At 46.9% G+C, this 973,140-nt stretch overlaps 2 protein-coding genes, 1 long non-coding RNA gene and 1 pseudogene across 12 annotated transcripts; 2 read left to right on the top strand and 2 right to left on the bottom strand.

Moving 5' to 3' along the window:
• Positions 1–142,099: 142,099 nt before the first annotated feature.
• Positions 142,100–144,170, bottom strand: LOC138581891 (uncharacterized). Its single transcript, XR_011304846.1, has 4 exons — positions 144,091–144,170; positions 143,918–143,982; positions 143,699–143,813; positions 142,100–143,587 (listed from the first exon to the last, which is right to left on the bottom strand). It is a non-coding gene; the product is annotated as an uncharacterized lncRNA (long non-coding RNA).
• A 32,368-nt stretch (positions 144,171–176,538) lies between these two features.
• Positions 176,539–177,574, bottom strand: FHIT (fragile histidine triad diadenosine triphosphatase). Its single transcript, XM_069654416.1, has one exon. The coding sequence runs from the start codon at positions 177,572–177,574 to the stop codon at positions 177,119–177,121; it is 456 nt and encodes a 151-aa protein (XP_069510517.1). The 3' UTR covers positions 176,539–177,118.
• On the top strand, positions 177,526–800,030 carry SLC25A17 (solute carrier family 25 member 17). 10 transcript variants are annotated; one of them, XM_069654410.1, is made up of 9 exons: positions 177,546–177,680; positions 366,328–366,388; positions 413,199–413,265; positions 413,415–413,566; positions 493,398–493,514; positions 510,895–511,040; positions 559,816–559,911; positions 700,743–700,825; positions 799,260–800,030. In XM_069654410.1, exons 1-9 carry the CDS (start codon positions 177,546–177,548, stop codon positions 799,405–799,407), a joined length of 1,005 nt encoding a protein of 334 aa, XP_069510511.1. In that variant the 3' UTR covers positions 799,408–800,030. The 10 variants fall into 10 exon arrangements, with proteins under 10 accessions (XP_069510514.1, XP_069510508.1, XP_069510511.1 ...); XM_069654412.1 differs by lacking the exon at positions 177,546–177,680 and adding an exon at positions 352,844–353,648; XM_069654413.1 differs by lacking the exons at positions 493,398–493,514; positions 510,895–511,040; positions 559,816–559,911; positions 700,743–700,825; positions 799,260–800,030 and adding an exon at positions 462,422–464,601 and having other exon boundaries at positions 177,526–177,657.
• On the top strand, positions 531,761–532,229 carry LOC138582783 (small ribosomal subunit protein eS25 pseudogene; annotated as a pseudogene).
• Positions 800,031–973,140: the final 173,110 nt, after the last annotated feature.

The following is a 973,140-nucleotide window of genomic DNA, read 5'->3' as shown; positions in this document are numbered from 1 at the left end:
TTTAGTTCCTGCTTTGCTTAACTATTTGTTTTTCTCTGTAGCCTTCTAGGCATAGCTTTTAAATTTTTGGAAATGTATATCCTATGTAGAATTTAGGAGCATGATCTTGAACACTTTGTTATATGAAGCGGAAAGTGGATAGAAGAGAATGGGGATGGGCAGGTAGATGGGTTTGCGAAGGTGATGGATAGGGTTTGTGCTGGGGCGATTAAGGGAGGTAGCCATCACTGAGATTGGGGTCCCTGAAAAGGAAACCAGTGTCCCCAACCCACTTTCTTTACAAAGGAGTCACTATGCGATAAGTCGCTTTCTTTATGGATATGGAATAGTGTTGAAACTACTTGCCAAGTGTTGTAGCCAGTTATCTATCCTCCATCTACAGTGCACCATGGTATTTGTTGAATATACTGTACTCTGATGATTTTCTTTCACAGAAGTTAAAGATCATTACGATCCACTTGTTTGCATCAGTTGCTCTGTAGTTCTTAAAAGAGCCACATTCTACAGCTCAAGCAATTGATATCAACCGTAAATGAGCCTTGGGATGCATGCAGGGAGTTGGTTTCAACATGAGTGCTAATTGTTGGAGGGAAGTGTTCTTGTTTATAAGGCTAGATGCTGGTCGTAGGAGAAACTCAAGACCAACCAGAATTGAAAATCTATCAAGAATGTGGACACTAATGTTTGAATAGATATGTAATGCAACTGTAAAAAGAAATTTATGAATAAATGCTTGCAAAAAATAGGTGTTTATAGGGGACCGTATGGGTTTCACAGACTTTGTATATAATTATTCCCCCCACCCTCATCCCCCCCCTTATTATAATAGAATGGTCTCCTGGGCCAGGTGTTGTAAGCCTGTCAATGTCTACTGCGCAGAACTGCATTTAAGTTGTCGTTTGATTGGTCTGTTTGATGGAGGTACCATAAGAAGAGATCCGATGGTTAACACAGCAAAACAATTCCTCAGCACAGCTGGCCAGTCTGACGCCTAGGAATATCAAGAAAATCCTGACGCCTAACAGCTGGCCTGGAGGGTCACTTAACTCGTAGTCCCCTCAAGACATGCCGTAAGAACATAATCGTTTCTTGCTTGTGACTGCATCGATGGTGAGAACTCAATTCGAATTGTACATTTCACTCATTGCAATTTGGGCATGCATTAAGGGCAAAGTATTTCAGCATGCTGCTCTGCTTTCTCTCCCTGCAGCGCAGATTTGGATGGAATAATTTGTTCTCAAAAAGATGGTCACTTTAATGCTTTAAGAATTGGGCACAGTACACATGACCATTCCTCCAGGTGCCTGTTCACCAATCCCACCTGTGCGTCACCAGCACACCTCCCATTTCCTGTTTTTCCACCTGCCAGGGTTCACGTAGGAAGAGTTCCTTCCTGCCAACACCCCCTATATTTTTTTCTAATTTTTGCCATACGCCCTACCAGAAGTGCGTATTTTCCCATTAGATTGGTCCTATTTGTCAGTATGGTCCCCTTCCCGACACATGCCTCTGACCGGGTTCAAGCAATTCATTGGATGCGGTAAGCACTTCTTGGCGTCTGACCCTCAGTCTGCAAGTTGTCTCTGGAACTTCAGCCCAGTGAGTTTGTCAGTTGTGTGTGGGCATAAAACCCAGGTTGGTGAGCACTTCTAGTCTCCATGCTAAAGAAGGTCCATACCCACAAGCCACCTTACACTTTGTGGAGAGATGGGAGACTTGTAAGAGGGAATCTGGACCTGGTGTGGTCTCAGACTCTCAATAACATTTTGATAGTTAGGTTTGGCACCTCAGAGCCAAGTACCATCAATGGTCTGTTGATGGTCACTCCTTGTATAGGCACTTGCAAGTACCTTTTTCGTGGGCAAGCATCAAGTTGCAAGGCTTTGCCTCTGCTACCGTAGCATCTTCTCACTCTAGACAAGGTCCAAAGGTTACTGGAGGAGTGTAACTGTCTCAGCACTTTCTCAAGAAGGTGGTGTCTAGTTCACTTCAGAAGTAGACTAACTCCCACCAGGGTCCCAGTACGGCTAAGTTTGCACCAGTGGCTCAGAAGCCAATTACTTTGGTACCAGCAAACTAAAAACAAGGTAAATACTATGTTTGGGTTCCCATAAGAGTAAAGACCACAGGCCACACTGTGCTCTGGCTTCAGTACTACTAGTTGTCTTCTACATAAAAGCAACTGGAAAATGTCTGGGTAGGAGAGCTTTAATTTCCAGACTCCTAAAAATCCTTCCCCCATATATTCTAGGACTGGTGTTAGTACCTGTTCTAAACTCAAGTCCTAGAATATTTGGCAAAAGGTCTTGATTGCAGTCAGGGTACATATTTGAGTAATTATTGCCACCTGGCGAAATTTTCCAGGGCAAGCTGTTCCCTCAATACCAAACACTCCTTACATGTATGTAATTTTCCTGTGATGCTGATCATTTCGATCCTTAAATATTTCACTGTACCACCTAAAAAGTTTTTTGGACCACACCAATTTAAATTGCTGCTTAATTTCACCACTATTTTCCACATCTTCATTTAGCCTGGCTTGGGCTCCTAATTTAAATTGCTACTTTAGGCCTCACCACTGTTTTTTCACACTTGTATTTCTCTTTCTACTTTGTTCCAAGGTAGGTTCGCCACTGTGAAAGCCCCCCTACTGCTGTATTTTGCTGAAAATCGTGTGCTACATTCTTCGGAAATGCAGTTGAGCCCCACGTGGGGTTCATAGCTGCACACATTTGACATGCTCACGATTTGACTACACCCTACACACATCACCCTCAGCCCTAGCACTACCACCCATAGAATGTAGCTGAGATCCACACAAAATTCAGTCCAGCTGTTAAAGTAACTTACTTGATTTTGAGTCACTCACTTCTGCAGTCCTGTCCCATGTTTTTTTTTCCCCTGTTTTTTCTTTGAGTTCCTGGTTTGCAAGCAGACCTTGCACAAGAAATAAGATATTGTTGAAAATACATTTTGAAGGGATTGTGTCCTCCAACGTATTCCTTATCTTGATGGATCACTTCCAGCTTGCTGGCTTCGGAAAAAATGTCCAGTAGAGGACGCTGCGTGTCGACGTCCCTCGAGTTGGTGTCCCTCGACAGCCTCTGTATCGGCGCCGACATCATTGTGCGTATAAATGGACTCTCGCAGCGTCCGTTGCTCAGTTCCATTTTTCCGCGCTTTGTGGGCCTCATCGTGTTGCTCAGTTCAAGTATTACTTATTATTCCTCGAAGATATCTTCATTCGATGGCTTCCTCTTCCGAACCGTCGACCCCATGGTCCGGCTTCAAAAAGTGTCGAGATTGTGGGAAGAAAATGCCATTGACGGATCCTCACAGGATCTGTTTGTGGTGCCTGGGATCAGAGCATCACTGTTCGGAATGCGAAGACTATGTCCATGACGGCGAAAGCCTTGAAGGAGCGTAAGGGGAAGCTAGAAAGAGGTAAAACTATTAACTTCTACTTAAGTTTCCTCGGCCGAGACATTAGTCTCCTCGCAGTCACAGGAAACCTTCTCGCTCAAGGTCTCGAAGCGGTTCCCATCAGTCTTCGAGATCTAAAGATTCAAAAAAGAGGCGTGGTAGATCTCGCTCTTCTTAGTCTACTGCCCCGAAAAGGGTCACCTGCCCCACGAAACACAGCTCTCCAGCTAAGTGGGAGGAATTCTGTAAAAAAATGCTTAGCGTCTTCGAGAAAGCGGCCTCGATCCATCCCCCTCCCCTCAGAGACGGCTAAAGGTGATACCCTGGGTGAAAGACCGGAAAAATCAAAACGCTGTGAGTCATTGCACCCAGCGAAAAAAAACTGCCAGAGCGCGTCATGAACCCTCGAGCAAAGGCAGTAAGACTGCGTTGACGCCTTTATCGAAGGGCCGGTCGACACACAAATCGGTGGAATCGACGCCATCTTCAACGCCGCTGTCGACGCGATAAAGGACAGACCTACTGTTACTACATCTCAGTCAATAGATGTACTGAGGGCTTCGACCATTACCTCGAGGATGTCGTCGATAACCTCGACGACTCGGAGTAGGATTCCGATCCTCTTGAGTTCTTCGAGGCCTCTTCATACTTTTTCAACGTTTTCTCAACCGGTGACTACAAGCTTGGCCCTTCTGCTTTAGAAATGGGTTTTAAACCATACCCAAGGTCAGATTATTTCAGAGCTTTGTCCTCTATATATGAGGAAGGGGAGGATTGACCATGAAAGACCCTTTGTGTTTCAGAGGACCACTACACCTATACCAGGGGAATTTCTCTGAAGAGAATAGATTGAAGGACCTTCAAGACTCTTTGCATGAGGCAAGTGGTTTAGATACTTCTCCAGAAGTAGAATTCGCTAATTCTCCAGCATGGGGTCTGGCATGGATTCACATGCTCATGAATATTCCCCGTCGTCAGGCTGGGAATCCTCGGTAAAGAAAAAATCAGTATCGGTTTCGTTTCTGATCTGTCTTTCGTAGTAATAACCAATCACTGGTCTCTGCGTCATACTGACCACAGCCAATGACTGCCCTCTACCTAAGCACCGCCTCTGGCAGCCATCTTCAGATTTTTACCGCACGTTCATGTGTTGGGATCCTCGTGCTATTGCTCTCGAGCGTTAGTGCTATTTTTTTCACGTTTTTTCTCAAAAACTTTGGTTTTTTTTCGGTCAAAAGAGCCTCAAGCTCCACCGACTCTCCATCCGATCAACGGGGACCCGTGTCGGATTCGTCTGCGCCCCTCAAGGGTGAAGAATTCGTCGAGCTACGCTTTTGGAGGACTCCAGAAGCTTCTCAGGCCCGGACATGGCCCAGGAGAAGGGAAGCTCGACGCCCGGAAAGCTGTTCGGGGTCTGCCCTGGATGCCAGCTGCAGAACGTCTTTAAGGAGGACGAACACTCCTTTTCTCTACTGCTTACATGAGGACAAGACTCACGTGGAGAAGGACTGTGCGTTTTGCGGCAATATGTCGGAGCGGACCATGAAGGACCGCCATCAACGTCTCGCCAACTGGCTGGAAGGGAAGAGCCCGTCAGGCGAGAAGAGGAAGAAATCCGAGCGGTCTTCTAAGACCTTTGAGGACGCCCCGGCGACGGGGGTCCAACACAAGGCCAAGCACCTGGCACCGGGAGCGCCGAACGGTCGGGCTCTACGGGCGCCAGGCAGGGCGCACCCTCCCCGGCACCTTCAGCCACGAGCCAACGCTCTGGGTCGGGTAAGAGGAAGGGCGAGCACCCGGCGAAGCTCCTGGAGAGGCTCCGGTCGAGCTCGAAGGCCCCATCGGAGGGGGAGCGAGGCAGTGTCCCCCCCTCCCCCCCCCTCAAGGATAAGGCGGTGAGCGCACCTAAGGTGGTGAAGGCCTTAATCCATCCGGCCAAGCCCTCTATCGAAGCTGTCACGGCGGCCCTGGCTCAGCCTGTGGAGGCTACACCAGTGGTGGCGACCTCGGGGCTCAGTCTCCCTGCCACCTCGGAGGGAGTCCTCTTTTGTACCCATCGATAGGACCCCCGTGAAATCCCCGGCGGGGAAGAAAAAGGGGGGGGCAGGGCGTCGTCGTAGATTTGGCTTCAACCTCGGAGGAAGAGCTGATCGAGGTCTTAAGCCGGGGCCTTGGCGTGGAAGAAGACCGGCCCGTCGGGATGGATCCCGACGCAGGTGACGACGACATCGTCGAGGGTGCCGACGGGGCCCCTGATCGCCTGTCGGATTCCCCTCTGCCAGCGCCGCAAGACAACTCGGCGGCCATTTTGTTGGCTATACAGTCCTTATGCTCAGAGATAAGGACGAGACTACCGTTGCCGACGGAGGAACCTCTCCCGTCGGGGGATCCTGACCCGGGACCTTCTGGTGTTCCCCCGCCCAAGAAAAGATGGATTCACCCTCCACCTCCTTTTCAGCCGTCGCGCCCCGTCCAGCCCTCCTCCCCGTCCACCCGAGGGGATGATACGGGGACTGACACGGCAGCGACTGGCACGGACGACGAGGATCTACCGTCGTCACCTCCCACCAGGGCTTCTCCGCCTGACGAGATTGGATTGTTCCACTCCATGATCGCCAGGGCATCCGAGCTTTTCCAACTCTGCCCTGAGGAGAAGAAAAAGGAAGGATTCCTTTATCAACGGCGCGAGGCCAAGAGGAAGACGGTCCTCGCGGTGCCTCTACTGGACGACATTTGGGATGAGGGCCTCGCCCTCCTCAAGAACCCTTCCACGACGCCAGCTAGAAGAGACCGGTACGAGAAGAAGTACCGGGTCCCGGACGCGGCCCCCCTGTGCCTCCGGGCGCAGCCTACCCCGGACTCCGTCGTCTCCGCGGCGGCCAGGAAGAAAGCGGGGGGGTGCGGCCTCCACATCGACTTCCCCACCGGACGGCGAGGGAAAGAAATTGGACGCTATGGGACGCAGGGTCATCTCGTCTGCAGCGACGACGATTAAAGCGGCCAGCGCCTTGGCTACCGTGGCCCGCTACGACAGGGAGCTATGGTACAAACTGGCTCCCCTGCTGGACTTCCTACCGGACGACAAGAGGGCGGATGCCCTGGAGAGCCTACAGGAAGGTGAGGTGGCGTCGGACCACGCCATCACTATTGCGACGGACATCGCCGACACTGGGTTTCGCCAGTTGGGCAACGGCGTGTGCCTTAGGCGGCGTGGATGGCTCAAGGCTACGGACTTCCGTCAAGACGTACAGACCAGAGTCCTGGACATGCCGTTCGATGGGAACAACCTGTTTGGGAAAATAGTGGACGATTCCCTTCAGGCCATTAAAGCGGACACTGAGACGGCCCGGGCCCTTGGGGTTCTGCAGCAACGACGGACGCCCTTTCGGAGCAGCGGAGGCAAGGGCGCCTCCAAAGGTTCCGGCGGCGGTTTCTCCACCTACCGTCAAGCGGCCCGCTCGTCGTCTCGGGAGGCCTACAGTGGATGAGGCAAGTCTGGCGGACCCCGCCGTCGTCGCCAAGGAGGTCAAGGCGGCAAAGCCTCGTCGAAACCGGATTGAACCGGCTGTGGGGTCTGGCCCCCACCGAAGCACCCCAGTGGGAGGCCGGCTGGCGAGCTTCATCAGCGTGTGGGAGTCCATCTCCACCGACCGTTGGGTGCTGGACGCCTTAGCCCGGGGCCACGCGCTCGAGTTTCAAAGAAGGTGCCCGCGCGTCCCCCCCGTGGCCAGGAAAGAGCTTCACGTCCCTCAGCTTCTCCTGGAGGTAAGGGCGATGCTCGGGAAGGGCGCCATCGAACTCGTCCCAAAGAGGCTTCGGGGCTCCGGAGTTTACTCGAGATACTTCCTCGTGAAGAAGACGGGAGGATGGCGCCCCATCCTAGACCTGCGACGTCTGAACAAGTTCATCAAGGTGCAGAAGTTCTGGATGGTCACCCTCCAGCACGTCCTGGGTCAGCTGGAGGAGGGAGACTTCCTGTCGTCGTTGGATTTGGAGGATGCCTACTTCCATATTCCCATCCTAAAGGGGCACCGAAAATTCCTCAGGTTTGTGGTCCAAGGGCGTCACTACCAGTTCAAAGCCCTCCCCTTCGGACTACGGTCGGCACCCAGGGTATTCACCAAGTGCCTTGCACCGGTGGCGGCGCAGATGCGCCGCGAGAATATCCACGTCTACCCCTACCTGGACGACTGGCTCATCCGAGCCAAGACGAGGGAGCTCGCCGTGGAGCACACGGCAAGGACCGTCCAACTTCTCACGGACCTGGGATTCTCCGTGAACTACGCCAAGTCCCACCTGGTACCCGCGCAAAACGCACTGTTTCTGGGAGCGAAGCTCGACAGTGTCCCTTCTGGCCTCCCCGTCGGAGGAAAAGACCAGGTCCATCCTGGGCAAGGTACAGCGGATGTTGGTTTCCGACGCGGCCAAGGTGAGGTCCATCAAGTCCCTCCTCGGAATGATGTCTTCTTGCATCTACCTCATTCCCATGTGCAGGTTCCGGATGCGCCCGTTGCAGGAGTTCCTGAACGCGCGCTGGATCCAAACGACGGGCGGCTTCAAGGAGAGGATCACACTCTACGAGAGTTTCCGCCGAGCGGTCCGGTGGTGGGGCACCCGCGTGCATCTGACGGCGGGCATGGACTTCCAGACCCCAGACCACCAGGAGACAGTGACCACGGATGCCTCCCTGGAAGGGTGGGGAGCGCACACCGAAAATCTGCACGCGAGAGGCCTTTGGCTCCCGACGGAGAAGTCCCTCCATATCAACGTCCTGGAGCTCCGTGCAGTGTTCTGGGCCCTCAGGTCCTTCCTTCCGTCCCTCAAGGGCAAGGTGGTGAGGATCTTCACCGACAACACCACCACCATGTTTTACATCAGGAAACAGGGCGGAACCAGGTCCCCAGCACTGTCCAAGGAGGCGCAGGACCTGTGGCATTGGGCCGTCGCCCAAAGGATGTTTCTGGTGCCGTTTCATCTGGCAAGGATAAAAAACACCATCGCCGACTCACTCAGCAGGGAGCTGCGCTCGTGCCACGAGTGGGAACTACGGCAGGATCTAGTGGATCGCCTCTTCCGACGGTGGGGCACACCCCAGATCGACCTGTTCGCGACGGCGACGAACCACAAGTGCCGGAGGTTCGCCAGCAGGTTTCCCCAGGCGAGGAGCATGGGCGATGCTTTCTCGTTCCCCTGGGAGGGCCTGTTCCTCTACGCGTTCCCTCCTTTGCCACTGCTAATCCGGCTCGTCAACCAGCTCAAGAGGTCACGGTGCAGGATGATCCTCGTCGCACCTGCGTGGCCGAGGCAGATATGGTTCCCGGACCTTCTGGACTTGTCAGCGTCCCCGCCAATCAAGCTGCCGGTGGACGCGGATCTACTCTCCAGGGAAGGAGGCGCCATCCTCCACCACGACCCGAAATCGCTGAACTTGCAGGCCTGGCTCCTGCAGCGCTAGAGTTTGGGGGATACGACATACCGGCCGACTGCAGAGAGGTTCTTGCAAAGGCCAGGGCGTCCTCGACTCTTAAATGCTACGGACACAAATGGAAGAGGTTCTCTGTCTGGTGCCACGCACAGAAGATTAACCCTCTACGGATTACAGCTCCCCAGGTACTGCCGTACCTGCTGACGCTGGCCAAAGCTGGTCTGGCACACGCGTCCATCAAGATTCATCTTGCTGCGATCTCCCGATACACCAGAACCACGGGGCGGACGTCCTTGTGGTCTCATCGTCTGGTGAAAGAGTTCATGAAGGGACTGTTCAGATCGTTCCCGCCGGTGAAGGCTCCGGCCCCGGCGTGGGAGCTCAACGTGGTGCTGACCAAGCTCATGGGACCTCCGTTCGAGCCTCTGCACTCGGCCCCGTTGACGTTTCTGTCGGGGAAAACAGCGTTTCTTGTGGCCATCACCTCCGCACGACGGGTGGGAGAGATCCAGGCCCTTTCCTGCAAGGCCCCGTACTTGACTTTTCACGACACTAGGGTAGTGCTCAGGACGCACCCCTCCTTCATGCCCAAGGTACCGTCGGACTTCCATCTCAACGAACCCTTGGATTTGCCTCTGTTCTTCCCGTCGCCTTCGTCGCCGGCTGAGAGGACTTTGCACTCGCTGGATGTGGCTAGAGCGCTGAAGTTCTACGTGGACCGCACAAAGTGTTTTCAGAAGACGTCACAACTCTTTGTGAACTTTGGACCTGTCAATCAGGGGAAGGCTCTCTCGAAGGCTTCCATTTCCAGATGGCTCTCCGGCTGTATCATGTACTGTCATCGGTTGGCAAACCGACCGCTGCCTGCCCGTCCGAGAGCCCATTCCACCAGAGCGATCGCAGCTACCACGGCTTTCCTTTCTGGTGTGCCCCTGCTGGACATATGTAGGGCTGCTACGTGGAGGTCGACGCACACCTTCACGAAATTCTACTGCGTCGACCGGGATTCCAGGGAGGAGTCCAGGGTCGGCCAAGCAGTGCTGCGCAACATGTTCGCCTGAGGTGAGCCTGGTGAGGAGGTAAGATGCTTAATGTTCAGTTTGATGTAATGCTTAATGTTGGGCCTTTGCCACCTCCCGTGGTTGTGCATGTGTGTACGGCTATGTATTCTTTATTCATGAGCATGTGAATCCATGCCAGACCCCATGCTGGAGAAGGAACAAGTTACTTACCTGTAACTGTTGTTCTCCAGCATGGGTCTGGCATGGATTCACATGCGAACCCTCCCGCCTACCCCTCTGCGGCTCTTCACTTGGTCATACTGCCACTTCACGTGCTTCCAAATCTGAAGATGGCTGCCAGAGGCGGTGCTTAGGTAGAGGGCAGTCATTGGCTGTGGTCAGTATGACGCAGAGACCAGTGATTGGTTATTACTACGAAAGACAGATCAGAAACGAAACTGATACTGTTTTTTTTTCTTTACTGAGGATTCCCAGCCTGACGACGGGGAATATTCATGAGCATGTGAATCCATGCCAGACCCATGCTGGAGAACAACAGTTACAGGTAAGTAACTTGTTCCTTAATGTGGGGATTTTTGATTCGTGCGGAAGGTGTTTAGTTCTATTTCCAAAGTGACCAAATGATGATCCGACCATATACATGGTTCGGTAACAACGTTATGGCACTTCAAGTTATTGGTAAAAATCCAATCTAACTGATTCCCTTGGGGGGAGGTTGGTTCTTGATTTACTTCTGGGAAGCCCAGATTCTTCATGGACTTCTCCAGCTGTATTGCTTCCTTATCTTCAGTGTTCCCTCTCCATCTATTCATATCTCCTACCAGCAGTGTGGAGGTGTTGGTCGAGATAAGTTTAGCAGCTTGAGAAGTGACTTCGTTTTCGAAATCGGAGATTAGAGAAGGTGGTTTATAGAGGGTAATATTAAGACTATCGTTAGGTGACAATGTAAGTTTTAGTTGGATTGCCTCACAGCCCGAGCATACAAAATCAGCCTTGTATAGCTTCAAAGTGTCTCTGGCAATGATGGCAACTCCTCCGCCTATACCGTTTTCTGTTTTTGTTATATATTATGTAACCCTCTGGCACCGCATTTTCACACACTGGACCGATAGGATCTTTCAGCCAGGTTTCCGTTACACAAAGTAAGTCAAGGTTCTTCTCTTTGATGGGGTCATGAACATTATGGTCATGTTTATTTAGGGATCGGGTGTTGAGCAGCCCCACTTGCAACTTTACTATGTTGCCGGTATTGTCTGGTTTCGGCGCTCCTGCTCTCGCTATATGTTTTGGGGGGGTTCTTAGTCTGAAATTGGTTCCTGTTGACTGCCGCCTTACCATTTTGGTCTCTATGGGTCTCTGCCATGGGTTCCTACTGTTCTATCTCTCCCCACCTGTACCTATGAGGCTGATGTTTAGACCCCTGTTCCTATGTCCCACCAAAATATAGTATACAAAAGGCAGAAGAATCACACTGAAACGGACAAGGTGGGACTTACGATTTAGGCACCCCGTGCAGCTCCTTGGACAGACTGGAACAGACTGAAGCCTGCCCGTGTGCGCCGGCGCGTTCGTGCCGGGTTTGAAGGGAAATTGGGGTTAGGAACTACAATCCTGCTGGGGATTGTAGTTCTTTACGTCAAACAAATACAGAAGTAGCGTTCGTGCAAAGCAGCGTGCTTGTGACCCGAAGGAAGTCACTGCAGGCGTCTCCCCCACTAATTACAAATAGAACACAACAATTCTAGCCCTTTCAAAGCTCGTTACTATAAGTGCACACACTATTTGAAAACTAAAACTACGCAGGTTAAAAGCAACAGTACTAATCTGAAAGCAATTCTAAATTTAAAAACAAGGATAAAACGTATTTTTTAAATTCAAGGTTCTGATATAGCTAATGTCTTCTCTCCTACTTCCTCTGTTATGCAAAATTATGAGCCTTTAAATGATCTATTCTCTGAAGCTGAGCAACTTAACAATATTACTAACCATTTAGTAGGTAGAGTCTTGAATGTCTTACTCTTACCACCTATTCTACTATTCGACAAACACTCTAATGATGTGTTAATTCGGCCACCCTTGGAGCTTCAATATACATGTTGCACCCTTGAGCAAAAATGGAAAGTACTCCTAAGGGGCACCAACCTCGCATGTCCCAAGTCCACCCCTGATATGAATAATCCAGCATGGCTAATTCCAAATCAACACCCACCTAAAAATCTATTTCTTAATATCCCCAGGTTAACATCTGTGACAAAGTGCTATGGGAAAACAAATGTCTCATTAAAGCTATTCGTAATGAACTCTCTTAACCTACAATGTAGAGGCAGGGACTTCCTCACATACACACTAAATGGATCCAGCAACCTGGCTATCTTTGGTGACATTGACCTATTAGATGACCTTTGCTCTGCTGAGAATATGGCTACCTTCTTGCATTGTTAAATCTCATATGGCAAGTGAAAATGACTCTTCCACATAGCACTCTTGCATGAAAACCCTGCCTTCCAAGATCATGACACCCATATTAATTTGAAAATAAAATACGTCAATTTTAACATGCACCAAAGGTGTCTTTCAAACTTCTCGAGAGGTTGTCCAACAGCCAATTTGACCCCTGAAACTGATTCAAGCATGTTGACGCTAACCTCATGGAACACAAGAAGGTTAAAAAGATTTGCTAGTTTGGGGAACATAACTAATTGGCTGATTTTGATATTGCACTTTTGCAAGAAACCTGGATTCTCCAGCATGGGGTCTGAATATTCCCTGTCAGGCTGGGAATCCTCAGTAAAGAAAAAATCAGTTTTATTTCTGAACTCTCTCTCCTAACAACCAATCACTGAGCTCTGGGTCATACTGCCCCCAGCCAATGACTGCCCTCTACTTATGCCCCTCCTCTGGCATCCATCGTCAGATTTTTACTGCATGTTCAGCGGTTGGGAGTCCTCGGGTTTCGCTCTTAGAGCTTTGTGTTTTTGCTAGGAAAACTGTTTTCGGTTCAATTGAGTCGGTGTGCTCCATCGTGTATCCTTCGGATTAACGGGGACCTGTTTTTCGGCATCTTTCATCTGCCCTAAAGGGCAGAAATCTGCGAGTGTTCTTGGAAGCTTCCAGAAGGCTTCAGGCCTACACAGCGCCAGATCATGTCTGAGGAGAAGGATGGAGCTTCCCTCTTCAAGCTGTGCACCAGCTGCGGTTTGCAGAATGTTTTTTCAGATGACAAACATTCCCAACTCCTGTATTGTCTACATCCGGTGCATAAAGAAGATTGCGAGATCTGCTGTGGCTTCTCCAATCGCACGATGAAGGATTGACACGTCCGGTTGGCAGCGTGGCTCAAGACCAGGGCATGCGAGTCCCATGGGCAAGACTCTTCCTGATCCAGCCAACCTGAGCAGGTTTTAAGTCCTTTAAGGTCGCTCCACCCGTGGGGACCCAACACAAGGCCAAGTCGATTTCCGGCAGAGCTGTAGCGCCAGCGGGTCCCACGACAGTCTGGGCGCATTTATAGTCTGTCAGCCTCGATCTCCAGCCACTGCTCTAGCTCTTTATCCAAGAGGAAGTAATCAGCTAACCCAGGGAAACTGCAGCTGCAGGAAAAACTGGATAAAGCCAAACTGGGTAAGGTGTCCGAACCGCCAGTGAAGAAAGCCAAGCAGGACAAGGTGTCTGAGCTGCCTGTGAAGGCCCAGGTTGCCCAGGCTGAATCATCATCCTCCTCAATCGAGATGTTTGTGGCCTCCGTTTCGAAGGCAAAGGGGGCTGACCCTGTACAGGTGAAGAAATTGGATTCCATGGGTAGAAATGTAATCTACTCGGCGACGATGGTGAAAGTGGCCAGCGCCTTGGCGATCGTGGCTAGATACGACTGGGAGATTTGGTACAAGATGGCTCCGCTCCTGGATTTCCTCCCGAATGACAAGCAGGTGGAGGCTTTGGAGATCCTCGTGGAAGGCAAGGTGGCGTCGGACCACACATCACATTGGCACTCGATATTGTGGACACTGGTTTCAGGCAGATGGGCAACCGGGTTTGCCTTCACTGCCGTGGCTGGCTCAAAGCCACCAACTTCAGGCAGGCGGTCTAGACGAGAGTCCTGGACATGCCGTTCAGAGACAACCTGTTGGGAAGGCTGTGCGTGAATCCCTCCAGGCCATGAAGACCGACAGATGGCCTGTGCCTTGGGCACTCTGCAGCAACACCAGCCATCCTTTAGTTCATCCGGAGGGAAGTCTAGCCGGTCTTCAAAGGGTTTCAGCGGGGGCTCATCCTCTTACCGCTCCTCGACCCCGTAAGCCAACAGGGGTCACTCCAAGTCCTTAAGGACCTGTCTTCAAGGTTCCCAAGGCAGCGTGCCGACCACCAAGCAAGACTCTACCGGCCAGGACGTCAGGCCTGCACCCTGGGGTGAGAACTCCACTACAGCTCACATTTCTCCAGCATGGGGTCTGGCATGGATTCACATGCTAATATTCTCCGTCAGGCTGGGAATCCTCGGTAAATGAAGAAATCGGTATCAGTTTCGTTTCTGAACTGTCTTTCTTAGTAGTAACCAATCACTGGTCTCTGGGTCATACTGCCCCCAGCCAATGACTGCCCTCACCCTAAGCCCCTCCCCTGGCAGCCATCCTCAGATTTTTACCGCCCGTTACAAGTGTTGGGAGTCCTCATGCTATAGCTCACGAGCTTTTACTGCGTTTTTGCGCTTTTTTCAAAGATTTTCTCATTTTTCGGTTAAATCGAGCCTAGAGTGCCACCATTCTACTTCCAATCAACGGGGGCCCGTTTCGGAATTTTCTACGCCCCCCTCAAGGGTCAAGTTTTCGTTGAGTTATGCTTCTTGGAGTATTCCAGAAGATCTGAGGCCTACCATGGACATGGCCCAGGACAAGGGAAGCTCGACGCCCGAATCCAAGCTGTTCAGGAACTTCCCTGGATGCGGTTTACAGAATGTTTTCAAGGAGGACAAGCATTCGAGATTTCTACTGCCTTCATGAGGACAAGACGCACGTGGAGAAGGACTGCGTTCTGCAAGAACCTATCGGACGGACCATGAGGGATCATCGTACCCGCCTAGCCAGCTGGCTGGAGAAGGGCCCAGCAGGTGTGAAGAAAAGGTCAGAGCGGTCTTCTAAGTCCTGTGAGGGCGCCCCGGCGACGGGTGCCCAACAGAAGGCTAAGCACTGCGAGTTCGCAGGCACCGGGAGCGCCGAACGGTCGGGCTCTTCGGCTGCCAAGCAGGACGCGCCTTCCCCGGCACCATCAACCACGAGCCAACGCTCTGGTACGGGGAAGAGGAAATCCGAGAACCCGGGTAAGCTTCTGGAGAGGCCCCGGTCAATCTCAAAGGATTCAGCCGAGGGGGAGTGAGGTGGTGACGCCCCCCCTCCCAAGGTGAAGGCCTCAAGCGCGCCCAAGGTGGTGAAGGCCTTGCTTCACCTGGCTAAGGCCTCGATCGAGGGAGTCGCAGCGACCCTGGCGAAGCCTGTGGAGGCTTCGCCAGTGGAGGCGATCTCGGGCCCAGAGTTTCCCTGCCACCGCAGAGGGAATCCTCTTTCCAACCCATCGACAAGACCCCCGTGAAGACCCCAGTAGAAAAAGAGGGGGGGCGGTGGCCATTACGGACACGGATTCAGCCTCTGAGGAGGAGCGGGTGGAAACCGTGAAGAACCTCAATGAGAGGTTCGGGAAGGTACGATCCTACGGGAGGGATCCCGAAGAGGTGGTCGAAGAAAGCGATGGTGGCGCCGACAAGGCCCCAGTGGAGGAGCAGCCTTCCCTCCCGTCGCAGCCATTGCCTGAGCCTCAGGACAACTCGGTGGCCATTTTCATGGCAATCCAAACCTTATGCATGGAGATGAGGACGAGATTACCACGAACCCCGGCAGACGATCCAGAACAGGGCCTGTCGGTAAGCCCTCCGAACAAGCGGAGGAGAGTTCATCCCTTCCCGCCCTTCATGCCCCCACGACCCATGGAGCCCTCATCCCCCTCACTGGACTCCAGGGATGACACGGCGACGGATACAATGACCGGGACGGAGGACGACGGTGGTGACGGGACAGACCTTCCATCACCACTCCCTCGGGCTTCCCCGCCCGACGAAATTGGCTCCTTTCATGCCATGATCGCCAGGGCATCCGAGCTCTTCCAGCTCTGCCCCGAGGAACAGGAGGGTTTCCTCTATCAACGGCGAGAGGCCAAGAGAAAGACGGTCCTCGCGGTACCATTACTCGACGATATCTGGGTCGAGGGACTTGTGATCCTGAAGAACCCGTCCACGACGCCTGCCAAGAGGGACAGGTATGAGAAGTAGTACCGGGTCCCCGACGCTGCCCCTTTGTGCCTCAGGGCTCAACCTATGCCGGATTTGGTCGTCTCAGCGGCGGCCAAGAAGAAGGCGGCGGGGGCGACCACCTCTACTTCCCCACCTGACGGCGAGGCTAAGAAATTGGACGCCATGGGGCGACGGGTCATCTCGGCGGCGGCGAGGACAATTAAGGTGGGCAACGCCTTAGCGATTGTGGCCTGTTACGACCGGGAACTATGGTACAAGATAGCTCCCCTACTGGACTTCCTACCAGAGGACAAGAGGGCGGAGGCCCTGGAGTTTATGCAGGAAGGTGAGGTGGCGTCGGACCACGCCATAACGGTGGCAACGGATATTGCTGACACGGTTTCGCCAGTTAGGCAACAGTGTTTGCCTTCGACGTGGCTGGCTCAAGGCGACAGACTTCCGTCAGGACGTGCAGACCAGGGTTTTGGACATGCAGTTCGACGGCAACAACCTGTTTGGGAAAACGGTGGATGAGTCGCTGCAGGCCAACACAGACGGCCCAAGCCCTGGGAGTCCTTCAGCAACGACGGCCATTTGGGAGCACTGGAAGGCAAACGGGGGGGGGGGGGGGGGCCTCCAAGGGATCAGGCGGTGGCTCCTCTACGTACCGCCAGGCGGCCCGCTCCTCGTCCCAGGAGGCTTATAGAGGTCGCGGCAAGCAAGGAGGATCTCGGCGGCAAGGCAAGATTGAACCGGCCATAGTGTCGGGGGCCCCCACCGAAGCATCCCAGTGGGAGGCTGGCTGGCGAAGTTCGTCAGCGTGTGGGAGTCAATCTCCACCGACCGTTGGGTGCTGGATGCCCTGGCCCACGGGCACACTCTCGAATTCCAAAAGAAGTGTCCCCGCATTCCTCCCGTGGCCAGGAAGGAAAAATCACATCCCTCAACTAATGCTGGAGGTAAAGGCGATGCTCAAGAAGGGTGCCATCAAGCCCGTCCCCAAGAGGCTCCGGGGCTCTCGAGTATACTCAAGATACTTCCTTGTCAGAAAGAAGACAGGCGGTTGGCGCCCCATCATGGACCTATGTCGGTTGAACAAATACATCAAGGCACAGAAGTTCAGGATGGTCACTCTCCAGCACGTGCTGGGGCAGCTGGAGGAGGGTGACTTCCTATCGTCGGACTTGGGGGAGGGCAGAGGGATTGGGGATGCTTACTTCCACATACCCATCCTAAAAGGACACCGAAAGTTCCTCTGATTCGTAGTCCAAGGACGCCAATACCAATTCAGAGCGCTGCCATTCGGATTGAAGTCAGCACCCAGGGTGTTCACCAAGTGCCTAGCACCAGTGGCGGCGCGCTGCGCCTGCAGGGGATCCACGTCTACCCCTACCTGGACGACTGGCTCATCCATACAAGGACAAGAGAGCACACGACGGAGACCGTCCGCTTACAGAGCTGGGTTTCTCCATCAACTACCCGAAATCCCATCTGGTTCAGTCGCAGGCGGCACTGATTTTGGGAGCGAAGCTCGATACAGTGGAACGATTGGCGTCTCCGTTGGAGGAAAGGACGAAGGCCATCTTAGGCAAGGTGCAGCGCATGCTAGCCACAGACGTGGCCAGGGTGAGATCCATCAAGTCCCTCCTCGGTATGATGTCCTCATGCATCTATCTAGTGCGCCTGTGCAGGTTACAGATGCGTCCTCTACAGAAGTTCCTCGACACCCGCTGGATGCAAGTGGCGGGCAGCTTCGAAGACAAGATCCCGCTCAACAAGGTTTTCCGTCGGGCGATTTCAGTGGTGGGGCACCCGTGCATACCTCACGACGGGCACAGACTTCCAGACCCCGGCACATCAGGAGACGGTGACGACGGACGCCTCCCTGGAGGGATGGGGTGCACACACTGGAGATCTCCACGCAAGAGGCCTTTGGCTCCCAGAGGAGAGGTCTCTCCACATCAACATCTTGGAGCTCTGCGCCATGTTCTGGGCGCTCAAGTCGTTACTCCCGTCCCTCAAGGGCAAGGTCGTGAGGATCTTCACCAACACCACCACCACGATGTTCTACATCCGGAAGCAGGGAGGCACCAGATCCCAGCCCTATCCAAGGAGGCCCAGGATCTGTGGCACTGGGCCGTCGCCCAAGGGATGTTTCTGGTTTCCTTCCATCTGGCAGGAATAAAAAAAGACCATCGCCGACTCACTCAGCAGGGAGCTGCGCTTGTGCCACGAGTGGGAACTACGCCAGGATCAAGTGGATCGGCAAACCCCAGATCGACCTGTTCGCGACGGCGACGAACCCAAAGCGCCAGCTTGTTCCCCCAGCTGAGGAGCATGGGCGATGCTTTCTTGTTCCCCTGAGATGGCCTGTTCCTGTATGCATTTTCTCCGTTGCCGCTGCTACTTTGACTCATCAGCCAGCTCAAGAGGTCCCAGTGCAGGATGATCCTCGTCGCACCGGCGTGGCCGAGACTGATTTGGTTCCTGGACCTTCTGGACCTCTCAGCGTCCCCACCAGTCAAGCTGTCGACAGACGCAGATCTTCTCTCCAGAGAGCGAGGCGCCATTCTTCATCACGACCCGGAGTCGCTGAACCTGCAGGCCTGGCTCCTGCAGCGCTAGAGTTTGGAGGGTACGATATCCTGGCTGACTGCAGAGAGGTTCTTGCAAAGGCCAGGGCGTCCTCAACTCTCAAGTGCTACGGACATAAGTGGAAGAGGTTCTCTGTCTGGTGCCGTGTACAGAAGATCAACCCTCTACTGATTACGGCACCTCAAGTGCTACCATACCTACTGTTGCTGGCCAAAGCTGGACTAGCTCACGCTTCCATCAAGATACATCTGGCAGCGATCTCCCGATGCACCAGAAATGCAGGACGGCTGTCCTTGTGGTCTCATCGACTGGTGAAGGAATGTATGAAGGGACTGTTCCTATCGTTCCCGCCGGTGAAGGCTCCAGCCCCGGCGTGGGAGCTCAACGTTGCGCTGACCAGGCTCATGGGGCACCATTCGAGCCTTTGCATTCGGCTCTGTTGAAGTTCCTCTCGTAGAAGACAGCGTTCCTTGTGGCCATCACGTCTGCACGACGCCTGAGAGATTCAGGCCCTATCCTGCAAGCCTCCATACTTGACTTTTCACGATATGAGTGTGGTGCTGAGGACGCACCCCTCTTTCATGCCCAAGGTGCCGTCGGACTTCATCTTAACGAGCCCTTGGTGTTGCCAGTTTTCTTTCCGTCGCCTTCGTCGCCGGCCGAGAGGACTTTGCACTCGCTGGATGTAGCTAGAGTGCTGAAGTTCTACGTGGACCGAACGAAGAGTTTTTTCGGAAGACATCACAGCGGTTTGTGAACTTTGGACCTGTGAACCAAGGGAAGGCTCTCTCGAAGGCTTCCATTTCCAGACGGCTCTCCGGCTGCATCATGCACTGTCATCGGTTGGCCAACCGACCGTTGCCCAGCCGTCCGAGAGCCCATTCGACCAGAGCGATCGCTGCTACTACGGCGTTCTTGTCTGGTGTGCCCCCTGCTGGACATCTGCAGGGCTGCTACGTGGAGGTCGACGCACACCTTCACGAGATTCTACTGCGTCGACCGGGATTCCAGGGAGGAGTCTAGAGTCAGCCAAGCAGTGCTGCGCAACCTGTTTGTCTGAAGGTGGGCCTGGTGAGGAGGTAAGAGTTGCTTAATGTTGAGTTTATGTAATGCTTAATGTTGAGCCTTTTGCCACCTCCCGTGGTTGTGCATGTGTACTGCTATGTCTTCTTTATTCATGAGAATGTGAATCCATGCCAGACCCCATGCTGGAGAATGAACAAGTTACTTCCCTGTAACTGTTGTTCTCCAGCATGGGTCTGGCATGGATTCACATGCGAACCCTCCCTCCTTCCCCTCTGCGGCTCTTCACTTGGTCATACTGCCACTTTACGTGCTACCAAATCTGAGGATGGCTGCCAGGGGAGGGTCTTAGGGAGAGGGCAGTCATTGACTGGGGGCATTATGACCCAGAGACCAGTGATTGGTTACTAAGAAAGACAGATCAGAAACGAAACTGCAGACAGGGAATATACATGAGCATGTGAATCCATGCCAGACCCATGCCGGAGAACAACAGTTACAGGTAAGTAACTTGTTCCTTCCCCTCTTGAGATAAGCCTGGCTGCTCAACACGCTTACAAAACTGTGTAGTACAAGCTTATACAAAAGGTTGGGTTGTCTATACCTGTAGTCCTAGTTTTTAGTGTTCCTAGAGGGTACTGCATTCAAACCTTGCCTAACAGCGGCTATCTCGCGCTATACCAGATCTCCGGGACTGTTGTCACTGTGGTCGCACCGTCCAGTTAAGGACTTTGGGGGACTGTTCCGCTCGTTCCCACCGGTGAAGGCTCCAGCCTTGGCATGAGAACTCAATGTGACTAGGCTCATGAAGGCTCCATTCGAACCTATGCATTCAGCTCTGCTCAAGTTTGTCGTGGAAGACATCGTGCCTCGTTGCCATCACCAAGACGAGTAGGTGAGATCCAGGCCCTGTCATGCAAGCGGCCTTACTTGACTTTTTACGAGATGAGGGTGGTGTCATGATGCCTACCCCTGGGCATCCAGATCAAGCCCATCAGCCCCGGGAGCAGTCATCCAGGTATTTAATAAAACCCCATCAGCCCCGGCTGGGGGCTGTCTGGGTTCAGTCCTGGCGCCATAGGCGCCAGGCTCATAGACTTTACTTACCTCATGCAGACCATGCTACAAATGAATCCAAGCCAACGTGAGGCCTGGATGGGACTATTGTTCTACAGGGACTATGTTTTACTCGGGTGTGGTTCTAGGGACTTCTTACCTGGAACTACTTTGGAAGCTATTTAAACCACGCCCGAACAGCAGCACATGCTTCATGTTGTTCTGCATCCAGCAGCGTAACGCTCACCGTGCCTGCAGTCAGCATCCAGTCTTCAGCCACGCCCGTCTCAAATCCAGAGCTCCTAGCAATAGAAGAAAGAAGGAAAGGTATAGTTCAATCCTTACCTGAATTCCGGATCCATCACGTCTTCGAACTTGAAAAGGACATTATTCTACACACGTCGCATTGCCAGCTGCAGCGCCGCGCCATACTCGCCAGTCCTCACAGCATTTTTCGATCCGGCGCAGCCTCCATCATTTTCTCCGCCGAATTCCACCATCTAGGGGACAAAAGAAACATAAGGTGAGCCGAGAGAGCCAACAAATGCAACCTCTCCACCATAGACTTACCTGATTAACAACCAGAGGCATTATTCTGTAACAAACCGCAACTTCTTACGCCGCACTCTTACCTCAACACCATCAGCTGCCACAAGACAATCTTCCCTTGGACCCAGCTGCAACACAAGAAAGGAATGTACAAGAGTGAACATCGGACATATATAACTCTTTGAACTTTATACTTATGGGTGCTCGCCTGGAACCTCGGAGTCAATATTCATCCGGAACTCTTCCAACGCCCTCAAACCAGTGAAGTAACTGGTATCTACGCGCCCCTGCATTCCACGCAGGATGGAGAGCTCATCATTTACAAACATAAGGTGAGCTTACAGAAAGTGAATATCGGTGGTGATTAGTGGGGAGAACAGTGGGGTGCCATTACTAAAATCCACCGGTGGCTGAATCCCTTTCTCCACTTGCAGGAGAATATTTGTACGGGTCAAGCAGACGAGATTAGGCGGTCCAGTCTGTCATCTCTGCACTACGCTTCACGTTGGAGGAGGTTGCAGCTGTCTGGGTCCGATCGACGCCCCTGTTGGAGCCAGGTGAGCGTAACAGGTGGTGCTGCGGACGCACCCCTCTTTCATGCTCAAGCTTCCATCAGAATTTGATCTCAACAAGCCCTTGGTGTTGCCTGTTTTTTCCGACGCCTTTGTCACCGGCTGAAAGGACTTTGCACTTGCTGGATGTACCTAGAGCGCTGAAGTGTTGTGTCCCGGACAAAGTTTCCGGAAAACTTATCTGCTTTTTGTGAACTTTGGTCCTGTTAACCATGGGAAGGCACTGTCCAAGGCTTCCATTTCCAGGTGGCTCTCCTGCTGTATCACTTACTGTCGCCACTGTGGCAAACCGACCGCTGCCTTGCCCTCCGAGAGCCCATTCTACCAGAGCGATCGCTGCTACAACGGCGTTCCTGTCTAGTGTGCCCCTGCTCGACATCTGCAGGGCTGCCACATGGAGGTCAACACACACGTTCACGAAATTCTACTGCGTCGACCGGTATTCCAGGGTGGAGTCCAGAGTCTGCCAAACAGTACTACGCAACCTGTTTGCTTGAAGGTGAGCCTGGTGAGGAGGTAAGAGATTGCTTCTGTTGAGCCTTGCCACCTCCCGTGGTTTATGCATGTACTGCTATGTATTCTTTATTTATGAGCATGTGAATCCATGCTACACCCCATGCTGGAGAAGGAACAAGTTAACTGTTCTCCAGCATGGATCTGGCATGGATTCACATGCAAACCCTCCCGCCTGCCCCTATGCTGCTCTTCCCTTGGTCCTACTGCCACTTTATGTGCACCCAATTCTGAAGATGGCTGCCAGAGGAGGATTTTAGGTAGACTGCAGTCATTGGCTGGGGGCAGTATGACCCAGACTTCAGTGATTGGTTTATAGGAGAAAGACAGTTTAGAAAAGAAACAAACCGTTTTTTCTTTTACCAAGGATTCCCAGCCTGACGGAATATTCATGAGCATGTGAACCCATGCTGGAGAACAGTTAAAGGGAAGTAACTTGTTCCTACTTTCATATTTCAATGTTGCCATTGCACAGAAAAGTACCTTGAGTTCAAGTTGGGACACTTGGTATCAGTTCAATGTTCTCTCCTTCGGCATTGCCTCAAGAGTGTTAACAAAGGTACTAGCGGTGGCTCATCTGCGCAGGCAATCCTTCCCTGTGTAGCCTTACCTAGATGACTGGCTCCTAAACGGAGCCTCGGACGGAACATGTCTGGGGAATACCCAGAGGACAGTAGATCTCCTTTTTAATCTGGGGTTCTCCATCAACGAGAAGAAATCTAGTCTGGTGCCCAGCCAAGTCAAACAGTTTCTGGGAGCCTTAATTCGGAAAGAAGACTCTAGTCTTCCCCTCCGAGATGGTTCAAAACCTGCCCCTTTTGTAGCCAGTTGCTGGGTAACCGTACACAGAGCCATGTGGCTGGTGGGTATGATTGGATCCTGCATCTTCCTAGTTCCACACACACGTCTGTGCATGTGCCCCATGCAGGAGTGGTTCTCGAGCCAATGATGTTAGGCCAGCGTCCAGTGAGGCGATCTAATGGTTGTATCGACAGCTCTCGTTCAGTCTCTGCAATGGCGGTCAAAGGAAAACCTTCTGCAGGTAAAACACTTCTGCAGGTAAAACCCTTTACCACCCTCGCAGAAGAGGCCATTCTCACCACGGACGCCTGTCTGGGCAGGGAGCGCAACTCCTACACAGTGCACAGCATGTAGTCCCCATCAGCATCCAGTCACATCAACCTGTTGTACTTGCAGTGTTCAAAGCCCTAAAAGCCTTTCAATCGCACCTACTGGGGAAGACAGTTGTCCGTAACAGACAGCACAACGGCCATGTACTACCTGAACAAACAGGGGCACTCTCTCCAGGGCTAGCCAAACTGTCCCAGTACATTTGGAAGTGGGCACTTAAACACATGTTCCTACTAACACATGTTCCAGGGAGCACATTCTAGTCAACGTCTCTGCAGAATGGAGTTTTGTAGACATCGACTTGTTTGCTACGCTGGATAGCGCTCAATGCCCAGATTACGGCTCTCGGTACCCACAGAGGATGTCCAAAGGGAACAGTCTCTGGCTAACAAGGTCTGGAAGATGTGCCTATGCTTTCCCCCGGTTACCCTTCTCAACAGGATAGTGCACAAGATGCACCAGGAACAAGTCGCGATCCTGGTGGCACCAATGTGGGCTCGACAGCCATGGTTCTTTCCTCCTAGGAAACTGCCATGTCCGTACAACATGCTGTTGCAAGACGTAGGAAAAACATTGCATCCGTGCTCCCAAAAACTCAATTTATTAGCTTGGCCCCTGAAGTTGGGCATCTCCAACTTCATCAAAGATGTATCAGCATAGTTAAAGCGACACGGAAACCTAACACCAAACATTGTTAGTCCAATAAATGGAAACGTTTTATCTGGTGCAATACCAAAAACATCAATCCCATTGACTGTTCTAAAGATGTAGTCTTTTAGCGAACACCTTTTTAGACTCTACGTGTTTTGAATTCCCTAGTGTTCCACCTTGTGGCCTCTCTGCGTATACCACATCTCAGAGCAAGGTTTTATGGTGTGAGATTCCTGTGATTGAGGCCTTCATGGAAGGGCTAAAGAAACTTCACTCTCCTATCTCCAAGCAAACTCCAGATTAGACTTAAATGTTGTTATCACAAGATTAGTGGGACCTCCTTTTAAACCAATGCCACAAAGATACAGTGGTTTTGCGAACCAATCTATTAAACGGTCCTATTTTCTTTCAGAACCCCATTAACTCAGCTGAAAGAAGCCTTCATACTCATGTTAGGGGGGGTGGTGTACTACCTTGAAAAGACAACTTCTGAGAAAAACAAAACCATTCTTGGTCTCAGTGGCAGCTGGTAGGGAAGGGGACCCTGTATCTAAATCCAGCCATTTCCAAATGGATAGTTAAATGCATCACACTGTTACTCTGACAGAGAGACGTACCCTTTACGCCTAGAACTCACTGTACTCTGAGCACAGGGATTACCATAGCATTCATTGCAAATGTTCCTCTAGATTCTATTTGCATCGCAGCAACTTCGAGTTCTGTTCATACATTCACTCAACACTACTGCTTAGACAGTGTCTGATTCTCAGGTGGCACAAGCAGTGCCAAGGCATCTCTTTGCTACTGTTCCTTCACACATCCCACCACCATCTGCTGGTACTACTAGCTAGTCTATGCACAGCATGTGATTCTAAGCAGATTCACAAGCATCAGAAGACCTGCATTACTCACCGTGATTGTATTTCTGATGATTGTATCTGCTTAGATTCACATTCAACCACTCTTCCTTCCCTCTTGGAGTAGAAGGAACACAAACATCTTACACCTTATTCTGTACTCGCCCTTTTGGAAGGCTCTGTCACGGCAGAACAAAAACTACCAGTGGCACCTCGGCCCGTGAAGGATTTTGGGTACATTACACGTGACGTTGGTGATAGTGTTAGTCAAGCCCATGTTGATGTCCCTTTTCAATCTTCGAAAAAAGATGCAATACTCCGGTCATTACCACTAGATGTCGGCCTATATGCACAACATGTGAATCTAAGAAGAAGCAATCATCAAAAATAAGATTATGGGGAGTAATGTATGCCGTACACAATCACTGGAGTAGGGCAAAATACACATTAAACACCTCGAAAGGAAGGTACAGATTAGTCTAAACAGTACAGTTCCACAGAGATACAATGCTAGCTTCAGGAGTCTATCCCTAAAGATGTATGATCAACATTTGGGCACAAGGCCCCAAAGTTCCATACAGTTTTATGAAGCTGGAAAAAATGAAGTTAGGGTCTCTGTGGTCCAATGAAGAGTTCGAAGTTTCAGGGGCAAGGTAATCTAACAAACGTGTTCCCAACTTTCGTGTGAACAAGCAATGGCAAAGCCACATTATTACATAATTTTATAGAAGTTATCAAAACTTTTAAGGGGTAATTGGGAGTTCAGGTAAGTATCGCTACAACTCACCCCCCAACCTCTGCTTCTTCGTAGGGCTTGGCAGATGTACTGGAGAGGGTCTGCAAGCGTTTTTCCACCGGCCGCCTCAGCCCTTGATCCTGTAAGTGTTGTAGGTTTGAGCACTCCAGATTGGCGACTAATGCTGATGCAAGTTCTTCTAGTTGGAAAATACAGAACAACTTGATGCAGGGCCCTCTGTGGACAGGACTGGACACAGGTAAGCAGTTTCAGACGACCGCCTCCGATGCACAGCGACGCAACGGGATTCACTTGCCGTGGACTTCACCCCCTTTCTCGGGTCCTCTTGATGGTAGGACCGCAAGTCTAGAGTAAGTCGCATGGTACAAGCTGAAGATCCCCCCCCCCCCCCCCAAGTTTCATTCCTCGACTCGGCGATGTCTGCAGCACGGTAGCCCAACTCTGAGCTGGTCAGCCACTGGGCATTCCAGGGGCACTTCCGAAGGCTCTTCTTCGTAGGAGTTGGATCTGATGTCGAGAGTAGATGTTCCCTCCACTCGAAGGGTCGCAGCTCCTTCACAGGACTGCTGGAGATAACCTAGAAGACAAGGCTCTACCAGGACAGCAGCAGAAGTTGGTTGCCAGGCCTCCTTCCAGCAGGTCTTTCAGCTGGACAGGATTCTTGGCGCCTTCAGTTTCTTTCAGGATTCCTCTACAGTGGGTGCACGGGTCGTCTTATCCCAAAAGCCAGTTAATAGCTGAAACGCCCACTAGCCAATGACAGGTCTTGCCCACACACCCCCAGCAGTGGTCCAACTGCTGCCACCAGCTTATTCCTTAGGCACACCTAGAGTAATCAAAAATCCTGTATGTGAATCTAGGGCAAAAGAACATGTGTACTCCATTGTAAGATGCATTATACAATGATAATTTACCAAAAGTGATAAGTTACTAGAAGTAGTAACTAACAAGACTAAAGGAAACCATGTTTCCTAGTACTGACAATCTGAAGGACATGTCTGTGTCCCCATGACCTACTGCACTGCAAAAAGAGGTCAGATGCAAAAATAATAGTAAAAAGTTTGGCGCTCCATAGAAATGGAAGGAAGGGTGCTGTAAAGAGAAATCTACCATAACACTGACCTGCATACTCTTGACCTAAAGATGTTTAAGCACAGTGGATCTATATTTCTGGGGCTTGGCCACCTTACCGACAGACCCTCGAGGGGCGACTGCACCGTCAGCGTAGGTCTGGCGGGTCTCGGTCCCGGAGTAGGTCCCACCATTCCTCTGCCTATTCGAGGCACTCACGGAAGCACCATTACTGGTCGCCTTTCTCGTCCGAGGGCTACGCCCATCGGCGGGTTGCTTGTCCCACCAAGCACTCCACTCCTGCGGATTGTGATTCATTTCGGCAGGAGATATTGGCCATTTTTCAGTCGCAGGGCTCCGTTCCGTCCGCGCCGTCGAAAGACGCCGGCCGTAACTGTGCTAGAGCCACCACTCGCACGTCTTCGGGCTTGGCGCGATCGAGCACCTTCGAGGTCTCGATCGGACAAAGTGGATCGCTCTAGACATGCCCGATCCAGGTCCTCGACACCCTTGAGACCGTCAAAGCCTGTGAGGTCTTCGAAGACTTCGGCGCCAAGGTTGTCGAGGGACTCTCTCGAGGCTCCAACTCCGAGGAAGCGGTCGACATCGGCGCCCAGGCTGTCGAAGGCCACGCTCGGGGCTCCGCCCTCGAGGACTGTGTCGAAGCCGTCGGCGCCACGCTCTATGTTGACGCCGATTCCATCAACGCCCTCGACGCCATTCAAGGCTGCTTTGTCGGAGGTACCCCGTGGCATGGTGGAACTCCCTAGAAAGGCTCTGGCCAAGTCTAAGAATGTCTTTGTCCCTTTTCCTGTGCCCGCATTGCAACCTCTGGATTATATTTCTGAGGTGGAGGAAGGGTCTGAGGGAAGAGGGCTTGGTTCCCGATGAGGTACCTGATGAGATTTTGTCTTGTCATAGCCAGCTTGAAGACCTGCGTCAGTCGTTGCACGACGCCAGTGGGCTGGACACCTCTCCGGAGGTGGAGTTCGGTAGGCCTGGCACCCACGCCGAGTCCTCGTACCGGCGCCTTATATCGAGGGTAACGGAATACTTGGGGGTGGTCTGCGCCACCAGTGGATTTTCTGCAGGATGACCTGACGGATATCCTTGATCAAGGTCCACCAACTGACCCGGTACTGCCATTCCATATGTCCTTGCAGAGAAGGGTGGCAGTGGCTTGTACTGCTCCGGAGAGTCTCCCGGCAGTGAGCAGGTCTTTGCCGAAGAAATATCGTCCAGCCAGTAGCGACCCAGCTACTGGACTACGCACCCCACTCCGGAGAGTTTGATGGTGCAGGCGGCTACGGCCCCGGCCAAACAGGCGTCGTACCCTACTATCCCTCCTGATAGGGACGACAAACGTTTTGATTGCTGGGCGAAGAAAGTGTTTTCTTCAGGGGGTATGGCTTTACAGGCAGCCAACTCCGTGTGCGCCTTAGCGCGTTTCACTCATACTCTGTGGAATTGTCTCTTTGGCGGCTGAACATATTCCCAGAGGGGAGGAACGGGATGGCTTTCTTGCTCTTGTTCAGGATGGCAAGGATGCAATGTGTGAATCTGTTCGGTCGGGTAAGGACGTGGCAGATTGCGTCAGCCGGTCCATGGCGGCGAGCACCGTAATGCGCAGATTTGCCTGGTTGCGGAAGTCGGGGTTTGCTCCCGATGTACAAGCCTGGCTCCTCAACATGCCCTTTGATGGTGAACATCTTTTTGGCAGCAAGGCTGACGAGAGCCTTGAGAGGTTGCAGACCTCCAAAGCTGCAGCAAAGTCGTTGAGCGCTGCAGTTCGCCAACCTCCACCTTTTTGTCCTAGGGGACAACCATGGAGGGGAGGTTCCTTTCGATATTACTCCTCTTTTGGTAGATCAAGGGGAGCTGCAAGTCAAAGGGGCAGCCGTTGGAGTACCAGAAGTGGAAAACAAGGTACTCGAGGTGCCAAAGCCGCTCGGGCAGTTGCCTCTTTGCCCTCAGGCAATGCCGCAGCCGCTCCAGCTCCGTCATGAGGCCATGTCCCATGGTTCACTGGTTGGTGGAAGGCTGGTGCAGCATCTTGTAGAATGGCGTGCCATTACTTCAGATGTGTGGGTTCTGGAGATCATAGCCCACGGCTAATGTCTTCTACTGTCTTCCTTTCCGGCAGAGGCCTCACGACAATCCACCAGGGAATCTCTTTGAAGAGTCTGGATCCGCTCCTTGCGCAGGAAATACAATCCCTGCTGGAGAAAGACGCCATAGAACTAGTGCCTGTAGCGGAGAGGAACAAGGGATGGTATTCCCCATATTTTTTTATTTCGAAAGACGGGGGGGGTTTGAGACCCATCATGGACTTGCACGGTTTGAACAAGCTCCTCAGGAAGGACAAGTTCAAGATGGTTACTCTTTCTCAATTCCTCCAGGCCCTTCAACTGCAGGAATGGTTGGTGTGTCTCGACCTCAAGGACACTTATTTTCATGTGCCGATCCATCCCAAGCACAAGTACCTGAGGTTGGCGACTCGCACTTCCAGTTTCGGGTCCTGCCGTTCAGATTGACCTCCGCCCCGAGAGTCTTCACCAAGCTCATAGTGGTGGTAGCGTATCTCAGGAAAGCGGATTCACGTCTACCCCTACCTGGACGATTGGTTGATCAGGGCGCGCTCTCCCGAGCAAGTTCTGGATCATCTGTCCGTCATCTGCCATTCCCTTCACGAGCAGTGCTCGACACGTCCCTGGGGCAGTGTTTCCCCTCCCCAGGTGAGGGCTCATCACATTCAGCGGATGGTGCACAAGTTTCAACATGCCCAGAGTCTCCCGACTTTCGAGTTCTTGTGGTTGCTCGGCCTCATGGCATCCTGCATTCTTCTGGTGCCAGAGGCCAGGTTGCAAATGAGATCTCTGCAATGGGCCCTCAAGATGCAGTGGTCACAGTCCTCCGGCAGGATGTCGGACCCCAGTCAGGTGCCAGCCTTGGTCGCCCGGGAACTTCTGTGGTGGGCCGTCAAAGGCAATCTGATGAGGGGGTGCTCTATTTTGGCTACTCTGGCCGGAGGTGATGATCGTGACGGACGCATCCCTCACGGGATGGGGAGCTCATGCCAACGAGTTGACTGTCACCTGTTGTTGGTCTCCGGAGTCCAGACTATCAATCGGTTGGAGCTGAGGGCCGTCAGGCTTGCCCTGAAGGGTTTTCTGCCGACTGTGCGAGGGAAGAATGTCCTGATTCTGACGGACAACACAGTGGCCATGCACTACCTCAACAAAAAAAGGGGGTGGGGGGGGCAGGGTCACTTCATCTGTGCAGGGAGGCTATGCAGCTCTGCTTCTGGGCTATCCAGCAGGACATTTTGATCTCAGCAGTTCATCTGGCCGGAGACGAAAAACGAGACAGCGGATGCTCTGAGCAGGCAGAGCGCAATCTCTCACGAGTGGGAGCTGGCTCAGGTGATTCTCCTGGAGATGTTCGCCCTTTGGGGGACCCCACAAGTGGGTCTCTTCGCCTCCAGTGTCAACCAGAAGTGCGAAAGGTTCTGCTTGCAGGAATTTCCTCCAAGAGGAGCCTTAGGAGACGCGTTTGTGGTGGAGTGGTCCTTCCCTCTGCTGTACACGTTTCCTCCAGTCCCCTTCATCGCGCAAGTGCTGCAGAGGTTACGGAGGTTCAGTTCCTGGATGATCCTCATTGCTCCGGCATGGACCCAGAGAACGTGGTACCCGGACCTCTTCGACTTGTCCATCTGCCCTCCATGCCGTCTTCCCTACCGAGACGATCTCTCCCAGGAGGGGGGGGGGGGGGGTCAGGTTCTCCATCCATAGGTCAGATCCCTCAACCTTCACTCTTGGCTTCTGAAAGGTTGAGGTATAAGGATTGGGACCTCCCTGAAGACGTGATGGTGTTGCTTTCGGCCAGACGGCCTGCAACAAAGTCCCTGTACCATTGCTGTTGGAGAAAGTTCTGTGACTGGTGCAGGGTTAAGAATGTGGATCCTTTTTCATGTGACATTCCTGTGGTTCTGCCTTTTTTGCTTTCGTTAGCCCACAAGGGCCTGCAAGTGGGGGTACCATTAAAGATTACCTGGCAGGTTGGCCACCAGGGGGCGCGCGGATGTACACCTCTTCCGTGTGAGCTCTTGCCAAATGGAATGAGCCCCCACTTTTAGACCCTCCCCCCCCCCCCATATAAGAGGAAAGTCAGTCTGACGCTGCATGAATGCCCCCTACCCATCTGGAGAAATTTTTGAAGAAAATCTGACAACGTACATCCGAGAAAACAGCAGAGGAAAGTTGTGGGGCGGCGAGCAGAGTCCGACGCTGATGTCTTTGGAGAGGTGAGGGGCCACGTCGGAGGCCGTCCCCCGCGCCGCGACTCTGGGGGAAAAAGCCTCAATATCACGATTCTCCACAAACTCCGTAACGCTGAAATGGTGACGCAAGCCCGACTCCAGACGGGCTCCCAATCTACCAGCACACTGCGCCTTGGCGCGCGTAATATCCCCGGAGGAACCCATGAACATCGGCCCCGCAGGCCCAGAGGCCCGGAATTGCTACAAATCAAGAGAAATCCCCCCCCCCTGGGAATCTGGAATCGGGAGACCTGGCATTTGAGGACACATACCTCCTGATAGCACCAGGAGAGTTACCCTGGGCCTCCGAATTCGGCGGAGTGAAATCAGCAGCCAGGTGAGGAATCGTAGCATGCCCCAGCCAGAGCCGGCGAACCCATAAGTAGTAACTGGGCCGCGGCGGAGGCTTAGCCCAGTGCACCTACACCTCTCGCCAGAAGAACAGAGAACTCGCTAGACCCAGAAGCGCTACTGAGACGCTCCCGGCCCTGTTTTGAGGCCGGGCCGGGTACTCTAAAGGTGTCTACCCCAGGCCCAGAGCTGAGACCGAGCCGGCGATAATCGACGGCTGGCGCCCTCTATACTACAAGGCTCCCACGCGAGGAAACGTGCAGCAACGCAAGCCGGAGACGCATTGACATCGCGGAGAACAAACGGAGATTCACAAACTAGAGGGCCCAGGTGAAAAGTACACCTTCCCAATAAAGGATACTATCAATCTTACAGTAAAAGACACAACGGCGATCCAGGCTCCAGAGGCAGGAGTCACAAGTGGCAGAGGTACAGCGGTGAATCAGACAAGTGTGAATGAGACTGGGCTGTGGTGCAAAATATTAGAGTTATCTGCTGATCAACCCCGCCCTACAACCTAACACTGGATACCGCTACAGAAGTTTTCAAAACAAACGGTCCTGGATGCCCGCCAAGTTGGCTCATCCCAAATGAACTAAGACTCCCAAGCCTGGCATCATTAAGACAGCGCTCCCAAGCAACTAGGAAAAGTCTCCAAGAAGAGGAAGGCAGCCTCAATGAATGACTGATATCCACATCAGTCTTGTACCAAACTGACATTAAACCTGAAGCAGGTGATCATAAATCCCTCACACGAACCTGCCCTTCCTACCCCCAATAATGCCTCCCCCCATGAGAAAAGTGAATAACTTGGACACTAGATCTGGAAACAGAACACCCTCCTCGGAGCCCATCAACCAGACCACACCAAACCGCGATTCCTGGAGCCGCATCACAGGTTGAATGACAAAAGGAGGCAGTAAAGATCGGGCCCGGCAGACGCTGGAAACTGCATCCCCCCCACCGTACGATGTCAACCCATCAAACACTGCACCCTCACCACCCAGATCCTTGAAGACCCCATTAAGGAGAGAAGGTGTACGAACCTGCAACAGAAGCTCGCTATCTACGTATACACCCCAGGAAATCACTGCACCTCTGTTCACACGATGGCTTCCATGTCAGGCTCGAATGTGGAGACTGCAGCCACAAAAGGAGATTGTTGCCCTACTGACAGAAATCAAAAGCATGGGGGTGAACATAGGAGGGAAAATTGACAAACTTACACAACGCCTAGATAATCTACAGGACAGACTGGAAGGAGTTGAGGACAACCAAGCCTCTATAGACTCATTAGAAACACAACTAGCCCACAGAATAACAGACTTGGAGCAGAGGGAAGAAGAGTTCAGACTCAAAATGGACGATTTGGAAAACCGGGAAAGAAATAATTTGCGCTTCTTCTGGATTCCAGAATGTTAGGCAGAAACCTGTGCAGTTCCCTTAGGGACCACTGCAAAAAGACTACAGGTGTTGGTAGTAAACCCAATTGGTAGCAGTCTGTACCACCCAGATTTACCTGGTAGCTGTGGCTGAGCAGTCGGACTTCTCTCAAGAAGAGTTAGGCAGTATATAGAGTATACAAATTATGTACAAGAATACAGTAGCACAAGCAAACGCTGACCAGAGCTTTGGTATAAAAGTATAGAATTATTTATTTAAAAACAGTTGTAAAAATACACTGGCACTAATATGTCAAGCAAGTTCATACAGTCATTAGAAATATATACACCTCCCTGATTAATTATTCGACAAGTCTTAGGAAAAGAACACCACTTATCAAATACGGAGGTGAGCGCTTAACCAAGATGGCACTCCAGTAATTATTTTAAAAGGGAGGGAAAAGGCAGAAATAGAAAAGCACACAATACCAACTTTTTTTTAAAAGAACCACAGCAAGGCAAGAAAGGCAGAGTCTACTGTAGAGCAAGAAAGTTCATAGGCCAGGCCCACTCTTGGAGAGAGCAAGGTGGAATGTGCCCAAGATCACACAGTTGAAGTACACTTTAGAAGTCTTTGCAGATAGTGCAAAAGAAGTTGAATCAGTTCAGAAAAGTTAGTTAACAGGTCCAAGGTCACCCCAGGATAGAGAGTCAAGGATTTACGGGACACCTTGAACAGTCTGTTGCAAGGGAGACCAGGCGGGACACAGTACCTGAAATGGTGAGAAAGCTCCAGCGGGGGCAGTTGTTTCTGGCAGCGGATGCAAGTCGGTGCTTCGTCCAGGGGAAGTGAAGATCTTGACGTGGAGGAAAGCTGGAGGTCGTTGCACTGCCAGGGAAGAAACCAGCCGCCAAGTTTCTCGGTTAAAAGGTACTACCCTTTTATTCGCGGTAGTCGTGAAGCGTGGCTATCCGGCCGCCGGGGTGCTTGCCACGGGCGATTCGACCACGAGACGATCCAGGAAGACGAAAAGAGGGCGAACTGGTTAACCCCACCAGTTCAAAGGAAGAAGACTCTCCAGGATGAATATCTTCTCTGTCGTCGGGAAGTGGTGAGGCGGTTCAGCAGGGCTCCACCAGTGGTGGTGTTGCAGGTCGGCTCAGCTTCTCCCTCTTCGGATTCTTGAGGTCCTGTGGCGACTTCTGAAGTTCCAGTCCCCAAAGCCCTGCTTTAATGCAGAAAACCCCCATTCACCAGTCCTAGCTCTCACTCAAACATGCTAAGTGGTGAGCCGGGCGGCTCACCACTGGGCCAATCCCACAAGAGTGCGACTTGAGTTGCCGAGGCAACTCAGCCCAGGGTGCCTATTCCCCCCCCCCGCCAATAAAACCTGTAGACCCAGACAGAGTGGCACCACTTTTGGAGGCTTCTGTGCAGAAGCCTCCAAAAGTGAACACATTAAACACATTACAAAGTCAAAGGACATGCTCAAATCATGCCTAAGAGTGGGACAAAGAGTCTCACTCTTAGCAGGAGAAAGAAATAAACCCCAAAAATCCAGCAAAGCTGCTGGGGTACTCACTAGATTTGGGATTAGCCTATACAGAGAATCCTCCCTAACACAGAACAAGACTGGGAAACGGAGGAGGATCTTAAAAGCAAACTTCATGACATCAAACTGCTAGTTGCAGATGAAGACATCGACAAACCCAAAACTGAACACATCCATAAAGCTGGGGGCCCTCCTGGAGGCCCAAGGTCAGTCCTTGCCCGGTTTCACCGATACCAGGACAAAAGGCCAGGTCTTGGAAAAGGCAAGGAATGGGAGTGCCATTACCCCAGGAGGAGCACAAATAACGATATATCAGGACCTCTCTGCCCTGACTCTAGCCATCAGAATAATGTGCGCACCCCTCACGAAATGGCTCAAGGCAAGGGACATGCGCTATAGATGGGGGTACCTCTTCTCCCTCTTTTTTGAGCATGAAGCCTCGAAGATCAGGCTGAGCTCGGAAAAGGAAATCAAAGCATGTATATTGGATTTGTTGGGCGTACAAGGACAAGAGGAAGATCGGGACGAACCAATGAAGAATGAAAGAGAATGGCGGATTCAAGGCCCAAGGAGGAGAAAGGTTCAAGGTAATATCGTAGAGGCAACATCTCTCCTGATGGGGGGGCAATAGCATCCTAAGAACAAGGTACACTTAATTCGAATGTCTCTTGATTTTAAAGGGACCGAATATCAACAGTTGAGATACCTCAGAAATAAGCGTTTGACTTTAAATTGGCTTATCATTTCAATGGGAGGTTAGTGGGGGCTCATTCGTTATGATTTTATTTTGACAAAGACTGAAAGGCAACGGTCTCCACCGGTGGTTCAATAACGGGCAGTGCTTTGAACTGGGCTCGATCGGACACCACCAAATTGGGGGAAGGGAGTGGGGAGGGAAACTGAGGCATGGGAAGACGATAAGAAAAGGGTCAGTGCAGAATGTGAGGTAAATGGAAATGTAATGTGGTCAACTGAGAAGATGTCTTGGTGGATACGGTCAGATGCTATATATATGAGACTCTATAACTATGACTGCTAAACCCCACATGGGGGGGCTCCATAAGGGTGGGTAGACTCATTGTCAAGGGACTTAACTCACCGACCAAGAGATCGCTTGTGTTCAGAGAATTCCGCAAATCGAATATTGATATTCTCCTACAAGAGACTAAATATATGAAAGGTGATGAGAGGGTGGTACTGGGAAGACGGAGCGGGATAGAAATCTGGGGCTCTGGCCCGCTGAGAAAAGGAGGAGTGGGAATCCTCATCAAGAAGGGAATAGACTTCCAGATCACTAAGATGTGGTCGGATACTGAAGATGGAGCTTTATTAGTGACAGGATCCATTGGAAATGTGGCCACCACGATCGCCACGATTTACTCCCCCAATGTCAGTCACGCCAAATTCATATCCAGAACAATCCCCAAACTTATGCTAGAATCCACTGGGCATGTCATTTTAGGAGGCGACTAACATATGGGCAGATCCCGCTCTTGATCGAAAATCCACCAATCCTGACATGCAAAATAAAGTGGGAGAAGAGCACACAAATTTCATGGATATGATGAATGTGTATGGAATGATGTATGGAGACAAAATCACCCCAATGAAAGGGGCTACACCTTCTCAACCCCACACAACACCTTTACTCACATTGATTATATCTACCTCTCAAAAGATGTATATGATGCCACAACACACACAGAGCTCTCCCCGATCACGTGGTCCGACCACGATATGGTGATCGCAGACATACAATGGGAACATCTACCGACCAGGGGCGGGAAATGGAGATTTAATGAGTCCTTATGGAAGGATCCCGTCTTTAAAACCGAGTTGGAAACGGAACTCACAGAATATTTAAAACTCAATGATACTGGGAAGGTCTCCAAACAAGTTGTCTGGGAGGCAGGAAAGGTAACCTGGAGGGGGATCCTCATGAGAGAGGGGGCCCGGGAAAAAAAGGGAGAGAGCCCTAATAGAAAGCAGACTTCGGAAAGAAATCTGTCAGGCGGGGAGGCCAGAGAAGGGGATACACTAGACATCAGCAAGATTCGTGAGGCAAAGGACAAAAGGGAGGAACTTCGCCTTCTAGAGCATGATCAAAGCGTACGCAAACTTCAATTACTTAGGCAAAAATTTTATGAGAAGGGGGATAAGGCGGATGCACTTTTAGCTGCTAGGCTAAGGGAACAACGAGCGGAACGCAGGGTACTAGAGATAATAGACGGAGGGCCTGATAGTGGGACATGTCAACCCTCCATCCCTGAAGCCTTTACAAACTATTACGAAACATTGTACACCCCAGAAACAGAACCAGATAAACCTAGTATCGAGGCCTACCTAGCAAACGTCAACATGCCCAAGGTATTGCACACTGAATCGACTCAATTAGAAACTCCAATAACTGGCAAAGAGATACTTAGGGTTAGCCTTTTTATCGCATTCTGTAAGTCCCCAGGAGAAGACGGGTACACGGCCAGATTATACAAAACCTTCAGTACCCAGCTCACCCCCTTTCTAGTTTACCTCTTCAATGAGATCCTAGAAATGGGAAAACCTGCAGACTCCTTCGTTAAAGCCCTCATAACAGTAATCCCAAAAGAGGGCAGAGACCCCAAGAGATGTGGATCGTACTGCCCTATATCGTTGCTTAACGTAGACACAAAAATGTACACAAGTCCTCGCCGCAAGACTTGAGTCACTTATGCCCCACCTCAACCACCCTGACCAAGTGGGTTTTATACTCGGCCCACAGGGAGCCGACTCCATGCGCAAGACCCTACCCCTGATCCATGCCTCCCAAGCCATGAACGATGACCCCGCTCTGCTTTCCATCGATGCAGAGAAAGCCTTTGATAGGATAGAATGGGGCTTTTTGATGAGTGTCTTGCGCAAGATTGGAATAGGCCCCAAATTTAGGAGAGGAATTCGAGCAGTATATACGGCACCCAAAGCTTCGGTGTTCGTAAACGGGGAATATTTGAAGTGGTTCGAATTAAAGCGAGGCGCCAGGCAGGGATGCCCCTTATCGGCGATTCTTTGGCCTTTCACTGGAACCACTGGCACAGAAGATAAGACACCCATGTGCAGGGAATGCTCTTAGGCCAGACTGAGTACAAAGTGGCACTTTATGCTGATGACATACTCTTACACGTGACCAACCCTCAAACGTCCATCCCCAGAGCCATGTTCCTTCTTGAGGAATACGGTCGGATATCCGGATTCAAAAATAACAGATCCAAGTCCATTATGTTCCCCCTTCAAGGATACGCAACAGCAAATGAGACAAAATATGAATTCCTTGATCTAACAATTGAACATGATAAATTACAATATTTGGGGATACAAATCACAAAACAAATAGGAACTCTGATTCCAATTTCCCGAAACTCAAACTTTCACGCAGATCTGGCTAGATGGAACAAACTGACAATATCCTGGCTAGGACGCCTCAATGCGATTAAAAAAGGTTTGTCTCCCAAGGTTTTTGTACCCCTTCCAAATGCTCCCCATCAAGATACCACAACACTATTTCCTAGAGGTTATGAAAGCGATTTTAAAATTTTTCTGGCAAGGGAAGAGAGCCAGAATCGCCTATGACACCTTGACATTGCCTAAGGATAGAGGGGTGTGCCTCCCAGACCTTAAGATACTACGAAGCAGCCCAGCTACGGGTCCTCATTCACGACCTGCGCAATGAGAAAGAGCCGCAGTGTATAGCAATGGATAATCATTATTTGAGCCCGGCTACAGTCTCAGAATGGCTATGGTCACCACGTAGGAGAGTACTAAATGGAATGAGGGCACATCCAATCTTGGAGACAATATGGGAAATCTGGAGGGAGGGCATGGAAATGAAGAAAGTCACCACTGAGCCATTTATGGTTCCCGGGAATTAACAATCATATCCCCAATGTGGAGAGATTCCAGGCTTGGTATGAAGCAGGACTGGAAAGAGTAGGTCAACTTCTCTGAAGTGAATCCTTTATTGCACTCCCGGAATTAACAGAGGCCTTGGGGATAGGGGCCCTGTCCGTATTCCACTTTATACAGATTAAGCGAGTCTTAAAACCAGAATGGAAAAGCAAACTAAGTAGAGATCTCACGCCTTTTGAAAAGCTGCTCGACACTAGAACTGATCTGAAGGGCCTGATATCCGCCATGTACAAAACACTGATAGAAGCAGGTAGGGGGACCACGGAACATCTCAGAATAAAATGGGAGCACGATCTGGGCGCAGAGGTTAATCAAGAGACATGGGACAAAATATGCAGGGCGACATCCCGAACTTCCATATCATGTCAGTATAATTGCATGCCATTAAGCTCTTACATCGCTGGAACTATGACCCATATAAACTTTCCAAAATGTTTCAGTCAACCAACCCCCCTGTGTTTGCGTGAATGTGGACAAATCGCGAACTATTGGCACATGTGGTTGGCGTGCCCCCGAATCAAGATCTATTGGAACGAGGTCTTGGGGTGGATCAGGGACCTAGACGGGATTCAGAGAACCGCAGACCCCCACCTCATCTTGTTTGGCTTCGAGAAATGTGAGGATGAATTGAGAGTCCAGGGGCTGGCCCCGCACCTTCTGCTAGCCGCCCGGGTCCTCCTAACCATGAAATGGCAGTACGCTACAATTCCGACCGAGAAAGAAAGGGTTAATGTCACAATGAGTGTATGTGCCATGGAAAAAATAACGTCCTCCCTACACGGGAAAGCAACACAAACTGACCTCCTGTGGATGGACTTCATAAACAAATACATGCCAGGGACTGATCAGCTTTGCCCTCCCTTGCGCAAACACCCCCATTATCATGGAACAATGTCCCCCACACACTCCAAAAGGTATCGTAGGAACACAAGAAGGAACCCTCCAACAAAGTAGACCCCAATTATATTGCGTAAAGAAACCACAGTCACACAAGGAAGCAAATAATGCACATGAGCACTCTATTTCTAAGCAACACAAGCCCAGCCTTGAAGGGGAGGGAGCGAGGGAGGGGAGGGAAACGAAAAGAGAACGGGAATGAATATTGTATACTATATTTGGTTGAAAACAAATCGAGTCGGCTAAGTTGATAATTTTTTTTGACTCATTGGAAGCCGCATTGTAATGTAGAATTGAAGGCATACACATATGTTTCTCTTTTCCTCGAGAGAATTGTTGTGTATTAAAAATCAATAAAATAGAATTAAAAAAAAATTACCTGGCAGCGCTGTCCATATTTAAGCACTCGTCTGAGTGTTCTCATTTCAAAATTCCTTTTGATTTCTCAGTTTTTGAAAGGGCTCACTGTGTTTCCACCGTCACCTTTTCCAGGTGCCCGGATGGGATTTGAACCTCGTTCTAAAGTTCCTAATGGGTGCTCCGTTTGAACCTTTACATTCTTGTCCTTTGAGATTTTTAACCCTTAAAACTGTGTTTTTAGTTGGTTACTTCTGCTTGCAGAGTGAGTTGCAGGCGCTTTCTGTTAAGCCACCCTTCACGGTGTTTCATAAGGACAGGGTTGTCGTTGGGGGGGGGGGGGGGGGGGGTCGTCCTTCCTTTCTTCCAAAAGTTGTATCAGAGTTTCATTTAAGCCAGAAGGTCATTCTTCCGGCGTTTTATCCTCCTCCGCATCCTGGTAAGGAATAGGAGAGGCGCTCCATAGGTTAGATCCTAGGAGAGCTTTAAGTTTCTACATTTCACGCATGTCCCGGGTCAGAGTGACGATCAGCTCTTCGTAGGTTACGCTGGAAGGCGTTTGGGACAAGCTGTTACTAAGCAGACTTTGTCTAGATGGATTATTTTGGCAATTTCTGAATGTTACCGCTTAGAGGGTAAGGACCCTCCGGTAGGCTTACAGGCCCATTCTACTAGGGGTATGGCTGCCTCTACTGCCCTGCAGAGGGGTGTTCCTATTCGTAACATCTGTGAAGCAGCCACATAGTCTTCGGTCCATACTTTTGTAAGACGCTACTCCCTAGATTCTATCCATGGGCAGGATCTGGCCTTTGGCAAGGCGGTGCTTTACTCTGAATTTTAATTGGGCATTCTAAATTTCTATATTCTTTTCCCGCCTCCATACGTTGGTACTTCTTTGGGAGTCTTTCATAGATAAGGAATATGTCGGAGGACCCAATCGCCTCGAAGAACAAGTTACTAATTTCTTAAGCGATTGCAGCTTACATTTCTGCAAGATTTTCTGTGGTCATACTGGCAGAAGATTGGTGCCACACGTTCTGTGAAAAAACTATAACTGGGTCTACGGGCGTTGTGCGTCCTACTTATAACATCCGGTGACGTTGGCTCGACTGAGGCCCTCGAGGACAGCGCATCAATGTCATCGACGCAGGATGCAGATGCCAAACATTTTCCGAAGCAGCACAGCTGTGGTGATTACCTGTCATAGATATGGAATACGTCGTCGGACCATCCCATCGAAAGAACGTTACCAGGTAAGAAAGTAACTTGTTTTGCAGAAAAAAGGATATTTGTAGTGAAGATCTCTTCAGGGTCTGTGGGGTTTTATGGTTGCAGACCCATGGAAAGGTATTTTCAAGTGCACAAGCTTAGTTCTTGATCTGAGGTCTTTTCCCTTTCCCTTGTATAGTTTGGCTTGCAGGCCCTTTTTTGTATCCAGCTTGTATAACCTGTGCGTCTCCTGCTCTTCTGTTAAGTCTCTGGTGCTAATATAGAGGGTTAAACGGATTGACAGGTATTTCAAAGTCTCCGAGTGGCTGACTGGTCTAGGGTTTGTTCTTTCCTTTATCTTGACAAAAACCCAGACTTTAATTAGTATCTGTGTTCAACCTGTTTTCATTGCCTCTGTGCAATGGGCATTTACTAGGCATCAGATTTAGCTGCTGGCCAATCTTGGGTGCGGAATCTCCATAGTTCCTATATTCATCTGCAACAACGTTTCTTCTCCACACAGAATTTGTTACCTTTGTTTTCCTGTTGGCTCCTCCCTTCTCCTTAATCTTGGCCATAGAGGGCCTTGGGGACAAGCAGCTGCGGCGGGGCTGTCAGCGCCATATGACCAGCAGCTGAGGGGAGGCTGACGCTTATGGATTTACTTCCGCTGGTGAGCCCAACCTCTCGTCTTTTCAGAGGCTCGACTCGTGGCTCCTCCTATGACAGCGTATGCGATCGCTGCATGCTGTTCTGCCTCTGCGTGTCAGAGGCCTCAACGCTTCCCTTCCTCTCAGCTGGAGAAGCGTTATTACCTTCAACTCTGGAGCGGACAGCTGACAGGCTCCGGGTAGAGTTCACAGTGCTCTATCGGCTCCTCCCTGACTCGGAGTGATTCTTCTCTCCTGACATCAGCGAACACACAAATACTTCTTAAACTTCTTACGGCCTGGACGGTCCTCACACAGTGCAACAGCGCAACTTTTATTAACTTAATCACTGGTACGACGGGCCTCAGTCTAGTATTCCCACTCGTAATGGCCGTTTTCCTCGTCTTCCTTTTGTGTCGTCTGGTTAGAAAAAAGAACCTGAGTGCAAGCGAGAGAATAAACGGGAAGTGTCTCCAAGGTATTGATAAGTTCCGCCCCCCCCTCCCATCTCAGCCTTTCATGTACTCACTAACTTTTTTGTAGTTTTTAACAGCATCCCTAGACAGCAAATCATCACAAGGGCCTTTTTTTTTATTACCTTAGCACGTCTCACACCAGTCATGAAGCCAAAGACTTTTTTTCAGTTGATCCAGATTTTCGGTACTATTATTGAGGGAGAACCCTCTTCGAGTAATTTCTTAAAGTGCTATTGCATAAGCGTTTTTCTCCTCAAAGGATAAAATGCTTCATATGAGTTTGGTGTTGGTTGGATACATTTCTTGCACACCAGGAGACTCTTCCAGATAAGTGTCATGTTCAGGGAGACAATATCAAATTCACAACTAATCCGTGACATTGGGATCCCTTTAGGCAAATGTGAATTTATTTTCCAACACAGCCTTCAAAGATGTTCGGTATAGATCAAGAAGATGGTGAATTTCGAGACTGTATATAAGAGCAGGGATTACTTTTCCTTCAAAAAAGGTTATTGCTGGAAGCACAGAAAAGTTTTCAGCGTCTATTATTAAAGTGCTTCATTTGATTCATGAAATGTGCTTATTGATTTCATTAACCGCTTTCAATGGATTGCTTTTCTCCTGCGGATTCCTAGTCTTGATATCCATCATCCAGCTCTGCTGTTCAGAAACTTTTCGACATGGGGCATAGTGGACCTTGACACTGCCGTCAATCCGTCTTGCTCTGCTCTCAATTGGCTTCTCCGGAAGTGATGTCAGGCGTCACTATGCCCCATGCTTCAGTGCCTTTATTCCGCGCGCTTGCATGCTGCATCGGGAGCACAACTCGAATGTACTTTTTTTTATTTTATTTGTGTGGTACAAATTGTACTTTTTCCTAATGTGTGAACCTCAACGCGATGTTTCACCGTGTTTCGGGCTTTACGCGATGCCACGATTGCGTTGCCAAATTGTCTGTGTCCGACCCCAACAACGTCTGTTTGTGGTGTCTAGTTAGTCATGACAGGGAGGCTTGCGCGTCGTGTGCTAAGATGCAGCCGAAATCCCTACTTGAGGGGGCCAGGAAACTGGCTTTGGGCTGACTGTCCGCTAAGTCTCTGGCGCAGTCTCTCAACCGGTCTTCGGAGGCAGAGACTGAGGGGACCACCCCAATAAGGGGAAGGACCAACTTCACAAGAAAACCAAGAAACTGTCCCATTCCAGGAGCCATTCTTAGTATTCCTCGCAGAAGAATCGGCAGTACCACAGCCATCGAAGCAAGTCCAGCTCGAAGTCAGAACGAGGTCGGCCCTAAGTGTGGCCGATCACTCAGGAAGAGTGGTAAAGCTTTAAAACCTCTGTGCGAAATGTTTAAACAGCAGGCTGCTGTAGGTGCGGCTCCGATCCCACCAGCAGACTTTGGTGGCAAAAGTGGTACTTGGTGCTTAAGGCCATGTCCATCGGTCGTCAGAGTGTACCTCTGCACCTGAAGGAACAATCAGCAACAAAGGCCGATTTGGCTTCGAAGACTCTTCCGTCAGCTGTCAAGAACTCTGCGCCGACGGTTCGCTTGTGCCATTATCGAGATCGGGATTCTTAAACCCGATGCAGTCCATCTTTGGCGTCAATGACCCCGTTTACACGGGAGCTGGCAGTGTATATTTTTTCGACGGCCAAGCCAAACTATTGGCCCTGGCTTAAGGTTTACAGGACGCTAGAGGCCTGGATACCTCTCCAGACCTTGAATTGCAACAAAGCCAGCCCTATACCTATGCTAATGTCAAGTTCGGGGCGCTGGTTGACAGGGTTGTTGACACCCTTGGGTTGAAGGAGTCATCTCTCCCAGGGTATAAGCTCACTGATTTCCTGGACGAGGGTCCCACAGTTGTTGAGCAGAACATGCCATTTATCCCAGCCATTGCGGACCCTTTATCCTCCTTATGGCAGCACCATTGTACAATTCCCACTGTAAATGCCAATTTTACAGGGAAGTATAGGCCGGCAAGAGGAGACCATCCATTCCTCGCCCCACACCCTCCAGAAGGGCTGGTTATACAGGCTGACACCATTGCCACTAGACCAGTGGCATCCACTTAAAATCTACCTACGGACATAGAAGGAAAGAAAACAGATACATTGGCCAGAAAGATGTTCCCCCGTCTGGCAGCAGTTGCTCAAAGCCACAAACTTAGCCTGTGGATTTGCAAAATACTCCCTTCAGTTTATGGAAAGCTGTGGAACATGCTGCTGAATACGTCCCCGGGGGTGCCATGCGGGATGGACTTTTACAGCTGGTGAAAGATGGGAAGGAGGTAGATGGGTAGTCATTGCAAACCGGTCTGTACGTAGCAGACTGCTTTGGCCGATAAATGGATTCAGCGGTGGTAATGAGGTGGCAGGCCTACCTGAAACGTCTGGCTTCTCCATGAATGTTAACAGGTTGCTGGACATGCCCTTCGAGGGAGACCTGCTTTTCGGTCAGAAAGCTGACGAATCCTTGGAAAAGTTTAAGGAATTCAATTTGGCGGCTAAATCACTGGGCCTAGCGGCGCAGCTGGCCAAGCCTGTCTTCAGCTTTGCCTTTCCTCTCCCATGTTGCACCGGTTGGTGGATGGTTGGCAGGGCATTGGGCCCCAGTGGCAGGAGAGAACCTCTGACGCCTGGGCCCTGCAGTTGATTCAGTGGTTTTATTGTTGGCCCTTTCTAAAGAGACGCCGGACAGACCCCCCTCCCCCAATCCAACTGGGACAGGAGCGCCAGGAAGAACTGAGACCTGTTGAAGGGTGCTGTGGAAGAGGATTGGGCTGGTATTCCTGGTACCCAAGAAGGGAGGTCTGGCACATTCTGGACCTCTGGGATTTAAACCAGTTCCTGAGAAAAGACTATTCAGGGTGGTGACGTTGAGCTCTCGATGCTCTTGAATTTTAGGATTGGCTGGTGTTGATAGACCTGCAGGACGCTTACTTCCATGTTCCCGTACCTAGGCTGGCTGAACCAGGGAAAGTCAGCAGGACAGGTTTTGTCTCCTCTAGAAGACACCCGTCTAATGCACAGCTGGGCTTCTCCCTCAACTTGAAGACCTATTTTACACCAGTTCTTTGTTTCTTTATTTATACCGCGCGCCGAACCCTGAAGTAACTGGGCGCCAAGTTCAGCGGCTCCCGTTCATCGGAGCAGTTCTAGACACTCGGGTAGGGAAGGATTTTCCTCCCGAGGAGAGTCATCAAGATGGCCCAGATAGTGCATTTGTTTCAGAACCATGCCACCCTTCCAGTGGCTTCTTTCTTCTGCCTTTTGAGTCTCATGGCCTCCTGTATTTTTCTACTGCCAGAGGCCTGACTGCATATGAGATACCATCAGTGGCTCCTGAGGGACCAGTGGTCTCCGTATCAGGGAGCACTTGTGGATCAATTCTGTCCAGCCAGGTAGTCCGCAAACCCAGCAGGTCGAACACGCACAGCAATCTCTTGGCGGGGGGAACCCGTCTGGCCTCCTTGTCTCAGGCCCGAGTGGTCACGTATGCGTTGCTGAAGGTTTGAGGTGTCCACTGTGAGGATTTGTGAGTCGGCAGCCACTGGTCTCCATCAGAAGCCCGGTGGCACATTAGGCTGCAATTGCGAGCCATCGGGTTAGCCCTGAGGACCTTTGCCCGGTCTGTGACGGAAGCATGTCTTCATCCTGACAGAAAACGCTGTGGCCATGCACTACCTCAAGAAGCAGGGTGGTTTGCGCTCCTGCCCCCTCTGCACAGAGGCAATACAACTGTAGTTTTGGTTTCAGGAGAACCAAATCTCAGTCTGAGCATTTCATCTGGCAGGGACGGAGAATACCTTGAGAAGGCAGAGAACATCCTCACACAAGTGGGAAGTGTTCCAGGAAGTCCTTAGAGGTGGTCTTCGATCTCTGGGGTACCCCAGCAGTGGATCTGCCAGTCCGATAGCACAGCAAGTAGAGCGCTCGCTTTGAAATCTGTGCAATCATTGGCTCGGGGAACTGACCCAGAGCTCAGTGATTGGTTTATAGGAGAAATTATAAGTTTTCCAGCATGGGGTCTTGGCATGGATTCACAAGCTCATGAATATTCCCCTTCGGGCTAGGAATCCTCAGTAAAAGAAAAAATCAGTTTGTTTCATTTCTGAACTGTCTTTCTCCTAACAACCAATCACTGAGCTCTGGGTCATAGTTCCCCCAGCCAATAATTGCCCTCTACCTAAACCCCTCCCCAAGCTGCCATCTTCAGATTTTTACCGCACGTTCATGTGTTGGGAGTCCTCGTGCGTTGCTCTTCAAGCTTTTTGCTGCGCCTTTTGCTTTTTGAGAGTTTAACTCTATTTTTCAGTCAATCAAGCCAGTGTGCTCCATTGAGCATCCTTCCGCCTAACAGGGACCCATTTTTCGAATTTTTCATCGCTCTTTCAAGGGCTGTTTTCATTGAGTATTCTTCAGGCCTACACCGCGTGGATGATGTTGAACAAGGATGGCGCTTCCCTCTTCAAGCTGTGCTCCAACTGCGGTTTGCGGAATGTTTATGGACCAGCATTCCCACTCTGTATTGCCTGCACCCGACGCACAGAGAGGAAGATTGTGCATTTTGCCCTGGCTTATCGAAGCACACGTTGAGGGACTGACAAACGGTTGGAAGCGTGGCTGCAGGCCAAGGCCTCTGGCCTGGGTGGTACCCAGGGGCAAGCCTCTCCTGGATCCGGAAAAGCTGAGCAAGCTTTTAAGTCCTTTGAGGGCACCCCATCCGTGGGGGCCCAACACAAGGCCAAGCACTGCTAGTCTGCTTCCGCCAGGGTCGCCACTGCTGTAAGGATGGGGAGCTCACACCGGCCGTCTTCACGACAGGGGCCTGTGGTTACCTGGGGAGAAGACGTTACACATCAACGTCCTGAAACTACAATGTTTTACATCCGGAAGTAAGGGGGCACCAGATCCCCAGCGCTCTCCAAAGAGGTGCAGGACTTATGGCACTGGCTCGTCACCCAGGGGATGCTCCTCGTTCCATTTCACCTGGCACGAGTAAAAAAAGTAGCTGACTCCCTCAGCAGAGAGCTGCGCTCTTGCCAGGAGTGGGAGCTTCGACAGGATCAAGTGGACTACCTTTTCCTCAAATGGGGAAATCCGCAGATCTATCTGTTCACGACGGCGACATACACCAAGTGCCGGAGGTCCGCCAGCAGGTTTCCCCAGCCGGGGAGCATGGGAAGTGCATTCTCATTCCCCTGGGATGGCCTTTTTCTGTATGCGTTCCCTCCGTTGCTTCTTCAAGTCATCAAACAACTCGGGCGATGCTCGTGCAGGATGATCGTCGCACCAGTGTGGCCGAGGCAGATCTGGTACCTGGACCTTATCAGCGTGTTGGTGTTCCCTTCAGCCAAGCTACCAGTGGACGCGGATCTTCTTGCCAGGGAAGGAGGAGCAATACTGCACCATGACCCATGAATGCCTGGTGGAAGAGATTTGCTATTTGGTGCCGTTCACAGAAGATCGAGCCTCTGGGGGTCACAGCCCCTCAGGTAGTACCATATTTGCTGTTGTTGGATAGATCAGGGCTTGGCTCACGCCTCCATCAAGGTTCATCTGGCAGCTATCTCCCGCTACACCAGATCCCCAGGATGACCCGCCTTATGGTCGCACTGGTTAGTCAAGGAATTCATCAAGGGACTATTCTGCTCGTTCCCGCCGATGAAGGCTCCTGCCCTGTCGTGGGAGCTCAATGTGGTATTTACTAGGCTCATGGGACCCCCGTTCGACCCTGTGCATTCTGTTCCACTCAAGTTTCTATCGTGGAAGACAGCTTTTCTTGTGGCCATCACCTCTGCACGACGAGTGGGTGAGATCCATGCCCTATCCTGTAAACCACCATACTTGACTTTGCACGAGATTAGGATGGTGCTACGGACGCACCCCTCCATGCCCAAGGTGCCGTCAGACTTTCATCTCAATGAGCCCTTGCTGTTACCTGTGTTTTTTCAGACGCCTTCATCACCGGCTGAAAGGGCTTTGCACTCGCTGGAGGTGGCTAGAGTGCAGATGTTTTTATGTAGCCAGCATGAAGAATTTCCGGAAAACTTCTTGGCTTTTTGTGAACTTTAGTCCTGTGAACCATGTGAAGGCCCTGTCCAAGGCTTCCATTTCCAGGTGGTTCTCCAGCTGTATCACCCACTGTCACCGGTTGGCCAACCGACTGCTGCCTGGCTGTCCGAGAGCCCACTCTACCAGAGCGACCGCTGCAACTATGGCGTTCCTGTCTGGTGTGCCCCTGCTGGACATCTGGAGGGCTGCTACTTGGAGGTCGACGCACACCGTCACGAAATTCTACTGCGTCGACAGGGATTCCAGAGTGGAGTGCAGAGTCGGCCAAGCAGTGCTGCACAACCTGTTTGCTTGAAGGTGAGCCTGGTAAGGAGGTAAGAGATTGCTTCTGTTGAGCCTCGCCACCTCAGTGGTTGTGCATGTGTGTACTGCTGTTATTCTTGAGCATGTGAATCAATGCCAGACCCCATGCTGGATTACGAACAAGCTACTTACCTGTAATTGTTGTTCTCCAGCATGGGTCTGGCATTGCTTCAGCAGGTGTCCAGCCTGCTGTGGGCTCTTTTCTCCATCTGACCTCTACGCTCTTTGCCTCCACTGCCTTGGCTCTGACACAGCTGGGAAGGTTGTACCGCGTGCGATGCACTGACTCCACGCACACTGAAGAACAGGCTAGCTAGGTGGAGGGAGCTCTTCAAAAGGTCGCCTCCAGAGGACTTTAAGAACTTCGACAGAGATCGAGGCCCAAAGGAGGGCCGTTATTTTCTATCGCACCTCGTAAGGGCAACTCCTTCCCGAGGAAACGCCTGAGCAGGAGGAACCGCTCTGGTTCTGGCACCAGCACACACACCGAGGCTAGTCCAGCTACCGGCCGCACGGCTGAGGGGGGGTCTTCAGATCCTTCCGGACACAGTGTTGAAGGACTGCAAGTTTATTTTACCGGGTGTACACCCGAGGGGCGCCTCCACAACCAGGAAAAGGCTGCACACCCTGCCACACACAGTCAGGGGGGGGTGGAAACAGTTCTCACTGCAGGAGCATGCCAGTGGGCTCTGCCACATTCAACATGGAGCAAAGCAGCAGAATTGGCTGAAAACTGAAAATGCCTTTTAAAATGTTAGCTTTGCAACCTTAGAAAGTGCTGTTTTTGGCACTAGATCCATGCATTTCAATTGAATCATTGAGATTAAAAGGGTACTGAAATGCCAGGGTCATACAGTTCGGCTCAAAGGAAACAGGCCTCATTGACTGACAGCTCTACAAAATGTATCTAATGAAAAAGCAGCCCAGGAACCCTTGTTCATCTTCCACAGGAAAAACGCAGCTAAATTGCAACAAGTAACAGAATCAGCTGTCCAGAGAGAAACTCTAAACAAAGGCAGGATTCATGTATCCAGACTGCAAACAATCCCAGCACTCAAGGGAAGAACTAATGCTGAATAAAAGGTGTATGTGCTGCATTGGAAAATTGGATTTAAAGAAATCAGCTTAATGTGCTTTTTCATTAATGAAGTGCAAAATTGCCTGTTGTGAAAGCATTCTTTAAAAATGTCAAACGATTGCTAATGTACAAATCCACTTATAAACTGTGTTCATTTTATGTTTAAATGAAAGTTAAAGTTAAACCCAGTCTTGAGTTAATTAACTATGTAAAAAAAATGTTTTAAAAAATTCTGCTCCGACAGCCCTTAACCTGGGAAAGGTTGACACTTCACTGCTGGCAGGAAGGGCTAATTGCTGTTGGGAGGCCTTGCATACTCATGACAAAGGACCTCATTGGACATTCGTCTGGTGTTACGCTCACCTGGTATCCACAGGGACGCCACCCAGCCAGGTTACTCGTTGGTATGCTTCTCAGCTTTGCCCTGATGTGGTCTGTGGGGAAGGTTCTGCCTGAAAATACGGGAGGACTGTGTTCAAGACTGACCGACTGGGGTAAGTATCCTCCCTCCACCCGCATATGATTTCAGTCCCTCTGGCGCCCTCTCCTCACCTTGTGGTAGAATTAGGAGTGCTCTCCATCCTGCCTTCTTTGCAGGGGCGCGTTGTCTTTCATGGGCGAGTGTGGTCCGGTTACTTCACTGACGCCGGCCCGTTTTATATTGTTCTGGTAGGTCTTATTGCTGTTTAGTTTTGTTGCTATCCTGCATGCCTTTCTTTGTTTAAAATGTCTTTTCTCCCTTAGGTATGCAGAGCTATAGCGCGGCGTACCGGCTTGGTTGAGCACCGCTGGTAAATGATGGCGCATTAAGAGCGCTATGATGCGGTAAGTAAGCGCTATGCGCAGCGCTGCAAAGTCTTGCCTTTGCTAACCTGTGTTTTCCTTCCTTGTAGGTTGCAGTGTTCTTCAGCGCGAGAGGAATGTCGAGTGGTGCCAGCCGAGAGGCGACCAGCCGGGTAAGCCTTTTGAGCAGTTCGTAATTTGTAAATGTCTCTACTGCTTTCTTTAATGTTGCCTCTATCTTCCTCTTTCAGGTCGTTCTGTCCGGGAGGCGTGCAGATTCGAGGAAGCTGTTCTCAGTAGTTGCGAGTGTTTAAAGATGAAGACTGCAGGTAAGATGCTGCTGCTAATGTTCCTTTTGTCTCGTTGCAGGTTCTGCTTCTCCAAGGTTCGAGGGAATAGCTGGACACGGTGAGCGTTGCGTTGCAAGCTGCAAAGTAACGCAAAGCGTGTTGTCTTGCTCGGGTGTGGTTTTAAATGGCCCCAACAAAATAGTCCAGGTAAAGTAGTCCCTAGGCTACCACACCCAAAACACTAGACTGCATAGCTTGGTTCCTAGGAACCAAGCTATGTGAATGCCTCCATGTTGGCTGACAATACAATAAAGTAGTTCCCAAGCACATTGTTTTTCATGGTGTATGAGCCTGGTGCCATAGGCGCCAGGACTGGCCCCATGAGTGTTTTTGAAGAGGATGCCAGGCTCTAGAGGTCTGAGTCCTGACTCCACCTGGCCGATGGGTTTGCCAGAGGGGGTTTTGGGCGAGGGTCGTGACATCTGGGCCCCAGGCAAAGACAATATCAGGCTTGAACACTTCTCCTTCCAGGGGAGGGGCAGGATGCTCCACTCTCCAGGAAGAGGCTTCTCATTGAACTTCAAAGGACTTGCCATTTGCTCACACTTGGGAAGGAAAAGAAAAAAAATGGACATGTGATTTTTGGATTTAAAATGCTTATTTGCCATTTGACTTCAAGACATTTAACTTGGCAGCAAGACTAAGTAAACGAGTGAAAAGTACATACATCTCAATCTGAATTTAGGCTAGCCATTTGAAAACTTTGTAGGATTTCTTACTGCGTAAGGAACTGAAGTTATGAAGAATGACCAAATGTGCAGAAACTATTCTGCAAATCTAATATTGTGACCCATGTTCTAGGGGTGATTGCACATATATGTACCGAATTAGCAACATTTTAGGCCAAACTGTTAGGATTAAAATTGACAAAATTCCACAGAAAGACAAAACCAGGTCCCACCGACTTGGGAGTTGGATGTAAATGTGACCCACGAAATATGTAATTTATGTATCTGATTTGCTTAGAGGACATAAGTACATAAATATGTATTTGTGGGAAAGTTAGATTTTGGTCCCAATAACTATGGGAGGTTTCCATATCGGGTCATAAAACATGACAACCCTTTCTGTCATCCAACCAGCAAAGAGCAATGCGGGAACTGTGCCTTTGACCAATCATAGCCTTGTGGGTGTGGGTTGTAAGTCTGCCCCTACCATAAACTGAGTGATGTCATTTGGCAGGATAAATAAGGGAACCTCACAACACACTGATTCCTGACGCCATCCTGATTTCCGCGTGGCGCCCTGTTCCTGAATTCTCCATCTTGTTCCTGATTCCAGATTTCTTTGCAAAGCCAAGGCCTCAGCATTGCTGCACTCCTTTTCAGCTAGGCCCAAATCCTGAAGCAATCCCAAAACTTAAGGGAAGCAATTTTGATCCAGTCTGGCTTGCTTCCATAAATGCTTGCCTGCTGCAAACTCGCCATCCCACTGATCTACAGTGCCCAGCAACCAAAGGGCCAATCCAGTCCATTCTGAAGTGCCAGTCCACTGACCAGAATTGCCCATCTGATCCTGTTCTGCCAGATGTGCCCTGCTGTCCTTAGACCCAACCGTGATGACCAGAGCTCTTGACGGTCCAAAATCTTAAATTAAAGTGGACTGTAAGTATAAATAGGAATCATAGTAAACCATAGCATATCCTGCCTTACATTGTCGTATCCCAATCTATCAACCATGCGATCTTTACCTTAAGAACCTATAATATTGTCAGAACCATTCTTGCAACCCCGTTTGTGATTCCTAGTGTTAGCGCGATATTCTCTTCATTTTTGTTTTACTAGACCATAAGCCATTAGTGATTTTGATTAAATAAAGTAATTCCTATAAAGAAAACGGGGTATCCGCCACGTGAAGGGTTACAAGCGGCCGTGTAACTGGAGATTCACGGGTGGCATTCTCTTTTTCTTAGCCCTTAATCTAGTTTGTCAAACCTGTCATTTTAAAACCGATTTTCTGTTTTTCTCAGTTCTATTTTTCTGAAAACACCTCTCATTCAAACTTGCATAACTTCTTCAATTTAATAACTAGAGACTTAATTTCAACTCTGACTTAAACTTAAGACCTTTCGCTACATCCTCACCCAAAATCCAAAAACAGTGTATTTCTTAAACAGTTTAGTGAAATTTAGGCGGGAATTTGCATTTTTGCAAAAGTTTTACACGTGTGATTTTCAATTCTAAGTATATCTAAACTCCCATTAAGATTCAAAGTGTTTACTGATGCTCATACTAAAGCTTATGATTGTTAGTATCTTTACAGTGTTGCTCCCACAGAGATTTATATCAATTTAAGGACTTTTTGCACACTTTTCATTGTTTGTTGCTCAGCCATTTTCAAATGTCATTTTAAAAGTGTAAAATTTCCAAAACAGTTTTCACTCTTGTTTGAGGAGGGAAGATTGTATTCAAACCCTGTACTCTGATCTTTTCTTATGAATACCTGCTGCTTCCTTGCACCTGTGTAGAATTGCTTATTTGTAAATTGAGAAATTTGCAGGGGGAAACCTTAACTTAAGCGCTATCTTTCAAACAAGCCAAAACTATTTTCTGTGTTCTATATTCTGTGTTGCTATAAGTGAATTCAACTGACTTACCTACTTTCTTATTTGTATTGTCACCACATTGGTGATTGCTGCCCCATATATTGAAACACATGTTTTATTTGAATTTTAAATAAATATTACCGTTACCAACCAGCCTGATTTCTGGTCCATTGTGACCTGTAGGTATTTTGAAAAGGGGTGTGATATGAGTTGTATATCACTCAGAATATTGAACCTATTGACACAATAAATAAGTATTTCATTTGTGCATTGCATGCTAGGCTGAGACCCGGTATCATGCCTGCGCCATGGGCGCATACATTGGCGATCAATATGGACTAATTGTTATTCATTTATCTACAGAAAACTCTTGGATCAACCTCTATTCACTTTTTGGACCTTATTTCCCATTTGCAAGACTTTGGTGCTTTTTTTACTTTACCCAACTAACTACAAGTACCACAATGCACTTTGCCATAACTATTTATTTTTGGCCATTCCTATTCGTCATCATCGGAACTACAATCCCCAAAAGCCCTTGGGGATCAGCTCTGCTTCCACCAGCTCAGGAACAGAGAGGGAGGAGGCAGATTGTATTCAGGTGTGCTGATCCAGGTGCGGCCAATTAGCCTGCCTCTGTGCTGGGCAGGGCGGTATAAAAGCTACTGCCTGCAGGGGCTCAGTCTCTTGCATTAAGAGTCCTTCCAGCACCTTTTTGCTTCGAGCTACGAATTTTTGTATGCTGTTCCTGCTTACTCCTGATTTTGACCCAGTGCCCTGCCGGGCTTTCTGCATTGCAGCCGATCACGCTCTGCTGCCTTCTACCTTCCACCTTCCGCATTGGCCCTTCCGGGCTCCAGCCTTGCAGCCGATCATGCTCTGCTGCCTTCTACCTTCCGCCCTGGCCCTTCTGGGCTCCCTGCCTCAGCCCTGCTCCTCTGGGCGTCCTGCCTTGCAGCCTGCTACACCCTGCTGCCTACAGCCCTAGCCTTTTGGGCTCCCTGCCTCAGCCCTGCTCCTCTGGGCGTCCTGCCTTGCAGCCTGCTACACCCTGCTGCCTACGGCCCTAGCCTTTTGGGCTCCCAGTCTCACAGCCCTACTCCTCTGGGCTCCTTGCCGTGCAGCCTGCTTCACTCCACTGCCTACAGCCCTTTTCCTCTGGGCTCCCTTCCTTACAGCCCTGCTCCTTTGGGCTTGCTCCTTGCTGTCCTGCTCCTGAGCTCGCTACCTTGCACCCTACAGTCCTCTGCAATCCACAACAGTTTACCTACATTTATGTCATGGGCGCTACTCCCGAGGGGCCAGGACTGGCCCAGCGCCCTCGGCAGCAGACTCGTCTTCCACTACTCCGGACCCAGCAGACCCCTACAGGGGCCCTTTGGACCGTGTCCTGGCGCCAGGCTCATGAAGGGTTTCAGTCCCGGCGCCATAGGCGCCAGGCTCATATTGATAAACAGTGTAATAATGCTTGGGTGGATTCACCTGAGGCAGACCATGCTGCATATTTACCCAGAACAATCCAGTCTGGTTGAAGTCCCCAGCCATCAGGGCTGGGAGGAACTATTCCCTCCATTCAGGAACTCTTTTCTTACCTGGGTGGAACCGGTGGAAGAACACACACTGGAAGCACTTCTCTGCTATTTAAACCACGCCCGATGGAAAACACGTGCTTCGCGTTATTCTGCAGCAGGACGCTCACCGAGTCGGCTCCTGCATTCCAGGTCCAGAGTCATCTTCAGCTTCCGCGCAGCAACCTGTGGATGAAGAAAGACACAGAACAATACTTAACAGATCCCGGAATCCAGTCACCGGCAAAACCTGCAAAGAATAAACATAAGGTTAGAAAAGTGCAACTCGCTCGCAACCGCGCCCGCTTACCTGATCCATCCGTGATTGCAACGGAGCTAACCGCGGCCTTCTCTTCGGCAGCTTCTCTGCACCTGAAAGGCAAAGGACATAATTAAAAAGGGGTTCGGGTGAAGGCAGTCGCATTCATCTTAACTTACCAGTTTTTGCACGCGCAGAAGCGGCCGCATCAACCGCAGCATCCCGGCACCTGAAAACTAGAAAAAGGACATTATTAGAGGTGCCATTAAAAGCGCCCAACGAACATTATACTTACGTGCATCGGCAACGGAAAACTACGCCCACAGCATCCCGAGGCCTGAAACAAAGGAAAAGGGACATTATTGAGGTGCTCATCTTTTAAAGCCTAAAGACTACACTATACTTACAGGCATCCGCTCGTGCAGTAACGGCGGCATTGCTCTTCGGCATCCCAGCACCACAACTAAGGCCGCAAAAGACTTGAGCCTCAACACTGAACTCATCCAGTGACGTAACTGGAATCCACGCACCCCTGCACCAGACGCAGGATGGAGAGCTCAGCATTTATACGCCTAAGATGAGAGCTCGCCGAGACAAGTAGAAAGCTAGGCTGTGGGAGAAACTGGCGATTGGTGGGAGAAGGAATCCCATCAAACGGTGATTAACCCTTTTCCTATCACCTGCAGAAAACTTACCCTGCAAGTCAGACATTCGATAAGAGGAAGCCCAGTCCTGAGTCGTCCGAGCTCTACGCTTCTCAATTGAAGAAACGATAGCAGCCCAGCCGGGATCAGCGCCTCCATGGGAATCAGGTGAGCGTTACAATTTATTACTTTCAATTATTGCAGCCCCCCTGTTTCCTGACTGCTGCTCCCTTGCTTTCTTCCTCGTTTTCAACCCTCAGTTCTTTATCCCAGTCCAATTCAGTAATACTGCTTTCCTTTCATTTCCTTCTGCTAGTTTGCTCATCGACTTCCCTTTTCCTGGATTTGTCTGTTATTGTCTTCTCTTGTATCGTTTGTAGACCCCTTTGTACAGGGCTTGTCTGTTGGTTTCCGGCAGACAACCTCTGCCCCTTCCCTTGTCTAGTTTCTGTGTTAGACACCCACAGCTGGTGTTCCCAGCCATGAGCAAACAGCGTGGGCCTCCATTATAGCAAACTGTGCAGAAGGCTAGAGTTTTTCCTAAGGTCCGTGGAACACTCTACCCCATATCTGCATACACCCCCAAGAGGGAATCCATTCTGTTGTACCTTATTTCCTTGCACACTTGCCTACTCTTTCTCTTTTACTTTCAGCTGTGTGTACACTTATCTGTCCACCTTACTTCAGCACAACCACCCAAACCCTACCTGGGTGCCCTGTGCCACTCTTAAGAGTGCCATCTGTGACACCCGGATGTATTGCCTGATTGAAATCCTTAACAGGGGGTGCCTATACTCGGTATTACTGGCAGATCTGCCAAGGGCGAACGCCTACCAGGTCTAGGCCTGAAGAGCAGGGTAGGCCTCATGATCCACACTAAGAGTCCTGGACGAGGCTGTGCCCAGTGAGCCATGCAGCACGACACAGGAAGGCAGCTCGTCAAGATGGCCACTGTTCCAGACATTAGACATCCGCCTGATACCGCACCAAGGAAGGGAGCAGGTGGAGGAACGAGTGTCAAGGTGGGATTGGTGTCAACCAGGTATCTGGCCTACAGCCTGTCCTTCATTTGCGCAGGGCAGGGTCCCGCTGCGTCCATATGGGCAGGGCACGCAACGGCTCCAGCAGCCGCCCGCTACCCAGTCAATATCACCTACAACCCCTCCGGCATGTGAGGACCGATTCGTTGAAAGGTTCCTCAGGCTCATGAAATCTCCTCAGATGGGGGTCATCCTCAGGGACGCCATCGGAGACATGCTCCCGTGCCACTGGCCCCAGTATAGATGCCACTGGCCCCTGTACAGCCTCTGCCGCCCTCTCTGGTCCCCCCAACCGATAGTGCAGGTGGTTCCGTACCAGCCTCCGGCTCTGGTCTCCACAGCTCAGCCTTCGGCTCCCAGCACCCTTCTACCAGTGCCAGACCAACCGGACCCCCAGGTGTACACAGACAAGGAAGAAGACACAGATACACCGTCGTCAGCCAAGGCCTTCCATGAATGTCTTGCAGGGCTGGCAGAGTACTTGGGCCTTCCTCAACCCGAGGTTGAGCACCATCAGATGGGGTACTTTCCGAAGTCCTCAGGCTATGTCCCGCGGCGAGAATGGGGATCCTGATGCAGAAGGACGTAGTCGCCTTGGCCAAAAAGGGCTGACGGAAGCCCCCACACGGTCCAGCCGGTCAATCGATGCTTGGATGCCAAGTACAGACAGATGGAGGGGGATACACTCTTGCTATCGGCCCACCATCAGCCTCACTCCTCGGTGACCGCTGCAGCATCACTATATTCTAAGCCTCAGTCGTCCCCGGCCTCCTCTTCCACAGCGCTGCTAGGCAAGATCTTGGAGGCGTAAGGGAAGAAGCTGTATTCAACGCGTCCTTGCATCTTCGTCAAGCCAATGCGGATGCCATGCTGGCAGCTGTGAACCAGAGGCTTTGGCGGGAAATTGCAGATTTCCTCCCAGAGCTTCCTGCGCAGAGCTAATTACGATTCAAGGCGGGACTGGCAGAGGCCAAGATGATGGCTCAAGACGTCACGGTGTCCTCTGTGGCCCACATTGACGCCTGTGGCCGGGTCATCTGCATTCCCAAGGACATGAGAAGAACGGCCTGGCTCCGTGCTACGAAATTTAACCCGGATGACCAGGAACGCATCTTAGACCTGCTGTTTGAGGCGGTGCGGGGTGGGGGGGGGGGTTACACCTCTTCCACTCCACCAATGACTAGGAGCTGGATAAAAAGAAAAAACGCTCACAAAGTCTTTAGCCATCCTTACAAAGACCACGCCCAAAACGTTCACCCAGTCACAGCAGCGCTTGGACAAGGGGTGTACATACGGAGGGTTGGGGTGTACATACGGAGGGTTCTGCGGCTTCCAAGAGTGGAGGTCCAGGCAGCCAGACCGCTCGCTGACCCAACATTGGTGCAAGCAACAAAAAGGGGGCGGGGGAGTAAGGGCTGTTTCCAGTCCCACTCCTCTGCAACAGTCTCGGAGGGAAAGAAGGCCTGACACACCTCTCCGGGTCCATGTGTCTCCAGTGGGGGACAAGCTTGCTCTCCATGCACACGTCTGGTGCCAGAATTTTGCGAAACACCTGGATCCTCTCTGTAGTATCCACGGGTTACCGGCTATCTATCCCGGCCTCTCCTCCCTCTTCCCCGCCACTCCCCCAGATTGGGACAGCAACTCTTTTGGCAGAGATCTGGTCGTTTGTCGAGAGCCAGGCAGTGGAGCAAGTCCCAGCCTCCCAGCGGGGCTTGGGCTTCTACTCCAGTTTTTTTGCCATTCAGAAAAAGAACCAGGTGGGCATGAGAGTTGTGCTGGACCTTTCCACCCTCAACCTCTCCCTACCTCTACAAAAATTCAAGATGGTTACACCAGCTTTGATAGCAGAGACATTGTGCAAACGCGACTGGATGTGCTCCCTGGATCTGAAGGACGTGTGCTTACACGTCCCGATTTGGCAGCCTCATCATTCTTTTCTATGATTCATGATCCTGGGCTACTATTTCCAATACAAGGTGCTTCCCTTCGGCCACAACTCTGCCCCCTTGGGTCTTTACCATGCTGATGAATACAGTGGCGGCCATCCTCAGGGTCACCATGTACACCTGTACCTTGATGACTGGCTCGTCATGGCTTCATCTCCGGTGCAGTATACCTCCCACGTGCTTAATGACACACTGCATGATCTGGGCTTTTCGCTCAATCTCAAGAAGTCGCAGCTGCATCCCACGCAGAATCTGACCTTCTTGGGCCTCATCTGGGACACGTGCTCAGAGTTTTTCCTTTGGAGGACAAGATCATGGCCATCAAGAGGGCCACTGCGCACTTCAGCAGAGAAGTGATATCGGCCTGGTGGTACCAACACCTACTGGGGCTCATGGCAGTGGTCCTACTGGTCATCCCCCACACAAGTCTCAGGATGAGGTTACAGCTGCACTTCGCAGCATCATGGAACCAGGAGCAGGGCTCTCGGGTAGAGCTAATCAACATTCGTCATCACCCAGACCTCACATGGTGGTCTTGGGACTGCAACCTTTGGACGGGCAAGCCCTTCCGGCAACCTACCAGACAGGTCACCATCACTACAGACTGCACTCGAGGAATGGGGGGGCCACCTTGGACAACCACTGCATCCATGGCACCTGGACCCGGCCGGAGTACCCCATCAATTGGCTGGAACTGAAGGCCATATGGCTAGCACTCGGAGCCTTCCTTCCGGTTATCAGGGGCAAAGTCGTCCTCATTCAGACAGGCAACTCAACCAGCATGTTCTATGTCAGTGAGCAGGGAGGTACCAGGTCCCCTCCACTGTGCAGGTTGGCTGTCAGCATGTGGGACTGGGCCCTGGAGAACAATCTATACCTCGCAGCCGTCCACCTTCTGGGGGAATCCAACCTGGAGGCTGACTGGCTCAGCAGACTGAGAGCGGACAATTACGAGTGGCAATTGAACGACCGACCGTCCTGCAGGAGATCTTCAGCAGGTGGAGACAACCCCCAGGTGGACCTCTTTGCCACCTGGGCCAACAGGAAGTGCCAACAGTTCGCCTCCTGGTAGGGTCAGGGCCCCAGCTCCCTGGGCGATGCATTTCAGATTCAGTGGAACGGCATGACGGCATATGCCTTCCCGTCCACACCTCTGATTCACAGGGTGATATGCAAGATCAAGGACTCTCGCCACCTCAGTGTCATTCTAATAGCTCCATGGTGGCCAGCCAGGCCATGGTTCTTGGAGCTACTCAGGGTCTCGGAGAAACCACCCTTTCGCCTTCCGATGGGCCCAGCACATCTTCTGGTACAGCAGGAGGGCAGGGTCATCCACCCCGCGCCACAAACTAGCCCTCGGAGCGTGGTTCCTGAGCAGATCATGCTAGGACACCTCAGCCTTTCCCAGGCTAATCTAGAGATCATACAGGGTGCTAGGACCCAGTATTAAGAGCAGGTGGACCAGGTTCTGCCGCTGGGCAGACTCTAGGGATATCAACCCCCTTTCATGTACACTGGACGACATGCTCGCCTTCTTGGCTCACCTCACCCACTCGGGTGTGCAGGTAGACACTTGTGCATGTACTTGACAGCCATTGGGGCATACAGAAACTCGGAAGAGGTGTTCACCTCTTCCAACCCGATTGTCAAGAAGCATTTGACTGGACTCACCAGGCTCTACCGCCCATCAAGAGGCCACACCCTGTGTGGGACCTTAACATAGTTTTGGGGGCCCTGGCACACAAACCATTTGAACCAATGGCGTATGCGGACATCAGGCTGGTCACTATTAAGACTGCCTTGCTAGTCGGCCTCACCGAATTGGCAAAATCCAGGCGCTGGTCGCCTCAGAGCCCTATACTACATTTCACAAGGATAAAGTAATTCTGCGGACACACCCAGCATTCCTACCCAAGGTGCCTTCTGCATTCCATCTGAATGAAGAAATAGTGCTGCTGTTTTTGCTGAGCCTAAGGACGAGGAACAGAGTTCTGCACTGCTTCGATGTCAGGTGTGCCCTGAAATTCTACTTGGATTAGGACTATGGACTTCTGCAAGTCGGACGCACTGTTTGTCACCTTCGGCAGATGAAGACTTGGGTATCGGACCTCTAAGGCCTCCATAGCCTGTTGGATGATCTTGGCCATCAAAGAAGCTTACGAGGGACAGCATAAACCACTGCCAGCCAACATGCACGCCCACGCGGTCAGAGCCAAGGCAACAGCCATCGCATACCAGCGGCACGTCCCCTGGCAAGTCACAAGCAGGGCGGCCACATGGGTCACCCTTTCGGCTTTCTGCAAGCACTACTGTTTGGATGCCAGCTCTAGATCAGATGTGGCTTTCGGACAGGCAGTTCTTAGAAACCTATTTGCTTAAGGAGGGTCTCCTCTCCTCCCTGGGGCTACACTCGGTTGTAATCGCCCATGCAGTATGGAGGAAAGGGTATGGGACGTAAGAGTAATTATAAGTTACTCACCGTAGTGACCAACATACTCTTAGTGCCCTTTCCTCCATACATCCCACCATCGTCCCCCTCTCCCCCACCAAATCTGGTGTCATTAGGCAATGTCAATCTATTGTCGACTCGTCTATGGGGACTGAGGTGTTGCGCCAGAGGGCGGAGTCAAAGCAGTGCATGCTCCCAGGGCTGCACCCCCACACGTGCCTCTAAATTTAAAGGGGAAGAAGGTTTTTTCTGGTGAAAGTTTCCATCTCCTATCCCTTGGAAGGGACGCCCATGCAGTATGGAGGAAAGGGGACAAAGGACTAAAAGTATGTTAGTCACTACGGTGAGTAACTTATAATTACTGCGCCTGAAATCTCCTCGCTCTTGAGTGTTCCATACTGTCATATTCATGCCTACACTTTGTAATATGTATGCTCTCTAACATTGATGTTCTTGCTCTGAGCGCTCTGCATTGTATTCCACATTGCGCCTTATGTATGCCCTGCGTGTGAGGCACGCTCTTAAGTGCTCCATACTTTGTCATATGTACGCCTTGCATTAAGTGCCATGCATTTTGTAATTTGTATGCTCTAACATAGGTGCTCGCACCCTGAGTGTTCCACACTGTGCCACACATATACCCAGCATTGAGTATTATGTATAATACCACATATATGCCCAGCAGTGCGAATCCTGCATCTTGCCTCATGCCTACAAATTAGTGCAACCCAACCTAATCTTTAAACCTTGTGGCCTTCAACGCTGAGCCACTCCTGAACTAGCAGCTATATGTAGTCGCTATGCAGTCATTTCTCTAATATGGCCATAAGCATCAGAAATCTAATCACACTTTGAACCCTAGTTAATATCACAAAGTGCTCCGCCATGTGCCTCCCCTTTTCAGCATACATTCAAATTGTCATCATATCCTCACTCATGCCTACCAATAGTAGCGGCAACCCTCTGCCACCAAACATGCACCGCAACTCAAATCTTGCATCGCCATGTAACCGACTATCCATCTATCCATCTTGAGCTTACCTCCATCGGACCACATACCTCCATCAGGATTCCTACCACCCTGTCTCCATGCCGCACCTGCAGTCGCACCGCCAACTTCTGAGTCCAAACTCTAGGGTGCGCACACCCACGACAGGACCTCCTCAGCACGATACGCAAATAACATCTAGACACCCGCAACATCTCCAACTGATAACCCAACGCCTGCCATAGCCAGCACAAAGCATAATCACTCAACCACTATACACAGAACCAACATTCCTTGCCAAACCACTAACAAATACTAGACTAGGCTGAAGATTCACGTCAAGACTCGCCCCGTAACTACAGACACACCACCAACTTAATCAACCCTTCTAAAAGACCAGCAAACATACCCTCACCTAAACATTCCACCACACAATCCAAACCTAAATCGGACATCACCCACTCCACTATCAAAGGCGCTCTCATCAATGCCAGATAATTCCCAGCCCATGCCCTTGACATCGTTGACTACATAACTACACATGACCTCGACTTCCTAGCTGTCACAGCGACTTGGCTCCATTCCGCGTCAGGACCCTATCTCTTTCTGTCCCAGATAAATACTCCATCATCCGCCATGACACAGAATCCAATCTAACCAAAGGAGGCGGCATCGCCTTCATCTCAAACATCACTAGGCCTAAGAATTGCTAACAGTCAAACCTTGCCTTCAGCCGAACTATTATCCATTAAGCTACCAATAGCACCATCCTGTACAATCACCATCCACCTCATATACAGACCCCCTGGTCCCACATCCACATACGAACAAGACCTCTCGCTCCTCCTATCATCCAACACGAAGACCAACTCACAAGTCATCCTTATGGGTGATATGAATCTAGGCTTTCAGGACCCCAAAGATTCCAAGGCGCTCGCCCTCGCAAATGCAATCACTGAATTTGGTTCTCCTGTTTCTGCCTCTTGATAACTGTTTGCGCACTCTGTTAATGTCTTGTAACTAAGCAACTTGGGCAGCTTTTTTGTAACCCTTAATCAAGCTCATGTTCATTTACCTGTGACAGCGCCTGGATGCCCCCGGGCTGGAGTGCGCTATACAAATCCAAATAAAAAATAATGGACCCAACTCGCAACAAAGGTAGAACCTTAGATTGGCTCGCTGACCTCAATTGTAATACCACAATCATGTCCAATTCACTGTGTGCCTGGCCAGACCATCATAAAGGATGATTTTCAACCTAACCAACAAACCATTGCTACTCCCTTGAAGACTAGAAACAAATCCAACATAACGCTGGAGAAACTACTGCCTCTACACCAGCCAATCACCAACCCCTCTACGACAGTGATCCAACTGCCTTAGTTGACCTTTATAATCACACATTACTCAATGCTATTGACACCCTAGCACCACTAAAATTGCGTAAATCTAAACCGCAAGCTCACTTAAACACATGGTTCACTCCACACCTTAGATCCCTTTGCAAAATCAAGACATGCAGAAGCACTTTGAAAAAGCCTACCGTCAACTGCTAACAAGGATAACTTCTCTCTACATCCCTCAATTATAAAGAAGCTATTATCCTAGCCAAAAAAGATAATGACAAACGTATCACCAAAGCCAATTCCAGTACCAAGGAACTCTCTAACATTTTCAGAGAGCTAGAATCACCTGTCCCGTCACCTGACACATGCACCAAAGATCTCTTGGTGTACCATTATTCAGAAAGCGCTACAAGATAAAATCTCCATGCTTCAAAGTAAAATAGAAGCCAAAAAACTCAACATTACTACTACAGCCACTCACACACCTACTCCCCTGACACCTAACATCCCAGACGTAAACTCACAACTTAATTTCTCACCCCTCTCTAGCAAAGAGGTTGAGGATATCATCATGAAATTAAAACTGTCCAAATGCCATGTTGATATCTGCCCTGCTCCTATCATTAAGGAAGCAGCTAAGGAACTCGCCCCCTTTTATCACATCCCTTATCAATGCATCATTCCTTTCCGGCATTGTACCTAATAATCTAAAGGATGCCTGGGTACTTCAGTACTAAAAAAATGCCCACTCTAGACCCACAAAACCCATCAAACTACAGACCCATCACTACAGTACCTTTCATACCTCTCCTACTGAAAATTCTGGATCGAGCAGCATACCTGCAAATTCAACATCTAGAAAGGAATAATCTTGGTCTAAGTCCATCAGGGTTTAGACCTAGACATGGGACCGAAACCGTACTAATTGACCTCAAGACCCAAATTCAAGCCTTAAAGGACAAAGGCAAACTAGCCCTTCTCCTACTGCTAGATCTGTCGATAGCATTCGACCTAGTAAATCACAAAGTCCTATGCAATCACTTCAAGTCTGCAGCGCTCTTTTCCGACAATGCCAATGCATGGATCCAGTCGTTCCTAAATAACAGATCGATGAGGGTCTTTGCACAGTCAGCAGAGCCTTCACCTGTCACCTGCGGAGTTCCTCAGGGCTCTTGCGTGTCCCCTACATTATATAATGTGTTCACAAAGCCCCTGTTTGATCTCGACTATCTGGGTGTCAGCTATACCAACTACACCGATGACACCCCAATACTCATCCCCATCACTGGAGACTAGGCAAATGACAGCAATACTCTCAATAACATCTATCATCATACAAGCCTGGATGGCCAACCACAGACTGTCTTAACGATGAAAAGACAGAGCTGATCCTCTTAGGGTCTCCATCCAACCTCAACTAGACAATCAATTTACCCAATTCATCATTGATGGTAATACAATCAGAATCTCCAAGGATGTAAAAACCCTCGAAGTTTACATCGACTCTGCTCTTACATTAACACGACAAACCAATGCAATTGCCTCCTCCTCGGCCTATGCATGTAAATTAATCACTGCCTGCTGGCCATTTATCACCACCGCTAACTATCACATTAGCAAGAGCATTAGTCATGTCAAAACTAGACTATTGCAATGTGCTATATCTAGGAACCATCCAACAGAATCTAAACAAAATGCAAGTCACTCAAAATAATTCCATCAGATCAGCTTTGAACCTCCCAAAATTGCAACACATCTCGGAAATCAGACGCAATCTGAATTGGCTGTCTATCAAACAAAGAATTATCCTCAAAACCTTATCACTTACACACAGGTGCCTCGCCAACAGAGCACCCAAATATTTGACATAGTATAGCACGCAACAAATTTGCCAGACCCACATGATCCACTCAGACACACTGCCTTAAGATCCCAGGTACAACCTACAAAGAGCAGGACAGATTAGCTGAAATACTCTCCTGTTAACACTACGATCTGAACCCTCTTATGTGTTCAGAAAGAATGCAAAGCTATGGCTGCACGAATAAGAATGCAGTAGCTTTCTGTGAAACAGGCCTTACGGAAACTTCTTCTTTGCAGACAACCATGATCTGTACAGCTACCTAACTTTTGTAAATATTTAAGTTTATATGATAATGCATAGCCATACCACTATGCCTGGTTGCTCTTCACTACATGTATGCCAATACTGTGCATTGTAATAATAAATGTATGGAATGTATGCAACTTGTTAGCAAAGCACCCAGATGCCTCAGGGCTCAGTGCGCTCAACAAATAAAACAAACAAAACAAGGTGCTACCCTTAGGCCTCAACTCAGCCCCCAGGGTATTTACCAGACTCATGAATGGAGTGCCAGCCCTCCTCAGGGCCCACGGCCACTGTCTACCTGTACCTAGACGACTGGCTCGTCAGGGCGAACTCCCCGGAGGGGGTTACACTGACTTCCTCCACGTTTATGAGCACACTCCACGACCTGGGGTTTACGATCAACCTCAAGAAGTCTCCGCTGCAGCACACACAGAGCCTCACCTTCCTGGGCCTCATCTGGGATTCAAGCTCCAAGAAGGTGTTTTTCTCAGAGGACAAGATTATGGCCCTCAAGAGGGCACTAGGCACTTTCTCACCAGAGCAGTGACCTCAGCTTGGCGGTACCAACACCTACTGGGTTTCATGGCAGTGGTCTTCTTGGACGTGCCACACACGAGACTCCGGATGAGGATGTTACAGCTGCACTTCGCCGCCTCATGGAATCAGGAGAGGGGCTCCTAAGTGGAGCTGGTCAGCATTCTGCCTTCTCTCCACTTGGACCTCACGTGGTGGTACAGGGACAGCAACCTGCGGACAGGCAAGCCCTTCCAGCAGCTGTGCCGCAGGTCACCATCTCTATGGACTCCTTCCTAGAGGGCTGGGGAGCCACTCTGGAAAGCCAAAGCACCCAAAGAGTCTGGACCCGGCAGGAGCAGAGTCCCATATCAATTGGCTGGAGGTCAGGGCCATTTGGCTAGCCCTCAGAGCCTTCCTTCCGCTCATTGGGGGCAGGACTGTCCTTAACCATAACAACTCCACCAGCATGTACTATGTTAACGAGCAGGGGGGGTACCGCTACGCAACCTAGAGGTCAGTATGTGGGAATGGGCCCTGGAAAACATCTACCTCATGGCTGTCCACCTCTTGGGGGAGGCCAACTTGGAAGTGGACAGGCTCAGCAGACTGGGAGCGGACAATTACGAATGGCAATTGAACGACCAGGTGCTGCAGTTGACCACATGGGGCCATCCTTGGGTGGACCTATTTGCCTCCTGAAAGAACAGGAAGTGCCATCAGTTTGCGTCTTGGCAGGGGCTGGGCCCCGGCTCCCTGGGCGACACATTGCAGATTCAATGGGGGGGCATGACAGCCTGTGCTTTTCCTCCCACACCCCTGATCCCCAAGGTACTCCGCAAGATAAAAGAAGCTTGTCACCTCAGCATCATCTTGCTAGCTCCTTGGTGGCCGGCAAGAACAGTGGTTCTCCGAATTGCTCAGCCTCACTGACAGACCTCCCATTCGCTTTCTGCTGGGTCCAGCACATCTCTTCGGGGGAGGGGGGACAGGGTCTTCCACGTGCAACTCAGAAGGTAGCCGTCACAACGTGGTTCCGAGCAGATCACCCTCAAACAAGGGCTAACCTAGAGATCATTCAGGGTGCCAGGAGCAAGGCTACCAGGAGCCAATATAAGAGTAAATGGAGCAGGTTCTGTCACTGGGCGGACTCGAAGGAGATCGACCACCCCCCTTACGTGCATGCTAGACTATGTGCTCTCCTTCTCGGCACACCTCACGCACTCAGGCGTGCAGGTGGACACATGGTGCACCTATCTGGCAGCCATAGGGACCTACAGAAACTCTGAGGAGGAGGTCTTCTCCTCTTCCAACCGGATAGTCAAGAAACATCTGGCGGCTTTGTCCAGACTCAAACTAGGCATTATTACAGATGTGGAAAAATGTTTCTTGTTCTCCGATCAACCCATAATGCCAACTGCCTACTTTCTACCTAAGATTCATAAGCCGTTTGATAAGATACCTGAAGGTAGACCCATCATCAGTGGCCAGGGTGGAATCTTGGAGCCTATATCAGTGTATGTTAATGAATGTATTGCACCTCTGGTTCAGTCTACACCTACATACTTACGAGATACCATGCATATTCTTGATATTCTTGCACAATTGCCTTGCACTTCTCAAGCATTATTGGTCACACTTGATGTTAAATCATTATATACTTCCATTGATCACCACAAAGCAATTGCCAGCATTTCCTATATTTTTCGTCACAAATCAGCATCATACCATCTTCATGTTGAAATGATCAAAGAATTTCTTCTTTGCGCTTTGCAAAATAATGTTTTCCTCTTCAATGATACGTATTACCAACAGATGATTGGGATTGCAATGGGAGCTAGCTTTGCCCCTTCTGTGGCGAATATATTTATGCACCAATTTGAGGAACAATATGTGTTTCACAACAATGTTTTTTCACCCTTCATATATCTTTGGAAAAGATACATTGATGATGTTTTTATGATTTGGACGGGCAATGTGGCTGAACTAAATGAGTTTGTAAATTTTCTAAATGCTAATAATTGGGGTTTGCAATTTGTACACCATTTTTCGAAAGATTCTGTGGATTTTCTTGACTTGAATATTTCTATGTCCCCCACAGGTTTTATCACCTAAAACTTTTCGTAAACCTACCTCGGTTAATGCAGTTTTACACTCATCTAGTTCTCATAAACGTTCTGTTATTAATAATATTCCGAAAGGTGAATACATTAGAGCTAAACGGAATTGCTCCCTTAATGTCGACTTTGATGCGGAAAAACTGTTTATACATGATCAATTTGTACAACGTGGGTATCAACCAAATCTTCTCGCTAAGGTTGAACGTGAAGTGTCTAGTATGAAGAGGGCTGATTTACTTAAACCAAAAATTAGAACAAACTCAACTAACACGCATTTCAACAAAATTAGGCTGATTGCTCGTTACACCAGTGATAGCAATGAGGTGTATGCTATACTAAAACGTCATTGGCACTTACTCCACCTTGATAATGATCTCACCAAATTGTTGGAACCCAACCCATCAATAGTATTTAGTAGGGCTCCTACTCTTAAAAATCTTTTATGTCCGTCATTCATGGCACCAGTACTCACTGCCAAAACATGGTTAGATCAAGGGCGCTTGAATGGGTTTCATAAATGCGGGAGCTGTAACATGTGCTCACACACCTTTGAATCTGAGGTTCTTGATTTTGGCATAACAGGTAAACATACAGTCAATTAATTCATTAATTGTAACACCAAGTTTGTGGTGTACTGTATTATATGTGTTTGTGGCTTATTCTATGTTGGGAGCACCATCAGGCCACTCAAAATTCGGATTCGTGAGCACTTGGCCTCTTTGAATAAACAGGATGCTAGATACCCATTGGCATTACACTGGCAGACCCTACACCAGTTGGATGATTCTAAGGACTTAAAATTTATTGGGTTGGCCCAAATACGCCCTCAAAAAAGAGGTGGTAATATGGAACTCAGACAATTAGAAGCAAGATTTATTTGTAAACACAGATTGGTAAAGCGTGGACTTAATTCTGATCATGAATTTCATGTTTTCTTATGATTGTCATATCCCAGTTTTGTTATTTGTGCCATTGACATTTAGGCAGCTACACTTGGCTACCTCAGATAATTTTTTAATTAATCTTTATCAAAAAGGAAACTCATCTGACTGAGCGTATGCCCTGTGATGTAACAATGGGTGTGTGCGGTTGATTATACAACCCATGATGATTATTCTTTTTAGACCGCTTTCATTTATTTTTCGTATTATCACAATAAAATAGTAAATTGTGCTAGATACATTGGATTAACCTTAATCAAATTATAGTCCTAATTGGTCATTCAGGCTTAGTAACACAAATAAGTTCGTGTGGCCAACACTTAACCTGGACACACTATTTTTGGTGCTTAATCCTAATTTTTATGTTAAATCGTATCGACACTTAAATTATGCCAGCAAAAGCACTAACACACACGAGTCATCTTTGGAATTTATTTGGGGATCATAAGGTGGTTAATTATGGCCCCGGTGCATGTTACTTTATTGCAGCCGGTCCTTTCCCTCACCCAATATGGCCGCCATTGGATGCTCTAGTTGTTGGTATCTACACGACCTAGTTTTTCTCTTTTTAACTACACGAGTGGCACCTTGCGCGCGCGCTTTCTCTTGGATACTGTTGTTGCCGGAAGGCTGGTAAGCGGTCTGGTTGTTCTTTTGATATGGACCCTATGTTTTAATTAGGTGCTTTCATCTAATTTGGATCCTGTTTCTTCTTTTTTCTTTTTTGTTAATTTTTCTATCGTCTGACAATGGATACGTGGTTCATTCGGAATTGGTTAACTGCATCTTTACGGGTAACAATTCCCCTTTTCGGACGTCAACATTTGCAGAATTCCCCTAATGGTCATTGCAATAGCAAGTAATATTAAGGTAATTACTTTTCATATTATATGTCGCTAATTTGGATGGTTTTTGGATACAACAGATATGGCAATATATAATCTTTATGAATTTTTGTTGTACAGATTCTTCTCGGACAAGGTTCATTGGTAAATATATCTAGTTAGTTTTGACCAATTTAGTTGGATTAATACATTAATTTATCTATGGTTGGTTGATCACCGCACACACTCATTTTCTTACTATGTTTTTTGTCCTTTTTATTGTTTTGGAACCGGACGGATCCGTTTATTATACGGTAATTAACTGTATGAAAATTGTTTTTCTATCATTTAATGTCATTATGTCAATTTTGTTGTCATGTTATATACTATTATTTTTTGGTCAAATGTCCCCTTGCAACCCCTTGGTGTTTGCATAATTGATATGACGTAAAATACAATGATGAACATGTTATTAATTTCACCTATGTACAGCCTTTGAAAAAGAGCTTTGCTCGAAACACGTGTCAGGCTGTGGAATGGAATTAAATTGTATTTTTAATTCCATTCGACAGCCTAACTGTTACTGTATTTGTGTTGATTGGCGCAGTTCACTGATTGCAATTAACCCACAATCCATTTGAGCCAATGGCATCCGTGGACATCAGACTGGTCACTCTTAAAATGGCTTTGCTAGTGGGACTCTCCTCTGCTTCAAGTCAGTGAGATCCAGGCTCTAGTGGCCCCAGAACCCTATACCACTTCACACAGGGATAAGGTGGTCCTGCGGACTCACCCGGCATTACTACCCAAGGTACCCTCTGCTTTCCATCTAAATGAGTTAATAGTCTTACCTACGTTCTTCGCTGACCCCAAGGACGAGGCTCAGGGAGTCTTACACTGTCTGGATGTCATACCCGATCTGAAATTCTGTCTTGACAGGACCAAGAGTTTCTGCAAGTCTGGTGCACTTTTTGTCACCTTTGGGGGCTCCAGACGCCGTTATCAAGCATCCAAGGCTTCTATTGCACGGTGAATGGGGCCTATGAGGGCCAGCACAAGATGCTGCCAGCCAACATGCACGCTCACGCGGTCCGAGTCAAGGCCACGGCCATCGAAGGCCAGCGTCCGGTTCCGTGGCAAGTCATAAACAGGGCGGCCACCTGGGCCACCCCTTTGGCTTTCTGTAAGCACTACTGTTGGGATCCTGGCTCTAAGTCAGGCGCGACCTTCTGACAGGCGGTTCTAAGGAACTTATTTGCTTAAGGAGGGTCTCCTCTCCACCCCGGGGCTACATTCAGTTGTAATCGCACATGCAATATGGAGGAAAGGGGACGGGACGGAAGAGTAAATACAAGTTACTCACCATAGTGACTAAAGTACCCTTTCCTCCATATGTCCCACCATCCTCCCCCCCCCCCTAATAATACTGGTGTCATTAGGCAATGTTAAATATAGTCGACGCGTCAAGGGGGACTGAGGTGTGGTGCCTGTGGGCAGAGTTGGGGTAGTGCATGCTCGCAGGACCGCACCCTCATGTGCCTCTAAATTTAATGGGGAAGGAGGTTTTTCTGTTGAAAGGTTCCGCCTCCTGTCCCGACCATGCGGTATGGAGGAAAGGGGACTAGTCACTACGGTGAGTAACTTATAATTTCTCCTATAAACCAATCACTGAGCTCTGGATCATACTGACCCCCGCCAATGACTGCTCTCTCCCTAAGCCTTCTCTTGCAGCCATCTTCAGATTTTTTCCTCACGTCCAAGTGTTGGGAGTCCTTGTGTTTTGCTCTTAGAGCTCCTTTGCCTGGCAAGCGTGGATCTGTTTGTGTCTTAACGCCCCTCAAGGGCAATAATGGTCAAGAGTTTCATCGAAGATTCCAGAAGGCCATCAGGCCTACACCGCACGCCAGACCATGTCAGAGGACAACAGAGGTTCCCTCTTCAAGCTCTGCTCCAGCTGCGGATTGAGGAACGTGTTTGTGGCGGACATACCATCCCTGTGCCTCTGTCTCCATCCGGATCACAAGGAAGTAGATTGTGAAATCTGCCTTGGCTTCTCCAAGCGCACCGTCAAGGATCATCACAGTATGTTGGCATTGTGGCTCAACGCCAAGGCCTCTACCCCATGTGGCAAGCATGGGCATGCCTCGTCCAGGATTGGCCGGTCCGAAGAGCAGGATTCTAAATCCTTTGAAGGCACTCCATCCGTGGGGGCCCAAGACACCAGGCCAAGCGCCACAAGTCTGTTTCCACTCGGGTCGCTGCTCAAGCAGGGAGTCCTCATCTTCACCGTCTGCCACCAGCTCCAGTCATCGCTCCAGTTCTTCCTCGAAGAGGAGGTTGGCTAACCCAGGGAAGCTGCCGGAGAAGACCAAGGTGCAGGTTAAGGTGTCCGACCTGCCCCTCAAGGCCTAGGTGGTCCAGGCGAAGCCATCCTCGATCGCTCTGGTGGCGTCCACCCTTTCGACAGCGAAAGGGGCTTGGGGACCCAGATGGCGCCCAAGGTGGTGGGGAAAACGCCAAAGAGGATGCCATCCCTGAGCCCAACCCCTCAGGACGCAGGGAGGGGGCCTCTACCGTGCTCCACGGCAGGGATATTTCTTCTTCGGATGCAGTGGACCTGGTGTCAGTTCACACGGTCCGAGAGGATGTGGGGGACGATGACAAATGCTGAGGAAGACTATGACAAACGCTGAGGGGGACGACGGCGGGAATGACGACCACGTGGGAGCTGCGCCCAGCAAGCCTACCCCCCCGTCACCTCCCAGGGACGTATCGCTGGACATCCTTTCAACTCTACACAGGCTGGTGTCGGAGATCATGAAGATGCCAATGCCACCCCTGGCACAGTCTGTCCCCCCCACCACCTCACCAGCAGAAAAGCGAAAGCTTCACCCTATGCCGTTTCATCAACCATGGCACATGCCCTCCACCCCCCCGGGATACGGGGACAGACACCGTGACTATGGACACAACCGTGGTGTTTCCCCGCCGCTGAGGGCTTCTCCCCCCGACGACGTGGGTTCATTCAACACCATGGTCGCCTATGCGTCTGAGCTCTTCCAGCTGACGCCAGAAGAGACCAAGAAGGAAGGTTTCCTTTACCAACGCTGTGAGGCCAAGAGGAAGACCATTCTGGTGGTGCCTCTCCTGGACGATGTTTGGGATGAGGGCCTGGCCCTGATAAGAGCTGGAAAAGTACCACCGGGTGCCGGAGTAGGCATCCAAGGGCCTGTGGTCGCAGCCCTCCCCGAACTAAGTGGTCTCAGCAGAAGAAGTCTTCAAATCCCTCATCTTCAGCCTCCATTCCCCCGGACAGCGAGGGGAAAAGGTTGGACGCCATGGGTAGGAAGGTGATCTACTCGGCAGCAACGACAGTCGAGGCAGCAAATGCGCTTGTGATCCTGCCCGATACGACGGGGAGCTGTGGTATAAGATGGCCCCACTGCTGGAATTTCTCCCCGATGATAAACGGGTTAAGGCGCTGTAGATCCTCCAAGAGGGTGAGGTGGCATCGGACCATGCCATCACTGTGGCCCTGGACATCGCAGACAAGGGGTTCCAACAGATGGAGAACGGTGTCTGCATCCATCGTCGTGGCTGGTTGAAAGCCACCAACTGTCGGCAGGAAGTTCAGACGAGGGTCCTGGGCATGCCCTTCGATGGGTAAAATCTCTTTGGGAAGGCCGTTGACTATTTGTTGCTAGCAATTAAGGCTGACACGGAGACGGGCCGTGCCTTTGGCACGCTTAGCATCATCGGCCTTCCTTTCGTGCCTCAGGAGGGAAATCTGGCAGGTCGTCAAAGGGTTTTGACAGGGGGGGTCATCCTCGTACTGCCTGCCCTTCGTTCTACTACCCAGGAGACCTACAGGGGTTGTTCCAGGGCTTTCTTAGGTGGCCGACATCGTTGCTCCCAAGACTGCATGCAGGCCCGAAGAAAGATTGAACCGGCCAGGACATGTGGCCCCCACACATGCACCCCGGGCTTTGTTGCAGAGTGCAAAAGGATCTCCACCGACCAATGGGTGCTGGAGGCTCTTGCCCACGGTCACTCTAGCAATCCAGCAGAAGTGTCCGCGGATACCGCCGGGGGCCTAGCAGGTGCAGCACATCCCTCAGCTCTTGCAGGAAGTACTGTCCATGATAAGAAAAGGGGTGATGGAGCTGGTTCCAAAGCGACTGCAGGGATCTGGAGTCTACTCCAGATACTTCTTGGTAAAGAAGACGACCGGGGGCTGGAGGCCCAATCTCGGCCTGTACCTCAAGTCCCAAAAATTCAGTATGGTCACGTTGCAGAATGTGGTCGGCCAACTGGGGGAAAGGAGACCTCCTGCCGTCGCTGGATCTGGAGGACGCATACTTCCACATTCCCAATCGCGAGACGCATCGGACATTCCTGTGCTTCATCGTAAAGGAAAAGCACTACCAATTCAAGGCCCTTCCCTTCAGACTAAAGTCGGAGCCCAGGGTGTTTACAAGTGCCTGGTACCAGTGGCGGCCCATCTGCGTTTACAAGGGATATGTCTACCCGTACCGCGACGACTCACTTATCTGTGCCAAATCAAGGGAAGTAGCCACCAAACACACAAAGGACCATCCAGCTGCTGCCGGATCTGTGGTTCTCTGTGAACTATCTAAAGTCCTGCTTGATACATCGCAGAATGTGCTGTTCCGGGGGCCCGGCTTCACATGGTCTCCTGTCTGGCAACTTCCTCGGAAGAGAGGAACATGGCCATGCTGGGCAAGTTGCAACGGCTGTTGGCACTGAAGACCGCCACAGTGAGGATCGTCAAGTCGCTGCTCGGCATGATGTCGTGTATTTACCTAATCTGACTCTGCAGGTTGCGAATCCTCCATACTGTATGGGCGTCCTTGCCAAGGGATGGGAGACCACCTTTTTCACCAGAAAAAAACCTTCCCCTTTAAATGTACAGGCGCCCGGCCCAGGGAGCATGCACAGTCCTGACTCTGCCCTCTGGCGCCACACCTCAGTCCCCTTTTACGCGTCGACGGGAACGGGCCGAATTCACCAGCGCTCCTGGGTTTGGCTTCCGCCATGTAATTCCATGCGCTAATACTTCTTCACTTTGTCTTTTTTTTTCTTCTCTATCATTCAGGTACTCGGTCTTCAGGCGTCCCGCTCCTCCCCGGCACATGTTGACTTCTACAGGGTTCAGCAGGTGTCCATCCTGCAGTGGAACAAACCCCGTCGCCTAGGATTCATCGTACCTGGAAAGATCCTGCCATCTTCATATGTACTTACCATTGGAGAATCCTGCTCTCACCTGTATGCTTCCTCCTGGCACGCGGCTCACCTGCAAACATCTTGGAACGCATACAGCATCATCTAGGCACTGCAGCATGACGCACTCCAGCCGAACTCGCAGCGCCTGCACAGGAAAGGCAAAAGACAAGGCTAGACACTTAACAGACATTACGTTAAGAGCACGCTGCCATTAAAACCTCGCGCCTTTCCTAAAGCCATCACTAACCTGCTGCCAGACATTGCAGTCACCTCCATTTTCCATTCAGCTGCATTCCGTGCCTCCACAGTTGTTGTTAGCCCGCATTTCCACCTATTTGGGAGAAAACAGAGGAACGTTATTCAGTGCAAAACAACTTTGAGAGCAAGACACTTGAGAGGGGAAAAGAAAGAAGGAAAAGATAAGAGACATTGAAAGAAAGCAGAAAGAGGAGAAAACGACAGACATTGAGAGAAAGCAGAAAGAGGAACTTAGTCGCAGCCGAACAGGACTATTACTCAGTAATCAGTGAAGAAACAAGATTCCATCAACAAGCACCCCTGCCAGAAGTAGCAGGATGGAGAGCTCATCATTCACATTTACCAGGAGGAGTGCCACCAATTGTCGCTGCCCATAGCTGATCCGCAGGGGACGAAACCAGAAGGGGGAGATCTAACACCAGGGAGGGCTGCAACCGTGCTCCAATCTCACTGCAGAGTCCGGGATGAGCGTAACAGGGTCATGGGCGGCCATTTCTCCAGTATGGGGTCTGGCATGGATTCACATGCTCATGAATATTCCCCGTCGTCAGGCTGGGAATCCTCCGTAAAGAAAAAATCAGTATCAGTTTCGTTTCTGATCTGTCTTTCGTAGTAGTAACCAATCACTGATCTCTGCGTCATACTGACCACAGCCAATGACAATCTACCTAAGCCCCGCTTCTGGCAGCCATCTTCTTATTTTTACCGCACGTTCAAGTGTTGGGATCCTCGTGCTATTGCTCTCGAGCGTTAGTGCTATTTTTCATGTTTTTCTCAAAATAAATTTCTCTTTCGGTCAAAAGAGCCTCAAGCTCCACCGTTTCTTCATCCAATCAACGGGGACCCGTGTCGGATTCGTCTACGCCCCTCAAGGGTGAAGATTTCATCGAGCCACGCTTTTGGAGGACTCAAGAAGTTTCTCAGGCCCATCTCGGACATGGCCCAGGAGAAGGGAAGCTCGACGCCCGGAAAGCTGTTCAGGGTCTGCCCTGGATGCCAGCTTCAGAATGTCTTTAAGGAGGACGAACACTCCCTTTGTCTTTACTGCCTACATGAGGACAAGACGCACGTGGAGAAGGACTGTGCGTTTTGCGGCAATATGTCGGAGCGGACCATGAAGGACCGCCATTAACGTCTCGCCAACTGGCTGGAAGGAAAGAGCCCGTCAGGCGAGAAGAAGAAGTCCGAGTGGTCTTCTAAGACCTTTGAGGGTGCCCCGGCGACGGGGGTCCAACAGAAGGCCAAGCACCGCGAGTCCACTGGCACCGGGAGCGCCGAACGGTCGGGCTCTACGGGCGCCAGGCAGGGCGCATCCTCCCCGGCGCCATCAACCACAAGCCAATGCTCTGGCTCGGGTAAGAGGAAGGCCGAGCACCCGGCAAAGCTCCTGGAGAGACCCCGGTCGAGCTCGAAGGCCCCATCGGAGGGGGAGCGAGGCGGTGGCCCTCCCCCCAAGGAGAAGGCGGTGAGTGCACCTAAGGTGGTGAAAGCCTTAATCCATCCGGCCAAGGCCTCTATCGAGACAGTCGCGGCGGCCCTGGCTCAGCCTGTGGAGGCTACACCAGTGGTGGCGACCTCGGGGCCTAGAGTCTACCTGCAACCGCGGAGGGAGTCCTCTTTCATGCCCATCGACAGGACCCCCGTGAAACCTCCGACGGAGACGAAAAAGGGTGGGCAGGAGGACGGCGTGGATTCGGCCTCAACCTCTGAGGAAGAGCTGATCGAAGTCTTAAGCCATGGCGTTGGCGTGGAAGAAGACCAGCCCGTCGGGAGGGACCCTGACGTAGGAGAGGACGAGAACGTCGAGGGTGCCGACGGGGCTCCTGACCGCCCGTCGGACTCCCCTCAACCAGTGCTGCAAGACAACTCGGCGGCCATTTTGTTGGCTATACAGTCCTTATGCTCGGAGATAAGGACGAGACTGCCGTTACCACCAATGGAGGAACCGCTCCCGACGGGGGACCCGGAGCCAGGCCCTTCTGGGAGCCCTCCCCCTAAGAGAAAAAGGATTCATCCTCCACCTCCTTTTCAGCCATCGCGCCCTGTTCAGCCCTCCTCCCCGTCCACGACACGTGGGGATGATACGGGGACTGACACGGCCGCGACGGGTACAGACGACGAGGTTTACGACGAGGATCTCCTGTCACCTCCCACCCGGGCTTCCCCGCCCAACGAGATTGGATCGTTTCACTCCATGATCGCCAGGGCATCCGAGCTTTTCCAGCTCTGCCCGGAAGAAAAGAAGGAAGGTTTCCTTCATCAACGGCGCGAGGCCAAGAGGAAGACGGTCCTCGCTGTACCTCTACTGGACGATATTTGGGATGAGGGCCTCGCCCTCCTCAAGAACCCATCCACGACGCCGGCTAGAAGGGATCGGTACGAGAAGAAGTACCGGGTCCCGGACGCGGCCCCCTTGTGCCTTCGGGCACAGCCGACCCCGGACTCGGTCGTCTCCGCGGCGGCCAGGAATAAAGCGGGGGGGGGCGGCCTCTACGTCTACCTCCCCGCCGGACAGCGAGGGAAAGAAATTACACGATGGGACGCAGAGTCATCTCGTCGGCAGCGACGACGATTAAGGCGGCCAACGCCTTGGCTATCGTAGCCCGCTACGACAGGGAGTTGTGGTACAAACTGGCCCCCCTGCTGGACTTGCTACCAAACGACAAGAGGGCGGAAGCCCTAGAGATCTTGCAGGAAGGAGAAGTGGCGTCGGACCACGCCATTACGATTGCGACGGACATTGCTGACACTGGATTTCGCCAGTTGGGCAACGGCGTGTGCCTTAGGGGGCGTGGATGGCTCAAGGCTACTGACTTCCGTCAGGACATGCAGACCAGAGTCTTGGACATGCCGTTCGACGGAAACAACCTGTTTGGGAAACAGTGGACGATTCCCTTCAAGCCATCAAGGCGGACACGGAGACGGCCCGGGCTCTTGGGGTTCTCCAGCAACGGCGGCCGCCCTTCCGGAGCGGCGGAGGCAAACAGGGTGCCTCCAAAGGTTCCAGCGGCGGAATTTCCACCTACCGTCAAGCGGCCCATTCGTCGTCACAGGAAGCTTACAGGGGACGAGGCAAGTCAGGCGGACCCCGCCGTCGTCGCCAAGGAGGAAAAGGCGGCAAAGCCTCGTCGAAGCAGGACTGAACCGGCCGTAGGGTCTGGCCCCCACCGAAGCACCCCGGTGGGAGGCAGGCTGGCGAGCTTAGTCAGCGTGTGGGAGTCCATCTCCACCGGCCGTTGGGTGCTGGATGCCCTAGCTCAGGGTCACGCACTCGAATTTCTAAAGAGGTGCCCGCGCGTCCCCCCTGTGGCCAGGAAAGAACATCACGTCCCTCAATTTCTCTTGGAGGTAAAGGCGATGCTCAAGAAGGGCGCCATCAAGCTCGTCCCAAAGAGGCTTCGGGGCTTCAGAGTTTACTCAAGATACTTCCTCGTGAAGAAGACGGGAGGATGGCGTCCCATCCTGGACCTACGACGACTGAACAAATTCATCAAGGCACAGAAGTTCCGGATGGTCACCCTCCAACACGTCCTGGGTCAACTGGAGGAGGGCGATTTCCTGTTGTCGTTGGATTTGGAGGATGCCTACTTCCATATTCCCATCCTAAAGGGACACCGAAAGTTTCTTAGGTTCGTGGTCCAAGGGCGTCACTACCAGTTCAGAGCCCTTCCCTTCGGATTGAGGTCGGCACCCAGGGTGTTCAAGTGTCTGGCACCGGTGGCGGCGCAGCTGCGCCGAGAGGGGATCCGCGTCTACCCCTACCTGGACGACTGGCTCATCCGAGCAAAGACGAAAGAGCTCGCCGTGGAGCACACGGCAAGGACCGTCCAACTACTCACGGACCTGGGATTCTCCATAAACTACGCCAAGTCCCACCTGGTGCCCGCACAAGACGCACTGTTTCTGGGAACGAACGACAGTGTCGCTTCTGGCCTCTCCGTCGGAGGAAAGGACGAGGGCCATCTTGGGCAAGGTGCAGCGGATGCTGGTTGCGGGCGCGGCCAAGGTGAGGTCCATCAAGTCCCTCCTCGGAATGATGTCTTCTTGCATCTATATCATCCGCCTGTGCAGGCTCCGGATGCGCCCGTTGCAGGAGTTCCTGGACGCGCGCTGGATCCAGACGGGCAGCTTCGAGGAGAGGATCACACTCAACGAGAGTTTCCGACGAGTGATCCGGTGGTGGGGGACCCGCGCGCATCTGACGGCGGGCATGGACTTCCAGCCCCCTTGCCACCAAGAGACAGTGACCACGGATGCCTCCCTGGAAGGGTGGGGAGCGCACACCGAAAATATGCACGCGAAAGGCCTTTGGCTTCCGACGGAGAAGTCCCTCCATATCAACATCCTGGAGCTCCGTGCAGTGTTTTGGGCCCTCAGGTCCTTTCTTCCGTCCCTCAAGGGCAAGGTGGTGAGGATCTTCACCGACAACACCACCGCCATGTTCTACATCAGGAAGCAGGGTGGAACCAGGTCCCCAGCCCTGTCCAAGGAGGCGCAGGATCTGTGGCATTGGGCCATCGCCCAAGGGATGTTTCTGGCGCCGTTTCATCTGGCAGGGATAAAAAACACCATCGCCGACTCGCTCAGCAGAGAGCTGTGCTCGTGCCACGAGTGGGAACTATGACAGGATCTAGTGGACCGCCTCTTCCGACGGTGGGGGCACACCCCAGATCGATCGGTTCGCGACGGCGACGAACTCAAAGTGCCAGAGGTTTGCCAGCAGGTTTCCCCAGCCGAGGAGCATGGGCGATGCTTTCTCGTTCCCCTGGGAGGGCTTGTTTCTATACGCGTTACCGCCATTGCCATTGCTGATCCGGCTCATCAACCAGCTCAAGAGTTCACGGTGCAGGATGATCCTCGTCGCACCTGCGTGGCCGAGGCAGATATGGTTCCCGGACCTTCTGGACTTGTCAGCGTCCCCGTCAATCAAGCTGCCAGTGGACGCGGATCTTCTCTCCAGGGAAGGAGGCGCCATCCTCATCACGACCCGAAGTCGCTTAACTTGCAGGCCTGGCTCCTGCAGCATTAGAGTTTGGAGGATACGACATACCGGCCGACTGCAGAGAGGTTCTTGCAAAGTCCAGGGCGTCCTCAACTCTTAAATGCTATGGACACAAATGGAAGAGGTTCTCTGTCTGGTGCCACGCACAGAAGATTAACCCTCTACGGATTACGGCCGTACCTTCTGACGCTGGCCAAGGCTGGACTGGCGCACGCGTCCATCAAGATTCATCTTGCTGCGATCTCCCGATACACCAGAACCACGGGGCGGACGTCCTTGTGGTCTCATCGTCTGGTGAAAGAGTTCATGAAGGGACTGTTCAGATCGTTCCCGTCGGTGAAGGCTCCGGCCCCGGCGTGGGAGCTCAACGTGGTGCTGACCAAGCTCATGGGACCACCGTTCGAGCCTCTGCACTCGGCTCCGTTGAAGTTCTTGTCGTGGAAAACAGCGTTTCTTGTGGCCATTACCTCCGCACAAAGGGTGGGAGAGATCCAGGCCCTTTCCTGCAAGCCCCCGTACTTGACTTTTCACGACACAAGGGTAGTGCTCAGGACGCACCCCTCCTTCATGCCCAAGGTCCCGTCGGACTTCCACCTCAACAAACCCTTGGTGTTGCCTGTTTTCTTCCCGTCGCCTTCGTCGCCGGCCGAAAGGACTTTGCACTGGCTGGATGTGGCTAGAGCGCTGAAGTTTTACGTGGACCGCACAAAGTGTTTTCGGAAGACGTCACAACTTTTTGTGAACTTTGGACCTGTCAATCAGGGGAAGGCTCTCTCAAAGGCCTCCATTTCCAGATGGCTCTCCGGCTGTATCATGTTCTGTCATCGGTTGGCAAACCGACCGCTGCCTGGCCGTCCGAGAGCCCATTCCACCAGAGCGATCGCAGCTACCACAGCGTTCCTATCTGGTGTGCCCTTGCTGGACATCTGCAGGGCTGCTAAGTGGAGGTCGACGCACACCTTCACGAAATTCTACTGCGTCGATCGGGATTCCAGGGAGGAGTCCAGGGTCGGCCAAGCAGTGCTGCGTAATCTGTTCGCCTAAGGTGAGCCTGGTGAGGAGGTAAGAATTGCTTAATGTTGAGTTTGATGTAATGCTTAATGTTGAGCCTTTGCCACCTCCCGTGGTTGTGCATGTGTGTACTGCTATGTATTCTTTATTCATGAGCATGTGAATCCATGCCAGACCCCATGCTGGAGAAGGAACAAGTTACTTACCTGTAACTGTTCTCCAGCATGGGTCTGGCATGGATTCACATGTGAACCCTCCCGCCTACCCCTCTGCGGCTCTTCACGTGCTACCAAATCTGAAGATGGCTGCCAGAGCCGGGGCTTAGGTAGAGGGCAGTCATTGGCTGTGGTCAGTATGACACAGAGATCAGTGATTGGTTACTACTACGAAAGACAGATCAGAAACGAAACTGATACTGATTTTTTCTTTACCGAGGATTCCCAGCCTGACGACGGGGAATATTCATGAGCATGTGAATCCATGCCAGACCCATGCTGGAGAACAACAGTTACAGGTAAGTAACTTGTTCCTTCCAGTACAAGGTGCTACCCTTTGGCCTCAGCTCAGCCCCCAGGGTATTTACCAGACTTATGAATGTGGTGGCAGCCCTCCTCAGGGCCACCATGTCTATCCGTACCTGGACGACTGGCTCGTCAGGGCGATATCTCAGGAGGGGGCTTACCCACACTTCCTCAGCACTTATGAACACACTCCACAACCTGGCGTATACTATCAACCTCAAGAAGTCTATGCTTTAGCCCACGCAGAGCCTCACCTTCCTGGGCCTCATCTGGGATACGAGCTCGGAGAGCATCTTTCCATCGGAAGACAAGATAACAGCTCTCAAGAGAGCCACTAACGCACTTCCTTACCAGAGCAGTGACCTCGGCCTAGTGGTACCAACACTGACTGGGTATCATGGCAGTGGTGGTCCTGGCCGTGCCACACCCAAGACTCAGGATGAGGAGGCTACAGCTGCACTTTGCAGCCTCAGGGAATCAGGAGAGAGGCTCCCAAGCGGAGCTGATCAGCATACCTCCTTCTCTCCATCCTGACCTCTCCTGGTGGACCAGGGACTGCAACCTGGGGACGGGCAAGCCCTAGCGGGCAGCAAGCCCCACAGGTCACCATCACTATCGACTCCTCCCTGGAAGGCTTGGGGGCCACTCTGGACAGCCCCACCATCCACAGAGTTTGGACCCGACAGAAGCAGGAATCACATCAACTGGGTGGAGCTTGGGGCCATCTGGTTAGCTCTCAGCTTTCCTTCCTCTGATTGGAGGCAAGTCCGTCCTTATCCAGACAGACACCACCACCAGCTTGTTCTGTGTCCACAAGCAGTGGGGTACTAGGTCCCCTCCGCTGTGCAGTCTAGAGGTCAGCATGTGGGAATGGGCCCTGGCGAACATCTACCTCACGGCCATCCACCTCCCGAGGAGGCACACTTGGAAGCAGACAGGCTCAGCAGACTGGGAGCGGACAATTATGAATGGCAATTGAATGGCCAGGTACTGCAGGAGGTCTTCAACAAATGGGGACACCCTCAAATGGATCGATTTGCCTCCTGGAAGAACAGGAAGTGCCATCAGTTCGCGTCTGGGCAGGGTCCTGGCTTCCTGGGCAACGCATTACAGATTCAGTGGGAAGGCATGACAGCCTATGCCTTTCCTCCCACACCCCTGGTCCAGAGGGTAATCCGCAAGATAAAGGAAGGTTGTCATCTCAGCATCCTTCCGATAGCTCCATGGTGGGCGGTGAGACCGTTGTTCTCCGAACTGCTCAGCCTCATGGACAGACCACCCATTCACCTTCCGCTGGGGTCCAGCCCATCTCTTGTCCCAGCAAGGGGGCAGGGTCATCCACCCCACACCACAGAAGTTAGCCCTCGCAGCAGGGTTCCTGAGCAGGTCACCATCAGGCACCTGACCCTCTTTCATGCTAACCTAGAGATCATTCAGGGCGCCAGGAGCAAGGCTACCAGGGGCCAATACAAGAGTAAATGGACTAGGTTCTGTCATTGGACAGACTCTACCTGCACACTGGATGACGTACTCTTCTTCTCGGCATACCTCGCGAACACTGGCATACAGGTGGATACATGTTGCACCTATCCGGCAGCCATAGGGGCCTACAGAAATTCGGAGGAGGAAGTCTTCTCGCCTTCCAACCTGATAGTGAAACATCTGGCGGACTTTTCCAGGCTCTACCTGCCCATCAAGAGGCCACACCCCGTGCGGGACCTCAATGTGGTGTTGGGCGCCTTGGCGCACAAACCCTACGAGCCAATGGTGTCCGCGGACATCGGGCTGGTCACCATTTAAACAGCTTTGTTGGTGGGCCTCAACTCCGCTCACAGAGTCAGCAAGATTCAGGCTCTGGTGGCCTCAGAACCCTATACCAGTTTCCAGAGATAAGGTGGTCCTGCGGACTCACTGTCAGGAACCAGGATTGGAAATGCTGGAGTCGATGGAAGTTCCGAACCCGAGGATCTTTCTAGTCCTCATCCAACATGGCGCTATGCCTTGGAAGTTCCGAAACCGAGGATCTTTCTAGTCCTCATCCAACATGGCGCAATGCCTTTAAAAGCAGGCTCCGCCCCCCTGCTCGGTGCGTTGTATCTGTTGCTGTTTCTTTCAACGCTCCGAGTGCTGTTTATTTGTATCTTCCTTCCGTGATTCTACTCCTTCTACAGCCCTCCCGTAGCGAGCCTGAACTACGCTCGTTTCCTTCCCTCTCTTACCTATCCATTCTGCCAGCAGTTTTGGTTCTACTTCCAACCTTTTGGACGCAGTGCCTCTTCTTCGCACCGTGTTCTCTATTCCTTTTCTGCTGCCTTTCGTCCACTACCAGCTCGGCAGCTCCCTTCTTACTTGATTCTGTACCCCAGTCCTACGCTGTGTTTTGCTCGCCTCCGCGAGGTTTATCTATTTTACCATTGGATTGTAATTTCACCTCTCTGGATCCACAACAAGAGCTGCTGTGCCATCTCTTCGAATCATCATCCAGATCATCTATGAACTAGGGTTTTTTCTGCCTCGTGCTTTTTCCCTAGATTGGAGGCTGGCCCCCTGGGGTTCCCCTAGGACAGGTCTTTGCCTCTGTCAAGGTGGCCTCCGGAGGGGCTAGACCTTACCTGCACGAAAAGAAGATTCGAGCACCCAAAGGTGCAAGGATAAAAGAAAAGAGACTCCAGAAGACTGAACCTGGCCGTCAAGAATCCACCTCAGGAGAGTCAGGTGAGGAGAAGGGGGAGGTAGACTTAGAACTTGACAGAATACAACGCCCGTGTAAAACCATGGCCTCCTTGGAACAATACCAAGAACTAGTGCCAGCTATGCAGAACCTAACTGCAGAAGTCCAAGCGCTGAGAACTGAGAATATCGCCCTCCGACAACAGGTGGTCTTACACCGTGACGACCGCGGGGATCTACCCGCTATGCCCCTTTCTTTTGGCAAGTATGATGGTCACCCAGGGGGATTAAAGGACTTCCTCGACGCCTGCAATGTTTATTTTGCCTTTCGCACCCATGCCTATGAATCCGCCAAGTCCAGAGTCGGATTTATTATTGCCAACCTCATTGGCAACGCACTGGCTTGGGCCACTCCCCTGGTAGCCAGAAATGATCCTTCCCTGAATGACTATGACCGTTTTGTGGAAACCTTTAAGGATAAGTTCGACAGACCAGAAGTATTCTACTCTTCCCTGGAAGCTATATTAGATGTCACACAAGGGAACACAGACGTCCAGACCTACATATCCCGCTTCCAGAGATTGGCGGCTAAGGCAGATTGGCCGGACTCTGCTCAACAAACAATATTCCGAAGAGGGCTACACGATGAAATCAAGGATGAGTTAGCTCGTGTAGCTCGACCCTTGTCCTGCCAAGGACTGATGACTCTATCTCTACAGATCGAATTCCGTCTATCAGAACGGAGACAAGAAAGAAGACGAATCAGAGGCACCCCTCAGACTGTCGGTCTACCTGCTCCTTCTCCCACATCCAGGTCAAACCTCACTCCTGAAGAACCTATGCAAATAGGAGCCACCCGAGGACCTCTCACCCCTGAGGAACGCAAACGAAGGAGAAAAGCCGGATTGTGCATGTACTGCGGTTCCTCTAAACATTTACTAAGAAACTGTCCGGAAGTTCCTCCTAGGCGGAAGGAAAACTACAACCCTCGAGCTGTCGCAAGGGAAGTCTCGGGGGAATTGCTAAGTACCCTTGCAACTGCTCAAGAACCATGAATAACCCCGAGGAGAACAGTCTGATGGTGTTCCGTGTTAAGTTGTGGCTATCTGACTCGAGTCCCACTGAAGTTCTTGCCATGTTAGATTGTGGAGCAGCCGGAAACTTTATGGACTCCAATTGGGCTAAGGAACATCAGGTATCCACAAGACCAAAGACAACTCCCATACCTGTAGAAGGTGTGGATGGGAGGCCTTTGTCTTCCGGACCTATTACTAAAGAGACTATACCTTTGAGGATGGAATTGAGCCACCATTCTGAATATTTGGTGTTCGATCAGATCCGAGCTGCGCACTTTCCAGTGGTCATTGGTATCCCTTGGTTAAGACGACACAATCCTCAGATCAACTGGAAGGCCAATAGAGTGAGCTTTAATTCGCACTTTTGTAGGTCCACTTGTATGAACCAGTCAATCGGCTTAACTCACCATGGCGGAAGGTCAGGTCCCGCTCTAAGTCCGGCTATCATCGCTTTGGTTCCAACACATTACCAAGAGTATTCGGAGGTGTTTTTAGACATCCAACCACGTGAGTTACCTCCTCACAGGGCAGAAGACTGTGGTATCGACCTACTTCCGGATGCTGTAGTTCCGTTTGGACGGATGTATCCCTTGTCTCTCCCTGAAAGAAAGGCTCTACGGTATTACCTAGACTCCAATCTTCAAAACGGGCTTATTCAGGAGTCTAGATCCGCTTGTGGTGCCTCCTTGTTCTTTATTCCAAAAAAGGATAGTGCAGAATTACGTCCATGTATTGACTATAGAGGTTTGAATAAGGTGACAATTCGGGACAGGTATCCCATGCCTTTGATCAGAGATATTCTGGAGGCAGTACAGGGGGCTATTTACTTCACCAAACTGGATTTAAGGGGCGCTTACCACCTCCTAAGGATAAGAAGAGGGGACGAATGGAAGACGGCGTTCCGCACCCCATTTGGACTCTTCGAGTATCGGGTGATGCCATTCGGACTTGTCAATGCCCCAGCCATTTTTCAAAGATACATGGACAAGGTATTCACGGATATGTTGTTCGTATCTGTTGTAGTGTACTTGGACGACATCCTGGTATTCTCCCAGACATTAACCGAGCATAGGGTACTGGTTAAGAGAGTACTACAACGTCTTCAAGAACACAAGCTATTAGCTAAACCGGAGAAGTGCCAATTCGAAACCACCTCTGTATCCTACCTAGGATTCCTTTTGTCAGAAAGAGGCATAGAGATGGATCCAGGTAAGGTTAAAGCCATCAGGGAATGGAGAGAACCCAATACCGTCAAGGAGCTACAAAGCTTCTTAGGGTTAGCAAATTTTTACAGGAGGTTCATTCCCAACTTCTCCAACCTAGTGCTTCCTCTGACCTCCCTGCTAAAGAAGGGTGTCAAGTTTGTCTTCGGAGAGGAACAACAGAAGGCTATGCTAACCCTTAAGGAGTGTTTTTCTTCTGCTCCTGTTCTGGTACAACCAGACCAAACCAAACCTTTCATTTTAGAGACTGATGCGTCGATAGGAGCGATAGGTGCTATCCTATTGCAGAAGGCCGCGGATGAGTGTGAACACCCAGTGGCATACTTTTCTAAGACCCTCACCAGCAGCGAACGCAATTACTCTGTTCTGGAAAGAGAGCTATTGGCCATCAAATTAGCCTGTCAAGAATGGCGACATCTCCTACAGGGCGCTGCCCATTGTTTTGTGATCAGAACGGACCATCGTAACCTTCGGGTTCTCCAACAAATGGAGTGTACCAATGCCCGACATGCCCGGTGGGCTTATTTTTTTTTGCAATTCGATTTTGTGATAACCTACATTCCCGGCTCTGAAAACAAGAAGGCGGATGCATTGTCACGAAGCATTGGGGACAGCTCAGGGAATTACGAAGGGCATGACCGTATTTTCCCCGATCTTAAGGTTTTAGCAACTACTGTCTCCTTCCTCCAAGACCTGATACCTCAATATCAGGCTTGCACAGAACTCCCTTCTTCGGTCCGCCTACGTAGTGATGGGTTGTACTACCATGAAGACGCACTTTTCATTCCCACTAAAGATCTGCAGAAACTCATTCTTTCCTGGTGTCATGATTCTCCTTTGACAGGACATCCCGGAATCCGAAAGACCTATGAATTGCTGCAACGAGGTTTCTGGTGGCCAAGGGTAAGAAAGGATGTGCACCAGTATGTCACTTCATGCTCTATATGTGCTTCTAATAAATACCGCATTGGCAAACCACTCGGTCTCTTGCAGCAGCATTCCTTACCATCACGACCATGGGAACACGTGTCTACAGACTTCATTGTCGAACTCCCTCCTTCTAACAACATGACAGTAATCATGGTCACAATAGACTCCTTCAGCAAGCTGGCCCACTTTTCTGCATTCAGGCAGATACCATCCGCTTCTGAGACCGCTGAGGTCTTTCTTCGAGACATTGTCCGACTGCATGGATTACCCCGGACTATTGTATCAGACAGGGGATCTCAGTTTACGTCCAAATTCTGGACTTCACTTTGTCAGACTTTAGGAATCCACTGCGCTCTTTCCTCGGGTTACCACCCTCAGAGTAACGGGCAGACAGAAAGGCTGAATGCCAGCCTAGAACAATACTTGCGGTGTTTCTGCAGTCCACAGCAGGAGAGGTGGTACCATTTCCTCTCGCAAGCAGAGTTTGCATACAATAACACTCTGCATACCTCTATCCAAATGAGCCCTTTTTTGTGCACGTATGGGTATCATCCTCAACATCTACCGGGTCTTAGTTCTCCAGCCACAAGGATCCCTGCCTTGGATGGTATCTTGCAGGAAATACAGGAAATTCATGGTCTTGCCAAGAAGGCACACCAGGCCAGTCTACAGACTCAAAAGAGATGGGCAGATAAGAACCGGGGATCTAATCCCAACTGGGGTGTGGGTCAACTGGTTTGGTTGTCAACCAAATTCCTACCTAGATGGGTTCATGCTGGGAAGTTTTCCCCTCGATATCTTGGGCCATTTTCTATCCTTCAACAAATCAATCCAGTAGCCTACAGGCTCAGACTTCCGGACTACCTCAAGAGAGTTCATCCGGTTTTTCACATATCCTTGCTTAAGGAGTATAAGGAAGATCCGTTCCTTAGACCCATCCACAAGGGTCGCGCCCAAGTACGAAGTATTCCGGAAGAATACGAAGTGGCTTACCTGGTGGATTCCAGATACCGCAAGGGCAGACTCCAATACCTGGTACACTGGAAGGGCTATCCAGTGGAAGAAAGGACCTGGGAACCAGTTAGCCACATCCACGCACCCAGACTTCTCAGGAAGTTCCATTATCTCCACCCGGGCAAGCCGGGGGGTTCCCCGAGAGGAAGGAGGTATACTGTCAGGAACCAGGATTGGAAATGCTGGAGGCGATGGAAGTTCCGAACCCGAGGATCTTTCTAGTCCTCATCCAACATGGCGCTATGCCTTGGAAGTTCCGAAACCGAGGATCTTTCTAGTCCTCATCCAACATGGCGCAATGCCTTTAAAAGCAGGCTCCGCCCCCCTGCTCGGCGCGTTGTATCTGTTGCTGTTTCTTTCAACGCTCCGAGTGCTGTTTATTTGTATCTTCCTTCCGTGATTCTACTCCTTCTACAGCCCTCCCGTAGCGAGCCTGAACTACGCTCGTTTCCTTCCCTCTCTTACCTATCCATTCCGCCAGCAGTTTTGGTTCTACTTCCAACCTTTTGGACGCAGTGCCTCTTCTTCGCACCGTGTTCTCTATTCCTTTTCTGCTGCCTTTCGTCCACTACCAGCTCGGCAGCTCCCTTCTTACTTGATTCTGTACCCCAGTCCTACGCTGTGTTTTGCTCGCCTCCGCGAGGTTTATCTATTTTACCATTGGATTGTAATTTCACCTCTCTGGATCCACAACAAGAGCTGCTGTGCCATCTCTTCGAATCATCATCCAGATCATCTATGAACTAGGGTTTTTTCTGCCTCGTGCTTTTTCCCTAGATTGGAGGCTGGCCCCCTGGGGTTCCCCTAGGACAGGTCTTTGCCTCTGTCAAGGTGGCCTCCGGAGGGGCTAGACCTTACCTGCACGAAAAGAAGATTCGAGCACCCAAAGGTGCAAGGATAAAAGAAAAGAGACTCCAGAAGACTGAACCTGGCCGTCCAGAATCCACCTCAGGAGAGTCAGGTGAGGAGAAGGGGGAGGTAGACTTAGAACTTGACACTCACCTGGCATTCCTATCTAAGGTACCATCCACTTTCCATCTAAACGAGGAAATCGTCTTACCTATGTTTTTTGCTGACCCCAAGGACGAGGCTCAGGGAGTCTTGCACTGTCTCGATGTCGGGCACGCTCTGAAATTGTATCTGGACATGACCAAGGGCTTCTGCAAGTCAGGTGCACTTTTTGTCACCGTCAGGTGATCCAGGCCCGGGTATCAGGCATCCAAGGCTTCTATTGCATGGTGGATGGTTGCGGCCATCAAGGAGGCCTGCAACAGCCAGCACAAGCCACTGCCAGCTAACATGCATGCTCAGTGTAAGAGCGAAGGCCACAGCCATCGCATTCCAGCTGCAGGTTCAGTTGCAGGTCATAAGCAGGGCAGCCACCTAGACCACCTCTTCGGGTTTCTGTAAGCATTACTGTTTGGATGCCGGCTCCAAGTCAGATGCGATTTTTTTGGACAGGCGTTGCTAAGGAACCTGTTTGCCTAGGGAGGGTCTCCTCTCCACCCTGGGGCTACATTCAGTTGTAATTGCCCATGCAGAATGGAGGCAAGGGGACGAGACATAAGAGTAATGTTAAATATTGTTGACGCATCAATGGGGACTGAGGTGTTGCGCCAGTGGGTGGAGTCAGGGTAGCGCATGCTCCCAGGGCCGCACCCTTGCACGCCTCTAAATTTAAAGGGTAAGGTTTTATTTTGGTGAAAACGGTTCCATCTCCTGTCCCTAGGAAGGAACAACCATGCAGTATGGAGTAAAGGGGACTAAGAGTACGTTAGTCACTACGGTGACTAACTTATAATTTCCTCTACACACCCTTCCCCAGAAGGGCTTGCGGTGTAAACTGCCACGATATCCACCAGACCTGCACCATCCACGTCAAATCTCCCCCTGGATAGGGAGGAAAAGAAGTTGGGGGCTTTGGCCAAGAAAAAGTTTTCACTTCTGGCAGCATGGCTCTTAAGGCCACTAATGTAGCTTGCGGGTTCGCCAAGTATTCCTGTGGTTTGTGGAAAGCTGTGGAGCATGCACCGGAATACGTCGGAGGGTGCTATGTGGGATGGATTTGTACAGCTGGTGGAGGATTAGGAGGAAGTAGCCAAGCAGTCATTGCAAACAAGCCTGGATGTTGCAGATTGCATTGGCCGCTGTGTGCTGGTCTTGGAAACAAGAGCATGCAGAGCAACAGAGGTTTGAATCCCGGATCCGCGCTAAGAAACCTAACTGAGGTATTAACTGCGTTATACAAAGCCTATAAAATAAATAAAATTGGGTCAGCGGATGTTACGAGGAGGCAATCCTATTTGAAAACCTCTGGGTTCTCCCTAAATATTCAAAACCACCTGCTGGACATGCCTTTTGGGGAAGATATGCTCTTTGGACAAAAGGCAAAAGAGTCTTTAGAAAAATTCAAAGAATATAAGATTGCCGCTAAGTCACTGGGCCTAGTTGCTGAGCCGGCCAAACCTGCTTTCAGCTTTGCCTCAAGGGGCAGGGGCTATAGGCGCTATCTACCCTATGGCAGAAAGGCATAGCTTGCAAAGAGTCTTATCTTTCAAGGATAACAAGTTTAATCTTTACAGAAATGAGCATGTGGGGGTGCAAAGAACTCTGCTCCCTGAACGGCATTCTGTCCCTAACTGTTCCAAGCTCCTCCAGACTGGTGTCAGGTAGGAGCCTTATATACTTCTTGACTTGGTCACTGGATACTGGCATGGCTTCTTCCAAAATTGGCCTTCATCCCTACAAGGGGTGCTGCAAAGTCTCTTTCTTCATCATTGGCAATTTCTGGCAGGCATGCTACTTAACATATTGCTAGCCTATGCAAGTCTATGCTATAAGCTTCATTTTTCATCATTTTGTTACTTATAAACATTTATATATGAACATATTTTCCCCGTCATGCTCTGTATTTCATTCATTTGACTAATATTTTATCTGGTCCAGAAATTCCCCTTAACCTTGTTTTCCTTAATTCTGCATGTCGTACATTGATCATGTTAAAATCCCCATTTAACATACACGGGCTTTTGACAGACGGCCAACGGCGCTCAGCCACTTTGTGTGCTGTGCCAGAGCTTGGCCTCAGTGACACAACACTGCATGTTCTGCGATCCATGTTTAGCGCTGGCCACATTCCTTTTGGCACAGAGCCTGCTGCTCTTTACTGTGCTTTGTGAAAAACGAAATCGAATTGATCATTTTACAAACTTATTCAGCTAATGGTTATTTGCACATTATATTTATATAACTGCCTTCTTTTTAGTGCTTTAGTGCCCATCCCCCCACCTGGACTATTGTAGTGCTTAGAAACAGTTAAAAAAAAAATCTTGCCTAATTCTAAAGCGTTTGGGAATGAAGGAAGGTGCTAGCTGCTTCCCAACAGTCCCCCCTTTCGTTACTTCTACATTAACAAACTCATCCCCAGCCTACATATCTACAACCCCAGAAATATTAGTTTGAGTGTTGCTGTTTTTTAAATCCCACAATTGATACCATCATCTTTGCACTATTAGGGACTATATTAACACAACATAGGAGACCCAATTGGCATGTGCAGTAGAGCACCAAGAAGAATACGAGGACTCTATCAAAGGCAAGCAATATCCAATCATTGTTCTGAACTCCTTTCTTCATTTGAACACCTATATTGTGCACCGCCTCGATGACGTGGTGTAGTGACCCATTCTCAGTATCCTCTGGGATTTAAAAGTGCAGCAGCTGCTTGTACCCCAAGAGCCAAAAAGTCTCTGCTGAGCTAAAACTCTGATACTTGTCAGGTATTGCTCTGAGCAGTGTGGAAAAGTCTTTTGATATGTAGTTCAACCTCTTCTTTCTTCCCTGCTGTTGAAATCGTCCTTTTTCTGGCACTATACCAAATTCTTGTGTGAGCTGTAAGCTTCTTTCTGCTTCTTTAGGTGCTGGAGTAGCTGTTGCCACCTTGACGGTCATTTCTTCTCCCTTCAGGTGTTCTTCCGGGGATTACTAGAAGCACTGAGTGCAGGGTGGCCAGTGAACGCTTGCCCCTCCATGAGGGTGGGAGGTGCAGGTAGGCCTGTTGGCTACAAACCTAGTAGTAATCCATCACCGCTGCTGTACCTTTCGTCCTATCAGGCATCACAAGAGTGTGGTTGCACTGTGTGTTTACGCTAATAGGAACTGTTCCTTCATTGAGTCTATGGCTCTATGTATTTGCACTGGCTTCTTCATTATTGCAATCCATGTCAGCCTTGTGATGTGTTGGGACCATATTTGCGCACCCATAGTCTCTATTTTGGATATCGCTTCTCCCAATTTCTCGACCAGTCCATCAGCTGGGCACATCACTGTAGCGCCCCGTCATTTGTGGTTGCCATTTGAGTAACCTCCCAAGGAAAAATATGGTACTTGTAGCCACTGGCGGTATTTTGTGTTGCCATTGCATAATGTTGGGTCTAGATCAATGCTGCTCATGTGCACGATGTGTGCCTGGAATGTGCCCTTTATCCTTCATAGTGCAAGATGTAACAGGCATTATACCCCTAATTGGGACTGGATGTGGAACAAAAACCTGATGCATGTGGGATAACTGCACATCTAACAGCTTTCATTTATCAAATTTTGTCCTGCAGTGCGCATATCGGAGTACTAACTAGTCAATGTTTCTAAATGCTGGGTGTCAGAAATTGTGTCAAAGGCCAACCCCTTATATAAATCATACATCATTCATACTTCACGTTTCATTTGTCTAAGAAAACTTGTAGGGGTGGCTGGCAAAAAGTAAGATATTTTGTATTTCCTTTTTTTATACATACATATTAGCATTATTTTCCAACTGTCGTCCCCCCTTTATATGGCCACCCCATATAACAGACATCCCTTCATCCACTCCATCAACCACGACCAGTGTCATACAAAACCTAATACTTAAACCTATACTGCATAATTTCTAGAAAAAAATGACAGTCTTATTATCATTATACCTACATAACAGATAGGTTTTCACTCGTCAGTTGGGCATCCTTGCTTATTCCTGGAGAGGAGAAAAAAGGTCATCAAGAAAGGGAAGAGAGGGGAAGGGATGGGAGGAGGAGAAAGAGAGCAGAGGAGAGAGGAGGCGGGGGGACGTAGAGAGACTGACCCTTTTTCCATCCGGGCCGACCGGGTTCTGAACCTTCAAAAAATCCAAAAATTGAAAAGATAAAAAATCATTTGTGTGCCATTGCACACCGCCCTGGCATGGATCCTCAAAAATGTCTCTTTAGTTATGTCCTTACTGAACTTTTCCTTGTCTCAGGTGCTCTTCAGACATCCGAGAGATGCCCCCAATATGTAACTTCATACGGACGGTGAGAGGAGTACAAAACACCACCTCATATGGACCTTCAAGCCTGGGGCTGACCAGTTCCCCAGGTAATAATGGTCCAGTTGTAATATGGGCATTGCTGTGTATGGAACTATGGTCTTGCTTTCTACAGGGGTGGTCACTATTTCTCCCCCCCCTTTACTGTGCCCCACTGCTGCCCCTGTGTGCCTCCCTCCCGTCCCCATGTCAATTTATGACCCATCAACATATAGTATGTCTCCTTCCATCAATGCGTGAGCCTTTCATCAGAGTGGGACAATAAATAAAACTCCTGTGTCTAATCTGGAGTTGCTAAAACAGGGACCATGCAAATAGCTTCTTTTAAGTCATCAAATTGTCTAGTCATTTTGTCAGTCCATTCCAATTTAATTTGAAGTCCTCTGTCCTCCCCCGAGACTTTTTAACAGTGGCCTTGTGTAGACTGCATAGTCTAGGATACATGCTGTACAATAATTACATAGGCCCAAAAAACTGCTACATTTCCTTCACAGTACTGGGCCTAGGGGTGGTGCATACTGTTACTGTCCTATCTGGTAATATTTTTTTCCTATTTGCAAAAATGAGTTGTCTCAAGTGTATTACCTCCTGTTAGCTGTATTGTAGCTTCTTTTTATCTGCCGTGTACTCTTTGAGCCAGCAATTGCAATACTGCAACAGAATCCCTCCTGTGCCATTGTTCATTTTCTCTACATACCAACCTATCATCCACCTACTGGATGATTGTGCTAGGCACCCGAATTCAATATAATCTATACTGGGTTCACATCTCTCAGTAACCCAACCTCATGTGAATTAACAGTCCATAATTGTGTTGGCACATATCTTATGTCCTTCTAAAAAAGTAGACTGGGTCACCACTGCCATCAGGGGCACTGTACCTTCCTATACGGCATCATGATATCACAGGGGATGCAGATTTCCAAAATAATCTCCTCATTTTGCTTACTGTCCTCAAATAACTCATTAGCCATTTCCTTTATACTGTCGAGTCTACACATAATACTGTAGCCACTTGCATCCAACCTGGTCTGCTCCAATCAGGACTACTCTTTTGTCTGACACTACTATTCTTTGCAAATCTAATGACACCATCTCGGGTGGCACCATGGGTCGGAAAATAAAATCTGTGGGCACTCACCAACACTTTGTCGCAATTGAAGGCACTGCTTTTACTAATACCTTAATACCATAAAATATATCTGGTACCACAGGAACCCCATGGACTACTGACTTCCTTGCTATTGCATTGATTATTACCATTGCTCGAGCTACACACATTCCTGGAGTAGAACACACTAACCCTTGATCTGTGAATGATAGTTATATTTAGTTTACTGAGCGGATCCTTATCCAACAACTTCACAGGGGAACTCTGAATATAACAAGAGGGCTCGTACTACCTCCCCTCCCACTTTTATATCCAGCTCCTCAGTGCATGGAACTGTAGAAACAGCCCCAGAGAATCCCTGTGTGTCAGGAGTTTTACCTGATAATGGAAATTTCCCCTCCATAATGCATGATTTAGATGCACCTGAATCTACCATAAATATAAATTGCCCGTTTCCTATTTCCGCCTCCACCAAGGGCTCCTATTCAGGTGGTGTGGTTGTCGATGGGATTGGACACGTGAGTGCTCTCTGTGGGCTGTCCTAATCAGAATATGTATTTGTCCCGGAGAATGAAAAAAGGCTGCCTCCCGCCATTGTAACTCCTTGAAATGGGGCGCCTGTTCCCCCTGCCATCCTGTTGAACTGTGTTCCCTCACCCTGCTGTGGTTGTTGCCCACATTGCCCCTGCCTGTCAGCCCCATAAGGGAACAGATTTTGACCCTCTCCCCCAAATTGCTGTTGTCCCATTCCTTGAGGCCCTTGGAATCTCTGCCCTGGAGGTGATGGACCATAATTAAATCCCATCCCAGACCAGTTCCTGCACTCCCTTGTGAAATGTCCCAATTTCCAGCAGTGCCAGCACTGTGAGGTTCCCAATCCTCCTCCCCGAGGCCCTATCCCCAAAGCCTCCTGCTCCTCGAAATCTTCCTCTTGTTGTTCCTTCATACTGCCACTGTGGATTGGGGTACTGCCCCCCCAGACCCCATTGTCCCTGTCCTCCTTCGCCCCATAGTGCCACAATTGTGGCATTCACAATTTTTTGAGTGTCTCCTGTCCTTTCCCCCTGAGCCGGTGCCGTCACTGGTGCTTGGATGACAACCTTATTAAGTTTCTTTTCCACTAGTTTTGCCTCATCAGTTTGCTGCTTCTGGGCTGTCTCCCTTTCCCGCTCCTTGATTCTCTTACAATGGTGGACTATTATTCTTTGTATCTCTGCCCACCATTTGGCTTCAATTCTCACAATTGTGTCTAGTGCCTTCTGGACCTCTTTTGGTAATCCCCTCTTTACAATAAAATTGAAAAATGGTACTGTCTCAACTCTCCACATTTCCTGTAACTGAATAATAAACCTAATTGGGAGCTTATCAACCATTGTGCACTGCATTAAAGAATGTAAGTCGGGGGTATCTGGGTACATCCTTCGTAGGGCATCCCATACCCATACCCATACCCTTGCCCTTACCTCATTAAATACTGCTCCATCATGTTCATTATCTGCAAGACTTATCCCAGAGTAAGCATACCTTGCCCATATGTCCCCAGCCTGGTTCCAAACCCTTAAGGTCTCCTAGTGCTAAGGCTACCCCAGCTGTTTTGTTTTTCAAATTCATAGATCCATTTACTAGCTCCGGCTATAAACTGGGGGAGAGCTTTAATCAAATTATTTTTGTCCATTTGAGGCCATTGCACAAACTGCGTTATCCCTAATTCTTTTACGTATAAGAGGCATCTGTATATCTATTGTTTTTTTACCCCTTTCTTCTGATTTTGTACTACCACCATTAAATCTGGTCTATTTCCTGGTCTGTCCCTCCTCACTGCCTCTTGTGGCAGGGACGGTTTCTTGCCACCTCCTCTCCTTGATCTCCTTCTTGGCCTGCCTCTTCATTATTTCTACCACCTTGATCTTCCCATTCATTTCCCCTTGCTTGTTCTGCTTGTTCCAGGACCTTCAATACCGTCTGCCCATTATCTTTCTCAACACAAACATTTCTTATTGCCCCAGGGTTGACTAAACAAAAAATCTCCTGACTTCCAATCCCCTATTTTCTGCCCCAGTATCCTTATTTCTGGTGATATTTCTTCAGGTTCTTGTAATCTGACCAACCTTTCCCGCAATGCTCTTAACTCATTTATTATCTGCTTGTGGACCCTCTGGGTACACTGAAGCTACGGGCATGTCAGCGCTTGCGTTATATGGAGGTGGGGGTGCAAAAGCTCTGCTGTCCCCCCACCGCCTATAGTTGCTAATCCTGCTGTTGACACCCTACCACTGGAGGCTTATAAACTGGGTTTGTATACCCTACTGCAGGTTGAGGCGTTACAGGGTATATCCCTTTACATTGGATCTCCTTTTCACCTTCCTGATCGTCCATATCCTCAAATAATTGCCAGAGATCTAGAATCTCTTTTCTTTTTTGGGTTTTATTCCCTTTATATTTTGCTGCTAAAAAGATGGACATTTTGTCTAGCATGTTTGTTATGGGAGCCCTGCTCTGGCCAGGAGCAGGACATCATCCTGCCTTTGTTTCTACTATCCATTATTTATTCTGCCACAATACAATGGCCGAACCCTATGCATGTGTTTTATTGGCGTTTCTTCCTCCATAATGTTGCGCGTGTGCCAATACTTCACTTAGACCCTACTGCTAGGCTGTGCATGCTTAAGCTTATTACACAAAAATACAGATCAACCTACTTTTTCCCCCACACCTTATACTTGTTCCACTTTGATTTCACACACGCACACACTGCGACTCATCCACATTCCTTCTATTTTTACCATAAAAGACCGCAAGAGAAAATATACAGAAAATAATTTACTAAAATCCAGTCCCGTTCCTTATAGCAAGCCACTACTTTTTTCCTTGTATCCTTTATAACACCACTTTCCCAGCATGTTTTAATATGCTGAGGATCCCATTGCTTTTATCAGCAGAATAATGCGTGGTAGTACCTTCTCATCCTGTTCTGGCTGAGGATCCCTTACCTCCCAGTCCTTATAAACTGGGGCTACCTTTCCTCTGTCTTTATACACTGAGGTTCCCTTTTTCCATAAAAATAAAAGTTGAAAAACAGAAATACTCTACAATTTCAACACGTAATCCACCTCCTAACCAATCTACTCCTTAAAAATCACCTGAAGTCCTATCCAATCTATTCCATGACACATCACCAAAAGTCCTATTCCATAATACATCACAAAGTCCTATTCCATTGACCTTGTACATCATCCACATCACCATACTATCATTCATATCACCATACTATCTATCATTCATTCATACATACATGTCCCAATGTTATCACTTGAAAGAGTATACTCATGCGCGTGTTTCACTAGAGTTTTCCTCCGTTACAAAGCTGGCCTGTCTTTCTGGAGCCACGCCCTGCTTCAGTGAGCAGAAAGGATTTCTTTTGAAATGGCTCCTACTAAAGTCGCTCAGGATACATGGGTTTTTTGATTTGGAGGTCTGATCACTATAGATGGGCGTGGCTCCTGTCATTTCCCCCTTCGCAAAGTATGGGGGCAAAAACTAAGATCACATCTGGTTCACCACTGAAAGGTAGCCCAATTTACAGGGGTACCCCTTAATTATACGGGTACCACTAATCACACTCACACTAGATTAAAGTTCACCCCTCTAGGGATAAAAACAATTCTGCTCCCTGAATGGCATTCTGTCCCTAACCGTTCCAAACTCCTCCAGACTGGTGCCAGCCAGGAGCCTTATATACTTCTTGAATTGGTCACTGATGGCTTCATCCAAAATTGTCCTTCATTCCTACAAGGGGTGTTGCAAAGTCTTCTTTTCTTCATCAGCAATTTCTGGCAGCCATGCTACTTAACATATTGCTAGCCTATGCAAGAATATACTGTAGCTTCATTTGTCATAATTTTGTTAATTATGAACATTTATATATATATATATATATATATATATATATATATATATATTTAAACACATTTTCCCATCATGCTCTCCATAGTTCATTCATACGACTAATATTTTTTATCTGGTCCAGTAATTCCCCTTAAAACCCTTATTTTCCATAATTCTGCATGTCGTGCATTGAGCATGTTAAAATGCCCATTTAGCATACATGGGCTTTTGACACAGCCAACAGCCACTCAGCCACTTCGGGTGCTCTGCCAGAGCTTAGCCTCAGTGACGCAACACTGCATGCTGTGATCCATTTTTAGCGCAGGCCACATTCCCTTCAGCACAGAGCCTGCTGCTCTTTACCATGCTTTGAGAAAAAGTAAATAGAATTTAACATTTTTCCAAATGTATTCAGCTAAGTTATTTGCACCTTACATTTAAATAACTGGCTTCTATTTAGTGCCCCTTCTCCCCTCTGGACTCTTGTAGTGCTAAGAAACAGTTACAAAAAAAGTCTTACCTAGTTCTAAAGCACTTGGGAAGCTTGGGAATGAATGAATGAATGAATGAATGAATGAATGAATGAATGCATGCATGAAGGTGCTAGCTCCTTCCCAACACAGGTGAGCGGCCTTTGGGCCACGACAGAAGCCAAGTGGCACATCAACAGACTACAGTTGCAAGCACTCAGGCTAGCCCCGAGGGCTTTCGCCCCCGTCTCTCAAAGGGAAGCATGTCCTCATTCTGACAGACAACACAGTGGCCATGCACTACCTAAACAAACAAGATGGCATGCACTTATGTCCCTTTTGCACAGAGGCGATGCTACTGTGGTGCTGGTTGCCAGAGAACATAATCTTGGTCTCTGCAACAACAACAAAAACAGGAAATGCAGTTTTGCTCAAGGGAAATCCCAGCGAACGGTGCACTGGGAGATGCGTTTCTGGTGGACTGGACTTTCCCTCTCCACTACGTCTACCCCCCTAATTCCCATCATTCCTTGGGTTTTCAAGAGGTTGAGATTTTGAGTGACCAGGATCCTGATTGCCCCGCACTGGGCGAGTACTCTGATCTCTTGGATCTGTCCATCTGTCCACCTCAACTGGTTGCCTCGGCATCCGGATCTCTTAACGACTTAACCACCCAACCCCAGATTCCCTCAACCTACATGTGTGGCTCTTGAGACGATGAAGTATGACTGGGACCTAGCAGAGGAAGCACTTGAAGGTGTTACTGGCTGCATGCAGCCAGTGTACCATATTTCTGTTGGCGTGCGGGTGCAGAACATTTGAGGTGTGGTGCAGGGAGCGTGCGATTGACCCAGTCTCTTGCCCCACCACTACAGTGATGGAGTTCCTCCTGTTACTCGCATCAGCAGGCCTTCAGGTCACTACAGTTAAATGATTTCTGGTGGCCTTGTCTGTGTTCAAGAGGTCCCCGGATTCCTCCACTATTCCGGTCATGGCCCAATTCCTGAAGTAGCTTCTCAATACGTTTCCGCCAACTCACTTTGTTCCAGATTGGGACCTTGACCTGGTTTTGACCTATTTGATGGTGGCTCTTTTTGAGCCTATGCATTCCTATTCTTTGCAGGGTATCTGGTAATATTCTCCCCACCAATAATATCGCCATATATATGGTTGTGAGGTAACGCCATAGGCGATATTATTAGTGGGGATAATTTATGGGGTGATTGGGACTGGGGGTTGCGCGGGTGTCCCCCACTCCATTAAAATAATTATGGGGGTTGTGGATGTGTCCGCCACAGGCACCATGGCTTAATATTGCTGCGAAAATATGGCAATATTTTTGTATGGGGATATTAACACATGGAACCCTTTGCAGCTGTTGTCCCTTAAAACCGCCTTCTTGGTTGCAATCATGTCAGCTAGAAGCCCTTGAAAGAGGAGGAACAGTTTCACTGTCTTGCCCCAAAAAGACTCTTGAGCTTTTACGTTGCTCGTACATCGGAGTTCCGCAAAACGGACTAGTTCATAGCCCATTCTGTATCGTGCAAGGGTCTCGCCATAACAAAACAAACCCTTTCACATTGGATTATTTTATGTATATCCGAGTGTTACCTGTCGGAAGGCAAAGAGCTTAGCCAGGCATCGGGGCACATCCAACCAGAGGGGCTTCAGCCTCCACATCCCTACAGCGGTGGGTTCCTGTTGGGGACATTTGCAGTGCGGCAACCTGGTCTTCCTTACATACGTTCAAGCATGCATTGAATGTTGCCTGCTGGGCTGATGCACGCTTTGGTAGGGCAGTTCTGAAAAAACTACTTCTTTAATACTTTCTGCCCTCCTCCTTTAGCCAAACTGCTTGGCTATCAAGATGAGGAATCTGCGGAAGAAAAGCAATTCACTAAAGCAGAAATTACTTACCATAATTATCTTTCTATGGATTTCTCTCCTGCAGATTCCTCATAGACCCTCCCATCCATCCCAGCTCAAAGTCCTGGTGGCTTAAGCTTCTGACTGGGAAGGCATCTCATGATGGCTCTTAGTTGACCTCTGTCTTTCAATTTCTTGGTCTTCAAAAAATAAATGTTTACTATCTATGTGGGATCACACTGTTGGGATGTATCCTATTGTTAAGCTTTTTACAGGCTGATTAGCCGCCTCCTGTTTGTTTTCCTCTGCAGCCTTCAGGCACGGGGTGAAAAAGGGAGGAACTGAAGCATGGGGCAGTTACGTGTTACATATGCTATGCCTGATGTCGCTTCCGGAGCCGACGATCGAGCACCGAGCAAGGAAGATCAACGTTCAAGTCGAGCTCGACTATGCCCCCTGTTTAAATGTTTCCGAGCAGCAGAGTTGGATGATTGATATCTTTCAAGATGAGGAATCTGCAGGACAAAAATCCATAGAAAGGATGATCCAATTACTTACCGTAATTATCTGATACCGCAAAACCACACCCAGTAGCTTTTTGTCGTGTGTTTTTCAATATGTGATACAAGCCTCTGCTGAATAGTTGACCGCTATATCGTTAGTGTTAATTTCTTGTTATCCAGCATGGGGTCTGGCATGGATCCACATGCTCATGAATATTCGTGAATATTCCCCGCCGTCCGACTGGGAATCTTCAGTAAAAGAAAAAATGGTTTCGAGGGGATTGGGTCCTCCGACGTATTCCATATCTATGACGGTAATCACCACAGCTGTGCTGCTTCGGAAAATCTCCGGCGTCTGCGGCAGACGTCACTGGATGTTATAAGAAGGACGCACGACGCCCATAGCCTCAGTTCGGTTTTTTTTCGGGAAATTCGGCACGCCTCGACTCTTTGGAGTTTGTTTCTCGGTTCTTCGAACCTGTTTGGTGTTTGGAAAGTATTTCTTCGTGTAGATGTCTACCTCGTCTTCCACACCACGTCCGGGCTTTAAGAAGTGCGGGGACGATGGGTCCAAGATGTCGGTTACGGACTCACACGATGCCTGCCTCTGGTGCTTCGGGGAGGCCCATGACACGGATGACACTGTTGACTGCCAGTCGCTCACGTCGAAAGCCTTGTGGGAGCGCAAGAAGTTATTGGTAGGTAAGGTGTCCAAGCCCCGGAAGTCGTGGTCTGCGGGGCTTTCGATGGACGACTCGAGGGGCGACTCTCCGAGTCGTCGTCGTCGGAGGTCCAGTGGGTCTCGGTCCCGGAGTTGGTCTCGCCACCCCTCTGCCTCTTCAAGGCACTCCCGAAAGCGCAGTCATCGGTCGCCTTCCCCGTCCTCATCCGAGGACTCCGCCCGTCGGCGGGTCGCTTACCCCACCAAGCATGCGACACCGGAGGAATGGGCTTCCTTTGGGAAGAAAATGTTGGCGAATTTAGAATCGCAGGGCACTGGTCCGTCCGCGCCTCTGAGTGGGGTCTGTCGTGATCAGCCGAGGGACGCCGCTCGCACGCCTTTGGGCTCGGGTGGTCATCATGATTCGTGGGAAAGGTCCCACTCGGACAAGGGGAATCTTTCTCGGCATGCCCGGTCCAGGTTCCGGTCCTTGACGCGCTCGACACCGTGTGGAGCTGTGGTGTCTTCACGGAAGACGTCGATGCCGAGGTCGTCGACTGACTCTTTCGAGGGCTTGCCTTTGAAGAAGTCGTCGATGCCATCGGCGTCCCGGCCGCCGAGGGACACGCTCGGGGCCCCGGCCTGGAGGACTGTCGGCCCCGTCGAAGCTGTCGACGCCGATTCACTCGACACCTTTCGAGGCTGTGTCGATGGGGGTACCCCGGTGCTCGGGGGAACCACCTAGGAAGACTCTGGCCAAGGTCAAGCATTGCTTTGGTTCAAGTTCTGTGCCTTCTTACCGCCATCTGGAGTTCATTTCAGAGGTGGATGAGGGCTTTGATGATGGCATGGTGCCTGACACGGTGCCAGACGAGATTGTCTTGGGCCATAGCCAATTTGAGGACTTGAGGCAGTCCCTGCATGATGCTAGTCGGCTGGACACCTCTCCGGAGGTGGAGTTTTGTAGGCCTGAGCCTGGCACTCATGCCAATTCTTCGTACCGGCGCCTTATGTCAAGGGTCACCGAGTACTTAGGATGGTCTGCTCCCCCGGGGGAGTTTGTTCAGGATGACCCTATGGATATCCTCGACATTGGTCCACCAACTGACCCGGTATTGCCGTTTCATATGGCTCTACAGAGGAGGGTGGCGGCGGCTTGGACTGCTCTGGAGAGTCTACCGGCAGTGGGCAAGTCTTTGCTGCGAAAATACCGCCGAGCCAGTAGTGACCCCTGCTACTTGTCCAAGCACCCTACTCCGGAGAGTTTGGTGGTGCAGGCAGCTATGGCCCCGGCAAAGCAGGCGTCGTACCCTACCCTCCCTCCTGATAGGGATGACAAGCGTTTTGACGGCTGAGCGAAGAAAGTGTTTTCTGCAGGCGGTATGGCGCTTCAGCCGGCCAACTCGATATGTGCCTTGTCACGTTTCACGCACACTCTGTGGAACTGTTTCCTTGGCGGCTGAACATATTCCCGAAGGGGACGAACGGGATGGTTTCCTTGTCCTTGTTCAGGATGGCAAGGATGCCATGTGTGAGGCTGTTCAGTTGGGTTTGGCCATGGCAGATTGCGTCAGCCAGTACATGGCGGCGAGCACTGTGATACGCAGGTTTGCGTGGTTGCGGAAGTCGGGGTTTGCTCCTGATGTGCAGGCCCGGCTCCTCAACATGCCCTTTGACGGGGAGCATCTTTTTGGCAGCAAGGCTGAGAGCCTTGACAGGTTGCAGACCTCAAAGGCTGCAGCGAAGTCGTTGGACGCTGCAGTTCAACAATCTCTGCCTTTTTATCCTTTTTATCCTAGGGGACAGCAATGGAGGGGAGGTTCCTTTCGTTATTACTCCTTTGGTAAGAAGTCCCATTTGACACCAACTCAGAGGCTCCAGTACATCGCAGCAGTGCTCGACACGTCCCTGGGGCAGTGTTTTCCTCCTCAGGTGAGGGCTCTTCACATTCAGCAGATGGTGCACAAGTTTCAACTTGCCCAGCTTTTGAGTTCTTGAGACTGCTCGGCCTCATGGCATCCTGCATTCCTCTGGTGCCAGAGGCCAGGTTGCGGATGAGATCTTTGCAATGGGCACTCAAACTCCAGTGGTCTCAGTCCTCCGGCAGGATGTCGGACCCTGTTCAGGTGCCGTCTTCGGTCACCCAGGACCTTCTGTGGTGGGCTGACAAAGGCAATCTGATGAGGGGGGCTCCATTTTGGCTGCCCTGGCCGGAGGTGACTATCGTGACGGACGCATCCCTCACGGGATGGGGAGCTCATGCCAACGAGGTGACAGTCAGCGGTCGTTGGTCTCCATTGGAGTCCAGACTCCATATCAATCTGTTGGAGCTGAGGGCCGTCAGGCTAGCCCTGAAGGCTTTTCTGCCGACTGTGCGAGGAAAGAATGTCCTGATCCTGACGGACAAACACGGTGGCCATGCACTACCTCAACAAAAAAGGGGGGGGGGGCAGGGTCACTTCCTCTGTGCAGGGAGGCGATGCAGCTCTTGTTCTGGGCAATCTAGCAGGAAGTTTCGATCTCAGCAGTTCATCTGGCAGGAGACAAAAATGAGATGGCGGACGCTCTGAGCAGGCAGAGCGCGATCTCTCGCGAGTGGGAGTTGGCTCAGGAGATTCTCCTGGAAATCTTCGCCCTTTGGCGAACACCTCAAGTGGATCTTTTCGCCTCCAGGGTCAACCGGAAGTGCGAGAGGTTCTGCTCTCGGGAATTTCCTCCAAACGGAGCCTTAGGAGACGCATTCGTGGTGGAGTGGTCATTCCCGCTGCTGTACGTGTTTCTTCCAGTCCCCGTCATCCCACAAGTACTGCGGAGGTTACGAAGGTTCGGTTCCCGGATGATCCTCATTGCTCCAGCGTGGGCCCGGAGGACGTGGTACCCGGACCTTCTCGACTTGTCCATCTGCCCTCCATGTCGTTTTCCCTACCGAGACGATCTGCTCTCACGGGACGGGGGTCAGGTTCTCCATCCAGAGGTCAGATCCCTCAACCTTCACGCTTGGTTTCTGAAAGGTTGAGGTATAAGGATTGGGACCTCCCTGAAGACGTGATGGAGGTGTTGCTTTCGGCCAGAAGGCCTGCAACAAAGTCCCTGTACCTTTGCCGTTTGAGAAAGTTCTGCGACTGGTGCAGGGTTAAGAATGTCGTTTCTTTTGCATGTGAAATTCCCATGGTTCTGTCTTTTTTGCTTTCCTTGGCCCACAGGGGCCTTCAAGTGGGTACCATTAAAGGTTACCTGGTGGCGCTGTCCATATTTAAGCACTCGTCTGAAGAGTGTTCCTATTTTAAAATTCCTTTAATTTCTCAGTTTTTGAAAGGGCTCACTAATGTGTTCCCTCCGTCACCTTTCCAGGTGCCCGGTTGGGATTTGAACCTTGTTCTCAAGTTTCTGATGGGTGCTCTGTTTGAGCCTTTGCATTCATGCCCTTTGAGACGGTTAACTCTTAAAACTGTATTTTTAGTTGCAGTCACTTCCGCTCAGAGTGAGTGAGTTACAGGCACTTTCAGTTAAGCCACTCTTCACTGTGTTTCATAAGGATAGGGTTGTCCTTAGAGTTCGTCCTTTTGTTTTGAAGGTGGTGTCGGAATTTCATTTGGGCCAGAAGGTTGTTGTTCCGGCATTTTATCCTCCTCCGCATCCTGGTAAGGAAGAGGAGAGGCTCCATAGGCTTGATCCTAGGAGAGCGTTATGCTTTTATATTTCACGCATGTCCCGGGTCAGAGTGGACGATCAGCTCTTCATTGGTTATGCTGGAAAGCGTTTGGGACAAGCTGTGACGAAACAGACTTTGTCTCGCTGGATTATTTTGGCTATCGCTGAGTGTTACCGCTTGGCGGGTAAGGACCCACCGGTCGGTTTACGGGCCCATTCTACCAGGTGTATGGCTGCCTCTACTGCCCTGCAGAGGGGTGTTCCTATTCGTAATATCTGTGATGCAGCCACCTGGGCTTCGGTACATACTTTTGTACGTCACTATTCCATCCGGGGGCAGGATCTGGCCTTTGGCAAGGCGGTCCTTTACTCCGCAATTTGATTGGGCATGCTAAATTTCTGTTTTCTAAATTCTTTTCCCACCTCCTTGCATTGGTACTGCTTTGGGAGTCTGTCATAGATATGGAATACTTCGGAGGACCCAATCCCCTCAAAGAACAAGTTGCTCTCTTACCTGGTAACGTTCTTTCGATGGGATGGTCCGACGACGTATTCCATATCGCTCCTTCCCTACCTTCCCCGCTACAGAATTTCTTATGCGATTGCAGCTTACGTTTCCGCAAGGCTTTGTGTGTCAGACTGGCAGACTGGTGGCACACGTTCTGGGGGGAAAAAACTACAACTGAGGCTACGGGCGTCGTGCGTCCTACTTATAACATCCAGTGACATCGGCCGTCGGAGGAGGTCTTCGAGGGCGGCGTATCGACATCGACGGAGGAAGATTTTCTGAAGCAGCACAGCTGTAGTGATTACTGTCATAGATATGGAATACGTCGTCGGACCATCCCATCGAAAGAACGTTACCAGGTAAGAGAGTAACTTGTTCTTCACTTTCACTTACAAACTGTATTTCTCCTCTTAACCAATCATTGAGCTCTGGGTCATACTGCCCTCTCAAGTCCCCTCTGGCAGCATCTTCAGATTTTTACAGCACGTTCAAGTGTTGGGAGTCCTTGTGTTTTGCTTTGTGAACTGATCTGTTTTTTATGCTTTTTCAGTAAAAAGTTTGATTTTTGCCAAACAGAGCCTGTGTGCTCTTTCTCTACATCGGTTGACAAGCGGGGATCCGTTTATTGGTCAATTTTCAACACCCATCAAGGGCAAGAATCGTCAAAGTTTCATTAAAGATTCCAGAAGGCCCTCAGGCCTACTCTGCACTCCAGACCATGTCAGAGGAGGAGGCGGGGGGAAGCTCCCTTTTCAAGCTCTGCTCCAACTGCGGAATGTGTTTGTAGAGGACAAACCCCTCCAGTGCCTTTACTGTCTCCATCCGGATCACAGGGAAGTGGATTGCGAAATCTATCTTGGGTTCTCCAAGTGAACTGTGAAGGATCGTCACAGTAGGCTGGCGCCGTGGCTCACTGCCAAGGTCTCTGCCCCGTGCAGAAAGCAGGGGCATGCCTCACCCAGGACCAGCCGGTCTGAAGAGCGGGCTTCTAAGTACTTTGAGGGCGCTCCATCTGTGGGGGCCCAAGAGCAGGCCAAGCACCCAGAGTCCGTTTGTCGGGGGCGCTGTGTAAGCGAGACCCGCGACGGGCAGGGACCGGCACATCTTCACCATCTGCCTCCCTCTCCAGCCATCGCTCCAGCTCCTCCTAGAATTGGCTAACCCGGCGAAGCTGCGGGAAAAGCCAGAGAAGACGAAGGCACAGGAGAAGACGTCCGACCTGCCCCAGAAGGCCCAGGTGAAGTCCTCATCGATGATAGGAGTTGGTAGCGGTCGCCCACTCGAAGGCCAAGGGGGCTGACCCAGTCAGGTTAGCCCCAGCAGTGCCCAGAGTATCCCTGCACCCGAGACAGGAGGCATTGGCCAAGCTGCTGGAGAGGACACTGCAGAAGATGCCATCCCTGAACCCGAACCAGACTCCCTGGGATGCCAAAAGGGGGGCGGAAGGTTTAACTGCACTCCAGGGCACAGATATTTCTTCCTCTGACGAGGGGAACCAGGTGTCCGTACGCACAATCCAGGAGGACGTGGGGGACTACGCCGATGGTGAAAATCCTGATGGGGACTGAGGTGACCCAGACGATGGATGTTTCGCTGGACATCCTTTGGCCCTGCACACCCTGGTGTTGGAGATTCAGAAACTGATGCTGACACCGCTGGTGGCCCCAGACCGACCAGTGAAAAAGAGGAAGTGGCACCCTATGCCGCTCCATCAACCGCACACGTGCCCCTCCCACCCTCGCGCCTCCCCCACCCCCTTTCCCCGAGAGAGACAGGGACGGACACAGATGGCACGAGGTGGGCCTGTTCCATGCTATGGTCGCCTGAGCATCAGAACTCTTCAAACTGACACCAGAGGAGAACAGGAAGGAAGGTTTACTATATTAACTACATGAGGCCAAGAGGAAGACCTTCTTGGTGGTGCCTCAAATGGACGACGTTTGGGAGGAGGGCCTGGCTTTGAGAAACACAGCCACGGTCCCTCCCAAGAGGGATTGGCTGGAGGAAAAATACTGACTGAGTCTACACCCAAGTGCCTACGTTCACAGCCTTCCTTGGACTCATTGGTCTCGGGCAGCTAGGAAGTAGTTTTATCCCTCGTTTTAGTCTTCTGTCCCTTTCCAGATAGCGAGGAGAAAAAGTTGGATGCCATGGGAAGAAAAGCAATCTACTCAGCGGCATCGACAGTCAAGGCGGCCACTGCCCTTGCAATCCTGACCAGATACGACGGAGAGCTGTGGTAGAAGATGGCCCCACTGCTGGAGTTCCTACCCGACGACAAGCGAGTCGAGACACTGTCCATCCTCCAGGGGTGAGGGGGTGTCATCGGACCATGGAGGTGGCCCTCGGTGGGCTTTGTCAGCGAGTGGAAGATTATCTCCACTGACTGATGGGTGCTGGACGGTCTCGCCCACGGGAACACTCTAGAGTTCCAGCAGAAGTGTCTGCAGATGCCTCTGGTGGCGTAGCAGCACATCCCTCAGCTCCTGCAGGAGGTATGGACCATGCTAAGAAAAGAGTCGATAGAGCTTGGTCCAAAGCAACTCCAGGGCTCCGTAGTCTACTCCAGATGCTTCTTGGTAAAGAAGACTGGGGGCTGGAGGCCCATTCTAGACCTGCGGCGTCTCAACAAATACCTCATGTCCCAAAAATTCAGGATGGTCACGTTGCAGCATGTGCTCGGCCAACTGGAGGAACAAGGCTTCTTGACGTCGCTGGATCTGGAGGACACATACTTCCACATCCGATGCTTCTCGTGAATGGGGAAGTTCCTTCGCTTCATAGTACAGGGAACGGACTACCAATTCAAGGCCCGCCCCTTCGGACTGAAGTCGGCACCCAGGGTGTTTACAAAGTCCCTGGTAGCAGTGGCAGCCCATCAGCGTCTACACGGGATACACGTGTACCTGTATCAACGACTAGCTCATCAGGGACAAGGCAAGTAGCCAGCGAACACACAGAGGACTGTCCGGCTGCTAATGGATCTGGGGTTCTCCGTCAACTATCCAAAGTCCTGCTTGATACCATTGCAGAACGTGCTGTTCCTGGTGGCCAGGCTGAACAGTCTCCTGCCTGGCGGCTCGCTTGGAAGAGAGGATAGCGGCCCTACTGGGAAAGGTGCAATGGCTGTTGGCGCTGAAGACTGCTCCGGTGCGGACCATCATGTTGCTGCTCGGCATGATGTCGTGCATCTACCTGACTGTCTCAACAGAAGCTTCCCTGGAGGGCTGCCGGAGGAGACAGATCTCCACATCAATGTCCTGGAGCTGTGGGTAGTGTTTTGGACTATCCAGTCACTCCTTCCATCCCTTAAGGGCAATGTGGTGAGGGTCTTCATGGACAATACCACCACGATGTTCTACATCAGGAAGCAGTGGGGCACCAGATTCTCAGCCACTCATGAGTGGTGCAGGACTTGTGGCACTGTCCCATTGCCCAAGATATGTCCCTCACCCCATTTCACCTGGCGGGAGTCAAGAACACCATTACTGTCTCCCTCGGCGGGGAGCTGCGCTCCTGCCATGAGTGGGAACTTCGACAGGATCAAGTGGACCGCCTCTTCCTCAAGTGGGGCAGACCCCAGATGGATCGGTTTACGACAACGATGAATTTCAAATGCCAGACATTCGCAAGCAGGTTCCGCCAGCCGAGGCGCTTGGAACGCATTTTCCTTCCTGTGGGAAGGCCTGTTCCTGTACGCGTTCCCTCCTTTGGCCCTCCTGCTGCGAGTCATCAATCAACTCAAAAGGTGCTGATGCTCCGGCGTGGCAGATTTGGTACCCGGATCTTCTCAGCCTGTCAATGTCACCCCCGGTGAAGCTGCCAGTGGTTGTGGATCTGGTCGCCAGAGGCGGCGGTGCAATCCTGCATCACGACCCATGGTCGCGGATCCTGAAGGCTTGGCTCCTGCAGCCTTAGAGTTCAGACGGTATGAGTTGCCGATGGCTGGCAGGGTGGTCCTTGCCAGGGCCAGAGCATTGTTGACTCTTTAAGTGCTACAGGCACAAGTGGAAGCGTTTCGCGATGTGGTGCCGGATGCAGAAGATCAATCCAGAGGGTCACAGCCCCGCAGATTCTTCCATACTTGTTGTCCTTGGCCAAGACAGGGCTGGCGCACACCTCTATCAAGGTGCATCTACCGGCCATCTCCCACTGCACCAGGTCTCCAGGACAGTCTTTTCTTTGGTCCCACTGTCTCGTCAAGGAGTTCCGCAAAGGACTATTTCGATTGTTCCCACCGGTGAACGCCGCTGCCCCGGCATGGGATTGCAACATGGTAATTAAGTGGCTCATGGGGGCACCCTTCGAGCCTATGCATCGGGCCCCTCTCATTCAAAACAGCTTTCCTCATGCACATTGCCTCTGCCAGGAGGGTAGGTGAGATCCAGGTCCTGTCCTGCAAACAGCCTTATTTGACGTTTCACGACACAAGGGTGGTGCTGAGGACACACCCTTCCTTCATGCCAAAGGTTCCGTCGGAATTCCACCTCATTTAGCCTTTGGTGTTGCCGGTGTTTTTTCCTAAACCTTTGTCGCCGGTTGAAAGGACTCGTGGCTCGTGCTCTGAAGTTCTGTGGCATGCACAAAGTGTTTCCGGAAGACGTCTCAACTGAACTTTGGTCTTGTGAACCATGGGATGGCCTTGTCCAAGGCTTCCATCTCCAGGTGGCTCTCCGGCTGTATCGCACACTGTCATCTTTTGGCAAACCGACCCTTGCCCGTCTGTCCGAGAGCCCATTCCACCAGAGTGATCGCTGCGACGACGGCGTTCCTGTCGGGTGTGCCTTGATGGACATCTGCGAGGCTGCTACGTAGAGGGCCATGCACACCTTAACAAGATTCTACTGCGTTGACCGGGATTCTAGAGAGGAGTCCAAGATCGGCCAAGCAGTGCTTCGCAACCTGTTCGCTTGAAGGTGAGCCTGTTCTGGAGTCAAGTTAATTGCTTCTGTTAAGCCTTGCCACCACGCATGGCTGTATAATCGTGTACTGCTATGTATTCTTTATTCATGAGCATGTGAATCCATGCCAGACCCCATGCTGGAGAAGGAGCAACTTACCGTCCCTCTGCAGCTTTCTTGGTCATACTGCCACTTTATGTGCTTATCAAATCTGAAGATGGCTGCCAGAGGGGCGTAGGCAGAGGGTAGTGATTGGTTGAGGGGAGAAATACAGTTTGGAAGGGAAACAGTTTTTTCTTTTACCAAGGATTCCCGGCCTGACAACGGGAAATATTCATGAGCATGTGAATCCATTCCAGACCCATGCTGGAGAACAATAGTTACAGGTGAGTAACTTGTCCCTTTTGAATAGGTTGTAGACATTTTTACCAATGAATTCAGAATGAAATTTAGGTATGCCAACAATGATGCACTTGGGTCTTTGAGCTTCAGCCTGAGGGGATTGATGCAATGTGTGCGCAGAACCTTCTGTTAAGAGTCGAAGGATAAATCCTGTTACTCTGGTTTTCAGTGCTGGATTGTCGGATAAACCCGGGAGCGTGAAGCTTTCTGAAAACATGAATCGATCGCAATATCTTCTCTAGTAGCATAATGAGAGCTCAAAAGGGGTCCAAAACTCGAAGAGGTGAGGGTTGAAATTAGCAGGGGGCAGATCTCCCAGACCAGCACTACACATTTTTTAAAGAAATCTGATTTTCTTTTTAATGTTTGTGGAGGTGAACGTAAAGTCCTGATTGGACATGAACACTACACAATTGTTTGATTTAGACTGCTGAACCTTGAGTGTCAGAGGAGGCGCACGCTAGCATTTTGGGTTATTCTGAGTGGGGATTAATAGGCATGTCAAGCTCTGTTGTTGTCCACTTCCTAAAAATACATTTAGAAACTGGACCTGCTGTATAGCTCTAATTCACAGTACCTCCAGAGTCTTGAAACTGGGCCTACCTGTTCCTCTGCCGCCAATAGCACTTGCCAGCACTTTGTGTGCCTCTCAGCATTCAAAATCCATGGCAGACAGTCTTGAAATAGAGTGCACCTGGATAGTGACTCTCTCCTGCTGATGCAGCATGCAACTGCACTTGGCAGCACTTCACTGGATGAGTATTTAGAAGTTTTAGACAACAAGATTTCTGATGAGTGTTTTGCCACCAGTGGACCATCTGTTCCAGTTACTCCTCTGGTACCCACAGAAGAACCAGCTGTCCCTTTTCCTCCCAAAGTGCCCAGAGTGAACAATGTTCCTTATTTGAAGGAAGTGTCTTCTATTCATTCTGCCAAGTGGTTCCATATGGTAATCTCCAAAGGAATGGAGGCTTCACTTAACTCCTGAGAAGCCTTATGCTTCAGGCTTTCTTCTTCTTCCACTTTGGATAAGCCTCCTTTCAATGGATTGCCTTTCTTCATCAGATATCCCCGTCCAGCTTCAGCTGCTCAGAATAATTTTAGAGGGAGAGTAGTGGACCTCGACTTGATCGTCCTTCCATTTTGACTCGGTGCTCGATAGTCTGCTCCGTAAGTGACGTGGGCATTGTAAATATACCGCCTCACTACACCCTGTACCTCCGTTCCTTTTTTCCATGCGCTCAGCACGCTGCTTGTGAGGAACACTGCGATCCTTCCATCACTCGATTTTTACTCTGTTTTTTCTCATTGCGGGAGACTGTCAGCACCCTGCATCTCTAGTTTCAAGCACTGTACAGATTGCAGCTCGAAATGTCGGTGACCGACCCGCACGATAAATGGGTGTGTTGGCTCGCTCGGTTCACGATACCGAGAGTTGCTCATCTTGCGGCAAGATGAATCTCAAGTCCTTGCAGGAGCAGGCAGCAAAGCTTGCAGTGGGCCAACCACCGGCCAAGTCACCAGCGTGATCGACTGTTAGGTCCTCGAAGGCTGAAACGGAAACGCCCACACCCGAGAAAAAGATGGTAATCGACACAAGGCCAAGAAGAGGTTCCATTCCGGGAACCACTAGTCATCTTCCTCTTCAAAAAGGTGGTTGTGGTTGAGCCCCTGATACAGCAAGCCCCAGTAACTCCAGCAGCGCCCAGTGATTCCGGTCCCAGAGCAACACCGATGTCGACTGCGCAGCCTTCGGGCTCTGCGCTGAGCAAACCTATCCAGGCTTCGAAACCAGGACTTTCCCGTGTGCCTCAAGTTCAGAATTTCCTCAAAGTGCCATCTGCGCCCAAATACTCATCCGCGCTGACAATCTAATGGTCCTTGGTGCCAATGTCTAGGTCCGACATCGTCGGCTCAATGGCGGACATCTTCGGTGCAGATGACGATAAACAAGGCAATATTGCCCTAATTTACTCGGGAGCTGGTGGTACTGACTATTTCACCGACCAAGCGGACCTGATGGCCTTGGCTGAGAGACTGCATAACGCCAGCAGACTGGACACATCCCCAGACGTAATGCCGCAGACCCACCCCAATTCCCATACAAATTCAAAATGTAGAGCTCTTGTTGATAGCATAGTGGATATCTTGGGGTTAAACACTCCAGCTCTGCCTGTCCAAGGTTATGACCTTATGGACATTCTCGATGAGGCACCTGCCACAGAAAGGGCTTTGCCTTTCAATCTGGCCATCTCTGACCCCTTGCCACCATATGGCAAAGTCCTTGCACCATTCCGCTGGTCAATTCAGACACGACTAAACAATATAGGCTGGGTATAGGGGGGTGGTCCCCTCATTTCTCTCCTGTCACCCAACACTGAAAGGTTTAGTTATACAGGTGGAGTGTGTCCACCAGGCCTGCCACTTCTACATTAAATTTGCCAACTGATGGGGAGGGCACGACTGGATGCACTAGCAAAGAAAATGTTCTGCGCGAGCATGGCATTGAAGGTGACCAACGTCTCTAGTGGCCTCGCAAAGTACTTATTTGGACGTGGCAGACTGTGTTGCATGGTCAGTGGGTTAGGCTATGGTTCTCGGGAGTCGGTCCTACCTGCACTCCACTGGGTTCTCTCTCAATGTCCAGAATAAGCTTCTAGACATCGCTTTTGATGAGGAGAATCTCTTCAGCCCAAAGGCAGATTACTCTTTGGAGAGGTTCAGAGTCCAAGCTTGCCATGAAGTCACTCTGCCTAGCTGTGCAGCAGCCAGCCAAAGCTGCCTTCAGTTTCTCTTCTAGGGGAAGAGGGTAGAAGCGCTATCTTCCCTACATCTGGAAAGCTCATCTCCCACAAGCCAGGCAGGGGCAGAGGCTTTTCCTACACTCCGGAAGGGGTAAGGGGGCCTCCTAGAGGTCAGCTGATGGCTGGGGCGGCTCTGCCCTCAAATCCCTGTGATTTCTCCTCCCACGACCCCATGGCGGGCGATTACCTCAGATGCCTGGGTGCTACAGCTCATGCAGCGGGGTTGTCTGCCTTTCTTGAGAAGGCCACCGGACAGACCACCACCTCCCTCGTCAACCGGAAACAGGAGCTCCTGGAAGAACTGCAAGCCCTGCTTTTGATGTACCGCACGGGCAGAGCGGGTCTGGCTGATATTCCTGGTACCAAGAAGGTGGGACAGGGGGGTGGATCCCATCACACCCTGGACCTTGGGGCTTTGGAAAAATCCCTGAGCAAAGACAAATTGAAGATGGTGACGTTGGGAGAGATTCTCCACGCTCTCCAGTTGCAGGACTGGCTGGTGTCCATAGAGCTTCAGAACGCTTACTTCCATGTGCCAGTACATCAGAAGCACAGGTACTTTCAGAGATTCCTCTTTTGGGACAAGCACTACCAGATCAAGGTGCTGCCCTTTTGGTTGACCTCCGCGCAAAGGGTCTTCACCAAGCTCATGGCCGTAGTCGCGGCTCACCTCAGTAGATGGGGTGTCCATGTGTTTCTGTACCTGGGCGAATGGCTAACCCAGAGGTTGTCGATGGAACAGGTCTTGTCCCATCTCAGGGGCACCTGCTCACTACTCCACAAGCTGGGCTTCTCCCTTAACTTGCAGAAGTACCACACGACACCAGCACAAAGGCTCCAGTTCATCAGAGCAGTCCTAGACACTCGGGCAAGGAAGCTTTTTATCCTGAGGAACGAGTACCCAGCATGGCACAGATTGTACAACTGTTTCAGAACCACGCCACCTTACTTGTGGCTTCCTTCCTCCACCTCTTAGGTTGCATGGCCGCCTGCATTTTTTCTGGTACCAGAGGCCAGGCTGAGATTGCTATCTTTGTAAGGCCATTGGTCCCAATAATTCTGCATTTTGAGGGACGTTCTCAGTGTGTCCAGGTCTTTGGTCTGACATTTCTTGGTGGGCCAGCAGCAGCAACATGCTGGCGGGGGAGCCCTTCTGGCCTCTGTTCCCTCAGGTCCGAGTGATCACGGATGCGTTGCTGAAGGTTTGGGATGCTCACTGGCAAGGACTTGCAGGTGAGCAGCATTTGGTCAGCAATGGAATCCAGGTGGCATATCAGGCTGGAGTTGCGAGCCATCGGGTTTGCCCTCTCAAAGGTAAACATGCCCTTGTCTTGACAGGCAACACAGTGGGCGTGCAGTACCTGAACAAGCAGGATGGCATGCGCTCCCTCCCCATCTGCAGAGAGGCATTGCAGCTGTGGTTCTGGCTATTGGAGAACCAGGTCTCAGCGGTTCATCTAGTGGAGAATGAGAACAGTTGGGCGGATGCTCTGAGCAGGCAGAGCACAGTCTCACACAAGTGGGAAGTGTCAGGATGTCCTAGAGTAGGTCTTTGCTCTCTAGGCTTCTCCAGCGGTGTATCTGTTTGCCAGGGAGTCCCACAGGAAGTACAGACAGTTTTGCTCGAGGGGATTCACAGCGAACGGCACGTTAGGGGATGCGTTTCTGGTGGACTGGGCATTGCCTCTCCACTATGCCCTCCCCTCTCATTCCCATCATCCCACGGGTTCTCAGGAGGTTGAGGTTTCGAGCAAACCTGATTTTGATTGCCCCGGATTGGGCGAGGAGGAGCTGGTACTTGGAACTTCTAAACTGGACCATCTGCCCACCTCTGTGGTGGCCTCGCTGCTCGGATCTTCTAACCCAGTCGCAAGCCGGGTGCTCAACTTAAACCTGGAGTCCATCTAACTACTTGTGTGGCTCTTCAGAGGATGAGATATTATGACTCGGACCTCTCTGAGGAAGTACTCGAGGTGCTGCTAGCTGCACACAGACCGTCGACAAGATCTCTGCGTACAGGAGAAGATTATTTGAGGCATTGTGCAGAGAACGCAAGATTGACCCAATCTCTTGCCCCACCACTACAGTGACTGAGTTCCTCATGACCCTGGCCTCGTCAGGCCTTCAGATCACCACAGTCAAAGGATACCTGGTGGCTTTGCCTGTGTTAAAAAGGTCTCTGGATCAAGGATCTTTCTTCACAAATCTGGTTATGGCCCAAATCCTGAAGGGCCTTGTGAATAAGTTTCCATCTACTCCTTTTGTCCCTGATTGGGATTTAAATCTGGTCCTCGCATTCCTCATGGCAGCTCCTTTTGAGCAGTTACATTTTTGCTCAATGTGGTTAACCTTGAAAAACGCTTTCCTGGTGGTCATCACTTCAGCTCGGCAGGTCAGTGAGCTGCAGGCCCTTTCTTGTAACCCACCATTCCTGCACTTTTTTTGTGAAAGTGTCTAAGGTGAGGCCTGGGTTCCTGCCTGAGGCGATGTTTGAATTCCATTTCTCACAGGCAATCGATCTTCTGGTGTTTTATCCACCTCTGCACCCCTCTAAGAAGGAGTGTTTTCACTGGCTGGACTGTAAAAGAGCTTTGAGTTTCTTCGTAGCCAGAATAATGAGTACAGGAAGGTAGACAAATTGTGGACTTTTCTGTCTCCAGAAAAGGATTGGCAGTATCGAAGCAGACACTGTTGCGCTGGATCAAGCTATGTATTTCTAAATGCTATCATAGCGCAGACAAGAAGCTGCCCCCTGGCGGCAGGGCACATTCCAGCGGAGGGGTCTCTACCTCTACAGCCCTGCAAAGAGGAGTACTGGTCAAGGACATCTGCCGGGCAGTGACCTGGTCTTCACTTCATATACTCGCAAAGCATTACAGTCTGGATGTTGCCCGTAGGGCTGACGCTCTCTTTGGAAGAGCGTGTTGTAGAATCGACTGCTGTAAAGCTGTCATCACGCCTGCATTATTTCTACTGCTTTGGGAATATTTCTGAGGAATCTACGGCAGAAAGGGAATCAGTTGAAGGAGAAACTACTTGCAGTTCTGTTCTTTCTATGGATTCCTCTCCTGCAGATTCCTCATCACCCCTCCCATCGCATAAAGCGTCTGCAGTAAGTGGTTGCCTTCTCTTGCAATGGAAGCAGTAGCGATGGTTCCAGGATGTCTCCTCCTCTTTTTGGTTGCAAACTGCATGCCTTCTTCTAAAAAAGAAAACTGAAATGTCCATTTCCCAGTTGGGATTTTTTTTTTTCTCGAACCCTATGTTTGCGGCTGTTTGGCCATCTTTTTATCACTAGTTTTCCTCTGCAGTGATGAGCTCATGGGGGGACTGAGGTACGGGGGCCTAATGATGCAGTATATGTATGACGCCCAATGTCCCATTGCGAGCTGATTATTGAGCACAGAGTCAAGACAGATTGACAGCCGAGTCAAGGTCCACTACGTGCCTGGTCACAGTTTTTTCCGAGCAGCTGAAGTGGGCAAGGGGATATCTATCTGAGGAATCTGTGGGAGAAGAATCCATAGAACATTACAATAAGTAATTTCTCCTTTGACAATCTATTCCTCAAAGGAACGGCCAATGCACATTTAGTTGAAGACCTCAATTTGAGTCTGTGGTTTCCAAATCCTTGGATTTCAAATGCAAAACTTCAAAGGGTGAACCTTTTTATGGGTAACTTGCCCACAAGATCACTGGTTGTTGCTGCAGCCCTTAGAATCCTTATACAGGACAGTTGCAGGATGTTTAATGGGATGTTGGCCCTTACTAAGTTGCATGACTCTTGGGGCAAGAACATTTACCAGAATGCCACTCTGACAGAATAATGCAGGTTTAATTCTGACTGGGTAAAATTTATAAAACTGGCAAGGAATCTCTGGACAATTTTGGTGTCTTACTTCCAACTGATGCTCAGAAGGAATGTTTCATCTGGTTTATTTTGATATTTATAAAGCGCACCAAACCCAGGGGCATCTAGGCGCTGGTTTACATGACAGCAATGGTTAAAAATGATGATGATCATAGCTGGTACGTTCGTTTACATGAAGTATTGGTTACAGACATAAGTAGTAAGCATAGTGGTGCATAAATCTGAATTTCTGGTCTGTGCAGAGATGACAAATGTTGAGTGCTTGTAGAGATGTGCAGATTCAATTTACTTTTGTAGGTCTTGGGCAAAGAGCCAAGTTTTGAGGCCCTTGCGGAAGGACCAGAGGGAGTCATCAGCTCTTATGCTGGGCCTTCCGGTGTTAAGCTGCTGCCCCTGGCCTTCTGGCGCCTGTATCTGGGAGTGGCGAAAAGGTGCAAGTAGGCTACCTGCGTAGGTCTGGTGGATTGGTCCTTTGTCATTCTTCTGGACAGGTAGGGCGGGGCAGTGTTTGAGAGACATTTGTGGGTCAGGGACAGCGTTTTGAACATGATCTGTTTGTGGACCGGGAGCCAGTGGATATTTTGTCTAGCTGTGGAATGTGGTCTTTTTTATGGATCTTTAGAGCAGCTCTTAAAGTGTTATTCTGAATGACCTATCCTTTTTATATTGCGGGAGTTGGAGCCTGCAAAATGTAAGTTGCAGTTGTCCATCCTGGATACTATAAGATACTATAAGAGCTCTAGCAAGAGTGGTGCAGCTGTTGCTGGTCCAGAAAGACCTGCAGGCATTGATCAATTTCGAGGTGTAAGCTGCTGCCAATGCAATGGTGTTTACCTGTCTAGTGATAACGCGGAGTCTAGGTATACTCTTACCTCTTTAGCGACAGTGTTGTTACCATCGATAATAAAAGATTTGTAGGAGTTGCAGAGTTTAAGGCGAGATTGTGTGCCAATAAGGAGTAGTTCAGTTTTCTAATTGTTTAAGCAAAGTCCATGTTGTGCCATCCAGGCTTGAATGGTTTGGTATATTTCACCCATGATTGCTGGAGATGGGTAGGATTTGGGTGTCATCTGCATAGTGTATGTAACACCCAGGTCATCTAGGTTCACCTGGTTAGTTATTTAGTGATGTATGTTTGCTTTTGTGTGATATTACTACCTGTGAGTTTAATTTCTTGGTGTGTTTTTGAAGGCCTAAATAAATAACTATTTTTTTTATAACACTTTAAGCTGAATTATTGTTTTATTCTTTGTGGACTCATTGGGGCTCTTGACTATGCTCGCACTCTCCTGAGACGAAGCCTTGACTGTTCTCCACACTACCTTCATAGGGTTTGGGCTGAACTCTGACTCTCCCTGTTCACCATAACTAATGTGCCCTCCTAAAATCTTCCCACCAGGGTTGATTTTAGAAATGTATCTTACCAGATGGCACAAAGGGTCAGTAGTGGGTTGCCAGATTGTCTCCAAGCCTTTCTCAAATGAATGCCTTTTGGATGAATACTGGCGGGATGTAACATCTGCTTAGCCAAAGGCCATTACTGTACCGAAACCAGAAGCCACCGGTTGCACTAAAGAATAATGTATTAAGTTTCAATTTTCCGAAACCCCTGAATGTTTTCAGTTATAATCAAGGTTATACTGTATCTGCCTGTATTGGTGGGGAGTTGTAGTGGTGCCTAATGTATTTTATTGGGTCTTTGATTTGCAGTATTGAGGGGGGAAGGCTATTGGGGTTGGAAATCTGCATATTTGCTTACAGAATGCAAGGGGGTGATTTGATGAAGAGGGCAGGTATGGCCATTTCAGTTGATAAGTAGGTGTTTTTCAAGCTAGATGCGTTACTGTGTGATAACATATTGATCCATCACACGTGCAACTGCGGATGTGCAGAATTACGGTCAGAATGTCTTCTTTCTTTAGGTTTTAATGAAAATGGACCTAACTGATGGAAGTGTAATAGTGTGTGGCAATCTCAGTTCTGTGATGTTGCTATAACTGGTTTGCTCTGTGAGGCAGACCGTGGGAGGCAATGTAACGCCCAAAGAGCTAGAAAATAAGCTATTTGAGGTTGGTCTCGGATGTATGGAGTCATTATCATCCAGATATCTGGGACTGCTCCTTTCCCCACATACCAATAGGATATATTCTAGATTAGACTACTTATCATGGAGTTTGACCCTTCTACCTCAAGTGAATGTTATCAAGATGAAACATGCTTTATCGGACCACTTCCAGATCATTTGCATACATGACATCAAATAGAATAAAACCCACATGGTCAGTGCTACAGTGTGTCCTGAAAGATGAGGCACTAGTGGAAGACAACTAGGACGTGTTTACAAGGTCCGTTCCGATAGTGGGCTTTTGTTTTTTTTCTTCTTGAAGGTCTTTTTGGCAGCAGTTCAGAGGATAATCGCTGCAATCTGGCCCACAGGAGCCATGCCGCCAGTATCTCCACATTAGGCAAGGTTACATGCCTGGTATTTGGTAGGAACTGAGCAATCCACTAGAGTAAGAAAGATGTATATTAATTGGAGATTGTTGTGTCGTTACAGCTCCTCTCCAAGCAGCAGGGTCCTGGCTCTCCAGCAATCGTCTTCCCTTTACCCTCAGCAATTCAGGCACTAATCTCGGCCTTGGTGCAGGGCTGGAGTGGGAACCAAAAGTGGCCCTGGATTTTTTCCAAAGTGGCCCCATATTTCGTCGAAGGAGCGAGCATAGCGTGTGAGCCCAACCCTTCTATGAGGGGATTGCGAGTATCCCCCAAGAAGATGTTGAATAAAATTAGTCCAAATTAGTGCATTTAAACCATGTTATAATCATATATGGAGTTAAAAAATTAATGTTTTAAGTAAGTTCCTGATTTCATAAAGTATATCTTCAATGATAGATGGACTAACCATGAGTGCAATATCAGTCTCAAACATAAGAAACATATCAAATAATAAATGGATTGTAACAAATGATTTTATTAAGTAACAGAACAAGATGCACATATAGGGGTACATTCTTAAAAACTAATGCAAATAAAACAGCTGAGATAATGCACTTTTTTATTTGCATTAGTTTGAGAAATGGGCAAGTCACCATATTCTCAAATGCACCTCATTCTCAAAGGTATCATCACTTGTGCCAAAACATGTACTGACAATCTGACCGAGTCTCCAAAGGGCCCGGGCAGAGCTTTATAATGCACATACTGGGCTTCCCTAAAACATGCAGGGGCCTTCAAACACATAGGTAGTGGCCCCACATCTCTAAACAGTGCATCTAAGGCCTCCGTGGGGCCCAATCACATACAAGGACTGCCCAACACATATAGGGTCCATCAGCACTACAGGAGACTCTGCATTACACCGGAGCTACTCAGCACGCACTATGCGCCCCCATACATGGCCTTATTCACATGCAGGGGTTGGCCCCTCGGCACATAAAATGTTGATCAGTCCATTTATGGGGTCCATCAGGGCATGCAGGACTCATCAACACTTTCCAAGAGTGCTTCGGTACATGAAAGGCTCCTGCATATACAAGCCATCCTCAGCAACTACAGGCCCATCAGCACACAGTGGAGCACCACTCATACAGGCAGGTATAGGACCTTGCCACACTGGTAAGGCGCATAGATGGGGCGGCGTTACCCCATACTGCAAAACAATACCAGGACGTGAAAGGGGACAGGACAGCGTTGGGGGAGCAGTGGTAAGTGGCGACATGGGAGGGAATAGGCAGGTAGGCAGGGAATGGTCTGGGAAGTGGAGGGGTCAGGTAAGGAGGGGGGTCAGGTAAGGAGAGGGTGGCTGAGTCATGAGTCATGGGAGTTCCACGTAGTGCCCCCAGATAATGAAAGCGGGGAGACCTGTGAAATATTGGTGGGCGCTGGTGGTGTCCCCCAGAGAGTTAGCAAGTGGCATAGGTGGGTGGGAGAACAGGGAAAGGAGGGTGACCTTTTTTCCAACTCCAGTTGCACAAACATTTAAGCACAATGGATCTTTTTTCACCCATCACATAGAACCGAATGGGAAACGATGCATAGAGGGGCCCAAAGCACACATTGGGCCCCATGAAATACAGGAGCAACTCCGCATGCACAGAATCTCCTCACAACATTCAAAGGTCTGCCAGCACAAAAAGGGTCTCAACACACGCACACGCACAAGCAGTGCTCAATCTCATATACTGTGCATATTCGGGCTACACAGCGCAACGAAGGCCTCTTCTGTCCGTAAGAGCTGATCAGCGCACATGCATGTCCTCATTGCACACGCATGACACCTCCACACAGCAGTGTGTGCCTCATTTTACCGCGCCCCATAACACATAGTGCCAAAATCCGCAAAAACACCCCCTTGCTCCCTGTCTCTTACCACCTTGCACAGAGCCCATGATATCATCTGATGATAAAGCATTTATAACGCGGCTATACACAAGTGTTTCAAGGTGCGACCAGGCAAAGGGGGGAACAGAGGGAAGACGGAGACAGCAATCTTATTACCATCTTATACACCCTATTTATTTCTCTAACCCTGTTGAAATTTGAAACTTGGGTCTTGTTCACCATTGCAGGTAAAGCTCTCTTTTGCACCTTAGCTCTAACTCGCATACACTCAACAATTCATAAGAAACAGTCAACATATTTCATCGAGTAAACTTAGTCACTTGGCGTGTTACACAAATCAAAGAAATAAAATAAGTCAATAAATTAAGCTAGGTTATACCCACACTACAACATTCATAATAGCAACGCCAACTTATAATTTCCAATTGTAAACGCTAGATATTCAGAGCCCCCCCAGACATACGATGTCCAAAAGCATTTGATAGAATGCTAGAATGACAGTGAATGGACACAAGCCAGAATATAACCAGAACACACGACTCGGGAACATGCCGCACATCTCAAAAACAGCAGACAGAGCAAAGCAAAGCAGAATTGCAGCTGCTCTCCCAAGGCAATGCAGGGCCCGGTAGCATACCTCGCTCTGACCAGGCAGGCTTGCATTGAAACTCATTCCTTCCCTAATGCCACCCACCCGTCCCTCCTCAGAAGGCCTCGTGCCATATAATGCCAAATGCAGGCCCCAGCAGCATAACTTGGTCTGACATCATTCCTTCCCTAGTGCCACCCACCCTTCACTCGAAAGGAGACCAAATGTAGGCTGTCACTACTTGTACTCAAGCAGTGGGGCCAGAAGGTGCTGTCACTAATTGATGCCAAGACATATGCTGTGGAAATGAGGTGACTACTTTAGTTTAAGAGCCATTTTACTGCCACTGGGTAGTAACGTTTGCAGCAGGTAAAACGTGAGGGTGCCAGGCACGCACCAACAAAATGATTTGTACATTGTTGCCGGGAAAGCATACACGCCAACTCCTCCTTATTCGGGAAGGAGACTCACAATACTTATTTCTGTCTCATAATCTCCCACTTGTGAAGGGGGACGGAGGGGTCTCATTCTCCAGCATGGGGTCTGGCATGGATTCACATGCTTATGAATATTTCCCGTCGTCAGGCCGGGAATCCTCGGTATAGAAAAAATAAATCGGTATCAGTTTCTGATCTGTCTTTCTCAGTAGTAACCAATCACTGGTCTCTGGGTCATACTGCCCTGTGCCAATGACTGCCCTCTCCCTACGCCCTGCCCTTGGCAGCCATCCTCAGATTTTTACCGCACGTTCAAGTGTTGGGAGTCCTCGTGCTGTAGCTCTCGAGCTTTTGCTGCGTTTTCACGCTTTTTTCAGGAGATTTTCTCATTTATTCGGTTAAATAGAGCCTCATGCTCCACCGTGTCTACATCCGATCAACGGGGATCCGTTTTGGAGTTTCTACGCCCCTCAAGGTTGAAGATTTCGTCGAGTTACACTTTTGGAGGATTCCAGAAGTTCCGAGGCCTACCCCGGTCATGGCCCAGGAGAAAGGAAGCTCGACGCCCGGGAAGCCAGCTTCAGAACGTTTTCAAGGAGGACGAGCATTCGTTATGCCTCTACTGTCTCCATGAGGACAAGACGCACAAGGAAAAGGACTGCGCATTTTGTGGGAACATGTCGGAGCGGACCATAAAGGATCGCCACCTCCGTCTCGCCAACTGGCTGGAAGGTAAGGGCCCGCCAGGCGAGAAGAAGAAAAAGAAGTCTGAGCGGTCTTCTAAGTCCTGTGAGGGTGCCCCGGCGACGGGGGCCCAACAAAAGGCTAAACACCGCAAGTCTGCGGGCACCGGGAGCGCCGAACAGTCAGGCTCCTTGGCTGCCAGGCAGGGTGCATCCTCCCCGGCGCCATCAACCACGAGCCAAGACTCTGGCTCGGGTGAGAGGAAGTCCAAGAACCCGGCGAAGCTTCTGGAGAGGCCCTGGTCGATCTCGAAGATTCCGGCAGAGGGGGAGTGAGGCTCGGACCCCCCCCCATGTGAAGGCCCCAGGCGTACAGAAGGTGACGTTGGCTTTAATTCACCCTGCCAAGACCTTGATTGAGGATGTCGCCGCGGCCCTGGCTCAGCCTGTGGAGGCTACACCAGTGGAGGCGCCCTCAGGTACCAGAGTCTCCCTGCCACCGCGGAGGGAGTCATCTTTCAGGCCCATCGAGAAGACCCCCACAAAGTCCTCATTGGGAAGGGTGGGGGAGGGGCTGGTGGCCATCCTGGATACGGACACGACCTCTGAGGAGGAGCTCATCCAAGTCGTGGAAGAGGCCCAGCCCATCGGGAGGGATCCCGACAAGGGCGACGACGAGAGGGACGGTGTCGCAGACGAGGCTCCTCAAGAGCCCTCGCTCCCGTCGTTTCTGGCGCCGCAGGACACCTTGGTGGCCATTTTGTCAGCCACCCAGTCCTTATGCTCGGAGATAAGGACTAGGTTGCCCCTTCCCCCGACGGAGGTACCTGAGCCAGACCCGATGGGGGAACCGGAGCCAGGACCTTCGGAGAGCCTGCCACTTAAGAGGAGGACGACACATCCTCGGCCTCCTCTCCTGCCTCTGCGGCCTTCTCTGCCTTCTCCCCGGTCCACTACCCACGGGGATGATACAGACATGGACATGACTACGACGGGTACGGATGACGACGGAGGCGACGACGGGACGTGTCCCCCGTCGCCCCCTGCCCGGGCGTCCCCGCCCGACGATATTGGATCCTTCCGTGCTATGATTTCCAGGGCATCCAAGCTCTTCCAGCTCTGCCCCGAAGAAAAGAAGAAAGAAAGGTTCCCTTTACCAACGGCACGAGGCTAAAAGGAAGACGGTCCTCGCCGTACCGCTTCTTGATGACATCTGGGATGAGGGGCTCGCCCTCCTCAAGAACCCTGCCACGGCTCCTGCGAAGAGGGACTGGTACGAGAAGAAGTACCGGGTCCCCGACACTGCCCCCTTGTGCCTTAGGGCGCAACCTACCCCGCTACGACAGGGAGTTGTGGTTCAAGATCGCCCCTCTGTTGGACTTTCTTCCAGGCGCCAAGAGGGCCGAGGCCCTGGAAATCTTACAGGAAGGTGAGATTGCCTCGGACCACGCCATTACGGTGGCTACGGACATCGCCAACACCGGTTTCCGTCAGTTGGGCAACAGCGTTTGCCTGAGACGACGAGGATGGCTCAAGGCGACGGATTTCCGCCAGGACGTACAGACCAAGGTTTTGGACATGCCCTTCGATGGGAACAATATTTTTGGCAAGGCGGTTGATGAGTCCCTTCAGGCGATCAAGACGGACACGGAGACGGCCCGTGCACTGGGTGTGCTCCAACAGCGACAGCCGTCCTTTCGGAGCTCCGGAGGCAGACAGGGTGCCTCCAAAGGAGCCGGCAGCAGCTCCTCTACGTACCGTCAAGCGGCAAGATCTTCGTCGCAGGAGGCCTACAGGGGACGCGGCAAGTCAGGTGGATCCCGCCGTCGTCTCCAAGGTGGTCAAGGAGGCAAAGTGGCCTCCAAGCAAGATTGACCCGACCGTCGGGTCGGGCCCCCGCCGAAGCACTCCGGTGGGAGGCCGGCTGACTAAGTTCGTCGGCGTGCGGGAGTCCATCTCCACCGACCATTGGGTGCTGGACGCCCTGGGGCACGCCCTCGAGTTCCAGAAGAAGTGCCCCCACATTCCTCCCGTGGCCAGGAAGGAAAATCACGTCCCTCAATTGCTGTTCGAAGTAAGGGCGATGCTCAGGAAAGGTGCCATCGAGCTCGTTCCAAAGAGGCTTCGGGGCTCCGGAGTTTACTCAAGATACTTCCTCGTAAAGAAGAAGACAGGAGGATGGCGTCCCATCCTGGACCTGCGACGACTGAACAAATACATCAAGGCACAGAAGTTCTGGATGGTCACCCTCCAGCACGTGCTGGTACAGCTGGAGGAGGGCGATTTCCTGTCGTCGTTGGACTTGGAGGATGCATACTTCCACATCCCTATTCTAAAGAGACACTGAAGGTTCCTCAGGTTCGTGGTCAAAGGGCGGCACTACCAGTTCAAGGCCCTCCCGTTCGGATTAAAATCGGCGCCCAGGGTGTTCACCAAGTGCCTAGCACCGGTGGCGGCGCAGCTGCGCCTGCAGGGGATCCACGTCTACCCCTACCTGGACGACCTGCTCATACGGGCAAGGAAAAGGGAGCTCGCTGTGGAACACACTGCGAAGACCGTTCAGCTGCTCACGGACCTGGGGTTCTCCATCAACTTTCCAAAATCCCACCTGGTCCCGTCGCAAGTCGCCCTGTTTCTGGGAGCACAGCTCGACAAAGTGGCGCGGCGGGCCTCACCGTCGGAGGAAAGGATAAGGACCATCCTGGGAAAGGTGCAACGTCTGCTGGCCACAGACGTGGCCAGAGTGAGGTCTATCAAGTCCCTCCTCGGAATGATGTCCTCCTGCATTTATCTGGTGCGCCACTGCAGAATTCGGATGCGGCCCTTGCAAGAATTCCTCGACGCCCACTGGATCCAGCCGATGGGCAGCTTCGAGGACAGGATCCCGCTCGACGAAGCGTTCCATCGGGCGATACAATGGTGGGGTATCCGCTCTCATCTGACGGTGGGAACAGGTTCCCTAGCCCCGGCCCACCAGTTGACGGTGACGACGGATGCCTCCCTGGAAGGTTGGGGAGCGCACGCCGGGGGTCTCCACGCGAGAGGCCTGTGGCTCCCGGAGGAGAAGATACTCCACATCAACATCTTGGAGCTCCGTGCAGTGTTCTGGGCCCTCAGGTCCTTCCTTCTGTCCCTCAAGGGCAAGGTGGTGAGGATCTTCACCGACAACACCACCACGATGTTTTACATTCGGAAGCAGTGCGGAACCAGATCCCCTGCCCCATCCAAGGAAGCCCAGGATCTGTGGCATTAGGCCAACGCCCAAGGGATGTTTCTGGTACCCTTTCATCTGGCAGGGATAAAAAACACCATCGCCGACTCACTCAGCAGAGAGCTGCGCTCGTGCCACGAGTGGGAACTGCGCCAGGATCAAGTGGACTGACTCTTCCGACGATGGGGCGAACCCCAGATATATCTCTTCGTGACGCGGCGAACTCCAAGTGCCGGAGGCTCGCCAGCAGGTTTCCCCAACCGAGGAGCATGGGCGATGCTTTCTCGTTCCCCTGGGACGGCCTGTTCTTTATGCGTTCCTGCCGTTGCTACTCCGGCTCGTCAACCAGCTAAAGAATTCCCGGTGCAGGATGATCCTCGTCGCACCGGCGTGGCCTAGGCAGATCTGGTTCCCGGACCTTCTGGACTTGTCAGCATCCACACCAGTCAAACTGCTGACAGACGTGGATCTTCTCTCCAGAGAAGGAGGCGCCATTCTTCATCACGAACCAGAGTCGCTGAACTTGCAGGCCTGGCTCCTGCAGCTCTAGAGTTTGGAGGATAAGACATCCGGGCTGACTGCAGAGAGGTTCTTGCGAAGGCCAGGGCATCCTCAACTCTCAAGTGCTACGGACACAAATGGAAGAGGTTCTCTGTCTGGTGCCGTGCACAGAAGATTAACCCTCTGCGGATTACGGCCCCTCAAGTATTGCCGTACCTATTGTCTTTGGCCAAGGCTGGCCTAACTCACGCTTCCATCAAGGTACATCTGGCTGCCGTCTCACGTTACACCAGAACTACGGGACGGGCGTCCTTGTGGTCTCATCGACTGGTGAAGGAATTTATGAAAGGACTGTTCCGATCATTCCCGCCGGTGAAGGCCCCTGCGTGGGAGCTCAACGTGGTGCTAACTAGGCTCATGGGGGCCCCATTCGAGCCTATGCATTCAGTGCCGTTGAAGTTTCTGTTGTGGAAGACAGCTTTCCTCGTGGCCATCACCTCTGCACGAGTGGGAGAGATCCAGGCCCTGTCTTGCAAGCCTCCGTACTTGACTTTTCACGACACGAGGGTGGTGCTGAGGACGCACCCCTCCTTCAAGCCCAAGGTGCCGTCGGACTTCCACCTCAACGAGCCCTTGGTGTTGCCAGTTTTCTTCCCGTCGCCTTCGTCGCCGGCTGAGAGGACTCTGCACTCGCTGGATGTAGCTAGAGTGCTGAAGTTCTACGTGGACCGCACGAAGAGTTTTCGGAAGACATCACAGATGTTTGTGAACTTTGGACCTGTGAATCAAGGGAAGGCTCTCTCGAAGACTTCCATTTCCAGATGGCTCTCCGGCTGCATCATGCACTGTCACCGGTTGGCAAACCGACCGTTGCCAGGCCGTCCGAGGGCCCATTCGACCAGAGCGATCGCTGCTACTACGGCGTTCCTGTCTGGTGTGCCCCTGCTCGACATCTGCAGGGTTGCTACGTGGAGGTCGATGCACACCTTTACGAGATTCTACTGCGTCGACCGGGATTCCAGGGAGGAGTCCAGAGTCGGCCAGGCAGTGCTGCGCAACCTGTTCGCCTAAGGTGAGCCTGGTGAGGAGGTAAGAGTTGCTTAATGTTGAGTTGTTGTATTGCTTGATATGGAGCCTTTCTGCCACCTCCCGTGGTTGTGCATGTGTATACTGCTATGTATTGTAACATTCATGAGCATGTGAATCCATGCCAGACCCCATGCTGGAGAAGGAACAAGTTACTTACCTATAACTGTTGTTCTCCAGCATGGGTCTGGCATGGATTCACATGCGAAAGCCTCCAGCCTACCCCTCTGCGGCTCTTCACTTGGTCATACTGCCACTTCACGTGCTACCAAATCTGAGGAGGGCTGCCAGGGGCGGGGCTTAGGGAGAGGGCAGTCACTGGCTGGGGGCAGTGTGACCCAGAGACCAGTGATTGGTTACTACTGAGAAAGACAGATCAGAAACAAAACTGATACTGATTTTTTTTTTCTTTCTATACCGAGGATTCCCGGCCTGACGACGGGGAATATTCATGAGCATGTGAATCCATGCCAGACCCATGCTGGAGAACAACAGTTACAGGTAAGTAACTTGTTCCTAATGGAACCATCCACATTTCGTGCCTAATGTGTGTTAAAAGCGTTGGTCTTGGGACACATTTTAGCAAAGCGCCTATTGCACTCAAAAGCTTAGATTGCTACGAACATTGCATGCTGATGTTCCCTATACGTTCCATACCCGGAACACAATAAGAAATTAACATATTTATCAACATGAAATCATTGAGAGCCATGCTAGACTCACGCAAGCAGTCTAATCACTGCACCAGGCCAGCTACTGCTCGTTGAAGATTCTGTGCGTCACTAGCGGCCACAACTTTTAAAAGAAAACCAGCGATATCCCCCATCTCGTGCGTGCTGCCATTGCCCTACATTCTCCAGGGCAGGGGACCTGGACGGACAGTCCTGGAGAGTTCTGTCCTGGGGAATGATTTGAGGGACTGGCTGCCGCTGCAAATAATGAATGATTCAAGAAAAAGATGATTTTGTTCAGTTAAGTAACTTGACTTGCAGGTTTTAAGTTACTTAACTGAACAAAATCATGCATTTCATCAACAGTAGCAGTGAGTGACCATCACAGACCAGAGGAGACCCAATTTGAAACTTCTCCGAACGTGAAAAGGTCGCAAGGTGTGCCGGACTCCATGTGCTGCACCCCGTGGTGACCCTTGCAGTGTGCACGTGATGCCCCTGTTGTGTGCATGTGGAGGGCCCGTGGTGCCATGGGTCCCATTCTGTGTGCAAGGTGCATATGTTATGTGCTGGGTCTTATATAGCACTCTTTTTGTCATTTGCATGGCCACCTCTTGGCGCTTTATGATGTGCTCGGTGGTGCGATAAGGGAACCCCACGTGGCCTTTGGAGGGGTGGAGTGAGGTGACTCGCCACAGCCATGCGGACTGGAGGACGTGTCATGGGTACACAACTTTTGGAGTGTTGTGGTGACGTGCACGGATGATGCCACCTGATACAGTCTGGGCTGAGACAAGCAACTTGCAGACACCGGCCGGAGTCTGACCTGGTGCCGGGGTCGGGCTGGGGAATAACATTATCTCAAGCACCTTGAACAAGTGGCCCACAGTTGCAAGTGGCAATTCATTGCTTTTGTGACGGACTGTTTGAGTAGTACCCAAGGGCGAGGCTTTTGATAAAATGTGATGCAAATTGTGCAATTTAAACAAAATGTATTCAGCAACACTGGTCAAAACTACTAGCTGCAGAGCGAAGTAACTTGTCAATCCGGTCCACATTGGCCAAAAGAGTGGCCCACTTTGATTAAAAAAAAGAAAACGGGCCCAAACTAGCATTTTGTTGTGTTTTTGGTTCGGGCATTGCCTTATTGCCCTACCAGCAGAGACAGGCAGGGGTAGTTCCTGCTGCATCGACGCTCGGCTGGGCTCTCCCTCACCTAGGTGCTGAACCCACACCAGCCGAGCATCGATGTGCCTACCCAGTCTGGCCTAGACGGTTCTACGGCCCAATAACAGGGCTCTGGGAAATGATTTCAGGCAGCCACTGCAAGTTAACTTTACTTATGTGGGCAATCTCGAGTCGAGACTCGAGATACATATCAACTTGCAGTGTGTCTCGCTAGTCGCTTCTCACCTGACAATCGATCAATCTTGTGGCTTGCAGTGCCAGGCCTCATGCAGCCCGGACCAGCTGCCTGCCTGCTAATGTGTGCATGTGCGTATCATTATTGTTCGTATATAAAGTGCATACAAGATAGTACATTAATGTTAAAACTATTAGTCTTCAGAGAGTAAGTAAATCCTATGATACTTTTAAGGGTAAAGAGGTGAAATTTCGAACTAAGGGATCAGGTGGTGTGTCGTGTTCTTAACGTTAAACTCAATATGACTCTAGAGGTAAATAAAGCACTGTAATTAACATTAATGTACTATCTTGTACTTGATGAATACAATCATCCACGATCTTTATTTACTAGGAGAATACAGTACGCTTTTTCTTTTCAACGCATCATGTGTACTATGTTGACGGTCCGCTACAGACCTATATTTGGGCTATAAGGTTATACAATTTGTTGTTATCATTCATATTAACATGTAGAGAGAGCGTTTTAAACAAAATAGGAGTGAATACACGAAAGAAGAATTACAGTGATTCGATAACATGTAGGATTCTCCCATATGCAGAAGAGGAATTATGACATAGCTGTAGATGGAAGTACAAGTTTGTAATCACAATTTGGCACCACTTAGACAATCGGGGAGCTTATAGATGGTGTAAGGTAGAACTAATCTACAACATTAGGGTGGAGACAAATGTAGAACTTTGCACTTTGAGATTAAGAAAACAATGAACTAAAGTATCTTTCTAATGTTTTGCTTCAACATGTTTGGTACTTCCGAATGACACACTTTATTTCTTTTGAAACAGCATTCTGACACAAATTATATATATTTCCTTTGTATTTATAGAACAAATCTCTGACCATTGAATGAATAATTGCAGCCCCTGATGAAGAGAAATACTCTCGAAACGCGTTGGGCATCTTCATATCAACAAATCATCTTTATGAACACATTTACTCAGAAGTCGGACCTTGATTGTTGGGCTGCAGGCCTTACTATCTAAATATCATATGTGTTGAGTTAATACAACTTATGAATTCTCATTTTCTTTTATGAAAAATAAACATATTGAGCTTTTGTTAGCCATAGACAGTGTGCAAGGGACGGGAGTTCCCAAAGTGGGAACTCATTTGTCTACAATTGCCTAAATAGGCACAGCGTTTTTCAATTTGCAATAGTTTAAATGATTGTTAATCCCATTTCATAATGTAGAATTGTTGACGGCACCCCCCTTAGAAGACCTAGAACCCCTCTCCAAAACAAACCTAGGTGTGACCAGTCTACTTTTATAGTAGATGGGTTTGTGTTACAGCGGGTGCTACCATGGCTTTATAGAAATTGATTAAAGGTAGTAGTGGAAACTGTCCATAACGCAGATTTAATTGGCCTGTGGTAATAACAATCATTTTCGTCTTCAAATTAGCAGTAGGGTTTTTCCCTAATTCCACTGCCTGCAATATGAAAACCCAAATAAGCAACAGTAGGTGTAGTCTCCAAAGATACATGATGTAATTTCCACTTAAAATTGGTTTTCTTTTTGCATGGGGACATAATTAACATCTCAGTTTTTGATGAGATCTAACTCATTTGCAATCACACATTTTTCAAGGGCAAACAGTTGGTGCTGTAATCCAATCCGGGTATAACCTATTAGAACCCAATCGTCTGCCTAGAGTAACCAACCAACCGGCGCAGTTCCAACTTTTAGGGGGAAAACTAAATCTTTTTTTAAAATCTCTATCTGAAATAAAGATTAAAAAGTGTAGGGGCCAAAACAGCCTGGTTTTAGGCCTCGAACTGTCTCAATGGGAAAAGACAGACCTTCATTGTTTAATCGTACATGAATAGTTGTATTAAGGTGTAGTTGCCTCCATGATTGCTTGGAAAAGAACCAGATAGTTAGCCTGATTGAGGGAGGAATTGTGTGACGTGAGGCTGATGGCCAAGTGTTTTATGTCCTTTTTGGCACATCGAAAGGGTTTGAGCTTGGTCGCTGATCCGCTATGCCTGCGCTTATATTTATATTCAAGGCTTTGCACTGCAGCTCTGTTTGAACAGAGACTAATTAAGTAGGTGATCCATGTGGAATTGCTGCACTTAAAACAAAGGACTGGAGAATAGGTAACTTGTGTGGCCATATTCCAGCAGTTGTTAGCCACAGCAGCGTAGATTGATAACTTTGTTGCCGCAGCCTCCTAGCATGAGATGTAGGATTCATTAGTTTATTAGACAGGTCCACAAGTACTACAGCATTAATAACACTAAATTAAAAATTGTCAACAACTACAAGAAAGGAAGACAGACAGGGTAGGGGAGAAAAGTGTATAAGGGGTCCTCCGATCCCACCATATAAAATTTGTGATCAAAATGTAGCACACACTTGGCAAGAAACGCTGTTTGTTACAGCTGGGTGAGGAGAAATGAAGCAGAACAGAGGACTGGAACTGATTGATGAGAGCTGACATCTGGGCATACAGCGAGCATTCGTTTCATACTACAAATGCAATGGTCAAGGCATTGGAAACAGATGCAGCTCAGAATCTTCATGTTTTCTATGTTTCCCAAGATATTCATTGCATACATCCTATCCTTTGAGCTATGTATGTTAGTAGAACATGATTGGCGCAAACAAATCAACAGTAGTCCAACTGATCGCGTCGCCATGTGGCGCCACATCGCTTCTCACCCCTCAGTTTGCAATTAGTAAAATAACATTTGTGCTGACCGCTGGGACTTTATTATTCTGACATTGGTCAGCACCATTGCGAAAGAAACACGACACACCCTGCTTCTGGTTGAAAAAGAAGACATTCACATGGTACTTGCTGGAGAAAGGCCTACGTAAACCTTGTGGTGAATACTCTGAAGGCTGGCCACCGCCCAGGGACATAGAAACATACCATTTGATTGGTCCTCCCAGGAACCTTGCTCTGTTCAGCTTACCATTCCCATAACCACCTGCCAACAGGCAGTCGTAGCTATGTGAATGGTTCTCTGGCTCGGGTCCACTTCCCCTCTACTTCCCCTCTACACCAGAGTGGCTTGCCGCCATATCATTACATCACCCAGTGTTGTCTTAGCTGCTTCGGTCAGCCCGTGACGTGCAGTTTGAGCTTCGTCTCCCTCTTCCCTACTGTGGTGCACTGATCATGTGTTCAGAGCTGATGTCCTGGGCAAGCTCCAACCTGGGGGCATCCCAGCATGTGTGTGTTTGCTGGGATTTTTCCCTGCCTTCTGTTTGAAAGCGAAGGCTCGCTTTATTGTGCTGTGTGGAACCCTTCTGCCTGCCCCAATCGGCACTGCGAGCCGTTGCTCTTGCCGAGATTCTCCCATCATCACCGCTTCCTGGAGGAGGCGGATCGGCGTGGGTCACGTGACGGCACACGTGACTGCATTCTGCTATTTAAGCAGCTGCGAGCCGCCCGAGAGGCGCATTGTGTTTGAAAGCGAAGGATCGCTTTATTGTGCTGTGTGGAACCCTTCTGCCTGCCCCAATCGGCACTGCGAGCCGTTGCTCTTGCCGAGATTCTCCCATCATCGCCGCTTCCTGGAGGAGGCGGATCGGTGTGGGTCACGTGATGGCACACGTGACTGCATTCTGCTATTTAAGCAGCTGCGAGCCGCCCGAGCGGCGCATTGTGTTTGAAAGCGAAGGATCGCTTTATTGTGCTGTGTGGAACCCTTCTGCCTGCCCCAATCGGCACTGCGAGCCGTTGCTCTTGCCGAGATTCTCCCATCATCACCGCTTCCTGGAGGAGGCGGATCGGCGTGGGTCACGTGACGGCACACGTGACTGCATTCTGCTATTTAAGCAGCTGCGAGCCGCCCGAGCGGCGCATTGTGTTTGAAAGCGAAGGATCGCTTTATTGTGCTGTGTGGAACCCTTCTGCCTGCCCCAATCGGCACTGCGAGCCGTTGCTCTTGCCGAGATTCTCCCATCATCACCGCTTCCTGGAGGAGGCGGATCGGCGTGGGTCACGTGACGGCACACGTGACTTCATTCTGCTATTTAAGCAGCTGCGAGCCACCCTTGCGGTGATAAGCCCTGTGGCGTCAAGTCCATCGGCTGTTGTGCGGCTGTTTGGCGGATGGTTATAAAAGCACATTGCCCACCTAAGGTACTGTACGCAACCAGTGTTACCATCTAAATCATATTCCTGAACTCAGGATTTAATTAGATATCAAAGCTATTAACAGCTAAGGTTGCCATTTTATAATCCTAAAGTTTACATAGTGTTTTTCTCAAGAAAGTGTATTTTACTTTATGTTCACCTTAAGAACAGGAATGCCATCAGAGATAACCAGAGATTCAATGACTACTACATTACCTATGATGCCTAATACACTCGATTTAGCATTGCTCCCTCAAACCCCCATTAATCAAAACCTCTCTATTTTACAGGAAAAAAGCAAAAGTCGAACTCGTACATCAAAAAAAAAAAACATCATTTTAACCCCAATTAACAAAAACCCAAATGACATACGCAATTTTTATGTAACAAAACCACAGGTTTTAATGATTCCTAATTTAACTGAGCCTTTTTCCTCAGTATCGATTAATGCAGATCCTGTACTATCTAATGGCGATGTGAATGATCTGATTCCTATATCAATTCCCAACCCAAATAATGAGGCTTCTGTTCCTACTTTGAGCTCTTCTGTATCAGATCAAACTCTACTAACTGTATCCCATTCACCGATTAGAATTATTAAACCTATGCGAATTTTCACTACTGTCTTAGAAGAGTCATTCTTAGACTCTAATGTGATGACAAATGAATGTCAAATTTCACTATTGGAGAATGTTACATTAGCATCAGCAATTATTGAAGACGTGGGACATGCCTCAAATAATAAGTCTCTTTCTGTTTCCTCACAAAATTCTTCCAAATGTAGTGACCTTGAAAGTTCAAGGGTTTCGATCACGACTAATTATGCACAGGCTTGTTCCACTGATTCAACAAGACAAAATGAGGAGATCTCTTTTTTGCAACCTACCCCTCGTCGTTGCCAAACTTGTAATAAGAAACAACAACTAATTGAATCTTTACCGAACCCTGTCCTATTAGAAGTTACTTTGGGGGCTATTAATACTACTATGGCTACTCTATTTAAGCTTTTTAATTCTTTGGATCAGAAGTTAACTATCCAAACTGACAAATTAAATTATATAAGTGATTGGATGAAAGAGACCTCACTTAAAAGTTCCAAAGGGTTGTCTTTAGTAAAATTGGAACAAAGGATTGTACAGCTCGAATCCAACTGGTCATTTTATCAAGGCTTAAATGTACACTCAGGGCCATCTATTTGTCAGCGTATATCACACTTAGAGGGTATGATGCAAGACCCGCTAATAACTACGCCGGCTTTACCAATGTTTAATAAAATAATTCGGCCTATTGAATGTGTTGATGAAAAAGACACAGCAAATCCTAATGAATCTTGGATTAGTATTGATTCCCCTGCGAGAACTGCGGGTCGACCTATACCAAGTCAATCATGTGGAGACACCACCCAAAATGCACAAAAGGTGGGAGGTTCTTTGTTAAACAAGAGAAAAATTAAATTGTTATCATCTAAACTTATACAAAGAAATAAAAAAGCTCTTTCAGAGTTAAAAAAAATACCGCAGATATCTCTTTTGTCAGATGTTACCACATCTCTTCCTCATAGATCTGCTGCTTTGCCAGCTCTAAGCAATGAGATACCTAATAATGATTTTGTCGATATAACCGGCAATATGCGTGTTGATGGAGCTTTGCAAGACACACCTCCTCCCTCTCATGTTGCTCCCTTTCATAGGATCCTATCAGAAGTTCCCAAGCCAGCCCCCAATTATGATCCTTTGAATGAGCTGGTCTTTCTTTTAACATCTAAACCTGATAACATACCGACCACACAATCTTGCTCGAATACACATACGAATCTAGTGGTCCAAAATGAGGTCGTTTCGACAGGTGCGCCTAAGGTATCCCCTCCTATCGCTCCGATAGCGAAAGCAGAAGATCGTTTAACTGCTTTGAGAAATGCAGTTGATTCCTATCTACTTAATAGAAGATCTGAAGTGCTACCTGAAGCTCCACATACTTTTGAACAGGCCCCTCAAACACATAATGTTAATAAAAACCCACAAAATGAGATTCAAGTTTTTAAAAACAGATCTGATAATTGTATGAAAAACATCCCTCTTTCTTCTAATATGCAGCACCATCGTGATTATTCTAAAGATAGAAATAGGTGTAACATGAATATACATAACGGCAGTAATAAACGCTATATAAACGACGATAGTGCTGCATTTTTAAAGAAGCTTAACCAGTATCATTCTCTGATCCTGAAATGTCGTGATGGGTCCTTCCCAAAATATGATTTATGTCGTGCTAGTGTCTTCAACATATTTGGAGACATAGAGGGACTAGAAGCCATTTCCTCATCAGATGTGGACCAAGTTGAGTTTCTTTGTGACAAGAACCTTTCCATCGTTAGGCTTTGGATAAAATCTGGTATTGTTCGTAATACACTATGGAATGCTAGAATGGAATTGTTTGATTTGGGTTTCTTTTTAGCCCAAGACCCAGCACGCCAGCAATTTAAGGAGATCGATGGAAATAAGTCTATTGGTGATATAAATTCCGAACCCTCATGTGTCTGCAATTATTGCATCAATCACTCATCATCAGACCCCAATGCAGGACCCACTATCTGTTCGTAACCATTTCTACCAATACTTTTTCTCTTGCTAGTTGGAATACTAGAGGTTACTCTCATTTGCAGTGGAATTTAGATAATGGTTTGAATAGTTATGATATCGTGGCTCTACAAGAAACGTGGTTACTAAATCTTCCCACATGGGACGATCATGAGATTAGTTTACTGCCAGCAGCAGATGGTGGTAAAGGTAGACCCACAGCTGGGTTGTTAGTAGCAGTGAAAGTTAGCAGGGGATTGAAAATCTTCCCCTGGCAAACACCAAATAAATTCATCCAATTGGTTAAGATTCTTTTTAATTCACAGACATATGCACTAATTAACCTGTATAGAAATCCGGTAGGCATCACTGATGATAGTTTTTATGATGCCCTTTCCTGTATTTTTGAGCTTATCTCAAATCAAATTAATATTGCTGGAATACTGTTAATGGGTGATTTGAACTTTTCTTGTTTCGATTCTAATAAGAAGAATTGGATTCGCGAAGGTGCAAGATGGAATTCCTTTATGGAAGATCATGGTTTAAGGTTGATAAATGGTGCAATCACAGGTGATATTCCACCTATGAATACCTGGGAAAGAGGCTCCTATAAATCTACCATCGATTACATCTTTGTATCAAATTCCATATTTACGAACATTAGCAAATTTGAGATAATCAAACAAACATCTAGTGACCATCATCTCTTATCTTTACATTGGGTGGTAGAAAGTGGTGACCATTCGAAAATTGCAGTGTATTATAAACATACTCTATCTGTTAATAATGGCAGAAATCGATTTAAATGGTCTACTAACAAACTACTAGCCTTGAACGATGCAATTTTAAAAAATCAAAGCTCACCCAAGCCCAGTTCGTATATAGAAATTTTAAGCACCTTCGCGAATCTTTTTCCTGCTCATAGTAAACCAGTTAAAAAACATGCTCATGGCTTTGATCTAGCTCTGTGTGAACGAAAGAAAGCCTACAGAAGAGAGATCAGAATTTCTCAGAAATTACCATTAATTGATCGAAATAAGGCAGTCAAAACTGCCTCTTCGAGATATTGAAACTGGGTCCGAGCAAGGAGAGCTACTTTGTATCAAATAGATAGTGAATGTTTTCTAACAGCTTGCCGTGGTAAAAATTCTGCCCTAATATGGGAACTTCTGAATAAATGTAACACCTCACTCCAACCCCATGTGATGCTTAACGGCGTATCTGAATCGATGTGGGTTACACATTTTTCATCCTTGTATAATGATCCCATGATGAACCATTATATCCACAATAGTAATGTTGTAAACAGTTGGTCTTTACACTATACAAAAATGACTATTCAAGCCTTTATCAAAGCCTCTTCATCATCTAGAGCGGCAGGCTTAGATGGGCTAACTAATGTAATGCTCAAACAAAATATAACAGAGTGGTCATTAATCTTGAATAGTATATTCCAGCAGATACTACAAACTAAAAATATTCCGCAATCTTGGCGTTCTTCTGTAATTATTCCAGTCTATAAAAAAGGTGATCGAACGAACACGAAAAATTATCGTCCAATAACGTTACTAGACGTACCGGGAAAACTTTTTTGTAGATTGGTGCTAAGAGATTTTAATGCTTGGACAAATAAAGTAAATCAACGTGACCCAGCACAGACTGGATTTGTGGCAGGGCTGGGCACGGGCATTAATTACTTTAAATGCTATAAAAGAACAAGCAATATATAAGAAGCAAGCCAGATATTTCGCGTTTGTAGATCTTCATTCCGCATTTGATTCGGTCTCAAGACCAAAACTTATAGATAAGTTAGTCAAAGCGGATTGCCCATCTACTCTTATTGACATTATTTTTGCCCTCCACTCACAAACTAAGGTTTATGTAAGGCTAAACTCTGAGGGGCTTCTATCAACCCCTATCCTAACGTTTAGAGGGCTGAAACAAGGGTGCATCTTGGCAGCTGCCTTATTTCATTTTTTTATTAACGATGTACAGGAAATCTTTCAGAGTAATCGCTGATGCTCCTAAATTGAACAACGTAAAAATCTGTGCATTGTGGTATGCAGACGATCTTGTGCTGGTATCAAAAACCCCAAGTGGTTTAAACAATCTTTTGCTAGCTTTATGCTCTTATTTCAAAGAAAATGAACTTGTAGTAAACACGAGTAAAACACAAATAGTTGCATATGTTCCTAAAGGCTCACGCAAAGACTTAATGAACTGGCAGATTGACGGGATCCCCTTAAAGAAGGTACCAAATTATGTTTATTTGGGCCTGATCTTTGAGGGCACCCCAACGATACTCGCAACTAAATAAAATTTAAGCAGAAGCTAACTACAGCAATTTGTCAGACACGAGTAATCATTTCTAAATATGGTAAATTTTCTCTCAAAGCAGCCATTATTTATTGGGTCCAGAATGTTGTAGCAACCGTCCTTTATGGTCTGGAAACACTGATTGTCCCCTTAGCGTTTCTGAATCTATTAGAAGCCAAGTTCTGGCGTGCAATCTTAAATCTACCTCAATGTATTCCAGGAGTGTTAATAAGATACGAATTGGGGTTAATTTCTCTAAGTGCACTATATAACTGGCGTTTATGTGCCCTCTTTCGCAAATGTTTACTATCAACATATAGTAACTCTACATTATTCACCATTTCAAGTTACCTGATCAATTCTACAGAAATGTTTCCGAAAAATTGGACTACGAAAATTCTAACAATCATGGCATATGCCGACATTTCACTTAATCTTCTTATTGCTCACCCAGAGCTTGCGAAGAAGAAGGTGTACATGATGGACTGGATTGATACCAGAACTTTGTGTCTAACTTATAAAGACTTTGACCCTATAATCTTTGGTCCAAAACGCTATAAAAACATTGCGTCCTATTTATGTTTAGCACCATCTCCTGCTTTAAGATCTGCTATTCTTTGGTTAAGGTTTAACATCTGGCCCATCCACGAGGTCAAATCAAGAAGGAAACAAATTGCCTCTGACCTTAACTGGTGTCGGTTCTGTAAAAATGTTATGATTGTGGAATCTCTTCAACATTTAATATTGGAATGTCCTGCACTTAGTACCCTAAGAAAACTGCACTTTGTTAACCATTTTGCATATTTTGCACAACTCGATCCAAAAAATAGATGGGTCGCCTTGGCTGCTACCGAATGTATGAGTATAAGAATTGCATCGATTAATTTTTTACAGGCCTTGAACCTAGAATGATGATGATTGTACAATATGAATTTATATAGTTGTTTTATCTAGATTTTATGCTTATGAATTTTCTGAACTGTATTAATTGAAAAAGTTGATGTAATTTCAACTATATTCAATAATAAATAATAAAAAAAAAGAAAGTACTAGCATGGCATAAGTTAAGTAATTATGGGGGAAACAGTGGAAGAAGAAAGTGTACCTATGTAAACATTAGATGTTTGAAGGACCTTACATAGTACAGAGAAGGAGAGACATTGTGGCCACTGTTAGACAAGGGCCACAGTTGGCAGGAAACTCCAGAGCCCTACCATTTTAATACATTTTTTAAATCATTTTCTTTTTATTCTTAAGTGAGTCAGGGCAACGAATGGAGCAACAAGATCATGTTTACAATGAGACACATTTGTTTTGCAAGTATTTATTTATTTAATGCTAGGACAACCAGCTGTAGTGGCATTGCTAGAACCTGGAGCTTCCAGAGAATTTATGGATCCCGAATTTTCACACAGCTACAAAATACCATTCAAACATGGTGAGCTTGTTGAACTCAGTTTTGAGAGATGTCCTACCCCTCCACTTGCTATACCACCCCCACAGCTTACTTCTGGGCCCCCAGTTAACCTCCGCACACACAGCCCGCTGTGATAGTTGAACAGTGTTGTGCTGCTGAATTGGGGTTCTGGCACAGGCAGCAGAATCAAATCTGTTTCGGGACTACTCATATGGCTGGGCATTGTGATAGTTGGTACTGTTGCAGGGGTGGTGTACCTCAAATTCGGGTCATTCGCTCGGGTGCTGTGTTCTCCACTGATTACAGGGGAGCCTTTAAAGTGTCCTTCATGTTCGATTGGCACTCCCTCATAACCCCCTTCTTCCTCTTTGATCCTCAATAATGGACATTAGTAACTTCTTAATGGCCGCCAGTTCAATAAGGACGAGGGTGCATTTGCATCCTGGTGGTGATCCCTCTTCGACTAGGTCAGTTTGGTCCGGGGTGGGGGCCGTTTGGTGGCGGATTTGTGTGCCCTTTGTCATGCGTGGCCCGCGCCATATCTTTATGAACATTGGAGTCTCTTGCTAGTGTTTGGGGCATGGAGCTGGATGACAGGAACCCTCCCCCTGCAGCCTTTTTAGCAGGGGCCTGGGCGCTGCATTCTGAGATGTCTATAACACCGTCCAGGCACGAGGTTTAGAAGTTGTAGCAATGTCGAGATCCTCAGAACTCTTCCCCAAGTTCCCCCTTTTAGTGGGTTTCTTCAGGGTTTCGACAGCAGGGGTGAAAACAGTTGGCTTGCAACCCCCTAGATTGACCTTGCCCTGGATGGACAATGGCCTTGCCCGAGTTAACCCCCCCCCCTCTCTATGGCACTGGGGGTAAGAGGGCTAGTTATGGGGCAATCTAAGAGCGTGAGGTGAGTCATCTAAAATGAAACAGACCAATAGTAGTGCACTCGTATAGGGAACAATCCCTTAAAGATTTCAAAGTAAAATTCTCAAACAATTTATAAAGAATAAAAAAAGATATAATTCCTTAATTTAATTCAGAACACATTAATTAATAAGGTGGTAACTCTTCAAATCATATACTTGTCAATGTTTGACATAGTAAATCATAATATCACATAGTTCATCAATACATAGCATCAAAGTGCTCTTAATATACAGATCAAACCTCAATTCATCACATGGTTTAAACTGTTAACATACATGATCATCCGTTAGTTCATTAGGTTTAAGAAAACCTCTGTGAATAATCTGAGTCCAATATGGAAGAAACTCTGAATAGTAGTTGTGGACAAAGTATGGTGGCCAGTCCTGTTGAAAGCTTTCCCATCACTAAGCATTTCTAGATAAACTCTCTTCTTCAGGTGATGTAAACTCAAATTCTGTCTGGAAGGTAAAGAAAGGAATTCTTAATTTTAACTCTAAACTCAAAGCGTGTATCGGCAAATGTGACGCCTACTTGTAAATTGCAATTACATTATCGAGAGGGAAACTGACCTGATGTTCCTGTGTAATAAAGCTCACACCTAAGTGATGTCTGTTGGATGTCACTGGCAAGAGGCTGGCCCAATCTGGTACCTTTCTTCGGGATATCCCTGATGTTCTGGTCTCCCTATCAAGTCAAAATGACGGTGCAAGTTCAGTTAAAATAGCCCCTGTATTCTGATATTCACTCGCAGAAAATATCCTAGAAGAGTAAAAGTGGTATGCACTTACTGATGACTTTCATTTTAGGCATCCAATGTGGTTGTCATATTTCTCTGACTTCCCTCTGGTGGTCCCTGCAAAGTGAATCAAAAAATTCCCTTATTAAACAATGGTCTCTCAGAGAGATTATTCCATTTCTCACATTCCTCTCAATCTAAATGCCTTTTCTTTCTGTTTCTTACTTTTCTTCTATAGTAAAGGATGTTCTAGCAGTGAAGCATGGACGGGAGTAGCAGCCTCCCATCCCGAGATCGCCTTAAATTACAAGGAAAATCACATGACGCGTGCGCACACTACTGTGGTCACGTGAACGCATGGTTTCTTGCGTCTGAGAATTCAAAAAGTAAAGAGTATCACGCAGCTACAGGTACATGGATACATTAACATGGAGGTAGCCATCTTGAAGTTTTTATTACTCGATTATTCGTCATTGAGTTTCAGTGTGTGCATCCAATTAAAATGACGTTAGTTGATTGAACTGCACCACGAAGTCTGTTCGTGCATGTGAAAGGACACATTCTCTCTAGATATGTGTGTTCCAATAGTTTGTCTTATGCATCATCTTTGTTTAATATATAAGACCATAATATAGTGGAAGCAAAGTATTGATCTGTTAATGTACTTTGTACACTGCAATTCAATCTATCACAAGTCCGACAAGGATAGTATTGTTTGAACCAGATAAACAACCTTCGAATCTCCTTAATACCTATACGGTGATCATGATCTTATGTAAAGAAATATAATACATACATTTCCTCCACTGTTCAACAAATCACATAATGATGTAGATCTGATCACATTCACATTTTAAGTATTATGAAAACTTGGGTAAGCGTCAACAACATTCATAAAGTCAAGCTGACTAGTACATTTACGCATTGATATCTTACTCATTCCATTCTGCGTGGTTAAACTTTTTTTTAAAAAAGAGGTAAACTATTCTAATACATAACCTGGCTGGCTAACCTCCATATGCAGAAGCTGTTTTTCAATTGTTTGATGGGAATATGGCAACGACTGTTGTACTGTTAGAATGGTTGTAAAGGCCTCATACGCCTACGCTTTTTGTACCATCTGATTCAAGAACTTCTGCAAAGAGGAGAAAGTAACGATGAAAAGCTTATAGATTGAAAAAAGCTAAAGGAAGCAAGTCAGTGTCATGATGCCTACCCCCGGGGACCCAGACCACGTCCAGCAACCCCGGAAGCAGGCATCAAGTTATCCTAAGCAAGCCCAACAACCCCTGCTAGGGGCTATTTGGGTCCAGTCCTGGTGCCTATGGCGCCAGGCTCATATGGAGAGTCAGTCCTGGCGCCATAGGCGCCAGGCTCATAGATTAAAACGTACCTGATGCAGACCATGCTGCAAACTTACCTGATGCAGACCATGTTGCAAGAGCTCCAAGCCAAAAGAGGCTTGGAAGGGAGTACTTTACTTGGGGACTATTTTTTGCTCGCGTGGGGCTGGGGAGGAATACTTACCTGGGACTACTTTGGAGGCTATTTAAACCACGCCCGAAGAGCAGCACACACTTCGCGTTATTCTGCATCCAGCAGCGTAACGCTCACCGTGCTTGCAAGTCTGCATCCAGCCTTCTGCCACGCCCGTTTCGAGTTTGGAGCTCCTAGAAAAAGGGAGAAAGAAGGAGAAAAGGTTAGAACAAGAGCAATACCTTTAATCCTTACCTGAATTCCCGATCCATCGTGCCTTCGAGCTGGAAGAAAGAAGTTTTTTTTATACGTGTTGCCTCGCCTGCTGCAGCGCCGTGCTGAACTCACCGGCCTTCGCAGCATCTTCACATTCCACCGCATCCTCCTGTATGTTCCTGCCGCACTCCGGCACCTAAGGAGAAGACAAGAACAGCAAGGTGCGCCAAGGGAATACACAGAGGAATATTAGTTACCCTCCCATAGACTTACCTGATTTTACCACCGGGGGTACTATTCCTCTTCACGGGTCGGCGCAGCTTCCACTGCATCTTTGCCGAACCCCGGCCCCTAAGGGGAAACAAAAGGACAGCAAGGTGAAACAAAGGAACTAACAAGGGGGACCCTCCTCACCACAATAGACTTACCTGATTTTACCGCCGGAGGTATTATTCCCCAGGACTTCATACTTTCTCTCAGCGCCTGAATAAGGGAGAAAGCAACAGGTCACATATTGACATTATTTTATCGAACTGTGTTGGAAAATACAAGTCCTTACCAGAATACTACCGGTTGCCACAAGGAACTCTTCATTAGGGTCAAGCTGCAACCTGCAAGGAATCGGACAAGAGTGAAAGTCAGGCATTTGAACTCTTACGAACTTTATACTTACAGCGTCTTGCCGGGAATCTCAGAGTCAATATTGTTCTGGAACTCACCAATTCTTTCGAGCCAGTGAAGCAACTGGTTATCAACGCGCCCCTGCGCTCAATGCAGGATGGAGAGCTCATCTTTTCAAACCATCAGGTGAGACTATAAGAGGTGACATCAAAGGTGATCTGTGGGGAGAACAGCGGGGTTGGGGAGATTTACGCTCAACTCCACGGTTGGTTAATTCCCTTTCTCCATTTGCAGAAGAATATTCCTACGGGCCACGCAAACGAAGCTAGGTGGGCCAGTCCAGTCCGTCATCTCGGCCCTACGCGTCACATTGGTGGAGACCGCAGCTGTCCAGTTCCGATCGACGCCTCTGTGGGAGCCAGGTGAGCGTAACAGACAGATCATATTCAGTGTTCATCCCTCTGGGGGACAATGATTCCAGACGATCAATCCAAGTTATCTCCTTTTGTAGTAACATTGTTACTAAATCGTCTCCCCTATGAGGTTGTTTGTCCTGAAGCAGGACTGACCAAGCCTGAGTGCTGGACCCCATATGCGAGGAAAGTCTGAAGTGGTATCCGAGAACCGTAGTGTTGCTATTTGCTGTAGACGCGAGGAGCTGAAACCATGCAGTGCCGCTGGATTGAAGTTTGCCCATTGCTGCCGCCGATCTTCCCATTGCAGTGCAGGAGTCCCCAGAGGTCCTCCCTCTTGTCCCCACGACTGAGGCCCAGGAACACCAGGATCTGCAGAGCTGTAAAGGAACAGAAACCAGCTGGAACCATTTCTTCTAACCAAAGGTACTGTAAACCTAAGAGGACTTACCTCTTGTTGTGTAGCCTTACTTGTTCTCAGTTGAGACTTGTCTTGGTTTCCATTGCAGAGTTGCTTGCAGATTTGCCCCTCACAAGCCTTCCAGCGTGTGGCCCTTCAAGTGAATCTTATTTCTAAAACCTTTCTAAAAACATTGTGCAAGACTTTTACTCACCTGCAAAGAAGATCTTCAGCTCCCCTAGACTTTGTTCAACTAACATTGACTGTCCTAGCTCCCTGAGAGACTCTTCTACCTCTACCTCTGACTTTCTGCTTTTGCCTTTCCCCCAGGAAAGGGTTAATTTACTTTGCATTGGAGGGTTTTAAAAGTACTTACCAGTTTATTAATTATTTGTTGTCTTTTGTTTTATTCCCATATCTAATTCTTTACACTAAACTCAGTATTGCTCCAACTGTACCAGTGATAAATGGATGTCCACAGTGCCCTAGCTATTTAAGTCACCTGAGGGTGTAGGAAGTGTCTGTGTGCCATCCCCAATGGGTAGAATCTGATTAGAGAAACTAAGAGTGTGTTTTGAAGTATATTTTGAAGTTACATGTTTTGCTCCCTTCTGAAGAAGGCTTATATAACTGATGTTTAAATTAATAATTGTTTAATCAAGAAGCCTTGAGTGTAAGAGTTGATTTGAATACTTGTCATTGTGAATATCTGTGTTAAAGCCCTACTGCTCACATTGACCCCTCTTGAGATAAGCCTGGCTGCTCAGCCACACTACCAACCTTTGTAGTACAAACGTATTCCAAAGGTTGGGTTCCTATTGCCAGGAGGTCAAGGTTGCTGTAGTCTTCCAAAGGGTACTGCACACAATCTTGCCTAATATGCACACACTGGAACATCTATGACGTATAATCGAGTAACAACTTCAAGATGGCTACCTCCATGTTACTCTATTTATGTACCTGTAGCTGCGTGATACCCTTTATTCTTTGAACTCTCAGACATGAAACCATGCGATCACGTGACTACAGGTGCTTGCGGTAGCGTGCACATGCATCATGTGATTTCCCGTAATTTAAGGCAATTGCGGGACGGTAGGCTGCTTCTTTGCTGCTACTCCCACCCGCGCTTCGCTGCTAGAACTTCCTTTACTATAGAAGACCAGGTAAGAAACAGAAAGAAAAGGCATTTAGATTGAGAGGAAAGACCCATGTGGCAGGTACTGGCAAGACTCTGGGAACACAGTTTGTTTGGAAACATTTCTATTTGAAACAGAGGCAGTTGATGTTTTTGGGGTTTCACATATCCGAATGCCATATTATGGATCAGACTAAGATGGCAGCAGTGTTGAAATGGCCCACACCAAACATGGTGAAGAACTTTTCAGTGATTGTGCAACCTATTATAAGCTGGCCAAAAAGGATGTACCGTTCAGGTGGGGGCCAGAACAGGCTTTCAATGTTATGAAGGACACATTTGCTTCAGCTCCTATCTGGAGACACCCAGAATGAATGCAAAACTTCTGAAAACAGATGCTTCAACTACATCCATCTGCAATATTGTCACAAAGGAATAGACCGGTGCTACATTATAGATTTTATTTTTCCAGGGCACGGTTTACCACGGAACAGAATCTTCTAAATTGTATTATTTATAGAGATGGCTGGTAATTAAGGCAGCATGTGGACAATTACGTCATTACTTAGAAAGGTCAGTAAGCCCGGTGTTGGTTTGACCACAACAATTTGAGGTTTTTTTAGATATTTTAGGAGCATGAAGTGTGCCAATCACAGACACCAGATGGATGGTATTTTATTTTTGGCTTCGATAGTGGCAAATAACGGGAAAACGTATGCACTATCCGAGATACCGGAAATAGAATTTGATGCATCAGCTAAGGGACCTTTATTTATAATTGGGGGAGAACAATCCTCTTTTGATCCCAATTGAACATAGACTAGATAAGAAATTAGAGAGATTTTATGGGAAGCAGTAAGCATCTTGCAATGGGATGAGTGTGAGTGACATTCTGACCAGTTTGTTGCGAGGAGTAAATGAAGCACTCGCAGGGGACAATACATGGGTGGACATTCATAGATTAAGGACAACCAACATTAACCATTAAGCGCAGGTAGGTGGTACAGCAAGCTGTTAATGATGTGGCCATTATGGATGAAGTGCAGAGTGGCGACAGAGTAAGTGAGGCTCAGAGGCAGGTTAGAGAAACATGTTAGCTAAAAGGCAGATGAGAGGTAGGTTAAGAGGGTAACTTGGGGGTGAGGAGATAGGCTTTTAGTTTGGTTTTGAACACATCTGTGGCACTTTGCAACAGAGATTCCCAGTTTATTTCACATTTTTGGATATATGTTTTTGTAAATATTTGTGAATCCATTGTAACAAGTCAGTTTGTCCACTCATTTGGCGATGGTACATGGTGAAGATGGTAAACTAACCCATGGAGCATGTATTATGTTACTTTGTGACCCAGTTTTCAAGATTTTCCTCAAAGGATACCAGTAGCAGAATTTGAATATTATAAGCTGATAAATAGTTCTCTTTTTTGTTAACTAAATGTTCCATTCTAAAATGCTCTCTGACAGAGTGAAGATATTGGAGATGCCAACAGCCAGGTCAAATTTACAAGTGTTAGAATATACATTACAACAATTAAACCCTCATTGAGAAAGGTTAAGTTATAACACATTTGAAGACAAGCATGATGGAAGCACAGGTCGCCAATAAAGTATATCTATCCACAAGATATATTTGTATCCCTAGGTTCTTTAACAAATGTGTCCCGCATTTTGTGAGACTAGTTACTATTATGGAAAAGATAAATGCTGCAAAAACGAAATTGAAGTTACCAGAGAATTGGCAAATTGAACCTGTATTTCAGATTTCGCTCTTCAAACCAGTTGACCCAGTAAGTAAGGGTCAGGTATCCCAAACACTTAGTGATGGGTGGGCAGGTAGAACTTTAGGTTCAGAATATCTTGGATTGAAGAATAACAAAGGGACATTTGTTTACTGGGAGGAATAAGGCTCTTTTGATCACAGTGGGCCAGACAAACAATCATGGGAACCAGCAATATATGTGCATGCTCTGAGATTAATCCTGAGGTTCTAAAAAAATGTTTCCCAAACAGCAGGGATGCTGTATCTTAAAGGAGAGAGGGCACTGTCGGGTATGGACACAGATTCAGGAAAAACGTGGATGATCTATGACAAATGGAAATTAGGAGCTAGGAAACTGGTCATGTAAAGGAATCTATGGGGTGAGGGGGGAGGAGGGGTTACTCCATTCCAAGATTGTGGCCAGTGGTTACAATTAGTCCAGGAAGTTGGACGTTTTTCTGGTTCATGGCAGCCATCTTGTCTTTATATAATACTGAAGAGAAACCCCTTTTGCAACAAGTAATTCTAAATAATTCAATAGGGCGAAATGCTGCTGATTCAGATATTCCTATTCATTTTTTATTTTTATTTCCCTTTTGGCATAATTATTACTGCCATGCTTGTTCTATTTTAGTAACATTCTGAATCATACATACACATATTTCAAATTTGATTTATACAAATTGATGTTTTTAAAAACACCTTAACCAAAAGCACCTAGTGCACACATATTGCTGGTTCCCATTGGTGCTCCTTTGATCACAAATAAATATCCCTTCGCTATTCTTCTATCTAAGATATTCTGAAACTAATACAAATATCTGAATCAAACGATTTTTGCCCTATTGAACTATTTAGCATGTATTACCACTGTTAAGACGGATTTCTGAACTCTGACCTGCTGGGCAGAGGTTCAGAAGGCCAGCTTAGTTCCTTGGAAGAGGGTAACCTTCTGGACAAGCCAGACCAATCAAGGTAGCTTGGCGGCGATCAAGACTAGGTCTCAGGAGTGGTGAGGGTGACTGAAAGACCTCAATGAGCACACAGAGTAAAGGACACTTACAAATCACTTCCAGTCGGGTGTATATATATTAAAAATACAAATACATTTATTCCAAGACCTTTGAGTTTCAACACACAAATCAAATCACAGTAATACTATTAAGCCAACACAATCCTTTCAAAATATATATATACAAGACCAATGGGGTCTAAAGGGTTAATGTAAGAAATGGGTCCACAACATAAAAGGGGAAGGAAACTGGCAGTGCAAGTAGTCTTTAGTCCCTTCTGCATCCAGCACACTCTTACCTAAGAGGCAGTCCAATCCCTAAGAAGAGTGGAGCCTATTGCTCTGCGGCTTTCAGTGACAAAGATACAGCGATGATTCCCAAACGGGTCAGTGACGATTTCTCTGCTCCTGGTGGGTGGATCAGGCCAGTTTCACTGCAGCAGGCTTGAGGGGCACAAATGCAGCGCACCTGCAAAGTTCGTCACCACCGCTGGGTGACACAGTAACCGCATATACTTCGGTTTGGGCGCACTCACTTTACTCCAGACATGGGAACGCCAAGTGTACGAAATTCGGTGTAAGAGGGCCGTGAACATAGAGCTAGCGACATACCTGGTTTCGAGGGCCTCCTCGAAACAGCGGCGGTATCAGGGAAAAGTGTCTGTGTAAATTGGTCAGCCCACTGGTTGGCCCAGGGACACTTCTGAGTAAGCTTACTTGCAGGGTTTGATGAAGGTGCCGAGAATAGTTGGTCCCATTATTCCAATGGGTCGAAGCATCTTCGCAGACCTTCTAGGACGACCAGAGGCAGGGTGGTCACACGGGATGACAGCAGGCTATTTCACATACAGGCATACCAAACGTGGACCAATCACGGACCATGGTGGTCCCAGGCATTCACAGCACTCCAGACTCTCTGGTACCCAGGATGTGTATTGGGAACGACATCCCAGCCCACACCCTGGAGGCACACACACAAGGGATGCAGAAGCCCACGAAAGCTTGGTGTTTCGCGGGAAAATGCATGCCCAAATAAGGACTGACCCGGGTCGGCTCGACCTGGGGAAGGTGAAGGGCAAGATGGCCAAATGTTGTGCCTTGACTGTCGTGTAGCCGAAGAGTCCTCTGTCCACAAGTGCCACACAGAGAGAATCAAAGTCACTCTCTGTGCAGCCTTTGAGGCCACAGGTGGGAGATGTTCTTCCGGAACTGCGGTACTCGTGGAACCCCGAACCACTGTAAAGGAAACGCCGGTTAAATGTCAAGCTAAAACAGAATCAACAACCAATCAACAAATAAGTGGAACGGTCTTACCAAAAGGCGTCTGTGGAGTAGCGGTTGTACCTATGGGGAAGGTTCCGAGACCCAGCAAGGCTGTTCTCTCAGTATGTAGCGCTCCCAGCAGCGTTGCAAGTGCCAAGCCCACCTGATGCCAGAATCCGCACAAGAAGGGCGGAACGTAGTAGGAGTCCGTGAAGCAGTCCGTGGTCGTAACAATGATCCCATCCAAAAGCAAGTACCAAAGCCAAGGGTTGTCCGTTGCCAGTCCGTGAAACAAATCCGAGGTCAAGATCCAAAAGGTGAGACAAAAGGTAAGTAGCGCCGTACAGGAATCCGAAGAAACAGCTGTGAAGCACGGCAACACAGCCATTTAAATACTGGCGCTGCTATTTTCTCCTGGTCACATGACCCGTGAGTTCATCACGTGAGTGTAGTCCAGAAACACGTGAGCGGAAGGCGGCGGTCATGTGACGCGGAAGAAGCCGGTCTAGCAGCCGCCACGGAAGTCGCCAAAGGGGTAGACGTCTCCGCGGGCAAACAGCATGCCGACCCAAGCTTTGTGGCAATCGGCGCCGTGGCAACTGGGGCGAAGAGAGAACCTGTGAGTCCCGGAACCGGGCAAGAGGGTGAGGGGTGTTCGGGGCACGGGGATGAGGAATGGGAGCCCCAGAGGGACTAGTGGAGTTCGTGACACCAAAGGACAGGACAAAGAACCTCGTGGCATGGTCATTTTTGAGCCAGGCCACCTGTTTGTGCCAAACGCGGTAATCGCGGTTCACCTGGCAGGAAAGGGTTAAAAATATCCAAAATGATAAACTGCCACCAGCCCTATCCAAAGCACATCTGCACTTCTCCTAAAAAATCCTTCGAGAGTATCTACGGCCTTTGGAAATGACTAATAGACCCAAGTGCACTGTACTGGAAAGTACATTGTACACTTGTTACATGTAACAGAAAAGTTGCAACATTGGAAAGGACTAAGGGAAACAAAGTCTCCCAGTACTGACTGTCTTAAGGGCATGTCCGTTTCCCCTTAAAAAGTGAGCAAAATGCCCAGAGAAGTGCAGCAGAAGGTAAAGTCAGACTATGGGGTTTAACATCAGGAAAAAGTTGGGGGGGAGGGGTTCACAACTGGAGGGGAAAATTACACATAAAATGGAAATCTTTCCTAACAACCACTCATTAAGGGAGATAAGTATTCAAATGTATTGGCTTCCTATTAGATACATTTTTGTTGTACCTTGTTCTGTTTATAAGCAGGCAGTAGCGGGAGAGCCATGGCTTGCAATTATCTTGGTGAGGCCAGCTCTTTTGAGGTTTTCCCAGACCACCATCCCTTGATTACCCAGGATCTAGATTCCTTCCAGTTTCCTAACTATGCCCTGTGCTCCTGCTCTAGTGTTTCCCATTTCCTGTTTGCTTATCACAATCTGAAATTCCCCTTTTCTGCATCCTTGTCCATGCTGTTCTACTCTTTGCCATAACGCATGCCTGCAGGGCCTCAGTCCTTCCCCAGCAGGGACTAGAAAGTCTGGTTTTGGGATTATTCCTTTCGGCAGGTTCATGCATGTCAAGTTTCTCCTCTTAGTTAGTGACCTGTCTTTTTTTTTATCTTCAGCTGAAGGTGTTTTAGCAGATGTGAGAGGAGGAGGAGCCACCTAGCAGACACATGGAGGTCACAACTGGGGCCCAGGTTGGGGTTCTTGTGGTGCACACAGAAGTCGGATTTGGGAACAGCAGTCAGGGAAGAATGGGCTGGTCAAGTTACATAGATTTGCTTGTGAGAGGCATAGGCGCGTCTGGGAAGGAATGAGGCAGTGATTAAACCAGTTATTAACTATGTCCTAATGGAAATTAGGGCTTTGAGGTCAGAAGCCCAAGTGATCATTGGGTAATTGAGGTAAAGTTGAAAAGGTGGAAGCTCTTAAAAGAATCTGCTTTATGCAGACTTATCAGAGATTAAGTATTGTAGAAAGCTAAATGAACTGGACACGAAACCAAATGTGATGGAGCTGAAAATGGACAATGTGGAGAATAGGGAAGGAGAGGCAACATTCAGATTTCTTGGGGTGCCGAATGCTTAGAATGAAATCCAGGAGCAAATACAGCAGAAGATTCAAGTGGCGGTGTATGCCCTCCTGAAAAGTGAACATCCCCTCCAACCTAAAACGGACCGAGCCAATTGAGGAGTGAACGTTGGCTCTAGTTTGGGATCCATTGAAGTGCAATATCACAGCTATAAGGTGAAAGATAAGATTCTACAAAGGGTGAAAAAAGAGAATGATAATTGACAGACTATTCTTTTATAGTTGAAGGCCTTATCTACACTCGCACTGAATGAAAGAGACTGTAAGGTGCTTACTTACTGGTTGAGAGAGAGGGGTGAAGTATTGTCTCAAGGACGTTTTTGAAACTCAACATGTTCCCCAGGAGGGATTGCAGAGGATGTCATTGTAGCCAAATGGGGGATACTCCCTCCTTTTTTTCTATTTTTTGTGTTTGTGACCGCATGGATTCACCCAGCATCAGGGGACTCGTCTGAGTTTCAGCATGGAAGTGGGAAGAGGACTTGGCGAGTTCATACTGGAGGGGTGGGGAAGAGTGAGCGTAAAGGTTTCTGTTGAAATGGTCCAGTTATAGAAGAACACTGTAAGGTGCGTTTTTAGGTTAATTTGATAGGCTGATTTGATAGGATGGGAGTTGGGGGCAAGGCATAAAAGGGGAAACAGTAAATTCTATTTAGCGAAAGCAGAATCAGGTTTTATTTAGTGTGAGGAGGCTCATGGGGAGATTCTTGGCTCTATATAGGTGTAGCAAGCCCCTCAACGTTCCCATCAGATATAATACAACCTACTAGGGTAAAAGGCCAAGCACACCTCTTGCAAGGAGAACAAGGTTTATTACCAGAAAAAAAAGGACACGCCAGCAAAGAACTCTGCTGCCACGGAGCGCTCTGACGAAATCAACAAAGGCTATAGCTTGTAAAGAACAAAAGCATCATAACTGACGTACATCACATAGATTACAAACCCACATAGCTGGTTGGTGCAACCCTATACATAGGTGGCCTGCTCCATATGGAATGCCAGGTCATTGGTCCCGCTTCGCCTGTCTGTCTTCTTTCATGTGGGGATCTTCTTTGTCACATCATCAGGCGCAAGGCTCCCAATTGCCAATTATAAGCACAAATCATAACATTCCCTTTCTGTGGCCTATTGTGCACCTGGTACTGCAGACATGGGCACAGAGGATACTTTCGAGGTCACATTAACTCGCCAACCCAAGCTCAATCCCAGATGTGTTGGCACTGTTCCAGTTCTTTCCACCCCGGGCTTAAATTTGTAACGTTTCCCTCCCAGGCACCTTGCAGCACAAATCACAGGTTCAGGATGTTCTGCTGTGATCTTTCTGATAAATTGAGCTAACAGTTTTATGGTTGGTGGCCTGGGACTGGCTGGTACTCTGGAATGCAGGGGTCTTGGGACAGGGGCATCTGAGCACTGTAACTTAGGGTTTGGGCTGGAGAAGGTCAGAGGCTTGTGCCCGCCTTCTCGTGTGATCACCCCAGGTTCCCAACATTTCCCCCTTTTATTAATCCTACTTTAACAAACTGCCATGTAAGCCTTTTCTAGTGGTGGTCCTCAATTTTCTCCCTTTCCAATCTCTTAGCCTCCAAATATGGCAATGTTCCTTCTTTGGGTACCCATGCTTTTCACACAGAAGGTAAACCTTCCCCTGCTTGTTCGTACTGTTCTGGGGTACATATCATATATATACCCCCCACCCCGTCTCCTGCTAGGTTGACCCAGTATTTGTAGTCTTGAGGTCTGGTGGGGGAGTTGTTATAGTGCCTGGGGAGTGGAAGTGTTGCTCTAATCTAACCATGCAGCACTTGTTCGGGTCATCTATTTGCACCTGGCTATCTTTTGTACCATGAGGTGTGCCCTGTACCCCAATTCAAACCATCATCATTGCAGTTCTAGGCATTGCTTTGGCACAGCATCAAAGTCCCATCTAGCAGGTGCAGAAGATCACAAACACTATTGCACGTACCAGCATTTTCACGATCGCCCCCCTCCACAATGGTGCCCAAGAGAAAAGGTTGTCAAACCAGTCGCTTCTCTGAATGCTGGCCTCTGTTTGCATGTGGGCGCTGAAGGCGTGCAGGCCCCTACATTATGTGCGTGAGACACATTGGCAGTATGGTTTGGGGGTAGGTATGTGCAATAGGACTCCCTGATCTTTTTGCAGACCCCACCTTCCATCGCTGTAAGCAAGTGCAGCACATGGCGATTTTGCAACGTCGTCACCCTGATTGCTTGCATCTTCATCTTTATGGCATTGAGGCCTTGCTCACTGTCATTTGCCAGCTGTATCCTGAGAGTATTTTTAACTTTGGCAATGCCTTCTTGCGGGTGATAGGCACAAGAGAATGTGTGTTATATTCTGAATAAGGTTGTGATGTAATGAATCATCTCATTGGCGAAGTGAGGACTGTTGTCACACACGCCCCATTGTGGGAATATTTCCTGAACCAGGAATGTCACCACTCTAAGGGCATCGGGATGAGAACAAGGACCGGCTTCGATCAATCGGTAAAACAGGCACACGACCACTATCTTGTAGCGGTAGCCATGCCATTTTTGGAGCATGTCAACATAGTCGACATGCAGGTGCTGGAATGGACCCCTTTGGTTGAGTTATGGCCCCTCTCACTACCCATAATGTATGACCCGCTGTAAATTGTTTACAAACTAGACAAGTCATGAATTCAGCAACGTGTTCACAAATTGGGACAGAACCAGTCCTCTCCAATATGAGCAGCAAGCACCTCCTTCCCTTTACGGGTAGGATGGTGTAATTGTGTCGGTGCAGTGTGCAATAACCACTTTTCCTGTATTATTTCGCCGCCATAAGGCGTCTTTACATCCCCTCTTAATCCATAACTCTTTTTCTTCACTGGGTGCAGCTCCCTGTAATTCCGTAATCTGTGTCGCTGGTAATGTGTTGTATCCTTCCTTTAGTATCATTGTTCGCACATAATTGAGCGCTGGGGACGAAGCATCCATTTCTAAAATGTCCCCAAAATAGGCTGTGCATTTTGCTTCCAGATCTGCTGCCTCGTTACCCCTCGAGACGGGGTCCTCTCCCCTCACGTGTGCTTGGCACTTCGCCATTGCTATGTGCAGTGGGTACTGGAGTGCCTCTATCAGTCTGCCCAATAGGCAGACCTTCCAGGATTTTGCGGAATGAAATGGCAAATTTTGCGGCACAAACCTTTATTTATTGCAGCATTTTGCGGGACATTTTATATTAACTGGATGGTGTAAGATTGCCACATTGCAGGAAATAGGCAGAGTGCAAGGCTACAAGAAAGCCAGGGTATCATTATTATGTATATTTTGTATTAATTTAATAGGAAGAGTCCCAGATGTGTCCGGATTGGCAGAACAGTGTTTGATTTGGCTACATTTCTGGTTTAATGTTCATGGCTATTTAATAGTATTAACTAAATTGATCATTATTAATTTTAATGCTGAAAATATTCCCCTTCTATGTTCTCCAATCCCCCAAACACCCACACACCTCTCTCACCAACACACATCTCACCAACTCTCCATTAGAACTTACATTCCTTAACCTCTCACTCCGTCATACAAATACCCACGTGCTATGTCACACTGTCAAGTCACAATTTGCACTGCCCAGCCCCTGCCACACTCCAAATCATACTCCCAACTCACACCTTACACTCTACAATTCCTCCCGCAATATACAGTCCTTCATTCTTTTGTGCTGCTTCTGAACCTTGCATCCTTTCTCCCATTCTATCGCACTCTTCCCTCATCCTTTTTCCCAATCTGCAGCTCACTGCCTCTTTCTGGCCAACCGCTTCCTCTCTGCTTTCTGGCTCACTGACCACACGCTCCCTCTACTTTCTGTACCTCTGCTCGCTCTGAGATTTCTGGCCCACCGCATCACTGTTTCCTCTGCTCTCTTGTGCAGCATTCCCTCCTCTGACCCACTGCTCTCCCTCTGCTTTCTTGCCTATCACTTCACATCTCACCCATCACTCTCCCTCTCTCTCATAGTGTAACCATTTTTTTTATTTTTTAAATGTAGATTTTGACCCAGTTCCTCAAATAATGGGGCCTTTAAAAAAAAGAACGGAGGATATGCTATTTTTAGACAACCCATTTTTGGAAATGAGCAGTTCACCTTATTCTCAAAGGTGACCGGCGCATTTCCACAGGCTTGAGCTGTAGCGCAAATTGTGCGCTGGCCAGCTGCCTTGAATGGTGTTCTGGGTTGTTTGACCGAAGTGTAATTATTTGCGGCGGAATTGACTGGAGTCAATTTCGCTGCGAATTGATTTGCACTTCAGCCAAACAACCCAAAATGTACCTTTCACCACCACCCCACCCCCTCCCCATTTTAACTGCTTGGTCGCTGCCGCTTCCCCTGCAACCCTGCGGTGCCAGATCCATCCCTCCAACGTGGGTCGGATCCAACTCCGCAGAGTCCCTTTTTAGTTATTTTGTTTTATTTCTCTCCCTGCCTCCAATTTTGAGGAAAAAGGGGAAAACACTTCTGCAACCACCTTAGACCAAAAATACTGAACATGGGGAGCGGGTGACACCCCCGCAACACATGTTCAGTATTTATAAAAAATCAAATAGTACTGGACGAAATAGGTCAAATTGTAACATTCGATAGATTTTTGTCATAAAAATGGGCAGTACTTTGAATAGAATCACTCTCCCGACAGTGTTCTGCAAGCTCCCAGCACCTTTCACAGGGACAGGCCCTCCAGGTGCCTTTCGCTGTAAAATACGACCCAAAAAAAGCATTTTTATTCTGTTTGAGGAACAGAAATGCAAGCGACACAGCAGCGGTTCATACCTTAAAAGAAATGCATGACAGGGTCAGGAAAGACCCTGTCATACAGTGGCAGCCCCACATCCCGTGCGCGTAGGGTTGCCTACAATATCTGCACATTTAAAAGTGCATCTTGCTTGGAAATGAAGGATGCGCTTTTAACTTGACAGAAACGCCACTTTATTTGATCAAGGAGGTGAAAAATGCCATCTGAATGAGCGCGCATATATTTTGTGTCCATTCATGTGTCCCTTGTGGATTGGGCTGCACTTTTTTGGGGCACAAGTGATGAGATGTGTTAGCGCATTTCATTTCTTGTGTAAACAAAAAGTTGAGAACCTGGCACTCTGAGTATTATTTTTTTTAAAACAGTATTTTTTGCAGATTACTTAAAAAAAAAATTAATATATCTTTTTTTAAAGATGCTGTTTTTGCACAAAACGGCCATTTTCGCTGCATTTTGCGCAAAACAGCCGTTTTCGCGGCATTCTGCGGGATCGCAAAATCGCTATAAGCTGGAGGGTCTGAATAGGAGTGTGTGCTGCACCGGTGACCGATCAGCACATAAGAAGCCCCCCTCAGCCAACGTGGCAGCCCAGAATGCACTGGGGATGTCACCTGGGCTAAATCTGAATACATTGCCACTTCCTTCCCTTTGCTGTGCTCCAATGCTAATATTAAAGCCACTAATTCTGCTGCTTGCGCTGATAAATGTGACAGTAGATGTGCACTTGTCACCACCTTGCTCGTCCCATCCTTTCTCAATCTCACTACTGCTGTCCCATTATGTCTTTCCCCAGTCATCTGGTCAATTGTTGACAACCAGTCAATATAAAGCATGTCTACCCCTCAAATGCGTTCTCATGTACCTTCCCAGTGTCACGTAATTCTTCAATGTTGGCTGTGCAGTTGCGCACATAGTCGCCCCCCTTTGGGGGTTCGGTGATGAATGTCGCCGGGTTGACAAGTCTGCAGCTGACTAGTTTGAGAGCTGGGTTTGACAGTAACACCTTGTACCCTGAAGCGCTCTGTGTAGTCAATGTACTTTTAGGCCTTTCCAGTAATGCAAAGAGAGCATGTTCCACATACAGAGTGTGGCTGCATCCCATGTTAATACTCGCTGATGTGTCTACTGCGAATGCGGCGGCAGCCAATTACTATTTGCATGCATAGTGTCCTCTCATTACCGGGTCTAATTTCCCACTGTGATATGCTAAAGGTTTGTGCCCCATGCTTGTCTTTTGTGTCGGTGCTGCAGTCATTGGAGTACGAGAATAAGAAAAATTCACTGCGATAGCACCCAACCCTACACAATGTTCATCAAGATACAGCGGGAAGCACAATGCGCCATCAGACACAAACTACAAGTAAACAATAGCCCTAAGGAAGTCAGCCCAGTCATGATAGGAGGAAACTAACGACAGAATACACAGGCTGACCAAGACAGAGGCACTAGGATGCCTCATCAACAGCATTCTGACCCTGAACCATTCAAAGCTTCAACTGACCAATGCCACATTAGATAACAAGAGAATAGATAGTACCAACCCAGTTCTGCACCCGAAGAAATGGTTCAGACACACCTACCATCCCATACAAGACTCACTATGACACAGCTGGATACGCGCAGCACCACCACAGCGAGATGACCCATAAGGAACCAGCAACAACCCCACCCACAGAGATACAACTCGAATAGAACCAGATGTACTTGGACCAGGATACAGACCCCACTAACCCAACCCTCAATTTTCTGCATACTCAGCCCACAAAAACATTTCTCTCCCAGCAATCCGCACGCACTTTATCACACCACATCAACAACACAGAGCGCACCTACAGCACACAAGACCTCGCCCGATCCAATACTTGCACCAAAGCCCAGAACTCAGTGTATACCGAGCTGTAGCTACCAACAGCACACCACTTCTCCCACTCCCCTCTTCCTCCACTAACTCTACCCGCCCTCCTACTGTTTACAGATCCGCCAGAGCACCTGGGGACCAATTCCGTTGGTGACGGTGCGCTACATTAATACCTTTAACATAGTCTGGAATCCCTAATACCGTAGCTGTGCATATTGCTTCTTTTAGCTCGTCAAATGCCTCAGTCATCTCTGTTGTCCATTGTGTACCCTCCCCACTTTGTGTTTCCTTTAGTGCACTCAATAAGGGCCTAGTGTAAGTGCTGTAATCAAATACCCATGCTCTGCATTATTACATAGTCCTAGAAACTGCTGCATTTGTTTTATGGTTGTGGGCTTGGCTGTCTTGCGTATTGCTTCTGCCCTTTCTGGTATCACTTTTCGCCCGTCTTGTGATACCAGCTGTCCAATGTACAACACGTCTTTCTGGCAATATTGTAATTTGGCCTGGTCTACCTTGTACCCTTTGTCTGCTAGTACTGTCAACATGTGCACAGAGTCATCTCTACACTGTGTCCGTCTTACTGCAAATCAATATGTTGTCAACGTACTGTATAACTATGCTCTCTAATTTTACATTTCCTAAGTCCATTTGAAGGACCCTGTTGAATATGGAAGGTGACAGTACCCTTGAGGAAGTCCTGTATGTTTCCACTTCTTATTTCTATATAGAAATGAAGTTAAGTCGTGTGAGTCTGGGTGTAATGGTATAGAGAAGAAAGCATTCTTCAAATCTATGACCGTGAAGTAGGTTGCTTCTGTGGAAATGCTACATAAAATTGTCACTGGATTCAGAAACCAAAGCAAAATCTGCTTCTACAATATGGCTCGGAGGGCGCAAGTCCTGTATAAAATGCCATATGCCTCTTGTTGCCTTTTTGACAGGGTACACCGCTGTGTTGCACAGTGATTCGGGTGGTATAAGGGTGCACTGCTTCACTAGTGCTGCGATTGTCGCATAAATACCCTCGTCTGCCTCCCTCGACAGTGGATGTTGCCTCGCTCATGGTAAAATTTCCTGGCTTCAGCTTTATTTTTACTGCTCCAATCCCTTTCAGAAGCCCTACATCATAGGTACTTGAGATCCATATGATGCTGGGGACCTTTGCCAAGTCTTCCTCGAGTAATGTCGGCGGTGCTTTTTGCATCATCGCCATTCTCTGTGGTACCTCTCTGTAATGTATTTTCACCCAGTATTTGATACTTATTTCAAGCACTACCTCGTTATCTGATCGGTTGTCTTTGAACAGTTCATCTGTAACAGTGGTCAGTCTGTACCCTTCTGCCACGGTGATCACTGATCGCCATGGTCGCCCTGTGTCATCTGTCCCATGTACTGCTATTCAGTCGTCCCCCATTGTTACTGGCTCTGACTCAAGTGGCACTATCATCCCTTCTCATCTAATGGTATTTCTGACCTGAACAAGTACTCATTTGGAATGCGCCACATTGTTCCCTAAATCCCAGGGAGCCGTGCCACATTGAAATAAATCCTCATCTGCTGGCACCCCCCTCTGCACATTGCGTCCACAGTAAGCTTGGATAATTTCCCTCATGTTTAGGTATATCCCAGGTGTGGAGCAAACTTAAATGAGATAGTCATGTTAAGTTTGCTCATGATGTCCCTCCCCATTATGCTTACCGGCGTCTGTCGGGAATACAGTACTGTGAAAACAAGGAAATAATATGAGGCAGGGTAACCAAAAAGGAAACACACCAAACACAGGTTAAAAAGGAACATACAAAACACTTTATTTTATACTGAATCCAGTTACAAAAGAACAGAACAAAATTCAGATAGCCATCGACCCTCAGTACAACACAGCGAACTCCGGCATGGTTCGGTGTGCTCAGTGAGTGCAAAAATTAATTGAAACAGTCAGGCTTTTATACATTTCAAGCCTACTGTTCAGCCCTCCTTTGGGTTAACCATTCCATAAATAAGTTACTGCTCTAGGGTCCCTTGCCAGGTCAAATCTAGTTCATTTGCTCATCTATATGTATATTAGTGTATGATCTAGGCCTAACATTACAATGCAGGACTTAATTTATACAATATAGTTAAGCAGGTGTTCTCATTCAATTATAGATCAGTTTCGGTGATACAGGTAATCCATTGCACAGAGGTCCGCAGAAGGACAAGGTCTCAGCTCATGACCCTAACAAGTGGCCTGCAGGCAAGTTATACATTAGCTGTACAGAGGTCATGACGATCGAGTTCTGTTCTGAATAACATAGGTTACCATTTTAGCTCACATGGTGACTTTATAGAGCAAGAAAACCTAAAATGGCGGCTTGACCCCAAATGACAGTTTACATGGTTTCTAAGGTCAGGACCTTGCAATGCAAGTTTATTCACATGTAGTTTATAAGCAGCTTGTTAGCAGCTTGGCATAGGCCAATATACATATATTCATAGCAATAGGAGGCACGATATAATTTCTAGTTTGACAGTACGAGTTGTGCTCTCCTATAGAAAGTGCAATATTGTCTGTTAATAGAACCAATTCCGTCGCCCCAGAGAATCCTTAAGCATTCATGGCATTGCCTGACATTCTATATTTCCCTTCCCAGATCCAGGACTTCGTTGCCCCTGTGTCTACAGGAAAAGAGAACGTTTAGTCACACCTATGCGTGGTTCCTCTGCCGGGTTGGGTGTAATCGATAGGATGGAACACATCAGGTCCATCTGTGGGCTGTCCTATTGAGGATATAATGGCATTCAGTTTCTTGCAAATGGGTTGCCCCCCACTATGGTGACCGCCCTAGTTTCCTAATGGGGGGGTGGGGGCAGGGGGGGAGTCGTCATAGAGTCAGTACTTGCCAGTGTCCTGTCATTTGGCTGTGCCGTGTATGATGGCTGCGTGTTATTTTGCATCTGCGGTATCTGTGAATACGGTTGCATTGGCGGCTGCGTTTGTGGTGTCTGTGTCATGTGCTGGTGTGTCTGCGGGTATGAATTGGGTGCCTGTCTTTGTTGTGTCAGGTCCTGAGCATAGAACTCATTCTGTTCCCCTGGATATGCTGGCTGGTATTGCATCCCCCTCTGCTTCTACATACTCTACAGATATGTCCTATCTGCCTGCACACCTAGCACTGGGGTGGTTCTCTTATTTGCCTCCGATACCCTCCAGAGAATCCTTCTGGACCCCGCTGCATGTATTGTCCATATCTTCGATAAGACCAACCTTGACATGGGAGTTAAGTAAGCATCTCGACACTGCCCTTCCGTCTACGGCCACTTGTGCTAGCTAGGATTTCAGTGGTTCTGGGGCAGATGATAGTAGAGCCGACACTTCCTCCCATTTGTGGCAGTTATAACTGGCCAAAAGGGTAGCATTGTTTGCACTTCTGGTTTGGTAAGCTGCGGAGGAGGCGACTTTACTACCCATGGTGTAAAACTTTTTGATTTCCTTGTAGGGGGGGCTCAGAGGAAGCAAGGGCGGTGCACGCTCTCTTCCTGGTTGTAGTTACAACTGAGTCTGGCTTCAGCTGCTCTCTAATATAAAAGTGGGTCTGAAGGTGCAGGTTTAAAAAGCTTTTCTACACGTGGGTTCCCAGCCCGTGTGAGGTTAGGGGCTTCTAATGACTGTTAAATCCTGCGCTGTACTGACTTGAGTAAAGGAATAAACTGCGCCACTGTGTTCTTGTCCCCAAGGATCTGTTCTACAAAGTCTTTATCCTCCTGCACTTCTTGGGTGTCAATTTGAAAGTGCCCTGCCGCCTTAGCTAGCACCTCATTAAGAAGAGGTTGGTTGTCAATAGGAGAATCCACTATAGGAGGATACTGACCAATAGGTGAGTCTATCAGGTACATATTGGCCTCTGGGTCAGCCTCTTGGTCCTCATCGTCCCCATAATAAGGGTCTGCTGCCTCCTCGTCTTACTGGGGGTCAGTTGCCTCTTCAATTGAGAGGTCCTCATGTTCGGGGTCCGGGTCGGAGAGCTCTATGACTGTACTACGCACTGGAGTTTCTGTACAAGACCTTTTAGAAGGGAGTTGAGAGACCCAGGGGGAACAGTGGTCGGGGGGGGGGGGTGGATTGTAAACTCTGGAAGTATGCAGGGTCCTTTTCGTAGAAATTGGCCATAAAGGACATTCTCCTCATGACTCTGTCTTGTGAAGACCATTCTGCTGAATTTGGGATTACCAGGGGTTGGGAAGGAAGTCCTAAATCTTCATCTGTGGGAGGAATAACCCCAGATTTTTTAGGCCTAGTCTCTACAGGTTTGTCCTCATTATGGATGGGCCTAGTTTCCTTAGGATTCTCTGAGGGGTCTTTATTTTATGTACTGTTTCCCCTCCTCCCTAAACCCCCTTCTAGCCAGAGCTGTGTTTATCCGACTGTTTGGGGCCTACTACCTGATCAGACACCAAGCGTCGACTATCGGGAGTGGGAAGGGCCGAAGCATAGTCTGCGGACGACTGGCCTTCGGAGGGAGTTTTACGCATGACACCATTTCCCTCTTTCGACTGTTGGGTCCTGTCGTGCAGCGATCTCGAATGAGAACGCCCAGAGGACAGGGACTGAACTGACCTTTCCCTGGGTGCTGTGTGTTGCCGAACACTCGACCCATGTGTCGAGTCTCAACTTGGGGTTATGGGTTTAGTGGTGTGTGATTTTGATGCGCATATGCCGCCGGATGAAGTCCCCCCAACATTGCGGCCGGCCTGTCCTCCAGGGTCGCTTTGATAGCCGGAGCTACCCCGTTGCCCTCCAAAATGGCAGCGTTGCTGCCATCACTGAAAACGCCTTCTACCTCCAGGGCCTCGAGCTGCCTGCCGTAGTGGGTTCAGCGTTTTGTAGAGCGGTCCTTTAATGTCTTGGGCTTGAACAGGCTATACGCTTGACAAGACATTTCAACGTGTTCTCTTGGGAGACACAAGTTACAAACTAAATGCTTGTCGATCCAACAGGAATTTTACGATTGCACTTGGGGCAGAATTGAAATGGGTTCTTGTCCATAACTAAAAACTATGGCAGCTGGGCGAAAGTAGTGTAGAAAAAGGGGCATATACATCCTAAAATAACCTCACCCCTCTGTCCCTACTGTCTGGGCCGAGGCCCAGGGCGGCCTTCCAAGGCCGAACGGTCCATTGCAGTAGTCTTTCGACTGGCAGTTTCTTTGTCTTCACCTGCGTGATGTTTCGATGGTCAGTGAAGTAAAGGAAAGAAAGAATTAACTATCGATAATTGAAATAAGTCAATGGCTTTATGCTGAAAGAGGAACTCCACTATACACATCCGTCTAGAATGGTGGGAAAAAACAATCTGAGGGACATCGACGTGTGAGTGATCATGGGTACAGTGGACGTCACACTAGGGATAGTATTACTGGCACGTCCCGTCGATGTCCTTTTTCGAGTTTCGAAAACAACAACTGTAATACTCTGCAGCTTCCACTAGATGTCGGCCTATGGACTGCATGTGATCTAAGCAGATTCCACAAGCCTCAGAAAGATATTTACAATCAAATTAAGCAAGACAGTAGCAGTGCAAGCTGTTCATAAAAATGCCTACGACCAAGGCCCGGAAAGCAGCAGACGCAATCGAAAAGGGGACTGAGCTAGAAGTGGCGAAAAATAAAGAGACTGGCCAAGGTGAGGATAACAACAAGTGCAGACTGATAATTGCCTTTTTCCACCGTGAAGGGGAAGTCAGTGCAGAGCCTAAAACTCCCCAGTGGGGAGGAAGCAGAAAACAAGAGCAGATGGTTCAGATAAAGACTTGGGCAGTATCGACAATAATACACGTCTAGCCCTATGTTACACCCTGCACGATACATTACAATCAGGTGTATTTATTAACAAAAGTGCAACGGAAGCACAGCAGCAGAATGCACAGCCAAACAAGGGGTCAACAGTGGTGTTGCCAGCTGTCCCCTCACAACTACAAAATATTTCCTCCCCCACACCCACTACCACCTCACTGGTCTCCTCAAATACGGTCAGCAAGCCCAGTGTTATACCAAGAGTCTGATGTAAACGGGAGTGCGAAGCGAAAAAGAAGGAAGTGGGGATTTAAATTTTACAGTACATAGCAATGCCAGCAAATTGGCAACGGATGGGAGTTTGGGCAAACTTCACTTTGCTGTAAAGATTTTGTTGAAACTCTGCTATACCATCCTGCAGGAGGTGTACCTGCAGGGAGTACCATAGAATATTTAACTGAAGAAACTAGAAAGGGGCAGGGGGCTTGGGAGCAAATCTAATCACAGCGCCTATACCCCAGGCAACTACAAAAAATGCCCTTCCCCCACCCCAATTGGTGAGCCCATTGAAGTAATCTCCCAGGTTTTCTTTGGCTGAAAAGCAGGAGATCGAAGATGAATCCACCATTTTTCAAATAGGAAAACAAAGATGAACAGCAAAGCGCTGATTAAAGGGTCAAATTGGACTAGCCATAGGTAAGAAACAGCCAAGAGTAAGTATTCTGAAGGATCCACTAAATTCTAATGCCAACACAGTGACTGGTTTCAAAACACGTAAAGCTAGAAAGAGAGACTCTATGCGTAAAAGAAGGGCTTTGGGGGGGGGGCTCATGACCCTGTCTAATTGGCTGTTGAAAAGAACCAAGACACAGTAGGAGTCCTCTATTCCCTGCGCGCTAACGCAGCGTAACATGAGCAAGCCTTCTGGTGCCATATCTGCGCAGATGGCTAGCATGGAAAGAATTGATCAGACCGAAAACGCTCTGAAGACTAACGAGAAGACAATTGTGGTGGTGGGCCCTAAAATTATAACAATTGTGGTACTGCCAACCCATATTAGGAAGGGGAGGATAACACCAGTGATCTTCTGAGTACTTTGTATAAAATCCCATGTTTGAGAGTGCTTAACTCTAGCGATTTTGAGTTTGTTGTGCCCTGACCCCAGAGAAAAGGATTGATCACACGTGTCCATTGTGTACTCCCGGAGATATCAAGCCTGATCTCCCATCAAGCCACCTTGCTAAACCTGGGCTTTGACTTGGATAAAGTAGGTCCAGAGGAGGATATAAAAGGGATGCTGTTGAATAAAAGAGTGGAGAAGCAGGCAATACCTCCCCAATCGATGGACAAGAACTAAAAGGGCTGGGCATGGCTAAAAGGAATTCTTCAAATACAGGGAGTTGAGACTAAGTGAAAAATCAGGATTGCAAGTTGGAACACCAGGGGGCATACACATTTATGGGAAAAGCAAGGGACCGTGGATATTCTTTTGAGTCAAGATATTTTTATGTTACAGGAGATCTGGTTGACTTCACACGAGTTTGGATGGCTATCAGCTGTTTGAAGTATTGGCTAAAACGAGACCTCGCGGTCGGCCCTAAGGAGGCCTCATTGTTGGGGTCTTGCACAAATTAAAATCTAATAGCCATGTCCTACACACTGATAATGATAACATTCTTGCAGTGGAAGTCTTCAGGAATAAGGTTGAAAGACAAACTGTTACTGTTAAATATCTATATGTCCTCTGTGACAGGAGATCTGGATCAAGTACTTGTTGCCATTGAGGAGGTCGTTGCAAATTGGGGGGAGAATGGAAGGCGGGGAGCAATTGTGGTAGGGGGAGACAGATGCGCGATGTGTGGATGAAAGAGTGCAGTTTATAAGATTGTACAAAGTAAAGTAAGAGTAATATGCTACAGAAACTGAGAAATAAGAATGGTAAGATATGGGTCGAATTTATGTGAGATTGGGATCTCTGTTTAATGAATGGGAGAACAAAGTGTTATGTTCCGGGAAAGCCCACTTGGAAAAAATGGGGCAAGTCATGCAACACTCATTTTTTCGGGAGCGAGGCAATATTAGAGAAAGCATTAGAACTGAATATTACCGTTGTAAAAAATTGCGACCATGCGGTACTCTCCTTCTATAGAATTGGGAGAATTGGAAGATGTCCTGAAGACAAATGGCAGTATAGAGCGCAATTGCAAAGGAAACCGTATATATCTTGGTCAGCTCAGAATTTCAATAAGATCACTGAGGTAGCACCGTATGCAACCCAGTATGAAATGAATATGCTGGCCTCCTTTACTCCCGATTAATTTGAGGAATGGTTTAAGTGGGCCGCTGATGGGTCTGCAGCATGTAGGGGAAGGTGCACTATGGCCGCGGATAAGAAACAATGTTTTTGATATTGCGATTTGTGACTCAAAGCGTAAAGGAAAGCAATAAGAACAATGGAGGATCCCCTAGATATAAAAATAGCAAAAAAGACGCTGAGAAATGTAGGTACCATAATTGGTTAAGAGGTCGGAGGTTTTCTATTAGAAATGCAGAATGGCAGAGAATGTTGGAGTTATTGCAGGGGAGAAACAACTGCTCAATATGGCAAATTTTAGCCAAGGGGAAAGGAGTAAAGGAGATAATAAATCAAATTAAAGAAGAAGCATGGCTAAGCCATTTAAATAAAGCTGTGTGTTGAAGAAACTGAGTATAATGACCACAATGTATGAATGCCTTGGCCAGTGTTCTTGACTTATGAGGGGCAATTAAAAAGTTGAAGAACCCTGGGGCTGAATGGTTTGGCTAATCTAGTCCTGAAAAAAAGCACCAAAAACCTTGGCGGAAATATTGTTGGTCCTATTTAGGAGAATCTGTATTGACCATTATGTGCCATCTTCATGGAGACAGTCTTTACTTGTCTCAATAGTTAAGAAAGGAGACAGGTACACTCCAGATAATTATAGGCTACTCTCCATGTTGGACGTCACAGGAAAATTGTTTGGGTCACTTGTGTTACAGAACTTGGCCAAATCAAAGGAGGTTCTTTACAAATATCAAACGGGTTTTCATACTGGTTCATCCGCAACACACATTAGGCGGTTAGATAGATTTACGAGGGAAGCTGCATGGACAAACAGGCCTCCTCTGTATACAACATATGTGGATTTCAAGGCAGCTTTTGACCATGTGGCGACCAATGGTTACTGTGGCAAAAATGTAAAAGGATGCAGTGCACGGAGTGGCTAGTGTATGCACTGCAGCTTCAGCACAGCATGAGCGCGCTTTCATAATGGGGAGAGGTATGCCCAGACCGATTGCCATTGGCAGGGGAGTCAAGCAAGGATGTGTACTGCTCCCTTGCTGTTCGATCTTTTCCTGGCAGGCCTACCCCGTCAACTAAATGCAACTGTCCCCCCCCCCCGCCCAAGTTGAGAACTGAGCACATGCCGTGTATAATATACACGGGCGACATTGTAGTCCTAGATCATACTTATAGAGGAACGAAAGATACGCTGAACGAAATTGCATTGTTATGCATTAGAGTACAAATTGATCATCAATGTATCAAAAACTGTCCAGAAGTTGTATATAGCAACCACACTGGGCAGAGTTGTATGTATTTGGGGCTAGAGTTGTCAAGTGATGCCAGTTACTGTCATATAAAGGAGGCTAAAATAAGGAAAGCTAGACAATTAGCTTCACTGTGAAAATTTGCAAAGAAAACCGCTGGCTATACAATAGAGGGGATATTAGCGCTTTATGGGTAGTGCTTCTGCCCCATGGTGTTATACGGATTAGAAGCATTGCTAATGAGGAATATGGGCTGGTTAAATCAGATGGAAATATTGATCTGGAAGAGACTTTGGCCTTCCTCCATCTGCTCCTATGGAATACCCAAGTCTGGGGCTGGGGATTGTATCCATAAGTACCCAGCTGCTCAAGAATAGGGGGCCCTGAATATATTAAATCTAGAACAGCCTGAGCGCCCAGCGTTGAAGGAACTGGGATCCACCTATGAGTCGGAGAGTGTGGGCCGTGGGAAACATGTTGAAGTCTCATGACATTGGGAGAAACAAATTTGATAGCTTTAGTAACTAGAGTAGGAGCACAAAACTGAGGGACTAAAGCGCGTGCAAGTGATAAAGTAGGGCAACGTACAGGAATCCTTTTATTATATTTTTTAAAGTAGGTAAATAAGTAATAAATACGTTATGATATGGTTGGAAATGTCTAGATATCGTTTTTAATGCATTTTAATGGTGATGAAATATGAAGATTGTTCTCTTTTAAGGAGAAATGTATTTAAGAAATAGGGGACAAAAAGTGATTTTATTCAATTGCCGAGTAATTTTATGGACAGGTTATACACTGGGTTTTAGATACTGTTGATTATATAAAATGTATGTATCTGTTGAATAAACTACGATTATATTTAATTTCTAATAGATGTAAAGTTTTTGCTAAAGTTCTACTAGAACTGAAAACAAATAAATACAGATCTTTACGATCAAATTAAGGGAGTAACCCCCATGTTTTAAAGCAAAAGATTTAATTCCACCCAATAAGTGGAGACTCGCCAGCTTAATTTTTTTCAAAATGGTCATGCAACATTAATCTATTACCAATGGTTACTTCAAGAAATTCAAAGTGAAGCACAATATCTAGGAGTGCACTATTTAGTTTCCATAGGAATTTAATCTGGGTAAAGCTTGTTCCCTTTTTAAATATCACTAGGTTCGTTTTTGGTTTACTGTTAACCCAGTTTCTTCCGAATACTTTGCCAACGGATTTAGTAGACATTGTAGACCCCTACGAGTGTAGTCCAAAACAAGAACGTTTGCATACCGCAACTACTGTAGCCGAGTCATGCTGAGTCATGGAGGGCATGCGTGTTCTTCGGTCCTTGCTGCCTGGAGATCTGAGAGATAACGGTTAAATATTGCTCTGATTACTTACCGGTAATCTTCATTACTCCTACTCTTCCTCGTCACAGTACTTACTTCATGAGGCCCCTGCCTCCGACACAGGACCTTCTTCTATTTCTTTAAATTGCTATAACTCCTCCCCCACATCCACGTCACTCAGTTTCATATTACCAAGCCAAAGCACGGGACCTTCCCCGCAAGGAGGGTCGTCGGTACTGTGACGAGGAAGAGTAGGACTAGGAGTAATGAAGATTATTTGTAAGTAATCAGAGCATTACCTCCACATCCACTCTTCCTCGTCCCAGTACTTACTTCATGAGTTATACCAAAGCAGCAACGGGGAAAAGGTCCCAATGAGAAACAGAGCTAAAAACAGTGCAGCAAACACGCCCACAATAAATTCACATCCCCACAGATAAAACTCCAACCACGAAGGAACCAACCCCCCCCGCCCCCCGAGTGGGAGAAACACAACCCATAGCGGTTGATGGAAATCCCTAGACCAGCCAAGGCGGCAGCCATACAAATCTCTTGCAGAGAAAAACCCTCCTTGCATCGGCCCAGGAAGCCGCCAAACCCCTGGCGGACCGCCCCGGATCGTGCGCAGGCACAGGCAGGCCAAAAGCCATATAGGCACTGGGATCACAACCCGGAACCATCAGAAAATGGAAACCACAGATGCGTTTTGCCCAGCCCCAGCCGGACCACAAGCAATCAGAAGACTATCAGATTGGTGGGAAAAAGCAAACCTAGCCAAATACTCCAACACGTCCCGCCGGACATAATGTTAAGCCAAGCCACCTCCTCATGCATTCTCGGATCATGAAAGAAGTCAGGGAGAACCAGATCCTGAGAGGTATGAAAACCGAGATACAACTTAAGGGAGGAACTTCGGACCACACCTCAGCAGCACCGAGTCTGGCAGCACCCTCAGGAAAGGAGGGTGACATAAGAGAGCCCCAATCTCCCCAAGCCTACGGGCAGAAGCGAAGGCAATAAGAAAAGCAGATTTCAGTGTAAGATGTTTGATATCAATCTCGGAAAAGGGCTCAAAAGGAGGTCCTTGAAGAAACCGTAATACAAGAGGGAGATCCCAAGGGGGAAGCCCTTTATCAGAACACCTTCAGAGTGGAGGGTCTAAGAGCATCCATTATGTACTCAACTACAGGATCTGAGAACCCCTGAGATATCAACCTAGACTGAGCAATAGCCACACTGCCCATTGCATCCAGTGGAATTCCAACCGCAGATCCCCTTGAAGAGGACACGGCCACCTCGGAATCAGCCAAGGTTCCTAGGACCGAAGCTCCAACAGAGAGGGGAGCCAACTCCGGCGGGACCAGAACTGAGCTAACAACAACACAGTCACCCTGGACACTCTGATGCGCCAAACCACCCAGGGCAGAAGGGGAATAGGCGGAAAGGCATAAAGGAAAACCCCAAGGCCACTGTACAGAGAGGGCGTCCATTCCCCAATCCCCCCGGCCTGAAACCGAGAGCAGAAGAGGCGAACTTCTGCCGGGGATGCAAACAGGTCTAGAACCGGGGACCCTAATCTGACACAGGTCACTGCAAAGACCTGGGCCAACAGGACCAGTTCCGCCGAGGAGTGAAAACCAGCATCTGAGAAGATCCGCTTGAACATTGTCCACCCTTCTGATACGTGAGGCCACCAGAGACACCAGATGAGATTTCTCCCAGATGCCTATCAGCGCTGCCAGAGCATTCAAGGAACAGCCGGAACCGCTTTTGCAGTTGACATATGCCAAGGCCGTCGTATTGTCCGATCGGATGAAAACCGCCGACCGTCCAGCAACTCCTTGTAGTACACCAGAGCTTGGACAATGGCACAATTCTTGCCAATTGGATGATCGCCAGCTCTCCCCAGATCTCACAACCCTTGAGCTGAGAGGACCCCCAATGTAGACCCTTTCTGCTGGCGTCGGTAGTAAGAGAGGCCACAGGAGGATGGGACCATGCACACCTCAGCCTGTAGACCTGAAACCCCCCCGCCACCACAGCAGGGAGACTCGCAGCGCTGGGGACACCGAAAACACAACTACGAAAGCCGAGATGTCGGAAACCAGTGGGAGAGAGTATAAGACACCAGGGGACATAACCGAAGACGGGCTCAAGGAACCGAAAAAACGCAAGACGCCACGTGCCCCGTAACTTCAGCAACAGGCGAGCCGAGACACACTGCCTTCTGAGAACCCAGCCCAGACCAGCCAGCAAGCGCCCCCCCCCCTGCACAACATCCAGAGTACACTCTCCCCAGACATCCGGACAAGCAGTGCAGGGTCTTAAGACCCATAAGCAGTTGACACATCCTAGAAGGCATAGGGACCAGGAACACCCGCAAGTAGAAAACTTGACCCTGAACAGGGAGAGGAACGGGCAAGACGGTAACCCACAACAATCCTTTCTAGAGAACGGATCCCATGGCCAACTACTTGGACCGTGAGCTGGGTACCAAAGTCCTAACCATGCAAACCTGGACAGGAGGAGACAACTGCAACCGATACCCCCCCTCCGGAAGGAACCCATTACTCAGGAAGCCGAACCCCACCGGTCCCATACACCTCAGAGAAGATAGAGACGAGGAGCCAGGGAAACCGCCAGTCACTGCACTTGCACCAGAGGAAAATCACAGGACGTTGAAGCATGCCTGCGCCACAATATAACAGCATGCTTGTCAGCCCACAAAAAGATCTGACTTATCAAAAGGAAGATACAGGACAGCCCAGAAGTCCAGCAGACCAGGGCCCCCCCAGCCGACAGAGGAGCCACCAGGCTGGCGTCAAAAGGGCAGAGTACTGTCACAAAGCAGGGCAAAGCAATCCATCCTGGATAGCAGACATCAAAGGCAACCCTCCACCCGGGGTATTCCTACACTCGAAAAACCCACTCAAGTGACATTCCCCTCCACCGGCACCAGGGGCTCTGAGAACCCCTCTAAGCACAGACATGTGCCACCATGTGCCATATCACTTGCCACAAGTCTGAGAGGAGGCGTGAAAGCAACACGTCAGCACCGGAGGACCTAGGCCCTAAAAGAAGAGACACTGGGGACCCTCTGAATGGCCATTACTTCCATGATGCATTTTCTATAATTCCATGCCGGACAAGGGAAAAGAAAATCATCTCCTTTGACCTTCCCTCGTGCAGTTCAGAGGAAGAGGACAGGACAAGGAGTCTGCGTCCATAGCTAGCACAGACCCAAACACACCACTAACTTGCCACCTTACTGAGAGGTGGCTTGAGCCCTGTATCCAGTAGCTGGTAGCCCCAAGCTCTAAATCGTCCCAATGCGTCGGTCTAGGAAGGATGAAATGCCGAGTCAGCACCGCAGAGACTCGAACCCGAAGTGTAGACTATGCCAGGCCGGTACCCTTCAGGCCGCTTGCAGACGCGTCCAAATCTGCACCGTTTTCACAGGCTGCACGCAAAGAATGCAGCCAACATCCGGTGCATCCTGGGCTGCGTGTGTCTGAGGAGTGGGTGGTATGTGACATGCCTGTGACAGAACAGAGCCCCAGCACTTTCAAAGACTCTCTGCCACCGTCACCCCACGACAAGAAGCAGAGAGGCCTCACAACAAAAAGGGAAGGCTAGCCCATACTGCCAAGTGCTTGCCATCATTTCCAACAAAGATGTGTATACAAAGCACGAGGAAACGGCATGTTGAAGGAGTCAAGATAGCCATACCAGCATGAGAGGGGAAAAATATCAAGCTCAGTCCTCCCCTCTCCTTACCTTCCCCCGGGCCATGCAGGACCCGGGACACAATGCTCACGCTGCGGTCCGGAGCCCAGCAAAGAACCGAGCGAGGCAATCCCGCTCAACTGTGACCCCAAGCCCCGCAGGTGACCCAGGAGCAGCGCCGCACCTGAGGGAGCCAAGGGCCCCGCCACACAGCCCCCCCCCCCAGGGGCCAGCAATCGGTGCTCCCCAGTGCCCCGCACCGGGACGAAAAAGTCCAACCTGCCGGAGGCAGTAAAAATTAAACAGTGACGAGGATGTGGGGGAGGAGTTATAGGAATTTAAAGAAATAGAAGAAGGTCCTGTGTCGGAGGCAGGGGCCTCATGAAGTACTGGGACGAGGAAGAGTGGACGTGGAGGTAATGCACTGTGTTCTTTTCTAGGCTTTATTTAATGAGGGGTGCCCAACCACATACCTGCTTTCATTCAACTGACCCTCACTGCATCCAGTCTGTTCAAATGCATCTTCAAATACATATTTTCTCCACATCTCATTCAGTAGGCCTGGTTTCATCCATGTGTGCTCTGAGGCAGCATGATTTGGTTTCTGCATTTCTTTACTTAACAAACACAGCATTCTAGGAAGTGTGTTATAATAAACAGACGGTAAGGTTGCGATGCTATCACTGGATACCATTGTAACCCTTCCCCTAAATTTGAACACATTTAGTATTTAATGTCTTTTTTTATCATTAGAAGACTATAATCAGTATTTTTAGTATTCAATTACATTCTTTTTTTAAGACCGGTATATGAAGAATATTCAGCATGCGATTTTAAAGGATAACTAACATAGGAACCATTCCCGATTAGACGAAAACCAATTAAAATATCTTCCGTTGTGGTGTGGGTCACATTATCAGTTACCATGAAATGTATATAGAGTTTAGTATTTGAGATACACTTATCGTGGACATCACTTGATTGTAAGCGACACCTGTGTTATTCTGCATGTTTGTATGCTTAGCTCTACCTGGGCACTTGGCTTTTGGTTGCTCAATCAATTGCATCAATAGGAGAGCCTAGAGAACCCTTGCGTGCCTATTTCAGGGATGTACTCAGACCGACATATGTTGGGCGTGGGGAAATTATCTCATATCGAGATGCAGAGTAATTGGAGAGCACGTGTCACGATTTGTTTGATATAACTAAATAAATGTGAAAACTAACAGGAACATTTTTATTTTTCAACGGCTTCAGAGATGTATACAATGCATGTGGTCAATAAGAACAAACACGCCCATCACACTAACCAGCACCAGCTGCTAATGAAATTAAAATGTATCACTGGGGCTTTTACTTGAAGCCACCATACTATAGAGACCTCTGTTGCGCATTGTTGTCGTTCAGCAGCCATCTCTTTCTCAAACCGCCATCTGCCAGGCGAGGTTAGAGAACGTTGACGCATAACACGGATCATAAAATTGCGTTGGTCTCCAGGGCTTGATGAATTACAATAAAATCCCATTAGGATGTTACCCGTAAACCGCCCACTGTAGCTCGAGGGTAGCCATTAAGACTCGTGCGTCGGGGTCACACGGAGCGCCTGGGGAAACGAGGGGGAATGACCCGGAGCACATCTAAGCTGTGACTCGTACTGAAATCTACAGGTTCTGCGGATCGAAGCTCGTGATTACGAGTGGCACAGCGACACGTTGGTGCCACCGTAAACTTTATATCTTGTTACAGTATTTTCAAAGCAACGTATTGGAGTGAAGTGGCGTTCAGCCTTTGATAGTCTACGATTCAATGAAATATTTCCGCAGCTCTGCGGCTTCAGATGCCATCTCCTCCTCGGACCGCCATTTTGGCGGCGATGCGTTACCCCCCTTGTCATGATCCTGGAGCTGTTCGTATATGTTGTCATTGCGGGCAAAATCCCCTGCTCTTCGAGGCAACACGTGGACATGCACGTGCGGCACAGTTTGCCCAGCCTCGGGTCCGTCCTGCACGGAGATGGTAAGCGAAGTACCGCTGTATTGGGTCTCCACCGCACTGGCCACGCGCTGCGTAGTGCAGAATAGATCACAGACCTCCTCTGGCCGCAGGTCGTGAAAGCGCTCAGCCGGGCGCAGCGGGCACACCAAGACGTGACCAGGCACCACCGGCTTCCGGTTCACGAGAGCAAAGGACAGCTCGGTCTTCAGGAACACTACCGATGAACTAATGACGTGCTGTCCGAATCGAAACGTCATGGCGAGCGGAGTCGGGGATAAGAAGACGGAAGCTGAAGCTCACTGTTCTGCCTGGCAGGTCTTTTCGAAGAAGCTGTCTGAAGGTGTGTCCAGTGTGGTGTGGCAGGTACAATCAGTGTTAGCCAGGTCGGAACGAAAAAATAAGCGGAATGCCCTTCCGAAATAAGCCCCAAACAAGCTGACACCCATCCAAACAAGCAGAAAAAACAAGCACACACTTTAAACGAGGTGGACAGATATCAAAAGTTAGAAACAACACAAAAGCATAAACATACAAAGAGAAAACACAGAGTGTGTAAGAACAAAAACTTTTGATTATAATTGCATTTATCCGACTTTTAGTATCTCTTGCTTCCATTTCTTATATATACATATATATATATATATATATATATATATATATATGTTATTTAAAGGTATATCATTGGCTTCTCTGCTCTGTTCTGTCCCTTGTGGACCGCCTGACACTCCGAACTGCATTTGTTCTCCACACCATTCAAGGAGAGGCAGACACCGCAGCTGGGGTGCAACACAACTTTATTCATGCACAACTTCATGGGAACTGACGTTTCCTTTCCCTTACTTGCTCCTCCCCTTCCCGCTGCCCCGGGGCCCTCCCCACGTGACATGAGGCGGTGACGACACCACACCCCCCCTGTACTAAACATGAAGTCCTATCTTCAATTCATTTCCTCAGTGAGCCGGTGGGGTTTCTTCCTGACTCTCTGAGGCCGTAGGTCTGTCCTTTCAGGTTGATTGGGAGGCATCCAGAGTGACATCTCATTGTTGGAGTCTTGTTTGTTTGTTTGTTTGTTTGTTTTATTTAGTATAGTGCTCCAGACCCAGGGGTAAATGGGCGCTTAAGGACAGGTTACATAGTTACAGTAAATAAGCAGTTATACAATTGTGGCTTTAAGATGCCAAATATAGTATGTACAGGCAGGTAATAGGAAGCATTTCAAAGTATGTACAATATATACAGTTGGTACTGAGCTTAGTCTATCTATTCGAAGTATGTACCATATATGCAGTTGGGACTGAGCTTAGTTTATCTGAGGATTGCCTTCTCCAGAAGCCAGCTAATGACTAATCTTCTGAACAATTGGAAGGATTTGGTCAATTTAATACTCAATGGCAGGGTGTTCCAGAGTTGAGGGGCGAGGACAGTAAAGCTCGAGCCCCCCGCTCTTTTGGCGGAGAATCTGGGCACGGTGAGGCAGAGAGTATTGGATGATCTGGTGAATCTTGTGTTAGGCTTGAGGAAGAGTTTATTGGTGAAGTACTGGGGGGCTAGGTGATTTAAGGCTTTATAGGTGAGACAGAGGGTTTTCAGGTCGATTTTTTGTTGAATAGATAACCATTTACAGGATATTCTTATGTTATGATATGATATGATATGATATGGTATTTGTAACGCGCCTATACACAGGAGTTTCAAGGCCCGACGAGGCAGGGAGGGGAGGGACAAGGGGAGACGGACAACGATCCTACTAGGCCAGGTGTCATTCAGATCACGCAAGTGCAGGGGTGGGGGAGGGGGAAAAGTGCAAGGGGAAGGGGAGGGCGGGAAGTGCAGTACAAGGTAAGTGGCGTAAAGTAATAAATAAATAAATAGGGCCAGCTGGTGGTAAGTGCAGAGCAAGTGCTGGGGAAGGGGGGGGGGCTGTAGGGATACAGAGACAGTCCCGCAGTGCAAAGGGGTTCCAGGGCATCAGTGCAAGAGGAGAGTGGCTGGGCCCAGGACCGAGGCCGTTTAGAGTGGTCCAGTTGCATGATAAGTGCAGTTTCAGTGAAGAATTAATTAGCTGTTCAGCAGGGGAGAGGGAGAGAGAAAGCAGAAGGTTTTGAGGTGCTTCCGGAACCGGAGATGGTTCTCCTCAAGTTTCAGGGAGGCAGGAAGGCTGTTCCAGAGGGAGGCCCCTGCCGCGGAGAGAGATCTACCCCCTGCTCGTTGCTTCGAGAAGCGGCTAACCCTGAGGGAATTGGAGGCGGATGAGCAAAGGGTTCGGGAAGGAAAATATTTGGGAAGAGAGAGTTGAAGGTATTTAGGACCCAGGCCCCAGAAGGGAGATGTGCTCTCTCCTGGGAAAATTTAATGCTGCTCTCAGCGCATTATTCTGGAGGGTCTGAAGTTTCTTGATTATAGCTTGGTTGGCACCAAGGTAGAGGCTGTTGCAATAATCAAGCTTCGATTGTATGAGGGCCCTCGCCAGAATGAGGCAGCTATTTGTAGATAGAAAAGGTCTACAAGCCCTGATTAATTTTCCCGTGTAGGCGGTAGCTGAGGCGGTCATATTAACTTGTTTGGAGAGGTTGGTATTGGCGTCAAGGTAGAAGCCTAAGGTTTTCACGTTATTCACAACTGGAATGATGTTGCCATCTATGATGAATTTGGAGTAGTCGGGGCTGAGTTTCTGTAGGTTATTGGGGGACCCGACCAGGAGGAGCTCGGTCTTCTCATCATTCAGGCAGAGGCCGTGTGTGGCCATCCATGCCTGAATGATGGCAAAGATTTCGTTGATCCTGGTGGCGTCAGTGTTGTAGTTGCCAGTGATGGTGAGGAGTATCTGGGTGTCATCTGCGTAGTTGGTGTAGGTGACACCCAGATGGTCCAGTTTGTCAAAGAGGGGTTTTGTAAAGATATTGTAGAGGGTAGGGGAGATGCAGGACCCTTGTGGGACACCGCATGTGATGGGGATGGGGTCTGCTGCAGCCAAAGATGAGAAAACCCTCATGGTTCTGTTGGCTAGGAAGGATTGTATCCATGTGACAGCAGAGGGTGAGAAGTGGGCAGCAGAAGAGAGGTGGTTGCAGAGTATTTTGTGGTCAACCAGGTCAAAGGCTGCTGAGAGGTCTAGGAGGAGTAGGATAGCTGCTTTGTTTTTGTCCTTGATGTCATCAATCTGACTTTTGAGGTCAACAAGGGCCGTTTCTGTTCCGTGTTGAGGACGAAAGCCAGATTGACGCAGGCCTAACAGTTGATTGGTCTCCAAGTAATCTTGGATTTGCAGGTAGGCGACTCTGTCAAGGATTTTTAGCAGGAAAGGGACCGTAGTGTTAGGCCTGTAATTGGTGGGTATGGCCGGGTCGAGAGATTGTTTTTTTTAGGAGGGGGAGAACCCAGGACTGTTTCAGGTTGTTGGGTACAGAATTGGTCGAGAAGGATACGTTTACTAGTTTGGAGATGAAGGGGGCTAGGTCTCGTGCAGCATCTTTGATGATCTGGGCGGGGCAGCTGTCCCCTTTACAATTAGAAGGTTTAAGGGATGCTATGATTTTTGGGATTTCAGGTATAGTAACCGGTTTGAAAGTGAAGCCGGAGGTGTTACTGATCGGGGTGGGTGTGCTAGGTCTGATGGCATTGCTGTTTGAGAGTTGTAGTCTTTTAGCCTCAATTTTGTTTTGGAGACCATTCATTTTGTTGGCCAGGGCATTTTGGATACTGGTGCACCATGGCTTGTCCTTCACACAGGTATCGGTAGGAGGGTTCAGGTTTTCTAATTCCTTCAGGATGGTGAAGAGTTCTTTAGCAGAAGATTGGGCATTATTTATTCTAGTATTGTAGGTTTCTTTTTTAGTGCGGATTATCTCTTTCTTATAGAAGGAGGAAATGGTTTTGAGATTGGATTTATTTTCTGCAGTGGGGTTGGTTTTCCATAAGGTTTCCATCTTGGCTTTCTTTTTTCTTATAGTTTTGAGTTCCGGTGTGAACCAAGGGTTCAAGTGAGCTATGGGTTTACCTTTGCGTTCCTTTAGGGGTGCAACAGCATGAATGGCGCTGATGAGGGCATCATTGTAGGTGTTGACTAGAAGGTTAAGGTCGGTGGTGGCAGGGAGTGTGTTTAGAAAGGGGAGGATCAGAGGTGTGAGGGTCTCCACAGAGATATTGCGCTTGTTTCTAGTCAGGCAGGCTGGGGTATAGGGGCGCTGCTTGGGGTTAGGATTATTTAGGTTCATGTCGAGTGATATGAGGGAGTGGTCAGTCCATACAAGAGGTTGTGGGGCTTTGCAGGTGATATTGCAGTTGTGGGCTGCGACCCAGTCAATGGTTCTACCTTTCTGGTGGGTAGGTAGTGTAACGACTTGAGTGAAGTCGTGCTCGGATAAGGCGTTGGCCAAGGAAGCAGCTGGAAAGTCGTTAGGGTCATTAAATCCTAAATTGAAGTCTCCTAGAATAATATTTTGGGAGTGGGGTTTGGAGTTCTCTGCTATGAGAGTGGTAATGTCTTCCTCAAAGGAGCCTGTGGGGCCTGGGGGCCTATATATTAGTTGCAAGGTAATGCTACTCTTAGGGGTGGTTTGTACTTTGAAGGTGAGGTGCTCGCAGGACTTTAGCGGGGGGGAGGTGATAGGTCTGAAGTCGAGTGAGGATTTGAAAATGATAGCTACACCTCCTCCGCGAGCATTAGGTCTGTCTGCTCTGAGGATAGAGTAGTTGTCGGGGATGGCAAGAGTGAGGTAGGGTCCTGCTGCTTCATGTAACCAAGTTTCTGTAGTAGCAAGGAAGTCGAGGTCTCCTGAGAGGATAATATCAGCAATTTCGGTGGGGTGGGCTACTAGAGATCTAACATTGAGTAGTGCACCTTTTAGAGAAGTCGTGTCAGTGGTCTTAGCGCTATCCTTAGTGGTTGTGATCTTAGTCATGGGTTTGGTAGGCAGTTTGCTAGATGTGGTGGGGAGTCTAGCGCCGAGTCTATTATTGTGGTCCTGGAGGGTGGGGTAGATTGTGGGGCAGTGATCTAATGGATTAGGAAGGAGAGGGTTGGAGGCAATGTGGTCGGCATTAGTTGAGTTGGTACTGTTAGGTAGGATATCGGCTGGTGTGGCCTTGCTTTTAGCGATAAGTTGTTGGTGAGTGGTGTGTGTGAAAGGTGGAAGGGAGGGGAGGAAGGGTGTGGGGCAGGGGATGGGGTGGTGCCTAGGGCAGCCTAGTTTGGCTAGTCCATTGTTGTATGGTATGTAGCTGTTATTGCTACATGGAGTGTTATTGTTTATGATGCAAAAAGGGAACATGGTGAGTGTGAGCCAAAGGATCATAATTGGAATTGAGCAGAGAGTGGGCAGTTCGGTTGTTGACACAGCAAGGTGGGCAGGGACTAGGTTCGAGCTAGCTAGTGTGGCGCGGAGGAGGGCAACTTCAATTAGAGTACAGCCGTGGTTACAGATTAAAATCACTGTTATATTGCAAGAAGGGCAGTTTCAGTAATACAACCACAGGTAGGCACCGGCTAAATTCGAGATTATAGCTAAGGTGCAAAAGGGCAGTTCAAATGATGCAACAACAGGTAGGCACAGGCTAAATGCGAGATTATAGCCAAGGTGCAAAAGAAATCCTCTCTGTCCTCTCTGTCCCCTTCATAGGGTGTGTCCCAGATGTGGCTGGCATCAGGTGAGAGGGTCTCTACTACAGGTATGATCCCAGGCAACTGCCTGAAATGGGACGAGTTCCTTGTTATGGATTTCTGTTCACCTTCCGCAGTGATGAGTGAACCTTTTGTCTTAACAATTGTGAGGGGTTCCTCAATGAACGTGGCCACGTTCTTGCGCCCTTGCTGTTGTTTGACTTTGACGATGTCCCCTGGTGCCAGATCACTTTCCCTTGCCTGTCTTCTAGTGTCAGTGGTCCTTTTCATGTCTTCTTTCATGAAAGCGTCTTTTCTTCGCATTTCTGGGTTGCCTTCGTATCTTTCTTCATCTGCCGTGATGTGTGGGAGTCTTGTCCTGATTATTCTTCCGAACATCACTTCTGAGGGTGCCTGATTATTCTTCCAAACATCACTTCTGAGGGTGCTTTTCCGGTGGTGCTGTGTGGGGTATTTCTATAGTCTCACATTAGCTGGCACAACAGTTTTTCTACCGGTTCCCCGGTGAGCCGCGCTATCTGAGTAGCGCGCTTGATGTTGCTCATGAATCTTTCTACCATGCCATTGGCTTGTGGCCATAGAGGTGCTATTTTGCGATGTCGAAATCCCATGTATTCTGCAAAGGTTTTGAAGTCCTGCCCGGTGAATGGGGGCCCATTATCGTTTTTCACAATTTTGGGTACGCCATACGTGGCATACATTCTGTCAAGAGCAGGAATGGCATGGTGTGCTGACGTGGACAGTACTATTTGTAGGTCCGGGTATCGCAAGTATTCATCGACTGCCACTAATATGTGCTCCTCCCTTCCAGTGGTCCAAAGTAGTCTACCGCTATCTCTTCCCATGTTCCTTCAGGAAGTGCAGTCATTCACAGTGGCTCAGGTGCGGTGTGGGTGTTTATGACAGCACAGGTGGGGCAGTTCTTGAGCAGTTCCTCTACTAGTGAATCGAGGTGGGGAAACCACAGTTTTTGTCTAAACATTCTTTTTGTGGACACTATACCCCGGTGTCCCTCGTGTGCTAGTTCGAAGACCTTTTGTCGCAGGTTGCGTGGTATCACTAGTTTGGTGCCTTTCCAGTTCTGTGGTCTTTCTGGGATCAAAGTAGGCCATGTTTTTAGCATCAGCGATGCAGTCTTTAATGAGTTGAAATGCTTCCTGACACCTGGCCGACCAGATTAATTCAGTGTTGAGTTTGGTGAGTGCCCTGAGGGGCTCACTGACGGACGCAAAGTCCCTGATGTAGCGCGTGCAATAGCTCCCTAGTCCCAGGAAGGACCTGACTGAGGTCGGATGTATAGTTAGGTGGATCTGCGCCGTCAGCGCGCTGATCTTCACCGGGTCTGGTGTCATACTCTTCTCAGAGAAGATGTGGCCAAAGAAGCAGAGTGTTCTTTTCCGAAATTCACATTTCTCTTTGTTTAGTGTGAATTGGGCTTCCACGATGGCCATGCATACCCACATGAGTGTCGTCGTGCTGTTCTTGTGTTCAGCCAAATACCATGATGTCATCGCTGTAATTCAGACAATTTGGCACATGCTTGATTACATTGTGGATCTCTGCCTGAAAAATTTCTGCCGCTGACGACACGCCGAAATTCAGTCGTTTATATCTATATAGGTGAAGGTGAGTGACGAAGGTTGTTATGTCTCTGGACCTCTTGCTGAGTTCTAGTTGGTGATAGCCTTTGTTAAGATCTAGTTTTGAGAAGACTGTGGCCCCATTTAGGAGGTGCACCATGTCAGTGATGCAGGGGGCCTGGTGGCGTTCTCTCAAGATGGCTTCATTTGGTCTTCTCATGTCCACACATATGCGAATGTCGGACGAGTCTCTCTTGGGCACGGGCACTATGGGGGAATCCCACGGTGTGGGACCTTCTGCTGGCTCGATTATGTCTGCCTCCAATAGTTTCGTTAGTTAATTTTCCGCTTGCTTCTGAATATTGATGGGGATTCCCCTGTAATGCTGTGCCACTGGTGGGATGCTGGTGTCGATGTTTGTTTGTTTGTTTATTGAATTTATAAACTGCACCAGACCCGGGAGTAACAGGGCGCAGCAAGGTTATGCAAGGGTTACAAGGTTACATAGTGTACAAAACACAATATACAGGTAGTCAAATTTCACAAAAGATATTACAATATACAAGTAGTCAAATTTCGCAGAAGGACAGAGTTATTTACATCATAGTGTGCAAGCGTATGCAAAAAGTTACAATCTAAGAGGCAGGCAGTACTGGAGTACAATGGTTTCAGTGGAAACTATTATTCAGTCAGATTGAGGTGGGTAATGAGGTTCTTTCTGAAGTGAGAGTAGGGTAGGTCAGCTCTCAGCTAGTGTGGCAGGGAGTTCCAGAGTTTAGCGGCCTTCACGGGGAAACTATTGCCGCCGATCTTGGAGGATTTGAATCTAGGTACTAGCAGGCAGTTGGTGTTGGCAGTTCTGGTAGGTCTACTGGAAGTTCTTCTAGATATTCTATCAATTAGGTAGCTAGGTGCAGCATTGTGTAGTGCTTTGTGTGTCAGAGAGGCGATTTTTAGTTGTATTTTGTTATGGGTGGATAACCATTTGTATTGGTGTCTGATTGCGGTCATGTGCACTCTTTTGTTGATTCCTAGTGCAGCTCTGATGGCGTTGTGTAATTCAATTTGTCGGTCCTTCAATTTCCCTAAGCCCTTGAACAGTGCGGGGAAGACTTGCTCGATGCTCGCAGTAGGGTCCAGGTATTTTTGCACCATGAGTCGATATAATATGTGGACTAGTCCCATTTCAATGGCCGCTTGGTAGCTAAGAATGCACTCACTGTTGGTGGCGGCTTCTAGGACGTGCCTGGGAATGTGTTTTGCATGATCTTTGTAACGGCATGATGCCATGAAAAATCCTTTGCAGGCTAAAGGTGTCTTGGAGCCGTAGGGGAATATGAGCGCTCGGGCTGGTTGTAGGCGAGGGGCATGGGGTATGCACGTGTATACCTCCTCGCTGATCACATTTACGGATGCACCTGTGTCTATTAGGAATTCAGCTGCTGTCTAGTTGACCTGGATCATGAGGATTGGGCTATGTTCTTTCGCTGTGTCGTTTCCTAGAGAGAAGGGGACCCTAGGGGACCCTCACATATGGAAACAAGGCACAATCACCACACACGAACTGATATGCCAAACATGAGGTTGTATTCCCAAAAGCTAGGGTTTATTGCAAAGCAAATAGTCTCAGTTGGCCAACTGGGTCCCACGCCCCGCGACGTGTGTTTCCAGACCCCAGGGGACGCAAGAGAGTGAGAATCGTACAACAGTTACATATATACAGAGCAAGCATCTTACAATCAGTAGTGACACATCCAATACCGCCCGTAATACATTTCCCATTGGGCACAATGATTGACAATGATGACGAGTATGACACCTTCAGACATTTATTTAGCAACAGTTTGCAATTTCATGAGCCTGTAGACACAATTATTTGTTATAAGAACACACTGCTTCTGTTCTCTGCAAGCAAGCTGCGTGCAGGGGAGAGACACATTCCAGGCCTTGCTATCTCCTAGTTTCTATTTGTGTACTGGGGCCAACTTGCTCTCCAGGGCTCAGCAGGGCTCAGGAAGGGGGGTGCAAAGAAGAGCATAATTCAAGCCATTTAATGTTTGCTTCTAACATTTCTACTGTATTAACGAGACTAGCTGGCACCTGTGTACTGATTAGAATGCCTCGCTGCTTACTTCCAAGGATTTGTGATGGAGGAGACCGGGCATTTCTGTCTGGGTTGCTGCGTTATGTTTCAACAAGTCTCTCGCAACCTTCCACTTTACTTGAACAATGATGTACTGGTGGAGCAGAATAAGTTTTCAGCAAAGCAGTTTTAACAGAAAGCAAAAGGCAAACGTTAGAAAACAAAATGACGATTTCAGTCACTTCAAAATGGCCGCACTTTAGTCAAGCTTATGGCTATATATTTCTAATACTAAACACATGAGGCGGTTGGTCTTCGGCCAACAAAGTACATTGCCTTATGATTGAGGGGTGTCTACTTTTTCTAGACTGACAAACCCTCCTTTTGGCCGTATGCCAAATGCCTCATCCGTACATTGCATCCTCTTCCGACCAAGTATCTGATTCTGATTCTAATACTGAATCTTGTACACTACTGGTCTCCTCCTCATTGTCATCAATATTGATTGACATGAATTCTTTTACTGTCTTTAATTCATTATTACTGTGAGTACTAAGTTAGTAGTGCTCTTTTTTCCGACCATCTGTACACACTCTTCGCTTATTTCAGTACATATTATGGGTAAGCAGTGTATGCAACAACAACATGTCATGAATATTCCTAGCACTGCTACTAGGATCGCAAATAATTTCCATCCCCACGAGCGTAATACTTCCCAGAACCAGGAGCTTATGTTTAATTCCCAGCTCCCTTCAGGGGGTGAAGGTCAGAGCTTAAAACGTGCAACTTTCTTATCGCTTCGAAAATCGTAGGGGAGGAGTCGCTTACAAATACGCAACACGCTGATCCCACAATTTTGAAAACTCTGCCACGATCAACCATGATTACATCAAGAGCCATTCTATTTTGGAATGTCATTAATCTAATTCCTTTTTCCTCTAGTGTCATATTGTATAATATATCTGTTGTCCCATTTATCATTTTCTCTAAAATCCTGGACAGTTGTCTTATATTATACAAGTTTATTGCTTGGCACCAAAATGGTATGAATGATTTTGCTTTGTCTTCTGCGATTAAACCTCCCTCCTCATTCCGCCGTGGTCTTGACCTGGCCAGTTTGGCTATATCTGCTATTCTTGAAAGGAATACCCCTGGGAACAAAAATCCCAAGTAACAAGTACCTCCCCAGTTTCTAGGTAACAAGGGATACGCTTTTTCTCCACACATAAAATATACAGGATCTCCTACATAAACTGGCTCTAGCTCCTTATCAAGGAATGCTATATTCATACATCTAGTGAATGTCCCCACCAAATAGGAACCCTTCTTTCTCAGGCAAAAGGGGACAGAGCGTGGACTGTAATTTACTGGATAGGAGGGGGGCAATGTATCTTTATTTCCTTCTGGGCTAATTTGAAATGTGATTACAGATGATTTATAGGGCACAAATAGTCTGTCTTGTCGCATCACTACTGGTGTGATCGGCCGTGCTTTGTGAAATATAGAACAACCTACCGGTTTCATAATAATCTCTTCGTATTCATTCATATTTGTTCTATCTAATTGACTGACTAGTTTCACTTTCGTTCCATTTCCCATATTATAATGCACTCAGTGATGCGTAACATGCAGAACTCAATGGCAGGGGCTGCACATACCAACCAATTCCCTGACCACCATGCTGTGGCAAGTGGGCACATAACCAGCAATTATTCTTTCTCAATATTGAGTGAGTCATAGTCATTATTAGCAGTAATGTGATATTCCCATAACCTTCCATGTGTCTTTCTTCCATTGGGGACAAAGTATAAGTAATCACATGGACCGGGCTTTCAGTAGTGGAGATGTTTTCAACTGGCAAGAGTATTTCTAAGGGGTGTATTTCTTCCAAATACCATAATACCAATATGGTCATTATTGGGGCTAATGTACTCATTATGCACATTACTATTGTTAAGATCAGCATACAATTTTTTCAGCAATTCTTTTTGTGTAACCTTCCAGTCTCTATGTTTAACCGATTATCAGCAGTGTTGCAGTAGGGGGCAAAAGCTGGTTCTGGCATTTTTCTCTCACAGTTCTTCTTTTCTTCAGCAATGTTCATCGTGATTATCTCTCCTCATTTCTCTTGTTCGGATGTCAATAAATTCAGTAAATATCAACAGTTTATTCGGCCAGTTCTTAGCAGCCTGGATTGCTATACGTTGGGCAAGATCTCTGTGCATCTGCACATTGCTCAAAGAACTCCAGAGCAGTTACCATTGCCTTCGTACCATGTGAGCCCCTCTTGTCCGGGAGGGGTGATCTGCACATGGATTTTTTTAGCACCGAGGAGCCTCGCTCTTGGGCTGTCCGATTTGCACAACCCTCACGCTGCTCTTCTCTAAGCCTCTGGTTCCTATTTCATCCGTGATAGGAAACAGAGGCAACAAAGATCAAAAGAAATGGAGATTTGATCACTCCTTCTTCCGGTTCTGCAAATTATACCGCCTTGCTCCTGGTATCGTGTGATCAATGAATAGTGTGGACGCACTTCCAGACTCAAGCTCTGATTCGGCCTGTGGCACAATGGCAGATGATAGTGGGCGCCAAAGTGATGATGCAGATTTCGTTTCAGGCTGTGGCGCAATGTAAGAGGGTGGGTGCCAAAGTGGTACACGTTTTGCGTCAGCCAGCAGTGTTGCAGGTTCTGCTGGACAACGTTGGGGCACTCTTTGCCCTTCCTCTTTTACAGCAATCTTTTCAGGCTTCGTTTCAGGAACAGGCAGATTTTGTGGCAAAGAACTGGCAACCGTTTCTTTCGTTTCTGGGACCGCTGTCACTTTCTGGTCGTCTCGATCAGGCAGTTTTTCAGACGGTGATGGGACCTTTTTGGCATCTGTTGCATGTATCCACGCTTTTCTTCCGTCACGCGGATGGCGGTCGGCGTTGTTAAAAGTATCAAATAGGGTCCACGCCACCTTGGTGCAAGCAATGTTTTCCTCTCAAAGTTCTTGATCAGCACCCACTCGCTGGGTTCCAGTGCATGCCCCGGACCAGTGTACCTGATTGGTAATGCCTCCTGCACCTGCTGATGATTCAAACGCAATTTTTGAATTAACAGATTACAATAAATGCTGAGCACCAGGTATTCAAATTCCCTTAGCCGCTTTGGTTGCGGTGCACACCAAACATTCGCCGGTTTCCCCATCACTATTTCATATGGGGAGAGCCCAGTTCTTGCTTGCACAGATGTGTGCATGCACAATAACGCTAATGGTAATGCGTCTACCCAGCTTAACTTGTTCCCTGCACACATTGTACTTATTTTGGCTTTTAAAATGCTGTTGTGACGTTCAATAAGACCGGCACTCATGGGGTACCCAGAACAATGGAATCTTTTGTCAATCTTGAGACCTGCGCAAATCTGTAATATCACTGCGCCCACAAAATGTGGACCATTATCTGACCATATGACACGGGCAGACCAAAATGGGAAAAGTACCCCTTCAACATTACTTTCACCGTGCTCATGGCGGTGCAGTCTTTTAATGCATATGCTTCCACCCATTTACTGAATGCACATATAACCACTAGGACATACTTCAAGTTTTGGCATCCCTCCATTTCTATGAAATCAAAATGGATTACCTCAAATGGCATAGAGGGAGGGCCAAAACTGCCTGTTGGAGTCACCGTCCCCTTCCTCACATTGTGTTGTAGACACGTGATACAATTCTGTACCAGCCTCTCGGCATTTTTCCTTATGTATTTCTTCTTCCATACTGTAGCTAGATGCTGAACTATCTTCTTGGCACAAATATGAGTAGGGCTGTGGGCCAAACAGTGCTCTTTTTACAAATCTCCTCTGTATCAGCAGCGATCAATAGGTCATCTATATACTGTAACAATACACAACCTGCCGGTAATTCTAGCCTATCTAGCTGTTCTTTCAATGCTCTGCTGTAAATACTCGGACTCTCTGTGTAGCCCTGTGGAATGCGTGTGAATGTAAATGATCGTCCTCCTAACGTGAAGGCGAACAGATATCTGCTTTCCTTTTGTACTGGAATACTGAAGAAGGCATTTTTCAACTCAATCACACTAAAGTACTCTGCCGAGGCAGGAATCATTGTCAAAATTGTGGTGACTTCTGGAACCAATGGGAATTGAGGTTCTACTACTTTGTTTAATGCACGCAGATCAATTATGAAACAATATGGTACCTCATTACCTCCTTTCTTATACACTGGAAGAATGGGACTGTTACATGTACCGCCTGTAATCTCTTCAATCACCCCCAATTCTACCAAATCCGAAACAATGCTTTTCAATCCTTTCTCTCCTTCTGCTGAAATGTTGTACTGTGGAATACGCAGTAACGTTACTCCTTCTTTTAGAACAATTTTTACTGGCTCTATCTTCAAGCATCCCACATCATTGTCATTCATCGCCCATATACAAGTTGGCACTTCACTCAATTCTCCTGGCAAAGGCTTGGACAAAAATTCAGATACCGGTACATTCTGTGGCGAAATTGTCAAGAACACTCCATCTGGTGTACAGTGGATAACTGCACTCAGTTTTTTCAATAGATTTAATTTCAAAAGATTTTCCCCACAATTTTCTGTTAAGAGAAATGGACAATATTCAGTGAATGGACCGAACGTCACTGCTACTGGTTGGGACACTGGATTTATTACTGGGGTACCTGTGAACCCTACTGAAATATTTACTTGCCCTGACAGTGGTATTTCTGGAACCAAGTGATGGTCTAACGAGCACTTTTGTGCCCCCGTGTTTACGAGAAAGCTATGCTCTCTATTCCCGACTTTCATTTCTACGTAGGGTCCTATTTGATTCACGGGAATAGGCAATGGTTCCGACCCCTGTCTTGGGCTGTCCTATTGAGGAAACAACACATCATGCGATGTGTAATCGCTGCTGTTATTATAGTACGCATTTGATTGGGTGTCAAAAATGTTCCCGCCCCTTCCTCTATTCCCATTTTGCGTGTTCTGATGGCTCTGATTCTGGGTAAAAGCAGTTTGATTCTGACCTTGATTCTGATTTTGGGTACCATTCCCTTGGCTATTTTGGTGCTGCTGCATGTTATTTCTATTTTGCCCATTTGTTCCTGTATGCCCCCTATGCTGTCTTCTCTGGCCATACCCATTTCTATTTTGTAAATGTGGACATTGCGCTCGCCAGTGACCATCCTCTCTGCAGTATGTACACTGATTTAGTCCCAGAGGCCCTCCATGCATGTTCGAATTACCTCTGCCTGTGCGTTTCCTCTTCCTATATTGTTTCCCGCCACTTGCTGAAGTAGCACCCTTGTTTTCAAATTTGTCCTATCCGTCACCTCTTTCTCTTTCTCCATGTTCACTCTGTTCTCATAATATTGGGCCATATGTAATACTTCGCTCAACGTTTTCGCTTGCCATGCACTTTCTGATGTCATTATTAGGTTTTGAATTGGAAGTATTAACCCTTTCACATACTTATCGACAAATAGTCTTTTTCCTGCTTCTGTGCTCACATCCTGTCCACTAAAATCTGTAAATACTCCCTCAAACCTATTAAAATAATCTGTAGCTAACTCATCCTTGCCCTGAACGCACGCATTCAATTTGTCCCATTGAATTCTTTTTTCTGGAATAATTTCTTTCAATCTTTGTATTATCCGTGCTGGTAACGCTGCCCCGGTTTTCCTCCCGCTTATCGCTCCTTATCCTCCACTACTAAATTCGCCCAAGTGGCGCCATAGGCCGTTTCGTCATCCACTTTTCTTATGTGCTTCCATATGTCTGCTGGCATAACTACTGGGAATATTAGATCTATATCATCCATAGTGAACATGGACGATCTCAAATAGGACTCTATTTCCTTATAGAATCCCGCCGGATTCTTTCTTATATCAGGAATCGTCTGTTTTATGTTATTTACTTCTTGTCTGGAGAAGGGGACGTGCACATATTGTGCTGTATAATGTGCTTCCATTACCCACGCTGGTGTGATACCTGTTGCAGGAATATCTACCTTTGGTACAAAAGTAGGTGGGACTTCTCTCATGGGAAATACCGCACTCACTGTTCCTCCCCCTTCTCTCATATGTAATAATATTCCCAAATCAAGTGATAAGGCTGTTTCTCCTGTTCCACGTTCTAATGCTGTCCTGTATACTGCCATCATTTCAGGGGGGCTGGCATTCTTCTCATCTATATCTTTGTCTATCAAATATTCAACCATTGTCTGCAGTGCTTTTCTTTTCTTTGGCAAGGGGTATTCATCAGATATCTCATGTATTTCCATTGTGGGGATACTAGGATCTGAAATCCATTTTAACGCCTTGTATGCATACTTTTAGTTTATCACTTGTCTGTCTTGACGACGGCAAAAATCGCTGCTGTATATATGGTACCGCTGCTTCCTTCCTATCTCTCCTAATAGCTTTACTACTATACCCCGGTGTGGCAAACATTTCAGCATATTCATCATCAAGTTCATTCTTGAATTCAAAAAGTCGGTCTACATGCTCCCTTATTTCTTCATCTCTCTCTCTACAACATGGTAGTGCATTCAAATCCAACAACTGTTATGGCGGTAGCTTTCCAATTAACTGTTTCCATCTCCCTATTAAATATTCCCCCATGCATTCCAACAATACCTGTCTTTCATTGCTCCTCCTGAAATCATACATCGAAGCTAGCGTTGACGTCTCATCATTCCCGTTTATATACATCTCTGCCTGTTCTTGCAACTCTCGTTTTCTCTCCTTGCTGATCGCACTACGGGTCACTCTCGCGCATCGTTTCAATGAGTTCAAGTTCAATTATTGGAGGGGCAGATGGGACAGAAACAATCTCTAGGGAGGGAGGTGCGGATGGGACAACGGGAATGGGAAGTGACTGTTGCGGCGCTGGCTGGCTAATGGGAGGCGCTGATTGTGTGGTCTGTGGCTGTGCTGGGATTTGATCAGTAGGGAGGGGCTGAGCAACTGGAGAACTGGAGGGGGCTGAGCAATAGACACTGACGCTGTCTTTTTAGTCTCTCCCCTTGGGCCTCACTTTGTATCAGTCAATATTTTATTTATCAATTCATCTGATGAATGCAACTCTCGTTGTGGGTATATTTTTTCTATACTCAACTGATCGCGTCTATTTGACTTTCTCAAACTATCATTCCACTCCTCCTCCTCCTTTTCCTTCACTCGCTCTGCTTTCGATTTATGCCTGCGCGCATGTTTCTCTCTACTTCTCCAACGAAGCAGAGCTTCTCTCCTCCAGTCCCTAAGGATATCAAATGCTGCAAGGCATACTTTCTTTTTCATCAACACCTTCTCCAAGTTATCTATTCTCGTAATCTCAAAACTCCCGTGATTCGGCCACTGAAGATCTTCCTCTTTACTGGTTTGCCTATGCCAAGTCTCACAAAACATTATCGCCCCTACACCATATTTCACATACATCTCATATGCCGGCGACCCCACGGGTGTCTCGACCTGGCCAATTTCCAAAGATTGTCTACCGCAGCGGAAAAATCCTGCTAAAGTGGACAATACCCCAGGCATGTTTTAACCTTACCCTCAGCTAATCAACCTTACGCTCGGTGCTTGATTTTGCAAAATCAACTCTCAACCAATATCAGGATTACTTTGAATCGGGGCACGACTCACCTGATCAGTCAAGTTGTCTCTCAAGACGCAATTCGTCCATATACTGGCGCAACCAATGACGTTGTGTCTGCGTATCTTGGCTCACTCTGCCTCGTTTTGGGACCCTCGCCTCCTTGTTCTCTGGCCGGGCACGTCGATCAGGGATCAGTTGTGTGCAGATCTGCAAAGGAGTCTCTCACCACTTACACAGGGGCGCCCCGAAGACCTCTTGATCCCGGCTTGATCGTCCCGTTCCATCCTCGCCGTTCTCTCCGCCTTATTTTACAACGTACACGATGGAACAAGTGGGGGAGGGTCCCTGTTCGGGCGCCATCTTGAAGGGGCCCCTAGGGGACCCTCGTGTATGGAAACAAGGCACAACCACCACATATGAACTGATACGCCAGACATGAGGTTGTATTCCCAAAAGCTAGGGTTTATTGCAAAGCAAATAGTCTCAGTTGGCCAACTGGGTCCCACGCCCCGCAACGTGTGTTTCCAGACCCCGGGGGACGCAAGAGAGTGAGAATCGTACAACAGTTACATATATACAAAGCAAGCATCTTACAATCAGTAGTGACACATCCAATACCGCCCCTAATACATTTCCTTTGAATTGGGCACAATGATTGACAATGGTGATGAGTATGACACGTTCAGACATTTATTTAGCAACAGTTTGCAATTTCATGAGCCTGTAGACACAATTCTTTGTTATAAGAACACACTGCTTCTGTTCTCTGCAGGCAAGCTGCGTGCAGGTGAGAGACACATTCCAGGCCTTGCTATCTCCTAGTTTCTATTCGTGTACTGCGGGTCAACTTGCTCTCCAGGTCTCTACAGGGCTCAGGAAAGGGGGGGGGCGCAAAGAAGAGCATAATTCAAGCCATTTAATGTTTGCTTCTAACATTTCTACTGTATTAACGAGACTAGCTGGCACCTGTGTACTGATTAGAATGCCTCGCTGCTTACTTCCAAGGATTTGTGAAGGAGGAGACCGGGCATTTCTGTCTGGGTTGCTGCGTTATGTTTCAACAAGTCTCTCGTGACCTTGCACTTTACATGAACAATGATGTACTAGTGGAGCAGAATAAGTTTTCAGCAAAGCAGTTTTAACAGAAAGCAAAAGGCAAACGTTAGAAAACAAAATGGCGATTTCAGTCACTTCAAAATGGCCGCACTTTAGTCAAGCTTATGGCTATATATTTTTAATACTAAACACATGAGGCGGTTGGTCTTCGGCCAACAAAGTACATTGCCTTATGATTGAGGGGTGTCTACCTTTTCTAGACTGACAAGAGCATATAAGTAACCCTTTTTCCATGGTTCCTCCTTGTGCCTCTCACTCCTTCGGGCGTTGTTCTCCGAGGACGCGCTTGAAGCACTGTCAAACTGTGACTGTTCCATGAGGTACCTGATGTACCGTCGGGGGCTCCTTCTTTGTCTTATTGTCTCTCCATTCACTTCTGTCTGCTCGTCTCGGTGTCGTGCAGGCTCGTGGGAGTGATGTGTTGCTATGAACGGGGTCGGTTGGCCTTGCTCCTGTTCTGGTGTGGACTTTCCGTTCCTTTCTGCTCCCCGCATTTTGCTGCGAAATATGAGGCAAACTGCTGTATAGTGATTCTCCCCTCCACAGGCAGAGCATTTTTGGCCCATGGCAGGGCATTGCCCCTCGTGTGGGTATTCGTGCCTGGACCTGTAGCAAAATGGATCGCCGTTGTTCCTTGCGGCCCCTTCCTGCTTGTTAATGTTCTCCTGTTTTCCTTGTGTGATCTTAATGTCATCAAGGCCTTCTACCTGTGCCGCCAGCGCAGCGTCCGAGCAAGCCAGGCGTAGTATTTCTTCCAAGTTATGTGGCTTCTGTAGTAGCCGCTTCCTGAAGCCTGCGCTTCCGCACCCTGCAATGATCTGTGAACGAAGTGCTTCTTCATTTGAATATTTGTTGAAATCACATTGTTTCATTCTTAATCTTAGCCTCATTACAAACACGTCCACGGTCTCGCCTTTGTTTTGTTTCGTGGTGTGGAAGATATGTCTTTCATAATCCACATTCGTGTGAGGGGTGAAGTAGTCAGTGAGGGTTGTTTATAGACTGGTGTAGGTGTCTATGTCGCCTTCTGGTATTTCATCTAGTATGTCCCGCACATTTGAACCCACTGCGTGGTTGAGCAGACTGAGTTTCTGTTCATCTTCTATGGGCCCGACTGCTTTTAGGCACACCTCGAAGTCCCTCAGCCACCTCTTCCATCGTGATCCTGGAGTGCTGGTGTCTGTGACGTCAAAGTTTGAAGGTAGTTGGGACAATATGCTGTCTGACATATTCTGGGGAAGTGTTCTTGCAGAGGTCACTGAAACAGTCAGTGACTCCTCCTCTGACATGCTGCTTTGGAGATGCTGGGTGGGTGTAACCTCCAGGCGGGGATTCACCTCCCGTGCCTTGGGCTGGCTTGTTATTCCCTAGTTCAGGGCCGGTCCTCTTCTTCTTGTGGCCTTGGCACTGTAGCTCTTCTCTCACTGTGTAAGAGGTGAGATTTTGGTGCCTGGTGGGGTCCAGCGCCGTTCACTCTGAGTAGTAGTGTGTTCCTTTTGAGTATTGTGTGGCCCAGGTGGGGGTGCTGTGGTAGCACTGTTTGGCGGTTTGTTTTGTTCCGCCTTGTGCCCAGGCCTTCGATGGCCTTCGTGAGTATCCGTGGGCGAGAGAGTTTACTCTCCAGTGATGTGGGGCCTGGGTGGGGGCGCTGTGACAAATGCTGGTGGGTGGGCTTTTTCCCACCTTGCTCGCAGGCCTCTTGCGGCCTTTGTGATTGTTCTTGGGAGGGAGAGTGTTTTCTTTTTCCCTCTGACCGCTGCCGGATGAAAGCAAGATGAACGGGGAGCATGCTACGCTCGCTTACCCATTCTGCAGCCTGAGCGGGAGGACCACGCCTCCACCGATTGTCAGTGACTCTGCCAGTCGTTGCTGTCGGTGGGAGAACCTTGTCTCGACCGACCAGAGATTCGTTAGCGGGGAGCCGCCGCTCCACCCGCAGATGTTCCTTGTTGCCGTCGGCAGGGTTTCGGCCCTGCCCAGATGTATGCAGAGGTGGTATGCCGTTGCGCTCCTTCCCGCCTTTCTTTTTCACAGCCTACAGTGCCGGCGGCCCGCATCTCAAGTGGCACCACGTTAGATGAGCCACGAGCGCAGAGCATCAAAGGTAGCTGGTGTAGTGGGGCATCGAGCCGCCTCGTCACCAATGTTCTGTCCCTTGTGGACCGCCTCACGCTCCAAACTGCATTCGTTCTCTACACCATTCAAGGAGAGGCAGACACCGGAGCTGGGGTGCAACACAACTTTATTCATGCACAACGTCATGGGAACTGATGTTTCCTTTCCCTTGCTTGCTCCTCCCCTTCCCGCTGCCCCGGGGCCCTTCCCACGTGACATGAGGCGGCGACGACACCACATGCTCCTTCACCTAACTGGTCTTTGGTTAGTCGTTCTCCCTTGGTCTTTGTCTTCTTGAGTCTGTCACTCCTTGGCTCCCTTGCATAGTTCCCAGGTATATCTCGTCATGTCTCCAGAGTCACACAGGTCTCAGACTCCCCCGCCAGTCCTCGCACTTTCCCCTAGGCCTCTGCACTCCACCCACCACTCTGCACTTCTTTACTCATTCCTGGAGAATGGTAACCTCTCCGCACTTTAGGACCTTGACCTGGGTGCACTTGTTCACCCCCCCTTTCATTCCATGCCTGGAACTTACGTTACCTAGAATTTACTGGGCCTGGTCTGCCAGGCTTAGTACGGTCATTTGTTTGTTTCTGTATGTCCTGCCCCTCTCCCCTCTGACTTATTGCCTTATCATATGTCACACACTTGCACTATTGAAACGTCGTTGGCCGAGTACAGTAGCCTAAGGATTGTATGTTCGTCTCCCACTCCTCCCCCTGCGCTCCTTCCTTTGTCTTACACCGCACTTGTAATAAGGCCATCAGGCCAAGTTTGTTGATTATTTTGCAAGATCATTCAGGCATTTCAAGGCCTAAGAATGATTCTGTATTCCCCGGTTCCTTTTCCGCTTTGAAGTGCTTTGAAGCACTTCACCTGTGTATAAGCTCTTTATAAATAAACAATTACAATCACAATGTTGGCCTGCCAGTGCATCACCTGTTGAATGCTGGACTGCCAGTTTTGTCCTTCCAGTAATAGGTATGGCCTACAAGTACCAGCTTGCAAGTGAAAATCACGAACTGGCTCATATCATCATGCATGAAACAGGCCCACTGGACAGCTATTCCCTTGTGAGTTGCTCCTCTGGGAGGAGGAAGGGAAATTGGCTTAACAATTTCCTCTGGTGTGGATCAACTTGCACGCCACTGCTCAGAAGGGGGTCCTCCCCGCCCACCCAGTGTAGGAGAGCCCAGAGATATACTTGAAACTTCTCGCCCTCTTCCTCCCAATATCCATCAGTTCATATCAAAGGAGTGATCTTTTTTGTCCCATGGTCTGTGGGCAGGAGTGCTGTACACTCGAGTCATTGGCATTTCGCACCCTCCCACCCTGATATATGGTGTTCACCCATAAACAGCTTTCTGGTCCACCTAATTTCTGGGTGCCCCATACCAAACCCAATGCCCTTGTCGTGCTCAGTACAGGCAGAGCCTCTGTTAATTCAGCATTCATTCTAGATTGTCTGCCCATACTGCAATAGGGGCGTACCTTGTTCAGGGAATTTCCCCATTATTCATATGGCTATAATTGCAAATGGTAAATACACGAGACACCCTCTATGGAAAATGGACAAACCCGTTCACAAAAATCAAAATAGTCACATTTTTAAATGCTATTTGCCAGTTTATTATATTACTCTCTGGCCTTCTCTCCAAATACTTCTTCAACCGCTACCAGCTACGCTACAGCAGAAACAATATGCAAATTTACACCCTGTCAAAGGTCTGCTCTTTTCCAACAGTTTTTCAAGTAGCAATGACTCTGTAGAGGATTATGCAATTGCTTGCTTGAAAGGCCTGGTCTCTTCAATAGCAAGGCAGTGAGGGGAAAAAACAGGACACAAGTATCTCAGCAGAGCAAAGTAGGATCATCTCTCAATGTAGTACTTCTGTAAGCAGGTGTGACTGAAGGAGTCAATTTCTGTGGGTGGTTAACACAGTAAGTCGGTGGAGATCACAGTCAAGGTCGGGGGAGGAACAAGAGGGAAGCAAATTGTTGCATACATTCACAATCTGGAATGCTCTGAAACAATCCGACCCATTTAAAAAGGTACAAGAACCATTCTACCATTATTAATTACATTTACGATATTTAACACAAACAATAAATTAGTGCACTTTATTAACAAATGTAAGCTTGGAATTCTCTCTGGATCCACTATACTACACACATATGCCTACATCAATTCCTACTAAGCAAAATTGAGACAGTTGCCAAACACTGAATGCGTGGCATTAACCAGCAACATAAGGCTTATTTTAAGTGCTAGCAAAAATAAGTTAAAGGGGCCAGGAAAATATAAAGCGGAATAAGTAGCAATGGCCGGCCCATGGGAAATCAGTTTATGCATAGCGGGTTGACCAGCAGCAAAAGGCATTGTAACAGTTAAAAGAAATGTTGATCAGCTGATACAAACAAACGGACCCGTGTAAATGGAGCCAGTCAACCCCTGCAGCTCTAAAAGGGAGGGAGGGATCATCAGGAAACACATGAGTGATGAGCAATACAGTACTGCGGCAAGCACGCAGGAGAAATACAAAGGTGTCATTAATTGGTCATAAAGGGCTGTCAACAGCCCATTACAGGACACGCTGTGAAGCCTGCGACGTGTAATAGGCAATGTAAAGAAGCCCAATTACACATGCACAGATGGTCAGACAAGCAGACAAAAACCGCGACAAGCAACCTGCAAATATTATAAGCGGCTTTGGGCAAAAACAAGCCCAAAGTCGCTTATAAAAACAGACACGGCAAAACTAGGTACACTATCTCCCATCAGAGGAAGAGACCCAGCAACGCGTCATCATGCGTCTTAATGTCCTTTTTTTTTAATACAAACTAGTTCACTTCAATCCTCTTCGTTTGAGTTTCTTCCAAAATTATTTTGGGCCTTTTCTGCCATGGTACCCCCTCAGTGTCCTCTCTGCTTCTCATGATCTCTTCAGACACACAAATTATGCTCCTACTCCTTGCCTCTCTTCATCTAGTATCCTCTTAGATTCTCCTGTGTACTATTCTCAGGTTCCACTTGTTTACCTCATATAGGGCTTTAAGTGGGGGTAAGAAATCGAGGTGGGGGTGCCTCATTTGGGGCATGGCTAGCGGGATGGGCATGGGCTAAAAAAAAGTACTCAAAGCATAGTAAGGTATGCAAACAAATATATAAATGAATGTAAGACCTATTTTATAAAGATAGAAATATGTACCATATTTCTATGTTTATAAAAGATAGCTTGAAAAGTACACAAACCATAGTACATAGCTCTCAACCTTTCATGGCACCTGGGTGGGTGAAAACACCTGATTTTGTATTTGGGGGTGAAAGTCCATTGATTGCTATGGCCGTGTAGGGAGATTGGCGGGTGAGAGAGCTGCGTAAGTGGCGGGTGACACCCTCCAAAAGCGGGTGAGTTCAGAGGTAAGATAGTAAGGTACGCACATAAACATATAAATGCTTAAATTTATAAATTTGTTTGCGTGCCTTACTATGGTTTGTGTACTTCAAGATGGCTTGAAAAGTACACAAACCATAGTAAGGTATGCATAGAAATATAGAACATTTATATATTTGTGTGTATACCTTATGGTTTGCGTACTTTTCACGCTATCTTTTTTAAACATTTCTGTGTTTATAAAAGAGCTTGAATTATGTACTTTTCAAGTTATCTTTTATAAACACAGAAATCGGCACAGAGTCCCCAGGTTCGCAGAGGGTCAAAGACGCCTCAGTGACCTGGGGAGGGAAACAAAAGGACAGTAACTTCCTCTGGTAACTCCTCGCGCGAGGCTTCACCAGAGGTAGTTACAGTTACTGACAGCTGTGGCTGGCTGGCACTTTTGTCAGCTTTCCTGACTTAATGGCGGGTGCATCTCCTGGCACGGCTGCAGCGGGATGTGTCCCGCCAATGTTGTGGTGGGACCGGGCTCAGTCCCACTTTTTGGAGACTGCCGGGTCCTGGCTCCGGCTGTCCCGACCCACTTAAAGCACTGACTCAATTAATTTTAATACCCCATACCAACTCCTCAAGCTCCCCCAAAAATTATTTTGAATTCTTCTGTTGGGGCTTACTTATTCTCATCAGAGCTAACTATTTTACACTTGTTCCCTGTATCTTCTGGGGGGTCAGTTATCCGCTCTTCTCAAGACTATCATGTATTCACCACAGACTTCGCCAATGTTTTTGGACAATCCCTAATGCCTTTATCTTCCTCATGGTCTCCATACTCCAGGGCGGCAAGTGTAACATTTTTTGCTACCCGTCAGAAATTCCTAGAAGTAGGAAAATCTGACTGCACTGGTCATACTACGTCAAGATTCTATTAAAGACAAAGAAGCGAAGGATTATGCTTTCTCTCTTTACTTTTTTTTATAAAACCTTTATTTAGAAAGTGTTTGACATTACAACAAGAACAGAACAGATAGCAGCGTCAATATGAGAAAATACATTACTTTTCCTGGACATTAGCAAATGCTTTACGGCGATGAGAACACTGTTAATTGTGCACAGAGCTTTGGGAACATAGAAATGGTTTTAGGTGCACAGGGGAGAAGTCATCCGTCAGTGGTTGGGTTCTCAACATCTTCTGTACTCGCTTGGACAGACAGTAGATAGCTGCGGAATGGTGGCCATATGTCTATCGGTTTACTGTTTATTGGCTGTAGTAAGGACCAGCGTTCCTCTATATCTGATGCCCATATGACTGCACGCAGCCACTGGGGCACCGATGGGCAGGTGGGCCGGAGCCACAGCAGCAATACACAGTGGACAACCAACAACATGCACAGGCCTGCCAGTCTGCGGAGGCCCCCTCACAGCTGTTCGAATTGGTGAAATAAACAATTGGCTGGGGGTAGGTTCTAATGTGGAATTCAATATAGCTGACACAGTGTCAAAGACTCCCACCTAATATTCCCCCAGTTTTGGACAGCTTCAGAGCATGTGAAGATAGCCCGCTTCGTCCATGTGACATCTGGGGCATCAGGTGGGATGGGTGTGTGAGAAACGGTGTAGCCTAGCAGGGGTATAGTGGAATCTGTGTAATACTTTAAATTGTATTAGCCGAGTTGAGGGACGGTTCTCGGGTCTGCTGACACATGGACTCCCATGCTTCATCAGTAATGTTTACTTCTAAGTCTCTTGACCAAGTTTTTCTGAGTCTCTCTAAGGGTTTACAACCTCGGTCTTGCAGCAATTCATACAATCTGGCCACTACCCCGCATGGAGAGGTTCCCCTCATGATGGTATCTAGCAGTGGTTCGTTGGGTGGTTGTACGGGGAACCTAGTCGAGGTTTGTTTGGTTGCTCGGCGGAGCCCAGTGTTTTGCAGCCACTGTAAAGACTGTCTGTGCGGGGGTTTAGCTAAGTCTCGAAATGCCATGAAGGAGTTCCATGATGTAAACGCCCCCCAATCAGTGCATACCTTTCTGCTGCCCATTGGCGTGCACCTGCCTTGCTTACCATAGGGAGCGATGGAAAAAAGTTCCAAAGTGGCAGGCCTCTATCATATGGTCTGCGGATATTTAATATTTTCCATATTCTACCCCATGCTAGGGTTGTCGCAACTGCTGTGTCATTGTCTTCACAATCCCTGCTGTATGGCGGTAATATAAGAGAGCGTATGTCACGGGCGCCGGCAGCATATCTTTCAATTTTTAGGTGAGGGTGTTGTGCGTCAGCGTCAAACCAATAGGCTGCATAGTGGGCCTGCGCCGCGATCCAGTACCTCTCAAAGTCTGGGGCGGCTAGGCCCCCTCTTACATAGGGTCTCATCAGTGTGCCCCATTTAAGCCATACCTCAGCAGCATGCCACATGAAGCCATTAATTGCAGTTTTTAGTGCTTCAGAAAACACAGCTCCAGCCCACAGCGGTAAATTGAGGAAATAGTAGAGCAGCTTGGGAAGGATAAGCATTTTGATTAGCGATACTCGGCTTGCTATAGGGATTGGAAGTTTCACCCAGGTACGTAATTTGGTGTGCAGTTAAAGTAGGTATTCGCCATCATTTTGGGTGTACAGGGAGGTCTTGTGCCGTGTTACAATTATCCCCAAGTATTTTATGTCTAATGGAGACCAAGTGAAACCCATTAGATCTTGTGGAGGTATGGTTGTGTCAGTCAGCGGGAACAGTTGACACAGAGCCTGGACATGGTTCCAAAGCAAAGGATATCATGCATAATTGGCGCTAGGTGCTTCGCTGGGTCGCGTATAAATAGCAGTGCATCATCCAAGTACAGCGAAATAATTTCTGGTTTTCCTGTGAGTCTGATTTCCCTCTGCGAATGTTTTTAGCGGATAGCGTCTGCCAACGGCTCCATTACTATGGCAAACAGCAGGTGTAATAACGGGCAGCCTTGTTGGGTTCCACCACATATATTGATCGGGGCAGATAGGGTACCATTTACATTGACTCTAGCAGTGAGTTGTGCATATAATAGTGTTATCCATGATATGAACCTGGCCTAAAGTTACATATTTCTAATACTGCCCATATGAATTGCCAGGACACTGAGTCAAAGGCCTTTTGGATCTCAAGAGATGCGGTGACCGTCAGCACCTTTGGATCTACCTGCGCCAGGATATTGAAGAGGTGTCTTAGGTTAAGTGCTGTGGAGCGGCCAGGGACAAATCCAGACTGGTCTGGATAATTATGTGCTCCATGTAGGGGGCCAGGTGCAGAGCCAATACTTTGGCAAAGATTTTAACATCTGAGTTAATGAGAGAGAGGGGCCGATAAAAGCCGCATTATTCCAGAGGTTTGTGAGGCCTAAGCAAGACTGAAATCACTGCCTCTCGGTATATAGGGGGGAGTATCCCTGATGTGCAGGCTTCTGATATACAGCCAATAATTCAGGAATGAGGCGGGACTTAAAGTGTTTATAAAATTCCATTGTTAGGCCATCCGCACCAGGGGCTTTACCAGTTGGGAGGGCCTCGATAGCTCGGGCTATCTCCTCGAGAGTGGCTATCAAGAGTTACCTTGGCTTCTTCTGAAGGTATTGACAGTGGGAGGTCATCCCAGTATGCATTTATGTCTGGGAGGGTCACTGTATCAGAATTAGCATATAACTCCAAATAGAAGGTGTAGAACACTTGGTTCACCCCTGGTGTATAGTGGACCAATGTCCCTGATGCGTCTTGTATGGATGGGATATAATGGCTACCCTTTGCCTGCTGGACTATCCTGGCTAGTAACCTACCAGTTCTCTCACTTTCGCCATATTTCCTTGCTAGGTTTGGGTTATCTAGGAATCTCAATTCCCTATCTGCGTGTGCCCAGAACTCATCCAGTCCTGTTTTAATGTCTAAGGGGACAGGGCTATTGGGCTCGGATGCGTAGGTCTGCTCTAGTTGACATAGATAGGTTTCGCTCATTTGTATGTCCCTTTGTATTATTTTAAGAATACCTGCTTCCGTTGCCAGGGCTACACCACGCATATATGACTTAAAGGCTTCTGAGAGGGTGGCCCTTTTGTCTACTGTGCCAGTATTTAGATCAAAGTATTCGTCAATACATTTTGCCATTTATGTACTGAATATGGGATCTAACAACGATTGTGGCTTGAACATCCACTTCCTTCTTGCTTTTAGTGCCTCTCCTAGTACCAGCTGTAATGTGACAGGTGAGTTGTCAGAGAATGTCCTGGGCGGAATATTGGTGCTGCTTAGGTGATTCACCAGTGTGTCATATATGCACCACATGTCTATTCGGGAGTGGCAATCGTGTGCTGTTGAGTAGTACGAATATTGCTGTACTGTCGAGTTAAGCGCCCTTCAGACATCGACCAGGCCCATTTCTTTGAAGACTCTTTGTTACACTTTAGCGGCTTTGGTCGGTTCCCGGGCTTGGAGCCAGATCTGTCAAGACTCGGGTCTATTATTGTATTAAAGTCCCCCCATAAGACAGGTGCCAGGGGATATAGTGCTAGTAGGTCTATCCCTTCTATATACAATTCCGGATCGTCAATGATGGGGCCATATGTATTAATTAGTATTATCTCTTGACCTTGTATCATTCCATGCAGCAGTACATACCACCCCGCTGGGTCTATGTGGATATAGTGTGTGGACTTGTGGATTAGGGTCATTATCCCTCTGCATTGAGTCAAGTACAAGGTGTAGTAATGCTGTGGGCCCAAGCTCTTGGCAAAGGCTTTGCTGCACCTGGCTAGCGCATGTGTCTGATGCATAAATAGGATTTGCACTTTGTGCTGTTCGAAATATAGCTGTAGGCTGTAAGGGTGTCCCTAATTACGCTCACACCAGAATAAAAAACACCCCTCTAGGGAAATAAGGCCACAAGTCTATCTTGTAAGGATAACAAGTTTAATCTTACAAAAAGGAGGATGGTACTAAAGGACTCTGCTGCCTGAACGGTCTTCTCCTGTCCCTCTTCCGTTCCTTTTCCCTGCCAAAGTGGTCCCAGGCAGGGGTTTATATAGCCCTGTCTTGCTGTCGTGGCGTCACTGGACAGGCTTTAGCTCCATCCCAATCCATCCTTCTTCCATACAAGGGATGCTCCAAAGCCTTCCTTTCTTCATTATCAGCGGTTTCTGTCAGAACATGCTGCTCTACATTTTGCTAGTTTATGCAAGAATACACCATAGCTCATGCTTTTCTTCATTTTGCTACCTATGAACATTTTATGTATAAAAGCATTTTCCAGTCATTCTCTCCATATTCCACTCATTCTACTCATGTTTATCTGGGCCCTGTAAGTTCCCCCCACACTTAATACTCATAATATGTCCCATTTCTGCATTTTGTGCACCGAGCATGTAAATCCTGTTTTTAGCCTGCATGGACTCTTGACGGACAGTAGACAGCTGGCAAGTCACTTCGTGTGCTCTGTCAGTGTTAGGGAACACTGCAGAAGCCTGTAGTCCATTTTTAGCACAAGTCAAATTCTTGGGAAGGAGGAGGAGTTTGCATCTACGGTACTAAGGGCTTTACAATGCATAGGATCTAATATTACAAATCTATTCAGCTAATAGTTAATTGAGCCTTTTATTTAAACAATAACTGCCTTCTTGAGTGTCTGCCCATGTCCTTCTTCAGTGCCTACTCATGTCTGTGTATGTGATTATATCTGCATGAGACCCTTTCCAGTCCTCCTCCTCTGCCCAGAAGTCCATTATAGCACCTAAAAGAAGTCATGCCTAATTCTAAAGCACTTGGGGATGCAGGAGGAACCTGGTTCCTTCCCAACAAGGCGTTGTCTCTTAATCGGGTTTGTTTCATGGTGTAGTTATTGAACGCTGTAGTGTCATTTTCTAAGAACATCTGTAAATTCTCAGCACAGTTATTACAGTTGCTATCAATGATTACAAACATGTCATACACATTTTGCATAACTATTCCACAACTTCCCCCCTCCCCAACCCTCTCCCAATAAGAGGAATAACTTCCCATGTTGAACACCCCAACTACTTTTGCAACTCTGCATGGGGGCTGCTAGCTGACTGTTTCTGGCTCGGTACAGCTATCCTTTACAGCTTTGTAATACGGGTAAAACATTATCCGGCTGTATAACATTCAATGTAGCAAGTGGTTATCAGACTATATTGTTTAGGTGGGGTGCTCCCACACAGGCCCCAGCTGCCTATTACAGTATTTCTATTAGGATCTGTAAGTGAGAACTTGAAAGGGTTACAACTTGTAATTAGGGTCACCCTGGAAAGTTTTCATCCACAAAACGCATGGCTTCCTCAGGCAAAGTGAAGAAGTACACCTTGTTGTCATGTTTGATGGATAGTTTGGTGGGATAAAGCATTGCGTATTTCACGTTATGATCACAGAGTCTCTTCTTTGTTACCATAAAGGAATTGCGATATGTTGCACTGATGCTGATAAGTCCGGGTACAGGTGAATCCTGTTGGAGCCTAATAGTAATTCGCCCTTGGCCCTTGCGGCTCAGAATAATGTTTCTCTGTCACGATAGTTTAGCACACAGGCTATTATCGGGAGTGGGGGGACTCCGTGCTTAGGGGCCAGCGTGCGATGGGCCCGTTCGATGGCGAAGTGTGGCGACATATTTGGGGCGTCTAGCAGTGACATCAGTATTTGTTCTACATAGTCTTCCATTGGCACCTCAACGTTGTCCTCCGGTATGCCAATTATTCTCAGGTTTTTGCATCGAGATCTGGATTCAAAGTCCATGTTCTTTTTTTCAGATGGTGGGGACTTGTTTTTAGAGTGCAGCAACGTCTACCATAAGGGTCACCACCTCATTCTCCATCGTGCCCACTCTGTTTTCAACTTCCATGATGCGTGCATCAGTTTTGTCCATTCAGGGTTGTATGGAGCAGATCGAGCCACTCATGTCATCCAACTTGAAGTGTAGTGTGGTGAACCCCTCTCGCATTTATTCCATCATGCGTTGGAGCTCACTGGGGCCATGTTGGTCAGTTCAACCACCAGGGGACTCACTTGTGCCTTCTGCCCCCTCTGCCGCCTTAGATGTGGTCTTCGCAAACATATTAATGGAGCTCTGCTTTTTTCTAGCTCCCTTAGTCATTATGTTCCTGAGACTAGTGATTGTGACACAGAGTGCTGTTGAAGTTGGGAGGGGAATCTTGCACAGTCTTACTATGGTTTCCTGATTGGTAGTGCACAAGTACAATTAGGAAGCTGTTGCTCAATGCCAAGGTGTTACGCCACAGAGCTATGTTAACCGCCCCTTCACCCTCTCATTATTGCAATGTAGATTGTGTACAAGGGGAGAGTGCCATAGCTCCTTGGGTGTGTGCCGCACCACCGTCTGTAGCCGAAGGGAGAGGCGAAACCCTCCGATCTGTATGGGGCAGTGATAGCCCAATTGTTATTGCAGCGGGTCGGCCTTTGTCTAGCCAGTAATATCCCAGCACTGCAAGTTCTGCCTTGTAACGCAACACAGAGCTGGGGGCATGGGTGCAGGGATCACGAAGGGTGGTTACACAGCTGCGGCAGTTTTCTAATCAATAGTGTGATGGCGCAGTGCAGAGGAGGAGCCAAGTATCCCCACTTCTGCCCCTTTTACCTATATGCTGGAAACCAGAGTATGTGACATTCTTCGAACAGTTGAACCAACAAAGAGCAGAATATGGACTCTGTCCAGTACCAGTGAAAATATCGGCAGCAAAGAGAGTCTGGGAGGCAAGGTACCCATTGAGAAAACCATACCTGCATACAAGAAAATATGATGTCCATTTTAATGAAATCCCTGAAGAAGCAGAGCCAATAAACAGCAAGGAGGAATGGTAAAGTCACTAACCATCGCCAGTATACTTCATGCAGACTTGAGATGACGTACATAAAAGAGATGCAGAGACCAGAGGATGCAGATATTTTATAAGGCATCAAGAAAGTATCAAAGATAAGTGACATCTTGGGATCAAGGTGAAGAAGCTTGTGCCACAGAAATAGATGAAGATATCAAGTCATTTTACACGTGTACAGATGTAAAAGAAACGCAAGCAGATGAAGTAATGTTAAGGCTGGCTTTATAGCGAATAGATTGCGGCAAGCGCCAATATATATATATAAATGTGGACAAGTGAAGGATGGATGTTTCCACTGCGCATTATAGCAGTGCTGGACAGTAACAAGAAGGCCTCATTTCTAGTGTGTCGCAGTTAAAAAGCAATTTGAATTACAAAGTGAATCTCAGCAGACGAGGCTGGATGAGCCAAGAAGCCAAGGTCTTATCAAACTGGAGTAAAGTGACATTGGATACAAATCGTGTGAAAGAACAAAACTCATTTTCAGAAGGCATGAACATAACAAGGAAGGCGTCAGAGGTTTATTAAAAAATAGTATTAAATGCACGAAAAGGCTCCATTCCATGGTCTCCAGTCACATGGAAGCATGAAGTTGGATGAACAAGATGGTCACACCTACGCACGAGGGCAGACCGTGCCTTTCACTCCCTAAATTTCTCAGAGCTAGGAACACTCTCAAGGACGAGCTTCAAAGCCTAATTGACAGTAGACCATTGATGTGATGATGGATTGATATGCTAATTGGTGGGAAGCAATGGTTAAGGCAAGCTTACCAGCACCTGGATGGCCAGCCTGCAGGCTGCTAGACGTAGGTGGAAAAGTACTGAACGAGGTTAGAGTGGCAACCAATTGTAGAGGACTGTGTATTTAGAAGTCCTATAATTATGTAAACCATGGGGACGTTGTGTATTTAGTGACGTTCATAGTGGTCATCTTTAGGGGAGGGCTTAGTTGCCCCATCTAATGATAAGTAACCAATCACATATTCACACTTTTTAGACTAGTATGGATCATATACTTAGATGTTTACGTAGAGCCAATCACCCTACCCGTAGGTTTTTTGTAGTTTGCCACATAGGATGACCTTGTGTGGGGTACATTTACCAGCCCAGCAGAACTCCCCTGGACCACCAAACTGCTTTTTCAGCAGTTGCAAGAAGAAGGGCTGCACTGGCTCTGCAGAGCTCTTATTCCCTTGCATCAAAACTGCGTTTTAGCAGTTACCAAAAATGATGGCTGTGCTGGCTCTGTTGAGCGCTTAGGGGGCGAGATGAAACATAGAACACCCCGAGAATTGCTGCAGTTATTTTCTTCATGTGCACCAAAAAAAAGAATTCAAAAGCAGCCTAGTGCAGCGCTGCTATGCTGAAATCTCAAGACTTCTAATTGAAAGAGAAAATGTTCTGTGTTAAAATGACTGGGCACTGATGCTATTTCCATCTTTTCAACATTACACAGTTTGGTTGCTGATAAGACATATTCATGCCCATCCATCTTCAGGTTGTACACCAGCAAACCAGGGCATTGCTCCCTGAAAGGCATTGTGTGTCAAGCAAGATCTATGAACAGCAGAGAAATTCATTTCAGGCTGTATGACCCATGTTTACTTTTGCAACAAATTAACCTGTGCAGAGGACTTCGAAAATAAAACTTTTCTCCATGGCTATGCATCAATTACAAAAGAAAGCAATTTCTAGCACCTTTCCCTGCCATGAAACTGATCTGATCTGTCCAGGCTGTTCTGAAAATGTGTGTTAAAGAAACTGCATCTGGTGAAATGCCCATGTAAAATAAACACGGGTAAATTTGTTTTTGCAACAGCAGTGAAATAACACTTTGAAAGTTAAATTGTGAAATCATCCCAAATACTCGCACAGAAATAGTATTTTAGGTGGGGATGGGGTTTAGTTTTAATGTATAATATATTTATTTACAAAAAGACTGGCTTTTGTGAAAGAAAGAGAGAAAAAAATTATATTTGAAAGCTGTTTGAGAACAGCAGAACCAGTTTGGCAAAAGGAGAACACTTCAAAGGAAGCCCCTTTGCCAATGAAAGGACCAATGTGTGAGAATCTGCGACCTCGTCAGATGCAATGACATTTCCCCTGGTGTGGGACAATGGACAGCCCTGCCACTGAAGTGTGATTCCTCTGATACCTCTCTTCAGCTGCCTAGGATCAAAGATGAAATCCATAGCAACCCTGAGCAAAGCTGACAAGAGCATGACATGTGGCTGGGGGTTGGAAAGACTGCCCATATTTGGAAACAAATCCAGCCCATTTGATTTCAAAGACTGCTCATATCATGACATTTATTTCAGTAATCTAAAGAAACAGTAATGTGAAATTATGACCATTTTAAATGTCATTTTTGCGCCATTAAAATAAGACATTGTAGATTTTTCGGACATGTGGTGGACGCAAAAGCCAGTAAAATGTCACTTCCGGGAAAAGCGTACATGGTACAGTTTTGAAACTTAATGAAAATATGCCCAGTGATCATATGTATATATGTAGACAATTGGAGAATTTTAGGTGAAATGTTTTACATGGAAATGGTGAAAGATTGCCAGAATGACTAAACAGCATCGCATTGACTTGGGATTTGGAACAGCATATTCCTTGTAAAATATGGCTTCTGCCTATATAATTTTCAGGAGGATAACAATTGTAAATATAGGGGTTTTGTGTCATAACTGATTTTGGTAAAAGTCACTATGGGATAACAATGCACCTCATAGAAACACACACACTAAAACTGAGTCACTTTCTTCAGTCCAATCTGCTTACAGGTAGGTGGCGACAGTTACAGGCTGACCTATCCGATTTAGAGGTATGTCTAGCTTAGTTCTGCCAACATAGTAAAAATCCTCTGATGTCATCCGGTCTATATAAAATGGAGACATACAGACAGACAGGATTCAAGAAAATCCAGCATTCATGAATCAACATCCAGAGATCCAGACATTCCACAATCACCCTGCAAGATTCAAGATTCCAGTGCCAGGCCAGGGGTAGCTGATAGCAGATCCAGGCAGAACCTCCTACCCAGGCTGAACCTCTTATACTGAATTAAACCCTATAAAAATCCCAATAATTCAGGGAAAAAGGGGGAAAGGCTGAACCCTTTTGGGATTATCCAGTGACCAGACCTGCTTTGCCCAGTTGATGCACCCCGCTGTCTACCGAGACCAGACTCTGATTGCCCAGCTGTGTCCCTAGAGGAGAGCCAAGCTGTTGCCCAAGTGACCAGATCTTTGTCCCTAGGCCCTGCTGGCTGTCCAAACTATTCCATTCAAGTGCTTGTTGTAAGTATTTCCCTTCCCCAGTAACCAAAAAACTGCATTCCTTGCTTTGGTACCTGGTATTATATCCAATCCGATAGAAATCCTATAAATACCCTAGCAAAATCCTTAAAATTGTCAGAATCCTCTGTGTATCCTGTCCTTAGGAAAATCTGTAGTAATCTCCATGTGTTAGCCCCATTCTTTCCAAATCATTTCAGTCCGTTATATAAGTCCTTTGTACTATTTGGAATAAATTAATTAAAATTGCAAATTAACCATTGTCGCGGGCAGCGTTCCTCTTTTCTAGCCACTAAAATATAGTCTCAGTAAAACTTGTCATTTTACTTTTAAAACCGATTTTCCCCATGCAACTGCTTTCATTTTAAAATGCCGATTTTTCTTTTCCCCTTAAGAATCCCATACTGTCATCTATCCAGGATCACCCTTTCACTTTCATATCATACCTGCTATGTGCCTTTGTACCTTAGCTTGAAAACCACATTCTGACTTTGTCTGTTTAGCTCATTTTCCAAGCCGTTTTGCTATCTTAAACCCGTGAAACTTAGCAATTGCAATTTTGACACATGTGATTCTTGCTGCACTGCTTTTCCTTTCAAAGTCGATTTTCTACACTGTATGCCCATTGTTCAGTACCCTCCTTTGTAGCTTGCGAGTTTTCTTGCCTCGTTAGTACAGCCACATACATTCTTGCCGTATTCATTCAACCGCACATGTAAAATCACGATTTAGTAATTCCAAGTGCCATTTTGCTCATTTTTCAAGGGAGACCAACCCGATTTTGCCTCCTTTTCAGGGATGGTAGGTTGGATTTTCAATCTGATTTTTGCATAGTATACCTGACTCCTTGCTACTCCTCTCCACCCGCAACAGATTTGGTTAACAGGGGTTTGAGGGAGTGTTGCAGGGGGAATGCTTAACTGTGGGGCCAATTAAAAGCACTACTCAAAAGTAATCTTGCTTTCTTTCAATTGTGCATTGTAGATCTTATATTAGAAGGTTAAACTAAGTGTATTCTATCATTTGTGTAATTATCTCCCCTTGGTGATTGCTGCCATATATTGAATGTGTTTGATTTTTATTCATAATTAAAAATAAATAAATATTTCATTATTACACACCGGCCTGGTTCATGGTCCGTTGCGACACGGGGTGTGCGTTAAGGGGGGTGTGAGATGGGTTGGCTGCCTTCTCAAAGCTGAATCCAAATTCATAAATTTAAAAGCGTTTTAATTGTGCGCTGCATCCTTGGCCAGTAGAAAGAGTCCTGGTCTGGAGTGTGTTGCATTTTTAAAATCCTTAACAGTTGGTTCATACGTAGGTTAAACGTCATTGGTGATGCGTTTTGCTTATAAGATCTCAGTTTTATTATGAATGTTTGAGTAAGAGGATAGAGCGAGTTTGTTGATGTTCGTTATGCTCCCTGATTTAGATAATTGACATTAAAACAGTCTTCCTTTTGCCAATTACCTGAGTCGTCGCTATTATTGATGTATGAATAAAGTCTGCATCCCCATCCATTTCAAGGGTAATTGCTATTCATCGAAGGGGCTGGGATATCCACTTCAGCAGTATTGCCTTACAGCTGGGCAGCGGTATGGTCTTTGTTCCTGCATGTAACTAGACAAACAGCCTAAGTAGGAGTGCTTTCCAGAAAGGAGGAGGTGGCTACTCCAGGTGGCAGCGCTTGTGTTGCTCTGTAGTTTCTGTGGCTTGAGGGAACTGTGTCTCTGTAGTAGCTAGCATGACGTGCTTGAGGGACTGTGGAGTAGTGCTGGTACTCTGAAAAAGAGGGGTGCACTGGTTATCACTGGCCGACAGCAGCCAGCTGGGCATTCTGGTAGGATAATGTAGGCCAGTGCTACAGGTCCAACAGGGGTGGTGCAGCAGTGTGGCGGCAGGAAGGCTGGCTGCCACCTGTGTCTGGGAGTTCTAGAGGCAGCCACAGGGGCCTATCACCTCAGCGCGCAACAGGGCTGGGCAAGCACTGGAGGGCGTTTTGTTGGCTGGGCGTCAGTGGTCGGGGGTACTGGCCACAACTAGGGTAGCGGGCCCCATGCCTGTCCTCGGTACACACCACACCTCTCAGCCTCAGGGCCGGGCGGCTGCTGCCGTCCCTAACCTGCCTCCCGACTCACTGTTCAACTCCGGCTGCCGTCCTCAGTGGTGCCGGAGCACAGACAAGCCGGGAAGCCGTAGAGGGACATCTCCAGATCAGGAGAGTTTCAGAGCTGCATGGCGGGGTAGTCAATGAGGCACATAGGTGGGCCACGTCGGCTGCCTGGTAATGAAGTTGTTTTTCCTCCGGTCGCCCCACGGCCACTGCAGCACCACCAGCCGAGCGCTGCAGTAGACGGCAGAGTCAGTTAGGCGGGAAGACTCGCAGATGCAGGCCCAGCGGGTCTGGAGATTGTAGTAGCCCAGGGTGTAGATAGATGGGGGAGGCAATCAATCGATCATTAACGCATGTGTTCCACCAACAAATGCGTATGCCTTTGTTCCAATTTACAGTCCGGAAAATAGGATTTTAAGCAGTGCTGTATTGCCAGGTTACGGAGCTTCTCCCTCAAGCCATCTTCGTCGTGTGCAACAGTGCCTCCCTTTCTTTACTTTTAAACTCGAGCAGCATTGAAAACTATTACAACCATATAAAAAATCTCACACATTAAAAACTACATTTCCCAGGAAAATAGTCTTTTTGTGTAGTCCATTTTTTATATGGTAACTAAAACACGTTACATTCCTAACCAATCGTGCCAATCCATCTCAAGCACAGAAAGTACCTGAGGTTCACGTTGGCGGTTCTCATTATCAGTTTTGAGTTCTGCCATTCAGGCTCACCTCCGCCCCAAGGGTTTTCACCAAACTGATGGCAGTGGTGGCAGTTAGTGTCAGGAGAGAGGGGGATTCACGTAGACCTCTACCTAGACGAATGGCTGATCAGGGCACATTCTCCCGAACAAGTCCTGGATCATCTCAACGTCACCTGCCACTCTCTTCATAGACTGGGCTTCTCCCTCAATAACAAGAAGTCCCATATGACACCATCCCAAAAGCTCCAGTTCATCGAGCCGTACTAGATACATCCTTGGGAAAGAGCTGGCCACCCGAGGTAAGGGCTCAAGACATTCTGCAGATGGTCTCCAGGTTTCAGAGTGCCCAGCGTCTCCCAGCCTTTGACTTTTTGATGTTGCTCTGCCTCATGGCATCCTGCATTTTACTGGTACCAGAGGCTCGCCTGAGAATGAGAACCCTTCAATGGGCTCTCAGGACACAATGGTTTCAGTTCTCAGGCAGCATGTCAGACCTACCTCAGGTTCCAAGCAAGGTCGCACAGGATCTTCTGTGGTGGGCCTGCAAGGACAATATTCTGCAGGGAGAACACTTTCGGCAACCATGGCCGGAGATAACAGTAGTGACGGACGCCTCACTCATGGGGTGGGGATCCAACACCAACGATCTGACAATCGGCGATCGTTGGTCTCCATCGGAGTCCAAACTACACAATCTTTTGGAGCCGCGGGCAATCAGACTTGCGCTGAAAGCCTTTCTGCCCTCTGTATGGGGAAAGAATGTCCTGATAATGACGGACAACAGAGTGGCCATGTACTACCTCAACAGGAGAGGAGGTGTAGGGTTACTACCGCTCTGCAGAGAGGCAATGCAGCTCTGCTACTGGGCAATTTAAGAAGGAATCTCCCTGTTGGCAGTTCACCTAGCTGGGGAGGAAAACACGGCGGCGGACGCTCTGAGCAGGCAGAGCACGGTCTCCCACAAGTGGGAATTAGCTTAGGAAGTCCATCAAGAGATCTTCACTCTTTGGGGAACCCCTAGAGTGGATCTGTTTGCGACCAGTGTCAACCAGAAGTGTGAACTGTACTGCTCAATGGAATTTCCCCGAAGAGGTGCTCTTTGGAGACGCGTTCATGGTGGACTGGGAGTTTCCACTCCTGTACGTGTTTCCTCTAGTCCCTGTCATTCCTCACATGATCAAGAGGTTGAGAAAGTTCAGGAAATACATGATCCCAATTGCCCCGGATTGGGCCAGGAGGACGTGGTACCCAGACCTCCTGGACATGTCCATCTGCCCTCAATACGTCTTCCACAAAGAAAGGACCTTCTCTCGTGAGAGGAGGGTTGGGTTCTCCATCCAGAGGTCAAGACACTCAGCCTTCACACATGGTTTCTGAGAGGCTAAGATACAAGGATTGGGACCTCCCAGATGACGTAATGGAGAATTTGCTTTCGGCCAGAAGCCCAGCAATGAAGTATTTGTAGCGCTGCCATTAGTACAAATTCTGCAGCTGGTGCAAGGAATGGAATGTGGACCCTTTGCTTTGCAAAACACCAGAGGTGTTATCCTTTCTACTGTGCCTAGCCAATCTGAGGCTCCAGGTTGGGACAATTAAAAGTTATTTAGAGGTGCTATCCATCTTCAAGCACTCGTCTGAGGATACTTCACATTTTAAGATTGGTGATACAGTTTCCGAAGGGACTCACTCATGTGTTCCCTCCATCTCCCTTTAAGGTTCCCGCCTGGGACCTCAGTCTGGTGTTAAAATGTCTTATGTGTGCACCATTTGAAACTCTATATCAAACAGATCTGAATCACGGACTAGCCCTGTCTCCTGTTTTTCAACTCAATATTAACCACCTTTGATTCACAGATTCTGTATTGTGTACAACAGACTATGGGCCTCATTACAACTCACCCAGTATGGAAACAACGGTGGCGGTAAACCCGCCGCCACCGTTGTTTCCATACCGGGTGATCACGACTCCTGCAGGCGGAGGCGTCAATCCCGCCAGGTCTGACCTGGCAGGTTTAACACCGCCCGCCTGCAGGCGGACAAGGAAACACTGGCACCATCATGGGATGGTGCCGGTGTTTCCATGATCCCCATTCCCATTGAGTCCTATGGGACTCAATGGGAATGGGAATTTACACCATTCCGCCTCCGGAATTCCTGGGTCACCGGGGTTGTAATGCCCCGGTAATTCCGGGAATCACAGAGGCAGAATGGTAATAAGAGTCCGGCGGTAACTAGGAGGTTTTACCGCAGTAATGAGGCCCTATGTGACCATGCAGTACCAAGACTTAGAACTCTTCACGTTATATCAGAAATACATCAAAATAAATGTATTTATCTTTCACAGTAAAGAAACCTTAATCACAATAAAAAATATACAGTACATAAACACTTTTCATAGGTTATTTCTAACATGGCTTTCCTGATACGCCATCTAGTTCAAACATTTTTTTTTATTTATTTTTTTTTATTTCATTTAGTTTGTACAAACATTTTTTGAAAGTGTAAAAAGAAAAGAAAAAGAAAATACTAATAGAAAAAAAAAACTAAGAAAATAAAATTGAAGGAAATGGCACAAACAGACAAAACTATTTGTCACTTTCTGCCCTTCTTTTTACCCTTTAAAATGTTCAGTTCATGCTACTCAGTATTACACTAATAAATGACTCTTGAGTCCTTCCATTTGGTCTTCAAAGCTCCTTTCCCTCTTAATCTCAACCATCACTATTCAAATATAAGGGCTTTTCTCTAATTGGAATTGAATATGCTCCAAGAGTCTCATCGTGCCAATCATCAGCGCTTTGCTTTTGCCAATGTGAAGATGTTTAGAGTTATACGACTGGAATGAACTCTTCACCTTCCCCAAACAGTTCTCGCGTTGTACACTCAGTTCCGTACAAGACAATACGAGATGTTTTAAGTCTTCATCTGCATTTGCACAGAGTCTCCACTTTATATTACTTTCAGGGATCATCCTTCGGTGTCTTAAAACATCTTTGGTTTCAAAGATGTTTAAACAGAACTTTAGGAACAACCTTCTCAAACGGCTGCAGGGTGATAACGTTAGATATTTTGGGAGTGTGTTGCGTTTTTTCGCTTCAGGTGGTGCATTTTGCATGGATTTATGTGCTGATCTTTTCTCTCCTATGTCAATCCAATCGAGATCCAACAATTTCCTTTTTACTAAATTTGGATTGTACCATAGCAATCTCTCATCCATTCCTAATTGGTTTAAGGATCCCTTTACATTGTAATTTCCATTCGTTTAACGCTGATTTTCTTTGCGTCTTCTCTACAACCAAGATTTTGAGAGGAGGGAGGTTTGCATCTTCGTGTAATTTCCTAAACAATGCCAACTTATTCCATGTGATTCTCACATTAAGTGTCGTGTTCCCTACTTCGTATAGTACATTGGCCATGGGCGTACTTTGTGGAATCTGAAGAACTTTCTTCCAGAATAATCCTTCACATCACGACCATAATTTATGGTCGCACCCGAACATGTTCTCTGCACCGTAGGTTAAGATCGGAGATACTTTACTCTGGTAAAATTTCCTTACTGGATCAATAGAGAATTTCCCATACCTTTTTTGAATTATGATGGCTTGTGAAATCAGTTGTTTGCAGCTGTTTAAGAGCTTTTTGGACATCGGCTCATCATTAATACTGGAGCTGATGATTGTTCCTAGGTACCTTGTATGAGGTACTTTATTCAGCTTTTTCTCTCCGATCGACCAGCCTTGTCTGAAATTGTTGGATTTTCTTCCTTTTTTGTTTTCAAGTATCAGGATTTCAGATTTGGCCGCGTTGAGATCCAGTCCCAGGTCTTCTAGGAAAGTTCTTAACGCTGACAATTTTCGTTGAAGGCCAATTGGTGTACGATCTAAAATCACCATGTCATCTGCGTACAAGATATGATTTATCTCGATTCCATTGATCCTCGGTGGAAAAGACACTTTATTTGATAGGGCGGAACCAACTTCTGATATGTAGAAGTTGAAAAGGGTTGCTCCTAATGGGCACCCTTGTTTTACTCCTCGCTTTGTTGCTATGGGGTTCGTTAGATTTCCTTCACTGTCCAAGCGGACTTGGATGTAAGTGTCCGAGTATAGCTCTTTAATGGCTTGGATCAGGCTCTTGCTACATCCCCTTTTCATAAGATTGTTCCATAGGGTTTCTCTGTCCACCCCATAGAACGAATTTGCCATATCAATGAATGCAAGATATGTTTTTTGGCCAGTTCTAATTGCCTCAATTTTTAGCAGGTTCAGGATTAACAGATTCGCACCACAGCCTATACCTTTAACGAACCCAGTCTGACGGTCGTCGTAGATCTTCTCTTTCCGAATCCATGTGGTGAGTTGTGCTAGTAATTGCGATGCAAACACTTTACCTACTACGTCGAGCAGGGCCATTGGCCGATAATTTGCAGGGTCAGTGCGGATTCCTTTCTTGAAGATAGGGACGATTATTCCGGATTTCCATGTGGATGGAACCCGACCTTCTTTTATTATTAATTGAAACAAGGTGTCGCAAAAATCCACCCACTCTTCGATGTTCTCTTTCAGATCCGCGTTTGATAAACCATCAGGCCCTGCGGCACGTGAGGTGCTGCTTTTTATAATGGTTGTACGGATGTCTTCTTTGTCTATTGCAATTTCCCACGGATGGCTCCACTCGCAATTTGTGTTACTTGAGTTTAACTTTTTTTCAAATAACTTAGCATAATGTCTCTCCCACTCATTTTCGGTTACCATATTTGATATTATCGCTTTTTCGGGGTTCATTGCTTCATTTATTATGGCCCAAAAGCCCTTGGAGGTCCTTTTATTTAGGGCCTTCAGCATTTTTTCGGCGTCCCGTTGCTCCATTAAGGCTCTATGCTGTTTATGCCAATTAGTGTGTTGATTCTTTGCTTTTTTTATCAGGCTCCTTGCAACAACCAGATTTTCAGCGCTAATTCTTCTCAGGGTCTTCCTTAACTTTCTCTTTCTTGTTGCAACCTCGGGATCATATTGGTGACTTTGGTATCTGGCTCTATTCGGGGCGGTCATCTTTTTAGTTTTGAAGATCTCTAGGAATTGTTGGTATTCAATCGGATTACACCTCCCCAACTCCTGATGTTGGTGCAAAGATTTTGTCACTGCCACTACGTCGGTATTCTTTACACGCAGTCTGTTCTGTCCCGGAACCACTGAGACTGGTTGTCTCCATTGCTTCCGCATTACTGGGATGTCCTTTTTCCATTCCATAGACACGATGTTAAGGTCACTTTTATATGACTTAAACACATTCAGTGTAACAATGTCTTGGACTAGACTATTCGAGACAAAGATGTAATCTAATATTGATTTTTGTCCTCCTTGTTCCCATGTTGGCTTTGCTGGGATATCTCCTCGAGTTGTTCCGTTTTGCATTATCAAATTCCTATGCGCCATTTCGTCAAGCCAGCATTCGCATTTGTATCTTTCCTTGAATGTCCTAGGAGTCTTTACTAAGTCAATTTCTAGCAGTTTCATGTTGAAATCTCCACACACTATCAGCGGGACTCCCGGGTTATCGCTTAGGATATTATCTATTGCTTCTAAAAGGTCGTCTTCAAATTTTTGGTGCGTTTTTGGTGTTGAGTTCCAGTAAATATTAGATAGATAGATAGATAGATAGATAGATAGATAGATAGATCAAACATTATTAAACCATTTTTCAAAATAGGAGAAACATTCCCCACAATTTCCACCAAATAGTTGTTTTTCTTTAGGATTTCGTTAGGATGATATGTCTACGTACGCGTTTCGGCCTGTATTTGTGGAATGTACCCCATCCTTAGGTAGGTTCTTCCATGTTGTTATAAGGCCTTCTTCAGGACAGATGGTAGATTGATATGGTGTAGCTAAATAGTCTTCTAACCCATATTTTGTTGAGTTTCTACAAGAGATAAAAGCAATAAAACAAAGTCAGCAGGCTGGTGAATCTAATGTATCTGTGTCATGATCTCTGCTTCCAAAAGGGCAGATCCATAACCCAGGTTCCGAGTGCCAACCAGTCCCAATTGGGACCTTTTGCACCCAGTCCTGGCGCCAGTGGCACCAGGCTCATAAATATGCCCAGTCCCAGCGCTGGAAGCGCCGGGCTCATAATGCTTGGGTGGACTTACCTGCAGCAGACCATGCTGCTTACTTGCCTGCCAGTTGAGCCTCTGATCCTCTTCTGTTTGGAACTACTTTTCCTGTTGGGTGGGGCAGGAGCCACTCCCTAGATTCAGAACACTGGAACTCTTCTGGAAAGCAGGAACTCTTTTCTTACCTAGGCGTGGCTGTGGAAAGAGAGACCTAAGCACTACAGGAGGCTATTTAAACCACACCCGATGGATGAATCTTGCTTTGCGTTATTCTGCATCCTCTGCAGCAGAACGCTCATCGTGTCTTCTGCATCTGATCCTGGGCCTAAGGAAAAAGGCTTACCATCCTGAATCCAGTCTTCAGCAACACCTATAAAGACAAGAAAGAACAGGTTAGCATACGGGCTTCAGTGACAGCTCTTCACTTACCTGGTCCATCGGCTGTCACCAACGCCTCGCGCTGCATTCCGGCATCTGAAAGACAAAGGCTTACCTACTCTTCGTGTGCTCCGGAGGTCTTCACACTGCATTCCGGCATCTGAAAGACAAAAGCTTACCAACTCTTCGCACGCTCCGGAGGCCTTCGGCGCTGCATCCCGCATCTAAAAGACAAAACAAGGTGCGTTTAAAGACATTGGGGAACTTTAATACTCACATGCCATTACTCCTTTACACATCTAACCCAGTGGGTATTCCGGCACCCTGCAGCCGCTCCGAACTTGTACCTGCAAAATAAAAAGACAGTTAGAGCGCATCGTGAAGCAGGCAACAAGCGCTTACTTACGTGCTTCCAGGCGCTTCTATTCATCACACGGGCTCCATCTTCAACTCACTTCAGCCCGTCATCCGCCATCGCCGGAACCCTGCAAAACAAGAAACATCATTACTAAAGACTTTAAAGACATTAGAATTACTCGAAACTTACCATTCGTGCAGTAAACGACGGACAGCAGTCCTCTGAAGTCAAGAGGCCTGCTCCCCTTATCCAGTGAAGAAACTGGTTACAGCACCCTGCCCCGAGGCAGATGGAGAGCACGGCGTTCACTTACCTAAGGTGAGAGCGTTAACCTTTGGGGTTCTACAGGAGAAGAGAAAGGGAAGAAGAGAGGGACATTCAATAACCCAGTTCCTTAATCCCATATTTTCTATCTGCAGACATCTTACCCTTCAAGTCAGACATACAGTGCACAGAGGTCCAGCCCAAAGAGCCAGCCGTGTGTTACACATCACCTTTGAAGATACGGTATACGCCCAGTCAAGACCGGCGCCTCTACGGGAATCAGGTGAGCGTTACAGAACGCAAAGCCTACCACAAAACTCCCGTCCAGGCGCTATGGAAACCTCGGATACCGACCAGCTAGCCCAGTTACTTGGGGAACTAAGGGCAGAAGTGCATGCAGCCCGTCAGGAAACGAACGCTCTAAGAAGGGAACTGATTATTTGCAAGGAGCGAACAGATGATCTCGCTAGACAATTGCTACAGTCACAAGCCGGACAGACCCCGTTACCCGCATCTGGGGGAAATCTTCCTTCTACATCCTCTATGAATCCAGTGCAGATCAACCTACCTGGGAATGTACCTCTGGCTCCGCCCGAACGATTTTCTGGTGACCCAAAGAGGTTTGCAGTATTTATCAATCAGTGCCGGTTGCATTTCTTATGCCGGCCAGCATCCTTTCCAACTGATCAAGCTAAAGTAGCTTTCGTGCTTTTGTACCTTAGTGGCAATGCGGCAGACTGGTCGATCCCTCTAGTAAATGAAGATGATCCGGTCCTCCATGATTTTCAAGCTTTTCAGCTCAGTATGGAAAAACTGTTCGCAAGACATTCACAGGGGCAGGCCTTGGACAATGAGCTTCTTTCGTTGCGACAAGGTAATCAAGACCTTTTGGCTTATATTGCGTCTTTCAACAGACTGATAGTGGAAACTCAATGGCCTGAGGACAAAAGGATTACGCTGTTTTATAGAGGTCTACGTGGAGAGCTCAAAGATGTGTTAGCCCAAGTAGTGAATCCCCCACAAGATTGTTCGGACTATATAGACTTAGTCGTTCAAATAGATCACAGACTGCAGAACAGGAAGGCCGATCATTCCAAGTTTGATGCTCGAGTATTTTCCAAACCGCCAACTCCTTCCAAAGGAGTAGACTCCGGGGAACCCATGCAAATAGGGGGTCTGAAAGGTCCTCTAACACAAAAGGAGCGGGAAAGGAGAAAACAGTTGCAATTATGCCTCTATTGCGGAAACTCAGGGCACTTTCTTCGAGACTGTCCTGTGAAACCTGCCAAGAAGGCAGTAGGAGCTGCATTTACCAAAGTTACAAACTCTGAGCAGTGAAACGACCTCGCCCGACAAGAATAGAGGTCCTCTTGCCGAGCGTGAAAACCAGTTCCGTGACCTCGCATTTCGTGATACCTATGGTCCTCATTAGCCCTGATAATCCGGATCGATTACATGCAATTGAAGCTTACGTCGACAGCGGTGCCATCGGCAATTATGTGGATCATGAAATGGTTTTGAGGATGAATCTACCTCTTTGTCCCAAGGCTGTAAAGGACGTCATTACTACGGTGGATGGTACGGAGATAGCCTCCGGGCCAGTAACGCATACCACTCAAGAGGTGACGCTAGTAAGTCAAGATGGACACCATGAGAAGATCGTGTTCGATGTGATCAAGGCCCCTCAGTTTCAGATTATTCTAGGAATACCTTGGTTAGAGAAACACAATCCTCTGATCGATTGGCGAGCAAGAACGGTCCAGTTTCCAGAATGTGTCTCTACTTGTCACCCTCCACCTGGTGTTGCACTGGCAGCAATTTCTTCAGAGACTCCCCAGTTACCTCCCGAATACCTAGAATACCAAGATGTTTTTCGGAAGGATCAGGCTAACTCTCTACCTCCTCATAGGTCTTATGACTGCCAGATAGACCCGATACCTGGATCTACTCCTCCTTGTAGTAGAATTTATGCCCTCACCGAGCCTGAGAACCTTCACCTTCGACAATACCTGGATCAATACCTGGCAAATGGGTTTATTCGTCCTTCCAAGTCCCCTGCTTCTTCAGCTTTGTTCTTCGTTCCAAAAAAGGAAGGAGACCTTTAGAACTTGTATAGATTATCGCTCCCTGAACCAGATCACCGTTAAGAATAGATATCCGTTACCTTTGATCCCTGAACTCCTGGACCAAGTCAGAAAAACATGCATATATACAAAGCTGGATCTTAGAGGAGCTTACCACTTGGTACGAGTAAAAGAGGGCGATGAATGGAAGACGGCCTTCCGCACCAAGTATGGGCTATTTGAATATCAGGTCATGCCCTTCGGACTTTGCAATGCCCCGGCCGCCTTTCAATATTTTATGAACGATGTCCTCAGAGAGCTCATAGATGTGTGTGTTGTCGTTTACATTGACGACATCCTCGTTTATTCTTCATCGGAATCTGAACATCGGAAACACGTGAAAATGGTCCTCGAAAGATTGCGTCAACACAAACTTTTCGCTAAGTTGGAAAAATGTGTTTTCAACGTGACTGAAGTTGAATTCTTGGGATTCATATTATCACCTGGCGGAGTGCGTATGGATTCAAAGAAGGTCGATGCAGTTCTCAAATGGCCATCACCATCCTCCGTAAAAGGTGTGCAAAGCATGTTAGGCTTCGCTAACTTTTACCGCAGGTTTATCCCCGAATTCTCTCGAATAGTCCAGCCCATCACTGTCTTGTTAAAGAAAAACAAACGTTTTGAATGGTCTACCGAGGCAGAACAAGCTTTCCAGGATTTGAAGACTAAATTTATCTCTGCACCAATCTTAAAACACCCTCGCCCCAAACTCCCCTACATCGTGGAAACTGATGCTTCAAGCCTTGCCATGGGGGCAGTTCTATTACAAAAAGACCAGGTAACTAATCAATTGGATCCCGTGGCATTTTGGTCCCGCAAATTCTCGCCTCCTGAAATCAATTACACGATTACTGACAAGGAACTTCTGGCTATCAAGTCTGCCTTTAAGGCTTGGCGGCATTATCTGCTGGGGGCCCGACACACCGTTACTGTGATTACGGATCACCGAAACCTGCAATATTTGAAAACCGCAAAAGCCCAATCCTCTAGACAACTCCGTTGGGCATTATTCTTTGCTGAGTTTGACTTCATAATTACCTATCGACCTGGTACAAAGAACGGTAAAGCTGATGCCCTTTCTCGGATGGGAGTGGAAGAACACTTGATCAACCCTAAACCTGTACCAATCATTCCCGAACAAAGAATTCTGGGTGTAATCGCCACAGAAACCATAGAGGAAGTTAAGGATAAAGCCAGGCAACTTGTAACTCCAGCAGACATACAGAATTGGCATCTGCAGGGAAAGCACTTTGCAGTAAAGGACAACTTATTGTATTTCCAAGAACGATTATACCTACCCAGCAGAGATTTACAGAAAAAAGTAATCTCTTGTTATCACGATTCGTTAATGGAAGGACATCCCGGTATGGCCAAGACCTCAGAAAAGATCAAGCGCTACTTCTGGTGGCCGTCTTGGAAAAAAGATATCAGAGACTTTATAATGTCCTGTGGAGTATGTGCCCAAAACAAGAGTCAAAAGGAAAGACCAGCAGGCCTCTTACGCCCTATTGACATCCCACCTCGCCCTTGGCATACGCTTTCTATGGACTTCATCACCGATCTACCTCCATGCTCCGGATACAATACGATTCTAGTAATCGTGGACTTATTCTCCAAGATGGCGCATTTCATTCCGCTCAAAGGCTTGCCAACAGCAGCAACTCTGGCCCGAGAATTTCTCGAAAACATCATCCGACTGCACGGTTTTCCTTCGGTTCTAATTTCGGATCGAGGTAGTCAATTTATTTCTCATTTTTGGCGAAGTTGCTGTCGGTCGGCTCAAATTGATGTGAGACTATCGACCAGTCACCACCCTCAGACCGACGGACAAACCGAGAGGACCAATCAAACTCTGGAACAGTATTTACGCTGCATGCTGCAACAAACTGAAAAAACTTGGAAAGACATCCTTTGGATAGCCGAATATGCCTACAATAACTCTGTCCATTCGGGAACTGGGAAAACCCCGTTTTTTCTTTTGTACGGCAGTCACCCTCGAACCTCGGAGTTGGATCCCCTCCAAGATCTTGAAACACCAGCAGTAGACTACCTGCATTCTACAATCACCCAAGCCTTTAAGGAAGCTGTTTCTCACCTTCAAAGGGCTAAAGAACAATACAAGAAAGGAGCCGATCAACATCGGAAGGAAGCCCCTCAATATCAAGTAGGGGATCAAGTCTGGTTGTCCACCAAATATCTACCTCTAAAAGGGCCACGCACATTCAACCCAAGATACCTTGGTCCCTATTCCATCACTACCATAGTAAACCCAGTAGCGGTCAAGTTGGACTTGCCCCGGCACATGAAGATACATCCGGTCTTCCACGTCTCTCTATTAAAACCCGTGCAACCTCAAACCCGACTAACTAAATCTCCAAAACCTATCCTAGTTTATGGAGAACTCGAATTTGAAGTCAAAAGCATTCTGGACTCCAAGATCTCCAAATCTAAACTATTTTACCTAATTGACTGGAAAGGCTACGGCCCCCACGAGAGATCCTGGGAACCTGCTGAATATGTCCACGCTCCTCGCCTAATCAAAAGATTTCACCGAACATTTCCTGACAAGCCAAAACCCCCGGAGAAGCCCAGTTTGGGAGGGGCCTTGAGTGGGGGTACTGTCATGATCTCTGCTTCCAAAAGGTCAGGGTTTTCCCAACTCCCTTGGAAGCAGATCCATAACCCAGGTTCCGAGTGCCAACCAGTCCCAATTGGGACCTTTTGGACCCAGTCCTGGCGCCAGTGGCACCAGGCTCATAAATATGCCCAGTCCCAGCGCTGGAAGCGCCGGGCTCATAATGCTTGGGTGGACTTACCTGCAGCAGACCATGCTGCTTACTTGCCTGCCAGTTGAGCCTCTGACCCTCTTCTGTTTGGAACTACTTTTCCTGTTGGGTGGGGCAGGAGCCACTCCTTAGATTCAGAACACTGGAACTCTTCTGGAAAGCAGGAACTCTTTTCTTACCTAGGCGTGGCTGTGGAAGGAGACACCTAAGCACTACAGGAGGTTATTTAAACCACACCCGATGGATGAATCTTGCTTTGCGTTATTCTGCATCCTCTGCAGCAGAACGCTCATCGTGTCTTCTGCATCTGATCCTGGGCCTAAGGAAAAAGGCTTACCATCCTGAATCCAGTCTTCAGCAACACCTATAAAGACAAGAAAGAACAGGTTAGCATTACGGGCTTCAGTGACAGCTCTTCACTTACCTGGTCCATCGGCTGTCACCAACGCCTCGCGCTGCATTTCGGCATCTGAAAGACAAAGGCTTACCTACTCTTCGTGCGCTCCGGAGGTCTTCACACTGCATTCCGGCATCTGAAAGACAAAAGCTTACCAACTCTTCGCACGCTCCGGAGGCCTTCGGCGCTGCATCCCGCATCTGAAAGACAAAACAAGGTGCGTTTAAAGACATTGGGGAACTTTAATACTCACGTGCCATTACTCCTTTCCACATCTAACCCAGTGGGTATTCCGGCACCCTGCAGCCGCTCCGAACTTGTACCTGCAAAATAAAAAGACAGTTAGAGCGCATTGTGAAGCAGGCAACAAGCGCTTACTTACGTGCTTCCAGGCGCTTCTATTCATCACACGGGCTCAATCTTCAACTCACTTCAGCCCGTCATCCGCCATCGCCGGAACCCTGCAAAACAAGAAACATCATTACTAAAGACTTTAAAGACATTAGAATTACTCGAAACTTACCGTTCATGCAGTAAACGACGGACAGCAGTCCTCTGAAGTCAAGAGGCCTGCTCCCCTTATCCAGTGAAGAAACTGGTTTCAGCACCCTGCCCCGAGGCAGATGGAGAGCACGGCGTTCACTTACCTAAGGTGAGAGCGTTAACCTTTGGGGTTCTACAGGAGAAGAGAAAGGGAAGAAGAGAGGGACATTCAATAACCCAGTTCCTTAATCCCATATTTTCTATCTGCAGACATCTTACCCTTCAAGTCAGACATACAGTGCACAGAGGTCCAGCCCAAAGAGCCAGCCGTGTGTTACACATCACCTTTGAAGATACGGTATACGCCCAGTCAAGACCGGTGCCTCTACGGGAATCAGGTGAGCGTTACAATCTGGTGACATAGGTCAAAGATAGGTTTCGTTCTACTGACCTTATTTGAGTAGACCTGGACAGGCACTGTTTTTTCTTCAGATTTCAATTAAAAGAAGCCGAATATTTCGCTGTTGAGTAAAAGTATATGGCATTTGTTATAACCCAGATATCATTCTTTTTTTCTATGTCGCTAACTATTTCTTTATTTATGGGCGTGGAACCCTACCTTACTTTTGTGGTTGGGGTACATCTATACCAAAGGCCATCATTGTTCAAAGGACTTCCCTTCAGATGAAGTACCTATAATAGAAACCACATATACATTTACTTTGTGGTCTTGTAATATGCATGGTTCTTAATTAGCTGCATATCAATTCTTATGACATTTTGCTAATTGTTCAAATAATTCAAAGCACATATTTGCTACAATTATTTGCAGAAATTTCAACGAATTTAGAGACCATTCATATATTTATAAGTACCTAGCCGTTGCTTATGTTTATTTTGGCGGCTTCAGTTGTAGCGATAATGAAAAGGCTGCTGTCCGTACTTGGGTACATGACCCTTTCCCTCGCAGCATAGCGTGTTCCCTTTTAGCTTACTTATTTTTCGGAGACTTCCTTAATCCTGTCTTTTTTCGCATAGCATTCTCTCCGACTGCTACTAAGTGTGGTATCGCCAACTGGCTAACCCGTCTAAATTCTGGTTGTTCCTTTTAAAGGAAACCACGTGTTCCAATTCGTATATGAATGGAGATAGAAAGAGGACTATTTCGAACACAATATCCTATATGGAATCTTATGTGAGACCTCAGTGCGTGCACCTCCCTCAGCATCTAAATACATTTTATTTAGTTCATGTTGTTGTTGGGTGTAGTTAAGATTACGCTCTATTAGTGCGAGTGTGATCTCCCGTGTTGATGTGTTCTACACTTCCTTTACCTGTGATGATACATCAAGATGTGTATTTTCCCAGGTATGATCTATTACTGTCGAAAAAACCCAGTCAAAGTGTTCACATAGAACATTATGCTACGCTATTCATAAATCATGATGTCATCTTCAAATTTATTTTGTCATTTCCATGTTCGTCGCCATTCAAATTGTCAGTATAATGTGAATCGCTGCCTCATAATAGGAGTGTTATTCCTCTGGTATTTATATAATCTCCTATTTAGTAATCCCCTGTTCATAGATAGAACCGTGACTAATCTAGAGAGTGTTTTCGATATTTGTTGGACTGTTGTTTCTTTATATGGTCAAACCCATGAGTGCAGTACTATCCTACATTTCTACTCTATCTTTAAACCATCTGGTGTCCTTTTACTTTCGCTACCATATCATGTTACATATCACTGGCATCATTTTTATAATCGGTGCAAGGTAGAAGATTTTGATCTATCAATCTTCTCTCGTCATATCTTTAAATGACCTTCAACGGTTATAACGACACATATTTACAGCTGTTCATGCTCATTATTTTGACATAATCTGGTAACGAAACAGGATGTACATGATAGTTTTCTTCGGCTTTCTACTGCTGTCATAGACTTCACATGTCTTTCTATCTTTTTTACATCATTGTTTCCTATATGGGTAACTCTTCCAGACAGTAACTCTGATTATTCCATATGTCATGGTGTCTCTTTTTATCAATATCACAATTGCATTTAACATGAGACACATATATATCACAGTTGTATTTGACATGAGACACATGTGTGATTTTCACTTTTGTTAATTAACAATTGAATTATGTTCTTTTTTCTACATGCAAATGTACAAAGTTGCTTTTTGAAAATATTTACATTATTGGATTATTTCAGAAGAACAAGGTCCACTCTATTGCTGAATTTAAGCCATTTTTTACACTGTCCATTCTCTGGATCCATTTCTGTTCTAACTTTTTTAATTCAAGGTCTCTGTCACCCCCTCAAGTTTTTGCTTTTATAGTTTGGATCACATACCAATTAAAGTCAGTGTACATATGTTTTTTCTGGCAATAATGTTTATCTGGCACGTTGTTCTTTAGGCAAGAACGGTGTTCACATATGCATTGTCGCACAGGTATCTTTGTCTTCCCTATATACCAGAGGTTACACAGGCATTTGATGCCATAAATTGCCCAAGGAGTTTCACAGTTCGTAAATTCATTCAGTGTCCACGTGATCTTGTTGAATACTATGCTTGTTACATTTGTTGTTAGGTCACATACCGAACATTGGCCGCATTTATAATTCTCTATGACAGGCCATTTGAAACTCTACATTCATGTCTCTTAGGATAGCTAACTTTCAAGACCATCTTGTTGGTAGCACTAACTTCAGCCCGTAGAGCATGTGAGTTGCAGGCACTATCCTCTAAACCTCCATTTATAGTGGTTTTCAATGACAAGGTCATCCTGAGGGTTAAGCCTTCATTTATACCGAAGGTCATTTCAGACTTTAATTTAGGACAAAAGATTGTGTTACCCACTTTCTATCCTCCAACTCATCCTAGCAAGGAGGAGGAGAGATTACACAGGTTCGATCCACATAGGGCTCTGAGCTGCTACATTTCTCGGTTGTCAAAACTTTGTCTGACCAACTATTCATAGGTTATACAGGTCATAGACTGGGTCAGGCTGTGACAAAGCAGACCTTATCCAGATGGATTATTCTACCGATTTCAGAATGCTACAGGCTTGTGGACAAGGATCCACAGAAGGCTTGAGGCCCATTACACTAGGGGCATGGCTACTTTCTCAGCTTTGTAAAGAGGTGTTCCTATTTAAAACATTTGTGATGCAGCTACGTGGTCCACAATACACACTTTCACAAAGCATTACTGCTTTGATTCTACCCTAAGCCAGGATGGCTTTGGAAATGCTGTCTTCCATTCTGTTCATGGAAATCATTGATGACAAAATTCGTACTCCCTCCACTAAAACTAAAACTGCTTTGGGAGTCTATCAAAGATGAGGAATACCTGGGAGGACATATCCATTCGAAGAACAAGTTACTTAGCCCTGGTAATGTTCTTTTGACTGGATGTTCCTCTCACGTATTCCTCATCGCCCTCTCAGCCTACACCTCAGTGGAATTTCCCATGCTATTACAGCGTTCGCTCTTTCAAAGCCTAGTACGGTCAAATCCGTTTTGATGCGGGTAGTTCTACTTGAGAATGACACTAAAAACATGCCTTCGATGACATCATCCTCGAGACGGAGGCCCTCGAGGGACATCGAGTCGACTGCATTGACGCACAGCGCCCTCTGGCAAAAAAACCTTTGCTGAAGCTGGATATTGAATATCAAAGATGAAGAATATGTGGGAGGAACATCCAGTCGAAAGTACGTTACAAGGGGTGAGTAACTTGTTCTTCTTTATACACTTTTTGTACAAGAGATAGGACAGGCATTAGGTTTTGTTAGCATAGGCCATTTTGATGTGACGTACTCTACTAAGACATTTTTGTTTATTGTTTGATGGTCGAGACTACTCCCATCTGAGTTATAGGGCAAAGTAGGAGTTTGTCCAACCCCAGAAATTTTAATAAAGGTTTTACAAATTGTACCTATTGGGTCAGTGTCATACTTGTGATACCATGCCTCCCCTACATCTGACTCCACGTTGCTCGCTCCGTGCTGTGGAAGAGGTTTTGATTGGAATACCCTACCTCTCCAAACCAGCTTCAGCTGCCACATTAGCACAGGTAAGCAACAATGTCTGCTGCAGACTGACTCTTCACCGACTCTGTGGCGGTCTGCACAGTGGAAGGGGTTTTGATTGGAATACCCTGCCTTTCCAAACCAGCGTCATGTGCCAAAGTTGCACAGGTAAGCAACAGGGTCTGCTGCAGACTGACTGTGCACAGACTCACAATTACCTGCCTGCTTATCTTGGTAATTCCCTTCGGGTTAACCCAGTAATCTTCCAGGTTTCAAATTACCAACACAGCTTTGATGTATTTAAGCCCTGGAATTGATAGAGCATTAGAGTATTTTAAGATATCCATTAGTGCTATTCTGTACAGTGTGAGGAGTCAGAAATGTGAGGCAGACTACGTTGTAAAGTTTTCTCAACAAATGCCATTTTATTATATTCAAAGGTTGGATGAACGCCTCACTATCCCTACCCTAACAAGGATGCCCCTGCTTAAAATAAACTAAAGGAAACACTCTAACAAAGGTGATTTGTCACTCACACTTATACATATAACAAATAAACAAGGAAATGCATGGCAGTTCAAAGTGTAGAGGAGGAGCCAAGTACCTCTACCGGAAGTCCCGCCCCGTACTGCCTATATGTTGGCAACCGTAAATTGTGACATGCGCAACACCAGTAACATTACCTATACCGCAAATAGTCCTTGAAACAAGGTATCTATTGAGAAAACCCTACATGTATCCGCAAAGAAATGACAGTCTTCTGAAGAAAGTTCCAGAAGAAGTGTAAAGATGAGTGAAAGAGAAGACTGGGGATATCACATAAAACAGAGTTGACGCACCAAGAAGAGATGCTAATGAGGAAGGTGAACTCAAGGAGTTTTAGAAGGACTCATTTCAAAACCGAAGGGGGTACTTAAGCGGCACATAGCCAGGTCTATGGGAGGGAATGATTCAAACTCCTATCTGAGTATTTTTAGGGGCAAAGAGATAAAAGTGAAGAGCGCTGGGGATATATATGTAAAGTCGACTAGATTGTCTTTGTGTATTTTGTGTATTGAAAAAGAGAAGTGTCGAAGAGCAAGAAAGATAGGCTGTGTTGAGTAGAGATAAAAAGTCATAGGGCCTCATTATAACATAGGCGCTCCCATAATGAAGGGTGCCGGTACGGCACAAGCACCCTTCATTATGGGACGCCCTATTATGAGGTTCCCTTTGTGGGACCCGGTAAGGACGCCTGGTAAAACCAGGCGTCCTTAGCGGGTCCCGCGAAGGGAACAGGGAGCTTGTTAACGGGCCCGTTATTAGCACCCTCCCCATTCCCATTGAGCCCTATGGGGACTCAAATGGGAATGGTGATGGGTTCCTTCAAGGAGGAATAACCGGGTGGTCCAAAGTCCGAATGACCCGGTTATTCCTCATTGAAGGAACACGGTACTGGGACTCATACTCGTAATGAGGCCCATAATCTATCTTGTTTAGTCATTGTCGGGCCGACTGAATAAGTAGACTGAAAGAATTGAGAAGTAGAGGCTTTGAGCGGCGACTGTTGGAGCGCGCTCATATTTGTTGTGTTTCTGAAACGTATTTTGTGTAAATCAATTTGAAGTACTGACAGTCAATTGAGCCTTTTCACAATGGGAGATGTTACTCCACTGATACACATGTGCAAGACACTGCCAAAACATGCACCCAAGCTCAAACAGTATAGTGCGGAATGGGTCAAGGGTACAGCAGACAAGATGTTCATGCCATGGCCACAAGGGGGTTGTTGGCAAAAGCGGTTTTGCAACACATGACCACATATTTGCACGCTGCGTACACAGGGAAGAAATTGGAAAAGAGGCTAGCTAGTTTAGAGCTTTGGAAGATGAACCAGGAGGAACGGGAATACCCGCCTCCAGAAGACTGATTGCTTAATCAGTGCAGGGAGGAAGGTGCTGAGCCGTCTGCTCCCCTTACCACGCCTGAAGTAAATGCCGATAGTACAAAAGATGAAGGATTGTATCCTTTAAGGGTACTAAAATCAGCAACAGGGTATAGTAATCCGATACATGAACAGCCTACTTATAGCAGTGACGAGAGCCCAGAAAGGACTAAAGGAAAAGAGGATACCTTCAAGGCCTTACAAAACAAGGAGGAAAAGGGTGAACGACTGAATGTATCAATAGATATAGAACGAGAGATTAAGAGATGGAAAGGAGAAAAGGAGAAAGCTGATGAGGTAACACTCGTGTAGAACGAATGGATGGGTGGACAGATATTGCTCAAGCTTGATGGGAAAAGTATCGAGGAAGTCGGGCAAAAGGAAGATCAAGACGAACAGGATAGAAAAGACAGGGAACGAGAGAAACGATTGAAAGATGAGTACAAAAGGAAGAGTAGGCAGAAATGAGAACAGATGTACCAGGAAGAACAGCAAAAAAGGAAGAAAAGGCAGAGGAACAAAGGAGGTATGACAACAGGCAGAGAGCAATGGAAGAACAAGACAGGCTACAAAAAAAGAGTGAAGAGGAAGAAGAACATACATTTCAGGATAAAAGAATGCAAAGACGAATGGAAGGAGAGGTGTGTAGAGCAAATGAAAGAAGGGAAGAGAAAAGACAAGAAGAGGAAAGAGTTATCCGAGAAGCAAGAAAGCAAAGAGAATTAGATGAAGAAATGGAGCACAAAAGGAGACAAAGGGAACACATTCAGAAAGAGTTAATAGAACCGAGTCCAGTAATATCATGGGGCGACATAAAGGAGTTTCTCCCGCCCCAGGGAGCAATGCCAGGACCATCTAGGTAGGAAGCATCGGAGATTGATAAAGCTTATCAGGAGATGTGGGCAAGAGGTGAATCGGGAAGCAGAGGAAAAGAAGATCGACCTATAGTTGACCAGTCACGAGGCAAGGAGGGAAGTCTGTTTAGTCTCGAGCATAGAGCCTTGTCGTTAGACAGGGTGACTTTCAATAGGGATGAAAGAGATGAGAGTCATACTAGTTGGGGACTACATATGTCAGATGAAGAGAGAGAAACCTTCTGTGGGGAGGAGGGAGAAAGTGCATGCGGTCCTGAGGGATGTCTGCAGACATACAAGGAAGCGAGATGGTCTGGTCTAGAGCAGCCTAAGGACAGGACGCCAGATCCTATGCCATACCCAGAGCGACCTAAAGGACAACCATATAGTGAGAGGGGAAAATCCCTGCCATATGTGAACAATGGCTGAGGGTCATTGGCAGGTAGAAGGCAATCAGGAACCATTGTCCCTACTATGGATAGGAAGACAATGGGAGCCGACTGTGGATTTGGGTTCACGTAGTTACCTTTATTGGAGAAAGGAGGGGCCAGACAACAGTATATCCCCTGGCTCCAGATGGACAAGGATAATTTAAGATGTAAACTCCCTACTTCAACAGCGGGTACGGGAAAATGGATTTGTGAGCTAGAAAAGAGGACATGAGGGAATACTTTAGCTACAGGGGACCGTAAGGGTGTCCTAGCAGCTATTCTTGGGGAAAGGGCTGATGACATTTGGATGAGAGCAGGTTACTCAAGTGTCACAGCGCAGAATATAGCTCATGACGGAGTGCCATTTAATAATTGAAGAGCAGACGTCTGGAGAGCACTCAGGGTACAATATCCTTATACGTCAGATATGGGTGTAATTATGGCATGTAAAAGGAAAGATGACGAGGATCTGCTTGCTTATATTCAAAGTATTCAGAAACGGTGGACTTTCTAAACAAGGGAGCCGTGGGGGGAATCAGTGCCAGTATTGTACCATATTTTGTGTCAGGGATTACTGGAGCAAGTCCAGAGGCAGCTTAAGAAGCTAGCGGGAATGGAAGCAAAACCATGGGCAAAGATACAGTTGACCACGGTGCATCATTGCCCGCTGCTGCAAGAGGAAAATAAATAGAAGGAAGATGCTAGAAAACCTGAGAAAGCTAAGTTAGTTCAGAAGAAATTGTCAAAGTACGCCATAGAAGGGGCGGTACTGACAAGCAGAGAGGGATTGGAAATGCTGCAAGCAGTGGGTACATCGCAGTTGAATAATCAATGTCAGATTGAACAAAGAGGAAATGGGTCCACTCCGAGAGGTAGAGGAATGGGTTTCAGAGGAAGAGGTGGTTTCCAGAATAATCAGGACGGCTTTCAAAATAACCAAGGCGGGTTTCAAAATATGCAGAATGATAACCAAAATGTACAAGGAGGATTTAATCAAGGGGGGCTAGTCAGGAGAATCCCTCCTGTATGTTGGACATGCGGTATGACAGGGCACATTTCGCAAACATGTGGGAGTGAAGGGTATGTACAGAATGGTCAATTCTCAAGAGGGGGGACAGCTTATCTTCCAGCATATAGCTCACAAAGTAGGGACGGGTTTTCCCAAGATCAGACAGTGTATGAAGCACAAGCACCGCAAATGCAGCAGGCATTGCAACCACAGCAAGCACCATTGAATCCGCCACAAGGGCAATCACAGCACGCACCCATGCAGATACAGCAGAGTGCAAACAATGGACCATTATTGACACCTAGAGTAGGGGGTGTCACTGTGATGGGAGGAAGTCCTTTTACGGGTACAGGGATAAGTATGTATCCGCAATAGGACAGCTCACAGGGAGACTTGATGTGTTCAGTACTATCGGTGACACCAGACCCTCAAGAGGAACCAAGGGTTGATGTTACCATAGGAGGCAAATCTTTTTCTTTTTTAGTAGACACTGGGGTAACTTGCTCATGTATATGAGAGGGAAAATATCCGCTATCAGAGAATGCCATGAATGCGTAAGGTTTCGCTGGAGCTATAAGCAGAGTTCCTTTTATTGATGAATTACCAGTCTCCATAGGAGAATGTGACATGTCTGTTCCATTATTCCATTCAAGGCAGACACCTGTTAATATTCTGGGCCGAGATTTAATGACGAAGCTAAATATGATGATTTCCTTCACTGATGAAGGCATAGTGTGTTCCACTCCAGGGATACACTATCTAAACGTGGGTGAATTTATAATGGCATTTACAGGGCAAATGGCTCTGCGAGGAATGCCATTAGAGCCAGAAGTCTTTCTTTATGGGGTACACATTTTGTTGACATGGCTACCCGGCTTAGTGGGAAAAATTATGAGGATACCTGATGAGTTCTTTTTTAGACCAGAGGTACCTATGGACAAAGAGGGGGGACAGACTATTCCCCTAGAATTACATGCAGCCATAGTGCGAGGGAAATTGGCAATGCGTTTTCTCCTGTTTTAAACATGTGCACTGTATCAGTATTTAAAATTGCATTGTGAAACCTAGGCCTTTCTCCCTCTATTCAGGATTCTCAGGTGTGTTTTTCTCCTGTTTAAAATGTGCATTGTGATGGTTCTTTAATTCTGATTGTCGTCGTCTTGCCCAACTGCTCAACCATCTCGCCTCTCGCTGTCTCGTCTGTCTGCTTGCACCCTGCCCTGTGTCCTTCCCTAGGGTTCTCCCCTTCCCTCTCCATTCCCCCTCTCTCCTCTACCCTTCTACTCTATGGTGCTCTCTGTCTCTCCTACCTTTTCTAACTACTTCTCTATTGACTGTCCTGCTCTCCTCACTAAATCTGGTATGAAGAAGTTTAAAAAGGACATCCTGGTCTCCAACCCAGGCCTCCCTATCGCTGACACCTATACCAGTGCCTCTTACAGGCAAACTTTCACCAACATCCCCTTTGTTGTTCCCTCGCCAGCCCTATGGACCCATCATATGGTCTCTGTGCTCTCTCCTTTCTCTTCTTTTCCATAAATGGTGGCACCCGGTGGGATGCCCTCATGTCCTCCTTCTACTCCTCTAAGGTCATCATTAATGTTTATGTGAATGGCACCGTCCTGGTCTAAGGCCCTCAGGACAACCTCCTCCTCTTCGATAGATGTTTCCCGTGCCTCATCGATTTCCTATCTTCTCCTGCTGTCCCCTCTCCCTCCTCCACAGCTTCCTCGCCTCCCCCTGCTTCCTCCTTGTCTACCTTGCCATCTCCTCCTCCCTCTTCTACACCTCCGCAGGGTGTACATCTGATTTGTACCCCTCCCCGGAAGTCCTTCAAGGACGGCAACCTTCTCCTTATTGCCACTCTTAACTCTCGCTTAGCTGTCAAACACTCCTCTGACATCTGCCACCTCCTGGAGGAACTTGACCTTGATGTCCTCGATCTCACCGAGACATGGTTCATGGCCAGCTCTGTCACAAGCTTTGACACGCTCCTCCCTGACGGCTACAAGATCCTCTGCGCGCCCAGGTCCAACCGCTCCGGTGGGGGTGTAGCCCTGATCTTCCCCGAGTGGATTCCTGCCTCTGTCATACCTACGCAGGCCTACTCCTCTTTCGAATGCCTCGTCTGCAGGTGCTCTCTCTCTCCCCTAGCCATTCCCTTACTGTGGCTACTATCTATCAGCCACCTGGTCAGATCTCCTCCTTCCTCTCTGAGTGGTCGGACCTCTCCTCTTCACTCCTGGTCTCGACCACTCAACTCCTACTTCTTGGAGACTTCAACATCCACCTGGATGCCTCCTGTCCTCCCTCTGGACTTTTGCAACCTTCGCGACTCTCTCTCACTCTCTATTCTCCCCTCTGGCCTGACTCACTCTGCAGGGCACACTCTGGATGCTCTGATCTCAGATCTTCCCTTTTCTCTCCCTCTCACCACTCCTCTCTCCTGGAGTGATCACTTTCTCCTTTCCTCCCTCCTCACCATCTCCACCCCTCAGGCCAAGACACTTCCATCACTGCCACCCACCTTCTCGGTCATCTGACCCATGAAGCGCGTGTCAGTTGAGGCTTTTGCCGCCACTTTCTCACCCCGTCGTCCCCCCTTTGGCTGACTCTTACCCTGACACAGCCCTTTCCATGCTCCACTCTGCTATATCTGATATTCTTGATATTCGTGCCCCTGTAATGAGGATCCACCTGAAGCCCAAAGCCAAGTGCAACTCCTGGTACGACTCTGACCTTGTCACCCTTAAAACCAAGTGTAAGGTGGCCAAGAGGAAATGGCGTGCTTCATGTTCATCCTTTGACAAACTGGCCTGCCGCCTACTGCAAAGGCAATACCGGCTCTAGGTCCTCACCAAGAAGAGAGCTCATATCCAAGCTTGCATCTGTGCGGCATCTAACAACTCGGCTGAACTCTTTAAAATCTGCAAGGAACTGGCCAATCCTGCCACAGTCTCTACCTCTCCTGTTCCTTCCCAGGCCCTCTGCACGGCACTGGCTTCTCACTTCATCTCTAAAACCCAGGACATCCTGTCCTCACTCTCCTCCTCCCCCCTCCCTCTACTCCCTCTACTCCCTGGTCATCCTCTGGCCCTTCGGTAGCCACCTCTCCTCCCTCCTTCTCTCCTTTTCCCCTGTTCTCCGCAGACAAGGTTTCTAGACAGGTCCGATCTATGAAAGTCTCGTCAAAACAGGTTCACCCCTGTTCCTCCAAAACCATCAAGGACCACATCGACTCCCTGGCGCCTGCCCTGGCTGACTTCTGCAGCCACTCCGTTGCCACTGGAGTCTTCCCATCCCCCTGAAGCACTCCCTTCTTAGGAAACCCTCTGCTGACACCTCCTGCCTGGCTAACTATCGCCCAATCTCCATCACTCCCTCCCTGGCCATCTCCTAACTTAATCTCCACACTGAATCAGTTGGTTGTCTTCATAACCATCAGTCTGGCTTCAGAGCTGCCAGAAGCACGGAAACTGCTTTCCTGAACATCCGTGAAGACCTGCTCTCCAACCTTGATTCCAACATCCCCTGTGTCCTCATCTTGCTTGATCTCTCTTCTGCCTTTGACACGGTCAACCATGCCATCCTGCTCAAATGTCTCCATGATAACTTGGGTGTCACGGTCAGGCCCTGGCCTGACTGACTTCTTTCCTCTCTGACCGACCCTCTCAGGTCCAACTTGGGTCCTTCCTCTCTGCTATCTTTTTTTCTACCTGTGGTGTAGCCCAGGGGTCTAGCCTCTCTCCCTGGCTGTTCAACCAATATCTGGCACTTCTTGCCCACCGCATTGCCGCTCTCTTCCCCAACTTTCAGTGCTATGCGGATGATACTCAGCTAATTTTCAAGCTATCCTCGGCCGCCTCTTCTCCATCTCTCATCACTGACTGTCTGTCTGCTATCCAGGAGTGTTGTCCGCCAACAACCTCTGCCTTAATGCCAGTAAGATTGAGATTCTCCTCATCGGCACACCCGCTCCCACCTTTCCTGTCGCTCTCTGGCTGGCCTCTCTTGGTCCTCTTCCTGCTCCCACCTGCGAGGCTAAAAACCTCGGGGTCATCTTCAACTCCACACTCTCCTTTGCTCCTCACATCTCTGATATCTCTAAGAAGTCACACTAACAGCTGCACCTTCTCAGAGGTATTCTTCCTTCCCTCTCCTTCCCCCAGAAGTTCATTATCTCCAGAGTTCTGATTCTCTCTAGGCTGGACTATTGAAACAGTCTCTTTCTAAATCTACCTGCCTCTACTCTCCACCCTCTTCAAGTCATCCAGAACAGGACTGCAAGACTTGTCCATGGCCCCAAGGCCAGGGATCTATCTCTCCAGGACTGAAATCTCTGCACTGGCTCCCAGTGGCTGCGAGGATTAAGTTAATTGTCCACAAGGCCTTCTGGAGGCTGGGGCCTCAATACCTTCAACTCTCTCTTCCTAAATATCTCCCTTCTCGAACTCTTCGCTCATCCGCCTCCAACTGCCTCAGGGTCTGTCGCTTCTCCAAGCAACAAGTTGGCCGTAGATCTCTTTCTTCGGCTGGGGCCTCCCTCTGGAATAGCCTCCCTTACTCCCTGAAACTTGAGGAGAACCTTCTCCGGTTCTGGAAGCACCTCAAAACCTTTCTCTTTGCTTCGGCCTTTTCTCCTCCTCTCCCCTGCTGACCTCCTGGCTGAATCTGGAACTGCACTTGTTACCTGGCCACCCTCTGATCTCGGACCCAGGTCCCTCCCCCGCCGGTCACACACACCTACACTGCCTGCCTGGCAACCACCGCACTTGGAGACTGTTTCTGTATCCCTACAGTCCCACTATAAGCACTTGACACCTGATGTCCGCACTTACCTTTGCACTTGCCACCTGCTGGCTGTTACTTTTACTTATTGATATTATTCTATTCCCATGTAATGCACTGTCCCTTCCCCCTCCCCCTCCCCCCACACTTTCCCCCTTCTCCCTTCCCATGCACTTGCGTGATTTGAATCACACCTGGCCTAGTAGGATCGTTGTCTGTCCTCCCTTTGTTCGCCCTCCCTTGCCTCGTCGCGCCTTCAAACACTTGTGTATAGGTGCGTTATAAATGCCATATCATATCATGCTCAAAGGCACGGATGACGAGGGCAGCCCATGGAGAACAGTGATTGCCATTGGGGAAGGGTATAGATTGACTGAAGTCACAGATGATGATACATTCAGAGATGGCCCGTCAGATGATGAAGTAGTATTCCAGATGAGTATTACATATTGGATCAGAATAGAGAGAAGGGAAATCCCACAGTGAATGGTGATAGTCCGGCAGTGCCCAGCATTTTTTTAATGAGGATTTGGAAAAAAAGTGCCAACCTGTTTATGGACTACAGGCCCCTAGAATGTAGCCCTATTGAGGGGGTAAGGGAGGTTAAGATTAAATTGAATCCAGGAGCAATTTTGCCTCGAGCAAGACAGTACCCCATGTCTCGAGAGACAGATGAGGGTATTTTTAAAACTATATCAGCCATGATGGAACAAGGCATCTTAGTGATGTCAGAGTCACTGTGTAATACTGCTCTGTACCCTGTGAAGAAATCGAAAGGGGGGTCGTGGAGAATAATTCAGGATATGAGGCCAATTAACCAGATTGTAGAAGCAGAGTTTCCTTTAGTTCAGAATCCTGCAACGATTTTATGTAGTACCCCCGTAGAAGCATGATATTTCACGGTGATTGACTTGAGAAATGCGTTTTCTCAATCACGTTGCATAAGGACTCCCAAGACCCTACATCATTCACATTTCGTCAGACTAAGCTAAAGAGCACTTGTTTGCCCGAAGGGTATTGTGAGTCACCATCGATCTATAATAGGGTCCTGCAGATGGACCTAAGCAACATTGATTTGCAAAGTATTGTGCTGCAGTACGTAGATGACATTTTAGTTTGTAGCACAACAGAAGATGATTGCAGGCAAGATTCGATTCAGATGATGACTATTCTAGCAGACAAGGGATGTAAAGTAGACAAGGAGAAATAGCAATATTGTCAAGAAGAGATGTGTTGTACATAGGCCAGTTAATCTTGCATGAGGAAAAGAAAGTTACACCTGAAAGAGCTGAGGCGATCATGAAAACAGCAAAACCACACATGATAAAGCAAATGCAGCAGTTTCTGGGATTGTGCAACTATGTTAGAGGGTTATAGGTGAAAGAGTCGAATCAAAGGACCGAAATACAATTGGTTCGAGTCAAAAGGACCTAAAACAAAAAAATCGAATGTACATTTCTTTTTTTTTGGGGGGTCGCACCCCAAACCCCTGTTTTCTGGCCAAAAACAACACATTTTATCTATACCAAGCAAAAAAAAATAATACATTTGAAAAAAAGCATTTGATTATTTTGTTTTAGGTCCTTTGACTCGAACCAATTGTATTTCGGTTCTTTTTATTCGACCCTTTGACTGGACACCATGTTAGAACATGGGTATTTGATTATAGTTCATACGTGAGACCCCTTTTGCAGGCTCAGAAGAATGCACAAGTGGACACGGAAAAAATAGAATGGAGGGAGGGTTTCCCAATTACTCTGAGGAGTTCTTCCTATTTGTGCACATGAATGGGACAATTATGGCAGCAGTGCTTGCAAAGAGGACCACACTAAGGTACAAACCTCTGGCATATTATAGTGGGATTTTAGATCCCGTTATGAGAGGACACTTTCCTTGCGAACAATCACTGGCATGGCAACATCCACATTCGATATTGAGAAGACTACCAGAATTGTGATTGGGTGTTCCTTGACTTTATTTGTTGAGCATGCTTTGTTTGCTGTTTTGGAGAAACCTAAGGGTACAGTGACATCTCAGAGGGCTTCTGCATATGAGGTGGTTATATTGAATCCAACGATTAAAATCGTCAGGTGTAAAATAGTGAACCCTGCCACGTTTGTAGCTGAGCCTGTGGCAGAGGATGAGCATGTGCATGATTGCTCAAACTACGAGGAGTATTATGATGACATTCCAAGAGTGAAGGAGAATGCTCTAGCAGGGGATCAAACTGATAGGGAAGGCATTCAGGATTCAGCTGTGGTAAGGCACAGAGGTAATGGGGAATTTGAAGTGGTAGCAAGTGCAAGACTACCGTCTCACTTTTCGGCACAAGCTGCAGAATTGGTGGTGCTTATTGTCACGCTCGAAAAACACAAAAGGCAGGAAGTGACGATGTACAGTGACTCCACCTATGTGACATCAACCGTGCACGCAGGGTTAGCACGTTTGAAAAGGAGGGGCTACCTCAGAGCGGACGGCACCCGGGTGCCGCACGCAGCATTATTGGACAGGTTTATTAAGGCACTACAGCTCCCAGTAGCCATAGCAACAGTTAAATGTGCAGCACATACTAAGAGGACTGACTTTATCTCACGTGGGAATGAAGCCGCAGACGTAGAGGCCAAAAGGGTTGCATACTCACCAGATATTTCTAGATTTGATACTCCAGATGTAAAATAATAAGTGGTCACAATTATGATTGTAAATGAAGGGTTTGATCATTTATCCAGAACACAATTGATGGAGGTTCAAGGCAGGGCTCCACAGGAATAGCAAGAATTGTGGAAACAAAGGGGCTGTTCTTTATCCCCCTCTGAAGCATTGTGGCGTCAAGACAGCACTGAAAAGCCGTTGATGCCTGTAGCCTTATTAAGGGTAGCGCTAGAACAGCGACACTACCCTGCGCATGTAACTAGGGAAAGCCTCGCAGCAGCTATTGCGGAGGATTGGTTCATACCAAGCCTGTTAGAACATGTTTCCTTTTGTAGTAAATTGCATCGTATGTCAAAAGTTTACCGCTGGGCACACACTGCGAACAATCGGAGGAGTGATTCCTCGACTGAACTGTCTTTTTCAGCATTTACATATTCACTATGTTGATATGCTGCAAGTATGTAGTTGATACAGTTATATGATAGTGGTGGTGTGCCCCTTTTTGAGATGGATTGAAGCTGGTCCATGTACACACCCTGATGCCACTTGCGCTGCATAGTTCTTAGTTCAAGAAGTCTTTCCTAGATGGAGAGTATGTGAGGTGCTGAGATCCGACAATGGGCCCCATTTTGTTAATGAATTGTTTGAACAGATCAGCCTATTGCTTAGTATGAAACATGTGTTTTTCTGCTTATCACCCACAAGTGAATAGAATATGTGAGAGACTCAACGGCCTATTCAAAGAGAGAATCACCAAGTTAAAATTGGCACTGAAGAAGGGATGGCTGTATTGCCTGTATATGCATTAAGGAATCAGCCTGGGTCAGACCACCACCTCACACCCCATGTCAGAAAGCGTGGGCAAGGAAAGGTAATTGGGGTGGTGGGAGCCACTCTGAGCACCCAGTGTCATGTTTGTCCCCACTGCAGGTGTCACTGGTGCTGCACACGGAAAGGAAAGTTAGGGAAATGCCAAGACAGGAAGAAACCACACTTCCCAGCATGCTCAGCCTCCAGGACTAGAGCCCCGGCAGCCCAGAAACCTCTGCTTCAAGAAACAGGCACACGGGGCCTGACAAGGCTGGAGCCGATGCCCAGACTTGTGCGCATGCGCGCAGGAACTCCAGCGCATGCGCGAACCTTCCGAATCTGTTCGCGCTCGTACTTTCCTCCGGGCGGACGCATCTCCGACGACCTCCAGACACAGTATCATACGCGGGGCCAGACCTCGGCTGCATTCCTGTTGCGGCCCCGCGAGACAAAAGATAAGTAAACCTTACTGATAATCCGTCCAATCGGACCCCGCACTGCATGGACCAGTGTGGGAGGGACCCCGGTTGCCCCACATGACACGTTGGGAGATCCAAGGGAATTCTCGCATGATACCCGGCGCTACCCGGTGCTAAAAAAAACACTAACCGCATGTGGTGCAGCACGCTTCTTGTGCACTGGTACTAATGAGAATGTCGAGTGCTTGGATAACAGCACGGTGGAAGGCCATACTAATTATCTTCTTCTTTGCAGGCATTAACGCTGCTTCAGGCGCCTCGAGGCTGCGAGCCCCGACCTCCGAACATTGCCATAAACCATTTGGACACGAACACCCAGCTAAGTGTACCTTTCTGTTTTTGGGTGATTTATGTTTACTTTTGAGCAATACAGTCAGCAGTCTTTGTTACGCTATGATTTAGTGGGAATGGATACAGATATTGCATTTATATGTACAAACTGTGAAGGGGCAACTCAGTACTGAGGTTACAGGTGCATTGTACAGTATAACTTGGCAAGGGGTAAACTCAGTTCTGATGCTTAACTGAGTGCTAGAACCTCAGCCAAAAAAAACAAAGGTGATTTGTGTAAGAGTTGTAACAAGGTTCTCAAGACGAGAGCCCTGGAGCATGTTCCCTTAACTCCCCCTACCTGTCCCAAACCAATCTCCTAATCCTCTATCCGGTGATCCTCTTCTCCCGAAACCTATCCGGTCGAAGGACCCTAACCCTCTTTCCCTCAGGGGGTCGTGGAGGCCTGTGCTTCGTATAAACCGGGCGCCAAGACCGTCTGGGGGAGGTAGGTGTTCGTGCTGCTTCTGCGCTGAGGAACAGGAGAACCTGACAGTAGCGCGAACCCACGTATTGTACAGCGCCTAAGCAGCACGAATACGCCGCAATGGAGGAAATTGCCCAAGTTCTGCATGAACTAAAGGCCGAGTTAGCTGCTACTAGGCAGGACTATGCCACGTTGGCTACTCGGGTCCAGGTTTTAACAGCCCAGGGGAGCCTGCTGCCTCCCCAAAGTTCCACTCCGGTTCAGATACAGGTGAACACTGAACCCCCTATGCCCCTAGCCAACCCAGAAAGGTACGGCGGCGATCCACAGAAATACTCAGTGTTCCTGACACAGTGTCAACTGCACTTCCTCACAAAACCCACAATATTCCGCTCCGACCAATCACGCACAGCTTTTGTTATCTCTTACCTCACGGGGGACGCTGCAGCTTGGGCTACCCCTCTAGTGCAAAAAGACGACGCGGTTCTATACGATTGGGGAAGTTTTCAGGAAGAATTTGGAAAGATATTCAATCGAAGGGCAGCTTCACTAATCAGGGACCGTCAGTTGCTTACCCTTCGGCAGGGAAATTAAGTCTTGATCACTTATGTTACAGCCTTCAACCGTCTGGTGGTGGAGGCTGATTGGCCGCATGAAAAAAGGTTGGCACTCTTCTATCAGGGGCTCCGAGAAGAGCTAAAAGATCTCATTGTTCAGGTCGACCCACAACCAGACACCTGCACTCAAATGATCGATCTAGCCTTACGCTTGGATCATCGTCAGGCTGAGAGGAGGCAAGATAAAAAGAAGTGGGAAACTAAGCCAGGTCCACTGAGATTCGACTACCACAAGCCTGCAGTGACCACGGGAAAAGGAGATAGAGTTCCAGACTCCGAACCCATGCAGATAGGGACGGTTCGGGGACCCATCACTAAGGAAGAGAGGGAGAAACGTCGAAGAGAAAAACTGTGTATGTACTGTGGTAAGTCAGGACGCTTTGTGAAAGAGTGTGAGGCCAAACCGAAAGGAGCTCCGCCGCAGGGAAACGCCGGTGCTCGCCAGTGAGAGGGACGGATCTGTCGAGTCAAAACACACGTAACGCCCCACATATGTTAGCCAACGTCACACACACCCTGGAAACTCACATCACTGTGACTGGGATTCTACGCACGTCTCAGAAGGATCATCCAGTAACCCTGATGGTGGACTCTGGAGCTACGGGAAATTTTGTGGACAAGGTATATGCACAGAAGTTAGGTCTACCAGTGTGTGCCAAAAAGAGTCATGAAGCGGTATGTTCAGTAGATGGGTCACCGTTGAAATCCGGGCCAGTGACGCAGCATACTGGGGAGATGGTGTTGGATATTCAAGGGCACACAGAAGGTATTCGGTTCGATGTCATAGCCGCCCCTCAGTTTGGGCTGATATTAGGTCTTCCATGGCTCGCCACCCATAACCCAGCTATCAATTGGACCTGCGGTACGGTACACTTTTCTTCTGGCTCCTGTAACAGCCAGTGCGTCAAAGAAAGAGGACGCACAATTAAAGTCCTGGGGGCCACTCAAACGGGAAGCTTGGAAGGCTTGCCTGGGGAGTACCAGGAATACCATGACGTTTTCAGTAAATCTGCGGTGGAGACCCTACCCCCTCATCGGTCCTTCGATTGCAGAGTTGATCTGGAGCCTGGGGCTACACTACCGTGCAGCAGGATTTATGCTCTAACGGAAGCCGAAAATCAGCACCTGAAAGACTATATAGAAACCCATCTGCAAAACAGGTTTATTCGCCATTCCACGTCACTGGTGTCCTCACCATTGTTTTTCGTGCCAAAGAAAACCGGAGAGCTCCGGACGTGTATTGATTACCGCGCTATAAACCGCATTACCGTGAAAAATCGTTATCCTCTACCCCTCATACCCGTGCTGTTGGACCAAGTTAGTGGAGCCACCGTCTACACCAAGTTGGACCTGAGAGGGGCCTATCATCTGGTACGGGTGCGTGAAGGAGACGAATGGAAGACTGCTTTCAGAACGAAGTTTGGATTATACGAGTACCAAGTCATGCCATTCGGTCTCTGCAACGCACCCGCTGCCTTTCAACATTTCTTAGATGAAGTCTTTCGTGGCTATTTGGACATTTTCGTTATCGTCTACATCGACGATATTCTGATATACTCCCAGAACATGGAAGAACACGTGCAGCACGTAAAATCTGTTCTACAGCGACTGCGAGAACACCACCTGTACGCAAAAATAGAGAAGTGTTCATTCCATTGTACCACGGTAGAGTTTCTCGGATTCGTTTTGTCTCCAGACTGAGTCAAAATGGATATACGCAAGGTTCAAGCTATCCTGGATTGGCCAGCCCCAAGGAACATCAAAGAAGTGCAATCGGTATTAGGATTCGCGAACCTCTACAGGAGGTTTATTCAAGGGTTTGCCCAAAAGGTGTTAGCCATAACACGACTCCTCAGAAAAGGAACACCTTTCGTGTGGGGCGCGGAAGCTGAGGAAAGTTTCAAGAAGTTAAAAGAGGCCTTCAACTCGGCACCGGTCCTCCTGCACCCAGATCCAACACAACCATTCCTGGTGAAAACAGACGCCTCCAGTTATGCGCTGGGAGCTGTCCTCTCCCAGCGAGATCGATCTGGTCAGCTACACCCAGTGGCATACTATTCCAGAAAGCTAAACCCAGCAGAACAAAATTACACCACCGCAGACCGCGAGTTGTTAGCCATTAGGGCCGCCTTTGCCGAGTGGAGGCATTACCTCCTAGGAGCATGACACACAGTAACAGTACTAACCGATCACCGCAATCTGCAGTTTTTAAAGTCAGCACGTGCCCTCACCCCGCGCCAGTTGCGATGGGCAATGTATTTTGCGGATTTTGATTTTGTGGTCACATATCGGCCGGGGCAAGAGAACAAGAAAGCCGATATACTATCCAGATATCCAGACCCACCAGCTCTCGTCAACACGGACACCACTCCCATCGTACCACCGGAAAATATCATAGGAAGCGTGACTAACACTTTGTTTGAACAAATAAGGAATGGCATAACATCACAAGAATTGTTATGATGGGAAGATCCCAGGAAGGAACGCCGAATATTACCATACCAAGGGACCATGGTGTACATACCAACTCGCAACCTGCGCACTAAGGTACTAGAATGGTGCCATGATTCCCCATTGGCCGGGCATCCGGGAGTGAACAAAACTCAAGACTTGATCCAGCGACACTACTGGTGGCCAAATCTTCATAAGGAAATCCACGAGTACATTAAGAACTGCAAAGTGTGCTCCCGTAACAAGACAGACCACCAAAAGCCAATGGGGCTGCTTAGGCCTTTACCCACTCCAACGCAACCTTGGCATACAATCTCATTGGATTTTGTTGTTGAGTTACCTCCAGATCAAGGATACACTACAATCCTGGTAGTCATTGATTCTTTTTCCAAATTAGCTCATTTTGTCCCAACTAAAGGGATACCGACCGCTAGTGAGTTTGCGGATCTCTTTTTGCAACACATAGTCCGTCTGCATGGTGTACCACAACACATAGTTTCGGACCGAGGCTCCCAGTTTACGTCTAGATTCTGGCGTTTATTCTGTAAGAAAATAGGCATCAGTTTACAAATGTCCAGTAGCTATCATCCCGAAACAGACGGGCAAACGGAACGCTTGAATCAGACTCTTGAGCAATACCTGCGTTGTTTTGCCCATAGTACTGAAGGAACTTGGGTCGAAACTCTTTGGTTGGCAGAACTCGCATATAACAATGCAAAGCATGTCTCCACTGGTCATTCTCCGTTCTATGTAACATACGGCTACAACCCGCGTATTCAGCCTACAGTCGCTCATGTCCCCGATGTCTTACCCTCTGTTCAAGCTAGAATGGAATTGTTAGCACAAACATGGAAACAAGCACATCAGAATTTATTGACTGCTAAAGACTCCAGCAAAAGATCCGCAGATAAAAAACGCAGACCCAGCCCAAACTATAAAACAGGTGATAAAGTGTGGCTGTCGACTCGACACTTGCAAATACCGGGGTCACAAAAGCTGAAACCACGGTTCTTAGGACCATTCCGTATCCTGGAAATTGTAAATCCTGTAGCAATGAAACTGCAGTTACCACAGCATATGAAAATCCATCCAGTCTTTCACGTGGCTCTTTTAAAACCTGCTGCTTCCCACATTCGGATGAAGAGGCCACCACCCGTTATAGTAAAGGGGTTTCCTGAGTATGAGGTTCGGGCTATATTGAATTCGCGCAAGCGGGGGGGGTGCTACACTACCTGGTTGATTGGGTGGGTTTCGGTCCTGAGGACCTGTCTTGGGAGCCGGCTAGCCATATACATGCTCCTCGGCTCTTGCACCAGTTCCACTCAAATTACCCCACTAAACCCGGCCCTTCAGGGAGGGGATGTACTGTCAGAAAGCGTGGGCAAGGAAAGGTAATTGGGGTGGTGGGAGCCACTCTGAGCACCCGGTGTCATGTTTGTCCCCACTGCAGGTGTCACTGGTGCTGCACACGGAAAAGAAAGTTAGGGAAAAGCCAAGACAGGAAGAAACCACACTTCCCAGCATGCTCAGCCTCCAGGACTACAGCCCCGGCAGCCCAGAAACCTCTGCTTCAAGAAACAGGCACACGGGGCCTGACAAGGCTGGAGCCGACGCCCAGACTTGTGCGCATGCGCGCAGGAACTCCAGCGCATGCGCGAACCTTCTGGATCTGTTCGCGCTCGTACTTTCCTCCGGGCGGACGCATCTCCGACGACCTCCAGACACAGTATCATACGCGGGGCCAGACCTCGCCTGCATTCCTGTTGCGGCCCCGCGAGACAAAAGATAAGTAAACCTTACTGATAATCCGTCCAATCGGACCCCGCAGTGCATGGACCAGTGTGGGAGGGACCCCGGTTTCCCCGCATGACACGTTGGGAGATCCCAGGGAATTCTCGCATGATACCCGGCGCTACCCGGTGCTAAAAAAAACACTAACCGCATGTGGTGCAGCACGCTTCTTGTGCACTGGTACTAATGAGAAAGTCGAGTGCTTGGATAACAGCACGGTGGAAGGCCATACTAATTATCTTCTTCTTGGCAGGCATTAACGCCGCTTCAGGCGCCTCGAGGCTGCGAGCCCCAACCTCCGAACATTGCCATAAACCATTTGGACACGAACACCCAGCTAAGTGTACCTTTCTGTTTTTGGGTGATTTATGTTTACTTTTGAGCAATACAGTCAGCAGTCTTTGTTACGCTATGATTTAGTGGGAATGGATACAGATATTGCATTTATATGTACAAACTGTGAAGGGGCAACTCAGTACTGAGGTTACAGGTGCATTGTACAGTATAACTTGGCAAGGGGTAAACTCAGTGCTGATGCTTAACTGAGTACTAGAACCTCAGCCAAAAAAAACAAAGGTGATTTGTGTAAGAGTTGTAACAAGGATCTCAAGACGAGAGCCCTGGAGCATGTTCCCTTAACTCCCCCTACCTGTCCCAAACCAATCTCCTAATCCTCTATCCGGTGATCCTCTTCTCCCGAAACCTATCCAGTCCAAGGACCCTAACCCTCTTTCCCTCAGGGGGTCGCGGAGGCCTGTGCTTCGTATAAACCGGGCGCCAAGACCGTCTGGGGGAGGTAGGTGTTTGTGCTGCTTCTGCGCTGAGGAACAGGAGAACCTGACACCCCATGAGTTAGTAACAGGAAGGCGAATGAAAACACCCCTGTCTCCTCCATCGAGGAGTAGAAGTGATGCCCAGACAACTGCAGAACTGTTAGGAAATGAGCTGTGTGCATATTTCACATGTATGACCACTAGTATCTCTGTTATTTCAGATCAACTCAAGCGCAAGGGGTGTCGGTCTGAGGACACAGATGAAGACCATTCAGCAACTGGATTACAGTAATTATTACCTGTACCAAGACTTTTCATTGGGGATCAAGTCCTAGTGCACAACATCACATGAAACTGGCAGGAACCTTGGTTTAGTGGACCATTTGTAGTTGAAAATGTCAACCCCTCAGCAGTAAAAGTCCAAGAAAGGCGCACCTGGATACACCTGGGTGACGTGAAGCTTTATGCTGGTGAGACCGATGTGGAAGAAAGACAAGAAGAAGCAGTTCAGCACAATGACGAGGAAGAAGGATGCTAAGATTGCTGATTGAATAAATGCAAGTATGCATTTGGACTGTGGCTCACCCCAAACACTCTTTATAGACATTTTAGCAGGAGTGCAAAAGTAACTGTTCTTGAGCCGCAGGAATCTTTCATTTGGACCTTAGAAAGTGTTGATGTGCTAAACATGCCAGATCTTGATTTCCTATATGACTGGAAAAGGGAGCAGTTCCTTGATTCATTCCTCACTGAGTTTCTCTTTGGTTAAGATTCATGGCTCTATCTGATGCCAATGTCCATAGGCTCCTTCTCGCTGTCTTCATTTTTATACTCGGAGCTTCTCCTGCTCTTATTGGGTGTAGCACTGAAATATGCACTTTTGTGCAGGATCCTAAGAATAGCCCTGCGATTAAAAGATTGCTTGCAGCGATAATTGAGCAGATATTGCAGCTACCCGAGCATCTAACGAGGCTTCCTGATTCAAACTGTTTTTTCCTTCCTTAAAGTAGTACACAGGCACAATGTGGACTATTGAGAATGATGCAGTTCCCGAAAATGAGTAAACTGAACGCCGTTTGGAGAATCGGAAGTGGTGGGGTCTGATGTATTGGTGCATAATATATGTATGTTCAGCATTTATTGTTTTTTCTGTTATTGATAATCCACACTGCTTACCTTGTTGGTTCCAGAAAGGTAGGAGTCCCTCTGATCCTGCCCACTCCAGTGACCTATGCAGAATTAGCTGTTGTAAAGAGACCAAGGCCATATGTGATTATCCCTACATCAGTGACACATGTGAAGTTGCCCATTTCTCTGACAAGTGTTTCTATGATTCCCCCTGTAGGATGGTCAATTTTTTTATATACTCCACGACCATTATGTACAAGCTCATTTGGCAAGAAAGAGACCCAATAGAAGTGAAAGGGAAGATAATTATGAGTTGAATAATTATCTAGACAGTACAGCACATTTGGGGAATAATATGTGGTATCAGCATATGAAGGAGCTGAGAAAGAGAACCTCTGAGGAGAGTTGCTATGTTTGCAGTCTCGTACCTTATGCTATGGGGAAGTCCAAGATATTTATAAGTATAGAGATAGATGTCCAGACAGCTCATTGCCTGACTCACCTTGCACTCTGCCATACAAGAGGTCAGTTCCAGGGTCGAACAGCATCCTTGGTATGGGCGACTGAATGGTTTGCTACACAAGAAGATGATTACGTGCAAGATTTGAAGACAAGGGAGAGACCACACACCAGAGATCATGTGATAAGATACGAACAGCCCAGAATGAAGGGAGCAGAAATCAGATGGGACATAAACAAGAAGCTCAATTGCCAAGGAAAAACTGATGAAGAAATACGAAGATGCAAGGAGAGTGGCCAGATGAATCTGGGGAACAGTACTTTCTCCAGATTGGTGGGAAGTATGCAGACCTTTGGCAGTAACTGGACATCACAAACAAGTTATAGATTGTGTGGAAAAAGGATACAAACCTCTCTACCGAAGCTTGCAAAATTGCTGACATGGGTTGAGGACAAAGGAGGCCTGTTGCAGATAGTGCATCTGGCTAGTGCAGAGCTGTGCTTTAGAAACAATGGCACAAGACAAGTTGGAGAGAACCAGCAGTGCTGTCGAGTTTTTGATGTACCAGGAATGAAGGATGGAACAGTAGTGATAATGGTCCACTACTGGGCCTGCAGATCCAGAGCATATATGAAACTGCCCATGCACTGGGGAGGACTATGTTCTACAGTGATTGCTCATGTTCCAGCATTAGTGATTCCAAAAAGTGACCTGAATATTGGAGAGTTTCCAAAATCAGATGCTCATCTGAGAAAGAGGATAGCAGTTGGATTCCTTAATCAAACACAGAGGGAGAATTACTTCTCAGTTAAATCAATAGAAGACTTTAACTCTATTCTCTATGAACACAGGTTGTTCAGTCAGACTTCAGCATTATTTGTGACAATCTTCATGCCAGGGATCCAGACGATGGCACATGCCAAATGGTTACCGATAACCAGATGGGAGCTCCTGCAGGTGATCAACACTACCATAAAGGGATTTAATGCTATCAAAGAAGAGCTGAGAGCCATGAGACTGATGATTCTACAGAACAGATATGTGCTGGACATGATTACAGCTATGGATGGAGGTGTTTGTGCCAAAATCGGAGAATCATGTTGCACATTCATACCTTCTCACGATGAAGAGAATGGGACCTTGACAGAGGCCATACCGATGCTGACAAACTTGCATGTCAAGATGGAAGATGAAGTAGAAGACATTGCAGATGACAGCTGGTTTGCATCAATCTTTCTCATGGTTTCCGCAATGGATGGCGAATATTTTCAAGTCCCTTGGAGTCTTATTAGTGATGATCATGTTTGAATTCTGTGTGATCAGGATAATAATCAGACAGTACAAGAAGACAGCAAAGAAAGCAACTGGAATGAAGATCATGATCGATGTTGAGTCAGGGGTTGGACCCAAAGAGCTGACAGATGAAGAAATCAGAGACTATGGGCCTCATTACACATTATGCGGTAAGGGATTACCGGCACCGGTAAGGGCACCTACGAGGTCCCTCAGCGGGTCCCGTCCTTAACATGTGGTCAGACCACACGTTAAGGACGGGACCCGCTGAGGGACTTCAGAGCAAATATCGGTAACGCTAATAGCGGTACCGTTATTTGCTCCTTCCCCATTCCCATTGAGGGCTCAATGGGAATGGGGAATGGTAATTGGCATGGGGATTTACCGGGTCCTCCAGGGTCAGAATGACCCGGTAAGTCCCCATACCGCCTACCCGGACCCAGAAGGCAGTAGGGGGTAGCCATGGCGCTAATAGCTCCATGGTTACCTCCTTCCGTGTAATGAGGTCCTATGTAAAGGCCGGTATTCATGCACCTGAGGGAACAACGTTCCTGTATCCAAGAAACCACAAGAAATATGTGGGAATATGGATCTACTGTAGCCGAATGGACAATGTAGCCTTATGACCTGGAGTGTGGATGAACATGTGAAATCAGCAGGATCTCTGAAAGGAGTAATAAAGATATGGGGCCTCATTACTAGAATGGAGGTAGCCATGGAGCTATTAGCTCCATGGCTGCCTCCGTTCCGGGCTCCATTACCAGGTTCCTGCAATGGGGACTTACCGGGTTACTCCGACATAGGAGGACCCAGTAAATCCTCCTTGCAGGAACCCATCCCCATTCCCATTCCCATTTCCACCCCCATAGGGCTCAATGGGAATGTGGAGGGAGATAATAACGGGCAGATTACATCTGGCCCGTTTTTGCCTCCCTCTTCCCCTCGCGGGACCCGGAAAGCACGCCTGGTTTTTCCAGGCGTGGGATCCAGGTCCTGCAATGGGAAGCTCTTAATCGGTTCTCCCGTAATGAAGGGGGCCGGACCTGTACCAGCCCCCTTCATTACAGGAGCGCAAACCTTATAATGAGGCCCATGGACTCCAAAGAAGCACGAGGATGTCTGGATGTGAAGATGCATGGGAGAGTGGTCGATAAATCAACCAGAGGGGGGGTGTAGAGGAGGAGCCAAGTACCTCTACCAGAAGTCCCGCCCCCATACTGCCTATATGTTGGCAACCGAAAATTGCGACATGCGCAACACCGGTAATGGTACTTATACCGCGAAGAGTCCTTGAGACAAGGTATCTATTGAGAAAACCCTCTATGTATCCGCAAAGAAATGACAGTCTTCTGAAGGAAGTTCCAGAAGAAGTGTAAAGATGAGGAAAGAGAAGACTGGTGACGTCACATGAAGCAGAGATAACGCTCCAAGAAGAGATGCTGATGAAGAAGGTGAAAAGACAGTATCTAATCTGATGGCGAAGTAAAGAATTGAGCAACATTTAAAGTGCGGAATGAAGATTGCACGTGCAAAGAGCACTGAAGAAAATGTAAAGTCATTTTATAATTGTACAAATGCAGTAACGCAAGTAGACCAAGTAATCACAAGGCTAGCTATACGTAGTGAATAGACTGCAGGCAATGTGCCAATATATATATGTGTGTATAGAATCTGGATGTTCCTTTGACGCATTTTAGCAAACTTGTACCCCGTTGTCTTGATATTGGGCAAAATCTTCCTCGGGGCCAGCCCTTTGAGAGCAAAAATACCCAATTCAGCCCAAAATACAGGTTCTATTGTGCTGAGCAGTGATCTCATGCAAGTGACAAATGACACCCTCAAAGTGTTATTAGCATATTTATTCTAAGCAGTAAATTTCATATACATTTGGGATTCAAGTTACAGAATATTAGAAAGCATAACACTTAGAGCAATGCAAAATATAGTGAAACATGGAACTTAGATAAACATAGAGAAACATAGAGAAATATAGAGAAACATAGAGAAACACAGTCTTACGTCCCTTTAATCAGCACTGGGGAGACCTTGGGCCCTCATAAGCTAGCTGTAAACAAGCCCCGCTCAGAGGACAATGCTGAAGGACACCGTATGAGCCAATGCCGGGCACCTGTTTCTGCACGAATCAAGTCCACAGGCGATCTCCCCCTGATCCATGTGTGCATGGATATTTTATAACTTCTTGCTGTCAGTCACCATGACGCACAGTTCCAGAACTTTCCCTGTGCAACTGGCTCATGGAAAAAAACCCAGCTCTCTCTGAGATGCTCCCTGCTCGCTCCTACCCCCTCCCTTGTTCCCATCTGCGCTGGCTGAGGAATGTCTTATCAGTACCTTCCCAGAGAAAAGGAAGATTAGCTTGGAGCCAGGGCCAACGTTAGTGAGGCTGAATATTCTAAGGGAAGCAGGGATGTATTAACCCCATCTGCAAGCTCTAAAAGGCATGCACTCATAGCTTAGTGTTTATAGCGCTTAAGACTGGCTATCTAAGCGCTATATAGGTGCCATGATGTTCCAAACACTCCAAAAACCTATTAGCTACATAGCTGGGGGCCCTCCCTGCCTGTCTATCATATTCCTTGTAGCTCACTACTGCATAATGGAAGTGCTACAACAGACTACTGTCAGCATTTTTAGCACATACTTTGAATACACTATTGGCTTTCAGCGGCTAATGCTGTCATCTAAAGCCCTGATTGGCAAGGTTGCAATTTCGTGTATCACTACATTCCACCCCTATTCAACGTTTGTGCGACAAATGCTGACTAATACCTATCAACATAGTATTTAGTGCAGTGATAAAGACCTAGGGGCTTTGCAAGAGGTTTAAGCAAACTATCTTCTAGCGGTTAGTTAGCGTGGCATGCAAGGTAAAACACTACCTAAACAAAAATGTACACAAAGTGAACAGTGACATATACCCTTGCCAGAACCTGGCCTACACAAAAATACCTACGCCAAGTGAACATGGACATTTACTCTAGCCAAAACCTGGCCTACACAAAAATACCTAAATCAATTTTGTATAACTGATTGTCAGTTAAAAAGCAGCATGCAGTTAAAATGTCAAGGCAATCCAGTGTAGTCTAATCTACAATGCACTATTGCATTTATGTATGGTTACCAATTCTAAAACCTGGCAGCCTTTCACCCTAAGGGCCTACCCTCCCCCTGATCCCAGGGCATTCAAGCGTGACTATGGGCTGTGTGACTAGACACTTCCCCCAGGTAGGTGGAACCCAACCAGAAACCATCTAATTTCTTGAACAAGGTGAACCCATGGGCACCAGGTTGTCTAAATAAAAACAATTCTACTAATTTACATCAAAGCATGGCATGTGTTATTCATGCAATCAAAAGCAAGCAATTCAATCCATATGTATGCTGGTAACTGTAGCTCTGCGTGCCAGTGTGTGGAGGATGGTCGCCCCCACCCAGTAAAAAGCCAACACCTGCTGATTTAACAATGTTTGCCATACAATGCATTGTGTGTATTTAGCAGTCTTGTTGACCTGCCCTATGGCAGACAAAAATGTCTTCATGTCTAAAATTCTGTTATCTTCAATTGGCTGTCAATACTTGTAGCAGTGCTGGGCATATCAATGGGCCCCACTAGGCCAGAAGTTCTATAGCAGAGCTGGCATCAGAACCCATAGTGGCTAGCTTATAGTGCACAGTTTCTATGTCACAAGCATATAAAGCTCCTGCAATTAATGAATCTAGCTCCCTAGCTACACGCACTCTAGTGATGGGCCATAGAAATGGACTCCATTTGTAGCAGCTTGGTAGTACTAAGGAAACATTGCCTCATGATAAATCTATGTCTAAGTGTAGCACTGTAATAATGAAGGTGTGCATTACCAGTCTACAATTTACATGTTGTCTTACCACTGGAAAATCTAACAGGTTCACAGTGTCTACCTTCTGTGACTTGGAGAATACCCTTCTTCAAGTGGGATATCTACCATATACAATATTAACTTTAGCCACAAACACCATACTACTATCCGGCAGTGGCTGTTTCATCACACCATGGAAAAAATTCATTTAGTCAAGTTATAGTTCATTAAATCTTGGCGAGAACACTCGCTGCAGTTCTTGGTCAGAAAAACATCACATTAGACAAATTAAACAAATGGTATCCATTCAGTGACAAAAGATGCCTGACAATGTGCCAGGCCAGTACTCTAGCAATTCCATGTGGATACTCATTTGCAGCGCTTTTCCAAAGAATTATTCCAAATGTTTACAATCAAAAGGTGACTCTTTGCATTAGTGTGCTGGAGACAGCTGTCCCCACAAAAACATGAAACTGGTTGGTTTAACAAAAAACCGTGTCACACTCTGTGTCATAAAATCAAACATCAAGTCAGTCCTGGTTACATTTACCTGCCTTAAGCTGGCTGTAAAAGTATCCAGTGTTTCAAAGATTACCATTTCAAATTATAGCTCATACACTTGGCAGCATTACTTCAATTAAGAATCTTAACCTACGCACAGGTGACTTTAATGTGCGCACCCATCTTATCTCAAAATAAATTACGCTCCTGCTTGCATAATTCTGCTGCCCCAACAGTTCATAAATCATTCTCCTGCCTACGTGCAATGTAGAATATTTTTTTTTTTCAAAAAACAAAACATCTCTGGTTAAGCCATTCAGTTGGAAGAGTAAAACCATTTGGTTTTTTCAGATTCATCTCAACAGTGCATTTAAAAACCATTTTTCAATGTGTTAGCATTCAATTGCTGTGTCACACAGCTGTATGTGGTGCCTGATGTTACAGTCCATAATTCATTGTCCATAGTCCTTTAAACAAGAAAGGGCAAAACATGTCATTTAAATGTGTAGCATCAAATACTTGATAATTAGCCAAGTCTGCACCGTGCCAGTTCAGTTCGCAGTGGCTCGCTTTCTCTGAGAATGCGTCTGACCCTTCTTTGATCAGTGTCACCCACAAACTGCACATTATCTTCCTATATTATGAAATGTCTTGTCGTGCTTTGCCTAGGCAAAATACAAACAGAAATGTTAGGATGTCATCAAAACTTCAATATCAGCGTTATCCACCCCTTCCCATAATACCACCCCCATCTTCAAAAAGTCTCATCAGGTAACTACACACTTTGTCATTGCTACTGCAATTATTTATCACCTTTCTGCATGTTTCTGGGGGCTTATTTACACTCAACCATACGGGGTGTAACTGCCTAATCACAAACTCATTTGTGCAATGCAATCATAGCTGGTCAATGGTACCTCAGACTGATCTGTGCTTTTACAAAGCCATATAGTAAGTACCCAGGTCGCACAATGCTTTTCTTTTTTCACCAAAGCGATCACCAATGCCAGGCGCCAACTTGCTTCCAGTGTCCCATGATCTTGGTTTAGGTTGCCCTGCTGGCATCACTCCATTTTTCAAAGGTAAAGTCTTTCAGTATTTATCTTTCTTCTCTTAGCAGTGTCTTTTCAAGCCTCTGGTTTTTTCACTTGTCATCATTTTTTTTCAAAGGGCGTTTGCTGTTTTTGAACCACTCCTTTGAGTGCGATAGTCTGAGTCAGTTTCTTTTGTTGCTTCAACAAATCATTCATTCTTGCACTAAGCCGTGTGGCTTCTGGATCATGGCTAATGTGCAGTGTTCATGTTTTACTTCAAAGCCCCGCTCTGCATGTTGTCTCTTGCAAAACGGCTAAGCACTTTTGTCAGTTTTGCTTCCATCTGGAAGGCCATAATGTCTTTGTCAGTTACTCCATCCCCTGGCAATGTAGCTTGCAGTTTGCCAGATGTGTATTTTCTCTTCTCAAAGCGCCTAGAGGTTTCTTCTCCAGTGCACAGCGCTTTACTTCAGTTCACATCACATGGAGCATTGGAATGCAGCTTGCACAGCAATAGCGCTTTACTTCACTTCACATCACATCACATGGGAATGCGGTTTGCACAGTAATATCTGTTGGAATGGGCAGCTGTCTTTTCTTGGCCCATTCACAGATGCATAGGTAAATGTTCAGATGTGATGTGCCCGTCTGCCATCCTGCATGAAGCCTTTGCTCCGTACCACAGTTTACTAGGCAAATTCTTTACTTTTTGAACAGCTCTCTGTTTTTGCTCCCCCTTCCTCAGGAATGCAGGCATGTTTATCTTTCGTGTGCACCTGGCAGCGCCATTAGCACGCAGCTTATCTCTTTTGCCTATAACTCTTATACTGTGGCGGCTTCACTCGTTTCAGACAATTCATCCAGATTAACTCTTTCTTGTACTGTTTCTGCTTTTGTTTGCCTTCACGCACCTCGCCCAAGACAGCTTCAAGGCACAAGCTCTGCACACACAGCAAGACTCTTGTTTTCAAAAGCGGCACTTTTCTTGTCATTTTTCTACTCCATGTAATTTTGCAAAATGTCAAAGCGTCTTTTTTTTCTTGTAATGTGCGATCTTTCAAGAGAACTCACAACCCATTAAATCTTTGTGCTATCTTATCACACACAGATGTTTCATTCTGTTGTACCATTGCCAAACTATAACCACTCAGTTCAGTGCATTTAAAAAATAAAAATGCCATATTTAGTGCAGCTCCCTGCACGTTTTTTTTTCTGCAAGAACAACCCACACTCTATTGCTTGTGGGCTGTTTAATGTGTCAACAACATTTTTCCCCATGTATCACAGTCAACAGGTCACTATTTTCAAAGCATACATCACTTTTGAGGCAACAGCACAAATCCATGGCATAGCATGGGGACAGTCAAAAATACTCCAGGGGCAATTTAGAAAAATATAAATTGTTTTTCCCCCCAACCATTGCAAGCTGGTTCTGCAATTTCAAATCAGTACACAAAAATCGAAAATCCAAATAACATTCACTCACTTTCCTTTTAAGTGAGTCTCTCACCCAATAAAAGCATGGCACAGCCTAAAATGCAATATAACCATTTTAGTGTGTTTCCTTTAAACAGAATTTGCCACCATTAGCACATGGAATTTTACAGTTGCCAAAAGAAAGAAAAAAAACTCTTTAGGCTCTCAGCACAGATGTTACTCATTCTCCTAAGCATGGCTCATTCCCCTTCCTCATTATTCAGGAATGCCAACCCTTCAAAAGCATACATCAAAAAAGACGAACCTTCGCCTCCGAACATTACAGCCCCCACTCGCTAGCACACTGGGGCTGAGTCAATGGTTAAATCACTATTCACAATTTGCATGTCAAATCCCTGCAATTATTATTTTTTTTTCCTGCCCTCATGACAGAATAGAGATGAGAACTCCGTCTCACTATGCATTCCAAATTACAACTTTAAACTTGGGAAACCACATGATAAAATTCTTTTTCTAATTGAGCATACATCTTTCTTAACCATTCATCGGAGTGCTTTAAACAAAGCCATTTCCCGCTTGTTTATTGCCTTGTACTCCCTGGCACCAATCCCATGCAATGAAGGGAGTCTTAACCACACAAGCTATCGGCCACGGCAAGCCGACACAACATTGCTGCCTTTTGAAGTCTCAGAGCTGCAGTGAGACCATCAAGGAAATGCGACAGCCTGCTCCCCACTCTACACTGTGTTCTCTCACACCATTTGTCATGTCAGCATGGCACTGCTCTTCACAATCCCACCGCTGCCACCAAATGTCTTGATATTGGGCAAAATCTTCCTCGGGGCCAGCCCTTTGAGAGCAAAAATACCCAATTCAGCCCAAAATACAGGTTCTATTGTGCTGAGCAGTGATCTCATGCAAGTGACAAATGACACCCTCAAAGTGTTATTAGCATATTTATTCTAAGCAGTAAATTTCATATACATTTGGGATTCAAGTTACAGAATATTAGAAAGCATAACACTTAGAGCAATGCAAAATATAGTGAAACATGGAACTTAGATAAACATAGAGAAACATAGAGAAATATAGAGAAACATAGAGAAACACAGTCTTACGTCCCTTTAATCAGCACTGGGGAGACCTTGGGCCCTCATAAGCTAGCTGTAAACAAGCCCCGCTCAGAGGACAATGCTGAAGGACACCGTATGAGCCAATGCCGGGCACCTGTTTCTGCACGAATCAAGTCCACAGGCGATCTCCCCCTGATCCATGTGTGCATGGATAGTTTATAACTTCTTGCTGTCAGTCACCATGACGCACAGTTCCAGAACTTTCCCTGTGCAACTGGCTCATGGAAAAAAACCCAGCTCTCTCTGAGATGCTCCCTGCTCGCTCCTACCCCCTCCCTTGTTCCCATCTGCGCTGGCTGAGGAATGTCTTATCAGTACCTTCCCAGAGAAAAGGAAGATTAGCTTGGAGCCAGGGCCAACGTTAGTGAGGCTGAATATTCTAAGGGAAGCAGGGATGTATTAACCCCATCTGCAAGCTCTAAAAGGCATGCACTCATAGCTTAGTGTTTATAGCGCTTAAGACTGGCTATCTAAGCGCTATATAGGTGCCATGATGTTCCAAACACTCCAAAAACCTATTAGCTACATAGCTGGGGGCCCTCCCTGCCTGTCTATCATATTCCTTGTAGCTCACTACTGCATAATGGAAGTGCTACAACAGACTACTGTCAGCATTTTTAGCACATACTTTGAATACACTATTGGCTTTCAGCGGCTAATGCTGTCATCTAAAGCCCTGATTGGCAAGGTTGCAATTTCGTGTATCACTACACCCGTGAATAGAAGGGCTGAAAGTGTGGCGCAGTTGAATAAAACAGCTGACGGCGAAGGAAGATTCGAGAAGGCTTGTCTGGCCAAGTGTCAAGAGTCGGGGCCATGGAGAGCCTGGTTATCTACTTGAGGAGATACAATGAACGTGAGAAGCAAGTCGTGCTCCTGTTTGAGGTGCAATGGAAAAACACTAGAAGTGCCAGGTTTTCTTCATTTAATAGTGTTAAATGCAATGAAGGAGCTTAAAATGTGGTCTCCTGTCACATGGTCAGATGAAAATAGACTTTGGGTCAAGCTACACCGAGACCAGAAGATAAGGCCATGCTCACATTCCCTTTTATTCCCATAGACGAGAGGCTATTGCAAGGCCGATTTCAAAGACTAATTGACTGGCAGACAGCAGGAGTGATGATGAATGTTAGGCTAATTGTGTGGGCAGGCATGACTAAGCCAACCCTCCAGCACCTGGGGTACCAGCTTGCGTGCTGCTAGCGAGTGGAATATTCCAGAAGGGTGTACAAGCATGCCAACCAATTATAGAAGGCCACGTAGCAAGAAGCCATATAGTTTGAAAAACCAATAGAATGTCGTGGATTGGTATGAAACAGAAGATGACTTGCACTGGGGGTGGGCATAACTGTCCAACTGTACTTAGAGACCCAATCACAACCACATACCTCATATAACGTATACTTAGATGTTCCCTTTAAGCCTATCACAAATCCCTGTAGTTTTTTCGAATCTTTTGTATAAAGGTGTGTTTTTTAAGTAATGCTTTGAGAGAACTCGTTGAGCGAGCTGTGCCGCGTCCGTTGATTTCCGTTGTACTCCCTGTTTTAAAGAATTTTTATTAAAACTGTTGATGTTTGCCAACTTCCTGAGTCCATCTGGTTATTGATGTATGAGTAAAATCTGCATCCCCATCCATCTCAGATATTGTTACTGTTAGGGAGAATTCTCTGTAAAGGCTAATTTCCCAAACCTATTGAGTCCCCCAGCAGCTTTGCTGGATTTTTGGGGTTTATTTTTTTCTCCTGCTAAGAGTGAGACTCTGTTCCTCCCACTTTTAGACATGATTTGAGGTGTTCCTTTGACTTTGTATGTGTTTTATGGGCTATGGGGTCCTTTACCCCATAGGGCTTCATGTGTTTTTGGTATATGGGTTACACAGCACCCTCCGTGCCGTAACCCAGGGGTGTTGTAGCGACCCCCAAACATAGACTCCATACCCTGGGACTGACTACTGTCTCCCAGGGCATGTAAAGTCACCATTGGCTTTACTAGTCTCAAATTGTGAACAGAACCAGTACAAACCATCCAATTGTGGACGTGCTGGTCGGGGCAATTTGATTGCCCTGGGGTCTGTTGTTCGAGGGGGCACTGTCCAGTCCCCCCCGACCAAGTTTTGGCTGGTGGCAGTGGATACTACTTTTTATATTCGACCGCGAATATATTCCTATGGGATTTTCCCATTGTTCGAGGCTACCACTTTTTAAAATAGCTTCGAACATACCGCCGGTTTATTAAATGAATATAAATTCACCGGTTTGTATTTTTTGCCGAAACTTGGTTCCAAAATGGCGTTTGTGTTCTCTTCTGTGACTCCAACCCAAGTCGAGCCCTTTGTTCCACTTTTTGGCGGGCTTCTCCACAGAAGCCTCCAAAAGTGGTGCCACTCTGTCTGGGTACCACAGGGAGTGTGGGAGGGGGTTTAGGCACCCTGGACTGAGTTGCCTCGGCAACTCAAGTCGCACTCTTGTGTGATTGGCCCAAGTGGTGAGCCGGGCATATTTGAGTGACAGCTAGGCTGAATGAATGGGGGTTTTCTGCATAAAAGCAGGGCTTTGGGGACTGGAACTTCAGCAGTCGCCAAAGGACCTAAAGAATCCGAGGAGGGAAAAGCCGAGCCGGCCTGCAATGACGACACCAACGGTGGAGCCCTGCTGAACCGTCTCACCACTTTTCCCGATGACAGATGAGATCTCCAGTCCGGAGAGTCTTCTTCCTTTGACTGGTGGGGATAACCAGTTTGCCCATCTTTTCGCCTTCCTGGACCATCTCGTGGTCGCCTTGCCCGTGCCAAGCACCCCGGCAACCGGAATACCACGGTTTACCACTACCGCGAAGAAAAGGGTGGTACCTTGTAACCGGGAAACTCCGCGGCTGGTTTCTTCCCTGGCAGTGCAACGACCTTCAGCTTTCCTCCACGTCGAGACCTCCTCTTCCTCTGGACGAAACACTGACTTGCACCCGCTGCCAGGAACAACTGCCCCCGCTAGAGCGTTCTTCCCACTTTCAGGTACTGTATCCCGCATGGCTTGCCTTCCGACAGATCGTTCGGGGTGACAGTAAATCCTCGACTTTCTAACCTGGGTTAGCCTGGGACCTGTTAACTAACTTTTCCTGACTTAATCTCAATCTTTTGTGAACTTTCTATAAAGACTCTTTGGGCATAACCCCACTGTGTGATCCTGGACACATTTCGCTTGCTCTCTCTAAGAGTGGGCCTGGCATTTGAACTTCCTTGCTCTCCAGTAGACTTTGCCTAACCTGTCTCACTGTGGTTCTTTGAAAAGTATTTAAATGTGTGTGCTTCATAACTCTGCCTTTTTCCCTCCCTTTTTAATAACTTATTAGAGTGCCATTTTATGCTAAGCGCTCACCTCTGTCTGAAAATAAGTGGTGTTTCTCATTAAGACTTGTCTAATAAGTAATTAGGGTTGTACATATATAATAGTGACTGTGTGTTGAATTTACTTACCTCTTTGTGCTAGAGTAATTTACAAGTGTGTCTTTAAATAAATAATTAAATACTTTTATACCAAAGCTCTGGTCAGTGTTTGCTTGTGCTACTGTATCTCTGTACCTATGTTCTGATCTTGGTGATTCGCCTTGATGGTCGTGCAGCTATAAACTTCCTCCGTCCCCAAGTATCGCTCGAGCAGGTAAAGAATACTGCCCTAGCAATCTTTGAGGCCACAGGTGATGAGTGGCGTCGTCAATCGGATACCCGGAACACCGGAAGGACCCCTGAGTGCTGTAAGGCAAAGGTTAGGATCAGGTATGCTATGAACAATAATGGCAGTGCAAGCAAACAAGGAATAATGACAAAGCTTACCCTGGGGATGATAGGACAGGTAGTAAACCTGAATAGACAACGAGGGAAGACCCAAGCAGGCCGGGATGTACAGCACTTCCTCCAACTCACACCGGTAGCCAGAGCGTGACCAGATAGTAAGTCCATCCAAGGTCCAGGTGGTGAACCCCAAATGACTCAGGAGACAAAACGTGATCGCCAGGAATTGCGTGGGTAGAAGTTCGCCAAAACAGAAGGGTAATCCAGAGCAATTCCAGGGCCAGAAAAGAGGGGTCAAGAGTTCCAAGGGTCCAGTAGATGCGTCGAAACAAAAGGGCAATCCAAGACAAGTCCAAGTAACGGTCCGTGGTCGAGTTCCAAAGTTTATCAAGAAGAACAAGGGTAATGCCGAACAGGTCTCTGGTGGAAACAGCTGTGAAGCACTGAGTGTTTCCTCTCAGCTCTTTTTGTAGGAAAGGTAGGTCACGTGACAGGGCACGTGACTGCACAGGAGCGTCACGTGATGGACGTACGCCATCAGTGATTGGTGTTCGTCCGATGTGGACGCCAGCGTCGGTTACAGGCGATCCCGTGACCAGTCACGTGATCGTCTGAGCGAGACGCGATCAGAGTCCCCCGTGCGCGGGAGCTGGAGTCGGCGACGCCGGAGCCGTCGGGCTTGTATGAGACGCCATGGCAAGCGCCAGCACGGAAATGGGCGGAAAGAGGTGGTTCTGCCCCCTCGGACATCCCGCCTGCCGTGTCTTCCCTGTTGGTGTGGGTGGTGGGTATGGGAACAAATGGTGCCTGGTGAGTGACGGGAGGAGGGCAGGACCGGGGACGTGACAACCTATGGTGTATACTCTATATACTGCCTAACTCTTCTTGGGAGAAGTCTGACTGCTCAGCCACAGCTACCAGGTAAATCTGGGTGGTACAGACTGCTACCAATTGGGTTTACTGCCAAACACCTGTAGTCCTAAATATTTTGCAGTGGTCCCTAAGGGAACTGCACAGGTTTCTGCCTAACACTGGTGTACAGCGGTGGGATTTGTATTGGGTATACATTTTAGTGTGCTTATAGATACCTTAGTGCAACTAACCACAAAGCTTAGCACTAAAGAAGTATTTTCTAAAACATGTCAACTATGGAAAGCTATAGTCAAGAGTCCCTTGCTACAAAAACTGCTGATTGTTTAAGAGTTCTCTGTAAGCATAAGAACCTCCTGACTAAGGGCAAGAAAATGGAGCTAATAGAAAGGTTGTTAAAAAACCAAAGTCTCTATGGTGGGTCAGAGGAACCTACCACTCCAGCAACAGTAGATAACAGCAATGATATTGATATGAATGTTTGTATTGATAACTTTGAGTCAGAAGCAGAAGAGGAGGGGGAAGATGTTAGAGTTGTCTCCCCTGGGCCTCTACCTGCATTGCCAGCTGTACCTACTGGACCTTTACCAGGTCCCACACTTAATCCTCAATATATGGAACTAGAAAAAAATGAAGCTTGAATTAGAATTCAAAAGAATGAATGCTCAAACAGAATAACGGCACCAAGAACTAAGGCTCAGAGAAATGGAGCTCAGCCATGAGCTAGAAATGAAAAAATTGTCTGTGGAAGGTGCTTCTCTCTCCGAATCCTCTAGGAGTTCCAGTCCCAAAAGACCCTGGATGCCTAAGGAGTTGGTGGGTATGTATGAGCTTATATTGGATGTGTTGGATTGGTTGAGTCTGTTTGAATATAATCATGGGCTCCAGAACATTACAGGAAATGAGTTACTTTCCTGAATTTCCTGGGCGTTCTCTAGGCGCCCCCCTGTTGCAACTGATGTGGTAATGGAGTTGGGGGAGGAGGATAAGAAGGATTATGAATGTGTGAAACTAGCTTATAGCTAGATTTGGGAAGACCCCTTCCCAGTACCTTAAGAGGTTTAGGACCCTCAAAAACCATGATGGTACCCCTTGGGCTACCTGGGTGAGTGAAAGTTTGAAGAACTTAGGGGGATGGATTAAGGGTTACAAGGTGAACACTTATGAGGGAATGAAGAATCTTGTGATGTTGGAGTCAATTTATGATGCCTGCTCTCCTGAGCTCAGACAGCACTTGGCTGATTCAAAGGAATTAGATTCCAGGAAACTAGCTAAGGCTGCTGACTTGTGGGTTGTCAACAGGGCTACTCACAAAGACTCTGGGGTAACTCAGAAAAAGGATGAGGGGAAACAGCCAAAAAAGGACTCCAAAGAGAATTCTAATAATTCCAATCCCAAAGAGGGCCCCAAACAGAACAATAAGGGTAAACCACAAGGGAAACCAAATCAGAGTAGTGTACCCTCTGGTGGTAAACCAGAAGGAGGTCAGAGCAAGCCACCATTCCAGAAACATTTGGTAAATGCTATGTTTGTGGTTCGCCTGACCATGTGAAAGGAGATCCCAGATGTAAGGGTAAACCTTCAGGGGTCCAGCTTGTCTCCTTAGCCTTTGCTCCAGAGGAGGAAGTACAAATGGCAAGTGGAAACTTTCTACTGCTGGCTGATGAACCCATTGGAGTCTCAGCCAGTGTTTCTTTAGTGTCTCTGGGTCTGTGGGAACAACAGAATTTAGATGTCTATAACTCTATCCCAGATAATACTAAAGAGTATTATAAGGACAGTGTCCAGGTGAATTGTCAGGAGACTCCTGCCATTAGGGACACTGGAGCCAGCATAACTGTGGTGGATAAATCTTTATTTCAGGCTGGGGATGTTGCTAAGGCACCCAGACACCTCACCAAGTTAGCTGGAGGGCCTGTGCAGATGCTTCCCCAATTACCAGTTCTCATCCAGTGTAATGTCATGACTGTGAAGATACCTGTCAGCATACAAAGTGAGGTACCAGGAAGGGTTCTGCTGGGTAATGACCTAAAAACTCTTGGAGTAGTGTCACATACCCCAGACCTCCTAGTAAAAGGTTACAGGAGCTCACCAGACCTGCAAGGGAGAGAAACATGAGAGGTACTCCCAAGGAGATGAGGAAGACAGATATCACTCCTACTCCACTGGAGTTACAACTTGCTATCACTGAACAAAAAGAAGCAAAAGGGAAACCCAAGACTTCCAAGAAACAGCCAACAGCAAGCACTCCAGTGCTTCCAACAAGGACTTCCCCCTAGGTTGTCCAAAGTTACACCTGTAACTCCACCCCCAGCTGAGGCTGAGAGGGAGGTACAACCCTGTATGGTGGAGCTAGACTCTGAAGAAGAGCTAGTGGAAGGCCAAGAACTCATTGGAGATCTGGATCCTGTTGACCATCCAGAGCTGCAGTCTTTACTGGCAGAAGGTGGACCCAACAGGGCAGACTTCAGTAAGGGACAGAGAGAATGTCCAACTCTGGAAGGTCTCCACCAACAGGCAGCTTCTCAGGCTGATGGGCAAGAGCCTGGGAAGTATAGGTTGCACTGGGAAGATGGCCTCTTCTACAGTGAACCAACTGAGTATGCACCTGGAGACTACAAGCGGCTTGTAGTATCTCAAGAAAACAGACAACAGTTCTTGCAACTGGCCCATGAGATTCCTTTGGCTGGTCACTTGAGTTTCAAGAACACCAAGGAAAGGCTCTCACTCTACTTTTATTGCCCAAAGATGGGGGCTGACGTTGAGAGGGTAGGTATTGACATTGGTGGTCCCCTTGATCCCCCAGCCTCCTCAGGCAACAGGTTTATCCTTGTTGTAGTAGACCATGCTACTAGGTACCCTGAGACAATTCCTATGAGGACTGTTACAGCTCAGGCTGTGGCTAAGGCCCTCCTTGGTATTTTTACCAGGGTTGGGTTTCCTAAGGAAGTAATCTCTGACAGGGGGTCAAATTCTATGTCCCACTACATGAAAGCCATGTGGAAAACCTGTGGAGTTACTTACAAGTTCTCTACCGCCTACCACCCTCAGACAAATGGGTTGGTAGAAAGGTTCAACAGAACCATGAAGAGCATGATAGGTGCTTTAGAAGATCCCCTTAAAAGAAAGTGGGACCTTTTATTGCCATGCCTTCTCTTTGCTTATAGAGAGGTCCCTCAGGAGGGAGTAGGTTATTCTCCCTTTGAACTTCTTTATGGCCATCCGGTCAGAGGTCCATTGGCCCTGTTTAAGGAGGGGTTGGAGAGTGCTCCTTCCCCCAAGCCGGTCAGAGTGACTGACTATGTGATAGGTCTCCGGAGGAGAATGTCACAAATGGTGGCAGAAGCAAGTGATAACCTGAAAGCTGGACAAGCTTTGGTCAAACATTGGCATGACCAAAAGGCTAACATGGTTGAGTTCACTCAAGACCAGCTAGTTCTAGTTATGATCCCAACAAGGCAGAGGGCCTTGCAGGGTAAATGGATGGGACTCTTCAAGGTTGTGGGTAAACTTGGAGAGGTGAACTATCTGGTGGACTTGGGCAATCCCAAGGAGGCTCCCCGAGTCTTCCACACCAACCGACTAAAGGCGTATGTCTCCAGGCCTGAAGTAGGAGCCTTGCTTCTAGCTTCAACAGAAGAGGAAGAAGAGAGTGAAGCTCTCCCTGATCTCCTCAGAGGCTTATCCTTGGACGAAAAGATTGAAGGAGTAAATCTCTCTTCAAATCTGACACCTGAGCAACAAGAAGAGTGCAAAGCCATGTTAAATCAGTTTGCCTCTCTGTTCTCACTTTCACCAGGCTTGACCCCTTGGGGACAGCATGATATACTCACTGCTGATTGTCTGCCAGTCAAAAGCAGAGGATATAGAATGTCAGAAAATGTAAGGACCCACATCAAAGGAGAGGTCAAGAAGATGCTTGATCTCGGGGTAATAGAGCCCTCTACTAGTCCATGGTCTAGCCCAGTTGTGTTAGTACCAAAGGCAGGATCCAAAGAATTGAGATTCTGTATGGACTATAGAGCTCTTAATGCAGTCACCAAGACTGATGCCCACCCTTTGCCAAGGACAGATGAGTTGGTGGATAGACTTGGTTCAGCCAAGTTCCTCAGCACATTTGACCTTACGTCAGGCTATTGGCAAATAGCCCTGACAGACCATGCCAAGGAAAAGACTGCATTTTCTACCCCAGTTGGTTTATACCAATTTAAGGTTATGCCTTTTGCATTGAAAAATGCACCTGCAACATTCCAAAGGATGGTAAATGAGGTTCTGGCTGGGATGGAGGATTTCTGCATGGCATACTTGGATGACATTGCAGTATTCAGCCAATCCTGGGAAGAGCATGTGAACCACCTAGGACATGTTTTGCAGGACAGGCCAATCTGACCACAAAGGCAAGTAAATGCCAAATTGGTCAGAGTAAGGTGGTCTACCTAGGGCATGAGGTAGGAGGTGGAGAAATAAGGCCTTTGCTCAGTAAGATTGAAGCTGTGCAAAATTGGACAACACCTACTACTCAAACCCAGGTGAGGGCCTTCCTAGGCCTCACTGGGTATTACAGGAATTTCATAGAGAACTATGGGACCATAGCTTCTCCACTGAATGTAATCTCCTCTCCAAAATTCCCTAAGAAGGTCAGATGGAATGAGGAATGCAATCAGGACTTTGAAAACCTGAAGAAAGCTCTTTACCAAGCACCAGTATTGAGAGCTCCTGACTACCACCAAACTTTCATTGTGCAGACAGATGCTTCTAATGTAGGTATAGGTGCAGTCCTTAGCCAACTGGATGAGAAAGGTAGGGAGCACCCCATTTGCTTCATCAGCCGAAAGCTGAAGGATCCTGAGACAAGGTGGGCAACTATCGAAAGAGAATGTTTTGCTATTGTGTGGGCACTGAAGAAGTTTAGGCCATACTTGTATGGTTCTACTTTTGTCATTCAAACTGACCACCAACCCTTGAGATGGTTGATGCAAATGAAAGGGGAAAATCCAAAACTATTGAGATGGTCAATCTGCCTGCAAGGGTTTGATTTCACCATTGAGCACAGGTCAGGGTGTCACCACCAAAATGCTGATGGTCTCTCTAGGATGTATGTCATCGACTAGAGGTATGAGATTCATCCAGGAGTGGATTAAATCCTCCTGTCCCTTAGTCTGGGGGGGCGAGTGTTAGGGAGAATTCTCTGTAAAGGCTTATTTCCCAAACCTAGTGAGTCCCCCAGCAGCTTTGCTGGATTTTTGGGGTTTCTTTTTTTCTCCTGCTAAGAGTGAGACTCTGTTCCTCCCACTCTTAGACATGATTTGAGGTGTTCCTTTGACTTTGTATATGTTTTATGGGCTATGGGGTCCTTTACCCCATAGGTCTTCATGTGTTTTTGGTATATGGGTTACACAGCACCCTCCGTGCAGTAACGCAGGGGTGTTGTAGCGACCCCCAAACATAGACTCCATACCCTGGGACTGACTATTGTCTCCCAGGGCATGTAAAGTCACCATTGGCTTTACTAGTCTCAAATTGTGAACAGAACCAGTACAAACCATCCTATTGTGGACGTACTGGTCGGGGCAATTCAATTGCCCCGGGGTCTGTTGTTGGAGGGGACACTGTCCAGTCCCCCCCGACTGAGTTTTGGCTGGTGGCAGTGGATACTACTTTTTATATTCGACCGCGAATATATTCCTATGGGCTTTTCCCATTGTTCGAGGCTACCACTTTTTAAAATAGCCTCGAACATCACCGGTTTATTAAATTAATATAAATTCACTGGTTGGTATTTTTTGCCAAAACCTGGTTCCAAAATGGCGTTTGTGTTCGCTTCTGTGACTCCAACCCAAGTCGAGCCCTTTGTTCCACTTTTTGGCGGGCTTCTCCACAGAAGCCTCCACAAGTGGTGCCACTCTGTCTGGGTACCACAGGTGGTGTGGGAGGGGGTTTAGGCACCCTGGACTGAGTTGCCTCGGCAACTCAAGTCGCACTCTTGTGTGATTGGCCCAAGTGGTGAGACGCCCGGCTCACCACTTAGCATGTTTGAGTGACAGCTAGGCTGAATGAATGGGGGTTTTCTGGATAAAAGCAGGGCTTTGGGGATTGGAACTTCAGAAGTCGTCACAGGACCTAAAGAATCCGAGGAGGGAGAAGCCGAGCCGACCTGCAACGACGACACCACCGGTGGAGCCCTGCTGAACCGTCTCACCACTTTTCCCGACGACAGAGGAGATCTCCAGTCCGGAGAGTCTTCTTCCTTTGACTGGTGGCGATAACCAGTTTGCCTGTCTTTTCGCCTTCCTGGACCATATTGTGGCTGCCTTGCCCGTGCCAAGCACCCCGGCAACCGGAATACTACGGTTTACCAGTACCGCGAAGAAAAGGGTGGTACCTTGTAATCGGGAAACTCTGCGGCTGGTTTCTTCCCTGGCAGTGCAACGACCTTCAGCTTTCCTCCACATCGAGACCTCCTCTTCCTCTGGACGAAACACCGACTTGCAGCCGCTGCCAGGAACAACTGCCCCCGCTGGAGCGTTCTTCCCACTTTCAGGTACTGTGTCCCGCCTGGGTTCCCTTGCGACAGAACGTTCGGGGTGACAGTAAATCCTCGACTTTCTAACCTGGGTTAGCCTGGGACCTGTTAACTAACTTTTCCTGACTTTATCTCAATCTTTTGTGAACTTTCTATAAAGACCCTTTGGGCATAACCCCACTGTGTGATCCTGGACACATTTTGCTTGCTCTCTCTAAGAGTGGGCCTGGCATTTGAACATCCATACTCTCCAGTAGACTTTGCCTAACCTGCCTCAATGTGGTTCTTTGAAAAGTATTGAAATTTGTGTGCTTCATAACTCTGCCTTTTTCCCTCCCTTTTTAATAACTTATTAGAGTGGCATCTTATGCTAAGCGCTCACCTCTGTCTGAAAATAAGTGGTGTTTCTCATTAAGACTTGTCTAATAAGTAATTAGGGTTGTACATATATAATAGTGACTGTGTGTTGAATTTACTTACCTCTTTGTACTAGTGTAATTTACAAGTGTGTCTTTAAATAAATAATTATATACTTTTACACCAAAGCTCTGGTCAGTGTTTGCTTGTGCTACTGTATCTCTGTACCTATTGTGTATACTCTATATACTGCCTAACTCTTCTTGAGAGAAGTCTGATTGCTCAGCCACAGCTACCAGGTAAATCTGGGTGGTACAGACTGCTACCAATTGGGTTTACTGCCAAACACCTGTAGTCCTAAATCTTTTGCAGTGGTCCCTAAGGGAACTGCACATGTTTCTGCCTAACAGTTACCTCGTCTTAAAGGAACCTTGTGGGTTCAAAATCAACAGTTGAATTCACAGTGTAACCACAGTCTCTCTTCACAACCTGGGAGAATTCCCCTTCCCCAGGTTTAAATGGGATTCTGTGCCACTGTTCAACAAAAGGACACAAGGAAATCCAGATTTCAACAAAAGTTCCAATATCGTTTTATGCCACCTCAACTTGTTAGCATAAAGTTCCAGCACAAAAAGTATAACGCTTCTTGTCCTCCTTGAACCAGTTCTCAATTCCTCAGTAGGAACAGTAATTGTCTTGGTCAGGATGATTTGTCACAGCAATTAATTTCCAAGGAAATATAGTTCATTTGATACAGCTTTTCGCTGCTTTTCTTTTAGCACCACAAACAACATAAATTGTCTCAGTCAAAACCACTTTGTGGCACCTCTTCCACATCTACCTGGTTTACTCCCCTGCCAGGTTTACTTATCGAAAGATTTGTCATGCAGCTATAATCCCCTGCCGAACAACGTTTCACATCAACAGTGCTTTTGTGGTTTAGAACAATTGACAAGAGGTTCACAGCAACTTCATAGTATTCAACCAATTTCAGCACTACAACAACTCTTCCAGGAAAACAAGATTCACATTGGTGCTCTTTAATATTCTTCTACAAACGATGCTCCTCTCCTTCTGGATATCCTTTCCCTAGAAGAGCAGCCTTTTTGCCACTCTTGATTCCCTAATACACCAGTAACCAGTGACTGGCAAGGAAAGGGTCTCTTTCTGCTTCCCCCTTGGCATTAGCAATGTGAGTTTCCAGCATTCACTTAATGTTGGATGGGGTAGGGGCAATACATCTCTCAGCTTGTGGACCTTTCATTAGCCCCCTTCTGCTGTTGGTAATATGCATTGAATTGCGCTTGCTTAGGTTTTAGTCTCTTTTGGCATGGGTAATGCTTGTAGGTCTTGACATTTACCAATAGTCTCTCTTGACTTGATCAATGTCTGTAAAGCTTAGCCTTTACCAATGTGTAGCCCCTTCGGTTTGCTGTGCTTCCTACCAACTCACACTTTTAACATTACAGTCATTAGCCTTTGTTACAATATGTTGCCTTTCTCTATTAAGTGATTCGAAATCATCTTGGGAATCACTTTCTCCCTTAAGTGAGTGTCGCGTCTGCTGCTGTTCAATAGTTCGATATTCAAAGCTGAGCTCTGAACTGCCTTCACTCACATGTAAGCATTGCTTACTCGTCGAATGCCTGCCCGAGCCACACGAGCAGTGATGGAGCGCTCTGTGGTCAGTACAAGCCTGTGAACTCACCAGGTAAGACATGTGACTCCATTTCTCATGCCGCTTGCAGGACATTTCATTCTGTGGCTCCTCGCTTCTCTGAAAACTGCTTTCTTCAGTACGCCTTTGCTTGTGCTATCTGTGTTTGGAGCTTTTCTTGCCCCAGAGATCTCCTGATGCAGAGCAGCCACCAGAAATCTCCTTGAGACCCTCGGGTGCACGTCAGCCACCTGAGACGGCCCTCGAGGAAGGATAGCTTCTCTTGCCTTTGCCTTCGCTTCCCGTTGTGCGACCTTTGCCGTTCAGACTCCGGGATGCACAGAAACTCTCAGGACCGGCAGCTGCAATCTGCCACACATGCGTCCCTGAGTCTTCTCTCTCCTCCAGCTTCAGTTTAGGCAGCCTGCACGAGTCACGCTGCTGCTTACTACTATGCTATTCTCCTGCTCTCTCTTGCCTGGCCCCCGAGGGGGCTTTATTTTTTGAAAATTGGTTTTATTGATTTTCAACATGAGTATAGCAGTTTCTATTACATACATCATAAAACAACTTTAGGTGCAATGCGTTCTGTTCAGAATAACATATAACTCCAATCTAAACCTTACCCCCACCCGCCACCCCGCAACACTTGAGGTAACAGATAATCCCATTACTGTACATATAGGATGGGAGGAGATCATTGGCAAATTCGTTGATGCAGACAGAGGTACCACATCTGAATATTTAGGATTAACAAAAACATTGTTGGCAGATTGACGAATTAGAACTTTGGCTATGTCGTGGTGCACACTTAACTTCAGCTACTGTATTTGGCTCGGAACTCAGACCATTCAGTGTCAGTGGAGGTGCGATCTCCGTGAATAGTATAGATATTGTGGGAGACATTTATCCACTCAGACCTTGTCGGTAAACTTGCTCTTTTCCAAACTGTTGTGAGGCAGGCCCTGGCCGCCAGCAAGAGTCCATGTGTCCTTTTGGGTACCTTAAGTATATGTTCTTCTGTTTCCTCCAAGCCAAACAAAATCAAGAGTGGTTGCTTCTCCCTCTCTCCCCCCTCAAGCTCTTTAATACAGCTGAGCACTTCGTCCCAGTATGCTTGGACTGCCCTGCAACCCACCACATGTGCCAGTAGTCTGCTTTCTGGCCGCACCCCCGCCAGCAGAGCAGGCTTACACCTTGATACATCCTGGCTAGTCTTAACGGGTCGTACTGCCATCTATACAATAGCTTGATCCCATGCAGTTTGGACTGACAGGAAATAGAGGTTTTCGAGGTCCTTCTGCATATCTTGAGCCATGTCTTTGGGGGGGAGATTCCTCCCAAGATCTTTTTCCCATTTATGTTTCAGGGTGGTCGAGGGGGTCGTGTTAGTACCAATTAGTGCTGCGTACATTGTGCTAATGAGGCCCCTGAAGCCTACGTACAGGTCTAAAATTCTTTCGAACGAGGTGAGGTCTCTCTGTAGGGCCTCCTTCCAAACCTCTCGGGTCATGACGCCTTTCAGCCGCAGATACAAAAAGACTGAGAGTGGTCCTATGCCTAGGGCTTCCTCTAGCTCCTGGATGGTAATGAATGCGTCATTTCTCTGTAGTTGCCCTGTCCTTTCAAGCCCAGCCTCGTACCATGATTCGAAACTGCCTGGATCGGGGATATCGTCCCTGACGCCCGGCACCCATAGGTGTGATAGGGGGGAGGGCCATGTCGTGACTCCTTGCATTCCTTTGTTTGGTTTCCATATGGCCCATATGGTCCCAAGGATGGGGTGGTTTTTAATGCTGTTTCGTAATTGGGGTCCCGGTACCCATAACCATTCTCCCACGATAAAAGGCCGAAGGTGGTAATTATCTAGACTTATCCATTGGGGTTCTTTCTGTTGTCTGAAGTGCGGGATTAGCACTTGGAGTTGGGCTGCTTTATAGTAGAGCTCTATGTCTGGGAGGCCCACCCCACCATCATCCTTTCGAAGGTGAAGTAAAGCAAGGAGAACCCAGGGTTTCTGTTTTGCCATAGGAAGGTGTGTAGGATTTTTTTACTGGTTGCAAAGACGTTTTGGGGTATTTGGATAGGGAGCATTTGGAATAGATAGAGTAGTTTTGGGAGGATCACCATTTTAATGGTATTGAGGCGACCCATCCATGAAATGGTGAGCCTTGTCCACCGTTCAATATCTTTCTGGATTGTGTGTAGTATCGGGGGGAAATTGGCTTCAAAGAGGCTGCCCAGATCTCATGTCACATTGATGTCCAGATACCGCAGTGTGGTGAGACTGACCTTCATCCCTAGAGGTGCACATCGTTCCACATCTAAATCCCTACTCTTGTCGATTGGGAGAAGGACCGACTTCCCCTTGTTAATTTTCAGGCCCGCCAATTGACCATACTCCTCAATTATTTCCATGGCTGCTGGTATCAAGCTTAGGGGGTTGATTGTGTGCAGGAGAATGTCTTCTGCATATAGGCCTAATTTATATTCCTGTAGCGGAGCGTGAGCAGAGGGTGAGCAGTTGTCACGCTAGTCTCTCTACACTGTCCTTTGTGAGAAGTGCTTTAAACCCAGTCATTCACCGCGGAGCGGTGAGCGGAGCGTGAGCAGAGGGTGAGCAGCCGTCATGCTAGTCTCTCTACACTGTTCTTTGTGAGAAGTGCTTTAAACCCAGTCATTCACCGCAGAGCGGTGAGCGGAGCGTGAGCAGAGGGTGAGCAGTCGTCTGCAGTCTGCTGCAGACGATGGAGCCTTTGAAGCGTACTGGCATACCCGAGACTCAGCCTCAGCCTCAACAGCCCGTACACACTGTCACAATGGACTCATCCTCCTCAGAGGCTTCTCTCCGAACACTACGGAGTTCCCTGAAATCGGCTGACAACAAGAAAACCAAATTGAAATCAACGACGAGCTTTAAAAAGCCAAAAGAACAAAGATTACCAGCGAAGGCAACAATAGCAGTACCAGCGACTTGCACAAGTACCACCAACATGGCGACCATTATCCTTTTTCCGACCCAAACAACTGCTTCCACAGCTTCCACAGGCAGCAAGGGTCTAAGCCTGGAAATCGTCCATAGGACCGAGGCAGAACCTCTCAGTGCCTCGCCAACTCTGTCTGACTCAGCAAGTTTATTGGCAAACACGACCCTTAATGTGTCGGACATTTCGGAGTCGAAAACGGCAAAAACAATGACGCCCATTAAAATCGCCGAACCAAACATGCACACACTACCTGCCATATTTGTTTCTCCGGTGGTTTGGATCCAGGGCTCGGTGTCCTCCGACGCCTCTCGTCCCGCTGTGATACAGCCGTCTCGCTCCTTTTCCTTTGGCATCCGCTCCCCCACCCGACAGGCTCTGCCTTCCCGTCTCTGAAACGAGTCGAGGGGTGCTCAGGGTTCAACCGTCGAAGGACGGTTGGCCCGGGCCTCTGTGCAGCCAGTCGTGGGCGATGGGCGTGTGGCCGTGGGAGGCGGGGCATCCGAGGCGAAGGCAAAGGCGGATGCCTCCAAAGAACGGGATTCCTCTACGACACTGACCGCGAATACTGCAGGAAAGCTGAGCCCGACGAGCCCGACAAGTTCCAGAAGGGCGCAAGACTTTAGCACAAAGTCCGCCCAGAACGGCGCTGCTCGGCTGTCTGAATCGGAGGGCCCCATAAAGGTCCTCACGATGGACAAAAGCTCCATCGTTAACGCAATGACAATCACGGTGGAAGCCCAATACCACGCCTCGCAAGAAGTACCAAGCAACACAGACTGTCATCCGGCCCCTTGGGTCCCCCATTAACAGATTGGGCTGAACTTTCTACACAGGGAACTGCTGTAACAGCACTGGAAGTGCCATGTGCGAGCCCAAAGGGTTTGCCTGTCCATCCAAGGAATCCAAACGCTCTTCTCCATATGGGCATGCATTTAGATCTGCCCTGTTCCCATCAGGAAGTGGCTACTGTGTCGGAATTTGAAGTCAAAGACTCTCAAGATGCCACTAAACAAAGTCAAAAAAGGAAAAAAAAGACTACAACAAATGCAAAAATAAAATTAAATAGAGGAAAGAAAACAGGAAAGGGAACCCTACCGGCGCCCCTTCTCTCTAGTGCGCTGAAAGACTTTATAAATAAACAATACAAAAGAAAATTGGACCAAACCAAAGAACTGTCAGATGCAGAAATTTTGGAGGCCATGCAAGACTTACCACCAGTGAGCAAATCAAGGAAACTAATCTCTGGGTTGCCCAATCAGGCCCAGATTCAAACGGCTATCAAAAACCAATTAATGGGATCGAAAGAAGCTTTGGAGGCGCCGAGAAACAAAGATTTACCTGAAAGGGGTGTACCAAACCTCAACAACAAGGTTCCATCGGCTACAGAAAGTAACAAAGATCCAGAACCACAGGAAATGACCCCCAACACAGTTGAGGCAAACCGATCTGACACTGACAACTCTCATGTGTCAGGGTCCAAGCAATATGAGTCATCTAAGCCGTCTAGCCCTAAAGACCCTGCACGGGGCAAACAAATCTCGTCCACACCTAAAAATGGCCCGCAGCAAAAAGCTGGCCCATTTGTGACACCACCAGAAAAACGGCCTCTTCCTGACCATCGGGTCCAAGATGTGAGGTCCCCTCAAATTGGCGACCTCTTGCAAGCTTCAAACCTAGCGTCACAACAAACACCACATCTCAGATCACCCCCAAAAAACCAAAGATTCAGCGAAATCACAGCCTCAGGCAACAAAGACTCACCTTAAAAAAAACATGTCTCCCAATTATTATGTCAGCAATTACAATAGCCCTAGCACCTTTCGGAAAGCTGTATGAAGCAATCAACGATTCATTGAAAGACAGCTTGGTCCTAACCGCAATCATGCATAGCAAATTAATATTTGGTGAAGGGTTTATTACAGCACTGCACCAAAAAAATAAAGATCAGACTGAAATATGGGAAGCAAAACTGAGCCGGCTAGAAGACCTTCTGTCCCGTCTTAAACCAGCTTTTCCGGCTACTGGGGAAAAAGAATCACAAACCGAAGGGCCGGCTATCCCGCGAGATCTGGCCCCAGTCTTCAGAAAACAAACAGAAAAGCTCCCCCAAGGTAACCCAATAGTGGCTAAACATCAGAAGACTATGGAAGTACATCAAACGTCAACATTGACGACTAAAAATAAACCATTGCTGAAAATTGCAACGAATAACGAATCGAGAGGAAACAGAGAGCAAACAGTGTCGGCTTTGGATTCCGTGATGAAAATGAGAAATAACCAAAAGGAACCATCAAAAGAAACCTCAAATTCACCTCAGTCAACTCAAAGCGCCAACAACTCAGTCATCTGCATGTCCACCTCTCCCAGGTCGATCGAAGAATTTATAGTCCAGAGTTCGATGATGGACCTAACTCAACATCTGGAGGGAGCAGAAGGTGGAATAACGATTCCAATGGCTACAAAAGGCAACTGTGCCTAAACCACTGATCCTATTGAGGTAACTACCCCCACGGCACAAAGGAACGAACCAGAACCAAAAGATCTTATTTCAGCACCGGACTCGATGGCTCAGAAGCATTAAAATCAACTTACAGGGCCAGTGCCCCATACAAACCGAAAAAATTGTCCACAGAGACGTTCAAGGGACGATTATGCCAGACAAAGAGGTCCGTCCCTAACGGAGACACGTCTTTTGAAAATCGAACAAAAAACCTCAATAGACCAGTATATGGTCTTAAACCGCAATACGGTTCTTAAAACACTTAAGAAGGTAAAAACCCTACGAAACCTAAAAGCGGAAGATTTTGTCCTGATTGAGCCACATCATAGAAAGAAGCTAGAAAAGGCATATTTGCACATCAAAAAACTTGCCTTGAAAGAACTTACTCAAGATGCATATGCGGAATTAGCACACAATAGTAGTATCGAACAAGACTCTGAGATCCGCAGGCACTTCAACAGAAGGAGTGTCTAGATCTGCCCATTGGTCATATAAGACAAGCAGTGACGAAAGATTTGAACACAGAGTAGATAGGAGTCAAAAACACAACTCTGATCGGTACATAAAACCAGCTACAACTCTACGTTTTCGAGATCATGAACGAAGAACTTCACCGGTCAACGACATGTCCGCAAGAAGAGCCACAAAACAAACCTCGACTAAGCTAGAAAAAGCAATAAAGAAGAACAAATGGTGCTGGTTTTGCAGTGTCCTAACTCCGGGGTCGAAAAGATAGCAATCATCTGGGGATGCGAAGTCAATGTTACTCACAACCCATCCGTCTTCGACTACACCTGTGAATGAAATCCTAAGTTGAGCATCATGGAACACTAGGGGACATGTCCATCTTACAGAACCTGAGAGCCACGATCTCAGCCGCTACGACATCATATGTCTGCAAGAAACGTGGCTGTGTGAAAAACCGGCACTCGACGGCTACTGCATTGAAATATCTCCGGCCCATAAAGGACCACTAGGCCGCCCCTCGTCAGGTTTACTCACAGCGATCCAGACTGGTTCCGGGGTATCCATCATAAAGGTTATAAAGCGGACCTATGAAATCCTGGCAGTTCTAACCACATGGAATCCGGGAACACTTTTGACTAAAACGGGAACACAAGATGTTGTAGCAATAATAAATGTATACTGGAATCCCCAAAAGACTTCAACTGCGAACATGTGTGAAGAAGTGACCAACACAATTGATGAAATTGCAATCAACTATAAATCTTCTAATATTCTGATTTGCGGTGACCTCAACGCCAATTGCGCAACAAGCAGCTTGACTCAAAGAAAACAATCGATAAATTCAACCGCTTTAAATAGGGGTTTGGCATGGAACGCAATTATGAAATCTCGTAATCTTCTTAACTCGGCCATGATGACTGATCCAGAAACCCTGATTCCAACTTGGGAACGTGATACATCATCGGCCACTCTTGATTATGTCTTTGTCTCCAAATCTTTATATCTCAACATAGCTTCCATTAGTGTCATCAAAACAAGCCATAGTGACCACAACTTACTGAATCTCACTTGCAGAAATAAGGGGACCAAGTCGCAGTTCTACGATCCAAAAATCGAGACTAATGCACAACAAACTCGCTTACGCATGATCGCTTCAGATGTCTGCAAACTCACAGACCAGTTTACAACCCTAATGTCTGATTCTGCACTGCAAGATGCTGTGGTTAGAGAGAGCTACATTCCACTCCTTCTGGCCTTCAAAAAGCCTAGAAACAATCTTAATACGCAGTCGATCCAGCACACTCACGAATACAATGCACAATGCAACTTTGGTCACTAAACACAGAGCTTTAAGAAAACTGAGAAGAGAAGCAGTAAGCAATTGCACCTTTAACGGCACTTGTGTGTGAAGTCACGCCCCCCGCTCCACCTGGAAGCTAAAATCACTGCTCCCAGCCCTCGTGGCGTGAAGCCCGGCTGTGGTGCTAAGGGCTGCGTCTTTGGAAGAGAAGCTGTTAGGCTGCTGTTTGGCTCTGGCGGCGTGGTAAGTGGTGCTAGCCAGGACTCAGCGCAATTCGTGTATCATAGAAGCCAGACTTCACCGCCCGGTCGACCTCAGGTCTGTGTGATGCACTGTTTCAGCCGGTAAAGGTCTCTGTTGGTCACTAGACCTGCGTGTTTCATGAATAAGTAAACGCTCGCTTGACATCCACATCTATTGTAGTAATAGAAAAGACATCTGTGAAGCATCTTCATCTGTGAAGCAGGACCTCGTTAATTAGGCTACAGCAGCAACTCATCTTCATATTCCCTCTTCAATTGCACGCAACAGAGACTAATTGCTGTTTGCTTGACTGTGACTGCAGGGCTAGTCCCTTTGAGCAGTCAAGCGTTGTGTACCACATAAGCTGAAATCCAATCTGATTGAATTTACACCTGAGAGGCTAATTGCTGCCTCCTGTTCAACTTATTTGCTTGACTGTGACTGCGGGGCTCGACTCTTTGAGCAGTCAAGCGCTGTGTGTCACACAAGTTGTATTCAAATTTCATTGAACCTACACTTGAGAGCCTTATTGCTGATATCTACATAACTTATTGTTTTTGATTCTAACAGCGGGGCAGGACAAAGTGGACAGTTAAATCTATCTGCTTATCACTGAAAGCCAGTTGAAATACTGCTGAGAGCATCAGCAATTTTAGTTTTTGTTTTGCTACAAGAGGCCATAGGACTTGGCGTCAGCGGGTTGCTGCCACCTATTCTCAATTGTGTGTTCCCAAGAGAGGGTGCTGTGGAGTTTGTTAAAGGGATTTAAGGTTCCTAGTGTGAATGTGATACCTGTTCCAATCTTGATTCAATTAAAGTATTGCAAATGGCATACAAACTAACAACATGTATGCCGCTACATATTGCCCCTTTAACATCAGTAAGAAAGCAATCCCTTCAGGATCAGACAGAACCTCTTTTGCCGAAATTCTATTCTGCTACTTCAAATACAACGATGAGAGGGTCCTCTCTGAATCCAACATTCACATTTGACAACCCAATGAATGACTCTATTGTATCTATATCATCTATGTCCATGTCCCACTTGGTCGATCATAATAAATCTGGTGGTGCATATGTCAAAAGTTTACCATCATCTGTAAACACTCTTGGTAAGACAGGAAATCAATGCCCTATATCTGATCATACGATGTTAGCCTCAATTAAACATATTCCGAAGCTTTCCTCTTCTCGCATTGTCATTTCACCTATAAAGTTTCCACCATTGGGCATTGATCAAACGTGTCTATCCATACATGCAAGTCAATGTGAATCTCCATTACTTTGGAGAGACATTGAACGTACTGAGGATGATTTTCAGGTGGGGGAGGAGCATTCAACCCAAATACACTCTAAAATTGAATTTCGTAACAATATGTTACAGTCTTTTGTCCTACCTACGCCTAGAGCAATGAAATCATTCCCTGTTGAGGGTTTTTCACAACTTCCAACTATGCTTCAACCAACTCTTACTGCTATAAATACTTCCATTATGAATCTGTGCACACTTTTTGAACTACTTGATACAAAGGTCTCACAACAATCAAAACAAATTGATGATTTAACAAAGGGGTTATCGACTTACTTTTCATCTATGCAAACCAAGAGTCTTTCTGTGCCCACTGACGTGTTTCCAGTGAACAATACAACGACATGTGTAAATCTAGCGGTTGATGAGTCTGTTCATGACCCTGTAACAACTAGCCAACACTTATGTCCCACATATCCAGAGATGACTTCAGCGTTTTGTGCTCTACCGTTTATCTCTGGCATAATATGCCCCAGAACAATTGAGAGTCCCACCTCGATCAAAGAGAGATAGAGTGCCATTATAACACACCTCCCTCAAGGAAGGGGTTCGGGAGCAGAACAAGGGAAAGTGGGATTGATACCTGAACGCCCAGTCGGCCAGGGTTTAAGCCATCGTGAGGCTCTTAAAGTAAGGAATCCCAAAACCGCTCAGAAAACCGCTCAGAAGAAACCTCTTGCTTTGTTAAAAAAAATATATATATATGGTAAACATAAAACATACTAAAAAACACTTAACTCCTTTTTCAAAGCTTTGAGTAAAACGAACAACACTCAAAATAATGTGTCGACATCAGCTGCGATAACACCTGCGTTAACTCCAGCTTCAACAGCACCGGTAATCATGCCCCTGGCACCTCAAGCCAGTAGCGGGTTACATAATGAAGACAGTTTGAGCGGATCTCTGTCTCCTCTTTCCCAGCTAGTTTTTTCGATAGCTCGAAATACAGAAGCTGAGAACAAACTTTCAGCGCTAAAACAACAAAACACTGTTTTATTTGGTTCAGCTCCTGCGAAACCAAATGAAGCAATATCAGCTTCTGCTGCACAGCCGGCAATGTCCAATATAACTTTGCCTGGTGCTCCCAGATTAAAAGCGACAGCATCAATGCCAGATGCTTTATTGACACAACATGTGTTTGAGGACTGCAAACAGAAGGTAGACGACTATTTGCCCACTAATATGGTTAAGATGCAAAACTGGGTAGTACCGGGAGCAGTTTCCATACATGACAAAAAAATGCAAAAGTCTGTATATGAAGAATATTACCCACAGGATGAGCCAGGCGATACCGAATGCAAAACAAGCAATGAGATCTCAAAATTAAAATGGATGCCACAGAACTCTAAATGGAATTCAGTGTCACGTCATCTGCATCCATATAGAGCTCAGTTTCACACCCTTATCTTGAAATGTCGAAATGGGAATTTTTCTTCCTACGATCTGAATCGCCAGAGTGTTTTGAATATATTTGGTGATGTGCCTAAGCTACATAATGTGTCCACACAGGACATAGATCAGGTAGAATTCATCTCGGATTTAAAGTGCACAATTGTGAGACTTTGGCTCCCATCGGGAGTAGTGCGAGATTCCATTTGGCGATGTAGGATGCAGTTGTTCGAAATGGGGTTCCTTTTAGCAGAGGACCCATCTAGTGTCCCTCCTAAAAAACAAAAAACTCTAATGAGATCAAACATCTATCAAGGAGTGAAACGGGATAATGCCAACAAAATTACGCAACAAAATTAACCATCAATTTGCTTCACCCTGGCCCCCTTAGCTATTGCAAGTTGAAATACGAGGGGCAATTCCCACCTACAATCTTCCATTACCAAACTATCCAATCTTTGCCATATTATAGTACTACAGGAAACCTGGATGACCTCTTGTCCCATATGGGATGGCTATGAGATCACCTTACTCCATGCATTACCCAGTGGAGGCAGACCATCCTCAGGGCTCCTGGTGGCAGTCCAAATCTCTAGTGACCTGTGTGTCAAGCCTTGGTTCTCTGTGGGGGCTTAAATCCAACTAGTCCAGGTGGTCAGTTACACACAGATAATAGCTCTAATCAATATCTATAGAAACATTGCAGTAATGTCAGATGACATATTTTACGACGGTTTAATTGCCATTTTAGATATGATTCAGATGAATAACCAAATCTCAGGTACCATCATTGCAGGTGATCTTAACATGAATTGTTTGAGACCCGCTGGGTGCACACAGGGCGCCTGGAGATGGAACAATCTCATGCAGGATCGCAATTTCCATATGCTCAATGGGTCCATTGAAGGAAACATTCCTCCCCAACACACATGGCAACGTGGGTCTAGCATTAGTCGAATTGACTACATTTACATGAGTGCTGGATTGTTTGAGCATTAGTGAACAATCTCATAGTGACCATAGAGTGTTACTTGTTCAAACGTTGTGGAGTTTTGAAGCAAGGGAAATCAAGTCAAATTTTCATGCTCAGGTGACAGTTAACTCAGCGAGAAATCTTCTCCGGTGGAATTCGGACACATTAATCAGTCTGCGAAATAGTGTGGAAGACAATATAATGCAGCAACACACAAGATCGTATTCAGATCTATTACAACCGTTTAGGAAAACGATTATTGTATTGCGGCGTAATCGGATAAGACATCCACACATGTTCAATGCGGAAATTCACCTCATTAAAGCAGAATATAAAACATTAAGGAAAAAATGTGCAGCCTCAGATGACCCGATGTATTGGAAACATCTAAAAACAGCCAAATGTCACTACAAAAATTGGCTAAAGAGCATTAAAGCAACTCAATTCCAAAGGGACAGTGACGTAATGCAACATGCCATGGCCAATAAAAATTCTGCCTCCATGTGACAGTTATTGAATGACTGTAGATGTCAACTCCAGGGAAATGCACAAATAAATGGTGTACAGGAATCTACCTGGATTTCACATTTTTCATCTTTATATGCGGATCCAGTCTTTTCCAAAATGACATGTACACTGACATCCATGATTCCGTGGCAATTGCAATTCTCAGTAGAGAGTATTCGTACCATCATTATGCAGTCCAGTTCCTCCAGGGCGATGGGTCCAGATGGACTTTCAAACTCCATGTTTAAAACCCATCCTGAAGAATGGGCTTGCATCCTCAATTCCATCTTCAAGGAAATACTAACATCTCGCACCATCCCCCTATTTTGGAAAACCTCCATAATCGTTCCTGTCTTTAAGAAGGGAGAGCGTAGCCTACCAGCCAACTATAGGCCAATTGCCTTATTGGATGTGCCAGGCAAAATTTTTGCCAAATTAACACTCTGCGCATTCAATGCCTGGACCTTACGAGCCCAACTCCGTGACTCTAATCAAACCGGATTCGTTGCTGGTATGGGCACTGCTATTAATTTATTTGCTCTTAATGCAGTTAAACAACAATGTCACATGTCCAAACAGGTTTTTTTGCCTTTGTTGACCTTAGTGCTGCTTTTGACTCGGTGAGTCGAGTTCTTCTGCTTTCAAAGCTTCGCAGAAACAATTGTCCGACCACACTGTATGATATCATTCACTCACTGCATTCTCAAACTTCCATTAGGGTTAGGTTAACCTTAGACGGTTTATTACCTGGTCAGATCAATACATATCGGGGACTTAAGCAAGGTTGTCTCTTAGCTTCTTCAATTTTGAACTATTTCATCCATGATGTTGGACATGCCATGAGTGATATTATATCAGATTTTCCCAAATTAAATGAACAACCCATTCAAGCCCTCATGTATGCAGATGATATAGTACTTCTCTCTAAAACACAATTAGGTTTACAGTGCTTGCTTAACGCATTCTATAATTACACTCAAGAAAACAAGTTGAAAATTAATTTAAATAAAACCCAAATTGTTTCTTACTCGCCCAAGCGACAAGGTCCTTTGTTTGGACCCTGGATCAGTCACCAATACAAATGGTTCCCCAGTACACCTATCTTGGTGTATTGTTTGAGGGACAGAATCACGCAAAGGGCCATATAGCACAACTAGAGGCAAAACTTAAAACATCCATCTCACAAGCCAGAGTAATAATGTTTTAAGTATGGGAAGTTCTCCATCAAGCCTGCGCTATCCTTTTGGACCATGAAAACGATCCCAGCACTGTTATAGGGCTTGGAAACACAACACACTGTTTCAACCTATCCGTTTGATAAATGGGAAGCAAAATATTGGCGGCTCATTCTACATCTGCCAAATTGCATACCTGCGGCCTGGATGAGGTATGAATTGGGGTTGGTTTCGATACATGCCATGTATCAGTGGCGTCTGTGTGCGCTTTTCAGAAAATGTTTAATTTCAACTCCCTTAAACATATTGTTGAAAACCTTGTCGAATTACATATTTACTACTAACCATGTATTTATCAGACAGTGGCTCACGAGGATCAATTGCATACTAGATTCGGCAGTTTTGTCTATAGATCTATTGCTAAAAAATCCTGAGAAAGCAAAATTGAAACTGTATGAGCGGGATTGGATATTAACCAAAACTCAGTGTCTCTCATATCATAATATAGAAGAGGACATATTTCCACATAAAAAATTACGAACATTACCATCCTATTTAGTACGATGTCCCTCACTCAAAATGCATCATGGAGTATTAAGATTACGCTTTAATTTGTGGAAGACCAGGGATTTGCAATTTAAGTGGAAACAAATAGGCATAAATGACAACTTCTGCCGGTTTTGTATATTGAAATCCTCCAGTGAAACGATGTCACATATTGTCACAGAATGTTGTGCCTTGCAGCCATTGTGTGAAATACATTATACAAGACATTGCAAATATCTCTGTATGACCACTCAGGGCTTATGTTGGTCTTTAAATTTGGGTGCCTGCTACTTACCGATACAGATTGCAACTGTTAACTTCTTATTATCTTTGAAATTGGAGAATACTGAAAGTGAAACGCACTGATGAGTTACTATAATCTTTTTATACATCTCACGTTGATTCCGTTTTTTTTTTCTTTTAATGCACTTCTCAAATGTATATATGTCATGTTCATTCCTAAATTGTATCATGGATCTTTTAAATGAAACAATGTTTTATATAAATGCACATATTATATATATCAGTTTATATTTGAATGTATATAGTGAATTGTTTGTATTTGAAAGGTTGATTAAATTCAACTAATACAATAAAAAAATTAAAAAAAGAAGCAGTAAGTTGGAACCTACAATCATATTGGGAAACTCTCAAAGTGGAAACTAGACATTACAAGCAATGGCTGAAAAATTCAAGAAGCCTCCTATATCAAGCGGACGCCGAACAGATGTTGAAGGCACTCGCTAACAAAAAATCCCGAGACTTCTGGGCATTGATAAACAAACCGAATAAGCTCTCAAGTTCGCACATGATCAACCCTGTCCCAGAAGAAGATTGGAGTACGCACTTTTGAAATTTGTTTCAACCACCAGAAGGTTACAAGGAGGAGTTTATACAAGCTACGGATTCACCATGGGTGGATTTGGCGGATACAAGCGACATCAAATTCACAATAATGAAACTAAACTCATTGAGAGCAGCTGGACCCGATGGCTTGGCAAACTGCGATTTAAAACAACATCCAGATGAGTGGTCTAATCTTATCAGTGCAATCTTCAAAATGTGCAGAGATAAAAGAACAGTCCCGTAATCATGGTCAAAAGCTCTGACCGTCCCAATTTTCAAAAAAGGTTCTAGAGAAGATCCTCTGAATTATCGGCCAATAGCCCTTCTTGATGTTATTGGAAAGATTTTCGCCTCCATTCTCTTGTCACATTTTCGTAAATGGGCTCTCATCTCCAAATGTTTTGATCCTTTGCAAACATGCTTTCAGAAAAACGCAAGTACCAGCGCAAACATAATGTGTCTGACCATACTTAAAGAAAGAGTTCTGATAGGAGGCCCTCAAATCTTTCTTGCATTTGTCGACTTATCTCAAGCCTTCGACAGAGTGGACAGGCAAAAAGTGTGGACGAAACTGAGGACATGGGACTGTCCTGACTCGATCTTGGAGCCCATAATCAGTCTCCATAGCGACACCAGCATAAAAGTCCGCCTAAACAATCAAGGCTTAACATCAAATACCATCCCGATGTGTCGCGGAGTAAAGCAAGGCTGCCCCCTGGCTCCAGCGCTGAGATTTCAAAGAAAGCTAAAGTAAGATCAGATAATTTCCACCTAAAATAGGCTCTGCAAGAATTCCAAGATTGTTGTATGCGGATGACCTAATTTTACTTGATCTTACCCAGGTTGGTCTACAGCGTCAACTGGATAATCTGTCATCCTATATACAGGACAATAACTTGGAGATTAACAAATCCAAAACAAAAATAATGATCCTACAAAAACCGACCAGCAAAAAGAAGGAGCGGTTTCAATGGTATCTCAACAAGACACAAATTGAAGTGGTTGACTCTTTTAAATATCTGGGAGTACAACTGGACAGCTCGAAGAAATCTGGCAGCATGCAAACCATTTTATGGTCGAAAACTAAAAATTTGACAGCGCAACTGAGACTAGTAGACCGAAAATACGGCAAGTTCTCACTTCAACCGGCAATAAACTACTACAAGGCAAAAATTGTTCCGTCGTTGACTTATGGCATGGATGCGTTACCTTCAATTCCTCCTCTTCTCTGGCAAAACCTTGAAGGCCACATATGGAAAGCAGTCCTGGGTCTACCAAACTCTACTTCAATGGCTCCTATAAGGCGAGAACTTGGCCTTCTGTCTCTGAAAGCTGTGGTGGGCCACAGCTCTCTTCAGCTGTATAGGAAAATCATCCACCCTGAGAGTCTCGAAATCTATCAAATGATGGCAGAAGAAATTGAAAAAGGCTCCAACCATACTATGAATCTGTGGGCTATGGATCAAAAGCAAAAGCTACAGACAATAGTGTGCACCGAAGAGGAACTGAAGGAGAATCCAACTAGGATAAAAACAAAACTGGAATGCTGTGACTGGATCAATACGATCGAAAAAGCCTCAGCAAACAAACTTCTAGCACATCTTCCCAGGAACACTAACAAACTAAAAGAACCCATGGAGTATTGTAAAAAATACCCCGACAAATCATTGATGAGAACACTCTTAAAAGCTTGCTTAAATGTCTTACCAACTCAAGAAATTCCAGCGATCAGAAGAGGTTCAGAGGAAAAAACCTGTAGACTCTGTGCACACCCCGAAGAAATTGAATCGATAAAACATCTACTGATGCGCTGCCCTGCCCTCCATCAAGCCAGGATTGTCTACTTCACCCCTCTGACGGCCACTTCCTTTGCGGGGAACGAACACATCTGGTGGAATCGCCTTATCACAGGAGAAAAGACTCGATGGCATACGGCTGCTGCAAAACTTTTGAACCTGGCAATGGAAAGAACAAAAGTGACAGTGGATGTCGGACTTACAACGACCCAATAAATTATTGAATTGCAAGGATCGCAGCAACCTTAAGACGCAATGTGAATATGAAATTGACAAGATTGAAATTCACTCTTGTAAAAATCTTTTTTTTTCTGTTAGATTAAATACAAGTAAAATAAAATAATAATAAAAAAAAAAATATTCCTGGTCTCCTACTTTGATTCCTTCCTCCCTTTTATCGAGCCTTAGATTCTGCGCAAGTGTTTCAAGGGACAGTACGAATAGTATAGCTGATAGTGGGCAGCCCTGCCTGGTTCCTCTTTCCAGTGCGAACCACCTTGAGTAACCACCGTTCACGGCCACAGAGGCTTTGGGGGTGGAGTATAGTACCTTAATAGCGCGGGAGAGTTTAGGGCCAAGGCCTATCCAGGTTAGAAATGTTTCCAAGAACTCCCAGTCCACCCTGTCGAAGGACTTTTTGGCATCAAGAGACAGGAGGGTTGGGTCATCGCTCCCCTTTTGTGCCTCGTGTATCAAGTGTAATGTTTTCCTCATCGTATCTGCTCCCTGCCGTCCCATTACAAAGCTGACTTGGTCTGTGTGTATCAATTTAGGTAGATGTGTTTCTAGTCTGGCTGCTATTTCTCTCGCGTAGATTTTGGCATCTATGTTGAGAAGAGATATGGGGCGATATGATCCGCAATGTTTTGGATCTCTACCTTCTTTTGGGATGACCGTTAGAAGGGCCTGGGCGAAAGATGGGGGTGCTTGTCCTGTATCGAAGATGCTGTTGAACAGGGTAACTAGTAAGGGGGTGAGAAAGGCGGTGAACGTTTTGTAAAAGCCGGGGGTGAAACCATCATCCCCTGGTGCCTTCCCCGACCTCAAGACGTTTGATGCCATCTGAGACCTCGTCTCCTGTGACCGGTGCGTCAAGGGCTCCAGCCTCGGAGTGTGTGAGTGTAGGGAGAACTGCCCCTTTGAGATAGGCATCTACGCTTCCCTTTGGGGGACAGGGGTCACATGTATATAGGTCTTCGTAGAAGAAGGCGATTGCCTCTTGTATGCCTTCCAGGGTGGATTTGAGTGTATCTACGAGAGTACCATCTGTCCTTTCTATCGTGTCGACCCATCTTTCTGCCCTTTGTGAGCGAAGCCTCGGCGCAAGGAGGGCATCAGCCTTATCTCTCTTCTCATAATACTTTTGCTTCAGGTATTGTAAGGTCTGTGACACCTTGCCCATTTCCAGGGTTTTTAGCTCCTCCCTTAATTCCTTAACTACCGTGAGATGTGTGGATCTATTCTGCGGGGATGTCTGGACTAAGCTTTCTGCTGCGTCTAGTTTCTGTCTAATGTTGGTCTCAATTAAGGTAAGTTCTCTCTTTTTCCTTGCGCCTTCCCTGATCAAGATTCCACGCCAGGTGGCCTTAGCCGCTTCCCATACATTCACTTTTGTGACTTCATCTGTATCATTGGTCATGAAAAACTGTTTAATTTCGTTTTCCAGTTCCTCTCTGAAGGCCTTGTCCAACCATAGTGTTTCATTACACCTCCACTTCGTGTTGCGGTGGGGGAGATCATCCCAGTCCAGATCCAACACGACCATGTCATGGTCAGACCAAGTAATGGGGTGTATGTTTGCACTTTGAAGTATTCTCATTAGGCCCTCGGAGAGGAACACATAGTCTATTCTTGTGAGCGTCTCGTGGGGGATGGAACGGAATGTAAATCCCTTATCTAAGGGGTGTAGGTGACACCAGCTATCGGAGAGGCCGTACAGGGCGGTTTTGATTTCCACATATACCTGTGTGTGAGAGGGTTGGGAGGGGTCGAGAGTGGGTTGCCTATCCATGGTGCTGTCCATCCATGTGTTGAAATCGCCCCCTAGGATAGTGTGGCCTTGCGCTTTAATAAACATCTATTCGGTTAACTTGTGCAGGAATCTCTTTTGGCCCTGATTGGGTGCATATATTTTGGCGAGGGTTATAATTGTGTCCCTAATGGATCCAACTATCAGCATGGCCCTACCTTCTGTGTCGGACCAGGAATTCAAAATCTTTATACGGATGCTTTTTCGAATTAGGATTCCCACACCTGCCTTTTTTGGGATACCCGAACTCCAGAAAGTGTGCCCAATCAATCTGCTGGGGATTCCTTTCTCACTGCCCCTCTGGTATTTGGTCTCTTGTAGGAACATAATATCGACGTTGGACCTCTTGAATTCTCTCGCTACTAAGGAGCGTTTGGTGGGGGAATTGAGGCCTTTCACATTGAGTGTGCATACACGTAGCCGTTGATGTCTAGGTTTTGTCGCCATCGTGATTAACCAGCATGGAATGGCACTCTAGGTGCGTCTGTCTCGTTACTTCTGTTCTGGGTGTCTGCCATATGCCTGCCTCCATACTAGCAAGCTGAGTCTCACACGACTTTGAGAGGGTCGCTAGGCGTCCCTGGTGCTCAGCATTCAATGGTTCCTAGGGAATCTCTCCCTCCCACTTTCCCCAGTTCACATCTGTCCCCTCTGACCCTTTAGGTTGCATTATCCCTCCCTCCGAACCCCCGAAACTACACGGCATCCAATCCGGCTGGGTTATGTTCACCCAGTCGTTTTCGGACCACCAGCGGGAACCGTACCTTGAATGGTCCCGTTTTCATACATGTACAACGTAAACATGAGCCCCAAACTCCCCCCCTGCAATATAAGCACAAAATAACAAACTGAACTCATTTTTACATTTTGGTTCTTAAACACGCGATCCCGATATCGGGCTTCAGACAAGTCACCTTATGGGTGATCATTGTTTCTATGTTACTTTTCGTCACCTTCTACATCTCCACCTTCCCTAAATTGCCCCCATTGTCCACCCATCTCCACTTTCTTTACTGATCACAGAAGCGGGATGACCACCAGGGGGCAATGATGTGACAACTGCCCGCTGGTGCTCAGTAAGCATTGATCCGATGATATCAAGGGCTGTTAGTCAGCCCGGTGCTTGTCGTCTGGTGCACCAGGGGGGAAGAGAGGGTAGATATGGAGTCACGTTGGATTTAGTGCTCGGCTTCCTGGGAAGTGTTCATCCTTCTATATTTCCTAGAGCCTTGCATCCTCTTTCTACATGGGCCTTTAGTGTTCCAGCCTGTTGTCTCAGACCTTTTCTCGCTTTGGGTCGGTTCTTCCCCCCAAAGCGCCCAGTAGATCAGTAATGCAGCAACGGATATCCTTTTCGGTGACCAGTTTTATAGTGTTACCTTCCCACTCAAAGGAGAGTGAGAAGGGGTATCGCACATCCTTCTCTTTTAGCATTTTGGTGAGTGGGAGGCACTTCCTCTGCATTGCAAGTGTGAGGGATGATAAGTCCTAGTAAATGGAGACGTGCGTCGATCCTAAAGTGATCTGCGGGGTGTTTCTGGCCTTGTCCAAGACCGTAGCCTTGTCCGCATAGTTATGAAAGCGGGCAAGCACCGTTCTCGGACCCCCCGGTATTCCATCCGCCCTGTGTACACGATCAATCTTGGGCTCGTCAACTGAGTCATCGTTGAAGAGTGTTTTCATTATGCCGTGCAATGTTCTCTTCAGATCCGACTCAGTCTCGCCTTCCTTGTCTGGGATTCCGAAAATGTGTATATTATTGCGCCGTTCTCTGTTTTCTAAGTCATCAATCTTTAATCGGAATTCTTCTTCTCTGGCTTCAAGTTCGGCAATTTGCACGTCCATTTGTCTCCAGAGTATTCAAGGATGACTGATTGTGCTTGACTTCTTCGAGTCTGTCCTCCATTTTATCCATCCTCTAGGTGATTTTATCAATTTTGCCGCCAATGTCCGCTCTCATGCTCCTCATTTCATTGATGATATCAGCGATGTCCGCTTTAGTTGAAGCCGACTCTGGTGTCGGTGATGACATGGTTGCGGCTCTGTATGGTCAATGGCTATCTTGTGGTGGTGCGCACTGGTATGCAGCTAATCTCTCCTTGACATTCATGCATTGGGTTTGGTGATATTTGTACGAGCGGACCTCCCAAGGGTATTGTTAGTAACAGATAGGAGGATTAATTCATGGTGCTACGGTGACCTGAGGGTGTATCAGCTTGCCAGTTGAAGGGCATCGTGTCGGGGGGCCCGGAATGTTGGGGAGGCCAGGATTCATATAGCACCTAGGTACGTCAGTGGCCGTCCTCACCGCAGCATTAAGGTTCTGTGGGGTGGGATGTCCTTGAGGTGGAGGTTCTGAGAAGGGCACACGCCCTGCAGTGCGCAGGGGCCCAGCTCTCAGTGTAGCTTGCGCCTTTGAAGAGGGTAATTAGTCCATTCCTTGTGGGGAGGATTCCACCCGCACTTGAGTTGTTTGTCTGCGCGCTATTCCCAGCCGGCCAGCTCCGGGGGGCTACTAGCCCTGGGTTTGTTTGCTTGTTTGTTTGTTTATTTACTTATAATGTGCTTCAGACCCAGAGGTTACCGGGCGCAGCAGAAAAGTATATGCGAAGCTTACATAGTTACATGAATAGTATTTCCAATGTATAAAATTTACAGTAATTAATAGAATAACATTTACAAAGGTTACATGTATGTACATTTACATAGTTACATGAATAATATTTCCGATGTATACAATTTACAGTAATGAATAGAATAACATTTACAAGGTTACATATATGTATATTTACAAGCTGACAGTATGTTAGCTGTGGTTGCAAGAGAGATCAGAAGTGTGCACAAGTATACATGCAGTGTAAAGCGGTTATAGCTCTAGAGGGGCCGCTGATGGTGTCTGTGTACAATAGAAAGAGGTTGAGCGTACAAGGGAGCGGTCAGTGTTTAGGCAATGTTAATGTTAATGTGTTTGACAAAATTCCTTCTGAACAGTGAGGATCACTTACTGTGGTTCCCTCCAGGTGAAGGTGCATAGACTGCCGTGGTCCTGGGGCACTTTATTTGTTGCGACCGGTTTCTAGACAACATGGGCGCTTGGGCTCAGTGGTGGTGCCTTCACTTGGAGCCTCTGTGGATCTTGTCTGAATTAGTCTCCTGTGAGGGGAGGGCAACAGCGGCCTCCGTGATCGCCACCTCCCCACTCTTCAATTTATGATGGTTGTCCTGCATGTTCGTGGGAGAGGTGAGCCTCAATGAGGAAGTGAGGCGCAGGGCCTTGTGGTGCGTTTAACCCGGGCCTGGGGGGTGCTGCTTCTAAGTGGGCCAACGTGTGGCCATGCTCTACCGTGTGTCCGGGCCAGTGCCCCCGCATCGTGGGGGGAGTTGGTGTGCACCAAGGACGTTGTGGTAGTAAATGATCAATTGGGTGCTTTGGTCAGGCCCTGTGGTAAATTAGGACGTTGCCCCTCACGGGACGCCCAGGTTGAGTCCAGGGGGCGCTGGCTCCGAACGCACCGGCGGGCGGCTACGCTCCATCTCCTTGTCTGTGCTGGCGGCACCTTACCTTGGGGGTGTGAGGCGAAGTCCACCCTGCGCCCGGGGACTGGCGGCAGGAGGGCGAGGCACCCCGCTGCGGGATTCTCTAATGTTGCCGGCGGGCGTGCTGGATTTGCGCCTTCTATGTCTCGATGCGAGCTCCAACGGGCGCTCGTGAGGGTCCGCTCCAGACGCTCCAGTGAGAGCACACGGTGCACGGCAGCAGTAGGGCAAGGGGTGTGGCTCGCCGGAGCCACTGTGATGCAGATGCGGGCCGAGGGCACTGCTCGGTGGGTCGCTGACAAACAGTGGGAGGCAGGAGCTCTGAGGCCTGAATCTCACAGACCGAATCTCGGCGAAACTTCTTACATTTTTCGTCGGGTTTTGGCTCGAAGTGTTGGGGGGGGCCTTAATGTCCCAGATCTGATCGGTCTCGTACTCCGGGGGGGCCCAGAAGTGGGGGCTCATGCCACTTTAGAGGACCTCAGGACGGAGCTCACGCGGAGGAGCTTGCCATCCGTGCGCCCCCTGGTGGCCAGTCCCAAGGGGGCTTTTTAAGCCTCTCATTCTCCCTCAGGAGTGGGTCATTTCTGTTAATGATTTGACTACTCCTGCAACATTGCACCTCTTCAGCCCTCTTCCTCATCCCAGTACTTAGGAAATTATGGGACTTAAAGTCTCTAATGACAAAGTTAGGTTTCCTCATTTCTGTTATTTTACAGTAAGCCATTAGAAGAGTGGGACTTTGGGGAAAGTTAAACAAGAGGGTTTCCCATTCCTCCGGACCTGCTCCCCACCCCTCATGTGACCCTCCCACTGAACACCACCCCCAGGGTCAGGATCAGAAAGTGTCTGCCTTTCCTTGGCCACATGAGAAGTGTCCAAGGCCAGGTTTTTTGGGGGAATCATTGCTGATTCATCACAACAGATGGATGTCACTGGGCCAAATACGGAGCCAGAAAAGCAAAGGTTTGAGAGCAGCCTGATCACTTATGGACCTGAGACCCAATTCCAGATGCAATGGGAAATTCAGAGTGTTTTTGGGAGCAACAGCAAACATTTTAGGAAGTTGTTCTATCAATGACATTGGTTGCATTTTACAGTGCCTCCACAACTCAGCACTATATGTCACAGATGCAATTGCCTCCGCTCTATAGACTTCCAGCACAGGGATTAAGATATTATCACCATATTATTATTTAGAAAAGCATAAAATACTCTTACACTTTCTCCAAAAGGAAGCGCTATCTTTATATATGTGTCCTACGCATTTGCAGTCCCCCGAGATTCTGATCTTTAAGTAGTTAAAATGTTGCACCTCCTTGATATATGTTACAACTATTTTTAGAGTAATACAAGTATATGACCTTTGCTGTTTGCCAAATCCCAGAGTTTTTGTGTTTCCTCTATGAAATTTCCAGCCCACGCAGTTTGCAAAATTTGACAAACTGCTCAGTTAGCTTCCTTAGTCCTGAGGGACTTCTAGATATGAGCACCACATCATCGGCAAACGTTAATATGCATATCCTTTCACCTCCGAGGACTGGTGCATCAGAGTTATCTGTCTGTAAAGTGGTGACCACCCCATCAAATAACAGGTTAAAAAGGGTGGGGGCCAGAGTACAATCCTGCCTTACCGCTTTCTCTATTGGGAAATATTTGGTACATTCCTCACCCTGGCCCCACTTGACCTTATGATGGAGATTCATAATTGCGTTAAGCATGGGGGGGAGGAACCTCAATTTCGGTCAAGACACGCCACAGTTCACTTCTAGGAATACTGTCAATTTTTTAAAAGACTTTTTTAAAATTGGTTTATACAAACCTTTAAAACAGAAGAGAACAAAAACACTCATGTCTCACGTTGTGTTCCATTTCTTGCATCAACGAGGACACTAATACAGTCAAATAGGACCCGATTCCCTACTTACATCAGTAGGTTTAACCAAACTCAAGGTCCAAATGCACATTCCTTGCTAGACGTTCTTTATGTTCGTTCAGAAAAGTTAGAAGACCAAACATAAGTTTCCGGTCTGACCCGTCGAACATGAGTTTCCACCAGTCGTCAGCACAATATGTTTGGTGTTTACAGATGATTAAGCCGAGTTTCCGCATTCGTAAACTCGGTAGTTTTGGGCAAAATAGAGTTAAATGTTTAAGTGTCTCAACACTCAGATCACAGAAACGGCAGGTCAGGTTTTCGTTGGAGTTTAGAGCCCAAGTTCCTGTGCGTTCTTTGGTAGCTAAGAGGTTAAGTCTAAACTGTGTATATAGCGATCTCGATTTTTGGTCAGGAGATAGCAGTAGATAGGATTGCAGTTCGCCATAGGCTCTTTCTTCGGCTGGAACTTGGTTCATTAGACGAGATCTCTGTCTTTGTTCACATGTTTGTCGCCAATCTGTTCTGCTTTTTTTTAGCTAGCTCTGGGTTATCCAGTAGGGTAGAGACAAGGATATAATTCTCCTTCAGGACTTCTAGGCATTGCTTGCCCCACATGGAAAAGACTTTGCACTCATTGGGCCTCATTACGAGTCTGGCGGTAACCGCGGCGGTAAAACCGCCTGGTTACCGCCGGACTCGTATTACCATTCCGCCTCCGTGACTCCCGGAATTACCAAGGCATTACAGCCCCGGTGTCCCGGGAGTTACGGAGGCGGAATGGTGTTAATCCCCATTCCCATTGAGTCCGATAGGACTCAATGGGAATGGGGAAGTGGAAACACCGGCACCATCTCGTGATGGTGCTGGTGTTTCCACGTCCGCCTGCAGGCGGGCGGTGTTCAACCCGCCAGGTCAGACCTGACTGGAAAATCACCTCCCGCCTGCAACTCGGGATCGGGCGTTCCGGAATTAACAGTGGCGGCGGGTTTACCGCCACTGCTAATTCCGGACCGCCCGACCCGTAATGAGGCCCATTGTCTTTATCTGAATTGTGTAGAATTTTTAACTGTGGCACAGGAGTTGATATTAAACCCAGTTCGTACTTTATACACACAGTTGGGGATCCTTTCGGTAGGTGTAAAACTCTGACCCAAAAGATATTTTCCAGAGTGTTCCATAAGTCATGCGAGCATCTGAACACACTTTCTGCTCCATAAACTGCAGGAACCACTTTTTGTAGATAGAAGGCTGCCGTTGGCTTTAGGGAACATTTCCCATATTCTTTGTTAATAACTGCGGCTTGGCAAGCCAGTTGACAACATTTAGTTTTAATTGTTTCAGCCCAAGGTGCATCATTTACATTAGAACTTATCTGCATGCCCAAATATTTGATGTTAGTAGTGGTCTTAAGGCTTGTTTTTCAAGGTACCAAACGTGTTTCTTGTGCCTGATTTTTTTAAATTTCAGATTTTGAAGGGTCAGTATTTCATACTTCTGTTTGTTAATGTACATGCTGTTGTTTGACACATATGATTCGAGAGCATCAAGTTTGCGTTGTAGCCCGATGGGCGTCATGTCCAGAATTATCAGATCGTTGGCGTAAATGAGCCAACTGACATGTGACCAGTGAATCCTGGGAGGAAAAGTAGAGACTTCACCAAGAGTTTTGGCAATGTCAGATATAAAAAGGTTAAAGATAATGGCTGCCAACGGCAACCTTGTTTGACGCCTTTGAAGGTGTTTATTGCAGCAGATAGCGTCCCACTGTGATCCAGCCTGATTTTGATGTTGGTGTTAGTGTGGAGTTCCCTGTTGGCCTCAATGAGGCTAGGTGGACAATTCCAGGCACTTAGTTTTCTCCACAGGATCCCACGGTCAACACTATCAAAGGCGTGAGAGAAGTCTATAACTGCTAGATACATTTTGGTGTTAGTTCTAATGGCTTCCATCTTGATCAGGTTCAGAAGTAATGTGTTAAGGCCACTGCCGACACTTCTCACAAAACCGGCTCATCTAGGATCAACATGATTACTTTCAATTGACCACTTCAGCAGCATTTGTAGTAGTTGGGTACTTTTTGAAGATAGGGACTATAATTGCGCTTTTCCACAATGTAGGGGTGGCACGTTTAGTTGTTATTCTTTCAAATAGAATCGTACAAAAGTCTGCCCATGCCTCCGTGTTGCACTTGTTGGTATAGTTGGTAAGCCCATCAGGTCACGGGGCTCTTGACCCTCGAGCTTTATTTATTGAGCACAGAATGTCAGCTCAATCAAACTTTAAGTTCCAATGATCGAGTTCAAGAGCTCTCCAATCATTAGAACTCTCGTTCTTACTGAACATGTCGGTGTAGTATTCCACCCAGGTCACTTCAGGGATCATTGATGCCTGAAGCGCATCTTGGGATGTAAACTTGTTGTTGATAAGCCTCCAGAACTCTGAAGAATTTTTATTCACCATCTTGGCCAGCATTTCCTCAGAATCATTCTGTAGTAAGACTACATTGTGCGCCTTACTCCAGTTTTAGTATTTCTGTTTGGCATCTTTCTTTAGTGCGAGATGAACTGCAGTGTCCGCTCTCGATATGTTTCTTATCTAACATCACATCAATCATTTCCGCTGTTGAACTTGTAGATCGTATTTGTTTTTTTGGACGAACTTCTGCTGTCAAATGTGGCCTTGATATCTATAACGGTCAGGTATATTTGACCACTTTTAAGGATAATAAATCTATACAAGATCTGAACACTTGATCTATGATGCTCACCCCTTTACGAAAGCCTGTCTGCAAGTGGCTTAACGCACTGGCGTCCTCAATCCACTTTTCTAGTTTGATTTGCAAGGTTTTACCAAATATCTTTTTGCCTGCATCTAATAGCGAGATCGGTCGATAATTCACAGGGCTGGCTGGATCGCCCTTTTTATAGATGGGAAGAATCTCTGCATTTTGCCAACTAATTGGTTTCATTCTGATCATAAGGATCGCATTAAATAGCGACAAAAGATAGGGGGCCCAAACAAACGGTTTACTCAAATAGAGGTCCACTGGGATAAAATCCCATCCTGGGACCTTACCCCTAATCTGCTTAAAGCTATTAAAAAGTCTGCCTGTGTTAATTGTAGAGGGGTTGTATCAGTGCCTGGACCAAATGAACCAATACTTCTCTCAAACAGGATAATAAAGCCATGTGTACTATCCTTATATAGCGATTGGCAGTGAGCAAACCATGTGGTTTCCAGGATTTGCATGGATGGAATGTGTTCAGCTTGCAGATCCACTTGTGACTATTTTCCAGAAGCCCTTGTCATTGGTAGCCTTTAATAGGGCGGCCCAATTTTTGAGTGAACTTTATCTTTTTTATTTTGGCCACCAATACCTTAGTCTTCTCCAAATCTCTTCAGAATTTCAGCCCTATTATGGTGGTTGGACTTACGTAGCCTCACTAGGCTTGCCTTCATGCGCCTACACTCACCAGCATACGAGCCTTTCTTCTTTCCCCTATTTCTACTAGATACTTTCACCATCTTGGTGAAGAAGGGCACCATGGTGGCGGTAATGGCAGAGTGTAAATCAAATACTTCATGTGGATTATAAGAGGGGAAAATGTCTTTATATACTAGCGGAAGGTGTTGACCTTGATCAATATTCTCCCATTTACACCTTTTCCTATTTTATTTGATTGGCATATATTATTGGCTAAGGCATCATGGAAATATGTTGGCAATATGCTCCTCTGCACTGTTGGTGACTTGCATTTATTGGATTTTCTCATGAGTTACCCTACAAAGCCAATTGCAAACTGTTTGGCATCTCACCAACTTTTTCATGAAAAGTGTGCTGCAAATGCACCATTTTAAGCCATTATTTTAAAAATGTTCTGGGGGGGGGCGAGAAAGACATGTGAGAAACCTGAAAGTGTATCATCCGCTAGTCCCTGCAGACCTGTCATCTAGGTGGCCATGACACGGCCATCGCTTTTGGATACAGTTCCTAGGGTGGAGCAGTGCGGGAGGATCACTTGGATAAGGGGTCTTTGGAGAGTGGAAGTGGGACACCGTAGGGTGAGACACGGTATCCTTTTTCCCTGTAACACCTTTTCCCCGTCCTATCAGGTAGGATACCTAGGAACTCAGCACTCCCCCCAATCCCCTTTCCCGACACAAACACTTTCTCGCGGACAGCTCACCATGAGCGACAACAGACTAACACCAGAGTCATATAGCTGACATGTCCCAATACAACGGTCAGGCAATTACTAATCATTACACACACACCTGACTTCCATCACCCTTCCCCACACGGATAAAAGGTGGAGCACGAAAGCACACTCTGAGCGAGGCAAAGCACACAAGGAAACAGCGGTTCTAAGATGGCAGTTTAATACAAGGAGAAAGACAACAAGACCAGAGAGGGGTGCAAGGAGGGAAGTGCATTTGGCCTTTAAAGATCGTTAATTTCGTGACGCTTGGAAAGTAAGAAACGTAAGACCTGGAACGGAAGCTGATGAAACCTGCACAGTGTGTCGGAGGTACCCAGGGCTCTCCTGCGTCGATAACCAAGGCGGGGAGGAGCAATTGCCGCTGTGGCACTGTCCTTGGCTCCTACAACAAAGCAGTGTCAGTAAAGACACCACAGCAGGTAAGTCGGAGAGACTGATACCAAACCAGCCTGTGCTTTGAACCAAGGTTGCAAGCGGCAAAATTGTATGAAGAACGTATGTGACGAGCGACGTGAATATAATTGGAAACCAAAGGAGTGATTGAACTTTGGGTGGGCCAAGAAAGGTTACCGTAGACAGAGTGGTCCAGCACCACGTGGGTGCTCATTCGAAAGTTTCTGTTAAGTATCCAACTGATGCTAAGTGTAAGAAAAGGGAATCTTGAGATCAAAGTGGTCCTGCAACGGGTTAAGCCAAGCCCTGTGCACATTTGAAAGTCTTTGATGGTTTAATGTTCACTGCAATTTGTCCGAGCCTGGCTGAGGGAGACTGATTGGGAAAAAGGAAGGGATCTGAGCCCAGCTGAGGGTGATCCGTGGTGAACCATGAGTCACCGAGAAAGAATATTCTCTGAACATTTTAATAAGGGCGATCTGAGCCCATCTGAGGGGTATCCATGGTGAACACCCAAATTGAATACTGGTAAAAGGAAAATAACTTTTGCATCTTGTTTTTTTTTTTGTACATCATGCTGTCTGAGTCAAGAGACTTTTTCGAAGTAAAGAGACTTGGACACAGAAGGTCTTGATGCTGTTAATGAAATTGTATCCTCATGCCACAGATGCCAGTGTGTGTGCTTTGCTCGAGTGAAGCATCTTGCCCCGTGCTGAAAACGTGGGGAAGGGAGGCCAATGGCCAGAACATCATGACATATCATTTTGTGAACACTTATTTCTTTTTCATGAACACTACCCCACACTCTTTGTAAATAAGCAGTAAGGATTGGCAATAGTTTCTTTTAGTATAGGCCCTTTTATTTTGCCAAGACTCCACTAGGACTGCATTATTCTTTTTTGATGGTTGTAGCATGCTCCTATCTGTAGCTTTAGGTTTAGATAGGCGTTTATCATTGAACTGTGGTCACTTGTGCCTGTCTTACTGTTGATACCATGCCTTTCTTACACACCCCAACACCTCTTGACTGGTTCAGCCTCCCTCGCTACGCTCCATTACTCTGGCATATTTGAGGGAAAGATGTACACCCCTCCAATTAAAAAAATCACCAGCTGCTGCTTGGTTGTACAGCCAGAAACTGAAAACTCTATACGGGGGCAAAGTGAGACCTGCAACTATTGCTAAAGAACAAAGGGAGACCACCTGTACTCTGAGCCTTTATGTGATATTTCATCTGTTAAAAAGACTGTCCTTTACTGTCATTTGAAACTGAGGTATAAGTGATACCTCTTCTGTTAGAACTCTTTATGATTGCACATTATTTGAAGCTGTGCAATCTGAGAAACCTGACAGTGCTCCCCTGCTAGTCCCCGGGGATCTGTCATCCAGATGGCCTGGACTCGGCCATCGCTTTTGGATCCAGTTCCTGGGGGTGGACAAGTGCGGGAGGATCACCTGGGTGAGGGGTCCTCAGGGAGTGGAAGTGGGACACCGGATGGCAGGACGCGGTATCCCCTTCCCTGTAACACCTTTTCTCCATCCTACCAGGTATGACACCTAGGAACTCAACCTCCCAGACCCTTTCCCGACACAAACACTTTCTCACGGACAGTTCACTGTGCGCGACAACACCAGAGCTGTATACCTGACATGTCCAAATACCAAGGTCGGGCAATTGCTGATTACACACACCTGACTTCCATCCCACGGATAAAAGGCGGAGCACAAAAGCACACTCTGAACGAGGAAACAGCAGTTCCAAGATGGCAGTTTAATACAAGGATAAAGACGGCGAGACCAGAGAGGGCTGCAAGGAGGGAAGAACCCTAGACCTCTAAAGACCGTTACTTTTGTGAACCTTGGAAAGTAAGAAGCCAAAGACCGGGAACTAAAGCTGAACAAACCTACACTGTGCATCAAAGGTACCTGGGGCTCTCCCATGTCGATAACTAAGGCAGAGATGAGATATTGCCGCTCTGGTACTGTCCTTGGCTCCTACAACAAAGATGCGCCAGTAAAAACAGCACAGCCGGTGAGTCGGAGAGACTGATACCAAACCAGCTTGTGTTTGAACCAAGGTTGCAAGCAGCAACATTGTATGAAGAAATCCAAAGAAGACAGTGTATGAAACACATGTGATGAGCGATGCAAATATTTGGAAATCAAGGGAGTGAGTGAACTTTGGGAGGCCAAGTGAGATACCATATATGGAGTGGTCCGGTGCCACGTGGGTGCTCATTCGAAGGTCTCTGTTAGGTATCCAACTGAATGGCAACTGTATTGTAAAAGAGAAGTTTGTATCGAAGTGGTCCTGTAACGGGTTGAGCTAAATCCTGTGCACATTCGATAGTCTTCGATAAAGCAAAGTGAACTACAATTGGCCCGAGCCTGGCTGAGGGAGACTAATTGAAAAGGGTAAGGATCTGAACCCGGCTGAGGGGGATCCGCGGTGAACCGTGATTCACCCAAGAAAACAAAGGTTCTCTGAACTTTGTAAAATTACATGGATCTGAGCTCGGAAGAGGGGGATACGCAGTAACAATCGTAAAATAACAGGGATCTGAGCCCGGCTGAGGGGGATCCAGGGTGAAGCACTCGAGTTGAATACTTTTGAGAAGAAAAGAACTGTGTATGTTATTTGTTGTACCCTCTGAATCAAGAGACTTTTGATGAGAAAGGAGACTTGGGCACAGAAGGCCCTGTTGCTGGAAATAGAACTGTATCATTGTGTCGAAGAAGCCAGAGTGTGTGTTTTGCTCGAGTGAACGGCCTTGTCCCATGCTGAAAACGTTGGGAATGGAGGCCAACGGCCTGAACATCCTGACATATCATTTTGTGAACACATCATTCTTTTTCATGAACATTACCCCCACACTGTTTGTGAATTAGCAGTGAGGTTTGGCAATAGGTTTTTTAGTACAGGCCCTTTTATTTTGAATCCACTAGGACTGCATTATTATTATTTGGTGGTCGTAGCTTGCTCTCATCTGTAGATTTAGGTTTAGATAGGCGTTTATCACACTCTTGTGAAGGTTCAATGAACATCCTTGATCTGTGGTCACTTGTGTCTGTCTTACTGTTGATGCCATGCCTCCTTCCTTACAGTTGGGAGTGATGTCTACTTGAGTTAAAAGAATGCAGTCTCTTGGTGACTACAAGTGCATTTTTGCAACTGATGAACGAGTTAACTTTTAAGGATGTATATTAACTTGATGCTAAATTTACTGTGAACATGCTTAATGTTACCTTTTTTTAAACCGGCTTGGTAAAATATAGGTATACTTAAACCAATTTGGCCTGTTGATCCTTATTTGATGTGCCACCATCCTGCCCACCTTGTATTTGTGCCCCCAACTTTGCCCCCTTAATACTGATTTCTAGTGAGGACACTGACACCCATGCACAGGTTTTTCTAAAAATGTTGCTTGAACAGTGAGATTAATGATTTAGTCAGGATCACACACCTTGGTTTGGCACTTTATCACAGTTCTTTTCAGCACCTGGCCGAGTTTGTACAAAGGCATGGGCGCTGGCAAAACATTGTATTTTGGGTTTTTCGTGGTCATTTTCCTGGCTCGGGCCGGGTTTGAACTTTAGAACCAGGCCATGCCCACGACTCTCCCAGCTCAACCCAAATTACACAGACTGCATTATCATGCCAAATGTAAATCCTGCTGGTGCTCTGCAGGAACATAATGTTGATGATCACAGTAGCAAAATTCAGAGTGACAAGATTCAGAACAGAGTTCAAAATGGTGAAACCCCATGGTAGCAACATTTCAAAAGGTGAAGAAATCCACACAATAGCAAAATTCAGACGTGGTGAAACCCCAGCGGTAGCAGAATTCTGATGTGGTGAGACCCTACAGTGGCAGGATTCAAAGTAGACAAGACTCAAGACCAGCAATCTCAAAATGGTGCAAATCTTCACAGTAGCAACATTAAAACTTGGAGAAACCTCATAGTAGCCAAATCCAAATGTGGAGAAACCCCCACCGTAGCAAAGTCAAATGTGATGAATAGTTGGATTCAAACAGTGAATTTTAAGTGTTGAACAAATGATGGATTCAAACTTTTGTGAGTATGTTGTGTCAACCCTTACCTTTTATCCATGGTCTTCTGGGTCAGTGTGGGGATGAAGAGCTGCAGCAGAGGGCTGGGCTAGGCAGCCAGCGAACAGGCAAACCACAAATTGCCCTTATCCACTGCCTGGACAAGGCTGCCTGGGGGAGCCTGGTTAAGACTGCTCTTCTGGGTCTTCTGACCCTTTCTGAGGCCAATCTGAGGAGGGGAGGGGAGGAAGATGGCGGTGCAGGTAAGGCTGGTGGGAGCAAGATGAGGGAATAAAGCCTAGATTGTGATTTTTAAGGAGAAGAGCCTTTTCTATGGAAGAAATAAATTAAGGGGTGCAAACTTGTGGGGAGAGGTCAGGTCGTCTGCAGAATGCAGGGCCATACACCTCTCCTTGCAGTGCAACAGAGGTCTAGGTTACTGGTTACTGTAAAATACTGTGCTCATTTATAATTTCCATGGGGCAAAATAATGGTTCATCACAATCACCCCCAACTCATTAACAAACCAAAATTATGTAATTCATTGAATCTGCCCAATGTGGACCACCCTTTTACGAGTTGTAGGTCAATACATAAATTGCAAGTGTCATCAGGGAATCGGTTTGGACTTTCAGCAGAAGTCAAGGTAAAAGTTTGACTAGTTGGCGCATGTAGGTAGTAGTCCTTTAATAATGCTGAAGGTTAAATACTGAACCACACTTCAACAGGCATGTTGATTTGAAAGCTAGGTGTGTGTGTCTGTAGATATGTGAATATTATATGTTTGTCTTTATTAACCAACACCATCCTGTCATTATGGTTAAAAGTACCATCTTGAAAACAAAGCTTTTAGCTGTGTATGCCTGTGTGTGTTATCGTATTTATTTACTGGATCTGGGTGGGAAATACAGCAATTACTGTATTCGGGAAAGCCCTACTGCCCCTCACAGCTTCAAAAACATAGTTTACCAAGGTTTGCTAGCTAGTAATAGTCCTATCACTGCTGCACTCCAATCGCTAAGTACCATTTCATTAACTCTTGGGTCCTGTGAGAAACCTGAAGGTATCCTTATTCCTACTCCCCCTGGATCCTCTGCTCAGGTGGCCAGGGAAAGGTTGTTGTTTTTGGATCCCGACCCTGTAGGTGGAGAAGCATGGAAGGATGACCTGGGTGGAGGATCCTTGGAGATTGGGAAAAGAGTACCCACAGGTGAGACATGGTATCCCCCTTTTCCCTGGGAAAACCAACCTAACCCTCCTGGCCTTTATGGCCTACTGTAAAATAACTCCCTTCAATTTTCCTCATTTAAGCTACTACAGTATTGGGATGAGGAAGAGGCGACTAGGAGCAGTGAACACCAGTGGGTCATTTCATCACTCTAGTACTGAGACGAGGAAGATGCCTGCAAAGTACTACAAAGGCCATGTCCCTCTAATTGTAGTCAGGCAGTGTTAATTGAAAACTCACGCCTGCAACCTGTCAAGTGGTTGCAGGTGTATAAGAAAGGAGGAAACCGGCAACACAGGAACCAACAAGGAGGCATGTGTTGGGGAGACCAGCAGAGAACCCTTTTTGTAAGGAGGCAGTCGTGTTGGGGCCTGAAGGGAAGTCAGGACGCTGGCAGAAGACCTGTGGGGCGCAGAGCCACAGGCGAGTTGGCCTGGCAGAATTCCACAGGTGTGGGAGCCTCCATGGTCAGAAAGGAGCAGCTGGAGCTGCGAGCAAAGGAGACCGAAGCAAACTCGCCACCTGCGTTCATAGAAGGGAATCGAAGCTGACGGCGAGTGGGGCAAAGCATCTGATGTGCAAGCAGAGCTTGCTGTGACCATCAAGTCAGCCAGTGGAGCAGACGTGTGGCGACGCAGCTGCCCGAAGGGAATGCAGAAAACCGGTGAGTGAAGGGGAATGTCACTCAAAGCCGGGCTCTCCTCGGGGCTGCATGTCAGTGAGAAGTGCTGAATGAAACAAATGGAATGCTGAATGAAACAAATGACACACGCAAGATTAAATAAACCCAAAGCCATGGGTTTTGTGAGAATTAAGCAGCGAAACAAATCCTCATGAATATTGAATACTGAACTGAATGAAAACATTATGGCAAAGCTATGATCTGATGAAAGATAAATATGAAAGCGCCCTTTTGAAAATAAAACACGAAATAAGAAACCAAGTGTGGAAGTTTGTGAACAAACATGACAGAAAGGTGGGGAAGAGATAAAATCGCCATGCAATGAACGTGGTGCATAAATACAGTGCAGCAAGGCCAAAGACTGGCAGACAATATATGACACATGGTGGCAGAGCCAAGAGGCTAACCAGGAGAAGCCACATGAGTGTGACCTTTCATATAAAGCCAAGAGGCTGTTAAGGAAGAAATTGAGTGAGTGTGAATCTGTACACAAGGGCAAATACAGAAGAACCTGTGTGGGCTGAAGAGCCTAGGGTTCCTAGTTGCGCGACCTGTAATGGTTGGACTTTGTGGTGTGACAACTGTGCCTAGACCAGGGAACCCTCAATTGTGAAAGCCAAAGTATGTGTGTGCTACGCTGTGTGTTGTGAGGCTGCAGTACCTGCACAGCGGTTTTGGAGTCTGATGCTTTTGGAGTCTGACTACTGTTTCTATTGGAGAGGAGGAAGTGGCTAACACAAAACATCACCACCGGCGAGGAACGCGCACGGTGTGCGACACTGTGTGTTGTGAGGCTGCAGTACCTGCACAGTGCTTTTGGAGTTTGACTATTGTTTCTATTGGAGAGGAGGAGCGACTAACACAAAACATTACGACTGGCGCGGAGGGTGCACAGTGTGCAATACTGTGTGCTGTGAGTGTTGGAGTGCAGGGTGACTTGGAGCTCTTGGACTGGGACTCTTGTTTCATCTGACTCCGAGAAATAGTCACCCCTTGGGGCTGCTGCAAACTGCTCCCTCCTCTCCTTCCCCCCTGCACTCCACTGTGGACCAGCAAAGGTCTGGACAGAGTAATTACTGTTTGCGTATTGACTGTCTTGTTTCTGTTTGGTGGCCAGGGATACTGCGGACAAGGGTTATTATAGGCAGCACAATACTTTTTTTGGCATCCAACTCATTCATGAAGGGCTCTGGTGGGTCTAAATGTACAACCTGAAATGTGGAGGGAGGATGGAGTCAGCAGCCTACCAATTAATCACAGATGCTGAAATGTTAGCCGCTGAGTCTGCACCTCCCCCTTTCCCCAGGGGAAGATTATCTTTTGTATAATCAGGAGTACCATGCAACTGTATTTCCGAATGCTTCTTTGACGACAGAGATCAGCTGCAAAAAATACAAGGTCTAACCTTATTACATCGTTCTTTTTATCTGCACAGAATAATGTTAACGCTTCGCCCACAGTTTTAAAGACAGTGGGAGGGCCGGTGTAACACTTACCTGGACTTCTCGAGAGCGTAATGCCTTCCCAGCCTGTGGACCTGGTACCTTGGCACTAGGATTCTCTTTATGTTAAACAACAATGAAAACAATAGAAAAGCTGTAACATCTACTTGCGGAGATTGTACTGCATGAGATGTATACTCCTTAAACGCCTCCCTTCTCACCTGTGTTTATTTATTGTGGAGCTCTCCATCCTGCTTTTCTTTAGGGTGCGTTGGGATGAAGAAACAATGGTAATGTGGGTATCTTATGTATTCTATTGCGTCTTGCCTTGAAATGTCTATATCTTTTAAGAATGAGACTTTGAGTAAGTAAGTTGGTGAAAATATTGGAATCCTTAAGGGCTCAAATAATTTCCTACGTTGGAGAGATTTCTCTTTCTAATAATTTGCTCTTTCTTTATCTTTTTGCAGGTTCTCAGTATTTGGGATAAGAATTATGACTGCGGATGGCCGCGGAGTTACTCAGGATGAGAAAACGTTTTAAAACGTAAGTTTGCCTATAAAGAGTAACTGCAGCCTTCAAGGAAGAGCACGGAAATAACTGTGAGGTGAAAACTTGAAGAACCTTCAGGTACGTAAAAGCTCATTAAACATCTTCTTTTATCAACTGTTAAGTTTGTTTGTTAATTAAATATCTTTTGTGTTGTTTGCAGGTTTTCGGAAAGCTGAAGACGATACCTTCGGAAGATGCGGTGGCTGCAGAAGAAACTTCTGACTGAAGTTGTTGCAACTTCGAACGAAAACTGTGACTGAAGATGCTGCAGCTGTGAATTAACTTTCTGACGGAAGATGCTGCGGCTGTGAGTGAAACTTCTGCTGAAGATGCTGCGGCTATGAACGACAACTGCTGACTGAAGATGCTGCGGCTGTGAGTGAAACTTCTGACTGAAGATAACCGCTTCAGAGAATTATTTCGGTCAGGTAAGTCTTTTCTATAAACTATTGAATGCTGTATTTTTCTGTAAAGCTAATGTCACTATTTTCTCCTTTTACAAGTTCTGTGAGGAGAAACGCTGGTAGCGTTACCCGCTGTCAGCGGAGAAGACGCAAAGCGTGCGTTCCAGTGGAGGCGGGGCTTAAATATCTCCCTCTGCAATATGACTAGAACGTGCTGCAATTTGTGAATGGATCTTACGGTGGCCATGTTTAGTGTATAAAAGTTACTGTTAAACATTACTAGAGTCTAAGGAAGCATATGCTGTGAAGGGTGTAAATACCATATGTGCCAGGCTAACACCCACCTTTGACCTTCTGACTAAAATAAGGTTCCCTGTCTGGCCTGAATGCCTGAATGATGACTATGCTCACTGACTGGGATCATGACAGCTAGGCACAAAACTGCAAAATTCTATGGCCAAAACTATGAAAATAAATGGGACTTTGGAAAAGTTGCCACAATTACAGAATGAGAGATCTCTTCTTATAGCTGCGACTAGTGCCCCCATTGATTTAAGTCCGGAAGACACCCCACCAGATCAGAGCTTGCTAGCTAACTCACCCGATCTAACTGGACATCTCCATTCAGGGTCTGACTTTTTTTCATCCTCGCCTGCTACCTCAACTACCCTTTTGCCTCCAAGACGCTTGGCAGCAGTGATGCGAAGAATGGAGGTGGTCCAAGAGACGAGCGTGAAGGCATGTTTGCCGAAATTAACCAAGTCTTGTGCATACTGGTCTCACTATATGAGGGCCATCAGCTGGAAACGTAAGCTAACACAGCGTTGTTAGAGTAATTACTGTTTAAATCTGATCATGTGAACATGCATATCGCAGCTAAGGAATTTCCTTTTCCCCACAAGTCAGGCCACATTGATTCTAAAAAGGAGGACACAGAATCTAGGCAGAAGCTGGACTTAGGGGAGCTTGAAGGCTGGGAGACCCCATGAGAAGGCAGCTACCATTGGTATTCCTCTAACTCAGGGAGTTAACCACAAAGGTCACCCATTCATCAGGAAGCCCCTAAGTCGCCATTACAGGCTGAGTATGAGCGAATGATTATTTCTGCAATTGATGGGAGTAAGTCCCTGTGGCATCAGACAAACCTACCTGTTTCCCAAACAAATAACCAAACTACCTCCACTGTCACAGCGGATTTCATCATGACGTTGAGGAGGTACCCATGTTGACTGGGACGGCACAGAAAGTGACAACTGTGAGGGCTGTCAGATGTAAAAGGAATGGTGGGGAGCTGCAGAAAAAAACTAAAAATTGCCCTCCAAATGAGTTAAAAAAACAGGGGGCACAGCATTTTCTGTGTTCTCTCTTTTCTCAGCCAGTAGTCAAGTTGCCACTGTCCGAACCTGTGTCTAGAGTAACTGTTACAGCCCCGAAAACGGTCTCTACTGGTACTTCCTCTGGTGATGCGCTGATGGCGGCGGTGGACGGTGTGGTGCAGCACTCCACAATAAGCTCTGATGTTTCTACATTAAACACATCCTTTTTTGCAGACAATGGTTAATACTGTGAAATCTACTGTGGCAGGGTGTTTCCCCTGGCCCCCAATGTTGATACATTTTGAGTTAGACCACCCTGTTGCAGGATCCAATTGGTGGCTCGAACTACTCAGTGTCTTTATCATAAGTCTCACTGAACACCCGTGGTAACAGTCACTTATTTAATAATGTCCAGCTGTGCCAGAAACTCAGGGCCCACACAATTATTACCATTCAGGAATCTTGGCTTAAATTCCCTCCCTTACTAGATGGATACAGAGTGGTCTTTCAGGTAGCCCTAGAAAGGAGAACAAAGGGCACCTGTTTGGGGGCCTGATGACTATGGTTACAATATGCTTGGAGGCAACGGTGATGGCTAACTTTGATATCTCCTTTGGAATTATGGCCACCCATATAGTATTCCAGAGATTGGGGCGGGGGTATGAACGTCTTGGTTATATATGTATACTGGCATCAAGGAATACGTCCCCTGGGGGAGGAAATGGCTTTAGTAACTAGATGTATTACTGACTGGTCCAACAACTTCCCCAGGGGTCACGTATTATTGGCAGGAGATTTGAATTCTGATTGTATACAGGGAGTTAGGCTGTTTGATAATGAGGGGCGGGGTACTGCTCAGCAAGGCCTTAAGGTGATAAATGAGAAAGAGTGGAGGGAAGGTCTAACAGGACTGGGTCCGATGCCTTGGAATGGTTCAGTGCTTTATGATGTCCCGTTGCAGCCTATGTAGACTATTAGCCTTACTAGATCTACTATTGATTACATCTTTGTCAGAAGTTGGCTATACGAGAAATGCTTGCGATTTTAAATAATGACAGATCTAAGCGATAATTCTCTCTTAATAGCTTACTTCGGCATGTTGGAATCAGGGGGCCATCCGGGTATGTACTGCGAGGGACGAAGGGGAATAAGCTTGAGTAGTAAGGGCAATCAGATCTCGTGGTCCCCTGCTTTGGTGCAATGAGTAAGTGAGACTCTGAATAAATGTATAGCCGCGTAATCGAGGGAGTGAAAGATCAAAACTTTCTTGGTTGACAGCTTCAAATGTTTTATGATGGATACTATTGAGGTTAGCCTCCCATGGAATACAAATCCAGCGTGTGGGCATAGGAAACACTGGCATTAATAAAATGTAAACCTCGTTTTATGGAAAAAGAGAGCTGAGGTAGCAGATTCAAAAGATACAAAAGAATGGACTCTTGACATCCGCTGAGAAAAGCGAACATCTAAGGAGAACACGTCAAAACTATAAAAACTGGTTGTGTGCATCTCATTTTAGTAGGAATCAGCTAGACGCAGAGCCATGTTGCTTTCCCTCCGCAATAAGAACTCCCAGGCCGTTTGGACACTGATTAACGACACAGATAATTTGAAATCTGGCAATTTGGCAAATGCCGTTTTAGAAGAAGACTGGGTATCACACTTTAAAAACCTCTTTGCTTTGCCTCATAGATTTGGGGCTGACAAATTGTCTGTTTCTTTGGTAAGTAATGACCATTCAAGCATCAACATCAACAATGAGCTAGTTCTATAAGTAATTAAGGGCATTAGTACTTCCCAGGCTCCTGTCCCAGATAAATGATCAAACTTTCTATTTTAGTCCAATCCTGTCACCTGGTCAAGCGTGTTATCGACCCTGTTTAATCGTGTGTTGGCGATGGGAAATTTCCCCTCTACCTGGGCTGAGGCCCATATAATACCAATTTACAAAAGGGGCACTCGATCAGACCCATGTAACTACCACCCCATTGCAATTCTGGATGCTGATAGTAAGGGTTTTGCCTGTATCCTTCTTCAGCATCTAGAAGCATGGGCCGGTGGAACAGAGCAAATTTTGAAGTGGTAGACAGGTTTTAGAAAGAATATGGGTACAGCATTGAATGGATTAATGATTAAATGTTTTCAAAATTTAGCATGGGCGAGGGGGAGTAACCCTGTTTATTTTGCCTCTGTGGACCTTACAGCAGCATTTAACACAGTAGATAGGGATCTCCTATAGTGTGAATTACAGGAGTGGGGCATTCCAGCCAGACTGTTGAGACTGATAACTGGCCTATATGAACATTCAACCATTCGGGTCGCCGTAAACCAACAGGAACTGTTGTCCCCGTTAAATTCCAACATTTAGGGGGTACGGCAGGGGTGGGGTTTGGCCCCTTGCCTTTTCAATCTCTATATGGCAGATGTAGGTGAATATCTTCAACCTAAAGCCCTGGTGAAACCTAAACTCCACAACATAAGACCATTGAGGATGATCTTCTAATCTTTGATAACACCCCGATAGGCTTGCAACATCTTTGGGAGTATTTTTCCAACTTGGTGAGGGTCCATTCTTTATCTATAAATCCCAGTAAAACTAAGGTGATGCAATTAGCCTGTTCGACGAAAGAAGTGCCTTTTAAGTGGCGCATTGGTGCTGAACAGGTGGAGATGATTGACTCCTTCCTTTATCTTGGTTTCTTTACTACAGCAAAAAAATAACAAAAATATTGTTTTGTTGAGGCTTCAGGCAAGAGCAATCAATTTAGCAAATCAGCTTTGTAGAGTCGACTCTAGATAGAGCAAATTTTCCCTTTTAACATCTATTCGTTTTTACAAAGGTGCCGAAGATTCTGAATGGGATCGAAGTATATGGTCTGTCAATAGTCCAATATTTGTCCGTTTTAGAGGCATTGCTTTGGAGGAGAATTTTGTATTTCTGGTTAACTCCCACATGCAGTAATGCGCTATGAATTGGGTCTCGTTTCCCTGAAGGGTAGGGCGCACTGGAGATATATTTCACTTTATTAGAAAATACTTGTACCAAGCAAAAATTCTGTGTTTGAAGACCTTAAAGTCATCCGTCTGGAAAAGGGTTTGGGGACATTAAGAGAGTTGGAGCAGATTTGCCCTGACCTGATGTCCAAATGCAGCTGTGATTCGGCTGAATTGATTTGTAATCCGTCTAGGGTGAAACGAGCGCTTTATGATTTGGATTGGGTCCACACTGTGAAGGGATTTCATCAATATGCCTCGATGAGTCATCTGAGGGGCGACCACAAAAGACAGGGAACATTGGCAACTTTTTGGTTGATTTACCCTAACAAATGTGCTCGTCAGCTTTTTCTGAGTACTTAATCCATACAAAGGTGATCCTGATGCAATATGGTTTGATTAATGAGCAGTTACTTTTCTGTAGATTTTGTCTGGGCAATGAGCAACGGGAAATATTAAAACATTTGCTGCTAAATTGCCCCGTGTTACAAGGGCTATGTTGGAATGATTTTAGGAAACATGTTACCAGGTATAATAATTCTGGGTTTGAAACAATGTGGAACATTTGTCTGTCTGGATCCACAACCTTGGTTATTGTTGCAGTTGTTGTCGCAGTTGTAACTTTTTTAGAGTTTTAAATATGGATATTAACTTTCATGGTTAATTTGTTACAACTTTTCCTTTTCTGTTATATTACTCTTTTTCTTCTTGGAATAAGTCCTGTTTTATTTGTTATCTTGAAGAATGATGTTCATGTTTGAAGTTTTAAAATGTTAAACAGTTTTATTAAAGCAAGAAAACAAACAAAAATGAAAGCCAAAGACATTGTGGAAATAAACCAAGAATGAGTCATTTAAGTGAACTGCTAATTCAGTCCAGGAGGAGTGTCAAGTGGATTTGAAGTTGTGTTAAAAATTGAAAGATTGAAACCAAGTTGACATGTTGAAGTCTTGGGGAAGGGATCCCTGAGACATGATGAACTTTAATGCTGTCTTGAGGACGAAACCCTCAAACCCTTTTTATTTTCTTTGGAACTAGATTGCCTTGCACTTTGGGAAGGGACCCTCAAGGAATTGTGGAACTGTTTGAACTTGGGCAAGGTAATCTTAAGACTTTGTGGTACTTTCTTGAACTTGAAAAAGAAGCGAGGCGCTGGAAGAAGCACAGAACTTTGTTTTGATCACCATTTATTTTATTGTTGACTTCCCTACATATCGCTTAACTTTAGTTGTGAGGGCAAGGGTAGGTGTTGGACACATACAGACTTAAATTGAACATTCTGACTCAGACTTTCCTTAATTTTGTTCAGATAGGGAAATCCTACCTTAGCATAGGGCAAGTTAGGCCTTCAACCATCCTGACATTTGAGTCAATAAACCATTTTATTTTGAACTATGAATCTGTTGTCTGCGTCTTGCTTCATGATGCCTTCACAGTCCCCATTTTAAGCGCTCTTCTTAGATCTAGGTGTCACTGCATCTTTTGTTGTGCCCCCATTTTAGGTGTTTCTCCCTTTATCCAGGTATACTAAATCGAGTTGTTACTGCATTTACTGTTGTGCCCCCATTTTAGGCGTTTCTCACTGTATGCAGGTATCCTGAAATATAGGTGTAACTGCCTTTACTGTTGTGCCCCAATTTTAGATGTTTCTCCCCAATCCAGGGATCCCAAATCTAGGCGTTACTGCATTTACTGTTGTACCCCTATTTTAGGCCATCCTCCCTCTATCCTGGTCTCCCAAGTCTAGGTGTTACTGAATGTATTGTTGTGCCCCCATTTTAGGCATTTCTCCCTCTATCTAGGTATCCCAAATCTATGTTCTACTGCATTTACTGTCGTGCCCCAAGTAGGACGTCTTTCCCTCTATCCTGGTGACTCAGTCTGAGTGTTACTCCGTACCCGACCCCAGCTGCACCGTCCATATGTGTGTGATCTCCCAGTTAAGGATGCAGCCTGCCCAAAAGGTAGAGACTATGCCACACACTTCCCAAATCAGAGCCACACACTGCGCCCCTATATGCTTAACGATACCCACCACAACCTACCCCAGCCCTCTCTAATGCACAGCCCATTGTCCCAACACTCCACCGAGTATCGCAGCCCCCCTCACATGCCAAAACCTCAAGGTATACGCTCCACCTCCACCCTTGCTCAACCACACATTTTCCTCCCTGCTCCAACCTCCACATAGACCTGGCTGCGCACAAGCTAGAGCAGCACGATGGAGAGCGAGAGTTAAAAACATTGACCCCCTGAACATCCCAAACCGCCCATCTACCCAGTCAAGCCAACCGCCCTACACCCTGCTACCTCACCTCTCCAGAACAACAGGCTCCTCCTCCCCCCAACTTTCTTTTCCCTTCTCTTAGCGCAGCAAGGACAGGCCTAGCCAAACCCCCGGCCTTGACAGCTGTCCCCAACCCACACCCCATCATCCATCCGAAAGACAAGAAAAGACCCAGACCTCAGCCACCTCAGACCCCACTTCGCATCACCTGTGCTCCAACCCAGATCCCAATCCCTGCCACCTCGCTATAGCACCCAAACCTCCCCCCGGCACCCAACGCGGTCTTAGCACTATTCCCCACCTCACCCTCCCCCATGTCCACCTCCACACTCCCATGCCCACCTCCACACTCCCATGCCCTCCCCCCATGCCCTCCTCTGGCCATCCTTTTCCCTCAACTCACTGTATCCACCCCCCCCATCTTCCCATGCCCTCCCCTGGCCACCCCCTTCCTCAACTAACCGCCACCACCCTCCTGCACTGCCTCTCCCTCAACATACCCCACCTCGACCAGTCCAGCACTTGCAAACAAACCCCACTAAATCTCTTACATCCTCATCAACGCTGATCAGTTTCTAAAAACAAATGTTATATCTTTGACCTTATCTCAGAGGAAAACCCAGACATCCTTTTCATCAGAGAGACCTGGTTTACTGACAATTACGAACACATTGCACACAAGGCCTTCCTACCAGGCTACAACCTGATTCTTTGGAACAGATCAAGAAAAGGTGGGGGACTTGCAATCACCAATTTCCTCTGCTTATCAAGGACATGTCAGGTGTAAGGAAGGCATGGCATCAAAGTAAGACAGATACAAGTGATCACAGTTCAAGGGTGTTTATTAAACTGTAAAAATGGGTGAGATTAACGCCTAAACTAAACCTAATTTGAAGATGGGAGCAAGCTACAACCATCAAAAAATAATAATACAGTCTTGGTGGCGTCTAGTTAAATAGAAAGGGCCTATACTAAAAAAGAAAATCGATTGCCAATCCTTATCGCTAAGCTGCAAAAGAGTGTGGGATAATGTTCACAAGAAAAGAAAGAAGTGTTCACAAAATTTTAAATCAGGATGTTATGGCCAGGGTGTCATGGGTACTGGACCCCCAGCAATATCCTCCTTTATCTTAGCCCATAGGGAGACATTGTATAGTAGGACAGGGGCTAAGACAATGTTTACATTTAGGGAGACTCACTCTGCAACTATGGTCTTTGAACTTTATTTAGATTAGACACATATCCAAGTTGGGGGTTTAGCACTTCCTGCCAATCCAACATGAAGCTCTGGTGTCTTTGTTGGTACTGTATAGCACGCTCTAGTCTCTGGGCATGGTTGCCTTTATAAGCCACGCCCAGAGACAGGTCCATGCTTCGTGTAGATTCTGTTCCACACACTCACCGCGGCTTCTCCTGCAACTCCGGATCACTGCGGCTCCTCCTACAGCTCCAGAGCACCTACGAGAAGAAAAGACAATGTTATTTACGTGGCGGCTTACTTACCTGATCTCCGCTTGAAGGATGCAGACCGCAATCATCTTGATCTCCCTCTGCATCCCGCTGAGTGCCGCGCTCCGGTAAACATTCATCTGAACTCCCCGCCTCATTGGTGTTAGCAGCAGCAGCGCCTGTGAAAGGAAAAACAGAGTGAGTCAGTTACACGCTGCGCATCTGAAAGCGACACAGCGCAGCAGCAAACAACACTCGCAGCACAGCAAGTTCATCCAGGCAGTTGGCAGAACCTACGTGGAGAACCATTTTCAGCTATCTTTCACCGTGCCTTCTCTGATCCCGCACAGCCCAGCAGGAGCTCCTGTCGGAGACACACAGATAGACAGTGTTGTAGTCTCCCCTCCTTAATCTTGCTTTCCTGCATTTTTAGACAAAGTGAAACACGTGCTCATCAAGGAACCTTCACCTCCTTAGCTCAAGGGACACTTGTTCAGTCTTCCACTGAGGAACTACAAAGCAGAGGCTGAACTAACTATAGCAAGCCGGACAGTTAAGGAGCTTGCCAGGCACGACCAACAGAACTGAATGCAGAACAAGGAACTAAGAGTCCAGTGAAGCAACTGGGACTCTATCCACCCACGACTTAGCGCCCCTGCATCTTGCAGGATGGATAGCCCACCAAACCAGCAGTAAAGGTGAGCTTTGTATTCAGATTAGAATCCACGCACAAATTTAGGGTTCAGGGAAGGGAGGGGGCAGGTCTTGAGACATGACACAAGGAGCAGTGTACTGAACCCCTCTTGTATTTGCAGGTCTATCTTCCAGCTCCAACACCCCTACCCAGGGCGGAGAGATAGGAAAAGGCACAAAGAAGGATTCATCGCTCCCGCAGAGTACCCAGGTGAGTGTGACAGAACACAAAGCCGCTCTTAAACCACTCTGCCTGAGCGATGGAGACCTCAGACGTAGATCAGTTAGCACAACTTTTAGGGGAACTGCGTACTGATGTACATGCAGACCAAGCCGAAACGAACACCTTAAGGTGAGAGTTGGCGGTAAATCGGATAGAACCGATGAGTTAGCTCGCCAACTATTGCAAACACAAGCTCCACTGCCAGGGGGAGCACCAGCAGCAGCGGCTCCACAGGATTTGGCCCCAGTACAGGTAGTGGTTCCTGGTAACATCCCATTAACGCCTCCTGAAAGATTCACAGGTGATTGGTGTTTTATGAACCAGTGTCGGTTACACTTCTTATGAAGACCCAGGGTTTTTCCAACAGATCAGTCAAAGGTGGCATTTGTGCTGTCGTACTTGGGGGGTCATGCAGCAGATTGGTCGGTGCCGCTGGTGAATAGGGACGACCCTCTTCTACGCAATTTCCCTGGGTTCCAGCATGAGTTGGAGAAGCTTTTTGCCCGTCATACCCAGGGACAAGCGCTGGACAACAAATTGTTATCTCTTCGTCAGGGCAGTCAAGAACTTTCGGTTTATGTGGCAACTTTTAATTGCCTGGTTGTTGAGGCAAACTGGCCTGAGGAAAAACCCATCACCTTGTTCTACAGAGGCCTGCGAGGAGAGCTAAAGGATGTCCTCGCACAGGTTGTTAACCCCCTCCTGTGGGATGCGCGGAGTATATAGATCTGGCCATTCAACTGGATCATCGACTACAGGACCGCAAAGCCAACTGAGCTCACTCAGAAAGCAGGACCTTTTATGTGCATCCTAAGGAAATCCCAGCCCGACATTCTGCTGAGCACCCTGATCCTATGCAGTTGGGTGTTCTCTGGGGACCGCTCACAAAAGCTGAAACAGGCCGAAGACGCCAAGAACAGTTATGTTTATATTGTGGCCAGTCTGGTCACTTCCTCTGAAACTGCCCAGCCAAGCCTCCTCGAAAGATGGTGGGAGCCATAGACAGCGGAAAAGAAAAGGAGGACTGGGAAAACTCCAATGCCCGGCAAACCTAGAGGTCGGTTTGTCGAGTGCAAAAAAGGGTCTCCTGGCCTCACACTTCGTAATCCCAGTAATCCTGATAAATCAACAACAACCCTCCAAGATGCATGCTCTAGAGGCGTTTGTGGACAGTGGAGCTATTGGAAATTATATGGACCTTGGAGTGGCAGACAGAATTGGGTTACCCATCCGCACCAAAGAAGCAGAAAACGTAACGGCAGTGGACGGAACTCAACTGATTTCGGGTCTGTTACACAATGTACAGCTGAAGTCATGCTACTCTGCCAAGATGGTCATAGCAAAAGAATATCGTTTAACCTCATCACTGCTCCTCAGTTTCAGGTAATCCTTGGCATACCATGGTTGGAAACTCATAACCCTCGTATTGATTGGCGTGCTAGGACCTTGATCTTCGCCAATGGGTGTCATCGCTGCTACGAAAAAGAACACACCCCGGAACGTTCTTCATCAGCCATCCTAAGGACCGTTTCGGTGCTGGGAATGGTGGGAGTTCTGCCACCCTGAGTACCAGGAATTTCAGGATGCATTTGTTAAGGAACAGGCCAACACGTTACCCCCACACTGTTCATACGACTGTCAAATTGACTTGATACCAGGGGCACAAGTACCATTTAGTCGGATCTATGCTTTGACGGAAAAAGAGAACACCTACCTGAAGACCTATCTAGACCAGTACCTGGCAAATGGTTTTATTCGACCATCGAAATCACCAGCAGCATCTCCCCTCTTCTTTGTACCCAAGAAGGAGGGGGATTTAAGAACCTGTATCGACTATCGTGCACTGAATCAGGTCACGTTTAAAAATAGGTATCCACTGCCATTGTTTCCTGTACTATTGGACCAGGTCAAACAAGCACAATCTTCACAAAGTTAGACCTTCGAGGAGCTTACCACCTGGTGCGTGTAAAAGAGGGTGACGAATGGAAGACGCATTTCCCACCAGTTATGGCCTCTGCGAATACCAGTTAATGCTGTTTGGACTGTGCAATGCACCAGCGGCATTCCAGTACTTCATGAACGACGTACTGCGTGAGCTATTGGACTTATGTGCAGTGGTATACATCTATGATATCCTTATCTATTCTGCCAGTCTGCAAGAACATGTATCACACGTATGTGCAGTACTTCACAAGTTGTGGAAAAACCACCTGTATCGCAAACTTGAGAAATGCTTGTTTCACGCCACTGAAGTGGAATTCTTAGGGTTCGTGTTATTTCCACAAGGCATAAGAATGGACAATAGGAAGGTGGAAGCAATCCTCACTTGGCCCTCACCCACATCACTAAAAGGGGTACAGAGTTTCCTTGGTTTTGCAAACTTTTACAGGCCATTTATACCTGGTTTCTCGCGTATAGTACACCCCATTACTTCATTGTTACGGAAGCATCGAAAATTGGAATGGACTCAAAAGGCTCTAAAGGACAAATTCACTACGGCTCGGGTATTATAGCATCCACAATCAGACCTCCCTTAAATCATCGAAACGAATGCCTCCAGTGTTTCCATGGGGGCTGTCCTGTCTCAACGGAACCCGGAAACTGGCCGCCTGCACCCAGTGGCCTTTTGGTCAAAAAAATTCTCTCCCGCAGAACTGAATTACACAGTTAAGGATAAGGACCTATTGCCAATCAGAGACGCTCTCAAAGAGTGGAGACACTACTTACTAGGTGCCAAACACACTTTTACAATCAAAACCGATCATCGGAATCTACAGTACTACTTGCATTCCACAAAAGCCCAGTTGTCCCGACAGCTGCAATGGGCTCCGTTTCTGGCTGAGTACGATTTTGTAATTACTTATGGACCTGGAGTTAAGAACGGCAAAGCAGATGCTTTGTCGCGCATCAGTAAAGGCGAAGACGCTTATTGTATTCCAGATCCGGTGGACATCATCCTGGGCAACAAGATACTGGGATTATTCAGGTTTGTCAACTCCCTGTTGGAAAGGTTAAAGGTGGCAGTTAAAGACAGTTTGCCAACCATTAAATTACAGGCATTGAAGGGGAAGCGACTGCAGTTTTCCGTTAGGGATGGCTTGCCTTATTACCAAGAACACCTCTATCTTTCAACACAGACCTTGCAGGAGCAGGTTATCAACAGTTATCACAGTTCCCCTCTGGAGGGCCAGCCCAGGGTAGTAAAAACCATGGAGAAAATAAAAAGGTCATATTGGTGGCCAACCTGGCGAAATGATATCACCACCTTAGTCAACTTTTGTAGAACCTGCGCTCAAAATAAAGCAACAAGAAAAAAGCCAGCTGGTTTGTTACAACCTCTTTCAATACCACCCGCACCCTGGCATACCATCATCTCCATGGACTTTGTCACAGATTTTCCCCCTAGCTCAGGGTTCAACACTATACTGGTTGTAATTTACCTATTCTCTAAAATGGCTCATTTTTTGGCATTGAAGGTGGTTCCCTCAGCCCCTAAATTGGCTCAAGTATTCCTGGATCATATAGTCAAACAATATGGGTTCCCATCCGTAGTGATATTGGATAGGGGCAGTCAGTTTGTGTCACAGTTTTCGAGGAAATGCTGTACCCTAGCCGGGGTTGAAATTCGCCTGTCCACTAGTCACCATCCTCAAACAGATGGGCAGACGTAATGCACAAATCAAACCCTCGAGCAATATCGATGTTGCCTTTTACCCCAGACAGATCAAGCTTGGGTAGGGATCCTGTGGATGGCAGAATACACCTATAACAACTCAATACACTCCTCCACACAGTTGAGCCTTTTTTACATACTACATGGTCGAAACCCACAGACTTTGGTTTACAACCCACCAGAAACAATTGAGATGCCAGCAGTCAACAACTTACATGAACGAATTACTCAGGCGATGGAAAAGGCTATCATTCATTTGAAGGCAGCCAAGGAGACACAAAAAAGGTATGCTGATCGTCATTGTAGAGAAGCTCCTAATTACCAAGTGGGCGATTCTGTATGGCTAGATTCAAGATATATTACACTAAGAGGGCCCAGAAAATTCCAGCCCAAGTTTTTAGGGCCATTCACGATTGAAACTGTGATTACACCAGTAGCCATGAAACTGACTCTGCCATCCCATGTAGGTATACATTCAGTCTTTCACGGCTCCCTGCTGAAGCTAGTGCATCCAGGAACCCAATTGCAGACACCCCCTGCTTCAGTGATAATAGGGGATGAACCAGAGTATGAAGTCAAAATAATTCTGGATTCTAAAATGGTTAAAAAGAGACTATACTATTTAGTGGACTGGAAGGGATACGGGCCGCAAGACAAGTCCTGGGAACCCAGGGAAAACATCCACGCCCCTCGACTGCTGAACAAATATCATCGGGACAATCCCACCAAACCAGGGGCAGGAAGCACACCCTTAGGAGGGGCCTTGTGGGAGAGGACTGTCATGGGTACTGGACCCCCAGCTATATCCTCCTTTACCTTAACCCATAGGGAGACATTGTATAGTCGGACAGGGACTGAATGGGTTAGAGCCTGTCGTACAAAAAGTCTGTCAGCAGCTTCATTTTAGCCTTAGACAATGTTTACATTTAGGGAGACTCATTCTGCAACTATGGTCTTTGAACTTTATTTAGATTAGACACATATCCAAGTTGGGGGTTTAGTACTTCCTGCCAATCCAACATGGAGCTCTGGTGTCCGTGTTGGTACTGTATAGCAGGCTCTAGTCTCTGGGCGTGGTTGCCTTCATAAGCCACGCCCAGAAGCAGGTCTGTGCTTCGTGTAGATTCCATTCCACACGCTCACCGTGGCTTCTCCTGCAGCTCCAGGGCACCTATGAGAAAAAAAGACAACATTATTTACGTGGTGGCTTACTCATGTTGAGGCTGTACGTTCCCATTTCCCACAAAGAAGCCAAGGTATTTCACAGCTGATTGGGCCTATCTGCATTTAGATGGATTAGCAGATAGACCAGCCTCTCTGAGGACCTTCATAATAGTATAAAGATGCAAGAGATGGTCCTCCCAGGTGTTACTATAAATGACGATTCTCGTCAATATAAGAACCACAGAAATCAGAATAGGGTTGTAGAATTATATCCATGAGGCATTGGAAAGTGGCTGGCACGTCGTGTAAGCTCAAAGGGAGGACTTTGAATTGAAACAGTCCTAGGGGAATCGAGAAAGCTGTTTTCTCCTTATCTGGCCCGTATACTGGAAATTGCCAGTACCCTTTTGTTAAGTCTAAGGTGGATAAAAAGGTGGCAGCTTCGAGTTTATCAATTAGGTCATCAATGCGTGGCATGGGGCTGGCATCGAAGTCAGTAATTGAGTTGACTTGATGGAAGTCTATATAAAACCACCAGGAACGGTCAGGTTTAGTGACCAACAGGATAGGGGAGGACCATGGGCTTGAAGAAGGTTCAATAATATTGGCCTTCAACATGTTATTTACCTCCTCAATAACTATCTTTTCACATGCTTTCGGGTAGTCTGTATGGCTTTAAATGAACCACTTTTCCCTTAGGTGTTCTAATATAGTGGTAGGTGCCTTTCACTCTTCCTGGTTTTTCTGAAAATACATCGGGAAATTATTTAATGACATCTTTTAGATCTTCTTGCTGTTGAATAGATAGCTCTAAAGGAATTAACTCAAAGCGGTCTATTTCTTCGGGCACCAAACAGGATAGTACTTTGGCATGGGCGGCTGACGGGTTCTCTTTCCACTCTTTTAAGAGATTTCCATGATATAACTGGACCTTCTGTTTTCTGTCCGGTTGGGCTACTTTATAAGTACAGGTTCCCATTTGTTCTACAATTTCGTAAGGCCCATGCCACTTAGAGACGAGTTTATTTTCTGAGATGGGTAAGAGGACCAGTACTTTCTGTCCTATGGAAAAAGATCTTAAGCTCACTTCTTGTCATAAGTGGATTTTTGTAGACTCTGAGGTTTTTCCATATGAGTACAGACTAGATCTCGATCAAGTCTCATATGTTCTTGCATTTTAGTAGCAGTTTGCGAGATGGGAATGTTTGCCTCTCCTCGTTCTTCCCTGGTTTCCCGGAGCATGTCCAGGACATCTCTAGGCTCTCTATCATAAAATAATTCAAAAGGAGAAGATCATGTAGAGGCCTGAGGGGTTTTCCTTACTGCAAATATTGTGCCCAAGGAATAATTTGGTCCCAGTCTTTCCCATCCTTATATACTAATTTTTGCAGAATTAGTTTGTGTTTTCTTGAATCTTTCCACCAAGCTATCGGTTTGGGGGTGGTACACAGATATTCATAAAGGTGGTGATATGGAGCCATAGGCTTGCTCATAAAATTCAAACTTTGGTCAGTTAGTATTTCCTTGGAGAAGCCGACCCGGGAAAAGTACAGTAAGAGGAGTTTAAGGATTTGTTGGGTGGTATTGTTTCGCATAGGAAAGGCTTTGGAATATCTGGTTGCATAGTTAACAATCACAAGGACATATTTGTTGCCAAATTGGGATGTTTCTAAAGGTCCAATGTTGTCCATCCCCATTCTTAAAAAAGGGACTTCTATGATAGGTAAGGGATTCAGTGGGGCGGGTAATGGGATGCGTGTACTTGGCTTTTGACTAATGTCATACATCTGAACAAAGGTTTTGATATCAGCATGGATACCTGGCCAGTAGAACTTCCCACTGATATGTGCTTCAGTCTTGGAATGTCCTAAGTGCCTCTCGGAAAGATGGGAGTGCACAATCTCCAGTATGAACTTGCAGTGGGTTTTGGGGATTACTAACTGAGTCTTCACTAAGCCTTCCATGGACGTTTCTCTTCTATATAGCAACCCCTGTTTTAAGAAGGAAAAGGATCTTCATTTCTCTATACCCCCTACTTCTGGAATAGCTTGTAAAAAAGATTAAGCGAGAGCTGGACCGTTTTCGCTGGGTGAAGGCTAGGTCGGGATAGATAGTAGGTTCTTCTCCCTTTCTTTCTTCGATGTTAATCGGTTCATCGGCTTCCCCAAAGCCTAATGTACCTCTTTCGGTTTTGTCTGGTTCGCTTTCTTTGAACTGAGGAAATTGAGCCTTTTCCAAAATCCCTTGAGCAATTTGATCCCCTCGCCGTACTTCAAATGGGACTTCACCATGATTCTGTAAGAGAACCTTTACGTTTCCTCGGAAGTTGGACTGATGATGCCTGCTAAAACATCCATACCGAAATTCCACACTAGTCCAGATTGTGGGGCCAACCTTATGTATCACCCTGGAGGGGGTATTAAAACCAAACCGGTAGGGATCATTCCTCTTTTCTCAGGGGGGATAACAGCCTCCCTACTGCTACAGAAATCGAAACCTATCAATTCATTTATGGCAACAGAGGGTCTAGAAGCACTATGACTGAGTTTTTGAAATCGTAGGGTTCTCCAATTAGTTTCAATTCAGCCATATCCCACTCCCGACACCATATGTAAGGAAGACATGGCATCAAAGTAAGGTGTGTTTAGTTGCCAGTAATTGCCTGACCTTTGTGTTGGGACATGTCAGGTAAACGGCTCGGTTATAAGTCTGTTGTCGTTCACGCTGTGAGAGTGTGATTGTGTTCTCCCCCTGGGAACTTTTTGGAAAAATGGCCTACAAAATGTGCAATTTACTGTCCAAAAAACCCACTGAAATATGAAAAAAGCATTCGTTTTTTTACATATTAATGGTGGTACACTATTCTTACGTGTGCAAGTGTGATGGTGTATTTTACAGCAGCTTGTATTGAGAATAGCTGGTACTATGGTGTATGCATAAAGAAATTCATTATATAGTCAGTAATGATGGAAACATGTTTGTCATGCTGTTACTGGCATTCACATGCGTTCATCCTCTTACTAAGGTGGGATTTTAGGCATTTTCTGAAAGGGGAAACTAAGCAAAAATATTACTTTAGTTTTGTCACTTTTGTTTTTGTCCTACCTCTAATGGCAGTCTGCCTCGCTGAGTTGCCATTGCTTCAGTTGCTCAAAGTTGCAACACGTGGAATGCACAGGTCTCAGAAATAGCACATACATATTGCATGGAGAAAAATGCAACAGAAATAGTTTACTAAGTTTATGTTGAGTGCTTTATTATCAATCAACAACCATAACATCAAAACATACTTCACATTTCTCACTGTTCTGTCAAATAGATCACTGCAACCTTACACAAAATCCTAACATATATAAGGCCATACAGTCGAACAAGAGATAAGGCCCATTGGCTGTGGAGCAGGAGCGGGAACCTATTGAAACGCTGGTTAAATAAATGGGCGAGTTGCTTTGTAATTTAAGTCAGTCATCTTCTACAGTCACGCATAATGGCTGCTGATCTTCTAGTGCTGTAAATAACAAATACATTCTGGGGCATGGCCCTGAGGGAGCGTTGACTATTTCGGGGGAAATTCTGATCTGGGGGTCACTGAAGCAACAGTGTGGGACGCTATGAAACTGGTCATTAGTGGGGGAATGTATAGATCACACTACCAAGTTTCTTAAAAGGCATAGAACTTATTGGGGAGACTCTTGAGGGGGCAGTTTGGGATGCAGAATCTAGCCACAAGCAATCTGACCAAGCGGGGTAATAGATCCCAAAGGTAACAGTGGCACACATGAAGCTCACCAACTGTTCCCCAGACACCATGTGAGAGGACATGGGGCAGGCAACAACTCGAGCCAACAATGAACTTGGCCGTGGTCAGTTGCAGCTTTCCGGGGATGTTTGGTACCCGAAACCCGGAACACCACTATACTCTTTCATTATATTTGCCCGCGGACGGGGTCCACTCCTTCCCATCCCCTATCCCAGTACATGAGCCAAATTTGGGTGTGTGGATCCCAAAGTCCTGCACTGCAATGCATGGTTGTGGAGGTTCTCTTTTCTTCTTTCAGAGCTTCCTGCACTATGGCACACCGGGCACGCACCTGCGATACCTGCCCAGGCCACTGTCACCCCATTGGTCAGCCCTCTCTACATGGATTTCACCCACGCAGACACTCAGTCCAACACCACCAACTAAAGACGAAATATTTCGCTGAATCCAGTCCGAGATGTGCTTTCGCAGACCAATATTGACTGCTTTATCAGCAGTTAGGTTGCACTCGTAGACATGCATGCCATCAAACATACCTGCAGTTACACCAAATCCCTTTTCTACAGCCATTCCAAATCATGCACGGGTGACCAGTCGAAGCATTTAGGGGACATGCAGCACAATACAATTCAATACGCAAACTTGCGGTTCAGGTCCGGTTGGCTTTGTTGCGCCTTGAAACACTGGTGTATAGGCCCATTCAAAATAACCCATCAATATCCACCAGTGGGTGGAAGCAACAGCAATCTGATTGCGTCTAGATCTCATTCACCCTGTGCCAAGATGCAAGAGGGATTGAAACACAAATGAAGCCTATTGGCTCAGGATCTTTAGGGAGACCAAATCAAACCATTATAGTCTCTAAAGCTCTGGTAAGAGGAGATAATTCTGCATTAGCTCCTCAGCTTCTCAGAATCAGAGGCTGGATTTATGGCGAAAGTCGACATTCGGAATCTGCTGGCTGGTGCCACACTCCCAGAGGCGTCCCTTGTTAGCTTTCCCCTAGAAGCCCACTCTCTTTTTCCCATGGTCACTCTCGCTGCCCACTGCTCTCTTCCCCCAACACCTCCACAGCTGCTCTCTACACCAGTCTCGGCCTCCTGCCTCTCGATGGCGCTTCCTGCTCTTCACTGGCGCTTAACACCCAGAAGGAGTTCCCCTGGTGTGCTAATAGAAATGGCACCACCCTCCTTGGGCCACATACCAGGTGGCAACATCATACGCCCAATGTTAATAGTTTGGGCCAGAAGCCTTCACTACCCAAAAAACTGTGGTAGTATTGCTCAATTCAAACATTGTCACAAATATGCAAAAGGATTTTGTGGTCGTGTAAAAGCAGTAAAGTTTTGGTCTTTGACGGTCAGGCTTACTAATGTCATGAAGATATATGTTCTAATCCGGCCAGCTGAGCTCACATTTTGCTTCCAAAGTGGAAGATTCTAAAAACTGTGTCCACCGACCCCACCCCACCCGCTCTCCCCCCCGCCGGTATCCACGGTTTGTATAGCCCACATAACCTCCCCTTAGAAGGTGAGCACAACAAATTTCTGTGCCATCTGTTCAGCTGCAGTTTGTAGGTATAGAAGTGTATGTGGAAGAACAAAGGTTCAATCTTCACGTTAGTGGCTGGGCTGTTGCAGTGAAACTAAGCCAAGGAGTCGCTTCCCTAACTCTCGGAATTATTCATAGACATTCGCAGCCGCGGCCCACGTCCACATGATTCTAGGCCTGGCCACCACTCCCACCAGCCGTGCCTGGCCTCGCCCTCTCCCTCGTGCAGCCTGAGCTCTCCTTGTGCCATTTTATATTTCCAGCATTTTTTGACGAAAAATGCTGGAAATATAAAACAGCACATTTTGGAGATTCTAGTACGTACATGGGCAGCAGCAGCACGCCTGCCTGGGCCTTGCGGACCAGGCCCGTGGCCCAAGGCTCTTGGGCCACAGCACGGACTGGGGGTAAAGAAAAGCCCAGACGGCCCCCGCCTTGGTGGTAGCGGGCGGCCCGCTACCACCAAGGTCCCGGGGAGTGGGAGTGGGACAGACACAAGGCCCCATGGCAGTCAGCAACACTGAAAGAAGTGTAGGCCTTGGCCTACACGTCGTTCAGTGCTGAATGGGGCCATGGACCAGTGTTACACTCCCGACTCCCCGGGCCCAACAAACAACATTCTGGGTAGTACTTACCGCAGCACCGAAGCTTGTGGTGGACCAGGCCGTCTCTGGAAAGGGCAGCATCTCAGCAGTCTGTCGTGACTCGGCGTGTCGTCCTCAAGAAAGAGACGTGTGAAGGTGGCGCAGGCGCACACCCTGCATCCGTGCTCTGCATAGATACAGTAATGTCATTGGCTGTTTGCCAGCCAATGCAAGGGTTGTCATTGGCTGGCAAACAGCCACTTACATTGCTGTATCCATGCAGGGGAGGGAGTCAATTTCATTTCCTTAGTGGGCTGTTTGAGCACATTTTATACTGGCGGGGCCACCCCTGAAGCGCCCCGCCAGCCTGCCAATTATAGGACCTTACGTAGAGTGCATGGAGCTATGAGCTCCACGCACTCTACTATTGAAAAAAGAAGAGTAAATTGGGACGCGCCCCGCTGTGAAAGCCGGGCTGGCCCTTATTGTACATACACACTGTGGTATGTTGCCTTGCCACAGCGACCCGCGCTGTTGGCAAAGGAAATGCAGCTGTTGGAAATCAGAACTTCTCTGAATGAATCTCTTTTAGCTTTTCTCTTTCTTTTCGGGGGGGGGGTGCGGTGCCCGGCCGCCCTATGATAGCTGCTGCCACTGTTTCTGAGTATCCCACTGGGCAGGGTGGGGAAAAGGTATTATAAAGGAAGGGGATACCGCATCTCACCCTTCGGTGTCCCACTTCCACTCCCCAGAGACCCTCATCCAGGTGATCCTCCCGCACTGGTCCACCCCCAGGAACTGGTCCCACTAGCGATGGCCGTCTCCTGCCCACTTGGATGACAGATCCCCAGGGACTTCAGGTATCTCACACAGCTAGCACCACAGAGTATGAATCCCTTCTTGTAAAACTCTATCTCTCACCTCTTGCTACTCATTTACAGACCCCGTGGCTACAACAAAAACTTTGCAGACTCAATCAGTGACGCTCTAACAACTACTTTTAACCTACATCCAGTACTCGCCATCATAGGTGATTTCACCATCTGGATGGCTCCCCTTCAAACCCTATGTCTCACAGACAACTTAGAAGCCTTCAACCTGACACAATGCATCTCTACGCCCACCCACGCTGGAGGCCACACCCTTGGTGCAGTCTTTAGCACCACAAACATCACAGCCACATGCCTCCCATGACCTCTAACATGGACAGATCACTCAGCAATCTTCTTCTCCGTACCACTCCCAAACACGGCCGTGCCATATGCCATGCCCAGTCACCACCAACCTCTAGACCTCTCACTCTACTCTGGAACAAAGTAATCATCACCCAGGATCTAGCCAACTCACACCTCAATTCACTCCCAGCACTCTCCCTCCAGGATGCCCCCACCATCAAACTCTTTGACCACCGGCACTCCAACGCCTTCACAACCCACACCCGAACAAAACGGCTCTCTCAGAGATCAGGCCCCACGCCCAGGTGGTACACCACCAAACTCAAATCGCTAAAAACCTTCAAGCACCGTCTGGAACAGACCTGCCCAACCACCTAAAACAAAACCAACTTAGCAACACTAACAAGGGCTTACAAATTGGAAATCATAAAACCCAAGAAAGCATTCTAAAGGAACAGAATCCTGAACTCTCGCAACCCAAGGAAGGAACTGCATAGAATAATTTCTGAATTCAATTCTCCAGGCCGCGCTACTCCCTACACCCAACTCCCAATTGATTTGCGATGCCTTATGCAAACACTTCCATAACATTGCTATCAACAGACACTCTTCCGTCATCTCTAAATTAGAAATAATGTTCCCACCCTTTACCTGCCCATCGCCCATTCCCCGTCCAAACTCCCTTCTGATGCAAAGCTTTGCCCCTTTTTCTCCAATCTCACACCAGGAGTTCCTCTCGCTAACACAAAGCCGCCCGGTAGGTTCCCCTGAAGACTCTTGCCCGCCCACCCTCCTCAAAAACATTCTAGCTTCAACCTGTGCAGGCAGTATCGCACGCTCAATCCTTAACTACTCCCTAATATCGGAAACATCCTGGAAGCCTTAAAAGCCTCCTACATCAAACCCCTCCTCAAAGAAACCTGCGCTCGACCTACTCCTCCCCCAGTACTACTTGCCCATTTCCAACACCCACTTCATTGCCAAACTCATGGAACACACAGCATACAATCAACTCAGCCATTTCACTGAAGCCAACAACCTCCTTAACCCTGCCCAATCTGGCTTTAGACTGTTCAGAGGAACTGAGTCCTCCCTAATGTCTGTTTGGGATGACCTAAAAAGAACAGCGGACGCAGAAGGAGGTGCTGTACTCATCCTCCTTGACCTATCTGTCGCCTTCAATACCATTGACCACACCATTCTCCTAGACAGGCTACACTTGTTGAGAATCAAAGACACTGGCCTCACTCGGATCTCCTCTTTCATCTCTAATTGCTTCCAAATCATGCCCTCCCCATTTTCAACTCTACAGCCCGATCAGTACCAAAAGGGGTCCCACAGGGAGCATACCTATCTCCCCTCCTCTTCAACATCTGAACCCACTCCCCACACTCATCCGCTCCCACAATCTCACCTGCTAAACTACACAGACGATATCCAGATCATACTTAAAATGTCACGACCCTCGCCCAAACCCCCTGTGGCAAACCCATTGGCCAGGTGGAGTCAGGACTCAGGCCTCTAGAGCCTGACATCCTCTTCAAAAGCCCTCATGGGGCCAGTCCTGGCGCCTATGGTGCCAGGCTCATACACCATGAAAAACAATGTGCTTGGGGACTACTTTATTGTATTGTCAGCCAACATGGAGGCATCCACATAGCTTGGTTCCTATGAACCAAGCTATGCGGTCTAGTGTTTTGGGTGTGGTAGCCTAGGGACTACTTTACCTGGACTATTTTGTTGGAGCTATTTAAACCACACCCGAGCAAGACAACACGCTTTGCGGTACTTTGCAGCTTGCAACGTGACGCTCACCGTGTCCAGCTATTCCCTCGAACCTCGGAGAAGCAGAACCTGCAAGGAGACAAAAGGAACATCATTAGCAGCAGCATCTTACCTGCAGTCTTCATCTTTAAACACTCGCAGCTACTGAGAACAGCTTCCTCTAATCTGCACGCCTGCCGGACAGAACGAACTGAAAGAGGAAGATAGAGGCAACATTAAAGAAAGCAGTAGAGACATTTACAAATTACGAACTGCTCAAAAGGCTTACCTGGCTGGTCGCCTCTCGGCTGGCACCACTCCGGACATTCCACTCACGCTGAAGAACACTGCGACCTACAAGGAAGGAAAACACAGGTTAGCAAAGACAAGACTTCGCAGCGCAGCGCATAGCGCTTACTTACCGCATCATAGCGCTCTTAATGCGCCATCATTTACCAGCGGGTCTCAACTAAGCCAGTGCGCCGCGCTGAAGCTCTGCATACCTAAGGGAGAAAAAAGAAACATTTTAAACAAAGAAAGGCATGCAGGATAGCAACAGAACTAAAGAACAGCAATAAGACCTACCTGAACAATATCAAACAGGCCGGCGTCAGTGAACTAACTGGACCGCACTCACCCATGAAAGACAACCCGCCCCTGCAAAGAAGGCAGGAGAGCACGCCTAATTCTACCACAAGGTGAGGAGAGGGCGCCAGAGGGACTGAAATCATACGGGGGTGGAGGGAGGATACTTACCCCAGTCGGTCAGTTTTGATCACAGTCCTCCTGTATTTTCAGGTAGAACCTTCCCCGCAGACCACATCAAGGCAAAGCTGAGAAGCATACCAGCGAGTAACCCGGCTGGGTGGTGTCCCTGCGGATACCAGGTGAGCATAACAGAACGTGAAGCCTACCATAACAAATCCACCTGGGCGCCATGGGGACATCAGAAATGGACTAATTGGCCCAATTACTAGGAGAGCTTTGTGCTGAGGTTCATTCTGCCCGACAAGAGACTAATGCCCTCCGGAGAGACCTAATAGTGACCAAAGAACGCACTGAAGAGATTAGCAGGCAATACTTGCAATCACAGGCAGGACAGACACCTCTACCTGGAAGCAATCCAACGATGCAAAACCCTGCCATACCACCCACTCCGGTACAGATCACGTTAACTGGAACAGTGCCCCTGGCACCAACAGAAAGGTTCTCAGGCGACCCACAGAAATATGCGGCATTCATCAATCAGTGCCGTCTTCATTTTCTTTGTAGGCCTGGAGCATTTAAAACGACCAAGCTCGGGTAGCTTTTATCTCATCATACCTGAGTGGTAGTGCAGCAGATTGGTCGGTGCCGTTGGTAACCCATGACGATCCTCTATTACATGACTTTGGGGGGTTCCAGAGAGAAATGGAAAAACGTTTTGCTCGCCATACCCAGGAACAAGCAGTAGACAATGAACTCTTGTCCCTCCGACAGGGGAATCAGGACTTGTTAATGTACATTGCTACCTCAACAGACTGGCTGCCGAAGCTAGGTGGCCAGAAAATTAAAAGTACCACGTTATTCCATTGAGGCTTACGAGGCGAATTAAAGGACGTCTTAGCCCAGGTGGTTGATCCACCCAGAGACTTTGCAGAATTCATAAATCTGGTCGTGCAGCTGGACCACTGGTTGCAGGACCGAAAGGCAGACCGGTCTAAGACGGACCCTCGGACCGTGTATGTTCGACCAAGGGAAAACACACCCCGTGAAAATGCTGTAGAACCCATGCAGATTGGAGGGATACGGCCTCCATTAACAAAACAAGAGCGGGACAAAAGAAACCAACAACAGCTTTGTTTGTATTGTGGGAAACCAGGACATTTCCTGAAGGACTGTCCAGTAAAACCGCCAAGAAGAACAGTCGGGGCCAGAGAGAAGGATGAAGCCAAGGAATCGGAAAACTACCAAGCTCGACAAACGTAGAGGTCAGTTTGTCGAGTGGGAAGAAAGAGTTGCTGACCTCGCACTTTGCAATACCAGTGATCTTAATTAACCAGCAACAGTTGTCAAGAATGCATGCCGTTGAAGCATACATCGATAGCGGAGCAGTTGGAAATTATATTGATCAAGAACTGGCAGCAGAGATGGGTCTTCCTTTGTGTTCTAAGCCAACTATGGACAAGGTAACCACTGTGGATGGGACAGAAATCGCTTCCAGACCAGTAACTCAGTGCAAAGCCAGGGTAACCTTGCTGTGCCAGGACGGACATCGGGAGTCTATTTCATTCGATCTCATCAAGGCACCTCAGTTCAGGCTAATACTAGGGATGCCATGGTTGGTTGCTCACAACCCTTTGATAGACTGGCAGGCACGAAAATTAACCTTCCCCGGTGACTGCTCCCCTGCCTGCTATTACCAAGAGGAGAAACCCGACGTCTGTATCCCCATGACTCCCGGAGCGACACTATCAACCCTGGGAGCAACTAATACCTTGCCAAGTGAATACCATGATTTCCAGGATGTTTTCCGAAAGGACCAAGCCAATACATTGCCGCCGCACAGGCCCTATGACTGTCAGATCGACCTTGTTCCTGGTGCACAAATCCCTTGCGGCAGGATCTACGCTCTCACAGAACCAGAAAACCTTAATTTGAAATCCTATTTAGACCAGTACCTTGCAAACGGATTTATCCATCCTTCGAAGTCCCCCGCAGCCAGTCCTTTGTTCTTCATACCGAAAAAGGAAAGAGACTTGAGAACCTGTATTGACTACCGCGCATTGAACCAGATCACTGTGAAGAACCGCTACCCCTTGCCACTTATCCCTGAGATTCTAGACCAAGTTAAAGATACCCAGATTTATACCAAATTGGACCTTCGAGGAGCATACCACCTGGTCTGAGTCAGAAAAGGAGATGAATGGAAAACCGCCTTCTGTACTAAGTACAGCTTGTTTGAATATCAAGTCATGCCCTTCGGGTTATGTAATGCTCTTGCGGCATTCCAGTATTTCATGAATGACGTCTTAAGGGAGTTAAATGATGTGTGTGCCTTAGTGTACATAGACGACATCTTAGTAACGTTCGTTCAGTCCTCACCAAGCTCCGTCAACATTGCTTGTTTGCAAGCTTGAAAAATGCTTTTTTCACGTCACCGAAGTAGAATTTCTTGGTTTTATCCTTACTCCAGGAGGCATCAGAATGGACGTGCACAAGGTAGATGCCATTCTGAAATGGCCTTCACTGACATCTCTGAAAGGGGTACAAAGCATACTGGGCTTTTGCGAATTTCTACCGCCGGTTCATCCCAGACTTCTCTCAGGTTGTGCATCCAATCACAGTATTATTACGAAAAAACAATACAAAGTTTGCTTGGACCGAAGAAGCAGAAGCCGCCTTTCAGGAACTTAAACGCAGGTTTACCTCCGCTCCAATCTTGCGACATCCTCGTCCAGAACTCCCTTATGTCGTTGAAACTGATGTGTCCAGTCTCGCAATTGGGGCTGTCCTTTCACAGAGAGACCCGGAAACCGGCCAGCTACATCCTGTGGCCTGCTGGTCGAAAAAGTTCTCACCTCCAGAGATTAATTATGCCATCACGGACAAGGAACTCCTGGCTATCAAATCTGCCTTTAAAGCCTGGAGGCACTACTTTCTGGGGGCCAGACACACCATTACAGTCATCACAGACCGCCAAAACCTGCAATATCTGAAAACAGCCAAGGCCCAGTCCTTGCGCCAATTACGGGGGGCCCTTTTCTTCGCCGAATATGATTGTCATGATTCCTGCCCCTCATGTCCCCAGCCCTCCAATATGTCAGGCTGGAGCCAGGCCACAATCACCTACATGGCCCTCAAGGGCCTCTCCATCCCTCCAAAGACCCACTTGGAGTCAGACTTGGCGCTTGTGGCACCAGACTCACTCACTCCCATAGGATAACATCGGGGATTGGAATTGTAGTGCATTGATGGGGACAGGATGGTTGCCCCCACATATTTCGGTTCCCAGAACTGCATGTGCAGTCTAGTCTTTTGGGTGTGGTTCAGCCCAGAGACACCTGGGATACCCAGAGACTATTTAAGCCACGCCCAGGCTGAGAAACATGCTTTGTGTTTTCTGCACCTGCAGCGTGACACTCACCGTGTTCGGATCTGTCTCCAGGAGGCCTGCATCTTTCTTCTGCGCTCAGCTCCTGCAAGAACAAGAACACTGTTAGGAACAGCCTTACCTTGCGGCGCTTCTGCCCATCATTCATCGCTTCTTCTGTTCTGCGGGCATCTTCGGCGGTGTCATTCACATCCCGGCACGCCGCTTCCTAAGGAAAAGGGAAAAGAACAGAAAAAAGGCATTAGTAAGCATTCAGCAAATATTTGCTTATTTTTAAAGACTGTACAAGCTTCAAACGCTTACTTGAATCCCAGCCGCTCTGGGGGAACTCTGTCTCCGGAACTTCTCATCCATCTGCAAGAGGGAAAAGACACTCCAGATTAGCGTGGAAACATCTAGAGGCGCTGCATACCGCGCTTACTCACTGCATTTCTTTTTCATAACCGGCATCCACGCTGAAAACATTGCGGCACCTAAAAGACACAGAAAAGGGAACTCAGTTCAATACAAATACGAAAGGGTCGCATCGCGCTCTCACTCACCTTCAGCGCTACTCATCTCAGCAGCACGTCGCTATCCCCGGACGCCGGTCATCATCTAAGGAAGGAAAGGAACAAAGTTAGACAACTGTTCAAAAGACTCATTATACTTACCTGTCGGACTCTTGCCAGTGAAGTAACTAGGCAGCAACAAGCCCGCATCAATCAACGCGCCCCTGCACTGAAAGCAGGACAGAGAGCACACTTTCCAAGAAAACAAGGTGAGCTGTGGATCAAAAGGAAGGGTTGGACCCCGGGGAATAAGGGGTTCAAGCACACAGAGACAATAGGGAGTTACACTCTACCAATCCTGTGTTTCAGGCCCAGTCTCCAGTCGAGTAGACTCCAGTGAAGGGTTTGAGGTGGTACAAGGTCAGAACAGGCCGAGTGACGTCCCTGTGGATACCAGGTAAGTGTTAGATGATTATGTAATCACATTTCGACCAGGAGTCAGAAACGGAAAGGCGGATACCTTATCTCGCATGGGCATAGATGAAATAGTATATACAACTCCAGACCCAGTACCTATTATACCTGAAGACAAACTCTTGGGTATCACGACAGCCTTAACACAAGCAGAACTAGGAAAAGAAATCCAACAGACAATGAATCCTGATGCCTACCTCGCATGGCAAACTCAAGGAGAACAATATACCATCAAGGACCATCTACCCTTTTTTTAGGGATCGCCTATAGGTACCCAAGAAGGAATTACAACAGCATTTTATTTCAAACTATCATGATTCACTGATCGAAGGGCATCCTGGGATCGCCAAAACCCTAGCTAAGGTGAAAGAGAACTTTTGGTGGCCTACCTGGCATAAGGACATCATTCAGTATATTCAGTCCTGCGGTGTCTGCGCACAAAATAAATCACAGAAACAAAAACCATCTGGTCCCCTACAACCATTGGACATTCCACCAGTTCCATGGCACACTCTTTCCCTTGACCTTATCACTGATCTACCTCCAAGCCAAGGGTTCAACACCATCCTTGTAGTTGTGGACTTATTCTCGAAGATGGCCCATTTTTATTCCTCTCAAAGGCCTCCCAGAGGCAGCCACTTTAGCAAAAGTGTTCCTGGAGGGCGTGGTTAAGCTACATGGCTTCCCTTCGGTTCTGGTCTCTGATCGAGGCAGCCAGTTTGTTTCAAACTTCTGGAAAAAATGTTGTGCAATGGCGCAGATCGACATTGGGTATCTACCAGTCACCAAACGGACGGCCAAACCGAGAGAACCAATCAGACACTCGAGCAATATTTACGGTGCATGCTGCACCACGAACAAAGGAATTGGAAAGACCTACTATGGATAGCCGAATATGCATATAACAATTCTTTGCATTCAAGCACGGGACAAACGCCCTTCTATACCCTTTATGGCAGACATCCACGTACCTCTGAACTACACCTTCCAGCCAGCTTGGAAATGCCAGCGATAAAGACTCTACACACAACCATTATTCAGGCTTTCAAAGGGGCAAAGGAACACTTTATTCGTGCCAAAGAAAAACAAAAGAGATTCGCCAACCAACACTGGAAAAAGGCCCCTGATTATCAAGTAGGAGACAAAGTTTGGTTAGACGCTAAATTCATACCCATTAAGGGAACCCAGACCTTTCAACCCCGATTCTTAGGACCCTATACCCCAGTAAGGCAATTATCAACCCAGCAGCCGTGAAACTGGATTTACCACCTAATCTACACATCCATCCGGTATTCCATGTGTCCCTCTTGAAACCAATGCAACCCGGCACACGGATTGGGACACCACCTAAGCCCATACTTGTTGACTGAGAACCAGAATTCGAAGTCAAAGTTATCTTGGACTCTAAATACTCTAGGACCAAGCTATATTATCTCGTTGATTGGAAAGGATTTGGACCACAAGATAGATCCTGGGAGCCCAGTGAGAATATCCACGCCCCACATCTGATCAGGAAATTCCATCGGAACTTCCCAACCAAACCTGGGTTAGACAGAAGGAACAAAATAGGAGGGGCCTTAGGGGGGAGTGCTGTCACGACCCTCGCCCAAAACCCCCTCTGGCAAACCCATTGGCCAGGTGGAGTCAGGACTCGGGCCTCTAGAGCCTGGCATCCTCTTCAAAAGCCCTCATGGGGCCAGTCCTGGCGCCTATGGCGCCAGGGTCATACACCATGAAAAACAATGTGCTTGGGAACTACTTTATTGTATTGTCAGCCAACATGGAGACCTCCACATAGCTTGGTTCCTGAGAACCAAGCTATGCGGTCTAGTGTTTTGGGTGTGGTAGCCTAGGGACTACTTTACCTGGACTATTTTGTTGGGGCTATTTAAACCACACCCGAGCAAGACAACACGCTTCGCGTTACTTTGCAGCTTGCAACGTGACGCTCACTGTGTCCAGCTATTCCCTCGAACCTCGGAGAAGCAGAACCTGCTAGGAGACAAAAGGAACATCATTAGCAGCAGCATTTTACCTGCAGTCTTCATCTTTAAACACTCGCAGCTACTGAGAACAGCTTCCTCGAATCTGCACGCCTCTCGGACAGAACGACCTGAAAGAAGATAGAGGCAACATTAGAGAAAGCAGCAGACACATTTACAAATTGCGAACTGCTCAAAAGGCTTACCTGGCTGGTCGCCTCTTGGCTGGCACCACTCCAGACATTCCACTCGCGCTGAAGAACACTGCGACCTACAAGGAAGGAAAACACAGGTTAGCAAAGGCAAGACTTTGCAGCGCTGCACATAGCGCTTACTTACCGCATCATAGCGCTCTTAATGCACCATCATTTACCAGAGGGGCTCAACCAAGCCAGTTCGCCGCACTGAACCTCTGCATACCTAAGGGAGAAAAAAAAGAGACATTTTAAACAAAGAAAGGCATGCAGGATAGCAACAAAACTAAAGAACAGCAATAAGACCTACCTGAACAATATCCAACGGGCCGGCGTCAGTGAAGCAACTGGACCGCACTCGCCCATGAAAGACAACGCGCCCCTGCAAAGAAGGCAGGACGGAGAGCACGCCTAATTCTACCACAAGGTGAGGAGAGGGCGCCAGAGGGACTGAAATCATATGGGAGTGGAGGGAGGATACTTACCCCAGTCGGTCAGTCTTGAACACAGTCCTCCTGTATTTTCAGGCAGAACCTTCCCCGCAGTCCACATCAGGGCAAAGCTGAGAAGCATACCAGCGAGTAACCCGACTGGGTGGCGTCCCTGCGGATACATAAAATCCCAAAATCGCAAAGCTCCAACCGTCCAGATTTGTCATCATGCCTCTCGGATATTGACTACTGTATGACGACTAATCACCTCATCCTCAATCCTGGGAAAACAGAAATCCTAGTCTGCAGGAAAACATTGCTCCTTCCCCAACCTATCTCCTGGCCTCACTCCCTAGCCCCCAAGGAAACCCCCACCTCAGTGAAAAACCTTGGATGCACACTGGACACAGATGTATCCCTCTCCAACAGGGATGTAATTTTATCAAAATACCAGGGGTAGTGGAAGTGACATCCCATGACCCTTGACCTCCGATGGCATCACATGCAGTGATGTAATTTGATATCGCCCCCAAGTGACATCATAGAACCTTTCACCCCTTAACAAAATGGGGCATGGCATCACATAGCATTGTTTCTCACTAAGAAAAATATGGTTACAATGTCACTGTAATATGATATACATTTCATACATGAATGGATCACCACATGTAGCATTAATATCAGTGCGTATAGGCCCATATTACCAAATTACTGTGAATGTAAGCAGACGTTCAACACAACAACTTAGTCTATTGTACATCACTCGGGCTAATCTGTAAACCGACAGAGCATCTTGAAGAGGCCTAAACCCCTAAGCGCAGACATCCGGTAGTGCCTGCCAAGTGAGTGGCCACAGACTGGAAACAGCAACTGAGTACATCCAGAAAAACGATGGTCTGGAGGGTTTCCCAGAGCTGTGCCAGTGGTTATGACTGTTTTCAAACCTCCCAGCCATCACATTTCCGTTTTGCTTATTTGGTAAGTAACCCACCATTTTTGTTGTTAGATGGGAGTTAGAGGGGGAATGATGTGTTGCAGTCACTGTACCGTTTTTCATTTTAAAATGGCAGCAGCTCCACATCACCCCTAGAAAAGCTTGCTGGGCCTAGAGACCTAGGCTACTCCTCACTCATGGCATGCAGTGAGGCTGGAACATGTCTGGGAATGCTTGTGGTCTCGTGCAGAAGGGATGTGACCTAGCAGTCCGGGCTGGACCAAGCATGATTTGCATATGGTCTCTCTCTTTCTGTAGTGGCTTGGCAGGCTGCAAAACAATGGTCTGGAGGGTTGCCCAGAGTTGTGCCAGTGGTTATGAATGATTTGAAACCTTTAGCCATCACATTTCTGCTTTGCTTATTTGGTAAGTAACCCACCTTTTTTTGGTAGATGTGAGATAGAGGGGAAGGATGTGTTGCAGGTCACAGTAAATGCAGTTTTTTTATGGTCTTTCTCCTTCTGTAGTGGCTTGGCAGGCTGAAAAACGATGGTCTGGAGGGTTGCCCAGAGTTGTGCCAGTGGTTATGAATGATTTGAAACCTTTAGCCATCACATTTCTGCTTTGCTTATTTGGTAAGTAACCCACCGTTTTGTTTGGTAGATGTGAGATAGAGGGGAAGGATGTGTTGCAGGTCACAGTAAATGCAGTTTTTTTATTGTAAAATGTAAACAGCAACAACAGCTCCATGACATCACCCCTACAAAAGGCCCATTTTATCATTTTCTTTGGTCCTTTATATATTGCTTAACGCCACCTTCCTCCAGTGTCTAAGCACTGGAACAGGAACTGCACCCATGTTGTACTGCATCCTCTTGTTCCCAAAGCAAGTGTGCTGCCCCTGAGCTTTCTTCCAAATATATATGTTTTGCTTGAGGAAGCAACAGATGGTTTATTTCAAAGGCGGAGGGCAACCTTATGTAAATTAATTAAGGATTTCCCCTTGCGTCTATCTACAGTGCGCCTGTGATGCAGGTGTGGCAGATCGGAATCAAGTCACACAGTGCGCAGGTAGGATTGGTGACAGAAGTCACTGAGGCGCACACCCTCTCATCACAGTCCCAGTGGATCACTGGATGTCCAAAGCAGACAATGAGACACAGTGATAAGATTTGCGTTCATGCTGTGCTGTTAGAGTACTGCAGGCTGTTCTTACCCATTCCCAGCTAGCTAGACCTAGCCCCCATACCCTCCCTGTTGCTACAGTACTGGGTATGAGCTACACAGACTGCCCTGCCTCTGAAACCAACCATTCAGGGATTCTTCACGAAGGGACCGCCAACCTGTTCGTGCTGGCAACTTCATGGTTTCTCCTGCATCCCTGTTATTTCTCCAGCTAACGAGATCGTGAAAAAGCTGCGGCACATTTAGCTGCATTTACAGCTGCCTTTTTCTGGTGCAACACAGACATCTACTCTTGGCACTGCCTCTTTATCCAGTGGCCCAGGGGTAGCAAGGACCGGTCTAGGGGTAGGAGAGGGGGAGCCTGGGGTAGCCCCCATACCCTCCCTGTTGCTACAGTACTGGGTATGAGCTACACAGACTGCCCTGCCTCTGAAACCAACCATTCAGGCATTCTTCACGAAGGGACTGCCAACCTGTTAGTGCTGGCAACTTCATGGTTTCTCCTGCATCCCTGTTATTTCTCCAGCTAACGAGATCGTGAAAAAGCTGCGGCACATTTAGCTGCATTTACAGCTGCCTTTTTCTGGTGCAACACAGACATCTACTCTTGGCACTGCCTCTTTATCCAGTGGCCCAGGGGTAGCAAGGACTGGTCTAGGGGTAGGAGAGGGGGAGCCTGGGGTAGCAGCTGCTACCCCTGGCAACCCCCAAATGACGTCCCTATTCTCCAAACACATCAATTCCATATTCAGAACCTGCTTCTTCCCTCTACACATCCTCAGGCATATCTTCCTATACATCACCTATCCTGCCATCATCGCCATAATCCTCTCCCACCTAGACTATGCAAACTGCCGCTATCTAGGAGCACCAGTGTTTCAGCTAAGGAAACTAAAATAATCCAAAATGATGCGGCCTGCCTGCTCATTAAACTCCCAGAGAACACATCAGCCCTACACTAAGAGTCCTCCATTGGCTCCCTCTTGGTCGACACACAACCTTTAAAGCCATGTGCATCTTTCACTGTGCCATCCACAACACCAGCCCGGAATTCCTCCAAGACAAACTCACTCACTACCACCTCTCAAGGGTACTCGGATCCGGCACACCATCCCTCTTAGTAGTCCCACACTACAACTGCACCAGACTGGGCAGATCCTCCTCCGTCCAAGTGCCCATCCTCTGGAACTCTCTGCCCCTGCACATCCGCAAAATTGATAATCACTTGCCATTCAGAAAGGCTCTCAAAACCTGGCTCTTTCCTTCCTCCTCTTGAAACCTTCTTGCTGTCTATACTGTTGATACGCGCACAGAAACACTGGCTCAAACCAGACAACACACCTAGCCACCTAAACCTCCATGGACGACGGCAGCGTTTGCAGTGGCTCACCGTGATACATTCGTAACCCGCCCCCACATTCCCAGATGTTCGTACATCACTCCCCCGTCCCTCTGGCCCCTCTCCCACTGCCAGACTCTCAATCTCAGGAGACCACAACTGGCAAGACCAGCCAATCGCATTGGACCGATGAAAATGACAACAAACATGAACTCCATCCGAGTTTAAGGTATGTATACCTTGCAACATTTCTGTGGACACAGGCCGCAGGCACGTCACCCATCCATGCACTACAAAATGCAGCTATGGCAATGCAATCCCAGTCTAGCAGCCATGGGTGTAGGAAATGGGAGGGGATAAGGGGGGACAAAATCCCCCACAATTTCAGCCAGGGGGGGGGATAAAATGCCATTTATCTCCCCCACAATCAGAAGCAAGGCGAGGGAAAGCTGGGATTTTATTGTCCCAAGGGAAGTGATGAAACAGCAGGGTAGCACCAACTAAAATCAGGGCTGGACTGTAAGCGAACATCCAGGCCAGCCTGGGTGGTTTGCTCATCATCACACAGGATGTGGGTGGCTGCATGGTGCACAGCACATCATTCTGTTCTGCCAGGGCTAACGTGTGCCTGAGCATTTGGAGTGCACCACCCAGAAAAGAAACCGCACATGCCCTCTGTGTCTGCTGTGCTAATCCCCGTACTTGCATGAGTCGCATCACATCACATGTGCAGCGCAGCCCGGGGCAGTGACCAGTGCCCAGTTTGAATGCTGCTGCTGAGCTGTGTGACGTATGGACGAGTAAAGCAGGCAGCATTGCATGCTCAGGCCAGCGCCCATGCAGCCCAGCGAAATTCTGTCTGGGCAGTGCCTGCTTGAAAAGATTGCGTTTGATTGGCAAGACGGGAGCTCTTGGTAAAGTCAGTAGTAAACCCTGTAGAAAAATACATAGATATGCTTGCGTTGCATTACGATGCCTGCCGCCCTCATGGCTAGTTCAATTTGCGTAAAAACTGGCAAGCTCCCCTTTGTACAAAACCCTACCTCAAGACAAGGCCTGGCACAGAGCTAGCGCAAAAAAACCTGATGAAAAGTTAATGTCTTTACTTGCGTGTCTGACTCCTGTGTTTCACTGCTCAGTGAGCTACTCTTCCTGCCTCCGCTTCGGACTGAAGGTAACAGATCATATTCCCTGTGCCGTGAAAGCAGCCCGCTGGCTACCGAACAACCAATGAACATCAACAGATTGTAGTATTGTACGTTTTACCTAACCTACAGGTATCTACAGTTAGGCACCACGTTATCTCGCCAAAGCTCTGCCTGTCCACCACCGACCAGATGCCCAAAGTTGGCTTCCCAAAACCTGCAGGTTTCCCCCATGTTCCTTTTCGGGGTACATCTGTACTCTAGACCACCACGCCTCCCCCACTGGAACGCTGTACCGCGGCATCTGTGCCATGAACTCCGACTGCATCGAGTTCAGAAATTATATGATCATCATACCTGGCGCACTCAAGCTCTTTTCGCTGACACACCCTTTTGTCCATCAGGGGTCAATACATTTTGTATAAATAAATTGGGCAAAAATAACACGTGATAGCACAGCGCTTAGAAATGATAAGGATGTGGCCTAAAGCGTTACATAAGGACACAAACTATTCTTATCTTATGCCCCTCGTATTCATTTCCTGATAAAATTTTTGGACAAACTCATGGTGAAGCTGATCATCCCCCATCTGACCCTCCACACCGAAATAGCCAGCTGCCTCCACGACCACCAGTCCAGTTTTAGGGCTGCCATGGGGATGGAAACTGCTCCCCTGAACACCCGTGAAGACCTACTCTCTAACCTGGACTCTAACACTCCCTCAGTTCTGATCCTCTGCAATCTCTCTTCTGCTTTTGACACAGTCAACCACTCCATCCTCATGAACAGTCTCCATGATACCCTTGGCATCACACTGGTGTGGCTCACCTCCTTACTTTCAAATAGACCTTCCCAGGTTAAAATACGCCTGATTTCTCTCCCCCACCTCACTCTCTACCTGTAGTGTCCCTTAGGGCTCTATCCTATCGGCTTGGCTCTTCAACCTGGCCCCTCTGATCTCCACTTTCTCCCATTACCAGTGGTACACAGATGACACTTAGCTCTCTTTCAAGCTGCCTTCCTCTACCTCCTCCTCCTCCTTCATACCTGACTGCCTGTCTGTTATTCAGGCATGGTGCTCTGCCTTAATGCCAGTAAGATAGATATCCTTTTCATTGGGACGCCTGCTCCTTGTCCCCCCCCCCTCTCTCTGGGCTGACTCCTTGGATCCCCTCCCCTCACTCACTTGTGAACAAGAAATCATGGGATCATCTTTGACTTTTCTCTCCACACATCACAGACCTTGCCAAGAAGTCCTATGTTCAGTTGCATCTCCTCAGGGGCATTATGCTTTTCCTCACCTTCCCCCAGACGCTCAATGTCTCCAGAACCCTGGTTCTCTCTAGGCTAGACTACTGCAACAGCCTCTTTCTCAACCTGCATATTTCCTCCCTTCACCCCTTCAGTTAATCTAGAATAGGACTGCAAGATGTATACTTGGCCTCAAGCCCATGGACCGCATCTCTCCAGCCTTAAAATCTCTCCAATGGGTCTCGGTGACCGCAAGGGTCAAATTCAAATCCCTTTGCATCATCCACAAGGTGTCTGGGGCCTAGAACCTCTTTACATCCACCTTTTCCTCCTTAAATACCTCCCGGCCAGAGTCCTTCAGTATTCTGGCACCAACTCTCTGCAGGTCAAACGCTTCTCCAAGCAGAGAGTGGGAGGTAGATCCCTTTCCTTGGCTCCATCCCCGCCCAGACTTGAGCCAGATTTTCTTAGGTCCCGGCAACTTCTCAAGACTTTCCTATTCTCTTCTTCCTTCACTCTCCCTTGCAAACTGTCCATCTGCTTCTGCGACAGTGGCATGGTCCCTTCAGAATCATACAGGTGCCAGACCACCTCCTACCAGTCCCCCAGAATCCTTTGCCAGCACTTGCCCTGTTTAGTGTCCTGACCCACATTTTGGACTATTATGCTGCAACATTTGGAAAATCCAAGATGGCCGAAAAAGCCCACATTGCACCAGAATCCAGGAAAACCACGCAGTTTTGGCGCACACCAAAATGTTCCCCTGATCTGCCACCCACCAGTGCTAGCGTGATGGGCCAGGAGTGCCATGAGTGAAATGTATGCCAAAGGAAAAACAGCGGTGACGGTTGGCTCAAAAAGCGCTTTGAAATCACCTTTGTTTCTCTGAAATGCAAGCTAAAAATGCCTATTTTAAACATTGCAAGATATTCAAAAATCTCACTGAACACCAGCAGACATTTGGCAGAATGTATTCTTGTGTACATACAAAATCTGGAAAGATGAAGAGCCCAAAACAATGTTTATAACAAAACTGGCTGAGCTGTGGATGTCAGCAGCTGAATTGAAATTGGACTGAAAGACACTAAAATCTAAATGTTTAAAATAAATGAGTGACCTAGTGCAAAATTATCCATTGTTGATCAACATCCTATTCTTAAGTGTGATATGAAATATTAATTTATTATAAAAGTGTGATATATATATATTGTGACATTTTCAATAAATCTTTTAATTTGCAAAACAAAACTACTTCTTGGCTCAGTGGGATCAGGGGGATTCTAGGAGAGGGGCGTTATGCAAGGGTTTATCATCCAGATTATAACTTGTCATAAAAATATATAAATAAGGGCTTCCCTTGAGCAATCCCAGACAAGGCACTAACTTAGTGGGAATGCTTGATTTGAGTCATTAACAGCCCTCAGGCTCCCTTCCCCGGGCTAACCCAACTTGGTCCTCCCTGTCCACTACACTCACCCCCTTTCCCCTGTCACTTGCCACCTTGGCCCACCCAGCATTTGCCCGCCCCCACCCTTGCAGGTACCCCACTCCTGCACTTCTCCCTCTACCCCATCCCCTTGCACCTACCACCTTGTCATGCACTTGCATGGAAGGATTGTCACAAGGCCAATATAACCGTTTTTGTTGTTCTACTTTTTGATTCCCATACCCCCCCTCCCATCTTGTCTTCTGTGCCTGGAAACAACTGTGTATAAGCGCCATACAAATGTCCAATAAAATAAATAAAAATGAAATACATTGTTGGGGTGTTTGAGTTCTACCCAAAATACATAAATGATGTCAAATAAACATGTTTGGTAAGCATGGCGCACATGAAGTGCGTGCAAGCTGGGGTGGATCTGATGGTTCTCACTGTCTGTGCAGCGGTATGGGGACGATGCACACATATATTGTGTAAAGTGGCATCCATGGTCTGCACACGGGGTGTACAAAGGGGTACTGAGGGTGCACACATGGTGTGTGTGTGGTGCAAATTTTGTTTATGGTGGGGAATGCAGCACACAATGAGAGCAGCAGGGTACATGGGTGATGCACACAAGGCATCTGCGTAGCCAGAGATGTAGATCTGATGCATAATGTCTGTATAGAATGGTTGGTATGGTGCAGGTACATGGTGTCTGCATAAATGTAGTTATATGGCCGGTGAAATAGCTGGAAAGGTTGCACACTAGCTGCAGAAATCTGTGTGGGATCTGCAGGTTGCAGTTTGGAATCCCTGCAAGACCAACTCAGTGGTTTATCCTTCCAAGATGGATAGATGAGTACCAACTTCAGTTGGGTGATAGTAATTGCATGTAAATGATCTATGTGCAGCGCTTTGGCAAAATATTAATTTTGTATTGAGGGCAGAGTAGTGATGGGGCCTTTGATTTGTACATTGTGGTAGGTATAATGCACAAATGGCAAGTGTAAAAATATCAATATAGTGCACTTTGTGTCCACAGGGTAGTAGTTCGGTATTAGGCACATAAGGTCTACACAAAGAGGTAGATATGGTTCACATTATGATTGCATAGCAGCTTATGTGCTGCACATAATGTGTGCAGAGAGCTAAGAATACTGCATGCACGCTGCTTGCAGAGCAGTTGGTGTGCTGCCCACATAGTGTGTGTACAGACTGGTTGGTGTGGTACACAGTGTGTGTGTGTGAGGAATCGTAGGTATGGAGCACATGATGATTGTTCAGAGAGCTCGATGGACCAATCACATAGGGCCTGCAGAGGTGAGCAATGTTCGCAATAAGGAGTAGGAATTGTGAACAAGGTGTTTGTAGAACGGTGGGTATAATGCATACATGGTTTGTGCAGTGAAACCGGTACGTGCAGCCGATGTAGATAGTGCAGATGATACAGTGTGTGTTGAACTGTAGCTGTGGTGCACAAAGGGTGTGTGTAAATCAGTTGCTATGTTATACCAGTGTGTGTAGAGCGATGAACATGTGTGTGAAAAGTAGTTGGTATGGTGCTCACATTGTGTGCAGACGTTTTGGAATGGTGCACGCACAATGTGTGGAGAGTCATAAATATGGCATGCACATGGTGCGTTCAGATTGTATGGTTGTGTAGTGCCCACACAGCGTGTGTACATGGAAAAAAATAAAGAACAAGTGCCAGAACTAAGTACCAGCGAGTTGGGCAACCTGTTATTTGTAGAGCTATGAAGACTTCGGCACTCGGCTGGCCTTGCTCTATATTGGTTTGAATATGGGTTGGTTTGTGTCTGTAGCAAAGTCCCCAAGTGGTCTCCTGTCCCCCCCAGATTGTACATGTCTCCTACGCCCCTCCTAACAGATCGCATAGCTGTACACACTGTAATCCCTGAGTTACCTCAACACATCTGCAATTAGTATATAGCAACAACCTCCAGATAAATGACGGTCTAGCTGGGCACACATCAACCTTTCTGCACTAGCACTCTATGCTAAACCACCGACACCACACGCCCACATGGCTGACCGCTGAGCTGCTTAGAGGAGCCTAGCCAGCTCCCCTAAATCTTAAACTGGCAAAATGTCCACACACATCTTAAATAAACTCCTAGAATCTCCCACACATGGACTTGGGGTGCCCGAGGGCGTTCCAACCACAAAGCACATTGAGGCCATACAAATGGGGAAAGGTCGCTATATAAATGCTGAATACAATACAATATATTATCACCCATTGCATTTTGTGCAAATAAAATGTACACTGTAATTTAAAGCACTGCAGGCAGCATGATTAAACATACACCTAAAATCTGTTTCATACACATAGATGAAAACTTTTAATTCACGCATTATGACCCGTTCACTTCGACCACGGGAGTGGTGCTTCTATACTTTTTTTATTACGTTTTACTGTTCCTATACTTTACTGTTATGATAGGTTATTTATAACGCGCTTAATACCCAGAGGTTTCCAGGCGCGGACCCGGGGATAGAATCTGTGGTGCTCTGTTTTGTCTTGTTTCCAAGGCGAACACGTTGCCCCTGAGCTATCCTCCCGAGACCTGCCCAAAGAAACCGATCCAGAATTGTTTTGTTTTTAAATAAAACTTTAGGAAGAAGTTGAAACTTTCACTTCAGTGCACTGAACGTTCCCTTAACAGCAGGCGCGTTTGTTTGGGGGCTTGTATTGCGCGTGGCAGGGGCATGTTGATGGGGTGTGCGGGGCAGCCCAGCAGGGAACATTGTTCCACTACTTCTTTTCAAACACTTCCACCACTGATTATGACCAAGGAAAAAAGTATTTGATAGCAAACACCCTTGACATTTCCCTTTGGATGTCAGGGTAAAATACAATATACCCTAGGACCCTCATCCTAAAGTGCTACGAAAACAAGTAGCGGCTTGATAGCTTTCTAAGATGTAGAAAGCAGCGCCTATAAATCACCCACACTGCTCAGCCGACGATCAAGTAGCTTTCAGCAAATAATGTGAATAGCCTGTTTTTCAAAGTAAGTTAGGGGAAGCTTTAAAAAAACCATTGGTGCCAATAAAAAATAGTGGATCGCTCTTGCCTCAGGGCACAGTAGTCCAGCCAAATCAGTGGATCCCCAGTACAGTCATGGCAAGGGTAACCTGCATCTTTTCTTTTGAAGGTTGTGCTTTGCATTATCAAATAACAGCGCGAAAAAGTAAAGATGAATTTAAACGAGCAAACAAGGTGTTGCAGTGATTCCGCCACCTCTTAATTTAAGAGAATGAAACCCCCTCATGGCGTCGCTGCCTTCTCTTTTGTCTTCATTTTCTTATTGAGATATTCTCGTAATTCAATCACCACCGATTGGTTTCCGGTCAGTTTTTCTTTCCCAGACATTGCTTCCTGCCTGCTCACAATTCATAAGTCAACGGTCATCCCTCGGGTCTATCCTCCTTCCGAGTGAATTCTCTCACAATGGACCAGTCTCTAAGATTGGGCCGTCAAGCTGTCAGCATTGTGCATCGCACACCCAGTGCGTGTGTAGCCGCGCGAAGTTAAACAGTAGCCGACCGTCACATGCCTCTCAGTTGGCCCGGAAGTACTAGTATCAGACTTACTGCCACTGGGCATTGGCTGTACCTGGAAGTGGTTTACCTAATGTCAACTCGTAAGCCGTCATATCCGTGATTCGTGGCTGGGGGAGGTGCTTACTGGAGTCTCCCATGCTCAGCCTGAGCGTGCCTTGTCCCCAAACGTGAAACTCTCAAGTGCGTCACCCAACCCCCACCAAGCATATAGTTTCACGCACACCAGGACCCCGGCACTATAAAATCAGTTGCTGAAAGTGACTTTTGCCCTGCCGATAGTCACACAGAAGCAAGAGTCCCTTAGTACCGGTCCTAACAGCCCGACCCTTATAAGAACATCCAGTGTGTAGTGTTGACAAACCGTAACTTCGCTTTGCACACCTGTGTAGTCGACAACCGCTGCTCCTCCCTTGGCAGATCTTTACTTTTGTCACTCATATGAGAGACACCCTAAAGTCCCACTATGACCGGCCCGGCAATAGAGCGCACACACTCGCGCAGTTCTACAATTTAGTGGCAGCCCCCCTCGCAACTTGTGTTAGTTACTCTTACGTGGTGTTCCATTGACTATTACGGTGCGCCGTATCATCCGTTTGCACACACCGCTCTATCTCTGTGACCGATCGTCTCCACGTGGCAGATTTCTCTCCGGTGACAATACACTTTTGTGGGAGACGCTTGCCTGATGCTCCTATCCTGTGGCAGACCCCCCAATCGTCTCTTGTAACAGACCCATCCACCCAATTTCTACCTCCAGTCCAGCATCTTTCCTGGATCCTCTACGCCTCCATGGAACAGTCAATGGCGTGGGAGGTGCAGTCACGCTGGTCTGCAGCAGCTCAGGCAATGTTGTCATATGAAAGCCTTGTACATGCTGTGTCCGGGGCAGTGGTGAGCATGGAGGGGATTGGGAGGACTGGGCACTGTTGTTATATTACAAATCTTTTATATTGCGCAAATTCGCTACCGTAGTGGTTTTACAACACCCAAACCTGTCAAGAGTATTATGCACTAGAGGCCAACAGACCATGGTTTCTGGGGGGAAAAGGGGACATTTTCTCCTCCATTTTCTTTGTGTTTCCCGTCGACAGCTTCATTCTGAGTGACAATTTCAAAGTGTTAGAAGTGGTTGGTATGTGAGGCTGCTTCAAAGTGTTAAGAGTATGTATGAGGCGAAGTGATAGCCTTGAGATGTGCTGACACAGATCTTTCAAAGTGGAGGCTAATTTACTTGAACTTGTAATTACTGATGCAAAACAAAAGTCAGAATAATAATTCAGGGACTGCCCATTTTAGCGGTCAAATGGAGCAGTGTTTAGAGTCGGAAGTGTTAAAGATATGTGGAGAAGGTTTGAGGTAGGATTCCATTCTACATACAACCCATTCCCGCAATCATCCGTTCGTACAACCATACCTGCTACAACTATGTGGACGATACCCAGATCATCCTCAAAATCCCAAATACCGAACGATCCAGCAGCCCTTCCCTGTCATTGTGCCTCTCTGATATTGATCATTGGATGACGACCAACCATCTCATCCTCAACCATGGGAAAACCAAAATCCTACTCTGCTGGAAAACATCTCATCCCCCAACCAATCCCTTGGCACGAATCCCTACGACAGGCACCAGCACCCTCAAACGTGGTTAAAAACCTTGGATGCAAATTCGACTCAGATCTGTCCCTCACCCAACACACAACCAGCGTATCCAAAACCTGTTTCTTTCACCTATGGATTCTCAGGCAGATTTTCCCCTACCTCACCTATCCCCATCACTTCTTGGCTAACGACTACATCATCCTCTCCTGCTGGACTATGCAAACTGCTTCTACATAGGAGCCCCCCGCATCTCAACTACCGAGACTCCCAAGAATCCAAAATGCGGCAGCACGCCTGCTCGTTAACCTCCTTGCCAGAGAACACATCAGCCCTACACTGAGAGTCCTCCACTGGCTCCCTATTGCTCGACGCACCACCTTCAACGCCATGTGTATCACCCATCGCACAATCCACAACACTGGCCCTGAATTCCATCGAGACAAAATTGTCCCTTACCAACCTTCCAGGAATCTCAGATCTCACAATGCATTTCGCCTAGTGATCCCACCGCATGGCTCCATGAGACTTGGCGGCTCCTCCTTCTCTGTCCAAGCACCAGTCATCTGGAATTCCATCCCCCTACACATTCGCAACATCGAAAACCACCTGAAATTCCTGAAAGGCCCTTTAAAACCTGGCTCTTCCCAATATCCTAAGCCACTGCACCCTGTGAATACTCCACTAATAATCTCTGCTTTCAATCTTAACTCGGGGGCCGGCAGCTCTCGCAGCGGTTTCACCTGACACACCACCACTCTCCACTCAACAGCACTGCCCGCCGTCTAGAACTCCAGGTAAACCAGCAGCTTTCGTTGTGACTCCTCTTATCTACCAACATCCCACCCACAATAACATTTCATCCCTACAGCACCCGAGCTAAGCCAGCAGCCTTAGCTGCGGCTACACTCTCCTCCCACTCACTGCAAAACACTGCCCACTAGTCCACATGAGACAATTTCGAGATAAGGGCCCTGGCTAAGTGTTGCATATCCTTAACTGTTCACTTCCTCTGTTAACCCGCAACACTCATTCTGGGAAGCTTCCACCAGTAGCAACCCCCTCCACAACCCAATTCCCCAAGCTAGGTCCAACAAGCCCTCGATGACTGCTACATCACGGATACTTACTATACAATCGGCTGTAACCCACGGCCTTTCATGCCTAGGCCGCCCTCCACCTATACGAATCGAGGGGTAGCCCCCTCCGTCTGCTCGATTTATATGGAAACCCCCCAGCACCGCGAAACAGGGGCCGCCTGCTGACCATAGAGGTTTCTGAATTTAGGCACAGCCTCTCTTGGCTTACTATATGACGAAACATACTGCACGGGGACACCCGGGACTCCCCACTCAAGGATTCTCTTCTTTGCCCTCTACTCAAACTGCACTGTTAGTGTAGGCTCTAGCTTGTTTAGCCTTGCACTTAATTGCATCGCCAGGTGTAGGCCTCTCCCCCAATATACAGGACTCTCGAATATACGGTACGTATAGCTCGCACCACTAGGGTGGACATAGGCCGCAGGCACGGTAAAGCATCCATGCATGATAGAATACGCCTATGGCTAAGCACATCCGGCCTAGTGCACACATAGCCGTCCAGACTGAAACACCTGGCGTACCTCAACACCTCTCCCTCTAGCACGCAGCGACCACCACCAAAAGGAATTTGGTATAGCTGACCCACATAAAATCTCTCAACAAAAGCAATCTATGTCTAACCCTCAACAGCACCCACCCATGTGTCTGACCTCTCTAGGGCTGCTGAGTCGAGCCTTGCCAGCCACCTAGGTCCTAGAACAGCAACATGCACACACACATTTCCCAAACTAACCCCCCTAGAACTCTCCAACGACATCGATAATCGTCACCAAGGGCGTTCAACCAAGGAAAAAGCGCATTGAGGCCACACAAGTTGGGAAAGAGCGCTATATAAATAACAAATAGAATACAATGTGTAGCACGAATGTTTGGCTTCATAGTGTATGAGTGAGTCAAATCTTTGAAGGTGAGGCAATGGCCAGCCAGGGATGATGTTTTACAATATTAAAGGACAGTTTAAGGGGAAGGCGGCTTTCCGGGGGCATGTCATCTATTGCCAATCCTATCACATTATTCCTCTTAGCAAAAGAAGCCAGCCCAACTAACTGTTTGCAGCATTTGGAGATTTTTTGGCTACATTTTACCTGGTCATTTGGTCAAGACTCTGGGGAAAATGAGTATCATGCAGAACGGGTCCATCTCTTTTACCTTTGGTGAGGGTCTTTTAACTGAACACTCCAGTACAGGCTCGTTATGATGAGCAAGGTAATAGCAACATGTCACAGGAAATAGCAACATGTGAAGGAGTAAAACAAGGCTGCGTCCTTGCTCCAATACATTTTAATATATATTTGACACCTTACTCAGTCTTTTAGCACACACCCAACTGGTAGGGGAAAGTTTACAATGCCTGGCATACACAAGTGATCTAATCCTGCTGGATTCAACGAAAATTAAATTACAGAGGTTTACAAATTAATACTAACATATACAAAATATACATTTCTCATAAAAATGGACCAAAACAAAGTTTAAAAGGTGTCGAAATAAAGGCCCAAATAAAAAGTATCTTTATACAAATATTTGGGCAGTGTGTTCAAAAAGAGAATTGAGCTGCACATTACTAAAATATGATGTAAAGCAGAAAGCTATGTGCTTAGTAAATGGCCTCATCCTCTTTGATAAAACAGGGCCATACGGTTATGCCTGTAATAATGAGAGCTAAAGTAATCCAAGCTACCCTAAATTGGTCTAGCTATCTTCCCAGAAGTGTTTTACTGTTCATCCAGCAAGGGTGGCCTCCTAAAGATTTAACCACCAGGCCAGAGTTTAGAAATCCATTCTAACAGATGTTATGGTGGCAAACATGTACCTTTTTTTTCTTGTGGCATAATGCACACGACTGAAGGTGTGTAGAAACTACCAAAAGGAATAAGAGGATTTACTTAAAGATATTTTTCAGCGGGTCTGTTTCAAACTGAAAATTGACTTTGGGGCTTCTGTCCGATACACCATTGTGCGTGAGGTTGTATAACATTCAGATTTCATGGATGCTCCACCTATGCAGAGTAATATGTCCTGAGATCTTTGTAACACGTGATGTTCTTTCGTGTTCATTTTGAAGGGGCAGTAATGCGAGGCGGACAACTGCTCGTATATTTCTCAAGAAGAGACATTTTATTAAGGAAAATGTTTGCAAATAAATCCACGCTTGCTGTACTTTCAGGGTATTCCATACCTAACCTAATGCTAAGGGAATAGCTCCTAACCTAGGTAAACTGGCCCTCACACTAAACAACAAAACATTCAAGAAAGGTAATAAAAAAACATAAAATAATGAACAAGAATTGAACAATATCTGGATGACCTTCTCCTGTCCTGGAAGAATTCCTTCCCCATGATTTTCAAAGTCAATTTCACAAATGTTCAAAGGAAAAGAAAAGTCTTAAACCAGTTCTTGTAACTTCCAAGTCAAAACAAAAGTTTTTTTTTTTTTAAAAATATATTTTTATTTTGTTTTAAGTGAAAACAATATAAACAAACTTGTGACATTATATACAATAAGACAATAAACACTTAAAAAACACAACACTACACTCCCCCCCCTCCCCCCCCCAAGAGCTCATCCACAGAGTAGTTCTGTATCGACCTGGTGTGGCCGGGTGACTTCCTCCTCCGAGGCAGTAGGTTCTCCTCGTACCCCAAACAGACCAGTGACTAATGACCTCCGTCAAAACAAAAGTTCAAACAAAATCCACTGGTGACAATTCTACGGTTTCAGTTGAAAAGATCCCCTTCCAATTCCAGCCAAGAAAATGGCACCAATGGTAATCCTGAATATCTTCTTTCCAAGATTATTTGACACAGTTCAAAGAATAGGTGAACAACTTCTTCTTCTACAACTTAACAATTGGTTAGGACCTTTGCAGTACATTTGGTATAATTGTAGGGATGCTTCTCTTTGGGTTGCTGCTTCCCTCTTCACCACCAAACCTCTACTGTTGTTACTATGAGAACAGCCACCTTTGCCCCACAGTATACTGCTACCACAAACCACTCCAATGTAAATCCGCTGACAGTTGTTGCACCACCATAGTTCAGGTACTACTTCTTCAGTTTTATATTTGAGCGTTCCTAGGCATATAATGACAAGACACTTCGACCCCTACAGGTAGGCAAGGCACTCTTCTTTTCTATGCTCCAAGAAAAAGGCAGCCTCTTTGCCTCTTCTGTCTGCCTTAATGCCACAAGTATAACCTGTCTCTGCCCCAAGACCGACTTTCTCTCATCTTCAGCAGTCTTCAGCATTACAGATTATTTTCTTAATCTTCTTTACAAGCACCAAGCTCCCTTTGCCAGCTTTATTCACACTTTCCTGGTTCCAGTAATTACGCAGAAGCCGTATTGCCACTTTTCCAGATTCAGGTAACAATGCCACCCTTGTATCAGGGGACACTGGACCTTTAACAACTTCCAGATCAGGTGGATGGATCTGAATAGAACATGTTTCACTATGGAAAGGGTTCACTTCTTGGCTTGAGTAATGCTTGTTCTCCTCAGCAGAATAACAACCTCTGGAATTAAAGAGTAATTGTTCAGAATACTACAATGTTCCGTCTTCAAAGTAAAAACAAATGTAGGCACACGCAACCACTCTTTTAGATAGATTTGTAATCTTAAATGGTTGGTAGTGATTGTATTCCTGTTATCACAGAGATGGTTTCAGACTCCTTTGGGGAAAAAGTTGGCCACACGCTACCTTTCTTTTGATGCTGTAACTCTTGTAAAAGTTTTTTTAAAAAGTTTTTTATTAAAATTTTCGAACAAACAATAAAACCAAACAAACAGTGCATTTTCAACAGTTTCATTACACTTTTTTAAATTCTCTAACCACTACTCCCACTACCCCACCCCCCTTGCGAGTCTTAACACCTTGAGTCAGCAGATTCCACACCCTGTGTTTCGGTCTCCTCAACAGGTTCAGTCGGGTCATCTAATGACCCAAACAGTCCGGCTATCAGTGATCTCCAGGCCATCAGGGACTCATTCTCCCCCCCCCCCATTGCTGCACGCTTCTTGCCATGCTATGGTTTTGGCTTCTGCCCATTTTTGCAAGTCTTTCCACCACACCTCTATCCTCGGCACCTGGCATGACTTCCATCCCATGGCAATCCTTCTCTTTGCAAGCACATAAGCCAGGTCCCTTAGTTTGTTTACATGCCTGAGTTTCCGTGTTCTGGGGAACCCCCCCAGCAGACAGGCCCATACCGTGTCCACTACTATCTTGACCCCGCTGCCTTCTAGTTTCTCCTTTACACACCTCCAGAACCTCTCTATGATCAGGCAAGACCAAAACATATGCACCATGCCGGCATTCTCTTCGTCGCACTTGGGGCATGCTTGCCGACCTGTATTCTCGTACCTCGATATCCTCCAAGGCGTCATATAAGCCCTGCGTGTTATGTAAAGCTGTATCTGTTTCAGTCTCGCGTTTCTAGACCCCTTCTTATGATACCTTTGCGCCCGTTCCCACATCCCATCTCCCATCTGGGCCCCAACCTCTGTTTCCCAGTCCATTCTCAGCTGCGTGACCACCTTCCCCAGTTTAGACATCAACATCTCGTACAGTCTGGAGACCTCATGGCCCCCTTCAGCTATATCATGTATGACGTCTATGGTGGCGTCCAGTTCTTCCTCCAACACAGTTTCGGGCCACATTCTCTTAATCCTCTGTACCATTCTATGGTACGTGATGTACTGGCCTCCGTGCAACCCAGCCTCCTCCTGCAGCCCCTTGAAGGTAACACAAGAGCCCCCCGGCCAAATATCCCCCATCGTTGCCACCCCAGCCGGCTCCCAGTGGGTCCGGAGTATCAGTCGCAGCTTAGCGTCTGCCCCTGTCAATACCACCAATGGCATCTGCGCGAGCATGGGGACGGGTTCCCCATCAATTGGCATGCCCTGCGCCACACCTTGCACCCCAGCAGCATCATTTTAGGGCGCCCCACCATCTCCGCCCTGGGTGTCCACATAACTTCTTTCAGATAAAAGGGTGCACAGTCCCGCCCAAACAGCCTGAATTCGGAGGTCTCTTCATCAGATAGCCATTTGGCAACATATTGCAACTGGCTCGCCACATAGTACGCCTCGTAATTGGGCAGCTTTATGCCCCCTTTGTCATGGAAGTTCTGGAGCTTTCACAACGCCACTCTGTTTCGCGTGCCATGCCACAGAAAGTCTCTACACATGCTATTCAGTTTGGCAAAAAACCCTTTAGGAATCAGATACGGAATATTTCCGAAGTAATGTAGGAGCCTTGGCAGGACCACCATCTTTAGCATCGCCCCCCGTCCCATCATCGCCAAAGGCAGCTTTGCCCAAAACCGCATGCATTTCTCAATTTTTTGGATTGCCACCTCTGTATTACACATATGCTTCTCCCCCATGGTGTGATATATATCTATCCCCAGGTACCGAAAGGTACTAACCACCCACGGTACCTGTAAAACCGGTAGCCTCTCCGCTGGAACCCCCCTGTGTACTCCCCCCAACGGGAACAGACTAGACTTCTGGGGGTTCACCGCTATGCCTGATAGCTCAGCGTATCTCCCAAGCACCTCCAAAATGTACTGGAGGTTCTCCTCCGGGTACCGCACATACAGCAACATGTCGTCCGCATATAGTGAGACAAAATACCGCTCTGCGCTCACCTCGATGCCTATAGTGTCGTATTGCTGCCTCAAGAAAATCACGAGAGGCTCCAGGGCCAAAATATAGAGCATGGGGGACCATGGGCATCCTTGTCTAGTACCCCTACTAAGCTGCCACCTCTCTGATATCACAGATCCCGTCTTTACCCTGGCCAGCGGTTCACTATACAAAATCTCTGCCCACCTTACATAGCCCGGCCCTAATCCATAGTGTTTCAGGGCCGCCAGCAGCCACGGCCACTTGACGGAGTCGAAGGCCTTGATCGCATCCAGGGACACGATTGCCATTTCCTCCTCACTTCCGTTGCCAAACTCAATGATCCTCTGAAGTCGCCTATGGTTGTTGGTGATGTTTCTATGGGGGACATAGCCCGTTTGATCCGGATGTATTAACCAATGACCTTTTTCAGTCTATTCGCCAAGACCGCAGTTAATATCTTGCCGTCTTGGTTCAACATTGACACAGGTCTGAAGGAACCACAGCTGCGCCCTGGTTTATTTGGTTTAGGGAGAGGTACTATATCAGCCTCTCTCAGTGACTCCGGCAGGCGGCCCGTCTCGAACGCCTCATTTATCATCTCTAGCAGCGGGGGGGAGGACCTCTTCTATATATACCTTATAAAATTCGCATTGGGAGCCCGTCTGTCCCCGGAGTCTTAATAGTAGGCAACTGCCTCACCACCTCCCCCAGTTCTTCCAGGGTAATCGGGGAGTCCAATTCCTCTTTCCTCCTCACTGATCGTGGGCAACCCCATATCCTGAAGTGTGTGTTCTATCATTGCCCGGCTACTTTCCCTGTCTTCCCCGTATAGCACTTTATAGTAATCCACAAACGCTTGATTAACCCCCTCCTGGGTGTCCTCCACGCTACCATCTTCACTCTCTATAGTTCTGATTGTGGCTCTGGGGGTCTTGCTCTTATATAACCACGCCAAAAGTCTCCCCGGTTTGTCACCTCCCGCATGCTGTCTCTCTATGTACCTTTTGTACAACCTCTCCCAACAATCTGCACATTTTTGCTGCAGCTTAAGTATCAAATCCAGTTTCTCTGCTGTATCGTCGCCGGCTTTCAAGGCCTCTTCCAATTTTGCTTCCATATCCCTCAGTTCTGTTGAAACCCCACCCTGTAACTCTTCTAAAAGTTAATGTTAACTTTTGGAATGATTTTTAGCAAGTGTTCCCTTTTCAATTAAGGACACACAACCACTCTGCAATGTTCAGCAATGGATGTAATGTTCTTTTACTTCTACGCGAACACTGCGGTTTTCGCTATTAGTGCGTGTGCTACATTTCCATTGTTAGATTTAGATTATAAAAAACGAACAGTTTATACTTGCTTTTAAGCATACGCAAGTTACTTTAGAGCTGGTTACAGTTACTGGCAAGGCTTGCTGAGTGAATCTGAATGCTGAGCTTAACTCATTGGCTCCAGGAACATTGCGGTTGCGGGCCGCTTCCCTCTCCAGACTTCCTTGCCTTCTACTACTGCTTTGGGCACACTTGGGACCCACACCCTTCTTGCAGCACGGATGTCTCCAGTCCGGCCACATTAATTGGGAGTCTCCTTCACTTCCCAGTCCCTCGGCTTGCCTTCTGCTATGGGCCTCAGGCTTCTGCAATCACAGCAACTCTGAACACATGGGAAAAACTCAATTCTCAGCACGTCTGTCTCAGTGCAGCCACAGCAAATGTAGGTTTTGAGAACACAAGACCCTCTAAGAACGTGCAGGTGAAATCTGCTGTCTCCACGTTCTGGCGTCCCTTCTTTGCTCACACCTTTTTGTGAATTTTACTAGTACTACTACTGCCAGCCTTCCAACACCTGCTCCAGCTCCTTCCTTCTCTCCTGCTGCAGTCTTTTATGCCGCACAGGTTTGACAATTGGCTTCAGGTGTGAGCCATTAGTTTCAATTGCCTGACTCCTGCAATGGCTGTTAGGCCTAATTGCCTTACTACTACATCTACATGCCTCTCCAGCCCTCTTCCTCGTCTCAGCCCTTATAGGATTCTGGGACCTGTAGTTTATCAAAGTTAGGTTTTGCTACTTCTTGATTCTTTTTAAGGGTAGAATTAATTCTCTTAGTAATGTTAACAGGGGGGGCTGTAGGTTTGAACTTTCCTAGAAGAAGATGGTTAATGTTCGATACCAAAAAGAGATTTCTTTTTGGTACAGTACAGTTTGTTGTTACAGTTTTAGGGTTTAATAGGAGGTTGAGAGACATTGAAATGGCAGTAAGCCATAACCTCTTTTGGCACAGTGTTAAGAATCTCCTTATCAGAGGATAAATACTGTGTCTCATCCCACGGAATCTCCTCACTTCCCTGGACCCATTCTCCACCCAGGTGATTCTCCCATAGTACACCACCCGCAGGGTTGGGATCAGGAAGCGTCTGCCTTCACCTGGCCACCCGGGAGTAGAATTTAGGCAGGGTTTCAGTTGGGGATCCACAGGATTCTTCACATCATTCTGTTAATGAAACTAGACCGCTAATCTCTCACTTTAACAAAATTCACGGTTTGGATATATCGTAGGAATTTAAACGCTTACTAAAAAATGTTTGTGGCGTGGTGTTACAATCACATGTAACTTAACTAAGCATAATTTGTCCTAAAGGTCATATTCCTGTAAGTATGGTATAAGGATCTAAAAAGGTCTTGTTTAAATGCACAGGAATCCTGTAGCTGTCATAGGAGTTAGGTAGTTTAGGTACTATAATAAAAATGTTTTGTGGTGTTCCAAGTTAGTATCTTTTTGGAAGGAAGTAGGGGTAATTATTTAGAACATGTTTATACTTCTGTTGCTCTTGTTTTGTGTGTGTGTGTGTGTGTATATATATATATATATATATATATATACACGCGCATCTTCTCTTTCTTGCTCATTCTCAAACACCCACAACCACCCACCTCCTTTTCTACAAAGCCAAAAATAAATTGTTGGTTCGAACGTTGCTCTTTAATAATCTAACGCTGCAGCATTCTAAACTATTTCACTGTAGATGAATTTACAAAACTCTTTGGGTGAAACGCAGAACAGAAAAGGGCAGATAATGCCATCAAAATCTACACAAGCACACACAAAGGCAACATGGTCATTAAATACTTATTTCTGAAATGGAACTGCACTCATTTGAGGCTGGATGGGAGCAATCCAATAGAGGATGAACAAAGTGCATTGAAATGTAACTAGCACACTAGGGCACTGTGAAGTAGCACAAAGAACTTTGTTGAAGTCTTGGTGTAAAGTAAGCCAATATATAAAGAGGAGCAAGAACCAAAAGGGAATAAGTGGGCACCACTGGGTAGATAAGATTGTAATCCTGTATCTATGTTGGTTTTCAAGTTTTAAAATAAATTGCAAAAAGTCAATAAAAACTCACAGGAGCTGGCTGTGATGAGTCTGGAGACACCCTGACTCGAAGACAAGTGAAGCAATAGACTAGATAAAAAACCTAGTCACACAGCCGCTCTCCGTTACGACCTGACCTGGGTTATGTGGCTCAAATATGAGTGTTCAAAACAGTTCAAGTTCGCTTCTCCAATTTTATCAATCACATGTAAATACAAAATAAATCCAAAGTCTTGGTTAGAGGTATATATATTTTATCAAGAAATATAAAAAAATGATCACTAATACTGTCTTAGTAAGGACGCGGCTAACAACTCTCGTCATTCGAATAGACTTAAAGTGCCAATGCATTTCGGAGCATTAAACTCCTTCATCAGGGTAAGTCTGTGTTGATATGGGAGAATAATAACAACAGAACATAGCAAATTACATGATTGTTAGACAACATACAGTGAGTAACATAAACAATACCACAATTATTGAGCAAATACATACAAAATGAACAAAAATTGATTACATACCTAAAATAAAGGAAGAATTCAGATTGAGTTGAAGTATGAAAAGTAGAAAGAGAAAGAAATAATGATTAAAGTAGTGTTGTATCACGTATTATATTAACTGCCGGTGTTAGCAAAGATTAAGGGTTACCTCGCGTGCAGAGTGTAGCCGAGCGGGGTGAAGGGTTCAGAATCGGTGTCAGACGAGTAGACTTGTCTGGCTTGCGATCGAGTGCTGGACCAAATCCAGACACCGATCTGTGAAAGTGAGGCCAGTATTAGTGAAAGAAATATGGGCCAGAAACATATTACCACATACCACATATTGTGGTATTGTTTATTTATGTTACTCACTGTATGTTGTCTAACCATCAAGTAATTTGCTATGTTCTGTTGTTGTTATTCTCCCATATCAACACAGACTTGCCCTGATGAAGGAGTTTAATGCTCCGAAATGCATTGGCACTTTAAGTCTTTTCGAATGACCAGAGTTGTTAGCCGCGTCCTCAATAAGACAGTATTAGTGATATTTCTTTTCATATTCCTTGATAAAATATATATCACTATATTCAAGACTTTGGATTTATTTCTTATTAACATGTGATTGATAAAATTGGAGAAGCGAACTTTAACTGTTTTGAACACTCATATTGGAACCACATAACCCAGGTTGGGTCGAAACGGAGAGCGGCTGTGTGACTAGGTTTTTTATCTAGTCTATTGCTTCACAAGTAAGCCAATATATACCATATTTGAAGTGCTTCGGTTTCCTTGTAGCAAAAAATGATTGCATGCTTGATAAGTAAAATGATATCAAAAGATTAGGTAGGCGGGTCTTCCTATAATAATTGCATTATTTCATGTGAGGTTTCCTCCTAAACTCCAGACTGCACCTCCTTGTCAACCACTGAATGTGAAGCTCTGCTCATGGGTTGTTTCTAGAAGTACCTATTACGAGTTAATATGCTTTTGTCTCTATGATTCCGACTGACATTCGGACTTTGGTACCACCACAGTTTAAGTGGGATGAAAAATAATAGGGAAAAGAGTCCTACTATTTCCCTGGCATAGAGAAAAGCAAAGCAGAATGTAAAGGCTGTCTGACAATTACTGCTAAGGGATGTAACTATCTGGATAACCCCCATCTCGCCAGTACCAGACGTTCCCATCCCCCAATCATACGTAATACAGGCCCTTGCCATTAATATTAAAGCAAGGATATTTGTTGTTCTGCATTTACTCGGTGAAGGGCTTAACCTTGACTCACTTTTCTTTTGTCCTTGCATGCAGTGCGCTAATCATGTCTGTCTGCGTTCGTCTTTGAGTTTCTTAGTTAGTCCTAACATTGCTTCTCTGTCCTTTAACCCTTGCAGGGCAGTGTGACCGCCATGACAGTGTTTTATCCTCTGGACACCGCCAGGCTACGGCTCCAAGGTACATACTACCATGTTTTTTCCACTTAATCTAACACTGATTGTTCCTATAATCTAAACGTGTTTAGCCATTGGAGGGGTTGGAAGCATTTCACCCATTGGCATCTTGTCACAAACCTCCTGGTAGAATATTTGTTGTCTAGTTACCACCAAACTGTGTCGCTCAGAGCCATAGTCAAGTCTGCATACATTAAGTAACTGGAACTAGATTCCTTCTTATGGCGGGAATGTAAGGAATAGAACATCTTTATGGAGTGAAGGAAAATGGGAGAACATTAAGGGTGTGGATGTAGAACCTACAAACTCGTTGCAAGCAGCAGTAATACAACCACCTGGAAAATGACATAGGACTTGAGAGGTGGTATGCAGCAATGTTAAAGCAAATATCAAAGTGAAGGAAACAGAATAAGATGACCTTCTAGCACGCTAAGAGAGCCTAGTGCAGGTGGGAAGGCCTCTACTGACTCTGGTTTAATCACCTGTACTCCTTTGTCCTGTCCCCTTATCTTCATATTTATGGAACACATTGCTTCCTCCGGGGATGGTGACAGCTTTTATTTTGTAGCACCAAAAATGTTGAAATGTTGTTTTGCCTATTCTGCACTGCGGGGGTGAGATGGGTAGGAAAGCCAATGACTCATTCATCCAGATCGTTCATATTAGACCATGTATAATTTTGGCTCTAGAGGCCTAGGTAGAATTGTGTAACTTGAATGGGGTAAGCAAACCACACTTGTAAATGTCATGTTTATATCCTACTATGTTTGTAGGTAGTGCAAGTATTTTGATATATGCTTGATGCTAGTTTAGGCTTTAGTGCTTAGAAGTGCATTAATGTGCCTAAAGTGCTTAAGGCACTTTCATGAATAAAAGAGGTTTCTGTAGGAATAATTAGCCTTGTAGTGGAAAGAAGCATTTTTACAGATTAACAATGCTTTCTGATGTTATATCACAAACACTGAGTGTGTTTTTGAGTTGGCATTTGTCTAACCATGTAGCTCATTGAAGTTAGTGTAGCAAGGCGCTAAACGGTTTCAGCATGCAATATATATATATATATATATATATAAATGTGTGTGTGTATATATATATATATATATATATATATATATATATAAGAATTGTGAAAAGGGTGTCTGTTTCAGACAACCCCATATTAGTATAGCGAATGGCTTTATTCAGAGTGCCAGCAGAGTAAGCCTCATATTATATTAAGCAGGTAGAACCATGCTCAATGGCCATTACATAGCTTTTGTTTTTGCCAGCAACAATATTTGTATACAGGAAGGAACAATGCTCTTTTGGTCACAAAAGAACGTACAATTGATTAGAAATCAGATTTAACGAGAAGCAGCAAGCTTCTTACAATTGGGTGCGTTTGAGTGACATCTTTACCAGGTTGTGGAAGGTAATAAATACAACAGCTACTGGGGGCAATACATGGGTGGGCTTACATAGATTAAGGACAATCAACATTCAGCATTTTTAAGTGCAATTAAGCGGTACGGCCAGCTGTGTTAGGGATGTTACCATGATGCATGAAGTGCTAGAGCGGAGGCGGAGAAAGTCAGGGACAGCGGCGTGTTAGAGGCAAGGGACAAATGTTAGCTAAAGGCAGATGAGAGGTAGGTTAAGAGGGTAACTCAGAGGCAAAGGGGTAGATTTTAGTTTGGTTTTGAACAAATCGGTGTGGACTGTTTCTTGGATGTCCGGGGTGTGAGAAACCAGAAGGTGTCTCACCCACTAGTCCCCGGGGGATCTGTCCTCTAGGTGGCCAGGACACGGCCATCACTTTTGGATCCAGTTCCTGGGGGTGGACCAGTGCTGGGGGATCACCTGGGCAAGGCGTTTTCGGGGAGTGGGACAACCGATGGTGAGACGCGGTATCCCCTTCCTTGTAACACCTTTATCCCTTCCTACCCATTAGGACATTTAGGAACTCTACCCCCCTTTTACAACACAGACACTTTCTCACTGACAGTCTGTTTTCCCTTAGAGCAGGCTAACACCCGAGCCATATACCTGACGTGTCCCAATACAATTGTCAGGCAATTACTGACCATTACAGACACTGACTTCCATTACACTTCCCACATGGATAAAAGGCGGAGCATGAGAACACACTCTGAGCGAGGCAAAACACACGAGGAAACAGCAGTTCCAAGATGGCAGTTTAATGAGAGAAGAAAGACGGCGAAACAGAAAGGAATCACAAGGAGGGAAGTATTCTAGACCTTTTTGACAAGAAACCGTTGCTTTCATGAGTCTTCGAGATTGGAAAACATAAGACCAGGAAAACAGGCTGAAGAATCCTGCATTGTGTATCAGAGATACTTGGGGGCCTCCCGTGTCAATAATCAAGGCAGGGAAAATCGCCAGCAACCGGGGTACTGTCCTTGGGTCAAAGAACAAAGCTGCTTCAGTGAAAACAAACCAGGCTGTGAGTTGGGGAGAGTGATACAAGACCGGTCTCTGTTGAGGCCAAGGTTGCAAACAGCAATTTTGTATGGCGAGCACTGGAACAAACATTGGTAAAACGCGTGTGATAAGAGACGCGAGTGAAGTTAAACTGCTGATGAGTGATTGAACTTTAAAGCAAGCTACAATACCTTTGACCGAGTGCTCAAAAAGTCTCTATAAGGTATCCAGCTGAGGAGTAACGAAAGAAGATAGATTTGATCAAAGCCCGGCGCAGGTGGATCTTTTGAAAGTGAACAAATAAATGTGAATCGAAGTGTTCCTGTGACGGGTCAAGCAAAATCACACGCACAGTCGAAAGTTTACGATTTTGATGAAATAGAGAAAGTTTGGAAAAATACACAAATCAAGCCCGACAGAGGGAGAATAATTGAAGATTTTATATTAAAGTGGGTCTGATCCCGGCAGAGGGGGACCCGGGGTGAATCGAAAATCACCCTAGAAGTTGTACTTGAGAATCCTGATTAGAAAGAAACTTTTGAATGTTTGTTTTTGGCATCAGGCCCTACGAAGTAAGAGACTTTAAATGGCAAAGAGACTTTGTTACAGAAGGCCCTGATACTGAGATTGGAACTGCATCCTCGTGCTAAAGAAGTCCAAAACTGTGCTAAGCTCGAGTGTGCCACCTTGTCCCCAGCTGGAAACGTGGGGAAGGGAAGCCAACGACTTGAATATCCTAACATTTAATTTCTTGAACACTTCATTTGCATAACATTGTTTCACACACTATTTGTCTTTAGAAGTAAGTATTGGCAATTGGTTTATTAGTATATGCCCTCTATTTTGATAAGACACCACTAGGACTGTGATATTATTATTTGATGGTTGTAGCTTGCTCCCATCTTTAGATTTAGGATTAGATAGGTGTTTTTCAAACCCAGTTAAAGTTCAATAAACTCCCTTCAACTGTGATCACGTGTCTGTCGTACTGTTTGATACCATGCCTCCCTTAAAAGGGGAAGAGAAGCGAGAAGAGGGAAAGAACAGAAGCCAGAGGAGGTACAGCGAGGATGAGGTGCCACATGGGTAGTTGTGGAAGCAGAGATTGAGAAGGCTTGTAGAATTTGACAGCGGAGTGAACCAGGAGAAGAAATTTAAATCTGGCCCTGTTTTGCATCAGCCATCCAGCCTGGTGACGGTACAAGGAAGTAGGTGTGAAGTGAGGGAGTTCAAAGAAAGTCCTTGTAGAGTGGTTAATGATCTTGTTGAGAGGACAAAGCATAGTTGTGAAGACCAAAGAGGATGCTGGCACAGTAGTCCAGTTTAAAGAAGACGAGAGTTGGCGGTTTTGAAAGGAAGGAGGAGCCTGATTTTCCTAATATTTAGGCGGTTTAGCCGAGCCGCTGTTGAAGTTTTGAAGATGAAAGTAGAGAAGTTGTGGGATGGGTGATAGATGATGCTGAGTTTTCTAGCTGAAGAGGACTAGGGGAGAGTGTCAGGTTGGAACTGGATAGGCAGAAGAAGAGATGAGAGAGAGTATTTTTCAGTGAAGAAGAACATCTCTGCTTTGGTAGAGTTAAACATGAGAGTGCAAAGCCATCCAATATTTAATGGCTGAAAGACAGTTGGAAATTTTGATCGATCAGAGCAGAGTTAAGGAAAAAAGATGATGATTTAGGAGTCGTCCATGAAGAGTTGGTATGCAAACCCCAAATGAGGAGATTAGTGCCCAAGAGCAGAGATGTAAAGAGGAGGGGACCCAATGCGGTGCCTTGTGGAACACCAACAGAGGAGTGAGTTGAGAGGAGTTGTTCCAGGCGACAGAGAATTGGCGAAGTGCCAGGTAGGATGCAATTCAAGCAAGTGCTAGATCCCGAATCCAAGAAAAGAGAGAGTATAAAGGAGATCCGAGTGATCGACACTTTCAAAGGCATCGGACAAGTCGAGGAGAATAAGGATATAGAATAGGTTGCAATGCCTATTGGGGATGATGATGTTGGAGACCTTCATGAGAGCTGTTTCTGTGGAGCAGAAACCTGCTTGTAGGGAGTCTCTTAGGGCTGAAAGTTAGCAGTGAGAATCGAGAGGAGAATGAGTCATATAGTAGTGATTGGAAGCTGGAGACTGTAGTTTTGGTGGAAGCGGCATCGGGTGTGAAAGAGGAGAGTAAAAACAGAATTTCCGAGAGAAAGGGAGGAGTGGCAGGAGGTTTAAATGTCCTTTAAGTAATGGGTGAAGGAGGTGGTAAGGAGAAGTCGTAGGGTTGAAAGGAGATGGTGGTGGAAGCAATGGAGTGGTCAGATAGGAATGGTGTGACAGTAGCATTAGTGGCTGAGAGAGGGGTTGAGATGAATAAGAGTTCCAAAGAGTTACCCCCGGTGTGTGTATGTTCGTTATGGATAGAGTCGAGAGTGTGTGGTCACTAAGAAAAGACTGAAGTTCAGATCTCTGAGAAGTGGTTGGATAGGGAAACTTAGTCACCTAAGAGAATGAGGTGATAAAAGCAGCTCTTGGGGATCCAGAATTAACCAGGGACCAGGAGCTACCACTGGGGAACAAGGAGCTAGTACATAGCGTTCCGCAAATCTAACTTCCACATAAGATGCAAACATATCATTGTGGTCATTATTTATGACCCCATATGCTTTAAATGTCATATATATTTGTCCTAATGTATATTTTTTTAATTGTCCTAAATGTACAGAGTTATACAATTTACAAGTTGTGTAACGGGGCCTAATGGCTTTACCAACACCTACTACAAGCGGTTCAGTTTGATGCTGGCTCCCCACATGGCCAATGTATTTAACTCATTCTTGGAGGTGGGGAGAGTCTCTGGGTCGATGGCTGAATCAGTAACATCACTAATATTAAAACCAGGAAAAGACCCCAAAACGGTGGCCTCGCACCGCCTAATAGCTCTCCTAAATGGGGACGCAAAAGTATTTTCTAAGATTTTGCCCGAACGGCTGATGCAAGTTCTCCTGAATATAGTGACCACGGAACACACAGAGTTTATCATCAACTGAGACACACATGACAATGTTGGGAGATTGATAAATCAGATAGATTGTGAAATAGGAAGAACCAACATTTTGGCATAGCGGCTCTTGATGCCCACCGGGCATTTGATTCAATTGACTGGAGATACATCCAGTTGGTCCTTGATGCATTTGAATTTGGCCAGAAATTCACAAGGCTGTTGTTGGTAAACTTATCAAACCCAAAGCACAAGGCTTGGAGTTAACTGTAAGCTGTCATCCCTGTTGGCTATTAGGAGAGGGACGTGTCAAGGATGCCCCTTCTCCCCTTATGTTTTCAATAGCCATTGAGCTGTTGGCAAACGACCATCAGAGCCAACCAGACCATCACAGGAATTGACTGCAGACCAGCCCAGCATAAAATAACATTATATGCTGATAATGCAGTGCTAGCACCGAGTAACATCACACTCTCCCTCCGAACAGCGCTGAGGGACTCCGGACGTTTGAGGAGTTCTTCGATTTTACTATCAATGGGGATACTTCCCAGTGCCTGAATGTTTCGATCCCCCTCAGCGGACCTGGAAATGTTATCCTGTTTCGGTGGATGAAAGACCATGTAGGTTTCTTGGGGATACACATGCCTGCATCCGCATATGTCCTGTATCTGACGAACATTCTGACTCAATGGTTAAACTGGCGTATTGGGTACACCAGGAATTGTCTTGGCTAGGTAGGATAACACCATTAAAAATGACACTGGCCCCCAGATTGTTAAATGTCTTTGACACCCTTCCACTCAAGATCCCTGTTAACATGTTTGTTGCTTCAGGGAAAGATGATTATGTTTGTGTGTTGGTGCGGAGGGAGGGGAAGAGACCCTACCTCTAAAACATTTGCTATTTCCAAGTAGCAAACCAAGAGAGTCCCGAGGTAGTCTCCTCTACTTGACAAGAATACATTTGAATCCTTGGGACGCAGGCTTGAGTTTGATTGCGGTGACACCCGGGTTGTGTTCCTTATCGCCAGTCTGACTTCTCAGAGCCTGCTAAATCCCACTTCGAGGTCTGGGAGAGGAGAGAGCAATTACTAGTCAATGCGTTTTATTCTGAGAATAAAACCCATGTCCTTTGAAGCATGTAAACAGATATTTGGGGTAGGAGAACAGCAGCGTTTCCACCATATCCAGCTGAGACACTGGGTGTCTCACAAAGAAACCCTTAGTGCAGGAACCAGAACACCTAGAGCGTTGGAACTAACGTTCAGAGGGCCTACAGAAGAAAAGAATTTCAAGGGCGTATCGACTCCTTCAAGGGGGACTTGCCGACTGACCCCTTCCCCTACATGAGAAAATGAAGAGGGGAATTGGGGATGCCAATTGCACAGGAAGACTGGAAGCATATTTGGCACAGGACACAAACGTCTTCCAAATGTGTTACAATCTGGGAGAACACATTAAAAACCTTCTTTGGGTGGTATTTGACACTCTACGAGCAGATGATGATGAAACCGGGGATCCCCTCTACATGCTTTAGGAGGAACACGTGGTGGGGTGCCCTGTGATAAACGCCCTCTGGAAAGAAATCCTATCTCACATTATGGTGAGGGAACGTTACCTGATGTCTGGCTCCAGGGCAGCCCTCATTACCCACCTCATGAAAGCTGCAAGAATACTTATAGCCTGTCACTGGGAAGATCTGAGCGGGAGGTACCAGCAATGGAGAAATCACAGCACTAATACTAGGCAGAGTCCTACAATTTATAGATGTGTTGTCCTCCCATATTGATTTTTATAAAGGATAAGGGACAAGTACATTTCAGATCTCTCCTATTAAACCACCTTTCCCTGATCTGAGTCAGTCTGCTCAGTGTCCCGAGGTGCGAAGCAGATATTAATATGGAGATGTAAGGGCCGGGGATAAGATAAGGCAACAGGGCTATACGGCAAGCTACTCAGGGTAGATTCTGGTTGGGGATCTTCATGAAGGCTAGATGATAGTCCATTGCTGAAGGCATGAGTAGCAAGGGGAATAGAAATAGTTCAACACAAAAGGGTGAACTCTCGTTCCTATTTCCTTTTGACTGATTGTTAATGTGTATGTTTTGTCCATCTTATTCTGTTTGCATGCTCTCACATGTGCCCTCTCCCGGTGTGAATGGGATGATCTAGTGGTTATTTTTGCAAAAGATCATACAGACCATACAGTGGTGGTCTCCTGCAAACATGCTGCAGGGATGACTTTTTGTGAATTTACCTGTACAAGTGTTCATAAAAAATGCATCAATGTTGGCCTTACTGCCACACACTTAGAGGACAGGGCAGGTTGACCCCTCAACAAGCATGCATTCACATACATGTACTGTAATTACTAGTGGTGAGGCAAGAATACCACAGTTTCCAAACTATCCTCTGCATAAAAGCATTCTAATAAGCAGATAAAACAGCCATTTTTTACATCAACCAAGCACGTAGGACACACTCTCCAACATTGTTGTCAATCACCCTGCAAATTTGGCCTTGGCCCACTAGAAGGGACAGATACATACAAATACACCATATACAGGGAGTTGGCTACTAAAGCTCACTTCACAAGGGGTACTGAGGCAATATTCGCTTTCATTGCAAAAACTCCACTGGACGCCATTTGCAAAGTTGCCACTTGGAGCCTAATACACACTTTCACACAACACTATTTTGTAGATAGACATGCATCAGCAGATTCACAGGTAGTGCAGACGAAATTGAAACATTTATTTGCCACTGTTCCTTCAGCTCACCCATTACCACCTTCAGGTCTTGCTCGATAGTCTATGCAAAGCATACAAGTCTAAACAGATTCATAAGCCTCCTAAGGCAAACTTTACTTAACCATGTAAATAGTAATTCTGTGGCTTGCATCTATTAAGAGGTACATGGTCCACCGGTCCACCGAATTTGGGAGATGAAGTGCAGGCACTCGCTCACCTACTTCCTAGGCTTATGCAAAAACATATGTCATGGTGCATCATTGCTACGTGCACAAGTGGAACTCCTTAGCTCCACACTTAAGAAATGAGCCCTCCTACCCAGCATTGAAGCGACTGTTGAAAACTTGGCTGTTCAATAAGTTTGACTAACACTCTAAGCATGAACTGTCTCCTACTTTGCCCGTACTACTTCCTACTAACGCAATGATCTGTAAAGCTTTTACTCTGTTATCGCTGTAATACCTGTGTGTCTGGGCATTACACAAATGTTAAAATAAAATAAGTATAGTCTTCATAGTGGGATGGAAACACCCTTGTAGACAACCTTTTACTCAGAAACCAAACGACGTACAATACTCTGGATCGACAATTGGTTGCCACATACACCTGCAGTATATGTTTGTGTGTGTATATATATTTCTAAGTGGCACAGGATCGTGGGATGGTGACAGTGAGAGTGCAGCTGTTTGGTATATCTGTGTGCACACTGGGCTGGGTGCTTATTAGGGAGAATTCTCATTTCTGTGTTAATTTCCCTTCTATCTTAGAGACCCCCAGCTCCTTTGCTGGACTTTAGGACTCTTGATTTTTCATGTATTGTTCTCTGATTTGAACCCTGTGTTTCCTTTGTTTTTGGAGTCTGGCACACTCAATAGGCATCATCTTTTTGTATTGTGACACACAGCACCCTCGGTGCAATGTCACAGAAAAGTCCTTTGGATTTCTCTGAGGTTTAAATACCTTCTCTTGGATAAACTACTGTTTCCAAGATTAGTAAATTGAAATTGACTTTACTTACCTTTTTCTCTTTGTAGACCCAGCACCATCGTATGTGGAGTGCTGGGGTGGGGGAGTTACTTAGTATCCCCTTTGTCTACCTTCTCATGTAACATATTTATGTTACCCTTACTACAATTAATGGCTGGTGGCAGTGATTTAATTTTCCTACCATTGGCCTTTTACCGCAGGCTGAATCCTCAGTTGTAGTATTGCACCCATGAGTGCCCATTTTGTCAAAATAGCCAGATCTTTTTTTCCTGCCATTACTTGTTTGTAAGGTCCTTCTTGAGATTTACTCTGCGCGTCAAACCAGGTTTGGTCCCTTTGTTCGTTTCGTCTTTGGCGGGATTCACTGGTGAGGCCCGCCTCTGACTCCAGCCTGTCTGGTAGGGCAGGAAGCGAAAGAGGTTCCTGAAACTCCCTGTGCTTAGTCTACTTGGTTACAGGAATGCACCCAAAGGTGAGTGGCTGGGTGGCTGTCCTTGAAGGACAAGCACCCTGCAGTGTGAGTGACAGCTAGGCTGCGAATGAATGGGAGAAACATGCATAAAAGGTCAGGTCTTTTGCAAGGAAGGCTGAGTCGACCACTGGACGAAGGAACCGAAGAAGAAACTGGAAGAGAAGCTTGCTGCACCCTCCTGGACCATTGGTTTGCCCGGTGAAGCCCTGCTGCAGTGCTGAAGCTCTAAATTTCTGATCGACTAGAGAAGCCCGGAAAGGACGACTTCTTCCTTGGGTTGGTGGGACCAACTGACCCCAAGACGAACTTGACTGGAACCCTGCTGGCTGTACTGTGCTGCTGCTGCCGAGTGCCAGGGGACAGGAACACCAGAATCGAGTGCATCGTTTTTAAACCAGACCCGAGCTACAGGAAGATCTTCACGACTCCCTCAAGGCAGGACTCTCCAAGCCTAAGCCACCTCAACAGAGTGCTGGACCCCAGATGCAAGGAGAGCCCATAAGGTGTCCAAGAACTGCGGTGGTGCTATTTGTGAGTAGCTGAAACTGCAAAGTGCCGCTGATCTGGAGTGTGCCCATTGCTGCCGCTGACCATCAAACCGTAGTGCAGGAGTCCCCAGACATCCTCCCTCGTCTCCCCATGACTGAGGCCCTGGAACAACAGGGTCTGCAGGACTACAACAGGAACAGAAGCCAGCTGGAACCTTTTCTTCAGACTCAAGGTACTGTGTAAATAGAGGTACTTGCCTCTTTTCAGAGACACCCACTGGAGACTTGCATTGGCTGCACTCCTTGAAGAGTTGCTTGCATCTTTGCTCTTCACAAGCCTCCCAGCTTGTGGCCCAACAGTAATTCTTGTTACCACAAACTCTCTTTAACATTGTGCAAGACTTATGTGCTATCCTCAAGAAGTGCCTCAGGTCCCCTAGACTTCGCTCAAGTGACATTGGCTGTCCTGGCTCCCTGAAGACTCTTTATACCCTCTGACTTTGTGTTTATCTGTCCCTCCAAAAAGTCATACATAAGTTACTTGTATAGCTGGGAAAGGGTTAACCTATATTTGATTGGGGGATTGTAAAGTGCTTACCTGTTTGGAGAAACATGTTAACGTTTGTTTGCTTCCCTAACATTTTCCTTTTTACTATAACCCCAGTGTTGCCTTAAGTGTCAAAGTGTCTATTTACTTAACTGAAACTGAAGGAGGGTGTTTTTGAAGTGTATTTTATTGTTTCATATTGCCCTTTCTAACAAAGGCTTATTTTAAATTAATTACTGTTAAATTAATAAATAATTATTTAAATAAGAAACCTTGAGTATAAGTGTTATTTGAATACCTGTCACTGTCAATCTCTATGTTGCACCTCTACAGCTCACATTGACCCCTCTTGAGATAAGTCTGGCTGCTCAGTCACCCTACCAACTTGGGTAGTACAGACCTATACCAAAGGCTGGGTTGCCTATTGCCAAGAGGACAAGGCTGGTGTAGTCTCCCACAGGGTTACTACATACAATCTTGCCTAACAGTGCCTTGAATCAGTGGAATGGGAAGATACATTGTGTTGTGGACGTTGTACTGTATCGTTTCAATAGTACACATTCATCTGTAGCACTAGTTTGCTCCTGGCATTCGATGATTTGTGCCTGAAGACACTTTCGTGTCTGCCATTAATTGTGGGCAACCGTTACCCTGCAATGTGCCTTCTTTCGTGCTCTTCTCTGTGTCTGCACCTCTTTCTGTCTGTCTCTTCTGGAGGTGGATGTTGTAGTCTCTTAACTATGACTGCCAGGTTCCTGGCAGCAGTGGCCACATCCTGAGTTGTACACTTCTGCTTCTGGGTAATCTCCTGGCAGCCGTGTGTTTACATAGGATAATGGTTCTATACTCGCCCGGTTTACATGCTTATCAGCCCAGTGTTTTGTTGGCTCTAGCACAGTATACCCCATCCGTGCATACACCCTATCTGTGCTCTGAGGGACTACTTGGTGACCCATTGTTCCCCTGAACCATCACTATCGGTACAAGGGTCCTGCTCGGGCTATCTGGCTTTATAATTTCCATTACGTCAGCTGCAGTGTTTATTTGTGCAAGATGTGCCAAAACAGGTGGGCTGAAGTAGGCCTTGCGAAGGTTGCCTTTTTTCCTGATGGATGCCGGACCTCTGTCACGTGGTAATTCTACTTCATAAGGTCAATGCGGCATTGTCCCAGCCTTGCTGGGCACAGGTTTGCGTTGAGATGCAGTTCCAGCCCCAAGAACAGGATACTGTTGTTGTCATGTTCCCCTGTTGTCACTTCTGAATGTCAGGCTGCACGTGTAACACTCAGTAGGTTTGTGCGCTCACCTTTTTATTTGGTGTCCCCCAGTTTCAACTTCACTGTTTCTTAAGCACTGGCTCTTACTATGTCCCTTCTCCTGCCATTGGTGCAGGATCAAAGGGGCTACATTGGCCGTTTCTTTTTCTTAGTTATTTTTAGCTCATACACTCTTGCTTTCACTGTGAAATTTAGGTCATTCTACCATTTCCTTACACTACATTACCATGGGCACAGCATTGACACAGCTTCTTTTTCAATCTTAAATTGCTGCCTTTTTGCTTGCGGAAGGTTTAATGTCCGATCTACTAGAAATCATTGACTCCTCTGAAAGGATCTCACCCGAAAGATACTGCACCTCGTTCTGTCTTTGGTTGCTCTCCTCAGGGGGCATTGTAGATTGGTTGTTGGGTTTGGGCTAGCACCCTATGGCAGTGATGGCTTTTTACGCACTGGCAAACATTTGCTGTTTCGGGGTAACCACAATATTTTTCACGTCGTAATTCTGCATGGCGGCATGATCTGCCTGCCGTACATTTGTGTGCTGTAACATCATGACCTTGGTGTCTTTGCCATTTTTTACACTCCTACTAATGTGTTTACTGCAACAGGAGCTTAAACGTGTAAGCCTGCTTCTCCAGCATTGGAGCTTCCACAAATACACATGCCTAGAATAAATCAAATTGTCATCCTTGATAAATAGTAATGTCATAGCAGTAAGGAAACACTTTGGGTCCTTTTACCTAGAAGAGACAATGAAGGAGGGAGGCTAAACTATGCACCTGGCAGCCATATCCCGATTCATAGTGAGTCTTGCGAGTCCTCATGCTGTGATAATGTTTCGCTTCATCAAGACTAAATCTGGTCTCCAAGTTTCCATTTCACTTCCATAGAAGCAGTGTTTTTCCTGCACACTGCTATAGGTTTTTGGGGTGTTGCTGTTGCCTCCTAGCCTATAAAATGATCAAGCAATGGAAGTGCCTGAAGGCAGGACCTCTTCAGACCCTCCCAAGGCTGCAACATCACTCTTCAAGGAGTGCTCAAAATGTCCCAGGAAAAAACGTTTTATTTAAGGATCCCCATGGCTTGTGCATTTATTGCCTACATCCAGATGAAGATCCTGAAGACAGAACCATTTGCCAGAGGTTCTCACAAAAAACACTCCTGGACAGGAGAAATTACTGCTTTTCTTACTTTAGTATAGGTATTATTTCTTCACTAGGTTATACTACACAGACATCCCCTGGAGCCTTAGAAGGGGTGAGGGCCATGCACATTAAGTTTAAAAAAACAAAAAAAACTGGGCAAATGGGGATGCGCTAGTGAGCCAATCCAAGATGGCTGCTTAAAACTTAAATATCCTGACACCTGACCTACCATTACTAGTTGAGAGTGAGCGTGGTGGTCTGGGATCGTCTAGAAATAATTTGGAGAGAGTTTCCTGACTGTGTTTGCAGAAACCGCTAAAATACACCAAGACTCGGCCTGGAGAGAGACCACAGCAGCCGTTTCTGTGACATCTGGCCATGAGTGAAGGATGCCGTGCTCTGCAGGGAGCTGGGAGTGAGCAGGGATATTTGTCCAGGAGAATAGGTGGAGGCGAACTGCCAGGAGGGATGAGTCGCCTGGGCTCTTTGACAAGGCGCCCGGAGTGCGGCCTGTGCTCCTGGTGGTGTGGGCAGGCTGTGTAGCAAGACCCTCGGTGCTGGACAACCACACTACGCTCGAGGATCTTTCAAAAGAGGTATGTGCAAGGGCAGACATGGGTCTGTTCCCATTGAGGTAGGGAACGGTTTCTGCTGAGGCTCTCATTGGTCTAGAGCTGTAAGGAGCAAGCACTGGTCCATTGGATGCGCTACACATTGGATGAAGTTGAAATCCTGATATAATACCAAGCATCTGAAACACATATACACAATTCTTCACTAGCAGCCTTCTATAGCCCTCCTCCAAAAGCAACAGCAAGTATGCAATCTGAATGAAAATAATGTATCCGATCATGTGAACTGTGTTTGCGTTCTACATCATAACTGACTCAGAGATTTGTTTACTTAGCCTTGATTAAACTTATTATTCAGCTAGGGCAGTGTTGCACGACCAAATTCCCGAGAGGATGTCCAGGCTTGGGAACATTAAAAGCCAATCAAATCTTGATGGCTATGCAGTGATGCGGCATGACGGAGCTGGCGAGATTGACGATGGTGAGCCTCACACAGTGACTGAAATGGGAAGATATAACTCTAAGCAGAAACAAATGGCGCAGGAGGAACAGGAACCTAGTTTAAAGGACATCTTCAAAGAATTAAGGAGATATTATTCACTCATCCCACCCGTACCTTGAGGTGTGGCCATGCCAGACTGTACACCCACACCAACTTTGTCTTGTATGCTTATTGTACACCTCAAGTAGCCTCCCGTACTATGAGGCGTGGGTTTGCCAGACTGTACACCCACACCAACCCTGTCTTATATGTTTATTGTACACCTCAAGTAGCCTCCCGTACTATGAGGCGTGGGTTTGCCAGACTGTACACGCACAGCAACTTTGTCTTGTATGCTTTTTTTTTAAAAACAATTTTATTGCATTTTCAACAAACAAAACCAATACAAACCAACTACGCAGTGCAAATATCAATAGCACAATTTTCTCATTATTCAATACTGTTTGATCACTGCTCCCCTTGTCCCACCCCCCTTATGAGCCTATTAATCCTATTCACTCTGTATCTGCACCGCGTGGTGGGGTTTGATTTTCAGTGGATTCCGTCAGATCTGGTGTCGTTCCAAACAGTTCCGCTACCAACAATTTCCATGCCATCAGGGTTCCCACCTCTTCTTCTCCCCCTATGTTACTTGCCTCCTGCCATACCATAGTCTCCGCCTCCGCCCACTTCTGCAACTCATTCCACCACATCTCCACCCGTGGCCTATGACAAGCCTTCCAACCCATGGCAATCCTCCTTTTTGCGAGCACATATGCTAAATCCTTCAGTTTGTTGACATGCTTCAGTTTCTGCGACCTGGGGAACCCCCCAGTAAGCAGGCCCAGGCTGAGTCTATAACAATAGTGACCCCTTTTTCTGCTAGTTTCCCCGCTACTTCGCTCCAGAAGCGCTCCATCACCGGACAGGACCAGAACATATGTACCATATCAGCCTGTTCTTCATCACATTTGGGACATGCTTGTCTACCGGCATTTTCAAACCTTGATATCTTCAGGGGTGTCATGTAAGCCCTGTGCGTAATATATAATTGTATCTGTTTCAACCTAGCATTCCTTGACACCTTTTTATGGTACCACAGGGCATGTTCCCACATCCCATCCTCTATCGGGGCTCCCACCTCAGCTTCCCAGTCTAATCTTAGTTGCGTTAGTTCTTTCCCAACCTTGGACATCATCATTTCGTACAATCTGGAAATCTCATGCCCTCCCTCCATTATATCATATATCATGTCTACGGTAGCATCTGGCTCTTCTTCGAGTGCCGGTTCAGGCCAAGTTTTCTTGATTTCCCGCACCAATCTATGGTATGTAATATACTGACCCACTTGTAGCCCTACTTCCTCACCCAACTCTTCAAAATTTATGATGGTCCCCTCCCGCCAGACTTCTCCTATAGTTACCAACCCCACCGATTCCCAGTGGTTCCTAATTGTCATTCGTAGCTGCACGTCTCCTCCAGCCAGCGCAACCAGCGGTATCTGCGGGGAGCACGGGACTGGGTTTTCCATCATCCGGCATGCTCGGCGCCAGATCCTCCACCCAAGCATCATCATCTCAGGGTGCGCTTTTATATCTGTCTTGGGCAACCAAATCATTTCTTTTAAATAAAATGGGGCACAATCTGCCCTAAACAACCTGGATTCAGGTGTCGCTTCGTCCGAGAGCCATTTAGCGATGTATTGCAGTTGGCTCGCTACATAGTAGACCTCATAGTTGGGGAGCCTTATCCCTCCTTTTTCGTAAAAGTTATGCAACTTCCATAATGCCACCCTATTCCTGGTGCCCTGCCACAGGAAATCCCTGCACATGCCGTTCAGCCTGGTGAAAAACTTCCTAGGTATGAGGTATGGGATGTTCCCAAAATAATGCAGAAGCCTGGGTAAGACCACCATCTTGAGCATTGCACTTCGCCCCATCATCGCAAGTGGCAGCTTCGCCCTTCGCTATAGCTACCTCAGTGTTGTTCCTATGTTCTTTTTCAACCGTATGGTACATATCTATCCCCAGATACCGAAAAATACCAACAGCCCAGGGAGCTTGCAGCACCGGCAGCTGCCCGATAGGGATCCCCTTATTGCTGCCCAGCGGGAAGATGACAGACTTCTGAGGGTTCACCGCTATGCCAGACAGCCCCGCATACCTATCCATAACCTCCAGGATGTATTGGAGATTTTCCTCCGGGTACTTCCGGTACAGCAGCAAATCATCCGCATACAAGGAGATAAAGTGTCGCTCCCCTCGCACCACAATGCCTATAGTATCGTACTGTTGTCTGAGGTATATCGCCAAAGGCTCTAAAGCTAGTATGTATAACATAGGGGACCATGGGCACCCTTGTCTAGTACCTCTACCTAGTCGCCATCTCTCAGAAATCACGGCTTCTGTTTTGACTCTGGCCAACGGTTCACTATATAGCATGTTTGCCCATCTTATGTATCCAGGCCCCATCCCATAGCCCGCCAAGGCTGCCAGCAGCCAAGGCCATTTGACAGAATCAAAGGCATTTACCGCATCTAGACACACTATTGCCATTTCACCCTCGTTCTTGCTCGCCCACTCGACAACCCGATGGAGTCGCCTGTGATCGGGGTGTATTAGTTTGCCTATAACTCTTCGCAAACTTTGTCTTGTATGCTTATTGTACACCTGAAGTCCCTCCTGTACCATGTGTGGTTTTGCCAGGCTGTACACCCACACCAACATTGTCTTGTATGCTTATTGTACACCTGAAGTAGCCCCTGTACCATGAGGCGTGGCTTTGCCAGACTGTACTCCCACCCCAACCTTGTCTTGTATGTTTATTGTACACCTGAAGTAGCCTCCCATACTATGAGGCGCGACCTTGCCAGACTGTACACCCACACCAACTTTATCTTGTATGCTTATTGTACACCTGAAGTAGCCCCCCTGTACCATGAGGCGTGGCTTTGCCAGACTGTACACCCACACCAACTTTATCTTGTATGCTTATTGTACACCTGAAGTAGCCTCCCATACTATGAGGCACGACTTTGCCAGACGGTACACCCACACCAACTTTATCTTGTATGCTTATTGTACACCTGAAGTAGCCCCCCGTACCATGAGGCTTGGCCAGACTGTATACCCACACCATCTTTTCTTTTTGCCTACATGTACACCTGCAGTAGCCCCTTGCTCCACGAGGTGTGGCTTTGCTAGAGTATGCCTCCATTATCCACCTGTACTTTGTAACCCTTTATGTACGGTCTTGCACTCTGTATACTGTCATTTTGCACTTAGTGTAACTAGCGCCTAGATACCTGAAGGTATTGTGCATGGTATAAATGTAAAATAAATAAATTGAGTTCTTTGAACATAATGAAGGGACATTATCATATTTCCAAACACACTGGGAGCTCTTCAATGTCTATGTAAAGGGAATATGTCTGTAAAAGGAGTCTTGTAAAAGGGTTTTTACGAAGCAACATATGATAATAGTATGGCATTCGATAATTGCTTCTGACAAAGATAGATTTGATGAATTAGCGCAGTGAGAAATTACATTTTTGCACAGGATTCAAGACGCCAAAAAGTATGGTGAATCTGAGCGACCGGAGAAGGTATTGTTGTGATTAATTGGAACATGAAACTGGACATACTCCAATTGGGTCAATAAGGGAAGTGGGTGTAAACGTAATAACAGATCCCATATTAATGTTTCAGTGCATACTGTTCTGACTCGCATCAGCAACTGAAATATGAGCCTAACTAGATTAAGTGGCCTTAGTATGGCTAAAGGATCGCCATTGGGAATGTTAGGATTCCCCTCTACCAGCCCTTGACACCTGATGTCTGCACTTACCCATGCACTTGCCACAAGCTGGCCGTTACTTATTGTTATCTTTTCCCATGTACTGCACTGTCCCTACCCCCCTCCCACTCACTTGTGCGATCCGAATGACACCTGGCCTAGTAGGATAGTTGCCTGTCCTCCCTTTTGTTCCCCTCCCTTGCCGCACCTTGAAACACTTGTGTATAGGCGCGTTATAAATGCCATATATCATTTCATATCATGACAGAGGATGAAATCTTGCAATCTATAAGTGACCTGCGGGTTAAGCTTTTAATTTTACTGACACTTCTGACATTTTGGTACCTTAACTTCGAGAATATGTGCGAGAGAAGCACATATTCAGAGGGTTGATGGTTAACAGGCTGAGGGCATGTCTTTCATTATTTGCTCATGACCTCATGATCTATGTAAAAAAAAAAAAGAATATATATATATATATATATATATATATATATATAATTTTTTTTTTTTAATTGTATTTAATCCCATCAGATTTTTTAACAAAGATGGATGAAGTCAAACTTGAACTTGAAATTTCGTTTGTTGTAAAAACAGCAGAAGCAAAAGAAGAAGAAAAAGTCTTAAGATCTAAAGCTGGTTCAATGATGCGTTTGGAACGTTCCGGTTTTGAGCCGGAAGCATCACTTTAGTGATATGTTGCATAATGTTCGGAGGACGATGAGTGGTGATTTTGTTAGTGCTTGCCTTTTCTAAGGCCTTGATCCAGTCAAGTTCTCTAATCTTTTTTGTCACTTTTACTGGATTATTTGCGAGCTCTTCTTCACAGCTTTCCACTGAATATAAAAGGGCCATGTTGTCTGCTTTCCATTTAGTCAACATTTTGCAGGATCCGAGCAGATGTTCTTGAGTTATCAGACGGTAGGCATTTGGGGCATCTTTCAGGATGCATTTCCTGTATAGTGTAGGGGAGGAATGGCCACGAGGCCCTCCTCACCTACGGCTCCCTCCCCAGGTGAGGACCATGGCTCGGTGGGCGCACCCTCATGCCACCCGGGCCCAGGTGGAGGAGGGTTCACCCGCCGACGACATTGCCCACACGCACCCTGTCTTTGCAGTTACCAAAAATTAAGTTAGGCCTAGACGCCATCTTGCATAGCAAACATGGTGTGAGTTCAGCACACTGTAACGAGGCCCCCACCTTTGGAGGGCCTTTCATGCATCTCTGCCGCCTCAGCAGCCCTGGCAGATCCGCTGCAAGCGCGTTCCCATGAGAAAGTCGGAGATGAGCTAAACCCGAGATGCCAACACGGCAACATTATATTAGTAACAATGTGATATTGCACCCCGTATGACCCGGACCGCAAGGCCGGGGTAACGGGGAAAAAGCTGAAGCATCACTATCTGAAGAAGGTGGAAAATAATTCAAGTATTGGTATTAATGAACTACCTCTGTTTAAAATGTGAATAAACCATAAAAATGTAACGTTATATGATATCCCTCCAGGTCTGGACTAATGCTGCTATAACCACGGAGAAAGATGTTGACTAAACGTGTAACCTCTATTTTGTAAAAGTGTTTTTCAATAGTATGTAGAAACTTGAACTCATATATGTTTTTGAATCACCCAAAGCGGCGAGCATCAATCTCTGTAGGCCATAACCTAGATATCCCTCGTATAACGTCTAATGTACATACAATACGCGCACAATGTAGTGAATATAATGTTAGGTAATGAAAAGGTACTGGAACCGACTGTATTAAAGAAATGTGTAACGAAATTGAAATATATATGTGTGTCTAAATAACGTCAAAATAAGGCAGAACAGTATAGAACTTCTGCATTCACTGATCAGCAACGCACGAGGAAAATACCTCTGTGGATATATGCAAGGCCATTCCCTCTCCCACCCCACCAAGCCTGCCAGATAAAAAAGCTAAGACTCGTGCCGCGCTCCCTCACCTCCCCCAACCAAGCTGGCGTTACTTCAGAGAGTCAGAGGCCCCGGCACCGCAACCAAGGCCACAGCCCGCCACCTGTGTTATTTACAGCACGGTAATAAACCCACGGTTGAACCCACTGATCTACCAGCACCCTCTCATAAATCCCACGAACCCCCCAAGAATCCTGACCCCGCGCAAGGACGACCCCCATCATTGGGACAAGACACAGAGACCCATGTATATAATAACTTCTAACGCAGCCGACAGACATGTATCATTCGGCCCAGGCCCCAGAGCCCCGTCCCGCGACCCAAAATACCGGTCAATAGGACACAGGTAAATCTCACCCCAACCGACAACCACCAGACCTCTCACGAGGTGCATTCCTCATGTGTTGTGTTTATTTTATAAGATAAGCTGTTGAAGCGATTTATTAATGAACTTAAATGTCATTTTCTGAATAACTACAGTGTGCATGGCCTAGGGCAAATGAGACAGGAAAGGTATTCGTCATTGTCACAGGCTGCCCCAGCACATCAACACCGCGCAGATGACCTCAAGCCGGCCTGCCAGGCCCAACCCAACCCACGAGGCTGACCAGTGACGTCGTCACGCCAGGACCAACCCCGCTGCAGCAACACCTATAGTTAGTCGACGCCACCCAATCCCAATTAACTTGTGCCCCCTATAGTGTTTAGGTGTTGATGACGTTTTTTGTATTAGAAATACGCCTGTCTTTGCTATTGTCAGACAGAGCGCTCTCGTAGGTTGCAGAGTTCTTTGCATGCCTTATCCTTGGATAAACTCCCACTTACGCTCACCCGCACTCTGTCTTGGTCTTATTCCCACTACGGGAGAGTCCCTTATTGTCTCTCATTGCGGGGAGGATCGTGCTGAATTGGGGGCGCTTCCTTTCAGTGGTGACCCCGATAGCGTGATATCTCCAAACTATTTTTCCTAACTCCTTCTTAACGACCCCCTTGTGGCACGAGAATCTCCGGTCGAGAAGGGATACGCACGGTGAGCCGTCTCCGGGAGGCCGCCCGCCAACGGCGACCGGCACAATAAGAAGTGCGCACTCAATGAGAAAGGGTACGGGATCCCGATTGGAAAAAAATCCCCTTTGAGTGCCGCTCGCCGGAGCCAGGGGCTGACCGTTGAGTTACCGGTGACGCCGCCTGGACGGACCCAGTTTCGGAGAGTATCGGTTCAAGACGGGCACGTGAGTACCGAGTGCGAGTGATCGTCAAGGGGAGAAGAAGGGGAATTGGGAATAAAAGAACGGGGACAGGTAGAGGAGAAGAATATCGGGGGTCTACTAGAGACGGGTCTTGAAACTTTCTTTATTCTTTCTTTGCATATGGCCATTAGGAGTAAGAAATAAGTGACGTGGTAGAAGTGACGGAAACCTAGCTCCGAAAGGGGGTGGAAGGCGGCGCCGCATAGTGCTATCTAGACTAGTACTGGGAATATATGAAGAAGTGAGAAATAAGTTATTGGTGTCTAGCAAAAGGAGACACCGGGAATATTTTTAGTGATTGTGCTCTCTCTCTCTCTATTTCTTTTTTTCCATTTCCACGGGGTAGGGGGGGAAAATGAGAAGGGTATAAAGTAGTTAGAACATCTTAAAAAGTGGGGACTCAGTAGTGGCACGTACAGACGTGAACACAGTAACCTTAGCAGGGAAACAGGGACAGCTGGCCAGGGAGGAAAGGGAGGAAAAAGACAAAAGTGTGAGTGGAAAGTATTTTGAAGGGTGCGCGCACCGTACGAGTGTTGGAGACGAACGGGTGGCCGCGAGGTGGTGCCAGAGAGTGTGGCCATAACCATTACTTGATCAATTGCAAGTGAGATTACATAAGAGTGCCTGGGAATGGGAAGGAGATGAGATATGGTGAGTGAGAAAAGATTTGCACAGTGAATAACAGTGGGTGATAATTTTGAGAGGTCCGCTCTTGTCTGTGCCATAAAGGTATACATACGCATACCTACACCTAATCAAAAGTAACGAAGGAGAGCGCGGTAGCGCTAGCGATTTAGAGGATGGGGGCTGAAACTCCCTTGTCACACATTTGTAAGAGCTTGCCGGGATATGCTGAACGCATAAATAAATATCATGATCAATGGTTAACAGAATTGAAAGGGGAGGGGTTGCCCCAGATTTGGCCAGAAGGAGGGTCTTTTGACAAAAGCGTTCTTGATATGGTATGTACATGTATTCGCCTCAAGTATAAGGGGAAACAATGGCAGAATAGGAAGGAGATATTAGATCTCTGGAGATTGTTTGAGGAAGTACCCCCACCCAAAGCTCCAACACCAAATATTGATTTACCTTCCACCACAGATAATCCACTGATGATCCCGCGGGAGGAAAAGGAACAGCTAAGTACAGAACAACCGGCGGAGGTGATTAAGTTGTACCCAATATTACCTAAACCAGCCCCTGCAGCAGGATATAGCGACCCGATTTATGTGCCTCCCCCTTCGACCAGCACACCACAAAGACCAACTGCACCCCCACCATACGAAAACACCAGAGAGCGCGCCCAGGGAGGCACACAGAGGGTGGACATAGAGAAGTTAACGAGTGACTTAGAGTCGAGGCTTACAGTGGCAAGAGATGAACTCTCAAGAATAAAAGACATATGTGAACGCACAGCATGCGCCCCCACACAATCTGGACGCACGTCTAGAGCGTCGAGCGAAAGTAGACAAATTGAGGAGGGATGGAAAAAGGGGGAAATACTGTTCAGAATTGAGGAAGAACCGACCAGGATAATAGAAGTGGGGACAGCAGAAGGAAGCATTGGTGACGTCTCGCGAGAGAGAGGGATCAGAGAGGATTTGTTATGTGATGTCAGAGGAGGGGGGGATGAGAGTGATAGATTGAGCATGGCAATAGGAGGAGAAGGCGAGGAGCTAGATGGTGCATGTTCACTGGGGACTATAGAAGATGAATGGATGGGACGACTAAGAAATAGGGTGGGGAAGATGGCGTCATTAGAGTCAGCAGTGACTAAGGAAAAGGAAGCTGCAACGGCAAAAGGGAAATTACAACTCCCATTACTCCACAGGGGGGGCGGGAGGCCAAACTATATACCGTGGGCTCAGATGGACAAGGCTAATTTAATGAAATTACTACCACAGCTGTCGGGAGGGGCAAGCAAGTGGATATATGCATTTGAGAAACATACCGCTGGTATACCGCTGGCAGTAGGCGATGTGAAAAGCCTACTAGTGTCCGCAGTAGGGGATCAGGCAGACAGAGTATGGGCTAAAGCGGGTTTTCCAGCTGTAACTTTAGAGTGTGATCGCCATGATGGGGCGTCCTTTAACACCGTGCGAGCAAGGGTGTGGGACGCACTGCGGGAAACCTTCCCAGATACCCCTGATTTGCAGTCAGTACTGCAATGTACCATGAATGACGGGGAGGACGCTATGGATTACATTCTCCGGGTGCAGGAGATGTGGAGAGCGGAAATGGGCACGCCCTGGCACCAATCCACATCTCTATTTTATTTCATCATTAAGAGAGGGCTCCCAAAGGAAGTGCAAAAGGCACTAGATAAAATAGCAGGTGTTGAGGCAAAAGGCTGGCCGGAGATCCAAAGCATAATAGTACACCATTGTAAACGGATCAAAGAAAGAGAGAGGGAAGTAGCACAGAAAAGGTTGGCGGACGAGGCGAAGTTGGTGCAATCAAAATTGGTGAAGGTCGCAGCCGCGGTAGCGGGACTCCCACTCATACGGGAGGGAGAGGAAGGAGAGGAGGGGCAAATAGCAATACAAGGAAGAATAGCAGCGAATTGGGCAGGACAAGGGCAACGACAGTGGACAGAGCAGGAGCAGAACGGAGGTCCAACGTGGCAAGAGTGGGCCCCAAGAGGAGGAAGAGGTGGGTACAGGGGTCGAAGAGGAGGACAAGGGTATGGAGGAATGGGAGGAAATGGGTGGCAGGGTCCCAGAGGTCCACAGGGGAGCTGTTGGAATTGTGGGAGATGGGGGCATTACTCAAGAGAATGCAGGAGCAGACAAAACAACGGTTTCCAAGAGATAGAACAGTATGGACACCCCCATCCAGGAAGCCCCTACGGCCTCCCCATGGGACAATACCAGCAACCAGACAATGTAGTACAAAGGAGTAACGCACAACTACACGGACATCAATACCGAACACAAACCAGCCCACAGAATAATGACAATGTGCACTACACGCCTGGTAATACTTTCGCCACAGGAGCTAATGGGGCACCAGCCCCCGCACCTTACAGTGGAGTGTCAGTAGTTTCGGGGAACATTTTCGATCAAGGGGGGGCAATGAGACACCCCGCATAGGACAGCCCACAGAGAGCACTTGCGTGTCCAGTACTGTCTACGACCCACAATGCATCAGAGGAGCCATTGATAGGAGCGCAGATAGGAGACAAGCAATTCATATTCATGGTGGATTCGGGAGCGGAGAAATCATGCATTAGAGAGGGCCGGTTCCCGTTATCTAATAGAACATTAGAGACGCAGGGGTTCTCTGGGGCTGTAATTGAAGTTCCTTACACAGAGGTATTGGATGTGACAGTGGGGGGTAAAACAGTGAAAGCACCCTTACTGTACTATGAAAAGTCTCCCATCAACTTACTGGGGAGAGATCTCTTGAGCAAACTAAACATGACCATATCATTCACAGGGAGCGGCATCGTATGTTCAACGCCAGGCATATGCCCCCTCCGTATATTAGCAGTAATACACGGCCACACAATAATAAAAGAGATCAGAGGGGTACCAAGAAATGAGGAGATGTTTGTTGAAGGCATGAGAACATTGGCTCTCATAGTACCAGAACTAAAAAGGGTGGAGTGGAGGATCCCAGCAGAATTCCTTTTTCGTCCCATAGCAAGCCCTGACACTGCTCTTGGGGCAGTACTATCGTTGGATTTGCATGCAATACATGTATCAGCAAACAGAATATGTGTGATTGGTATTGACATGGAAGGGTGTGAGTGGCGGACAGTATTGTGCACAAATGCAAATATCCCGCTGAGAGAGCTCTCGGACGAGGAGCTATTTTCTGACACTGAGGGAGATGGTGAAGTAGTGATGGAACTGGCAATGCCCTGTGACATTGTAGTTACAGCCAGACAAACTAAGGTTGAACTAATGGCGGTAGTAGGAGCACCGCACACATTTTTTGATGAGGACATGAGTTCAGTACCCACTAACTTATGGACTAATGGCCCCCACGATGTAGGGTTGTTGCATGAAGTTCAGCCTGTGGTGATAAAAGTAAAACAGGGAGCAATACTACCCCGGGTGAAACAATATCCACTGTCGCGAGAAGCAGAAGAAGGGATCAGAGAGACAATCGATGCACTGCTAGCACAGGGTATAATAGTGCCCTCAAACTCCCCATGCAACACATGCATTTACCCAATCAAAAAGGCGAAGGGGGGTTCGTGGAGGATGATACAAGATTTACGCCCACTGAACGATGTGGTAATGAAGGAATTCCCTTTAGTCCCGAACCCGGCGACAATACTGTGCAACATTCCAAAAGTAACATCACACTTCACAGTAATTGACTTAAAAAATGCATTTTTCTCGATTCCCTTAGCGGAAGAGAGCAGGTACTTGACAGCATTTACATTGGGAGGAAGGAGGTTCGAACACTGCAGACTACCACAAGGATATTGCGAGAGCCCAAGCATATTTAACAGGGTACTACATGAAGATCTGGGGAATTTGTCTGTAGAAAGCACAGTGATTCAGTATGTTGATGATTTATTGGTTTGTGCACAGGCGGAGGAAGAGTGCCGACAGGACTCGATAACACTTTTGACTTTATTGGCCAATAAAGGATACAAGGTGGACAAGGGGAAGTTACAGTACTGTCTGACAGAGGTCCTATACTTGGGTCAGCTGATATCAAAGGATGGCAAGCGAATTATACCAGACAGGGCACAGGCGATTAGAACAATTGGAGAGCCCAAAACAGTAAAAGAGATGCAGAAATTTCTGGGTATGTGTAACTATTGCCGAGCATGGATATTGGACTATGCGGCGTACACAAGGCCCTTGTTACAGGCACTGAAAGAAGCACAACAAGAACACAAACACATAGAATGGACAGAGGAGATGAACACAGCATTTAACTCACTAAAAGAGCTGATATCAAGCGCTCCAGTACTAGCAAATCCAGATTATGGGCGCGAATTCTTCTTATTTTCACACTGCAAAGGAACACTGATGACAGCAGTATTGACGCAGAAAACATCTTTAGGGCACAAACCACTTGCTTACTATAGCGGCACCCTAGACGCAGTAATGCAAGGTCATTTCGCGTGCGAGCAATCCCTAGCTGCAGCCGCGTTCGCAATTGAAAAAAGTGCCACGATAGTGATGGGCTGCCCGGTGACACTGTTTGTGGAACACTCACTTTTTGCAATATTAGAGCGAACAAAGAGCACATTGACAACACAACGCGCCACAGCATATGAGATAATACTGTCCAGCGCTAACATCCATATAGTAAGATGTAAAACAGTGAACCCAGCCACATTCATCACAGAGGCATGCACCGTAGAGGACATGCAAAACCACAACTGCGCCACGTACACAGGTGACGAAAGTAAGGATCCAGTGATTTTTGAAAATGCCCTGACCGAGGGTGAGGTGTATTTTGTGGACGGGTCAGCATCAATAGACATGGAGACAGGAGAAAAGCATGTGGGTATGGCAGTGGTACGATTAGAGGAAGATGAATATGAGATACTAGTACAACACCGCCTCCCATCACACTATTCAGCGCAAGCAGCAGAACTAATAGCGCTAATAGAAGCATTGCATGCCGCCAAGGGGTGCGCAGTGACCATATATACAGACTCAGCATACATGACAACAACAGTTCACGGTGGGTTGGCCCGGTGGGGGCGGAGAGGGTTTCGGCGAGCAGACGGAACGCCAGTCCAGCATGCAGAATTATTGAAAGAACTGATTGAGGCCCTGCAAGACCCCACGGCAGTGGCCATCGTAAAATGTCAAGCTCATACCGCAAATACAGATTTTATATCTTTGGGGAACGCGGCAGCAGACGCCGCTGCCAAAGCAGCTTCCTATTTACAAAAAGGTGAAATAGGGGAGTACATGTTGCACCACACAGCAAGCCAAGAGGTCCCCACAGGATATAACATGATGTCCACACAGGAGATAATAGAGCTGCAAGAGGGAGCTAGTGCAGAGGAAAAATTGCTGTGGACTAAGAGAGGATGCAGCAAATCACCAACTGATTTATTGTGGCGACAAGAGAGTTCAGGAAAAGTGGTAATGCCAATTACGCTGCTAGAAATAGCATTTCAACAACTACACTTTCCCGCACACAACACAAAGAAACACATAATGGCAGAAATACAAGAAGATTGGTTTGCACCTTGCCTCCAGGAACACGTCACAAGGTTAGCTCTAGAATGCACGACATGTCAAATTTACAACTCAGGTATGACATTGCGTACACTAAGGGGTACGATACCAAAACCAAGTGGCCCGTTCAGAGAGCTCCACATTGATTATGTAGACATGGGAGAAAGGTGTAACGGGGCTCGATACATGATTGTGGTTGTATGTCCATTTTCGAGGTGGGTGGAGGCAGGCCCATGTGCCCGCCCTGACGCGAAGGGCGCCGCGAAGTTCCTAGTGCGGGAAGTGTTTCCGCGCTGGGGAATTTGCGACGTTATTCGCTCAGATAACGGGACGCATTTTGTTAATGAATTATTTAAAGAAGTGACTACATTATTGGGTATAAAGCACAAATTATGTTCGATTTATCATCCTCAAAGTAATGGCGTCGTGGAAAAGATAAATGGCCTGTTAAAAAGCAGATTATCAAAACTTTTGTTTTTCCCTTAAAAAGACTTGGATGTACTGCCTGCCTTTGGCCTTGTTTGAACTACGAAACCAGCCCAGTAAGGATCACCATTTGTCCCCGCACGAGATCGTCACGGGAAGAAGAATGCACACAGCGCATTCGCCTCTCCGTGAACGCTCTGATGCACACAGAAGCGCAGCTATATTGGGGGAGGAGTTCACAGAATACCTGCGAAAACTGACACGGGCAGCGCGCGTAATTGCAAAGCAACTAGCCCCCCCCTCGACAAGAGAGGAGGGGAACGCGACTGAACCAAACAGGCTGCCTGAAAAACCACTACAGCTAATGCCTGGTGACCTTATATATGTTAGAAGTTTTGTGCGGAGGTGGAACGCACCACGCTTCCATGGCCCCTATGAGGTAGTGTTTTGCACGCCTACAGCAGTAAAGGTTAAGGGCCTGCGATATTGGGTGCATTTGACAGATGTACGTAAAGCTTACAGCGCTGCGGAGAGTGAGGTGCAGGATGAGGCACAGGCAACAGCGGACGATGAAGTTGTGCGGAATGAATGATTGGAATTTTGTGTGCTTCATGAAATGAACAGTGAACACAATTAGCGCGCAACAAATGTCCTGGACTAAAACACGTACACATGTATATGTAAATTTTCTTTTTTGTACAATTTTTGAAAGTTTTGCGTGGGGTTCTTTTTTCCCCTCCTGTGCTCTTTAAGATGTTTTTTATTATTGTTGTTTTTAAAATGTCATGTTTTTTTTATTATTATTTATATATATATATATAGTAAGGTACGAATAATGATGACTGAAAGCTACCTTGTCTGTCAACAAACCCCCTCCCTCACCCAACCCTATATTTTATCACCGAAACGTTACAACGTGGAAATGCTTACATGTTTGTATTTAATGAACTTTTGTGTCTCAAACAGGATTTATCATGGCATCGAATGGGCAGCCTGCAACTAATAGATATGTTAGATTTAGAGAAATGTTAGTGGCTAGATTAACATATTCATTTGAATGTGGTTTATCAATATGTGCTATCGTGTTCTTCATCTCAATGTTTTGTCTGGTATTACACTGGATTATAGCGTTCATCTCTACCGAGATGAACGAGGGGGGAGGGGGGAACAACACCACCCTTGCTCCTGGAACGAAAACAATTCCGACTGTAGGTATCAAAGAAGGTGATTTCTTGATCTGGGATGGATCACACTTTGTGTGGGGATACTATACTACACCACCCACTGCTGTCCTCTCACAATGGAGAACCAAAAATGTAGATAATGACACACTGTCCCAACCTGGAACATACAACAACCACACGATCCCTCCCGCCCCAATTTCAAACAACGATCTCTTGTTTATTAAGGAGGATGGAAAAGTGATTATGATGACAGAACACAAGTCCCTATATGAAGAATTAGAAAAGTGGGGTGGAAGGGAGGAAGGGGGGCCTGGTTCTTCACCTCCTATAACGAGAAGGTACAGAAGAAGGGAGAAAAGTAGGCGGAGAAGAGAGACTGGTGGAAAAGGGTATGATGAGTATTATGGGCTAGGGTTAGACAAAATGGAAGACCCACGACACCCTCACCAAGCAAATAAATGGTATGCAGACATGAGCACAACAGCCAAACAAACAACCAATGAGAGCTGTTATGTCTGCTCACTTATCCCCCATGCATCAGGCACACCTAAAGTATTGTTGCCACGAGAATTGCCCATTGTGGATGCCCAATGTCTCCTTCATCTCACGCTGTGTAGAATAAAGAACACTTTCCAAGCACACGATGTCTCTTTCAGAATGTTACAGAACAACAAAACGTGCTATTCGCAAGCGTCTGGAGTGATCTGCCTTAAAGAACCTTTCTTTGCAATACAAGGGACACTGTTTTCCGAAAACAAATGGAAAGACGAAGAAGTGTTGTGCAAGGCAGAAGCACTGAAGGGTGTCCAACCGGAAAAGCTGCGGTGGATGGAAAGAACGTGCTTGCTAATATGGAAAGAACACATCCCTAAATTAACATGGGTAACAGCGATGGAGAAACCCTTCAAGCTACAAAGTGAAATACAAAACGAACTATGTTTCAAGGGAGAAGGAAAAATGGCAATAGGAACGAACAAGAACTGTAACAAAACTCTCACCATCCCAGATATGAAAAAAGGAACAGCAGCACTAATGGACACCTACTGGGTATGCGGAAACAAGGCGTACCTGCACCTTCCCCAATCATGGAGTGGTAGCTGCTCAATGGCCACTTTGCATTCAACACTAATGGTGATTCCCGAAAGCCATATTGACAGAAGTAACATGATGAACGGAGGCTTGAACCAGAATGCAGCGTCTCCAACTACACAAGCACACCTTTATGTCCTGTCCTCCAGAGGGAAAGGAGAAGAGCTCTCAAGGAACAAGCGAGCCTCGAATTACATATCACAAGCATCATCTGATTTATTGGCACAGATCCCAGACAAGTATCGCCTGTTCAGCTCCGTGGAAACATTCTTTGCTTCGCTAGTATCAAGTGTCCAAGCAAGAGCAAATGCAAAATGGCTCCAGATCACACGGTGGGAACTGATCCAGTTGGCCAATGACACTGAAGAAGGGTTTAACATAATAAAGGTGGAACTACGAGCTCTGCGATTAATGACCATGCAGAACAGGTATGTTCTAGACCTGTTAACAGCAATCGATGGAGGTGTTTGCCGAAAAATAGGAAGTGCGTGCTGCACGTTCGTACCTTCCGAAGACGCAGAAAATGGGTCCCTGTCCCACGTTATTGAAGCAGTACATAACCTGGGCGAGAAGATGAAAATGGAAGGTGGAGCTGAGGATAGCTCGTGGTTCGACAATATCTTCTCTTGGGTTCCCTCATGGCTTGGAGTGACAATGAAGTTCCTGATACCAATAGTGGTGATCATCCTTGTGATGTTCTGCCTGTGCCAGGTGGGCCTCCGATGTTGTGCTAACGCAGTTCCTAACGGTGCAATGATGATGGTGACAATGGGCAACTCCGGTGGTACAATTAAAGCAACACAAGAAGTACATGTGCAGACAGGAGCAGATAACACCCCCAGGTACCAGTTAGTGCCTATGTGCCGTGATAAGTACATAGTAGATAAACTATGGCACACCACTATCAAAGAACCACGAGACGTAGAACTGGAATGGTATGAGGAGGTCTGGGTAGATCTGGAAGAAACTGGCGACTGTATATATTTAACATGTACACCAGACGAGTATGCTAGGAGAGGTGAGAGCTTAAGGGGGGTGTGCAGAGCATGGATGCCTATAAAAGGAACCCCTGCATGGGATGGTGCAGTGTTAGAGGAACAAGAATGTAGAAGATTAGAAGAGCTAAAGAAATTCGTTACTTTAAGTAACGAAAGGGGGGAAATGTAGGGGAGGAATGGCCACGAGGCCCTCCTCACCTACGGCTCCCTCCCCAGGTGAGGACCATGGCTCGGTGGGCGCACCCTCATGCCACCCGGGCCCAGGTGGAGGAGGGTTCACCCGCCGACGACATTGCCCACACGCACCCTGTCTTTGCAGTTACCAAAAATTAAGTTAGGCCTAGACGCCATCTTGCATAGCAAACATGGTGTGAGTTCAGCACACTGTAACGAGGCCCCCACCTTTGGAGGGCCTTTCATGCATCTCTGCCGCCTCAGCAGCCCTGGCAGATCCGCTGCAAGCGCGTTCCCATGAGAAAGTCGGAGATGAGCTAAACCCGAGATGCCAACACGGCAACATTATATTAGTAACAATGTGATATTGCACCCCGTATGACCCGGACCGCAAGGCCGGGGTAACGGGGAAAAAGCTGAAGCATCACTATCTGAAGAAGGTGGAAAATAATTCAAGTATTGGTATTAATGAACTACCTCTGTTTAAAATGTGAATAAACCATAAAAATGTAACGTTATATGATATCCCTCCAGGTCTGGACTAATGCTGCTATAACCACGGAGAAAGATGTTGACTAAACGTGTAACCTCTATTTTGTAAAAGTGTTTTTCAATAGTATGTAGAAACTTGAACTCATATATGTTTTTGAATCACCCAAAGCGGCGAGCATCAATCTCTGTAGGCCATAACCTAGATATCCCTCGTATAACGTCTAATGTACATACAATACGCGCACAATGTAGTGAATATAATGTTAGGTAATGAAAAGGTACTGGAACCGACTGTATTAAAGAAATGTGTAACGAAATTGAAATATATATGTGTGTCTAAATAACGTCAAAATAAGGCAGAACAGTATAGAACTTCTGCATTCACTGATCAGCAACGCACGAGGAAAATACCTCTGTGGATATATGCAAGGCCATTCCCTCTCCCACCCCACCAAGCCTGCCAGATAAAAAAGCTAAGACTCGTGCCGCGCTCCCTCACCTCCCCCAACCAAGCTGGCGTTACTTCAGAGAGTCAGAGGCCCCGGCACCGCAACCAAGGCCACAGCCCGCCACCTGTGTTATTTACAGCACGGTAATAAACCCACGGTTGAACCCACTGATCTACCAGCACCCTCTCATAAATCCCACGAACCCCCCAAGAATCCTGACCCCGCGCAAGGACGACCCCCATCATTGGGACAAGACACAGAGACCCATGTATATAATAACTTCTAACGCAGCCGACAGACATGTATCATTCGGCCCAGGCCCCAGAGCCCCGTCCCGCGACCCAAAATACCGGTCAATAGGACACAGGTAAATCTCACCCCAACCGACAACCACCAGACCTCTCACGAGGTGCATTCCTCATGTGTTGTGTTTATTTTATAAGATAAGCTGTTGAAGCGATTTATTAATGAACTTAAATGTCATTTTCTGAATAACTACAGTGTGCATGGCCTAGGGCAAATGAGACAGGAAAGGTATTCGTCATTGTCACAGGCTGCCCCAGCACATCAACACCGCGCAGATGACCTCAAGCCGGCCTGCCAGGCCCAACCCAACCCACGAGGCTGACCAGTGACGTCGTCACGCCAGGACCAACCCCGCTGCAGCAACACCTATAGTTAGTCGACGCCACCCAATCCCAATTAACTTGTGCCCCCTATAGTGTTTAGGTGTTGATGACGTTTTTTGTATTAGAAATACGCCTGTCTTTGCTATTGTCAGACAGAGCGCTCTCGTAGGTTGCAGAGTTCTTTGCATGCCTTATCCTTGGATAAACTCCCACTTACGCTCACCCGCACTCTGTCTTGGTCTTATTCCCACTACGGGAGAGTCCCTTATTGTCTCTCATTGCGGGGAGGATCGTGCTGAATTGGGGGCGCTTCCTTTCAATAGCATGAGGCTATTTAAGTCTACTGTTGTTTTCAATGATGAGAGGCTAAGTTTGCGTCTGATCACTGCGACTGAGGTTGATTTTGGTAGACCTAGAATTGTTTGCTAAAGAATTGCTTCCAATTTAGCCCAGAGCTCTGGCGGAAGATTGGGCATAGCATCCGAGCCGTAGGTTAAGGATTGTATAACCTTCTTTTTGTAAAAGTCTCTAACAGGATTTGTCGAAGTGTCCGAATTTGATATCGATGGCTTTTCCCTGAGCTGCCAGTTTTTTGTTTTCTCATAAAGTACCTCCTGCATGGCTTTTTCTTTAGCCGCACTGTCCAGGGTGATTCCTAGGTACTTAAAATTGTTGACTCTTTCCACTGTGACTGATCCCAGACGAAGAGATATCTTTTCGTTCTTCTTGGTAGATTTCTCAATTACCATAATTTTCGTTTTTTCTTGATTGATCTCCAGATTATTTTCCGCCATGTAGTGCTGTAGGTTATTTAGTTGCCGTTGTAAACCTATTGGGGTATGGTCTAAAAGAATCAAGTCGTCCGCGTACAGCAGGCAAAATGTAACGCCTTTTCTGATTCTTGGTAGTCACCGAGATACATCCAGAACAGGGCTGGGGCCAGAGGGCAGCCCTGTTCAACACCTCTGGCCGTGCTGATCTTTCCCGAGAGAATCCCTTGCTGGTTCAGACGCACTCTCATGGTCGTATTGGAGTATAGGGCTTTAATTGGATCTAGGATCTCATGTGGGCATTTCCAAGAAGCAAGTTTCTGCCACAATCTAGAACGATCGACACGATCGAATGCCTGAGTAAGGTCGACGAAGGCGATGAATATTCTGGGGCTTCCTTCTAAGGTCTTACTTTTCAAGGAGCTCAAGATGAGTATATTCGCATTCGTGCCCATGGTCTTTTTTTAAACCCTGTCTGTAGAGGGTCTTGGCAGGGGGCTTTATTGGCCCATGCTGTCAAATGTTGGAGGAGTGATCCAAAAACTTAACCGATAGGATCTAACAGGGCGATTGGGCGGTAATTTGCAGGATCGACCCTGTTTCCTTTTTTGTAGATGGGTACTATATTTGCAGAATTCCATGATGGAGGGATGGATTTGGCGTCAGCACAGCATCAGAAGATCACACTTAGGAGAGAATGTGCGAGAGAAGCACCTATTCAGAGTGTTGATGGTTAACAGGCTGAGGGCATGTCTTTCATTATATGCTCATGACCTAATGATCTATGTAAAACATTTTTTTTAAAACACCTTGGAAAATATTAATATGATAATAGTTCAGGTCACTAAGTTTGGCATTACCAATCACAGAATGCAGATTTAACATTGGACATCTAATTTGACGAAGGACTTCAGTTTGAGATTTAAGCATTAATGTTGCACGAACGCAAGCAAGTCTATTAGCCTTAAACTATTTTGTGTTTTTGCAACAACTGGAAGCTAACATGAAAATATGGATTCAACACCTGCTCGCAATGCTTGGCAGAATATCCTTAATACGTATGATAATACTACTAAATGGTTGTACTTATTTATAAACTTTCAAATCAAATTGCCAATGTCTTTTTTTTTTTTTACTACACTTTGACACATACTTGGAACGCTAGTTTGGGGCTCTAATCAACTACGGGTGGAATTGCAAATATTGAGTCGGCTCCTGGCGAAAGGCGCCCTTGGTATACCCGGCTTAGAGATGTCATCTGGTTTCACAGACTTGATACAGCTGCATTGAATCGAATACCCCCAACATGCCAGTTTGGAAAAGGTACTACATTAGACACATAGGGGGTTATTCCGAGGTGGGCGGTAGGGGATACCGGTAATCCCCTACCGCCCAATTCCGAGGTCCCTTAGCGGGAACCGTAAGGGACATGTGGTCGGACCACACGTCCCTTACGGGTCCTGCTAAGGGACCAGGGCGCAAATAATGGGCTTGCCATTCACAAGCCCGTTATTTGCGCCCTCCCCATTCCCATTGAGCCCTCTCGGGCTCAATGGGGAATGGTTGGTGCAATGGGGACTTACCGGTCCCGCCAGTGTCGGACTAGACCGGTAAATCCCCATTGTACCACACCGGACTCGGTCCCATTATTGGAGGCAGTCATGGCGCAAATAGCGCCATGACTACCTCCAATCTCGGAATGACCCCCATAGTCTGCCTGAACACTAATAGAAAGACCTGTCGATTTTAATTAAAAAAAATCGACGCACTTGCCACTACCCACTGCTCCATAAAGGATTTTGGAGTGGGAATATTTTACTCCCTATTTTTTTAAAGTTGGGAGTAAAATAGTTTTTTAGAGAGTAAACATTTAAGTCCAATTCCCAATGGGAGTATTTTAAAAGCGAGTACAAATGTTTTAAATGGAAAACGGTATGTTTTTGTAATAATTATAATTTGGCACCTAGTTATTCATGCACATTAAGAGATAGACTTTGAATCAGGCAGTAGTAATAGTATTTTCTTCCTTTGCTACTGTGTTCACTCCTGGTCAAAACGCATCCATCGAGCTGTGGGTGAAAGCAAGGGCACAAGGTTCTATGTGTCGGTTTTCTATTTTTTTTGTTGGGAATATTTGTACTCGCCATTTTTATTTTGTGGGAGTATTTTCCAATTTTTAGGGAGTAAAAGTGGCACCCCTTATCTGTAGGGCTGCTACTACTATTTGGGCATGTGCACGCATTTAGGGCTAGATAGACCATTTGATGCAAAATGTTTCTTGCAGAAAATTGACTGTTTACCAATAGCTTTTGAGCCTTTATTCTGGAGGGGTTTTGCAGAGTGGCCTGATTTGGCGTGAAAACCTCTTTCCAGGGGTAAGATTTATATCATACAATCGACTAAGAGAGTTGGGAGGATTTCAGAGTTCTTTAACCAGAGACATTTACCCTGGCCCTTTTCAGACAACAATAAATAAAACATGACAGTTGCCTCCTCTTCCACTTCTGCACTGTCTACTCCCCCCAAATCCCTTGTTGCGCCTGCCAGCTTTCCCCACCGACAAAATAGTCTTACCTGGGCCCACGGCAATCCCTGGGAGTCGCGTCCAGCGACCCCTGAGTTTGACCATAGGGCTGCAGGACTCTGAGTCACGGCTCCAATCTTCTCGCGGAAAGATCACCACAGACTCTTCCAGTGGATTGGTGAACGAGTTTTAATGGCAATTGGCAAAGCCACCAGCAAAGCCAGCATACACAGAGCAAACAGCAACCCAAACACAAACGAGAGTTCGACGATGCAGCAACTTCCTTCCCCTCCAGTCACTGGGCTTCATATTAGAGAGCACACATGCCTTTAAATGGAGAGGGAGGTTTCAGACATAGCATGATGCTGACGAGCAACAATGTACAATGTTTCAGGTAAATGAACAGTGTCTCCGCATAGAAATGTTACGGAGAGAGGCTGCGTTCTCATGCTCAGGAAAGCATCCAGATGCAAGACGAACACTGATCCATTTGGTTCTTGCTGACCAACCTGCTTCTACGATTCACACGGCTCTGGGCATGCAAGCCCGCTTACTATATGACAACTTCCTTCTGCTGAAAGTCACCTTATCTAGGAAAGCGGCAGTCTAAACACGCTTCTATATGCCAAAAGGGAAACCAGTCAGAGGTGACAACTGTGGAAGTGAGCGACGGTAAAGCCTTCGAAGTTAGGACATACACATTAGAACATAAGGCTCACACAGCACTGCCAATAAGGCACTTGTGAGGCATGGCAGTTAGCATTGGCTAAGCATTATTATAGCAAGGCATAGTGTTCAAGGCGGTCATTACAATTTTCAAAACCCAGTTGTCCCTCCACATCTCTTTCCAGGGAGAAGATGTATATCATATGATGGACTAAGAGAGCTGGTAGGTACCACAAGTATGTATATACTATGGTATAAAACCTCAGTGCAGCCATGAAAAGGTTAATTGAGGTCTTTGCACCACCAGACAGTCCTATAATTAATTTACCCATATCATGTCTCAGCTACATAAACTGGTGCAGTGAACATGCAAACAATCTAGGATTGCCAGGAGAACATTTCAGAAAACGTTGGAAAAAGAATGAATGGATTTGAAATGGGCCAAAGCCATGAAACATGCACACAGGGTGTCCATGCAGTATGCTCATAAACCTATTTAGTTTAAGTATATGCATCAATATTAATGAATCCCACAGCAAGTGGCAAAATATAATGTAGAGTACACTCTAGAAGGCTTGAGATGCTGGGCCTTTTCCGCTGGTTTTACGCATCTATCCTGGTCATGTATCTTCATCCAAACATAGTTTGGGATCTGACGAACTGGAGCTGAAATAGTTGAAACTGAAATTGAAATGACACCTCAAATATGCTTACTAGGCTGCATCATTTGCTTTGGGAAGATTAATTGTGGTTGCTTGTTTAATCATTGCCAAATCCTGGTTTTAAGGAGCAGTGCCAACAGTATAACAATGGTTTAAAATGCTACTGTGGTGTAATGAACAAGAAATAAAAAAACGTGATGATCTCTGCCGCATGCCCAATAGATGATTGGAGGAGATTTTGTACTTATTTAAATAGGCAAGCACAAGAGGATAAATGTGATGAGTAGACTAATACAACATTGCTGTATGGACATATGTAATTGTAAAACAGGCCCTCATCTGTTCCCCACAGTCTTTCAATAGCAAACTGTACTGGTAATGTATATCAATGTTTGTACCATTTGATTGTAAATAGGCTTTGTAATCTACTTTTGCGATGCTAACGTAATTTGGGTAGCGATGTTGACTGATAAGAGAAGGTTTAAAAAAAATAGAAGAGGTCCCATTGTGAAGGTATACATCTGTGGGAAAGAGGGTGAAAGGCTCTGTCCTGACCAATATTTTATAGCATCTCCTAAACCCTTCTTCAAGTACTCTGTTACTGAACCCAGTGAAGGGTTGTAGACTGCAACACGGAGGAGACACATATGCTAATATGGAAATAAAGCCACAGGGTGCTCTAATACTCTGCACAGATCATGTTGAGATCCGGGGGACCATCTTTACCACCAAAACAAAACGGGTATGACCATGTAAATGTCAAAATTAACCATAAAACATGAATAATTTTGATTGATAATTAATATGAGATCTACAAATCTCATTACAGCAACATCCTTTCAGACTGCTCAGTGAAGAACTGGCACGTCCCATACTAACCCAGTCCCAACGACCAAAACAAGTGAGTACATCTAGTTCAAAATAAGTGTAGTTAGGAACAATTTAGGTAGTAGGAGTTTGTAGTGGGGCACAGCGCAGATTTATGCGACTGATCCCACACAAACTCCATATTGTAGAGGCTAACGGAAATATCACATTTGTAATCAGGATATATCTCTCTACAGATTCCTCGAATGAAATAGAGGAAGGGAATAATCAGTGGCCCAACCCAGCCACAGGTCAGTGTAGATTTGTTGCTTACTTGTGACAGTTTTTCTTTAAAAAAAAAACCTATATGAATTAGATTCGATACACAGTACTTAAACCCATTATTTTTCTGTTTAAACTTACAGAACTTTAATATCCAGATAATCCTTACCTGAAGAAGGGCAAATTGATGCCCGAAACACGTAGTAAAGGATAGGAATACAACAACCATTAACCCATCAGATTATCAGGATAATGTGGAAATATTGTGAAATACTAGTTAGACTGTGAAAACTAGCAAAAAGTATTTTGGAACTGTTTACTCAACAATTTTTCTTTGATGTTAAGATTTTTATTTACATGTGATTTCAGAGCAAATGAGTATATATAAGTCTACAAATTGATGTATTGTTTGGTACGAATACCTCACATTTAAAGCAGACAAAAAATCATATAAAGAAATATATATGAAAAGTTGTGTCTCAGAGAATTCTGTAAATCAACGTTTATAACTTGTGAGTTAATGTGTGTGCCCCTAGTTGTATCCCGTCTAGTACGAAGTACCTATTTTTTGCACAGTAATCAGATCTGGTAGTACAGATTCACAAGGGAGCACCGGGAATGGGTATATTGCAATATGTATTAGCTATAGAAACTAACAATATACGAATACTCAAGAGTGCACCTCTACGTCTAACCTCATTTTAAATTAAGCCTAGCTGGCCTGGTATGACTTTAGGCACAATGTCACAACCTGACCATTTGAAGAGTATGATATGTTTGATGCTCCGGATACTGCTGTTGTGTGTATGGCAGAGGCAGAACCGGAGGAGGAGAGTTGCCTTCCAACTCGGAAGATGTGTATGATGGCTATGTGCATCTTCAGCAAATTAATCTGGATTTGAATCCTAGGGTGCCCACACCAGACTACCACTCCTTCTCTAAAATGATAGAAAAGGCTTTGGCCATGTTTTATTTGCAGGTGTAGGCACTGAGGAAAAACAGTGCTTTCTTTACAATTGCTGTGCTAAACAACTCGTAACAAACGCAGCGCTACCATTTCTGGACTATATCTTGGGAGTCAAGCATACATGTCCTCAGGCCACAGCTTAAAGCACGGCCTTTCTCTTCCAGAGCTGAAAGTTCAAAGCTCCAAATGCAGCACCCATATGGCTTTGTTCATCCCTGTCCAAACTCTGTTAGAATTGCAGCCAGAAGAACATTGAAGTAGTTCTTACCATACCGCTAAATAAGAGAGAAAGCTAGAGGTCTTCTGGAAGATGGTGACATCAATGGTATCCTTTTCTGCTCTCACCAACACAGAGCGATTCAACAGAGAGCCTTGAAAAACCAGCATGGTGCAGTCTTACTCCAGCAAGCAATAAGGTCAACCGACTTCCGTCCTGAGGTCCATTGCAAGATGTTGGACATGCCTTTCGATGGCATGCATCTGTTTGGGAAGGCAGTACATGATACACGGAGGGTACTCAAAGTGGATACAGACACGGCCAGGGTGATGGCTTTGCTCTGAACAAAAGTCTTTTAGAACCTTTCATGGACCCAGGACCAGCATAGAGTGAATATTGAGTGCATACTTATACCAACGGGATGTCTCGCCATAAACTGCTCACGCATTCAACAGATACCAGAATGGCACTGCCTCATTCAGCTCAAAAGGCGGATGATAAAAATACAGTGGAAAACAATCTAGGTCCTGTTTGTCCAGTCCAATTGACTCTTATCAGGCCTCTCCCACAATGACGAATACCTCCAACTGGTGGGGGGTGGAGGGGGATAGAGGGAATGATTGGCCAATTCTGGTTCTATATGGTTTCATATATGGTGTCATCAGCCACCGTTACTTTGACTACCTTAAGTTTGACTCTTGTTGGTTGCACAATATTTATTTTTCTTTTAATGAGGAGGTCCCTCACCATGCCCACTTACCTACCAGCCTCCACCTCCTACCACCCTGGGTCCCCCATGTACATACATACACATAGATATATATGTATGTCGGTCGTACCACCAACAGAAGTTAAACTAAAGGAAGTTGAAGTAGCTGTGGTTGACCACAGATTAGCAGCAATTATCTGCACCTATAAAAACCATCACTTCAGACCATTTGAGTTGTTCAGATCATCTGGTGGGGACATACTCTGGAACTCACTTCTACCCCCACTCTCCTGTGTCACCACCAAAACCGCACCGCCTACTTACCCAAGATCTTTGCGCTTGGCGATTCAGACCATGCTAACCAAGCGTGTCATTGAAAATGTACCATCCTACAACAGTGGTTTCGACTCAATGTACTTTCTTGTGCAAAAGAAAAACGGGCAATGGCATCCTATCCTAGATCTAAGGGACACCAACGATTTCATCAAAAACTACATTTCAGGATGACCCCATTATATTTCAAAGCCATGCCTTTTGATTTAAGGTTAGTCTCTCAAGTGTTTACGAAGAACCTGGCACAGGTCATTGCCTACCTGCATTGGCGGGGTGTTGGAATGTACCCATATTTAAATGATTGGCTGCTGTGGGTACCTTCATTCCCACAAGCAAGTCGGCACGTGCAGCTAGTAGTCAGAATGTTGACATCATTGGGATTCGTCATAAACTAGGAACAGTCCATGCTGGTTCCCTCGAGCACAAGCCACCTTTTTGGAGGCACACATAGACTCGACCTTTCTGAAGGTGTCTGTTGGAGGACAGGAGGTGCTCACTCCCCATTAAGGTCCGACAATTTCAGAGAAAGTCAACATCCATGGCAACAAAAAAACAAGTGCCTACTGGTGAGCCAATCATCGGTTCTATGTGGTTTCATTATCCACGCTTACCTTGAGGACTTTTAGTTTGACTTCTGATGGAGTAAGAGGCATGGCGCTTGTTTTTTCTTCACTACTGGATGGACTATAGATTCACACACTTGGAATAAAATGACAAGTACCTTACCAATAACACTGGTTCTCCAGTGTTGGCTGCTTTCATAGATTCACATGTGACCCTCCCGCCTCCCTTTTTTTGGAAAGGGCTCACTGGTGTCATGATTGCATATTGCATAGCTTCTAACAATCAGAAGCTGGCTGACAGAGGTGAAGCCTCCTTCGCTCTTGCTCATTATCACCTTTTGATAGGTTGCACATTCTTTTTACTGCTGTGGCATTTCTATTTATCGAGAATTCCCAACCTTACAATAGGGAATTTATTCTAAGCATGTCAATCTATGATAGCATCCAATGCTTGCCAAGCCCTGTTAAAGTAACTTATTTTTTTATTACCTACTTCTCTTAAAACACAGAACAAAAAGTGGTGACATGCAAATATGGCTCTCTCAACCCAATATCTGCCAACAGCGCAACATATACTAGTACTATTTAAGACAAGGACACACATTAAACATTGACATTTTGTGAATTAATAAATTGCCCAGGTCACACATGTATTATGATGTTTACTACATTCAATGTGGTTTACGGCTATGGCACATTATTACTTTATGTTGCCTTTCCTCCAAGTTCTCTCTTCAGCCACACTTTAGAACCTTCAGCCGGATTTCTTGTGTCTTTTTTATTTTTATATATCAGTCTGGTGTCTGACGTTTCCAAAGAGTGGACGAGAGAGGGATGATGGAATTATTCAGGGTTTATTTCCCTTGTGTGAATGACAATCGGCAGTGACGACTTAACTAAAATATTGGCTACAACCAAGGGGTTTGGGAGCAGTCCAAGCACCATTCACCCACACTCCTATTTGTACTGCTCCCATTTTGATCTGCTCACATCTTGCCACAGGACCCATTTCCTTGCTTCTCATCCTATTTGCATAATGTGTCCAAAACGTATGTTCCCATTCGATGAACCTGCCATATTGGCTTAATTTCCAAGGTGACCCAAGTATTCAGTTCATCTGCCATCTATTCTGCAAATAGCTACTATAGGCTATTCTGGCGTTTGGGTGTTCATGACCAGTTGTATCGGTAAATTCCTCCCTAAGTTGTCCCTATCTTTGTTTTCTAAGTTCCTTTGGGATTGAGATTTCAAGCGCTGTTCTCGGGCTCCTCACCCGTCAGCCTATTCTGCCACCTGGTGCAGTTTTCAGTCCTCCCTGACTGCATGTGGTACAGACACCAGGAAGTGGTTGCTCCCTGTACTGAACTTTACCCTCATGCAACATTTGCATCCAACGCAACCCATGTGCAGAAAGAGAAGGGCTGATCAGTGTGGAAAATGTAGCCCTTGCAGCAACAACACCTCCTGTCATTTTATGATTTGCTTCACTCTGCTGCTTGGAAGAAATGTTTTTCTTGGCTTAAGCAATGGCTATTCCCCATCACTAGCTTGAGTTAGGGTTTAGATTCTATTAAGAGACACATAGGTGAGTATTGTGCATTTAACGCGTTGTTCAGGCTATTATGTAAGTCTATGCAAAAAGGACGAACAATCTCGTCCTTGGCATTTAAGAGGTTAAAAAGTATCAAAGACATTTTTGGGGGGAAAATGTGTGAACAAGAAACGTTTTGTTTGCAATATAGACAAACATGGACAGCAGTACCCCTTTCTCAGTCCAACATGGAAGGCCCGGTCATCATTCTTCAACAGCCAACAAACGCCACTGCCAGGGCATAAAACCGATCAGCGTTTGTCCCTCATCCACTTCTGTAGCTGCGAGAAGACAGCAGATAATAAAGTCCCAAAACCAGAATGACGATCAATCCTATTATGGAACACAGAAGGATCCTCTGGAGATCATCCACTATGGTGCTGAATTGTAACAGGCCTTCTTCAACAGACAGGCACTCCCAAGATAGAAAAAAAGGGTGTGTGGGCGGAGTAATTCTTGACGCCATGTTTCTTAATAGAATCTAAACTCCACTCACACTAGTGAGTATGAATAGCTATGTTCAAAAGCCCTTGCAATGCAATGCTATCCACATGTTGTACACCTTTATGGTAACATTTTCTAAATGTAAAGTCCTACAAACATTGAGCACCCAGCAAGACTGATTTGGAGGCCATAACACTCTACCTGAGTGAGCCCCAAACAAAGAAAGATCAACCAACGCTTCCTTAGGGCTTGCAAAAGGAAATAAGCAGCTGAGAGGTCGAAGGAATTTTAATGACCTTGGCTTTCCTTTCATAGTAGTGCAATACATGTACCACACAAAATGTCTGTTCCGGGGGAAAGAAGGATAAGAGACTGCATGTGGTAACATTTCATTCTTCTTGAGATAAAAAATGATGCTCTGTCAGAAGAATAAACCATATTGCAGAATAAACATCCACCTCTGTCCCAACACTGGGAGTCCGTGTTCAATAGATTGCCGCCGTCCCCGTAACACCAAATCTGCCGCCTGATATCCCAGTGCCACTGGGTCATTACAAGTCCTGACGGCCTGGGATATCAGGTGGTGGATTCAGGGAGTCCCCATTCTCTTGAAGTTCTACAGGAATGGGTTTCACGGAGGCACCAGCACCGTTGTTAACCGTGCCGGTATTAGCATAATTGACCTAAAACATTTCATCAAATTGTTTTGGAGGCAGAGTTGGAGTGTGGTGGTCCGGAAAGGGTGTTGGTATGGTGCGACCAGCACCCTTTATTTCCGGGCTGCCGCACTTAGAATGACGCCCACCGTCTTGGAAATTGCTGTTTTGCAGCATACTTGTTGGATATGGATGGACTGTACACACGCATGGACTATGGGACCCTATAGACCTGGAAAACCTCTTTCTAACTTGTGGATTTCCGATGATTCTCCTTTAACTACTACTATTGTTTATTCTTCCTGACCCTTTCAGTAGTCATGCGTCCTCATGCCTGTCGTGTTAGGACCGATCGACTTATTTTCTTTTCAGTTCCCAGGCTACAGGAAAGGGATTCATGCTCTATGGACTTCAACCCAGTTCCCCAAAGTCACAAACTGGTTAGGAAGGGAAGCGAAGGGCTGAGCAGAGGGATCCTTGGTAGTAATCCTTACCATTTTCCTTCCTTCTGTGGAGAGAGCATTTGGGTATTCCTATGCCTTTCCGCCTTATTCCTCCATGCAGATGGTGGAAGAAGTTTGGGTGGTGAGGTAATGAGGAAGGTTGGTTACCCAATTGTTGTGACTCCTCAAAATGATCCTTCTTCCTAAAGCCATTATGGAAAATGTATACAAATTGCCCATATAGGAAAATATACTATTGGGATTTGGAATGTTTTCTGTTTCATCTTAATGAGTTATTGCAATCTATTTCCCTCCAGTACAATTTTGTGTATAATTTATGATCCTGTTAAGGAAATCGGGACATCCAAGAATTCTATTCTTTATAGCTGTTGTGTAAAGTACATTTATGTTAATTTAACCTATTAAAGCAAATTACTCCATATGCCCTCTCCAGATGAGTAGTAAATAATCCCTAATACTCTCTCCACATTATTACTTAATCTATATGTCCGTACCACTCATACACATTTGTGTGGCATGGGTTGTTGGTGAAGATGTAATCCTTTTTCAGTGTTGCTATATAGAGGTTTGTTGTGTCCCCTTAATCTAGAGGAATAACATATCGTTAATAAAAATAATTGTCAGAGCCAGAAAGCAGTACTTACCGCCTTTGGTGCGTCAAGGAAAGTGTCAGCCACGGATAGAACTTCAACTTGTGGGAGGTTCATACACACTGCCTAAACATCCAGTGGAGGGAACGTATGACTACGAACATGGATATACTTAAGCAGCAGGGGCTCTGTGGCGTTTTCACATTGGGTGCACAAGTCCTGGCATGTACTGCAGAGCAGAGATTTTGAGAATTACTTGGCAGCAGGGAAAAGCAAAGAGAAGACACCTAAGAGCTCCACGCACAAATCCTGGCTGCAAGAGAGCAAACTTACCTCCGGTGTGGATAGCACACATGTGGCATGAGACCATTGCCTGATCCCAAGATGGCAGGCTATTTGAGACTTTAGATCACCGAAAGGTTGAGTTGAATTATTGAAACAGACACAATACATGAGTAACTATGAAAGTGGAACCATTAGAAATGCACCCATCACCAAAACCCACATTAACGAGGAAAGACCCTCTTACCAGTGTACTTATTATGACTATTACTACCAAAATATAACTATAAAAAGAGATACAATCATCCTGAGTTTGAGCTTGCCTGGAAAGTGTTCGAAGAGGAGAAGAGAAGAACTAGAGAGACAAAACTTGAAGTCCCAAGCCAAGTAGGCCATGTATTGAGAATGCTACATAACATGAGGTGGCTAAACCAAGTCAGCCATACTGTAGAACAGGCAATGTTTAGAGGAAAGGATACAATAAGGAGCCTGTTTGGAGCCTTTTGTAAGAGACTGGAAGGAGCCAGGAATTACAAGGAGAAACTGGACCGAGTATAGATTGCTGGGGGCCCTAGTACTGATACTGTTGGTAACTGCATCCTTGAAGAAATCCTTTGCAGGATGTGGGCTTCTCATTATCGCCCCAGGGGCTGACAAATAACTAGGTATGGAGAAAGAAAAGGCTACCAAGAAGAACCCTTAGTGAAAGGGTAAGCTTCAGGTCTAGTAATAGTTTCAAGAGACACCCCTTAAAGCAGAGTTTGGCCCAGTCGGATTTCAATGGCATGAGGATGCCAGTAACGTCTGAAAATTGATAATACAAAGATGTGTGCTTGGACGCTTCAAACAACCCTCAGACTGAGGGATTTGAAAGATGCTCTACTCAGAGCGGATTTGGACTCTGCACGCTTTGTCCTCTTAGAATCAGCCTTTCACTGGGTTTGATTTATTCCTTTCTCCTCCAACTATTGGCCTAGAAAAACTCTTTTGAGTTGTTCTCCGTTCAGTAGGCATTGCTCCAACCACCTTTTCTTGCTAAGAGTCGAAATAAAGGCGTTGAAACATTCCCTACACCTTGTGTGTTCTGCGTTATCCACCCGTGACAGTGTATGCTACCTTTTGGTAGTTTGAATAGCTTGTTGCCTGTGCTTGTTTTCAGTTATTCATTAACAAGTTGCGCGTTGAGATTTGTTTTCTTTATTTAAAAAATGAATAGCTGTTCCTAGGAATGGATTTGTTCTATGCTATGACATCCTTTGATATTGGACCTAGGAAAGATGCTGATAAGTGTGCGAGTGTGAGATATCACTTCTATTACTTCAATTTTAATGGAATGAGGCCCTTATGGGAAATATGTATTTACATGCAAATGAGCAACTTGGATGGGTTCAGGCTCCCGCTGATAAGAACTAGGTAGACTCCGTCTCTTTCTACAGTAAAATTTCATTTTTTCTGCACTGACCTGCTAGGATATGGTGCTGCTGCAGTAACTACTCATCTGTGTTGTGTAAAATCTATCTATGCTGGAAAGGTTCAGAGATTTGCTTTATGCCATTTATTTGTTCTTTCGATTGCAGTGGATGAGAAGCGGAAATCAAAGTCGACACCAAAGGTGCTGATGGAGATCATGAAGGAGGAAGGCATGTGAGTGTAGGAATTATTTCGTGTAAATGAGCGTTTACCGTATTCCCTATGCGATTACCACTGTTTTGTCATCTTGCTGATTTAACCTGTGTAATTCTCATCTCTGTTCTGCAGTTTTAATATCTGAACTTGCTTCCCCCTTCAAATAGATTTGCACCCTACCGTGGCTGGTTCTCCGTTATCTCAAGTCTTTGCTGCTCAAATTTTGTATATTTCTACACCTTCAACAGCCTGAAGATTGCATGGGTAAATAGGGAGCACTCCAGCACCGGGAAGGACCTAATTCTTGGTTTTGTGGCAGGTACAGCAACCCTTTTGCTTGATAAATGTGTGCAGTCACATTGGGCTCTAGCACTGTGCACCTCTTGTATGATATGTCTGCATTGTGATGTACTTAAACTTGCATGATGTGCTATCTCTCAGTACATTGCTGTCTTCCAACCTGGGGTTGTCTGTATCATTGCATGCTTCGAGCAGTCCTCACTGTGAGGGTGACACTCTTATTTAGCCCTAAACTTTAGTTGGTGCTACCTTGGAGTGTTTTTTAAAAAAAAAACTTTATTTGAATGCAGTGCAAGACATACATACATGTTTACAAAGTACATTAATATTACAGCCTTTGCGACACAGAAGGGGTTCATTGTTCACAATTATACATAGTATTCAAACAGCATATCCTGATACATTCGCTTTCTTCATAGTTTTCATTGTACAGATTTTCGTTTACTTAGATTCACAAAAAGGTTCCCAAATGTCTTTAGGTCGGCAGCTCGGTGTTACAAGTGAAACATAAGCCTCCTCGCATTCATTAGTATACGTCATTTCTCCAATCCACATTTTAATTTCCGGTGCAGTCTTTGACTTCCAATTAAGCAATATACACTTTTTGGCCACCAAGCACCCATGGTTGAAGAGGCGTCGCAATTTAACTGTTAACTTTACAATATCCCCAAAACAAGTATTTCGGGAGTGACTGCGAAGTGGGGCATACCCGTACATTCCTACAGACTATTTGCAATCACCTGCCAGAATTGGGCTAATCGCGGGCAGCTCCAGTACATTTGATGAGCATCGGCCTCCTCTGCGCTGCATTTTATGCAGCCACTGTGTGCCGTGGGGGCAAACCTAGCAATTTTTGTGGGTGTAGTGTAACCTATTGAGTATCTTAAATTGTATGAGTCTGTGTCTGGCATTAAGGGATACCTCCTTGGTCAAGCGACACCACCGGATCCACTGAGTTTCATCCAGTGGAGTTCCCAGATCTGCCTCCCATCTCTGACTTTCTGGGGGTGATTCTGTGCTTCTTGGCATTTCTTATACAACCTAGAAACCAGCCCTCTGGGGTTCCCCCATGTTACCACCAGCTCACATTCCTCTGGTTCATTCGGGAACGATGGCCAGTGCCCCCTGACGGCAGCTCTTATTCTATAATACTGAAGTGATTTAATGGAGCTAATGCCCAATTTCTCAGAAAAATCTGTGTGTGTGACAAAAGAGCCCTCCGGGAAGAGGTCCTGGAATGTCAGTGTCTCTTTGGGGTCCCACCCTCCCTGAATGGCCTTATCATATGTTGGGGGGGGGTCCTGGGCAGCGCCATGGTGGGATCGCCCTGACGTAGGGCGCGTTGACGTTTAGCTCTCGAATATTCTGGCCCATGGGTTTACAGTCGCACGGACCAGATGAAATGTGCAAGTGTCCATATGTCTATTGGCCAGTACTTTTGTGCGAAGGTTAGACAGGGTCTCGCTATATTCTTCAAAATTCGTGTGTAGTGGCCGATCTTGTGAGTACCAACACCGATCGAACTGCGTCTGCGCAACCTCATAGTACAACTCAAAGTCAGGGGCCTGCAGCACCCCCTGCTCATATGTTCTGGTCATGGCCTCCCATTTCAACCGCAGTGTTCCAACATGTGATGCTGGAAATGCATTGGAGGGACAAGGCCTCCCTGTCCTTGTTCTGTAGTCCTTTTTCATGTGTGTTCTGTATTGTTTTCTGCCAAGGAGTCCATGTGGGACTCCTGGCAGTGCAGCACTTCTTCTTTTTGGTTTGTTGTACAGACCCTTGGGATACCCTTATGGCACCCATGTGTGGGGGTAAAACCCTGTACCCCTAGTGTATGTTTTTGGGCACCTGTGTGTGGCCCACAGAGCAGGGTATGGGCTGGTGGCAGCTCCATGCTGAATTTGACAGGTGCTCTGAGTATCCTCCATTTTGGGAATACCCAGGCCCTGCCATTGGAATCAGTTGATTCCCGATAGGAGACAAGATGGCCCCTGTGGCCTCTTGCTTTCTATTGCCTGTTACCTTGTTTTCCGAAAGTCCTGGGAAGCCCTGACTCTGTCCCTTCCCCCTGACTGGCTGTTGGGTGGAAGTTCCATATATGGTATTGTGGGGAAGTCCAGGCCAGACTGGCTTGAGCCTTCCCAGTGACTGTATGTTGTGGGTACACCATTGGGATGGGACCTGGGTGAATGGAGTGTGTGACCAATATGCACTTCTTGTTATGGGTGTCTGGTTTCTGGAATGTGACACAAAGACTGAGACAGCCCTGCCCAAAGCTGGTTTGAATGCAGTGTGGAGTGCTGAATGGCTGGGTACTTGTCCCAATACACATTCCTTGTTGTGACTGTCTAGAGGGAGGAGAATGGCCTGAATGCACTGAGAGCCTGATTGGCTGCCTGCCTGCCTGCATGAATGCCCTTCTGAGTGATTGGTTGCCTGAGTGCGACCCAGCAGAGTGAAGGAGAGACCAAACAGTATATCTGGGGGCCTCTCACTGATGGAGATCGTGCAGAAGCTGAAGTCGATACTTGATGCTTACTCTCGAAGCCAAGCCGGAAGAAGGTGAACTGCTGTTCCCTTCAACGTAATCTGAAAGCTGCTGTGCCTTCAAGAACCTGATCCAAGGGAGGACCTGGCTAGGAGACCTCTTCTCGAGCTACGAAGGACCATCGTTCACCAGCTGATCTTTGCCAAAGCTCCCTGAAAGTCCGACTCGAAAGGCTGGCGACCCGAGAAGGGGACCGCCGCGGAATCCGAAGCGCCCGGACAGAAGTCCGATGATCCGTGACTCCTGTCTTTTAAAGGGGGTCACTCCAGAACGATCCGTCGACGACCCGACGTCGAACTCTGCTAAACCAGGTACATTGGGGCGGTAGAACTTTTATAGGAGGAGATGAGACTCTATTAGACAATATATGGACTGGGCTTGTGTTATATCTTTATTTACAGGTTGCCCTGGTGGGGGGCCCCCTCATACCTAAATGTGTCTAGGTAAATGGGACGCAACCTTCTGCCAATTGTCTACCATGTTTTCCTTCTAAGTCTATGGTTGATACCTTTTGCTGTATTGATTTTATGCTTTTTGAACTGTCTACAGTTGATGAATTTTAATGGAATCAGAGTAACAGTGGTACCACATAGAAATTGTATATATTTACCATTTTAGAATTGTCGTAGCACAAAGTGTGTTATTGTGATTGTGTACATAACGTTAACCTTATTTATATAAAGACTGTGTTTTCACTAACATAGTGTGTGGACATTCCTTTGTGGGTGCTTGGGGACTACACTGTACTTAAGAGTCAGCCCACATCACCTCCTGAGAGCTTAAGCCTTGATTGCTCGACCATAGCTACTGAATAGAGAATCTTGGCTGGGTTACTCTGTGCTTCGACTCTGCCATATAGAGAGCCAGAGTGCAGATACCCCACTCCAGTCTTTACGCATCACCCTATGTAATCCCACTGCCAGTGACCGCAGCTTGTCAAAGAATGTGTGACCCGTCCAAGCCGAGATGTTAGTGAAGTAGTATAATAGTTTGAGGAGCACAATCATTTTTAGAAGGAGCAGCCTACCATATAGTGAGATTGGAAGCCTAGCCCACCGGTTCAATTTGTCTCCTAGTGTTTGCATATACTTTTCGTGGATTTCAATTAATAGTGAGCAGTGTTAGCGTGTAACAGCTATGCCCAAGTACTTGTTTTTATCCTGGACCCATCGAAGTCCTGCTAAGTCAGGTGGGGGGTGGTGGCTTTGTTTAGAGGGAACAGCTCAGATTTGGCTTAATTGAGATGGTACCCTGAATAGATGGAGAATTTGCAAACTTCGTCCAAAATTGGGGCGAGGTTTGGAGCAGGGTTTCTTAAGTATAGTAGTGAATCATCAGCATAGTGATATGATTTGCGTTGGCCCTGTCATATGCAGACCTCAATGTATTTGCTTGAGGTGCATAATGCACGCCAGAGGCTCTATGGTGAGAAGCGAACTACAACGGAGATAGCGGGCACCCCTGTCTCATGCTATGTCCAAGCAAAAACATCAGGGATAATGTGGACCCAGTACAGACCCTAACTGCCGGGCAGGCATACAGCAAGCGGACATACTGAATGAAGAATGTTCCCAGTCCCATTCGTTTTAGCACCGAGAACAGGAACTGCCACGGGACCGACTCGAAATCTTTTTTCGGCCTCCAATGAGGCCGCCACTGCTTGTGCGTTGTTGAGTTGTGAAATAATGCCAAATAGCCTTCATAGATTGAATGCTGTCGATCGCCCAGGAATAAACCCTGATTGATCGGAGTGCACTAGCTTTGTCGTATGCGGGAGGGGTCGAGCAGCTAGCAGCTTGGCAAAAATCTTTGTGTCTGAATTAATCGGGGACACTGGCCTATATGAGCCCATGTCAGCAGCAGGTCTATTAGGTTTCAGCAGTACTGTGAGCACTGCTTCCGAGAGAGATGGAGGTAGTTTGCCAGTTTGTATGACTCTTCCCATATTCGCAGTAGATTGGGGGCTAGTGTGGAGCACAGCTCCTTATACTGTTCAATACCCAGACCGTCTAGGCCAGGTGCCTTACCAGACAGAAGTTATTTTATGGCTTAATTTATCTCTTCAGTGGTCAATGGCTGATTTAATGGCCTGTCGGGCCTCCCTCGAGAGCGCTGTTACCTGTATTTCATCTAAATTAGCCTCAAGTTCTGCTGATGACAGTCATCTGAATTTGCGTATAGTGTTTCATAAAACCTACTGAGTTCATCATTGACCGCCTCAGGGGTATTTAGAGTCATTCCAGTTGAACTCAAAATTCCAGTAATATGTCAGACCCCAGTCTCACTTTTGACCGTGTTCGCCAGTTGGCGCCCCGGTCTGTCAGCCTCGCCATATCTTCTTGCACGCACAGGATAGTAGAGCATTAGAACTCCCTGTCTGCAAGTTCCCCGAACTTCAGGAGATTCCCTTTTAATATAGCCAAGAAGGGCACAATCTTGTGTGGCGCCATATTCAACTTCTAGTTTCCACCCTTCCCATTTCTTGTCTGGTTTCTTTCAATCCGCCAGAACCCATTGAGAGGACCTCCCCCCTAATTCACACTTTGAAAGCTTCCCAAACCGTGCCATGTTGCTGGACAGTTCCCTCATTCCTTTGGAAAAACTCCACCCCACTGTGCGACGTCTTGAGGAAAACTGGGTCTGCCAGGCGGGGGCGGGAGGGGCTGACCGCGGCATTCCAGTGTCATAATGATGAGGGAATGGTCTGATATTGTGCTGGGGAGGATCCTACACTCCTCTACTTGTTTCATGGCTGAAGTAGGGCTCAGCCAGTGATCTATTCTCGTGTGTGTTCGTGTTTGTGTGTTCATTCGTTCAGCCCAGTAGTGGCCAAGATCTGGCTGTAGAACTCATGGTTGTTGACATTTGGCCCATGTGTTTATTGAGAGTTGTGACGGCCTCTGCCAGTTCGCTCTCAAGATGACCTACCCGCCCTGACGGTCGATGCTACGTTTGGTTTCCTTGAAAGGTAGGGATCAGTGTATTAGTGTTATCACCCCCCAGGGCTGTGACGAGTAGTTGATGTCGCTGCGGGCCCCAAGTCTTAGCAAACGAGTCATTAAGGGCCCCCTGTCCGTGCGTCTCCTGTAGCATCACCAATTTAGCAGCCTGCCGGTTCATGTACGTAGAAACCTTACATGCCTTAATAGGGTGAGCCCGCGGAGGTTCCACAATAGAAATGTTACGTTAGTCCTGACATGGCTCGAGTGTGTTCATGTAAGGCCCAGTCGCTACCGGGCTAGCCCCAGAATGTCTGTAATACATGATTATGGAGTAGTCTGCATTGTTTTTCTCACTCCAGCTTATCAACTCTAAAAATCAAGCTTATGAAAGCCAACCATTCGCAATTGTAAACGGCCTCATCCCTCCCCCTCCCTCGTCAGCACCCCCAACTTGACGATGTAACCCACAGAGCAACATAACATTTGACATATTCTTTGGGGTGCACTGTGCAGTCTGTGTAGCTACTCATGTAGCCACCTTCCCGCCACCTGCCCCGTGGCATAAATTACATGTGCCCATGATCATTGCGAAGTTGAAGCACAACCCACCTGGGAGGGGGGGCAATCATTGTTCATGTTGTCTCGTTCGTTGTTGTTTGCAGGGGAGCAGCCTCCGCCCTTGCGATCTCTTCTTAGCAGTGGTAGAGAAATCTTGGACTTAATGTACGCTGTTGCTTCATCCGGACCCTCAAAGAATTTAGCCCTTCCGCAGGGTATAACAGCGCATGTTGAACTTGCTGTATACGTAAAAAATATTTGACTGGATCAAATGATTTGTGCTTAGTCAATACATTGGCGGCGAAGTCCGGATATATATGTATATCTGAGGATTTGTATCGTAGCGCCCCTTTTTCTCTCGCCATACCAAAATTAAATCCCTGTCTCGCAAGTTCAGCAGTTTGCCCAGCATAGTACGGGGAGGGGCCCTTGGCTTGGGGATGGGGGCCAAGACCCAGTCCTGTAAAAATCCGGAGGAGTCGGACAGTGTCTTTAACAGGCTCTCTTCAAATAGCTCCATGGGTCCCTTACAGGCTACCTCTGGATAGTCGGAATCCCAGATGCTATTCTGCCGAGAATGTGATTCTTTTATTTCGGACTCTGCTGAATTCATGCTGCAGGTGTGCGATGTCGCGATCATGCTTCGTGACTGATCTTCCGTTTCGCTCACCCTTGTTTCAACTTGCGTGATGCGAGCCCCTTCCTTTTCAAGCTTAGATTTCAGGGATCCGATGGTGGAAACAATATCCTCTAGTTTCACATTCACCGCCATGAAGCCATTCTGCGTTGCGGCGAGGAGGTGGTCATCTTTGTCGGTTTGGGACGCAGAGGGATATTCATCTACTGGTGGAGACTCAGCCGGGTTCAGGTTCTTCGCCGGGTCTTAGTGTATGTGTCCATTGGGCCTTTCTTTTTGGACCCGGAGCCCTTCGTCATGTTGATTTCTCTTAAGTATATGTACTGTATCCAACTAGGGGAGCTAGTAAGTGATGTACCAATATCATCATGTTTCTCAAGGTTACAGGGTTTTAAGAAAAGCCTCCTAACAGCTGCTAGTATACAGTTTTCTGATGTTTGTTAATCTGCTTAGAATCACATGCTGTGCATAGGTCCGACATCAAGTGGTCACTGCGGAGTATTGCATTTTGTTTTTCGTAGTCGAAAAGGGACGTCGACAAGGCGTGTCTGAAATACTATCCCTATAGTGACGTGCGTTGTACCCACAATCCCTCACGCGTCGAGGTCCCTCAGATTGTTTTTTTCCGCCCAGCTACTGGTCGCCTTTACGCGGAGCTCCTTGAGAGACATTGCAGATTTCTTCTCCTCGACCTTTGGTCGTTTTCCTACTTAATATATAACAAATCGATCCCTCCCTCGACACAGTTGTGAAGCTGTCTCCGCCGAGCAAGATCTTCGACGGAGGGGACGAGCGGAGGAGATCCTTCGGCGTTGCCGAACACGTGGCCTGGCCTCGCAGGCCAAATACAGAGGGTTGCACGGCTTGTCGGCTTCTTAAGCCAAAGACTCTAAAAGACCGTAGGGTCAAGAGGTGGGCGGCCTACGCTATGTCGAAGGCCGATTCTTCACCCGCCACTGCTACCACCGACAGTGACGAGGAACGTGATAACACGACCTCCGCTACGGAAGTCGTAGACCCCTCTAAAGAGCGCTCGCGCTCTTCGACGTCTGTCCCCGGCCCCGACGGGCTCGGCTCACGCCCTGCTTATGGGGATGAACACCCCGGCGACACTGATGCACACGATACCACACATAAGCACACAACCCATGGCTCTTCTTCATCGAAGACGAAGAAAGCATCAGCGCCCAAGGAGACGCAGGTTCCACCGGCGGCCTCCTCAGACCGTTCAGGTTCGAAGCCCCTCTCGCAACCGCAGCCGCGACCAGCGACTGGGCTTTCGGCAAATAAGGGCGCCGCCCCCAAACCATCGGCCAGAGCGCACCAGCAGAGAGCGCACGCCGCCGTAGAACGATCGACACCCGTAACGTCGAAACCACAGCCCAAAGCTGACAAACGAGTCGCAGAGAGCTTGGCGAGGATGAGGATCGTTGTAGCCGACGCCCAGAAGCGTACGCCGAAAGACACGTCGAGCGCTACGCAAAGGTCGAAAGACATGCCGAAAAAGCCTGAAGAAAGACAGGGACTACCCCCTCCAGTCGTGGGGACCCCTAGCACACCGGAAGGCTTTTCGGACAACATCCTTTCTTCCAGCATGGGAGGGAATAACGTCAGACCGCTGGGTACTTTCCACCGTAGCACACGGATACTGCATCGAATTCAACGGTTCCCCAACATACAGACCCCCGAGGGGACGACGCATGACACCGGAACACCTTGCCATCCTTCTCCAAAAAGTACAACTACTGCTGGAAAAAGGAGCCATAGAGGTCGTGCCTCTATCTCAGGTAACGGAAGGTATTTATTCAGTGTACTTCCTTGTACCCAAAAAGGATCTAACCAGGCGCCCTGTATTAGATCTGCGCCCAGCGAACAAGTTTATCAAACCCCAGAAGTTTCGTATGGTGACCTTACAGGAAGGGATCCCACTGCTATCACAGGGAGATTACATGACAACATTGGACATGAAAGATGCATACTTTCATATTTTAATGTTGCCAGCGCACAGAAGATACCTCAGGTTCATGATAGAGGGCAAACACTACCAGTTCAGAGTGCTACCCTTCGGCATAGCATCGGCACCAAGGGTATTCACGAAGGTACTGGCAGTGGCAGCGGCCCACCTGGGAAGGTTGTCCATCCCACTTTACCCTTACCTCGACGACTGGCTCATAACAGGGGATTCTTACGAAACTTGCTTCTCCAATACCCAAAAGACTGTAGACCTTTTGTTCCAGTTGGGCTTCTCCATCAACGAAAAGAAGTCCAGCCTAGACCCCAGCCAAATCAAACAATTCCTAGGGGCTCTAATTCAAACAAAGGACGGCCTCGTCTTCCCCTCCAACGAGAGGGTCCAAAACATGCTGTTTCAGATCCCTCAATATGTGACCGGTCGAGAGGTGACGGTACGCAAAGCAATGCGCTTGCTAGGCATGATGGCGTCGTGTATTTATTTGGTACCTCACGCGCGCCTGCGCATTCGCCCTATGCAAGAGTGGCTCAACAGCCAGTGGTGTCAGGCCAGCGGACTATGGGACGATCTAGTGGTGGTCTCGCAGGCCTTGGTTCTCTCGCTATGGTGGTGGACAAAGGAAAACCTGGAAAGAGGGAAACCCTTTGCCACACCCGCGGCGGAAGCCACTCTAACCACAGACGCATCCCTCACAGGATGGGGGGCTCACCTATCCCATCAGACTGCTTACGGAGTGTGGACTCCGAACGTAGCATCGAAACACATAAATCTACTGGAGCTACTAGCTGTGTTCAAGGCGCTAAAAGCCTTCCAGGAACACCTACAAGGCAAGACTGTGTTGGTCCTTACAGACAGCACCACAGCCATGTACTACATCAACAAGCAGGGGGCACCCACTCTCCAGGACTGTCCAAACTGGCCCAAAATATATGGAAGTGGGCTCTCAAACAAAACATGTTCCTACTGTCAAAACATGTACCAGGGGAACTCAATCTGCTGGCAGACAAACTCAGCAGAGATTTCCCCCTGCCCGAAGAGTACGAATGGCGACTGCACGAAGACATCGTCTTCGACGTCTTCACACAATGGGGATTCCCAGAAATAGACCTGTTCGCAACCCTGGAGAACTCACAATGCCAAAGTTACGCCTCCAGGTACCCCCAGAACCAATCCAAGGGGAACGGTCTGTCGATGCAATGGTCAGGGAAATTTGTTTACGCTTTTCCCCCTGACTCCCCTTCTCAACAAGGTGGTGCACAAGATGCACCAGGAACAAGTGACCATGATACTGGTGGCCCCAATGTGGGCCCGACAGCCATGGTTCGCTCACTTGATGGAGATGTCTCTATCTCCCCCAGAGAAACTCCCCTGCCCTTACAACATGCTGTCACAAGACAAGGGCAGGACTCTGCATCCATGCCCCCAGAACATGAACTTAGCAGCTTGGCTCCTGAGATCATAGAATTCGGACATCTACAGCTCCCGCAGAGATGCATGGACATCCTCGGGGAAGCCAGAAAACCTAAAACTCGCCACTGCTATTCTAGCAAGTGGAAGAGATTTGTCATCTGGTGCAGAGGAAAAAGAATCAACCCGATTGACTGCTCTCCCACACATATTGTTCTATACCTGACCCACTTATTGGATTCAGGTCTAGTGTTCATTTCCATTAAAGTCCACCTAGCGGCACTTTCTGCATACACCACTTCCCAACTCAAAGTGTTGTGGTGGAAGATCCCTGTTATAAAGGCCTTCATGGAGGGAGTAAAGAGAATACACCCCCTGATAGCTGACCCAACTCCCGGATGGGACCTTAACGTGGTACTTACCAGACTCATGGGCTCACCATTCGAACCCATGCACAAAGCATCTCTTAAACACCTCAATCCTAAGACTGCTTTTCTAATAGCTATCACCTCCATCAGGAGAGTAAGTGAACTACAGGCTCTTTCTGTTCTAGACCCCTTCGTTACAGTTCAGAGATAAGGTGGTTCTACGCACGCACCCAAGGTTTGCTCCGAAATTCATCTCGAAATTCCACGTAAACCAGTCTATAGAACTGCCAACGTTCTTTCAAAATCCTTCCAACTTGGGAGAAAAAACTCTGCACACACTAGATGTGCGCAGAGCAGTCATGTTCTACATGGAAAGAACCAGACCACTGAGGAAGACTAATCAGTTCTTCGTCTCGGTGGCAGCAGGAAGAGAAGGGGATGCAGTTTCAAAGTCCACTATTTCTAGATGGATTGTTCAATGCATCACTCTCTGTTATACTCTTGCTAAGAGAGAACTGCCCTTTAAGCCAAGAGCACACTCTACTCGAGGCACGGGGGCGTCCATAGCATTCATTGCAAATGTTCCCCTTGAGTCCATCTGCAAAGCGGCTACCTGGAGTTCTGTGCACACCTTTACAAAACACTACTGTCTAGATGCACACTCGAGATCTGACTCCCAGGTGGGACAGGCAGTATTAAGACATCTTTTCTCTACTGTTCCTTCTCATAACCCACCGCCAACTCCAGGTACTGCTCGCTAGTCTATGCACAGCATGTGATTCTAAGCAGATTAACAAACCTCAGAAGACAATGCATTACTTACCGTAAAAGCATTTCTGATGGTTGTATCTGCTTAGATTCACATGCACCAACCCTTCCTCCCCGCTCGGATGGAAGGAACATAGACTTCCTTTTATATCTCTTTTCTGTACTGACTCACGTCTAGAAGGCTCCCTCAGGGCAGAAAAATACAAACAGAGGGACCTCGATGCGTGAGGGATTGTGGGTACAACGCACGTCACTATAGGGATAGTATTTCAGGCACGCCTTGTCGACGTCCCTTTTCGACTACGAAAAACAAAATGCAATACTCCGCAGTGACCACTGGATGTCGGACCTATGCACAGCATGTGAATCTAAGCAGATACAACCATCAGAAATGCTTTTACGGTAAGTAATGCATTGTCATACAGTCTATCTTCTGGGCTGCAGTCATTTGGCTTGCTGCTGATGGTGTATTTTGAATGGATTGTGTCCTCACAAGTATTCCTCATCTTTGATATATTCGATATCCAGCTTCAGCTGCTTCGGAATTTTATTTTGACAGAGGGCGCTGTGCGTCAATGCGGTCGACTCTGTTCCTCGAGGGCCTCCTTCTCGAGGGTGATGTCTTTGAAGGTGTATATGTAGCACGTGCAGCACCCGTTGGCTTCAGTTCCGTTTTTCTCTGTAGCTTAAGCTTCGAGAACTACGGCGTGCTTCTATTGCGGTTTCAAGATGTCGATAACCGACCCACATTGAGTATGCCTGTGGTGTCTCTGTGTGGAACACAAGACCTCGGACTACCCGAAATGCCAGTCGATGACCAGAAAAGCTCTGAAGGAGTGAAGGGGGAAATTGGCAATAGGTAGAAACCCAAGAAATCCCCATTGACTACCCCGTCGAAGAAACCTTCTTCCGATGATGCGAGAGGCGACTCTCCTCGAAGGAAGGTGAAAAGGTCCAGGTCGAGGAGTGGCTCCCACCACTCCTCTTCTTCGTCGAAGAAGAGGCATCACAGACCGCCTTTGTCATGATGCCTACCTCCAAGGAGCCAGGTCCGACCCAGCAACCCCAGAGGCAGGCATCATTCCTCCCAGGGAAGTGCCAGCGGGCCCAAGCTGGGGCCCTTTGGACACAGTCCTGGCGCCTTAGGCGCCAGGCTCATGTTAGACCCCTTTCCTGGCGCCTTAGGCGCCAGGCTCATAAAGCTAGACATGTGTTCAAGTGTTTTAATGTGCACTTACCTGATGCAGACCATGCTGCTACAACCATGCCCTCTTGAGGCCTGAATGGAACTACTTTACCTGTGGGACTACTTTCCACCTGGGTGTGGTCGGGGAAGGATACATACCTGATCAGTGGAAGGATACATACATGGAACTTCTTCCAAAGTTATTTAAACCACGCCCGATCAGCAACTCACGCTTCGCGTTGTTCTGCTCCTCGCAGCTGGACGCTCACCGTGTCAGCTCCTGCATCTGGACTTCAGCCACGCCTGTCAGCATCCTGGGTCGCCTCAAAGGGAGATAAGAGAGAATTGGAGAGAAAGAAGACCTTACCAGCTAAAGCTGCATCACAGAGACATCACACCGACGATCCTGAAAGGGAAGACATCATTTTAAAAGCATTTCGCTTCGATCGCTGCAGTGCTGCATTTCACTCACCTTTCCTGGGCGCCTCTATCTTCAGCAGCGTTCATCCAGATCTGCACCCACTTCTCAGAGCCTAGAGAGAAAAAGACAAGAAAACAAGGTGAGAGAAGAAAGGGAATAGGAAAGGCTCAGTTTCCTTCTAAGACTTACCTGTTGGGTCATCCCATTTCATTTCGGGTCCTGCCGCTTCCTGGCATTCCGGACCCCGGCCCCTATGGGGAAAAAGACATAAGCATTAGCGCTTGCTGCAATAAGACAATGAACATTATCAAGCTTGAACTTTTGAACTTGCAACAGAACTCTTACAGCGCCTCACCTGAATAGTCAAGCTTATTTTGAACTCCCATCAAACCTCAATCCAGTGAAGTAACTGGGTTTCAACGCGCCCCTGCATCAGAAGCAGGATGGAGAACTCATCCTTCTAGACCCTAAGGTGAGACTTCACGGGGAATCGTGGAAGGGTATCGTGGAGGGTTGGAAGGGAGTGGGAGGCTTGAGCATTATTCCGTCAGTAGGTAATACTCCCTTTTCATGCACAGGGGAATATTCCTGCGAACCAGAAAAGCCAGAGTAGAGGGGCCCTTCCTGTCCATCTTCAGAGTCCTGCGCTTCACCATTGAAGAAGCATCAGCACTCGAAGCCAGGCCTGCGCCCCCGTGGGAATCAGGTGAGCGTGACAGCCTTCTCTGACTTCTTCGTCAGACTCCTCTCCTGAGAGAGGCATATACTGTCCCACAAAGGCTTCCACTCCTGCTGAAGGGGAAGCATTTAGGTTAGAAATGCTAAAAATATTTGAGAAACAACCCTCAACAAGCCATGCTCCTACCGCACCTTCTAAAGCTGGTAAGGAAAGGGCTCGAGCCAAATCCCACGCACCCTCGAGCCTGGGACGCAGGGTTGGACTGGCCCCATCGGCCCATTGGCCACTGGCTGATGACTTTTGGGACCTGGGGGCCAGTTTTTTCCTGAGACCACCCCTGGGCTGTTTTTTTTATTATTAGGTCGGCGCGGTGCGGGCGGCCCAAGCTTAGCTGGGCCTTTTTTTTTTTGTGTGTGCGCAGTGCGCACGGTGCATGTGCCGTGCCCGGCCGCTGACCGTGGCCCGAGCAGCCAGCTCGCCTCAGGCGCCGGGCCCGAAAAGGAAACACAAAGGGAACTGACACATTGTCAGTCACGCTGCCGCACGCAGCGCTCTTACTCTCTGGGGACTTGGGAGGGCTGGCCCACCCAGCCAGGGGGAGCCTCAGCGGCTAAACCTGGCGCTGCCAGTGCTCTTGTCCTGACCTGAAGAGCATTAGCATATTCATCAAAGCAAGGTAACAACAACACGCACTTTGTTACCTTGCTTTGATTTTTGCAATGCATGATGCATGCATAAATAATCATGATGCATCATGCATGCTTCATGCATATAAGAGGGCAGGCCAGCGGTGGCTCATCGGGCCCCCCCTGAACTCCCCTGCGCCCCCTGTGAGAACTGTAGTCGTGTTAACAATAACAAATGAACGAATACAAACTCCGGCGGGGGTGGTCTGCAGTCAGACTGTAGCACACAGCAGGAGGTTGGCTGGGCTGCTCGCTCCCTCTGGCTCCCCTGCCTGCAGGGCTGGGGCCTGGCTGCCGGGGGCGGGGCTGCCCAAGTTCACACACATGTTGCTTTCAACTTTCAGGAAGTATCAACAAGTTGTTGATACTTCCTGAAAGTTGAAAGCAACTTGTGCCTGGGGCTGCGACGACAGACAGACTCCATGCCGCCACAATCTTGGAGCCGAGAGAGTGTGGACACGTGGGTGACTCTCCCTCTGTTGGTATAGTGGGCCTCCTCCTGTCCCTGACATTATTTTTTGGCCACGAGTCGACGAGGCAGGCGGCAGTCCACAGAGTCAGCCAGCCCAGTGCCCATTGCCAAGACTGATGAAGACACTGTCTGCAGACTGCAGGCAGCCAGCAGGCAGCAGCACTAGTAGTGGCTGCGGCGCTCACAGCCAGCAGCCTGCCCCCAATGGGTCTGGCCCCCAGCAGCACAGCAGACTGAGCCTCGGCCCGGGCCACTTTGCTGTCTGTGTGTGCATTGAGGCATCGACTCGCGACCTGCTGCAGCCTGCCACACACCACACATCGCGGTCGCAGCGTCCAGTATCGACGGTGAGTGCCACTGAAATTAGATAAATATTTCTTTATTTATTCTGCTCATAGTCGCCACTACTGCCCCTGAGTGATCCGCCCGAGACATGCATTTTGACAGACTTTTTTTTTCCCCAAGTACACACTCCCGCTGCCAACCTTTCGGTGCTTCCTGCAGCATGCGAGACACGCGCTCATAACCACCGTGCAGTAACCCAGGAGTGCTGCGCATGCATTCCTGGTTCTTGCTGTGTAGCGTCTAGTCCCCCAGCGTTGGCCTCCTCTCAGCCGCTGCTTCTTCTACGGGTGTACGTTTTGTGGCTGAGGCAAGTCTGCCACCCATCCCACTTCCATGGGCCCTGCTCTGGGCCGTGGCCCTGCACTTGTATGTCCCCCAGTGCTTCTTCACTTCACATGGGGTGCTCTGGTGCACATCAATGCCATTGATGTTGCTTGTTGTTTGAAGCCACAGGACACGGCACGCAGCAATGCCGTCTCTTTTCCCATCGAGGTTGAAAAGTGTCCTTTGTTTCCTGCACGAATGCTCTAATGCACCCCTTCCCACCACCCTTGCTCTCCTGGTCTTTCTTCAGACATCTATAGTCTCTGGGGCCAACCAGGCATGGATTGCGGCTGTGTCTAGGTTTTGAAGTTAAATGCACACTTGTTTAATTCATTTAACAGATTCCCACGTTTTCAAACAACATGTTGACTGGGACAAAATGTGCATAAAAAAGTGTGCATCCATTATGGCCTGTTTTGTCATGCAGCACTGGGTCAGATGTCCTACATTTGTCGTGGAGCCCTTTTCTGAATGGCGACATTGCAGTGAGATGTGTGAGCCTGCATGTGCATCTTTGTGGGATTTCCCATCTCATTGTGATGTGCACGTTTTGCAAATATCAAGCACAGTGGGCCTAATTAGCAAAGGATGGACACTGGAGCCCTTCAGCATCTCAGATTAGCGCACGCAACCTCTTGCCTGATTCACAAAACCTAAAACTGCCACAAATCCGGAAATGCCCGGAGCATCTCTGAAACGCGCATGATCAAATCTGTGTGATACACATTTGTACGTGAGCATCTCACGGCTGGATTTCGTTCTGGGCCTTGTGAATATGCTATTAGAACACCAATTCATCCTATCCTCCCCATTCCGTGACCACTTAAGCAGTTAACGAGTGTTAAATAGCTTTTAATACCCTTGATTTTTGACAGCAATGTCACAGTTCTTCATATTATTAAGCGCCAGCAGTGTTGCTGTCACCAGAGATCTTGTATGTGAAGTGCACTTTGTATATTGGTGTATTCCTGATGACTTGTTTGCCTGTGCACTGCCCAAATTAAAAGTCCCCGAGGGATTTGGGACATGCATACAACGCCCTGGACTGGTTTCTTGCTTGGTAAATGCAGTGGGGCCTGAGAGGGAGGGGGTGCCCTGCAGGGGATACCCCAAAGGGGGTGCCTTATGGTGTCCAATTCCAGGATGTCCTGCTTAGTATAATTCGAAAGGCTACGGTGTGTTGCGGGTCGGGGTGGTAGTGTGCCGGCATGGGTGTAATTTTAGGGGTGGGACAGGGGTGTTTGTCCCCCCAACTTTCATGGAACACCATTTTGTCCCCATTCATTTGGCTGGGACACCTTTCCTTCGGATGTCATGTCCCTCCAACATTTTCAGCAAAGTTACTCCACTGTGTGCCGGGGCTGCAGTCAATGAACGGTGTCGGAGGTGTGATGTCCGGGCGATGTCCTGAAATGCAGCCGTGTACTTGGAATGAGCAGCTGGTGTGAAATCATAGAAATTGTACACAGGAACAAGTGCTGTTATCACGAGGGCACACATTGCCTTAGTATAGAAACATACTCTTGCAATGCAACCTTGCACCAGAGCATTGTTTATCCTACACTTATTCCTTTGCCCTGGTGCAAACATTCCTTGAAATTATATTTGTTTTTCACAAGGGCAAACGAGTGCCACGTGCCCCAGCACCAGTGAAAGTTTTCTGTAATACCACCCAGGAATGCATCTCTTCTGCGCTGCCTGCAAACCCTGCGCTTGCAGGGTTAATGCACGAGTGGGCGCAGCATAATATGCACGACCAGGAGCTAGAACTGACCTATCGGAGGCCCGTGAGCTTTCAAGGTTAGCTGGTGCCACAGCGAGGCTGGCGAGTGAGGGGGCACTCTCAGTCCCCTGTCGCTGTGTCCCGAAGGCGGGCTGACTCTGCTCCAGCCCCAGGCTCTCCACAGTGACTGGCCTCCCAGAGAGCTTGCAGGTGTAGCTCTAAGGTGTCCCCCCCCGCCCACTCCCGCACACATTAATAGAAAGAAGGCACCTCGGGGAATGGCAGGCGACATCTCCAAATTCTGCTTTGCTGGAAAATATGTCGCCCCTCTAACTCTTTACTGTGGGCTCTCAAAAAGTATTTGCACATGCTGTGAGCTGGCACAAAAGGAAGGCCAGAAAATAAGAGAAAAGAGCCCCGAGACCCCTGGAGCCATGCACCATCAGAAGCCCAATGCCAGCGGCGTGTACCAACCCAAACGGCTCTGGAAAGCAGACCGCAGGTTGCAGATTTGAATCCCAGCAAGGCCATCTCAACCTTTTATCCTTCTGAGGTCGATACATGAGTACCAACACAGGTTGGGTGATATTGTATGCATATTTGTTATATAAAAAAAAGAGCTTAAGTGTAAGTGCTCTACAATAACATATTATCATTTGGCCTTGGACGTCTGCTTGGATTCACAGTAATTTGACAATATGGATCTATACACACAGATATTAATGGTACATATGGTGATTCATTCTTGTATACAAAGTTATGTTATTTGATGAGTTGTGTTGTAATGTAACAGACACATGAACCCTACATGAGTAGCATTTTCTGTAAAGTCGTGAATTGACACGAATCACGGATGATGGTTTGAGAGCCACTTTTTTTGATGCGATGGGTGGGCCACTTTTTTTTGGGTGTCCGGGCCTATTTCTTGTCCCAGTCCGACCCTGCTGGGACGAAGGCCAGATCCTCATTGAGAGCCTTGAGGCGATGAGAAATCATCGAAGGATCCTTCGAGCCGTAAGTCGAAGAATAAGTTGAGATTGATGGCGTCAACAACATTGACACCAGCTGCACCCTCGATGCCAGCGGCACCATCAACACCAGCTGCGCCATCGACACTGGCTACGCCATTGGCGCTAGCCGCCCCATCAACACCAATGGCACCTTCGACACCATCGATGCCATTGAAGCCTTCGGTACCATCGAAGTCGACTTCAGTAAAAATATTGACGACTCCTCGAGCGTTGAGTTAAACATTTTTGAAGCCTTTGATGGCCATCCTAGACAAGACTTAAACTCTGTTCCCTAGAAAGGATTATTTCAAATCAGTAACCTAGATTTATGCAGAAAATGAGCCATCGGATAACGATGCGCCATTTGGGCTACAATATGGTACAACGAATGTCCCTGATAAAAGAACTTTATGACAACTTGCAAACAGCCAGTGGAGTGGACACTTCATCAGAGCTAGAATTTGGTAAACCTGAATCTGGTGAGCATGCGGATGCATCAGATAGTCAGCCAGCCCAGTGCCCATTGCCAAGACTGATGAAGACACTGTCTGCAGACTGCAGGCAGCCAGCAGGCAGCAGCACTAGTAGTGGCTGCGGCGGTCACAGCCAGCAGCCTGCCCCCAATGGGTCTGGCCCCCAGCAGCACAGCAGACTGAGCCTCGGCCCGGGCCACTTTGCTGTCTGTGTGTGCATTGAGGCATCGACTCGCGACCTGCTGCAGCCTGCCACACACCACACATCGCGGTCGCAGCGTCCAGTATCGACGGTGAGTGCCACTGAAATTAGATAAATATTTCTTTATTTATTCTGCTCATAGTCGCCACTACTGCCCCTGAGTGATCCGCCCGAGACATGCATTTTGACAGACTTTTTTTTTCCCCAAGTACACACTCCCGCTGCCAACCTTTCGGTGCTTCCTGCAGCATGCGAGACACGCGCTCATAACCACCGTGCAGTAACCCAGGAGTGCTGCGCATGCATTCCTGGTTCTTGCTGTGTAGCGTCTAGTCCCCCAGCGTTGGCCTCCTCTCAGCCGCTGCTTCTTCTACGGGTGTACGTTTTGTGGCTGAGGCAAGTCTGCCACCCATCCCACTTCCATGGGCCCTGCTCTGGGCCGTGGCCCTGCACTTGTATGTCCCCCAGTGCTTCTTCACTTCACATGGGGTGCTCTGGTGCACATCAATGCCATTGATGTTGCTTGTTGTTTGAAGCCACAGGACACGGCACGCAGCAATGCCGTCTCTTTTCCCATCGAGGTTGAAAAGTGTCCTTTGTTTCCTGCACGAATGCTCTAATGCACCCCTTCCCACCACCCTTGCTCTCCTGGTCTTTCTTCAGACATCTATAGTCTCTGGGGCCAACCAGGCATGGATTGCGGCTGTGTCTAGGTTTTGAAGTTAAATGCACACTTGTTTAATTCATTTAACAGATTCCCACGTTTTCAAACAACATGTTGACTGGGACAAAATGTGCATAAAAAAGTGTGCATCCATTATGGCCTGTTTTGTCATGCAGCACTGGGTCAGATGTCCTACATTTGTCGTGGAGCCCTTTTCTGAATGGCGACATTGCAGTGAGATGTGTGAGCCTGCATGTGCATCTTTGTGGGATTTCCCATCTCATTGTGATGTGCACGTTTTGCAAATATCAAGCACAGTGGGCCTAATTAGCAAAGGATGGACACTGGAGCCCTTCAGCATCTCAGATTAGCGCACGCAACCTCTTGCCTGATTCACAAAACCTAAAACTGCCACAAATCCGGAAATGCCCGGAGCATCTCTGAAACGCGCATGATCAAATCTGTGTGATACACATTTGTACGTGAGCATCTCACGGCTGGATTTCGTTCTGGGCCTTGTGAATATGCTATTAGAACACCAATTCATCCTATCCTCCCCATTCCGTGACCACTTAAGCAGTTAACGAGTGTTAAATAGCTTTTAATACCCTTGATTTTTGACAGCAATGTCACAGTTCTTCATATTATTAAGCGCCAGCAGTGTTGCTGTCACCAGAGATCTTGTATGTGAAGTGCACTTTGTATATTGGTGTATTCCTGATGACTTGTTTGCCTGTGCACTGCCCAAATTAAAAGTCCCCGAGGGATTTGGGACATGCATACAACGCCCTGGACTGGTTTCTTGCTTGGTAAATGCAGTGGGGCCTGAGAGGGAGGGGGTGCCCTGCAGGGGATACCCCAAAGGGGGTGCCTTATGGTGTCCAATTCCAGGATGTCCTGCTTAGTATAATTCGAAAGGCTACGGTGTGTTGCGGGTCGGGGTGGTAGTGTGCCGGCATGGGTGTAATTTTAGGGGTGGGACAGGGGTGTTTGTCCCCCCAACTTTCATGGAACACCATTTTGTCCCCATTCATTTGGCTGGGACACCTTTCCTTCGGATGTCATGTCCCTCCAACATTTTCAGCAAAGTTACTCCACTGTGTGCCGGGGCTGCAGTCAATGAACGGTGTCGGAGGTGTGATGTCCGGGCGATGTCCTGAAATGCAGCCGTGTACTTGGAATGAGCAGCTGGTGTGAAATCATAGAAATTGTACACAGGAACAAGTGCTGTTATCACGAGGGCACACATTGCCTTAGTATAGAAACATACTCTTGCAATGCAACCTTGCACCAGAGCATTGTTTATCCTACACTTATTCCTTTGCCCTGGTGCAAACATTCCTTGAAATTATATTTGTTTTTCACAAGGGCAAACGAGTGCCACGTGCCCCAGCACCAGTGAAAGTTTTCTGTAATACCACCCAGGAATGCATCTCTTCTGCGCTGCCTGCAAACCCTGCGCTTGCAGGGTTAATGCACGAGTGGGCGCAGCATAATATGCACGACCAGGAGCTAGAACTGACCTATCGGAGGCCCGTGAGCTTTCAAGGTTAGCTGGTGCCACAGCGAGGCTGGCGAGTGAGGGGGCACTCTCAGTCCCCTGTCGCTGTGTCCCGAAGGCGGGCTGACTCTGCTCCAGCCCCAGGCTCTCCACAGTGACTGGCCTCCCAGAGAGCTTGCAGGTGTAGCTCTAAGGTGTCCCCCCCCGCCCACTCCCGCACACATTAATAGAAAGAAGGCACCTCGGGGAATGGCAGGCGACATCTCCAAATTCTGCTTTGCTGGAAAATATGTCGCCCCTCTAACTCTTTACTGTGGGCTCTCAAAAAGTATTTGCACATGCTGTGAGCTGGCACAAAAGGAAGGCCAGAAAATAAGAGAAAAGAGCCCCGAGACCCCTGGAGCCATGCACCATCAGAAGCCCAATGCCAGCGGCGTGTACCAACCCAAACGGCTCTGGAAAGCAGACCGCAGGTTGCAGATTTGAATCCCAGCAAGGCCATCTCAACCTTTTATCCTTCTGAGGTCGATACATGAGTACCAACACAGGTTGGGTGATATTGTATGCATATTTGTTATATAAAAAAAAGAGCTTAAGTGTAAGTGCTCTACAATAACATATTATCATTTGGCCTTGGACGTCTGCTTGGATTCACAGTAATTTGACAATATGGATCTATACACACAGATATTAATGGTACATATGGTGATTCATTCTTGTATACAAAGTTATGTTATTTGATGAGTTGTGTTGTAATGTAACAGACACATGAACCCTACATGAGTAGCATTTTCTGTAAAGTCGTGAATTGACACGAATCACGGATGATGGTTTGAGAGCCACTTTTTTTGATGCGATGGGTGGGCCACTTTTTTTTGGGTGTCCGGGCCTATTTCTTGTCCCAGTCCGACCCTGCTGGGACGAAGGCCAGATCCTCATTGAGAGCCTTGAGGCGATGAGAAATCATCGAAGGATCCTTCGAGCCGTAAGTCGAAGAATAAGTTGAGATTGATGGCGTCAACAACATTGACACCAGCTGCACCCTCGATGCCAGCGGCACCATCAACACCAGCTGCGCCATCGACACTGGCTACGCCATTGGCGCTAGCCGCCCCATCAACACCAATGGCACCTTCGACACCATCGATGCCATTGAAGCCTTCGGTACCATCGAAGTCGACTTCAGTAAAAATATTGACGACTCCTCGAGCGTTGAGTTAAACATTTTTGAAGCCTTTGATGGCCATCCTAGACAAGACTTAAACTCTGTTCCCTAGAAAGGATTATTTCAAATCAGTAACCTAGATTTATGCAGAAAATGAGCCATCGGATAACGATGCGCCATTTGGGCTACAATATGGTACAACGAATGTCCCTGATAAAAGAACTTTATGACAACTTGCAAACAGCCAGTGGAGTGGACACTTCATCAGAGCTAGAATTTGGTAAACCTGAATCTGGTGAGCATGCGGATGCATCAGATAGACAGTTGATGTCTATGGTTGTAGATTACTTGGAATGGAGTTGACCTACCCACCCCTTCGAGCAGACATCCTTGATAAGGGTCCGCAAATGGATCCTATTTTACCTTTCTATATTGCAAGTCTAACAGTTAACAAAAACTTGACAAGAAAATGCCACCCATCTAGTAGTGACCCCAACTACTTGTCAAAACACCCCAACCCAGAAAGTCTGGTGGTGCAGGCAGCTACGGCAACCTCAAAACAGGCAGCTAACCCAACCATCCCTCCAGATTGAGATGAGAAGAGAGTAGATGCTTGGGCAAGGAATGTATTTTCAGCCAACTCCACATGTGCTCTAGCTACATTTTCATTCACTCTATGGGACTGAATTTCCATGGAAGCTGGGCATATTCCAGAGGGGGAGGAAAGAGACAATTCCTTGGCTATTGTTAGAAAGCGGCAGCCATATCTTTAGGTGCTGCTATTGGGTAGCCTCAGCCCTTTCACCCCATTGGACAGACTGGGAGTGGTAGATCTTTTCGCTACTACTCCTCAGTTGGGAAGAGCGAGAAGAATGGCTTGTCAAAGAGGCCAAAGAAGATTCCCTCGGGATGGACAAGGGAGAGGTGCAAAGCCCACTCAAGCAGGGGCATCCTTACCAACAGCCACTTCTTCAGCCGCCTCCAAAACCTTTCTGAGGTCTGAGTGAGTCATGAAACACCAGTGGGAGGCAGACTGTCTCAGCATCTGAAAGAATGGTGAGACATTACTTTGGATGCTTGGGCATTGGAAACCATAGCCTAAGGTTACTGCCTTCCCTTCATTCAGAGACCTCAGAACCATCCACTGGGGAGCCATTCTTTGAGGGTTGCAGATCCGCTCCATGTGCAGGAAATTTTTACCCTGCTAGATAAAGGCACTATAGAACAAGGGCCTGTAGCGGAGAGGAACAAAGGATGGTACTATCCATATTTCCTAATACCCAAGATGGTCACACTTTCTCAGATCCTTCAGGCCCTCCAACTTCAGGATTGGATGGTGTCATTGGACCTTCAGGGTGCTTGTTTTCATGTGCCAATCCATGCCAAGCACAGAGTACCTGAGTTTCGCCATTGGCGGTTCTCATTATCAGTTTTGAGTTCTGCCTTTCGGCCTGACCTATGTCCCAAGGTTTTTCACCAAGCTGAAGGCAGTGGGGACAGCGAGTCTCAGGAGAGGGGGGATTCATGTCTACCCCTACCTGGACGATTGGCTGATCAGCCTTGGGAAAGAGCTCGCCACCCGAGGTAAGGGCTCAAGACATTCTGCAGATGGTCTGCAAATTTCAGAGTGCCCAGCGTCTTCTGGCCTTCGACTTTGAGGTTGCTCAGCCTCATGGCATCCTGCATTTTTCTGGTGCCAGAGGCTCGCCTGAGTATGAGATCCCTTCAATGGGCTCTCTGAACTCAATGGTCTCAATTCTCGGGCAACATGTCAGACCAACTTCAGGTTCTAAGCAGGGTCGCACAGGATCTCCTGCGGTGGGCCTGCAAGGACATTATTCTGAAGGGACACTTTGGCAACCATGGCGGGAGAGAACAGTAGTGACGGGCGTCTCACTCACGGGGTGGGGAGCCCATGGCAATGATCTGCCTATAAGCTGTCGTTGGTCTCCATCGGAGTCCAAACTACACATCAGTCTTTTGGAGCGGAGGGCAATCAGACTTGCGCTGAAGACTTATGTCCTGATAATGACGGACATCACAGTGGCTATGTACTACCTCAACAAGGGAGGAGGTGTAGGGTCACTACCTCATTGCAGAGAGGCAATTCACAAGGGAATCTCCAAATCAGCTGTTCACCTTGCTGGAGAGGAGAACACAGCGGCGGACTCTTTGAGCAGGCGGAGCACAGTCTCCCACGAGTGGGAACTAGCTCAGGAAGTCCTTCAAGAGATCTTCACACTTTGGGGAACCCCACAAGTGGATCTGTTCGCGTCCAGTGTCAACCGGAAGTGTGAACTGTACTGCTCTAGGGAATTTCCTCCAAGAGGAGCTCTAGGAGACGCGTACGTGGTGGGCTGGGAGTTTCCACTCCTCTATGCATTTCCTCCAGTCACCGTCATTCCTCACGTGATCAGGAGGTTGAGAAAGTTCTGGAAACGCATGATCCTAGTTGCCCCGGATTGGGCCAGGAGGACCTGGTACCTGGACCTTCCGTACATGTCCATCTGCCCTCCAATAAGTCTTACACAATTAGAGGACCTACTCTCGCGAGAGGAGGTTCGGGTTCTCCATCCAGAGGTCAAGAGACTCAGCCTTCACGCATGGTTTCTGAGAGGCTGAGATACAAGGATTGGGACCTCCCGGATGACATAATGGAGATTTTTCTTTTGGTGAGAAGGCCAGCAACAAAGTCTGTGTACTGTTGCTGTTGGAACAAATTCTGCAGCTGGTGCAAGGACAGGAATATAGACCCTTTACTATGCAAGACACCAGAGGTGTTCTCTTTTCTACTGTACCTAGCCAATCTGGGGCTCCAGGTTGGAACAATTAAAGACTATTTGGCGGCGCTATCCATCTTTAAGCATTCATCTGAGGAATCTTCATATTTTAAGATCCCACTGGTAATAAGAATTTCTGAAGGGACTCACCAATGTCTCCCCACCCACCCCCCACCCCCATCTTCTTTCGAGGTTCCAGTTTGGGACCTTAACCTGGTGTTAAAATGTCTCATGTGTGCACCATTTGAACCTCTAGGTTCATGTACATTAAGGTTGCTAAAGTTTAGAACCATTTTGTTGGTAGCACTAACTTCAACCCGAAGAGTGAGTGTTTTGCTGGCACTATCCTCTAAACCACCCTTTACAATTTTCCACAAGGACAAGGTCGTCCTGAGGGTTAAGCCTTCATTTTTGTGGGACAGAAAATTGTATTACCCACTTTGTACCCTCCAGCTCATCCTGGCAAGGAGGAAGAGAGGTTACTCAGATTACATACACGAAGAGCTCTAAGCTTCTACATCTCTAGATTATCTAAACTTCGTATAGATGGTCAGCTTTTTATAGGCTATACAGGCCACAAACTGGGTCAGGCTGTAACAAAGTAGACCTTATCCAGATGGATCATTATAGGAATTTCAGAATTCTACAGGGTTGCGGTCAAAGATCCACCAGAAGGCTTCAGGGCCCATTCCACTAGGGGCATGGCTACCCGTTCGGCTTTGCAAAGAGGTGTTCCTATCAAAAACATTTGTGAGGCAGCTACGTGGTCTACACTACACAGGATCACAAAGCATTACTGCCTTGATTCTTCCCTCAGTCAGGATGGAAGCTTTGGAAAAGCTGTTCTCCATTCGGTTCATGGAACCATTGAGAAAATTCTTACTCCCTCAACCAAAACAAACACTGCTTTGGGAGTCTATCAAAGATGAGGAATATGTGGGACGACACAATCCATCCAAAGAACAAGTTACTTACCCCTGGTAACGTTTTCCGACTGTATGTTCCTCCCACATATTCCTCATCGCCCTCCCAGCCTACTCCACAGTAGAATTTCCCATGCTATTGCAGCTTTCTTTCCACCAAAGCTTAGTACGGTCAAACCCGTGGTTATGCAGGTAGTTTTACTGAAAGAAAAAACAGAGCTGAAGTTAAAGGCCGTTGCATGTGCTATATATACCTTCGATATCACCCTCGAGATGTAGGCCTTCGAGGGACATCGAGTCGACTGCATCGACGCACAGCACCCTCTGCCGAAACACTTTTCAGAAGCAGCTCAAGCTGGATATTTAATATATCCAAGATGAGGAATACATGGGAGGAACATCCAGTTGAAAGAATGTTACCAGGGGTAAGTAACTTGCCCCTGAATCCCCAACCTAGAGCAATGCTGTGGCACTGGACACCTGTAGATTACTCTGGTACCGCCAGATTTGGAAATCTGGCTTGAATGTCTCTTGAGCCCCCACTGCAGGCTCCATGTAGGTTACATATCTTGTACTTCCCTGGGCTCCAGTTCTCAATAAGCGTTCATGGTTCTGGCCTTCAAGACCCTTGTCCCGTGCCCGTTGGTCTTTGGTTAGTTACCCTTCCTTGGATCTGGTCACTTTCCAAATATTCTAATGTTCAGTTTCTGACTGGGGTCTGGTCTCTGGTCTATCCAGGGTAGTGTGTCTTGGGGTCAATGTCTAATATCTGTGAGGGTTTGGCTGGTTCCACCAGTATCCCTGAGCAGGGCTTCAAGCTAGCCTTTGACTTCCCTCATTGTTTAACTTTATTTGGGTCGTCAGGCTTGACACAAAGTCAGTCTTCGGATCCAGGTCCACTTTCAGCTCTCTACTTCCCTAAGAGCATTGCACTTGCTTTTACAGTTCATGGTACAGTGACATGAGTATATTTCATCTGAAGTAAAGATTCTTTATACATTAATATAAATAAGGGAACAGTATGTTATTATGCATGATGTTATGCTTACTGAACAACAAACAGGAAGTTAATTGTACGCGTACATATTTCTCTCCTGTTGTTGTAAATGGAAGTTATTTTTGGAACCCAAACTCTCTGAGAGGAATAGGCCAACTAACTCATTGCAGCCTTTAACACGTGATCATTATTGCAAAACATCTAAAGCAGTGGTGATGTGTGAAGTAGAAAACACCTCTTTGTTAATAACCAAAAGACAACACGCCTTTATGGTGCAAAATAATTTAATTCAATAAGTGGTGTTCACTTACACGCCTCATAACTATAGAGTGAATATTAATTTAAAGTCGCATCATCTTTGGTCTCGTGTATTAGTATTTGTTTCATGAACAGGGATGTCCATTCCGATCTGAAATGACTTACATTAACACATTTACAGATGGCGGAGTAGTGAGTCCGTTTATGAAGGTGCAACAAATTATGACATATACCAGGGACAGAACAATTACATTAATCTAATGGGCAGGTGCTTCATACTAAAGTAGGGTACTAATTAAATATACAAAATAACATTAAGCGTTACTGAGGGCAGCGGTGGGGTCGGGTAGGGAGGATGGGGGAGCTCTCACTTTAGCAAGTAAGTGAAGTTTAAGCTGAGCTTTGAAGAGATCCACAGTTAGGCTGGCTTTGATTGTTATGGGCAGTGAGGTCCGGTGGAGTGGAGCAAGTAGGGAGAAAGACCGGAAGTGAGGGGAAGCACAGGGAAGGTATGGGATGGTGAGGTTGAGTGCAGAGGAGGGTTGGAGGGGACAACATGGTGAGTAAACTGAGATACAATCAGACCGGTATTGAGGAGCAAGACATTGATAGCTTAGAAGACTAGGAGAATGAACTTGAAAAGAGAGTGGTTGTGCATGAAGAGTTAATGAACATGTTGTCGGTAGGCAGAAGTGTGTATGTTCTGGGTAGATTGTAGAGAGAGCAGATAGCAAAGTTGAGGACTTTGTCTAGGGGGAGGAATGAGTAGAGAGGAAGGCCAAAGAGTAGGCTTGAGCAGTAGTCCCATTTGCTGAGCAGAAGAGTGGAGATTCAGGTTTTTGTAGAGTGGTTAGTAATAAAAGGATGAATTTTCCAAATGTTGAGTAGGTTAATAAATGCAGCAGTGGCATTGGTAGTGATGAATTGTTGCAGCCGTAGGTTGCTATCAAAGAGGAGCCCAAGATTGTGAGCCTTGAGTGAGGAAGCAAGAAGGTCAGGCAGAAAGCACATAGAGGGTAGGAATGACATTTGAAGCTGGGAGAAAGATGACTTCCGTTTTTGAAGAGTTCAGCATGAGGCAGCACAGAGTTAGACACTTAATAATCTGTCCGAGATGGCTGGGGGTGAAGGAGGAAAATTAAAATATTATTTGAGTGTCTTCAGCCAAATAGGTGATATTGAAAGCCAAATCATGAGATAAGTCTCCCTAAGGAAGAGGTATAGAGGTAGAAGAGCAGAGGTGCAAGAACTTTACCTTGGGGAACACCGACCGGGATAAGGTTCTTCTGGGTCGTAGGCAATCCAGGCAAGAGCAGATTTGCAAAATTCTAGGTCCTGTAAAGGGAGGAGAGAAGAGTATGAGGAGTGGCAGATGGTGTGAAAGGTGGCAGAAAGGTACAAAGGGATGAGTATAGAAGAGGGTTTGGAGTGGTGAGCAAGTTGTGAGACATGCTTGAGTGCAGACTTGGTGGAGTGATTACTATGGAAGCCAGATTGAAGTGGATCTCCATGGCCATTATCCTTAAGGTGATCAGGTCAAAGACCACCCGCACAAGGGCTTGACTTATAGGGCAGGAGAGTAACTGGGTGGTAGTTTGCCAGAATGTTTGGGGCAGCAGAGGGTTTCTTCAATAGCAGTAAAACAGTTGCAGATTTGAAGGAGGCAGAAATGAGTCTAGTATATAGAGAGAGAAGTTAAAGAGCTTGGAGAGATGAGGGCAAGTGATTGTGATAAGACTTTTGAGGAGCAAAAGGGTTCATAGAAGCACAAGATGGGTTAGCAATGTGCAGAATTGGTGCTAATTCAATAGGCAGTGTAGAGGAGAAGTAGTAGTCGAGAGTAGAAACGGTAGGGGGCGATGTGGCGGGCAGAAGGAGGGTTGTGGCCCGAGAGAGAGGTGTGTGTGTGTGTGTCACAAATTTGAGATTTTAGAGGAAAAATAGTAAGCAAAATCATTAGCAGAACGGAGAAGGCGATGGATATTGGCTTAGGGAGATGTGAGCAAAGATTGGTGTGTTTGTGAAGTAGGACGATTTGCAGTGGTTAAGGCACACAGGACATTTTGTAGGCTAGTAGTAGGAAAGGTGTCGTAACTTGTGCCAGCGTCATATGTTTGTTTTGAGGATCTGAATTTGAGAGGTGATCCAAGGCTGAGGAAGGGGATGTGAATGTGCGAGCAGGAGAGTGTTGGTCAAATTGAGTCATAAGTGCATAGTGAAAGCCAGAGAAATCACAGTCCAGGGAAGAGGCATGAATAGGGGGAAGAGACTGGGGAAGTGGCCCCCACATCATCAAGGTAAGGGGCCTCTTAGTCTTTGAAGAGGGGAGAAGAGGAGTAGAAAGTGGAGGACCAATATGTCGGTGAACAATGGAGTGATCAGAGGAAGAGAGGATGTCTATAGAGAAGCCAGAGTAGGAGAGTGAACTAGCGAGACATACTAGGTAACAGATTTCCCACCAGAGTGGGTAGGCTGGTCCTGGAGGGGAGTAGGAGTGGTCTGATGAGAGGGATTTAGGTTCAAGGCCAGATGGCTGCAGAGGGCTTGGGGAAGCTTAATGTCCCCCAGCAATGACAATGGGGATGTTGGTAGGAAGATTTATTTGATTTATATACAGGGAAGAACAATGCTCTTTTGATTGCAAAATAACGTAGAAAATATATCAGATTTGATGGGAAGCAGTGTCACTCTTGGAAATCCCAGTCTCTGCAAACAAGTTGAATCAGCTTTAGGGATTAGGCATCCCCAGCTATCAATCCAGTCCTTCTCCGAGCTGTGTCAAGATGTCTCTCTCCTGCTACTTCCTCAAGATTATACAAGAAAACTCTGGTTACCTCCTACCAAAGTATCCTAACCAATAAAATTCTATCATGCCCTAACCACCCTCTGCACACAATGGCTTGGCTTATACAGTTGCAACTGTAACCAAACTGATTTCGTGCTTATTCGAGTCTTTGCTTCCTGCAAATACTGTGGACAGAGCGCAGATAGAAGCAAAAAAAAAAAATCTGAATGTGCGTTTAAAATGACTTTCAGAGCCTGTCATTTTCCATTCGTTTTGCACTGGAGAACACATTATGTTATTAATGAGTTAGCGTGTTAGTTTTTCGTTAATGAGGTTAGTTCATTAATCCTCAAATGTGTCTCCTGCAACAGAGGAATTTCAGGTGAAAATATGCTTTTAACTGTGAAAAATGATTTGCATTTTATATGTGGAAATCGTTTTTTACTGCATAGCCTGTTTTCATCTACATGTCCATAGGTTGCACTGGCAACACATAGCTTGAAACAATTGCATCATAGCAATGCACCAAACCCATGCAGTGGTACTGCATTAAAAAAAAAACATGCTACACATTGATCCTGTGCAGTAGTGCTGTACTCTGTGCTGTACTCTGTGTTGTAACACGCTAAATAACCTTACAACCCGCAATATGCAACCTTACTGTCCGCTCAAATAATGGTTACTTACTTTAAGTAAGCGGGCTACTTGGATGTATAACCTCATACCACGATTCCTATTCTTTGTACATATGTCACAGAGGTGCTTTGAAGCAGTGCCTCCAATGTTAACTTGCCTTCTAAGGATTTTGAGTAGGCAAACATAATTCTCAGCCTCTTCTACTTTAGCAGTGCTAGCCTTACTCTATAAGTGGAGGGCAACTTTGCAATAGAATCTACTTGGTCTACAAGGTATTATTGGTAGGAAATATGCCTGGCACCACTCACACATAGCTTTAAAGTAATGAATATTCAAACGGCTGCGCTGCTTTTCAAACAACCAGCATGCTTTCCAGATTTTCAGAGTTCCATTGGGAATAGACCTTAACAAATGCTATGGTAAAGCTTTGCTGGTTTCAATGAGCACTTGTACAATGCTACTCAACAATATTAGGGGAGGTTGCCAACCATCTGGTTTTCACTGCAAAATAATTGTGTTTAAGCATGTTCATGACATTTTCTTAAACTGCCCATAATATCACGATGAGGCTTTTGCATCCGTTTTTTACCCTTGTAACCAGCGCCCTAAGGCCTGAGCTTTTGGTGCACTTTATAAGTGTTAAAATAAATAATTTTTGTTTGCAAAGTATTGTGGGTATGTGAATACCCCAGTGTGCGTTTTACTGCTGCATTCCCTCACTTTTTGCATCGCTCTGTCAGCTAGTATTTTAGACCAGCACAAGAGGGGCACAGGCGAACACTCCTGGGGGTGAAAAACAAATCTGCATCCAAGTTGGGCAGTGCAGTACTCTGAAGGAAATGTATTGTTTAATTGAATTAAAGAATGGTAAACTGTAGTAAGAGTGTAGGAAACTGCACCTTCTGTTTCTTTCCATGCTCAGCTGCTGAGGGGTTTACAAAATAATTATGGTTTCTGTTTTTAGTGCCTCTAGCCACCTCATGCATCTTGTTTAAGTGATATGTGTATTGCAGAAAGGGTGGCACTAGTTACAGGAGAAGGCACTCCATCTGGTGTACCCCTGAGCATTGCTGCTATTAACTTAAAAGGGGGTAAAAAAACTCAGTGAGGCTCTTACTGAATTTCATCTAGGCTGGGTGGAGAAAAACCCTATAGGCTGTCTTATGTGCCCAGTTATTTCAAGTCCTATGTAAGGGTTACAAGCAGGGATCTGATAAGATGTTACCTCCTACTTGGAATCAAGTGATCGTTTAGGGAGTGAAAAAGTAATTGGCTCTGCCAAAAGGCTTATTAATAGATGTTCTTTCCCCTTAAAATTCCTATTGAGTTCGGGCAGTAATATTATTAGAGCTCCTTCCTATGGTAAAGCTGTGCTGGTCACAGATTCAAATATATCACTGAAACATTTTGGGTAGAAGCAGGGGGGGTAGGCTCCAATTTGTTCATGTTTTCACATTTTCTGTTGGGCTTATTTGTACACCGTATTTCTTGTTAGGCCATTTCCCCTGTTTTTAGGGAGTAAAACTGGGTGTTATGTTTGCGTCTTATCTGAAGAGCTGATTTTGAATAAGTGTTGTCAATCCTCTGTTCACAGGACAATGTAATGTTGATGGTAAGCAGTGGCACAGGCATTCTGATTATCATAATCTCTGGTGTAGGTATTCTGATGCAATTATCATCCTGACACACATTATGAGAGGCATGTTCTCTTGGACCGTGAATTACTTTATTAAAGTGCACACAAGCTCCTATTAGAATGTTTTCTGGTAGACTGCAGCCATTAGTTGTGAAAAGAATTGTATTTTAATAACACACAAGTGTTTCTTTTCCAATGGCATAAAACACATTCTGCGTGGTTTCTAAGCAGTGACAACAAATAGCCTCAACTAAAATTGTTTATACTGAGCATACACATTCTTTTGTGGGTTCACATTTTTATGTGCATAGGAATACTTTTACTACATACTGTGGCAGATATTCCAATAGCCTATATTTAGGGAGAAAAGTGCAGTAAGATATACCTTTTACACTTGTTCGTAAATAATTGCAGAGGTTGGGGAGGGTGAAATTCCCCTCTAAACGCTCTTGAGAGATGATAGCTCACTATTTGTATTTTGTTTTATTTTATTTATACAGTGCTTAACACTTAAGCGCCATCTATTCATTCTCACAAAAGCTTAGGTAAAATGTCCCTTTTGGTCCAGCTTAACCCATAGGCGGATTTCCATATGCAGGTGTTCCAAAATACTGGCCAGGTATTCAGGGCAACCTCAGTCCCTCAGCATCTTCCATAAGCGGACTCGGTCAACACAATCAAATGCCTTTTTAATGTCCAAAAAGGTAACATGCAAGGTACACTTTGGTGAGAGCAATTGCTTCATTATTAGGCGAATAATGAAGCAGTTAAATGATGTGTTAAAACCTTTTTTAGGGCCAGTTTGGTTAATATCAAATTTCCCGGACTCCTCCACCCAGCGCTCTAGATCTCGCAAGAGAAATCTTGAGAAGATTTTATATGAGGCATCTAATAGGGAGATAGGGCGGTAATTAGCAGGATCTGCTCTCTCTCCCTTTGTAAAGATCACTACAGCCATTGACTCCTTCCAAGTCCACGGGAGCAACTGAATCGTCAGTATTTTGGAATACAAAAGCAATAAGACCGCCGTCCATAGCCAACGAGCTGATTTAAAGGTAAGATTTGTTAGGCCATCCGGGCCCAGAGCATTCAAATAAATATATATATTTTTTTTGCCTTCTTGATTGCCCACACTATGTCCTGTGTCCATTTTCAAGTCCTCTCAAGTGGAGCTACAAGCCAATGGTAAGTTGTGAGCCATGGTAGAGACATTTGTCCCCTGAGGGCTGCCATATAAGGTATTAAAATGGGCCACCCAAACAGATCCTGAGATTGCCTGCTCTTGCAAGGATATCTGAGCTGCCTGACCTCGAATCAGCTGCCAGAAATTTGCTGAGTTACTCGAGTTCAGTGCAGATAACATCCTCTGCGTCTTTTTGCAGAAGTAAATGTGCATGCCGCCAGTTATCCCCACTATCACCCCATCACCACTGTCCCCTTCTTCCTCAAAATCATAGACAGAGTGGCCTACCTACAAATACAGACTTTCCTACAGCGCTACCGCATTTCAGGCTCCCGCCAGTGAGGCTTCCGCACTAAGCACGAAACAAACAGCCATAGATAACCTAAAAAAACAGCTTGAGCGTGCCAATGAGAGGGGTTCATTATCGTTGCTTCTCCTTTTTGAACTCTCAGCTGCATTCAACCTTATTGACCATAAGATCCTCTGCCAAGCTCTTACCTTTGCTGCCCACTTCGCCACAGAAACCACCAGTTGGCTCACCTCCTTTTTGTCAAATAGATCCTCCAGAGTATTTGTGGGTGAGGACACCGCCTCACTGATACCCAACTCTTGTGGGGTCCCCGAAGGTTCCTGTGTTTCACCCACCTTATATAATGTATACACTAAGCCATTGTTCGACCATCTTGATGCCCTGGGAATCCTGTATTCTAACTATGCGGACGATACCGAAATCCTGATCCTCCTATCTGGTGACCACCTGAAAGACACCTTTAGGATTAATGAAATCTACAAAACTATCCAATCCTGGATGGCTGAACACAGCCTCTTCCTGAACAATGAAGAAACTCCTTGTTGGGCCCCCTGCCCGTTTGAAGAGTCTCCCCCAGGAATACACATCCTTGTCATTGACGGCCACAAGATCTTTGTCGTACCTTCTGTTAAGACGCTTGGGGGCCTACCTTTTGATATTGATATTTTATTCATATCGCGCTCGTACACAAGTGTTTTAGAGTGTGACGTGGCAAGGGGGGGAGAACAAGGGAGTACAAAACAACGATCTTACTGGGCCCAGTGACATGTTAATAGGCCCCTCGACTCTTCTCACTCCATGACCCGCCATGTCAACTATATTGCCTCGACAGCAGGGTATGCGAATGAATTTACCAACGTCAGCAAATCTTTCCTCATTACCACTAACCGTTTGATAATTGCACGGGCACTCATATGTTCGAAACTTGACTACTGCAACTCCCTGCTTTGCTGTACTTATGAAAAAACCTTTGCAAACTACAAATAACCCAGAACAATGCGCTCAGAGCTGCCCTTGACATTGGCAAACAGGAACATATTTCAGATGCCAGAAAAACAGCCCACTGCCTCCCTGTCAAGGATAGAATAATCTTAAATTCTATCCCTTACCCACTGCTGTCTCTGACAACTTGAAAAAATAGGCTTCAGTAAGATCCAATAGACAGACCCTCCAGAAAATTGCGGCATGAAATGGAAAATATTGCGGCACAAAAAAGAAAAAAATTGCGGCACCCAACTGCGTTTTTTGCAGCATTTTCTAACGTTGAAAAATATATCATTTAACATCTTTTTTAGCCTAAAACCAAGTAATTGCAAGGCTTTTGTTAGTGAGGAACAAAATGTGTTCTGTCTGGCTGCACTCTGTAGGACAGCCAGGTCGAGTCACCACAGCCTAACATTTTGGATTGTGGTGGGGGAAGGGGGATACAGCCTGATGAGCTCCAAGGAAACGGTGCTGTGCCACTACTTCCAGCAGACAAGTGGAAAGCAAATAAACAGATAGGCTTGAATTCAAAAGTGTAACCGTGGTTGAAGCCCATAGGTTTGCTTTTCGCTTGTCCTATGACCCCAGGAGAGAGGGGGAACGACTCTACACTTCTCCATGGAAGGAATCCATGAGGCCAAGGCACAGGGGCAATGCAGTGGCAGTAACTGCAAGCCCATAATACCTAGCCAAACAATGAACTCTCTTGGGTGGTCATAATTCCTTGGTTATGCCACCCAAACATGGTGACTAAACACACCCACAAACAGAAATGAAACATCACAACACTACCAGGGGTCAGGTCCTACAAATTAAAGTGGGGGAGGGAACTCATTAACAAATGCAATGGCATGTGAGTCATCAGAATTTAGCATATCAAGGTGAAATATGCATATATCATTAAATTGGCTTTGCATAACCACCAAAATTGCACAGGACGAATGGCATTTGCCTTTCATAAATTTTAACACCCAATTTTGTGCGTAATTGGTGTCATACAGCCCAGCCTTGATTCAAGGCTGGGCTGCATGATACAAACGCTCGTAGCTGTATTAGTTTCAAATTGCTTTACAATTATTGTAAAGCAATTTGAAACGAATACAGCTACGAGAGTCTTCAATTGGCATCATGCAGCCCAGCCTTGATTCAAGGCTGGGCTGCATGATACAAACGCTCGTAGCTGTATTCGTTTTCAAATTGCTTTACAATTGGTATCATGCAGCCCATGATACCAATTGTAAAGCAATTTGAAATTAATACAGCTACGAGAGTCTTCAATTGGTATCATGCAGCCCAGCCTTGAGGCTGGGTTGCATGATACCAATTGTAGACGAGCGTCAGGAAGCATTAAGTTTATGCTTTCTTTTCCGGCGCTCGACAGGAAAGTAATTTACTTTCCTGTCGAGCGCCGGGAATGAAAACAGTCCAGTGGCATCTTTGGGTGCTCTGAGTTGGGGGCAGATGAGTGGACAGCCCAGTGCTTACCTGGCTAGCTTCACCAACTGTCAGCTCGGGCACTCAATGAGCCGTGGAGGTGCCTGGGGTCACAGCCAAATGCTGTGCATCTCCCAGGCCTGCGTGACCCTCCCCCAATCCTGGGCCTGCAACGCAGAGCCGAGGTGTTAACCCTCAAGCTGCTGCAATCAGCAGCCAGCTGTGTTCGCTCTAAATCATTAAATGAGCGCGAAAAAAGACACACTAAGCTAACGTGTCTTTTTTGCGCTCATTTAATGATTTATATCGGCAATTGCGGGAAATGGCAAATTTTGCGATTTTTTTTTGCAAATCGCAAAATCGCCATAAGGTGGATGGTCTGAATAGAGCCGCCTACAGTCACCGCCTTGTCACACCATGGTTCAAACAAGCCAAAGCGGGGGGCTCCAATTTCCCAGTCCGGGCACCGTCTCTAGAACAAGCTACCCCCACATCAACGTGGAGAACCGTCTTACAACATCTTCAGAAAGCACCTTAAAACTCTTGTTCAACTGACTCTTTCCTCCCTTGCCTTTCCCCCACTAATTCACATCTGTTTGCCCTGTAACTAGTGCCTTGATGCCTGTGGGCTATGCACACTGCTATAAATGTACAAATAAATAAAATAAATATGTTGCAGACTACACAGCAAGTACAAGTAATACCACAGCAGAAGCAAGTGCAGATACAGACTGCACAGACACTGGTAATTACTACCCAAGGACAAGTGCAGGTATAAAATGGGGAAATGGCGAGGAGAGCATATTGTAGCACCTTTGCTGTATTGAAAAGACACTCCCATCAATATTCTGGGGAGGGATTTACTTAGCAAATTGAATGCCACAATTTCATTTTCAGAAAAAGGGATGGTGTGCTCTGCACCTGGAATGTACTCGGCCCGGGTGGCAGTATTGATTCAGGCATACCATGCACACAGCGCAATGAGGGATACCTACACCCATGGAGGTGTTTGTATATGGAGTGGATGTGTTGCTGGGATGGTTACCAGGGATTGAGGGGAAGGTGTTCCGGCTGCCCAACAAGTTTTTGTTCAGGCCTCAGTGTCCCTCCTTTGTTAGCTCAGGCACACACACTCTACTGTACTTGCAGGAAGTAGTAGAATGGAAAGACATGATTATAGAGGTTGCTACTGATGAGAACAACATGGAATGGCGAGCAATATTATGTATGTCTGACATTGACTGGAGTAAGTGACAGAGTTGTTTGCAACAAAATAGAACAAAGGAGAAGAGGTAGTGTTTGAGCCGAGTCTACTTTACCCAGTTCATATAATAGAAAGAGAAATGCCCCAAATGATGCACATAACAAAACAGAAGGCACAATATTTACAGGACGATTTGGAAAACGTACCCAAGAGCTTGTGGACAATAGGACCCCATGATGTAGGAATACTCAAAGGGGCAGGGTCGGTAACCATCAAGATAAAAGAAGGAGCACTATTGCCACGAGTAAAACAATACCCCTTATCACAAGAAGCAGATGAGTGCATATATGAGACATTGGCAGCAAGGCATAATACAGGAGAGTTCATCACCTTGCAACACTGCTATCCATCCGATTAAGATAGCACAAAGGGAGGGGCATGGTATTTTATACAGGATTTACACCTTCTGAATGACATTATTGAAGCAGAATATCCATTGGTTTCAAACCCTGTGACAATTATTTGCAGCGTTCCTGCAGAGGCACATTTTTTCACAGTGGTTGACTTAAAGAATGCTTTTTTCCCCATCGCCCTACACCCATACTCCAGGTATTTCACTGCCTTTATGTTATGTTATGTTACTTTGCATTTTATATAGCTCCTTATGTACGATTGGTATGGCCTGAAGGCTCTGGTAGGTTGAATGCCCTTGTGGAACCGAAGTTCAAGTCATTAGAGAGAGTAGAGAGAGTCAAAGGTGCTTGTGAGCACCGGATATGTGTGCAGCTGGTGTGGCATTCGTATAATAGCTGCTTCATAGCAGTAGGTGTGGTGGTTGAGAGATCAGGGGTATGTGTTCGTTCTGGCAGGTTTTATCCAGACCAGTTCTGGCTACGTTAGGCCTGAGGAGAATGCCTGGTTGGGGGGTGTGATGTGGTGGAGTATGAGGAAGATGTGGTATGAGAACAGCTATACCGAATGGTGTCATAGTATCTCTGTGTTCTAGTTGAGTGGTGGTGTAAGGAAGAGAGTAAGCATGGTGATGTGATAAGATGGTTTACATGTTCTTTCAAATGTTAAATGCACTCCCAACCGTTCCACGCACTCCCAACCGTTCCACGCACTCTCAACCGATGTGCTCACTTGCTTAGCATTTGGAGTCTTCCCGTTTCCCTGTCAACTCTTTGAGCTTGATTTCATGTGAACGTTCTTCATGATCATTTCTCGATGTGCCTCAGCTCTTCTCAAACGGCAGTCGAACAGGTTGTATCCCATCATTTGGAAGCTTTCCTGTTCTTCCATCAGCATTGATCTAGTTACTGGAGATGGGATGTGTAGGTAGACACAGTCCCTTTTACCAGTAGAACTAAATTCCACAATGTTGTTTGGGATACAATGGATTAAAGCCAGTATGTTTTTCCTATTCAGGATCAATTGTTTCACCCACACGTTCCAGTTTGAAGGACCTTTCACTACCTAGCTTTTTGCTATACGGAATATAGTTGTCCATTTCCTTGTCACGATTATTGCTACTTCTCTTCTTTGAGTTTCGCCTTGTGCTTAATTCGGCTAGGGATTTCATCCTTTGTTCCTTTCCATGATGAGTTGCTTTTTGTCTTCCCTCACGTTTTGAGGGGTGGTGTCTCTTTTCCGGTATGGGGATCTGCCCATATGATTTGAGGTGTTAGGCACTGATAATTTCCCCCTAGGTTCCTTCCCCACCTTCTCTTTTCCCGGTGAGGATGTACTATTCGATTTTTTTGGTGGGGAGGGCCTTAATAATTTCTCCCTCCTTTCATTTAGAGTCAAGTAAGGGCTTTCTTGATGTACCTCCTCCTTTTCTCGATTTTCTGTCATTGTGTCCTTTTCTGGGCTCTTTTTGGTGTGGAGTTTGTGGAAATTCCGAATCTGAGTTTTCCACTGAGTACACCGAAAGATCCATAAGGTCTATACTTTTTTCAGGATCCTCAGTCACTTTTTGCTGTTTGTTTGAGGTGTCACCGAGACCTACTTTTTGTGTGAGTATCGATTCTGAGTCTTGAAATGTGACAATTCGGGTTCTTTGATGTTCTTTTTCTCTAGCCTCTTTGCATTTGCTATCTTTTGAGTTCCTTCTTGTTTCTGGGAGAGTTTGCCGGTCTTAAATTGTTACCACTCTGTTCCCTTCTTTTTTGGTAGGCCTCTTGCCATTTGCAAAGGGTGGGAACGCTGAAGATTCCTTACTTTGCAAGTCAGTCTTTTTATGTACTGGGGTCCCTTTCATTTTGGTTCTTGGGCACTCTCTTTGTGTTTTTTCTTCTGACCTTCCCACTGCAAGGGTGGGGCTTATAGTGTCTTTTTCCAGTGTCATAACCACGCATACATTTGCTGGATACTTTTTTGCTGAAGTGTGAGTAAGGGCTCCCTGTTGTTTTAAAGGATTTGATAAGGGGGGCTTCTTGAAAGGTCCGGTTTCCTGGAGTCTAGTACTTGATTTATCTGAGATCAGTTGTGATTCACTTACTTTTTGCACTTCCCTTATTACAGGAAAGTGTAAGGTTGTTTTTTGGGACTCCTCGGTTTGTGATGCAAACGAAATTTTTAACTATTTGGACTTCTCTGTGATGAGCTTGTGTTGTTGTCTTGATTCCCCGTTGATTTGCTGAGGTGTGGTTTTGATTGAAGATACTCCTCCTCTCCTTGCTTCCAAAGCCGTAATGTAGCCTTCTACATAAATCATTTTTGTATGCAGCATGGCTGCCAAAGTTGTATGGTCCTTCAAGGTGTCATTGATCGATTCATATAGTTTACTGAAGGGGACCAAAGCAATTGTTACGGCTGACATTATGGCGAAAATATCCGTTTTTTTTTATGGTGTCTCTTTCTCATTGTTGGAAAACAGGGTTGAGGATCTTCTATTTCGTGGTGGAGACCTCAACGGAGGGCAAGTCATGGGCCTTGTTCCGGTCTCATTACTCTTTGCTTGTTTTTCAGCGTGCTCTTCCCTTTCGAGTATCACTTTTGTTGGGGTGATTTTTGGTTCGATGACCAAGGTGGGACCCTTGTATATGGTGCCTATTGAGTTGGTTCCATTATGAGCCAAGTTACTTTCATGTATGCTTGGCCTGAAGTTTTCCTGAGAGAAAGGAGGAGTGGTGAAGTCTTTGGAGGGATCATAATCCTTGTCTCTGTTGTCCTCAATAGACAGCAATGGGCAGAATGTAGGCCCGCTTGCGGTGGGGCCCTGGCTCCGGGGTGAAGTCTCCCTTAATTTCTCTGATTTCTCTGGTGCTTGAGTGGTAGGTGCACTTAGAATCTATTTTTCCAGTAAGGCATGTGGTTCCAGGTCTTTAAAGTATCTGATTCCAGTTTTTAATGTTATGCGGGGTGTGTCTCCACTCAGACCAGACCACACAAATCTCGGACTTGCTTGTGGGCTCTAATTTATAGGCAGAACAGCTCCTTCGAATAATTCTGCATCAGACAGTTCCTCCGTTAACAGCAGCTCCTTTGCCGCTGGTTTCTGAAAGAACCGAGACACAGAATTTAAGGATGAGGAGTTTGTACGTTTTCCAGGAAGGATCTTTCTGATATGTCTTTCCCGGTGAAGATGCAGTTATTCCGGGGTTTTTATTGCCCCTGAATTTTCTTACAATGTTTTTTTTACTGTCTTTTGCTGGGCTACTTGTATTGATTGTCTCTACCCGGCCCAAGGCTGAGTCTTTGCAGACTGGGGCGACACAGTTGTTTGAGGAGTCAATTACATAAACATAATTTTCAATTTCTACATTGACTTCTTCCATGTTGTTTTGCTGTGGGTGTTCGGGGCTGTCCTGAGTTGGTATCTTGCTAGAGGAATCCAAGTTATGAGGGCTCTTCAAGTCCAGCCCCCTCATTGTCGGGTGGATCTCTATTACCTGACAGAGTCTGCAAGTAGGCACCGCTGTCAGTGTTTTACTGTCTTCATAGGTTGAGGCGGGGGAGGTGTTGGGGGCCCCAGTTCTACACCCTCCTCCTCATCCTCCACTCTGGAAATGTTATGGCCCAATGCCTGAGAATCCACCAAATACACGTCGGTGTTAGTAATCACGTGTATCCGAAGGGAAGGAGTTACTGCGCCTTCATCGCCAGTCTCCTCGTCGTTGCCCATCTCGGATCCCAAAATGGGCCCCGACTGTCTGCACATTCTATGTCCTCCATTGGGTGGGTGCGCTGTCCTGTCCCACACCCCGGCTGGCCCCCTTCCCCCACAAAGATCTCTGCCGGGCTCTCTGTCGTGTCATCCTCTGACTTTCCGCCCAAAAGGGTTCGCAGAGATCCAGCCAGCTCTGCCCGCGCCCTCGCTTTCCTTATCACTCTCACCTTCGGCAGTCGCCGACACCCACGCCTGCTCCACTAGCTCTGCTTATTTCAACTTCTCTCTCAGTAGGTGAGTGAAAGGCGGGGGTCAATAGGGGAACTTGAGAATTGACAATTGCACCGGCACCCATAACAATAGTTGCCGGTCGCTCGAGTTCTGTCTCCAAGCATGTAGGGGGAGCTTTCAGACGGGAAGTGTTTGTTAAGCTCACTGTCCGAGACTTAGCTAAATGTTCAAATGCATGTTGGTCCATACCTGCTTTTGATGTCAAACTGGCAGAGTGCGTAGGGGCAGAGACCAGTCGCTGTTGTCGGTGTGGGTTTTTCAAGGGGCTCCTTGGCTCCAAGCCCGTTTCCTCTCTACTCTGGCGCTGGCTCCGAAGGCGTCTGCCCACGTCTTCCATTCCGGACGGCCACGGACTGCAGCAGACTTATGTCTCACGGGACGCAGTTTGAACATGCGAGAATGCCTCATGGATACTGCAAAGGGCCAAGTGTCTTTAACAGAGTGATACAAATGGAACCGAGCAACCTGCAGGTTGCGAGCACGGTGATACAATAAGTACAATACTTTGACGACTTCTGAGTATGCAGAACAACAGAAGAAGAGTATAGAAAGGATTCAGTGACACTACTGACACTTCTAGCTGATGGATACAAGGTGGACAGGGATAAATTGCAGTACTGTCAAAAAGTAGTAGTGTATTTGGCTCAGATTGAGTCAGCAGACAGGAGAAAAATAACACCAGAAATAGTAGAGGCCATACACAAGACTCCATGACCAAAAATAGTGAGAGATGCAGCAATGTTTGGGCTTGTGCAACTATAGCAGAGCATGGGTTTTTGATTACTCCACATACACCAGGCCATTGTTGCAAGCACTAAAAGAAGCACAGAAAAAAAAATGCACATGAAATGGGCGAGAATTCTGATGAGTTGAACTAGCACATGCACCAGTGTTAGCAACTTCCAATCACAAGGAATAATTTCACCTGTTTTGACATTCAGATGGAAAAGTAATGACAGCAGTACTGACACAGGGAAACACGCCACTTTGCATATTACAGTTTATCATTGGATGCAGTGATTCAGGGACCCCTCCCATGTGAGCAGGCACTTGCTGCATGTGCTATTGAAAAGGCTTCTACAATAACCATGGGGTGCTGTTATGCTTGATTTATGCTTGATTCAAAATGGCGCAGACGCGCAGTGCATTCTGGGAGCGCTCGGAGCCATGTTGGATATTTACTTCACACCGCAGTGAAAGACTGCACACATTTTGCTGAAGTGTTAGATTCACAGTGCTGAGACAAACATGCTTTTCCAAACCTGGTATGCAGTCAAGGCCATTTCTGCTGGGAAAGCTAACGTTGTTATGGCTTGCTACTGTTCTCCGTGGAGCGTGTTTTTAGAGCGGGGAGGCCCTGCGTTCCTTGAGGGGAGCTCTCGATTGACCCAGCTGGCAACTGACGGCTGTTCCTCAACTGTGCAGGTGCAATTTCCAAAATGTTCGAGAATTAACTCCCCTTTGTGGAGTGTGTATATATGTAGAAGTCCGGAGGGGGTCAGGTGAGACTTCAGCCAGAGAAGGACGCTTACCTCTGGCCTTCCTGTGAGCTGTGGTACTCTCGGCCTGGCTGTTCCCAGGGTCTTCCAGCCGCTTCTGGACGTGATGAGGACTTCTATTACGCTCACAGTGATGTATTTCTTTTTGACTTCTTTATTTCTTCTGTGATCTATGTCCATATTATTTTTATGGGTTATTTCTATGTACTTGTAAGCTTTGAATAAATAGCCGTAAAGAGACGATTTATCTTCTAAGAGTGCGTGGTTGTGAGTTATTGTGTCTGTCTGTTTTTTATTGGTTCAAAGTACTTGCTTTATAACTGCATTGATTATTTATGGTTGTTTCATGCACTTTTTTCGGGGGAGAGCAGTACATTTTTGGCGTCACGAACAGGATGTACGTGATGAGTTGTTCCGTGCATCCAAGAATCAGTTGAAACGTAGATAAGATTTGGTTGTCGTGTAAGTGAAGTTTTTTGAAAATTGAAGTTTTTTTGTTGTCTTTTTGGTAACTGTTTTAGTGCTTGTGGGAGTGATTGCAGTGTGGAGAAAAAAATATATAGGTTCAACAAGGTTTTGCTTTGTTTGCGATAATGAGTAGTTTGTTCAAGAAGAAGAACGTTACCGCTGGCGGTGACTGTTCTGATGATGTTGGACTAAGAGTCCGTATGATAAATTGGCTCAAGCGTGGGCAATGGGTGCCGGTTTAAGTGAAACTTGGAATTAAGAATTGGGAGATGCCGATCCAACTGATGTAATTGCATGCTTGCAACAAGTTCCAGTAGAACGTGGTAAAGAATGTACGGCATTAGGTAGACGAGGTTGGGTTATTTTGCATGCTTATAGGAAAATACATCAGATGAAAACAGACATGAAAAATGAGGTTTTGCGATTAGAGAGAGAACTAGCTGCAGAAAGGCAGACTGCATTAATCCAGCAGATTCAAATGAAATTGTTCAAAGATAAGACCAACGCATATCAGGCGGTGGCCGAGAGGTCAGCAGTCAGAGTAGCGCGATATAAGTATAGGAAAAGGCGGGAGGGGTCAACAAAAGAAAGGTGGCAACTGTAATCGCTACCGCTGGTGTAGACTGGGATCCGGACAAATGGGATGTTGATATTTTTGATTCGACCAGTCTAGAAAGTAGTTCTGCAGAAGAGTCTGACCCCAAACCAGAGGTGAAACAGAAAACAGTGGCGGTGAAGCCTGTTAGAAGGCGGCGAGCAGGACCACACCCGCAGAATCCTGGTGGTGGGATGGTGGATTTAAGTACTTTTGAAGATTACACACAACAGGAGGTTGGGGAAATTATTACCCGTTTGAGGCAAAAATCAGGGGAAGCTTTATTGACATGGATGGTGAGATTACTAGACGGGGGTGCTGCAGGGTTGTTGGTAGATTCTACTGATTCACCACGTTTTTTACCCCTGTCAATTGACACCAATGTACAGGAGGTCTTAAGAGCAGGACCGCCCCCTGACGCAAATGGTCAAGATACGCAGGTGTCTTTGTTGCACCTGATAGCCCAAGCATGTAACTGTAAATACCCTATTACCACAGATTGGCCCAGTGAAGAAACGAAGTGGTATACGTTGAGAGAAGCAATTCAAAAAGTCAGAGCGCATGCTATGAAAGAGGCGATTCACATAGACGCTCCTGATCACATGGGAGCCGTGCTGCTCTCAATTTCAACTCGAAACATGGTGATTAGAACTGCGCCACCTGCATACAAAAGTATCATTATGACTTTGCTCTTAGGCATGACGGCCAAGGCTACTGATGAGGTAGCAGATGCCATTCGGCAACTTGCAGATTTGGGAGAGTGGGAAAAGAGTGATAACAAGCCACGGGATAGAGGGGGGCTTGGTGAGAGAAGAATTGAAGGCATGCGGCAAGATAGCAGAGACTCCCGAGTGTCCCGAAAAGACATGTTTTTGGCTTTATTAAAAGATGGTGTGTCACATGAAGAAATTGATGGCATCGAAACCAGAGTAATGTATAAATTATACAAAAAACGAGGACTTGCAGCAAAAGAGCGCTATAAACAGGTTAAGAAACAAGTAGTCACCACGACACAGGGGCACACCTCACCTTCTGCTCCCCCTGCAGAAGAACAAGACGAAGGTCTATGGGGACACCTTCCCCGTACCAGCCGACATACGCTGATTTGAGAAAAGTGGTGAGCGCAATGCTAAAGGCGGAGACGAGTCACACTCATTCAAAGTTTGACTAGGGCTTCGGCCAAGCTCCGGCAGCGTCTGCCCGCATAAGTGGATAGGCGGCCTCATGTTGATAAGATTTTTTGGGGGCCAGGAAACACACAAGGGGTGCGAGCATTGATAGACACCGGGGCGGAGGCCTCTTTGATTCATGGTAATCCGACATGATTTAAAGGCAAACAGTTTACGATTACAGGTTTAGGGGGAAAGGAGACCCCCGCAGTGCAAACAAGAGTGGAGATGAAAATAGGAAATTTAAAGAGGCAGAAATACCAAGTGTTGATTGTCCCGATACCTGAGTATATAGTTGGCTTTGACATTTTGGAAGGGCTAACCTTGGGACTTGGCGGTAAAACTTACCAGTTTGGGATGAGTGCATTAATTTGTACACCCATTACTGTAGGCAAATTGAAGATGCCCCCAGTGCAAGTGCCAGTGGCAACCAAGCGGGTAGCCATGAAACAATACCGCATTCCTGGGGGGCACAAGGAAATTTCAGACACCATCAAAGAGTACGTGGAGGCGGGTGTATTGCGCCCTATTACCACCTCGTGGAACAATCCGCTCCGGCCGATTAAAAAGGGAGATGGGTCATGGAGGATGACGGTGGATTACAAGGAGTTAAACCCACTCCTCCCTTAGTGCCCGCAGTCCCAGATGCTATTACTTTGATTGAAAATGTCCAAAAGTTTGAGGGGACTTGGTATGCAATGATCGATTTAGCTAATGCATTTTTCTCTGTGCCAATTGCTGACGAGTGTCAAGAACAGTTTGCATTTTCATGGGGTGGACGTCCGTACACTTTCACGAGACTACCCATGGGGTACATGCACAGTCCGACTATCTGTCACCGGCTGGTGGCAGAGCATTTAAACAAGATAACGTGTAAACATGACATACAGATCTCTCATTACATTGATGATATTTTGATCCAGGGCAAGGATGAGCACAGCGTGCAAAGTCAGCTAGATGTCTTTATAGAAGGATTGAAAAAGGAAGGGTGGGAGATTAATCCAAGTAAAATTCAAGGTCCAGCTGAAACAGTGATATTCTTAGGGATTCAGTGGCATCATGGGCATCGAGAAATGGTGCCAAAAGCACAACAGAAAATACTAGAATTCACTACTCCAACGAGCAAAAAGCAAGCTCAGCAGTTTATAGGACTGTTTGGCTTTTGGAGACAGCACATTCCGCATTCAGGGCAGATATTGCCCCCCCCCCCCCTCTACAAAGTGACACGAAAGAAATGAGTTTCAGTGGGGGGAAGAGCAGCAGAGAGCCTTTGAGATGGTGAAAGACACGGTGCAGCAGGTGCTTGATTTATGGCCCTTGAAGGAAGGCGAAGTGGAATTAAATGTCTGTGCAAGACAATTATGCTAACTGCAGTGTGTGGCAGAAATAAGACAGGAAACGTGTGCCATTAGGGTTTTGGAGTCGTAAGTTGCCCGACGCTGGTAACTCATTTACTCCGTTCGAGAAGCAATTGTTGGCATGTTATTGGGCTCTTGTTGATATCGAGCAGATGACCTTGGGTCATGATGTATTCATGAGACCTGAAATACCAATCATGCAGTGGGTACTGAGCTCTCCTAAAACGCATCGTATAGGACATGCTCAAGAAGCCAGCATAATTAAGTGGAAATGGTATATTCAAGACAGAGCCAAATCAGGAAAGGGTGGAGTGGCAAATTTACATGAGCAAGTAGCCAACATACCGCCCTCAGATTACATATCACCAGAGGTGCCTGAAAAACGTGAGTCTCCCGTGAAATGGGGAGTCCCTTACAGTGATTTGACCGTGGAGCAAACGGAGCATGCTTGGTTCACGGATGGTTCAGCTCGATATGTGGGAACTGAGGAGTACTGGAAAGCAGTGTCGTACAATCCCAAAACAAAAAAGATGTTGACAACGACAGGGAAAGGAAAGAGCAGTCAGTTTGCAGAACTTTACGCAGTTTACCATGCATTGAAACAAGAGACCCCTGGTCAATGTCATGTGTACACAGATTCATGGTCAGTGGCGAATGGATTGGCAGTATGGTTGCCGACTTGGCAAAAGAATGGATGGAAGATTCATTCAAAAGAGTTGTGGGGAAAGGAACTGTGGCAAGATATTGCTGAGATGTTGTTACAAAGTGAAGTCACTGTATATCATGTGGACGCACATTGCGCCACAGATTCATTAGAACGTTGGTTTAATTCTGTTGCAGACGAACACACCAAGATTGCGACAATGGATGCAGAGGCTCGGGAAGACGATATGGAGGGTTTGGCCAAATGGGCCCATCAGAAAAGTGGGCACCTTGGAGAAAAGGCTACTATCAGGTGGGCACAAGCTTGAGGCATCAGTCTTCCGATAGAACTAGTGAAAACAATTATTTTGCAGTGTCCCGTGTGCTAACACCAATTGCATAGACCTATGCCTCAGATTGTTCGAGGCACATTGAGAAGAGGAAAATTACCAGGTCAAATTTGGCAGATTGATTATATCGGTCCTATGCCAAATAGCAGAGGTTGTCAGTATGCATGCACTATTGTAGATGCATACTTGGGATATTTGATGGTTTTGCCGTGCAAACGTGCAACCCAATTGAACAACATCATGTTGTTAGATCAGATCATATTACATTATGGAGTGCCTTTGCAGGTTCAAAGTGACAATGGGTCACATTTCAAAGGCAAAATGATCCAAGAATTTTGTCAGGAAAAGAGCATTGAGTGGATTTACCACATCCCTACCATTCAGCTGCGGCAGGGCTAATTGAACAAATTAATGGGTTACTGAAAGAACAGTTGCGCAAATCTGGAGACAGCAGTTTGGCAGGCAGGCGTGATTGTGTGCTTGATGCGGTGCAAGTGTTGAACAATAGGTCTGTGTATAAACATGAAACTCCTTTCATGCGATTAATGACTCCTAATTTACAGGTTCAACCCAATTCAGTTAGAAAAACATTGTTATACTGGGAAATTATGTCGGGTTCTTTAGCTCCCTATCGAGCAACTCCAGAGTCAGCAGGGGTAGACTTGCATTCCAATGACGAAATCAGATTAGATCCAAGAGGAATAGTTGTCATTGAAACAGGGATTGGAGTACGAATTCCCCCAGAGCATATGGGATGGATTGCCCTTAGATCTGGCCTAGCATTGAAGGGAGTTCAAGTGTTGGGAGGGGTAATTGATGCTTATTACCAAGGTGAGATTAAAGTCATCCTAATTAATAGTGGGGATCAGTTATCAATCCACAAGGGTGATCGAGTGGCTCAATTGATAGTCATTCCCATTAAATTGTCCATGATTATGAAAGGGGAGCCTCCTACAGTGTTAACTACCCGTGGGGATCGCGGTTTTGGCTCTTTAGACAGTATGGTACCTGGTGCAAAGGTGTGGGTGGAAAAGCCAAGTGGCCCACCAGTGCCAGCAGATGTCATTGCATCAGGCAAAGATCAATCAAGTGGTTTTCGTAATGGAGCCTGGTAGAAAGAAATGGCAATATGTACCCGTAGACAAATGTTACATAAGAGAGTGATGTGCAACACTGATATCTCTTTTCTGGGTTTGCTTTGTAGATCCTGGGTCTGGTTGGTGTAACTGTGGCACTAAATGGACTCCATTTGGGCAATTAGACGATCTTCTGTTACCAGCGACAAATGTCACATCTGTGCCAGTGATCAAGGGGATACTGATAGTGATGAATAATGTTGTCCCCAAGCAGCCCTATGCTAGTGCCGACAAGCCCGCCAGACCGAAGACATGGATCCGTGAAATGCGACAAACACATCAGGAGCAAATGAAAACAACCTTGATGCCAGCCGTGCAGGAGACATTTGTAGGAAGTAGGAAACACTCTCCTATGATCACCCAAGAAGAGAATATGTGGATATATCTGGCACAGCAAGTACTGAATATATCACACTTTTGTCTTACTGATGTGCCCAATGCTGAAGCTTTATTGACTACATGTTTAGGAGCGGTGCCGACGCCTGTTCCAGTTTTAAAGCATATCTTCGGCGTCACACATGATTCTTTAGTTCAAGACTCAGACATTGGACAATCTTTTTCAGTTTACGAATATTGTCGGTTCTGCCAAGAGACCGACAAGAAATGGAGAAATTTGACACGTGTGATTACGTACAACATAACCCAAGGCGATGTGTGTTTATATTATGACGTGCAAAGCACAAGAAATTGGTAAAAGCAGACAAATAGAGTTGACCAATCAGTATAATCGCACTGCATTCGAGAAGAGATTGTGTTCGCAAATGTCACGCAAATGCACCAGTGTAAATAACACTATGTCTTGCAATCATACAGTGATAACTGCTAGTCATTTGAATCATGTGAAACTTCCAACAGGATGGCTCTTTTCATGTGGTAACATTACATATACTTATATTCCAGCTAACATTTCTGGAGGTCCATGTGCTTTGATTCGATTAGGACTAATGATGTTTCCTTTACACTCAGCGATAACTTGTGGTAAAAGGTCAACATTTGAATCTGTAGGGCTGTCTCCTGACTGTGATTCACATGTACATTTGCTATCAGAAGCTGAGGTTCTAGCATTAACACTTTCATTAGTAGGTGTTTGGGGTTTAGCTGCTGGAGGTTACAAATCTTTGATGAAATTAGCGTGTTTAGTAGTTAAAAGTCTTAATCATACTTCGCAGGCTTTAGAAGAATTACTCCTTGATAGTCAAGTTATTAGAAAAGCAACTTTGCAGAACAGAGCTGCTGTTGATTATCTATTGCTGAAACATAATTTAGTGTGTAACGCCTTTGAAGGTATGTGTTTCAATTTAAGTGATGATTCATGATCCATTGAAAGTCATATTCGAGGTTTGAAGGATCTCATTTCTCCATTGTCTCAAGATCGTAACAGAAACTGGTGGGATTGGTTATTTTCATGGATACCTGATATTGGGGGGGTACACTACGTTATATTTTCGCTTGCATTTTTATTATACTGTCAATTATCATTGCTTGTTGTTGTTGCCTTCAATGTGTTCCCAGTTTAGTTTTAATCTTTCGTAGGTTTCAGAGAGCGGTTCCAGTGCCACCTGGCTACAGAAGATAAATATCCAAAGGGTGGAATTGTTATGCTTGATTTATGCTTGATTCAAAATGGCGCGGACGCGCAATGCATTCTGGGAGCGCTCGGAGCCATGTTGGATATTTACTTCACACCGCAGTGAAAGGCTGCACACATTTTGCTGAACTGTTAGATTCACAGTGCTGAGACAAACATGCTTTTCCAAACCTGGTATGCGGTCAAGGCCATTTCTGCTGGGAAAGCTAACGTTGTTATGGCTTGCTACTGTTCTCCGTGGAGCGTGTTTTTAGAGCAGGGAGGCCCTGCGTTCCTTGAGGGGAGCTCTCAATTGACCCAGCTGGCAACCGACGGCTGTTCCTCAACTGCGCAGGTGCAATTTCCAGAATGTTCGAGAATTAACTCCCCTTTGTGGAGTGTGTATATATGCGGAAACCTGGAGGGGGTCAGTTGAGACTTCAGCCAGAGAAGGACGCTTACGTCTGGCCTTCCTGTGAGCTGTGGTACTCTCAGCCTGGCTGTTCTCGGGGTCTTCCAGCTGCTTCTGGACAAGATGAGGACTTCTATTACGCTCACGGTGATGTATTTCTTTTTGTCTTCTTTATTTCTTCTGTGATCTATGTCCATATTTTTATGAGTTATTTCTATGTACTTGTAAGCTTTGAATAAATAGCCGTAAAGAGCTGATTTATCTTCTAAGAGTGCATGGTTGTGAGTTATTGTGTCTGTCTGTCTTTTTTGGTTCAAAGTACTTGCTCTATAACTGCATTGATGATTTATGGTTGTTTCATGTACTTTTCGGGGGAGAGCAGTACAGGTGCCCAGTAGTTCTGTATGTGAAACATGCATTATTTGCAATACTGGAGAACACTAAATGAACACGGACTACCCAGAGGTAGGTCTTCTGGGTATGAGGTAGTGTCTGGGGACCACTCCGGTGGTGACAGTGCGTGGTACGAATACCTTTTTAACATTAATAATAACCAAAGGTGGTATGGGGGGGGACATGATCTTCATTGACAGAAGTTCCAGCATTGATCAAACCACGGGACAGAGGCACTCGGGGTGTGCAGTAGTGGGGTATGGAAGGGGATTATGAAAGGGGATTAGTTAATAGTGTACTTACAAACACGATTGCCAAATTATTACTCTGCACAAGCAGATGAATTAGTGGCTTTAATTGAAGCACTAAACATGTCCGAAGGCCAAGCAGTAAACATCTTCTCGGACTCGGCTTATGTCACCTCCACAGTACACTCAGGACTAGCAAGATGGGGAAAGGAGCGTGTTTAAAAGAAGTGATGGTACTCCTGTTCAACATGCAGCATTGTTGAGAGAACTACTGGAAACGTTACCACTCCCAGTAGAATTAGCATTAATAAAGTGCATAGCCCATACAGGAGGGCAGGATTTTTATCTCACTAGGAAACGAAAGAGCAGACAGAGCAGCAAAAGAAGCAGCATATCTGCCAGAGGGATCACATGTGCTGTACCCTGGCGAAGAAGAATAACTACCCCTAATAGCAGTATTGAAAATGAGCAAAGAAAAAAATGCATCGCCAGAAGGTTTTAATGCAATTCCAATGTTACAAATAATTGAGCTGCAAGGAGAAGCATCAGACGCTGAAAAAGATCTGTGGAAGAGGAGATGGTTCACTCTGTCTCCGACTGATCTGGTTTGGTAACATGATAGCACAGGGAACGTTGTTTTGCCAAGAAAGTTGTTACAGTTGACATTGGAACAGCTTCACTATCGCACGTCTCGAAAGAGCATGTGGCTGCAGGGATAAGTGGAGACTGGTGTGTGCCAAATCTGTATGAATATGTTTGAGCATGTGAGCAATTGTATGGTGTGCCAGAAATACCTACCAGGTCATCTATTAAGAGTTGGACAGGGAACTTTGCCTTGACCGGAGGGCCCCGTCTAGCACTTGCATATTGATTACAAAGTTATGGCATAGAGATGTTCTTCATACAAATACCTGCTAGTAGTGGTGTGTCCATTCTCACGTTGGCTTGAGACAGGTGCCTATACCGATGCCCGCTCGGTGGCACAATTCTTGGTGAGGGGGTGTTCCTGAGGTGGGGAATTCCAGATGAAATTCGCTCTGATAACGGGCAGCACTTTGCAAACAAATTAATTAAGGAAATTACAACTCTCCCGGGGATAAGACATAAACTATGCACAGTTTACCATCCTCAAGCCAACGTTTTGGTAGAGAAGATTAATGGACTGCTGAAAATGCGACTGGCAAAGCTTTTGCAAACAGTTGACAAATCATGGGTGCACTGCTTGCTTTCTTCGCTCTATGAAATACGCCTGGACGAGGTCATCACTTGACTCCTCATCAGATTGTTACAGGGCGGAGAATGCATGTGCCAAATCCACTGTTGCGTACAATCTCTGATGGTCATTCGACTTTTGCTATTCCGGGAGGGGAATTTGATGAGTATCTCAAGAACTTACCAAGTCCCTTAAATGCATATAATTACTGAAAAGGCCTAAAAATCAATGTGAGCCAGCAAGTAATGCGAATGGACAATTCCCAAATGCAGAACCTATTTTTCTGGGAGACAAAGTGCTTGTCAAAAACCATCTAAGGAAGTGGAAAGAGGAGCGTTTCACTTGCCCGCATACCATAGTCTACTCTACACCGACTGCAGTAAAGATAGAGGGAAGGCACAGATGGGTCCATATAACACGTTCGCAGAGACAAAAGTACTGTCTCACAAAGCACAACATGATGGGAAGTATTACGGAATGCTCCTTTTTTATTTACTAACTGCATTGAGATTTTTTCAGAAACCAGCACAAGAGGGAGTAGAAGAGGTTTGTACTGTAAAAAAGATGACCAAGAAAAAGAAATGTTCCAGTTTTGGGAGTGTTATGTTTATATGCTTTAGTATAGAATTGTTGTATTTATTTAACATATTTGTCAAAGAAAGAAGCGAAACACAGGTGAATGCAAAAAATAAATGGTAAGGAGGAGTGTGATAAATGGGGAGGGCATCCACCACGACACTGAGGAAGAGCATAGTTCATTAACTAGCAATGCCTGGTGCGATGAGATGATGCGTGTGGGAACGTAGAGAGCAAATGGCACATGCTATGTGTGCGCTCTCATTCCACAAGTGGTAGGGATGTCTAACGGTCTTCTGCCCCAGGCTATGTCCTTCGAGGAGGCCGGATGACTTATGCACCGGTCTTTGTAGAACTCAAAGTATGTTCCAGTGAAACAAAGTAGCTGTTCACTGGGTGGATGAAGGGGAAAATGTTTTCGGGATAATTATGTGAAATTAACGCGAATGCTCCAAAATCAGGGTCCAAAGCACAAAGTGATAAAATATCAAGAGGTTGAATTAGAAATAAAGGATCGTAAAAGAATCCAATGCACAACTAATGAAGGAAAAAGTGTCCCCTGGTGTCCTACTATACCGCTGATGCGAATAGAGGGAGCAGTGAGGCATGGGGCCAAATGGGAGGGGGGAATAATGCAATGTCGTGCTAAAGGACTGGTGGGGTTTGAGCAAAATGTTGTAGCCAAGGTTAATGTTCATGCCTTAACTTGGTTACATGAAAAACATCAACCAGTTGAAATAAGGAGCTTTACAGGTCAAAAGGGTCCATTTTTCTGGGAGCCAATTCAGGCTGCGTCAAGGTTTTGCAGAACGTGGCGCTGGCGCGGGGGTCAGCAGCACTTATGGACCTGTGGTGAGCCTGCGAATCCAGAATATATGGCCAGTTTCCGCCAGACTGAAGTGGAGTGTGTGCCCTCGTCACTTTGCACAGCTCTGCACTTGTGGTGCCTTGAAATAGCACTGCCATGAAGATCACACTGCAGGGGAATATGGCACATCAAAATGAGCAAAGAAAAAACAGCGAGGAGACGGAAAAGGGAGAGTGATCACTTCTCCAGGAAAAGTTATGACAATTTGGCTGCTATCCCGGATGAGTACAGCCTGTTCCCTTTGGCAAGAAACTTATTTTTACATCATTACTACTTCCAGGAGGGCAAGCTGAAGCCAATGCGAAATGGCAGTAGCTGAACCGCTATGAGCTATTGCAACCGGCTAATTCCACAGTGAAGGGACTGAATGCAATCAAAGAAGAAATGAGGGCATTGTGCTTGGTGGCCCTTCAGAATTGCTTTGTACTGGACCTCCTAACAGCCATAAAGGAGGTGTGTGCGCTCGATTTGGGTCAAGCTGTTGTATGGCAACCCCTAACGGGGAGGCCTCTAATGGAACTTTAAGTACAGCTATACAAGAGATAAGGGCACTGCAGGGAAAGATGACAAGCAAAGTTAATGGAGTGCAAGCAAAAGACTGGTCGGACAGAGTATTTTAATGGGTGCCCATCTGGCTTTCTGGACTATTCAGAGTGACTGTCCTCGTGCTTGAGCTGCTTCTCATCACCTTCTGCGTTAAGAGCACCCTTAAAATATTTTTTAATATGCAATAAGGTCATTTGATGTTACCCTTGACTACTGATAAAAATAACATTAAAATGAAAAGTAGGAAGAAAGTAATAGGGGGAAATGGAGGGCAGGATCCTGATGGATGGGGGTTTACACAGCCTCCTGATATCGAAAATGATAACCAGTATTGGATCCAGTGCCTACAATATGGGACAGGGTGTTCCTGGGTTGGAGAAGACCTGAATGGCTGGGAAGAGACCTAGTGAGACATGACCCAGTTAGAAAAGATATTGATCCATAGAGATGAAGTGGCTAAAAATGAACAAGACGCCCAGAAAGATTTAGTTATTAATCAAATTAATAAAAGGGGGGAATAATGTAATAAAAATGCAAGTCCAACGTGGTATGAAAGAATGCTCTTATCAGCTCAGAGAGTAGCACTCTAAAAGGGGAGGGGGCCCTTCTCATATATGAGAAATTAAAAGCTTAATAAAACGAATCCGTAAAGCTTGGGGCACAGGTAAGTATAATTAAACTTAATGGTAGAATGAAGCGCAGTAAATAGGCTCCAAAAGCCTGCTTCTAACGTGTGCAAGCGTTTTGCTTGCGGCAAAGGCCACTGCAGCCAGTTCATTAGTACAGAGCATGCGCTCCCTGGTCAAGTATTCAGAGAAGCACACCAAGGTTATTTTTCCAAGGTCAACTGATTAGTGCGCGCTAGGTCTGCCAATGAAAGAGGAATGAAAATATGACCATTTAATAATTCAAAATCATTTATGAAATGTGATTTTTCTAGTGAAGCCGGCAGGACACACAGCCATTTCAAATAGCCAGCAGACCATTTTCCCTCGGAAGAGGGTTATAATGTTCCCAATATGCAACAGTCATTTTAAAGTATCTCTGTGGGTCATGGCTCTGATGGTGTCGTGATGGGTAGCCGTTACCATGAAAATCTGGAAGAGGAGACCAGGGCAGAATAATAAAGGTCTGCTGGTCGTCTCAAATGTTTCAATCATATAATCTTGTGTTGTGGGAATTGCGGGGTGGATTGTGACGTCACATTATTGTGATTGAGGGCAGTGTGGGAAGGTTCATTGACCCAATGATCCAGCATAATCTAGGGTTCTAAATGAGTCCAAAGTGCAAGCGCCAATAATTTCTTGTGGGGCAATTCTATTTTGCACTATTGCAAATGCTAATTATTTTCCTGTCTACAGTTTTCACTTTGAGGGTGGTTCTTTGACGGCACCTTTTTCATGCAGTTCTATTCCACGTTCTGTTTGGATTTGCTATCCCAGCTGCATCTGGGGCCCTGAATAAAATTGCTTTACTTCTTGCACCGGCGTACACTCCTTTTTGACTACTTTTGTAATGTTTGGGTGAGTGCTAAGAGGCAACCCCCGATAAAAGACCATGCAATGTAATATGCCACATGTGCACTTTTGGAAAATGCTTAGAATAAGAGTACTGAAGAATCAAATACAATGTATATCTTTCTAAAGTCTTTCATTGAGGATAACACACTTGATAATACTAATATGAGAGTCTTGAATGAAGAACAGATATTATTTTGTGTGACTAAGCATGACGAGGTTGCCCATTTGGGCATTCTACAACCCGCAATATTTCATTAGCCTTTCAGCTTTCAATAATGGCTACTATTTACTGTAAGTACACAATAAGCCGCCCACTATGGTGGTCAGTGCAATCATCTTGCTCAGACTGGGAGACTCTCTCCTCTTTATAACTTGTGGAATGTATCTTGTGTTACAGTGAAGGGGCATTGTCACACACTGAAATTATGCAGGATTTGTAATTTCAGAGTACTTTAATCTATGAGAATCATAACCATCCAAATATGCGCCTTTTGCTTTTTTTGTGTGAATACGTTTATAACAAACTTTTTACACACTGAGGTTTATACATCTAATAGATCCATTTGAGCAACCTATTCAGCTGAGTGATGTTGGTTGCTCATTATTTTATCTAATAAGTTGACTCCTGTGCATAGTAATGCTGGTTTCCCACCGCAGAGAAACAAGTTCCACCATTCATCAGCTGTCGGAGAACTTGCATTCTTGACCTGTTTCAAAAGAAATAGCGATCTTTCGGCAATCACTGCGTGACACATCGTTATCGGGTGTTTCTCTGTCTCCATATTCTCTGAGCTGTTACAAAATCGACGCACACCATTGTTAGTCTCTTGTTGTCCCTTTGTATACAGTTGTTCCTTTGTTGGATAGATATTTAATCTTGTACGTAGGAACTGATTACAGTGGTATCTGCTTGGGGATCTCTGTAGGTAGGGTGGAATTGTGTTTAGGGCCTGGAGATCCTGAGCCGAGTTAAGAGATTTATAATGAGCTCTTAAATCAAGAGTATGAATCCAATCTGATCTTCTTAGTTTTTCTTTTACCCCACAAGGATTACAAAAGAGTGTTTCCAAGGACGACTCAAGTTGATACATGCATTTTCTTTCCATATGTCCAGGAGAGCAACGTTTTTCCCTGGAACATTTGGCTTTAGGATGCTGTATGGAATGGATGGTTTGTCCATTCATATTTTCCTCAGTAACGATAATGATTTCCATAATATAATGGAGTGCAGGGATTGCAACCCAAGTTCAACTCTAATGGCAACTATTGGTAGACTCTTTGGCACTTTCAATGTTGTTTTCCAGGCACCTTTTGCAATTTATGTAACCGATTAGGATTACATCAATTGTCCCTCCTCTGTACTATGCAGGACTACAATGTGCTTCAATACACAGTATCCACCAACAGTAATGAATAGTGCCTTATCCAGTTTAGGCAGGGAAACTCTCTCCCAGTCTTAACTTATACAACAGATCATGTGCTGCAGCCAAGGGCACTTTCTAAATTTGGTATTATGCCTGATTTGTATTTGTCAATGCATCAGTCATCATGAGCATCCTATAAGCCAAGAAAACACAGTTTGGCACATATATAGTAATCGTATATATTAGTAACTAGCTGGGGTACCCGGCGTTGCCCCTGTCCTGATCAAGTGTTGTCTCATGTGCCCTGGAGGATGTTGCCCTTATCCTCATTTCAGCAAGTCTTGCTTCAGTTTGCTCTGGCATCTCATTTGCCCTGGAAAAAGTTGCTCTTGTCCTCTGGTCGGTAAGTCGTGCTGCTGTTTGTTGTCTTTCAGAAGCTTTTGATATTGATTTTCGCTTTGCATCAGATGGAGCTTTTCCAAGTGATGTTCGTTTTTTTTGGGTGCGCCATGTTTCAGTCAATTAATGGCTTCAGCACATTTGAGAAAATGTCCACGAAAGATTGATTCTGCTCTCTTCTCGTGAATGAACTTAAGTAAACTGTAACCTTGCCATTTCCCATATTTGGAGTGGCGTGATAAAAAATGTTTTCATTTTGTTTTTAATTCCCTTTAAAACTGCTTTAATAAACACTTTCAAACTGTAACAGTAGTAATAAGTTTCAAAGGAATAACCAACACATCGAACATTTTGCTTCAGACACTTTTGCAAATTTTGCCTCTTTCTAGTACCTACTGTAGGGAATCTGGGTGAGCATCAGTAAATGAGGGTGTCTACGGAGTGAATTTTTAGCATCCAAACAGACTACAATCTTACCCCAGACAAATGAGTAATCTATGCAAAATTTGATAGACGTGGGTTGAACAGTGTGGCTTTGTATAGCCAGACAAACGTACACAGAAAGGGCATTGGCCTAAATTGGTATTATGCAGATCTGCTTTTTTATTACGCCTGTAATCACGAGCATCATAAAAGCTAAATAAGTGCATTCATCGTATCTGTTAACAATGGGTATTGTCCCACTTTTAAAAGTGTATGAAAGGTCATGTTTTTTTTTATAGCAATTGCATTTGAACACTAACTCAGTATGACATGCTCGTTTGTGTTTGCCACGACAAGCAGCTGTAGATTGCAATGATGATGTCACAACGTTGATCAATGCATGATGTAATCGCACAATAAACAAAAAGCTAATTTTCAAATTGGTAGTGCTCCCACATGCGTGCAGTGTGCCGCTATCCTGAAAATGACTTGAGCCTCTACCTAATCGGGTAAGTGTACTGCAAACCAGGACCCAGTATTGTAACTCACCTCAATTGGATTATCAAACTAGTGAGCATTCTCTTTTTTGTTATATCCAATAGGTTTTATAGACAAGGACTCTAGCCTTAACATAATACTGAAACATACAGATTGAATTATGAAAATATGAATGCAAAACAGAGTTTGTACTAAAGCACACTACATAAATTATGGAAGGATGAACTCTGGAGATATAAGCTATCTGTAATGTACTGAACCCTTATTATAACAAGGAATAATTGTAAGAATAGTGAATAGCACTCCGATATATACTCTACTGTACCAACTCTGGGCTTTTTGATTCACAGATACCACTATTAAAGAACTGAGATCCGCGCACTTTATGTGCCTCAAGGACTCACTTAAGTAACCACTACCCCGCACAAGACTAAAAGGTATTTAGCGCCATCCATGGAATTATATAGCTTAACTTTGCGACAATAGGATAAGTAATAGAAAAGGTTCACATGTACAGGTTTTTCATGCAGTAACCTGCAGCTCCTAAACTGCATCCATGCAATGATGTAGAATTATAGATTTACAGACGTTCTTCATAGAGAAACGTGGATGTCTTGAGACAGCTAACCCCTATTGTATATATGTACTGATACCTAAAATTGAAACCTACTACCTAGAAAGATGTGGGATATCTTGAGAAAGGCATGCAAAAACTTGACAAGATTAGCAAGATTGCATGAACACTATAGTTAGCCCAATCCATAACCAATCAATATAAATGGATATAAATCTATCATATATCCTTGCCAATACCTTCCTTCTTTCTCTTCTTCTCCTCTTTTCCTCTACTTTTACTTTCCTCCACAGGTTTCTATGTAACATGGGAAATGACAACTGTAAATGTATTTTGTAACAATACATGATGATTGTAATCATGTACTAATTTGTAACAAATATGTTGTAGGTTTTATAACATATGGATGAATATACACCTTGGGACTGAATTATATCAACTAATGGTTGACAACATTTAAGATTGTGTCTTGGATGATAATAGGATCAAGGAAATAACCTGTTTATCTAGAAATATCAATTGATTTCAAATTGGATAGATTTTTTGGTACGCCTTGACAAAGCCTGGTTACTCGAGAAACATTGGCATGTGCCACCATTTGGATGATATTTGCTTAGGAAGGTTAAAATATTAGCCTAGGATGATTTAGGACTGCTTTGTGTACCTAAGGACAGAAATAATTTTTAAATAATACATCTATTGTGTATATATACATTTGAATTGAGTCTAATTAACACTGGCACAGAACCCTACCTAACTACTGTGCATTTATGCCCTTTCTCTTGGACTAAGTGAATATTAGTCATAGTTGGGTCTCTGCTGTTAGAATCTTATTATAGTTCTGATCTATTATATGGGACTACTTTTAGGGTGGTGCACAAACATATTATTCACTCGACCTTTAACCTAGGCACAATGGTGCTTTACCGCGCATAGATTTGTGAACCAGGAGAAGAAACGTAATTCTGGCCCCGTTTTGCCTCGTCTGCCATCCAGCCTGGTGACATTAAGAGGAAGTAGGTGTAAAGTGAGGGAGTTCCAACAGAGTCCTGGTAGCAAAGTTAATGATCTTGTAGAGAGGGCAGAAAGAATAGTTTGGGACACCAAGGAGGATGCTGGCACAGTAGTCCAGTTTAGGGAAGAAAAGAGTGGTTAAAGATGCTTGACGATGTTGAAATAAAGGAGGTTGAGGCGAGCTACCGTTGTAGTTTTGGAGATGAAAGTGGAGAAGGTGTGCGAAGCGTCATAGATGACGCTGAGGTTTCTCGCTGAAGAGGAGTAGGGGAGAGTGTCAGGTGGGAACTAGATGGGCAGGGGTGGAGATGAGACTATTTGGCAGGGAAGAAGTGCACCTCTGTTTTGGAAGAGTTGAACATCAGAGAGTGGGAGGCCATCTAATATTTGATGGCAGAGAGAAAGTTGGACATTTTGATAGAGAGATCAGCAGAGAGTTTGGGAAATGAGAAGAAGATTTGGGTGTTGTCCATGAAGTGGACTCCGGGAGAGGGGTCCAATCAGGGAAGGAGGAGTTGAGGGGACCAAGGTGTTGATCGAGAGCTCGAACAGTGAGAGCAGTAAGTGGGAGGAGTTGCATTGTGGCTTACTTAAAAGAGGAAGTGTTGATGTCAGAGGGTGGTAGAGGGGCAGTGTGGAGGGCCTTATTGATACAGAACCGCCCCCTTCCTAACGGGTCTGGGAGAAGGTAGCAGAGTCTGTGTGGAGGGAGTGCTACTGGTGTATCAGAATCATGAGGATAGATCCAGGTTTCTGTGATGGCAAGAAGTGAAAGTTGAGGGTGATCAGCGTCAAAGTGGTGTTACTGATGTATGATTCTTGTTGCAGAGGGATTGTGCATTGCATAGGCCAAGTGAAAGAGCGGTAGAACAGAGGTAGATGAGGGTGATAGAAGAGGGTGGTGATCCTGGCAGCACGGGAGCCTCTCAGTCGAGTGGTGCGGGTGCATAATCTGCAAAATCGGGCTTGTATCTTTTGTGGCAGAGTCGGGGCATGACCCTGTCGGGAGGGACAGGGATCCCTCCATACCTGGGGGGGTAAGCAGCCTACCAGGGCGTATGCCAGAGATGCCCTTACTCCAGCGGAGGGGTGACAGATTTGGAAGGGGACTACTCCCTGAAACCCCTCTATGTGCCTTTACTGTTGATTCTGGTACCATTGTCAGTTGCCCAATGCCTTGCACGCTCAATTCTGACCCGAGTTCTTTGTTTTATTTCAGAACTGCAAGTACCATCCTGCAAATGCAGTACTGGTGGAGCCTAGCGGACCGCTGAAGAAAGATGACATCCATACAGATTGACACTCTGGCACCTGTTAAAAGTGAGAAAAGTTACTCACTGCAGCTCAGAGCAAGAGGAACGCCAAACCAATATACAACAGAGGAAGTAACAAAGACTCTTTGAATTGCTGCGCACCTAAAGGAGGGCTTATGTAGCATTAACCCAATCCCCGGGGGGGAAAAGACATATGGCGATTGAGCCCCTGAGTCAGGTTGAGTGGGGATTAAATGGGGAGGAGGGAAGAGCTGAAACAGGAAGTCTGGGGGTATAAACCACCTGTAGGAGCAAGACACAGTGAAAGGTGTTTGGGTGGGGTCAGGAGGTGTTGTGGTGGACCAAGAGACCAAGCGAAGGATGGATGGTTGAGCAGAGTGCTAAAGAGTCTGTGGAAGAGTTGGATAAAGGTGCAGGTGGCATATTGTGAGTGTACCTGTTATTGTGAGGGTGTATGTGAGATGTAGTGTAGAGGGTGGAAGGAGGTAGTGTAGAGTGATGATGTAAAGGGTGAAGAAGATAGTAGAGAGTCAGTGTTACAGAACGAGACTGTGAGAGGGAGAGGTGAGAAATAGAGGAAGGAGTTGTAGGAGATGGGGAAGTTGGAGTAAGTAGTTACTGGAGGAGGGAAATGGTAGAAATAGGAAATATAGGAGTGTGTTAAGGCCATACCAACAGGAGAGGAGAGAGAGAAAGAGAACAGTGAGGAGGGATTAGAATGATGAGATGGAGTGAGAAGGCTGAGGGAGGAGGTGGGGAGAGAGGGAAGACAGTGAGAGGGAATAAAGGGGATGAGAGCAGTAGTAGGAGCAGAAAGGGGAACAGGGAGTAGGGTAGCAATATCGGGGAAAGGAGTGAAAGAGAGAGGCAAAGTGAAGTGAGTTAGTGAGATAAGGCCTTAGTGAGAATAAACTAGACCGTAGAGGTCACCGATCTCTAGCATTCATGCTAATTCTGGGTACTTTGGAAGCCGGTGTAGGGTGGAGATCGCCTGAGAGGTAGGGGGATCAATTAGACATACCGGTTATTTAAGTCTACCTACAGTCTCAAGAACACAGTAACACAGATTTTAATTTCCTGTAATAAAATCCATCAACACCTCTTTTGACTCTCGTGATTACTAACACCATCTTTGACACTTGAGACTCTGCGTTTAATGGAATTATTGAGCAAATGCTCAACACTTCTGAAGATTTTCTTCAGGTTGAATTAATTCACTAATCTGCATTTTAAATTTTCTGGGGTTTTCAGATTTAATTTTGTTGGAAACATTTTGGGCGATAGCTTTTGATATTTTCTGAACAGTCCTTCTAGTCTCTCTTCTCTTTTGCACACATAGTCCACTCCGACTGAAACCAGCACCAATTGTAGAAGCTAGGAGAGGGAACAAGTTACTTCATATAATTATTTGACTTGTTTGAAGGTTAAATGTTCAACTGAACGGGATAATACTGATCAAACGCATAACAAAATCACCTTATTACAAAGTAAGATTGAATCTAAAAAGACTAGCCTCTCAAACTGCCATGGCCCTAAACCTGTGCTAGAGAAAAGTCACACGCAATGCACTCCTTTCGTATTCTCCCAAGTAACAGTGAAGGAAGTGGAAGTCATCATTAAAAGTCTGAAACCCTCTCATTATCAAGGTGACATCTGTCCAGCTTCCATCATAAAGGAACGAGCTCGCCACATTGATAAACTCATCCTTGAAGTCCAATCAAGTCCCTAACAATCTCAAGGAAGCTTGGGTTATGCCTCTCCTAAAAAAAAATAACCTAGACCCAAACAGTCCAACAAACTACAGGCCCATCACTACCGTCCCCTTCCTTTTAAAAATTCTGGACCGAGTCGCATATCTGCAAATTCAGAAGCACTTAGAGGAAAACGACTTGTTAGGCCTCAGACAATCCGGCTTCAGGCTGAGACATGGAACAGAGACAGCTCTCCTAGACTTGAAGATGCAAATGGACAAGGCGAAAGACAAAGGTAAGCTAGCAATCCTCCTGCTCCTAGACTTGTTAGTGGCTTTTAACCTTGTCGACCACCAAATCCTAACTGGACACCTCACCACAGCTGCAGCCTTCTCCACCAATGCATCTGATTGGGTCAACTCCTTTCTCTCTAACTGTACCACCAGGGTTTTTTCTCCATCAGCCACAGCAGACCCGAGCCCCACACTTTGTGGAGTCCCTAAAGGTTTGTGCGTGTCACCCACGCTTTATAACATATTCACGAAGCTCCTTTTCGATCGCCTGGACAACTTGGGTGTCATCTACACTAATTACGCAGATGACACCCAAGTCCTCATCCCCCTCACTGGTTGCTATGATCTACCTAGAAATCCAGACCTGGATGGCTACCAACAGCTTATGCCTTAACGACGATAAGACCAAGCTCCTGATTGTCGGCACTCATGCACGTTTGGACAAGCTTGACCATAGGTATACATCCTTCGATATTGACAGTAACGCGATCAAGGTCTCCAAGGAAAGAAAAACACTGGGGGTCTATCTTGACTCAAAACTGTCTCTCAAGAAACAAGTCAGCTCTGTGACGGCCTCCACAGCCTACACCAATAAGTTAATCTACAGTTGTAAATACTACCGGTCCACCAGCAGTTGACTAACGCTAGGAAGAGCATTAGCACTGTCAAAAATTGACTGTTGCAACACACACTTTCTGGGCTCCTCTGAACTCAACCTAAACAGGCTTCAGGTCCTTCAAAATAACTCATTGAGAGCAGCTCTTAACCTACCCAGATCCAGCCACATCTCAACTCTTAGACGCAATGCCAACTGGCCGTCAGTCCGTGACAGAATCACTCTCCGCACCTTGGTAATCACGCACAAGTGCCTAGCGAACACAGCCCCCAAATACTTGTCCGATAAAATCTGTAAGCACCAATCTTCCCGCACCTCCAGACCTGCCTTATCTCACTGCCCTGCAGTACCTAGGTACAACCTAAAAACTACAGGAGGAGCCAGCTTCCCAGTCCAATCATACCCCTTTCTTACAGACAAGACCCTTCCCTCCAGACATTCAAATCTGGAATAAAAAACTGATTGAGTAACGAGCCTCTCCAATGAGATCCCCTTCGTCTGTACCTTGCTACTCCCCCGAACTTCCACTTTATGACTGCCTGATGCACTTGTGCTTATGTTATTGTATAAATGCTTCCTGATTCGAGACCCAACTGTAACCATTGGTCCTCCTAACTTCTATTGTGTTTTTGCTTTGCTCCATGTATGTAACTCCTATGTTTTTCCAGCGCCCAGTTACCTCAGGGTTCGGTGCGCAATATAAATAATAAACAAATACAAAAAATACAAACAGTTTAATCAAATGATCAGCATATAAAGGCAATTTATTGGGCCTGGCTGCTTCAATCATCACTTATCCTTCATCCCTAATAAGAACACTAATTTGGTACTCTTGGAAGTCAAAGGGGTTTTAGAGGTGTTATGACTGAAGGCTTAGATAATTCCATTCTAAGTAATTATCATGTCATCATGCTACAAGAGATCTACCTGATGTCTAAACCGCTTTTAGATGGACATAAAAAAGTCTCTACTGCTGTCTCCCTAGCCAATGTGGTGCCCTTATGCTAGCAATCTCACTGAATGTATTTGAAACTGAGAGTAGGTGTAAGAATGTGTTGGCCGTTATTTGTGTTGCAAATCACTGGTTAATTATGAATGTGTACATTGTCTTTAATAAGTATCAGAACATTATAGTTGAAAAGGATTCCTCATTGACGTACTGAAAAATGAATCGCCCCAGGATAAAATTATTGTGGCGGGTGATTTTAATGCCAAATATCAAGATGTATGTCAAAGTAGTAGTAGTCATTTGTATAGCTTCTTTATCCCATAAATATGGCCCCAACTTGTCTGTGGTGGGAACGGCCTGGGTGGACCGAAGTTCAAGGTGTGGGACATTTTGTGTAGGCTAGAATGCGTGCATGTATTTGGCAGATATAAGGAGTTATGAGGGCTGGGTGGGCTCCAAAAGAGCTACCCATGAGGTCAGGCCCATGGATGGGTGCTGAGTGGGGGGCAGAGGGGAATATGTGCGATAGCAAGAAGAGTAGTTAAGTGTCCAGCAAGACCGAATTTAGTCGACGACGTTGCTGCATTCTGATGGAAAGAGGTGTTGTGAGCTGTGTTTAAGCCTGGCGGAATATGCCATGAAGGAATATGTTAGCATAGGGGTTGTACAATAATACTCAGAAAACAACTATGAAACAAATTAAGACTGATGCATTGGTCTGGGCATAGTATTTCGTGAATGGGACTTTATAGTAATCAATGGTTGGGTTTGTTGGAAAATTCTCAAAGATTTCACACATCAATCCTAATCCTTAATAAACTATTTTTGTTCTGCCTTTTTTCTCAGAGAATGTATTTGAATGTGTCACTTAATGGATGGAGTGACCATGCTCATTTATCCCTAATGTCTGTGAGTGGAAAATAAAATCACCAAAAAGCGCTACATACTAGCGTTAATAGTGCAAGAAATGTTATTTCTTGATCAAATAGAAGTTAGATGAAAATTGAAAGTATATGGAGTGTAGTTTGGGATCGGTGGAGAACAGGGCCATTTTGCTACACTTTGTTTACCTTATTTTTTTCGGGAGACTTTGAAGTCCTAGACCGACAAGTTTTCGTTTGTGAATACAAAATGAAACGCTCTTCTTATAGACGCTCATATAAAAGAAATTTCTATTAAGTAAAAAAGAGCTGTGCTATTTTTTAAGACATTTCAACTTTAGGGTGCAACTTCTAGCTCACAAATGGGAGATCATCAAACTAGATTATGAAAACGCCCACCTTTGGAAAAATATACTTAAAATTGTTGTGAAAAATGATAGTAAAGCGTTAGTAGGTGCTAGTGACAAATGCTGGTGACAAATGCAGACCATAGACTGTTGCTCAGCTAAATTGCATTGGGGAGTAGGAATGGCCATCTTATTTTCATGCTTGTTTTAATTGTCCGTTACTCTCCTTTACGCTTACCTAATTGGACAGGATTCTTTTCCATGCTGTGGGTATTGGATATTAATTTTTTTTAAAGGTTGAAAGCTCTGGAACCAGATGGTTTATCTAATATTGTTTTAAAAGAACCGCTTACAATTAGGGCAGATAATTTAACAACCATGTTTTCAAATATTTTGGAAACATCCATGTTTCCCACTACATGAACTAGTTCCTATATATAAACCAGTGAGACAGGAAGAGCTTTGCTGATATAAATAGCTATGTTAGATATTCCAGCACAAACGTTTTTTCCCGCCCTATAAAATATTATGTGGCTTGGACTAGTGCTAAAATTATTAGGCCTATTTTTAAAACTATGTTTAGGAAAAATATGGCACCACCTGTAATGGGTTCAATTTGAACTTCAAGTCCTTTCTAACTGTAATCCCCATTTATATGCTACATTTCTTAGACCTGGCGGCTTTGGATAAAGTTTACAGGGGTAAGATAAGGACTAAATTATCAACATGAGAATTTATTGTTCATGGAAGTTGCACACAGAGATCAAACTGTAAACCTAAACTGTGAAGGTGTATTTTATAAAGAGATTCCAACAAATTCTGGATTGAAACAGTGTTGTATCCAAGCCCTTTGTCTGTCTACACAGTATTTGGCAGATTTTGGGGATACACTCTCAACAATTGTGAATTACTCCTCCTAAACTTGGGCACTCATGTTTCTTTTTTGCAGCTTGAATGATGAGTGGCAATATATTATAGATGATACATTGGAAATTAACATTGGAAAAACAAAGACGATGCTGTTTTTGCATAAGGTACCTACAAATTAAATGTTTTCTTGGAATTTCGGGGAGCAAAAACAAGTTTAGTAATGGCATTTACATATTTGGGATTTTGGTTCTGTTCAGGTCGGCTTACTAAGCCTTTAGAAATCAAGGTTGCAATGAAGACTGTGACCATTTTGGCAGCTTGGAGACGGTTCGACCCCAGTAATGGAGGAATTTCTTTAGTACCCTTGAGTAACTCATACCCGTAGAAATTAGTCCCTATAATATGAGACTGAACTGGGCAGCCTTTGTGGTTCTTGCACACCTTACAAGGGAAACTGTTGGAACCCATTTTGGGCCTCCCTCAATCGATTCCGGTCGAAATAAATAGGCCGGAACTGGGTTTGAGATATTTAGAATGTTTAGCCATTTTAAGAGTTCCAAAATTACACAGTGGGAATATAATTTATTATATTTTATGAAGCGCTATAGAAGTGGGAAACATTGTTTATCTTGCACATTATGATATGATCTATTGTATTTGTATCACGCTCATACACAAGTGTTTCAGTGCTTGACAAGGCAAGGGAGGGGAACAAGGGATGACTAAACCATCTTATTAGGCCAAGTGACATTGAGAATGTGCAAGTGCAGGGAAGAGGGAAGTGGGAAAGTGCAGGGGGCAGGGGAGAAGTAGAAAGTGCTAACAAGGGATAAAAAACTGCTAGTAGTGCAGCCAGCAGGTGACAAGCGCAGAGTTTAGCACACAGACAAGGGGTGTCTGATTAGTGCGGGTAAGGGGACTGTAGGGTTACAGATACAGACCCAAGTGCAGGGTTGCCAAGAGACAGTGTGGGTGAGTGTGTGGGTCAGCATGGACCTGGGCCCGAGGTCAGAGGGTAACCAGACGTTAGGGTACCAAAGCAGATAGAGCAGATAGATCAGCAGGGGAGAGGAAGAGCGAAGGCAAAGCAAAGAGGAGGAAGGTCTTGAGGTGCTTCCGGGACCGGATATGGTTTTGAGTGGCAGGGAGGCTGTTCCAGAGGGAGGCCCCAGCCGAGGAAAGAGATCTACCCCCAACTCATTGCTTGGAAAAGCAACTGACCCTGAGGGAGTTGGAGGTGGAGGAGCGAAGAGCTCAAGTGGGAAGGTATTTACAGAGGTAGAGTTGAAGGTATTTTGGCCCCAGAAAGCCTTGCGGACAATGCAAAGGGTCTTGAATTTAATCCTTGCAGCCACTGAAAGCCAATGCAGAGATTTCAGGGCTGGGGAGATACGATACAAGGGCTTGAGGCCAAGGACAAGTCTTGTAGTCCTGTTCTGAATGAGTCGCAGAGGATAGAGAGTAGAAGCAGGCACATTTAGAAAGAGGCTGTTGCAATAGCCAAGCCTAGAAAGAACCACAGCTCAAGAGACAGTACGTTTCTGGAGAAAGGAGAGGAAAGGAAGAATACCTCTGAGTAGGTGTAGTTGGTAGTTTTCTTGGAGACGTCGGAGATGTGAGGAGAGTAGGAGAGTGTGGCGTTGAAGATGACCCCGATGTTCTTAGCCTCACAGGTGGGAGCAGGAAGAGGGCCAAGGGAGGCTGGCCGGAGAGAGGCAGTAAAGGAGGGTGCAGGTGTGCTGATTAGGAGAATCTCAATCTTGCTGGCATTACGGCAGAGATCATTGGCGGCACACCACTCCTGGATAACAGACAGTCGCATATGAGAGAAGGAGAGGAGGTGGCGGCGGGAAGCCTGAAGAAGAGCTGAGTGAAAGTTGGCGCAGAGAGCGGCAATCCAGTGGGCATGGGGTGCCAGGTATTGGTTGAACAGTCAGGGAGAGAGGTTAGACCCCTGGGGAACACCACAGGTAGAGAATGAGATAGGGGAAAGGCAGGACCTAACTTGGACCTGGGAGGGTCGATCAGAGAGGAAAGAGGTCAGCCAGGCCAGTGTCTGATCGGTGATGTCAAGGTTGTTACGCAGACTGTTGAGCAGGATGGCATGGTTGACTGTATCAAACGCAGAAGAGAGATTGAGTAGGATGAGGACAGAAGGGATGTTATCAAGGTTTTAGAGCAGGTCTTCACGGATGTTCAGGAGAGCAGTTTCCGCGCTTTTGGCAGCACTGAAGCCAGACTGATGGTCATGGAGACAACCAGCAGAATCGGTGTGAGGATTAAGCTGCGAGATGGCCAACTTTTCCAGGTGTCTGCCCAGGAAAGGAGTGATGGCGATCGGGCGATAGTTAGCCGGGCATGAGGGGCCGACAGTGGGTTTCCTGAGAAGAGGGTGCACAAGAGAGTGCTTCAGAGGGAAGGGGAAGGCTCCAGTGGTAAAGGAGAGGTTACAGAAGTCAGCCAGAACAGGAGCAAGGGTGTCAATATGGTCCTTGATGGTTTTAGACGAACCGGGAAGGACCTGCTTTGACGAGACTTTCATAGATTGGACTTGTCTAGAAACCTCGTCGGGGAGAAAAGAGGAAAGGATGAGAAAGTGGGAGGGGAGGCAGCTGTAGGAGGGCCAGAGTTAGCGAGAGATGGAGCCAGATGAGGAAAGGACGGGAGGGTGGATGGGATGTCCTGGGTTTTGGAGGTGATATGAGAGGCAAGGGCCATGCAAAGTGCCTTGGAGGCGACAGGAGAGGTAGAGACTGCAGCAGGGTTGGCCAGATCCTTTCAGATTTTAAAGAGTTTGGCTGAGTTGTTAGTGGGTGCAGAGACGCAGGCTTGGATGCTGACTCTTTTCTAAATCCGGACAAGGAGTCGGTAATGCCTTTGGAGCAGGCGGCAGGCCAGTTTGTCAGAGGATGTACGAGAAGGCCGCCGTTTCCTCTCAGCCACCCTACACTCACGGTTAAGGGTGGCTAGGTCAGAGTCGTACCAGGAGGAGGTGTTTTTATTCTACTTTGCTTCAACCCACTGTTCCAATTTCAATGTAGTTGTGTATCCACCAAGTGTTAAATTTAGTTGCATTTCCACCCACTGTTCCAATTTGAATTTAGTTGTGTATCCACTCTCTGTTCCACTTTAAATGTAGTTGTGCCATTGTCGTTGTATTGCATGCTTTTTTCTCTTTGTACTTAGTTGGCCCAATGACTGCATTGTGCTACTCTGCCACGTCGGTCCTGTCCTGACCCTCACCCTCTGCTTTTACCCCCCCCCTCTCTCTCCCTACATCATCCATGGTGCTCTCCGGTTCTCCAACTGTTTCTCCATTAACTATCCTTCCCCGCTCACTAAATCTGGTAGGAAGAAGTTGAAAAGGGATATCTTGGTCTCCAACCCTGGTCTCCCTATCGCTGACACTTACAGTAGCGCTTCCTCCAGACAAACCCTCCCTGACATCCTCTGTTGTTACCCTGCCAGATCTATCGACTCTTCATATGGTGCCTGTGCTCTCTCCTTTCTCCTCCCATTAATGGTAGCACCCGCTGTGAGGTCCTCCTGGCCCCCTTCGACTCCTCTAAGGTCATCATTAATGTCTACCTGAACATCACCGTCTTGGTGCAAGGCCCTCAGGCCAACCTCCTTCTCTTTGATAGACGCTTCCCACGCCTCATCAATTTCCTTTCATCTCCTGCTGTCCCTTCTATCAATTTCTCTGCTTCCTTGCGTCCCCCCTTTGGCTCTCCCTGGCTACCTTGCACTCTCCTTCCTCTCCTACCCCCCCTTCAGCTCTGACTACACCTCCTTCTACACCTCTGCAGGGCATACCTCTGATCTGTACCCCTGCCCCGAAGTCTTTCAAGGATGGCAACCTTCTCCATATTGCCACTCTCAACTCTCTTGCTTAGCCGTCAAACACTCATCTGACATCTGTCGCCTCCAGGAAGAACTTGACCTTAATGTCCTCGCTCTCACTGAAACATGGTTCACGGCAAGCTCTGTCACGAGTTTTGATACTCCCCTCCCTGACGGCTACAAGATTCTCTCCGCACCCAGATCCACCCGGTCCGGAGGGGGTATAGCCCTGTTCTTTCCTGTGTGGATTCCTGCCTCTATCATTCCTTTGCAAACCTACTGCTCTTTTGAATGCACTGTCTGCAGGCTCTCGCTCCTGGTCAGTCTCTTACCATGGCTACCATCTATCGGCCACCTGGTCAGATCACCTCCTTCCTCTGAGTGGGTGGACCTCCCCTCCCTCCTGGCCTCAACCACTCAACTCCTCCCTCTTCCTCCTCTGTACTTTTTCGTGACCTCTCTGATTCTCCCCTCTGGCCCAACTCATGGTGGCAACAGTAAAGACAGACACAAGTAATCGCAGTTCAAAGGTGTTTATGAAACTGTATGAATGCTGGAAAAACTCCTAATCTAAACCTAAATCTAAGATGGGAGCAAGCGTCGACCATCAAATGAAATTGAGGGAGTCCTTGTGGCATCTTGTTAAAATAAATACCCTATACTAAAAAAATAAAAAAAATATTGCCAAATCCTTACAACTAAATATAGAAAGAGTGCGGGATAAGGTTTTCAAAAGAAAGAAGTGTTCACAAATATGTCAGGATGTAATTGCCAGGGGTCTCCCTTCCCCATATTTTGAGCACGGGACAAGGTGGAGCTCCTCAACACACACACAAGCTTTTCCCAGCACGAGCCGACAGTTCGGTATCTGGAGTCGGGTTCTTCGATAGTCAAGTCTCTTTCACTAAAAGTCTCTTGCCTTCAAGGGCCTGATGTACTCAACAAACAAACAAAAAGTTCTGTTCCACATGTACGTTGGGTCATGGCTTCACCGAAGGGTCCTCCTCTTCCGGGCATAGACCCCTTAAACAGTTCTTATCAATATCGGAACCATCAGTGCCCGAGTCTCCTGCTTAACGAGGGTATGATAGTTCCAAAAGAAACAAAATAAACAGAAGTTCCTTTTCGGATTGCATTTGAGGTGTGGATTTGTCACCCTTGGGTCCCCCTCTTCTGGGCGTAGGCCCTTCCTGAATCTCAACCTCCCTCTGCTGGGTCACTATGGTTTATTCACATATTCTAGGGTGATGGTTCGTCACCCCTGGCTCCCTCTCTTTCATAAAGTCTTAAGGTCTTTTTAAACTGTTCTCATGGACAACCCTCTGCCGGGTTCACCTTTGTCAACGCACGGTTTCTTGGGACTTTGGACTTCGCCCCTCTTTATCGGCATCCCTCCTCTGGGTACTGAAAGGTTTCCTCTTTTGATGCAGTATTCAGTTCCCTTGCTTTCTTAACAGTTTGACTGTCAAAAACGTTCGACTGTACAGGGATTTTGCTAGACCTCCTGTATGACCACTTTCACCTGTCTTGGCAGCTCTCCTACGGCCTTCTGGTATCAGCAGTTTTTCAACATTCGAGCACAGAGTTTCTCGAGTCAGCACCCACTTGGTGCCGTCCCCTCTGCAGCTGGTTTTCCCTCTGCTATTCACAGTTGTATCAACTTTCTCAATCTGCCACTTTGCGGGTTTGTTTCAACACAGTTCGGTTTCCCCTTTGACTCACCAGCTGTGATGAACCGCCTGGCTTTCCTTGTCTCTGTAGTCCAGGCCGGTACCACGGTAGCAGGAGTTGCTCTCGCTCCAGTTTATTGGCGCAGGCATGCTCCGGGTACCCCTGACATCTGTGGCAATACACTTGGGCTATTGTTCACGGTCTTCGGTTTCCTCTTATGAAGGCTTTGCGGATCTGGGACGGAAAGGGCAAGGTCGCTTCACTCCTTGTCACACTCTTGGTTCTTGCTGCCTTTCTCTTGAACTGCCGGGTCTGGATAGCTCTCTCCTCGTGCTGTCTGCTTTCCTCTTCTTGTGCTCTCTTGCTCCACCTTTTATCCCTGTGGGGAAAGGAAAGGGCTGCCCGGTGTGTGGAATTCTGGCCAATTGCCTGTCTTTGCCTGACCCTTAGGTTGGGACATGCCAGGTGAACAGTTCTAGAAGTAGTCTGTTGTCTTTCATGTTGTGTGAAGGTGTTTGTGTCGGAAGGGGGGGGGGTTGGAATGTTTGAATATCCTACGGGGTATAGAGAGGAAGAGATGTTGTATGGGATTATAGTTCTCTTGCTAGAGGTTTGGGTACATTTAGATGGTTTGGGTAAATTTGAGATTTGTAGGCTGTGTCGAACAAACTAGAAAGACGAGGATTATTGTCGGAAAATAAACAGGTGGGTTTGTGGGAACAATGGTGTTTTGTCTGAGCAGGTTGGGAATGCAGGAAATGATAATCTGAGGAACGGGATTGGTAGGGTTTTGTCAAGGTAGATTGGGTGTTCTAGAAAGAATAATCAAGGGGACGTGAAGAAGAATGACTGCGAGTATTCAGGTAGGAAACAGGAATTCATGGGGAATGTGGTTTCTAAGTGCAACAGGGTGTCTAATGGATTCACTGTATGCGCAGGGGATGGTGGATTCAAGAAAAGGAGATTCATTTGGTGGCAGGGAGGTCGAGTTAATAGTCCACAAAAGCCTTGAGGCCCATGTCTTCCTCGCCCCTTTCTCCGGTATATTACCGCATTCCCCTGTGCATAAACCTGGGTTCCCCTGCTCGTCCACACCCAGGGTTGGGATCTCAGAGTACCAGCCCTTCCCATGCCACCTGAATAAGGGATTTCTGAGGTTTACTTGGGAGAATACCCTCAGGTTTCGCACACGACAGAGCGGCCCTCCTGCTAAAACTGTCTTGTCGGAGTGCTGTTTTGTGTAGACACGAGGCTCAAACCACCACTCTATTCTCTGCTTCCCACCAGAAGCTCATGTTACCCAAATCTCTGGTTCTCTCTAGGTTGGACTATTGTAACAGCCTCTTTCTAAATCTACCTGCCTCTGCTCTCCGCCCTCTGCAACTAATCTAGAACAGGACTGCAAGACTTGTCCTTGGCCTCAAGCCCTGGGATCGTGTATCTCAAGCTCTGAAATCTCTCCATTGGCTCCCAGTAGATGCAAGGATTAAATTCAAAACCCTCTGCATTGTCCACAGGGCCTGGGTCCAAAATACCTTCAGTTATCCCTCCGCAAATACCTCCCCTCTCGAGCTCTTCCCTCCTCTACCTCTAACTCCCTCAGGGTCAGTCGTTTGTCAAAGAAACGAGCTGGGGGTAGATCTGTCTTCGGCCGGGGTCTCCATCTGGAACAGCCTGCCTGCCACTCTAAAACTTGAGGAGAACCATCTCTGGTTCCGGAAGCACCTCAAGACCTTCTTCTTTTCTTCTGCCTTCACTCCCCATCTCCCCTGCTGATCTGTTCTTTCTTGGCACAGTGCACCTTGCCACCCTCTGTCCTCCGGGCCCAGGTACCTGCTCACCCTGCCACCCTCCCGCACTGCCTCCGGGCCACCCCTTGGACTGGGGTCTGTATCTGTACCCATACAGCCCCCCCCCTTTTTCTTCCTGCACTTATCAGACCTACCCTGTCTGCTGCCTTAAACCTAGCACTTGCAAATTGCTGGCTGCACTACCACTGTTTGTTGCCTTTATTATTATTTATCTGTTTCTCCTCTGCTTCACACTTTCAACTTCTCCCCCCTCCCATGCACTTTTCCCCTCCCGCTCTCCCATGCACTTGCGCGTTCTCAATGTCACCGGGCCTAGTAAGATCGATGTTTTGTTCTCCCCTGTTCCCCTCCCCTCCCACGCTCTGAAACACTTGTGTATGAGCGTGATAGAAATAAAATATCAATATCGCCCCAAGTTGAGGAAGCTCTTTTCCCACGACTTCTGCGAGTCTCCCGAACGCTGTTTCATGCAGTTTAGTGGTGCACATTTTCACAGACTGCATCTGAAAGTCACCCTTAGCTGAACAGCCCGACAGCCCAAACTTAAACAATGAATATATGTCTCGTGCTTCCACACATTTTACTGTCAGGCTGACTATTCTGACAGAGGAAATGAGCACCATACCAAGTGTGTATTGCATGTTCAGAAGGAACACGTTTGAATTATTAGCAAAGACACGTTTGATAAACTTGTGGTCCTTCTTATGTTACCCAAAAGCACTTCGTTTTTATGCAAAGCAGCAAGCATCCTATATTCGGGGCATGCACATCACACTTAGCTCCGCCACTCAGTCCCGCCCACACTACTGACACTCCGGCTCCAGCCCCACCCACACCACTGACAATCCCATCCACGTGCGAAAGGGGTGCGGGGGATACCCCCACCAAATATTGTCAATTTCCAGCACTGACCATTCCTTTCATGAGAACATGCTTCCATAGCGCCAGCGACTATAATAATCTCTCTCCACAGCCCCACTGTGTCCGGGTGTGGAGTGGATGATAGCATGGAGCGGATGTAGGGTCTCTTTTTTTACTCTTTTTGCCATTTTTCTTAGTAATAGTCAAGTATTTCATACTTATTGCCGCACTTGTATCTAGCATTTGTTTGTTAGGTCGAGATAAACTGTTGATGAATTATTTAGATGCAGCACTAGACGGAAGAGAGGGATTCATAAGGTTTTTTGTCTTTTTCATAGGTAGTACAACCTTATTTTGTTTGTGTTGTGCTAGTAGTTTTAGAGAATATATCGAACTCCACCACTGGTCCTACCGTCTTCAAGGCTGTAAGAGTAGGGACTCTAGTGGAAGATGCATTAACACTGGCATTGTGATCCGATATCCCATGCTCATTTACAGATTGAGTACTGATGCAAATCATCGCAGAATCCGAGATCTCCACGTGAGAGATTCGAGGTCTCACAGATGCCGATGTATTCAACTCATTTCCATTCGGTTTGGGACTAGCCAAAGCGGAAGGAAACAATTCCAGCTTTTGGCAGTCTCCAGGGATTATTTGCGATGTTTGTCATTGTGTAAAGAGTTTATGTAAGATAACAGTAGTCTCTAGTTGTTCTTTGGCTATGCTATGGAGTGTGGCTGTATGTAATTGCAACTTTGCATCAATGTGGTCATATAGTTTGAGCATCGTGGTAAGTGCCAGATTCGTAGCCACTAAAGTAGGCTGTAATATCACATCCACCGCTGGTGTTTTCACAGTGGATGTGTTCTTATCAGATCCTCTTAGTGGTGAGTGATCCGAAAATGTAATTGACAATGGTGAGGAATTAGGAACAGTAGCTTTAAACATAATTTTGTGAAAGTGAGGAATAGTGCAATAAATTAGTGTCCCTAGTTCCTTCTTTAAGATTTCTATCCTTCGCTACTGTGTGATTAGAACTAGCAGCTGCTACTTTTTTTGAATCTAATACATTTTTTACAGGACTGCATAGTTCACGATCCAGTATCAGAGTGGGACTTTCAATTGATACTGGAGATTCGCTCACAACCAAATACTCCGTGACCTGACCTAAAGAATCCGTAACCAGACCAATAATTGCAGTTTTTGTCGGCAGAGTTTGACTAGGGCCATGTGTATCCGATAAAGGCGTAGGATACACAGAGACCTCCGTTATAGATGTATGTGTGTCTCCCTGCACGGAGTCATTTATGTCTATAGCAATTACAGAATCTATATTTGCCTTGACTAAAGGTGCAGTACCTGTATTCACTGGGTAAAAGGAGCGAATGTCCGAGGACACTTTAGTCAATTCTCCTCCCACCAAACTTTTCAGTCTTAGACACGTGTTTCTCCTTAAGTGGGGTACATTTTAACCGTTGTACAAGCCTAAGAGTTTCTAATTTTGATGGCATATTGGACTTATATAAGTGATGCAGCATGCAAGCACTAGTGAATACCACACGAATCAACAGCTAAACAGCTCAGTAACTGCTTCAAGCAGTTTCCCAGGATCAGAAATACATTACCACCAAACAGCTTCAGCAAAACAGTGCATCCGATTTGAGGAGAGCTGACAATTCCAACCATATATTGTACAGATACGTGCTTGCGTGCCCACCACAACCCTACACAGCCTGAAGAGTCCTTATCTCAACAGGGCTTCTCATAATATACTTTCTAATATAACAAAAACCATCAAACTCTCGATTGAGAGAGCGCTCACAGTTAACAGTAAACAGTGTACTTAAAAGTACTTAAAGGTGCGCTGCACCCTGGGTATATGTAGTTTCTGGGAGGGGCTGCCAAGGGGCGGGACCGGTGACACTACACCAATCACAGTCTCTCTAAGAATCAAAAAGAGAGAGAGCGTGTGTCCGCACGGATACACGCGTTGTTATTGGTACTTATGCTTGAAGAGTGATTCAGTCCATAACCGTGTCTAAACAATTGAGACAACGTGACCGTAATCATAAAATGCCAAAATCACCTAGGTCAGGCAACTTCCGTGTAACACGGGAGGACGTCCTCTTCTTGTGCGGCGATCCGCTGCAATAAATGAAGCTTGTAATTGTTTCAAGCCAGAAGTCCTCACACTGCAGAAGCGATCTCGATAGCATTCCAAACAGTAAACGGTTTACTTAAAAGTACTTCGAGGTGCGGAGGTGTAGGGTGTGGAGCGGGTGTAGAGGGTGGAGCGGGTGTATACAGTGTGGAGCGGGTGTATAGAGTGTGGAGCGAACAGGTGAAGTATGTGGACGGAACGGGTGAGGTATGTGGACGGAACGGGTGAGGTATGTGGACGGAACGGGTGAGGTATGTGGACGGAACGGGTGAAGTATTTGGACGGAACGGGTGAAGTATGGGGTTGGAACGGACAAAGTATGTGGGTGGAACAGATGAACTGGGTGGAACGGGTGAAGTATGTGGATGGAAAGGATGAAGTGGGTGGATGGATCGGGCAAAGTGGGTGGATGGAATCGGGGGAAGTGGGTAAATGGAACACGTGAAGTATATGGAAGGAACGGGTGAAGCATGTGGATGGAACGGATGAAGTATGTGGAAGGAATGGGTGAAATATATGGTTCGAACAGCGAAAGTGGGAGGATAGAACGGGTGAAGCTGGTGGATGGAATGGGTCAAGTACGTGAATGGAATGGGTCAAGTATGTAGTTGGAACGGGTGAAGTGGGTGGATGGAACGAGTGAAGTGGATCGATGGGGTGGGTGAAGTATGAGGAAGGAACGGGGGAATGGATGCATGCATGGATGGATGGGTGGAACGAGTGAATTATGTGGATGAAACGGGTGAAGTATGTGGATGAAACGGGTGAAGTATGTGGATGGAACGGCTGAAGTATGTGGATGGATGGAACGGATGAAGTATGTGGAAGGAACGGGTGAAATATGTGGTTCGAACAGAGAAAGTGGGAGGATGGAACGGGTGAAGCTGGTGGATGGAACGGGTCAAGTACGTGAATGGAACGGGTGAAGTGGGTGGATGGAACGGGTGAAGTATGTGGAAGGACGGGTAAAATATGTGGATGAAACGGGTGAAGTATGTGGATGGAACGGCTGAAGTATGTGAATGGAACGGGTCAAGTATCTATTTGGAACGGATGAAGTGGATAGATGGAACGGGTGAAGTGGATGGATGGAACGGGTGAAGTATGTGGTGGATGGAACGGGTGAAGTATGTGGATGGATGGAACGGGTGAAGTGGGTGGATGGAACGGGTGAAGTATGTGGAAGGAACGGGTGGAGTATGTGGATGGAACGGCTGAAGTATGTGGATGGATGGAACAGATGAAGTATGTGAATGGAACGGGTCAAGTATCTATTTGGAACGGATGAAGTGGATAGATGGAACGGGTGAAGTATGTGGATGGATGGAATGGGTGAAGTATGTGGATGGATGGAACGGGTGAAGTGAGTGGATGGAACGGGTGAAGTGGATAGATGGAACGGGTGAAATATGTGTAAGGACGGGTGAAGTATGTGGATGGAACGGGGGGAATGGATGGATGGATGGAATGGGTGAAGTGGGTGGAACGGGTGAAGTGGGTGGAACGGAAGAAGTGTGTGGATGAAACGGGTGAAGTGGGTGGAACGGATGAAGTGGGTGGATGAACGGATGACGTATGTGGATCAACGCATAAAATGGTTGGAGTGCATAAAACTGAGTGAATGGAACGGTTTGGAGTGCATGGAACTATTGGCGTGTGCTCGATCTCAAGCACCTAAGGTAAACCACCATATCACATCTCCACGCTTACTCTCTTCTTTACACCACCACTCAACTAGAACACAGCGGATACTATGACACCATTCGATATAGCTGTTCTCATACCATCACTTGCCTCATACTCCCTATCATCATAACTAAACACAGCTGGTTACCCCTCTCTCTCTCTGTCTCTCTCTGTCTCTCTCCTTGAACTTTGTTCCCGAGGGCGTTCAACATACCAGCGCCTTGAGATTATACCAATGGTACATAAGGCGCTATATAAATGCAAAGTAACACAACATAACGTCGTTCTGCTTTCTGGAGCGGCTTCGTGAGTGGCGCAATTTAAAACCCAATCAATAAATGCATACAAAATACCATGGAAATAATTCCTGTTATAAGAAAAGTAACTGATAAAAATATATCTTCACAAAACGTCCCTTTATCTCGCTGATCTGTGTGTGCTATCTCCCTTCTAATTACTATGTGTCTTTTGCAGGAGTGGTGAATGTACTGCTTACTACACCTCTTTGGGTGGTGAACACACGCCTAAAGTTGCAGGGGGCAAAGTTCAGGAACGATGAGATCGAGATGACCAACTACAAGGGCATTCTAGGTAAGAGATGTAACACCCCGCTGCTATCTCTGTACTGGTACATGAACAAAGCGCTGCCGATGCTCCCACATCTTAAACTTCAACACCCCATGCTTATGCAGTATTTTCACAGGCACTGTCCGTTTAATCCTCATTTGTACTTCTGCTTTTTCACTGCTGCGACACACCCCTCCTGAGCCTATGCACATCCGTACTGCTGGACATGGAAGCCTTGTCACGCAAGGCAAACTCCCTATTCCCTAATCTCTCATCTATCTCCTTTCTCCAGAGCCGCTCTCTAGAGCCCTGACGAGCTAGAAAAAGATGCGACGGTTGGGGCTTATTTTCCACTCAATAATGTCTATCTTGGTGAATTAGGCTACTCATATTTGTACATATGAGCTTGCTTAAACTTGACCATCCCTTTCTTTTGTACAAAGGATGTCAAGGGCCGTAGTGAAGTTTTATAGTTACATATATTTATTTTGCATGCCTTTGGATAGCTGTCCAAATTAGGATAATGCCCCCCCATCCCTCGGAATTTAAGGATTGGATGACGCATTCTTAATAGCACACAGTTAGGCTGTCCCTCTACTTGGGCTCATGTTAAATATTGACACTAAACCCTGGGGTGCTGTTATATTGGGCCCTACCTTTAGCTTCCAGCAGCAGGTGCCTTGGGAACCATTACTTGTAGTCCCATTGATGGTGCCTTGCTTAGGTAGTCCTGATGCTCACTCTTGTGCTTAACTCTATGTTCGTCCTCACTATGATTTTCTGTTGTCATTGATTGATTATTTTATTTCTATCGCGCTCGTACACAAGTGTTTCAGAGCGGGACAAGGCAAGGGAGGGGAACAGGGGAGAAAATAACAGCGATTTTACTAGGCCCAGTGACATTGAGAACGCGCAAGTGCATGGTTGAGGGGGGAGGGGAAAGTGCATGGAAGGGGGGAGAAGTGAAAAGTGTGAAGCAGAGGAGAAACAGATAAATAATAATAAAGGCAACAAACAGTGGTAGTGCAGCCAGCAATTTGCAAGTGCTAGGTTTAAGGCAGCATTAAATACTGTAAGATGGCCATAGTCTCTTCAGCACCTCTGGAGTAGTAATAGTAGTATGCACTTTAGATACTTAACATATGGTGGGGTGAGAGGGAAAATATAGAGGCCTAAGATACTCAGAGGGCCCATGATACCCTGGACAGCTCCCTCCCACATCCACTACCTCAACAAGTGGTTTAGTGGTGCTAACATATCTCCCCACCCTTCCTTTCCATCAAATGGAATATGTCACTCCACTCTGCACATGCATGTTCATCCTAACCTAGAGCACTCCAGGGGTTTCTAGATTTATGGCAGAGGGCCACACACATCTCTGCTGATGCGCCTCAGTCCATACTCTCTGCATTTCCAACTTCCAGCACTAAGACCCACACACAGCTCTTTCAAAGCTTCTAATTCTAACGGCTTGAATCCTCTCTCAGATTTCTCATCTTAGATATTTCATGGGGCGCGTTACCGGACACCAGACGTTTTTCGCCAGCAATGGGTGAGGTGTGCCTGTTTCTCCCATGTTTTTTGACCATCCACTCCATGACTCCAGAAAGTGAGGGCGACCAGCATATACATAGTGCACACCATGCCCCATGAATTCAGTTCTTTTTTCCGTGCTTGGCACCCTGCACCAGAATGCTCTTTCTTTGATAGAACCAAACTGTTTCATTATGCCAGGATCGGTTACTATCTGTTTTCAAACGCTGCAAGAACTGGGCGTTTAAAATGACCTTTAACGGCCCCAATATTATCTGTTTCTGTTGTTTGGGGGTCTACTACAACATGGCAATGAACCCCAAGGCCCTATGGAATGTGTGGTAAAGGTGGTGCTTAGCAGATTTCCGTTCAATTCACGGGACCCCCCCCCCCCCCCCCCAAGAGGTTGCTCTTGGTTACAGATCAACCAATGCCATTCTTTGTCCTCTTCTGCGCACAGCTCAAGAAGCGATGAGTCTACTGTGGAGCAACGGGATTCTATGGGCAAAACAGTGTTCAGATATTCTCAAAGGGCTTGGTGCCGACGGCTTCAGCGCTAAAGTCTTATTTTCTGAGAGAGAAGCAAGGAGCCACTGTGCCTGTTAAGGCCAGCGGAGATTTCTTGAAAATGAGCACCTGTATGCTAGAGACCTCGGGCCCTGTCTCCCAAAACCAAAATCCCTTCGAAGACCAGAGCCGAATTACTGCCGCCGTTATCACGTCTCGTCAGGTTGATGATCTCGACACAGCAAAAAGGGGGGCACTATAGCGATGCAGGAGGTGCTTGATGAAGGGAACCGAGTCCTTTTTCAGTTCGAACTCATGGGAACTTGCCGGGAACACTTCCCCATGGTATTCATCATGGATGAACCCGATTTCAGTGGCCTGGAAGCAGATTTTTAAAATGGCAGCAGTCTCGATCCCTTGCCAGACTTGGACATAATGGAGACCTCTGTTTATGGGCATCCAAATGTCGTCTTAAGAAGGACCATGAAAAAAAGGTAATGGCGGTTTAGACAGTTTCTTCTGAACATATGACCTGGTGCGCACTGTTGGTGTAATGTCTGCTACCTTTTGAAGCAGTTCCACAAAATACGAAAGCAAATAACTAAGGCCTTGGGTAAATGTGTTTGGGACGCAATCTCTCTTGAGGCCATACATGCATCTTGTGTGCTTGCAAAATATTACCACGTGCTGTGGAAGGATGTATTGGAGGCAGCAGAGCACCTGCCACAGGGAGAGATAAGGAATGGCTTCAAAGGCCTAGTTACTGATGGTAAAGGAGACTGCTTGCCAAGCCTTCCAAGCAGACTTAGACACAGCAAGTTGTGTAGCTTGGTTCATGGGCACACCCAGGGGCGGCCTTAGGGCAAGGTGGGCCTGGCGACCGCCTAGGGCGCCATTAGCCCCCTGCCACACCAGCTCTGGAGAGTCTTTCAAGGGCTCCCCGAGCTCGCTTAGTGGGAGAATGTGCCTCTTTTTGTTATTAAATGTGCCTGTGGCGGTGTGGCGCATTTAATAACCTATTCAGATGATGAACTCCTCACCCCAACGCAAGAGCGAGGCGGATTTCATTGGAATAGGTCACTCGTGTATTAGCATGAGCGTCCTATTCCAGTGATTAACTTCCTGCCAGGCACGTAGCTGGGAGTTACCCCCCTGCCCCTCCAGGGGGGGCGCCAATTCTTTTTTAATCAGCCCAGGGCGCTGTTGCTGCTAAGGCCGGCCCTGGGCCCACCTTTGGTGGTAAGGACACTCAAGGATGTGGTCGTCCGGTTTTGTATCTGTTAGGAAAGACTTTTAATGTTCAAATTTCCCTCCGTAGACATCAATGGGACACCCAACATTTTTATACTATTTTGAATTTGACTTTTGGAGGCCAGTGCAGCTTTTTACCTGTACTGGCCTTGCTAAACTCATCTATTTGGGGGCACTGATCAGTCCCTATTGCTATCAGTGCATGAGAACTCTGTTATCCAGAGTAAAATTATGTTTATTTTTCCTGCAAACATCACCTTACAGTTAAGTGTGGTATGGACACCTTGTGTCCTTTGTAGTTTTTTTATTTATAAGTTTGTGCTTACTAACTTCATGTGTCCATCTTGATGTGGATGCTTTTGTACCGTTTTTTTTTTCATTTTCTCGTGCACTTCTGCATTTACCACTTAATGCCAAATAGAGTACCATATACTCTAAAATGGCCACGCCACAAGATTTTAACATATCCTTTGGACATCCTGTTTTCTGGCCTTCTTCCTTCCTCTTAAAGAACTGAAATTGCCATATATGGAAAGCCCTTTCCTACGGAAAGCGTCTGCTTTCCCAGGCAAAATGGGGGTTCAGTGTTTGTGGCCGGATATGGGTGGGGAGGGTGTTTGTTTGTTTATTAATTTGTAAGGCGCACTGAACCCGGAGGTAACTGGGCGCAACACATGTACAAGGATACTTGAGGCTTAGGTTACAAAGTCAGGCAGGTTACATATATACAGAAGGGTAAACGGATAACAATCTGAAACAGTGAAGTACAGCGGTAACAAAGTGCAAGTATAGTTCAGGCAGTGCATATCAGGTGTGCCAGATAACTACAGAAACTGTGCATAATAAAGAGGGGTCAGATGTCGTTGGATCGCAGCCATTTCACAGTATTGCATCTTAAGCTGTAGAGGGATCGGTCGGCTCTAAGAGATGGGAAATGCGTTCCAGTACTGGCCAGCTTTCACTGGGAAACTAATTCCTCCCGATTTTTTAGATGGAATCTGGGTATGTTCAAGCAGAAGGCACTAGCCACTCTGGAGGGGCATGTGGACGTTTTCCTTACAGTTCTCTCCGTTAGGTATGGGGGTGCTGCCTTATTTAGGCATTTAAATGTGAGGGAGACTGTTTTAAGCAGGATTCTGTCGTTTATCTTCAGCCAGTGATTATCTCTTCTGATTTCTGAAACATGTTCTCCGTTAGGTATGTTCAGGGACGTTCTTAGTGTGTTATTCTGTCAAATTTGGATTTTGTCTCGGATGTACTTTTAAGCACCTTATTAGCACCTAAGTAGAGGGCATTACAGTAATCTAATTTTGCGAGTATTGGTGCATTAGCGAGGATAATGCAGTGAGCCTTAGATAGAAATAGCCTGCACGCTGTGATGAGCTTGCACATGTAGGCAGAGGAAGACGCCAAGGAATTGACCCGTTTGCCAAGGGTTAGAGTGGAATCAAGGTTGATAGTGTTTCCATCTATGTTGAAGGCAGAGTAATTTTTTTTTATTTGTTTATAGTGCACAAACACCTTTACAAAATTAAATTAAATAAAATAATTCTTATACATATTTATTTAAAAACAAACATTACTGATGTACAATCTTTCAATTATTCAGTTTTTTAGGTTGGCCGCTGCTCTGAGAATCAGGATCTCTGTTTTGTCATCATTCAGGCAGAGGCCATGGGTTGCCATCCATGCCTGAATGAGGAGGTATATTATTTTTACCAAAGACAGGCCATCATCATAATTGCCCGAAAAGGGAATGAGGATCTGGGTATCATCTGCATAATTAGTGTAGGCGACACCTAGCCTGTCCAATTTGTCAAACAAAGGCTTTGTAAATATATTACACATAGTTGGCTATACACAGGATCCTTGTGGGACGCCACATGTTGTCTGGATAGGATTTGCAGCTGCTGATGGGGAGAAAACTCTGTTGTTTAAGAAGGATTGGGCCCAGGCAATTGCATCCTTATAGAAGTGGGCAGCCGAGGCCAAGTGTCTGCACAGAACTTCATGGTCCACCAGGTCAAAGGCAGTCGAGCAAAAGGAGCATGGCTGTTTCCCTTTGTCCTTGAGCTCATCAATTTGGGTTTTTAGTTCGATTAATGCCTTTTCCGTGCCATGTTGTGGCCTAAAGCCGGATTGGCGGGAGCCTAAGAGATGATTGACCTCAAGGTAGTTCTGTATTTGCAAGTAAGCCACTTTATCAATTATTTTGAGAAGGAACGGCACCGTGGTAATAGGCCTATAGTTGATAAGGATGGCGGGGTCTAGAGTCTTTTTTTAAAAACAAAAGTGGTAGGACCCAAGACTATTTTAGGTTGCTTGGAACAGTGTTGGTTGCGAAGGAGGCATTGATTAATTTGGAGATAAATGGGGCTAGGTGTCTCGCTGCCTCTGTAATTATCTGAGTGGGACAATTGTCGCCTTGGCAGTTGGAAGCTTTCAGTGATGAGCTAATTTTTGCTGTTTTAAGGATGGATACTTTGGTGAATCTGAATGGTTCTCGGGTGCTAGGGGATTCAGTGGGAAGGGTTGGATGCGACTCAAGATTAGGCCGGGAGGCTTTCTTATTTGCAATATTGTTTTGAAGTAATGATATTTTGTTAGCTAGGGCATTTTGTATGCTTGTGCACCACAGTTTATCCTTTGGCATGTTGTCTATGGGTGAGATAGGGGATTCCATTTCACATAGTATCACAAATAGTTCCTTCGAATTGGAACTGGCCTTGGAGATTATTTAATTGTAGAGGTCTTTTTTTAGTGCAAATTATTTCCTTTTTGTAGCTATTTGCAAAGTTAGTCAAATGTAACTTGTTTTCTGCAGTGGGAGTGTGTCTCCATATGGTTTCTAGTTTTCTTTTTGGAGTCTCAGGTTTTTGAGATGAGGAGTGAACCAGGCATTAAGGTGTGCACGCTGTTTGCTTCTGCGCAATTTGACCAGTGCAATGATGTCTAGGGCCTTAGACATAGTGTTATTGTATACTTCAACCAGGAAGTTTGGGTCAGGTACATTTGGGATTGAGTTAAGCGATGGTAAGATATGTGGGAGTAATCTTTCCAGTGTCATATTTTTTTGCTTCTCGTGCGAAGAGGTTGTGGCATGACTTTATCTTTGACCAGATGTCTGGGAGTAGCTAAGGTGAAGGCGATCAGGTGGTGGTCTGTCCAAAGTTGTGGGGTAACCATAGTAATGGAGGTTTTGCAATTCTGGTCCGCCACCCAGTCTAGGGTGCTTCCTTGAACGTGGGTGGGTGAAGACACTCTTCGTGTTAGTCCTTGTTTTGAAAGGATATTGACTACTGCTTGGGCATTTCTGTCAGTGGGATCATTAAATCAGAGATTGAAATCACCCAGTAATAATATTTGTGAGGAGTCTTTAGTGTTATTCGCCAAAATACTGGATATATCCTCCACAAAAGTGCCAATGTAAAGTAGGTAAATGGTAAGGGTGCAGTAATTGGAAATAGGGAGTTTGGCAATAAGCATTTCACAAGATTTGATTGGGATGGAGGCGAAAGTCTTATGGCAAGGTCAGATTTAGCTATAAGGGCTAATCCGCCTCCTTTGGCATTAGTTCTGTCTGCTCTAAATATTTGATAGTTTTCGGGTATGGTAGCGTGAGGACTGGGCCAGCTGCGTCATGCAACCATGATTCTGTGACAGCTAGAATATCAAGGTCCTCTATGGAAATCAGATCTGCTATTTCGGAGGCATGTGCCACTAGCGATCTAGCGTTGATCATGGCGCTGCCATGGTTTTTAGGATCCTTTGCTGTATTGGGGGGTCGAGGGGTTTTAGCGGCAGTGGGCTTAATTCTGGTCATGTGAGGTGTGTGAGGCGCGGAAGTCAGGGTTCCATGCAGCGTCTCAATATCTGGGCTGAGTGTAGATTCAATACCGGAGATATTTTCATAATATTTATGGCTGGGTGTCATGGTCTTGCTACTCTGGGGTTCATAGAGGCGAGGTGGTCCGGCCCAGAGTCTGTTGTTCCTGGCCGATAAAGGGCAAGGTGAGTCTGTAATCTGCAGGATGATTATTGCTATAGTCCGAGATGTCAGGGACAGCTGGAACTTCTTAGGGAACATAGTTTCTCAATTACTCAGGTTGCTTAATTGTAGTGGATGGCGGTCAGTTAGGGGGAGGATCTAGAGCTGAGAGTGAGTCAGGAAAGGGGTGAACCGCGCGATCTTCTGGGAGTGGAGCCTAGGCAAGTATAGTTCTGGCGAAGGATGGGTCCCAGTAGGTATGGGCTGGTAAGATTCAGGGCAGGGTTGAACAGTAGGCACAGGCTGATGCGGCTCAAGCAAAAAGGGTGAGCATCATACGTAGACTAGTACAGTATTCAATGGTGCACTAGATAGCAAGTATAAGCAAGAAGGGTTCAAATAGTGGGACAACAGGCCTAGACTAGTGTGGTTCAGGTAGTTGGTCATGATCAGTGGGTTCATTCAGTTTATACAGTATGGTGATCGATCGTGAATGAGTTGGTACAATATGAACAATAGGTGGGGGTATGGCTAGCAGTGGACTTGTGACAAGGCAAGTCAAGTGCCTACAATAGGTAGAAGGAGGCGCACTGTAGAGTTAAAGAAACATAAACGGTGTGGAGCAATGGCATGCAAACTATACGTTATACATTAGCTTGGATAGTGCAGATGCGTACACAGCTGATTAGAAAGGCGTCGGCAATGTGGCAATGTAACATGCAAGCCATACGTTACACATTGAGGCATGTTAGCTTAAATATTGCGAGTACCATTTAAATTGTGCGTGGTACATGACATAGTATGGAGTTTGCAAGACATTGGTTTAAGTGATGTGAAAGCATACACAGCAGAATTAGAAATAACTAGGCAGTGTGTCGCCGTATCATGCAAGTTGTACGTTCTACGGTGAGCCACATTAGCTTGAGTAGGGCAGGTGCCAGGTGCATAAGGAGGTAGAACGAGGTACAGACCTATATGAACGGTGTGGTCCGTTTCGGTTTGGCATCCAAAGCATCTGGGTGAAGTAGGTAAAAGATGCTGTATCCCAAATTTCGGGGCCTAATGTTCGGAGGTAGCAGGGGGCCCAAGAGGGTATCTTAGGTATATTGACTGACGTGGTGCAACGATCGTAGTAGTTCTTAGGTCATGGTACTATAGTCAACGACAAGGGTGAAACGGGCACCGATGTGGCAAGTTGCTCAGATAGCACGTATCATAGGGTATGCAGTAGGTTAGGAGGTGATACGTTAAGTTGTACTGGGAGCACGGTAGATGCAGGAAGCTGGGGTAAACCACTGATAATAATGGTACAATTACGAGCCGTGCATCATGGCGTGGGCACTTTACAGCTGCGCTTCAAGCGAACAAAATAGTAGGAAAAAGTTATACAGTGCTCGCCTTTGAGAATGTGCTTTGAGTCTCACGCCGGCACAGTGCGGCAAACAGACAAAACAGGGCCTTATCCTCGGCAGGACGGTTGCTGCCTTACGGTAGCGTTAACTGGCTAATAAGCAAGACGTGTCCTAGCAACCAAGGTACACAGCCTCATTTTCATGCTGCATTGCACTGGCCATTTTTGGAAGGGCAGAAGCTCGGCAGCAACATGGCAGGCTGTAACGGGAATGGTCAGAGAACGTAGGCATCGGATGGATCATCAGCATTTCTCACCCTATGTGCAGGTACTGGGTTAGGAGCTAGACGGACATAGGAGTGGATGCAGAATCTCTCCGTGTTGCAATCCTGTCGATGGCTTCTTTCAAAGATGAGGTCGCTGCGAATACTGGGGAGGAGGAGGGCTCCTGCCCACTCCTACGCTCGCAGTGGAGCTTCTGGCAAACAGGAGGCAAAACAGGGCCTTATCCTCAGCCTTTGGCGCAGGACGGCTGCCGCCTTACGGTAGCATTAATTGGCTAATAAGCAATGCGTTGCCTAGCAACCGAGGAACACAGCCTCAGTTTCATGCCGCATTGCGCCGGCCATTTTGGGAAGGGCAGATGCTCGGCAGCAATGTGGCAGGCTGTAACGGGGAATGGTCAGAGATGGTAGGCATCGGATGGATCATCAGCATTTCTCACCCTATGTGCAGGTACTGGGTTAGGAGCTAGACGGACATTGGGGTGGATGCGGAATCTCTCCGTGTTGCAATCCTGTCAATGGCTTCTTTCAAAGATGAGGTCGCTGCGAATGCTGGGGAGGAGGAGGGCTCCTGCCCACTCCTACGCTGGCGGTGGTGCTTCTATGTGGTCCCAGTCCACATCCATGCCAAAGTGTAAATGGTAAGGGTGCAGTAATTGGAAATAGGGAGTTTGGCAATAAGCATTTCACAAGATTTGATTGGGATGGAGGCGAAAGTCTTATGGCAAGGTCAGATTTAGCTATAAGGGCTAATCCGCCTCCTTTGGCATTAGTTCTGTCTGCTCTAAATATTTGATAGTTTTCGGGTATGGTAGCGTGAGGACTGGGCCAGCTGCGTCATGCAACCATGATTCTGTGACAGCTAGAATATCAAGGTCCTCTATGGAAATCAGATCTGCTATTTCGGAGGCATGTGCCACTAGCGATCTAGCGTTGATCATGGCGCTGCCATGGTTTTTAGGATCCTTTGCTGTATTGGGGGGTCGAGGGGTTTTAGCGGCAGTGGGCTTAATTCTGGTCATGTGGGGTGTGTGAGGTGCGGAAGTCAGGGTTCCATGCAGCGTCTCAATATCTGGGCTGAGTGTAGATTCAATACCGGAGATATTTTCATAATATTTATGGCTGGGTGTCATGGTCTTGCTACTCTGGGGTTCATAGAGGCGAGGTGGTCCGGCCCAGAGTCTGTTGTTCCTGGCCGATAAAGGGCAAGGTGAGTCTGTAATCTGCAGGATGATTATTGCTATAGTCCGAGATGTCAGGGACAGCTGGAACTTCTTAGGGAACATAGTTTCTCAATTACTCAGGTTGCTTAATTGTAGTGGATGGCGGTCAGTTAGGGGGAGGATCTAGAGCTGAGAGTGAGTCAGGAAAGGGGTGAACCGCGCGATCTTCTGGGAGTGGAGCCTAGGCAAGTATAGTTCTGGCGAAGGATGGGTCTCAGTAGGTATGGGCTGGTAAGATTCAGGGCAGGATTGAACAGTAGGCACAGGCTGATGCGGCTCAAGCAAAAAGGGTGAGCATCATACGTAGACTAGTACAGTATTCAATGGTGCACTAGATAGCAAGTATAAGCAAGAAGGGTTCAAATAGTGGGACAACAGGCCTAGACTAGTGTGGTTCAGGTAGTTGGTCATGATCAGTGGGTTCATTCAGTTTATACAGTATGGTGATCGATCGTGCATGAGTTGGTACAATATGAACAATAGGTGGGGGTATGGCTAGCAGTGGACTTGTGACAAGGCAAGTCAAGTGCCTACAATAGGTAGAAGGAGGCGCACTGTAGAGTTAAAGAAACATAAACGGTGTGGAGCAATGGCATGCAAACTATACGTTATACATTAGCTTGGATAGTGCAGATGCGTACACAGCTGATTAGAAAGGCGTCGGCAATGTGGCAATGTAACATGCAAGCCATACGTTACACATTGAGGCATGTTAGCTTAAATATTGCGAGTACCATTTAAATTGTGCGTGGTACATGACATAGTATGGAGTTTGCAAGACATTGGTTTAAGTGATGTGAAAGCATACACAGCAGAATTAGAAATAACTAGGCAGTGTGTCGCCGTATCATGCAAGTTGTACGTTCTACGGTGAGCCACATTAGCTTGAGTAGGGCAGGTGCCAGGTGCATAAGGAGGTAGAACGAGGTACAGACCTATATGAACGGTGTGGTCCGTTTCGGTTTGGCATCCAAAGCATCTGGGTGAAGTAGGTAAAAGATGCTGTATCCCAAATTTCGGGGCCTAATGTTCGGAGGTAGCAGGGGGCCCAAGAGGGTATCTTAGGTATATTGACTGACGTGGTGCAACGATCGTAGTAGTTCTTAGGTCATGGTACTATAGTCAACGACAAGGGTGAAACGGGCACCGATGTGGCAAGTTGCTCAGATAGCACGTATCATAGGGTATGCAGTAGGTTAGGAGGTGATACGTTAAGTTGTACTGGGAGCACGGTAGATGCAGGAAGCTGGGGTAAACCACTGATAATAACGGTACAATTACGAGCCGTGCATCATGGCGTGGGCACTTTACAGCTGCGCTTCAAGCGAACAAAATAGTAGGAAAAAGTTATACAGTGCTCGCCTTTGAGAATGTGCTTTGAGTCTCACGCCGGCACAGTGCGGCAAACAGACAAAACAGGGCCTTATCCTCGGCAGGACGGTTGCTGCCTTACGGTAGCGTTAACTGGCTAATAAGCAAGACGTGTCCTAGCAACCAAGGTACACAGCCTCATTTTCATGCTGCATTGCACTGGCCATTTTTGGAAGGGCAGAAGCTCGGCAGCAACATGGCAGGCTGTAACGGGAATGGTCAGAGAACGTAGGCATCGGATGGATCATCAGCATTTCTCACCCTATGTGCAGGTACTGGGTTAGGAGCTAGACGGACATAGGAGTGGATGCAGAATCTCTCCGTGTTGCAATCCTGTCGATGGCTTCTTTCAAAGATGAGGTCGCTGCGAATACTGGGGAGGAGGAGGGCTCCTGCCCACTCCTACGCTCGCAGTGGAGCTTCTGGCAAACAGGAGGCAAAACAGGGCCTTATCCTCAGCCTTTGACGCAGGACGGCTGCCGCCTTACGGTAGCATTAATTGGCTAATAAGCAATGCGTTGCCTAGCAACCGAGGAACACAGCCTCAGTTTCATGCCGCATTGCGCCGGCCATTTTGGGAAGGGCAGATGCTCGGCAGCAATGTGGCAGGCTGTAACGGGGAATGGTCAGAGATGGTAGGCATCGGATGGATCATCAGCATTTCTCACCCTATGTGCAGGTACTGGGTTAGGAGCTAGACGGACATTGGGGTGGATGCGGAATCTCTCCGTGTTGCAATCCTGTCAATGGCTTCTTTCAAAGATGAGGTCGCTGCGAATGCTGGGGAGGAGGAGGGCTCCTGCCCACTCCTACGCTGGCGGTGGTGCTTCTATGTGGTCCCAGTCCACATCCATGCCAAAGTGTCTATTGCTGGGCAGATGTGTTGACCAGAGGCTTTCTTGTATTGGACAGCCCTTGTCGGTTTGAATGCTGCATATCGTTACCATTGGTAGGCTCCAGCTTGACCTTTTGATAAGAGGGGGACCCTTTCAGCCATTCTTCATATGGTTGCTACAGCCAAGACTCCTATGAAGAGGAGCATCCTGCAGAAGACCTGGAACCCATTGTTGAAGCCCACAAGCAGCAGTTTCTTCAACCATCCCAGTGAAGTCCTGATCCTTTTCAGATCTTCAGAAGGCCTTCATTGGTGCTTCGACCCCTGACCTATGAGAACAATCAGTCTCGACCCATGCTTGAAGATCCTGCCACTGGAAGCCTTCAGAAGCATCCCGGAACTATCCTGTGGGCTGACCAGCTTCAAATCAGGCTATCTTGCTGCAATGGCCGTCATCCTGAGTTGAGCCATGGGACACTTTTGATCCTCGACTTAAGAAACAAGAAGCATTACACTGCAGTTGTAGCTCTCCTCCATGAGGAGGGACCTCGTAGGATCAGCCTTGCTGTTTAGTCACACTACCCGAACAGTTTGGCTCAACATTAGTGCCTTTCTCTGTTAACCGAAACGGGGTGGCCTCTCAAAAGCTGTCCACAAGGCTGATTCTGAAAATTCATCTTAACAGCATCTGATATATAAGCTAAACTTCTGGACATGTTCTTCAATTGGCTGCACCTTTTCAGAGCAAACGCTGATTCATCGTTTTAGAGATGCAAAGCCTCCAAGGAAAGTGCAACATCCATTGTCCTTTCATTTATGTATTATTTATTAATTCCCTTTTTTTCATAAACCACGCCACATTTCCAGAGGCATCGGAGCGTGCACGAAAGACAGAACAAAACGAACAGTTCAACTAGAGCAAGAGATCCAGAGGCAGAGGGCAAGAAGAAGAAAGGGCAAAGACCGGTTAGTCTGGCGATAAGTTGAAGAGATGTCTTCAGCCTTTTTTTGTACTCCACGGTTGTTGAAATGGCTCTAATGCTGTGCAGGAGTGCATTCCAGGCAATCGGGTTCTTGACATCAAAACTGTGTCCACCAGCCTTGGCAAGTTTAAATTTAGGCTGTACAATTTTGCATTGATTCTCAGAACTGAGAGTGCGCGTTGGAACATAATGCATTAGGCAATCCGCAAGATATTTAGGGGCCAAATTAAGAAAACATTTGTGAGTCAAAGTAAGCAATTTGTGAGTAATTCTGAGCTTCACGGGGAGCCAATGAAGATCCCGCCTGGAAGCGGTTATATGAGCTCATCTAGAGAGGCCCTAAATAGCACAAACTGATCCATTCTGGGAGACCTGAAGGGATGGCACATTAAGCTGAGAACAGCCACTTAGGAGTCTGTTATAGTAATCAAGGCAGGAATTGATAAGGGCAGTGGCAAGAGTAGCTGCAATTTTTTGTGTCAGGAAGGGTTGAATATTGCAAAAAAAATGTGTCCTACTTTTCGGGAGGCCATTGTTTCTGCAGTTTCACTTCATTCTCAGGGGTGCGACCCATTTCTCAACCATGAAGGGAACTCGACCATGTAGGGATATCTGAGATATTGCACCCACCCAGCAGCGGTCGGGGAACCCTGTAAAACCAGGAATCAAGTGCCACTGTGCCTCTTCTTCCACAACCCAAAACTGTTTTGACTTATCCCGGTTGCACCCAGCTCCTGTGGTGATGGGGGAGTTTGGGTGGGGGGTGGGGCTTGACCTCAATCTACATAAAAGATGGCAGAATGGGAAAAGGAGTGGGAGTGCCCCTGTTTCCCGGTTTGCAACAATTACAATGGTGTCTGTCCCATTTTGGACTTGCGGTTCCTAAACAAATTTACAGGAAGGACAAGTTCAAGATGGCCACCCTTTCTCCGATCCTTCAAGCCCTACGGTTTCAAGACTGGCTGGTGTCACTGGCATTTTTTCCATGTGCCTTAGCAATCCAAGGCACAGGATATACTTGAGGTTTGTGAAAGATGGCACACATTACCAATTTCGTGTTTTACCTTTCAGCTTGACTTCCGCCCCAAGGGTTTTCTACAGAGGGAAAAGGTTCTTGTTTTTTCCTTTCTAGACAACCGGCTCATCAGAGCTCACTTTTTGGAGCTGGTGGTCTCCCATCTTCACCACACTTGTAAGCTATTGCAGAGTCTGGGCTTCTCCCCGAATTTCAATAAGTCGCAGATGACAACATTCCAAAAGCTCCAGTTCATTTGAGTAGTTCTGGTCCCTCAAACGGGGAAGGCTTTTCCTACTGAGGGGATAATCATAAACATATTCCAGATGGTTGAGAGTTTCCAGAACAGCAACTTTCTTCCAGCCCTCAGCCTTTGTATTCTGTGCCTCATGGCATCCTGCATCATTCTGGTGCCCAGGAGCCCAACTGAGGAAGAGATGACTCCATTGGCTTCAGTTCTCAGGGATTCCAATTCTCAGTCAACATGTTTGAACTGCTCTAGGTTTCGACTGATGTTGCACAGGATCTCCTGTGGTGGCACCATTGGGACAATCCTAGGGCAGGCGACCATTTTTGCCACTGTGGCCGACGGTGGCCACAGATGCTTCCTTGAAAGACTGTAGCACTCATTAGGATGAGCTTGATTTAGTCTTTGGTGGAATCAAGATTGTACATCAATCATTTGGAGCTACAGGAGATCAAACTGGCTCTGAAGGCCTTCCTTCATTCGATCAAGGGGAAGAGTGTTCTGATCATGATGTACAGCATAGTGGCTACTCACTGCCTCAACAAGATAAGTGATGTGGGGGGGGTCACTGCCCCTGTTCAGGGAAGCGATGCAGCTTTGGTTCTGGACCTTGGAGAACATGGTGTTGCCAGTGTCCCATATGGTCAGGCTGACGAATGTGGTGGCAGATGCCCTGAAGAGACACAGCAGGTCTCATGCATCAGAGCAGTGCCAGGAGGTTCTGGCAGAAATGTTCACCAATTGTGGAACCCTCCTGATGTAAGTTCGAGCTGTTCTGCTCCAAGGAATTTCCCCAGAGAAGGGCAAATATGGATGCGTTCTTAGTCGCCTTCGATTCAATCTCATCTATGCATTCCCACCAGTTCCAGTCATCCTGCAAGTTCTCTGGAGGTGAGAGATTTGAGACTAGTGATCCTAATTCCCCGGACTGGGCTGTAAGGACATGGCTACATGTCCTCCTCGAAGTCTCCTGAAGAAAGCAGCCATTCCCCTTCCATCAAGGAGGACATGGCCTTCGTTTGAATCTCTGAACTCTTGGTTACTGAGAGGCTGAGATACAGTGATTGGGGCTTGCTAGAAGAGATCTTGGAGGTTCTCCTTTCTGCACGAAGCCCAGCCACCAAAACCATTTATATTTGTTGGTGGGAGAAGTTTTAAATCGGGGAGAGGAATCCGGAGCTCTATGGCCTCTACTGCTTATTTGGTTTTGCAGTTCCTTTTGGTCCATGGCAAAGACAGGCCCCCAAATTACGTACAGTCAAGGGTTATTTTAAAGTGGGCCGCTTAGTTGATGTCATTGGGTGTAAAGCTGCAAAAAGATCATCTTTCCTGACACTTGTTCTGACCTTTTTGATGGGGTTTGTCTTTTGGGCCTCTTCACGATTGTCCCCTGAGACTTAGTGATTTTCCTAGTGGCAGTAACTTTGGCCAAAGGTATTGGCAAGCTGCAGGTGCGGTTAGTCAAACCGCCCTACTTGGTGTTCACAAGAGAGGAGTTTATGCTAGAGCCCGTGTTCCTCCCACAGGTTGTTTACGAATTCCACCTGAATCAGAAAAGTAACCTTCCTGTGTTCAATTTTCCTCCTCACTCCTCCAGAGAGAAAGACCATTTCCATAGGCTTGATCCGAAGTGAACACAACGTTTTTATGTTGCTAGCTCTAAAGGCTACCCCTTGACGAGTTATTTGTGAGAGCCAGGCAGGGTGTACTTTTCCAAACCCATTTTCAGATGGATAATTCTTTGCATTGCAGAATGTAGTAGGGAAGAACATGCCTTTGCGTTTAAGGGTGCACTGCACTATGGGTTCTGTAGCCACTTTGGCACTATAGAGATGGGTATGTTGGGTGTTACATCCTGCCATGTTGCTACTTGGGCCTCGCTTCTCACTTTTCCCAAAGTAATATTGTATGGGCTTGCTTGCTATTTCTTCCCTCCTCTTGATATATTGTACTCTTAAGAGAATGTATCTAATATGATTAATCAGTGGGAGGATGCAATCCATTAGAAGAACAAATTGCTTATCTCTGTTAATGTTCTTTCTGGTGGATTCCCTCCAACGGATTTCTCATCGCTCTTCCATTCTACCACACATACAGAGCTTCAGAGACACTTCAGTCATTGGTAAAGAGCGAGAGATTGATTTTTGTTCGAGTTCCATTAGTTGTTGAGCATAGGTGGAAAACGGGGAACTGAGCGAACGAGCTGTGGTGTGCCCAATAAATAGGCTGATTTCTGAATTCCTGGGCCAAGGACTGGACTGTTGAAGAGGTCAGTGCCAAGGCACACAGCACCCACTGTGGGTGAAGTTTTCTGGTGTCCACTGACTCTGCCTATGAAGTATCTAAGATGAGGAATCTGTGAGAGACGAATCCATCAAAAGAACATATCCTGGGGTAAGTAATTTGTTTTTGCATTGCTGCATCAATGTCATATATTCCAGCAAAGAGAACACCACACAGCTATGCGAATACACCTTGGTTCTGACCTATAGAAATCCCTGCTTTTCCAGGAATTAGAACCCGGAAGCGTTCTACAAATAGACTACAATCATGGCCTGCAGCCTGGGTATTCTAATACTGGGACCTACACGCCTCTCTGACAATCTATCTTGGCGGCGATCAGCACCATCCCCTGCTATTCAAGTACTGGGACCAAAAGCGTACCTCATTCTGACCTACAGTACCTCTGCTAAACCGCCAGTGTGAGCTACACTCTGTTCTGCCAATGTACCTTTCTAACTCCCTTGCCTTTTAAATTGGTTTCTGCACCATTAATCTTCTTTGCCACACGTGGCATATTTTCTTAATTTTCTTAGATGCCTTCCATCAGATTGTGCGTGACGAGGGCTTTGCTGCGCTCTGGAACGGCACCTTTCCATCTCTACTCCTCGTCTTTAACCCTGCTATCCAGTTTATGTTCTACGAGGGATTGAAGCGCCAACTGCTTTCTGGACAGACAGAGGTACGTTTTCTGTCCTCCTTATGATTCCTTTTATGGCCACTTGCTCTCTATCCACATAAGTGCATCTGTTTTGGTTGGTCCGTCCGTTCTTTTATGTCTGTCCAATTTTGAATATTTTTGTTAATCTCAATATTTGGACAAGGGTTCTGAAATGTTTCTCTTACTTTCTGGTAGCTCTTCTAAAGTAACTGCAAGTGTAAAGATAATAAGCACTACAAAAGCACCACAAATGACCACTTTAGTAAAACAATACGCAGCGAGAAAGTAAAGAAGTTGCTCAAGGAACATGGAGTTTGATAGTCAAGACACTAACTAGAAAGACAGCCCATTGGCACCCATAATCATCGAAAGTGGGACAGCCAGCAATGTTGTGCAGTGTGCATGAATGAAATGAGTACTGGTAAAGTTCAGAATGTGGGTTCATAATGAAGGCTAACTGGAAGGGTTGGACCAGCTCAGTGCCTGGTGTGCTTCAGTGAAGCATGTACCCTGGTGGAGAATACTTTTTTCCGACTTAGTCTATGCATCAGTTGTGCTGATGGAGTACTCCGAACCTTTAGCTGAATGTGTCTGCATTTTGAAGCACTAAAGCTGTCCTCCTGTATGTAGGTTGCCTCTGATGATGAGATGCATCAGCGTTTAGTTTTGTGGGCAGGAATGTTTCCCTGTTGGAATTCTAAAGCGACAGGTTGTTATTTTGTTTGTTTCTGGCAGCAGGAACAAATATTTGTGGTATTATAATGATTTTGTTTCTTGCTTTCAGGATTTAGATCTTCACACATAGTGTCACTCTCAGAAACGTGTCTCCATCAAGGACCTTTTTGCCTAGTTTGGAATCTAAGTTGCTCAGTGCATATGATAATTGGGTTAATAACCATCATCTTTTTTGATTAGCTAGCTACAGTGTCTTAAGGCTGAAGGCACGGGACCTCTTTTTGCAATCTCTTGATTTTTTTTATAGACCGGGAAAGGTGTCCTTCTTCCCATCACACTCACCAATACTTCTCTGGGGCAGCTTTTAAATCTACCAGCTGTGTGTCTACTTGCCTCTTGAGGTTGGCATGACTTTCCAAGAAGGTACTCCTTTCGCGAGAGTGATACCACTGCAGTGGGACCTCTTGTGAACCAAAAGAGGTTTGGTAAGCAGCTTGCTGCCTATATAAATGGCCTGATTTTTCACAGTGGTGGACAGCTCTGGATCAGAAGAGGAATCCCATCATTCCACTGACCGAAACAGCTCATCAGTAGTCAATCTCATCCAAAACTGTGCATGAAAATAGGCATCATGGGAGGGGTTACAAAAGGATATATTTTACTCTTTCAACTCCAAAAAGAATACCCTAGGAAAGAGAGCTCACCATGAAGTGACCATTGAAATCCTCTATTCTAAACTTCCCACTTCTCCTGCAGCCCACCTTCTTTTTTTCCAAATATATTTTTATTGGTTTTATACATGCATTGCATTGGATGTTTGCAGGTACATAAATAGCGCTGGGCGCTGCGCGCCGCGCGCTTGAGTTCAGTTGTGCAAGTGTTAAATCAACAAGGACAATGTCCTTCATAACAGAACAACAGTCATAACAACAACAGGTCAGGGGAGGGATTCTGGGGTGAGGACAGCGATTAGTTTAGCCCTGGTGGGCCGAAATGGGGTAAATGTGGGTGACAAGGGGACTTTGTGTGAGCTTTTATGCCCTTGATCGATTTCAGCTCGCAGTGCGTGGGATTGTTTAGGCCTTAGAGCCTCATTCCTGGGTTCGTTGACAGGCCAGACCCTGGACCTCTTTGTACCTCCGCACAGCCTTGGCCCCTTTGTGTTTAGTCGGTTTTGTTCATCCAACGCAGGGAAGGGGGCTGTCGTGCTAGGCCTGGAAATTGTTGGGTAAAGTCTAGAAAGGGAGCCCACGTTTGGAAGAATTTATCTCTGTTTCCGAGTCGTAGGGCAGTAATTTTCTCCGCTGCAATTATGTCCCAACATTTTGTCCACCACATTTGCACTGCCGGGCCCTCTGGGTTTTTCCACAGCCTGGCTATGGAGATTTTTGCCGCCGTGAGCAGATGGGAGCATAGTTCTGCTCTATGCCCGGAGAGGGGGAATTGGTCTGCCCCGCTTGATCCAAGTAGGACAATGCCTGGGTCCCAAGGGATGGTGAGGCCTGTGATTTTGTTGATGTGGTCCAGCACTGTTTTCCAGAACTCCGTGGCCCTGGGACATGTCCAGAGTAGATGAAAGAGTGTGCCTTTGTCTGGGCACCCTCTCCAGCAGGACGGGGGGATTGCGGGATTGCATTTATTGAGTATCTCTGGGGTCCGATACCATCTGAAGCATACCTTAAATGCACCTTCCTTGTTGGTAACGCATTTCGAACTCCTGTTCGCTCTAGCCCAGATGTGGTTCCACTCCTCCACCTCGATAGGTCTCCCTATGTCGTTTTCCCACTTTAGCATGTATGGCTCTTTGCGTGCTGGGTCGGTTCTGTCCAAGAGCTTATAGAGGGTGGAGATTCTGCCCTTTGGCGGGGGACCGGTGAGGGTGAGTTCCAGGGCGGTAAGGGCTCTGCTTCCATGGCGTTTCACCTCCCTGTTCGATAGCCAGTGGCGGAGCTGCGTGTATCTAAATCTCTCGCTCTCTGGCACATCAAATTTTTCCTTGCAGGCCTCGAAGTCCAGGGGGTTTCCCTCCTCATAAAAATCTTGCAGTCTTTCCAGCCCTCCATTCTTCCATCTCCCAAAGTTCTTGGGGTTACAGCCCGGGGTGAAATCTGGGTTTCCCCAGACTGGGGTGAGGGGGCCCGTCGTGCTGCGTAGATTCCAGAGTCGCGCTGCTGTCTTCCAGCTTCTTACAGTATTTACCGTCGCCGTTAGAGGACCCATGTCCCCGATTGCACTGGGTTCCTTTAGGTGTGGCAGCGACGTTATTGGACTTGAGCTCCAGGCCTCCTCCAGCTCCAGCCAGCGGGGTTTGGAGGTGGTGGGGAGCCAGGCGAACGCCGACGAGAGCTGAGCAGCCAGCACATATCTTGCCACATCGGGCGCTCCCAGGCCTCCAGTCTCACGGCCCCGGAGCATGATCCTTCGCGAAATGCGTGGCTGTTTCCCCTCCCAGATATAGCTCATGACATATTTTTGTAGCTTCTGGATCTCCTGTTTCGGGATCAAGGTGGGTATGGCAGCGCACTGATAAAGGAGTCTGGGGATGAGGTTCATTTTCAGGGCAGTGATTCTTCCGAACCATGAGATCTCCTGCTTTTGCCATCGTCTGATATCAGCTCTGAGTTCTCTCAGGAATGCCGGGAAGTTTGCTTTGTATAGTCTGCTGGGAGCGCCGGGGAGCTGGACCCCCAGGTATGGGAGGTTCTTCTTGGCCCAGGGTATCTGGTATTTTTCCTCCAGGTCTGCTACTAGCTGGCTCGGTAGGTTGATGCTCAGTGCTGTAGATTTGGTAAGGTTGACCTTAAAGCCTGAGGCGTCCCCGAATTCTAGCAGTTCTTTCCATAAGGCCTTCATGGATTCCTCTGGCTTGACTAAGGTGAGAAGGACGTCGTCGGCGTAAAGGGCGATTTTATATGTTTGGGCCTTGATTGACAGCCCTTGGATCTTTACATTGCGGCGAATTCTGGTCGCGAATGGCTCCATGGAGAGGGCGAATACCAGGGGGGAGAGGGGGCAGCCCTGTCTAGTGCCCCTTGAGATTTTGATCGTGTCGGATCTGACTCCATTCATTCTGAGGCTGGTGGAGGGGTGTTGATAATTAGCTAGTGTCCATTTTATAAAGTTTGGGCCGAAGCCGTAATGAACGAGTGAATTTCGAATGTAGCCCCAGTCAACCATATCGAAAGCTTTATGTGCGTCCAAGGATAGTACCATCGCTGCCTGCCCCCTCCTGTTGGCTGATTCAATGACATTGATAGTTCTTCTTATATTATCGTGGGTGCTACGGCCGGGTATAAATCCCGTCTGATCCGGGTGGATGATAGCCGGGAGCAGTGGGGCCAGTCTGTTCGCTAGGGTTTTAGTGAAAATTTTTGCGTCATAATTCAGGAGGGTGATTGGTCTATATGAGGTGCACTGGCTCCGGTCTTTTCCAGGTTTCGGCAGTAGCACTGTGATTGATTCTTCCATGGAAGGAGTGGTTGTGCCTGAGGATAGAAATGAGTTAAATAGGGTAGCCAGGTGGGGGGCTAGGATGTATGCAAACTTTTTATAGAATTGGGCCGTGAGCCCGTCTGGGCCGGGGGTTGAGTTTTTCAGTTTGGTTATGGTTTCACTGACTTCTTCTGACGAAAAGGGGGCTTCCAGGGCCTCAAGTTGCGGACCTGGGAGGGGAAGTTGTACTTCAGCTAGGTATTTGGCTTGTGCTGCTTCGGAGGTGGGAGCACCCGACATAATCGATCTATGATGAGAAGCCATTATTTCCATTTTCTCTTTGATAGAGTAGCGAAGTGTCCCTTGCTCATCAGCGAGGCTGTGGATGAGGTTTCTAGTTTGTAGCTTTTTTAGTTTGTGAACCAGGAGCCGATTTGCTTTATTGCTGTGCACATAATAAAACTGTTTTGTGTAAGTTAGCGCTCTGACAGCTTTGTCGGCCAGGTGCATTTCTAGGGAACGTTTCGCCTTTTGGTGGATGCGGCTCGCTTTCCTGTTTGGGCCTCGTTTAAGGGTGTTTTCCGCTTCTGCCACCTCTGCTTCGAGTGCGTCTTGCTGTACTTTATCCCGACGTCTGAGTCGGGCTGTGCAGTCGTTCACCGTGCCCCTGATGACGGGTTTCATGGCGTCCCAAATCATAGCCAACGATGAGTCTTCGGTAGTGTTTTCCCTGAAATAATTCTTAAGGGCTTCCGCAATTTCAGTTCTGGTTGCGATGTCTGAGAGGATGTGCTCTTGGAGTTTCCATTGCCTCTGGGGTGGCTCCGGAAGGCAGGATACCCTTAGGTTCAATGTGACTGGAGAATGATCTGAGAGGGCTCTGAGCCCGATTTGGATGGCTTCGACACAGGGAATGAGGTTACTTGAGATTAGAAGGAGATCGATCCGTGAGTATCCCAGGTGCACGTGAGAGAAGAAAGTGTAGTCCCTCTCCCCCATGTTGGCCAGTCTCCATACATCTATGGTGTCGGTTTCCCTTAAGAATTCTGCCATGGCCAGGGCTTTGCTGAAATCATCATTCGATGGTGGGAGCGATTTGTCAAGATTTGGGTCGGGAGTCAAGTTGAAGTCACCCCCTATGAATAATTGACCCTCTCTGAAGGCAGACAGAGTTGGTAGGAGATTCCGCAGGAATTTGCTTTGCCCGGTGTTTGGGCAATATATGGCGACGATGGTGATGGGTAGTTCTACCAGGAGGCCTTTTAGCAGGAGATAACGGCCCTCGGGGTCCCGTTTGGTGGTTATATTGGTCAAAGGTAAGTCCCGGTTTAACAGGATGGCCACCCCCCTCTTTTTGAGATCTGCTGAAGCAAAGAAGCTTTTGTTGTATCGGTGGAAGGCAATGCGGCGTTCGTCGCTCCTGAGGAGATGAGTCTCCTGTAGGCAAGCAATGTCAGGTGCCAGTTGAGCGAGCCTGTGTTCCACAGACTTTCTTTTCCGGGGGGAGTTTAGACCCTGGACGTTCCAGGTCAGCATTGAGAGTTCCTTATCCGGTTGAGACATTATTAGGTAGGATTGATAGCGGGTTTATGTGGCATCTTTTGGATTGTAGAGCTGGGGCCTCCTCAGCGCTGAGTGGACCCTCCGCCACTGCCTTGGGGCCGCCGTGCGGGGAGGGGGGCGCTCCGATTACTTGTATTTTGACCTTCGTTTCCACGTCACCTCCCGCCCGAGCCCAGACTCCGAATCTCATTTTCCCCCCGACCAAGGAGAACCAACAACCTTCTTAAGGGACAGGGTGATCCTGTATCAGAGTTTCAGCCAAGGTTCCCAAATAAGGGGAATCTAGGGAAAGACGCGCTTTCTCATTCTGCAGAACCCATACCTGCCTCTGCCAGATGGCCCCCAAGTTCTATAAACATGGCCATACTCTTACAAAAGACCCTTGGTGAAATTCCCAAAAGTAAGCTTTGAACCTTTGGGCTTCATGCATAGCTTTACGTGCCCATTTGATCCTTCAGGCCTTAATGGTAATGTTATGTGTTCCCTGACCAGTGCACTTGTCATTGACGCTCATGAAGACACATTGTAAACAGGAAAGTAAATCAACCCCATAAAGCAGGAAACTATTTTCATAACTTGGAATTCTGGGGGATCATGTAACACCGAATGACATGCAAAATGTAATCGAAGGAATGAAGATTTTCTACCACTCACTGCTGCAGTGGTATTTTTTTGCTCTTTATTGGAATCCGAGGAAAATGTTTTTTATGCCAATACCAACCAGAGTGTCCCAGCTTCTCGGTGAAATGTTTAAACCAAGAAAGAATAATCTAATCAGAGACATGACTGGAGCCATAACTCTAACACAACGCCTCCTTCAAATTTCACATAGGTCGAATATGAAACCTGAGTGGCTTTAGGTCCCTTGTTATTGGTAGTGGACATATGATACGTCTATCATCGTTTGCATGCTTTGTAAGTAAGTCATAGTCAAGTCTTACAAAGAGGTAGACCATCTTGTAAGTCTTGTTGCCCCCTTTCTTTGCCATGCACCACTTTAGAGGCATAGGAACAGTTTTGACAGTCGAAGGTGGGGCAAATAATCATTTGATTTTATTTAAACGTTTATACAGTGCTGGCCCTACCCCAAGGGTGTCGGAGCGCCTTACAAAGTTTAAAAGGGAGAAGGAGGAAAAATAAGTTGGAATGTTTTCAGAATGGGATTGGTAGATTAGCATAGACAAAAGATAGAAGGGGGGGTGGTCTGGCTGGTTTAGGTGTGGGCAAAGAGGTACGTTTTGAGGCTTTTGCGGAAGGTGATTATGAAAGGTGTGGTACACATGGGGAAGAGGGTGGGGGAGGTTGGTGGGTATTTCAGGCTCAGAGTGCCCTTTGTGTGATGGTTTGTTTTAGTTTGCAGGGTAGCTTGCAGAGTGGAATGTGTACGAGATTTTGGGTGGCTTGTCTGGGGTTTGTGTTCGTGTGGGTGATGGGGTTTTGAGGTGGATGGCTTTGTATACAATGTCCTTTGAAAGCAAACCTCTGGGCTGTTGGGTGCCAGTAGAGCTGGTAGGGAGCTAGGGTGATGCAAGTGTTTAAATAGGTGTAGAATGTGTTTTACCATGGGGGAGGGGGGGAGAGGGAGCGGAGGGGGGGGGAGGGAGGGGGGCGGGGGGAAGGGTGGGGAGGAGGAGGAGGAGGAGGAGGAGGAGGAAGAAGAGAGAGAGAGAGAGAGAGAGAAAACAAAAAAAAGCTGGTAGGGAGGTAGGGTGATGCAAGTGTTTAAATAGGTGTAGAATGTGTTTTACCATGGGGGAGGAGGGAGGAGGGAGAGAGAGAGAGAGAGAGAGAGAGAGAGAGAGAGAGAGAGAGAGAAAGCTGGTAGGGAGCTAGGGTGATGCAAGTGTTTAAATAGGTGTAGAATGTGTTTACCACGGGGGGTAAAGAGAGAGAGAGAGGAAAAAAAAAACACACACACACGCACAACACCAACCATTCGCCAGCCTTCGCACACAGCAATGAAACCGGGGTGGCCAGCATGAAAGAAGTCCCCGAACACTAACTTGGATGCCATCGAGTGCGGCCCGCCATTATTACAGCATGTCAGCCCTGTGCAGAGAAAATGGGTGCTGCTCACCCTGCTCTTTAAAGACTTCTGTAACGATGATCCACATTGTTTCAGGGTGCACAGCTCTTCATCTGAATAGTATTTTCTTTAGCAATTAAACTGACTCAATAGGGGTTTCTTCTAACTCTTACCTGGGTAACACTTTCACAGAGGCATTCTCCAGTCCTTTCCTTTTTTCAAAATATGCTTGCAGGACATGTTTAAGATTTACAGCGCTTTCGTGGTGCAAAGTGGTTTTGTGGCTAACAGCTTTCATGGTGCCCAGTGCTTCGGGGTGTGCAACACTTCAAGGAATGGCAGGTTCGGAATACATGGACAGTGGTTCCCTTCATTCTCCTTATAGCAGCAGGACCAGCCGTGTCTCCACTCTGGGTTCCAGACAGCGTCCACCCTAGGATATACTTGCTTCTTTTATTTCCCTCTGCATGGGATCAGATTTGGAGGAAACCCCAAGCTCTCTAATGACTTGCTGACTTTGGGTCTCTTGACCTTTCATCCCATCAGGCTTTTTATTTGGCCATCGTCGCATGACAAGGAAAACCCAGATGGTCAAGGCTGGACAGCCTTTTTGGAGTTCAAAATAAATGGTTGGTACTGGATATTTATTTGCCCCTGCTCACCTGTTCCCTTGGCCATGCTGCTGTTCTTGTTATCATGCTGGTAATATCTCCGCAATCTTCACTCAGTGTATTGAGAAGATCCTGACAGTACATCCTCTCCAGAATTGTTACTCCAGTGTGGAAAGGGCTCTGAATCGTTTACTTTAAGCAAATACTCTGCTTGCCTAATTCTCTGCGACAGATGATTTGCCCTCCAAGACACTGGAGATAGTTTGCCTGTCAAATGTAAGACATACCTTAGTTTGTACAAGGTTATAGGTCAAATCAAGTTTGAGTTTGCGAAGATGTTGGATTGAGGACTGATTGACCCCTACTAGAGTCCAGTTTTAAACCTGGTCTTTCTGGGTTCCAATTTTGGGGCCACTGACTCCATGTTCTGTTTGGATTACAGGAGCCTCAGTGCTGTCACAAAGTCCCACCCCACGAGTTGATGAAATAGTGAATCACTCTGGTGCTGCTTAGTTCGTGAGCACCTTAATTTTGACCTATGGGTACTGAAAGATTGTGAAGACCTGCTCTGAGCAGGAGTGAATTGCATTCCTCACCCTAGAGGGTGTATAGCAGTTTGCGGGAGGCTGTCGGAAGCAACTACCTGCGAGTAGTGCAGTTGACTCCATAAGGTCCCTTTCTCAGGTCTGACTGTGCTTGGTGTAGGGTGTGCACCTATGACCCACCAAGCGCCTACACAGCGGGAAGCAGGACCTCATAGGCAGCGGACCCCGGAGTCAGCGGAATTGAACAGAGACCCAGCCGAATCCAACTGTTGCTGTGGGTTGCAGCCATGCAAAGAGGTTCGCTGGTGTGTCTAGAGAGCGCGTTTGACGGCGCTTGGAGGCAAGTAGTTGCAGGATATGTAGTTACTGTGGTTACTTTGTATTATTCCATGGTTACACTGTAGCAAAAGTGCTACATCCCGCCTGATTACTCATTTGCATTGGAAAGTGCTGTTGTGTGCACAGGTCAACTTGGAGTTTACATTTTGCAAACGTGTTTTTTTTTTTTTTTTTTTGGGTGCTTGCTAAAGGAAAGTTGGGTAAAGTGATTGCAATTGGCAGATAGCGTTCAGCAGGGGAGGGGCGCTACTCATGTTTTTATATATTGGGTATTTATAATGCGCCCATACACCAAAAGGTGTTTCAAGGTGCAACAAGAGAGAGGGGGTCGGGGGAACAGGGATGGAGAAAAATAAAAACGGTCCTACTAGGCCTTGTCATTCGCTTCATGCAAGTGCAGCAACAAGAAGTGTGGGGCAGGGGGACGTGCCGGTAGGGGCGGAGGGCCCATGGCTTATGAGAGTGCCAAGGGGAGGCCAGGTGGGCAAGTGCCAGGGAAAAGCAGAGAGTGCAGAGGAATGAAGGCCCAAAGGGCAAGGGACAGGGCTGGAATGGCTCAAAGAATGCATGCCCAGCCAGGCTAGTGCAGGGGGAGGGAGCCCGGAGGAGCAAGTGCAGGTTTGGGGTTGGGTTGGTCAGGGGAGATCAAGTGCAGGGGTAGACTGGTCGAGGAGGGCCTGGTGCCCTGTAAGAATTTGAAGCAACCAGGCAGCCAGTCAAAAGAGGCAGAGGGGGGACATTAGCAGGGAAGGGGGAAGAGAAAAGGAGGGTCTTGAGAAGCTTCCGGAACTTTAGGACATCCGGCTCAATTCTGAGAGGGAAGTGGAGGCCATTCCAGAGGGAGGCACCTTCTGAGAAAAAGGATCTAAGCTCCCTAAAGTACCCCACAGCTAATTGACCGCTCTGTAAAACATCATTGAGCAGTTGTTGATGTACACATTGCTGTGACTCCGTAGATCTGCCAAACCAGAGGCACTACTGCCCAAATTAATGTCCACACAGATAGCTAGCAGTTCTATCTCCCTAGCAGATGGTCCAATGAAACCACATAAGAATTTAAACCCATTTTGGACGTGAATGTGCTCATCACTGAGATCTCCTCTTTGACATCAATAACCACAACGTGGTCAAGGAGAAATGTGGTATTTAGTCGAACTGTGCCACAGTATCATATGAGCTAGACGCTATTGAACTAGACCTAGATTGCAGGGGGTTGAGGTGGAGGGGGATCAAAAACAATTAAACAACCATCCAATAATGATAAACAGCCAAACATAACTTTGACCCCGACTCCAATACGACGTGGTCAAAGGGAAGGAGCAGAAAGAGGGGAAACGCTATGTTGTTCCTGCAGGAGGTCTGGGACCATTGACAACAGCAAAGAACAGAGCAATCGTCGACCATAATCGGATGGCCCCAGCCATCCTACTAACTCCAGTCCCAGCTCTAACGGACCTTGCGATACAATTGGAGCCTAACTCTGAGAAAGGGAAGTTACCAGGACACCAAATGGAATGGGCCATCAATGGATTAAAGTGGAATTGGTAAATGCAACGAACATGACGGCTGACCTCATTGAATGGCAAGGAGCAATAATTGCATTGCATGTCGAATTACCCAACAGATTCCTGCTGCTTGAGGGCATGGATGAGTGGGTGGGATGTGGGCCCAATTTCACCTAAGGACATACAATTGAGCAGTCATTGCAAGTATAATTGTAACTGTTCAAATAGATAGGGTTTTACCAAAATGCCAGAAGAGCTGATGACTTTAAACATTATCGTTAAATTATTGATGGTGAAGATTGAGGTGATGCCTCAGAATAAACCCCTAGTCAATATAGACAATGGAGTAATTTAGGGCTATAGGTCTGGGCCCATTACAGCCTGCATTAAGGATGAGCGGTACCGGAAAGCGGTAAATCAAATAGAAGCACCCTCAGCCCATGCTTCTACCAGCTGACTGATGAGGCACAAGAAGAACACATCACCTGCAATAAGTGGAATAATATCTGCCCCAAGAACATCTACACAAATACCTTCTGTGAAGAACATAGCAGCTATGGCATGCGCCCCGGAAAACGACAGTGCCATTAGGCATACTATTGACAACTATTGCAGATTCGACCCGCCGAGAAGGGGCTTTGGCGCTTGTCAATGAAAATAGAGGAGAGCATCTGTGTGGTGTCCCAAAATTACATTCTGGCCAATTCGAAGACTGGGATCCAACCCAGAACAAGGCCATCCACTGGATAAGACACATCAGGGGCTGCACCTCCATTATTAGGCATGACCTTATACAGTGTACAAGGGTCTGGACACCTCTGGCGAAGATGTACTCTATTTGGTTTTGCGGTACACCTCATTAGCTAACAGCCTTTTGTCTATCAAAGCCTGTTCATATCCCCCATCGGCTCCATGATGAGTTTAAGAATCGACCCCTTATATAACAGGCATCGCAAGCGTAGACGGGGCCCAGCTTTGGTCGTACTGGCATATTATGACCTTGGATTGGACTATATCCATTGACTACAGCCTCCATTGAATACCCTGACGATCCTTTCATGGAACATCGCCAGAATTGAAAAGCATTTGGTAGGCCTGGCCTGGAGAGAATTTATTGAAGGATTTGATCTTGTATGCTTCCAAGAAACATGGGTGATAGATGTCTGCAATATTCAAGGGTATGCTACCTATGCGATCCCAGTCTCGAAGGGCAAAAGTGGTCGACCAATGGGAGGGTTGCTGACGTGGGCGAGCTTCCAACTTAATTGGGTAGTAACTCAACAGGAAACTAAAACTCCAGCTCTTCAATTTCTGAACATTAGAGCTGGCAGGGGCTCTAGGATAAACCTGTATAACATCTATAAGAGGACCTCAGGGGTGTCTCCCCTGGAGAGCCTAGTCGGGATGAACGACCTGCTGCAAACACAACCATTTTGTATCCTTCCAGGCTCCCTTACAATGGCAATGAGCGATTTTAATCTACAGTACGAACCACTGAGAATCCTAGATGACATCTGGGATGATTAGGACGTGGCTTTGGGGATAGCACAACTGTTACACGACTACCCTACTGTTACACAACTACCCTAAAAAGACCTGTTGTTTGTCCCTAGAGGCAGCAAGAATCTTGGATAACAACAATCTTACGCCATGTAGACTAGATAGATGTGAGGTTGTGCAAAAAACTAAATGCAAAACATCAATGTATGAGGTTGTTGTAAGATGCCCTAAATATTGTGTATCCCCGGAAACTACGGGCAGGAAAAAGGTTATGATGTTAGCCGTGTGATGCTATTTTTAAACCATATGAAAATAAATATTTGCTAAAGTGCTACATGCACATTGGGTAATCTCGTGTGTACAGACCACATGTTGTGATTTGTTAAAACGTATGCTGGATCCACACCGGGCAAGTGTCAGACAGGTGGGGTAGCCTATGTCCTCCCTTACCTTATATTGTTACCCCTCATGACATAGGCCCCCCTCATCAAAAAAGAGGGCAAAGCAACCCCAAAATATCACAAATGTAACGGACGGTGTCCGAATGTTCAACCGGCAAGAAGTACTTTACACAGGCATAGTGGCAATAGCAGAGCAGATTATATCCCAATCAATGCAACGTCATGGAACTGGGTGAGGTCCTTTGAAGTGATGGACCACCAAGAGAGTGATCACAAACCCCTAGCCTGTGAAGTATCTGCTCTGAAGCCTGGAACGCACAAAGAGAGAATGCTGCAGAGGGTTGCGGATATTGAAATTCAGAGGCAATCACAGGGGTGGTGAAGTGGTCAAGGATCATGGAATACAACAAGAAATCACAACTATATCAGGCTGTCGAAGGTCATGTAGCTCGGATATTTGGCCCTCGAAAGGATACATACTTTATCATAGAAGTATTCTTGGACATAAAGCAAATCCTGCTACCTCTGCTAACGAAAATTAGGAAAGCCACTAAGCAGAAATATAAGCCAAGACCGAACTGGTTTGAGGACTGCAGAAAATACAAAGTAGCTTTAATCTCCTGTCGTAGAGCGAAATCCGGCAGTAGATGCAGCCTGCCTGCAAATCCTGAGAGCAGCATATAAAGTGACCACAAGGGGAAAGAAAAAGACCCATGTCATGAAAAGGTGGGAAACCCTAACTGAGGTGTGTAAGAACGATTCCAGCACTTTTTGGAAACTCGTGGCCGGTGACACCACTAACTCTTCAGGTGAACTACAGTGCAGCATTGCTCTGGCACAACCATTTCTTGATTTTATATAAGGCTGCAGAGAGTAATAACGCTTCCGCAACCAGGAAACTGTGAGTGTAGTCCTCTTTGATAGGGGTCTCAGAGTGTCCCTGAAGGAGGTGACTAAGGCAATCAGAGCCATGATAAGTGGAAAAGCCCACGGACCAGATTGTATAAGAATTGTATAAGAATTGATTTATACAAAGATGAGCCAAATGTTTGGGGTTCATTACTAACTACGGTGTTTAATGCTGTTTAATGCTGTTGTTAAATTGGGCATGGTACCAGCTACTGACTCACTCATCGATGGGGCAGGAAAAATCTACGCAAGTAATTTTTGAAAATTTGCAGAAATTATCTGAGGGTAGGTATCTTGAGTCGACTACAAGCTTGCTTCCAAGATGGTATGGGTACGGTTAGATCTCTGGTGAAAAAGCACACAATCCCCTGCAACACCATGCTTTATGCAATCTCTGTGGACCTCTGCACTGCCTTCGACTCAGTCTCATGATACAAACTCTGGTCGGTGCTAGCTGCTTATAACATTCCACCAGCCCTACTTGGTATAATCTAAGCTCTATACAAGGACAGTAAAGCTGCAGTGCGCTGGGGTGTGGGAGGTGAATGCACAGTCATTCGCGGTACAACGAGGCGTGAGACAAGGGGTGCGTATTGGCCCCACTCCTTGTTTGTCTATATATCAATGAATTAATAGAGGAGTTGGCAGCCAACCACCTGGATGCACCCAGGATGGATAACATGCGCTACCCAGTGCTGTTCTTTGCAGATGACGCTGTACTGCTCGTAACAAGCCTAATGGGAGTCAAGCACGACATGAGAAAGTTTGCAAAGAACTGTGGGGAATTGTGCCTGGAAATAAACTTAGCCAAAACTAAAACTTTGATCTTTAGGCATAGATCATCTATGAGATCTAACATCCACATAGAAGTCAACGGGGAAAAGCTGTAGCAAGTGACGGCCTATGACTATTTGGGCCTCCGGGTTCACTGAGAATGGTTTGTGGACAGAGCATGTGTCGAAAGCGAACCTGAAGCTGGAAAAATGTGGAGGGGGCATTGGAAAGTTTTCATCATAACATGGTGGGGGGGCACCTTCCCTAGCGCTGCATCTATATAGGCTGCAATCTGTGCAAGCTATATGGGGTAGAAATCTGGGGATATGCCAAATCGACCTCCTCGGGAGTTACAGAAAATAACCTTTTTAAATCCATGCTCATCCAACCTAACCTAATCCTAATTTGGAATGCCCCCTGCAGCTCATCGAAGACATATCCAGAATAGCAGTGGTTTGACAGATGTGTGTGGGCTTCTCCAGTCTTTTCAGACTATAGATCAGTGCTGATAGATTTTATATCACTGAAATGTAGTGGCTGAACTCTGTGGCACCAACATGTCAAATTTTGGTTATGCAAATTTGATCTGGCTAACCTGTGGGAACAACCACTGGCTATGACTAAGGGATGTTCGAACCTGGCCAAGACAGCGAGTGTACAGCACTGCAGGAACACTATTGTAGTATACTTTTCATAAACTCTCCTGCGGTCCCCAGTATTTAGGCCGCAAGGACGACTTTGACTTTGAACCTTACCTTGAATTAATACAACCACCCTATGCACGGTCACTTTTTCCGCACCTGAGAGCTGGCACCCTGAAAATGGCTGCTTATACTGTGAAGTGGTTTGATTTGTGGGGCCCTAAATGAGACCGTTTCTCACTTTATGTTGTTGCGCCCTGTGTATGACTTATTAAGATCCAGATACCTATTACCCATGTTTAGACTAAACGACACGACGTATACAGGGTAGCGGATGCACTACTTTTCTGCACAATAACTAGTGAGCCGCTCGTGGTACAAAATGTGGCGAAGTATCTGTACAGGGCTGGCTCAGGAGAATTTTTGTTTTTAACAGTATTGACAAGTAATTTCTGGGGATATTTGGCTATTTATCTCTTAATGTTTTATCTGTTACTGTCTATATTTGTATACAATGATGAATAATGTATGATTTATAAAGTATGTTTAATTGATTGAGTTTGCAGTCATACCCTTTAGATTAGAGTGCAGCTACCAGATTCCAGAGTTTGGGAAACCTTTTTGGATTTCCTAATTGGATGACATTGCAGTTTCTAGCAACATTTTGGAAGTGCATCTGACATGCCTTAAGATGTTTTTGCAGAAACCTAAGCTTATGTTTGAGAAACCTATTGAGAAACCTACATGCCCTGTGATGCACAACTCAGTGGTTTACCTCTGGTTTATGATTGGTCAGACCATCGGGATTTTGCAATCGCAACAAAACAATTTAATTTTTAAATGTCCAGCAAAGTTTATTTAATGTAGCTAACTGGGCACAAAATCTAGTATTTTACCCGGTATCCAGTGATTACAGAGAAAACAGTTGGAGGGCGAATTTATAACGAAACAAAAACAGTGAAAAGAACACCACATTTTTGTGGAAACATAGATGGGTGTTAGGTATGGGGATGAAAAGGGTGCAGAGGGGATCGGGGTGATCTTAAACATATACACAAACGGGGGCTTTGGTGGGATCCCCCCCCTCGAAAAGAAAAGGAGTCTGTATTTTTAATCGCTGTTTTGGTTTAGTTTAAAATTGCCTCTCTGAAATTGTTTTCAATATAATCACATAACCATTTTACCGATCTGTCGCTTATAATAATTTGTCTGATCAGCAAGTCGATGTCATATATACGTAGGAAGTCCATTTGGGAGAGATTGTTTTTACTCGGGAGGAACAATAAGGGCTTTGGGCGTGGAGTGCTGCAAGTTTTCTAGCTACCATTAACTGTTTTAATAAGGCATACATGCTGCAAAATCTATATATTTTTAATGCTAATATTTCCTTTTTCTTGTCACACAATTTGGAAATCACTGCCGCAATGTCCTGGAGTTTCTGGGTGGTGGGTACACAATGAAACTGCTTTAGGCTAACATGCAGGTGATTCTTGACTTTGAGACACAAACCAAGCACATTGGACAGTCCCCATTAAAAGTGGCTTGTGTGCATCAGGGGAAATAATCCCAAGTGTATTGTGGTGTGAATGCCTTCAAGCTCCTTACTCCACTGTACCACAGAAGAGTCGGGCTAATGATGGGAAGTATGTGCTCAGTGGTACCCATTTGTATAGTTTGGCAGACAAGGAGCCTCATTGATTGGTGGAGTGACCTGAGCCACTCCCCCCTCTTCACATAAAAATATAATTATTAACTTGTTTTATTACAAATTTTGGTGAAGCAGTTATGATTGCAACCACCTTCGATTGAGTCATGGTAGTTCATTTAACACATTTTCTGTAGACTGTTGTCTTGGTGTCTCATAAACCTTTGCACGCCCTTTTCCTACACCTTTCATTTCTGTTCTTTATTTCTTCTGGGTTGAAAGGTAGAGCAGGGTGCACAAGCAGGGTCTGTACCGGACACCCACAGGCTGCTCTGACCTTTTAATTTGACAACTACATTTATTTGGCATGACCTCTTTAGGGTTATCTTTAGAACGATAGTGTCTTCAGATAAGGTGAGGATCCCTTTTAATGTCTGCTTTGAAGCAATACATGCACACATGTGCCCACTTGGAATTCTGTGGAAGATTAACGTTTAATGTGGTGAAGGTACATCTATTTTGGGACCCAGTATGGGGGACTGTTTAAGCTGAACAAGGAAGTAGTTGAGGAATGATGAAAGGAACACCTCTTCAGTAAACCACTGACCTTCATTTTGCCTGGCAGGCACTCCGATTAGCTTCTATGTAGTTGGTGTGCTATAAGAAATGCAGGGCTCTGTGCCCAGCTTTCTCCAATTTTTGTATTTTAATCAAGTCTTTAACAATCTTTGAGTCAGTCCGCAGGGTGTACCTGGAGCCTGAGTCTGCAAACTAATATGAGGGCACTAACCTTTATGAGGCCTTTTTGGCCATGCACTTTGTTGTAATTCAGCATGGTATGGGAGAAACCACCTCTGAACTAGCAGCAAGGATACCAAGGGCTCTTCCCAAAAGGACGGGCATCTTTGTCAGGGGTTGTGTAGTGGTTTGTTTTGCCATTGCTCCGTAAGACTGCAGGTCCTTCTGCCAACAAGTCTGGAATCTGCAGATTGACCCCTCAACTCTATTCTATGTGATAGAGGGTTTACCTCTCTGTTCATTTGCATGACACTGCCTGTGATCCGAGCTACACCAAGCTTCCGGAAACAGACTGTGAGGGGCCTGCCATCTAACTCTAGAACAGGCTCACTGCGGTTTCTGATGAATCTCTAGGGGAATAATGTCATCCGTCTGCATTCAGTGCATGAGCTGAGGCAAAATCCTATTTTCGTTAAACTAAATGTCATCCCGACATTCCATTTTCAGGATCTGCCCGCAAAGTTCCTATTGCGTAGTGAACACTGAAAGGGGTGCCTATTTGCATTAGTAATCCCCCAGAGGGTGACTTGTTTGTTTGCGAGACGGGCAATGATACTCGCCTTCGTTGACTCTTTTTGATCAGCCTTGTCAAAGCATTGAACATAAACTGCTGTCAAGAAATCCTTGCTTGCCTGCACTAAATGGCCAATGAAGAGATGAAGGTGCTGGAATTGACACTCTGGTAGTTTGAAATCTGCAGCTGATAAAAAGCAATCCTGCAACTCTGCAGCTGAGCCTCCATCAGTCTGGTCTGCAAGATACCCCAGCTTTAGCGCTCCATCTTTACTGGCTACGAGCTGCCCCCCTGGCTTAACCAACCATCTGCAGCTGTCTCGCTATCACTGGATCTTTGGGACCCCTTCACCTGCAACCGCAGATAGTGACTGCGTGGAGCATTGCACACTCGAAAATCACCAATTATTCGGTAGCTGACCATTTGACAGTACTTGCACAAAACCTTAATGACCTTTTCGAGCTGTGACCCAAAAACCCATGCTTACTCTTTTGGAGGTACCTGAGGGGTTTGGAACACAAGTGTTGTTCCCCCACCACCTTTTAACTGAATGCATTAGAACTGTTTCTGGCTGAATCGAAATCCTGTTTTAAAAAAGATAAGAAATATTTATATTTATTCACACAGACAAAAAAGAGTTCAGCATGAAGCTCTGTACATGGGAACTTAGTCTGAAAGACCAGTGTTAGTTCTGGATGCCTTACAATATATGGTAAGGGTGCAGAAATAAGGCTCTGACACAAAGGTGGCATTTGTTTGGGCAGAAACGTTTATATTGTTATAAAGGTTTCAAAATGGCTCTCTGTCCCTAAAGCTAAGAGGGGTTTCTCTGCCTCTGAGAAAACGAATAAAACTGTCAAAATGTTCAAATTATAAAGTCCATCCCTGTTGTGTCCCAATTTATTTTATTTATTTATTGTTCACTTATTAGGCGCTTATGCAATTAGCAAAATTGTTTCAAAGCGCCCACAGGGCAAACAGGGTGGGGACAGGGGAAGGTAGACAATGAATTACAGCAAGGATAAATAATTGCACTAATAGTACAAAACCTATACTGAAACTAAAGGGAAGGGGAGACGAACCTACTATGCCTTGCGGATGGGGAAGGGATAAGGTGCTTTGATGCTCACAGAGAAGTGCTCAGGATATGTGTTAAGAGAAGAGGTACATAAGTGCAACCACCCATGTGTAGTGTGAGCAGAAGACAGCGGCTGGGATGAGAGATGTGGGGGGGCAAGGCCCCGAGGACACATAAGGGCCCTGCACATCAGTCATGCTGCTGTAAGATTAGCAGGGAAGAGAGGAGGAGACGGAAGAGGTAAAGAGAAAGGTCTTCAGGTTTTTCCAGAAATTAAGGAGGTCTTGCTCTAGACGCAGAGGAAGAGGGAAGCTGTTCCACAGGAGGGAGCCAGCCGAGGAAAGTGATCGCCCACCAGCTCTCTGTTTAGCAAAGCCCTTTACCCGCAGGGAGTTGGTGCCAGAGGAAAGGAGAAGTCTAGAAGGAGAGTATTTGGTCAGGAAGCATTGAAGATAGAGTGGTCCCCGGCCCCAGATTGCCTTGTGTATGATATAGAGGGATTTGAATTTAATCTGTGCTGAGACTGGGAGCCAATGAAGGCAGTGTAGGGCAGGAGCGATGCGGTCCCTGGGCTAGAGGCCAAGGATGCGTCTTGCTGCCATGTTCTAGGTTAGCTGGAGGGGTGTCAGGGTGGAAGAAGCCTACTTCTGTCCTTAACACTAATAACATAAACTAATTGTGAAAGGATGATCTCTTCTCAAAGTAAAGATGCTTTTCGTGAGTTCCATAAACAGAAAGGTTTCCAGACTCTTGGGTAAAAATGGCAAAAATAAAGAAATTATCAAAATTGTAGGCTCCCAAGGTTAGGGTTGTAAACCTTTCCCCTAGAATCCTCATTCAATTTGTTATTCTCTTTTTGGGTCCTCTTAGGCCTATCATTGCTTAAACAAATGTCAATAGATAGTGCACCATAATATCTTCTATATGCTTTTTTTAAAATATGTTTATTCTACATTTTCATAAATAGTACAAGAAGATAAATAGTGCCAAAAATATCAAATATTGATACAATAATAACAAAGATATTAACAAAATGAACCACATCAGAATTAAGATACTCCCCAAACACAAAACACACACGCTAACACACAACCATACACTCACTGTCAGCTAAACTACATAACACCACTTCCCATACATTAAATTCATAAATCTAGACATTCAGACTACCCATATAAATCATTGAAGGACGTCTCTCTTGTGTCCCTGACTTGCAATGTTCGAATTGGTTTCTATTTCTGACTTTCAAATGGATGCGTGTCCTTGACTTGCACCGGTTTCTAGGGTCCCAGACCCTTCCATAATGGCCTCTGTCTTTGTTCCCTGAACCTCCTGCGCTACTCGGGGAACCTGCATACCTGTTTGCTTCTGTCTGGAAGGTACCAGGGTTTCCTGAGCAGCTGCAGCTCTCCTGGAGGCTCAGGTCCTTTCGAGGCTTCCTCGTGGTCGGCAGCGGCTTCCATGGCGTTTGCTTCTCCTTCTCCCTGACCACAAATAAGCTCCCCTCAATCTCCCTTTGCACTTAGTCATTGTCAAATGTCCCTCATCGGCCAAATCTAATATCCTTTTTCTCAAACACAGCGGAGGAACAATCTTGCCTTCTTTGCACATCATATCCTCTTCCAAACTAAGTTCTTCCCGTACTTTGTAAAACTGTTTCAAGGCATCATCCATCGGCTGCTCACACCACCCTGGCCTAACCGCCACAATCATCATATTCAGGCAGGAATCCTCCTCAGTAGCTCTGTTCCTCTCAGCTGTGTAAAAGATCACACTGCGCTTTCTATCCACCATCTCACAGGAGCAGCAGCATGCCTCCCAAAGACGATAAGAAGAAAAAGGATGGAGGCAAGTCCGCCAAGAAGGACAAGGATCCAGTCAACAAGTCGGGCGGGAAAGCCAAGAAGAAGAAGTGGCCCAAAGGCAAAGTGAGGGACAAGCTGAACGACTTGGTCCTGTTCGACAAAGCCACCTACGATAAACTGTGCAAGGAGGTGTCCAACTACAAGCTGATCACTCCTGCTGTGGTGTCTGAGAGGCTGAAGATCAGATGCTCCCTGGCCCGGGCTGCGCTTAAGGAGCTGCTCAACAAAGGTTTGATTAAACTTGTATCGAAACACAGAGCCCAGGTCATCTAAACCCGAAACGCAAAGTGAGGGGATGCATGTGCTGGGACAGAGGAGTCTTAAAAAGGTTCTGCTCGTGTCTACAGTTTTGTAAATGTGTTAAATAAAACATTTAAACCCAAAAAAAACACACTGCATACTTGGAACATCTGATCAATATCCTTCTCCCATTCCTCTATATCCTCCACTCCACCACCTTCTCTTTCCGATCTTGACAACAAATCTGCCAACACTTTATCCCTCCCCAGAATGTACTATACTCCAAGGTTATGCCCTTGCAGGGATGCCACCCACTTCAGGATATTCCTAGAAACCCTTAACCAACCCTTTGGTGGTGCTCCATCCTCACCATGAACTTTCTTCCTCAGACAAACACATGAAATTTGTTGATGGCCCATATCACACTCAACGCCTCCTTTTCGATCACTGAGTACTGGGACTCACCTCTCAGCACGTGCGACACAAACGCTGCTACTCAGTGAAATCCCTGTCGCCTTTGCAACAACACTGCACCAATCCCAGTGTCACTGGCATCAGTCATGATCCAAGTGGGACACTGCACATAAAAGCTAGCCAACACTGTTGCCCTCAGAATCTCACAATTGCATATTTAATATCGGTGAACTCCCTTTGACACTACTCAGAACAACACAATTCCACTCCCTATTTTTTCTCAAACTTTACTTGCATCTGTCTGGAAAATGGTCAACAAACTTTGCGTAGTACTCAACACGCCTGAAAAAATACATGACTCCTTGTCTGACCTTTGGCCTCTCCGAATTCACAATTGCCGAAACCAATTCACTTTTTGGCTCCACCCCTCACGTGCTTAATTTATGCCGCAAGTATGAGATGTCTCCCACCCTTATCTTGCATTTTTCCTTCTTCAAGGTTAAACCTGCCTCCCTTATTTTCTTACGAACATTTCACAACCTCTGCTAAAGCTTCCTCTCATCAGATCAACCAAAATCTCATCTTGGAAGCTGAAAACTCCCTTGACCCCCTTGGACAAAGCATGCATCACCCTTTGAAAAACAGCTGCTGGAGGAACCAGCCCAAAAGGCATTCTCTGTAACCTTTATGTACCATCCGGAGTAATGAAGGTGGCATAATTCCTAGAGTCTGGATGCAAATTTACTTAATATGGTGAATCAGGATCCAAAGTGCTAAGCAATTTGGCTCCTCCTACTAAGATAATCAGTTCTCCAATGTTCGTTAAGGGAACCCTTTCCACTATAACTCTGATTGAGCCCCCTCAAGTCTATACATAGCCTCACCTCCCCTGAGGACTTTCTGACCACCACAGTGGGTGATACTCACTCTGATGCTTCCACATGTTCAATCACCCCAAGTCGCTCCAACTTTTCCAATTCTTTGCTCACCTCTTCACTGAGAAGAATTGGAACGTTCCTCACCTTGCCTACTTCTGGTTCAGCATTGCTTTTAATCCCGATCGGATGTTGGTAAGATTTGAGGCATCCCAACCTGTCGTCATACCCATCAGCGAAATAGTCCTCCACCCTGCTCGATTTCCCTGTCACAAGCACCATTCCAGGCACACTGGTATCCTGTATGATGTTAATTTCACTCCGCTCATACGTACCCTGTTAGCATCCCCTCACTCTTGGACACCAAGCACTCAAGCTTTCCCTCAAACTGTCCCTTAATGTCAATTTTCACACCACTGAAATTGGCGCGTACACTTGGGTTGGTCGTGGGCCTTGCCCTTCCCCTAATAGCATTCCTTCCAAGTCTTCCAGTCTATGATGGTATAAGCACGGGGATCCCATTCACTCTTCCGCATGTGGCTTTCCTACCTTCATTTTTCTGTTCCCTACCTGAAAAAGATCACACCACCATCTCCATCTACCACACCGCATGCCTCCATCTCTTCCTCCTCAAACCCGATTTTGAAACGTTTTGACAGCATCTTTCAAAGGGCCCTCTCTTTCCACACTTTCTTTACTCAAAATTAAAAAACAACTCTTCACTTAATGTTGTCACTGATCTCACTGTGGTATAAGTGCAGTGCCATCCCATCTGCCAAAATGAGTTCCTTGTAATGTTTTGGGTGTTTTTTATTGAATGTTAGCAGGCAGTCATTCCCTGCTGCCTGACCTTCAAATGGTGTCCACCATTGAATGTAATTGCCTTGCCCTGGTCCTACCTGACTTTAACATGGCCGCTGTGCTGCTCCGGGGAAATAGTTGTGCATGCACCCTTCTTTTCTGAATGGCGCACCTCTTGCACCCTCTCACTCTATCAGGTGGCCTGGTCCTCTAATGCAAAGAAAGCAAAGCATCCCCTGTGCAGTGCTTTTCCTCGCGCTCGCAGTCACCATTCCTTCGTGGGGTCTGTTCCAAATACATTTGAGTGCTGTGGCTCCTTCCTTCCCTTTTTCCCCGTTTCGGATGTAACTCTCATTCACCAACATGGTCGGGTCATTCCAGTTCTTTTCGCCCCAGAGCAATGCACCTGTCTTTCTCTCATACTGAGCGCCATGTCGCTCAGTGTGATGTGGTCCTGCTGCTTGCCGTGCATATCCTTCAAGAGCCACTTCTCAGCAGTGTTGGCTAGTTGTGCATAGCAGCATTCCTCCATCAATCCTATGTTCAATGGGGCCACCCAGTCGTCGCCAGTGATGAATGATGAATCATCACACAGGGTCACAAGTAGGCTGGTCAGCTGTTTCATAACTTAAGTAGCAGTTGTAGGCAAAGGCCCCTCTGAACACTACCTCCCTCCAAGAAGAAACACCAAGGGACCCTCAGCAGAACCCTGCATGATTCCAGAGCACTGTCACATATAGGGTTCCACCAACAGCACATCTTAAGAATATAACAAATGTAATCAAGGGTACTTGTAACTAAGTAGTACTTAAATAAAGACATAAATCCAGAAATGCTTTTTAACTTTTAAAAGCGTGTGGAAGTTAGGTTTGCAAGCTTCTGCACTTCCTTTAGAACAGCTGATCGGCCTCTATGCTATGTCGTAACATACATTTGTGTTGGTTGTTTGTGTTAGGTGGCACTCCACATGTAACATTGCTGTTGCCTGTATTGATTCATATTAAATTAACCTAGTTTTCCGTATTAAGCAAAGTGAACTGTTGAGGTATGTGATGCTTAAACGTTTGCATGAACATGCTCTTCTCGTTTCCTATTATTCTTAGCTGGCTAGCTTGGAATTCCTTGGCATGTAATGTGATCTGAATTGCAACATCATAGACCCCATACAGTTATCTGTGTAGTTTCCATGCGTTCATTGTGTACTTTGCTTTCTGTTCTACAAATATGGAAATCTCTTAATAAGCAATGTTGCTGGCAGACTTTATACTGTTTGTGACTAATGATATCGTGCTGGAAACATCTTGATGGGTATCTGTTATATATTTATTTTTGGAGCTTGTGTATCTGCTTAGATCACATGCTCTGCTTAGTCCGACATCAAGTGGAAGTCGCAGAGTATTACAAGATTTGTTTTCGAAACTCAAACGGGCGTCGACAGGGCGTGATTAGTAATACTATCCCTAGTGTGACATGTACTATACCCATGGTCCTTCACGCGTCGAGGTCCCTCAGTTATTTTTCCGCCATCGAAGTCGGTCGCAAATGCAGAGTTCTCCTCTAGGCTGACGCTTTTGATTTACTTAAGTTATATTGGTAGAATGTCTTCCTTTCCTTTATTGTTAGCCTCGCCGCACAACCGCTCATCCACTTGACGGTTCCTGACGAACACCCAGAGCGTCGACGACTGATCGACACCCAGACGGCCTCACAGGCCTCGGCCCATTACAGTAGGGAGAGCGGGGGGAGATTCTCTATACTGACTCCTTTTAGAAAATGTTTATCCCATTATCCCCTTTCTTCGATTTTCCCCCCCAAATGCCCTGTTTAAACATAATGGACAAAACACCATTTATGTCATCATGTTTCTGACATTCTGATCAGTCAACACAAGATCTTTACCCACTGGTACTGATGATACCTCATTCTTGCTGCTAATCTGTGCCTTTCCTGCTGTCTTTGTATTCCCAGGGCACTCAACAACACTAATTGTGGGTATTGGATTCAAACACACCACTTGCGTATTCTTTCATAATTCGTCCCTTTGTACAATTATAGAAGGACGAGATTTGGATATAGGTATTGTGACCACACTACAATTGTTCCCCAAACGCAAGAAATCTTCAAATTTCATGACATAGCCTAGCAGAGACTCAGTGTTGAATCATATATTGGACGTATACTGACCCACTACTTCAGCCTGGTCCACTCATTTTAGGTCATGTGTCTTTATAGATCTTTAAGGGACTATTGAATGAAAGATTTCTAGAACATGTGCTTATTCAGGGGCCGTTGGTTGTTCTCCTTAAATATCAAATGTAGTTGTACTGCATTCACTAGCTCAATACTATTTTGAGAAACATTCTTGACTGGTTTTATGGGTACATCAGCAGTATTCACTTTCATCCCTCTGGTACTTGATTTAATATTCGAAATACCAGGTAGGGTACTCTGTTTCTGTTCATAAGCGTCTGCATGATCTACATTTTCTACATCAGCTTCTATCACTATCGGGACAGCAGGAGTAGGATTGGCAGATTGTGGAATAGCGACATTATCCGCAGCATTAATATTCAAATTCATCAGAGGCACAACTTCTAGCACAGACTTCTCGAACACAGAGTTCGGACAAGAATCATTAATGACAGTACTGCTTTTTTATTTTCTTTTAACCTCACCTTTTGCATTTTTCCTCAATTTTTTATTTTTTATTATACATAAATGCATGATTTACTACTTTACTACTGAGGACGATCTCTTAGGAACAGACACATTATTCTTGTTTGAACTGCACTTACAATCATTATGTGCTACCTTTCATTATATCGACTTTATATTTTCATCGATTAATTGGGCTGTATTAGCGCCACGTTCACACACTACCTTTCCGCCGACATTCATACTTTTATGGATTAAAAGAGATTGTACATCCAATTTTACTTCCAATCGTGAACACCTGGCCAATAATTCAGTCAGCAGGTTCTCAGATGCATTGACTATTTCGCTGGATGTCATGCTATCATCACCAATTCTTACATTCTTACTCTCACTGGGATCATGTATAGCCTTGGTCATGGGTTCATCCATGTAATGAATTTCTGTGATGTCGCACCTTCAACCAATAGCCAACCATCATGAGTATTCCCATCAACCGCACCACCACCAACTCCAGGTATATTTGCCTTTTCTAAGGGAAACATGGCTATAGCTAACAGAGACATTTTAATAGGAGCCTGAGGAGTGGAGGACTCGCAAAATTATGCTGTCATGTTATTACCAAGATACTCTACTCCATCCTCCTCCAAGTCACAACATGGGAGAACGATATAACTATTTGCCATTGCTGACAAACCACTTTCGACACCATTATGTACCATCACTTGGGTGTTTATGTTCTTGCCCTCAATAGTAAGTAGTGATATAACAGGAGCATCGCTAGCAGCTCCAGCAACACCACTACCCTCATCATTATTCTCAAATGGAATCAGCTCAACATGAGAGCAGGTACTCGTGGGAACAATAACACTGTGTGATGTAGTATTAAATGGTGATGGAACATTTGCACTCAACATGTACAAATCATCACTACAAATCACATCATCCAGCAATTTCGAACGTACACAGCCAAGCTCTTTTGTGAGTTCGCAAACTAACTCTCGTCGCCACCTCTTTACTAGTTGTAGATATTGAGAATTTAGGAAAATACTCAGTCATTTCTTTGCATGCCACTTGTAAAGCTTTAGGGTGGATAATACCTTTGGGTATACAAATACGCAGCCCGCATAGCACCTTGTGTAGCTCTAAACATTGTTTAGCCATATCAGTCGCCATTTTTTTATGCAGTTATCACTGTTGTCTCACTTCTTACTATTACACAAATGTCATAAGGGAACAGTCCAAGACATGCTTATTCACTGTTCATAAATGCCACAGACTCCAAAGATGCAAAGTCGATATACTATGATAGAAGCTGGACAGCAGACTTCTTCACTGGAAGCTCTCCAAATACACTATAACCAATCTACTATAACTTTCACCACCGCCACTAGCAAAACTGCATGTGCAAATGTAGGTGATTATATCCATACTCTCCTCACTCACACTGCAGAGTACGTACCACACCTTACTACACTTCACCGCCTATCTCTCCCATCTACCGGCCCCGCCAGTGTCAACAACGCACAAATTATATTGCGCGGCAAAGCACAGACACACACTTACCCGGTCCTACAGCACCAGATCATCACACAAAATAAAGGCAACAGGCGAAGGGAGAGGGAGAGAGAACTGGAAAGGTGGCAAGGGAAAGCAATAAAGCAATAAATCTGGCTGCAGTGCACAAGCTCAGATTATCTTTATGTAGACCTTCGGGTAATTAAGGGGCATGGCTACACCTAAATGTAAGGAAATGGGCGTTAAAGAACGACATTTAAGCAAACAGAGTTAGTAGAAAATCAATACATTGGCCCATGGATAATTCCGTTTGATAAAGAAGACATTATCAGTTTAATTAGTAAACTGAATTCATCTATAGCAGCCGGATCAGACAGGCTAAATAATTTTGTAATAAAACAAAAGCCAGAGGATTGGGCCGACCTTTGTTACATGGTGTTTAACCAAGTAATTCGAACATGGAGAAACCTGCTCTCTTGGAAGACTGAAGTGGTTGTCCCAACATTAGAGGGCCTATTGGGAAGATCTAAAAAACTCCCATCGCCCTTCTTGATTCAGTTAGCTTGATCTTTGCTTCACTCCTATTGAGACAACTGAATACATGGGCATCTATGAGTGGCATTTTGGACAAAAGACCAGCAGGCTTCACCAAGGGGATAGGCACAAACCTGAATCTCTTTATACTGATAATATTGAACATGAAGGCTCTAAAATCCCAACAGAAGGTCTATTTGGCCTTCATTGATTTAGAACAGGCCTTCGATACAATTAATAGAGAAAAACATTGGGGAAAATTGGAAAAATGGGGTTATGCAATAGAGCTGCTGGAAGCAATAAGGACACTCTATTCCTTAACATCAGTTAAAGTCAGAATGACACGGGAAGGTCTACTGACTCAAGCCATAAATACAGGTAGAGGTATAAAACAAGGATGCCCCCCTGGAGGCGACCCTGTTTTTCTTATACATGTCTGACTTGGGGTCAACACAAATGATGGTAAGAGCATTTCCCCCTAAAATCTACTACCAGAGAGTACCATGGCTATTATACATGGTCATGATGGACCTAAGCCCCATAGGTCTGCACAGAAGACTAGATAATTTAAATAATTTTCGTAAAAGAAAACGATTTACAAATAAACATCAAAAAATCTAAAATGATGAATTTGACTACCAGGAAAGGTAGAAAGAAAGCAGAAATATTCCTGGGTTGTCGATAAGGACCGGGTGGGGGGTAGTGGATTCAATTACATATCTTGGGATCCCATTTAGTTGTAGTGCCAAAGAAGAAATCTGGACCGAACATTGGATCCAAATGCCAACGGCTAGCAAATCAGGCTGCCATAATACTCAAGAAATGAGGAAAATTCACCCTGAAACTGTTAGTTTTCTATAAACAGATAGTTGCCTCAATCTTGACTTATGGTGCCGAAACTGCCTTGGCGATTCCACGAGACTTTTGGAACTTAGTTGAAGGCCAATTCTGGAAGAATGTTCTTCGATTGCTGAGATCACTACCTGTGACGCAAATGAGATACAGATTGGGACTACAATCTTTAAAATCCATGATTGAATGGAGGAAGCTAGACCTCTATCGGAAATTCTTGGATAATGAACAGTTACACTCCTTTGAGATACTAAAAAATAGGGATCACAGTAAAAACGAAGAGGTGCTAGATAACTGGAAAAAGGATTATCATGAAAGGTTGGCACAGTTTACCCACACTGAAGAAACATTAATAGCCAATCCTGATCAGATAAACCATGTGAAAAGACAAGATTGGATCGACACCCAGGCCACGAGAAGTTCATATAAAGTTCCTTTAGATTTAACACATGAAAGGAGGGCTTTATACCAACTCCCAAATAATTTGGTTAAGTTTCCTAGCCTTAAACATTGAGATTTCTTTATGAGACTAAAGTTAAACATTCTACCCACCAAAGAGATTCTCTGTATAATAAAATAAACATCCAATAGAGACAGGACTTGTAGATTCTGTAAAGAGCAAGGGCTTGTGGAAATTAAGAAACATTTGATAACGGAATGCGTGAGCTTCCTTGCAGTGAGACAGAAACACCTTGGTGAGATAGTTACGGACTACACTTCTTTATCTATGGACGAATGGTGGAAGTTACTACTGATTGGTGGAAAATTTAACATGATACTGGCTGTAGCAAAACTAATGATTGAGGTGCTTGAGCTATAAAGAAGGGTGATGAAATTGAGTGATCTGAGGGTAGAAGGAAAACATTAAAATCGCAAAGGGATAATTACCAAGTCAGATAGACTTTGATGTTGTTTGAGTATGTAAACTGTTAAGACATTGATATCCATTCAGAATAGTAGGCAATGGCTAGCTGAAGGAGATTTTATGATGATGTAAGATAATATTTGATGGACAGTGGGAAGATGGTTTATATGTATGTATAAGATATGAGTTTATGAAAGGTTTGTAATAATCCAAACCTAATAAATAATAAAAAAAAACAAATACCACCCTGTTAGCTAGTTACGGCTGCCACAAATGGGACGAGCTGGAACAACTACAAGCTGTCCCAGAACCACTAAGCGCCCTACTACTTAAGACTGTTTCAGAAGGCAAACAAATCTCAAGCTGCATCCCGAAAAACAACCTTGATGCGGCGGACAATGCAGGAAGCATCATAGCTGAAGGGACGCATACCTGGCTTAGGCAGTCAGGGTTTAAGCTAGAGACCCAAGCAACCCTCCTGAACATGCCAGTAGAATCAAACGTCCTATTCGGTAAGGCTGTAGAGGACGCCCTAATGAGTGCAGATGAAGAGTACAACACTCTTAAGTCCCTTGGGCAGCTGACTAGCAGACCATATTCCCAACGGGTTTCCCCAATCTCTAAGAGATTTCGGGGCCAGAGCGGTCAACGTTCCTCGGGCTACTCTCAGGGAGGACTGTCCTGTGTCAAGGTTCCTCGTCCAGCTTTCAAAGGGGGAATAAAAGAAACAGAGTTGGAGGCAGAACCTCACCTGGGAGAGGCTCAGCCCCTCCCAAACAGTGACAACTCTGTTTCAGGTCCCCTCCAATGGCACTCCAGTAGGAGGCCGAATCGCTCAATTCACCCACGCATGGGAGGGGATAACATCGGACAAGTGGGTGTTGTCCACCGTGGCAGGTAGGTACTAAATCGAGTTGTTTCCGAAACCACCTTAGCGCCCGCCAAGACTAAAGAAGCTAACAGCAGAAGAAACGCCCATACTGCTGGAGGAAAGGTGCTGCTCGAAAAGGACGCAATAGAAATTGTCCCAGCGAACCAGGTAAACAAGGGTATCTATTCAACATTCTTCCTTGTGCCAGAGAAAGCCTGTACTATGCAACCAGTACTAGATCTGCACCCTACAAACAATATGTCAAACCACAAAGGTTTCAGATGACCACGCTTCAGGAGGTGATTCCACTCCTGAAATGGGAAGACTACATGTCGACATTGGACATGAAAGAAGCATACTTTCATGTTTCAACTCACCCTGCGCACAGAAAATACCTGCGTTTCAAGTTGGCGGGAGTACACTATCAGTTCAAAATACTCCCATTCGGCATCGCGTCAGCATCAAAACTGTTCGTCAAGGGGCTCGCAGTAGTGGCAGCACACCTGCGCAGAAGGTCCATCCCGGTATACCCTGATCTGGACGATTGGCTGATCACTGTGGATTCTCTTCAAATTTGCAGGTTAAATATGCAAAAGACTGTAGACCTTCTCTCTTCAATCTGGGTTTCTTCATAAACGAGAAAAAATCAAGTCTAGTCCCCAGCCAAACAAAACAATTTCTGGGGGACATCCTAAACTCAAAAGGAGCTGGCATTGCCCTCAAGTTGAGAGAGTACGAAATATGCTGCTGCAGGTACCTCAATACAAGGTTGATTGCCAGAGAACTGTGCGCAAAGCAATGCGCTTGCTAGGGATAATGGCCTCTTGCATTTATTTAGTTCCTCACGCGCGCATGTGTCCATGCAGGAATGGTTACCGAAACAGTGGTCTCAGTCAAGCGGACAGTGGGACGTTCTAGTGGTTGTTTCGGTAAACCGGGTTCAGGCTCTTTGCTGGTGCTCCAAGGACAACCTGTTAAAAGGAACACCTTTTCGTGCTCCACCAGCCCAAGCAATCCTAACTACAGATACCTTTCTTGCCGGATGAGGGGGGGGCGTACTCCCTCCACCACACAGCCCACAGACAGTGGACACTCGCTACTGCCCAAACACCTATCAACTTCCTGGGGCTCTGGCCAGTCCTCAAAGGCTTTGCAGCAACATCTCCAGGGTCAGACAGTGCAGGTCCTCACAGACAACACTACAACCATGTTCTATCTGAACAAACAGGGAGGCACACACTCTTCTGTCCATACTATCCCAGAAAATATGGAGGTGGGCACTCAAGCAGAACATGTTTCTAACATCCCAACATGTTCCAGAGGAATTCTATTCTCTAGCAGACACGTTAAGCAGACACCCTCTACCAGAAGTGGCAACTGAACAGAGATATCCTAGATGGAATGTTCTCACTATAGCGTCACCCCACACTAGTCTTGTTCGTCGCAAAGCTAAATGCTCAGACTTCGCGTCCAGGTTTCCCCAGCCAGGGTCCAAGGGGGAATGCCCTGTGGATGAACTGGTCCGGGAAATTTGCTTACACTTTTCCCTCGACACCACTCCTGAGCAAGATAGTGTACAAGATGCACCAGGAACAGGTAACGCTGATTATGGTTGCTCCTTTGTGGGCGAGACAGCTTTGGTTTCCACATCTGCTCAAGCTGGCGATGTACGACCCTATCACGCTCCTGTGCCCGTACAGCATGTTGTCACAACACAAGGGGGCATCCCTCCACCCATGCCCATAATCAATGAACTTGGCAGCTTGGCTCCTGAAATCATAAAGTTTGGCCACTTACACCTTCCACAAAGTTGTGTGGATATCCTCAAAGAGGCACGAAAACCCAACACCAGGCACTATTATTTTAATAAGTGGAGAAGGTTAGTGATATGGTGCACATCACAATCACTAAATCCATTAGAATGTTCTCCAGCTAACATTCTACACTACAGGCTTAACTTACTATACTCTGGCCTAGTATTCAGTTCCTTAAAGGTACATCTGGTGGCCCTATCTGCTTGCATCACTTCACAGAACAAGGTGTCCTCGTGGAAAGTCCCTGTCATTAAGGCGTTCATGGAAGGGGTAAATAGGCCATACCCCCCCCCCAATTTCCAACCCTCCCCCGGTTTGGGATCTCAATGTTGTGTTCTCCAAGCTCATGGGGCCACCCTTCGAGCCTATGCACAAGGCCATCCTGAAGCATCTTACCTATAAAACTGCATTCTTGGTAGCTATCACCTCCATAAAACGAGTTAGTGAGCTCCAGGCTTTGCCTGTGCAAGACCCCTTTTTCATCATACACAAGGACAAGGTTGTCCTCCGAACACATCATAGGTTTTCACCTAAATCCATTTCAAAGTTTCATGTAAACCAATCCATAGAACGTCCCACCTTCTTTCAGAATCCATCATACTCCGCAGAAAGACGCCTCCATACACTTGATGTATGGAGGGCAGTCTTGTACTATGTGAACAAAACCTCTAAGGAAAACAGATCAACTCTTTGTTTCCATAGCGCCTGGTAGAGAAGGCAATCTCATATGAAAGGGCGCCATCTCCAGATGGATAGTCAAATGCATGCAACTCTGCTATTCCCTATCCAAAAAGATTCTACCTTTTACACCAAGGGCACACTCTACCAGAGGTACAGTAGCTACCTTAGCTTTTATTGCAAACGTCCCTCTAGACTCCATCTGTGAAGCTGCTACATGGAGTTCCATCCATACGTTCATACAACATTACTGCATTGACACACATTCTAAAGCAGATTAACAGGTGGGACAAGCGTTTGTAAAACATCTCTTTGACGCTGTACCCTTCTAACTTCTCACAAGCTCCAGAAGGGATACATTGCTCACCGTAGTCGTATTTCTGATGCTTGTTAATCTGCTTAGATTCACATGCTGTGGATATAGTCCGACATGTAGTGGTAATCTTTCTTTCGAAGATCAAAAGGGGACGTCGACATGGGCGTGACTGTAACACTATCCCTAACGTGACGTGTAGTCTACCCAAAATCCCTCACGCGTCGAGGTCCCTCAGATTGTTTTTTTCCGCCTAACTAGTTGGTCGCCTTATGCAGAGCTCGCCCAAGTTGATATTGCCCCATATTGTTACTTTGTCCCACGACCTACGGTCGTCTAGTCTCCTGACTACTTCTTTTTCTCGACAACTGCTTCGTGGAATTCCTGCCGCCGAAGACGTCCACCACTGCTCGGCAACTGGTGTATTGATCGATGTCTGTCAACCTCATGGCCTTGGCCTTCCAGCCAGGCCCTTACAGTAGAGAGAGTGCGGCCCTGGGGTTATTCTTTTTCGAGAATGCATTTCCTTTTCCCTTCTCTTTCCCTATTCGGTCTGGCTGCCATCTACATCTGCGAGAGGACTGGAGAGGACACCCATTTAAAAATGTGTCTGCCGTGTAATGACAAATTCCTGTAGAAGGACACCACTCGCTGTTGCAATAGGTGTCTACCCCATGACCACGATGAGCATTCTTGTACGTCCTACAAGCTCTTTCATCCCAAAATGTTAAAAGGCAGGTGGACAAAACAATGGGCGGCCTACGCAATGCAGGCCGAAGCTTGTTCTGTCTGCGCTGTAGGTTCGGATGATGAGATTCCAGCTGCAGCCATTGCTCCGACCTGGAAGCCATACACCTTTCGGCGTAACACTCTGGTTCCCAGATGCTAGGCCCGACAGACAGGCCACCGGCTCTGTTATGGGGAGTTCACACCCCGGCAACAGGGACACACACGCACCACCTAAGCCCAAACACACAACCCCTAAGGCCTCTTCGACGGATACATCAAAGAAGCACGTAATGCCAACAGACCTGTAGAAATCTTTGCAGTGTCTTCCAAACCTTGCAGTTCAGCGCCTTCTGCGCAACCGTGTTCTCGGCATGCGACTGGGCTTTTTTATCACAAGGGCGTTCCCCCTCAAAAAAACACACGATCGCCAACATGCTGTCCAAGGGCGCGCTAGCACCTAAGGCTTCGGTAGAGTCGTCAACTGCAACGGCACCGCAAGGCACGTAGAAACCTAGTATTAAAGTCTTGCAGCTATTATTCTGGCAGCAGGAGAACCTAAGGGGCACCCTCTCTCGTCGAGAGCAGTATTGAGACCCCACACCCCCCAGACACTCTCGAAGGCTTTGTCAGGAAAATCAGCCTCTTTCAAGCAGCCTTCTCCGCCTCCTGACCCCTCTGCATCTTCCCTGTGGACCAGGCAAAGATGGCCCAATTTATAGATTTCTCTGATAAATACATTACTCCCAAGAGACAGGGAGGAAGACTCCTGCCCCATTCCACCAAAGCTTGCAAAAGCTTCCCATTCCTACATAAGTCCACCAAGAGGAGGCCTTTGATTACTCGGAACAGGATATATAAAAGGACAATCCGTTTGGAAAAGGATGAGCAAGCAGATCAGGGACCTTGGCTTTCACCCACACATACCCCTGACCCTGACATTATTTGTCTAGACCCACCATTTTCAGCTCAGCAAAGGAAGTCATCACCTGTGGATGATCATATGCTATTTATTGCCATCCTTAAAAGAGCTGCAGATCGTTTTGAGATCAGCAGACAGCCCCTGATGGCGACTTTGTAGAAAATATTCACAAGAAGAAGCCTCCCACTAGCCAGGCTCTTCCGCTGCTAAGTTCAATAAAGAAACGCCTAGCTCCTTCTTTGTCATCCTCCCTCACAAGGGCAGTCAACCCTTGGGTTGAGAAATTGTTCTGCCCCTCTCCGTATATACAAGATCATGCCACTCCGGACTCCCTGGTTGTAAGGGCCACTAGAAAAAGGACAGCGCTCCCACTCTCCACAGCGGTAGCTCCCCCTGATAAAGATTGCAAAAAACGTTATGCTCTATTTTATTTATTTATTTGCATTTGTTAAGCGCACTAGCAGCCCATAAGGCATTGAGGCGCTGTTACAGAGGATACATAGATTTAAGATTACATACAGGTGCCAGAGGCTCTTAGTTCCAATTTGGCATGCAAATAGGCAGCGGAGGATACAGATTTAATTCACACAGAGTCTGGTTTTGATAGCCTTACGAAAGGCTAAGTGGGACTCAATGAGTCTTAGGCGAGGAGGCAGGGCGTTCCAGTGTGTGGCTGTTGGGGTGGGGAAACTGGAGCCACCAGTGCGCACTTTCCGTGATGTAGGCCTAACAATGGTGTTGCCATAGATGGATCTGAGCGGTCTTGTGGCGGAGTGCCTGGTAATTCTGTTACGTAGGGGGGGCAAGTTTGTGAAGGCATTTGTGGGTGAGGGCAAGAGTTTTAAAGACAATTCTCTCTTTGACAGGGAGCCAGTGAACTTGCCTTCTGATTTCAGAGATGTGGTTTCTTCTTGCGGTGCCGGTGGCTGCCCTTAGTGCATTGTTCTGGGCTAGCTGGAGTTTGGCAAGGTTTTTGTTAGAGGTCCCGACGAGAAGGGCTCTAGGGAAGCGTATTACTACATCTGCAGCCTATTCTACCCGAATAGCTAACAATACGAGACTGCTTGCTAATTACAGCGACGTCCATTGGGGCCTGCTTTAGGAAGGCCTGCAAGAGCTCCCAGAGTCCACGTGATCACGCCTGCTGGCGGTCGTGACTGAGGGCAAACAGGTGACCTATAATATTTTAAAGAACACTCTAGACACTGCTAAGACTACGGGACGTATTCTAGCACAGGGAACTCTTCTTAAGAGACACGCCTGGCTGAAGAACCCAGGCTCCAAACCAGAGGCTCGGGCCTCTCTGATTAACAAACCTGTCGAAGGCTCCAACTTATTTGGCAAGGCTGTCGACGACGCCCTGGAGTCTGCTATGAAAGAGCATGAGACACCCTCTCAGAGGTCTCCTCATAATCAATATGGCTCTGGAAGTACCCCATGGTCCTCCGGCCAAGTCTCATCTGGAAACAGCCAATACCAGCAGAGAGGTCAACGCCGAGGCAAGGGTAGAGGCAGGACCTCTATTCCAAGAGGCTCCCTGGCCTCCACCGCAATGTGACTTGCCGGTTCAGGTCCTCTCCCATGCCTCCCCGGTTGGGGGACGTCTCATCATTCATCCACGCATGGGAGGCGATCACATCAGACCAGTGGGTGTTAGTCACCCATGGTTACTGCATTGAGTTCCACCGGCCACCTCGATACCACCCACCGAAGAGCAGACGCCTATCACCAGCACACCTGCAAATCCTGCTGGAAGAGGTGCAGATTCTTCTGGATAGTATGTCAAGCTGCAAAAATTCAGAATGACAACATTGCAGGAGGTAATCCCAAAGTTGCGGCATGGGGATTGCATGGCCTCATTGAATATGAAAGATGCATACCTACATATTTCAATGTTGCCAGCGCACAGAAAGTACCTAAGTTTCATGATAGAGGACACCCACTATCAGTTCAAGGTTCTTCCCTTCGGCATTGCCTCATTTCCAAGGGTGTTCACGAAGGTACTGGCGGTAGTAGCTGCTCATCTGCGCAGGCAGTCCACCCCAGTCTGTCCTTGCCTCGACGACTGGCTAATAACAGGGGATGTGTACGGAACATGCCTATCAAATACCCAGAAGACGGTAGATCGCCTCTTCAACCTAGGGTTCTCAATCAACGAGAAAAGTTGGTGTGTGGAAGTTTAATACGTTGATAGGGTTACAGGTAGAATTTTTGGAAGTTTTGCTGGATGGATGTGTGACTGTTGGAAAGCAGGCAATAAGTGTTGTAAACATAAAAGTGAAAAGGGTAGAAGGGCTGTTTTTGTGAGATGGTGTGCACGTGCTATCCGGGTGTTTTAATGATGCTTAGTCTGGAAAAGGGACTGCGGAGACCGTTGATAGTTATAGAGGTCCATTCATTATGGTCGTTGTATGCTAGAGAAAAGTATTTGTGACAGAAAATTGTTTGTCCTTTTTTCTTTTCTCTACTATACAATTGTCCATTATTATTTCCATTAGCATATAGTGTAAAATGCTAATGGAAATATTGGAGAATCTTATTAAGTGTAACTATTTTATTCAAAAATGCAAAGTAGATGGAATCTATAAGATACATTTATTTAGTTCTATTTATTAACCGTGAAAGGTGGCTCCAAAAGGATCTTTTTTTTGGTGTTTTTTTATTTGTTTTTGCAGAAGAAGCCAGGAAGTAAGGTAGGGGGGTGTGAAATGAGGGAAGCAGCACCAACCATAGATACGGAAGGGCAGGTGGACAGAGGTACATGTTGGTTATGCCTTAAATCTAAGGTAAGGGGCAGTATTTCTCACGCTGCTTGATTGCAACCTCGAAAGCACTTCGAAACTGCAGAGTGGTGTGTTGCAGGATATAGAGAATACTGTTGTCTTCGACAGATATGGATCAACAACCTCTTTTATGGTTTGCAAGGTAGCTGGTGAGACCTTCTGCCCCACCTGAGTAGCCTGTGTAGTGCAGGTATTGATTGAGGAAGATGAGGTAGAGTAAGACCGCCTACTACTTCCTGAGAAAGCAACAGTCTTTCTCAGAGCATCCCGTGGGTTGGATTTGGTGTGGCAGGGCATGGAGGTGGTCCCATAGGAGTACTGAAAGGTAAGAACCCTTGAATCCCCAGCATACCACTATATTGAAATACAGTCAAGATCTATGAATATTATGGTAACAAAGAAATCAAAGTAAAAATCATTTTAGAAAAAGCACAGTTATTTTAATAGTACAATGTGTAAATTAGAGCTCTGCGTGTTTCGGGATTACCCCTTCGTCAGGAGAAAATTTATATCATTCCAGAACATCTCAGTCTTCATGTACGACGAGGTAAATAAAACATATTTAGAGATAAAATAATCATGTAGCTCGCTCAAACTAGGTCAATTTAGAACAAAAGTATGTCATCTCTGCAATCTCCCATGATCAGGAGTATTTATTCACCTGGATTGTAGAGGGAATAAATGCTCCTTGTGTGTAGAATTCGTTTGTGAGAACAACTCTCTTCAAGAATGGTGGTCTACCTCAATGTGTAACACTCTAAAGAGAAATGTGTAATACAACCGAATTAGGGTCTACGCTATGCAGCAAAAACTGTGCTGACAGATGTGATTAATATAATCAAACAAACTACACAACTACTATTAAAATAACTGTGCTTTTTTCTTTTATTTCTTTGTCACCGTAATACCCATAGATCCTGACTAATCTTGACTATATTTCAGTATAGTGGTGTGCAGGGGGCGCAAGGGTCTTTACCTTTTTTGGACTCTTTTCTTTCTAACTTGTGCCAGGGTGGTATCACTCTCTCCGCACCTGAAGTGCATATAATTACTAGCTTAACTCATTACATACGCAACCTACCTAGGTGTGCAAGATCCGTGTGATCCTTTCTCCCGTAGGTGTACTGTCCATGTTGTCCGCGACTAATGTTGTACTCCGTGCATTTCACCTTGGTAGTCTGAGCTTTCGGTACACCTCCAACGGCAGTAAAGAACCGCCACACCCATGATTCTCTGGAGGTAGACATTTCCTCTATCTGATCTTCCCGGGTCTCTCAATTCATCTCTGCATCATTGCGTTTTTTACATTGTCTAGGCCTTTCAGTTGGTGGTGGTGGCTCCTTGGGAGGATGGCAATGGCTGATGCTATATTTTAAGTTAAAAAGCAATTTGTGGTAATACCTTTCCAAGCATGTGCGCTCTCCTGGATTACAGATGGAAAATCAGTAAGAATAGGTCTAGGAGCTGTGCAAGGGTAAACTTTCAGCTTGAAACTTCCTAGGTCGTCTGAAAATGCAGTTTTGAACTGTTCGCGAAGCACGGACCCGTTCACGAATCAAAGGCGCGTTTGCGAACACGTCATCACGGTATGGTCATTTGACACTGTCCGGTAAAGTCCTCAATGACATCAGATGTTTGCGGACGTCGACGAACCAAAAACTGGTGGAAAACGTTGCAGTACATTTATAGAAGTATTACAAATGTTGCAAGGGGCTGGGAAATGGCCCAGTTTTTTAGTTGAATTTCCTAAATCGGCTGAATATGCTGCTATATTGGCGGTGAGTATGCTATTAGGAAGTTGTAGCAAATTAGGGTGCACTAGTTAAATACCATGAAATTCAGTGAAAAAGCATGGTCAAAAAGGGATGTTATGGTTAAGTTGCACTAATAAAAACCTATGAAATTCAATGAGAAAACGTTGTTAAAAGGATGTTATGGTTACAAGTAAAACCGAAAATCCCTTGAAATTCGCCAGTTATGGTAATCTAAACAACCATAACCTTGCGTCACCATCATGCACTGTCAAGACTAACAACCAGCACAAAGATGGCATCACAAATGTCACTGATGACATCACTGATGAAATCACATATCAAATTAATTCTGATGAAGTCGTTAGAAGGGGCTTGTGTACAATGTTGGTAGGAACATCTCATGCATAATCGGCGGACATCTCATGAACTACTTAATGTATTAAAAATGTACTCATTTAAACAAACTGTTATATTGGAGTGTTCTTGTTAATAAAAACAACTTAATATGCTCCACAGAAGTACAGTATTTGTAATCCGGTAATATTAGTAAAATAATGAGTGCAAGGCTATCGTAATTTAGTCTATGCTAAACTTGAAATTAATAGCTAACAATACAAGATTTACTACACACTTGTCTTAGTACAAACAATACATTAAAGAGACAGTGCATTGGAATCTGAGGCACAAACAGTGAAACTCCAGTAAGAAGGAAAAAAAGAGCATCACAAGCAAATTATAATAACATTAGTTTATTATCATGTATACAAATGAATTGTGTGTTTGAGGTGTGCTTATTTCCTCATGTATGTGCACCATGAGCTGAGGCGAAACCCTAAGGAAAGCTCCATAACAACATAGGACAAGGTTAACGTCTAGATATAGCGCCTTTTCAATTTTAAAATTCTTACTGTTAGTGAAAAAAAATAACTGGCCTAGACATCTCAGTGAACAAAAACAAGTGGCCCAGATATGTGATGTCATCTTTGATGTCCTGGGTGTTCGTTTTAGCAGTGCACAGTGGTGACACGAGTTTAATGTTAAGGGTTTTTCGGTTTTACTTGTAACAATAACGTCCTTTTAACAAAGTTATTTCACTGAATTTCATAGGTTTTAATTAGTGCAACTTAACCAGAACGTCCCTTTAACAAAGTGTTTTCACTGATAGGACCTGCATTACTCACCGTAAAAGTATTTCTGATGATTGATTCTCCTTAGATTCACATGCTGTGCATGTAGTCCGCCATCTAGTGGTAATCGTGGAGTATTGTATCTTTCTTTCGAAGTTCAAAAGGGGACGTCGACATAGGCGTGACTGTAACACTATCCCTAACGTGACGTGTAGTGTACCCAAAATTCCTCACGCGTTGAGGTGCCTCAGTTTGTGTTTTTTCTGCTGTGAGGGAGCCTTCTAGTCAGCGAGAGTGAATACAGAAGAGAGAAGGTGTAAAATGTTTATGTACTTTCTACTCCATGAGGGGAAGAAGGGTAGACGCATGTGAACCTAAGCAAATACAATCATCAGAAATGCTATTAAGGTGACTAATGCATGTCTTCAGATGCTTTTTAATCTGCTTAGAATCACATGCTGTGCATAGAGATGGTGGAGGGCTGTATGAAGGAGCAGTAGCAAAGAGATGTCTAAGCAAAGCTTGTCCCGCATGAGAATCAGAACTAGAGCGTGTATCTAGGCAAAAGCATTGTGTAAAGGTATGTACAGATCTCCAGGTTGCTGCTTTACAAATAAAGAGGAACATTTGCAATGACTGCTATGGTGGCCCCGGTGCCCCAAGTAGAGTGTGCTCTAGGCATGAAGGGCAGATCTCTTGTGGCAAGAGTGTAGCAGTGTGATGCAATTTACGATCCATTTTGAAATAGCAGATTTAGAGGCAGGGTTCCCTTTTCTACCAGCTTCCACTGAACGAAAAACTGGTTTGTTTTTCTTAGTGGTTTTGTTTTTTCCAGATAATGGATGACTCCAAGTGATCCGACCGTGGCTAATTTTGCAACGGCCGGAATGTTCGCATGAAAAAGGTGCGAACTACCAAAAGTTTGCACCTTTCTCATGCGAACACACTTACATACTACGGGGGATGCAGGGTTTTCCCTCGCAACCCCCGCTCAGTATAGTGAGCGGGGGTTGTGCGGGAAACCCCTGCAGCCCCCATTTATTTTATTTTTTTCACTTACCTGCAATGCTACCTATTCGTCACGATTCATCAGAAGGTGAGCCCCCCCCAACCCATCAGAGATGCGTTTGTGGTGAGAGTGGCTTCGACTGCGGGAGTGGTGAAGGTTTTCCATTACAGGAGGTTTTCCCTTGATCACCACTGCAGAGACTGAACAAGGGGTGCTGAGACAACCACTAGATCGTCCCATTGTCCGCTGGCCTGACACCATTGGCTCGAGAGCCACTCTTGCATAGGGCGCATGCGCAGACGTGCATGTGGGACTAGGTAAATGCAGGAGGCCATCATCCCTAACAGACGCATGGTTTGGCATAGAGTCACCTCGTGACTGGCTACATAGTGAGGGATCTGGAACAGCATGCTTTTTACCCTCTTGTTGGAGGGAAAGATAACAGTCTTTGGTCCGAATTAGAGCCCCCAGAAACTGTTTGACTTGGCTGTATGTGCCAATATGGGAGGCCACTACCTAAGTGCTTGGGAGGAAGAGTCCCAAGAGTGGGGTGCACACCCGCCAAGCAGTGGGCCTGCAAGGGCAGTGCTGAAGGGAGAAGGTACTGTTGTCCACTAGGCATAGTGCCTCGAACCTGTGAAGTTAATCAGGCACCAGACCACCACTTTACGCGGCAGTGGCAACAGTTAGCAGAGAAACGAGAGAGGGAAAAAGGAAGACAAAAGCAGAGTTTTAAAGTTTCCCAGAACTTAATTAAGTCTGTCTCAAAATCTAAAAGGGTCAGGGACACACTGTTCCAAAGAAAGGCTTCAGCTAAACAGAGGGATCTACCACCCACCCCCCGCTCTGTATGGAGAAGCGTTTCACAAGCAGACAATTCGAGTTAAACAAACAGAAGGATCTAGCAGGGGAGTATCTAGGGACAGAAAGTTGGAAATAGCGTGGTCCCAGACCCCAGAAAGCCTTGTGGATGATGCAGAGGGTCTCCAGTTCTATCTCTACAGCCACCAGAAGCCACTGTATACGTTTTAGGGCTGCCAATATACGATCCCTTGCCTTCAGGCCAAGCCTAAATCTTGCAGCCCTATTCTGGATTAGCTAAAGGGGCCGTATGAAACAAAGGGGGAGGTTCACAAAGAGGCTGTTGCAGCAGTGAGTTAAAAGTAACCCCAACGTTTTCGGCCTCACAAGATAACGAGGATAGAGAGCCCAAGGACAGCGGCCAGAAAGTAGGAAGGAAACAAGGGACAGGTGTCCCAATATGAAATATATCCATCTTACTGGCATTCACACAATGATTGTTAGCCGCACACCATTCCCTGATGGCGGTCAGACAATCGGGGATCAGAGAAAGTAGTAGAGTGAAGTTTCAAGCAAAGCTGTTAAGCATCACAATAACACTGGAAATTAGGAGAGAAGGAGCAGATGAGGTGAGCCAGAGGGGCGAGATACATATTAAAGAGCCAGAGCGATATGATAAAACCCTGGGAGATGCTGCAGGTTGAAAGTGAGGTGGTGGAGGACAAACGGCCCAGTTGCAGCTGGAAAGGGCGGTTACTCAGGAAAGAGGTCAGCCAGTTCAGTGCCCGGTCTGTGATGGCAAAGGTATCATGGAGGCGTTCAATAGTCATAGAATGGTTCACTGTGTTAAAAGCGGCTGAGAGATCAAGGCGCACCATCCTCAAGTGTACTACAATCTAAAATACCATATACACTTCAATGTTATCTTTACACCATATTACAAATACGGTTTACTCCCCTTATACTACATATAATAACAATACACATATTACTATTGTGTATGCAGCCAGTAGCCACATTCCTGGGTGCACGGTCTATTGCCATGCCCCTAAGAATCTTGCCACAACCACCACAATGGAATCAAACCATATATGTACAATACACCTTCAAATAACAACACTCACCCAGATCCCCCACTCCCAATAATGTCCACGGACACAAAAATTCACAGCACACATACCATCATCTTCACAGCTTTTTTTCACCTATAATAAGAGCTCTATATCCACATCTCTCCACATTCCCCCACCCTTTCCAAGCCCTCTTTCTTCCACAAAATAACCCCAAATATATTTTCCAGATGACTTTTCCTCACAGTGCTGTCCATAGACAAAACCCGTTATCCACCTGTTCAATATGGCCACTGTTTAAAAAATTATAATGTACCTCATGTTTTCAAACATCCAATCAGTGTGTGCCTATCTGCAAAGTTTGTTGACCATTTGCCGAATGGCACCAAAGTTATCAGCTGCGAAAAAGTACTCTTTTTTTTTAAAAGTGATGCAGAGGAGGATAACGAAGAACATGAAGAATAGGTAGAGGAAGTGCCTACCTGCAGCGCCCGGGGACAGTCATCGGTGTGGCGGTTCTTTACGACCGTGGGGGGGGGGGGGACTCCCAAAGGCTCTGGCTGCCCGTGTTGAATGCATTGAGTGTGGGGTCACACTCAGTCGCAAACAACACAGGCACTACTCCTTCGGGACCACCTCCATGCACAGCCACACCAGATCCAATCACCCAGGCGCTCTGAGAAAAATTGCTCCTTTCTCTGGGAGAAGCAGGTTAATGTCCTCTATCCCATCTTCCTCAACTGTTCCTGCCACCACACAGCGTACTCCTGTGAGGCAGAGGATGCCACCAGCTTCCTCGTAGGCCGTACAGGAGGCTGTCGATCCTTACCTTTCGAGCGTCATAGTTCTCTGCATGTACTGCGACACACCGCTGTACAGGGTGGAGCAGTTTTAAAGTACTTTCGAGGGTTCAGTCAAGGAGCACAGGAAACCCTGCCCCCTACCTTACATTTAAGGCGCACCCAACAACATCTTCCCCCTCTCCACCTGTCCTTCCATATCTATGGTTGATGCCCCTTCCCTCCGCCACCTTACCTCCTCGCCTGTACTGCAAAAACACCAAAAAAAAGAAATCCCCAAAAAAGATAAAAGCCTGAAACACAAAAAAGGTTCCTTTAGGAGCCACCTTTCCCAGTAAATCAATAGAATTAAAAAAATAACACACAGGATTTGTTGCAGCCTGTATGGTCAGCAGACAGTATGATAGTCCGCAGACTCCTGGAAAATTCCAAGAGTGGTGTGGGGGAATTAAAATCATTTAAATAGTTTTTTGTTTAACTATAGTGGCTCTTAAAAGAATCTTTAGTGATTTCTTTTTTTTCATTTTTTTCAGGGGGTTTTATATACTGAACTAACAAATGTTCCACTGAACTTATTTATTTTTTCCAACTTTCACAAAAACTGCTTCTAATTTTTTTCTTTTCTATTCTGTTTTTGTTTTTTATTTAATAGAACTACTAAAAATATTCTTCACGACATATTTCACAAGTTCACAAAAATTGTTTCAGTGCATTTTGGATGTTGGAAAAAAAAATCTGATTTCCGATATCGGTGAAATTCACTTTTCACACATTTTCTGTGTGAAAAGATGCCATTCCTAAAGCATATGAAAAAGCACATACACCGCCATTCACAAGCTCTATACCTTCTTCCATCTGAGGACAAAACTAATTTGGACGTCTCCATATTTGTCTTCGATTGATTTCATAAAAAATAATCTTTGCAGCTGGAAACAGTTCCATTAGGCTTCTCAACATATCTGCCAGTGCAACCTGCAAAGTTCCTGGAGTCACATAGCCCAAACTGCTGCCTCCACAATGCACAACAATAATATCTGGACGTTTAAAGTGAGTCATCTCCTCACAGAATGCTAATAAGGTTACCCAGTTTAACCCACAATCTGCATACCACAAAACTTCCACTTCGTCCAATCCAATAATAGCAGTGATACCACAAGAGTCACTATAATCCTTCAATGAATGGATCCAGGAATCTCCCACCATCCACACACTCTGCTTCTTCACAGCCATAGCCATGTTCACTACATGCAACAAAGAAACCCCTTCCTACCCTGTACACTTTAACTCCTCCTCCAGACCTACAAAACCTGATTGGCTATTACCCCTTAAAAGACCCGGATGGCATGTGCGGGTCTGCAGACTACAGCAGCATCCACGGACACGGCAGCACCTGCAATGCTTTTATTTGCCTATAAAAACAGCTGCCTATCAACTTTATTCCACGCCCCCACCCATTCCAGGCCCTCTTTCGGCCACTAAAGAACCCTAAATATAATTACCTCACTTTTTTCTCACCGCTCTGTCTGCGGACAGTAGAAGTGACCACAAACTCGGCGGCACCGGCACTTTTCAACTATAAAAAGCTCCCCATCAACTTTGTTCCACTACCCCACCATTTCCAAGCCGTCTATCGGCCACAAACAAAACCAAATGTGTTTTCCACACTTTTTCCTCACTGCGCTATCGCGGACACCAGCGGCTGTCTGCGGATTCAATATGGCGACCATTTCAAACAATATGATGCACCTCATGTTTTTGAGCATCCAATCAGCGGACATCATGCTGCGATCTGATTGGTCGATGGGGTGTCCGCGGACCCCGAATCAAGAAATGAGTCCGATGACCGAACCCAGATGTCACTAATTTGTAACATACTTTTTGCCCATTTTTATAGAAACTACTGGACGGATTGACACCAAATTTACAAAAGCACGCTTTTGGGACCAAGCCACCGCTCCTGGCGCAAATGTGGTGAAAATCCGTCCAAACTTGTTTTCCATTGCGTCTGAGGATTTCCACACATTTTGGGACACCCCTATAACTTTGCCCCCGCACCCCGGACGAAACCGCACCAAATTTCACAATCCTTCTGAGGGGGCAATGCAATGTTTTTATGCAAAGTTGTGTGAGTATTCATCCTGGAGGGTGGGGGGGGGGGTGAGTAATAAACTGCCCAAAAAGTGCTCTTTCTATGAGTTGAGCAACTTAACCATAACTACAGGGCTGCTACCACAGGCCCTGAAATTGGTGTAATATAGGTTGTATCAATATGTTATAAATATTGTATTAATATTGGTAAATGTTATTAATGTCTGTTATGAGAGATGCAGTTTCTAATCATTATAATGGCAACTGAAATAAAGAAACATGTTTTGGGGTTGTTAACTGAATACATAAACATGTTATGGTCATTGCTACTTTCAAAGATGTATTTGTTTACCCTGTTGCAACTCAGGTGGTCAGTGTGAGAACATGTTATTGGGTTACCTGGGTAACCTAGAACCTAAAAAGATTCTAATTCACAGTGCATATAAGGCTGACAGCCTGTCCAGCAATGTGATTAATCTTGGACAGGAGGAGCCTACTTTTGTAAGAATTAATTCTTTCATAAAACTTAACCTGACTTGCTGGACCTCCTTCACTTCAGTCCCTTTCATATGTGCAGGCATTTTCTTTTTGTAATCCTGCTTCCAAACTAGCACAATGTTGGCCCGGATGTACTTTAGAAATGGCTTTCTCCAAAATACACCGTTTTGTAATGCTTTTTCCTGCTTTCTTTACACATTTTCCCTGTGACTGAAGGGTGGTGCATCTAACTTGAAATTCTATTGAAGGTTGCATGGCAGAATTGTATCCTTGTACTAGGTAAACTGTATCAGAGTGGCAAATATTTTTCCTGTTCAAGACAGCCTAAACAGATTTGCCTCCCCCACGGCCCTCCCCGCCATTGTACCCCTCCTCTTGCAGCTCCATTGTGGGATTGTGCAATGTGTGTTAAAACTAGTCTTTTAAAACTGTAAATTGAATTTTAGTTTGGGATTTTAGTTTGGGATTGGTGTGTAAATTCACCTCTTTTTTTCATGCTGGATCTGGGAACAGTATGTATTTGTTTTAGATCGGCTCCGTCACCTGTGAGAATTAAGTGAAGTGCACTAGAATCTTTGAATAAGCTATGGTACTGTTTATAGAAAGGACTCCCACCATTGACTATTGCAGGTTTGCAACGAAAAGAATTCAAATATTAAACTATGTGACTTGACATTGTGCAGGTTTAATTCCTCACAAGCTCTTGAAATTGTTCAGAGGACACAGAATGTGGTAGCCAGGGCCTAAGTCAGTGGCAATCAAACTCTTTCATAACCAGTCCCCCCCTGAGTAAAAATATTGTTCTCCCACATGTAGGGGTTGCTCTTTCAGTTGAGGCAAAATTGCACTTCAATGCCATTTGCCTTATGTATGGTGTCCATAAAGGGGTAAATATTGGCTGTTTGGCACAAAGACATCACATATGTGTCCTTAAAGGGCCAAATGCTGGCATTTTGCGGAAAAGCCATCATACATGAACAAAACGTTCCAACTAACAGCTGGGCATCTTTTTGTGTTTCTGCACACACAGTACATGTTTATTCCTTTGCAGAGTAATGCATTTCCATTTGTCCTTGTTTTTCATGCTGGCATACCCGGAGGAAGACCTTGCACCCTATTGATGAGTAATTAAAAATAACTACCAATTAAAACAAAAATTCATAGATTAAATTATTTGGTGTCCACTAGTGGCATTGCTGATGTCCTGGAATTCTGGTACTTGTGATTTTGTTTTAAAGTTAGGACTGACTACAAGACTCAGAATACCAAGAATTGTTAAAGAAAATGTTATTCTCCAGAGGGGAAGGGTTTGAGAGTTTTCTAAATGGACCCTGTGACTAGGGCCAGCACGGAACACAAATTCGAATAAATAAATGAACCACAAATTAATACAAAATATTTACCAGATGCCCATTTTCAGAATAACATTGTTCCCACAATGTCACTGAAAGGCCCCAAAATCCCCATAAAGTGAGCCCAGTTTTGTTTTAGACATTTCATTAAGCAGTACAGACCTGCTGAGGGAACTCATTCTGCCATTGGGAAATAGAGTTCAGGGTCGTTGTACTCGGTACTAGCTCATGTGGTGCACACCAGTCCAGACATCAAAAAACAGTGACGGATACAACAAATGAGAGCAGCACACAGCATCGAGGAAAGCAGAGCGAGTTAATGCGCTGTAAAAGCTTCGTCCTGCACAATGTCAAGACTCTGAATTCAATGACTGCTTTAATAAATCGGCAGAGGAAAAAATACTCATGCGCAGGTAGTGCAATGCAAGAATGTGTGGAGGAGGAAATTGTTAAACAAGGCCTGCTGGGCTTTTAGCCCTAATTTCTAAGCTCTAATAAAGTGTGGGGCACGTGCTCCTGTACCATCCAATCAGAAGGCATGTCATTTGTAGGACTGAAGGAACTTGAATGTAAGAATGCTCTTTAATACTGGCCTCTTTCTCATTCCTATTCCTGCAGCTCTCGTCGAAGCAAGTATTTGTTATTGGTGCCATAGCAAAGGCGATCGCCACAACCGTCACGTACCCACTGCAGACAGTGCAGTCTGTGCTTCGGGTGAGTGTTTAACTGTGGGCCAGACCTGTGAGGCACAGGCAGCGTACATAGAAGGATGTGGATGTCTGAGAGAACCCGGCTGTTCCCACGAGGTTGGAGCACTGCATGGTGCACGCTGTGTGGGACAAGAGAAACTCCCACCAGGGTGGGTAACGGTATGGAGAATGTTTGGAAGGGACATAATGTTCACACTATGTTGAGGCATGATAGGTGCACACTTAGGCGAGACAAACCAGGTCTACATTAGATGCAGTCCCTGTATCTGTAACGATGCATCGACGGCAAGCCGGGCTCACATTTTCATGGGCAGCTGTTTGGAGAATGACTCTACGGGTCAGACCGGACACACCCTGGCGTAAATGACTGTATGGAGGGTGCCTGGGAGGGTGCAGATCAGCCAGACTTCACTGCGCTGGGTTACCATTTAGAGACTGCCTCAAAATGACACGGTGATCACACAGTAAGGTGTGTAACTGTATGGCTGAGGACTGGAAGAGTAGCATACTGAGGGGTAGGGGTATCCCTGTTTAGAGTAAACCCATACTGAAGTCCCACCAATTACATTTGTTGATCTACAGGTTTATTTCAGAAAATAGTTGGTCAACATTTATAAATATGTTGGCGTCTTCCCACACAGTACTCTTAAATTGAAATAGCCATTTACAATCCACTCGCAGTAAGGCCAAGTCCTTGCTGCAGCTAAAGATTGAATTTAGTATGCAACCTGGTGGCTTTTTTTCAACTTGACTTATTACAGCTTTCAAGATGAAGATAACCCCTGCTATATCCACTTAAATCTGCCCTAAGCACTTTACTACACTACTCTCTCCAGTGACCTGCACTACGTCCCCGAGACCGTTCAACCCACAGCCTTTTGGATTCATACCAGTGGTAAAAGGTGCTATACCAATGTCCAATAACACAACATATACAATTATGAGCATTTGGTAGTAACAAGTGTTTAAGGAAATTTGAGTGGTTATCAAAAATCAGCGTTGGGCCTACCTAGGTCGACACTGATGTAAGACATCTGGTTAGACTGACAAAGACGATAGCATTTACTGATTATTTAAAGGTTATGCCCTTTCCTAAAGCCTACCTTAATGCACGCATAAAATATTAAATAATTAAATCTATCTAAGGGCCAATTGAGGCAAAGGAATATACATTTGCAAAAACCTGTCAAACTATATACATGTTCAATATTTATACTTTGGCTACTGAAGATATGTATGCTATAATCCAAGAGATAAAGCAGAAGTCCATGGAGATTGAACGCGAGTGCTATATTAGTACACTTAGGATAAACAATATGTAAATTATGTACCAGCTGCAGCATATAGTGCTGAATACGTGGATGTATTTCCTTGCCTGTGGTATAGGAGGGTATATATGTGTCTTGGGTTTAACCTTTTGCCCAAGGAATTTACTAGGAGTGTGGAGTGGTGCACCCAATACAGTTAGAATTTGTCGATTTTTTTTGATAGGCCAAATCAAATTGAAACTACTCTGAATCTGTTAATGAAATGCACAGCTTTTGCACAGGCTCAGTGTTGATGTGAACGAAAATATTTCTGGTACCAATCATAGAATAACTCTAGAATGTTTGACATTTTAGAATGGTATAGAAAAGAAAATGTTTCAGTTTAAATTATTTAATCGGAAATGAAGATAGCTTTTTAAAATTGCATTGTATTTTGTCCTGTACAAAGGTATTATTTGACCAAATATGCAAATAAAACAAGCAGCAAGATTTATTTTCACTGTGCTAAACTACACACAACTGATGTAGTGATACACTCCCAGAAATGGGTAACCAGATGGTTCTACGTGATTTCATGACCACAAATTAGAAAGTGGCGAGTTACAACGTGGTAAGTTTCATAATAGGATTTCTTTTCCCATTCATTTATTCTTTATTTGGCTAATAGCCATGACACCAAAACATTATTTGGGGGTGCCATCCGCTCCCAGTGCCACCTTTTCTAATCCCCACACCGACCTACAAAGAGCTATCTGTCATCCCCACCACCCATGAAGAAACCTACGGCAATGTAACCAATAGATGTATGACATACCTCTGCTTTCCACGTCTCCTACCCGCGGCCTGGACCTTATTAGATGCCGAAGTGTGGGTATGTCTCCATGCGGTCTGCGTATGGAAGCGGCTCCTTATTTTCTCACTCCTTAACATCGTCTTTGCTAGCTATGTCTGTTCTCTCAGTTCTGCTTCCATCGCTGTACTACCCCCGTGATCTCTGCGCTCCATGCCTGGCTGTGGCTTACGCCCACCGCTGCGCCCTCTCCTGTCTCATCTCTGGGTTCTTATTTACTTAACAGCTTTGTGGCGCTTGTTACCTCACATTGTCTTCTGTTATTTTTTTATCTTCTTTTCGCCTCCATCCCTGTTTCCCCCCTCGCCATGCCATCTTCAATCCCCTCATTTTGTACTTCGCATTATTCTCCCTATCCTCCTCTTCCTTCTTATTTCTTCCCATTGATTCTTGGTCTTTGGAATGCACGTTCCATCTGCATCAAAGCTCATTCTGTGCTCAATACTTTCCTTCATCTCAATATTCATTTTCTTTGGCTTACTGTGGCTCACGCCAACCAACCTTGTCACCCCTTCTGTTCTTTTATTCTTTTGTACTACTTTCTTTCACACACCCCGTTCCTCGGGCTGAGGGGGCTGTGTTGATATTCTTTGCCAGTCTTCCTATACCTTGCTTTCTTGCCTTCCCCAATCTTTCTCTTTTTCAATCGTTTGAGTATCAGTTCTCGTATTCCACAAAGCCTTTCTTTTTAATTTGTTTATTTTATTTTAAAGTTGCATTCATGGTTTACAGGAAACCTTACACAACATAAAGCCGCATAAGGAAATAAAAACACAAAATAAGACAGCAGGAAATAAAAACAAAAGAAACAGCAGATACTAAGTAATTCTACCCATAAATCATAAAATCATACGTCAATTTTCAATTAATTTAAAATGGTATTCAGAAAAGTATTCAAAGCTAGAATTAAAGAAACATTAGTCCCCCCACATTAATTTACACAAAAACAAGTTCATTGACACTTCAGAGCTGTCGCCACATATATCCTTAAAACAGGGAAATCGGGTATTGGCAAAATGTGCACATAAAATGACCAAATTTTAGTGTTTCCGCTGTATCCATGGTACCACAAAATGTACAGTTTAAAGAGGAGTGTAAGTTAGATGGCTAATCTTTCCAATGCTTGGTCCTTTCGCTTATCACATCGAAAACCTTGCAAATAATGTGGAATGCATTCTCTAGAGTGAGTAAAATGTGAGTATTCAACGTAGGTGGCATAAGTTCCAATACTTTGAATTGTCTCAACCCAATCTGCCCTAAAGACTCTTTTTAACATCTCCAGGTCGCTGTATCAGATCTATCTCAGATGCCCCAATTACATGGAGTACACTTTGCATCCTCAATCTGAAGGAATTAAGAGAAGAAACAGACTCAGCATTCATTGCTTTATTCAGATCCTCATATAGAGAATTCTCGGGAGGATCGGAAATTTTTCTCAATGTTGAAAGTTGTTTCCAAGTACACCGAGTCTTCAGAGAGGTGAGGCACAGTTTGTGTCTAATAAGAGCTTTGGTAATCGCCAGAGATGGTAAAAAAAACCTCCTTCCACAACTTGCCTTGAATAGTATTGAGCAAGTTACCCAAATCATGAAGGGACATGTCAAGGCCGTAGAGGAGGATCACTGGTTCTTTCTTTGCTAGATAGAAATGACATATCAGTAAGATGGAGAATGTACACATTCTATTCAGCAAACATTTCAACTGGAAAACCGATTTCTTCGCCTTAGCATAGAGAATGGTTTTCCACGTTTCCGCTGTAGCCTTATTAGTAAGGTTATATGTCGGATATGTCCCTGCGAGAACTTGTTCGACTCTTTCAGGTCCAATGACCCAGGGTCTTGTTTTTGATTTGGTACCTCTTGAAAACACTATCCCCTTTGATTTAGAAGCGTACGGGAAAAGGTTATTAGCATATGCATATTCAAAAAATAAATTAATCTTGCGTTAAAGGCCTCTGGGAGTTCTGTCGAACAGTATGAAGTCGTCGGCAAAAGACAAACAGTCGAGCTTAGTACTGCCCAGCCGGGCCGACAAAATCAAAGGCCCCTGCCACAGCCCCTCCACACCACTCATGTACAAGTTGAAAAGTATCAGGGCCAAGGTGCATCCCTGTTTCACTCCTACATGTGAGTTTACTACTCTCAACAGTGACCCTTCTTTAGTCAAGTGAATACGTAGTGTTGTGTTGGTATGAAGAAGAGCAAGAAGCTGGACCAACTTTCTTGAACATTCATTCCAAGAGGTTTATGCCAAAGCCTAGATCTAACAACACCATCGAAAGCGCTAGACATATCTAAAGAAGCCATGAATACTTCCCCTACTCGTGAGTGTTGCACATGATGTCTTAAATGGGCCATGTCAGTGGCATAGAGGGTGGTACCCAAATCCTGCCTGAACCCTACCTGGAATCGACTCAGGAGTTTAGCTCTTTTAACTACCTGATTAAGGTCCCTCGGGAGAAGTATAGTGAAAACTTTGCTGGTAGCAACAGTTAAAGCAATCGGCCTATAATTGTTAGGGTCTTGTACATAACGTCTTGTCGTAACAACTGTGATGCAGCCACCTGGGCTTCGGTCCATACTTTTGTACGTCACTACTCCCTCGATTGCATTCGTGGGCAGGATCTGGCCTTTGGCAAGGCGATCCTTTGCTCGGCAATTTGATTGGGCATTCTAAATTTCTTTTTCTAAATTCTTTTCCCACCTTCTTGCATTGGTACTGCTTTGGGAGTCTGTCATAGATATGGAATACGTTGGAGGACCCAATCCCCTCGAAGAACAAGTTAGTCTGTTACCTGGTAACGTTCTTTCGATGGGATGGTCCGACGACGTATTCCATATTGCTCCCTCCCCGCCTTCCCCGCTACAGAATTTCTTATGCGATTGCAGCTTACGTTTCCGCAAGGCTTTGTGTGGTCAGACTGGCAGAATGCTGGTGCCACACGTTCTGGGGAAAAAACTACAACTGAGCCTACGGGCGTCGTGCGTCCTACTTATAACATCCAGTGATGTCGGCCGTCGGAGGAAGTCCTCGAGGGCGGCGTATTGACGTCATCGACGCAGGACGCAGACGCCGAAAGATTTTTCGAAGCGGCACAGCTGTGGTGATTACTGTCATAGATATGGAATACGTTGTCGGACCATCCCATCGAAAGAACTTTACCAGGTAAGAGAGCAACTTGTTCTTTAGTGCAAGATTAAGAATGATGTGCAAATTATATTAATAGAGGTACTAGATCTTCGGTTAAAACCCCCCCAAGAACGGCTGTATGTAGTAGGATCTAAATTTGACGATTTGGTCCCTCCCTAGAAGTATGAACCACAATCCCGGGAGGTACGCTTGGGACTCCATGCCCATTAGTAGACTCAAACTGAACATGGGGCAAGGTTGTAAGACCCACCCTCCCCTCAAGTGTGCTCAGAATGTCGGTGTTCACTAACTGCTTCGCCATAATTTCCTGGGCCTCCTTGCATAGTAGGTCCTGTCCCAGGTCGTAAACTGTGGAAACCGAACATACATGCAATCTGTTACCTTCACCCCTAGTATCCCCCAAGTTAAGCAATCCTGTGCTAGTTATGGGGGTCCTAACTCTGTTAGCCAGCCCTCCCAGAGGATTACTAGTGTTGAGCCCTACAGGAGGAAAAACACCAGACAGCAACCTATATCCTCTTGTTGTGCCTGCATCATCCAAAATAGAGGGCATGTCTAGATCTATAATGTTCCTCAAAAACTCCCTAGATGTCGTTGCAGCTAGATGGAATGAATCCTCCATAATCAAACACTCCCACTCCAGCTCCTGGGTCACTCCCTCCTCTATTCCCCTCCCCCTCATCACCAGAGAGAGAGAGAGAGAGAGAACCATGAGCCCCCTAATTTCTGGCTTTCGTTGAAATCCAGACTTCCTCACACGATTTGCCAAATACAAAGACTTTAGGAGAGTGGGAGGTAGGAACAAGGGGGGAATACACAGATTGGCTAGGCAAACTGCAAGATTCCTTACCCAAAAAACGAGAGCAAACAGTTGTTGGGGCCTAAAGATCTTATATCTTTATTGGGCTGACTTGAATGCTGAGGAGTAGATGCATTGAATCTTAGCACCTTCCTGGTAGCCATAATAGGTGGTGCAGATAGACATTCCTGCAAACACTCTGCATCAGTCAAATCTAATTCATTCCCATTAGTCTGAGTATTCACCAATATTGTCAGTGTTTTTGAGCAAGAACAAGGAACCCATGGGTGCCTCCTAGTGTCCATTGGTAGTTAACATATGGATTGAGGTCGGCTCGCCCTCCCCTTGATGGGACAATTTGCCCTGGCCAAATGTTCTTAATTTCAAACAGACTCCAAAAAGACAGTAGAGGATAACGAGTAACAAGTAAGCAGTGTAAAACAAACAGCTATAAATATTAGGAAATAATTTTAAAAAATCTCCTCAATCATCTCACAGAGGCTTTAATTGTCTTAAACACTAGAGGAGTGGTATGTTCAAAGAAAAAAGAAAAAAAAAGTTACACCAAGTATTTTAGACCCCCAGCAGTTCAGAGGCAAGGAGCCCGCAGTCACAGACCAAGGTAAAACAGCAGGAAAAAAAAGGAAACAAAACCTTAATCTCTATCCCGGCAGCTCAAAGGCAAGAAAGCCTGCAGTCCCTGCACGGGTAGAGCCGGGGTAAAGCAATAAAATGAAGTCACAAATAATAAATGGTATTTAAAGCGGACGTCTGTATCCCAAACAAACTGCCTGTATCAGCAGTGAGAGAAAAAAAAGATGGAGCTCAATTATAGAAGACACAGGAGAAATCTGGTTGGAATAGGTGACCTTCCTCAGTCTTCCAGTGTCTAAACAACGGGACTGCTCAAAGAAAGACAAAAAGCCTGCAGTCGCAGCCCGTTTAAAATAAAAATGTGCTGGGTAGAGGAAATACAATGTAGCCAATGCGCTTTTTCAGCATCAAGCCGATCCCCGGTGCAGTGTTTCCTTTTATTTATTTTTTGGATTGTGATCGTGCGATATACTAATAGAAGGAAAACAGTTACTCTGTAGCACGAGTTAACAGTAGGCTGCCCGAGTTAAGCATGCAAGCAGACCAATGCCAAGGATGCAGGTAAACATGAGACAACAACAGGCAGCAGAGACACTCCCGCTATGCGACTCATGAAGTCAAAGTTTTTGCCGTAGATGATGAGACCGAGGCGTCCGGCTTGCACAGACTGCTTTCTGCTAACCAACTCGCACAACTCCGCCTTTCTCTATTTCTTTCCTTTTGATCTACCGCCCCTTCCCCCTGGCCTCCTAACTCCTTGTGTAATGATCTTGATCTCCTATTTCTTTCTCTTCTCCCACTAAATGCTACTTTAATTCTTTTAGGTGATTGCAATCGCCTGATTTCCTCCGCCCATTCTGCCATCCCTCTTCTTGCTGTTCTTGATTCCTATCATCTTGAACTTATTCCCACTCTTCCTTCCCACATCTTCTCTTCTTGCCTGTACATCAGTTTCAGCCCTGTTGACCTATCTGATCACTCTTCTTTCTCACGTATTCCCTCTCATCCTTCTCTTCCCTCTTCTTCATTGGTTCGTTGAGACCTCCGGTCCTTCAATGCTTCCTTATTTATTTCTTCTTTAACATCTTCCTTTCCTTCTCTGGATACGCCTTCATTCTTCTCTGTCGACTCCTTTGCCTCTTTGCTATCAACTTCTATCCTTAATACTCTTGACTCTCTGTATCTGTCCTGCTCTTTTCCCCCTTCATGTAAGCCGCCTTAGCTTACTCAAGCTCTTCGATCTTTAGTTGTTTTCTGCATCGTGCTGAATGCCACTGGAGGAAATCTCGTTCTACTTCTGACCTTCTCAATCTTTCCTCTCTCCATTCTGATTTTGACATTGCTCTGCTACTTGCCAAACAACAGTTCCACATCAATATTCTTGAGACTCTCTCCCCCTATCCTTGCCACTTATTCCAGGTTCTCATTTATATCCTTCTCTACCCCTGATCATTCCCTCTCCTCATTTAGCTCGTCCTCCGATCTTGCCCCTTACTTTTCTTCTAAAGTCACCCTTTTTCGCTCGTCCATTTTCATCTGCTTCTTCCTCCCTCCCCTTCCTGTTCCTGACGCCACCCTGTCCCTCAACTGTCTTGCATTTAGCCAGTCGCTGCTGCTGACATCTCTAGCTTTCTTTTAATAGCCCACTCTACAACCTCTACCTCTGACACACTTCCTTCCTCTCTTATTCCCAAAGTCTATCCCTGCATTTCTTGGAATCTGGCTCTTTTTTGTAATCTTTCCCTTCAGTCTTCTACCTTTCCTTCTTGGGACCCCGCTCTCCCTTCCAACTACCGACTGATTTCCCTCCTACCCTTTTTTTCCAATCTTCTCGAGCACATAGTCTATTCTCAAGTCTCTGCTCATGTTAACAGTGCTTCCCTCCTTCCTATCCAACAATCTGGTTTTCGCCCTCTCCAGTCCACCGAAGCTGCTCTTCTCTCAGTTTGTGATGCACTTCTTTCAGCTTGCCACTCCAAGTAATCATCTCTCCTTGTCCTACTCGATCTGTCTGCCGCTTTTGACACAGTTGACGACTCTCTGCTTCTCCAATCTTTCTGCTCTTAATCCCTGTAGGTCTGTTCTAAATTGGTTTCACTCGTATCACTCTTAATTGCACCTGCTGTGTATCCTGGGCTCGCCTAAACTCTCCTACCCTTCCTCTTCAGCATTGCGTACTTCAGGGTTCGATCTTGGGTCCCCTGCTCTTCTCTTTCAACCATTCCTCTTGCCTCACATCTACTGCTTTGGTCTTTCTCATCTTTATGTTGATGATATGCACCTCTTTCTTTTTACTCATTTTCTATGTCTATTCACTCTACTCTTCATGCCTTCCCGCTATTCAGTCTTGGATGTCTGCCGCCTCCTCCTCCATCTCAATCCCTCAAAGACTGACGTTCTTTTCTTCCTTGCCATCACTCTGCCCCCTCCTCTACCTCTTCCTTTTATCTCGTTTCCCCTCTTCCTCTCGCCCCATTTCTCCTTCTCCCCAGAATCTTGGTGGTGTTCTTGGCTCTTCTTTCTCATATTTTTGCTCTTTCCTGCTTCTGTCGGTTTCAGTGTTTTAACATCCGAAAGGCTAGACTTTTTCTTTACTTCACTGCCAACAACATTCTTGTCTCTTCTGATTTTCTCCCGCCTGTTCTACTGTTCCTCTCTTCTCTTCGGCCTTCTTGCTACTCAGCTCTCTTACCTCCACTCCATCTAGTACTCAGCTATACGTCTCCTCTTTCTCTATTCTCTCGCTGTCCCTGCTCTTGGCTCACTTCATTGGCTCCCCTTTGAGTCACGCTTGCTATTTAACTTTCTTTGCTTGGTCTTTAAATGTCTCCATGATCTTGACCCTACCTAGCTTTCTTATTTCTTTGTATGTTTCATCTTTCTTCTTACTGTTCCTTGCCCCCCTTGTGCTAATTCACGTTTTGGCTCTTTCTCTTTCTTGGCCCCCAAGCACTGGAAGGTGCTTTCACTCCCTCTTCGATCCCTCTCTTCTTTTATGCCTCTCTTCTTTCTATGCTTTGTGCTCACGCCTTAAAACTCTCTTGCCTTTTCATTTGTACCGTTCATTTTTTTCATGAATTGTAGCACATTTTATTTTTGTGAAGTGCTTTGCCATTTAGCGCTTTATAAATAAAAATCAAATAAAAAATGTCCCTGCATTGGGACATTTTATCACTTTTTGTGCGCCATCCTGATATGTGCCGCAGCCAAAGCCGGTGAAACTGCTGCAGGGAAATGGGTAGGGGGATACTGCAACCTACCATTTTGTAATTTGTGATAACACTACGGAATGTGACCCAGGTTTCTGCGTGATTTCATCCCCACAAATAACAAACTGGTAAGTTACATTGTGATAGGTTTCATCGTGGGATCTGTTGTTTTCTTTTAATATGGCGCCCAAAACCCATTTTCTCCACCCTTTCCACCTCCCCCACCTTATTTCCCACTTCTCCACACCCCCAGCCTTCTAAATAAATGTATCCCACCCACCCCACGATGAAACCTACCACGATGTAACATACCCCTTTGTAATTTGTGGGGGTGAACCCACGAAATAGGACCTAGGTAAAGTTCCAGGGACAAATACAAATAGTAAAACACGCACAGTGACACAGTCATGTTTCTGATGCTTGTTAATTTGCTTAGAATCTCATGTTGTGCATATGGTCTGACATCCAGTGGTAACCGCAGAGTATTGCATCTTGTCTTTCGAGGATCGAAAGGGTACGTCGGCATAGGCGTGTCTGTAACACTATCCCTAACGCAACGTGTAGTGTACCCAAAATCCCTCACGCAGCAAGTCCCTCAGATTGTTTTTTTCCGCCCAGATTACTGGTCGCCCTAATGCGGAGCTCTTACATAGAGATGGCATTATTGACGTTATCGACTTTGTCGTTATTCCCATTAAGTCACTTCGACTTTTCAATCCGGTGAAACAATGCCAAAAACTGCTGTGGACTCTTGACGCCTGTTGATACCGGCGGTGCTGCCGTCCATGTAACCGTGCCCTCCGGCCGGCCTACACAGTAGGGAGAGTGAGGTCAGGGTGGACATATCCTTTACAAGTATGCCTTTGCTCTTTCATCCTCTCTGCTCCCTGGGTTTCGTCATCGCTCTAATTGTCTTTCGCTATGGAAAAGACGCCATTTTAGGTTTTGTCCCTCGTGCAGGGCCAAATATCCTTGGACGGACTAGCACGCTCGGTGCAACAATTGTCTGCCGCCGACCAAAAAGAAGTGAGTTGCGCGGCCTGTACACTCTTGCACCCTAAAATGCTTAAGGAGCGCCGCTTAAAGCGGTGGGCGACTACAGCATGTTGCAGGCCGAATGTTCTTCCCCCGATGTTGCAACCGCCGAAAGTGATGGGGGAACTAGCGATGACCAGGCCTCCATGTCGAAAGCCATTGACCTAACTGCTGACCACTCTCGGTCCACGACGCCCGTCCCCGACCCCACCAGGCCTAACACGAGTCGCTATACGGGGAAGACACCCGGCGACAGGGGCGCACACGATCATAACACCAAACACACAACCCAATGCTCTGCTTTGGCGACTGTGTCGAAGCGTACCAACGTAACCGTCAAAATGTTCAACGGGATCCGCATGATCGGCAGCCTTCCCCGCAACCGCAGTTGCGGCCTGCCACTGGGCAATCCAAGGTCAAGGACGCTAACACTAAAAGACATGCGTACGTTGAAGCGGCGAAATCCTCCGCTCATCCTCTGGTTCAGCTGGTAGACCACCTAGATTCTTCTACCATTGCCGACAGCATCGCTAGGATTACTTCGGCAGTTAGACTGAAGGTGCCATCGAAATAGGCGGCGAAACACAAAGAACAGTCAAGAGACATGTCGAAAGATATGCCACAGCGCCCAGAACCCCGCCAGGACTACGTTGAGAGCCCTGCGCCTTTGTCAGGCACATTAGGGGAAAAATCCCGATGCCACAGGGAGGAAGATGAACCCTTTTCTCCCCTGGACACCTCTGGTTTACCCTCATGGAGCAGGGAGAAATTTGAAGGATGTATGGACAGATGAGAAATGTTTTTCTCCTATTCTGAGGCCCTTGCTCCTAAGAGACCTCGAGAAGACTTTCCTTCTACCCCTGTATCTAAGTTTCGAAGGACCTTTGAGGAGGAGGATCCACATGAAGTTTGCTTGTGTCCTCACAGAGGATGTTATGGACACTTATGATCCGGATGAAGTTGGCACCTTTCTGGAAAACTACAATATGGATGATCAGACAGGTCGTATGGACAATTGGGAGGACAGCCGTCAGGTTGATGCTCATCCCTGGACGTCCCCTACTCCCACCCAGGACCCCGATGTCCTGTGCTTAGATCCCCCCCCCTCCACTCCGGCTCGGCAAGCCTCCCCAGTGGACAATCAGATGGCGTTCAACGCCATCTTGAAGAAGGCGGCTGACCATTTTCAGATCGACACGCAAGAGGCTTTACCAGATTCTGATTTTGTTGAGGATATAATCAAAGAAAAACCTCTGGCCAGCCAAGCCATCCCTTGTTGAACTCAATCAAGAGGAGGTTGGCACCTTCTGTGTTGACACCAACCCAGACCAGGGCGGTAAACCCTAGAGTGGAGAAACTTTTTTGGCCTTCTCTAACCGACCCTGCCTATATCAAGGGTCATGCCATTCCGGATTCCTTAGTGGTTACCACCACTAGAAAACGGGCTGGTGTTCCCCCTGTCTACAGGAGAGGCACTACCCGATAAGGAATCCAAGAGACTTTATGCACTGGGGAAGAGAATAACAAAGAATGGCTGCTGTTTACCAACCGTATAGCCAATAATACCACGCTATTGGCCAGCTACGCGGACGTCCAGTGGAACCTTCTACGATGGTAAGGCAGTGGACGATGCTCTTGAAACAGCCAAGAAAGAGCATGAGACACTCGAGTCCCGGTGTCCAGTCAACTGGTCGACTGCAATTTGGTCGACTGCAATTTGGTCGACTGCAATTTGGTCGACTGCAATTTGGTCGACGCAATTTGGTCGAATGCCAAATGGTCGAATTTTTTTTTTTTTATATATATATATGTGTGTTGTGGGTTTTCGTGTGGGGAAAAAAAATAAAAAAGAAAAAAAAGGGGGCTGGGGGGGGGGACCCCCCCAAAAAAAACCAAAAAATGGGTAAAAAAAAAAAAAAAAAAAAAATTCGACCATTTGGCATTCGACCAAATGGTGTCGACCAAATTGTCTGTCGACCAAATGTTTTCGACCATTTGACTGGTAACCTCGAGTCCCTTCAACAGATTACCCAGAAACCCTCTCCTCAGAGAGGAAGTGGCTCCCGCCGGTCCTTTTGCGGGCAATCTCGTTTTTACCAGACCCAGTATAATGCAGGAAACAACTGGAATTCGGGACAAGGGTCTAACACCTCCGCCTCTTATCCTCCAGAGGACAGTGTCGTAGGAAAGGTAGAGGATGAGGTTCCAACCCCAGAGGTGCCCAGCATCTGGTCAGAAATGGCCTGCAGATCCAGGTCCCCTCCCATGCAACCCTGATCGGGGGGCGTATAACATCTTTCCTTGTTTCATGGGAGGGGATAACAACAGATCAGTGGGTACTAAAGACGGTCGCCCATGGATACTGTATAGAATTTGCCTGACCACCCCAATACAGATTGCCAAGATCAAGAAGCCGGACCACCTGCAAATCCTACTCCAAGAGGTGCAGACCCTTCTAGGAAAGGATGCCTTAGAAGCCGTCCCTATTCTACAGGTAAACAAGGGTATTTATTCAGTATACTTCCTTGTACCCAAAAAGCATCTCACAATGCCTGCTGTGCTAGACTTGCGCCTAGACTTGTCAAACCTCAAAAGTTTTGTATGGCCACTTTACAGGAAGTAATCCCGCTGTTGAAACAGGGGAATTACATGGCAACACTGGACATGAATGATGCATACTTTCATATTTCAATGTTGCCAGCGCACAGAAAATACCTAAGGTTCATGATAGAGGACAAGCACTATCAGTTCAAAGTGCCCCCCTTCGGCATTGCCTCAGCACCGAGGGCGTTTACAAACGTACTGGCAGCACACCTGCGCAGACTATCTGTCCCGGTTTACCCTTACCTCGACGACTGGCTCATAACAGTTGTCCTACAAAACATGCCTATTGAACACTCAGAAGAGATTAGACCTCTTATTCAGTCTGGGATTCTCCATCAACGAGAAGAAATCCAGCCTAGCCCCCAGTCAAGTCAAACAGTTCCTATGGGCTCTAATTAGGACGAAAGACGGCTTAGTCTTCCCCTCTAACGAGAGGGTTCAAAACATGCTGTTTCAGATCCCTCAGTATGTAGCCAGTCGGAAAGTGACGGTACGCAAAGCCATGCGACTTTTAGAGATGATATAGTCCTGTATTTACTTAGTTCATCACGCGCGTCTGTGCATGCTTCCCATGCAAGGGTGGCTCAACAGCCAGTGGTGTCAGGCCAGCTGACAATGGGAAGATCTGGTAGTTGTCTCGCCATCCCTCGTTCTCTCTCTGTAGTGGTGGTCGAGGGAAAACCTCTTGAAAGGGAAGACCTTCACCACCCCCGCAGTAGAAACCACACTAACGACCGATGCATCACTCACAGGGTGGGGGGGCTCATCTGCTTCAGCAGACGGCGCACGGCATGTGGTCCCCACAAGTAGCGTCCAACCACATAATTCTGTTGGATTGCAAAGCACTGAAAGCCTTTCAGACACAGTTACAGGGGAAGACAGTCCTGATCTTGACAGACAGCACCACAGCCATGTACTACCTGAACAAACAAGTGGGCACACACTCTCTAGGGCTATCCAAGCTGTCCCAAAACATTTGGATATGGGCTCTCAAACGCAGGATATTCCTGTTGTCCCAACACGTTCCAGGGGAACTCAATCTTCTGGCAGACGTGCTCAGCAGAGATTTCCCACTGCCCATGGAGTACGAATGGCGACTACACGAAGACATCGTCTCCGTTTTCACAGAATGGGGTTTCCCAGAGATCGACTTGTTTGCAACTCTGGAGAACGCTCAATGCCAAGATTACGCCTCCAGGTACCCACAGAACCGCTCCAAGGGGATTAGGCTCTGGATAACATGGTCAGGGAAATTTTTCCACCCCCCGCCCCCGACTCCCTTACTCAACAAGATCGTGCAGAAGATGCACAAGGAGCCAGTCACCATGATATTGGTGGCCCCTATGTGGACCCGCCAACCCTGGTTCTCTCATCTGATGGAGATGTCCCTCTCCCCTCCGATGAAACTGCCCTGCCCGTACAACATGTTGTTTCAGGACAGGGGAGAGACACTGCACCCATGCCTGCAAACTCTGAACTTAGTGGCCTGGCTCCTGAAGGCCCATCGTTCAGACACCTTCAACTCCCTCAGAGATGTATGGACATACTCAGGGAAGCGAGAAAACCCAACACCCGATACTTCTATTCCAGTAAATGGAAACACTTTATCTGGTGTAATGCCAAGGGCGTCAATCCCATTGACTGTTTTCCTACTCGCGTTGTATTGTACCTGACCCACTTACTGGATTCAGGCCTGGTTTTTAATTCCCTAAAGGTTCACCTAGCTGCTCTCTCAGCCTACACTACGTCACAGCAAAAGGTGTTGTGGTGGAAAATACCAGTTATCAAGATGTTCATGGAAGGGCTAAGAGGATTCATCCCCCCATTTCAAACCCAGCTCCCGGATGGGACTTAAATGTGGTTCTGATTAGACTCATGGGGTCCCCCTTTCAGCCTATGCACAAGGCAAGTCTAAAAGGCCTTACCTATAAGACAGCCTTCCTAGTGGCTATCGCTTCTATTAGAAGGGTTAGTGAACTACAGTCCCTTTCAGTACTAGATCCGTTCGTTACTGTTCAGAGAGATAAGGTGGTTCTATGCGCTCACCCTCGATTTGCGCCTAAATTCATTTCCAAGTTCCACGTGAACCAATCAATAGAACTGCACACTTTCTTCCAGAACCCCACTAACATGGCCGAAAGGAGCCTACGCACGTTAGATGTGCGCAGGGCAGTCATGTTTTACCTGGAAAGAACAAAACCACTGAGGAAAACAAACCAATTTTACATTTCAGTTGCAGCTGGCAAAGAAGGGGATCCTGTCTCTAAGACGGCTATCTCAAGGTGGATAGTCAAATGCATCACACTTTGTTACACTCTTGCTAAGAGAGAACTGCCCTTCAAGCCTAGAGCACATTCTACTTGAGGCACTGGGGATTACATAGCATTCATTGCAAATGGTCCATTTGCAAAGCGGCAACCTGGAGTTCTGTACACACCTTTACAAAACACTATTGCCTAGACATTCATTCTAGGTCTGATTCTCAGGTGGGACAAGCAGTACTAAGACATCTTTTCTCTACTGTTCCTTCTCACAACCCACCTCCAACTCCGGGTACTGCTCGCTAGTCTATGCACAGCATGTGATTCTAAGCAGATTAACAAGCATTAGAAGACATGCATTACTTACCGTAATAGCATTTCTGATGATTGTATCTGCTTAGATTCACATGGGCCCACCCTTCTTCCCCGCTCGGGTGGAAGGAACATAGACATCTTACTACTTTTATGTACTCACGTTAGCCTTGGGCTCCCTCATGGAAGACAAAATACAATTGGAGGGACCTCGGCACGTGATGGATTTTGGGTACACTACACATAGTGTTACAGACACGCCTATGCTGACGTCCCCTTTCGATCCTCGAAAGACCAGATGCAATACTCTGCGGTTATCACTGGATGTCGGACCATAGGCACAGCATGTGAATCTAAGCAGATACAATAATCTGAAATACTATCACGGTAAGAAATGCATGTCATATTGATAGAACGGTTTACACAATCCCCGGGACAAGCCAACACTGATATTTATTCAAATGTTTCATAATGTTACCTAATGTGAACCAGGGCCTGGATGTGGCTGTAGTTTAGCACTTTTGTTGCTCACTTGCAGCTTTTGGGCCACCAATACTGTACAAATTGTGAACTGGCAAATATGTCAGTGAGTGCATCTAAACATGAGTGTTTCTAAATGTTTCACAAATGCCCGTAATGTAATACTTTACACGTCAGAACTGCGTATGTGCGTGTCACGCTTGTGCGAGTCTTAACAATTCTGTATGTGTACAGGTCTATAGAACCCATTTCACTTAAAATCTTCAAACCGCACTATGCATCTGCAATCGAGGCTGACTTCAAGCTCCCATTCATAGAAACGATAAATCACTCAAATCCAGTCCCTTACTCTGGATCCTCCAGGCAAGGAGTTCCTTTAAACAGCGTCACTGAAAGGTTTTGACACAGCTTTGGGAGCTATTGCAAACACATTTTGTCTAAAGGTTTCAGTCAAGCACATAAAATCGAAGGGATCAATCCCAAAATGGTAATGCCAAAAAAGGCATGAAATAATGTTACTCAAAAAGTGCATGGTGCCAAGTTGACTTGGAATAGAACATGCTTACAGGTAGCACGGCCCAGTAAAACAACCACATACAGGGCAAATACATGACACCGAAAAACTCAACACAGAATCAGATAAATGCTTGCACAATAGCCTTAAAAAGCGTGCGTCTGGGTGCTGAAGAGATCGCACAGGACAGAGGTGAGACAGTCGTATTCGTCACTGACCCCATGCAAATGGAGGAACTGGAAGAGGAGGAGCTGTGGATGTCCGCTACACCAGTGGACTGGTAACATTTATGGACATTTACCTGCAAAACGATCCATCTTCTCACACACAAACAAGCTCTCTTGTGACGAAATGATTACTGCTCTGCAGGAATACAGAGATGAGTTGTGGTTTCTAAACTCATACTCTGCCCCAGACTACTACTTAAACTAGCAGTTCGAGGGGATTGGGTCCTCCGACGTATTCCATATCTATGACGGGTAATCACCACAGCTGTGCTGCTTCGGAAACTTTTTTCGGCGTCCTGCGTCGATGACGTCGATGCGCCGTCGTCGAGGACCTCGTCCGACATCATCCGATGTGATAAGTAGGACGCACAACGTCCGCAGCCTCAGTTCAGTTTTTTCCGCGAACGTGTTGCTTCGTGAATCTCGGTTAACGCCTTGACCCTTTGGAGTTCTGTTCTTCTCGGTTCTTCGAACCTGTTCGTTTTTGTGAGAATCTCCTTCGTGTGAAGAGGTCTTCTACTTCGTCTTCGACCCCGCGTCCGGGCTTCAAGAAGTGCGGGGAGTGTGGGTCCAAGATGTCGGTGACGGACTCGCACAACGCCTGCCTCTGGTGCCTCGGGGAGGCCCACGACACGGATGACTGTATCGACTGCCAGTCGCTCACGTCAAAAGCCTTACGTGAACGTAAGAAGAAGTTGTCGGGTGTCCAAGCCCCGGAAGTCAAAGTCTGCGGGGCTTTCGACGGATGATTCGAGAGGAGACTCTCTGCGTCATCGTTGGAAGTCTCGTGGGTCTCCTTCTAGGAGTCGGTCTCGCCACTCCTCGGCCTCTTCGAGGCATTCTCGGAAGCGCCGACAGCGGTCATCTTCTGAGGACTCTGCCCGGCACGTCGCTTACCCCACCAGCTGTGCGACGCCGCAGGAATGGGCTTCCTTTGAGAAGAAAATGCTGGCGATTCTCGAGTCGCAAGGTACTAAGCCGTCCGCGCCCCCGAGTGGGGTCGGTCGTGAGAGGTCGCGAGACACTGCTCGCAAGAGTGGTCGGCACGAGTCACGGGAGAGGTCCCGTTCGGACAAGGGGACTCGTTCTCGATGTACCCGTTCCAGGTCCCGGTCCTCGACGCGTTCGAGACCGTGTGCACCTGTGATGTCTTCGAGGAAGACATCGACGTCTGAGGCGTCGAGGGCGTCGACAGGCTTTCTCGAGGCTCCGGCTCCGAGGAAGTCGTCGAAGCCGTCGACGCTCAGGTGGTCGAAGGACACGCTCGGAGCTCCGGCTTCGGGGACTGTGTCGACGCCATCGATGCTGGCGGCACTGCATCTGACGTCGACGCCAATCCTCTCGGCGCCGATGCCTGTTCTCTCAACGCCGGCGCCGATTCCCTCAACGCCTTTAGAGGCCGGGGTGTCGGAGGTACCCCGTGGCACGGGGGAACCCCCTAGGAAGGCTCTGGTTAAGAGCAAGCACTCTCGGGTGCCTTCTTTTCACCACCTGGAATATATTTCGGAGGTGGATGAGGATTCTGATGGCCTGGTTCCTAGTCAGGTTCCAGATGAAATTGTCTCGGGCCATAGTCAGTTTGACGATTTGAGGCAGTCACTGCATGATGCCAGTGGACTGGACACCTCTCCGGAGGTGGAGTTTTGTTGGCCTGAGCCTGGGTCTCATGCCGATTCCTCGTACCGGCGCCTTATGGCTAGGGTTTCCGAGTACTTGGGATGGTCTGCTCCCCCAGGGGAGTTTGTGCAGGATGATCTCACGGACATTCTTGATGTTGGTCCCCCAACTGACCCGGTACTGCCGTTTCATATGGCTCTACAGAGAAGGGTGGCGGCGGCTTGGACTGTTCTGGAGAGTCTCCCGGCGGTGGGCAGGTCCTTGTCGTGAAAATACCGTCCAGCCAGTAGCGACCCCTGCTACTTGACCAGGCACACCACTCCGGAGAGTTTGGTGGTGCAGGCGGCCACGGCCCCGGCAAAGCAGGCGTCGTACCCTACCATCCCTCCTGATAGGGACGACAAACGTTTTGATGGCTGGGCGAAGAAAGTGTTTTCTTCTGGTGGTATGGCGCTTCAGGCGGCCAACTCCATTTGTGCCTGGTCTCGTTTCACAAACACTCTGTGGATCTACGTTGCGTTAGCGGCTGAACATATTCCCGAAGGGGACGAACGGGATGGTTTCCTTGCTATGATCCAGGATGGTGAGGATGCCATGTGTGAGTCTGTTCATTCGGGTTTGGACATGACTGAATGCATCAGCAGGTCCATGGCGGCGAGCACCGTAATACGCAGGTTTGCGTGGTTGCGGAAGTCGGGGTTTGCTCCTGATGTGCAGTCCCGGCTCCTCAACATGCCCTTTGACTGTGAACACCTTTTTGGCAGCAAGGCTGACTAGAGCCTTGAGAGGTTGCAGACCTCAAAAGCTGCAGCGAAGTCGTTGGGCGCTGCAGTTCGCCAACCTCCGCCTTTTCGTCCTAGGGGACAGCAATGGAGGGGTGGTTCCTTTCGCTATTACTCGTCCTTCAGTAAAGCGAGAGGAGCTGGCAGTCAAAGAGGCCAACGCAGGGGTACCAGAGGTGGATGACAGGGTACCTGTGGTGCCAAGGCCGCTCAGGCAGTTACTCTTTGCCCTCAGGTAACGCCGCAGCCGCTACCACTCAGTCATGAGGCCATGTCCCATGGTTCGCCGGTTGGGGGAAGGCTGGCGCAGCATCTTGTAGAGTGGCGTGCCATTACTTCAGATGTGTGGGTTCTGGAGATCATAACCCACGGCTACTGTCTTCCCTTTTGGCACAGGCCTCGTGACAATCCACCGGGGAACCTCTCTTTGCAGAGTCCGGATCCGCCCCTTGTGCAGGAAATTCTAGCCCTGCTGGAGAAAGGCGCCTGTAGCGGAGAAGAACAAGGGATGGTATTCCCCTTATTTTTTTGATTTCGAAGAAAGACTGGGGATTGAGACCCATCATGGACTTGCGCGGTTTGAACAAACTCCTCAGGAAGGACAAGTTCAAGATGGTTACTCTCTCACAAGTCCTCCAGGCCCTTCAGCTTCAGGACTGGTTGGTGTCTCTCGACCTCAAGGATGCTTACTTCCATGTGCCGATCCATCCCAAGCACAAGAAGTACCTGAGGTTCGCGGTTGGCGACTCGCACTTTCAGTTTCGGGTCCTGCCGTTCGGATTGACCTCCGCACGAGGGTTTTCACCAAGCTCATGGTGGTGGTGGCAGCGCATCTCAGGCAAGGGGGGATTCACGTCTACCCCTACCTGGTCGATTGGTTGATCAGGGGGAGCTCTCCCGAGCAAGGTCTGGATCTGTCCGTCACCTGCCACTCCCTTCACAGGCTGGGCTTCTCCCTCAATTTAAAGAAGTCCCATTTGACGCCAACACAGCGGCTCCAGTACATCGTAGCAGTGCTCGACACTTCCCTGGAGCAGTGTTTTCCTCCCCAGTTGAGGGCTCTTCACATTCAGCAGATGGTGCACAAGTTTCAGCATGCCCAGACGCTCCCAGCGTTCGAGTTCTTGAGGTTGCTCGGCCTCATGGCATCCTGCATTCTTCTGGTGCCAGAGGCTCGCCTGCGGATGAGATCTTTGCAGTGGGCACTGAAGATGCAACGGTCGCAGTCCTCCGGCAGGATGTCGGACCCGGTTCAGGTGCCGCCCTCGGTCGCCCGGGACCTTCTGTGGTGGGCCGTCGAAGGCAACTTGATGAAGGGGGCTCCATTTGGGCTTCCCTGGCCGGAGGTGACGATCGTGATGGATGCATCCCTCACGGGATGGGGAGCTCATGCCAACGGGCTGACAGTCAGCGGTCGTTGGTCTCCGTCAGAGTCCAGACTCCATATGAATCTGTTGGAGCTGAGGGCCGTCAGGCTAGCCCTGTAGGCTTTTCTGCTGACTGTGCGAGGAAAGAATGTCCTGATCCTTACGGACAACACAGTGGCCATGCACCACCTCAACAAAAAGGGGGTGCAGGGTCACTTCCTCTGTGCAGGGAGGCGATGCAGCTCGAGTTCTAGGCTATCCAGCAGGAAGTTTCGATCTCGGCAGTTCATCTGGCCGGAGACGAAAACGTGACGGCGGACGCTCTGAGCAGGCAGAGCACGATCTCTCACGAGTGGGAGTTGGCTCAGGAGATTCTCCTGGAGATCTTCGCCCTTTGGGGGACCCCTCAAGTGGATCTCTTCGCCTCCAGTGTCAACCGGAAGCGCGAGAGGTTCTGCTCGCGGGAATTTCCTCCAAAAGGAGCCTTAGGAGACGCGTTCGTGGTGGAGTGGTCATTCCCGCTGCTGTATGCGTTTCCTCCAGTCCCTGTCATCCTGCAAGTGCTGCGGAGGTTACGGAAGTTCGGTTCCCGGATGATCCTCATTGCTCCGACGTGGGCTCGGAGGACGTTGTACCCGGACCTTCTCGACTTGTTCATCTGCCCTCCACGTCGTCTTCCCTACCGATACGATCTGCTCTCACGGGAGGGGGGTCAGGTTCTCCATCCAGAGGTCTGATCACTCAACCTTCACGCTTGCCTTCTGAAAGGTTGAGGTATAAGGATTGGGACCTCCCTGAAGACGTGATGGAGGTGTTGCTCTCGGCCCGAAGGCCAGCAACAAAGTCTCTGTACCGTTGCCGTTGGTGTAAGTTCTGCGACTGGTGCAGAGTTCAGAATGTGGATCCTTTTGCATGTGACATCCCCATGGTTCTGTCCTTTTTACTTTCTTTGGCCCACAGGGGCTTGCAAGTGGGTACCATTAAAGGTTACCTGGCGGCGCTGTCCATCTTTAAGCGCTCGTCTGAAGAGTGTTCCTACTTTAAAATCCCTTTAATTTCACAGTTTCTGAAAGGGCTCACTAATGTGTTCCCTCCGTCACCTTTCCTGGTGCCCGGTTGGGATTTAAACCTTGTTCTTAAGTTTCTTATGGGTGCTCCGTTTGAGTCTTTACATTCTTGACCTTTGAGGCTGTTAACTCTGAAAACTGTGTTTTTGGTTGCGGTTACTTCCGCTCGCTGAGTGAGTGAGTTACAGGCACTTTCAGTTAAGCCACCATTCACTGTATTTCATAAGGACAGGGTTGTCCTTAGAGTTCGTCCTTCTTTTCTTCCGAAGGTGGTTTCGGAATTTCATTTGGCCCAGAAGGTTGCTCTTCCGGCATTCTATCCTCCTCCGCATCCTGGTAAGGAAGAGGAGAGACTCCATAGGCTTGATCCTAGGAGAGCTTTAAGCTTTTATGTTTCACGCATGTCCCGGGTCAGAGTGGACGATCAATTCTTTATTGGTTATGCTGGAAAGCGTTTGGGACAGGCTGTGACGAAACAGACTTCGTCTCGCTGGATTATTTTGGCCATCTCGGAGTGTTACCGCTTGCCGGGTAAGGACCCGCCGGCTAGCTTGCGGGCCCATTCTACCAGGGGTATGGCTGCATCTACTGCCCTGCAGAGGGGTGTTCCTTTTCTCAACATCTGTGATGCAGCCACTTGGGCTTCTGTACATACATTTGTACGTCACTATTCCCTCGATTCCATCCGGGGACAGGATCTGGCCTTTGGCAAGGTGGTCCTTTGTTCTGCTATTTGATTGGCAATTCTAAATTTTGATTCTAAATTCTTTCCCTCCTCCTTGCTCTGGTACTGCTTTGGGAGTCTGTCATAGATATGAAATACGTCGGAGGACCCAATCCCCTCGAAGAACAAGTTACTTTCTTACCTGGTAACGTTCTTTCGATGGGATGGTCCGACGACGTATTCCATATCGCTCCCTCCCTGCCTTCCCCGCTGCAGAATTTCTTTTGTGATTGCAGCTTACGTTCCGCAAGGCTTTGTGTCTGACTGGCAGTTGACTGATGTCACACGTTCTGGGGGGGAAAAAACTACAACTGAGGCTACGGGCGTCGTGCGTCCTACTTATCACATCGGATGACGTCAGAGGAGGTCCTCGACGACGGCGCATCGACGTCATCAACGCAGGAGGCCGACGCCGAAAAAAGTTTCCGAAGCAGCACAGCTGTGGTGATTACCTGTCATAGATATGGAATACGTCGTTGGACCATCCCATCGAAAGAACGTTACCAGGTAAGAAAGTAACTTGTTCTTCTCGGTCATAAAGGTACACCTCCTTTCACCTCTTTAAGGTAGCATGGGCTGAGGAGGGTGTGAATCAGCATGGAACCATCCAAACAATAATACGGTAAGTACCAAAACGAAATAACGGCCCAATCATGTTTTTATAACAGTAAGACTGTAGTGTAGATGAAAGTAGCACTCTGGGTGATGGGGGTATGCAGGTAAGTGTCTTACAGAAAAATCAAAACTGTTGAAGCACATGTCTTTAACATGCAGTTAATTTATGTATTTGCACCAGTCCTAAAATATGTTGGGAAGGGTGTATAGTGACTAAAAAATATTGAGTCACCATCAATGTTATTTCCGGCAATTATATCACATAGAACATTATCAATAAGCCCATCTACTGTAGTTATTGGGCTGAGCATCCTTCCTTGTCACACAGTTAATTAGCCCTACAGCGAACATCTTGGAGACTTACTCCTTGATGATGTCCTTTACCTTGTCAGACATCCAGTGAATTCTGCTTTTCATCACTTTGCTGACTCCTGTGTCAATGTCATGGATACACCAGTGTATGCGACTTGGAGTCTTTGGAAACAACCCTGCAGACGGGGCCAGCAGTTGAAGAGTCTTGCAGTTTTTATTCTTCCAGGTCAGAAGAGATTTGTACCCCCTCTGTAGACCCATCTGTGGTTTCTGTGTGTAGCACGTCTGGGAGGGGGATCAGTCTCCTCCTCAGACTCACTATCAGATACCGAAGCCAGCATCAATTTATCCCTGCTGTAATGAGGTTTCGGCCGATTGACATGAAAAACTCTGCGCTTTCCTAGGAGCCTTTGTGTCAATAAGGTAGTTCAGCTCACCAATCCCTTGACGTACTGTGTAGGGCCCAGTCCACTTATCCTGACGTGTGCAGGGATTGACAGGTTCCATTATCCAGGCTAACTGGCCTGGAGTCTACTCAATTAAGGTTGCCTTCTGGTCATGCCAGTGCTTCGCCAATTCCTGATTGGCCTTCAAATTCTTTTAAGACTGCTCCATTAACCCAAACACCTAATGTACTATGTTGTGAGTAGGATTTTCAGGGATTACACTCCCATCATTGTGTATTCATAGAGCTTGATCTCTCTTGGGGTACCCACTCAGTTTAGACAGAAAGGATTCAGCCACTCCTTGGCCTGGTGGGAATTAATCCGCTAGGAGGCACACACTGAATATGTCCTTTTCCACAAGACCGGCACTGGCTGTGGCCTGTTTGGGTTTGCTCTTGCATGCCAGATCTCCCTTTCTGTGGCTCAATACTCCACACCGAAAACATCCTCTAGGTGTTGAGTGTGTTGGTGCTCTGCTGCAGTATTAGAGGTAGCATAATTCTTCTTTTCTATGGAGGCAGATTAGCCATGTGACTTGGATTTCCTTTCTGACTTTTAGGGCCTTTCTTGGAAGGTGAGTGAGAACCTTATCCTCCTTGTTCTTATTTTTCTCAGAGGCCTTCTTATCTGATTTGAGTGTGCTTGCTTTAACCTTCATTTGCATGGGAGTAGTCAAATACTGGTCAGTAGCTTGAGAAAGCTCCCTTGAGTCTGTGATGATCTTGTCCACTATTTGCTTGTGTAACTCTGCCACTGAATTATTAAGAATATGCTTGCATGCAACCAAATTAAACATTACTTCAAATGTGTCAATTTTGCTTCCAGTCAACCATCCACCCAGCTAATACAGAGGCAAATGTGTAAATTCCTTAACAATTTGTTTGCCCCTTTTTGCAAGTTCTGTAAAACATCCAAGATATGGAGTAAATGGCCCTTTCGTCTGGAGCCAGCTGAATAATAACATCAGTGCCCTGGAACATTAACGCATCAGGGTAACACCCCGCAATCTTTCAACTAGATATAGTTTTATATTTACATACGGAAGCCGGCTAGAACAGCATTATCACCGAAAAGTAAGTACAGTCGGGTCACAGAAGCCGGCTCAAGGGATCAGTCAGCTTTCTTACCCTAAGTAAGCACAGCGGTATCACTCCAGGAGGTGCCAACCACTGTCATACCAACTTATCCACAAACTAATGCGCCCATAACTAGAATCCCAGACCGTATCAGCTCCTCTTGTCAGTCAAATACTATTTGGCCTGCTCCTGTTAATTCTGTGTCAAGCTTTACCAAGCTGGGTATTAACACGCAGAGCCACTATCGTTGTGAACCGGATCTTCTCAAATTCTGGTAGCTCCTCAAGACTTTCCTTTTCACCTCCTCCTTCCCTTCCTCCCTCCTCTGCTAATCCCACAGTTGCTGAGGTTGGTGACCAGTGCCCTTATGTGTCCTTTTGGGCCCTGGCCTCCCACACCCAATCGCTTTCAGCCTCTGCCCGCTCACAGCACTTGCCTCGGCTCCCACTGGCCTTGGCTACCACGGGCCTGCACTTATTTATTTATTGGCAGCTGGTCACTCCCTAGCACTTCCTCCGCTTGGCACTTACATCTGCTCACTTCTGAGCACTTCTCTCTGGGCACAACTAACACTTACCCAGCCCCCCCCCCCCACACTCTCTTCCCCTCTCCTCTATCTGCACTTGCACTTGCACGTTCTGAATGCTCACAAGGCCTAGCAAGTCCGCCTCTTTCCTTCGTTGTTTTAATGGATTTTCATTCCCTATGTTCCCACCCTGTTGCCCTGTGGGCTCTTTGAGACACAATTTACTTGCTGTATAAGTGCCTTATAAATGCACAATAAAATAAAAGTACAATAAAATAAAAATAATAGTACTACTTATGTTTCAATCATTATGGCTGGGCCAGATCATGTCACCCGTCGGGTACACAAGGCTGTATCTGATCTAGTTAGGTTACCCAGGCCTACCTAGGAATATTGCCATGAACTCTCTCACCCGAGGCGCTATAGCAACTATGCCTGGTTGGACTTGCTCTTATCTCCTGAGATTACACACTGTCCTCCAACCAGTGAGCTATCTAGCACTCCTGCTCTCAGAAGGGACAACGTTGATGCAATACAATTCCACAACTCAACCCATAAACGTGCAGGAATACCCTTCCACCCACTACAAACAATGACCAGGGACCAGGGAAATGGGCCCTCTGGCACTTACAGCCGAGCCTCAGAAACAAGGACCCTCTAACTGGGTAATCACAACATGCTCTGCACTAGGCAGGGAATTTCTTTTGGAGATCCATTAACACAACCACCAAGATGGACACGGTCAGCTCAGCGGGCTCTGGAAAGTAACCAGTAATAGGGGCTTTCACCATTATGCACAGGCGCTCACTCATACCAATAGGCTTATTCTCTCATTTACACCAACAAACAATAGAATGCATCTATACCCCTCAATCAATTCAGCCTAGCTTGCGACATACATGAACACCAACAGTCTTTAGAATGCAGCTATACCCCACAGAACAAGTCTGCCTAGCTGCACACATAATCTCATGCACAGGCTCCACTGCCGCCAGAATGCAGACTTGGAGGCCAACTATCCTGCTGCACACATTCCACTGATCTCCCACAACCACCGCACAATGCATAGCATTAAAATGCAGCTAACCACCGCACAAACCAACAGGCTGCACATATACTGAGTGCACCCAAGCGCTATAGACTACCCTTCTCTTTCCACTGACCTGGACTACGGTCCCCAAGGGCGTTCAACCCAGAGCGCTTTGAGATCATACCAATGGTATATAAGGCGATGTACAAAGTAACAATAACATATAATCAACGTTCAGGCCAATGGGATACACAATTAGATCTGTGAAGACCAATTCGGCAACTATGTTGAACAGGGCTGGCACATCCAAACAGCTCCACTAAAGAATGAAATTCTACTTAGATCAACCATAGTAAAAATAAGGCAACTGCACCTTCTTCATTATAAAAGGTTTAATGAAGAAACACAAGCAAATGACCGACATTTTGCTGATCCCTGCAGCATAATCATGCTTCATGGTTTGAATCCTGAGCACCGACATTGCAGCTGCTGGTGTGTCAGTACAGAGTCCAGCAAATTTGCATGTGCATACCATACTTTTTAAGTGGGGAGAATTGGAAAGTGAGGCCTATTCAGCAAAGTTCTATTTCTCAGAAGGGGAAACGAGCATCATTCTTCACAGAAAAAACAAAGAAAGCTCAGGATAGCATACCCTCGCAGATGGAATTCTGTCTCTTTCACAAACACACATTCGCACACTTTCTCAGACACACTCAAAAAGTTCAGATTCTTAGAAGCCTCTTTTAATGGATTGAATGGCTAGCCAAGGGGAAGAAACCTGCAGATAAAAAACATGCAGCTTCCTACAAGATGGACAGTGTGCAGAGGCACACCAGGCCAGAATTACAAAGGAGGATTATTTCACAGAAGAGGAAGATCTGCAAGTTGAAGCAGAGTATGCCTAGGTTGACTGTAGTCTGATGGCTCTCTAAGCACAAATGTGTTCAGGAAAAAAACTGATAAAAACACCTTATTGGAGTACAAAAGTTACCACCCAGCATGTCTGAAAGCCAACCTTCCCATTGGCCAATTTCTCAGAGTTCGTCGCAATTGTACCACCTTAGACGATTACAAAACGCACGGGAAACAACTTAAAAAACGCCTTGAACAAAGGCTACCCTAAAAAACAAATTAACGTGGCATACAAAAGAGCGAAAAATAGAAACCGAGAAACATGCCTTAATCCACCGAACAAAATAGCATTGGAAAAGATGACCTATGTTAAAACTTTCAGCCCCATTAGCCATCATTTACGTAAACTCTTCCTAAAAAACGGGCACATTATAAAAACAGAAGACTTTGATCCAGCACCCCCGACATTTGCCTTCAGAAGACAAAAGAACTTGCGAGACAATCTTGTCCACATGTATCCTCAGACAACAACAAAAGTTGACACACAAAGAACACTCTGGGACTTATCACCTGTAATAGGACACTTCAAGTGCGGCAACCTTGCGAAATGTTTTGGTTCATCATTCAAACAGTCCAAATTTCAAAAAGAGGAGGAGATCGAGATTTGGCGCTACGCAAATGCGAACAGAAATGGATTTTTTATTTGAATACAGTAAAAAATGGTCTGAATTCAGCGGTGGAATGGGGCATTTTCTTCTAGTCTTTTCTTCTAGCATCTTCTTCTAGAAGTTTTGTGAAATACAACTCGTAATGGAATAGGGAATCAACACACCCAATTACCGTCATAACGTCTCTTACTCTCAGACCACAAGTCCACGACTCGTTATGGTTTTTCCCACAATAAGATTGAGTATAGGAAGGATTTCACTAACGTTTTAATGTGCCATATAGTAGCCATGTACTTACACCTTTCCAAGATGGCCGTCTGGACCAGACGCAGATGTGTTTTTCCAAAGAAAGACGCAGACCAGACATACACACGTATAGTGACGCGACACGCAAACACGGAAGAGAACCACCACCCTCCCAGGGCACAGCGACAGTTGAATTGGCTTCCAAGAAGAGCTGCTACAAATCCGAGAGCCTTCTGAACCTATCGGTATCATTTATAAGGTAAATTATTCCCGTTTTTTCCAACATCTGAGATGTGAAAAGCGGGAAAAACCAAGGCACAGAAACACTTGGATGTCTTTCTCCCGTTAAACTATAGAAAGCCTACAAGTAACTTAAGAAGAGCCCTCCTAACTTCCTCCCCACCTTTTGTCCTCACAGGCCGGTGGGCAAGACAGAAGTTAAAACGGCATTAAACCGAAAGACCGTGTCCGAATCAAGGCTGAAGGCTTCTAGGACCTAGAGTCAACGCTATCAATAAGTCACCAAAGAAACACAAGGTTAGTACATACGTTAGATAACATGTACCATTCTGCACACTAAGAAACAAATACCAAAATCAAAAATACGATTGTGTTCTATAACCAGGTCTGGAGAAGAAATCTTGGCTTGAAAGAAAATATTCTTATAAGTGCCTCCCGGCTGACAAAATCGCCCATTGACCGTGAAAGCAGAACAGAAATGATTTCGATGCACTACGGAATTCATGAAAAAGAAGTGAATTTTCACTTCCCCCGTTATAGAAACCAACCTTTAGTCCAACCACAAGAGCATAGAAAGGTCAGTGAAAAGTTGAGACATGGGAAATAAAAAAGCCCAACCCACACGAACTTTTACCAAAAGAGTTTTTATCGTTTTCTGTTATAGACCAAGCACTAACACAAATTCCGCTTCTCCATTTCTTACAGCACGAAAAAAGTGTGAAACACCTGGGGATTTGCTTTTTGAACTTTGTTTTCTGAACTTTTTGTCAACTTAAAAACCATTTACCATCCTGAAGAGGGCCACAAATAAAACAGCAGAACACCAGGGATGGTGTTGATGTAATCTGTGTGCCGAAACATATGTAGACATCCCACAGACACTACAACTAACGTGTCTTTTCTCCGCAGTATTAGAATCCTATGCTGTATACGTAGAATATTCCTCTCCCCGAAAAGATTTGTAAAAGAATCAAAATTGCTTGAAATAGTTTGCCAAGGTGATCTGTTACAAATGTCATTATACTAACCCTAGACACCTTTAGCAGAAAATGTGTTTTTGCTGGACTTTTTAATGTTTTGAGTTTTTCAATTTGCTTTAGGTTTATGTGGTGTCTTGCGGAAAGCACCCATCACATATATTTCTTTGTGTCATCAATATTTCTTTGATTAAAAAAATGTGTTTTTACTTTGCCTACTCTTTGGAAAATTATGTTTGTTTGATGTGATTCTTAGATAGATAAAACAGATGACCTATCACAATATTCTCTCCTTTTGTCCCTGATCCAAGTGCAAGGTGGACTAAAAGAGGGGTAATTGAGCTTTGTTTTGCGTGTTTTTTGACACTTCACAATTTAGTCCCTACTTCAGCTCAATCCCCCTTAAACAAAAAATTGGGACTCAACCCTTTCTTACACCTGACTGTAGTCTGGACTCACAAGTAATACTTCCCTAATAACCAAACCAAATATGTAGCAGTAATGTGGGACCCTGCTCACAGTTCAACATTAAACCACAAGAGATGACGTGGATGAGGATTCTCCTCTTACAAACCCTTTGAGTCAAAACTAATTTGTCATTGCATCGGCCGTTGTAGAGTTCAGGCATAATAATAATACTGTGCCTCCACAAACTTAGTGGTGGGGAAAGCGAAAAAATGCGTTCCCTGGGATGCCTTACCTGATGTCACAGCCTCAAGAAAACAACTCTCAAAGACTATTCAAGGGTTTTTATTAAGTATTTTATTGGGTCCAACTAAGGGTCGTCCCGCTCCCTCTCTACTTCCGCATGTCTCCCTCCACCCTAGCCCAGATTTACTTGAATCCCAAGATGGTCACTAGAGATTTGTAACCCATACTGTCTATAGTCTGGCTGGCTAGTGATGAAGACATAAAGGGAAATGCCTTCCCTTTTTGGGTGGATCCTAGCCTGGAGTCCCACAAGATGAATGGTATCAAGATGTAGTACCTTCCAAACGCGCAGGTCTCTCTCATGCTCTTACTTCACAAACTCTTTCATTTTTCCCCTTTATTCTAGCCTACTCCCACTCTCCTCTTCCTCTGTTCTTCGTTCTCTCGCTTCCACTCCTTACTTCTACCTTCCGCTCTCCTCTCCCACTATACTCTCTCTCCTTTTACTACCTTCTCCTTCCGCTACTGTCTCCTCCATTATAGAGCTCTTAAGACCAAACTCTTCATCTAAGAGTAGTGCACTATCCCCTCATCATCAGTCCTGTATGGCTCTCAGCTACTTCTATAATATCTGTCATGTCCAGGAATTGTTTTTTGTCCTTTGACCTGGTTCCCCTGTAACCATGGAACCATTATGCAAATCATCTTGTCATTATCCCTTTTATTCAAATGTTTATGCTGGTCCTTGCTGTCCAGTATGTATTCTCCCCTGCAACCAATGTACCCCTAGTGTTTAATCGCCATGATCTGGTTCCCCTGTAACCACAGAACTAGAAGGCAACTGTCACCATGCAATTGCCTCATTTGTTTAATGTATGTTTATTTATTGTGGTTTTCATTTTGCAACGAAGTAAGCCCTACTGTAACAGCGCCACAATGCCTAAGGGTCACTTTGTGCGCTTTACAAATAAATAAATAAACTATTCTCTCCTCTTCTCCACAATTCCTCCCACTCTACACCACATTCCACCTCTCCTTCTCTCACAGGTCCCCTTCCTTTTAATCTTCACCTTTCTCACTCACTCCCCCTACACTTGCACTTAACTCAGTCATACTCTTCAGGCACACACTCTCACACCTAAGTACCACTTTTTCTCATCACCCAATACATCACCTTGCACACACACACTCTGTAATTCTCTTCCAAGCTCTGCTACAACATCCTTGCTCCCCCTGGCCTCTCTGTCTGCCTTTTCCTGCCTTGACCTCACCCAAGCTAACCCACACTCCTGCGTTCTCTCTTTATCCTCCTCCTTCCATTGGCTCTCAGACGGCTCCCCTGGCCCAATCTATGCCTTGTTCTTCCCCAGGGGCAAGGTTACAGTGGGAGTAAACAAAGCACAATCAAAATCTCAAAGTTCATATTCTGCTTTGTATGAGCGTCTGGATTCTCGGTGTGCCACGAGCTATGTTTCGTTGATTAATGTTCACTGCAGCCTCTCTCACTGGTGGGCTGTATGTTCTGTCCTCCGTCGCAAGGAATTCTGGTATCTGCAATCCTGAAAGGAAAGCGAGAAAAGACTGGACAACATGTTTTATGGCTGCTATGGGATGATCAAAAGTGATAGTTTAGCCAGGAACTCTAGAGGGGACAGAGATTGTGGCCCTTCCAACTTCCTCACCCTGCCTCTTGGGCAGGACTGGCTCTGGCAAACACGTTCGATCATTAGCAGCCCATGCCATTGACATTGCTGACTACATCACATCCAACCAACTGGATTTTGTGGCCATATCCGAAACATGGCTTAACCCAGCTTCTGGACCCGCCGTAACGTTGGATTTCCCTGACAATTACACCATTATCAGAGCCGATAGAGCCACTGGTAAAGGTGGCGGCATTGCCTTCATTGCCAAAACCCACCTCGGCCTGAGAGAGTTCTCCAGCACACCACTACCGTCTGCTGAACTACTCTGTTAAATTACCTCTCACCTCTAACTAAACCATACTTCTACATCTCATCTAACGGCCGCCCGGCCCTATATCCTCCTTCGAGGATGACCTCTCCACTCTCCTAACACAAAATACTAACCCGAGCACACAGATCATCCTACTAGGTGACTTAAACCTGGGACTGCATGACCCTAAAGATACGAACGCATCCTCCCTTGAGAATACCATCTCCCAACTCGGATTCAAACTTAACATTACTGAACCAACCCACAGCAAAGGCAGGACTCTAGATTGGTTGGCAGATCTCAACTGCCCTACCACCATCCTAAAAAATGAACAACTTGCCTGACCACCACTGCATCGCCTTCTCTATAAAGGGGAAACGCCCCATAAACACAACGGTAACCCTTGCTCCTTCCAACTTTTCCAGGAACAAGTGCAACTTAACCATAGAACACCTACTGCCACTACTACAGCCCATCACCAACACACCCAATGCTGACAAGGACCCCGCCCTCCTAGTGGAAAGGTACACCACCACCTTGGAACAAGCAATAAATAAGATTGCTCCCCTAAAGCTCCGAAAAGCCAAACCGAAAACCCACCTAAATAATTGGTTTACAGCAGAACTAAAATCACTCCGTAACGAAAAGAGAACAGCCGAAACCATCTAGAGGAAATCCCCCTCCACCACCAACAAAGAAAACTTTGTTGCTTCAGCCACAACCTATAAAACTGCCATTCATAACACCAAAAGGGAAATTTACAATGAAAGAATCCAGAACGCTAAGTCTAATACTAAGGAACTTTTTACTATACTCTGGGAACTAGAGTCACTGGCACCTCCTGATGACACGTGCTTGAAAGACACCGCTTGGGGTACAAATATTCAGAATACCATATAAGATAAAATGGCACTCATGCAAAGTAAAACTGAAACAAAAAAATAACCTACCCATTAATGCAAACATCCCCAGAACACACGTCCACCAAAGCCCACTGTGTACCCCCTTCCAATTTACATCAGTCTCCATTAAGGAAGTAGAAAACATAATTCTTGGGATAAAACTCTCTAACTGCCAAGGCGATCTCTGCCCAGCCTCGATCATCAAGGATGGCGCTGGAGAACTCTGATTAACTCATCCATGGGTCAGACCGCTTCGAAAAAAAAACTAATCTAGATCCCAGCATCCCCACCAATTATAGGCCTATAACAACGGTCCCCTTCCTTCTAAAAATTCTGGACCGCGCAGCCTATCTCCAAATTCAGAAACATTTGGAAGATAATGATTTATTAGGTCTACATCAGTCCGGTTTCAGACCTAGACACGACACTGAGACAGCTCTCTTAGATCTAAAGATACAGAGGGATGAATCAAAGGACAAGGGCAAATTAGCCATACTCCTCCTCTTGGATCTCTCAGCAGCCTTCGACCTGGTCGACCTGACTAAGCACCTAACCTCGGCAGCAGCCTTCTCACCGAACGCTGCTAGCTGGATACAATCCTTCCTATCAAAAAGAACCACTAGGGTCTTCTGACCTTCAGCTTCTGCTGCGCTAGAGCCTATCGATTGTGGAGTCCTGCAAGGATCTTGCGTCTCCCCAACACTCTATAATATATTATTACCAAGCCTCTCTTTGATCGTCTTGACAATCTGGGTGTCCCCTACACTAATTATGCGTACAACACCCAGATCCTCATCACGCTCACTGATTGCTATATAAATGACACAAAAATGATCAACATCTACCTAGAGATCCAAGCATGTATGGCCACCCACAGTCTTTGTTTAAATGATGACAAGACTGAACTCCTTATCGGCTCCCAAGCCCGACTTAACCAACTAGACAAGCGCTACTCTGCTTTCATCATTGACGGAAACCGCATAAAAGTCTCTAGTGAAATAAAAACGCTTGGTGTTTACTTGGACTCCACATTATCCCTTAAACAAGTAACCATCACAGCATCCAGCACGACCTACTCCAACAAACTTATAAATGCCTGCAAACCTTACCTATCAACGAATAGCCGCTTAACACTAGCCAGAGCACTGATTCTCTCGAAGCTGGACTATTGTAACACCTTATTCCTCGCTTCCTCCTCACAGATCTTTAACTCCAAGTCCTGCAGAACAACGCCTTAAGATCAGCTCTAAACATTCCACGCTCCAGCCACATCTCTTCATTTGGGAGGGATGCACTCTGGTTACCCATATGTGACAGAATCACATTACGAAGTGCAGCTGCAGAAAGCTCAACGGAGCATAGGCATGTTTTCAAAGTACAGAAGATCCACAAAGAACGTGGCGATTAGCAATCTATTAATGGTGTATTGGTGGTATGTCTGGTGGTTCAGTGATGGAGGAAGTGAGGAATTCTCCTTAATGAAATGTGGCATGGTGTCCTTTGCTTGTTTGCGCTCTAAATAACTGATGGACACTGACTCCAATGGTGGAAGTTTCAAGGTTGCCTTATGTAAATTGGCTCCAAGTTTGCACATCATGTCATAACTACAAATGACCCCTGTCGATTGTACCACATCCAACCTCATTGTTTTTGCAGGTGACTATAGCTATCCCCAGCTCCTGTGATTAATGCCATCTATCTGGAACTAACAGACAGCAAAGGTAGTGGCATGTAACGAGGCACACATCAGGACCAAGCCGAGTATACAACCTACTTTTGGCTTGCTGAAGTGAAGGTTGTGGTGCCTCCATCAGACCGGGGGGGTCGAGGGGACCTAATGAACAGGCAAATAAAGAAGGCAAAATATTCATTGAGTGCCATGCTGCACAATGGGTGCATCAAATGACGTGTCCCCAGTCCCCCAGAGGGTAACATGGCACCAGTGGAGAAGAATAACACGGTACTGGCTTGGGGTCACATGCCACCATTCACTGGTATGTGGAATGCATGGAAGGATTTATTATGTGCCTGGAACTCTGAGAATGTTTCCAAAGTACATTTGCTTGAATCTACTTTACATGATTGTGTATAGGTACAAAGTAAATATTTGGCATCCATTCAATGACTGCGCTCTGCTCAATTGATGTTTAAATTTGACTTTGTCGGACTGCACAACTCCTGTGCCCTCCTCCCATCCTCTTCACCAACTCCCTTGTCCTCCCTCCAATCCTCATCGCCATCATGAATGTCTCAGGAACAGGAGCCCTATTTAAGTAACCATTTGCTCTGATAGTGAAACACAGGCAGTGATCTTTAAGTGGGATTGACGGAAGTGAAACTTTCAGGACCAAGCCCCGGATGTATTGCATTGGCAGAAGCAGTGACCTCTGCATTGTTCCTGTGCTTTATGATGTAGACACTGTTAGCTTGCAGACCCTGTGGCCCACCACCATGTTGGATTCTGTTGCATATGTAAGGTGGCTGCACTGCCTATCTATTGATTTAGCCATCCGTTGGGATGAGCCGTGCATGATGGCCTGCATGTGTTGCAGTTGCTGCTCCACACTGCTTTCTTTGTGCTCCTGCCACTGACCAATGCTGTTCAACTTGCACCATATTCCTTCAAGGGTGCACTGGGACACACTTTCAGGGGTGTGGACAGGGGTGGAGGTGGCACACTGAATAAGTGGAGCAGGTCAGGAGGGGCCAGGAGAGTGGTCTCATGTTGAGTCAGGTCAGTAGTAGGCAATGTTGGACCCAGCAGATATGTAGGGAGTTCCAATGAAAGGGATAGGTACAAAAAAAATCCTAACACCATTCCACACACCAGACTGAGTAAAAAAATATCACATCCACTCCTGGATTTATTTCTTGTTCAATTTGGTCATACTTGCAATGCAATGTTTGGTTGCTGAACTATTAAATTGTGTTACAGTAAAATAGGTACCTTTATGCACTAATCTTGTAAAATAATTCTAAAAATTCAGATACATTGAAACCATTTATCCATACAATGATCAATAAAAGATTACACACGTGATTCCAAAATGGCTGCCCCAGTGATCTAGGACATGCAGTTCTCTGCTCCGGTGCGATTAAGCAAGCCTTGCTTATCTGATTTCGGAGGCGGACTGGGTGACAGCAACGACCACGAAACAAAGGGCGGAGGCTGGTGGGGACCCATGGCAGCGCTCGTCACCCTCCCCACCCCCATCATGTTTAGGAAGGATCCCGCTGGATATTGGATACGGGGCATTGGTGACACATGGAGCCGGCGTAGGAGATGATCATTGGCAAAGGGGTGCAGTGCTTGGAGGTGTGGCGTGGAATAAGGGGGCTGTCCGACCTTGGATGCAGCTCGGAAGCAAGGAATAGAGCCCGAGGCACACTTTAGGCGGCCATCGGGGGATGCATAGTCAGCTGCAGAGATTGAAAGTAATAGGGGCTACTCCTGGCCGGTGCTTCACAGTTAAATAGTAGCTGGTGGGGGTGGGGGCGAGCTAGGGGCCAGGCGGCCTTGTCGTTATGGTAAAAGTGAATGTGAGGAGGAAAGCTGAGCCAGAAGCACCCCCTGTGGCATGAGAATTACACTTTTCCTGGCGTGTGATGGTGGCAGGAGGGTGAACGCCCCGGTGGAAGCATAAAGGGGAGCTACAGCTTGGCAGATCCTCGTAGTATGCTACTTGGGGGTGCCCCTCAAAGAAGATAACCGGTGGGGCTGAAAGCGGCAAAAAGGAGAATCACCAGTGGACATGAAGTTCTGAGGGACTGGCACGCATGTAATATAGGTGTGCATAAATATGAGGGGGAGCGGGCCATATACAGGGTGGGTGGGTGCTCCCTATCATGAGTGGCTGAGGAACGTATATAATATATAGGCGGGGAAATGCCTCCCAGATGACAAAACCTAAATAAAAGGGTATCCCGGTCAGAAGAAGGCAACCCCAAACTGCGCAGGAAGGTCACCTGGAGCGTTGTTGGAAACAGAGTGGTGAAGGTACAACAGGGGCTGAAAGGGACATTGAGGAGAAAGGGGATGTCCTGGAGAGAGGGGAGATGGCTTTCAGGATGGAAGACCTTAAGGAATGCCTTGGCGATATAGAAGGGAGAATCGCAAGCACTTTTGCGCTCTGAAACACTTGTGTAGGAGTGCGATAGAAATAAAATATCATTAGCAATATCAATAACAGTTTGCTTTGCTGCGGGATGGACTGAGATACTCCCTGACGGAAGTCAAAGGGGAACTGAAAGTGCTGGGGGAAAGGGTGGATATTGCTGAACAGGGCCTTGCGGAGATGTCTGATGAGAGACGGCAGAATAGTGAATTGTTAGATCAGCTGGCTAGAGTCTCACACATGCAGGTGGAGGACTTGGAGAACTGTGTTATGATGTAAGTGTATGTTAAAACAAGTTCATAAAAATGTATTACCTGATCCTAGTTAAACATTGAGCTGCACTATGAGCTCATTAAGTTCTAAGAATGTTATTCTAAGAATGTGGAAGAGAGACAGTAGAGACTGCAGGGAGAGAGCCATGTTGGCACTCGGCTCTCATAGGCCGCTGTCGCTGTAATGAAATAAATTACTGTTTCTTCATCACTGCTGCCTGGAGCCCTTATTTCCTCATTGGCGACGAGGATGGCTCTCAGCAGTGTCTCCCTACGCCTTTGAAGTCTCGTCATAGCGCGGCCTGCATTATTCCACACTCCCATGCGACAGCGGACGCTGCAGGAAGGTCAGGAGGAGCGGAACAACAGGTCAGCAGGCGCGTCCCCTGGGGGGTAATCTTGCCTTCCCCATTACTGTATTGACTGTCTCAAAGCAACAATGTTTACTTTCAAGGATCCCTAGCATTGACATTATCGTTGCTGAGCAACCTGCCCATGCAGTTCTGGCAAGTTTCAGGAGCCAGCCATTATGACATGTATCCATTCTGTGGATGAGCAGCCATCATGTTCCAATTCAGACTGATGTAAGGAGGATTGTGACATCATACACAAGGGATTGTACTCATACAAGACTGATCCCTTTGTCTGCATAGCACAGCACTGTCACTGCTCAGTCTGTGCATCCACTGGGCATACTTGAACTGATCCAGAGTCTATTGGTTGCATCCAGCAAGCCCACTCTTTACCACCTTTTTACCGCTTAAGACATGGCAGCTTCAATACCTCCGCCAATGTCATTTCTGAAAGAACCTGGACGCCCCCAAGTTAGGTGGGACAGGTGGAAAGACATGTTTGAAAACTACCTGGTGGCAATGGGAGGAGAGAGATTCAGCTCAACTCGCAAAAAGGCATTATTACTTCACAATCTTGGTGTGGAAGGCCGTGCAGTGTTTGATGGCTTAGGGAGGCAGTGCACAAGCTGGTGAAGCGGAGGACACAGATGAATATGCCCTTGCGATTAAACAACTCAAGGATCATTTTGAGCCTAAGAAAAATGTTACATTCGAGAGGCACAAGTTCCAGATTGTTTATCCAGATTACCTGTGTGTGATGGTGAATTGGAGAGAGCACCTGAATTTCAAGATGTGAGCATTGCATGATGCCATTGATAAAAAGATGTGGATAAGAGCTGGTGAGGAGGATTTAATATTGAATCAAGTTATGATTTGGACCAGAGAAGGATGGCTTCACAAGAATATTGTGGGAAAAGAGTTTGACAGATATTTTGGTGTGAAGGACGAGTTAAGTATGCCTGAGGACGGATGTAAACTTAGAAAAGGAAATAGGATAATACCCCCCAGTGGAGTCAGATCTCATTTAGTGAATATAGCACATCAAGGTCACCTGGGCATGGGAGGAACAAAGAGATATTTGCGGCAATATTTCTGGTGGCCCGGGATTGACAGCGATGCAGAGAAGTGTGTTAGGGGTTGTAGAGAGTGTGGTAAGAGTGACAAGACCAAGATGGTTAGAGAAGTACCAATAAATCCTGTCAAAGTACTGAGTGAACCATGGCAAAAAGTTGCAGTTGATTTGATGGGACCATTACAAAACCTTGACAATGGGTATAAATACATTGTTGTGTTAGTAGACTACCATTCCAAATGGATTGAATGGAAGGCTTTGCGTGAGGCAACCACTGCAGAGATGGTGTTATTCTTCGAGGAAGTGTTTTACAGGGAGGGTTTCCCGACAGAATTAATCACTGATAACGGAGTACAATTCTGTTCTGAAAGGATGTTAACTTTCTTGAAGAAATTTTGCATCAAACACACTAGAACTGCTTTATATCATCCAAGGGCCAACGGCCTCGTTGAGAGAGCCAATAGGTTCATAAAGGGTGGTTTGCAATTGGCCATGGCTTCTAATCTAAGATGGTTTGGTGTAGTAAGAGAAATGATATGGAACTACTGTACCACACCACACTCAGTTACAAATGTATCTCCGTTCATGTCATTGAAAGGGAGACAACCTGGAACAAAACTATGTCCAGGGTGGATGGACTTAGCCAAGAGTTCCAACATTGATCGCGAGAGAATTATGACTCATCAAAGAAGCACAGGATGTGTACAAAGAAAGATTTGATGAGGACAAGAGTGTCAAAAGTAATACCTGGAAAGTGGGAGATTGTATTCTCATAAAGAACCCTAGATTCACTCCCAAATGTGTAGAAAGCAAATACATTGGTTCCAAAAAAATATCTGCGGTAAGAAACAATGTAGTAATTGTAGAAGGGGGGGAGTGTTGGTCAATGTCCAGAATTGTGAAATGTCCAGAATGCATGAAGGACAATGCACATGATAAACATGACAATGGTGAACATGACAATGGTGAATTTGCTAATAACACTATCAGAGACTCTAGTGTCATAAATAAGTGCTCCAAGGATGACAACAATTCAAGGTCTGCAGCAGAGACACATTCAAATAGAGTTAAGAACAAACCCGGCTGGTTTAAGGATTATTATGTGGAGTAAACAGCTGCATGCGCATAAGGGATGAGATGTGTTATGATGTAAGTGTATGTTAAAACAAGTTCATAAAAATGTATTACCAGATCCTAGTTAAACATTGAGCTGCACTATGAGCTCATTAAGTTCTAAGAATGTTATTCTAAGAATGTGGAAGAGAGACAGTAGAGACTGCAGGGAGAGAGCCATGTTGGCACTGGGCTCTCATAGGCCGCTGTCGCTGTAATGAAATACATTACTGTTTCTTCATCACTGCTGCCTGGAGCCCTTATTTCCTCAAACTGCTCATGGAGGTCTAACATTCGGGTGAAGGGTTTAAGTGAGTCAATACTAGATACTGATTTGAAGAGTACGATTCAACAATGCTTTTGAAACTTATTGACGAACATACAGCCGGAAGACATAGGAATTGACCAAGTCCATAGAGTGGGGCCAAGGAGAAGGGGACTGGTTGCTAGACAAAGAGATGTTTGGGTTGCCCTAACCTCATATGGCTTAAAAGAGAAAAGTTTGCGTACTGCAATAGTAGACCGGAACATCTGTGAATGGGGCACAGGTCCAGCTGTTCCAGGACCTGGCGCTGTTAACACTGCAAAAGCAAAGAGACATGGGCCAGGTGACACAAGCTCTGATTGCAAAACAGATCCCATGTAAGTGGACATTTCAGTTTGGTTTACTTTTCTACCTGGACGGCGCACAGCATTCAATTGCATCACGTGTGGAGGGTCTGGCACTGCTAAACCTGGCGGAAGAAGGAGGGCCTGGAGAGAGACGAACGAGGCCCTCCTCCCAACGTGGGATGCAACAATTGGACTGGTCTGTTGTGAAGGGGAAGAGGTGAGGTAGGGGGCAAAATTGAAAGGTCAGCTGGGGAGAGGACAAGGGGGAGGATCGGATGGTGTCTCATAGTAGTAAATGGTGAAGCTAAAGCAGAAGGGGAGGTGGGTAGACAATGTGGAGCAGGTTATTGGCTATTTCACCTGGAGCGGAGGGCTGGTGGACAATGTTTTGGAATACGAGGGAGGTGTTAGGATTCTTCCCAGAGGGGGTGACCTCAGGTGTTTTCCTAGGCCGAAGCTTTGGGGATGGTCCCGAGGGTATCATAGGATCTACAGCCTGGTCCTGAGATGTTTTTTTTTTTTGGGGTGAGGGGGCTGGTAGGGGAAGTTGGGGGGTTATGGGGGGGCAGAGGGTGTGAAGAAATGGACACTGTTGGAGGCTGCAGAACAATATATGCACAGCATTAAGCAGTCCAATTATACTTTGCGTTCAAGGCAGTGCTTTATAAAGTAAGGGGGTTAAACTTCCTTGTAAAGCGTAAAAAGGTGGAAGCTCTAATAAAAAAGGAGAGTGAGGATGTCATTATGTTGCAGGCGTATTAGTAAGGCCGATAAACCGGCAGTGAAATGGCAGCTTTTCTCCCTAATTTTTCAATTCTATGCGATGGGGGAAGACCTCAGGGGTTTTGATAGGACTCAAAGATTCACTCAGGGTTACGATTATGCAGTACCTAGCGGATATTGAGGAGAGGGATCTATTTCTATTTCTATTAGTGCACCTGGAATATAGACCAATTAATTTGGTAGCGATATATGCGCCTAACGCAGGGCAAGTTGGGTTCTTGCGAGAGGTGGTAGCTTGGTTGGAGGGCTTTGCAGCAGGTGAAATTATATTTACGGGTGATTTTAATTTGACGTGGGACCCTATTGTAGATAGAAGTGCTGGCGTGAGGAAGGGAACAGTACTCCCTACATGGGCGCTAAAGGAAAGCTTTGAAAATGTAACACTACGTGATGTTTGACGGACTAAGGGGGGATACGAAAGGGGGTATACATGCTTTTCGCATATATACCAATCCCTGTCTAGAACTGATAATGCGTGGGTAACAGCTAGGCTAATGGAGGAGGTAAGGGAAGTAGATCTGGGTTCCATATCATTGTCCGATCATAGCCCACTACTAGTGAGGGTTAGGGATATGGGGCCGCGCATTGGGGTTATTGGCCTGGACGTTTCCAGTTGAACTGCTGAGTGTGAAGCGGCGGTAGAGGTGATCAGAGACAAGATTGATGGATATTTTTCTGTTAATGACAACCCAGCTGTCTCGCCAGAGGGGACCTGGAACACCTTTAAGGCAGTGATCCGGGCGGAACTTATCGCATTGCGTTCTCAGCGGGAGACACAGAGGGCAAGAATGGAAGAGGACCTGGAAACTCAATTGCGAGATACCCAACAGACTATAGTGAAATGTAGAACGAGGGCCCTACATGAAAGTTTAAAGGAACTACATAGCCAATTAGATTTGCTGCGGACCCGCAGGGCAGAGAGATTCTTGTTGATAACCAAGCAGAAGTACCATGTGTGAGCCAACAAAGCAGATAAGCTGTTGGCTCAAAAGTTGAAGGGATCGGAGGCAGTGAGGATGATCCAGCAGATTAGCAGCCCGATGGTTCGAGTGCTACCAAATCGATGGCCACAATAGAGGCCTTTGCTCAGTTTTATGAATCATATGCTTCAGACCACCACTGACCCTCGGGAGATACATCAGCATTTTTCAGATATATCTCTGCCAAAGATAATGGCTATCGAGCAGGAAGAGTTGGACATAGACATTAGGGAGGAGTAGGCTGAGGCAGCTATTAGGGCATTGCCATCGAATAAGGCGCCGGGACCAGATGGTTTCCCGGCAGCTTATTACAAAAAGTATGCTAGGCAATTAATCCCAAGGTTGGCGGGGTTGTTTAATGCTGTGGCGGCTAGTGGGGTGGTAACACCGACCATGACAGAGGCGAAGATGGTGGTATTTGGGAAACCAGGTAAAGACTTGATGAAATGTGGGTCATATAGACCCATCGCATTGATGAACATTGATGCAAAACTGTATACGGGCATTCTGATGGCGGGATTACTGCCTTTCCTTCCGGACTTGATAAACACTGATCAATTGTGGGTTTGTCATGGGGAGACAGATAACATTAGGAGGGTTATCCACTTCATCCAGAAGGTCAACAGTAAACAGATTACATCAGTGCTAGTATCGTTAGATGCCAAAAAGGCGTCTGATCAGGTGGAGTGGCCTTTTTTATTTGCTGCTATGGAGCAGATGGGAATATGAACTAAGTTTATACGGATGGTACGGGCAAACTATCAGGCCCCTAAGATACGTCTGTCGGTCAATAAACAAGTGTCCCGTAACATAAAAATAGGTTGGGGAAGAAGGCAGGGATGCCCCTCGTCACTGCTTCTATATGCAATACATTTGGAGCCATTTTTGCCTAAATTCAGATCGAGGTTGGCGATCCGGGGCATCCATTTTGGAGGGGCACAGCATAAGATAGTGGCCTTTGCGGATGATATGCTAATAGCATTGGTACACCCCAAGCTGTCAATACCGGCATTGGTGGCGGAACTGAAAGACGTAGAGCTAGTGGTGGGCCTCAAGGTAAATAAGAGGACGTCAGAGCTGCTAGATTTGGGCTTCACTACAACGCAGAAGTAGGCTTTACCTTCCTATTCTCCATTTGTGGTGGCAGGCGGCTGCACTAAATAATTGGGGGTTAATATAAATAAGGCGGTTTCGCAGACGTTTGATAGCAACTATCCGCGAGTACTTCACAGGTGAAGGCAGATTTGGCATAATGGACCTGCTTCATATTTCATGGTTAGGAAGGGTAGCTACTATTAAGATGGTGACTCTCCCCAGACTACTTTACAATGTCCAGGCTCTCCCGATACCGGTTCCATGTTCATTGTTTGTGGCACTGAATAAAGTGGTTTCAAGATTTATTTGGCGAAATAAAACCCAGAGAGTGGCATTGCGTACGCTAATGGCACCTAGAGATGGTGGAGGGGTGGCTCTTCCGAATTTTTTAAAATATTACGAAGCTGCACAGTTGCATGTACTGTGCGAATGGTTTATGGGAAATACCTCCAAATCCTAGTCAAGGATGGATAGGGCGGTGGCAGAGTGTCAATTGGAAGGGGTCCTCAGGCTACACAGACAAGACAGGCCCCAGAACACACAGATCAGCAAGGTACTGGCAGTGGTTTGTGATATATGGGACCGGTTACTAGAAAAGGGAAGCCTATCTACGCACCCATCCCCGTTCATCCCGTTATTTGGGAATCCGCAGTTCTGACCAGGGATGGCAGAGGGAGCGCTTAGGCAATGGCAGAAAGCGGGGTGCACAAAGCTGCGAGATATGATGCAGGGAGCGGATATCTACTATTAAAAAAAAAAAAACTTTTTTTTTTTAAAGAGAGTTACACCGCCATAAATAAACACAACATCAATATCACAATTCCATCTTATCAACGAGCCGAGAATTAAAGCACAACAAACAGCGTTTCACTTGTCTTGGAGTGGTAGGGGGGTAGAGTCATTGTCCGACAGCATGTTACAGAGGTACTATCTAAAGGGGGCCCAGATATCTTTAGGGCAGCATGTTGCAGATAGTCAAAATAAATTGTTCTTCACATTCATTCACCATAGAAAGTTCTTAGAAGAAATCTTCCTTCCGGGATGCATTGACGGACTTCCAGCACTTCAATATACAGCGTTTTGCAACAATACATATAATATTAAATAGTCGTCTAGTAGTCTCTGCAGTTTTGCCTATATCTCCAAACAGGTATTTTAGTGGGGAAGGGGAGGCAGGGATAGAAGTGATCTCCTCAAGGGCCATTGCAACCTCATCCCAGAATTTTGCAATCGGGGTCAAGACCAGTGCATATGATATGCATTTGCGTTATTAGTATCGCATTTCGGGCATTTACCTGTGCAGTTTCCGACAAATTTAGCAAGCTTTACAGGGGAGTAATGTAACGCATTATGAATTTTAAACTGGATTAGTCTAAACCCTGAGTTTAGGTAGACGGTTCTAGTAAGTTGACAGTATCTAAGCCATTTTTTGTCGCTTATTGTATGTCCCAGGTAACGCTCCCAGGCCTCCTTTATGGTATTGTGAGATGGTGAGTGTGCTTGGACCAGAGCGTACAGAACAGACACCTCCTTCCTCCGACCATCTGTTGCTGTTATCGCTCTTGTACATTCATGTGTGAGGGGTTCATCAGGGAAAGTTGACCATTTAGCTGCGAATGCGGCTTTCATGCGATAAAAGTGGAGGCTCCTGAGCGGCCCCTTCCCCATCGCTTCCACACAGTCCTTTAGTTTAATTTATCTGCCCTCAGGATACATATTGCGCATTTTAAACTGTTTATCCTGGTCCCATAACTGCTGCAGCTATTTTCGAACGTTGGGGGCAATATTGGGGAAATCCCACAGTGGGGCTTCCGGGTCATATGGGTTTGTAAGTCTGATTCTTTTATATATGTTGAGCCATGCATGAACGGTTGCACTTACTCGGTCAAATTCACAGGAGTCTTTGTGTTTGGGGTCAAACATAACTGAGCGGACGTCAGATGGAGAGGCGTCGTATCTCTCTATAGGAATGTCTGCTGATCTGTCTTCAGGTTCATACCAGTGTTTGGCAAACTGTGCTTGGGCTACTAAATAGTATAACTCAGTCTGGGGCCGAGATGCCCCCACAGCTGTGTCAGTTTGGTTCATTTCATTCTGGCTGTCTTACCACCCCATATAAACGTGGAGATTAGTGATTGAAGCCTTTTAAAAAAACGCTTTCTCAGGCCAGATTGGTATGTTGCCAAAATAATAAAGTAGTTTGTGGAGGACTATCATTTTAAGTAGTGCCCCTCTGCCGTATAGGGAGATGGGAAGCCTGGTCCACAGTTGCAGTTTAATGGTTAAAGACTGCAAGAGCATTTCATGGTTATCTGTGTACAAAGTGCGTTTATCCCTGGACCCCACCACTCCCAAATATCGGACCCGGACCGGAGACCATTTGAACCCTCCCATACCAGATAGATCTTGGGTAGCCGGAGTTAGGGGGAACAGTTCAGACTTGGATATATTTATTCTGTACCCAGAGTATTCCACAAATGCATGAATATCTACCATTATAGGCTCCAGGTTGGCCTTGGGGTTTCGCACATATAGCAGGGTGTCATCAGCATATAGGGATATTCACTGTGGAGTTCCAGGCATCCTGATGCCTCTATGTGTATTATGACATTGCCGGATGAATTCTGCCATAGGTTCGATCGTAAGGGCGAACAGTATGGGGGGAAAAAAGGACATCCCTGCCTAGTATCCCTGCCCAGTGGAAATAGGGATGAAATGGACTGGTTAGTGTGAGGACCCGGGCTTCTCCAGCATTGGATCTTTCATGGATTCACATGCTTAGAATATTCCCCGTCGTCAGACTGGGACCCCTCGGTACACATATATAGCCTTTTCCAATAGGAAAACTTCCGACACTTTTGTGTCCTATCTACGTCCTTTTAGGACCCGCCTACGCATGTTCCGTAGGCCGTCCCCGTATAAGAGGCCCGCCCCCGCGGTTCCCCTTCAGATTTCAACCGTCTCCAAAGTAATCGGATCTCCTCGTGTTGTCCTACTATTTTGTGCTAGGTTGCGTCATTGGATTTCGAGTAATAATGTCCGCTGTGCCAGGTAAAGCGTTGTTCCGTCCATGCGCGACATGCGGCTTAAAAAAGGTTTACGAGGGGGACGGACATATGGACTGCATATATTGCCTCCACCCTCACCATTCGGCGGATACCTGCGACATATGCAAGGGGTTTTCTCAAAAAACCCTCAAAGACCGGAACCGATGCCTGGTGGCATGGCTGAATGATGGAGCGGGGGCATACCCCCCCTCGGAGGTGGGCTCCACACAGTTGGCGAAAACATCACGCCGCACGGCCTCGTCGGAACCACCGCCGAAGAAATCTAGACCGTCGGAAAAAGAGTTGTCTGGAAGTCACTCCACTAGAGACTCCTCGGCAAAGAAATCATCCTCATCAAAAAAGCATGAGAAGGAAAGGAAACCCTCCTCTGGCGATCATCACAGATCGACCACGAGTCGAGAGTCCAGTAAAAGCGGGCACAGTGTGGAGAAGGCGAGACCGCCGAAACCACCTGCGAAGTCTTCGTCGTCGACGGCGGTCCAGTCATCGGCCGCCTCCCTGCCACTGGCACAGGGGGCATCCACCGTCCCGTCGACGAGGGCCTCGTCGACGGGGTTCCTACAGGAGGCCTGGAGACCTGAAGTCTTTGACCCGACCCCCCCGGAGCCTTTGCTTCAAGAACAAGCTATATTGCTGTCCTCGGAGGACGAGAACGAGAGAGTTGCCGGCCCAGCAGACCTAGGGCTACGAGCGGCTGACAAGTCGTCGACGAGGGCATCCATTACACCGGTATCTGCCCCTCTCCTCAATCGGTTCTGTCGTTGGATATTCTGTCCACGCTTCAGTCCTTGTTGCAGTCGTTGGACCAGCGACTACCCCAGGCAAGCCTGCCACAGTCACTCGTCGATGAGCCGGGCCCGTCCGTCGACCGACGCACCCACGCACGCCAATCTCAACACTGGCACAGGAGGAAGGTGAGCTACCAGATTCGGAGTCTGACAGGGGAGCCATGTCGGATATCTCATTATCCCCCTCCAGGGATCCTACCTGGGAGCCAGAAGCGGAGTTGGAAAACCCCAGAAGCCCGGCTCACCCGTCCCCTCCGGACGACATTGCGTCATTCCATTCTATGATGGAGAAGGCATGCAAAGAATTTGGTCTGTCCCAAGAAGAACAGAAAAAGGATTGTTTTTTGTTCGACCACATGGGCAAGAGAAGGAGGTCGGTGTTCTCGATACCAATACTAGACCATGTATGGAAAGAGGGGTTGCAGACAATGAGACACCCATTCTCCGAACCAGCAGTGAAAGGAGAATCGACCCCCAAGTGTTTATCCTCCCAACCAACGCCGGACTCGGTGGTGTCGGCGGCAGCAGCGACGAAGGCAAAGGCACAGTACAAGTGCACGACTCCTCCTGAGAACGAGGCGAGACGCCAAGATGCCTTTGGCAAGAAAGTGCTCTCCGTGGGAGCGACCACAGTAAAGGCCGCAAACTCTCTGGCAATTGTGACCAGATACGATAGGGGGATGTGGCACAGAATAGCTCCGCTGCTTGACCATCTTCCAGAAGAACAGAGAAAGGCGGCGATGCTACTGGTCCGAGAGGGTGAGGAAGCCTCAAATCACGCAATAAACATCGCGGTGGATCTCGCTGAGTCAGGCTTCAAGCAAGTCAACAATGGGGTGGTATTGCGTCGACAGTCATGGCTTAAGTACACCTACTTCAGGCCAGAAGTGCAATACAAGGTCTTAGATATGCCCTTTGAGGGAGACCTTCTTTTCGGTGAAAAGGTGGACGAGGCCCTAAAAGGGATGAAAGAAGATTCTGACACGGCACGTTCATTGGGTGCCCTCCAGAGTGGCAGAAGTTACAAGTCTTTTCGTCCCTTTAGAGGGGCTTCAGGTAATTCAAGATTCTCTTCTGGAGACAGATCCTTTGGCAGATCGGCTTACCCCTCCCAGGGATACCGACGTGCCTCACAATCGGCTAACCGTCGACGAAACTTCCAGTCTTACAGAAAACGACCATCATACCCGACGTCGTCGAGAGACAAGCAGAATAAAGATCAGCAGTGACATACCACACACCGTTCTGGGGGGAGAGTTTCAGCATATGTCGACGAATGGGAAAGGATAACGACGGACCAATGGGTGCTAGACACCATAAGAAACGGACACTCTCTGCAATTCAAACACAACCCTTCGCAAATTCCACCTGCGTTCACCGCTCAGTCCCATATGAAGGTACTGCAACAAGAGGTTACACTCATGTTAGCGAAGGGCGTGATAGAATTAGTTCCAACATCACAGAGAGGTCAAGGAGTCTACTCAAGATACTTCGTCGTAAAAAAGCCGAACGGCAAATGGCGTCCCATTCTAGACTTACGCGATCTCAACAAGTCCTTAAAGAACCTGAAATTCAAGATGCTCACTCTGCAGGAGGTGATCCGCGCAGTTCAAAAGGGAGATTTCCTGGCGTCCCTGGATTTACAGGACGCGTATTTCCATATTCTAATGTGTCAGAAACACAGGAAATTCCTACGCTTTGTAATAGGGCGAACTCACTACCAATTCACGGTTCTTCCTTTCGGGCTCAAGACCTCCCCCAGAACGTTCACAAAATGCCTGGCTCCAGTGGCTGCCTGGCTAAGGAAACAAAGCCACCACGTATACCCATACCTCGACGACTGGCTGGTAAGGGGATCCTCCCCAGCGTCGACCAACACAAGTCTGCAAGCCACCATGCAGCTTATACAACGGCTAGGATTCGCCATAAACTTCAAGAAATCCTCTCTGCGGCCATCGAGAACGCTGGTATTCTTGGGGGCACAGTTCGAGGCTCAGTTAGGGCTGGTGAAACCTTCCCTCGACAGGACCTCAAGACTCATTCAACAAGCGGCCCGACTACAGCGAAACACCAGGATCTCAGTGAGAAAGTATGTTTCGGTCCTAGGGGCCATGGCATCCTGCATCCATCTGGTGAGAAACTGTCGACTATTCATGAGGCCAGTCCAAGAATTCCTCGCGGACCGATGAACACAGGCTCAGGGATCGTGGTCGGACAAGATAACCGTCGACGACGACAAGCTACGTCGGACCCTTCAGTGGTGGCAGAGTTCCCACAATCTGAACAGCGGTGTGCCCCTACAGGAGCCGGAGTTTCAGAGCACCATAGTTACGGATGTGTCCCTAACCGGATGGGGAGCGCACATGGGTGCTCTCCAAACGCAAGGTCGCTGGTCTCCAACGGAGTCACTCCTACAGATAAACGTACTGGAACTCAGAGCGGTACGATGGGCTTTGAAGGCGTTCCTACCACACATCAAGAGTTCGCGAGTGCGAATACTGACCGACAATACAACAGCCATGTTTTATCTGAGGAAACAAGGAGGGACACGATCAAGGACTCTTTCCATTGAAGCCCAGAAAACATGGCATTGGGCAGCTAAGCACGGAATTTCCCTCGTGGCTCATCACCTTCCAGGAGTGAGGAACGGCCAAGCCGACTCCCTCAGCAGAAGCATGGCCCAGATACACGAGTGGGAAGTGGACACAGGTCACTTGAGGTAAGTGTTCGAGAAATGGGGTCAACCCCCTCTGGACGCCTTCGCGACCAAAGACGACAAGAAATGCGAGCAATTTGCAAGCAGATGGCCCCAAGAGGGGTCGGTGGGGGAGGCGTTCTCCTTCCCATGGACGGACATGTTCCTCTATGCTTTCCCCCCGTTTCCCCTCATACGGAAAACAATACAGTGGATACGCAGATACAATTGCCGGGTGATTCTAGTGACACCATACTGGCCGAGGCAACCGTGGTTCTCAGACCTCCTCCATCTGTCGCTGGAACATCCCATAGCGTTTACGAAAGTCCCGTACCTTCTATCCCGGGACAGAGGCACGGTGTGGCATCACGACCCGGACAGTCTCAACCTTACGTCCTGGCTCCTGATTTCTCGGAGTTCGGCGCCTTAGACATTTCAGAGGATTGCCAAAAAATTCTACAGGCGGCTAGAGCCCCTTCTACAAACAAATCCTACTCCTATAAGTGGCGGAGGTTCTGTGAATGGTGTAAGGGGCAACAGGGCCTACAACCGTTGTCGGTGACGCCGGAACAAGTTCTACCTTACCTGCTCCTCTTAGCGGAGAGGGGATTATCCTTCACATCGATAAAGGTGCACCTGGCGGCCATCTCGAGGTTCACAAGGAAAAGGCAGTCGTCTCCTCCATTTAGCGACAGACTTGTAAAACACTTCATGAGGGGTTTATTTCGAGCTTTTCCCCCGGAAAAACGTTTCCCCCCGACTTGGAGTCTCAACACAGTGTTGGCAGGCTTAATGAAACCGCCTTTTGAGCCTATGGCCACGTCCGACATAAAATTCATTTCGTGGAAGTTGGCATTCTTGATTGCTATCACATCAGCTAGAAGAATCTCGGAACTGCAAGCGCTGGTCGTAGACCCGCCATACCTAAGATTCTTTGAGGACAAAGTAGTCCTGGCAACTAATCCTATGTTCGTCCCAAAAGTTCTGACAGTGTATCACAAACACTCGTCCATTGTTCTCCCTACTTTCTTCGTCACACCATCATTGGCAGCAGAAAAAGCTCTTCATACCCTGGACGTTAAGAGGGCTCTGAAATTTTACCTACATCGTACACAGGAATTCAGGTCTACTAGACAACTGTTCATCGCATATGGTCCGTCGACGAGAGGAAAAGCAATCTCTAAACACGGATTGGCTCGATGGGTCTCATCGACGATTGCGTTTTGTCACTCTAAGGCCAGAAGGCCACTGCAAGGACATCCTAGAGCCCATTCTACAAGATCGATGTCCTCCTCAACAGCTTTGTGGGCAGGAATTCCGTTGACGGACATATGCCAAGCTGCGGCATGGTCAGTGCCCCACACGTTTACCCGCCACTTCTGCCTTGCTAGGCAGCATGCGGACGAGGTGCAGATGGGAAGAGCTGTCCTGCGCCATCTGTTTCAGTAAGGTAAGCCCCACGCTGTGGAGAATCTGTTGTCTACCTTTTTAATGACAGTTCATTTTATGTGGGTAAGGTTATATGAGGTAACTTATTCCTACTGTACATATGCATTGTGTAGTATGTTGAGGGTATATTACATTACATTCTCACCACCGTCTCAAGTGTTACTGCTATACAATCTATTCTAAGCATGTGAATCCATGAAAGATCCAATGCTGGAGAAGGGAATAGTTTCTTACCTGTAACTCCATTTCTCCAGCATTGGTATCTTTCATGGATTCACATGCGCCCACCAACCTCCCCGGAATGTAATGTATTTAATGGATAAAATTAACCCTTCCTACTTTGGAGGGGCCGAAATCTGAAGGGGAACCGCGGGGGCGGGCCTCTTATACGGGGACGGCCTACGGAGAATGCGTAGGTGGGTCCTAAAAGGACGTAGATAGGACACAAAAGTGTTGGAAGTTTTCCTATTGGAAAAGGCTATATATGTGTACCGAGGGGTCCCAGTCTGACGACGGGGAATATTCTAAGCATGTGAATCCATGAAAGATACCAATGCTGGAGAAATGGAGTTACAGGTAAGAAACTATTCCCTTCTGGGGTTGTATACAAGAGCCGGACACACCTGAGGAAGTATTGACCTAATCCGAACCGTTTGAGCACTGCAAATAAGTAGGACCATGACACGGGATCAAAAGCTTTTTCGCCATCTAGAGTGGCAATTACCGCATCAGCTTTGGGATTAATCTGTGCCATCACACCAAAGAGGCGTCTTGGGTTTAAGGCCGTGGACCGCATGGGGGCAAAGCCCGCCTGGTCTGGATGGACAGCGAGGGCATATGTGGTAGAAGTCTGGTCGCAAGTATTTTAGCAAAAACCTTGGCATCTGTGTTAATAAGGGAAAGGGGTCTGTAGGAGGATAGGTCGTGTGCTGGGTGCCATGGTTTGAGCAGCCCCGTAATTACAGCCTCTCTCATTGACGGTGGGAGCGAGTCCTCCTCCCATACTTTCAATAAAATCGGGGCCAGCTTGTCGCAGTAGTCCTTATATAGTTCAGCCCCCAAGACATCCTAGCCGGGGGCTTTACCTGAAGCTAATGCCTTTATAGCTGCTATGACTTTGTCTAGTGTTATGGGCGAGTCCAACGCCAACCGGGATTCGGGGGTAAGGGCATGGAGTTCTATATCGTGCAGATAATCAGTGATCTCGTCAATGAATTTAGTGTCTCGGTTGGAATATAAGGCTTTGTAAAAGTCGACAAATGTAGCATTAATGTCCGCTTCCTGATTGACTGTGTCACCCACAGGGGTTTGTATACTAACAATTGGGTTTCTATGGCTCTCTGCTTTAAGCATGTTAGCTAGAAACGTCCCCGCCTTATTACTTTCACCATACCTCCGAGCTCTGGCGGGAGGGGCTATGTATAGAATCTCTGTCGGCTAGTTTGTGAAATTCACCTATCTCATTATGAATTATGGACAGAATCTCTGTGTATTCTGCTTACAACCCAGCCAGTTCGGTTTGAGCCGTTCCCAGTTCCCTCCTGACAGTAGCTAGTAGATCGTGGATTTACCTATGACGCCCGGTATCCATACCTTGAATGTTTCCCACAACATAGAGTATGTGTCAACCGTTCCTTCGTTTATAACAAATAATTCTTCTATTTCTGTGTGGAGTGCCTCGCATATATGGGGATCTTTAAGCATGGCTGAGGGCATCCTCCATCGCCTAGTGCGTGGAGCGTCGTCCTGTGGGGCTAGGGTGATGGATATCAGAGAGTGATCTGATAGGGTACAGGGATATATGTTGTAATCGACAACCAAACACACCAAGGATGAGCTCACAAGCCAACAATCTATACGTGATTCTATACGTGATTCCGAGTCATGTACTGACGAGTAAAATGTATACTATAGTGGATGAAGTGTGCGCCAGGCATCTGTAAGGATTACCTGAGACATATGTCTTATCATGGATGCAGCTTTGGACCCCGGACCCCGGGGAGTTGTGGAGGAGCGGTCCAACAGTGTATCTAGGATTGTATTGAAGTCACCTCCCCACAATATCAGAGCATTATCCTTTGCCTCCAACATGTCTAGGATCGTGCGATAGAACTCAGGGTCATCTACGTTGGGTCCATACGTATTTACTATGACCACGGCCCGCCCAGCGATCTCTCTCCCACACCAGTACGTATCTGCCCTGGGCGTCTATCATGCTGTCCAGGTCTCGAAAGCCCACTGAAGGGTGTATAAGTGTAAGGACCCCCCTAGATTGGGCTGAGTATTCCGTCCCATATCTCAGAGGTCCCCAACTTGAAAGGAAACTAGAAACCATCTTTTGAAGTGCATGTGTCTCCTGAAGTAGAAGCACTTGAGGATTGTGTCTGGCGACGTATGCCACAACCTTCCCGGCCTTAATCGGGTTGTTTAGCCCACGTACATTCTAGGAGAACAGTTTAATCTTTATCCCCTTATGACCATGTGTTGTGTGTGCCATTTCGTAGAAGTATTGGTCCCGGTGCCTTGACACCGTTCGGGCAATATTGTAGCTCTAGCATTGGTGAAACTCTCTGATTTTGTAACCACAACAGTCCCAACATTCTCCGGGTTATGCCCAACATTTCCCAACTTAATACTGAATGAACCGGTCGTCCCCAACATCGCTCCACCTAGTGTGGAGCTTAGACCGTCTTATACATTTCCACCCTTCCCCCACCCGCACCATCAAACCCAACCTGATGATGAGCCCCATTACCCAACTTCTGGAACCTTCCAGGAGAGCAGAAATCGCTGCCCACAACTGCCATGATAGGCTATCACTCAACCGGACAATAAAACTACTGATTTTCGGTGCCACCCGGGCACCTCTTTCCTTAACTTATACCATTATGGCAGAGGATATCGCAATCGATGTGGTCATTCTAGTGGGTCTCTTCTGTCTCTTGCGGGGCCGGAGGCCTGTTCTGGTCATTTCTCAGTTCTTGTGGCGGCAGTGGGATTGAGGCTTCTATGTAGTCCATATCTTCTCTCGGGTGTTCAAAAAAATGAGCCCGGCCTCCATGCTCTATGCATAGTTTTGCCGGGAAAATCAACGCATATGGGACCTGTCGTAGGCGGAGCTGCTTTTTGACCTGATCGTAGGATTTCCTCTGGGCTTGTACCCCAGCCGCAAAATCTGGGTAAATATGGATATTGCAGCTTTCATACCGGAGGGGCTCCATCTCTCTAGCCCTGTCTCTTTAGTTCAACAATCTGGCGATTATAGTTCGGGGTGGGGCCCCGGGTTTGGGTATCAGCGGCAGCGTGCTGTGGCTCTTTCAACTAGGAAATGTTCTGAGAAGACATTTTCGCCAAACAAGGATTTCAGCAGTGCCTCCACATGTCTCCATGGGGCCCTTGCAAAAGGATTCCGCCATCCTGACGATGCAGATATTGTTCTGGCGGGGACAGGATTCCAAGTCGTCACACTCCCCTCATATTTTGTCCATCTCGCTCTTCAACAGGGTGTTCTCACAAGTGTTTTGGCCAATGGAGTCTTCATTGTTAGTAATTCTTGATTCAGCCTCTGTGACGCGCAAACTTTCCCTCTCCACGTGGGCTTTTAACAAGCCAATGGTGGTGACAAATTCGTCTAATTTCACATTGACTGACACAAATCCATTTTGCACCGTAGTTAGGAGTTGTTCATATCTGGCATTCTCGGATGTGCCTGCCGGAGGATCAGTGATCGGAGGGGGCATGATGCCCAAAGCTTGGCTGCTCGTAAAGGAGTCCATAGGGCCGGTCTTCTTCTTCTTGGAGCTAGCCCCCCTGGGCATGGCCGGTAGGCAAAGCGACACTACCCGTCCCTTTCACACGAGGCCCACACAATCGGGTCCGCGCCAACATAGCAAGTTTTTGTAGAGGACCGTCAAGTTCCAGCGGCAATCCTCCGTGTGGCCAGCTACAGTGATGCTTCCGGTGTTTGCAGCAGCGGTTGGTGAAGCACCAAGTCAGAGTTCAATTTACTTAGCCGTTTTGGGTTGTGGCCGAGACGGCCCGCAGGGGAGTCACATCCACAGGGCTAGAAATGCTGAGTAATTTAAATCGAATTACTAGCCCAATAACATTTATCAACGGGTAATTCAGGATATTCTGCGCAGGATCTTAACATTAGTAATGGGCTTATGTACTAGGAGGCATGTGCCTTCATTCCGTGGATGAAGGATAAGCTGCTTGTCTGTCCATCAGCAAGTTCTTAGGATGGGTTGTGTTCTCTCACGTATCTCAGCAAAAAGTGTATTTTGTTCTTTCAGTCCTGTCTAGGTTGATCTTGCACCTTATATTGCGCCCACTTCGTTGTGTGTATCTACTATAAACGTATGCGGGCCCAACCTCCCCCCGCGTTCTGCTCCCCACGGCCGCGTGGGCCAATTGTCTGAAGAAATGCCAGCACTTGGTGCCACGGGATGTCTCACTTGCTTCAGACCCTCGTGGTAACCTGCTCATCGGGTTCCCTAGTACATACCCAGTTCAGGCAGTATATCGCCTGGTTTTCTTAACAAACAAAAATAGTTCAGAGGGCCATGGTAAATAGTTCCGTTCCAAAAACATGCGTGTGGCTGCGTATCCGTGTGATGACAGGATGACTTAATGGGTTGTGGTCTCTCATGCCGCCAGATTAGTTAATATCAGTGCTATATTGTTCCACTTCAGCGCACGTCTGGCTTCTTATAGTAACCTCCGTGTGGCATGTATTTACTGAAGCCCCCGTAGTGGAGAATACGCTCAGCCAAACTATCTTCGTGCAGCTGATTGGGCGAACTTCTTAGTGCAACTCTAGAACGTGACAGTCGACAGTTACTGTGATTGCCCAATGCACCGTGCAAACCCCATGCTGCCAGGTGAATGAAGCGTCAAGCGTGGCGCGTTCTCCCCATATTCAGTCTATGGCACAAGTTTGGTTTCAGGCTCTCCGGCTGTATTGTCCTCCCTTGTGTGTCCTCTGCGGGGGTCTAATAGTCACTGTGCAAAGCCTTGTGCAGCTTATGAAACCCTCTGCCCCAGACGCTCCTAAAAGGGAAAACAATGTTCCGTGTAAGAGTTCAGCTGCACCGTGTATGGTAAAGCTGATAGTTGTTACAGTCTCCGTCCCCACCTTCCCTTGAATTATGATAGCCCCAAGTACCTTTAGAGCTTGTGTTCCAGACCGGCACTGCAGTCCCGCGTCGCAAGTCTGACAGGGGGGGGGGGCCTCTCGGTGGTCAATCGGCCAGGCTTGTCAGTGCGGAGCACCAGTTAATCCTGTGTGTCACGGCGCAGGATGTTGCCTTGTTGGGTTGTGTACCACGCTCCACGCAGGGCGGATGGGGCCAGCAGTGGTGGGGCAACAGGAGGGTTATGGTCTACTTTCTCGGCTGCAGTGCCACCGCCAACACGCCTCCCAATCAGCTCTCAGGGTGTAGGTCTGCCGGAGATGGGGCCGGGTGCCTCCGGGCACAGCAGAAACGTTCCGGTCGCACAGTATGTCTTCTGTGGCACATAGGGTTCCCTCACCGCACCAGCAACAATCGAGATAACTGTCACGGGACTCAGCTGACAAGTACCGTTGAATAATAGAGGCTCTCTGGAACGGTTGCCTGGTTATGGCACAGTGGTCGGATATGGGGTGGGCAAGCCCGCGTGGGCTCTCTAGGCGACCATTTAGGCTCCACCCACTCAGGGGCCTCGATGCGTTTTCCAGCCGGCGGGATAGAGTGTCGTTTGCATGGTACTCCCAGCTAGCTTCACGTTGCCACAGCGCTCGCTGAAAATGTCGGATCAGATTCCTGGCCAAATCTTCTCCGTTTTCTATCGGGATTTTCGCCGAGGGTACTCTACCATAGTGTTAACAGCTACACGTCGCCTGGGTCTCCCGGGCGGCACCTAACAGGATTATTTATGAAACAGGATCTTCGCTGATGAGGAGCTCACTCTTTAGGCAGCCATCATGTGTGCGCACACAACAGCGCCCCCGCGGATATCTACATTTGAGGAATGCAAATAATTTGTGGGTCTTTCGGAGAAGGATAGGCTGGAGTATTATCAACTAAGACATTGGTAAGCCAGTTCAGGTGGTAAAGCAGTAGAGGGGAAGAGAGCGCACAGCTTTTGAAAAATGTGTGACCACAGATACGGGTAATAGACAAATGGTGTCAAAGCTATATTCGATTTTGATGGAAGGGGAGTTGGGACAGGTTTAGGGATATATGCACAAGTGGGAAAAGAGTTGGGGGATGGATCTCCCAAGGGAACACTGAAAACATCTATGGGCACATATTCCGAAACTGACAAGGTCGATCTAGGTCAGGGAAGCGTGGTATAAAATAGTGGCCCAATGGCACTATACCCCAGAGAGATTGCATAAAATGTTTCCGTCAACTATGGAGAAGTGCTGGAGGGGATGTGGCATGAAAGGGGACTGAACATAATATTGTTTCATTTAACAATGCCAATAAAAATGCTTTAAAAAAAAGAAATTACATTACACATGTATGCCTGACATATCAATATAACATGTTATTCCATTAAAATTATAGTGTGTATATGTAACCGATATGTTTGGTCATGAAGTCCAGGTATAACTCTTCCTGTCCTATCCAGTCCAAACCAGTTTTGGGTACACACAGGCCAATTCTGATGCTCTGTCCAGTGTTTCAAACTTTTAAAAAGGCACGAAATAACTGACATGTCAGATGAGCTCCAGCTTTTCGCAGTCCTTATGTCTCTTATGGTTTACTCTCCCAATCGGTCTCCTTCGATTATTTTGATTTGGTCCTTATGTTTGCATTTGAATGTTGTCTATTGAGGCTGATAATAATTTGGATATTCGATCCAAGTAGGTGGTTAATGCGTAGGTTAATTTAGTATTCAATCCATTGCATAGTAGTTGCCACCATTCTGCCCCGCTTAATAGCGGTCTTTCTGCTAGAAAGAGTCCCAGATGTCTTGTTCTTATGGCTGGGCAAAACAAGGTTGCATATATTTTGAAACAGTTTGTGTTTGAGTCTTTGGTCTGCAGTATCGGCCCAATCTCTGTTCCAGAATTTCTTTTTTACAGCCTCAGGATTTGACCGTAGCGTGGCCAGAGTCGTGTTGAGCTCCACTAGTATTTTATCGCATCGCTCAGCCCATTCTTTGAGTATTGGCTCATTCAAAAAGCTGCTTTGTTGGTGCTAAATGTTGAATTGTGGGGGACCGTCGTCTATCGCAATTTTTCTGTAGGGTGACAGCATACTCCACATCACATGTTTATTGATATCAGTCCCAACACGTATCTTATGAGGACTGTTGGTACGCCTTTTGGAAGATGCAGAACTGCTCAACAGAAGTTGTTTTCCAAGGATGACCACAAGGTCCAAGGACATCCTAGTGCACAGCCTGCACCTTGAATTAGGGCCGGGACAACCTTTTGTTTATAAAAAGCTGTTACTGCTTGCAACGAGAATTTGCAGAATGTTTTGAAGATGGCGACTACTTGCGCTGTTAATTGCTTGTTTTTTGCCTTTGTGATCTTCACCCATGGGGGGGGGTCGACCCTAGAGTTGATCCACATCCCTAGGTATTTTGTGGAGTCTACACAGTTCAGTATTTCTTTTCCAAGAGGCCACCGGAAGCTAATTGGTGTTACGTCCAACAGCACAAGGTCATTGCATACATCATCCATCCCAGATGTTCTTCATCGATTTTCGGCAGAAACGCAGTGACGCTTCCATGAGTCTCACCGATGTTGGATATAAAAAGGTTGAAAAGAAGAGATGCCAGTGGGCAGCCCCGTTTAACTTCTCTGTATGTTTTGATCAGAGCAGATTGAGTGCCTGATTGATCAAGGCGTATTATTATTTCAGTAATGGAGTGTAATTCCTTTATCGCCAAGATGAGGCTCGTTGGGCAGTTCCACCTTTTTACTTTCGTCCATAGTAGCTCCCTATCCATGCTGTCAAAAGCGTGAGCTAAATCTATGAAGGCTAGGTAGATTTTAGCTCCTTGTCTAATTGCTTTCATTTTTAGCATATTTATTAGGAGCAAATTGAGCCCGCATCCCACTCCCTTTATGAAACCTGTTTGTCTAGGATCGTAATGCTGTGAAGGCTTGATCCAGATTGTCATTTTTGTTTGGATCACAGATGCAAATACTTTGTCCACAACGCCAAACAGTGCAATTGTGGGGGTGATTATTCGGATCAGATCTAAGTCCTTTCTTGAAGATCAGAACCACGATTGCACTTCTCCGGGAAGACGGAATGTCTCCCTCGTCTGTTATTCGTGTGAAGAGGCACATGCAAAACTCGGCCCATTCATCAGGATTTTCTTTTAGCATTTGGTTGGTGTTGCCATCTGGGCCAGGGCTCTGGACGAGCTAGCGTGTTTGATTTTTGTTAGGATATCATCTTTGTCAAAGGGGAGGTCCCACTTATCTACATTGAGTAGATCAGGATTTTGAGTGTGTCCTTTCTTTTTATATAACTCATCGTAATGATTGACCCAATGATTTTTCAGATACCATGTTACTCTGAATTGCTTATTGTGGGACGTTTATGTTGTTAATAAGTTTCCAAAAGTCTGTCGAGTTCCTGTTTGAAAGGGTTCTCCTCATGCCTTCTGCGTCTCGTTGTTCTGTTGTGTTTATGGGAGATTATCCAATTTTTATATATTTTTTTTAATTTCTTCTTCATCACGGTTTTATTTGTGTTGTGCAGATTTGCAATTGACCTAATCTATTTTTGTAGTTCTCTTTTTTTTCTGATATTTCTGGGTTAAATGCATGTTTTTTTTGGAAGCCACATCTTGGTGAACCCTGCTCTGTTTCTACATATTGGTCGAACAGCGAGTGATAGTGTACTTTGATGTTCCGTTGCCGAGTCCTTCTTGATATTCTCTCGTGATGTTACACACTTTGGTAGCATTTAAGCTTATTCTATTTCTACCTGGCTCACTGTGACTGAAGATTTCCACGATTTTTGCATCGATAATGACTGGGAGTGGTACGTTATTTCCACTAGATTGTGGTCACTGTGCTGCATTAGTGCGGCTTGTAGCGAGGCAACTCTCTGAGCCAGTCTTTCCGATATGAAGAAATAATCCAATGTGGATTCCTGACTTCCTCTTTTCCACGTGGGTCGCAGCGGTATATGGCCTTGTGAGTGCCCATTTAGGATGGACATGTCTTTTGCCTCCCTTTCTTCCATCCATGTGTTGGCTGTACTCGTTCTGATTTCAGATTTGTTATTATTTTTGTTTTTAGCGATGCTGTCTGATGTTAGACAGTTGATGTTTCGGTCACCACACAATATTATATTGGGGGTCTCGGCCGAGGATTTCAGATGGTCAATTACGGTGGTTATTTGGTCAATGTAGCTATAGGTGCCAGCAGCTTTGTGTTGTCAATAAAGTGATCAGGTTGCCCACTACTTTGGGTTCTTGAGTTGTTTCTACCACAGTGAGTTGGATGTGGGGGGGCTTGGATTTTCCCAGTTGAAAACTCAGTCTACTTTTCTTTTTTATTAGTGTAAGTAGGCCTCCATTGGATGCCCTTTCTTTCCTTTTATTGCTGGGTTCATTGTTATCTCAAAGCTTTCAGCGATTGGTTGTGTGGATAACCATGTTTCCCGCAAACGGAGGATGTCAAAGCGCTCTGGGTCACAAGTGTTGTTGGGAAATAACACAAGTGTTGTTGGGAAAGTGTATGAATCCATGGGTGTTCCACGATCCAGTTAAGTGTGTTAAAGTTTGACACGGTTCTTGGCATTAGCTGTTGGTCTCAAGGCAAAGAGCTCCGGCTAACCAGCTCCATGTTTCTGCCTTTGAATCTATGATTGCCGAGTTCTCTTCTTTGCTGTTTCACATATTATCGTTGTTAGAACACTTGAATGTTGTTTTTAGTGGTGCCTCGTGTTGTACACTGGTGTTAAATTTCGTCACGTTAATTATTCGATTCCGCTGTGTGTAGTTGGTTGCAGCCTTTGTTATTGGGCTCAAGATGTTACAACCATTTAGTTCAGGGGCTTTTTGTGTTCTTCTGATTTCATATTTATTTGTTCTTCTTTGTTTTTGCTTATGTTTTCTGGTCTTTTGTCAAAAGTTATCTTTTTAAGCTTCCATGATATCAAATCCTAAGGGTAATAATGACGATAAAGCACATAGCAATAGGTCGCAGATCATTATGGAGTGAATATGCAGGCACACACAATCATGTTGTGGTTCTTCAGTAAATTCTATGATGCCAATGTCGTCCGAATCGATTGCTCGTAGAGTTGGAACATGATAGAGCAACTGTAACACGTTTTGACGGTTTTATATCAGCCCATCATTGACTGATAGTTTACGTTCCAATGTTAAATAGATAATTGGCCAGTGGTTTATTACTTGACCTTGTTTTGTCAGTGGTGATCCTTCGACTTCCCTGATTTCTCAGCGTTGCATCATCTTTGAAGTTGTTGCGACTCAGGGAGTGAGGCTCTGGAGATTGTTCTTGACCTCGGACTGGGCGATCTAAGTCACGTGCTGACTCATCTCTATAGTGCATGTCACTGGTCTTTTGAGCATGTGGCAGGATTTTATCCAGGGGCCGTTCTGTGCGGCTCGTTGCTTCTATTTTTTCCCTCTTTTCTGCCAGAGTAAGGAAGTCCGTCGTGAACTGTTCTTTGCTATGGTTTTCGAACTCCACCCGGCGATTCGATCCATCATGTTGTTTTCACTTTTCAGTAGGTGTGAGCAAATATAAGTCTACTGTGAACATCTCGTCCAGCTCTTGGTATTCATCTCTTTCTAAATCTGCATCATATATTGTTTCAGGCGAGCCATTTTGAGCGTGAGAAATTTAATCTTCCAGATCTATGTCGTGTGTTGTTAGATTTAATAACAGAGATATGTCATTGAGCGACATATTTGACATGGCGGGCGAGGGACCTGCCTTTTTTTGACTGGATTGTTCTTGTGGGTTTTTGTATACATTTGCAGGTGTTATCGTCTTTGAGATCGTTCTCTTTTGTTCTGTTTCCGCAGAAAAAGACTTGATGTTTCGCAAGAAATTTCCCGAACTATTAGATTTGGAGTGTTTGCCTTTGGGTTGGTTTTTAGGTTTTAGTCTGGGTGAGTTTAACAATCGTACTGGACTTAATGCCAGCTTTACCAGGGTGAAAGATTGAATAATTGCAACCACCTTGTTAGATTGTTCGGGTCGCTCGGGTTTCCTACGAAGCCTTCGGTGTCAGCAGAGGGTCTCGTCGATGGACCCTCCGGTTCTGTTGTTGAACTGCTTTTGTGTTTTAGCAACAATTTATTGGATTTGGTGGCTTTGTGCTGCACAGCCTCTATGCTGTTGCTCGAATGACCTCCAGTTTGCAACGCTGAGCCATGGTTATATAAGGTTCCAGTTTCCTCAAGTATTATTTGGAGTATCTTTTTGTGTATGTGCTTTGTTCTTTTTTTTTTACATATTTTTATTTGATTTCAAAATCAACATTTCCCAAACATCTGCCTCCCCCTCTCTGTCTTCCTCCCTTCCCCCAGCCGGAATCTTGTGTGGGCATCATTGTGCATATGGTCAATTTGTAGGAAGGAGAGCACTACGCCCCATTCTTTCAGGACATTTTCTTGGTTGTCCTGAATCTTATGTTAGCCATTCCATTGTAACATATGCTGCGATCAGTAAGCCCATGAAGCTTCGCTTTTGCGATTTCGTCATGTCCCTTGACCAGGGATCCCACAGCCCACAGAGCCATACCTTTTCACCCACCTGACTTAGGTCGTTAAACATCGCCTGCATCTGAGTTTTCACCTCGACCCAAAATACTTGGAGACCCGGGCAATCCCATCAAATGTGTTTCCAGTTTCCTTCCTGTCTACACCCTCTGCAGCACAGGTTATATTTTTGCAGATACATTGCATTCAACCTCTAGGGGGTGTAGTGCCATTGGACCATCATTTTAATCTACATTTCTCTCATCTGAATTGCCCCCGTCAGTTTTGGGATTGCCCTCCAGGTGTACTCCCATTGTGTTCTCAGTATTGTTTCCCCTATTGTTCTTTCCCACTTCTTCATATAATTCCATTGAATCTCCTCCTTTTGTGTGTTTAAAAATGTGTACAAGTCTGAGACGAGTTTCTTTCAGCCTGTGTGGGTTGTTAAGTATAGCTCTAAGGGTGTTAGCTCTCTGGTCGCTGCCTGCCTTATAGTTGGGGGGGGGGGGGTCAACAGCCAATGTGTCAGTTGTTCATATTTGTATCTGTCTTTTGCTGTCAGACCCAGCTGTGTTACAGCCCTCAAATGATCTAATTTTCTGGTCCTGATGCATGTCCCCGATTTTTATGCCCCTGCCATCTTCCATTTTTTGTATGCCCCCATCTGTAGCCCCGGCAGGAATTCTGGATTTCCAAACATCGGTCTAAAGGGTGCCGGTTCTCCCAGTAGCTCGCCTCTTTTTGTTTTGTCCCATACGTATAGAGCTGCCCTCATCACCTCACTGATTTGAAGGTTTGGGTGTCTTGGTTTTTCCCTCTCCATAGCAGTTCCGACAGTGGTGTACCCGCCACCGCCCTGTCCTGGTTGGCGCAGATCTTGTGTGAGTCTGCTGGGACCCATTCGTTTAGTACCCACAACTGCGCCACTTCATAATATTTGCTCAAATGCGGTAGGGCTGACCCTCCTGTGTGTATTGGTGCTGTCAGCACCCTTCTTGCCACTCTGGCAGTATTTTCTCCAGATATATGCCATAATTGCTTTGGTTAGAGATTTAAAGGTGGTCTTGGGGATTCTGATTGGTAACGCCTGAAAATAATACAATCATTTGGGGAGAATATTCATTTTTTTTCCCAATAATTTTTTTATGAGAATTTCACATGTAACAAACACAGAAAGAAACACAAAAACCCGGTTTTCCCCAACCTTTAAATCCACCCTCCCCCCCCCCGGATCCAAGAGTACAAGTGGAAGCCCTTCCTCATCATTGAACTGAAACGGAAATGAACATTTGTGCGCCTCGTTGTGGTCCCCCCTCCGCCAACATATCCCAAATCAAGCGGCACCCCCCCTGAAACCAGGTGTCAAATGAAGGGTCTCCTGCGGCCACAGAAGTAAATTGCGGATTGCCATGTATGGGCGTGTACGGGGAGGGAAAAGTAGTGATATGTGCCCTTCTAATAGCTTCTTCCCAGGCGTCCCCTATGGTGGACGTGATATCGCTGCAATACATTCTGATCGGTCTGTCTTGCCTCAGCATCCACAGAACCCCTTCTAATTGTCCTCCGACCACCGCCCTATCCATGAACCTCCATACCTTCCCTCTATCATCCCTCTGCCAATCTCTTATGACCCTGAGCTGAGCTGCCAGGTGATATACCCTAAAGTCCGGCTCCCCAACTCCCCCCCGGGACGCCAAGGCCTTCATAAGGGACTCTGCCACCCTCGGCCGCTGTTGCTTCCAAATGAAGCCGCTTGTTATCTTTTGTAGGGCTCTAAAGGACGGCAGGATGCGCACTGGGAGGGCCGAGAAATGATACAACAGGAGCGGGAGGATCGCCATCTTCAAGGTGTTGATTCTGCCCAACCAAGAGATCTCCAGGGGGCCCCAATCTACCAGTTTCGATCTGACCTTCTGAAGGAGCGGGGGGTAATTTGCGGTGTAGAGGTCGCCGAGGTTCCTGGTCAGATGAATGCCAAGGTACTTTAGTGAGTTGTCAACCCAACGAAAGCTATACGCTTTCTTAAGGCCCTGGACCATACTCGACTTCAAGGTGAGAGGGAGGGCCTCCGATTTATGGGTGTTGATTTTCAAACCAGCTACCTTGCCGAACCTGTCTAGTTCTCTCGTCACTGCAAGCAAGGAGGTGATCGGGTGGTTCAGTGTGAAAATAATGTCATCCGCAAAGGCTGCGATCTTATGGATCTGGCCCCCAAACGGGATACCCTCAATGTCCGTAGTCAATCTCACCGTTTGCAAAAACGGCTCCAGGTCGAGGGCGTATAAGAGCGGAGACAACGGGCAACCCTGCTTAGTCCCCCTTTCTAATCGTACCGGCGGAGAAATGTGGCCGTTTACTGCTAAACGTATCATAGGGGCACAGTAATTTGCCTTTACTCGCTTCAGGAAGCCCGGGCCGAAACCCATTTTACCCATAGCCTCAAACAAAAAGCCCCACTCCACGCGATCAAAGCCCTTCTCAGTATCGATCACCAAAAGCAGGGCCGGTAGATTCTTTTTCTGAGCCTTTTCCACTAAATGAGCCAATCGCCTCATGTTATCGGAAGTTTGCCTGCCCTTTATAAAACCTGCCTGGTCCCAGTGTATCAGTGTGGGGAGGACCCCCTCGAGACAATTGGCTAGGATATTGGTGTGGATTTTAGCGTCAATGTTAATCAACGAAAGATGCGCAGTTAGGCGGGTCTTTACCCTTTTTATGAAGGAGTATGACTTTAGCCTCATTCATGGAATCGGGGATAAGCCCTGTGGAGCCAATAGAGTTGAACAATTTAGTAAGGATGGGGATCAGGACCTCTTTGTGTTTTGTAGAATTCAGACATGAACCCATCAGGACCCGGGGCCTTGTTGGAGGGCATGTTGTTGATCACGCTGCGGACTTCATCTATGGTGATCTCAGCCTCCAGCGCCTCCCTATCCGCCTGCGACATCTGACGACACCCTGCCAATCGGAGGTATGTCTCCTGCTCCGAACGCGATGGGGCATCCGACCTGTAGAGGGCCGTGTAATACTTACAGAACTCCCTCTCTGTGTCAGAGTTCCTAGTGCGAAGGGTTCCTCCCTCACCTTTAATTTTTAGGATTGTCGTATCCCCTGACTCCTTCCGAAGTTTTCTGGCTAGCAAACTGTCGGCCTTGTTGCCCTTGATATAGAACTTTTGACGCAGCCTGAGAAGTGTGCGTTCTGCAGCTCTGGTCTGAATTAGGTTAAGCTGACCTCTCACTGCTCTAAATTCCCTTTTAACAGCGGCCGATGGCCTACCCCCATACGAGTCATCACTTCTTTAAGTCTGAGTTCAAGCTGCTGCTCCTCCAGACGCAGCTCCCGTTCCCTTCTTGCTTTTATGGCTATAATCCTACCCCTGATCGTAGCTTTAAGGGCATCCCAACAAATTCGGGGGTTTGTATCCTCCCAATTATTGTGGCCGGTGTACTCTACCACCTGCTCCTCAACCTCCCGAACCAGGATGGGGTCCCTGAACAGCGAGACTGGATACCTCCATTTCCAAATGCCCGCATGGCTTTTCGGAGTGGAGAGCTTAAAGGTAAGTGGGGCATGACCCCAAGGGCGATCGCCCCAATCTCTAGCGCAAGAGCTCTTCCCAACAATGGTTTTGAAACCCAGACATAATCTATCCTCAAATGTGACCTATGCGCATGCGAGTAAAAGGTGAAGCCTGCAGCATCCCCATAGAGTTCCCGCCAGACATCGACCAGGGCCAAATCCCGCATTTTCCGCACCAAGTCTCCCGATGGCCCCGCCTGTGGTTCCCAAGAGTCAGAGCTCCTATCCCTAGAAGGGTCCCACGCTAAATTAAAGTCTCCCAACAGGAGAATATTAGCCCTGGCAAATTTCCCTAGGCAGAAGAAGTGAAGTGAGCGGGCACCACTGGTATTAAATCTGCTTGTCTTTGGTATTCAAAATTAGGGCACGAAAAAATCCTTTCGAACAATATATTTCAAAATACTTGAAAAGGAGCTGGTTGTGACAATTTTGGAGACACCCAAACTAAAAAATACATGTGAAGCAAGAGACCAAGTAAAATACCTAGTCACACAGCCGCTCTCTACGTTACCCAACCTGGGTTGTGGTTTTTCAAAATTACTAACAGTTCAGCTTGCAAGTCAAAAATATACTTCAAATTTCAAAAAGATAAACGAGAAGTTCTGTTGTTTTTCAGAATAGTTTATATCAACAAAATGATCTAAAAAAATTAGTGGTCAGTAATATTTTCTTAGTGAGGAAGAGTTTGCCACAATTAATTCATCAATCAGGCCGAATTTGCCAGTGCATTTCGGTAATAAATTTCCTTCATCAAGGCCAGTCTAAAAATGATACATACATATACATGAACAAAGGAAACAGTTCAAAACGGTGCATAATTTGTATATTGGTGTCATACATCATTGTGGTAAAATTAAAAACATACCATTCAGTTGAGGTTGCAGTAGTAGATGAGTAAGAAAGAGCAGAAAAAAGAAAAATGGAAAAGGCCAATGAGTCACTATTGTATAAAGGTAACTCAGTTAAATGAAAAAGAAAAAGCGCCAGTTACCTGTGACAGGTAGATAGAATGTTGAGTGTGGCGAACTAAAGTGTAGCGGCCATGTGGTCACCGAATCGAACTGCCTGACAGGAATCCGCGCAGAAAAGTAGCCTGCAATGCGATTGCTGGAAACGGAAGAAACCCGTTGTTGAAAGCGGTTCTCATCCGTAGTCATGATTATTTAAAAGGTGAGGGAAGTCTTACCGTACCGGGGGCGGGAGCGGCGCTGTTCTCCCGTAGCCGGCATGAAGCAGACTGCCGTTGTTGCATCGGAGTGTTGCCGAGGCAACGCTTCCTAAATACGACACATGACCGCGTCGTGGCCTGGAGGGCGCGCAGGCAATAACAGATGCTGTAATCAGGCCGATGGGCTTGAAATAAATAAATCTAGACATTTATCAGTCCTCATGAGGATGAATGAAGAATTGTAGAGTGATCAAATAATGAAAAAATTGTAGTGATCAAATAATGAAAAAGCAGTATAGTAGAAATAGAAGAAATACTGGTGCAAGAAGGCTGTACTGACAGAGTAAAATAACAAATGAAAAAAAGACAGGTAAAGAGTAATGCTAGTGACAAACTCTGCTGCCATTGGTGTCGTCCTAGGGCGGCACCTTGGGTCCTAGACACAGGGTCCAGGATGTGCAGCGATGGAGTAAGGAGATAAATAGAATAAGAAATAGTATCTATATTGCACAACAGTGTGCATACCTTCAGTAATTGGTAATTGTAATTGGTATCATCGAGTGACGGCACCTTTGGTCCCAGACTAAGAGTCCATGGATTAAAGTAGATATATGGGCACTGTATAAAATGTTATCTAGGAACATACCAATCATGACAGTAGAAATAACACAAGATCATAGAAAACAGTGATCATTGATTTCCTCATTGAGTCCATTAGGCGCTAAGCTGCCCAGTTTGTCTATCCAGAAAGTCTCTCTGCGGTTGAGCCGCTGGCCCAAATCTTCATGTGGATTGTTTTTCGTTAGTACTTCCAAAATGACAAATCTAATCTGTGTCACATTATGTCCATTTTCAGCCCAATGGCGTGCTACAGCCGAGTTGGTGTTTGCATTCCGAATGCAGGACCGATGTTCATTCCTTCGTGTCTTGGCCGTTCTTGTGGATTGACCTACATAAAACTTTCCACATGGGCATTTGATGCCATAGATAATGTTGCTGCTGTCGCAGGTTCCAAATGTTTTGAGGGTAATCTTCTTCCCTGTTCTTGGATGATTAATGATATTGCCCTTAATGATTGAATTACAATTGATGCAATGAAGACAAGGAAATGTTCCAGTTCGTTGAGTCATTGGTTCTTTAAGGGGTGGTCTTGTTTGAACCAGTTCATCTCTGAGATTCCTACTCTGTTGATAGGCAAACATCGGTGATTCGCTGAACAGGTTTTGTACCCTGATATCGTTTTTAAAGATCCCCCAGTGTTTTTTTATGGTTTTCTTATTGCTTTGAATGGAGAATTTGGATACATATACTGGTGACTTCAATTCTCTTTTGCTATTAGGGTTTTGGGTAGACAGTAGGGTATCACGTGACAAGGTGCTAACTCTTGCAGATGCTGTGTCAAGTTCATCTTGCTTGTAACCGCGTGCAAGACATTTTTCTTTTATCTCCAATTGCTGTGCTTTGCAGTCCTCTGGGTCACTTACAATCTTTTTGACTCGTAGCAATTGGCTATATGGGAGGTTTCTGAGTAGACTGGGTTGGTGGAAGCTGAGGCGGTGTAGAAGGTTATTGCGGTCAGTTGTTTTGCGAAATAGAGAAGTGCTGTAGCCAGTTATTTGTTTTTTGACAAGGACATCCAGGAAAGTAATAGTGTCATACGAGGTCTCTCTCGTGAACTGGATGCGCTGATCGATGTTATTAAGGTATTCAAAAAAGACATCAAAGGATGCCCTAGTGCCTTTCCACACTCCAAAAATATCAATGTAGCGCGTCCATAGACGAATATCCTTGTTCCATTCTTGCTTATTTAATACATTGTCCATCTCAAACTTGTACATAAAACAGTTGGCATATGTGGGTGCCATGGTGGCCCCCATTGATGTCCCTGATGTTTGTAACTAGAACTAGGCGGGCCAGAATATTTTGTATGTAGGCATCCTGGGCTTGGTTGGGAGCATAATGTGTCGCTATCGTGAAAGTGTCCACCTTCCCTTCCAGAATCAGGGCTAGATATCTACCGCAATTGTCTTTTTGCATAGCGCTGATGGTGAGATCAAGTCCATCTCTCAGGGCTATTAATACCCCCCCCTTCTTATGTGGTTGTGTGGCCTGGAATAGCCGGGAATAGCCCCGAAATTTAATCCTATTGGTGTCCCTAGTATGGACATGGATCTCCTGAAGGGCCACTACATGTGGTTGTTCACGCTTAAGAAACCTCTCCATCCTCAACCTTTTAACCTGGGAATTAAGGCCATTCACATTTAGTGAAAGGCACTTTAAGAAGTCGGCACTAGCCATAACTCAAGTTTGGCGAAGTCATGCTGCCCCACTCTGGGCCCCAAAGTACTCCATTGTATACCACCCGAAGGAACTCTTCCACCTCAGGACACAAGACGGGCTCCCAAAACCCGACCCCTGGATCCAACCCCTTCCCACCCCCCGCCCAAGCCATGCGAGATCGGCTGGCACCAAGCCCCCCTCGTGACCATTCCCCGCGAACCGAACTCAATAACACACCCGGAAACTCCCCACGCGGGATAACCCAATCCCATTCCAAGTACCCACCCCTCCTCCCTCCCTGATGCTCAAACACCACAAATATGCTGCCCAACAACTGGTATATAAAAGCTTAGACTGATGCCCTCCCTGGACTCAACTCTGGTGGCCGCATGGCTGCTCAAGGGCCTGTGTGTCCAAGGGGGGACCCGCCTCCCCCGAAGGATCCCTCGCTGTATCAATGCTAATGTCCCTCCTGGGAGCCAGGCCCGTGGTTTTCCTCTTTCCTTGCTTGGGTTTAGCCGTAGACCATTCCCAAGGTCTACGCTCGGTAGACTGTGCCTACCGCAGCGCCACAAGGGACAGCGACCGCTCCTCCAGACCAAGCAAGGCCAGACCCTGGTCACAGGTCGTGATTTTATCTTGGGATCCTTGCCAAGTGAATGACAGACCAAACGGGTGGGCCCATCTATACTGAATTTGCTGGGACCGTAGATAGGACAAGACCGGGCCCATCCTTCTCCTTTTAATTAACGTAATCCGTGCCAGGTCCTGATACAGAGCTATTTCGTGACCATTATGGGTGATGCGCATGGCCCTTCTCGCCTTTTCCAAAATCTTCTCCTTCAGCGCAAAATTGTGGAACGCCACTAGCACATCACGTGGACAAGAACCCGGCTCTGGACTGCGTGGGCCCACCCGGTGGACTCTGTCAAACTGCATGTCTGTGTCCTGGTCCTCCCTCAACTTGGTGTATCCCCCCAATCCCATAACTGCCCTGAAGAGGATCCAGGATCCTATGACTGCTTGTGCGTGTTGCCCGTCACACCCTACCCTTGGAGAACTTTGTGGGGGATCCTAAACCCCACCTGGGCTCCAAGTGGCTGATCCCAGATTTGGTCCCTTCCGGGCCACAACCTGTCTATTGGATAATGTTACCTGTTGCCCCTTCCGGGGTTATGTGCTGCTAAGTGTCCCCGCTGGATACCTTGTTCCTTTGGAGTCAGCACTACTGCCGGACCTTCTGCGACCCTCACTTCGTATTACCATTGCATTTCTTCCTGTGGTGAATCATTTTCCATTCCCATGGTCTCCTTCGTGGTATGTCGCAGCTTGTTTGCTTTCCCACGTCCCTTTACTTTTCTTGTGGGTTCAGGAAATGTAGGCCTTCGTCACAGGTAGTCACACTGTGTTGTGTGCCGTCCCATGCAAATAAAAGGCCGAACAGGAAGGTCGCTTTATATCAGATTTGCTTTGCTGCCATTTCTTTCACCACAGGGCCCATCTCTCGCCTTTTCTGTAGTGTCGACTGGGCTAAGTCTTGGTAAAGCTGTATTTCCACCCCATTCATTCGGATTTGCCCCATCGTTTTTGCTTTACACAGGATTTGCTCCTTCTGGGGATATAAAGAGAGCGCCACCAGGACGTCTCTGCGGCGTGTGCCCGGTTCAACCATTCTTCATGGCTCTACACAGTGAATTCGGTCTATCATGATCTCGTCTTCCCTACTGGACAGTATATCCTTAAAGACTTGTCTTTTTCTTCTACAGTTTTCACCATATTCTTGATCCAGATGTTAGACCTGCGGGCCGGGTTTCTAGGTCCTCGTACTGGAGTTCGAAATTATGTGTGAGGCGAATCAGGTGCTCTTGTGTTTCCCCACTTTGCTGTGCTTCTTCCTCCACATTTTGCACGATTCTCTCCACTGTATCTGTTTGTTCTTCTAGTTTGGCCACGTCGACCCGTAGTAGTTGTACTGCCAGTTTCATTTCTTCTTTTAATGATTCAAATTGGCTGTGGTCATAAATTGGTCCTGGAGTTCATTGAACTACATTTGCATATCCTCTTTTGTTGCCGCCATTGTCTGTGCTGAGGTTTGTCCTATGTTTGAGAGTATCTCTCCCTGGCCCTTCCCCTTTGTTTGGATGGCTGTGTCGGTGCCCCACAGTTGGATTAAGCTGGAATCCTGCTTGGTTGCTGGGTTCTGCGCCATCGATTGGTTCCGTTTTGCTCTTGATTTGGACATGTGAGCTGTCAGGCGTGTGTCCCTCCTGGTGTCCCGGGATTATTGTGTTCCACTTGGCTTGCCCTAGCATGGAGTTGGTTGTCATCCTGGGAGGGACTCCCTCTTTTTATCTGCTACCTGGTGCTTCTGTGTGGGTAGATGTGCTGGCGTTGCTTATCTATCCCGGTCTTCCACCCCTAGTGTTGTGCCACTGCTTGCCTGGTGGGTGGGGGCTTGCTCAACCTTGGGCTGCTCTGTGCACCCTTTTACGGCTGGTTTGTGGTCTGGGCCGCCCTCCTTGTATCCTCTTGTGGCACTGCAGGGCTGCCACCCAGCCTTCTAGTTCTGAGGAGGGATGCCTGGAGTTCTTCAGAGTGTCTCACCTTTTGATGTGAATCCTGGTGTTATCAGCCCTTCTGGCAGTGTTTGGACCCCTTTAGCGTTTTACATGTGGTTTAGGGGTATTGATTGCTTCCCTATTTCTCGACTGTTGCTGTGTGATCCTCCTGTATCCTATGTTGAGAGGCCTGTGCTCCTTCAATTTATTCCACCTTTGTGCCGGCTTCCCCCGGAGTATTGTCGGCTCTGGGAGGGTTTATTTTCAAATGGGCCCCCTGGTGGGCCTATGTGTGGCGTAATGGAGTGGAGTCCCCCTGTTGACCTTGATTGGCGGCCAGCGCGTTGACGGGAATGCTGCTGTTCTTCTGGTTGCCCTCTACGTTTATACCTCCATGGGGTGCCTTGGCTATGGAGTGCGGCTGTTGTAGCAGCTTCAGGTGGGTGGGCGAGCGGGCCTCTCGTTGGCTTCTCACTCGCTGTGCCATTGTGCCCTTGTATAGCAGTTCTCTGGTGGGGTTCTGGGTGGGCTCTGTACCTTTTTACTGTTGCGAGTTGTAGTCCTGTTGTCCTGTCCTTCCGTCTCCATCCCTTCGCCCCCCCCCCCAGCTGCTGGTTCCTGCTCCTGGCTCTCGTGGGTGCTGCTGCTTCTTTCCCCACCCACGCCTCCTTCTCTCAGTTGCCAGTCCTGTTGTCTTTACGTTCAGGGGGTGGTCCGCATGATTCTACCTTCTGGAGCCTGGGCACAGAGGTTGCTCCCTGTCACTGCTGTCTCTTCACAGTCTGCTGTTCCGGGGGTAATGGCTTTCTCTTCGGCAGCTCTGCGCTGCTGCTATATGCACGTCTCGGTCCTGCTGTTCTGTGCGGGTCAGCCCTTCCCCCGCTCGCGTCCTTATCTTGTGGGGTCCCGCTTTCTGTGTATGGCTGCAGACCGTCACTTCTCCCGTTCAGTGTCGCCTCACTCTTCCCGGGGGCTTCTTCACTGTATCATTTCTCCATATGTTTACTGTCATTTTGTTCAGTTGTGGCCCAGGGGAAGAGACGCTTACACACGTCTGCTTCCAACGGCCGCCATCTTGAAGTCCTCTGCTTTGTTCTTTTGCAGAGGTATAGATTTGGCTTCTCAATGAAATCTGTGGCTAGTGACTCCTGTATCTAATTCTGCATTATGTGCACTTTTGTTTGTTTGTAGTAATAAGAGCGTCTCGGGCAACCTCTGCCAATGATTTTTTATCTTCGTTGTTGGTTTTCAGATGCTCCAAGATTGATTCATACGTCAAATCAGATCTCACTTTGTCGTCAGCTGCTTTTGTTTTGAGCACGATCATTGATGTTTCAATATTGATGAGCTTAGAATACATCATTGCTGTCAAGGTGCTTTGGTCTTTATAGTTTTCATTGATGTGCTCATACATCTTTAAAAATGGTGCTAGAGCTATCGTTTGTGCTGACATGATGTTGGGGCTTAGCTCATGTATGACTTGTTGCATCATTTATTTGGGACCAAGACCTTGAGGTGTACCACCTGGTTTTCGATTAGGCACATGCCTTCTCGCTTTTGGGAAGTCTCTCTGCATGAACGAGTCAGTGGAAGATTACTCTGAAGTTGACTGTCGACCTCGGTGCACAACTGCACTTTCTGGGGCGGTCGTTTCAGCATTATGGCGTCTTGTGTTTAAAAGGATGTGCAAACTTTATTTGCGTTGAGAACAGCTGATGCTGGGAGGACATCTGCAATCGACTCTCCTGTGCTTGTGTGATCTGTTGTTTATGCTGTTTCTGTCACAAGCGATGGTTTCGTCCTGGGTGAGGGTTATTGCCTTCGTTAGCTTGTCTGCTCTGTTAAGTCCCACTTGGGAGGTTATTTTGGTTAGATCGTGGAGCAGCTCATCAACCACGGCTAAGGAGTTCCTCCGTGAATGGGTGACTTCCCCGTGGGCTTCTGATTCATTTGCCACCTCACTCAATGTTGTCTGCAAACAGCGAGTGGGCATGCAGTGTGAGGGCAAAACAGTTTCCGGTCCCTAATTTTGTCCCATTGGTGGCACATGTGTAAGATCCGCTGATTTTGTCGTTGACCAAGTGCTTGTACTCTGTGCTACTAGGTCCCACCCATTGTCGTCATCTCGGCCGGGGATACATGCTTGTTCCGTCTCCCAATCATTCTGGACTCTTGTATTTCCTTTGCATTTTCCTATTTTCGGCAGGAGGTTTTAATCCTCGCGTGAGGAAATCGTGTCATCAAAAAAGCATTGGGCACCTTGCCAGTCATTTTGCGCTTGTGGAGTGGACAATAGCAGCGGAGTGCATGCTACATCCCCAGCTCAAGGTTGGTTATGCCAAATTCCAGGTGACTGCGGCCGGATGCCGGCTGCCTGCATCACGCAGCCAGCCAAGACTGCGAGCCGAGGGACTGAACGCTTCAACACAGAGAAAGACTCCGCTGGCGTCTCCGCTGCAGTCAGAGTGTGATTTGGTATGTGAGAGGGGCAAGGGGAAGATGGGTGAAATGCTTTGCTACTGGTGCTCGTCTCGTACGCTGAGAGCGAGTCTTGGAGAGGATTGGGGCAGCGATTGGGACACGGCTTCACTTGTTCTACTGCTCGAGGGAGGACAAAAGCAGGAACGCAGGGGAGCAAGATGGCTTGCGCTTACCTATACTGCTTTGTTGCTCAAGGACTTCCTTCTCTCTCCTTTGTCCACAAAGGGGAGCCTTGCTAGTTGCAACAGTCCACGGCGAGTTTGCAGCCTGGTCTGCAGCGACGTCAGATGTATCCGCGCTGGCTTGAGCTCAGCTGCCAGGTTTCTGGTGGGGAGGAGTGCCTTTTCGGGATCAGACATCACTTCTCAGTCCAGCCTGGTCAACCCAGGGAAACACAGGAAACACTCCTGATACTCTGCAACGCTCCTTGTCGTGGAGTGACTGTTTGAAGGTTAGCCCCTCCTTCTTCACAACTTCGAATAGGCAGCAAAAAAAGACTTTCTGGAGCAGCAGGAAAAAGCAGTATAGCGCTGATAGCCTCCACGCAGGAAACACTCCTGATGCTCCGAGTCTTGGAGTGACTATTTGAAGGTTAGCCCCTCGTTCTCCTTCACAGCTTTAATTAGGCAGCAAAATAAGACTTTCTGGAGCAGCAGAAAAAAGCAGTATAACCTTGTTTATGAAAATATATGACCATATGGCAATCCACAGCCCAGGGGGAAGATGGCTAGCAAAAATAGTGAGCTGACAGGACCTAAAAAACGAGGTTAGCCATTTTGGTCATAATAGTGCTTCCTTTTTGTAAAAAAGTAAAGGTGCACAGGAGTGCACCAAAACAGTTAGAAATAAGTTGCCACTGCCACCGGCCTGTATGGGCTACGCTGATTAAGGCTGAAATGCCATTAAAAACAAGGTAGTAGTGCTACACAGTAAAATAGGGCCAGACACGCAGATTCTCATCCCCCTTTACGGCAACCACATACAAGACTACCTCAGGGTGAATACTATTTCTGATGTTTGTGAATCTGCTTAGAATCATATATAGTATAGTGACATCCAGTGGTAATCGTGGAGTATTGCATCTTTCTTTCGAAGATCGATAAGCGGCGTCGACCTGGGAGTGAATGTAACACTATCCCTATTGTGACTTGTAGTGTACCCAAAATCCTTCACACGTCAAGGTCCCACCATATTGTTTTTTTCTGCCTTTCTAGTCGGTCGCTTAATGCAGAGCTCGTTACTGAGTATATATCGCTATTTTATTGCTATTTGCTTGGCTTGTTATCGCCAGGCACTTGACATCCTCTCAATGGCTGATCTTGCTTCACTGACTCTACATCTGAATACGGTGACTCAGCGGCTGCTTCTTCACGGCCTTGGCCCCAGGCCCGGCATCACACTAGGGAGAGTGGGGACACATTTCTATTGACTTTCTGTTGAGAATGCCTTTTCATTGTCCCACCTTTTCTTTTTCCTTCCGTCTGCCTTTTCTCTCCATTATGGAGTGAACACCTTTTAAATGTTGCCCGTCTTGTAACAGCAAATTTCCTTGGAAGGGCTCTCATAAAGAGTGCATCAGTGCCTCCCTTGTGACGACGATGAGTGGCATTGCAAGGCCTGTAAATATTTTCTACCTAAAACACAGGCGCACCAAGTGGTGGCCAGCCTACACCATGCAGGACGAGAGGCACTCTCGGGCCGGCGCTTTGGATGAGAAGTCCGTTGGCAGCTCCGGTTCTGATTTGGACGCTATAGATGCATTTGTGGTGTCTGTTGAGTCCCACGTGTCCATTCCCGGCCCCGATAAGCATGCCGCTGGCAGTGTGATGGGGACTCAACACTCTGGCGACAAGGACACACACTTCTAAACCTAAGCACACAACCCCCAGGCTTCACCCAACAAACTGTTCGAGGAAACCATCGACACCCGTATGCCCATCGAAAACGTTGACGAGGCCTACCGAACCGCATGGTTCGGAGCCTTCTGCGCTTCCGCCATCTCGGCCTGTGCTAGGCCTTAAGACGTTAACCTTACCGGGCGCTTCACATAAATATTCGTTCCTCAGTGCGGTAGTGTCGAAAGACGCACCGAAACAGGGCCTCCCTTCTAAAAAGCTTCCCAAGGTTCGGGAAAAGCTATCTAAGACCCATTCTCACAGCTCTGTGCCTATGAAAGCCTCCCCTTTGCCAGAAGGGAATTATCCAGCCTCGCCCCCTCTGTCTCAGGCCCTGAAACAGGATCCTGTTCCAGATACCTCATCCTTCCCTGCCACTGATGGATTCTCTTCCTCTGTGTGGACTACGGTGCGATTTAAGGCCTGTATGGAGAGGATGTCTGAATTTATTAACTTTTCAGACACATTTGTTGACTTAGTTAAGAGATCAGCCTGTGTACACGTGCCCTATACCTTCCAAGTCCCCAAGGCAGCACTCTCCAGGTACACAGTTTGCATCCATGTCACAACAACGTTGACACTAAGCTCCTGTGGATATCTTCCATGAGGACCAGGAGGAACCTGATGATGACATCTATTATTTCCCAGATCCGGATCATGTCTCGCAAGACCCTATCTCTCAAGACCCAGATAACTGGGTCCCTGCTGGTGACCAAGGTACTTGGTCCATGAACCTGACCCGGACAATATCTTCTTGGATACTCCTCCGGTCGTTCAACCCAGGGACTCATCGCCTATTGACGATCAGATGTTATTCAACAACCTCCTCAAGAAGACTGCTTACTATTTCAAGATCGTAACCCAGGAAGCCATAGCCAGCACAGGTTTCATTGAGGATTCAAATAAAAAGTCCCTGTCAGTCAGGCTATTCCTCATCTGAACTCAGTAAAGAAACAGCATGCTCCCTCCTTACTTACACCCTAGCTTACCTGGACCATCAATCCTACAGTTGAAAAGATGTTCTGTCCAGCACCCTCAGATCCCTTGTATATCAGAGGACATGCTGTTCCGGACTCCATAGCTGTTACAATCACCAGAAAGTGGGCAGGGGTGCTACTTTCGTCGACCGAATTACCTCCAGACAATGATTGTAAAAAGCGTTTTTGCTCTTGGCAAACTGATCACCACCTCGGCTGCATTCAGCACTCGAATCGCTAATAGTACCACGCTCCTGGCAAGCTACTGCAATGTCCAATGGGGACTTGTGCACCAAGGCCTACAAAACGTCCCAGAACCTACTCGTACACAACTCTTAGCGGTGGTGGCTGAAGGGCGTCAAGTGACGTACAACATTCTTAAGAATACCCTTGAGTCAGCTGAGATGGCAGGACGTGCTCTTGCACAAGGGACCCTGTTAAAGTTCCATGCATGGCTCAAAAACTCGGCTTTAAACTAGAAACGCAGGCTTCTCTCATAAACCTGTAGACGACTCTGCCTTCTTTGGTAAAGCAGTTGATGAGGCTTTAGAGACTGCTAATAAAGAGCATGAGACACTGAAGTCGTTGAACCGGATCTGTCAAGCCCATTGTCCAAAGGGGTGCCTTAAACACCCGCTGGTCCTTTTGTGGGAAATCCTTTTCCCACTCCTCTCAGGGGAACTAGAGATGAGGAGGAACTCCTTGGTATTCAGGGCAGGGCACTTCCAGCAGTTTCCAGACACCTCAACAATGGTGTTTTCAGTGTGAAAAGGGTAGAGGGAGGAACTCTCCAGCCAGAGGTTTCCCAGCCAGCAAATTGTTCACCGGTTCACGTCCCCTCCCATGTCTCCCCGGTAGGTGGGCGATTAACATCTTTTATCCACGCATGGGAGGGCATCACCTCGGATCAGTTAGTACTCGGAACCGTCAGTGGCGGTTATTGCATAGAATTCCTGCAACCACCCCAATACCATCCACCCAAGAGCAGATATCCTATCCTACTGCAGAAGGAAGCGATCAATGTTGTCCCAGATCTTCATGTAAACAAGGGTATTTATTCAATATACTTTCTTGTATCTGTTAAGATGGATTTCTAAACTCTGACCTGGTGGGCAGGGGTTTAGGAGGCCGTCCTAGTTTAGCAGAACAGGGGAACCTTCTGGACAAACAAGACCAATCTACAGTAACTTGGCAGGCGGTCAAGACTAAGTCTCAGGAGGGGGTGCGAGTGATCGGAAGCCCACAATGAGCACACACACTCCTCAGAATACTCTTAGACAAGTGTATTTCAAACATACATTTATTATAGTCCTTATAACTAAACACGAATGAACCACAGTAAGAATAAACAGTTACCACACACACACCTTACACTATTTACCATGTATAAAAATGCATTCCAGCTAATGTGGATAAGGAGGAGAACACAGCCACAATCTGCAACAGAAGACGTAAGTTAACACAAATAGTCAGTTCTTCAGAGTCGATCCCTAACTTATGCAGTCGAGCCCTACGAAGTGGAGAGCCTTGTGCTAAAAAGTACAGCAGTGCATTAACAACGCGAGTTTGTGCGTAAAAGTGAAAGCGGGTCCTCTTCAAGGAGCTGTAGCAGTTCAGGAAGGGGCTTGAGGTGATGAAGAACAGTGTCCTATTATTCGAGGAGGGTCTACCCTTGCAGGTACAGCGACTTTCTCATGCGTAAAGAATAAAGGCTGTGCCAGGGGGCCACCGGTAATTGATGCAAGTACTCGCCGACCTTCGACAGAGTCCAAGCCAAACTTTGCCAGTCTAGTCCAGGTCGCTTGTAGGTTTCACCCCTGCAGTTACACGTCGCTCCGGCTCTCAGCAGCTGCGGGACAGGACGATCGTCCGTGGCGTGACAGTAGCCTTTTGTCAGCTGTCGATGAACAAAGGAGGACGGACCGTTCCAGTGCAGCACGTCTCAGGGCAGAGGGGGCCAGGTATGCAAGACTCCTACAACGACTGTCACTACAGCAGGGCGACGCAGGGACCGCAATTGCTTGTGGTGTGGCATACTCTCATAAATCGCGACCTAGAGGAGCTAGGACAACAAGTTTAGGCGGGAGAGGGCCAAGGACCACAAGTTAACAATTCCCAAAGTCTCAAGCGTCAACTCTGGATGGCAGCGCGCCTGTACAATACCTCAGGTTCAAGCTGGTCAGTTTGCTGGATGGCCCAGGAACACTTCCAAAGAGGCTATTTTCTAGGGTAAGCAGGATGTGCCGAGAGTAGTTGGTCCCACTACTCCAAAGGGTCAAAGTGCCCTTGCAGGCCTTCTGTGTTCGATACAAAAGCAAGGGTCCAACGGGAAAAGGGACAATAGCAGGGTCAGGGTGCCAAACCTTCCAGTACGTCTCTGGCAGGTCCACGGGTCTGCTCTTTCGTTTCAGGATACTTGGCTTCTTCTGTAGTTCGGTGTGAACTTCAGTTGATCGACCTGGAATGGATTTAGAGCCCATTCTCTTATCCAAGATTCGCTTTGCGCACAAATCTGGGATAGCCATTGGAAGATCTGCTCTCTTGCATTCAAGCCAGTCATGGGCCAATCACGTCCCACAGTGGTTCCAGTCATACTGGCACCACTATTGTGGTTTGGGTCCAAACAGTCCCAACCCTCTTCCTGGACACTAGCACATGTGACATGAAGGAGCCCACGAAAAAAGATGCAGTTTTCGCGGGAGGCTGCATGAACAAATCGGGAATACCGGGGTCACTCGACCTGGGGGAAGGCAAAGGGACAAAATGGCCAAAGGACAGAACAAAAGACTTTGTGGCACAGCTATTTTCAGTACTGACCACAGTCTTGGGCCAAACGCGGTAAACGGGATATGGTCCATCAAAAAGAAGTAACAATGCTTTAAAAGTAAACTGCTGCCACCAGTTCATCCTAGGCACACTTGTACAATCACCAAAAATCCTTAAAGGGTGGCTAGGGCCATAAAACAAAAGGACCCCTATGCGCAGTACTGTAAGGTACTTGGCGCATAGATTAAAAGTTACCAAGAAATGGCAACATAGTTGAAGACTAAGGGGAACAGTTAAAAGACACTAGTTCTTCTTTTCAACCTGGGATAAACGAGAAAGTCGAGTCTGGTCCCTAGTCAAGTCCAACAGTTTCTATGAGTACTCATTTAGAAATAAGATGGACTAGCCTAGTTGGACAGGACCTAGGGAAAACTCTGCACCGGTGCCTCCAAGCACTTAATTTAGCAGGTTGGCACCTGAAGTAATAGACTTTGGGCGCCTCCAACTACATCAAAAATGCATGGACATACTTAAAGAGGCATGAACACCTAACGCCAGGCATTGTTACTCCAATAAATGGAAACATTTTGTCATTTGGCTCAATAAGAACGTCAACCCTATTGATATAGGGCCTCATTACACAGTAGGCGGTAAGTAACGGTCCTTACCGGCATGGCGCTAATAACGTGTCCATGTAGTAAGCAGTCCGCTAATTGCGTGGCATTACGAGTACGCGGGCACAAGCTTTGCACCATGCTGGTAAGGACATTACTGCCAGGCCGTAAAAGGCCCCAAAATGTCCCTTAGCGGCACCAAGGAAAGCGATGATAGCACTTCCGCCATCCATGAATCCGGCATTAGCGGTCACCGCTAAAAGCGGTGACCGTAAATAAGCAGAACCGGAAGTAGCGTCATCGCACAAGAATGGGAAAGAGCACGGCGGCCATCTTCAAAAACACAATCCATTGCCATACTCTGCCCCCAGGACCTGCAGCAGCACTACAGCTGGCCAAACGTATCCATGAAAGACCTGAGAATGCCCAAGGCCGTAAGAAAAAGGTGCAGTGCGGCAGCGCAAGGAACGCTTCTCCAATGAGTAGCTGACAATGTTAGCAGACACACTTGTTGCTAACGCAGAGGTTGTTTTTGCAAACGACATGCGGCGTCCTGCACTGATAAAGAAAAAGGAGATCTGGGCAATGGTGGCACGGAAAGTCAGTGCGGTGGGCTCCACCACCTGCACTGTAAAAGATGTACGTAAGCGGTGGGACGATCTGCGCCTCCGTGTACGGAGTATACTAGCAGCCAACAGGAGCCTAGCCATGGGTACAGGAGGCGGAGGAGGATCCCCAATCAAGATGCAGGAGTTGGAGGACACATGTGCCAGCACCATTGGCGTCGAATCCATTGAGGGAGTGGGTGAAATGGAGCGCAGTGTGCCGTCATCGTCAGATTGAGGCGAGTGTCCACACAAAACACTGCAATGCAAAGCATGAGGTACTCCCCCCCCCCCCCCCCCCCAAATGTGACCTGGAAATTAGCTCATGGATGGGGCCATCACACATACATGTACACAACCCTGCCCATATGCTGTGCACATACCGACACAACCACATGCATGCAGCACCTCAGACACGTGTCACCCAGACTCATGCCTGCATGATCCACCCATCTGGCTAACAACCTGTATGCTAATGAAAAATTAGACCATCCAGACCAGAGATGACTTTTTCAGTTTGTAATCCTGAACTGTTTATTTTTGTGACAACCTATATGTCAAATTACACAATAACAAAATATATTTATATAAAATATGGCTCTTTGAACTTAGAAAACAAACACATCCCTCCGAGCAAACTTCATTCACAACTTCTTCATACATTCATCACATTCACAAACAATAGAAAAAGAAAATGATATTTTGTTCATATCACAATAGAAAGCATTTCTTCGTTTCACACTCGATTAATTTACAATGTGTCCATCTGTCAACATTCAGAGGATAGAAAAACTGTTTGTCGACATGTTTCGGTTGAGTTCTTGAAGTGGGCAATAACTTCCCTTTGTGTATTATGTTCAACCTTCTTCAGGACAAGAGACGATCGCCAATTCCGCGTGGTCTCATAGACGAGTGGGGGTGTGTGTAAGGCAAAGAGACCTAGGTCTCCTCTGATTTTTTCAGTGGCTGGCGTGTCGGTTCAATGGAGTAAATCCCGGCGTGAGAGGTCTCTTTTAATGAGTTCCACGTCGTGCATCTCAGTTGAGGGGCTCGCAGAATAGTCAATTCGTCCGAGCTGGGGGTTCGATAAGATTCTAGGTTCTCTGGAGTGAATCCCTTGGGAGAGTGTGCACGTTGCTGGTCAATCGCAAGTCAGGGAGTCACGAAATCGGTGTGACCTCAGCTCTATCCGTCGGTGTATGCATGTATGACTTGCGATTGACCAGCAACGTGCACACTCTCCCAAGGGATTCACTCCAGAGAACCTAGAATCTTATCGAACCCCCAGCTCGGACGAATTGACCATTCTGCGAGCCCCTCAACTGAGATGCACGACGTGGAACTCATTAAAAGAGACCTCTCACGCCGGGATTTACTCCATTGAACCGACACGCCAGCCACTGAAAAAATCAGAGGAGACCTAGGTCTCTTTGCCTTACACACACCCCCACTCGTCTATGAGACCACGCGGAATTGGCGATCGTCTCTTGTCCTGAAGAAGGTTGAACATAATACACAAAGGGAAGTTATTGCCCACTTCAAGAACTCAACCGAAACATGTTGACAAACAGTTTTTCTATCCTCTGAATGTTGACAGATGGACACATTGTAAATTAATCGAGTGTGAAACGAAGAAATGCTTTCTATTGTGATATGAACAAAATATCATTTTCTTTTTCTATTGTTTGTGAATGTGATGAATGTATGAAGAAGTTGTGAATGAAGTTTGCTCGGAGGGATGTGTTTGTTTTCTAAGTTCAAAGAGCCATATTTTATATAAATATATTTTGTTATTGTGTAATTTGACATATAGGTTGTCACAAAAATAAACAGTTCAGGATTACAAACTGAAAAAGTCATCTCTGGTCTGGATGGTCTAATTTTTCATTAGCTTTATCGTTTTGCCTGATAGACCACAGACTTAAAAGCAGGCGTCCCTTACATATTTGTTCTAACAACCTGTATGGCCAAACTTGAAGTCCAAATGCATAGAACTGCAGCAACAACATCTGCATGATGCACGTTGACCCATCACTGATGCTATCCCTCTCTTTGTCCCCCACAGGCTCACAATCTGACAGTGAGGAGCAGTACTCCGCGACGCAGGCCCCACCACCAAAGAAACAGGCCAAGAGCATGGAAGTAGGCACCAGGGCCAGCACATCGAGGGGTACTGGGAAATCTGCACTGCCGCAGAGGGCCAAAGCCACACATTCACCCACGTCACCAAGGCATGAAAGGCCATCAGACAATGTGGTAGCACCCACTCCAGGCATGAAAGGCCATCAGACAATGTGGTAGCACCCACTCCAGCCATTCCCACCACGCAGGATCCACTTGCGGAAGGATCACTGTCCGCCACAAATAGCTTCATTGGCGAGGCAGCTGCCACGGCACCCATGTCAGATGTGGAGGAAACATGCATTTCACCCATGGAACACCACACACCCAGCCCGCAGCAGTCAGCCCAACAAAGCCCACGCCCCACATCAAATGCCAGCAGCCATGAGCTGGTGAGTTTGTGGCAGGGAGCTGGAGTCCCATGGTGACATCACCTGATGGCGGACACATGCCACAAGCTGCGTCAGGTACCAACAAATGCAGGCACAGAGGCCATGACATGAGCATCATACAACAGCGCCAGGAAGACCTAACTGCGCTGGTTGGCCAGCATGTGGGCGATGGAGCCCAGGCGAGGGAGGAGTGCAGGGAACATGCCAAGGGCATTAAACAAGCCATTGAAGCCAGCACCAACCGCATTTGCAAAGAATTATTGGCTGTGAGGCAGGTCCTCACACGCATCGCAGATGCTATGGAGAGGCAGAACCCCGCCCAGGGACCGGACCAACCGAGCACCTCCTCCACTGCCAGCTCAAGGCAGGTCCATGTGCGCTATGCGGCGCACAAACTTGGAACCACCCAATGCTGGCAGAGGAGGTGGAAAGTAGGGCCAGCCTGATGGTGACTTGTGTACACTAATGCTGCACTGATGTGCAAGCCATGTTTGGGGGAGTTGTGGGGGGTGGAGGGAAAGGGGTGTTTGGGGGAGTTGTAGGGGGGGGAGGGTGTTTGGGGGAGTTGTTGGGGGAGGGGGGAAAGGGTGTTTGTGGTGGAGGGTCCATGCACTTCATATTCTTACGAAACTTAATACACACTTGTGTCATAACAAATCCCATGAGTGGACATTTTTCATTGTGTAAGTGTGCTTTATTGCCGGACAGTGCACAGTGTTCATTTCCCCACAACACCCAGTGCCCTGATACCCACATCCATTGCACCCTCTTCATCCATGTGTATTAGGAATATTGGTCTATCAGATGCTGGCGCACAGCACGTCCCTCCTGTGCATCTCCACCTGCATGACGTGCAGCCCCATCTTCTCCCTCCTCATCATCATCATCCTCACTAGGTGGTTGCAGTTCAATGTCAGGGGGCAGAGGCACCCTCCGTCTGATGCACATATTGTGCAGCATGACACATGCCATGGTGATCTTGGCCACCTTCTCATGCCCGTACAGGAGTGCCCCACCCGACCTGCTGAGGCACCGAAACCGTGTCTTCAAAAGGCCAAATGTCTGCTCAATTACCACAGGGGTACAGGTATGTGCACGATTGTAGTCCTCTTCATGCCTGTTCTGTGGGTTCTGGACAGGGGTAAGGAGCCACCTCTTCAAGGGATAGCCAGCATCACCTGCATGGGTGCAATAATGGATTTGTGTAAGTGATTACATCAAATGGAACCAGTACCCATCACACACAAGTCAACTTCGATTTGTGGATGACATCCACATATCCCTACATGCATGGAGGTAATCAAAGTAACTGCAATGTGGGAAGGTGATCTAGTCCTTGCAAGTGTTCATGCACTGTGCATGACTACGGCAGTTATTACCATGTACTAGGTGATGTTTAGTCATTCGTATCATTCGGTCCTGTCACCGTTTGAACCAGACTTCTAGTGATCTGCCATTCCAAACTTGATGTCCCCATGCTGGCATGCAGCACTTCTGTTGTGGTGTTCGGGTGAGATTCAGTATAATAGCTACAGGTGATCCCTTTGTATGCACTCAAGGTCGCATTTCCGTTGTGATGCTGTTCAGCGGACATTTCCATTGTGCATATTGGCAGCATGTAGCTGCATTGTGTTGTAGAGGGTAAGGTCTGATGATGTGCAGTGTGCGTGTGGATGGGTATGGCATGGTTGCGGTAATGGCTTAATGTCATTGTTGTGCAGCTTACGTCTTGCATGTAGTTTTCATGTGTCAGGTTCAGTCTGGCCTGCATTGGGGGACAGTGGTGAGTTTCTGTATGGGCATTGTTTATTCTGTCAACTGATCTCAACCAGTTGGAGCATGCATCTCTCCCCCCCAATCACACCCAGTTGGAGTATGCATCTCTCCCCCCCACCCAATCACACCCAGTTGGAGTATGCATCCCTCCCCCAATCACACCCAGTTGTCCCCCCCCCCACATCACACCCAGTTGGAGTATGCATCTCTCCCCCTCCCCCAATCTACTCCTCACATCACACTGCCATGTGCTTGCCATGCTACTCACCGAGTAGCCACAAACGTTGTCTGGCATGTCGCTCCATGTAGCGTGGTATCGTTGAGTTCCGCAGGACCATTGAATCATGGGTTGATCCGGGATATCAGGCACAACAATGTTTGATGATCTTGTTAGTCACATACCATTTGGACGTTGATGGAGTGGTATTGCTTTCTGTTTCGGTACACTGCCTCCATGGTTATGTGGGACCACCAATTCCACATGGGTGCAGTCGAGGGCCCCGTTGAAACTTGGGATGCCGGCCAGTGAATGGAAGCCAACTTTGGTGTTGGAGATCTCCTGGGCAGTCCGTGGCAGGGATATGTGTTCACTTGTGTGCTTCAGGAGGGCATCAAGCACCTGGTTCAGCGTGCGTGAGAATACTGGTTGTGATATGCCATGCATCTGCCCTACCATGTGCTGGTAGGTGCCTGTGGCCAGGAAGTGGAGCACAGAGACCACTTTCAGTATAGGGGGGGATGGCAGTACGGTGTCTGAGGCTGACAATGTCGTTGTGTATCATGTTCACGATGGTGTTGATGGTATCCCGGTCCAGACGGTACAGGGTGTGTATCTGCTCAGGGGTTAGGTTGAATGGACTGGCTCCGATTATGGGGATTGGTGGCTGCCTCTGTGGTACATCTACCTGCACTGGTGGGGCTTGCTGTGGCTGTCTCGCCCTCCTCCTCCTCCTGCGTCTCCTCTGTGCTGCCTGTTGTTGTTGCTGTTGCAATGCAATCATGTCCTAAAGCCCTAGTAATACTACTAGTATTGGAATCATTTTGGTGTGGGAAGGGCTGTGGTGTGCTCCTTTTTATGCTGGCCCAGTCTCCATTGCCTCCACCTGTGCTGATTGTGTGCACCTGTGGCAGTTGGGTACACTGCACATGGCCCTTTACGGGTGGTTCGCGATGGCAGTATTTCTGCCATGCCGGTATGCGCTTTTTGGGCCTGCTTCATGCCACTATTTGCATGTCCGCATGACTTGTGATGCACTCCTATTTCCGCCATGCCGCTATTGCCGCCATGAGGGGTCACGCGCCCGCGACCATGCCGCTATTAGAGGCACCGTTCTTAGCGGTGCCGCTAATAGCGGTTGAGCGGGTCGTAATAGACAGGAGCGGTTAGAGATGCCGGTAATCCTTTACCGGCATCGTTTTTCCCTTACCGCCTACCGTGTAATGAAGCCTATAGTCCTTTATCTAACACACCTCTTAGATTCAGGCCTCATTTTCAACTCACTAAAGGTCCACCTTGCTGCCCTCACTGCATACACCACATCTCAGAGCAAGATTTCCTGGTGGATAATTCCAGTAATTAAGGCATTCGTGGAAGGGGTCAAAAGACTCCACCCTCCTATTTCTAACCCAACTCCCGGATGTGACTTAAATGTTCTTACAAGACTATTGGGACCTTCTTTTGAGCTAATGCATAAGGCTAGTCTTAAGCCCCTCAACTATAAGACTACCTTACTACTGGCCATTACCTCTATAAGGAGAGTTAGTGAACTGCAGGCTCTCTCAGTTCAAGACCCATTTGTGACCATTCATAAAAACAAGGTGGTACCGTGCACACCGCCACGCTTTGCACCTAAATTCATTTCTAAGTTCCATGTGAACCAATCCATCGAGCTTTCAACTTTCTTTCCGAATGCCACTAATTCAGCTGAAAGAAGCCTCCATACACTAGATCTTAGGAGAGCAGTGGTATACTACCTTTAGAAGACTAAATTACTAAGAAAGACAAAACAGTTCTTTCTGTCTGTTGCCGCTGGTAGAGAATGGGACCCTGTCTCTAAGTCGGCTATTTCTAGATGGATTGTTAAATGCATCACCCTGTGTTACTCTCTTGCCAAAAGAGATGTACTCTTTGCTCATTCTACCCAAGGCACAGGAGCTGCTATAGCCTTTATTGCACATGTTCATCTTGATTCTATTTGCAAAACAGCTTCCTGGAGTTCTGTTCACACTCAACATTACTGCTTAGACACGTACTGTAAGTCTCATTCTCAGGTGGGACAAGCAGCACCATCTCCTGGTACTGCTCGCTAGTCTGTGCACAGCATGTGATTCTAAGCAGATTCACAAGCATCAGAAGACATACATTACTCATCGTAATGTTATTTCTGATGATTGTATTTGCTTGGATTCACATGCGCCCACCCTTCCTCCCCGCTTGGAGTAGAGACATGTTACACCTTCTTTTCTTCTGTACTCACTTACGCATTCTGTAAGGCTCCCTCACGGCAGAACAAAAACAACCGGTGGGACCTCAGCACGTGAAAAATGCTGGGTACACTACACGTCATGATAGGGATAGTGTTCCAGTCATGCCCAGGTCGATAACCCTTTTAGATCTTCAAAAGAGAGATACAATACTACGCGATTACCACTAGATGTTGGACTATTTGCATAGAAAGTGAATATAAGTAGATAAAATCATCAGAAATACAATTATGGTGAGTAATGTAAGTGTTACGAAACTATACAATCCTGGATGGCCTCACACAGCTTCTGCCTCAACAATGAAAACACAGAGCTTCTCCTCATCAGCCCCTCAGTCCGCCTCGCCAAACTTCACCAGACGTACAAAGCCTTCGCCATCGACGGCCATATCATCCCTGTGGCCACCTCCGTGAAAACCCTTGGTGTGTATCTGGACACCTCGCTACACATGACTCGCTAGATCAATCATATTCTCTCTACATCAGGATACGCCATAAAGGTCATCACAGCCAGCAGACCTTTCCTGACTGTAAAGAACTGGCTCAAAGTAGCACATGCTCTAGTGTGTTCAAAACGTGACTATTGCAACTCACTGCTCCGCGGCATATCCAGCAAAAACCTAAGCAAGCTTCAAATGGTACAGAACAAAGCACTGCAAGCAGCCCTAGACATTAGTAAGCGTAACGCATCGCTGAGGAGAGAAAATGCGCCAGTTGGCTCCCGGTCCAGGACACAGTCAATTTCAAGATTCTCTCCATTACTCACTGTTATATAGCCAACAATGCACCATCCTACCTCCTAAATAAACTAAAAAAACACTCCCCGCCTACAAGCACTGCCTCATTATGCCGAGACTTAACCACAAAATATCGGCGGGCCGGAGGGTCCAGTTTTCCAATCTGGGCTGCTTCTCTTTGGAACAAGCTCCCCACCAACCTGCGTGATGAACCGGCCAACAGCTTCAGGAAAAGGCTTAAACTCTCACCTTTACAACTGACAATCCGGCACTGTTTTCTCCCATGTTTCCCTTCTACACTGTAACCAGCGCTTAGATGCCTATGGGCTTGGTGTGCTTTGTAAATGCCTAAATAAATAAATAAATAAAAATGGATGAATAAAGCAGTGTCACTCAAACAAAATGAGTTAAGTGAGTGAGGTTACAAAGGCCTCACTCACTTAAACTAAGCCAGGATCACACAAACTGCAGATATGCTGTGGGTTCCATTGAAAGAGATGGGAAAATCTGCAAAAAGATAAATGTTTCCTAGCACTAATGCACCCACTTTCCAGAGAGAGGACTGGGCATCTAATGCACCCCTGGATGGATTTCCTGTTCAAGCTGGTCATACTTGCAAAGCAATGAAAAGTTTGGTTTCTGAAGTCAAAAACCTAAAGGGATTGCAGCCTTATTTGCCAGTAGGATCTTATGTTGGGGTGGACAATCGGGGGCGTATAGTTTGCCAAAGAGAAGCAGGGACTTCCAAGACACCCTTACACACAAGGATAGAAGGCCATTTCATGTCTTAGCACCGCCATGTGTACCGCGTTGGGTATACGTAGAATCTGTCTCCAGAATATACCCTCAAGGTGGTCGCATATTTCCCATGGAAAGTCGAGGCAGGCTTCAGCAGCCATAAATAAGTGAGGGCCAGTGTCACTTTCTAGTTGTAAAAATGAATGATCGGCAGGAACGAGAACTTCCCATATTTCCATCCAATCAGTGGCATTTGAGCAGTTAATTGTTTTATTTTACCCTCTCCATGGGGTTTCACAGGCGCTTGCACTTATCATTGCACCTAAGTATTTTATGGACATTACCGGTCTAATGCTATGCTTGTTCAAGGTCCAAATTGGCGTTGTAGACTTTCGACCCTTTAGGTTCTTCAAGATCAATATTTCAGTTTTGCTTGCATTGATTTTTCAAACCATTCTGTTCTACATACTTTTGCAGGGTATCGAGTCTCCTTTGTAGGCCGAAGGGGGGTTCTATCTAAGATCACCTGATCATCGGCGTACAAGAGCCATCCTGTCATGGAACCAACGATCTTTCAGGAGTAGGAAGACAAAGGGTCCATGACGTTGCACAGGTCAGCAATGAATTGGCTAAACGGCGCAGCGGCCAGGGGACATCCCTGCTTTAAACCCCTAGAAGTCGGAATACACTTTGACAGGTTTCCCTCTTGGTCGAGTCCGATTTGTAGTAATGTCCCTGTGTACAGGTCCTTAATTGACAATAAAAGGTCTTCTGGGACCGACAGGTAGTCACTTTCTCCTACAATTGTTCTCTATTGATGCTATCAAAAGGCTGTTCCACATCAATACATGCTAGATAAATCTTGCAATCGCCCCTTAGGGTCTTCACCTTTAGGAGACTAAGTAACAACACATTCAAACTACAGCCCACACCCTTCACAAAGCCAGTTTGGCAGAGATCATAAGTTCCTGAGGCGTTCACCCACTCATTCAGTCATCTTAGGTGAACCCCAGCAAAGATTTTACCCAAAACCTCAAGGGAGGGCAATAGGGCGGTAGTTTTTCAGGTCAGCCCGATCGCTCTTCTTGAAGATTGGGACCACCACAGATTTCTTCCATGAGGCTGGGACTTTACCTCTCAGCATGATCCTTTGGAATAAAGCAGTTTTCAATATTACGTTAGGCTATCTGGTCCCAGGGCACAGGAACTGCTGGATTTCTTTATTATTAAGATTTCCTCTTTATCAAAACTGATGTTTCTTTGTTTTGTTCAGGCAAATATTCAGCTAGTTGGGTGGTATTTTTTGCCAAGTTTTCAAAGTGAGACATCCATAGATTTTCAGGGATTGGGTTGAGCTGAAGGGAGCCATTGGCAGTTTCTGAGCCGTTCAAGAGCTGCCACAGATTCTGGGTATTCTGTGGTTCTAAGGCTTGCAGCATTAGTTCCGCTTCTCTTTGGTACATTGCCGATCTAGGAGGTACAATCCAGTTTCGATATTTTTGCCTGCGCTTCTTGATCATTTGGCCTCTAATAATCATAGGGACTTCCTAGAGGACTCTAAGGAGCTTGCAGAGAGTATGTTTTTGAGCTATGACTGCTCCATCAAAGGAGTGCTTGAGTTTAAGAAGGGGTTTGTGGCCTTTGTGAAGTTGTTCTCTGAAAGAAGTCAGCACACAATCGTACTCCACGCCCGAGTCTTCACGCTCTTGTCAGGATCGTAAATCATCTGTTAGGCGCAATACCTCTTTTGGTCCAATACAAAGTCTGTTTCTTCCAGGGGCCAATTCGACTTGTTGGCTCCACAAAGCAACTTTTGGTTTGCCTGTCATGCTACATGATAAAACCACTGCATTGTGATTGCGAGCTTGGGTGGGGAGAAATCTTAGAGTTGCAACCCTTATTACATTCCTAGATACAAAGAAGTAATCTAGGGTTGCACTCCGGTCTCCATTGTGCCAAGTTTTGGCACCATCAAGGTCTCTCTGCACATTCCCATTCAACATGTGAATGTGTCTAATATCTTTTTAGGTGGTCCATTGTTGAAATCGAAGTCTTTTAATTCTTAGCCCCGAGGAGCCACCCCTACATCACACAGATTCAATTTTAGGCAGTCAATATTGAGATCGCAACTAATTATCAGCAATGGTTCGCTTATGACGGAGTACAGTTCATCAATCCAAGCCATCACTATCCACAAACTCAGGCGATTCCGAGCTCTCGGGATTCCAATAAACATCAAATAAAACCAGGTGATCAAGGCTATTATGACAGTGTTTGTGAAGTCTGAGGACTAGGATCCGGATATACGTGTTTGGCTCAATTACACGGGTGACCTCCAATTTTAAGCTGTTTTTTTATGACAGTCAGTAGGCCAGAAACTGGTCTGTCCAACAAACGCTTTATGGCTCAATTGAGGTATGTTGAGAAGCCACCCAAAGAGGGGGTTTCAAGAAACCATGTTTCCTGCAAACATATGATTCCTAGAACGGCTATTGAGGAAGGTAGGCCCAGGAAGAGATGGGAGAAGCCCCAGGTGTTCCAAGACCTGATGTCCAGCCTCCACGAGTCTTCATTCATCTGGCTCTAATCTTGATCGGTAGAGGTTAGTGCTTTGGCTAATCAGTCCCATTATTGCACCTTATCCAAAGCCGTGGGCTCAGAAGGACCGTGGGGGACTATTCGGTTCCTTGTGGAATTAAGTTCTTTAGTGGTGATACTAAAGTGTTCCAAATTGCTAGACATAAACTTAGTTTCCTCATCTGAGGGGCCAGGCTGGACACAAAAAGGTAGCTAGTCAACGGCTTTCGACCTTATGGTGGCAGTTAACCGGATATTTGACAGGAGTCCCAATTTTGGTGGCGGTTGAGCACTTGGGAGAAACGGGTTCTTTCGTGTCAAAGCCTAAAGGGCGGATGTCGTCACGTGCGTCCATAAGCAAAGCAGGTAGAGAAGCCAAAGCCATGTGCAGAATCACTCGTTTCTTTTCTGCCATACTTAGATGGAATTATGAATGTTAGTAGTTTCCACTTTTGGACAGAGCTATGGACGTTTGCATGCACAGAGCCCGGACGGAGGTGTGAATGATGGCAAATGCTTCGCCTATACATAGTTGCAAGGGTTGGCATGTACCTCGCTTGGAAGAGGGGGTTGTGAGCGATAGCCCACGTGAGCAGCTGGGTAGGACTGTGAATCCCGACCATTGCCACATCTGCATAGAGTAGGTGTTGTTGAGCGAAGCTGCGCCTGAACTGTATTGGGAATGCTATCGAGGCCAGATTTGGATGGAATTGCGAATACCAGCTAGCCGCACACATAGACAGGTTCCAAAGGTGGGCAGGGGCCTAATTATGGGCACAGTTGTGAATATTGGTGAGCGTCATTTATGGAAGGGATAATGAATATCGGCTGCTGCCAGTGCTAGACATGCAATGATGTTCGCGCGATACACCTAGAAAGAAAATGGAAATTCAGCACATCGCTTCTAGACAGCGATGCCAATAACCAATCCACTAACAATGTCACCCCTCCGCCTACACCTCTCTAACTCTAACCAAACCCAACCACAACCCTATACAACAACAAACCGTACAAACGTCACTACACCGCAACAACAAAACAAACCTCGCATAGACTCGCACAACAGCACACAACGTCTTCCGACCAGAAAACACCTCAAGCCCAGAGAACGGTGTTAACCGTGTTGAGGCTGCCAACAGCACATCACTGCTCTCTTGCACTTTTCCCACTTACTCCCAGTAACTAACCCCCCTTCCCTTTTCAGAGCGCCAGGGGACCAATCCGGTGGTGATAGTGCACGGTACAAATATCCTTTAACATTCCTCATTCAGAAATTCCCCAATCTTTATATCATTCGTGTGTATCACTCTTATCTTCAGGACACAGTAGAGTAGACACATGATATTAGAGCGGTTTAGGATCAGACCATTATTGGCTCCCAATACACGCTCTAGAATCAGGTGGAAGCTAGGTTTTCGTTCCTGAGGACCAGCCACAGCCTGAGAGGCGCCAAGAATTTGGCTGAGGCTGCAGTTTCCGGTATGCACATTAGAGACTTTCCTGATGGATCCAAGATTTTGGAAGTCTCGTCTGGAATGACTGATCATTCGTTCTATTAATGTAGATGAATGCAGGTCCCCGCTCACTGGAGCAGAAGCTTTCGCTCGTCTCTCGGCAAGCGTCAGAAAAGGGTAGATGGGAATTGGAAAGGGGCCTGAAATAAGGATCAGTAACAACAGGGGAAGCAGACTCACTCATCCGCCCCAAAGGCCCTTGAAGCGGGGAGACCTCCGGCCACAGGACACGCAGAAAGAATTACTGGAGGGGTATAGAGCTGGAAGAGGCTCATGAGAGAAAGTAAATCCAGGGGGCTTACCAGTTGGAGGCGCGAGGGAAGTAGGACCATGGAAGATGGTGTTCCCGGACAGGCAGAATGGGTGGGCTGTCACTCTGGCTGAGTGGTGGTGATGATGGAGACATACCCCAGTAAAATGAAGGTGGATCGGTAAAGGAGTCGGGGGTCCAGGAAGCAGCCGGGGAGGGGCACACACAGCAGTGGGAGCCTGCAGGACGCAGGAGGACCCCGTCACGGAGGTGCAGCAAGTGTAGGAGAACAGTGAAATAGGCGGGTGGAGTGAGTACCTATCTTGAAAGAGTCTATCTTAGGGCGGAAGGCCCAGCTTACACACAGGAGTGAAAAAGGGAAGCCCCAGGTCACAGGGAGAAAGTCAAACTGGAAAGAAAGGGGTGGTCGCCGATACTGTGTGGTAGGCTAGCCTTGCCGGTGCAGAGGTACTTCAATACATAAACCAGTGTCCGGAGCGATGGGGTGGACAGTCGAAGCAACACGATCTGCTGCTTCAATACATCAAGTGCGGAGGCGGTCCCCCCCCCCCCCCCCTCCAGGGATTCAAGCATTACAGAGGTACCGCAGAGCCACGGGTTCCATGCCCAAAAGGGACACACACACACACACGTGCGCAGAGACCGGTCGAGGAGGATTCGAGCACAGAGGGGGCAACAAAGGGAGCTATCTGGAGTATCCTCCATGAAATAAAGTCCCTCCGCTCAGACAGAGAAACATCCATCTCGGAACTGCGAAGGAGGGTGGACAAGGTAAAGGAAAGGATGAAGGGGCTTGAAACCAACCAACTCTCAGTGGACATTTTAGGAGTGAAATTGGATGCTAGGTCGACCTAGAGACAAGGGAATAAGAACTGGAGATGAAGGTAGACCACCTCAAAAGTAGGGGAAGATAAACAACCTGATGATCATTGGACTGAAGGAAGTTGAAGGTGAGACCCCATTAGAAGTGGAGAGGAAAGTGAACAAATAATAAACTCCTCAGAGAGACAGGTGGTAAAGAGGTGCAAATAGAAAGAGCTCATACTGGAGGAGGCGGGGCAATAGCAGTGAAATGCCTGAACTACAAACAAAAATCAGAGGTTCTGATTAAGACTTGTGAAGTGGAGAAAGTGAACTGTGAGGGGTACTTACCAAGACCTCTCAACCTACGGTTGACAAAAAGGAGGGAGTGCAGGCAATTTATGGCATAGTTAAACTCAAAGGGAGTACGATATAGGTTGACCTTTCTGTGCGCCCTGATCTTTAGGTTCGGGGGAAGACTAGAATCACAAATTTGGAAGAAGCCAATCAAACCCTCAAGCATCTCTTGGCAACAGGTCAGCGTATGCAGGCAACGGCTATGGAGAGGGAGAAGTGGGCAGAAAGAGAGGGATGAGATGATATGAGATCACTGAAAAGAATCCCTGGGGCACAAAAATTCAGGAAAATCAACACTCCATTGACAAGATGAGGACTTGTGAGGATTTGTATTTTTATTACATTTATAAAGCGCCATTGGCCAAAGGCGCTGTACAATAAAAGAATCCAAAAAACAGTACAATCATAATGATAAAAATGAATACAAATTTACATCAACCGAGAAGTAACATTTTGTTTTTACTTTTAAAGAACTTTTAAAGAATTAGAGAAGCAAGAAGTGGAGTTTTAAGAATAGTTTGGGGAGGGCGCTAGTGACCCAAGCAAGATGGCCGCTCCCCTGTGAGCTCCCGCACGGCCCAACAAAATCCTGACTAATCCTGTTATCTCCGGTGGAATTCCGTACCTAGCCTGCAGCACACGTTGCCACAACAGCCTTAGACATCAATTAGGCTGAAAATCGGCATTCGCTGGTGCCCCACACAGCAGAAATCCCGACCGATGCGTCCGTGTGAAGAGGGAGACCCAGAGGCCCACTGGCGCCCGTCTGCCTTCACCGAGCCTTCCGGCGGGGTGCCAGCGGCCGCGGCAAAGAACAGCAGCGGGAGCGACTCTGAACAGCCCTTGGCGGACTGAGAACACCCGGGCGCTATCACCGATTGTAGCGTGAGCCGGCTCTGACGAGCGCTGCCTGGCAGGGAGAGGAGTGTGGAGATTAGCCGGTGGCCACAGACACAGTCTCCTGAGGTGCCGCGGCGTACTGGGGCTCACAGGAGGAGCCGAAGCCAGTGAACCGGCGCCGTTGCCGCCTCCCGCTTGAGTGCGGTGCGGCGCCACTCGGGGGGACCTTCCTGGCAGTGTGGAAACTGCCCCCCCACGGCCTATCGCTGTTGGCCACGCCGCGCCCTGCTCTGGCGGCCGCTCAAGGAGAGATATTGGCGGAACCCCCACACCCGCGCCCAGTGAAACCCTTGAGGGACATTGAGAGAGTGTTGGAACACCCAGGTACGGCGCTTGCGGCGGGGGGGGGGGCGAATCCGGCACTTCAGAGACACTTGGGGGCCGAGCCCATCCGGGTGGCCCTCCCCCCGTGGGTTGCCACAGGAGACACTGCATTTGCGGTGGGGAGGCCGCGGCAGACGGCGACAGCTCATACAACAGCTGGCACAGCCCCTTTAGCCGCCTCCCTACTCCCGCGCCACCATTACCCTGCAAAAATTATGACACTACACCTGTTCTCACACAACTTTGAACAACGCAGCTAATCTGATGTGTTGATGCCACCCCAATTCATCAGGCATCTGTCGAGTCTCTTCCTCAGTACTCCGAGAGCTGCATCACACAGCCGCAACTGGCAACTCTGCTACCCCGAAAACCCCACAGTGGCAAATGCCCTTCGACCAAACCGTGTGGTCGCCTAGAACTGTCGCCCGGCGCCATCACCTCGATCCACCAGTCGACTGATCCAACAGAACAACATCCATATAGCACACGCAAGCACACGATGGGGAAATCCGACAACTCGCAACGCAAACTGAACATTGAAGGGAGCACTTCGTCCAAGCAACCAAGACATGACTGTGAACCAGAATCCCCACCACAGTCATCCGGCCAAGAAGAGTGCGAATCACACACGCTCGATATCAGAGCTCTGCTCCTAGAATTAAAAAATGGAATTAGCAGCCTGGATAGTAAACTGAACGACCTCTCATCCAAGGTGGATCAGGTCCAACACAGGCTAGCTAATCACAGCGAGCGCTTAGAGGGGGGCGGAACAACGAATATCCAACCTCGATGACGACATGTCACCCCTCACTACTAGAGTGGCGACTCTTGAAGCCCAGATGAAAACGGCCAATGCACGGAATGAAGACCTCGAAGGGCGCTCTAGGAGGAGTAACATCAGGATAGTCAGGGTAAGGGAGAAACAACTCCAAGGCAAAATGGAGGACTATGTCGAGGAGATGTGCAAGTCCCTCTTCGGTCCAGAAGCACTCTCGCATATATTTGTCATCGAAAGAGCCCATAGAATACCGGCATCAAAACCCATTGTCGGTGCGCCCCCCGACCAATCATTGCAAAACTCCTAAATTATAAGGACAGAGATGCGATCCTGCGAATGGCCAGAGAGAAGGGCGTGCTCCATCACGACGACGATACAGTACACTTCTACCCCGACTTTTCGCCAGCCGTCCAGGCCCAAAGAAGGTCCTTCACCAGCATCAAACAAAGACTCCAATCAAATCCCTTATTCAATGCTGTTTCCTGCTCGCCTAAGAGTGCAACACCAGGGAAAGATTCAGTTCTTTCAATCTCCAGAGGAAGCACACATATATTTGGATCAAAAAGGCTGCGGCCCTTCTGAGAACAACCAAACACACGCACAGAGAGAACGGGCCCAACAGAACCCACCATAGGCATCTACAGGCAACAGAATGCTGCATTAACTAAAAGATTGTTCCACCGGTACACCCCACTAGGGGCTATTCACCCCACGGCCGTGCAACTTGGGAGGATCCTAGTGCCCCTAGCACAGCAGTGTTCAAGACCACCAGTTTCAGGTTTCTAAGTTGGGTCTACACGACGAGCGAGTTGGGGGTTGCTCGTGAAAAAAGGGAGGGGGATTCACACCAGTTGGGAGTTGACAAGTTATATCAAGTTCGAGGCTACCCACATGCGCTGCCCACGAAGAGACCACGCGTTGCCCTGCACCCCCCCCCCACCACCACACGCCGCAGCCACCCCTTGGTGGCTCATCACCCAAACATGCCGGCGGAAAATAACCAAAGAACAGCACCTTCAACGTAGCCACATGGAACATCAAAGGAGGTAACCAGCCGGCCAAAGTGAGAAAGATGACCAAATACTTGCATCAGCACAAGATCGACATAGTGCTTATCCAGGAGACTCCCCTATCCCTGACCACAGAACGCCCCTGGGCAAGAGACTGGGGCTGCCACCGTTACTTTGCCTCATTCTCATCGTATGATAGAGGGGTGGCTATTCTGATCAGTAAAACAATTAACTTCAGACTAATCTCAGAACGGAGAGACACAGAGGGCAGATTGCTACTGATACGCGGAACAATCGAAGGTGAGGACATCACCCTGGTTAATTCATATGGTGAAAACACTGACAGCCCCAGCAACTTCGAATGGGTAATGACCCAGCTGAACTCCGTGGGACTCTCCACGATCATATGGGGCGGAGACCTCAACACAACGCTCAATCCCTCTAAAGATAAATCGCATATATCATCAGCGACCCCTTCCAAAGCAAGCATGCAAATTAGGGAAATCTGCACTGCCTACCCCCTTGTCGACATCTGGAGAAACAAACACCCGACACCAGAGACTTCACATACCACTCCTGTATACATAAAACTAGCTCAAGTATAGACTATCTCTTGGTGTCCGCACACAGCCGTCTGCAATGGGGAGAGTGCAACATACAACCGCGCGCACTATCGGATCACTCCATGGTGTCTCTGGAGTGTTCCTCCGCACAGACAATCAAAACTACTCCACATTGGAGATTTAAACCCAGATCCCTTCAGGACACTGTCTTCGCAGACGAGCTCCGATCAGAAATAACACCCTTCCTGGACGTCAACCAAGGTTCAGTGGCCTCGGCCGAGACTCTGTGGGAGTCCTTGAAGTGCTTCACCAGAGGAGTCTGTATGGCAAAAGAATGCGAAATTCTAAAACTGATGCGCAGAGAACTGTGTACTAACCAAACTCGCCTCAAAAACCTCGAAAGCTCCCTCCTGGTGGGCAATAACCCGCAGGTCCTCGCTGAGATCAAAAAGGAGCTGGAAACATTCAGGAACGCAGCTGAGAGGGAGGTGAAATTCCTCGACCGTCACCGTAAAATACGCCAGTACGGTGAAGGGCAACAACCCGGAGCCCTCCTGGCGAGACTCATAGCAGCTGACAGAAAACCTACATCAATTGAATCGGTGACCGATCACTCCGGCAACACTGTCCACTCCTCGGCTGAAATTGTTGAAACATTCCGCGCTTCTATCAGGATCTGTATGATTCCATCCACCCGGACGAGCTAACGCAATACCTAAACACTGTGGAGCTCTTTTGGGTTGACTCGGAGCCCAGAGAACTTCTGAACGCCCCCATCACCATCGACGAGATCCTCGAGGCTATCAAGGAGCAAAAGCGCCTGGCCCAGACGGCTGGACCAGCGAATTTTATAAATTCTTCACCGAGCTCCTCGCCCCGCTACTCCTCCAAGTTTACGAGGAAGCTCTGACCAGTGCCCAACTACCGCCTACCCTGTATATGGCCAACAGCATACTCTTGCACAAACCTGGCAAGGACCCAACTCACTGCGGCTCCTACAGGCCCATATCTTTGATAAATCTCGACAACAAAACCTATGCTAAAATTCTAACAAAGCGACTGCTGCCCCTCACGCCCGCCATGGTACTAGCAGATCAAGCAGGCTTTATCCCTGGAAGGAACACCTCGTACGGGATAAGACGATTGTTTGGAGCAATGGAAGCACTTGACCCGAAGAGCCAAGCGGTAGCAGTGCTACTAGACGCCGAAAAGGCATTCGACTCGGTCGAATGGCCCTTTCTCTTTGATTCTCGAGAGGATGGGCCTGGGCAAACGCTTTATACGCATGATCTCACTACTCTACAAAAAGCCGACATCCAACATCACTCTGGGGGGGCCTGCAATCGGCAGACATTCACCTCCGAAGAGGGACCGGACAAGGCTGCCCCCTCTAAGTACCTTTTATTCGCTCTCGTAATGGAACCATTGGCCTCTGACCTACGCCTACACCACATCCACAGAGGCCTCTCATTCGGGCCCCACAGGATGATCATCTCCTTGTACTCCAGAATGCCGAGGAGAACCTGAACCCTGTGATGAGAGCAGTTATTCAATTCGGACACTTCTCAGGACTTAAAATTAACAACACCAAATCCGTCATCTTCCCACTCACCGCCGCGACCACCAAATTCACAGACGACTTTGGCTTCCAATGGCAACACTCAAATGTGAGCTATCTTGGCATCCACATGTCCAGACTGAAAGAAGACATTGTACGCGATAACTACGAGGCCACACTTGCCTCCATCCAACTCAAGATCGACAGGTGGAGGTCGCTGCCGCTGACCCTCGGGGGCCGAGTATCACTGGTAAAAATGGTCATTCTGCCAAAGCTACTGTACCTATTTGTGAATGTCCGATGTTGCTCCCCAAGAGGCTTCTGCAACACATTAAAAGCATGGTCCTTGACCTCATCTGGGCTGGTAAAGTGGCGAGAGTTGCATACACCACATTGGCTCTGCCAACAAGGCAGGGGGGTCTGGCCCTCCCGGACCTGGAATGCTACTACTGGGCCGCCCAAGCACCATTTTTGAGCCACTGGTACGCAACACAGTCTATAAGGCCCCATGTACAAATCGAGAGGGCACTAGCATCTCCGCACCTCCTTCATGCCATAATTTTCGGTCACTTCTCAACCGGCCAACGTTCAATGAATGCCGTCGCCACCACCTACTCAATATGGAGAAAATAACTAAGAAAAACGATGTCACAATCGGATTTTCCCCACTTCTCCCAATCAAACACATCCCAGGAATTCCAGTCACATCTGAGCAAGTATTTCTGCTACTGGCAGCAAAACTCCAGCTGACTGCCATGCACGATCTCTTCCCGGAGGGAACCTTCCTGACCCTGCAACAAGCATGAGAAAGGGGAAATAACAACACCCTCGATACCTTCGTCTACCTAAGACTGCGATACTCACTGCAAGCGGCAATCCCGACCTTTCCGCATGAACCACCTGACTGGCCGCTGCTACACAACGCAATTCAAGCCCAGGGAGAGGGCCACTTAGTGACGAATATCTACAAAGACCTCCTCAGCGAACAAAAACCACCGTGCTCGAAGGCAAAGAAAAACTGGGAAAAAGCATAAGATACAATTCCTGACAAAGAATGGGCCTACGTACTATCCCTTACGCAAAAGGTTGCGATAAACCCGAGATTCAGACTGATTCACTTTAACTTCCTTCACCAAATGTACCACACCCCGAAGCGACTCCCTACACAAAGAGAATCAATATCTGCAGAATGTCTCAGATGCGGAGCGCTGGGGGCAGACTTTCTTCACCAAGCATGGTCCTGTCCTCCTGTAGCCACCTTCTGGAACGCAATCTTCGAAAAAACCTCGGCAATAATAGGAATGGACCTCGATATAGACCCTAAAACGGCGATGCTGGGCTTGACTCAATCGCTGCCGGATTCGGTCAGGAAACTGACAGATCTATTATTCGTCCTCGTGCGAAGAAGAGTTGCATGCACGTGGGGCAGCGGCCCCCACCCGAAGCTCCTGGCTCTGGCATAAAGACATCACATACTGTCAAGACGTAGAGACAGACTTCTTAAAGACTCTACCACTACACTCACGCCCCCCAGACATTTGGAGGCCATACATTGCTTTCCTGTTATCAACGACAGACACATCAAACTCGCAGCTAACATCTCCGTCACGGAGTCCGGTCATCAGCGTACTACACAACGACACGGCCACCAGGACAGCACCACACGAATAACTGTTTAAATTCAAAGACTATGCTAATTCATGGGGTGGGGGGCGGTGGGAGGAGGGAGCGGGTTTCAAGTTTGTCAGCGCATGGCCTCATTGTATGTTATGTTGAAAATGCCAATAAAGAAAGTTAACAAAAAAAGAATAGTTTGGAAAGTACAAAGAGATGAGGAGGGCGTTCCAGTGCTTTGGAGCTAAAAGAGAAAAGGAGCAGAAACGAGAAGAAACACAAGGTGGCTTAGGAACAGTCAAAAGAAATAGATTCTGAGATCGCAAGGGGCATGAGGGGACATAAAACAAAAGTAAAGAAGCCAGATAGGGGGCCAAACCGTGGGTACACTTAAAAATAATCGGGAGAAAGTGATACAAAAGACAGGATTCAAAGGGAAGTAGTGAAATGGAAAGTTACGAAGAAGCAATAGGGGAACGAGGGGGTAGAGAAAAAAGGTGGACGAAAGAGTTATAAATAGAACGAAGAGGCAAAAGATGACAAGCAGGGAGACCAAGTAATAACAAAGGACAGTAGTCGTTCTGAGAAAAGAAGAGAAAAAATAAGTTTAGTGGCGTGAAAAGAGAGATGAGCACGACTAATGTTAAACAGAGCATAGTGGCAAGAGTGAGCTTTTGAGAGAAAAAGAAAGAGTGGATGGAGGAAAGGAAAGAGAGGGAGGGGAAGGAATGGGAGAAATAGTGGAAGATAAAAAGAACAGAACTTCAGTTTTTGAGGGATTAAGATGTAGGAAGTGAGAAGACATCCATTTCGGAACAGCTAAAATACAATTTGAAACTGAATGTAGGACAGAATCAAAAGAAGAAAAAGATGGGTGTCATCAGCATAAAGATGGAAGGAAAGGTTAAAACAAGAGATGAGAGCAGAAAAGGGAGCGGTGTAGAGAGAGAAAAGAGCACCCAGTACCGAACCTTGGGGGACAACATAAAGAAGAAGTGAAGAAGACAAGTGTGCAGCCCAGGTAACAGAATAAGTGGTTTGCGACTGATGAGAGCGGTGCCATTTTAGAACAGACCCTGAAATATCCAAAGTGGAACGGGAGGAGACAAGGGAGAGATCCACAGGATAAAGGATCCCAGACGATCAGAGGAAGGATATGGAATCACCAGTAACTCATGGACATTGGATTTTAGCAAGGCGATAACTAGATTCAATGGCCAGATTGCAGAATAGCGTGTAGTTGAGAATAATTGAGAAGAGGAAGACACAGAACGTCCCTAGAGGGCCACAATTAGGTTGTTTTACGTTATTAGTTCTGTTGCGATTTTAAAGAAGGGATGTTTTATGGAGAATGCGGGGGGGGGGGCACTGGGGAGGAAGAGGATCAGGGACAAATAGGTGATCAGAAAGAAAAAGCCACGGAGGGGTCTTGGATATGAAAGGAGACAGGATGGAGCGGATGGAGCTAGGGAGAGATGGGTGGCATGTGATGCAGGCTGAACTAGGGCGGGATAACTAAGGGTGCCTGAAAATAGCCACTTTCAATGTGAAGGGGCTCAATTTTTTGACTAAAAGGTCGCTGGTGGGAAGGGAATTTGAAAGGAACAAACTGGATGTCATATTCCTACAGGAGACGTGATTGATACAAGTGAAAGTGCACACTATGACTAGTAAGCACATTGGACAAGCTTTTTGGGAATCAGGGAAATGTAAGAAGGGAGAAGTGGGAATGCTCCTGAGAAAGACACTGAGGATTTGATGGGAGATGGTTGGCTATTAAGGGGAGGCTGAACACTGCTACCATAACACTGGGTTAAATATATTTTCCAAACCAGGGGCAGAGGATGGTTGGGGATAAAATATTAGGAAAGGCACTGGACATAGCAGAAGGGCTATTGATTGTTGGAGGAGACTTCAACATACATGTGGATAGCTTCTTGGATAGAAAGGCCACCAAGGAAGGGGTGAGCGATAGTGGAGGCAATACATTGGGGGAACCTTAAACACGTCCTTGATAGACATTGTAAGCAACTCATGGTGGCAACAGTAACGACAGACGTAAGTGATCACAGTTCAAGGGTGTTTATTAAACTGTATATGCAGGTTGGAAAAATGTCTAATCTAAAAATAAATCTAAGATGGGCGAAAGCTACGACCATCAAATAATAATAATGCAGTCCTAGTGGCATCTTGTCAAAATAAAAGGGCCTATACTAAGAAAAAACTATTGCCAATCCTTACAGCTAAATACAAAAAGAGTGTGGGATAGGATTCACAAGAAGGAACGAAGTGTTCACAAATGAGAAGTCAGGCTGTGGAAGCCGGGGTCTCCCTTCCCCACGTTGTAACCACGGGACAGGAACAGTTCACTGTGGACATCCCTCTGCCGGGTTCACTGTTGTCAACCTACTGTTCCTTGGGACTTCAGACTTTTGCCCCCCCCCCCCTTCTTACAATGCGAGATGCACGTCCCTTGCTTTTCTGATGGTTTGTCGGTCAAAGACTTTCGACTGTAGAGGGGGTTTTGCTAGACCCGCTTTATGACCACTTTGACCTTTACCTTGAGGCTCTCCTAGGGCCTTCTCGTATCGGTAGTTTCAACAAACGCGGGATCAACCACTGTCTTTCAAGTGAACACCCGCGTGGTGCCGGACCCCTCTGCAGCTGAGTTTCTCTTAATGTTAACAGTTCTTTGAACTTTCCTTAATTTGCCACTTTGCGACTTTCCTTCAACACAGTTCGGTTTCTTATTGGTTCGCCCCTCGACTCACCGGCTGTGATGAACCGCTTGGCTTTTCTTGTATCTGAATTCATGGACAGTACGACAGTAGCAGGTGTCTCTCTCGGTCACTCTGTGTACTGTTGACATCAGCTGCAACACACTCTGGCTTTTGTTCGCGGTCTTACGATTCCTTTCACAGAGACTTTGTGGGTCTGGGTTGGAAAGGGCAAGGTCGCGTCTCTTCTCATCACCCTTTCGATTTTCGCCACCTTTCTCCTCCTCTTGAACTGCTGTGCTTGGATAGCTGTCCCGTCGTACGGTTTGCCTTGCTCGTTGTATGCTCTTGTGCTCCACCTTTTATCTCTGTCAGGAAGGGAAAGGGCCGTCGGGGGTGTGTGTGATTCTGGTCAATTGCCTGACTTTGCCTGACCCTTGTGTTGGGACATGTCAGGTAAATGGCTCTAGTGTTAGTCCGTTGTCTTTCGTGGTGTGCGAAAGTGTCCGTTTTGGAAAAGGGGGGCGGGTAGAGTGTCTGAGTATCCTACGTGGTGGGATGGGGAAAAGGTGTTATAAGAAGGGGAATACTGTGTCTCACAATTTCCATTTCCCGAGGACCCCCCCATCCAGGCAATCCTCCCTCACTGTCCACCCCCAGGAACTGGATCCAATAGCAATGGCCGTGTCCTGGCCACCTGGAGGACAGATCCCCGGGGACTAGTCAGGGAGACACCTTCAGGTTTCTCACAACTACTGTGCGATGTTGGGAGGTAAGTGAAAGCAGAGAAGAGAGATTTCTTATTCTTTTACATACCACACAACACCTTTACGAGGATTGATCATATACTAATAGAAAGGGGTCAGGAATACAGAGCTAGGGAGAGCGAGATGGTGGAAGTGGCATGGACATACCATAAAATGGTAACCGCGCTGGAAATGGGGGAAGTAGGAAGAGGGGATAGATTCTGAAGGTGCAATGATTACCTGCTCAAAAATTTAGGGATTAAGAAGGATTTGAAGAATGAAAGTGAGGATATGAAGGGTATTGTGGACTTAGAGGTGACTAAAGCAACAATACGCGGTCTACTGATGAGAAGGATCCAGGAAGAAACAAAGAGAGACTAGTGGTCAAGAAGTTAATGGGAGAGATGAGGGAACTTGGTGGAGCCGAGAAGGATGGCAAGCTCTTGGAGGACATCAAGGGGGAAAAAACAAGAATTGAGGGACTTGGATCTGGGAGTGTTGTTTCGTAGATTACACAATTTGAAACAGAACTACTATGAGAAAGCGATAATGTAAGTACCTGGCAAGCATGCAGATTAAGGGCACAGAAGATTAACAGAAGGATTGGTAAGATAAAGGACAAGTCGAGGAATAAGATAGGTACTACTCAGGGAATAGCAGAGTGCTTTTTGGGTTACTACCAAGAACTATATAGAGAAGAGGTGAAGGTGATGCAGGAGTAAGCAATTAATTATTTGGCAGGATTGTGAATGCCAACACTTTATAAGGAGAGTGCTGACGGAATAGACTCACCAATAACCAATGAGGAGGTTGTGGTAGCAATTAAGGGGATGAGGTCAGGGAAAGCACCCGGGAAAGACGGTTTCCTTTTATAAGCACTTCATGGATGTTTTGGCACAGCACCTAGCCAAAGTATACAATGGTATCATGGAGGAAGGTTTCCCCCCCTTCCTTCAGGAAAGGCCCTTATTGCTGTGATCCATAAAGAGGACAGGGACTCTCTTGCGCTTCATACGGGGCCGATCTACATACAGAACGTTGATGCAAAAGTCTTCACAAGAATTCTGGCATCAATTATTCACACAGTCCTGCTAAAACACGTAGCTACGGGCCAAATGGGGTTCATTAGAGGAAGGCAGGCAGCGGACGAAGTCCACAAAACCCTAAATCTTATGGAATGGTGCCTTAGGGAACAGGGAGACTCAGTTTTAGTCTCCCTGAATGCCGACAAAGCATTTGATCAGGTAGGTTGGCCTTTTCTTTTTCGCAGTACTGTATCGAGTTTGTTTGTGCTTACATTAGAGCCCCTCGCTCAGAGAATAAAATTGAACCGAGACATAAAGGGAATTCGGGTCGGCAACCAGGACTCTTTGCAGATTACTTCCACCTGCAGGAACCCCTCCACTCTATGCCAGCAGTGCTCAGGGAGATAGGAACTTACAGGCATCTCGCTGAATTTTCAGTAAACTGAGATAAGTCTCTGATATTCCCGTATGGCAGACAGAGTGGGGCAGGCACAGAAGAGTTAGAGGGTAACTCCTTAAGAATACAAGGAGTGGGTCTACATTACTTGGGGGTAGCAATAACATAAAATATTAATGATCTATATGAAGCAAATCTCGCACCATTCCTGAAAATGATTTATGAACATCAATAAGTAGTCAAAAAGTATCATGTCGTGGCTGGGCAGAGTCAATGTCATAAAAAGGATCATACTATCCACAGTCTTATTCCTATTCCAAATGTTACCCCTCGAAATCCCAAAGAGAATTGTGTGAGATAAAGACTAGACTCATAGAAGCCCTTTGGCAAGGGGGAAAACGAGAATAGGGTATCAGACATTGATACTACCCAAGGAGGAAGGTGGGGTCGGCTTTCCGGATATATAGGATTACCATAAAGTGAGCCATTCAAGGGTACCGATAGCTCATCTGACAATGAAAAACACTGGGTCTTCCTGGGGAATCAGTCGTTTGCCCCAGTCACAGTAGGGAAATGGTTAGGGGCGGTGATAACAGGATACCAAAGCGTGTAAGACTTTACAGGACGTTAAGCTGTCTTTGGAACATATGGAACAAGGGAAGACAAATGAATGGGATCACCACATGGCCACCCCCTCTTAGCCATATATGGGCCCCACCGATCAGAGATGCAATAGTAGATATCAATCCTGGTTTGAAGCAGAACTGGCTAGAGTGGGGCAGATGTGGAGCAAAGGTGTATTCAAAACTTCCCAACAGTTGGAGGAGGATCTGGGCATGTGGAAGATCTCAGCTTAAGGAGGTCCTGACAGACATATGTTGGAAAGAGGCGATGCAGAGAGGCCTTACCCCTTTTGAGAGGATACTAGATAGATGGACCAACTCGAAAGGCCTCATATTGCAGCTCTATAGGGAGAACATCAGGACAATGCACCATTGGGGAGGAAGATTGCAGAGGAAATGGGAACATGACCTTCAAACTGAGGTGTTGCAGGGGGAATGGTCGCAGCTCTGTAGAAACGCACACAAGACCTCCATCTCGTGTGAATACAAATTGCATGGCCTGAGGTTACTGTGTATATGGCAATATGACCCGGCCAGACCGTCCAAGATGTTCCCCATGCTGAGCCTTTTGTGCTGGAGGAAATATAGCGAGGTGGTATGCTTTTTGCTGATGTGAAGGGGATGCGAAAGAGTGCAGGAATATTGCAAAGAGGTTCTGGGGTGGATCAAGGACCTGGAGGGAGTCACTAGGAGGCTGGACCCAACATTAGTACTCTTTGGCTTAAAATAGATGGAAAGAGTCAGGTGGCCAGTACCACACAAGATGTATTTTCTGTTATTGGTGGCTATTTAGTGTCTAGCAAGGTAATGGAAGAGAGATCTTCTACCTTCTGAGGAGTAGTGGTCCCGAAAGAGAAGGAACATCTCAAAATGGAGAGTCTAACGAGACTGCTTCTCGACAATTCAAGTGATATAGAGCTCTCCTGGACGGGATACAGACATAAATATCCATGAACCCTTTGGAGCAGTTTTAAGGGAGACACTCAGGATAAGATGCTACCCCATGGTAAAAACGAGGGCCGAGAGGGAATGTATCTCAGGAGGTGGTAGGTGGGTGTGAAATGTTTTGCTGAGAAAAAGTGGGAATCAGATATTTTATACTGTTTTATAAAGAAATGTTGATTATTGATACATGAACTAAAACGATGTTACACAGAAAAAACAATGGCCGGCATTCTTGTGCCGGAACAGAGTGAAAGGATGGAGGACAGATGAGATTAATAAATATGTTTATAAGGATACACATACACAGCGGCTTATATACAAGGCAATCATACATACAGCTTTAATTAATACATTAAGAATAAATACTAATGCTATATAAAATATAAGGCAAAGGCATCAGCTACCAACTGAGCCCTTCATAGATCAATTAACGTTCTTGAGTCTGATGTTCTGTTCTAACAAGAATAAAAGGGGGGACATACAACCCATAAATCTAAAAAGTCTGTATGTGAGGGACATGTTTAATGCTCCTCAGTGAATGGATATTCTAAAAATATCTCTGCTTAGGAGGAGCAGAGACAACTAGTCACTACCTGTCAGAGTCAGGGAATAATGCATTCCTCTGCTTATTATGGTGAGGAGACTACTCAACAGAAGATGTTGAAATAAAAGAGGACATAGAAGGTTTTATCTATCCCTGCCTCTCAAGGCCACTATCCATAGGCAGCACTAGTTGGCAGCCTATCGAATAGTGGAAAGAATAAGAAAATTAGAGAGAGACACATAGATTTTTTATTTCTCAATTCTCTATGCGTTATATTTCTTTGTAGCTTCAAATTCTAACCCCTTAGATTCTTAGAAATACACGGAAAGCAGTGGGAAAATCCCAGTTATCTCCACGATAACCTGCATTCGAGTCAATAGATATGACCTGGCCAGTTTGAATGCCTCCGCCTACCCAGCTTTGAAGTGAGATATTTCCATGTAATTATATGCTAGACGAGATGGTACAGAGGGACAACGCCCAAGGCACTGCCCGGGCTATCAGACCGGTAACAGGAAGCCCTGCAGGCACAAATAGATCACAGTGAGCCCCCAGAAAACTGATCTAGTGACCCATACTTCTATTTAAATAGTCTCTGAACATTGTGTACCCCATCTACCTCGTGGCAGGATATAGCAAGCCCGGCAGAGCTATAACCTTGCACGCCTCCCTATAGACCCCCTCCCTTCTGTCTGTTGAAGTCGTGTGCTCCCAGTGTTGGGAATTTGAAGCACTTAAGGTCACAACGAGGGATTAGACGGCCTCCACAGGACACATAGCGATGGACAATTGCTGAAGGAAAATTAGAGCGTCCATAGATATTTTAGAAGCGTTTTAGCCTAAACGGTTTGGCATACAGGGGATGGAAAAAGATTAGAACGATCCCTGCACAGCACTTGCCTAAACTCTATATCTTTTACAGGAGACATACACTTGCTCCAACAATGTCTAAATGATGAGAAACACGACGTTCAGATGGGCAAGCAGCCGGGGAGGGTTAAAACTCTCATCTAGCTACTACGGGAAAGTTGACTGCAGTATCATTCAATATGGACATTTTCAGGGAAGCTAAAAGTTCAGAGTGAATTTGAAACGAAAGGAAAATGTTTAACCAGTATTAATAATAGCGAACACGCGGCCAATGTCAGGTCCCAAAGGGAAAAGAAAAGATTGCACCTGCTCACTCCCAACTTCTGCTAGAGAGAATCCAATAAGAAGCTGTTGGCTCCGGTCTGGTGGCGCCCAAAAGGACCCTGAACATACTAGAGACCCGATTGAGGTGCAACAGGGAAATCCAGATTCTAAGATGGCACCCTCGAAGGAGGATGTTGAGCACTGTTTTCAAGTCTTCCTGGACAAACTGCCTCATCCTCATTGCAAATACAATTAGACAATTTTACTGTTGAATTCAAATCAGCCCTAGCAGACCTACATAAGGATATTGCCTTGCTTGAGGAAAGAACAGATACTAACGAGCCGGCTTTACAAGATCTGGCCCAGGAATCCACAAAATCTGAGGTTTTCCATGAACAGTTGGCAAGGACAACATACAATGTGGAGCAACAATGTGAAGACCTGGAAAATAGATCTAGGAGGTCCAATGTTCACATTCGCAATATTCCGGAATCGGTGACAGACTCCGCCTTGAGACAGGAAGTCACAGGAGTCTTTAAAGGTCTACTAAACACAGGCGAGGAGGTAACAATTCCCATGGATAGAATTCATAAAGTTGGTCCAAAATGTCCAGATCTGGGCACCCAACCCAGAGACACATTGGTGACAATGGCAAGATACCCTCAGAAGGAACACATTCTTGGGGGAGCCAGGAAGGTGTCATGATTCCAGCCTCTCATGTCCCCAGCCCTCCAAGATATCAGGCTGGAGCCAGGCCACGATCACCTACATGGCCCCCAAGGGCCTCTCCATCCCGCCAAAGACCTACTTGGAGTCAGACTTGGCGCTTGTGGGACCAGACTCACTCACTCCCATAGGATAACATTGGGGATTGGACTTGTCCATTGATGGGGACAAGATGGATGCCCCCACATATTTCGGTTCCCAGAACTGCATGTGCAGTCGAGTCTTTTGGGTGTGGTTCAGCCCAGAGACTATTTAAGCCACGCCCAGGCTGAGAAACATGCTTTGCGTTTTCTGAGCCTGTAGCGTGACACTCGCTGTGTTCGGATTGGTCTCCAGTAGGCCTGAATCTTTCTTCTGCGCTCAGCTCCTGCAAGAACACTGTTAGGAACATCCTTACCTTGCAGCGCTTCTGCCCATCATTCATTGCTCCTTCTGTTCTGCGGGCATCTTCGGCGGTGTCATTCCCACCCCGGCACGCCACTTCCTAAGGAAAAGGGAAAAGAACAGAAAAAAGGCATTAGTAAGCATTCTGCAAATCTTTGCTTATTTTTAAAGACTGTACGAGCTTCAAACGCTTACCTGAATCCCAGCCGCTCTGGGGGAACTCTGTCTCTGGAACTTTTCATCCATCTGTAAGAGGGAAAAGACACTCCAGGTTAGCGTGGAAACATCTAGAGGCGCCGCATACCACGCTTACTCACCGCACGTTGCGGCGCCTAAAAGACGCAGAAAAATAACTCAGTTCAATACAAATACGAAAGCGGTGCATCATGCATCACGCTCTCACTCACCTTCAGCGCTACTCATCTCAGCAGCACGCCTCCATCCGCGGACGCCGGCCATCATCTAAGGAAGGAAAGGAACGAAGTTAGAGAACTGTTCAAAAGACTCATTATACTTACCTGTCGGACTCTTGCCAGTGAAGTAACTAGGAAACAACAAGCCCGCATTATTCAACGCGCCCCTGTGCTGAAAGCAGGACGGAGAGCACACTATCCAAGAAAACAAGGTGAGCTGTGGATCAAAGGGAAGGGTTGGACCCCGGGGAAGACGGGTTCAAGCACACAGAGACAATAGGGAGTTAAACTCTACCAATCCTGTGTTTCAGGCCCAGTCTCCAGTTGAGTAGCCTCCAGGGAAGGGTTTGTGGTCGTAAGAGGTCAGAACAGGCTGAGTGACGTCCCCATGGATACCAGGTGAGCATTACAGAAGGCGACTCAGATCACACTTAACGGGAATGAAATTCCGCTGTCTCAGGATCTCTCCCCAAAGACGCTACAAAAAATAAGAGATATGCGCGAGACCCTGAAGTATTTACAAAACCAGAAGATTCCTTAGAGATGCACTTCTCCTTTTGGTTTTTTATCTACATGGAGGGGGGGGGGGGTAAACAGCATCAAGTTACAACAATGGAGAAAGGGGCTCGAATTTCGCGGCTAGACCAGGTGGACCAACCGGGCCTTATTAGGGAGACGCGACCCTACTCTCCCCGAGGACCGAGACACTGGGAATGAACAACTGTACAATGGACCCGTTAAAGAAATCAAAAAGGCTCTCTACCAGCAGAGAAACCCCCGGAATCATGAAGGATCGAGATTTTACCTGTGTCGAGGTTATGGTCAAATAAGGTACTTTTCCACAGAATAAAATTGTTATGGTGTAAAGTCGGGGCACAGTAGAAGCTCATCTTGGATCTCGCTAAAGACAAAAGGGGGGTTTTAGGATACCCTGCACTTCTCTCTGGTTTAAGTGGTAGGCCATCTCTGAGGACGGAGTCTGAAGAGAGAGTAACAAGGGTGGTGTACACCAGGGGGAAGGGGAAGTTGTTGGGGGAATGTTGGGGAGGGTAGTGGTAGTGGATGGATGGGAATTTTTAGGGGTAAGGGATTGTACACAGGATCGAAGACAAAGATATAGAGTGGTGTTTGGTATATTCAAATTAGCGGTTTTGAAAAGAGGACTTACCTTCCGCTGTCTGACTCTTAATATTAGGGGGCTTAATACCCCCATAAAAAGGAGGAAACTGGAACGATTACTTATCGCATATCTGCCTGATCTTCTAGCTTTACAGGAAACACACATTAAATATCAGGATCGACATAAGTTGAAATTAAAACAATACCCGATAATTAAGCAGGCGGATGCAAAGCTGAAGACAGTGGGGGTGCTTATCACTTTCAAGACAAATATTCAGACCTCTATTACAAAGGTGCAGGCCGACAAAGAGGGTTGTTTCCTCTCTATTATAGTACTGATCGGTCAATGACCTTAATCTTGGCTTCTCTTTATGCCCCAAACACGGGTCAGGAGGATTTTTTGAAGTCAGCATTAACTAATTTGGAACAATTTGCTCAGGGTGAAATGATTTTGATGGGAGATCTGAATATTGTATGGGACGCTTCATGGGATAGAAGTTCTACCAACTCATATTCTTGTCCCTTACCCTCTATAGCCCTTAGACAGAAATTTGACCAGTTGACACGTAAAGATGTTTGGCCTACTTTGAAAGGAGATGAAAAGGCATAAACATACTATTCCCATGTACACAAATCCTTCTCCAGGATAGATTACTTCTGGGCCTCGGTCAACCTGATAGGAATTGTGACACAAATTGAAACTCACACAATTACCATCTCAGACCATGCCCCTCTAACCTTAATTTCCCCAAAGTCCTTCCCACTCTATGGAGATGTAAGGTCCCGAAAGTTATTTTCAGACCAGTTTTTTTGCGATGAAATAGAGGGGAAAATGGAGGATTTTTAAAATTATAATCTGAATGTGAAAATGAGCTTCGATGTGGTTTGGGATGCGACCCTACGAGGGGATCTCATTGCGATACAGGCACATAGGGAGAAGCTTAGGCGAAAGATAGATATAGATTTAGAGGCTGAGGTAAATGATACACTAAAACAAATAGAACTAGACTCATCCCCGAGCCTTCAAAGGCAATATCGGAAAGCTAAGGGTAAACTAGATCTAATAGGAACTAAACAGTCAGAAAAAAGTCTACTGTATTTAAAGCAGAGAATATATGTAAATGCAAACAAAGCAGATACAATGTTAGCTAGACACTGGTGGAAACAGATGGAAAGATCCATAGTAGGTCCTATAATGGGAGAGAAATTATGGCTGCCTAGATCAGATAGACCACGGAACATTCATCATAGTGCGATCACAGTAGTGGTAGAGGATATATGGGATCATGCATTTCCCTTGCTTTTCACCACTATTCGCAAATCCCCAGTTCACTCCAGGAGTCTTCGCTAGTTCCTTCCTCTAATGGAAAAGGGAGGGATGTACAAAGTTCTGTGACATGTTTCAGGGACAAGAGATTCAATCTTTTGCTTTATGCAAGGAGGAGTTGGCTCTCCAGGAGATTCATCGCTTACAATATTTTCAAGTTTGTCATTGTTTGATGGCCCCACCTAATAAGTCAGCGGCCATTAGGTCACTTACACCCTTTGAGCAATTTGTGACTTCTAGCTCAGGGGACAAACACTTGGACCTCCAGATTATATACGTTTTTAACTGATGAGCCTCTGCCAAAGGTCCCTACTTTTCAATTGGCTTGAGCAAAGACTCTGGGCTTCATGCCTACAGAGGAATCATGTTCCCGATTATGGGTGGATATCCCGAGATTGACAAGATCCATACAGATTAGAGAATGTTGGATCAATTTCGGACTCTTGTTGGAGGGGATGTGGAGGGAAAGGACATTGGATACATGTATGGTGGTCATGTCCTAAACTGTCTCATTTCTGGAAGGAAGAGCAGGAAAATATGAGGATAATGTTTGCTATTAAGATGAAGGGATCTCTTGAGGAAAGTCTTCTAGGGGCTAGCACAGCAAAATAACCAAATGTGGCCGAAATATAAGAGGAAGGCATTTTATATTCTTCAATTGGCAGCTCTCATCGTAATAGCCCAGAAATGGAAATATACTGAGCCTCCACATATAAAAGACTGGTATTATAAAATATGGAACTTTGTGTCTATAGAGTGGGTCACTTATGTGATTCAATGGGAACAGGATAAGTTCTCCACGGACTGGGCGTCGACTTCAAACTTCCTCCATGAGGACTTTATGGAACAACACTGCCCACAGAACTTGCAAATATAGAATATACTCTAAATCCGGCATAATCTTGAAATCGTGTGTATTTGGGGGGGGTTTGGAGGGTAAGGGTAATGGGGAGGGGGTTAGGGGTTAGAGGGTCTTTGGGGAGGAGGGTATGGGGAGTTGTTTTTTGATTTTGATTTATGTTATGTACATTTGAAAACTTAATAAAAAAACAATAACAAAAACTAAAAGTTAACTAATGTTATTTCTGGGACTTGTGAATCTGTTAAGAGTTGCATGCTACACATATTCTGCAATCTAGTGGTTGGTCCAGAGTATTGCAAGTTTACGTTAAAAGTCAAAATAAGCATAAATGGGGGCGTTCCTGTCCCACCATGCAAATCCTACCTGTTAAGGCGCCCACAATGCCCCATGATGACTATGCCCTCAGATTCTTTTCTGTCGTCATTGGATGTTTGCAAGAGTAAGCAGCAGAGATCAAAATTACAGCAATCTTCAGAGGAAGGGAGACTCAGCTCAACTTGGATAGCGGCTTTGACTGCCCATTTCTTGGACACCCAACGTCTTTCGAACTCCACATTAGGCGTTTAGGACAGTTCATATGAGAATTTCTTAAATGCACAATCTTGAATGTAGTGTGTTGGGCTTCCCCATTTTTACCAACCTCACTGGTGAAAACATCATTTATGTTCTCTCCTAAATGTAAAGCTATGTTCTCTTGGGTGGACACCCTTCTAGTGTGCAACCAATTCCTCCCAAGGGACTACAACAAAGAGGCCTGCTGCACATGCAAAAAGTTTGAACCAAAAACTCCCTGGAGCCGAAAACAGCTGCATTGGGCAGCAAATACAGGTAGGAAAGTCAATTTAATCAAAGAGGGCCTGTTTGATGTTGTAGTGTCCGAGTCATAGGGTCAGGGGTCGATTCTGACCACAAACGTAGCAGTCCCAATTGAAGGAAACAAAAAAAGGTTCCAGCCAGTCACCCCTCCCCATCTCCAAAAAGCACCCCACAGCTTTGGAGCCATCCCATGCTGCTGACGGGGGTAAAGTGTTGCATGCTATTGGTGCCAGGGAACGGGGTCACCAAAAAGCCTTCTAAAAAACATGGTGCAACAGCCATAAGATCCATAAAAATGACACACACACGCATAGAGACGCCAAAGCCTCGACCACTGAAGAAGTCGATGCCACCTTTTTAGATTAACCCACATTCCCAAGTCCAAACGTGGTCATTGATCAGTCTAAGTTCACCCTGTGTACAGGCACCATATCACTACCTGGAACTATTTTGATGTCAAAAACAGCTAAAGATACCTATTCGATCTCTGTCTAAGTCTGAATTGAAATTAATACCACCCAAAGAGCCAGTTTATATTACTGTATCACAACCCCTCTCCAGCACCCTTCATAATAAAGCTCTCACGAGAAGTATGAAGAAAAGCAGCCCACTGCACAGCTGCAAGCTTTGCAGTTGAGAGCTATCCAGTACCCATAAAAAAACTTGTCCCTTCTTATGAAAGAAAGGAAAAAGAGAAAGAAAGACCAACCCCTTTCAAAGATTAGAAGAATAGACCGTTCCCAACCACAAGAGATATAGGAGGAAGAATTGTATCCTGAAGGCAAGTAGGCGGTCCATGGGAGCCTACATCCCAAAGATGATGATCCTGATGATTAGGATATGTAATCCCTTGCAAAACTGTGCCACAAGTATATACATCCCAAACTCTGATGACCAGTGTACCTATATTGCACTTGTAAGATGGGAACCAACAAATTAGGACTAATACAAGGTGAAAAAGAGGACAGACTTCATTGTAGATACTTCGGATGAGTTCAATCAAATTACACACTGCATACCTTTACGGAAGTCGGTGGAAAAATTGATTTATTTTAGGAACACCAACCACTAGTAAGTAAGTCAAACCCATAATAGAGAAGAAGTACAGATCATCCTCCACAGGTCCTCTCCTATTCAGAAAGCAGTTGCAGCCGGACAATATTGTCATCACTTCAGCCTGAAGATGTTGCACACCAGCATCTACCACAGATGTGCCTACAGGCAAAGTGAGCATACCTATGTGCTCCCTGATAAGACAAATTACTACTTCTACCGCTTGCAGTTAACATATGCCAATTCTACATCATTAACAGCAAGGTAGTAGTTAAATGTAACAATATGCCGCACCTTTTAAGGGGGATGCCTGAAAGAATCTGGGCTAAGTCGCAGTCCAAAATGACCAGCTGGAAGAAAATGTCACCATAAAAGTCTTAATGCTGCAGAAATAGCAGGCTACCAGACAGCCAATGCTGCCGTCCACAAGCAGTACTCTTTGTTCAGGATGACCTGGTACAAGCTTGAAACAAAAGCAACCTTAAAGGATAGTTCCGGGACTTTTTTTTTATTGTCCCTATGGGTCGGCCATGTGTTTGTAAGCATAAATCGGTAGATCGTAGGAAACTTTCCTATGGACCTTACCCGACTTTTCGCCCATTATCGCACTCGAAATCAGCCTCCATTTTGTGATAATCCTATCATTTCGCCCCATCGACCTGGCTCACCTGCCTTTGCGGCACTAAATCAAATCCCCCGCCCCTGAGCCTGACATCAGCAGACGCGTACTGCCCATTTCAAGCACGTCTCGTGTCAACAATCGCTGCGCCTCAGCTATTGACGTGTTGCCATGGAAATGGCAGGACGCCTCTTTCCCCAATAAGTATAAACAGACCGTTTCACAACACACAGCAGCAGATTTTCGATTCCATTCCTCTCTCTGTGTTACTTTGAGTATTCTGTGACTCGTTTCAGTGCTCTGGTCAGCTACCTTCGCCGCTTGTAGCCCGTGTGAACACCTGTACCATCTCTGTAAATTATTTTACTATCTTTACCGCACAATGGCCACAATAATGCCGTATATGTACGAGCCCGAGTACACCGAGGAGGAACTACTGGAAAGGCAAGCACGCGAAAACGATGGGGATTCGGACGGCAGTTGGGAGGACCAGTCAACGGATGAAGAGCCTGGACCATGTCGCATGGACGGCGTCTCCACCTGGTGCACGTGCAATCGGTGCGAGCTAATGCCAACTGAGGAGGAGAACTGCTGCTGCCGTGAAAATTCCGGGTGCTTGGCCTACATTTCGGAAAGCGAGCAAAGTCTGCAGGAAGGCGAGCAAAGTCCGCAATGCATCACCGAGCTGCCAGAGTTCAGGGAAGCTTGCCTCTCACGGACCGTGCTGAGGATGATGATGGTGCTTATGCACGAACTTCGTGGCACTGTTCGTCCGCGTAATCCGAGTAACGAGTAAGTATACTCTGTTTGTGATGTCAGTGATGCCACTACTATTTCATGGTCGTCTCCCACATATAAAATTACATTTACATATCATTCGAACGCATGTAAATTGGTTCCATATAGTGCATTTTCTAGATATAATTTTTTTCTAAGAAAAATGACATGTGTTACCTGAATCGACATTGATAAGAAAGTTTTGTCAGTTTAATACAGTTTGCATCTTTTTTTTTCACAGGTGGTACAGGCTGGTGGCCTATCGTTGCTTCACTTGGTGGCTTCACGGGAGGCTCGGACACCGCGTTCAGAGAGTAATACCTGCCTGTGCGGTACTTGCCATTAGACAACATTTCCCCAGTGACAGTGGACAATACCGCGGATTTTCCCTCGATGTGCTGCAACCTCAACTTTACAATGTGTAATGTTTATTATTTATGTTTAATTAAAATCTAAAATAAAGCCCAACATATATTTTAACAATGGTTGTTTTGATTTTTTAAATGAATCTAGTGTGTCTCCGTTGAATAGCCTTCCAGTGCCTTGTCTTGTCACACCACATGTCTCCGGCCAGCATCCTCCCTCACGCTGGCCGCACACCTTCAATCCACATAACCGTTGAACCCATATATGCAGCAGTCATACATATATTATTTTGTGGGTTGGCATCAAGCGTTGGCAATAAAAAGCCGTTGGATTTTATTGATACAAAACATGGTTATAGGTAAATAATAAATATGGTTGATCATAATAAATCCTCTTTTTGGGCACCGGGTACAGAGATGACCCCCATATATTCTCCTGGGAGGGTGAGGTATTTATAAACTCACCCCCCTGCCTTCCATGTAGTAGATCCTGCAGCCATCCTCTTACATTCAGTTAGATGGCCTCTCCTTGGTGAGGCCCTGCGGCAAACGGGTCTTGTCTGCACGACCACCGCCCCAATCCACCCCCCCGCCCTATCAAAGGCAGTTCGCACCAGGGTACTTGTGCTGGCAAGTGGAGCTGTCAGGGAGCGATAAAGGCCAAGAGGTGCCAAAGACCATGTACACTTCAAAGTGGTCTATAGAGCATGGGTTGTTGTTCCCATGTCTACCTCCAGACCCCGTGTCTCCTGCCAAGCATCCCCCCTCACGCTGGACGCCCCCCTGCAATCCACATAAGTGTGTCTCCATTCACGAGTCTTCCTGTGTCTTGTCTGCACGACCACCGCCCCGATCCACCCCCCGCCCTATCAAAGGCAGTTCGCACCAGGGTACTTGCGCTGCTGGCAAGTGGAGCTGTCAGGGAGCGATAAAGGCCAAGAGGTGCCAAAGACCATGTACACTTCAAAGTGGTCTATAGAGCATGGGTTGTTGTTCCCATGTCTACCTCCAGACCCCGTGTCTCCTGCCAAGCATCCCCCCTCACGCTGGACGCCCCCCTGCAATCCACATAAGTGTGTCTCCATTCACGAGTCTTCCTGTGTCTTGTCTGCACGACCACCGCCCCGATCCACCCCCCGCCCTATCAAAGGCAGTTCGCACCAGGGTACTTGCGCTGCTGGCAAGTGGAGCTGTCAGGGAGCGATAAAGGCCAAGAGGTGCCAAAGACCATGTACACTTCAAAGTGGTCTATAGAGCATGGGTTGTTGTTCCCATGTCTACCTCCAGACCCCATGTCTCCTGCCAAGCATCCCCCCTCACGCTGGACGCCCCCCTGCAATCCACATAAGTGTGTCTCCATTCACGAGTCTTCCTGTGTCTTGTCTGCACGACCACCGCCCCGATCCACCCCCCGCCCTATCAAAGGCAGTTCGCACCAGGGTACTTGCGCTGCTGGCAAGTGGAGCTGTCAGGGAGCGATAAAGGCCAAGAGGTGCCAAAGACCATGTACACTTCAAAGTGGTCTATAGAGCATGGGTTGTTGTTCCCATGTCTACCTCCAGACCCCGTGTCTCCTGCCAAGCATCCCCCCTCACGCTGGACGCCCCCCTGCAATCCGCATAATGCCACGACATATACACGTCATTCATTCACAAACACACCCCTGTTTCGAATTCTTTATAACCCACTTCATATTTCTAATGAGAACTTCTTTGCGCTTTGCTAGTCAACCCGTGAAGGTGCTGGTTATCTGCTCTTCGTCTCTGTGAACTTCCGTGACCACTTTGAGCAAACTCGTCAGTTTGCAACCTGTGAACTGCTCCCTGTTCTACGACAAGAAACTACTCTGATCCCTGCATCTAACTGTTTGTTCGTCAAGGTAAGTCCATGTACCATAATCATTTTGCGTCCAATTTTTTAATTTATATCTATTTGCTAGTAGTCATCAAATTGCATCCATGTTTTCTTTTCGTTCACGACAGTACATGCAAGGAACTAGTCACATGTTCTGAGTTTAGTCAAATTACTTTTTCTATTTTTTGAAAGTTATTGAAATACTTATCCGCATGTGAATAACGTGTATAGTTCCAAGAACCAAAACGGACCTTGCATTGAACCTTTTATGTGTCATTTAATGTTTTAACACATTGGTATTCATAGAGAATTGTTGATCTTTACTTTTCAGAACTTTCCATAATGCCTGCCTGTTCCATTGGCGGTTGCCCTTCGAAGACCCATAACAAATCTGAAGGTACTATAATGCATGTTTTCCCTAAGACAATAGATCAGATAAGAGAATGGGTCCGATATTGCGGATATCCAGCCTCTGAGCTAGAAAGTAGAGTCCTAGAAGTCTTTGCGGACAAGAGGGGTGATCGATACCGCATCTGCAGCAGGCACTTTAGCCCAGACATGTACTCCACATCATTGCTAATAAAGAAGAAAACACCGCGAGCGAGGCGAAAATTGCTCTCAAACGCTATTCCCACTCTATTCGTCCACATCCCTCCACTGGTGAGTCAAGTTTACGGATTTAGCTCTCGGCCTTGCGGTAGTGTGTAGCATTAGCTAACAATAATTTCCCCATTTATGTATCCACTCAATATGAAGGCGGAAGATTCTCCATCCGTGTCGTTATTGCAGTCATCAGCCACTTCAAGCGCCTATCGGGTAATCTTACTTAGCTATTCTGACACTGACTTGTTTTAGGCATGTAAATCAATAGTTTTAATTGATCGTGTAATTATTTTACCTAATGGTACACCACAGTACTCGTCCTCTAGTCTTTGTTTTCAGTTATAATTATTGTTATCCAAAATAATGCAAGTACTGTCTTTCAGGGAGATGCTGAGGAGTCCAACGCATTGACGACAACCGTAGATGTCACTCAGATGCTCGAGGTACGTTTCCGGACAGTTCCATCGATGGAGATCATCAGATCTTGCATTCTTGTAGCGTGATTGTTACACACAATGTTTCTTTCGTTTTTAGCCATTGGTATGTCCTTCTGTCGTCGCCCTCCTATGTGTCTTCTTTTTTCAATATTGTGTTCATTACTAATGAAAGTCCTATGTTTCAGGGAGTCGATGGAGCATTAGTCCAAGAAGAAGGGGGAGCATGCAGTTACGGGTCAGCGCAACAGCTTGCAGAAGTGTGCACCGCAGTTACAGCGTCCCTTGATGTTCTTATGCATTTCGAGGTATGGATACTGACAGATCAATCATGCGAGATCAAATGACGTGATTACATCCGCTATACTTCCTTCTTTATTAACGCAAGTACTATGTTTCAGGGAGCTGACGGAGCTTCTTCAACAAGAACATCACCCCTAGTAGTTGATGCAGATCTCTGGGTGGTGACACTTCCAACGATGGAGCAAATCGAATCATATTTAGATATCCATTATTTATTTTAGACAACTGATCATTTGTGCAGGTCTATTTAGATGAGCCGTTGACGCCTGCAGAAAGTTTATGTTCTTTTAAACAAAATAGAAAACCATACTAATGCAATTACTGTGTTTCAGGGAGTTGCTGAAGCGTCATCTTCAATAATATCATCAATGGAAGTCTATGCGGAGCCCGAGGTATGGATCTTGACAGTTCAATCTAACTAGATCAACAATGCGTGAACTATTGTCGTTTGAATGTTCTACACAATGCGTTCATTCGTGTTTTGCTATTGAGATGTACGTATGGGTATTGGTCCCCAAGTACATTTTGTGTTTTCAATATTATTATACATACTAATGAAAGTTCTATGTTTCAGGGAGTCGATGGAGCCTCAGTGAGTGATGGATGTGCTTATCATGAAAATATAGTCGTTGCAGCGCGAGAGGAAGTGGAGACATGCACACACGAGTCGGAGCAACAGCGTCCAGATGTGGAAGTTCGAGGCAAGAAAGTTTCAAAGAAAAGAAAGCAAAAGAAGGTTAGTGTCCTGTTCACTATATTATGTTGTCTTTCACTGTCAATAGTTCAATACTGTAAATTGTGTTTAAACTGAACATCCCTTTTCTAATCTGTCCTCTAGTTGCGAGTGGGTGTAAGAACTAGATCTACACAGACAGTGAAGCGAACGAGAGATGTTGCTTGTCAAACCTTTTGGCAGGGACTTGAGACTGGAGATGCATCGTGCCAATGGGAAGAATATGAAGTGATTGACAACGGAGCTATACCACCACCAGCCATTGATAGTGAATGTCCTCCTGGTAGTTTGGATGCAGTCGGAGATCAATTCACAGAATCCACACCCGCAAAAAATAAGAGCGCGCGAAAGTTGAAGACATTGTTTTTTTCTCCCATCTCCGGACAAGGAACAGTTGTTGCAGTGGAAGAGAATGACATGGACGACAATGAAACACCATCAATATCACTCAGCATAGCGGAAGACGATATCCGAGATTGTACCTTTCATGCGAGTGACATGTCCTCAACGTTACAGGCCGAACCAGCTGGGATGCAGAGTGACAGTATAAGGAAAGAGGCCAAATTCATTGTATTCGATAGCTGTTTGATGGATATTATTATGATGATGAAATGTGGGCATTGGGTTGGTGGGGAAGTATGTGGGGAGCCATTGATTAATGTGACTCGTGCAATTCGAGGCACTAACCTTAAAATACATGCCACCTGTACACAATATCATCCTTTCTCATGGTCTGCACAACCCATGCTGGGGCAACTGCCAGCAGGCAATCTACTTTGTGCAGCGGCCACACTTTTTAGTGGTTCAAGTTTTAAAAAGTTACAGTATTTCTTTCAGTTTGTGGGAATCCATTTCATTGCGAAAACTCAGTTCTACAAATACCAAACCGATTATCTATTTCCAGCCATCAGCGAAGCTTGGAGAATGGAAAAAATGTCAATGGAAAGTACATTCGCGGGCAAACGCTTCAGGCTAGCCGGTGATGGACAGTGCGACAGCCCAGGATTTTCAGCCAAGTACTGCACCTACCACTTTCAGGACATGGAAAGTAAGAAAATTGTGAGTTCGGTGGTCGTGCAGGTGTCACAAAGTACATCCTCAGTGGCCATGGAGAAAGTTGGCTTTGTAGCATCATTGCAAGAACTACAATCGCGGGGAATGGTGATCGACCTGATAGCCACGGACAGACACGTTTCAATTGCCAAGACAATGAGAGAAGAGTACAAAAATATAAATCACCAATTTGACGTATGGCATCTTGCAAAAACAATCAATAAAAAATTGTCGGCTGCAGGAAAAAAAAAAGATATGCAAGGTATTTCACAGTGGTCCAAGTCAATCAGCAACCATCTTTGGTGGAGCTCAAAAACATGTGAAGGGTCGTTGGAAATTCTACTGGAAAAATGGCGGTCAGTAATGTTGCACTGTAGCAACGTACATCGATGGTCGACAAATGAACATTTCCACAAATGTGAACATGGCCATTTGTCCACAGAGGAGGCACGGAAGAAGAAGTGGTTGATTCCTTCATCACCCACTCACAAGGCCATTGAAAAGATTGTATTTGATAAAACTATAACAAGAGATTTGAGGGGACTCACGGAATTCTGCCACACAGGAGATTTGGAGGTGTTCCACAATATGTGCCTAAAGTACAGGCCCAAAAGATTGCATTTTGGCATGGAAGGCATGATAAATCGGACTCTTCTAGCGGTCTTGGCACATAACCATAATGTTGGCCGTCAACAAAGTAGGACGACCGGAACTTTAGGGACGCTTCGCTACAATAAGGCCTTCACTAAAAGAAGTAAACAATGGGTGATCAAACCAGTGTTTGAGGATATGCAATATGAGTTTATTGAGAGACTTATCGTAGATGTCCTCGATAGGCACATACATGGAGTGGTGAACGAACCTATGCAGGGGACAACTGCATTGCCACCCAACATTGCCTCTGTTCCATGTCCACCTAAAGCAGAGCTCATTGAGAAATACACATCACGGTTTAAATGATTGTAATTTGATTGTCTGTTCTCTCGAGTCTCCTCATGTTGCAGGCCCAAACTAGAAATGTGTGCTCGCTCAAAGTGAAGGTCAGCTGCTTTGATGTTTTGCTCGGGTGGCGGAACGGCCCACGACCCAGTATAAGGTTCTATTGTGATTTGACCTTGACAGGCCGGGACCATCCCGAAAGACTAAGAAAAGATAATGAATAAAATTTCAGAAACGAAACGATGAGCCACGTTCATTAGAAGAAGTAACGTCGGCAAAGAAGGAGTGGTGTTTCGGGTCTGCCCTACACAGAGACACAATGGAAAATGCAAATATAATGTAAGTAACTTTTGATGAGTTTATACCGCAATTTCATTACTATACAGTGGCTTTAAAGACGGGTTCAGTTGTACTTGTTCGTTCTATGTGGCATATTGTTTTCTACCGCGCACTATCTTGAGGAGAAACATCTGCTTTTACTGAAGTACCTCAAAACCTTCCTCTTTGCTTCTGCTTTCTCTCTCCCTCTCCCCTGCTACAACTGGTCCACTGTCTGCGACCTCGGTCCTGGGCCCTTCCACTCTCCACCTGCACTGCCTCCCTGTCAACCCCTGCACTGGGGGACTGTCTCAGTATCCTACAGCCCCCCCCCCTTCCCAGCACTTGTTCTGCACTTACCTTGCACTTGCCACCAGCTGGCCCTATTTATTTATTATTTTATGCTACTTACCTTGTACTCCACTCCCCCCCCCTCCATGCCTCGCCACGCCTTTAAACACTTGTGTACACCCAGTAGCGCTGTCCTCGCTATGAAATGAATAATTTTAATAAGGATCTGATGGTGAGACTAATTTCATTTTTTATGTTTTTAGGTACATCATTCACTACTGTCTGTGTCACGAGTACCAGACACCGGCGGACGGCTTCTACAGCCGCCAGTTGCTTCTCCGCGTGAACAACGTTACCACCCTGACCATTTTATGGGACGATCGCCAAGTACAAGTATGCCCTTACGCGGTACTAACGGTTAGATGCAACATACCTACCGTTGTGGTGGCCTAGTGCCTCGTTGTTGGAACAGCCATGCGATTATCAGTGCGACCGAAGAGCTTATTTTTATCGTAAACCAACACCCTGTGTACTGCACACGAACATCGCTTCCCTCAATACGAACTTTTTGGAACATGAGCAAATAAAAATGCAAATCGCTGAATATTCTCTAAACATTTGATGTCAAATAAATGTACTTTACCACATTTACAATCTTGCGGTTTGATTTCAAAGTACAGTTTCATATTCCGAATTGTGGTGCGCTGTATTATTGTGAACTGATCTGTGTTGATTTCCGGGGTCTGTGTGGAGTCGCGTAGAAGACGCCTGGGCGCGTTTGCCTACGCAGCTCAGTCACGTCACGGATAGAGGCGGGGAATATGAATGTTTTGATAAAGTCTGTTTCAGGGGCGGGGGTGTTAGGCAGAAACCTGTGCAGTTCCCTTGGGGAACACTGCAAAAGATTTAAGACTACAGGTAGAGCAGTAAACCCCTTTGGTAGCAGTCTGTACCACCCAGATTTACCTGGTAGCTGTGGCTGAGCAGTCAGACTTCTCTCAAGAAGAGTTAGGCAGTATGTAAAGTATACACAATATGTACCAAAACACAATAGCACAAGCAAACACTGACCAGAGCTTGGTTTCAAAAGTATATAGTTATTTATTTAAAATACACATAAGTTAAAAACACTCTAGCAAAAATATAGTAAAAGTACTTCAACACAGTTATAATGAAAGTAGATTCAATCCTTTCTCCTATCTAGACAACTCTAGGTAAAACACCACTTAATTAAAACAGAGGTGAGTGCTTAACGTTAGATGACACTCTAGTAGTTTCCAAGAAAGGGAGAGAAAAAGCAGAAATGGGTTAGACACACCACTCTAAGGTCCAGAGCACTTGCAATAGGCTTACAGAAGAATAAAGTCACAGGTGAGCAAAAGTCACTAGGCAGGGCCCACTCTTAGAGTAGCCGGAGCGAAAATGTGCCCAAGATCACACTGTTAGTTAGAGATTCAAAGTCTTGCAAAGAGTCAAAAAGAGGTTAGAGTGGCTCAGAAAGTTTAGCCAAAGTGTCCCAGGCACTCCCAGGTTCGAAAGCCGGGGACTAAATCTACCCCGTACAGTCGGTAGCAAGGGAAGCCAGGCAGAACACAGTACCTTAAGCGGAAAGGATCCTCCAGCGGTGGCAGTTGTTCCAGGCAGTGGCAGCAGGGCTCGACGTCGGTCAGGGGAGAAGAAGTTCTCGCTGAAGAGCAGAAGAAGAGGGTCGTTGCACTGCCCGGGAAGAAACCAGCCGCGGAGTCCTCCGGTTAAAGGGTTGGTGCCGACTTTCGCGGTATGGGGGTAAAGTGTGGTATTCCGGTTGCCGGGGTGCTTGGCACAGGCAAGGCGGCCACGAGATACCTCAAAGAACGGAAAGAAGGCGAAAACTGGTTGTCCCCACCAGTCAAGGGAAGGAGCCACTCCGTTAAGAGTTCTCCTCGGTCGTCGGGAAAAAGTGGTGAGACGGTTCAGCAGGGCTCCACCGGGTGGTGTCGTCGAAGCAGGTCGGCTCAGCTCTTCCCTCGTCGGATTCTTGGTCCTGTGGCGACTTCTCAAGTCCCAGTCCCCAAAGCCCTGCTTTTATGCAGCAAGCCCCCATTCACCCAGCCTAGCTGTCACTCAAACATGCTAAGTGGTGAGCCGGGCGGCTCACCACTTGGGCCAATCAGGACGGAGTGCGACTTGAGTTACCAAGGTAACTCAGTCCAGGGTGCCTAAATCCCCCTCCACCCCTCCTAAGTACCCCAGACAGAGTGGCACCACTTTGGAGGGCTTCTGTGGAGAAGCCCGCCAAAAGTGGAACAAAGGGCTCCACTTTGGGTCAGAGTTACAGAGGCGAACACCAACGCCATTTTAGAATCAAGTTTTGGCAAAAAGTCCCAACCGGAGTTATAAAAATAAATATATAAACCGGCGGTATGTTTAAGGCTACCGTAAATAAATAATTAAATGTGTTAGCCTAAAACAATGGGAAATCCCATAGGGAAATATTCGCGGTCGAATATAAAAAGTAGTTTCCACTGCCACCAGCCAAAACTCGATCAGGGGGGACGGAGACGTGCCCCCTCGACTAACAGACCCTGGGGCAATCGAATTGCCCCAGCCAGTACGTCCACAATATGATGGTTTGTACTGGTTCTGTTCAGGATTCAAGACTAGCAAAGTCTTTGGTGACTTTACATGCCCTGGGAGACAGTAGTCAGTCCCAGGGTATGGAGTCTATGTTGGGGAGTCCCTAGGACACCCCTGGGTCACGGCACAGAGGGTGCTGTGTGACCCACATCACAAAAATACATGAGGCCCTATGGAGTAAAAGACCCCATAGCCCATTCAACACGAGGTTTGTCCAAGATAACACACTTCAACATGTCCAAGAGTGAGGGTAAAAGAGTCTCACTCTTGGCAGGAGAAAAAAATTAAACCCCAGAAATCCAGCAAAGCTGCTGGGGGACTCACTAGGTAGGGAAATTCAGCCTAAACAGAGAATTCTCCCTAACACTCGCCCCCCCCAGACTAAGGGACAGGAGGATTTAATCCACTCCTGGATGAACCTCATACCTCTAGTCGATGATATACATCCTAGAGAGTCCATCAGCATTTTGATGGTGACCCCTTGACCTATGCTTAAGGGAGAACTCAAAGGTTTTCTTTTGCAAGCTAAAGGACCTACAAACCCTTTGAGGAACATCAGTCTTTTTGTTATAGGGGATCTGGTTGACCAGTCCCTCAGAAGTTGGTACAACTCCTGAACCTATGTTAGGCTTTTTGAAGGGGTCCTTATAAAGGATTCCCTTAGATCTAGAGGGGCCTCCAAGGTTCCTCACCACCTCTCTTGTGGGAGCAGGTTGGGTCTTAGGCCTCTTGGTTGGAGGGGTTGGGGTTAGGCAATGTACCTGCTTCCCCTTCCTCTTAGATCTACCCTTACCTATTTTAGGAGTTTCCCCCCTAATATTAGGATTTGAGTTGGGGTCTTCAGTAGAAGGTCCAACAGTCTGAAGGTTTTTGGCCTTAGACTTTTCTTTTCTGGTTTTCCACCAGCACTGAGAATTACCAGTTCTCTCAGGTCTAGATAGGGGCCTAGTTGGTCTATCCACCTCTTCCTCAGAAGCAGGGGGGGTCAGAGACTCTGAAACTAGGGGAACAATGATGGAGCTTGGTTGGGGCTCCCATGTTCCTAGCATACTATCCGGAAATGTGCCTGGGTTAGAGGTCAACTTACTAACACCAGGGCTTGTAGTGGGGTTCTCAGTAGAGGGTCCCACAGGCTTAGAAGGGTCCTTCAAGGTAGCCTTTCTAGCCAATTTGGTTAAGTTCTGCTTCTCCATACTGGGAGGCCTGGGGGTATGTGACACTACTCCTAGAGTTCTTAGGTCATTCCCCAACAGGACCTTCCCAGGTACCTCAGTCTGAACACTGACAGGGATCCTCACTGTCATGTTGTTACACTGAATGAGGGCTGGTAGAATAGGAACCATTTGGACAGGGCCTCCAGACATCTTAGTGGGACCTTTGGGTGCTTTGGCCACATCCTCAGGTTGAAAGAAGCTTTCATCCACTACTGTTCTGCTGGCCCCAGTGTCTCTCCTGGCAGGAGTATCCTGGCCATTGACAAGAACACTGTCCACATAATACACCTTAGAGTTAACAGGTAGGGAGTTATACACAACCCTATTCTGGGGACTAACCAGACCCATAGGCTCTAAGTTTACAGTGGCTTGAAGACCCAAGGGTTCTTCAGCAAAGAGTTCAAAGTGGGCACTAGCCATCTGTACTTCATCCTCAGGAGTGAAGGCTAAGGAGACTGTGCTGATCCCTGCAGGTTTACCCTTGCACTTGGGATCTCCTTTGATATGGTCAGTACCCTGACAGACATAGCATTGTCCAAATGCTCTCTGGAAGGGTGGCTTGTTCTGACCTCCTTCTGGCTTGTGGCCAGAAGGTACAGTAGCCTGACTAGGTTTCCCATGTGGCTTACCCTGGTTATTTTGTGGTTTGGGGCCCTCTTTGGGATAGGAATTATTAGAATTCTCTTTGGAGTCCTTTTTAGACTGTTTCTCCCCATCCTTCTTCTGAGTTACCCCAGAATCCTTGTGAGTGGCCCTGTTGGCAACCCACAAGTCAGCAGCCTTAGCTAGTTTCCGGGAATCCAATTCCCTGGAATCAGCCAAGTGTTGTCTGAGCTCAGGAGAGCAGGCATCATAAATAGTCTCCAACATAAACAAATTCTTCATACCTTCATAAGTGTTCACCTTGTAACCCTTAATCCATCCCTCTAAGTTTTTCAAACATTCATTCACCCAGGTAGCCCAAGGGGTACCATCATGCTTTTTGAGGCTCCTAAACCTCTTAAGATACTGGGAAGGGGTCTTCCCAAATCTAGCTATCAAAGCTAGTTTCACACATTCATAGTCCTTCCTATCCTCCTCCCCCATCTCCATTACCACATCAGTTGCAACAGGGGGAAGCCTAGAGAACAACCAGGTGAGTAAGTCATTTCCTGTGATGTTCTGGAGCCCATGATTATATTCAAACAGAGACAACCAATCCAACACATCCAACTTAGGCTCATACATACCAACCAATTCTTTAGGCATCCGGGGTCTTTTAGGACTGGAACTTCTAGAGGAGCCAGAGAGAGAAACATTCTCAACAGATAATTTCTTCATTTCTAAGTCATACTTGAGCTCCATTTCCCTTAGCCTTAGTTCTTTGTCAGTTTGAGCATTAAGTTTCTTATACTCCAATTCTAGCTTCATTTTCTCCAGTTCAAAGTACTGAGGACTAAATGTGGGACCTGGTAAAGGTCCAGTAGGCACAGCAGGTAGAGCAGGCAGAGGCCTAGGGGGGACAGTTACAACAGCCTCACCCTCCTCTTCTGACTCTTCCTCAGAATCATCAACATTTTGCTCCATGTTAATTTCAACACTGTCATCTACAGTTGCTGGAGTGGTAGGTTCCTCTGAACCATCACCCAGACTTTGGTTAGCTAACAATCTTTCAATCAGCTCCATTTTCTTGCCCTTAGTCAGGAGATCCTTATGTTTACAGAGCATTCTTAAACAATCAGCAGTTTTGGCTGCAAGGGACTCTTGACTATAGCTTTCTATAACTGACATGTTAGAGGTTTTACTTTTTCAGTGCTAAGCTTTGTGGTTAGTTGCACTAAGGTATTTAAAGCACAATAAAATGTATACTCAATACAAATCCCACCGCTGTACACCAGTGTTAGGCAGAAACCTGTGCAGTTCCCTTGGGGAACACTGCAAAAGATTTAAGACTACAGGTAGAGCAGTAAACCCCTTTGGTAGCAGTCTGTACCACCCAGATTTACCTGGTAGCTGTGGCTGAGCAGTCAGACTTCTCTCAAGAAGAGTTAGGCAGTATGTAAAGTATACACAATATGTACCAAAACACAATAGCACAAGCAAACACTGACCAGAGCTTGGTTTCAAAAGTATATAGTTATTTATTTAAAATACACATAAGTTAAAAACACTCTAGCAAAAATATAGTAAAAGTACTTCAACACAGTTATAATGAAAGTAGATTCAATCCTTTCTCCTATCTAGACAACTCTAGGTAAAACACCACTTAATTAAAACAGAGGTGAGTGCTTAACGTTAGATGACACTCTAGTAGTTTCCAAGAAAGGGAGAGAAAAAGCAGAAATGGGTTAGACACACCACTCTAAGGTCCAGAGCACTTGCAATAGGCTTACAGAAGAATAAAGTCACAGGTGAGCAAAAGTCACTAGGCAGGGCCCACTCTTAGAGTAGCCGGAGCGAAAATGTGCCCAAGATCACACTGTTAGTTAGAGATTCAAAGTCTTGCAAAGAGTCAAAAAGAGGTTAGAGTGGCTCAGAAAGTTTAGCCAAAGTGTCCCAGGCACTCCCAGGTTCGAAAGCCGGGGACTAAATCTACCCCGTACAGTCGGTAGCAAGGGAAGCCAGGCAGAACACAGTACCTTAAGCGGAAAGGATCCTCCAGCGGTGGCAGTTGTTCCAGGCAGTGGCAGCAGGGCTCGACGTCGGTCAGGGGAGAAGAAGTTCTCGCTGAAGAGCAGAAGAAGAGGGTCGTTGCACTGCCCGGGAAGAAACCAGCCGCGGAGTCCTCCGGTTAAAGGGTTGGTGCCGACTTTCGCGGTATGGGGGTAAAGTGTGGTATTCCGGTTGCCGGGGTGCTTGGCACAGGCAAGGCGGCCACGAGATACCTCAAAGAACGGAAAGAAGGCGAAAACTGGTTGTCCCCACCAGTCAAGGGAAGGAGCCACTCCGTTAAGAGTGCTTACAAACACATGGCCGACCCGTAGGGACAATAAAAAAAAAGTCCCGGAACTATCCTTTAATTTTCAAGCCCATCGTAGCAGATCACTTCCTCTCTACACAAGTGTACCAAGGAAAAGCCACACAAAACCCAAAAACCAGCTTCTCTTAGCAGCAACAATAGCTACACTTCTGATAAAGGGGACCATCGAGGAAGCTCCCTTCTCGCAATAGGAATATAAGAATGTATTCCACTGTTTTCCTCATTCCGAAAAAAAAGTCTAGATGAGACCAATTCTCAACCTTCGCCCAGCGAACAAATTCATCAAGCCACAGCAGTTCAGGATGGCAACGTTTCAAGTGTTCATACTTTCTCTAAATAAGAAAACTACATGGCAACTCGGGATTTAAGAGTTGCATGCTTTCATAGTTTCATGTTCTAGAGCAGTGGTCTTCAAACATTTTAGGCTCCCCCCTTCACCCCTGAGCAAAATGGGGGCAGGCCGCCATACCCCCCAAAAATACCAAATGGCTATGAACTGTTGCCTGCCGTCCCCGCACCCTACTCCCAGTATAGTCCCTGCTCTCCCCCAACTTCTCACATCACAGTCTCTGGACTCCTTCATTCCACTCCTACCCAGTCCCTGGGCTCTCCCCACCATTTACCCATGTCTCCCGCCCATCTTGCTCCCACCACAGTCCCTGGGCTCCCCACCCTGCTCTCAGCACAGTCCCAGGGCCAGTGGCGTCTGGTGAATTTTCAAAGTGGAGGGGCATAAATATTTCCACCAGATATGCCATAGCAACCGAGCGTAGCGAGGGAGCCTGAACCAATCAAGGGGGCTTCAGGGGATGTCCCCTGGGAATTCTTTCAAAATAATGGGTTAAAATGTTGCATTCAACTTGAATTTAAATTCAGTCTTGTGTGGACCGGTGCTGCCACCATTTGAGCCAGTACACAAAAGCATACTAAAACATCTCTGGTACCATTCCACGTGCAGTTTAGATTTTGCTCGCTGATTTCACTACAGCCACAATGTGAGATAAGACATGTTCTGCACACTATACTTCCTTGTTTCTTTTTACTGTTTGAATGCAGTGTGTGAGTATATGTGAATGGCTAAACTGTGTGAATGTGGCAGATCCTCTATGTTGGTCCACAGAGAACCTCATCCGGATGAAGTACCAATTCTGCCCTTTGTATATAAGTTTAGCATTGCACAATTGTTTTTATTCTGTAAACGTTCAATTCCTAGAAGAAATGTTCTTTCTAGAAAAGACATATGTGGGTTAGGTTCCAGCATGAGTTGCTGTTCTATGGAGGGGGCTAGGTTCCTCCATCATTTGCTGGTAACCAAGGGATTAATCATCATCCAGGTCATCTCAGTGCTCCCTGTACACATGAAAAATCGATCATTGATGTAATGCCAACTAGACGAGAAATGCAAGGCTGTGGCTTGCCAATCAGCCCACATTGTCCACAATCACTTCTGCCTTGATTCATATTCAAGTGCTCATTCTATGTCAAGACAGGAGGCGAGCATTATGCTGTACTTTTTTTAATACTGCAACTCACAGCTTTTCAAAAACATGAACATTTAAACTGGGAATTTTTGTTTACTCATAAATCCACCATAAGAAAATGGAAATCCAAAAACTTAAATCGTTCAAAAAATTGAATTTCAAAAACTTCCACTATGGGCACTACAAGCCCCATGAACCTCTAGTCCTTGGTAGTCCTCAAGCTCACATCCTCCACCCATCAGGTGCCAGCCCCCAGTATAGGAGACTCCTGCACTTGGTCCCTTCCTCTTTCTTTTAGCTGTCAGCTCACAGATGAGTAGATTTGTGTCTTATTTGCCGTATATATTCACAATAAATGCGCTACATATATATTCCTTATTAGTGTGAGGCAGCGCGAAGATGGAGATTACGTTCTATATTCATATATTTCTCTTCTATGTCGTGCCCGCGTGCATAATATTTCATAAAGAAGTGTCTTTTGTTGAGGGAGTGCGACGTGAGCGTTGCCGCACAGGAGCTGCATTGCAGACATTAAAGTTATATTCAAAGTATATTTCATTCAGGAGTCTGGGCCGGAGCCGCGAGCGAGCGCGTTCGCATTAGGCACCCGTCCCACTCCAAGATTCTACGCCAAGATTGTACTTAAGCTGTCGCGTGCGTAATAACACCGGGGAATCTCACGGGCAGTAGGACCCAGGGGAGCGGGAAGCATCAAGCCTTCCCATCATCCCCTGGTCTCTCCTAACTGTTTCTCCTCATTGCGAATGTCGCACATAGCATGAACGTTGCTAGATTAAGTGATTTTCACGGGCATTAAAAAAAAAACAGAGAAAAAAAGAGAAACGAGCAGAGCAGACAAGGGATTGCAAGCAGCCACAGTTACTACACTGCTTGAAGCCAACTAAGAAGCTGACAGTTCATATACTGGCCCTGCCAATCCCTTTTCACCCATGGCTTACCATGTGGAACCAGACAGGTCTCATTCAACCACACCTGAACGGAGTGAGGAAGAGTGGGTCGAAAAGCCCAGAGAGAAGGAGGCAGAACACTCCCTCAGTTTCAAGAAAGCCCTAGGGGACTCCCTGTCCCATGATGTTTCCCAAAGGGTGGAGCCCATAGCGCAGCATCTAGATATGCTGGAAGGGCTAATGTGTAAACAAAAAGCAGAGCAGCTAGCTGCTATAAAAAGACAGGCAGACAGCCCTGACGAAGGAACGTCAGTAAGACACCCCACGAAGGGGTTGACCAAAAGGGGTGTAAGAGAGCTCGGAAGAGGCTGACCACTTGAGACCCCCCCCCCACCCAGAGCCAAACCAAAAGGGTAAATGTTCCCCAGGAGGTGGCCGACCCAGTCACCAGGCTGAAAAAGGCCTTCCTATTGAAGTCTGCTACCCTCGACCGACCACCTACCCTAGGGGTGAATAATTTCAGGGAGGATGACGATGGCTATTTGCCAGACGACGAGGGAGACGGGGAGGAAGTGACCCCCGAGAAGCCCCTTGAAGAAGAGCCAGTCCCAGAAGAGGAGGACGGGACAGGCGATATGTTCGACCCAGAGTCCATCAGACAACTGAGATCATCGGAATGGGTCCCTCATCAATGGTAGCCCTATATATGTCGCAGCACATTCCGAACCTCCTTGACAGGGATGTGCACGCATGAATGAGATCAAAATGCCCACGGCCAGAGTTGCCGAACAAACTAGCAGAGACCCCGACCTAGATCCAAAGACGGTCACATTCGTTACGAAGGCGGCCAGAGACATTAGAAAAGGCGTTGACCGCACCTGGCCAAAATAATGGACTTGGCGGAGAAAGCCAAAGACACTGCAAAGCCAGTGGACATCCAAGCACTGGGGAACTGGGCCCAACACGCAGTATGCCTTCTAGCCAATGCAAACCTAGGTGCTGTCCTCTGAGAGGAGGAGGGGGTGTCCTGTTAAAGATTGACAGCAAGCTCGGTGACTTAGCCTCATATGAGGTCGGTGAAGGAGTAAAGGGATTGCTATTTCGAGAGACCTTCGCCAAAGAAATGGCAGAGTTTGTAGGACTTATACAGACAGCCAGGCGCATCAGGTGGTGAGTACACTAAACACCCTGTTTGGTGAAAGTGGGAGGGAGGACTCTCCTATGTTTGCGCGAATGGCGAGCGCTTTCCAGCGATGCGTGGGTGTTGCAAGCAGTGGCAGGTTTATCCCTAGAGTTCACAGGCAAACCCCAGCCGATTCACATGCCACAGGAAGAGCAAAATCTCTTGCAAATCGAACTGTGCAAGCTGATAGACAAGAACGCGATAGAGCGCGACTCCTCTCAAGGGGGCCCAGCGTTCTTCAGCAGCAAGTTCTTAGTTCACAGAGGGGAAAAGATAAGGCCAGTAATACATTTAAAAGACCTGAACGAGTGGGTGACTTACAATCATTTCAAGATGAGATCTCCTACGCACAGGAGATTGGTTAGCGCGTTTAGATCTCAGAGACGCATACCTCACTATTCCGATAGCGAAAGCACATTGGAGATTTCTACGCTTAAGGTGGAACAAAGGGACATGGCGCTTCAGACATCTCCCTTTCGGCCTAGCATCCGCCCCCTGGGCCTTCACCAAGCTAATGAGGCCAGTAGCCCCAGCCATAAGAGAGAGAGAGTAAGGATCATCATCTATATAGACGATATCCTTGTCTTAGCCCAGAACAAAGTAGCTCTTCGGGAGAACGTTCACCCTAGTATCCTCACTGGGATTTATCATAAACACAGACAAATCGCAGCTTCAACCAGTGCAGAGGATAGAATTCTTGGGGTTCATGATAGATACAAAGAAAGCAGTACTGGAATTGCCAACCCACAAGGTCAAAGCGATCAAGAACGAACTGAGGGCAGTCATAGCGAAGAAAGTTATTTCGCTTTGCAATCTTGCCAGGATAGTAGGCCTACTATCGGCCTCGATTCAAGCAATCTTTCCCGGGCCTCTTCATTACAGAGCATTGCAGAGCCTCAAGATCAGACACTTACAAGGGGACTGAGGTATCATCAGATAGTGACCCTGGACCAAGAGGCTCTGGCAGATCTCCACCAGTGGCTACAAACTATGGAAGCCTGGAACGGTCGAGCGATTTTCAGCGATGTGCCAGACTTGGTTATAGAATCAGATGCGAGCACAGCAGGCTGGGGAGCCAGATGTGATCAGGCAGAGACAGGAGGAAAATGGTCTTCAGAAGAGCTGAAGTTGCACATAAATTGCCTCGAGCTCCTAGCAGGCTCTTTCGCAGTGCAAGCTTTTACCAAGGTCAAAGCTAGATGTTTTGTCTTACTGAAGATGGACAACATTTCAGCTGTGCGCCTATAAACAAGTTAGGGGGCACGAAATACAGAATGTTAGCAGAGCTAGCGAAAGATTTCTGGCATCACTGCCTGCAACATCAGATTGTGGTATCAGCAGAGTACTTACCAGGCGTGTAGAACAGTCTAGCAGATTGGAACTCTCTGTATCTCGCAGACTCCAGCGACTGAAGACTTCATCCCCAGGTGTTCTATCAGTTGCAGGAGATTTGGGATCCCCTGGACACCGACCTGTTTGCATTCAGGTTGAACACACACAGACCTAAATACTTCAGTTGGAGAATAGACCCGGGAGCAGTAGGGACAGACTAATTCTTGCACCTGTGGAGCGGAGCAGTGCACTATGCCTTTCCGCCATTAGTCATGCTGACGAGAGTACTAGCGAAAGTTCGCAGAGAGAAAGCAGAGCTCGTAATAATAATACCGTTTCGAAAGTCCCAAGCATGCTTTCCAGTAGCGATGGAACTTTCTTCGGATTTCCAGAGGATAGTTCCTTATCGGCGGGACCTTCTGCTCAGCCTGACTGGTCTCCCGTGCCCCCTGATAGAGGCAGGTACTCTCCAACTGATAGCCTGCAGGGTTTCAGGAAAAGATGGGAATTTATGGCTTTTCACAGCTCGCTGCCAACTGTATGAAAGATTCCTGGGCACCTTCCACCATTCTGAGCTATGGCGCCGCCTGGAACAGGTGGTCCCAGTGGTGCACGGAGCATGATATTCATCCCGTTTCAGCCCATATAGTGCCCATTCTCAATTTCCTGGCCAACAGGTTCCACAACGGCTGTGCCTACAGAACCATAGGAGTGTATAGATAAGCAGTGTCAGCAGGCCACGATAAGCTTGAAGGAAAGCCAGCGGGAGAGCACCCATCAGTCATTTGTTTGCTCAAGGGAATCAAGATAAAGAAGCCACCGGAGCCGGAGTATGCAGTAATATGCGACGTCAGGGACGTATTTAATCTCTTCCTCCGCTGGCCAGTGAATAAAATCCTATCTCGTTCAGTTATCAGGGAAACTGGCGATGCTACTTTGCTTGGCGGCATGTAGAAGAGTGTCGGATGTTAAAGCACTGGAGATGGGCAGGAAAATATTTTGCCCAGAAGGAGTAGCAGTTAACATAGCCAAGAGAACAAAGAGGGATTCCAAGATCATTTCCTACCCCTATTTTACGGAAAATGAAAAGATATGCGTAACGCAGTGCATTCAAGATTATGAAACGGCGACAGCACACATTAGATTAGACCAACAGGAGTGACGCCGCTGCCAATTGTACAGAGAAAGCCGTACCACGCAGTAGCTACAGCGACTATAGCGAGATGGGTTTAGAGAAGTAATGCACTGGGCGGGCATAGACCTATCCTTATTTGGCGCTCATTCTGCTAGGGGAGCTTTGGCGTCTAGAGCGTTCTCAGCAGGGGTGTCGTTGCAAGACATTATGAAGTCAGCTAATTGGTCTTCTGCAGCAACGTTTAAAACGGTTTATTTAAATCCTGTATCTGAGATAACTAATAGAGTGGTGGCGAGCTTTGAACAAGCAGCATTCTTGCCTCCTGTCTTGACATAGAATGAAGATTGCCTATGCTTATAGCGCAGGGTAGTCTTTATTCTATTAAAGATACAGAGGCGAGCTTTATATCCCACCCTAAAATGGTAAAGACTTAAAACTCATCATGTATATGCATAGTGTGGACGTTCTTTAGCTCATTTCCCACCCTCACAATATCCTCTCCGTTCCTCTTAGGAGATGAACAGAAGACAACCTAATGAGTAACGAGAGCATCAGGAGTTTGTCGCTGGGTACGCACGTTGTTCCGTTGGACCAGGGCGACCGTGGAGTTGACAGGACAGTTGGAAGTCCGGAGCTCAGAGGAGTTTGCATGGAGCAAGTTTCTATGTTTGGAATCGGGCAGAGTTTGCTGCCAAAAGAAAGAGGAAGGGACCTAGTGCAGGAGTCTCTTATACTGGGGGCTGGCACCTGATAGGTGGAGGATGTGAGCCTCAGGACTACCAAGGACTAAAGGTTCATGGAGCTTGCAGTGCCCATTTTTTGAACGCTCTAAACTTTTGGATTTCCATTTTCTCATGGTGGACTTATGAGTAAACAAAAATTCCCAGTTTAAATGTTCATGTTTTTGAAAAGCTGTCAGTTGCAGTATTAAAGAATGTACAGCATAATGCTCGCCTGTGTCTTTAATAGAATCAATACTCCCCTGCGCTATAAGCATGGACAATCTTCATTCTCAGGTAGATGAAGCAGCTCTCAAGAGCCTATTCAGGTAAAGCTAACCTCTTGCTGTCCTCTTCTAAAACTTATTTGGGTTTGTACATTTTCTTCACAAACTTGGCTTATTGGAAGTTGCTATCGATGTCTTCGGTCTGCTGTGCGCTCAACAAATGCGAATAAATAAAAAAATAAAAATAAATAAGAAGTAACAATGTTTTCTTCCGTATATTCACTAAATTCGGGGAGGCGCTGCTGCATGTTAAAGCTGTTTCTGAGCTTTTGGACATTTTATTTTAAAATGAAATGAGATGTTGCTAGAGGATCTGGCTCCATAAATTGTGTGATGCTAGTAAGGTAGTAAAAGTTAAGTCTTTCTAATTCTACTTGGGTCTACACTGATGCCGTGGGAGAAGGTTCATCTAACCATGGGCATCTGTTGAAAGTCCCAGCACCGGAGAAGTAATATTTTAGGTAAGTAAATTGTCATTTATATTGTGCCTGCCACCACCCTAGCAGTCTCTCAGTGCCAAGGCTTATCCAAGAACATTGTAATTGGCCCCACACCTGGAGAGTGTGGCTCCGAGTATAGTTAGAAATGAGAGCGGTGAGTGGAGAGGAAAGGGAATAACAGGAAAGCCAGATACAATAAATAGTACCGGAAGATTGGTAGTGTAGTGCTTTTATCCCTGGATGCATGACTTCTCTGCGGTAGTTGATTGAGCAAAAGCTACTGAGTAATGGAGTACGGTGCAGGTGGTTTTGATCATGCTTCTATTTTGACAGATGTTCGTAATTCTTTGTGAAGTATTTGTAGGGATGTGTGTGGATGCACAGTGGCCTCAAGGTGTGCTCCAATGAAGTGCAGAAGCCCGTTAATGTGCATTAAATTCTTCCACATTCCCTCCACTTGCCTAAACTCCTGTATGTGCAGAGGTTACTGCTGCTTCTTACTTGGCAGAGAAATGAACCCATATCTATTGCTTCTTCTCTTTCTTACAGTTTGGACATCACAGACTAAATCCAGAACGGCGCACATTTGGAAGCCTCCGTAATGTTCTATACCTCCTTCATCAACGAATTCGGTTAGTCCTATTGATGATGCTTTGGCATTCGATTTTTGCATATTCACATTAACAGTGCCTTTGTCAACCAAAATGTGACCTCTTTCAGAGATGTTCAATCATCATAGATGCATTTTTGCACCATTTGCAGCTTGTCAGTTTGTTTCTTTGCCTATAGTGTACCTGAAAATATTATTATTATTATTATTATTATTATTATTATTATTATTATTATTATTGGGGTATTTATTGGGAGCAGACCTAGCTTCGGGAAGCAACAGAGCGCTTTGTAGTTTCTGGGGAAGTACACAGTGTGCGAAGCAGAGATACAGGGAAACGGGAGGTGGGCAGGCAATTTGGCAGCAAGGGATTTACAAATAGCAGAGGAAACAGGGTAGCAGATCACCCAGTCTTAGGTTAGATGGGGTGCGGGTGGTGCTTGTACCTAGGTATTAGGAAGGAGGAATTAATTGAAGAGGAGGGTCTTGAACGCCTTCCTGAAATGCATTTGTGGATTTTATTGAACCTTGAATGTGGCAGTGAGAATTTACTTACCCACAAATTCTGGTGTTAACATACTTGTGGGGTCGGGCGGAAGGGTTCAATGGAGTTTACGTAATGTGTAGAATATTACAAGGGACTCCTATGTCTGATGCTCTTTCCCCATATTGACACCGTAGCATGCACAGCACCGAATTAGAGTTCACTGCTTTAGGGCGCTCGAATGCACAAACAAGTAGAGTGCTAAGTATAGAATAGAAGGAAGGAGGATTCCAGGATACCATGTGAAGGACTCACTACACTGATGGGGCAGATGGAATAATAGGCAGAATAGATGCAGTATAAAGAGGCAGTGAAATCAACGTATGGCAGAAGCACAAAGTGACAGTTACATGAACAAATACGAATATTGGTCACCAACATGTATGCGATAAGCACAGAAGTACAACCATTTTCCTAGCATAAAGGCTGCAGCAGGCCTGAAATTTAGCAAAGCTTCAGACAAGATGCTAAGTTCATAAAAACCCATTTATTTTAGAAGCTTTCCAGACAGTAGTTCGTAGCAAGCTCCAAGGTCAGATACACGAAAGGGAATAGTGGACGTGCAGAACGCAGAGATGAGATAACTGTTCTCGGGACGAGAAGAAATAGATTCCCAAGCTAATTAAAGGTATAATAAAAGCACAATCAGGCATTTATGTCCAGGTGCATGAGATCAGAATGCCAAAGGACTTTGTCGCGGATAGATGAAGCGTGTCTCTAGTGGCCGCAAAGGGTACAACATGCACGTTAGAATTTGCTAAAATCCCAGTAAATAAGAAGAAATTCATTCTCCAACACGGTCCCCTAACATGTGATCAAGACATGAACACTAGCTATTCGTCATAAGCCAATCCAGATAAGACATCTGCTGAACTCCCTGGCAAGCACGCAGACACAAGATGAGACACAAGACCAAATACAAAGGAATAGATAGGCCACGTGGCCTGAGAATGATGAGGAGTACTTTTAATTGGAATTAGTGCAGACCATGGACTTCTCTCTGCCCTATCCAATGTGTGTGTCATATTTTGACAACTTGTCATCAAAGTATCCAAGATTGATGAGTAATGTGCCAACCAATAAAAATCCCTCTTGCCGTACTGCCCATGATGGATAGCAGCAGCCCGTTTGTGGCTAATATTGTGATTTAGTGAAACTCTTATCTAGGATGGGCTGAGTTCAGGAGGAGCCATCAGATAGTTATAGACCAATGAAGCAATGAACACTTATGTAATGTATATGTATTTTAAGATATTAACCAATCCTTATCCCTCATATGTTTTGTAACTGATATTGTATGCAGTGGCATATTTAGGTGTTCTGGGGCCCTAGGCCCAAATAAGTGTATGCACCACCCAACTTTACTCCACCTCTGCCAGATGCTGCACCTTCACCAGCTCCGCCCCTTCAACAAACTCTCTCCCCGTTGTCCAAACGGCACCCCTTCACCCCCATTTTGTCCCCGATTATTGCTCGATAACATTACAAGGATGTTTTTAAGGTTGCAGGGATTAGAACCTTATTGCTTCCCCTATATTAATTCAAGCCTGTCATCTTAGTTGCAATAGTGAGAGACCGGGCAGGATTTATCGGCAACAGGGGTACCTGCCAATCTCTCTTCTTAGATGCACATTATTTCCGCTCTCCACAAGCTGCCCTTGCTGTCCAAGGGGGATGGTGAGGAATCCTCAAAAGTCTACAAAACACGTAGGGGTCCATCCTCTGCTACCAAGTGTAGAGATGGGCCCAGATTGCTGCACTAAGATAAAAACAATACTCAATAATGAAGTACTCGTAGTGCACAGTAAAACCCTTATTCAAAACATTGAATGATGGCAGGGATAGCATGAAAGTAGCCCTCAAAATACAATGAGTCTGAGCAGATTTTATTCAAGAAATACGTACACAGTGTTGTCATTATACAATCATAGATGTATTTACAACAAGGCAGAGAAGTTTTGTGTTTAGTGAATTTAGTGTTAGACAGGAAACTTTCGACAAGGGTCGGAAAAGACTGTGCAATAAGCACTTTCTAAGGGCAGAGAAATAAAGAGAAATAAAGGAAGGATTACCCTCCTATAATGGGAAGACAGCTGTATTTTATTTAATTATGTTAATGATTGTTGGCACCATTGTGCTTTGTTGTGGTATAGAGTAGGTTAATAGAGGTGTTTTGTTGTGTTAGTAGAAGAGTGTATTTTTTTGTTCACTAGGAAAAGTGGTTTACGTTGTGAGCAGCGTTTTGTGATGCTCCTCAGGAGAGGGATTGTCACGTGGGCTCAGAGAGAGACCCGGGTGTGTTAGTGTTGTAGAAATACATTGTAGGGGAGTGGTAGGAGAAAGGAGATACAAGGGTGAGCGAGTGTTGAAGTGGTGATTATTGACCATTGGTAAGTTGCGTTTTTAATTTGCTATTATGTCGGACACCTCCATCGTATATCTGTGCAAGTCACTTCCCAGATACAAAGACAAGATTTGTAAATGCCACTTTCAGTGGGTTAAAGATAGGTTGGCAAGATGTTTATGCCTTGACCTCAAGATAATACTCGTTCGAAAGAGGTGCTGCAACACATGTTTACCTATTTACATACCACACATAAGGGAAAACATTTAGAGAGCCGGCGAAGTATACTCGAGCTGTGGAAAATATTTGAGGAAGAGGTGGTGGAACCAAGTAAGAAAGAATTAATTCTTAAGCAGCATGACGAAGAGCGCACACCGCCCACGGCTGCTCCTCTTCTGACTAGTGTACCGTTCTCGATTGTACAGGAACTATAGCCTTTAAAGGCTGCTGCAGGGTATACCAACCCTAAATATTTACCCCCAGCAAATAGTGAGGATGACAGCATAAGGGGAGAGAAAGTGAACAAGCAAAAACCATTGCCGTTGCAAGTAGAATATGACGCGTGGCATAGTTTGCAAGCAAAGCTAACAGAAGCAGAGGAAGAAAGTGAAAGAGCGAGAGGCATGCAGGGAGAGGGGCTTGGGACAACAATTGTGTCAGATAAATGGATAGGAGGGTAAATAATACTTAAACTTGATAGCAGAGACATCGACTATTCTTATTTTCTATTTAGTTTAATGTATATATTATTTCATAAGAACTATTTCACATACGTATATAATTAAATCATTTAAAACATATAGACAAACTTAAACGAACGATAAAAAGACAAAAGCAGAAAACTTAAACTTTCCCCTGCATATATCAATCCATACGTCAGTAAATCAATTTTGCATTTAAATGAATACAGAACTCAACCCGAATTAAAACAATTAAGACCACATGTTACACAAATCAGCCCATTGATCCCCTCCCCCAAATGCCCTTGACAATCTTCCAGACATTGTACAAGGTAATCATTAAACCTGTACTACATAAATGAATACAATAAATCCAAAAAGCGTCTTCACTTAAACTGGACATTTTGCTTCTCTTTCGGCACACCCAACTGTGGGCTGATTACTGTAAGAACTGAGAGTTGATCCAACCTCAACATTAAGTAGAAACGTTGTATTCGGACGTCAGGACATTTAATCGAATACCGTTGATGGGACATGTATTTATAGTTCAACTGATAGTGTTTATGATATAGACTTTTTTTTAAATTATTTATTTTTATTATTTTAAAGATGAACACTGTGTAAGAACAATGCATTTTTCAACAAGCGTTACTTCACATGTTTTTGTCATTGTGACTGTTAGCGCCATCCCCTTTGTGTCCCTCTTATTGTCATGTAATTCGCTCTAGTATCCATGTTGCACAAACCGTCCAGTGCTACCCTATTAGGGGGGCTCAGTCTCTGTGACCTACCGCTCAACAAGAAACCTTAACCCCCAACTCCCCCCTCACCGTCCCACCACTCCCAACTTCCCTTGTCCCCGGTTTACCCCTGACTCCCCCCTCCCAACCCCAAGTGCCACATCTTGCAATTGCTCTCTGTAGTTAACCTTCATCTTTTCGTTCTTTTGCGAGTTAGGGAACCCCCTTCCCTCAGACCTCCTTCTTTTACCCTGAAGGGGCCCCTGAGGGACCCTCGTTTGTGGAAACAAGGCACAATCACCACACACAAACTGATACGCCAGACACAAGGTTGTTTTCCCAAAATCTAGGGTCTATTGCAAAACAAATAGTCTCAGTTGGCCAACTGGTCCCACGCCCCGCGACGTGTGTGTATCAGACCTCGGGGGACGCAAGAGAGCAAAATGAATACAACAGTTACATATATACAAAACAAGCATCTAGTAATCAGTAGTGTCACAACTTATACCGCCCCTATTGCATTTCCTTTGAACTAGGCACGATGATCGACAATGGTGACGAGTTTGACACCTTCAAACATTCATTGTGTAACAGTTTGCAATTTTATAAGCCCACAGACATTAAGTCTGTGTTTTAAAGAACACAATGCTTCTGTTTTCTGCAAGCAAGCTGTGCGCAGGGAGAGACACATTCCAGGCCTTGCTATCTCTTAGTTTCTATTCGTGTGCCGGGGGGGTCAGGGAAGGGGGGCCGCAAAGAAGAGCATAATTCAAGTAATTTAATGTTCGCTCTAGCATTTCTACTGTGCTTACCGAGACTAGCTGGCACCTGCTGTACTGATTAGAATGCCTTGCTGCTCACTTTCCAAGGATATGCGATGGAGGGGACCGGACATTTCTGTCCGAGTTACTGCGGTATGTTTCAACATGCCACTCGCGGCCTTGCATTGTGCACCAGTGAAGCAGAATAACATTTCAGCAAAGCAGTTTTACATGAGGCAAAAAGCAAATGTTAGAGAAAAACAAAATGCCGATTTCAGTCGCTTCAAAATGGCCGCACCTTAGTCAATGTTTGGCTATATATTTCTAATACTAGATGCATGAGACGGTTGCTCTTTGGCCAACATAATACATAGCCTTATGATTGAGGGGTGTCTATTTTTCTAGATCGACAAACCCTCCTTTTGGCCGCATGCCAAACATCTCATCCGTACATTGCATCCTCTTCTGACCAAGTATCTGATTTAGATTCTGATTCTGAATCTTGTGCATTTTTTGTTTCCTCCTTATTGTCATCTACGTTGATGGACATGAATTCTTTGACTGTCTTAGTTTCCTCATTACCATGGGTACTCGATTTAATAGTGCTCTTTTTTGCTATCATCGGCACACACCCTTCACTAATTTCGGTGCATATTACAGGTAAGCAGTGTATGCAACAACATGTCATAAATATTCCTAGTACTGCTACTAGGATCGCAAATAGTTTCCATCCCCATGAATAGAATAACTCCCAGAACCAGGAGCCTATATCCCAACCGCCTTCTTGGGTATGGAGTTCAGAGCTTAAGACATGTAGCTTTCTTATCGCTTCAAAAATTGTAGGAGAGGAGTAGTTTACAAATACACAGCACGCTGATCCGACGATTTTGCAAACACCGCCACGATCAACCAGGACTACATCAAGAGCCATTCTGTTCTGAAGTGTCATTAATCTAATTCCTTTCTCCTCTAATGTCATGTTATATAATATATCTGTTCCATTTATTGTTTTTTCTAAGATTCTGGATAGTTGTCGTATATTATAGGAGTTTATTGCTTGGGCCAAAAATAGTACAAATGATTTTGCTACGTCTTCTACTATTAATCCATCCTCATTACTCCTTCGTGGCCTGGATCTAGATAGTTTGGCTATATCCATTGTTTTTAAAAGAAACACTCCTGGGAACAAAAGTCCCAAATAACAAGTACCTCCCCAGTTTCTAGGCAACCAAGGATACGCTTTTTCTCCACATATAAAATACACAGGGTCACCTACATATACTGGTTTTACTTCCCTAGCAAGAATCGCTGTATTCATACATCTAGTGAATGTCCCTACTGAATAAGAACCCTTCTTCTTTAAGCAAAAAGGAACAGAACGTGGGCTGTAGTTTACTGTATAGGAGGAAGGCACTGCATCTTTATTTCCCTCTGATCTCATACGAAATATGATTACTGATGGTTTTTCCGGCACAATCAATCTATCTTGTGGCATTGGTTTGGGCATAGCTCTTAACATTATCATTTGTGCTCTATAAAATATGGAGCAACCTCTAGGTCTCATGATTATCTCCTCAAATTCATTCATGTTTGTGCTATCTAATTGACCAGTTTCGCTTTTATTCAATTTTCCATAATATAATGTACTCAGAAATGCACTGCATGCAGAACTTAATGTTAGAGGCTGCACATACCAACCTATTCCTTTGCCACCATGCTGTGGCAAATGAGCACACACCCAACAGTTATTCTTTTTCAAAATTGAATGCGTCATATTCATTATTTGCAGTAATGTGTTATTCCCATAACCTTCTCTGTCTTTCTTCCATTGGGGAGTGTAAGTAATTACATGAACAGGGCTTTCAGTGGTGGAGTTGTTTCTTATGGGCAATAGAATTTCTAAGGGGTGCATTTCTTCCAGGTACCATAATACCAGTGCTGTTGTTACTGGGGCTATTATGCTCATTACGCACATTATTATTGTTAGAATCGGCATACAATTTTTTCGATAACTTTGTGTGTAATCTTTCAGTTTCTATGTTTAATTCATTATCAGCAGTGGTGCAAGAGGAGGCAAAAGCTGGTTCTGGCATTTTCTCTCACAGTCCTTCTTCCTCTGCATTGTTCGTCGTGAATGTCTCTCGTTGTTGCACTCGTTGGAATGTCAATAAGTTTGATAATGTCAACAGTCTATCCTGCCAGTTCTTAGCAGCCTGGATTGCTACACGTTGGGCAAGATCTCTGTGTGTCTGCACATTTGCTCAAAGGAACTCCAGAGCAGTTATCAATTGCCTTCGTACCATGTGCACCCCGTTTGTCTGTACGGGTTCAGGACACATGGATTTTGTGTTAGCACCGAGGAGTCTCGATTATTGGGCTGTCCGATTTACACAACCCTCACAACGCTCTCCTCTAGGCCTCCGGTTCCTACTTCATCCGAGAATAAGAAACAGAGGCAATAAAAAGAAAATCAACAGGAATGCAGGTTTGATCACTCCTTCTTCCTGTGCCGCAAATTGTATCGCCTTGCTCTTGGTATCGTGTGATCAACGAATAGTGCAGGTGCACTTCCAGATTCAAGCTCGGAGTCAGCCTGTGGCGCAATAGCAGATGATGATGAGCGCCACAGTGATGATGCGGCTTTCGTTTCAGGCTGGGCAACAACGAAAGAGGGTGGGCGCCAAAGAGGTACACATTCTGTGTTTGCCAGCAGTGATACAGATGCTGCTGGACAATGTTGGGGCACTCCTTGCCCTTCCTCTTTCACAGCAATCTTTCCAGGCTTTCTTTCAGGATCAGGCAGATTTTGTGGCAAAGAACTGGCAATCGTGTCTTTCATTGCTGGGACCGCTGTCTTTCTGGTCATCTCGATCAGTCAGTTTTTCAGCCAGTGGTGCAACCTTCTTGGCGTGTGTTAAGTGTATCCACGCCTTCCTCCCATACACCCGAATTGCCGTTTGCGTAGTCAGGAGGATCAGATAGGGTCCACGCCATCTGGGTGCTAACAATGTCTTTCGCTCAAAGTTCTTTATTAGCACCCAGTTTCCTGGCTCCAGTGTGTGTCCCGGACCAGTGTATCTAATTGGCAATGCCTCCTGCACCTGCTGATGAATCAAACGCAATTTTTTTATTAACAGATTACAATAGATACTGAACACAGGATATTCCAGTTCCCTCAGCCTATTTGGTGGAGGTGCACACCAAACATTCGCTGGTCTCCCCATAACGATTTGATACGGGGAGAGCCCAGTTCTCGCCTGTACAGATGTGTGCATGCACTGTAACGCTAGGGGTAATGCATCTACCCTGCTTAACTTGCTTCCTGCGCATATCTTGCTAATCTTAGATTTTAAGATACCGTTATGGCGTTCAATAAGACCGGCAAACATGAGGTGCCTAGAACAATGGAATCGTTTATCGATCTGGAGACCTGCACAAGTCTGTAATATTACTGCGCCCACAAAATGTGGACCGTTGTCTGACCATATGACATGGGGCAGGCCAAAACGGGAAAAGTATTCTTATAACATTACTTTCGCTGTACTCATAGCAGTGCAGTCTTTCAATGGATATGCTTCCACCCACTTGTTAAATGCACATATGACCACTAGGACATACTTCAAGTTTTGGCATCTCTCCATTTCTATGAAATCAAAATGGATTACCTCAAACGGCATAGAGGGAGGACCAAAACTCCCTGTTGGAGTCACCGTTCCCTTCCCCACATTATGTTGTAGACACGTGATACAATCTTGCACCAACCTCTCAGCATTTTTCTTTGTGCGCATTCTCCCATACTGTGGCTAAGTGTTGAACTATCTTTTTGGCACAAATATGAGTAGGGCTGTGAGCCATCGTGACCATTGCAGTTACGGAGGAGTTGGGCAGCATCCAATGTCTATTCTTCTTGTCTACCCAGCAACCCTCCAGATCTAATTCAGCAGAGCCCTCAGCCCACCCTTGTATTTCATCTGCAGTGGCTTCCGCCTGCATTTCTTTGACAGTGGCAATTCCATTCTCTATCATGCAGGGCACTTCCTCTGACTGTACTGTGAACATTCTGGCATTCAGGTCAGTGGCAGTTTGTTTCGCAATCCTGTCTGCAAATGCGTTTCCCTCTCTCCCATTGCATGTTACTTTTTTATGCGCCTCGCATTTTATTATTGCCAGGTGCTTCGGACACGTAAGTGCAGACAAAAATCGTACAATCAAAGGGCCATGTTGTATTCTAGCCCCATGTGATGTTAAGAAACCTCTCTCAGCCCAAAGTCAGCCGAAGTTATGAACCACACCAAAGGCGTATTGGCTGTCAGTATAAATGTTTACACTAAGATTTTCAGAAATCTCACAAGCTCTGGTCAATGCTATTATCTCTGCTGCTTGTGCAGAGTTGTAGGGGATTCTTTTACTCTCCACAATACTTTTTAATGTGGTGATAGCATAGGCAGCAGTTGATGTGCCATCCGGCAATTTAAAACAGGAGCCGTCACAAAACGATTCTCCAACTGGCTCTTTTTGTGGGGTGTCTGTCAAATCAATTCCCCCCTTTGTTTCTTCCTCAGTAACCATTAAGCAATCATGGGGAGGTGATTCATTTCCATCAAGTTTTTCCATGGGCAGTGGAATTAATTCAGCCGGTTCAAAGCTCTACACCTCATAATTTGGATGTGTGGCACGAACAGGACAATTTCATATCTAGTCAATCTAGCAGAGGTGAGGTGTTGCGTCTGTGTTCTATTTAATAGAACGTCTATGGCATGTGGCACCATCAAAATTAAGGTGTGCCCCAATACCATACCTTCTGTTTGTTTCACTGACGCAGCAGCCACTGCAACAGCTCGCAAACATCGTGGTAATGCGCGCACTACAGGGCCCAGCGCAGAAGAAAAATAGCCGCACTGCCTATTTCTTCCACCTTGTTCCTGTGTTAGAATAGCCAGCGCGCAGCCGTCATTCTCATAAACAATCTAAAAGAAATTTCATAATTTGGTGTGCCCAAAACTGGAGCGGAACACAACGCAGTTTTGAGCAACCCACATGCACTCTGACATTCTTCACTCCACTGCAAAGGCATCACAGCATCCTTCTTTGTCAACTCCACCATTGCCTTCACAATTAGAGCGAAATTCACTATCCACTGCCGATAATAAGAAGCCATGTCTATTATAGCTCTGACTCCTTTTTGTGTTTTTGGAATAGGCATACCAGAAATGCTCTCTATTCGCTCTGGCGTTAGTCTTCTCCCTTCTCTCGAAAGTAGGTAACCCAAATAAGCCACCTCCTTTCGACAATACTGAAACTTCTTTAAGCTTGCTTTGTGGCCATGTGCTGCTAAATGTGTTAATAGTAAAACAGTACTCTCTTTACAAATCCCTTCTGTGTCTTCTGCAATTAGTGGGTCATCTATATATTGTAATAATACACAACCTGCTGGTAATTCTAGCATGTCTAGTTATTCTTTCAATGCTCTGCTGTAAATACTCGGACTCTCTGTGTAGGCTTGTGGAATACGTGTAAATGTGAATGATCGTCCTCCTAATGTGAAGGCAAACAAATATCTACTTTCTTGGTGTACTGGAATACTGAAGAAAGCATTCTTCAAATCAATAACGCTAAAGTATTCTGTTGAAGCAGGAATCATTGTCAAAATTGTGATAACATCTGGGACCAATGGAAATTGCGGATCTACTATTTTGTTTAATGCACGCAAATCAATTATGAAATGGTACGGTACCTCATTAGCGCCTTTCTTATACACCGGGAGAATGGGACTGTTACACGTGCTGCCTGTAATTTCTTCAATCACTCCCAATTTTACCAAATCAGACACAATACTTTTCAATCCTTTTTCTCCTTCTGCTGAGATTTTGCTACTGCGTAATACGTGGTAACGTTACTCCTTCTTTTAGCATAATTTTCACTGGCTCTATCTTCAAGCATCCCACAACATTGTCATTTACCGCCCATATACAAGTTGGCACTTCACTTAATTCCCCTGGCAAAGGTTTAGACAGAAATTCAGATACTGGCACATCCTGTGGTCAAAAATACTCCATCTGGCGTACAGTGGATAACTGCACTTCGTTTTTTCAATAAATTCAATCTCAACAGATTCTCCCCACAGTTTTCTGTTAAAAGGAATGGACAGTATTCAGTGAATGGGCCTAATGTTAATGCTATTGGTTGGGACACTGGATTAATCACTGGGGTACCTGCGAACCCTACTGAAATATTTTCATGCCCTGACAGTGGTATTTCTGGAACCAAGTGATGGTCTATCGAACACTTTTGTGCCCCCGTATCCACGAGGAATCTGTGCTCACTATCACCGACTTTCATTTCTACGAAGGGTCCTTTCTGATTAACAGGAATAGACACTGGTTCAGACCCCTGTCTTGGGACGTCCGGTTGGGGAAACAACACATCATCCGATGTGTAATCGCTGCTGTTATTATAGTACGCATTCTCGTGAGTATAAAAAATGTTCCCGCCCCTTCCTCTATTTCCATTTTGCATGTTCTGCTGGCTCTGAATCTGAGTAGAGGTCTGATTTTGAGCTTGGTTCTGATTTTGGGCACCATTCCCTTGACTATTTTGGTGCTGCTGCATGTTATTTCCATTATGCCCATTTGCTCCTGGATGCCCCCTATGATGTCTTCTCTGGACATACCCATTTCTATTTTGCAAGTTTGGACATTGTGCTCGCCAGTGACCTTCCTCTCTGCAATACGCACACTGATTCAATCCCAGGGGCCCTTCATGCATGTTCGAATTACCTCTGCCTTGGGCGTTTCCTCTACCTCTATTGTATCCCGCTACTTGCTGGAGTAGCACCCTTGTCTTTAAATTTGTTCTATCCTTCGCCTCTTTCTCGGCGTTTACTCTGTTCTCGTAATATTGAGCCATATGTAATACTTAACTCAACGTTTTTGCTTGCCATGCACTTTCCAATGTCATTATTAAGTTTTGAATGGGAAGTATTAACCTCACATATTTATCAACAAATAGCCTTTTTCCCGCCTCTGTACTTACATCCTGTCCACTAAAATCTGTAAAGACTTCCTCGAATCTATTAAAATAATCTGTTGCTCGTTCATCCTTGCCCTGCACACATGCAGTCAGTTTGTCCCATTGAATTCTTTCCTCTGGAACACATTCTTTCAATTTCTGTATTATTCGTGCTGGTAATGCCTCCATATTCGGCCCCGGTTTCCCTCCCACCTCTTTATTCCTATCCTCTAGTACTAAATCCGCCCATGTGGCGCCATAGGCCATTGCATCATCCACTTTCCTTATTTGCTTCCATATATCTGCTGGTAATATTACTGGGAATATTAAATCTGTCACCCATAGTGAGCACGGATGATTGCAAGCAGGACTCTACTTCTTTATAAAATCCCCCGGGATTCATTCTTATATCGGGAATCATCTGTTTTATGTTGTTCACTTCCTGCCTGGAAAAGGGGACATGTACATATTGGGCAGTATAATGGGCTGGCGTTACCTGCGCCGCTTCAGTACCTGTTGCAGGAATCTCTACTTTCGGTACAAAGGTAGGTGGGACTTCTCTCATGGGAAATACTGCACTCACTGTTCCTCCCCCCTCTCTCATATGTAGTAATATTCCCAAGTCAAGTGATAAGGCTGATTCTCCTGTTCCACGTTTAGATGCCCTCTTATATACTGTTATTTCGGGGGGGGGGCTGGCTTTCTTCTCACTTATATCTTTGTCTATCAGATGTTCAGCCGTTATCTGCAATGCTTTTCGTTTTATGGGCCAGGTGTACTCATCAAATATCTCATGTATCTCCATTTCAACTCCTCTCGTATACACACTCTTAGTCGGTCACCTGTCTGTCTTGATGATGACAAATATTGCCGCTGTATATATGGCTCTACCGCTTCAGTTCTATCTCTCCTAATATCTCTACTGCTATAGCCAGGTGTGGCAAACATTTCAGCATACTCATTATGAAGTTAATTCTTGAGTTCAAAAAGTCGGTCTACATGTTCCCTCATCGCTTCATCCCTCCCTCTACAACGTGCCAATGCATTCAAATCTAACAATCGTTGTGTCGGTAACTTCCCAATCAACTGTTTCCATCTAGCCACTAAATATTCACCCATGCTTTCCAACACTACCTGTCTTTCGTTGCTCCTCCTGAAGTCAAATATGTAAGCCATCGCGGCCGTCTCATCATCCCCATCTATATACATTTCAGCCTGTTCTTGCAACTCTTGCTTCCTCTCCTTGCTAATCGCACTAAGAGTTACTCTCGTACATCCCCTCTGTTCAGCCTCTTCTTCTGTTTCAACAACTCCAAGTTCAATTACAGGAGGGGCAGATGGGACAGAAACGATCTCTAAGGTGGGAGCTGCAGATGAAATCATGGGAACGGGCATGATCTGTTGCGATGTTGATTGGGTAACAGGAGGCGCTGCATGTGCAGTCTGTGGCTGTGCTAGGATCTGAACAGTCAGGAGGGGCTGAGCAACAGGAGGGAGTTGAAATGGAAAAAAAGAGGGTTTGAGCTATAGCCACTAACACTGTCTTTTTAGCCTCTCGTCTTGGGCCTTGTTTCGTATCAGTCAGTATTTTTTCTATCAATTCATCTGATGTATGCAATTCTCGTTGTGGATATATTTTTTCTATACTCAACTGGTCGCGTCTATTTGATTTTCTCAAACTATTATTCCACTCCTCCTCCTCCCTCTCTTCCGCGCTCTCCGATTTCGATTTATGCCTGCACGCATGTTTCTCTCTACTTCTCCAATGAAGCGCAGCTTCCCTTCTCCAGTCCCTAAGGATATCAAATGCCACAGGGCGTGTTTTCTTTTTTATTAACACCTTCTCCAAATTATCTATCCTCGTCATCTCAAAACTCTCATGACTAGGCCACTGAAGATCTTCCTGCTTTCTGGTTTGCTTATGCCAAATCACAAAACATTATTGCTCCCACACCGTATTTCACATACATCTTATACGCCGGCGTTCGGGGGCGCGACCGGGCCAGTTTCCAAAGATTGTCCGCCGCAGAGGAAAAAACCCGCTAGAGTGGACAATACCCCAGGCATGTTTTAACCTTACCCTTGGCTAATCAACCTTAATCTGGGTGTTTGATTTTGCAAAATCAACTCTCAACCAATATCAGGATCACTTTTGAATCGGGGCACAAATCACCTGATCAGTCAAGTTGTCTTTTCAAGACACAATTCGTCCGTATACTGACGCAACCAATGACGACGTGTCTGCGTATCTTGGCTCACTCTGCCTCGTTTCGGGACCCTTGCCTCCTTGTTCTCTGGCCGGGCACATCGATCAGGGATCAGATGTGTGCAGATCTGCATAGGAGTCTCATCGCTTACGCAGGGGCGCCACCCGAACACCTCTTGATCCCGGCTTGATCGTTCTGTCCTCGGCGTTCTTTCCGCCTTCCTTATCTCTCAACGTACACGATGGAACAAGTGGGGGAGGGTCCCTGTTGATGGGCCATCTTGAAGGTGCCCCTGAGGGACCCTCGTTTGTGGAAACAAGGCACAATTACCACACACAAACTGATACGCCAGACACAAGGTTGTATTTCCAAAATCTAGGGTCTATTGCAAAACAAATAGTCTCAGTTGGCCAACTGGTCCCACGCCCCGCGATGTGTGTATCAGACCTTGGGGGACGCAAGAGAGCGAAATTCATACAACAGTTACATATATACAAAACAAGCATCTAGTAATCAGTAGTGTCACAACTTATACCGCCCCTATTGCATTTCCTTTGAACTAGGCACGATGATTAACAATGGTGACGAGTTTGACACCTTCAAACATTCATTGTGTAACAGTTTGTAATTTAATAAGCCCACAGACATTAAGTCTGTGTTTTAAAGAATACAATGCTTCTGTTTTCTGCAAGCAAGCTATGCGTAGGGAGAGACACATTCCAGGCCTTGCTATCTCCTAGTTTCTATTCGTGTGCCGGGGGGTCAACTTGCTCTCCAGGGCTGTACCGGGCTCAGGGAAGGGGGGCCGCAAAGAAGAGCATAATTCAAGTCATTTAATGTTCGCTCTAGCGTTTTTACTGTGCTTACCGAGACTAGCTGGCACCTGCTGTACTGATTAGAATGCCTTGCTGCTCACTTTCCAAGGATATGCGAGGGAGGGGACCGGACATTTCTGTCTGAGTTACTGCGTTATGTTTCAACATGCCACTCACGGCCTTGCATTGTGCACCAGTGAAGCAGAATAACATTTCAGCAAAGCAGTTTTACATGAGGCAAAAAGCAAATGTTAGAGAAAAACAAAATGCCGATTTCAGTCGCTTCAAAATGGCCGCACCTTAGTCAGGCTTATGGCTATATATTTCTAATACTAGATGCATGAGATGGTTGGTATTCGGCCAACATAATACATAGCCTTATGATCGAGGGGTGTCTATTTTTCTAGATCGACAACCCCTTCAACCCTCGTCTCTTCAGGGGGCTTTTAGATCCTGAGTGGTTGCCAGCTCGTTCAGCATCTGCCCCCAATCTACCACTAGTGTATTCTCCCCTTCCGTATCTCTGTTTATTTAGATATTCCACTTCGGCCAGGCCCCATCTGCGTATCTCGTGCGGCCATTGTTTCACCCCTCAGCTGTCTTGGTAACTTCTTCCTTCAATTTCCACAAGCCCAATGTTAGATCAGGTAGCCAATTAATTTCTTCAAGAAATGCCAGAGACAGTGTTACCCGAGCATAAACACTATTATTCTTAAGATCTCTCATTTCCTGACCCTAAAGACCATTCGAAAGAGAAGGTGTTAGAAGATGAAATCAGACAGGAGATAGAGAAGGAGAAAAGGGGGAGGAAGATGTGAGAAACCTGAAGGTGTCTCATCTGCTAGTCCCCAGGGATCTGTCATCCAGGTGGCCACGACACGGCCATGGGGGTGGACCAATGCGGGAGGATCACCTGGATAGGGAGTATTCGGGCAGTGGGACTTTGGATGGTGAGACACGGTACCCCCTTCCCTGTAACACCTTTTCCCCGTCCTACAAGTTGGGATACTTTGGAATTCAACCCACCCCCTTTCCCAACACGAACACTTTCTCTCGGACAGCTCACTGTGAGAGAAAACGGACTAACACCCGAGCCGTATACCTGACATGTACCAACACAATGGTCAGGCAATTACTGATCATAACACACACCTGACTTCAATCACACTTCCCCACATGGATAAAAGGCAGAGCACGAAAACACACTCTGAGCAAGGCAACGCACACAAGGAAGCAGCAGTTTCAAGGTGACAGTTTAATACAAGGAGAAAGAAAGTGAGACCAGAGAGGGTTGCAAGTCGGCAAGTGCCCTTTACATTTTCAGAAGAAAACTGTTACTTTCATGAGCCTTGGAAAATAAGAAACATAGGACCTGGAATTAAAACTGAAGAGACTTGCATTGTGTGTCTGAGTTACCCGGGGCTTTCCCTCATTGATGGTCAAGGCTGGGAGGAGCGTTTGCTGCTGTGGTACTGTCCTTGGCTCCTATGACAAAGAAGCACCAGTAAGGTCAGCACAGCCGGTGAGTCAGGGAGGCTGATACCAGACCGGTCTGTGTTCGAACCAAGGTTGCAAGCAGCAACACTGTATGGAGAAATCTAAAGTGAAAAATGTGTAAAGTGTATGTGACGAGCGATGCAAATATAATTGAACTCCAGAGGAGTGACTGAACCTTTGGAAACCTAGATGGATACCGTATACAGAGTGGTCCGGTGCCACGTGGGTGCTCATTCAAAGGGCTCTGTTAGGTATCCAACTGAGAGGTGTCAATTGTAAAATCAAAGTGGTCCTGCAACGGGTGAAGCTAAACCCTGTGCACATTCAAAAGTATTCGATAGTTGAGTTGAACTGGAATTGGTCCGAGCCCGGCTGAGGGAGACTAATTGTGTAAAAGGAAGGTTCTGAGCCCGGCTGAGGGGGAATCTGGGGGTGAACCGTGAGTCACTCGAGAATATTCTCTGAACATTGGAAAAGGGGATCTAAGCCTGGAAGAGGGTGGATCCAAAGTCACAATCATTGTATAAAAGGGATCTGATACCGATTGAGAGGGATTGAGAGTAAAGAGTGTGTCACCTGAATTGAGTACTTGTAAAAGGAAAGGAACTTTTCGTTTGTTTTGGTACATTAGGCCCTCTGAATCAAGAGACTTTGAAAGTAAAGAGACTTGGGCACAGAAGGCCCTCATGCTAGCAGTTGAACTATATACTCTGCCGAAGAAGCCAGAGAGTGTGCTATGCTCCAGTGAACCACCTTGTCCCGTGGGTAAGGGAGACCAACAGCCTGAACACTCCGACACATCATTTTTGTGAATACTTCTTTCTTTTTCATAAACACTACCCCACACTATTTGTATTTAGAGGTAAGGATTGGCAATCGTTTTTTTTAGTATAGGTCCTTTTAATTTGTCGAGACTCCACTAGGAATGCATTATTATTATTTGATGGTCGGAGCTTGCTCCCATCCGTAGATTTAGAATTAGATGGGCGTTTATCATACCCTTGTTGAAGTTCAATAACACCCTGGAACTGTGGTCAATTGTGTCTGTCTTACTGTTGATACCATGCCTTCCTTACAAAGAGGGAGAAAGATAAAGGAAGAGTGAGAAAGGGCGAGAGGCCTAAAGGAAGTTGACATAATTAGCAGACATACTTTGGCTGACAGAGAGAGAGAAGACCTTACAAGAAGGAACAATGACCGAGTAGAAGAGATAGCATGAGTAGACAAGAGAATTGGAGGAAGTTACCGCAAAGTATGGGTAGGAATGTATTGGAGGAGTTAGTGAGTGGGACCTAGTGAAAGAGCCCCTTAGAAGGCTAGAGTTTGAGGGAAAATATGAGGAAGAAGAAATACAGTCGAAATGGGAAGGTGACGATAAGAGCAGGTAGGAGGAAGCAGTACAGGCACCCCTTACAGGTGCACTTATGGGAAGAGAGATTCATTTGATAGATTTAGAGGGAAGAGCGATAGTCCATCAGGTATCCATTGCTCCCATAGAGACATCCAACAAGTCCAGAAAGAAGCACACCATGTGAAAACAGATTAAGATCTACCAGGCCATTTAAACGAAAACAAAGGGTGTGGCTGCACCCATGCGCAGAAGTGGATGGACCCAATTCCCCTTATTACAGAAAGGAAGAGGATTATCACTGTTAATCTGGCCACAGACAGACAAAATAACCTGATATATAAATTGCAGTCAATTACAGCAGGCACAGGGAAGTGGATTTATGAGTTGGAAAGGGAAACTGCAGGTATGACTGTGGCTGTAGGAGACATGAAAAGCTTGTTTTCTGCCATATTGGGCGCGCAATCGGAAGACATTTGGAAATGGGCATGGGACGTTGGGGTGACAGCCCAAAACATGAGACATGACGGGACACCTTTTAATAATTGTTGAGCAGACGTTTGGAGGGCACTTAGAATACATTTTCCAGACACATCAGACATAAGTGCAATAATGACACGGAAAATGAAGACAGACGAAGACACAGCTGTTAATATACAAGAGAAATGGTGTCTAGAAACAAGGGAAGCTTGGGACAGAAATATAACAATTTTTAACACATTTTATGTCACAGACTCCTTAAAGAAGTGTAAAGGCTATTAAAGGAAATTGTGGGGATTGAGGCAAAACCATGTGCCACATACAATTGACCATTGTTCATCATTGTCGATTAAAACAAGAGAAAGACACAATAAAGGTTGAGGAAAGAAAGACAGAGGAAGCAAAGGTAGTACAAAAGAAATTGTCAAAATTGGCAATAGAAGGAGAGATATTAACAAATGTTGGGGACAACCACAGTGTGCATGAAGCACAACAAATTCTGCCTGATTTTAATGAAAATTTTGTAGGAAGAGAAAAGTATAATTATTATGCCTGGGGCAGAGGGGTCTCACCAAAAGGAAGAGGGTTTGGAATTCAAGCACCACAGACAGGAGGGTTTAACGGAAGACAGCCACGATTTGGGGGATTTGCAGCGCAGTGTTGGGTATGTGGAATAGTAGGACACGTTGCACAGGTTTGTAGATGTAGGGTAGGAATGCAACAAAATTGGCAGCAATTTGGCCCAAGAGGGGGGCCCGCATATCCACTGACATATAGCACTATACAGCAAGATAACACCCAAGACTATACATGATATCAACCAACCCAGAGACAGGCGCTGCAAGTACAGCAGACAGTCCAGCTGCAAATAGATGCAGCAAGCACATGTACAACCACAAGTAACACAGAATACAAACCACGATGGGACGCAAACATATTGCTGCAAGCACTGCCGATACCTAGAGTAGGGGACGTGACAGTAGTGGGAGGGAATCCCTTTACGGGAACAGGACTGAACATGTATCCACAACAGGACAGCCCACAGAGCAACTTGATGTGCCCAATTCTATTGATTAGCCCAGACCCACAAGAGGAACCGAGGGTAGGGGTGACCATAGGCGACAAGACCATTTTCCTTCTTGGTTAACACTGGGGTGATGAGCTGCTGTGTAAGAGTGGGAAAGTTTCAAATGCCAGGAATATCAACGGACACACAAGGATTCTCTGGGCCATGACAGCGGTTCATTTTGCAGATAACTTGCCCATAACAATAGGAGAACATGAAATGGCTATGCCATTATTATATTCTCAGAAAACACCAGTTAACATATTTCAGAGAGACTTCATGAGCAAATTAAACATGATCACCTCTTTCACTGAAGAGGGGTTAATATGTTCAACACCAGGTGTTCGTTATGCAAACGTGCAAGAATTTGTAAGGGCATCTTACGGCCAGGGAGCACAAAGAGGGGTGCCACTAAACCCAGAGGTTTTCCTTCATGTGGTACAAGAAGGGCACATTTTTGCAGTTGAATTAGAAGCAATGCTAGTGAGAGAGGACAGAGTGATATTGTACAGAGTTTTCTTTTTTTAATAAATGTTTTTATTAATGTATTCACCCAAACAATACAAACCAAACTTGCAGGGTATATGGCAACATTTCAATTATGCATCAATTGATTATATTCACTGCACCCCTTATCCCTCCCCCCTTTTCGAGCCTACTCTAGCTCACATTCTGTTCCTGCATCTCCTGACAGGGTGTCCTCTGCCATGGGTTCCGTCGGGTCTCGCATTGACCCAAATAATTCCACAATTAATAATTTCCAGGCCATCAGGGTCTCTGTCTCCTCCTGCCCCCTAGCACTACTTGATTCTTGCCATACCATGGTTTCTGCCTCAGCCCATTTCTGCAAATCTTTCCACCACACCTCTAGTCGTGGTCTATGGCATGTCTTCCACCCCATAGCGATTCTCCTCTTTGCTAGCACATATGCCAGATCCTTTAGTTTGCTCACATGCTTGAGTTTTTGTGGTCTAGTGAACCCCCCTAATAAGCAGGCCCACACTGTATTTACTACAATCTTAATACCTCTTTCTGTTAGTCTGTGTGCCACTTCACCCCAAAAACGCCCCCAACATTCTCCTTGTCACATTTGGGGCATGCCTGTCGTCCCACGTTTTTGAACCTAGCTATTTATTTTTTATTTTTTTAATGTTTGGTTTGCATTCAAACCTTTCATCTTGCTTTTCTTATCATTATTACTCAAGTTACATAGCGTAGGTTATTGGAGTTTTGTCCTTTTTCTTGCTTCTTGCTTTCTTTCCTCATGTATACGTGTTATCCTATTCATCTATTGTTCATGTTGTTCCAGAATGATATCAGGGCAAACACCAGTTTTTTTTCCACAGAAATCATCCTCGCCCAGCGATCTTCAGGTGTTAGGACAGTTTGGGTGTTCATGAACCATTCTCTCGATTGTTGTCTTTCTTCATTCAATGCCAGGCATGTCATGATTATATGATGTAAACTCTCGGTCATCTCGAGGTTCTTACAGAATCGGCAGTATTTTTTGCTTTTGGGGATTTGTTTTCTTGCTGCCATTATTTCTCGAGTCGGGAGGATGTTCAGCCGTAGTCTCATGGATGTATCTCTTGTTTTTGACGACGGAAATATTTGTAAGTATGAAGGTAGTTGGTTAACTCTTCTATTGGCAGATGGGTTATGTATATTATGCCAGTATTTATTTTTCTCTTGGTTGGTTTTCAGCCAGTCTTTCTCTTTTAGTTTTATTTTCGCTTTTTGCGGTCTCTCTAATAACATTTCCATCGATATATCTTGCTCTTCTCTTTTCTCTTCTGTCGCTGTTTTCCATTTTTCATTTTTCCATGATCTCTGTTACAGTTTTTCCCCGTTCTGAATATTTCCAGAGGTGGGGTGTTGGTTTTAGTCATAATTTTCCTGTATAAATCAAGTTGTTTACATAAGACAATGGATTCGACCGATTGGAGTGCAAGTTCTGTTCGGATTCGTGTGATGGGTAGTGATACTGGCAGGTTTAGCACTTTTTTCCAAAAGCACCCTTCTAGTTTGTCCCAAATGTTGATGTTTATCATGGATTCCGCTCCGTATGTTAGTATGGCCGTAACTTTTTGTTTGTAGAATGTGGGTCATAGAGAATTTTCCGTATTTTCGGTGGATTATTTTTGCTTGCCAGGCTAAGGACAAGATTTTTTCTTTGAAGTGTACAGCCCATTCCTCTTCTGTTGACGATTGAGAGATCCATATTCCAAGATATTTTATGGTTTTTACTGTTTCCATTTTTTGCTTTCCTATATAGAAGGGAGGGAGCTGGCGATTGATATTGTTTTCTTTTTTTAGAGTCATGATTTTTGTTTTTTTTCGTATTTATTTTCAGTTTGTTCTTTGTCATATTTGTATGTATGTTTCTAGTTTTTCAAGTGCAATCTGCAGTCCTCTCAGGGTTTTTGCCAGAAGCACTATGTCGTCAGCGTACACAATGCAGGGTATCGCTGTGTTGGTAATTTTTGGAGGGTTTGTTTGCGGTGTATAGATGTTTATTTCAAGGTCTGCCATGTAGAGGTGAAATAAAGTGGCTGCTAATGGGCATCCTTGTTTCAGACCTTTCCATGTTCTGATTTGTTCCGTGAGTCTAACTCCAACACTGGTGTCCTCATATAAGAGTTTAATCAGTTCGATGATATCAGTTGGGCACTTCCTTGCAATCAGTTTTTCCCATAGAATGTCTCTGCTCACAGAGTCGAAAGCTAGCCGTAAGTCTACGCAGGCGGCGTAAATTTGTATTTTGTTTCTTATGGCTTCATGTTTCAGTATGTTTAGTAAAAATAGGTTGATGTTGTTTTGATGAATCCAGTTTGTCTTGTTGCGTATTTCTTTTCTTTATTTGCCCATCTGTCCAGTTTTTCTAGTAGTATTTTTGCAAAAATCTTACCCAAAGGGTCTACGAGCGCCAGAGGTCGATAGTTTTGTGGTTCTTTTGTGTCTCCCTGCTTAAATATGGGTATTATGGTAGCTTGCTTCCATGTGTTTGGGATCTTTTTTGTGTTTTGTATCATCTTGAAGATGCTCTCGCATATCGCTGTCCAGACTGTTGCATTCTGCTTGATTATCGTGTTGGAAAGGCCATCTGGGCCTGGGGCTCTGGAGGTGTTTAGCGTATTTATCACCTTTTTTAGATCTTCATGGTCCCATTCCCATTGCCATGTATTTTGTTGTGTAATGTTTTCTTCTTTCGTTGTGTTGTTGTTCCTGTAGATCTCTGTGAAATATTCCGTCCATCTTGCTTCTGGTACGTCAGTGACCATACTGTTTTGTGTTTGTGTTTGGTCGTGTAGTAACGCCCAAAGTTGTCTCGTGTTTCTATTCTTTAGTGTCTGGAGCATCTTCTCTGCGTCATCTTGTATTATCATGGCTTTGTTGTTCTTTATCCAATTTCTGTAATGTTGTTTTGCTGTTTTGATTTCCTTATATTTTCCCGGTAAGTTTTGTTTCATTAATAATTTTGTTTTTGTTCTCAATTCTCTTTTCTTAATTGTTATTTTCTTGTTGTATGCATGGATGTGTTTCTTTGTTATTTGCTTTCATTTGATGTATTTTGGCATCTGTATGGTAAAAGTAGCCATCCATAGTTGATTTTTTCTAGTTCGTCTAGTGTTGAGTTATTCATTATTTTTGGCAGTTCTTCCATTCTTTTTTTTCCCAATTCTTAATCTGTTATTTCCGTTGTTTATTTCAATTTTTGTTGAATCCAGTTTGTTGTTCGTCGTTTTTCCAGTGTTCCACGATCTTTTCAGTATGTAGTGGTCGCTTACTTCTGTTTTAATGTTTCTGGATTCCCTCAGCTCTTCATATATATTTTCAGTCATGTATATGTAGTCAATTATGGCGTTGGACTTGGCCTCTTGCCCAAGTTTCCTTTTGCCTTCCAGTAGTTGTATCGATGCTATATGATCTCCTCATATTCCTGCAGTGTAATTCTTTGATCCAGCATTTGGCTCGGGTTGATAGATGAGATTTTTCTAGTTCTTCTCCTTTTTCGTTAAATATGTGGATGTTTAGATCACCACATCATATAAATTCTATCTCATTGTATTTTCCTTTGATGTTATCTATTGCTGATGTTACTGTGTCTATAAATTTCTCATCCGTTATTCCTGCTGGATTCCAATATAGATTCATTAGTGCTCATAAGCGGTCCTTCTTATGGTTCTCGGATGAAGATTCTTTCTCTTTATTTCCCGTTTGGTGCTTAAGTATTGTGATTTGTATCCACGGGTTTAAGTTTTCGTATTCTAGTATGTCAATGTTTTGACCATTTTTGATTATAGTTAGAAGTCCAGAGGACGGTCTGCCTTTTTGCTTTTGGATTGCGGGGTTCATTAGTATGGTGTATCCGTCAGCTATCGGTTGTTGCGTTATCCATGATTCTTGGATGCAGATTATTTCAGCCAATATGAGATTCGGATTTGTTGTGTTAAATAAATGGCTATGTCCCCGGGTGTTCCATGAGCATAGCATGGTGGTGTGCAGACTGTCTTCTTTTAGTTGTTATCTTCTTTGGTTGTATCTTTCTTCTGTATTTACGGGTGAGTTCTCTTGTTGCCTCTATATTCTATATTTTCTGTAAAGGTTGTTGCGGTTTTGGTAATCTTTCTTGTCGTTTGCTTTGTTCTCATACCTGTCATCTTCGCTCTTATGTTCTGGTGGTGTGTTCTCATAGACGTCGTCCAATTCGCACATACTTTGGTTCATCCCAGACTGGCTCCAATTTAATGTTTTTTGTTTTTTCCTCTCTGTATTTTGCATTTCTTCGTTCAGGGTCACTTCGAAGCCTAGCTACTTGCAGATTTGTTTGTCTATCATTTTGTTCAGTGTTTTTTCAGAATCAAAGGAGATCTTCACTTGGTCCGTTGTTATTTCATCACATAATTCTACTGTTATTATATCTTTTGTTGTGATTTCTTTCACGTTGGGGATGGCTTGTATCAATCTTAACACATTGGAGCGGTTCATGATTAGATTGCCGTTTTTTGTTGTTGTTCTTTTTATTTTCTTGTCTATTTTTTCTGTCTGCTGGTTTTGTGGGAGGGCAAAAATTGGTAGTTTTATTACTTTTTCGGTTTGTCCATCGGTTGTTTTATCATTATCGTTGTTGTTTTGAAGTTCCCTTGTCGGTGTGAGTTGGTTATTCATATCCCATATTGTTTCATTGTCATCTTCCCATTCAATTTTAGATATTTCGTCAAGTGTCATTTCGTATCCTGATTCTTCATGGTTGCTCTTCTTCATATTCATCTACCGTAATCAACGATTCCTCTGTAATTTCGATTTGGGCTTCTTCAGATTGATCAATTTCATCTTCCGTATAACTTGATAGGTTGATTAGTTCATCTATTTCTGTGTATTCTTCGTTATGGTTAAGGCTTTTCCTTTTCTCTTTGGGTTCAAGGTGTTTTTGTTTGTTCTGCTGTGGTACTTTGTTCATTTTCGGATGTGGTTCTTTTGGAGGATTGGTTAGGTTTCTTAAAGCTTATGAACCTCTTTGCTTTTTTTTTGTTGGGTGTTGTTCCTTTTTTATCCTGCTCTCTGTTATATTGTGTCTTATTTCCTTTCGAAAAGATTTCATACGTTTCTTTTCCTTTCGAATGGGGTATAGGTCTCTTGTCATCAATTGATTTGCTTGTGTCTTTTTCTTTGTCTCTGTCTGTATGGTTGTTTGTCTTCATTTCCTTGACGGGTTCCCCGGTAAGGTCAATTAGATATATTTCTACGGGGGTGAGATTCCTTTTTACTTCATGTCTTTCCGGTATCTTTTGGGGTTCACTGTTCTCTGTCCCTTCTTGCTGTGCTGTGGTGTTACTTTGACTTTGATGGTTTGGAAAAGCCATCTGCGTTGGTTTCTCTTGGTTTGCTGCTGACATCATTGTAATTAGCGCGTGAGTCCGGTCTGTTTTTTCGGCTCTGTCGCTGCGGGCGATATCAAATAGCCTGCTTTGCCATAGGTGGCTATTTTGTGCTTCGATGTCTAGTCGCTCAAGTATTTTATTCATGCATTGTGCTAAATAGCTTTGTTTTGAATGTATCAATGCCATGAGTGTAGTTTGATCTTTTATTGAGCCTACTAGTGCCTTTTGCAGCTTCATATATGACAATAATGATTGTGTTGTAGTTATCAACATATTTTGTAGATCTAGCATTGAAGTTGGTATAGATGCTAACTCGTGTTCAGTACGTTGATCGCATCTGCATTTATCTGCTATTTCTTGATTTGAATTTTGTATTTCTTCACATTCGACTTGCGAATCAGTTTTGTTTTGTGGTCTTCTGTCTCTGTTGTAGATTTCTTGTTCTTTTGGTATTGGTACTTTTCCTTTTTGTAGCTTTTGTGTCCAAGTGGCTGTGTCTTTTTTCCTTGCGAGTGATGTTGGGCTACTGAAGACCTCTTTTCTTCTTTCATGATTCTTCATTAGGTTTTCGATTTCTGTTATATCAAGTGATAATCTTGCAGTTTTAGGATTGTCTGCTCGTTTTTCTTTGGGTCAAGTTGTTGCGAGTGTCTGCGACTTTCATACAGGGCCTGCCATTTCTTTTGTGCTTTGGCGGCTTTTTCCTGCTGGGTTATAAGTTTTCTTTCTTTTTCGTCCTTTCCTTCTTGTAGGGCCGATGGCTTGGGCATCTTCTCACTTTCCTTTATCTCTTCCTCCTTGTTTGTTTTTATTTTGTTCTTTTGACGAGGGGTAATTATGTTGTTTAGGTCCACATTGATGGTCTCTTTTTTTTTAATTTCGAGTCTCCTGTAGCAAGCTGCTCATTTTCGCTTTTTGTTGCAGACTTCTCTTTTGGTTCTGGTATGTTTTGTTTCTCTTTAATTGGGGAGTTCTCTTTTGTGTCTTCTTTCATGATTGGAGATGGCGGTTCACTGATGTTTCTCTCACTTTCATTTGCTGGTGTAACCATTTGGTTTCTTTCTGTTGCTCCACTTTTTTTATTATCGCTTTCCATAGTTGTCGGTAAGTCTTTGGTGTTACATTCTCTGAGGGTAGTATTTTTGTTGCTACCACCTGGTTTGGTCGTTGCATGATGTAGTTCTGGCGTCTCCATAGTCTTTCCTCTAAGGTTCATGTGCGGGGGGGTTAATTCGGCAGGTTTCCCGCGCTTTGTTATACGTGTCATTCGAGGAGTGGGGTTTAGTGATACGCACTTTCTTGTCTGTTCCGGCACTGTAGGGTATGTTTTCTCTCGTATGTAGTTTTTGGTTTTTATTTTGTGGTTTATATTTGCTTGTCTTGGTGGTTAATTACTTGTATTGTTGAATTAGCATTTTTTTTTTTTGTAGGAGAGTTGTGTTCTTAGGCGCCAATTTCAGGGCCTTTTTCCTTGATGTGCCTCTCAGACCGATGTTTCTCGAAGTGGATTAAAGGCTGTTTGCCCACAGTCTCCACTAGCAATTTTCTGTATTCCCTTTTGGATTTGGGGGAAAATATGCGTGACTCGGTCTGCGTTGTTTTCAGTGTCTTATCGCCGCCAAAGAGCCGCACAACAGCCAACGCCCTTCTCCCCGACGGGCTTAACGCTGCAAGGGTGACTCGGGCGCAGTAATAAGGGCTTGTCCAATCACGTGACAGCACACGTGAGCAGCTCTAGCTCTGCCTCCTCCAGGAAGCGGGTTGTGGCAATACAACTCCCGGCAAGAGCTTTTCTTCTCACACGCAGTGCCGGGTACAAGAAAAGAGTTTGAAGTGCTGGTGCCACAATTACTGCTGCTTCAGAGTACCACACCTAGCTATCTTCTGGGGCATCATATACGCCCTATGCGTGATATACAGTTGTATCTGCTTTAGTGTCGCATTCCTTGACACCTTCTTGTGGTACCCCTGGGCTCGTTCCCACATCCCATCATCCATCGGGGCTCCCACTTCCGCCTCCCAGTCTTGTCTCAACTGCACTACCTCCTTTCCTACTTTAGACATCATCTCGTATATTTTGGATATCTCATGCCCCCCTTCTGCTATGTTGTAGATTATATCTATGGTGCCATCTGGTTCTTCCTCTAATATCACTTTGGGCCATGTCCTCTTGATTCTCTGCACCATTCCACGATGCATGATATACTGGCCGGTATTTAACCCTGTTTCCTCTCTCAACACCTCAAAATCTATTATAGTCCCTTCTCGCCAGACATCACCCATCGTCACTATCCCAACCGGTTCCCAGTGGTTTCTGATTGTCATCCTTAGTTGCTTTTCTACCCCTGCTAGTGCTACCAATGGCACCTTTGGAGAACATGGGGATGGGCTCCCCATCTTCCGGCAAGCCTTGCGCCACATCTTCCACCCAAGTATCAACATTTTGGGGCGCCCTTCCATTACTGTCTTGGGAAGCCACATGATCTCCCTTAAATAGAATGGGGCACAATCCTGTCCAAACAACCTGGACTCAGAGGTCACCTCCTCTGAGAGCCATTTAGCCACATATTTCAGCTGGCGCGCTATATAATATACTTCATAGTTGGGCAATTTTATACCCCCTTTCTCATAAAAATTCTGTAGCTTCCAGAGGGCCACCCTATTCCGTGTGCCATGCCAGAGGAAATCCCTATACATACTATACAATCTGGCAAAGAACTTTTTGGGTATTAAGTGCGGTATATTCCCAAAGTAGTGCTGCAGCCTAGGTAGAACCACCATCTTCAACATCGCCCCCCGTCCCATCATCGCTAAAGGCAGCTTCACCCAAAACCTCATGCAATTCTCAATTTTCTTTATGGCTACCTCAGTATTACACATATGCTCTTCTTCCACCGTGCAACATATATCTATCCCTAAATAGCAAAATGTGCTAACCTCCCATGGTATCTGTAACACCGGTAGTCGTTTCAATGGGATCCCTTTGTATCCACCCAATGGGAACATGCTAGATTTCTGAGGGTTCACCGCTATACCAGACAGCCCAGCATATCTTTCCATCACTTCCAGGATGTCGCAAGTACAACAGCACATTGTCCGCATACAGGGAGTCCTCCCACAGCAATACCTATCGTATCATATTGTTGCCTCAAATATATTGCTAGGGGTTCCAAAGCCAATATATAGGGCATTGGGGACCATGGACATCCTTGTCTGGTACCCCTACGGAGTTGCCACCTTTCGGATATCACTGCCCCAGTTTTGACTCTGCCCAGCGGTTCACTGTATAACATTTTCGCCCACTGCAAATATCCAGGCCCCATTTCATAGCCCGCCAAGGCCGCCAACATCCATGGCCATTTGACCGAGTCGAAGGCCTTTATTGCGTCTAGTGATACAATTGCCAATTCACTGTCATTCTCGTTAACATGCTCAATAACCCGGTGGAGTCGTCTGATGTTATTAGATATATTTCTGTTCGGGACATAGCCCGTTTGGTCGGGATGTATCAATTTGCCAATAACCCCCCTCAATCTACTTGCCAAAACAGCTGTCAGTATTTTACTATCTTGATTTAGCATTGATAGGGGTGTATACGAACCACAGCTTTGCCCAGGTTTATTAGGTTTAGGAAGTGGTATTAGAATCGCCTCCCTAAGGAACTCTGGCAGTCTGCCCAGCTCATATGCCTCATTCAACATATCCAACAGCGCAGGTAGCACCTCTCCTTTAAATATTTTATAGAATTCACTTGGGAGTCCACCAGCTCCCGGAGTCTTGCTAGTGGGCAACTCTCTTACCACCTCTTCTAACTCTTCGAAAGTAATGGGCGCATCTAGCTCCTCCCTCTCCTCCGCACTGATCTGCAGCAATCCTATATCTTTCAATGTGTCTACTATCATCTCGTAATTAATCTCCCCTCATCTCCATATAGAAACCTGTAATAGTCTGCAAACTCCTGGTTAACTCCCTCTTGGGTATCGACCACACAACCATCTTCACTCGTTATTGTTCTGATCGTAGGTCTGGGACTTTGACTCTTATATAGCCATGCCAATATCCTGCCTGGTTTATCCCCTCCCGCATGCTGTCTCTCTATGTATTTTTTATACTTAAGGTTACTCAGTCTTTCCCAGTGCCCAACACATTTCTGCTGAAGCTTAAGTATCAATTTGGTGTCTTCTTTATTTTCCCCTTTCAGCGCCCTTTCCAATTCTCCTTCCGTTTCCCACAGGTCTGCCAGGATCCCTCCCTGTTGTATAGAGTTAATGACGAAGGAGTAACGTGGTGCACAGTAATAGTGCTTGACTCAGCACACAGACTTACTGACTTGACTGGTGACAAACTGTTTGAAGATGATTATTTAGATGATGAGGTGATGATGAACATCTGTATTATCTATCAGTTGCATATAGAGTACAGAGAGGTTCCCCAAACAATAATACTGGTGAGAAAAGTAAAACATTTTTAGGAAGATTTGACAAAGGTGCCGAGTTCATTGTGGACCAGCAGTACGTATGATGTCGGCTTATTCAAAGAAGTTGGAGCGGTTAAGATACAACTTGAAAAAGGTGCCATTTTACCATGAGTATCCAAGTCAACAGAAGCTGATGAGGGTATCTGTGAAACTATTGCTGCCCATATGCGACAAGGTATATTAGTGCATTCAGAATTGACATGCAATACATCGGTGAATCCAGTCAAAAAGACAACAAGGTGGTCTTGGAGCTTTATACAGGATTCACACCCTTTGAGCAATATTGTTGAGGCAGAGTTTCCATTGGTGCCAAATCCAGCCACAATATTATGTAACATACTGCCTAAGGGCCAATGCTTTACAGTGATTGACCTAAAAATGCTTTTTCTCCAGCCCCCTGCATGAGGAATCATAATATTTGACTGTGTTTACCTATCGTGAAATCAGGTTTCAGCACTGACGCATCCCACAAGGGTACTGTGTCCCCCCAGTGTCTTCAATAGGGTGTTGCAGATGGACTTGGGAAATGTACAGACAGACAGCACAGTAATACAGTATGTGGATGACTTGCTAGTGTAGGTAATATTGTATCTAGGCCAGATAATATCAAAAGAGGGGAGGGAGGTGGAACCTGAAGGAACAGAAGCCATTACCAGAACGACCTGCCCAGAAACAGTAAGAGTTACAGCAGTTTTTTTTTTCGCGTGTGCTTCTTTGACTGTAGCACATAGGTTCGGCCCCTCTTAGGAGTGAAGAAAACACAGAAAGACAAATGTGACATTGCATAGACTGGTGAGATGATGGGTGTCTTTGATGAATAAGATTTTTGCCTGTTATTCAAATGGAGTTGTGATGACCGCTGTTCTCGCACAAAAATCTTCATTGGGATGCACACTACTGCCATTTTATAGCAGGATCTTAGACCAGTAATTGAGAGGTCATTGCTCATGTGAGCAAGCATTGGCTGTAGCAGCTTTTGCAATTTAGAAGTCATCCAATTGAACGATGGGCTGTTCAGTTACATTATATGTTGATCATTCTCTTTTCGTCATCCTTGAAAAGCCCATAAGCAGAGAGCATTGGATTACAAGGTCATAATATCAAATCCATCAATTAAAATTGCATTGTGGGCCCTGCAAGGTTCATAGCAAAGCCAGTCAAGGAGGGAGATAATGTACATGACTGTACTACCTACACTGATTATTATGATGACGTGCCTCATGTCAAAGAAAATGCCTTAGGTGGGGGATAATTCTCTTCATTGATGGTTTACTGATGATAGATCAAAGTTCTGGAGAAAGGCATAGTGGAACGGTAGTGGTGAAGGCAGAAAAGAGTGGAAGGCTTGAGATAGGGAAGTGTGCAAGATTACCAGCACATTTCTTTTTTTTAGCTTTAATTTGTATTTGTTTTTTGCTTCAAATAACATCCAACATATTAAATATTCTCCAATCACTTGTCAACATGTCCACACCCTTCCCAACCCCCTCACCCCCACAAACCTCTTACTTAATCTTGCAAACTAGGGCATGCACTGACAGAAGAACATGCTTTCACTCATTCTTGAGGTACAGCGAACTATCCTGGTCATAGCACATTCAATACATATCCTTTCATTACATGATACTAACAAGGCGCCTGGACTGCCGGATAAGGCATCCCCATCAACATAGCCCAACAAACCACAACATGCACCTGATACCCCAGCTTATCTCCGTCACCACAAAAAGCCTTGTGAGCTCATAATTTTCCGCCTCCGGCACCTCTCTCATGTGAGACATCCCGATTCCTCCTACCACCTTGCAATCAACGTGCCCCATTCCTCCTGAAAGGACCCAAGGAGATCGTTAACTACAGCCGTTAACTTTTCCATAACAAAATGTTCTCGTAATTTCCACCCCCGTAATTCTCCCTTATCGGGACCACTGCACTCTTCCATTTCTGAGCTATATTTAGTCTGCTCTAAACATAGCCGCCCACAGCCTTGGAAATCTATATTCCTCCCTGCCTGGATTTGGGATGCCCAATAAACATCTGTAAGGGGTCCAGAGTAAGCTGTTCCCCTATTATATCTTTGATCCAACTTAAGAGATAATTCCAGCCAAATTTAATCTTCAAGCAGTGCCACCACATGTGGGCTAGCGACCCCACCCATAGCCTCTGGGGCAGTGAGGGGAGACCCCTTTGAACATCCTAGATAGTTTAAGAGGATTGCAATGCCACCTCTAGAGTATCTTGAAATTATGCTCCATGGTTGAGGTGAAGAAGTTCCCATGGAAGGCTACTGTATTGATCTTTGCCCATCTTCACCAGTAATATACACCCTGCCAGTTCAAACCAGTATCTCTTAAAGGTTAGTCTGCCGGTTATATCAGCTGCGATTAAGACTTTATATATTCTTGAAAGGATACCTTTTTGACTGACAGACTCCTCTAGGACTTTCTCAAACTGTAAAATCTCTAGAGAGATTCCCGCCCCACTTCCGGTCACAGTATATTTCCTTAAGGCGAATGTAGTCAAAAATTGCAATAGAACCCCTGCCCAAGTATCTCTCATCTCATTAAACTCAACAAGCTTCCCCCCTTTAAACAATTGGCCCGCCAGCCAGTCCTCTATCTGATAAATGTTGATAGCCCTTGAATCCATGTCGGGGAAGGTCGATCGGACCCTATATCGACATCAACGGTAAGGGCCAATAGGAAAGCCCGACATTAGACTGTTCTTTCTCCATATAGCCCAGAGAAGGCCCACAGTGGGATGAACCCTCAATTTTCTTGGGATGTTGTTAGTGGGAGCCCAGAGCAATCCCTGACCTTACGAGGGTGAGTCTCCAAATCCTCCAGATATGTCCTTTGGTTATCCCTCGTGTGCTCTAACATTACCCTCAATTCGGCAGCCTGGTAATGCTGGAGGAAGTTGGGGAACCTAAATCCCCCACTACCCCTGGCGTGGATCTCTTCAGTCTGGGAGTCTAATTCTGCCAAATGAATCTGCTAGCGGCAGCATTTAGATCCCTAAAGAAGGCATCCGAGAGAATTATTGGGAGGGCTGTTAAGAGATATAGGAGCGGAAGCAGAATATTAATTGTAACCAAAGTCATGCGTTCATACCATGACAATATCTCAAGCTCCCACTGTCTGAAGTCTAATTTGATCTTCTTCAACATAGGGTGAAAGTGGGCCTGTTTTAACTTACCTAGGATCCTAGTAAGGTGAACTCCGAGATATGTGATGACCGATTTCTCCACTCTTATCCCTGCCAGCCTTGTCCTGGAATCCAGGAACGATGTCCCCTCCTCCATCGGCAATACACACGATTTGTCAATATTTATCTTAAGACCTGAAAAGTAGCCAAAGGACGCAAACTGAGAGAGTAGCTGTAGGAGGGATGAGGTCATCTTTGTAAGGTAACACAACATATTGTTTGCAAACAGTGCACATAGCGCCTGTGAAACCCTCCAGGTCCTCTCCACCACGCACGGCTTACAGGTTCCACAGCTCCTCTCACAGAACCTATGGCCTTCGCCCAGCACAGGATCCCCTGCATGCACAGTTGGCTCCAAAAGGCATTGAGGGCAAAGCAAGGGGAGTTCGGAGCCAAAGAAGCTGCTCTTTGTTACCACCTCACCCCCGCCCCAGACCCACCCACCTTGGATGCTCCCGTTACCTCACCAGACCTCTGGTGAGGTAACGGGGACACTCTTATGCTAGACCCCACCGGGGACAGCTCTGATCAAGTGGATCCCGTTTACGCTGGACTGCCGACTCCAAATTACTCGCTCTGTGCTGCCCTGCACTGCGACTGCAATGCTGCTCTTTTCAGAGCTCCTGTGCGGCTCGAGGCCCTGCTCTCTCCCGGCTCAGCTCCAGGTGACAATAGCTCTGGATTTGCTCAAGCTAGCCAGCCCAAACTGCTCCCACGGGGCTCCTGATCTTCCACCTAGAGCGGGCTATGAAAATCACCTCCGTTGGGGGTCGAGATGGGGGACTCTGACACCCTTTTTTGCCCGGCGGCCTGAAGCTGCAGAAACAGGAAACCTGCATCTGGACGCCCTCTGGTGGCTCCCACCAGCACATTTCTAAGCGCAAGCAGCAGAATTTGTAGCCATGAATTTAGCGCTTGAAGCACATAAGGATGAGGTGGGTTTTAACAGTGTATTCCAACTTTGACTACGTGACGTCAACAGTATACTCAGGACTGTCACATTGGAAAAGGAGGGGCTTCCAGTGCGCAGACTGCACACCAGTACAGCATGCACCATTGTTAGAGAGGTTACTAGATGCACGCAAATCTCCCTCAGCGATCGCCGTGTTGAAGTGCGCTGTGCATACAAGGGGTGCAGACTGATTTGCTGTGGCAATGAAGCCACAGATGCAGAAGCCAAAATGACAGCATATTTCCTCTAGATATTAAACATTACATCTGCCCCAAACACGCAACATGGTGATGAAAGAAGGTTTTAATACACTACCAGTAATACAAATTGTAGAGTTGCAGGGACGTCTGCCACAAGAGGAGCAGACATTGTGGAGAAAAAAGGGGTGCTCATTATCCCCCACAAAGCTAATTTGGCAACAGTAGAGTAGAGGGAAACATGTCATGCCTATTGCATTACTCACGGTAGTGCTGGAACAACTCCAATACCCAGCACACACAGGAGTTTCTTGCAACATCTATTTCAGATGACTGGCTTGTCCCAAATTTAAGTGAACATGTGACAAATATTGTTAACTGCATAGTATGTCAAGAATTCACTGCCGGGTATACATTAAGAATGGTGAGAGGAGCAATACCCAATCCTACTTTACCATTTGAGCATTTGCATATAGATTTTGTGGATATGCTTCAAACTTGTAATAGCTGCCAGTATTTGATCGTGGTAGTATGTCTCTTTTCTCGCTGGCTAGAAGCAGGTCCCTGCACATATCCAGATGCCATATCGGCTGCTAAATTCCTTATACAAGAGGTATTACCTAAATGGGCAGTGTGCGAAGATGTCTGTTCTGACAATGAACCCCATTTTGTAAATTAGGTGTTTGAAACTATTACATCTCTATTGGGAATAAGACACAAATTATCATCATCGATCACCCAGAACTGCGAGTGCCTAAACTGACTCTTGAAGGAATGCATTGCCAAAATAAAAGACACTTTGCACAAGAGTTGTCTGCACTGCCTTCCCCTGGCTTTTTTTCCTTATGCAATGAGCCAGGCTCTGACCACCACCTAAGACCTCATGAGCTGGTGACAGACCATAGAATGAATTTCCCAATTGCCCGGAGGCGCCGTGACTACTTCCATCCCTCCTCATGAAGTGAAGCAGGCAGTACTCGAACAGCAACGTGGCAGAGCTCCAGGACCTGATTTTGTTCTGTCTGATTTGTTTAAAAATGATCTTGTTGGGGGGGTGTGGCCAAAATAGCGACCTGATTGGACGCGCTCCTGTAGCCCGCTCCGATCGTTGTGCCTGCGGCAGGTATTTAATGCACCCAGACACTGCAACTCTCCATAATTCCTGGTGGTATGCTGTGCAGAAGGTTAAGGGAGCGGATGTAGAGGGCTGTGTGAGCCGCCCGTGGCACCTGCAATGAAAACAGCCAGTGGGGAGGTCAGCCTGCAGGGCCACGTGGGATCATCGCTGCCGGGGTGCTGCTCCAGCTAATGTAGTCAGGAGATTGAGGCCTGAGCAAAACCCCCTCACCTCACCTGGTGCCACCGCAGTGTTGGAGGTTAGTGAGGCACCTCTTGCCCCCACGGTGCAGAGGACCTAGAGACACAAGACCCGGCTGCAGCGTTTGATGAGCTGCCTTGGGGAGAGAGTGCAAAATGGCGGCCGCCATGCTGAGAACACTGCGAGCGGTGCAGGCTCTCCCAGCAGAGGCACAGGAGCCACACTACAGGTCATCTGGCCCAGGAGGCAGGGGTCTGTGTTGAAAAGGGATGTCAGAGGGGCCCGCAAGGAGAAGTGGTGTGGCTGGCCGGCCACCCTGGACCGTCCATGGCGGCAAAGTGACCCGAGGGGCCATGGTGGTGCCCGGAGGGGCCCAGTGGAGAGAGCAGCGAACTGGTGTCTGGTGAGTCATCCAGGTGCCAGGCCTTGCCACAAAAGCAGGAACCGACGGAAGGACAAACATACTGCTGTGGTGGGGGTTCCTGAGGGCCAGGAAAAGGAGTAGACACAGTGAGAGAGGGGTGAGCGGCACACTGAATACCTGTTGAGTTGTCAAGGCATTGCTGCGCAAGGAGAGACCAGCACAAAGGCAGCTGAGGTGGCCCTGTACCCTGGGCTGGGGCCCACAACAGCAGGGAGAGGTCGGGGGCCTTGCATCCAGTGGGACATACCAAAACCCTCGCGTAGGGGTAAGATTCTGGCATTCAGGCATTTTTTTACACCTCCATCCAGGAAACCCACCATGCCTGGGGAGGAGTGTATAGGAGGCCGGATCTGGTGAGCGGGTCGGGCCCCACTACTGACGTTCTGGGTCGCTCTCTGGAGACGCTTAAAAAAGATCTACAGGGCTCTCTTCACACAGTGATGTCAGATCTGCGGAGAGAGCTCCTCGTGCTCTTCGGGGAAACAAGAAAGACATAGCCACCCTAGAGGACAGAACGGACCAGAATTTAAGGGCTCTCACAGAGCTGGAATCTAGGCTGGAGGAAACAAGAGCATTGGTGGCAGAATTGAAGGATGCTTATGAGTTCCTAAGATCCAAATGTGATGATCTCAAGAACAGGGCGAGAAGAGACAACCTAAGGGTCCATTTTCTGAGAGAGGGGGCTGAGGAGGGCAACATAGAGTCCTGTATCCAACAGCTCTTTGGGCAAGTGCTGTCTCAGCAGTCACAGGCCATCATAAAGATCAACCAAGCCTGCAGGTTGGGAATGCCCAGAGGAGACAAGTACTTATACCCCATGGACATTGTGGTGAAAATGCACGATTTTACGTCAAAAGCGCTAATACTGGGGGAGGAGAGAAAAATGGACCGCATCAAATTCCGGAACTCTCCCGTCCAGATCTACCAGGACATATCCTCAACTACCCTTGTGAAGAGGCGGTTGATGAGACCGGTAGTCGAGGAGCTGCAGCAGTGCAACATTAAATACAAGTGGACCTACCCCTTCGGGCTGCAGTTCCAGCTGGATGGCAAGTTACACACCCTCTTCATGCGAGAGGCCGGAGGAAAGTTACTGAATATCCCGGTGGCTGATGATGACCTAGGCGGGCGAGCGGCTAACAGCGGAAGAGGCCAGGGGTAGGACTCGTAGCGAACGGTCCCCTTGAGCAAGAAAAGAGCAGACCGCTGACACGAACACTGAATGAAATCAGAAAAGCCACCATAGCATGGTCTCCAGGGCGCAGTCCCACAGGGCTTAGCTGCTGATTCGTGCGGTCTGAGAGGGCTGGCTTTGCTCTTATATATGTTTGGCTATGGTTCAATGCCATGCCGCGTTTTGACTTGACTGCGTTTTGTTTGTGGTTGCTTCCGGTAGTGTGGGGGAGGAATCTGAATCGAGGGGCTCACATAATGCTGGGCTGCATCACAGCTTGGTACTTGGTAGGGGGATAATGATCCATTTGTGAGTCGCGGTGGGGGAGAATGAGCAAGGGGCAGTTCCACATTAAGGCACTACGCCAGGTGAAAACAACAATAACGGAAATGCAGGATCCGGGGGGCAAGGGAGTGGGCTACGCACAGGGTACAAGCTCAGAGCAAAGGGGATAAAGCAGGGCAATCAGTGGGTTACCACTTTCATTTTGGGGCTAACAAGGACTTTTGGAGAAGACAAGGACAAGTGCAGAATGGGTTCAAGGGAGGTCCGGTATGCGCTTCACTATGGCATTGATAATAGGGACCCTAAATGCTAGGTGACTGAATACCCCAAACAAACGCTCCTGCCTGTACGGTGAACTCAAGCGACTAAACGTCCACATAATGGCGGTGCAAGAAACTCATCTACTGAGGTGCGACCAGGGGCGGCTGAGGCATATGGTATTTCCCCTACAGTATTTCTCCTCGGCATCATCCAATAGGGTGGTGGCACTCCTGGTCAGGGGAGACATACAGTTGGCTGCAGTTACCAGCAAAAAGGTCCTGAAAGGAGTTAAATGCGGGTCAGGGGGACGGATGCTTTTCATGCGCCTAATGCGGGACAGGAACCATTTATGTTGGGCCTGATTCGGGTGCTGGAGGACTGGGTGGAAGGAGAAGTTATAATGATTGTGTACATGAACCTGGTGATGGCATGGGAGGTCGATAGGTCGGCAAGGAGCACATTTCCTGGGCAGGAACGGCCTCAGGGGAACTGAAGAGTAAGTTGGCTCACCTCAATTTGGTGGACACATGGCGCACTCTACACCCGACAGATAGGGGGTTCACATTCAACTCGCACATATTTGTATTTATTTTATTTGTCAAGTGCTCCTGGCCCTGGGGCATCTGGGCGCAAGTCTTACAGCACATGGTGTTACACAAAAATTTACATTTTACATAGGTTACAACATGAAGTCAGGCAATACAGAGTATTGAATAAGGCAGGTACAATAAAACAGGTAGCAGCACATAAAAGGAGCACAGTAAGATTGCAATACAAGGAGGGAACTAGTAGGGGGGGAAGTGTGGAAAGGAGAGCCCTCTAGTAATCCCCGTCAGGAATAGCTAAACTTATGAGTACAGCACAGCAAGATTGAGTTCCTGGAACCAACATTTAGTGTTGCTCTTAAATAGTTGGAAGGAAGGTTCGAATCTGAGGGAGGAGGGAAGCGTGTTTCAGAGCTTGGCCGCCAGAACAGGGAAACTGGAGCCTCCAGATTTCTGGAGCTTAAATCTCGGGATGTACATGGTGTGAACTTGAGCAGCTCTTAGTGGCCTTGTGGAAGTGTGTGGAGAGAGACTGTTGGTGAGATATGCTGGGGCAAGATTCGCCCTTGCTTTGTGCGTTAAAGCAAGTGTTTTAAGGGAGATTCTGTGCTCGACAGACAGCCAATGAAGGTTACGTCTTGTGTCCGATATGTGGAGCTTCTTCTGAATGTTGAGTGCAGCCCTGATGCCATTGTTTTGTGCTACTTGGAGCTTATTGATATTTCTGTGGCTGATCCCTGAGTAGAGGGCATTGCAATAATCAATTTTGGCCATAACTAGGGTTCTGGCAAGAATAATACAGTTGGATGTCGCAAGGGAGGGCCTGCATGCAGTGATTAGTTTGCAAGTGTATGCTGACACTGCTACTACAGGGTTAGTTTGGTGAAAGATAGTGTGGCATCGAGATAGATACCTAGGGTTTTCGTATTATTGGAGACCTTGATAGTGTTGCCATCAACAGTGAAGGATTTGAAGGCAGGGTCTAATTTGTTCAGTCTAGCGTGAGAATCGAGGATTAGTAGCTCAGTTTTCTCATCGTTTAGGCAGAGTCCGTGGTTCTTCCTCTAGAGTTGACTGTTTTCGCTCCGACTGGCTGCATGTGGCACTCTATGGCAGCTGTCTGATCAGTGTGCTCTTGCTGACACTGGAGAATGGGAGGGGACAGGGGGTGAGGAGACCTTGGTGCATGCACCCTGAGGCCCTTAGGGACACTGTCACTGTGGGCTCCAACTCTCTGACGGATACCTCTATGGGAATGTTTTGGGATGCTCTAAAGGCAGTTGCTAGGGGGAGCCTCATAGCGGTGACAGCAATGTTGAGAAGAATGCGGGGCCTAGAGGAGACACAACTCTTGGGGGAGGTTAAACAAAGGGAAAGGGCATGACCACAGCCCAAGGGCAATTAAGATTGCTGAGAACCCAAGCAACAGAACGCACACTGCCCAGATTGAGGAGGAACTACTACGAACAGGGGAATGTCCTAGGGAAGTTAGTGGCCAAGCTCCTGAGAGAACAAGAGGGCAAGGCCTTTGTACATACGCTACTTGATGGTCAGGGGAGGGAATGGGGAAGAAAGTAAAAAGTGTGAGCTGTTCTGCAACTTCTACACTGCCGTCTACGGGGCCACGACTCCAGACCGGTCAGAAATAACATCCTACCTGGACTCTGTCTGCAACGAATCGGGAATACCTGCATTCTGAGACACGCAGGAGGTGCCATCAAATCCGTGAAAGTGCATAAAGCCCCAGAACCGGATGGCCTGACTGCCTCCTTTTTAAAGGCCCTGGCCCAGATCTTGGCGAAATCGCTAGCAACTGTTTACAATGTAATCGGAGATGGGTGCAGTCTACCACCCTTTATGGCCGAGGCCCAAGTCCTTATTCCAAAGCTGGGGAAAGACCCCAGACAGTTCTCGTCCTATAGACCAATTGTACTGCTAAACGTTGATGCTAAGATCTTTACAAAAATACTAACAATTATATTGGAGAGGTTCATGCCTTTGGGGTTCAACGCGGATCAATCTGGGCTTATCTGGGGGCAGGGAACGTCAGACACCGTAAGACGGGTGATACATCTGGTAGACCAGTCAGGAAGAAATCTGGCCGAATCTCTGTTGCTGGCCTTAGATGCAGAAAAGGACTTTGACAGGGTAAGCTGACCTTTTATTGAGGCGGCACTCAGCAAATTTAATATCGGGCCTAGATTGAAGGGAATGATTCTAGCAAACTACGAGGCACCTACAGCATGACTAATGGTTAATGGAGCTCTGACGGAGGCAATCCAATTGAGAAGGGGCACAAGGCAGGGCTGCTCCTTGTACCCACTACTATTTGCCCTGATCATGGAGCCACTAGCTGCACACATTACAGCTAATGGGGATATACCAGGCATTGCCTTCGCAGGCATACCGCACAAAGTAAACTTGTTTTTGGACGATCTAATTCTATCAATAACGTGCCTGCCTGCTATAGAAAAGGAGCTTACCATCCTTGGGCAGGTACCTGGTTTTAAAATTTATTAATCTAAATTCGAAGCCCTGGGCCTCAATATCCCACCCGAATAAGAGAGGAATTAGAGCATGCCTACCCATATAGGTGGGTCACTAAATCGGTAAAATACCTGGGCGTACAGATCCCGCCCAGGCTATCGGATCAATTTGGGGTTAACTACCCCACGTGCCCCCACTGCTTCAGGGAAGGAATCAGGAAGGACTTGAGTAAGTGGGGCCACCTCTGCATCTCATGGTTTGGTAGAATGTACATAATTAAAATGAATATCCTGCCCAGGCTACTTTACCTTTTCCAGACGGTCTTCATACCCAATCCCAGGAAGACATTGGAGTCATGGGAGAAGGTACTGCTGCACTTCTTGTGGTAGGGGGCCATGCCTAGGGTCAACAGGAGAACTCTTTTTGCATCAAAGGCGCTGAGGTGTCTGGCCTTCCCTCGGCTTTGGAACTGCTTTAGGATCCACTATATGCAAGCCAGACATTGGGTTCTCTTCCCCCCCCAAATGCAAATGTAGCAACCAGGCAACTGACGGCCTTAGAGAACATATTCCAGTTAGCGGTAGACTCTAACATTATTATCTCCAAAGTCATTAACAACCTCATCACACCCCAACGCAGATCATATTGTGATTGCTGAGAGAGGCAGTTGGGGGATGCATTTCCATTAGACAACTGGGAGGAGGAGTAGGATTCTGCAACACAACCCCTGAGCCCACTCCTTGCTGAAACGTAGGCAAAGATAAGAAATAGATGGTATAGGACAAAGATAAGAAATAGATGGTATAGGACGCCAGCCAGGCTGCATGCGTGCAACCCCAATTTACCGAAGGCCTGCTGGATGAACTGCGGGCGAGAGGCTACCCTACTGCACATTCTGGGGGAATGCCCAAACATCCTGGGATTCTGGCTGGAGATTAGGTCCAAGCTTAAGTAAATCATAGGGTTACAGATCCAGGACGACCCTAGGGGGTATATCCCGGGACTAGAGAGCTACATGGTTGAGAACTGCCAAGGTAGAGGCTTTAAATGGTTGACAATATTAGCTTGCTGCTAAGTTGGTCATCTTGAGATTGTGGAAGAGCCCAGACTCTCCGCAGATAGAACAATGGCTGGGTAGGACCTGGACAATTCTAGCACTAGAGAAGCTAACAGCAGATATGAGATGTGGTCCCAATTCCTGGAGTATATGAATAAAAACTTCAACGCATTGTCCTGCCCGACAAGACTGAGAGCACTAAACCTTATCGACATGCCCCAACTCCACCCATAAGCGGTGGTGGAAAATCAGAGTTTTTCAAGTGTACCCAAAGTATTTGTAAAAGATACCATCTATAAGAAAAGGATACAAGGATCAACCGTCCAATTATAGACCAATTTCATTGATCGATTCCCTGGTAAAAATGTACTCCAAAATTATTTTACATCGCAAGAACTGGGCTGCAAGCTTAAACATCCTTTCTCATGGCCAGGCGGGCTTTAGACCAGGGGTTTCAACAATAGATCAAGTGGCGAGGTTGGATTGATATTCCAAAAATATGTGTAGTTGGACTCTCAGTATATATACCTAGCATTTGTAGACCTCCAAACTGCATTTTACACTGTCCCGAGAAACCTATTATGGGAAAGTCTGGATGAACTTGGTGTTCCAGTAAACCTTAGCAACGCTGTCAAATCCTTATATCAGAAAAATAGTACACACATTTGTTGAGGCCCATGTGGAAAAACAACTGATCCAGTGCTCATTAACATTGGAGTATGGCAGGGCTGCGTTTAATTTCTATTGTGCATCAACAACATAGTACCAGCATTGCATGTAGTGGAAAAAGATGCTCCTAGCCTGGGTAGTCTTAAGTGGAGTCTGCTCCTTTTTGCAATGATGCAGTTTTGTTGGCTAAAACACGTCCGTCTACAACATCAACTCTGCATGTTTGAGGCCTTATGTGACTGCGAAGGTCTGCATATCAGCCTAACCAAAACTAAGACCATGATTTGTGCCCCTGTTGGGCATGCTTCTCGACCTGTCGCAAAAAATTCTATCTGAATAACCATCTTTTGGAAACTGTTGATTCATTTGTTTACCAATGACTGACACTGTCCAACCATTTGAAATGTACTATACAAATTGAGTAGAGCACTCCGATTTGCACACAGCATTGCGGCGCGTTTGCAGGCCTCGCATTCCACCTTGAAGGAAAAGCAGTGTGTTCCCCTCAAGATACATAAGGCCAAGGCCATTCATGCAGCTATATGTGGCGCTGAATTGTGGGGCCATTCACCTTGCCCCACAATTCAAATATCAAAGAACACATTTCTAAAGCGCCTACTCGCCCTACCACTAAGTGCATCCCCTGACTCTGTGGCCCTGCAGGTTGAATTAACAGAAATAAAATATGATGTTATGCTACAACCCATGTTATGCTGGTTAAAAACCAGGAACTCAAAGGGACAATGTGTTATGAATAGCTTGCCACCCGTGGTTCACCTTTTACCCCGCTTGACAATCTCAAATGCTCTTAATACCATGGGAAATTGGGCTGCGAGTGGATGGACATGCACCTACTGAAACTGTGGGCAGAACTTAAACAAGTGTCATCACTTTGTGTTAAAAAATCCTTTTACGAGCTAGTCCCAAACGTTCTATGCAGAGAGTGGTAGACCATCATTGCACATGATGGCACTAGCATTAAGAGGTAGACAGAGGGACCAAATAATAGATACCATTGAGGACAGGCGATGCGTCCTTCTTACCTGGACTGGCAATAAAGAACTATATGCCTAACCTCCCTATCGAGACATACAACAAGTTATTTATTTATTCTCTGTGCTCCACTCAGCTGCCCAGGTTCACAGAGACCCAATTAGATGCTCTCAACTCTCTGATCACTGTGGATGGAATAACCCAGGCAATTAATGCCCTGGCACCAGGGAAGGCATCTGGTCCAGATGGCTTGTCTTATCGATCTCTACAAATCTAGCCCCAATTTTGGAATCCGTGTTCTCCGAATTGGTTGAGCATAATTCTCACCCGGACACTACGCTAACTGCGAATATCGTAGTTTTCCACAAAAAAGACTGCAACCCAGAAGAATGTAGCTCCTACCGCCCTATCTCACTGATCCATTCCGATGCAAACATTCTAGCAAAGTGTTTGGCTCATCGTGTCGAAGGAGTGCTTCCGTTGCTGGTCTAGAATGATCAGACCTGATTTTTCCAAAAAAGGCATTCAGCAGATCATTTAAGACAACTGTTAAATGTCATGGCAGTAGAAGCGGATCCGTACGACGTGATCCTATCCCTAGATGCCAAAAAGGCTTTTGACAAAGTCAAATGGGATTAAATGTTTGTGGTCTTGAATACATTTGGTTTCACACTGCTACTGCCTCTGTAGTGACAAATGGCATCACGTCCACCCAGTTTTAACTATACTCTGGCACACGTCGGGTTGCCTGCTGTCACCTCTTTTATACGCTCTTGCTATAGAGCAGCTGGCAGTGAAGCTCTGCAATGATCCAGGGTGGTTGGGTATTGTGGGAGGACCGGAGGAACACTGAATTTCTCTTTATGTAGATGATATCCTGCTCTACATGAGCCAATGCGCAAGGTCGCTTGTTGGAAGAATATGGGCCCATAGCGAGATATAGGGTCAACTGGGACAAGTAAGACGTTCTTCCCCCGAGAACGGATATGACTTGAAATCCGGGCCGTGTTGCTCTGTTTAGATTACAGCAACACTATATTAAATATATAATGTTAAATGTAAGCGCAAAGCTTCAAGAACTTGAGTTGAACTATCCACGTGTTCTCCATAAAATCCAATAAGATTTGGATCTTGCTCTTGCTGACAGGGAGAGTAAATGCCTTTTAAGATGAATTCCCTCCCGAAAATCTGGCCTCTATGATAACCACTTCACCCACACCTAAGAGGTTCACGGAATTAGACACACACATTTCCAAATGTATATGGAGAGGTGAAAAAGCGCGTCTCTATCAGAAAATATTGCAGGCATCGAAGCTGATGGTGGCCTGGCACTGCTGTCTTGGAAAACCTATTGTTTAGCGGCACAGGTGTGTTGGGCTAAGAGATGGCTCAACCCGGAGGACTTGTCAAGTTGCAGAAAGATGGAACTTGCTTTACTACACCCGCATTCCACGCTAGAGTTCCTGGCTATTCCACTGACGAAACTTCCCATGCACACTAAGGCACATCCCGTTCTAGGGCTCACGATTTGACAATGGCACAAAATGCGATCCATGGTGGGCATTGACACATGCGTGGCCCCGTCTTAGATTAGCATGAGAGTGATACTGTCATATGTACTGCGACATAAGCTACATCCCAGACAAGACACAGAATGTCAACATGTTTGGGTAATGCACATATAGGATGGCTTGGAGCCTAACTCGTTCCAAGAGGCACAGTGCGTCCTAGGCATGGGAGACTCAGATTGGCTTCGATATAGGACTCTGGTCTCAGTGATCATCAAAACACACTTCGACCCAATCCCAAAATGCCGAACCGTTTCCATGGAAGATCGAATTAGAAGGTGAAGCGACAATGTTCCCACAGCTGCGGTACGTTCTATTGCATGTACATCACCAATAACATTGGTAGAAGCACTGCATTGGCCGCGATGTGGTCTAGTGACTTAGGACTGACATGGGATAACCTCAAAAATAGGAAAATTCTATTTAAAATAATTCAGCTGGCATATTATACCCCTACCAAATTATATAGCATGGTGTTGGAGCACTCGTCAATCTGTTTGAGACAGTGTGAGGATCTAGGCACTGTGGGACATATACTATAGTCTTGCCCTCGAATTTGACCCTTCAGCGATATGCTTCATCATCAAATATCACGAGTAAGTGATTGAGATCAAACTGTCCCCGGGTCTCATGATGTTTTGGGGAGGGCAAAGACTGGCATTAGGATCCATTGAAATGTAAACTAATCCTCCTTATAATCTTTGCAGCTCGCAAACATATCATACTTCATTGGAAGGGGGAAACACCACCTACTAAGGCCCTATGGTCAACATTGCTATCTAAACTCTGTGCAATGGAGCGGGGTAGCTATAAGCGGATGTCTCGATCTGCACTGGCGGATCTATTTTGGGGACTGGCGGATTCTTATATATAATTGGGATTGCCTGTTGGATGCTTGTTGGGCAGCACACACCTTGATGGGTTCAATTGTGGGGCAGCGTAGAGGTCTGAGTGAACTTAGCTGGATCTAAGATGTAACCGGATAAGGGGCTCCTGTTTTTGTTTCAGATCTTTTTCCATGTGTTTTGTTGCTGTGTGAGGTGTGAGAAACCAGAAGATGTCTCCCTTTCCAGTCCTCAGGGATCTGTCATCCAGGTGGCCGGGGCACAGCCATCGCTATTGGATACAGACCCATGGGGTGGACCAGTGCAGGAGGATCACCTGGATGGGGCATTCTTCATTCTTGGGTAGTGGGTGTGGGATTCCTAATGGTGAGACGCGGTATCACCCACCCTTTAAAACCCTTACTCCCTCTTTCCTGATCAAGTACATGAGTTTTGTAACTCTCCCCCTTCAATGCACAAACACATATACAGTCCCTTTACACACAGGGGAAATGCAGACTTGAACATGTCCCGGTGCCGTGGTCAGGCAGAGTCAGGCAATTGCCTGCAACAACTCACACCTGAATCCCCTTTAACTTCCCCACCTGGATGAAAGGCAGAGCACGGGAACACACTTCGAACAAGGCAAGGAACGAGACGGAGCACATGAAGGAGCAGCCTATTCGAGACCCCAGCTGAATCGAGAAAGCAAGACGGAAAGTCACGGAACGTAACCAAGGAGGGGGAAGCCCGTGGGCCGTTTGACAAATAATCGCTGGACTGTTAAACTCGGAAGCAGCACGTGTGAGGCAGAGAAGTGAGGCCAGAAAATCCTGCAATGCGTGTCCGAGATACCATGGGCCCTCCTGCTTCACTAGTCGGGTTGAGGGAGAAGTGCAGATGCTGTGGTATCGCCCTTGACTCCATGATCAAACCCGCGAGCCGAACCTTGTGTACAGCCAGTAAGTTGAAGGCAACTTTGTGATACCAGGCGGCGTATGAACAAAGGTTACGGGCGGCAACCAAGTGACTTATGAAGTCGAATGGAAAAGGTGTTTGATAAAAGACACAAATGAAAAGGGAAAGCCGATAGTTGTTTTCTGAACTTTGAGAAGTGAACGCACAATACTAAGTAGCAGAGTGGTCCGGCACTGTGTGTGTGCCCAATCGAAAGGTCTCTGCCTGAATGTATCCTGCTAAGAGAACTTGTGAATATGATTTATGTGGACGAGAATGGAAGTGGTCCTGCAAGGGTTTAAGTCAAATCATTTGCATAATCGAAAGTCTTTGGTTTGTAGTGAACTGTGAAGGAAATAGGAGTTTGAGCCCGACGGAGGGGGACTCAAAGTGCAAGTAAAAGACTTTTGATGGGCTTTGAACAATCTTTGTTGAACTTTTGTCTTGCCAGGGAGAAGCCTTCCTTGATTGAGCAAGAGACTTTTGGTTGCGGAGCACTGATATATGAACTGGTACTGTGCCCTTGTGTTTAGCTGAACTGATGTGTGTTCCAAGCCGAAAGGTACCGCCTTGTCCCGTGGTGAAAACGTGGGGAAGGTGAACCCGCTACAGTCAACCTGACTTATTATTTCATGACACACTTTTTGTTATCTACATCATTTCCCACACTGTTTATTGTTTAGAAGTAGGGATTGGCAATAGTTTTTTTTAGTATAGGCCCTTTTATTTTGACGAAGACACTACTAGGACTGCGTTATCTTTATTTTGATGGTTGTAGCTGAGATTTAGGTTTAAATAGGTGTTTTTCCAACCCCCTTGAAGTTCAATAAACACCCTTGAACTGTGAGCACTTGTGTTTGTCTTCGCTATTTGATACTGTGCCTTCCATACAGAGGATAATGCACACTGACCCGTTTTTACGTCCGTCACCCTATCTGGGTTGGTATATCCATTTGATTGGGTATGTGCATCTGCTTTAGTTTTTGTTTAAAACTTGATGGCCCTGAGGTCTAAGAAGAAAGTTGACGAGTACAACCACTCAGTTATTGTTGATATTAATATAAACTTGCTTCATTTTGTAGAAAGTAACCTGTGACATGTGAAGTAACACGACATGTGACATGCACTCTGGGGGAATGGTAGGGGGGGCTTGGGCGCTTGATTCATGATTTTGTTTTCATGTCTCTATTGTATAACATTCACAAGCATCAAAATGTTCTCCATATATGTTGGTTTTGTTGAGTTTGCATTGTATTGTTTTATTATTATTGATTATAAAAACGGATTAAATCAACAAAAGAAATCTGGAACTCTGAGGCACTTGCACTTGATAGGGAAGGCCTGGAGGTGTTGTTGCACAGACTTGGGGGAAGTAACTGCTGTGGTTTAAGCATGTCAAGACTATGCTAACAAACATTGGTCTTGAAGATTTGTGGTAAAATCCCACTAAGTTTGGTACTATGTATAAAAGCAGTACTAGGAACCATTTCAATGAATGGATGCTGGAAAAGACTATGGACACTTGCTATGAAGGAAAACTGGCAGCTAATTATATTGCAGTCAAGACGCATTTGGGTATGGAACACTACCTTGCTTATCGAGCAAGTCCTAAGGCGAAAAGTATTCTCACCAAGTTTCACCTACGCATTTCACTGTTTGCCCAGTATACAGCCAAATAGGACAATAATTAATCTTCTTTATGTCCTTTTTGTGCCACCATGATAGAAGATGAACTGTACTTCATTTTTATGTGTCTGTGATGAATCCTGCAGAGTAATCATTGATCTCCAGCCTAAAGTCTCCTCCCATGTGGCCAGGGGAAGGAAGCTGCTACCAAATTGTGACACAGGGGGTGGTAATCTGCGATTGGATCACGTGGGAGGAGATGGCTGTCAGGGAGAGGTGATGGCTCTGACAGGGGAGACAAGGTATTCTTCCCTTGACTGTGAAGAAGAAACCCTAATCCCAAAATGTCTAATGGCCTGCTGTCATTATTCAGAATCATTTAATTGTAAATACTTGAAACCTACATCTTAAACAGAATGTTATCCATTCTTCATATATGCATAACCCCTGTCCAACTCATTTGACGTTTGATGTTCATGATGATTGTTATGTAGACAAAAGTGTTCAACAAAATAACTTGGAACTCTATGAAAATACTTTGGACTTCAATTCCCAGAAAGCTTCTAGTACTGGGACGAAGAAGATGAGTTAAGAGTCAGTCGGTATAAACGGCAATACCAAGAGTCTAGTTATTCATTCAATCCATTACTCGGGATATTTAAATCCAAAAATCACCTGCTGGTTAAAGTCAAGAAGTCTGATTGGGCTGCAGAGTATGCAGAGCCAAGAAGCGAAGCCGCGGAGAGAGGCTGACGTGCAGGAGTGAACCCGCTGAAGGATGGAGGTGCTCTCGGGCTGCCACATCTCAAACCGACATACTGGAGTGGCGGGATACCCAACGGAGACTGACGGGCTTCAGGGAAGATCAGCAAAGGAACCGGCAACCGCAGACAGGTCGTCCACAATGATGTCAATCCAGAAAGCAGCAACCGTATCGGCGAGGAACCACAAAGCCAGCAGAGGACCTGAAAGGAGGTTTGACAAGCTGCAAATGGCATACCCAAGGCTGGCCCCTGTCGCTACAGCGAACCATGAATCAGACTCCAGGAGATACTGGTGAGTTGGCCCTTTGGTGGTGGTAACCACAGGATGTTCGAACAGGCATATGGATAATTAAGTAAACGTTTTGAATACCGGCCAAATAGATTTACAGAGAGAACAGGAGGGGAAACATGGTACAATTCTCCTGATAAGAAATGTCAGTTGGGGGAAACCTGAAACCAGCATTGCCATACGCCGAAAGACAATACAGAAGAGGGCAAACATGGTGCATTTCTCCTGATAAGAGATGTCAATTGGTGGAAACCTGAAACCAGCATTGCCAGAAGCCAAAAGGCATTGTAAGAGAAACAAAGAGGGAACGTTGTACAATTCCCCTGACATGAAATGTCAGTTGGTGGAAACCTGGAACAAGCATTGCCAAGAACCAAGAAAAGTTGACAGAAAGAGCTTGAACAACCCCTCATATAGGGAATGTCCGTATGGGGGAAATTGGTGCAAGTACTAATTGAAGTAAACAGTTAATGCTACTGAGGAAGTACACTTGTGTGATATTTAGGAGACATGAATGTTGCAGAGAGAGCTGCCTGGCAGGAGAGTAAACCAGGGGATCTGTGTGAGCCAAAAGAAAGGGGAATATTCCTGACAGGAGTGAAAACCACAGTATCAAGAATTTTCAGTTGAACTTTTTTGGAAAGATATACCTTGCAGGAGAGTACTCCAGGGGGGTTCTGTGTGAGCCAAAAGGGGGATATTCCTGGCAAGGAAGTATATCGGGAAATTCAATGTTGTGTTGAAAATAAACATTCTTATATTAAGTCTTCAGTTGAAAGTGAACATTTTGCTTTGCCATCCTGAAAAAACTATAAAAGACCATGGGCCTCATTACACGGTAGGCGGAGAACCATGGCGCTATTAGCGCCATGGTTCATGCCGGTAAAATACCGGCACCGCCTTGGTGGAAAGGGGAATTACCGCCCCATTCCAAGGTTGGCGGGGCGGTAATTCCCCCTTCCACCATTGCTCTTCCCCATTCTCATTTTTGCCCCATAGGGCATAATGGCAATGGGGAAGGCGCTAATTACGGCACCGCAAATTGCGGTACCGTAATTGGCTCCCTGGGTCCCTTTGTGGGTTGGTTTTTAACGCCTGCAAAAAGCAGGCTTTAAATACCCCAACCCGCAAAGGGACCTCGTAGTAAGGCGGTAAGCATTTACCGGTACCGTTAAAATACCGGTAAACCCTTACCGCCTACCGTGTAATGAGGCCCTTTTTCTTGCAAAATTCCAACCAGTCTTGAAGGAATTTTATTATATCAATCCTTTGTTAAAATTGAACATTTGCTTTGTCATCCTAAAAACTATTAGGGACTGTCTTTCAATACATTTCAACTTGTTTTGTACAAAGAACATTTTCCTGGGTATTCTCCTTAAGTGACAAGGCCAGAGACATTTTCATCACCTTTCATGGAACATTGGTGAAACATAGTATTTCAAATGGCTTTTCCTGAAATAGTTTAGGGGACGGGAAGCTAAAACCCGGTGACAAGGATTGTTTTGCTGAAATTGTGTGTGTGTATGTCCAAGAAAGTTTTGGTGGGTTTAAAAAGGTTGGAAAAAAAACCTTTCACCTGAAATGTGAAAATAGGAAAGTCCATTTGAACCAAGTCACAGATTGCACAATGCCACCTAGTAGCCATCGCTGGAAGTTCACCTACAGTTCGGAGCCACAACAAGGCATTGTGGGTATGCAAATTAGCTCAAATGCAAACCTTTTTCTCCAGGAAATTCTTGGCCTAAGAGGTCAGTAATAATTTATACATAGATTAATAAACCTAAGACAGACATTTGCAAGGCTTCCAAAACAACTACATACCTTTGCAGTATAGTCCTGACAGTCTTGTGGTTGGAGCATTTGATATATATATGATATGATATGATATGGCATTTGTAACGCGCCTATACACAAGTGTTTCAACATTTGGCCATGTTTCCACAACACCAAGCAAGTTATGGTGGGTTTAAAAAGGTTTGAAAAGAAAATGGGTTTGGAAAAAGGCCTATCTTGCCCTAACCAAAAGAATATGTCCCTGCCTATGAAACTGAAACTAAATTAAATGGACCTTGTGTCCAAAATACATCTGACCCAGACACCAACACACACACATCTATTTCGAATGTATTGTGTCCTCCAACGCATTCCACATCTTTGACATGTAATGTCCATAGCTGTGCACTTCGGAAACTTTATCGGCAGAGGGCGTTTTGCGTCAATGGTGTCGGGTCCATGTCTCTCGAGGGCCTACGTCGAGGACGACGTCACAGGATGTTATAAATAGGGCGCATGGCGCCCCTAGCCTCAGTTCTGTTTTTTCAGCGAAAGTGTTAACTTTGTGAGACTCAGCACGCCTCGTGTGTTTTCTTCATTGAAAATGTCTCATCTTCGACCCCTCCGACTCCGCGGTCCGGTTTCAAGACCTCCCGGGACTTCAAGTCTAAAATGTCGCTCACCGACCATTGCATTTGTTTGTGGTGCCTCGGCATGTCGCACGGCACCGACGACTGCTCGAAATGCCAGTCGCTGACTGCAAAGGCCTTGCGGAAGGGGAAGCTGCAGGTAGGTAAGGGCTCAGAGTTCCCGGACTTCCAAGTCCAAGGGGGTTTCCACCGATGACTCCAGGGGTGACTCTCCGCGTCAGAAGGAATCCCGGGGATCTCGGTCCCGGAGTGGTTCCCGCCACTCATCTTCCTCGTCCCGGCACTCGTGGAAGTGCCATCATCGGTCGCCTTCCCCGTCCTCCTCGCAAGATGGTGCCTCGAGGAGGGTTACGTGCCCCACAAAGTCCTCAACTCCAGAGGAATGAGCAGCGTTCAAGAAATCTATGATGGCGATTTTTCAATCGCAGGACACGGGTCCGGTCGCGCCTTCTGACGAAGCCGGCCTGGATCTGTCTCGGTCTGTGGCTCGCACGCCTTCGGGCTCAGGTTCATGACACGACACAAATCGGGAGCCGTCGAGGTCCCGTACAGAAAAAGGTTTCGAAAAAGGTTGCAAGAGACATGTCTCTAGGTCTCGTCCTCGTCCCCAGCGAGACCGCAGCAACCTATTGAAGGCTCGGGGCTGGCGTCAATTCGTTCGGCGCTGTGTCCGTCCGATTCGGACATCGACGCCTTGTCGTCGTATCAGCCCACGGCGCTGTCGGCACCTATGTTGACGCCGAAGCCTTCGGCGATCTCGACGTCGAGGTTGTTGGCACACTCGCTGCATTTGCGCTGTCGGTGCCTTTGCGAATTCTTTCTCGAAATTTGCCGTTGGAGTACCCAGACATCGTGGATCCTCCAAGGAAGGCTACCTCAAAGTCGGTGAGGCTGGTTTTGGCCTCCAGGCCCTCTTATGTTCCCAGACCTGGGTTTCAACTCCCTCTGGATGATATTTTTGAAGAGGACGAAAGGTCTGAGGTTGAGGAACCTGGTGACCTTGATGATGCTCCCATTTTTTCTGGGGACAGTCAGTTGGAGGAGTTGAGATAGACCCTCCATGATGCAAGTGGACTGGACACTTCCCCGGAAGCAGAGTTTGGTAGACCTGAGCCTGGGGCTCATGCAGAGTCTTCTTATAGGAGACTCATGGCACGAGTCTTGGAGTATCTGGGCTGGTCTAGTCCTCCAAAAGACTTTGTGCGAGATGATCTGACGGACATCTTGGATCAAGGTCCGTCCTCTGACCCTGTTTTGCCATTTCATTCTACCTTGCATAAAAGGGTGGCAGCTGCTTGGCAGTGTTAGGGAGAAACCTGTGCCGTTCCCTTAGGGACCACTGCAAAAGATTTAGGACTACAGGTTGTTGGCAGTAAACCCAATTGGTAGCAGTCTGTACCACCCAGATTTACCTGGTAGCTGTGGCTGAGCAGTCAGACTGCTCTCAAGATGAATTAGGCAGTATATAGAGTATACACAATAGGTACAGAGATACAGTAGCACAAGCAAACACTGACCAGAGCTTTGGTGTAAAAGTATATAATTATTAACCCTAGTTACTTATTAGACAAGTCTTAGTGAGAAACACCACTTATTTGCAGACAGAGGTGAGCGCTTAACATAAGATGGCACTCTAATAAGTTATTTAAAAAGGGAGGGGAAAAGGCAGAGTTATGAAAGCACACAAATCTCAATACATTTCAAAGAACCACAGTGAGGCAGGTTAGGCAAAGTCTACTGGAGAGCAAGGAAGTTCAAATGCCAGGCCCACTCTTAGAGAGAGCAAGCAAAATGTGTCCAGGATCACACAGTGGAGTTATGCCCAAAGAGTCTTTGTAAATAGTTCACAAAAGATTGAGATCAAGTCAGGAAAAGTTAGTTAACAGGCCCCAGGCTAACCCAGGTTAGAAAGTCGAGGATTTAGTGTCACCCCGAACGATCTGTCGCAAGGGAAGCCAGGCGGGACACAGTACCTGAAAATGGGACGAACGCTCCAGCGGGGGCAGTTGTTCCTGGCAGCGGGTGCAAGTCAGTGTTTCGTCCAGAGGAAGAGGACGTCTCGACGTGGAGGAAAGCTGAAGTTCGTTGCACTGCCAGGGAAGAAACCAGCCGCGGAGTTTCCCGGTTACAAGGTACCACCCTTTCCTTCGCGGTAGTGGTAAACTGTGGTATTCCGGTTGCCGGGGTGCTTGGCACGGGCAAGGCGGCCACGAGATGGTCCAGGAAGGCGACGGGCAAACTGGTTATCCCCACCAGTTAAAGGAAGAAGACTTTCCGGACGGGAGATCTCGTCTGTCGTTTCCTCTGACGGTTCAGCAGGGCTCCACCGGTGGTGTCGTCGTTGCAGGTCGGCTTGGCTTTTCCCCTCTTCTGATTCTTTAGGTCCTGTGGCGACTTCTGAAGTTCCAGTCCCCAAAGCCCTGCTTCTATGCAGAAAACCCCCATTCATTCAGCCTAGCTATCACTCAAACATGCTAAGTGGTGAGCCGGGCAGCTCACCACTTGGGCCAATCACACAAGAGTGCGACTTGAGTTGCCGAGACAACTCAGTCCAGGGTGCCTAAACCCCCTCCCACACCCCCTGTGGTACCCAGACAGAGTGGCACCACTTTTGGAAGCTTCGGTGGAGAAGCCCACCAAAAAGTGGAACAAAGGGCTTGACTTGGGTTGGAGTCACAGAAGCGAACACAAACGCCGTTTTGGAACCAAGTTTCAGCAAAAAATACCAACCAGTGAATTTATATTAATTTAATAAACCAGCGGTATGTTCGAGGCTGTTTTAAAAAGTGGTAGCCTCGAACAATGGGAAAATCCCATTTGAATATATTCGTGGTTGAATAAAAAAAGTACTATCCACTGCCACCAGCCAAAACTCGGTCAGGGGGGACTGGACAGTGCCCCCTCGAACAACAGACCCCGGGGCAATCGAATTGCCCCGACCAGTATGTCCACAATATGATGGTTTGTACTGGTTCTGGTCACAATTTGAGACTAGTAAAGCCAATGGTGACTTTACATGCCCTGGGAGACAGTAGTCAGTCCCAGGGTATGGAGTCTATGTTTGGGGGTCGCTACGACACCCCTGGGTTACTGCACGGAGGGTGCTGTGTAACCCACATATCAAAAACACATGAAGCCCTATGGGGTAAAGGACCCCATAGCCCATAAAACACATACAAAGTCAAAGGAACACCTCAAATCATGTCTAAGAGTGGGAGGAAAAGAGTCTCACTCTTAGCAGGAGAAAAAATAAACCCCAAAAATCCAGCAAAGCTGCTGGGGGACTCGCTAGGTTTGGGAAATTAGCCTTTACAGAGAATTCTCCCTAAAAGGCAGTGCCCAGAATCTCTTCCAACTTTGAATAAAAATCTGACTAAGAAATACCGCCCTTCCGTTAGCGACCCCAGCTATTTGTCTACTCGCCCCACTCCAGAGAGTTTGGTGGGTCAGGCGGCTACGGCCACCTCGAGGCAGGCGGCATACCCTACCTCCCTCCGGATAGGGACGACAAGCGCTTCGACGGTTGGGCCCGGAAGGTATTTTCGGCTGGGAGCATGGCCTTGAAATCGGCCAACTCCACGTGTGCCTTGGCAAAGTTGACACACACTCTGTGGAATTGTGTAGCTTTTGCGGCTGAGCGTATTCCTGAGGGGGAGGAAAGGTATGGTTTCCTTGATATCGTGCAAGGATGCCATGTGTGAGGCCCTTCAGCCGGGTTTGGATACGGCTGACAGTATGGCAGCGAGCACCGTTATACGCAGATTTGCATGTTTGCGGAAGTCGGGGTTTGTTCCGGATGTGCAAGCCCGTCTTTTGAACATGCCCTTTGATGGTGCACATTTATTTGCAGCAAGGCTGACGAGAGCCTTGAGAGGTTGCAGACCTCCAAAGCTGCGGCAAAGACTTGAAGTGCCGCGGTGCGTCAACCTCCCCCTTTTCGTCCTAGGGGACAGTAGTGGAGGGGAGGTTCCTTTCGTTTCTACTCCTCCGTTGGTAGAACGAGAGGGGCCACCAGTCAAAGGGGCCAGCAAAAAATATCTGTGGTGGTCGGGGAAATCGTGGTGCCAAAGCCGCTCAGGCAGCTGCCTCTTTGCCTTCGGGCACTGCCGCAGCCGTTCCAAACAGTCGTGAGGCTATGTTCCATGGTTCGCCGGTTGGGGGCAGACTGTCTCAGCATCTCGAAGAATGACATGCCATTACTTCAGATGCGTGTGTTCTGGATACTATAGCCCATGGCTACTGCCTTCCCTTCCTGCAGCGGCCTCATGACAATCCACTGGGGAAACACTCTTTGAAGAGTCCGGATCCGCTCCTTGCGCAGGAAATCGTTTCCCTGCTGGAGAAAGGCGCCATAGAACTGGTGCCTGTAGCGGAGAGGAACAAGGGATGGTTTTCCCCTTATTTTTTGATCCCAAAGAAAGACGGGGGATTGAGACCCATCATGGACTTGAGTTGGTTGAACAAACATCACAGGAAGGACAAGTTCAAGATGGTCACTCTTTCTCAAGTCCTCCAGGCCCTTCAACTTGCAACTTCAGGATGCATGCTTCCATGTGCCGATCCATCCCGCGCACAGGAAGTACCTGAGGTTTGCGGCTGGCAACTCGCACTTTCAGTTTCGGGTCCTGCCGTTTGTATTGACCTCCGCCCGAGGGTCTTCACCAAGCTCATGGTGGTGGTGGCAGCGTGCCTCAGGCGAGGGGGGGATTCATGTCTACCCCTACCTGGATGACTGGCTTATCCGGGCTTTGGATCATCTGTGTCACCTGGCACACCCTCCAAAGGCTGGGCTTCTCCCTGAATTCAAAGAAGCCGCACCTGACACCTTCCCAACTGCTCCATTACATCAGGGCTGTGTTTGCCTCCCAAGGTAAGGGCTCACCACATTGTGCAGATGGTGGACAAGTTTCAACGTGCCCAGAGTCTCCCGGCTTTCGATTTCTTAAGGTTGCTCGGCCTCATGGCTTCCTGCATTTTTCTGGTGCCAGAGGCCAGGCTGCGGATGAGATCCCTGCAATGGGTCCTCAAGATGCAGTGGTCGCAGTTCTCCGGCAAGATGACAGATCCTGTTCAGATCCCACTCTGTCTCCCAGGACCTTCTGTGGTGGGTGAACGAGGAACCTGATGAAAGGGGTACAGTTTGGCAACCGTGGCCAGAGGTGACTGTAGTGATGGACACTTCCCTTACAGGATGGGGCGCTCATGCCAACAACTTAACTGCCAGCGGTCGTTGGTCTACGTCGGAGTCCAGACTCCACATTAATCTGTTAGAGCCGAGAGCCATCAGGCTAGCCCTGAAGACTTTTCTGCCCTCGGTATGGGGGAAGAGTGTCCTGGTCATGACAGACAACACAGTGGCCATGCATTACCTCAACAAAAAAGGGGGTGGGGACAGGGTCGCTCCCGTTGTGCAGGTAGGCGATGCAGCTCTGGTTCTGGGCCATTCAGCAGGAAATTTCGATCTCGGCATTTCATCTGGCTGGCGACGAAAATGCGGCGGTGGACGCTCTGAGCAGGCAGAGCACAGTCTCTCACAAGTCGGAGTTGGCACGGGAAGTCCTTCAGGAGATCTTTGCCCTTTGGGGAACCCCGCAAGTGAATCTCTTCGCTAGCAGTGTCAACCGGAAGTGCGAGAGAATCCTGGTGGATTGGTCATTCCCACTGCTGTACGCGTTTCCTCCAGTCCCCGTCATTCCTCAAGGGTTGCAGAGGTTACAGAGGTTCGGTTCCCACATGATCCTCATTGCTCTGGATTGTGCCAGGGGAGTGTGGTACCCGGACCTTCTGCCCTCCCCGCTACCTTCCCCACCGAGAGGATCTGCTCGCGCACACGCAAGGTGGGGGTGGGGAGGAGGTCAGGTTCTCCATCCAGAGGTCAAGACTCTAAACCTTCGCGTTTGGTATCTGAAAGGTTGAGGTATAATGATTGGGAACTCACGGATGATGTGATGGAGGTGTTGCTTTTGACCAGGCGGCCTGCAACAAAATCCCTGTACCGTTGCCATTGGCGTAAGTTCTGCGACTGGTGCAGGGATCACAATGTTGATCCTTTTCAGTGCTCCATTCCTATGGTTTTGTCTTTCTTGCTTTCTTTGGCCCACAGGGGCCTTCAAGTGGGTACCATTAAAGGATACCTGGCGGCTCTGTCTATCTTTAAGCGCTCGTCTGAAGAATGTTCTTACTTTTAAGATTCCTTTGATTTCTCAGTTTCTTAAAGGACTCACTAATGTATTCCCACCGTCCCCATTCCAGGTGCCGGTTTGGGATTTGAATTTGGTTTTGAGATTGCTCATGGGTGCTCCGTTTGAACCTTTGCACTCTTGTCCTTTGAGATTATTGTCCTTCAAGACTGTGTTCTTGGTTGCGGTTACTTCCACTCGCAGAGTGAGTGAATTGCAGGCAGTTTCAGCTAAGCCACCCTTTACTGTGTTTTACAAGGACAGGGTTGTACTGCGAGTACGTCCTTCTTTTCTACCTAAGGTAGTCTCTGAATATCATTTGAGTCAGAAGGTGGTTCTTCCATCTTTCTACTGTCCTCCTCATCCTGGTAAGGAAAAGGAGCGTCTCCATCGGTTAGATCCTAGGAGAGCTCTTAGCTTTTACAATGGAATGCTGCAGTCCATGAACTTCTGGAGGTCTTTTTAGGGGCATGACAAGGGACACGACCTGTGCTCATGACAGCAAGTTGCAGGCACTTTCTTCTAAGACACCCTTTACTTTGTCCCACAAGGACCGGGTTGTATTGAGAGTACGTACGTCCGTCCTTCCTACCTAAGGTAGTGTCAGAATTTCATTAAAGTCAGAAGGAGGTGCTCCTCGCCTTCTCCCCTACTCCGTATCCTAGTAAAGACGAAGAGAGACTCCATAGGTTGGATCCTAGGAGGGCATTGAGCTTTTATCTTTCTAGAATGTCCAGGGTCAGAGTGAACGATCAACTCTTTGTAGGATATGCTGGACACCAATTGGGCCAGGCTGTTACCAAACAGACCTTGTCCAGGTGGATTATCCTTACCATTACGGAGTGTTACCGGTTGGCGGGTAAAGACCCTCCTAAAGGGTTAAGAGCTCATTCCACTAGGGGCGTGGCTACTTCCACCGCCCTCCAGCGTGGTGGTCCTATTAGGAATATTTGTGATGCCGCTACTTGGTCTTCAATCCATACATTTGTAAAACATTATTCCCTGGATACAATCCATTGTCAGGATATGGCCTTTGGGAAGGCGGTTCTTTATTCTGCAATCTAATTGGGTATTCTAAATTCTCTCCCTCCACCATTTACTGGTACTGCTTTGGGAGTCTGTCAGAAATGTGCAATGCGTTGGAGGACACAATCCATTTGAAAAACAAGTTACTTACCGACTGGTAAAATTCTTTCGACTGGATGTTCCTCCAACGCATTTCACATCGCCCTCCCAGCCTGCCCCTCAGGAGAATTTCTTATGCGATTGCAGCTTCCGTTTCCGCAAGGCTAAGTGCAGTCCAGCAGGCATCAGACTGGTGCCACATGTTCCGGGGGCAAAAACTTAAACTGAGGCTAGGGGCGCCGTGCGTCCTATTTATAACATCCTGTGATGTCGTCCTCAATGGAGGCCCTCAAGGGACATGGACCCGACGCCATCGACGCAGGGTGCCCTCTGCCGATAAAGTTTCCGAAGTGCACAGCTGTGGACAATACATGTCAAAGATGTGGAAGGGGTTGGAGGAACATCCAGTCGAAAGAACGTTACCAGTCGGTAAGTAACTTGTTCTTCTGAGTCTTTTGGATCTGCTTAGATCACATGATGTGCATAGGCCGACATCTAGTGGTAGCTGCGAGTCTTACATTTTTTGTTTTCGAAACTCGAAAAGGGACGTCGACAGGGTGTGTCAGTAATACTATCCCTAGTGTGACGTCCATGGTATCCATGGTCCTTCACGCGTCGAGGTCCCTCAGATTGTTTTTTTCCACCATCGTAGTCGGACGCATGTCCGAGTTCCTTCTTGGCAACCGTTTACCCCCAGATCCCCAGCAACGGCTTTGAGGGCAAGTCCATCCGTCTACAACAGCGACTCCTGTCTCGACAAACTTTTGCCTGCAGCCTTTCAAGGCACCAGCGGGCCTCGGACCTGCACAGTACGCAGAGCGGTAGGAGGTTCATATTCTAGTCTCACTTAGAGAATGCATATTGCCCTATGCTCCCATTTATTTTGCCAGGCTGCCATCTTGATAGACAATGTAAAACACTCCTTTTAAATTCTGTCCTTCCTGTAACAGAAAGTTTCCATGGAAGGATTCACACCGGATGTGTAACCTTTGCCTCTGTAGGGACCACGCCGAAAAACAGTGCAAGTCTTGCAAACTGTTCAGGCCCAACATTTTAAAGGACTGCAAGACTAAACCCTGGGCCCACCATGCCATGCAGGCCGAGGCCGTCATGGACATCGAGGGAGCCTCCAGCGTTGGCAGCATGGGCATCCCTAGTGACGCCGAGGGCGATCTGGATACAGCGGATTGCCCGCATGCGAGCCTCCGACCCCAACAGGCAGGCTGGCGGTTCAGCTGAAGGGATGACACCCGGCGGATCAAGCACCACACCAAGCACACACCCCATGGCCGAAAGTCGACCACGTCGTCGACCGATAAGCCACACGCAGTGTCAAAAGGAAGATCCAAAGATTCCCTGTCCTCTGGGCCATCACGGTCACGATCACCACATGACAGGCCCCTGAAACAGACGCCCAAGTCCCGTTTCCGACACTGCGTCTAAATCTGGGAAGTCCTTGAGTTTCGGCGACCGGGCGTTAGACGTTCCGATGACCCTGCCAAAAAGTTCTAAGATAAGCGACTTAATAAAGAAACACGTCCCCGACACCCTACTAAAGGCCAGGATGTCAAAAAACTAAATCTTCGATGCCCCAAGTCACAAGCTACGAAAAGTAGTGATTACTCTACCGTTGACGACACCCTTTCAGGGCAAATGCATCATAAGAAGACCCCTGCCCCAAAGCCAGCAACTACACCTGCTCCCTCTGTATTGCAAATATCCTCCCAGTGGACCCCAGAACAATTCAATAGGGTCATGAGACGAATGTACAGTTTTATAAACTTCTTTGATGAATACCTCGCACAGCTCCGCGACCTTCAGGGTCCCCCACAAGACGAGGTAGCAAGCATAAAGCCTGCAGCCTAGAAAGCTTGCATGGACACCATGCAGGCCACTACCTCGTCACACCAAGATGTAGGTCAAGACAAATATTATTATGACACTCAAGGCTCACATGACCCTGGCTCATATTCAGAACCAGAGGACCAAGGGGACACAGGGGACTTAGACCACTACTATGATGATGATGATGACGCATACATCATCCAATCCCCAGACCACACTGACCCATCGGTGGCTGACTCCCGGTAGACAACCAACTGCAATACAATGACCTGCTCTTAAAGGCTGCAGAGCACTTTAAGATAGATACCCAGGAAGCCCAGGTTGATAAAGACTTTGTGGAGAACACCATTGGGGATAAGAAATCTGCAGCAAAGTTTATCCCCTTGCTTCAATTGGTCCAGAGGCGTGTTCAACCCACTCTGCTTACCCCCAATCTGACACGGGCAGTCAACCCACGCATCGAAAAGATGTTTAGACCAGCCCCCGCTCAGACCCTTATACATTAGGGGGAAGCTAAAGCCTGACTCTCTAGCAGTCACTGACACAAGAAAGAGAGTGGGAACCCCTCTGGCCTCTGCCGAAGGCCCTCCTGACAAGGAGAGTAAGAAGATCGACACCCTCAGCAGGAAAGTAGCTTCCTTGGCTGCCTATCAAACAAGAAGAGCTAATAATGCTATTCTATTAGACAGCTATAATTGCCACAAGTGGGACGAGATCGCACAACAAATACACTCAGTCCCAGAGCCCGTAAACACACAGCTTTCACACACCATCGCTAAGGGGAGACAGGTAGCAAGCTGCTTCCTTAAAAACAACCTAGATGCAGCAGACAACGCAGGGAGAATCATGGCAGAAGGCACACTAATCAAACGCCATGCATTGCTCCATCAATCGGGTTTCAAATTGGAGACCCAGGCTACCCTTTTGAATATGCCCATTGACCCCAACGCTTTATTTGGCAAAGCAGTTGAGGATGCACTTAAAAGGAGGAATATGATCCCCTTAAATCCGTAGGACAGCTCACTAACAAACCCTTTGGGCAGAGAGCAGGCTCAAACACATGCCGGTTTAGAGGACAGAACTCTGAGGTCCTCTAACTACAAACAGGGTGGGAAAAGTTCGTACTGCGGTTATTTACAAGGGCAGTGCTCCCAATAGGGTTTTCAAAGAGGCCAAAGAAGGTCTAGATTTCACACTTTACCCACACATGGGAGGGGATCACGTCGGACAAGTGGGTACTTTCACCGCGGTGGGGGGAATTGCATAGAGCTAATTCAAACACCAGCCAACCACGGTATCACTACATAATATCCCCCCCAAAAATATTGCCGGAGATATGGCTGTTTGGTTCGCCATAGGCGATATTTTTTGGGGGGGGATATTATGTGGGAGCCGGGGTTGCAGGGGAATCCCCCGCACATTCAAAAATGATGCGGGTTTTGCGGGGGTGTCCCCCCGCTGGGTCCATGTGTGAATTTCACTGCAAAAATAGGGCAATATTTTTGAATCCCGATATTTGAGGCGGAATTAACACATGGAATCCCAACCACCCGCCAAGACAAAGACAGACGTCACAGGAAGAAAAACGCATCCTGTTGGAAGAAATCAAAGCACTACTACTACAGGACGTTATAGAAATCTTCCCGGCAAACCAGGTAAACAAGGGTATTTACTCAATGTACTTCCTTGTGTCGAACAAAGACCTAACAATCCCCCCTTCTACTAGACCTGCGCCCTGCAAACACCTATGTCAAGCCACAAAGATTCTGCAGGACGACGCTTCAGGAAGTAATCCCACTGCTGAAATGGGGAGCTACAGGGCTACCTTGGATATGAAAGATGCATGCTTTCGTATTTCAATGTTCCCAGCACGCAGAAGATTCTTGCGCTTCAGAATAGCGAACCAACACTACCAATTCAAGGTGCTACCCATCGGCATAGGGCCCGCTCCAAGGGTATTCACCAAGGTACTAGCTGTAGTGGCAGCGCATCTACGCCAAGAATCAATCCCAGTGTACCCTTATCTGGATGACTGGCTGATAACAGGGGAATCCCCCCCCCACCAAATTTGCAAGCAAAGTACCCAGAGAACAATCAATCTCTTGTTCCATTTGGGATTCTCAATCAACAAGAAAAAATCAAGTCTCATTCCAAGCAAGACAAAACAGTTCTTTGGCAGCTGTCATAAAGACAGAAGAGGATCTAGTCTTTCCGTCAAATGAAAGAGTGCAAAACATACTGCTGCAAATACCTATCTAGCCGGTCGCCAAATAACTATGCAAAGCAATGCGCTTGGTCGGGATGATGGCTTTTTGCATTTACCTGGTCCCGCATGTGCCCAATGCCAGAGTGGTTAGCGAAACGGTGGTTTCAGGCAAGCGGTCAGTGGGACGATCTAATAGTTGTTTTGCTAGCCCTAGTTCATGCGCTACGCTGGTGGACAAAGGAAAACCTGGTAAAAGGAAAACCTTTCAACAACCCTGCAGTGCAAGTGATTATCACAACAGATGCATCACTCACCGGGTGGGGAGCCCATTACCTTCACCACACAGTGCATGGCCTGTGGACACAGATCAGAGAACCACCTCATCGCAGGGGCAGCAACAAGCCAACTGACCACCTTAGAAGGGTATGGGGCCTTGACACATGTATATTAAGTATCTGAGGAAAGCATCCTCATTGCATTGTCATGGAAAAGTCCACTGAGGCACTGAGAAGGACTTGGGACTTTGCCAATACGAGGAGAAAGGAGTCATTGCCCTGGTTCTGAAGGTTGAAGAAACTGAAAGCCCTTTTGGATCCAGAGATGCCAGGGTAAGCGAGTCACTCCCCCGGTCTTTGGAGTTTAACTATATTGGAGTGAGTGAATGATTACCAGGTGAAGGGAGTCATTCTCCTGGTTCAGAAAGTTGACTGCTGTAAAGGTTTCTTGGAACCACATGTCACGACCCACGCCCAAAGCCCCCTCTGGCAAACCCATTGACCAGGTGGAGTCAGGACTTGGGCCTCTAGAGCCTGGAATCCTCTTCAAAGGCCCTCATGGGTCCAGTCCTGGCGCCTCTGGCGCCAGACTCATACACCATGAAAAACAATGTGCTTGGGAACTACATTATTGTATTGTCAGCCAACATGGAGGCATCCACATAGCTTGGTTCCTAAGAACCAAGCTATGCGGTCTAGTGTTTTGGGTGTGGTAGCCTAGGGACTACTTTACCTGGACTATTTTGTTGGGGCTATTTAAACCACACCCGAGCAAGACAACACGCTTCACGTTACTTTGCAGCTTTCAACGTGACGCTCACCATGTCCAGCTATTCCCTCGAACTTCAGAGAAGCAGAACCTGCAAGGAGACAAAAGGAACATCATTAGCAGCAGCATCTTACCTGCAGTCTTCATCTTTAAACACTTGCAGCTACCGAGAATAGCTTCCTCGAATCTGCACGCCTCCCAGACAGAACGACCTGAAAGAGGAAGATAGAGGCAACATTAAAGAAACAGTAGAGAAGCCATGCTGCAGACAGCGGACACCCAGAAACGCAATCAACAGCAAGCAATGGCCCAAGTGCACAATCCCCCTCCGGAGGGGCAAAAGACTCTGAAGATCCACCTATCCGGAAATCGGACCTACTAGAGGTGCTGTTGGAACTCAAAAAAGATATCAAAGAAAGTGCAACGAGCCTAGCTAAGTCGATCGCAGACCTCAATAAAGGAGTCCTGGCCGTGGAAAAGAGAGTTGACGAAATAGAAACGGTGATAACTGAACAGGGTCATGATCACAATGTTTTGGCAAGCAGAGTCATGGAATTAGAACAGCAGATGGAGCAAGTGCAGAGCAAGCAAGTAGATGCCGAAAATAGATCCAGGCGAAACAACATACGAATTTGTGGAATTCCGAAATCGATACCGGACTCTGACCTACAGCAATACGTGATTGACTTGTTCCGTCACATCTTGGACACATAAGAAAATAAAGAAATAGTGCTCAATCGGACGCACAGAGTATACTCCACATTTGAACTTAATAGGAACCTGACTCCTGATGTTCTAACCCGGATACATCTGTACACACTGAAGGAGGACATTTTGCGGGCAGCCCGGAAAAAAGAACCCATCAGGTTCCGCTCAGTCCCGATTCAGCTGTTTCAGGATCTGGCCCAAGCGACGCTTGCCAGGAGAAAGAAACTGAGGGTAGTCACAGACTGGTTGAGAACTAAGGGCATGCGATACCGATGGGGGCACCCAACTTGCCTCTGGTTTGAATTGAAGGGCAAGCGGCATTCTATTTCTAAAGAGGAAGAGATGGCGGACCTCATGCAAGAGGACGAAGAAGGCAATTTCACCAACAACGAGGAGTCCCCATCCCGGAGCGGAGAATCAAAAGGCAGACATGGGATAGGCCAAAGGAATCTGAGACACTCCCGTCCGCGGGGACGTAACAAAGAACAGAAACCTTCTGAGCCCACCTGAACAACGGCTGAACATTCGCGATGTCGGACCATCCACTTAAAATCTGAGATACGGGAGTCCCTAAAGAGAAGGATGGGCTCTGCAATTGAAAGTGCCTATGCATTGACTTTATTGCCCGAAGTAAGCTCACTTTACGCAAAAAGGAATTAATACAATGAGGTAGAGAAGAAAAGGGAGGGGGGGCGGAACCCAAATTTCCCGGGCGAGTAGAATGCAGTGATTTAGTGTGCACATACTATGTTGAGAGAGTTATTTGAACATTTTAGTTTAAAAGTTGGGGGGGGAGAATGGGTATTCATACTTTCTATTCTTTGGTGAAGAAATGACTGTCATACATGCTATATCTACAACAGTGTTCAGTTGGATCATAAAGAAGGGGTCTAAGGGCTAATATATGATAATGGTTGAATTAACACTTGTGTCGCTGAATGTTCACGGGCTCAACTCCCCAATTAAGCAGAATTCCATGCTGACCAGGCTGGTTGATATGCACGCCTCAGTGGTATGGCTCCAGGAGACACATCTGCTTCCTGAAGATGATCTGAGGCTGATACACAGAGCCTTCCCTATAAAATATCTAGCTTCTAGTGGAACTAAAAAGCGGGGAGTGGGCATTTTAATAGCAAAAATTGTAAAATTTGAGAAAAGATTTGTTAAAAAAGACCCAGAGGGGCATTTCCTAATGTTGGGTGGGGGGGGGGGGGTGGGGAACTGATGGGCCAGCTGGTGACTTTGATCTCGATCTATGCCCCCAATATAAAACAAGACCACTTTATACTTCACTTGTTGCCCAAAATAGCACAATGGGGATTAGGGAAAATTTTGATCGGAGGTGACTTTAATGGGGTGATGGATGCAACAATGGATAAGACTCTACTGGCTACCCCTAATGATCACACATTTAGACGAGCCCTGGCGAAATTCCGGAGAGAACTGCACCTTTTAGAATCCTGGTGTTTCTTTAACCCACAGAAGAGGGCATATACCCACTACTCAGCGGTACACAGGGGTTACTCCCGTATCAATATGATACTCCTCTCCGAAACAGTTGTCCCACAAGTCACAGGCTTAGAAATTGGGGTGCGTTGCCTCTCGGACCATGCCCCGGTAGTCCTGAATGTAGAATTGGCTTGCTCACAACAACGGTCTCGCAAACCCTGGCGACTGAATGAGGTAATATTGAAGGACCAACTGTTCCGGACAATTATTGAACAAACCCTGCAGAACTATTTCCGGGAAAATAAGACCCCGGGGATGGATTGGTCAACCATTTGGGATGCCAGCAAGGCGGTATTAAGGGGGGGAATTCATTGCGCAAACCTCGAATTACATTAAAAGTCGGGAGAGGGTAAGGCACAACATGGAAGCCAAGATACATGAGGCAGAGGTGGTCTACAAGGACAAAGGTTCACAGAAGGCTTGGCGGGATTTGAAAAAAGCCAGAGCGACCTTAGAAACTCACCCAGCAGATGACGCAGCACGCCTTTTGGTACAAACTAAACAATTTTATTACATACACGGGGCAAAGCTAATCGGTTTCTTGCTGCTAAATTGAGACAACAGTCCCTTAGGAATCGAATAACTAAACTTCGTAATGGCCACGGGGAGGTAGTGAGGGGAGAAGGAGAAATAGAGGAAGTCCTGATTTCATATTACACCAATAACTTAAAGAAGGAAAACTTAAAGGAGGAGGAGCAGATTGCATTCCTAGACCAGATAGACTTACCACAGATTGGTGAGATGGATAGGCAGCAATTGGAAGGCCCCATACGGAGGAAGAGGTGGGGGACGCTATAAGGGCACTGAAAGGGCATAAAACACCAGGCCCAGATGGCCTTAACAATGCATATTATAAAACCTTTAGAACCATACTGATAGGCTCCCTTACCTGCCTATTTAATTTTATTAGAGATAAGGGGCGTACATCTGGAGATATGAGACCAGCAACCACAGTATTATTGTTGAAACCAGACAGGGACCCATTGGACTGTGCTAGCTACCGTCCGATCTCTTTACTAAATGGAGACGCAAAGATATATTCCATGATATTGGCCCGGAGACTGGCAATGATATTACCCAAAATAATTCACTCAGATCAAGCTGGGTTTGTGAGGGGATGGCATACATACGATAATATCCGCAGGGCCATAGATGTAATCGACTGGGGACCGAGGACAGGGCAGAGATTTTCAGTGGCAGCTCTGGACGCCTCCAGAGCTTTTGATAGTCTACACTGGGGCTTCCTACGCCTGACCCTTGAAAAGTTTGGGTGTGGCCCACTCTTTATCCGCACGGTAATGGCCAATTTCACTGACGCATCCACTAGGCTATTGGTTAATGGAAAACTCACAGGGAGCATCCCCATCCAGAGAGTCACGAAACAGGGATGCCCATTTTCGCCGATGGTCTTTGCTATGGCTATGGAACCGTTTGCATGCCAAGTTCGTAGCCATCCAGAAATCCAAGGGGATGAAGTGGGCAATATAGGTCAGCAGAAGGTGGCACTTAAGCGGATGACATTCTCTTATTCTTAAGATACCGCAAATTCTCTACCAGCAGCCATACACCTACTGAAGAAATTTGCCAATGTCTCTGGGTTCCACATTAACTATCCCAAATCTAAAGCTCTTAATATTACAGAGAGGCCGGAGCAAATCCCGATTTGGAAAAACCTTTACCCCCTGAAGTGGGAACACAAGGCAGTTAAATATCTTGGAATTCAACTGACCCCTAAATATGATAGGTTATACGGAGCTAATATCCCAGACCTCCTGAAAACATTGGCGAAAGAATTAAAATGTTGGCAATTACAGGAACTGTCCTGGTTGGCAAGCATTACAGCAGTTAAGATGACCCTAAATCCTAAATTCTTATATGTAGTCGGCGCTCTTCCAATACGAATCCCAAACCCAGCCATCCAAACACTACAGAAAGAGGTGATGAATTTCATCTGGGGGCGAGGAGGAAACCGAGAGTTCCCAAGAAAGTATTATTTAGGCTGCAGGTCCTGGGGGGATTGGCGGTTCCGGACCTCCGTAGGTACTTGTGGGCAGCACAGATAGCTCCTATGCTGCAATGGTCTGCGGTGGAGGCACCGAACCAGTTGGTTATACTTGAAAATTTGGCAACTAAGCTAGCCCTGGGAGGTATCGGCTTCATCGCCACACTACATAGGGAAAAAGGGGGCCAACTGTTGGAATCAACCAGAACTACCCTGTGGTACTGGGACAGGGTCCTGAGAAACAAGAAGATTAAAGGAGGGGGAGGGCCTCTTACGCCAGTAGTTTACAACCCAGAATTTACCCCTGGAACACATGCTAACTTCTGAGCTAACTGGGGTGGCAGGGAAGGCAGCATGGTCCTAAGAGATCTCTATGCAAATGAGATACCCCTGACATTTGAAGAATTCAAAATCAGATTCAATATCCCGGAACAGGAACGATTCCACTATGTTCAACTCAGACACTGGGTCTCAAATGCGAGGGTGAAGGAAGGTGCAGCTAGGAACCCTACAGGAGTGGAGTTAACCATACAGGAAGACCACCCAGATAAGGGAATAACTAGATTATATCGCCTGGTGGGAGAGGGGGACACAGAAGAGAATCTCACTTATATGCCGAAATGGGAAGCTGATCTGAGAAGATCAATTGACTGGGATACATGGTGCCGCATAGAGCCGCGAAGAGTTCTAAATGCACCTTGAAGGAAGCAGAATATAAACTTTGTCTTCGGTGGTACATGACGCCCACACGCATGCATGCCATTAATCCAGAATACCCGCCTGAATGTTGGAGGAGTTGTGGACAACCTGGGGACCTTATACATATGTGGTGGTCCTGCCCATTAACGGAAACCTACTGGAAAGAGATCCTAAGTCACATTAAAGACATAACGGCGTAAAGCTCCCTCTTGACCCGCCAGTGGTGCTCTTGGGAGAAGCAGTGGAGGGTTGCTATGCAAACTCAGGGCCGACGGCCACCTTAATTACGCATATGTTAAGTGCAGCCAGAATTACAATCGCCCAGGCATGGAAATCTAAAAACGGGCCAGTGGTGGCCATGTGGTGGATGCGACTATGGGGGGTGATGGCCATGGAGAAGGTGACTGTTTTGGCCCACGGCTCTTATTCCAAATATCTGAACATTTGGCTACCATTGCATGAATTCACAGATGACAGAGAGCAGATGTACTTCAAGCCCAGATTGCTCCGTGCAATACCTGTTATCTTTGGAATCGAATACTGAGTTTGAAAGGATCCATCTGACTGAAATAATAAGACGGATCAAATCACTTCTTCACCTTAAGTTGGGGAGATAACTTTGAGGGGATGGGGGAGTTCAACATTTATATTATTCTTTTATTCCTTTTCTCTGTATTGTTATCATAAATGAGCACTGGCATTGAAACGTGGTGAAACCCCAAGTAGGGGTAACAAGGAAGCGACATGTAAGTAGTATTACATATATGCTATTGATCGGTCTATTAATGTATGCATGTCTATGTGCTCCAAAATTTAAATAAAGTTGGTAAAAAAAAAGAAAGCAGTAGAGACATTTACAAATTACGAACTGCTCAAAAGGCTTACCCGGCTGGTTGCCTCTCGGCTGGCACCACTCCAGACATTCCACTCGCGCTGAAGAACACTGCAACATACAAGGAAGGAAAACACAGGTTAGCAAAGGCAAGACTTCATAGCGCTTACTTACCGCATCATAACGCTCTTAATGCGCCATCATTTACCAGCGGGGCTCAACCAAGCCAGTTCGCCGCGCTGAAGCTCCGCATACCTAAGGGAGAAAAAAGAGACATTTTAAACAAACAAAGGCATGCAGGATAGCAACAAAACTGAAGAACAGCAATAAGACCTACCTGAACAATATCAAACGGGCCGGCGTCAGTGAAGTAACTGGACCGCACACGCCCATGAAAGACAACGCGCCCCTGCAAAGAAGGTAGGACGGAGAGCACGCCTAATTCTACCACAAGGTGAGGAGAGGGTGCAAGAGGGACTGAAATCATACGGGGGCGGAGGGAGGATACTTACCCCAGTCGGTCAGTCTTGAACAAAGTCGTCCTGTATTTTCAGGCAGAACCTTCCCCGCAGACCACATCAGGGCAAAGCTGAGAAGCATAACAGAGAGTAACCCGGCTGGGTGGCGTCCCTGTGGATACCAGGTGAGCGTAGCACCACAAGCCAGGGGAAGAGGAGTCATTCCCCCTGGCACCCTTTTTGCCAAAGAACATTTCTGAGAATACCACAAAACTACAAAGAGAAGAGTCATTCTCCTGAAGTAGGAAGGTTTTCTGTTGATTTATTCTTTAGTTGTGTAAAGGATAGAAGTACCTTATGACACAGGATGGTGGAGTTTGATTTCAATAGACATTCTGACAGATCCTTTATTAGTTTGAGGCAGGGAAATGTCACTTAGAAGATGAGGATAGTGAGGGTTTCTTGTCTTATAAAATAAATGTCTTTGCCAACCAAAATGCCACCCTTGTGTCAGCATCCTTCTTCGACACCCTTACAACACACATAGAAATTACACTAACAGATGCAGCTAAACACATGCGCAAATACATGTACATGCTCGCACATTCTCATAACTCTGCACACAAACAGGGTTTATGTAGAACTCATGTTTCATTGCTACCTGGTGCCCCATTCTGTCTGGAACGTTTGGAGTTCCTGCACAGGAACAATAAGCTGAGGGCTGGGGGTTTTCTGCCAATTCCCTCCCCAGGTTCCACCTTTAACATGGCCCAGAGGTAGACTTGAGCAGAGCATCCAAATAGACACACTGATAGCATTTTCTGGGCTGGGCTCCCAGGCTCCTTCTACTGGCTGCTTAGATAGAGGCCTTGCAGGCCTCTATTTGGGACAGTACCCCAAATGAAGGTATGCAGGGTCTCTGCCCTTGCCACCAGCAGGCAATTATTCTGTCATGGGCCTTGTCTCCCGAAATGGAGTACTATGCATACCAGAATAGTCATATCTTCTGCATAGTGGGTGGGCCTATTCCCCCACTCCCACAAATATGCATCAGCTGCCACTGGTAAACTCTCTTGTTTCCTTGAGAAGATGTAATACTTATGTAATGTAAACTAAAGACAAGAGTGATGATACTCTAATTACTTATTTACCATAGACGGGACATCTGAACTTAAGGAAGGGAATAAACAACTCCTGAAGAAGGGGATAGAACACCCCGAGACACGTAGAGAGACAAATCCAATATCGGATATTCAATAAGAACCTACTCTACTATGAATCTGAATTATAGAGTCATTATTGAAAGCATGAGGAAATATAAAACTATCCGATACTAAAGATTTGTATTTGTCTATTCAAATTGTGAAAAATTGAGAAAGTACAAAGTACAGACGTTGGTATTGAACAGGAAATGTATTATTGTTGATTGACAAAGTACACTTGAGACTTGAGTACAACTTTTATTTACTAAAAATTGGTTTATAAAATATAACGTGTGATTTACATCATTTTTTGAAATATGAATTGAATTTATGAAACAAATAACATTTGATTGTCTTTACAATTGTTAATGTGTGTGCAGGGGACGGGAGAGATCCACAAGGTTGTGGACATCTGTTGTGTTGTAGTCTAGTAATACAACCCAGTGTCAGGGTTGTTTTTCTCCCCGGCACCCCATTACCTAACCTTCAATGAGCTTATATTTTGGAAATTATCGATTGAAATAGGAGTGCACTAAGATTAACTATATCAAGACTTTGCATTATCCCCTGACCCCAGGGAGTGACACAGAGATCTTAGTAGCACCCACAAAGAATGTGACATCTTGAAATGTTATTTTCAAAAATCAATACGCTAACAGAGAAACATGCTACAACATTAGAATTCGATAAAAAGGAAGCTGATCGAATTCTAGGTCTTATAAAAGACATAGAAACAAGTATACCAACGACTACTAATCCAGAAAAATAAATGACCCATTTAGAAAGAGTCATTTGGAGAGAAATATCTCAAAAATGACATGCCACCACGCTGGCCCAATATTATCGATCACACCCTATGCGGAGAGAATTCAGAATTTGTAAAACAAAATGGGAGCAAATTCTAAATAAGTGCTCACTAGACTTAATCCTACTTACCATAGAAGAACTAGCAACATCTGTGAACACCTTGGACAAGGAAATCGAGGATCTAACGGAACAGTTAAGTAAATTTAAAAACAAAGAAGACTTGAACAAAATCTTGGAAGAAGTCAGTCAACGAGTCACTAGAGAATTATAAGAAGGAAATAGAACAATGCAAAGTACGAAAATTTAGCAGAGAGACCCTAGACTATCTACAGGACATAGTGTATACTTGGCAGGAACATTTCAAAAAAGGTAGCAGGCGCTCCTCTCCAGAAAGAACATGACATGATAACCTGTTCTGAGATGAGAGTTTGCAGCACACGCTTTTTGCTCACTGAACCTTTCACAGCTGGGAAATATCCATTTGCATATCAGTCTTTGTCCGCCCACATGGGCAGTCCAGCACCGAAACGCTATGGCAATTCCTCTCTGAACAAGAGCACCAACAGCAACCCCATACACATGTTTCAGCCTTGTTGGGCCTCATCAGTGACTCCCTGCTCACTGTGCTCAGAGAGGCGCAGCTTCACCTCACTGATGAGTCCCAACAAGGCTGAAACATGTGTATGGGGTTGCTGTTGGTACTCTTGTTCAGAGAGGAATTGCCATAGCATTTTTGTGGTGGCCTACCCATGTGGGCGGGACAAAGACTGATATGCAAATGAATAATTTTCCCATCTGTGAAAGGTACAGTGAGCAAAAAGTGTGTGCTGCAAACTCTCATCTCAGAACACTTTATCATGCCATGTTCCTTTTGGAGAGGAGCGCCTGCTACCTTTTTTTGAAATACTTGGCAGGAACACTATGCACAGAGAAGACCACCACCTAACAAGAAACAACCAACAAATCCGAGAAATTGTGAGGAAGACGTAAGTGACCCAAGCAGTGAAGCACCAAATAGCAGAGAGGACAATACCAGACAGAGAACATTCGGACACTTGTTCCAAATCTACACAAATCACAAGCGGCAACAACCTCAAATGCTCAACCGACTTTTTTTTTAGAAAAAAGACTATTAGAAGAGGCGAAAAGAAACCTCAGGTCGAAAAACAAACCAAACAACTAGTAGTGAACATCTCGAGTAAACCACTATCCAAAGAGCAACTGGATACACTAAACTTAGGATTGTCATTCATACCGACCCAAAACTTGAACTTACTAGAAGAAAAAGTGAACCTACATAGGTTAACTAGGAAGATCCGACTCAAAGTGTTTTTCGACACACAAACACAAGTAGGTGAACCACCGGAAGAACATGAATACTTGGAGATAAAACCGAAGAGTCAGTTTGACCCACAAGTAAATAACATCGGCATAAGAATGTTTGAAGAACAGATGTAGAAAGATCTGGGCAGGGTGAATTTCACAAAAATGAAACACTACAACATCAGAAGACACCAAAGCCAGTTGATCAAAGAATTAGCAGAAGATCAGAGTCTAACTTTGAAACCAGCAGATAAAGGAGGAGCAATCGTGATAATGGACTCCACATACTATGACACCAAGATTAAAGAACTACTAGAGGACGAGGGTAACTAGGTTAAAATTGTACAAGATCCAACTCCACAGATCGCGAAAATCATCCAAACAACGTTGGACAAATCATCTGAGGCAGGATGGATCTCTGAAAAAACAAGAAAATATGACTAAGGAATTTCCAATTACACCAGTATTTTATGGACTACCAAAAATACATCAAAATCTAAAAAAACACCACCATTAAGGCCAATTGTCGCATGCACAGACAGTATCTTTAATCCACTTGCAATCTATGTGGACAAAGCTCTACAACCATTGGTACAAGCCACCACAACATATCTGAAAGATGTAACAGATTTTTAAATAATTTGACTAATTTACCACAAATCATGGAGGAGGACATTTTGGTGTCTTTTGAAGTTCAAAGTCTCTTTATGTCTATACCTCAACCGGATGGACTAGAAGCATTGGATTGGACACTCATGAACAATGACAATTGCAAGGCAAACAAAGTAATCATGTTCTCCTCCAATGTTCAATATGCTTGTGTTGGGGTCCCAGACCCTTCTCTGGTGGTCAGTGGGCTTATTGCTGCCACTGCGACGAGGAAGTTCTCCTCTGATGCGCAATATGCTTGTGTTGGGTCTCAGACCCTTCTCTGGTGGTCAGTGGGTTTATGTCTACCACTGTGACAAGGAAGTTCTCCTCTGATGTGCAAGGCGCCCTTCCCAGTAGTTTAACTATTATTACTTGGTCAGCAGAGTGCTTCTCTTCCACCCGTGTCACCCCCCAACCTCCGGGTCTCTCATATGTCCCATTACCTTCCTTGGGGTTTTCATTACACCACCAGGGCTTCCTGGGACTGGATTGCGCCTCTCCGTAATTGCTGCAGCAGTACGACGGCTCCACGCTCTCCTGGACTGCTCAGCTTCCTCTTCTTGTTTTTTTTTACCTCATCTTTATTTGATATAAGATACAACAACTTAACAATCCAAAGCAATATCCAACAGTATATCTTAGTCAGCATTCTAGTCAAGAACAAAACCCTCCCCTCCCCTGACCCACTCCCTCCAAACCAACCCTCTCCCCCCCACCCCAAACTTCCCACCATCTGGACCCCCTTCCCGAACCCTCCCCTCCTTATCCCATTCCACCCAAGCATCCCCTCCTCCATTGCTACAGCCACATATTTCCAATGTTTTCATCTCTCCCCCGGTCAGTCTTCTTGGTCTCTGTATCCATTTTCCCCACACCTTGGTGTACTTTTGCCGACATCCCCTGTTCTTGTATACCAATTTCTCCAGTCCCATACTCCTATGCATCCAACCTTCCCACATCTGCAAAGAGGGTCCTTCCTCCCCTCCCCACCTCATTGAAATACCCCTCTTCACCAACGTCAGTCCCTGTCCCACCAGGCATCTTCCGCATGCTGTGAAAGCTGTCGCCCCCATACCCCCAGCACACAGTTTGGGGTCTAGACAAATTCCTCTTCTACCATTCTGGTGAAAACAGCTATCACCAGGCATGACCATACCACATGTATAATTGTCCCCAACTACGTCTTGCACTTGGGGCACATCTGGTTAAACCTCCTGCTAATCCTTTTTTTAAACTTGTTTTTATTGGCTTTTCCCATTTGAATACAACCAATTATCCCCATCACCCCACACGTTACTCTTTTTCGCCCATCTCTATCATCCTTCAACCTTCCTACCCACCCCTCCCATTGTGCATACATTATCCTACAACAGTGCGTGTTATGCCTTGTTACAAATAAAAGTTAAACATTTCTTCTTTTCCTCCTTTCGCTTTTTCTATTCCCCACAAACGCACAGCTATTCCCAGTACGCAAAGTGTCTGTGGACAGTAAGAAACATTATAATCCTTATTCAAAAAGTTCAACACCCCTTTCCAAACTTTGGAGAATGTAGGATGATCCACCTGAATGGAGTATGTTAACCAATCTAATGCCAAACAATTCCACACCTTGGAAAGCCAGTCTGTAACCAGAGGCGGTTCTCTTGCTTTCCACTTTTGGGCAATCACCAGCAAGGCCACTAGTTGTAATATATCATATGCTTTTGTGGTTGGCTTCGGCCACAGTCTATAGTTCTCCTCAATCCTCACCAAAAGACATGATGGCAGCAACCTCGATTCTTGCAAAGAAAACATTTCAACCATACATTTGTTCACTTCCTCCCAATATTGCTCCAAAACAGGACAACACCATATATGCTCCCAGTCTCCCACTTGGCCACATTCCCTCCAGCATTTATCTGTTAACACAGGTTTCGTTTTCTTCATGCGAGCGGGTGTGTAATGCCATTGCACCATCAATTTATACCAAAACTCTTATTTGGCTCGACCTGGTAAGTTTAGCTATTGCTTTCCAAAGAGACTCCCATTCTTCTTCCTGCACCACCTTCCCCAGTGTTCCCCTCCAGCACTCTTTATAGTTTGAGCTCATTTGGTATTACATCATCCAACAACTTAAGCAAATTCGAGATGAGACCCATGTTTCCGGATTAGATGTCACACGTTTTTCAAAGGGTGTTAAATCTCTTAGTGCCGCCTTGTTTATTGGTGGGGCAAGAATCCAATGCCTAACTTGGAAATAATGGAATCTGCTTTTTTCCCCTTAGGCCTAATTCCTGTTTACATTGTCTAAACGATCTATGGTCATTTCCCTGGTACATGTACCTCAACTTCTCAGAGCCAGCTTGTTCCCAGCTCCCAAATGCATTGGATTCGAGACCCAGCCTAAATTGATGATTAGAGAATAGAGGTGTGAATGGAGAGGGGAACGTTGTTAAATTATGCTTTTTGACTACTGTATCCCAGATTTCCTCAACCATACTTGTAATTTCACTCGCATGTATGTTAGTGGGTCGATCTTGTTTTGGCAACTACAGGGCTTCCGTTAGATGAGGTCCACCCACTGTTAGTTCCATCTGTAGCCATCATTTCCCCACCTCCCCCGTGGACCAATCTCTAATGATCCTTATTTGAGCTGCCTGGTAATATTTCTGGAAGTTAGGGAGGCCCAGCCCTCCCTTCTCTGTTGGGGCCATTCACATCCTTAGAGCCACCCTCAGTTTTATTTTGCCATATGAATACCAAGATCGCTCTGTGTGGTTTCCAGAAAAACGACAGGGGGACCGTATTGGCAGGGCCTGAAACATATAAAGCGCTTTGGGAAGTATGATGGTTTTTTACAGTATTAATTCTACCCAGCCAAGAGATAGTAAGAGGACCCTATTTTAATAGTTGTGCTTCTTTTTCTCTTAGTAGTGGGGGATAATTAGCTGCATGCAAGCCTTTAATTGTAGAAGTTATAGGTACCTGAGCAATTTAATTCCCTCTCGCGCTCATCCCAATTGTGTATGATCCCTAAGAGATTGAGTTTCAACGGACGAAAGAGATGAGTTTAAAACTTCAGACTTAGTATTTACTTTTAGGCCTGCCACTTTACTAAATTTCAAGAATTCCTGAGTGACCGCTGGCAATGTATTCAAGGGATCTTCTGCCATCAGCAGCATATCATCGGCGTAGGCCATAATTTTGTGCGGAACACCCCGGAAATCAATTCCCTTAATCCTTTCTGCCTGCCATACCTCTGCGAGTACTGGTTCCAATTGTAGTGCGTACAGTAGTGGTGATAAGGGGCATCCCTGTTTAGTTCCCCATTGTAGACAAATGGGATGAGACAGCTGACCGTTTATCAGCAATCTCGTGGTAGGGAATTTATAATTGGCTTTTATCATCTCTGTAAATTTCACCCAAACCCCATCTTTGCCAAGGCAGAAAAAAGGAACAACCATTCAACATGATCAAACACTTTTTCCACGTCTATATAGACGAGGACAGTTGGGATTTGTTTATTCTCTACTTTCTCTAAGATGTGACAAGCCCTGTGAATGTTGTCATGCATCTGCCGCAGCTTTATAAAACCAGTTTGGTCTGGATGGATTAATGACGGTAATAAGTACACTAGCCTGCTGGCCAGTACTTTTGTGTAAACTTTAGCATCTATATTTATTAAAGCAATAGGTGGAAAAGATCCGCAGCTACTTGGATCTTTACCCGGTTTAGGGAAAAGCACTAATTTCGCCTCTTCCATTGTAGGGGTGATATTAGCTGAGGATACAAAGGAATTAAACAATCAAGTTAAAATGAGAGCTAATACATTACCTTATGTTTTAGATCTGTTGGGGCAAGGTAATTTATTTAACGGGAGTTCACGAATGACCCGAAGCACCTCTTCCTGGGTGATATCCGCTTCAAGCGCCTGACTATCTGTTTGAGTGAGCTGAGAGAGAGTAATCGCCTCTAAATCTAACTTGGGACTAAGCATCTCTACATAATCCACCTTTCACGTCAGTTTTGACAGTTAAATTGCCACTCTCACCCTCACGTACCATAACTATGCTCCTTTTATACAGACGACCTGGCCCCATTGGTTTGTTCGAGGAAGACATTACAGCAGTTCTCTCTACCAATATCAAACCCACTTCTCAAATGATAGTACTCGGTGTCTTTACTCTGGGTCTCAACGACCCCGAATGATCAGCATGCATTGGCACTCGCCAATGCAATAGCGGAACTAGGCTTTACTTAAAGGGTACAATATGCCTACACACTAGAACTTTAGATCGGGTGGCTGACCACAATTGCGAGACTTCAATAATATCCATCGAACCTTACACTTGGACAGATCATCACTTACTAACCTTCACTATCCAAGACAGTCCACTACCCACCAGGACTAACCTGTTGGCACCTCCCGTTCTTGCCAGAAATATATGCACCATAACAGTGGATAACATACTTCCATTTCTCGATCCCATCACAAATCTTGTGCCTGTCAGCGCAAACCCAGGCAGCACTAGTAGGCTTATACAATTCTACAATCTCTCAAGCCATAGAAAGTATTGCACCCCTAAAAATGTGCAAAGGCAAACCCAGAGCGCACCTCAATTTGTGGTTTACCCCTAACCTCAAAGCCTTACGGGCTAAAAAAGGAAAGTTAATCCTTTTGGAAAAAGGATTCGACAGTTTTAAACAAAGATAATTTACTAAAAATGACAGCCAAATATAAATCGGAGATCCTCCAAACTAAACAAGATACATACAATGATGGGATTAACAAAGCTAGTTCAAGTACAAGAGAACTCTTTGTGATCGTAAGAGAATTGGAATCCCCTATTCCACCAGCTGACATGTGCATCAAGGATAAGACTTGGTGTACAAATATTCAAAATGCATTATCCAACAAAATATCTCTTCTACAAGATAAAATAGAAGCGGAAAAACTAAACCTTCTGAATCCCTATACCCCACAGAGATCCCAGTCAGATGCCCCCAAATCACCCAACAGATTCAAATTTGCCCAAGTTTCCACCCAGGAAGTGGAGGACATTATAGCCTCCCTTAAACCTTCCAAATGCCAGGTAGACATCTACCCAGCTTCAATAATCAAAGAAGCCAAGGACCTAGCCCAGTTCATCACTTCACTAATCAATTCGTCATTCAAAACTTGTACTGTCCATACCAACCTTAAGGACGCCTGGGTCATCCTGCTTTTAAAGAAACCCACAATTGACCCGACCACCCCGACTAATTACAGACCCTTAACTACAGTCCCCTTTCTCTTAAAAATCATTGACAAGGCAGCCTACCTCCAGATTCAGACCTACCTACAGACGAACAATCTCCTGGGACTCCGGCAGTCTAGCTTAAAACCAAAACGTGGCACGGAAACTGCCTTCATCGATCTGAAAAAACAAATAGATGAGCTAAAGGACAAAGGGAAACTGGTCCTCCTCTTGCTACTAGACCTCTCTGCCGCCTTCGATTTAGTGGATCATAAAGTGCTCTGTAAGCATTTATCCACAGCCGCCTATTTTTCACTGGAAGCGACGGCCTGGATTCAATCATTTCTAGATAATCGCTCTGAGAGTCTTCTCACCCTCTGCTTCAGTGGAACCAGTACCCATAAAGTGTGGAGTACCGCAAGGCTCCTGCGTATCACCTACCATGTACAACATTTTCACTAAGCCTCTATTCGATGACCTTGATGATCTGGGTGTCACCTATACTAACTATGCAGATGACACCCAGATCCTCATTCCTATATCTGGCGTTTATGACACTGACTTGGCCTTGGTGAATAAAATGTACCTCATCATTCAGATGTGGATGGCCTCTCACGGCCTCTGTCTGAATGATGAAAAGACAGGGCTCCTACTCATGGGAGTGCCAGCCAGACTTAACAAATTAAGTAAAGAGTTTCAATCATTTAACATTGGTGGTATAGATATCAAAGTGGGTAAGGAGGTAAAAAAAGCTGGGTTTCTACCTAGACTCAGCCTTGAATTTCCACAAGCAAGTCAATGCCACAGCCTCGGCGACAGCATACACTTGTAAGTTAATCCATGCCTGCAAACCATTCCTATCGACAGCCAGCTGCATCACCCTAGCTACAGCGTTAATCCTTTTGAAACTTGACTACTGTCATGCACTCTTTCTGGGCTCAAGTAAACAGAATGTTAATAAACTTCAAATTTTACAGAACAATGCTCTAAGAACTGCTCTAAGCATTCCAAGAAGGCAACACATTTCGGAAGCCAGACGGAACAGTAGGTGGTTCCCAGTCAAGGATAGGATATAGTTCAAAGCTGTAACCCTTGCCCACAAATGCCTAAATAATGCGGCTCCTAAATACCTCATTGATAATTTTCCAAAAAATACTTCAACACACCCCACCAGGACCATGTACTCGTGTTGTCTGAAAGTCCCCAGAAAAAAGCTCAGGAAAGTAGAGGGAAGTAGCTTTCCTGTCCTGGAAGCTCAGCCTGGAACTCCTTGCCTGTAACCTTAAGAGCTGACCCTTACTTCCTCAGCTTTAGATGAAAAACAAAAAGTTGGGTCCTTGCTCGGATATATAATTGGCTTCAGGCGGTCACTATTCAGAAGACGATCATGCCTATATATACTGTAAATTTGCTTTGTATATTTCTGTTTTATATTAATGCTAAACTCACTGTGTAAATGTCTTCCAACTAGTCCATTATGTATCTGTCTTAAATTACCTGTAACATGCATTCGAGGGGATTGGGTCCTCCGACGTATTCCATATCTATGACAGTAATCACCACAGCTGTGCTGCTTCGGAAAATCTTCGGCGTCTGCATCCTGCGTCGATGACGTCGATACGCCGCCCTCGAGGACCTCCTCCGACGGCCGACGTCACTGGATGTTATAAGTAGGACGCACAACGCCCGTAGCCTTAGTTCCGTTTTTTCCGCGAACATGTTCGCTTCGGGAATCTCTGCGCGCCTCGACTCTTTGGAGTTTCTGTTGTTTCTCGGTTCTTCGAACCTGTTTGGTGTTTGTGAAGTATTTCTTTGTGAAGAGGTCTACCTCGTCTTCCACACCGCGTCCGGGCTTTAAGAAGTGCGGGGACTGTGGGTCCAAAATGTCGGTCACGGTCTCGCACGACGCCTGCTTCTGGTGCCTCGGGGAGGCCCATGACACGGATGACTGTGTCGATTGCCAGTCAATCACGTCGAAAGCCTTGCGGGAGCGCAAGAAGAAGTTATCGGTAGGTATGGTGTCCAAGCCCCGGAAGTCGAGGTCTGCGGGGCTTTCGACGGACGATTCAAGGGGCGACTCTCCGCGTCGTCGTCGGAAGTCCAGTGGGTCTCGTCCCGGAGTCGGTCTCGCCACTCCTCTGCCTCTTCGAGGCACTGCCGGAAGCGCCATCATCGGTCGCCTTCCCCGTCCTCATCCGAGGACTCCGCCCGTCGGTGGGTCGCTTACCCCACCAAGCATGCGACACCAGAGGAATGGGCTTCCTTCGGGAAGAAAATGTTGGCGATTCTCTAATCGCAGGGCACTGGTCCGTCCGCGCCTCAGAGTGGGGTCGGTCGTGATCAGCCGAGAGACGCCGCTCGCACGCCTTCGGGCTCGGGTGGTCGTCACGATTCGCGGGAAAGGTCCCACTCGGACGAGGGGAATCGTTCTTGGCATGCCCGGTCCAGGTCCCGGTCCTCGACGCGCTGGAGACCGTGTGAACCTGTGGTGTCTTCACGGAAGACGTCGACGCCGGTGGCACCGAGGTTGTTGAAGGACTCTTTCGAGGGCTTGCCTTCGAAGAAGTCGTCAACGCCATTGGCGTCCCGGCCGTCGAGGGACACACTCGGGGCCCCGGCCTCGAGGACTGTGTCGGCGCCGTCGATGCTGTCGACGCCGCGCTCGGCGTCAACGCCGATTCACTCGACGCCTTTCGAGGCTGTGTCGACGGGGGTACCCCGTGGCTCGGGGGGACCACCTAGGAAAGCTCTGGCCAAGGTCCAGCATGGCTTTGGTTCAAGTTCTGTGCCTTCTTACCGCCATCTGGGGTTCATTTCAGAGGGCTCTGATGATGGCATGGTGCCTGACACGGTGCCAGACGAGATTCTCTCGGGCCATAGCCAGTTTGAGGACTTGAGGCAGTCCCTGCATGATGCTAGTGGGCTGGACACCTCTCCGGAGGTGGAGTTTTGTAGGCCTGAGCCTGGCACTCATGCCGATTCTTTGTACCAGCGCCTTATGTCAAGGGTCACCGAGTACTTAGGATGGTCTGCTCCCCCGGGGGAGTTTGTTCAGGATGACCTTATGGATATCCTCGACATTGGTCCACAAACTGACCCGGTACTGCCGTTTCATATGGCTCTACAGAGGAGGGTGGCGGCGGCTTGCACTGCTCCAGTCGGGTTAGGACATGGCAGATTGCGTCAGCCGGTCCATGGCGGCGAGCACCGTGATACGCAGGTTTGCGTGGTTGCGGAGGTCGGGGTTTGCTCCTGATGTGCAGGCCCGGCTCCTCAACATGCCCTTTGATGGTGTGCATCTTTTTGGCAGCAAGGCTGACGAGAGCCTTGAGAGGTTACAGACTTCAAAAGCTGCAGCGAAGTCGTTGGGCGTTGCATTTCGACAACCTCTGCCTTTTTGTCCTAGGGGACAGCAATGGAGGGGAGGTTCCTTTCGTTATTACTCATCCTTTGGTAAAGCGAGAGGAGCTGCCAGTCAACGGGGCCACCGTACGAGTGCCAGAGGTGGAAAACAAAGTACTCGAGGTGCCAAGGCCGCTCGGGTTGTTGCCTCTTTGCCCTCAGGCAACGCCGCAGCTGCTTCAGCTCAGTCATGAGGCCATGTCCCATGGTTCACCGGTTCGGGGAATGCTGGCGCAGCATCTTGCAGAGTGGCGCGCCATTACTTCAGATGTGTGGGTTCTGGAGATCATAACCCACGGCTACTGTCTTCCTTTCCGGCAGAGGCCTCAAGACAATCCACCGGGGAATCTCTCTTCGAAGAGTCCGGATCCGCTCCTTGCACAGGAAATTCAATCCCTGCTGGAGAAAGGCGCCATAGAACTGGTGCCTGTAGCAGAGAGGAACAAGGGATGGTATTCCTCTTATTTTTTGATTTCCAAGAAAGACGGGGGATTGAGATCCATAATGGACTTGCGCGGTTTGAACAAACTCCTCAGGAAGGACAAGTTGAAGATGGTTACTCTCTCTCAAGTCCTCCAGGCCCTTCAACTTCAGGACTGGTTGGTGTCGCTCGACCTCAAGGATGCTTATTTTCATGTGCCGATCCATCCAAAGCACAAGAAGTATCTGAGGTTCGCGGTTGGGGACTCGCACTTTCAGTTTCGGGTCCTGCTGTTCGGATTGACCTCCGCCCGAGTGCCTTCACCAAGCTCATGGTAGTGGTGGCAGCGCACCTCAGGAAAGGGGGGATTCACGTCTACCCCTACCTGGATGATTGGTTGATCAGGGCGCGCTCTCCCGAGCAAGTCTTGAATCATCTGTCAGTCACCTGCCACTCCCTCCACAAGCTGGGCTTCTGCCTCAACTTAAAGAAGTCCCATTTGACACCAACTCAGAGGCTCCAGTACATCGGAGCAGTGCTCGACACGTCCCGGGGGACAGTGTTTTCCTCCCCTGGTGAGGGCCCATCACATTCAGCAGATGGTGCACAAGTTTCAACTTGCCCAGACTCTCCCAGGGTTCGAGTTCTTGAGACTGCTCAGCCTCATGGCATCCTGCATTCTTCTGGCACCAGAGGCCAGGTTGCGGATGAGATCTTTGCAATGGGCACTCAAGCTCCAGTGGTCTCAGTCCTCCGGCAGGATGTCAGACCCTATTCAGGTGCCGTCTTCGGTTGCCCAGGACCTTCTGTGGTGGGCCAACGAAGACAATCTGATGAGGGGGGCTCCGTTTTGGCTGCCCTGGCCGGAGGTGACTATAGTGACGGACGCATCCCTCACGGGATGGGGAGCTCATGCCAACGAGTTGACAATCAGTGGTCGTTGGTCTCCGTTGGAGTCCAGACTCCATATCAATCTGTTGGAGTTGAGGGCCATCAGGCAGGCCCTGAAGGCTTTTCTGCCGACTGTGCGAGGAAAGAATGTCCTGATCCTGACGGACAACATGGTGGCCATGCACTACCTCAACAAAAAGGGGGGGCAGGGTCACTTCCTCTGTGCAGGGAGGCAATGCAGCTCTAGTTCTGGGCAGTCCAGCAGGAAGTTTCGATCTCAGCAGTTCATCTGGCAGGAGACGAAAACGAGACGGTGGACACTCTGAGCAGGCAGAGCGCGATCTATCACGAGTGGGAGTTGGCCCAGGAGATTCTTCTGGAGATCTTTGCCCTTTGGGGGGCCCCTCAAGTGGATCTCTTCACCTCCAGTGTCAACCGGAAGTGCAAGAGGTTCTGCTCGCGGGAATTTCCTCCAAACGGAGCCTTAGGAGACGCGTTCGTGGTGGAGTGGTCATTCCCCCTGCTGTACGCGTTTCCTCCAGTCCCCGTCATCCCATAAGTACTGCGGAGGTTACGGAGGTTCGGTACCCGGATGTTCCTCATTGCTCCGGCGTGGGCCCGGAGGACGTGGTACCCGGACCTTCTCGACTTGTCCATCTGCCCTCCACGTCGTCTTGCCTACCGAGACGATCTGCTCTCACAGGAGGGGTGTCGGGTTCCCCATCCAGAGGTCAGGTCCCTCAACCTTCATGCTTGGTTTCTGAAAGGTTGAGGTATAAGGATTGGGACCTCCCTGAAGACGTGATGGAGGTGTTGCTTTCGGCCAGAAGGCCCGCAACAAAGTCCCTGTGCCGTTGGAGAAAGTTCTACGACTGGTGCAGGGTTAAGAATGTGGATCCTTTTGCATGTCATATTCCCATGGTTCTTTCTTTTTTGCTTTCTTTAGCCCACAGGGGGCTTCAAGTGGGTACCATTAAAGGTTACCTGGCGGCGCTGTCCATATTTAAGCGCTCGTCTGAAGAGTGTTCCTATTTTAAAATTCCTTTAATTTCTCAGATTCTGAAAGGGCTCACTAATGTGTTCCCTCCGTCACCTTTCCAGGTGCCCGGTTGGGGTTTGAACCTTGTTCTCAAGTTTCTGATGGGTGCTCCGTTTGAGCCTTTGCACTCATGCCGTTTGAGACTGTTAACTCTTAAAACTGTATTTTTGGTTGCGGTCACTTCCGCTCGCAGTGCGAGTGAGTTACAGGCACTTTCAGTTACGCCAGGACAGGGTTATCCTTAGAGTTTTTCCTTCTTTTCTTCCGAAGGTGGTGTCGGAATTTCATTTATGCCAGAAGGTTGTTCTTCCGGCGTTTTATCCTCCTCCATATCCTGGTATCGAAGAGGTGAGGCTCCATAGGCTTGATCCTAGGAGAGCGTTAAGCTTTTATATTTCACGCATGTCCCGGGTCAGAGTGGACGATCAGCTCTTCATTGGTTCCGCTGGAAAGCGTTTGGGACAGGCTGTGACGAAAAAGACTTTGTCTCGCTGGATTATTTTGGCTATCTCTGAGTGTTACCGCTTGGCGGGTAAGGACCCACCGGTCGGCTTACGGGCCCATTCTACTAGGGCTACGGCTGTCTCTACTGCCCTGCAGAGGGGTGTTCCTATTCGAAACATATGTGATGCAGCCACCTGGGCTAAGGTACATACTTTTGTACGTCACTATTCCCTCTATTCCATCCGGGGGCAGGATCTGGCCTTTGGCAAGGCGGTCCTTTACTCCGTAATTTGATTGGGCATGCTAAATTTCTGTTTTCTAAATTCTTTCCCCACCTCCTTGCATTGGTACTGCTTTGGGAGTCTGTCATAGATATGGAATATGTCAGAGGACCCAATCCCCTCGAAGAACAAGTTACTCTCTTACCTGGTAACGTTCTTTCGATGGGATGGTCCGACGACGTATTCTATATCGCTCCCTCCCTACCTTCCCCGCTACAGAATTTCTTATGCGATTGCAGCTTACGTTTCCACAAGGCTTTGTGTGTCAGACTGGCAGAAGACTGGTAGCACAATTTCTGGGGAAAAACTACAACTGAGGCTATGGGCGTCGTGCGTCCTACTTATAACATCCAGTGACGTCGGCCGTCGGAGGAGGTCCTTGAGTGCGGCGTATCGACGTCATCGACGCAGGATGCAGACGCCGAAGATTTTCCGAAGCAGCACAACTGTGGTGATTACTGTCATAGATATGGAATAAGTCGTCGGACCATCCCATCGAAAGAACGTTACCAGGTAAGAGAGTAACTTGTTCTTCTTAATGAACCTGTAATGCGCCCAGATACCTCCGGGTTTGGAGCGCTATATAAATAAACAAACAAACAAACAAACAAGTATTCCCTTTGGGAGTGTGGATCTGGTACATCAGATTTATATCAATCTAAGTAATATGAATGGAGGAATTGCGCAAGGATGCCAGAGGCTTCTGTCATGTTTCCTGCCCCTCATGTCCCCAGCCCTCCAAGATGTCAGGCTGGAGCCAGGCCACGATCACCTACATGGCCCTCAAGGTCCTCTCCATCCCTCCAAAGACCCACTTGGAGTCAGACTTGGCGCTTGTGGCACCAGACTCACTCACTCCCATAGGATAACATTGGGGATTGGACTTGGAGTGCATTGATGGGGACAAGATGGATGCCCCCACATATTTTGGTTCCCAGAACTGCATGTGCAGTCTAGTCTTTTAGGTGTGGTTCAGCCCAGAGACACCTGGGATACCCAGAGACTATTTAAGCCACGCCCAGGCTGAGAAACATGCTTTGTGTTTTCTGCAGCATGACACTGTGTTCGGATCGGTCTCCAGTCGGCCTGCATCTTTCTTCTGCGCTCAGCTCCTGCAAGAACAAGAACACCGTTAGGAACAGCCTTACCTTGTGGTGCTTCTGCCCATAATTCATCGCTCCTTCTGTTCTGCGGGCATCTTCGGCGGTGTCATTCCCATCCCGGTATGCCGCTTCCTAAGGAAAAGGGAAAAGAACAGAAAAAGGCATTAGTAAGCATTCTGCAAATCTTCGCTAGTTTTTAAATACTGTACGAGCTTCAAATGCTTACCTGAATCCCAGCCGCTCTGGGGGAACTCTGTCTCCGGAACTTCTCATCCATCTGCAAGAGGGAAAAGACACTCCAGGTTAGCGTGGAAACATCTAGAGGCTCCGCATACCGCGCTTACTCACCGCATTTGTTCTTCATAAACGGCATCCACGCTGAAAACGTCGCGGCACCTAAAAGACACAGGAAAAGAACTCAGTTCAATACAAATACGAAAGGGGTGCATCACGTATCGCGCTCTCACTCACCTTCGGCGCTACTCTTCTAAGCAGCATGCCGCCATCCCCGGACGCCAGCCATCACCTAAGGAAGGAAAGGAACAAAGTTAGAGAACTGTTCAAAAGACTCATTATACTTACCTGTCGGACTCTTGTCAGTGAAGTAACTAGGCAGCAACGAGCCCACATCAATCAACGCGCCCCTGCGCTGAAAGCAGGACGGAGAGCACACTATCCAAGAAAACAAGGTGAGCTGTGGATCAAAGGAAGGGTTGGGCCCCGGGAAAGAAGGGGTTCAAGCACACAGAGAAGATAGGGAGTCAAACTCTACCAATCCTGTGTTTCAGGCCCAGTCTCCAGTCAAATAGCCTCCAGGGAAGGGTTTGAGGTCGTAAGAGGTCAGAACAGGCTGAGTGACGTCCCTGTGGATACCAGGTGAGCGTTACACTTCTGAAGTGATTTCGCCCAGGGGGAGCTTGATCTGCTCTATAGTCCTAGAAGCTACTCTATGTCGAAGTTCAGAGGCCAGGAGGCGATCCATTTTGTTGCTTTTATGTAATATTTTTGTTTTAAGAAGAGAAGGGCTTTCTCTGTTTCCTTTTTTTTGGTAGAGGTTACGCCTACCTGCCGCAGCCCTGTACTCTTTCTGTACCGATGGACCTGTATTGTTTCAATTTTTTTAATTATTTGGTTAAGTTGCTCCTCTAATTAATTTTCTTGTGCCAAATTCTGCTTATGTCTGTTGGCCTCTTCTGCTATGAGGAAACCCCTTAAAGTTGCCTTAAAGGCATCCCATATTACGTTCAATCTGGTGTCCCCCGTTAAATTATTCTCAAAGTATTCCCTGATCTGCTCAACAATCTCTTCACTAATCACTTGATCCTGTAATAATCCAAGTGCGAATCGCCTAGTCCAAAGCTTCTGTTTCTCCCTTGCCAATTTTATATCCAGAGTATTTGGAGCATGGTCCGATAATGTGATGGTATGGGTCATAATTTGCATGATACTTATGGAATAGAAGACCAGGCATAGTCTATATGAGAGAATGAGCAATGCACATGTGAATAAAATGTATGGCCCCTATCCATTCCCCTGAGGGTTAACCAGACATCCATTAGGGACAGTTTTGCACATTTCTGTCATAGGGCAATGGAGGGAGAAGCCTGGACATAATTTGTCAGCCTACTTCTATCGCGTTTCGGGTTCCATGCGATGTTAAGGTCTCCGAGAAGTAATATATCCCTCTCTACAAAAGATTCCAACAGTCCTAAGGAATTTTTCAAAAAGCCTTCGTGGCCAGTGTTGGGAGCATGTATACAGGCCACAGTTAACCTAATAGAGTTTATCTCCAAGATTGTGAATATGTATCTGCTCTATATGTGAGTCTTTATGCAGATTACTTTGATACCCTACCCTTATTGCCACTAACACTCCAGCAACCTTGCTGTCTTTGTTAGCTTGCAAAATCAGCAAAAGTGGTGCAAGCAGCAAGCAGAGTTTACCCATGTCCATTCTTCGAATATGAGTTTCTTGACACGCCACCAAGTCCGGTTTGTGGCGCCCCAAGAGGATTCCTAACTTCCTGCGTTTTTGTGGAATGTTACGCCTCCTAACATTCAGTGAAAGGAACTTGACCTAGACATAATTCTTTCCATAAATCCTCGAGATTATTAGGTTCTGTATGCACAACGGGATAGCCTCCCCTAAGTCCCTCTGTCCTCCCCTTTACTCCGCCCCTCCATCCCCCAACTTTCCCCTACCCATCCCCCCAAGAGGCCCAGGTGTGAGACGCAGAACCTAAAGTTACCCAGGTTGTGAACCACCGGCTGCGAATCGCCCATTAACCCTGGACTAGGTGCAGGGTACCCTAACCCCGCATCTGCTACCTGAACAGGCGAATTCCAAGGTGTTGCGCTCCCTCCTTGTCCACTTTAATGTTCCTTTGGTGCTTCCTTGACTGTGCATGTGTGACCTGATAAGGCTGCTTAATTTCTTTGGCCTGTAACTTGGACCTCTTAAACGAGCTCTCCAATCTGCCTTTTGTTCATCTTTGTGGCTCCTCCTTCGGTGCTCTATTGTGTGAACCATTCCGCTGACTTATCCTGATTAGATCCGCCTTCCGCCCTATCCCCTGTACCTTCCGACAATCCCAAAGTAGAGTCTTCCTCGATTTGAAGCCGTTCAAATACCTATTTCTTTGGAAGTGATTCTGTGCGGTCTACCCTCCATGGTGAAGAGCAAACCAAACGGAAAGGTCCATCTATATTTGATGTTGCGTGCTTGAAGAGTCTTCACAACCACCTGCATTTCCCTGCATTTTTGAAGGGTGATCAATGAAAGGTCCTGACTCAGCTGGATTTCTGTCCCATTGTATGTTATCAGAGGCAATGTTTGTGCCACTCTCAAAATGGACTCCTTCTATGGGTATGCTCCATATGCCACCAGCACACCTCGAGGATGAGCCCCTGGTTCCACCCTCTTGGGCCCAGTCCTGTGGACCCTGTCTACCGGGATCTCGATTGCCTCTTCACCAGCGATAAGGTTTGCAAAAATATGTGTGACTGCCTTCTTCAACTCTGGGTCTGCTACTGTTTCTGGGAGATTCCTCACTCTAATATCAGAGCCTCTGGATCGATTCTCTAAATCCTCATATTGGATTTCCAGATTCTGCGTGATCCTTGACAATTACTCAAGGGCGCGATGTCTGATTACTTACCATCTTCCACTAATTCCTGGATTGTCCTTTCAGTTGTGTCCACTCAGTCCCCTAAGGAGGTGATTTCTTTGCTGAATAGTGAGTGAGAGCCGGATCTCTGAAGTGAAAGAGGAGACTTGTGTTTGAAATGAGGCTGAGAACTTTTCCTGAAATTCCTGGAAGCTTTTAATTAAATCTTCCTTAGAGGTTGCCATCTAAGAGCCCTCAGTTGGAGAAACTAGCGGGTGCTGTAGACTGGTTGAGCTCCCAGGCAATGTTGTCTTAGATTGTCTCATCAGAAATGTCACCAATGGGTTAGGTTGTTTTGAAAGGGGCTGTGTGTGGGCGGCCGATGTCTGCTTCTTCCTGCCTCCTGGCATGTGCGTGCCAATACCAGAGCGGTTAAATCAACTACCCGCAGAGTAGGTTTATAGCGTCTATATTCTGGTTGAGGAGACCCCTTTACGTCTCTGGAGGATAGCTCAAGGGCAACGAGTTTGCCTTGAAAGCAAGACGCAGAGCAACACAGGTTGGATCTCCAGGTCCGCGCTTAGAAACCTCTGGGTATTAAGCGCGTTATAAAAGACCAATCATATTATTATTATGATTATAATATACAGGCCCAGATCAGTTGTTTCTGGAGGTCTCTATGTGATCCCGTTCCTTGCCCTCTATTTACTACGGTATATGTGCCTTGCTCAAAGATGGCTACCAGTTCCCCCAAACAAATGGGACCACAAGGGATCGGGGTTGAAAGCCAGAGATCCAAATGTTCGAGGGAGAAAAGACTGAAAATTATTTTTCTGAAATAACCTTTGGTCTTTTCTCCCCTGAACATTTCTGACGTGGCCCCTGCCCACACCCCCACCCCCTGCTTACCTTGCGGCTACCGACTTGCAATGTCCCTGCAACGCCTGTTCCCTTTCACTTCCGTGATCGGGAACCGGCGCTGCAGGGTCTTTTTTTTTGTGTAGCTTTTCGGTTGGCTGTGGGGGGGGGACAACGCTGCAACCCCTGCTCACAATATAGTGAGCAAGAGTGCGGGACACCCCTGCAGCCTTTTTTGGGGGGGTTTGGGATGCCTGAGGGGGACACGCCTGCAACCCCCGTTCACAATATAGTGAGCAAGGGTGAAGGGGACACCCATCCAGCACCGAATGCGTGATTTGGTCGAACTTTTCGGCCGCTCAGAATTTGTGAACAGCTGAAATTCGGCCAAATCACACATTCAAGCTTTTAAGCTCAGTCAATTTGGACATTTCCAAACACAACTTTGTAATACCGTCCCAGATGTTATGCTTTTGTCTTTTGCCTATTGTGTAGAGGGCGCCTCCACGTACATCAGCTGCTTGGGGTGGGGCTTTGACTACTGCGGCTTCCCCATGGTGCGTCCAGATTATATTGTTGCAGGACTTTAGTTACGGGTCGCTGACAGTTATATATAGGCCCCCTACCAGTCAAAGATCCTTTCAATTGTTGATTTGACTGTAAACACCTCGTTTATTGATATTCCTGTGTCCCGTGCCCTTGCTGTATTTACTAATTGGACGCAAGTCTTTTGGCAAAATCTAATGCGCACTTTCAAATGTCAAATATTACCTGTGCGTGGGCACATCCCATCCTTAACCCTGGTGCACTTACCAGAGCTCAAACACACCCAGTTGTCCCGTGGATTCGGCATCTTACCACTTCCCCGAGGGCCGTCCCGAGGCACCCCATCTGGCCCGTATTCCAGTCCCACACTGTGGGTGTGTGTTCCTGCTGCTCTCTCTGGGTCCCGGGGTCCTACATGTCTGCACCTCACCCGCTCTAGCTTGCAACATCTTCGGGATCCTCCAAGAGCTCGGTCACAAGTCTACCAGTCAGATCAAGCACCAGGTGCACTGCTTGGGTGGGGAGACCGACTACCTCAGTGCGGTGTGCTCCGAGAAACAACTTCTGTCCCTCAATTGTACGGCATGCCCTATATCGGGCCTGCGGTCCTGCCAGTAGCTAGCGAATGAGCTCAGTATTCCCCACTCCGCTCCCAAGTGATTGGGGGTTCTCCCTGTCGCTACTCCGGCTTCATATGCCCCCTCACCGGATCAGTCTTGGGCTAGATTTTAGCCAGGACAAAGACGGAGCGTGCGCTCACACGTCTATTTCGTGCGGTGGCCATCTTGGAATCCCTCCTGCCCATCTTAAACAACCTCTGGGGACTATAGTACATCCTATGCAAGATCTTGTATTGTATAGATCTCAGTTTGGAGTCAATTGTCAACCCCCTTGTTGTTCCGAGCACGCTTTCCCAGTCCTAGTCTTCCAATTCCACCAAATCCCTTTCCCATGAGGCCCTCAACTTTGACAAGTGCATGAAGGTGGTACTTGTGAGCTACTTATACATCACTGAGATTGGTCCCCCTTCCAACCACTACCCTTCTCAATAGTGGAGAATCCTGCAGAGTGTCTTGCTCTATCCTTAGGCGTTCTCCCAACGCTTGCCTCAGTTGCACATAGCGGTAGAGCATACTGGGCGCCACACCATTAGGGCCTCAAACGACTTAATGACCCTCTCTTGAATTACATCACATCACCCACCAACCTTAACCCATGCTCCCGATATCTGTGCCTGCTCTGCATCTCCATCCTTTATGGGAGCAACCTATTCCCCCCAAAGCAGTTGATCCGATGCCAGTTTACTGCAGTCTACTCCCCTGACCACTCTGCCTGCCAGTACCGGACCTCCTCCTCTCAAGCCAGTCCCACACCTCCTCCAGTCTGGTAAAGCAGAAGGCCCTGTTTTGGTCCAGGACCTTCAGTCTAGCAGGGTAAAACATCATGTACTTAAGATGCAACTCCAGCAGCTGCCTCTTTACTACTTCATATGACCGTGACTGCCTCTGGACTTCTTGCGTTAAGTAGGGGAATAGAAGGATCCTTGACCCCCACCCCTGACCATATGAGGACCGCCTCCTTGCATCTTGAAGCATTGCATCCCTGTCCCTGTAGTTGAAGAACTTGGCAATTATTGCCATGGGTGGGGCTCCAACCTGGGGTCTTCCACCAGGGACCCTGTGGGCGTGCTGAACAGAAAACCACTTAGACAGCCCTTTGATGACTAGCATCTCAGTGAGGAACTACTCTAAAAATAGCTCAGTGCAGTGACCTTCGTTGCCCTCTGCCACCCCCAGGATGTGTATGTTGCAACGTCTGAAGTAACACTCTGTGTCCTCCACCCTGTCCTGAAAGGTACTTGTTGCTACAGCCAGGGCCTTTACTTTTTGTTCCAGCACCGCCAGTGTATCTTCCGTGGATCCCACTCTTTGCTCGACCCCGCTGAGACTCTTGCTCACCTTCCGAATGTCTGCCCTCAGCAGAGATACCGCTACCCCTACCGATTGTACCTTGTTGACTAGTGATGTGCGGGAATCCTGTATTACCTCCATCACGGCCTTCATAGTCAATGGCTCCCCTCCTGTCGTTGCATCCTCCTGATCGGCCAGCCCCTGCGTGGATATTTTAGCCTGCCCCCCATTCTGACTGATGCTCTTTCACCATTGCTCAATCTTTTCGTCCACAGGTCCTACCCCTGCGTATCAAATGTGGAAAGGTCTCACTTTCTGACCGTGTGATTCTGTCTGTTCACCACCTGGGCCCCTATCCGTCTGTCTCCACAGTTCACGGCCATCTGGACGCCTTTCTACACTTTCCCTACCACCACTGGGGCCTGCACGAGGTCCTCTGCAGCCGGATCAGTCTATGGGCACTTCCACTGCTGGTATACAGGTGTGGCTGCACCTCTTTCCAGTGTGCGCCTGTTGGCCGCCTCTCTCGTGCAATGTTCAAAGCACCTTCCTCAGGGGGGACCACCTGCTGCTCTCTGTCACCTTGCCCAGCTCACCCATCACTCTTCTCTGCAACCATTAATCGAGTCCGCCCAGGCGTCGGGTTTCCCGGGGCACCTGTCCACCTCTGTCCCCTCTAGCGTACACCCCGAATGGGACTCATCCCCAATCCGCTGCAGGAGCAGGGTGGAAAGGGGAAGGCCTTCCTTTGGTCACCTCTCGGGGGCCGGCCTAGTGCTTCTTTCGGTGGCCCATGATCTCTCCTCACATCGCCTCCACCATATGGCCACCTCCTCATCCACGTGCCTGCTGTATTCTGGGCAGCCGCGCAGTTGCCTCCCTCTTCACTGATGCCGGTCTCCGTCACCTATGGGATCCGCTCTTCTAGGGTTCTCTTTTAGCAGCGCCCTGGGTCCACGGTGCCCCAGCTCGCTCCTCCAAAATGGCAGGCATAACCCCCAGCCGCCGCAGACACGGCAGCGTCTTTCTCCCGGCCCGCTTACCGGCCCTGATCTCTGCAGGATTGAGACTGCTGTGGCTTTCGCCCACCTCCGGCTCCCTCTCTGGCAAGCTCTAGCTCCGGCCTCTCCTCCTGTGAGACCTCGCTTGCTCATCGCCTCTCTAACGGCAACCTGGGTCTGCAGCTCCGCCGCAGATTGCCTCAAGATGGCGGGTGTTACCCAGGGCTGCTCCAGCCGCTACCGTCTCCCTCACCGGACTGGCCACTTCTCAGCGGGATATCAGCTTCTGATGGTCACCACCAGCTTCTGGCACCCTCCACTGCCCATGGGGATATTTCAGATGGATTTATTGCAGATTTGACAGGGGCTCATGGCAGAGCTTGTGCGTTTACATCTGTGCTGCTCGGCGCCAAGCTGCGCCACCTCAGCTGCCTCTTCTTGCTTTGAGTTCGGGTCCGCTCCAGCTGGACCCACAGAGAACTCCTTCAGCACCTCGCCGGCGTCCTACGCTCTTTGGTTTCTCTGGTCAGTCAACAGGATTCGAAACTCCCGCTCTGGGTGGTTTCCACACCTGCTGCCTCTCCTGGCTGGGCTTGACCAAGTCTTCAGTCCTTCTTCTCTTCTTATACAATGTTGCCAGTCCCGCCCAGGTGGATTGTCAAAGTCCTTTGTTGTTCTTATGATATGATATGGCATTTATAACGCATCTGTACACAAGTGTTTCTAGCCGCGACAAGACAAGAAGGGGGAACAAAGGGAGGACAAAACAACGATCTTACTAGGCCTTGTCATTCAGATTGCGCAAGTGCGGGGAAGAGGGACGGTAAGAAGTGCCAGGGGGGGAATGGAAGGTGGAAGTGCAGTGGGTGGCTAATAAGTGCAGAGAGAAGGGACAGTAGGGTTGCAGATACAGACCCTTAAGTGCTGGGGAGCCCGGCGGTGGCAGTGCGAGGGAAACTGTACATCCAGGAGCCTGGGCCCGAGTTCAGAGGGTGACCAGGTGACCAGTATGCGAAGCAGTGAGGTGCATCAGCAGGGGAGAGGGAGAGAAAGTGGAAGCGGAAAGGAAGGTCTTGAGTTGCTTCTGGAATCTGAGGTGGTTCTGCTCAAGTTTGAGAGAGGCAGGGAGGCTGTTCCAGAGGGAGGCCCTAGCCCAGGAGGTAGATCTGCCCCCAACTCTCTGCTTGGAGAAGTGTCTGACCCTCCGAGAGTTGGAGGTGGATAAGCAGAGAGCTCGAGAAGGAGTATGTTTAGGAAGAGAAAGTTGGGGTTAGAGTTGTCCCAGGCCCCAGAAAGCCTTGTGGATGATGCAGAGGGTCTTGAACTTGATCCTTGAAGCCACAGGGAACCAGTGAAGAGATTTCAGAGCTGGATAGATACGACCCCTGGGCTTGAGGCCAAGGACAAATCTTGGAGTCATGTTCTGGATAAGTTGTGAAGGTCGAAGAGTAGAGGCAGGAAGATTTAGAAAGAGGATGTTACAATAGTCCTGCCTAGAGAGGACCAAAGCTCTGGAGACACTGAGCTTCTGGGGGAAGTGAGAAAAGGAAGAGTACCTGCAGCTGATAGTTTAGCTTCTTAGAGATTTCAGAGATGTGAGGTGAAAAGGAGAGGGTGAAGTCGAAGATGACACCAAGGTTCTTAGCCTCGCAGGAAGAGGGCCCAGAGTGGGTGGCCAGTGAGAGAGATAGGAAAGGAGGGAGCAGGTCTCCCAATGAGGAGGACCTCAGTCTTACTGGCATTAAGGCAGAGATCATTGGCGGCACACCATTCCTGAATTGCAGCCAGAGAGTCTGGTATAAGAGAAGAAGCAGATGTGGGTGCAGGGAGCCTGAAAGAGAGCCGAGTTTCAGCTGCATAACATTGATCATTGGAGCAGAAAATAGCGATGCAGTGGGCAAGCAGTGCCAGGCAGTGGTTGAACAGCCAGGGAGTGAGGTTAGTCCCCTGGGGAACCACCACAAGTAGGGAGAAAGAGATAGAAGAGAGGAAAGACCCCAGTTAGACCTGAGAGGGTCGGTCGGTTGGTGATAAAGGATTCCAACCAGGCTAGGGCCTGATCAGTAATACCAAGGCTGTTGCGGAGACGATTGAGCAGGATGGGCATGGTTTACTGTGTCAAAAGCAGAGGATAGATTGAGGAGAACGAGGACAGAAGGGAGATTAGAGTCAGGATTGGAGAGCAAGTCTTCATGGGTTTCAGGAGAGCAGTTTCCGTGCTTCTGGCAGCTCTGAAGCCAGACTGGTGGTCATGGAGGCAACCAACAGATTCAGTATGTATATTAAGCTGAGAGATGGACAGCTTTTCCAAGAGCTTGCCCAGGAAAGGAGTGATGGAGATCAGGAAATCTAGATTCATTGGTCTTCATGCATCTTCGGGGCCACCTGGTACCAGTACTACGAGTTAGTAATCTTCATGTCTTCTGTGCTCTTCTTTGGCCTGGTACTTTCTGTTGTGGTTGTTTCTCCTACACTACAGAAATACATGGATCTACTCTCAAGGAAGTTGTTTGGTATGGAGGGGTGGGGGTGAGGGTGAGGGGTTAGGGAAGGGTTGTTTTGCGACATTGTCCAATGGGCTGTACCCTAGCATTTGGGTCATGTAGGTGCAGACATGGTTATATCAATCGTAGCATATCATGGTAGTGGCCACAGTTCAATGTGATACAGGGCAGTGCTAGTATAAATATTTCCCCAACTAGCTAAAACAAAGTCTTCTTACAGTTACAATGTTGGTATTAGACGTAGCTACTATATGTGTGTTTTCACAATGACTATACTGAGTTTTATTGGCACATTCAGCATGTAAATTGTGTCTTACAGTGGCAAAACTGCCATTATTGGGGAAAGGCAACCTGAGTGTGTTCTTTCAGCCAATACTGACTTGGCACACAGAGCTTGTCTTCTTAAAGGAGGATTAGTGAGGATTACTGCCATTACTGAGAACAGTCAACATGAGTGTGTTCTTACAATGGGAATACTGGCACATAAGAAATACTTACTTATATTGTTCGCCCAGGCATCATGAAAATGTTACTGTGTGCTTCTGGTGACATTGCATCTATTGGATTTTTCCATATTATCCAACAGGACTGATTCTAAATGCTGTGGCTTTTTACACAGATTGTAACACTGTGTGCTATAAAGTGCAACATTTTAAAACATTATTTTAAAAGAATGTGTCTAATGTATGTTACTAGGATCCATATTTTCATGAACAATTTCCTGGATAATAAACAGGCGTGGTCTCCTTTGATACTTTGGCCCCTCCTGTCATTACACAAAGCTATCCGGCCTTCTCCTTCAACCTCCCATATTTGGTCCTTCACATCACTCATTGTTTAGCATTTGGTCCAGGAAGAGAGATGACCATACTGATTGTGTCCCGGAACACACAACAGCATGTGGCCAGGACAGTGCTGTACAGCTTCTTGGGCTTTAGTCATTCAGAAAATGACATTTTGGCAACCCATCCGGCTAAAACCCAATACACAGGAAGCCCAGATGTTAGGCAGGATCTTGCTACAATCCTAGAACCTGGTGGGATGAAGGGGGAATTACACTCTAGAGGTGAATACCGAAAGGCAAACCATCTAAACAAAGAGGCAAAAACTCGCCACCCGTATACTGTCCTAAAGAACGGTCCACGACCAGAACACACACTATAGACAAATGTTAGGGATTCGTCACATCGGTGTCTGTCAGGTTAGAGCCAAAAAATGTTCACTGATGGAAAGAAAAATGCTGCCTTTAAATGTAACCACTTCTTGCTTTCTCCACAGGCGCCTGGGACTTCTGGGGCTCTACAAGGGACTGGAGGCCAAGCTTCTGCAGACTGTATTGACTGCTGCGCTCATGTTTCTAGTTTATGAAAAGCTGACTGCAGCCACATTCACTCTAATGCGGCTACGACCCAGGCCTTCACGATGAGCAGAGGAACTATGGCTGTAACCTCCTGGCCCACTGGCTGAAAACCTACAGGCTAAGAACAAATCCCGTTGATTGGGGAGAAGCAGTGTCATGCACTACTACCTCGCGCAGCTCACACTGGACTTGGGTCAGCAATGCCTCTGCTTCTAATGGGTTACTCGGTGACCAGGTGGATGACATGAGTACTATCTAAAAATAAAGTTATCCACAGTCCCCCTACATCTTACCCTTCATCCTATTTGGCTATTCCTTCTGCTACATGCGAGCGCCGCAGTGCCTTTGCACAGCATAGGTCTGTATCTTCAAAAGCTTTCCCCAACACACATGCAGAGCATCAGTTGAACTGGAGCAGACATACATCTTGGCGAGGCACCCATTTGTCTTTTTTTCTATTTTAGATGGTCAGAGCTTGGGTTTGCTCATTGACCTCCTTGCTTCTGGGGTGCAGAATATCGAAACGTAGATCCTTTAAATGATATTTTTGATAGGCTGATCCTCCCAGGTATTGCTTGCCATCTTTGGGTGAATGCATCCTGTGCACTGTTCTTTTGAAAAAAATGTTTTTAAAGGTGGTTCTTTTTCTGTGACTATAATTAAATAATGCCTGCTCTAGCACACTGACATCTTTGACTTTTGGGAAATCTTTGCAAGGAAACAAAGGCAAATAAACCTTTTCACGTCGGTCCCAATGGTGGGCATCCTACGATCTGGTTCTTTTAGAATGGTAAGCACCTGCCATTGTAGACAGTGTTTGGCCCAATGTTTTCCAAATCGAGAATGGTTCCAAGGTGCAGACCCAGGCTTTTATACGGTTCAGTCTTGACATGTCTAAGTTGCCTCACATGCCTTAAGTTAAAGCGGTTTTACAAGATGGCCTTTGGGGGTGTATGCTACACCTAATACTTGGACTCTTCCCCCAGAGGTATGTAGGCCATTCAACAGATCCCTATACAAATGCTGTCTGAAATGTGCACTGCCACCTCTAATTCCCTAGCTGCAAACGTCTGAGGCAGATTTTGGGGCTTTTAGATCTGGAGTTTGTTGCAATAGTTGTTCCTTTTCATTGAAACTCATAAGAAAGAGGTAAGTGCTAAACAATTCTGAGAGGCTGAAACATCACCTTTGCATGATATCGGTTCTAAGAAACCTAGCCAAAAAAGGGAGTTATTCTGTATGTGGAGATTTTGGGACTCACTGGCCCACAACGAATGTCAATAAGGTGGTCGAGTTTTTCCCACATTCACAGGTGGTAACTGCCCTATAACCTTTCAGGGCGATGTGAAAGGAGACAGTGCTTATGGGAGTGATCAATCCCAATCTTGCAGAGGATTCTCTGAACTGCTCCTTGAACAATGATGTTGAGAAGCACCCTTTATTTTTATGTTTATTGGCACACCTGCATTTACTTAGGCCTTTTTGAGATTCACCCCGCCTGTGGAGTAAGACAGCAACAACACTTACTTAGCTGATCACACATTTCCCTGATGGAGCTCAACTGATCGTTTTTCTCAAACCCTTAGCAGTTTGTTCGACCAAAGGTGCTGTTCCATCAGACTTGCTGCCCCACACAAGACAGTTTACCATGAGCAAAGATTCCTTCTTTGACTACACCTTCCCTGCCGTGCAAGTGTGAGTGCCTAATCTGTGGGTTACCTGTAACCTTTGGCAGATGCAGTGCCCTCAAACCTTTTTCAAACTTATATGAAAATGTAGATCTACCAGCTTTAGTTTGCCTTCTGTCTACCGTTTTACCTACTTCTTTGACCTTGGCCCCAGATCCAGTTCCAACATCAGGGGGCCCTGCAGCAGTTCCCCTCCTCCTGTTATACACGGGCCATTAGGGATCCCTCTTGTCCTTCCATTCAGGTCCCCTTATTCTCTCCACCCCCTTTCAGCCAGTCCCTGATTCTGCTGCTGACTCCAATTGGGGTGTTAAAATGGGTGTCGAGGAAGGTTTCTTGAGCAAAATTCACACTGCTTAACAAAGACAGATTAAAGTGTTCTACAAATTCTTCAGTACATGCAAAGTCCTCTTTGAGGAGTGTTTGCGTTTGACTTTTTTTTCTATGATTCTTAAACAGGGCAAATGTTTGGATTTGGCTGCTTTAGCTCCTCCAAACAAGAAATCTAAACACTTGTTTTTAGCAGAACCTTTTGCTACACCAAAGCCACACAAATTCTGATACTGTTATTTTGATCTGAAACCTTCATATGTTAAAGGGCATGAAGGCATTAAGTACGTGCTCCCCACTTCTTCCTAAAGAGATTTTGGTGTGCTTGGCAGACACAAAGATTGAAGCCATGTTCTTCCTGAGCTCTCCCTAAAACCATGCTCACTCAACGGCTCATGGCATGGTTCTGGAGACGTCTACTAAAAGCAACTTGTTAATTTCCTCCTTATCCTTTTCATAAGAGGTACAAGATGAAATTGTGGACTTCCCCTTCCACAAGAAAGGACTTAACCAGTGTAAGACGGAATTGGTTACAGCCAAATTGTCCACTTTCATCTGCAGTAAGCAACATCCTAAATCCTCTAAGTTAAGGGGATCTTTCTTGTTCTACTGATCATGGATGTCTCAAGGTGTTTGTGTTTTTCAAACCAGCGTGCCTGCCAAAATATTGACCCAGATCAGTCTTGAGTGTCAACAATGTTACATGCTTGCCGCACTATCAAGAAGAACACAGTATTAAGCAAGGATGCAGGCTTCTCCCCGCCCAGGATCTTCTTTCTCCAAATACACAGTCAGTATAAACACAGCTCTTGCTGCAAGTACCGAAGTTGCAGCACTTGGGATACATTTAAGCATTTCACTTAAGAGAAATCTGTGTACAATGTTAGACCTTCATCAGTTTAAACATATTGCCCCGAGTCAATCACCCAAGCTCAACTTCTTTAGCTACTGCAGCTATGTATTGGCTTTCTGCACTCAACTGGAAAATTGCGTATCATCTTACAATTATCTGGGACAACACAGTAGTTTTATCAGTTTTGTGCCAGGTAGTCAGCACTTCCAAGAAAAGAACCTTCCAGAGTTTTCGCGAATGTGATCGCAGTGATGCGCTGTGGTTCGATTCCTGGTACCCTTATGGTAGATGCCTCACTAATTGGGTCTGCGTCCCCTCAGGCTGAATTGGATGGAAAGTAAAGAACTAGTGCTCTGGAAGTCATCAGCCATGGCGCTGGGGTCAGTGCATGAATGAGAGCAGACGTGTGCAGGTGTGTGGGATTCAGAAATTTAAAGAGGCAAAACTATGCTTTATGGAGGTGATTCAATCCATACCCCTACCGGAAGGAATATCCATCCAAATAAAACGGAGGAAGAGGCACTGTGGGCAATTACTGACTTTATAGAGTCAATTGCCCTTATTCGTAGAGCTGCACAGTTCATGCAATCTGGATGTTGAGTATGTAAGGCTTTTTGTGTACATTATGTGTAAGTGGCTTGGATTCACTTTAACCATTGGACATTTTAGGAATCACTGTTAGCAAGGTTAAGATCCAGGACCATCAGTGATCCAGTCCAGACTTGCAGAGGACTACTTCTATCTTTAAAAAAAAAAAATCAAATTCTGATGTTTGTTAATCTGCTTAGAATCACATGCTGTGCATAGTCCGACATCCAGTGGTCACTGCAGAGTATTGCATTTTGTTTTTCGTAGTCGAAAAGGGGACGCCGACAAGGTGTATCTGTAACACTATCCCTATAGTGACGTGCAGTGTACCCACAATCCCTCGCGCGTCGAGGTCGCTCAGATTGTTTTTTTCCACCCAGATATTGGTCGCCTATACGAGGAGCGCCTCGAGAGACATTGCAAAAAACTTTATTTGACCTTTGGTCGCCCTTATCTTATATTATTACTTACATCCCTCCTTCGGCATCGTAGCTGCAAAGCTGTTCACCGTCGATCAAGATCTCCGACGGCGGTGCCTTCGACGGAGGAGGTTGTTCGGCGTTTGCCGAACATGTGGCCTGGCCTCGACTGCCAAATACAGTAGGGAGAGTAGGGTTGTGGGACATTTATTGTCTCTCTTTGAGATTGCCTTTCCCCTCCCTTTCCTTCGGGGTTGTTGTCACATGCAATCTGTTCCTCAGCTATGGAGAGGACACCCTTTAGCTTTTGCCCGCGTTGCAAAGGCAAATTTACCTGGAAAGACGAGCATAAACTGTGTAACCGTTGCTTGCCCCTCGACCACAAAGAAGACGGCTGTGCGGCCTGTCAGCTCCTTAAGCCGAAGACTTTGAAAGACTGTAGGGTCAAGAGGTGGGCACCCTATGCCATGTCTAGGTCTGATTCATCACCCGCCGCCGCAGAAAGTGACGAGGAATGTGACAACCTGACGTCCGTTTCAGAAGTCGTAGACCTCTCTAAGGAGCGTTCACGGTCCTCGTCGTGCGTCCCCAGCCCCAACAAGCTCGGCTCACGCCCTGCTTATGAGGATGAACACCCCGGCGACAAGGACGCACACAGAAAACACTCCCATAAACATACAACCCACAGCTCTTCCTCGACGAAGAGAGCATTAGCGCCAACGGAGACGCAGGTCCTACCGGCAGCCTCCTCAGACCGTAAGAGTCTGAAGCCCCCCTCGCAACCGCAAACGCGACTAGCAACTGGGCTACCCCCAGATAAGGGTGCTATCACTAAACCGCCAGACGACGCGCACCGGCAGAGAGCGCCCCATCAGCATAGAGCAAGCAACGCCTGTAACGTCGATGCCGGAGGTACCCTCGACAGACAGTTTAGTTGTCGAGAGCCTGGCGAGGATTATTTCCACCGATAACCAGAGACGGACGGCGAAAGAGACGTCGATTACCGCTCATAAGGCCTGGGAAATGCCAAAAAGGTCAGAAGGAAGGCAGGAACCGCCCGCTCCTTCGAGATGGACTCCTAGCCTACCAGAATGCTTTTCAGAAGGCGAGGGGAACCTCTCTTTGACGTTATGGGATAGGTCGAAGCATTTCTAACGGAAGGCCCTCCCTTTCCTCCCCCTGACCGCTCCGGGGTACCTCAAGAAACCCTAAAAAGACTCCAGTTCTGTATGGACAAAATGGAGAGGTTTATGGAGACTCAGAATCTTCCAACACCCAAGAGATCAAGAGAGGGACCTCAGGAGGACCCCAGGGCCAAGTACCCCAGGCTGTTTGATTCTCCCCCCCAAGAGGATATAGATCTATATGACCTCACTGGAGAGGACTCCCACTTTCAGGATGACACATTCTTAGGCAATGAAGGGGAACAAAACCTAGAGGAGGAAGGTTTTGAAGAACACCCGGATTTGGGTGAGGGGGACTTCAGAGAAGACCCAGAAGAAGGCGCTTCACAGCCCTGGCAGTCCCCATCAACGTTTTCAGACCCTGAAGCCATAAACCTGTCCCCACCCAAAGACTCACCTGTTAGGAATACATCTCCTATAGACGATCAACCTACCTTTAATGCACTCCTACGCAAGGCAGCAGCGCATTTCGAGATCGAGACCGGGGAAACTTCTCCTGACATAGACTTTGTAGAAAAGATCATTAAGGAGAAACCCCCTGTCAGCCAAACCATTCCCCTCCTCGCCTCAGTAAAGAGACAAACTATTCCTTCACTATCCACTCCCGCGTTGATCAGAGGGGTCAACCCGAAGATAGAAAAATTATTTAGTCCTTCTCCATCGGACCCGTTCTACATCAGGGGCCACTCTGTACCAGACTCCTTAGTGGTGACAAATACCAGGAAGAGAGCAGGGGTCCCACTCTCAACTAGCGAGGCACCACCAGATAGAGGGTAAAAAATGGTATGCCCTAGGAAAGAGGATTACAGCCTCAGCTGCCTTTTCCGCAAGAATTGCCAACACAACTCTCTGCTGGCAAGTTACGCAGATGCACAATGGAGCAAACTACGTAAGGACATTGAGGAGGTACCGGAGCCCCTACGTACTCGCCTTCTAGCCACGGTGACTGAAGGGACCTTAGTCAACCAAAGCATCATTAAAAATACTCTGGATGCTGCAGAGACGGCTGGGCATTCCCTAGTCCAAAGAATCCTACTCAAACGCCATGTATGGCTACATAATTCAGGCTTTAAACCTGAAACACAAGTATCTCTTATTAACAAACCTATAGAAGATGCAAACCTCTTTGGTAAGGCGGTGGATGAGGCACTAGAGACCGCAAAGAAGGAATTTGACACAATCAAGACACTAGATCAAATTTCAAGGCCTCCCAACAAACGTGGTTATGGCAACAAACATAATTTTCGAGGCCAACACCCGCAGCAACAACAACAGCAGCAGCAATACTCTGCAGGTAACTGGTCCTCTAACCAAGGCACCAGTGGACAATATAACCAAAGAGGACAACGTCGTGGCAAGGGAAGAGGTCGGGGTCCCGCCCCTAGAGGTTCCCAAGCCACCAACACCAAATGACTCAAAGATTTGGGTCCCCTCCCATGCTTCGCCGGTCGGGAGTCGCTTAACATCCTTTCTTCCAGCATGGGAGGGTATAACATCAGACCGCTGGGTACTATCAACCATAGCCCGCGGCTACTGTGTAGAATTCAACAGTTCCCCTACGTACAGACCCCCAAGGGGACGACGCATGTCGCCAGAACACCTTGCCATCCTTCTTCAAGAAGTGGACCAACTACTAGAAAAAGGAGCTATAGAGGTCGTGCCTCTATCCCAGGTACCGGAAGGTATTTATTCAGTGTACTTCCTTGTACCCAAAAAGGACTTAACCATGCGCCCTGTACTAGATTTGCGCCCAGCGAACAAATTTGTCAAACCTCAAAAGTTTCGTATGTTGACTCTACAGGAGGTAATCCCCCTGCTTTCACAGGGAGATTACATGACAACACTGGACATGAAAGATGCATACTTTCATATTTTAATGTTGCCAGTGCACAGGAAATACCTCAGGTTCATGATAGAGGGCAAACACTACCAGTTCAGAGTGCTACCCTTCAGCATAGCATCAGTGCCAAGAGTATTCACAAAGATACTGGCAGTGGCAGCGGCCCACCTGCGCAGGTTGTCCATCACAGTATACCCTTACCTCGACGATTGGCTCATAACAGGGGATTCTTACGAAGCATGCTTCTCAAATACCCAAAAGACTGTACACCTTTTGTTTCAACTGGGCTTTTCCATCAACGAAATTCCTAGGGGCTCTAATTCGAACAAAGGACAGCCTCGTCTTCCCCTCCAACGAGAGGGTCCAAAACATGCTGTTTCAAATCCCTCAATATGTGGCCGGTCGAGAGGTGACTTTACGCAAAGCAATGCGCTTACTGGGAATGATGGCGTCATGTATTTATTTGGTACCTCACGCGCGCCTGCGCATGCGCCCAATGCAAGAGTGGCTCAACAGCCAGTGGTGTCAGGCCAGCGGACAATGGGACGATCTAGTGGTGGTCTCGCAGGCCTTGGTTCTCTCGCTATGGTGGTGGTCGAAGGAAAACCTGGTAATAGGGAAACCTTTTGCCACCCCCGCAGTGGATGCCACTTTAACCACAGACGCATCCCTCACAGGATGGGGGGCTCACCTATCCCATCAGACTGCTCACAGAGTCTGGACTCCGAGCATAGCATCCAAGCACATAAACGTACTGGAACTACTAGCTGTGTTCAAGGCACTGAAAGCCTTCCAGGCACACCTACAAGGGAAGACAGTGATGGTCCTCACGGACAGCACCACAGCCATGTACTACCTCAACAAGCAGGGGGGCACTCACTCTCCAGGACTGTCCAAGCTGTCCCAGAACATCTGGAAGTGGGCTCTCAGACACATGTTCCTACTGTCACAACATGTACCAGGGGAACTCCATCTGCTAGCAGACGAACTCAGCAGAGACTTCCCTCTGCCCTCAGAGTACGAATGGCGGTTAGACGAAGACATCGTCTTCGACGTCTTCACACAATGGGGATTCCCAGAAATAGATCTGTTCGCAACTCTGGAGAATTCACAATGCCAAGATTACGCCTCTGGGTACCCCCAGAACCAATCCAAGGGGAACCGTCTATCGATACCATGGTCAGGGAAATTTGTTTACGCTTTCCCCCCCCCCCCGCCTCCCCTTCTCAACAAGATAGTGCACAAGATGCACCAGTAACAAGTTACCATGATACTGGTGGCCCCTATGTGGGCCAGACAACCTTGGTTCGCTCACTTGATGGAGGGGTCCCTATCTCCTCCAGTGAAACTTCCCTGCCCGTACAACATGCTGTCACAGGACAAGGGCAGGACACTACATCCATGCCCTCAGACCATGAATTTAGCAGCCTGGCTCCTGAGATCATAGAATTTGGACATTTACAACTCCAGCATAGATGCATGGATATTCTCAGGGAGGCTAGAAAGCCTAACACTCGTCACTATTATTCTAGCAAATGGAAGAGATTTGTCATCTGGTGTAGGGGAAGGAGCATCAACCCAGTTGACTGCTCTCCCACACAAATTGTTCTGTACCTGACTCACCTACTAGACTCAGGCTTGGTGTTTAACTCTCTTAAAGTCCATTTAGCTGCACTTTCCGCATGCACCACTTCCCAACTTAGTGTCATGGTGGAAAGTCCCAGTTATTAAAGCCTTCATGGAAGGAGTGAAGAGGATCCACCCTCCCATAGCTAACCCCGCTCCCGGATGGGACCTAAATGTGGTACTAACCAGGCTCATGGGGTCTCCCTTTGAACCCATGCACAAAGCAACACTTAAATACCTCACTCTTAAGACTGCTTTTCTAATGGCTATCACCTCCATTAGGAAAGTAAGTGAACTACAAGCGCTCTCTGTACTAGACCCATTTGTTACAGTTCACAAGGATAAGGTGGTTCTACGCACACATCCAAGGTTTGCACCAAAATGTATCTCTAAATTCCATGTCAACCAGTCAATAGAACTACCAACGTTCTTTCAAAATCCCTCAAACGTAGGTGAGAAGAGCCTGCATACACTGGATGTTCGCAGAGCAGTGATGTTTTATATGGAAAGAACTAGACCATTGAGAAAAACTAATCAGTTCTTTGTCTCGGTGGCAGAAGGATGAGAAGGAGATGCAGTTCCGAAATCCACTATTTCTAGATGGATTTTACAATATATCACTCTCTGTTTCTCTCTTGCTAAGAGAGAACTACCCTTCAAGCCAAGAGCACACTCCACTCGAGGCACCAGGGCTTGCATAGCTTTCATTGCAAATGTCCCTCTTGAGTCCATTTGCAAAGCGGCAACCTGGAGTTCTGTTCACACCTTTACAAAACACTACTGTCTAGATGCCCACTCTAGATCTGATTCCCAGGTGGGACAAGCAGTATTAAGACCTCTTTTCTCTACTGTTCCTTCTCACAACCCACCTACAACTCCGGGTACTGCTTGCTAGTCTATGCACAGCAGGTGATTCCAAGCAGATTAACAAACATCAGAAGACAATGCATTACTTACCGTAAAAGCATTTCTGATGGTTGTATCTGCTTAGATTCACATGCGCCCACCCTTCCTCCCCGCTCGGATAGAAGGAACATAGACTTTCTTCTATATCTCGCTTTTCTGTACTCTCTCATGTCTAATAGGCTCCCCCAGGGCAGAAAAAATACAAACAGAGGGATCTCGACGCGTGAGGGATTGATTGTGGGTACACTGAACGTCACTATAGGGATAGTGTTACAGACACGCCTTGTCGACGTCCCCTTTTCGACTACGAAAAACAAAATGCAATACTCTGCAGTGACCACTGGATGTCGGACTATGCACAGCATGTGATTCTAAGCAGATTAACAAACATCAGAATTGGATTTTAGAGGCCTACTTCTATCTTTTTTTTTAAAAAGAAAAAATCCAAATATATGTTCTTTCCTGCTTTGACTTTCGGTTAGTCTTTTTCTAATTCTTTTTTTAATTTTTTTATTTTTATTGGTTTGGCTGAAAAATTCAACATTTCAATATACAGATTTATAAAAGAGATCAAAAAACAATTTTCATTTACATAAATTCACAACAACCAATCATTTCAAAATTAAAAAGAGCTACAATAAAATGAACTGAATTATACAAAAAAGAACAAGAGATAGACTACAGAATTAAATAATAATCACATTTAAAATGATAAAATTATTTAAAGTAGAACAGGTTATGACATATCCTGGTTATTCAGTAATATTCCCTACATTACTTGTGTCATTATCTAGTTTCAGCTCATTCAGAAAGTTAATTGTGGCATAGGCCACTGTTCTTGAGTATACATGTATATTTCCATAGAACTTTAGTCTCCATGTGTGACACATGTTCAAACAAATTCTTAAAACGTTTGCTTCTTGTACTCACTAATTCATCACATTCAGTAGTGATGTGTTCAAGGGATTCTTTTTGGGTATTACAAAAACGACAAGGATCAATGCCCTTATTCTCATTAGCCCATCTCGCTGTTACTTCTCTGGTTTTCCACAGATTTAGCCTTAAACGCAAAAGACCTGCCTGATGCAGGATATTATGTGATTTCAACAAATATGCTTCTGTGGTCCCATACGCCTTCAAGGCATGCAGATTTTGATTGAAATACTTATAGTTGAAGCATGTTTCCCTGGTCCCAATCCAGTCTGTTTCCCACATTTTACGCTTGGCTTTGTCTGGGTTCTGCAAGAGAAGGTCATCATTTATGTCTGCCTCCTGCATAAACTCCTGTGCGCTCAATAAATTTGTCCTCTGATGTTTGCACGTAGTTTGCCAGCTGTGTAATCAGCCCATTCTGATGTTTATCTAGAATACATTTTCTGTAAAGCATACAAACCTTCCATTTATATATGGCATATTTAGATATTAACCCTAATTCATGCCTTAACAGGGCTACAGGTGTAAATGTGGGAAGTTTTAATATTGTCCTCCAATATGCCCCTTCTTTCTTATTCCAGTAACTAATGGGCTTGTCTGCTTTTGTTTCTGCACCATATAGTAATATTGGTAAAGCCTTTTGTTTGTAGTAAGTTATTAGCGGGGCAATGGTAAATTTACAATATTTCCCACTAATGACTCTGGATTGTGATATCAAACTCTTACATTTCAACATCAGATGAGTTTCCTATGGAATATCATTAGGGTCATTATTAATGTTTATACCCAAGTAGATGTATTCACGCACTGCTTCGACCTCATGGTTATTTGGGTTGTTTACAATTACCAAATTGAATTACCTGGGTTTTTTGATGTTTATGACCATTTTATTACAATTTGCATAATTCTCCAATGCTTGTAGCATGTTGCGTAAGCCCAAGGGTGTTTTGGATAACAAGAGGAGGTCATCAGCATATAACAACCATTTTATTTCCCTTTTCCCAATTTTCGGCGAATCAGTTATGATATTATCAAATTCCTTGCCTAAGTCAAGAATAAAGAAATTAAATATTGCTGATGCAAGTATGCACCCTTGTTTAAGGCCTCTCGAGGTGTCGATAGGATCGGACAGTGTGCCCTCATTGTCCAGTCTTATCTGCAGTGATGTTTGTTCATGAAACTCAATAATCCATTTTAGAATGTTCCACAGACAATCGTTTTTCATGAGTTTCATGATCAGGGGTCAAACGCTGTTTTGAAATCGACAAATGTGACACATAGGGGTAATTTCATCCTAGCTTGTTTAGCAATGATCGCATTTATGCACAACAAATTAACGCCTGTACCCAATCCTTTTATGAACCCCGTCTGCCACAGATCTCTTAAGTTCTCTCTATCCAGCTACCAATTGAACTCCCGGAGCAATATACGAGCAAATATCTTCCCCGGGCAGTCCAATAGTGCAATGGGCCTATAGGACGCAGGATCTAATCTGTTTCCTTTTTTGTACAGAGGGATAAGTATAGACTTTCTCCAAGACTCAGGCAATCTCCCAGAGCGCATTACTTCCTCAAATATTTTCATTAGTATGTTGGACCAGATCTCTGGATTTTCTTTGAGCATTCTATTATCAAGCCCATCAGGACCTGGAGCTCGAGAGCTACTAAGATTTGATATATAGAATAGTACATCATCCTGGTCAAATTGTATTTGATGATCCCAATTTTCACTCTTGATGACTATATGGTGATTTGGTATTGGTGTTTGATAAATGTGATGGAAGTATGCGCAGCAGGAGTTTGCTGCAATAGAATTTACCTGCACAGAGTTTTGATCTTTATATGTTGCCTCATTTAACACGCCCCATATTTCAGCAGAGGAGTTTGAGGACATTTTCCTTAACATATGTTCACTATCCCTCTGGTAGCATAATGCCTTCCTTCCTCTTTGCCAGTTTTTATACATTGTGCAAGGATGTTTTATTTGCACATTTTTTCTTCTACTGGAAGTTGTTTTAACATGCGTATTTGTTGTCTTATCTCTGTTTTTTTTGTTTTTACATACATATCAAAAGTATGTGAATGTTTATAACTATAACCATGTGCATATTTCTTTACTGACACATTTTTGCATAGATGAAACATAATCCTTCGCAGAATTTTTGGACAGATGTTTGTCAAAATTAATCAATGAGGAGCTAGATCCTTTTATACGATTTCTCATATTACTTGCAGTTATGTTACCTGCATATTTCTTGCAGCTTTTTATGGATTGACCTCTCTCTAGCTCCCAGACTAAACAGAGCTAATTATGGTCACTATTACCATTAGGTCTTACATTCAGGGATTGGATTATGTTCATCATTGATTTATTTGCAAAAATATAGTCGATGGTAGCATCAAATGAACCACTATGCCATGTACTGGCAGCTGGCGTGTCGCCTTCCACTGAACCATTTACTATTCATAATTGCATGTTTTCCATGATTTTGCACCACCTTTGTTCTTCAATTGTTGATTTGTTCTTGCATCTTGCCAAGAGGTGAAGAGTAATATCACCCATGACTAACACATAGTCAATCTGCTCTTCCGATGATATTCTGTTAAAGGTTTCCTCAAGGAAACCAAAGAAGCAGTCTGGGATAGATGGGCCCTACCCCAGTATATATTGACAATTATGATCGAATATGCTTCACTGGTCAATTTAATGGATTGGATAAAAGGTGTGTGCGACTCAAACATTGTAACTCTAAACCCCTTGGATTTTCTTATTGCTATGATAAGGCATGCCATAGGTCTACCCCTAGGCAGGCACAAGGCAGGTTCTACAATTATTTCATAGTCGTCCCATATGGGGGCCTCCACCAGCCACTTTTCCTAGAATACTACAATATCGAATCCATGGAGGTCAGTGCGTATTAGTAAAATGTGGGAGTCCACGTGTGTTCCAGCATATGAGCTGTACTTTTTCTTTTGTTATGCATAATCCATCTTTTGCATTTTCACATTATTTTGTCCCTTGCTGATGGTTCCATAAATGCGTGGAACCCATTTGCTGAAACTCAATCTTTCACTTTCTGTTCCACACACCTCTTCCTTGTGTAGGTTAAAGCCCATGTGAAAAAAATGTATCTCTTGCTGCCCACACAATATTAGCTAATACAGTCGATCGAATGGAGAATCGAGATCTTGAAAGATCTAGGTCATCCAGGAACTCGACTTATCGATATCAAAAGATGTATTATTTCTCAGTTCAGGAATTTCTTTGTAGATATTTAGGACATTGGATCGGTTTAAGTCAAACTGTGCAAACGGCAGATCTCTACATTCCAGAATAAAGCAGTGATGGGTATTTTGCATCACTGCTCTTGATTTGTAAGTGTGATCTTTACTTGAATTTATATTTATCTGCCATTGCACCGATTGGCCCAACTTCCCATCTAGAATAATTGAGGTGGACTGAGTGGTAGACACTTCAGAATTTGACTTCCACTTTTTTTTGTACAACCTGTACTGTTTCATTTTGGGTTTTTTCCTTTTGCCTATCGACCATATAGCGTTATATTGTTTTATATATTTCTTCCCTCAAGTGGGCATCCATCATCCCATCCAACCTTGTCTCTGTCTGTGCAAGGGGAGCAGAAACACTAGCAGATAACTGTGACTGAGCTCTTTCTTTCTCCATCATAATGCTGTTGCCTACCACTAAGTCATCTAATGGTTTATCACATAAGTGTAACGCTCACCTGATTCCCGTAGAGGCGCCGGTCTTGACTGGGCGTATACCGTATCTTCAAAGGTGATGTGTAACACACGGCTGGCTCTTTGTGCTGGACCTCTGTGCACTGTATGTCTGACTCGAAGGGTAAGATGTCTGCAGATAGAAAATATGGGATTAAGGAACTGGGTTATTGAATGTCTCTCTCTTCTTCCCTTTCTCTTCTCCTGTAGAACCCCAAAGGTTAACGCTCTCACCTTAGGTAAGTGAACGCCGTGCTCTCCATCTGCCTCGGGGCAGGGTGCTGTAACCAGTTTCTTCACTGGATAAGGGGAGCAGGCCTCTTGACTTCAGAGGACTGCTGTCCGTCGTTTACTGCACGAACGGTAAGTTTTGAGTAATTCTAATGTCTTTAAAGTCTTTAGTAATGATGTTTCTTGTTTTGCAGGGTTCCGGCGATGGCGGGTGACGGGCTGAAGTGAGTTGAAGATGGAGCCCGTGTGATGAATAGAAGCGCCTGGAAGCACGTAAGTAAGCGCTTGTTGCCTGCTTCACGATGCGCTCTAACTGTCTTTTTATTTTGCAGGTACAAGTTCGGAGCGGCTGCAGGGTGCCGGAATACCCACTGGGTTAGATGTGGAAAGGAGTAATGGCAGGTGAGTATTAAAGTTCCCCAATGTCTTTAAACGCACCTTGTTTTGTCTTTCAGATGCGGGATGCAGCGCCGAAGGCCTCCGGAGCGTGCGAAGAGTTGGTAAGCTTTTGTCTTTCAGATGCCGGAATGCAGTGTGAAGACCTCCGGAGCGCACGAAGAGTAGGTAAGCCTTTGTCTTTCAGATGCCGGAATGCAGCGCGAGGCGTTGGTGACAGCCGATGGACCAGGTAAGTGAAGAGCTGTCACTGAAGACCGTAATGCTAACCTGTTCTTTCTTGTCTTTATAGGTGTTGCTGAAGACTGGATTCGGGATGGTAAGCCTTTTTCCTTAGGCCCAGGATCAGATGCAGAAGACACGATGAGCGTTCTGCTGCAGAGGATGCAGAATAACGCAAAGCAAGATTCATCCATCGGGTGTGGTTTAAATAGCCTCCTGTAGTGCTTAGGTGTCTCCTTCCACAGCCACGCCTAGGTAAGAAAAGAGTTCCTGCTTTCCAGAAGAGTTCCAGTGTTCTGAATCTAGGGAGTGGCTCCTGCCCCACCCAACAGGAAAAGTAGTTCCAAACAGAAGAGGATCAGAGGCTCAACTGGCAGGCAAGTAAGCAGCATGTTCTGCTGCAGGTAAGTCCACCCAAGCATTATGAGCCCGGCGTTTCCAGCGCTGGGACTGGGCATATTTATGAGCCTGGTGCCACTGGCGCCAGGACTGGGTCCAAAAGGTCCCAATTGGGACTGGTTGGCACTCGGAACCTGGGTTATGGATCTGCTTCCAAGGGAGTTGGGAAAACCCTGACCTTTTGGAAGCAGAGATCATGACAATAAGCTAGGAACATATTTCTCCTTGTCCTTCTCGACTCGTCGTAACAGCTGACTATTAGTTCCAGTACTGTCCTGGTTCTTATCATAATTGGCTTTAACAGCATTTGTTATCTTCCAAAAAGTCTTGTTTTCACACAGGCTTTATTGGTAGGCACCCTTTTTGGCTTATTTCTAGGAGCCCATACTTTTTTGTTAGAATTATTCTTTCCTAAATTTGTTTCTGTAGATGCGATAGGCAGTTCCTGTTGACATTTCTCCCTATTAGTCTCATCAACGTTTTTCACCAGATCAGAACAGGTTTTAGGCATCTCCCCAGCCTTACTACATGAATTATCCTGTAATTTGGGTTCCCGTTGTTTAACTGATTCTTTTGTGCATGTCGCTCAACAGAATGTGAATTGTTTAAACTGTAACGTCCCCCTATCTCCAACATCTTGCAGGATTTCTGTTTGTGTTTGTGAGTCTCTTGCACTACAATGTCTAAATATCTCCTATTGTGGTTCACATTCTCTTATTTTCCCACAACATTCCCTTTATTACTTTGGTTTGTCAATTTTGTCAACAATATTGTTTGGTAGTTGATCTTTTGATCCATTGCCTCATATAATTTGGCCAAGGAAAGTAGGGTTGAGTTCATAGACAGTAGTGTTGTACTTATATCTCTTTGCAACAAGGTTTGATCCGCATGAATATTACCAAACTGCGGGGACCTATGTTCATTCCGCGGGAAGTTCGGTTGCCTTGAAGTTGGGGGGACAAACGACAGCGAGTTTACAGAAGCTTCTTCTGAGCATATTGATATATTTAGAGATGCTTTAGCTCTTTTGGTTACAGATGGGGGGATCTCACTAGCTTCTTCAATTCTTTTAGGCAGGCTTTGATTACTTAAGTTTTGCTTTTGAATTAGGGACAAATCATCTACCTGCATTAAGTCCCCTGTGTTAGAATGGACAAATACAACTTCTTCTTCACAAACTGACACAGAGCTCAAGTTCATGAAATTGAGTGCCTCTTCATCCACTTGCCCTGTAATGTGAATGTTTTGATAAGCTTCTCTTAGTCTTTGTTGGGATTCCACAGAGCATAATGTTGGAGGGCTTTCATTAATCTTTTCAAGTATTTTGTGCGTTAGTAGTACATCATCGTCACAATGTTTTACTTCTTTTTTCCATAGTTGTGTCTGATATTGTACTTTCATTTGTAACGCTTATAAAGGTTTGTACATTGATCTTAATAGCAGCCACTTCTATATCCAGGCGAGAGTTTCATTCATAGAGTTTATCATGTTTAGCATGACTATACTTGGTTAACTCATTTTTGCTTTTCTCGTTTCCCAAACTTACACCATAATTATAATACTGGCGAACATCACACCCTTTTGTTGTCAAGTGGTTTCTATTTTTGGTCAGTATTTTCTTATCGCCTACACGTGCCAATGCATTTTTTATGTTGCTGAGTTGGCGTGTTAGGATTTACTAATACAGTTTTTGGTGTCATAGAAGCTCCTTCCTTAAATAGGGCTACATTTACAGCAGGCATGCCTGTTTTCAAGGTGAATAACATTTTCTCGCGTTTTCGGGGGTGGATGTTTTTTTACAATAGGTGACTGCACTTTATTCTGTTTTATGCACCAATATAAGACACCCACAAACTCAAGCCTGATCAACAATGCGTTCAACTAGGCACCGCTGACACTCAATTAACCACAATAGATGATTTCAGGATATAGTAAGGGCTGCACTTTTACCAATTCCAGCGAGCAGTGTTTACCGCCGACAATCTCCACTCGGGTTAATAATATGTTTCACTATAATTCGTTAACACTCAACTGAACCACAAGGCATAAGAGCAGTGTATAATTTACAGCCCGATGTTAATTTCCAATTCGTGTCTTCAAAGTTCACTTAAACAAAGTTACGCGCCTGCATTAAACACACACTATATTTTACATTCGTATTGGAACATAGATACAAGAGTCACTTTTGTGCACTCCACACAAATGAAGTCGCGCTTAGTTTGTGCAGCATTGTTATTACCTTCACTGGTTGTTTGTGAGAGAGGAAGATAAAAAAAAGTAAAGAAGGAAAAAATAATTTAAAACAGTAGAATTCACAAAACCCGCTCACCGGGCTATCCTGCTAGACAGCGAGACAGCAGGCACAGATCCACTTGCCAAATGCACTTTTCAAATGTGCGCGCAAATGCGCGAGCACCTTATTTTTGTTTATTTCTGGTTTGGGAGGTGGGATTAGTTCTGTTGAATAAGCAAAAAAAGACTGTTTTAGCCGTTTTAACAGTCTATAGCAGGCTATAGCACGCTCTAAGTCACAACTACTGGCAGTCTATAGCAGACAATAGCAGTTCTTCAGCATATGCTCGTACCCGACCAATCCATATCTTCCACACATGTCTCTGCACTCCAGCGTTTCAACGTCACAATAACTCCCAGGACAGCTCCAGTGAAGCAGCGAGACAGCAGGCACAAATCCACTTCCCAAATGCACTTTTCAAATGCGCGTGCGCGCAAATGCGCGAGCACCTTATTTTTGTTTATTTCCGGTTTGGGAGGCGGGATTAGTTTCGACCAATCCATATCTTCCACACATGTCTCTGCACTCCAGCGTTTCAACGTCACAATAACTCCCAGGACGGCTCCAGTGAAGCAGCGAGACAGGAGGCACAAATCCACTTTTCAAATATTACAGGAAACTTGGGTGGTGGAGGCCCCCATGTGGGACACTTTTCAATGAATTTTCTAATTCAGTTCAGATTTCAGATCTGTGTTTTCCTGTGAAATGTCTTTTCCATTTCTCTTCACTTGCACAATGATTGAGGTGTCTGATGCTTCTTTGATTTCAGCCTCTGAATTCCCCTTGCAGGGTATATTTGATTGATTTATGTGCCTGCATCAGTCACCTACCATACCCGAGAAAACTCTTGCAACTTTATCAACCTTCTGATGTGTTAGTAGTGTTCCAGAAACAAGGCCTTTCTTAACACACGGTTGTAAATACTGCATTAAGTTACAGTATTGGTGACCCAGTATACATCATGTGGTATAGGACAATTGGACTGAATTATAATAGAAATTGAGGATATTCAGCACTTGATTCTTCGCAGGCCCTGAATGTTAATTCTAGATAGTGGAATGACCGCAGCTTGTGAATTGTAGCATGGTACAGATATAAGAGAACATTTAACAGGTAAATAATCTTTCCTATGCCTACCTCCACAGCCCTCTTTCCACTACAAACATGTGATTCCTCTGCCTGGAGGGCGCCCACATATTTTCCTCAGCATTAGTCAAACACTAACATGCAGAGAAAATGTGCATACATGCCAGTGCCTTTTCACTTGCTGCCTCTCTACACATTCACTCAGCCTCCCCTTAGAAAATTCATTTTCTCTGCATCTGGGGAAGAGGGACACAATTGTCAATGCTTTCAGTTTTGCGAAGTATTTTGCACATAGTTCTCCGTTTTGCAGTAGAATGCCTGTCTTTCAGGTGCATGGCTTCTTTAGATGACCCTCAATAGGCCAGCAATGCCTGTGGTGCTCAGCACCCAATCCATACTAGTATTTGCTGCTCCTTTTTTAGGTTTGAACTGGAAGAATTCTCTTACACTTGTGAAAGGATTTCTCAAAGATGGCAATGCCTGGGAGTAATACCGTTTTCAATTTCCCCTGTTTCATTTATCAGTTCTTCCGGGAAAGACTTACTGTTAAAGAGTGAAAGGGCTCAAACTGGCAGAAGTAATGAAACTCCAACTCGGCCACCATAGGAGTCTGCCACTGTAGGCTGTTAAGCCTAACACATGAATTCTTGAGGTTTGTGAAAGACCATACTTGCTGGCCTTCCTCCTGGTGCCAGTACAATCTAGCTCCAAACACGTTTGAGAGCTTTCTTACGGTTCCACCTTCATGTCCAGCCCCCTTTTGACGAGAAAGTAGTTGTCGATGAGGTGGTAGCAGGAGCCTTCATCATGATGACAAAGTTGTTTTGGCCAGTTGATATGCCGATGGTGTCGCCGAGGGGGCAGCGAAGGGTCACCTTTTGGATCTCGCCTTGTCCGCTGATGGTAAGCAGAATTTTGAAGGAGTCAATGGTAGGCTCGCTATAGAAGTGGTTGGTGATGGCAACCTTGTCCTTCCCGAGCTGGGACCTGCACCAGCAGTGAACCCAGTGGGCTCAGCAAAGTGCAGCTTTGCTTTCTTTTGGACCCCCGAGGGCAGGGCATCATCAAAGGATCTCAACCTCTTTTTTTGAGGGAGTTTGTTCGTGGTACTGGCCGGTCATGGAGGAAGCATGACCATGCCCGGAAGCAGAGTCAGAGGTCTTGCCCGATGTGAAACACGCTGCCAACCTGCTGTAGTGATCCTTCATTGTCTTTTTTTTAAAATCCACAGCAGACCTTGCATCCCTCCTCATCATGGTCCGGATGCAGGCACTACAGACATTTATGGTGTCGATCTTTGACATACACGTTCCTCAAACCACATTTTTCACTGAGTTTGAAGAGGCAACTCTTCTGCTTGGTCATGGTGGAAAGGCGCGAAATAGATCCAAGCCCGGGCCTTCTCGAAATTCGATGAAAGATCTGCAATGTAGTGTGATCTCCGCCGATATCGGGTCCCTGCTGCTGGTAGTCGACCTCCGGTCAGCAAAAAACGGTGAAAAACTTTTTTAAAAATAATTTGCTGAAAACTTGAAATATGAAAATATAGCTCAGAGAGCACTAAGAGGACTCCCAACACTGAAACCTATGGTAAAAATATGAAGATAACCTCCAGGAGTGGTGCTTAAGGAGAGGACTGTTATTGGACGAGGGCAGTATGACCCAAAGGACAGTGATTGGTTTAGATGAGAATTACAGTTTTCAAGCTAAAGTGAAACTGTTTTTGCTTTTACGGAGGATTCCCAGCTTGACAACCGGGAATATTCATGAGCATGTGAATCCATGCCAGACCCCATGCTGGAGAACTATGTTGCCCTGTTTCCATTGTGCCACAATTGTGTCATGTACCTTCTTAGTTGCTTCCCTCGATAATGGATCCTGTTGTGCCCTGGGTAACACTGCACCTTGCTTCAACTTGATACATACTGCTCCTATGCTCTTCAAGAGCCCTACATCATGGGGATTGTCAGTCCATAAAGTCCGGGTACCTTTGCCATATCTTCCTGTAAATATGCAGGCATAGTTTTGGCGATAAGTATAGGGTAGGGCATATGGCTATGCAGAATCATTATGTGACATGGAATGTATATCTCGAAGATCATCTCACTGTCATTGTCAACATCTTCAAACAACTGTCCATCTGATAACCTGCTGTGCCGGGGCAAAACCAAAATTGTATGGCACTCATCTGCCTCCTCATCAATCCCTATTAGCACTACCTTGTAGGCAGCAATCATCACCGCCTCCAAGTCTAGTCTGATAATGGTACCCAGTCTTGGCGAACTGCTGGTCTAAACAAATATTCAGACAGCCCTCTCCATAGTTTGCCTCTCTGTCGGGCACCCAACGCAACAACACTGTCGCTTCATACAAGAATAAATCTGGGTGTAATGGTATTACTCTAGTAGCTCTGTCACTGTACAATGCTTGTGTTACTGCCACAACAATATCCCTTCCTCTGTGAATTAAATCATCATATTGAGCTTGTTTAGCAGATCCCTACCTAACAAGTTCACTGGTGTGTCTGCTGAAAACAATAGCAGTGCTAGCGCCCCTTTAGTACCTACCTAGATGGGCAAATCTACTGTAGAGGGAACTGATTTTATTGCACAGAGAATCCCTGCATGTCCATTACCTTTATTGATAAGGGGAAGTGCCATTCCTTTATGCATGATCTTGTTGCACCTTTATCAACCATAAAAATGAATGATCTGTTACCTATCTTCACACCTACCAGGGGTTCTTCTTCCAGGTCGGCAGTGATTGACAGGACTGTGCATGTCAGGGCTGTCCTGGTCTGGATAGATGTACGATCCTCGGAATAGGAAAGGGTTACCACCCACCACACTCGCCCCTGTATAGTGTGTCACTGTGCCATGCAGCAAAGGCTTTTTATCCCATAGTTGGGAGTGCTGACTGTTGTTTGCTGCTGTGCATACACTGGTGCAGCATTTGGGGCGGGGTTGCATTTGTTGTGGTAGTGACTACTGAGTGATACTGTGGCTGTTGCACCTGTGCGGTGCCTGGGCTATACAGGACGATTGGTGGCATCATTCCTCAAGGCTGGTGATATGTAATCGGAACCATTGGTCCGCTAGAGTAGGTGCGGGGATCATACACATATGCTTGTCTGCTTCTACATTCTCGCGCACAATAGCCCATTCTCCTACATGACCATCATGGTCCTTGCCGTCCAAATCTCTGCTCCATTCTTCCAAATCTTCCTCTTCTACCTCCTTGGAATCACCCCCCACCCTCTTTGATAACCTCCCAGATACCCTTGGTTATCTGGATAACCTTGGTACCCTTCCGTCCACTCCAGTGCCATCCTCGTGTCCACCTAGTCATAATAACTGCTCCTTCTATACTCGACTTTGCTAATTTCTTCTGCACTAACTTAACTTCAGCCTTCTGTGCGTTATCCACTACTACCTTCACCTTCTCTTGCTTACACCTACAATTGTGTACTATTATTGCTTGAATCTCTGCCCATCCCGTAGCCTCAAATCCTCACTACATTGTCCAAATCTTTGTTTACATCGTTTGGGAGTCCATTCTTTAACATGTGGTAAAATATTGCTATGTTTTGGTCCCATGGTTCCCCGTCCCAGCCCTCCACAGCGCCTGGATTTGGGTTATATATTGTGCGGTGTCATCATCTGATTCGCTAGTGCGCGCCATAATCAAATTTATATACGGTATGTTGGAGTACGCTGCCCTCAAAGCAGCCCAAGCATTCGACCGACAATCACTAGTCAGGAAGATGCGGTATTCCCCCTTTCCCATGAAGACGAACACCTAGTACAAAAGTTCTTAAGGGGTTGTTGTCATGTTGGTCAGATCCCCACCTTTAACACAAATACTCACAACACATTCATAACACCTTTTGTTTCCAATATGCCATTATGTGGAATCCCTAAGAAAAACTATGTAGAAGTTGAAAGTCCAATGATAACTATGGAATCCAACTCCCATAATCACTCAGGTACCGAGACTAGGTCAATGAATGAATGTTTGCTGATTGGCAGGAACCCCGAACTACAACACACCGACTAGTTGTTGCTCCAAACTTCCAGTGCCGGGAGAAGATAATGCAGGAGGCAGTGCAAGAGAAAGTGCAGGAGAGGACGCTACCATCCCGGCTGGGGACTCAAGCGAGAAGCACACAGATAGGCTTGCTGGCACAGAAAAGGCCACCAGAACAGAAGCGGAGACATGGGTGAGCAAAGAGGGTCACAGAGACTGGGAGCTGCGAAGGTGTTCCTGGAGGTCAGGTGGCTCGCGGAGCCACGCACAATGCTGGAGGAGAATCTACACTTGCCACAGTGGAAAGCGGGTGAAGGAGTTGTCGAGCAGAGCCGCAATCACAATCAGAAACACTAGAAAAGACTGGTGAGCGTACCGAAAGTAGCTCGGGACCCCGGGAGTTCTGACAAGTGCAACAAGGCCAATTGTTTGGAATTTACAAGATTGCTGATGTAGAAAATGCCCAAAGGCTGTTTGAATGTCGTAAAGGTGAAATACAAAGTTCATACCCAATAAGAAAAATGTTTGAATGCAGACAAGATAAAGTCAAGAGCAAACCCCAGTTCAATACAGATGCATGAGATGCCAGTGTGGGGGGAGCAGTTTGAACAATTGCAAATGATAGATATACCAAGTGTTCACGGTATATGTAATTCTGATACAATGAAAGAACTGAAAAATGCATAAGAAGTCCTTGAGTAAAGATTCCTGGCAGGCGAGTATACCAGGCCATCTACAAGGTTAGAAGAAGTCTACAGAAGACACATAACTTAATTGCTTAAACCAGAACTTTGTCGACTCGGAGAAGGTCCAAAGGAACTGTAATTTAAAGAGACACTTTGACATCCTGTTTAAAGTGTCCAGGGAAAGAGAAACACCCTCTGGATGCAGTGGTCTTTTCCTTGGAGAACATTTTTGTTGGAGTTATTCTGATATGTTTGATTTTTGAACACTTTTACTAACATCAAGACAAAACAACAAAAGGTGCAAGGAAATGTATTTGTTTGTAGCGTGAGGGCCACGATAGGGCGTTTTGGACACAAGGATGACTTATCATTTACTGACATCCTGATACAGACAGATCCTTAGTTTTGCTTTCTGGGTAGGGAGATTCCTATTTAGAATAGGGCTAGCGGGGCATTCGCCCAACCCTTTTTCCTTTTAATAAAAATCTTTGGTTAAAAATCATGAATACATTGTGTCCACCTCTCATTTCTGACCCCTCACAGTACATATTGTGCTCTTCCGGGGTCTTTGTGTAGCAATGGAAGCTGCGTTCCCATCTGTTTGGCTGGTAATGTTCTTTCCCTGCTCTTCCCTTTTGCCACTGCAATGTGACTTGGTCGCGCTCTGAGTCTTGGACCCCATAAACTCTCTACTCTTGGTGTCACCCTGGATATCTCTTCCCCCCCCCCTGCTCCTCCTCGGCCATCCACCCCTCTAACTCTGCTACTCCTGCATCTATTTCTCTTCTGATTGCCTCATAGTCTAAACTGTCAGAATGCTGTAGGCCTGCTGGATGCCCTTCATCGTTGCAGCCCTCATCCTTCACCCAACATGGATATCCCCAATCGCCCTACTGTCAATTTGAAATAAAATATCACCTGATTTTCATTCATCTGTACTTATTGGTGCTCTTCGCCCCCTCCCTTTGTTCCAGCTCTTTTTCTAACTCTCTCTGCGCCCTGTTCTCTGTCCACATAACTAATGGGTCGCAGGTCGCATATGCTGCTGCGGCCTGTGGAACTTTTTCGTAGGTGGCGGGGCTCTCCGTCGTGGGGCTGCAGAGGTCACATACTCAGGATTGGTATAACATGTGCCTGATTGCATGGGGTAATACCCCATGTGGGGGTGGCAGGACTGTGAGGGTTGTAGGGGCATCACAGGATATGGGGGTCACACAAGGTGCAGGATTAACACAGGGTTCTGGGTTGCCATTTCCCATCCCATATGATCTTAGGGGACATCTTCTAAATCTTCAACCATCCTCCAAAGCTCAAGAATGCCCTGCCTATTCTTCAACCTCCTCCGTTTCTACTTTGCAGCTAAATATGTGTACATATGATCCAACACATCCCTGTTATTCGTTCGTTCTTTGGGTCAAGGTTTATAGATCCCTCCTCTCATATCAGCGACCCACTTGTGATGGTACTTAACTATCTTTTCCTGGTGTTAACAAATGGTGTTCCTACCCGACATACCCTTCTGCAATCAGCCACCTCTTGGAGACGTCCATCATGGAAGAGAGGGAAATAGACAGCCGGCTTCCTTGCTCTGAAAAAGGAAATGTCTCAATTTTGTACTGCACACATCAGTTTTATTCATGGCCACAGATTACGCAATGATTTTAAGCAAATATAAAACTTATATTTCAATAGGCTTTGATTGGACATTTTACTTAAAGGTCAAACATCACTTTTTTCCTATTGGACATAAACACTTCCTGAAACACATGACTTCATATGCTAATCAGTATGACTAGGTAGTCACCCAAATTTCACTGAACCACGAGATATATGTTGCAATCTTAAAACTGGACAGAACAAATTTAGAAACAACGCATTTATTTTCCAGACTTTTAGTACATTCTGTCCAAGGCCATCTCACCCTGCTTATCTACTTTTTGACTTCATTCCAATTTTGTTTTATGTGTCAAACAATTGAAAATCACATACTCTATTTGATTCTGCTATATCACTGTACCCTGGCTTCTGCCCAATGCACTCTTTTCTGCACATGGCACCTTTTGTCTGTGTCTGGTTAACAGTTTTAAAACTGTATGGAGTTTTTGAGGCCTTTATCCATCTGTAATACAATGGCTACTTTTCACTGACCTATACTTTATATCAGGAATTTATATCCTGTGCGCAATTTAGACATTCCTTTATGTTCGGTGTTGCCCTAAATAAGTGTGTCCAGTGTCACCTATTTCCAATGTACTTTGCCTTCAATTGGGAATGGGAATCCCAGCTGCCACAATGGGCAATGCTCCTGAACTTTATAATTTTGGACAGGAGAAGGAGGGATATTGGTCCTAAACACCATATGTACCTGTCTGTCACCAGAGAGAGAGGCTGCTCCTGTACACTGGTGTGTGTACACACACACACAAACACACGTACGTACACATGTACTTACACGTACATACACACACACATACCCCTTTCTGCTCACACCACACCTCTCTTCACACAACCGACACTCCACAATATAATAATTCCATAAACACTTTAAACCACAATTCAATAAAACACGCTTAGATACACAATGGTTTAGACCCTTTCTCAGCCTTCTCTTTGATTTACCTCCTTATGCCGGGTGAAAGGATCCCAGGTCCACTATATAATGGACCTATGCAACAAAATCACACTTATCTACACAATGATTTAGACCCTTCCACTGTCCCCTTGCCCTGGGACGAGGGAATGTTTCCCTCCGTATACTCCCTTTTGCTGAGCGGAGGGATCCCATGTCCTTCATATACTGGACTTCTACTCGCAGCACTGCCTTTCCCCCATAATGGAGGAGATATTGTTTCCTCTCTCTTCTCTTTTTCTCACACTATGCTATTGTGATGTCACCTTTTCTCTCGATGGAGGAGATCCCTGTCGCCACCTCTATATAAACAAAACCAATATATATTGCAACATGGTCTGTCACAATCCACACTCATAATCAATAATTCAATCCACACACACTCTCCCTTTGTTGTTTTCTCCCACAAAGGTGCACTAACATCTAGGCGTTCTCCCAAGTGCCTCCAATATGGCGTCCCCCTCAATTCACCTGCAAAACTGGGTGCAGGACCCGCTCCAAGGAACAGGCAGGCCTTCTGACAACACAGCACCTGCAAACCTCTTTGTGGCATGCATGGGGGAGTGGTCACTGCAGACTGGCGCTGCAATGCCATGAGCACGGCTGGGACACCACCCGACCTCACAGAGAGTGTGGGATCACGTCCAGGTCACCAATTTTGGAAAGAACAGCATGACCCAAACCTGTATAATAAAAAAATCCAAAAAGCCAAATAACCACTACACTGTTTTGCAAGGGAAAACAAGGTTTATCACATACAAAAAGGTTGCAGACAGTCCTGTATAACCGAAATGATACAGAACTCACCACACCTCAAGAGGTTGCAGGTTATATAGTGGAAAAATGCATATTAGCATTGAAAAGGCCAGGAAAATAACCTGTTAGCCCCTGTTTGCGCATGGGCGTGCAGGCAATACCCCTCAACCCCTGAAGTCTGGTGGAAATGAACTCCTTCCCTACTCCTGCCCTGCATGTGCTGCGCTCAATGGTACTCTGTAACTCGCACTGCAACAGGCATACTAAGCTGCTTCCTGCCAAATGGTAACCAGGCTGCTCGAAACGCTTAATCCAAACGTATATTATAACGCTGCAGAAACTCCCATCTAACTTTGCCTATGCCCGCAAGGGCTTCTACCACCCATTACCGCCTGCAAATGAATGCTGCTGCTCAGGAATTACCTGATTGTTATTGCTGCCTAGCAGTGTTTTTCTTGTTGCCTATTATTGCGATTACCCCTAGTACTGCCCACAACTGAGCACTGCTGCTCCTCACTGCTACTGCTGCCTAACATTGTTATTGCTGCCTATTATTGTGATGACCCCCTAGTACTGCCTACAACTGATCACTGCTGTTCCTCAGCTGCTCATTGCTGTTACTGCTGCCTAACATTGTTATTGCTGCCTACTATTGTGATCACCCCTAGTACTGCCCACAATTGCTCACTGCTGCTCCTCGGTCAGCCTGCCCCTCAATATGGCCAACCCACTATGCCATATACCTCCCACTCTCTTCCTACCATCATTCTTCACTAAACCCAAACGCCAAACCACAAACACAAAACCCACCATCCACACACCACGCCCTAGGTCCACTAGCGCCAGAAACCAACTAATAGGTCTCCGCTCAAGATACCCACCTAACTATCCAAAAGCCAACCATGGCAACCCACAAATCACTAGTCACACTAACCAAGTGACCAACCTTACCACACCCACCACGCCCTATGATCCACCTACCACTATTGCAAATAAAGCGACTAAAAAGACAAACCAAAAGAAACCTATCCCCATGACACCTCCCAACCTACAATGTGCACTGATCAACGCCAGATCCCTTCCTGCGCACGCCATTGAAATCCATGCCCTCCTTACTAACCTCGACCTGGATATCCTAGCCATCACTGAAACCTGGCTACACAATGCAGCTGGCCCTGCCCTCTCGCTAGCCACTCCAGCAGGATACACCATCATCAGACAGGACAGACTCATTCCTACAGGGGAGGAGTAGCCCTTATAGTCAAGGACCACATAGACATAAGACAAAACTCCCTCCAACTTCGGAGAGAACATCGACTCCCTCGCAGCCAAGATCTCACTATCCCCCAACAATACCAACACCATCAATCTAGCATACCGCCCACCAGGCCCTATATCTGACATCCACCACAACCTTACACACCACTTAGCAGAAAACCTAAAAACGACCACAAAAACCATCCTCTTAGGCGATCTCAATCTGGGATTCAATGACCAGAAGCATAGACCATCCATAGTACTAGCACTCCAAGAGCTAGGCTTCGAGCAAAAAACCCACACACCGTAAAGAACGCACCCTTGACTGGGTAGCGGACCACTACGGCGACATCAGCTCCATCACACCCACCCATTATACACTTCATCATCCCTACACTTGCAACCACAGCCAAAAAACTCAGCCCAACACTACCAGCCAAGGCTAGAAGTGCCAAACACCTCACTAAAGACAGGATTATCCCCTACCTAGACACACTCACCACAAACCTCCCCTCTGCCTCAGACCCAGCGGTACTGGTGGACATTTACAAATCCACAATCAGCACAGCGATAGACATCATAGCCCCTCTCCAAGATAAAAAACCTAAAAACATCAAACACTCTAATTCCTAGTTCTCATCAGAACTAAGGGAACTGCGCACCAAAAAACGCCAAGCCCTCAAAAAATGGCAAAGCTCACCCAACGACTCCTCACTATCCCTGTACAAAACTATAGCCACACAATACAAAAAAAGGCATTATTACTGCCAAATCCACCTCACAAGGAGAGAATCTCCAATGCCAGCTCAGAATCAAAAGAACTCTTCGCCATCTACCAAGAACTATCCACACCAGTTACCAAAACCCAAGAGATTTTCAAAGATCAAACATGGTGCAACACCGTACAATTCCCACTTCTAAACAAAAATGAACTCCTACAGAAGAAAATTCTGGACCACCACAAAAGTCTCTCTCAGCATCTCAAAACAACCTCCCACATTGAAACTGATCCAGAGGCCTCTAAAAACACAATTACACCCTTCAAATTCAGAGAAATCTCCAAATCAGAAGTAATAGAAATTGTGAACAAAATCAAGCCCTCCAATTGCAAAGGCGATGCCTGCCCCGTCAAATTAGTCAAAGACTGTGTAGAAACACTTGCTCCGTTCCTAAAGTCTTTCATCAATGCCTCCTTCAACTCAGTCCCAGACAGCCTAAAAGGAGCATGGGTACGCCCACCCCTCCCAAAAACCAACCTTAGACCCAGGAAATGCCAACAACTACAGACCCATCACCACTGTCCCCTTCTTCCTCAAGATCCTGTATAAAGTGGCCTACACACAAATCCAGCAGTATCTGGAAGGAAATCACATCCTAGGAAAAAGGCAATCAGGCTTCCGTCCAGGACACGGAACTGAGTCCACCTTACTCGATCTTAAAATACAACTGAGCGACATCGTGGACAAAGGCAAACGGCACTTCTGCTGGACCTGTCCGCTGCCTTTGACCTGATCAACCACGACATCCTAGGCATACAACTGCAAAATGAAGCCCACTTCTCTCCCCAAGCCATCGTATGGGTTACCTCCTTCCTCAAGAGCCGACTCATAAAAGTGTTCTCAGTGCTCCACCCAACCGAAACAGACTATTCCTTTTATTCGGCCGTCCACTGAACATTTTCAAGGATTGACATTCTCCTGACCTCCCCTCAAACCCTGGCCTTCGTCAAGGAGGTGTCCATCGGCACAAGAGCCCTCTCCGACCACGCCCCGTTTATACTGGAGATGCGAACACAGAACCCTAAACCCAGCAACCTGCGCAGATGGACGTTATATGACCCAATTCTCAATGGCGTGGCAACTATGGACGAGATCGCAAGGGCAATCAAAGACTTCTTCGAAGAAAACCAAGCCTCAGACACCTCGGTAGCGAACAATTCGGACGCCATGGAGGCAGTGGTCAGATGCACCTTGATCGCCCAGGGAGCGGCCTATCACCGGAACAGGCGACAGACACGAATAGCCTTGGAGGAGGAGCTTAGGGCAGCGGAGGAGGTCCACAAGAAGAAGGTCCCCCCAGGACACAGTGAGCCCTACGCATAGCCAGGAAGGAGTTAGAGGCTCACTATGCAGAACAAACTGCACTGCTCCTGGCCAAGGCCAAGCAATCATACTATGCTAAGAACAAAAAGGCAAACAAAATCCTGGTGGCCAAATTGCGGCAAACTAACAGGAGCGCTGGCCTGCGCGACCCCAAGGGAGTCATACAATACTCAGAACTCCAAAAACAACAACTAGCAGTGGATCACCTCACCCAGGTCATGACAGCTACCCCACGGAACTCATCTCAGCAAATGGAGTACTTACAAAAGGCAGCGCTGCCTCAACTCCCCGACAGCACGTGAAAAATTGGAGGCGCCCATTTCAGGGGAAGAGATAGAAGACGCCATTAAGTCACTCAAGAGACAAACGCCGGGCCCGTTTCTACAAACTATTCAGACCCCAGCTAACTCCTCCCCTGGTGACACTTTTCAACTCCTTCAGGGAGACAGGCTCGATCACCCCCTCTATGCAGGAATCAACTACCATCCTCCTGCCCAAGACGGGGAAAAATCCAAGAGACCAGACCTCATATAGACCAATAGCACTACTAAACATAGACGCAAACCTATATTCGAAGATCTTGGCGAATCGTCTGAGTCGCGTCCTGCCGGAGATCATTCACCCGGATCAGGCAGGCTTCATCCTGCACCGGGCAGCAGGGGATAACATTCGGAGAACCCTAAACCTGGTGGACCTCACCTCCCGGAACTCCCAGAAATTGGTTCTATTGGCCCTGGACGCGGCCAAGACATTTGACAAGGTGGACTGGGCTTCCATGAGACACACTTTAGAAGCCTTTGGTTTCGGAACAGCATTTCAAACAATGGTCCTGGCCAATTATAAGGGACCGAAGACCCTCCTGAGGATCAACGGATACAGCTCGGCTCCGATCCCCCTGTCATGTGGAACCAGGCAGGGCTGCCCATTGCCGCCCCTTCTCTTCGCGCTCACCATGGAGCCCTTCACCCAGAGAATTAGGCGAAACGAGCGGATCAAAGGCGCACATGGCAGCCCCTCACAACACAAAATTGCCCTATATGCCGATGATGTTCTGCTCATGATCTCGGAGGCTCGCTCATCCCTGAAGCATGCACTGAGAGAAATAACTAGCTACGGAGAGGTGTCGGGCTTCTCAGTAAACTTCTCTAAATCAACGGCCATGTGCGTTGGCCTCACCCCGGGAGAACAGGAACCTCTAGCTAAAATGTGCCCAGTCAAATGGGAAAAGAAGGTGATCCCATACCTAGGGGTCTACATTCCGGCAGCCCCGAAAGACACATATAAAGCTAACTTTCCCCGGTTGTTCAAAGAACTGGAAGGTGACGAAGCGTTGGACGACCCAGGAAATCTTGCTACTGGGACGTGTAACAGCTTGCAAGATGAACCTCCTTCCGAGGTTCCTCTACGCCTGTGCCTCCCTCCCAGTGGCAAACCCCGCCCCAACCCTTCGAGACCTACAGCGAAAGATGCAGAAATTTATCTGGAGAGGTAAGAAGGCGCGAATCCCCCTTAAGACACTTCTGGAAGCTCCAAACTGGGAGGGCTAGGGGTCCCGGACATACAGGCTAACAGAGTGGCGGCCCAACTAGCACAGATCCACGCATGGCAAACGGTCACAAACCGCCTTAGATGGGTAGAACTGGAGCAGGCACGAGTGCCTTTACCCCTACGTTTCCTACCACACATCCTGCCCCCTCTCAGAACACACTGGGGGGACCTCCTCCTAGCAACTCAACACACTCTAAGCTCCTGGGACTGGGCCCTGAAACAAAAGGGTGTACCGAGAGGTCTCAGCCCTCAATCCCCGATATTTCACAATCCGGCTTTCTCACCTGGAGCGAACCCCCGCAATTTTCGAAACTGGATAAGGGGCGGCCTGGAGTCTATAGACCAGCTATATGCGGGAGAGGTACCCCTCACATTTGAGCAATGTAAAATTAAGTTCCAACTCCAGGAAAGGGACAGATTTACCTATATCCAATTGCGCCACTGGTGCTCACACCCCCAAACCCTGCAGGCGGCAAAGCGCACCCCCACCGCCCTGGAACTGACTCTCAAGGACCTTCCGGCGCGGGGGAGAGTGTCCACCCTATACAGGCGCTTCCTGGGCGACTTTCTAAGCACAAGGACTCGTTGCATGGCTCAATGGGAGGCAGACCTGGGACACCCTATAGAGGACCAGACCTGGGGGGGACATCTGGACCCGAACACACACCTCGTCCACCTGCATCACTAACAGGGAATGTGCATACAAAATTATGCTACGGTGGTACTACCCCCCCCCTTAGACTCCATCACATGAACCCCCAATTGGACTACTCTTGCTGGAGAGGTTGCGGTCACCCGGGCTCGTTCTTCCACATGTGGTGGACATGTCCGAAGTCCCAGCAATTCTGGAAACTATGCCTGGAAACCATCGCAGAAATCACTGGAACAGCGATTCTGCTGGAACCAGAGCCAGTCCTCTTGGGGGTACCGGTCCCCGGGATTTACCCACGCGCTGGAAAGAGGGCAAAGTTACTGGCCCAATGTTTGCTGGTCGGGAAAACGGTGCTGGCCCGCTCTTGGAAGTCCCCAGAAGGACCCCTTATAGTCCAGTGGTGGACAAAGCTCTGGGACATATTGATCGCAGAAAAGGTGACGGCAGCAAGAGCAGGAGTCCTCCACCGATTCCAGAATGTCTGGGCCCCAATCCTGGAGTATGACATGCATTTCCCCACCCTGACCTACAAACCCATTAAAGCTCGGTGGACTCTGAAGGATATGGAAAACCCCGAACCTGACACATAGACAATGGAGCACAAGGCGGACGACCTGGGACAGAGGGACTTGGCCGGGGGAATGGGAGGTGGGGGAGGAAGAGACTTTTTAGGAAAATACTTGGGATTCAACATGCCTATGTTTTTGCTTAATGTGCTGTGCATTTGTCAACCTGCCTTGATTTAAAATAAACAAAGTTAAAAACAAAAAAGTGTTCTCAGACTCCACCTGCGCCACCCCAACCACCATCCATTGTGGAGTCCCACAAGGGTCATGTACAGCTCCGACTCTGTACAATATATTCACCCTCCCTCTTTTCAACGATCTTGATCGACGCAACATAGCCTACACCAACTATGCCGACGACACACAAGTCCTACTCCCTCTCACAGGTACCTATGAACAAGACGCTGCGGCACTAACCAAGATCTACACAGCCATCCAAACCTGGATGTCAGCCAACGGCCACTGTCTAAACGGAGACAAAACAGAGATCCTCATAGTAGGCACTAAGGAAACATTAAGCAAACTCTCACCTCAATACAAAACTTTCAATATCGACAATTCCACCATCACGGTCTCATCAGTAAAAACCCTAGGAGTTTACCTTGATTCAACAATGTCACGTCAGGTCAATGCCATAGCCTCCTCTGCCACCCTCACCACCAAGGTTACCAATGCGGTTACACTGTTCCTCTCCACCAAAAACTGCCTATCAATAGCCAGAGCAACAGTAGGCACTAAACACGACTATTGCAATGCCCTATTCCTCGGCACCTTTGCCAAAAATATAAACAAGATGCAAATCACACAGAATAATGCATTAAGAGCTGCCTTGAGCATTCCCAAAAGGGAACACATCTCACAGGCCAGGAAAGAGGCCCATTGGCTACCAGTAAAAGATTGTATCCTTTTCAAAACCATGGCCATCACACATAGATACCTATCCCATGACGCCCCTCCCTACCAATCCGAAAAGATCACCATCAACTCATCCACCAGACCCACTAGATCCCATCTGACCAACCAGATCTATGTACCCACCTTCAAAAGAAGAAAAGCCGGCGGATCCAGCTTCCAACACTTAGCAACCAAAAATTGGAACGCGCTACCCACTGCCTTAAATGAAAAATCCTACCTCACATTCCGCAAACAACTCAAAACCCTTCTATTCAACTAACCTGTCTCATCACCTTCCAACACACCTTTTTACTGTATGTAATGCATACCACTGTAATGTATCTGTGCACCAAGTATTGTATCTAATGGACTTGCCTGCTGTAATGTACCTTTGTACCAAGTGAGCATACTGTAACAGCGCCACGATGCCCACGGGCAGATGTGCGCTATACAAATTCAAATAAATAAATAAAATAGGTTACAAAGTAATCCTACCTCCCTCATTGGCTACCACCTATATAACAAGCTAATATCACCTATAGTCCCTTGACAGATTGGCCACCTTAGCTAGACCCATTCCCCTAAGGACCCTCGCCTACTACAACATCACCATTGAGTGCTAAAACATGACTGGCTACAAGTATATTCGTACACTAATAAATCTTCACCGTCACGTGATGTGCACCCCTCTGACCTAGGCACGTTCAAAGTGAGACAACTCTGCTTTGATAAGACGCCACGGTGCACACGAGCGGCATCCCATGACCTCGAACTAAATTTACTGGCACCACCACTGTTCCTCCTATTCCAAATCACAGAATGTTCCAGACACAGCTCCCCCCTTATCTCCTTGAAACCCAGGGACTCAGTAATGACGTGACCAGGGCACCACTCTTCGGCTTCAATTTCAAGGATTTATTTGCTTTGGTTACTCGTCTACTTGTAGTTCAAATAGGAGGACCGCTCTTTGGGTGAGGGCAGAAGTGTTGTAACTCTTTGCCTGGCCTAATGACATCACAAACCCTGTGACATGTTCTCATGAATATGTCCTTCAAAGGGTGCATCACTACTTGCCCTCCCTGCATTCAACATTCAATTCCCACTGCTTGCAAGCTTTGCAGCTGGATACAATTAGTGTTTATCTGCGCAGTGCGGGTGCCTCCGACCTCGGTTTCTGTCTTGGGGGATAGAAAGGAGATTTGGCTTGGGACTGAGCTAAACAGAGCCACAGCTTCACATCAGGACCTTTGTTCTGATTAGGCCTTAACATCCAATATGGCTGTGCTCTTGTCATGTCGACCCGCTGAACTCATTTCTACCAACATGCCTTTCTGACTCCATCTTTCACCTTCTTCAGCTCCCTTCTCGCACCTTACACAAAACGTCTAAACACTGGTCTTAAAACCTCTGCAACATTAATAATACATGTATTGCTCATTTTGTGTTGCTATATGATGCATCTATTATGTGTCAAACCTAACTACAAGTGATGTGTGTGCTTTCTGCCATGCAAAACTGAAACTGCTCCCACTGTGGTGCTTACTAAGGAATAAGTTACTTACCCGTAACTCTGGTTCTTCTGCATTGGTCTTTTTTTTAAATATGTTTATTTTAAATCAATACACAGGTGACAGAAGAATACAGAGTAAGAACACTTCAGTCCACAAGAAATATGTAAAATTTCCATGTCTTTATGCCCTCCGTTTTGTCCCCGGCCACTCCTCCCCCTGTGCCCTTCACAGTCCTGAGGCTTCCGCCCCCAGGGGAACCCCCTCCGCGCCAAAGATCTTCCTGAACTCGGGAGGTTTGTTGGTCAGAGCCGGGAAGTTTTGATCATAGTCCAGGAATGGGGCCCAAATGTTCAAGAAGCGATGTAGGAGGCCTGCTCTGGCCGCCGAGACTTTGTCCGCTATCAGAATATCCCAAATTTTTACCCACCAAAGAGACATCAATGGCCCTTCAGTTGTCTTCCAGGTGCAGGCGACAGAGATTCTCCTGGCCAAGAGAAATTGGGTCAGTAGCTTAGCTCGCTTTCCCGATCTTGGGTAAGCCCCGGGGACCGGGTCCCCAAGAGGACAGGTTCTGGCTCTAATGGGATTGCTACTTGGGTGATATTTTCAATGGTGGTCAAGCATTGACTCCAAAAATGTTTTACCTTTGGGCACGACCACCACATGTGAAAGTAGGAGCCCGGCTGACCGCAAAGCCGCCAACAACAAGGATCCAGAGCCCGGTTTATTCAGTGCAGCCGGAGGGGAGGGTAATACCAACGCAAGAGCACCTAATATGCGCATTCTCTGCTGGTGATACAAAAGGACGAAGAGTGTGTCCTCATCCAGATGTCCACCCAACCCTGATCCTCCAGGGGGTGTCCCAAGTCTGCCTTACATTGCAACATGTGTGTGGCCCTTGTGGAAAGAAGGTCTCCCTGCAGGAGTTTATACAGGGTGCAAATCTTCCCCCGGGGTGGGAGATCCTGTAGGGTAAGCTCGAGGGAGGTATGGGTGCGTGTCGCCGCTTGAAGTGTTTGAGGGTGGGAGCACCAATGACGTAATTGAATGAAGGGGAAATCTATCCGTTTCCGCCTTGCATTGTTCAAAAAAGTTCAAAAGTTGTCCCAGAGTTTCAAGACCCCCCGCAATCCAATTTTTTAAATTCACGGGATAGAATCCAGTGGAGAATGCCGGGTTATGTAATATTGGGGTGGAGGGACCCAGCCCCTTTAGAATACCCCTACGCTTCAAGGCCCCATCCCATCTGCTCAGGGTATGTTTGGTGGAGGATAGCAGTTTTTCCCACTGCCGTGTAATGGAGGCGAGATGTGTGGGAGGGAGTGGAAGGGGATTAGCAAGCAAGATTGTTCTGCCTCCACCCACCTTGGACACTCCGACGCCATGAGCCACGCTTTAGTGTGAGCTAACTGTGCTGCCACCTGGTACCCCCGCAGGTCAGGGACCACCAATCCGCCTAATTTGGCGTTGCCCATCGTCTTCTGGGGAACTTGCCTTTTGACCCCTCCAGATGAACCGAAACATCTTCCTTTGCAAGCGGCGGAGCAGGGGGTGGGGGATTGCGACAGACAGGGAGGAACAGGTACACAAAAACCTCAGAAGGAGGTTCATTTTACAGGCTGTGATGCGTCCAATAAGTGAGATCTGTTGTGTTACCCAGCGATCTAGGTCCTTCTCTAGTTCTTTAAAGAGTGGGGGAAATTTACCCGGTACACCTCCATCAGAAGCGCGGGAATATGAAGCCCCAGGTAGGGAATACTTTTTTTCCTTCTGTTGGATTTGGTAGAGAGTTTCGAGGAATTCCCACTCACCTGGTTCTAAGCCTATCCCCAGGGCCACAGACTTGTCGAAGTTAATGGCGAAGCCTCTTACCTGCCCAAAACTTATCAATTTCAGCGAGAGCAGGCCCCAGCGATGCACCAATCTCTGTGATGAATAGCAGGACGTTGTCCGCGTAGAGGGCTATTTTCTGTTGGGAGAAGTCAATTTGTAGGCCCTTAATTTTGGGGTTTGATCTGATTCTATTGGCAAAGGGCTCCATAACCATAGCAAATGGGAGAGGGGATAAAGGACATCCTTGCCTGGTTCCGCAGGTTAGGGGGATTGGGCTAGAGAGGGAGCCATTAACCCCAAGGAGAGTTTTCGGGGATTTATAGTAGCCAAGAGCATTTTTTGGAAGGCTGGCCCGAACCGGAATGCCTCTGGGGTAAGACTCATAAAGGTCCAATCGACTTTATCAAACACTTTAGTAGCATCCAGGGCCAGGAGCGCTAATCTCTGCAAGTCTTGGGAGGCAATGTCAATTAATTTTAGAGCCCTGCGTATATTATCCCCTGTGGAGCTGTTTTTAATGAAGCCTGTTTGGTCCGGGTTGATTATATTGGGCAATACGCTGGTCAGGCGGTTTGCGAGGATTTTGGAATAGATGTTTGCATCTATGTTCAAGAGGGAAATGGGTCTATAGGAGGTATTGTCCCTAGGGTCTTTGCCCGGCTTGAGTAGGAGAAGAGTGATGGATTCTTGCATGATGGGGCCACAGAGCCTGATTCGCTGAAGGTGTTAAAGAGTGTGACCAGGGAGGGGGTCAACTGGGGGCGAAAGATCTTATAGAACTTGGTTGAGAATCCGTCAGGGCCAGGGGCTCAAGGTTTCAGGGATTTAATGGCAGTGATGACTTCCTCACCTGAGTTTGGGACGTCAAGGCTCTCCTGGACCGAGTCCTTCAACTGGGGAAGTGTGCTGACACGGTCATTACCTCGGACAGGTGGGCTGTTGCCAGTCGCAGTTTTTCCTGCTGCGCATATTGGACCATGCCATGTTGGTCGCTGAGCCCAATGATTGTGTTTTTCCTCTTTGTCTTAGCCAGCTTTACCACGAAAAATTTGTTTGCCCTGTTGCTTCTGGCATAGTAGTAGTAGTATTGCTTGGACTTGGCTAGTGGGTGTGCTGTGTTTTCCATGTAGTGGGCTTCCAGTTTTTTCCCTGAGTTTTAGGGGACCAGCCTTTACGCTTATGATTTGCTTCCGCTTGTCGGACTTCCTCCTCGAGGATTAAACAGCCCTGTCGTTTGCGTTTATGGTCTGCTGCTCCTTGCGCAATCAGCTCCCCCGCACCACCGCCTTCATGGCGTCCCAGGTGTTCACTGGGGTGGTTTCTTCATTTAGGTTTCCTTTGGAAAAGTTTTGGATCGTTTTGTTAATTGTGTCTCTCAGTGGCATCTCGTTGAGCATGGTGTGTTACAGATTCCATCGGCGTTGTGGGTTCAGTTCTGGGTCATGCGCCCGTAAGGCTAGAGTTATAGGAGTGTGGTCTGATAGGATACTGGATCCAATGAATACCTCATCTACACAGGCCAATAATTGTGGAGATGCCAGTAAGAGGTCGATACTCGAGAATGTCCTGTGTACATGGGAGTAAAAGAAGAAATCCGTCTCTGTGGGATGGAGTACCCGCCATGAGACCACCACATCTAGGGTCCTGAAGAGGTGGAGGAGGCTGATCCAGAGTTTGAAATCCTTGGGGACCGGATGGTGCAATCTATCTTTTGCTAGGTCTGGGACCCCGTTAAAGTCCCCTCCGATGACAGTTTGGCCTTCCACAAAGGGGAGGAGGGCATTGCCCAGAGTTTCATAAAATGCGGCTTGTCCCTTGTTGGGGGCATATACAGAGATGAACAAGTACAATTGTCCAAGCAGCAGGCATTTAACCGCAACGTAGTGACCCTCAGGGCATTGTTTTGTCTCTAGGATTCAGAGACCAAGAATTGAATCTGGAAGTATCTGTTACAAAGCCTTATGAAGTCTACTGGAAGGAGATAGTTCTGCTGCAGAAAGGCCACTGCGGTTTCTCCATCCTGCAGTCTCTGTAAGGTAGATTTTCCTTTGACGGGGAATTCAGCCTCCTAATATTAAGTGAGACAAACGTAAATATTTGATGAGGCGGGTTGGAATCCGAAGTCCCTGGGGGGATTGGCATGGATGCAAATCAGTCATCAATAGGGGGTATTGTTAGCTTAGTGTCACCTCGTGATTGGTATTTTAACCTCGGCCTCCAACGGGAGGCCGAACCTTTAATTGTTCGGATGGGGCGATATTTCTGGACCGGCATATCCCCTGGCCAACAGGGCCAAGACAGATAGCGAAATCTGAGTTCCACTCCAAGGAAAATTTGGTGGCATGTACCTTGGAGATGGGCATGGGCTGTGGGCAGCCTGCAGCATGTTCCCATAGTTCTGTTTTTCAGTGTTCGCTGTTCTACACCCAGGCAGCCTGAGATTTGTGAAGGAGTGTTGGAGGCGAGTCTCTTAAAGCCGGGTTTGAGCCGCACAAGAATTGCTGAGTTACCCCAGATGCTTTGGGTTCCAGTGCCCCCCCAAGGACCGCCAACCACGCCGTGAATCACCTCATCTTCCTGCTCCTTTGTACTTTTGACCAGGATGCCCACCTTGGTTTCGGAGGGGAGTTGACTGCGCTGCTCCCTGTACAGTCTGGCTCTGGATTCTTTGAGCCCTCGGCTGAGTCAGGACGCAGGTTAGTTTCTGCATCTTCAAGGTGACTGATCCTTCGGAGGGCACCCTTGTAGGAAAATTGGAGGGCTGTTGGAAACAGCCAACAGTACCGGACTTAGTGGTCCTGGAGGAAAAGAGTCAGCGGTCGGAGGGCTCTCCTCTTTCGTAGGGTTAGGAGGGAGGGATCTTGATATATTTGAAGCGGGGAGCCTTGAAAGGTTAGCTCGTCCTGGGATCGGCTTATTGCTGATATGGCTTCTTTAGTGGTGTAGAAGTGCACCCTTCTTATCACGTCAGTGGGTGCGGACTAGACTCAGCTGTGGTTAGTCTAGTTGTGGCAGTAGTGACTGGAAAAGGTCACCCACATATTCTGCCAAGTCTTTCTATGGAACTGAGGATGGAATTCCTCGTATCTGCAGGTTATTGCATCGGCCCTATTTTCAAGATCCTCTTGTTTGAATTCGAGGATTTCACATTTGTCCTGACGTGTTCGGATCGAGCGTTGGACCCCCACCAGTGCAGCAGCGTGTTCTTGACCGATCCTCCATCTCCCCTGGTCTCTGTTCTGCCTCTGTGACCCTTTGGTCAGTCTGTTCCAATTTTGCGGTGAGCTCCGACATGCACGATCTGAATTCCGCCTTAATGTCCAACATGAAAGCTTGGATATCTTCTTTGGTGGCTAATGATCCTCTGTCCTCTGAGGCTTTTTGAGGCGTGAGTTTAGGTGGTTCAAGCTTTTTCCCCTTGTCCACTGAAAGAAGCATAGTGGAGATGTCTGAGTTTTTGGGGGGGGTTGACTGCCTGGAGATTGCTTCCACTGATCGTTAGGAGTAAAGGGATCTTTGTGGTCGCCGGAGCGGAGGGGCTCGAGCGGAGGATCAGGTTTAATAATGTCCGCTGGTTCAGATGGTGTGAAGGGGACTATCCAACACTTGCTCAACATCGCCTGCAATACCTTCTCATGGGCGGCATCTGTATATTAGTTGACTGGGGGGCAAGGTAGCCCTGGTTCGGGTCCTGTGCAGGCGGTCGGGACCCCCAGGGGAGCCACGGGTGAGCCAGGCCCCCCGCAAGCACAAGGGGTGAGTTTCAATGAGCGAAGGCGAGGGCCCCCAGGGTGCACCGGGCGGTTTAGATGGAGACTGCTGTCGCTGATGGCAGTGTGGGGCTTATGATTGCCCCTGCATTGGTATTTTTCATAGATTCACATGCTGGAAATATTCCCCGTCGTCAGGGTGGGAATCCCCTGTAACATGGAGCAGTTTAAACTTAAACTTTCAGTCACTTTTGTGCTGTAGTACAGTCATTTTTGTGTCATACTTCCCACAGCCAATAGGAATATCTCCCTTAGCTCCTCCCCTGTCGGCCATCTTCAGATTTGGCAAGCGCACATGAGTGGCAGCCAAAAGATGAACCATGTGGGTAGGAGGGAGGGTTGCATGTGAATCTATGAAAGATATGTGGACCGTTCATAGATTCCCATGCTGTGAATAGATTACATAGCAGTATTAATAAAACAATACATTCAGGCGGAGGCAAGCTCCCAGCACAACTTACCACTGGGGACCTACTAACCTCATGCAAAAAGGTTCCTCAGAACCGACTGGCTAACTCTAGATTCTTCTGCCGAATCCATGTCGACACAGTAGAACTTGGTGAATCTGTGCACCTATCACCAGGTAGCTGCATGGTAGACATCAGGCAGCAGGTTCCCAGAGAGGAAGGCAGTGGTAGCAGCTACCGATCTGGTGGAGTGAGCTCGGGGACGGCCCGGAAAAGGCCTGTCAGCTGGTTGATGGCAGGAGGAAATGCAGGCTGCAATCCACCTTGATATAGAAGACTTTGATGAAGCTTTCCCTGGTCCAGTTGGGCCAAATGACACAAACAATTGGTCCGTGACACAGAGTGACTTAGTATGTGCAACATAGTACTTTAAGGCATGAACCACATCGAAGGAATGCAGTACTCTCTCAGCCGGAGACGTGGGCGTCCTGCAAAACACTGGCAAAACCACCGGCTGATTCAGATCGAAGGAGGACGGCACCTTAGGCATAAATGTCGGGTTAGTGCGTAGAATGACCTTCTGCTTGTGAAATGTCACATTAGGAAGCAAGAAAACACCTGAATTTCACCCACTCTCCTGGCTGATGTTATGGCCACCAAGAAAGCGGTCTTCCAGGAAAGATGATTGATGGATGCCCTGTTCTGGGGTACAGATTGAGATTTCATGAGCCTTGACAGCAGTACATTCAATTCTCATGCAGGGGTTGGACGTTGGACAGGCGCGAAAGACCTGAACAGATCCTGCAAGAACTCCTTCAACAGCACACAGGGATGGCACGCCTGCCAAACAGTTGTACCGTGAAATAGAAGCTAAGTGCACCTTGATTGAAGATTGCGCCATCCTAGCCTGAGCCAAGGATAACAGATAAGGCAAAATGTCTTGTGGCTGGACGGCATGATTCCGCAACTGGTGACTTTTGCACCACACCTGAAAGTGTCTCCATTTGCTCTTGTAACCCGCCAAAGTGGACAGTGCTCTCGCCTGGGCCAGAACCTCTTGCCAGTCTTGTGGCAGAGACAAGGACTCGAAATCTAAGAACATAGGAGCCAGGTCGTGTTGCAGCTTCGTCCCTTGGTTCCTGGACTGGAGAGTCTGGTGTGGTTGAGGGGAGCAGCAGACAAGAGGTCAAGGAGGTAGGAGTACCATAACTGTCTTGGCCACGGAGGGGCCACTAATATCAGTTTGCACCAATATAGTTGTTGTAAAATGCTTGAAATGAAGACAGGAGTCTCCGAGCTTGTAACCGCTGTATTTATTCTATCACAGGTTTTATGCAGGATGCACACAACATGTGTGCTTCAATAACAGAGGCCAACGGGCCTATATAGAGACTGGGAGGCAGCTACCTCTGTCTGTGTCCAAGATTTATCAGGCACGGGCCCCGTGTGAGGAGGGCTCAGCAGGACGCGCCTTGTCGCGTCCTCCGCTCGTCCCGTAGTGCGCGCGGAGCGCACGGGGGCGGAGCTTTGGTACGCGATGAGATCTCGCGAGAGCGCGCGCTCTCGCGATATCTCTACACATCTCCCTTTTTCAATGCACAGCGGAATCACTGTAAAACATAGTCATTATATCTCACCGGTCTTCTGTGTCCTCTTCTGGGCCGATCATCAGTTCGGGTGCAATTCTCCTGTTGCTCCTGATCGGGATCTGCACCCAGTGCTTCCGGTTCGACCTCGGTTTCCACCCTCTCTCTGTCGTCTCCTCCTGGTTCTCGTTCTTCACCGGCTCAGCATTCTCTTTCGGTTTCCGTTCGTGATCTCTCTGGGGTCTTCGCTCTTCCGCGAGTCTTCTGGTATAGTGCCACTCTTTCAAGATTCCACGCTCGCCCGTCTTCCGTGCGAACATGATTTGTTCCTTTGTGAATCACTTTGATGGGTCGGCTAAACCGAGACCCTGTGACCTGATCTTTCTTCGGCAACTGGATCTTTACCAAGTCTCCATTTCCTATGTCGGACGCTTGCTTGGTTCTTCTTCTCCTATCACTCCATAATTTCATGCGTGACTTGTTGCTTTCGATTCTCCAGACTACTTCTGCCATATCCACCACTTCATCTTCTCGTATTTTCGACAACCATGGTGGAATCAGCGTGGATGCCGCACTCCTCCCTCTCAACATTTTGAACGGGGATATTTGGGTGATCCCATTTGGAGTGAGTCTGTGGGCCGCTATGGCCTCCTTGGTGGTTTTGAGCGGGTCCATGCCCGAAGCCGTTGCTAATTGGATGGCGCCTTTTATGAACCGGTTTGCCCTCTCTACAAGGCCATTGGCTTGGGGGTGATATAGGGCCGCTTTTCTTTGTTTTATGTGGTTCCTCTTTAAGAATTCCTCCATGTCTTTTGAGACTAGTTGCACTCCGTTGTCTGTAACGACTTCCTTGGGGAGGCCTTCCCTCTGAAAAATTTCTGTGAGTACTTCTATAACGGTTGCCGTGGTTATGTTCGGGACGAACGCGGCCTCCACCCACTTGGATAGATAATCAACCAGTACTATGCCATACCGGTGTTCAGGTGCCATTGCCATGAAGTTAATACCAAGCTTTGACCACACGGCTTCTGGAATTTCCGTGGGTATTAGGGGTGCTTGGCGAACCTTAAGTCTCTTGTCGCTGTTGAGACATTCATGGCAACGTTCTATCATGGAACGAATCTCCTGGTCCATGGATGGCCACCAGTAAGCCTCTCTCACTCTGCGTCGGGTCATGGTGTTTCCCAAGTGGCCTGCGTGGGCTCTACATAGGATGATCCTTCTCATTCCTGTGGGAGGAATAATCTGATCTGATTTCATAATTATACCCTCCGTTTCAGACAGTTCATCCGACACCTTCCAGTAGGGTCTCATGCCCTCAGGCAACGCCTTTTCAGTTGGCCAACCTTCCTTGGTCCATTTGCGAATCATGGCCATGGTGGGGTCTTTCCCATCTTCCTCTTCCCAGTGTCTCTCACTGAGTTCCAGGAAATCTGGTGCTTTCAAGTCCGTGATGGATGCAACTATGCATTCCCCATGAAGGAACGTGGTGGCTTTATCCTTACCCTCCGGCAGTCTCGACATGCAGTCAGCTTGTGAATTTTTCCAACCTGAGATATGCTGGATCTCAAACGTGTACTCTTGCAGCTTGGCTGCAATGCGTGCCAATCTGGGTGTGGATACTTTTGTGCCGCCCGGGCTGAGCATATGGATGAGGGGCTTATGATCAGTTACTAACTTGAACTTGGTGCCCCATACATACGTCCTGAAGTGTTCCACCGCCCATGCGCAGGCCAACATTTCTTTTTCAATGGTGGAATAGTTCTGTTCCGCTTCCGATAAAGCCTTCGATGCAAAGGCCACCACATGTTCAGTGTCACCTTTCTTTTGTGTTAGCACTGCTCCCAGTCCATAAGCACTGGCGTCGGTGGTTACGACTGTTACCCACGCCGGATTAAACGGTTGAAGGCACGGGGCCTCTATGATGTGCTGTTTTATATTCACCATCGCCGTCCTTTGGTGTTCTTGCCATACAAATTCCGAGCCCTTTTTGAGTACGTCGCGAAGGGGTGCCGTGGTCTCGGAAAACTTCGGTATGAACTTCGCATAGTATTCAGCCAACCCCAGAAATGACCTTACTTCCTCTTTGCTGTTTGGTTCCGGTGCTTTAATGATTGCTTGCATGAGATTCTGTTTGGGACTGATACCCTTTTCTGAAATCTTGTACCCTAAGTATTCCACTTCTTTCACTCTGAACAAGCATTTTTCATACCGTAACCGCACACCTGCTTCTTGTAGCTTGTTTAGGACAATTCTTAACGTGGCGTTGTGCGTCTGCTCATCCTCCGCGTACACGAGGATGTCATCCTGGAAGTACACCACGTTTTTAACTTTCCTTAGCAAGACATCCATCATGCGTTGGAAAGCCGATGCTGCTGATGACAACCCGAATGGCATCTTGGTGAATTGGTAGGTGCCAAATGGAGTGATGAATGCCGTGAGAGGTTTCGACTCTTCATGTAGCTGTATTTGGTGGTATGCGTTCCTCATGTCCAGTTTTGAAAATATTCTGGCTTCTTTCATTAACAGAATGAGTTCATTTATGCTTGGAAGGGGGTAGTTATCTGTGATGACTTCCAAGTTTAAACTGCGTAGATCTATGCATACTCTGAGTTCCTGTGATTGGGGTTTCTTTATAAGCACGACCGGGCTCAGCCATTCAGATGCTTCGATTTCTTCGATGACACCCTCCATCTTCATCTTTTCCAACTGACTTCTGAGGATGTCCCTTGCCGTGGCTGGTACAGGCCTCACTCGGTGCTTTACAGGGACCGCATTCCTTTTGAGCACTATTTTGTGCAGAAAGCCCTTAATGTGCCCCGGCTCCTCCGAGAAAAGTGTTGGGTAGTTGCTTTTGACGACAGGTCCGCTCGTCACCCTGACCGACAGGACCTGATCTTCGGTGCTGGGATCCAGTCTGATTTTTAGCTTGTCTTGGTCGTCCCACCCTAACACTGCTGCGCCTTCGTGACTGAAGTAGACCCTGGTTGTGGTTTCCCTTCCTTTGAATTCTACTTTGGCTTTGATGTATCCTAACAGTTCTACTGACGCCCCTCCAAAAACCGTGGGTTTGTGCCTCGTCATAAGCACTTGCACCTTTTATTTTCCCACCATGTCCTTATATGTGCGAAGGGGAATGATCGTTAGATCCGAACCTGAATCTGCCATGACCCTTGTTTCCATGCCATCAATCTTGATCATGCAGTGAGGTTTCTCTCTCCTTGCTCTTGTGCTGTTCACCATGATGACTGTGGGTCTTCCTTCATCTTCTGAGGATGATTCTTTCTCTGTATTGCGATCTGCATTAAGGCTGGAGACTTTCTTGTTTCTCCACCGACACACACTGGAGAAATGGCCAATGCGTTTACAAATGGAGCACTCCTTGTCTCTGGCTGGGCACTCCCTGTCAAACGCCAGGTGTTTCGTGCTGCTGCACCTGTGACACTTTAGGGGTTCTTTCCTGTTCCCTCTCCCTTCTCTCGTGTCGGTTGCCGGCCTTTCTCTTCTTGCATGGAAACTCACAGCTTGTATTTCAGCGGAACTCTGGGCCCCAGTAAGCTCCTTTCGTCTTCCCGCCGTTTCCTCGACTGCTCTGGCGATCTCGATCGCTTTCTCCAACTGCAGTTCCTTTTCCACGATACATTTATCTTGGACCTTCCGACTGTTAGTGTGGACGACCAACATGTCACATATGAGGCTCTCCGCATTGTTGCCAAAATTACACAGCGCCGCTAATTCCCTCAGCTTGGTGACGTAATCGTCTACTGGTTCAGACATTTCTTGCAGTTCGCGTGTAAAACCGTATCCTGTGGAGCACTGTGTTCTCTTTACTGGCAAACCTTTTTATGATTCTCCTGACTGCCTCCTTGAAAACATCGTCATTGTCGTCAGCCACCGGTATCGGGGTGAGACTCTTGAATATTCTTTGACCTTCCACTCCCAGGGCATTTAGTAACATGGCCCTGCGCCTCGCCGCTGAGAACCCTGCCCCACCTAGGGCCTCCACATATGTCGTGAATAGGGGCTGCCATTGTGGCCAAGGGATGGCAGGCCTACCTGGAGTTTGGAGAAAGGGTGGCGGTGGCGTTGCTCCCTGCATGCTCTTCGGTGAGTTCTGGTGGTGATCCTCGTCGCCAAATTATGTTGTAAAATGCTTGAAATGAAGACAGGAGTCTCCGAGCTTGTAACCGCTGTATTTATTCTATCACAGGTTTTATGCAGGATGCACACAACATGTGTGCTTCAATAACAGAGGCCAACGGGCCTATATAGAGACTGGGAGGCAGCTACCTCTGTCTGTGTCCAAGATTTATCAGGCACGGGCCCCGTGTGAGGAGGGCTCAGCAGGACGCGCCTTGTCGCGTCCTCCGCTCGTCCCGTAGTGCGCGCGGATTGTGCGGGGGCGGAGCTTTGGTACGCGACGAGATCTCGCGAGAGCGCGCGCTCTCGCGATATCTCTACAATAGTCTTAACATGCTGATGACCCTCACCACCAGCGGGATTGGAGGGAATGCATAAAGGAACTTCCCCTCCCATGGAAACACAAAGGTGTCCCCCAAGCTCTCTGGGAGGGTGAATCGGCTGGCAAAACTCTTGCACTGACTATTCTCATAGGTGGCAAGAAGGTAAATCTCTGGTGCGCCCCAAGTCTGGTACAACAGATGAGGTTGGTAATTGTGCAATTTCCACTCGTGGCAAGAGCACAACTCCCTGCTGAGGGAGTCTGCTAGGGTATTCTGAATCCCTGGTAGGTGCAGAGGAATCAGAAACATGTGATATTGCAATGCCCAGTGCCAAAGGGCCTGGGCCTCCTTGGACAGCTGCGGGGACCTGGTCCTTGTTTGCGGACGTAGAACTTCGATGTAATTTTGTCGGTGTAGTCTCACACCACGTTCCCTGCTAGTATGGTGAGGAAGGACTCTAGGGCCCAGAAAATCACCCGCAACTCCAGCATATTGATGTGCAGGCCCTTCTCTTCCGTAAACAAGAGGCCTCTCGTGTGTTGGTCTGACAGTACGCTCCCCACCGCTGCAACGAGGCAACCGTCGTGACGGTGGCCTGGTGATGTGGCAGCCTGAATGGGGCATATTCACTAGATGGCTCCATAATCCGTGGTCACCTGGGCGCTGCTGAGGTGGTGCACTTTTGAGAGGAGCACCATCACCCTCTCGTCAGAGTGAGTTGCGTTGCAGGACTGAGTGTTGAGCTTCACTCCCAGGTAGAGCGCCTGTCTTGATGGCATTAGGTCCGATTTTGGGAAATTGATGGAGAATTTGAGGTTTTGCAGACACTGGATGGTGGACGCTGTTCTGTCTTCTGTCAGTGGGTAGGAGGGGGCCCTTACCAACCAGTCCAAGTAATTAATAGTTACTCACTGTAGTGACTAACGTACTCTTAGTCTATAGTCCCCTTTCCTCCATACTGTATGGGCGTCCCTCACCAGAAAAATCTTCTTCCCCTTTAAATTTAGAGGCGGGGCCTTGGGAGCATGCGCTCGCCTGACTCCCGCGCACCAGCACCACTCTTCAGTCCCATTGATGCATCGACAATATGCAACATTGCCTAATGACACCAGTATTATTAGGGGGGAGGATGGTGGGACGTATGGAGGAAAGGGGACTATGGACTAAGAGTACGTTAGTCACTACGGTGAGTAACTATTAATTACTATTATGTCCCATCCCCTTTCCTCCATACTGTATGGCCAATTACAACTGAGTGTAGCCCTACGGTGAAGAGCAGACCCTCCTTAAGCAAACATGTTTCTCAAAACCGCCTGACCGAAAGCTGCATCTGACCTAGAGGCGATGTCCAGACAGTTAATGCTTGCAAAAAGCCGAGGGGATGGCCAGCCTACTGATGACCTGCCACGGAACATGGCCGTGCTCTTGGCCCTGATCGCATGAGCATGCAAATTAGCCAGAACTGGCTTGTGCTGTCCCTCATAGGCCTCCTTGATGGCCGCGACCATCCACCTAGAGATGGAGGCCTTAGAAGCTTGATACCCTGGCCTTGCACCTCCGGAAATGACGAAAAGGGCCTTCCGACTTGAGGAAATCCTTGGTCCTGTCCAAGTAATACTTCAGAGTGCGTCCGACATCGAGGCGATGCAACACTCTGAGGTTCATCCTTGGGATGGAGAAGAAAGTAGGTAGGCAATCTCCTTGTTAAGGTGGAAGGTGGGTGAGACCTTGGGTAGGAAGCAGGGTGCGTCCGTAGGACCACCTTGTCCTTGTGAAAAGTGGTGTAGGGCTCGGAGGCCATGAGTGCCTGGATCTCGCTGACCCTGCACGCTGAGGTGAGTCCCGCGAGCAGAGCTGTCTTTAGGGTTAACCACTTGATGTCAGTGGTTGCTATTGGCTCAAATGGTTTGTGGGCCAATGCGTCCAATACCATGTTGAGGTCCCAGGCTGGTTGAGGCCTCTTTATGGGCGGGTAGAGTCTGTGGAGGCCCGCCAGGTGCAGCTTGTTCACCTGGTTAGCCGAGGAAAATAGATCCTCCTCTGTATTCCTGTAGGCACCTATGGTTGTCAGGTAAGTGCGGCATGTGTCAACTTACACTCCGGAGTGTGCGAGGTGTGCCGAAACGGAGAGGACATCATCTAAAGAGCGCTTGAGAGGGTTGATCTCCTTAGAGCTGGCCCAATGACAGAATCTAGACCATTTGCTCTTGTATTGGCTCCTGGTAGCTTTGCTCCTGGCACCCTGTATGATCTTCAGGTTAGCCTGCAATAGATTCAGTTGTTTCAGGGTGACCTGGTCAGGAACCACGATGCAAGGGCTAGCTTGTGAGGAGCAAGGTGGAGGACCCTGCCCCCCTGCTGTGTCAGGAGGGGAGCTGGCCCAATGGTAGGTGAATGGGAGGCCTGTCTGATAGGCTGAGCAACTCAGGGAACCATGGTCTCGCAGGCCACCAGGGAGCTATCAAAATTATGCTGAGGTGACAAGATTGCTTTATCCTGCAGATCACCCTGTGGACCTGGGGGGTGGGTTGTACAGACGTACACCCTCATGTAGTTCCACTGTGGCTGGAAGGCATTGCAAGGGAGCCGGAGCCCTGCCCTTGCCAGGAGCGAACTGCTGGCATTTCCTGTTGACGTGGGAGGCAAACAGATCCACTTGGTGGTGCCCCCATCTATGGAAGTATTCCTCCAGTACCAGGTCGTTCAATTGCCACTTGTAATTGTCCGCCCCCAGTCTGCTGAGTCTGTCCGCCTCCAGGTTGGCTTCCCCAGGAGGTGGACAGCCATGAGATAGATTTTGTTCTCCAGGGCCCACTCCCACATGCTGATCATGAGGTTGCAGAGTGGAGGGGATCTGGTTCCAACCTGCTTGTTCACATAGTACATGCTGGTGGAGTTGTCTGTCTGGATAAGTACTGTCTTGCCCTCTATGAGAGGGAGGAAGGCTTTCAGGGCCAGCCATATGGCCATCAACTCTAGCCAGTTGATGTGGGACTCTTGTTCTTGCCGGGTCCACACTCCATGGACGTTGTGGTTGTCCAGAGTGGCTCCCCAGCCCTCGAGGGAGGGCCTGTCGTGACAGTGACCTGAGGAGGAGGCTGCCGGAAGGGCTTGCCCCGCCGTAGGTTGAGGTCCGCGGACCACCAGAGGAGGTCTGGGTGGAGAGACGTGGGAATGTCCACAGGCTCCGATTGTGAGCACCTCTCCTGATTCTACAAAGCTGAGAAGTGCAGCTGGAGCCTCCTCATCCTGAGTTTTGTGTGGGGGACAGGCAGAAGGATCACCGCCATAATGCCCCGCATTTGGTGCAGAGTCACTGGAGTGAGTGGAAGCGTGGACCTTTGCTGCTCTGGACTTGTGTTTGTTTACTCTGGACTTGTGTTTGTTTACGTGGGTCTCATCAACATCCTGTTGATGAGACCCACGGAGATGCTTCTTTTCAAATTCCTACTATTGATCTAGATGGCTCTGCCATCTCGCAAACCTCATTAGACTTCTCAATTCTCAACCAACTGGTGACTGCCACCTTGAAACTTCCTTCTTTCATTAATCCACAAGAGAAATCTTCAAAAACAGACTCCAACTCGCAAGAATTGACAAAACATGACAATTTAATCCTCAATAGGACAAATACTTTGTCTCTTTCACGCCATTCCAGCCTGAGTAGAGTTACTACTAAAGACATACAGCTAATCGAATTCATGGATAATAAAAAACTTGACAAAATTGCGATTGAAATCGCTACATTGAAGACTCTACGCTTGATTGAAGCCCACACCGAAGATCTCCGTACGTCGGGATTTCATCTCAGCGTCACATGTAAGACAATTGACTCCAAATTTGAACAAGAGAGAGATGAAACGGTTAATACAACAATATACTCATCATTAAGTTCCAGTGATAGCCATTATTCAGAAAACCGCATCGCGTTCCAAGAGCGATCAATAAAACTTGTGACAGAATCCGCCCTTTATGATAGACATCAGTCGACGAAGGAACGACAACCAATATGAAGAGACATGAGTTACACATCCACATCTATCAACATGAGCTTCCAAAAAGCCACTTAGCAACGATCGAATCAACATCTATGCTCTTTGACAATTTGCTCATGGAACACCCGAGGTCACCATCATCGATACCAATCGACGCCACCCGAACTAACAAATTCTGACATTATCTGTCTCCAGGAAACATGGCTTCATCAAAAACCAGTAAGTGATGGATACACTGCCTACATGAACCCAGCGATTTGGCGGCAAAAAGGACGCCCCTGCGCTGGTCTTCTAACTTTCATCAAAATGGGCTCTAATCTTAATGTAACAGAAGCGCAAGACATCACTCGATGGATCCAGAGACTCATTATACAACAAGAAGGGACTCCTGAGAAGAACTCTATACAAGACCCTTTGATACCCGGCCACAATCAAAACATGGGTATTTTCAATCTATATTGGAATCCCAACAAAATATCTGACAACCTTTTCCTAGATTCTTTCTTTACAACAATGGACGAAGACACCTTGAAATATCCTGGAATTACATTTATCACATGCAGTGATTTGAACATCCACCTTTTTCCTCCAATGGCGAAGAGCTCGCTGACCATCTGCTAGAACCTCGTTTTCGACGATGGTCTAAAGAAATGACAGATCGAAACATGATGCAGCTCGATGACCTAAATGCATCTTCTAACTCATTTACTCCAACGTGGTCACACGGAACCAGTTCTGGGATCATCGACTATACTTATCATTCACGGAGCATCAAAGAGTCCATACACCGGATGGCAAATATTGCCACAAAGGACAGCGATCATTACATCTTGATTAGATCATGGTCCAACAGCAGAGAACCACCACTGCGACTTCAATTACCAGAGTTGGAAGCCAATTCTAGGGCAACAAGATTGAAATGATCACAACCTGAAATAATGTCTCTCCCAGATAAATTCATCAGCACAACGATGATAGATGAATCCAAATTAAATTACGAATGGATACTACAAAATTTTCACCAATGTCCAACTGCTGGACACCAACCGAGACAACAACATCATCATGCCTACAGCCGCACAATAGCTCTAAGGAAAAAAGCCCTAAGATCTCAGATCAGGCAACTGAAGAAACAACTAAATCCAACTAAGTATATTCAGATTAAACTGGTTGAAAAATGCTAAGATGACACTCAAACAAAACGACGCAGAGACCATGCTAAGATCTATGGGGACGCGAAATACACAAGATCTCTGGAAACTGTTGAATGAAACACCAAATACAGCCGACCATATGATCTCCGAGGTCCCTGAAACAAGCTGGATCACCCACTACAACCATCTATATCAAAAAAACGCCCTTTGGTCGGCTGCGGGGAATCAACAACCCTGCAACGAAACTGGACGTTCGAGTGGGATCTTGCGGATATAAATGATGCAATACGCCATCTAAATGTATCTCGGGCCCCTGGTCCAGATGGCCTATCAAATGCCATTATAAAAAAGAACCCTGACACATGGGCAGCTTTCTGCAGCCATCTATTTGTGCTGATAAATCGCACAAAACTAATTCCTTCCTCATGGCAAAGAGCGACAATAGTCCCCATATACAAACAAGGACCAACTGAGAATCCATCAAATTACAGGCCCATTGCGCTTTTGGACCCATTGGGCAAAGTTTTTGCAAACATCCTTCTTTTGAAACAGAACCAATGGGCCACCACAGCAAACAGACATGCCATCCGGCAAAATGGCTTCGTAAAAAATCTTGGGACCAATATTAACTTACTCATCTTAAACCTGCTCAAACATGAAACCATCAGATCCAGTACCCAGACTTATGCGGCCTTCATCGACCTCCATCTCGCTTTTGATCAAATTAATAGAAACATTTTATGGGAAAAATTGTCAAAATGGGGCTGCCCAAACAACATACTAGAACCAATAAAGTTACTATATTCAACTACACAAGTGCAGATCTGTTTGAGCAAGAGTGGTCTTGTCACGCAACCAATTAAAACCTGGCATGGACTCAAACAAGGCTGCCCACTGGCTGCAGCCCTGTACAATTTGTATACCTTAGATTTTGAAGAGACTATAGCTACTCCACAGATGAGCCCCCCAAAATTAAATTCAACATCAATTCCAATGATTCTTTATGCCGATGATCTTGCAATCTTTGTCAAAACACCGAGAGGCCTGCAGACTGCCCTGAATAACATCCAAGAATACATGGATACAAATCAGTTGGAAATAAATACCAGAAAAACTAAGATCATGTCGTTAACTACTCAAACGGGCCCAGGTCAGAAAACGCTATCATTCTTTCTACAGAAGGAAAAAATTGAGCAAGTTCAAACAATTAAATATCTAGGGGTCTGGCTCAATAAATCCTCTGTCGAGCAACCATGGATTGACCACCTGAAAAGTAAAGCACATTCTTTAGCGCCTCAGGGCTTAGTACTACATAAGAAATTTGGGAAATATTCTATGAAACCAATCATAATTTTCTTCAAACAAAAAGTTGTACCCATCTTGACATTCGGCAGAGAGTCAATGATAAACCTACCAACAACTGTATGGGACCAATTGGAGCGAATCTTTTGGACAAAGGTATCCACTCCAACATCAAGAATTCGATTGAAACTTGTCCTCCAATCCCTGCAATCAATCATACGGTGGAAACAACTTGATCTTCTCAGGAAAATAAACAATAACGAGAAGATTCATGCCCTGAATATTCTTTGTACAATCGCTGGAAATATCAACGCAACGGCTATGAATAAATGGAAGGAATTCCTTAATCAAGAAAGGATAAGATATGACCAGTGGTCGAAGTGGGCGGTAGCGGTCGGGAGCGGTGCTCCTCTACTTCTTTTAATTAAGTTTTACCGTTCCTATACTTTAATTTTAAAAAGGAACCGTTCCGGAACGGTTTCGTTTTAAAATAAACGTGTAGGAAGCAGTTGAAACTTGCACTTTCAGTGCAGTGCACTAAACAGTCCCTTAAACTGCAGGCACATGCATTTGGGGTTTCATATTGTGCATGGGAGGGGGTGTGGCAATGGGGTTTTCAGGGAGAGGTGCAGACCAGTAGGGAACATAGCTCCACTACTTCTTTTTGTACACTTCGACCACTGGATATGACATATCCCTTGAAACCCTAATTTGCAGACCCTTGCAGACCCCAAGGAGCCAAAATCCAAATTGAAAGAGTCGATTGGATATCAACAATAAAAGAAAAAGATGGATACAAACTCACGTTAAATTGTACCACTGAAGTTAGAGCCTTAAATGTGATTCCTTGTTATCTGAAGCTGTTTCCTGACCGTCTTATCAGAGACACCTTCATAAGGCTGCGTCCTAATGTACTTCCATCACAGCAAATCCTTGGGATAGGAGCACAGAAAACCCTTCAAAATCAAACATGCAGGTATTGCAAGGAAGATGATAGTATTGAAAGTCTACACCATTTATTAATGCAATGGCCAGCCTTAGCAGACGAACACCTTGCAGTCGGTACGCTCTACTTGAAATCCAACAAATCCATGGACCCTAAAGAACGATGGGCACACATCTTATCTGGCGACAAGATTTCTAGGACGACTGCGGTTATTCGCTTCTGGCAAACAATCCAGACACAATTAATGCCTGGTCAAGGACAATCGCCTTTTCTTGGATAAATGCAGATTAATTTGTTAAACTCTTTTGTATGAACTAATTTAACAAGATTTTTGATAAATGTAAGGTTTAAAGCTACAAACCATATGCATTTTAATAAAAAAATAAAAAAATAAAAAATAATACCCCGTAGGTGTTGGTACCACCAGGCCGAAGTCACAGTACTGGAGAGGAAGTGAGTAGTAGCTCTCTTGATGACGGTGATTTTGTCCTCTGTGGGAAACACCCTCTCGGAGGTGGTGTCCCAGATGAGGCCCAGGAAGGTCAGCTTCTGTGTGGGTTGCAGCTGAGATTTCTTGAAATTGATAGTAAACCCCAGGTCATTGAGTGTGTTCATAAGTGCGGAGGAGGTGTGAAGAACCGCCTCTGGAGATGAGGCCATGACGAGCCAGTCATCGAGGTATGGGTAGATGTGGTGGCACTGGGCCCTGAGGAGAGCTGCCACCGCATTCATCAGTCTGGTGAATACTATGGGGGCTGAGTTGAGGCCCAAGGGTAGAACCTTGTACTGGAAATGGCAGCCCATGATCCTGAAGCACAGAGAGGACCGATGAGGCTACCAAATTCGGGAAGTGTAGATAAGGGTTCTTCAGATCCAGGGAGCACATCCAGTCTCCCATGTACAGTGTCTCTGCAATTAGAGCTGGCATAACCATCTTGAATTTTTGTAGAGGTAAGGAGAGGTTGAGGGTGGAAAGGTCCAACACAACTCTCAGGCCAGCCTGGTTCTTCTTCTGTATGGCGAAAATCCTGGAATAGAAGCCCAAACTTCTCTGGGAGGCTGGGACATCTTCCACTGCCTTGCTCTCGACGAGTGACCGGACTTCCTCCAGCAGAGTTGCTGTCCCAATCTGTCGGGGAGGACAGGGAGGGTCCGGTAGGCGGTACCCCGTGGAGACTACAGATAGGATCCAGGGGTCCGAAATATGTTGCTGCCAAAATTGCACATGAGAGGCAAACCTGCCCCCCACCGGAGACACCTGGACCCAAAGGGGCGCGTCATGCCTTTTTTTCCTCTTAGGCTGCTGAGGAGGGGGATTGGAAAAAACCCTTGCCCCACCCCCTTTCCCTTTTGTTGTTTCCTCCGATACTGATTCAGGGAATGGTCAGGTTGACTAGACATCCATTTCTGGAAGCCTCAGGAGCCCCCAGCCCCCTTGTCGGAGCGTGGGTTGGACCGGGTGTACGCCTTGTTTGTTTTATTATTTATAATGCGCGAACATACCCAGGGGTATCAGGGCGCAGCCTTTATGACCTGTAACCAAGCTTCGCAAATTCTTGTAGAGTGTACAAAGTGACAGTAGGGTACACTGATATTATGAACATTTCAACAAAGAGATACAGGGATATTATATACATGTAAACAAGTATGGGCCTGGCAGTGGAGGTAGTGTCTTTGGCATCCTACGTTTTCAGCCATGAAACAACCTTGGATCGGAAGTTCTGGTAGGGCAGGCCCACTCTGAGATTAGGCGGTAGGGAATTCCATAGCTTGGCTGCTTTCACTGGGAAGCTATTTCCCCTATGGTGGCACGTTTAAAGTTAGGGACAGAGAGGCAGTATTTGTAGGCAGTTCTGGTGGGTCTCAGAGGGGACTGTCTATGGAATCTATTGATCAGGTAGATAGGGGCAGCGTTGTTGAGGGATTTATGTGTGAGCGATGCAGTTTTTAAGAGGATTTTGTTATTGATGGAGAGCCAGTTATTCTGTAGGTTAAATCCTGAGATATGCTCTCTTCTGGAGATGCCCAGAGCCGCTCAGAGAGCATTGTTCTGAAGGGGTTGTAGTTTACTGGTGGTAGCCTTGGAGGATCCCAGGTAGAGGGCATTACAATAGTCCAGGCTGGACAGTATAAGGGCTCTGGCGAGGGTAAGGCAACTAGGGTCGGACAAACGGTTTGGCTGTGCGGATTAGTTTGCACGTATAGGCCGTGGAGGACGCCAGGGCGCTCACTTGTCTTCTGAAGGAGAAATTGGAGTCCAGGTAAAAACCCACGGTTTTTACCTCTTGTCCAACCCTGATGTTGTTACAAGCGATCGTGAAGGAGTTGTAGGCAGGGCCAAGTTTCTTTAAACTTGCCGTAGTGCCTAGGATGATGAGTTCTGTTTTATAATCATTCAGGCATAGTCCATGTGTGGCCATCCATGCCTGGATGATGATGTACACCCTATTTAGCAAGGCCAAATCCTTTCCATAATCTCCAGAAAGCGGAAGGAGGATCTGGGTATCATCTGCATAGTTAGTGTAGGGGATACCGAGATGATCCAAATCATCGAAAAGGGGCTTGGTAAATATGTTGTATAATGTGGGAGAGACACAGGAGCCCTGTGGGATTGGTATAGGGTCTGCCGCCTCAGTTGGTGAGGAGACCCTCATGGGCGTGGCCTTCATAGGAATAGATAAAGACTTAGCGGTCTGTGAGCTGTTCTTCTTTTTATCTAATTCTTCATCCGTGGAGGAGTGAAAGAGGTCACTACCCTCGAATGGAAGATCGAATATCCGTTCCTGGACGTCCGGGTTGAACTTCGTAGCCCGGAGCCAGGCCATCCTTCTCATGTCTGTGGCGATGCAGATGGCCTGGCCAGTGGTGTCGATATGGGCCACTGAGGACTCCATGATGTTGGACGCTACCAGCCTGGCTTCTCCAAGTCCTGCTTTGAAGCAAGTCTGGCTTTGGGGCAGTAGTTCCGTGAGCCAGTCCGCGATTTCCCACCAGAGCCTTTGGTTATCAGCTGCCAGCATGGCATCGGCGTTGGCTTGACGCAGGTGAAGGAGGCGTTGGTGTACAGCTTTTTTCAGTACACCTCCAAGATATTCTCCTCCTTGCCTAGCAGCCCCGAGGACAAGGTGGTTGAGGACGACTGAGGCTTAGAATAGAGTGACGCTGCCACTATCACAGAGGAGTGCGGCTGAGGATGTTATCCGAAAGCAAGAGTGTATCCCCCCTCTAGCTGCCTGTACTTGGTGTTGAGGTGCCGATTGACAGGTTGGGCCGAGTGCGGCTTGAGCCACCCCTTCTTGGCCAGGGCAACAACGTCCTTCTGCATTGGGATCCCTGTCTTGGAAGGGGGCCTTAGCATGAGGACTTCTTCCTCGGGCTGCTCAACCTGAGGAAGGGCCAGGTATTCTACCAGGGCCTCAAGGCGTTTGTGGAAGGCCATCGCTGACGATGGTGTGTTGGGGTCCTCCTCCTCATCTGTGTCCGCCTGAGTGTTCGGAGGATCAGGAACCGGTGGAGGGTTACTGGGTACTGTGGGCTGCGGTGTGGGAACCGGAGCCTGTGGAATCGACTGAACTGCCGGTGGCACAGGGGCCAGAGCGGGGGCCTGGCAAAGGAAGTGCAGGAAGTGCTGGGGCCTGAGGCACCAGTGCCATTGGAGGAATGACTGAAGGTACCGGTGGGGTGTCCTGAGGGAGCATGTCCCTGATGGCATCCCGAAGGACATATCCCATCTGAGGCATTCGCATCAGCGCCAGAAACCTTTTGAAGAACCTGTCTTCAGAGGCTGAGGAGGTGGCAGGAGATATTGATGGAGTGGCCACGGGCTGCTGGCGCCAGGGCACACTCTGTATGGGGTGCAGGGGGGACCTGCCCTGCGCTGCAGATTGATATGTTGTAGGCCATGTACCTGGTTGACTACAGTCCCACCTTGTGACTCATTCCTCGGCCCGCTCTGCTAGAGGAGGCATCGGACGAGCGGCCATTTTGCCTGGCACGGCAGCCATTTTGTGGAGCTGTGTGCCACATGCCGAAGTTGTGGTGCCTGGCTCGCTGGAACCAGCCCCGCCCAAGACGCTTGGTGCTGGAACATAAGGCCAATCCTGCGCATCAGGCCAGGGGCCTGGAAGGCGTATTGTCCTCGGCAGAACTGCCGGTAATACTGCGTGAAGGCACCCCCTCGGACATAATGCCGGTACTAGGGCGCTGCCCCTCGGAAGTAACCCCGGTACAAGAACCTTGCGGTCCCTCAGCAGGATCCGGAGACCCTCGGCCGCAAGGCCGGTAGCTTTACTTTACGTCATTTATACTGTGCATCCTTGAACCCTTGGGCGTTAGGGTGCAAAAACATAACAGAAACAGCAACAAAAAAACACCCAGAGAGGAATCATAATGTAGGGCGAGAAAGTAAGTCAGAGTGGGATCTATGCAAAGAGCCAGGTCTTCAATTTATTTTTTAAACTAGTAAGCAATGTATGATCCCGCAGGTCTGGAGGAAGAGCATTCCAGGTTGCTGGGGCTGCAGTAGAAAAAGCTCCCTTTTACATCTTTTTAGATTTGCTTCTAGGAATGTTCGTTAAGTTCTGGAAGCTGGATCTAAGGGGATGGCTCTTCGATTTCTTCGAGATCAAGCCTTGAAGGTAATTCGGCATTAAGCCAAGCCTGAATTTCATGGTTATTGTTAATAACCGAAAATGGATTTGGGATGCTACGGGGAGCCAGTGCAAGGACCTTCTTGCTTGAGAAACGTGGCCGCGGTGGGTCAATCCAACTACTATTTGGACAGCCTCATTTTGCACCACTTGAAGTCTACTAATAGTATTTTTGCTAGGTCCAATGAGACGGCTGCCACAATAATCCATCTTTGATCCTATAATAGCTCTAGCCAGAGTCTCAGCATTTGCTTGAGTGATAAAAGGGTGCAAATGAGCGAGCAGTTTAATAAAGTATATAGCCGAGGAAACAAGACTTCTCCAATCAGCTTGCATATCTAGATGTTGGTCAAACACTACACCTAGAGTTTTCATTTTCTCTTGTGGTTTAATGATAACATCGCCAAGATGAAATTCAGAGTAACATGATCCCAACTTCTTGATCATAGATTGTGTGCTAATCAACATTAATTCAGTTTTATCCCTGTTGAGGGCTAGGTTGTTTTCTATCATCCACTCTTCCACTAAGGAATAAACTCTACTGAGTTCCTCCTCTTCGCAAGAGTGGGAGCCTGCCAGAGGGACGACACACTGGGTGTCGTCAGCGTAATTGGTAAACAGCACACCCTCTTGTTCTAAGGTATAAAAAAAAAGCTGGAATAGCCTCAGTACATGTGCTGGTACTAGAGCTCGACAGGCCCCTCCCGGTCAGACGCTTCTTCGGGAAAGAGTCACCCTTGCGGGGTGCGATGGTGAATAGAGGCCTTACCTTAGGCCTCGAACGAAGTTTGACAAAGTCCTTTAGGTCCTTAGGAGGTGACGTCTGGAAGGGCTCTCTCCACCTAGCTAGCCTGTTCTTCAGTGCCCAAGGTGTCAAGGAGTTGCACACTGAGCAACCTTCCCAGCTGGGTCAGGGCCAAGACAGCGGAGGCAAAGGGCGTGGGGGTCTGATGTGGGGAAGAGCCCCTCGCAGGCTGGACACCTGCTGAAGCCTGACTAAGTCGACATGCGCCGGGGAGGAGCGTGGCGTCAGAGGATCAAGTATCTAAACGAAAAAGAAAAGACAAGATAGAAGAATATCTGGGGAAGAGCGTGTGGTATAACATGGCCGAAGCCAAACCCAGGAGCGCTGGTGAAATCGGCCCGTTTCTGTCAACGCAGAAAAGGGGACTGGGGAATGGCACCGGTGGGTGGAGGCAGGTGAGTGCATGCTCCCAGGGCCACGCCTCTAAATTTAAAGGGGAAGAAGATGTTTCTGGTGAAAAATGTTCCATCTCCCGTCCCTTGTGAGGGATGTCCGTACAGTATGGACGAAAGGGGAAGGGACGTAAGAGTACGGGTATACATGGATGCCCCTCTGCCGCAGGTGAGCCACCACTGGTGCAAGGCACGTGGTAAGCACCCGTGAAGCTGAACAAAAGCCGAAGTGTAGGGCCTTGATCTGGTAGTGTACACCTGCCACCACAAAATGAAGGTAGCGCTGGTGTGAGCGACGAATAGCGATGCAAAAATAAGCGTCCTCGAGATCGAGACCAGAAAGTCTCCTTGTTGCAGCTGGGACAGGACCTGCTGCATCACCACCATTCGGAACCTTTGTACTTATAGGAATTTTTTGAGCACCCTCAGATTTAATATGGGTCTCTAACCCCCCCACCCCGACTTGTTGTGCAGTGGCTTTTTTCCTACCAAGAATTAGCGGGAATAGAATCCTGTGTCCCGTTCCTGCTTTGGCACCTTCTCCACCGCCCATTTGTTCAGCAACGTATACACTTTTTGTAGCAGGTGGTGGCGTAACTTCTCTGGCTTGTGTGCGGGTGGAATGTCCATCGGTATGTTGATGATCTCCAGCGAGTGGCCCTGCTGCAGAAGGGAAAGCACCCATTTGCCAGATCTGATGGTTCTCCATTCCCTGATGAATCATGACAGCCTTCCTCCCACCGGGGTGCTGAAGCGGGAGGGCTGGGCTGTGAACTGGTCATGGTTCCTTGCCGGACTGGCCCCTGGATTGGGAGGAGCCATGGCAGTGCTGTGTGCCTCTGTACTGTGACTTCCTCCTGTATTGCTTCCCGGAAACGTAGGAATGGTACGAGAACAGGTGTCCTGTGAAGTTCTATTGAAGCATCCTTTTCCTGACCGAATGGACTGGTGCCTTTGCTGCAGCATGCCCAGGGAGCGAGCAATGTCACAGTCCGTTTTTATAGAGTGCAAGGCTTCGTCAACCTTCTACCTGAACAGGTCTATGCCATCAAATGGCATGTCAACTACCGTTGATTGCACATTCAGCTGACAATCTGTAGCCTTGAACCAACCTTGTTGGCAAAGGACTGTTCCATTACCAAGCTGGCAAAATCCTGTGTCGGCAATATCTACCGATACTGTAATGGCACAGTCTGATTCCAACTCACCTCCATGAAAAATTTCCATTGCCTCCTGCTTGTCGTCAGGCAGAAACTCTTTGATGGGGTCCAGTTTGTACCACAACTCGTGATCGTATCTGGCGAGAATGGCCATTGCGTTGGCAGCCCTGACGGTAATGGCTGCGGTGGTTATAATTGTCTTGCTAAAGGCATCCAGGCATTTTCCCTCCTTGTCCGGGGGAACAGGGCAGGAAGATGATGGATTGGCTGATCTTTTCCTGACCGCAGCAAAGACAACAGAGTCAGGCGTAGGCTGTGTGAGGACACAGGAGAAGGTGCTGTCTGGGGCCCTGTATTTTTTATCAAAACAGTCCTTTTTTGCCAGAGCCATTGCAGGGTGTGCCATGGTGACAAGGCCTTCCTCCCAGACATCCTCCAAAAGATGAATGGACATGATGGATTTCCTCCGCTGCTCCCTTCGCTGGTACAAGAGAGTTTCCTTGAGTTGCTCCTCTGGGGTGAGGCCGAACATTTTCGCTGCCCTTCCCATGAACGCATGAAGTCTGCCACATCATTTGGTGGAGAATCTCTAATTGGAGCTTCAACTAGTTCCCCATCGGCCGGGACAACATCCTCAAACTCATCAGTGTGAGACATGTGCATTGATGCTACATCGTCCAGGTGATCCGGCTCTATGTCCGTCCCGGTCTCAGACAGTTGTCAGGGTCCTGCTTGGTGTTCAACCCTCTTAGGAGGTGGTGGAACATCTGCCTCCCTGGATGGCCGCACTGGAGGTAATTTGCCCCCTGCAGGGGTTGGAAGCAAGGGTGGCAATACTGATAGCCTTATCAGGCTAGCTTTCCCACATCATGACCTAGGCTGCCCCTTAGAAGGTGATGGCCTGTGCAGCGGGGAAGATGGTGGTGACATGACAGCCTCCACATCCTTCTCTTCCAAGTCATCAGAGGAAGAGACTTGGCCTCACGATAATGGTTCTCTCTGGGAGTAACCCCACTCTGAGATCGGGATATGATAGTCGCGGGTGTGCTGCCAGCAGTGACACTTTGTTGGTGGACGTGGCTGATATGGTCATGAGAGTTGATGGTGCAATGGTTGTGACCATGCAAGCAGACACTGTTTTTGTAGACGACAGGGTCGTTGACAGAGGAACCAATGTTGTTGGCATAGTCGTCGAGGTTCTTGTCGATGGGGTAGCTTGCTTGCTTGCTCATAGTCGATAGCTTAGTCGTCAGGGCACTCGTGTACGGGGTAGATGGCCTTGGCGTGGATGAGCCGGAGGAAAACTTGGGCGTAGATGAAGACTTAGTCGGCGCCGACTTTGATGATGACGTCCATGTGGTAGACTTGACCGTTGACGAGGAAGAGTGGCCTCCAGATTTCGACGTGGATTTGCTGAATGGGGTTGCCACTGCCAGGTGGGAAAAAAGGCCTTGGCTGCTCTGGTCCTTCGAAACCCATTGGGCACTGACCTTAGGTGGTGAGGACCAGCCCTTGTGAGACGACCTTGCATCATTGTCAGAGGCCTCTCTGTCTCTCTTCCTGCTGCTGGCGTGGTCTTCATGCAACCCAGACCTCTTACTGGAGGTGGTTTGCTGGGCCGTTCGGCCCTGCCCTAGAGAGGCATGGCTCCATACAGAAGCGGGGTCAGAGGCCCCACCAGCATCTTCGAGCCACACAATGAGGTGCCAGTGACGATCAAGCTGTGTCTTGTTGGAAAAGGACTGGAAGATCTTGCAGCCCTGTATAGCGTGATGTGAGTGCAAACAGTAGAGACCTTCATCGTGGTGTTCTTCGATTTAGACATTCTTCAGCCCACAGCAGGCACATGCTTTAAACAAGCTCTACCTCATGGTTTCAGCCATGAGGTAGGCCCAACTGCGCCGATGAAAATTCAAAGTTACCGGCATCGGTAAACAGTCTACGGATTACATGCCTCACCGTCTGCAACAGATGTTGATAGGTTGTCAAAAAAAGGTGATTTACATCGAAAATGATATACAAGTCTATTTTTTCAGTAGATAATATGTAGAGACACATTTTGAGGACTCACCACGATCGTGCAGTAAGAAACCTGAAGATGGCCAACAGGGGAGGAGCTAAGGGAGATGTTCCTATTGGCTGTGGGCAGCATGACCCAAAATGACTGTACTAGAGCACAAAAGTGACTGAAAGTTTCAGTTTAAATTGCTTATGTAACTGAGGATTCCCAGCCTGACGACTGTGAATATTCACAGCATGCGATTCTATGAAAGATCCAATGCTGGAAAATAGGTCTTTCTCAGCCTGAACGTTTTTGCCTGGCTGTGACACTGTATGTGCATCTCTACATTAGCACCATGAGTCCTTCCACTTAGCACCATTAGAAGAATGCAGTGTTTACCTACTGGGTTGACCAGTAAGCCCTGCTGGGCTTCACGATCAGAATATGGAGAAAATATTGCATTCAAACATGTCCACTGCCATGATGAGGCCTGCTCTACACATGGGAGACCTGCCTATTGGCCCTCCCCAGCTCTTGGCAGATTGGCCGACACTCCCGCATTTGATCCGAGCAGCCGGCAGGCAAAGCCGGCCCCTCACAAAGACCCAGCCAACACTAAGGCCTATAACCCAAGTCTTGGCCGTCCAAGCCAGAAGGTATGTGTACCTCTATGAACCCCCCCATGCACAGTATTTTCACAAAGGCAACCACCCCACCACTCCATCTTGCCCAGCCCCCCTGTCTGCCACCAGCTAGTCCCGCTCCAATTGTGGCTTGTCCCCTTATGCGCACTACCACATCTCTACGTGTCCTTCACCCAAAACCATGCCCCATCTATGATTTCCCTAGCGCCCTGTGCACAGGTGCTACCAGATGCCCCCCGCCTCAGCGCCTGTGCTACACTACCTTGAGTGAGTCAACCCATGGGAAATCCTTTCAGCCCACTCCCGTACACTATGACATAATTCTGTCCTGCCTCTATCACATCGCAATACCCCAACTCTAACCAACTGCTAATCTCATTAGCATGCCCTCCACCTGTGATTGTAGGCCTAGAGCACACCTACTGTCCAGCATTCCAGAAAGACTCATGACTCTGCCCTGCCTTCATCCTGCTACACTGCCTACCTTGCAGTTTGCAAATTACAACTAGCTGCCGTGTGCGAATGCAAACGTGATTCATGGCCCCAGCACACTCTTGCTAGCTTGCCCTCCACTGGTAAATGCAGTTCTACTCTGCGCCCTGTGCACTGCACCAAAGAAAGTCTTGCAGGCCAATCCACCAGCTGCCAGACCTCCAGCCTAACTCTACCGAAGCTAGACATCAGCACCACGTGCACATTGAACGTGCACTGCAATGTGAATAGCGCTGATAGCATAAAACCTCTACCCAGTAATTTAAACACTGGCGGCCTGCCTGACCCCTGTACTGCACCTCCAAATCGCACCACAGACAGCACTGCAGACCCACTGCATCTTAGCATTCATGACACCAGCAGGCCTTTCTCTCCCACCACATCTCTGCACTGCATACCAAAAGGATAACCTAACCAATCTACCTCTAGTTCGACCAACACCTCTCTACCAAACATACCTCCCTTCCCACTAAGATGTACCTTAGTCAATGCTAGATCCGTCCAAGTCCACCCATTGGACATCCAAGACCTTATCTTGAATAACCAGTTAGACCTTCTAGCCATCTCAGAAACCTAGCTTCACAATGCTTCTGGCCCACCAAGTTTTAAAATCTACCGTAGTGACAGACTCATCTCTAGAGGAGGAGGTGTAGCGCTGATTGCCAAAGATAATCTCCCAGTCAGACTGGTTAACACGATCCAGATATCAATTTCTGACACACTCTCCATCAAGCTATCTTTATCCCACACATCTACCATATCCATGCACTCTCCTTCTCTCCTCACATCTATGACGTCTTCAAGATGTCACACTACCCGCAGCACCTCCTCAGAGATTTTCTGACTTTCTTCTCCTTCCCCCAGAAGTTCACTGTCGCCAGAGCTCTGGTTCTCTCTAGGCTGGAGTATTGCAACAGCCTCTTTCTAAATCTACCTGCTTCTACTCTCCGCCCTCTGTAACTCATCCAGAACAGGACTGCAAGACTTGTCCTTTGCCTCAAGCCCAGGCATCGTATCTCTCCAGGACTGAAATCTCTGCTCTGGCTCCCAGTGGCTGCAAGGATTAAGTTCAAAACCTTCTGCATCGCCCACAAGGCCTTCTAGGGTCTGGGCCCTCAATACCTTCAACTCGCTCTTCCTAAATATCTTCTCGAGCTCTTTGCTCATCTGCCTCCAACTCCCTCAGGATCAGTTGCTTCTCCAAGCAACAAGTTGGTGGTAGATCTCTTTCCTCGGCTGGTGTCTCCCTCTGGAACAGCCTCCCTGCCTCCCTTAAACTTGAGGAGAACCATCTCTGGTTCTGGAAACACCTCAAAACCTTTCTCTTTGCTTCTGCTTTCTCTCCTCCTCTCCTCCGATGACCTCCTGGCTGAAACCGGTACTGCACTGGCTACCTGGACACCCTCTGATCCCGGGCCCAGGTCCCTCTCCCGCCAGAGTCACACACCTGCACTGCCCACCTGAAAACCCCCGCGCTTGGGGACTGTTCTGTATCCCTGCAGTCCCCCTACCAGACCTTGATAGTTGATGTCCGCTCTTGCCCATGCACTTGCCACATGCTGGTTGTTATTTTACTTATTGTTATTATCTATTCCCATGTACTGCACTTTCCATTCCTCCCTTCCCAGGCACTTGCGCACTCTGAATGACACCTGGCCTAGTAGGATCGTTGTCCATCCCCCTTTGTTCCCCACCCTTGCCTCAATACACTTGTGTATAGGCGCGCTATAAATGCCATATCATATAATATCATCATATCATATTATATAATTATCTACTGCCCACCAGGCCCCCTTTTTCCTTCGAAGAGGATCTTCAGCATATTCTTATTATATTTTTTATTGATTTTTTATAATGTGCTTAATACCCAGTTTTTTTTAAGCACGGACTCAGGGTTCAAACCTGTGTTGCTGCGTGTCGTCCTGCTTCCAAGACAAGCGCATTGCCCCTGAACTATCCTCCCAGCCATTCTTAGTTCGAACATCAAACCCACATCAAAACTATCCTACTGGGAGACCTTAACCTAGGGCTCTATGACCAGGATGACTTCAAGGCTGTGTTTGTAGCCAACTCCCTCAACAACCTAGATTTTATCCAACGTATAATGATGCCCACCCCATGCCAAAGGCCGTAACCTAGACTGGAGAGGACCGTGACTTGACAGTTGAAGTCTGCTATCCAATGTGCCCTGTCCTTGGATAGATGATCATGTCATTTCATCCATCATCTCAACTGGTAGCCAGCCCACACGTACCAGCCCACCACTACCACCTACCATTGCCAGAAGATAAAGAAACATAACTAAAGCCAACATTCTGGCCTTGCGAGGCAATCTACATTTGGCACCACCACTTAGCACCAACCTAGCCGCTCTAGCAGATCTATACTTAGAAACAATTACCAACGCAGTTGATACTATTGCACCACGAAAAACTAAACCTACCATCCACCGAAAATCGTGGTTCACTGCACACCCCCAAGCTCTCCGTGCCAAAAAAAGAGGAGGAAGCTGTATGGAGAGAAGCACCTTCAGCCACCCACAAATCACTCAGTCTTCATATGAGTATATTCTAACCAATCATATGCATTTTCCTTAGCCCACTTAAAATAAGTAGATCTCATATTTTAGCGCACAAAGGTCGTCACAGTTGTCAAGATCGCTTAAAGCTCTCATAAGTTCCACAATAAATATGTCATTGTCCAGTGTACATATTTTAACAAAGAGCATAGCAACTTTATATTCGATGATATCGCCTATGCACATAGGTTACATTCCAATAATAAATACTCACATGAAAGGAAATTTGGCATTCGGATTAACATTTTTAAGATCTTCCCTTAAAATCTGTTCAACTCATGTTTGAGTTTCTTCCCCAATATTTCAGCGCCATATAGTAAACAAGGAATAAGCTTGGTGGAATATAGCAATAAGATTGTGCTAAGAGAGCAGCCGCCTTGTGTGCCAATAAAATGACTTAATGTCATTGTGATTTTCATGCACTTACTCTTGCATTCAGCCCACTGTTGTTTCCAGCATAATTTCTGATCAATTCCGACGCCCAGATATGTATAGCAGTCTACCAGTTCAACGTTCTGACCAGAAATGGATCACACTCAAATTTGTTGCTACTTGTTGTTTTATTTTTCCTAAGAAGGCGATGACTTTTGTTTTACCTAGGTTGATTTTTAGTACATTTGCATCTGCAAACTTCTCAAGTGCACCTAGTTTGTGCTCGTGTCCTTTAGGAGTATAATCTAAAAGCAAGAGGTTGTCTGCATAACCTAACCAACCTAGTTTAGACAAGCCTATTTTCACGTCATTTGATAGTATAGCATTGAGTGCTATTGGTAAATCTGCCAGGTATAAGTTAAAAAGAGTGGCTGCCAGGATATAGCCTTGTTTCACTCTGCAGCAAGTTGGAATCAATTCAGAGACTTTACCTTCACCATCAAGCCTCACTCTAACAGAGGTGTCGGTGTACAACAATCTAATCATGGAGAGCAGCACAGCCGGGAGGCCCCATCGATTCAATTTGTTCCACAGGTTGTGCCTCAAGATGTTGTCAACTCTCGCACTAAAGTCAATGAACGCGCCATAATCTGGGAGCTGCCGTCTGTTCCATGAATATTCTATAGCTGATACCAAGATGGTAATATTGTGAACTGTGGAAGATTTCACACGGAAGCCAGATTGATTTGGGGGTAGGGATATGGCTGTCTGCGATCCATTGATTCAACTCCTTAAACCGAACTTTTGCAAATATTTTGATGGGATGTCTAACATGGCTAACATGTGATAGTAAGTTGGATCCTTCCAAGAGCCCTTTTGTGAATAGGCAAAATGGAGCTCTCTCACCAAGTTTTAGGTACCTGATCATGTTTGCCTATACACTGGAATAATAAAGGGCGTGTGCCCATTTCTCGGGGGGGACAAACTGACTAATGCGTTACAATTGCCATTGGGCCTTATTGCTCAAAAAGTGGGGAGGGTTTTAATCATTACTGTGAGATCTTCGACAGTGTGACTTCATATCCATACAGCCTCGTTTAGAATTGATAATTCATCAGTTTTGTCTTGTGACCCAAGGGTCTTATCCACATGTGCGATCCAATCATGTTCGCAAAGACTATTTTTTGTTCCATTGACCACAGCCCATATACCTTGATTGTTATTAGTTCTGGCAAAGCAGGCCAAACACTGCCAGACTTCAATGGCCCCATAGGCTCTCTGATAGCGTAGCCACTTTTGATACTCTTTCTTAACTGTTTTAATTCAAAGTGGAGCATTGGCCTGGTCAGCATTTTTGATTAGACTTATGGCAGTTCTGAGTTTCTTTTTAACCTCATGAATTTCTCTGTCAATCTGTGGTTTCTGACTGTGAATAATATTCCATCTTTCGCGTTTGCTGGTGTATCTACGTTTTTGACATGTTACAGCTTGGAAGGCTGCTAATACATATTCGAAGGCTTGTATCATGAGAGGATCATCTTTATCCCGCTGCCCTTGCATGTTATCTGTAAAACTTGTTCGCTCCTGTTCTGACGCCCTTCTTCCCTTTTCTAATTTAATAGGATTCCACTGAATCCGATTACCTCCATTGTTTATGGAGATATTTCTGTTTAATTCAGAATTGCTTTTATCTTCAGCTTTGGCAAGCAGAAGGTAAAGGGGAAGATGGTCACTTTCCTCACGGATCCCTACGGCCATGTCCAACACATATTCATTAGCACTACCATTGGTTACTACATAATCAATAGCAGTCATACTTTGCCCATTAACTCAGGTGACGCTCCTACTGTCGTCACTTGGACAATTTCCATTCAACATGTTCAATTTGTGTGCTAGGAGCAAGTTAGCCCAACCTTCACCTTGTCGGTTGGAGAAATTAGAGCCAAAGGTACCAGATTCATGTATATCATCCTCACACATAGTGCAACTCTCAATATTGGCATTAAAACCACCAAGTAGGATAATGGGAATCACTACGTCACATTCATGAAGCATACAAGCTACCGTCTGGCCATTTGTTTTATTATTGAGTCAATTCGAGGGATTATATATATTAACCACTAAGATAGGAGAGGCCGATACCTGATCGCATCGTACAAAGACTGCCAACACCATAATGGTGGACCAGACATTGTCAAGGCCCACCCAAGGGTGTCTAATTGAAGTCAGAAGTCCGTTCTTCGGGCGGCCCCTAGGCCCTTTAGTCGCGAGTCTTTGCACAGTGCTGTGGCCGTCTATGTCACAATGCTCCCACAGCCAAGCGTCTTGTAGCCCTACCACAAAGAAAAGCTGCATATTGGCAAGATGACTCTCGTAAACAGGAGGACTACCTTATTTTGAACCAAGTCTCCATACAAATAGAAGGAAGACCGGTTCTGAAAATACAGGAGAGCCGCATCAAACACCATAGCTTTACCCAACACTGCGTTCTGAGAAATTAACACACAGGACACAGTTGTTCGATTCCAAAGAAACAAAACTCAAAAGGGATCTTTTTTTAAAATCCTATGGATGGAAAAAAGGAACTAAAAAAATATGTTTTTTCATCTATGAAGCAGTTTTAATTTAAAACAACTTTAAAAAACATTGACCCCCCAAAACAGAAGGGCAACCTCGAAATGGAAAAATAAAAAACAAAAAATACTGCAATTTAACTGGCCTGAGTGTCCAAATGTGTGAACATAATTGACAAGGGTACTCTCGGGTACGAGACCCCCTTTTCGGTCCCCTTTAGTGTAGTATGATAATGTCAGTGTCATTGATGTTGCTTACCGAACCGAGATTTAAATGCAACCAGTAGCCATTGCCAATATCCCTCTGGCAAATCTGCGGAAAATTCTGCTCTAGACTCACCATCTAGTTTCTTATTTCCTGGTGGTTTTACATAATTGTTTTCCTCATGATTTACTTTCTCAGAGCTCTCGTCTCAAGAGGCATTTTGCTGCGTGGTAGTGTGGGAGCCACCATGACTTGGTTCATATTTGACTATATATTCATAGATATCTCTTCGCAGGAGTATCGCAGGTTCCTAAAATGATTGTGATGTTGTAAAATATAGTCTAATATAGATAGGTTTGCACACCATACATTTGTGGTCACAGTTGTGGTGGCTACTAGTTGATCAACAATTCTAAGATCATTAGAGATCACCATTCTTAAAGGTACTATTCAGGAGTATGCCTTCATTAGTTTGATCTATCACTTGGAATTGTAGATCACGTATTGTTTTGTGTGGGTGACTTTCATGGGAGTCAGTGGTCTTAGTATCTTGTTGACCATTGTTCATCTCAGTAACGTCTGGTTTTACCTGGTTGTTATGGGAGTTCAATCTAGAGCTGGTGTTAGAATGTTTTTAATCACCACAGAACTCTTTAAAGCACAATCCATATCAGCTGGCTCTGTAAAAATATTCTGGATATCAGCTAATACAGTATCCGGAATACCATTATCCTTTAAAGCTTTCTTCCTTTTCTATGCTGTTAATTTACGTCCGCCTTGCCAGGAAAGATGCTCTTTCTCATTGGGACTCGTCAAAAAACACCAAATGTTATTGGTCTTTTTAGATGTCCTATTTTGTTTCTATAGGGGACTCTCAGAAGTAGCATGAATCGCAGCCACATGGGCATTGCTACTAGTATTCGCACTAGCTGCTGAGGTATTAGTCTGTGGGTGTCTTTTGCCATGGTTCGGTTCTGAGAGTGTGTTAACTGTATCACTCTCTATGCAAGGTGCATGTTGATCGGAAATAATACAGCCATTTTTTGTCTGCGTGGTCCTTTTGTCCTTATACATAGCAGCTTGCGCAAACTCTCTTCTTCTTTCGAACGCTTTTATTTTTTAGAGGGCACCTTTTTGGAAATCTCACTTACATTATATCTCTCACCTGATTCATTCTGCAACACATCTCCTGCAAAACATGCATTGGTATCATTAAGAGGTACAATACCCACAGACATTAATGTTTCCTCTGTTTATACAGCAATCTTCTATAACTTTTCTACCTTAATTAATACTTGTGTGCAGTAATAGAGAATGCACATCTAGCTTACGTTCTATGTTCTCACATTTTTCAACCAGGGTAGATAGTAGATTGTCCAGAGACTCAAACATTTGATTGGACCTCATACTAGCAGTACTCAAGTTTAAGTGTTTATTGATTATAATGATGTCATGCACATTCGTCTCTAAACAGCTCAGCAGAAATGAACATGGTATATCATCAGCAGCGGCCAAAACGTGCCTCTCAACAATTTGGCTGGTAACGGCATCAATTTCAAATCTAATAGTGTTCCCTCTATTCATCTGCTCATCATCCATACGTGGTGGTACCTCCTGTGGTGTGAGAAAGCCCTGTACGCTACAGCATGGGGCTTCTTCACCAATCACCACATCCAAACGCTTAGCATTCTCCAGACGTTTCTCGAGTGGGATTATAGTTTCGTGTGGGCCACATTCTATGCCTAGAAATTCCGTCTCATCATTGGTGAGTGACAGGATCTCCCGAGATTGCTCCCCACCAGCCAAGTCGACAGGCCGGAGCACGGCCGGCGCGGCAATAGCAGGGGGAGGAGGGTAGCCAGGGAGGCACACATCGAAGAGGCAAAGCGTCAGCCCTAGCTTCAAGCGTGGCTGGCGCGGCGATAGCAGGGTGGGCAGCCAGGGGAACACACACTGAACATAGGCAAAGCGTCAGCCCTACCTTCAAGTGCACTCACATCACTAGCCTTCATCCCAGCGAAGATACGGGGGCAGGCACCAATTGATTGGCACAATATCTTTCTATGAGCCCCATGTCACTGGGTTGGTTCAGTACCTGGGACATTAATTTGGAGCCTACACAAGGGAGAGCTGAGCTTAGCTCTTCGACTATAGAGCAGAGAGCATTCTCTTCTTCAATACTACTAAGTTTGATCAGCTTTCGACCCGCCAGACAAAACTTTTTTTGCAAAGAAACAGGTAATTTTCGCTAAATGTGTGTCATTAAGGGCTGGTTTAGAAAATGATTTGCGAGTGCAGGCTCGACTGGCTCGTTTTGCCCGTTCTTACGCTACTATTCCCAAGCGTCTTTTTGTGAGGAATACAATCACTCAGATTTTTGGTGGGACATTCGGAGAGGCTGAGCCTGGAATCGCTGCTGGCTTGGGCTCCATCTAAGGTAGGAAACGCGAATCAACAGTAGCTGTGGCTCAGATCGCCGAGAGATGGCCTAACACGAGAACGAGAATCTCGTAGACTAGCAGCTGGGCTATTTTTGAGGTAACACAAAACTGGAATAGTACTAGTAGGAAGGGCAGGGGACGTAGGGAGGGGAAAGCAGACTAACACGCAAAGACACGGTGAGAAGGCTAGGCAGACTAACCTCGCACAGGGTCCGTAATCAGTGGATTCCGTAAAGGAAATTCATGGGGAAACTAAACTCTCAGCGAGTGCCATGGGCAGATTTCAAAGCGAAGTGTGAACGCTGTCGCTGGCAGAGCCAGCGACCAGCAAACAGCACTTGGCGTGCACTTCCACTGATGCGCGTGCTCCTTTACTGATATAGTGGTGTCAGGGCAGGGGGCATGGCTAACCACATCAACAGCGGAAAGCTGTAAAAAAGACAATATCTTTTCCTTCAGGAGTTCTCACCAGCAAACAGCACTTCACGTGCACTTCCACTGATGCGCGTCAATGCTATCGCTTCATCTGCCGGCCATACCACCAAAATAATCAATGCCTAAAGGCCCTTCTTATCGTCTGACAATTGCCTCGCCGTCGCTCGAGCTGTCATTGACTCTAGACTTGACTATGGTAATGCTCTCTTTGCGGGCACCTCTATGCGGAATATCAATAAAAATTTAAGTGATCCAGAACAATGCACTCTGCGCCGCCCTCAACATTCAGAAGCGAGTACATATCTCAGAGGCCAGAAGCGCTGTCCATTGGCTTCCAATACGAGAACATATTACTTTCAAATCACTTTCTATTACCCATAAATGCCTCTCCAACTCTGCCCCTCCCTACCTGGTGAAGATGCTCACAAAAGCCCAATCACTGAGACCAAACAGAGCTGCTTATGCTCATCGACTCATCACTCCAAGATTCAGACGAGCCAGAGCAGGTGGCTCTAGCTTCCCGGTCATTGCAGCAAAGCTATGCAACACAACACCTCCTGCTCTAAGGTCTAAGCAGTCCTACTGGTCCTTCCGAAAACTCTTGAAAACCTGGTTCTTGACCTAAAAATCCCTCAACACAGACCACATATCATTTACTATCTCGGTCTTCTTGTTGTATCATTGTCTCACTCTGTAACTTGTAATGCAACTAGAACATTGATGCACCTGAGTTTAAATATGGAAGAAAATGTATTGTCAACAGATCAGGGCGTACCTTGGGAGCCACTAGTTATTTTCCCTGTTGAGGGTTGGTGTAAGGGATTGACTCACAAAGACATTAATTGGGGTGGTTAGCATAGTTGTGGATTTCCCTAGTTGTGTGGGAGGATATGGCATCAGGATTGCTGATTAATGACTTTTTAGGTCTGCTTGAGAGAGCAGTAGTTTTCTGCCAGAGCTTTTTCACATCCAATATCAAACTAAAAAACACTGCAACCTTACATACATCCACTCAAACAACCACACATTTGCAAATCACCTACCAAACAACTCAAGGAAATACAAAAACATATCCCAAACCACAAATATATCCACTTGCCATCAATAAAACGCTCTCTACCTAATGAAAGACATACTTAAAGCAAGCCAGATGTACTGGCTTTGCCAATGCTTGTTTATTATAGGCGCCTGGGCAGGTCTCATGAAACCATGCACACTGTATTTTTCTTCTTTCCGTTGCAATGGGTTTAGTCAAACTGACCTGACACGTTCGTTGTTTATTTAATCATTTATTTTTGAATACATTTGTAAATGTTTCCAATTTTGGCAGAAAGGGGAGCTGGGGGGGGGAGAGAGTTAAAGTGATTTGTCCAGATAAAATATGGCTAAATAGACAGGATTAGCAAGAAGGGCGCTTAAGACCAAATTGACCAAGTTAAGCACTAGAACACGTGTCCCTTGCAGACGTTTACTGGGCTAACGGGAAAAGAAGAAACTGTCTAACAAAAGGATGTGTGTAATAGGCTGATGGGGCTTAGGCAGAGGCAGCAGTGGTGTGTAGCGTCTTGGCTCTCCTCCTGCAAATGGCTTCCTGGACCTCCTTCAAAGGTGAGTCAGGCAGAATTGCTGCGCAGGAGGGAAACACAGCACTCCTGCTGTCTTCTTACCTCACTCAGCGTGAGCTCTTGGCAAGTAATATGCATACGTAAGACTTTCCTGGCAACACCTGGCAAATAATACGAGAAGATGGGCGAATGATGGCATCGCCCTGAAAATGGTGTGAGCACACGGGCAAAGGAAGGCAATAGCTGACAAAACGTGTCTTGGGCATACGCTGGTACCAGATGGAAAATAGTGCGAGTGTCAGGTCATTTAATAGCAGTACTGACACATGATGGCAATGCATCGCCTAAAATGCAAGTGATAAAGCAATTGGTAGTTATGCCTAGCAAATCGTGTTAATATCTGACCATATGAGGGAATAACCTGAGCATGCAATGCCAATACTCAGGAAATGCAGTAGCAGGCAATGTGGTGACTGTGAATACCTGGCAAATGATCCGAGTAGCTGAGCATGAAACAACATCCTCTGGCAAATCCTGTCAATGGCTGGATTATTATGTAAGTAAGGCTGGGCAAACCTCCACCCAGCTTTTCTCATTGTTCAAAGCAAATACGAACCTCAGTATTTGGAGTCCACAGGAGTTGCCAGCAATCAATAATATAACCCGAGCCCGCCCAGCGGGTTTGGACAGGCCAGAGTCCATTCAGTAGGCAGTCAGGGTCACTGAGTGCCTTTTTGGTTTCTGTTTGCCCCCTTTTGTCTGTTGCGTATTTAATAGGTTCACGTATACTTTTTACCCCCACTTTCCCCCTCACCCTGAAAATGTTTACCCTTCCTTCCTTCCTCCTGTTCCTTTCCATCACACAATGTAAAACAGAAAGCAAAGAAAATCCCTTTTGCCTTTCTAGTACTAATCTCATTTTGCTGCATGTGTGTCCTACCAAACTTTGTATTGCTTGTTCTGTTTGTTCCCTTACTTTTTTAAAAAAAAACTTTATTTATCGAGTTTTGAATAGAATTTTACAACTCGTAAAACAAAACAACAAAAACAAACCCCCCAACCTCCCAAACCCTCCCCCTTCCACCACCCCACCCACCCACCTCCCCCCCAGACAACGAGCTTCCACTTCACCAATCACCATTCCTATAAAAAGTAAGAGAAAACGTATCACAACTATTGCAGATCCAACAGTCCCAGGCGCTGCGGGCACCAAATCACCCTAAAGTCATCTTTAAGGAATTCCAACAGCCCGCCCCAATCCGCCGCAAAGCTCTGAAGCTTGTTGAGAGTGGTATAAGTCGCCCACTCCAGAGCCACTATTTCCCACATCTTTCGAAGCCAATCCTGGGAAACAGGGATCTCAGGGCTCTTCCATTTCCGTGCTATTAACATTATCGCCGCCAACACCAGTATCACCTTTGCTTTTTCCCCCCCTTTAGGTACACCCACCACTTCTTTGGCCCGGAGGCCTAGTAGGATATGTATTGGAGGTCTATCATCGCCCGGGCCAAAGACCAAATCTTGCGCTTTCCGTAACTCCCCCCAGAAAGGTGCGATTTTCGGGCATGACCACCAAATGTGCTTGGCGGTGCCCACCATGCTGCATCCCCTCCAGCACCTCTCCGAGACCTCGGGATACATCTTATGGAGTCGAGCGGGGTATAGTGCCATCCATACAGTACCTTATACCAAGTTTCTTGTAATTGGGAAGCCTTAGCCAACTTAGGAATCTTTCTCCATACATCCTCCCACTCCGAAGTGCCAATCTCTCTCCCCACCACCCGTTCCCACTCCTTCATAAAGGGCCACCGAGTGTCCGCAGTAACACTGCATAAGATCTTATAAACCTCTGGTTGCATCACCCAGTGCTGAATTTGCGCGTACCACAATCGCTCACTTTCCTGGATGGCGAATTCCTTCTTACAGTCTTGAAAAGACAATACTGCCCCCCCTCGGAACATATCTGCCAGTTTCCTGCAACCCCCTTCCTGCCACCGCAGAAAAGCCCCCCTCTCCAAGCCCGGGGTGAAGTCCCCATTCCCAAAAATAGGGGTGAAGGGTGATGGGAATGTAGTCAAGCCCCTGGAGTGCACCAGTCTGTCCCAGGTGTCCACAAGAAGCCTAGTAATAGCACACTCATAAAGATGCCGGGGCCTGAGTGGTTTGGGAAGCCATAACATTTCTACTAGGCTACGATGAGCAACTGCCCTGTCCATCCTCACCCAGAGTTTATCCGACGGTCTCTCAGCTCCCATCAGCCATTCCCTAATGACATGAAGCTGTGCAGCTTTGTAGTATCGCCGAAAATTCAGCAACGCGAGCCCCCCCCATGTTCTTGGGCGCCGTCAAGAGCTTAAAGGCCACCCTAGCCCTTTCCCCTCCCAGATGAACCCTTTGGTGAGCAAGTCTAACTCCCTAAAGAATGTAGCTAGAACAGGTAGCGGGGCAGCCTGAAATAGATACAGAAGCCTTGGTAATGTGACCATCTTCACCGCGGCTATCCGTCCAACCCAAGAGACCCTGAGATCCCTCCACTTTTGATAGTCCTTTTTTACTGCTTTGAGGAGTGGGGGAAAGTTAGCCGCATTCCACCCTGCTAAGTTAGCTGTAATTTTCACCCCCAGATATCTGATCCCTCCCGGACTCCACTTAAATTGCAAATCCTCCTTTAGCCTGTCCCGTTCCTCAGCACTTAGTGTCAGGTTTAGCACTTCCGACTTATTGGTGTTCAACCCCGATGCCTCTGCAAAAGCCACCAGCAAGGACACGCTCGCTGAAAGCGATTCCCTTGGGGCCGTCAACATCAACAGCATATCGTCCGCAAATGCCGCGACCTTCTGCTGTTCTCCCCCAAAAGGAATGCCCTGAATCTCCCTAGTCTCCCTGATTGCCTGAAGAAGAGGCTCCAAATAAATTGCGCAGAGTATTGGGGAGAGTGGAGAGCCTTGCTTCGTTCCTCGCCGCAGAATAATTCGCCTAGCCCTAGAGGTCCTCCCATTAACCATCATCCTGATGCTGGGGTCTTGATAGTTAGCTCGCACCATCCTCATAAAGTCCCCCCGAAGCCCATCCTCTCCATCACTCGGAACAGAAAAGACCACTCCACGCGGTCAAAAGCCTTTTCCGCATCCAATGCCACCAAGACCGCGGGAGTGTTCGTCTTCTGGGCCTTTTCGACTATGTGAGCCACTCGCCTGATGTTATCCGACGTTTGTCTACTCCTAATAAACCCCGTTTGGTCGGGGTGGATCAAGCGCGGGAGGACAGACTCGAGACGACTCGCTAGAATCTTGGTATATAAGTTCGCGTCGACATTCATCAATGCAATCGGGCGAAAGAGGATCTGTCCTCCGGATTCTTATTTGGTTTAAGAAGAAGGGTGACCTTCGCCTCCTCCATGGTAGGAGAAATCCTACCTGTCCGTCTAAAGGAATTAAACAGAGACGTCAAGTGCGGAACCAGCTGTAAAGTAAACAGTTTATAAAATGCAGCGGTAAAACCGTCAGGGCCGGGAGCTTTGGGCACGGGGAGGGACCTGATTACCCTTAACACTTCCTCATCCGAGATTTCTTGATCGAGGGCTTCCCGTGTGTTCCTGCTAAGTTCCCCCAGTTCCACCCTTCTTAGGAACTCCTCCTGAGATGCACTCTGAGTGTCCTGGGAGGCGTACAATGAATCATAGTATTCTGCAAAAGCCTCCTGAAGTCCCTCCTGCCTAGTAATCCGAGCGCCAGACTCTGATTTCAGCGCTGAAATTGCATTCCTTGCCCGCTACCCCTTAATAAACGCGCTAATAGAGCATCCGGGTAATTGGCTTTCATGTAAAATTTTTGTCTCGCAGCCAGGTGGGCGCCCTCGGCTTTTTTAGTGCGCAGGAGTTCCAACTGACCCACTGCCTTTCTATAACTCCTCATCGCTGCCCGAGAGGGGATATCACCCGCTGCCTGCCTCGCCACCTCCACCTCAGCTTCCAGCTGAGTTTCTAGTGATTTCAATAATTTCACCCGATGGGCCGCCGCTGCAATCAGTTCCCCCCCTAATGGTAGCTTTAAAAGCATCCCACCTAATTCCCTCCCCGGTATCCTCCTTCCTATTAATATCAAAGAATAATTTGATCTTTTTCTCGATATCCCCCCTAACCTCCGGGTCCCTCACTGTGGCCTCAGAAAATTTCCACCCCCACAGACCCTTTGCTCTCCGACCCAAGTCTAGTACCATGGAGCCCGTTCTATGGTCCGCTATTCCCAACGGCGCGGTCTGTACCTTGCGAATACTACCCACCAGGCCTGCCGAAACCCAAATGTAATCGATTCTGTACTGCGATCCATGCACCCCCGATAGGAAGGTGTAGCCTTCCTCGTCTCCCTTGCATTTCCTCCAAACATCACACAGGCCTATCCGTACAATCCTGTCCCTCGTCCTGGCGGACATCACCGCTCCTCCCCCGTAAGCCCGCTGGCGATCCCTGTCCCTCCCCCTATCCCATGCAATATTAAGGTCACCCAGAAGGACGATCTGATCCCATACCTCATCCTCTAACACCTGCAGGACTTGATGCAAGAATTGTTCCTGACCCGAAGTGGGTCCATACACTACTGCAATTGTGTATTGGGCCTCATGACACCTCCCCCTCGCTATTAAGTACCTCCCTTCCTTATCCCTAATCACACCACAGACACTGAAATCCACTGTGTTTCGAATGGCCTGTCATGATCTCTGCTTCCAAAAGGTCAGGGTTTTCCCAACTCCCTTGGAAGCAGATCCATAACCCAGGTTCCGAGTGCCAACCAGTCCCAATTGGGACCTTTTGGACCCAGTCCTGGCGCCAGTGGCACCAGGCTCATAAATATGCCCAGTCCCAGCGCTGGAAGCGCCGGGCTCATAATGCTTGGGTGGACTTACCTGCAGCAGACCATGCTGCTTACTTGCCTGCCAGTTGAGCCTCTGATCCTCTTCTGTTTGGAACTACTTTTCCTGTTGGGTGGGGCAGGAGCCACTCCCTAGATTCAGAACACTGGAACTCTTCTGGAAAGCAGGAACTCTTTTCTTACCTAGGCATGGCTGTGGAAGGAGACACCTAAGCACTACAGGAGGCTATTTAAATCACACCCGATGGATGAATCTTGCTTTGCGTTATTCTGCATCCTCTGCAGCAGAACGCTCATCGTGTCTTCTGCATCTGATCCTGGGCCTAAGGAAAAAGGCTTACCATCCTGAATCCAGTCTTCAGCAACACCTATAAAGACAAGAAAGAACAGGTTAGCATTACGGTCTTCAGTGACAGCTCTTCACTTACCTGGTCCATCGGCTGTCACCAACGCCTCGCGCTGGCTTACCTACTCTTCGTGCGCTCCGGAGGTCTTCACACTGCATTCCGGCATCTGAAAGACAAAAGCTTACCAACTCTTCGCACGCTCCGGAGGCCTTCGGCGCTGCATCCCGCATCTGAAAGACAAAACAAGGTGCGTTTAAAGAAATTGGGGAACTTTAATACTCACGTGCCATTACTCCTTTCCACATCTAACCCAGTGGGTATTCCGGCACCCTGCAGCCGCTCCGAACTTGTACCTGCAAAATAAAAAGACAGTTAGAGCGCATCGTGAAGCAGGCAACAAGCGCTTACTTACGTGCTTCCAGGCGCTTTTATTCATCACACGGGCTCCATCTTCAACTCACTTAAGCCCGTCATCCGCCATCGCCGGAACCCTGCAAAACAAGAAACATCATTACTAAAGACTTTAAAGACATTAGAATTACTCGAAACTTACCGTTCGTGCAGTAAACGACGGACAGCAGTCCTCTGAAGTCAAGAGGCCTGCTCTCCTTATCCAGTGAAGAAACTGGTTACAGCACCCTGCCCCGAGGCAGATGGAGAGCACGGCGTTCACTTACCTAAGACATCTTACCCTTCGAGTCAGACATACAGTGCACAGAGGTCCAGCCCAAAGAGCCAGCCGTGTGTTACACATCACCTTTGAAGATACGGTATACGCCCAGTCAAGACCGGCGCCTCTACGGGAATCAGGTGAGCGTTACAGAACGCAAAGCCTACCACAAAACTCCCGTCCAGGCGCTATGGAAACCTCGGATACCGACCAGCTAGCCCAGTTACTTGGGGAACTAAGGGCAGAAGTGCATGCAGCCCGTCAGGAAACGAACGCTCTAAGAAGGGAACTGATTATTTCCAAGGAGCGAACAGATGATCTCGCTAGACAATTGCTACAGTCACAAGCCGGACAGACCCCGTTACCCGAATCTGGGGGGAAATCTTCCTTCTACATCCTCTATGAATCCAGTGCAGATCAACCTACCTGGGAATGTACCTCTGGCTCCGCCCGAACGATTTTCTGGTGACCCAAAGAGGTTTGCAGTATTTATCAATCAGTGCCGGTTGCATTTCTTATGCCGGCCAGCAGCCTTTCCAACTGATCAAGCTAAAGTAGCTTTCGTGCTTTCGTACCTTAGTGGCAATGCGGCAGACTGGTCGATCCCTCAAGTAAATCAAGATGATCCGGTCCTCCATGATTTTCAAGCTTTTCAGCTCAGTATGGAAAAACTGTTCGCAAGACATTCACAGGGGCAGGCCTTGGACAATGAGCTTCTTTCGTTGCGACAAGGTAATCAAGACCTTTTGGCTTATATTGCGTCTTTCAACAGACTGATAGTGGAAACTCAATGGCCTGAGGACAAAAGGATTACGCTGTTTTATAGAGGTCTACGTGGAGAGCTCAAAGATGTGTTAGCCCAAGTAGTGAATCCCCCACAAGATTGTTCGGACTATATAGACTTAGTCGTTCAAATAGATCACAGACTGCAGAACAGGAAGGCCGATCGTTCCAAGTTTGATGCTCGAGTATTTTCCAAACCGCCAACTCCTTCCAAAGGAGTAGACTCCGGGGAACCCATGCAAATAGGGGGTCTGAAAGGTCCTCTAACACAAAAGGAGCGGGAAAGGAGAAAACAGTTGCAATTATGCCTCTATTGCGGAAACTCAGGGCACTTTCTTCGAGACTGTCTGGTGAAACCTGCCAAGAAGGCAGTAGGAGCTGCAGTTACCAAAGTTACAAACTCTGAGCAGGGAAACGACCTCGCCCGACAAGAATAGAGGTCCTCTTGCCGAGCGTGAAAACCAGTTCCGTGACCTCGCATTTCGTGATACCTATGGTCCTCATTAGCCCTGATAATCCGGATCGATTACATGCAATTGAAGCTTACGTCGACAGCGGTGCCATCGGCAATTATGTGGATCATGAAATGGTTTTGAGGATGAATCTAACTCTTTGTCCCAAGGCCGTAAAGGACGTCATTACTACGGTGGATGGTACGGAGATAGCCTCCGGGCCAGTAACGCATACCACTCAAGAGGTGACGCTAGTAAGTCAAGATGGACACCATGAGAAGATCGTGTTCGATGTGATCAAGGCCCCTCAGTTTCAGATTATTCTAGGAATACCTTGGTTAGAGAAACACAATCCTCTGATCGATTGGCGAGCAAGAACGGTCCAGTTTCCAGAATGTGTCTCTACTTGTCACCCTCCACCTGGTGTTGCACTGGCAGCAATTTCTTCAGAGACTCCCCAGTTACCTCCCGAATACCTAGAATACCAAGATGTTTTCCGGAAGGATCAGGCTAACTCTCTACCTCCTCATAGGTCTTATGACTGCCAGATAGACCTGATACCTGGATCTACTCATCCTTGTAGTAGAATTTATGCCCTCACCGAGCCTGAGAACCTTCACCTTCGACAACACCTGGATCAATACCTGGCAAATGGGTTTATTCGTCCTTCCAAGTCCCCTGCTTCTTCAGCTTTGTTCTTCGTTCCAAAAAAGGAAGGAGACCTTAGAACTTGTATAGATTATCGCTCCCTGAACCAGATCACCGTTAAGAATAGATATCCGTTACCTTTGATCCCTGAACTCCTGGACCAAGTCAGAAAAGCATGCATATATACAAAGCTGGATCTTAGAGGAGTTTACCACTTGGTACGAGTAAAAGAGGGCGATGAATGGAAGACGGCCTTCCGCACCAAGTATGGGCTATTTGAATATCAGGTCATGCCCTTCGGACTTTGCAATGCCCCGGCCGCCTTTCAATATTTTATGAACGATGTCCTCAGAGAGCTCATAGATGTGTGTGTTGTTGTTTACATTGACGACATCCTCGTTTATTCTTCATCGGAATCTGAACATCGGAAACACGTGAAAATGGTCCTCGAAAGATTGCGTCAACACAAACTTTTCGCTAAATTGGAAAAATGTGTTTTCAACGTGACTGAAGTTGAATTCTTGGGATTCATATTATCACCTGGCGGAGTGCGTATGGATTCAAAGAAGGTCGATGCAGTTCTCAAATGGCCATCACCATCCTCCGTAAAAGGTGTGCAAAGCATGTTAGGCTTCGCTAACTTTTACCGCAGGTTTATCCCCGAATTCTCTCGAATAGTCCAGCCCATCACTGCCTTGTTAAAGAAAAACAAATGTTTTGAATGGTCTACCGAGGCGGAACAAGCTTTCCAGGATTTGAAGACTAAATTTATCTCTGCATCAATCTTAAAACACCCTCGCCCCGAACTCCCCTACATCGTGGAAACTGATGCTTCAAGCCTTGCCATGGGGGCAGTTCTATCACAAAAGGACCCGGTAACCAATCAGTTGCATCCCGTGGCATTTTGGTCCCGCAAATTCTCGCCTCCTGAAATCAATTACACGATTACTGACAAGGAACTTCTGGCTATCAAGTCTGTCTTTAAGGCTTGGCGGCATTATCTGCTGGCACACCGTTACTGTGATTACGGATCACCGAAATCTGCAATATTTGAAAACCGCAAAAGCCCAATCCTCTAGACAACTCCGTTGGGCATTATTCTTTGCCGAGTTTGACTTCATAATTACCTATCGACCTGGTACAAAGAACGGTAAAGCTGATGCCCTTTCTCGGATAGGAGTGGAAGAACACTTGATCAACCCTAAACCTGTACCAATCATTCCCGAACAAAGAATTCTGGGTGTAATCGCCACAGAATCCATAGAGGAAGTTAAGGATAAAGCCAGGCAACTTGTAACTCCAGCAGACATACAGAATTGGCATCTGCAGGGAAAGGACTTTGCAGTAAAGGACAACTTATTGTATTTCCAAGAACGATTATACCTACCCAGCACAGATTTACAGAAAAAAGTAATCTCTTGTTATCACGATTCTTTAATGGAAGGACATCCCGGTATGGCCAAGACCTCAGAAAAGATCAAGCGCTACTTCTGGTGGCCGTCTTGGAAAAAAGATATCAGAGACTTTATAATGTCCTGTGGAGTATGCGCCCAAAACAAGAGTCAAAAGGAAAGACCAGCAGGCCTCTTCCGCCCTATTGACATCCCACCTCGCCCTTGGCATACGCTTTCTATGGACTTCATCACCGATCTACCTCCATGCTCCGGATACAATACGATTCTAGTAATCGTGGACTTATTCTCCAAGATGGCGCATTTCATTCCGCTCAAAGGCTTGCCAACAGCAGCAACTCTGGCCCGAGAATTTCCGAAAACATCGTCCGACTGCACGGTTTTCCTTCGGTTCTAATTTCGGATCGAGGTAGTCAATTTATTTCTCATTTTTGGCGAAGTTGCTGTCGGTCGGCTCAAATTGATGTCAGACTATCGACCAGTCACCACCCTCAGACCGACGGACAAACCGAGAGGACCAATCAAACTCTGGAACAGTATTTACGCTGCATGCTGCAACAAACTGAAAAAACTTGGAAAGACATCCTTTGGATAGCCGAATATGCCTACAATAACTCTGTCCATTCGGGAACTGGGAAAACCCCGTTTTTTCTTTTGTACGGCAGTCACCCTCGAACCTCGGAGTTGGATCCCCTCCAAGATCTTGAAACACCAGCAGTAGACTACCTGCATTCTACAATCACCCAAGCCTTTAAGGAAGCTGTTTCTCACCTTCAAAGGGCTAAAGAACAATACAAGAAAGGAGCAGATCAACATCGGAAGGAAGCCCCTCAATATCAAGTAGGGGATCAAGTCTGGTTATCCACCAAATATCTACCTCTAAAAGGGCCACGCACATTCAACCCAAGATACCTTGGTCCCTATTCCATCACTACCATAGTAAACCCAGTAGCGGTCAAGTTGGACTTGCCCCCGCACATGAAGATACATCCGGTCTTCCACGTCTCTCTATTAAAACCCGTGCAACCTCAAACCCGACTAACTAAATCTCCAAAACCTATCCTAGTTGATGGAGAACTCGAGTTTGAAGTCAAAAGGATTCTGGACTCCAAGATCTCCAAATCTAACTATTTTACCTAATTGACTGGAAAGGCTACGGCCCCCAAGAGAGATCCTGGGAACCTGCTGAATATGTCCACGCTCCTCGCCTAATCAAAAGATTTCACCGAGCATTTCCTGACAAGCCAAAACCCCCGGAGAAGCCCGGTTTGGGAGGGGCCTTGAGGGGGGGTACTGTCATGATCTCTGCTTCCAAAAGGTCAGGATTTTCCCAACTCCCTTGGAAGCAGATCCATAACCCAGGTTCCGAGTGCCAACCAGTCCCAATTGGGACCTTTTGGACCCAGTCCTGGCGCCAGTGGCACCAGGCTCATAAATATGCCCAGTCCCAGCGCTGGAAGCGCCGGGCTCATAATGCTTGGGTGGACTTACCTGCAGCAGACCATGCTGCTTACTTGCCTGCCAGTTGAGCCTCTGATCCTCTTCTGTTTGGAACTACTTTTCCTGTTGGGTGGGGCAGGAGCCACTCCCTAGATTCAGAACACTGGAACTCTTCTGGAAAGCAGGAACTCTTTTCTTACCTAGGCGTGGCTGTGGAAGGAGACACCTAAGCACTACAGGAGGCTATTTAAACCACACCCGATGGATGAATCTTGCTTTGCGTTGTTCTGCATCCTCTGCAGCAGAACGCTCATCGTGTCTTCTGCATCTGATCCTGGGCCTAAGGAAAAAGGCTTACCATCCTGAATCCAGTTTTCAGCAACACCTATAAAGACAAGAAAGAACAGGTTAGCATTACGGTCTTCAGTGACAGCTCTTCACTTACCTGGTCCATCGGCTGTCACCAACGCCTCGCGCTGCATTCCGGCATCTGAAAGACAAAGGCTTACCTACTCTTCGTGCGCTCCGGAGGTCTTCACACTGCATTCCGGCATCTGAAAGACAAAAGCTTACCAACTCTTCGCACGCTCCGGAGGCCTTCGGCGCTGCATCCCGCATCTGAAAGACAAAACAAGGTGCGTTTAAAGACATTGGGGAACTTTAATACTCACGTGCCATTACTCCTTTCCACATCTAACCCAGTGGGTATTCCGGCACCCTGCAGCCGCTCCGAACTTGTACCTGCAAAATAAAAAGACAGTTAGAGCGCATCGTGAAGCAGGCAACAAGCGCTTACTTACGTGCTTCCAGGCGCTTCTATTCATCACACGGGCTCCATCTTCAACTCACTTAAGCCCGTCATCCGCCATCGCCGGAACCCTGCAAAACAAGAAACATCATTACTAAAGACTTTAAAGACATTAGAATTACTCGAAACTTACCGTTCGTGCAGTAAACGACGGACAGCAGTCCTCTGAAGTCAAGAGGCCTGCTCCCCTTATCCAGTGAAGAAACTGGTTACAGCACCCTGCCCCGAGGCAGATGGAGAGCACGGCGTTCACTTACCTAAGACATCTTACCCTTCGAGTCAGACATACAGTGCACAGAGGTCCAGCCCAAAGAGCCAGCCGTGTGTTACACATCACCTTTGAAGATACGGTATACGCCCAGTCAAGACCGGCGCCTCTACGGGAATCAGGTGAGCGTTACATGGCCAGGGCCAACCCCCTTGCTTTGCTAGGGCCTGAAGCGTGGAGGATCTGATCAAAGCCGCGTAGCTTTAGTCTACGCTGGTCTCTATGGAGCAAGTGTATTTCCTGGAGCCCCAGGATATCCGGCCTTTCCTTCTGCGTGAAATGCTGCAACTTCTTTCTTTTGAGAGGGGTATTTAACCCTCTCACGTTATGCGTTAACCACTTAAGTGAGCCCCCCACACTGAACGGGCACTGAGCCCAGTGACCGCCCATTCCCCCTCCCCTCCTCTGGTTGCTCATTGCCCTTCACCCACCCCTGAACCCCCCCCAACCCCACCCCTGAAGGATAACTCCTTCCCGTACTTCCCCCACTCCTACCACAGCCATCTTGCCCTTCTTATTTCCAACATGGCTGCTCCACCTAAAACCCCAATGCTTTCATCACCTTTTAGAGGCCCACGACCCCTAGCACTGACCGAAGCACAGAGGGAGTCGTTCACTCGAGAGCCCTCCCATCTCCAGATTTCCCCGGGCCCAACTGGACCTTGTCCTTAGGTTCTTTCCTCCGTTTATCCCTTACAGTTGCCCATTCCCAAGGCCTGGGTCTAGATCTGTCAACCATGTTTCTTGGACTCGAACTTGAGGGTGCATCTTCTAATTCCACGCGCAACAGATCAGCCCCTTCTTGCAGTGACGTAATGCGCCTCTGGGTACCCTCCCACTTGAGAAGCAAACCAAAGGGAAAAGTCCATTTGTAACGAATCGCTTTCCCGTTGAATATCTTCAATAGCGGGCTCATCTGCCTCTTTTTCAGGAGCGTACTGCTCGCCAGATCTTGAACTAACGCTATCCGTTGATCCTCGAACATGATGGGTTCTTTTAATCGTGCTGCTTTGATGACCGCCTCCTTCTGGGAGTACCTTGCGAAGGCCGCCAGAACGTCCCTCGGCCTTGCTGACTGACCCTTGGGCGGATGCCCCGTCCTGTGCACCCGGTCCAACTCGATCATTCCAGGCTCGCACCCGCCCAGGATGTCTGCAAAGATGCCTTGGAGCACCCCTTTCAAGTTCTTGTCTTGTACCGATTCCGGCAACATTTTCACTCTAATGTTGATTCTGCGGTAGCGATTTTCTAAATCCTCCAACTGCGTTTCTAGATTTCTGGTGGCAATGTCCAGCCTTTCAATCGCCTCCTATTTGCTGTAGAGTCCTTGTCCACTTCCTGGAGGCCTCTCTCCAGAGTATCCGTCCTTTCGCCCAATTGACGCAGATCTTGTTTAATTTCTCCTAAGGCCTCATTGAGATCTGCTCACATTAACTGGAATTGCTCCTGAAAAGTTTTGGTTAGGTTGTTCTGTAAGGCTTGCAACTCCCCAAGGAATTCTCTCCTATGCAATATTGCTGTGTCCTCTGACGCCCCCTGGGAGGGACCCTCCCCCACCACCTCACCGGGGGCTCCGCTTCCATCTTTGGAGGCCTGCGCCTGCCACAGTCCATGAAGGGTGCCATGATTATCACCTGGGGCCGGAGGCGGCCTATTCCCCTTCCCCTTGACTTTCATGGACATTCTGACCACCTCACCACTCTCCAAGGGCTTGTTGCTGCCCCAGTGTGAGCGCTCCGCGGCCAAGCGGGTAAAGCTCCCCGCAACGTGAGACCGCCTCACCACCTCCGCCTGCACAACACGCCCGAGTCTCTCCTGGAGCCCCCTTGGACCCTTAGCCACCAGTCCAGCACGACAAGCTGTGACAGCCCCTCATCCTCCTCAGGGGCAAATAGCGTTGTAGCTATGCTCCTTTGCCACTCTAATGGCCCGGGTCAGCAAACTTCGCTCCAGTGCTCCTCGCACCTTAAGGGCCAGTTCTCCACCAAAGGCAAGTTCCCAATGCATGTGTGGCCGTGGGCGAGGCCAATGCCCTCACTCCTGTGCCAATTTCACTCCACCACGGGCCGGCAGATAGGACGTCCCTCCCCTTCCTACCTCCACTCGGGACTCCGGGCCCGCGCCGCAAGATGCCGATCAGCCTCTTCACAGCCGTGCACAGAAGAGGCTCTGCTGTTCAATTTTCCCGGGCCTCCTCTGCCTGCTGCGTTACTCCGATGGCCTCCTCTGCCTGCAGAGTTTCCTAAATCTGTATTTCCAGAGCCTTCCCGGCCCACAGGTTGAGGCTGGGACCCGTCACAATAGGCGGCGTGCCCTCTGGTCAGGCTCCCTCGTCGCTGCAGCCCCCACTCCTGCCGGGCCCCCGCCCTCTACAGGACCGCCGGCAGCACACGATCCACTCCCGCCTGCTACGTCCCCGGTCGGGCCCTCCTCCACAGCTCTCCGAGCTGGTCCTCTTCAGCCGGGCGACTCACCGCGGTCCCCGGGCGGGTCACACACCCGGGCCGTGCCTCCGCGAGTCCCCCCGCAGCCCTCGGGGGAGGCACCGATCCGCAGGAGCCGATCCCCGCTCCGCTCACATGGCCACTGCTGCCGACTAGGGCCCCACCGAACAGGAGAGGCCGATCTCCGTCGGGTGTCTCCGACGCAGCGGCCGCCTTCCCGCCTGCCAGCCACTGCGTCTCTGCGGCCTCTGTCGCCCGGCCAACCACCTCCTGATTTAATCTCCTACGGGTCCTGGTGGTCCCGAACAGCCCGTTTCTCGGCTAATGCTGGGGTGGTGGGAACCTTCTGCAAACGGGTCCGGGGAGCGCCGTCGGCACGTCTACTCAGTGCCGGCGGCCATCTTGGAATCCCTGTTCCCTTACTTTGACCCGCTCCCCACAAGCAACAACACAACTGTTCCCTTTTGTATTCCTGCTTGTTTGCAAAACCTAAAAAACTAGAGAATCCTTCCTGTTTTAGTCACCTTCCTTTCCTTTGTGTGGGCTTGTGCAAATCCATTTGTTGGCCCTAGTCAGTTACATGTCTTTGTTGTTATTGTCTAGTGTGTTAGCCCACCCTTAGAAGTCCATCGAAATGATGAAGCATGGCAGAGATATGGAAGATGAAGAGGAGGTCGACTATTCCTGGGACGAGGATATTGATTGCCAGGTAGCGGTCTCTATGGAGAATTGTGCGTTTATGGGCCCTGTAGGTGCCAGATGGCCACAGTTAGAGATGGATTCCCCAAGGTCATGGACTCATTGGAGAACGCTCAGGAAAATGAGATGGGTAGTACTGGCAGAGAGGTTGCCATTGAAGCAGATTTAGGGGATGCAGGAGGAAAAGACAGACCTGACAACAAGCTATACCACCGTCACCAGAGGGGATTGTGGAGTGAAAGGTAGTGGAGGCATTGTTATAAGTAGAGGTCTTCAGCGCTCATTGCAGTCCTGTGCATAGTGCGACATCATATGGCACCGCAAAGATGCGGCACCCAACTTGGTCTCAGACTTTCCTCAGCAAACCGTTTTACAGAGTTCGGCCAGTGAAATGCTGGGAGGTCTTTGACCTGTGGTATGAAGAACTTCCACACTTTGGACTTCCTTGCTGGAGGAAGAAGATTTGTCCTTCAATTCTTTTCTGGCTGCAAAGGTGGTTGCTGCTACACATTGACATTGCGCACGTCAGATCCGACAGGCAGTTTATGAAAGACAGTGCTGCATATTCTATGTAAGCCTGTTTTGAACGCTTTTCAAAGGCAAGCTAGTGAACTTGAACATATGTCATTGACTTACTCTTTAATTTCTCACACACACACACACACACACACAATGTGTCACTATTGAAATGCTCTATCAGGTTCAAAACACATTTTCTAACACAAACGTCATCCAGCACTGATCTTATTTACACAATGCTTTGCCATTGCACTTTCAAAATAGGAGCAGGACGCTGCTTTCTGCGATCAGAAATGTACTCTCTGTTGTATTGTCTTCAATTTTAATTTTTGGGGAAAAGGTGTTTAGACTCAAAACAAAAATCGGTCTTAATTTTCTGATATGAGATGCATAGGATTACATTGTTTTTGTTTATTTAGAAGTGCAATCCATTTGGTAAATGGTACATTAGCAAATGATTGTGTACACAGACTGCAGCGTTTACAAAGCAAAGATAGTATTTATGAAGTAATTCTAAAGAGAAAAGAATTAACTGTATACTGCACATACCTAAGAAGGGTGTATTTAACACTATTCAGCCTCTGCCAAAGATGGTTAGCGATTTTTCATGGGTTGCAAAAATAAAAATGGAAATATTATGGACTGGTATATAATATAGCCACATGGCAACAAAAGTGCCGTAAAGGGGGGGGGGAAGGAGGTAGATGACACTGGATGACACCGTCCTCATAAGAATGTGGTATGCTTAAAATGGCTGTCACGCATTTTACCAAGATCCGTTGTTGGAGTGAGACAAGACACGCGAGAACGTGTAAGAACGTCTTAGTAGCCAAACATGCTGCAGGCGACTGAGCGGTTCGGTCGGTCTGCTGCTGTGTTTGGATGAATGATCCTTCTGCTGGGAGGAGAGGAAAATCGGAGCTACGAACCATGAGGTAACCGACACAGGCATCTTCTACTATGTTACAGAAGGCATCTCGAACTGTTTGGAAGCTGAAACTGTGTTCAGGTCAGCCCAACAGGGGAAACTAAGTGAGTATACCGATGACCATCTTGACTATTGGTATAGATTTATTTCCTTTTGAACCACGGGATGGATTGAAACAAGGTTATTAAAAGGTTTTTTGTGTCCATCTATACAGGGTATACCCTCATGAGTATACTTTTTTTAGGCACACGTTAAAAGGAGCAATACAACTCTTAGGTTAGTGGAAGTTTATTTACTTGATTGATGTAATATGGAGATTAGAATAAGAGGGTGTCTAAATGGGGGCGTGGTCAAGCGGTAACGGAGATGGCCGCATAGTCGTGGAACTCCGAGAGCTGAGAGACTATTTCATCATCATGAGCATCCAGCTCGGTCTGCATTTATTCTTAAATACTACTTTTTAGTGTTGTTGGTGTCATGTTGTTCCTATGGGCATACCGCCCGTCCACCTCGTTCGGTGGGCGGACCGCCGTTGCGGTCCTTCTTCCCGCCACACGGGAAGTGACGTTGGTGTGGGAGGGGGTTGAGGGGTTCGGCAGTTCATGCCTGGCAGTTAATAAAGCAGGTTGTCTCTACAACGGCTCCCGCGTGATATGTGCCTCTGTCGGTTTGAGGACCGAGCAAAACCTCACATCTGGCGACGAAGGTCTGTGTTACACCCACCCGTGCCAGGGAGGCCTGCAGTTGAGCGGTGTACAGCGCGTCGGCGCACCTCCAACCCTGAGGCCCGAAGGCCCGGGAAGGCACGCAGAGGACCGCGGTCGAGCAGCGCGGTGCGGCAGCGCTCCTCTCGGGGAAGAGGCCCCGGCAGAGGGACTCACTTCAACGCCACAGACAAAGCGAGCGCCGGCCCCAGCAGACACAGAGCACAGGAGTGCTCGATTAGCCACGGGGCAGCCCCCAGCACGTGCGCAGCACGCCGAGCCAGCCCGGCCCCCCCATCCATCACACGCTGCCTGCAACAGCGAGGGAACCAGGAAATGGCGGGAAACCCTACAAAGGAGGAAAGTCCATCATGAACGGCAGCCACACTCTGCACGTGCGTGCAGGCTGAAGCGTATCAGCACCTCAAGATACCACTGGGCAAAGACAAGCTCCGGACAGTACGTAAGCACCGGCCTGAATCAAGCAAGCCATCCACACCAGGTCGTCTCCTACAAGTCCTGCGGCATCGTCATCAGGAGGTGCAGGAGCCATCGCGGATGATCCTCAACAGGCGCAAAGATCAGGTAACAACTCACAAAATCTGCCTATACCCAGCCTATTTGATGTCAGAGACACCTCCAATCTGGGACCCAGATGGATCATATGGCTGAGGGACTTTAAGTTCTATGCGGGGGCAATTGGTCTAATTGACGACGCAAGGCTAAAAAACACCTTATTCATGATGGTAGGCCCAGAGGTCAGGGACATAGCAGGAGAGCTGATGAACGTAGACACCGTCACATATGATGAACTCCACGGAAAACTCTCCGAATGCTTCACCCCCCACACCAATATTGACTATGAGCGACACGTATTCCACACTACCAGACAGGAAAAAGGATAATCGCTGGACAACTTTGTGATGCGTTTGCGTATCAAGCTGAAATACTGTGGATTTCATAAATATTCCAATGAAGAGGCGTTGAGATCCCAGGTCATAGCCGACTGCATGTCACAATCATTCAGGAAACAACTGCTCCAAAAGCAAAGATCCCTAAAGGAAATCCTCGCATTAGCCAGAATGGAGGCAGCTGTAGAGTCGCAGCTGGATAGTCTAGGCAAGGTCGCCATTCAACAACCATCATCCAATCCGGACACCATCAACAAACTCTTCGCCACCCCCTCACAGAGCAGCAAACGCACTGACGCCACGTGCTATCGATGCGGATACGAATATCCACACGTGGGCGAGTGCCCCGCCATTGGACAGAAATGTGCCGCCTGCGGCGGAATGGACCACTACAGAGCCGCCTGCAAAAATGCGCCGGGACCTTAACCAACAGACCACAACAGCATTAAAGAAGGAGAAGCTCACGACTCAGCCCTCCCATGGGAAGGGGGGAGGAAGAACAAATAGGACCAAAACGAGAAGACAAGACCCGAAGGAACTCGTACCCAAGAGAAGACAGAAAATCATCAGATGGGTCCACAAGATCTCAGAGGAGAAGATTTGTCCGTTACATTGAAATGAGATCCCCGTCCGGCAGTGAATCTCAGTCATCAGAGAAGGACCAACGGAAGAAGGGGTATGTGTGGGCGCTCAACAATGCCACGGCCACCCAACACAGTCCCACACTCACGTTACAAGTTAACAACACCCCGCTTGAATTCCTCATCGACACGGGGGCAACAGTCAACATTATAAGTGAACAGGCATACAACTCGCTGGTCAGCCCCCCGAAAATCAGAAAAGCCACGGTGGACATCTACCCATACGGCGCCACCACCCCGTTACCCTGCAAAGGGACTATCTCTGCATGGTGCGTGCATAAATCACACGCGGCAAAGATTCCCTTACACATCCTAAAGACTGAAACCAACAGTGGGTGCATTCTCAGTTTCAAGACGGCCGTCGAAATGGGTTTGGTGCACATACTGTATCAACTCATGGCCCACAAATACTTTGCCAGACCTGAGGCGATAGAACAAACATTTCCAAACCTATTAAAAGGGCTGGGCAAACTGAAACACAGGAAGGTACAACTGCACATAAATCCGGACATACCACCAGTTGCCCAACACTATAGAGGGATACCCGTGAACATTCAACACCAAGCTGAAGAGGAACTAAACAAGCTCATCCAACTCAACGTCATCGAACCAGAATCAGGTCCCATGCCATGGGTATCCCCCATTGTTCCCGTCCCCAAAAAGTCACCCGATGGATCTATTCGCTTGTGCGTAGACATGAGGAGGGCAAACAAAGCTATTGAGAGGGAGAGACATCAGGCACCCCGGATAACTGATATGATCCACCTCCTCCATGGGGCTCAAGTCTTCTCCAAATTGGATCTCACAAAAGGATACCACCAGATTGAAATTGCACCGAATCCAGATACATAACGACGTTCGTCACACACCTGGGCTTATTCCAGTACAAAAGGCTCAGCTTCGGGATATCCTCTGCAGCCGAAATATTCCAAGAAGAAATACACAGAGTCATCAGGCACGTACCGAACTGCCTAAATTACTTCGATGATGTTCTGGTCTATGGAAAGACGAAGGAATAGCATGACACCGCTCTTCATAGAGTGTACGAAGCGCTAGAAGTGGCGGGATTAACGCTGAATAAGGCCAAATGTGAATTTGGGAAAGGCCTGTTACTCTTTTTCGGTCACATATTCTCCAGCAAGGGAATGCGGCCGGACCCAGACAAAGTGGCTGCCCTCAACTCAGCCGCACCCCCAACCACCGCGACTGAGCTCAGGTCGTTCCTTGGACTGGCCAGCTACTGCTCCAGGTACCTTAAGGACTATGCTACAATCAGCAACCCCCTGCGTCTACTAACGAGAAAGGACCAACCCTACACATGGTCCACGGACTGTCAGAGGGCATTCGAAGAAATACGGGACGCCATCACAAGAGCCGAGGACATGGCTTACTTTGATGCCAAACGACACACAGAAGTAATCGTCGACGCCAGCCCCGTTGGCCTGGGTGCCATACTAACACAAATTGACCCTCAGGTGCCCACGAACGTATACGTAGTGGCATACGCCAGCAGGAGCCTAACCCCCACAGAACAAGCATACTCACAAGCAGAAAAGGAAAGCTTGGCGGTAGTATGGGCATGTGAGTACTTCCACCTCTTCCTGTATGGCAAGGAGTTCACCGTAATAACGGATCATCAGGCCGTACTCACAATCTACGGAGATCCAAAATCAAGAATGCCCCCGAGAATAGCCAGATGGGGCCTATGTCTACAGGATTACAAATTCACCATCAAGCACCGCCCGGGCAAAGGAGACAACCCGGCGGACTATTTGTCTCGACACCCCACTGGACCCGCCAGTCCTCAACCATCCATTGCAGATGAATATCTCAACTACGTTGTCCATCATCTGCAAACGCTGCCTGTGGGATGGGCAGACGTAATCACACAATCGGAGCAGGACCCAGCGCTACGAGCCAGGACGATACATGTCGCGCACGAAAGTCACCGAGGGGTGGTAGCCACCAAAAGACTACTAAGGCAGAAAGTGTGGTTCCCCAGACTGGACGCAATGGTGGAAGACATAGTGGGCAAATGCCCGACGTGCGCACAAGTGGCACCACCCCCACATCCAAATCTGCTACACGTCACCCCTACCAGGACATGTGTGGGAGGAACTAGCGGTATACTTCTTCGGACCGCTGAGAGACGGCACATATGTACTGGTGCTAATAGATGAACACTCAAGATTCCCAGAGGCTCAAATTGTCAACAGCACCGCTGCCTCAAGCGTCATCCCAGCACTAGACCGCATGTTGTCCACATATGGAATACCCAAGATCATAAAGTCGGACAACGGAGCGCCATTCATGAGTCAGGACTTTGAGAACTTTTCAAAGTACATGGGGTTCCAACACCGTAAGATATCGCCCCGATGGCCTCAGGCGAATGGCATGGTTGAAAGATTCATGTCCAACATTTTTTTTTTTTTTTATAAAACATTTTATTTTCATTTAGTCATAACGTAGACATAATAGGCCAAAACCAAAAGAGAGGCGCAAAAGAAAGAAAAGAGAAAGGAGAAAAGAGAAAAAAGAGGCAGCTACATCAGATGAGGCCCACATGACCCATTCAGCAGTAGTAGTATATCATTACCGTTCACAGGGGACACACCTGCAATTCACAGTGTGAATATTCAAAAGGGCAACTCTCAAGGCCTCACTCCTCAAGGCCCTCCCTCCTCCCATGCCGCCCATATTTTAGAGGCTTTGTTGGGACAGCCTCTTGCATTATAGACCCGTCTTTCAAACATAGCACATGTGTCCATGTCTATCGCCCATTGCTCCATCGTCGGAGATTCGGGGACTCCCCATTTTTGTGCAATGTTCCGCTTCATCAGGGCCGTCGCCGTATGCAATAAGAGTTCTCCCCATTTATTCAGTTCATACTCCCCTGGCGCTCCCAGGATTAGGACCTTCGGGTCAAGTTCTATTGAAGTGGAGAGTATCCGGGTCAGTTCCCAACAACAGGCCCCCCAGAAAGTTCGGATGCGGGGACAGGACCACAGAATGTGAAAGAAGGTCCCCTCCTCGATCCCACATCTAAGACAATTCGGGTTTGTTGCCCTCTTCCATCCAAACAGTGCAGTTCTAGGATAATACACTATGTAGTATTTTAAGTTGCACTAGTCTGAGTCTCGAGGAGATGGCAGTTTCCCTGGGGTGCATTAGTACCCGTATCCAGTCCTCAGGGTCAATGTTCCCTACATCTGTTTCCCACTTGGCCTTTAAGCTGATCAATTCAGGAGTCGCAAAGGATGTAATGGCATTGTAAAGAATGGATGTGCATTTGGAGGGGATGTATTCAGGTAGAATGTTACGTTCTATAGGTGAGTACTCCGGTATGCTGTCGTCCAGCGCTATGTGGACTCTTAGGGCATGGGACATTTGCATATGGTGGTATCTTTCGGTGTCAGGGAGTCGAAACCTGTGCTGCAGGACCGCAAACGGAGCAAGATTCTCACCGCTAAGAACATCTCCCACTTTCTGTATCCCAGCTCTCACCCAGCACGGCCAAGGTTCGAACCTCGCCATTTCCCTCAGGTTGGCATTTCTCCATAGGGGTTGCGCCGCTGATATCTTGTTCCCCCATCCCACAAAGTTGTGCACTTGCCTCCAAGTGGTAGTGATCTGTGCCCTCATCGTTAGTGGGGAGGATCTAGGGGGGGTGTCGTACAGTAGCTGTAGTGGATCGGTGTCATGCATGGTTGCCACATCGGCCTTAATGTGGGGTAGTTCCCGGTCCCCATGCAGTAGGTCATTGACCACCACTAATTGTGAGGCCCAATAGTAGGTCTGAAGGCGGGGCACTCCGATCCCACCCTCCCAGATCGACCTCTGAAGTGTAGCCAGGGCTATGCGCGCTTGTCCACCACCCCACAAGAGCTCCCTAAGGAGAGTTTCCACCCGGCCAAATTCGGCCCCCGAGATCTGCAAGGGGGCGTTCTGAAGGACGTAAAGGAATCGCGGAAGAGCCAACATTTTAAAGAGAGCGGTTCTACCCATGAGGGTCAGGGGAAGAAGCTTCCAGTGCTGTACATCATTAGAGAATCGATCCAGGATTGGCCTGAGGTTATGCCTGCTATAGCCAGTTAGGTCCATGTCCAACATTAAACAAACTCTACAAATAGCAGCCATACTCAATAAACCTTTTGAACAAGCACTTTATCAGTTCCTCAGGGATTATTGACACACCCCTCATAGCACGACGGGAATATGCCCGGCTGACTTGATGTTCAGGCAACCGGTCCAAACAAGGTTACCGGAAGACACCCACTCCGCAAAGGCCACACCGCTGGAACAATAGGCCCGAGCCAAAGATGACACAGCAAAAGCCTGCTGACCATAAGAGGAAAGCTCAAGAGTCCAACATCGAACCAGGGGACCAAGTGTGGATGCCACAGCCGAAGCAAAGAAAGGAGGATGCCACGTTCGCAAAAGAATTGCTGACTGTCACACAGAGGAAAGGAACGATGATCACAGCACAAAGGATGGAAAAATCCTCAGTAACTCGGAACATATCACACTTCAAGCCTCGGACAACATACCCACAAGACATACAGGACAGAGCTGAAGACAGGGGCGATGACAGAGGGCGGGACACCCCCTCTATCTGGGAGATGGTGAGGTCTCTGACAGCAAAGACAGCACAATACAACATGAAGAGACGGGGTGGACCCCGCGAAGGGCAGGCCGGCCACAGAGAAGCCGGATAAAACCTCACAGACTCATTGAGGAAATGGAGTGAAAAGGGACAAGTACCTTGCACGTTAAAAAGGGGGGAGATGTCATGTTGTTCCTATGGGCATACCGCCCGTCCACCTCGTTAGGTGGGCGGACCGCCGTTGCGGTCCTTCTTCCCACCACACGGGAAGTGACGTTGGGGTGTGGGAGGGGGTTGAGGGGTTTGGCAGTTCATGCCTGGCAGTTAATAAAGCAGGTTGTCTCTACAATGGCTCCCGCGTGATATGTGCCTCTGTCGGTTTGAAGACCGAGCAAAACCTCACAGTTGGTAGCAGAGTATAATTCTTAAAGCCTATCCGTGGCTTCTGCCGCAGCAAACTTCCTTACCTTGTTGCCACCGACTGGTAGGTGGGTCTGCGCGGTACCTTCGTCTCTTCAGACGCCTTTCGTCTCGACGTTTCCACTTTCCTTGCTGCAGTATTCGCTGCCGGAAACCTCTGAAGAGGAGGCTTACCGACACCAGACTCCCATATGGCATGTCTTCCACAACTGTGTTTGTGGCACTTCACCTCAGAGGTGGGTCCCTCACTATATGCATTGCTTTTCTGCCGTTTGTACCGGGGCAATCACTTGTTTTCTTGTCAGCGAACGCACAGTGATACATGAATTGCTTCCTGCTTTTGCTGTGGTTTGCTCATACGGCTTTTAGTCTGTATCTCGGTGGGAACCCTCTCCTTGCTTCCTCTTACCCAGAAGCTCTCCTCAAGTAATCCGGCCCATCAATCACGTTACCTCAGGGCTCCAACTAAGCAACGCAGCCTACTCGCCGACTCTTTTGGATTTTACTCGGCTGCTAACACACAACTGCTATTTTTTGCCTATGAACATGGCTTATACTATCAAAACAAACTGCGCTATTACCTGACAATTCACCATTTAATTCCTGCTTGGGAAATATTCTAGAGGAACTTAGCAATATTCGTTCATCTATTTCTACGCTTCATTCCCACTCCTCCACTATACAAGAAGAGCTTAAAGGTTTTAAAAATGATATTAAAACTTTCTCTGGCAGACTAGATCAAGCTGAAGAAAGAGTTGGTATTCTGAAGTATAGGGTGGCGGGCCTCGAGAACATGCAATTGAGACTCTGGCAACTGGAAGGTGAAGTCACGGAATTAGAAGATATAAAGCGTAGGGACAACCTTTGCTTCTACGGGAGCCCTGTAAAAATTAAAGGGGTTGACCCTATCAACTTCCTTACCAAATGGATCCCCTCCACCCTAGGTATCACCTTTTCACCCCCAATGCAACAGCAGCATGCTCACAGTATTAGGCCCCACTTTAACAGCAACAACACTTCGCCAAGACCCTTCACTGCATGCTTTTTGAGAAATCAACAAGCGCGCCAAATAACTGCCAGGAAGAATTTGCCCATCCTTTTTCAGGGCAACAAAATCTTTATCTCCCCAGACTTTTCCAAGATCACTGAAGCCAAGAGGAAAGGATTCCTTGATATGAGACCTCTCTTGAAATCCCTTAACACCAGATATGGTCTTTTAGATCCTGCAAAGATGATAATTAACATTCCAGATGGACCTACCAAAGAATTCACAGAACCAAATGATCCCTTTACTCTACTTCAATCTCTTCAAACTTCAACAATGGATACAACCTCCCTGAACCCCTCGCCCAACAAATCCAAGCCGGATCCTCTACTTCATGCACCTATGTTCAGAAAACCTAAGAATCAACACATTAAATTCACTTCTAAGCGCAGCAGATCAGTTTCTTCAATTCCATTTGATGCTCCGTCTACCTCAACTCACCTGAGAGACAAATCAATATCTCCCATCAACTCCACTGATCCTTCTCTTTCAACTTTACATACTTGAACAACTCCATGCTTGGGATGCATTTCGCCATCATCTTGTCCTTTCTACAATTTACCCTTTGTCTAACCATTGCGTTCACTGCGGAATAGCTCCATTGGCCGTTCTACTTTTTCATGCCCATACAACTTTTGACGTTATACTCATCTCCAGCTCTTTGCTTCTCTTCGCCTGTGCTTATTGTGTCTCTGTACTCTGGCATCCCCCATGATATACTTGCTTACTTATTTTCAAACTAATCTCACCTTATCCCTCTTGCCATTACTTATTCTTATATCTCTTTTATTCATCTTGCCCATTCTTATATGTTTTCCCCTTTCTCGTCGTGTCCCTTTGCTTTTGTTCCTCCTCATGTACTCTGGTGTTACCACAATGTATAGTAATGTTTACTCATAAAATGTATTACATTTCTTAAAATCACATTCATTACATTAGGTTACTGTTTTATTTCTCACTGCTTTTTCGTTGAGTTTGCCATTATTTTCCTTATCATTGCAAATGTCTATTAAGTTTGTTACATGGAACGTCAAAGGGTTGAGTCATCCCATAAAACATAGCAAGATAATCTCCCAACTTGCCAAGCTTAAACCTGATATTGTTTGTCTCCAAGAGACACATTTGAGTTCGGATAGTGAAAACCTCAAGATTAGAGCCTCATGGGTCAGCCATACACTCTTCTCCAATGCTGTAGATAGGAAAGGCAGTGTTTCTATATTGATCAATAAGCATTTAAACTTTACATTAATTAATGAAGAAAATGACCCTGAAGGCTGGTGGATCATTGTAGAAGCAATCACGAACAACCTACCAGTAACTATAATCAATGTTTATGGTCCTAATGTCCCCAACCCCCTTTTTTGGTCTAATTTTATTTCAAAACTCTCACAGAAGAGTCCAGATAGACTTGTTTGTGGAGGTATAAACCAGGTTTTTTACTTTGCCCTTGTCCGCAAATCTACCTTGAATTTGATCAATTCCAAATCCCGCAATAGTTTCCTAAATTTACTAAACAATCTAGTTGACTCTTGGCGCTTCTGTCACCCAGATACAAATGATTATACATTTTATTCCCCTCCCCATCAATCCTTTTCAAAACTTGTCTATATTTTTGTTAATTCTTCACTCACCTCCACTATTTTGAATTCTGAAATTGGTAGCATAATCATTTCTGATCATGCACCTGTTTCTACCACTCTAGAATGGATACCTATTTCTAAACTTTCTCCAAGATGGCGATTTAATTAATTTCTCCTTAAAGACAAATCCTTCATCAACAAAACTAAATCTTCTATTGAAGATTTCTTTCTCAATAACCGTCCTGAACACACCTCCATGAACAACAACTGGGATGCTTTCAAAGCCACCCTTCATGGGTTCATAAGTCAATTTGTCACCATTAAAAAACAGTAATCAGAACTCACTCATAACGCTCCGTTAACCTCAATCAAGCATCTTGAACAATACTACTTTGCTAACCCGGAACCCAATACTATGAAAGCTCTCATGACCAAACATATTGAATTTAACAAATTATGCACCCACAGAGCTGCTAATTCTATACTTGGATCTAGAACTAAATTATACAGTGGATCTGACAAAGCTGGAAAAAGCTTAGCTTCCTACCTTTCTCCTGATGTTAAAAGATTAACCAAGCCAAAAGATATAAATTATGCCTTTCTTGATTTTTTCTCAAAAAAAAATATAAATCCCTTAAATACCATCAACCTTTCTTCCCTTGACACATCTATCTCCCTAACAGAAATCAACCAAGCCATACTAGACTTCAAACCCAATAAGGCCCCTGGCCAAGATGGATTTACTGCAGATTTTTACAAAACATTTATCGACTCCATTGCACCAAAAATTCTACAACTATATTTGTACTTTGTTGAAATTGGTCAAAGCCCTGGTTCCTTTCGTGAGGCCCTTCTCATACTTTTCCCCAAATCAGATAAAGATCCCTCCTTAATTAAAAACTACAGACCCATCCCTCTTTTCAACTCTGACGCAAAGATATTTGCAAAAATTCTAGCAAAAACGCCTAGAGCAATATCTTCCCAAGCTTATACACTCTGACCAATCTGATTTTATCAAAGATCGACACACTTCATCTAATACAAAACTTTTATTTAATGCGCTTTCTCACTCAAACTTCTGATGACCCCTTAGCCCTACTGGCCCTTGACTCAGAGAAAGCCTTTGATTGTGTCTCTGTCAGTCTAGAAAAATGGATACCTCTCATGATTGGCGCCAAACGTATTTTGTGGCCGTGGGCCAACCATCTCATGCACGATATGATAGACATATAGGTTTCCGAGTTTGCCAATGAACGACCATTTTGATGTAACAAGGATCGCCATTTTGTTTTCTAGCAATTGCTCATTGCTTTCTGTTCAAATTGCTTCGCAGCACATTTTCTGCTTACACTGCTCGACCATTAATGTTGTTGTCTGAACGTGAAAGGACAAGGTCGCAGGGCCGCGAGGCTAATAAGAGTTTGTTGAAACACAACGTAGGCAGAGCCAGGAAGGAATGCCCGGCTCCCTCCCGAATGTAGCCTTGAAGCAGAGCCGCAGGGCATTTAATCATTTCACAGCTGCCAGCCAGTCTCGTTATATGGTAGAATATGTTAGAATAAAGCAGCTAAAGGCTTGAATTATGCTCTTCTTACGGCCCCCCTTTACTGAGCTCTGTAGAGCGTGTCGGCTCCCAGGACACGAATAGCACCTCATAGATAGCAAGGTCTGGAATGTGACTCTTCCCCCGTATGTAGCTTGCTTCCAAGAACAGAAGCACTGTGTTCTATTCAACAACTAAAAGATGCCTCCGCACTTGCAAAATTGCATATTGTTACTGGAAAAGATATTTGAAGGTGTCATAATTGTCGAAAGTGTCCATCATCACACCGAGTTCAAAGAAACCCAATAAGGGGGGTGTTAAACATGTCATAGCCGATTGTATGATATGCATTTTGTATATATGTAACTGATGTACGTAAATCGCTCTCTTGTGTCCCTCGAGGTCTAGAAATACACGTCGCGGGGCGTGAGACCGAGTTGGCCAACTGAGACTATTTGCTTTGCAATAAACCCTAGCGTTGGGAATACAACCTCGTGTCTGGCGTATCTATCATGTGTGGTGACTCGCCTTGTTTCCATAGACGTAAGGGACCCTTAGGGGCCCCTTTCATCTCTTGTTCTTTTATGTTCCATTCCTTAATGTGGCATGGCTTCTCTCCTTACTTTATCAATCTGGTCAAAGTCCTATACTCATCTCCTACTACTCAAATTCTTATTAACAACTCTCTCCTCCTCTTTCCAAATAAAAAGAGGCACCCGTCAAGGCTGTGCCCTCTCTCCCTTGTTATTTGACCTTGCATTAGAACCCCTCCTACAAAGCATCAGAACAAACACCAACATCAAAGGTAACTTCATTAATAATATAGAAATAAAACGGTCTGCTTATGCAGATGACATCTTACTTTATCTTTCTAACCCTGCCTCCTCCATCCAACTTTTAATAACTACCATTAATAACTTTTCTATTGTCTCGGGATACAGGTCATGCCTCTCACTAATGCATGTAATCCAGCCAATACCCCTCTATTCGGCATGTCATCGTAGTCATGGCAACCATCACATAATAAATATCTAGGGCTTCATATCGCTAAAGATATCCACACTACTATTACTCTCAACACTAACCTTTTAGTTGAAAAAGTTACAGAAATGATCACGAGATAGTTACCTCTGTTCTAGTCTTGGTGGGGGTGCCTTGATACTATTAAAATGATGATTAGCCCCATTATCCACTATTCTTTATCTATGATCACACTTCATTTTACAAAAAACATTACTCCCTTCTTAAATTCTTAAGGAATCATAAAGTGCCACACATTCCCATCAACAAATTAGGACTTGCTAAACTTTTAGGCAGAGTTAAATTCCCTAACTTCCAATTAAACAAAAAAAGCCTTTGTCCTAAAGAAATTACCAATCTTTAAACACTATGAAACCCGCCTCAAAAATGCTCCTTTGTGGGTTAGTATTGAAGCTAGTTTTATTTCCCCGCTCTCCCTCTCCCACTTCTTAATGACTTACTCTTGGCCCAATATTACCTCATTTCATTCACTGCACCTTTTTTAATCCATTTGGAATAAACTCCCTACCAATTCTTTCTCTAAAACCAATTTAGGTGACATTTTTCTCTGGTTTAATAAACGAAATTGCACCAAATTGTCAACTTCCTTGGAATCCTCCCCAGAACCGGTTATCACCTAATCCTCCTTACCTGAAGTGCTGGTGTCAAGGTGCGTTTCCGTAGAGCGTCTTCTTGAACAATAGTCCTTTTTTTAATGTAGGTAGGGTCTACCCCGAGAGGAAGCCACAGTGGCTGCTTGTCAGGTTGCAGACCTGTTATCCCTCTCCCGAGGTAACCAGAAATGGGGAAAAAGCCACAAATGGCATAAAACCCCCCAGTAGACAGGAAGCGTGCTAGAGTAGCACTGTCTCAATTGAAGACCAGAAGAGGTCTGTGCTCGAGAGTTGGTTCCCAACAGGAAGGTAGGCTCAGATCAGTAAAGAAGGAGCGGAACGAGATAACTGCCCAGCGAGTCGGTGGAGCGATCCCAAATGGAGCCAAAAGAGGAGGCGAGGAGACAGGATTCCCAGAAGAAGGTAAGGCGGGTTGCCAAGGTGACCAGAAACACAGCAGAGAGGCCAGGAAAGGGCGAGCGAGGTACACAAAATGTACACCGCACAGAAGGGGAAGAGAAGAGAGAAAGGGGAGAGAAAGGGGAGAGAAAGGGAAAAGAAAAGGGCAGAAAGGAGGAAAGCGAGCGGGAAGCCTACAACAACGGGAAAGGAAAGGAGGAAGAGAAACCCAGAAACATAGGCAGGCAGAGTGGGAGAGAGCTGCACAGAGAGGGGGTTGAGGCCAGCCGCCGGAGGGGTGAAAGTGAAAGAAAAATCAAAAGGTGTTCCGGTGTGGAATGAAGGGGAAGGTACTTGCGTCTGACCAACAGCAAAGTAAATCGCACTGAGGTTGCAATGCGCCGCCCACCGTGAGAGGAGGGATTATGAACCTCCTAGCGGCGGTCATGATTGAAAACAACTAGACATCTCACAGAGTGAGCGTGGGAACGTGATGGAACAGATCAATGGCGGCAAGTTCTCCATTGATTCCACAGGCGCCACCAACCCCGACGCATGACCCAAATCCAACCCTACTACTATTTACAGATGGCACTCATCAGGCATCAAATTTGTCAAACAACTTCTTCACAATTCCGTAGAAATCCCTTTTACACAGATTTGTCTACAATACAATATCCCTGAATCAGATCTCCCTTTTCACACATCCCTTCTCAAATCAATAACTAAATCTCTGTCCACATTGACCCAAAAATCCCCTTTCCCTTTCACGACTTTTTTAACCAGCAATCCTTCTAGTAGTGCCGCCAGACTGTATGCGTTCCTAAACGATCCCCTCTCACCCAACCTATTAAATCATAGCATTATCAGACAATGGGAGATTGACTGGAACTTTCAACCTGCCTTAGATCTATGGACCCAAATTTGGAAAATCTGTCATGAAAAAATAGGTTGAGGTAAGATTGGCAGTGACAGACGTGGAGTCTGTCGCTGCCAAACTTACCCAAACCTATTTCTTTTCATTTTTCACTCTGCTTTTTTACACCCCTGCAGATTGCCAAAGTAGTGGATAACTCACCCAATAATTTTTGGTCATGTCATGAACCAAATGCTGATTCTCTTCATTTAATTTTTAAATGTAAATATGATTATATGCTTTTTGGACTAAGATTTAGTCACGCATAAAATTGATCTTTCATTTTGCATAACCTTTATCACTCTCTAACCTTATGCTTGGTTCCATTGTTAAACCTGCTATACGACAAATTGAATCTCCTAGTTGCGTTTCATAAAATTACTTATAACTGGAAGAATAAACTTACCTTATAATAGCTGGTGGAATTCTATTTGTTCCACTCACCGGATCCTATAATGCCATGCTTCTTCTTTTGACTGTTTGCACAAATTTAACAAAAAAAGGAATGTGTTTATTCATTACCTCAACAATCCTGACTAAGTATTATCAATTCTTAATCATTGTTGTCCCTGCCCTATTCTTCCCAACTGTTTTCTGTCTTGTACCTTTGTTCTTGTCTTCCCCCTGTTTGTCTTAATATTTACTCAGTAAAATAAGCTCATTGAACTTATTTTGTTCAACTTGTTTTATAAATTGTTATAGATATAATACTTCGAGAGAATATAAAATTGTTTAACATTTGTTTACCGTTTCTTGTATTACCTGTTTATTTCTTATCTTATCTAATAAAAATTATCAAACATAAAAAAGAGGGTGTCACAATAAAATCCCATATATATTTTACAGGTTGTATTGAAGAATTTATTTTTGAACATTAGAAGGACAGCGAACGTGCCCATAGGATGGATTTATATCCAAAACACTTCTGCAATATTAGGAGCAAATTAACAGTTCACTCATAGGTACAGGTGATTCTGCAAAATTTGGCGCAGATTGGTGAAAAAGTATGGAATTGTTAAAGGACAAAGCTTCGCCAAGCCACAAACCCACTAATAATGTTTGACTTTTGCTGAAATCCGGTGAAAGGGATGGGGTGGCCAAATGTCATGTGGCCAGTATAATGTCTGGAGGGTCCTAACAGGTGACTGTGCAACATGTGGTGCAGATTGGTGAAACTGTGTGAAATTGTTTATGTTTATACTTATTACGCACCAAAAGCCTATAGGCATCAGGGCGTGGGAAGACAACCACAAACACATCAGCACAGAAACCTTCCAAAAGCAGACAAATAGGAGGGGAAAACAGGAAACATTTTCAGCTTCTTCCAGAAGGTTAGTACGTTCATTTCTAACCGCAATTCTAACGAAAGCTTGTTCCAAAGATGATGTTTTGATGTTGAGGAACTTTTTGGCGATATCAAATGGTTGTACCTACGCAACCAACCTAGTTTAGTTGCTGTTTGAAATCTTGGACTTGGATGTTTTGCGGTTTGTTCTAATTCTTGTTGCATGTGTGTAAGTCACTACGGAGACAGTGAGTCCCTCTACTCTGTTTGTAAAGCACAAGAAAATTTGGGGTGTCCCTACACTTGGTAGTTGCGCCAAGATAAATTGTTTTCTTGTTATGGGGTGTCCATTTCTGATAAATGAGGCTTCCAATTCAAAAGTGTACATAAAATCTTTATTTGTGATTTTCAGCCCTTTTTGGATGACACGTGTTTCGGCATATGGCCATTGCCTTTTTCAAATCCGGGCTGATTTCCGTTTACAAAAAAGAGGAAAACATACAAGACAAGATTTTGGAACAATTGTATGAACTCAATATCCAAGTGTGTACAAAATAGGTGCAACTTCATTGTGCATAGCTACCCTATGGGGGCTCAAATGGGAATGGGGAATGGCATTTGGAATGGGGACTTACCGGGTCCGCCTACGTCAGAATATCCCGGTAAGTCCCCATTCCACCAGAGCAGACCCGGTTTTGGAGGCAGCCATGGCGCTAATAGTACCACTGCTACCGCCAAACTCGGAATGAAGCCCTATGTGCTACTTGATTCTGCTTTCCTATATATTGGCCACCACTATTCTACTTGACTAAGTTTCATGTGTGAAATCTTACCTTTGCAGTGTTGTTTTTCAGATCTAATAGTCTCTGTCTTATTGAAAAATATATTTCCTGGGTTCAATCCCTCCTAAGTAAAAAACATATATGCATAAATGGTTTTCCAAATGCAAATAAAAATGTGAAAAAACAAACAAAAAACAGAACATTTCATAGTCGTGTTTCTCTTTCGGAATATGTCATTCCCGGAGTCTGGATATCTGTTGTGCAGCCCTTTTATGAAAAAATGATAATATTGTTTCAAAAAGCCCATAAATGCAGATTTATGAGCCTAAATTTCTAAAAGAGAAGTAAAATAAACAGCTACCCCGTTGTGTAATATGGTCCTGAGGTATCATTGCAAGCGTGACACTTGCTAGGTACATTATCATCACGTTATAGGTCAATCTGTTCCAAAACGTGTTTAGACTTTCATGTTCCGACATCAAGATTGCTATTCTTATGCTCTCTAGTATGTGGTTGATAATACAGGGCAAGCTAGTGCATGCCCCTAACGTACGGTGGGCTTCCCGTCTGGTTGAAGGGCTTACCTGCAAAGTCTTTTACTCGTGCTTCAAGCGTCGGGTTTAGTTAGTCTCTGGGCTCGCTAGGTGTTAGTACCGCTAGATCTAGATGGGCCTAACTCCCTCGTTACTTTCCGTTAATGTGAAAAGGTGGCGCCATATTTCGGGCTGGTTTTCCTTCTTGCCCGTATATTAGATTACTAATGTCCCAAGTCATACTGTGGATCGCAGCAAAACATTGCCTATTCTAAAATTCTTTTTTCACATACTTACATATACTATTGTAAGGAACTTTTTCGGATGTATATAAACGTAGGGCAATACACTGAATAATAAACTGGATCAAAAAACATTGATGGCGAAAAATCTATTAACAGTGAAATATTTTCAAATTTCACAGAAGATAAATATCTCTAGTGTCACGGAATGAGATAACATTGTAGTACCAAATGTATTAGCAAGTGGTAGGGATGTTTGATAATTTAGTGGGTCCTTGTACTTCAGACCGCATGCGGTGTAGCCATCACATCCTTACACGTTCTCGAGTGTAGAGGCTTGTGGTTCTTGTAGTTGTTTGCAACTCTTTTTCGCATATGTTTTTGCTAGTGTCTTGATTCCCGTGTTTGTATGTGTCAGTCGGGATAATTATCCTGACAAATATTAAAGGCATTATATTGTGAACCATATAATAAGACAATTTATGAGACACTTGTCATGGTGTTCTTAGGTTGAAATGCATTACGAATCATGGTGTTTGTGCACTGTAAGTCTGATGTTTCTTATTTCCTTTTATCACCACGTGACATCCTGACATTACTTCATTGCAGTGTTGATTCAATTATACGCTTTTATAAAAAAATAAACCATTTCATTGTCCGAATGTAGACCGTGTTCGACAGTTTTGAAATGACATATAAGTCTGGCTTCTTCTCGTCGCAGTTGTAGTTCCTGGTCGCCTATGCGTCTGCCCTACAAATTTAATGTCTTTTTTATTTTGTAGCTGATGTTGGTTTTGCCAGTGGTGTGACAATGGAAGATTTTTGTCTTGGCTGCCAATTGCTGATATGTGCTCTCTTATTCGTGTTCTTAACTCCCGAATTGTGCTTCCAATATATACTAGATTGCAAACGCATATTATGGCAAAATACTTGGATCTGCAGTTTATCTGTTCTTTAATTAAAGTTTGTATTCCGTTCTTGTCTTTGAACACGTTGGTATTTGGTAATGCATAATCGCACATGGTGCAAAAACCACACTTTCAGAAACCTAAGGTTGGTTGGTGTAACCATGTTGTTATTCTGATCTCTTCTTTTTCAGGCATTAATGATGGACTTGGACTCATTTTCAATGTTTTTGCTTTTCTATAGACTATCGTCGGTTGGTCTTTGATACATTTTTCAACATGAGGATCTAGCTTCAATAGATACCAATTTCTTTTAAGTACTTTCCTGATCTCATTATTGTTTGCACAATGGGTAGTGATGAATTTAACCATGTTTAGTGTTTTCTGGTTGTGTTTCTTTGGTTTTCTGAGTTATGGTTGACTGTCTATTCATTTTTTGATCTTTGTTCCTAGCTGTTGTAATTGCTTTTTGAGGGTACCCTCTGGCTGAGAAACAGTTGGACAACAATTTGCATTCTGATTCAAAAGTTGATAAGTCTGTGCAGTTATGTTTTGCACAAAGAAATTCACCTATGGGGATATTTTGAATGACTGGTTGATGGTGGCAACTTGTGGCAAAGAGTGTGGAATTTACTTCTGTTTCTTACCAGGAACATAATTTATTGGCATTTGGAAAACCATTTTTGTACATATGTTTTTTACTTAGTCATGTAGAATAGTGGTGGCCAGCACACTAATAATAGGAAAGCAGAATCAAGTAGCACATAATCTTTGTGCAGACGCACTTACCAGGAACATAATTTCTTTTGATGGTCACAGACTTATTACCCTCCACGTCCAACCCGCCACCCTCACTGCTCTCAGGACTACTTGGTAGAAACAGTCACGCCACATTTTATTCACATCATGGCAGCATTTTCGTGTTTTTACATACTCACAATTGGCTCACTGCAATGCATGTGGTGTGATATGTAACACATGGTGTGTGGATATGCACAATGAAGTTACACCTATTTTGTACACACTTGGATACTGAGTTCATACAATTGTACCAAAATCTTTTCTTGTATGTTTTTCTCTTTTTTGTAAACAAAAATCAGCCTGGATTTGAAAAAGGCAATGCCCATATGCCGAAACACGTGCCAACCAAAAAGGGCTGAAATTCACAAATAAAGATTCTATGTACACTTTTGAATTGGAAGCCTCATTTATCAGTAATGGATACACCATAACAAGAAAACAATTTATCTTGGCGCAACTACCAAGTGTAGGCACACCCCAAATTTTCTTGTTCCAAAGATGTGCTGCTTACAAAGGGAAAGAACGTCCATTTCTCCTCTGACATGTTTTATTTTCGGACAGGACAACAATATTGCATCTGTGGATTGGGTGATTGACCGATTTTCGAACTGAAACATGTTTCTTTTAGGTACAGAGGGGCTTGACCAAACACACGTCCATGAGTGATGTGTTTTATTTTGACCTGAATTCTACCTTCAATCGGTAGCCAATGACACCCCCTTCGATGTTCTGAAATGGGGTCTCTCCTAGGTATACTTTTTACAATTGTCCCTGCATCCTTTTGCAGTATCGGTAGTCTCTTTGTACCGCCTTTTCCAGCGCCCCCCAATGAAGCATTACAGTAGTCCAGCCATGGCAAGATCAGGGCACGAACCTGTGTCCCACAATTTATGGAGGCTACGTAAGGGTTCATCAGGTGTAGCAGTTTTAAAAAGTATTGAGAATTTTTGATTATATTTGTAGTTTGGGCATCAGCACTAAGTGGTGAATCTAGTATTACGCCAAGTGTCTTCACCTGGTTCACCACGTCAATCATATGTTGATCAATGTTGAAACTTGAGAACTGTACATCCAATTTGGCCCGCAGTTTTACAGACCCAAAAATCAACAATTCAGTCTTGGAACTGTTTAGGCAAAAACATTCTTAGTCATCCAGGACTCAATGGAGTCATAGATGAAGGAAATGCGCTCGGCATCCTTCTTATAGTTACCACTCAGCTCCAAAAGGAGCTGAGTGTCATCTGCGTAATTCGTGAAATAAAGTCCTAGGGAGTCTAAGAGGTCCCATAAAGGGCAGCAGAACAGATTGAAAAGTGATGGGGACAAACATGCACCCAGTGGCACTCCACATTTTATCTGCTTGGCCTCAGAAGAGGCATTCCCGCATGTCATTTTAGCCATTCTGTTATTCAGGAACGTTTCAAACCACGCAATTGCACTTTTAGCACATTGTCCAGTAGTAGCTAGCCTATTAATCAATTTTTCATGGTCAATTAAATCGAAGGCTGCTGATAGGTCCAGCAGCATCAGCAGCCCAAATTTAATTTCGCCCATGATGCTTAGCATTTGTTTGTAGGTTAAGTAGGGCGCTTTTGGTGCTATACCGAGATCTACAACCCAATTGACTGGCATGCAGTATGTCCCCCTTATCGAAATATTCCTGAATTGTAATGTAGCTATTTTATCAATCAGCTTCAGGAGAAAGGGAACATTGGCGATGAGCCTGTAGTTGGGCAAATATTTGGGGTCTAAAGACTTTTTTTTTATCAGTAGAGTAACAGTCACATTCTTCAAAAGGTATCACACCATATTTTCTATAAATGAGGCCTTAGTATAACGCACCAGAAAGGGGCAAACAGGTCCACATGCTGAAGTACAATCCTGGATGGAATAACATCTCTCTGACATGTAGTTGGACGCATACCTTTGAGCCTTTTTCTGCATGTGCTTGATGGTAATAGTATGAAAAGAAAATAAAGGTTTTCCTGGGCACAGGGATTCTTCTGATGATTGATCAGGCCAAGTATTCATAATAGTCTCATCACTGATTTTTAACTGTGCAGAGAGGATCTTCTCTAAGAAGGTATATTGTCACAGTCGTTTGGAGGAACTAACTGATTTAGTAATACTGAAGGCTTTTAAAGGTTTCTCAGGACTTCAAATAGACTTTTTGCATTGTTTCCTGAGTTAGAGATCTGTACATTAAAGAATTCTCTTTCAGTCTTGTAAGTCTCATCGCGACATTTTCTTTAAAGTGTCTTCCATTTGTCCGAGTTTGTACTTTGGTCCGGGTCCGCTCTTCTTTCCTCTTGTTTGAGGGTAGAGAGACTTGGAGTGTACCATTTGTGACTATTATCTCTATCTCTAACCACCCAAAGTTTAAAAGGAGCAATCTTATTTAACATCTCTGTTAATTTCACCTCATAACTTGTCATCAATGAGCATATGCGGTTCCGGAAGCACCTCAAGACCTTCCTCTTTGCTTCTGCTTTCTGTTCTCCTCTCCTCTCCCCTGATGAACTCCTGGCTGAAAGTGAAACTGCACTGGTCACATGGCTACCCTCTGTTCTCGGGCCCAGGTCCCCTCCCCGCCAGTTGCACACCTGCACTGCCCCCCTGGCAACCCTTGCACTCTGGGGCTGTTTATGTATCCTTGCAGCCCCTACTAGTACTTGACACCTGATGTCTGCACTTATCTTTGCACATGCCACCAGCTGGCTGCACTTCTCATTTATTGTTTTTATTTATTTACTATTTATCCTATGTATTGCACTTCCCCCTCGCACTTTTCCTTCTTCCCATGCATTTGCGCGATCTCAATGTCACCTGGCCTAGTAAGATCGTTGCCTCCGTCTTCCCTCTGTTCCCCTCCCTTGCCTCGTCGTGCCTCTAAACACTTATGTATAGGCACGTTATGAATGCCATATCCTACTGAGTCAGAGGTAGAATCCCAAAGATCCCCAAGACAACGTCCTACGTCAGATTCAGTTCTGTTGTTAAAGTTCCTACTTCTGACCTTTTTCACTGCATTATCTTTACGCTTAACCTTAGTAAGAAGAGTAAGCACAAATTTAATAATGTAGTGGTCCAACCAGATACAAGGTTGAATATGTGCCAACTGGATGGACACCTTTTTGGCTGCCACCCAATCTAATGTTTTTCCCGGTTTATGTGTAGGTTCTTTACTAAGCGTGCTGAAGCCATGGAGATCAAGCGCCTGTTCAATGATCGTGGCTTCACAATCTAGTGGATTTCCCAACCAACTATAGCCCCTTTTCCTCCATACGTGCCACCATCCATCCCCCTATAATAAGACCAGTGGGGTTGTTGGACTTTAATACAACCGACACATCAAAAGGGGACTGAAGTGTGAAGCCGGTGGGCGGGGACCTACCGTTAGGGAGCATATGCAAAGACACAAACCCAGAGACTTTTGCTGAAATCCGGGGCAAGGGTTGGAGTGTTCAAATGTCATGTCACCAAAAAATTGGGAAGTACCCATGTTTACACTGCTGTGTTAGGACAACCCAATTGTTGGTGGGTTTCACCTCTGTAACTATTTTCTGAATGCAAATTGTGAAGCATAATCATGGAGATTGTAAATACAGTTTCCTTTTCCGAGGAACATTTTCAAAGGCTAGAAGGCCTCTGAGACAGCGTTCGAAATGTCAATGCCCAAGCAGATGACCTTGAATCCTTGATCCAAAAGAAAAAGAAATTGGTGAGAACTGAGTCTCATGGTCAGCTGATGTTAGAGTACATGAAGGCAGGTGTCATCCCAGAAGGCCTTCAAGTATGCAATATACCAAGAGTCTTTATAGACAATCCCAAATTTAAGGGGAACTTCAGTGGAGTCTGTAATAAATGCTCCAGGGATTGGGTGATTCTGCTCATTGAGACGGCTGACGAAGAGGCTAAGAAACAAAATGAGGAAATTGACACTCTAGAAAATAAGATAAAACAAGAAGACACAATACAAGATGTTAAGGGCAAACTAGACAAGATGTCCAAAGAAATTGTGAAGTTTAAACAATTTACTCTGGATACAAAAATTTGGAAACCGAAGGAGGACATCGAGAGTTATAAAGAGGAAAGAACATTCCCATATTTGGTAGAAACGTACTAGGAACAAAATAAACGTACACACATTAAAAAAAGAGGCAATAATACGAGTTATCAAAAGAGAAGGTTTGTAATGTTCTCGAATACTTCGAACAGTACAACCGGGAGTGACACAGACTCCAATAATGCAGGAACATCGACTGCACTTTTAAAGCCTGCAGACCACCAGCCCCAATATTTTTTTTAGGGGAGAAGAAAACACGGTCGGAACAAGTAACATTGCACACCGAGAATGCAAACCCGCCAATGGTACAACGGGCAACATCAGGGCTGGTGATACCGATTTTCAAACCCACAATGAGGGCCAATCATTTTCAGACTGAATTAGAATTACAAACATTTTTCAGACTAGTATGCCTAAAATATTTATTTTGTGAACCAGTGATAGAACTTCCGAGAGAGAAAAGTATTACAGGCCTAAAACCTTCCTCTACTTTCTCACCGTCCTACAATATGTTCAGTGCAGCGATTGTAGCATTTGAAAACAACATGATGCGTGAGACTAGACTACTTTTGAGGTCCAAAAACAATGATCGAGACAATTTGGACAAACTAGAGAGGCACTAAAAACCCTGCAAAGCAACCCAACCTTTACAATTAAACCAGCTGATAAAGGGGGTGGGATTGTACTCTGGTCTAATGAAGCATATAGACAAGAAACCCATAAACACCTGCATGAAATTGCTTTTTATAAAACATTGGGAGCAGACCCTACACAACGGTTAAAAGAAGAGATTACAAATCTTACTTCACATGCTTTCCTTGAAGGTTGGATTGATACTGATGAACAGACATTCTTAAACAGGACCAACCCGACCATTCCGGTCCATAAGAACAGCATTTCCCCACCAGGAAGACCCATTGCATCGGCTATAGGTTGCCTCTTAGAACCATTATCAATCTATTTTGACTTTTGTTTAAGACCTTTTGTGCGAAAAATGAAATTTTTTTATAAAAGACACAACACAGATGATTAATATCCTGGCACATATGAAAGTCGACCACAATGATCTATTAGTTTCTCTTGATGTGAAAGCACTTTACACTAGTATCCCACAGAAGAGTGTTATGGTGATGCAAGGATATTTGGACAAACGCACCGACATGTTAGAGAAAGTCCCAACTTCTTTTGTGCTAGAATGCATCAGGATCGCATTAACAGAGAATTACTTCCTTCTCGAAGGGGAATTCTACAATCAAAGACACGGCAAAAGTATGGGTGCGACATTCGCCCCTGACATTGCCAATACATACATGGACCACTTCGAGCAGAAGTCCATCTATCATGACAATAATCCACACAGTCAGATGATAGATGGTTAGAACTGCTACATCGATGAAGTCCTCATGGTGTGGAAAGGACCAGTTAATAAACTGGAAGAGTTTCTCATTTAGCTCAACGATCAAGACCAGTTTATAAACTTTACGATGGCATAGCATATTGAAAATATGGCCTTTCTTGATATTATGATCCAAAAGTCAGGAAAAGGTACTTAAGAGACTACACTTTTTAGAAAACCCACAGAAAAAAATACCCTCCTCCAATACGACAGTTTTCACCCGATTAGCCATTGGCCAGTTGCTGAGAGTATGCAGGAATTGTATGCAACCCATTCAATTTGATAAACTTCGTAAGGAGTTGAAAGCACTCCTGAAAAACCAAACATACCCATCCAAACTGAGGCAGCTGGGAGCCCCACTGCCGCGGCTGCGCCGCCAGAGCGGCGTCCAAGCTGTGGGCCACCCCCAGAGAGGTTCAGTGAGGTGCCTTGCCCCTACGAGACCTCCCCTGCGGCCCGGACCTACCATCGCTCCCCCATTGCCTGGCCGCTACTACCCTCTACCATCATGTGCGTCTCCCCCGGCCCTGTGGACTGAAATAGCTGGGAGCCCCACCACCGTGGCCACGCCTCCCGGAGCGGCATCCAAGCTGTAGACCACCTCCGGAGGAGCGCCGTTGCGCTGCATCAACAACTGGCTGTGCGAGGCTCCAGACAACACCTCCTCTTCAGCCCTCCTCTCCGCTCTCTGCCCCGGACATTCACTTTGCGCTCTGTCACTACCAATGCGCCAATCAGCTGTGGGCATCCATTCCTGTGCACCCACTCCTTTGCACTGAGGATGACGTTAACCCTTCTGCCGCACCTGCACCTTCCAAGTGGCAATCACGTCGAGGGCCCCCTCCCTAGGGGCTCTGTGGCGCTGTATCATCGCCGGTCTCTTCATTGATGACCAGACTGCATTGACTGCCGCTCCTGCACCTGCCAAGTTGCAACCAGCCGAGGGCCACCTCCTTAGGGGTTCTGTGGCGTTGCATTGACGCCGGACTGTGAGTGGCGCTGTACCCCTGACAACCGTGAAGCCTCTGCCTGGCCGCACCTGCTGTACTTGATATCCCCCACTGCTACTTCCATCAGGAGCGGTCACATCCAGACAGGCATCCTGACCCTGACAGGCACCCTAACAGGCAGGCACCCAGTCGAACATCCATCTGGAACTGTGCTTTCCTCCAACTTCTTGCCGCCCCTTCATCTTGCTGCATCTAGACAGTCATCCAGCAGGAGCAGTGCTTTCCCCCAACATCTCGCTGCCCCGACAACTTGCTGCATCCAGATAGTCACCAAGCAGGAGCTGTGCCTCCTCCAACATCCAGCCGTCCCGGCACCCAGCCCCTAACATCGTGGGTCCCCTTCAGTGACCGCGCCTGCCATTGAGTCTGCTACACCTGACATCTCCTCCACTGCTACTTGCACCAGTTGCTGTGTCTCCCTCCTACAACTGCCTCCCCGACCCACTGCCCAGACCAGCACCATTGCAGTCCTTGGAGTGACCCACTGCCACACTAGGAGACCTTCTCACTGCCTCTACCCATACTCTGCAAGTGGCTGCCCCCCACTACTCTACAGACTGCCATACCCCCTCATCTGTAGCTGTACTGCCAGCATACCCCCCTCAACTGAAGCTGCACTGTCGGCGTGTAATTTCACCCTCTTACTAAGGACAGCCTGCTGTCTTTCGCTCTGTCTGATCCTCTGCACGCAGCCACATCACCACTGTGACTATCATCAGAGCTGGGCCCCCCTCCCTCAACTCCCCTTTCTCCCCCCCCGCTCAACCCTGCACTGTCGCAAACCATCGAGTTACCCAGCCTACCGGCACCATTGGCGACGAGTGACTGCACGTCCTACAATCTGCTACAATGGTTGCTAACCACACTGCGGACTTGCAGCAAATCCTCACCTTGGGTCCTGCTGACCTCACCTCTCCTATGCCCTCCTGCTGATCTCCAAAGGATCCTACCACCCTCACCAATCAGCCCCCGGACGCTCTGCTGCTACCACCTTCACTCCACTGCCCAGACCCCCACTCAACTGCTGTAACTCCCCTTCCTTCTCTACTTCCTCGCCCTTCCCAGCCCTCTTCCCCTCCCCCTCCCCTCTAACAAACCTGTAACAGCTCCTGACACTTCCTCCAATTGTGGATACTCTGCCGTGTGGCCACCAGCACTTACTCTCATCCTATTCCTGTCATGCACACTATCTGTGCTTCCCTTCATCGACCTCCCTACATCTCCCTTCTCCTCCCCCTCCCCCTCCTCCTATTCTATCCGCTCATCCTCATGCCCTCCACCCTTACCTCCCCCCACGCCCACCCTTTCCCCCCTCACACTATCCCCTCTCGCTCCAATCTTATCCGTCATCCCTCCAGTATCATGAACATTGCCCTATGGAACACCAGATCCATCTGAAATAAAGCCACTGCGGCTCTTGATCTATTCTTCCGACTCAACCTTCACTTCCTCTGCATCACCGAGACTTGGATCCCCCCCTTCAATTCCACTGTTCCTGCATCTCTCTCCACCCCCTCTTTCTCATATCCCACGCCCCTCAGGTTGCGGTGGCAGTGTCGGTCTCATCTTTCACCCTAAATGTCTCTCCTCATCTCCTACCATACCTCTTCCCACCTTCTCCTCCTTTGAATTTCTCTACAAATCCTTCACTCACCCTCACGCAATCTCCTTCTTGATCATTTACAGACCTCCTGGCTCCCTCTCTTCCTTCTATGAAGACCTTGACCATCTTCTCTCTCTCATTTCTCCCTCCCCTACTCCTTTCTCCGTTCTTGGCGACTTCAACCTCCCTCTCTCAACCTCACCTCATTCTTCCCCTCTTCTCTCCTTACTTGACTCCTATCTCCTCTCTCCCCTCCCACTCCTCTGGCTCCACCCTCGATCTCATCTTTCTCTCAGCTCACTCTTCCTCCCCCGTATCATCTCTTCCCAACTATCTCTCTGAGCACGCCCTACTCTTCTCCTTCACCCCCCTTACTCCTCACTGTCCTCCCCCACTCCCTCCTCTCCCTCCTTCTCACATCGTGATCTTTGCAATTTCAACCCTTCTCTCTTTCTCAACTCCTGTTCTCCTTCCCTTCCCCCTCCGATGACAACGCCCTTTCCTCGCTGTCCTCCTCTATATCCTCCAGTCTTGAGCAACTCTATCCTCTTACTTCCTTCTCACCCTCTCACAAACCTTCCCAACCCTGGCTCTCCTCTCACCTTCTGTCAATGCGTCGCCTCCCCCGTCATCTTGAACGACGCTGGCTCAAATCCCCTTCGCTGGCTAACCAATCTTCTTACTTCTCATATCACTATCTGGATGACTCTTGCCTTACATCTGCCAAGCGCTCCTTCTATTCTAACCTCCTCCACTCTCAAGCTTCTCACCCCCACCGTATCTTCCGGACCCTCTCTCGTCTTCTTTCCCCTCCTACTTCTGACCCTTCCACGAACTCTCCCCTCTCTCCCTCTGACTTTGCCAACTTCTTCTCTTCCAAAATTCTCTCTCTTTGCCAAAACATCCTCTGCTCTCCTTCCTTTTCCCCTCCTCCCCCCTCCTTTTCCACCTCTGCTAATATGTCCACTTTCCCTCCTATCACCCCAGCCTGCGTCTCCCCTCTCCTGTCCAAAACTCACCCCACTGCTGCCCCCTCTGATCCCATCCCCACCTCCCTCATCCCCAAAGTCTACCCTCTCCTCATCCCCTACCTAACCACCTTCTTTAACATCTGTCTCTCCTCTGCCACCTTTCCCTCAGCTTTCAAACACGCTACCATCATCCCTATCCTGAAGAAGCCTTCTGCTAACCCTCTTCTCGCCTCCACCTTCAGACCAATCTCCCTTCTCCCCTTCATCTCCAAGCTTCTCGAGCGTCTAGCATACTCTCAACTCTCAAATTTAATCTCCTCCAACTGCCTCCTGCCCCCTCTCAGTCTGGTATCCGCCCTAAACACTCCAATGAGACTGCCCTCACTTATGTACTCAATTCTCTCCTCACTGCTCACTATGCTAAACATTTCTCAATTCTCATCCTCCTTGAACTCTCTGCAGCCTTTGACACTGTAGACCACCCCTTACTTCTTAGAACTCTGTCCTCCTTTGGCTTCAAAGGCCCTGTCCTCTCCTCGCTCTCCTCTTACCTCTCCAACCGATCCTTCACTGTCTCCTGGGGTGGCCGTACCTCTGACAGCCTCCCCCTGAACTATGGAGTCCCTCAGGGTTCCGGACTTGGACCCTTTCTTTTCTCTCTCTATACCTCCCTTCTCACCCCAGTCATCTCTTCTTTCGGCATCTCTCACCACTTCTATGCCGACTACACCCAACTCTTTCACTCCTCCTCTTCCTTCACATCTGACCTCCACCACACTCTTTCTTCCTGCCTCACGGCCACAAAAAGCTGGATGTCTTCCCATTTTCTTTCCCTCTACACTGACAAGACCGAAGTGCTTTTCTTCCCTCCTAATCTCCCCCTTCCTCCCCATCTCCCCCTCACTTTCCCCCTTCCAATCTCCCCATCTCGTCCCATGCCCGCAATCTTGGCCTCCATCTCGACTCCTCTCTTTCCTTTTCCAACCATATCTCCCTAACCTCTAGCACCTGTCGGCACCACCTGTTCAACATCCGCAAGATCCACTCCTCCCTCACCTTCCACGCTTCTTAACTCATTTCCTCCCTTATTTTCTCCCACCTTTTCTACTGCTCCTCTCTTCTCTTTTGACTCCCTGTCTCTCACCCGACTCCCCTAAAATCCATCTTCCACTCCTCTATCCATACTCTATGTCTTCTCGGCCCTCGTGACTCTATTTCTACCTCTCTCTCTCAACTCGGCTGGCTTCCCTTCCTCTCACAACTGAAATTTCAATTTCTCTGTCTTGTCTACAAATCTCTCCATGACCTCGCCCCCCTATCTCTCTTCCCTCCTCTCATTTTACTATCCCTCCCACTCTCTCCGATCCGCCAATCTCTACCTTCTCACTGTACCCCATGCGCCTTGTGCCACCTCACGCTTCCGCTCCTTCCAACTCTTGGCCCCCCTCCACTGGAACTCCCTACCTCTCTCTATCCGCTCCTCCCCCACCTACACATCCTTCCGCTCCTCCTTGAATGCCCTTCTCCTCCACTCCCCCCTGACTCTCCTCACCTACTCTCTCCCCCTCAAAGCCCTGCCCCCCCTCACCCCTCTCCTTCCCCCTTTCTCCCACTGACCTCAAACCAGAAATTTATACCCCTTAACCTTCCTCCTCTCCCCTCCCCTCCCTCCTCCTTCTCCTCCCTTTGAGCAAATTGTTCCATATACTGTACTTCTGGTTTGTTTCATGTTAGTAAATATGCTTCTTTCAATTCTGTATCTTGTTGTTACTCTGTAAAGCGCTTGGGTGTAAAGCGCTAAATAAATTCAATAAACATAAACATGTACAGTTGACTCAGAGGGCACGGCACGCTACACGGGAATCTTGTTTAACCTCACGAGAGAAGGCCACATTGGAAAAAAATGACCTGTGTCACTACTTACAATCATATTAGCAACAATCTAAGGAGAATGATACTCAAAAACTGGCACATAATACAAACGCCAGATTTTGCACCAGTAAAACCAAGGTTTGCCTTTAAAAGACAAAAAACCTTTAAGACACCCTGGTACATACATATGCGGAAAGAAACCGTAAACGACTTTGGAAGACAAACGCACTATGGGGTCTTACCCCTGTAGTGGTTCACTTCAGATGTGGCAAATGTTCAGTCTGCCCCTTGACAAAGGACATGAAAACTGGAGTTGAAGGGACATGTTTGGGTTCTCAAAACTTTACTAATTGTCTCACACAATGGGCCATTTATGCCATCAAATGCCTGTGAAATTTGATCTACATCGGGAAAACTATACGACAAGCCAGACAAAGAATCTGTGAACACTGGTCTTGTGTAAGAAATTATAAATTACTCACCGTAGTGACTAATTTACTCTTAGTCCATAGTCCCCTTTCCTCCATACTGTATCGGGCGTCCGTTTCAAGGGACGGGAGACTGAACTTTTTTCACAAGAAAAAAACTTCTTCCCCTTCAAATCTAGAGCGACGCGGGGGCACGGCCCAGGGTGCATGCGCTGCCTTGACTCCGTCCTCCGGTGCCACACCTCAGTCCCCATTGACGCGTGAACAATAGATTTAACATTGCCTAATGACACCAGTTTTATTAGGGGGGAGGTTGGTGGGACGTATGGAGGAAAGGGCACTATGGACTAAGAGTATGTTAGTCACTACGGTGAGTAACTTATAATTACTCTTACCTCCCGTCCCCTTTCCTCCTTACTGTATGGGCGATTACAACAGATTTTAGCCCCTGGGTGGAGAGGAGACCCTCCTTAAGCAAATAGGTTCCTGAGAACTGCCTGTCCGAAAGCCGCCTCAGATCTAGAGCTGGCATCCAAACAGTAATGCTTGCAGAAAGCCGAGGGAGATGCCCAAGTGGCTGCCCTGCTTATGACTTGCCAAGGGACATGGCGCTGGAATGCGATGGTCGTTGCCTTGGCCCTGACTGCTTGGGCATGTTGGCCGGAAGGGCTTGGCTGGCCCTCGTACGATTCCTTGATGGCGGAGACCATCCAGCGGGGTATGGAGGCCTTATAGCCTGGACTCGAGCAGCCGAACGTGACAAACAGAGCGTCCGACTTGCGGAAGCCTTTGGTCCTGTCCAAGTAGAATTTTAGGGCACGCCTGACATCCAGGCAGTGCAGCACTCTCTGTTCTTCGTCCTTGCGATCGGGAAAGAACGTAGGAAGGATTATTTCCTCCATCAAGTGAAATGCAGATGGAACCTTGGGCAGAAATGCCGGGTGCGTCCGCATGACTACCTTCTCCCTGTGAAAGGTGGTATATGGTTCAAAGGCGACCTGTGCCTGGATCTCGCCGACTCTGCGAGCTGAGGTAAGACTGACTAGTAAGGCTGTCTTGATGGTGACCAGCCTAATTTCCACGGACGCAATTGGCTCGAATGGTTTGTGCGCTAGGGCACCCAAGACTATGTTAAGGTCCCACACAGGGTGAGGTCTCTTGACGGGCGGGTTCAGCCTAGCAAGACCGGTCAGGTGTTTCTTGACAATAGGGTTGGAGGAGGAAAAATGCCTTCCTCCGAGTTCCTGTAAGCCCCAATGGCTGCGAGGTATGTGCGGCAGGTGTCCACCTGTATGCCTGAATGAGCGAGGTGTGCAGAAAAGGAGAGCACATCGTCCAAATTGCAGGCCAGGGGATCAATTCCCTTGGAGTCTGCCCGGTGGCAGAATCTGGGCCATTTGCTTTTGTACTGGGCCCTGGTGGCTTTGCTCCTGGGGCCCTGTATGATATCCAGATTGGCCTGTGAGAGGCTAAGGTGGTGAAGCGTTACCTGCTCAGGTACCACGCTGCGAGAGCTAGTTTCCCTGGCAAAGGGTGGATGATTTTGCCCCCCTGCTGCACCAGATGATGTGCTGGGCCCGTCAGAAGGTGTATAGGGGGCTCCAAAATCCTGAGGAGCTCCAAAAACCATGGCCTGGCAGGCCACCATGGAGCTATCAGAATTATGAGGAGTCGGTGAGACTCCTTGATCTTGCAAATTACCCTGTGGATCAGAGGAGTGGGTGGAAAGGCGTAGGCTTTCATGCCTGTCCACTGGAGGTGAAATGCGTCACCCAGAGAGCCGGGGCCCTGACCTTGCCAGGATGCAAACTGGGGACACTTCTTGCTGTGCCAGGTGGCAAAGAGATCCATCTGGGGGTGACCCCCTCTGTTGAAGATCTCCTGAGTAACGAGGTTGTTTACCTGCCACTCGTAATTGGCTGCTTCCAGCCTGCTGATCCTGGAAGGTGGACTGCCGAGAGGTACATATCTTTTTCCAAGGCCCAATCCCACATGCTGATCGCCAGTCTGCATAGAGGAGGGGATCTGGTGCCTCCCTGCTTGTTGACATAATACATGCTGGTCAAGTTGTCTGTCTGGATGAGGACAACCTTGTCCTTGAGAAGTGGTAGGAATGCTCTGAGGGATAGCCAGATGGCATTCAGCTCCAACCAATTGATGTGGTATTCCTGCTCCTGTCGAGTCCAGGTGCCATGGACCGAGAGCTCGCCCAGGGTGGCTCCCCAGCGCTCGAGCGAGGAGTCTGTGGTGATGTTAGCCTGCGGAGAGGGCGGCCAAAAGGGCTTGCCCGTCCGTAGGTTGCAGTCCATGGACCACCAAGTTAGGTCCGGGTGGAGAGATGGAGGAACGTTGATCATTTCGGATTGCGAGCCCCGCTCCTGATACCATGAGGCCGCAAAGTGCAGTTGAATCCTTCTCATCCTTAGTCTTGTGTGCGGCATGGCTAGCAGAACCGCCGCTAGTAGACCCAGGAGATGTTGGTACCACCATGCCAAGGTCACCTCTCTGCTGAGAACGTGGGTGGTGGCCCTCTTGATGGCCGAGATCTTGTCTTCCGACAGGAAAACCCTCTCAGAGCACGTGTCCCAAAATGAGACCCATGAATGTCTGCGTAGGCAGCAGCTGTGACTTCTTGAGGTTGAGCGAGAAGCCCAGGCCGTGCAGTGTGTTCATAAGGGCATGGGACGAGTGGTGAACCGCTTCCGGAGATGTAGCCCTGACGAGCCTGTCGTCGAGGTATGAGTAGATGTGGAGGCCCTTTGCTCTGAGGAGGGCCGCTACAGCATTCATAAGCCTGGTAAAGATACTGGGGGCCGAGTTGAGGCCAAACGGAAGGACTTTGTATTGGAAATGGTAGCCCATGATTCTGAACCGTTGGAAAGAACGAAGGGACTGCCAAATTGGGACGTGTAGGTATGTGTCCTTCAGGTCCAGGGAGCACATCCAGTCTCCCTTGTCCAATGTCTCTGCTATAAAAGCTGGCGTAACCATCTTGAATTTTTGCAGGGGTAAGAAGAGGTTAAGAGTGGAAAGATCCAGCACAACTCTCAGGCCCGCTTGGTTCTTCTTCTGAATGGTGAAAATCCTGGAGTATAAGCAGAAGCCTCGCTGGGAGGCTGGAACTTCCTCCACTGCCTGGCTCTCTACGAGGGACCGGATCGCAGCCAAACGAGTTGCTGTCCCAGCCTGTGGAAGTGGAGGGGAGGAGGGAAGAGAGGCTGGGATAGGAAAGAGGAGAAGATCCAGGGGTCTGTGAAATTCTGGCGCCAGAATTGTGAATGGAGAGCAAGCCTGCCCCCCACCGGAGACACATGGACCCGAAGGGGCGTATCATGCCTTCTTTCCCTGGGAGGCTGATGAGGGGGACTGGAAAAAGCCCTTACTCCCCCCCCCTTTTTGTTGTTTGTGCCGGTTCTGAGATGGCAAGCGGTCCGGCTGCCTGGATCTGCGTTCCTGGAAGCCGCAGAACCCTCCATATGTACGACCCTTCTCTGAGCACTGCTGAGATTTGGTGTACGATTTGGGCGTGGTCTTAGTAAGAATGGATAAAAACTTCACTGTTTGTGAGATGTGCTTCTTCTTGTCCAGCTCTTCGTCCGTAGAGGAGTGGAAGAGGTCCCCCCCTTCAAACGGTAGATCTAGAATGCAGATGGCACGGCCTGAGGTATCGATAAATGCCACTGTGGATTCCATGAGGTCATGTTCCACAAGCTTGGCTTTCGCTATCCCCACCTTAAAGGCGAGATCGGCATTGGATGGGGAGTTCCGGAAGGAAGTCTGCGATTTCCCGCCATAACCGTTGGTTGGAAGCCACCAGCATGGCATCTGCGTTGGCCTGACGCAGGTGCAAGGAGGCGTTGGAGTAGATCTTCTTGCCATACACCTCCAAGATCTTCTCCTCCTTGCCTAGCAGTGCCGCAGAGGAGGCGGCTGAGGACGACTGAGGCTTGGAGTATAGTGATGCCGCAGCAATCACCGAAGAGTGTGGCTGAGGATGGGTCGAGAGCGAGAGTGTATTCCCCTCCATCTGCCTGTACTTGGCGTCCAGGCGTCTGTTGACTGGCAGGACTGAGCGGGGCTTCAACCAACCCTTCTTGGCCAGGGAGACTACATCGGTTTGCAATGGAATCCCTGTGTTGGCAGAGGGGCGTCTCGTGAGGACTTCAGCCAGAACCCCCTCTGCCGGCTGTTCGACCTCAGGTTGGGGGAGGCCCAGGTACTCCGCCAGGCCAGCAAGATGTTCATTGAAGGCCCTGGCTGGGGATGGCATGTCCGGATCCTCCTCCTCGTCAGTATCCTGAGTGAGGTACAGGGACCGTAGCCAGAGGCTGAGGAGGCGGCGGAGGTTGCGGAGTTGGCTGTGGAGCCGGAGGAGGTGGCTGCACCGGGGCCTGGGGGCCCAATAAAGGCGTCTGTGGTGCCTCTAGCAAGGCGGGGAGGAATTCCCCGACTGTGTCTTTGATGATAACCCCCATCTGAGGAGACCTCATGAGGCCGAGAAACTTCTTGAAGAGTAGTTCCTCACTGGCCAAAGAAGTGGCAGGGGGGTACTGACAGGGTAGCGGGGGGCTGGAGCCGCTGTGTACCCAGCCCGTATGCACACAAAGGAAAGTTGCCCTGCGCAAATGAAGGGTAGACTGTGGGCCACGTACCTGGTTGAGGCTAGTCCCATCTTGACACTCGTTCTTTGTAAAATTCATGGAATGGCGTTGGACGGGTGCCAATTTCTGGCGCGGCAGCCATTTTGTCAAGCTGCCTGCCACGTGCCTGCAACATGTTGCTCGGCCCACTCGGCCCGTCCTGGTCCAAGACTCTTGCGTGTGGATCACGAGGCCAACCCTGCTCCTCAGGCCTCGGCCCGGTAGGTGTGAAACCCTCGATCCATGGGTTGGTAGAGCTGCATTTAGGCACTCCCTCGCACGTACTGCCGGTAACAGGGCGTGGCCTTTCGGTTGTAGACCGAGTAGAAGAACCCTCCGGTCCCTCGACACTGTGCCCGGGAGGATCCAAGGACCCCTTGACCCGAAGGCTGGTAACTGTAGCAGCCTCGGGGCATGTGCCGGTAGAAGGACCTGGCCTGTCCTCTCCCGCGCAGAAGAGTCCCTGGGAAGGAGTCTACCTTGCGTGGTGCGCTAGAAAATATTGGCCGTACATGGGCCTGGTTCGATGCTTCACGAAGTTCTTAAAATCCTCTGGAGGCGACCTCTGGAAGAGCTCCCTCCACCTGGCTAGTCTGTTCTTCAGCGCCTTCGAGGACAGCGAGTCACACGCCAAACATGATGGCCAACTGTGGTCTGAGCAATGGTAACATAGGCAGAGGGCATGGGGGTCTGAAGTTGGGAAGAGCCTGTTTGCAGAATGGACACCTGCTGAACCCTGCGGAGGTCGACATGCGCCGGGGAGGAGTGTGACGTCTGAAGACCGAGTACCAGAATGATAGCTAAGACTAAAAAAAAGACAGAGAAGAAGTATCCGCGCGTGGCATTACATGGCCAAAGCCAAACCCAGGAGCACTGGTAAATCCCGCCCGTTCCCATTGACGTGGAAAAGGGGACTGGGGTGTGGCACCGGAGGGCAGAGTCAGTGCACTGCATGCTCCGTGGGCCACGGCCCCGCGCGCCTCTAGATTTAAATGGGAAGGTTTTTTCTGTTGAAAAATGTTCCTCTCTCGTCCCTTGGAAGGGACGCCCCATATAGTATGGGGGAAAAGGGACAGGACGTAAGAGTAATAAGGCAGACAACAAACCTTTGGTTGCACATTTATTCAAGCAAAAACACAAACCCTCAGACATTTTGGTTCGTGATGCAATCTATCGCGGCTCCGATTAGAGGGGGAGACCGTGACTTAATGTTGAGAACAGAAATGGATTTATAAATCAGACACTGTCCAAAACAGTTTATGCGTAGAGTGGAGATTATTTATGCATCAAAGACTGTATTGGCTTTTACCAAAAAAAAACTTTTAAAAAAATAAAAGAAAAAGAAAAAGGCAGGCAGTAGGTATGTGTTCGAGACCCCATCTTCCAATTAACTTTTTTCAAAAATGTTGCTGTGGAGACGCGGTTCAGAACCCACATTTGATGCGTCATCATTCTTTTTCAATATTTAAATGCCATAAAGGCTACATGTAGAAAAAAAACACATGGTTTACAAGACGACACTATATTTAGACTGATACAAGATGGCGGCAGCATAACGAAGTCTATACTCTAAGTATGCCTCGTCTTAGTCACTTGGTGGGTTATCGTTGGCTATCGTGTCAGCCGACACTAACATGGCACGTCTCGGATACGTACATTATATAAACAATGCAACTCTCCCTAGCGCTTGCGACTGCAGTTTTGTTAGCAACAGACAAACAAGTCACTTACCAACTGGCAACATTCTTTCGATTGGATGTTCCTCCAACGTATTCCTCATCTATGACATTTAATGTCCACAGCTGTGCTGCTTCGGAAATTTTTTCACCAGAGGGAGCCCTACGTCGATGGCATCGGGTCGATGTCCCTCGAAGGCCTCCGTCAAGGGTGACGTTATTGGATGTTATAAGTAGCACGCATGGCGCCTGTAGCCTCAGTTCTTGTTTTTGCACCCCTCGCTGGGTGGCACACGTGCCATTTATACAGCATCGATTGCACTTACCCTTGTTGGAACGAAAGCTGTAATGGCATGGGAAATTCTTGAGAGGGGTAGGATGGGAGGCCGATGAGGAATACGTTGGATGAACATCCAGTCAAAAGAACGTTACCAGTTGGTAAGTAACTTGTTCTTCGAATGGATTGCGTCCTCCAACGTATTCCTCATCTATGACAGACTCCCAAAGCAGTATCCATGAGAGCAGGAGGGAGAAGAATTTAGACATACCCAATTAAATGTAAAGCACTGCCTTACCAAAGGCAACATCCTGAGCATGGGAAGTGTCCAGGGAATAATGTTTAATAAACATCTGTATGGAAGACCACGTTACAGCATCACAGATGTTCTTTACTGGTACACCCCTCTGTAGAGCTGTCGATGTAGCCATGCCGCTGGTGGAATGAGCTCGCAAGCCCTCAGGAGGGTCCTTGTCAGCCCACCTGTAGCATTCTGAAATAGTGAGGATGATCCACCTAGACAAGGTCTGCTTAGAAAAAGCCTGGCCCAATAGGTGTCCAGTATACCCAACAAAGAGTTGGTTGTCCACTCTGACCTTGGACATTCTAGAAAGATAAAAGCTCAATGCCCTCCTAGGATCCAACCTGTGGAGTCTCTCCTCGTCTTTACTAGGATACGGAGGAGGGGAGAAGGCGAGGAGCACCTACTTCTGACTTTAATGAAATTCTGACACTACCTTAGGTAGGAAGGACGGATGTACGTACTCTCAATACAACCCGGTCCTTGTGGGACAAAGTAAAGGGTGTCTTAGAAGAAAGTGCCTGCAACTTGCTGTCATGAGCACAGGTCGTGTCCCTTGTCATGCCCCTAAAAAGACCTCCAGAAGTTCATGGACTGCAGCATTCCATTCTTGGGCCTTGGGCAAGGATATACAGTAACTTCCATTCTGGAAGCGGCTGTGCATTCTAGTGGTTTCAATTCCTTGACTACTTAAGCCCCTCCCCTCTGCGGTTCCATGCTTCACGTATGTTTCTACAGTTGTTGTGAACGCTTAACACGGATTGGATTCTCCTCAGTTATAGCCCATAACATTTTCCTACGTGTTATTTTTCCATAGTTTCCTTCAGCTTATGTAGAGTTTTCACCTAGGGTGTGCTCCGCTAGGTTTTCCGACACAGTTTGATATTTTCAGTCACGGCAGTATCCGGGAAATCGCGCGCTCGTTGTCAGGCGGCTTCATTTGTCCAAACACCTCGACTCCACACCTCCTCACTGCAAGTACCATTTGCATGCCCAAACTGTAAACTGCATTTAAGAGTTGTCTGCATTACATTGTTTCCTTTTGTTACGCTTGCTGCTGTTGAATGCCCTTCGCATGCCAAAAGTTAAATGACATTACAAGTTTCCTGCATTACGTTGTTTTCTTTCTTGTTACGCTTGCTGCGGTTGAATTTAATTGAATATTTTAAGTTCTGCGAGGGCACACGTTTGTAAGCAGCATTAAGGTGACAGGGTAGTTCCCTTCCTATATTCCTTTTCCCACGCGCTCTGCTCAGTCATTAAGCAACCACATTTGGCTAGGCCCAGTGCATCACAGCATTGCAGCACACAGCTAGAATAGCATTCATTAACCCATTAGTCATTTATTGTATGTTCAGTGATAGTTAACTCCTGCGAGTAGCCATTCCTTCCAACTGTGCATTCCCTCCAGAACCCTTTCAGTTAGTTATCCTTAAGTTAGGAATTAGTTCCATTCTTCCCAGTGGCTTCACTACAGCAGGACTTCACTCTTCAGAACTAGCACCCCTGGGCCGAAGCAGGATGGAGAGCCCATTAAACAAAAACTCAAGGTAATAATTGGAGAGAGAGAGAGGATGACCAGAAATCCAGTTGGGAAAAGCTAATTTGGTTCTGTTGTTCATGAAAAGCATTATTGAGAATTACTGTGTATCACACAGGGTTACTGTTGCAGTATTGTGAGGAATCTTGAAAGGAGAGACAACGCTAGCTGAGAAAAAACCCAAGGTTCAGCCGACAGGAGTGGGTGTCCCCGCAGAGCTCAGGTAAGCGTTACACTCGCTGACTCTTCGAGCAGAGGTAACTGCAACCAGGAAAACAGTTTTAAATGTCAAAAATCTCAATGGCCAAGAGTGCAAAGGTTCAAATGGAGCACCCATCAGAAACTAAGACCAAATTAAGGTCCCAGACCGGCACCTGAAAAGGCGACGATGGGAACCGATTCATGAGCCCTTTCAGAAACTGAGTGATCAGTGGAATCTTAAATAGGAGCATTCCTCAGACGAGCGCTTAAAGATAGAAAGCGCTGCCAGGTAACCCTTAATGGTTCCCACTTGAAGACCCTTGTGGGCCAAAGAAAGTAAGAAGGAGAGAATCTCCGAAATTGAGCATGGAAAAGGATAAACATTCTTTCCTTTGCACCAGTTGTAAAACTTACGCCAACGGTACAGGGACTTTGTTGCTGGCCGCAAGCAACACCTCCATCACGTCATCCGGGAGGTCCCAATCCTTATATCTGAACCATTCAGAAACCATGCATGAAGTTTGAGAGTCTTGACCTCTGGATGGAGAACCTGACCTTCATCTTACGAGAGAAGTTCCTCTCTTTGGGGAAGGCATATTGTAAGACAGATGGACATGCCTAGAAGGTCCAGGTACCACGCTCTCCTGGCACAATCCAGAGCAATGATGATCATGCGGGTCCCGAACTGTCGTAACCTCCTGAGAACTTGAGGAATGAGGAGGATCGGAGGAAATGCGTACAGAAGCGGGAATAACCAATCCATGACAAATGCGTCTCCTAGAGCTCCTTTCGGAGGAAATTCCCTCGAGCAGTACCTTTCGCACTTCCGGTTGGCACCGGTCACAAACAGGTCCACCTGCGGGGTATCCCAAAGGGCGAAGATCTCTTGAGGGACTTCCTGAGCTAGTTCCCACTCGTGGGAGACTGCGCTCTGCCTGCTCATAGCCTTCCGGCACCATGTTTTCCTCTCCGGCCAGATGAACTGCCACTAGGGAGATTCCTTCTTGTATTGCCCAGAACCAAAGCTGCATTGCCTCCTTGCACAGACGGAGTGACCCTACACCTCCTCTCCTGTTGAGGTAATGCATGGCCACTGTGTTGTCTCATTATCAGGACATTCTTTCCCCATACAGACGGCAGGAAAGCCTTCATTGCTAGCCTGATTGCTCTCAGCTCCAAAAGTTTGATCTGTAGTTTGGACTCCGATGGAGAGCAACAACTGCTGTTGGTCAGATCGTTGGCATGAGCCCCACACCCTGTGAGGGAAGTTTCCGTCGCTACCATTACCTCTGACCACAGTTGCCAAAAAGGCTCCCCCTTCACAAGATTTTCCTTGCTGCCCCCCCCCCACAGAAGATCCTGAGAGACCTTGACAGGAACATGAAGGAGATCCGACATCTTGCCTGAGAACTGGGACCATTGAGTCCGGAGAGCCCACTGAAGGGATCACATTCTCAGCCAAATGCAAGATGCCATGAGGCCGAACAACATTAAGAGTTTGAAAGCAGGAAGACTCTGGGCTTGTTGAGATTTGGAGACCATCTGGAGAATGGTGTGGCGAGCATATCCCCAAGGACGTGTCCAACACAGCCCCGATGTACTGGAGCTGTTGGGAAGGTGTCATATGGAACTTCCTGAAATTGAAGGAGAAGCCCAGTTTGTGTAGGGAGTGGCAGGTGACGCAGATGATCCAAGGCTTGTTCAGGAGAATGTGCCCTGATCAGCCAACTGTCCAGGTAGGTGTAGACATGAATCCCCCCTCTCCTGAGATGCTACCACCACCACCATGAGCTTGGTGAAGACCCTCGGGCGGAGGTCAACCCAAATGGCAGGGCCCAAAACTGTTAGTGCGAGCCACCAAATGCAAACCTCAGTTATTTTCTGTGCTCGAGATGGATCGGCACATGAAAATAAGCATCCTGCAGGTCCAATGACACCAACCAATCCTGAAGTTGGAGGGCCTGAAGGATCTAAGAAAGAGTGACCATCTTGAACTTGTCCTTCCTGACGAACTTGTTCAAGAATCTTATGTCCAAGATGGGTCTCGGTCCTCCGTCCTTCTTGGGAATCAAAAAATACGGGGAATATGAATCCTTGTTCCACTCTGCCACAGGCACTGGTTTATAGCGCCTTTCTCTAACAGGGTCAAAATCTCTTGCACAAGGAGTGGATCTGGAACCCTCAAAGAGTGCTTCCCCGGGAGATTGTCGTGAGGCCATCGTAGAAAAGGAAGGCAGTAGCCGTGGGATATTGTTTCCAGAGCCCACGCATCTGAAGTAATGGCTCGCCACTATTCTAGATGTTGAGACAGCCTGCCCCCTACCGGTGCACAATGAGACAAGGCCTCATAGTGGGTTTGAAGTGGCAGCGGCAGCGCCTGATGGCAAAGAGGCTGCTGCTTGAGCGGCCTTGGCACCTCTACCTTGTCCACCACGAGGAAACTTACGTTGACCCCTCTGACTGGCCATCCCCCTGGCCCTTCCAAATGAGGAGTAGTAGCTAAAGGAACCACTCCTCCATTGCTGTCCCCTAGGACGAAAAGGCAGAGGTTGTCGAACAGCTGCGCCCAAAGATCTGGCAGTTGCTTTGGAGGTCTGCAATCTCTCAAGGCTCTCGTCAGCCTTGCTGCCAAAGAGACGAGGCCCGTCAAAGGGCATGTTGAGAAGATGAGCCTGCACATCTGGTGCAAACCCGGACTTCCGCAAACCTGCGCATCACGGTGCTCGTAGCCATGGACCTGCTGACACTATTCGCAGTGTCCAACCCAGACTGAAGGGATTCACACATGGCATCCTTGCCATCCTTCACAATAGCTAGAAAGCCATCCCTTTCTTCCCCTTCGGGAATATGCTCATTCGCTAAATAGATGCAATTCCACAGGGTGTGCGAAAACTTTGCTAAGGCACAGGTGGAGTTGGCCGATTTCAATGCCATACTCCCAGCAGAAAATACCTTGCGTGCCCATCCATGCGCTTATTGTCCCTATCAGGAGGGATGGTAGGGTACGCTGCTTGCTTTGAGGTGACCGTAGCCACCGGAACCACCAAACTCTACGGAGTGGGATGTGTGGACAGGTAGCTGGGGTTGCTACAGGATGGGTGGTATTTCTTTGTTAACGACTTGTTCACCGCCAGAATACTCTCTGGGGTGTTCCAAGTAGCAGCCACCCTCTGTTACGCTCACCTGGTATCCACAGGGACGCAACCCAGCCGGTTTACTCGCTGGTATGCTTCTCAGCTTTGCCCTGATATGGTCTGCGGGGAAGGTTCTGCCTGAAAATACAGGAGGACTGTGTTCAAGACTGACCGACTGCGGAAGGTATCCTCCCTTCACCCCCGTATGCTTTCAGTCCCTCTGGCGCCCTCTCCTCACCTTGTGGTAGAATTAGGCATGCTCTCCGTCCTGCCTTCTTTGCAGGGGCGCGCTGTCTTTCATGGGCATGTGCGGTCCAGTTACTTCACTGACGCCGGCCTGTTTGATATTGTTCAGGTAGGTCTTATTGCTGTTCTTTAGTTTTGTTGCTATCCTGCATGCCTTTCTTTGTTTAAAATGTTTCTTTTTTCTCCCTTAGGTATGCAGAGCTTCAGCACGGCAAAATGGCTTGGTTGAGCCCTGCTGGTAAATGATGGCGCATTAAAAGCGCTATGATGCAGTAAGTAAGTGCTATGCGCAGCGCTGCAAAGTCTTGCCTTTGCTAACCTGTGTTTTGCTTCCTTGTAGGTCGCAGTGTTCTTCAGTGCAAGTGGAATGTCCGGAGTGGTGCCAGCCGAGAGGCGACCAGCCAGATAAGCCTTTTGAGCAGTTCGTAATTTGTAAATGTCTCTACAGCTTTCTTTAATGTTGCCTCGATCTTCCTCTTTCAGGTCATTCTGTCCGGGAGGTGTGCAGATTCGAGGAAGCTGTTCTCAGTAGCTGCAAGTGTTTAAAGATGAAGACTGTAGGTAAGATGCTGCTGCTAATGATGTTCCTTTTGTCTCCTTGCAGGTTCTGCTTCTCCGAGGTTCGAGGGTATAGCTGGACACGGTGAGCGTCACGTTGCAATCTGCAAAGTAACACGAAGCATGTTCTGCAGTCAGGGTTTGGTTTATATAGCACAGGTAAAGTAGTACCAGGGAAAGTAGTTCCAGGCCTGCCACACCCAAAACACTAGATCGCATAGCTTGGTTATTAGGAACCCAAGCTATTTGGATGCCTCCATGTTGACTGACAATACAATAAAGTAGTTCCCAAGCACATTGTTGTTCATGGTGTATGAGCCGGGCGCCATAGGCGCTAGGACTGGTCGCATGAGGGCATTTGAAGAGGATGCCAGGCTCTAGAGGCCCGAGTCCTGACTCCACCTGGCCAATGGGTTTGCCAGAGGGGGTTTTGGGCGAGGGTCGTGACACCCTCTTTTGCAACTCCACATGAAATGGCAACACCGATCAGTGGACGGACCCTGATCCAAAATATCTGTAAGATCGTCTTGGTCAAATTGCATCAGAGGCCTGGACCAGCCCAGGTACTCCACAACTCTCAACATCAATCTTCAATAAGAGGAGTCGGCATGACCCCCCGGATCCAACCTACCAAACTTCATCTCAGGGGAAGTGTCAAGGCCACTGGCATCATGCAAGGACTGACACAGATCCTCCATCCGACTCTTCAGAAATGAGACACTCTGGAACACCAGGAGTATCATATGGAAGACCAAAAGGACCAACCTCCTCCTCGGACCTTTCTTCGTCCTCATAAATGACCCGAAGAGACTTAAAGAAGTCCTTCCTTGGCAGAGTAGTACACCTCTTCTAAGTCACAGTCTTCATAGACTTAGAAGTAGCCTTCCTCGGAGGGTCCACAGTCGCAGGGACCTCCACCAGTAAATTTGGCCCAGATGGCATCGAGGACATTAATGGCTCCGACAGCGTTGTCATCGACGTCGACAATGGCGTTGACGGCTTTGAGGGCCTAACCGGGGGCAAAGACCCGACCGGCACACCCGACGGGCATGGCGCTGATGGCATCACACATTTCAAGGGCTTTGAGGATTTTGCAGGTTTCACCGGAGACTACGACTACGACCTGGACCTGGCACGTCTCTGGGGAACACCGGAAGCCTTGTCTGAACGGGGCCTCGAAGGCTCCCGATGTTTATCACGCTGTCCACCCGGGCCCAAAGGCGTGCAAGTATCCTCCCAAGACCATTCCCTTCCGGCTTCTTCAGAAGGCGCGGATTGAACTGTGTCTTGGGACTGAAATGGCTGCAACATCTGCACCCGGAAAGCATCCCATTCCTCCGGGGTTGAGGATTTGGTGGGGCAGGTCACCTTTTCGAGGCAGCGTCATCAGAAGAGAACGAGTAAGGCAAACAGGGACGTTGCTTCCTGGACCGCCGCAACGAAGAGTACGAGTGGCGCAAACCACTGCGGGACCTGGAGCACTTGAACTTCTTCCGGCGAGGAGAGTCCCCTCTCGACTCGTTGGTCGAAAGACCAGCCGACTTGGATTTATGGGGCTTGGACACCCTTCCTACCTACAATTTCCCCTTACGTTGCCGCAGGGCCCTGGCAGTCAACGACTGGCATTTCGAACAGTCATCCGTAGCATGGTCCTCGCCCCGGCACCACGGACAAATTCTATGTGGATTCGTAATCGACACCTTGGAGCCGCAGTCTTGACATTTCTTGAAGCCAGACTGCGGGGTCGTCGGGGTAGAAGAAGACATAATACGGTAACTTAACAGTAACCACGAGGTGCGCCGAGTTTTACGAAGCAAACACGTTTGCTGAAAAAACTGAACTGAGGCTCTGGGCACCGTGCGTGCCACTTATAACATCCGATGACCTCACCCTCGACACAGGCCTTTGAGGGACATCGACCCAACACCAACAACGCAGGGCGCCCTCTGCCGAAAATAATTCTGAAGCAGCAGAGCTGTGGACATTGCATGTCATAGATGAGAAATACACTGGAGGACACAATCCATTTGAAACAGCGATTCAGGGGTGTAGGAGGTAAGAGACAAGAGCACCCATATAAAAGCTCTTTAACAGTGAGATGTGCTTGAAATCCTCACACATTTAGTGTTATGTCTGCAATGTTAATCCTTGCGGCGCCTCACGCCATCAAACATTATGCTCCGACAGGTAGAAATGAATGTTTTGCTACACCGCTGTATAAAATATACAAAGACTGATGACTATGACAATTCTTTTATTTTATTTTAAATTGCAATTTAACTGGACACAAGAAGAACATTATAAATAAAACATATCAAGTTTCTCTTTTAGGAGAACGTTTAAAGAAGTTAAACAGTCTCCACTTGAGTTAATTCTACCTGTAGGAGAGACCAAGAAAAAAAAGAAAGGTTAGTAAAACACAGCACTAGTTTGTGAACCTTTAGAAACAATATACATAGTGAATACCAAGCAATACTGGATCTCTCTTTTCTAATTTAGAAAGAAAGATAAAAGAAATTGTTTTTCTTCACATCTCCAGACAAAAGAGATACGTCTGCAGAAGCTGCCCATTCCCACACCTACTGAAATTAAGGTCAGTGATTGGCACTAACAGGAGTAATACTGTGAAAAAAAACAAGCACCATTTTGCACAATATTAATGCCTTTTAATGTCTGTATGTATTACAGTGCTCTTGTATAAAACAACAAAGGGGTTTTTAGACTAAGCCATTCAGCAAATACGATACTGTCCTGAAGAAGGACCAATAACAAGTCGAAAAGCATTAGGGATAACATACTAAGACAACGGGCCGAAACATATGATGACTTTTCCAAGGCCAGAATAAACAACCGTTGTCCTGGTTTTTCTTCTAGTGTCCTGGTGGATATTGAACATAGGGACATGTCTTTCAGAGGTTCTTCACTGTGAATTAGATAGGGAAGTACCTAAATGGTTGACAATCACTAATGTTGTATGTGCCAAAGAGAAATTAAGTCGCATACCATACTATCACAACCCTTGACTACTTAACTGTATTTTTGTGTTAGATGTTTTATGTTTTTTATGAAAATAATTTGAGTAAATTGAGATATTTATAACAAAAATTGTATTGGTTGAATGTAATGCCAAAATAGAATACGGTATTAGATAGTGCTATTCCTCACCTAGTAATGAGGTTATATATAAGAGAGGGGTAACCAGTTTCCTTTTGTTGTTACACACTGTATGCAATCTGCCTGCCTCAAAATTGGGCCCCTGACAACAAAAAATTGGGAAGTACCCATGTTTACAATGCCAAATGTCGCCAGGAATGTCCATAGCGTCCCAATAGGCGACTATGCAAAATGTGGTGCAGATTGGTGAAATGGTGCGGAATTGTATAGGGAACATGTGGCAAAGCCACAAACCCACACCCAAATATTCACTTTCCTGAAATCCAGGGAAAGAGGTGGGGTTTCCAGATGCCATGTAGCTAATAATGCCCAGAGGTTCCCAACAGGTGACTGTGCTAAATGTGGTGCAGATTGGTGAAACCGTGTGGAATTGTATAGGGAACATAGGCGAAGCCACAAACCCACACATTTTCACTTTTCTATATATAGATTATTTACCCAGTTAGTCTTTCTGTGGCTTGTCTCTGCTTAGAATCACATGCCTTACATAGGCCGCCATCTGGTGGCTAGCTTGAAGTCGTACATATGTTTTCAAATTTGGAAAAAACAGGGCGTTCCCATCACTCTTTCCCTAATCGATGTGTATAGACAAGGACCCATGATCCTTCAGGTGTTGACGTCCTCATTTGTTTTCTGATATAACATGTGTGTGTGTTGTGAAGGCAATTGGGAATGTAGCTGATCTTTTGTACTGTCCCGAGGCACGATGGGTGCATGCAAGTCTAAGCATATACAAGCCAAGAAAGACTATCACTAGGTAAGTATTGTTTATCAACTGAGGCTTGTGAACCTTCTAAGATTCACATGTTTTACATACATTAGCAAGCAGCACCTGCAGAAGATAGCAGTTGAAAAGCAAGTACATAACTAAAAAGATACTCCAGTACCGCTTGACCCACTTGTGAGTCAGCCTTTGCTTGTGTGTCAACAAAAAGGTGTTTTGTAAAGTTATGGAATGAACACCAAGTCGCAGCCTTACAGATTTCTTCAAATTAGCAATGAATGCCAATGTTGCTCCTGTGCTACATGTGGAGTGGGCCCTTGGTGTGAATGGTAGTGTTTTATGTGCTAGTCTATAACTGAGTTGAATCACCTTGAAATGGTGGCCTTGGTTACAGGGTCACTTTCTCGATCCACTACGAAAGAGACAAATAATGTCCTTGTTTTCCTTATTGCTTTAGTTTTATTGAGGCAAATCATAAAAGCTCTGCTCTCGTCTAGTGTGCGCAGTGCTCTTTCTCCTCTCTTATGTGGGTATGGGAAGAAAGATGGCATTTCGATGGATTGGTTGACATCGAATTTTAAGAAACGAGGAGTTCATAGAACGACGTTTGCGAATAATGAAAAAAGGTTCAGTGAAAGAGACAGCCTGTAGTTAATTTATTCCTCCAACTACTATAAAGACAAGGTTGTGAGTTCCCTTATTGGGGTTTTATTCATTGGCTCAAAAGGGGTCCCCATGAGCTTAGCTTCTGCGGAACTGTGTTTAGGTCCCATCCAGGAAGTCGAAGAGCAACTGGTGGGTGAATTTGCTTGACTCCCTCCATGAAAGCCGTAACCATTGGAACCTTCTGCCTGGGTATTTTGTGTTGAGATGTAGTATATGTTTCTAGAGCTGCAAGATGTACATTAAGAGAGTTATAGACTTAATCAGAGTTCGAGAGATACAGGAGGAATATCATAACCCTATTGCATGTTCAACAGCAGATGGTGCCCTTAATGTGTGCATTACATGATGAAACATTTCAATTTGTTGAAGTAACATTGTCCAATTTTTGTTTTTTTGGACTCACTTATTATTTGCACAGACTGTCAGCAATTGCAAGCAACCGAACTCAGACTTCAAGAGCCATGCTATCAAGTTAGTTGTTTGTTGGCATGGGTGTGTTAACTATGCATGCTGCAGTTATTAAGTTATGTTCTGGTTGTAGCTTGATAGAAGGTTGTATCGTCATCCTCATGAGGTTGGGGTACTATGTTTGTCTTGCTAACATTGCCACAATTAAGGTTAGAGTCAATTTTTTTTGGAGTAGTCTGTGTACCACCTTGCAGAGTCGCGGTATCAAGGTTGAGGAGGTGAAGCGTATGCAGCTATTCCAGACCAACTTATCCATAGAGCATTTGCTAGGGACCCCGTCTCCAAGTCTCCGAGTACATCTGTGTTGATTTCTCACTTGTAATTTTGTTGGAAACAACCTGCTTAGGTTGTCCGGAAGTAATTGGGATCTCCTAGGACACGCTGGGCTTGAATCTAAGTCCTTTAATGACACACTAGTGCCATATGTTTTTGTTAGGAGCGATAGTGGTACAGAATGTGTCCCACCCTGCTTGTTTATTCAAGACATGAGTCTTGTTTGAAAAGATAGCAGGGCCATCTGTATTGCTAGGTGTTCTAACATGTTTACGTTCTGAGTTACCTCCTTTTTTGTCCATGCACTCTGTGCAGTGAGAGCTTGACAATGTACACCCCAGCCAAGCAGTGTGGCATCTGTGGTAATTGTCATTTGTACTTGTGGATTTACAAATGGCCTTTTGTGTCTAGTATTGCTCCAAGAAACTGTGTCTTTTGCGTATGTACTAGGCTTGATGACAAACCCATTTGGTGTATATATACTGTGTTCACTGTGTTGTACATGGAACTCTCTTGAGTTTCTCCTGTATGAGACAGTGGTCTAGATAAGGATAGATGAGAAGGTTTTGCTGGCATAGGTGTGTTGCCACCTTGGTGAACACCCGAGCTGCTGATGCTATTCCAAAAGGCAGTACCGTGAATTGGTAATGAAGTGTTCCTATTTTGAACCTTAGAAATCTTCTGTGACGTGTGAACATGGAAATATGAAAGCATTAATCTTTCATGTCTTGCGTGGTCATGTTGACTCTCCTTTTGAGGAGTAGGATGACCTCCTGCAGCGTGGTCATCCTGAAGTTTTGCAGTTTTACATACTTGTTTTCTGGCCTGAGGTCTAGAACTGGTCTTTTTGTTTTGGCTTTTTTGGGCACTAAAAAGTAAAAGGGAGTAAAAACACATGTTTACCCGATGACATGGAACTGCCCCGATGGCATTCTTTAGTAGGGTCTCGATTTCTTTTTCTAGTAGCTCTCAAAGTTCTTGCATCGTTTTTCTTTTGCGCAGTGGTAGTTTGCAAGGTTTAATATCTCTATGCAGTAATCCTTGGCTATTGTGTCCAACACCCATTGATCTGGTGTTATCTCCTCCCATGCATTGTTTAATGATGTTATTCATCCTCCTGCGGGAGGGAACATGTATCTTGAAGTCATTGTTTTGAGGTGGAGGATGCTACTTGTGAGGGTAGTCTTCCTCCTCTGTTTTCCCTCTGCATTGCTAGCATGGGATTGAAGAATATGTATTGTGCTGTGCCTGTGAGCCTGCGTACTAACTTGCGCCTGATGTCTGGGCATGCTGTCCAGATAATTTGGCAGAAGTGTGGTGTGAAAAGATCTTTGGTTAGTAGGTGAACTTCTTGACTGCAAATTCCTTCTGGAAATTTGTCCCAGTGTTTTAAGCATATCATGGTCTTTCTTTGCCCTTTCTAGCACCTCGTCCACTGCTTCCAGAATGGTTGGGACTCCTCTACTTGCTTATCTTGTGTCGGGTATGTCGTCTAATCACCACAGCGCCTGCAAACCAGCACCCTGTTTCTGCGGCTTCCAGTGCATTTGTTATAAGGGCATTAGCAGTTTGTTTCCCTTCCTGGATTATTTTCTGGAAGGTGGCCTGAATTTCTGCAGCTATTTATCTAATTCCTCCATATCATCCCACTGGGATCGGTTATATCTGACCAGGAGTGCTTTAGCATTGGCTATTCTGACACTACAAACTGCAGAAGGTTGTAGGTCAAAGGATCGACAGTAAAAGGATCGAGAGGTCAAAGGATCGACACCAAAGGGTCAACAGGTCAAAGGATCGAATTTTTTGGGGGGGGGGGTCCCCCCACCCTCCTTTTTTTGGTAAAAAACACTTTTTTTCCCTAAACGAAAACCCCCAAAAATATATATAATAAAAAAATAAATTAGATGCTTTGACCTGTCGACCCTCTGGTGTCGATCCTTTGACCTGTCGACCCTTTGGATTCGATCCTTTGACTAGACACCCTGCAGAAGTCGCTGTTTTACGCACAAAAGTATAAATGCATCTACCCCCCCACCCCCCATCTGTAGGATATTCTGTTACCGACATGGGCGCATTCGCTCTTTTTGTGGCAGCAGTTACTATTAAAGTGTTATGTGCCAACTGATCTTTGATGTATATTGCGGCTGCTGGAGATGGCCTATACTTTTTCTCCACCTTGTGATTCACTACTTCAGTGCCGACTGTTTTCATTAGGGGATTGACCTTTTTTTGTTTAAATTTGTTTATTGGTTAAGTAGTGACAGCATCCAGCATCATTACATTTCTACAGATGAACAAGTTACTTTCTTACCTAGTAACGTTCTTTCGATGGGATGGTCTGACGACGTATTCCATATCTATGACATTAATCATCACAGCTGTGCTGCTTCGGAAAATCTTTCGGCGTCCTGCGTCGATGACGTCGATACGCCGTCCTGGAGGACCTCCTCCAATGGCCGACGCCACCAGATGTTATAAGTAGGACGCACAACGCCCGTAGCCTCAGTTGTATTTTTCCCAGAACGTGTGGCACCAATCTTCTGCCAGTATGACCACAGAAAGCCTTGCAGAAACGTAAGTTGCAATCACATAAGAAATTCTGTAGCGGGATAGGCAGGGAGGGATCGATATGGAATACGTTGTCGGACCATCCCATCGAAAGAACGTTACCAAGTAAGAGAGTAACTTGTTCTTCGAGGGGATTGGGTCCTCCGACGTATTCCATATCTATGACAGACTCCCAAAGCAGTACCAATGTAAGGAGGTGGGAAATTAATTTAGAATATACAAATTTAGAATGCCCAATCAATCAAATTGCAGAGTAAAGTACCGCCTTGCCAAAGGCCAGATCCTGCCCCCGGATAGAATCGAGGGAGTAGTGACGTACAAAAGTATGGACCGAATCCCAGGTTGCTGCATCACAGATGTTACGAATAGGAACACCCCTCTGCAGGGCAGTAGAGGCAGCCATACCCCTGGTAGAATGGGCCCGCAGGCCGACCGGTGGGTCCTTACCCGCCAAGCGGTAACATTCAGAAATTGCCAGAATAATCCAGCAAGACAAAGTCTGCTTAGTCACAGCTTGTCCCAAACGCTTTACAGCGTAACCAATGAAGAGTTGATCGTCCACTCTGATCCGGGACATGCGTGAAATATAAAAGCTTAAGGCTCTCCTAGGATCGAGCCTATAGAGCCTCTCCTCTTCCTTATTAGGATGCGGAGGAGGATAAAATGCCGGAAGAATAACCTTCTGGCCCAAATGAAATTCCGACACCACCTTCGGAAGAAAGGAAGGACGAACTCTAAGGACAACCCTGTCCTTATGAAATACAGTGAAGGGTGGCTTAACTGAAAGTGCCTGTAACTCACTCTACGAGCGGAAGTGACCGCAACCAAAAATACAGTTTTAAGAGTTAACCGTCTCAAAGGGCACGAATGCAAAGGCTCAAATGGAGCACCCATCAGAAACTTGAGGACAAGGTTCAAATCCCAACCGGGCACCTGGAAAGGTGACGGAGGGAACACATTAGTAGAAACTGAGAAATTAAAGGAATATTAAAATAAGAACACTCTTCAGACGAGCACTAAAATATGGACAGCGCCACCAGGTAACCTTTAACGGTACCCACTTGCAAGCCCCTGTGGGCTAAAGAAAGCAAAAAAGACAGAACCACAGGAATGTCACGTGAAAACGGATCCACATTCTTAACCCTGCACCCGTCGCAGAACTTTCTCCAACGGCAACGGTACAGGGACTTTGTTGCGGGCCTTCTGGCCGAAAGCAACACCTCCATCACGTCCTCAGGGAGGTCCCAATCCTTATACCTCAACCTTTCAGAAACCAAGCGTGAAGGTTGAGGGATCTGACCTCTGGATGGAGAACCTGACCCCCCCTCCCGTGAGAGCAGATCGTCTCGGTAGGGAAGACGACGTGGAGGGCAGATGGACAAGTCGAGAAGGTCCAGGCCCATGCAGGAGCAATCAGGATCATCCGGGAACCGAACCTGCGTAACCTCTGCAGCACTTGCGGGATGACGGGGACTGGAGGAAACGCGTACAGCAGTGGGAATGACCACTCCACCACGAACGCGTCTCCTAAGGCTCCTCTTGGAGGAAATTCCCGCGAGCAGAACCTTTTGCACTTCCGGTTGACACTGGAGGTCGAAGAGATCCACTTGAGGGGTCCCCCAAAGGGCGAAGATCTCCAGGAGAATCTCCTGAGCCAACTCCCACTCATGAGAGATCGCGCTCTACCTGCTCAAAGCGTCCCCCGTCTCGTTTTCGTCTCCCGCCAGATGAACTGCCGAGATCGAAACTCCCTGCTGGATTTCCCAGAACCAGAAGTTGCTTCGCCTCCTTGCACAGAGGAAGTGACCCTGACCCTCCCCCCCTTTTTGTTGAGGTAGTGCATGGCCACTGGGTTGTCTGTCAGGATCAGGACATTCTTTCCTCGTACAGTCGGCAGAAAAGCCTTCAGGGCAAGCCTGACGGCCCTCAGCTCCAACAGATTGATATGGAGTCTGGACTCCGACAGAGACCAACGACCGCTGACTTTCAACTCGTTGGCATGAGCTCCCCATCCCGTGAGGGATGCGTCCGTCACGATCGTCACCTCCGGCCAGGGAAGCCAAAATGAAGCCCGCTTCATCAGATTGCCTTTGACGGCCCACCAGAGCTGGTCCTGGGCGACCGAGGACGGCACCTGAACAGGGTCTGACATCCTGCCGGAGGACTGAGACCACTGGAGCTTGAGTGCCCATTGCAAAGATCTCATCCGCAACCTGGCCTCTGGCACCAGAAGAATGCAGGATGCCATGAGGCCGAGCAATCTCAAGAACTCGAACGCTGGGAGACTCTGGGCATGCTGAAACTTGTGCACCTGAAACAAGGGGGGTTGTCCTACCCTCTATGGATCTTAGGAGTGCGCAGGGTAGGTTCAGTGCACACTGGTTTTAGACCCTTACGGGTGCCCATGCAGTTTGGGCAACCGTTGGAAGAAACAGCATGCTTGCTTTGTCAAACAGATATCTCTAATACAATATTCATGTACAAAATTCCAATTCTTTTATGCAAAATTGCAGCTTTTTATTAATTAGCTGATGTTTGTTTTCTTTGTGCAAAGCATTTTAGTACATTTTTATATATGACAATCTTTGATGTCCATTGTGGAACACAAAAGCATAGTTAAACATTCACTATGACATACATATAATGGTCCAAGGCATGGTAAATAAAGCATTCATTTGTACATTTTAACTGGCAGTTTGTTTGTAAAAAATGTTCCATGCCAATGAATGTAGAAAACACAGGATAGAAGTGCAGATGGGGCGTGGCTTGGAAGCCATGTGAGAGGACGCGCTCTTGGAAGAGCTCCCGGAGATCCTACACTCATCCTGTGCAAAAGTGCATAAGCACTAACTCCTAGAAGCCAGAAACATGGGCACCCGTCCATGAATGTAAGCTGCACGGCTGCTGACAAGCTGGAACCTTCGTAAGCCCGGCAACAGCAGATAGATGTGACCGAGGTCCCCAGAGTCGCGGCCCTGACTGAGCGAAAATGGCGGCCATGCCGAACAAAGGAGGAGACACATACAGGATGACGGAGGCACCCCCGAAGTGATCGGCGGTTGCGCGGGCTGTGTGGGGGGCGATGCGCCTCTGGGAGAACATCGGCGCGTCTCTGTGGGCACCGATTATTCAGCACGGGCTCGGGAGACGGTCAGAGGCGGTCAGCGGCCGGCACTAGGACCCGCCCGGGCTGGCAGGCGAAACGGACCTCGCGACTTGAGCACCGAAGCACCGTATGCATGTCACGCAGAAGCTCCGGGGCGAAGGGCTCACATATTGACATTGCTGGCTGAGTTGTGCGCTTAGCAGCGCTGGCCTTTTGGGTAGCTGGCAGCCAACAGGAGATGCTCGAACCACGGCTGGTCCCCGGCACCACGCTGCGCCGCAGAGATACATTGTTGCGGGTAGCTGACTTAACGCCCGCGTGTCCCGACATGCGATCAACGCTCCCACTATTGTGGGAAAGGAGGGCAGGAAGCCGCATTGATGCATTGTTGCGGGCAGCTGATCACACCCCTGCGAGTCTAGACACGCAATCAGCGTCCTCGCTACAGTGGGAAAGGAGGGCAGAAGAGCCCTGCATACTGGCAGGAGACGAAGAACTGAGCAGGGCAACACCACTGAAGGGGGTATAACAGTGAAATAAGAGACTTTGGGGGCACTTGCATACTTTGAATGTATGGTTGGGTGCTGCGCAACACGACATAAGAGACTGTGCCCCAGGACAAGGCGCTGAGTCCGGTAAAGCGGCTGGCTCAGACCATTGCGGTGCACTTTTGAGCGCAATTAAGGGCACACTAAGTGGTACCTGCACAACCCTGAACATACCGGGGGCGTTACCAGAGGTACAAATACAACGGTGTCGCGCGGGACTTGGCGGTGATCCGAATTGGCGACTCAGCCAGTGAACTGCGGCGGGAGCCCAGGAGTCCTCTGGTGGGGGGCCCGGATGAGTGGTGGAAGAGGCTGCTGCAGAGGGACATTTGAGGCGTGAGGAAGAACACGCTCCATTGCGGGCAGAAAGTAGGCCTCTCTCCCCCTTGGTAGTGGTAAAGTGGGAGTGGCGGACCCACGGCATACAGTGGCTGCGGGATGTCGAGTAAGCCCCTCAGACAGAGAGTGAAGCAGCCTACGTTGGACGAGTTCACCAGGACACCGACGGGCCCAGAGAGTGCTAGGAGCAAGGAACAGCCACCCGCAGGCGGCATGGCCGCCGCTAGTCCAAATCAGGATGTGTTAGCTGCGATCGCTGAACTGAAAGCGGATTTGAAAGCCGCTTGGGAGGCCAAGCTTGAAATAGTGGTGGCGGACCTGAAAACAGTGCTCGACCTCAAAGTGGGAGAAGTTCGGGAAGAGGTGAATCTACTTCGACAGGACGTAAGGACCCTGTCGGAGCGCACGGAGAGCCTGGAGAAAGAGGGGAGTGCGAACACGGCGGATTGCGCCTCACACAAGGCCGACCTGCATGTCTTGGCGCAGAGAGTGCGCAACTTGGAGAATAGAGCTGAAGAGGCAGAAGGGCGCGCCCGGAGAAACAACATCCGTATTGTGGGCATCTCGGAAGGATTGGAGGGCCGTAACCCCACGGAGTTCATCGAGAATATGTTGCTCCAAGAGATCACCGGGGGTGTGCTGTCGCAGGGATTTGCAGTGGAGCGAGCACATAGGGCATTGGCTAGGAGGCCTCCACCGGGCAGTCCGCCCAGGCCAATGATAGCCAAGATCCTTAATTACCGAGACCGGGAGAGGATTTTGGAGCATTTTCGTAAAGGGGGAACCATCAAAAGAGGGGAGGCAACTATAACGGCCTACCCAGACTACACCATGATGGTGCAGAGGAGTCGGATGAACTTCGGGGTGGTTAAGAGAAGACAGAGAGGTGGGGAAGAAATATATGCTCCTTTATCCGGCCAAATTGAAGGTGTTTCACAACAACAGATCCTTGTTTTTTGAGACGCCTGAGGAAGCCATGGGGTGGCTGGACATGCAGGGCAGCCCCCAGGAGCCGGATGTCCAAGCGGAAGAAAGTGGAAAAAGAGATAAGTGATCAACGATGGGAGTGGGTGCGGCTGGAGACTATGGGACCTGACTATAGTTATTGTTACGGCCTAAGAAAGTCGGGCCCGGAACTGGATGGTTAATGCACTGTTTGCACTGTAATTGTTGTTTTATGAAGGAGCCTTTCAGGGCTAGTCCATACACCCCCGTTTAGTGTTTTTTAGTTAAGTGGCCGTTAGGGCGACTTTACCCTACTGGGCTCTGTGCGTATCAGCCAGAACTAGATGTGGGGGGGCCTGAGATCCAGGGATGGAGCTGGGCAACAGTTGGGGAGGGAGTTGGGGGGGAGGGACATGAGGGGGGAGAGGGGGGGGACAGTTGGGGTGTATATAGTGTTGGGAAGTTTGAGTTTGATCGCGAGCCCTATGGGAGTATTTTTGACGAGATATCTGGACAGCATGGATGAGCGGGGGTGGTTGTGGGAGAGAGAGCAGGATACCAATGAACTATGGGGGAGCTTAAATTACTGACATGGAACGTCAGGGGGCTTATTAGTTATCTGAAACGAAACAAAGTCATGCTATACTTGAGAAGACAGAAGATAGACATTGCATTATTACAAGAAACGCATTTGACCCGGGATAAACTAGAGCTGGTGAAGAAAAAGTGGAGAGGAACGGTGGTGGGATCCACGTACTCAGCTTATGCTAGGGGTGTGCTGGTCTGGGTGGCGCCGCACGTCCCGTTCCAGCTGAGGCAGGAAATGTTGGATACTGAGGGGCGTCTGGTTATGGTGAGAGGGGTGGTTGAGAACAAAGAGATGTGTATAGTGAATACGTATGCCCCTAACCAGGGCACGGCGGAGTACTTCCGGACCATGTATACCAACTTGAGCTGGTGTGTTGGGAGTGCGGTGATATGGGGAGGGGATTTTAACTGTGTGTTGGACCCGGGGATGGACAGATCCGACGATAAGGTGGTTAGGCCCGCCCCGGCAGCCCGGGCATTGCAGACGTTGCTACGTGACTTCGAGCTCGAGGATGTGTGGAGAACCAAGCACCCCGACGAGAGACAGTACTCACACTACTCGGCCCCACAGCAGTTGCACACTAGACTCGACTACATCTTTGCCACATCGGATGTATTGGTAGAGGTTTCTAGTGTGGAATACAAAGCGAGGGTCCTATCAGACCACTCGCCTATGGTGGTAGAATTGCAATATGGCCGCCCCAGGGCACGGATCCCGACGTGGCGTCTGCGCGCAGAGGTGCTTAAAGACCCGGTTTTTAGGGAAGATGTGCGGGAAGAAATAGTTAGTTATTTCGAGACAAACACTGGCAGCGTTGACTCGGCGGGGACTCTGTGGGAGGCTTTTAAGGTGGTGGTACGGGGGGTGGCAATTGCCAAATCAAAAGGCTTGCAGAATGGGGTCCTGGCTGATCTACAGAGAGTAGAAAGCGAGCTGGAACAGGCATTGAAGAGCGAGCACATAGACAACAAGCTAGTGCTTAAACTGCAGCAGCAGTGTACGGAACATTGGGGGAGGCTCTGTAATCTAAATTACAAAAAGTATATCGAGAGACAACACGCGGGAGGAGATAAAACGGGCCGTCTTCTGGCATGGCTATATAAAAGAGAAACCCCAAGACCCCCGATTAGGACGATAACTAGAGAGGATGGGGAGCTGATAGATACCCAAGAGGGCGTAAAAGAGGAATTTGCGAACTATTACAGGGAATTATACGGGGATCTAGGAGGTGGTGGCCGGGAGGAAATGTTAGAGACCCTGCAGGACATCGGGCTGCCCAAGATAAGCATGGAAGAGAGAGAGGAACTTGATGCCCCAATAACATTGGAAGAGTTGGAGGCGGTCGTCCGGCAGTTACCCACTAGCAAGACCCCGGGAACGGACGGTCTGCCTAGTGAATTTTATAAAGCATTTGGGGCGGAAGTGCTCCCCCCGATGCTTGACATGCTTAATGAGGCGTTTGAGACAGGGAGGCTGCCGGAGTCGCTCAGAGAGGCGGTCATTATACCGCTCCCTAAGCCCAATAAACCTGGGCATAGTTGTGGATCGTATAGGCCATTGTCTATGTTGAATCAGGACAGCAAGATACTAACGGCTGTCCTGGGAAATAGACTGCGGAGAGTGATAGGCAAGTTGATCCACCCGGATCAAACGGGGTATGTCCCGGATAGAAATATCACCCAAAACCACAGGCGACTCCATCGAGTGATCGAATTGGGATGCAATAATGAGGGGGAGATGGCGATAGTGTCATTGGACGCTGTGAAAGCCTTCGATTCGGTTAGATGGGAGTGGCTGCTGGCGGCCTTGGGAGAATACGGACTGGGACCGGGATACATTAGATGGGTGGAGTTGCTGTACTGTGCTCCATTGGCTAGAGTGCAGACGGGTACAATCATATCTGAGAGATGGCAACTTAAAAGAGGCACTAGACAAGGGTGCCCTTGGTCCCCGATGCTATACATTTTGGCTCTGGAACCTCTGGCACTGTACCTGAGGCAGCAGTATGATATAGTGGGTATTGAGGTAGGGGGGGGAAAGGCACCTGATATCCCTGTATGCGGACGACTTGTTATTGTACCTGAGTCATCCGGAGGAAAATTTACAGTATATCCTGGACGTGATGGGGCGGTATGCGAGGTTGTCAGGCATAGCGGTCAACCCCCAGAAATCGAGCATCTTCCCGTTGGGCAGCTATAGGGATGTTCCCATAGAAAGGTTGCCAGTGTTGCAGGTGCCCTCGTCAGTTAATACATTTCGTTACCTGGGGATAGATGTTTGCCACACGGTGGAGGAAGAACATAGGTGTAACACTGAGATGGCTGTCGAGAAAATACGGGCATGCATGAGTTTTTGGGAGAAGTTGCCTTTGGCGATGATGGGGCGTGGAGCGATGCTTAAAATGGTGGTTCTGCCTAGGCTGCTACATTACTTTAGCAACATCCCATACATGATCCCTAAGAGTTTTTTTGCTAAAATAAATGGGGTTTCCAGAGAGTTCTTGTGGCATGGTACTCGAAACAGAGTAGCGCTTTGGAAGTTACAGAACTTTCATGAAAAAGGAGGAGTCAGACTCCCAAACTTCGAGGCTTATTACATAGCGAGCCAATTACAGTTCGTGACCAAATGGCTTTCCGACGAAGAAACCCCAGAACTTAGATTGTTCTGGCAAGATTGTGCCCCGTTTTATCTAAAGGAAGTCATCTGGTTGCCCGAGGCTGTCACAAAGAAGTATCCGGAGATGGTGAGGCTGGGGTGGAAGATGTGGAGACGAGCATGCAAAATGATGGGGGACCCACTCCCGTGCTCTCCGCAGGTGCCACTAGTTGCCCTGGCGGGGGAAGATGGACAACTGAGGGGGATTATCAGGATCTACTGGGAATCTGTGGGGCTGGTGACATTGGGTGACATGTGGCAGGAGGGCGCCATCAAGGGGTTTGTAGAACTTAGCGAGGAGGTGGGATTACATGGGGGCCAATATGTCACATATCACAGATTGGGGAGGAGAATTCGGGAACTATGGCCTGAGACTACCTTGGCAGATGAACCGGATGTTACTATGGGAGTGATATATGATACAACGGAGGGGGGACATGAAATCTCTAGGCTATATGAGATGGTGATGTCGAAGGTTGGAAAAGAATTGACATATCTACGATCGGAGTGGGAGAGTGAGGTGGGGACCCAGATGGGAGGTGGAATGTGGGAGCGGGCTCTAGGATATCACAAGAGGGTGTCTAGGAATGCTAGATTACAGCAAATACAGTTGTATGTCACGCACAGGGCGTATATGACCCAGTTGAGGATATCCAAATTCCGGAATGCCGGCAGACAGGCGTGCCCTAAGTGTGACGAAGAGAATGCGGACATGACGCATATGTTCTGGGCGTGCCCAGTGATTGAGGGGTTCTGGAGGGAGGTGGCGCGCAAGTTGAGAGAGAGAGGGGGGTCACGCTTGCTGTAGACACCGCCTGGGCATGTTTGTTGGGTGGGTTTCCCAGACCTCGGAAGCAGAAACATGTGGGCAAACTAAAAGACTTAGCGTATGTGCTAGCCAAACGAAGAATAGCCATGGGCTGGAAAAAATGTCACAAGCCACGGGTTGAGGTGTGGTGGAGTGACCTGCAGAAATGGGCAGAGGCTGAAACAACGGTGTGGCAGGAGGCGGGTTGTATGTCTTGGGAGGAGGAATTGGGCTCCCTGATGGCATGGAAGACACTGATATCCTGCATATTTGGGACAGGGTGGATTCGGAGAATCGGATGATAACGATGCCCATTCATGTGTGACAGATACAGAAAACGACATGGAAACAGGCTCGCGAAGGGGGGGGGATCAGGGGAGCAGTGCGCACTAATGGTTGAATGTTAAATGTGATATTGCTAATTGCACTGCGGTTTGGTTTGTATTGTTGGCTGTTTTGAAAAATTAATAAAAATTCATTTAAAAAAAAAATGGAAGTGCAGATAAAGGAGAGGTTGGAAATCGGTCTCCTATGCCTGGCTAAAGTCTGACCTCATATTTGGAAACTTGTGCACCATCTGCTGAATGTGATGAGCCCTCACCTGGGGAGGAAAACACTGCCCCAGGGACGTGTCGAACTGCTCCGATGTACTGGAGCCTCTGAGTTGGCGTCAAGTGGGACTTCTTTAAGTTGAGGGAGAAGCCCAGCTTGTGGAGGGAGTGGCAGGTGACGGACAGATGATCCAGGACTTGCTCGGGATCCAGGACTTGCCTGATCAACCAATCGTCCAGGTAGGGGTAGACGTGAATCCCCCCTTTCCTGAGATGCGCTGCCACCACTACCATGAGCTTGGTGAAGACCCTCGGGCGGAGGTCAATCCGAATGGCAGGACCCGAAACTGAAAGTGCGAGTTGCCAACCGCGAACCTCAGGTGGTACTTGTGCTTTGGATGGATCGGCACATGAAAATAAGCGTCCTTGAGGTCAAGAGAAACCAACCAGTCCTGAAGTTGAAGGGCCTGGAGGACTTGAGAGAGAGTAACCATCTTGAACTTTGTTCAAACCGTGCAAGTCCATGATGGGTCACAATCCCCCGTCTTTCTTCGAAATCAAAAAATATAGGGAATACCATCCCTTGCTCCTCTCCGCTACAGGCACCAGTTCTATGGCGCCTTTCTCCAGCAGGGATAGAATTTCCTGCGCAAGGAGCGGATCCGGACTCTTCAAAGAGAGATTCCCTGGTGGATTGTCGTGAGGCCTCTGCCGGAAAGGAAGACAGTAGCCGTGGGCTATGATCTCCAGAACCCACACATCTGAAGTAATGGCACGCTATTCTACCAGATTCTGCGCCAGCCTTCCCCCAACCGGTGAAGCATGGGCCTCATGACTGAGCAGAAGAGGCTGCGGCGTTGCCTGAGGGCAAAGAGGCAACTGCACGCGCGGCCTTGGCACCTCGAGTACCTTGTTTTCCACCTCTGGCACTCTTACGGTTGCCCCTTTGACTTGCAGCTCCTCACGCTTTACTAAAGGATGAGTAATAACGAAAGGAACCTCCCCTCCATTGCTGTCCCCTAGGACAAAAAGGCGGAGGTTGGCGGACTGCAGCGCCCAACGACTTCGCTGCAGCTTTGGAGGTCCGCAACCTCTCAAGGCTCTCGTCAGCCGTGCTGCCAAAAAGATGTTCACCATCAAAGGGCATGTTGAGGAGCCTGGCTTGCCCATCAGGAGCAAACCCCGACTTCCTCAACCACGCAAACCTGCGTATTACGGTGCTCGCTGCCATGGACCGGCTGACACAGTCTGCCATGTCCAAACCCGACTGAACGGACTCCCACATGGCATCCTTGCCATCCTGAATAATAGCAAGAAAACCATCCCGTTTGTCCCCTTCGGGAAGATGTTCAGACGCTAAGGAAATACAGTTCCACAGAGTGTCCGTGAAACGTGACAAGGCACATACGGATTTGGCCACCTGAAGAGCCATACCCCCTGAAGAAAACACTTTCTTCACCCAGCCATCAAAACGCTTGTCGTCCCTATCAGGAGGGAAGGTAGGACACAACGCCTGCTTAGCTGCGGCCGAAGCCACCCGCACCACCAAACTCTCCGGAGCGGGGTGCGTGGTCAAGTAGCAGGGGTCATTACTGGCTGGGCGGTATTTTCACAGCAAAGACTTGCCCACTGCCGGGAGACTCTCCGGAGCAGTCCAGGCCGCTGCCACCCTTCTTTGTAGAGCCATATGGAATGGCAGTACCGGGTCAGTGGGTGGACCTTGATCGAGGATATCCGTAAGGTCATCCTGCACAAAATCAACTGGGGGCGCCGCCCACCCCAAGTAGTCCGTGACCCTCGACATAAGGCGCCGGTACAATGACTTGGCATGGGTGCCAGGCTCAGGCCTACAGAACTCCACCTCCGGAGAGGTGTCCAGAGCACTGGCATCATGCAGTGACTGACGCAGGTCCTCAATCTGGCTATGACCAGACAATCTCATCTGGTACTGTGTCAGGAACCAACCCATCTTCAGAACCCTCTTCCATAGGCTGGAAAGTGGGCATTGAATAGGGGAGAAAGACATGTTTTGCCTTGGCCAGAGCCTTTCTAGAGTCCCGAGCGTGTCCTTCGACCGCATGGGCGCCGATGGCGTCGCCGACTTCCTTGGAGGCAGAGCCTCGAGAGAGTCCGTTGACGACCTCTGCGTCTTCTTCTAATACTTCACAGGTGCACACGGGCTCGAGCGTGTCGAGGACCGGGACCTCGAACGGGCATGACTGGAATGATTCCCCTTGTCCGAGCGGGACCTTTCCCGCGAATCACGCCGACCACCCAAGCCTGAAGGCGTACGAGTGGTGTCTCCAGTACGGTCACAACCGACCCCTCTCGGAGGCGCGGACGGACCGGAACCCTGCGACTCAAGAATCGCCAACATTTTCTTCCTGAAGGAAGCCCATTCCTCCAGAGAGGAACGCTTGGTGGGATAAGAAAACCGCCGACAGGCGGAGTCCTCGGATGAGGACGGGGAAGGCGACCGATGACGGCACTTCCGGGAGTGCCTCGAAGAGGCGGAGGAGTGGCGGGCCCCACTCTGGGACCGAGACCCCCTAGACTTACGACTATGATGCGGAGAGTCGCCCCTCAAATTGTCAGTCGAAAGCCCAGTGGACCTCGCCTTCCGGGGCTTGGAATACCTTACTGACCGACAGCTTCTTCTTACGTTCCCGCAAGGCATTGGACGTAAGCGACTGGCAGTCAACACAATCATCCGTGTCATGGGCCTCCCCGAGGCACCAGAGGCAGGCGTCATGCAAGTCCGTCACCGACATCTTGGACCCGCAGTCCCCACACTTATTGAAGCCCGGACGCGGGGTGGAAGAAGAGGAAGGCATCCCGATATGCTTCGAAGAACCGAAAGAACAGCAACTCCAAAGAGTCGAGGCACGCCGAGATCTCCGAAGCGAAAATGTTTGCAGAAAAAACAGAACTGAGGCTACGGGCGTCGTGCGTCCTACTTATAACATCTGGTGACGTCAGCTGTCGGAGGAGGTCCTCGAGGACGGCGTATCGACGTCATTGACGCAGGACGTAGACGCCAAAAGATTTTCCGAAGCAGCACAGCTGTGGTGATTAATGTCATAGATATGAAATACGTCGGAGGACCCAATCCCCTCGAAATATTTAGCATCACAGTATATAAATTTTAACTTAAGTGCAAAATATTCTACTACATATTCCATGAATTCAAGGCATTCAACATACGTTTTAAATATCACTGTACAAGGTGTGAGATGAGAAGTTCTTGCACTTGTTCACTTCACACGCGCAAGCTGGCAGATTAATGGCAGTGATACCAACACTTTAAATGTTGCAGACCAATGTATGGTGTCGGAAACTCTTTACCCTTTGTTTACTTCACAGGTGCAGGTAGGCCCATTTTACAACAGTGATACAGATCAATGCCTCAGCATCAGGTTAATTTCCCAACAAATCTCAGCAACTGGTGTGTGGCAAATCAGTTCCCTTGCATCTCTCTTTACGCAGGGCACAAGTCAGGGGTATTCTTCAGTTCATTTAGCATGCTACTGTCCGCCTCTGTATCTGCCAGGGTTTGGTCCCTAAATAATTCCATCTCTGCCGTTCCCCATCGATATAGGGATTGATCTGTTTAAAACTTTAAAAAAAATAAAAATTAGGGGCTAGTAAGTGAATGCAGTTTGAAATCTGTTTTCGCTCTTCTACAATGTCCTGAACAGAATAGGACTCTTGGGTGAGGAGATCTGAGCCGGTAGTTATCCTCTTTGGGAGACGATGTGAAATCGAGTGGGGGAGTGGGCACGGAGGATCCATCATCTGGAGACACCATGAAAGTCACCTGGATCTGTGTAGTGTGAGAAACCGGAAGGTATCCTCACTCCTACTGCCCCTGGATCCTCTTCTCAGGTGGCCAGTGTAGGGGAGGCATGGTCTCACAAGTATGACACGGGCACACTAGGTACAATTTGTAAAACCTTTATTGAGGTTTCTGGGCTTGAAAAACTCCTACTCTGCCCTATAACTAAGATGGGAGTAGTCACAACCATCAAACGATAAACAAAACAGTCCTAGTAGAGTCTGTCAAATCAAAATGGCCTATGCTAACAAAATCTAATGCCTAACCTATCTCTTGTACAAAAAGTGTATAAAGGAGCAATATACGCAAAGGAAAAATCAGTGTTCAAATGAATAAAGGTGGCCGAGTCAGCTCTCCTCCCCACGTTTGACCCCACGGAAGGCGGTCCTTGTAGGCAGGATGACGCACTCTGTCTTGGATTCTCAGTTCAATAAACAGTTCCAAAACGTAGATCGAGGACCACCTGGCCTTCCACATTAAAGACTCTCTTTCAGACCTTCAAATAATATTTCAACACAAAGTTCATGCAGGTCCCCCTCTGTTGGGCTCTGACCGCTTCAGCACAAACTTTAACAAAACTTGCAAAGGGGTTCCCTTCCCCAAGCTTATTTCACTTCGGGTCTCTGTAATCTGGGTCAGACCACTTTCAGGTGTCAAATACTTTCGAATGCTTGTGGGTTTCTTTACAGACCTCCGCAGGACCACGTCGACTAAACATTCAAGATTCAACTTCCACTCACCCCTTCTCTAGGAGGTAATTCTGTTTACTTTGCTTTTGCACTTCATTCACTTTATCGTCACAAACAATGCACCTTTCACAGAGACTTTCGAGTGGGCTACTTCTGTTCGCCGGACCACTCAGTTACTCAGCATCGCTGATTCCACAGCTGTTATTTTTACTTCAGAGTTCATTCACAGGTCTGCCTTTCCTCAGGTCTCATTCACACGCAAGCAGTCTTCACTTGCGATGAAATGTTGCAGCTTCAAATTTTTTTTAACACACACCGGTCTGTCAGGTCGCTTGCCAACTCACCGACTGTGTGTGTTTCTTTCTTGGTTTTACGATTTCCAATTCATGAATCAAGGTTAGTACCACAGGCTTGGCCTCACCTCCCCGACGCTGCCATTCACCCGGAAGGGTTGCTGGCATCCTTGAAACACAACACACTTCACTAGCCTGGCCTTCTCCACGTGTCTTTCGTGGCGTGTCGGAGGCAATATTCCAGTAGGGAACTCTTGGGGTTTTTGACCCGCTGCCCGCGTCCCTTGGTCCGTCGCTCTGCTCCAGTAGGTTTGCCTTTGCCCTGGAAGGCCTGCTCGTACTCGTGTTCCTCCTTACTTAGTTTGTGTCTTTAGCTGCTGCCTTTTATCTGTGTGAGGAGAGCTAATTCGTATCAGGTGTATGCACTTGAAGTCAAGTCCCTGACTTTGCCCGATGCGATTAACGGGACATGTCCAGTACGATGTATGAGAGTTAGTCTTGTTACTCTCAGTCACCCTCTTCCTCCACCCAGTGTTTGTGTAAAAAGGGGTCGGGGGATTGGGAGCTCCAAATAATCTAAAATGTTGGATGGGATAGATGAACAAAAAGAGGGGAATACCGAGTCTCACCATCGACTGCCTCACCCCCACTCCCTAAAGACCCCTCACCCAGGTGATCCCTCCCTTCCTGGGCAAGCTCCTGGAGAAACTGGCCATCTCCCAGCTTAACCTCCATGCTGAATATGTTGGTAACCTTCATGACCATCAATCCGGCTTCAGAGCGGCCAGAAGCACGGAAACTGCTCTCCTGAACATCCGTGAGGACCTGCTCCTGAACCTCGATTCCAACACTCCCTGTGTTCTCATTCTGCTCGATCTCTCCTCTGCCTTTGACACTGTCAACCATTCCATCCTGCTCAACCGTCTCCGTGATAACCTGGGTATCACTGGTCAGGCTCTGGCATGGCTGACCTCTTTCCTTTCCGGTCGACCCTCCCAGGTCCAAATGGGCTCCTTCCTCTCCGACATCTTTTTCTCCACCTGTGGTGTCCCCCACGGATCCAACCTCTCTCCCTGGCTTTTCAACCAGTATCTGGCACTCCTTGCCCACCGCATCGCCGGTCTCTGCCCCCACTTCCAGTGCTATGCGGACGATACCCAGCTCATTTTCAGGCTACCCTCGGCCTCCTCCTCTTCTTCCCTCATCTCCGACTGTCTGTCTGCTATCCAGGAATGGTGTGCCGCCAATGACCTCTGCCTTAACGCCAGTAAGACTGAGATTCTACTCATCGGCACACCCACTCCCTCCTTCCCTGCAGCTCTCTGGCCGGCCTCCCTTGGCCCCCTTCCTGCCCCTACCTGCAAGGCTAAAAACCTTGGGGTCATCTTCGACTCCACACTCTCCTTCTCTCCTCATATATCTGACGTCTCTGAGAAGTCACACTACCAGCTGCACCTCCTCAGAGGTATTCTTCCCTTCCTCTCCTTCCCCCAGAAGCTCACTGTCTCCCGAGCCCTGGTTCTCTCAAGGCTGGATTACTGTAACAGCCTCTATCTTAATCTGCCTGCCTCCACTCTCCGCCCTCTGCAACTTATTCAGAACAGAACTGCGAGACTTGTCCTTGGCCTCAAGCCCAGGGACCGTATCTCTCCAGGACTGAAATCTCTTCACTGGCTCCCAGTGGCTGCGAGGATTAAGTTCAAAACCCTCTGCATTGTCCACAAGGCCTTCTGGGGCCTGGGGCCTAAATACCTTCAACTCTCTCTTCCTAAATATCTTCCTTCACAAGCCCTTCGCTCATCCGTCTCCAACTCCCTCATGGTCAGCCGCTTCTCGAAGCAACGAGCTGGGGGTAGATCTCTCTCCGCAGCAGGGGCCTCCCTCTGGAACAGCCTTCCTGCCTCCCTGAAACTTGAGGAGAACCATCTCCGGTTCCGGAAGCACCTCAAAACCTTCCTCTTCGCTTCTGCCTTCTCTCTCCCTCTCCCCTGCTAAACCTGCTTAACTCCCCACTGAAATTCTGCACTAAACCTGCATCTTGGCCACTCTCAGCGACCTCGGTCCAGGGCCCAGCCACTCTCCACTTGCACTGCCTCCCTGGCTCCCCCTGCACTGTGGGACTGTCACTGTATCCCTACAGCCCCCTTCCTAGCACTTGCTCTGCACTTACCTCGCACTTGCCACCAGCTGGCCCTTTTATTTATTATTTATTATTTTATTACGCTACTTACCGTGTACTGCACTTTCCCCCCCACCTCCTCCCCCTGCACTTTCTCCTGTTCCCCTTACCTCTGCACTTGCGCGATCTGAATGACACCTGGCCTAGTAGGATCGTTTGTCTGTCTTCCCCTTGTTTCCCTCCCTCCCTGCCTCGTCGCGCCTTGAAACACTTGTGTATAGGCGCGTTACAAATACCATATCATATCATATCATATCCTCCCGCACTGGTCCACCCCCAGGGTCTGGATCCAATGGCGATGGCCATGCCCTGGCCATCCGAGAGAAAGATGCTCGGGCACTAGCGGTTTCTCACACCAGGGAAAGGCCATCGCTTCTGGATCCAGACCCTGTGGTTGGAGAAGAGAGGGAGGATCACCTGGGTGGAGGGTCCTTGGGGATTGGGACTGGGGTACCCACAGGTGAGACATGGTATTCCCCTTTTCCCTCTGAAAATCAACCGTCCCCTCGCCTAAATGGGCTACTGTAAGACCTCTCCCCTAATTTGATCTATTACACTACTTGGACGAGGAAGAGTCAACTAGGAGTAGTGAACACTAATGTCCCACAAATAGGTTACTTAAACGTCAGGCAATTGGACTTACTGGTTGACTTGCTGGTGGACCCTTAAAACTCTTACAGAGTATAAGTGGTGGGGCTGCACACCAGGTGGGGAGTCCTGTGTGAGAGCCGAGAGAAGGCCGGGACTGAGAATGTGCTGGAAGGAGAAACTGTCATGTGGTGCAACAGCAGGTGTGAGCAATCTGAAGCAAAGGAGGCGTGGTAGCAATGAGAGCTGTGGCAGACCGGGTGAGCTGTAGGGAAAGTGTTAAATTGTAACAAAATTTGACGTTCGGAGGGACATAGGGGCAGTCTGAAGTCCTGGTGGGAAGCCAGAATCAGCAGCAGTGTGCATCAAGGTTTGCCGTGCAACCAGGGCACTTCAAAGAGGCTGGTGAATTTCTCCATGCACAGTGTGGTTAAAGCGATTCCCAATGTCTGAAACACGCAAGCTGAAATTAAGTTGAAGACTACTGTGCAAGTGTTTAAATCCACACAGCAACTGAAAGACAAGTTGCGTGTGAGATGTTCCAGAACTAGGAAACTGAGACTTTGTATCCTATGTCAATTAAAGCGTTATATAGCGAAGGGAACGACAGAAAACACTTTCCCAAGCCCGAAAGACTGATCACAATATTGAATGCCGAAATGAATGAACCCTTTGTGAACAAGGCTATGAGGTGATGAAAGTTGAAGGGGAACGTGCCCATTTAAAGCAAACCTACAAAATAAAGGTGCAAGTATGAAAATAGCATGACAGAAAAGTGGGGAATAAATGAGACCACCACAAAGTGAACTTTATGAATGAATACAGTGCGACAAGGCCCAAGACTGGCAGAGGATGCGTGACAAAATGTGGCAAAGCCAAGAGGCTAACCGGGAAAAGCCAAGAAAGTGTGAAAGAGGCCGACGCAGAGAAGCTAAGTGAATGCAAAACTGTACACAGGGGCACAGACAGAAGAACCTACGTGGGCTGAAGAGCCTAGGGATCAAGGTTGCACAACCTGGGATGGGTAGACCGTGTGCCTGACAACAGCGCCTAGACCAGGGAACCCTCAATTGTGAAAGCCAAAGACATTGTGAAGCAAGCAAGAACAATGTAAGTGAACTATTAATGCAATCCAGAAGGAGTGTCAAGTCGACCTGAAATTATGTTGGACTGTGAAAGACTGAAACCAAAAAATAAGTTGATATGTTGTAGTCTTCGGGAAGGGAACCCTGAGACTTGCTGAACTGCAAATACTGTCTTGAGGACGGAGCACTAAAGACCCTTTTTCTTGGGAACTGTGTTGCCTGGACCTTGGGGAAGGTAACCCTGAGGATTGTGTGGAACCGTGTTGCCTTGACCTTGGGGAAGGGATCTGGTTTGTCAGCAATGGCAGCTGAGCCAGCCAGGTGGATAAGGCCCTCCTAACTCTTCAACCACACAGTAATGTAATATTGAAATTTGCCCATGATCATGGTAAAGGAGCATTTTCCCCTGTACTACAGCTCTACAATTTGCAGCGTAGAGATATGGGGCCCCTCAAACACCACCATTGAAAATACATTTTTGAAAAAAAGCACTGTCCTGAGTTGAACCAGAGTTAAATAACGCATGTGATCGCAGAATGCCCAGCTCGCTACTGGCTATGGTCATTCTCCCTAATCTTAGTAAATATAGAGAGGCAATGTCAGATCTTAGAACACAAACTGGAGGGATCTCAAACAGAACAGACATGTAAGGTCCCAATTGACTTTACTGGGCCTTGAAGATCCTAGGCACAATCCTCAACTGATAAATAGGCAGTCGAAATCGATCCTCTGCCAGGCACTTGACACCGCATGACATTGTAAGGAAAGTATTGCCTGCTGCCAGTCTAACTTTCTATCTGTTTATTGAAATACAAAACAGGATTATGGGTAGGAAAATTATTCAGACATTTCCCCAAGTCATGTGCAGTCCCTCTCTAGGCACCCTGCCACTGTGTGACCTACAGTTGGCTTGGCATATACACCTCAGACTTTGGCCTATTATGCTTGGAAGCCAAAGAAGATATGACAAACATTACTTACCGCAATTGTATTTCTGATGCTTATGGCGTGCATGTAGTCCGACATCTAGTGGAAGTCTTTCATCTTGTTTTCAAAGTTTGAAAAGGGATTTCGACTGGGTGTGAATGTAACACTATACATAGTGTGACATATATTGTACTCATGATCCTTCAAGCACAAAGGCCCCCCACTGATTGTTTCTGCCACGAGGGAGCCTAAAGAGAATGTGTGAGTACAAAAAATAAAGGATAGGTGTAAGATGTCTATGTACATTCGACTCCAAGACGGGATGAAGGGGCGGGGGTGCATGTGAATCCAAGCAGATACATGCATCAGAAATACGATTACGGTAGGTAATGTATGTCTTCTGAGACTTGTGGATCTGTTTAGAATCACATGCTGTGCATAGCCTAGCGAGCAGTACCAGGAGATGGTGGTGGGTTGTTAGAAGGTATAGCAGCAAAAAGATGTCTTAACACTGTCGGACCCACCTGTGAATTATTTTTAGAATGTGTATCTAAACAATAGTGTTGTGTAAAGGTCTGAATAGAGCTCCAGGTAGCTGCCTTGCAAATGGCATCAAGAGGTAAATTTGCAATGAAAGCTAAAGTAGCCCCCTGTGCCTTGAGTAGTGTGAAAGGCAGAATTCTCTTGGAAAGAGAGTAACACATTTGGATACATTTTATAATATATTTAGAGATTGACGACTTAAGAGACGGGATCACCTTCTCTACCAGTGGCAATGGAGACAAAGAATTGATCTGTCTTCCTCAGTGTTTTCGTTTTATCAAGGTAATAATTACCCCCCTACGAACATCAAGTGTATGGAGAGATTTCTCAACTGAACTTGTAACATTTTGAAAGAAAGCTAGAAGTTCTATGCATTGATTTACATGGAACTTCGAAATGAATTTTGGTGAGAAGCGTGAATGTGTGCGCAAAACCACTTTGTCGTTATGGATGGTAACAAACAGATCCTGAACTGAAAGGGCTTGCAGTTCACTTGCCTTCCTAATAGAAGTATCAGCCACTAGAAAAGCAGTCTTAAGAGTGAGGCATTTAAGATTTGCTTTATACATTGGCTCGAAAGAAGGGCCCTCAGTAAGGACAATATTCAAGTCTCACCCAGGAATTGGATTAGAAATTGGAGGTTTAGTCTGTTGACACCCTCCATAAAGACTTTAATTACAGGGACTTTACACCAAGCAATCTTACTTTGAGAGGTGGTATAAGCAGAAAAGGCAGCAATGTGAACCTTTAGTGACATATAGAAGCCCTGAGTCTAAGAGGTAAGTTAGATATAGCACTATGTGTGAAGGAGTGCAATCAATTGAGTTGATGAGACGAGAAGTATACCAAATGGCAAAGCGTTTCCATTTATTGAAATAACAATGTCTGGTATTTGGTTTATGTGCCTCCTTAAAGATGCCCACACATCTTTGTGGTAGATTAAGAAGTCCAGACTCTATGACTTCAGGAGCCAGGTTGTCAAGTTTGACTGGAGGACAAAGTGGTATTTTCATGAGGTGCGAGAACCATGGTTGACAAGGCCACATTGGTGCTATTAGGATTAGTGCAACTTGTTCCTGGTGCAGCTTGTGAACTATCCTATTGAGGAGAGGAGCTAGGGGGGGAAAGCATAGGAAATGTTTTCGACCACCTGATCCAGAGACCGTTCCCCTTGGACCTTTTCAGAGGATACCTGGAGGTGTAGCCTGTGCATTGTGTGTTTTCCTGAGTTTCAAAAAGATCTACATCTCTGGATGTCCCCAGTCTGGAAAGATGTTGTGCAAGATGTCTGTGTGCAAGTGTCAATCCTGTTCTACGGGCAGTTGAAAGTCTCTGCTGAGCAAATCTGCTGGATGATTGTGTTCCCCTGGAATGTATTGTGATAGGAGGAACATGTTGTGCTCGAGTGCCCACTTCCATTTATTTTTGGCTAGTTTGTACAGCCCTGGAGAATGTCTAGCCCCCCCGTTTGTTTATATGAAACATGGCTGTGGTGCCGTCTGTTAAGATCAGTACTGTTTTTCGCTGTTGCTGTTGATGAAACGCTTTTAGGGCTTTGAACACTGCAAGTAGTTCCAACAGGTTGATGTGTTTGTTGGCTACCAATTGTGACCATGTGGCGTGTGATGTGAGGTGGAGAAATTACTTACTGTAATGTTCTTTCTATGGCTTCTTCTACTGCAGATCCCTCATCAAGTAGATATCCATTCCAGCATCAGGTGCTCCGCAAACAGTTAGACAGGGGGTATAGTGCACCACAACTCAGCTGTCAATCCGTCTTGCCTCAATGCATTGGTCGTCGTCTCTGGGCGCGAAATTGGTCATTGTACATATACTGCGTCACTTCGCCCCTGTACCTCAGTTCCCCACCGTTTCCCCTCCCCCAGAGCTCAGTCACTGCGGAGGAAGATCAAACGATTGGGCTGAAGCAACCACAAATTATAGAAAAATGAAACCCTAACAGGGTGTTCTTTTGGGGGGGGGGAGCAGTAAGGAACGGGACCACAAAAATGCGATGTATACCAACAAATTCAACAGTAGCACACGAAACAAGAGCTCACCTCTTTCTCCCAATAGAGAAGCTAGTCATTAACTGCGGGCACTTAAATAGCGGGGTTGGATTAAAGGGTGATAAGGATTCTGCAGGAGAAGAATCTATAGAAAGAACCTTACGGTAAGTTAATTTCTACTTCAATGGATTGCCTTTCTCCTGCAGATTCCTCATCAGATAGACTCCCCAAGCAGTATGTGTGAAGGAGGTGGGACGAAAGTCCTTATACAAGGATACTTTGAAAAACCGCTCTCCCAAAACGAGCATCAGTTCCACGGGCTACATCCAGGCAGCAGTGTTTGGTGAAGGTATGCACTGAGGACCAAATTGCTGCTCGGCTGATGTCCCTCATTGGCACCCCCATCTGTATATCTGTAGAGGAAGCCACCCCTCTAGAGAAAAGGGCCCTGATGCACAGAGGTAACTCCTTCCCTGCATTAAGGTAGCAGTCTAAAATCCAGAGTGGGATCCACCTAGAAATGGTTTGCATGAAGACAGCCAAACCCTTTTCCCCCCATAGAAAAGGCTGCAAACAGCTGGTGCACTCTCCTAAACTCTGCTGTTCTCACAAAATAAAAGCTAAGAGCCCTCTTTGGGTCTAGGCTATGGAACCACTCCTCTTCCTTGGAAGGGTGCAGCGGCTGGTAGAAAACTGGCAGGTCAATAACCTGAGACAGTTTAAATTCCAAGACTACTTTGGGCAGAAACCCTGGTCATACCTTAAGGGAAACTTTCTCCCTGAAAAAACAGAGAAACAGCGGCTTGCATGACAGGAGCCTGCAACACACTGACTCGTCTGGCCGACGTGATGGCTAATGGCTACTAAGAACGCAATCTTCAAAGTGAGCAAAAGAATGGAGCAAGAATGCAAAGGATCAAAGGGAGCCGCCATTTGGAAGGTGAGAACCAAATTAAGGTCACAGTCTGGAACAACAAAGGGAACAGATGGAAACTTATTCACAATGATCTTCAGGAATTGGGCCATAACCGGAATCGTAAAGAAAGACCCTTGATCCGGAGACGTCTTGGACACAGACAAAGCTGCAAAGTATCCTTTGACTGTGGCGACCTGAGGCCTGATGAGGCCAGTGACAGAAGGTACTTCATCACCATAGTGGTGGGGCAATATATAGGGTTGATCTTGCGTTCCCTGCACCACATCTCAAATCTCTAGTTGACTGTCTACTATCAGCCCCTCAAGTACCTCCTTCAAGAGGTCCGAGTCATACTTCATCCTCTCAAAAGCCACGCATGTAGGTTGAGGGATTCCGAGTTTGGGTGGAGTACCCAATCTTCCGACTGAGTTGGGTGATCCGGACGTCAAGGCAACCAGAGAGGTAGGTAGACGGCCAAGTCGAGGAGGTCCGATTATAACGTTCTCCTCGCCCAATTTGGGGCAATCAAGATCAGAGTTGCTTGGAACATCCTCAGTCCCCGGAGAACCCATGGAATGACAGATATCAACATAGTGGAGATAGAAAGTCCACTCCACTAGAAACACATCCCTCACTGCACCTCTTGCTGGAAATTCCCTCGAGAAGAACTGTCTGCACTTCCTGTTGGACTGCGTGGCAAACAAATCCACTGCTGGGGTGCCCCACTGAGAGAAGACAGTCTCTAGGACTTCCTGGTACACTTCCCACACATGTGAGACCATGTTCTGCCTGCTCAGAGCATCCACCAACCCATGCTCCGTGCCTGCCAGATGTACTGCTGAGACTGAGATGTAATTCTGTAATAGCCAGTACCACAGTTGCATCGCCTCTCTGCAAAGGGGAGGGGAGCACACGCCATCTTGCTTGCTTGTTTAGGTAGTGCATAGCCATTGTATTGTCCGTCAAAATCAGGACATGCTTCCCTTTCAGAGAAGGTGTCACCGCTTTCAGGGCTAACCTGATGGCTCGCATCTACAGCCTGTTGATGTGCCAATGGGCTTCCATGTGGACCAAAGGCTCCCCCCCTGCAAATCCTTGCAGTGAGCGCCCCAACCCTTCAGTGATGCATCCATGACCACCCTGGCCTGGGGCCACAGAGGCCAGAAAAGTTCCCCCGCCAACATGTTGTCACTTCTGGCCCACGAGAGATTGTTGGCCACTGACCTAGCCACTTTCAGAATGACTTTTAAAGTGGCGAAATACTGGGACCACTGACCCTGCAGGAGCTATTGCAGGGACTGCATCCACAGTCTGGCCCCTGGCACTAGAAAAATGCAGGAGGCCATGAGACCCAAGAAGCGGAGGAAGGAAGCCACTGGCACGGTGTTGATGCAATGGAACAACAGACCATCTGCCTGCACACTCGCAACTCCTCGGGGGCGGGGGGCCTTCCCTACCAGAGTATCCACGACTGCTCTGATGAATTGGAGCCTTTGTGCTGGTATTGTATGGGACTTCTGTAAATTCAGAGAGAAGCCTAGCTTGTGGAGTAGTGAGCAGGTGTCCTTGAGATGGGACTAAACTTCCCCATTGATTGCAGTCGGATCAGCTAGTCATCCAGGATTGGCAAGACATGGACGCCGGATCTCCTGAGGCGAGCCGTGACTACAGCCATGAGCTTGGTGAAGACCCTCGGGGCGGAGGTCAACCCAAAGGGGAGCACCTTGAACTGGTAGTGCTTGTCCCCTATGAGGAATCTCAGGAACCTCTTGTGCTTTAGGTGGGTTGGCACATGGAAATACATGTCCTGAAGATTTATTGACACCAACCAGTCCCGAAATCTGAGAACGTGTCGAATTTTTCTCAATGCCACCATCTTTAACTAGTCCTTTCTCAGGAACCTGTTCAAGATAGGACATAGTCCTCCCCCTTTCTTGGGTACCAGGAAGTAATGGGAATACCAGCCCGATCCTCTCCTTCTCCTCACGGGGGTGTGAGAGGGATGGGGGGAAGTGGCGTGGCAGGGGGTTACCACTTCCATGGCACCTTTCAAAAGTAGGGCTTGTACCTATTTTTGGAGCACCTGTTCCATTTGCTTAGGAGGAGTTGTCTGTCCGGCAGCCTTTTCAAGAAAGGCAGACAGTAACCCCAGTGGACGAGCTAGAGCGCCCAGGCGTTCCGTTCCCAGCTTGGAAGATGTAGGGGGAGAAATCAAAGCAGCTTTGAGGGCGGTGCTCTCCCAGCTGCTGCTGTCTACTGGCCTCTGGATGCCCCTCTGTCCCTTCCAGAGCACAGGAAACCCCTGTGCCACTGCCTGGGTAGCGGGAGCTGAGCCTTCCTGCCAAAGGGGACGTAATGTCCGTAGCCTCTACCCCTTGAGGCAAAGGCATGTTTTTCCTGCTGCTGGACAGCTTGCCCTAGTGACTTGGCAGCCAGCTTTGAGTCCTTAAATTTCTCTAAGGACTCGTCGGCATTCGGGCCGAAGAGGCTCTCGCTGCCAAAGGCGATGTACAGTACTTTTTGTTCATGACATTGGGTGTGAACCCAGATGTATGATAAGCTTGCCTTCTCAAGACAGTCGCCGACCCCATGGATCTCCCAAAGCAGTCTGCAACGTCCACGCCCGTCTGCAATGACTGCCGGGCCATCTCCTTACCATAATCCACTAGTTTTTGGAAGCCCTCATGTATCTCCCCTTAGGGAATGTACTGGGCGGCTTCCCAGATAGCAGACCACAAGCCAAACCAATACTTCGCGAAAGTGCAAGACATGTTAACCGCTTTAAGGGCCATACTACCCAAAGAGAACACCTTCTTTGCTAAGGAGTCAACATTTTGGAGCACTCCAGCCTAGGGTATTTACCACCCTAATCACCAAGGCACATTACTTGGCATTAGTATGCCCATAACGGTGAGCCTGTTGTGTTTCCAAGTCAGGAGAGGTGTCCTGGCCACTGGCTTCATGGAGCTCCTCAGCCAAGGTGATTAAATCGGCCTGGTCGGCAAAGTTACCTTTACCTCCTGTACCTGCATAAGGAGGGTCGAGGCCACATGACATCTGGTCGTCATCCTCATCGAAAATAGTGCCATCCTGTCGAAGAATTATGTCCTTGACTTAGGGACATATGGCTGCTCGGCGACAGGTGCCTACACAGATGGTACTGTGCCAAAAGGTGTGTCAACGCATGAGGCATGCTGGTCGTGATCGGTGCTGAATGCGCACTAGTGAGTACCAGCGCAAGGCCATACCGACTTTACCAGGCATCGAGCCAGAGAGCTTCGGCGATGATGACATTGTACTGGTCAGCTTGGGGGCAGGGTTACAAGGCGCCACTGGAGCCACCGAGGCCTGCTGCATCGAGGGATCACCCGTACCTTCAGGCGGCTTTCGGAACATATCAAGCATCTGCTCCTTAAAGGCCACAGACTCGGTCCTGGATGTAGGCCCTGCCGATGACTTCCCCGGGTCATCCGATGAGTCGGACTCATGTCTGTGCCGATGCCGCTGCTTCTTCTTTTGGGAGGAAGAGGAGCGACTCTTTCAATGCCTTTCTTCCTTTTAAGGAGTAGGCCCGTCCATCTCTGGTTTTGACTCTGATTTTGACGACCGGGTGGTCGACCGTGCCTTTGACTTCGAGGGGGGACTGCCTACCGCAAGTTTTGCTGCCCTCTCCCTCAGTGATTTAGGATTCATTTTCCTACAGGAACCACAGTCCCATCCACAAGCAGACGTGGTGTGGGTCCGTAATGGACATCTTGGAACTGCATTCCCTGCAGTGTTTGAAGCCAGACACCTTGGGAGTGGACATAACTTTGAAATTACGTAGAATACTGACAAATTTATCCATTGGAAAGTTATAACGTGAGCCAGTTGTTCCACGAGCATCGTACTGAGCGTGTGGAAAAAAGGAACTGAGGTACAGGGGCGTAGTGGTGCAGTATATGTACGACTGCCAACGTCGCATCCGGAGCCAATGACCAACGCATCGAGGCAAGACGGATCGATGGCCGACTCGAGGTGCACTACGCCCCCCTGTCGAAAGGTTTTCCGAGCTTCTGACGCTGGAAAGGATATCTATCTGATGAGCAATCTGTGTGTGAAAGGCAATCCACTGAAAGTGTGCTCCCCACCCTGAAAGGATGCGTCTGTGGTGAGAGTAGCCTCCAATGTGGGGTTGGTGAACGACTTCCCCTTCATAAGGTTTTCCTTTGTCCACCACCGTAGTGATAGAACGAGGGGGCTTTTAAGACAACCACTAGATCGTCCCACTGACCGCTTGCCTGAGACCATTGGCTCGCTAGCCAATCTTGCATCGAACGCATGTGCAGACGAGCGGGAGGTACCAGATAAATACAGGAATCCATCATACCTAGAAGGTGCATGGCCTTTAGTACAGTTATTTGGTGACTGGCTACATACTGGTGGATTTGGAGCAGCATGTTTTGCACCCTCTCATTAGAGGGGAAGACAAGGCCGTCTTCTGTCCAAATGAGATACCCAAGAAAGTACACCACAGCTCTGTCTGAAGAACCTAACTGGGTTGGTTCTGCAACCGCTGAATTTATAGAAGAGTAACTGATGATGCTGAATCCACCATCAGTGCCGCCCGAATGTATAGAAGAGTAACAGACAGCAAAATCCACCATCAGTGGACCCCAGGTTACCAATTCTGTCTTGAGAGTCCCCAGAGCCAGCTGGAGCTTCGCAGTAGCCCAGTATCTAGTCTTCACTGCCTTGCCAACCTTTTAGGTTTATAGAGTGAAAGTTACAGAGGTTAGAAATGTGGGTGGTTACTTTAGTTGCTTTTTTGTTTTTAAACTTTGAGGACATTATCATGAATATAGGACTCCCCAAGGGAGGATATAAAACATGTAAATGCATTACAATGTACAGAATAGCCTGCATACTCAAGGGTGTGGTGCACCTTTAGGGGTTACAGCTGGTCTACAGTTCAACACTGCGCGCAGCTGCAAGGTTTACTTAATTGTGCTACCGGCAGCACTCCATGAAATGGTTCTTTGTCTTCCGCCTTCTACCAAAAGTAGAACAAGGGGTTCTTTTAGGGATAACAATTCTCTCTTTATGCAGGATTACTTATGCTGCATTTGGTAGGAGACCGATCGTGTTACTCACTGAAGAGAAAAAAAGAATCTTGTACACACAGTCATACAAATAAGTCATGCACGCAAACTACATATAAACAGACTGTCAAAAATGATTTGGAATATTCCTTCCTACAATTTTGTTACAAGGGCCATATATTTGATTTTCCGTGATCTGGTTATCATGTTGGGCCTTCATACAATGCCTCACCAGGGATGCAAATACTGATTGTAGGCCCTGATGGACGCTAAGGACATCAGGATAGAGTGTCCACAATTACTCTTTTTCCTTGTTCCCAGCTAGGTGTACAGGCTCCACAGGTTGACAGCCATTGATTAATTTCAGTGGGGTGCAGTTTACAGGCAACCACTGTATAAATCCAGTAGAAATCCCAATTTCTTACAAGAAAGCGCATGATGCAGATGTTGCCATTTATGCGTCAGGGTACGAATAGCGAGATCTGCAGTTTCCACAGAAAAATATGACCAGTTTGTGAATTGTGTGTGGCTTCAAGTCTGATTCCACACCTGAAAGAAAGCCAAGGCAAAAGCCCATGAACGTTCAATTTGGCAGCACACCAGGGATTGAGTGGCCACCAAGAGTTCGAAAGAATGAAACACGTGTCAGCAGGAGCAGAGTTACTTCCTGAGCCCGCAATCTTCCATAGAACCAGATGGTTTGCACGCTCTCCATTTTGAATGAGGAGTCCCAAAGATGCCCATTTGCCGAAGAGGAGTCTGTAGACACTAGACTTAACAGATGAGGGCGATTCGCTTCCTTGAATGCTGGGCACAGCCGTGTTGCAAGCCCCCAAAATTCCCTTTTTACCAGGAAAGATTTATGTTAGAGTCAAAGAGAGAACTAGCAATTCACTACAGTGTCAGCTGGCCTAACAATAACAAATAAGTAAATAGCAAAAACAATAAGAGCTTGCGCACACACCATTCAATTACTCAGTAGTCTTATGGCTTTTATGCAGCAAATGCAACCAAATCCTGGACATGCAAAAACGTAGTCAAACTCAGTGGGTCCAACACTGAAAACAGTCCTGGGTCTTAAACACCTTCTGAAATGTACTGAAAACATTTGCCCTCAGACCTGGATCAGCAGAACAACCCTGCATTTATCCTCAACATTAAATCAATTCTATGGTTAAATGCTCTTTATATCACCTTCAGGTGCTTAACAAGATACTGCCAATCATGCCAGGGAAAATAACTCAATAATGGTGGGTTCACTAGTCTTGGATCATCTGGATCATGGTAATATCATCTATTTTGGACTTCCTGATACTAAAATACTAAAAAGTGCCAAATACTGCCTGTCCAATATTTGCCTTAAAAAATAGCATCACATCTCTTCTGATTGAAGTGGATCCTGGACCACGTTGGTTGCCAGTGGAGGTCTTTGCAAAGTGCTTTGCCTCATCTACACGTCTCCACAGACTGTGCCCAAATACTTGAAATGTAATTTGTCCTGCTACATAACGACACACACGCTAAAATCTGAAGACTTCAACCTTCAGGTCATCCCCACATTTGAACGGCAAATGCTGCGGCGGTAACACTTTCCAGTCCTAGGACTTCGACTAGAGAACCCTCTCCTGCTGTTACTGAAAGCCTTCCCACCTCTATTGTTAAGATCCATAATGAAAACTCACCTGTTCGAAGTTTATTGCTCTCCAAAGTCCTATTCAGCCTCCTGTGACGAATCATGGCATTCAGTCTCTTCTCCCCAGAGGGAAACCTTTCCTTGTGAGGCTAGGGAGATGAGTCGCCTGCGCAATATTTCCCCTACTGGTGGTGGTACTTCACAGGGAGAGACACTCCATTGCTGCAGAGGAACTTCCTAAAGCCTTTTCTCTTGGACCAACAGTAATATCAAGGCTCAAGAAAGACTCAGAAGATCAAGTCACTGTTTACTACTGTAACACAAGTTCCAAGATTCAATTTGAAGAAAGGTCTAGTGGAACCACTGTGAATAATAATAATAATGAATGAGCAAGTAATAAGGATTGCTCAGTGGTTGGAAAACAACAATACTGTGACGAGGAGGAACGAGTGAGGAATGAAGAGTGCTCAGCTAGAAACAAAACAGGACTATAGTTCTTCGCTGGGGAGGACCCAGCAATGTGCAAAGGAGGTCTACTGTCAGGGAGAGGTGAAACCCGGGAGTCGTGCATCAGCAGCATGGTGAAAGCCGAGAGACTGGGCGATCCACCACGGGGTTGAAGCAACCAGCTGGCGTGGGCGAGTGACACCAAAGGAGCTGAAGGAAGAAGAAAGCAGGCGGAGAGAAACACTATAGAGAAAACCAGTCGTGAGTGGTGGCATTACCCAGGGAAGGTGGACTGTACAACAGTCCAACAATGATGCCAACCCTGCTGGTGCTGTAGAGAAGAAGCAGAGAGACACTGAGTGCAATCAGAAACCGTCCTGCACAACCGAAGCAAGAGCCCTATCCTGAAGGCAGGCCCAGTGACACAAACTGTGAGAAGCAATGTAACAGGGAAGGCAGGGGACGGCAGGTGATCTGGGAGGGAACACAGGAATAATGAGAACCTGCATCCCACTCGTCCTTGTGGTACAAGAAAGCACTGGGAGGGTGGGATAATATCACAGGATTTACCATACTCGTCCCAGTGATAAGAGCAAGAACCAAGAGATTGAAATAGACCCCAGGACTTGTCCCAGTGCCAAGAACAGAGCTGAAAGAGTGAAATACATCACGATACTCATCATACTCAGTCAAGTGACACAAGAAAGAACCGAGACAGTGAAAAACACCACAGGACCTCTCCTAATCCTCCAAGTGATACAAGTAAGGACCGAAAGAGTGAAATACAATATAGGGCTCAGCCTACTTGTGCCAGTGATACGAGAAAGAGCAAAGAGGGTGAAATATATTGCAGCACTAATCCTACTCATCCGCATGATGCAGAAATAAAGCAAGAGACTGAAACTCATCTAGGGACGCATCCTACTGGTCTCAGTATTAAAAGAAAAGGAGAAGAGAGTGAGACTTATTATTAAGCTTATCCTACTCGCCTCAGTGATGAGAGAGAATCAATAGCGAGAAGATAATGAATCATCATATTACAGAGAACAGGAATCACATAAAGGAGAACTCTATTGCCCCAGAAAATGAGAGAATTTCAGTACATTTAAGAAAAACATAAAAAGACAACATTTAAGGCCAATTGCTCTATTAGGAGAAGGCTACAAAGCCCTGAAAGGGGGGAACCAAAGAAGTTGACAAATATAATCCAAGGAATAGCCAGAGATTATTTAATTATAAGAGTTAAAATTTAAATAAATAAATGAGGGGCTGGGGAAGCCTATCCAAGAGAAGACAGTCATTCTCTTGGCCTTTTTGTTATTTTGTCTTAGTGATGGGGTCAGTGTAGCTTAGCTTTGGACAGACATTGTTTTGAACTTCCCGGCAGACAGGCACCCTAGTTATTTGTGTTAGGTAGGGAAACCCCATAGAATAGGGATAGTGAGGCCTTTTCACATATTTGAATAAAACATTGACAAATATGCCATTACTGGTCTGTCCCCTTCTGACCTACCACACTCCTCTCTCTCTCACTCCACTCTCTTGCCCGCTGTGAAGATGGATTTTCAGAATCAGCCTTGTGGACTGATGAAGAGAGGCGTGAGGAATCGGAGGGCGTCCTCACTTCTTTCCCCAAAATATCCTCCCCCAAGGTGGCCAGAGAAAGGCTGTCGCTTTCTGATCCTGACCCTGGGGGTGGAGATGGAGGATCACCTGGGTGGCAGACTTGGAGGGAGGAGATGAGGTGCCCTTGGATGAGACATGGTATCCTCCCCCTTTCCCTCTCCAAATGTCCCTTCAATTCCCCAGACATTTGTGGGCTATTATAGATCAGATCCCTATTTCAGTTATCTGTGTCTACTTCATGATGCCTTCACAGAG

Source organism: Ambystoma mexicanum, chromosome 3q (assembly GCF_040938575.1).
Source record: "Ambystoma mexicanum isolate Mex_15411 chromosome 3q, UKY_AmexF1_1, whole genome shotgun sequence".
Taxonomy (NCBI): Eukaryota; Metazoa; Chordata; class Amphibia; order Caudata; family Ambystomatidae; genus Ambystoma; species Ambystoma mexicanum.
Note: the sequence above shows the minus strand (reverse complement) of the source record. Positions and strands in the feature narration are given on the sequence as shown.

Excerpts from the sequence above, each read along its gene's own strand:
- FHIT (XM_069654416.1), bottom strand. The coding sequence starts at position 177,574 with ATGACGTTTCGATTCGGACAGCACGTCATTAGTTCATCGGTAGTGTTC.
- SLC25A17 (XM_069654406.1), top strand. The coding sequence starts at position 353,547 with ATGGAACAGTCAATGGCGTGGGAGGTGCAGTCACGCTGGTCTGCAGCA. Across the intron at positions 353,649-366,327 it reads ATGCTGTGTCCGGGGCAGTG|GGCAGTGTGACCGCCATGAC; the intron begins GTGAGCATGGAG and ends TAACCCTTGCAG. Across the intron at positions 366,389-395,045 it reads CGCCAGGCTACGGCTCCAAG|GATTTATCATGGCATCGAAT; the intron begins GTACATACTACC and ends TGTCTCAAACAG.